A 1,153,433-nucleotide genomic window follows, 5' to 3' on the forward strand; every position below is an offset into this window, starting at 1 on the left:
ACTTTATGATGTAATAGAGGCCTCTTAATTTCCCTATTCAGACTATCAGTAATGTGTGGGTGAAATCTTTCCTCTTATCACAATGCAGTCACTCGAGTCAATACTTCAACAACTATGAAGGTGGTTAAAGGTACTCAGAGTTAAGCAGGTTTGAGAAAACAGCTGTTGAATTGCATCTGCTTTCTCATGCACGGTGGTTCCTACCCAGTGATAAAAGAACCATTTCTGTCTTCTAGGTTTAGAGGGAAATGAAGAGTACTTTCGCAGCTTGTACCATGCTAAGCCTTTTGCACTGTACTTAGGATGAAGTTTTATGTGGTTTACCTGCATTGATATTTATGCTTTTGAGAGAGAGACAGCAAATGCTGTCATGCGCGATGAATACAACCAATTACGCTATCTCAGTAAGCAAAACTTGACATTTGACTGCAGATTATAGGTATACACATTTTCCTATGCTGAATAATATCTTTGTTGGAAAATCATGATGTGTGAAGCGACTCCTAGAAGAACCGACTTCAGTGTGTAATGAGGCAAGGCTTTAACCTGTATTTTGGAAACCAAGACCTGACCCTAGAAACAGCATCTTCCATGTCATACATTAGTTGGTATTTCTCTTTACTGCATATTGACTGATAAAGAATAAAGTACGATATGCCCTGGACACTTAGAAAATTAGGGGAGATTAGAGAGAGTAATGGAGAACAAGATGGTGGTCAAAGGCTGGAATGTAACCTCTGTATGCAAAGGCTGTGTACTTCAGAATGCCAGTTGGTTGGGGGCAGCTGCCCCCTTCCAGCAATGTTTATTGATTTCTCAGGAACATCTGGTTGGCCACGGTAGAAAATGGAATGCTGGACTAGATGGGTGCCAAGGTCATAGCTTACCGAGGACACCCAAAACCCTTGGCCCAGGCCTGATTGGTTACCACACCTAGTACATTTCAACTTGTGGCTCTCCATATTGAAAAGGTTGGGACCAACTGTTTTGAAGCATATCCCACCTTACACCTATGCTCCCCCCAAGTCATGAATATTTGAAAAACAAGAGCAAAATAAATCTGGGGAGGAAGGGCGATGATTTTGCTTTGCATTAGCCAATATTTTCAAGGTCTCAGTGCTGCTTTCAAGCAAGCCACCCCTACAACATTGAAAGGCCCAGTTCGGATCCAAGGCTGGACCTTCTCCAAGATTTCCTGGGCCACAGCAGGTGGCCCTGGCCCTGGCCCCAATCTTTGGACAGCCAATCTCTCCTATGGCTGCGTCAGTGGCAAGAGGGGTGGCATTGCTGGGCCAGACAATGCATAGCTCCTATATGGCTTCTTTAAAGAGCTACAGCTGGGCCAGACCAGCAAATGGGAAACAGGTGATGGAGGGTCTGCACGCATGCGGTTCAGCTAGGGTTGCCAGGTCCCTCTTCACCACCAGCAGGAGGTTTTTAGGGCAGAACCTGAGGAGGGTGGGGTTTGGGAAGGGGAGGGACATCAATGCCATAGAGTCCAAGTACCAAAGCGGCCATTTTCTCCAGGTGAACTGATCTCTATCAGCTGGAGATCAGTTGTAATAGCAAGAGATCTTCAGCTAGTACCTGGAGGTTGGCATATAATGAGCCAAACTGCAGGCCAAGGAGGAAGCTCTGGGTCTTCTCCAGGCTGCAGAAAAGTGACTTGGAAAGAGAAAAGGAGAAACAAGGTGTGGTTAAGCCCCTCCCCTCTCTGCATGTGAGGTCTTTGCCAGTCCTGATGTGTCTGCTGGACCCATAGAGGCGGACAGGGAGGGCCAAGCAGTTGCGGACCCTCAGGAACCCCACAAAAGCCAAATAGACACATAGCATTTTGCATCAACTCGCTGGGTTTCTCATTCATTTATTACCTCCTGCTCCGTATCACAAACAAGTTACCCAGTCAGTGCAGCAATAGAGATTGTTAATCTTAAATGGATAACATACTTTCATAGCTACAAAGACTAAGAAACTAGATGTTTGCCCTCCTCCTCGGTTTCTGTAGAGAATATGATTTATTGGTCATAAACACAATTAGCTTAAAGCAGAAACTTAGCTATCTCCCCATCTTACATAACAACCCTGTGGGTAGTTTAACATGTTGTTTTGCTCAGCGCGGTCGGAAAAGCACATTTTGTTGTTTATGAGCGCTTACTGGTTTCTAGATGCAAATCCTGCTCAACTGAGAAAAGTAACAAGGCTCCCTTCAGAAAATGACAAAGACATTGTGGTCACACGCAGAGCTACAGGAAGGACAACCCAGCAAAGAAAACAAAACAGATTTAACCCTGCCTCCCTACAATACAGTGCTATCACTTTAATGTATCAGTCAGCACTAGGGTTGCCAACCTCCAGGTGGTGGCTGGAGATCTCCTGCTATTACAACTGATCTCCAGCCGATAGAGATCAGTTCACCTGGAGAAAATGGCCGCTTTGGCAATTGGACTCTATGGCATTGAAGTCCCTCCCATCTCCAGACGCCGTCCTCCTCAGACTCCGCCCCCAAAATCTCCAGTTATTTCCCAACCCAGAGCTGGCAACCCTAGTTAGCAACAAAGGCACCCACTAATATCTCCCATTTAATCCATGCAGCAGATTCGTTTACAAGCATTCTGTTGTCTGGTTTAACATAAAACCAAATTGGCACATTGGCTTTGGCTACTGACTGCATCAAACTCTCGTTGATCAAGTACAGATGAGGAACACCCCCATTTTGGAAGCACAGACAGAAAGAGGACGATACCGGAATGTGGGGATGTAGCTTATGTTGCACCACACGACCGTGCACAGCTGGGGGGGCTTGTCCTCACAGGATAATCCATTTGCAAATGAAACTGTGATACAACCATAGCACCATACCCAATGCCGTGGGAATGCATCCACAGTCAGAAGGCATTTGTAAGCCCTTCAGACTAAGATCCGTGTGGACAGTCAAGCTAGTAGCCATCTTTGTGGGCACCAATAACATTAACATTGTCCAGGCGCAGAAGCATGCAGCATGCTCTTAAATGTATGTGAGGATGGAAAAGTTCAAAGCATCAGAGTTTAGGAGATGCTTGAGGACCACACGGGAAGAACAGCCTGTGGATGCTAGAGTCCTCCTCTTCCAAGGCCTTGAGCAGCTTCTGCTTCTAACAACACAATGACAAAAGCCCAATGATGTCTCATAAGGCTCTGTTATCAGGAGGCCACTCGCTTCACTCACACTGGGAAAGTTTCTTGACCAAAATGAGAAGAAGCCAAGTGCTCATTTCATCTCCCAGCTGGTGGAGAACCGAGGCAGCACATCCAAGGAGGGGGAATGCACAGAGAAGGCTTGTTGCGAAATGTACAAACAGCAGAAGTACAGTTATTTTATGAAAGCTATTAAGGGAAGATTTATCAAAACAAGTGTTTCATTGGCTCCCTAAACACACCTAGAGAAAAACAAAACAGTTTAACTGATCAATGATTTTAACTGATCAGGGAATTTTCACAAGCAGGGTGGCTCTTCAAGGCCTGACATCCTTCAGCAGCCCTCCTGCTTCTAGAAGGAGCTCGTGGTCCTGCAAAGGTGAACAGTTTGGGCTCAGAAGATTTATTTATTTCTCACAGCATGTTGTTTTGGAGGTTCTGCCCTAAGAGATGAGGACGCTATATCAAGCCACTACTAGGCATGAGGAACAAGGGTGCAGATGCACTTATGAAATACAGGTTGAGTATCCCTTATCCAGACTGCTTGGGACCAGAAGTGGTCCGTATTTTGGATCTTTCCATATATTGGAATATTTTCATAAGAATCACAGAGTTGGAAGGGACCACCAACCCACTGCACAATACAGGAAACTCACAACTACCTCCCCCACACACATCCAGTGACCCCTACTCCATGCCCAGAAGATGGCCAAGATGCCCTCCCTCTCATCAACTGCCTAAGGTCATAGAATCATATTTTACTTCCGTGCGTTTAATGCATTTTCTGTGAAGGCGGGAAGGAGAATGAAGCACATTCCTGGCCTCTGCTAGAATGCTCAAGCCAATAAATTACACCTGTTATCTCGGGGGCATGCAACATTTCTTTGGAAGCACACCACCACAAGAGAACAACATTGGTGACAGAGCTAACGTGCAGCAGGCAACAGCACATGCACCGGCCAACATCATCCGGGGGGGGGGGGGTTGCCTCTCATCTAATGAGCCACAGCAGAAGAGGGAAGCTAGGATGCCAGCCCAATTCTCTGATGTTGCTAAGTACACACACACTCCCGCTCATATGCATCGGCACCACAAACACATACACATGCTATCTCATAGATTGACCACCCAACCTACATCCTAGTGACTGAGAAAACTAGGCAATACATAAGAAACTGAAAGCACAATTGTATGACCACCATTTCCAACTACAACAGTGTTAAGTTGACTATGATCTACAGAGTTCTGGAACCCCACAAAGAAACCTGAAGGTCTGGCTCACATCCATGTGTCCAATACTCACATGTTCCACAGCAAATGGACCTCTAGAGAATGTACAAGTTGTCTGAATGGACAAGAATCCATAAAAGCTGGCTATTCCCAGTAGCTGGGCAAAGTTTGTGCTCATCGTTTGTGCTCATAGGACTAGAGCAACTGTCCTATGGGGAGCGGTTAAGACGCTTTGGGCTGTTTAGCTTGGAAAGAAGGTGGCTGAGGGGAGAAATGATAGAGGTCTATAAAATTATGCATGGTTTGGAGAGAGTGGACAGGGAGTTTTTCTCCTTCTCCCATAATACTAGAACACGGGGTCATCTGCTAAAGCTGGAGGGTGAGAGATTCAAAACAGATAAAAGAAAGTATTTTTTCACACAACGCATAGTTAAATTGTGGAACTCCCTGCCCCAGGATGTGGTGATGGCTGCCAGCTTGGAGGGCTTTAAGAGGGGAATGGACATATTCATGGAGGAGAGGGGTATTCATGGCTGTTAGAATGGATACTAGTCATGCTGCATACCTATTCTCTCTAGTATCAGAGGAGCATGGTTATTATTTTGGGTGCGGTGGAACACAGGAAGGATGGTGCTGCTGCACTCGTCTTGTTTGTGGCTTCCTAGAGGCACCTGGTTGGCCACTGTGTGAACAGACTGCTGGACTTGATGGGCCTTGGTCTGATCCAGCAGCGCCTTTATGTTCTTATGCCAATCCTTGTCTCAGATGTCAGGCTCTGCCAAGGGTGCTCTGCCCAGCTCCAGTTTGGGAATAAGCCCCCCTGGCCCTATGAGCTGTGGTGCATAGAAAAGTGTTGTGTTTGAGCCAATATGGGCAACCATCAGACAAAATTAGCCCCCGGTCTCTCATTCAGAGATGCTATGATCACACCAGATTTTCAAAAGCCAAAGAGAATAATTGTTACCAACATTTGTGCACTATATGCCTTCTCCCCTCATTCCCCAGTTACTTCCTAGGAAGGCATTTTACAGTTTAGAGTTTGGTTTTAAGACCCATGGTACTGTTTCCCAGGAGTAAAGATGTCCTGTGTCCATGCCACACTCCTTTTACTCAGTGCTTCCATCGAACAACCTCTGCAAGTAGCAAAAACCTGTAAAAGGGCAATTTTCTTACTCCAACTCTTGACCAAAAAAACTTTATTTCAGTAGGCCACCACAAGTTTGCAGTTTCACATACCAAGAACACAGCGGGAGTTTCCTAGTGTAATGTAATTGTTATCTGTGTGTAATTCTGCAAGTTAGGAAACTCTTGTTATCTAACCATTGTGGTCTATTTGTACATTTCCTTTTCAGGGCGGAGGATGTTTTTGGCAGCAAGAAGAGGGGAAAACTACACACACTCACACAATCCAGTGCAACAATTTGAAAAAAAGAAGAAGAATGTGCCGTGCCAGCATTCTGAGTGCAACAATTACCACAGCACCAGAGAAGGCGCTGGAAATTTTTACTGACAGTGGAACCAGGGGAATGAACCATCAGTGGCCCAGACCCCACAGGTACTCAAAATGTCTGCCCCCAAACTCCCTCAGCTGTACTTTCCTCTCACATACAAGCTGAGACACAGGCATAGGGGTATTTTATTTCCCTCAGTGAGAGCAGAAACAGAGGCCTGGCTAAAGCCTTCTTGTTATTACTTATTACTGGTTATTACTAGAAAAGGTATACACTGCCTCTCCAGAATGCTTTGCACCTCAGCCTTGTAAGTGCATCTTGGTACATGCAGCAGCAAGTACACCACAGCCACGGTGTTCACCAGTTAATCCATGTCCAAGTACAGTCCCCTTTAAAAATTAGTTAATGGAAAGAAATCAAGAGGGTCATGTTTTCACACACTTCAATTCTCCCCATTCAGAGACTGACCATATTTGCCGGTACCTGTCCTTGGTAAGTCACTGTCCCTGTTCTGCCCTCTGAAGAGATTTCGGGGTGCCTTTTTAAACATTATTAATATGGGTGTAGACATACCAGAAGGAGCCTCGTGGCGCAGAGTGTTAAGCTGCAGTACTGCAGTCAAAAGCTCTGCTCATGACCTGAGTTCGATCCTGAAGGAAGTTGGTTTCAGGTAGCCGGCTCAAGGTTGACTCGGCCTTCCATCCTTCCGAGGTCAGTCAAATGAGTACCCAGCTTGCTGGGGGTAAAGGGAAGATGACTGGGGAAGGCACTGGCAAACCACCCCATAAACAAGGTCTGCCTAGGAAACATCGGGATGTGACGTCACCCCATGGGTCAGGAATGACCCGGTGCTTGCACAGGGGACCTTTACCTTACCTCGACATACTAAAGTTGTCTTTAGGGATGGCCTAAACTCTATCAGAGCAAGTATGGCAAACAAAGCTTGGTCCTGCTTCCATCAGAGTGCTCTTCAAATCAAACCCCTGAGTAATACTCAGCCATCCAAGAGGGATTCATACCATTTATTGTTCTTTACTTTCCTCCGTTTTTTCCTGGTGTCTCAGTAGACAGCGAGCAGTACAGATTTTTTTTTAAAAAAAAATACTGTAAGTGCACATGCCTGTGACCCCAACATTCAGGGATATCAGGAAAAGTAAATTTGTGTGTTGCAAAATAGAAACAAAAACAAGGTATTTGGCCAGGGGAACCTCTAAAATGACCTGTTTGACTGTTTTTAATTTTGGCACAAAAAGGGCTGGTTCTGAAGAGCTCTATCTAGGATGTTTTGTGAGTGGCTTTGTGTTGCAGAAGTGCAAAACAGCACTTTTCTGCATCACAGAAACAAGCAAAAACAACCCCCTTCAAAATGAGTAATTCAATGGCAGAGGGATTGACGAAGAGTCTCTGTAAAAGACGTAAGCTGTCAGGCAAGCTCACATGCAGTTTTTGGTCAGCGTCTAAAAGATAATCAAGATGTTCCAGGTGACTCCACTGGGGAGACAATTCCACAGATGGGGGCCACCACAGAAAACTCTCTGTCCCTAGCAGTCATTCACAGATGAGGACATCTGTGGGAATGGGCAGGACTATACGGGAACAGAGCGTCCTTTTCCCAGGCAAATAAAGGCTCTAAAAGTCAAGACCAGCACTTGGAATAATGCTCTGAAACATTATGAAAGCCAATGAACGTCTTTCAAAACAAGCATAATGTGGTCATTATAGTGTGTACCTGTTTTATTGTTGCTCGTATTATTTTATAGTTTTATGGTACTAATTGTTTGTAAATTTTAATTTCATTGCATTGCGTAGTTGTTTTTAATGCTGCAAGCCATGTTCAAAGCCTAGAATATACCGAAAGGAAGGATATACGTTTCAATAAATGGCTAAAATAGCCTTTTTATTGGGATAAATGGAAAGTTAAGGGTACAAGGAAACGTATATATTACAACTGGGGGGGGTTACCGTTGTGTGTAGAGCATAGAGGTTTCATAACACAATGATGAAATGCCTTAACCATATGCAAAGCATTGTTCCACCCATTTTTAAATTGCTTAATTACACCAAAAAGTGAGATTAAACAGAAAGGCAACATTATTCTAGCTTGCAATACCTATACCTGAACATCAAAACTATATGGTGGATGGCACATTTTAGTACAGTGTCAAACTAATTCAGCAGTCATCTTGATTATTTCCAGTTGTTCAAGGATGCAAAGTGCACCCCACTTAATTCCCCGTTTCACCCAGTGGGTGGAATCCCTCCTTCCCACACATCCATGAGTAGAAAGAACTTGTTAGTAAAAAAAAGTGTCAGAATTCCCTTTGTGTAACAGCCTCACAGGGGGCCACTCTAGAAGGCCATTGAGGGTGGGGAGGAATTGGGGGAAAACAGCAAGAGCAACCTTCAGTGCACAAGCACAGCAACTGTATGCACCTGTACAGATCATGACAAATGTTAGGACACAAATTATCAGAAGGTATTTGGAAGACAATATTTCACAGAAGGGCTGGATGACTTCCTTCCTGCAGCCCAATCTCCCAGTACCAGGATGGAAAATTTTACATCACAAGCGAGGAATTCTCCATTTACCTCACAACAGATTTGTATACCAATCTATTACTGGTTGTAAAAAAAGTAGTATTCACTCCAGTGGTATGAAGAGTTCAGGTTTTTCCAGCCTCCACCCAAAGCTTCATTTTTTTCTTTTTGCTTTGAAAGAAAGCTCCCGCAAGCAGAACTGTCCTTTTGTTTTACTCTTATCCCCTCTCAAAAAGCTTACATAGGGTATAAGTTTACTTTTCTCTGCCTTTCTCTTTCAGTTCTGTGCCATAGGTATTAGGCCAAATTAAAACCCATAGTGTTGACATCTGTGGACATTTCATGTCAGAACAGTTTCAGAAGATTCAATGGAGAAAATGTCCTTTTTCTGGGGAAAATTGAAATTTTAAAATAAACTAAAAATATATCCAATGATTTCTTGCCAAATGTAAAATTTTTTTACTGCTTTAACAACATAAAATGCATAAATGCAGTACACAGTTAACATAAACATTATACAGTTCGGCCTAGCTATGAAATTTACAGTGAATCCGAAGAAGACTTACACCTTTTTGGACTAAGAATGGTGGAAACTCTGCTTAAGACGGCACTGAGTTTTTTTACAAGCAAAACTGTGAATATACACAATACTTGAGAGAAAGAGAAGCATTTTTCTGTGCCGTCACAAATTTAAAATGGCACAAAGATTTAAAATCCTAGATTGCTCAAACTTGAAAACAGGTTCCTAAATAAGCACTTAGTTCTATCGGCCCTCTACACCACCACAAGTTACATTGTCCACGAACTGAAGAGCTTGTTGCATGATACCCAAGGAGATCCAGGTCCAATTCATCATTCTGCCATGGAATCTCACTGGGTGACCTCGAGCATCTCTCAGCCTAACCCGTCTCACAGGGTTGCTGTTGTAAGGACAAAATGGAGAAGGGGAGATCAGGCTTGCAAGCTGCTTTGGGGAGAAAAGTGGCATACAAGTATCTTAGTCAACAAGTATCTTAGCCCATCAAGTGCAATAAGGTAGTATAACTTGTAATCTTGGGAGACATTACACTGTGTTCACTTAAAGGAACTTGGCCAGTTAGAATCATCACCACAAGTAAAAAGTGGTTGTTGGGGGAGATGCAGACCAACTGACAAAGGTCAGAGGGAAATTTAATACTCTATACAATAATGGCACATTTCTGTCTAACTTTCTCCCAAGTTGTTTTGCTACACTGGCAAGAGAATCACTGTGTCATCTAAGGAAGGAAAGTTAGCAACAAACCCTATTTACAGAGCTCGTAAACTCTTCCCTAAGAAAAAGTGCTCCAAATAGTACTGTTTCCCCAGACTTTAAGGGGGGAAAGCAGTATCTTTTTGACAGCACCAATTACATTATATCAATTCCCACTCTCCACTCAGGCCTATTTGCCTGTCTAGCAACCAACACCTCTGAAGGAAGGAGTAAAGAGGTCTGAGAGAAGTTGGGGTAATATAATGACTGCTTATAATCAAAGGCACCCCTATTCCTTCTGAACCTGACCACAGAAATAAAATGGAAGGAAAGAAGGCGGGAGTTCTCAAGGATGCAAGCAAGAGGGAACAGGGACTAGGATGAAAAAATGTAAAGCAATCCAACACTACCCCCAAAGCCTGGCCCTCACTTCCTACTCAACAGTGTCCATCTTTTATGGTTACATTTCCACGCACATTCTCAACCACAGAGGATGCTTTCTTAGCAAAGAAACAATGTGCTTCTGTCACGGAATATTTCTGTCAAGTTTACCTGCGTACCAGAGATCAGTCCGGAACTGCGTCAAGTTTCATGAAGCTGCAGCACTTCACAAAGCACACCAGAAGAGCAGCACAGAAGGAAGTATAAAGGGCACCAGCCAAACCACAGGCATATGCAAAGTGACTGGCTTTCATATGCAAGCTTCCTGATTGCACAGATACAGCTCAACACATCACCAAACTCTCCTAGATTAAGCAACGAATGCTCAACAAAGAGTGCTCAGAGTCTCCTGGCTGTCCCTATGCCACAAGGCAGATTTTTTTCCAGTCCTAAGAGCACTCTGGGAAGAGATCATCGTCATATCTCCATGCCTGGAATTTCTCAGCATTTCTATCTACTGCATTTTGTTTCCGTAAGAACCATCAGGAAGCCGTCTGGAAACTCTGGACTGAGCAACTGTCAGACCTCAGATCACATGGCTGGTTTGCATGGCTCCCCTGGCTGACAGGTGACATGAAAGAGTAAAGGGATGCACATCAAGGGTACGGGATGTCCCAAATTCAATCCCAGGGATATCCACAAGGGAGACCCCTGACTCAAGACCACAGAGAACGACTCAACAAGAGCAACCACTAGTCTTTGAATCAGCAGAAGGCAGCTTTGTACGTTCGTGTGAGCCAGCTCACCCTCTTTCTGAAAAGCATGCCAGGTGCTAAGCGGAGTACTGGGCACCATGTTAGGAGAGCCTCCGCTATTCTACTAATGCCCTAGGTCAGGATGACGAGTGTAAACCATGAGATAAATGGGATATTCCAAGTGCAATTTTACCCTACTTCTAAAAAAGGTTTGCTACTGTGAGATGGACAGAGGAGTGCATAGTGGGTTTTTTTTGGGGGGGGGGGAGGTCAAGAGACTCTTTTTCTCTCTTATCATTAATTGATTTTGTCCTTGGTTATATAAACAGTTTGTTCCAAAGGTCACTTTGGGAGAGTGATTGTTCAACAAACCCTTTGAAATTATGCTCCTAGAAGCGCCTCACATGTAATCAACATGCTAACTGAACTGGGGCAGCTTCTGCTTCTAAGGGCTTTTCAGAAAAGGAGGGAAACTAAGGCGCATGCTCTTGTGTACGCAAGCCAGTTCTTCACAGATCCACAACTGAAGCGACTGATGAGCCAACCTGCAAACGAAATCCCATGTCTTGCTCCTCTCCAACTCTCTTGTTGCTGCTTCTGGCAGGGGAAAAATGTTAATTCGATGTTCAATGCACCCAGCCAGAGCAGCTGATTAAGAGGAAAGAGCAGAAGCAAAACCATCAGCTAGAACCCACATGGGATTCACTGCAATGTACATCTGCCAGTTGAGTTACGAAGTCAAGCCCGCAGAAGAGCTGAAGAACATACTGTAAATCTCGTTGTTATATTATATAGTTTTCTGCCAAACACATAATCCTAACATTTCCATGTGGACAGTTAATTGCAGATTAGGGAGAAGGAGAAGATGAAAAAAGAGAAAATCCTTTCCACAGATACCGTGTAGAGTACCTTTCTTTCAAAGACAGAGCATACCAAGAACATGTGTCCAAGGAATAGTCTACTTGTGAAGCAGGGTAAGGTGGTGGATCAGAGTGGACCCCATCAAGCTGAAGCTGGGGTGCCATTTTTTAATGTTCAGCCAGGAAAACCAACATGCCAGAGCTTCACTACTTCAGCCTTAAAGTGGTCGCTCATACAATCGAATGCTCCCTCAAGGGAAAAAAAATACATTGGAAATTAGCATGTCAGAAGGCTAGGCGACAATGCTTAACCCCAACACCTAGTTTTCTAAGGAGAGGGTTATTTTTTTTTTATCAAGAACCATTTATCATGTGAACCTCTTACCCGCAGATGCAAACATTAGCAGCATCACTCAACAGGAACCCAACTGTTTACTGAAATAATCGTATCCAGCTAACACTCCCTGGTTTGAACGTATGACAGTAAAGGAATGCCTACCATCACAGTGAGTAGAATGTTTGTGAAAGCAGGCATATATGTTGTGAACCCCAATAAGGGATAGAAGGCAAATTTTACCTTCACTGCAACATTACCCCAAAGAGCACCACTTCAGCTTCCACATGAACACACATGAAGCAGCCTTATGCTGAATATGACCATTGGTCCATCGAGGTCAGTATTGCCTACTCAAACTGGAGGTAGCTCTTCCGGGCCTCAGGTAAAGGTCTTTCACATCACCTACTGTCTGATCCTTTTAACTGGAGATGCCCGGAATTGAACCTGGGACCTTCTGCATGCCAAGCAGATGCTCTGCCATGGCCCCTTCCCTCCTAAGAATGATGAGTAGCCCCCCTCCCTACTGGGAGGGAAGAAATAAAGAGGGATGGGCTTGGGAACATCGTTCCAGTTGGATCTAAATATGCTCCCTGACAAAGATAGGGGGGAATCCTCTACCTAAGATCAAAGCTATTCCTATCCCACAGACCCAATCCAGGATATGATACAAGAGAAGCAGATTATGGATGGAACCATAACAGCAAAGGTAAGATCCTGCACAGCTTTCTCCAGAACTGTCAATGCCAAACTTAAAAAAAAAAAAATCAATCAGGAGATAGCTTGCAAGCGTATGCACTTACTGGTCTGTTTAAAAGATTTAGGGGGTTACCGCATTATGTATTCCCACCAAGGTATTAAGAGTTTGAAAATGTTATAAAAAACATCGCTTTAAAAGGGTTTTTGATACTACGGCTAAAAAATGGTTGGAAGACGTCTTCACAGCTAAAGGGGCCACACAAAGTGCGAACAGTATTTTTTTATAACATTTGCAAACTCTTAATACATCGGTGGGAATACATAGAAAGTGCAAACAGTATTTTTTATAACATTTTCAAACTCTTAATCCATCGCTGGGAATACATAATGCGGTAACCCCCTTATTCTCTAGAATCTGCCTGAGGCAGTTCTATTTTCTGGTGCTTGGGAATATAAAAGCTTCTGTTCCAAACAAATTGTAATGTTATCCTACGCATGAGATACATGAAAGCGGGCGACATTCCTACAAACCTGAAGTAATTTCCTTCTAGCAAAGTAAGGTACTTGGAGGTGCTTCTCACTCAAGGTGGTCTATTGAAACAAGAATCTCCACAGGCTGCGGCCAGCCAGCTACTCCTCATTGTCAGCTCTACACAAGCTCATTTTGTGCTAATGGTTAGGGAGCAAAATCATCTTTACAGGTTTCTGTGGCTGTCATTTGCAAAAACTAACCCATCCATCCCCAATGACTAGTGCTGCTGTAATAAGATGAACATATGTTTTGTGGGACTTTGGGAGGAGCTGCAACTCACTGGCAGAGCACCGACTTTGCATGCAGAAAGTCCCCACATTCAATCCACCCATACCTCCAGTTAAGAAAGGGGTGGGGAAGTACTCTCAGGTAGCAACGCTGGGAAAGAATCTTCCTTCTTGAGACCCTGCAGAGCCAATGATAACGGGAATGCATAACACAGGGCCTGACAGGATAAGATAACTTCACATATTCAAGTAACAAGCAGGACCTACTGCTAGTTTACATGATAAACAGCAAGCTTCCCCCTGTCCTGGTAAAATCTAGAGTACTTTTAGATGTGTTTTTTTTTAAAAAGATAACTTTTCAAATGGCCAAGAAATTAAAAACCATATTCACATATATTCTCATACTAGGATTGCTAACAACATGGAGAAAAATCATGTCGGCTCAAGGTTGACTCAGCCTTCTATCCTTCCGAGGTCGGTCAAATGAGTACCTAGCTTGCTGGGGGTAAAGGGAAGATGACTGGGGAAGGCACTGGCAAACCACCCTGCAAACAAAGTCTGCCTAAGAAATGTTGGGATGTGACGTCACCCCATGGGTCAGGAATGATCCGGTGCTTGCACAGGGGACCTTTACCTTTTTAAATAATATCATCTGGTAAATATTCCATTAAGACTCTGTTAAAGGGACAGGGCTTCTTTTCTCCAGGCTGTTGGCAACCCTATAAAATGAAAGAAGTAAAGGTTTTCCTTTACAGTAAAATGGACTAGACCACAGGCTTCTGGCTAGCTGGTTCCTTCAATTTCACACTTTTTGTCTTCTAGGAGCCTGGGAGGGGTGCTACATTGGGATGAGGAATCATCAGGCTTCCACACACATGACAGGTTCCACTTCCCCCTTTCTCTCCATTACACTTTTATTGCACCCTTCCTCCCAAGGAGCTCAGCATGACACACAAAGCTCACCTGTGGTCCATTCTGCACCTACAACAAGCCTATGAGGTAGGCTAGGTTGAGAGGTGGTAACAGGCCCAAAGTTACCACAGGAGTTCCATGGATGAATGAGGATCTGAACATGGGGTTCTCCATTCCTAGTCTGACGCTTTAACCACTATACAACACTTTCTTTATTATAGATCTATAGAATTCTCAAGCTACTGATGCTGGATCATAGATAGTGCCACTTGCAGGAAAATGTATTATTCATGCACAGTCATTCTGGATAAGACCACAAGGCTCTGCTATACTTCAAGGATTCCATGAACTTAAGACACATGTCAAAACTGCCATAAACGAAATAAACTGCTCATCAAGAAAGATGTATATCAAATCTAGTGGAGGTAATCAAGTTTTCCGAACAAAAAAAACAACAGGCAAACCTCTCCTCACATATGTCTTTTTTCCAAGCAATGAAGCTTTTGGCCTTATGGTTTAGAATGTTGAATGAAGATCTGGGAGACCAAGGTTCAAATCCCCCACTCTGCCTTGGAAACTTGCTGGCTACCTCACAGGGTTGTTGGGAGGATAAAATGGAAAAGGGGGAAATGACATGAGGCGCTTTGGGTGCCAGCTGGGGAGATAGGCAGGGTATCAATGAAGTAAATAAATAAATAGCTTATAGCATTCCCTACTAGAGAATCATATCAATATAGAGCTTTGAAAGTCACCCAATAATACTCCACTGAACTTGAATTCAGGATAATTTCTAACTCCCCTCTTCTGAGGGAAAGTATCACTGCAAGATAAGAGCAAGAGAAGCAGAGCGTGTTTGAATGCAGCCTTCCTCCCCCAGAACTCAGTAGCAGCGTCTTTAACGTTTAAGCATTTAAAATCAATTCCACTGATCGTAAGGGAGCAGGATTCTGTCCTCCATGTCCATCGAAGAACATTTCCCGCCAGCTGAGGAAATCATATTGCCTTCCGCAGTCGTAATACAAACAATTCCCATCTTGGTCTTTTAACTGAAAGACTGCCCCTTCTGTCTGAAGCCAGCCCCGGCCAGCACCACTGTCAAGCAACCTCATCTCAGCCAATTTCTGCTGATTTCCTGCCACTTCAACATCCTGCCATCACAGGAGAATTAAAGCAGCGTGAGGCAAAAGACGGTTGGGCCAAGAATGGGAGTTCAAATGCCCGACTCATCCCTGAAGCTCCCTGGACTGCATTAGGCCAGTCAGTGGCTCACAGGGCTGTTGAGAGTAACATGAAAATAAGTTCTGAGCTTATCAGGCAATGGTAGAATATCGACACAATACATGCTAAACTTTAGCCTGTGATTGCTATGAGGGCCAGTTTCCCTCACCTGGCTGTTTGCTCATTTCTACGTTCAGGCTGAAGGCCCAGTTCCAAGGCCTTCCCCTGAGCTCCAGCAGTTCAAAATCTTCCACTTCCCGCTAGGCCTAGGAGTTGCACAGTACCCAGGTCTGTAAGACAATACTGCTCTTTGACTTCTCTGCCAAGGGCTGGACACCTTATATGCACGATACTAAAAATAAAAACATTGTTGAAGGAATACACCTTTACCCTAGCCAACCGAAATAGGCTTACGATGCGATCCCCCTGCGGACACAGCTAGGATCTCATACAAAAGTGTTTCCAGATTCTCAGAGCAGCCACGCTGTTCAAAACAGCAAGGTGCTGCTGGATACTGTTAATCTTGCCAGGCCTGACTGTCTGTAGAGAACTTTGCCTACTATGAGATCTCTGAAACTGTAAAATACACAGTGGCCCAAAGTTAACCACAGCCAGGGACCAGCATCTTGGCATTAGCTTCTTCTTCTTCTTTTTTTAAGGATCAAACTTGAAAGCAGCAGAAGACTTTACCAGAATGAAAGATGAGCATTCAGCCACCCCGGGACTTTCAGCCCACTTCCCACACACAGACTACAGAAGTTCCCCAACGGTGGCGGCAAAATGCGCTAAGCACAAGGCAAGCTGTATTCACTTTCTCTGCGCACCGCAGTCTCCTCCGCCAAGGTCTGCGTGGCCTGTTTCATATAAAGTTCTTTCCGACAACACTCAAAGACAGGGGAACTGCTAACCATTGTAAGCTCATCCCTGCAGGCACACCGAGCAGTGGCACGCCAGACCATTTCTGCTCAGCACACGGGGCTAGCACAGGAAAAGGCTGATGTCTGGAAACTGCACAGCTGCCAACTGGATCCAAAGGATGCCCCAAGGAGCTGAAGCCCCACAAGGGGCTCAGCTGCCTCCCAACTTGTCAAGAACTCCTCTCATTTTCCCTCCCTTTTGTTTGTTGGCATACCAGCACCTTCATGCACTTTTTTGGCGCAAACCAAAACATTTGCCTACCCCTGCTCTTAACAAGCAACTCCAAGTCCCCCCCACAATACGCAAGGACAGCAAACCAAACAGTCGCCCATGCTAAACCATTCTGTTAAGAAAAGTCTGGGGCCACTTATGCATGAGAAGTTTTGCCTTGGATTTGCCCCTCTCTAGATGCACATTTTCTCCAGCCAAATTCTCAAAACTCAACAATAAGCCCCCATGCAGAGTTTTGAGAATTCGGTTGGGGAAAATGTGCTTCTAGAGAGTAGCAAATCCAAGGCAAAACCTCCCATGCGTAAGTGGCCAGAGGGAAGCTCCTTAGGTTGGAGGACAGTGCCTGAACCTGGAGGAACTTCTTCCTGTGTCAGGCAGGAAATCACCCCATTGTAGGAAGGATCCCTGGGCCACTTTCTAAGAGTCCATTTTAAGCAGCTAAAGATCTTCCCTTGCCATCAGTTCTCCAGAGACAGACTATGGTCAAAGTAGTCCTAAATTTTTATTAATATTTCTTTGGCAGGGAAGGGATGGGGAGGGATGACAATAGTGGGCAGGAGAGTTGCAAATCGCTCCTTGTTTCTTGGCAGTGGTTTCTTAATTATGTGGTGATTGCCATGATTTTAGCATGCTTTTTTTTTAAAGAAAGGAGAAAAGGGTGCTGCCATCGGAGAGGCTTCTAAGATTTTAAGTGGTGTGGGGAGAAACGCCTTTTCTTTCTCAAGCTGCAGCTCACCCAATTAAGCTGATTCACAGCAAGAGGAATTTTGACCAACAAACAAATAACTTAAGAAAATCCGCCGCCACAAGGTTGGGTAGACAACCACTAGTTTAAAGTGGCTTTTAAAATGGATTGGAAAAACTCATGAAGGATAGGCCTCACAATACTCATTAACCAGCATAGCTCAATGAAACTTCCATGTTCAGAAGCAGTACACTAGAGAATACCAGATGGTGGACTCAAAACAAGAGGAGACGATTTTCATGTCCTGCTTGAGAGTAGCCCAACGCATCAGCAAGCCACTGCTGGGAAACAGCGCTGGGACTTAGCAGACGTTTGGTCTGACCCAGCAGAGGAAATCCTGTTTTCTTACGATATCAGTCAGCACTGTTAGAGTCAAATGACTTTGGTCCAGACGGTTGCCAAGAGAACTTTCAGAATGCTAATTTCCTGTAAAGATATACTTTTGGCATTGAGGACTAGGTAAAGAACAGTCGTAGGAGGAATTGCTCGATAAGCTTAATGTCTGTTATTATAGTACACACGCAGTTAGTGACAAAGAAAAGCCCCAAAGTGTAGCAATGCCAGTGGGCTTGCTAAAACGCTACCCTTTGATCCTACTGACATTTAACTGTGCAAGACGTGACTGAAGTTTCATTGAAAAAAGTTTGCTCCAAACATCCATGGACAGATGCGCCCCCAGCCAATCAGGCTAAACCTTTCGCACCCGACAGGATTCCTTGCAACAGAGCCCAGCTATGGAGCGGGACACCATATGCGCAACACATGTATCAGCGGCAGATTAATGACATGACATAGAACAATGTCCTGAAAACGCTTTGCATAGATGCGTGCAGAAACAGGCAGGCTCCAAATCAAGCAGAGGAAGATCTGATTAAAGCGAACGACACGCTTGCTTTGCGAGCTGGACCTGGGTTTCAGCCTGCAGAACCCTGTTCAAAATAAACTAATAAATCAAGGCGTCAGGACTATCCAAAGAGGGAAATGCAACCAACTCAACAATCAGGGAAAGAAATTCCCGGAACAGGCAAAGAAAACGATGGCTGGTTTTCCAACCCTAGTGTTGGGGTGGGGGAGACCCTGCAGTACAAAGCCCAGCTTCTTCCAATGGCTTTGCCAAATGCTGCCCATGTAAGGACAAAAGCCCCCTCCAGGATCATGATGCAGCACTAAGGCAGCCCCCTCCCCTTCGCCAGCCACAAAGCCCCCTTGCAAGACCCAGCAGGAGTGGCTCTCCTTGCCCAGTCCTTCCGCTTGGTGAAAGAGACCAGGCACCGCTGCAAACTTTCCAAACAGAAAAAAGGACTTTTAGAAAGAATGATCACAAAACAGCAGAGAAGTGGGACCCAGGAGGGCTTTTAAACTGGCAAATATTAAGGGGGGGGGACCCAAAGCAGGGAGGATGGACGACACTCCCCCTTCCTCTCATGTCTAAGGCAGCAATACCTAAGCGCACTTTGTAAGGAGTGAGCCCCCATTTACTTCCACGTAAATACGCCTAGGCTTGCTCAGCATCAGTGCAATCTAAACGCAGGGAAGGATGTGTCTCAGCTGACCAGGGCCCTGATAGAGCTGCCCTCCAGTGCAAACGCCTCCCTACCCCAAATGGGGGGGGGGCTCACCTTCAGCTCTTTGTATTCCCGCTCCCGAAGATGTCCGGGGGGGGGGCACTTGCTCTTTGTTGCCTCTTCGCCCTGATTCCATATCGGGGGGGGGGGGGAGAGCCTCCCACGTCGCCACCCACGTCGCCACCCCCGCGTCCCTTCCCTTCTTTTTGCACAACGCCCCGGCCGAGACCTCGCTCCTCCACCCCCCCCCCCGAGACGCGTCTTCTCATCGGCGTGCCCACGCGAGAAGTTTGCCGGGCGGACCCGCAGACCGCCGCTCGCGAAGCAAGCAGGCGCCGCGGCCACAGCTGGCTCGGCGCAACATCTGGAGAGGCTTCTGCTCCAGCCGCGCGCGCGCGCCCCGGCCCGCCGCCCCCCTCGGGCCTTTGTGTCCGCCCCGGTGGAAGGAGGCCCGCGAAACCAGGCAGGCGGGCAGGAAAGGGCTCCCTCACCTCGCCGCTGCACCGCTCGGCCCCGCAAGGAACACCAGCACTGCCTCACCAGCCAGTCGTGGCGCAGCTCCAGCCTGGCTCCGCGCCCGGCACCGGCAGAGGGGAGATGGGGCGGCTCGCCCGCGGACGCGCGTCTCCGGCCGGCCAGCGACTCACTCCCGAGCACCACCAGCCAACCTCCCTCCTTCCTTCCTTCCTTCCCCGGCCAGCTCCACCGCGCGCGCGCCGCCGGCCCCCGCCTCTCCTCTCCCTGCTCGCGGGGCGGAGCCGTCGAGGCGCTCGCGCCGCTGAGTCACCGCCCGCCCCGGAGGAGCTCGGCCGGCGCCGACCTCCCTTTGTTGCGGGGATGAGAGGGGCAGGGCGGCGAGGGGGCTCCCGGGCGGTGGGGGCGATCCCAGGCGCGCTGGCGCGGAAGGAGGGCTAGGCGGGAGGAAGGAAGGAAGTCCTGGCTGCTGTCGTGGGCTTCCTTCGCAGGTGAGCGTGCCGAGGAGGGCAGGCTTCATCAGAACGGCCCTGCTGGATCAGACCGAGGCCCATCAAGTCCAGCCGTCTGTCCACACAGTGGCCAACCGGGTGCCTCTAGGAAGCCCCCAAACAAGACCACTGCAGCAGCACCGTCCTGCCTGAGATCCACCGCACCCAAGATAATAGGCATGCTCCTCTGATCCTGGAGAGAGCAGGTGTGCATCATGTGTGTGTGTTAAGTGCCATCAATTCGCTTCCGACTCATGGCGACCCTATGAATGAAAGTCCTCCAAAGCGTCCTATCTTTGACAGCGCTGCTCAGATGCAAATTGAAGGCCGTGGCTTCCTTTATTGAGTCAGTCCATCTCTTGTTGGGTCTTCCTCTTTTGCTGCTGCCCTCAACTTTTCCTAGCATGACTGTCTTTTCCAGTGACTCTTGTCGTCTCATGACGTGACCAAAATACGACAGCCTCAGTTTAGTCATTTTAGCTTCTAGGGTCAGTTCAGGCTTGATTTGATCTATAACCCACTGATTTGTTTTTTTGGCAGTCCACGGAATCCGTAACACTCTCCTCCAACACCACATTTCAAAGGAATCTATTTTCTTCCTATCAGCTTTCTTCACTGTCCAGCTTTCACACCCATACATAGTAATAGGGAATACGATGGCATGAATTAATCTAGTCTTGGTGGCCAGTGACACATCCTTACACTTCAAAATCTTTTCTAGCTCCTTCATCATGACCAGTATCCATTTTGACTAGTAGCCATGAATAGCCCTCTCCTCCATGAACATGGCCACTCAGGTTCATGCGCCGCAGAATGGGCCCTCCTAGATCTTCGGTTCACATACCGCGGAATGAGCCCTCCTAGTGCAGCACGGGCTGGGCTAAGGATGTCAGCCCCGCTGACCTCCATGGGGCACCTCCAAGACAAAGAGTGCAACCCTAAATAGGTCTACTCAGAGACAGATCTGGCTTACTCCCATGAGCGGCTTCTTGGGGTTTTTAGCCATCGACGTTTATTGTGGCACAAGCGCTTGTGGGCCTACAGTAAAAGTGCCGCAGGTCTCAGAACGTCAGAGGTGCCCTGCTGGATCAGACCGGCCAGTGGTCCATCAAGTTCTCCAGCATTCTGTCTCACACAGTGGCAAAACCGGTTACAGGGCCTAGAGGCCAAGACCTCCTCCCCCCATACCTGGATCTTCAGAGGTTTATTGCCTCTGAATGCAGAGGTTCCCTGTAGGCAAAGGCCATTTATGCATGGGAGGCTTTGCCTTGGATCTCTAGATGCACATTTCCCCCATCCAAATGCTCAGAACTGAAAAATAAGCCCCCATGCAGAGATTTGAGAATTCGGATGGGTAAAATGTGCACCTAGAGAGTGGCAAATCCAAGGCAAAGCCTCCCATGCATAAACGGCCATAGAGAGAGCTCCATTAATCTAATCCCCTTTAAAGCCGTATGGGCCATCACCCATGCCCTCTGGCAGTGAATGGCATCCCAGGAGCTTTCCTCCAGTTGAAGGAAAATACCTCCAACGGATTCATGGGGTTCAGCCCAAAGGCAACACAGTGCCCTGTGGAGGACTGTGGGATGCCCAGTGGCAGCACAGTGATTTCTGCCCTCCAGAAATTCACACCCTTCTACAAAGAGCTTCCTTTTAATGGGGGATACCAAGGGACGAAATGTGGACAGTCCAAGCAGGACCCTTAGCCCCCTCCACAGCTCACTTGGGACAGGGAGCCCCACCAGGGCAAGTCCATGACCCCTCCCATGTAGGGTTGCCAACCTCCAGGTGGTAGCTGGAGATCTCCTGCTATTACAACTGATCTCCAGGCAACAGAGATCAGTTTCCTTGGAGAAAATGGCTGCTTTGGCAATTGGACTCTATGGCATTGAAGTCCCTCCCCTCTCCAACCCCTGCCCTCCTCAGGCTCCATCCCCAAAATCTCCAGGTATTTCCCAACCTGGAGCTGGCAACCCTACTTCCAGGCAAGGGCTGCAGTCCCACTGGGGGAATTATGCCTCTAGGAGTAAATGGCGCTTTTCACAAGGCGAGGGGAACAAAGAGACGTCACCAGGACAAGCATCGTGAGAAGGCACAATGGAACAGCCACAGAAAATGCCCTCCCCAAGAGCTCTGTGGGGAAACACACTGTTATGGGATATGGGTTAGTGGTTCAGTTCCCACTGGGGAGGGGATATAGCAAAGCTCATCTGCTGGCTAATACCAATCCCAGCAGCTGCAAAACAAGGAGGAAGCAGGACTACAGCCCGTACATCACAGAAGTTAGCATTCCTTGACCACACAGCATAACGGAGACACAGACAAGAAGACCTAGTGGGGCATTTAGAATCCTCCACTGGCCCGGGTGTCAGGCCAACCATTTCTACCCAGTCTAGAAGGACTGTTGAGCAAGGCACAGCCATGTGCACACCTGCATTCAATCCCTGCAAGCGGTTAGCAACCAGAGAGGCACACCTGACTCCTGAGATTTTGCACTCACTGAGGATGAGCTGCCCACAATGGCTGGCTATCCCAAACTCAGCACATTGAATGTATTTATTTAATTTATTTCTTGGCCGCCTCTTCACTAAAATGTTTTAGTACAACGTGAAACACCTAAAAGCAACAAAATGAAATAATCATGCTGACTCTTGGTATTCAGATAGCACCAAACCAGATTCTATGTACTGGATTCTCCCCTCTGCCAAATGCAAGGAAGGAACAGATCAAACACCAGACTTGGATCACAATGAAGGGAAATAACTGCAATAATAGCACAGCAGTGAAATATCAAAAATATGCAATCAGGTTATTGGCATGTAGGTTGTGGCCACATGAGCTTCTATGATGTGCTAAACATCTACAAAGGGAGAGCAGGAGTATCCAGGCCTTGGGGAATGCCGGGTTGTCTCCTTGGAGGATGAGGCAGAACTAACTGGGATGAGCAGGCCCCTAGACTAAAACCTGGGTCCAACAGATGGGAGTGTCACTTCTCCCCTGCCCCCCCACACTTCTTTTTAACTGCAGCTTGTCATATAGTGTTGCCAGCTGGCTTGGAGAAAAATATGCCCCTTTAAACGGGATGTTATTTACCAGGTGATGTTATTATTTACCTTTATGCCAAAGGCTTCATGTGCCCCTTTCCCATCATTTAAAGGGATAGGACATGCAATGCTCTTGCTTGACAGAAATTGACTGGCCCAAGGTCACCCAGCAAGCTTCCATGGCAGACTGGGGATTTGAACCTGGCTCTCCCAGAGCCTACACTGACAGTCCAGCCACTACACTACTCTGGCTTATTAAGCTGAAAGCTATTTACCTTATTACTTACTTTAAGCTTGTGTGTGTAAAGTGTGGTCAAGTCGCAGCCGACTTACCCCTTATGGGGTTTTCAAGGTAAGAGACTAACAGGTGGTTTGCCTCTGCATAGCGACTTAGGTATTCCTTGGTGGTCTCCCATCCAAGTACTAGCCAGGACTGACCCGGCTTAGCTTCCAAGATCTTTCGAGATCAGGCTCCATGCTGCCTTCCCTCCCTACTTTAAGCTTAGTATTACTTTAATATTTAATATTAAGCTTAAAGTAAAGTAATAAGTTACAGCACAGTAATAAATTACCGCACAGATTTGAGAGTAGGTTTCAGACTGCGGTTAGAAGATGAGGCAAGGTGGTATACATTTTTAAATCTATTAATGGATTGTCTCCTAAATGGAAAGTTTAAAAAAATGCTTATAACCAAGTTTGGTACATTGCAAAATAAGCTCCCCCTCCCCCCAAATTAGAGCCATTGCCTAAATGTGCATTCAGCTGTTCACATTTTTATGCTGTAAAATGTGTATGAAAAATATTAAAATATTAAATGTTTTATGGTCTGCTTCTAGCCTGAGGACTGTTTTATGCTGCTCAATGTTTGTTTTATGATTTTAATGGCCCTTGTTTGTTTTTAATGGCTTGATTATGCTGTTATTTTTATGATTACATGGTATTGTTTGTATTTGTAAGCCACCTCAAGCAGTTCTCCAGAGAAGCAACATTTCCTAAATGACAAAATAAATAAATGATGAAAATGGGAGGGATTAGGGGTTTATTTTATGGCCATTTTTGTTCTGAATGAAGTGTGTTAGTACTCAAACATCTAACTAATCTGTTAATCTGAAGGCCTTCCTCCCCCTGCACCGAATTCCCAATATGTCCGCTTGGGAATGTTAGTTTTGTTCTTATTTATGGCAGACGTCATGTCTAGTGAGCCCTAAGCCAACAGAAATCATTGAGCTTAGAGTAATTTTGCACAGAATTGAGCAATTGGATAATGATAAAAATAGCCAAATTTTATTGTGGCTACTTTAAGATTCTGGGAAGGTCTGTTACAGTGTATTGAATTCAACAGACATGGTGTAACTCTGTTTGTTTACAAACTTGGTCTTTCAGCCCAATCAGGGCCACCAAGGAGGCGAACAGTTAAAACCAGCTATAATAAAAAGACAACTTAAAAACAATAAAAACCAAAATTAAAATACAGATGTAAAAACACATACAAGAAGGAGAAGAAGAATTGTTTTTTATATGCTGACTTTCTCTACCACTTAAGGGAGATTCAAACCGGCTTACAATCACCTTCCCTTCCCCACCCCACAACTGACACCCTGTGAGATAGGTGGGACTGAGAGAGCTCTTAACCGAACTGTGACTAGCCCAAGGTCACCCAGCTGGCTTCATGTGTAGGAGTGGGGAAACCAACCTGGTTCACCAGATTAGTGTCCGCCACAAACATCGGGCAGGAAGGAGGGATCATTGAAGGAATGCCACACAAAAGGAAAAGTTTTCACCTGTTGTCAGAAGACAGTGGCAGAAGAGGACAGGTGAGTCTCTCTGGGGAGAGAGTTCCAGAGTTTTGGTGTCACAACAGGTATGTTCTTTCTTGGATTGCCATCCACCTAATTTCAGAAGGCAGGGACCCCCAAAGCAGAGAATAGCAGATGGTTAGGTTCATACGAGAGTAGGCGGTCTGTCAATACCACTACCCTTTATTGGACCCAGAAACAAACAGGGAGCTGATATAGATGGGCTAAGACTGGAGCAATATGGTCCTTTTGACCCATTCCAGTCAACATTCTATAGCAACTCTATATTTTTATAGCAACATTCCATAGCAGCATTCTATAGCAATTAATGTTTCTGAACACTTTTCTAGGAAACCCTACACAGAGCACATTGCAGCAATCTAATCTAGATGTAGCCAGGGCATGTACCACAGTTGCAAGAGCTCTTCTACCCAAGAAAGTCTGCAGCTGGCACAACAGCTGAAGCTGGTAAAAAGCCCTCCTGGCCACAGCTGCCACCTGCTTATCAAGCAATAGGTACCTCCTCAAGCTGTAGGGGAATACAACCCCATCCAGAACAGGGGACACCTTAAATCCCTCTATCAGACCTTCGGCACACCAGTAGTGCTTCCATCTTGTCAGGATGAAGGATCAATTTGTTAGCCTGCATCCACCTCAAAACAGCCTTCTGGTGCAGCCTGATCCAAAGCTGTGGTGACCACCACCTCTCTCAAGGAGGCATTAACTACCCAGTCAGCCAGCCTGGCGGTTTAAAGTAGCCGAGAAGGGCAAAGGGCATACAAGCAAGTGATAGCCCTCAGACCCCCGAGGATCCTGACCACACCTTCAGGCAGAATAAACTGAAAAAGTATCTGGGCAAGTAGCACCTGTCACTGTGAATATAGAGTCCAAGTTGGTAGGGATTGGCAAGTTGGCAAGAGATTTTTCGGCAAAGTGTTGAGAAAATCAACCCCCAAGCAGCCCACCTTCTCCTGCAGGGCGAATACTGACAGGCCTCTGACCATCCAGAACAGTTCCACTGGCAGATGCAATGCCAGTGAGAAAGTGTTGTTTCTTTGCCACCCTCACTGCCACAGAGTAGACTTCAAAGTGAACTTCAGCCAGTGTCTTATCAGATTCGTCCAGTCTTCGTCCACTGTTGCTCTAGCCATCTCCCCCAGCTTTGCATTAACTGCAACTCGTCAGTAAACCAAGGGTCTACCTGAGTGCTAGCAGCTGAGGGAGGATGTCTGGGAGCAATCATGTCAACCACCCAGGTCATTTCCTTATTCCGGAGATCAATCAAGGCATCGACAGAAGCACTGATCATGTCAACAGGAAAATCCCCTAGGGCTGTCAGAAAACCACCGGGATCCATCAGGCTTCAAGGGTGGATCATTTTAGGATTGCACTGTTATTGACTGACAATAGCACAACTGAGGATCATAGTGAATTATATGTTTTCTGCTCCTTGGCTGGCGCACCCTCATTACAAAACCTGACCTAATCCTGCTTGCTTCATGCAATTATCGAAGAATAAAACACAGCCTCCCTAGTGAATATGAGTAAGAGAAAGCACTCATAAGGAAGGTAAACACAAAAGCTCAGGAGTACGGTAAAGCCTGTCTCAGTCAAGACTGAACGTGTCTTCCACTGGAACCTTATATCATTACCATTCTAATTCTATACAATCTTACTGAGTCATGGCAAAAATGTTTGTGTATGCTGTTACTGCAGAACATTATTAACAATGCAGGAAGCAAGCCTCCAGAAAACACATCAGCACATTAATATCGGAAGGAAATACACTAGGGCCATTTTTTCTTATCCATAACTTTTTTTAAAAGATGCTCTTCCACAGGGAGATGATGCTCAGTGTAAAAACACATTTAATTTCTGGAGACAGAATACAGGGCTATCTCAAGACATTTTGTTGCACCAAGCAAGGATCCAAGCCCAGCCTGTGAAGCAGTGGTCCCAAGGACTGACACTGGACATTTGCTGTGCTACTGATGGCTGGGAATAAGCCATGCCCATGCGACACATTGGCACACTCCTCATTGTGCCATCCAAGCAGCTATGTGGGTGGCTTGGCCAGAGAACTGGTTCTGGTAGACTGCCTTGTAGGTGGTGGAAAGTGATAGACTGTTGTTAATATCTTTGCCTGTCAGGTGTGGGTATTTATGGAGAATCCTGGATTTCAACAGGAGATTAAAGTAGATGAATTATGGGGACCAGTTTATGAGGTGCTGAAAAGAAGCATTTTCCTCTCAAGGAACGATCACAAAACCAAGGAGACACTCATGATTTCCACTCACAGCTATGACCAGTTAGCAGCGATAAGAAACAAATCAAGCATCTTTACCTACTCAGATAATCATATGCTGCCCTTACAGTTATATTTGCTGTATGTAAATTCACCATGATCCAAAGCTTCTTATATCTGCATACATTAAACAGAAAAGCAAAGTGTTTGTGTCTCCTGATAGAGATAATTGGTTCCAGCTGCTAAAATGCCACTAGCCATGATCACCATGTTCTGCAGAGTTTAATTATATGCCATGCTGATGTGCTACACTGTTGCGAACCGAAAGACAAAAGTCTAGGCAGATGTGCTTATTCAGTCTTGAGGATAAACTTACATGTACACCTTTGGCAGACCATTCTAATCAATGGTTTTGGTGAAGCCTTTTCTGAATGCTCCCATGTGCTTATTTATTTAATTTATTTAATTAGATTTTTTTATCCCACCCTTTCCTGACCAAGGTCAGGCTGCTTTGGTATCTCTTCCTCCAAAGAGGTCAGGGCAGCATAGTGTGGGATGAATCCTACGGAAGATTTCTAGATGCACAGTGGTATTGGCACAAGTGAAAGTGCTAAAATTACACCTCACCATCTGCTTCTGCTCAGCAAAAGTGATTGTATCTCCATGAGGGATGCTCAAACACCCGCTGGTTTAGCTCACATCCTGTTTGCCATTTCAAAGAGAGAGCCAATTTTTTTTCAATGATTAGTTCAACTACTTGTTGAGTTGGTTGTGGCTGTTCAGCAAGTTGCTCTACTGTATTCCTTCCTAATAGTGCAGTCCAGCACAATTGGTTTTCCAGCAGCTGGCCACCATTATCTGCAGTGCTACCAGAGGGCCTTTTGAGATCTTAAAAAAAAAAAAAACCACAAGAATTTCTGTTCTAAAAGTGTGCAGTAATGTTCTAACAATCTAGGGCCATAATCTCGGTATTCCCAGCTTTCATTTTTTAAAAAGTACTTCTTTGCGGAGTTATAAGGGAAAGTGCAGGCCTGTGTGATTGCCTCATGTCTGGTCATTGCATTTGAACACATACATTTGTCTGTCAAGCATGTTCAATGCAAATATGCAGCATCCATAATCCCCACTATGCTTCCCATATTCAAAAGACACGGCACAAGGTATTTCTTATACAATTTCAAACACAAATTAAACAAAACCATGTAAACCATCCTTTGTACATTCCATTGCTGTCACTGCACATTATTATTTCATTAAAAAAATTACACTGAAGGGCTATGTTTCTGCAGCCTTTGCACTATTATTTGTTCAAGGAGGACTGCACCACGTGCATTTTCCTTTCTGTTCATGTGCCACTGGCTCCAACCAAGGGCCTCCTCTCCTGAAAACCCTTTGAGGTAGGCTAGGCTAAGAAATGGTGGCCTGAACCCAGGTCTCCTTGATCTAAGGGCAGCATTCTACCACATGTCATGGCCATATCATGTCCTGGTTGAATTAATTCCCCTCCCCCAGCTTTCTAGGGCATGGGGAGGCACAAAGCAAGCAGAAGACTCTATTGCTTTGCATAAATTGCCTAGAAAACTCAATTTCTAATTAGAAGCACTGAATGAAAGGAGGAAAAGACAGCCATATCCCCTTCACCCATGGGAATTGGACCCTGGGTCCCAACCCAGCCCTACAGCATCTTTTACTGTGGATTCCAATGACTAACAGTTGCTGCTGCTGCTGTTGCTGGAGAGGAAGGATAGTCCAAGACCCAGAAGTGAAGATCCATCTACCTGCCAAGCAGAGCTGCAGAGACATCGCCTACTCCCTCATACTTGGGACCCCTCCAGCTCAAAAACAATGTAATAATTTAGACAGTGAGCTCTTTGGGGGCAGAAATTCATTTGGGAAAAACTGATATAAATCCAATAAATAGATAGAAAGATGCTTATAACCCACCAGGAATTTTTTTTTTAAATACTATCTTTAAAGCTAACCTAGGTTGGGAAGGGAAGGGAAGGGAAGGGAAGGGAAGGGAAGGGAAGGGAAGGGAAGGGAAGGGAAGGGAAGGGAAGGAAAGAAAGAAAGAAAGAAAGAAAGAAAGAAAGAAAGAAAGAAAGAAAGAAAGAAAGAAAGAAAGAAAGAAAGAAAGAAAGAAAGAAAGAAAGAAAGAAAGAAAGAAAGAAGTAAAGCACTTGGCAGATCTTGATATGCAACTAGTAGGGTGCATCTGGCTTGAGCAGGGTTAGAAAAAGCTGTTCAGAAATTTTGGGGGATCATCTCTGGGAGTTTTTAAGCATTTCTAGCCTCCGAGGGGGGGGGTGTATGTGTTTTGGGCATGGGATATCTTGTCTTTGTTTGAATCAGGCAAAACATATTGGACTCCTTCCAATCTGATGACCATCAGTTTGCCTCCTGTTGGCATTCTTTTTATGATAAACAACAGTTGTCAGTCTAGGAAAAGAACTGCATGAGGCAGCCTCTTAGTCACAATGGGAAACTCTGCTTTCATGGGGGTAATAGATGAAAACCTCTATTAATCACGCAGAAAAGTGGGAAACCAAATGCTTCATGCTTGCTCTTCCTGTTGTCACTGAAATCTATGAGGGTCCTAGACAGCAGAAATATAAGTCATAAATGAATACATTGCAGATAAGATTACTACAAATGCAATGCTGTGTTTAAAATAATACATTTATGTTTAAAGTGCTCTTCAGAGCAATTCTAAGAACACTTTCCTGGGGGTAAGCCCCAATGGATAACAGCCCCGATGGATAACAGCGGCTACCCAGACCTCATTGCTGGTGGGAAGGGGCTCACTGTATGGCCCATTTTCAAGGACTCCACCCCACCACCCTGTTCTCTGCCATTTGGGCCTTGAGGGCCTTGCAAGGGCAGCAAGGCCCTTTGGACCTTGTTGGATGTTGCCCTATTGTTGCTGGTTGCAACAATATATAACAGTTCAAGCTTCAGGGTCCCAAAAATGTAGGTCTGCCACTGATCACAGGTATGCTATGTGGCCACTGAGGAAGAGCTTGCATGTTAGAGAAACTGCCTCCATGAACTGCTCTGGATGTATGCAAAAGAACTCGCATATGTATTCCACAGGCCACACATATCATAAGCAGACCCTTAAAATAGCTACACTCCAAATGTACTGATGTGGTTCAATTGCAGGAAACAGGATGCAGTGCTCAGGTTTGGGAATTCAGGAGGGGTCCCTCAGATCATGGGAATGTGCTGAAATGGAGGAAAAAGAGGGTGAGGGGAGCGGGTGGGGGCGGAGGTATTTTGTCCATCTGGAGCAGCAGCAACGTTTTCAGCTGATCAACAGGGTCACCCAGAGGGCTATGCAGCCTCCCAGTCTGAAGCGAACTTGGCAGGATTTCCAGGGGATGGGAGGAGAAGAAAACAAATGGAAGGGTAAATGTTGGTGCAATGATTTAAGTAAAAACACTGGAAAGAATTTGAAAGAATGCTCTTTGAGACAGGCTCCCACAGGCTTGTGCCCAATAATTGGAAACAGGAGATGGAGGGGAATCCCACAGGCTGTAGACCTATACATGATAATGTGCATGTGTCAATGAAATCCATAGGACTTTTTGTGTGCTCTAAACTGAGGATAGGACAGTTTATGAATTATCCCCTTTCTTAATCTTTGTGCAAGAATACAAACTATACTATTGCCTCAACCTGGATGACACTGTGCCCCAGAGGAGTTTCAGCCAGCTCACAGCTGATTGTCTGCTTTATTAGCTCTTCCAAACGCAACTGCTACGTCTTCAAAAACACACATTCACCTCCCTGTCGTCAGCTGAAAGGGGCCCACATTCGCCAGGCTCTGATGGGTACTTGAACAGGAAGCATCTCCTAATAATTTTGCGCCCTCCCCCGCAAGTCCTTAAGGAACATTAAATCTGCAAACACATTTCCCCAGCAGTCTTTAACGGGAAATTGTTGCCATGTGGGGTCCCGATTTCCATCACAGCCATTGTGTGGGAAAGAGGGAGTTTAAGTTATAGGGCTGCTGAGAGGCCAAGAGAAAATTATCCTGTCCCTTTAATAAAGGCTCAATGGGATGTTGTTTACCAGGTGATATTGTTTCCTTCCATGCCATGAAAAGCTTCAGCTGCCTATTTCTACATATTAAGCCTTTTATTACAGGGATAGGACAATTTTCTCCAATCCCATTGGAAAACTATCTGAATTACGGCCGAATCCCTTTTAAAATTCTGGGAAGGCATGCTCACAGATCCCCCCTCCTGCCTCATGTCTAGTTTAGCCCTCAGATTTTCCTTTGGCTTTCTTGTATGCATGTGCAAATAGTCTGCACAAAAATTTACATAATCGTGACTGTTGATTAAGATATATTTCCAAAGAAGATGACTGGGCCAAACTTCCAGAGAGTGACAAGGAACTGTGATACAGAAGAATGAGTTTGATACAGGGAGTTTGTAGAAGGGAGGGACTTCAATGCCATAGAGACCAACTGCCAAAGTAGCCATTTTCTCCAGGGCAACTGATCTCTGTCACCTGTAGATCAGTTGTAATAGCGGGAGATCTCCAGGTACCACCTGGAGGTTGGCAACCCTATCTCTATGATAAATATGCACAGGAGGATGAATTGTGGGAAGATGGCTGTTAACATGTAAGATCTAGGCTCTCTTGAGGGTACTTAAAGCCTGGGTATGGCTGAGGTACAAGCCCTCAGGCATGGGCCAAAAAGCCCTTGGCTGTGGTCCAATGGACCAAGCTGGTGGATACCAGCCCAGCCCACGATATTTTGTGTATCTTTTAGGTTTTGGTATGTTTAAATTTATTTAAATTGTTACGAATATGTTTTGTACCTGACCTGGATAGCTCCAGGCTAACCTGACCTTGTCAGATCTCAGAAGCTAAGCAGGGTCGGCCCTGGTGAGTATTTGGATGTGCGACCTCCAAGGAACACCAGGGTTGTGATGCAGGGACAGGCAATGGCAAACCACCTCCAAACATCTCTTGCCTTGAAAACCCTACAGGGTCGCCATAAGTCATCTGTGACCTGATGGCACAAAAAAAAGTTTTGTAAGCTGCTTTGGGTCTCTGTTGGGAAGAAAAACGTAATAATAGCAGCAGTAATAATAATGACAACAAATTGGAATAATTTTTACATGGTATGTTTTTACAGACATATACTGTTCCTTAACGTAGAATAGAGCAAGAGTCCAGTAGCATTTAAAGACTAACAAAATTTCTGGCAGAATATGAGCTTTCATGAGTCACAGCTCACTTCTGAAGAATCTGAAGAAGTGATTCTTCACTTCTTAATAATCCGAAGAAGTGATTCAGAAAAAGTGATCTGATTCTTCAGAATCTGAAGAAGTGAGCTGTGATTCACAAAAGTTCATACCCTGCCTGAAATTTTGTTAGACTTGAAGAAGCTACTGGACTTTTGCTCTATTCTACTGTTACAGAAAAACAAACATGGCTACCCATCGTGTTCCTTAATGTAATGAGACTCTTACTGCTTCCATAAATTTTCTATACATTCAGCTCTCTATTTATTTTTCTTTCTTACCAACCAGCCAAATTTTGCAGATCTGAATCAAGTTGAGATACATCAGATCCTCCTTTTTGACTTCGCTCCATGCCTTGCTCTGGGGCACTCTAGAGGGTCAGCTCCAGGGTTGCCACAGACTAGTTCCACATGAGTAGGGGCTGCCCAGCTCTCCTCTGTGGTGGGAAATGCTTTATTTCTTTATCATGCACTTATTTAAGAAATGTACATGCTGCCTCTCCAAAGAACCTGCTCATGACTGCTCTCAAAGCAAATCTTGATCAACATCATAAAACAGTTTAAAATCATTACAATCAGCAAACTATTTAACAGCTGGCCATAAAACCCATCAGCTTTGTAAACGTAATGAGGGAGTGAGAATGCAGCCTTACCCCAGATGAAAGGACAAGGGGTTGGAGGGCAGAATAAATTAAGAGAATGTTCCATCTCTAGCTGCCGGGACTGAGAGTGAAGACATTTCAAGGAGTGTCTCTGGGCTGTGGCTGCCCGACTGGCTAGAAAAAGAAAGCTGCCGACACAGCGTGTGCCTTTAACAGCAGCTCGATCAGTAGAAACCGGCTGTGGAAGCTTTTCACAGAACAGAGAAACATTTCCATTGGCAAAGGTCTGCAGATCAAGAAGCCATTAAAAGCACACCTGGAGTGACCAGTTGAAAAGGTTTTCATTCTGCTGGGGACCTGGAGATGCCTGAGATCCATGAGGCTGAAGTTCACATCTCTGTGAGGAAGGCAAAGTAGAAATGAAGTAAATGAATAAAAGGTGCCTCTTGGCCATGAAGCTCACTTGGGTGACCTCGGCCCAATCATTCTTTTATACTACTCTACCCACATAGGTTGTTGTGGGGATATAATGGAGGAAGGAAGGGTAACATATGCTTATGAGAGGGAGGGAGCAGGGACGGGGAGGATGAGGTCGCACCAATGGTATGGTGTCACTCTCAGTGAATACCTGGAAGTGACATCAGTGTGCTGAACACAACTTTCTAGGATTCGCCAAAAACTCTATAGCAGGGCCCCCCAACCTTTCTAAGCCTGCAAGCACCTCTGGAATTCTGACACAGCATGGTGGGCACATCCACAAAGTGGCTGCTACAAGATGGCTGTTGCAGGAGGTGGAACCAGCTATAAAATAGCTGCCACGGCTTAACTTCAGTCACACACTGAAGATCCTTGTGCTGTGATGGCAGATGCTGCCAAAGCAATGTTTTAAAAAATCTGAACAGCCAATCAATCACTGTGTAATCTGCCTTGAGTCCAAGTGAGAAACGTGGACTATAAATAACCTAAATATAAATAAAAATTTGAAAAGCTCCCATGGCCCATCAGAAATCTTGCAGGGCAGCGGTCCCACCTGGCCCCTCCCACTTTCTAAAACACCTGATGGGTACCTGGAAAGGTGTCTGTGGGTACCATGGTACCCCTGGTCACCATGTTGAGGACCCCTGCCCTATTGTAAAGCTATAGAGTTTTAGGGAAATTCTAGAGCAGCACATTCAGTGTGGTGATGTCACTTCCAGGTATAGAAGTGACATCATGCCATTGGTTTGACACCAATTTTTCATGTGTTTCTCCCTCGCCCCCCAGCAAGTGGCAGGGGACAGAGAACAGGGAAGGTGTGTGGGGGTCCTTCTAGAAAGATGACACTGAAACGTAGCAACAATGGCACTACCGATTAAGGTTGCCAACTGTCCTGGAGAAGACTGCCCAGCCCTTTGATGAGGTTTGATGAGATGTCATTTACCAGGTGAGTTTATTTACTGCCAAGCTTCAACTGCCTGTTTCCACACATTTAGCCTCTGTTAAATAGATAGGCCATTTTCCTCCAGGTCTGTTGGCAACCAGCCCTACAGCTGGGGGAAAGGGGGGGAATTAAAAGGCTGCTGGTGGTCCCATTTTTCCAGATTAGGGTTAACAGTGGGTCTCAGGCCACCCTGGAGAGTTTGAAGACCACAATGTTAAACACCTCTGAAAATCATGGATGCCACTCCTTTCTTCCCCCTTCTGGATGCACACCTTAACGTGGTGAGGGGGTTTGTGAGTGTCAGGGAAGCTGAGAGCAATACCGTAAGGGGTCTAGACTCTATCAAGAGACTAAACTCCTAGCAGAGTCACTCAAGACGGAATGGTCACAGCTGAGACACCAGACGAAGATGCATCCACCCCCTTAAGGGATCAATGGCCACATCCGCAGAAGAGAACAGGCAGTTCCAATGGGGATGGGGGTAGAGGAATCCCTGAAGGTTAGCTACTGGGCAGCAGCAGTAGTGGAAGGTGACACTGGCGGAAGATCTTTAGTAGACAATGGCAGTGCCACTACGGCTAACTCTGGTTAGTACTGCGCAGAAGAAGGCACTGGTAAACCACTTCTGACCAACCTTTACCTTGAAAACCCTATGATGAGACAAACCAAAATGAAAAAAGATATAGTGCTGGAAGATGGGACCCCCAGGTCGGATGGCACTCAATCTGCTACTGGGGTAGAGCAGAGGACAAGTACGAGTAGCGCTGTTCTTAATGATGCGATTGGACTAAAGCCGAAAGGACGTTCAGTGGTTGACATGAATAGATGCAAAAGGAAAGTCCGAAGCTGTTCGACGCATAAAATAGGAACATGGAATGTGAGAAGCATGAATCAGGGTAAGCTTGAAATTGTTAAACAAGAAATGGAACGTATGGACATTTCAGTCCTGGGAATAAGTGAATTAAAGTGGACTGGATTAGGACATTTTCAATCAGAAAATTACAAAGTGTTTTATTCAGGGAATGACAAAAAGAGAAGAAACAGAGTTGCTTTAATAGTGAGGCAAGATGTAGCAAAGGCAGTCAGGAGCTATAATGCAAAGTCTGACCGAATAATATCAATCAGACTTCAGGGAAAGCCTATCAACATAAGCATCCTTCAAGTTTATGCCCCAACTACAGATGCTGATGAGGAAGAAATTGAAAGTTTTTATGCCAGTGTTCAGGAAGAAATTGATCACACACCTAAACAAGATATGCTGATAATCATAGGTGATTGGAACGCAAAAGTAGGAAACAAAGCAGAATCAAATGTTGTTGGCAGATTTGGGCTAGGAGCACGGAATGAAGCAGGAGAACGCCTCGTAGAATTCTGTGAAGACAACTATCTGTTCATTGCAAACACATGTTTTAGGCAACCAAATAGACGATTGTATACATGGACATCACCAGACGGCCAGTATAGAAATCAAATAGATTATATAATTGGAAGCAGAAGATGGAGAAGCTCTATTCTCTCGGCCAAAACAAGACCAGGAGCCGACTGCGGTACAGATCATGAATCGGTAATATCGAAAATCAAGATAAAGCTTAAGAAAAACACCAAAACATTCATAGCATCAAAATACAATCTAAGCAATATTCCGGAAGAGTTTAAAGACCATGTAAGGAACAGATTTGCATTACTAAGTTCAAGTGAATGTAAACCTGAAGAACTATGGGTGGAAACTAGAGATATTATCAAGGAAGAATGTGCAAAGACTATTCCTGTAGCCAAAAGGAAAGAAAAACCTTGATGGATGTCTGAGGAAACTCTTAAAATTGCCAGAGATAGACGAGAAGCAAAAGTAGAAGGTGACAGAAATAGAATCAAAAGTCTAAGTGCAACGTTCCAGCGACTAGCACGTAGAGACAAAGAGACCTATTATAATAACCAGTGTAAAGAAATAGAAGAGAACAACAAAAAAGGAAGAACAAGAGATCTATTCCACAAGATCCAAGAAATCAAAGGGAAATTTAAAGCACGGTTAGGCATGCTGAAAGATCAGCATGGAAATACATTAACTGAACAGGACAAAATAAAGAAAAGGTGGGAACAATACACTGAAGAACTATACAGAAGAGATGAAAGGATAAAAGATTCTTTCCAAGAAGAATCTTTTGAAGAAGAACCTACAGTTTTAGAAAGTGAAGTGAAAGCTGCATTGAGAGCAATCGGGAGAAACAAATCACCAGGGGCAGATGGGATATCAATAGAGCTATTCCAAGCCACAGAAACGGAGTCCATCAAAATCTTGACAAGAATATGCCAACAGATATGGAAAACAAAACAATGGCCCACAGACTGGAAACAATCCATTTACATTCCAATTCTCAAGAAAGGAGACATCAAAGATTGAAACAACTATCGGACCATTGCATTAATTTCTCATGCAAGTAAAGTGATGCTCAAAATCTTACAGCAAAGGCTGTTACCATATATGGAACGAGAAATGCCTGATGTTCAAGCTGGTTTCAGAAAAGGAAGAGGCACTAGAGATCATATTGCAAATATACGCTGGTTACTGGAGCGTACGAGAGAATTTCAGAAGAAAATCAGCTTGTGTTTCATAGATTACAGCAAAGCTTTTGACTGTGTGGATCATGAAAAGCTATGGCTGGTTTTAAAGGAAATGGGTGTGCCACTACATCTGATCGTTTTGATGCGCAACCTGTACTCTGGACAAGAGGCCTCAGTTAGAACAGAATATGGAGAAACGGAATGGTTTCCAATTGGCAAAGGTGTCAGACAAGGATGTATTTTATATCCCTATCTCTTCAATCTATATGCAGAACATATAATTAGGAAAGCTGGATTAGATTTAGATGAAGGTGGAGTGAAAATTGGAGGGAGGAACATTAATAATTTGAGATATGCTGATGACACTACATTATTGGCAGAAAATAGTGAAGATTTGAAACAACTATTGCTGAAAGTTAAAAGAGAAAGTGCCAAAGCAGGACTACAGCTGAACATCAAGAAAACAAAAGTAATGACTTCAGAAGAATTACACAACTTTAAGGTTGACAATGAGGAAATTGAAATGGTTCAAGACTTTCTATTCCTTGGCTCCACCATCAACCAAAAGGGAGACTGCAGCCAAGAAATTAGAAGGAGATTGAGACTGGGAAGGACAGCCATGAAGGAGCTAGAAAAGATTTTGAAGTGTAAGGATGTGACTCTGGCCACCAAGATTAGATTAATTCATGCCATCATATTCCCTATTACTATGTATGGGTGTGAAAGCTGGACAGTGAAGAAAGCTGATAGGAAGAAAATAGATTCCTTTGAAATGTGGTGTTGGAGGAGAGTGTTACGGATACCGTGGACTGCCAAAAAAACAAATCAGTGGGTTATAGATCAAATCAAGCCTGAACTGACCCTAGAAGCTAAAATGACTAAACTGAGGCTGTTGTATTTTGGTCACGTCATGCGACGACAAGAGTCACTGGAAAAGACCGTCATGATAGGAAAAGTTGAGGGCAGCAGGAAAAGAGGAAGACCCAACAAGAGATGGACTGACTCAATAAAGGAAGCCACAGCCTTCAATTTGCAAGATCTGAGCAAGGCTGTCAAAGATAGGACATTTTGGAGGACTTTCATTCATAGGGTCGCCATGAGTCGGAAGCAACTTGACGGCACTTAACACACACACACACTCCTTTCTTTCCTCCTTCCCTGGGATGCTTGTGTTTATTCTGGCACATCGTGCTACAGCTGCATTGCAGGGTTGGTCCTTCATGTCTTCCTGCAGCTTTTACTCCCAGCAGAGGTTTTAGAATAGAGATCCAAACTGATTTTTTAAAAACTTGTTCGGATTCGCCAATAACAGTACCTTTCTCAGGAACAAACTGCCCTGTCCTTTCCCTGTTCTAATAACAGCGCTTCTGTCCTCATGCCTGCTATCACATTCTCACCATCAGGTACAACTAATGACTGGATTCTTGATCTTGGTTATGACTGGATCTCTTCTAAAGTCTGACCTCTATAACTTAATAAAAGTCTGTATCCCGCCTTCATGATTTTCATACTCACTAAGAAAGGGCATTGAGGCATTATGCTAAAAGGGCAACGCTTTCTTCACAGTAGGAACCTGTCTTGCATGAATCCAAGTTCAAAACGGTTTATAGTTACTATTATGTTCTGTTTTGCTGTACTCACTCAACCTACACGCTGACTTTTTTTTTCAAGAAGCAATGAGTACTCATCTACAACAGTTACTCTGCAGCGTTAAGTGCCCCCACACCGGTGTCGGTGCCACTTTATCACAGCGCAAAGTGGCATGGATGCCAGACGTGGGTTTACGCCAGCTCCTAGGGCTCTTCACCCACCCTTTCAGGACTGCACTGTTAATCTATCAAAACAGCCTCAGATATCTCCAGGATCTATCTAATAACAATTGTCGGGCAACTTTTAATTTCTGATAGTACAAATGCATTAATTGTGAGTTCCGTTCTTTGAATTAAGACCAGAGAACCAGGCAGAAACCTTCAGAGAATTTATCTTGTATTGAAAAAAATAGTTCTCTTTACTAGGCAAGAGATTAGAAAATACAAGCAAATGAAAACTGCCCCTATAGCTACAGCAAAAACAAATGCTCAGTTTATCAAAGCTCCTAACATTTCTCAACCATATTATAGTAAGTAAAATTTAAAGCAAACCAGCTTTCAAATTACTGTCTTAAACTGCTTTTAGGAATATTTCTATAAACCCGTCACACACTGAGAGAAAGAAATCCCACCTAATCTCTTCTGAGAGCTCCATCCAGAGAAATCTAATCAGTTTATCACATGACTGCTATTTTCCTATAAAAATGCATTGATATCTTACACTAAATCTCTTCTACCTTATTATTATCTAGATAAACGATTGATTCTTAACTACTGATGAGATAATAAAAAGGGCATCTAAGATTACATCTTATATCTGCTTGTTTTCTTTTCTAAAGCAAGATAAGGCCAAACTTAACTCCAAACCTCTATGAAAAGGCAAGAAATCTGATATTTCATGTGTTTTCATTCATACAAAGAATTATCTCTGTTGCTAAGAATCTGGGGGAGAGGAATATCATTTTTGCCTCTGTTCTGCCAATGGAAAAGAAGGCCCATGAAGGAAGATTAACACTAGTCATGAAAATCTTTCTCCCCACCCTGAAATGAATGATCCTTGTGTTTTATCATGAAGCCCAGAGAAATTTCCATCCTGGATAATACTCTATACACTTTTTCATTCATGTTGTGCAGAACTTTCAGTGTTTGTCAGGCTGATTAGAAACAGCAGATTAGAAACAACAGCAGCAAAAGGTATTGCCAATTTACTATAGTAAATTCATCTCCACCTTGTCATAAAAGGTGTTCTGGCACACACCTGTCCTATATATGTAAGGTTCCCAAACTTTCTGGACCTGAGGGCACTTTTGGAATTCTGATACTGGATGGTGGGTGCAACTACAAAATGGCTGCCACATAGGGTTGCCAGCTCCAGGTAGAGAAATACCTGGAGATTTTGGGGGTGGAGCTTGAGGAGGGCAGGGTTTGGAATGGGGAGGGACTTCAGTGCCATAGAATCCAGCTGCCAAAGCAGCCATTTTCTCCAGGTGAACTGAGCTCTATTGGCTGGACATCAGTTGTAATATCGGGAGATCTCTAGCTACCACCTAGAAGCTGGCAACCCTACTGCAACAAGACCCATTTATGCTTCCTCCGGGTCTCTGCCAATCAGCTCCAGCCTGCCTGAGGTATGAGGGAGGTGGGTGGGTGCTGCTTGTCTCCCGCAATGTTGGGGAAGTCCCTGACTTTGCTGCAGGTGCCTCAGCCAAGGACAGGACAGGTGCTGGCCCTGAATAAATATATAGGGTTGGATCAAAAGACTGTTAGTAAAGCTCTGCTAATGGAAAGGAACCTTCCCACCTCACCTTCCCACTGAGGCCCACTGAGCTGCTCAAATTATGCTTCTGGTGTCAGGATACCCCTGGGGACAGTGTGGGGATGGCATGGAGTCTGCCATGGGCAGAGGGGAGGGTCAAAAACACCCCCTTCTTTCACTGGCAGAAGTGCCTTATGCTGGAAGAAAAAGAAGATTTGGATCCCATATTCCTATTGTTATTGTAAATATACCCAAATTGTCATGATGGGGGAAGGGCAGGGATGAGGAATAGGAAGAACAGAGAAAATATCCATATTTGTGGGAATTATTGTAGGCAATTGGTAGGGTTGCCAGGTCCCTCTTGGCCACTGGCGGGAGATTTTTGGGGCGGAGCCTGAGGAGGGTGGGGTTTGGGGAGGGGAGGGAGTTCAATGCCATACAGTCCAATTGCCAAAGCGGCCATTTTCTCCAGGTGAACTGATCTCTATTGGCTGGAGATCAGTTGTAATAGCAGGAGATCTCCAGCTAGTACTTGGAGGTTGGCAAGCCTAGTAATTGGCACATTTTTCACATAATGGAGGGAACAAGAGAGGAACTGCTTTTGAACTGTCTAGTGCCTCTAAGGCAAAGGAATTTGCTGTGCTGTGCATTTAAGACATTTGCAGCACTAGGGTTGCAGCCAGTTTTAACTCGCATTTTAATTACAAGCTTTTCTGTGCATCAAAAGCAGATTCTCTGCACACTGCTGCTTTCTTTAGCTGCCTTTTCTTCCTGGTATCTCTTTAGCCAGAAACAGTGGAGAGAAACAGAGACAGAGAAAAAAAGCTGTACCCCTTATATGAATTAATATATTCTTTTGACTCTGCCCATTGATGCCTTGGCTCCACCTTTTGACTCCTCTGCTCCACCCCTGGATACATAGGCTGTACTCCTTGATCCCATTGGTCCTGCTTCTGGTTGGATGGGCCCTGTGTTGTGCTCTGCCCTGGCTGATCCTGCCCCTTGCCATAATTTGTGCCTTCCAAGATTGAGCAACCTTAGTTGGTCTCTGCATCTGAGAAACAAGCAGAAGGATGGAAAGGTATAAACAAGACCTTCTCCAGAAAGCCTTGCCAACTTATGAAATAAAATGTTCTGCTACGAGGAGTTGGCCTATTTTATCATCACAACAATCAGGGGTGCTTGAAGAGCTGCTGGCTTGGCTCACTATCTGTTCACCAATCAAGAGTCGGGAGTCAGTTTTGTTGTTGCTGAGCAGTTCAGCTGTTCGTGAGCAGCTTGAGCCTGTTCATTGAGTCACTTTCCTGATCTTTCAATATTTGGCAGCATTTCACAAATGCATGTTTTTTTCCGTAGCCCAGTGGGACTCCTACTTTCCTCCACATAGAAGCTTGACATCACTGCATGCCACCCAGCAGCCATTAAACTAATCACCACCTTCTTCTCCGCCAACATCTGAAATCTATTTGCATGTCTAGCAACCAACACACTGCACAATAAGAAAAAGGGCAAGAGTTGCTGCGTATGGCAAGGGTCAAGAATGAAAGAAAGCACACTGATATGAGTTACAACAATGTAGCTACTTCTTTCATCTTTCCCATGTTGTGGGGGTCATTTTGTATATCACTTTTGATTAAATGTGAAACAAGGTTACTCAGGTAAATGTTGAAACACAGCTAAGGAGAGGTGGCATATCATTCCATTTCTCCCAGGTCATAAAACCTCCTCCTCTCTCTATGGATGCATCAGTTATTATTAACACAGCATGAATCTAAAGACAGATGCTTTCTCATGCCATTCAAATCCATCTTTGTCCTTCTATAGTCTGGTTTAAAAGAGCCAGGGAATCCCAAGCAAGCTGTCAAAATGGCTTCAAGGCACAATTAATCAAAGTCAAACCAAAGATGCATTCTAAATTCAGCCTGGGCCAACTGGGACTGGTTCATATGAGCATTTTGGCATGGAGAAATGTGGTTTAGGGGCCCTTGGTGAGCCTTGCATCTGTATAAAGTAGTTATCATTGATTCGCTACACACCCAGATCATGAGCCAGCCCACAAGGAATTAATAATCTTCCCTGCGTATTCTAAACACATCTGCTTGTAAATTATCCCCTGTACTTCTGCTTCTGGGGCCCTGTGGGTTCCTGCATATTCCTTACCCAGAGACTGTAGCAGCATCTAGTGATGCCTTCTGTGTTTGAATCAACGAGATGAGAGTGATCATCACAGGCATATCCCCCAAGGCAAGTTGAGCGTACTACTTTCCAGAGAAGCCAGTTCACACAGCTAGCTAAGGGTCTTGTTGAGTCAGTTCCATTGAGTCAGTGGTGAGAGAGATCCAGTTATGCAAATACAGGCATGATCCAACCTGTAGAATGGCAGTTTAACGACATGATCTTACTCACTCCTTCACAGGTTGGCATTGCACACACATAATTGATCAATTAGGCAAGTTATTTGTTATAGACTCGGCAACTGCCTAGTAACTCACATATTATTCTGCTAAAGCTATTGTATAAACCAGTCCTAGATTCCTGGTTTTCAAGGCTTTCCTTTTCTTTTCCATCTCTTTCCAACTTTTGAAAATACTTGACATTCCAGATGCATAGCCATGCTAGTCTGGAAGCAAAATAAAGCAGGAGTCCAGTGGCACCTTAGAGACTGACAGTATCTATTCCAGCATAAACACTAGTGATTCACTAATGCTGAACCATCAATGCAAGACTCGCTCAAACAAAGGTAGATAACCCAATCCTCCTCAACACATTAGCCTTACCAACCAGCACCACCTTCATCTTGCCTGACTTCACTTTCATCTTGTTCTCCTTCAGTCACCTAACCCATGGCTGCTAGAAGAGAGATGGCAGTTTCTAGAAGCTTATTTAAATAGATCAGCACATTGATGGCACCCAAAATCCAAAGCTTTGGATTATCTCATTGCAAGGTGTTAAATAAATATTTTAAAAGAAAAGGTGACCATACAGAGCCTTTTTGAACCCTGCTGACTAAATCCCAAGTCACATATTCAGAGTCCCCAGTGACAAAGTTTGAACATGGTCAGGTGGAAAGAACTTAAAACACAGTAAAAATAATGCTTTGAATAGTCAGGAACAAACTTTAAAGATTACTTAATGTATCCTACCTGTTACTAGGCCATTGTCTGACTCCAGCAAATCTGAATCCACTTGTGATTCCCTTTGTTGTCCTTCTTTCTTTTCCTGATAAAGTTGCATTCCGTCAACAGTAACAAGAAGAGAGTGGGGAAAATCAAGTTAGTAAAATAGTTGAATACCAAGAAACAGAATGCTTCAAGTTACAGCCACACCCAAAATATCAGTGGGAACCATTACCTTCAGAAGCCTTTTCAAACTTCTTCAATAAGGAAAAATAGATGTTGAGGAAATGCGGGGGGGTGGGGTGGATCAATATTTAATCATGAAAATAAATTTTTTGGAAATACACTCATCTCAGAAAAATGTAGTGGGGACTGGAAATGGAATGTGGTTTATTTTTACGGGAATGGGGTGAGAAGTTTATGAGGATGGTGATCCCCAATTCCTTTCTCTTGTCAGTTGCAAATAGGTTTTAACTGTACTTCTAACAATTAACATTTTTCAGAACTCGCCATGGATCAGATCTACAAGATAAGTATAGGGACATGGATACACTAAAGAACTGAAATGTTCTGAGGTGCAATACTATGGCCAGCCCACATATAGCACCTAAGTTCCACACCAGTTTAATACAGAAATACACCACACCAGGCTGGTATCTGGTGGTACCAAATAAGTGGTTCCAAAGAGAAAAGAGGTTGGTGGGTTGATTAGCAGCAGGCAGTAGTAATGAACCTCATGATTTCAGTGGGGGAATGGCACACTACAACCCTCCCTACAGCAAAGGGCACTGTGTGTCCTTTGTCCCTCCCCTTGTTGTATTCTGTGGGTGGTTGGGGGCAGGGCGACATCAGGGAGGCATGATGAAGAAGAAGAGTTGATTTTTATACCCCAATTTTCTCTACCATTAGGAAGTCTCAAAGCGGCTTACAATCACCTTCCCTTCCTCTCCCCGCAACAGACACCTTGTGAGGTAGGTGGGACTGAGAGAGTTCAGAGGGAACCGTGACTAGCCCAAGGTCACCCAGCAGGCTTCATGTGGAGGAGAGGGGAATCAAACCCAGTTTTCCAGATTAGAGTCCACCGCTCTTAACCACTACTCCGCGCTGGCTCCCTCATGTTAGCATGAATTGCTTGGCTGCTTTCATATACGATTCACATTGGGGTGTGTGGCAAGTTGGGATCGCAGGAGCAGGCAGTAAAACCCTTTTGACAGGAAACCCCCCACTTTGCCCAGGGCCACTATCAACATGAGGGTAACATGTATTGATTTGGGGATTAACCAGCCGAGGATTACTTCGCTGTAAGCTCTAGGCCTGTGGCGAACCCATAAACAGATTTCAGCAGACGGCAAATCCACGAAAGCAGTTTTATTGGTTAAAATCAACAGGTTTCAGAAGCCATATTCAAAAGGACACTAGTAAGGGGCAAAGGCAAGGTACATAGCATATATGGAAGAGCAAAAGGAGATAACTGGTAACCCAGGCAACCCCCCTCCCAGAGGCAGGAAGGAGTACTTGGCGATGCCCACAGTATGGAAATCTACGAAGACTAAACACGTGGCATAGACTGGCCTTGGACAGAATAGCACAACAGCACCTGGAAGCAGCACAATCGCACTACCGCATACCATCCTCATGGCCTGCTCCTGACATTCGCACACCACACTTCCTCATTATGTCAGCAATGCTGACAGCAATGCTGATTCTGTCAGCAATGCTGATTCTGTGACCTTAGGCAGATGATGGGAGGGAGGGCATCTTGGCCATCTTCTGGTCACTAGGTGTGGGGGGGAGGTAGTTGTGAATTTCCTGCATTGTGCAGGGGGTTGGACTAGATGGCCCTGGTGGCCCCTTCCAACTCTAGGATTCTATGTCATCAAGCACAGCTGTGAAAGAGGCCAGAGCAATCCTTATTTACTGGTCCACCAGTGCTTGGCGCTATTTACTGCTAGCCAGCCCTGAAGTGCCTTGTCATTTCAGTCCTGTGGGATCCTCTCCCCTGCCTTGGTAAAAGCCACTTATAAACCTTTCTGCCCTTAATACAGGGGAAGAGAACAGAGACTGCACACAACAGGAGAAAGGTTTATTTTTCAGTGAGGGGAAACTAAACTAAGGAGGTTCAGGATGAACTTTATACAAACGTAACCTATTGAGCTACAGAGATGGAGTTTCTTCATAGACTGGATATACTGCATCAGAGTCGACAGAACACTAGTAACTGCCAGATTCCTCTGGACTTTCAAAGCTGTTACTTTCTTCCAAAGGTTTCCTAACCTTTTCGATTATAGGAGAGCTCATTTAAACTCACAGGCCCCTGCCTGCCTCATAGCTTCCAAATAAACCTGAAAGACAATGGTCATTTACGCATGGTCGATTTAACCTCCTTTATTTCCTGTTTCAGCCAGGATCAAATTTTTCTGTATGCAAGTTACCTCATTCCTTGTCGGCTCAACTCTGTTTCAATGCAAAATGAACTCGGCTTTTCCCATTCCTCTTCTGGCCCGATTTAAACCGTTCCTCCTGGCTCATTCTGGAATCACTGAGCGAGCGTACAACTTTCTCGGGTTGAACTTCGCCCCACCCTTTTCCAAACCCCTCTTCAAGGCAGCATGCAGAAAGCCAAACAGGGGAAGCACAGAAGATTGGCTTCACTCACAGCCAATTACGAAGCAGTGTGTAAAGAGGCAGGGATTCAAGTGCTTCCTGCTACCTCGGAGCTCTTTCTGAGCAAAAGAAAGGCTCTTTAAAAACGAGGCTTGGATTTCTCCCCCCCCCTTCTTTCAGATTGCTCAATTTTTTGTTTTTTTTGTTCTTAAAATGCTTTTTTATGCGGCAGTTGGGTCTGGGGGGGGGGAAGGAAGTCTTCTTTCAGGGTGAGTTGCGAAGTCAGCCAATTACAGAGCAGCATTTAAAGAGGTGGGACTTGATTTGAACTTGGGAGACTGCTTTTCTGTATTCATGCCTTCATTAGCACACAGTTTCATCCCTGATGATTCCAGCCAATGCAAACAGTTTCCCCCAAAGCAGGTTACTTTGATCCTGGCTGAAACAGGGAATAAAGGAGGCTACAGCGACCATTCATAAATGACCTATGGGCACTTTCACACATCCTGAATAATGCATTCTCAATCCACTTTCAATGCACTTTAACAATCATTTACAAGTGGATGTTGCCGTTATTTAGACCAGGCCTTGGTCAATAATACAGCCATTGCATCATAGCAGCAGAAACCAGATGACCAAGTGTGAGGACTTTGGACCCCGACCTGGGGGTCAGCCCTCGTTGAGGCCCTGGCTACCCGTTCGAGAGGAGCTTCCTCGGCCTCAGACCACTCAGCAGGCGAGTCTGAGCTGTCCTCGCCTGCTGTGTCGGCCAGCGTGGTCGATTGTAGAGCTTGCACCAGCCCTGCAACACACCCACTCCTGGCTTTCCTCCTCCTCGGCCTCCGCTCCCTCTCTCCCTATATCCCCTTCCCCTGCCCCTCTCCTGCCTTATAAGGCGGTTGCCTACTTCCGGCTCCACCCCTCACCCCGCCCTCCTCCCGAGCAGGCCAGGGAGCTCGGAGGCTGCCCCCCCGTGCTCTTCCCGTGGTCGGGGCCCTCACCTGGCCTTGGTCCCGCTGCAGGGACCCGCCGCCGCGGCCCTGTCTGGGCGCGGTCCCCTCTCCGGGCCTCCGCCCGCACCCCTCTCCAGGCCGGCCCGGCCAGCCAGCAGGGCCCCCAGCGACGGCGCGCCTCTCTGCCTCCTCCCGGCCTGCCGCGGCCACCGCCGCGGCCCCCACCGCGGCGTCGGGCCGGGTTGAGGTGCTGGGCCCGTCCGCGGCCGCCGCCCGGGTGCCGCCTGCCAGGGTTTTGCCTCGCCCCCCCCCCCCGCGGCCCCCGGGGACGCGAGCCGCCGGCCTGGTCTCGCGGCTCGTGGGGACCTCCCGCCCCGCGCCCCAGCCGTCGCCGGACCGGAGGTGAGTGAGGGGGGGGTCCCCGGAGCGAGTCCTGGACCGGCACTGAGCCCGTCCCAGGACACCAAGTGATACTATTTTTCCACCTTGGCAAACATGGGGTATGAATTGACACTATCATCATTTTTGTTCATAAGCCAAACAAATAAAGACTATTTCTTAAAACAAACAAGCAAACAAAAACCCTGACATCTAGTTTATCTATTCCCCCTGAATTCAACATAGTTGTGAGTTTTGTCATGAGTGCAACATCCAAGATTTCTGGAATACCAATCAAATAGTTTGGGTAGTTTATTTCTTTTCCAGTGATATAATTTTTGCCCAAGGCTATAAAGAGAAAATCAAGAGATGCCTAGCTGACCTACACTACTGGTTATATTTTCTGAAAGGGTTGGTTGAATTTTATCTGTACAATATTCCATAACTGGAGATATCTTTTAATTTTTGTTGGATCTTTCCCCCCAACATTTACTAATAATGATAGGATGTGCTCAAAATGTGAATGAAATCTCCCTTTATTATAGTTACATCTCCAGCAAACACTATTTGCCTTTCTATGATTAATACAGAGATGAAAAACACTGTTTTAAAATTTTATTTCAAATCCATGCCCCTAAGAATAAACTGTTCTTTATCAAGGTATGGATTAGTACATGTATATGTGTATGTGACTAATGTGAACTGTCCGTCTAGTTACCTCTGAATAAAAAAATCATCCTAGATATGTCCCATTTATTTCACTATATTTAACCAAAGGAGCAACTAGATAATCATAACAGGTGAATTCAATATCCTCTGCCTGTCTGAGGGTCTTTCTAGTGTTTCATGTTGTGAATCATTAACCTTTATCTTAACTATCATTCAGTTAATTGCCTTGATAAAGTTTAGGCTTTTAACTTTTGGTTCTCTGGAAAATGGCTTTGCACATCACGTAGATGTACTAAAATGGGAAGGGTATGTTGGACTACTTCCCCTTCTCTTGTTATCAAGGAAATGTGGAAAGAGGAAGTGCGATTCGTTTATGTTTCCTGTTCTGATACTTCTACACAATGTGTGAAACCACCCATCTACAGCTCTTCTGGCATGTCAGGATTAACTGTGAAATTTGTCTCATACCGAGGGACACTTGAGTAATCTGGTTTGGTTTCCTGGCGGTTTACCTTCTTGTTTCATTTCAGCGGTAAAAGCCACAAGGAGAGGCAGACTTCACAACACAGATTAATGACTTTCTGGGACGCAACTACCTGATTTTGTTTTCAGTTCGAGTCACTTAGAATAGAAAGCAGGCCCATCTGCCCAGGAGAAAAATGGCCACATTTTTTATATTTAGTGCTTTCCAAGCTTATTTCACACGTCATTCATTCATTTCCTGCCTCCGGGGAGGAAATGTGATATCAATGGAAAGTGTTGTACAGTTGCAGAGAAGAACAGTCAAATCAAATCCTAGCAGACTGACTCCAAAGGATTAATGTGTATGGGTGGGGGTTGAAACTTTCTTTTAAAATGGAGAAGGTTGTGGGGAAATAGGGATGCAGGTGCATGTGTCTTCCCACTATGCAAAAGACTTCCTGTATGCAAAGACACTTAAGCCCAGAGAATCTACTGTGATCATGAGAACACATCTGATCAAAGGGAGGCTTCTGAATGTGACAAAAAGTTCCATTCAAGCTGGCACTTTCCCACTGAACAGATAGATTTTCACCTAACAGTATATTCTTATAGACCGCCATTTTGTTAGGCAGTTCCCAAACAGATGTGTAAACATTCCACAAAGCCCTTTTTTCTCTCCAAGAGAGTACTCCTGGATCAGATCTGTGGATCTGATCCCCCTTCTTCTCGTCTCAGGACATTTTAGACTGATATTTCAATTAAAATACACTTTTGTCTTTTTGTTGTTCTACATGAGAAACTAGGAAACACAACACTTCCAAAGCAAGCCATGAAAATAAAGCACGCTTCTACAAGTTCAGTGTATTTCCCCATCATTGCATGTTAAACAATAGATGAACCTCGCTCTGGGAAGTACATACAGTAAATCTTTCACAACCTATCAGTATTGTTAGAGTAAGTAAGAGCTTAAAAAAATGATTAACCCCTCCTTTAATTTTTGAAGACCGTGTTGCCATCATGTGTGTGTGTAAAGTGCTGTCAAGTCGCAGCTGATTTATGGTGACCCCGTAGGGTTTTCAAGGCAAGAGACTAACAGAAGTGGTTTGCCATTACCTTCCTCTGCATAGCAACCCTAGTATTCTTTAGTGGTCTCCCATCCAATTACTAACCAGGCATTGCCATCATAAGAACATAAGAAAGGCCATGCTGGATCAGACCAAGGACCATCAAGTCCAGCAGTCTGTTCACACAGTGGCCAACCAGGTGCCACTAGGAAGCCCCCAAACAAGACCACTGCAGCAGCACCATCCTGCCTGTGTTCCACAGCACCTAAGGTAAAAGGCATGCTCCTCTGATCCTGGAGAGAATACTTTTCTCATATTTGTCATTGCTCCAGCATTGCCATGTGCTGATAAATCTACTATGTGAATCCAGGTCACATGGGGCAATCCAGGGCAAAGTACAAAAACAGGGCAAAGTACAAAAACCACAAAGATAGTTGGTTATTATCCTCATCCTTGCAGCAGATGGAAAGGGGACTGGTGGGATCACAGGAACTGAAGTGAGCTATAACTGCAACAATTTTGGTTCACACGTGGGCTTACCCACAGGCATGTCATGCAAAGAAAAAAGTACAGTGGGAACATGAGCTAAAAGGGTCTGTGAAGACTTCTGTTCACAACTTGTTAGTAACCAACCAGATAACTGAGTACCTAGAAAAAAGATTACAGTGCTTTAAACTATGGAGTTTATTGTCGACTCAGACAAAGACAAGGAAAATAGAAGAGCAAGCACTGCAAAGCCTGAACTGGGAGCAGGCTTCCACTTCCCTATGCCTCTAAGGCTATTAGCTAGAAGAGCAGAAGTGAAGTCAAGGCACCAAAGACCAGAAGTCTCCTGGTCCCAGGAAATGAGTGATTCCACAGAGTCAATCCCAAGCCACAGCCTCCTGCCTATATACAATCCTATTACATTCCTAAACTTTGGACAACTAATCGTTGAGTAAGACCACTAGTCTAGGGTTCCTAGGGACCTCCTTGGATTAGGGTTGCCAGTCTCCTGGTAGGGGTGGGGAATCTCCTGGCCCTGCCTCTTACTTCCTGTCTCCAATCCCAGTAGTAGCAAGAGAAAAAATTAAAAATGGCCGTTGGACCAATGGTGTGATGTAAATCCACTGAGTTTCTTGCAGTTCCTACAGAGTCATGATGTCACTTCTGGGTTTTTCCTGGAAGTGACATTACACCATCACTGATGGCTGCCCCACTTATGTTCCCCACTCCAGTCTTCCGCTGGTTGCCAAGCCAGGCCTGGTAGCCCTGCCTTGGTTACATGCTGACAGAACATGACCATGATTTTGGCATGATGTCATGCAGATAGGGCATCTGGAATCTTCCATTGCCTCTGGTGATAAAACCAGCAATATTTATCAGGGGAAGAAAGGTTGTAGGAAAAGGCTCAGCACTGTTTAGCAGCATGGCTTCAGCATTCCCAAAAAACATCACTTCAAACTCTTCATGGGGATAGCTACCACACAGCCCTGGAAGGTCCCATGTACAGCATGCTAGATTTTGTTCATATCAAAATCTGGTAATTTAGCAGAGTGCTCAAAGGCTATTGAGCACAGCAAAGCCCATCTAATCTCTGTGAGTGCTCAGAAACAAAATTACCCAGAGCCCTTTTATCTATTCAAACTAATATACTTGATTTATTATAGGAACTCCATTTCTGGATAGGATAGAGTAAATATAGTTTCCTAATCTAGTCTAGAAGAGCCCCGTGGAGCAGAGTGGTAAACTGCACTACTGCAGTCCAAGCTCCGCTCACGACCTGAGTTTGATCCCGACGGAAGTCGGTTTCAGGTAGCTGGCTCAAGAATGTGCGTGGGAGTGGAGGTGCAAAAAGGAGGAAGGGAGGAAGTGATTCCTTGAGAGTAGCAATCTACACATAAAAGGATAGTGTCAGAGCAGTAGAGAAAGGATGCCCAGTGCCTTGATCCTTCTATCTCTCTAGTCTAGTCTCCCTCTGAAGTCTAAGGTTAAGAGATAGCGCAAAATCCTTTGGGGGTAAACTGCTCGTGTGACTGGTAGGCTCAGAATCTAATAATGTAGGGTATGAATTATATATGTGTGTGTGTGTGTGTGTGTGTGTGTGTGTTTCTTTCCTTTTTTAAGGAGCTTTTCATTATCATTATCTACAATTTAGAGTAAGATGGAAGGTGCAAAATGATATAGATTCACCCAGAGAAATGTATGTTGAATAGTAGATTAGGAGTTTATTATTTAATTTAGTCAATGTATGGTTGTGTGTGTAGTGTGTACTGATTATTATGTATTTTGTGACTGATGTTTTTGTGTTGTTTTGAAAATAAAAAATATTTTTAAAAAGAAACTAATAATTTGCCTAAGCACCTCTTCATATAACCATCCCTCTACTGCATTCATAAGGTGCATTGCCACTTTCTCATGCTATTTATCCCAGAATTCCTTGTTCTCTGTTTTTCCAGCATCCTCTACCTATACTGGCCACCCATGGAAGGAAATCCACTTATTTGGGATTCCAAACCAGGCAAACAATAAGGAACATTGAAGCTACTGCTTGACAGAGAAATAATTAGTATTCCTGTCATCTGACTGTTCCTTCATGTGAACCAAGAGAAAGATCCAGTTTATTTCCCATGTCCTTCTCTTTTCCCATCATTTACACAACACATCCAGAATTGTACTCTATTGATACTGTAATGTGGGTAATTGCTAGTCAATTGGCAGCCTTCAGATGGTTCCATATTTCAGTACCTTGTCTAATAAAGTTGCCTAATATTCTCAGGTTTTAAGGATTTGAGCTTTCCTGTCTGAAAAAGAGTTATGGAGGCTCTATGGGGTCTCTTTTCAAAGGCACAACAAAGACGTTGCCAGACAGTGAACTGCAAGCCAAAGGGGGTGTCCAAAAGCTTTGCCTTTCCAGATGTCCCATGCAGCCTTTGCCAGGTCTCCCTGAGTGCATAATCCATTGCCTGCCAGTTTCCTGAATGTTCAGCACTTGTGTAGGTGGGGTGAGTGGGAGTAACACAGTGTTGAAAACATGCAGTCAATAATAGGTCTTGGAGAATGTTTGCGTCCTTTCATTTGGTCTCACTTCCTTTGATTAAAGCTCCTCACCCAAGAGGGATTGCCTAGCTAATCTGCTGGGAGTTCATCTCCAGTAATTCATCAAACACCCGCAAGGCCAGATGATGATTTGTTACAGATTTCTATTACAGCAAAGCACTGGAAGAAGAAGAGGGTGTGAATGGAACTGACAAGGATGCTCTTTCCTCACAAAGTGCTCTCTCTCTCTCTCTCTTAAATTGAGTGGCTGACAGTTTATCTCTAAGAATTAAAATGCTTGTGACTCGACCATGTTCCAGAGTAATTTAAGCAGGTTTTGCAAGAAGAAAAAGCCAAATAAACAATGGAGATTCCTTTTCTGGCCCGGCTCATTGCAAGAAAGCAATTAATCTTCTCCATGCGGTATATGCCCCTTGGCCATTTGATACTGTTAAATGCTAATGGAAGAGAATGGTTTTGGACAGCCATGATTTGGAAGCCTTTTACTGTGAGTGCTGGAGGGACAAACTGAGATCAGGATGAGGAGTTACAGATAGGTAGATTCTAGACATTTGCTTCTTTTTAATTTATTCACTGGGCTTGTTAATTGCTTTGTCAGTCCAAAGACACTCAGAGTAGTCAACTGCACACCAATGTACAGCACCCTAGTCAGGGGCAGCCTTAGCCAATGGGCAACAGGGCCCCATGATAGAGGCCCCACCCACAACACGGGGGGGGGAGAGAAAGAGCAGTCTCCTGCTGCCACTCCTTGCACTCGTCCCATCCGGGGTTCAGGCAATCAGCTCAGCAGCAACTGCTTGTGCCCTCTCCCTCTGAGGCTTCTGGCTTCTGGTGATAGTTCCTGTCCACTTCACAATGGGTTGAGGGCCACTCCTTGCTTGGCCCTGATAGGGTGTGTGTGGTGTGTGTGGGTGAGGGGGCAGCTGTCAGTGATTCTGAGGCTCCATCTTGTACTTTGCCCAGGGGGGCTAGAATTGCCCCTATATTAATTTACAACAAATACCAAAAATGTGACTTCTGGATCTCTCAATGGTCTTCTGCTCCACCTGGCAGGGATGGGCCTGGGAGATTCTGTGCGTTTCTGGCACCAGAGGATGGTTTCAAGGTACAGGCCCCACCACTCCCACTCCTGCTCAGCCAATGCCACAAAGTCACTTCCAGCACAAACCCAGAAGTGCATGACTCATTTGTCGCGATCCTACCCTCCCCACTCATGTCTTCTGGGGCTTGCCAGAGCTGGGCTGACAATCCTATTTCAAGGACTATTGTTTGGCCCCAGGACCATGAATTTATGGAGAGCCAAAGAGGTCAATCTTACCCCTGAGGTTTTTAACATCTATAAGATGCTCCGGATTACACACAACTCTCTTTCCTTTCCATTAAAATCTTAAGAGGCAGTAGAAGTGCTCGACCAATGTCTGGATTGAGTGAAGGAGTAGATGAGAGTTCATTACTTTCAGACTTATTCCTGACAAGAGTGAAGAGCTATATATGGGGACAAAGGTTCATTTGAGAAGTGAAGTTTAACCAGTTCTGAATAGGGTTGAACTCCCCATAGAAGATCAGGTGCTCAGGAGTAATTCTGGACTCCACATTGTTTCTGCACAAACATGTTATGTTGGAAGCTAGTTGTACCAATTCCTGGGGGAAGCCTATCTGATCTAAAGACCTTTCTGTGCTTGGGGGGGGGTGTCCACCAGCTGTCAAAAGTAATTGAACAAGCATTTTGTTGACACTTGTGCTCAATGAGGAAGAATGTTTAGGTATTAGTTAAAACAAAAGCAAGAGAAAACAATTTCCTTTCAGTACTGATCCAAGTGGATAAAACAACACTATCCAGAGCTATATTCAAGGTCAGAAGTCAGGGGCAAAAGAATTGTGGGGAGTGATTCTGATTTGGAAAGTTAAGAAGATTTATTCCTTTTCGGCAGCTAAACTTTTTCTTGTAAACTACTTTTGCTTGAGAATTTTTGATTCCCCCTCATTCCTCCCCTGTAGTGCAATTTTTCCTTTACCTTCTGTGAGAGCTTTAGCAAATATTTGGCACTCAATGGAAGCTAAAGCTAGCCTTGATTGCTGTCAAGAATTTACCAACTCTCAAGTACATTTCTGGGGAAGAATGATGAAGGAGAAATCCTTTTATTTGGGAGAGTGAGCATGAGGAAGCAAGAGTCTGATGTCTCTCTCCCCTGCCCCCTCCCCACATGTTTTCAAGAAGGCAGTGGGATACCATGGCTACATCACTCTCATGGCCTAGTCAATACAACTGGCTTCTGTTCAGAAGCCATTACTAGTTATTTTTGTGGATCCTAACAAAAGCCATTATGTGGCGTTTCCCCCCCCTTTCAAGTGTTAGTTTAGAAGCTTTTCATATCCGAAGTACAGGGTTTCCCCCCTTGGATTAAATATAGAGGGAAACGTTGCTTTATGTTCAGAAATACACACACATTCAGAACAATGGACAGCATTTTAGTTTGCCAAGTATGCCACAGTTTATGGATGAGATTATTCGTTCTCAGCATTGGTGATTTACTGGGATCCCTTTATTCATGGGTTGCCAACCTTCGGGTGGGGCTGGGAGATTTACCAGAATTATAAGTGATCCCTAGACTACAGAGATCAGTCCCCTTGGAGAAAACGGCTGTTTTGGAGGCTGGACTCTGTGGCAATATACCCTGCTGAGGTCCCTCCCCAGGCTCTACCCCAAAATCTTCAGGAATTTCCCAGCCCAGAGTTAAAAACCTTACTCTGTTCTCATTACCTCTAGCAAAGGCTTGATTTCCCAACCCATCTGCCGTTCCTGCCTTCTCACCCCAGGATGATGAACCCTGGCAAAGAAAGTGGGGAATCAAACTACGTGAGGCCTCATCCTCTCTCCAGCTGCCATCAAGCAATAGATTCATCCCATCGGCTTCTGCAGTTCTTCATACTTTTGTTTGAATGGACCTCTTCTACATGGAATCAGTTCAGATATCGCGCAAAACCATGGTTTCATTAAACTAACTATGGCTCATTCAAATATGGGACATTTACGTACGTTTCAACGTAATTCCCACTGATTTACAAAAATAAGTTAAAGATCATTTGTTGTGTCTTTTGGAGTCTGCTTTTCAGATTACTCACAAACTGTATGCTGTCAAAACAATCTTTTAAAGGCTGAAAAATTCAGAGCATATGTTATCTTTCAATATTCAGTTGCTTCTGGCTCCATCGTACTTGCTACTGCCAACACTGTAAGAGAACTATGTCCTATAGCATTTAAAATGAGTTTTTTTATGAAAAGCATTTGTATATGCAAGTTAGAAAGGCCCATTTTTTGTTACCTTAAAGAATATGATATCCATTTTCCAGTAGGGCTGTGGATGGTAGCTAATACTTGTGGCGCAAGTGTTCATACATTTAAAAGCTGGAAGCAGGATATCCACCAGACCATTCAGATTTATAACCAAGCTTCAGGGACTATTTTCAGATTTAAAACAAGTGTTTCCTACATGACACCCCACATACATGGTGCCATCCTAAGCAGACTTACACCCTTCGAAGACCATAGACTTCAGTGGATTTAGAAAGGTGTAACTCTGCTTAGGATGGCGCTATAACTATAGTAACAAATTTTAAAAGTCTGTGGTAAAAAAAGCATGGGCATAATCACTCCTGAAAGCATTGATATTGCATTTTCCTTTCCCCCACCCCAACATGGAGTTAGCTGAGCCACCGCTGACGGAGGTGAGGGGGATGGAGGCGGCTCTGGAATATTTTAATTAATATATTTCGGCTAAAGGGATAATTTAAGTTAGGGAAACAGCCCAGGTAGAAAAGTGAACCCCTCTATCCCGGAGCCACTCCTCTATCCAAAATGACAGTCCCCTGCAGCTGCTAGGAGTGTTAATAAATAAATAAATCAGGAGGTTGGACTTCCCACACCACGTGCAACTTTGGGGGGATTTGCTTCCTGAGTCTCCAGAACAGTCTCACCTGATGAAAGGCTGAAAAGACTGTCTCAGGTCCTGGCATGCCAAACAGCTCCTGGCTCCACAATTTGTTCACTCCGTTTTTAATGGACTGTCCAGATGACACTGTGGCCAGCTCTTTGTATTCCTGTATTTTCTGTGTTGCGTTTCCATCGGTTTAAAGATCTCATTTGTGGCGACTTTTTTCTACCTAAAATGCAATTGCGGCACCAGAGAAGTCCCCCGTGGACGGTCAAAGAGCTCTTGAGGTTTCCTGGAGCCACTTAAAAAAATAAATCCTGTTTTATTGTAGTTTCCTGGTTCTTTCCTATGAATAAATTGCCTACTGGGTGGATAGGGGGTGGGTTATGAATGTTTAAAAACCCATTCACATCACAGACACCAAATTCACAGCTTATGATCATGTTCCATAAAAAGGTTTGACCCTGGGGCTTAGGGTTGCCAGGTCCCTCTTTGCCACCGGTGGGAGGTTTTTGGGGCGGAGCCTGAGGAGGGAGGGGTTTGGGGAGGGGAGGGACTTCAATGCCATAGAGTCCAATTGCCAAAGCGGCCATTGTCTCCAGGTGAGCTGATCTCTATTGGCTGGAGATCGTTGTAATAGCAGGAGATCTCCAGCTAGTACCTGGGAGTTGGCAACCCTACTGGGGCTGTTGAGCCAATAACCACATGCCAAGGGGGTGCGGTTTCTGTTATTTGTATTCCCCCCAAGCTGTGAATGTTAGACCCATCTAAATTATGCCTCTGTCAGACCTTTAGCTATGCACGTTTGAGCCTAATGAAACCTTAAGGGTCTGAATCAGAACCTTTATTTGGGTATCATTTAGAAATCTGGAGGGGAAAATTTATATATTATTTGTGGCAAATAAATAAAATAACTAAGTGGGGAATTCTTTTTTGAATATTTTGTTAAATATTAAAAGGAAATCATGGGCCTAAAAATGTCCGTCTCTTTTTCCTTGGTTTTAAACCATTTTTAATATTTGCAGCACCGAAGTAATTTCTTCACTGGTGGATTAAGGGATGCTACTAAATTTATATGCCAATTTTTCCAGTGAGGCTGGATTTCCAATGAAGCGAACACTGCAAACATTTTTTTTAATTGCAAAGAAAACCTAAACACTAAGTATGAAAATTAAGTTGTCTCAGAAACAAGTTTATTTTCATATCTTGTACTTTGGTTTTCCTTTGTAGTGTTTTTAAAGGGAGTCTTTAAGGGTGGCCTGTTAGGGAAAAAAGAAGTTTCCAGTTTCACTTGTATATAAACAAAACAGACTGCTTTTCTCTGCATTTTTAGCAGGACTTTTCCATAGTTGTTCTTTTAATTTTATTTTTTTGCCAAAGTTGTAACAAACAAGTTTTCCAGTGCCACTCTGTATGGCAGGAAAGAAAATCAGACATTACTGATTTATAGTTTATGCTACAGCTTGGATACATGATGGGAAACAAAAGGCAATACTGATATATTTTGACTTGATGGCCTTACAAAACCAGGAGTCCTACAGCAGGCTGATAAATAAGGTTGCCAACCTCCAGGCACTAGCTGGAGATCTCCTGCTATTACAACTGATCTCCAGCCGACAGAGATCAGTTCACCTGGAGAAAATGGCCGCTTTGGCAATTGGACTCTATGGCATTGAAGTCCCTCCCCTCCCCAAACCCTGCCCTCCTCAGGCTCCGCCCCAAAAACCTCCCACCGGTGGTGAAGAGGGACCTGGCAACCCTACTGATAAAGAGTTATGCCTGAAATAGAAGAGGCAGATAGACATGAAGTAATGATAGTCCTCCTTGGATAATGGGCGGATGAGAAAGTCCATTTCTGAAGACTCAAATCTGGTCTTAGGGACATATTGATGGAATGAAGGAAAAGAACTGGAAACACAGAGATTTGGGGAAAAGAGAGAAGCACAGGTAGCCAGGGGATAGAAATAAAGGAGACTGGGCAAACAAAGGAAAAGCCTGAACTTCTTTTTACTAACTGTTTTTCCTTTCCAAATAAAGAAAGAAAATGAAGATACGTACAAGGTTGACTCTCTCCCCACCCCATTAATGTTCATCTTGAGTTCTTCTTCATTTTTTAGTCTATATACCAAGGTTCTAGGTTATAAACTATTTACATTTCCTTTATCACACTAGAGAGCGTGTTAGGTCCCTTATTCCATGTTCAGAAATTAATGTGAAATATTTTATATGCTTTGTTAGCCTGTAAGTTTATTTTAAATAATTTTTATCATGATGACTTATTTGTATTAACATTTATGTATTATGTACTATTTATATTGATGTGGTTATATCTATTTTAACTTAATTTTATTAGATTCCATGATGCAGCTCACTGTGAAACGCGTTGGGATCTAAAAGGTCAAATAAACTGCTCTTCCTTGCATCTTGTCTCCCCCCGACCTTTTTCTCCTACTGGATGGTGGGCACAAGCACAAAATGGCTGCTGCAGGAAGCGGAGCCAACCATAAAATGTCTTGGAGTGAGGTCATGCATAACTCTGATAGTAACTCTTCAACATTTCAGGCAGAAGGTCTGTCTAACAGGATGCCTTTTAAAGTGAATAGATAATTTAAAATTTTTTCCTGCAGACACACAGCTTACTTTCAGTGACGCAGTAAAGATCTTTTTGCTGTGGTGGCAGCTGCTGCCAAAACAATTTTTTAAAATCTGCACAGCCAATCAGAAGCTCTGCTGGCAAAAGCCCCACCTGGCCCTGCCCACTTTCTAAAAACTCTTGGTGGGTACCAGGAAAGAAGTTGGGGGGGGGGCACCTTCACTACCTAGGGGACTTTCCAGCCGTAGGGTGGTGCCTCCCTATATCCAGAGACTTGCTAGACATTTACAATCAACAAGTTCTTTTCTTGAAGGTAGCCTATATAGCATTGACATTTCAGTCATTACTGGAAAGGAACCAACAACTGCCAACTTAAAAACACTGTAAAAAGTGTCTAAAGGAAATATTAGTTTAAATTCAGGGCTGTAGTAGATAGGTCAACAGAAACTATAATTTTACTTTTCCCAAGGTAGTTAGAGTGATATTGTATACACAGAGTCAAAAGCTTACAGGTGTGTTCGTTGGCTGGGACTACATCTGTACCATTCTGGCCAAGAAGACCCAATTTTCCAAGTACAAACATGAGCCGGGTTAGCACAGCATACTGTGAATTCTAGCAAAGCCTTGAGCGTTCTTCCATCTGGCTTCACACCCAATCAACACTGTGCTCCGTAGATTGCTGCCCAGTGTCACACTACTTACACCTGTGGCAGCTGTCCATAAACACCAGCTGGGTCCAAGGCCCAATTCCTCAGCCATTTATCAATAGCAAACATGTTTAAAGAGCCACATGGGCCCAGTTCAAACACTACCTTTGCAATGTGGCCTGGTTCCACATTAGGGATGCAACCTCCAGGTAGGGGCTGGAGTTCTCTCAGAATCAATATATCTAATGCTTAATGTGGCCAAAGCTGCAGATACTTAAATGCAGAGGCTGAAGCCACGAACAGACAAGAAAGATTTTTCTACAAACCTGAAAAATGCCCCAGGTTTGCAGCAAAATCTGAAATCTGAAAACAAAATACTGGGGTTTAAAAAAACCTAAAATAATAGAAGGACAATCTGCAGCTTTAAGAAACAAATGCCCATGGGACTGTTGCTAGGCAATCACAACAATACTGCCAACTGAAGCCTTGGTATTTGTCAGTAAAAAACAGGAATAGGGGGCAAGATGTTTTCCAAGGATGTTTTGGCCTTTGAGGGAGGACCCATCTGGGTCAGCAAGTGACTTGATACCATAGGGCTGCCAACTTCCAGGTTGAGCCTGGATATTTCCCAGGCTTATAACCAATCTCCTGATGACAGAGATCAGTTTCCCTGGAGAAAATATTTTGGATGGTGTACTCTACTCTATGGCATCATATCTCTGCTGAGCTCCCTCCCCAAATCCTGACCTTCCCGGGCTCTACACCCAAATCTCCAGGAATTTCCCAACCTGGATTTGGCAACCCTACATCACTATGATAAAGAAGTACTATTTGTGGGCAGATGTGATGGTTGAGTTCCATTATTGTTGCCTGTATTAAGAACCAACATAATTGGCGTGAGAAGTGCTGGGCCATGCTAGGGACTGAACACACTGGAAAGGCCTGTGCAGATGTTAGTTTGATGTGGAGAGGGAAGCTCCCAAATACACATATTGGAAGCTTGTGGTCCCTGCAGTGCGCTTGATATGTGCGATTCCCAAATTGTGTGAACTGGGTAATGTGTATTCGCCATGTGTTGCCCAGGTCACACAATAAGGAAATCATGCATCTCAGGGACCAAATCCATGTGGTTGGGAGATTTCCAGTCTATAAGAATTTGGATCTAGGCTAAATTTTCCACTTTTACAAGGCTCTTCTGTCAGTGGAAAAGAACTGTCATGCTTCCCCCTTCCTCTGCAGCCCACTGATCTCCCTGAAATGCTGCTCCTGGGGAACAGGTAGGGTTGCCAATCTCCAGATAGTAGCTGGAGCTCTCCCGCTATTACAACTGATCTCCAGCTGATAGAGATCAGCTCCTCTGGAGAAAATGGCCGCTTTGGCAATTGGACTATGGCATTGAAATCCCTCCCCTCCCCAAACTCCACCCTCCTCAGGCTCCGCTCCAAAACCTTCCCGTCATTAGTGAAGAGGGACCTGGCAACCCTAGGGACAGGGGACCCTCAGGAACAGCATGGGAGGCTAATGGGGGTGGCAGCTCTGTAGCAGGAAAGGGGAAACTGGTGAAAATTACCAACCACATCCTTCTGTTAGCAGAAAATTTAGTCTGGATCCAATCCGACATCTGCACAGGCCTTGTCTGTCAGCAAACTAAACAGAAAAGGAATCCTATCAGGGTTTAAATTATTATTGCCTAGAGACTGAGGCATTGGCCAAAACCCAGAGAAAATTTGTGTTTCTTTTCCCACTGAAATGATTGGAACAAATAAGCAATGACTGACTTAAGTCCCATTCTTCAGCACAACAAACTTTCTTTGGCTCAGGGTTTCAACAGCAAATCATATACAGGGTCATGGATTGTGGCTGTAGTGATTAGAAACAGAATAAGAAATGCAAGATGTATTTTTGACCTAAGGAATATTTCTTTGGGAGTAAGAAGTGATGCTGGATGTTGACTGTTTTCATAGGTCTTTATTTATCGTTGGGGATTTCCATCCACACATTCAGCTAGCTAAGAAACTGGCTGAGGCATGATATGAAAGGGGGAAAGAAATAATTTACAGCAACAGGGTAATTCTTAACTTACTCTTGGGATACATTTAACTGCCCATCTGAGATTACTCTAAACTTCTGACACAGAATACTAATCATATCTCTTTCCAACAGTTCCATTTGGTGTGAATCCCATCTGATGGTCAGATCTTAGCAACTGGGAAGTTACTGTTTATTTACACTTGTGACTGCTAAATTCTGTGCTGCAGCTATTAAAATACGTCGTACCCTGACAGGATAAGAGTAACAGAAATACTTTATTCAAATAGAAATACTTAATATTCAAAATATTAAGGGGGTCACACCAAGTTATATGGTTTATATAAAATTTATTCATACACGTAATATGTAATTTTTAGGCTCAGATTATTTGTAGTAGCAGTAGCAGCTGTTGTGGTTTTATTATCTGTTTTGGCTGTTGTTTGTTTATTTTTGCTGGTCAGTGACTGTATTAATAAATTATTATTATTATTACTGTTAGTTTCTTTCTTTCTTTCTTCTCTCTGCAGTATTTCTTAAAGGTAAGGTAGAGATAGTCCCCTGTGCAAGCACCAGGTCATTACTGACCCATGTGTAGCCTAACGGGTTGCCAATCTCCTGGACTGGTCATGGCAACCCCGGCAGATGTGTGCAGCAGCCTCTCCAGACCAAGTGGCAAGCCTGTGCTGCCATGGAAAGGACTTCTCTTCATCCCTCGAAACCAGCAGTCAAAGAGCAGCAGCCAAAGTAGTCCCTCCAGCAAACCAGAGGGCAACCATGTTCCTGTGTATCCTGCTCTAGTGAAAGCCATATTGTAGGGAATATGTCCAGGCATGTAGCCTGCACCAGCACCCCCCCCCCCTCTTGCAACATCGGACTAGTTCAGCAAAGCCATTCAGCAGACATTAAGATAACAATGACTCGCTCTTCAGCAACGATCTCCAGACATTAGCAGTGATCGCACCTTTTGTTTCAAGCCATTAAGCCAATCAGTGAGACTCCTGACTTCTCCTGGGATTGCAAAAGCCATTGGAATTATAATAGATTTCCAAATTCTCACTACCCCACAGCTTAATCCTTTGTCACCTTTTTGCCACCTGGGAACCTAGGAGGAGTTAAACCCTTCTCCCCGCCCCCAGAAAAACAGTATGACTGCAATGCTCCCAGCCCACTCTCTCTCTCCCTTGGGCCTTCCCCTCCATACTGCCTGGCACTCTGCCAGAGGGGGTGTTCATGCTTGGACACCTAGCCCCCCCCACCCCGTCCCCTTTTTATCCCCCAAAGCTGCATGGAATTCAGGACGGACAACTACTCTGAAGAGAGGTGCAGTATATTTCCTCCTCTGCCTTCCACATGGCAAAACTCTCTTTATTCCTCTCTTTGATTCCTAGACTCTGTATGTTATGTGATGTGTATGTGCAGTTTTGTATGTGCGTGTGAACATATAATCTGAGTAAATTCCTTTTAACCTAATTCCATTGCTTCTGCCTCTTTACTGGTCATGGTATGGACTCTGGTAGATAAAGGTTGCATCCCTGCTCAAGTTATGCCCATTGCCGGTTATTGATTCGCTAATTTCCCCATATAACAATTCATAACCGGGCATTTTGGCTAACAGATTATTGGTGGAGATAGCGGGGCAACCCTGTGAGCATTTCAGGCACACAGACGTAGGAGAAAGTCCATGACCTTGTAAATTTGGCAAGGAAGCGTGTGTGTGTATGTGTGTGTGGCTCTAGAGAGCACTATTTTGTGGGTTGGCTTTTCCCCCTTCATCTCTGCCCACCACTTGTCTCAGCCGCCCGCCGGGCCACCTTCCCGGCAATGCAAGGGAGACGGGTGTGTGTCGCCCTGGGAACCGCATCTCTTTCTTGAGATTCCCCATTTTGAATGGCTATCTGGGATGGGTTACTGCAGAGTAGGTTTTGCACGTAGACATCCTGCACCTACACGTAGGCAAATATAATATCCCCTTCCTGGAAGATCGCTCAATAGGAAAAACCTCCCCCCCCCATTTTGCTAGGGTTAAAATACCTGCCCCCAGTTTCTTTTAAGCGACCAGGAGAGCCCAGATTCTAAACAGCACAGAATCTGCCCAGTGGAAGCCTGCTTAGTAAATAAAGCAGGAGTCCATTTCAAACTGGCCAGGAGAGCAGTTTGAATTGTCAGGGACCCTTAGCTGAAGGAGATAGGCAAGGCTACCCCTTTTAAACTGCCAGAGAGCCTGAGTAGTTGTTCTGTTTTGTGCTGGCCAGGTGCCAAGGAAATAGTCTCTAGGGCTGAGCCAAGGATATAACTCAGAACCCCCTAGCAGAGACTTTGCAGCAAGGGCTAAGCAAAGGGATAGCTTATGCCCCCCCCCCACAGATTAAAAGAGCCTTACCCTGGTGGGTGGCAAGACTTTCCAGAGAGTGAGTATAGTCTTTTCAGGACTGGGCAAAGTAAATAGCCCCAAGTCCTGCAGATACTTCAGTGCCAGAGTAGCCAGTCTTTTTGAAAGTGGGGGAAAAAAAAAATTCCCCACTTCTGCCAAGGTTTTGCAGACTGAAACAGAACACAGGTAAAACTATTTTGGCAGTTCTGGTAAGGCTCCCCAGAGAGAGAATAAGTCTATTGGAGACCAGGAAGGTGAACTTTCCTGTGTGTCCACTAAGGCAACAGCACAAGTTAGTAATCTTGCCAGGGAAGGTGCAAGTGCCTGTCCCCTCTGTGGAGACATTTTTTTTTTGAGAGCTTGAAACCGGTTTGCGCTAAAAATGAGCCCCCTGTTTAAACATGCCCCGGAACCTGATGAACTAGAGAAATGGCTCTCCAAGAAGGGCGAATGCCCATGGAAAGCAGGAGCCTTCCAGGGCCCCGATCCTATGGCCACCTTGAAGGAAACCTTAACAGTTTTCTGTAATAAGGAAAAACCGTCTTCCTCAAAAAAGGGCAGATTCATTGCCTGGGGTGTCTTCACGGCATTCCAGGATTGCATGACCATGCTCAAGGAATCACACAGAGCTTTTGATGAAGCTGAGCAACTCTCAGCCCAGGTCCAGCAGCTAACTGCTGAGAACCAGCGTATGGAGCTCCTGCTCAATACGGAAAGCCAGCAAATGGCACTCGAGAAACAAAGCCTAACCAAAGTCCTCCTTAAAACTGGGAAAGAAAAAGATGAGCTTGCTCTGCAAGTCCATCACCTTACCCAGCAACTAGAAGCGGCAAAAGCCCAAACGGATGAAGCTACCCAAGCTGCCAGCTTTCTAGCAAATCAAACGCAGCAAAAATATGAGGCTGCTTCCCATGAAGCATGCCAAAGGGAAATCAACTCCCTCAGAGATAAATTAGGTCTCAAACAGGCGCTGATCAGCACTCTGCAGCCCCAGCAAATGGAGTCTCTCCCCATACATTCCATTTTTGGAGAGAGCGAGACTTTTTATGCCCCCCAGCACTCCCCCAACGTTGCCCCTGTTGTAGATCCACTCCCCATCAATCCGGTTTCTACCCGGAAAGTGCAAACCACTGTTAGACAGGAGGATCTGGTTAATAAGGAGATTAAGGAAACTAAGCGATGGACAGTGGAGGAATTAAAAACCATAGCCTCCTACATGGGCCCCTTTAACCAAGACACAGCAGTCTCATGGCTCGCAACGGTTTCCGCCTCCTACCCCACAGCTGACGAGGCTGACTTAACTGCATTAGCTCTGCAATGTACCTCTCTCAATGAGCAGGCACAGCTCTTCTCATTCATTGCCAGCCGTAAGTTGCGCAACAATCCGGTGCTGGACTGGATGAGGGAGGTGCTGGAATTCATTAAACCTGGAGAAACGCCCCCAATCCTCTTTTGCAAAGAGCACCAAGCTCCAGAAGAGGACCCTGAGGCATATGTAATGCGCAAACAGCTGCTGGCACGCTTAGCTAAGATAGTCAATAACGATCCACATGGAGAGCCAGACTACAATGATAAAAAATCCACAGAGCCGTTAGTGAAGAGGTTGAACCGCGACACCAGATTTATGGCCAACCTGATATATGTGGGGGACATGACCTGGGAAGAAGTAAAACAGAAAATTAGAGATGCGGCTGAGCTTCAAAGAATAATACAAGCCGAAACCACTGAGGAAGGGGAGCACCCTCCAGAACTTATCCAGGCCACCACATATTCCAATATCAGCCCCCACTCTCAAGCCAGCCCAGATCAGACTCCACAGCATTCACAAAAGAGAGGTTGGAACCAAGTTCAGGGAAAAGGGGCAAGCCGAGGCTGGAGAGAAAGAGGCTCGCGTTTTAAACACTCACAGCCTTCTTCCTTCCATTCTCGGAAACCCTACCCCACAGGCGACTCTCGCCCAGCCAACTCCCTTCCAAACGCTCCCTCCTTGCCTGCAGAGACAGGGCACAAAGCAGAATTCCCACAGCAACGCAGGTCTTCTGTGTATAAGCCCTCCTCCGCTGCAGGTCAGGATCCCCTTCGATCAATGGCATGGGGTCGCTTGCAAAGCAGAGGGGCAAACATGGAGAGCTTTTGCATGCAGCCCACAGCGGTCTTACTCCGCGCTCTTGCTGATCTAGACAGCCCCGCTCTAACCACTGACCCTACCACTAAAGGTCTTCCCCTTAAGGGAATGGACAGAATCAAAAGACTAATTCGAACCCAGAACCAGCTAAAAACCTTAACGGAAGTGAACAAGGCTCTTAAATTGGAACTAGCCCATAGGGAAAATAAAATCCAGGAATTAACAAAGTTTACCAAGGAACGAGATTTGGAGACTGAGAGTCTCACCAAGAAAAATCAGGACTCCGATGTTCTTAAAGCCACAGAACAAATCCAAACTGACTTTGATACAACACACCTCCAACTAGAAAGGAACAGAGTGGAGACTAACAATTTAAAATCACAACTGCAAAGTGTTCTGGAGTGCCATAGAACCACAGAGGCTAGATTACAAACTCTAGAGAAATCCTACTTGGAAATGGAGTCAAAAATGTTACAAGGTGGCAAAGCAAAAGCAGGATTTCCAGTGGCAGAGGTAGTCCTGAAAGAAACAGGACTGCCTGCCAAATCTCAGGCAGGCTCCTCACTTCCAAGTGCCCTGGAAAAGAAAATTAAGTGCAAACCAGCCATTCAGTCAGACCAGAATTCTGACTCAAGTCAGCCTCTTCCTCTTCCCAACCTTACAAGCCTAAATGGGAGAGGATGCAAAGTGGAACCTTCAAGGACCAACACAAAAACTATGCCTCAGAGCCTCCCAGGACTGAAGCAGCATATTTGGGAGAGCTATTCACCCTTAATGCAAGAGAAAGGCTGGAAAGCACGGGTCCAGAACACACCTTTTTTCTTACTGGACCCACTCAATACATGGAAAGAACCACAGCCCTGGTGGAAGAAGCCACCACAAACATGGCAAAGTCTTTAATTTGTGTTTTGTTTAACCCTTGCTTTACAGAATTCACTTGGATATACACAGACTCCTCTGCCTGTCTTCTAAAAGGAACTCTGTGTAGGCACAGAGATGCAACCTCATTAGGAATATAGTTCGTGTGCCATGATTTTTATTTTATAGGTGTTCTGAAAGAAGCTAATACCTCATGTGTTGTATTTTGCTTTAATCCTTTTACTTTGAGTCTAACGTTTTAAATTCATTCTAAGTTATTGTTGATAGTTAAAATGTTTTCAACTTTGTTTTGCAGCAAACAAATTTATAGAGCTGTTCTAAACAAGCACCCTAGTGGAACAGCTTCTTGGTTTCTCTAATTTTGTGTTTCTTTCCTAAGTGTGTAACTTTCTTGAAAGTGTGACTGTGTTATTTGACCTAATTGATCTAGTTTGTGTTATTGCTAGCAATCTGCAGATATTTCTTATAATCAGGTACCCCATGGTGATCACCTTTAGTTTAATGAGTTTTCTATTTGAAGATTTTGCAGTTTTCTCGTATGTCATGATGTGCAGTTGTAATGAAACTTCCCTGGGTCAGAGAAGTCTATCTGGCACAGGAAAAGAATAATTATGTAACGTGTTTTTCTCCTACAGGAAATAGAGTCGTGTATGTGGTAAATATGATAAATCAATATTTAGGGTACATGCTTTTGTGAAGATCCGGCCAATCTCACAGAAACATCTGCTTTGGTTCCCCAAAAGTACAATGCGGTTTGCGCAAAATTGGCATGGGGCACCAAATGGAAATATGCAAGGGAGCGCGCCTCCCCAAGTGCCTGTATGTTTGCAAGCGAAACTAGTATGTGTGTCTGTATGAATGCTCTCCCAAGGTACCTGGAAAAAAAGGAGAAAATTATTTCCGTGTGCTCATAGAATAAGTTAAGTTTAAGGTTGATTTCATTGCGCAATGAAAGTCTTATCTTTAGTAAAATAGTATATTTGTCAACTTCGGTGCTGTCTTTTGTGAATGTGAAAAATGAATAATGAAGGGAAGAACCCCGAGTGTTCTACCCTTCTTCCCCCCCCCCCATTATGAACAGGGGAAGCCCCATTGCTCTCCCTCCCCTCGCTCTTTAGACAAACTGGAACCCACCCCGGCTTCCAAAGTGCACTCTGCATATGCCCAGTGGTGCCACACAGCCTTCTGGCGCGGGGTACACCTCATGGAAACAATCCTTTCCTCCTCATGCATTCAGAGGAAAGGAGGGGGGGAGAAGATATCCAATCTACTTTTGAAGATATCCAATCTACTTTTTATTTGTGAACCACTGTTATTTTTTTTTGAACTTGGAACTCTTTAAAGGAAAGAAATATAATCATTTTTTTATTTTGAAGCTGAGAAATTTTTGAAGTTTTTATGCCTGATTTGAAGTTGAGTTGAAGTTTTTACTCGATTTGAAGTTGATTTGAAGTTTTTGACTTTGGACTTTTTGAAGAGAGAAATATCAGATTTTGAGCTGGGTTCATTTTCTTTTGAATTGTTGTATGATTTTGATCTTTTTTCTGTTTTTAAGTTATTTTTGAGAATTTTGAAAAGCCCTGCTTTTTGTTTGTTTCAACCTAGCTTCTTCATTCCCTGGCATGCTAACAAGGCTATCTGGGATATGAAGGGGGGGTGGAGAAGCAAACCGCCAATGGAAGGGTCTCTTCCTTCCCCTCTTGTGATCTTGTAATACAATTACCTGGCATTCATTAACAGTCTTGTTTCCTGATCCATGCCAACCAACCAGGAGAACCGGGAAGAAGAGTAACCCCACACCAATTCTGTTCTGTTTACAGTGTTCAACTTTCTCTCCTTTAAGAAACTTCAATGCTTTATGCATACTACAATGTGTACTGTCTTTGATTATTAATGGCAGCCTGCATAAGGCTGCTCCCTGATCTAACTTGCTCAAACGCCACTTGTCTCTATCATATGAATACCTGCCTGCTTTGTAAGAACTTAATAAACAACCAGGTACTCCCTCCCCTTGGGAAACAAGGGGAAGAGGAACAAAAAGTCTTAATGCTCTATTTTAGCCTTGCAACTCTGCTCTCAGCAACCAATGCTAGTTATATACATGCCTGCTAGCCTTTTTTGCTAGATTTCTCCCTGCAAGGACCCTTCTACCAGAAGAGCTGACTGCATTCAGCTCTCTCCGCCTCAGTGTTTTTGTTTGATTGTTTGCCTTGCCTTAAGGTGCAATGCGAGTGCAAAGCACCCCCCCCCCAAGCCATCAATGTGTCTAAGTAATATTGTTAAGTATGCAAGCCTCTACTCCCGAGCACCCGCAACTACTGCTGGAACTCCCTGCTGTATGCTCCTCCGTTGTTCCTCTATGCCACCTCCAGGCAAGAGACTCCTGGTCAGCAACGATCCTGCTGCAGCCAGCCTGTGGGCAAGGTGCCCCAAAGGTCGCCAAAGGAGCGAGGGTAGTCAACAATGGGCTTGCGAGAATACACAGGGAAGGGAACAACTAAGAAATCTTTCCTTGCTAACAGGGCATGATTAAAAACTGGATCTCTGCTTTAAAACCAAGTGTCTCCCCCTCCCATTTAGCCAGGGTAGCAGTCAGTTTCTGTGTAACCCTCATATCTATGTATTGCCATAACTGGTTCAAGTGGGACCCTGCGCTGACATTAATATCCAGGGCTTTCTCTTGTGCCAACCTCCTGGACAGACCTGGATATGCCCCAAGGAAAACATCCAAGATCCAGCGGCCACCACTTTGATTGCTCTCGCCAAGGAGGGAGAGGGGTGATTTCATATGTGTATTCTTCAATGTACCATAAGGCTGCAAGAGACTGCCCCTTGGAGCCACTATGTTTGTTTTGCCTAGTTTAAGTCTGTGAATCCCCCATATGTTTTTATATCATTGTGTAGTAACCTTTCAAGCATAAGACCCTAGTCCCCTACAACTAGAGACATGCACTTTCCGTGTGAATTTTCTTTGAGGTTTAAGTCTTTATTTTTTCCAAATAAAATCGTTTTCTTGCAAGGCATATGATCAAGAATGAAAATGAGATGTGCAGTGCCCGAGCCAATCTGCCTCGAGAAGAAGAGCCAATTCCAGCCGGTTGAAAGCAACCATTAAGATTTTGTTTAACCCTTCCCCGACTGTAGAACTTTGAGCTCTTTTGAGACTCCAGGGGGGGAGATGCTATGCTTTTCCTTTTTCCACGATGCATTCGGAAACCAGCAGGTTGTTTTTTTTTTCTTTTTTCTTTTGTTAACTATCCTTTACTTCAAGTGCACAGAGTTTTTTTCTCCTGCCAGCAATCATGCCCAAGGTTTTTTTTCTCTTTGCACAATATTTAACCATGTCATTCTTTAATCATTAAGTGCCTGTATGATATCTATATTCCAGATTTTAGTTTCATAGTTTAGAAATGTAATTTGAGCTTAGTAAGAGCATTGCTTTATTTGCTGTTTATCAGTATTGAATGTATTGAAAATTGAACCTGCTGCATTGAGCCATCCAATGTAGTTATTTTAAATAGGCTTGCAAATTCAAGAATTCATATTCCTCTCTAAAGTGTACTGAGTTCCATAGGCAGTCCCCTTTTTAATCTGGCCTGGTTTTAGATTAGTCAAATGGTTCCCAGCCCCCTTTGGCTTGTGCATCTCAGGTTTATGCATCTTCAATCAAGGTCTTCAAGCAAGTATCCAGGTTGTCTTCTCCAGTTGTGTTGACATCTCCACTAGAAGTGTCGACGTCAACAAGGGGGGGAACTGTAGCCTAACAGGTTGCCAATCTCCTGGACTGGTCATGGCAACCCCGGCAGATGTGTGCAGCAGCCTCTCCAGACCAAGTGGCAAGCCTGTGCTGCCATGGAAAGGACTTCTCTTCATCCCTCGAAACCAGCAGTCAAAGAGCAGCAGCCAAAGTAGTCCCTCCAGCAAACCAGAGGGCAACCATGTTCCTGTGTATCCTGCTCTAGTGAAAGCCATATTGTAGGGAATATGTCCAGGCATGTAGCCTGCACCAGCACCCCCCCCCTCTTGCAACATCGGACTAGTTCAGCAAAGCCATTCAGCAGACATTAAGATAACAATGACTCGCTCTTCAGCAACGATCTCCAGACATTAGCAGTGATCGCACCTTTTGTTTCAAGCCATTAAGCCAATCAGTGAGACTCCTGACTTCTCCTGGGATTGCAAAAGCCATTGGAATTATAATAGATTTCCAAATTCTCACTACCCCACAGCTTAATCCTTTGTCACCTTTTTGCCACCTGGGAACCTAGGAGGAGTTAAACCCTTCTCCCCGCCCCCAGAAAAACAGTATGACTGCAATGCTCCCATCCCACTCTCTCTCTCCCTTGGGCCTTCCCCTCCATACTGCCTGGCACTCTGCCAGAGGGGGTGTTCATGCTTGGACACCTAGCCCCCCCCCCCGTCCCCTTTTTATCCCCCAAAGCTGCATGGAATTCAGGACGGACAACTACTCTGAAGAGAGGTGCAGTATATTTCCTCCTCTGCCTTCCACATGGCAAAACTCTCTTTATTCCTCTCTTTGATTCCTAGACTCTGTATGTTATGTGATGTGTATGTGCAGTTTTATATGTGCGTGTGAACATATAATCTGAGTAAATTCCTTTTAACCTAATTCCATTGCTTCTGCCTCTTTACTGGTCATGGTATGGACTCTGGTAGATAAAGGTTGCATCCCTGCTCAAGTTATGCCCATTGCCGGTTATTGATTCGCTAATTTCCCCATATAACAATTCATAACCGGGCATTTTGGCTAACACATGAGATGATGTCATATCACGACATTTACTAGGCAGACTATGTTTACGGGGTGGTTTGCCATTGCCTTCCCCAGTTGTCTACACTTTACCCTTAGCAAGCTGGGTACTCATTTTACCGACCCCGGAAGGATGGAAGGCTGAATCAACCTTGAGCCGGCTACCTGAAACCAACTTCCTTCGGGATCAAACTCAGGTCGTGAGCAGAGCAGTACTGCAGCTTACCACTCTACACGACAAGGCTCCTTTTGCAGTATTTCTTAGAGGCCTTTTATGCATGGCTGTTTCCCTCGCAGTCACCCCCCAACTACTTTGGGGCTTTGTTTTGATTATGCATGCATTTGCTGACCATCAGAGGTCACCTTGCTCTCCCCATGTGTTTTCCCCATGTTTTCTGCAAGCTGTTTAGCCAGCATCCAAAAAACCAGGGTAAAACACGTGAAAACGCACAGGGAGTGTGAGGCGACCTCTGATGATTGGAAAATTCATGCATAATCAAACAAAATCCTGAAGTAGATGAAGAGCAGCAGACGAAGAATAAAAGTAAAGTATAGAAAGGGAAATATGAATTGTATTAAGTATCAAGTATTAAGTATTGCTTCGACAGAGAGTCTGAAAAGTAGTGAAAATATGGATAAAGGATTTAGATAGATTGATTAAATAAATGTCCAGTATGACACAAATGATTAATTCAAAATTGAACTCCCTGAAAGATTGTTTACACTGTAGGTATGTGAATGATTGAGAATGTTATGTTTGTTTTTTCTGAAAACTTCTAATAAAAATATTTAAAAATAAAAATAAACCCCAAGATAGTTGCGGGGGGTGACCAGGAGGGAAACAGCCATACCTAAAAGGCCAGAGAGTATTAATTCATGTTTGGTATTGTTTTCCTACGCTTGTTCTATTGAGCACATTTGATGTGGAATTTCAGGCATCCCTAATACTGACTGACTACACTGCCAGCATCAGCAGAACAGAGGCATGGGTCTAACATCCTTTTTTATTTCCTAACATTCGGGAGAGGTTACTAAACATGAATTATGTTCGCCAGTCACTGTAGAGATATGGAAACCCATGGACTTTCTGGCTGTCAAATACTGCGGTGAAAACACTGAACAACCTTACTTATGTAAGTGACTGTCAGTGCCAGGTGTGTTTTACCTTTGAATGGGATGGGTGTATTCGATGTACCAGCTCCCTTATGTACATTGCAGGGTGTATGTGTGCATATGTGCATGCAGGAATGTTCGGCATGACATTCTGATGACCTTTGAATACACCTGGATTGAGTTTAGCACTAGTGATGAAACGCAAATCTAGGCATCGTTCCAAAGGTTTCATATTTCATAATGCTAGCTTTAGAGAGAGAGAATACGTTACAATGACTCTCCATCCGTCTCAAAACACTTTCAGAATTATTTTCTCTCTTCTCCCCCCAAAATGAATATGAAGTACTTTTTTATATATGGAGGAAGGGTTCTCCCCCCAGAGGCCACCCAGAGTTAGGGTAGAGGATATATTTTACTGTTACTGCAATGTCCCTGGAGTAACTATTCACTTACATGGCAGAAGGTAAAGGGGTGGAATGGAGTCTAAACAGAGAACCAAGCCTGCTTCTAGCTGGATGTGTTCCTTTATCGTGTTAGAGGTAGAGTGAAAATAAGCTGGTACCGAGTGCCAGTAAGAAAGTGGCTGCAGTGGCAGATCCTGTCTTCTGCTTCAAGTCCCAAGAGAGACATACTGGTAAGAAATGTAAGTTACTTTCACTCCTGGTTAGAGTAGTCATGTTAGAATCACAGTCATACTGGGAGAGTGGATGGCTTTTAATATATAAATAAGCGGGAACCTGCAAGGACTTGCAGGAGGTATCTCATTTTCCCCTCTCCCACTATTTTCTCTTTCCCTTTCCTGCAAGCCCCTATAGCCTCTCCCCTTTTCCTGCTTCGTTCTCTCCTTCCCACCCAACAGCCAACCTACATTTATCTGCCCATTTGGCTTCAGCTAAATTTCCTCCCCCCCCCCAAGTAGGCTCTACCTAGGAAAACCATATCCTTATTTTTTTTTAATTCCAAATGAACACAGGCTGAAACAAGATTCCTAGTCAGTGATTCAAAGCAAAACAACAACAACAATAATTTGTAACATGACTAATTGCAAGTTGTGTGTCTGGGATGGAAGGACAGGGGTCTTCAAATTACATTTCATTTATTTACCGGTATGTTAAAATTGGCAGTAAATTCAAACTGGATTCCATCTATAACAGATGGACTCAGATTGTAATTTAGCTACAGAAGAATAACTGAATGAGTCCGGATTTCATTCATCTCCATTGTATTCCTAAATATCTCAGAACATGTCCCTGTGGGGTGAGTCAGCTGGAAAGTAGAGTTAATTAGTTCATTATCCTTTCAAATTTGAATTTTATTCCCCCCTTTAGATGAAATATGGAGTGAGCAGCGATTGGGAAAGTATTAAAGCTGACAGGCTCCGGAGTGGGGGGGGGGGCAGCTTGATTATGAGGATCCCTGCAGTGGTGGCCGGCACATGGTTGGAGGAGCTACTAGGTTTCTACCATGGGTTGTGAAAACAGTCGGTATAACTGCGTTTGTAACATATTGATCTCAACTTCATTGCCTCTCTCATTCGCCCCGCACCCTTGCCTTCCTCTCTGGCTTCCCTTCTGTCCAAAATTTAGACTGGGGGGCTATCTGGGGCAGAGACAAGATTGTTGTTTTTTTGCCAGTGTTACCTGTAAAAAGTATCTTCTAGCATTACATAAAACAGCAACATATTCTCGTTTAGGAAATGTTTGCAACAGGAATAGGGTTGCCGACTTCCAGGTACTAGCTGGAGATCTCCTTCTATTACAACTGATCTCCAGCCAATAGAGATCAGTTCACCTGGAGAAAACGGCTGCTTTGGCAATTGGACTCTATGGCATTGAAGTCCCTCCCCTCCCCTCCCCAAACCCTGTCCTCCTCAGGCTCCGCCCCAAAAACCTCCCGCCGGTGGCGAAGAGGAACCTGGCAACCCTAACCAGGAAGCAGTGCCATAACTGAGTGTGTATGTCGGGGGGGGGGGGCAGCCACTGCCCCTGTGGCATGCAGAGAGAACTTCCTGGCACAGAGGCGCCCGCTCCTGCCGTAGGAGAGGCAGTTCTGCCACCCTCTCTGCATGCCACAGGGGTGGCAGCTGCCCTCCCCCCTCCCTCCCCAGTTGTGGCCCTCCCTGGAAGGACTGGCCCCTAAATGTCCAGGAAAGTTCTCAGAGGGCTACTACCCTGGAGGGCCACTGGCAGCCAGGAGCAAACTGAGCCAGGTGGCTTCCGCAGTGCTTGCCAGCAGTGCAACGGAGGCCACAGAGCTCAGACCTGGGCCATGGCAACCATGGCAATGGGCATCGGCTTAGCGAGTCCACACTGACTGCCTTCATCACCACGGCTTGTGTCCGAGACAAGCAGACCCCATGCGGCCGGCAGCCCCATAGGGGCCACTTAGTTTGTTCCAGGTCTGTTTTAAGGTCTAATTCCACCCTTGATCCATGAACCACTTATATATGTCTGCTAAGGCAGTCTATTTGGGTTTCCAGATCCAGTTGCTGTGTTTTGTAGGTAATTCTATGCCACATTCTCAGAGGACTGACTGCATTTTTCCTGTCGATTCATAAGCTTCTCTAGGTTTCTTCTATACAGGGTCAGTTTGGAAAATCAATCAGTCAGCCAGTCAAAAGGCCTGGTTTTATTTACATCTGTCCCCTAAGGTTTCCTTTAATAATCCAGAAATGCAATTGTCTTAGTCTACTGTTTAAATAAAAGCTACCATTAGTGTTGCCTCAACTGTCCAATCAATAAGAACGATGGATTTCTTCTTTTGGACTGTACTCGTTGGCTGATTAAATAGTCACTTCTTTTTTCTGTGCCTATAATAATACTTGCCAGCACTCACCTTTGGCATGCCAATGATGGATGGTCTGGGAATATGCGTATGAACTGTGACTGTGCCACGGCCCAGCCCTTCCGCAGAAAATGCCGATGAATCAGTAGCTGCAGACACAGGCTGGGTAGAAATACCATGGCTTGCATTGCTGTTTGCGATGGTACAGCTGTTTTTTCCTGGAAAATTTTCTTCTTCTGGGTGGCATGGTGGAGCTGTGGCTTTTGCAGATGGCTGCCCACATGTTGTGGCGTCCCTGTCAAAGTTTTGCTGTTCAGGGGCAGCTAGGCCGTTCGGTTCAGGTTGGTCAAAAGGAGCATTTTCTCTCACACTTCCGAAACAGGTGAGCAGGGCTGAACAAGGGAAGGGATGCATCATGTATACCAGGCTGCTGATGCTGTTCATCCCATATTTGGGACTGGTGTTCTTATTGGAGACCTATCGCATCTTAGAGGGAAAGAAAAGCTAAGTGGGTGGTCTTCTTACAATTACTTCTCTCTCGTTCTCTGAAGTCCAGAAGATTCCATAGCTTGAAGGCAGGAGAATCATTTCCCTCAGATTGCCAACAGAAACACACCACAGATGCCCTATAACTCCTTTAGGGTAGAAAAGGCACAGGGGCAAGGAAAAGATTTTGAGGTGGATCTGTGCCCTTCGTTGAAGCTATCCGTGAGGGAACAAAAGATTCCCACAAAACAGCCAACTCCACAACAAGCTACGATTACAGACGGCAGCCAAGCAGATGCTTTCTGGTGAGGCAGAGCTAAGTCAGTAGTGCTGTAGCCTCATGTTACTTGGCTGAAGCGGCAAAAAAGATAGTGTAGCCTGATCTGTCCATTATAATAGCATCAATGCGTGTATCAGTGACATCACAACAATAGCATGAGCATCTCTAGTTACACAACACGGATGTTTGGGAGCAAAGGCCCAAAACTGGAAATCTTTGTCTGTCACTAATGAAGATCAAAAATGTATTCTCCAAATGCCTGGAGGGCCATCCATTATTTAAAAAGGGAATTTAGTTTTAAACTTCTGTCCCGAGGGAGTAGATTAGGTTAGCTCTGCAGCCTCAAATATATCAAAAGCTCATTCTCGCTCCTCTGTGGCTTTCTGCACATACAAGAGTTGGAACTACCCTTTCTGTGTGCCACTGAGACGATGAATAATGCACTACTCATTTCTTTTTATGAACTCATTCACCCCTCCCTTAATCATCTCAAAACACATGTTATTTTCTTGCTGGGTTTCCATGCCCTAGAGCACTGGTTCCCATCCGGGGGTCCGTGGACCCCCAGGGGTCCGTGAGAACTAAATTAAGGTCCGCGAAACAAAGTTATAAACCCATAATAAATTAATATTTTCAATTAAAAGTTCTCTATTATAAAATATATATATTCAAATATTATTCTAAGTTTAATGTTTAACTAACAGTTATGATTAAAGTTTATTTTCAAATTTTCGGAGTTTTTATTTTGAACCTTGAGGTCCCTGCACCGAACAAAAAAGTCCTAGTGGTCCCTGGTCAAAAAACGGTTGGGAACCACTGCCCTAGAGGCACAGATAGAGATGGGTGTTTTTAAAATCATGATGGGCCTCCATGAAGTTAGCAACTTAATGGGTAGGGTTGCCAGCTCTGGCCTGGGAAATACCTGGAGATTTTGGGGATGGAGTCTGAGGAGGGCGGAGTTTGGGGAGGGGGGACTTCAATGGGGTATAATGCCATAGAGTCCACCTCCCAAAGTGGCCATTTTCTCCAGGCGAACTGATCTCTGTTGCCTAGAGATCAGTTGTAATAGTGGGAGATCACCAGCCACCACCTGGAGGTTATATGAAACAGTGGACACTTATGGCAAAAAAAGAGCAGCATCAAGCTCAGCTTTTCAAAGAATATAATGCAAATACATGCACAATCATGCATAATATATACAAGCAACAAAAACTGAGTAACAAGTATACACTTCCAAGTACTGGTAAGATAAATGGTAATTGGTAATGCAAGCTAACATAAACGATTATTAACTAAAAAACATGTGCACACTTCCGAGTCAGCGCAAGGTAAGTGGCAAAACAACCTTCAGATTGCAAAGCCCAAGAATGCCAAGATAAAGATAGCTTTCGGTGCAAAGTAAAGGGGGATTTTTGTTGATTCCCAGTCGCCCACTGCAGACCGGACGCTCTTTGGGAGAATTCTCTGGCCCACACGAACCGAGTTTGGCTGGTTCAGTGAGCAGCAAGAGGGGGAGGGGAAAGTTCATCTCTGCAAACTTTGCTCAACTCATGCATCACTGGATACTACCCAATAATTCAAACAATCCCATTGGGTGTATCCAACCATCTGCAGAGTATGCTGTATGGGGCTTTCCCACTCACATCTCCTGCTACAGCCTATGGAGTCCCCTGAAATTTTGTCCCTAGGAGTCAACAGACCCTCAAAAACAGCAGAGGGGATAAAGTGGGTGTCAGAAGTGGTAGGGGATTAGCAGTGGAAATATCTGCTCCCTATTATTTATAATTTTGTTTATGTTACTTATTTGATACCCCGCCTTTCTCTCCAATGGGGCCTCAAAGAGGCTGACATTGTTTTGCTCTCCACCATTTTATCCTCACAAAAACCCTGTGAGGTAGATTAGGCTAAGAGTGTGTGACTGGCCCAAGGTCGCCCACATGCTGCCACGGCAGAATAAGGATTCAAACCTGAGTCTCCCAGATCCTAGCTCAGCACTCTAACCACTATACCACAGCAGCCTTTTTTCTGCAAACAGAAATACCCAATTCACCCCAGTAATCAACAGACAGTGAGGTAAATATTCTACAGCCTCTGATCCTCATACACTATATTTACCTCTTATTCAATTCTATTAAATCATCCTTTGGGGAATAAGAGGGAACATTCTCTGTTCTTGGGGTCTACAGTCCGAAATAACATAATCAAAATTGCACTTTGAAATACTGTAAGAATAACCATATCTTTATCAAATAAGGCTACATTGTTATTAAGATTAAATTTGTTAGTGATTCCAAAGAAAAATAACAGTACATTGTTCATAGATAGCTCCAAATAAAACAGGAAAGCAGGATTGCTAGCAAGAAGAACAAATCATTGAAGAATAATAAATGCTTGACAAACTGTGCAAAATATGTTTGTTGTGGCTGTCTCTGAGCATGTAGATCTATGCACACAAGGTCCAGCTGAGTTCTGTCAGTGTAAATGAGGCCAGAATCTGTCTCAGGGCAGGTGTGGGAATCACAGCTGGTATTACAGCTATGGCTTCAAGCGGCCTCTTTATGTGTAGGCCAGCTTCAAGGTGTTAGTTCATGGGGTGTTTCTCTTGAAAGTTATTCTTCTGAATTGCAGAGGTAAAAATGGTTTTAGGCACCTGCAGGTTTCTTTCATGATTAAATTTCACAGACCTCCAGTAAGAAGGAAGGACTTCATTTATAACGGACCTCTCCCAATGCCAACTTCCTGCAGGCAGAGCAGTGGGGAATTTCATTCACACCACTTGCACAGATGTATAAATTGTATTTAATCTGGTGAAAATGTTTTCAGTTCATGAATGTGCAACAGTTTTGCTTTGCCTCATTAAAGGTCAGCTTTGGTGACTAACAAAGCCAAGACTCATCTTCCTACCTGCTACACAATTCACTATTCAATCAGCCAACTAAGCATCTTTCAGTTACTCTGGTCTCTTCTGGTTGACAATTTGTCCTACTTTGATTCAGATGCGAAGAATTGCTGACTGAGAGATCTTTGTTGTAGTTTGTTTCTTCGTTGTAGTTCAGCAACGCACCTTCAATTTCTATATTGGACTGTTATTTTCAAAGTGTTCTCCAGAAGAGCTGTTAGGTCCAGACTGAGAAAACTCCTTTTATCCTGAAGAGTTTCAGGGAGAATAGTATTCCACCAGGCAACGCTTTTTCCTCGCTGTGTTGTGACAAGCCACTGGTGGTTTTTTGTCTTCTGTGCACATTGTAACAGGGTCTGAAACATGTGATTCTAGGCTTGGGTCTCCCTCAGGAACATAATGTTGACAGACACAAAAGTGGTGTCTCCTGGGGTCTTCTGAAGCTCCTCCAGCTCTAATGAGGCAGAGGAAAGCCAGGATTGGCTCTTTGCTTTGAGGAAGAGGGGTTTGGAGGAAGAAGGGGTTAGATCAAAGACAGCAGAAGGGGCTGTGGCTCAGTGGTAGAGAATCTATTTGGCATGCAGGAAGTCTCAGGTTCAGTCCCTGGCATCTCCAGTAAGGATCAGGTCATAAGTGATGTGAAAGACCTCAGTCTGAGACCCAGGAGAGCTGCTACCCGTCTGAGTGGTCAGTACTGATTCTGATGGACCAATGGTCTGATTCAGTATAAGGCAGCTTCATGTGTTCATGTCTTCAAGGAAGTGGGCACCAAGAAACACACTGGTGAGCACCATGATGGCCACAGGCAACACCTTTGAGGAATCACTGTTTTAATCACACAAACACCAATCCCAGGCATTTCAAATTAAAAGCCCCTGAGGCAGCAGGTACGGAAAAGAGCCTCTGCCTGTGACTTTGAGATGCTACTGCTAGTCAGCCCTGAACAAGACAGGCCAATGGTCTGTCTCAGTAGCTTTGTGTGTTCATATAATGGCAGTTTCTGATTTTCTCCAGAAGATGACATCAATATGTGAAGTGTGCTTGTGGAAGGGAAAGTGCAATTTGCCTTTCACAGAGCACAAACGGGGCTCATGTTGACCCAGTTTTAAGATAAGTTTTTTGTGGTGTGTGAAAGTAACTCTAATAGGCTGTCGGAATTAATTTACCATGAGGAAAAGTGGAAACATGACCAAAGCCAAGTTGCATACCTTTAGAAGGGAATAGATAATTGACCTCCCATAAAGAGGCCGTATTGGCCATTAAATTGTACAAATATATTATGAGGAGGTTTAAATAATATTTTTGCTTGCTATAAAAATTGCTAGTACTACAGAATATACCTAGCAGGTTTGAGATACTGCAGTTTGCTATCGTAGCATATTAGCTTGATGGGGGAAAGGCTATTAAAAAGTAACCTTATACTGCAGGGTCATAAAAGGATATGAACAATAGACAAAACTATGTTCTTTCTAGCAAATGGTTCTGATCTAGAGTTACACTAAAGAAATGAATGATTATGTGTTTTGCTGGATAAAAAATCCCAAAGGGATTCGTAAGACAAAATTCATCAAAGATTCCTCTGAAACATTTATTTTGGGATTATTCCAAGAGGTATAAACAATGGCCTGTTTTACAAAGAAATATCTTAACGGATGCAACATTGATAGCCTAGGACAAATATGTGACGTACTAGAGCCCTGGAGGATCCTTGTTAATGTCTTTTATTTAACATAAAACTTAGTTAAAAGAAAAGAAACAAAAATTAAAAACAATCCAGTTTCCTTGAGGAAAAGATAATAAAGAATATACATATAGTATAATAACAATAATGTTGAAAAATATTTTTTGAAGATGGTGATGAAATAATAACCATTAAACAGTGATAATTATTATAATAGATCTGAAAAAAGATATCTAAAAACAATTTCCAGGTATTAAAAAATAAATTCATATTACATTGGCACTTCTAAATGCAAACAATTGCTATTTACTGATTTTATAAACCTGTTTTGGATTCTTCACATAATTCAAACCTTTTTATGTGTGAGTTCCTTGTCTTGTTTGGTGTGTTGAAGCTGCTTTAGCACAGAATGAAGCTGAGATTGAACAAACTGAGGTGGGTACTCCCCAGCTGGATTTGGGTAAAGTGGTTAACCCAGCCTTCATAAACAGGGAACTACCCTTTCCTTTGCTAACTTGAGCTGACAAAATAGCTCTTTCAGGTTCAGGGAGACTTCAACAAGGGAGGAATCTGTTTAGCACTACACTCTACAGAAATGACACCCCAGTACACAGCCAATCAGAAATTGACCAGAGTCTGTGTACAGACAGCTCTTGCTACCAGCCATATCCTCATCCAGGCACAGCTATAACCCTAGGGTTGCCAGGTCCCTCTTCACCACCGGCCGGAGATTTTTGGGGTGGAGCCTGAGGAGGGTGGGGTTTGGGGAGGGGAGGGGCTTCAATGCCATAGACTCCAATGGCCAAAGCGGCCATTTTCTCCAGGTGAACTGATCTCTATCAGCTGGAGATCAGTTGAAATAGCAGATCTCCAGCTAGTACCTGGAGGTTGGCAACCCTACATAACCCCCTCCTCTCCCCTCATCTTTTTTGAACAACCAAAACAACACAAGGAATTAAGGACGTACCAGCCTTTTCCTTCGCTTGACCAGTTTGCAGCTAATGTTGATGTTCAATGACGTTCTGGTTGCTGCTTTCTTGGAAGCAGACCCGACCTCCCCCCCCCCCCCCCGCACACACACCCATTCAGCATCAGGAGAACCAGGCAGCCAAAGCCCACTTCCTGTCCCAGATGGCTAATCAGGATTGCAGAGGGAGGAAGTGTTGTCTGTAGCCTTCTGTGCCTTGACCAAGACCTCTCCTAGGCAGACGACAGACAGATGGATCCTGTGTGTTGTTGATTCAGCTTTTACCTTGCTTTTTTCCTGTCTTGCATAAGACAATTTAGATTTAAAACCCTTTCAGTATCAATGTTTCCATTCCTGTTTCAGACACATTTTAGGATACTCGGCACTCCAAAAATGCATTTTAAAATCATTCTGTGCTTTCAGGGGCTTTTTTTCTGACTGGATGATCTTGGGCATGTCAGTCTCTCTCAGCTAGGGCTGCCAACTCCAGCTTGGGAAATTCCTGGAGATTTTTGAGGTAGACCCTGAATAAAGTGGGATTTGGTGAGGGGAGGGAGCTCAACAGGGTATTCCGTAATACAGATGCTATAATTGAAAACCCCCTGCCCCAGTAGCTACCTGCCTGATTTCTGAAATAAGGGTAGGGTTGCCAGGTCCCTCTTCGCCACCGGCGGGAGGCTTTGGGATGGGGTATGGGGAGAGGAGGGACTTCAATGCCATCGGGTCCAATTGCCAAAGTGGCCATTTTCCCCAGGTGATCTGATCTCTATCTGTTGGAGATAAGTTGTAGTAGCAGGAGTTCTCCAGCTATTACCTGGAAGTTGGCAATTCTAAAGCAGGGACACATGGAAGAGGATCTCAGAAAATGATCTTATGTGTCAGGCAAACTCTGGTTGTCTAGGTTGCCCATTTCCAGCCTGTCTGGGGCTTTAAAGCAAAGAACCAGTACTTTGAACTGAGCCCAGAAATGAACAAGCCGCCAGTACAGTCCTTTATGTACTGGCAGAAATGTGTCGCCTGGAGTGTTGACTGATCGCATAATTTGGAGTTCCATTATTAAGATTTTATTATCCTCTCAAAGTCAACCACCACAGCAAATCTGCAGGTGTATCTGGATTTCAGCTCAGCTCTGCCGGTGACAAGCTGGAATTCTTGTTTCAGTTCTCAAAAATGATCCTAACAGCTGTCTCACTCCCCTCAGCCCTTCATGATCTTTTAACATTTTTTAAAATATATTTTTTATGTCTCTGCCCTTTACCTCCTCGCGACTTACAACTTAATCATGTTCTGCTTTCAGGCAATGTGTACTGTTTTTGCTTTCTCCATTCTCCTGAGCTTTCCAAGTGTAACGTTTTACAGAGTCCTTTTTTAAAATGAGTAATGGAGACTGATGGTGATTTTATGATATGTTTATTCATGTAGACGTATGTTGAACGTGGGGAAGCAGGCAGGCCTCCAGATAAATAGTATTAGTCTTTAAAGAAGAATCAGTTCTCTCAAAAGCACAGGAAGCCTGCCTTCCTCCTCCCAGGTTTACTTCCAGTGGCAAAACTCAGGACTTGCTTCTCATTTGGTAGTTACATACCAAATTCAAACTTGGATTTGTTTTAAACGTTAGTATTTTATGATTATGTACACCTTGTAGACCCATGTTAAAAGGGGGGTTATAAATAGTGTTAATCAATTAAACAGTAACTTGTTCAGCTTTTGCTGCTGCCTGAGCAAGTGGGTGTGTGTCTAAACTGGAAGCAACCAGCCATCAAAACCCACCAGCTGTTACTAGAGCAAGAATCTTCTAGCCATCAGAGAAAACATCATGGGCTTGGGCTTAGGAGAAAAGGTAATCTCATCTGCCAGCCAAAACATTGGACATATTGCTTTCCTTAAGTTATAGTCAATGATACGAAGCATGGATAAGCATGTTGTAACAACATCAGAACATAGGATCAATGAAAATTAGGGTTGCCAGGTTTTTGGGGTGGAGTCTGAGGAGGGTGGGGTTTGGGGAGGGGAGGGACCTCAATGCCATAGAGTCCAGTTGCCAAAGTGGCTATTTTTCTCCAGGTGAACTGATCTCTATCAGCTGGAGATCAGTTGTAATAGCAGGAGATCTCCAGCTAGTACCTGGAGGTTGGCAACCCTAATGAAAATAGAAATTATAAGTGAGGGAGTAGAACTTAATATGGGATTTGAACAGGCAAGAGAAAGAGAGAAAAGAGGACCAATAAAAAGTTTTTTGACAACCAAAAGGTTTGTGCTGGGGATCATGGGACCGACATGGGGGAAAAACACACTTATGGTGGGAGACCTCCAGATAATTGTGGCCCTTGCCCGCTGATGCTCACTTGGTTGGCAGGCAGCAACCGAGGCCAAATGGGGCAGATCATCTTTGGGAGGAAAGTTAAGAAAAATAAGGCCTCGTCTTAGGATTGCCAGGTGCCTGTTAATGGCAGGCAATTGCTCGCCAATTAATAGGCCTGCCCGCCGCCCCTCAGCTAGCCACCAGGGGAAACAGAACAGCTAAAGGGTGGCACAATAATGTCCCATCCAAGGTAAACCCGGAAGTGACAGGGACACTCTAGCACGTCCCTCAAAAAATTCTATGGAAACCATTGAGTTTTTGGAGAAATATGGTAGAGTGTCCCCATCACTTCCGGGTTTGACGGACGCTGTAGCACATTCCTAAAAAAAAGGCAATGGTTTCCATAGAGTTTTTTAGGGATGTGCTGGAGTGCCCTCATCATTTCCTGGTTTACCCCAAAAGGGACATTATTGTGTGCTTGCACTGTGCACCTGTAAATTGCCCCCCCTCCAAATCTCCCACCGATTGCAAGGGGGGACCTGGCAACCCTATCTTGGGAGAAAAATTATTTTTTAAAAAGGCCTTGCCTGCTTACAGGAAGTTCTGACCACAGAGTTCCCAGTGATTCCTAGAGCTATCTAGAGGTGACAAGGGTTCGTTCTAGGAATCACCAGAAACTCTCCCGGGATGCTGCCTTCCCCCGCAACCCTCCTAGTTAGACATAAACAACAGGGGAAAGGAGAACAGGCCAAAATATGCAGAAACGTTGGTGCATGATGTTGGCAACAGACCTGTACTCTTTGTAAGTAGTAGTTCCACCCTTAGGCTGCATCTAAACAGAGGCAAAAATGTGCCCCTCCTATGGCAGCAGCAAATTAAAGGGGAGTAAACAGGAGCCAGGTGAATTGGGCCCACAGTGGACATATCATCTAAATGTTTGTGTTTCCTGTGGGCCTTCCCAATACCCAGGCAGGGAAAAATTCCCATGTGGAAGCAGCCTTTGCCAAGGCTATGAATCTTCTGCTAATTTATGCATGTGGAATTTCCCATGCTGTATGACACAGAAATATGAGAAATATCACTTTTAAATGTCAGTTTCTTGGCCCGTGCCAAGCTATTTTAAAGTAAACAGTGCTAGATAAGGTTCTGTCTGGATCAACGCCAAAGGTTGTATCTGATTGTTCTTTATATGTGCATTGAGTAATTCTTATGCTACAGTCAACGCATGCATAGCTGAATGTGTGATACAAGCCACACATTTATCCAGGGACTGGTCCCCAGTTTCATTCATAAAGTGAATGGGCGTGGTCTCTTTGTTACAAACAGAGGTACACACATACAGGCAGGATGAACGCATGTTCAGTGTAACACGGGAGCAGGGCTTGGGAAGACTTGCAGAAGAGTTGGAGCCCACACACCAGCCCAGCTGACCACTCACCATTTTTAAATGCCAGACTCCTTCCCTCCAGATCTGCTGTTAGCTGATAGAGGCCAGATCTACCTGCCATTGGAAATAAGAGGGTAATTATTTCTTATGAGCTGTAGAGAGGCCAGGTCTACCTATAGGAAACCATACCTCACAATCAAGTGCCCATAGGAAATAACAGCCCATTATTTTCAATGTCAGTAGTACCTCTACCAAAATTTCAGCTGTTAGCCGGCATCAGCTGTTGTGTGTGTGGGAGGTCTTGTCCCTTTAAAATTTAAAGGGGCAGAGACACAGAGGAACAGCTGTTTGGCAGGCCAGCTTCCTCTCTCTCCCTCCTGATTCTCCCCGAAATCAAAACAATTCCGAAATTCCAGGAGAGAAATTTTCATTACTTCCAGAATTTGGAGAGTGTTTTGGGTCATTTTTAGGGTTGCCAGCTCTGGGAAATACCTGGAGATTTTGGAGGCGGAGCCTGAAGAGGGCAGGGTTTGGAGAGGGGAGGGACTTCAATGCCATAGAGTCCAATGGCCAAAGCTGCCATTTTCTCCAGGGAAACTGATCTCTATTGCCTGGAGATCAGTTGTAATAACAAGAGATCTGCAGCCACCACCTGGAGGTTGGCAACCCTAGTCATTTTGGATATCCTTGAACCAGCCCTCAATGGCTAATTTGGAGTTTAATTTAGGCTCAGATATATCTGAATGCACACCTCTTCTAGCTTAACAAGCAGCAGCCTGAGAGAGCTACCAGGGGTATGCAGTGTTTTCCTTGGCAGTATCTGATATGTCGTAACGGATGATATATGTTGTCTGTTTGGGTGTCTGTGTGCTCCCCCATGCTCAGCACATGTGCTTGCAATGAATAGATATTAAATAAACACTGGACATGCCCAGTACTTTCTTACAAGTAACCTTGCCCTCTAAAAGACCCCCTCTCCCTCTGAAATTCCCTGCCGTTTGGGGAGCGGCGGTGATTATGCTGGTGATGTTTTTGAGAATGCCCCAAAAAGTATAATTTCCTGAGAAGGATGGTTGTCTTTAATGCACAAGAATCCTCCTCTCTGCTAGATCCCACAAAGCCCATACACATCTCTCCATAGGGCCCATGAATGAATTCTGCAGAGCTTACAATGACCCAGGATATGAGCATAGTACGGGAGACTGAACCAAGCCTGTGTCCTCTTGATACCATCTATCTATGGCTGAATTGCTGCTAACAGTAGCTAGTGTTTCAGGGCTTCCTTTTTTACCACCAGTTCCACTGTAGGTGGACAATGGACTATCTCTTCTCCTCACATGACACCGGGTGGCATAAAGGAGCTCTGGACTCTTGCCAGCCACTGTCATGGCATGTGGAAGAAGAGATTAGTCCCTCAGAACCACTGCAGGGCATTGGCAGCAAAGAGTGCTGTCTGTTTCAGAAATGCCTTCCAAGCTACTGCATGCCAGTCCTTCTGGGAAGATCAGCTGGCTGTTGAGGCAAACATGGAACCTGATAAATTGTCTTGATACCAAATATTGTCTACAGATACTTTTATTTTGTCTCGTATAAAACTGGAGCTGCTCACATAATGGGTTCGATCCCACAGATCTGTCTTAGTGATGGTCCTGCCTTCCTCCAGTAGGCTGGAAGAAGGTGCCACCATGAGTTAAACAGATCCATGAGCTCCAACCCAATGATGGGATATTGGCATGTTTGTGCATAGTACTACAGAGGCCAAATTCAGCCCCCTTTTCCTTGTTTTTATTTTTCTATCCTATTTTTCCAAATATCATTTGCCCTGAGTGGCTAACAAATCGATTGAAAGGATCTCTGCTTTACACTAAAACAGCAATTTAGGGACTAATAGAAAATACCAGCACAGTAATCTCAAGAGCAGATAAACTCTGCACACAGCAAACTGAAATATAAAACAGGACGGGATCAGCCAACGCATGTCAAAATAATATGTCTTGTCCTGGCACCTAAACCACTCATAATGAAGGAAGCGGGCAGACCTTTTAAATAAGAAAGCCCTATTCACCTGAAGGAGACCTTAGTGAGTAGGCAGGTTCATATAGGAAGGACAGAGTTCCATATGTACCTATACCAGGAAGTTCCAGTTTAAAATCCTAAGGATACCACCTTTGGTGCCTTGGTGGGAGGACAGAATGCAAACTTAAGAACAAAAGAACAGCAGCTGTCAGCAGCTGAATGCAGGGCCAATTTTCTATCGAGAATAATCTCCTGTATGATCATTCATACCCTGGCTATGATTTTGCATGTACTGTAATGACTTTATTCAAGGGCGACTCTGTTATACCCTTGAGCCTCAAACTGGAACAAAACAGTGACAGGAATGTAGCACGAAAATCATTTTACTGAGGGAAAACCCAAACATAGGAAAACGAAGACCCCCAAATAAAGCAACAGGGGTTCAGTTTGAAAAAGGGAGAAGCAAAATGAAAATAAGAACATAAGAAAGGCCATGCTGGATCAGACCAAGGCCCATCAAGTCCAGCAGTCTGTTCACACAGTGGCCAACCAGGTGCCTCTAGGAAGCCCCCAAACAAGACGACTGCAGCAGCACCATCCTGCCTGTGTTCCACAGCACCTAAGATAATAGGCATGCTCCTCTGATCCTGGAGAGAACAGGTATGCATCATGACCAGTATCTATTTTGACTTGTAGCCATGAATAGCCCTCTCCTCCATGAACATGTCCACTCCCCTCTTAAAACCTTGCAAGTTGGCAGCCATCACCACATCCTGGGGCAGGGAGTTCCACAATTTAATTATGCATTGTGTGAAGATGGGATTTGGGGATCAAAACAGCAGGGATGAGACATTTGAAATCTGCAGGGGTGAACTGGGATGCTAAAGCCACTCAGGAACAAGCTGAGCCAAACAGAGCAGCACTGGGAGCACCACAGGGCCCACCTGGCTATAAGATGGGAAGTGGCACCCCGGGCACAGCCAGGCAGCCCCAGCAGTGCTGCCTGTTCCACCGGCAGGCAATTCAGCTTGCTCCTGGCTACCAGGAGCCTCACAGACCAGCAGCCCATCAGCAACTACCCCAGGAAGTTAAAGGATCGTTCTACCCCTGGAAATCATCACTACTTTTCAGTGTCCCAGTAGCACTCCAAAGTAATTATCCGAAGGATACTCTAAAACTCGTTCTGCACTAGCTGTTTAATCTGCATTTGCCACGATGTGTTTTCATGGACCATCAAGATGAGGCTGTAGCCACCCCTCTGCATTCGTGCTGGAATAAACATATGAATTAATTAAAGGCAGTAAGTCGGCATGTGCTTCGTTTGATTCAGATGTCATCAGAGGTCAGTTCTAGAAATCGGAGCTGTGTGTTTTGGGGCCAACTCTTTAATCAGGTTCACCAAGTCTGTTTTTTCAATGCACGCCCGGCACACTTCTCCCCAGCTATCCAGGATCTTCTTCAGCTCTGCCACTCGCATCTTCGAGAGGTCTACTGAGGTTAAGTCAAGGTTTCTTTCTGTAAAAACAAACAGGCGGAGAAACATGCTCTATTGATTTCGTTCTTTATTTTTGTTTCCCACCCCAAAAACCAACCAGGGCTCATCCAAAAAGGTGGCTTTCCCATCTGGCTTGCTAGCGCGCATGACACTATTTCCTATAGTGGCCAATTTGTACAAATATGCCCCCCTGGCCGCCTGTGGCCGCTCCCCCCCGATCCGTGATGGGGGGGAACAACCTTCCCCTGCCCAATGGCGCGCGCTGGCTTAGGGCCAATAGCGTGGCCCGGTTTTGGCCAATGGGGCGAGCAGGGCTAGGAGACTTTGCCCAGGACTCAAGCTCCTAGGATTTCCCCCTGCTTACCTTCTAACACATACATAACAGGCCCAATCAGGATTGGGCCCTCATGGCATTTTAGAATGTTTTTAAAATGTGGGGGGGAGTAGGGTTGCCGGCTCTGGGTTTAGAAATACCTGGAGATTATGGGGGGCGGAGCCTGAGAAGGGCAGCGTTTGGAGAGGGAAGGAACTTCAATGCCATAGAGTCCAATTGCCAAAGCAGCCGTTTTCTCCAGGTGAACTGATCTCTACCGGCTGGAGATCAGTTGCAATAGCGGGAGATCTCCAGCTACTACCTGGAGGTTTAGCAACCAAAATAAACACCTCTGTACTACTACCAAAGGTAAGGAACTAAGTACAGGAAGGGCTAATGATATTCAATCAATCACAAGCTTACAAAAACAAGGTGTATTAAGTGCAGTGAATGACATACAATACACAAATCTATATACAATCCTATGTCAACAGTCCTAAAAGGTTCAAGTCGCTAAAGTTCCACTAAGAGTAATCTTCATAGCAGAATGGCGAGGGAATATGGTATAGACAGTCCCATACAGGTACAAGTAAGCTTGGGATTGATTGAATATCATTAGCCCTTCCTGTACTTACTACCTGGAGGTTGGCAACCCTAGAGGGAGTTCATATTTAATTTGGCCCTAAATCGCAGGGGAGAGAGGAAATCTCTGCCAAAGCCCAGAACAATTTTTTTTTTTAAAAAATTGAGGATTTGGAGAGAAAACTGCTGCTTCTGCTCATGGCAAATGATCCAAGAGAAGAGCACTGTCATACGTGGAAGCCAAAAAGGGCCCACTGCGCACAGTGTAGCCATGTGTGTTTGCCTTAGTGGTGCTATGATCCCTATGCAGTGGGGTTCCTGGTTAAAACAATGAACTCTGAATGTCACTGGATTGCCAGGCGTGCTTGGTGGCTGTTCTGTCCTGCATACCAAATTTGAGCTCACAGATCTGAAGGTCTATTTTCTTCAGCTTCTCGCAGATTTTGGGCACGGGTATATGAGCGCTCATTGGGCGGCTGACTTCACTGATGATCTTGGTAGCTGCGTCACTCGTGGCTCCAATGTAATAGCACTGCAGAAAGAAAGGAAAGCCCTGTGGTCAGCACTAATTCGGCGTTGGTGGCGAGGGTGAACAATGACCATCCCTGGCCCCGCTCCTGCCTCAGCTGTCTCGGCTGGAGGCATTTTATCTCAAGTATTTTTAACAAAGGGAGAAAGGGAGTCATACCAAGCGGTTTTCTTTTCCTTTCGCATCTGCACAACGTTTGACCAGTTCGTTCTCTATAGAAGCCACGGAGAAATCAGAATGTTCTTCTTTTAAATAACTGTAAAATCTGCCCAAAAAATCTTGACACACTGTAATGGGGGTGGGGTGGGAAGGAAGACATTAAAATATGTACAGAGAATGTTTGAATAAAACAATAAGATCTGAAGTGGACTGCAGATAATATTCCATTTGTGTTCCATAAATACCAAAAGAGTAATATCACATACAATGGTTTTTTTGTTTTTAAGGAGAGATTAGTTTTCTTCAAGAGCTGGCTTGCCATCTTTGCTGTGTGCAAAGATTTTTGCCAGGCCCACTGGAAAATTGGAAAATCCCCAGATGGGTGCTTGTAGCTCATATCAGTGAACGTAAGAGATCCAGACCAAATTGTCTATCAACAGAATAGAACTTCCCTGCCACTGAAGCCCTCTCATCACCGTGAAATGCTGCTCCTAGAGGATAGGGGATGCTGAGGGATGACACGAGGAGGGACTGCAGTGGGATCAGTGGAAATTGCTGGTTTACCGGTAATCTGGATCTAATGCAGTGTCCCACCCAGAGGGGTCCCCCCTTTTCCTCTGGGGTGGCGTACAGCCATGGCATGAGGATCGTATAGACAGTCGTGGTAGTTTCTGGGCAGAACCTGCCAGTGAACTCAGGGCTTCCATTTGCTTTCTAGTTCTGCAGTGGAAACAAAGCCTCCCGCGACTCCCTTGCTCACAAATGCACGTGTATGTTGCTGTCAGACAAACGTAGGGAACATGCTCGCGCTGCGTTATGGGGGAAATGGGGGAGCCATGGAACACAGAGCTTTCATCTGCTAAAGGTCTATGTTGGGATGCTGCCAAGGAGCAAGAGCAGAGCCACAAAATGAAGCCACCCACGTCGTAATAATTATATAGAAAAACATCCTTGTCGATTCCCCCTAACTTTAACTTACAGCAGAAGTAATGAGCAGTTTAAGAAAATGAAACTGCATACTATTCTTACTTGCACAGAAAGAAAGAAAAAGTCTCCATCTCATGTGTCATGCTTAGAGATGCCAGCCTCCAGGTAGGATCCCCCAGAATTGCAGCTCATCTCCAGACTAAAGAGATCAGTTCCGCTGGAGAAAATGGATGCTTTGGAGGGTGGACTCTATGGCATTGTACCCCACTGAGGTCCCTGTTCTCCCCAGGCTCCACCCCAAAATCTCCAGGAATTTCCCAGCCTGGATCTGGCAACACGCTGGTGGCCATGGGGGACCTGGCAACCCTAGCTATGATCCATGAAGCAGGCTGGGAGAACTCCAGAGAAGTGGAGAAGATTCCATTATGAAAAGTAATTGTCAGGACCAGTTCCAGGTATATTGTTGCCCTAAGTGTGGTACACCCATCACCTCTAGGGTCCATGCCCAAGTCAAGTCCCTGCAGCAAGGCCCCAAAGGTTTGGCTTGGGCCTGGCTTGCAATTGCCCAGGCCCTGGAAGGGTTGCCAGTCACTTCTTGTACCACTGAGCCACTGCAGTACATCAATGCCATTTTCATTCTGCTGCCCCAAACAGGTGCTTGGTTAGCATAGATGGAGAACCAGCCTTGAGTAGTATCCAGAGCAAAACATCTTCAAATGTATATGCTTGATAATACCAACAACCTGTTGCTCCACTGATGGGTATGGTGGACACAAAATAACTTGTTTTTCAAAAGTACTGATCTCAATCAGCTTCACTTTGATAATTGTGTGTCGTGGCATAAATATCTGCTGTGAATGCACATATTCCAATCTGCAAATGTTCTATTTCCTATAAGGGATTGTTTTTGCATTGTTACATAATGAAATGTGCTTATGATCCCAGCTTGCAGAACATAGAAAAAGTAGTTCAGAGGAGCATATGGAAATACCTGATATACTTTCCCCAGTTCTGTTGAATTTTCCTCAGTATTTATTCAAATGTAGTCTGTACAACATATTTGGAGAATTGTGATTGGTTCATGCTGGAAGCCACTTTTGGGCAACAGCATTGAAGATTCATTTTTATTAGGCTAATGAGATTGTCCCTGAGCTTTTTAAACACATTTTTGGAAAGCACTGCAGCACTTTCCTTATCTTAATGGAGTCCTGCATTACACCTGTATTTGACAATGTAAAACTATATAGAGATTTTTCTGGTTTGTATAACTTAGTTTCATACTATATCCATTCGTTCTGGCTTGAATAGAGACCTTGCTTGGAACTGTTCTTATAAAAGCAATTAAGTCCCATCCAAGGTGTCATGAAAATTTAACACCAAGCTGCTAAAATTGGACATGTCTGGAATTATTTATATCTGTTGGCTTGCTGACCCCTAGAAAATGAACTGATAGATTCAACTATGACGCGAGTCTGTTCACCTTTTAATCCCACCTTACAAACCTGATCTATCAGTCTCCCTACAATTTCCCATGTACCCCTATATCCATCATCTTCACCGTCATCATTTTCATGGGGAGGGGCTATGGCTCAGTGGCAGAGCATCTGCGTGGCATGCAGAAGGTCCCAGGTTCCAACCCCAGTATCTTCAGTTAAAGAATTTGGTGGTAGGTGACATGGAAGACCTCTGCCTGAGACCCTGGGAAGCTGCTGCCAGTCTGAGTTGACAATACTGACTGTGAGGGACCAATGGTCTGATTCAGTATAAGGCAGCTTCGTGTGTATCCTTTATGCACCTGACAGCATGGACTCTAGCTGGTGAGCATTTAAATGTGTTAATCTTTATGCTGCTTTGGAACACTCCTTGATTTTGCCACGACAGGCTAACAGATTTTGTGGATGCTAAGCACAGGTTTTCCCTGCATGGTTTATCTTTAAAGGAATTCATAACTTCAATGGGGCCAACAATGAATGTGAAAATAAATTTTGCTGAAAAGCCACTTTGAACCACAAGAACAGGTGGAATGTGAATGTTTTAATTAAAAAATTAAAAAAGTTTATACAAAAGATGCCATATGGTGATTCTGTGGTACTCTTACGCCACCTATGGGAGACAAGAGAATACTTCAGTCAATGTTAGTTACGCAGAACGGGCATCTCTGTGCATAAAGTGCCGTCAAGTTGCAGCCGACTTATGGCAACCCAGTAGGGTTTTCAAGGCAAGAGACTAACAGAGGTAGTCTCCCATCCAAATACTAACCAGGGCTGACCCTGCTTAGCTTCTGAGATCTGATAAGATCAGGCTAGCCTGGGCCACCCATGGCTTCTAGCCATGAATATTCCTTTTATTCCAGATCCAATGTTAAGACTTTTCCCTATGCACTATTAATATCTTAGTAACTTCTAGACACTGGCTACAATCACGTATTAGCTAGTAAGACCCACTGAACACAGCAGGGTTTTATTTGTTATTTATTCAGAAAATTGTTATGCCGCCTCTCCAGGAAACCTGTCTGAGGCGGCTTAGAAAATAAAACATAATAAAAACAAAATATGAAAAGTTATTAATTAAAATCCAGCATTAAGATCTGACATTACAAATCCATCCACAGCCTAAAAGCACAGATTGTTGAACAGCTTAAAAGCACACTAAAATGGTGTTAAAAGACTCCCTAAATTAAAAGCCTGGGTGAGCAGAAACTCTCTGACCCAGTGCCTAAAAGAAAGCAACATAGGTGGCAGGTGAGCCTCAAGCAGAAGGGCATTCCACAAGCAAGGTGCCGCTATTTAAAAAAAAAGCCCCGTTGCTGGTTGCCACCCACCTCTCCTCTGTAGGTGGGGGAACAGAGAGCAAGACTTGAGAGCCTGCTCTTAATTGGCAGGCTAGACAATATGGCAGGAGCTGGTCCTTCAGGTACCCTGGCTCCAAGCCATTTAGGGCTTTAAAGGTAAGAGCCAGCACTTTGAATTGTGCCTGGAAACAAATGGGAAACCACTGCAGATCTTTCAGAGCTTTCTGAGTAAGTATGCTCAGGATCACTGTGCATGTTCACAACTGCTAGTTGTTTTATGCTGTAGCTGTATTGAAATTCAAATTATTTTAGTTCTGCCATGTGGTGATGGTGGAAAGTGCCATTAAGTTGCAGCCAATGTATGGCCACCCCATAGGGTTTTCAAGACAAGAGGTGGTTTGCCATTGCCTGCCTCTGCATAGTGACCCTGGAATTCCTTGGTGGCTATTCAGGTTTTTAATCTAAAAATTACCCCAATTATTCTCTTTGGTGTTGCCATCTGGATAACAGTTGTCAATGAATCTATAGATCGTCCATTGCTTCAGTTCTTACGAAAACTCCTAAATGCCCCTCGATGTGTTGCTGGCATTACTCTTCGTTCCGAGTTTGGCCAGATGTCACTCGAAGCTAGAGCATGGTTGGCCGCCTTTAAACTACACCTTAAACTGTGCTTTAGCATTGAGGGGTTCCTAGCTTCTCTGAAGCACAACCCTTTTAAATCCTCATGGCAAAAAATCTTAGATGAGAAACTGTCATTGTTGGGTTTCTCGCAGGATATTAGATCTTGGGAAAACTGAAGCTTTCACCAAAATTAAAAAGCGCATTAAAGAGCTTGATTATAACAGCACTACTTTTCGTGCTCGCCGCGTTTGTTCATCCCAGTTCTTTGGAATACCACCACCATGTGGTTTGCCTGCTTATGCATATTATTTGACAACTCCTCGTCTTTCTAGAGCTTTTTGTTTAGCTGTATTGAATGCTAGCCCCTCTATGGTTATGCAGGGCAGAATTTTGAATATACCATATTCAGACAGGACCTGTCCTTGCTCTTCTGGCTCTATCGATTCACTAGCTCATGCCCTTTTGAAATGCCGCTTTTATGAGGAACTTCGATCACATTATATTTCCCCCCTTTTAACTTACAAATCTAATGCCTCTGTGTCTGACATAATGCCTTTTCTACTAAGCGATAGGGATCCCAAGGCTACATTGTCAGTGACAAGATTTGTTTCAGTCCTTATATCCCTCAAACACTAGTTATATCAATGGATCAAGGAGCTTCTAAGGGATAAAAGGAAAGGAATTCCTTGGTGGTCTCCCATCCAAATGCTAACCAGGGCTGACCCTGCTTAGCTTCTGAGAACGGACAAGATCTGGCTAGCCTGGGCCATCTAGGTCAGGGAGCTTCTGCCATATAAAGTTATTTGCACTCAAACTTACAGCTAATGATAACAGAGCATTCAAAGGAATGTCCCAAGACTCAGTAAGATCAGGCACCTGTGCCTTCATGAGTTGTGTGAAAGGGAGAATTCCACAAGTGGAGCTAAGTGAAAAATTCTGTATGTTCAATGTCTCCCCGCATCATATTCAAAAGCAGCATGCAAGAAGTACAGGAGATGGGGCTTGGAAAGAAACTCAATGTCTTCTGTCCTTTCAACAGAGCCCTTTGCAGAAAGATGCAGCGTTCTCTAGTTGTTCCATACCTTCCAAAGCCTTCTTACTTTGAAAGGATATTAAAGGAGCCACAAGGGTGGGAATGGGTGTTGAATGACCTCAGCACGGCCTCCTATGCCAGCTGGCAACATGTTCTCCAACTTAGGTCTTTTGCTTTCAGAGTCCTTCTCCTATTCTGCTATTGCAGGGCCCAGTTCCAGAATCAGGCTTAAAAAAAACGCAGAACTTGATTTCTGCCTGACGTCACCCTCTCAGCAAACCCCAACCCATTTAGAACATGCATCAGACCAGTGGTTCATCCAGCCCTACAGCCGGTCCCACATGGCGACCCACCAGTTACAGGGCAATTAGGCCAAGGCTGATTCTGATATGCCCCCCAGCTGTGGCATTAGAGGTTTACTGCTTCAGAGTGCAGAGGTCCAATTTAGTTATTGTGGCTACCAGCATCCAATGGACCTCCACAAATTGGTCAAATCCCCTTTTTAACCCATCTAAAATAGGGGCCATCACTACGTGCATTGGCAGCGAGCTCCACAGTTTAACCACCCATTGAGTAAAGAAGCATCTTCTGCCCTGTCAACTTCACTCTTCATCAAGTCTTTATTGCATTAGCCAAAAAAGCCATAGCAACAGTACGGACTAAGGTGGAAAATCCACCAAAATAAAATTTAAAACTAGTAAAAATAATTTAAAGAATTAAGACATTTTCCAAATAAAAGATAGCAAGTGACCCAGAGTGGAGCAGTCACGGGCCAGACATACTGTGGTCAGCATGCCCCATCATACTTTTACCCTTCATGATGGCAGCAGCAAATCTTGCCATTTGGGAAAGTAATGAATTTGTCTCTTTCAATAATATAACTAATTTCTCCTGATCTGACTTTCCTGGGAAGCGGGATATCATGGTCGGTGCCCTGCAGGTCCTGTAACATTGGGAGAGGGAGAAAAACCTCTACCCACTTTCTCCTCATTGCTTTTTGCATATCTACATGGGAATCAGTTTTGTGCCCCAGCCTGAACACATGGAAGCCCAGCTGAAGGGAGGAAAAAAGCAACCCCCCCTAACTTAGAATCCTAGAGTTGGAAGGGACCACCAGGGTCATCTAGTCCAACCCCCAGCATAATGCAGGAAATTCACAACTACCTCCCCCACACATCCCCAGTGATCCCTACTCCATGCCCCAAAGATGGCCAAGGTGCCCTCCTTCTATATATATATATATATATATATATATATATATATATATATATATATATATATATATATATATATATATAATTTTTATAACATAACTCAACAAAAAACAAAACAATAAAAGAAAAATAATAAAAAGAAAATAACAAAAAATACAAGAGTCTTCATTATGTAATCTACTTAATATGATCTACATTACAAAATTATAGATTTCAAAATACCCTTTTGACCCTCTACCCACCATAAAAAGTGACCCATTACCAGACTTCCGGAGAAGTGTCTGAACAGTTTAAAGATTACTCTCTTAACAATAATATATATAAAAAATAAAACTAATTTCTATAATTCTCTAACTAAATTAGAGTTAACTAAATTTTTGCCAGTTTATCCCAATATGTGATGGCCTTCATCCATGTTTTTTTGAATTCTTCCCTATCTTTTCCGTGTAGGAATTCTGTTAATTTGGCCATCCTCATATACATCCACAATTTCTCCCTCCAGTCTCTAACTGAAGGTTTATTTACTTGCTTCCAAATCTTAGCTAAGGTGCCCTCCTTCTCACGATTTGCCTGACGTCACAGAATCAGCATTGCTGACAGATGGCCATCTAGCCTCTGCAGAAACTTGCCAAAACTGCACGCAGGAATTAAATTCGTGGAAACGCATAACCCCCCCCCCTTTTCTTTTTGCGGGAACGTGGAACTCTGGCTGGGGAACGATGAAGGCTCAAACTGAAACGGCACCGCGCCATGCCCCTATTAATAGCACGCGCCTGGCTAATTATAGCCGCAGGAGCGCGCGCGAGCGGCAACAGGTGCAGGGATGCAAGCGAGCCCCTCACCTTCGCACTGAGCTTCCGCGCCCCTGGCCCACTGGAGCGAGCAGGCAACCAGGCTCAGCGCGGCCAGAGCCCAGGCGGCCCACGAGCATCGCCGCGCCCGCCGCACCATCACGCCGCGCCAAAACCCCCACGCCGCTCGCAGAGGAGCTCGCCGGAGCCACGCCCCCAACCGGGATCAAGTCCGGGCCACGCCCCCTTCTTTGAACACCGCCCACGACGACCCAAGCGCCGCTTTGCAGACCTTCCCTCTTTCCAATCTGCCTCGGTTGCCAGGCCCGGTGACGACACATCGCGCTCCGTTTCGATTGGTCGGAGGGAGTCGCTGTTGATTGGCCGTTGCTGGGGAACGTTGGGGTCTGCGGTGCATTGTGGGTAGGGTACGCCGGTCGATCGGAAGCGTAGTCCGCGAGGAAGTGGAGGTGTCATGGCGGCCATCGGCGTCCACCTGGGGAGCACTTGCGCCTGCGTCGCCGTTTATAAGGTGAATCTGGAGGCGGTGGTGCGGAGCGGGAAAGGTGGCAGTAGGTTTGGGCTATTTTGCGATATGTTGTAGTGGTTCATGTTCTTGTCGGTAGGAACTGGGCTTAGCCTGGCTTTCCCCCCCCCCCAATATTTTTTCATTTAATATATCAAAATAGAAACAGCATCGAGTACTACATAGTAATAATAATAAAAAACAAATAATATCACTAATTTAACAGTAACATGACTTCCCCCTCTCCCTCTTCCATCTAGAAATAAATTATATAAACTTTTGCTAACGGAGCTAATCCCGATATTATTTTTAATTGGTTCTTATGCTATCCAGCATTATTAAATCAATACCTAATATAAAATTAATACAAAGTATAGATAAGGGATTAGATCAAAGAATATCCTTTAAAGGATCCCATTGAAAATTGATTTTCGCAGTAAGTTCTCCACGCCTCCCATTCCCCCAAGGCTTAGCCTTGCTTTTTGGCCTCCTGTGTACGGTGCTCTCTGCAAGTAGAAAGTTGATGCGTCAAGGATAAAGTACGTGGCCATTTGGTCTCTTACACATTAAACTTTCTGCGAGTAGAACTCGAGTCTGTTAGGAAGAAAGGTTGCCGCCTCATGTCTGCACTAGTGCAAACCGTTGATGCTTCTTGAGGTCGGGCTTTTTATGCAGAGAAGGCTCTGGGTGACGTGGTGGGTCTTCGGTCTCAGCTGCAGCAGTCCCTGTTGGCTTTCTAACTGCAGCATACTGTAAAGCATGGAACGGCACCCACAATAAGGACCCAAGGCCTGCTTGTCAGGCGCAGAGGGCTTCCTCTGGGGTCTCCACATGGTCCAGTTGGGAGACTTTGGGGGTCTGTGGTGTCAGTGCTGCAGGCCCCCAACCTCTGGCTTTAGATGTGTCACTTCCAGGTCTCTGTCACCCATGTGCTGCACCTGTCACCACCAGCTGGTACTGATGGGTCATCCTTAGCAAATGCTCCATCAGAGTGGCTTCTTGTCCTGCAAGGGAATGGGTCTAGGCAGTCCTCTGATAGCCACTGCACCAGGCATGGTAGGGCATAAGTCCACCCCCTCCATCCCTGGCTCCCCGTCTGTTGGGGGTGCCTGGCAACTGCAACAGCTGAGAGACCTGTGCATAGCCTTGCACTTGCCCAAGCCCCACCACTGGCTCTTGTGCCCCAGCCCTGACACACCACCACCCCTTGTGGGCAGGGGCTTGGTGGGGGCTTTTGTTTTGGGTCTCCAACTACCCATTCAAGCTGCTGGGCATAGGTGCAAGATCACCTTGTCTGGGGTGCCAACCCCTGTACACAAAATGGAAGTGGGGGGATGAGGTAGGGGACCACCCCTTGCTTACCTAGCAGTACGCATCCACCCCATCAGGTCCTGGCTGAGAAGCTAAAGTACTTGTAGGGGTTCTGAACTGGGAGAAGTCAGCCACAGGGTGTGTGGACTTTTCTCCTCAGAGGGATCCAAAGAGCTTACAACATTACCTCCTCCTCCATTTTATCCTCAAAACAACCTGGTGATCTTTTCCTTTACATAAAATATTTATGGTTTGCTTGAACTATACTCCAGATCTTACAAAAAACTCCTGGAAGCATTCAGCTGACTCTAAATTATTTTTAAAAAGCAACAGCAAGGATGGGCAGTTACTGACTTTCTAAAAAAAAACATGAAGTCCATTTTGTGAATTTTTACAAAGCATCACTATCAACACAATCCCAAAGGGGGGCACTGACCCCTACGCCAGTGTATCTGGCAAATACATTGGCATGAGGGCTATTTTTGCCAGCGCAAAGCTCCAGTGTAGCTGCACTGCATGTGGTTTCTGCATGTCAGAGCAAAAGGGGGCGGTTCAGGGGGCAGAATGCCCCCTTTTTGCCACACAAAGTTGCCCCATAAAAAAGGTGGCATGGCTCATGGGGCTCCATTTTGGCTATTTTTAAAGCCCCCCCCCCAGAATAGCCCCACCCACATGGTCTAAAGCCACTTAGGATGTCAACTAAGTGCTGACCAATGGTGATTCACCCCAGAGCTGGCCATGCCCCTTCTCCAACAACCAATGCCCCCCCACCCCCAGCATTTAAAAACTCCTGGCAGGATACACCACACCTCAAAACCTAGAGCATGCAGCATGGGATGCTGTCTGACAGCTACCTGCCGTGTGGAGTTAGAGTAAATGAGATGGTACCTACGGTAGGTGGCAGGAAAAGCACAGAGAGAGCGCTCAGTGCAACATGGCAAGCACTTTGTACAAACACCCTACCGGGAGAGAAAGGTGAGGTATAAAGAAAGAGTAAATAATGTGATGATAATAGGTATAGTTCAGATTTCTCAAGCCAAAATGCAGAATATGTTAATATATAAATATTCTAATAAATACATATTGCTTTATTTTAAGATTAATACAGATGATAGCGCTTATTGTAGCAAGCTTATCTTTTCAGAGACTGCAGAATTTTTGAATGATCATGGTTTCTGGTGGATTATATTTGTTGTAGGCTATAAACACACTATGTAGAATGGAGAAAACAGGTAATGCACCTGGTACAAAGCATATTTTATATCAGCGTCATTTCAGTGATAATTTGGTAGGGCAAATGATATGCATGTAACTGCTGGAATTTCCGAGTTGGAGCCCATTATATCTGGTAACAGTTTGTGTCTGCGTACAACAGTGGTTCCCAACCTTTTTTTGACCAGGGACCACTAGGACTTTTTTGTTCGGTGCAGGGACCCCAAGGTTCAAAATAAAAATTCAGAGAATTTGAAAATAAACTTTAATCATAACTGTTAGTTAAACATTAAACTTAGAATAATATTTGAATATATTTTTTATAATAGAGAACTTTTAATTGAAAATATTAATTTATTATGGGTTTATAACTTTGTTTCGCGGACCTTAATTTAGTTCTCGCGGACCCCTGGGGGTCCATGGACCCCTGGTTGGGAACCAGTGGCGTACAAGGAACAACCACATTACCCTGGTATTTTTTGTGTCTGCTGCTCATTTCAATTTCTTCTTTCTATATAATGTGCTACTTTTACTATTGTTCAATTTTTCTTAGGCTCAAAGAAAATTATAATCTTTTTGATGTAAGTTCTGAGGGTAGCCATGTCGGTCTGCAGTAGAACAGCTAGATTGCAGTCTGGAGACCAACAGAGAGGGTATCTGACAGTGGGAGCTTTGACTCTTGAACGCTGATAACCTAAAAAATTAGTTGGTCACTAAGGTGCTACTGGAGTCAAGTCTTGGTGATAGAATAATGCAAAGGAGTGTTTTTCTTAGAATTTGGGGTTTAACAAAATGATCGGTCCTGATTATGCTGGACCAGAAGGTATATCTGGCATTATAATTTACTTAGTGTTTTTTTTATGTAAATTTGAAACACATGGTCCTGCCGCAGGCTCCCAATCTAGGAACAGAATATACCCTCTGAGAGCTGGCAAGTCCCAACCAGTGGAGAAAATGCTAAAAGGAGTTTGCAGGCTGTAATAAATTTGATTGTGTTTCATTCCTTTGTGATTGGTCCTGGTAATAAACTGTTTGTGTATTTCTTCAGGATGGCCGTGCAGATGTTGTTGCCAATGATGCAGGTGACAGAGTTACTCCTGCTGTTGTTGCTTATTCAGAAAATGAAGAGGTAATTTTCTTTTTCTTAGTGGAGTGTGAGGAAGAAGATTGTAGCATGTTTGTTTTTGATGATATCGTTGAATTCTTCTTGCAGGTGGTTGGGTTGGCAGCAAAGCAAAACAGAGTAAGAAACCTTTCAAACACAGTCGTGAAAGTGAAGCAAATTCTTGGAAGAAGGTATGTAAAGCAACAGTGAACTTTCTTTTGGGATTCACTGTAGGTTTCAACCGAATTAAAATGATAAATAAAAATAAGCTAATATTTCCAAGTAATGTGATGAGACATGGAAATAAGTGAGTAAAATTTTTTCTCATGCAGCTTAGTCATTAAATAGCCATTGTTTGAACAAGAGACCTAAGTAGAACCAGAAGAGGTCAACATGATTGTCTGGAATGGGATTTATTTTGTTTTTCAGTTTTTCTGTTGCTGTTAATGCATAAATAAAGGTTTGAGCTGGCATCTCAGCAGAACCGCGACTTCATGTGACATGATTCTTATGAAATGAAAATGTGAGCAATAAAGTGTTCTGTCTGATCCCTTTTGAGAGTTCCCTCCCATTTCCCTTTTGACAGCTCTGGTGATTTGCAAGCTCAGAAGTACATTGCAGAAAGTAAATGTTCAGTAAGTAAAGAGTCTGCTTTATGGCTTTTCCCCATGAATCGGATAATTTCATTTCTTCTGGCATTCTGTACAACTCATTCTTTTACAGTTGCGAGACTTTTTTCAGATACTTGTGTGTTAAAAAGCCATTCTTTGTTTCTGCTTTTGGGGGATGCCATGGCTTGTTTTAGTAAAAGTCAATCATCCATTGGTGATTAAAGCTGTCCTGATGAAATGGGTTACTTCTCATGCTTGCTCTGAGCAGGTAAGTCTACTTGCAGAATAGCCTCTGAAGTGAGAGGAATTTTTCTGAACATAGTTCAGCCAATGTGGGCAGAACTGGAGCAAGTGGGAGGATTAACCCATTCTGCAGGGTGTCTTCCAGCCACCAATAAGAAAGACTGCTGATGGTAAGTCTTAATGTTCCTTCCTTACATATGGGCATGAAGGCTATTGAGGTAAAAGCACAAAATGCAATTCAGGGTAAAATCTTTAAAACAAATGCATCAATTAAATAATACTAACAACAACCCCCCCAAACTGCCCTTTTAATATCTAGAAAACAAAAATGTTTCTTTACAAAAAGCAGGTACTGTTGAGAGCCATTGGAGGGGAGACCTGTGTAGTTGTGGCATCACTACCTCGGTTGCCTGTTCCAAACACCTGCTGCTGCTACTTCAGAACATCTTGTTGATCTTGAGAGGTATTCATTGTAGGTACATTGGGGGTGGGGTGCAAAAGCCCTCTCCTCTATCTAAGAACATGAGGAGGCCTGCTGGATCACACGAGTGGTCCATCTAGTCCAGCATCCTGCCTCTCCCAGTGGCCAGCTAGTTAACTCTGGAAGGCCAGCAACAGGCTGTAGAGGTTGAGGCCTTCCCCAGTGGTGCCTCCTGGCACTGATATTTTGAGGTTTACTGCCTCTGAATGTGGAGGTTCCCATTGCTCACCAAGGGTAGTAGCCACTGCTGGACCTATCCTTCATGAATCTGTCTAATCTCCTTTTAAAGCCATCTATTTTAGTGGCCATCACTACATCCTTTGGCAGTGAATTCCACATTTGTATTGCTCATTGAGTAAAGAAGAATTTCCTTTTGTCCTTCCTGAATCTACTGCCTGTCAACTTCATTGGATGACCCTAAACACTAGTATTTTGAGATAGGGAGAAAAAGTTCTCTCTGTCCCATGCCTACCCCTAAATCTAGATGTTTTCTGTTGAAAGTACTCCCCCAGCCTAGCTCAGATACCAGTGAAGTAAGCTTGATTGGAAAGTGCTGATAGCACCTGGGGGCAGAGGTTTTATTTGTGAATGGTGCAGAGACATAAGTAAACACATGGGGCTGCCTTCATCAAATCTTTTGTGGGCCCTTAGAGAATTGTCTCTGGTTTGTGCTCATTTATAGGTAGTTGAAAAGAATGGAAAACTTTATTATGAAATGGATAGCAAATTTGTTTCCCCTGAAGAAGTTGCAAAATTGATCTTCAGGAAAGTGAAAGGTAAATAAGTAAAATTCCATCTTTGGCTCTTTCTCATTGAAAAGGTAGTTTTGTAATGTGAATTTGCCCTTATAGTACTGTGGGTGTTTGTTTTTAATATGTAGAAACAGCTCAGTCTGCTTTGGGTTCTGATGTCAATGACACAGTTATTACGGTGCCGTTTGATTTTGGAGAGAAACAGAAGAATGTTCTCGGGTAAGAATGTCTTTTGTGGGGTGGGGATTAAATGTGTTTGCAAGAATTTTAGCTATAAGAACCAGTGGGTATTTGTCTTGAGAATGGGAGATTTAAATTCAGAATCTCAGCTCACAAACAATTAGATACACCTGGTTGCTAGGGTGGGTCAGTATGCCTCTGCCTCCATATCTGTCTTTATGGAGACTTTATGCTGTATCTAGTTTCGTCACTTTATTTTTTTTATCTCTTTGGCTTAAGCATGACTTGAACTGGTGTATAATTACATCCAGGCAAGTTTGTTTGGGTTAAATACTACCTGTACCAGACTGAGTATTTTTGCTGTTCTGTATTGAGACAAGACAGTTGCTTGAAATGAAGCTCTTCACAATTGTGTCTGTCTCAGACAAGCCGCTGTGGCAGCTGGGCTGAATGTTTTAAGGCTAATTCATGAACCGTCAGCAGCTCTTTTGGCATATGGAATTGGGCAAGATTCACCCAATGGAAAAAGGTAATGATCTACAGTTTTCAAGCAACTAGCCTTATTATTTGATACACAATATATTTAAAAATGCTAGAACTAATTAGCTAGAACTAATAAAATGCACTTCAACAAAGACAAATATAAAGTTCTGCATTTAGGTAGGAAAAATCAAATGCATAATTATAGGATGGGGGAGACTTGTCTGAGCAGTAGTGTGTGTGAAAAGGATCTTGGGGTCTTAGTAGTCGGAACACTGAACATGAGTCAGCAGTGTGATGCGGTAGCTAAAAAGGCAAATGCGGTCTTGGGCTGCATCAACAGAAGTATAGTGTCCAGATCACGCAATGTGATGGTATCACTTTACTCTGCTCTGGTTAGACCAGGGATGGGGAACCTCAGGCCCGGGGGCCATATGCGGCCCCCGAGGACATTTTCCGTGGCCTTCAGGAGCTCCGGGGGCTGGGGGTATGTGTGTGGGGGGGAGGCGTGGAGGCTGGGGCCTGGTTGCGTGGGGCCGGTGTGTGCGGGTGTGTGTGTGGGGGGAAGGCTTTTCTTTCTTTTTTTCTGTCACTCTCCTTTCTCTCCCTCTTTTTCTGTCTCTTTGTCTGTCTCCCTCCGTCCTTTTCTTTCTCCCCCTCCCTCCATTTCTTTCTCCCTTTCTCTCTTTTTTCCCCTCCCTCCCTTTTCCTCTTTCTGTTTTCTTTCCTCCCTCCCTCCCTTCCCTGCGGATCGGCTGCGGGCTGGGCCCCCCTGGCGCCTTGTTTGCTCAGGCCCACTGCTGGCTGCCCTCCCGCCTGGGGGGGAGGAGGAAGGGGGGAGCAGGGGTGCCCGCCAGGCCTTCTCTGCGTGGCCTCCCCTGGGGTTGCCAACCTCCAGGTGGTGGCTGGAGACCTGGCAACCCTAGCCCCCACCCCGCCGGGAGATCTACACCTGGTTATGGCCCCCGAATGATGTTATAAATGTGCAAATGGCCCTTGGCAGGGAAAAGGTTCCCCACCCCTGGGTTAGACCTTACCTGGAGTACTGTGTTCAGTTTTAGGCACCACAGTTTAAGAAAGATGTAGACAAGCTGGAACATGTCCAGAGGAGGGCAACAAAGATGGTGAGGGGTCTGGAGACCAAGTCCTATGAGGAAAGGTTGAAGGAGCTGGGTATATTTAGCCTGAAGAGGAGAAGACTGAGAGGGGATATGATAACCATGTTCAAGTATTTCAGGGGCTGTCATATAGAGGATGGTGCTGAGTTGTTTTCAGTTGCCCAAGAAGGCCGGACCAGAACCAACGGGTTGAAATTAAATCAAAAGAGTTTCCGTCTAAACATTAGGAAGAATTTTCTAACAGTTAGAGCGGTTCCTCAGTGGAACAGGCTTCCTCAGGAGGTGGTAAGCTCTCCTTCCCTGGAGGTTTTTAAGAAGAGGTTAGATGGCCATCTGTCAGCAATGCTGATTCTGTGACCTTAGCAGACGATGAGAGGGAGGGCATCTTGGCCATCTTATGGTCACTAGGTGTGGGGTGGGGGAGGTAGTTGTGAATTTCCTGCATTGTGCAGGGGGTTGGACTTGATGGCCCTGGTGGTCCCTTCCAAGTCTATGATTCTATGCTTTGCATTATTCTAAAGGGATCTAGCTTAGAGCAATTTAATTTCATTTTCACTGAGTTGAAAAATGTGAGGCGCTTAATATTGCAAAGGGGAAAATAGAATTAGGGTCTGTTATGATAATGAGTGCTTATGCCCCTGTAGTATTATCCCAGTTCTTCAGGCCTTACTGAAGCCACACTGGAATAGATAGTTTGGGAGTCACAACCTTAGGATTCATGACTTTGCCACTTTAGAGTGCAGCCACTCCACACGTGGCTTTAGCAATCCCAACATATTTCTAGAGTTCAGATACTGCTGTGGTCTGCTCCTGCTATTGAGACTATTCCAGTAGGAGAGCAGCTTCAAAACCCCAGGCCGTAAGCATCACACCCTGGACATCCTGTTCCCCAATGAACTGTTAGTCTCAACAGAAACAGGTTTGAAACCTGGATCACGGCACACCCTTGCTGTATTCAGTGGTGTTGTGGCATGCCTCCCCATGTCCAGCTGCTGTATACAGAGAATTGGTCTGTGGAAATGCAATGCAGAGAACTTGTTATGAACATGGGGAGAATATACAAGTCAAAATCAGTTCATTAAATGCTGACTGGGTCAAATGGCAGAAAATTACTGTTGATTACAAAATTAAAGCTACTAAATTTTTAAACTCAGGATTCACTTCCAAATGTTAGTGGCAGGTAACTGAAATCTCAGCCTTAACCAGTCTTGTTATATGCATTTTAAATCAAATATTTTAAAGAGACTTGTCATGATTTTGAAACTTTGCCTTTTTAAAGGGCTTTAACATTATGCTCATGTCCCATCAACATCACCAATCTTGCTTTTTCATTTTTGCCTGTTGAAGCAACGTGTTAGTTTACAAACTTGGAGGAACATCCCTCTCCATCACCGTTATAGAAGTCAACAGTGGGCTCTATCGCGTTCTTTCCACCAACACAGATGACAGCATAGGTGGAATCTGTTTCACGGAAGCTGTTGCCCAGCATCTGGCTTCTGAATTCCAGAGGTACGTTATTCTGGCTTTAGAATAACATATGAAACTGAAATAAAGTCTGAAATAGTTGCTATTTTAGAACTGTCAGCAAAGTTTATAATAACGTATAGTTCTTTTGAATGATGTTGATCTAGCACCTGTTGAGACAGGCAAGTGCACATCAGCTTAATTGTTGTGAGGTGGGGGAAATAATGAATTTTTATTACATTTTAATCTTTCTCTTCCTGCAAGGAGTTCAGGCTGGCACCATGCATAATTTCCGCCTCCTTCCATTTTATTCTCACAGTAACCTTGTGAGATATGAGGCTGAGAGAGTGCCTGTCCAAGGTCACCTAGTGAGTTTCATAGAAGGTCAGATTTTGAACCTGGATCTATTCCACACTGGCTGTTGCAAGTGCAGCATGCCGTTTGATGAACTCGAGAAAGAGCCTAGACTTGTAAGTAGCCATTGGCCTGTAGCATTTAAGAAAGGCCTCCGGGCAATCAGGAAGGGAAGCTTCACAAAAGGTTTTCTTTCCTTCAAGCACCCTTTCATAAGCAGGTATGAGCAGACAGGCTAGAGACTTCTGTGAACTTCTTGGTAAGGCAGAAATTTCCTACTGTTCACTCCATTATATGTACATTATGCGCTGTTGTAATGTATAATTAGGGACACATTCCAGCAAGGGGATGTGCTCTCATGTTCTGTTGTACGTGTCTCTGGATGTTTAACTTTGTCAAGGCTCCTAACCACTAAGGATGACTAATATATTGCTGAGTGGGTTTTTTCCTGCAGTTGGTAATGACTTTTTGAAAACTTAGGTCTTATAGATACGATGTGAGAGAGAATTCGAGGGCCATGATGAAGCTGATGAACAGCGCTGAGGTTGCAAAGCATTCGCTGTCCACGCTGGGAAGTGCAAACTGCTTTGTCGACTCCCTCTACGATGGGTTGGATTTTGACTGTACACTTTCTAGGTAAGGGTAACTGTCGCAGAATCTCTGTGCGTGGTTTTTCCTTGAGAAAGCCTCTCAACTCCTTCAATAGTAATCTTAAATACACTTCTGAACTATAGTTTCTGTTGAAAATGTAGTCTGTTACCATTTAATCAAATTATTCATTGGCTAAACAAATTTGAATCAAATTGCTTATGTGCAGTCTTGCAGTTGTCTTTACAGTGTTCATCGGTCTTCCGTGCAGTCCCACATTAGAACTGTGCAGGCCAGCCACTCAGATCATTCAGGCACACTAGATACCTTTTTCTCTTAAATGGTCATGTGCTCAGAGAGGAGGCACCTCCCCTTTTCTCAGTTTATTCTTTGCTGCCACAATGTGGAGGTAGAGTTTTCAGCTCTCTCCTTGAGTTCTTCTTTCTCCGGTGCTGAGCTGTCACTTGTGAGGCTTTCTCCTCAGCCTTTTTCTTTGCCCTTCAACCATGACCCAGAAGGCATTACTTTAAAAATGATTCTTAATGCTCACAGACCCTCAACAAAGACTTTCATATATTCAAAAACGGGCTAATGCTAAAGGGGATTCTGTGACAACCATTGGTATTTGAATACCCTTTTCCCCTGAAGTCATCGGGTTTAGTGGTGTCCTCATTGAAGGCACACATGGCTGCAATATCTACATCACATTCCGTGGTAGAGGGCAGGACATTGTTTTTCCATTTCTATTCCAAGTTGTTTCTGAAAATTTTTTACACACCTTGGGTGTTAGGAGATCTTTATTATTTTATTTTAAAAGGACAGAATCCTTTTGGAAGGTTCCACAATTATTTGTTTGTCATTCAGGCCTATCCAAAAGGAAGGCTGTTTCTCACGAACTTTATCAAGGAGGATTGCCTCCACAAGTGGATTGTGTTTTCAACAAGCAAGGCTTCCCAGCCCCCTCCAGATCTATCCACACTCCACAAGGGCTCAAGCTTCATTTGCTGCATTTGTGTGAGGTGTTCCATTGGCTGATAGCTTCAGGGCAGTGATGTCACGGTCTTTGGACACACTTGTGAAGCACTGCTCTGTAAACATGGATGCAAGAAGGGAGACACCAGTGGGCAAAGCAGGCTTACATTCTCTTTTTCAATGAGTGCACCACCCTGCCTCCATGGGGAGTAGCCTGCTAGTCTCCCCATGTGGGATTGCACAGAAGACCGCTATTCTAAAATTTGTTGCACTTGTAATTGTTGTTCATTGAGTTGCCTTCTGTGCAGGCACACATTCCCTCCCTCCTGCCTCGCTGTGTTTTTCTTGACCAGCTGTTTGTAGAGGGCTTGTGGCCTTTCAGGAGAACTGAGGGAAGGGGGATGCCCCGCTCAGAGCACATTAATGTGCGAAAATGATGTTTGGTGCACTCTTAAGGGAGAGTCCCCCATCGAGTTTTTTAAAGAATTAGAAAGAACTAGAAGGATCTGAGCGGCTGGCCTGCATAGTCTCAATGTGTTCCTGCACAGAAGACAACTCTGAACTACAGTTACAGGTAAGTGCAACACTGTCTTCTGCCCACTCAAGTCTTGTTGAATTGAACATATAACGTGACAGATCCTGGATTTAAAATTCTGGTGCTTATACTGATCGAAGCCTTGTGTTCTTCTGTTTTTAATATAAAACATCCACACAACTACTTCTCTGGTGTGTTTGCAAAAAAGTGACTAATATGTGGATGTTTCTGTTAGAATCTTTCTCCAGTGTGCTACTTACCAGTGTAAGGAATTGCCCTGGCAGGGAGATATGCTTACAAGAGGGACACTACAGGCCCCTTATGTGGTCAATCATAAAAACTTAGGCTGGCTGGGTGTTGAAACGTAGACAAATTGGTCAGAGCTGTTCTTCATGCCTTTCTCAAAATACTGCATTTCAGGCCTCATCTTGTGCTGTAATTGCTACACCAGGTTAGCTCCCAGATAAACTTTTCCCTCAAGGAGAAAATGTATTTAAGTTTTCCTTTTTTTCCCCTTTGCCTTTAAAAAAAAAATACAACAGGGCCAGATTTGAACTGATTTGCTCTGCACTCTTTAACAAATGCATAGAAGCCATAAAAAAACTCTTGCACCAAGTTGGACTGGCAGCAGATGATATCAATAAGGTAATCTTGAATTTTGTTTGTTCCTAAAACACTGGAATATGCCCATCTGCCAACTGAGAGAAAACTCTCATATTCTTGCTAGACTGTGGTCTGTTGTTCCTAGCATTTGCATTTAATAAGCACATGGTCTCATTTATATAGTCTGAGTAGCACAAGTATGAAGACTGTGGTCCTGATTAGTTGGCCCATGAGTGTGCAAATGCATTAAGCTTGTAAGGAGGCATTTGCCTTATCTCTGTTTAGTAAGATTTTCTTCTGGGTAATTAGGTTTTTGTTTTTAAATAACCTGGAAATGCTTCTTGCTTGTGTTTTCTTCCAGGTCATTAGTATGCCACAAATGGCAAATACAATTGTATATAAACAAAGCAGACTAGTAATCTTTAAATGCTAATAACTCTTCAGTAGTAACAGACTTTGGGCCATTGTTTTCTTGGTGAGCTTCAGGCTGTTGTTGGCAATATGGTGTGCAATTTAGTATAACTAATTTTTACCCAGAAAGGGGGGGATTTGCATCCAAATGCCTTCGCCAAGAGTTGAATCTTTGTGCAATCCTTGAATGGGAGGGGTTGTGTCACACACCCAACTCAATACAATTTCTCACCTCCAGTGCACTGGGGTTCTCTGGGAGATTTAAAAAAAAAGTACACTTGATTGCAGGAAGATTTTTTTTCAGTTAGTCTGAAAATCTGCTCCAATATAAAAATGTGGGTGCTCTTTGGAAAGTCTGAAAGCTTTGATGTTGTCCTGTTAATTTTTCCTTATCCCCTAGGTCGTTCTCTGTGGTGGTTCTGCCCGTATCCCTAAACTACAACAGTTGATTAAAGACCTTTTTCCCACTGTTGAACTGCTGAATTCTATACCTCCTGATGAAGTCATTCCCATCGGGGCTGCCATAGAAGCTGGGATCCTGTTAGGAAGAGAGAATCTCTTCTTAGACAGCGAGATACTGTCTATTGAATGTTCCAGCAAAGATATCTTGGTCAAGGTGAGCTTGAGTTTTTCTTAAGCTTAATCTTCTCCGATTCCTTGCGGTTTTTAATTTGAAGGCCTTGGTCAAAGATCACCCGGTCTCTAGTTGAAATAAGTGGCGAAACAATGAAAAAGCTTGGATGTCCTGTGCTACTCCTGTAGCTCCAGAACTGCACAGGATTGCACTGTGTCAGACTCCGTATTGTGAATCTCGATTAATGCAATAATTATTGTGCCATTGTAGTGTACTAGTTAGTAGGGCTGTCGATTCGGTTCGTCCCGAACCAAAAAACACCCGAATTTCCCCTGATTCGGGGTTTTTTAGTTCGGATGGAACCAAACTCAAAAAAGGCGGGAAAACGGGGAGCCGAATTCAGCGAATTTGGGGTGTTCGGCGAATAAATTCGGGGTTCGGCGCAGCAGCATAACCGTCAGTTAGTAAGCAGCATTCTCCTGCAGCCAATCGGTGGCCAGGCTGGGTTTTCTTCTGGCCAATCAGTTTGAGCGATTGAGTGCATGAGCCCAGCTGCTGTGTGGCCCGGGAAAAGAAAGAGAGAGTATCTGTTTGTGTGTGAGAGAGAAATCCCCGTGGGGGGTGCTTGTGCACATTCGCTCCTTTCCGTGGCTGCAGGGGGCGCATTTTTTGGGGTAGAGACCCCAAACTTTCAGCGGAGCTTCAAAGGACCCTTCTTGCGAGACCCCCCCAAGTTTTGTAAACATTGGGTCAGGGGGTCCCGAGATATGGGTTCCCCCCCTTTTCCCTATTGGGATGAATGGGATCAGCCAATCCTGTGTGAATCTCGAGAGCGGCAAATCCAAGGTAAAACCTCCCGTGCTTAAATGGAAGAGTGTTGGATTATCCAGTCCTCCCAGTCCCTCCTGATGGAACAGAAGACATCCACAGTAAGACCCCTTTTGGGGCTTTAATCTATAATTTTTCTTGTGTGTGTGTTTGTGTGTGGGAAGCAGAGTCTGTGTGTGTGGGGGGAGGGAGCAGTTTGTGGGTGGGGGGGAAGCCAAAGGGGGCTTTCGCCCGTTCTGTCTGGGGTGTGTGTGCCCCCTCGAGTCTCTCTCTCCCTGGTTTGAGGGGGCGGGGCTTCAGTTGTGTGTCCTCAGGTTTTCCCTCATTCATAAGATCGGTTAGGTCTATTTTGATGCTTGCTCAAAAATTGTTTTCAAATTGTGACTTAAAGAATGCATTTGCCTGGTCTCGAGTCCGATGCAAAAGGGGAAATTCCGCCCCCTCCTGCTCCTGATGCTTAGCTAGCATGCCTCTGTCCCTTTCCATGGTTTGCAAACTCCCAGGCGTCAGGTGTTGCTTTGTATGGTTGCAAACGTGCTGCTTTGTATGGTTGTGTTGCTTTGCATGATTTGCAAACTTCGCACCTGCCCCGCCCTTGTAGGGCTGGGAGCTTTGAGTGGGCCACAAGCTCTGCTAATTGCAAATGCACATTAAGGAGGGGGGACCCCTTTCGGGGGCCATATCTCAGCCCCCGCTGATCCAATCTTTACAAAACTTGGGGGTTATTGCAAGAAGGGTCCTTTGAAGCTACGCTGAAAGTTTGGGACCTCTACCCCCAAAAATGCCCCCCCCTGGAGCCACGGAAAGGTGTGGTAATGATTTTAATGGCTGTATTCGGCCGAATTTCCCCCCAAACTCCGGACCTCATGCCGAATTGCACGGACCCGAAGCGGGGGAGTTTGGACTTCGGCATTTCCCGAATAAAAACGGGCCAAATCCGAATTTTACCGAATTTTTTTTTCAACAGCCCTACTATTTAGTATTAGAGTAGAACCTGGGCAACCCAGGTTCAAATCCCCACTCTGCCATGGAAGCTCACTGGGTGGCCTTGGGCGAGTCACACACCCTCAACCTAACTTCCCTCACATGGTTGCTGTGAGAATAAAATGGAAAAGGGTATAAAATGAAGCAAATAAAATAAGCGTATGCTGATGTACAGTTACGATAATGCATCAGTGTTCTTTTCTATGTATTAAAGCTTGGAGTAGAAGGGAAAGTACCTGAGTAAGCATTCTGTTAGGCTCTGGATACACTGGGAATCTTCACAGGCCCTAGAAAACCTGTATGGCTTTACTTGCCATAACAAAGAAGTATCCTTAGTACGATTACTTTTCTTTCATTTGGAGTAATGGACAAGGATGTGTCTGTTACTTTTTTTAAAACCTTGTCTAAACTGAGGTGAGCCGAACCACAGTATCTGATTAATACTCCTCCCCCCAAGAGTACTAATAAGTTAATATGAATTTGTTCAGGTATTTGCAATCTAATTAAAGGATCATTGTGTTGATTGTAAAAGCACTAATTTTCCTTTGTTCTGGAAATAATAATGACTTCAGATTTGATGTTTCTTTTTGACGTGCTGAGGCTGCAAATCTTTTGTTTTCTTAGACAATTGATGAGTCAGGCACTGATAAATTTATGGTGTCACTGCCATCAGGAACTCCTTTACCAGCTCGAAGACAACATATTTTCCAAGCCCCAGGAAGCAACTCCTCCGTCTTTGTAGAGTTTTACGAATCTCTGAAAAAAAGCGCCATAAAAGAGGATGACAAATTTGCACAGGTGAGCAAGTACCAGTAGAAAAGTGTAATACTTATTTGCATATTCAACAGGCTTTTAAAACCTGTTGCCTGTTAAAATCAACACTCTTGCAGGAGGGCCACAGAATTTGTAGATAGTCTTAATTGATCTAGCTACTGTACTGAATAGGCTTTACATAATAAATTATGACTTGTGAAAGAGCTGCTTTGCTGCTGTGACACGAGGTGGCAGTGTTGAACAGTGTTACTTTAACTGTGCCACACATTACTGTGTGATCTGTGTCAAAGCCTCCAAAGGCAGAAGCTGCATGGTGTTTTTTAAAAAAGATCCCATACTCCGCACTTGAGGGTTCACAGGGATACTCCCAGGCCACATGGGGGGCGGGGCGGACTCATGCTGGCAGAGTCATGGGCTGGGCCATGTGATACCATTGTGTAGTCTTTTCATATTCCCTGGGCTTGGTTGTGAGGTTGGTCATGATGACTGATTCCCCCCCGTTTACCATTCTGTGTCCGTGTAATAAATGTAGAACTGGTGTGACAGACTACTGGGGATTCATCTTACCCTGGATTATGGAATTTCACAGCAAATTTTGTTCTTAATACTCCTTTCCTAAAAATCACTTTGGAATTTTGTGGCGGCTGAATTTCATATGGGTGTATTTTCACACATGAAAATGGAGAGCAAATTAAGTAAAGCAACGTGATTTTGAGTCTGCTGATAAGTTTCTTCATTTCTGCTTGCTACACAGATAAATAACAGGGTTTTTGTTGTTTGAACAGATTGTACTTCAGGATTTACATGTAAAAGAAGGCCTGCATGATATCCTAACTGTACTTACAATGAAAAGGTACCGTGAAACCAAAATATTCTCTGGTCCAGTAACACAATTTCATACAAGATGTGTGTTTCACAGAAATTGGTTTTTTTTAATTTGTCCTTTTGGGAAATAATACCCACTCTTGTGTACTGAAAACTGTAGAAATGTTAAGTAGAGAAAACTGCTGGGGGTTTTCTGCATAATTCTACAATTAACACTGAATTTGCTGTATGTAATTTACAATCCCCTTTTTTTGGTTTAAACATGGAGCAGTTGTTTTAACAATAGAACCCCCCTTTTGCACTTATTATAGAAAAGATACATAGGCATGGAACCAGAGCAGCATTTCTACAAGCAAAGGACTCCACCCAAGTACTTTTTTCTTACCTCTGGCTTCCTGCTGTAGCACTAAATCCTGGGTGATGGGACTCAAGGGAACAGCATTTCAGGTGGTGCTCGGGATTGGAAGGGTGTATGTGTGAAAAGGTCACTTACTGCAGGCAGAAGTCCTTCTGCCCAAAGCAATGCTGCTTTAGATTTAAGCTGAGGTTTCTCAGTTGGTTACCAGGGGGAAAGAGCCTTGGCTACTTACCGTGAAGGCTTCTTCTGCTCAGAGGGACGAAGGGCATCTTCATTATGGGTGTTTCCTTTTCCTCTTATCTCGGGAGGCAGGAACCAAATATTTAAATTTTTCTGACCTCTGAGGGTAAACGCCCCCTTGTGATCAGTTAAAGACTTTCCGAGCCTTATATATTTAAGATAGACTGAAGAAACATGTTAGTTATAATTCTATACAAGAAATAAGTTCCTAATAAACATTAACGATGAACCTTTAGGATAACTATAAGTCATGAACCAACAAACAGCGTTTAACTTGAATTGAATGTCAACTGGAAGTTAGATGTAACCATGATTACCTGTAATTTTATTTTATTTGTTTTATTTATATTTTACTGACGTCTGGGCGGGCAAGATGCCCTTCGTCCCTCTGAGCAGAAGAAGCCTTCACGGTAAGTAGCCAAGGCTCTTTCTCGCTCAGAGGGAGAAGGGCATCTTCATTATGGGACATACAAGAGCTGTCCCCCGCCCTTGGGAGGGTTAGACGTCCTGAAGTATACTTTGCAGTACGCGTCTGCCTAAGGCGGCATCTGCTGACAAGTATAGATCTAATTTGTAGTGTCTCACAAATGTGGACACCGAGGACCAAGTTGCAGTCTTACATATCTCTTCCATAAAGCACGGCAGTCGAAGGCTGCTGAAGTAGCCGCACTTCTTCCCAAGTGGGCAGTAACGCCCGCAGGAGCAGGTAGGTTACTTATTCTATAAGCCTGTGTTATGTATAAGGTGATGGTCCTACTAATGGATGCCTTGGACATATGCTTGCCCTTGTCAGGTGGTGAGATATGAACGAATAAGGAGTCAGAGTTCCTAATAATTTTAGTAAGATAAATGTAAACAGGTAGTGCCCTTCTTAGGTCTAGCTAGTGCCAGGCCTTCTCCTTAGGATTCTTGGGGTTAGTGCAGAAGATGTAAGCACTATGTCCTGCTCCCTGTGAAACTTGCAGCTACATTTTGTCCTATCTCAGTGATTGGTTCGAATGGTAGTTGTGTGAGTGCTGTCAAAGCTGTGTGCAGGCTCTAGTTGTGAACCTGTGTCTAACAGGAGGAGCTAAATAACTGACGCCCCTTAAAAAGGCTTTTATGTGATGGTGTTTGGTTAAGCGGTATCCAGATACCTTGGGTACTATGGTAGCTATAGATGCCAGTTGCCTTTGTAGAGTGCAGGTAGCTAGCCCTAAGCTCTGTCCCTCCTGATGGCTTCCTTGTTGTCAATATGGTAGTGACGGCCACCGGGCTATAACCTAGGGCTATAAGTCATCTCCTTTCAGTGCCCGTGCGGTCAGTTTGTACCACCCTGGATTGGGATGGCATATTGGGTCTTGTAGAGGGAGATCTTGTCTGTCTGGAAGTCTCCAATGGTTCTGTATGGACATCTGAATTATAGATGGGAACCACGGTCATCGCAGCCAATATGGAGCTATGAATCTGACTGATGCTTTTTGAAGTCGTACCTTTCTCAATACCCTTGGAGGGAGGGGGGGACCCGTACAGTAGGTCGTGTGGCCCTGGTGACATTAAGAGGTCCATTTGTTCCGCCCCCTGTTGACGGTACATGGAATAGTGCCTTGGCAGCTGGTGGATGATGCTGGATGCAAACAGATGAATCTGTGGCGTGCCGAATCTCTGAGTAATAAGTTGAAAGACCTCTGGATGTAGAGACCATTCTGCCTCGCTGATGTCCTGTCTGCTGAGCCAGTCTGCTTGTATGTTGACTGTGCCCTGAATATGTTCTGCTGATTTTGATGAGAGGTTGGACTCGGCCCAAGGAAAAATGTAGTCGCTTCTGAGGATCGTCCTGATTTCTAGGGCACTGATGTGAAGATTCTGTTCTTGATAGTCCATGTTGCTTGAGCCATTGTCCCTTGAGTGTGGCTTCCCAACCTGATAGACACGCGTCCGTGAAGATTTGAATTGGTGTTGGACGGAGATACCAACTTCCTTTCGTCAAATTCTGAGACTGAAACCATCATACTAGTCTTGATCTGACTTCATCGGTCAGGATGAGATTTCTGTCACTTCTTCCTTGGTATGTCTCTTTGGTACGGCCTTAAGAACCATTGAAGAGGTCTTGCTCGTAAGCGTGCCCCTTGAACTGCGGGAATGCATGCAGACATGTGACCCTTCAGTTTGGTCAGGGACATTAGAGAAGGCGACCGGGAATTAATCGCTTTCTTTGCTAGAGATGAAATGTTGTGGATTTTTGTCCACTGGAAGGTATAAGGAGTTTGTCAGTGTGTCTATGTCCATCCCCCATCTCTCTCAATCGTTGGGATGGAACTAAGTGGGTCTTTCTGAAGTTGATTATGACCAGTGTTCTGTTAACCTCTTTAGAACTCTCTCTGAATGATCTATGCTCTGCTAGTTTGAGCTTGCGCAAATCAGAATGTCGTCTGAGAAGGGTGCATTCTCACGCCCTCCTCGCGCAGAGATGTGACTGGTGTGTCCAGAACTTTGGTGAATACTCGAGGAGGGGCGATGATAACCCGAATCGTAAGGCCCTGAATTGGAAGAGGTGTCCCTTGTATGGGAACCGAAGGAAACAACAATGTGCCGGGTGTATTAGAATGTAAGAAAATGCTTTTCCCTGAGGACCTGTGTGACTGACTTTAGTGTCTCCATCCTGAAGCGCTTTAATGGGATAATCTGTTCAGAAACTTGAGGTCTAGGATGGCTTTCCATCCGCCGCCTTTGTTGGGAACAGTAAAGAATACTGAATAGACTCCCAATGTATGCTCTAATGGTGAGACTGGCTCCATCGCCTTGATGTCCAAGAGGCCTCTGAAGTTCTATGGATTTTTTTTTTTTGGGGGGGGGGAATGTTGGAGATATTACTAGTCGATGTGAAGGAGTGTAAGAAAAACTCTATCTGATAGCCTTGTGAGATAATGTTTGTGACCCAGAGGCCTGGTTGGGAGGTGACCACTGACGGTGTAATAGGCTGAGCCTGCCTTCCACTGACTGGTGGCTGGCGTCACTGTTTGGTTGGGCGGTCGGGTTTATCCCCTTTATTGCCCTGGAAGGTGGAGGATTTTGGAGATTTATTGAATCGTCCTCCTTTACTAAAGGAGCTGCGATTCTGGTTCCGGTGGTTTCTAGGTTGATCAGGTCTGTATCTTTGAAATATGTGGTATGCACGAAAGGACATAGAGGGAGTGATCCCTTGGATTCCTTGCGTAGAAACTTGTCTTTGGTCTCCACTGATATGGGGACCAAATTGTCTCCAAGCAAGGTCTTTCCCTGATACAGGAAGCCCATAATAACCAATTTTGATCTATATACTCCGCTTGCCAGGGGCGTACCCAGAGAGCCTTTCTGGCAGCTGAGGCTGTGGCTAGTGTTCTAGCTGCATATGACATGTTATCTAAGGAGGAATCAGCTAGAAAGAATACCACTCTCGAAAACATGGATGACATGGTATCTAAGGTAGAATCAGCTGGAAGGATACCACTCTCAAAAAAACATGGATGCCCTTCTGGCATCTGATGCTGCGGCTAGTGTCCTAGCTGCATATGGCATGGTATCGAAGTTCGAATCAGTTAGAAAGAATACCACTCTCAAAAAACATGGGTACTCCTGTAAAGGCGTTTCTTTCTTCCTGTGGAAAAAGTTGATATAACTTCCTAGTCCAAATTATTGCCGCTCTGTATACTAGGGCAGATGTGATAGAAGCGCTTGATAGTGAGTGCCAAGGCCTCTGAGCATTTATGCCTGCTAACTCTGCCTTCCTATCTGTAGGGTCCCTAATCATGGCAAGGCCATGTAACAAGGTTGAAGGAGTGAAGGCAGTGACAGGTGATTCTACTGAAGGCACTTTTAGAATTTTAGAAGCACCGATAAACCAACTATAAAGGCTTCCTAGAGGCTGTGGAGCATTGTATGGGTGCCATTGGTTTCTCCCGCTCTGCTTTCAACAGAGTTAGAAATAATCAAGCGCTGGCACAAACCTATCTGGAGTCTTTTCTCCCACTCTGAGTCCTCTGAGAGATCAAGAGTAGCTAGGTTTTTATGCCAATGCAGAAGGAAATCTTCTGCGTTAAATACTATAGACAGTCTGGGTACCAATTGGCAATTTTGTAACTGTGAATTAGCTTTCAGCGCTGCTTAGGCTGGCCAGCACGTACTCTCTTGGTACTACTTGGACTGGTGATTGGCTCACCAGGATCTCAGGCAGAGGTCTTCCACATCACCTACTACCAGAATTGGCCCTCTGCATGCCAATCCGACGCTCTGCCACTGAGCCACAGTCGTTCCCCTGCTTTGGCTGATATTCTGCCCTTTTAGCAATCAGATTACTGTTTGTGGTGCTGGAGGGTGTGATCCCTACGATCCCTGTATGGATGGGGCAGGATAAGGAGGTTGTACTGCCCTTAAGCCATCTGAGAAGGCGTTTTTAATCAGGGCGGAGAGCTCTGCTCTTACAGGAGTAAAACAGGCTGCATCTATGAGGGGGGGGGGCGAAGTCACCTTACCGGCAGTCGATGTCTCCGTTGATGCTTCCCGTCCTTGAATAATAATAGGCGAGCCGCCTGAGGACGGAGCATTGCGAGGCAAAAAGGCGAGCCGCCAGCCTCCTTCATTTTCCCCGTTTGTGCAGTGTGGGAGAAGTGGCTATAGCCGCTGTGTTCTCCTGGCTGCTTCCCGCTGCTTCCCGTCCTTGAATAACAATAGGCGAGCCGCCTAAGGACGGAGCACGGCGGGCGAGGCAAAAAGGCGAGCCGCCAGCCTCCTTCATTTCCCCCGTTCATGCTGTGTGGGAGGAGCGGCTACCGCCGCTGTTTTCTCCCGGCCGCTTTCTGTTGCGATCTGGCAGTCGCGTCTTTCAGGCGCGGCAGAGCAGCGTGCGTTTTGCAGCAGGCATTTGGCGCGCTTGTTAGCGGTCGAGCCAAGCCGTTTGTACTTGCCTGCGCCGTTCTTGCCGCTTTTGCCTTTCCCTTTTGAGTTTTGGTCCTCAGGTCACCAGAGTGACTGTCCAAGGGTTCATCTAATTGTAGTGGTAAGGCCACTAGCAGGCTAGGGTCTAAATTGGCAGGCGCTATATAGCTGTCCTGATGCCGATCCGCCATTTTTTATTTTTATTTTTTGGCGGGAAAAGACCCTTCTGAGGAGAATAGGCAGAAAATTAAGACAGTAAATAGAATTGAGTAGTAGATTAGTTAGGTTAAGTTTAGGTTTGTTAAAATAAGAATATTTTTAGGTCTAATAAGTAAGGTTAAGGTTTCTCTATTATTTCTGTAGCAGAGAGCTGCTAGAAGGCTGCTCTCCCGTTCAAGGCAGGAAATAGAACTGATCACAAGGAGGCGTTTACCCTCAGAGGTCAGAAAAATTTAAATATTTGGTTCCTGCCTCCCGAGATAAGAGGAAAAGGAAACACCCATAATGAAGATGCCCTTCTCCCTCTGAGCGAGAAGAAGCAGGCTTCATTGCAGCTTTCAGATAACATACTAGGAGTACGTTTATCTGGAACCTTTGCATGCTCAAGTAAAACTTCCATAGTGGCTTGGGGATGGGTTCTGTCCTTTTTGAAAAGGACAAAAAGGTGAATTTATTCCACATCAGAACATCTTTGAAGTATGAGCCCCCCCTTTAAGTCTCTCATGGTGTGCCCTTGTGCAGTTTGGCACTCAGATGCATTATCAAACCTCTTACTCATACACGACCAGATCCCTTGGCTTTCCTAGGCATCAGATTTTTTTACATTATAAAAATCTCTCTTATTTAGGGATGGATCCTTACACGTTACCTGCACAGATCAAGATACTGGAAAATGTGAAGCTATCACAATGGATGTGGCAACATAAACTTGGATTTTTAAAAAAGTTTTGTTACCCATAACTGAAACTGTTCTAACAGACCTTTGGTTGAAAGATGCCATTTACAATACTAAAAAGTGTTGACAAGATCAAATCATTGCCTTCTGAAGAAGCAGCTGATTGCAGATGGTTATTCAGTCCCAAGCCTCAGAAAGAAAGAGCGGAGAACCACATGGCTAGGTTTGAATGCAAATAAACTTCATAGCATTTGTAAAAAAAACAAGAGGATAGGAAATCCTTTAGGCACATTTTTCTCCTTCTGGCACTGTCCAAATGGTTTTATTTTGTTAACAACATGCATCAGGGGGTTAGTACTTGTATATTGGAGTATTAATAAAATCCTTGGATTTATATTTACTGCTTTATCTTTGATTTGACTTTCCTTTTCAATTTTGAAATAATGAAGAATAGGAATAATTCCTAGAGTCAAGTGTGTGACTAAATGATAAGTTCCTCCAAACAACTAGGAGAATGTCCTATTTATAAATAAGAGAGACATCACTGTATTTAAGTTTCTGATTCTGCCCTCATTAGTAACCTTTTCAGTTCTAAAGGAAGTATGACAATATATTGGCTGTAAAAATAGGGAAGAGTGGACCATATGAAGACCAATTGACCTGCTGCCATTGTTCAGTCTTACTGGGCTCCTGTGAGGGCTCTGGTAGGAATAGCTTTAAAACCACCTTTAGGTTCCCTTTGAACAGTTAGATATATTTTTTTTAAACATGGTTTCATAAAGTAGAACCTGTTGCTTCTAACAAGCCCAAGTGTTTAATGCAGATAAATCAACCCTACTGTCATTCAGAGAAACTGCATTGTCAACTAAGCACCTGCCAGAGTGGTGTAGTGGTTAAGAGCGGTGGACTCAAATCTGAAGAACCAGGTTTGATTCCCCACTCCTATATATGAAGCCTGCTGGGTGACCTTGGGCCAATCATAGTTCTCTTAGAACTCTCAGCTTCACCAACCTCACAAGGTGTCTGTTGTGGGGAGAGGAAGGGAAGGAGATTGTAAGCCGGTTTGAGACTCCATAAAGGTAGAAAAAATCAGCATTTAAAAACCAACTCTTCTTCTTCAAGTTAATTTTTATTGTGTTAATCCCATGTTTTAGAAACCTAAAATAGACAAGTAAATTGCACACTGCTAGAATTTAATTCTCCATTTTCTAGCAAGGAATGCAGTCATGACTGCCTAGATGAGGATAATAAATTTTCCAACACTGATTATAAAAACAAAGAACTCTGAATGCACAGCAGAAAACCTGAAAAGTTTGCTTGCTTAATGAGATGTTTCCAAGGTACCAGTTTAAATTAAGCATGGATCACTACTGCGAAGAGATTCAGAAAGACATCTCTACCAATAACAGCAACAAGTTGATAGCCTACCCCTTCTCTCCCCCACCCCCAATCAGTGCAGCGCTTCCCCTCTGGCCAGCTTGGTGTATAGGCTACACAGTTGGTTTGGAGACCTTTGTGTCAGGGCTAGAAGGGATTTCAAAGTCCCCCTCTGGCCAGCTTGGTGTATAGGCTACACAGTTGGTTTGGAGACCTTTGTGTCAGGGCTAGAAGGGATTTCAAAGTCCAAAGAGCTCTGAGAGCTTGTGTGGTCCTCAGGATTGAGCGTCGTGGATTTCTCTTGGAGGCTGCTCCTCTCAGTAATTGACTGAAGCTGCACAGTCTCTCTCAAAGCAGGCACTGTTGCGGTCCCCTCCTGGGCTCTGGGTCTGTATTCAGCATGGTTCTTTATACAAGATGCACCATGCTCCAAAGGCTGGCAACTCTGTGTGCCCGTTTTGTTTTCCCCGGCAGGGAGATGAGATGTGTAGAACATTGCTTTGCCTTCTGCCCTCTTCAGGGGGCTAAAATCAGGCTTCTTTTGTTCTTGGGAGGAGATGAGAAGGGTATCCACCTGGCTGTCCCAGCCTTGACTACCTTGTTCAGATATGTGGGTTGACTGAGAAGAGGTTTGGGAAGAGATGTGAGTCGAGTCGCTAAATCCGTCCTCGTCACTGAACAGACGTGGGGACTGGGGCTCGCCTGAGTCTGTGGTGGGCAAACAGCAGTCCTCATGTTCAGAGGCATCTGAATCTTCCACAGTTCGCTTAAAAAAGGCTTCCCACTTTGGTGTCTCCTTGTTAGTCTGCTGCTGGGCCCCTCTTTGCTCACAGGCAGGCTCTAAAGGAACCAGTCCTACAAAATCCTTCATGGCGGTAGGGGAGTTCACAGCATGGGGCAGAACTTCAGCTAGAGGTCTCTCTTTCCCAGTTTCCTCCTCCTCCTCCTCCTCCTCTTCACCATTGGATTCCTCACACTCTACGAAATCCACGTGGAAAGATGTAGGCATGGTAGTTGCCTTGTAGCTTGTTTCCTTAGTATTCCCTTGAGAGTTTTCAGAAGCATGTTGATTCTGCAAGGGCATAGTCTCTGGCTCCAATTTTGGAATTTTGTGTCGAACAGGAACCAAATCTGCATCAAACAGTTCATCACCACCACCACCATCTGCTAACACACACAAAAATCACCCAGGAATTTAAAGGTGGCAAGGAAACTCTGTGCCAATCTATACATGCATTCAAACTCTGTGGCGTATCTTTTCCTGCACTGTACCCACTTTGGTTTTTAGGAGAGGAGATTACCTATAACCTCCATGCATGTGGTTTTGGGAAAGCTCATCAGGGAATGGGGTTGTGTGGGGGGATCTCTTCTCCAGATGTGCTAGTTTTCTTTTTCCTAGTGTGGAGTAACCATGACATTACACCACCACCTAAGAACTAGGCCTCAGTCTCCCACCTAGGGTTACCAACTTCTAGGTGGGACCTGGAGATCACCTGGAATTACAACTGACCTCCAGACTACAAAGATCCATTCCCCTGGAGAAAATGACTGCTTTGGAAGGTGGACTCTATGGCCTTATACTGTACTGAGGTTCCTCCCTTCCCCCAATCTCCAGGGATTTTCCAACCCAGAGTTGGCAATCCTATTCCTGTCCTTAAGTGGCTTTTAGGACAGTCCTAAACAAACTGAGTTGGTGTTCTGTTTCACCTGGCTCTTGGCTACCTTCAGGTCACCTTGCAACCAGTCTACCAGTTGTTCCCCTGATACTAGTGGCCCTTTCGGATGCTGCTCCCATTGTGAAAAGGTGCAGGAGCCGCTTGTATACCATCCATGTGCAAGTAGGTATCAGTCTGGCTAAAAACAGCACCTCCATGGAAGCGTGCTCCAACACAAGCCCAGCGCCATGGGAACCTCTACAATTTGTGAACCAGGAGGAGAGACATCCTGGGGTATTTGTTAGAGAAAGACAGTACAGTCATGACACGAGCATTATTCTCTGGCACGCTTGCTAGCCCCACGTTTTCTTACCCCTGTCTGCCGAGTGCACTGGTTTAGATCTCTTCAGCGCTCCAAGTGGCTTGTAGCTCAGCTCGTGGTTTGGGCTGTACGATCTGCAGGATGGCTTTAAGCTGAGAAGAGCAACACAAGAGTTCATTCTATAGCTCTTTGGGCTCATAAAACGCTGGACGGATTTCTAATGTTCAGCTCTGCCTTCTCATATTGGTTCACTCTAAACTTACACCAATTCAAAGACATACAGCAGAAAAGAGGCAACACCCTCCTGATATAACCAGAATTACTCTGCCAGTCTTAAAGCAGAAGGCAGGAAAGTAGTGAGCCCCAGAGAGGGTGGGTGGAGATCACAGAATGGTCTTCCAGAAAGAAACAAAAAGTTTGGCATTCACATGAGGAAGCAGCCTTTTAAGGAGAGTAACAACAACATTTTGCTGTGCTGCTCAAGATATGCTTCCAATTATTAAAAGCAAAAATGAGCTGGGACCAGACTCCACTCTGACAGTAAGAGACTCATTTAGCAGAGAGAAATTGTTGGGTCCTACCCAATACTTCAAAAAAAGCAGGCTAGCTTTAATGGCTGGTGGCCAGCACCAGGACACATACCTGAGAAATTGTTTATGAAAGGCTACATCATATAAAGAGTCACCATGACATGCATTAACAGGGCCCACAGATGGAAAGACAAAGACACTTACATTTTTATAACTTTGCCCTCTGTCATCCCCACTGGAATTACATTAGGATACGCATTCACTGGCCGAATGTAGTTCAAAAAGTCCTGGATCTAGGGAAAAAAGGGGGCAGGGGTTGCTCATTGGTCATCACTAAGTGGGCTTCAATGAGACCTCATTTCATTGTTGTTTGCAACAAGCACCCCAAGTCAAGTAACTCTTCTCCCTTTCTGAAGAACAATGTTCTAAAGGGAAAGTCAGGGAGTTTGTGACTCAGGTGACTGATCCCGCTCCCGCTGTACCCCTGATGATCCCCCCACCCCCTGCCCCACTCACATGTGCAGGAACATCTGCAACAGAGCTCTTGTGCCACCAAGGACACCAAATTCTCTTCAGTGGAAGAAACATGGAAGGCAATGGAGCTCTGTGCTCTGGCTGTTCAGACACACACACCGCTCCTTTAAAAGGCTACTGTCTTTCACTTAGGAAGTCCCACATCTGTGGTAAAGCCAGCAGGATATCAAGGGGGGCTTACTACAGACAGAGTCCCTTGATAGGAATTGACACTCAATTGCCTTCCACATGACATGCCTTAGAAAGGGAAGTGGACAGGGTCAGCCCTCAGGCTACTCTGGGTGCTTTTAAATCAACCATGCTAGTATTTTTATTTTTTTGCATAACTGGGAAGCCCCTCTTCTCAATTATTACTTTGGCTGTGGGTGTCCCACTATCACTCTCCTACTCTCAGGTTTGCTGTTTGGAGTGATACGCCAACATACCTCACTGTAAGAAGAGTGAAACGAAAAGCAAGCTCTGTATGAACTCTCCCCGGTCCTAAACAGAAAAACAAACACTGTGTTTTTCTCCTGCTACTTACAATGCGTCAGTAGAAATGGCAAATCACACATTTTAAAACTATCAGAAAGCATTCAGCACTTCCTTAGGAATATGAACCCTCCACACGTCTCTAGAATTCACCTAGCAAAGGCAACACATTAAATGGAATTTCCTTCTTCTTTGAAGGAAGAAGAAACTCAAAGGAGAGATTTCTCACTGGCTATTACTCATAACAGCTAAACAGAACCTCCATGTTCAGAGGCAGTATACCTCAGATTACCAGGTGCTAGATTAAGGAACAACAACAACAAGGGATAGCCCATCTATCACGCCTTGCTTGGGACCTTCCAGATGCATCTGGCAGGCTGTTGGACCTTAAACCAATCTCCTGAAAACAAAAACAACCAACAACTGTTCTCCTGAATCAGGTAAACAGTTGTGAAGATTATTAAGCAAGCTGTACAAAGGATCAGCAAAGTAATGTTAATGCAGCTGTACAGAATTACTGTAACACACAAACACACTATATTATATACACACACAAATATAAAGACAAAAGCAAGCATGCTTTAGTTCACCTGACAATTACATTGGTTTTCCGTGTCCTTTCTCCAAACCACATTGTCGACGGCTTGATGCTAATGATGTGCAGGCGCCTCCCGTCCTGGGAAATCATCCCACAGGGAAGCCTGTTTCCTCGAAACAATTCGTCATCCTATTGGGCACAGAAAACACCAGGTCAGATCAAGCATGAGCCTGTCCCTTGCAATTCTTGGGGGAAACAGTCTGCCAAACTTGCAGGCTTGTCAAGACATGATCAGTTTTCCATGTGCCTTCCTCACTTGGGGCTGAAAAAGAATCAATCTCCCCTCTGCCACCATACTGGTTGCCTTCTGCACTAGCGTAGCCAGAATTCCTGCATGTACATTCAGCTGTACGCTAGTTTCTCTGCTCCACTGAGATGCTCTTGTGTTTGGTAGCTACCAAAGGCTGCTTTTTTATTCCTAACAGTTAAAGTAAGATTTTTTTTTTGGCCTACAGTTGATACATATGACATACTGGTTTTCACTGCACTGGAAAACATTCATGACAAAATGTTGGCTGGATAATTACTTAAAGAACAGATCTTAGAGAAAGAGGCTGGAGGAGAGGAGGGAGAGAAGAGATGCCCCCCCCCTTAGCAAGATTCACAGTAAAACCTTAACACCATTCCAAAAGCATGCTATGACTAGAATGCAAAAATCTAAAAGCACCTAAAAAATTGGTCCTGGCCCATGCTGAACAAGACAGCAAGGAGGTCTCCTTTCCCCATATACATGGGTCTGGGGCCCCACACGCTCTTTTTTCCTAACCACAGATCGCCTGAGACAGAAGCTACAATTCCTAGGTGGACGAGCACCAGTGCAGCCCAACCTGAACTGCCTGCAAAAAAAGACAAAGACTCGGGACAGACAAGAGAGAACGGGAAACATTCCCCTCATGGGCGGATTCAGGTCTCCACCTCTCCCTCCAGCCAAGCTGGTGCCTACAAACAAAGCCTATTCACCCCTTATGTTTTCACCCACACCCTCCAGGGAGCTCTGGGCTGCACAAGATGGTACTCCCTTCCTAATTTTATCTTCACAGAACCCAGTGAGGTAGGTGCAGCTCAGTGAGAGACTAGACCCCTCTCACTCAGTGAGTGGCAGGGACCAACACGGATAGCTCTTACATGTTGCCAAATGCCAGTGCCATTGATAGTTCTGCCAAACCTCAAATAAACACTGTCTGCGGCACTCACTACTGTTCACAGGCTGCCCCCTCTGCTTCTCTATGCTCCTCGAGATTGTCTGAGGCTTCTTCTCCCATTCAAACAGCTGGGGCTTAGAGAAGGCTTTTCCAGTGGAAGCTACTTGAGAGAATGCCTGCCATTCAGCCTCTTTCTTCAAGAGCTTAAGACCTACTCTCTTAGGAAAGCTTCTGCAATTAAGTATCACAACAGTACTTTTTAAAATGTGTTTTAAAAATGCTTCCACCATGCCTTTCTCTCACCATGAAAAAACGTACACAATGGTGGCTTTTCACCAGGGGTTCATTTTGATTTTCATTATTTACTGTGTCAATTTTTTAATTGTATTTTAGTTCATTTAATCAAAGGTGTGTGTGTGTGTAAAGTGCAGTCAGATACTAGTTTTATTTTCATGAGCTCTGCTATGAGTTGCTTTAAAAGAATCATTTTAAAGAATCATTTTAAAGAAGCAACCTACAACAAAAACGTGATGTGATTTTTCTAAGCCACCTGCTGTAGCTTCATTAACACAAGCTTCACTAACCACAAGCCTTGTCCAACAGCCACTGACAATTAACTTAGGCCAAACTGCTCCCTCTTTCCCTGCAGCCACACTCTGCCTGAAAGTGTTTTGAGCTGGAGCCCCTGAGACAGGAACCTGATAGCAAAGACATACGGACCCGTGGATGGCGACAGGCGTGGATCTGAGTGTGCCGATCCGAGGTAACGTGGCAGAGGATTTCGGGCATGTTTTTAAACATGTCCAATCTGTTCACATGTACCTAGGAGTTTAAAGTTTGTCTGTTATTAACGCCGATTAAGACGGTTTAATTTAGTAAAAGGTCACATCATCTTCTTCCGGGGGAAATTTCCCTGAAGGACACTGGCTAACAGGGAAATAACTGGACAAATAACAAGCACTCAGGAGACAGAACTTAAAACACTGCAGATGTTAGGTCTATGTCAGTGGTTCCCAAAGTAGGCAGTACCACCCCCTGGGGGGCAGTGGGACTACCTAGGGGGGCACTAAGAGGCGGGCCCCTTCAACTATGTTGTTGGATAGGGTAAGAGCGCTGGGGTTGGGTTTGTGGAACCAAGGGGGCAGTGGCCCGAAAAGTTTGGGAACCACTGGTCTATGTGCTGAGTGCTGAATAGGCACCAGTTGCACTTGTGCAAATTGCAAAAAGACAGGTTATAAATACCTAAATGTTACTGGCCTTGCCTGCAAGCAGAAGACACTGTTTTTTTGGGTTACTTCTGCTGAAAAGTTTAATTTCAGTCCATTGTTGATCTTGTTCTATGAGCAGTCTTTCCCCCATACATTCCCCTTCCTGTTCTAATAATGATTTTATTTGCTTCATTTATGTCCTGCCTCTCTGCCTAAAGGGCATCCAAAGTGGCTTACATCATTCTGCTCTCCCCCATTTTATCCTCACAACTACCCTGCATGGAAGGTCAGGCTGAAAAAGAGTAGCTGGACCAAGTCACCCAGTAAGTTCCGTGGCTGCATCATCAGGATGCAACCATCCTGATCAACAGAGTTCGACACCCTTGCTCTGACCCTACCCTGGCTCCCTAGCAGCTCTTCCTTACATATAACACAATGACTCAGCCTGACATCCTTAAAGCACCAGATTTTTAAATTTTATTGCATGCTTTAATTTTATTGCATGTTCTTTAGGGAACTGCAGAAGTGAAAAGATGCATATCAATGGAAAAAGCAAACTCTTAACTTGCAGAAAAGTTCTCTTACTAAGCTCCTATATACTATTTTAATAAGAAGTGTGCAATCCATTTGGAAGAAGGGAATAACTCCTCCCCAATATTAGTGGACGACATTTGTTCCAACGCATTTAGGCCTCCTCTTCTTTCTCCTAACCCCTTCTTAATGCATGGAATTGCTCACTTTGACCTACTTAGCTGTTTCTACCTACAAAACTCTTCTTCCTTACACCCTGACACTACAGCTCTCCCTCCCTCAGCATGCTTCATTTTCTTCACTCCTGTTCTCTATTTATAGCATATTAATCAGGAGGAGATGTGTAAATGTGTAGATGCACCTCCAATGTGTGAGAGACTGGCCCTCCTTCAGTCTCTTCACATGGGTCTTTCCTGGCCTAAGTTGCCAGGTCACTGCCAGCTTCTACCCCATTCAGAAGGAAGTGCGGTTGAAAGGCAATCTTACCCTGACACCAAGCTCCTCACTTAGGTTTGTGAACAAATATTCGTAGCCGTAAGCCGCTTTGCAGTTCAGCCAGACCACATGATAGGGACTCAGAGTGATCCAGCTTCGCACCAGCTCTAAGATGCCCTTCATACATTCCTCCTATTAGAAAGAGAGGCAGGAAGTGGGGGTGAGAAAAAGAATAAAAATACTTGGGGTGAGTATCAAGCCACAAAGGATACTGTGGATCACAGGAGAATCGATTTAACCCAGAGCTGATGTATGGCATCATCTACCAATCGGTGGAGGGGGTGCCCCAAATGGTGTCTGCACACTTGGACCCCCACCACTTGGAAGAAGGCAGGTATTCCCAGCTGGGTACAACAATGTATGGCACTGAAAACCTGTGTTCTCTGTATACCAGAACCTCTAGTAGGGGCTCAGCTGGTACATGCTTATGTCTCCCCATCTTCAGACCCATTCCACTAGGCAGGTATCTGTTACACTGAGAAAGGTATTTTGTCCCTCCAAGCAAGCTACACTCATCACCTTCTGAATCTGGCTGGTAGCTGCAGGGACCCAGGAGTGATACCGGTCACCTTCCACCCGGCTGGGCAAGAACGGAGCCACTGCAATACATCGATCACCCCCTCATGAGGCTGTACCAAGCAACTGCTGGTAGTCACTGGAGAACTGACCCTTCAGGTTCACCCATTTTCGTTCAAAAATTTCAGGGCTTTCTTTTGTACATCCACACAAACCTGCAACACCTACATATTTCTATAAGATGAAGCCACTTTTTAAAAAAAATCATATGAGCAAACTGATCAACCCTTATATAGCATTAGAAGCACATGGATCTTCCTAACATTAGCATCAGGACGTCAGTCTCACTAGCCTCTGTGTGGCACAAGTTTTATTTATTTACTTAATTTATACCCCACTTTTCTTCCCAGTGGGAGAAGAAGTGGCTTACAACATGCTCCCTTCCTCCATTTTATCCTAACAACCACCCTGTGAGGCAGGTAAGGCCAAGAGTGCATGACGGGCCCAAGGCCATACAGCAAGCTTCTATGGCAGAGTGTCTCCCAGATGCTAGTCAAGCATTCTAACCATTACACGACACTGGTTCTCAGACCAAAGCCTGCTCTCAAAGATCTTTTTAAGCTGGAGATGCTAGAGAATGAAGCTGGGACCTTTGAAATACAAAACACATGTTCTATTGAGTTCTGTACTACAACAATAATGGCCAGGGACATTTTTTAAATATGTACAATAGCCTACAAACAAGACTAATAAGTAAACCTGACCAGTCAAGCCACACTGTAGACAAAGTTGAACAGGAGTCCAGTGGCACCTTAAAGACCAATAAAATTTATGCCAACATAAACTTTCATGAGTCAGAGGGAAAGTGAGCGCTGACACACAAAAGCTAAAGCAGGTATAAATTTCGTACATCTTTAGGAAACGTTGGGATGTGACGTCACCCCATGGGTCAGGAATGACCCGGTGCTTGCACAGGGGACCTTTACCTTTTTAAAGGGCCCCTGGACATCTGCCTCATTCTGCTGCAGCAGTCTAGGATGGCTACCCTCTGGAACTGCTGGCAAGCATAGTGTCTGAGAGTCCAAGACAGAGTGATTCAGAAATCATTCAGAAAACTGAAAATATGGATATCAAAAATGGCCAGCCAGAACTCTCAGGCTAGCAACAAGGATTTTCACTCTTTTTCCACTTACCCTGCTCGGTATCTGATAAAATTTTGGATCGCAGAAAGTGGTATCTAAATACACGCTCTGGATGTCTTTCACTCTGAAAGAAAGAATTTTGATACTGCTATAGCCCTATCAGCTGCAGGCAAATCAAGATTTTGATGGCAATCAAAACTGTTTTTGCTTTCAGAACAGAGCAAGCCAAAAGAAACCACGATTTTCTTTGGAGCAGGTAGACCTGGAAAGTTTATGTTCTATTGTAGACATGCCACACATTGGTTTTCTCCACTCTCATCCCACCTTATCCTTCCCTAATTCTTTTTATGGTTCTGAGAGAAATAAATGTTCTGGAATTTGCACATCTCTGGGTCACAGACTCTGTGTTTCCAGCATAAGGGGGGGGGGCTGAGGGCACCTTTTGTCCCCAGGGACTGGGGAAGCCATCCGTCTCCTCATGAATTTCCACTGGATCAGAAATGAACATCAATGTTTTGGGGTGACGTCACTAGGTTGGTGAGCTCATCCAAGTCATCAAATAAGGACTAGAAAGCATGGATCACTGTGGTAAGGGAGGGAGGCCAGTGGGAAGTAACTGCTCTACTCAGCAATGCAACTGCCAACATACCAGGCCTGGTAGCAGAAAAGTTCTTCAGCTTTTCTCCCCCATGGCCAAGAGTGTCCAGGATGCTTTGGGAAAGCTCCTCAAACATGATCATATCCTGCACCCAGGAAACAGCGAGAATGCATCTCAAAAGCTATGAGCCCATGAAGCTGCCTTATACTGAATCAGACCCTTGATACATCAAAGTCAGCGGCAGCGGCTCTCCAGGGTCTCAGGAAGAGGACTTTCACATCACCTACTTGCCTAGTCTCTTTAACCGGAGAGGCTTTCTCCCCATCAGGAGTAGCCACCAGATCTGGGATGGTTAAGCTGCATGATGTACTATGGCAGCAGTGTTTGACACAGAAGTCAGGATGCTCAGGTAGGATGCAGAACCCAGCTGCAATGCCACAAGCCCCTCTAGGGTTGCCTTTTTTGGCTATCTTTTGGAAGCGCTTGCTGTGACTGTGCATACATAGAAAGAAAGTCAGCTACAGCTCCTGCATCTCTTTGTAAGCGTGCTGAGAGGAGGTCAGTCAGCTGTGGAGGGGATTCCTCCATCACTCTGACTCTTGCCTTGTTCCTCCCTACAGGGGCCATACTGGTGCTCAGTTTATGTTCCTTGTTCCCTCCGGTCTGGTGTCTAGGGTCGTGATGAGATCATAACTCCAGCTCCCCTTCTTCCTGTCATGTAACTGATGTCACACATGCCTGCAGCTAAGTGAGCCCTGAGTCTGGAAAGGCTGAAGACCACTGGACCATGGGTCATGGCCAGGGTGAAGGGAGGCATCAAGCAGATACTGCCTGATATGTTCAGGGCTTCCCAGCAGTGACAGCAAGCTGCCAACCAGGCCAGAGGATCCCAAACTATCTTGTCACACATGCTAGGAGCTGTTGACTCCATGACTGTCAAAGGGGTGGTTGACTTCTCCACAGGCCCTCTAGATCCCATGACACCTTATATTATATAATCATATATTCCATCCCTGGCTTCTTCAGTGAAAAGGATTTTATTCAGCCAGGCACGGAAAGACCTGGTAGGGGAGATTGTCATATGCAGCAGACAGCCATATGCTAGACTGACATGGAATAAGGAAGCTTTAGGGCCATCCTCAAAACTGCTGTGCTGGCAGAAACTTACTTTGCAAAGACCCCAGCCAAGCAGAGCTCCAAGTATCTGCCCGTTACAGCTGTCTACCACCAACCCCATGTGGAATTCCACAGTACGATGAAGCCACACCATAAGGTTGGATGACCCTTACCTGTTTCCTGAATGCAAAAGTTCCATTCTGGCTGCTTCTCCTTTCGCAAGCCTGAAGTCCCCCGTGTACAGCACAGTGCCGTTTCCACCTTGAAACAGAAACCTGCCAACAGAAACACAGACTTGTGTTTCAGCAACTTGTCCAGGGCTCACTCAGCCAAACAGATGGCCTCCTGCTGTCAGTCAGATCAACTAGGAGATCCCTCAAGGGGGAATGCAGTTCTCTCCCCCTTCAAACACTCCTCTAGGCCACCAAGGCCTGACCCTGCAAAGTGAGCCGCAAGGCCCTGTTCCCTTACTCCACGCAACTGGTAACCTCTTGCACCACCTATGGCTGGGCAAACCCTCAGGAGGAGGAGCACACCATTCTGCCCCCAGCCCTTGATCCAAGGTCTGCCAAGGCGAGACTTGGAGATGGGCTGTCCTCCTCTTCCTCCAATTAGGACTCATCCTCCCACGCGACACCAGGGCGGCCCATGAGAACAGCCTTGCAGGTTTATTCAAGCAGTCTGGGACAATACAAAAACTGAGAATGCTTCCCAATTAGGTCCCACACGGGACCAGCTCTGCTGCAAAGCACACAAGCCAGATAAGGATGGTTCTTAGCATTACAGTAAAATTACAAAAGAAGGCCGAGGAAAAAAAGAATAAGTTGCAGTCAGGCATACCCAACTTCAGCTGAGTAAATGGGATCCAGTTTAAAGGTATGTACAAATCTAGCGCACCCAAGCACTAAATATTTATGCCACACATGGGGTGAGGGGTGGGAATGGATCACAAAGCTAAAGCAGTCACATTATATCATATGACTGCATTAAACATACACCTGCTTTTCTTTGTCATCTTTATATAGTGTCTTGTGGCTGATGGAACTTGCTATTAAGTATTTGGAGAAAGAAAGAAAACATACATGACTGAACCCGGGCAGTGGCCGGCTGGCAGAAGCGTCACCACTATATCTTCTTTCTGGACGGCAACAAAAGAAAACATACAACACAAAACGCAGTTACTAGAATTGAAGGCACACAGACAACCATGTTCCATAATGGTTAGAGGCATGGACTGGGAGACCCAGGTTCAAATGCCCACTCTGCCATGAAGTTTGCTAGATGATCTTGGGGCAGTCTCTCGCTCTCAGCCTAACCTAACTCACAGGGTGGCTGTGAGTATAAAATTTGTGTGGGGGGGGGGGGGAGAGAGAGAACGGTGTATGCTGCCTAAATTTTTCCCAATAAGGGTAGAATAGAGATGGATGGACAGAGAGTAGCTATCATCAGATTGGGATTTAGTAGTCCTCGCAAAGTAGAGACAGCGAGGCAGATATTCCTTCGTTGGTCCATTTATGAAGGTCTCTTTCATCCCTTTCCTTAACCACAGACAAGGAAGAAAATTGAAAACCCCAAAGTGGGCTTAAAAAGAAGGGGGAGGCAGCATCTAAACACAGAAGTAAAACTGGACAACCAGCTTCCATATCCGAGGCAACAGGTGTTAATTTATAGTCCAGGCTCCCATTTCATCTACTGAAGGGAATATTTTGATACAATGTTAAACAGCCAAACAGAATTGACTACTGAATGCCAGAGTGGCGTAGTGTTCAGAGTATCAAACTTGGATCTGGGAGACTCAGGTTCAAATTCCCACTCTACCATGGAAGCTTACTGGATGAGCTTGGGCCAGTTACATAGTCACAGCCAGACCTACCTCGCAGGGTTGTGTTGTGTATAAAATGGAGAAAGGGAAAACTTTTTTAGCCATTTTGGGTCCCCATGGAGGGGGGAGAAAGGCGGGGTATAAATGAAATAATTTAATAATAAAGTAACAGATACCTCACCAGAGGCTTCCTCAACTAGAGAAATCTGAGTCGGCGTTTCAACTTCTAGAGAAACCTGTGTTGGAGAGAAATAAGGACAAAAAATGGAGCATATTATTAAAAAGACACGAGTCACTTTTAAGGTGAACTGGATAATTTGTTTTACGGCTCCACATGCTAGAACCAGGACTCAAATGGCATCAATGGGCTAAGAGTGGTTGCTTCTAGGAACATGGAACCAGATCACACAACCACATTTAGAAAGACAAATTAGTACCTCTGTCCCTCCTTTCCCAATCACATCCCTTCCTTTTCCTTGCCGTCCTCAAGAGTTCCCCCCAAAAGCTCTACAGAAACTATCAGACAGGTCAGGTCTAAGAAATTGTTGGGAGCTTCCCACTGCATAAAGAATCATTCCTTGTCTTTAATACCCTGAAAGTACAGGGAACAGAACAGGAATAACCATGAGGCTCAAAAGTTAGTTCAACGCAAAGGAGCCCTAGAAAAAAATCAGAGACTCTCTCTCTTTGTGCAGCTCATTTGACAGTATGATAATATAGTTGATGGGTGACATGAAGTACAACTTCAGATTCAGAAGAGCAATTAGGTGAATCTTCTTCTAGACATGGTACAGTAAGCTGCAGCCAATGCGCCTGCCAGTATTACCAAAGAAGGAGGTGAGCTTACAATGTGGTTCTCCCAGAACTTGTATTTTGGATTAGTCAGTAGCAATTCCCTCGTCACAGGAGAACAGTACAAACAAACTTTCAGGCTGCAAAGACAGAGTAAAAGAAATGAGAACAGCTTCAAAAACAAAACTTGCACAATTGTCTGTGGGGTAGGGGAGATGTCAAAACCCCCACTGGGTATATCAAAGTCCATTTAGATCCCAAAAATGATATATCACAATTGGAGTTCCAGATGCTAGCCACTCTCCCTGTTAGATCCCATTTTTATTCTTATTCCTTAATTCAGTTCAGGATTTGCCCATCATCCCCTGCCTCCACATTTACTATCCATAAGAGCTTAGACAGGTCTCCAAAGTCCATAATAATTAAGTATACCACAACCTATAATGACAATCTTACCTCCCAATCAACGTACATAGTCAGAAATACCTCCTAGTTACTAATGAAAATACTCTATTCCACATAAATGTCAAGTTATCTAGTTGCAAAACTGGGAACATCTGAATATGCAATTTGCTGCTTAAAATAGTGCTAGGGTACATTGATCTATCAAGTGTATAAGGACATACTCTGCACTACAATTCCTTCCAAACAAATCTGATGTGGGTTCCCTCCTTTTCTGGCAACAGGTAAAGTTAAAAGAAATTTCTGTTCATACTGACCAAAATTATAGGCTGTTCATTATTTACCGTAACTTATTTAAGTTGTTGGGCTGTTGGTTTTGGAGAAGGATTTGATCCAAATGGCAATTCTTAATGGATAAACAAATGCTGGAAAACCACAAGAGCAAGGGGAGAAAACAAGCCATACAGACGGTTTCGTCATATAATAATTTCAGGGGTAATTTCTAGTATTTACTGTGTTAGCTGCTAGTAACTCTCCTTTGGCAACAGTTGGTACACGTCCTTTACCTGCATGCTAGCCTTCTTTTCAGTGCAGGAGCTCTGAGCCCTTTCATGTGATCTAAAACATTCAATTAAGAAAAGATCTTTGTTAGAAAATTATTATACTCTGAACATCTGCAATCTTGTGGTTTAACAATAACTCAGTAAAAGCAGATACCAGCACCCATTTAAAGCTTAATAGGACCCATAGACAAGTGGTTTTATGTAGCTAGCTATTGATTTGCTCATTGTACTTAATAACTCACAAGGACCAACACATATTGGAATAAGCAAGCTTTTAAATTACCCAGACCTCTATGTCAACTGTACAATATCATAATCAAGACAACGCAAAGCAGTTTCATCCCGAAAATCGGAACCCTTGTATTGTTGCTACAAAGCAAATTTTCTTTAAACTACCTTTCTCCACAAGAGGCTCAAGGTTACAGTGTCAAACTACATCCAAAAACAAAATAACTAAAAACAGCACTTGAAATTAGTGGGCTTAGACTGAAGCAGCTCAACATAGAATCACACTAAGATACCCGAACAGCTATTTAATACAGAAAGATTCTTCTAAACTGTTTTGGCTCACAGTGGTGTCAGAATAAAAGAAAAAAGGAGCTTTCCCTGACAGATTCAGCTGTCAATTGAACTGATTATTCCTTCTCCAATAAGAGAAAAGCCACAGGGACACACTCTCCAAGGTGGAGCCCATTCCTCCTAACCAAAGCAGACAAGCCCCTTGTTGAGATTGCAAATAAGGAAAGATAATTTTAAATTTATTACATTTTCAACTCTAACAAAGACTCAAGATGGGTTAGAGTTATACAAGCGAGGGGACCACAAAACTCACAGGGGGGAATCCCATTTCCCCACCCCTCGCCATCTGGCATGACTCACCTTGGAGCCCAGCTGTAGCAGTGTCTGGGAGCTACCCGGAGCCTGGAGCAGCCCCCAGCATCTGCCGCCGCTGCCACCACCACCACAGCCAGGCCCAAGGCAGCTCCTAGGCTCTGCTACCACCACACGCCATTGCCACTGGGCTCCATGGTTTCACTGCTGTCAAAGCTGAGCCCTCTCCTGAGCTCCAGCATTGTTTGTAGAGTACCCAAGCCAGGTCAGTAAACTCAAACCACCATTACAATTTAAAAGTTTGATTAAAGAATAAAAGTTCAAAATTATTAAAACACAGGTTTACAGAAATCTTAAGGCATGCTGGCAAGGAAAATAACAAAGCAAATGCTAACTAAATATATTCACTACACAGTTACATAGTTCATGACATAGCTATAGATGTTTAAGCTGGTTCAGGTCGTTCTTGGTTGCATTGAGGCATTGTGATACTTGTAAGGCAGAGTAACAGGAATGGCAAAAGAAGATTATTCACTGTGAGGCATGGCTGAACTTATGGTAAAATGAACCTGAGTCAGATGACCTATAACTCCCAATCAAAGTTGTTACCAGGGAGACGTCTCTGGATGGTTCAGGCTGGTCTAGGCCAAAATAAGGTTCTCAGGAACAAGATCATTCCCCCCTCCATCTTCCCATAGATCACTGGTTCCCAACCGGGGGTCCACGGACCCCCAGGGGTCCGCGAGAACTAAATTAAGGTCCGCGAAACAACGTTATAAACCCATAATAAATTAATATTTTCAATTAAAAGTTCTCTATTATAAAAATATATTCAAATATTATTCTAAGTTTAATGTTTAACAGTTATGATTAAAGTTTATTTTCAAATTCTCAGAATTTTTATTTTGAACCTTGGGGTCCCTGCACCGAACAAAAAAGTCCTAGTGGTCCCTGGTCAAAAAAAGGTTGGGAACCACTGCCATAGATGAATCGAATCACCCAATTAAGCTGGTATGCAGTACTGTTCTTGAACACGTTATCTGCTGGGATAACTATCTGCAGGTGCAGCTTGTCAGCTATGAGCTCAGCTAGGCTTCTGTGAACTACAAAGCAAATTCTAGGCACACAAAATGGAGAATAAACTGATGTCAAGCTAATGTTAAGAACCAAATGGTTCGTTCTTCTGTCTTCACAACTGCTGCCGCAGGGCCCCTTCCAGCTTACCAACAGCAAGTTTTATTTAATTTGGGAGGATCCATGGATTTAGATAGCTGCAAATGGGGACCACATTTGGGAGATGTAGATAAAAACAATATCATTTGCGTACCAACATCAGAATTCTCCCCAGTTAAAAGGATGGGCAAGCAGACAGACAGTGGGTTTGGAAAATTCCTGGCCAGCAAATGTTAGCACCTCTATAGCAGATTTTAAGATTAAGTTTGGACTTCATATTTAGCTAGAGAAATCGGAGGTTTCATTCCATCTGCTCTTAAACTATACTTGGCTAAAACCTTACCCCAACTTATGTACGAAGCATAACTAGGAACATTCAGTAACTTCGTAATACTAGAAAGAGTCCAATCAAAATTTCTAAAGGCCCTGTTTAACACACCCAAATGTACTCCCAATGTGGTTCTGAGATGTGAGGCTGGTCTGCATAGGATTGAAACTAAGGTTTGGATAAATGCTATCAATTATTGGTTAAAAATCCACTTAAATCCAACTGGGCCATTAACACAGTTTTTATCCTCTGTACCATATTCATCATGGTCTGATAGGATCATCAAAAAATTATTTACAATTGGTTTTGATCCACAAAATCTGATGGGACTGAAGACGTCCATCAACGTCTCATTGATAATTGAGTTTCAAAATGTCAACATCCTTCTTCCTAACTACTTTAAAAACCTCAGGTCATGGACAGGCAGTTATTCAGCCACTTATCGAACCTTAATTACTTCCCCAACATTAAGATGGGCCTTTTCTAGGTCCCGATTTGATGCCCTTCCATCTGCTGTACTCTCAGGAAGGTTTCTTCATTGCCCAAGAGAGACACGGAAATGCTCTTTGATGTGGTAAACAAGGGTTCGTGGGGGGAGAGAGAGACCAGAGATCGTTATTTCAAGAAAACAGTTTATTTGCAGCTGCTGACTCAGAGGCCCTAATGGGCAGAAATCTCTGAGCCCCGATCATACTGAGGAAGGGATATTTATCCAAATTCAAGATATGACAACCTATCAACATTCAGGGTAGAGCTGATAACACTCTAGACATCGAGGCGGCAGTAGAGTAACAGTAGAATAACAGTTTCACCCAGTTCTTGTTATGGTTTACTGTAACCCTCCATGACTCTTGCCCCAATTCCTTAGCACACAGACATACACACACAGAGATATCCTGCCCAGCAACAAGCTATTCCCTTGCTGTCCTAATACATTTCAATACATTTACAGAAAGGAAAAGAGATTATTACCAATTGCTAAATCAGTGGATCTTCCATAGTCAGGGGAAGTCTACCTTGCTGTCTCATTTTGATCCATGGATACAGTGGAGATGCTAGCACATATTTTGCTCCATTGTGAACATTATGGTGATGCCGGAAATTGTTCAATCACTCCCCTCCTATCTCGATTTGTACACTCTTACACCTCTGAGGCCTCCATGGTAGAATATCTACTGGAAAATAGGGTGACTTATATTTCATAGCAAAATTTGCTGGCAACAAGGTGTTTATGAAGAACAAAGACCTTATGGGCAAACCTTCAGATGCTGTAAGTGGGAGTTGTATAATTTTAACATAGGATGTATATTTTGTGCCAGCCTTTGGCTGTAATAAATTTGTAAAAAAACCCTGCTAGACAGAGAAATCAGTCTTTTAATTGCAGAAAAGTAAAGGCGTATCATATCTAATCAGTCTGTCTCAACCAGCAAGGTGAGCTTGTCCACAAAACTACTTCCCCCAAACAAAGACATAGTCCACACCATAAAATGCTGTTCATATGTAAGAAACACATTGGGAAGTGCCATGGCTTAGAGCACCCGCTTCGCATACACAAGGTCCCAGATTTAATCCCCAGCATCTCCAGTCAAGTCACGAGAACCGATGCTGGCTAGAGCAGACAATCTTGAGTTGGAGATTAATGATGCAAGTGGCCTGGCCCAGTATAAGGCAGCGTCACGCACTTGCACAGCAAGCACCCGTTGATACCAACAGAGAGAGCAGCACGTGCTCTGCTCCGGCTGCTCTGTTACCCTGCACGCAGCGGGCGTGGTGGGGGGGCCAGGGGGGAGTCTCACCCTTGTGGCAATGGGACAGGAAGTAAGCGCGGGCTCGGAGGTTGTCTCGATCGAAGCGGTCTATGGAGAGCGACGGGTACTCCCGCATCCGGCCCCCGAAGCTGCTCATGGCTCTGCCCGGAGATCAGGGAATTTCCCGCGGCTGCATAACTCTCACTTCCGCCCGGCTTTTTCCGGGTCTCCACCCATTGGCCGAGCCCAGCCCAATCACCGAAGCGCACCCGACTCCTCGAGCTGACGTCATCCCGAACAGGCGAGACGGGAAGTCGGAGGAGGTTCGTGGCCGCGCGCGGCGGTTATAAAGAAAAGCCCGCTAGTGATTAAGTAGTCGTTATTAATAATTTAAAAAAAACCCGGCAATTATTCTTATTGCAGCGGTGCCTCTAAAAGGGACCCGGCCTTTCTTTCACAGTCCCAAGCTCTGTCGCCTCTGCCGGGTGAACAGGCAGGTCAATCTGCGGTTGGGTCTGTGTAGGTTGGTCCCTGATTGGCTGCTTTGGACAGCGCCTTCTCAAGAGCACCTGTCCGATTGGCTACTTAGCGTAGCGTCCGCCCCCTCGCGTGGCTCCTATTGGTTGGAATGAGACGGTGCCGAGGACGCCAAGCGGTTGCTAGGCTGCCGCGTAACCGCTGCGACCCGCAGTTTGAAAAGAGACGCGGCGTGAGGTGCGAGCAAGGAAGCCGTTGTGAGGAGGGAAGCGGCTTTTCCTTTTCGGAAGGCGCGGTGGCTACGAAGGGAACAGCGACGGTGCAAAAAACAGGCAAGATTTAAAAACGGCACATCTGTCTTCCTCTGAAGGAAAAACATAAAGGCGCCTCCTTGTTTGGGAGCCTTATCAGCTCCACCCCCAAACCGGCCTACACCGCCCCTTCTGCTGCCTCGATTACGGGGAGGGGGGGGGAGGCGGGTGTTGACACGTGGGGTTAGGCTTGTTGTTAGAGTATGGCCGGGCTTCATTCGTTGTATGTATCGTAGAGGATTGGTTGGTTGTCCTCTAACCGAGATAGCACAAGTTAGCCCGATCTCGGAAGCTCAGCAGGGTCGGACCTGGTTAGTATTTGCATGGGAGGCAAGAAAAGCAATTCCAATGTCGCTGGTAAGAGTTGATTGTGTGTGTTAAGTGCCGTCAAGTCGCTTCCGACCCATGGCGACCCTGTGAATCAAAGTCCTCCAAAAGGGCCTATCTTTGACAGCCTTGCTCAGATCTTGCAAACTGAGGGCTGTGGCTCCCTTTATTGAGTCCATCCATCTCTTGTTGGGTCTTCCTCTTTTTCTGCCGCCCTCAACTTTTCCTAGCATGATGGTCTTTTCCAGTGACTCTTGTCTTCTCATAATGTGACCAAAATACAATAGCCTCAGTTTAGTCATTTTAGCTTCTAGGGTCAGTTCAGGCTTGATTTGATCTATAACCCACTGATTTGTTCTTTTGGCCGTCCACGGTATCGGTAACACTCTCCTCCAACACCACATTTCAAAGGAGTCTTCTTTCTTCCTATCACCTTTCTTCAATGTCCAGCTTTCACACCCATGCATAGTAATAGGGAATACGATGGCATGAATTAACTTGATCTTGGTGGCCAGAGTTAGGCAATGGCAAACCACCTTCGTTAGTCTCTTTCCTTGAAAACCGAATAGGGTCGACATAAGTTTGCTGCAAAAACAAACAAACAAAAAACTCACCTCTTTAAGTGATACAAGTGTGTATGCACCTTCCTCTTTAACTGCCCACAGAGAACTTCCAGAGTAAAAAGAAAACTAAAGAGTCTAGAGGCACATCTTAAGAACTAAGGAAATATCAAGAAAGCAGAGTTTTGCTGAAAGGAAATATTATTTAAGGTGCCAGCAGACTAACAGTGCTGTGCTATTCCTATTAAAACTGAAGCACAAACAATAATGTGCAGATATCAACCTGATTTTTTAAGTACAAGGTCTCATTTGATTTAGGTTTTTAAAATGAAATTTAGAGTATGTTCTTTGCTCTCAAGTTAAAACTTCAGGGCGAACTCATGATGAAGTGCATCGGTTCATATTTGCACACATGTTAACGAAAGGGAGTCTTGTGACAACTTAAAGACAAACAATTATTGTGTTAGCCTTTAAGGAACCACAAGGTTCATTTTGCTTTTGCTACAGCAGACTAACAGGGCTCCCCCTTTTACTTCAGTTTCTCTCATTTATGTTTTAGTGTGTCCTATTCCTGCTTCTTTCTCCAACGTCTGCAATTTTAATTTCATGGTGTCTCTCTGCAGGAGTTCATATGGAAAATCCCTTTGGGTTCATGGATACTAATGCTGTACCTTGTGCATCTTTCTCCTCTGGAGAGGCACATATGACAGAAGGGCCTGGTATGTCCTGCAGTAGAGAGGCAGATAGCCTTGAAAACACGTAAGTGGTCATTATGCAGGGTCTCCAGATTCAAAGTGTCATTGTACTCCCTTTCCCTCCTCAGTGACAGTTTTGCTCACCCATTTTTGGACTTAGACTATATAAGTAAATAGTAAATGGGTAAGTAACAGCATTGCAAAAACTGTATTTGTTGCAATAGTGATATATGTATTTCTGAGTTCACTGTCTGTGTGCCAGTGAAAAGCAGGGAGGGGAAAGAAGGCAGAGTAGGAGAGGGTCTGTAGAAAGAGTGGTGGGCTAGAATGATCTGCCAGCAGCAAAGGGGAGCAGGATACAGGTGCTAGCCCCTGCCCATTCAGGCATGGATGCCTTCACAAAGGGAAGGGAAATGGTACCTTTAAGGACACGCGCCCTCCAGTTCTTTCACCAGTGATCACTGACTGCTACTTTGTTATTGAAAGGATCCCAAGGTGAGAAGGAATTATGCTTTGAGCCTCCCTCTTCCCTTCAGTGCCTGAGGGATCAATAGAAAAGGGAAAGTTGGACTCCAAGTCTGTGTGCCGTGGTCTCTCTGCCTCCTGTAATTTTTTTGGCAATAGAGGACCAGTTCTTCTTTGTGAGAGACAATAATAAGGTGGGATACATCAAGCTGGTCTCCACTTCATCATATTTATGATGTATTTGCTACATAAAGTTTCTTGTAGTTGATGCAGTCAGCGCTTATTGTTATTTTAAATACATGCACTTTTGCTTGAGTGTTACTCCGGAAGTTTTTACAAGCTAGAATTTGTTGATCATGTTTGTACGTTCAGTTCCTGTCTTCTTTAGACCAACATCCAGTTAAGATTATTTTATTGATATAACTCTCTGATTGTGTACTTATTCAATTTATCTGTAGCAAATTAACTGGTGACCTTTCTGGAGCCAGTGCTGAAATTAAGCCGAAATCCATACGTCGTGCCAAAACGTGGTCAGGTGAAGTGGAGAATCTGTACAGATTTCAGCAAGCTGGATATAGGGATGAAACTGAGTATAAACAAGTGAAGCATGTTAGTGTGGTAAGCTTGGTTATTGTGCAAGTGTGATCTGTCTGGGCAAAGTGTCTAGAACTTTTAAAATGTGGTATGTAATACCGCCGCACAAATATGTGAATAAGCCTGCCTCGTCGTGCAGAACTGTTTTGCCAGAGTGGGTGGGAAAGACACAACTGAATGCAGAAAAGGATAAGGGGATGAGATTGTGGTTGGGGAACCTGTGGCCTTTCACTTGGGAAGGCACCCTCCAGAAGCCTGTTCCTCAGGAAACATCAGGCTTTTGTGACAGCAGCAGCCATTACACAAATCCCACTCTCTTCTCAGCCCTAATAATTCCAGAGGGGTAGCTGCATTAGTCTGTAGCAGCAAAATGAAATAGCGGTCCAGTGGCACTTCAGAGACTGAATACAATTGATTCCAGCATAAGCTTTCATGAGTCAGAGCTCACTTCATCACATGCACAAGGCCAATAGATACATTCCTTATGGATGAATGCTTCAGGCATCCAATGGAGTGAATTCTGATCCATGTACACTTATACAAGAATAAATTTAGTTTAATGTAGTTTATCTGTAAGGTGCTACTGGACTCCTGTTTTATTCTTTTGAGACCATTTGCATGCCTGTCAGCCAACATACCTTACACTAAGGAAAGAGATAAAATGCTGTGCCTCTACCTGACCACTATCCAGATAATTGGTTCCTTGCCCAATTGCTGTTAGGATTAGGAAGTTTCTTCTAATGTTCAACCGAAATCTGCCTTCCTGTAACTTAACTTCATTAAATGTAGTCTTGTCTTCTGTGACAGAAACAAACACATCTTAGCCCTCATCCATGTGACAGCCCTTCAGGTGTCTGAAGAGTGTGACCACGTCTCCCTTCAGCCTTCACTTATCCAGGATGAACATATCTAGTTTCTTCAACTTTTCCTAAGAGGAATGACTGCTTTCTGATCCTCTGCCTATCTTCATTCCCCTCCTCAGAACCTGTTCCAGTTGGTGTACAACTTTCTTAAAGCTCAGCACTGGATTCAGTATTCAGAGCCAGCGTGGTGTAATAATTAAGAGCGGTGGTTTGGAGCGGTGGACTCTGATCTGGAGAACCGGGTTTGATTCCCCACTCCTCCACATGAGCAGTGGAGGCTAATCTGTTGAACCAGGTTGGTTTCCCCACTTCTCCTCATTAAGCCAGCTGGGTGACCTTGGGCCAGTCACAACTCTTAGAGCTCTTTCAGCCGCACCCACCTCACAGGGTGTCTGTTGTGGGAAGGGAAGGTGATTGTAAGCCGGTTTGATTCTTCTTTAAGTGGAAGAGAAAGTCGGCATATCAAAACCAACTCTTCTTCTACTCCAGATGAGGTCTGTTTAGTTCAGACTCAAGTGGACCTATTACTACTTGTGGCTTGGACATTATACTTTTTTCAAGGCAGCCTAAAATCCCATTAGCCTTTTTTTCCAGTTGCATGACTGCATGACTTTTTTCCAGTTGCATAATGTATGTTCAGCTTGTGATAGCAATCTGGAGATCCTTCACATGTATACTGTTGCCAAGCCAGTTATCTTCCATCCTGTATCTGTGTTTCATTAATTTGGTCTAAATGCAGAACTTTGCGTTTGTCTCTACTGAATTTCATTTTGTTACATTGTGTGTGTTAAGTGCCGTCAAGTCCCTTCCGACTCATGGTGACCCTATGAATGAAAGTCCTCCAAAATGTCCTATCTTTGACAGCCTTGCTCAGATCTTGCAAATTGAAGGCTGTGGCTTCCTTTATTGAGTCAATCCATCTCTTGATGGGTCTTCCTCTTTTCCTGCTGCCCTCAACTTTTCCTATCATGACTGTCTTTTCCAGTGACTCTTGTCGTCTCATGACGTGACCAAAATACGACAGCCTCAGTTTAGTCATTTTAGCTTCTAGGGTCAGTTCAGGCTTGATTTGATCTATAACCCACTGATTTGTTTTTTTGGCAGTCCACGGAATCCGTAACACTCTCCTCCAACACCACATTTCAAAGGAATCTATTTTCTTTTGTTACATTACAGCCCAGTTTTCCAAACTATCTAGGTCATTTTCACATGGCTTTCTGAAATCAAGTAATATTACACCCACAATATTCCTATAATCCAATTCCCACAATCTGTTAAAAAAAGAAGATAAAATAAGATTAGTCTGGCAGGATTTGTTCTTGACAAATCCGTGCTGGCTTCTACTAATCAGTAATCACTTCATTGTTTTCAAGATGCTTACAGACTGACTGCTTTATAATCTGGTATTTTTTTCCTGGTATCACAGTCAGACTGATTGGTTTGTAGTTTCCCAGAACTTTGTTTTTCTGTTGTAAGGTAGTTAGGTATTCCCCAAGCAACTCCTTATCAGTCTTGAGTTGCACCATTCTTGTTCCTTTTGAGTGGTTGCACACAGTTCCCCTTTCAGAAGAAGAGGCAAAAGAGGAGTTGGTTAGAGCCACCTTCCCTTTGTCACCTGTTAACATTTCATCATCCTCTCTGAGCAGCAGAGCTGTTCTGAGCATCTCTTGCCAGCCTCCACTCATGCTGATCCTTTGCTTTCCTGACACTGTCCCTACAAGTCTGGGCTACTTGCTTGTAGTTGACCCTAATGCCCTATCCCTCCTTCCATTTCCTAGACACATCCTTTCAGTCTTTCTTGTCTATATAGCCATGTTAGAGTAAATAAAAGATTCAGTCATTCATTTAAGTTGCTGAATGCCCTAATTTAGCTTCTAAAAATCTTGAAAGCATCATCTGCTAGTTGATATAAATAGCCTGTATGGTCATGGATGACAGTCGTAAGACTGACTTAAACACTAAAATATTGTGGAGTGGAAGACTGGGTTTAGTTCACTAAATAGGTTCTCACTATCTCTACGCTTTATGAAAAATCAATGATGCTATGAAGCTCTTAGAATGGAAGGGGCACAGGAGTAGCAGTGTTTCATTGGGGGAGGATATTGGATTGATAGGAAAAAAGGGGGCATCAACCTAGAATGGCGTGCCTATATCACAGATTAGGATCTAGCAAATTTACTAAGTATGCCAAATGTATTAATAGCAAGATTATGTTCCCAGTCAGACAGCCAATCCATACCATTGGTGGGTATCTGTACACCTAGCTCTTTTTAAAAACCTGGAAATGTTGTTGATGAGCTGTTGGGCCATGGTGGAGAAATGGCGGGCTAAATGTAGCCCCCCACCATTCCCCCTTAAACAGGGAATCGGTGGGTTTTTAAAAATGGCTGCGTGTGTGCCACTCTGGCTATAGGTTCAAGATGGGGAATTCTGCACAATACCTTTTGTATGCTCAGCTCTTGAATCCAGCCATGGTTACATGCACACTTATCATCCAGTTAGATCGAGGCCTGTTTGTATATGGATGTAATCCCTTTTGCAAGGGGACATGTGACTAGATTCATGCCAGCTGTTTGAAATAACTGAGTTCCTTTTCCCTTGCCGTTCTATGTGCAGGTGGAAAGGTGGCCAGAAACAGGATTTGTGAAGAAACTGCAGAGAAGGGACAATACTTTCTATTATTATGACAAGGAAAGAGAATGTGAAGACAAAGAAGTCCATAAAGTTAAAGTTTATGCTTACTGATTTTGTTTAAGTGCAGCTGTTTTTTTTTCTTTTGTAGAGAAAACTTACCTGAAATTCTTTTGTGTTGTAAATGAATTCTAAGCCATTAAATGGGTTTTCTTAAACTAACTTGATGAGTTTAAATATGGGTCCACTCTCTCTGCAAAAGGGGAAAAGCAAGATTTATTCTGAAGCACGAATCTCGAGGAAGACCTGGAGAACTGGAAAGGAGTGAGATCCCAGTTAGTTTTGGAGAGACCATGTGTACTCACATGCACAGTGGAATGATTCCCCTTCCTCATAGCTTGGTTACTGGTTAATTCATCTTTGAAGGCTGGAATTATATAGGATGAGTAGATCAAATGAATGCTATCTAAACAATAATTCTACCCCCCCACCCTCCCTTGTCCACATGGCTGACTCTGGCATGGTAAAAGGAACGGCACTCCAGAACACGTGCATTTATTGTCTGAATATACATTTCCTGGATACAGTCGTGCTGACAAATGATTTTTAAGATGGGCCCTATTTTCCGCTGACAAGGACTAAAGAGCCAGCAGCACTGCCTCCCACCCACTGACTCAGTCTTGTTTGGATCAAGACATAGGGAAAGGGGTTGGGAGTTGCTTGTCCTTCCACATGGACAGAAGTGGGAGACTGTTATTCTTTCCTCTGCTCTCTTCCAATGCCCCGTGGCCTGGCTTGTGCACTAAAATGAGTACCTGAATTGTACGATAAGGGAAGGGCTTTGTTACATCCTTTTTTCTTGCTCAAACTTAAGAAAGAGAAATGAAAATGTGAGGGAAACACCTCAAAAATCCAGGATGGGGTGGGAAAAGGATTTTTCTGAGGACCTGTTCCATTGTGTTAGCTGCCCTTTATACCCTCAAAACTGCTTGTTAATAATTATGTAATTGTGTAAGATCATCTATGGTATTGGGCAACTGCAATGTATATTGTAGACATTCCCTAGTCAGTTCCTCTTTCCTGCTTCAGATTCTGGCTTATTTTGCAGCTTGTTAAAGAGAAGCTTTTTTGAATCCATGAGAATATTCTCCGAAATTTATGTAGGAAAAAAAAATCAAAGTTCAGAATCTGAAGTTACTGATCATTCAGTGACTGATCCCATTAGAGAAAGAAGCATGAATTGATAGCATTTGAAGGCTACATTCTTTGTTCCCCAAATGATATGCAGTATGGGTTTCATGTGGCTAATTTTTTCCAGTTATGGTGCCCCTTACTCTGTGTGATAACACTTTGTGGAACAAAACGTTATTTTGAAGCTAAATTCAATATCCAGACTGACATCAGGTTGGATCCAGTCAAAGTTTTTCAATGGCAAAATGGAAACTTCCTGCCTCCCTGCTCCCACTGACCTCCACTAAATCCTGCTCTTGGGGGAGAGGGGATCCTGAGGGGGATCTGCAGTTGAACAGACCTGAGTAGGATTCTCAGTAGATCTGCTTAGGGCTGTAGTCTTAAGAATTTTAGGATGCAACTTGCTGTTTCATGTCTAACAGTGGTTGTATCTGTAATTATTGCTTACATAAAACTCTGGAATTGATGCTTTAAAAGTCATAAATATACTAAACAGTTGCATCAGACAACTGTATGTATTCACTGTTATGCACAATGTATTTTATGTCCTTAAAGCAGTAAAATTAGTGTAGATATGACAAAGTGTTTAATAGGTTTCAATTTCCCCCAACAGTTCCTTTTAAAAAACACAGGAAATGTTTTATCATGGCTTCAGAATTTGCAGAAATGTTGTATCTTTGTGCTGGAGAGGAAATGTTAGAGCCCTTTTGCTTGTATCAGTTTGGGAGAAAGATTTATTTGGGGGAAGGGCTTAGGATCAGGGGGGCCAAATTGGGGCCAGAGAGATGGCCTTTGTGGATTGTATCTGACCCTCACAGTTGTCTTTCCTGCTGTAAGTCATTCAACTGTTTTCTGTGTTCTCATTGCTAAAAGCAATGAATAAAGAGGTGACCTATTTTGTGCAGAAATAATGGAATGGGCAACTCTTTCATCGGTGTGGTCAGCATGGAAACAGCCACAACAAAACACTTCTGTCAGCCTACAGTATAAAATGTTACTTGGGAGAGGTGGTGCATCACAATGCTTGCAGGGGGCTTTGGGCATAGAATCATAGAGTTGGAAGGGACCACCAGGGCCATCAAGTCCAACCCCCTGCCCAATGCAGGAAATTCACAACTACCTCCCCCGTCCACACCCCTAGTGACCAGAAGATGGCCAAGATGCCCTCCCTCCCATCATCTGACTAAGGTCACAGAATCAGCATTGCTGACAAATGGCCATCTAACCTCTTCTTAAAAACCTCCAGGGAAGGAGAGCTTACCACCTCCCGAGGAAGCCTGTTCCACTGACTAGACGGAAACGCTTTTGATTTAATTTCAACCCGTTGGTTCTGGTCCGACCTTCTTGAGCAACAGAAAACAACTCGGCACCCTCCTCTATATGACAGCCCTTCAAGTACTTGAACATGGTTATCATATCCCCTCTGTCTTCTCCTCTTCAGGCTAAACATACAGTGCACAACAATAGTTTGGTTACCAAGATAAAAGAGGAGGACAGACCTTTATGGAACCTGAAGCATTCAGCTGCTGGAGCTTTATGGTTTTATTCTCCCTTCAGCGAGTCCTGCATTTCTTCTTGGCAAGGGGCTGCGGTTCACTGGCAGAGAATTTGCTTGACGTGCAGAAGGTCCCGGGTTTGATCCTTGGCATCTCCAGTTAAAAGGATCAGGTGACGTGAAAGACCTCTGCCTGAGACCCTGGAGAGCCGCTGCCAGTTTGAGTAGACAATACTGACCATGATGGACCAGTAGTCTGATTCAGTATAAGGCAGCATCATGTGTTCATGTGTTTTTTCAGTTCCAGCACTATAGTATTGGAGCCACATCATGTACTGGCAGGCGAATACGGAAATATCTACACAGTGAGCCTCAGAATAAATAAAATATAAACCTGTTTTATGTCCATATACAAAGCCTCCATGTTCACAAAGAATCAGTGCCAGGAGTACAACTGGCTCTTCTGAAGGAATGATTACAAATCATGGCTCTGATGTTTGCACAGAATCCATGCCAAAAGTCCCAAGGGAAGATGTCTCTATGGATTCCACATATTACTCAGCTATTAGTGTTCCAAAGACAGCATAAACAGAAGGAAGATCCCTAGCTCAAGGTAGAGTGTGCGCCTTCCATGTGGATGGTCTGGATTCAGCGCTGGCTCCAGCTACAAGGATCTCTGCTTTGAACGGTGGCTGCAATCTGGAGTAGACCTATGGAGCTAAATGGACCAGTAGTTGGACTCCATGTAAAGCAGCCTCATATGCTCATGAGAAATCTTAGAGCAGGCCAAAGGTACCTACCATTGTATCCTGGCTGTGTCTACAAAACAAACACCAATGAAGTCTTTGGCAATGACCATTTTTGTATCAGTCTCAAATTTCAGACCACTCTTAAGTTGTGTATACTACTCAGAATTCTCTCCCCCTACTTGTAAGCCATCTGAAACAGGATATAAATTCAATGAAAATAACAACTGATATACACTGTATGTGAGAGCCAGTGTACAGTCACCACAGTCCATATGGAAGCCTGGTTCTAGCGCTTCAGCGTACCAGGCCAGGGGTTTTGAGAAGCGAACTGCAGGCCTAAGCCAGCAGGCAACAACTTCTGGGCATAGTACCTGTTTAGCCTAAAAAGATAGAAGAAAGCAGAGTGTTACTCTTCAGCCTGAGGTGTTAATGTTTCTACACTTACCTGCCTCTTCTCACTGAAATGTTATATCCCTCCTTACCTTGCTGAGACTGCAGCGCTGAATTCCTGACAAGAGTGGTTAGGTGGACACATTAAAATGGCCAGATATGATTCACTTCTGCTCCAAATGTGAACAAATTAGGTCTTAAATTAACCAGTCTTGGTTTCTCATTTAGAATTTGGGACAAATCTGAGTGTTTTAAAGAATGCCTCCTAGATTACACAAACACATTAACACATGTATGAATGGACCATCACAGATTTGATACCATGTTTTAAATTACCTTGTATCACCTCAGCTGCCAGCCATCTGGTGTGAAATAAGTGTAGAGAAGGCGGTGTTCATACATGTGTGGATGAGTCCTAAGTCATCCACACATGTGAAGCGAAAGAACAGTAAAACCTCAGACCTTGGGTAATGTACTGTGTACTAAAAGTGTTGCTTGTATTTTGAAGTAAGATTTACCACTTTAAAACAATGAACTCAATATATAAGGAGGATCCTTTTGGTTTGTTTATTAAGTGTGTATTGATAAAGTAGGAAGAAATAGTTGAGGCTAAAAACAATCTCAAGAGGATATGCTTAGATGAGGTCCAGTCTGGGAATCCTTTGGGAACAATGTTGGATCAAATATGCTCAAGCGGCTTATCTATAATGCCAGATGCCCTGCAGCCCTTTACCTACATCTCAGGAAGTGTGATGGTATCTAATTTGAACCCCTCCTAGATCTGCCTCCAACTTGGAACCGTTCTGGGCCCATAATTTCATATTGCACTTCAGCCAATTCTGAACAAACTCAAGCTGGCAGCTGCCCTAAGAGCAGTGGCTTTCAAACTGTATTTTGGGAAAGCCTTGGAATCCTCTGAACAGTCTTTCTTGAAGGACAAACACTATAATTCTTCCTCCAAAACACACAGCTATGGGGGAGTCTTGAATGTTTTATTGGACACACTTTCAATTCATGCTGAGTGCTGGGGGCACTGCCCCGAGCGCAATGGAAGAGAGCTGATAAACTGAAACTTAATCCCAACTAAAAGGACATGCTATTAGTGGGCTCTGACCTGGATAGCCCCATGTCATCAGCTGTTGGAAGCTAAGTAGGGTTGGACCTGGTTAATATTTGGATGGGAAGTCCAGGTTGGAATGCAGAGGCAGGCAATGGAAAACCACTTCTGAATGTCTCTTGCCTTGAAAAACCTGCAGGGTCACCATAAAGCCAGCTGTGATTGGACGGCACTTTCCACCATTGGTGGCCCACAGGGACTATTATCACTCCAGTCTTGTTCCACCGACCCTGGCTTCCCAGTTATAGGTGTGGAAAGATGCCATGGAAGCCTGTCGGGGCCTTGTGGTAGGATTTGGATGGATGGATAGTATAAAATGGCAACGGGGTGGGTAGACAGGCACGTTTGCTTCCTGCTGATTTGCTCATTCAGAAATTGGCCCCCTGGCCACTGAAGTGAGCCAAATAGGGAAAACTATTTTCTGATTTGCGAATCTATGAGAAGAAGGTTTCGGTGTTACATTTTGTCTGCTGCTACCCCTTGCCTTGGTGCGTGGGTGCCTAGGCTGTTTATCATGTGACAGCAAATTGTCAAGACACAAACAAATGTGTTCATTCATTACTAATGTTTACCCAACTGAAGTCCTCAGGGCTCAGCAGACCCTGCAAGGAACATGGCCACATCTGACTGAAAATTCTAGTTCAGAATGAGCACATGGCATGGTAAGAGGACAATACAGCACTTGTTGCTGACGCTATTAGCAGCTAGAGAAGATCTGCTAATTCTTAGAAAATACAAGTGTCTGGACACCAGAGAGTTGGTAGGCGCTTCAGAGAGGCAAGTTTTGCTTGAAAAACAGGATAAAACCCCACAAACCGCCCCGCTGTGTTTACTCCTTTTTTTTAGTGGAGATGGGGACTGGAAGGTTGTCCTTTCTTCTTTCAGATGACTTTGGTATGTGGCCTCCAGTAGATTCCTTGTTTCAAGGGATAGCTGCATTTACTGATCAGTATGTCAGCCGTTGGAAGAGCCCTGTGGCGCAGAGCGGTAAGCTGCAGTACTGCAGTCCAAGCTCTGCTCACGACCTGAGTTCGATCCCAACGGAAGTTGTTTTCAGGTAGCCGGCTCAAGGTTGACTCAGCCTTCCATCCTGACAAGGTCGGTAAAATGAGTACCCGGCTTGCTGGGGGTAAAGTGTAGACGACTGGGGAAGGCACTGGCAAACCACCCCATAAACATAGTCTGCCTAGTAAATGTTGGGATGGGTGCTTGAACAGGGGACTACCTTTACCTTTATGCCATCCAACATTCACATTCCATAGCATTTTACTGAGGATTTTGTTGTTGTTGCTGGTAATGTGGCAGAAATTAATTGGCAAACACTGTCAGTAAAGACTGCCTGATTGAATTGCTATGATAGAATAATAATAATGGGGACTAAAAAAAAAGGAAGACAAGTTGGAAGAAATTTTTAAGATAAGACAAAAGACAGAGGAGTTGCAGGTTGCTTATATAAATTAATGGTAAAAGATGAAGAGTATATGATAAGATTGATACAGACTAAATGGCAGAAAGAGGGTCCATTTTCAAGAGAATTAATAAAGGGAATAATGCAAGGGTTGAAAAATATGAAAATGGATAAATATAAAGAATTGGGAAGGAAAATAATTTTAAAATGGTATAGAACCCCGGCGCAGATTGCTTGTATGGTGAGGGGTTTGAGTTCAAAATGTTGGCACTGTGGTCAAAGCAAAGGATGGTTTGCACATATGTGGTGGGAATGTCCAAAAGTAAAATTGTTTTGGGGAAAAATTATAACAAAGATGGAGAAATTATTTAGAATAACAATTCATTTAAATAAGGAATTCCTAATTATGGGAGTAATAGCTAATAATAAAATAAACAGAAAAGTCAAGACTTATTTAAAGCTATGATATTAGTGGGCCAGGCAGTGACAGCAGCGGGTTGGAAAGATTATGACAAGTGGTCAATGGAAAAGTGGAACAATTATTTTTTCGGTCAGGTTCAGTCCGAAGTCATTGCACATATAACCCAAGATGATAAGTGGGAAAATAAAATACAGGATATTAAAGAAAAATTGTCAAATTATATGGAATGGATAAAAAAAGAAGCAGCCAATTCGCACATAGCATATAACATGGAAAGATTGTGCTCATGGTTAAAACTGTAAAGGGAGCCTTTGGTCCGAGGGGGGGAGTTGAGGGTGGGGGAGGGGGGAAAAGAAAAAAGAGGTGAACTAAATGTATAAGAAGATATATTGTGTATAAAATTTCCTCTCAAAATAATTAAATAAAAAGAAGAAGAATGGATCTTTGCACTTGTTGTACAATGGAAGAATCCTGCTGCTTAGTCTTTTCCTCCTTGACAAGAGTAGGCACACCGCCTGCTGATGAAAGCTCTTATTCATTTCTTTATCTGTCCCTTGGAGATAAGGCCTTGAAAAGCACAAGAAGCTACAATTTCCTTTTGTTTCCTGGTGTTTAATCCCTTTAAATGCCAACAATAAGAAGGGCTGGGATATAGAAGGGGGGTACAGTTATTTTCATGACAACTTCCCAGTTCTGCTACTGTATTGACAGTGCAGTCATAAGACGAGTTATACCATTCTAAGCACATTAAAGCCAATGGGCTCAAAAGAGTGGTTATAATCAGGCAGGACCCCCTCCTATCAATGCAGAAGCAGAGTTATCAATGAAAAGAGAGCGGGAGGGTAGGGACGCCAGCACAAATATTACCTACAGCTGTCCTCAGTTGAAGACCTGGCAGAATAGCTCTGACTTACAGGCCCTGTGGAACTCTTTAAGGTCCCGCAGGGCCCTGACATTACTCAGTAGAGCATTCCACCAGGCCGGAGCCAGGAAAGCCACATACTCTGAGGGCCGGAGACCACCAACAGATTGTTATCAGTTGAACGTTAAAACCAGCACCTTAAACCTGATCCAATACTCCAGCTGGAGCCAGTGCAGTTGACGTAGCACTGGCTGTATATGCTCTTGGGGCGAGGTCCCCATAAGGAGCCTCGCTGCCATGTTCTGTACCAGCTGGAGCTTCCGGATCAGTCTCAAGGGCAGTCCAATGTAGATTGAGTTACAGTAATCCAGCCTAGAGGTGACCGTTGAAATCCAACAGGATCCATAAGTCTCTGCGGGCGAGCATATATTAGCTCGCTGCCCAAACAGGGTGGAGGTGGAAGGTCGACCTGGGCGTTCATGACAAAGTGATCTGACCGTGGGACTTCCTCACTGACCACCAGATCCAAACCTTCTGCAGCAAGAGAGAATTTTCATGCGAGTGAGCTCCTTTAAAAAAAATCTTTGCAGTCTACCAATATGTTCTAATTATACAAAGCAACTTATTTTGTGTTAAGTGACCTTGCTTAAGAACTGCAGGTGAGGCCAAATGTCCTCCTGTTCCAGAATTCATTGCAAGAATTCCCAGCAACCAGCAGCAGCTATGTGCCCCACTGGAAGCTGACTAGGGACTTCCGGGTTGCCCACTTCTATTCTCCTGCCCCTTTGGCTATTTCCCTCTGGTTTTGTCATGGATGTGAGTGTGTTAAGTACTGTCAAGTCACTTCTGACCTATGGCGACCCTGTGAATCAGTGTCCTCCAAAACGTCCTATCATTAACAGCCCTGCTCAGGTCCTAAACACTGATTCTGTGGCTTCCTTTACAGCAGTGGTTCCCACATTTTTCAGGCCACCGCCCCCTTGGTTCCACAAAGTCAACCCCAGCACCTCCTACCCTATCCAACCACACAGTTGAAGGGGCCTACCTCTAGCGCCCCCTACTGCCCCCTTGCCTCTTAGTGCTTCCCTAGGTAATCCCACTGCCACCCAGGGGGTGGTACTGCCCATTTAGGGAACCACTGCTTTGCAGAGTCAATCCATCTCATGTTGAGTCTTCTTCTGTCATGGATAGCAGCCCGAATAGCCCAGCTTAGCCCAGGCTTGTCAGAGTTTGGGAGCTAAACAGGGCTGGCCATGGTCAGTACTTGGATGGGAGACCACCAAGGAAGAATGGGGTTACTATACAGAGGAAGGCAATGACAAACCACCTCTGCTCATCTCTTGCTTTGAAAAGCTCATGGTCCTAAGGCTACCAGGAATAAGTTGAGAATCAGCTGCTTCTTTGTTATGGATTGGGGTTGCTTTCTTGTTTCTGTGCTAGGTACTGGAAAAAAAAAGAACTCATCAAGTTCCTGCCTGAAGCATACAATATAACAAGATAAAAAGGGTATGAATGGGAAGTGAAAGAAATAATGAAAATAATGCTGTTCATAAAGTGCAACACAGCATCTTGTGGACTGGCCAATACGGAGACTGCAGTTAGAAAGGGAAAGGTACAAACAAGGTTCTTAACCCATGGCAGTTGTAGTAGCAGGGTGGATATGAAAAAGAAAGTAACAAATTCTAACTACAAAAGGAAGCCAGAGAGAAAAGGCAGACAGCACCAACGGCAATAAAGATGTGGATGATGAGTGGTTTTGGTAAAGATGAACTGAGTTGAAGAATTAAGAAGAATCAAAGGCTCACACCACAGTCTTGCCACCCAAGTCAAAGCAATTGATGGAAGCCTTTCCTATAGATTTAGAAACATGGTCATTTTCACCCTTGAATTAAAAAGGAGCAATGCAAAATTATTTAACAGTGCAATCCTAAACATGGTTACATCCTTATAAGCCCATTGATGTAAATTAAACTCAATTTAATTTCACAATAGAAATTATTGGTTAAACACAGAGGAAAGCAACCATCACCCAGCCATTTGTTTGCATTTTGTGGAGTGCCTTCAAGCCTTCCCCAATCTAATTTAACCTCCAGTTAGACTGCACCAGTGTGATGTAGTGGTTAAGAGTGGTGGTTTGGAGCAGTGGCCTCTAATCTGGATAACTGGGTTTGATTCCCCACTCCTCCACATGAGCGGAGGAGGCTAATCTGGTGAACCGGGTTGGTTTCCCCACTCCTCCACATGAAGCCAGCTGTGTGACCCTGGGCTAGTCACAGCACTTTTAGAGCTCTCTCAGCCCCACCTACCTCACAGGGTGTCTGTTGTGGGGAGGGGAAGGGAAGGTGATTGTAAGCCGGTTTGTTTCTTCCTTAAGTGGTAGAGAAAGTCAGTATATAAAAACCAACTCTTCTTCATTCAAGGGTTTTATGAAGTAGTTCAATATGATATGAAAGAGTTTTCCCTATCAGACCTCAAAAGCACCATTTGATTTAATAATGTTCTCTATATGCAGGACAAATAATGCTGCAGAGATGAAGGTGGGGAAACCACTCTATGGTGATGTTCTCACGAATTGTACTTTGCTTTAGAACAGAATTCCAGGAACAAACCAAGTAGCTTGATTTTAAGACAGGTACTTGGCGTTCAAGAACTGTTCAGACTTTTTTTTATGCTATTCAAGCACTCACACAGCACTGGGCGTATCATGTATACAAAAACAGTGCAAAGATCAAAGCCCTATACAGAACAAAGAGACAAACTGTACCAATTTAAGGAGCATTCTAATGGGTGTGTGTGTGAGGGAACAACCAACACACTTCACAAATTCTTGTTATGTTTCCCTGCCTTAAAGGAGTGGGCAGCTCTATGTGGCTCCTAACAAACCGATTTCTCTGGTTCAATTATTATTGCTTCATTATTACTTCAAGTCCCCCCCCCCAAAAAAAAGCACAGATGCAAGTCTTTTGCAACATATTGCCTGTTTTCATCAAATGAGGCCCAGTTTGTATGTACGCATGCAAGAGCAGACTTGGAAGTTAAACCAGCCCAGGAGCAAGCTTCACCAAGTGGGCCCTGCGGTGCTGGCCACACCACAGAGTCTGCTGAGCTCAGACTGGGGTGGCGACTGTGGCGACAGGTACAGTCTTGCCCACATCTGTTGACATCATCCTGGGTCTGGTCTGAGTGGAATCCTTGGTGCTCTCAGCAAGTGCTGTAGAGGCTCCTTGGGCAGCAGCTCTCCAAGAACTTTCCCAGTAAATACAAGGGCGTGCTTGCAGCCATGACATCTCATCTCTCATGATGAGCAGCCACTTCCTCTGGAACACCTGAAGCTGCCTTATACTGAATCAGACCCTCGGTCCACCAAAGTCAGTATTGTCTACTCAGACAGCTCTCCAGGGTCTCAGGCGGAGGTCTTTCACATCACCTACTTGCCTAGTCCCTTTAACTGGAGATGCCGGGGATTGAACCTGGGACCTTCTGCATGCCAAACAGATGCTCTACCACTGAGCCACAGTCCCTTCCCAAATTTACCTACAAGGGTGCTCAAGGTACAAAGAAATGGCTTGAAAATATTATTTGAGAAGAGGCCTGCTAGATCACTCCAAAGGTGTACCTGCCTACCTATCAAATGTCTCTTGTATGAAAAATGCCTGTCAACAATGTCAGGTCACAGGCTCACATACATGTGTCTTATGAATACAGAAAGCAGGGGAAACAGCATGAGAAGTGGCCCATGACCACTTGAGGCTGCCCCTGTAATGTTGTCAAAGGTTCTGGACCATGTTCTTTGTTTAGGCAGGAAGTCAGGTATACTGGAAGCAGGAGAGCGGTCTGGGTTTATATGTTGCTTCGGTCATGGCTGATACACCTTTAATTCTGCTGCTCCGTTGTCAAGCCAGCCCTGGTCCAGTGTGCTGTGTGATCAGCCACACACTGGCACTGGGTCAAACACATTTGAAAATTTTGATTTTTAGGCAGGTTTATTTGGAAGCAAGTCCCATCGAATACAAAGGGACATATTTCAAAGCCAGTGCATACCAAATGCAGTCTGGCTTCTTGCTAAGGGGGTGATTTGAAGCACAATCCTGGGCAGGATCACGCCACTCTAAATTCATCTGAATTCATTGGGCTTAGGCTGGAGTAACTCTGCATAGAAGTGCAGAGGTTAATGAGCCGTAGGTTTGATCAGCTGCATCCATCGGGGTTTGCTTTAGTTTTGACACTGTAGTAGCCAAAACAAGCAAGAAAGCAGCCCTGAATTATGTATTCCCTTCAATTGTACTACACTGTTTTCTACAATGAGGACCCAAAGCAACTTCCCCTCACCTCCATTTTATCCTAACCACCACCCTGCCAAGTAGCTTAAGCTAGTCCAAGGTCACCTAACAAGCTTTCAAGGCCCAGTGGGGATTGGAGGCTGGGTCTCCCAGATCATACTCTGACCCTCTAACCACTACACCACACTGTCTCTAGCCAAAGAGTTCGTTTTAAATTTACATCAAGACTCAAAAGTTGCTAACGAGAACGGACCCCATTCCATCGGCTCTGAAGAGCTTAGGAACTACCTGGCTGGGAAAGCGAAACCCCAGCACCGTTCATCAAGCTGAGCTCCACCTTCCCAGCGGTGGGAGGCCCAGAAGAACACCTCTGAAGATTCATGATCAGCTCACGGAGGAGGAGGCCTTCGCCTGCTTGGCTGTCGGAGGCACCAGGCCCGGTTGGACGTATTCCGACGCCCGTCTCTTCTCCGCCCGCACCACCGCCGGCTGGAGCCGAGCCAAGCACTGCAGTGGTGCGGGCCCAGGAGGAGGGCACTGCCTGTTCCCTGCCCGTGCCACCAGCGCCTGGGAAGAAGCGCAACCCCTGCAGTGCAGCACCACCGCCTTCCTCGCTCGGGTGGCCCTGAGAGGTAGACTGCCCCTGAGCGGGGAGGTTCCCTGGAGCCCTCCCGGCCGAGAGCAGCCTTCGCTGTGCAAGCCCCACGGTTAAGGACCCACCGGCAGCTTCCCCGTCTCGAAAAGCGCGCCGGCCACCGGCGTGGGCCCGTCACCCCCTCGCTTCTTGGAGAGAGTCAGACGGGCCTAGCGCCGCCGCCGCCCGGTTTCTCTTCGGCGACCGCGGAAAAATCAACCGCGGCTTGCGGGCAAGGTGCAGGTCTTCTCCGGGCGGCGATTGGATCAGGCGAGCCAATGAGCGGGCGGGGGACGGCTGGCCCGGCGGCGGAGGGAGGGAGGAGGAGGAGGAGGAGGAGGGCGGCCGGGTTGCGCCGGGGAGGGAGCTTAGCCGGCGGAGCGAGAGGTGAGATCGGCCGGCGCCGAGGAGGTGCAAAGGGACTCGGGGCGGCGGTGGAACGTTGGCGCGGCCCGCGTTCGAGCGTGGAACGTTGTGTTGCAAAGCGCTCGGCGGGGCACGTGGCTCTCCTCCGCCCGCCGAGGAAGGGGGAGATGCGGGGAGGAGCACCTGCGGGGGCCGGAGCGGCGGCGGCGGGGGGGGGTCTCCAGCTTCTCCGAGGAGGCCGACCCGTCTCCGAAGACGCGCTTTCGGGGAGTGGGGGGGGGGGAGGGGTTTAGCCTCCCTACCATTTCCATCCTCGGATTGAGGCCGCAGCGCTCTGGGCAGGGAAGGGTTACTCTGGGAACAGCTGTCGCTTTGGTTGGGGCGGCGGCGGGGGGATTCAGACCCTTCCGCAGCGGGCGGAAGGTGGGCGAAAGTTGATGGCGCTTGGATTTAAAAATCACGCCGCCGCTCTCGAACGCTGTGAAGCTGCTCGGGGTTTGGAGAGATTTCCCGGCCGAGGGGTTAAAACCGAAGGGCGGGCTGAGCCGAGGTGGGGGTCATCTCCGGCAAGCGAGCAACCGGCCTTCAGCTGGGGATTGAATCCTCCCAGTCGTTCCTTCCAGCTCTGGGCTGAACCTTTACCCTCCTGAGAAGGGAAGGGAATCCGACCTCCCCCAAGCTCCATCGCCAAGATTTCTGGTCTCTCCGGCCACTTATGCACGGGAGGTTTTGCCCCTCTCTAAATGCACATTTTTTCCCATCTGAATTCTCATAACTCAACAGTAAGCCCCCGTGCAGAGTTTTGAGAATTCAGATGGGGAAAATGTGCATCTAGAGAGGGGCAAATCCAAGGCAAAACCTCCCATGCGTAAGTGGCCTCTGACAAGAATAGCAAATAGTTCCACCCTGTTCTCCTGCATGTTTCCTCGGAAGTAAACCCCGCTGAGTTCAGGAAGACTTGCTCAGAGTGAGGGCTGCCCCTGGTATGCTCACTTAGCAGGAATCCCCACAAATGTGGTGGGCTTTACCTCTGAGTAAATGTACCCAGGATTGTGTTGCCTCACCCTCTTGCCTGGCTTTTCCCTTTGCCGGGCAATGCTAGCGGAGCCTGCAAGAGAGAGGCGTCTTTTGTTAGCGAGACCAGGCAAAACAAAGAATTTGAGAGGGGGGAGGAAGAAGATCAGGAGCCAGAATCCTGCTTGATATAATCTTGGAATAAATGACTTTCGTCAGGGCCCCAAAATGAAGCTGTCTAGAAGTGCAGACCTCTAGCAAACGTTCTGTTTTTCTTTTTCTCTTAGCTCCTAAGGATGAGGACGAAAGCAGAGGTGTCGAAGGGAGGCTCAGATCCCTGGCTCTGAACTGCGACTTGCGTGTAGCCCAGCGCTGCGGGAGCCACGCGTTTGCCATAGATCGATGCTTCCCTCTGCCTGATGTGCCCTCTGCCATGTGCCGGGGGCTCCAGGCCTCTCTGAAACAAGGGGTGGCCCCGTTCTGAGAGGATCCATCTATGTGGGAGTGAGCGATACAGACGGAGCTTGAGAAGAGCTGGGGAAGTGATGGAGGAATTCACCACCCGGACCTATGGGACCAGAGGGGTGGATAACAGGCCTCTCTTTGGAGAGACTTCGCCACGGGTAAAGCGAGATCCTTCCCGGCTTGCTTGCGCCACACACCTCCTTGCCCTCCTGAAATGGGGTTTGTTTGTCGGGCTGTCCTGAGGCTGCTTCACCTTTGCTCTGTGGGAATCTGAAGATGTGCTCCAGGATCCCTTCTGAGATTGCTACGGGTGCCAGCTGCATCTCAGTTCAAGCATGGCTGTGTGTGGCTGGAAGCTTTGCAAGGGGTTCTGGGATGCATCTCTTTTTTTTAAAAAAATGGCTGCCCCAAGCAACTGCATACTTGATTTGGAGGCTTTCCTGTGAAGAAGGCAAGATTGCTGGCAGTTTTTCCCCAGTGGCATTTCAGATTCGCCACATTGCTGGTCAATGCAAGGGTCTTCCTTTCAGTGGCATGGTGCAATTGGGCAACGTGTGAAGCCCTATCCAGTGATCTGCCTATAGCCAGTTGTGTTAAGCTTGCTTGTGAGCTTTTCTGATAAAGAGGACTTTGTCTGATGGAGGGTTGGCAAAGCATTTGCTGTGACAGGCTTACCTTGGAATTCCATGGCGTTTAGAGGGATTATTTCAAGGGCCCTTTTCTGGGAGAAGTTGGACTTTTCAGCATTCTGGTCTCTTGAATCAAGCTACATTATTAGAAATTCTGACTTATTTTAGCCAATAGGCAGTGCTTTTATATGGATGTCAGTCCTCATCTAATATTGGTAGTACAGTGCAGAAACTTGTTTATTCCTTTTTTAGAATTAATTGCAGAACGTCGTCTTCATTTTAATTGTTTGTTCTTTCTATAAAGATCAAGTTAGCTCAGATTCTTTTGTCTGGTGGAAGGGATGGGCAGTATCCAGTGGTGGGCAGAGTTAGGCTGCTTTCTGAACTTTTCTTCCTTTATTAGTCTGGGCGATATTTCTTGCAGCAACTTCAGCTCCAGTCCTCTTGGTTGCTGGAAGATAGGCAGAGTGTTGTGGAATTGCTTGAGTCGGGAGCTGGATCGTGTCCAGAATTAAAGTTGGGTTCTGCAAACAGTTCTCTATGTTGCATGCAGAACACAGACATTAGGTTAGCCATTGCTTGTAGTAAGTAACAGTAGTAGTTGGCTTGGCCTATCAACACTTATGTGTGTTGTTCTTGTTGTTTTTAATTACTACGCTGACTCCTTTCTACGTTTTAACCCAAGGCAGCTGACAGTTAAAACAGACCCTCCGTATATTGCCTTTTCTTCAAGGTTTGCATACCACTTCAGGATAAAAATAATTCACAAAGTGGCTTGTAGAAATTGGCCATCAAAGTAAATGAGATTTTAAAAAAGAATTATGCAGTAAATAACAACAAAACAGTGTGGCAAAAGGAGAAATGTAAAAGCCCAAGAAAAAAACTGCAGAAAAAAAATTCAGACCATAAACAGGGTGTTAAAAGACCAAGGCCTTAAATGAAAGTTTGGGTTAAAAAGAAACGTTTGGGCCTGGCACCTAAAAGAGAGTAGTGAAGTAGGCACTGGTTGAACCTCAAGGGGGACGGGCAGTTCCCCAAGTGTGGTGCCAGTGCTGAAAAAGTCCTGTCTCTGGCTGGCAACCTCAGTCTCGCTGCTGTATAACTGGTATCTCTCCCCCACCCCCCATCCTTAGAATGCCCCAGAGCTTTCTGGAAATGTAGTGAGGCCTTTCTGTTCTGCTTTGGATACCTGTCAGCTCTCTTCTCCTAGACCATAACTTCCTTTGTGATGAGAGAAGACTCCGCCTCTGCATTGTTTTATAGTCTTCTTGTGAAAGTGCTTAGAGGTTCCTTGGTGAATCATGAATACGAGTTGGTTGTCATGCAGAATGTACTGCCTAGGTTTGAGTTATGGTACCCCTTGCTTGGATTCTGTTTTGGATCTTGCTTTGTTGGCAGCTGGCGAGCGTTTGGGAAGTGTGACGTTGCCGGTGCCCTCTCATTTAGTTGTCCAGGAATGCGCAAGCTTCTCTTTTGCCCTCTCTTGTTCAGACAACAGTGGTAAATGTGATACTGCTGACATCTCTCTCATGTCTCTTCCCGAATTGTGGCTATTGTCACACTGGGCTGCAGAAGGCTTGTCAGCGCTTCACTTTGGCATGCAGGGATACCTGGATCTCTCTCCTCTCCTCCGTCCGATTTATACTTATTCGAATTTGCTGGAGACCCACCAGTTTTCCTTTTGATTCCTGCTTGCAAATCAACATTGTGCTGCATGGCTGTTAGAGCTGATTCGCTCATGTAAGCACACCTCTCTCTGTGCACCACTTACCCTATCCAAGATCGCTACTTAATACATATAGTATCAAGCACAAACTTGGAAATGCGAATAGTCCATCCCAGGTGACCACGAAAGCTAGCACTTCCAGGCTGCCTCATAGTGCTCCAAGTACAGCCCTTTTCTGCACATGGTCCAAGCCTGTCTCTCGGCTCTCTGTGACACACAGGTCGATGACGCAGTTAAAAAGTTCATGCGGGAACCCTCTAGGACTTGTGGGGGGATTACATTGCCCCACTATTTCCCTTCCCTGAGAGCCCCCCCCCAAACCTCTCCCTCTTTCCTGCCTCCCTCTCTCCTTTCCATCCAACAGCCCCTACCTATGGCACAGTTGTGTAGTGCCAGGCCCATAGTAGGGAACTCTCAAGGACCTGTGTGGGGTGCATCACTTCCCCTGTATTGCTCTCCCCACATTATTTCCTTTTCTCCTCCTTCTGGCAACTCCCATATCTTCTCCTCTTTCCCTGCCTCATTCTCAGTCAATCACTAGCCTACCCTTTATCTGCGTTCCATCTGAAGCTATATTTAATTATTTATCTTCTTTGTTTATATACCCTTCCTTTCTCCGCAGTGGGGACCAAAGCAACTTACATTATTCCCCTCTCATCCTTTTTGTTCTCACAACAACCCTGTGAGATAGTTTCATCCTAACCTATGTGACTGGCCCAAAATTACCCAGTGAGGTTCCACAGCCAGGTAGGGATTTGAACGTGGACCCCCAGATATTACTTGGAAGTACTAACTGCTGTACCACACTGGTTTCTGTAGGGTTCCTGCTGTTGAACAGTAGCAAGCAACTAGGCCTAGCTGAGTCACTCAAGTCAAGTGGTATCAAGTCACCCAGTGACTGCTGCCAGGCCTGGCCCTTGTGAGTCCTCCCTCAAAGGCCAAAGTAGGCCTGAGAAGAGTCCTAACCTCTCCCCCGCCATTTTACTCATAGAAACCCAGCCTGGAATCCTCTGGGTGCCTAGCAACAGCCATTGAGGGAATGCACTGCTTCAAGCTACAGGCATTCCTTTTATCATTTTTGGGTTTTTTAAACTCCCCAATGCATTTTATTTTTGGAGTTTGTATTTTTCTGCAAACCTGGGGCATTCCTCGGGTTTGTAGAAAGATCTGTCTTGGCCGTTCACAGCACTAGTCAACATATTTAAATATCCTCAGATTTGGCTGACTTTTCTGTTAGTATATAGATGATGATGATTGCATTTTTAGAATGAAAGAAAAGTCATTTGAGTGGTGTTCGGTGGCCCACTTCTTCATCCTCTGATCAGTGATGCATTGCCAACAGGAGGGGCTAGTGTGTATGAAGATCATTTTCAGCAGCCACGTGTAACAGGAAGGACCTTTGTCTCAGAGTTATGTCTCCCCCCCTCCAATGAATGGGATCCTCCTTGTCCTCTGAATTTAGTCAGAGGGCTTCACAGAGTGCATAGGTCCCCTTCTGACTCCCCGTCCCCTTGTGAGAGAAACCACCTCTACGAGAAGCCACTCTGAACCCCAGTTCTGAGGCAGCATAAGGTAATTTCCCCCCTGCCCAGGATCAGCAAGGCAGCAGGCTGGCAAGCCTTAAAGGAGACTGGTGTGCTGGCCAGCCATCTCAGAACATCGTTACCAGTCAGGTGTAGCATCCCCGCAACCCGACACACTGTATGATAAGTGTAATAATGTGATAAACACAGCCTGCCTTAACGCCGTCCTGGTTTATAGTTCTTCAAGTAAAGTACATTTACTTGCATGGTTAATGTGACCATGTATTCCATAGTAGTTTAAGCAAGGGAAGACTGCAAACCAAGCTTCAGTGTCTCTCTTGTGGGACTGCAGGATACTGAATGAGAAGAACCATTATATCCAGGGCCCTGGGCATTCTATACCAAGAAAAGCCCAGTTCTGTGACCTTTATCAGTCAAGTATGCTTGCTTATTCTGCGTAATTAGGCCTATACCTTTAGACACCTACTCAGAGACATGTGTGTGTGTGTGTGTGTGTGTAAAGTGCTGTCAAGTCGCAGCTGACCTATGGCGACCCCTTTTTGGGGTTTTCATGGCAAGAGACTAACAGAGGTGGTTTGCCAGTGCCTTCCTCTGCACAGCAACCCTGGTATTCCTTGGTGGTCTCTCATCCAAATACTAACCAGGGCTGACCCTGCTTAGCTTCTGAGATCTGACGAGATCAGGACATATTTTAATTTGACTTTAACATAATATAAAATATAATTAAGCTAACAATAAATGTCCTCCACAAACCATTCAGTGATTCACCAGTCACTAAATAGCCCTCTTCCTCCATTCCTATGCTAGATGTGGAGGCAACACAGAGTCTTATCCCCTGTCAAATTTCCCACTTACAACTTTAAGTTGACTGAATCGCCTCCTTCCTGACTTTTAAGATTTCACCAGATGCTTTAAAATTGTTATTTGAATTATTATTTTTATGGAGAAATTAGTTGAAGCAAGCTGACATTCTAAAGAGTTTCTTCCCCCCTCCCCCGCAATGATTGCTGGGAAATGTAGAGTACATAAAATCTTGGGTGTGGTTTGCTGGCCAAGTTCATGCATGCATTAGAATGGGGGGGGGGGTAGCAATTATTGTATCAGTTAGACTGCAGGTGTGGGGGGTACTTTTTTAGTGCTCCTCTGTTTATTTTTAAGTCATCCCTGCAAGCAGAAAGCTAGTGCACACAGAGAGGGCTGATCTCAAACATCTGACTCTTATGTTCCAGTTTTCTACTTATAAAGATCTTTAAAAAAAAACCCGCTAGGGAGCATTGAATTGTTTTCTCCCTCAGGGAAAATTGCACATTAAATGCTAGTTCACTTAAGGACGTCTGCGGCTGTTTTTTCAAGATAAAATGCTGCTTTGGAAGGGCACAACTTTGCGAGTGGGAGTCAGAAAGGGGAAGGGTGCCAAATCCTTTCTCTCCGGGCCATTTTTCTGCTCTAGCTAATCACCAGTTACTTTCCTTCCCATGGAGTTCAACATGCATACTTATCTAATATTGTGAGTGTGATCTGGGTCAGAGTGAATCCACTTTTAAAAAATACCCATTGGGGTTCCTTTAACATATAATGTCGTGTTTTTCCTTTTACCAGCTGGTTGAAATGTTCCAGTGCATTTTAGCAGCTAACACATTGATGTACGTCTCTTGAACTCTGAATACTTAATGACTCGCAGCAGAATGTGCGAAATTCCTGCATTGGAAACGTTGTGCTTGAGGTAGCAGCTGGTGGTATGGGAGCAGGGCCAGGTTTTGTGGGGGGGGGGGCTGGGCAGAGAGTGCCCGGGGGGCCCCTATGCCCACCACCAGGCTTTTTTTCTTGCCCATATCCCCCCCCACTTGCTTACACATTGCCCTCTCACCATCTGCAGTCATAGCTGTCCACCCTGCCTGCAGGCCCCTTTCCCTGATAGAGATCAGTCAGTTCATCTGGAGAAAACGGTCGCTTTGGCAACTGGACTCTATGGCATTGAAGTCCCTCCCCTCCCCAAGCCCGCTTTCCTCAGGCTCGGCCCCAAAAACCTCCCACCCGTGGTGAAGAGGGACCTGGCAACCTTAAGTGGAAGGATGTGAGCAAAGGCATCCGAGGAGAGGAGATGCATGAGTAGGGGGTCAGCCGCACTGAGCCCCACCAGAAGCCAAGGGCCCTGGCACCTGCCCCGCTTCAGGCTATGCTGACTCCGGCCCTGTATGGAAGCTTGGTTTGTGGCCTGCACCTGTTACCCTTTAAAGTAGCATAAAAATCTGTAAAGGGTAGGGATCGATGCGGGCTTCTTGCGGCTCTGAGGCCAGGGTTCTTTTTCACCATCTGTAACAGGTTTGTTTATTCGAGTAAAATAGTTCTGCCGAGTGGTTCACGGTTGGGTAAAGTACTAGAGTTAATAAAGAGCACAAGATAGCAAGTAGCCTAAAGCACGGACAAAGCAGAAGGTTGGCAATCACTAGGCAGAAGAGTATTTCGAACGCTTTCTGAAGCAGAAGTGCCTCTGTGCTCCACGTCTGAGTCCCTCCAAGGAAGGGAAGGGGCCGTGGCTCAGTGGTAGAGCATCTGCTTGGCATGCATCAGGTCCCAGGTTCAATTCCTGGCATCTCCAGATAAAGGGACTAGGCAAGTAGGTGATGTGAAAGACCTCTGCCTGAGACCCTGGAGAGCCACTGCCGGTCTGAGTAGACAAAACTGCCTTTGATGGACCGAGGGTCTGATTCAGTAGAAGGCAGCTTCATGTGTTCATGTGTTCAAGGGCAGAGCAGGCTTCTCTGAGGAGGAGTTCCTTAGTTCAGGTGCCACTGTCCAGCCCCGCTGGACCTTGGGCAGCAGGGATACACACAGTAAAGGCCTCTGTGGAAAATCACAGTGGCAGCCCATTCTGGGGCCTTCTTAGTGGTAGCCTCGGAGGTGAGGAACAGGCTGTTTTTGGAGGTACGGCCTGTCCTTTTTCTCCATGCCTCTTGTAAGCAGTGCAAGGGCCTATTTAGAAAAAACAAAGTTTGTCTTTTATCGTGATCTGATGATGATCTGATCCTGTGTTCCAAGACTCCAAAATCTGATCGGTATTGCGTAGTCTGTCTGTTGTCATCATTAGTGATAGCTTTAGGTATGTCAGCTGCCTTGAGTCTGCTCTAGTTGTAGTGAAGGGTGGTCCTGAATTTGTAACATACATGCATGAGTAAACAGATTCTTTGGCAATTACTCGCTATGTCCTGGACTCAAAACTGTTTTGGGCTTTAAAGGTCAACACCCACACTTTGGGCCCATAAACCAACAGGAAGCCAGTAAAGGTGTTGCAGAACTGGGATTGCATGTTCCTTGTGGCTTATTCCATTCAACAGTCTTACGACTGGAACCTTGTGTCTGGAATTGGCTCCGAACGCCTCTTGCCTGAAAAACCCTATGGGGTCACCGTAAGTCAGCTGTGACTTGACGGCAGTTTCCACCACCAGCCTAGAGCATGTTATTCTTCTTGTCTATAAAAGTACAGCTTTCTCTCTCTCTCTCTCTGTCTTGTTTTAAACCCGGTTTATCTATGATGACAACTTCATGTTGAAGTCATGAGGTGATAAACAAGCTTGTGTGAATCAGACTTTAACATCCTGTGAAGTGTTCTGCAGTAAGTTTTATGCCCCTCAATATAAGGAACGGGTTGCCATCTTCTCTTCCATAAGGAGGAGGAAGAAGCTAAGTTTCTAGTACTGGCGAGGAAATAATAGGGCTGGTCAAACATTTGTTTTTAAAGTGAGGCCTTTTGAAGGTGCCGTCTCTGCTTCGATGAGGACAAAGAGTTCTTGCTCCGCTCTCTGGTTCTCCTTGCCGGGATCAGCTTTTGTACTCATGAATTATAGAGTTCAGATAAAACACTGCTAATAGTAAAAGACATGGCTCCCAGTAGTGTCTCAGACTCAACAAAACCAGGATGTCCGCAGCTGAGGTCGTGGTTGCTAGATGTTTGGAGGACTTCACAGGTATGCAGACAGACCATGACATGAAGATTAACCCAAAGAGAAAAGCCTTTTGAAAAAGCTGCTATCTGAGGACCGAATATGCTTCAGGAGACATGAGATGGTGAGAGCAGTTGAGAGTTTGCTAAAAGTCATGGGAAATTAGCCTTTTCAAAAACCTGTGAGAGCTTATGGAGTTCTGGAGGTACATTTGGGAGGAGGGGCAGGATCCAAAATGTTCCTCACTCTGCAGTTCCAAGCTGTGCCTTCTCCCACTGATCGCTAAATCCTTGCTTTAGAAGCTTTCATTATGGCTCCCTTCTCCATGTCCTATCAAAAAGCTTCTAGATTGGCTTTTTTGGATTGTTCATGGAACCTGCTTCTCGGAGAAAGCAGCAAGAGGTGTGCCTTTGATCCAAAGAGACGGAGGAGGAGGAGGAAGTCAGTCCAGGAAGCCCCTGCTAAGCTAAGCTGATTTCCATTTTGTGTGATGGTATTTCTTAACAGTTAAGACATAAATGATCTGTAGTGAGTGATCCTCTTTCTTAAGGATGTAAATGGCTTCCTGTGTCAGACCACATCTACATGCAAGTAGCACCAAATAATTCTTTGTGTGTATGGAAACAATGCCACAAGTCTTAATTAATTCCAGGTCATCATGGCACCTAGAAATTTCATTGTAGCCTAGTAATTACAATGAACCCAAGCAAGAGGTGTTGGGATTGGGGGCAGTCAAGCTAAGAGTATTTTTTGCTTAAAACATGTAGTCTCTTAACTTGACTGCTTCCAACAGATGGTATCTCCTTCCCATTACCACCCCAGCATTACTGGAGGGGGACAGGGCTAGCTTCAGAAAAAGCTTCTCCCCATCCTTATTGTTGGGGTGGGATAGATAGTACAGGTGTGAAAGGGTATAGTAACTTTCATATTGTATTGATGCACCTTAAGGAAGGAAAGTTGGAGCCCAGAAGAGGTAATGTATTTTGACCATGCTTCCCCTATAATCCTAACAACTGGAGCATATTTGTAAATTAATCTCTGGTTCCTGATTTATTATTTTGCTTACAGTTCTGCGGATGTTCAAAATGTGAGTTGAAAGTTACCTTTTTGTCTTTGCATTAATCCAGTAACGAGAAACTGATGAAAAGAGGTTAGGGTTTGCTTTTGTGGTAGCAATAACTAGAAGATGTGGTCATTAAAATAAATAAAAAACAACAACCCTGAAAGCAGACAGATGTGTCTGCCTCCTACATTTTTGGCCTTGCTCCTACATCTGAAGAAATGTTGTTGTGGCCTAATTTATACAGTACCTCTTAGTTTCTGTGTTGACATCGTTAATTAGATTAGTAGTGGGTAAGAAGGTTTCAGATGACAAAAACACTGTGCAGAGACAGTAAATGATGGCCTTTCAGAAACAGCATGACCTAAGCTGAGACAGGCTTAGATCTCTGGTACCATCGAATCTCCTGCAATCACTGTGGTGAAAAAAATCCTTTGGGAAGTGGTTGTGGGACCTTCTGTAACTTAAAACTGGTCCAGCAAGTCTGTCTGTAATTTGATTACTGCTGAGCCTGCCTTTGGGAATTGTCTGCATATTTATCCGCTTGAAAGGCAAGCAAGCGTAGCTAGTCACATATGGTTATGGTCTGGACCGATCTGTCCAAAAATATATGGAACAGGCCTGTCCTGTTAGAGTGCAGCAAAGGCCGAACGTATGTTTTGTGGGGCTAGATGCAGTGTTTGCCCACATCCCACAGTTTTACACCAGGGGGAGAGAAAATCAGCATACAGATGTCTCTCACTTTAGCTATGGAATCATGGTGTTGGAAGGGGCCACACAGGACATCTAGTCCAACCCCCTGCTCAATGCAGGATCAGTCTAGCATCCCTGACAAGTGTTCACCCTGCCGCTACTTGAAGACTGCCAGAGAGGAGGAGCTCTAAGCAGCCAATTCCACTGCCGAACTACTCTTACTGTAAAAATTTTTTTCCTAATGTCTAGCGCCCATAATTTATACCCATTATTATGGGTTCTATTCTCTGCTGCCTATAAGAACAGCTCCCTGCCCTCCTCTAATTGACAGCCTTTCAAATACTTAAAAGAGAGCAATCGTGTCCCCTCTCAGCCTACTCTTCTCCAGACTAAACATTCCCAACTCCCTCAGCCTTTCCTCGTAGGGCTTGGTCTCCAGGCTCCTGATCGTCCTCTTTGCTCTCCTCTGCATCCTCTCCATTCTGTCCACATCCTTTTTGAAGTGAGGTCTCCTGACCAATGCTGTGGCCTGACCAGGTGTGACCTGACCAATGCTGTGTACAGCGGAACTATGACATCTTGCGATTTGGATGTCATGCCTCTGTTGATGCACCCCAAGATCACATTTGCTTTTTCTGTTGCTGCATCACACTGGCTTCTCATATTTAACTTATGGTCAGCCCCTACCCCAAGATCTTGTTCACACACATTGCCACCCCGAAGTGTATCCCCTATCCAGTATGCATGTCCCTCATTTTTGTTACCCAGATATAGAGCTCCGCACTTATCCTTGTTGAATTGCATCCTGTTCACATCCGCTCACTTTCCCAGTGTGATCAGAATTATATCTTTGTCTTCTGGTGTGTTCACTGTCACTGTCTTCAGTTAGCACAGTGTGTGGACTCCATGGAGTCTTTTCCTCTCACTGTCCTGCTTACTGTTCACATAGGGTACCGTCTTGGAGCTGACAGCAAAACAGCAGAAGACGCTGAAATGAAAGTGTGTTAATTAAAACTTCCTTTGGGAGTTCTGAATCGGCGCCCATTCTTTTGATGGCACCCATATCTATAGGGCTCTCAGGGGGCAAACTGGGGATCAGCCTGGTAGTTAGGCAGCTGTTTGGTGGTCAGCCTGTCCCTATTTATTTATTTAAGGAGATTTTTGTGCTGCCTCTTCTGAGTCTTGTTTGAGGTGGCTTACAATTAAAATAGTGTCATGATATAAAACAATCCTCTCCAAACAAGTTAGTAAACGTTTTGCCACGCTTAGATGCCAGCTGGGGAGCCAGGAAGATGCACTGAGGTTTTGAGTAAATATTTAGATAGCAGGCAATTCTGATTGGTAGCTCAAGTTTTTTATGATGTCATCAAGATGGCAAAACCTAATTTCCTCTTTACCTTTTCTAATCTGAGCTATAACTCGCGGACCAAGTGACCATTTTCAAATTTTAAAGCACTGAATGTGTCCTGGTAGTTCTTGACTTTTCTCAGTAGTTTCAAGGGAGTTAACTTACCTTGACTTGCAAAAACACTCACAGGGTTCCAGCCAGCGAAGACATGTAGTCCAATCAAGGCAACGGACATGTTCTGTCCAAGCGAACTTCTGAGTTTGCTTATGTCAGTAAATCTTGTGTGACTCTTTGTTTCACATTTAACAAACATGAGGTGTGGTGTTTCACTTGCAAATCCAAGGCACAGTATTAGTATATCTGTGTCTTCTGAAACAACCACAGTAGATTTTGTTCCCTTCCCCTTTGTATGCAGTTGCAGATCTTATGTGATCGCTGGTGATCTTGAAACAGGCCTCCTCACTTGTTGAATAAAGTGTTTCCTCTTCCAACCTCTGAATGTACTTGGGCATCCTCCCCTGCTACACCAAGAACTTGATGAATTCAGACTTGTTAGATGAGCTCCACAGATATTGGTGCAATATTCTTTGCCGGCAAGCAAATCTTGCTCCTCGTTTGCAGTGTGGAAAGAATGGTCTTTTTCTTTGATTTATGCCTTATATCAACCGGGGGAAAAAACCCAACCAGTCAGGGTTGGGGCATTATTAGTATTAGCTATTTGTAGGGGAATTTATTAGCTTTCCAACAGTGCTTTAAAATTTGAAAATGGTTGCTTGTAGCTCGGATTACAAAAGGTAGTAAAAACTGGTTTTGGCCATCTTGATGATATCATAAAAAGCGCAGCTGCAGTAGTCCAATCTAGTGGCTGTGGCAAGATCCTAATCCTGTTGAAAGGATAAATACAGGTTAGTAACCTATAAAGTCATCCAGTTTGTAGCAGGAAAAAAGTGCACGCTCATTTTGTGAAGTTCATACTGTGACCATTTGCAGATATAGGTTGTCTTGTCTGGATTTAAATATACTGTGGTACTTATGCATGACTTGTATTTTGTCTTTGCTGTGGCTTAGTTAACAGGCAATCACTGACTTGTTCCACCCATGACTTTGCCAGGTTATGTCTGTGGCAGTAGCAAAAAGTAGACTTTCCTGGATGTTAACTGTATGTGGAAGCTTGGCCTAAGGAGCCTGGGAATCCTGCACTGCAATCTTATGCGGAATTATTCCAGCCTAAGCCCATAGATCTAAGAGCCCCATGGCGCAGAGTGGTAAACTGTAGTCCAAGCTCTGCTCACGACCTGAGTTCGAGCCCAACAGAAGTTGGTTTCAGGTAGCTGGCTCAAGGTTGACTCAGCCTTCCATCCTTCCGCGGTCGGTGAAATGAGTACCCAGGTTGCTGGGGGTAAAGGGAAGATGACTGGGGAAGGCACTAGCAAACCACCCCGTAAACAAAGTCTGCCTAGAAAACGTTGGGATGTGACGTCACCCCATGGGTCAGGAATGACCCGGTGCTTGCACAGGGAACCTTTACCTTTAAGCCCATAGATACCTATATATAAAATAGATATCAGTGGGTTTAGTCTACAGAGCCAGTGTGGTGTAGTGGTTAGAGTGTTAGACTGGGATCTCAGAGGCTTGAACCTGGGTTCAAGTCCCCACTCTGCCATGGAAGTTTGCTGAGTGACCTTGGGCCAGTCACACACACTCCCCCCCTCTCCCCCTCTAATCTACCTCTCAGGTAGGGATTATTTCCTCCCCACAGGTCCTTGTGGGTCCCCCACCTGTACAGTCCTGTCTTGCAAAGGGGCGCTGCTTGAGCTCCTTTGACATCACCTTCTTCCCTTCCCCACGACTAGACCTTGCTGAATCCTCTGCTTCACTCTGTGTTGATTTGTTCGGCACAGGGCTTTCCTCTGCCGATTTATAATCCAAGAGGATGTTTGAGAGAAAGACAAAGTGTTGGAGAGTCCCAAGTCCATGAATAGATGGAGCTCAAAGACACAGTTCTTCTCTGCCTGCATGTTTCCAGTAGCCTCCTGAGCAGAATGCCGTGTGGCCTGAGAGGCAGTGCGAAGAAGGGGAAATGAGGCAAAATTGCCCGTACCCTTTTCTGTGAGTGGAGCTTCATTTGTACAAATGAGGAGGAAGAGGAGGGTTTGCCCAGTTCCCCCTTCTTCTTGCACCCCTTGTGCCACATGACATCTTGTTGGGGGACACTCTGAACCTCAGCAGAAGGTTTTTTGGGGTGCACTCGGGGAAGATATGCTTCCACAAACTCCTTCCGTTTGAAGGAGTTGGGATCCAACACCAAATCTAGAAACTGTCCTAAAAAAAGATTGACAGTTCGAATTGTACTTCAGCAGCATCCATGGGTGAAATGGCTGGCTCTGCATTCCAGTCTTTTAGTATCCATGCGTGGAGGCAATGCGCATCCCTCCCATATCCATTTAAGGGGCTCTGGGGACACAGCTGAACCTGAACAATGCCCCTAGTGCTAGCAAAATGTTAAAAAGGCATCCCTCAACAGTAAAAATAGGGATTTAGTAGGGAAAGGGGTTGGAAAATAAGAAATGTCCATGGTTAAGGAGCACAGTGGAGCATGTGATATTTTGCTTCTGTGCTGATGGAACTGTGACTTTCCCCAGGCCACATAATGGGCACTTTCATGCATACTAAATAATGTACTTCCAATCCACTTTCAATGCACTTTAATGACCGTGGGCAAGTGGATTTTGCCATTTCACACAGTAAAAATCCAGCTGCAAATTCCATTGAAAGTGGGTTGAAAATGCATTATTTGGCATGTGTGAAAGTGCCCAATGAGTGTGTGATCTGAGCAGGGGATTTCCTGACTGACAGCTCAACCTTCTAGCTGCTGCGCTGTGTTTGCATTCATGATGCAGGTACAGGCTGCTCAATATAAATATTGGCACAGGGGCTCTCTGCAGAGAATTCACCAGGGAACCTGCATGCCGCACAGTGCGGGGGACGTGCAGATTTGCTTGTGTTTATCGCCTTGTACTTTGTCACAGTTTGGCATCTGGAGGCCATGCAAGAGAGAAAATTCATCCTTCAAGTTACTCTGTGGGTATGGCATTTTGAACATAAACTCCAAAGCCAACCTAGCAGTCTCCCTGTACAGGAAGTAGAATCGAGAGCAGAATGCTGCTGTTCCTGACGAAATTCTCTAGGAAATATGAGCTAGGGCATTGATTTGTGTATGACGCTTTGACTGAGAAAGCCAGGGTGTAGTGGTTAGAGTGTGGGCCTAGGATCTGGGAGACCCAGGTTTGGGGGCCCCATTCTGCCACAGAAGCTAGCTGGCTGACCTTGGCCCAGTTTCACGTAGGGTTGCTGGGTCCCTCTTCGCCAACGGTGGGAGATTTTTGGGGTGGAACCTGAGGAGGGCAGGGTTTGGAGAGGGGAGGGACTTCAATGCCATAGAGTCCAATGACCAAAGCGGCCATTTTCTCCAGGGGAACTGATCTCTGCCGGCTGGAGATCAGTTGTAATAGCGGGAGATCTCCCGCTACTACCTGGAGGTTCAATAAACACGATGTGTACTGATAAAAGGTATGCAATTCAAAAGAAAAAATACTCAGGTCACAGCCACTGATAATTGCAATATACTACTGTAATTGTGACATAAACATCAATGTGTATACAAGTTACCAACTTTTCACATTCAATTAACCTATCTCTGGTTATAAATTCAGTTCACGGTGATCCTGGAATCGGAAAACACTGTTGGAGGTTGGCAACTCTAGTCCCACGTTCTCAACCTAACCTACTTCACCGGGTTGTTGTGAGGATAAAATGGAGGAAAGAAGAAGAGTGTAAGCCGCTTCTGGCGCCCCTTGGGGAGAAAGACAGGGTATAAATGACGTAAATAAGTAAGGGGGTGAGATCATTCACTTGATTACTTTCAGACATTTATGAGTAAAGGCATTCAAATGTGTGGAAGACGGCAGCCCTGAAAATAATTTACCTGTGATCACATCATCATTCAGAAACTGAAAGTTGCCTTGGCTACAGAGCTCAGTTTCCTGAGCGTTCCAGCTTAATATCTTTGTTTCTTTCAAAAAAAGTCAGCATGTGAGGACTATCTGGTTAAATCTTGGAAACTTCAGGGCATGCACGAGGGGGCTGAGGAGGTCTGGGGACTTCAGCATTCGTTGTGATTAGTGGAAGCAAACAGCTTAGGCAAATACTATATATTATAATCTGCCCTTGAGTCTCAGTGAGAAAGGTGGGCTGTAAATGCAGATGATGATAGAAAAATGTGCAGTTTGCTTGATAGTGGAAGTTATGGGATGGATCGTCTCTTGGCACGGGATCTGGGGATCCTGCTGGTGCTCCTCACTGCAGTAAACCAGAGCTTACAGTGCTGCCTTACTAACTTGCTACACTTCCCTGGATCTGGGGGTGAGGGTGGGGTGGGGGGTAGAGGGCAAGGTGTGCTTCACTTGCAGAAACGATTGCGAGTAGGCTCTGGATGGAGAAGGGGGCTGAGACCGCTCAGCACTACAACACAAAAAACGTTAAGCATAGCAACAGGAAACCCTGGCCTTGCTGTCTTTCTGGTTGCCCTCGATTCTTTTTCCTGAGAACTTCTTCAGCTTGGTACTTGGCTGCTTCTGTGTTTGGCCCTTGAGATGTGTTTGTAGCCAAAGAAGCAATCCAGCCTGTGCCTCCTCCCCTCTTGATCTCCTCCCCTTCTGACCTGATCTCCTCTTGGTCTGTGTATTTTTAACCTCTCACTGGGCTAAGCTTCTAGCAAACCGTATTGTCGCAGGGCACTAAGAGAAAGCAAGCGGTGATCACTTTGGGGATATCTGGAGGTGTTGCTCTTGATCTTGGGATCCTACAAGGCCTTGCTCTAAGTATTTATGAAGTTCTGGGGACCTTTATCAGTGTTTTCCACTCTGCATCATTTTACATACCTCAGAATTAGCTGAGACCTGCTTTTTTTGTTGTTGACAAAGTGTTGCTATGTCTCAGCCCCCCGATAGCCTCCTTGTTCTCTGTGTACTGAATTCCCAGTGCTGTAATACTGGTGTTTGATGCAACCTGGATTGGAGCAGTTCTAGGGATAGTAGGACAAGAATAGTCTCAAGGTGGGTTCTTCCATCTCTCAAGTGAAAGTGGTCTGAACATGGACTGTTCTTGGATGGGAAGCGACAGGAATGAGGCGCAAAGCTGTTGAAAAAATAGGCAGGATAGGCATGGAGGCCGTCTTAAGGTGCAGCATAGGAAGTTGTGTAAATGTGGGGATTTTGCCAAGACCAGCTTGCTACTAATGGAGTAAGATGCTCTGTTTGTTGAAATTCCCTACAAGATGGATCTTTCTACAAACCTGAAAAGGGCCCTAGGTTTGAAGAAAGATGTGACATCTAAAAAAATATATATTAGGGGGTTTAAAAACTCCAAAAAGATAAAAGAAGTGCCTGTAGCTTTAAGCAACAGATTCCTTCAGTGGCTGTTGCTAGGTACCCACAGTATTCCAGGCTTGGTGGAGGGGACAGAGGGGGAGGACAGGGCCTTGTCCAGTCCGATTTTTGGCCTGAGCGGGAGGACTCATTGGGGCCAGGCCTGCCTAGGGTTACCAGCAGGTTTAGAAATTCCTGGAGATTTTGGGGTGGAGTCAGAGGAGGGCAGAGTTTGGGTAGGAAAGAGGCCTCAGCCAGATACAAGGCCATAAAGTCCACCCTCCAATGCAGCCATTTTCTTCAGGGGGACAGATCTCTGTCATCTGGAGTTCAGTTGTAATTCTAGGAGATCTCCAGGTCCCACCTGGAGATTGGCAACCCTAGGCCTGGAAGCAACCTCTGGGTGACTTGATACCGCCCGATTTCTATTACTCAGCTAGGCTTGGCTGCTTGCTACTGTTCAACAGCAACCACCTATGAAAGCTGGTGTGATATAGCAGTTAGAGATTCAGAGTAGGTTCTGGGAGACCCAGGTTCAAAACCCGTCCTTCTGTGGAAGCTCAGTGGGTGATTTTGAACCGGTCACATACTTTCAGTCTAATGTACCTTGCAGGGTTGTTGTTCACATAATGAGGAGGAGAGGAGAATAATGTAAGCTGTTTTGGTCCCCATTGTGGAGAAAGGTGAGGTATAAATGAAGTAAATAAATATAGCTGAAGATGGAAGGGCAGATAAAAGGTGGGTTGGTGAATGGCTGAGAAGGAGAGAATGAGGCAGGGAATGGGGAGAGGATATGGGGTTGCCAGGAGGAGGAAAAGAGGATATGGGGTTGCCAGGAGGAGGAAAAGAGGAAGTAGTGCATGGAGGAGGATACAGGGGAATGTGAGGTGCCCCCCACAAGACCTTGATGTTCCCTACCATGCAAGTGGGCCTGGCCCAGTGGCCGACAGAACTGGGCCACAGTTTTCCTCCTCTTTCTGTGCCTGGCCCCAAACCAGCTTTGCCCATATGCAAACCTTTCCTACTATCTTATACTTCTTGGAAATGGGCTCTGTCTTACTTTTGGGGCTTCAGTGTTGAGTCACTTATGCTGTCTGCCTTGGGATAACCCTCTAACCATGGAGGTCCTTTTTTAGGCTTGGGTAGGGAGAAGCCAGTTGTATTGTTTATATTCTGAGTATTTTTGTACTCGCCAGTCACTTGATGCCCCAGTCCTCGCAGTCCCAGGCTGTTGACAAAAATGGAAGCCACCTTGGGCCCCTGACTGGCTGCCAGACATGGGAGCTGTGTCTGGTGTTCAGGCCCACTGTGTTTAGTTGGGGGTCAGAGATGACCTTGTTTCTACAGTCAGTTGTTCAGCTTGTAGGAGTTTGGAGCTGCTTAGAACAGTTCCTACTTCCAAAGCAAATGCTGCCTTTCACAGGCCTTCTGTTGGGGCCCATTGGAAGGGGGGGAGGTAATTTCAGATGTTAGGGCTGTGTCGGGCAAGGACAGAATACTTCCGGCAAGACCTAAAAGGTTGTTGTTTGGGTTCAGGGCCTACTCTTGGATACTTTTTGGGTCAGGGATCTGGTGTTTGTCTTCTCTCTGTAAAGTGTCCTGTGCCTATATGAGCCTACGTAACTGTTATGGTGACCAGTGATCTGAGCAAAGAGATCCTGAGGAGTAACATTTGGGGTTCTGGACTGGGCACCTTTTAGGTGGTGCTCCCATGGATGCACCATTTCTGTTAACAGTGTGGCCACCAAGAGTTGCCCAAGTATTGCACAGGCACATGAAACTGAATCCGACCGTTGCAGTGCATTCCTAAGGAGAGTTACTTCAGTCTAAGCCCATTCATTTCTTAGACTGGAGTAACTCTCCTTAGGAATGCACTGTTAGTCCATCAAGGTCAATGTTATGTAGTCTGACTGGCAGCGGTTCTCTAAGGTCTTGGGTAAAGGGCTTTCATATCACCTATGACCTGATGCTTTTTATAACTGAAAATGCTGGGGATTGAACCTTGGACCTTCTGCATGCCAAGCAGATCTCTGTCACTGAGCCACACCACTTCCCTAGCCCTTTTCCAATCTACTGTTGCCCAGGCATCTGGTCCTACAACTGGTGCCCATGGTGTGTGTGCTTCCCAACTGCGTGCTCAGCTGCCGATACTGGCTTCCCAGTATCACAAAACAACATGTTGGTCCAAGCTCTTCTTATCTGTCATGAGACGGGTCTTCTTTATCATCCGAGTTGCAGGTGTTCACCTGTGTCCTGGGGACTTTTTGCTTTCTTGGAAATCAGCTGTGCATTCTGGGGACTTCAAGTGAGGATTTCAGATGAGGGTTCAAGGGAAAATGTTCCTGTACAGCATGATTGTGTGCACTAACAGTCAGAGAGGAGGTGTTTGTTCCCCCTTATGTGTAGAACACAGTCCTCTATAATCTGGTTCTCATAGCATGTCAGAAGTTGCTTATTTTAACTCCGTTGCCAAAGTTAGTATTCTAGCTGACACACCAGTTTCTGGGCTCCTTCAGCTGAATCCACAGATTTTCACAAAGCCATAGAAACAGTTGCATAAAATGAGATCGAAAATCCAGCAATCTATGCTTCTCCTCTCCCCATAATATCATGTAGGGTCAAACATCATTGAAGTCGTCTCATGAAAGGTGTTTTCTGTTGCAAAAATAAATTTGGACAAGCTTTAGGCAAAGCTGTAGGCAAGTCACACCCCTTAATAAATGCTTCATTTCAATACTAAGTGTTTACAGCTACTTGCGGTTAGATGTGCTTCATGTAATGTACAACAATCACTCGGTTGTGGTTTCAGCAAAGGTTACAGTTTCTGATGGCAAACTACACCGTCAGAGTCTGAAATCCATTTTGGTCAAAGATGGCAACTGTCACTGGGCCAATTCAGGGCCAGAAAGGTACCAGATTAGCATGGCACTGCCAGTTCAAGTGTGCAGCTGAATCTTATGCACGTTTGCTAATGAGTGGCTGAGTGTGTTCAGTGCAGCCTCTTCCAAGGACTACTAGTATGCAGAGCAGCACTGTGAACAGGAGTTCCTGGCTGGCTGGCTTTGATGGTTGGGGTTTGGTTGGCAGACACCCGGGATGCTATGACCATCTTGTAGAAGCTCAGGAGGGTCTGGTCAGTACCTGATCGTAGCAACCTCTGCCCACCACCCTGAGTTCCAACAATGGGAGAAAGTTGGGATGTCAAGGTAATCCAATTAAAGCTGTCTTTCTGTGTTTTCACAACTGGTATTAGAGCATCTTCCTTATGGTCAGGTTCCAAGGAACTATATCATGGGGCAGCTGAATAGCATGGCCCCTTCTAAAAGCTGTGGAGGTGGCAGAAATTTGTGTGGGTCCTTTCATGAACTATTTGTGCTCTTTCTCCTCTGCCCCACCCAAGTGAGTCCTCTTTCTAAAATGTGTTTTTCTGTGTGTGTGGTTTTAACCAAAAGAGAAAATTACTTCCGCAGCAGTCTGTTCTGTGCAGATTGAAAAGTGAAGAGGAAATGCAAAATAGGTGAGCACAGTCCAGCGCTGAGTTTGAGCAGTGTTCCTGGGCATGACAATAGATATGTTTACAAGGACTCAAGTGTTCCTCTTTTAACTCGGTGAAGGGAATTACATATACTTCTGAGCATTATACAATTTGGAAATGAGATCAATGCAATCCAATACACCTTTCCTTGGGCATGTGTCCTCTTTAAAATATATGGTGCCCACATCATAGTCAACGTGGTTAGGATTGTGCTGCAGGTTTGCTAGCCATGACAAAATGTAAGGTGCTTATGGCGTAGATACTTACTAGAAGAGCTTAATTTAATTTAAATAAAATGCCCACTTAGCCCATGTCTCACTGAATGCTCAGATGAGTGCGGGGTCTATTCAAAGATTTTATTGGTCTAAGGGGGGTAGGAATGTGGCGGCCGCTATTAAGCTTTTTAATATGAAATCCTTGGCTCAATTATTATATGGAGCCCCACTCTGTATAATGGCAAATAAGATGTTACTTGAAAAAACTCAATCTAAATTTTTAAGAAATATCCTCCAAGTATCTACTGGAGTGTCAAATGCTGCCATTCGACTGGAGGTTGGAATGGTTACGGTCGAGGCTAGAGTTTGGATCGCTGCCATTTTTTACTGGCTTAAGCTGATTTATTTCCCTGGGCGACTTGTTTCACTCACCCTGGCAGATACCTTTGTCTCCCCTTGGAGTAAGATGATTGAGCGAAAACTGAGCTACTATGGCCTGTCGAAACAACTTTACAAAACAAATGACTATGCTCAGGCAAGAGAAATTGTTAAACTCCGTATATTGGATGTCGAAAGACAGCACGATATGAATAGGCTAAGGAGCCCTCTTTATGATATAAGTGGGTTGAATAGGGTGGTCATGATGCCATATATTAAGTTATTGGAATATAGGAGGATTTTTACCTTGTTAAGATATAACATGCTACCCACAGTTGTTCTAGAGGGAAGATATAGAGGCGTGCCATATGGAAGTTGTCTATGTGAGTGCGGTGATGGCTCTGTAGAGACTTTAGAACATATTCTTTTTGAGTGTAGAATATATAGACAGATTAGAGAATCCCTCATTGTGCCTATAATTGCATGTTACCCTCATGAAAATAGAAGGTCTCTTCTTTCAATCCTGCTATCAGATAAGCAGCAGGAGATTACCTGTAAAGTTGCCAAATTTGGTTGGCTGGTTCTTAAAATTAAGAAAAGGCGGAGTGGTGTATAAAGATGCCTTATGTAAGTTCGTATTTTAATAAGATGTATATTGGTAGTATGTAAGCTATTTTACTTATGGATTAATTGTGTTCTTATTTATATTCTGGTCTATGACTGTTTTAAATAAACTTGACTTGATACTTACTAGAAGAGCTTAATTTAGGCTCCATGGCAGGGTTGGCCACCCGAAGACCTGGGAGGTCACATGCAACTCTTCAGTAGTTTAAATAGAGCTCTTGGGCCCATGCAACTTGTAGCTCCCCCCCCCCCCCGACTGTGGGTGCCTCTTCACTCCTTCCTGTGATGACTGATCTCCTCAAGCAGCAGCTGTTAATTCTGGCATTGCCCCCTCTTTCCTCAACTACCTATTCCCATAGGTAGTTGTGAAACTGAAGGAAGGGTACATGTTGGGGTGTTCTCTATCTGAATTGCTGCAGGTCTCTGGAGAGGGGACTGGGGAGAAGCCAGTGGAGAAACTAGACTGGAGGTGGGGCCACCAACCTCTTCTCCTCATAAGTATTGCACAGCCGCCCATTTCTCCACTTGCTCTTACAGCCTTGCGTGGCAAAAGGAGAGTCCAGAGTTCCCTGTTGGGTCTTCTCTCTTTGCCCATTTCTGCTTTTTCATTTTCCTGGTAGCTTGCAGGAAAGGCAAATTACTTCTCCCCCTCTTCATGTGGGTCTCCTTCTCTTCCACTCATAGGTCATTTGTGCATGGGTACTTGAACTCACGTTCGCCCCCTGTCTGACTCAGTTGTTCCTTGGAATTCTGCATGTGTTTTCCATCCATTAGAAATGACCTTGCTGCCAGCCCTCACAATGTCCAGGTCTTCCCATTCCTCTGTTAACCCGACTCTTCCATCTGCCCTGAACTCAGCCTGGCTGAAATCTCCATGCAGAAGCAAAACACGGGCCACAGGAAGATTGGCATCTCTCACAGTCGGATAGCAGTGTGTAAAGAGGTGGGGATTCAAACGCTTCCTGCTTCCTTGGGGCTCTTTCTGAGCAAAAGAAAGGCTTTTTTACATCAAGGGTTGGATTCCCTTTCTTTCAGATTGCTCCGTTTTTTGTTCTTAAAATCCTTTTTTATGCGGCAGTTGGGTTTTGGGGTGGGGAATCTTCTCTCACAGTGAGCACTGTGAAGTAAGCCAATTACTAGGGTTGCCAACTTCCAGGTACTAGCTGGAGATCTCCCGCTATTACAACTGATCTCCAGCCGACAGAGATCAGTTCCCCTGGAGAAAATGGCTGCTTTGGTCATTGGACTCTATGGCATTGAAGTCCTTCCCCTCCCTAAACCCCGCCCTCCTCAGGCTCCACCCCCAAAACCTCCCGCCGGTGGCGAAGAGGGACCTGGCAACTCTACCAATTACAAAGCAGCATTCGAAGGGGCGGGACTTGATTTGAGCTTGGACACTGTTGGTGCAGAGATTCCCAACTGGAAAGTCTGGGTCTAGCCAGCAACAAACCTCAGGTAAAACTCCCATTCATACATGACCATAGTGGTGGCCAAAGAGAGAACACGCCATCTCACAGCCTCTTGGAGAGGTTTGCTGTCCTGGAGTGAGACTAGGGATGTGCAGAGAAAGGGGAGTGAACTCTTAGTTTGCTGTTGTGTTAAGGAACCTGTTTACCCCAGGCTTGCCATGGCTGTGCGGCTGCCCTTGCCTGCAGTCTTATGTGAGGCTTTAGGCTTCGTCCCGTGTCAGCAATGCTCTTCTGCTCTCTGCATTGGTCAGTCAGGACGGTTTTTGTGCAAAAGAGTCAATGGGCACAAATCTGACACTGGCAACTGCAATGTTCAGAAACCACGACACCTCGCTGGCTCTAACTCATAAAACCTCAAAATGAAATAAAGGTGCTAGCCAGATCCTGGGTTTACTTCTTTATGTAGCCATTTATGCCCTGCTTTTCTGTCTGGCAGGGATTCAAAACAACTTACAACATAATTCTCTCCTCCCTTTTATTTTCCCACCGCCAATCCTGTGAGGGAGGTTACGCTGAGGGAGAGTGACCGGCCTTAGCTCACCCCGGCGAGTTTCCATTGAAGCTGGAAGTGCGCTCTCAGCCCTTGCATGTCGGACTCCCTGCCAGTTGAGGGGCAGTCAGAAAAGCCAGCCTGAAGGTTTTCTTACATGGCGTCTGTTCTGCTGGAGTAAAACAAAATGTTAGTGAGTTATTTATCGCTCAAATCGTTTGGCTTGACTGCCTCCTGGATATGGTGGGTTTAAACCGGACGTGGCAGCTTGAGTGTATGGACTTGCCTTCACTTTAAAAATGCATTTGAAGTGGCTTCAGGTGATAAGAAAACTGCCCGTGATTATTGATGCCTCCTTCCCATGTGGAAATTGTTTTCTGGTTTTGGACACTTGATAAACACGCAGGTGTGATTGGTCTTTCTGTGCTTTCACATCGCTTTTCAGCAAAGAGTGTTAACCTTGATTGTTCTCTGGATTTTAAATTGTTTGTCCTCCCCCCCCCCCCTTCTACTACAATTGGCACCAGAGACGGGCCCATTTGTGTTGGGGCGTTTCATATGAAGCGCCTCATAGCAATAGCAGAATGCAAAGGCTGACGCTCAACGCTATTCTGTTTTTCTTTTTTTTTTGTCTTCCAGGATAGAATAATCAATTTAGCTGTTGGCAGCATAACATCCTTGCTGCTTATAGTAAGTATTCAAGGTTGACAAACCTCCTTTATGTCTCTGTCAGCCAAGACTTTGCCGCTGTAGGTTATAAGTTTGGGATGCACGCCGGCTTCACCAGGGTGTCACGCGCTGAGCAGAAAGGCTGTCTCCAGCATCTGGCCTTCTGAGGAGCCCTGGAGGTTCCAGTTAGCTGCCATGGCTAATAGCTCCTCGGTGGATTGGTCTGATTTTCTCTTCTTCAAGTCGTGGAAGCTAACGGTGGTCGCCACCCTTGGTGATAGCGAAGTCCGTTAGGTTAATAGAAGAAGCGGTTCTTCTTGCTCGGACTCCGATCGGCTGCCAGCCATATGGACACAGGCCCGCCTAGGCCAGTACTGGTGACTCCAGCTGGCAGAGGTCTTCCTAAGCTTGCTACTGGAGAGGCCAAGAGGCATCCACTCTGCCACTGAGTCCCTCAGGGGAGCCACAGTTCAGTGAGATAAGAGGGAGAAATACTTTTCCACCTCACTATGAATATCTTCCAGAACCACCTTTGCCATTATCTTTCTCTTCCACCGTTATCTTTCTTTGAAAAGTCCCAGATGCTGAGGTGCACCAGCCACTTGCCCACAATTTGGCTTCCTCAGTGTATGGCTGCCCTGATCTGGATGGCCCAGGCTAGCCTGATCTCGTCAGAAGCTAAGCAGGGTCAGCCCTGGTTAGTATTTGGATGGAAGACCACCAAGGAATACCAGGGTTGCTGTGCAGAGGAAGGCACAGGCAAAACCACCTCTGTTAGTCTCTTGCCATGAAAACCCCAAAAGGGGTCACCATAAGTCGGCTGCGACTTGACAGCCCTTTACACACACACAGTGTATGGCTACATGCACTAAGTGACGCATGTAACAATTTAATTGTCCCTCCCAGTAGTAACCTTTATTTATATCCTATTTTCTCCCCAATGGTGACCCAAAGCAGCTAACAATGAAGAAAGAAATACAACCAGGGATGGGGGGCCTGGCTTCTGAGTGCCAAGCAGGTCTGCTGTCTTTGCTAGCTGGTTGGTCCTTAGCCTGCAAGCTGTGTAGCAGCAGATGGCAAGAGCCCTTTGGCTCATGCCTCTGGGCACACTCGGGCCTTCAGTTCCTGGGTGCAAAGAGGAGAACCAAGTCAGTGAGACGTCATTCAGCTGCTCCTAGCCAGCAGCTTGCAACCAGGTTTTCTGAACTGGAGCAAGGTTGAGTTGCTTGTGGGTTGTCTGCATCACCCAATGGCTAATAGTTACCAGGCCAGAGTCTCCCTGTTGGACCTGGCAAAGAAGAGGCAAATTGACTGTTCTGCTCAGAGAAATGCAGAAAGGAAATGTCTTGATGCAAACCCTTGTTTCTGCTGGTACAGCCCAGGCAAATATCAGTTTACCTAGGTAACCCTGGAAACTGTTGAGCTGGATCCTGCAGGTGTGTTCCATTAGCGGAGGTGCTTTCCTCAGCTAGTGTAGCAGATGGGTAGGGGCTGGCCCTTTTCCCACAGATAAGCAAGTGGGGTGGTGGTGGGGTGGTTTAAGTGTTGGTTATTTGTTCCTGTTAGGCTGGCTGGAGTAGAAGATTTAGTAATTTTTGTGGACAGCTGGAAGGCTGTCTTCTCCGTTTTTGGAAAAAAGGAAGATGGAAGGCGTCTACTTGGCATGCAGAAGGTCCCAGGTTCAATCTCCAGCTTAAAAGATCAGGCAGTAGATGATGTGAAAGACCTCTGCCTGAGACCCTGGAGAGTTGCTTCCATTTCCACAATACTGACCTTGATGGGCCAATGGTCTGATTCAGTATAAGGCAGCTCCATGTGTGTTCATGGGTGCACCTGTCTATATGTGCAGAGAGAATCCTGGAAATCAGGATCTTTTGTCTATAAGCAACTGGGTGTGGGGAAAATAGTGACATGAAGCTCAGTCATACTGAATCGAGCCCCCATTATGAGGGGTTTCTTTTGTGAAATGAGACAATGTGAAAGTCATGCCTCTAACCTTTGTGTTCTTTCCCCCAGGTCACTCTGATCAGTGCTTTTGTCTTTCCACAACTACCTCCAAAACCACTGCACATATTTTTTGCTTTCTGCATCTCCTTGTGTAGCGTTTCAGCTGGCATTCTTGTGAGTATTACAACCCGTGCTATGCTCAGTGATTACACAGTTTGCTGTAATGGTTGTGGGGAGCGGGGCGGTAATGCTCAGTAGTATGGAACAGAATTCTGAAGGATTTGCACAAAGGATTTTTAGTGGGCCACTTGACTAGCAAGTGTAGTTTTTAATGCAGCATGTAAAAGCTGCTTCACATTTAGAACTATTGTCAGAATTGGTAGCTCCCTAAAGATAAGGTTTCTAGACTTCTTGCTTAGGGAAGAATAACCAGTGGTTGGTAAAGACATTAAAGGCATACATTTGGAAAGGTTTCTTTGCAAATTCCCCCTTGAGACTGATGTACGCTACCGTGGGCAGATGGCCAAAGGACATGGTGATAGGCAGCCATCTCCTCATTGACAGTGGTTTCCTTCTGAGTTAAAAGTACTGTATGAAAATGTGGTTATGCTGATCAAGCTCTGATTCATTCGATCTGTTGCCCAGACCCATCTTTAATGAGAACTGTCAGTCTTCCCTCAAGTATAACGAATTAGGACTGACTTGCAAAGGTTAAACAACCACCTAGCGTGCATTTTGAGTGAGATAATGTATATATTGGATACTAAATTACCAAAGGGTGTCCATGTCACCGTGGGGGTTGAGTCTGTTCGACACCCCCTCAACTTGCCGCAGTGTTTGTGTTTTGTACACTTTAATCCAGATTGTTGCTCAGTCATTGGACAACTGAAAGATGACAGCAGTACAAGGGTGTTGGGAAGGGGGAAGGAGGTGTGAGTATAGCTCGTTGTTCTGACATCTGCCTGATTTCTGCTCAACCAACATCAGGGAAGGGAGAGCAGGTTTTGAAGGGGTGGGCATCTTGCAAACCCCACCTCTTTGAACCTAATGAAAGCAATGGGGCGGTGTCACAGGGCAGGGGCTCCCGCATCACTCGTAGAAGCATACGAAGGGGCTCTTCTCCAGTGCCCGTCTCCAAATAATACTTCAACATCTAACATTGCGTTTCCTCTTTCTTCAGATCTACTGGTATCGACAAGGAGACCTGGAGCCTAAATTCAGGAATCTAATTTACTATATCTTGTTTTCTATTATCATGCTATGTATATGTGCCAACCTCTACTTCCATGAAGTGGGTAAATGACTATTACAGGGCACAGCACAGACTGCGTCGAGATTGCCTGGATGGAAGTACTCTTGAGGTGGATGACTGGCACCAAAAGGAAAGGGCTTCAGTGGGGATACAGTCCAATGGATACTTGAGTTTTCTTCTAGATGTATATTTAAAGGACATTCCTATTGCCATATGAAACTACACCTGCTTCTTTCTTTTTTTAATTTTTTTAAAAAAGAGAGCTACTAGTGCACTTAAATGAACTTTCCATCTGCACACACATTTTCAGAACAGCACAAACTTTTTCCTTTTGGGGAAAAATTGCATCTTTTATTACACTGTACAAAAAGAAAGGCAGCACTCAAATGTTTGTACCACAGTATAAATAAAAATTCAGTCTACTGATACAGAAGACAAACTGGGTCGTACTTGTATTAGACCGAACACGGCTCTGTCCTCCCTCCCCGGCCCTACCCCTTTAACTACAATTTCATTTACACTAACAAAGCCAGAGACAGAAGATAAACTTCTGAAGAAGCTAATTACAGCAATAAATACTTTTTACATCCTCTTCTTCGTAGTGTTCGGAGTTCACCCACCCAAGTGGGACTGTAAGCTCAGCTTTGATGAGAGCCCTCAAGTATGGTCAAAAAACCCTGGTTAACCTGCAGCTCGTTCACCTGATAATCCACAAAGGTAGGATCCAGCAAGCACTGCAGTATGATGGGGGAGGTGGTTTCAGGCTCTAACAGTAATACAATTCTGAATTAAGAGTTGGGGGCTCAATCTTTCAAGTTTATTGCATTCCAAAGGAGTTAACTGTCCTATATTTCTCTTTCCACTAAGCTTGCCTTGTAGTGAAAAGGCTTGGGGGGGATTTCTGAAAAAAAAAACCTGATTCATTCTGGGGCTGATAATCCCTAACAGGCAAGATCGCCCTCTTTAAGAGTTATTAGTGTTCTCTATCCTACCGACTACATTGGTCATAATAGCAGATTGTGACTGGAAAAGACTGTCTCCTTCAATGCTACCCTTTTTGGCTAAGTATAGTTACTGTATTGTAACTGTCTTCTTGTTTTCTTGAAAGATAAGTCCACTTTGCACAGTGGCTCCCCCCCTCCCCTATGCCTAAACAATCCACACTCCCATCCTGGCCAAATCTAGTTCCAGCTGTGTACGGCCCAGCAGAAGACAGATTCCACAAGGTTAACAGTTCAGCTTGCTCAACAGCAGCGGCTGTCTAACCCCTTGGTGAGGGTTTGCTTCTGTGGCTGGCAAAAGCAGGCAGACACTATTATTGCAGAAAGCTTGTTGTCTTTAGGAAGCTGGTTTGAGGGTCACATACGGCAGTGTCATATCACAAATGGGTGCCACAGCACAGGGCGTGTTTAATGACAGCTCACAAGATCCTCCACATCCTTTGAGTCTTCAGAATCGGGACTGTCCAAGGAGGAGCCAATTATATGGGAGTTTTCTCCATGGTGTTGCAGTATAGGATCTGAAATTAACAAATTGCATTAGAAAAGCATTTGATCTTTATTCCATGTGCCAGTGCAGCAGTGATTAAAAGTAACTTCTAATAATAAATTTTATTTGCGGCTAGTATGCCAGGTAAAACAGAAAGTGGCCATACAGAGTAGATATTTACAACCAAGGCCAACATTATTAGGAATCACCCAATTTTACATTTCCACAAATTAAGGAAGTACGTTAAGGCGACGTAGCTTCATTGCTACTGCACAATATTTTGCAACCTGGGTGGTGATTGGTGAGCTGTCTCCCAGCAGAAACCTTTTGGTCCATTCACCCTCATCACCCGAGCCCATTTCCCTAATCAAAGGGCCAATAATATTGAATCGGGCTGACTTGTAGAGGGGCCATCTAAAAAATACATACTGAATGGTTTCCAACTCCCCTGTGTTACACAGGCAAAGTCTCTCCACCCTGGGGATCTTCTTAAATCTCCCTTCTAATGTGGCAGATGGTAGGGCTGCACTTCTGGCCAGTGTATAGGCCCTCCTATGTGTGTTCCTTTCCTGGGAGAAGTAACTGTTCTGACCTAGGAAATCATCTGATAATCATCTCTGCCTGAACTCTCTGGGGTAATTTAATTTAATGCTTGGCCATTCCTCTGTTTGTGCTGGACCAGGCTACCAAACATAGTGAGAAAACTATGTGGATTCTCTGAGCTGCCTCGTACAAAGATGGCGCTAGCTCATCTCGTTCGCTAGACTAATCCAAATCTGGATCAAGACCTACTTAAAAAAAAAAAAAAAACACCACACCTGACAGGTTTTATCTGGGTCACCTGATCAGATGTTCAATACCTCAGACTCAATAAGAGTTCTGCAAATGAACACACGCATGAAGCTGCCTTATACTGCATCGGACCATTGGTCCAAAAAGGTTAAGATTGTCTATGCAGACTGGCAGCAACTCTCCAGAGTCTCAAGTAGATGGTCATGTCCCAGTCTGGCTCCCCGCCCCCCAATACCTGTTAGTGTTGTTAGAGGCAAGACTGATTCACTGTCCATATCATCTGACGTCTGGATAAAACCACGGGGAGAAGGGACTATCAGGACGGTTTCGTCCATGCCGGACTGCTCAACTGGTTCTTCTGTGGTGGGAGATGCCAAGTCCTGTATGATAAACAGCTTTTTCCAACAAGTTTGTCGAACTGAAGTTTGCTTTTTTAAAAAGTCCATAGGAGTAAACAAACAAGTTACATTCAAATTGCTTGCTCTAGATGAACCACTGTGGATAGACAGAAGATGGGAATTGCTCTACCGCTGTAGGTCTCTCTGATTTAGTTGTAAACATCCCTAAAAGAAGCAATATAGATGCTAAATGGCTTCTTTGGAAGTGGGAGGGCCTAGAATTAGCATGAGGGAACCGAGCATAAGATCTGCCATATTCATTGATTTTCTATCCTGTCTCAAGGAGAACCCCTGGCCTCTAGTAAATACAGTCAGTCCTTAATGGGGTTTCTCTGCTAGCATCTAATTCCCACCTTGATCTCCAGATTAATTTGTATCTTCTTTCTTTCTCCAAGAAACCCAGACTACCAGAGGTGGGCTTAGTATCGTTGAAACAACTCTGGGGCCTGTCGAGCTCAGAGATAATGGCCAGCCCAGGCTCATGAAGCAGGACCGGGGACAAATGGATTCTCTCTGTGTCCTAATTCCGCTACAGATGAAGCCCCCTCAGTACCCTCTACCCCAATGCGTCACTGCCAGTGGCTCTAGATTCGAACCCTGAAGCTGAGTCTGTTTCCACAGACACTGTTCACAGATACTGACAGACATCAGAGTGAAGATAACCAGTAATTGGTAGCCACACCTGTAGGAGATGATTTTGTACCTTATAACTTTTCTCTCTTACATCTCACCAGCAACAGCACTCTAGGGTGTGTTTTGGAACTCTTGCCTAAGATCGTTTGACTGCAGATGCTAGGGGACTTGCTACATTTTTTAAAAAGTTATGTTTACCCATTCTGGCTTCCCATTCAGGCGCACTGCTCAAGATCAAAGACATCCTCTTCGGGCCCGTAACCATACAGTTGAAGCCTTTCAGCCTGCCCTAAGACATCCTTTGCAGAGCAAGTGCCCTGCTGCTGAGTGTTGTCTCTTCCCTGGTCTTTATTTGAAGCAATGGCAGGGAAGCGAAGAACTCAGGCAAGCTAACACCCCCTTCCTTCCCAGCAACCTCTCAGATGAGAAACTGCACAATTCGCATTTGCACAAAGAGCTTTGAAGTGCAAGACCAGCTTTTCACTGGTTTTTACTGTCACCCTGCTTTAAGTGTGTCCTTGGGCAGGTTCACATCTTTCACAAACGTAAGCCCAGTTTTGCCACCGGCTGTATATTCAGAGCTGCAGTCAGTTACAGCTCCCCGTGCTACTCTGTTCAATGAGCCATGTGTGTTTCATTCAGGGCGAAAACGCATGGTCACTTTATCCTCATTTAATCCCTGTTTTAGCCAGGATCGAATGCACATTAGGTGAAACACGTGCGTTCGATCCTGGCTGAAACAGGGATTAAAGGAGGATAAAATGACTATGCGTTTTCGCCCTCACAGGTGGAACATCTGAAGTATGCATCTAAAAATGTCTGGCACAACTAGGGTCAAGCTTCTCAAAGCGGCAGGATCAACAGCTGCTATTTAACTTATACTCAACAGCATAACAAGCCTTTTATGCAGCCCCATACAGTGATGCTTTCCCATACCTCTGAGACGTAAGCGCCAGCAAAATGGGACTGACACGCGCCCTCTTCGCATTTGAGGTCCGCATCTAAAACCTGTTCTCCGGCTCTCGCCGTGACACTGTCTATGAGTTCAGCGCTACTTCCGCCCACAAATTTGGAGGCGTCGTCTTCGCTGTACGCGGACCGCACTTCGTCAGCCAGCTTGGGCTGGGGGAGGTCATCGGGGAAAGCGTCTGCTTCCAGGGAGGCGGCAGGGTCCACCAGGTCGACGGGCTGGATTTCCGAATCCACGGTCAGTTCTGCCTGGCTTACGGAGGGTGAGATTTCCTCTGCTGCGACAGTGCGGATTATGACGCTCGGTGCATGGCACTGCACAGTGACGTTGTCGTTTGTATTCAGCAAGTGTTCTGGCTGTGGGGAAGAGAGAGAAAACAGGTCGGTACTATTTTGAAGAAGAGTTGGTTTTTATATGCTGACTTTCTCTACCACTTAAGGAAGAATCAAACCGGCTTACAATCACCTTCCCTTCCCCTCCCCACAACACACACCCTGGGAGGTAGGTGGGGCTGAGAGTGTGTGACTAGCCCAAGGTCACCCAGCTGGCTTCATGTGTTGGCGAATGGGGAAACAAATCCAGTTCACCAGATTAGCCTCCGCCGCTCATGTGGAGGAGTGGGGAATCAAACCCGATTCTCCAGATCAGAGTCCACCGCTCCAAACCACAGTTCTTAACCACTACACCATGCTTTGAGCTTTCTTTTTCAGTAATTGACATACCTGAAGCATCAACACTATATGCTCTGACTCAGGGGGAGGCAGCAGCTCCTCCTTGCCCTCTCTCCAGCTGCAGGTTGTGACGGGGAAGGTGTGGGACAGAGGAAGATAGCTGAACAGGATCTCTCTTCCCTTGCCCCTTTTGTAGCTAAAACCCCACTCACAGCGGGGCGGGAGGAGGAGCGTGAGCGGGCCTGCAAGCTGCCTGATGAATTGTCTCCTGCTGCTGCCTGGCAGTTTGTTCCCCAGGAGCGTCCCCTCCCTCACACTCTTCTGCATGCCATGCTTTGCTGCAGCACTGCAAGCCCTCCTGTGAGTGTTCTTGCTGCTGCATCTGTGTCCGTGTTCCCCAGTTCTGGCTTACAGAAAGTTGAAGGGGGAATGCAGGATGGAAGCCCGTGGGATCCAAGGAGTCAGCTAGCTCCACACTGTGGCTGATTTACTAGACCAGCAGTGAAAGGGGAAAAGGTATGCATTTTATCATAGCAGTCATGAAGAGGAAGAAAAGCTATCAGCCCCTGCTTGCACCTTAGTTTCAACCCATTGGGACCTTTTCATTTGAAGTTATGAACATGGACTTGGAAGGTTTGAGTTCCAGTCCTGTCTAACATTTTATTTTTGTTTCTGTATTATCTACATGGCTGTGTTCAGGGGCTGTGGTTTGTACCATGGCAGGGATTTGGAAATAATTTAGTAACAGTTGCAGAATTAGGCAGTAACTTTGTAATACTGGCTAGTTCACTTGAGGCTGCACCTTACCAAGCAACTACTGCTATCTGGGAAAAACAGTAGGCATTTAATTTTCATGTGCATATTTCTACGCAGATGATGTTTGACCCCAAGGATCTAATATCTGCAGGCCTGGGAGCATTGCCTGTAGGTGCCACGTGATTCTGGGGACAGGAGAAATGATTATTCGGGGGGCATGGAGCCCTGCCTTATCCCAGAATGTGGGAGGTGAGAGCATGCTGGTTTGTGTGTGGCGGAGGGGACATATTTTCTCAAGGCTGTTAATAACCTTAGTGAGGACAGATGCCGAATGCTCCCCAGGGGAGAAACCACAGGAGGAAAGGATGGGAAGAGTCAGGAGAAACTGTGCACCTACTGAGCATGTAGGAGATGGCAGTTTGGGTTGGAAATAAGTCCCTCCAGGAAGAACCAAAGGAGTGCTGTAGGATGTGAAGGCAGAAATAGCCGTAGCCCCATTGGAAACATACAGTGATGTCTTAAGGCCCATTTCTATCCATGCTACAATGCTACTGTTCCTGCTGACTGGCATTTATGACACAATCAGTTTTAAGCCTAGTTTGCTTGCTTGGTTTCAGGGAACTTTTTGCAGGATTTTCAACTTCTGCAGTGAGCCAGCGCTCGATGCTTCTGACCCCTGGAGAAACTGTATGGGAGTAACTCCAAGCCCAAACAATTCTGAAAGGCTCCAGCTGACCTGGAATGGGTCTGACCCCCCTCCCCTCCGCATCTCTTTCCAAAATACGTACGGATAAGGCGTGCACAATGATCTGGTCAGGGGAGGCCGGGGCAGCTCCAGCTGTTAAAGTCACTGTTGGGCTGGTGGTCAGCGTCAAAGGCAGCCCCTGGTTGGAACTTGTTTGCAATAAGTAAGTGCCTGGCGTCCCCGTAGGCTGGAGGTGGAAAGACTATAAGAAAAGGGCAGAATGAGGTCAGGAGAAGCGACTCAGTCACCAATGGCCATTTTACTTTATACACTTACTCTTGCACATAAAAGTTAGGGAGGAATTTTGTTTACGCAGGAGGGATGTGAAGAGATAAATCTTAGATAAAAATCTTAAATAAAGGCTGCAACAACCTAGGCCCAAATTATTTTAGGGAACTTCATCTTTTCAGTTAGGGGTGTTGCCTCTCCGGAATGTTCTCCCCAAGAAAGGCTATCAAGCCATTTTTGTCCTCAACCTTCTGGAAACCTAATCCTCAAGACACTAAAGTATGATAGCTGGCTATATTTTAGCTGTTACTGTTATGCTACTTTATGGGGGGAGGGGGTTAAAGGTAGTTTGTAGCATGGATTTCTAATCCTGGCTTGAATGATAAATCTAGGTATTCTGTGGGAGGCAGGACCCTCAGTTCTAAACTCTAAGCCTGTGGGGCCACCTGGTGGGCTATAAAGGCATAAATAAAAGAAACCAGTTTCAGAAGAGTAACTTATGTTAACCTAACCACCAAGACTCCTGGGTACCTTAAAGACAACACATTTATTACTCCATGAGCCTCTGTAGATGTCCTGAATCTAACAAAGTCTGCCTAGGTCAGTTAATGCAACAATACTTTTTTCTTCTCATTTTTAGAGAGTTGCAGGGCTTTGGATCTTTACAATGCAATCCTGTACGGAATTATTCCAGTCTAAACACATCGCTTTGAATGGGTTTAGACTGGCGTAACTCTGCATATCAGGTGCCCCCCCCCCAAATATAATGTAAAACCATAACAGAGTTTCTTTACCTTTTAAAATAGCTGTCAACGTTCTCCCTAGGTGCTAATCGTCCTACTTTTTAATAACCTTTTACAGCGTATTGTTATACCCTGCAGAGGCACATTTCTTTACAGGTGACGCCAAAACAATCCTAAGAAGATCTTGAACCGCAAAAGAACAAACCAGTTGAGCATGGCATCGCCAGAAAGGCTATGCAGTACTTACAGGCAGAATCTCAAAGGTCTGTAGCGTTCCGCTGTTCAGTGTTATCGTGTCCGAGTCCACAGAAGCAGCTGGGGAATCAGCAGAGGCTGAGGGGATTGAGAGGGGAAACACACAACTAAATACGAGCAGGTACTTAACGGACACGAGAACAAAACATCCCCGTGGAATGTGGTCTACAGGTTGGTGTCACTCTCCAGGTGATCTAGCAGGCAGTAGAAGTTAATTGTGCATAAAGAAACAATTACATGGAGAGTTGTTACTAGGCTGAGGGAGAGTTACTAGCCCAAGGTTGCCCAGCAGGCTTCCTTGGCAGAGTGGGGACTCAAATCTGGATCTCCTGGATCCTAGTCTGACACTCTAACCACCACACTACATGGCTCCTGTTCTGCAAGCGCACGCCACATGTCTATCAACCACCACAGATGGTGTGCCATGCTCAAGTGGAGAGAAGCACTTGTTCATCAGTGAAGATCCTTGTATGGGTTGTGCCTCCTCCTTTCTCCATGGGTAGAAGAAGAGTTAGTTTTTATATGCCGACTTTCTCTACCACTTAAGGGAGAATCAAACTGGTTTACAATCACCTTCCCTTCCCCTCCCCACAACAGATGCCCTGTGAGGTAGGTGGGGCTGAGAGAGCTCTAACAGTTGTAACTTGCCCAAAGCCACCCTGCTGGCTTCATGTATTGGAGTGGGGAAACAAACCCAGTTCACCAGATTAGCCTCCGCCGCTCATGTGGAGGAGCGGGGAATCAAACCCAGCTCAGAGTCCACCGCTCCAGCTGCATATGCAATTTCTTTTTTTTTGCAAAGGCGCTTAACTCCTCAGACCATGCCTGCTCAGTGGATGGACTAACATCTACAGCCCTCCCACCTTGCTTATTAAAAAAACTCAAGCAAAACTAACTTTAAAAACAAACACTGGCCTCTGTCTTAAGTGGTTGTGCCACTAGAGGCGGACCTGTCTCCACTGGAAGCTTGGCAAGACATCGACTGGGGAGTTGAACACCTCCTCAGGATATTGGAAAGCTCTGCAAAAGAACTGCATATGCCCTCTGCCCACAGAGTAAGGAGGAGGCACAATCTGCACAAGGACACCTTCCGTTCCACAGGTGAGATGAAACCTTTGTGGTAGGTTCTTGTAGGTTATCCGGGCTGTGTAACCGTGGTTACACAGCTCGGATAACCTACAAGAACCAATGAACTCTGACCATGAAAGCCTTTGACAACCTTTGTGGTAGGTCCGATGTCTTGTTCTGCATTTATTCACATTCCCAATTACCCCAAGGGAAACATTTGTCAAAATATGTCAGTGTATAAACATGCATCATTGGTGTGGTGAGCCTTCTCCGGATCTGCTGTCATTACAAACTTCCACCCAGCAGCACCCGTGGGCTCTTCTAGTTTCTGGCAGAAACTGGCTGTGCAAAGTGCTGCTTAGCTGGCCCTTGTGAAAATCGCAAAGCCACACCCCTACTGCCTCCCCTTGCTGGCCGTGCAGGATGCTGATTGGATTGCCTTTATACCAGTCACAAAGCTCCACCCTTTTCCACAGCAACACTTCAAAAAAAAAATTAAGTTTAAATGTATAAACATGCTAGGCAGCTGGGGAAAAGGTTAAAAGTGCTAGGGGAGAAGGGTGTGTATGTATGCATAAAAACCACAGAGAACTTCATAGAGTCAGAAAGTAAAAGCGACAATTGATTTATGTTTGAGCTACAATTGCAGATGTGATGCTCTTAAGTTGAAACATGGTAGTGGGCATGTTTATACCCCTCCAATACTTGAAAGTCAGTTGGAATAGTTACTGCCAAGATCAGTGAGCTTTAATCACAATTAAAAATGCAGCGGCCCAAGAGACTGATGGGATAACAGGATGGCACAGTTAATGGGTAGAAAAAAACAATTTGTTTTTAAGAATTCAGGTCTTTGGTTGCAGGAGAAGTGTGGTGTCACTTCCTATGTTACTGCTCCAAACCACCGCTCTTAACCACTACACCACGCTGGCTCTCTGGGATAAAAAGGAGTGAGCCAACACCTTTTTATCCCAGGCATCTACAAGCTTGTTCTAATTCTCAAATTCCTGTTAATACATTTGTGGTTGCTTGACCTGCTGCTGGCTGTGTGTATATCCCATGCAATGCTTCCAGTTGAGAAGTATGTGAGAAAGGAGAAGTGTGCAGATATATACACTTGCCAATTTCCCCCCCCCCTTTGCGTAACCAACAGGAGAAAGCAAAGCAGTGAGTTTCAGCTACTTACAGACGTGAGTGATCTGGACGGGGATCTGCAGTGCTGCCATGGGGCTTGGCGAGCCACCGGCATTCTCGTCCAAGCGAGCCACTCGGATCTGGACGTGCTGAACCCCAGAACCAGAATGAGAGTTGGGCAGCCCGGGTAAAGACTTGTTCTCGGAAAGCTGGTGCCCCAGAGTGGTTTTCTGGCTCTCGTGAAGCTGCTTCAGACCTTTTATAAGAACTGAAGGGGGGGGAAGGGACTTACTCAAACATGTTGCTGAAATCAAGCAAGGAAAACAGACAAAAAGTAGCCACTTCTTCCTCCCCACCCACTGAAATATGGGGACCCCTGTAACAACAGGGTCGTTGTTCAGATGTTCAGTTATGTGAAGCGCTCTGAACACTCTAAAGCGCTATATAAATGCTAAAGGAGCGTTTTTCTATTCTCTCTCCTGACCACAGACAGTTCCACAAGTTGCAGCAGCTTCACCAAAAACACACTTGGAACAAGAGGCTTCATTTTCAGTGGAGAATTTTGAATGTTTCTGCCCCATCCCCAAACAACTTCCTTGAACAAACACACCCAATCCTAAATTCTTTCAGCAGTTTCTGAAGATATTCTGCTGAGAAAATGTCAAATAATTTATTTAACTTCGAAATATGTTCCTTGATGTAGCTTTCAGTAAGGTGACATGTGAGAGCCAAAGAAGTATCAGATTGTTCATTATCTGTCACTGTTTCCAGACAGAGGGGGAAACTTTGCCTGGAAAAACAGCGCTCTCCTTTCATAAGATGGTGGAGGTCTGGTCCTGGCCTGTTGTGTGAAGAGGCTGCTGATGAACAGCCAACACTCAAGAGATTTTAAACTAATGACACACCAGGAATATTCAGACTACACCAGCAATAATGCCACTGCATATATAATCTCACAAATCCAGATTTTCTTTCCCCCCTCCTTGGGTCTTCAGGATTATTCAGGATTATAATACTTAAAGGGAGAATTTTTGAACAGGTAAGGAAACTGTGCATGTTACAGTCAACGCTTTACCGGGAAATGAAACTTCTTTGTGGTTTGCAATCTGTCTCTTGATCGTCCACCATTTACTGCGAAGCCACTGGGGTGAGCGTACGCTGCTCCAGCCCTCGGCCAGCAGATCCCAGTTGATATCATTTTCATCAGCTACTTCTAGCTCTGCTATTCTGACAGGAGGACACAGGAGAAAAGATATGAGAGAAACCCACTTCTGATGCCAAAAGAATCTTGTTTTCATCGCATTTGGTAAGACTGCCGAATAGCAAAGAGGAAGCTAGTTCTCGAAGAACAGATGGGCCCTAAAGTGACTACTAGCTGTCTGAGTCACAGAGCCCGCACTCAGCTCTTTGACAGGCTTAGGAGGGGAGGCCAAGGCGTGAACAGGCCTAGAGACTGAGCCACCCTGACACGGAGGTCATTCCAGTATGTGGCAGCAAGAAGTGTCATAAACCGATGTCGGCAGGTGGCAATGGGCCACCTGTCCAGGGAAAAGTGAAGTGCTTCTGGTTGATAAAAAGCCAGTCAGATGAGAAGAACTGGGCCTGCTTCAGATGGAGTGGCAATCCATGTTAAAAAGCAACTTTGCAACTTGGGCGCACGTTTCGATCTGGGGCTGAAGATGGAGGCACAGATCTTCCTAGCGACGCATAATGCTTTGAACCTGTTTCAGCTGGTTCACCAGCTGTGGCGCTTTCTTGAGAGGCATAATTTCGCCACTGATATCCTTGGCTTAGACTATTCTGCTTAGACTACTGCAAAGCACTTCACACGGGGCCTACCTATGAGGACTGTTCGGAAGTTTCCATTGGCCCAAAATGCGGTGGCTAGTCTGCTAACTGGTACAAATTACTGAGTGTGTGTCTGGTCAGCTACTGCTCTGCTTCCAGGCACAATTAAAAGAACTGGTCCTTAACAATAATGCACCATAAACAACTGAGACAGAAGAGTGTACGTACGAAATATTTGGGAATGACAACATAGCAGTCACTGTTGTGCTTTCTAAGATAACTTACAAAGTACAAATAAGGGATCCTGAGGAAATTGTGTCTTTGCATCTCTCCCCTACCCACACCAGTCCTTTCAAGACAAGCAGGCCAAACAAACCTCAGGATGAGGTTGATCTCATCTTCCTTGGTCCACTCTGTGCCTCCGCTCTGCTTCCAGTTCAGGTAGTTCAGCCACTTGGAGCGGCACTGCTTTTCAGACCGGGTCCCGACCCGTTCTGCCACCGCAGCCCAGGACACGCCTTGCGTGACGATGTCCCCGGGCTCCGTGCTGGTTAACTCGTGGACCACTTCAGCCAGCCTCTTTTCTTCTTCTTCCGTCCACTTCCCTGAAATCAAAGAAGGGCAGGTAACAACACAGGCCCCAGAAGAGGAAAGCGGGAGCCTCCAAGATTGAGGCCCAAAGAAGTGTGCTGGAGATCGGGCAGGTGTACCGTGTTTGTAGCTCCATTATCATTATTTCTGCTTCAACAACTCACCTATACCGTCAACTGTTTAAAATGCCCTAATCTTGTTTGGAGTAGAACAAAACTGTGTGTTTTTAAAAGCCTGATACAAGACTGCACGACTTCTAGCAAGTATTAAAGATCCCTTGTGTGATGGCCACAACTGAAAATGCAGCCAACTTGTCTAGAGCTGTTCATTCACCACCATGCGTGAACTTCTTTTAACGCTGGGAGAGGTAAAATGGCAAGACAGCCAATACCATGATACATACACTGAAAAAATATAATCTGTTTATAGCCCAGTGGACTCTGTCGGACCCATTTCACAGATCACCTTTGCAGTAGGGCTGCAGCCGTTCCTCTGTTCTTGGCTCCTGGGCTACACTAGATGCCCTGCATCCTGTAAGTACTTCGGATCGTGTGGGAACTTCCCCGTCAGAAGGTCTGGGGGGAGGGGGTATGTGGGAAGCAGGTATATCACAAGGGCTCCCCATGTGATGCAGAACACCCACAAGTGATGAGCCCAGTTCATGGCTACTAGTAAAAATGTGTGTAAAGTGGATGCTTGGCTCTGAAGCTCCTATCAGTCCGTGGAGCCTCCTGATGTTTTGTGATTGGACCCAGCCCCCCGCCCTGCCCCGCTGTGACAGCCACGTTAGGACTGGCCCCACCCTTTCCCCCAACGGCAACCATTTTGTCGTGGCACACACTACCTGTTCTCAAAGTTCCCAAGCGCACATGGGTTCTACAAGTCTGGGGAATCCCCTGCTGTAAGGGAGAGGTTTTATGGTACAAACCATACTACAAAGGCAACACTGGCTTGAGATGGATCTTGGAGTGACTGAGGACATCTCGCTAAATAACTGCCAGTGTAATACACTGAAGATGAAATCATACCTTCGCCTTATCAAGGTCAAGTAAAAAATATGGCTAATAGCTGGTGTGCGGGATCTATCTTAGACACTGCTATGAGGAATACCTGCAACACACAAGGCTTCACTCTGCCTTCCTAGCCTATCCTAATGATGAACGTTCACTAGCATCACACAGAAAGCTCTGTAGTCTTAACAACAGAATCAATATTTTTAGTAAAGGAAATATAAGAGCCCCGTGGCGCAGAGTGGTAGGCTGCAGTACTGTGGTCCAAGCTCTGCTCACGACCTGAGTTCGATCCCAACGGAAGTTGGTATCAGGTAGCCGGCTCAAGGTTGAATCAGCCTTCCATCCTTCCGAGGTCGGTGAAATGAGTACCCAGCTTGGTGGGGGTAAAGGGAAGATGACTTGGGAAGGCACTGGCAAACCACCCCATCAAAACCAAGTCTGCCTAGTAAACGTCAGGATGTGACGTCACCCCATGGGTCAGGAATGACCCGGTGCTTGCACAGGGGACCTTTACCTTTTAAAGGAAATATGCTTTAAAAACAATCCCAAGCTAATTCTCTGAAACTGCTTATAAGGTCTGCAGGCTTAATTAAGTTGACATATTATAATAAAGACAAAAATACGGAAGAAGTGGACGCTCGCTGGAATGTAACAATCTCAAGGATGGAAAAAACACTCCAATGTGTAAATCGTAGAGAGGGAGTGATGTGATCATCATCGAATTTTAGATAAATAGCATATTGTTTGGTTCACTGGTATGGATATTGCAGTTATATTAGCAGCACGGTTTTAGTTTATTTTCAAGAATTTGTAGTATGTGTATTTTAGTAAGGTTATATTTCCATTTTCTTTTATTGTTATATTCTCATTTTCTCTTAATAAAAAAAAAAGGTCTGCAGGCTTAACTAGATATTACCTATTTCAGCATGTGTACCTGTGTTGCAGGTATCCTTCATCAGCCTGCATCGGTCTTTCACAGAAGAAGCACTTCTGCCAAGGGCAGCTCCTATTGTCGCCCAGTCGTTGCCGTGCTTAATCCTTAGCCTAAATGGGAAAAGGGTGTGTGAGCATTGGGTGTCAATTTCTTGCCACTCAGAGGCAACTGAAGTTTCTCTGTGGATGGAAGTGAATAAAGGAAGTCCAGACCCCATTCCAAAATCCTGCTCTTAGTGAAGATTTCATACCGACTGTACAGGTTTAACTCACTGGTCTTTCAGAGAGACAGAAGCCCTGTTCGCAAGTTACAGTGAACTCATGTACAGTGTTCACTTGATTGTGCTTCCCATGTGAGTAATTCTCATGTTACATTTAGCACATGTGCAGCTGAATGCGTAATTGAAACCCCACATATATATCCAGCGACTAGTCCCCAGTTTCATTTGGAAAGTGAATGTGCACTGGCTCTTTTTACAAACAGGTGTAGGCACACACTTGCACTTTGTATGTTTGTTCACTGTAACATAAAGGCCAGAGCAATTGCCATTCCCTGTAAAAGATCATAGATTTTATAAGAAGGTCACTTTGCACACAGAAGAGAGAAACGCATGAAAGTTAGCTACGACAAAAAGTCCCACCTCTGGGTCTCAAAGTGGCTTAAATTGTTGTTTTTTTTAACCAGAATGGTGTAGGGGTTAATATGTCAGATTAGGACTGGGGAGATCTGGGTTCAAATCCTCACTCTCTCACATCCTAGCCTACTTCACAGGGTTGCTGTGAGGTTAAAAAGGAAGACAGAATCATGTTCACTGAGCTCCTTAAAGGAAGGGTGAGATTCAAGCCCAGTAAACAGAAGCTTTAATTCCCTCGCTGGAACTCTGCACTCCTGACACCACTTACAAATATCTGAAATAAGCAACAGAACATTTCCCTGCATTTCCCCCACTCCAGATTGGATCCAGACTAAATTTTCCCATGGCAGAATGGAACTTTCCTGCCTCCCCCTCCCTATGCAGCCCTCTGATCTCCACAAAATGCTGTTCCTGGGGATAGGGGATCCTGATGGATGACACGAGGGGGTCAGCAGCAGGAAAGGGGAATTGGTGGAACTTGCAGATTTAGCCTGGATCCAACCCGCTGCATTACACAGTTGGTTACACATAAAAAGCCTGTGTGGTCACTTTAAATCCTGGAGCCCTCCCTTGGTGTGACCCTCGCAGTTCCACCCATGGGGTGTGGTTCAGAATCAAAAGCTGGAAGGCTCGCATTCATTTCTTGCTGAAGCATGCCATGACCTTTCTGAACAAGGAGGAGAATCTTTTCCAAGCACTTCCAAGACGGGTGAGCATGAAGTGGCTCTTTTCACATTGCTTGGTATCATGGCCAAGGACAATATACACCCACGACAAAGGATGCCAGGGTTTTTGAAGCTGTTCCCAAGCAGGGGCATGCCTTCTCTTGGCCCTCAAGCCCAGCCTCTCTTCCCTATCCCAGCTGCTGCCCCTCCGACGAGGGAGGGAATGGGGCAGAGCAGCTTGCCAACGGGAGCAGCTGGAGTAGCAGTGGGAAGGAGGGAGGGAAGGAGAGGGAGGAACGGGAGATTCAAGCCCCGGACTCAATTCATAGGCCTCCAGCTGCCAGCCACAAACCATAACAAGTTTCTAGAAAGGCATCTGGAGGCTCTTTTGAACTGCTGATAGAATTTAATGGAAAATAAAACTCACTCCTTCAGTTTCTCGATTTCTTCAGACGTATACCTGTGAACCATACAATAAGCAGATGAATTAACATAATGCATATAATTAATTTCGTTTCTTTAGATCTCCCATCACTAACGCTCAGTCAGCACTGTATGTATTATGCCCATATGGCATGATACGCTAAAAATAACATTAAGACGAGGACTTTCAGAATCAAGGGAACCTCCCTGTGCCATATGTTGTGCTGGCAAATCAGCAACACATGAAGCTGCCTTATACTGAATCAGATCCTTGGTCCATCAAAGTCAGTATTGTCTACTCAGACCAGCAGTGGCTCTCCAGGGTCTTTCACATCACCTACTCGCCTAGTCCCTTTAACTGGAGATGCCAGGGATTGAAGCTGAGACCTTCTGCGTGCCAAGCACATGCTCTACCTCTGAGCCACAGCCCCTCCCCATCCAAATACTGAGGTTCTCCCTCAACCAACTACTGCAACTAATTTCTAAGCATGACATCACTAACTATCTTAAGTTATCAACGTGCAGGTATTTGCATCTATTTGATGCTACCATTTTCTCTCCTTTACTATATATGTATGTGTGTGTGTACTCACACACACATATAGTCTTCCACTTTAACTTGTCAGGTCACACAACAATGGAATCAGTTCAAAGCAACAGAAGGCTTGCAACCTTAACCATGCTGTTTGGGTCAAATGTTAGAAGGTTTTCATACTTGCCAACGTGGTTCCGGTCATCATACATACGGAGGACTCGTCTATAAACAGCAAAGAGAGGCCGATTCAGACCCCACGCAATGGTCCTGTAGAAATCTTTCCTTTCATCTTTTGACATCTCAAAGATGATTTCTGTGGCATCTTTTATTCCACGTGCCTAGTCACATTAAGATTTGGATGACAATTTAAGTTTCCCAACATTGTTTTTTCAATCAATCAATCCACTATTACAAAGTTCTGCAAAAAGTATCTCACAAAAATTGTATGCCGCCCCCCCCCCCCCCCTTTTAAGGCAGAAATGTGGACAACTGCATCAGTGAGCCTGGTAAATATTGAGAAGGGGGGGAGGTTACTTTGGCAGTACCAGAACTTAGCCAATAAAGGAAGGGGCATGTAGCCCTCTATGCTGGTTTACTTTGGTTGGTCTTAATAAAAGGTTTCAGTTGACATGGCTTTTGTTTGTAGATTCTGCTGTGAACCAATATAGCTCCCTGCTTCAAGAAACCAAATATATACTGAAATGTGTCATTTCTGTTCAGGATTGGGAGCACATCTTGTCTGTTTGGTAGTAATAATAAAACAATAAACTGGAGAATAGCAAAATGAATGTAAAGAGATACCAAATTTAGGAATAAATTGATGTATCCATTTTAAAAAGTGGTATTTAATGTTTAAAATGTTGATTTACAGTGGCTGTATTATTATTCGTCTGTATTGTGGTTCTTAGGAATTGCAGGTCAAATGCAGAGGGAAAGCAGAAAGAAAGAAAAAGAAATTAACTAAAGTGATCATTAAAAATATAAACATGCAAGTAATTAACAGTAACTGGGATAAACTACTTTGTGGAATAGCTTTCCCTGGAGGCTTTCAAGGAAGGCTGGATTCGTGACAATCCAAACATTTTGGATATCACGAAGCTGCTTTATTTTGAATCTGGGATATTCTGGGATCTTCTGCATGCCAGCAGATGTTCTGCCACTGAACCACAACCCCTCCAGAGCCCAACGAGCCACTCAGTAGGTTTACAATTCAATTATTCCCTGAACTAACACAAAAGGAAGCCTGTACAACTCCACGTTGAGGTGTTAACCATCTGACTAACTATGCAACAGCATAAAGCCCACCCAAACTGGGACGTCTGCTTAGCACGCTCCTTTGTACAAAGTGTACCCTATGACGCTTCCTCTGTTCAGCTTCTCCACAACACAGCAGATATTTTCTTTCTACACCACAGGGGATGAGCCTCATCTAAGCAACAACGTCAACATTGATAAGGCAAATTGACTGCTTTCTATCAAGCTGTAACAGGTTTGGGATGAAGGGGGATCAGCACGGCCAAAACGAAAATGCTGGTTTCCATGGGTCTCTATGACAATCCTGGTGTTCTTTTTGTGTGTGGAAAAATGCAACAGAGAGTACAAAAGCCATGTATCAGGTGTGGAGGACCAGCAAAAGGAAGCAAGACAGGCTTCCCACTTTTCTTCAACAACGGTCAAAGTTTATCTATTAATCTACATTGTCAGATTTGTCTTACTGGTTTGACTGTTCGCCACCTTAAAGACACTGAACTGGGAGGAAAGGTAGCCAAAAATACATAAATAAATAGAAAAGAAAAATATTGACTAGAGCTATTTCTAATTTTTTAAAAAGATAGCTTGGTATGCTCCCTCCGTGGGTTTTGCTTCTAGATAGCTAAGCTCACTACTTTATTACAAAGCATAAGTACCATTTTTAAAAAGATAACAACTTGAGAATAAGCAAGCTAGAATTATGATGGGACATGGACCAAAACTGACATTGCGTGAACAGAAGAGAACTTTCACTTGTGCAAAGGGAACAGGATTTCTGCAAGTTCCCCCTGCCCTCTGCAGGGCCCCCCCCCTCCATACCACATCTGCCCTGTTTCCAAGTTCCTGACCTTCAGAGAGCAGCCTTTTGGGAAATCATGAGAGATTACAGCAAGAATGTGGAACAGGGAAAGCCACACCCCACAAACACAGTAAATATTTTTGCCTATCACAATAAGTACATGCAATTTTATACTGTGTTTTCAAAGGCACTGAAAACTGGCCAGAGGCAGAGTTGTTTTACAAATTTGGCTAAGAAAATTAAAACAGGTCACACAGAAGGGACTGACCACTGAAACCAGCCGGCCAATTGACTGCATCACACAGACCTTTAAGTAACGCTCAATGTTACTCATCAAAATGTCGATTTCTTCCTTCGACCACATTCCCTGCTTCCATTTATGGCCTTCAAAAGCAGAGAAGAAACTGTCATACAACTGATACACCCCCCAAGCAGCCAAGACATCAAACTGTCCTGATCAACCAAGGCAAGAAATATTAAGGGCTTAATTGGGGCAATGCAATGAACTCCACAGTACAAGTTCCCCTACTGTTTCCCAACAAAATGCAATGGGTAATAGATTTAGATTTATGGTCCTGAATCAATGAACAATGACTAGTGGCCTTATTAGATACACAACACTTCCAAAATATTACACTATTTGGGCAATCCTAAGGACACTTTTCTGGAAATAAGTGCCACTGAAAAACATGGGACTTATTTCTGAGCAGACCTGATCAGGATTGCTCCCTGTATAACTCACACACTAAAATTATCCTTTTAGCACCAATAGATAGTGCTCTTAGTTGAAAAAGCTCCCCCTTATTCCCAAACAATTAAGTGTACACCTAGAGAAACACGTATGCCAACTTACCCTTGTTTGTGAGAGAATCCTTATCCTCTTTGGTTGTAAACCAAGCCTGACTAACTGCTGATACTTCTTCATTGCTTAGAGAAGAGATTTCATCCAGTTGTTCATTCTGGAGAATCTGGGAAAGGAAAAAGAAAGTGGAAGTCTCCAAGAACTTAACAAGCATGAACTATGGATGCAAGTGCCTACCCCAGTGACTACCCAGAATTTGATCAGAATGGTACCTGAGACTGCAGGAAGCGAGCACACAAAAGCTAGATTATTTCCTTAATCGGTGCCACCTGATAATACTATGCCATGGCCCTTGCATAAGCCCTGCATGTTTGGTATACATGGCAAAATGTGAGAAGGGTGGTGTGGTGTTGCGCCAGGTAAATACTGAATTTCTGTTTTACTTCTATGTTTTAATGTGGAGTTTTAAATGTACGTTGCTGTGAACTTACACAAAGGCCTGCAGAGTGAAAAAGAGGGGGGGCTAGATGGGCGAATGAAGTGCGTTATGATTGGATGGTAGCTGTACTCTAGGCAGCGGAGGTGACCATTTTTGTTCGGAGGGCGGCTCTGCGTGAGAGTTAGTGCTGAGCAGTGTGTGTGTGTGTGGAGGAAGGCGCCTGAGTGAGGTGCTGTAGACTGGGAGAGAAATCTGAGTCCTGCGTGTTATTAGCCTGGGTAGCAAGTTAGGAAATTAAGCTTTGTCCAGGTTATGAGCCTAAGTGGGAAGTGAAGAAAATAAGTTCTGTGTGGCAACGTCTATTTAAGGAACCATCACGCTTATTAACCATGTTTTACTTATAACTAAACTCTATGTTCAAGAAAAACTATTTTAGAGTAAAGGATCCTCCTTTTACCACAGAGCCACCCCCATGCGCTTGACCATTCTGTCAGTCAACCGAATACAACGAAGCCATCCTTTTCTTTGGGTTTAATTGAGAATTCTAAGACAAGAGCCGTTGGTGGAAGTGAAAATAAGGTAGGCAAGGAGGCAGCATAACACACGTCACCTCAGAACGCTACAGAGAGGTGCCGTTACAGAGGCTACTCATAAATAAGAGAAAGAGAAAAACTGGTACAAGCGGCAAGATAGTTGAGGTTCCACTTGAAATTTTAACTGAGGGATACTCATCTTGACAAGACTGCGTTTTATGTATACTTTGTATTCTCTGAACTCCTCCCTCCACAAAAGTGAACAGAGCTACACATGAAGAGCACCGGGCACATGCTGCACCACAGGCACAACATGTTCACAGTGCTCCTACAAACACCACAAAATGTGCTTCCCACCTCAACAGTTAAAGTTGTTCCATGAAAAACAAACACACCTATCACAGGAAGATCCCGAACCATCTGCTTTGTTTGAACAAACGTTAGTATTGAAGGATTCCGTGCTAATGAACCCATTAATGACGTTAATCTTCAAAATGCAGTTTGAGAGCACACTGAGCACATGTTCAGAACTGTCACAAAGCAACTTGGAAATGATACTCAAATCATTTATTATTACAGCCAAAGGCCAGCATACGGAAATGATACTGTACCTGGATCTGAGTAACAGTTCCCTCGTTAAGATCGCTATCAGCCACTTCGGTGGTAGCAGTCATGGTCACCTCAAAGCTCTGATCACTTTCGGAAACTTCAAAACATGCAGAATTGTAAGATTAATACAACATGTTTATCTTTGGCATGAGCGTTACACTTAAAAAAACATACACCCTAATGTGAAGAGATCCTCAAACAATTCAAGTCTGAAAATCTTCCATTGGTTGTGGCAAGGCGAAAATTAACAAACATGTTCAAATCACATTAAGCCAATTAAGGTTAGGGAACCATGGATCTGCTCCTATAGTTCTGGTTTATGTATAGAAGTTTGTCACAGAGTGAAGCAAGACTTAACACAAAGAACATAAAGGAAAGCTGGCTGAGTTCCAGTTCAAAATAATAGCAACCTGTTGTATCAGCCCTTGCAGAATCCAAAACAAAATCTACGTAATAGCTTTCATTGGAGTCAACCAAAATGACACAGAATAGTGTGTGAGTTTTCAAGCTCACCAAAATTCTTAATCATGTTACAAAATAAAATAATTTTGAGGGGAGGAAACTTTTTAGAAAAGCATTTGGTGCAAAATGCAAGGTGTGTAAACTGATGCCAGCGCCAATTCAAAAAGACAAGCAAGCTCAGCGTCTCACACGAAGGGCTGGCAAGACCGGATCTAAAGATCATGACCAGAGAAATCGGCTTTTCTCCCTCCCCTCAAATTTTGTTATGGTTTAACATCTGCGCTTCCAGTTATCGGGGAAGGCCCAAAGAGCACACTGGTCTCAATCTGTTTCCTTCTGAAATCTCACTTTGTGGGAATGGGTTCAAGGGAATATGTTCAAGTGGCCCTTTATGTTTCCACATGATGGCCTTTTCTCAAGCAGGGAAATAGTGGTCCAGGGCTGTAGAAAGAGCACAGCCAAGAAGCCCTTCCTCCTGTGGGGTAGGGGCGCATGGGATGCCCTGCAAGTTGAACTCCTGAAACTAAGACCTTCCACTGTATCTACGGCTGTTTGACAGACCTATTCCCCTTCCTATCCCTTTTTGATCAGGTCAGAAATATTTACAAGATGAAGACATATCAGCAGAATGTGGGACACCTGCCCCTTCCCAACCAGCCAGTGTTTCCACTACTGCATAACTGAGATCAGCAGGGTGGTGGATTCATCATTCTCTTGCTTTGCCTTACCCAACATCCCATTCTTCTTCCTGGAAACTGCTCTGCCGCTTCTTCCTTGCTGGCCAAGCTGATGCCCCTATTCCCTTCCCACAAGCCCCTCTCTTACTTTCCTCTGGACTGGACTCCTGGTGTGTGAGATGAGGGCCCTTCCGTTAGTGGTAACACACTTACGTGGAACGGCAACAACAGAAATGCACGGAGTGGTATCATCCATACTCTGGTCATCTTCAGACGATAAGCAGAGCCTTTTGTGTGGAGGTTCGGTGCTGTCTTCAGAGTCTACTCCATCTGTCTCTATACACAGGCAGAGAGAGAAAATGCTGCAGATGACACTGAGAAAAGGACGCTTGGTCAGCCTTCTCCCCACTGCTTACATGCTTACTGCATATTAAACACATCCATTCAAGTGCCTCCCATAATAATAAAACCAAAAGCCCAATGGAAAACTTATTTACTAAGCGATTACAATCTTGCTAACGTACTGCTGTCAGAAGCGAAGGCTGCCAGAGAGTAACAGTCTCACTTTAACAAAACTTAGCTCATTATTACAGGCCCATTTAATTGTGAACAAAATATTGATCCTTAATTACTGGTCCTGAAAAACCTACTACTTATGTACATTAATTCAGCAAGTAAGGAACAGATTTTTTTAAAAACAAATATTGGTTTATATTATTCCATTGTAAGAAATACAACACTATATACAGATAATGTTAATGTGTGTGTGTGTAAAGTGCCTTCAAGTCGCAGCCGACTTATGGCGACCCCTTTTGGGGTTTTCATGGCAAGAGACTAGCAGAGGTGGTTTGCCAGTGCCTTCCTCTGCACAGCAACCCTGGTATTTCTTGGTGGTCTCCCATCCAAATACTAACCAGGGCTGACCCTGCTTAGCTTCTGAGATCTGATGAGATCAGGCTAGCCTGGGCCATCCAGGTCAGGGCAATAATGTTAATACTGGGGGGTAAACATCAGCAAGTGAAAACCTTGCAGAAAGGGCTGCCGGATTTTGCAATTATTTGTTTTTAATTGGGTAAAAAACTTGTGGAGAGTTTAGAAACAATTTTGACAGAATACCTCCTTCAGCAGTTCTTTCTTCAGACAGTCATTCCTATGTGGACTTGTCAGTCCAAGAACCCGGGACATAATCTTAAGACATGCTTAGCTCACTTGCCAAGCTGTTCAGTACCATAACTGTTCTGTATAAAAGGAGATCCCCGACACTCTCCTACTGCTGTACACTGCAGGGGAAGACTAGTAGTGGCAGGCAAGCTGGTTCATTGTTACCCACTATCTCACTGGAGAACCCCCTATGTTTCTGCAGAACCAGACATTCCCTGGGACAGTGTTAAATCTAGAGCAAGAATCCTATAGAAAAGCCTGCATTACTCAAAATACCCAACTCAGCTGTTTGACTCCGACTGTTAGCGAGCCATAATCTAAAATAATATGGAGAACAACATCTGTCCATACCATCCTGTGGGCAGTGAAGTATAAGGTTCCCTTCAGTGTCTTGGGTCAAAGTCACAGAATTCACGGTTTCTACTGTCACTGTGTCAGACTCTTCTTCAGCTGTGCTCATACTCAGACCTAGACGAGAACAAACCACAGAACATTTTGCACTCTAAGTACACAGACGACGTTTTCGAGTCGGTTGCATTTTTTAGTCTGTTCCAGCACGAAGACCACTCCTTTCCACAGAACAAATGTGGGGGGAAAACCCCAAACTGTTAATGCACAATACATGAATAATTCCTTCCTCATGCTGCCACAAGTCTCCGTTTGGCCTCATGTTCCTTCTCCGACTCCACTGGGACGCAGGACCGGCTTCTTTTCTCTCTTTTCATGGGCCAGCAAACAATATTTCTGGCCTCAACTAAAGACAGGAGAGCCAGTGGAGGGAGGAAGACTGTGCCTAATCTCACCACATTTAAAATCACCATTCTGGAGAAGGTATCTGGGACTTTTGCTATCAGATCATTAATCATGGCCTCCGAGTGATTAACCTGTGTGCTCTTAGCACACAATATCCTGCTATAGTGAGCATTTTGCCAGAGAACGCCCCACCTGCCTGGCAACCACTGGTGCCAGTTTGCATTTTTAAAACACCCCCCACCCCTTAAAAGTTCATATATTCCCCCTGCAAACCAGGGATCTGTATTAGCTAACTCGGTGCACCCAATGAAGTTGTTGGGAAATAGGCTTAGGACAGAAAAAGACATGAACACAGATGGCTTGAAAAGGGAGTTAGGCAGATTCAGGGAGGAAAGCACCACCACTGGCTTCTAGCCACAGTGAGTAAAGGGAAACCTCCATGTTCAGAGGCAGTGAAGCTCTGAATTCCGGCGCCAGGAGGTAACATCAGGAGAAGACCTCATCAGCCATGCCCTGTTGTTGGCCCTCCAGAGTAACTGGTTGGCCACTGTGTGAGACACGATGCTGGGCTAGATGGACCTCTGGTCTGATCCAGCAGGGCTCTTTCTTATGTTCTTATAAAGAAGTAAACTACTTAGCTCTGAGAAACATGATTAGTTCCTAGAAAGACTGATAATGATAATTTTATTGCAGGATTTCACATTACAAGCAAAGTCTTGCAACGATGGGTGAATTTAACTATTATGCTATCTAGAAATTACATTTGTTCTATAAGACAGACACCCCAGCAGTTATGATAGTTTAGATGTTCAATTCTGATAAGGTTGAAACATCAAATATAAATGCTGTTCCTTGTGTGCGTGTGTGTGTGTAAAGTGCCGCCAATTGCAGCCAACTTATGGCGATCCATAGGGTTTTCAAGGCAAGAGACTAACAGAGATGGTTTGGCATTGAATTCCTCTGCACAGCCACCCTGGTATTCCTTGGTGGTCTCCCATCTAAATATTAGCCAGGGTCAGGGCTGAGAGTTCGTGATTGGCCCAAGGTAACCCAGCAAGCTTCCATGGCGCAAGTGGGGATCTGAATCTGGGTTTCCCAGGTCCTAGTCTGACAGTGAAAACAGTTAGTTCATCTTTGCAATGTTTTTCTTATTTGAGTTAATGCATATGGCTGTCAGCATACTAAATTTAACAAATTTGATTTTTGTAAATATAAATCCCACCTTTCTTCCAAAGTCTATTCAAGGTGGCTCATGTGTTATTTCTTCTCCCAAATTAGCTATAGAGGTGGTTGGAATAGTATCTACATTGTATTGGGAGGGATTATGGCTCAGGGGTAGAGCATCTACTTTGAATGCAGGAGGTCCCAGGTTGAATTCTTGGCATCTCCAGCTAAAGTGTCAGGTAGCAGGTGATGTGAAAGACCTTTGTCTGAGTCCCTGGTAAGCCACTTCCAGCCTGACAATACAGTTCTTCATACAGTATAGGGCACTGTGTTATATGTGTCTTCTGTGTTCTGCTTTGTGGTGTGCATGAAACATGCCCTCAATAGACCATGACATTCTGGGCTCATACAAGTGAGATTAATTATAATGCACACGACATGTGCATTATATACCATGGACATAGTTGTCTATGCATCTATTTTAACAGATTTTTAACTTGCTTCCACAGAAGTGATGTGGTAGCTAAAAAAGGCAAATGCGATCTTGGGCTGCATCAACAGAAGTATATTGTCCCGATCACGTGAAGTGATGGTATCGCTTTACTCTGCTCTGGTTAGACCTCACCTAGAATACTGTGTTCAGTTTTGGGCACCACAATTTAAAAAAAATGTAGACAAGCTGGATCATGTCCAGAGGGCAACAAAGATGGTGAGGGGGTCTGGAAACCAAGTCCTTTGAGGAAAGGTTGAAGGAGCTGGGTATATTTAGCCTGAAGAGGAGACGACTGAGAGGGGATATGATAACCATCTTCAAGTACTTGAAGGGCTTATCATATAGAGGATGGTGCCGTTGTTTTCTGTTGCCTCAGAAGGTTGGACCACAACCAACGGGTTGAAATTAAATCAAAAAAGTTTCCATCTAGACATGAGGAAGAATGCTCTAACGGTTAGAGCAGTTCCTCAGTGGAACAGGCTTCCTCGGGAAGTGCTCCTTCCTTGGAGGTTTTTAAGCAGAGGCTAGATGGCCATCTGTCAGCAACGCTGATTCTATGACAGTAGGCAGGTCATGAGAGGGAGGGCATCTTGGCCATCTTCGGGGCATGGAGTAGGGGGTCACTGGGGGTATGTGGGGGAGGAAGTTGTGAATTTCCTGCATTGGGCAGGGGGTTGGACTAGATGACCCTGGTGGTTTCTTCTAACTCTATGATTCTATGAAGTTATGGGGCACCTGTTTCATTGTCATTTTCCATAGCATCATATGCATTATTTGTTAGTTCTGCATCAGATTAGTGATTGTGATATCCCACCTGCCATTCCTTCAGCTTTGGTTCTGATTTGGTATGAATTGCTGATCACATGAATTGGCAAGGTTTTTGATTCATATCTCTATATATGTGGTTTTATCTCCTTTTCCTCCACAAATAGAAAGAACATAAGAAAAGCCATGCTGGATCAGACCAAGATCCAACAAGTCTAGCAGTCTGTCCTCACAGTGGCCAACTAGGTACCTCCAGGAAGTCCACAAACAAGAAAACTGCAGCAGCATTGTCCTGCCTGTGTTCCAAAGCACCTAATATAACAGGCCTGCTCCTCCAATCCCGGAGAGAATAGGTATGAATCATGACTAGTATCCATTTTTACTAGTATCTATGAATAGCCCTGTCCTCCATAAACATGTCCACTTCCCTCTTTAAAAGGCTTTTTTCGAGCTTTCAGCGGCCATGGAACAGCTTAGGAGGCACGGCAGTGGCACCTCCTCCCCACTGTCCCCGGCGGTCCAAAGCTCAGAAATGGGCTGTAACCAATGTATGTGGTTTTAAGACAATGGAATGTTATATATTCTCATAGATACCAGATGTTAAATAATATGATGGATGACTGGCAACCTAGACCTTTGAGGGGGAAGTATTGATTCAGCTGTAGTTTGAGGAGTGCAGTGTTTGCCAGTTATTTTGAAAGTAGTATGCATGAATACACAATACAATGAAGATCACAGAGGAACTTTAAAATTTGTTTTATTGAGAAAAGGTACTCAGGTAGTTTTATTCTGCCCTTTCTCCAAAGAGCTCAGGGTAGCATATGTGGTGCTCCCATTCCAGCCAACTTTGTTTACTGTAGAAAAGAAACAAATAACTTTGTGGCACCTTAAAGACTTAACAAATGGATTGTAGAATATGGTCTTACAAGCCAGAACCAACTTCTTCTGATGTACGAAGTGGTCCCCTACGTGAGGTAGGCAGGAATATTTTGCTTTGCTGTGTGCTGAGACCTAACTACTACTGTCTTTTGCATAGCCCAATCTTTTGGTCTCACTTTGAGGGGAAAATTCTTCTCTATGCTCAGTTTACATATCTGGTAAAGTGATCACATTTTATATTTGATAGCCGGCTCTGACCAATGAAAGTTTATACCACAACAAAAAGTTTTTACAGTTCCACAAGCCACTCTGTGAGTAATGCTGATGGCATATTTTGCATATTCAACATGAAGCAGCTGGTTGTTGGGCCAGTGATCTACTCTAAGCAGTAAGGAAAACACATATTAAGAAAGATGGGAAGACAATTTTGTTTTGAGCCATAAGCTGCAACTGTAGGTAAAGTACAATGCTATCATTTTAAGGTACAGGTAAAAGAAAAGATTCTTTGCCAATGTGACCAAGGATAAGGCGGGTATATGCTTTGCAGCCTCAGTGCACAAATCCAGTAATACTGTAGGCACTTCTTGATATAATAGGCAGTTTATTCCAGATAACAAGATGCATTTGCAAGGATGAGCATAATGAAATAGCTGTTATAGGGCATCTTGGAAGATGAGCATAATGAAATAGCTGTTATAGGGCAGAACACTAGCACTTCAGAGACGCAAAGAAAATGCCACTCACTTGGAAATCCAGTTGGACACAATTTATTTTTGGAAGTGTAATGCTGACACAGGCAATTTGGTAAGCAGGGTGGGGATGGGGATGCACCTCGTAAGACCAGCTGTTTACTGGGACTAAGATGCCACAAAGAAAGGTGACTGGGCTTTTGGGGAAACAGAACACAGAGGAGGCATCGACACAGCCTAACGTGCATTTGAGTATTTCACGGCCACAAGAAGAGGTGAGGGAGAATAGTCGGCAGTATTACATCCCGGCAATCGTTCAGGAGGAATTTCAGAAGAGAAGACACCAAGCGATGCATGAATATTGGGAATGCAGGGAAAGGGAGAGAAGAACAAAGCGATGCAGCGTCACATCACCAATGTTTAAACGCCATGCTGGGGGGAGGGGGTAATTAGCATCACTGCCCCATCCGCAGCCACAATGAAACACTATTAAGGTGCAACATTGTAGAGTAGTTAAGAGTGTAGTACCAGGGCCAGATGAACACACTTGAAGCTGCCTTCTACTGAACCAGACCCTCGGTCCATCAAAGTCAGTATTGTCTGCTCAGACCGGCAGCAGCTCTCCAGGGTCTCAGGCAGGGGTCTGTCACATCACCTACTTGCCTAGTCCTTTTAACTGGAGACGCCGGGGATTGAACCTGGGACCTTCTGCATGCCAAGCAGATGCTCTACCACTGAGCCACGGCCCCTCCCCGAGTTCAAATCCCCACGCTGCCAAGAAAGCTTGCTGTGTGACCTTGGGCCGGTCACTCTCTCTCTCAGCCTAGCCTACTCCACAGGGTTGTTGCGAGGACACAACCGAGAAGCGGAGCACAGTCGACGGCAATCCTCGGATGAACGTTTCGCTGCGTGCATGAAAACACGAGCAGCCGCTCATCCTCCTCCTGTACCCGCCCCCACTTTGACATACGTGCACTTTATTTTTTTGCAACCACACAACGCCCCTTCCCGTGTTCTCCGCCCCCTCCCCCGGCCATTCTCCGCTCGCGGCGCCAGGAGGGAGTTAATGGGCGGGGGGGGGGAGAAGAGAGAGAGAGAGATCGGGGAAGCGAAGAACTCAAGAGCCGCCGGTAGGGGAGGGGACGACCCTCTCCTTGAGCGAGGCCCACCGTCAGGGCCCGCCCGGGCTCTCCACAGGATCGCTTAAGGGGAGGGAAGAAAACCCATATGAGGAGAGCCAAGCCCCCCTGGCGTCGCCTCCCCACACCCCCCTGGCGTCGCGCAGGCCCGTTATCGGCGAGGGGCCTCCATCCTTTCCTTCCTACGCGGCCTGCCGGCCGGCCCGCCCTCCACCGCCGCCCAGCAGGGCCCGGCCGCCTTCGAGCCAACCGTCGCGCGCAACCACTTACTTCCTGTTTTGGGTCCGGGCACTTGAAGAAACCAGGATGGAGGCTCCGAAATACCAGGATGGAAGCGCCCGCCCGAGCGGCCGCAGAGACGACGGGGAGGCAGGCGGGCGGGCGAGCGAGCGGCGGGGGCGGGGACAGAGCGCGCCGCGGGGGGCGGGGCCTCATCGAAGCCCCGCCCACTCCGGAAAAAAAAGAGCGAGGCCTCCTGCAACTCTCGCGAGGTTTCGGTTGAATTTTTTCGCGGCCTGCGCGGCGGCGGCGTGGACGGGCTTGGCTTCCCTGTCGGGCGAGGGAGGAGAGGTGCGTCGGCTGCCGCGGCCTCCGGGTGTGCGCCGGGGCGTCCCCCCCCCCAAAAGCTCGGAGCGCCTGCGGGCCTTGCAGCTGCGGCGGTTCCCGGTCTTTTCCTCGGCTGCGTTGGCCTCGGCATTTGCACGGGACTCGTCAGCAAAGGGGGTCTCCGTGTCGGGGAATGGGCTTCCTTCCTCCTGGAGGCGAAGTCTTGTGGGGAGGGGACGGAGGAGTGGGGGCCCTTGCACAAGACTTTGGGGTCCCGGAGGAATCCACACGACGCGCTCTGTTTTTGCTTCAGCTGACGAAACTAAAAAAATCTTGTCTATGACTTGGGTTGATTGAACGTTTTGATAACAGTCTGTAGTGTAGGGGTTTTTTTTGGGGGGGGGAGATAATTGCATCCCTTGGTGGCAAAGCGATACCCCTTTTATTTTGGCATTTTCAGTATCGTTTTATTTTAGTAGTTTTATGTTGCCCTTCTAGCAGCTCTTGTTTCCGCAAGTCTGCCTAAATGTCGCAAGAGTTAGCTCATGTAGAATCATAGAGTTGGTAGGGGCTACACAGGCCATCTAGTCCAAACCGCCCCCCCCCCATCCGCTCCATGCAGGATCAGCCTAAAGAATCCCTGACAAGTGTTCATCCAGTCTCTGCTTGAAGGCTGCCAGAGAGGAGGAGCTCACCACCTTCCCAAGCAGCCAATTCCACTGCTGAACTACTCTTACTGCAAAAACTTTTTTCCTAATGTTTAGCTGGTACCTTTCTGCCCATAATTTATACCCATTATTGCGGGTCCTATCCTCTGCTGCCAATAGGAACAGCTCCCTGCCCTTTAAGTGACAGCCTTTCAAATACTTAAAAGAGAGCAACCATGTCTCCCCCCCCCCCTCAACCTCATCTTTTCCAGACTAAACATCCCCAAGTCCTTGTAGGGCTTGGTCTCCAGTCCCCTGATCATCCTGGTTGCTCTCCTCTGCACCCTCTCCATTCTGTCCACCTCCTTTTTGAAGTGAGGCTTCCAGAACGCACCGTATTCCAGGTGTAGTGGTGTAGTATAGCGTTGCGGTTCATGGAGGAGAGGGCTATTCATGGCTACTAGTCATGATGCATACTTGTTCTCTCCAGGATCAGAGGAGCATGCCTATTAGGTGATGTGAAACAGGCAGGATGGTGCTGCTGCAGTTTTCTTGTTTGTGGGCTTACTAGAGGCACCTGGTTGGCCACTGTGTGAACAGACTGCAGGACTTGATGGACCTTGGTCTGATCCAGTAGGGCCTTTCATGTTCCTGTGTTCTTATTTTGTGCAACTTTTATCAGTTTTTAAAAGGTTTCTTATTATAGCCTTTATGAGCATGTGCTAAATCTCTTGAATTTGCAGGGTTTTAAAAAAATCAATTTTCTGTGTTCATAACTAATATGCTGTATGCTTGTAATTGTGCAATAATTTTGTCCACTGTTAAAATTTCTCGTATCCCATTTTTTTAACTGCAAAGATTTTCTTTTTGAATTTTAATCTACAAAAGCTGTAGAAATAACATTTTAAAAACTAGATAATAGAAGTACTATATATACTGGTTATTTTTTCTTTTTTTAAAATAATTTTTTATTGATTGTTTGAAAAACAAAGAAAATCAATTTAAAATACAGAATAGAAAAATACAACCAAATACAAAAAATCGGATTATATTAATTAAATCAAGTAAAAAAAGAATCCCCCCACCAATAGTGTACCCCCGTTGTGTCTACCCCCACCGTGCGGAACAACCGGAGAAGTGTCATAACAGGTTAATATTACAACAGTTTATCATACTACTAAACTTAAAATTGTATCTATAACTCTTTCACAAAATTATTAAGGTTCATCTTTGCCAGTTTATCCCAATATGAAAAGGCCTTTGACCAAGATCTTTTAAATTCTTCCATATCTTTCCCATAAAGGGAATCAGTTAGTTTGGCCATTTGCACACAAAACCATAGATTTTCTCTCCAGTCTTTTATTACAGGTCTATTTACCAGCTTCCAGGATCTTGCTATAATAATTCTCGCCGCTGCAAAACTATATTGACATATGACTCTATCACTTCTATTCATTTTATCCGTTACTATCCCCAATAAACAGAAAGCCGGATCAGGCTTTATCTTAATATTAATCAAATAATTATTTTCTTTAACTACCTTTCTCCAAAACTTTTTAATCTTTTTGCAAAACCACCAAGCATGCATAAAGGTTCCAATTTCAATTCCACACTTCCAACATAAATTTGTATTACCTGCTTTCATCTTGCTAACCATCACCGGTGTAATATACCAGCTATAAAACATTTTATACATATTTCTCTTACTTCACTAGAGATTGTAAATTTAAATTCTCTTTTCCACAGTGTTTCCCACACCTCTAAATTAATATTATAACCCAAATCTCATCTTTCAACATAAAAATATTTTTATTACATGCTTTAATATGTAACTTCATATTTATCTAGATAAGTGATAAACTGAAATTTATAACTGCATATGAACTTATCTGCATCTGTACTTTAATTCTTACTGATTAATGGTTATCCACCGGGGTGATACAGAACACAGGTTTACAGATCTTATCGTCCTGTTATGCATAACTGTCTGTGTAAAGGACTAACAAGACTGTACATGTTTATAGATCCTGCTAAGCAATGTGCCCATTTGTGGGAACAGACCAACTCAGGTAAGTCTATCACAAGTCACTGCAGAAAAATTCTAAAGGGAAAATCCTACATGAAATTTCTGAATTAGCATTCATCAAGAAATACATGCAACCAAGTCTTAACAAAGACCTAGTGTTTCTCACTCTCTAGATGGTAATACCTAGAGAGCCAGCATGGTGCAGTGGTTAAGAACGGTGGTTTGGAGCGGTGGTGACTGATCTGGAGAACCGGGTTTGTTTCTCCACTCCTATACACAAAGCCAGCTGGGTGACCTTGGGCAAGTCACTCTCGGCCCCACCTACCTCACAGGGGGTCTGTTGTGGGGAGGGGAAGGGAAGGTGATTGTAAGCCGGTTTGATTCTCCCTTAAGTGGCAGAGAAAGTTGGCATATAAAAACCAACTCTTCTTCTTCTAGCACATCCCACCATCTACAGGTGTTAATTAGTTCAACAATTTCTCTGTAACTTCCTATTGTGTATATTTATTTTATTCATCCTGTACTAGTTTCTATGTTAATCCCACATTGCCTGTCTGACAGCTGTTGGGAGGGACCCACACCCACAGTGGTTAAACTGATTACTGTATGAACTGGATCTTGTTTTAAACTGGCTTCTTCGTAACATCTCGCCCCCTCCTGTTGTGAATATAAACAATGTATTCTGTTGTGGATATCAACATAGGCCTAATGGATATACACAACATGCATCTGAGACAATGAGCACTGACTCACAACAGCTTGTGCTGGAATAAATGTTGTTAGTCTTTAAGGTGCTGCTATATTCCTATGTCTTGTTTGTTTTATTTTGCTGCTGTAGAGTTTTACAATCTAGGATCCTATTCTGCCACAAGCAAAAAGGTGATAAATAAAAGGCTCAGGCAGGGAAAGCATTGTAGTTTATATGTTCACTTCTTACAACACATGCAGCATATTCTTTTAATCCAGTCTAAAAAACAAATTATTCATTTCATAGGTAGGAAACACAATTCTGAGAATCTCTATATTAAAATCAATGAATCCATCGTTGAGGACTCTAAATTCATACAGAGAAGGTCTCAAGAGTGAGCCATAACACATGGCAGAATATTTTAAACCCATGCACACCAACAGTTCAAGAAAGTAAACCAAAGCAATGAGCAAGCAAAGCCATAGTGCAGGAAATGAAAGTCACGCAGAGCTGATCTCTCAAACTTTGCCATGCTTCTGGAAAATTGAAAGAATGGCAGAGTTTAAAATCCAGACAAAATAGTCTATCACAAATAGATATAGTTTCTCCCTCCCTTTATCTGGCTGACTTGTTCTGCTGGTTGTTTCTTTGGCTGCTTGCCCTGATAGGGGGTATTTGCAAGGTGGACAGTGGTTTTGGTGGTGGGGCAGGCAGGCTGCTTGTGGGGCCTACTTGGGAACAGCTGCATATCACCAAGGCCCAATATGGATCACTGAGTGAGTGCCATGATGGTCTAGACCAAAGCTTCTTAAACTGTGGGCCGCGACCCCTCATGGGGTCGTGTAACTGAATGAGAGGGTCGCAAAAAATTTGGCAACAGTATAAATTTATTATCAGTAAATGTTGTATACCTATTTTATATACCTATACACCCGGGGTCGTGTAAAAATTTCTCAGGTGATAAGGGGTCGCAATTGGAAAAAGCTTAAGCCCTGGTCTAGACAAGGGTATTTAGTATGACACCAACTTCATATAACAAAAAGTGAAACTGATGGGGTGATTAATTTTTGCTTTAAACTCTTGAAAGCTGTCTGTAAAATTTTCAGTGACCACAAATTCAGAGGCCCATAAGGAAAGCTGGAATAGATTTAGATGAAAGTGGAGTGAAAATTGGTGGAAGGCAGTTGACACCACATTACTGGCAGAAAAATAGTGACGACTTGAAACAACTACTGATGAGAGTTAAATCAGCGCCAAAGCAGGATTACAGCTGAACTTCAAGAAGACAAAAGTAAAGGCTACTGGGGAATTAACACAACTTTATGGATGATGAAATTGAAATTGTTAAGATTTTCTATTCTTTGGCTCCATCGTCAATCAAAAGGGAGACTGCAACCAAGACATCAGAAGGAGATTGAGACTACAAAGGGAAGCCATGGAGGAGCTAGAAAAAGTTCTTAAGCATAAGGATGTATCACTAATGATCAAGATAATTCATGCTATACTGTTCTTCATTACTATGCATGGGTATGAAATCTGGCCAGTGAAGAAAGCTGACAGAAAGAAAGTTGATTCATTTGAAATATGGTATTGAAGGAGAGTTTTACGGATACCGTGGACTGCCAGAAAGACAAACTAGTGGGTTTTAGATCAAATCAAGGCTGAACTCCCCTTAGAAGCTAAAATAAATAGAGACTATCATACTTTGGTCGCATTATGAGAAGACAAGAGTCACTGGAAAAGACAATAATGCTAGAAAAAGTGACTTTGATAGGAGTGGTCGTTTCTTGAGAACTCGTTCATGCAAATCTATTACAGCTCGTCAAAATAACCAAGTACCAATTATTTTTTCACACAGCATGTTATCTTAAGACAAGAGCTGATTCCACGTGGACATGTTGCTCCACCTTAGCTTTCTGCAGCTCTGTTTTCAGAAGCTTCCACAAAAGCCTCACTCTCTTCATCATGCTTCTGTGTTTCCCTTGCTTTGTTACAATCTTCCCCAAACCAGGTTCAATAGAGCTTTTGGGGAAGGTTGCAGTAACAGTGCCTTTGGTTGCCAAGTGGACAGGAAGGTGTGCGTTGTTTTTCAGTTTGTGCACACATTGGTGCCATTCTCTTCGCTTCAGTCCACCACTGATGCCATTTCTGCTATGCACCACCAGAGGGTTATTTTTTCAGTGTGTGTGTGTATAGCAGCCCCAAGGGACTGAGGTAAAGAAAGTGCAGGGAAACCTATTGTGTGGAATCTGTGTTGCCAGAGTGAATGTTTCTGCATTCACAGTGCCTCCATGGACAAAAATACATTAAAACTTCAGTTTATACCATCTTTTTCATCTTCACCTTTTCAATCTCTCTCTTCTCAGCATGAGCCTTTAAAGATTATTCCTAATATAAGGAACCACATGGATTTGTATGAAGTATTTAATTTCTCGCTTATTTTTAGGATAGAAAATAATTCCCTTTCTTCAGTTAAGTTTCTGAAGATTAAAAAATATTTCCACTCTGAAGTGTTTTTACAGCTGACATTAAGATTGCCTTCCCAGCTGAAATGCATCACTTCAAAATGAAAAAGAAATTCACAGAGAAAGTGCCCCTTTCTGTTGAATGCACATTTTCATCAGTTAGACTTCAACATATTTTTCATTTACTTCAGAGTTCAAAGAACCAATCAATGCACAATCAACATCTCACAATCTACATGTAATGTTAGCAGATGGTGAGGTAGGATTTAGAACACATTCTTAGTGAAGTGAATTTCTTAATCTTTTAAAAACCTTTTTTTCAAGAGCCTCCATGATGCTCTTTTCCTTATATGTAACATATGGAATAGCTGTCATGCTGTTGGCATCCAATTTTTCCATTATTTCAGACAGTCACTCGTCTTTCCTGAAGACCATGATGAGTGACTGATATGATGGAAAAATAGGAGGCCAACAACATGACTGTTATTCCATTTGCAGTAGACTGGTAGAAGTTATCAGGTTAAGTTTGCCTTGAATCTCAGTGAGAAAAGGGCTATAAATGAAATCAATAATAAATCATATAAAACAGTGATAATCAAGTATTCAGATGTGAGAAACATGAGTTTATGGGTTTCTTCTGTTGTGTCTTGATGTCCAAATGAAATGTCAGGAAGAATTAGTAATTGTTCTATATTGGTGAATCTGGGTGGAGAGTTCCATATCAGGAAAGAATTCATTTTCGTAGAATTGTTTATTCTTCAAAAAAAATTGGCCTACATTTTGAACCAGCTTCAAATTCTTAGGTTAGGACAATCCAAAGCATAATGTGCTCAGTCATATTTCTGATTCTGAACAATGGTATTGAAATTCTGATAAAAAAAACCCTGCACAATGGGCCAATGTATACCTAGGGAAGATTTTTCTACATATCCGAGGAAACCACCAGGTTTGCAGAAAAAAATATGAAAATGAGTAAAAAGCTTGAGGGGAGTTTGTAACACCCCCCAAAACTCATATGGGACAAAAACGAGTTCTTGTGATACCTAGGTATGATGTAGAATTGGAAGAAAAAGAAATGCGTTATGATAAATTGTCAGTATTTTTACATACCAGATCCACACTTTACCAGCCTATATCTATCCTGTTGTACTATCCTATAAAATCACCGATCCTTGGGCTTTATGGTGCCATCATCCACAAAAACGTACATATGAGGTACACATCTATATGGAACATTAGCATTTTACTAGCACACAACTCATCCACAAAACATCCCACTATCAAATAGATCACATTTATAAATATAATACGTTCTCTCAATCTGAGCTGAATTTTTGTTGCTGGTGAGGTACAGTCAAAAATCTTCAGATCTGGCAATTATTCTGGAACCTCATTGTCCTAAGAGCCATTAGCCACATTAGTCAGCTAAAATAACTTGTTTTGGGGCACCTTAAAGACTCACAAATTCACTGTAGCAGAAACTTTTGTGTACTTGGTCTGGGTCGCTGCATCTTTGGCTATTGTGCTATAGTTGCAGTATAGTAATAATTTGCAAAATGGACTGAATAACTGGCATGGAGCTACAATACTGCAATATCCAACAATGTGTGGCTGCACTGAATTATAATTTACTCAGTTGCCATAATAGCAATTACCACTAGATGGAAATATCTGCCCAACAAAGCAAAAACCTATTTGTCAGCCCTGTTGAATCTTAAATTTAGGTTAAATTTTATATGATGCCATTTAGTTTACGAGTGTAATGGTTTGGTCAGCCACAAGAGGGTGACAGTAAACATGCCATTACTCTGTGACTTACTGTTAACCAAAATATTAAAGTAATTTTAAAGCCCTCTAGACTGTCTATCTAGTGCAATTTTAAATATTTAATATTATAGCTAAACTTAAAGCAAAACAGCCTACCAAATGAACCCAACTATACAGCTGGGAGACTTGGGGCTTAATGAAGTTAAATAATTAGGCTGATAAAATGCACAAAAAAGGGACAGGTTTCTCTTACCGAAAATGAACCAAGAAACCAGAAAGTGGGACTTTTTCAGCATGTGTAAAAACAACAGATCTGTTATTCTAGTCCATAATCCAGTTTGAAAAATAACTAGGGAACGGCTGTGTATGTGTTACAACAAAGATTTTCAGGATGTTCACCCTTATACAATGAATGATCAATAGTCATTAGAAAAATTGATTATTCATCAAATAACATTTGAATGGACAAGTGATGTGTTGCTATGGCAACAGTGGAAGGACATCACCCACGTCAGTTCCCATATGTGTAAATGCTCTTGAAGTATGCCCAATTAACAAATCAGAACAAGAGTCTCAACATTTTATGTTGTGGAAATTGGTATCTCAAGTTCTTCTGTTAAAACTGAAGGTTTTATGAGGGTCTTCAGTTAAAACTGAAGATTAAACTATATTACGTGCACAAGCGTGTACCAAAGGACGGCCAGCCATTTTTCCAAGGGAAAAGGAAGCTTGAAGATTGAATGGTTTGGAGTGCACAAGCTGTGGGGCATGGATGATGGGCATAACGTGCATTTGGACTCCTGCCATAAGAAAACATGGCAGGGAGGGAATTGAGTAGCACCCTCCCTTTTCGAACTCCAGTGCTCAAAGGCCTGTCAGAATATCAGTGACGGGACGTGAGTCCTGGTCCCTTTCAAGTCACAAGGCCTGCCAATCATCATTACTTCAGTATTCATTCATGCCTATCATCATTTTTTCAGTACCTTGTGACTGCTTTGTGGCATTATGGACTTGAAAGCTCTTTGGATGTAGAAGATCTCTCTCTCTCTCTCTCTCTCTCTCTCCCCCCCTTCTCTCTCTCTCTCTCTCTGTGTGTGTGTGTGGCTTCAGAGCTTCCTCATTAGGCACCAAGGGCTAAATGTTTGCTTTAATGAGCATTGATTGCTTTTAATGACTAGTGGGTACCAGCTACAGAACAAATCCTTGCTCATGTCAGGGCTAAAGAGGTGGGATGTAGATGGTTAAAAGGAGACAAATGTGAATAAGAGATACATTTGTCTCGATTTCTAATCTTCCACTTTTCTCTGCAGGGGTGCTGGACCCATTAAGATGGTCCATCCCAGGCGGCTGATGGATCCTGATGGGTTCCTGTTGGTGCTTGGGGATTCCCCCACCTCAGTTCCTGATAATTCTGTTGAGGCTCTGACCGTTCTATGGAATAGAGAGAGGGCTGTTGGCATAATAGCCCCTAAGTGTCCTTTTTCCTTCTTGATAGAATCAAGCAATACCCCTGGTTCAATGATGGCAATGAAATGGGAGGGAGGATGGCTAGAGCACCCCAGCAGAAAACTCAGAGTGACGCTGATCGAACAGGGCATAGAGCCCATATTAGAGCCTGTTCTGATGATGGCGAAAAGGCAATACTTCTCCCTCCCCATTGTGTCTGCACATAATCATCAAGAGATCCTTGGACAGATGAAACCTACCACCTGTGTTCTTGACCCTTGCCGATCCAGGCTGATAAAAGCTGCCAAAGGGGGGGCTGGCTGAGTGGATAAGGGGAGCGGTAAACGCTTTCTTGAGAGCAGGGGTTGTGCTGCCTGTGCTCAAGAAGGCGGTGATGGTGATTAGACCTGTGTTTTTTTTGGGGGGGGGGAAACATCCTTGAGCCCTACTATGTTAGAAAATTCCCAGGTTTCTGAGTGAAGCTCACAGCACAACAACATCTCCTCTCCTACCTGACTCTGTGCACACCCCGCTCGGACGTGGCAGCTTGGGTTCACCCAGGTTTGTGCATACACAGCTTGGGTGCCAGGGCTTGGGATCCACCCAGGTCCATGCACGCCTTGCTTAGGACATGAAAGCTTGACTGTGGGCTCTGCGGCTCTATGCACACCAAGGCCATGTGGGGGTACCCAGCTAGTGGCTGGCCTAGGGCACTTAGACCTGACGCGGGAGCCAGCGGATTAAGCAGGAAAACACCACCACAACTCCTTGCTACTAGAAAAGCAGTGCTTGTTTATTTTTCAGTGCACAGGTATAATACAAACTCCTCTTCCACTCATAGCATCCTGACACATAAGCTTCCATTCTATACAGTTTTATACAATATGCCATCTCAGGCAACCAATCACAGTAGATGCTAAGTCATTCAACTGTTGCTAGTACATTGCATCAGCCATCTGGCCCAAACCGGTTCTGGCCAGATCCCTCAGGCTATCCAGGGACTTTCCAGACTTATGACATCATTACAGATCTACTTGATCTCAGTGCAACCTGTCAAACTAATCTGACAGCCTTGCATCTCTGGCAAGACCTGCCCTGGGGGAGAGGGGGAGATCCTATTTCTCCAGTATTACATCAATTGCACTGGATTCCGATCTGTTTCCAAGACATATCTGAAGTTTTGGGGTTGACTGTTATATCCCTAAATTGCCCAATCTGAGGGATCCCCTGAGCTCATGGTAACCTGCACATAGTTGAAGGTCAATAAGCCCTGCCCTTCTCCTCATGCCTGCCTTGAGTGAACTGGGTACATATACAGGGGAGGACTTTTTCAGCTGTAGCCCCCAGATCGTGGAACTCCCTGCCCCGAGAGGTCAAGTTGGTCCCATCATTCTTGGCCACCTGAGTGAAACTAAAATAGGGTGGCCAGCCTCCAGATAAGGCATGGACATCTGGAATTACAACTGATGCCCAGATCTTTTCCCCTGGAGAAAATGGCTGCTTTGGAGGGTGAACTCTATGGCATTTTACCCCAAACCCTACCCTCCTCAGAATCCACCCCCAAATCTCCAGGAATTTCCCAACCCAGAGCTGGTAACAGTAGCATCAACAGTTGTTTTCCAAAAGCCCTTTCGGGGGGAGGGGGCTGAATCCAACTATGATGGTGATTTGAGTGCTGGAGTCAGGGTCCTGTTTTTACTCAATACTTCTAGGTTTCACTGGATTTTATTGCTTGGACAGCTGGTTTTTATTATTTTCAGTTTTATCGCTGTTTATTGTTGATTTTGCAAGGAGTCAACATTTTATGGTTTTGGACTTCTTGCTAATGTTTGTGGTTTTTAAATTTAATGTCTGAATGTTTAGTAAGCCAGCCTTAAAATTAGACTGGGGATTAGCATGCTTGGACTGCATGATTTTTCTCTAGCGCAGCTGCACCCAAGAATTCAAAAGCTATAAAAATAAAAAGGAGTAGAAATCCTGACAAAATAGGTTTATTTATGTATTCAGTAAGTTTTTATCCTTGCTTTTCTCCAACAAATCAAAGATGGCATACCTGATTCTCTTCCCTCCCCAACTTTATCCTCACAACAGCCCTGTGAGGCAAGTTAAGCAGCGAAAGGGTGGCTACTGTCCCAAGATCACCAAGCAAGCTTCCGGGGCAGAGTAGGGACTTGAACATGGGTCTTTAAAGCAAAATGTACAGCAGTCCAAAGTTTTATTTAGGTTATATGATAGGATAAATTATAGAGTAAAATGAAAGAGAAGAGAATGATATAAATGTAATAAATAAATGCCATAGCAAGTACATTTTATGCCTGTTGAAGCAGCCCAGCATTCTGAGCACTACACCATATCATTTTTGATGGGGGCATTGAGGGCATGTTACTTGCTTTGGGGGCACTGATGTCTGGCTTTATAGATCAGCACTGGCTTCCCCACTGAGAGCCAGCGTGGTATAGTGGTTAAGAGCAGCGGATTCTAATCTGGAGAACTGGGTTGGTTTTCCCACTCCTCCACATGAAGCCTGCTGGATGACCTTGGACTAGTCACAGTTCTCTCAGAACTCTCTCAGCCCCACCTACCTCTCAAGGTGCCTGTTGTGGGGAGGGGAAGGGAAGTCGATTGTAAGCCACTTTGAGAATCTTTACAAGAGAGAAAAATGGGGTATAAAAACCAACTTTTCTTCTTGGTGCTCATCTTACATTGTACACAGATATTACCAAAAAAACACTGAGCCTAGTACTTCTTCCTTCCAAGGAAACTAATACCCTCAACAACTGCCTTTGGTCATGGAAGAAACATGCAAAACAATAAAATGTAGGAGAGGCAGGGCTGCCAACCTCCAGTTGGGGCCTAGAGAACTCCCAGAATTACAACAGTTCCCCTGGAGAATGTGTCCGCTTTAGAGGGTGGACTGTATGGCATTATGCCCCACTGAGGGCCCTTCCTGAACCCACCCACTCCAGGCTTCAACCCCAAATAACCAGAAATTTCCTAACGCAACATTGGCACCCCTAAGAGGAGAATAATGTAAGACTCATTGGGGGAAAAGGCCGGGTATAAGAGAAGTAAATAAAACAAAATAAATCACAAAGATATTGTCAAGAGCAGCAAATGTCTTGAAATAATTATTAAGTTTAGTTTTTAGAGATGGAAAGAGCCAATAGCGTTTCTAACATTACGTCGAATATTTTACACTTAAACTGGGTTGGGAAAATGAAAAACAAACAACCCAACCTCTTTAATTACAAATATATATATTAATCACATCAAGTCTGCACCAATCAAGGATGTATGTTGGGGGGAAGGCGGATACTGCAGTGATACAATTATTGCACTGAATCATTTTTATGAAGATATGATAAAGCCATAAAACAGGACAAACAAGGCAGCAGTTAAAGCAAAACAGCTTGTTATGTACTTTGTGCGACAGGTTTATGACTGCAATAGACCAAAATTGCCATTGCAATGAGCAATATAATAAAACTAAGTTATACTAAGGAAAATGCTCTGCCTTCCAAAGGTTGTTTTTTTTTGGTCGTGCTATAGTAGGTACATTTTAAGATTCACCATCTCTCTGTTAGAAATGCATAAGTTGTGTGAAAATGCTGTAATCTGATGGCAATGGGTACAATGTATTTCCTTATATTCCCAGGTTTTTATCTGAATCCTCCAGGGAAAATTGCACCCTGTCAAGAACTCTTGCCAGAGTGACTATGCAGCGGTCAGGACACTGAACTGATTAAGAGAAACAATAGTTTTATTTGTGGAACTAACAAACTGGATAGGAAAGGGAACTAGCTTACTATCTGAGAGTCATAAACTGTTCTAGAAGAACACCATAAGAACATTCTGCAGACAGACAGGAAAAGCGCCTTTGGAAAGGAGGTACATCCCCTCCAGTTCTGCATAGCTAGAGCTTGCTGCCTCCTGCAGGATCTTCTTCTCCTTCCAGATAAGTTATAGATAAGAAGCTGATCTCCCATTCAAACCATAGTGAAGTTCCCTGCTTCTTTTCTTGGGCTCCTGATCTCCAAAAACTGCTTGCCTGTTTCTGCAGTGCATGCTTTGTTGACAAGCATGAAATGGCTGCAACTATGCAGCAAGAAATAAAGTAATGTAAAAAATAATAATTAAAGTCTCCTGTGATCCTAAAATACCCATCCATGTAAGGTGCATTCTTGCCAGCTTGACTGCTCTAGCTTTGCCCAGGTTCCAGTCTTTTTCCAACGGTGTCGGTAATTCTGCAGAATTTCTGCATCCCGTGGGACTACATAACCCAGTCACTCCTGCGGCAGAGAGACCACAGCAGTACTTGAACTGGAGGGAGGGCGGCTTAGAAGAGTGTTACTGCTTGTGCAGTAACACAGGAGGCATGGCTGAGAGCCTAGACTGGACTCCTGTGCACTCTAAATGGGAAACATTTTCAAGTCAAGGTCAGACTAGAGTATTGTGATGCCACTTCCAGGTTCATCCCATATATGACATCATACCATTGTTGCGGGTGGTTATTTCCCCTTATTTCCCCCCCCCCACACACACACACACTGGTCTACCAATTGGCAGCAGGTTTCATGAGGCTGCCAGCGGGAGGTCTCCCACTACTGAGGGGCACCTGGCAACCCTAGTGTGAACCACCGACTTCCCACATCCCAAACTGTTCTCTTAATCTCTATACTACCCCAGCTCCTATAACGAAGCTCCTAAAACTTTTACCTGTTTGGACCAAAGGGTCAAAACTTTATGATTATTTATGTACTGCATATAATAGTATTTCTCTTTAAGTCTGAAATACAATGTCATGCTTCAGGGGTCTTAGAGAACAGTTACTGTGAAACATATTCTTGAGATTGGCATTTTTACTAAAACATTGATAGCTCTTTCTAAGTCGTACCTCAGGAGGGCCAAATGCATCTTTGTTGATTCCAGTGGAAAGTCATATTTGCACAGCCAATAAATTGGGCCGAATGTGATTAAAGTCTGAACAAAATGAGAAGGAATCAAGGGAAATCAAGGATATTACATGAGTTTCTGATGCGTATGTATCATTTTATTTCCTCAAGGGCTTATTACTGAAACATGGCTTTTATTTTTTTGATCAAATCTGAAAAGATGTTCAGGATTTTTTTTTCAGTGTTATAAAACAAAGGAGGAACCATACCATGAAGGATTATAACAAATTATCATATATATTAATCTTATGCAGTTATAGAGACTTCTGCCAACTTCCTAAGCTGGTTAGGTAACACGTTTCTCTTTCTACGGCAAATGAGAAATATTTTCGGCTTCAGTGATTGTTAGCATCTCAGCTGCAAGACATTCTGTCACATTCACATACATCTCACATTGCTTCTTGCAGTCTGGTATTCTTAAGGAATGGGGAATGGAGAGACCACCAAGCCCCCTCCTCAAGCCCCTCAACTGAAATATTGTTAGTGGCAGCCAAAAATCAATTTCTGACAGTTGTGGTGACCAGTTAATCAATTTCCAGCATACATTAACTCCAATTACCCATGGAAAGAAAGGGGAAAAAATCCCACTCAGCAGAGAGTCAACAAAACAATCTTAACGCAACCAGAACAAGGCAGATCCTGTATTGTTACAAATGATACTGGTGGATAAATTCTATAGTGATAGGGGGAAAAAATCCCCAGCAATCTTAGAGCTAATGCACATGTTCAGGAAAACCATGAAATCCAGGCCCCCACAGATGTTGCCTGCTGAGCAAGTTTGTGCATACTTCTACCACATTAAAATGGCCTTCATGTAGACAGGGGCACAGAAATCCTGAAGAGGGGGGCGGAGGATCTTTGGAGCCGGTGTGACCCCTGCGCCAGCATTAGTGCCACATGGGCCGGCTAAGTGGGCACCAACGCCGGTGCTGGGCCACTTATGCTGGCACTGGGGTGCTGCGTGGCAGTGTAAGCTGTGGGCGCTGGCGCAGCCTCGCCAACAGCGTTTTCCTGGTACAAGAGCTTGTGCCAGCATTAAAGGGGTGTTCCTGGGGACGGAGAAGACTTTAGTCAGCCCCCAAAGCTCTTTTGGCCCAGGAATGCCCCCTTTAGCCAGCATTGAGTTATAGCTGCAACCCAATGGAGGAATTTCACAGGGTTTTGTTGAAATTGCCTCCCTTTTTCTGATTGGGAAGCTGCTCAGGAGACGGTGCGGCTGCATCATCCCCAGTTGGTTCTTAACCACCACCGCGTTTAGGATTGTGCTCTTAATATGTCCGTATTAGGCTAGGTTCCCATTTGCAGGAAGGATTGACATGGGAAAGTAACACACACTCCCTGCTTACATTGCTGAGTGATACAGTCTGTGGACTGTTGTACCATGTGCTTTTTGAGCAATGTACTTCACAGCAAATGAGTTTAGGATTGGCAACACATTTGTGCCTGTCATGAAAATGCTTTAATTAAAGGAGGTATTACAGGAAAGGTCAGTAGCAACCGTTAGCACTTTTATACAGAGTTCTAAAGGTTCAGTACTTTCTGTACAGAATGCCATGTTGCATTCTGGGATGGTATTGAGGGTACATTGTTCAAGAGGAAAATAATAACCAGCAAAGGAGCAAAATTTGACAGCAATTCCAGATTTAAGGGGGAACAAGGTTTCCTGCAGTGAAATAATTATCCTAACAAGGAGGTGAAACTTCCCAGCAAAAGACCAAATTAAAATGTGAAGACTATTCCACATTTCCATTAGGTACAAAGTGCATCATTTATTTCACAAGACTGCAACGATTGGGAAAGGATCTCCTTTGCATTTATCCAAGCCATAGAACAAAAATTCTAAAGTCTCTAGGCAGTAGGGTTGCCAACCTCCAGGTATTAGCTGGCGATCTCCTGCTATTACAACTGATCTCCAGCCGATAGAGATCAGTTCACCTGGAGAAAACGGCTGCTTGGCAATTGGACTCTATGGCATTGAAGTCCCTCCCCAAACCCCACCTTCCTCAGGCTCCACCCCAAAAACCTCCCGCCGGTGGCAAAGAAGGACCTGGCAACCCTAAGAGCAAGTCATGTAGTTTGTTTTCACATGGTGTTTAAGTGGGGTGTGTGTGTCTAGGTAGTGTCAATAGGGTTGCCAACCTCCAGGTAGGGCAGTTGGAGTTCTCCTGGAATTACAACTGCTCTCCAGGCTACAGAGGGGGTTACCACACTTTGTCTTCCCAGCGATGTATTAAGAGTTTGAAAATGTTATAAAAAACATCGCTTTAAAAGGGTTTTTGGCTACCATGGCTTATAAATGGTTGGAAGACGTCTTCACAGCTAGAGGGGCCAAACAAAGTGCGAACAGTATTTTTTATAACGTTTTCAAACTCTTAATACATCAGTGGGAATACATAGAAAGTGCGAACAGTATTTTTTATAACGTTTTCAAACTCTTAATGCATCAGTGGGAATACAAGTGTGGTAACCCCCAGAGATCAGTTCCCCTGGAGAAACTGGTTGCTTTTGGAAGGTGGACTGTATGGTCTTATACTATATGGCATTATGCTGAGGACTAGGGTTGCCAGGTTCCTCTTCGTCACTGGCAGGAGGTTTTTGTGGTGGAGCCTGAGGAGGGCAGGGTTTGGGGAGGGGAGGGACTTCAATGCCATAGACCCCAATTGCCAAAGCAGCCATTTTCTCCAGGGGAACTGATCTCTATCGGCTGGAAATCAGTTGTAATAGCAGGAGATCTCCAGCTAGTACCTGGAGGTTGGCAAACTTACTAAGGACTCTTCCCACCCCAAATCCTGCCTTCCCTATGCTCCGCCCCCAAGAGTTGGCAAACCTAAATCTTAAGGAGACCCAGGGGAATCTTTGTCTGGGGTCCATAGTGACTGTCAGTGGACCTGGACATTTCTCTCTCTCACACACACAACCTTTGAAATCATATTTTCTGTTGTGTTGAAAGTTTGGACAAAATATTTAATCTGGCCTCATTCATTCCAGATCTCTCCAAAAGATATAAAGGATTTGCTGCTCATTTTCTTGGAGTCTGAAGATTCACTGATAGAGTACCAACATACTTTTCATTCCTCTTTACATTCTTAGGGTTGTGTCATTTGTGCTTCTTCCCTAGACCCCCACAGCATGTTGGAAAAGAGGCTTGCGAATGTCGCTGCCTTGTATCATGCCGTAACACTTGGAGACAGAGGAACGAGAATTGTCTAATTTGCCTCCAACAGGGTTTAAATTAGATCGCAGATGGAAAGCTCAGATTTCCACTTGAAAAACCTGCAAGCGGTAGTTTAGGTCACATGGGAGAAATCCAACAAATCAATATTTAAAACACATTGTGCTTAATTTTTAGGTAGTATTTGTGCCGAGTCTAACACAAAAGTCTGGCCTGTACGACTGTGGCTTATGTCGAATAGTTTTAAACATCCCAAATAATTTCAAGCACTGAAATGTAGCTCTGTTTTGTCAATGCTGCTCCCCATATGGATCTCATAGTGATAGCTTCCATGTGCCCCCCTGTAAAAAGGGGCCAGGTTTTGTATAGTTGCTGCATTATTGGGCACTTAAAAAAAACAGGCTAGTTCACACAAACCTTGGCCACATAAATGCCTGCAGTGGGGGGTGAGGGAGGGCAGATTTTAGGCTCACATACACACAGAGGCAGAATGTATTGTGTGATTATTTGCAAGCATTTGTGCATACGTCACTCATGTGATCCCTGTGCTGTAGGGAGATGGATCCCTCAGATAATAGATAGGCAGAGACCCACGTATCACACAATTTGTTTTACATGTGGTAAGGGGGAATGCACGAGAGTGCAAACCTTGCTCAATAAGTGGCATCTATGCACTTAGGGCCAGTAGGAATTAACTTCCTCTGTCTTTAGAAAACATCTGTCCAACACAACTGCATAACGTGAAGTTAGGCATGCCAAAATATCATTAGAATCAATGGTGCTTAGCTGCACAATTAAGCATATCACTTTCAATGAATGCCATGGAAAGCACCTTCTGTATTTCATGGTAAACAAAAGTGATTCTTTGTATTCTTTGAGAGGCAGAAACTGAACTCCTGAATGGCATAAATAAGGCACCTGCATCTGGAGGCCAGCATGGTGAAGTGGTTAAGAGAGGTGGTTTGAGCAGAGTGGACTCTAATGTGGAGAACCGGGTTTGATTCCCCCACTCCTCCACATGAGTGGCGGAGGCTAATCTGGTGAACTGGATTTGTTTCCCCACTCCTACACATGAAGCCAGCTGGGTGACCTTGAGCTAGTCACACTCTCTCAGTCCCACCTACCTCACAGGGTGTCTGTTGTGGGGAGGGGAAGGGAAGGTGATTGTAAGCTGTTTTGATTCTTCCTTAAGTGGTAGAGCAAGTCGGCATGTAAAAATCAACTCTTCTCCTCCTCCTCCTCCTCCTCCTCCTCCTCTCAAAAGTTACTGAAAATCTTTTTCTGGAACAGAAATGGAGATTTATACATTTGAAATATATGTTATACTATTTTGTGGTGGATGTTTCCACTGAACATCAGCTTGCTCTGAGAATAAACATGAAGCCTCCTCACAACAGGTGTTTATTGTGAGTAGAAGGTGGTAATTCCCTAAGGAACTTGTTTGAAGAGATGTATGGTGAACACTAACCAGAGACTTTTAATGGCATTACTCAGAGAAGTGCACATTCTCTGAAAATTTACCTCAAAGAGCTAGAAACTCTAATTTCTGCCAGCTTTGTTCTCCAGATTCCCCGAGAAGCAGCAAATTTGCATGAGAAAATCACACTACTCTGATCTTTTTAATTAAAGTCTGAAACACATCAGTGGCTGACTAAAAACAAACATCACACTCATCTGATGTACTACCCAACCACACATTGCGCACGGAATGCAACTCCAGACCTTCTGCACCAAACACATAAGGCAAACTATTAGCCATGAATAGTGCCATCCTAAGCAGAGTTACACCCTTCTAAGGATATTGGCTTGGATTTTGCTAGTTTTAGATAGGTTTTAGATAGGTGTGACTCTGCTGAGGATAACACTATTAGACAGTAGGATTTAGGACATGAAGAGCTTCTTAAATATCACTGACTGCCCTTTATACGTTGAATTCTCCAATATGGCCTTGAACCCTAACCATTCAAGGTATAGAAATATGGGAAGAACTAGAAAGTTCTTCCAACTATTTTTCCAGTCAGAGGGCACCATTTGGCTCTCCATATGAAGTTCCCTGTGTGCTTTGATCATCTTTTGCGACCCTGTTCTGGATGTCATGGCCTTAGAGGCAAGGCAGGAGCCTATGAGGAATAAGGACTTTGCAGTGTGGCAGCTGTCCTTTGGGACAATGTCCCAGGAGATTCTCACCTGTTATGTCTAAGAAAGCCCTTGAAAATATTTTTGTTTCAAAATGCCTTTGGGAAGTCTTACAGTGCCATACTAAACAGAGTTAGTTCTAAGCTCACTGATTTCAGTGGATTCAGAAGGGCGTGACTTCTGCTTAGGAAGGTACTTATTAATTCTTTGCAATCATGTTACTCGTTTTGACTCCGATGATTACTTTTTGCTATTGCTATTTTAATTATCGTTATAAGAGTCTGTGTTTTAGAGTGTCCATATTTTTATGGATTAGATCATTGTCACATATTTAATACTAAGAGCCCCGTGGCGCAGAGTGGTAAGCTGCAGTCCAAGCTCTGCTCACCACCTGAGTTCGATCCTGATAGAAGTCGTTTTCAGATTTACGAAACTATGACACATTATTTCAATATCTAGGCCAGGGTGGTGGTAGGGAGCTAGGATGTATTAGTTGGAGTACTGCAGTTGGCATATGGGGGGGGCAATAAAAGAAGAGTCATGTGACTCTGTGCAACCAATCCAATATCAAGTAGCAAAACAAATGGGTGCCCTGCATCCCCTGTGCTTCAGAAAGTCAAAACAAATGGGGAACAACACTTGGAATACCTTAAGAGGAGCCACATCACAGCAAGATGGTGTCCAGTGTCTATCTCTGAAGAGCTGCACAGCTTGAACAACTGAGGAGAATAAGTAAATATTCCCCAAAGGGCACCAAAATAAGTGGTAAACTGCAGTACTGCAGTCAAAAGCTCTGCTCACGACCTGAGTTCAATCCTGACAGAAGTTGGTTCCAGGTAGCCGGCTCAATGTTGACTCAGCCTTCCATCCTTCCGAGATCGGTAAAATGAGTACCCAGCTTGTTGGGGGTAAAGTGTAGACGACTGGGGGAGGCAATGGCAAACCACCCTGCAAACAAAAGTCTGCCTAGTAAACATTGGGATGTGTCGTCACCCCATGGGTCAGGAATGACCTGGTGCTTGCACAGGAGGACTACCTTTACCTTTACATATTTAATAATTTACAGTTTGAAGTCACACAGCCAGTATATAGTATAGCTAAATGAGTCACCTGTCTGACACAAGGATACCTAAATAAAAAGGTTTTGGACAGATTCATACCCAACTTTTTCATGAATGCATCCACAAAAGATCTGATTTCACACTCTTTTTTTCCTGGTAAAACATGTGACTCCAAATGTCTTCTGGACAAATGTCTACTGTTGAGAAAATGGCTGAACTTGATGGTTTCTGGGGCAGTTTCAATTCCCACTTTCGTTTTTGAAATGTGGTTAATGCAGGATGAAGTCTCTGCTGAGGAATATATATATATATATTCATTTCACCTGTCCTCCAAGAAGTTCACAGGCTTGAACAAATATCTTCCCCTCCTAATTTTCTTCCACCAACCCTGAGGAGGTAGATTAGGTAGACAAACTGTGAATACCTCCAAGTCACCTGCAGCACATCCTAACCAAAGTTACATTTTTTGAAGCCCATTTAAGTCAGTGGGATTACAAGGGTATAATTCTGCTTAGGACGGCTTGGTTGCAGTGGTGTTTCATGGCTTTGCAAACTGATCTCTCTTGCTGAAGTGCAACATGCACATTGTTGACTGTGCGACACCGGCCCACATAATAGCAGTTCAGTATTGTTCTCTTACTCCAGGAGTAGGTGGAGTAGTAGTAGGTGGCTCTTAAAGACATGATTGCTGCTCTGTGTTCTCGTAAGGCAAGTCTTCCATATTAAGGCACTTTAACTGTTGGGTTCCCCTTCTCTCTATCCTGTTTGATAAGTCAGCCATCAAACCATCAATTAATAAGAGAGGACTCAGCTGAGTTTGTGAATAATCTCACAGCAAATTAGTTACTACATTGAATTGCACTTGCAAGCAAGGATACAAAAGAAAACATCGATCAATATCTTTAAATGACTTATTTTTAAATCCATCTGAGTTGACATGGACAGTCCATACAGACAAAAAGAACGAAATGGTCCATCTAGTCTTATATTTATGAATGAATTATGCCCCCACCCCCTTGTTTTACCCTGAAAGGGGAGGGAAGGGTTAATTCCAGCTTTCCTAGGAACAAACTTCTATTGTAGGTAATGTTAAACAAAGGTGCCAAAGATGTACTGGATTTTTAAAAGGGCTGTTTAACAATAAAGAGATTATCTTTCAGCACTGTTTACAGCACCATATGGTGATTAAGCAAGTGGGAAGAATTGATGCTTAATCTGCAGTTCTACTGATTTATGCTTACCAACCTTCTGTAGAAAATTACCACTCCTTTCATTAAAAAAAAACAAAACCTTATTACTCTGAGCAGGAGGTATCTGCAGACAAAAGTATGCAAAACATGGATGGTGTACTTTCCAAATATATTAATGGCCTATAAACAACTATCATAGGGGGTCCCGACAGAAATCTGACTTACTCAGGTCCTATCAGTACAGGATGACATGACTGCTGCTGGAAGCTAAGCCAAAAGCCCTTTCTCTTTATGATTGCTTTATATATTAATATATTTAGGAATGTCACAGAATCAGGGCTCCCAGCCCTGTTTCTGATGTCTGAACTAGGGCCTGGTTCAAATAAAGAAGATAGGGTTGCCAACCTCCAGGGGGTCAATCCCAAAGAGCAGCACTCTTGCTCTTAGTAATAATATCACTACTATGAAAAAAATCAACTTAGATCCAATAGGGTGCCTTAATAATAGTACATTTCACAAAAAAATAAAGCTTATATCAATTACATACACAAACAATTGCTGTTAGGAATGTTCACTTCACATATCCATAATCACATTAGGTTTCAAATAGGCATAAAATAAAGTTCTCCATTCCAAAAATAAAGTTCTCCAATCCGAGATATGTAGCACTCCAATTCTATCACTGATAGTCATCAAAACCTCTCAGCCAGTAGCTTGAAGGGGCTGGCAAGACGATGGATGGCATATGGTTTAGCCTATGGATATTGGCTCTCAATTTTTTTTCTTGTTGTTCCTATTTTACAAGTGCTGAGAAGGCATGACTTGATCAAAAGGCCGTGCCAGAGGCATGACACAAAACACAAAATCATGCATTTTCTGACATGCTAGGAACTTAATCCCGTGGACTGCATGCAGAGTATGTGGGCTGTGCATGTGGAGATGTTTTTCAATAGCCAAAATCCCAGATGATTGGCACAGAAGAAGCAGGAGGGAGGGAGCTGAATCCACTATCTCCTTCCCTAATTTTTCTGCTGAACCACATTGCTGGGGTTTTTAGCCTTTTTAGAAGTGCTCTCTGGTTCCCAACAACGCCTCAGCAAATGCTGGGATATCTGGGGGATGGTGCCTAGGGAGAGCATAGTTTGGGGAGGTTGTAATGTCACTCTAGGCTGCCCTCACTAGACTTAATGGTCTTTACCACAGAGACTAGAGAAAGTTTCTAGTGTCACCATGTGGAGTCCATTTTTCCTTCCACACCTCAGTTCCTCAGGGATGGGAAATTGGGGGTGGAGGTAAGTAATTCTCCACCTGGGGCAAGTAAATGGGAAGTCCTGACTGCTGAACCAAAAAAGGGGAACTGTATACACAGCACCTAGATATCTTTATGGTTCCTTCACACCTAAGGAGAAGCACTCAGAAGTCTGCTTCCAAGCACTTTGTGCCCCTAGGCAAACTGGGGCAACAATCTTGATAATACAAGCTAATGTATGTGGAGAAAACTGAGAAAAAGCTCTAGCTGTAGAATGGAGTTTATTGGGTATTATCATGGCTTACCAGGTGCTTGACATCTGTTCTGTTTTGGCAATTTCCAGGGATGCTGAAAAACTCAAGGTTTATCAAAACCTTGACAAGCTGTCCAATTTAGCTGGTTGGCAGCTTTTGGTAGATTAAAGTTAAGGAGGCCTGACCCAAAGCTTCCATTTTGAACTTCTATAATTGCAGGATTAAAATCCAACCCAAGTGTTTGTTTGTTTTAAAGTTGTATTGACAAATGCTGAGAAAACATTAAGTAAAACTTATCATTCCCTTTGGAAAAAACAAAGATAATTAAGCTGACGCTTGTAAATCTTCCAGGGAAGAAAGTTACTGATCTCAAGAGATGGCTTTGGTTGTTGTTTTTCATCATCTTAGGAAATTATGCAGGAAATAAAGTGAATATGTATTTCTGAGCATACTCATGTTTAGGCATTAATGATCCCCACTATGGAGAGGCAAAGTTTCCAATTGCAATGCAGAGGAACGCCAAAAGCATTCTCTACTATTCTGCTCTGCTAAGTCCTTCACTTTGCTACTCAGCCTTTACTTTGCATTAAATGATATCCCTCAAGCACATTAAATCTAAACAACCTTGAACCTTCTGGCAGTTTTCATCTCACTGTAAATATTGAGTGGCACTTTTGTAATATTCTGGAACTGCTCCCTCTCTGCCTCTGACAAGCAGCTGAGGGAGGGGTGTGGGGCAAACATTTTAAAATAGCTTTCAAATTTTGCTATTCTGCTGGGTTATACCAAAAATGATGATTGCACTTAGCTACTTGATTTGATAGCATAGATGTTGTTGGTTACTGGTTTGGAGCAAGAAAACAACCCAGGTTTGTGGCTTGGACGTAAGAACAAACTATGGAGTTGGAGCCTGTGGAAATTTCCCGCTAATATAAGGGGGTCATTTTTGCCTCCTCTCATACCAGACTTTCAACCCGCCCCCCCCATCCCTGCAGGCCCCATGTCCTCCAGAAGCAGCATTTGGGGGTATTTCAGGCTGCAGGTGGAGGCAGGATAGCCCCATTTTTTAGACAGAAACCCTTTTTGACCATGAAGTCCGCTGTGGGATCCAAGCCATGGTTTGTTGCAAAAATGGAAATTATCTTCATGCATGAAGGGAGGAGAAAGTACCAAGGGATTCCAAGCCTGTAGATCTGTTCTGCTAATAATGCCTTGCTCTGGCCTCACCATTAGCAGATCAGATCTTGTTCCACGTGATAGGGAATAGGATTTTTTAGATTATGCTAGAGAAGGGAAGGTGGGTTGCCAAGAGGGTAACAGTTCTCCCCCACCCCCCAGGGATTTCAAAAGCATTGAGCACGCCAATGGCAGAAGGAAAGCAGTTTTATTCTTTACTAGGTACAAACATAAACAGAGAGTTTGAGTGGTAAAAGGCCCATTGTGATGCATCACTTCCGGATGTAAATGCATTGCAAGGGGCTGTTTACCACTCAAACTCCCAGTTTGAAGGCCCCTTGCAATACATTTACACCTGGAAGTGCTGCATCGCAAGTGGCTTTTTACCACTCAAAATGGGAGTATGAGTGGTAAACGGCCCCTTGCGATGCGGCACTTCCGGGTGTAAACCGGAAATGACATGGCACCATGGGCAGGCACACATGCACGCATTGCCTGCCGCCCCTCAGCTGGTCAGCGGGCAGCCAGGTGGATTGGCGGGGGTTTGCCCGCCACCACCTGGCACTTGGCAACCCTAGATTCCATGCTTTCCTGGCCGTGCAATTGTGCTGAACTATAAACCCAATACATGTTGCATATGAAATGCTTTCTTCAATGCAGGTATTAATGTTCTTGTCAGAAAAAGGAATTTTTGAATTGAAATGCCATAAAGAGATGTCACTATGCTGGCCTATTGTCCTTAATGATTTGAGACTAAGTTGATTTGAGTTGCTAAGTCTGGGTTGGGAAATTCCTGGAGATTAGAAGGTGGCTCCCAGGGAGGACAGGGTTTGAGGTAGGGAGGGAACTCAGCAAGGTATAATGCCTGGGGTTGCCAACCTCCAGGTACTAGCTAGAGATCTCCTGCTGTTACAACTGATCTCCAGCTGATAGAGATCAGTTCCCCTGGAGGAAATGCCCACTTTGGCAACTGGACTCGATGGCATTGAGGTCCCTCCCCTCCTGCTGGTGGCAAAGAGGGACCAATGAACCCTAATAATGCCATAGAGTCTGTCCTTTGAAGCAGCCATTTTCTCCATGGGAATAGATCTCTGTAGTCTGGAGATCAGTTGTTTACTGGTGATCTCCAAGCCCCATCTGGAGGTTGGCAACCGCATTTGAGGATGATTTGAGAATCTTATTAAAAGATTTCTAGCCCAGTTTTATTTTGATGAAAACAGTGATCTGAGATAGTTTACAACACTAGCCAAAGCTAGTAAAGAAATATATTAGAATCAACAAATACCAATCCCTCTCATCTTCTATAAGCAGGGATCTAAGCAGTTACCGTGAATAACACAACTTTGCACTGTTGTAAAATTTAGGGCAAAAACGCATGGTCGCTTTAGCCTCCTTTATTCCCTTTTTCAGCCAGGATTCAGCCAGGATCGAACACATGCATTTTGTCGAATGTGCGTTCGATTCTGGCTGAATCCTGGCTGAAACAGGGAATAAAGGAGTCTAAAGCGATGGTGCATTTTCATCCTTAGACAGAGTAGGAATCGAGGGATCCTACCTCTGGTAAGTTTTTCCAGACAACACTCAGTTTTAAAGAGGACCACAGGGAAACATGAGAAGATCTAAGGTAGTCGTGGCCGTATGTTTCATTTTCTGCCACCATAGGTTCCTAGCACCTTCAGAAATATCATTTGGTGTCTGCAACGCACATCCTCTCAGCACCAATTCTATAGCTGCAACATCAGTCCGGTGTCTCTAGCACAACACTGACATCAACAGCCTTCAGAGGAAGTGCTTTTGAGGATTGTAGACTATGAGGCACGGTAGCAGCTGTGTTGTTTTTTTGAGATGTACCCAAATGTTAATCCTGTGAAGCAGTGAAAATGAGAAAACAGTCTACTCTCTAGCCAAACCTCGCATCCCAATCTGGACAGGCTGTTGGAGCAAAATTATTACACAAAACACAATCCCATAGGGAGGTTGAATTCTCTGGTCTCAAGGTGGCTTTTTGTCTGTGTGGGTTTTTTTCCCCTTTCTACGAAGACAGGCATAAATACCATCCTCTTCTTGGAAGCATGAAAATATTAAGCACGCAGATGCAGTGTTTGAGTTTATGTCCCCAGATTAAAGCAGTCTGCTGGACCTGAGAAAGCAGAGATTTCACCATGTGAGAGAATTAAGGCTTTCACTGTAATGAACAACGGAATAGATGGAATGAAATATTTCCCCCCCAGCAACAGCCTCAAATGCCGGTTTGTGTTCTCTCAATATTTACAGGATTTCTGTGGTGTCTTCTAGCTGCAAAGGAGGTACTCGTTTATGGCTATTATTCCAACAGTTGGCTGTGTAATCACTTCTAAAAATATTTCCCAGGCCTTTTCAATACTCATATGAACCAAAACAACATTCAGAGGTTGCTGAGGCCTTGGCTGTCACTTCTGAAGGATGCATATATGATAGCATTGCCAACCTCAAGGTACTAGCTGAAGATTTCCTGGGATTGATATCCAGACAATAGAGAGTAGTTCACCTGAGAAAATGGCTGCTTTGAAAGGTAGATTCTATGGCATTATACCTAGGATTGCCAGGTCCCCCCTCTCCACCGTTGAGAGATTTTTGGGGCGGGGCTGGGGTGGCAATCACGCATGCATGGTAACGCGTGCCGCGATTACATCACTTCTGGGTTTACCCCGTAAATGCCCCGTTGCAACAGGACACTTTAGCACTCAATGCCCCCAAACGCTAAGCAATTGCCCAGCAACCCCAACAACCTGGCAACCCTAATTATACCCCACTGAAGTCCCTCCCCTCCCCAAACTCTGCCCTCCTCAGGCTCTGCCCTGAAAATCTCCAGGAATTTCCCAACCCAGTGCTGGCAACCCTATGATAGCCATTTTGGGTCCCCATTGGGGAGAAAGGAAAGGTATCAATGAAGTACATAACGTAAATAAATAGAATCCCTGCTTCTATGGAGTAAATCTTTGTTCACCATTATATGTCACAATGATTTGGAGCTTGATCAAATTGGAAAGATTTGTGCATGAAGGGAGGACAGAGCAACTTTAATAGCAGCTTGTGGCAATGTCTGCATACAGCTCCAGTGAGATCCTTCGATGTTTGGGTTTGAATTTGGGCCTACTGGGCCCAATCCAGCAATCAAACCAGTATAACATGCTGGCCCCCTGGAGCCTCACACTGGCTTTGCTGGAGGAATTTTAGAGACTTTACTGGCAGTGAAGAAGAGTAGGTTTTTATACCCTGTTTTTCTCTTCCTTAAGGAGAGTGGCTTACAATCACATTCCCTTCCTCTCCCCACAACAGGCACCTTGTGAGGTTGCTGGGGCTAAGAGAGTTCAGTGACTTGCCCAAGATCACCCAGCAGGCTTCATATGGAAGAACGGAGAATGAAACCCATGACACCTCACTGATTCAGATGTTTTCCTCCAAGTATATTTACCAGACAATTGGCTGGTAAATTTCCCCCCCTGGCCACCAGTGGGGTATGGGGGGTAGGGTTGCCAGATCCAGGTTGGAAAACTTCTGGAGATTTGGGGATGGAGCCTGGGGAGGATAGAGACCTCAGTGGGGTTCAATTCCATAGTCCACCCTCCAAAGTATCCGTTTTCTCCGGGGGACTGATCTCTATGGTCTGGAGATGCACTCTAATTCCAGGGGATCCCCAGGTCCCACCTGGAGGCTATCATCTCTAGGGGGGAGTTCAGGGCATGATTCCTGTTTTACTGAGGAGAGTAGCAGTGTTTCAGCTATAGACTCATACTATGGGATTGCATGCCTGCTTGGAGCAAAAACCTCCTTCCCATTGTTGTGGCACATGGACCCTTGGGAGTTAGTTCCAAACAGGTGCACATTACTTTTTGGGGGGAGTGTGAGCGGGGTTCTTTGAACCCAACTTGCTTTTGGGGTGGTGGTGGAAATAATATAAAACCAGTAGGAGTTTGTAGTGTAGATATTCCACATGTTAGTGTATACATACCCACATTTCTGACATGCATGTTCCTGGAATTCTTGACATGAAAAAAATAGAAATAGGATGTATGTCAACATTGTTCATCAACAGAAGCATGAGAACTTCTGAAGCCCTGCTCTCTGTGCCTCCACCTTCTGAAGTGAGGTGGATGGCTATCGGAGATGGGGCTTTTTCAGTGATGGTGCTTTATCTTTGGAATGCCCTCCCCTGTGAGGTGTGCCTGGCACCTGCCTTCACTTTCTTTTAGGTGCCAAGCTAAAACATTATTTTTACCCTGCCTTTTCACTAAGTCTGCTTCTGGCCCAAGGATCGTGTGTTCTACCTCATTTGGGGGTGATCAATGTGGATTTTTTAAAAATGTTATGCCCTGGCTTGTTTTAGGGTCTCTTGTTTTTCATGCTGTTTTAATGGCTTTGCTTTGTTTTTAATGGCTCTGTTTTATTGTTGCAAGCCGCCTTGAGAAGCTCCTTGGAGAGGTGGCATATACATTTTCTAAATGAACTCACATAATGTTAACAGGTGTGATGTATCTACTATGACTATTCATATTTAAAGAGCTGTATTATAAAAGAGAATTGTGGTTTTTTTTCATAAGATTGATCACACATACACTTCCAATGGAACCGTGCAACCCTGACCTTGTTCTTTTGCTTCAAATATGAGTCACTCCGCTTCTTCACGGCATATTTAACAATGACATAAAATAAGCTGGAGAACAGTTTGCAATGATTTAATAACTTTCTTCTGCCAGCCATTTCTATAAAAAATTTTAATGGGCAAATACAAAGAGGGGGGGTCTTAATTTATTCTAAAGAACACAGACAATTCTGTAAACTACTTTTTTTTTGGGTAGAGCAACTGCTAGCAGTAAATACAGACATTATTAAAACAATATATTATTTTAGGATTATAAAAATAGAAGACTCAAGAGTCAAATCACCATTTTATTGATGAACAGTTTTTTTAAAGTTCATTTTACAGTGAAGCAGCAGAAGGTCAGCAGGATTAAATTCTATAAATTGTCCTAGCTTTCAGCCTTTACTGAGAAGTTTTAAATTATAGCTAAATTGTTTATTAAATTGAATATATACCTCCCCAACTTGTGAGTGCCATAGGCAGGAATGGGCTCATGAGACTTCATGACTAGGATGTGGTCTACAAATACAGCAGAACAAGAGGGATAGAATTTTGATTGCAGGTAGGAGATTTAAATATTCTCCTATGGGAAAATCCCTGTGAGTAAATAACTAGCACATAAAAGAGCCCTGTTTCACCTTTGGTTTTTCTAGTTTTCTACTTGCAGGGCATTTTTTTTTACACAGGGGAGAACATAAAATATGGCTCCACTGTGAAGTGGCACAGAACATTTGAACTTGCCTGCCTCATTTCCATTTCACCTTATTCCACTGTACTTGTAGTCCAGGCCCAGGAAGAATCAGTCTCTAGACATCAACAAATTTTTTGAACCTATGGCAGATCATCCTTCAGGTCAACATTTTAAAAATGCCTAATACACCAATAAAAGATTCTCAAGGTTTGGAATCTATTGAAGCTGTCCAAACTTGGGTGACCATTAAAGGAGAATCCCTTGCAGCCATGCTGCAAATTTGGGGCCTCTATCTCCAAAAATGCCCCCCCCAGGAGCTTCGAAAAAAATCCCCATTGACTATGATGGGCCCGAATTTTTCAGGAAACCCAAAAATAAGCCGAATTCCCATATTTACTGGTATGGGTATTCGGCTTATTTCGGGTTTACTGGAAAAAATCAAGCTGAAAAACCTGAACCCGAAATTTATCAAAAAATTTTTTTTTGCACAATCCTAATTTGCACCATGCTAAGGAACTCCTGCTGGCACAGGCTGCGATGGCATAACCTTGCAGGCATGTGTTTTTGCTGTCGCTATTGGGTCTACCTGAGGACGAACCGATGGGAGAACTTTGTTCTCGGCATGTGGAAAGTTTACAGTTTCCAGTGGAAAGCTTTACAGTTTCCATATGACCTGCCAAATCTTTATGGAAATTTTCTGCCCTGAGAATATAGCTAATCCGCAAGCGCAAACAATGTTGCAGGAATTTGCATTGCAAAATATTGTGGCTGCAAATTTTAAGTGTCATTCTTGTGAAATGCTTGTTAGGCTTAATAAGTAGCCTTGTGCCTAAGGGAAGCTGTAGTTAGATTAGGATGGGGAGACTTAGGCACAAAACCCCATTCAGCCATGAGGCTCACTGAATTACCTTGGGCCAGCCATGAGTGTAAAATGGAAGAAGGAAGAACCATGGGAGCTATTCTGAGCTCCTTGAGAAACAGTGGGAGAAAAATGTAGTACATGGTGAATTCAGGGCAAACTTGAAGTTTCCCTTTCTAGAAGTCAACCATTTCACTACCTCAAGGATCTCTCTATGTCCTTTCTCTCTCTCCACTATATTGTTCAGAATTGAGTAACTTCTCCACATCTTTTCTTGCCCTCTCATACAGTCCCACCTTTTAAACAAAGTATAGTCCCATCTTGTCCCAGACCCATCCAACCTAGTTGGCCCATCCAGTGTTCTTACCAGTTTTTTTTGCCTGAAGTGAAATTTCAGGGCAAATGTAGGTAACCTTTCTTAGGCAAGATATCTGAAATAATTCCAGGGTTGCAAAATGGTTCACAAGACTAGAAAGTAAGGTTGCCAATCTCTAGTAGGGCCTGGAGTTCTGAGGATGAAAACTATGACATTATACCCTGCTGAAGTCCCTTCCCTCCCCAAACTTTACTTCACACCCAAATCTCCAGGAATTTCCCAACTCAGAGTTGGTAACCTTGCTAGTAACATATTTAAAGTGTGTGTGAATGTGAATACCTATGCTTGTTAAACTGCAGCCTGGTATATTAGCTGTTCTGTGGCAGTCCTCTGTCATATATTTTTGTTTCTCACCCTCCAGAATATCTCTCTTCTACAATGAGCAGCTCTCTATCTCTGAAGAGGTTTTGACCTAAGAATGACCATATGGACCTGAGCCATCATGTAAAGGCACACTGCACGTGACTGGAATCACACTGCACGTGACTGGAATCTAAAAAGCAGCTGGGGAGAGGAGCTCAAGATGAATCAGGGTCATGGTGATGGAGAAGGAGGGGTAGGCCTTCTCCTTTGCCGATGCTGTGAGGAAACAGGCTGCCACAAGGTGTCTTTTTCTCCCCTGCCAGTGCTCAACGCACCCTGGTGGGGGATTCTCAATCAGGAAAATAGCATAGGGGGAGTGGGTGTTAACCCCCCCTCCCCAGCTTTCCAGTCTGATCCATATCGAGTCCTTCTTCAGCAGCTTTTCAAAGCCATATAACATGTCTGGAGTCCCCTTTAAACAGAGAAAGAACCTTTCCTGGACCTTTTCTTAGAGTTTCATTTGCTAGATTTTTAACATTCAAAGTTAAGGGGGAAAAGTGCCGAGCCAAGCTCTCTTCTAGCTGCCCTGAGCAAGAGTATCTGGGGAGAAGAAGGGACATTTGTCATACTTTAAAGAGCAGCTCCTAAAGTGATCTAAGCAAGTTTCTTCTGCACCTATTGATTCCTGTTAAATTAATTCCATTAGAAATGTATAGACTGTGTGAAATGTGAAATTTAATTGACCCTGGCACAGTCAATACGTTTCTGCTACCAAGGCAACTTCTCCCCTAGATTACTGTTCACAGCATCTTGGTCCTGATTCACAAATAGTGGCCTGTTCAAAATACATTTGAGCTTCTTCGAGCAGTCACACAAATCTTTGAAATAGGAGATGAGTTACAGTTTACATTGTTTTTACTTTCCAAGCACAGAAACATAAAATTAGTTATTAGGGTTGCCAACTCTGGGTTAGGAAATTCCTGGATACTTGGGGGCACAGCAGGGGGAGAGCGGGCTTTGGGGATGAGAGAGAGAGCTCAGGGGGGAAGTGATGCTGTATCCACCCTCCACAGCAGCCATTTTCTCCTGAGGGACTGACTTCTGTACTCTGGAGTTCAGTTGTAACTTTGGGAGGCCCCCAGGCCCTCACTGGAGGTTGGCAACCCTATTGCATACATATATGATACCTGAAGAAACAAAAAAAACCCTGATACATTTACAGTGCAATCTAAAACAGAGTTAAACCCTTCAAAGTCTATTGAAGTTAATAGGCTCAGAAGAGTGTAACTCTGCTTAGGACTGCACTGCATGGTTAACAAGAGCTTCTGGAACCACCAGGCCACACACCCGATCTGGATCATGGCCTTGAAGCAATTTTTAAAGCACTACTAATGTTTCTAAAATTGCGTTGGCAGCCATGGGGTGGATCTGGGGCTGGCATCATGTTTCGTTTGGCTCTGAAATATCATCATAACATCATCAGTCTCCATATATCACAGCACTGGAGACCACTCTAAATTTACTACCTTCATACCTGTGGTATATTGGTTTGGTCCTGACATTGTGCAAAGCCATAGCAGAATGAAAACTAATTGTGGTTAGCGTGATTGTCTGAATGCAGGCTGCTCTACTACCTGTGGTTAGTTAGGCTCCGTCAAACCAGGATCTGAAGCCAGGATCTGAAGATTAAGCACAGTTAGTCTTAAGCACAGTTAGTCTTAAGCACAGTTAGTCTTAACGGTGGCTTAGTAATGGCTTAGTAAGATTTAATTCTGGTGTGTTCCTCCCAAGCTACAGAGAGAAGGCAATGAAAGCAGCATTTGTTGAAGAAACCAGGATTTGAGTGCTTGTCTGTGTACTGAATCCAGGTTACATGAAGTAGCCATAGTTGACGTAAACCAAGCCCATGTAATCAATCTGAACACTTTGCCTTGTGCCTCTTCACCCAGTCACTTTTCTTAGGGACAGGGTTGCCAGCCTTAATGTGGGGAGATCTCCTGGAATTACAACAGATCTCCAGACTGTAAAAATCAGTTCCCGTAGAGAAAATGGCAGCTTTGGAGGGTAGACGCCAAGGCATCACATCTAGGCTTGCCAACCTCCAGGTAATAGCTGGAGATCTCTTGTTATTACAACTGATCTCCAGCTGATAGAGATCAGTTCACCTGGAGAAAATGGCTGCTTTGGCAATTGGACTCTATGACATTGAATCCTTCCCCTCCCCAAACCCCACCCTCCTCAGGCTCCACCCAAAAAACCTCCTGTCAGTGGCAAAGAGGGACCTGGCAACCCTAATCACACCCCTGCTGAGCTCCCTCCCCTCCTCAAACCCTGTTCTCCCCAGATCCCACTCCCAAATCTCCAAAAAGTTCCCAACCTGGAGTTGACAACCCTGCTTAGGGAACGCCTGCCGTTTCCAGAGTCTAGCAAGAACAAGCCCTGCAGTCACCAGGACCTGTAAAACTACTTCCTGAACCTTCTTTAGTATTGCTGCTACATAATTTCACAATAACGCTTCAAATACATGTGCAATAACTGTCTCTCAATTCCTTTGAAACAGCAGAGGCAACTCTCTTCCAAAACCTTTGACCCCCTAGGATATCCTCCCCTTTATGATCCAAATCAGACTTACACCCTGTCATGTTACATGTAGCACATGGATAAATCAGGACAATTAACATTTCTGTTTCTTTCTAAGGTTGCTGTGTGTTATTCTGACACATTAACAGAGTTAATACATGTGAAACCTGGAAGGCAAAGGGGGAGGCAGCTGCTGAGTTTCAGGCATGGAGTCGTTCAAGTTGATTGCTATATACACGTCCCCAGAGCCAGGTTATTCTAGTGTGAAGACAGTTCCTGTCTTGGCCCTTGTCCAAACATATGTAATTCAAATCACAAATTAGGCTGTAATCTATTAACGGCTATGGCAACAACTGTTAGGGGGACATCTGCCAGATCAGAGTAGGCCTGAAGTGATGCTGTCTTTTCCCACAGTCCTGGTATAGCAGCTGGACAGGACCTGGATTTGCTTGTTACTGAATTGTGTAAACATGAAACAGCTGGGAGAGCCAGCCAGCCAGCCAGTCTTCCTGACACAACCAAAGCTTGTCTGGTGTTCAGCTCCACTTTGTCTAGAAGACATTGTGCCTCACCGATTATGAAATGGGCACCTTGTATTTTACTTGTATTTAATTACAAGGGCAGCAATAACCAATTATTTAGTTTTTAGCGATCTTGCTTTATAAGAAGCCTGTTTTGAAAATTAGTGTCTTTTGACCTGGGTTATCAATTGATGGTTTTACAGCCCAATGTCCTAGACACATGAGGCTCAAATCATGCATCTTATATTCTAATAGTGAAGGAGTAGCAGGAGGGAGAAAGAGTGAGAGACTGAGAGAAGCTAGGGGAGAAGGGAGGAAGCAAATGTGGTGGGAATGGGATAGCTGCTCCCGCAAGTTTCTTGTGGGTCCCCACCTGACTATATACTAATAGTGAAGTTGGCCAAATCTGAGGATACTTAAATCCAGTGACTGGAACTGTAAATGGGCAAGACGGATATTTCTACCAACCTGAAAAGGGCCCCAGATTTGCAAAAAAATTATGAAATCTAAAAAAATACATTGTGGTGTTTAAAAACCTGCAAATGATAAAAAGAGTGCCTGTAGCTTTAAGTGGCTGTTGCTAGGCAACCACTGTATTTCAGGCTGGGTTTCTGTGACTATAAGGCAGAGGGAGAGGACCTGTTCCTTTTCAAGCCTTTTTTTTTGCCTTTGAAGGAGCTCATTGGTGCTAGGCCTGACTAGGGTTGTCGGCTCCAGGTTGGGAAGTTCCTGGAGATTTTGTGGTGGAGTCTGAGGAGGGCAGGGTTTGTAAAAAAATTTCTGTCAATGCAATGGCGTCAACTCGCTTCCCACCATGTTCCCATGTAGCCCATGTTACGTAGCCAAATCTGATTGGCTGTGGGATGACTATGCTGCTGTCACTGTAAGTTACCTGGGTTTCAGAACTTAGGAAGAAATCCTCCTTAAAATGGAAACACACAATGGTTTTAAAGTTAGTTGTGGATTGGGTTGTAAACAGGCCTGGGGTACAATGTTCTGTCCCTATAACAGAGTCTTTATCTATGGAGATGGGCTACTGAAGCTTTTCACAGTATGGAGGTAAATAACCATATGTTAAATAACCCATTAAACCTTGATTAAAGGGAAGGGCATTTTTTCTCCAGGCATCTGGCAACCCTAGACTGTGAACAGATGGCGAAAGCTCATGAAAGTTAAGAAAGGGTTTCACCCTCCTAAACCTAGTTTTTCACCCCCAAAATGTTCATTGCCAGCTATTTAGCACAGCCTTAATTAGGTTTCAGAGACTGTCTTTCAGGACAAATCCGTTACCTCACTGCTATGGCTTCCTCTTTCTCAGCGGGAAAATGTTCCCTTCCTTGGCACTTCAAGGATGTGAGCTGTGCATTTCTTCTCACTGAGGTCAGCTAGATCATAAGGTTAGAACTCTTTCTTTAAGGGCTGCAGTCAAAAAACCCGATTATGTCAGCCTGCAGCCTCTTGTATGACGGGCATGTCAGGAAAGGTGCCCCATTTCTGCAGAGTGGAGTGACAAAGTCCCATTACTCACCTGTAACCATTTGAGAAGATGACGTAGCAGGAGGCTCACCAGTCAAAAAGATTTCTCTCTTTTTTTTGATAGATCAGAAAAAGAAGAGCACAGAGGGGAAATATATGACAGGATGACAGATGCATGAGCTTTCAAAAGTTTATTTAATCAGACCTCGGCAGATTCCCATTTACAGATCTAACGCAAGCAGAATGAAAGCCTTGGCCTTGCATTGAATAAAATATCAATATGTGGTTCATGTGAAATGCTAGGTAGAGAACAATTGTAAAAAATAACCTTGGAAACTGAAGTAAAGCATTAGAAATCCTCACTCTACCCATTCAAAGCTGTATAGGTATATTTAGAAGAAGAAGAGCTGGTTTTTATACCCCGCTTTTCTCTACTGTTAAGGAGCCTCAGAGTGGCTTACAATTGACTTCCCTTCCTCTCCCGACAACAGACACCTTGTGAGGTAGGTGGGGCTGAGAGAGTTCTGAGAGTACTGTGACTAGCCCAAGGTCACCCAGAGGACTGCACATGGAAGATTGGGGAAACCAACCCGGTTCACCAGATTAGAGTCTGCTGCTCATGAGGAGGTGTGGGGAATCAAACCCAGTTCTCCAGATTAGAGCCCACCACTCTTAACCACCACACCATACACCATTTTATCTTTTTGCCAAGTATGATGGTGTCTGCAAAATGGAACTCCACACAGAGAAGCCTTACCGTAATTACAACGGACCTTTATTCAGATGTGGGTGGAGGAGGGGCAAAGAAAACAGGCTGCAATCTGAAATACAGTTGTGTGTGGCTCCCCCAGTCATGGGCTTCCTTTCATGCAGTGTTCCAGTTTGCTATGCAGCTGCAGTTGCCTCTGACCTGTTTGAAAGTGTTTTTCTGTGATGGCATTCTCATTAACAGAGCTCCTGGTCATTTTAAAATACCATATTTTGCTCTTTGTCTGTTTCATTTTACCCCATGGGATGGCCATGATATCTGCAAATAACATCAGGTTAAAATTTCTTTTAAAACCTACCCACAGTTTTGTTAACTTAATCCAAGTGGCCCAAAGGAACAAATATTGAAAGATACTTTCAGAATCAACAATTTGGTTCAAGGCTTAGGGCTTTTGAAGAAGAAGTAGAAGAAGAGTTTCTCTACCACTTAAGGGAGACTCAAACTGGCTTACAATCACCTTCCCTTCCCCTCCCCACAATAGACACCCTGTGAGGTAGGTGGGGCTGAGAGAGTTGTAAGAGAGCTGTGACTTGCCCAAGGTAACCCAGCTGGCTTTGTGTGTAGGAGTGGAGAAACAAATCCAGTTCACCAGATTAGCCTCCGCCGCTCATGTGGAAGAGGGAGGAATCAAACCCAGTTCTCCAGATCAGACTCCACTGCTCCAAACCACCGCTCTTAGCCACTATACCACGCTGGCTCTCTTTTCAAGGTTACAGTTCCCTGCAAGGTCTTTTGAAAACATGGGGGTAGACCTACTGAATGCCCTGACCTGGATGGCCCAGGCTAGCCTGATCTCGTCAGATCTCAGAAGCTAAGCAGGGTCAGCCCTGGTTAGTATTTGGATGGGAGACCACCAAGGAAGTACAGGGTTGCTGTGCAGAGGAAGGCACTGGCAAACCACCTCTGTTAGTCTCTTGCCATGAAAACCCCAAAAGGGGTCGCCATAAGTCGGCTGCGACTTGACGGCACTTTACACACACACACAGACCTACTGAAGGTCTGGAGTAAGGTTGCTCCTGAAATTACAACTGATCTTCAGACTACAGAGATCAGTTCCCCTGGAGAAAATGGCTGTTTGGAGACTGGACTCTGGCATTATACCTTCCTCATGGCCCTCCCTTCCCCAAACCCCACCCTCCCTAAATTCCATCCCTAAATCTATAGAGTTGGCAGCCCTAGTACGAAGGCAGGGTCAGAATGGTTAGGAGAGTAGGAGTCATGACAATCATGGACATGACCCCAGGGGATTGGGAAAAAAATGCATGTTTGAAGTTCATAATTTGTAGCTACATTCAAAACATTTTATATGTACACTTAAAACGGTAACATGTGCATATGACACAAACATGTTTCTCACTGCTGGTTAGGGTTGCCAACCGCCAGGTAATAGCAGAAGATCTCCTGCTGTTACAACTGATCTCTGGCCGATAGAGATCAGTTCCCCAGGAGAAAATGGCTGCTTTGGCAATTGGACTCTATGGCATTGAAGTCCCTCCCCTCCCTAAACCCCACCCTCCTCAGGCTCTGCCCCAAAAACCTCCCACTGGTTGCAAAGAGGGACCTGGCAACCCTACTGCTGGTATAAAATGCCTGGCCTTCTCACTTCCACTGGCAGAATGGAGCCATCCTTTCTCATCCACGAGTCTATAATTCTAACCCCGCCTCTTTTTGTCATGTGACTGTAATGTCATATGACGGCCTGCCATATGTTTGTGGCTCAGTGGACCCCAGATGAAGGTTAAAGGAGGGTCTGAACAGCACTGCTGTAATCCATACACACAATAGATAAGGAGGACTGTGTGGGCACAGCCCTTTTAAAATACTGAAATGCTGTTTCCCCTCCTGAATAGCAGATCAGCAGGAGTTCAGCTTTCAAAAACAGCTGCGTACATGCGCTCTCAGCCTCCCAGTAGCTGAATCAGACAGAAGGATGAAGCATGCACATTTGTGATTCCCTATCCTGCCAACGATTGCTGTATTTAGGAGGGAGGTTATCTTCTCTCTGCATCTCAGCTGATCTAGCCACACTGATACTTGGTAACCTTAAGGCTAGACTACTGTAAATGCAATCAATGTGCACTTCCCGCTGTGCCTTTTCATTTTCAGCTATACACAGTGTTGTTTCCATGCTAGGTTCATTACTCTCATGTCATGGAGCAGCCTTCCTGAAGGGCAAACCAGATGCTCACTGAGAATTCTTGGGGAGTTCTCAGTTCTAAGGCTTTCTCTGCACTGTTTGACATGACAGAAGATAACCCTACTTACAGTTGCTATCTAAATCAGGGCCCCATATGCTGGAAAAGTGAGTTAAAAAAAAATCTCTGGGAACACAAAACTTCCAAAGCCTATCTGGGTTGGCCGTAGGACCATGTCAGGGATGTTTAGAAAGCTTTGCAAAACAGAGCAATTCAGAAGAGTGTTTGACATAAGAGCGGCATGGTCAATATCTAGTCTCAGTTTTGGGTCTACGGTTTTATTTTTCTGCTTTCTTTTCACTTTTATGAACGGAACATTTTTAATTCTTTGTTAGGAGCACTTTTGAGGAGCCCTGTGGCGCAGAGTGGTAAGCTGCTGTACAGCAGTCTGAGCTCTGCTCACAACCTGAGTTTGATCCCAACGGAAGTTGGTTTCAGGTAGCTGGCTCAAGGTTGACTCAGCCTTCCATCCTGCTGAGGTCGGTAAAAGGAGGACCCAGCTTGCTGGGGGTAAAGGGGAGATGACTGGGGAAGGCAATGGCAAACCACCCCATAAACGAAGTTTGCCTAGTAAACGTCGAGATGTGACGTCACCCCATGGGTCAGGAATAACCCAGTGCTTGCACAGGGGACCTTTACCTTTAGGAGCACTTTGGGTTCTGTTTCAGCAGAACTGTGGATCACAAGCATTGGAAATAAAACAATATCCCCTAGCTGAATCAGGAGGCACTTGTATAAATGGGGACAAACACACATAATGGGTTAGGAAGCCTCTTTTGCCCAAATGGTACAATGATCTTTCTTTTTGAGAGCCAGCATGATGTAGTAGCTAGAGAGTTGGACTTGGTTTGAATCCCCACTCTGCCATGGAAGCATGCTGGATGACCTTGGGCCAGTCACACGTTCTCAGCCTCGCCTGCCTCACAGGGGTGGTATGAACATAAAATAGGGGGGGGGGAGAATATTGTAATCCAGTCTGGGTCCCCGTTGGGGGTGGGGTAGTGATATGTGTTGTAAATAACTACCTTTTCAGGCTTATACTAGTAAGGAATTCAAGGAATTGAATGCTGAATATCCTGCATAATATCCCCCTCTTTGGAATGCCCATTCAAAAAGATTGTCGCAGACTGTCAGTGCAGTCCTAAACAGAGTTACACACTCCTAAGTCCATTAATGTCAATAGATATTGAAGGGTGTAACTCCGCATGGGACTGCACTGTGAGAGTCAGAATGAACAAATAAGCTGAATTCAAGACAGCACTGTGGAAACAAGGTTAGAGAGCTGGAATATTGTACTTGGGGACAGAGAAGATGCTTTTGTGCTGCAGTGCTTTGCAGGAGTATTTCACTTAGTTTTAAAATAAAGGGGGAACAAAGGAAGGGGGATGTGAATGCGCCACATTGTTTACCTCTTCATTGTGCTGCAACAGAATGATAAATGTCAAGGTTTGTATCTCCTTTGTAGTTACATTGTGGAGTGTTTTCTCCTTCATCTAGTCATTAATAGAGACATAAACATACACAACAAGCATAAGGAGAAGATCCTTGACCTTAGGAATCGTGACTTTACATTAGTCACATTTTTTTTTTAAAAAAAGGGGGAGTTAATAGCAAGTTGAAGGTGACTGAGGAGTAACTGAGATGCTGGAACAAACAAAAACAATGAGCTCTCTGTTAGCATCCCTAGTAGGTGATGTGAAAAACCTCTATCTGAGATCTTGGAGAGCTGCTGCCAGCTAGAGTAGATAAGAGTGCCCTTGAAAGACAACAATCTGACTTGATGGAAAGCAGCTTCATATTTGTCAAACGAAGGTAGCCAGACCTGTCACAGGGCAGACTCTTGTACACGTAACTGCCCCCTTACTATTGAGTAGAACTGTGGAAAACAAAAAAATAACCCTGAGAAGTCTTGTGAATATTTTCTGTGCTTAGGGTTGCCAACCTCCAGGTAGTAGCTGAGATCTCCTGCTGTTACAACTAATCTCCAGCCAATAGAGATCAATTCCCCTGGAGAAAAATGGCTGCTTGGGAGGGTGGGCTCTATAACCAGGTGAGGTCCCTCCCCTCCCTAAAATCCCTCCCTCCCCAGGCTCCTTCCTTCAAGTGGCTGCCCTTTTGTGCCTGCTCTCCTCATTCAAAATTCCAAAGGTGCAACAAAACTGGGGACTCCTAGAAGCCATGAGTTCTCTTTCTGGAAATCTAGGGGATTTTCTTTGTATTTATCCTGTGGGTTCAACCCACCTTTTCTGCAACATTTGAAGGATATTCACATGCCTGAAAACATCTAAGCTAAACATCAAAGACCCTCAGATGACTATGAGAACCCAGAGAAGAAATAAAATTCAACAGTGGTACAGATTTCAAAAATCTAAGAAATCTGCTAGTATAACAGAAGATTTATCTGGTTGATATTGATCTGGTTGGGCTAGTCAGCCCTACCTACCTCACAGGGTGTCTGTTGTGGGGAGGGGAAGGGAAGGTGGTTTTAAGCCGGTTTGATTCTTCCTTAAGTGGCCAAGAAAGTCAGCATATAAAAACCAACGCTGCTGCTGCTGCTTCTGCTTCTTCTGCTCCTCCTCCTCCTCCTCTTCCTCTCACACTTTTGCAGGCTTTTTTATACATTAATGGAAACTCCCAGAATTTATAGCTAAAATCTAGAAGATTTTCCTTGCCATAATTTTGTTAAGAACCTCATACACACACCTATGATCCAGCAAACATTACATCATAATTCAAGTACGTTACAGGGAAAAGATGGGAAATAAACCATTAAGATGTGAGCAAAATGAGAATGTTTTCAGCAATATATGCAAGCAAAAGAATAAAAAAGAGAGCTTGCTGATTTATGAGCAGCATATGCAATAATAAAACATTAATAAAATGTTATTCACTGAGGAATCCAATAAATTTATTTATCTGTTTGCTCAGAGTAAGAAAGTAACATTGCCAACCAACCAACTGCAGACATTAGAGATTCCAGATTAATTACCATCTGCATGGGACAGATGTTAAAATCCTTGGTTTCACAGCATGTTTTTCAGTGCTTATTTCCCAGGGAGGGTTCCTTTCTCTGATCAATACATGTATCAGACAGGCTGTTCATCTTGTCAGAGAGGTCAGAGCAATGACAGAGGTACATCTGTTTTTGTGTCACATAAAGGCTAAGGAAATGAATCTTATCTAGGCAGATCTGCTGCAAAAAGCCTTTCAGTCTGGTAGTTGATGAAGTTTTTGGCACTGGGAGATTGAGAACATCAGTGGTTTTAAAAACCTTTTTTACAGATTGCCTGGATTGGCTTGAGTCTGCACTTTACAGAGGCTGGTACAAAAAGACAATGAAGTCCAGTGTTTAAGATGAGAATATTGGTGTAGTCTTTTAAAAGTTTCAGAGCAGCTTCCTTCAATCACTATACGGTATGGCGCCATTTTACTTAATTAGTAAAATTAATTCTTGGTCTGCACCACTTCAAGATGCAGATAGGGATGTGGAGGTGGTGCTTATAGGGGTGTTTCATGTTTTAAACACTCCCCTTCTAAAAAACCCCCATAACAACCCAATTGTAATATAATAACAAAAAATATTTTAAAATTTTGAGCATTTATTTAATGGAAAGGCAGTACATAAGAATATAAAAAAGCCATGCTGGATCAGACCAAGGGCCATCAAGTCCAGCAGTCTGTACACACAGTGGCCAACCAAGTGCCTCCAGGAAGTCCCCAAATAAGATAGGGTTGCCAAGTCCCTCTTCTCAACCGGCGGGATATTTTGGGGGCGGAGCCTGAAGAGGGCGGGGTTTGGGGAGGGGAAGGACTTCAATGCCATGGAGATCAATTGCCAAAGTGGCCATTTTTCTCCAGGTGATCTGATCTCTATCGGCTGGAGATCAGATGAATTAGCAGGAGATTTCCTGCTACTACCTGGCAGTTGGCAACCCTAAAACAAGACGACTGCAGCAGCACTATCTGGCCTGTGTTTCTCAGCACCTAATATATTCAGCATGCTCCTCTGATCCTGGAGAGAATAGGTATGCATCATGGCTAGCATCCATTTTAACTAGTAGCTATGAATAGCCCTCTCCTTCATGAACATGTCCACTCCCCTCTTAAAGCCTTCCAAGTTGGTAGCCATCACCACATCCTGGGGCAGGGAGTTCCACAATTTATCTATGTGCCTCAATAAATTTAAGTATGTGTCTCAATACATTTATTTTATTGACAAAATTTATACCCTGCCTTTCTGCCCTCAGAAGGGCCACCAAGGAGGATAACAAATCAAAAACATGTATAATAAAACACATATTTAAAAACATTGAGACCAACAAAAACACGTCATTAAAACAATTAAAATCAAAGCTAAAATACACATACAAAAACATAGAAAACAACAATTAAAAGATTGGACAGGAAGGAGGGCTCACTGAGAGAACACCAAACAAAACACAAAAGTCTTCACCCGCTGACAGAAGATGGCGACAGAAGAGGACAGATAAGTTCCCTGGGGAGACAATTCCAGAGCTTAAAAATTATTAATAGCATCTATGAAAGTCCCCATTATATATTTCAGGTACTGCTAAGGAACTAGCCAACAAGAATGCAGGAGGTTTTTGGGGCGGAGCCTGAGGAGGGCAGGGTTTGGAGAAGGGAGGGACTTCAATGCCATACAGTCCAATTGCCAAAGCGGCCATTTTCTCCAGGGGAACTGATCTCTATCGGCTGGAGATCAGTTGTAATAGCAGGAGATCCCCAGCTAGTACCTGGAGGTTGGCAATGTTGCCTTTGACACAACACTACTACTCTAATGCACACAGTGAAAAGGTTGCCAAGCAGCTCTTTGCAGAAGCTGATCATAACTCCCTTGGTTATCCTGAAGCCACACTGGGCCAAGCAACTTACCTTCCAGCATCTTCCATGGAAGGAGCCAATGTGGGGTACTGGATAGACAGTGGAGAATTGGGTTTGAACCCCACTTCTCATGAACAGGGTTGCCAGACCAATAAGAACTTTAAAGGTTAACACCAAAACTTTAAACCTGCTCAATCTGGAGCCATCGCAGCAGGCAGAGCACAGGTTGAATATGTGCCCTCCAAGGGGTCTCCATAAGGACCTGTGCTGCTGCATTCTGGTCCAGTTGAAGTTTCCAGATCACTCTTAAGGGCAGCCCTGAGTAGAGTGAGTTACAGTAGTCTAGCCTGGAGGTGACCGTTGTGAGGATCACTGTGGCTAGGTCGGGTTGAGAGAAGTAGGGCACCAGCACCTAATCTGGTGGAGCTGGTAAAATGCCACCCTGGCTGTATTAGTTACCTGTGCCTCCATTGTAAGGGAGGCATCCAGAGTCACTCTCAGGCTCTTGAAGGATGCAGCTGCTGTTAATCGCACCCCATCAAGAGCCAGGAGCTGGCAGTCCACACCCCCAAACTCCCAGCCCAGCCATAGGGCCTCCATCTTCGATGGGTTTAGCTTCAGCCAGCTCTGCTTCAACCACTCCAACAACCTCCCGTTCTTCAGTACAGCCGGTGTGTTTTCTCTACCTAAATGAATCTGTCACCATTTTTGATTCAGTGAAAAATGCTGAGGATTGTTGAACAGTTTCTAGCCCAAAATTCTACTTTGTGAGTCATAAATCTGGGCGATCCTATATCACATCAGGTTTATATGGCAGAGGAAAAAACAAAGTATAAGTGTTTAATGTTTTGATGTATCTGCAACAACTACCCCTCACCCCTGGATGTATTTTAAAATTAGTGAGCCAAACTTCATCAACATTCAGAGCAAGAGATCAACAAAGAGCTAATCAAAGAAAACACATTTGCATACCTGAAAGTGTACAACTTAACATAATTGACATGCCGATTACCGGTAATAAGTCATAAAGTTTCTTTTTGGGAGGGCAAAAGGAAAAAAATGAACCTTCCTAGATAGGAAGAGGAAAGAGAGTCTGCAGGGAGTGTGAAGAAGGTGGGAGGGTAGGGTTGCCAACCTCCAGGTACTAGCTGGAGATCTCCAGCCAATAGAGATCAGTTCACCTGGAGGAAACGGCTGCTTTGGCAATTGGACTTTTTGCCATTGAAACCCCTCCCCAAACCTTGCTCTCCTCAGGCTCCACCCCCAAAATTTCCCACCTGTGGCAAAGAGAGACCTGGCAACCCTGTGGGAGGGGCTGTATAACCCCTGGATAGAGGAAGAAGCTCTCTTATCTCTTAAGCAGCCATTTGCCATGAGAGCTCAAGCCATTCTCCTTTCTATACCTGAACTCCCTCTTGAGTCACGTGTAGGGTTGCCCACCTCCAGGTATTAGCTGGAGATATCCTGCTCTTACAAAAGATCTCCAGCCGATAGAGATCAGTTCCCCTGGAGAAAACGGCCACTTTGGCAATTGATGCTTTTATTGTTACATGTTATTTTCATATTTTCAGTAGGCTTTATTATACTTTGGAAATCCCCAGAGTCTGTAAGTTTAGTTGCACCCAGCTGCCATTTAGCTGCTATTAGTAACAGGGTGCATGCATCCAGTTGGCCACTACTGGAAACAGGGTGTTGGACTAAGCCCTCAGACTGATCCAGCCATGCCGTTTTTATACACAGGGTGTGGGTGTCACTTGGGATTGGCACACACTATTGAATATGCCATTTGAATGATGCAAATTTATGGGAGTTGAGTGCCCAACATAATCAGAAAATTATGGTCTTGGCCGAGGAGTGAAAGCGGTATACGAATGGAAACGATAAAATAAAACAGTAAAAGTAAATGCTGCTGATTTGCTTTGCCAGGATGGATTTCTCCTGGTCCAGTTGGAAAATAAGATGAGTGAGAGCCAGAGGAATAAAGACCATCATCAGAAGTTGCTATCTAGAAACTTTTTTTTTAATAAATTTTTATTAAAAAAAATTTAACAACAAAAAAAATCAAACAAAAAAAACAATACATGTAACAACAATAACAAAAAAAGTAACAAAAATTACAAAATACATAATACAAACTTGGAGGAGTATCCATATATCTCACTTATTACAATCTCAAATATCAAAGTTCTTTTTTTTTTTTTTTTTTTTTTTGGCTATCTAGAAACTTAAACTGCCTTTTCTGGCTGCCAGTGAATATATTGATAATGCTTTACCACACAAGTACAGAAATGGGAAAGTTCATACCACACAAGTACAGAAACGGGAAAGATGATGATGATGATGATGATGATGATGATAGCAGCATGAGTGTTATATCTGTATATTTTTAAAAAGTTAATTTTTTCCCCTGATGAGACCAGTGATATTATTAGACAAGGGGGAGTCCTGAGAAAACTCATGGGGGAGGGGGCATCCCATCTCCCCTTGCTCCCTCTCCCCTCCCCTTCTCTCTCAGTCTTTCTCTCCCTGTCACTAGTATGCCCACTCAGTTGCCTTCCTGGTAGTTCTGGTGCATCCTCAGCTTCCCCATCGCCTGCCCACTGGCTCAGTGTCTCTTTCTCTGCTACCATAAAACGTCTGGCAAGATCTTGCCACACAGTGGCACGAGATCTCAGCTGTTTCCTGGTGAATTGAGGTTTGGAGGCTTTTAAAAAGTCCCCTTACCTTTTTCTTTCATTTTCAAATCTGGGGGAAAATAATAGTTTCACATGCTGCTATTTCATACTTCACGCCAGTAAAGCAAAACGATGTTTGTTATATCACAAACAAGATTATTTTCTATCTCCCTAAAGAAATCCAGTCCCCTCTTTCTGTTTGTGATTTCATAAATGAGAATCATAAATGAGAATATTCCAAGGAAATCTAGGTGGTATATCTTGTTTTTGGAGGGAAGGCAGTGTGGTATAGCCCAATCTCACCAAATCTAGGAAACTGAGCAGGGTCGGTACTTGGATGGGAGATCATCAAGGAAGGCTTTGCAGGGGAAGGCTATGACAAACCACCTCTGCTTCTCACTTGCCTTGACAGACCCTTGCCGGGTCATCATAAGTCAGTTACAACTTGATAGCATGTACTACATACCTTTTTTTTAAATTTGTCTCTTGTGTGGGAGCAATTGATGGTCTCTCTGCTGACAGTACAACAAATTAAATATGTTCCCACTGAGTATCTTTATCCTGAAAGATAATGCCTCATCTTTTTCTGGGTTTCCAGTTTTATATATTATTAAAACATCCTGTTGTTATACTCAAACCTTATCTCGACAGTGACTCGTAACTTGAAATTGCCTTATAGATTATTGCATGACTGAAGCAACAGGCTAACAATTTGCACCACCAATGAAGTAGCAAAAGTAGCTAATCACAGATAAATAGGATAATAAATAAATATTTTCCCTTTCTGGATAAATAGGAAACAGATATCAATAATCAGAGTTAGTGAAGTGTTCCAGGTAGGTCAGCCACTGATTGTAATTATGAGAATCTCCACAAGAGGGTACTAAGAAGCTATGCTTGGAAATCAGCACGCACACACACAAACTCTGGGACCTTTCAGGCTACTTCACCAACCTGACAAGACACCAGTTAGGATCATCAAACTAAATCCGGACTATTCAAAAAATTTTCTCCCGCTGCCACTGAGCGGCAGGGGGAAACACTTTACCCCCAGCAAGCTGGGTACTCATTTTACCAACCTCGGAAGGATGGAAGGCTGAGTCAACATTGGGTGGCTATCTGAAACCAACTTCTGTCAGGATTGAACTCAGGTCGTGAGCAGAGCTTTTGACTGCAGTACTGCAGCTTACCACTTATTTGGGTGCCCTTTGGGGAATATTTACTTATTCTCCTCAGTTGTTCAAGCTGTGCAGCTCTTCAGAGATAGACACTGGACACCATCTTGCTGTGATGTGGCTCCTCTTAAGGTATTCCAAGTGTTGTTCCCCATTTGTTTTGACTTTCTGAAGCACAGGGGATGCAGGGCACCCATTTGTTTTGCTACTTGATATTGGATTGGTTGCACAGAGTCACATGACTCTTCTTTTATTGCCCCCCCCATATGCCAACTGCAGTACTCCAACTAATACATCCTAGCTCCCTACCATCATAGGGCTGTTGAAAAAAAAATTGGTAAAATTCAGATTCGGCAAAATTCGGCCCGTTTTTAGGGGAGGACCCCTTCCGGGCCCCATATCTTGAGACCCCCTGACTCAATCTTTACAAAACCTGGGGGTTCTTACAAGAAGGGTCCCCTCAGGCTACACTGAAAGTTTGGGACCTCTACCTCAAAAAATGTCCCCCCGGAGCTGTGGAAAGCCATGAATGTGTTTTTAATGGCTTTATTCCAATTGGTGATTTTGGGAGGGACCCCTTCCAGGCCCCATATCTCGGGACCCCCTGACCCAATCTTTACAAAACTTGGGGGTTCTTGCAAGAAGGGTCCCCTCAGGCTACACTGAACGTTTGGGACCTCTACCTCCAAAAATGCCCCGCCAGAGCCGTGGAAATCCACGAATGTGCACACGCACCCCCCCCCACGGGGATCTCTCTCTCACACAAACAGACACTCTCTTTCTCTCTCCCTGGGATGCGCAGCAGCTGGGCTCACGCACTCATCCACGACTGATTGGCCAGAAGAAGACCCAGCTTGGCCACCAATTGGTCGCAGGAGAATGCTGCTTTGGGGCGCCGAAGTTGTACGAATTTATCCGGCGTCTGCCCAAACTTGCTGAGTTCGGTTCGTTGTTTTCCCGTTTTTTTTTACTTTGGTTCTATCCAAAGTAGAAACCGCCGAATCAGGGAAAATGCGGTTGTTTTTCTTGTTGGATGGAACCGAATCAACAGCCCTATAACACCGCCCTGGCCTAGATATTGAAATAATGTGTCATAGTTTCATAAATGTAAATATTGGGGTGAATTCTTGGATAGTACAAAAGTTTAGGTGGCATTACTTTTGGGAGTGTACAGATTCATGGCTGTAACTTTTAAGGTGTGAAATTCAAAGTATTTGGGTGGCAAAAACCAGAAAGTAAAATCCACTTGTGAACTTGATGGCAAAACTCATCAAGATAATTCCTCTCTGTAGTTGTGTATGACCGATCACAGTGGAAAAATTAAATGTCTTTCAACACTACTACTAAATTGTCAATACATTAATTGAGGTTCAGAAATTTAGTTGATGTCTGTTTAAGATACTTACAGAGTGTTATGAGATACAGCTTTAAAATACTGTACAGCCAAGTCCATTTATACTCTGCACAGGGCAGCACAAAGCAGAAGATTTATAGTATCCTCCCCATTTGCTGAACACCTTGGGAAGAGAGAGAACTGCTCACAACGGTTAAAGTTTGATGGGAAACAATGACTTATTTTCATTTATGTGGAACAAGAATTACTTAAAACACCATATTTTTCTTCCTCAGGCGCAGGCCAAGGTTAATTGCATATCTTTTGCTGCTTTTATGACATCTTCAAAATTACCAGAGAAATGGCTATGTGCCTACACAAAGGAGAGAAGAATGATAAGCCATGCAGGCCTGCCTTTTACCTGAACGAGAGATTTTCAAATCAATCACAGTTGTTAAGTTGATGATAGCTTCCCTTGATAAATGGTAGGGTAGCTGTCAAAACTAGTTGGGTGCTCCTTATCATTCTGTTTAGATTTTCTGTTCCTCACATAATGAAGGTTTCAAACAGAAAATTCTACAAACTGAATCACGAAGGCAGAAATTAGTAATAACCATTTCTATATGTTGATAGCAAGAGATCCAGCTCAAAATAAGTGCATACTTGCTTGGTATGATTTGTCCCATTTTTTGGGTTAAACTTGACCTGACTAGGATCATGCACACAAATTAAATATATAATAACAGCAGTGTCAGATGGGTCTGCAGAAATCCTGAACAGGTACCTGGAGACGGTAATGGGATGAATGAGGGCCAATAAACTGAAGCTCAACTGAGACAAGCCTGAGTTACTGCTGGACAATAACAAAGCTGCTTGAGGACTGAGGAGTCAGCCTGTCCTGGAAGGGATTGCATTCCCCCTGAAGGATAGGTTGCCAGCTCCAGGTTGGAAAATACCTGGAGATTTTGGGGTGGAGCCTGAGGAGGCTGGTCTTTGGAGGAGGAGGGACTTCAATGCCCTAGAGTCCAATGGCCAAAATGGCCATTTTCTCCAGGGGAACTTATCTCTGTCACCTGGAGATTAGTTGTAATAGCGGGAGATCTTCAGCCACCACCTGGAAGTTGCTCACAATGTAGCAAAAATGCATAAGATATAATTATACAAATCAATAGCTCAACAAGTGACAAACAATGCAGAATGGACAAGACAAAGTACATATATGAACATGAACAATAACACAAAAAAACTCTATAAGTGGTTCAAAAGAACTCAATATCCAACACTACAAATAGAGTGAAATAGATTAGACGGGAGAAATGGTGAAGAATTTGTCAGAAGATAGTCTGATCAGAGCTTGAAGGGGTGACACCTCCCAGCTGAAGGGGAAGGGCAGGAAACATGTTTGTGTCTAGCAGAGGCAGAGAGAGAAGCTGATAGACTGCTGTGAATTGGCTGGAGCATCTTGGGGTAGGATCTCTGTCTGGGATCTGATGCAGGATTGTGGGTTTGCTGCCCAGTAGGAATGTCTCTCTGCCTCCATCTGTGCCCTACTTGTACCTCTGTAAATAAAGCAAATGTTGTGAGAACATGTTAAGTCTCCAGTGCACTCTTCTCCTAAAGGAACCAGCCTAGGGGCTTCTCACTGGAAAAGTGAGGCGTGTGTAACAAGATAATTTAACACAGCTTGCATTCTGCTAACAAAGAGAGCCAGCATGATGTAGTGCGAAGAGTGTCAGACTAGGAGATGAGAGAACCAGGCTGGAACCCCCACTCTGCCGTGGAAGATTGCTGGTGACCTTGGGAAAGCCACACACTCACAGCCTAACCTGCCTCACAAGGTTGTTGTGAGATAATATGGAAGAGAGGGTAAAGATGTCAGCCATTTTGGGTCCTCACTGAAGGAAAAGGTGGGGTATAAATGAAGTAGATAAAATGACACTGGAGTATCTAATTGCCACTGGAAATCTTTCCTTAATGCTAGTGAATGTTGGGGGTGTGTGTCCCCAATATCAGCCTGTCAGATGTGTCTGGCTTGTCCTGTTCTCAGCTGGATATTCCTGACCTGCCTCACCTCCTCCTAACAAAACCAAATAGGCTAAACATGTGCAGATCAAACTGCCATATCTCTAAGTTCTCCAGGAAGTTTGGCTTGATTCTTTTACTGCTAGAGTCTTGGCTGCTATTATGAGGTAAACTATTGAGTGTAGTGCTTCGCTCTTTGACATAAAAACATCATATTTCCAAGACACTGTGAAATGTTCCCTGAAATGAAATGAGTCCCAGGTCGGCTATGGTTCCGGTAAGGTATTTTGAATCATGTATTTTCAACACATCCATCTTTTAAAACTCATTTGTCTATTTGGTTGGGCAGAGCCTATTATTCCCCTGTGGAAACCACATATAACGGGTGTGTGTGTGTGTTAATAATAAAATAACATTTTAGAGGAACTGTTTCTGACTCGCTGGAGCAGTTTTCTTTTTATAGCTCCCTCTCTGGATCCCTCCCAGCTATGTTCGCTCACTTACTACTGCCTTCAGTAACTCTTCCTCAGCATTATGGTCCTACTTGAAAGTTTAGATTCTATTCTTGGAGCCTGATAGTGTGGGCAGAGAGAATCAAGCTGCAAGCCATGGGCATCACTCTAAGAGACCCACTGAATGAGGATAAATTGAAGATCTTGTATGGATTAAGATAATGAAACACCATTGATTTTTGCTTTGGATGTGTGAGGGGGCAGTAGGGTTGCCAACTCCAGGCTGGGAAATTCCTGGAGATTTTGGGGTGGAGCCAGGGAGGGCAGGGTTTGGGAAGGGGATGCCGGAACGCCCCCTGGAATGCCAGCGTGGGACTTTGCACCAGTGGGATGCTGGCGGAAGACCCCTTCCATGTCCCAGGGTGGTGCTGCAGCGCCAGGAGACCAGTGTCTGGGCCTTCCTGCCAGCGTTGGGGCCACTTACGGTGGCGTAAGTAGCCTGGACGCTGGCGTGGGGGTCCCTAATGCCGGAGAAGCCCCTTCCAGGCCTCCTGAGGACTTTTCTCCTCAGAAGTCAGGAATGCACTGGTAAACAATATTCAACTTGCTGGTTCTTGTAGGTTATCCGGGCTGTGTAACCGTGGTCTTGATATTTTCTTTCCTGACGTTTTGCCAGCAGATGTGGCAGGCATCTTCAGAGGAGTAACACTGAAGGACAGTGTCTCTCAGTGTCAAGTGTGTAGGAAGAAGTTCATAGGAGGAAGTTCTTCCTACATACTTGACACAGCCCGCATAACCTACAAGAACCAATAAACTCTGACCGTGAAAGCCTTCGACAATATTCAACTTGCATTTCACCAGTGGGACTTATTCTGCAGGTTGCAGAGAGTCACATTTGCAATTACCTTCCACCAAAAGAACCACATCGACTTCTATCCCTGGCACGAGGCAGGCAACTCAGGGGGGCTTGCAGCTTCCCTTTCCTCTTGTGGCATTGAAGTCCCTCCCCTCCCCAAACCCCACCCTCCTCTGGCTCTGCCCCCAAAACCTCCCACCAGTGAAGAAGAGGGACCTGGCAACCCTTGCATAGCTAAATCACCTGGAGCAGATAAATAAGCTGCCTCCTGGTTTTCATGGTGCCCAGTCTGTCTTTAGCTTGGCTAAATGTTTGAACTCACTGTTCTTAGTGTACATTTATCTCTCCTTGTTACTGTTCAGCACAGCTCTGCACCATGTTGACTCATAATGACAACCTTCATTGATGTGGGGCGGGGGGGGGGGCTTTGACTTTCTGTCATGTAATTGGTCTGTTAGTCCATTTGGCAGAGCCAACAGAAAAGGAAGAAATATGAAATCAGTATCACAAAGTTTCCAAAAATAAGCAGTTCAAAGCAGTAACTGATGTAAAGAAAAACACACTTCTCTTTATATCACAAAGATATATTAAACAGTGTAAAATGCAAGCAATCTTCCAGTGTGTGTGTGTTAAGTGCTTGTCAAGTCGCTTCCGACTCATGGCGACCCTATGAATCAAAGTCCTCCAAAATGTCCTATCTTTTACAGCCTTGCTCAGATCTCGCAAATTGAGGGCTGTGGCTTCTTTTTTTGAGTCCATCCATCTCTTGTTGGGTCTTCCTCTTTTCTTGCTGCCCAGTGACACTTGAGGTGTATTGGGAAAGATACACTGTTCTGGAACCCACACAGATGTGACTGAAAACTTAACTCTAGTTTTTCAGGAAAAGGAGGTTGCCACACCATTCAATCAACGCATTGAATATTCAGAGATTTGAGTCTCCTGGGGTTTCAGAAAAGTGTTGTAACACTAAAGTCCCAAGTCAACAGAAGGCCAGATCATAAATGTGTTCCAATTAGTCTGAAATGTTCCATTCTACTCCACGTTCCTACATAGCTTTGGCTCTTCTAGGGCAGTGATCCCCAAGACGGTGTCCACCAGAGTCCTTCCTAGTACCTGTTTCTTCCCCAAAATATCTCTTCCTCATAGCAAAGACTTTTTAAAGATCAGGAAACCAATCTGTATTTAAAGTGAACAAGAACAGTTAAGCGAGTTCATTATACTAAGGCAGACTTTTCTTGGAACAACTCCCCTCCCCAACTAATCTGCAAAACCAATAAATAAGAACTTTAAAAATCCGCAGAGAAGATCACATCAGTCTATGTAAATACCATGCTGAAGAAGTTTTAAAAACAGACACCAGAGTCACAAGTGCCAGCGGCTTAAATTCATTCCCTCCCTGAGGAGCAGGCTGGCATGCATTTGCAGAGCCAACACTCTGCCAGCTGGCCATGGAGGGGCATCAGCTGCCCTGGCAGGGGGATGAATGAATGGTGTCGTGTATAGGTCATCCACCAGAACAGAGTGTGTAGGAGGGAAAAGGCAACTCAGCAGTTTGACAGCAGGCCATCTCATCTTTCCATCTGCTTACAGCATTGGCTTTATGTATGATCAATACAGTAATTGAGGATATTCACAGACCAAAATCTACACAGCAGAACAGATGAAAAACACATACGCTTCTTTGATTGGGGTCACTTACTTAATGTCTTGCTAGGAACGGTAAAAAAAACATTGGACATAGTGAGTTTCTACACACACTGCACAAAATCCTTGGAATGAAACAATGCCTGATTGTTTGGCCTGGGTTAGAAATAAAGGCTGCAGTTTAATAAAAGCCTTTTAACCAACCAGTCAATCATATTGCCTCATTATAAGAGAAGTCCTGAGGATTCATGGTTTAATTTTTCTTCACTGTGTATTTTGGTGGGGGAAGGACAATATTAGATGCATTAGATGAATGTGGGTAGGTATCTGAGGAACGAGTCCTTACTAAGGATTCTGTATCATCCCTCTGCTTTAATGGCCACATGTTTATAAAAGGCAAGCAGAATCCCCAATGTTTTTTTAAAAAATTGTTTTTCAGAAGTTTGAAATTGGATTGAAAACACATCCTCCTGCTTCATCCATTATCTTTGCTATATGTTTGAAAATACAGCCTAAGAGCTTGATTATAACAGCACTACTTTTCGTGCTCGTCGTGTCTGTTCATCCCAGTTCTTCAGAATACCCTCTCCACGTGGTCTGCCTGCCTATACATATTATCTAACAACTCCTCGTCTCTGTAGAGCTTTTTGCTTGGCTAGATTGAATGCTAACCCTTCTATGGTAATGCAGGGCAGATTTCTGAATATACCATACTCTGACAGGATCTGCCCTTGCTCTTCTGGCTCTATTGACTCATTAGCCCATGCCCTTTTGGAATGCCGCTTTTACGAGGATCTTCGATCGCACTATATTTCCCCCCTTTTAATATACAAATCCAATGCCTCTGTGACTGACATAATGCCTTTTTTACTAAGTGATAGGGACCCCAAGGCTACATTGTCAGTGGCAAGATTTGTTTCAGTCCTTATATCCCTCCAACACTAGATATATGCTGCTCAAGATCAATTGATCAAGGAGCTTCTAAGGGATAAAAGGAAAGGAAAATCCAGCTTTATAGACAGGAGGAGTAGTAGGGTTGCCAGGTCCCTCTTCGACACTGGTGGGAGGTTTTGGGGACAGAGCCTGAGGAGGGTGGGTTTTGGGGAGGGACTCCAATGTTATAGAGTCCAGTTACCAAAGCGGCCATTTTCTCCAGATGAATTGATTTTTATTGGCTGGAGATCAGTTGTAATAGCAGGAGATCTCCAGCTAGTATCTGGAGGTTGGCATCCCTAGGGAGGAGTCATGTAGCTTGCCATTTTTGCCTGGCTAACTCAATGTCCATTGGATCTAGACTGTGCCATGGCTGAGCGCTTCCCCCATCCATTTGGCCAACACACGCAAAAAGAAGAAAAATATCCTGTAGCGGTCGTGTGGACATAGGGCAAATCCACAAATTACCACTTCCTCAGTGCTGTTCTATATAAAGGAATGTCTCTACATTATAAATTCTATTGCTACACCAACAGGGCACCCGTAGGCACCATGGCACACACCAATGGCACTCACTTCCTTTCCCCCCAGAACTTCTCTTCCACAAGCCAAAGTGCCAGTCCTGGCTGTTGTCTACCTCATTGGAGCAGAAGATCATAGAATTATAGAGATGGAAGAGACCACCAGGGTCATATAGTCTAACCCCCTGCACAGTGCAGGAAATTCACAACTACCTCCCCCCCACACCCCCAGTGACCCCTACTCCATGCCCAGAAGATGTCCAAGATGCCCTCCCTCTCATCATCTGCTTAAGGTCATAGAATCAGCATTGCTGACAGATGGCCATCTAACCTCTTCTTAAAAACTTCCATGGAAGGAGAGCTTACCACCTCCCGAGGAAGCCTGTTCCACTGAGGAACCGCTCTGTTAGAAAATTCTTCCTAATGTCTAGACTCTTTTGATTTTAATTCTTTTAATTTCAACCCATTAGTTCTGGTCCGACCTTCTGGGGCAACAGAAAACAACTCAGCAAGATGCTTTGGAAGAGTTGAGTGGGGAGAATCCTTACCTGACTCATGACCAAACGACTCATCTAGTTTGACCATGTTGCCAAAAGAAAAGCCTACAGGAGAAGGAGCTCGTGGCTGCCTCCAAAGAGGATGTGAAGTCACAGTTGAGAGAACAGTAAAAGAAGCTGCTCTGCCACATCCTCAGGAGGTTTCTATCTTTGTGCTACAGGCCTGCTTACAAGAGGTTTGGTGGCGAGGCACACATGGAAATTTAACTAGGGTGTAGTCTGTGAGTTGTCAAGGATCTTAAACAATTCCATACACCACATCACTATCATCAGCCACGTGAGGCTACAAAAAGTGTTAGATTTAAAGCATGTTGTTAAATTAACAATTTATGACAATGCACTGGGTAGATTTAGAGAGTTTTGGAGCATGTATGCATTATAGTTAATGAAAAGCATTCAATATCAGGGTTTTTTAAAAAAGTATTGCTTTGTATAAAGATGTTTCCTTTCATATTAAGCAGATGCTTTTATCAAACAAATATGGTACACATCTGATTGTTTCTGCAAGTAGAAGATAATTATAATCTTCTATTATTTCATTTAAATAAAAGTTATAAATAAAACCAAACAGATCAAATTAAACAAAGACAAACAAGACAAGTTCCTTCTAACTGCTACTTTTCAGCCATTCCATCTCTTCATCCTGTTATGTGTGGCTCATGAGCAATTTCAATGGGCTGTATATGTCTCCCATATTATCAACTTCCCATATTATCTCCCATATTATCAACCTGGTAAAACATTGTTTTACACACATTTTATATGTTTTACCAGGTTGATAATTGCACACATTTTATATGGGAGACATATACAGCCCAGAATAACAACTTGAGACAAATATATGGTGTAACTGCCATCATATATATGGGGGTACCCAGGAAGTATTCAGACAGAGTATAGCCCGGTGACCCCATTTGAGATTATGGCTTCTATGCTCTATTTCCAGTGAACTGATATGTGTGTGTCCTTGGATGAATTAAACTGGTAATTTGGGATTAACATTTTGGCCATATTAGCAAGAATTTATTGATACAGCACAGTGTCACTGACATATACAGCAAACGTGTATCTGCTTTCTTTTCCCAATGGCATTGGACATTAATCTAAATCTATCCAGCCCGGTAACACTGTGATCTCTTCAAGCATACTGCTAAAGGAGTACAGTGTTACTTTTCAGATTCTCAAGTGACAATGGAATATGAATGCCTCAGACTTTTCTTTACGAAAATGGGACAGGATAATAAGACAGTAATGGAAACTGCAAGTGACAAAAAAAAACTAGAACCCAATTTAGTTAAATGCTGAACACACTTCCTTTAAAAAATCCAATAGGAGGATGCTTTCTTCCTCTCCAAACTTGAATCATCTAAAGGCACTTGCAAAGATGATGGTGAAGTATTTAAAAACACACACTCATATTTAGCATTATACAGGGCTGACTCTCCTCTAGTCCTGTAGAACAAGATTGTCTGCGGTCACCAACTATCCTTGACATAATACCCTGCACACTCACGCCTTCATATACACAACAAGTTACAACCAGATGTGTGGAAAGATACATGCGGAGGAAATGGCTTCAGATTAATTACTTTACCACCAAAAGAATTATTTTGAGACAACCCCTGCTCAAAAGAAGCACCACTGGAACGTTTTAAAACTGCTAACTCTAAAAGCACTTTTTTCACATTAGCTTTTAAAGATATCTCAGGAAGAGAGGAAATGCTGCATAGCATCATAGACTCAATCTAGTAACAGACAAAGAATAGGGAAATTGAGGATTGTTACCCATGTCCACTGGAACTGCCATAATAACTGCAGGTACAACTGGCAGTTACACCACAATAGTCTGGTGCGGAACTAACTCACATTGGTTTCCTGGCGTGTCACAGGATAGATGTCCTCTGTACCTCACTCATCTGCTTAACAAGGATTATAGACATTTGAACTGGGAAGCAGAATTTTCTCTGGTGGCTGCCCAGAACAAAACCCTCCAACTTGGTAAATGTTTTAACTAAGGTTGCCAGCTCCAGGTTGGGAAATACCTGGAGATTTTGGGAGTGGAGCCTAGGAGGATGAGGTTTGAGGAGAGGAGGGACTTCAATGGGGGCATAATGCAATAAAATCTACCTTACAAACCAGACTTTTTCTTCAGGAGAACTGATCTCTGTCGGCTGGGGATCAGTTGCCCCCCGGAGGTTGGTAACCCTAGTTTTAACTGTTCATTACAACCTTGTTAGAACTTGCCTGTGTGAAAGAAATTGTGACTCTGACTGTATGCAGAATGCCTTTTTCCCAAAGCTGTGTCCTGAACTACCCCCAAATCTGAAACTACAAAACCAAAGAGGCATAACACTTAGGCAGGCTTATGCATCAGATACTTTCAAGAAAGTCAAAGGACTGCAGTGGAAACCATAGATTTTTTTTTTGCAAGTGCTAGAGCATCCGCCCGGTATGATGTCAGTACTACTGCATAAATTGGAGTGATGTTATTGCGCAGGGGGCACCACTTGCTGCCCCTGAACCCTCCTCCTTAAACCTCCCACTAGTTGCTAGGAAGGGCCTCCCAAGACTCATTAAGGGGCACAGCATCCCCCACAACAGATCCAGCGCAATGCTTTCAGTGTGCACTTTTTGCACAATGTACATAATGTGCAAGACAAAATGGTTGTCACCTGAGCCTGGAACTTAAGAGTGACCTCCTTGCTCTAGATGAGGATGGGGAGAGATGCAGCAAGGTCTCGGTTCCAAAAGCCAGCAAGTGATTTCAGCCACTCAAAATGGTGATTCCAGCTGCATTGGGGAGGACACCACAAGGGGAAGGGGGGTGCACCAGTAAAGAGGATGGATGCTTTGTTGATTTAGTTTATATTAATAATGCAATAGTTATGCTTTAATAAAAATCTTAGTATCCCAGCAGAAGGAGGGAAAAGGTTATGGTACAGCCTGATCTTGGAAGCTGAGCAGAGTCAGTACTTGGAAAGGAGGCCACCAAGGAAGGCTCTGGAGAGGAAGGCCATGGCCAAACACCCCTGCTTCTCACTTGCTTGGAAAGCCCCTTGCTGGGGTCACCATAAGTCAGCTGCAACTTACAGCACTTTACACACACACATCTAACCAGAGACTCTCCAATAGTATTTACTTTACCCAGCTCTGGGTTGGGAAATTCCTGGAGATTTTTGGGATGGAGCCTCAGGAGGGCAGGGTTTGCGGACAAGAGTAGAGTTGTGAGGTCCCTCTTTGGAACCGGCGGGAGGTTTTGGGGGCGGGGTCTGAGGAGGGCGGGGTTTGGGGAGGGAATGGATTTCAATGCCATAGAGTACAATTGCCAAAGTGGCCATTTTCTCCAGGTGAACTGGTCTATATCGCCTGGGGATCAGTTGTAATCCCAGGAGATCTCCAGCTAGTACCTGGAGGATGGCAATCCTAGGATGGGAGGGACTTCAATGGGATATAATGCCATAGAATCCACCTTCCAAAGCAGCCATTTTCTCCGGGCAAACTGATCGCCTGGAGATCAGTTGTAATCCCAGGAGATCTCCAGCTACTACCTGGAGGTTGGCAACCATATGTACCATGCCCAGAATGACCCTGTAGCATTACTGAGATGTACCTCTGGCTAGGAGTTAAAAATCTGGTAAAGGAAAGCTAACTAGACACTAGGTGCAGGCCTATTAAGTGCAGGCCTGTTAAGTGCAGGCCTATTAAGTGGGGCCTATACCTGAATCAGGCCTGACCAAAGTCATCCAGAACAATGCTGTAAATGGATTCTTTAAAAGTTTGTCCCTAAACTAATCATTCTGTAGTGTTCCAACTTCTGTTCATCCACAGATACTTTGTGTGTCTGCAGTTCTGTATCCTTTGTTCCAGTGTGCAGACGGTGAATGGAGACGCCTGGAAACGGTGCCTGTATCCGTTGCTAAGCAACCCCCCCCCCCAGTAGAGCAAATCCCCAAGCACAGCTTGGGCCTACCTGCCCACATCCTCAGCTTATTCTCTTAGAGGAAATTTTGCTTGAGCTAAATAGAGAGTTGACCCGAATGTGTTAAGCAAGCCACCCAGAATATGTTCCATCTAATAATTTAATGAACCAGAAACAGCAGGGTTTGCTAGCATCTCTCAGCAAAAAAAAATATGGACTGACTGTTCTTGCAAGTAGCAAGTTGAAAGCAAGATGCCCTGCCTGTCAGTTCTCATTGCAAAACAGATGCATCCAAGGAGCAGCACGATGCATTTCTAATGACACATACGATGATGACATGATCTTATCAAATGTACAGATGCCGTGAGTTGCCTAGCCACAGGAATTAAAAAAAACAAACTTGTTTCTCCATTACAGTTTCTATTCTCTTTGAACACTTATTAATTCCAGGGATGAAATGAATATGTCACTTTTGTTTCCAGGAGTGAAAATAGCGTGCTTTCAGCTGACAATGATTTCCTGGATCTCACAACAGGATTCCAAATGGTTATGAGAGCCACATGGTGTAGTAATTAGAGTGTCAGACTAGGATCTGGGAAACCCAGGTTCAAATCCCCACTTTGCCATGGAAGCTTGCTGGGTGATCTTGGGCAGGTCCCACACTCTCAGCCTAACATCTCCCAGGGTTGTTGGGAGGATAAACTGGAGGGGGGGGGGGAAACGTTGTAAGCCGCTTTGGATCCCTATTGGGGAGAAAGGCAGGGTATAAATGAAGTAAATCAACAAATAATTGCGGAACACGCAAACAGATATGACTTTTGAAGAACAGCTGTATAAAAATGCTTTGCGGAAAGCTCCACTCTGTGGCAGATATATTTTTAAGATTGCTGTATGCCTGGCAGTGCCATGCTAAGCAGAGTTACACACTTCTAAGCCCATTGTGGTCAGTGAGCTTAAGAGGGTGTAACTCTGTTTAGGATTGCACTGATACTGTCTAAAGTAAGGTTTCATGTCACTTTGTCATTCTACGAGCCAGCAAAAGGTAAGGTAAAGGTCCCCTGTGCAAGTACCGGGTCATTCCTGACCCATAGGGTGACGTCACATCCTGACACTTCCTAGGCAGACTTTGTTTGCGGGGTGGTTTGCCAGTGCCTTCCCCAGTCATCTTCCCTTTACCCCCAGCAAGCTGGGTACTCATTTTACCGACCTCGGCAGGATGGAAGGCTGAGTCAACCTTGAGCCGGTTACCTGAAACCGACTTCTGTCGGGATTGAACTCAGGTTGTGAGCAGAGCTTGGACTGCCGTACTGCAGCTCACCACTCTGCGCCACGGGGCCAGCAAAAGAGCCTCTCGGATAAGATGATGTGCCCTAAACTTTCACAGATGGAGTACATTGCATGCCACTCGTTCGATACTGTCTTGCAGAGAAACCAAGCTGAGCGCTAGTTCACACAAAATTGAGCATTCTGTTGAGACATTCTTGCATTGATATTAATCTTGGGCACCTAAACCCAGGGAATGCTAGTATAGATGCAAAGCTTCACTGAAATCTGGCATGAACTTTCATGATACTAAGATTTCCATGTTTAACTATTGATTGACAGTAATCTCCATTCTAGAAAGGCAACCAAAATGTCACAGGGAATGTTTGTCAAGAAGCCGACCATCATGAACTTAATAATTTGATTTCAGTGCACATGTTAGCAGAACTGAGGAGTGTCAATTGATAGTTGTTGCAAGTTTTTAAAACTGTTTTTTTAAACAGCATGTTCCAAAAAATGCAATAATTGCTTGCCTACATACCAATATATCAGTCAGTCAGTCAATCTTTATTGCGCGGTACGCAACCAGCATAAGTCAAGTGAGACCAGTATAGCCCCCCCCCACAAAATACACAGCCGTCAATACAAAACTATACTTTGCACTATATACCTAAAAAATACCCCTATAAGGCGGAATACATAAACACAGACCCAGAAAACCTAGAACCCATTAGTCTTCTTCCTTCTTGAGTTCTTTACGGATCCTAACAGCTGCAGCCAGAAATCTGGCACACGCAAGGGAAACCAATATATCTAATTCCTTGTGACACTGATGTCACTGTACATAATGATTGATGTTCAATGCAGATTGCCCTCCCATTTCCCCCCAGAATTTTCTCCCATCACTCAGCTGAGCAGTGGTGGCAAAAGCCAGTGGGAAGCATGAGGTCTCCCATTGAAGCAAGATACCTAGCCTAGATGTATGTTTGTTAAGTGCCATCAAGTCGCTTCTGACTTATGGCTAGGGATGCCAGCCTCCAGGCGAGACCTGGGGATCCCCTAGAATTACAGCTCATCTCCAGACTAAAGAGATCAGTTCCTCTGGAGAAAATGGATGCTTTGGAGGGTGGACTCTGTGGCATTGTACCCAACTGAGGTCCCTGTTCTCCCCAGGCTCCACCTCCAAATTTCCAGGAGTTTCCCAACCTGGATCTAACAACCTTACCCCCACCCCCCAATCCCCTGCCGATGACCAAGGGGAACCAGCCAACCCTACTTATGGCGGCTCTATAAATTAATGACTTCCAAAACATCCTATCGTTAACACTCTTGCTCAGATAGGTAGCCTAGATTGGTTGCTAGAATGTTCTTTCTACCTTTCCTGTACTCATATACATTTCCTTAGCAATAAAGAGATAGGTCAGTGAAAGCGGTTCCTCAGTGGAACAGGCTTCCTCAAGAGGTGGTAAGCTCTCCTGCCCTGGAGGTTTTTCAGAAGAGGTTAGATGGCCATCTGTCAGCAATGCTGACTCTATGACCTTAGGCAGGTGATGAGAGGGAGGGCATCTTGGTCATCTTCTGGGCAGGTAGTGAGGGTCACTGGGGGTGTGGGGGGAGGGTAGTGTAAATTTCCTGCATTGTGCAGGGGGTTGGACTAGATGACCTTGGTGGTCCCTTCCAACTCCATGATTCTATGATTCTGTAAAAAGGCTTTCACTTTTTTCCTAAAGCAGCAAACCTCATGTAGACTTTATTCCTAAGGCAGCACACAGACCCCTTTCTGCAGGGCACAAACAAGACCTAAGTTAACAGCAAACTGGCAAAGGCTGTGGGGCTGGAAGCTGTTAAGGTTCCCTGGAAGGGAGCTGCATTTTGGCTCACATGTTACAAAGCCCTGTTTTAGGTACACATTTCTTTGAAAGACCATTTCCTTGTGCAGCACTTGAAGAAAATGAGATATAGTAGTCTAAGTTTCAGAGTTACCCTTACCTGTTTTCACACTTCAGAAATGGTCATTTTTGTGCTTGTGACATTTAAAAGATCACATTCAATCACACCAACCTGTCAAATCTCATCACATCCCTCAATATCACCTTTTGGTACCAATTGTCTGTGTAAACAGGCACACACAATCTCTTGGTAAACTAATTGCATGGCCCTGCTATTGACATGAGCGCTCCCAACATGGATCTGAGGGGTGCTGCTTGCTGTCTGCCCGTTGGAATCTTTTATGAATTCCACAGACAGATGTAGTGGCAGACATGTTGCTTGCTTGGTCTGAGAGAGTGTACAGAGAGACCGACTGGGGTCCTGGCCACTTTTCACAAGACATCCTCCACTTGGTTCAAGACACTTCTTGCATGTCCTGAAATTGCAATTGTGCAAACCTTTTTGGCTGGGGGGTAGGGGGGTGTTAAGATACGTGTGGTGGCTATTTCTTTAGCTTTAAAGTATGCTACATATTTAGGGTTGCCAACCTCCAGGTTCTAGCTGGAGATCTCCTGCTATTACAACTGATCTCCAGCCGATAGAGATCAGTTCCCCTGGAGAAAATGGCTGCTTTGGCCATTGGAGTCTATGGCATTGAAGTCCCTCCCCTCCCCAAATCCTGCCCTCCTCAGGCTCCACCCCAAAAACCTCCCACTGGTGGTGAAGAGGGACCTGGCAACCCTAAGCATATTATTCGGTTATCTAGCTAAAGTATATTTTATTCCCTATGGATTTTAATTTTTTATATAAATTTTATTAATTTTTTACATGGAAAAAACATAACATATATACTGCCACATACATACAGCCCTTCCACCCTTCCAAAGTGTGCCTACACCCATCATATTATTCCCTATGGATTTTAGTTGGAGAGTTAAACACGCTTAAAAACCTCACATCCAAATGAACGGGATTTAGAAGTGCTCATCTTTAGTGAGGCGATGCCTGCTCCACTGGTAGCTATTGACTGAAAGCACAGTTATACTCTTCTGTTCTAAAATGAGGGGGTGGTGGTGGTAAAAAGACCTGCCTGTAAAATACTGTTGCAGCAGAGTAAACTCACTTGGGATCAAGATGATGGAAATGAAGGAAATTGCAGTGTGCTGTTAATGGGTTCCTTTGGACTTAGCCTAAGTGCGTGACCAAACTGTGATATTTTAGACGTGAGGTAGAAACTGATAAACAGAATAAATGAAAGAAGGGGAAAAAGGAGAAAAGGTTTTCTCACAGACACATCTTCCACTGTTCTCCTATCTTGCCCTTTATGTTAATGAAATAGAAATAGGACTTTGCATGCTCAACAAGTAATTGACTCACAAGATAAAGCTATGTATCTTGCCATATATATCCCCTTTCATCTTCAACACACTGATGAAATTGGTAATGTGTGTTGTGCTCTAAGTTCTAGTGAAGAAGTTTTTTTTTTTTAAAAAAAACCTACTTATGGTAATCCCAATTTAGAGGAGTCTGGTTAGTTTACATATTTCTTTATTTAAAAGATTGATATACCCACCTTCTCAGGACCTTACTGAGAAGAACGGAGCTGCTGTGAAGGAGCATGCCGGAAGGAGAGGTCCTTCAGATATGTAGTCTTAGATCATGAAGGACTTTAATGGTAAGCATCAGAACCTGGAATTGGGGGGTGGCGTTTGGAGATGATGTAATATCATTTCCGGTTCACACTCTAGGAATTTCCCCTAATTTCTATGCTAAAGATCATAAAGATTAGGGGAAATTGCTAGAGCATCATTATGGAGGCCACTTTTTCTTCCACTCTTCAATTTCTCAAGGGCAGTTAATTGGGGCTGGGCACTAGGGATTCTCTACCTGAGCAATTGGGAAGCCTACATGCTGTTTTCTTAAACTTGTGCCCGACTCAAATACAGTTTGAAATCTCAATGAAGGTGCCTTTTCCATGAAGGAAGTATTTCCAAAGACATGTAGGCTTAAACAGGCCCCATCTGAAGGCTGGCAACCCTAGCTTAGAGTGTGTGACTAGCCCAAGGTCACTCAGCATGCTTCCATGGTAGACTGAGCATTTGAACCTGGGTCTCCCAGAGCCTAGTCCAATTCTAACCATCACACCATGTTGGCTGTCATTACAGAATGTATTGGCCATGGATTTCTTCAGCAGAACTGCATAACCTTCATTTATCTGAAGAAAGCTTGAGGTTTGCATATCCAGCCTTTGTGTTTCCTGGCCCTCACCCCTCTGTCTTTAAAGTAGTACAGGTGATGAGCCATGCTGTGACGTTTCATTTGAAATTAGCATGAACAATAAAAAACCCCATTTAATATCAAGTGGTGTAACATAACATTCAGCTAGGGTTGCCCACTTTGACTTGGGAAATTTTTTGGAGCCTTAGGGGCAGTGCCTGGGTGAAGCAGAGTGTGGGGAGTGGAGTAAACTCAGCAGGAATGTGATACCATAGAGCTCACTTTTTGAAGCTGCCATTTCCTCCAGGAGAACTGAAGTCAGTAGTCTGGAAAACTGCTGTGATTCCAGAAGAACTCCAGGCCCACCTGGAGGTTGGAAACCCTATCAGATTCCACCTTCCCAAGTGGCCATTTTCTTCAGGTGAACTGATCTCTGTCACCTGCAGATCAGTTGTAATAGGGGAGATCTCCAGCTAGTACCTGGAGGTTGGCAACCCTAACTAAAATCCATCTTCCAAGAATTGGTCAAACTTATTTCCTTCAGGAGATCAGCTGAATTTTTAATTTGCGATAGGTAGAGAATTCAAGAACAGAATTTGATGGGTTGGGATGTAGTCGTTTATTTACTTCATAGATTTTAAGGTCAAGAAAGAAAGATCTGGTGAACTGACCTTCTGCAGCTCATGAGGTTTCAGACTTTGAGAGGTTGGCATTTGAGGTTACAACTTACAAGAACCTGCTATAGAGGAAAACAATGTTCCTAAGTGTAACTAATAGCTGTCTGCAAGCATGGGTATAAAAAAGATTACATGTCCTACATTCCAAAAACTACAAGCAGTCTATCATTTAATTTTTTTTTTAAGTTTGGGTATTCTTGCCAAAGGTTTATGGAGTCTCTTCCCATTACATGCGACAAGCAGATTCTGTTGATTTTTTTAAAAAATTACTGTTTATTCATTGGTTCCATGTATTTTGTAATTTTAAACAAGAAAGGCAGGGATAGAAAGTTTCAAGTGAATAATAATAAAATAAAGTACTTTTTGGCAGGGTCCTTTCGAAAAGGTTTCCAGTTTAAGTTTTTCACATTTCATCCCATAAATCAATGTTCTTTGTTTTGAGATACCCAAATTTTTACTGAATCCCACAAGCTTTGAAAGCATACGGGCCGCCTAAACTCCCGGACTGGACCTGGCAACCCTATATGCAGGCACACGACTACTGTTCCAGCCGCGAGCCCGCTCCAAACGCTACGGGACGGCCACTGCACGCTCCGTTGAAACTGACACGGCTGCTCCTGCGAGCTCCGTGCAGCCAGCAGCTAGGAAACAGAAGCAAGGGAGAGTGTACCGGAGAGACTCCATGTTCCTGTGCAAACCCTGTTTCAGCCGCAGCCATGTCGTGGGAAGCAGTCAGTCACGTAGTCAGTGCCAACACCCTCCTTTTCCATTGCAACATCAGCAGCTTAATGGGCAATCAGCAGCGATCCTGACATCAGCGATGAGTCGTTCTTCCAGTTATGCAGCATCGATCCCCAGACATTTGCAGAGAACGCACCCATTGTTCCAGAATGTTAATCACTTCAGCAGAGATCTCCCGGTTCCTCTCGGGTTCAAAAGCCATTGGAATCAGAATAGATTTCCAAATTCTCACCATCCCCACCCCGGTAGCCACAGATTAATCCTTTTGTCACCTTTTATCACCTGGGAACCTAGGAGGGGTAAACCCTCTCCCCCCAAAAAACAGTATATCTGGGGTGCCCCCAGCCCATAACTTCACCTTAGGTCTTTCCTGGCACCTTTGCCGTTACTCTGTTGGTTTGGTTTTGCGCAGCCTGACCACGCTCCCTCCTGCCTTGCTGGCCAAGTCTACGGGAACCCCTTGCCCCCGCCTTTGCTATTAATTTCTTCTGTCTTAGTCTACTTGAACTTGGACAACACCTCTTCAAGGACCGTAAATATCACCCCATCAACGATCCCTGCCACGTTGGCATCTGTGCTTGTACTATTCTCTTTGAATTTCTTAGATTTCTCTGTATGTGTGTATGCATCACTGATTTGAAAGAAAACAACATAAACTCTTTTAATTCGGAATCCTTTGCTTCTTTCTTTATTTAAAGGTCACAGTTACCGGCTCTGGTATACAAAGGTTGCTCTTGCTATAAAATTTTGTAGTTCGCCATCTTGCTTGCTAATTCCCCAAGTTAAAGAGCAATTTGGCTAACAGCTTCTCATTAAAGACGAGGCTGAAGCTGGTTCCCAGATCCTTTTTTGCATTTCTTCTGTTTGCAGTGCCTTATGCTCCAATCCAACCACAAATATTAATGATATTTAAACCATTCTTCATCTCAAAATAAGCTTTGGACTACCCTAAATAATACATCCCCATACTCTGGAGAATGTTCTGAAAATGTCAGATGAACAGGGTTATGATTCTTTTGTTCTACCAAGGCACCCAGGACATGGAAAGCCACATTGACAGACAGCAGAGTGACAGGTAGAGCCTACATTACAACAGCCCGGTAGTTAGGAGTGTGGTGGCTTCACCAGTCAAACAACTGCCTGCAGATCAGCCGGCAATGATGCAGGAGCCAGGCCAGAACAAGGGAGTTGGCAACCTCGCAGCAGAGCAGCTAAATGCCCACTGGTCAGAGCAGGTGTTTGTTGTGTTTTAGGCTTAGCTTGTGGTTGGCACCGTAAATAGGGTTGCCAGCCTCCAGGTACGAGCAGGAGATCTGCTATTACAACTGATCTCCAGCCGACAGAGATCAGTTCACCTGGAGAAAATGGCCACTTTGGCAATTGGACTCTATGACATTGAAGTCCCTCCCCTCCCCAAACCCCACCCTCCTCAGGCTCCACAGCAAAAACCTCCTACCAGTGGCGAAGAGGGACCTGGCAACCCTAGCTGTAAATGGAGTCCATCCTTGTCACTCCTCTCATTGAAGAACAGTCTGAAAAGGTGCAAAAGAGACACTGGGACAGCCATGAGTTGCAACCATTGCAACAGACAGTATATGAGTTCAAGTGCTTTGTATATGGTAGTGATCTAGAGGTGTGTTGTTTTCTTTGGGGCATGCCCTTGTCTTTTGATTCTAGGCCTTCCTTTATACTGCCTCCATTATACTACCTCTGACACTGCACATGATTTCTGGATCCACGGATAAAGACTTAACAGAATGAGGAATGGCTTAAAACAGGGGTCCCCAACCTTTTTGAGCTTGTGGACACTTTTGGAATTTTGAGAGGAGGTGATGAGTAAGGGTATGCACCAATTGTTTTTGTATTTTTCAGATTCGGGTACAGTGGGGCCCAAGAATTTTCAGAACCCTCGAGTTCCCATCCTCCTCAGGCTCTGCCCCCAAAACCTCCCATCGGTGGTGAAGAGGGACCTGGCAACCCTAGCCATTTCAGATTATCGAGATGACTACTGAGTGATAAGCATGGTTTGGGTAACTTGTCAAAGTCAGTGTTGGGGGAAACAGTGCAGTCCTCGGTGGGATATTTCATCTTGATCAATTTAGCCAGCCAAATAGAAACCTCCCCTGTGGATCAATAAAATGCAACAGAACGTTTGCTTTACATTTGTACTGTGAAATAAATATCTGTGAAAGCAGAGTGACTCAGAAACAATTCTTTGCTCCTGTACCATGCCAGCTATGCATAGGCGCAAATGTATATAATTCTTCCCTCCTGCCTTTCCCCCACCCATTTATAGGCTTTGCAAACATTAGACAGCTACAGCACAGACAGCAAAACATCAGAAGCATACCAAATGGCAGAACTTGCTACCATAAACGGAGGCTGAGTTTTGTTCATTTCTGCTGCCATCGTAAGCAGCAGAAGGCACAAAAGAAGAGTCTACATGTTGCAGGATTTCCAAGGGAGCATAATGCCTCTCTGCGCACTGAAGCACTTTGTGTGCCCTTCCTGTGGGACTGCCTGTGAGGGACACCTGCTGCCCTCTGACTTTCACTTTGGCTACGGGAGTCGTTTGCCTTGTGAGACGGTTGGTCGTCAGTTGGCTTCATACTTTGCTGTTGACTGGAGTTCAGATTCCCTATTATGAGTTTTGCTGAAAGACAAGGACGTTACCATGGAATTCAAGACAAAACTCTGGAGAGCTTTAAAAACCACAAGTAACCACAAGTAACCCCAGTTCAAGTAGATGAGTTATATCCTTGCCTTACTAGTGTGGACTCCAATCATACAAATGGGTGCTAATCTAAACTGTGACTCTTAGTGCATTCTAACCAGAGTTACACCCTTCTGTTGAAGTCAGTGGTCTTAGAAGGGCATAACTCTGCTTAGCAGAGGAAGGCAATGGCAAACCACCGTTGTCTTTCCTGGAAAACCCTACGGGGTCACCATAAATCGGCTGTGACTTGACAGCACTTTACACACACACAACTCTGCTTAGGACAGCAAGGTCAGCCTTGTTAATGAGGAGTGACATTCTCTCAGCTCTCTGCTTTTAGAATCAAGGTTTAAGAAATTTAAAACAGGTGAAAATTATATCCCTGCTTGGCCCCATAAGAAATAGTCTAAATTTAATAGAAATAAAAGTAGAAGAAATCACTAATATGAATACCAATAAATATATGTGGTTGATTTTCCTTCAAGCCTTTCTTGAAACTGTAGAAAGGCAGGCTTTAGCTTCAGACTCAGTTTTCTGATCCTCCATTTTATCTTGAAGGAGTCACCACCCATGAATTCAAAAAGAAAGCTGTCATCAGTTAAGGGTAGACCAGACCAGTGCTTAGACCAGGACTTCTTGAACCCATAAAGATTGGGAGAGCCTATTGCATTACATGCCCTTCCAGTAGACTAACAAGGTCCCTAGAAATACCATCATCCAGGTCTTGGTTACGAGAGGTTTTTTTTTTTTTTTAAAGTATAGAAATGGATGTTCATTTACTTTCTGCAAATATAAGTTCCAGATTTTTCAGGATCTGTTCCCAGAAAGCGCAAATTGTTTAAAACCTGTCACTTATGACCTCCCTTATGCTGATCTTAACTGCAGGTGGGGTATTGCATATAAAATCTTGCTACCACACATCCAAATGGCTTTCCTCTCATTTTAGAGGGTGGTGATCCATGGAAGAAAATGACTATTTCTGTGACTCTTTTCAAGAAATATAAGCTCCCGTGGAGGGAGAAGGGGGACCGGGACGCTACCTTAATGCCCAAACAAAGCTCAGTGGTCTTGAAGAAGAAAGAACAAGGTGCAGAGTAAAGAAATAAGGGAAAAAAGATCCACTGGGAATGGCTAATTCTGTGGCTTCTAAACAAGACATTTCTCACAGTAATTTTGCTGCTCAGAGCTGACTTCAATCAATTTCACAGCTGCTCTGTAACAGTCTTTGTTTTTATCTGGTGGGGGTGTTTTGGGTAACTTTCTGTTATCTGGATCATTAGGAAGTAATAGTTTAAGGATGGTTTTGCCTTATCTGTTATCATGCATACACATGATTGCATTTTGAAATTTGGGTCTCTACATATTACAAAAAGATTACTGGGATATAGCTGAGTTTCTGTGCGATTTAATGAAATGCTTTTTGCTTGTTTTAGAGACGCTAGAGTTGGACTGTTGCCTTGGCGTCCTGGTTTTTTTTTCATATTTCCCCCTAATAGGTGCTTTTATACGATCTTTTTGGGTGGTGCGGAGGTTAAACTCACTTTATGTAGTCCCCATGCATTAAATCATAACAACAGAATCACATTTGCGGTTATCTTCTGGAAGCATGGGCTGGGTAGGACCCCACGGATCTATTCTATGAATCAGGGTGCATTCAAAGGCACCGCCACTAGAAGGACAGATCCATGGAATCCAACCCACTTGGGCCCCACCATTTGCTTAAAGCTACAGGCTCTCCTTTTATGATTTGCAGGTTTTTTAACACACACCCAAATTTATTTTTTTTAGATTTCACATTTTTGCAAACCTGGGGCCCTTTTCAGTTGCCCATTCGCAGATGGAGTCACTGGATTTAAGTATCCTAAGATTTGGCCGACTTCACTTATATAGATGATGATGATCATAATTAAAGGAATGAGACTGTGGTCTAGAGTGCTGTATATATAGGATGTGTAATTTATTGCTATATGCATTATCTTGCTCTCACTGCACTGCTTTCTACATTTTCTGCATTTTTTAACACATCTAATACTTATGCTTTGTTTCAGACTGCTGTAGTTCTAGTCCAATTACATGATTAGATTGCTTTGACTTACAATACATAAGTCTCAGTGAGAAAGGGTGAGAAAAGAAAGGCTATAAATAATGTAAATAAATATATTGGCTGGCCACTGTGTTAAATAGGATGCTGGCATGGACCGACCTGTGGGCTGATCCAGCAGGGCTCCTCTTTTGTTCTCAGCTTCAAAAATTTAGGAGCCCTCCCTGATTTCCTACCTGCCTGACTCCATCCTTTCCTCCCTAAGCAGTGGCCAGAGGCTTACTGTTCAGTGACTGAGTCTGCGGAGGGAACAGCACTTTCGATTCCCTGCCCATCCAAACCAGTCTTTTCTTATTCAGATTAGTTTTTATTCTTACTGGTATTCCTAATTTGTGTGGTAGGCAGTTTAACGTGTGATCTTGGCTTTGGTTTTAATTGTTTTAAGATGCCATGAACTGCCTCAGACTTGCTGAGAGGTGAGAAAATGGAAATAAAATACATTTAAAATGTACCCTGGGGATGCCCTAGTAGTGAAGGCTACAAAATGAATGGAGGCAGCAGGCAAGCAGAGTCCCACACATCTAGAAAAGAGGGAAGACTCATTAGCTCCCCCCCTTCCTCCAAGCAGCCACCTACACCCTTTCTTGACATTGCCAGGTGTCTTTTTCAGTGCGGGCTCATGAGCACAATATCATATTAATTTTAAAACAATACATGGCAGCAATGAAATTAATATGACTTTACCCTTTTTGACAGTTTCGCAGGAGAGGTAATGTAGAAAAACAGGATTGTGCATTCCAGACCGGGTCAACATTCAAGTCACTGACCAGTCCTTTGCCTCAGTTCACACTGGGCTTTCCCACACGCTCACCACTTATTTGCTTGGCAGTGGATCCACAAGTATTGGAATCAGTTTCAGCATGGTTCTTCCTCCACACGTCTGCCCTCCCTTTGCATTTTCACAGTTGTGGAGTCCGTTTATTTTCTTCCGCACATGCCTTCAATAATGAGGATTTTCAAGGGAGGGCACCATCATCATTAGTGGTATTATGACACACCCCTTTAAAAAAACCGGTACCAGAATATATTGATACCTTGACCTGGATGGCCCAGGCTAGTCTGACCTCGTCAGATCTCAAAAGCTAAGCAGGGTCAGCCCTGGTTAGTATTTGGATGGGAGACCACCAAGGAATACCAGGGTTGCTGTGCAGAGGAAGGCACTGGCAAACCACCTCTGTTAGTCTCTTGCCATGAAAACCCCCCCAAAAGGGGTCGCCATAAGTCGGCTGCGACTTGACAGCACTTTACACACACACACACACACACACTATCAATATATTGTTGGAGAGTTGTAGCAATAGGCTTAGGAGGTTCTCTGAATTTCACAGCTTTTTTTTAAAAAAACAACTCTCTAGCACCTTCCCTTACAGAGATATGCCTTTTCCCTTAGATATGCCTTTTTCCTTACGTCTCCACCAGGGAAGGAGATAAAGACTTACTTTAAAAAAAAATGAAAGCTGGAAATTCAGACAATCCGCTAAACCTATTTTTACAATGCTCTAGCGATATGTCAATATTTCAGTGCCATTTAAAAAAAACTTCATGCATCTTCAGGGTTGGGGAGAAAAGGGAGTGGTTTGACCATGACAGACCAATCATCAAAAAGTGGCTGGAGGTGAATGGGAGTGGGCGGGACAAAGAAAACCGACAGAAACATTATGCAGGAGGAAAAAAGCCGACTCAAAATCATCTTCCAGAAAAATATCAGGGTAAAAGTGGTCTCAAAAGAACCGGGGAAAAACCAGGGAAAAAACAAAAAGCCTGAGGTGAAAATTAAAGGCACAAAAATGCATGGAGAAATCAGGAGATAAACCAAAGCAGTATGGGGCCAGAACCGACCACAAAAAAATCCATGTGGAAAAGCCCGTTATAAATGATTGCTCAAGTTTTTTTTTTAAATGACAATAATCCAACACTTTTTTAAAAAAACCTTAGGATGAAAACATGGAAAACGTGAGAATGTTTTGGAGTAATATCCTCTGTATTCTGTGGTATAAATACTGAAGGAACAGTGGCATCGATTGAAAAAAGGTTAGTGTGGATACATCCATTTAGCCTTCAAGGCAGCAGCTGCTATTATAATTGCAGCCACTGGGTGGCACCGGTATTTTAATATTGTCTCTTGGATGCCTAGTTAGTTTTCTTTCTAGTGAATGTTTTATGGCATGACTCTAAATGTTTCAATGTTTGTAAGCAATGGCATTAGTGTACCACTCTCTGTTCTCTGCTATGGTGTGGTGGCATGGAATGTTACAAATAGCTGTTTAGTAGAACCATGGTTGTGTAAGGGAATGGAAGATTGAGATTTATATCCCAGCAAAACTTACAAAAGACCCCAGAGACAAGGGTGGGGAAGAAGTCCCCAAAGTCACAAAGCACAGTGGAGCAGGGAACCCAAAGGCAAGGTGGGCAGAATAGGCAACAGACTGAGAAACAGGAATCTGAGGGAAGGGTAGGCAAAGGAAGCTTGAGAGGAAAAAGACGCTTCCAATCTATCTCCTGAATTCAAAGACACCACAAAATATAATTAAAGTGATTTATTAAAATTGTCCAAGAATAAGAACAAAAGAGCAGTGAACAGTGAGGATAAAATAACAAACTAAGTTTAAAAGATTAACTACACAGTTATAAGCACAGATTCAAATATCAAGATGTTACCCAAAAGTTCTTTCAGCAGTCGAAGTCCAAAGTCCAGGACAAGGGTTTCCGGTCAGTGAGACCCACCAACTGGACAAGATACCAGGCACAGGGTGTATATCTGGGCCAAAGCTAAGGCCATGCAATGAGCAAGGACAATATTAGAATAAAGGATCTAAGCTTTATGCTCAAAGACCTGTGTTGGCCTGATCCTATAGTCAAGGATGTCACTTGACCAGCGAAACCTGTTGCTGGTCATGTGACCTAGGAGTCAGAGGAATTTGCCATCATGGCCAGACACTCTGCACCTGTGCCCAGCCACCCCCCCCCCCAGCAAAGCCTCACACCCTCTAGATGAGCTCAGGTGCTAATTAGAAGGAATGTCCTTTCCCACCTCTGGTGTCCTTGGAGATGATTACACTTGACTGCGCTTGGTTCTCATAATCTCAGTTTCTGCAAGTTCACAATTTGCTGAGTTTCAGTAGGGAAACTCCCATCTTGACTAAGCCTCCAGCCTAGGGTTGCCAGGTGCATCCCTAGGTACACCCTGGAACACAGGCAGGATGCTGCTGCTGCTGCTGCTGCAGTCGTCTTGAGTGTGGGCTTCCTAGAGGCACCTGGTTGGCCACTGTGTGAACAGACTGCTGGACTTGATGGACCTTGGTCTGATCCAGCATGGCCTTTCTTATGTTCTTATGCCTGTTAATGGCGGGCAAACTCTATGTAACAGAATATGGAGAAACGGAATGGTTTCCAATTGGCAAAGGTGTCAGACAAGGATGTATTTTATCTCCCTGTCTCTTCAATCTATATGCAGAACATATAATTAGGAAAGCTGGATTAGATTTAGGTGAAGGTGGAGTGAAAATTGGAGGGAGGAACATTAATAATTTGAGATATGCGGATGACACTATATTATCGGCAGAAAATAGTGAAGATTTGAAACGACTACTGCTGAAAGTTAAAAGAGAAAGTGCCAAAGCAGGACTACAGCTGGAAATCAAGAAAACAAAAGTATTGACTACAGGAGAATTACACAACTTTAAGGTTGGCAATGAAGAAATTGAAATTGTTCAAGACTTTCTATTCCTTGGCTCCACCATCAACCAAAAGGGAGACTGCAGCCAAGAAATCAGAAGGAGATTGAGACTGGGAAGGGCAGCCATGAAGGAGGTAGAAAATATTTTGAAGTGTAAGGATGTGTCACTGGCCACCAAGACTACATTAATTCATGCCATTGTATTCAAATCAAGCCTGAAATGACCCTAGAAGCTAAAATGGCTGTCAAAGATAGGACATTTTGGAGGACTTTCATTCATAGGGTCGCCATGAGTCGGAAGAGACTTGATGGCACTTAACACACACACACACACACACACAAAACAACTCTCTGTAAACCATAGAGTTTTTGGAGGAATATGCTAGAGCACTCCTGACACTTCCGGGTTTGACGGGGACACTCTAGCACATTCCGCCAAAAACTCTATGGTTTCCATAGAGGGTTTTTTTTTTTTGAGGGACGTGCTAGAGTGTCCCTGCCACTTTTGGATTTACCCCAGAAGGGACATTATTGCATGCGCATGCTGCATGCTCACGAGCTGTCCCCCTCCCACCGAAGCTCCTACCGGTGGCAAGGGGGGACCAAGAACCCTACTCCAGCCTGAACCAGTGTTTAAATAGAACAAGAAACTGCAATAAGACAACAGTTTCTTGTCAGTTGGCAACCATACTTGTATCCTACCATTCCACCCACCAAAGTCTGAAATCTTCCACTAGTTAAGTGGCTCTTCCCTGGAGACCAAAGCGGGCAGGCAACTTTAAGAGGCAGACAAAGCCAAGAAACAGGGCAGGTGAGGAGCAATATTTCACATCAGTTCTAGGACTACACACTTGTACTCATTAGGTTTCTCTGGGCATAATGAAAATTGACACCAATTTCTTTCTTGAGATGTTCTGCTAATATTTTCTGGAGCCCCCAATCTGTTGCTCTCCTTGACTCCTTTGGGAGCCTGTTTTAGGTGACAACTGCCACTCAGTCAGCAATACCTCATGTGAAAATTGGAAGTTTCACACCTTTCTAACAATCAGGATGACAGCAAGACTTTTTTTTTTTGCTTTGTAAAATGGCTTCCAACAAATCGTTTTTGATCAGGTGGTTTTTGTGATGTTGACCCACTGACTGAGAGAGACAGAAAAAAAAGTAGGAGATTTTTCTTTTGTTGGCCTACCTCAACTTAATTAAAATATGTACTAAGCATTTGAACTTCACAGGAATTCTCCATCAAAGGAAAACAAAATAAACTGGATGATTGGTTGTTATACATCCAGATGGTGTTTTATTTTGTCCTTGGAAGAAGAAAATTGTGAGGCAGGAAAATTTGGCAGGATGAGTGGTGTGGCTTCACCAGCCTGCAATCTTTTTTTTTTACTGGCCTTGCTCTTTGGCCCTTAACAGCAAGTTAACATATAGAAAATTATTCTGAGGGGGACATCAGCAGTAGGGAAAGCATCACCTGCTTAAGGTGTTTGTTAGGCTTTCAAAGGCAGAGGTATAAGGCTAGTAAAAGGGATGATGCTTTCAGTGGCCCAGTAAATCGAATAGGGTTTGCATCCCTTAGCAATTTGTAGATCCATGCATGTATATGGCAGGGTTGCCAGGACACCTCCATTTTGTGTACACTGTACCCACCTTGTGTTATGGCATCCTTCTTCTCTGTTTTTGCATCAGGCAAAAAGAGGTTTCCATCTGTCACAGAGACAAAAGATGGAGGGTCAGCAGAGGAGGCAAAACTGCATCTAATTCAGTGATGCTAACTGGAGTAGAATATTGGGGTTTCTCTGAATGTGATATTTTGTGGGTTGTGTTTCCCCCCTTTCCCCATGTATTTTGCTCCCTCTAGTGGTTTCATCAATCTTTCATAGCTGCTTCTCTGTGTTTTTTAATGAGGCCTTTAAAAGTGCTTGCAAAAATAACCCGGGAAACAGCTGTGAAAGACTAGAGGGAGCAAAACACGTGCAGAAAAGAAATACCCACCCCCGGATGCAATTCAGGCACACAAATGACAGAAATAACGTGTGCGGAACAACTCTTGAACAAGGAAGAAGCTTTACCACACTTGGCTAAAAGTAAAGGTAGTCCCCCTGTGCAAACACCGGGTCATCACTGACCCATGGGGTGATGTCACATCCTGACATTTACTAGGCAGACTATGTTTACGGGCTGGTTTGCCATTGCCTTCCCCAGTCATCTACACTTTACCCCCAGCAAGCTGGGTTCTCATTTTACTGACCTTGGAAGGATGGAAGGCTGAGTCAACCTTGAGCTGGCTACCTGAAACTGACTTCCATCGAGACTGAACTCAGGTAATGAGTAGAGCTTTTGACTGCAGTACTGCAGCTTACCACTCTGCACCACGGGGCTCTAGCTACCAGCTCATTAATCAAGGAACCCCAGAATTATGTGGTTTAGCCCAAGCAGAACCTCTTGCATCAGCAGTTACCCAAACTATTGATTTGTGATCATGTGTGATTCATTTCCATGTTCATTTCCTGCCTTAGCCTGCATGTCTCAATGATCCATTTGAGAGGAAGATGGAATCCAACATACCACTGGATAAATGCTTTTGTTGCACTATAGCAATCATTCGCAACTGAATCTCCCTGTGTGAGCAAGATGATCCAGTTGCAGATGATTACTGTAGTGTGTGACTCTGCTTAGGATGGTACTGATACTGTGTCCCTTTAAGTATTATATAAAACTCTGAAGAAAGTCTATGACATACTGGGAAATTTTAATTAATCTATCATTGCACCTTATTTGCTTTACCCTCAGTATTTTTTTCTAATTTTGAATGACCTCGTTCATCTTTTGCTTCTCTCGCAGCTAAGTAATAATGTGATGAATATTGGTTGTTTCTTTTTCCGTATATCTTTTTTTATCCTTTGTGCTGCCTGTAGTGTTGAATGTTAATGAAAGAACGTCTGACTTAAATTCTGTAAACACAGTTCTGAGGCCATTTCCAGATGTGGCCAAGGACACATTTCCTCATTATGATTCTGGGAAAGACACTTAATGAGTACATTGGACAGGACTGAAACTCTCTTAAGAAAAGAAGCAGGAATATGGCATTTTCGGGAATTCAAGATGGGCTTAGAATAATGAGAGTTTTGGAGACAAAGACAATGAGATGCAGCAAAATACAATTTATAAAAAGCTAAAAAAAATCCCAACAGCATTACCACATTCAACGAGGGTAGACTCCTAATCCTAAACACAGGGAAGGAGGGTGTCAACTGGGCCTTTCTAGGCAAGGCATACCATAGAGAGTGTGCCACCATGGTGTTGGCCCTGTATCTGGCCTTTACATTCTATTTTTCACAGGAACACTTTACATCTTGAGACTGTACAGTCAGAACTGCATGCTGTAGATTAGTATTTTACAATTACAACAGACTGAAGCTTCCCAGCAATATGATCTTTAGTCAGCTGGAGGTGACTTTAACAAATCACTTGCCTGTTGACATTTATTTATTTATTTATTTGAAACATTATTTGAACATTTTGGTCCAGAGGGATCCTCCACATAGGCCTTTTATGCATGGGTTGGATCTCCCTGCTTGGACCTGGGTGCATTGCACATTAAAGTAACCCGGGTTGGGGGAAACTGTAGGCATTGGCTTGAATGATCAAGGACGAAACTGGGTGCTAATCGAGCCATGAATGCAGAAAAGCAGCCTCCCAAGCTCAAATCAAGTTCCACCCTTTTAAATGCTGCTCTGTAATTAGCTTACTTCGCAGAGCTTACCGTGAGAGATTTCCTTCCCCCCAAACCCAGCTGCCGCATAAAAAAGCATTTTAAGAACAAAAAACAAAAAACAGAGCAATCTGAAAGGGGGTGGGGAGGAAACCAAGCCTCGTTTTGTATTTCTCCTCTACCCAGGATCAGACTGCTCCGAAAACTTTCTGGAATAAGCATATTATATCTTGCTATAAAAAAACAATTTCTTGATGGACACAAATGAGATGTACAGATAAACTGCTTAAATCTCTGCTACAGTTGCTAAGATGTCTGGTAAAAAAGTTCCATCTTTTTAACAAATGCTTTAATGGTATAAGAGACCATTATTATGATATTTACCAGGTGATTATATTTATCTCAGTGCCATGAAAAACTAGGTTTTGTGCAGCAAACTACCATGTATATTGCATGCTGAATGTCTATGTGAGAGCAACCCCACAAGAAGAAAGCTTTCCTTTGCAAATTTTTGCAAAGTTATGAGGGACTTGTGTGTGTAAATGCACATTTTTACTGCAGGTCGAGCATCTCTATTCTGAAATTCCAAAATCTGAAATGCTGCAAAATCCGGAACTTTTTGCGCACCACACCTGACTTTTGTCTGGCCCTTTCTCCTCGGGACGGTTCCTGTGAGGGGGTGAGAAAAGGCGTGACGGGGCCTGCACCACTCATTGGTTCTAACTTGCCCTCACAATCTCGACCAGAGTTCTGATTTGTTGTTTGCCAGGAGGACCTGGCATCATGTTCCAGGGCTGGCTCAGCGCTTCTGCAGCTCCAAATCGAGAAAGAAAGAAGCCGTGCATATGAGGGGAGAAAAGTGGCTTCCTCATGAGGAGGCTGGGTTTCACGGTTGAGCAGCTTATGCTGGGTAATTGTTCTTTTCTTAGGGAGGAGGGCTTCCTGCAGTTGACATGGAGACTGAAGGTCCCATCTATTGCTCCCACCAGGAAAGTGGCACCCGTGGGGGTGGACAGTTGGTGAAAGGTCATTATGGGGGATTATCTCCATTCTTCTTCCAGCCCCTTCCCCAAAATCTGAAAAAATCAAAAATCTGAAATACATCCAGTACCAAGCATTTCGGATAAGGGATACTCAGCCTGTATCTGTTTTTTCAAAGGAGTCATTATCTTCAAAGTCTATTTGGCATAGTGACAAGAGTATTGATGTCGGACAAACATCACTTAACATAATTTAGACAACCACATGCGAAAGGAATTTAGCAAACTGCCTTCCCCCCCCCCCCATCCTCCACCTCTCTTTGGAATGTTACAGTCAAAAATGAAGCCAGAAATCGTAATACTTCTGAAATGACTTTCCGCTGTCTTGCAGACACTGCCTGAAATTCTGGGTGCGTAGATATAAAAAACAGTACATATTCCTAAGTGGTCTTTCATATATCTACGTGCGAGCATCCTAGCAACAGCTGACCCCGTTTGCAACCTGATTTGGTTGTTGGGAATAGGAAGTAAGGAGGGCATCACCTTCATGGGTATCAGTTGACCCTCTGCCCAGTGTGTAGGGTGGCAGTGTGTAGGGTGTCTAGAGACAGCACAAGACCCCCAGTGAATCCATCGACATTAATTTGACTGACATGTATGGTTACTATCCATTAGGGACAAGAGGAAGCAGGGGAAGCATAAGTTTAACTGTATAATCGGAAATTCACCTTATATATGTGTGTGTGTGCTTCATACAAAAGGAACATCCGTAGATGAGGCCTGCTGCCACCATGGGTAAGGCTGGCCACAGCAGTCCTGTTGCCACCCATGTGTTCCCACTACCTAGAATAAACATCAGCAAAGAGGTTTTGTTTCAAGTGTACACATATTAACTGCAATGCACAACTTGTGACTCACCACAATCCACCTATGGGGATCTCCTGAGTTTCCTTTCCCTCTGGGACTGCCAAACAGGTTTGTTGTGTGGCTTATTAGGGTTGCCAGGTCCCTCTTTGCCACCAACAGGAGGTTTTTGGGGTGGAGCCTGAGGAGGGCAGGGTTTGGGGAAGGACTTCAATGCCATGGAGTCCAATGGCCAAAGCAGCCATTTTCTCCAGGTGAACTGACCTCAATCGGCTGGAGATCAATTGTAGAAGCAGGAGATCTCCAGCTAGTGCCTGAAGGTTGGCAACCCTACTGTGTATGCATGCACACACATGTGCTTTATGTGACTTGTGGCTGCACGGGGTGAGGTTGTAAGTCGAGCAAGCTTGCTTATCTGCAGTTTGATTAGCTTTATGTTCTCCAGTTCTTCATTGGCGCTCATCCACTCTTGTTTCCCAGTAGTTCAGGTCTGAAATGACTTTCCATGCTATCCATTTCTCTGTACCGAAATCCTGTTGCCATGGTAGTTCTTCTTGACTAGAGCAAGCATCTGAGTGAAACCCGGTTGGTTTATGAAAAGATATCTATCGGAAGGATTAGTTGGATGTATTCCATGGCAACCAGTTGCTTCCCTAGCTCAATTCCCTGGTTACTTCCTGAAATGCAGAATACATATTAGCCACCTAACCAAACATCCTCATCCCACTTTTGGCACTTCTATGCAGCCTGCGTATGGGAATACCCAAGACTCGATCACACAGCTGCTGCTTTCCGCCCCTTTTTATGCCGGTTATTTTTCATTTGTATGTATTTGTAGGGCTTTTGGGGACCTGGGTATTCCCTTAAACAGCTGAGCTACTTGTGAGGATGATAAATAGTAGGAACTGATGATGCAAATGGTTTCCCTGTTCCAAGGAGAATTTAAGATTGCACAGAAAAGCAACCTATATGTGGACTGGCACATTATTTTTACATTCACAGTTAGCAATGTGTACACATGAAGCTGCCTTATAGTGATTCAAACCATTGGTCCATCAAGGTCAGCACTGTCTACTCAGAGTGGCAGCAGCTCTCCAGGGTCTCAGGCAGTTGTCTTTCATATCACCTGTCACCTGGTCCTTGTATCTGGAGATGCCAGGGATTGACCTTCAGCATGCAAAGCAGAGGCTCTTCCACTGAGCCACAGCCCCTCCCCTTCATGTTGAATTTATTGTAATAATAATAATAATAATAATAATGATAATTTCAAAAATCAGAATAGTCGCAAGTGCCAGAAATTCAAGGCAGATTGAAATGCAATCAATTTGCACGTAAAGGAAATAAAAAAGCAAAAGTGAACTCTAACCGTAGAAGTAAAACAGTTCTATGATTATTGCAACTCTTTGGTTATCAAAGCTAGAGTACAAGCATATTTGCATCAAGAGTGCAATCTAATTGAGAGTTGGCAAGGTATAGTGGTTTGAAGTGTCACACTAGGACCTGGGAGATCCAGGCTCAAATCCCCACTCTGCCACGGCAGCTTGCTGGGTGCCTATGGGCCAGTCACACACTCTCAGCCTAACCTACCTCACAGGGTTGTTGCGAGGGTCAAATGGATGGGAGAGAACACTGTAAGCCACTTTGGGTCCCCATTGGGAAGAAAAGTGGGGTATAAATGAAATAAATAAATGTGTTCAGAGCATGGCAAGATGGTAGTTACCAAGTTGTGCCTGAAGTTCTATGGACAGAGATCAGCTGAACTGTACTGTGACCTGGAACCTCCATCTAATTTAAATGGCATCAGTAATTGGGAGACATTTATGTGCAATGGCTGAGTCTCACTGAAACTAGACTAAAAGAATGGCAAAACAGAGCAACATGTTTCCTTTCAGCATTGACGAGTCTCTGTCACTTGCTCTAAATGCTGCATCCATATTGCCTGGAAGTGTATTTCTAATAAGGTACAGAGGTGGGTGGGCAGTTGCCACACGAGTGGGTGAGAAGACAGCAAACATTTCGAGCATATGCATTGCTTATGACTCAAAAGAAGGGGGCTTGGAAACAGGCAGGTACACCTGGGTAATGTTGGCAAATGTATGGAGCTATTTCTCACCCAAAGTTTGTTGAAACAAAATTTGGGGCTGGGGGGAGAAGCCATTGAAATTGGGAATGTCCAGCTGGACCGATGTTGTGGAGAAGGGTGACGATTTGAAAATAGCCCATCCTTGCTGGTGACGCACAACAAGTGTGGGAAGGTTTCAGGGACTGGAGAGAAATGAGAGGTATTCTGGTACTAGTTTTCATCTAACTTTTCTGATGATCGTGACTTAGCAAAGCTTTTATTTGAACAACGAACATACTTGACAGCATGTCTGGAAGTCTCCTATTATTTGCCTTTATCAGAAATGAGACCACAAAGCTAGGGTTCAGTGGAGGGGGGGCAATGTCATTGACTCTTCAAGTCTGCATATCCAGAAACTGAGATTATTCTGACAAATGGATATGATAGCTGGCAAGGGCTACAGGAGGGAACACTGTGGGAGCAACCTTAAGCAGCTCTGCTTGGAAGTAAGCCCTATTTCATTCAGTGGGGCTTACTCCCAGAAAAATGCGCTTAGGATTGTAGTCTCGAGAAAACCCTAGAAGTGAATTCTTTTGTGCACTTGGCATGTTAGGAAGTCACCAGAGTATATAGCATCGACCATTTTTGCATGGGAGATAGAACATTTCATGTGATCGGATCTGAGGTACAACTACACGAAAAGCTCAGTCACTTACTATTTTTGTTTGTTTGTTTTACCAAAAATAGCAGCTGAAGTTACGTTCTTAAATGAAGGGCTGGAAAGGCTCAAAAGGATGGGTGGCCCAGATTTCCCTCATGGAGGTGGAGGAATAGGTATCGATACAAATGAAAACACTGTGGTTTAGAATGGGAAATGTATCGAGGCGTGATTGTTTGTAATCGTGGTGATATACCTAGTACAAGAAAGAAGTGATTTTTTCCCCTGAGAAACTTGCACAATAGGAAAAATAGGGATTTGATTAAAGAAATGGTACTCATAGTGGGAAAGGAGCCTTTAAGACATGACTGTGGCATAGAACAGAAAACTGAAATACTGAAGCAGAAACAATCGTATTGGTTGAGGCAAGAACACTTCACATTAAATCAATATAATAAAGGAAAGGATTGTATCTTTTGCTTTTATGCTATGTGAGAATAGAGGCAATTTTGTTGCTGAAGAAGGATTTAACATTCAGAGTTTAAAACACAAGCTCAAAGTCAAATTCTCAGCTATTATAAATTGGCTGTCTTTCAGTGGTTCCCTTGAAGCTAATATAGCCACGCCAATGTACAATAGCTTAAAAAGCAATCTACAAAGTGTAACACATCTACTTTTCTCCATTTTGTTTCATTTTCTCTAGTGATACCTTACGTCACCGCTCTGATGAATATAAGCAGTTCCCAGAGGAGGAAAAATGATTTGAAGCTTCAATATACTCCAGTCTAGTATCCTAAACCACTTGCAAGCATCCGAAATAGCTGGTGGTGTGCACGGGGGCCCTTGCATGGCTCTCCAGCATGCTGACACATTCATTAGGAAACTGGAATGATGTATTCTCAGTAATTATACCGAAACACCCTCCTGTTTCTTAGATACACAGATGACAACTTCATTATCTTCACTCAGTGCTAAACTGGGGTTAGAGAAATTCCACTGTGAATTCAATAGCTTCCACCGGTCACAGGGATTCTAATAACTTTTCAGGTGGTTGTTTTGCCTTGCTTTTCTTTATGTTTTTTTCCCTCTCTTTCCCCCAATATCCCTTTTTCAGTTTCTGTATCTTATATTTAAAAAACTAATAAAAACTTTATTAAAAAAATAGTTTCCCCCAGTCAACATAAATTCATTTTCTGGGTTTCACAGTACCACTTGATGGGAACTACAAGGAGAGCACAGGTTTCTCACAACCAGGTCTAATTTGGCCCTTAGACTGTCTGCTTTAATTTTAACATGTGTGTGTGTTAAGTGCCATCAAGTCGCTTCCAACTCATGGTGACCCTATGAATCAATGTCCTCCAAAACATCCTATCTTTAACAGCCTTGCTCAGGTCTTGCAAAGTGAGGGCCATGGTTTCCTTTATAGAGTCAATCCATCTCTTGTTGGGTCTTCCTCTTTTCCTGCTGCTTTCTACTTTTCCTAGCAGTATTGTCTTTTCCAGTGACTCTTGTCTTCTCATGATGTGACCAAAGTACAACAGCCTCAGTTTAGTCATTTTAGCTTCTAGGGTCATTTCAGGCTTGATTTGATCTAGAACCCACTGATTTGTTTTTGGGTAGTCCACGATATCCGTAACACACTCCTTCAACACCACATTTCAAAGGAATCTACTCTCTTTTTATCAGCTTTCTTCATTGTCCAGCTTTCACACCTATTCATAGTAAAAGAGAATACGATGGCCTGAATGAACTTGATCTTGGTTGCCAGTGATACATCCTTACACTTACATAGCAAACTTTATTTAAAAAGCAACATTTGATAAAACTGGAATCAATATGGGCATCTGTTCAAACCAGTGAACCACAAAGGAGAACAGCTTTGTGGGACTGGAGAGCTCAGAGATAGCATTTCCAAAATACCTGCCTCGTTTCTTAAAGCTGGGCTGTCTGTCTCATGGTTGAGGGCATAACAGTGAAGAGTGTGCTCAGCCATGAACTCACTGGGTGGCCTTTGCTAAGACAGCCTTTAGGCTGAAGGATGAAGCTAATATCCCTGTAAAGATGGAAACAGTCTATGCCAAATGTCATTCAAGCCTTTAATAAATAGTGGTGGAAAGGCTGACAAAGAAAGGCTTAAGAAGATATCCTAGTGAACAGGAGTAGCATCATTTTCCCTTTTGTGTCTAAATGATTGCCCTCCCCTTTATGCTCACCCTGCAGCGCACTTGCAGCCTCTTCACTCCCACAGACCAACATAGCTGGCATTTGTATACCTCGCAACTATAGCAACATTAGCAATGTAAGCAATGTGTGCCCTTAACATGTGTCCCAGAGTCACCATAGGGCTGATTCCGTATTACACACAAAACTGCTCTTCTCCTTGTGGAGTCCAAACACACACATTTGGAACCTAGTGGAGAGAAAAAGGGAGAGTGAATTAGAGAAGTGCAGGTTCTCCCAAGAGGTCTAGGGAAGCCCTAGCCATTTCCAGCTTTTGAGACCCCTAGTCTAGCGCGCCCAGGTGCCCGCTAATGGCGGGCAATCTCCCACTGCTTCCTGCTGCTGTCCGCCAACACTCAGCTGTTCGATGGGCAGAATCAGGCCAGCTGAAAGGGGAAGTGATCTGTGTCCCTATGTGATGACATCACTTCCAGAGCGATGCGGAAGCACCGGCATTGGACTGGGAGAAACCATAGAGTTTTGGGGCAAGTGCTGGAGCATCCCCCCGGTGCAATGCTGGTGCTTCCACATTGCGCTGGAAGTGAGGTCAAATGCAGGGCCATGGATCACTGTCCCCTGTCCCCGCTTCCCAAAAGCTCCCACCAGTTGCCAGGAGGGTCCTGGTTGCCAAGAGGGTCCTGGCAACCCTAACCTAGTTATAATAAAAATGTTAAAAGACGACACACAAAAACAAAACAAGGCATCAAAAAACAATTGGATATTTTTTTTAAATTAACAAATGCTATTTTAACTCTTTCCTGTGCAAAACACTAATTATTGAGGGGGGAAATCTAGCTTTTGGGCAAAGTCACGTTTGGCAATAAACATGGCAAGACCATCCAAACACTCTTGTTCCATTGTTAAACCCAATGTCTTTTACAAAATTTGATCTATTTGCTTAAATTTGCCGCTACAAGATGAGTGTATCACATTTAAGCCCAACAAGGATGTGCATTAAAACAAGTCAGAAAGCTTATTAAATGTAATGCCCCCCAAATGTCTAAATGTGAGGCCCCCTTTGAGTGTGAAAACTAGGTCAGAAGGCCCTCCTGTCCATCCCCTAGGGTTGCAAACTCTGGGTTGGGAAATTCCCGGAGATTTGGCGGTAGACCCAGGGAAGGTTGAGTTTGGGGAGGGACCTCAGCAGGGAAATGATGCCATAGAGTCCACCACCCTCTGAAGCTGTCCTTTTATCTAGGGGAACTGATCCCTGTAGTCTGGAGCTCAGTACTAATTCTGCAATAACTCCAAGCCCCACCTGAAGGCTGGCAGCCCTACCCTCCCATTGACACTGGAGAAGCAGCAGGTAAGGAGTTAATTAAATATATACACATTTCTGTGGTCCAAATTCTTCCCCAAAGCTGCTGTTTCAAAAAAAAAATTTTTTTAAAGCATTGGGCCTCTATTAGACATGTTTGTATGCAAACAAACCGTGTGGGTTTCTGAAGAATAAGCGCATGTGGTCCAAAATAGTGGCAATTATAGTTGCCAGCGGGATGTGAAATGGTACAGTATATCCCAATCTCATCAGATCTCAGAAGCTAAACTGGGTTGGTACTTGGAAGAGAGACCTCCAAGAAATACTTTGCAGAAGAAGGCAATGGCTAACCCCCTCTGCATAATCACTTGCCTTGAAAACCCTACTAGGAAGTCTACTAGGAAGCCACAGCTATAAGTAGGCTGTGACTTGATGGCCCTTTACACGCACACACATAGGGTTGGGAAATTCATGAAAGTTTGGGGGTAGAGCTAGGGCTGTTGATTCGGTTCGGCCCGAACTGAAAATCAGCCGAATTTCCCCTGATTCGGTGGTTTTTAGTTCGGGAGGAACCGAACTCAAAACTGGCGGGCAACCGGGGGGGGGGGCGAATTCAGCGAGTTCAGGAGTTCGCGAATAAATTCGGCAAATTCGGCCGTCAGTAAGCAGCATAACCGTCAGTAAGCAGCATTCTCCTCCCCCGGCCAATCGGTGGCCAAGCTGGGTCTTCTTCTGGCCAATCAGTCAGGATTGAGTACTGGAGGAATCAGCTGATGTGCGACCCGGCCAGGGAGAGAGAGCGAGAGAGCGAAATCCTCGTGTGTGTGTGGGGGGTGCTTGTGCACATTCGCTCCTTTCTGTGGCTGCAGGGGGCGTATTTTTTGGGGTACAGTCACAAAACTTTCACTGGAGCTTCAGATGAAGCTTCTTAAGATACCCCCCAAGTTTTGTAAACATTGGATCAGGGGGTCCCGAGATATGGGCTCCCCCCTTTTTCTTTCCATGGCTGCATGGGGCGCATTTTTGGGGGTACAGACCCCAAACTTTGAGTGGAGTTTCAGACCAGTGTTCTTAAGATACCCCCCAAGTTTTGTAAACATTGGGTCAGGGGGTCTCGAGATATGGGCTCTCCCCCTTTTCCCTTCCCCCCTTTTCCCATTTATGTGGCTGCAGGGGGCGCTTTTTTGGGGATATAGCCCCCAAACTTTTAGCATAGCTTCAGACAATTATTCTTAAGATACTACCCAAGTTTTGTAAAGATGGGTTCAGTGGGGGCAGAAATATCGCCTCCCCCCTTTTCTCTTTCCATGGCTGCAGGGGGCGCATTTTTGGGGGTGCAGATCCCAAACTTTGAGCGGAGTTTCAGACCAGTGTTCTTAAGATACCCCCCAAGTTTTGTGAACATTGGGTCAGGGGGTCCTGAGATATGGGCTTTCCCCTTTCCCCTTTCCCCTTTCCCCTATTGGGATGAATGGATCAGCCGATCCTGTGCATCTTCTCCAGAGCAAAACGTCCCGTGCCTAATTGGAATCATCTTGGATTACAAGTCCTCTTCAGCCCCTCTTGATGGAACAGAAGACAGCCACAGTAAGACCCCTTTGGGGGCTTTAATCTATAATTTTTCTCCTGTGTATGTGTGTGTGTGTGTGTGGGGGAAAGCAGAGTCTGTGTGTGTGTGGGGAGGGAGCAGTTTCTGTGGGTGGGAGGGAAGCCAAAGGGGGCTTTCGTCGGTTCTGCCTGGGGTGTGTGTTCCCCCTTGAGTCTCTCGCTCCCTGGTTTGAGGGGGGAGGTTTCAGTTGTGTGTTGCAAAGGTGTTGTTTAACAAGGTTGTGTTGTTTTGCAGTTGTTTTGCAGTTGCTTTGCAAATTTCTCAGCTGTTGTCGGGGCTGGGAGCTTTGTGCGTGGGCGGCAAGCTCTGCTGAGAGATGCACATTAAGGGTGGGGGGAACCCTTTCAGGGCCCATATCTCAGCCCCCCCCCCCGACCCAATCTTTACAAAACTTGGGGAGTCTTTCAATAAACGTCCTTTGAAGCTCTGCCGAAAGTTTGGGACCTCTAACCCCCAAAATGCCCCCCCCCCCGAGCCGCAGAAAGGCGCGATTGTGTTTTTAATGGCTTTATTCGGCCGAATTTTTTCCCGAACTTTGAATTCCTGCCGAATTGAACGGATCCGAAGTGGGGGAGTTCGGACTTCGGCATATCCCGAATCTAAACGGGCTGAATTCAGCCGAATCCGAACTATACCGAATTTTTTTTAATTCAACAGCCCTAGGTAGAGCATGGGAAGGGTGCAGTTTGGGAAGGGGAGGGGATGTTAATCAGGGATGTGATGCCATAGAGACCACCCTCCAAAGATTCCAGTTCCTACAGGGGAACGAATCTCTGTGGTCTGGAGAGCATTTGTAATTCTGGGAGATCTCCAGGCCCCACCTGGTGTTTGGCAACTGTAGGTCATACCTTCCAATCCCCTCTAAATGGTACCCTACCAGGCTTTTTAAAAGAACGCGAGCAAAAAAATGCACTTTGTGAGATTCCCCTTATTTGAGGTAGTAAAACAAATGTAACTAGGCTAAACTCCTGGTGAAAATCAGAGAATGTCATCGGGACTGTAAATGTCAGGCGACATTTAAATGCTAATCACTGACTCATTCAAGATAATTTAGACAATAACTATCTCCCCTTCCTTCATGCTGTATTGATTATGCCTCTGTAAGGCATGAAGGAATTGAATACCACCCCCTTTCTTCGATCTGTGTAGGGGGCTCATTAAATGGAAGCCACAATGCCTCGCAGGCTGGCTGCGTTGCGAGCAGGCCGTGTCATTAGGAGCTGCTTCCCGTCCCTGAAGTTCGAGCTTGTTATCTATTCAGGTGTGGAACACAGGCTATTATGTGGTCATAATATTAGTCACTGAAAGCAGCTTCGTAGAATTGATATAGAATTCGGCATGATGCCACCTGGGGAGAAAAAGTACTCCACCACTGTGCTTAAGCTGGCTTAAAAAAAATTCTTGAAGTGGTTCATTTCTGTTTTCTCTTTCTGTGGTCTCTTACTCTGTGCTCTATTCTGTAAACGTTATTTGTTTATTCACAGCAACAGCACGGGATGATGTTATCTGTGAACTTGTTTAGAGATGACAATTAGCACATGACAAAATGCAGAGATCCAGTTATAGGATCCCTCTTACACCCCAGTTTAACTATGTAACTGATTGTTGTATTCAATTGCTTGAATTACTGGGGTATAATGACATATATTTCCCATGTTTATGGTGGTTCCCTTCAACAATAACTCCTCTTACCTTTGGAACTTTATGCCCTAAGTAACAGCATTTGCAAAATTTGCCTGATGTTTCTGATAATTATATTATAATAGCTGCGCAGATAACAAAAGGTAACCACTAGGTGGCAGGATAAGGAATAAAAACAATAAGTAAGTTTACAAAGGAGTTCTCTTTTTTGGGGGGGCGTTATATATTAATTTTTAAGTGCTCAGTTCCATTCACTTCAAGAGCACTGAAGTACTCAATTAAACTTCTGTTTCTGGAGCTCTTTTCTGGAGCACTGAGTTCAACATTTTCTTTTGTTTGAGCATCATTTGGCAATTCTGTTTGGAATGTCACTGAAGCCTGTGATGTTACAATGGATGTGCTGGAGCCATGGGGAAGGGCAGGGGCATGTATCTTGAACCTGCCACATCTGTTCTTGCTTGCTTGTCTGGCTGCGCATGTGGCCAAGGTGCCTAGTGGGACCTAGCCTGGGGTGTGCCTTTGGGAGTGGCAGTAGCTACTGCTGCTAACCCATAACAAGCAGGGAAGGGTGAGTTGCGTAAATCGGTGGTGGCTTCCAGATGCTATAGCCACTTGCTTGGATGGGAAGACAAACAACTGCCTAGCCTTCAAGCTATGGCACTGGCAGAGGGAGGAAATGGAGGATGATCCATACATTGCTGCCACAGGTGGCAGCAGAATGCATGTGTCTAAAATAGTAAGGGACAAGAAGAGGAGAACCCAGCTCCCCTCAGGGTACCCAATCCTTTGCTGCTGCCCAGATAAGGTTGCCATCCTTCAGGTGGGGCCTGATCATGGAATTACAACTGATCTCCAGACTACAGAGATCAATTCCCTGGGAGGAAATGGCAGCTTTGGAGGGTGGACTATGGAATCACACACCTGTTGAGCTCCTTCCCCTTCCCAAAAATCGCTTTCCTCAGGCTCCACCCCAAAACCTCCAGGAATTTCCCAAGCCACAGCTGGCAGCCTTATGTCCACCAAAGGAGGACATGTGGTGATAATGTTTAGTCATGGGTCATGATGGGTCCTCCTTGGGCCCCTGTCATCAGCCTGACACCACAGAATTTTTCCCAATTCAGATGGTTCCTAAGAATGAATAACTTTCCGTTCTATCCATCATTGCTGCAGTGGAGTAATTTATTTATTGTTTCAGTTATTTGTACCTCGTTTTCCTCCCCAATAGGGACTCCTCTCCCTTCCTCCATTTTATCCTCACAACAACCTCCCTAGGAGGTCAGTTAGGGGAAGAGAGCATCTCCTGAGCCTCATGGCAATTGGGGATTTGAACCTGGGTCTCCCAGATCCTAATCTGATGCTCTGACCACTAAACCATGCTGGCTTTTTAAGGAATCCTATTTAAGGACAGCCGGTGCTAGCCCGATCTCGTCAGAACTCAGAAGCTAAGCAGAGTCACCCTTAGTTAGTACTTGGATGGGAGACCACCAAGGAGTACCAGGGTCAGTACGCAGAGGCAGGCAATGGCAAACTACCTGTGAATGTCTCTTGCCTTGAAAACTCTCCGGCATCACCATAAATTGGCTGTGACTTGCTAGCACCATTTAAGGAGAAAAATGTATGAGAATAGGGCTTGTCTGCGTACAGCCAGCTGACCAACCCTGATGGTATCCTGCCCCGAATAGGGCTGAAATCGTCATCTCAGGGCAAAAAAGCTAGCCTCCCCAAACATGATAGTTATCTGCTGCCTAGGAATTTCTCTATGGAAATATATAGAATTCGTTATCCTTAAAGCGCACAATGCTATTTGTTTCTGATGTGAATGAAGATGTAAACCTATGTGCTGCTCCTGCAATGTCTAAATTCATTATTGGCAGCGCTAAATGCTTCATATTAGGACACGCCAAAAAGATCGAAATGGATTTTTCTTACACTGCTCCACGTAGCTCTTCATCTGAGGTCGATACAAATCCACTTAATCCTTATTTATTAGGGATGCTTCGAAATTCTTGGCTTTTGGAGCTCCAAATTGCTTAGTCTTGTTTCCAAGATGGAAGAGTGTTCCAGTGGGAATCCTCCATTGTACCATTTTCACTTCCAAATTTTTGACAGCTGGCACCTGTGTAATTTCTTGCTGCTTTCAACCTTTTACTTCATTTGCATCTTTCCCTTTTTGCTGTGTTAATATTGTATTATTTATTTGTGTTTCAGTGCTGCTTTTTCACATGGCTATCATATACCCAAAGGGGTAGACAACAAATCACAAATAAAATTACTGTGAAATTTTCAAATTTTTAACAGCCAATTCTGTGCAATGGAGTCAGCTACAGCTCCTGTGCAGGGTTTTGCAAACCAGGGGGAGTTGCCTGGTTTGCAGAAAAATCTTCCTTGAAAAAAATTACTTTTGGGGTATTCCCCTAAAGTGAATATCTATGTTTGCACACGCATGAACTGGAATAACAAAACCACTGGATTTTGGGCAGCATGTTGGATTGCCAGCCCAAAGGGGGTTGATAGGAAGAGGCAAATGAGGAGAAGGTGGGGGTGACAGCCAGCAAGTGGAAGAGGGGAGGATGTGTGTGACTGTACTGTTGTCAGGCAACAATCACTTCCTGATGGGGCACAACAAGCTCTGCCATCTGGAGATGGCTTTCACTGGCTCTGTATGGAGATGGCTTTTCACTGGTCAGTTTGGCAGTGTGACCAGTTGAATGGGAAGGGCCTAGGGTTGCCAACCTCCAGATACTAGCTGGAGATCTCCTGCTATTACAGCTGATCTCCAGCCGATAGGGATCAGCTCACCTGGAAAAAACGGCTGCTTTGGCAATTGGACTGTATGACATTGAAGTCCCTCCCCTTCCTAAAACCCACCCTCCTCAGGCTCTGTCCCAAAAATCTCCTGCTGGTGGCGAAGAGGGACCTGGCAACCCTAGAAGGGCCAGAAAAACTCTGGGGCAGCCCCGCTATTGTTATGACCGCCACAGATTCCTGACAAGGCAACACACAGGGACTGCAAACAATAAAATTGCCCATTGCTCTTGCAGAAGTTAGAATAATAGCGCAATTCAGAGGAGGGGTAGTTGCACCAGGGATGGCACAGCCACAGTGCAGCCAAGCTGACTCCTAAGCAGCTTGCTGCCCCTTGGCCAGCAATCCGGCAGGGATGCTCCCCCAATCCCTGTTGAACTTCTGTATGCAGCTCCGTGGGCTGCACCCACTCCGACAAATGTGGGTGTTCCCGAGCGAAGGGCTCAGGGAACTGACTTCTGCCAGCCTCAGCCTCAGGAATGTCTCCTTTGGTGCCGGCACGAGCCCCTCTGCCGGAGGTGCGCTGCCACCGTGGCTGTGGTGGTGCCCATGTGTGGCACTGCCACGCTGCTCCCCAGCACTGGTTTAAGTGCCTCAGCACCGGCATAAGTGCCCCTTACACTGGCACAAGTGGCATTTATGCTAGTGCCAGGATCACAGCTCCTCCTCTTGATTTTTGCGTCCATTTGGATTGCACTGTAAAAGCCAGTCTATGCTTGAGATGCCTTCTTTGATCTCAGCAGGAGCAAGTGAAGCAGAAGGTTTACTAGTAATATCTCACGAGCCCAACATGTGATACAGACACTCCATAAAAGTGGTTTGCCAGATAGTGTACCAGGTGAAAAAGAAGTTATCTTTGTGGACTAGAGTCACCCCACAGCCTGCACACCTTTTGTATGTTGGCACTATTCTGAGAAACTGGTTGAAGAGAACCAAAATGTAACTGGCCCACCACCGCCTCTATCCAAGCTTTGGTGAAACAAGCCTTGCCAACCTTCTTTTCCAGAATCAAATCCTGGACTAGAGTGTTGGCTGGGCACAGGGGTTTCCAGACCCCCCGCCCCATCCGCCGGGACTCTGGGGAAGGGGGTGGGGGGGTTGCCAAGCCCCTCTGCCCAGCCAGCGTTGGCTGGGCACAGGGGTTTCCAGACCCCCCGCCCCGTCCGCCGGGACTCTGGGGAAGTGGGTGGGGGGGTTGCCAAGCCCCTCTGCCCAGCCAGCGTTGGCTGGGCACAGGGGTTTCCAGACCCCCCGCCCCATCCGCCGGGACTCTGGGGAAGGTTTCCAGACCCCCCCAGCCCTGCCGGGAGACCCGGCAGGGCTGGGGGGGGGGCTTTAAATAGATCTGTGCCTACCGGCCGGGAGGCACAAATCTATTTAAAGGGCCCGCCCTGCGCCTCCAGGGAAGCTCCCTGGAGGCGTGCGCAGGGGGGGGGGAACAGATCTGCGCCTTCCAGCTGGAAGGCGCAGATCTGTTTAAAGGGGCTGAATTCGCCAAATTTATTCGGGAACACCCCGAACTTGGCAAATTCGGCTCCCCGGTTTCCCCCCCTTTTTGAGTTCGGTTCATCCAAACCGAAAAACCGCCGAATTGTGGGAAATTCGGCTGTTTTTCGGTTCGGACCGAACTGAATCAACAGCCCTAGTGAGGGCTTGAGCTTGCAATATGTCTTGTTTTAGGAGAACCCACTCTTCACTTGCTCCTTTCTCTTCCAGCAGTCTTGCCCATGGAATGATTCCCATCATGCCTCTGAGTTTATTAAAATCTGCCATACCAAATTCTAACAGACACATGTGGCTACAAACTTACTTGGTCCCCCACAGCAAAAGGAATTCTAGGAGGACATGGTCACTTCCCCGTAATGTCTCCACCACCTTCACCTCATCTCCAATCTCTTGCCTGTTGGTCAATATTAAGTCGAGTATGGCTGAGCCCTTCATAGCTACCTCCAACATTTGATGAAGGAAGTTGTCGGCCAGGCAAGTGAGGATCTTGTGTGACTGTGGTTGCTTTGCAGAACGGGCATGTGTGTATTGATAACATAGGCTGCATCCACACGGGACACTGTGCTATTGTTACACTACAGCACTCAGTATAGCAAATGGATTTTCCTGTGTGGACTAGACAATCTAGTTGCAAACAATTGCTAGAGCACAGTGAGAGGCAACTCAGTAAATGTGCGGATGAGGTCCTAGAGGGTGAAAAACAATCCAAAGGAGCGGGAGGCACCACAAAGTGCTGCAACCTCAATACACTCGCATTTTTGGAATAATTTTCTAAAAAGAAATCCTAATAAAACCACAACTCTGAAGGGACAGAGTACAATGTTGAGCCAACCCTTGAAACAACGAAAGATCACAATGGGGGGAATTCTCATAATCGATTAGATGGCCATCTGAGAACAATGCTGATTCTATGATCTTACGCAGATCATGAGAGGGAGGGCACCTTGTCCATTTTCTGGGCATGGAGTATGGGTCACTAGGGGTGTGTGGGGGGAAGGTAGTTGTGAATTTTTTGCATTGTGCAGGGGGTTGGACTAGATGACCCTGGTGACCCCTTCCAACTCTATGATTCTATGATTCTCTTATTAGATTTTTACTGTACTGTACTGTACTGACATCCTCATCTTCCAACATAGTGCGTTATCATTTGATTCAGCTTTACCAAGGGAGTGCTGATTAGCTCACCAAACCAGCTTTAACTCTATCAAAGACGCCACAATGGATCTGGAAATAGCCTGTAACTCTTCCCTGCTGTGTGCCCCAAATGTCCTAGAGCCTGTGGAGGGTGGGTGAAGACATAGCTGCCATTTCCCCAGCTTCATTTCTGTTAAGCCATTCCACAGCCCAGAAGCTGCTCACAGAAGTGGGGTTTGCCTTGCTTCATTCATTAGAGAAGTCACCACCCCGGGACACCTGTTCCCATTATTTCGCTTCCTCACATGGAACAAAGCCAAGCTGAAAGACAATTGGAGCTTGGCGCATTACGACAGTTGCTTCAAAACGTAATTTCTTTCTTTTCTTTTTTTAAAGAAGAATTGGGTGGCTGCAGGCATCACCTGACTGCTGTGAAATGCTAAGACCATTCCAAACCACAAATGGCAACATATCGTTTCTCTCCAATTAAACAACTCTCCAGAGAACATCCGCAGAACTTTTTGAAGGCTTTGTTGTTAGGTGTTATGAGATGCCTGGCCATCACATTTAGAAGAGTCTGTTATATTACAGGCCCAGCCTTCAAAAGTAACGGAGGTTGCAAAGGATTGTGGGGAGAGCAGCCATCTGCAAAGGGAGCTAAATCACACATCAGAGGCCAGTGTCTATGCACAGAGAAAGATGTGCTGACTTAATGAACAAACTTTCTCCTAGCTCTTATAGCTCGATTTGAATTTATTTGTTCTAAAATGTTTTAACAGTCGGCAGTCGGGGCTACAAAAGGAATCTCAGAGTCCTTGCAGAGTGTGAAATGTCTGAAAGAACAACAGCTTTGTCTCCCAAATTTGCAATTTTCTTCTTCTTTGAGCTTTCTGCTGTTAGGTTGATGTACTTACGTGATGATTTTCCCCTTCTCTTTTGAACTAACAGCGCATTCCTGAGAGGAATGACTGCGCCAATCATAGGAGGCAGTATGGCTGCGCTGCCTCCAAAGGAGATTTGGCCCCCCCTGAAACCTCCCCACGGCATAAAAAATCCGTGGAACCCTTCATAGGGTTCCACAGGAGATACGCCACCTAAAAAGGTGGCATATCTCGCGAAAATAAAAAAGGCATTCCCGGCCCGAAAGGGCTTTGGAAGCCACCTAAAGGCGGCTCCTCCCCCAGCCCAGCGCCGAACGCCCCGAAATGCCCTCCTGGGGACAGCGCACGAATGTGCGCTGTCCGGATGCCGGTGCAAAGCTGTGCCGGCGTCCCTGGGCCGCGCTGGGGAGGACGGTGTCCTGGCCTTCCCACCGGTGGCTATCCCACTTATGCCGGGGCAGACCTTTTTCGCCTCCTAAGCTCTTTCGGGCAAAGAGCTCAGGAATGCACTGTAAGTAAAGTAAATTCCAGTTCCCCTGAAAACTGTATTTCCAGCTGACTGGAATATAATCAATGCAAACAAATGGACTGGCATGACACATGAGGCAATGAACCAGCCCTTAAGAAAAGCAAGGGTTATTTTACACTGTCCTTGGGGTGTAGGCCCTATATGAGGTACATCAAAAGAGTGAGCCTTTTACCCCACAAGACATGCAGTATCATATCTGACCAGAGTTATAAACATGACCTCTGTAGGTGTGCATGTCTCACCTGTTCACCTGGTAGACAGATATAAATCAAAGGCAATGAATGATGGGGAATGTGCAGGAACCTGATATTTCCTCTTGTGCCTCACCATGTGCATTTATTTATTTATTAGGGGGGAAATTATGCTTCCTCTCCACATGAAGCTGACTTATACTGAATTAGACCATTGGTTCATCACAGTCAGTATTGTCTTCTCAGGCTGTAAGTGGATCACCAGGAACTCAAGCAAGGGTCTTTCACATCACCTACTACTTCATCCTTTTGACTGGAGATGCCGGGATTGAATCTGGGACCTTCAGTATGCCAAGCAGATGCTCTACCACTGAGCCATGGCCCCTCCCCTCTCCAGACCTGCTTGGGGGGCGGGGCTCACAACAAAACAGCCCCAACAATCCAATAAGACATTTAAAAATCAAGCTAATAGAACATGAAAATAAGACAAGCCCATAAAACTAGATCAATAAAAACTTGCCAGGGCAGGAAAGCTGCTTAAAATAAAAGAGCAGTCTAAAATGGTATTAGTAAAATAGTCCTAAAGCTTGTAGCAGCCCAGAAAACAGCTAAAAAAGATGGATCCTCTCAGTTAAAAGCCTGGGTATAAAGAAATGTTTTAGCCTAGTCTAGGGTTGCCAGGTCCCTCTCCGCAACCGGTGGGAGATTTTGGAGGCGGGGCCTGAAGAGGGCAGAGTTTGGGGAGGGGAGGGACCTCAATGCCATAGAGTTCAATTGCCAAAGCGGCCATTTTTCTCCAGGTGATCTGATCTCTATCTGCTGGAGATCAGTTGAATTAGCAGGAGATCTTCTGCTACTACCTGGCAGTTGGCAACCCTAGCCTAGTCCCTAAAGTAGGTGCCAAGTGATCCTCAAGGGAGAGAATTCCAGAGGTGAGGCATCAACTCTGGAAAAGCTCAGTCTTCGTATGCCATCCATTTTACCTCAGAAGGTGGGGGCACAGAGAACAGGGCTTGGGATGAGATAGACAATACAGGAGCTAAAAGAAAAACTTTCCCAAGATTTGGGGTAGTGTGGTGGTAGGAAACGGTGGTAGAATTTCATGCATATTAAGGAACAGGGAATCTTGCTTTTTATTTCTGAGGTAAAAAGTGCCCCAGTGGATTGATACCACTCCTAAACGAGTGAAATGCTCCAGCAGGTGGCTGACTCTAATGTCATGTCCTTCAAGTCCCCACACCCATTCTTGGCTTGTCCTATAATTCATTGTGTGAGACTGCTGCTACCTTGTTTATTGAACGAACGAACGAATCTCTGACAGTTACATGGATGATTCACCCATAGTTAGGCCTTGTTCTTCACTCTCTCTATTTCTTCTGTTGAATTCTAGGTTTTGACTTCTTGTCTTTATCAACTTTTCCTTTCTCTTTTGCTTACTTTATTCCTTTGTAGTCGATTTTCCTTTCCGTACTTCATTTTTGTCATCCCCATCTGTTAAACAGTTTATCCTTTTATTCCTGACTTCCTTTTTCTCTCTAGGCTTTGTTCCCATTGACATATGTTAATGAGTGGATCTTGAAGCTTTTACAGTGGGATCAAAGGAAAGGTGAGAAGGCCAAGGAAGGGCAAGGGGGAAAAGAATGAGGAGAAAAGAGGGAAAACAAACAGCTGAGAAACATGCAGTGCAATCCTATGCAGAGTTCTCCAGTCCAGGCCTGTTGGGATCAATGGGCTTGGACTGGAGTAACTCTGCATAGGGTTTCACTGTTAATCTCCTCTAAATTGCTTCTGCAGGACAGTGCATAGCCCTAAACTTGGAGGCACTTAATTTCTTTATCTTGCCAGAAAGATTGAGTAGCAAGCAGTTAATTGCATATGAACAAAAATTAAAATATTGTTAGGTTCCCCACCCCAGTAAGTCCAGCTGGAAATCTTGAGAGTATAAGCCGGCATGTCAGTATAATTAAAAACATGCGCTCATATTGGGAGGTCTGTGTAATAAAGTGGCTTATAGGAAACCAATGACAGTGTATAAAACAAGATGCCAAAATTATACACACATAATGGCAAGTCTTGTGATTGGCTGAGTGGAAAACGGTGGGGTAAAGAGCACGGGGAAGTTGGCATTCCTATGGATGAGAAATTGTCTGACCTTGGGCAATTGTATCGTCTCAGAGCATCTTCTGAGATTGTCTCTCTGGGTTGAAACACATATTCAGAAGCAGGGAGGAAATGGGTAGAGGCACCAAATCTACATAGCAGATTGGCCTGATATGTGTACCAGTATGAGATGTGTGAATTGGAAGAAAGTCCTGGAAACTTAGCAAGAGGTGCATTTCATATATGACACAGATCTCACTGACATTACAAAAATCTATGTTTCATCTCCCCCCACCTGACAATGCTGCCTACTTGCATTTTCAAAGACAAGTAGGAAGCAAATCTAAATACAATTCTCTTGTTCTGTTCTAGACTCAGATACATACCTGGGCACAAAATATATCTGCTTTTTTTTTTTTTTATCAAAGTGAGCAAGTTTAAAATGTGGAGGTAGTATTAAACACCTCTTCAGTATAGCTTTTTTTTTGGGTTTCCTTAGTAGCTGCTTAAATATCCTCTTACAAAACTACCGGTATGCATATTTTCCAAGGCAATTTCTCACTTTACCCCCTTGTATTATTGCTGTTTTCCTGCTCTTTTCAAAGTAATCAATTTCTTAATCTCCTTCAGTAACCTACCCCATTTTATTATTCTTCCAGTGTTCAGTCCTAAACATACCTATTTTTATGTAAGCAGCAGTGACATTAGTGGCACTTACTCCCAAGTAGATCTGTTTGGGATTGCAAATGTGAGGACCTGTATTCTTACATTTTAAAAAATCTCTAGCATCTAATTTGTATCTTCTTCTCCTCTGATTAGTGATGTGTGGACGTTGGGTTGACAAGAAGACTCTTATATAGAGGGAGAAATTTGAAGAGACTCTAGTCCAGGAGGTTTATTTGGGATAGTTTAATCTAGTGAATAGGATAACCCCATGTCTTTACTAGAAAACTGTAGCTACCTTGCAATCTGTCAAACTTTGTTTCTTTCAATCATGAAGAAAGAAGGTGTGGGCTCAGTACTGTCTATTTAGGGAGAGAAACCCAAATTTACCCTTTTCATGTATCTATCATATTGTGGAAAGCACATTTTGAGGGGAACATATCATTTAAAAATAAAGTGGTCTGTCTGGGGGTGGGAGATGCCATTTGGGTTGCATGGGGCAGCAGCAGCATTCCAGATATTGGTGGACAAGATCCTGGCAGGGAGCCACACCTTTGCAGCTGCATTTAATGATGACGTCATTATTTTCAGCCCTGACCACACATCCCACTTCCAGCACTTGGAGGCAGATCTGAAAGCCTTGGACCAGGCAGGGCTTGAGGCCAACCTGGCCAAGAGCCATGTAAGGTTCTGGGAGCTGCAGTATCTGGGCTTTGTTGTGCAAGATGTCCAGGTGCATACCCTCCTAGAGAAGGTGGCCTCATTGGTGAGTTATCCCTGCCCCCAGATTAAGCAACAGGTGTGGAGGTTCTGTTGGGAGATTACATCTGGTACATCCACCACTTCGCCACCCAAGCATCCCTCCTCTTGGTCTGTGTGTGGAAAGGTCAACCGAATGAGGTCCAATGGACACCAGAAAGCAAGCACCCTTCTACTCTCTCTGATTAGCCCTCTCCCAGACCATAGCCCTTCATAAGCCCAACTTCGACTGGCCAGTCATTCTCCAGAGAGATGGCTCTGAGACAGTACTTGGAGCAGTCCTCTCCCAAGAGTGGGATGCCCAGGAATTTCTGATAATATTCTTGATCTGCAAGCTGCAGTCCTTGGAGACCTACTATGCCTCAGAGGAAGGGAGGCCTTCTAATATTATCTTGCTGATAACCCCTTTGAGTTAGTGATGGACCAACCCCACTCAGTGGTTGTTGTGGATGAAAGATCATAACAATCTATTACTGAGGTGGTACCTTCACTCTCTCCTTTCCGGTTCATTGTCCGGTACCAGGCAGGCAAGAAACCACCTCAATGTAGGCTCTCTGTCATGACTCTGTGAGCCAGCAGGTACCTCGGCCATGTCAATGTCAACAGGGTGTGTGTGTCTGGGGGTGGCAGCCCCAGCCCCACACTCACCTGCTCTAGAAGAGACGCTGGTGCTGGCGGGCTCACCCAGGCACTGCTGAGGCAGACAGCCCAGCCAGAGGCTGTAGGGAAGGGAACAAGGGTGAGGCCCTGCCAGGAAAGGCCCTAGCAGCATAAGGGCCTGGTGGGCTCAGGCAACAGGCTGCACCAGGGAACAGGGTGAGACCTATAAAAAGAAACACTGGAGGGTGCGACAGCCCCAGACTCCATGCCAGCAGTGATGGAACTTGACATGGTCCAAGCTGTACAAAAATAAAATGGCTGCAGTGTCCCTTAAATGAGTAAAGTCATGCATATAGAAGGTGAAAAGCATAGGAGCAAGAAGACAGCCCTGTCTAACTCCTCTATAGGTGTTTATAGGATCAGTGAGATGCCAAATTCTGGTACATCTAACTCTTAGCACCGTCTGCTCCTGAAGGGCATGCATCAGCAACAAGAGCCTTCTAACTATGTTTGAGGATTTTAGCTTGGACCAGAGTAGGGGTCTAGATATTGAATCAAAAGCTGCTTGAAATAAATGAATGCAGCATATAGTGATGACCGACCCGATGCAAGGTATTTCTCTATAAGATGCTGCAAGGTAAGGCAACGATCTATTGTTGATCTCCCTTCCCTAAAGCGTGCTTGTTCTATAGCTAGAATGTCCTCTTGATCCATTATTAAATAAATTAGAATGAAAACTATTTGAGTGCATCAAAACGAAGAAATCTAGACATTTGTTTCAATTAAAAATAGATACTGTACAACCCTGAAGCTGGGAGAAATATGAGAGGAAGTGGCAGAGGATAAATATATTCCTCATATCTTCTAAGATTTGCCTTTTGAAGGACACATTTAAATGGTGAGGTATTATAAGCAATTTCAAAAGTGCCTTCGTAATGAGAGGCTGGGCTGCTTCGAACGGTAGGTGTTTCTGCAGGAATGCCTTCTACTATGATCTTCTTCGTGGCCTTTAATTACTAGGGATAAAAGTGAAAGCTATATTAGCAGCAGAAGCGCTACTACTTAACACAAATGTGGAAAAAAATGATTGCAGACTGTCTTCTATTTTATCTTATAAGATAATATGGAGGGCTGAATTGTAGAACTACGTTAACCAGATTCTAGTTGCTGTTATGTTATCTTATCCAGAAGATTGACCTTTTACATCATGTGATGCCACTCTACATTGTTGTCATATAATACTCAGAGTGGTTGATGGGAGAAAAACTCAGGCGCAAGTAGGACGGTGAATGGATTGGTAAACTGGCTGTATGAAAAGCCATAAATCAGCTGAAGCTTACTTGCATGTAGCCTAAAATATACTTTTATCCCAGTACAGGAGTAATTTGAAAGTAGCGCAATTCTATGTCATTGCTTTGTATACCAAATTTATAAATAAAGCAGAAACTTATTTGGGGGAATACAGTTTTCAAGGAAAGAACCTTATTACAAAGACACGTGCAAAAAATCAAATGCATATTTTTTGAAATGTCTATGACTATCTGTACAGTGAAGCTTTTCTGCTTCCTAGTCATTGCCACCAAGGATGGAGAAGCATTTGTACTAGCAATGGAATATCCGTGCAGGGGTTTGTGCTCACTTTTCTCTGTCAGTTGTCTTTTCCCCTTGCTGTGCCACCAGAGGGCTTTTAAAAAAAACAAAAAACACTTGGCAATTGTGAATGTGCTATTGCTCAGTAATGTTGTAAAGATCTATTGTCATGATCTACTGATGAAAGTTAAAGGAGAAAGTGCCAAAGAGGGGTTACAGCTGAACATCAAGAAGACAAAAATAATGACTGCTGAGAAGTTACACATGTTTAAGGTTGACAATTAAGATATTGAAATTGTTAAAGATTTTCTACCCCTTCACTCAATCATCAACCAAAAGGAAGACTACAACCAAGAAATCAGAAGGAGATTGAGGCTGGGAAGGGCAACCATGAAGGAGCTAGAAAAGATCCTTAAGTGTAAGGGTGTGTTGCTGGATTTCAAGATCAAGATAATTCATACTATGGTATTCTCGATTACTATGCATGGGTGTGAAAGCTGAACAATGAAGAAGGCTGAAAGGAAGAAAACTGATTCATTTGAAATTTGGTTATGGTTACCATGGGCCACCAAAAAGAAAAACAAGTGAGTTCTAGATCCAATCAAGCCTGAGTTCTCCTAGAGGCTAAAATGACTAAACTGAGGACACCATACTTTGGTCACATCATGAGAAGACAAGACTCACTGGAAAAGACAATAACGCTAGGAAAAGTTGAAGGCAGCAGGAAAACAGGAATGTCCAACGTGAGATGGATTGACTCAATCAAGGAAGCCAGACTTCATTTAGCAAGACTGTTAATGATAGCATGTTTGTGAGGTCATTAATTCATAGGGTCTTTATAAGTTGGAAGCATCTTGATGGCACATAACACATGACTCAGTCAAATTTCAAAAGTAATATTTAAATTTTTTAAAAGAAAACTCTGAAGACTGGCCAGACATTTTGCCTGTACTAAGTTGTTTTGATTGCTGGGCACTGCACAGTACCACAATGGTATGTTCTCCAGCTGAACTACAACTTTGCCTGAAAAATGGATGAGGTCCTGATTGGGGCAGAAGAAGGCGTTCAGGGCATCTGCAGCACCAGCACTCACAGCAAGCCTCTATTCTTCTCTCCTTCAGATAAGAACATGCTGGACGCACCACTGGGCAATGAATCCATCTTTATTGCGCAAACTGTTCCAGAGCTGCCCAGCTTCTACGCATCACCCATCCCAAAAACTGGGCCTGCCCCTGAAGCCTGGCCCTGCCTCCTACTTGCCTTGCACAGCTGTTCTGGCATAAATCTAACTGCACACCTCCCGCACCCAGAGCTGCAGAGACTGTGAGCCATCCTCTTTCCACGTTACGAGTCCAGAGCCACACCTGACCCACAAGCCTATTCTCCAGAACCTGACTCCCTTGGCCATGATGCCTGACCTTGGTCCACCTCACAGCCTTGGGGCTGCTTCCTCCCAGCTGGATCCCTAGCCTTCTGGGCAGGGCCATGTCACAGATGAAATGGGAAATATTGTTTGGTATATATAAAATGAAAAATATAAGCAAATTATGAGCTAGTTTTTAAGTGACCACTGACTGTCAAAAGCAGATTCCAAAAACAGAATGTGAACTGTTTTCTTTGAATTGGTTGGAATTATCCAGTGTGTGTTCCTGAATACAGTACTTCTGGCTGTAGCAGAAAGTATATTGAGAGAGGGTAAAGGTCATCTAGTCCTGTGGTCCATTCAATGGTTCTTTGAGGTCTGAAGAGTTTCACTACCTTACTACAGGAAGCCCTTAACTGGAGATATGGGGAATCATTCCTGGGGCCTCTTGCAACTCAGAGTATCAGCTCCACCACAAAGCTGCAGCTTCTCGGTAATGTGGTGCTTTTAAGCACTTAAAAATGGAAATTTTATGGATTAGAGACAGTGAGATGAACTATGATTACACAGAGAGACGGCATCATGGAGGTACTTTTACTCCTTCATGGCTTGTATTACATGATTGATGGTGCGAGTCTGAAGCAGGCTCTTAATCTTTGCTTCAACTTCCCTGGCCAGAGTCCAGGATTGGCCCTAACATGTGGCAGAACAGGCCGTGGGCAGCTGTCTCAGGAAGCAGATTTTGGCTCCATTTAAGGTCAGTGCATTGTCGGTCGCTTATTGTATTTTTTCACCCTTACTTGGAGAGAGGGGACACTGTTGCCAATTTTTGATTATATACATACATACATATATACATATTGCCTTCCTGAGCAAAGACAGAGGGTGGAGACAAGTCAGAAGCTGAGAGGCAGAGGTGGAACAAAACCCACTGAGACACTGGTGGAGCCAAGGCGGCAGCTGGAAGGTCACAAGCCAGAAGAGTCTCTGGTTTTTCAGATCCCAATATTGGTTAGCTGATAGGATATGGCTGTATCAAACAGAATATGGGCATCCTTGTAAGTCGGGGTGGATTGGGACATTGAAACAGCCCTGCAGCAAGGTGTACCAAGGGGCCTTCTGGCTGCTGGGGCCCTCCAGGGCTGTGGCCCAGCAGGGACTTTCCTGGCAAGTTCAAGAGCCAGTCTGCCCTGTAGCTTGTGTAGTATAATGGCAAAGAGACTATGAAGCCCTTAAGCACCCAGTTCAAATTTCACCTCAGTTGATAACTCGCTAATTGGCCTTAAGGATGACATTGCCTCCGACACTGCGTTCATCAAAACGTTCGAGGCACTTCACATTAGGGTTGCCAGGTCCCTCTTTGCAACCAGTGGGAGGTTTTTGGGGCAAAGCCTGAAGAGGGCAGGGTTTGGGGAGGGGAGGGACTTCAGTGCCATAGAGTCCAAAGGGGCCATTTTCTCCAGGTGAACTGATCTCTATCAGCTGGAGATCAGTTGTAATAGCAGATCTCCAGCCACCACCTAAAGGTTATGTACAAAAAGACACCTCTGTGTGTATAAACACATTATCCAAAACTTAACGCAGAAGAAAAGGTATGTCCAGACTATTGTAACAAATTACAAAACTGTATTAAACAATGTGAAACCCACAAATCACAAACTATATACAAAAGGTAAGTATAAATCCTTTGTACAGTCCCATATCTGACACACTTCTGAATTGTTGTTGTTTTTCAGGTGCAGAACGAGGGTACTCAGGTCAGTATGTCCTAGTATGTTCAAGAACATGGAGATATCTTGAACATAGGACATACTGACCTGAGTACCCTCATTCTGCACCTGAAAAACAACAATAATTCAGAAGTGTGTCAGATATGGGACTGTACAAAGGACTTATTGGTTATAGTTTTTTGTATATAGTTTGTGATTTGTGGGTTTCACATTGTTTAATACAGTTTTGTAATTTGTTACAATAGTCTGGACATATCTTTTCTTCTGTGTTAAGTTTCAGACCACCTGGAGGTTGGCAACCCTACTTCACATAGATTATCCCCATCATTCTTTCAGCAGCCCTGAAAAATGAGTCAGCGTTTTTTTCTTCCTATTTCAGTCATAAATGATCTAGACTTATGTTATGGGCCTGTGGAAAATCTTGCAAAAATGATCCATGTGAGGAGGAGCTTTTAACGTACTAGCATTTTAGAAACACTCAGTATTGTTACAGGACTGCCTGGCTTGGGCCTTTGCCACAATGAGATTACTCTCAGTAGCAGTGAGTTAAATCAGAGTTGTGGGACAGAGCTCATTTTTGAGCTTTCTACTCTACACTGTTCTCACTGGGACTCAAGGTGGATTACAAGTGGTTTGCTCTCTGGCCCCCAAGTAGTTCACCTTGCTGTGAACTACCTGTAAAAATACTTCACAGGTAAAATCAATTGCACCTGATCTGAACCACTTAATTACAGTTGTGATGGATGTTCTGATCTTGTTCTGTTGGTCTCATTTCTATGGTTGCTTTTCAGTTTGTACAACCTGAGGACATGAGCTGAACTGTGGGAGAAATAAGGGGCTATTTTTGACCCTTGCCCCTTATGGCTAATGAAACCTGCTGCACCAGGTCTGATCCAGTGGGCAAGAAGAATAGTTAATGGCAAAAGGGGTCCATTCTTAAGGTCTTAAAAGAAGCTGTAACTGAACAAGCTGGAACTGACTGAAAAAAATATATATGAACCTCAGATATGAACAAATCCTAATCTCTAACAAATTTGCCTTTTCTGGTTTGCTGCTTGAGAAAGTGGTGGCACCTTAGCTCCAGGAATTACTCAATGTAATAGATTATTTTGATCTCTTTTAGGGCAGCGTTTGAGAGCCCGCGTGGTGTAGTGGTTAAGAGTGGTGGTTTGGAGCGATGGAGTCTGATCTGGAGATTCAGGTTTGATTCCCCACTCTTCCACATGAGCAGTGGAGGTGAACTGGATTTGCTTCCTCACTCCTACACACAAAGCAGCTGGGTGACCTTGGGCTAGACACAGCTCTCTCAGCCTCACCTACCTCACAGGGTGTCTGTTGTGGGGAAGGGAAGGAAAGGTGATTGTAAGCTGGTTTGATTCTCCCATAAGTGGTAGAGAAAGTTGGCATATAAAAACCAACTCTTCTTCTTCTAACTGTAGGGCAGAAAAGGCCTTCTTTACCCCACTGAATGACTTTTGCCAGACAGCTGTCAAGTGCTGATTTTCCTAGAGCTCCTAGAAGCTTTGAGTACCAACCTCTATGGTATCCTTCTGGGCTTTAGGCCTGGTTGGGTATGGAGAGCACTGTTTTACTGTGGCTTGAATTGTTCCTGACAGATAGATCCCAGAAGATAGTGCTGGGATACTACTGCTCTACCCCTTGGCAAATGGGGAATTATACTCTCGAATGCTATCTGACATCTACATGAAGCTGTTTGAAGAGATCATCCAGGGATTTTGAATACAGTGGTATAATTTTGCAGATTACATGCTAGCTCTGTCTTTCATTACCATCTAATGGTGGAAACCCTGAACTGGTGTCTGGAGGCAGTAATTGGATAGATAAACAACTGAAACTTAATCTAAGTAAATAAGATGGACATTCTGTTTGTTGGAGGTGCAGCCCAACTGGGAGGAGGTATATAACCTATTCTGGAATGGGTTTCACTTCTCCTGAAGGATCAGGTTCATGATCCTAACATCTACTGGTTCCAGTACTGCTGCCTGAGAAGCAAGTACTAGTAGGGTTGCCAGGTCCCTCTTTGCTACCGGCAGGAGGTTTTTTGGGCAGAGCCTGAGGAGGGCGTGGTTTGGGGAGGGGAGGGACTTCAATGCCATAGAATCCAATTGCCAAAATGGCCATTTTCTCTAGGTGAACCGATCTCTATCGGCTGGAGATCAGTTGTAATAGCAGGAGATCTCCAGCTCATACCTGGAGGTTGGCAACCCTAGATAGTAGAGGTGACCAGAGGGAGGCCTATTTCCAGCTTTGGCTGATATACCAGGTGTGGCTGTTCCTGCAGAGAATGGGTCTGCCTTGGCAACAACTGGGTTAGAACATAGCAACACACTGTTTAGAAAAGGATACAAAAAAGTCAGTGTTAGGGAGTGTGGATTTACCCACCCCTGACTGGTGGGTGCTTCATTCCAAAGGCCACCTCCAGTTCAAGTGACCACTGAAGAAGAGGAGGCTTATGAAGCCTTGGCGACTCTCCAGCTGTGGCAGGGGTCCTTTGGAAAAAAGGATAGCCCACAATCTCATGAGGGCTAGAACACTTGCGAGAGGTCAGATGACCCGGCGTCCCCCCCATATAAAAGGGGAGGGACACCAGCCTGGGAGGGGGATGTACAGAAAGAGGAGGATTTTGGTGCTGTAAACCCCCACCCCCTTTTAAGATGAGATTCTGAACTGTTGCCTTGGATTTTTCTGATGGCTTTTTCCGGCAGCCCCACGGTCAGAGTGCAGGGCAGAGTAGAAGGCGAACCCGTGTTCATCCTGTGTGCCTATCACGCATACTCAGAAGTACCTCCCTCTTGTTCAGTGGGATTTACTCCCAGGTACGTATGTGGAATGGTTTAGTATAGCCTGATCTCGACAGATCGTGGAAGCTAAGCAGAGTCAGTAGTTGGATGAGAGATCACCAAGGAAGACTTCGCAGAGGAAGGCAGTGGGAAACTACCTCGGCTTAATCACTTGCCTTGAAAACCCTATGAGGTTGCCATAAGATGCTTGATGCCACTTTACACACACACACACAAGTATCCTTAGGACTGCAGTCCTTGGAATGGGCTGGTTGATGTTTTATTATGTTTGTATATATATATAATATATATATAATATATAATGCTGAATGGTGGCATGAAAATCAGTTTACCTAGGGCACCCCAAACCCTTGGGTTGGCCCGCCCCCCCATTTGCTGGGACCTGAATGCAAGTTCCTGGGGGTCAGGAAGGCAGCAACTCATGCTTGTTCGACAAGCTCCAGTTTCCCTCAAACAGGCTGTAGTCCCTGGCTAGCTAACAGCAGAATGGGCCCTTTGCCATGAGAATAACCAGGGCCAGGCAGGGAAGCAAGGGGTGCCATTCCAGAGATACCAACCAGGCAGCACCTTAGCCCATTGATTAGGAGGCCAGCACACAAATCCTATAGGCAGCCCAGGAGAAAGGGCAGAATCCTGCTTTGGTACTGATGCTGTTGGCACTGTACACTGTATTGGTGTCAAGCAAATCTTCTGCAAGGAAGCCCCCGCCCCCCCTCAACCAGGAAAATACACAGAAGAGCAGCAGGCTTGCAAACCATAACTTTCATGGTAGGCTGAGTGGAAAACAGCAATGGACTAAAACAGAAGAGTTGTGGATTCGAATCCTCCCTCTCTAGAGAAGCATAACCTGTAAGGCAAGGTCCATCTTTAGGAGTCCAGCTGGGAACGGTAACTGTAGCCATTGGGAGGGAATCAGAGTAGTGGTTAGGGTGTCAGAATAGGGTCTGGGAGACCCAGGTTCACACTCCCGCTTCTGTTATGATGCATGCTGGGTGACCGAGGCCAGCCACAGACTCTCCGCCTATTTTGCAGCATAAGATGAATGTTGAGCATATAATAATGCATGCCACTCTGAGCTTGGAGGGAAGAGAATAAACAAATGGTACTAAATATTTTTTTTCATAAAATGGGAGCAACATGGAAAACATCTTGCTCCAAAGACCGCAACACCCAGTTGCAAGAATAAAGAAAAGTATGTTGTGTCTGAGGGAGAGGGGGTGTTGGAATCTCCTATTAACCCAGCCCCACTCCTCTTTTCCCTCCTCTCATGCATCAGAGGAACCGAGCTCCATAGACCTGAGTTAGAGAAGCTCTTTCGTTGCTGATAATGCACAAATGTAAAAACCCAGTGCAGGGTCTCAGGAGAAACCCAGCCTGGAAAGAGTCATGGGTCCTAGGTATGCCCGCAACAGTGCCCTGGGATAGCCAGTTGGTCTGAGTGGTACATAGGCCAATGGTCTGATTTCTCCTTGCTTGTCCCACTCCATCCTCACCAATTGATTGTTTGTCTTCGCCAGTGTTGTAGCCAGAGCAGAGCCAGAGCAGAGAAGGCAGCCTTGCTAGACCTAATTGAAACAGGGACATGGGAACCCCGCCCCCGCCCCGTGGACGAACGGCCCTTCCTATTGATCAGTGTTGCAGGTCTCACTTGTGGCTTGCATGGCCCCGGGTGGCCGGGGAGGGGTGATGTATCCTTGCCTATGTGAGGGGATGAGAGAGGGGGGCAGGACTGAGTAAGGGGCATAGCAGTTGTCAGGCAGTTCCTGCGCTCCTTTGAGATTGGCAAGCACATCCTTGGGGAGGGGCTGTGGCTCAGCGGTAGAGCATCTGCTTGGCACGCGAGAACGTCCCGGGTTCAATCCCCGGCATCTCCAGGTGAAGCAGGTCGGTGATGTGGACGACCTCTCTGCCTGAGACCCTGGAGAGCCGCTGCCAGTCTGAGTAGACAATACTGACTTGGGTGGACCGATGGGTCTGGTTCGGTATAAGGCAGCTTCATGTGTTCATCCTTCAGGGAGAGTGCAATTTCCCAGTTGCTCCGCTGGCCTCCATACATTGTCTCCTTTTGAGTCACAACAATGAAACCTCTGGGGCTGCTGCACCCCTCCGGCGTCTCCCTCCCAGGCAGGTTCTAAGATGAAGTTGGCCTCTGCCGGGGCGGGGGAGGGGGGAGAGCCCATTAGGAACTGCGGAGAGGAAAACCCAAACCTGTCTCATGGTGATGCTTTTAAAGACGGGAGGGTGGGTTGCGGTGGGGTGGGGGGTGGGGGGTGGGGGGTGGGGGGAGGCAGCGAAAGCCCACGGAGACTTCATTCCAGCATAAACGCCCGTGCGTTTGTGCAGATCTCTGCTTGTGCAGGCTTCCTTAGGGGAGACATTGAGGGATGAGGCTGCGGGGAGCAAACCAAGAGACGCCGGAGGAAACGTCGGAGTGGGGGGCGGGAAAGCAAGTGCGCGCCCCTTCTCACGAGCAATCGCCGGCCGCTTCTCGGCTTTTGCCGAGCCCGGCGACGGGGGCCGACACCCAGCAGCTGCCGAGAGAGAGTTCAGGAGCCCCCCCCCGCCCCCCGCCCTTTCCCTTCTGCGAGCCTCCCCTGCCCGTGGGGCCGGGCGCAAGAGCCCCGCCGGTCCCCGCAGAGAGGCGGCAGCGGAGCCACCGGGCAGCCGCTCGCCAAGACAGCCGCCTGGCTCGCCTCCTCCCGCCCGGGGCGGCTTGCAACCCACCGGCCAGCCCTGCGCGGGCAAGCCGGAGGAGGGTCAAAGGGCATCGGAGGGGGGGGGAGTTCTCTTGACCCGCGTTACGCAGGGGGTCGGACTAGATGACCCCGGTGGTCCCTTCTGACTCTAGGATTCTAGGACCGCCCCCTGTCTGAACACAGGGACACGGGAAGCTGCCTTCTACCGAATCAGACCCTCCTGGGTCCATCCAAGTCGGTATTGTCCACTCTGACCGGCAGCGGCTCTCAGGCGGGGGTCTTTCCCCTCCCCTCCCCTCCCCTCCCTGCCTAGTCCCTTGAAGCGGAGAGACCGGGGACCGAGCAGAGGCCCTCCCCCTGAGCCGCGGCCCCTCCCCACGGCCTCTCTGGCCGGACCCCAGAGAGGGGCTCCGGGAAGGCGGCTCGCCCCCCCCCCCCGCGCCTAGCGCGCGTCTCCCCCCGCCCCGGTCGGCTGCCTTCCAATCGCGGGGGGGGGGGGAGCCAGGAGGCCAGCCCGCGCCTCCCCCCACCCCACCCCGCCCCGCCCGCTCTCCCCGCCCACCCGCCTCCCTCCAGCAATCAGGGCAGCAATCGGGGCAGGCAGCCCGCCCCGCCGCCCGAGCCCCCTTACAAAAGTCGCCCCGATGGCGGCCGGGGAGCAGAGCGAGCCCGAGCGGCGGGCCGAGTAGCCGCGCCTCCCACCCCCCCACCCCCCGCAGCCGCCTGTGGCTTCTCCGCTCCTCCGGGCTCCGCGGCTCGGGCGCGGCCGGCTGCCTGCCTGCCTGGCCGCCCTCCTCCTCCTCCTCCTCCTCCTCCTCGGGCTCCGCGCGGGAAGATGGCTGCTGGCTGGCTGCTCTTCCTGAGCCTCACGCTCCTCCAGTCCCTGGTGATCAACCTCTCGGCCGAGGGGCCCTTCCCCTCGCCCGCCGCGTAAGTCCTCCCGCCGGGCCCGAGGGGAGCGCCGGGGCGGGCGGAGCGGGAGCGGGAGCGGGAGCAGGGCCGGAGGAGGCGGACGCCTCCCAAGAAACCCGCCGCCCATGCGACCGGGGGGGGGGGGGGAGGCTGGTTCTCTTTTGGTCCGGTGCCCCCAAAGAGCCTTGGGCTGCCGTGCGGGTCGCGGCCCGATCCCGCAGCCGGGAAGCCGAGGCCGTCCCGGCTGCCGGCAGCCCCTCGAACATAGACTCCGTCCCTGGCAGCTCTACCAAGAGGAAAGTTTTCAGTTTCAGCCCCCGGGAGTGACTCGAAAGGCTATTTTTGACCGACGGCGTTTTTATTTTTTTTAAGGGTGGGTGGGGGGAAACTTGTGGGTTTTTAACCCCCTAAAAACGGTTTTTGAAGCCGGCTCCCCCAGAGTCACCGCTTATAGACGTTGGATGGCGGAGTTTTCTCTGCTCATTGCAACCTGGATGCTGTCCAGTGTACGGCGTGAAGGTTTTGACAGTTCCCAGGGTTTGTTTTGGGTGCCTGGGTGGTTTTGTGCGCATCCACGCATGTGCAAAAAACAGAGCTGGGGTGTTGATTCCCCCCCCCCCCGCTAAAAAATAGCAGAACGTTACATTTGCGTCTGAAGGAAGACGGCAACAAAAGAATCATTGTGTGGTTAGGCGATGCACATTTTAAAGCACTGCAGAACATTACGAGCATCGCTTGCTTTCCTCTTCTGCATCAGTACCAACTAGCATTTGGGAAAGCAGCAGACAGATATTAGCATGAAACTTGCCCAGAGCGGGACATGGTTCCCCTTATGAAAGGAAGGCAGAAAGGAGAAATAAACAAATAGCTTAACATTTTTAGGCTTGGCCGGAACCGTGAGAGGCAGTTAAAGCAACCATTTGGATAAATAATCTTGGTTGGCTTTAGCATATCCTGTTTTGTAAAACTGTGCCCTGCTATATCAGGAAGCATCTTAACGTGAATGAGTCACTGTAACGCATTTTATGCAGAAAAAGAAGAGATGGTGCTAGCCGCCTCTGTCTCTGGGAGGGAAGGCACAATTTCCTGCCTTGCTTCAATTGGTGTGGCAAGAAGAATTCGCAGTGGTGGTCATTAGTACTTTGCCAATTAACTGCCTGGCTATTATAATTAGCACCAGTTCCCTGTGTTTCCCTGGGTGCTGCCCAAATGGTTAGAGGGAGGAAGTTGAGAGAGCTGTCCTAAAGAAGCCTTCCTTGAGCTAGCGGGTCTCTGTCACGATCCTATTTCCTTGGAGCTGGAATAAGGGTTTGATGCTTTTGTCCCTTTTAATGAAATGCCCAGTTCTGTTAAATTCTGCCAAGGATATGGGTGGGCTTCCTTGTTTGCCATTGGAGCAATGTGTCCTGTCGTTGGCTACGGATTTTCTAAAACTTTTCCTGGTCACCTGCTGCAAAGAAAAATGGAACAGAACTAGGCTAAAGATTCTTAAGCCTTTCTGAGCATCGGTTCTAACAAAGGGAGTCAGGATTGAGAGAACCTGTGACCAGATGGGGAACTAGGAAGGAGTGCTTGGGTATTTACAAGCCGATATGCATGGCGCACAGTACCCTACACGGCCAAAGTGAAATGGTCGAGCTAGTGTGCTTTTCTTTAACATGATATTTGTAAGAATATAGCTGTGTTCAGAAGAAGGTGGAAAGAGCTTTCTGTTGGAAGATAAGCCAGCAGAGTGGTTGGAAGAGAAACATACATAAAAAGAGAAACGTGCATACACACAAAAGTAACAGGTGCTGCTAGATTATTCTGTTAATAACTAGATTGATTTTGATCTGTGTTCATATACATGGTAGGAACAAAGATAATCCAATCTGAGACACTTTTCAAATAAAGAAGGGACAGGTAGTAAGTAGCAAGGAGAGAGAGGCTAATATCAAACCAAAAATGAAGGCAAGCAAAATGCCGTACAGCTGCTTCCAAATTATATTTTCTGTCTGTCTTCTTTTAAATGAACACCTCCAGCTTTTAATGATCATCCTTGGCAAAGCCAGTTCAAATTGGAAAAAGGTATTTGATTTAGCCAGGCATCGAAAATAATTTTGTGAAGTAATTAAGAGGGGAAAAAATCCTTTGAATGACCCCCAGTATTGACATATTTTATGATAAACAGCTGCTTAGTATTGGCTGCCCCCTCTGCTTCTTGCCTTATAGATTTACATTTGGCATATGTTATTTTTTCAGACAATTGCTTCATAATTGGAAGAGTGTTCCAAAATACACATTTTTTAAAAAGGAAAAAAAAAAAGAAATAGTTGGTTTAAATTGCTGGAGTGTGTCTGTTTCTTTGTTAATTTTTTCAGCCGGTGCAGTTTTCTAACCATGGCTTGCATTTTAGCCCTACACAGCATATCAGTCTGGGTTTCCATTTATATGATCTGTGGATTTGTCTGACAGCTATAGCGGCATGCAAACTAAAGTTTGGGATGCTATTTAGTTAACTTTGTTTGGTAAAATGTTTTAGTCCATATACTTAAAAGACTGGAAAGGAAAACATCCACAGCTTGCCTAACGTCCATAAAACCAGGCTTCAAATCAGAGACACAGTTCTATTCTAGTAATTCCAGAATATTTTTTTAAACTGTGAAGCAATAAAAGAGATTCATTATTTTAGAGTATTAATTTAATGTTAGGTCCAAAAATATGACTGAACGATTGAGTGTTGTTCATGAACTGAGGATGGTTTGTTTGAATTGTAACTTATATATAGTACGCTTTTAAAAGAGAAATCATAGTTATCACTCATTTAATGTTGTTTTCCATGGTTTGTATATTAAGAAATTGATCTGAAAAAGAGCATGAGGGAATACCTAGTCTTGTTAAATGTGTGCTGGTATGTTCAGAATAAATAAAGCGAAAACAGCCTGTGCTCACATTTAAAAGAAAAGTGCAATGAAAAGGAATTCAGTTTGGGAAGCGCTTCATTCACAAGAATTTAACACTCCCATTTGCTACGTTAGATCTACGCAGATGTATCGAAATAGAAGTTTTGAAGGAATCCTCTGCTAGGGAATTTTACCTCAAAAAAGAACATACCTTTCCCTGTAATGAATTAGATTTTTCAAATTTTCAGTATTAAAGTTCAGGTAGTCAGCGTGAACACGCCAATTGTTCTTCAGCCTTGCCACACAGCAATAAGCATCTTTACTCAGAAGTGAACTTAATGATATTTAACAAGATTGGCTCTCTTCCAAGTGTGCTTATGCTTTTGTGGATGTGAAATATAACCACCAGATATATAACCTTTGCTGTGTAATATTTTGTGTTATCAAAGCTGGATTTTTAAAAATACACTAAAATAGCCTTTAACAGATTAGTTCATTCTTCAATGCACACTGAATGACCCTCTCCCTTGGTTTGTCTGGACAGAATAATTTGCTGTCACAGAAAACCGGGGAGGAGGATTCCTTCTTCGAATGGGAGGGGGAAGCTGACTGAGCCCAGAGAAGGAATGCTGGGACTGTGTAGTGTCAGTTCATGGTTTTTCTCCTGTCGGACTATTTTGAGTGCTGCTTGCAGCCATGCAAGGCAGGAAGCATCCAACCACAGGTGGTTACAGTGTGATCGTTAGTGTAGGGGTGTGTGTGGATAGAACTGGATACATAAAATTGATCAGTGATCATCGTCAAATGTTTGTCATCTGATCTGACTGTAGCTCTGTTTCTTTGCATATATGATGTGTAGGGGAAATGTAAATGTGTGTTCACTGCATGCTGTGTTCTAAGGGACTGGTTACCCCCCCCCCCCCCTTATGCTTTTTAGATCTGGATGGTTTCTTCTTAAACCATTGTGGCTGCTGCTTTTAACATTGCAAGTAACGTTGCAGATACTTTATTGTTGTTGATGATGCGATTTTTGGCTGGAAATGCAGAAGTAATGGTGACAGGATATTTCTAGCAATAAAGCATGTCCAGTCCTAAACAAAAATTAGACCTTTTTGAGTCCACTAAAATCAACAGGCTTAGAAGGGCGTAGCTTTGTTAAGGATTGTCCTGTTAGGTTCTTGCATTGTTCAGTGTCCAAACAATTAGCTATCTAGAAATTTCCTGGTCCTCACTGAAATATAACTAAACTGTTGCCACCTTTGATTTCATATTGCTGTTTCTAGAAATGCTGAACTTGTATCCTACCAAATGCTTCCGCCTAAAGTCTTATCTGCTACGAATGCTAACGTTTAGACCTGCTCCTCTTCTTTCGAATATCTGTGCTTGTTTGCCAGTATCACAAGACTTGCTTTGTGGATATGCAGGCTATAAATGGTCAGTCTTCAGCAAGAAACAAGCTTGATTAAAGCCAGGCTCAAAGTATTAACTGAGCGTCCTGAATATTAAGTGTAATTGATAATATGAACTGTTGGGGCCAGTAAACTATTCTAGGTTGAATGGGCCCACTAGCAGATAACTATAAAAAAAGTTATGGCACACTCCTAAATGTGTCTTACACAGTTGTCTTGTTTAAAACCATAGGACATGCCATCCTATGCAGAGCATTTAGATAGGAGGAAATGATTTAATTTTCCGTAACTGGAGCTGGGTGAGATCTCCAGATTGCTTGCATAAGTGATGGTTTCCAGCTCTTGATGCAAAGAAATCTTTACTTGCAAAATATGTGTAGAGTTATGACAACTTTGAATCTCTTTGCGCATCAGATGGCAGTGCATGGTTTTAGTTCAAAGCACACCTTTTAAATGTGAAATCCCAGTTGTGGCTGGTAAGGCATGATCCACAAGCCATGTGGGTGCAGCCCCCACATGGGAAGAACTTTGATAGGGCTCTGTGGGAACCTCAGCCGTTTGAAATGTGCAGCAGGGACGGGCTTTCTTTCTTTAATTCCTTGTGTAAAAGGGGAGGCAGGCAGGGAAACAGTTCTCTATGAAGGCGCTGCTCCTGCACCGAGCCATTAAAAATTAAGGAACAAGCAGGGCTTTATAATTTTGCTCCCAAGTCTTGCAATGGGAAGTTTAGTAATCTTCTATTGCTTTCAAGGGCTCCCTCCCCATACACTACAAAGTGTGTATATCTAAGTCAACCGTGACTCTCTGAATGATTGGTTTATATAACTTGTTTTTCTTGAAGCTACAGCATACAGTAAAATGGGTATTTGGATAAATGTATTGTGATGTTGTGGTGGGATTTAATACTGCATATCTTGGTAATCTGGATGGATTTATTGCTGTATGTTTAAAAGATTTCAATCAGCCTGCCAATTGTCCAGTTAAATCAAAAGCCCCCTTCACTCCTGAGACGGTGCCCTGACCATTTATGTGTAGTAATTCTTCAGACATCATGGCAGGGGAAAATAAATGCTGTCAGATTGCCACGAGCGGGGCTTTGTTCTCTGGGTGGCTTCAGTTCTCTGAGATGTCATTTGGCCAGGCAAGTCCTTTAAAATAATTTGGAAGGTTTTCCGCATTTGTATGTAATATGACAGTATCTATTATCGGGCAGGGCAGAGAGGGCACAAACACCCTCTCTTCCTCCCCCCGTTTCCTGGAGGCTGTAAACCACCACAGGGCTCCTTGCACTTGGGGAGAGCATAAAAGAGCAGCCCAAAGATAGGAGGCTCAAGAGCCATTGTGTTCATGGAGGAGAGGGGTATTCATGGCTACTAGTCAAAATGACTACTAGTCATAATGCATACCTGCTCTCTCCAAGATCAGAGGAGCATGCCGAATATATTAGGTGCTGTGGAATACAGGCAGAACAAAGCTGCTGCAGTCGTCTTGTTTTTGGGCTTCCTAGAGGCAGCTAGGAGCCCCGTGGCGCAGAGTGTTAAGCTGCAGTACTGCAGTCAAAAGCTCTGCTCACGACCTGAGTTCGATCCCAACGGAAGTTGGTTTCAGGTAGCCGGCTCAAGGTTGACTCAGCCTTCCATCCTTCCGAGGTCGGTGAAATGAGTACCCAGCTTGCTGGGAGTAAAGGGAAGATGACTGGGGAAGGCACTGGCAAACCACCCCGCAAACAAAGTCTGCCTTGGAAACGTCGGGATGTGATGTCACCCCATGGGTCAGGAATGACCCGGTGCTTGCACAGGGGACCTTTACCTTAGAGGCAGCTAGTTGGCACTGTGTGAATGGACTGCTGCGCTTGATGGGCCTCGGTCTGATCCAGCATGGCTTTTCTTATGTTCTTATGACCTCAGGGCCACTCCCTCTGGCAGGAGCAGTCTTGCAGTTGTGTTGAGGAGGATCCTTAATCCCACACCTGAAGCTGCCTTAAACTGAATCAGACCATTGGTTCAGTATTGCCTACTCAAGGTCTCATCATCACCTATTGCCTGGTCCTTTTATCTGGAGATGCCAGGAATTGAAACATTGGGCCTCTGCATGAGGAATAGACCTGATAAATATGGAGAGGCACTCAGTTCATGTGTGTTGTCATCAAGCCTTCGTTTCGTTTGCTTTTGGCAGAATTTTTGGGGCTGCGGCTCAGTTGTTGAGCATTTGCTCCACATGCAAAGTCCTTCGTTCAGTTAAAACACACACACACACACCGGGGTGGATCCAGACGTCCTTCAAGGAGCCTTCCTCCAACTTAAGTGGCTCTTCCTCCAATGGAAGACCACTTAAGTTGGAGAAAGGCTCCTTAGGCTGGAGGAAGGCTTCAAACTTTGTTCAGTGGAGTGGTAGGATAGGGTAGGATTCATCCCACCAGGTAGTAGGTGATGTCAGAAACCACTACCTGAGATTTTGGAGAGATGCAGCCAGTTGGTATAAGACAGCTCTTCTGTACTCTTGGCTAGTCACATGCAGCCCAGAAAAGGTTTTTTGGGCCATTATCTAAGCAAGGACTGAAGGCTTAAGGGGCAGGATCAGGAAGTGGTCCAAAATATGTTAGCCTGGCTATTGCTGGACATGGGATACAGGGATTGTATTACTTGAGTGCTGAAATATCTGCACTACTCTTTTAGGCACCAGTCCAAAGTATTCTTGTTTATTCAGGCTTGTAGCAAAGGGATGATCTTTTAAACTTGGTTTACAGTCTGATCTGCCTGAGAGGTGTGCTATGAAATTTGTTTTAAGGTGCTGTATGTTTTATGATGGTTTTTTATGCTGGATCTTCAGTGGTATTTCAGTTATGACTTTTAGGGTGTTATGTTTTACTTTTAAGTCCCCTTAAGCAGGTTCTCGATAGGGAGGTAGCATAGAAATCATCCAAATGAACAGGCATACTGCCTCGGTAGGACAGGGTTTTTTTTTAGGGTTGAGTTACCTTAGTGTGAAGTTGTGTCCAAATCAGAAAAGAGGCCCATTTGCATGAACAAAGTGTTTAAGGCGCATGCATATCTTTCTACTGCACACGATGGCTAATGGATATGAAATCTGTATTCCTATGGGCAGCATTCGACAAGTCATTTTATGTCAAAGCGGTCTCCATTTGTAAAATGCCATTGATGAAGTGCAGAAGTTGTTGCTGTTGTGAGATGCTCCTTGCTGTGTTCATTCAAAGACTGGAGGGCAATCTAAAATGGATTAGGAGTTCGGACCTGGGCTGGTGAGCAGCCAGGAGGCTATACCTGTACTAACCAAAGTATCTGATGAAGGGAGCTTTGAGTTTCGAATGCTTATACTCTGGAAATCTTGTTGGTCTTTAAGATGCTAATGAGCTTGAAATTTGCTCTAGCCAAACTAAGTAACATTTTGATCCTGATTATGTAAGATGCTTTGGGTCCCTATTGTGGAGAAAGGCAGGGTATAGTTGAAGTAAAAAAACCAGATACCTACTACCCTGGTCTGGGACGATTGTCAGGAATTCCTGCCTCTCCCATGTATTGTCTGCACTTCTTTAAGAAGAAAATTCTCATACTCTTTCAGAATCATTTAAAAGTATTTCTTCAGCAAAGCTTGGCTCTAATGTTTTCTTTTGTCATCCTTAGACCATGATTCAGTTTCTTGACAATAATCTTTGGACTACATCATTCCATCCTCTGAGGGTGGAAGGAATATAAACAGGAACTGGATTTTTCTTGCTTCTTGCATAATTTCCTCTCCTTTATTTACAAAGATCCTAATGTGTTTATGAAAGAGATTGACATTTTGTGGCATCAACAAATCAGCAAGCTTTTGCAGTTAATTACAGTAATTCAGTAGCTTATTTTTCAGGCTGCGCAGGAAATACACTTGGACGAAATGCTTATCAATATTGTTAGAATACCTTTTTTTCCTAAATATGTCTCCACCCTACTGTTTTGTTGTGTTTTTGTAGTTAACATCCTTCAAATGAATATTGGCTGTGCTAAGTTACAGCTTTTCCAAATATTGATTTGGCCTTCATCCTAACAAAGACTTACTGTGGGCCAAATCCGTTTTAAGAATGACGTTTTTAAATTCGATCCTGCAAATGTGGTCCTGATGAAATCTGTGCTTGCACATGTTTTATTCCCCCCCCCCCAATGAAAATTGAAGCATGCTATACTAACTCTTTGTACCCAGCTTTGCTGGGGAGCATCCAGACCACTCAGGGTGAAGAATTGCTGGTTTAGAGATTGATGCTAGTGAATATCACTTGCCCCTGTTTTGGCTTTTTTTATTTGCTTCTGGCCCTTGTATGAAAAGCCCGAAGAGAGTGCTTGTTTGCCAAGTGTACCTAATGTTGTCTGAGGAGGTATCTGTGGTTATCCATACGGAGAGGCTGGAAGACAGGGTCAGGCCAGCTTTAAATGGCGGAGGGCTGTTTCTGAGAAACAGTCTCCTTGGGCTGTCATTTCTACGTCAGAAAGCAGAACATCACTCAGAGGTGATTTCCACTGCTATCATTTTACTGTGTCCCAGCAACAAATTGGTTTACACTAGCACCCAATTCATATTTATTACGCTGAGACAGTGGAATTTGGTGGGGGCAGGGGAGGACTGGATGGACAAAAAGCAAACCCCAGCGTTTCCCACAGTAACATTACCCGCCCCCCCCATCCAACTTCAGATAGCCTTTGCAGCTGTTTCTCCTGCAAACTTGTATTCTTTGTTCAGTAAAGTATGTTGAATACAGTTTATGAGGGGCCATGGCTCAGGAGTAGAGCATCTGCTTTGCATCCAGAAGGACTGAGGTTCAATCCCTGTCATCATCACCAATAAGAATCAGATTGTAGGTGATGTGAAAGACCTCAGTCTGAGACCCTGGAGAGCTGCTGCCAGTCTGAGTAGGCAATATGGACCTTGGCAGACAGGCAGTCTGATTCAGTATAAGGCAGCTTCATATGTTCATGTGCAGTTCACCTCTGTTTCTTGTGAGATTGGAAACAGGTGTGCATGCTTTTCAAGAGGCTTTTGTGGCGTTGGGGACTCCACTGTTGGTCCCAATATGGATGGCTGTCTGATGGTGGTTTAGAAAGAGAGGCACGCTAGGGCATATGAAGGCTGGAGGGAGTGTATGCCTTATTTTTATTTCTTTTTGAAACCTTTACTTTGACTTTCCTCGTGGCTTACAATTTGGCTTACAATAATAGGTTAAAAACATTTTAAATTAAAACCAAAATAAAAAAACAAACCCCAAAATCTCTCTCCCTTCGAGTAGAGATAGGGTGCTTTGGTTGAGTTTGCAAGGGGGATTGTGCAGAAATCGACAACAGGTTTCCTGGGCTTTTGGGGAGGATAGGATTAACGGAAGAGCCTAGCTGTGTCTAGGCCTAGCTTCTGAGGAGGAACATGTGTGGCTCCAGCAACCAAAGATTCCCCACCCTTGCAGTAGTCAGTGGTAAGCAAGTTGGTCAATGAAAATGGACCCTTTGTGCCCTTACTACAGCTAAAAGACTCATATTACAACATTGGAATGGTAAAAGCCCATCTCTGGTAAACCAGTGGCTTAAGAGCCCTATTGATATTTGAACACATGGCTTATAGACAGCAGTTACGTACGGACTTATTTTTAGATCTTTAGAAAGCGTTTACAGAAACTTGTGTGTAGAACCACTATCACAGTTGTTACATTTGCCTCTACTTTATGTATATCTTTTTTTTAAAAACCCTTTATCCAGTTGCTGGACTTCCCCCCAGCCTGTTCTTCTTCTTCTTAAGTTTTTTGTGTGTGAAAGAAATAAAAAAAAAAGTTGGTGACGCAGTGAGGCTTTGCCATTGTGTGCTGCAAGGCAGGCTGGGATAGCAGCTGGGGTCTCTGGTGGGTGAGGAAAAGCAGCAGTACTGAAGCCAAGGTCCACTGATTGTGACCCCGGGATTCACAAATTAACCACGGTTGCAGGCAGTCCTGCTTTCGTATTGCATCGGAACTGACTCACAATCATCACCACGGCCTCGTGTGAGGAGTGAACGGGATCCGTCCTGGCTTGTTCCTGAGCCGCACCTTCTTTCTTCCCAACTACAGAGCTTCCTGGCAAGAGGCAAGGAAACCATTTTTTTAAAACGAAGCAGACCAGAATTCAAGCGATCATTTGCAAGCCGAGTCCTCCCCCCGCCCGCAAACTAACCATAGTTCAAATAAACCCACTGTTTTATGTTACGTTTGAACTGGGCTTATCTCCTTTGATTACACTTTCTCTTCAGAGAAGAACGTGGCTACGCTGGGTCCCCAAGAGAACACAAGCATTGTTTTGTACCTGGGCTTCCAAATAGTACTTGCGAATCTTTCCTTTTATTCCACTGCCTCAGACGATGGCCTAGCCCTGATCTTCCCTGAGCGAGGGGCGGGCGGGTGGGGAAATCTGATTCATCTGCCTTATACACAGCAGCAGCTTTTTATAGCACCAATGAAACGGTGGTGTCATATCGGCTTCTCTCTGGAGGATGATTGGAGGCCGGGTGTGGGGGGGAATTAGGAGTGTTAATCCTCGTTCTCTCTGCGGTAATTGTAGGCCGATTGCAGGAGTAAACCTCATAGCTTTTCAACCTGCACACATGTTAGCAGAAACGGACATTATGTGCCTTGAAAAAGGGCTAACATGAAGCCAGTGAAAAGCTCACGGCAGTCCACGCCCTCTCAGTCCCCGTTCTGGAAGCCAATCACCACCGATGCAGTGTGGCCTGGCAGATGCTTGGCAACGCCTTTCTGTTTGCCATTCCAGGCAGGGGGGTTTTCCGGCCTTATGGCCCATTACATGACTAGTGTTTACTTTTTGCGGGTTGTAATTTTCCCCCATTGCCTCTTGACTCTCTTACTTCTCCCTGTACGGTTGCCACGTTTCAGTTCGGTGTTCAATAAAAAGGCATGGGCTGTCGGAGGTAAAGGAAGGTCTCTGAGGTAATAAGGAATAGTAACACAGGATCTGATAACTGTATGACAACACCGAACTGAGGCGAGGAAATGTGTAGCTGCTTCACAGAAATGGCTGGCATGAATCCCTTCAAGTCCTTGCCACATGACTACGTTTAAGCTTGGCTCGTAGCAGGGGTGAGCAAGGGAAACCTCAGGTGATAACAAGCAACTGGATGAGTTCAAGGAACGACTGCTGCGAGTGCGTGAGTTAGGTAAGCAGGTTTGGGTGTTCTTAAATTTAAGCATATGTGAGGTGCTTCTTCTGTACCTCTTGAAGAGGGACCTGGTGCATTTCTCCTCCAGAAATGATGGCTTTAGCTCCTTCTTTTTCCCAAAGGGGAGAGTCTTGTTAGCTCTTGTGAGGGATGAGTGGTCCATTCTGAACAGTTCTCCAGGCCTTACAAACCACAGCGTAGTGCTTGCTTCTTGTTCTGCAATCTGATGTACACTTCCTCAAAAGTAAGCAAGCAGATACCCATCTGTAGGTTAGTGTGTTAGTCACAGGAGGATGCCCAGTCATGGCATTTCATGATGGGGGAAGTTCCCTACAGGAGCTCTAGGGAGAAGTAGGCCGATCTTTTAATAGCTTCTTAATACTTAGACCAATTTCCTTGACAATGACCGTGGAGGGATTGGCATTTGTGGGCTAACTATAATATCTGTGTGAATTAGATCCCCAAATTCACTTCCTTTCTAGCCTATTACCAGAGAGCCAGGGTGGTGTAGTGATGGTCTAGGTTCAAATCTTTGCCATGGAGCTTTTTGGGTTATGTACATTTTCAGCCTAACCTACTTCACAGAGATATTGAGAGGCTAAAACAGGGAAGGGAGGGCCAAGTATACTTCTGTGCACTCATTGGAGGAAGGGTAGTTTAAAAATGTATTAGGCAGGTTCCACAGGGGGTCTTGTGTTTTATCTCAGCAAGCTAAATCCACCCTTTGAGAAATCTCATACACACCCACATGCTGCTTAAAGTGGATTAGTACCTCCCTGCTGCAGTTGGGATTCTTGGGTGAAAGATGGAAACTCAGTATTAAAATTAGCTTATATCAGGTATGGTGGTGAAGCTCGCTAAGTGATCCTGGGCATCTCTCTCTCTCTCTCTCTCTCTCTCTCTCTCTCTCTCTCTCTCTCTCTCTTAGCCTCACCTGGCAGAGCTAACACGGATCAGGAAAAACCATGTATGTCTCCATGAGTTTTGTGGAGAGATGCTGGGGTAAAAGGCAGGGAATATCCCAGCCCCACCCCCACAGTGTGTGCTGTTGGAGGGGAAGGTTGGCACTCTTACCAGCGAGTGCTGGAAGGTGATGGAGGAGCTGCTGGGGCTACTACTGCTGTATTGCAAAGGTACACAGCTGCTGTGTGGCCAGCACAACCCAGTGCCAATGCATCATGTTGTCGTCTGTGTCCGTACCCAGTTCTTTTAGCCTACTGGTAGCTGCCATGTCTGCATGGGCAGTTGCAGCTTTTCTTTCTTTTTACAATTTACATCTTTAATTGTGCATTCACTTGACACCACATTAGACTGTTCACACAATAAAAGAATGTAACGCCATTCCCGTTCCCTGTGACTCCCTTGACGACTAGCAGCTGAACGCAAGTGTTCCCGTAACACACTTTGTCCCGGCTAAAGAAATCACCATGTTTGTTAAACACAAATGTACCACTTCTTAACATTAAAGAGAGAAGAAAAAACTTGTTAGTTTAGTGCCGCTCCTGATCCCTACAACTAGACGTGGAGACTGTGACCTGGAATGTTACTGGCCGGGCTTTACCCACAACCCGCAGTTGGTGAACTTCCGCAACCCGAAAGGTTGCGGAATCAGAGCTCCTACCCATAATGGTTGCCCTGTCCTCTTCAGAAGCATCAGTGGTGGAAGCTGGGATATTCGTTGTGACCCACTTCTGCTTATTGGGAGTGACCTATATGAAATGCTTGACATCCTTTTTAGTTCACTTGTGTCAAGGAATTGAGATTCCCCACAATTCCTCGTTCTGGTAATCGTTGGTTCATGCTTTGGGCCTGGGCTGCCTGATCTCCATCCCAAGACAGTTTGGTATTCAAGGGGTGTTTGAAGTCCCTGGGAACGGTTTCATACCTCAGAGATAACATCCAGCTGTGGACAATCTCCAGTCATCCTCCTTCCTGTTGTGAAGGTCAATTGGTGCTGGGGAAAATAACTTTGCCAGTTAAAGAGTTTAACCTGTCACTTGGACGATTGGGAGTGATAGATGTGAACACTACCCGTGGCCAGAGGTACCACATCTAAACTTCTGTGTCTGCTCCCAGCACGGGGATAACAATGTTGGAGCAATTGGCAAGATGACCTGTATGAAATGCTTGACAACCTTATTATTTAGTTAATCTCAGCAGTAGCGGTCCTTCCCATCCCTCCCCCCACCGCAACAACTCTGCAAGGTAGGCTAGGTTGAGAGAGAATAATCAGCTGGTGAGCTTTGCGGCAGAGTAGGGATTTGAAGGCTGCTGTCCGTGGTCCTGTTTCAACCATCCTCATTTAGAATAATGACTGAGTTGAAGGTCATGACTACAACCCTTCTATCAACCAGCTTAGATTTCTATGTATACCAGTTTATCTATTTGAAGCTTCCTTGTGCTCTGCCTTGTGTATTTATGAAGAAATTTGCTACTGTGAAGGTTTAACATTGAGCGTATGGGAAAGATTAGAAATCTTGAATTTTTTTTCCTGTGCTCCTAAATGAGAGATTAAAGTCAGTCCCAGACAGAGTAACCTTTTTTGTTTTCATTAGTCCCACAGCAACAAAGACATCCCCCCTGGATTTCAGAGATTGTATAAAGTAAAATATATTACATTTATTGCATTACACGACACCCAGGGGAATAGTAATGCATCACAGAAGAACCCGTGCATGATATCAGAAGCTGTTGTTTGTCTTTTGTTTAAGTGAGGTGCTCGCTCTGACATGACTTCAGTGTCTGTGTGCTGCTGGGTAGAGAAAGAAGCATAGCCCCTTCTACGAGACACAGTAAATTACATTCTGTGAGGCAGGAAAGCTTTCTTCTGCTGTAAAAAAGCATATACTAATCACACTAAAGGTCACTATTAATAGTTTTACAGGAAGATAATGCCTAGCACAAAAGAGTGCTTAACTGTTAAAAATATCTAACCTGCCCTTCAGGCTATCAGTGGGTCCTGAAGACAGTGTGCAATAATAAAAGTGAGCAAATGTACATGGATTTAATGTAAATATCTGGATTTAAAGTGAATATCTGTGGCAAAAATTTTTTTTTAAGGAACTCATTGTAAACTTTTGTACTTATTGTCCCAGATAAATATATAATTCGTTGTATGACTAAATTACCGAGCATCTGCCAGTATCCATAACAATGGTTTTGGTATCTCTTTGGTACCCTGCTTTTGTAGAGTCAAGCTAGCAAATTATTTGCTCCAGGATTAGCAGTTAATACATATATTAGTTAATGTTGAAGCAAAAATGAAGCGAGCGTGCTCCTTTGTGGATTCCAAATACCATGCCCCAATACTCATTTTACAAATGATGGTAGTCTCAGATTTTACAGGCTGGAAATGTGAACACTCAGCAATATCCAGATAACATTCTTTTAAGCAGCCACACAGTAGTTGGATTCCCTGGGCATAGATCCCCCACTTCTCTTTAAAGTCAGTTCCACCTACCTTTGAGGAATGTTGATTTCCTAAAATCCAACTTCTAGTTACACTGTGAGAGTTTCTTTTCATGAGGTATGTATGAAGCAGGAAAATAGCTGGGAGATTGCAAGTACTGTATCAAAGATCAATTCCTGGTGTTGGCCTGCTTTACTTCCTTGGTGGGAGGAATCTTGAACTCCAGCTTATGTAGCAGGCAAGCAGGGCCCATTTCAACTCTTTGTTGAGAACTATACTATACAGGTTATTATTTATTCACTGAATTACTATTCCTCCTCTATAGAAACCTGCTTGAGGCACACAAAGGGTGCTTCTTGGGTCTGAAACCAAAGGAATGGGTGGTGGTGTGAGTCACAGCTGCCCTGAGCTCCTTTCTTTTTGGACAAAGGTATATATAATGTGGTAGGAATGTATGGCGGATCTGTTTTAGTATCCCTGATAAAGCTTTTGGCTCTTACATTTGGCACTCTTGTAAAAGAGAATATGGAGAAGTGAAACAATAAAATGATTGGGGGGGGGGGAGGAAAGATAAAGGAAGAAGGAAAGGGTATAATGTCAGGAGCCCAGACCTGTCTTTTTAAATGTCTAAAGGAACGCTTGGGAAATGGGAACAATGGCTGACTTCAGGTAGCAAAGTACATTTATTAATGCACCAGGGAGAGGCCATGACAGATATGCAGAACAAAGGAAAGGCGTCTTATGTACAAAACTGGACAAACTTAGGAAAGCAATTTTAGACAATATTAAAATTGCATACAATGAATTCAGGTAAGATGAAAACTCCAGAAAATACAAAATCATCTCCATTGCATGTAGTACTAAATTCCATATAGCTCAGAGTGAGCTGACTTGGTCATAGTCAATAGAAAATAAATTTGTTTCATTAAGCATGTCAGCCATTTTGTGGGCATTACTCAACATGTGAATAAAGAAAATCAAATATACACTATATACAGATTATACGTGCACCCACTGTATCTTCTAAACAGAGATGGTGTGAAAGAATAGGGAGTTGGCTTTCCAAGTAGTAATTTTAAAAATAAAAGAACCTTTGCCTGAAGTTGAAATCTGTGCTTGTTTGCCTTAAATAGCAGGTGTCCAGTACAAATCAGAATAGGACTACCTAAATATGGCCTGAATTCCTCCATCACTGTGTGAGAATCCAGTGCCTTTCTTATGCTGCCAACTTTACTAGTTATCATCAAACCAGGTTCTAATGCCACAATTGCTGGTGCACTAGTAGAGTGCTTGTTTATCTTTCTGTATATTCAAAGGCAATAAATAGGTGGCGAAATGCCTCTTTTTGGAATTGGTGAATTATCCATTTCATTGGGTATTAGTGGACTGTGATTCAGGCTTCATGGGGTAATGAAAATTTGATAAAAATGCATATTACCCACAGTTTCTGCTAGGACCGTTGATGTGTCAGAAATCACTGGAAGATCCTTTTATTTCACAGTGGAATCATATGTACACACATGGGCAGCAGTCTTGAGTTCATACAGAGATCTAACCTTGCACTTTTATAGTATGTACCAGATGTTCTGTCAGCACATTAGCTAATTAGCGGTTCTTTCTTAACATCTGTTTTAGGTGGTCACTTAGGACAAGGAATTAAGTATGTGTGTGAGGTGCTGTCATCCGTGTGTGTGTGTTTAAAGCTATGCTCTTTCATTTACCAGTTAAAAGATTTATACCTCCTTGCCTTCATTCCCAACAATTCACAAATTAAAAATCTGTCTGTACAATGATGCAATAACATCTCAACAGAAACAGACAATAAAACGTACATGAGGCAATAACATCTCAACAGAAACGGGCGATAAAAGGAAATGAGGAAAACAACACCTTCTGGAAAAACATAAAATCCAACAATCTAGGCCTCTGAAGTCCTTCTGAAGAGCACTGTCCTCAGAAGGACAGCAGGGTGGGGGCTTTTTGGACCTCCTCAGGCAGGCCATTCCAGAGCATTTGGCCCATAGTTGTAAAGGTTCTGGTTCTAGTGTGGTGTGAGGATTAGGGTGTGGGGTAACTAGGTTCATTTCTCAACCATGACATAAAGCTCCCTGGGTGACCTTGGGCCAGTTATACACACTGAGCCTAACCTGCCTCACAGAGCTGATTTGAGGATAAAATGGGGAAGGCAGGATTCAGCCACAATAGATAGAAGTACAATAGATCTTGCTGAGGAAGTCTAGATCTGCTGAGTAGAAGCCACAGCTATTTTCCATGTGGTGGAGTGATACTGTGAAACAATTGCCTATGTCCTGAAAAAAACTACTTCTCCTCCCACCCTCAGTTTTTTCTCCAGACCATTTTATATGAACAGCCTTGGGGGGGGGGATAACATCATAGTGACTTTTCCATTTTGAAGGCCATCTGTGAGTTGGGTCTCAGTCAGCCATGATGGCTTCCCTTGGCTCACCTTTTTGTTTTCGCTTTCTTGTCCCTCATGCCTTTATGGCCCTGGAGGGACTGGAGTCTTGGGGCCCTGCCTCTCCAAGTGAGAGGATGGAGTGGCACTGTGAGGAGGACCTCAATGCAAACCAGTGGCTCGATCTTGCTCCTACTCAAAGCAGCAGAGGAGGGGACCAGAACCACCACCGTTGTTGTTTCCAGCCAGGTTCAGGCCTGGCCCCTGCCAGTAGCAGCCAGCCCAGGAGGTGACGGGGTGACAGCATTGCCTAAAGGAAAGAGAAATGTCAGCAGTGATCCTGTTTTCTTTTGCAATATGGATAGTTGCCAGGTTGGCCTGTTAATCCTTGGTAATTAACACGGACATACACACCTCAGTCTGCGATACTGGCATCACCTGGGATGAGCTGGTTAATAAGCTAATGACTGTTGTCTTGGCTGAAAGTGCAGTATTTGCTCAGAAGGGAGCAATTACAAAGGGTTGCAAAACACTCCGCAGAATCTAATTGGAAAGCCAGCCTATGTGCTTTATTTACAGAACCTGCTCTTGTTCTGCCCGGTATAGCAGGCTGCAAAGAAGTGCCGCTGAGCCGAAAATCTGTGAAACAGAAGGGAAGTGCTTGCCAGGCTCAGGAAGTCAGGAAGCTTGCCACCTCTTCTGCCCAGTTCACTGAAAGCTATTATCGATTTGCCTCATACGATAATATTAACCTTATGGGATACAGCAGAAAACATGACTTTCCTCTCTCTCCTCAAACGAAAATTCTGTGCAAGTGAGGATTTATTTATTTTTGCCCATACAACTCGGTTTTATATTGTTCTACGGCTCCAAGATGAGGCATACTCTTTAACCATGTTTTGTTTTTGTTTCACTTCATCATCGATAATAGTGGTACTGAAGGTTGAATTGGAAAGGCACATTGCCTTGATTATTTTATCGTCTCCAAAAGGCAAGTGGGCTGCTTCATACTCCTGTGTTTTAGGTCACTGTGAACAAAATCCCCTTTTGTTCATGATGTTTGCTGGTGGATAGATGGTATAACTGCAGTACAAAATCGCATGTAAACAAATTTATTGGAGAGAGTAGACTTTCTGGCTGGAGACTTCCAAAGTGCTTATGATTATAAGTTCTTTTTTGTATGATCTGATGCAGGCTGGGAAATGAAAACTTGGATTTTGAGGTTGGTGCCACCTGTCTTGGCCATGTACTCCCCACTCTACCTTTGATAGAAATTAGAATATAAATTTTATTTATGCCCACCCCCTTGAAATCTGATCTGGCTGGGTTCCTAAATGCTCTGAAAATTGGGACCCCATGATTGGGGGCTGCCCAGGTTTAAGGAAGTAGTTCAGGAAATTCCCCTTGTTCTTATCGTGTGCTCTTGCTTTGTTTAATCTTTGGGCACAAAAGCTGTCTATGGTTTGCCATAGACATCTGCTGTTCCCCCAAACCACTATTTGCTGGATGTGTGCAGTCCTTTGGATCTACCATTATCTGCACCAGTTAAGGGAGAATCAAACCAGTTTACAATCACCTTCCCTTCCCCTCCCCACAACAGATACCCTGTGAGGTAGGTGAGGCTGAGAGAGCTCTAAGAGATCTGTGACTAGCCCAAGGTCACCCAGCTGGCTTCATGTGTAGGAATGGAGAAACCAACCCAGTTCATCAGATTAGTGTCCACCGCTCATGTGGAGGAGTGGGGAATTAAACCCGGTTCTCCAGATTAGAGTCTACCACTCCTAACCATTACACCATGCTAGGAATTATTACATTATTACATATCATTTCAGATCTATGTTAGGGCAATAGTGAAGCAAAGCACTTGCATCTTTCAGCAATATGTCTATGTCTGTCTGAATGCTGCTGTCATGTATGATAAGGAAAGAAAAGGCTGAGCACCAAATCCTATTAGCATGAGGAGAGATTAACAGCTACTAGAATTTCCAGGTCCCTTTATCCATTTGTGGATTTTAATCCGCCAGTTGAGAGAAGAATGGTTATGATCAGTGATATGAACAAACCCTGCTAGTAGTGAGTCATAGTAGATTTGGGGATAGAATCGCTCCTCAAGGGATTTTGTAGATATGTCAAGACTTGATGTTTCTAAAAATACAGTGGAGTGTATTTGCAGAGTAATATAGAATACAATAGTATGTTGCTTGGAGAATGCAAGAGGCTTGCTTTTTGTTTGCTGGATATCTCCTTATGAAATGTCTATTTTACTATGGAAGTAACCGTTGACCTGTGGACCAAATCACATTTTCAGGAGGCCCTTTGCAATTGTCCCTTTGGAGGGTGTGTGGCAATTGATTTGGCCTTTTGTAGTGCCTGCGGTCCTGCCTCTGTGGGCGGCATCTATGAGGTGAATTCCTGCAGGATTCGGGCAGGAGTCCTGAAGAGAGGGTTCCTGTGGTTGATGGAGAATGTCCTCTTTTTTGTTTTAGTAGTATCTTTTTTTTTTTTTGCATGCTCATTCATTCAATCTGTTGTGGTGGGAAGGGATTTTTGTGTGTCTGTAGGCAAACATATATATATATATATATATATATATATGACACTACAAATATGTTTGTGTATATGTGCATGCATGCACACACATGTATCCCATGCGTGCATTTGTTTACTTCATTCATTCCCTCCCTGCAGTAGGGATAAATAAAGTATGGGCATGGAGTAGGGGTCACTGGGGTGTGTGGGGGAGGTAGTTGTGAAAGTCCTGCATTGTGCAGGGGGTTGGACTAGATGTCCCTGGTGGTCCCTTCCAACTCTATGATTCCCTTTGCTCCCCGGTGAGGACCCAAAGTGGCTTCCATTGTTCTCCTCTCCTTCGTTTGATCCTTACAACAACCCTGTGAAGTAGGCTAGGCTGAGAGTATGTGGCTGGCCCAAGGTCACTCAAGATTCCATGGCAAAGCGTGGATCTGAATCTGGTCTCCTAGAGCCTAGTCTGATACTCTGACCAGTGCACCATACTGTCCTTGGGTGTTTCACCATGCAAAGCTGATGAGTATGCAGGGATTTTGCCACTAGGGAAATGAACCTGGACTCTGCTCTGAGAGAAGTGCTTGGGCAGTCTTGTCCTCAGAGAAGTCATAGACTAGTCACAGTTCCTCATTTGTTGAATGGGAATAATAGTTACTAAGTGATTCTTACGAGGGTACTTTGCAAATTAAAATTATGTACATTTCTAATAGTAGGGATCCCTTAGTGAACTAAACAGTATATATAAAGAAACAGATTTCTGTAAAATAACATTTCTTCTGATTTACAGGACTGGTGATTTTTTGTATGTTACAGTTCAGTTGAATAATTTATAGCTTTTCCCAGTTTTGAAAGTGCTAGTATCTTTATTGCCAAAAGATAAATATTGAATCAGTTTCCCTATATACTTGTCCAGACAGTTTTAGAATGCAAAAGTAACTTGTCCATGCTTTGCAAGATATCCATTCCCTTCCTTAAGGAATATGTTTGATTTTACAACAGTCTTGTGGTACCTTTAAGGACTAATGGATTCACTAATAAGGTGCCGCAAGGGATTAAAAACAGATAAAAGGAAGTGTTTCTTCACACAACGCATAGTTAAATAGCGGAACTCCCTGCCCCAGGATGTGGTGATGGCTGCCAACTTGGAGGGTTTTAAGAGGGGAATGGAAGTTTTCATGGAGGATAGGGCTACTAGTAAAAATGGCTACTAGTCATGGTGCGTACCTATTCTCTCCAGGATCAGAGGAGCATGCCGAATATATTAGGTGCTGTGGAGCACAGGCAGGACAATGCTGCTGCAGTTGTCTTGTTTGTGGGCTTCCTAGAGGCACCTGGTTGGCCACTCTGTGAATAGATGGTTGGACTTGATGGACCTTGGTCTGATCCAGCATGGCTTTTCTTATGGTCTTATGTTCTTTCTTAAGACTATTGCTGTCAAAATAACAATGGAATAGTTTTTTTTAGTTTACCTTTTAATGGATTGTGGCAAACTGACATCTGTCCTGATGCCCTGCTTCTGCCTATTTTGCCTAGGTCAGGCATTTCATTGACCCCTACATTACCCACTACCTTTCTGCTCTTCCCATTAACAGCTGTTCTCTAAGCTGTACCTTCTTGAATGAAACATTGGGCTTACCATGAAGCTTCATTTTGCTTGAGGAAGAGGAGGACATTCTAGAACATTTGGGTACTTGACTACCTATCCTCCCTGGAGGCAGGAAGTATCTTTCTGTCTCCAGTTGGGATGGACTACCCAACTTCCTCAGTTTGGAGACTTGCTTAGCAAATATCTTATTTACATCATGTGCCTCTCTGAGTTAGTCATCCCTAACCATTTTCAAATACTGCACTGGTCACCAATGTCACAACAACTGGAAACATTACAAATAACAACATCAGCAGGAGGAACAGTAGCGAAGAAAATAACATTTAGAGTCAGTAGACAATATCGCAGTCAAAGTAGCCAACCCAAATTATGGAATCATTGAGTGTTGTCTAACAACCCTCGTTCCCGAGACAGGGCAGGTCCAGAGTGTCCTCCTCTTCCTCAAGCAAAATGAACTTTCCTGGTAAGTCCAATGTTTCCTTTTCACTTGAGATAGGAGGGATGTTACCAAGCAGTGCAACCAAATAGGGTGGGAACTTGACTGCCACACTGAACACATCAGAATTAGACAACTTGCTGCAGGACCCGCCATCTAAAGGCAGTGTCTACCAAGGCCTTGGAGTCCAGCTTTTAGTGTCTGACAGAGGTGGACACTGATGCCCATGTTGCAGCTTGCAAATATCAGTAATTGAAGCTTTAGTCTCAAAGGTAGTAGGCATTGCTGCATTATGGACTGAGTAAGCAGTAATGCCTTCGAGAATGTCCAGACCTGAAATGAGCGGGCTGTCGAGATACATTTTTTGAGGCATTCCCTGATCCATTTGCTCAGGGTCCCTTGTGTGATCTACTCCCCTTTGACAACAGGATGGTAAGCCACAAACAAACTGTCAGAAGAGCAGAAAGCCCTAGCTTGCTTAATGTTAATACAAAGGGTATGTCTCGGAACTAGAGAATGCCAGTTTCTCTCCTTTGGGTACGATGGGATTGAGCAGGAAGATTGATTTCCTGTGCTCACTGAAAAAATGACTCAAAGCTTGGCCTAAAGGTCAGGTCGGTGTTGGAGCAGAACCTTGCCCTTATGGGACATGCACAGTCCCTTTGCAATTGATGGGGTACTTAATCCTGAGACCCTCCTGGCTGAGTCACTGATTTCAAAATTAAGACTTTAAGAGAGGTTTCCCTGTGAGGCTCGAAGGGAGCTTGGGTCAAAGCCTGTAGAACTGCGTGAAGTCACCAGGAAGGAAAATAGTGAATCACTGGAGAATGAAGGAGTGTTGCTTCTTTTAGAAAGTGCTTAATCATAGGGTGTCTGGAATAGAAGGATACCTTTTAGCAGAGGAAGGGCCAAAGTAAGGGCTGCCACCTGTCTTTTCAGAGTGTTAGGGATTAGACTTTAAGAAAGACCATCTTGCAGAAAGGCTGAAGTCTGGGCAAGCTTGGAGCTCCTTGCTTGGAGGACTTTCCTCCTGTTCCATCTCACATAGGCTTTCCAAGTACAGCCATACATTCTGGATGTTAATTGTTTTGGACATGCTAAAACAGTTTGAGTTCCAGGTTCAGAGAATAATACCTATATTATTATTTCAGAATAATACTTATACTTATATACTGGAATAATACTTATATTATTATTTTGCCTAAATCAGTAGGTTCTCCTATAAATGGCTCACCATGATGTTTAAATATGGCATTGAAGTGATTTGCATTTTGTCTGGCCGAGAAATATTCAAGAAAAGATTGGCAGACCTTTGTCCAGTGATCTGAGGCACCCCCAACCCTAAGGTTTGTGTATGTGTGTGTGTATCCCTTTTATTAAAACATTCACAATGCGAATAATTACATCAGAGCAAAAGATACAAATGACTGTATGTTGTTCAAAAATATGTCATTCCAATATGTTATAAACACCATCTTTCTGTGAGTGTATCTTGCCTGATACTTTATGCAGTTCTGCTATAATATGGCATCTTAATAACATTAAAAATGTTCCCTGAACTGATCAGGAGTTCTGGTACATCTGCAGTTTCCTACTATTGTGCCATCTTGCAGTAGTTTGTAAACAAATCAACAGTTCACATGAAAATATTGTCGAAGGCTTTCACGGTCAGAGTTCATTGGTTCTTGTAGGTTACCCGGGCTGTGTAACCGTGGTCTTGGAATTTTCTTTCCTGACGTTTCGCCAGCAACTGTGGCAGGCATCTTCAGAGTAGTAACACTGAAGGACAGTGTCCTTCAGTGTTACTACTCTGAAGATGCCTGCCACAGTTGCTGGCGAAACGTCAGGAAAGAAAATTCCAAGACCACGGTTACACAGCCCGGATAACCTACAAGAACCAAAGTTCACATGAAGCTGCCTTATACTGAACCCAGCAAGGTCAGTGTTGCCTACTCAGACTGGCAGCAGCTCTCCAGGGTCTCAGACTTTCACATCACCTACAGCCTGATCCTTTTAAGTAGCGGTACTGCGGATTGAACCTGGGACCTTCTGCATGCCAAGCAGATGCTCTGCTACTGAGCTATAGCCCCTCCCCAATTCATAATGGTATCCTAGTATAACATGTTTCACACAACCAGGAAGCATGATCTAAAGATGTCATCATGGTGTATTTCCAACAATATTCCTTTTTGTCTTTATCCCACCAATACCTCACAGATCTGAGTTTACACACACACTCTTCAATCACGTGGGCATTAAATATCCACTGTCATTCTGAGATAGTATTTCAAAATCTTAACACTCTTCCTCCTTGGTTTAAACTTTTGATCTTCCCAGTGTAGTTTCAAAAGAAATTTCTAGATATTATCCATCAATACCTTCCTGATAGATGTAATCACAGCTTCAACATCTTGACTCCCTGGGTATTGTAGTGTGTTTTCTTAACAAACTATTGTATCCCCCCCAGTTATAAATCTTGCACTTATTTGCACATTTGTACCTCATCTTTCCCCCAAGAAGCTCTGTTGTCCCTTGACTATTTACAGATTTAGCTGCATGTTTATATATACCACACAGAGCTCCTTTTCAGAAAGGAATTATGTACAACAACACTTGGCAGTGGCTGTCAATAACAGGGTAGGGTATGGATACTTGCGCTGTGATACTGCCATGCCTCACAATGAAAACTTGTACTGATTATGATTGGGTGGTGGTTGGTGGAGAACTTACTATGGAAAATCTATGGGGGAGGGGCTGTTACAGTGGTAGAACATCTGCTTGGCACCCTGAAAATCCTAGCTTCAATTCCCAGTTAAAGGGTGTAGTAGTAGGCAATGTGAAACAGCTCCACCTGAGACCCTGGAGAGCCACTGCCAGTCTGAGTGGACAATATGGACTTTGGACAAATGATCTGAGTCAGTGCAAGGCACCTTCATATGTTGCCACTCAATCTTGGAGAACCATTATGTGCTCTAGCCCTGATTTTATAGATGGTAAGCGCATATATATTAAGTTTTGTAAACTAAACATGAAGCTAGCTGCATTTGTTTGAAACTCTCTGAGGCCTTATCCTGTGAGTGCTGGGAAGAGATTGGAGCCTGGCATGCCTAATACTAACTGAATCAATACTTGGCCGTTGCTCTGGTCTCCAAAGGTTTGGCAGGTGATGGGAGTTCTGTGGCTTCCTTCAGTGCTGGCCCCTGATAGCCTGGTTGGCCCAACAAATGTGGCACTAAGAATTTGTTCTATTTTCTTCCTCGCTGCATATTTTTAGCAGCTTACAGCAAGAATGGAGTACAAGACTGCCTGCTATGTTGCGCACACACTCTGTTTTTTCTCTGTCTGTCTGTCTCTGGCTGTTGACAGGTGTAAGGAGGATCCTAAATATAGAAGCCTGCCATCAGCTGGCTTTAGGAATCAGCAGACAGATTTAGCATTTCATTTATCCTGCTGACTCCATTTCCACACAACAGCTACAAACACTGATAACTGTTTTTCATAGCCTACCTGTGTTCTGTGTGCTATACAAACCATGCCAGAAGGGAGCATGCCTGAAATCACAGAGGGTTGGTCAAGAATGTGGCTGTGGACCTGTGTGTGTGCAAAGAAGCATTACAGGAACCTGACATCGATCTGCCATTTGACTGGCAAACCACAACTAACTTGCTCCACAGTAATCTTGTTGGGTGTTGTGTTTCCTTGGAAGTAAGCTTAGTTCTATTTTAGTAGAAATTGGGTAGAACAAGTGGGAACCCGTAACTACTTGCCAGAGGCATCTCATTTCCACCCCCCACTATTTCCTCTTTCCCTTTCCTGAAAGTACCCATAGCCTCTCCCCTTTTCCTGCTTCCTTCTCTCCTTAGGGTTGCCAGCTCCAGGTTGGGAAATTCCTGGAGATTTGGGGGTGGAGTCTTGGGAGGTGCGGTGTGGCGAGGGAAACAAGCACATCATAGAGTCTCCCCTCCAGAGCAGCAATTTTCCCAGGAGAATGATCTCTGTCATCTGGTGAGCAGTTGTAATTCTGGGTGATCTCCAGCCTCCACCTGGAGGTTGGCAGTCCTGTGTCCCCTGGAGGAAATCGCTGCCTTGGTGGGTGGAGTCTGTGGCATGATACTCAAGGAGTATTAGTATGGTACCTCATTTCCCCCTGTATCCCCCTCCCCATATCCTCTCCTCTTTCCTTGCCTCATACTCTCCTTCTCAGCCATTCACAAACCTACATTTCATCTGCCTCCATATTTATTTTTATTTACTTCATTTATACCCCACCTTTCTCCACAGTGGGGACCAAAGCAGCTTACATTATTCTTCTCTACTCCTTTTTATCTGCACAGCAACCCTGTGAGGTAGGTTAGGCTGAAAGTATCTGACTGGCCTCAAATCACCCAGTGAGCTTCTATAGCAAGATAGGAATTCGAAACTTGAACTCCCAGACCCTGCTCCTAAGCTCTAACTACTACAATGCACTGGCTTTCATAGTATGGCTGCTGTTGAACGGTAGTAAGCAGCCAGACCCAGTTGAGGCAAGCAAGTCACCCAGAGGTTGCTTCCAGGCCTAGGTTTGCCAACCTCCAGGTGGGACCTGGAGATCTCCCAGAATTACAACTGAACTCCAGATAACAGAGATCTGTCCCCCTGGAGAAAGTAACTGCTTTGAAGGGTGGAGTCTGAGTGGCATTATATTTAGCTGAGGCCTCTCCCCTCCCCAAACCCAGCCCTTCTCAGACTCCATGATAAAATATCCAGGAATTTCTGAACCTGGAGCTGGCAGCCCTAGCCAGGCCTGGCCCCAAGATGTCCTCCTTCAAAGGCCAAAATAGACCTGGAAAGGGCTCTGCTCCCTCTCCTTTGTTTTTACTGACAGAACCAAACGTTGGAACGCTGAGGTTGCCTAACAGGCACTGAGGTAATGCGTTGCTGAAACCACAGGAGCCCCTTTTATCATTTCCAGGTTTTTTAAACCCCCTAATGTATTTTTTTAGATTTCAAATTTTTCTGCAAACCTGAGGCTTTTTTCACATTTGTCGAAAGATCTGTGATGCCCATTCACAGCTGCAGTCACTGGATTTAAGTATCCTTAGATTTGGCCAACTTCTCTATTATTATATAGACAAGAGGGGGCCCATGAAACTCTCGGAGGCAATCCCTCCCCCCGTTGCTGAGCCCACCTAGACTGCCCCCCCCCCCAGTCCTGGACTTGGCTGGCGAACCCGCAGCGGGCTCGACAGCTGAGGCAGCAACCTCCCCCAGTCCCTATCTCAAAGTGGCTGTCAGCGTCCCACCGGGCCAGCACAGCTTTCTCTGGTTTGGGGGGGGGGTGGGACACTGGCAATGGTAGGTGCATGTGCATGTGCAGAGAATGATTTCTTTAGTTTTGGAGGGATTTACACCCCCCTGTTTTTTTAAGTTTCAGATTTTTTTGTAGACCTAGGGTGTGCAGAAAAGCCTGTTGGGGGTCAGTCTGCTTCCTATTTGTGAACTTAAGTATCCACAGGCAAGGGGCAGACTTGAAAATTAGATATATAGTTACAATACCCTGTTGGGGGGTGGTGGCAGATTAATCTTTGGCTCCCCTCAAAACATAATTGGTTCACCCTTCTGATGTGTTATGACAGCAGAACTCACCGTTAAGTCCTGAGCAGAGTTATACCCTTTGAAATTCATTGAAGTCAATGAGCTTAGGAGGGGACAGCTCTGCTTAGGATTCCACTGTTAATGTCCTTGTTGCATCCGTTCTGGAGACGCAGGCAATGCTCCTGTGCATAGTAGGAAAGGGATGGTTTAGGATGCAGAACATGAATTTATTGAACAACAGAGGAGAATGAAAGGGCTATTGGAAAGAGCAATTTGGGTACCATTGAAGTTCATGAATTGCCCATATTTTGAAAAGGAATATTTCGTATAATATCTGATGAATACTCTAATTCCAAGCAGTAACTGCCTTATTTGTGAAATGCCAATAGCACTACATTAGAAGAGGAGAGGGAATGCTCTGAATCTGTACACTTCTGTAAACATTCTTAATTCTAAGAGAGCGGGACTCTGAAGTCGAACATTATATTGGTTTGTGCAATGGTTTTTAATGACTTTCGTCATTGTTGTGTTCCTGCAGCAGTGGCGAGATGCTGCAGGCTTCTTGGAGAATGATTAGGCTGCCTGGGCAACTCTGTAAAGCATAGAAGCTGGATGCCTCTTGCCAGCGAACCCCGAACCCATGGAAAGTATCATTTTGTCTCCTCCATCACTTAAATTGATCTCCCTGCCTACAGTCTTACGGCTTTGGCGGATCAGATTTAAATGAAGTGATTACACATAAATGAATTATTTCCAGAATTCCTTTTGTACAGGTGGTAGGAGTGTTAACAAGGACTTCAGTGTTAGGAACAGCAACCAGTTAAAGTCATGGATCAGCTGCTCTTCATGGCAATTCAAAATGAGCTGCAAGCTCCTTTCTAACTCAGTAGGGATAAGGGTTTCATGGTACAAGGCAAATGCATCAAAACCTATTAAGAGCGGTATGTTTAACTTGCACCATATTGATTACAGTTTGTCCTCAATATTAAAACTGGTTCAATCCGATCAACAATAAAAAATGCACTAATCCGTAAACCAGTGTTGCATAACTGTAATGTCAATCATGTGGTGAGCCTTAGTTGAGATCAGTGGTCACTAGGGATGGTCAGTTGCCATGGAGACTCTTCATATGACTGGTAATGTCTACTTGGTGAATTTGATGCAATCTATGTCCTTCTGTGGACTGTCACTAATCAGAAGCATTTTTGAGGGCCATAAATTTGTCTCTCAACATTAACTCACTATGTTCCAATGTAAGAACTTTGGCCGAGTTCTCACCAACGTTTGATTCTCATTGTCACTTACTCATTTACGCAGGTATATAGTGAAACACTAGTATAAACTGGGCATTTACATAGAGCTAGAGATGTACAATTTTGGGACATATTGAAGCTATGGGAAGAAACCCATGTTTTTTGGGAGGGAAACTGAGAATTCTGAGGGGAAACTGAATTATGTACAATGCTTTCTTTCTTAGCAAACCTTATTTTACTGCTTTAACAGTATAAAATGCATAATTTAAAACTTACCATATAAAATTGTTCTTTTTGGTACTAAGTATAAACGTCCTAGCTTTCTATCAGCAAATTTGTGAGTATACCCTGTATTAGAGAGAAAGAGAGAACTACAAACTACTGAGACCTATGTATCTTAACTTCTGCTGTCTGAGAGGTAGGGAGAAACCCACAGGGTGAAAATAGACAGCACATAGGAACAAAAGTATAGATTTGGACCACATGTGAATTTCCAGTTATACTTGAAGACATTGAAAAGGCTTATTTTTGATATGGATGGATGGTACGTTTGTAAATGCTCTTTTTGAAAAGTAATACAAATTTTAAAAAGACCATTTCTCTCTAGTTCATTATCATATACATTGCATATTAATTATGGGCACAGTCACATTTAAACAGTGTTTGAAAATGTTACATGTCTACAGTGTACACAGGAATACCATTGTATAGATTGTCTTTCATGCAAATCTTCATACACCGTATTCTTTGTGACCAAAATCTCATTGCAAAAGAAAATAGTTCATAGGAGTCCCCCCCACCCCCATCTGTCCTCAAAAAGTCACTCGGGTCTTCCCCTCAGTTTTATTCTGGGCATTTACATTTCATAGGAGAATGACAGGTATTTCCATGACTGTCATGTTTTTGTTTGTGAACGGTCCTTGAATCTAGCAAATGTCTCCACAAATGCAGAAAATACCCCTTGCTGGCTTGTGGCTGGTGGAAAATGTTTTGAGCTTTTAGCATCAGCCTCTTGCAGACAGCTCTGGAGAACTCTGGGTCTTTCAGTTAAAAGCGGGAATACTTTGAAAGGTCCTGCTGCTGGCTGTGTATGTTTGAGGAGGGGGTTATGCTGCGGTCACCGCCTCCTGCTTCTCTTAACTGATGTCGTTTACACCCTGTGCATCTGCAAATATTTGGGTAGGATGCCAGGGTGGGGTTAAATATTTTTCATGTAGCCATTCAATACTTGAATGGGCCTGGCATCCCTTGCTTCCTACTCCTACAAGTCTTCCGACTCTCTTTCCACAGTTGGAAAATAAACTTAGACCAAACTAGTTCCATGGGAGAGCCACATTCTGTACTGCTGTGCTAAAATGTCAAACAAAATAGGTCCACTTGTTTAAGACCAATGATATGACTCAGTATAAGGCAGCTTCATGTGTACATATATGTATATGTGAAGCACTCTGAATATTATTTAAAGGACTATAGAGATACTGTTCTGATCTGGATAGCCCCAGGCTAGCTTGATCTTGCCAGATCTCAGAAGCTAAGTAGGGTCAGCCCTGGTTAGTATTTGAATGGGAGACCTCCATGGAATACCAGGGTCATGACGCCGAGGCAGGCAATGGCAAGCCACCTCAGAATGTCTCTTGCCTAGAAAACCTTATGGGGTCACTATAAGTCAGCTGTGATTTGATGGTCCACTCTAGATAGCATTATAAAGTCCGTCAGGACTGACGGTATGAGTTCCATTGGCTGCTTCTGCAGCTGTGTACCTGTAAAAAAAAACAAAAGTTAAGTTTGGAACTGATTATCTGTATGGATGGATCGTGAATATTTCTGAAAGAGGTATTAGATTCCTATGGTCTCTTGCTCAAGGATCTCTCTTCAGAAATCCAGTAGGTAATCAGGTAGGTAGCTGACCTATCAGAGTAAGATTCAAGTCCAGTGGGACCTTAAAGAATATGCTCAAGGTGATAAGCTTTTGTGAGTCAAGTCTCCCTTCATCAGATACAATTAGGAATGGGCTTGTGTCTGACAAAGGGAGCTTGGGCTCTTAAAATAGCAATAGTCTTTAAGGTGTTACTAGACTACTAGAATCTTGCTCTACTAGATGATCAGACTCAGTTGTAATAACAAAAATTTCCTAGTACATTCTTTCATGGAAGGCATTCTAGAATGACCCGCCCCCCTTGGAGGATGCCACCATTTTGGAAATTGCCCTTTACCTATTTGGCTTTATAGGACTGCACTGTTAATGTCCTCCAAGGGTCTAGTTAAGAATAAAGTAATATCATTACACAGTTAGTTGCTGCTGCTAACTGCTTTTCCTGTCTCCATTGTATCTTTGCAAATGGACAACTTGCCAGGTTTGAAATATTATTGCAATGTCTTCCTGCCTCACCTAAGTCCCAACTTGAAGGCCTGTGTTTCTAAAATGTGTGCTTTCTTAAAATAAATTGTGCTGTGCTTAATAAACAACCCTTTGTTTTGGGAAAAGAGAATTGCAAATATGATAATGTCAGTAAGCAGATTACAAGATTTGATAACATTTGAATCTTAACAACAAAGATTCCTAGTAAGACAAAATAATGCAATTCGGCTGAGATTGTAGAACAGGGAAAATACAAACAACTATACTCATACACGTATCTACTTAAGACAACAGGACAATCAGTACAGGAAGAACTTTATCCCTAATAAAAGTCACACCCTGAGCGGATCCATTGCACCGCATCTTTGTTCCCTCTCCAACAATGCCCTCCTGAACAATTCTGCTTTGCACATTTTGTGAAATGACTTAAGTGTAGGGGCCTCCCTAGTATCCTCCAGTAGACCACAGAGAATGCCCGTGAACAGGCAATTGCCGGTTTTACACAGGATCACCCTGCAAACAGATATGTTGCATATACTTGTGTACATTGGCAGAACTGCTGGTGCTACCAGAGATAGCTAGGTGGATACACAGGGGAACGCCGAGCAGGGACAGTGAGAGAAGGGACCAGCTGCCACTCTGGGGGTGAGGACTTCCTTTTGTACCCACCTCCCCCAGCTGCCTGCCTGTTAGCTTTGAAGCTCTGTCATGGACCTCAGGCTGAAATAATGCCCGGATTCCGGAGCTTCTGCCCACATGTGAGCTTCTGGGAAAGGGCCAAATTCTTTCCGAGCTCTTCCCTGGTTTCTGGATTTCTGGCCCTCAGGGGCGTGCAGCTGTTACTGGTGCAGGGCAGTTTTACTAATGCAGGGTAGAGCTTGTGTCTGGCAAAGGCTGAAGTTTCGGAGCGGCCTGAAGGAAGCGGTGGGGCGGACATGAGGTGGGAGGCCAGGCCCCGGCGTAGGGTGGGGGGAAGCCGATATGGCTATTTTATCAGCTCCGGTATGTGAGAGATGGCATCTTGCCCATGGCACTAAAATGCCTATGGCCAACCCGTCCCATCTGTAGGCGTGTGCTCCTGTTGTCGAGCCTCTTGTTTGTTTTGAAACAAGCGGGTGAAACCTAAGACTGCAAACCAGGCAGGACGTTTAGCACAGCAGTTGTTAAGTAACATTATTAGCTTAGCCAGGGATGGCTGAAGGGCAGAACATATTGGAGCGTAATGTGTGCTTCTTGTTTTATGTACCCTGCTTACACAGGAGAAAATGAGACCCTTCTGAAGCAAGCGAAGTGGCTGAGTGTCTAGGCGGCAGGCAGCTGTGCATTTCAAACAATCCCTTTGTGTGTGAGTGTGTGTGTGTGTGTGAGAGAGACTGTTGTCTCTGTCGACTTATTCTGATGGCGGCCAACCAGGCCCTGGTTCAAGAGTTAATCCCCCAGTGGCCGCTGTGGCTGGCATGTGGGGAATTGTAAAATCCTCAAATAGCATGATCCTCTTAAGGTGGAAGTTCACGTGCATTAGCAGTACAATGGCCCTTGCTTAATAGGCGTTTATTTTCCCATTGGGGGTCCAGTTTTGCCGTGTAAAATGGTAACTCAGAATCTGTCATTGAGAAGGCTGTGGGAGGTAAATTTTCTTTGGAGCTCAATAAGTCAGTTTAATTTCCCCCTTTTTTAATCAGACATTTCCTGCTAGCAGAGAAAGAATGCCTTGATGGGGTCAGAACCATTGATAAGCTTTGATGTATAAAGAGTCTTGGAAAGACGGGCCATTTACTGGGAGTGGAAAGGAAACTGGTTTTCAAATGGAAAGTTAAGATATATGGGATCAAATTGGAGTTAAGGCTTCAGCAAGGCTGGGGCAGATTGATGGACAGAGCATCTCCAATTAAAAGGACCAGACAGTAGGTGATGTGAAAGACCTCAGCCTGAGACCCTAGAGAGCCACTGCCAGTCTGAGTAGACAAGACTGATTTTGGTGGACCAATGGTCTGATTCAGTGTAAGGGAGCTTCATACGTGCAGATTTGAACAGTGATGCATAACAGCTATACATTGAGAGACGGTATAATGTAGTGGCTATGGTATTAGATGGGGATGTAGGATTTCTTCTCTGGTGGAAGCATTCCCATCTGTATTCTGAGGACTATACTAAGCTGTTTTTATGAAAATGCTCTGGTGAGGCTGGAACCAGGCATTTTTCTTTAATGCTTAAAGGGTTCCAGTGCTTCAGTTGTGTTCATCTAAGAGATTTGTCCCAGGATTTTGAGGGTGGGGTGAGGGATGGACACTTGGCATGTTGCAAAGACACACCCTGGCACAGCAGTGGGGACACGAGCACAGATTTACATTCACATATGGCCTTGGATTGCTGTTTGGCATCTGGTGTCTGCTGTTATTTCCAGGTCTGCTCTTGGAACAAATGGTTTTCAGATCGGCAAACTGGTCAAATAGTGTGAGGAAATATTTATAGCTAAGTATGAAGAAAATGGACTTCAGTCTCTAGTTCAGCAGTTCGTCAAACGAATATTTCAAATTGCATTTTAAAAGTGTTGTTCATTCCCCCCCCACATATGCTGCACGCGGGGTAAACCCCAAACGGGGCTTCAGAGATGCAAGTGCTAAACTTAGGACAGGCTGCGCATAACGTCGCATCTTGCAAATTCTTGAGATATTTTTAATACTTTGCCTTATACAACCCCCTGCCAGATATTTATTTAGAATCTACTGTAACGGAGAAGATTGAAATGGATCCCTTTGACCTTTGTGAATGGAATATCTGCAAACTGGAGATAAGATTTACTAATGAAAGTTGGCAAAATCAAAGGCAAGGAAAGGAAAATAGATTTTCAGCCCACATTGATGGTGGTGAGAGTTATTGATATTGCGGTGCGGCTAAGGGTAGCATTAACTACTTCTGTGAGATGCTTTCTCTCAAAGTAATTTTTATTAATGAGAGCACATAAGGTTTAAAACAACCAAAGGACTTAGGAAGAGAGCCACTCCGGATGGTGAAATGTGGTGTTACAAGTCAGAACCACTTTTGCTTCATGAAAGGATGACCGATTAGACAAACCTAGTAAATATAGAGTGGTGCAATTTTGGGGTATGCAAAGCATACCATTAGCCTGGTGCAGCAGTTAGAGTGTCATAATAGGATCTGGGAGACCCAGTCACAAATATTCACTCTGCCATGGCAGATTGCTGGGTGAGAGGAAGGGTTATGTTAATACTTGGCTCTCATGGCCCTTTTGTACATACTCAGGGAAATGCCACTGGGGTTAGAAAGCAATTTTCCTCCTGGCCAGTTTGCCCAGGGATCCTGGAGGTATTTTTGCCATCTTCTGAGCATGGAGCAGGGGTCACTGGGGATGCGGGGGAGGTAGTTAGTTGTGAATTTCCTGCATTGTGCAGGAGGTTGGACTAGATGACCCTGGAGGTACCTTCCAACTCTGTGATTCTGTTTTTCTATGACCTCGGGCCAATCATAAACACACAGCCTAACCTACCTCACAGGGGTGTTATGAGGGTAAAATAGAGGAAAGGAGGATGAAGTAAGCTGCTATAGGTCCCCATTGGGAAGAAAGATGGGGTACAAAACAAGTAATCAGTATTGGTATTCGCAGGGTGCAAGGCATTGTATTCCCAGAGCGCCAGCCAGGGGGAACTGGGCTTTGAGAGGCCCTGCAGGATGGGAAAGTGCTTCAGGCTTGGGTGAGGTCTTGGAGCTAGTAGTTTGCTTGTATTGGTAGAGTCCAGTGATAGCATTACTTTTGTTCTGTAGGTGCTGCTTTTTCATACTGAAAATTGCCTTCTGATGTACGATGGTGACAGGGAATGATGTGTTTACATGGGTCTGCCTGGGCTGCCTCCTGGGGAATCTAGTCATGTCTTCTATTTAATAGTAGGAGCCGCTGCTCTATTGTTCCATGTTCGTCCTGAGAAACATGTTATTTCCAGGCAAGAGGTTATGCACTGTAGTGCTGGGATGTGCACCACAATTTGATCCATGTTAGTTTTGCTTAACTTTGTTCTATAATTTTGTTTTCTTTCCTGCACATGTTTTTTTTTTTACTTTGTCATTACTTTGTTTCTCACCTAATTGGGATGATATTGTTTGAGGAGGGGCTGTGGCTCAGTGATAGAGCATCTGCTTGGCATGCAGAAGGTCCCAAGTTCAATCCCCGGCATCTCCAGTTAAAGGGACTAGGCAAGTAGGTGATGTGAAAGACTTCTGCCTGAGACCCTGAAGAGCTGCTGCCTGTCTGAGTAGACAGTACTGACTTTGATGGACCAAGGGTCTGATTCAGTATAAGGCAGCTTCATGGGGTCATGTGAGGATGTTCCACTCACCAGTGGCATCTTCAGACAGAAAGAAGAATGGGTTCCCTTTTTTTTTTATAGACAATTAAAATGAAACTTGTGGAACAGGCAGAGTTGACCAGTGGGTACCGCGGATTGCACTTGGCATGCAAGAAGGCAACCACGAAATCCTATTTACTCATATAGAGCTTGGCAGTTGCAAAACAAGTGATAGAAAGAACTAGTGAATGTATTCTTGCAGGGAAATGGGAGAGCTGCATGCTTGTATAGGAGCCAAAAGTACTTCCTGGCCCACTAATGACGTGGTACGCAGAAATCTATCAGCACAATCCTCTTTGCGGGAAGTCCAATTAGATTGGAAATCTCTGCTTGCTGGCCAAGGTGTGTGTTTTCCATTTCTGTTCTCTCTCCCTTCTCTCTCTCCAGCTGTTCATATAACTGAAATAATATCATCCAGATGCTGGAAAACTGAGAGTTAATTATTTTCCTTGGTAGTTTGCAAACATAGTTATTTTCCCAATTTGGATTAGTCACTAGCCGTATTCACATGTTACAGTGAACATGTGTACAACCTGCAGGTACATGTGTACATTCTTTTGTAAGAAAGAGCCAGTGTGCATGCACTTTACAAATGAAACTGGGGGCCAGTCTCTGGATAAATGTGGGGGTTTGAATCACACTTTCAGGTGTACATGCATTGAATGTAACATGAGAATCACTCAATGCATATATAAAGAAAAATCCAATGTACACTGTATACCAATTATATATGTGTTCACTGTAACTTGTGACAGGGTTACTGTGATTATATTAAAGAACTGGATGTGTTGGTTTAGATTTTGATTAGTTAATATCAAAATGCCCATCTCTACTTGTACCTCAAAGATAAAATCAGTTCATTGGCATCTTAGCCTGTGGGAGATTTGGTTTGGTTTTTGGACAGCATAATAAATTTAAAAAAAACACACACATTGTGTCATTGTCAGTAATTTGATATCATTCCTCACCCTGGTGAGGGCAATTTTACATTTTGTGAGATCAGTGTATCCCCACTGTGTCATCCTAAATAAATAAAGCTATTTTGAATAATTGAAGCTGAGTTGGAAGGGAACATGGAAAAATCTGTTCCCAGATGTTTATCCTCTCAAAAGTATCATGTGGAGATGGTTCATTTTTTAATTTTCTCCCATGTAGAATGTTGCACGTGGGAGCTGTAATGTTTAATGACATACATAAAGTTGTACTGAAGTTCTGGTGTGAATGAAAACATTTTGCTACTGAACAAGAGCAATGGATTTTTTCAAAACCAAAATGGCATTTTAAAAAGATTGCTTCTGTAATTTGCCGCAATGTTCCTCCTCCTTACAGAGTACAAGAGAACTGCATATACCCTGACAGTGGACATAATCAGACGTATATGTTGGATCTGAGCCCCACCACTCATGCCTGCAACTCCTTTGCTTTGTCCCCCCCCCCCATGTCTCTTCCTTCTGCTTCCTTAAACCCCCAAAATTAAAGCTAAGGACGTAGAGCTGATACAATAGAACCAGATTTTGTACCTGGGAAAATGTAATTCCAGAAGGTGCTGAAGCACTATGGTTTGTTTTTTAACCTATTGCCTTTACCTTGACTTCCCAACCAAGGCACTGTAAAAATAATATTAATGTCTAAAATTAGATTACAGTTAATAAAGCAGTAGTGTAAGCAGTGATACAAAACAGCAGAAGAGACCAAGGATGTGTAATTTTCCAAAGGCCTAGTGAAAATTTAGGTGACACCACCCACAGCAAATCACCTGTGGAAAAGCTGCTGCTGTGGAAAGATATGCTTAATTGCACATGTTTGAGGATTTTGTATCACATGTGTCAAGAGTTCCATGCCAGGCATGCATAGACCGTATTGTAATATTTGAATTGTGGAACTCCCTGCCCCAGGATGTGGTGATGGCTGCCAACTTAAGAACATAAGAAAGGCCCTGCTGGATCAGACCAAGGCCCATCAAGTCCAGCAGTCTGATCACACAGTGGCCAACCAGGTGCCTCTAGGAAGCCACAAACAAGACGAGTGCAGCAGCACCATCCTGTCTGTATTCCACCACACCCAAAATAATAGGGATGCTCCTCTGATACTAGAGAGAATAGGTATGCAGCATGACTAGTATCCATTCTAACTAATAGCCATGAATACCCCTCTCCTTCATGAATATGTCCACTCCCCTCTTAAAGCCCTCCAAGCTGGAAGCCATCACCACATCCTGGGACAGGGAGTTCCACAATTTAACTATGCATTGTGTGAAAAAATACTTCCTTTTATCTGTTTTGAATCTCTCACCCTCCAGCTTTAGCAGATGACTCCATGTTCTAGTATTATGGGAGAGGGAGAAAAACTTCTCCCTGTCCACTCTCTCCAAACCATGCATAATTTTATAGACCTCTATCATGTCTCCCCTCAGCCGCCTTCTTTCCAAGCTAAACAGCCCTAAGCATCTTAAGCGCTCCCCATAGGACAGTTGCTCTAGTCCCCTAATCATTTTGGTTGCTCTTTTCTGCACCTTCTCAAGCTCTGTAATATCCTTTTTTAGGTGTGGTGACCAGAACTGTACACAGTATTCCTAGCGTGGTCTCACCATAGATTTGTACAAGGGCAGTATGATATCAGCAGTTTTATTCTCTATTCCTCGTCTAATTATGGCCAGCACAGAATTTGCCTTTTTTTACAGCAGCTGCACACTGGGTTGACATCTTCATTGAGCTATCCACTACCACCTCAAGATCCCTTTCTTGGTCTGTCGCTGCCAGCACAGATCCCATCAGTGTATATGTGAAGTTGGGATTTTTTGCCCCAGTATGCATCACTTTACACTTACTCACACTGAATCTTATTTGCCATTTTAATGCCCATTCTTCCAATATGCAGAGATCCTTCTGGAGCTCTTCACAGTCCGATTTTGTTTTAACCACCCTAAATAATTTGGTGTCATCTGCAAACTTGGCTACTTCACTATTTAACCCCAACTCCAGATCATTGATGAACAGGTTGAAAAGCATCGGTCCCAACACAGATCGCTGAGGCACCCCACTGCTCACATCCCGCCATTGCGAGAACTGACCATTGATTCCTACTCTCTGCTTCCTATTTTTCAGCCAGCTCTCAATCCATAAGAGGACTTGTCCTCTTATCCCATGACTATGAAGTTTGCTTAGCAGTCTTTGGTGGGGGACTTTGTCAAAAGCTGTTTGGAAATCCAAATACACAATATCCACAGGCTCATTCCTGTCCACATGCTTATTGACGCTTTCAAAAAACTCTAATAGGTTAGTGAGACAGGACCTACCCTTACAGAAGCCATGTTGGGTTTTGCCCAGCAGACCTTGCCCTTCTGTATGCTTGACAATTCTATCTTTAATAATGCTTTCCACTAATTTAACTGGAACAGACGTTAAGCTAACTGGCCTGTAATTTCCTGGGTCCCCCCTGGAACCTTTTTTATAAATGGGTGTTACATTGGCCATTCTCCAGTCCTCTGGTGCAGAGGCTGATCGAAGGGACATATTACATATCTTTGTTAGAAGTTCAGCAATGTCCCATTTGAGTTCTTGAAGAACTCTAGGATGAATACCGTCTGGTCCCTGTGACTTGTTAGTTTGCAGTTTGTCTAGACCAATGATGGCGAACCTTTTAGAGACCGAGTGTCCAAACTGCAACCCAAAACCCACTTATTTATCGCCAAGTGCCAATATGGCAATTTAACCTGAATACTGAGGTTTTAGTTTAGAAAAAACAACTCATACATTCACATATTTTGTGTTAAAAGAAAAACACATTAACAGAGCTTTCAATGATACAAACAACTTTTTATTGAAAGGTAAAAGTTTGCATTTGGCATGCATCTCTCCAGGACTCGTCCTCTGCTCAGCCACCGGACATTATTGTACATAAGTAAACAATTATACTGTGCCTGAACCTCCTCAAGAAGTGCTTGAAACTGTCGACAATTCAGAGCATGAGCCATGGTGTAATTCACCATTTTTGTGACATCTTTGAGGACATCGTCAATTTTTTTGAACAATTAATGTGATTTTTGCTGTTGTGTGCATGCTGATAATTTATCTACCCTTGGCTCATACTTTGTAAGTTTGAGAGCAACACATGCAGCACTCAGGTCATCTGTTAGCCTGTTTCTGGTGTCAGATTTGATATAATTCAAAGCTGAAAACAGCCGCTCACAAGCATAAGATGATCCAAACAAAGTAAGGAAAGCAATCCCAAGTGCTTTCATTGACTTAAAATGATTTTGAAGAGAATTCCACACTTAAGGATTTCATTTTCAGAACTAACTGTGCTGTCCTTTGGCATCCCTTCTATCTTCTCAAGTGTTTCACGCAGGTCATAGAATTTATTTTCCAGATAGAGCTTTCTTGAAATTCTATTAGCTCCATTTCCAGATTTTCTAAATCTAACCAGTGTAGACAGTAAAGATCAAGTTCTTCAAATTTGGCTTTATCTGGAGAAGTAAGAAAACACAGGGTTGTCTCCATCTTACGGAACTGTAAAAATCTGTTACTAAAATTCACCTTTGCAGCTGCTACAGTGCTAGAAAATTCCTTGTAGATTTCCTGATGGCTTGCAGGATTGTCTGCAAATGTTGTAGAATTTTCTAAATGCTTTTTTAGAGGGGCGGGGCCCCAGACAAACTGAAGACTGGTGGGCCCCCCGACAAACAGCTGAGCTGCAGCTGCAGGTAAGCTGAGAGAGAGGGAGGGGCTTGCCCCGGGTGCAAGGAGAGGGAGGGCGCCAGCGTAGGCTTGGGGAGCATGGGCTTGGGGAGAAGGAACACTGCCCTCAGTGCCCTCACCACGGCAACATGGCACAGCCCTAGGCAGATGCAATGGCTCCGCACGTGCCCACAGAGGGCTCGACGTGTTGGCTGCGGCACGCGTGCCATAGGTTCGCCAACACGGGTCTAGACGTTCTATGACTTCCTGCCTTGTTACCACTATTTGCCTCAGTTCCTCATTTTCCCCTCTCCAAAATCTCTGTTCAGGAGAAGGAATCTGTCCTGTATCTTCAACAGTGAAGACAGATGAGAAGAATTCATTTAGTTTTTCAGCTTTATCCTCCCTTAGAGTTCCTTTACTCCCATTGTCATCCAATGGTCCAGCCGCTTCCCTAGCTGGTTTCCTACTCCTAATATACTTAAAGAATTTCTTATTGTTTGTTTTGATGTGATTTAGCAATATGCCCCTCAAAATCTTTTTTTGCATCTCTAATTATCTGCTTGAAGTTCCTTTGTGCAAGTTTGTGTTTGCTTCTGTTCGCCTCGTTTAGGCAAACCTTCCAGTCTCTGAAGGAAGACTTTTTTTCTCTAATTGCTTCCTTCACCTTACCCATTAGCCATGGTGGTGACCTCTTGGATTTATTACTACCTTTCCTGACCTGCGGTATACAAGCTAGCTGAGCCTCTAGTAATGTGGACTTGAGTAACCCCCAAGCCTTTTCAAGAGATTTTACCCTCCTAACTGTTCCTTTCAACTTCCTCTTTACCAGTTTTCTCATTTTAGAGAAGTTCCCTCTTTTAAAGTCAAAGGTAATTGTGTGAGATTTCCCAGTCACTTTCCCACTTGCATATAAATTAAATTTGATGCCATTTTGATCACTATTGCCAACTACATCCACATCCCACACTAAGTCACTGGCAGCACCACAGAGTATTAAATCCAGGATTGCCTCCCCTCTGGTTGGGTCTATGACCAACTGTTTGAGGGCACAGTCATTTAGGATGTCTAAAATTTTTATCTCTTTGGCTTTACTGGAGCATACATTTATCCAGTCAATATGAGGGAAGTTGAAGTCTCCCATTATTACTACCTCATTACCTTTACATGTTTCCCTAATTTCATTCTCCATCTCAAGATCACCCGAGAGGATATCTGTTCATCCACCAAGGAAGAGGTCCCTTCTAAGGTACCACATCCCCCTACCTCAGTGAGATGGCCTCCTTCCCCAAGGGCTCCATCATCCGTGAATGGCAGGTTGCCGTCACCTTGGGACTGGGATGTGACTATTTCATCCCCGGAGTCCTTAGTCACCTCTCTCTCTGCCTGCCTCAGCTCATCCAGTTGAGCTACCTTGGCCTCAAGGAAGTGAACTCGCTTCCTGAGAGCCAGGAGCTCCCTGCACCGAGCACACACCCACAACCTCTGTCCAGCAGGCAGATAATCATACATGTGACACTCCATGCAGCACACTGGATAGCCCCCCGACCCCTGCTAGCTTTCTACCTTCATAACTGGTATTTTATTAATTAATTTATTATTATATTATTCTTTGGTGTTGTAACCCTGCCCTTTACCCTCTTGCACTCTTCCTGTACCAAATAAGAACTGAGTGCTGAAGTTCCTTGCCCTGCAGCTATCTGCTGATAATTCACATGGAGTACTGAGCAACTTGAATATCTAACTGGATGGAGAGAGTTACTCTGCCAAGATAACAAGATTTTATACTCACCCTACAGATCCACAGGCTAAGAGCCTTTGTGCTCTTGCCCTTCAGCTCATGCCTCTGGCGAGCAGGAGCCTTGGAATTTAAATGCTCACAGCCTCCACCTCTCACACACAAGCTCCAATCACAACAACCCCACTTAACAAGGTAACAATTAAGCTTTCAGGCAGCAATCAACTTTAATCACCCACTGGCACAACAATCACAACCCTCTCCCAGCAAACCTCAATTAAACTCTCAGTTTAGTTAGGCTTCCCAGCATTTTAAAAAAGGCAAAGTTTTAAAAGGCTGTAGTCCCCAGCTCAGCTGAATCAAAACTTGAAAGGCTTTAAGAGAGGAGTGGACATGTTCATGGAGGACAGGGCTATTCATGGCTACTAGTAAAAATGGATACTAGTCATGATGCATACCTATTCCTTCCAGAATCAGAGGAGCATGCCTATTATATTAAGTGCTGTGGAACACAGGCAGGAAGGTGCTGCTGCAGTTGTCTTGTTAGTAAGCTTCCTAAAGGCACCTGTTTGGCCATTATGTGAACAGACTGCTGGACTTGATGGGCCTTGGTCTGATCCAGCAGGGCCTTTCTTATGTTCTCAATAGCAGTATGTGTGTGAAGAACGTGCTTCATCCTTTCTCCTCCATCTCGTTTCCTGAACTGAAATGGCTTTGGCGAGCTGCCGTTTGCTCTGTTTGGAAACTTCAGTATAGCCGTCATTACGTGTAACTTTCCCAAGTTTGCAAAAACAGCACAAACCGCAAAAACGTGCATTCTTTGGGTGTGATCCAAGTGTTTATTTACATTATTTACAGCCTGCCTTTCTCACTGAGACTCAAGGTGGGCTGTCAAATACAATCAATCGCGTGGGACATCCAATAAAACTGTGCAATAGGGTTTGGGCTGCGGAAATCTGCAAGCAAGCAGAAATCTGAAATGGAGCTAAAACAAACCTGCAACAAAGCATAAGAATTTAAACATGACACGTTAAAGGATGCAGAAATTCCATAGCAAGAGCATACTTACAATAACAGAGCATAGTTGTCTAGTCTTCAGTCTCTACCCCTTTGTGTAGCATCTTTCTGAACCATTTTCTTCAAGTACAGTTCCCTTAAAAGGGTAAAGGTGCAAGCACCAGGTCATTACTGACCCATGGGGTGACGTCACATCACAACGTTTAATAGGCAGACCATGTTTATGGGTGGTTTGCTATTGCCTTCCCCAGTTGTCTACACTTTACCCCCAGTAAGCAGTCCCCTTACTTGTGTAAAAAAAGAAAAAGCCCTTCCTCATAATTCAGTTTTACATAGTTTGTGGAAAGCCAAGAGAGTGGGAGCCTTCCTAACCTTATCAGGCAAGTCATTCCACAAGGTAGGGGCCACAAGAGAGAAGCACAGATTCCCGGACCTTACCGGGAGTCAGCTTTGCTGTCTGGGCTGGGGGAGGCGGCAGAGGGAGGCCAGGCAGCATTTCAGGTGGCAGCTGGTGTGCAGGAGCGGCAAGCGAGCCTTTGGCTCTTTGCTTGCACGCAATTGCCCTGCCGCCCCAGATAAACCACTGCGGTTAAGGTTCAAATGGAATCTATTGGGAGCCATTGGGTGGGGGTAGTCTTCTCAGCAGGCAGACGCTGATGTCGGAGTTTTCACTTCGGTCAGCCCGCTCTGTATAAATAAAGGGGCTGGCCCGGCTGGGGATTCAGTTGTCTCCGGCTTTGTTCTGCCCTCCATCCCTGTTCTTGGGTTTGTTTATTGTTTTTGTCATGATTTAGACGGTGTAAGCATGAGGCTGGATTAGTTTTTTTTGGGGGGGGGGAAGTGGCCAGTGTGCCCCTTTCCCTCCTATGGGGGATCCCACTAAGGGATTTTGGGAGAGGGACATGCCCAGCTCAGAGGGATGTTCCAGTAGCCTCCTCACAAGTGGCGGGGGAACACCAAGTGGCTCATGCCCAGGTGAATTCCCAGTACTGCTACTTTCAGTGAGCTCGCTGGGGGTAGGATGTGCACATTGGCTGCATGGGGTCGACCAATGTTCCTGATCCAGCCCACATGTTGCGCCAGTGCAATTTCAGCAATTGCCAATTTAACTAGTGGCCATTTAATTCTAATAAAGTGTTTTATCTTATTCTGTTGTTAAGTAGCATGGTTATTGTTGAGTTCTCTGCCTCATCCCACAATTTAGCCCTGGGTCAGCAAAGTATGGGCAGTTGTTGGTTTTGCCTATCTGCATGGTGGGATCTGCAGAATACCCACTCAAACAGATGAAGCTGTTGTGGTGAAGCACAGGGAGAAAGACAGTTTTGCAGATATGATGAACCAAGGGCTTCATATGTGATAATCAGGACTTTGAACTGAGCCTGGTAACTGATGGGCAGCCAATGGAGCGATTGCACAGTGGGAATAATAATTATGCTTTGCCTAACTCTCTGTAATAACTGAGCGGCAGTCTTTTGTACCAGCTGGATTCTCTGCATTGACTTTGAGGGGAGACCTATGTAGAGTACCTTATAGTCTCAGTGTTACTATGGTGTGGATCTAGGTAGCCAGATTGGCCATGTCATTGTTGGGGGCCATCTTGTGGGCTAGAATGAGTTGGACAAAAGCATTTTTAGCAGCTGCTTAACCTTCCTTCTCCAGCAGCAATGCTGGATCCAGTATAACTCCTAGGCTCTTAACTGAGTCAGCAAGGGTCAGCCCAGCCCCATCAAAAGTGGGAAGCACAGTGTCCTTCAATATTTCCGCCTTCACAACCATCATCACTTCTTCCTTGTCTGGGTTCAGTTTCAATTTTTTTCACTTTCAGCTGTTGGACTGCAGTAGGCAGGACTCCATACTCCTGGGAGGCAAAGAACTCCCAATGCACATGTGAATTGTCCCCTTAGTAGATCTCTGCTAGGTCCTGACTGCTGGTGGCAGAGGTTTAACGTTCTGATTTCCATTGTGTGTGTGTGTGTGTGCGCATGCTCAGCATAATGCTAGTAACTTGGGATCTTGGCCTGCTGAGCAAATTTCCCATTCAACAGTAGATAAGGGGAGCGGGGGGGGGGGGGCTGTCTTACAATATGGCCTGTGCTTGAACATTCAAAGGCATGTCAGGCATACTCTTGATCCTGCTCCCTTCAATGTTTTGGAGGGTGCTCAGTAATATCCAGTCTGCCCCATTATAAAAAGAAGCATTATCTGTGCTGTTCGACAAGTTATGGTTCCTTCATGCATGCAAGTCCTCGTTTTTGTGGCAGTCCTCAAGTGTTGAAGCTGCATGTGTGAACTGGCTTTTAGGGAACTGAATCCACTTCATGTAAATGCTGAAATGCAGAGAGCTGGTCTGTTTAACAGTGTATGTTGTCGGCGTCAAATTCCTTCTTCGTGGTCTGTTTTTTAAAAGATTATAGAAGAAATGCATATAATAGAAGCAAATCGCATTAAATGTATGGAGTGCAAACAAGGGTCATGTTGTTGGAAAAAACTTTGTAAGCATTGTCCTGTTGGTGCTAGGCTCTCAAAACAAAACGTTTCCAGAGTGTGACAAAAATGGCTGTGGCGTAGCGGGGAATCTTGCTCGTTTTTCTCCACCCCGAGTTGGCATTTTAATTTGATTCGGTCAGAATGACTCTTGAATCTTTTTGTCAAACAGCACAGGGCGGGTAGTGTTTCAAAGCCACTGTCCCAAGTGATAAAGGTCACACATGAAGCCGCAGATTCCAGGCAAGCAAAAGGACTAGATTCCCCCCTCCCTTTCCCCACCAATGATTATGTGAGACCTGGCACAATGCTCTATAAGCCCTGACACTTCGCACAGGCTCTCTACATAATGGGAGCATCACTAAGGATGTGGATGGAAAAGTAATCAACCTTGAACTGAACTGTGAAACTCCCTGAACAGTGCACTCCTTACAAAACACTCAGTCGCATGCACCGGAAGTTGCCCCCAAACAAATCACCTCCTCTGTCAATTCTTACACCCACTTCTTGTTGCAGCTGTTATGGCATATGTCAACCCGAGCTCCTGAGGTGGTTTCCTCTCTTACCCACTCACACAGCCATGGGACTCCGACCCAGCTGACACTGGCCTTGCCATCTCACCTAGAAACAAGGTTCTGAGAACAGTGACTCTTTCTGTCCTTGTGTTCTTCCTGTCGCTGCTATTGCTTTCAACCTACTCCAGGTTAATTTTAAGCGAACCTTCAAAACAATCTGTGATAATTGTTTAGGGCCTGTTCTATACGCACCACTGAATAAAGTGGCAGTGTTACTTCTTGGGCTTCAGGTAGATGTGGGTACATGAACACATGAAGCTGCCTTATACAGAATCAGACCCTTGGTCCATCAAAGTTAGTATTGTCTATTCAGACTGGAAGCAGCTCTCCAGGGTCTCAGGTAGAGGTATTTCACATCACCTTTAACTTGCCTGGTTCCTTTAACGGGGATTGAACCTGGGACCTTCTGCATGCCAAGCAGATGCTCTACCACTGAGCCACAGCCCCTCCCCCAATGTGTCATTTTGAATGCCCCCCTTGCAGCCCCCCAGTACAAAACCCCCCTTGCACAACTGTTCTATCTCTGATTGATGCCCTATTCTCTCTACCGGGCTTCCGTTTATAAACAAGCATTGCCAAACCTGGTATATTCTTAATCTCAATCTGAGTGCAATGATGAAATCCAGGTTCTCAAGTAATTAAAGGCTCAGATCACAAAGATCACATGTCTTGTTCTCAACATAAAAATGCTTGCTGCAGACTCATGAAGACTCAATTTGTCTTGGGGATGTGCAGGGAAAGGAGAGGATGTTTAACCCTTCAACATCCACTTATTTTCACTCACTGAAACCAGCTTCCCTGCTTTATTGTTAGTTTATGTATTTGCTTATTATATTTCTGTGCTGCCACTTCAGAGTCCTGCTTGAGGCAGCTTCAATAAAGTCACCACAATGTTAAAAGCAACCATTAAGGGAGAAAAACTCACATTCTTTTCATTTAAAATGCTTATAACAAGATACAAATTGAGGCTGCATGACTCTGCACTTTGCATTTTATGACAAGAATGAGAAGTGTGATCTTCGTCTTTTCATACATACTTGGGTGTGGCAAAAGCTGGATGTAATGGTGAGCCCAGATAGTGGGGATTATTGTGCGAGGGGAGGCATGATACCATACACTTTGTACATTTGTGCTAGTAATGTGGAAGGCAGACTTGAGTGCACTCTCCTCTTTATATTATCCAAAGCCACTGTAAGAAAGGAGGTGCAGAGTGAAGCTGTGGTTTCAGTTCTGTTTTCAAATGTTTCGTTGTCCACTAGCTACTCCAATAGTCACATGCTGGAGGCTCCCGTGCTTTGGGTAATGGATGGATGGGTTATGCAGTAAATGAAAAAAAAATGCTTTGGTGTATTATATACATACTGAGGGTTACTTTTGCAATATTTGTGGTGAGAATGAAATGGGGGGGAGTTATTATATTTTAATCCTGATTTACTCATTTGATGAATAAACACCCCCAAAGGACCTTGAAGAATTAGGAGAAAATAATACATTGTTCTAATTAAATAGTTACTGTGAAGACAGATCAACGAATCCTAAATATCTAAACTAGTTTCTCTCGGTGGCCTGGAGGAAGCTAGTAATGAACCTTGCTACTTCAGATTTCCAATCTCTGACTTGGATAATAATTGCATCTCTCAGTAGTTTCAATTAATTTGTGTGTATTGATAAAATGCCTCTAAAATGTACATCACTGGATGTCATTTGGAGGTGCGGAATGATCTCAGGAAGTCTCTTATAATAAAATACAAGTAATTTTTTTTTATGTGGTGGAGGCATGCATGGAATTGATGTCATTTTTTTGAAAGGTTGGATAGGTTGGTTTGCATAGAATGAAAACATTATTTCCCTTAGGAAATGGAAGGGGTTTCTTCTGCATAATTCTTGTCTTCCTCCCAGGACCTAATATGTCAGATCTATCCAAGGGAGACAATAGGAAATCTACGAATCCAGCTCAGCTTCAGAAGAGGTGCTCTCATGTTACGATTATTAATTAGGCTGTTTGAAATGAATGAACACAGGGAAGCAAAATCTCTGGGCTATAGGGATGTGTGTTTGGATAATTCCGGTCTGAATATTTATCTGATTTGGCTTGGATTCTGTGCTTTGAAATTGGTTCTGTTGGTTTTGCAGTACAGTGTTCTTTTCTCACTCTTGGTTTGTGTTGGATTCTCTGGTTTGACATTGGCTGTGAGTTCTCTGGTTTGAAATTGGTCATGTTAGGCTTGCCACTTTGTCCTGTGGTTCTGCTGAGATTCCCTAGTTCTGCATTGGTTCTTTAGGCTTGTTGGCTCTGTTTGCATTAGGAGGCTTTTGGCCAGAGGTTACTTTGCTTGCTTTTGTGTCTTTAGCTATTTTTTGCCCTGGACAAAGCATGGATTTCCCCCCAATAGGAAACAATGGAGGATGGCTGGGGGCACCTTGTTCAGGGGTGTGTAAAATTGGACCTCTCTTGGTCCAATTCACTTGAAACTTGGAGTTTATTTAGTGGACATGCACCACCAGCTCTGCTGCAACTTTGGTTCCATTTGTTTAAAAACAGTCCCTCCAGAAACTCAGAAAGATTCCCCTTAGGGGATAATGGAGCCGAATAATATCAGAATCCTGAAAAATTCCAGATCCTAATACCAAAGTGGTATTTGGAACCTGAATAACTGGGAATACCAATATTTTTCAGCTCCCTGATATATGGATTAAAAATACTGATTATTTCCCCTATGCTGCACATCCCTAGAGAGAACAGCCCAGTCCAAAAGCAGAAGAAAGGCCTGGGCAATCTATCAAGAAGGGATTTTTTTTTGTTATTGACTGTTTAATGATTTGTCAATAATACCTTTGCAGACATCAAAGTGAGTGTCATGTTCTCCTCTTGGTGTTGAATGAATCCATTAGACCAACATGCTGCAAATCTTAATGTATTATCTTTCCCTGTTTCACTCTCTTTGGCTTTTGCTTGTTGCTGTGAGAGTAAAACAGCACCAACTTTCATGATTTGAGAACAGCCAAATGGCAAAAAAAAGAAAAGAAAACAGAAGAAATGTGGCTACATAAATAGCCATTTTAAAATGAGGAAAAAGTGGGAGGCGGAGAAGGGGGAAAGGATCTGAGGCTGGAGCATATTAGCAACATCAGTCAGGTTGAATTGGTCCTAATTCCTTCCATAAAGAAGGAGAAATCTGATCAGAATTTTTAAATTTACTCCCCCCCCACATTGATGTCAGCTAGTTGCAAAAGTAATTGATGAACTGGTGACCTACAGATCCATTCCTCTTGAGATGGCCTAGACCACAATTGATTACAAAGGAATTTCTTTAACTATCTACATTACGACAAAGGCATTTAGGGTAACAATACATGTGAGGTTGGAGAACTCCATGATTTCATCTTCCAATGTATTTTTGACCCTGAAAAGTGGCAAAAAGCTACACTCTATCAAAGGCTAGTAGGAGCTCTAAGAGACTCTTCACATATATACATACACATGAAGTTGCCTTATACTGAATCGAACCATTGGACCACTGAGATCAGTCTTGTCTACTCAGACTGGCAGTGACTCTCCAGGGTCTCAGGAAGAGGTATTTCACATCTACCTGATTCTTTTAACTAGAGATGGCAGGGATTGAACCTGGGACCTTCTGCATAGAAAGCAGAGGTTATTCCAATGAGCCACAACCCTTGCTGGTAATGGCACTTTGCCGACAGTTCTCAAACTGAGGGTTGTGACCCCCAAAATACTCTTGACAGGTGGGCCAGGAGGAGTGGGGAGAAACAAGAACAACTGTAGATCCTGCCTCCCCCCAGAGTAGAAAAAGAAAAGAGGGCTCAACATTTGGAGACCCTACTCCTCCTCTCCTTCATTCTGTGGTCCTGCTCATTCTATCAAGGGTGGGGTGGGGAGAGAGGCTCAGACTGCCTTTTGTGCAAAAGGTGAGTGTTCCATGCTCAGGATTGCTGATCTTGCTGACAGTATGTGAAATGACAGACATAATCTATACCCATCACTTCCTGGGATTTTGCCAGCTGCTAGGTCCAAGCTAGCTGGAGGGGGCTGCGCTGCACTGCCACAGGGGCTTGGCTTTCTCCCAGCAGGCATGGGAACTTATGCCAGTGGCCTCTTGATTCTCTGCCACTGTTGACTAAGGCTGAGACCATGGCAGTGCCAGTCAGTGTCTCTCTTTCAGCCCAACTGCCTTGCATGATTAGTGTGTGTGTGTGTGGGGAAAACCCATATATACCACTTGGCGTTTTGGGGGAGGAAGGGTGGGATAAAATGGGACCTGGTGGTTGGCCTTGGCCAAGTGTTGCCTGCCTAGTTCTCTCCAGTACTTGTCCTCAGTTGTAGGCAGAGGAAATGTCTCACTCTACCCCTTTGGTCCTTCATCTTTTCTGCGGAGTTCTGTTTCTTCACAAAGCAGTGGATGTCACTTCACACATTACACTTTTATGTGTACTCCTAATATTGTTACTGTGTGCCTTAAAATATAAAATGCTGCTGACATGCACACACTTGGAACATTTTTTCAATGCACATTTTACATCAGGGAAGTGGCAATTTTTGGATGCTGCACCTGTTGAGCGTGAATTCAAATGTGAATTTGAGTTTGCCTCTATGTAATGTGCAAAATGGCCATGAGCTATTTATACAGGCTGTTTGCTAAATAGTTCTATATATTTATAAATATAAACTTGCTCACTGCTAACCGAGCAATTTCTGAATTTTATGTTGGGGGCGGGTGGAAGGGAAGGTTGCATGGGACAGATTTGGGTCCTGAAAGTTTAGAAATGTTTCCCAGTTGGAAAGAATTTTATAACCACTTAAAGGGATAAATAGGAGCCCCGTGGCGCAGAGTGTTAAGCTGCAGTACTGCCGTCAAAAGCTCTGCTCACGACCTGAGTTCGATCCCAACGGAAGTTGGTTTCAGGTAGCCGGCTCAAGGTTGACTCAGCCTTCCATCCTTCCGAGGTCGGTAAAATGAGGACCCAGCTTGCTGGGGGTAAAGGGAAGATGACTGGGGAAGGCACTGGCAAACCACCCCACAAACAAAGTCTGCCTTGGAAATGTCAGGATGTGACATCACCCCATGGGTCAGGAATGACCCGGTGCTTGCACAGGGGACCTTTACCTTTACCTTTAAAGGGATAAATGCAAACTCTCTCAGCCCCACCTACCTCACAGGGTGTCTGTTGTGGGGAGGGGAAAGGAAGGTGATTGTAAGCCGGTTTGAGTCTTCCTTAAGTGGTAAAGAAAGTCGGCATATAAAAACCAACTCCTCTTCTTGAAATGTTTATAGCCTTGATGTTTAATACAAATATCTGTGTCTGTAAGGATTGCATCACATGGTGGAGGAAAGATTTGTTCCTGTTTGTTTACTTTATTTGCAGACCACCTTTCTTGTTGAGATGTGAGGGGATTACACAATGCAAGGAAAACCGTCTTAAGACAGGGCAGGGAGCTGTTCCTGTAGGCAGCAGAGGATAGGACTCGCAGTAATGGGTTTAAATTGGGGGGGGGTACCAGCTGGATATTAGGAAAACATTTTTACAGTAAGAGTTGTTCAGCAGTGGAATCAGCTACCTAGGGAGGTGGTGAGCTCCCCCTCACTGGCAGTCTTTAAGCAGAGGCTGGGCAAGCACTTGTCAGGGATGCTCTAGGCAGACCCTGCATTGTGCAGGGGGTTGCACTAGATGGCCTGTATGGCCCCTTCCAACTCTGTGATTGTATGATTCAATAAAAAACGCAGTAAGACTGGATTACAAAATTAGAGAACAAGGAAATACATTACAGTGTTGTAAACGACAGTCCTGGCTAGCTCAAGCTAGCACAATCTCATCAGTTCTTCAGAAGCTAAGCAGGGTCGACTCTGACAAGTGTTTGGATGGGAGACCTCCCAAGGAATACTAGGGTTGTGACGTGGAGGCAGGCAATGGCAAACCACCTCGGTTTGGCTCTTTCTTTGAAAACCCCACCAGGGGTCACCATAAGTCAGATGTGACTTGATGGTAAATAAATAAATAAATAAAATAAACAAACAAACAAAGTCCTATTCAGTGTGCCAAACATCCAGGAATCACAATCGGTTGAGCCCTACAGTCATATTTCCTGCTTGTTCTTCATACGAGGTCTACAAATAAAGGGACCCATCGTTTACTTGTACCCTGTGATGTATCCCTGAGTGTTTGTCTGTATTGACAAGTACTGTCAGCCCTTAAGTGGTATGTGTGTTTAAACCCAAAATCTTTCCCAGAGTAGCTACAGGAAAATTGAAATAAACAAAGCCCCTTTGATTTTTCTCCATTAGTGGATAAACCTGTCATTAACTTAGCCTGCCTTTATTTAGCCACAAATTAAGGCACAAATCAGTTGAACCCATTCTGTAGACATTGGTCTAATTTATTACCTACCTATAAATTTTATGCTGGCATGTTAAAATCTACATTACAACACTTATCTGGTTCCAGCAAGTCAGTGTGAGGCTGGCACTTCTGAATATCCAGCCTCTTTAATGTGCACTAGGAGATTTCCTCTCTTTTCCGCTGAGCTAGTATATCACAGCATATCTGCTGCTCTGGGATGGCAGTACCCTGGATTCAATCTAAAACAAGAGCAGCATGTTATCATTTGCAATCTTCATGGTAGTCCCCTCCCTTCTCCCCCAAGTTCTTCTCTTCTTGAATTAGGGGTTCTGGCTGATTTTAACAAAACATACACATTTAATAGAAAACCGTGTTGAGGCTGAAAGATTTGCAATTTGGACAGCTGGGAAAATAAACTGGCTGCAGATAGTAATTCATATTAAGTAGTAGATCAATGAGACCTAAACCTTATGACATCTAAGAAATTAATACAGTGCGTGAAATAATAGTTAATTATCGCTATTCTTAGTATTGGCTTAAAAAAATAAAATCAGCATCACCTTTCTTACAATGTGCTTGGCTTAATGAAAATGTCAGACTGCTACGTGTTTCCTTTTTCTTTGAACAGATAACAGAAGTGGGGAAATTTCATCCTGCAGATTAAATCTTTTCATAAAGCAAGGTCTATCGGAAGACAACTTTTACCATTTCTTTCTCCTCGGGCGTTGTTGCTTGTAGCTTCAGTGGGATAGTGCTGTGAAGCTGTCCACATCATTCTAGTAATGATGGAAAACTTGTTCGAAGTGTCTGGAAGAGCCTGTGGTTGTGAGAATTAGTAACCAAGCAATAAAATTGATGCCTGAATCAATTGCTTAATGCTGCGTGCCATTTTATTCACTGCTCATTAGCACTAACTATTCCAAGAATTGTAGTTGGGGTTAGTAAAACAAGGCAAGATTACAAAGGAGGTGTTATCTCTTGTGACCATTGGTGGTGGTGGAAAGTGCCATCAAGTCACAGCTGATTTATGATGACCCTGTAAGGTTTTCAAGGCAAGAGACGTTTGGAGGTAGTTTGCCATTGCCTGCCTCCATGTGGGCTGAAAGAGTTTTTGAGAGAACTGTGACTGGGCCAGGGTCAACCAGCAAGATTTCATGTGGAAGAGTGGGGAATCGAACCTGGTTCTCCAAATTAGAGTCTGCCACTCTCAACCACTACACCATGCTGGCTCTCTTCTTGTGAACATCAGCGTATGTGCATTTCTCCCTGGTTTGTTTTGGGGAAAAATATCCTCCATACTCATTGGGCATAACTCAGTATAAACTGAGTTGACAGTGAGGGTTGTTCATGCTGATTAGGTCCCAAAAACAAGGATTGCAGATTCCAGCCAGTTCATCTGCAAAACTCGATCTTACAGTTTTTTAGGCTACTATAATCGAAGATACCCTTTTCTTGCCAAGGGAAAAAGAAAATTGCCAATTATTTATTAGGAATAATTCAGCATAGAAGTCTATTCCTTTGGGAGTTAAATGCATGGGCAAACTCCTGAAGGATGATAAATTTACATGTAGTGCATTCTTAACAGGATGGATCCAACCAGGTTTTCTGGTGATAAAAAAGGGAGGAAGGGTCCCCTCTGACCACTCAATTCAGTTATGTTGGGGATCATGGGACTTGCATGGACAAATCCATGTGAGACAGGGACTGTAGTAAGGAGAGGAAGACTGATGAGAATGAGTGGAAAAGCTGGCTGGATCTCCATCATAGTGTGCAGTGTTGGAAGGGATTTGTCTTGTGTAGCACAGGTATGGCATGACTCTGGGAAATATAGCACATTTGAATTGTGACTAGAGGTGATATGCAGACTGAGAAGAATACTTACTCTTCACAGGTTTCAGCAAATACCCTCAGCAATATTGCATGGGAAATACAGAAATGTTCCCTTTAACTTATGGCCTGATACTTGGGGAGAATGTTCTCCACAGCAGATTCGCTCTTATTGAAAAATTCAGGAGGAAAGGGTTTTCAAATGAGTGAATCCATTGTGGGGTCTTTTCTTTGTCTTCATGAACTTTGGTCAAATCTGCAAAAAAAAATGGTTATGTAGATAATAATGAACCACATATAAGTAGTAACTATGTTGCTTTAGCAATGGAAGACTGGCATCTGTTGCACTTCGATCCCAACATAATTGTGATTGGGATGGTTTAATTTATAAAGGTGTGTGAAAATTGTAGTAAATATCATGTGAAATGACTGCAAATTTAGCTTGTAATATTTTCATCCTGTATTAGTTTTAATTAAGCTTGTTATCATTCAGCTATGGCCTATAGTCAAACACAAAAACCGGAATGGAACCAGAAAAACCGTTTTATTTCTTTCTAATGTTTGAATGAGACTCTGAAGTCAACAACACACATTAGAGTTGTCAGTTGCCTCTTTACAATATTTTAAGTGTACTAAAAATATAAAGTTACAGTGGGCTGGTATTTGTAAACATGTTGTCATTCAGGCACATTCACTAGGGAGCATCTTGGTTGCTATTCTCTATTGATTGTTAATTTCGTAACAGATCTAGGTATGTTGTGCACTGCAGCCCCTGAAATAATGTTAAAAGTGTATTCTATGGAAGATTTTGCTTTTGTTTCTATTAAGACCCTGTCTATTTCATATAATGTCCAAATACATTGGTTCCAGGGAAATAAAAATAAACTCAAGATCTCACTCAGTTTCCCAGTCAGGAATGTTCTCTGTTTAGGGCAGGAGTGTCAAACATGCGGCCCGAAGTCTGGATCCGCCCCCTTGAGAACTCTTCTCCGGCCCGTGAGCCAGCCAAGGCACCCCCCCTCCTAGTCTGGGCTAGCCAGCCCACTGTGGGCTCACCAGCTGAGGCAGCCACCCCCCGCCCCCAGTCCCCTAGTAAAAAATAATATTATTGGCTTTACCTGTGTCTTTAAAGATTGTATCTCCGGTACCTGGCATTAAATTTTATGGTATACATGGCCCAGCCCAACCAAGTGAAATTTATGTCATATCTGGCCCTCGTAACAAATGAGTGACACCCCTGGTTTAGGGTATGCTTGCCATGATGATCCATTGACTTGCATCCAGTAGATTCACCAATTAGCAAGTTGTGGTTGATTCCCGTTGTAAGGGGCAGAACCTAACCAGTGGTAGCTACAAAACCAGTTTATTAGCTCTTTGCGTCTTCCTGTCTCTTGGGTTGTGGTGTGTGGTTGATGGCCCTAACCTGTGAGTTCTTCTTTGCCAGGGTTCTAGGCTTCTGAGCAAGCAGCAAGACCACCCGCTTCCATGGCGGCATTGTTTTAAATGGTGCTTTGAAGGCTGGTCTTGTTTAGTCAGCTGTTGGATGGATTTATTCAGAAGTGTTTCTAGGAATTCTAGCCAAAGGCTTGACTGAGTTTTGGCTTGGTCCCCTGCCAGAGAAGGCACTACTTAAAACTAAGAATTGGAATTTGTAGCCACGCTCTGCTCTCTGACTCTTTTACCATCATCCTTTTTGTGTTAGTTTTTGACAAGCAGCTTGTAATTCATTCACCCTTTTGCCCCTTTCCATTTTGAATGATATAATGCCACTGGCAACACAAAAGGGCATTGTATAGAGGGCGGACCCTTTTACGCTTGTTTAGGTAGCTGATAAATAGGAGGTCAGTTTTGGATTTAGTAGGTCACTTGCTTCTTCCCTCTTAGAAGCCAGGGATGGTTTTATTCACACTCTGCTTCTCCTGACATGTTCTCTGTATGGCCCTGTGAATGGACTGGCAGAGTCTCTATTGAACAAGGTGCCTTTTTTGTATACTGGTGGTTTACATTTGAAATAGTCAAGTACATGTGTGTAGTGATTCCTGATGGCAACATGATTTAGAAGATCCCAGATGCTCTGAAAATTATTTATTCAAAGAGAAATTGGGGACCCACACTTCACATAGTGCTTAATTTCATAAAGCCAACATACTTCCCAAAATGTGTTCTGTGTAGAGGAGTCCGTTCTAGAAGCTGTTTCTCAGCAGCAGCTTCTGCTCTACTCTTTTAAGTGTTGGGGAAAGGCTCTTGGAAGAGGCTCTGAGAAGAGTCCCATCCCTTTGGTTGGTGAGAGCTGCTATAGGAGGAGCAGTTTCTTCTCCATGGTGCCTCTCATGCCGTGAGACAGCTCCTGTTTCTCCATGGCCCTTTATAGCCAAAGCTCAATAGGTGGTTTTGCCCTAAACCCTTGGGATTGGAGGGTAGGTAAGAAACTTGGTTCTCACCAACAATGCACAGAATTGCATTTTGGGGGAATTCCTCATGCCTCAGAAGAGCTACAGGGATTTTTTAAAAGATTGATGCTGAGCTAGAAAGGAACTCATGAAGCAGAGTAACTTTCATGCTTTTGCAAGTTTTTCTTGACTGAGAAGGTTGGGGAGGGGATTTACTCCTGCATCTCTCTCATGATGGGAATGGCAGACTCCTCTATCCCCTCAGCCTAAGCCCTCCCCCCCAGCCTGAGAAGTAGGAGCCAAGTCTCTCTCACAGCCTTCCTTCCCCTCTCTTCTGGTTCTGAAGAAAGGTGAGGGAACATCACTTTCTCCCCCCTCCCTTTTGGGATAAGTTGGGGCCACTTGCTTGCCTTCAGTTTAATAGCTGCAAGGCAGAGCACAGGCATGCATCCGATCTCTTTCTTTAAGCAGGCTGGCATACCATGGCAGCAGGAGGGAACCATGCACGTGTAATTCTTTTCCCCTGTTGCTGGTGGGGTTTGCCCCTCTTGGGAGGTTAAAGTACTATGCAGAAACAATCTCCTTCCTTTTGCCTGGTTATCATTGTGCAGCTTTCATTATCCATGTGGGGCAGGCTAATTTCCTCTCTCCCCCCCTTATACTTCCATTGGCTGCTCTCAATATTCCATGCTGCTGACTTAACATTCACTCCTCATCAGGCTGGATTTTTGGAGTCTTTTTTTCCCCTTTTGGAGGATTAATTTACGAAGTCATATTTTTCTGCATACCTGTGGAGTCCCCCAAGTTTGTTGAGACCCATGCTTTGTTTGTGGGTAGCCCAGTTTTGCTGCTTTCATCATCCACATGGGGGGGGCAGCTGGTTACACAGAGTGAAGACGGGCATATCTCATGAGAGGCTGTCTCATAAAGGAAGGAACAATGGATTGAGAAACCAATTTTTAATAAGACTGTGTACATACGGTTATCATGGTTAATCAAGAGTATTTTGAAAAGCTTAGCAAATATTAACTGAAGCCAATTGTTCCACTGAGACATAAGGAGCTTTATAATCATTTTTTCCAGTTAGGAAAAGGTACGAAGACCTTTTGCTTACTGATTGACTGAGAGAACTGGATTTTTACAGACACAGTTGCTCTAAATGTATCTAATGAACTTGTAGCTGAATGCACATTGGTTTCTGTTTTTAATGGAAGGGCTGGTCCCCTGAACAGCAGGGATTGTCCCTGAAGGGAGTACGTCAAAGCTGTCATTGATCGTATATGGAGTTAGGTGCTGGTTCTTGAGGTACTTTCTGCAGTTCAGAGTTATAGCTGGCTTGGGTTAGGGTTAGATCCCAAAGTCTCTGGGACCATAATACCTCTAGGCCCACTTTCGCCTATGACGATCTTCCTGGCCACTGAGGTCATTTTCACGTACTTCCACCAGATGAAGTATGTTGGGTGGCTTCAAGACAGAGGGTCTTTTTGATAGCAGTGCTGGGATTGTGGAATGCCTTTTCAAGGGAGGCCCACCGAACCTCATCCCTGTTGGCAGTCACCTTTCTGAGAGGGCCTTCAGTGTCTTGGTGTCGTACACCCCCTTGTTGCTGTTACATAGATGATGGATTTGAAGGAATTGTGGTTTTAAGGTGTTGATGATTGTCTTTAATACACTTTGGGCAAAATGTCAGTTTTAGCTGGGTGTTTTATGGTGGTGTTGGAATGTTGGTTTGCTTTTAAAGGCTCTTCTACTTAGAATGGAAAGGTGGTTCATAAATGTTTTTGAACAGAAAAGAGCAACCAAAATGATTAGGGGACTACAGCAACTGTCCTATGGGGGGCGGTTAAGGCGCTTAGGGCTGTTTAGCTTGGAAAGAAGGCGGATGAGGAGAGAGATGCTAGAGGTCTATAAAATTATGCAAGGTTTGGAGAGAGTGGACAGGGAGAGGTTTTTCTCCCTCTCCCATAATACTAGGACACGGGGTCATCTGCTAAAGCTGGAGGGTGAGAGATTCAAAACAGATAAAAGGAAGTATTTTTTCACACAATGCATAGTTAAATTGTGGAACTCCCTGCCCCAGGATGTGGTGATGGCTGCCAGCTTGGAGGGCTTTAAGAGGGGAGTGGACATATTCATGGAGGAGAGGGGTATTCATGGCTGTTAGTTAAAATGGATACTAGTCATGCTGCTTACCTATTCTCTCTAGTATCAGAGGAGCATGCCTATTATTTTGGGTGCTGTGGAACACAGGCAGGATGGTGCTACTTGTTAGTGGCTTCCTAGAGGCACCTGGTTGGCCACTGTGTGAACAGACTGCTGGACTTGATGGGCCTCGGTCTGATCCAGCAGGGCCTTTCTTATGTTCTTATGTTCTAACTTATTAATACATGATAAAGTCAAGGGGAAAACAGCGCATCGTACCTCTGGTCTCTGTTACCTTCAGCTCTTTCAATTTGGAATATATCACAGCAGAGAGCCCGCCACAACACGTGTCACATTGGCCACATTGATCTAATATAACTTTCCTAATGTGAAGGCAGAAGAAAATATAGTGGCTTCCAAAGCACCTCTGAAACATTAATCAATAACTAGAATGTTAGACCTTGGCAGCGGGACAGGTCTGGGTTTAAAATCCAGGCTGCCTGGTCCCAACAAACAATCAGTTTTTATTAGGGACATAATCCGGCGCTTGTTCTGAGCTCTCCGTCTAAAATCTCTTTGGCAAAAAAAATTTGGATAATGGATTAAAGTAATTTTGTGTGACTTTAACAAATGCTGTATAGAAGCTGCCCAATCAATAGCACTTAAATAGCGCTGCCTGGATGTTAGAGAGCGTTTTGACACAAGCATCATAGAGTTGAAATCATGCTCTGTGTGTGTGTACATAGTGACCTCACCATGTTCTGAGAAGGAGAAAATTTTTAAATGGGCTTTGAATTATTAATACGTTTGCTTTCTTGTGGAATTGTCTCTAAAAGCAGTGTTTGCTTTTCTGTAAACTGGAAAGCTTTTGTTGCCTATAAGAGCATTGCCTGAAGATCCACAAGGTACTTGTGCACATAAAGGATGTATGTCTACCCATGCCTCACCCTGTTCATGCTTTAAAAAAAGGCAGTTCCTTTCAACTGTATATCTAGGGAACTAACACCTTCAGGATGGAGAGGACCAAACTAGACATTGCAACATCTACAAGTCCCCCCCCCCCCACTCCAGCCTTTTAAAGTGCTGAAACATCCACGGGGGACTGTTTGGCACTTGAAAAGGCATGTGGGGGGCAAAATTACCTGGTCCCACAGCACTGATTGGGTGCTGACAAAATTTTTAAATAGCTCAAGTTCACCTGCGGATGCTGTAATGCCTAGTTTGGCCCTTAGGTGTGTTCTGAATTGCACTCTGAATTCACCTGGGGCAACAACCTTGGCCAGTGTTCTACAGGAGCTGCTTGTGCACTTTAGAACATACTTCTGAACATCTTCTGGGCATGGAGTAGGGGTCACTGGGGGTGTGGGGGGGAGGTAATTGTGAATTTCCAGCATTATGCAGGGGGTTGGACTAGATGACTCTGGTGGGTCCTTTCAACTCTATGATTCTATGATTGAGCACTTACTGAAAAGCAATGATTTCTCTTCCATTAGTGTGGCCAAATTCCTGAAAGTTTTGTGGGGTAGAGTAGACAATATGACCGCCAGACCTGAAAGCAATAGCTGCTATGCTTCTTGGGTACAACCTCTATGATTCTATGATTAGCCTCCTTGGTTGTACCTAAGGAGCATGGCAGCTATTGAAAGAGTTGAAGGACATAATGTGAGCACGGTTTGATAGTGTAAAAAAATAATAATCCAGAGGTGTATATATTATTACTAAGTAGATGGTAAGTGCTGGATAGAAGCTTGCTTTTCCAACTGCTCCTTGTGACTGAGCAAGAGAACCATTTGCATAATTCAATATTCCTTCCTCTGTGAATGTCTCATAAGGGCAGAAGCCTCCTGCTTCAGTACAGCTCATGGGATGAAAAGGAGTATGGTGAACAACTCAGTTGCATGAGCTACCTGGCTTTTTTTTTGTCTGTGAATGAGGGATGTGAGGTATTATTCAAAGATGCTGTAAAGATAATAATCTCTGCAGAACACTGTGTACTTTCTGGGCGCTGTCCAGCTGTTGTTCATTGAGGCTTTTGAGGTGATGTCAAACTCAGACACAACTTCCTGTCTGCAAAAGCAATTTTTATTACGTTTCCTTAATGTTAAAAAAAAAAGATAGCAAAGAACAGGAATCCTTGAGGATTCTGTTTGCAGCATCCTTAATACACAATACCAGATCTTAAGAACTTGTAGGAGGCCATACATTTCACCCTTTTGCATAATTGTTCACAAGCTAATTCTTCATAATTTCATATTCTATAGGTACATTATATTGGAACAGAGCCTTTTCAATGAGCAACAGAAGCAGTGATCCAGAGGGGCTTGAGGATAAGAAAAAATGGCAACTTTCACTTGATCATACTATGCCAAGTCACACAGAGCACCCTTTCGCTTGTCTGCTCTGCCTGGCAGTAACTCAGAGATCATTCAGTCAGCTTCTTCCAGAGCCCGTATTTTAACTTGAACTGTCATCAATTGAACTTCTGGACTGCTTGTTTCCTACATGTAGATACCTAACCTTGCAAAAATGAACAGTGCAATGTGTTGTGAGGAAGGCCCAGTTTACACAGTTTGCAAAGTGGGCATGCTTTAAGTATGAGGGGAAGGGCCATGGCTCAGTGGTAGAGCATCTGCTTGGCATGCAGAAGGTCCCAGGTTCAATCCCTGGCATCTCCAGTTAAAGGACTAGGCAAGTATGTGATGTGAAAGACCTCCACCTAAGACCCTGGAGAGCCGGTGTGAGAAGACAATACTGACTTTGATGGACCAAGGGTCTGATTCAGTCGAAGGCAGCTTCATGTGTTAATGATACGGGCATCTGGCCTCTATGTGTACCATTACTCTGTATATATTGTAACACATGTGGCAGAATGTAGAATCATAGAATTGGAAGGGGCTATACAGGCCATCTAGTCCAACACCCTGCTCAATGCAGGATCAGCCTAGACAAGTGTTTGTCCAGACACTGCTTGAAGACTGCCAGTGAGGGGGAGCTCACCACCTCCTTAGGCAGCCGATTCCACTGCTTGGGCAACTCTTACTGTAAAAATGTTTTCCTAATATCCAGCTGGTACTCCCCCCCCCAATTTAAACCCATTATTGCGAGTCCTATCCTGTGCTGCCAACAAGAACAGCTCCCTGCCCTCCTTTAAGTGGCAGCCTTTCAAATACTTAAAGAGAGCAATCAGGTCCCCCCCTCAACCTCCTCTTCTCCAGATTGAACATTCCCAAGTCCCACAGCCTTGGGTGGGTGCATACACATGATCTTTCCACCTTAATAAAAGGAGATTGGGATTCAGTATTGCAAAATCTCATGGGTGTCTGAACCTGATTAACAGAAGTAGCATCTATTCCAACAATTAGGAATACAACTATCCTACTCTCTTATAGTCCTAGGCCTAAATATTTCTTTCTACCCATGCTTTTTAATTACATGGGTAGATCTTTTAAAAATGGTTGTTAAAGTTTCTTCTAGCCTGAGAACTGTTTTAGGCTGATTTGATGCTCTTGGCTGGGCTTTTCAATTCTGCGTTTTTAATTGTGAATGACTTTCATGATTTATGTTTAAGTTTGTAAATTCTCTTGGGCAGGTTTTCTGAAGAGGAAGCATAGAAATCTGCTAAATAAATGAAATGATAGGAAGTGGTTAATTAAGGCTTTGGAAGCCAATGAAACAAGTAGATTAACAAGTAGGTAAAGTTTAATGTAGGATTTGCTGTTCATTCCAGCAATTTTAGCTGAAAAATTAACTTGTTTTATAATGTATTGACTGTCTTATTATGTGTACTTGTACGCTGCTTTTCAATGCAGGTTTTATCAGTTTATATAAAATGTAAAGCAATTAAATCATTGTAAAATTTTAAAAGGCAATAACATAGAGTATTATTCATGAATGGAGCTGATATAGGCATGAGTTTCTGCGTGCCCTTTTCTGATTATCTTTGCAGTGATTATTAACTGTTAATTTTACTGTATTAGTAAACTGTAACTAGATTTTTTTTAAAGGTGGCTATTGAGTGTAAATATTTATAGATGCATGTATATCCTATACATGGGGGAGGTGTGCACAAAGCTATTGCCTCAATTGTTCATATGATTCTTCTAGTTTGCCAGTTGTTTGGCCAAAATAATTTTTGTTTTATGCATATGTTACATTTATGTCTCAAGGTGATTCTCAACATAAAAAGAAAGCCTGTGAATCACTAAAATCCAATTTAATATAACAGCAGCAATAAATAAATAAAGCAAGTGATATTGAGTAGCTATGGAGAAGCAATAAAATCAAAGAAAGCCAGCTGCAATAAAATAACTAAAAGTAAATAACAAAACTATTTACAGCAACAATAGAATAGAACTGCAGGAAAAGAAAGGAAGTTAACCCCCGTCTCCAAAGCCCCGGCTAAAATATTCTACCAAAACAATGCAAGTGATATCAAGTAGGTATGGAAAAATCAAGTAACTATGGAAAAAACACATCTCGGGGCATGCACTAAGATGCACATTGACTCATTTTGAAATGTGCAGTCTTGAAAAGGTGGATGTAATATCTTTTATTTTAAGTGTAATATTAATATGAAATGTTTTTTAAAAGCTAATGTTGCGCTGTTCTTTTTGTCAGAACAATGAAAGATTAATCACCTACATTCTTTTAAAAGGGTACTGATTTTTTAAAAGTTATTTCTTTAACTGTTTGGGTTGAATACCCGTGAATCAGCTCCGCTCACAGTAGGGCCTTCATCTCGCCTTAACACAAGGCCCGGATCAGTGAAAGATTTTAAAAATAATTTTTAGAAACTGTCCCATGTGAAGCAACTGATCCTGGGGGGAACTTCAAATCCATTATGTTGGATAGGCCCAGAAGGAAACAGGGCATAGCTTGATCTAGTTATTCCTGCGAGTAATGTCTTTTGCATATCTAAGAGGGAAAACCCGAGAGTGACTTAAGGCTCCCTGCCCACTCAATTGCTCCTTTTAAAGGCCTGCTAGAAAGAGACTGATGAAGAAAATCGATGGAAGATTACCAGAATAAATGGCAACCGTTTTTTGATTGATATGTTTGATTAGTGATAGATTGGTTTGAAATAAGATTAGAGGATAGTGATAAGATATGAATTAGATTATGACAGGTACTGTTGAATATTTGACTATTAAGTTCACGGTTACACACTTTCAAGGCTATTATTAGGTATTTGTATATAGCTGACTATTAAGCGTATTCTCAACACCAATATTTTTTAAGATAGTTGAGTCGAGTTATCATGATTAACACTGAATAGAGGTAAATAAGGGTGGAATATTATTCTATGAGACTTAAGTTGTGGATGTGAATGCATGGCCCGGTTGCATTGGGCACAGATGGTTGATGAAATGTTATTTTCCTTCCTTTCTCTATTTTCCCTTTTCTTTTTTCCCCTTTTGTACCTCACAAAAAACAATAAAAAAAGAAAGAGACTGATTCGGTGGGGAAGTCAAGCAAGTCCAGCCACGGTGAATCAGACAGTTGCGGTGCAAACAAATAGCTTCCCAGTAAATTGGGCTCTATTTACACTCCAGCCTTTTGAGGAGGGGCCTCCGAACAGGCCTTATCCGTAGATGGCCCTTTAATCACACTTCGGCTCCAGCCACCCTTCTGCTTCAATAGAAAAGAGTCCCTTATTTATCTAAGCCACCAAGCTCTGGTTCCAGCCTCCATTGTCCCTGGCACGACAAAGAAAGACGGATGGATGGGCGAGTGACAAAAGGCGTGTGCCACCACTGTCTGATGTCTTGATCTGCTTGTAATATCTCTCTGGGGGTGGGGGGATGGGGACCATTGGGCAATTAGGGTCCTCGTTGCAGGCCCAGCCCCCTCTGCCATGCTGGGGGGTGATTCTGGGGAGTGACGGCTATGTCTGTTCAATTAGATTTGTTTGCGTTGATGCTTAATTAGAGGATGTGTCTGGGTTGGCAAGGAGGAGGCGGCAGTTCCCAAGTTAAATGTCAAACAGCTCTTCCTTAATAGCCTGTCATTGTAATGCACGTTGACTAGGCAGCCAGGCGTTGTGGCCTTCTGACCCTCTGAGCCCTGGAATGAGAAAAGGTAGCTTTTTTTCTTTTATGAAGAGGAAGAAGGCAAGTGAGGCTCAGCTTGAAAGCTGATTTACATCCAGTGCCATTGGCCTTTAGCTTCAGTGTGTAATGACCCTCTGGGATTTGTAGCCTCATTCTATGCAGTTAAGAAAGCTGATGCTCTTCCTTAGGATTGCCAGGTCCTTCTTCACCACTGGCGGGAGGTTTTGGGGGTGGAGCCTGACAAGGGCGGGGTTTGGGGAGGAGAGGGACATCAATGCCATAGAGTCCAATTGCCAAAGCAGCCATTCTCCAGTTGAACTGATCTCTATTGGCTAGAGATCAGTTGTAATAGAAGGAGATCTCCAGCTAGTACCTGGAGGTTGGCAACCCTACTCTTCCTACATATTAGCTTGTGCACTTTGACTGCCACCCTTGTGAAAATAGGGCCTTGGGATACTTGAGAGGTGTTTTCTGGGGTGGGAGGACCCGAGTTCACTAGGAACCAACTTCAGCTGGAGGGTTCTGTGATATGGGACAATCTGGTTCTTAGGGCTGGAAAAGAATGCAGGAAGACTGGGGGTGGGGCTCCCCCCCATCCCCACCCCCCACTTCCTTCCTCTGCTCCCCCTCCCTGCGCCAGCTCCACTTTGTCCCTCTGGCTTTGGTTCTGCTTCCCTTCCTCCCTTCAGTTATATTTAATATTTTCCCCCTGCATACCTGGGGACTTCCCTGGGTTTGCAAAATCCTTTATTGTAGCTGTGGCTGGCTCTGTTGTGCAGATTTTTTTTAAAATCTGCATGAAGTCCAGTCCGTGTCTATTAGCTATAAGGAGGAGCAATCCTTTAACCCCGGGTGAAGAAACCCCTCTCTCTTTCCAACACATGCCCAATGCCAGAGATCACCTGCATTTTAGGTTTTGTAACATTTGTGTGCATGAAAGTTACTCACTGACAAAGCAACAATGAAGATAAAAATCCCACTGTTTCTCAGAAACATAGAGAGGTTATATTTTCAGGCCTGACACAGGAAGCCAGGGTTACAGTTCTTAGAAACTTTAGAATGGAGAGAGTTATTACATGTTTGCTGTATAAAGCAATAAAAATATAAAATAGAATTAGGAGCGCAGATAAATGTTTATGTATGCTCTTTAAGCCTATGGGGTTGTTGGAGTATTCTTTGAATATGAGAAGTTCCCTTTTGCTTCTGTTGTTTCACAATTAGATGGGTCATCTGTTGTTTTAAGGCTTGAAACATCTGAAACAGGTTGCATGAGTCCTTTGCTGTGATCACTGGCTTGTTGCTTCTGAAAAGGTACAAAGTCTGCAACTGTTTTTCCGGCTTCCTGCACATGGCATTGAATGAGGACATCTGCATTCTATAATATTTTTTACCTATTTATAGTTTTCCGTTCTCACTGAGACTCAAGGCAGATTACACAGCATAAGTAGGGCTGCCAACCTCCAGATTGGACTGGGAATTCTTCCAGAATTACAACTGATTGCCAGACTATGGTGATCAGTTTCCCTTGAGAAAATGGTGGCTTTGAAGGGTATCACAACCCAGTTGAGCTCCCTTCCCTCTTCAAACTCCATCCTCTCCAGGTTTCACACCCAAATCTCGAGGAATTTCTCAACCTGGAGTTTGCCCATCTAAGTGTAAGTTATATGACACTCTGGTGAATGTAACGAGTCTTGCCAGTCATTTTGCTTTAGAAGATGACTGTTTCTGGAGCACAGTACAGGAGATGGAATTATGAGATTCACAATTATGAGAGAGTCAACTTGATGTAGTGAGCAAGAGTGTTTGACTGTGATTTGGCCCTCCGAGGCTCAAACCATTCAGCCATGGATCTCACTGGGTGACCTTGGGCAAGTCAGGCTTTGTCTGAACCTCACCTGCGTCTTAAGGTTATTGTGTGGCTCAAACATGGAGGGAAAACCATGAATGCCATGCCGAACTCCTTAGTGGGAGAAAAGAAAACCGATTCTTTAGTTAAGGTGTTTCGGAGGGGTAGGTAGGATGATGGAATGGCAGAATAAGCAGTGAAGATTCTTATGGGGCTAAAGGGCTTCTTAGAGATGCTTTACAGAAAGGGAAATGACAGAGATGAACAGTTGCCAGTAATCCAAGTGCGAACCGTGTGCAGAATGGTGCCAGTGCACTCAAACAATTGTGCAGAGAGCCCCTGTGTATATTTTATTATTTGTTGGGAGATTATGTGTAAGTACCTCTTCCTAATAAAGGACCTGCTTATACCAGTATTTGGGCGGCAGAAACTTTATGGATTATTAATCCACATGTTCGTGATCAGTAATATATTAAATTGTACATTTCTAGTTTGTACATATGGGCTTTCTTATACCAGCTCTTTGTTGATCTCTTCCTCTGAATTTTGACACCATTTGGCTCCCCAATTATAAAAGGCTGCCACTGCCTCTAACCACTACACCACACTAACAGCCCATTCCTGAAGTGGGGGGCTGAAAGTGGTCTGGAGGCGGTGTAACCCTGCCACCAGCATAAGTGGCCTCTTATCACAGAATAAGAGGCACTTACAATGGCGGTGGGGGCAGTTCTGTCTGTGCCTGGATGCCAGGCTGCTCCTCCGATGCCGCAGTCTCTCCTGGACCTAAATCCCAGAAGAGAAATGTGGGGGGGGGGCATTCCCGGGGTGGAGCTGATGGTAGTCAGCTTCCAAAGCCCCTCCAGCCCGGAAACGCCTTCTTGAACAACAGCTCCTTCCTGGCACAGCACCACTGTTTCCAAGGGAGGGAAAGCCCCGTTTTCTTTTTCTACCTTTTAAAAAGGCTTTTTTACGCCTTGCGGCAGCTGGGATCCTTTTTTGCAGGGCCGCAGCAGTGCCCCAGCTATGCTGTCCCTGGCCGCTGAAAAGCTCAGGAATGAGCTGTTGGTCTTGCCATAATTCTTATTTCACCCTGAATCATGGCCATCAAATACTATTGCAGAGGGAAGGTGAATTTTCAATACTTTGCCTTCCTCACAAGCCCCGAACTTGTATTTTTTTTTTTATTTATTTATTTATTTATTTATTTATTTATTTATTTATTCGTTATTTTCTTCCAAACTATCAACATGGCCCTAATTTGTGTAATAGTTTTAGTAAGCAATTGTGTCTGTTCGTGCTTCTAAAATGATGGCAAACTGAAAAGTCAAAGGCTTTTGTGTCTCCATGACTACGTGGCCTTGTATCACACAGCAGTGTGCCACCTTCTGATCGCGGATGTTTTATTTATGAACCCTTGAGACAGTGCCCAAAGAAGGATCAAACGGCGCTGAATCCTGTCTACATCAAGACCCTGTGAGGAATAACGCCTCATGAAAACAGTTCCTGCGCTTTAACTATGTACTTATTTTTATTGGTATCTCCAAGTGTTAGGTAAAGTATTTTAGAGTTATCTTGACAAAGGAATGTGGCATGCTGAAAGCAAAAAGTCCTTAAAAAACAACAACAGTATATTACCTTTCATCTGTTAGAGTCAAAGCAATCTTTAAGTAGGCCCAAACTCTATCTGTAAACTGGACTCTGGCCAGCGAGGGCCCCTGAAAGGGCATGGAAGCCTGGAACATTGTGTGGCAGTTAGCACATACAGATCAACCAGCTACCTGAGGGGAGCTCTCCTGTGTCAGGGGCATAGATATTCTGCCAAGAGACGAGGAAATTTTACTATACTATACATTAGATCTAAATGGTTATTGGCTGCGGGTTTCCAAAACTTTGTAAAACAGTCAAGGATGGAGCAGTGATCGTAGCCCATGATTTTCTGACTGTCCACCAACCCTGCAGTGCATACCATCAACTGTGTACAGATTTATTTTTAATCAATAACTTGGGTTGCCAACCTCCAGGTGCCTACTGGAGATCTCCAGCTGTTACAGTTGATCTCCAGATGACCAGGATCAATTCCCCTGGAGAAAATGGCTGCTTTGGAGTAGGGACTCTATGACATAATACCCTGCTGAGGTCCATCCCCTCCCCTCCCCAGGCTCCAACCCCCAAATCCCCAGATATTTCCCAACCTAGAGCTGGCAACCCTATCAATAACAGCAACAACAACAGGATGATTCTCCTGATATTGTATTCAAAGTGCAGCTTTTTCTGTCAGTGAAGCTAAAACAGTCCATATTATGTTGGTGTGTCCGCCCCCCCTCAAAGCTGCTTGAGAATTCATACTTTTAGCGTGTTGCTTCCATTTTTTTGGCAATGGGATTCTTTGAGGGACAAAGAATGAGTCCAGTATCAATTTTTCTGTTTTATGTTTTCAATGACTGCAAGGAGAAATGAAGCAGCCTGGAAATAAAGCTAAGCACAAGGACAGTTACTGCCTCAAAATTAGTGTTTGGGTTGTACCTTGGTTTGCTATTAGAAGAGCAAATGTGTAATTTGGGGAAGGGGACAGACAGTTGTGAAAAAGAGAATTTCGTCAAAGTATTTCAGCCAATCTTAACCCTTAATAGTTAGGAAAAATTCACACTTAGGTGTACAAAACAAATATATTGATGTCGCTACTTCTCTGCCTTGGTGCCAGGGGAACATCTGTATATTTGGACACATTTGGTGTTCAGCAACTACTTAGGGATTGCACAGGGGTGCTGTCTGCCTTTCATCCTCTTGGCTCTTAGAGAGCTTGGAACAACCGTTGCCTAGACTAGATCTTATATACAACAGATTGTCATGGATTGTATTCATTATTTAAACGGGACTGGTTTTCCCCACAGTGCTGTCATGTTTATGATGATTATGACGTTGACCTCTTCAATTGTGAATGAAGTCTAACTTGATATCCAGGTTGCTTGCTGGTCTCATTGTGACTGAATGAGATGTTTCTGTCCAAATCATATTCTCTCTCTCGTGTTTCCTACAAAAGCTGCCTTCTATTTTCAGCTTTTATTTTTTCCTGCTTTCTAGCTAGCAAAAATGAAGATGCATATGAAAAAGTAGTACAGGGAGCAACAGCTGGCTAATCTCTCCCTCCCACCCCAATTCAGGGTATTCACAGTTTTGCTTATAGAAAACTAAAGCACTTATACTTTTAGTTTCCATAAACAGTATTATTTTGCAGGCTAAGTAGGTTCTAAATGGCATTTTAAAAGCAGTAACATAAGTTTGGGGTCGATAAAGCAAGTACTGCATATGTTTTGCTGCCCCAAATCCACCCACCTCATGGGAGCAAAGCCTTGCCAAGACCAATCAGCATAATCTTGGGATTGGAGATTAAAATATTCCACGCACCTAAAATGTTGAGCCTCATTTATATAAATAAAACCTCTTTTCTTTAAACCTTTAATCTCTTCTTTGCTAGTATCTGATCTGCCATATTTTAATGTCATTATGATCCTTTTTTCTCTCTATGGCTAAATGTAATGCTTATTAGTTTTTTTGGGGGAAAATAATTTTGATATAAATTAGTCAGGATGTAGACTTAAATACATCTGATAACACTTTCATGCATAAAGTGCTTTAGCAAAACTGCATTTAAGCATTTTATGAAGACCTATTAAAATGAGATCTAGTCTGCCATTGCATTTTTTTGATCAGTGCTTTGAGGGGTAGTGTTGTGAGACAAATCTACTATCCATTAGAATCCCGGTGGTGATTTCCTTCTATACACAATATGGTTTCTTTGGGCTCTGTTCTGATTCCCTCTGGTGTACATAAAAAAAAAAGATGTGAAGGATCTCTGTGTGAGTCTTGACTTATCAAGAGGGTTTTGATTGTGTGTGAGTAAAAGGGATATGGGCCCTGACCTGGATGGCGGAGACTAGCCTGATCTCGTCAGATCTCGGGAGCTAAGCAGGGTCCGCCCTGGTTAGTATTTGGATGGGAGACCACCAAGGAATGCCAGGGTTGCTGTGCAGAGGAAGGCACTGGCAAACCACCTCTGTTAGTCTCTTGCCATGAAAACCCCAAAAAGGGGTCGCCGTAAGTTGGCTGTGACTTGACGGCACTTTATACACACACAAAAGGGATATAGTAGATTTGGAAGTTAAGCAAGCCAGTTAGCTAGTGCTCTTAGAACAGTCAATAAATCTGCTGCCTAATTTAAGAATTAACTAAAATAGCCACATTTTAAGTTATTCATGGGGCTCATAATGCTTAGAGCAAGGATCACAGCATTGGTGTAAAGTATGTTCCCTTAGATGTATGTTAGGAGATATCTTTTGGTGCTCTGACCAGGAGAGCTTTGTGCCCGTTGAAGCCTCTGCTCCAGAAAGTTTACATTCCCATCACTTGAGGAGTACTCTCTGGGACTTGCGGCCTATAGATGCTCTAGAGGATTTTGCAGACACTCACCAGACATATACTTGCATAGGGAGGGATAGGCATTTCCTGGAAAGCAGAATAATGTTGGCTGTGGCTCACCCATGCAATCTAGTCACAAGATGGCAGTGGAAAGTCATAGCTTGTGCCACGGTTTCTTAACCCAATCCAAGGCAGACTTCAGTGGACTTAGAAGGGTATAGCTGTGTGTAAGCTTACATTGTAATTCTGGCGCATTGTTAATTCTGCAGCCTTTTTAATTAGTGTTATCTAATTACTAATCTACATCTTCCTTGCATGGCTTGGTATTCCCACCTGAATTTTAGGATCAGTTCCGTCTGCAGGGATTTGCACCTGAATGATGTACAACAGGTGTCTCTCTGCTACAACTCCCTCTCTCCTTCTGTGATTTGGGTTTTGAAACTTTCTGTAAAATAACTGTTCACCTCGTAGGTACTTGAAGAAGTGGCGTCTGATTCATGAATGCTTATGCTGGAAGAAACTTTGTTAGACTGTGTAACATACAGTCTGTTTCAGTCCATTTCTGTTTCAGTTTGCAGCAACAGATTAACATGACTGCTCCTTTAGGCTTATTATCCTCAGTCGAGTGAAGTACAACTCACCTCTGTGGAAGGAAGTAAATTGGTGTACTTCTGAACCCTATTAGAGGGGGCCCCATATCCGGTGCCTGGGATGAGGGGCAGTTTTTATCTGTGTCCAAATCTGTTGTCAGCCATTAAGGCAGTGTTATTCATTCAGTGGCTCGGACGCCACAGGTGGCTCTTTTTTGAGCCCATTGTGGCACCTGCCCCATGTTTCGGGAAACAGGCCTTTGTCTAGTGGGGCTTGTGGTTGTTAGCTGGTTTCCCTTTGAAACAGCTTCTGCCAGAGGAAAGGGTAAGCTGGATACTTCCCTGAGGTGCAGGTCTCCCGCTCCAGGTTGGAAGTCAATGTGGCTGTTTTGGTTGAGGGTAACTGTGAATGTGTTTCCCCATGAGCCGTGGAGTGAATTCTACTGCATTATGGTATCGATTTGGCTGATCCCTTGGTACTTATCTGCACAGTAGTGCCTGGGGTTCTGTTTGGATGCTGACCAAAGCTTGGAACTAGCTTTTTAGGTAAAGACAGGTAAGAGGGAAGAAATCCCTGACCCGGATAGCCCCAGGCTAGCCTGATGTCGTCAGATCTCAGAAGAGGACCAGCCTTGGTTAGTATTTGGATGGGCAACCTCCAAGGAATACCAGGGTCATGACGCAGAGGCAGGCAATGGCAAACCACCTCCCAAGATCTCTTGTCTTGAAAACCCTATGGGGTCGCCATACATCAGCTGTGACTTGATAGCAGTTTCCACTACCACAAGAGGGAAGAAAAGCTAGAACAGAAGTTAGACTCCTCAGTTTCAACAGCAGAAATCATTTTGGCCAACTTCTGTATTCTAATTGCTGGTTTGTCTCATGAAGATACAACCAAAACAGGATTACATTGCTGTTAGAAAAGGTTCCTCATGTAACCAAAAGGCTAGCAGTGCAGTCCTAAACAGAATTACACCTTTTTAAACTTCTTGGGCTTAGATGGGTGTAACTTTGCTTAGGGTTGCACTGTAGGAGAAGAATTCAGGCCATAGCCTGTGCTTGATGTTTCAATTGTGTGTGTGTGTTTTAAAATATAAACACCATTAAGAAGAGCTCATTCTAAAAAAAGTAAAAAAAAAGTGGTGTAAAACTTTCTTTAAACTCATTATGTATGATAAATTTCTGGAGGCTTTAACTATCAGCAGTAATAACTGGGTTTTAGAGCGTAGCAGTAATAGCTTGATTTGAGCACTTGATTAATTTTTTTTCATATAAGCAATAGATAGATAATTACTTTTAAGAGCCTTTAATGAAACACCTCCAGGAAACAATGGCAATCAATGAACCCTAACGTAATTAAATCCCTTCTCATTTATACGAGATACTTCTTGGTTAACTGCTTTATCACAGTCATCTTTTTTGAATTGCTTAAACCGTAATTTTTCTTATGACGTCTGTTACACAATATATTTATCATTGAACCAAATAATTTTGTCCTGGGCTTATTGGTCTATTAACTTAATGAGGAAAAATAGGAAAGTATGAAAGTAATGGCTTAGAATTAATTTCTACAAGGGAACTTTTTTTATGTAAGCAGATATTCTCTTTGACACTATTTGATAGAAGGTACTGTAGTTACTAATACACTAACTAATATTGATGATATAATTCCAGAGGGGGTAACTGTATTCATTTGTTGCAGCAAAATCTAGTGACACCTTGAGGACTAACAACATTTATTCCAGTGTAATCTTTCTTGAGTCAGAGCTGTCTTTATCAGAAACCTGTATCTCCTATGAGTGAATCCTCCATGCATCTGATGAAGTGAGCTCTGCTTATGCTGAATTTAAAAAAACTTAAGCTGCCACTAGACTTCTGTTTAATATTTGCAAGAGAGCTTAATCTCACGAGGTTAGGAGAGAATCTGTTGTAAGATGGTGCCTGATTTTGCTTCTGATCTCTTACTGGGAATAATGGGAGAGGGAGTCATCCGCTGTCATTTCCACATCAGTCAGTCAGTCAGTCTCTGGCTTCTCTTCCATACTTTTTCTATTGTGGAGTTCTAAACTCTGTGAAGAACACACTGTGAGCATCAGTGCTCTGAGGCGCTGTGATGCTGAATGCCATGCCTTTACTTTCCAATTTCTTTGTAGTTGTTTACTAATTTAAGTCATTTTCTGGGGGGGGGGGTTCTGAATTTGAAGGCTATCCTAGTCAGGGGAGTAAAAAAAAGACAAAAATAGAAGTTATATTAGATAAATGCAGAATTGCTATCTTTTTCACAGCTGCTGACTCAGGGCTCATTTATCTTCATTTTTTCAAATAGCATCTCTGTTCTGTTAAATTAGCATTTGGTTGGCTCTCTGTCATTGGGTTTTCTTGTGTGGATTGGTATCAACCTTGTTTTTATATATGATTTTTGCAGGCACTCTTTTTCTCATTTTAACTGCTGGCATTTGAAAATGATCTGGGTAGAATATGTGCAGAGATCATGAGGTCTCGTTGAAAATCACTTCTGATCATTTCTTCAAGTCTTAGGATCAAATTCCACACTGCATCCCTTGACACACATGTGCATGCCAAAAGGTTATTTTTAATTGGTTTTTATTAAATAATACAATAGAAACAATATACAACAAAGTATATGCCACAAAAACAACATGTATAAAATGCAGCAAGAACTGGGCCCTGAGACTAGAGAATGCATTGGAAAAACTAGACCAGAACTACAAAGCTGAAGAGCCGCACAATGAAATGGTACAATCCATAGAATGGGCAGAACAATGAAAACTGCATAAGGCCTATGTGTATTTTGTGGTATAGGAACACTCATGTATGTGTTTGTGTGTGCTGATACGTCAATAATTTTCTCTTTCTGTGTAAGATTAAGCATGTTGAAAATGTACTAGGGCAAGTAGATTTTTCTAGGTTATCTTTTAACCAAAAGATCAAACACTGAAACCCAGTGTGCCAGGATAGGACTGTGGAGGTAACAGTTGGTATGAAAATAGAGGGTGGTACAAGCACACTTCTGTTCTAGAGTATGGTATGTTGTCTGCTATGGTGGGCAAGCTCCTGCCCCCAGCCTCCATCTCCCTCTGCTGCTCAATGGAGCAGCGGGAACAAAATAGGGGTGGGCAGTGTCATGTGATGCTGTTATGTCACTTCTGGGTTCGTACCTGGAAGTGATGTTATGGCATTGCATGATGCTGATTTCCACAGTCCCCTCCCCCCATGCTCCTGCCAGCCAATGGTACTCCTGGCTGGCAACCCTAGGCCGCTTGCCTATTTGGAAACATGATATGAAACTCTTTCTTGAGATTAATGAGGGGGGATGCATTAATCTTCATTAAGGAAGATTCAAGTGAGATTAAGAAAGATTACAGATTGAGGACAACCCTCTAAGACTTCACTCTCATGTCATTTCTGTGGTTCTTTCCACTGAAAATCTAAAATAGTGACTGCTGGTGGGGTGGGGGTGGGGGATAAATATCCCTGCAGGATGCAAGGAGCTGCGATTGTGACTGAAGTTCCTTCTCTTGGCAAAATGTACAGAAGCCATGCAGGGAACCCACGTCTTCTCCCTCAGCTCTCAACAGTGGGTCAAGCATCTCAGTAGACAAATAGGAACAGTGGCTTAACTCTCTGAAGCCACCCTTGCATCTCTCATATTTCAGACCAGCATGTCTCCTGGAGAGAAGAAGTGAGTGAGCCTGCCTTTCCTCTGGGGCTGTGTGTTCCCAGCATTTTCCAATATATTTTAGGAGAGCCCAGAAGTTTTTTAACCCATCAGTAACTTGCAAGTAGAGCTGGCAGGCACCTCTCTCTCTTTTCCAGTTTAATGTGTTTCCTCTGGATTTTCTTTCTTCTAACAGGGTTTTTGCGACAGGACAGTTCAGTGTTCTGCTTGAACAGCTTGGAAAAGCCCTGTGACTGAACCTTTGTTTAACTGATGTCCTGAACACCCCAGTGCTGTCTCCTTAAGGCTCCGTACTTCACGCCTGGTGTGACATTTTTCTTGTTGTTCAATAAACTCTGACCATGAGGAGCTGTCAGGCTGATATACACCACAGGCTAGCATTCAGCCAAACACCAGACAAGCGTTTGGGTGCCCTGAAGGCCTTGGTTTCTTTCTCCTCCTTTTTTTCTTTCTTTCTTTCATGACACACGCAAGAAAATAAACACCAGTATATCACAAAGCTGTAAGGCGTTTATTGTTGTTCTGATGAAGAGAATATATTTCATCCCCTTGAGTTAGCACCCCATTCTTAAACCATGCCACATAAGAGTTTGACATTTGCAAGTCACGAGATTTTACATCTGGACACAAGTTCTAGAGAATTTGGTTTAAAAATGCAGATGTACTGTGGCTTTATTAGTGCTGTAGGGGATTGGCCCAAAGCAAGTCTACTCATAATTAAGTCCTATTGTTCAATGAGGCTTACTCCCAGGAAAGTGTCTTTTAAGAATATGAAGGGCAGATCTTTTTAGTAATAAGTTTTCTGATATGTGTTTGTAGTGGCCAGTGTAAGCAGCGGGGAGCCCTTTTCTAATGCATCACTGGGATGTGCAATCATTGTCATTCAATTATGTTGCATTTCTGTATGTTGAAAATGTTCACTGATTCCCCCCCCCCCAACTACTTTTGTTGTTCATGCCTGTTGGTTTCAACTGGAAACACAGTTCTGGTGTTAAGGTTGTGGTCTTCCAGCCAAGGATTATACTTTCATGCATGATGTGGTTTGTGTGAAGTTCCAGGCAGAAGGGAGATGGGGTCCTACTTGTATAGGCAATTAAAATTCTCCCTTGCAGATTGGACAGAGACATGTGCTTGGTGTCCCTAGAAGACAGGGAGTATTATAGAGTGGCCTTGAGGAATGTGTTTGTCTCCCCAAGAAATGCAAGCAGCAGGGCATAGTGAGCAATCTGGGATTCATGGAAGGAAAGGATCCTTCTCCCCCCACCCCACCCCAAGGCAGACAAGTGCTTTACATGGTAAACAGAGGCTTGTTTTTTGGCACCCAGCAATGGCAGGAAGTTAGCCGAGTGGTTACCATATGTGGTTCCTGTCACATGGAGTTGGCAGCAACACATCTAGGAAGTGGGCACAGAGAGTTGCAGTGTTCAGCCAGTGAGTGCTGGTGGGAAGCACATGCTGCATGAATCCTGCTTAGTGGAAGCAAATATTTGTCATGTGAATGAATTTCTCTGGCAAGATCTGATTGGATAATGTCCTTGTCAGTTATATGCTCTCCAACCTGATCTCTCTAATTGGCTTGAGCTCCCAAAATCAGGCACGAGAATAACAAAGAGATCCTGATATCAACAAATATTAATTAATTTCCATAGTCTATAATACCATTGTGAATAGTGCTGCATTTGCACATTTTTTTCTTTTGTTAATGGTTGAATGTACATCCCTGACTCACAAAAATAGCTCCTGCTGTAGTTGATGTATTAAATTTAATTAAAACGTCCTCTTTGTACAAGACTGAACAATATATGGTTTGCTTTTTTGCCAAAGGTATAGAGACCAGTCAAATAACAGAAACATTAATATTTAAACCCGTTTGCATCTCTTCTGCAAAATTATTTATTTGTGCCATGCCCTTTTCTGCTAAGCAACACTGAAGGTATCTGAATATATTAGAAAATGTTATTTTAATTAGTATGTGCTTTGTTTCATGCTGAAGGCCCACGTAGCAAAGCAATTCCATCTTTACTATGAATGAGGCCTGAATTGGCTATGAATACCTAGGCAAAGGTTCTGGTGTTTGTAATGGATAATGGTAAAGCTACCAATTGTGCATAATTAGGGTTGCCAACCTCGAGGTACTGGCTGGAGATCTCATGCTAGTACAACTGATCTCTAGTTAATAGGAGTGGGGAAACTGATAGAGATCAGTTCCCCTGGAGAAAATGGCCATTTTGGCAATTGGACTCTACGGCATTGAAGTCCCTCCCCAAACCCCACCCTCCTCAGGCTCCACCCCCAAACCTCCCACCAATGGCGAAGAGGGACCTGACAAGCCTATTCATAATCACAAAGATTCTGTGGCCCATAATTCCCTCCTTCAATTCGCAGCAACTAGTATGGAACCAAGAATGCTTCTCCAGTACAGAAAGTAGAAGGACTTCCTCTTACCTCCTCTCTTACCTGTCTGCTTGTGGCAGCAGGTAGGTCTCACTGGAAGGTCTTCTTCCCTCTAGGGTACATTGACCATTACTACCACCAGCCTCCCAAGTGCCAGGGATCCTTGGAAATGTAACTTACCCATGTGCTGTAGATCTTTAACACCCCTGGAACCTTGGGATAGTACTGTTTTAGGTAGGAAGACCTCCAGAGAGATTTCCCTGCCATCTCTGCTAGGTAAGTGGAACAGGTGTATGAAGTGTAGGAGCTGGGGAGGGATTCCGATCCCATCAGGTTATCAAAAATATTGTGATGAGTCTGAATTTTGGGAATGGGTTTGTGTGTGTAATCTGACCTTTTTTTGGGGGGGGGGGGAAACAGCCGAGTATGTGTAATCTTTCTTGGAGGTTTGCACATCACTAGTGGATAGCCCACCGAAAATGGAAGTTGAGAGCCAGCGTGGTGTAGTGGTTAAGAATGGTGGTTTGGAGTGGTGGAGTCTGATCTGGAGAACCTGGTTTGATTCCCTACTCCTCCACATGAACGGCGGAGGCTAATCTGGTGAACTGGATTTGTTTCCCCACTCCTACACACGAAGTCAGCTGGGTGACCTTGGGCAAGTCATGCCCTCTCAGCCTCACCTACCTCACAGGGTGTCTGTTGTGGGGAGGGGAAGGGAAGGTGATTGTAAGCTGGTTTGATTCTGCCTTAAGTGGTAGAGAAAGTCGGCATATAAAAACCAACTCTTCTTCTTCTTTGTGCAAAGGCCAGTTCCATGCTAGGTATGATTAAACTGAGTTCAAATGTAACCTGAAACCATGATTTCGTTGAAGCTGGCTATTGTTAGTGTGATTGTCTGGATGCAGTCCACTACGATTAGGGTACAGCATCGGGTGGCTGCTAAAGAATAATCCTCTTCCAATTTGGAAAAGCTGAAGTAACCATGGTTAGCATAAAATCATGGAATTGTATAATGTCTGAACTGAGCCAATATGACAGTCTCACAGTGACGTTATGCAAATCTGTGCTGAGAATCCATTCAGAATGCTGTGTTCTCTAACTCAAGCAAAGATATCCCAGAGCAAGAAAGGTATGAAGTGAGGCAACTAAGGGAATAGGAGCATCTACCTTTAAAGGAAGTGTCTGGGTTTTTTTTAAGTTTAGAAAAATATCCCGGGGGTGGGTGTGTATAAATCCATTATGGCTCTCTGCCTTTCAGCAGGATATTTGTATTTATTTTAGTATCATTGTAACCTGCCTTGGGAGCAATCTTGGAGACAGGCAGGTTTAAAATGCCCAATACAAATGACGTGTGAGGAAAACTGGATCTTTCTCAGTACAAGAAATCCAAGTCACCCAATGAGATTGTTTAGTATGTTTAGGGCAGAAAAAGTATTTCTTTGTGTGACATATAATTAGCAAGCAGCTGATTACCATATTTGGTAAGGGCTAGTTGCATAGGTTTTGTTTTGTTTTTAGAATGGTTGGTCGTATCCATGAAATTTGTATTAGCCATGACAAGCCAAGTCCCTTATTAAAGGCAGAGTGCATAACTGTTGGTGGGGGTGGGGGAGCAAAGAACATTGCTTGCCTATTCACATTGAGCCTTGCCCCTGGGTGTTTCCCATTTGGCCAGCAATTTTTGTAGGCAGAATTCTGGGCTAGATAGATTTTTGGTCTCATCTAGCAAGTCAGTTCTTATGTGTAAGGAAAATTCACTCTGGAATGTGCCACGTCTAGGGCTGCCAACCTCCAGGTAGTAGCTGGAGATCTCCCACTCTTACAACTGATTTCCAGCTGATAGAGATCAGTTCCCCTGGGGAAAATGGCTGCTTTGGCAATTGGGACTCCATGGCACTGAAGTCCATCTCCAAACCCCATCCTTCTCAGACTCTACCCCCAAAATCGCCAGGTCTTTCCCAACCTAGAGCTGGCAACCCTAGCCACGTCAGGCTTATTTCAATAAACTGCTTCTTAGCTCCTTTGTATGAAAGGGGGGACAACATTATAGGGGTTCATCATTCTCATTTTAGGGGAACACTTTTGGGGAAATGACTGCCCTGTGATCAGCACAAGGAAATCGTATTAGCTTTAAGCATTAGTTTAATACTTCTCCCAAGGTCAAAAGGGATGTGTGTTGTGTATTTCAGAACTCAGCCCAAGCGTTCGGGAACAGCCTGATATTTTCTGACACCTTGTGGTATTCTATTTCCCTTCTCGATGCTAGAAAATTGCATGTGTTTCATAGCAATGTTAAACCTACAATATAGAACTTGTGTGTGAGAGAAGGAGGGGGAGAGAAAATGGGGGTGGGAAACAATGTCTGAAGCAGCTTCACAGCAATATCAAAGGGACTTCAGCATCAATCTCCCCCCACCCCGCCCGGAAGATGATCTGTCAGCTTGCATTTGCGCTTGTGATCTTCCTTGCTCTTTGCTATTGATCTGATGGGACATCTCTTTTCTCCTTTTCCTTCCTTTTTAATATTTCCTGCAGGATCAAGCTGTGGGTGGATAAGATGCAAGAAGACCTCGTAACGCTAGTGAGAACGGCGAGTGGGGTGGACAAACTTGCGGAAGTAAGTGCTGCTTGTTCGGGCTCTGTTGGACAAAATGGGGAGGCTCAGAAGTGAGCGTCATTCTGCAAGGTTGCAGGAAAAAAAATATGAAACCTAAAAAAAGGGATGAAAGATTCAAAGAAAAAGATTTCTGGCATGTGCAGATATGGGGGGAGGCTGATGTCCAGGTGCCATTTTGGTTACTGCAGCAACCCAAAATGGCATTGGATGTTGCATGGCCCCCACCAGAAGGTCAGGGGGTACCAGAGTTGGAGGATAAGAAAGGGAATGGAGACAAGATTTGGGAGGCTGCAAGGGGGAAAGGGCTGTGAGGGAGGGAAGGAGGGAAAATGGTAGCCAAGGGAGAGATTAAGCAGTTACAGTACATAGAAGGAGGGTGTAGTGGAAGGGCTGTGACTCAGTGGTAGAGCCTCTGCTTGGCATGCAGAAGGCCCTAGGTTCAATCCCTGGCATTTCCAGTTAAAGGGACTAGGCAAGTAGGTGATGTGAAAGACCTCTGCCTGAGACCCTGGAGAGCTGCTGCCAGTCTGAGTAGACAATACTGACTTTGATGGACCAAGGTTCTGGTTCAGTATAAGGCAGCTTCATGTGTTCATAAGAAGGTCCATGGAGGCAGCGAGAGAATGAAGGGAGCTGGAGGAAATTGAGTGAGGCAGGAGCAAGGTGGGAGAAGCAGAGAGTGTGGGGGATGGAGGCAGTGAGAATGGGCTTTCTCTTCCCCCACAAATCCTTGAAGATTCCACTCCTGTGCACTCGTGTTGTATGTATGCATGTGGGAGACTACACACACACACTCCATCACACACACTCCAACTCACTTTCTGTACCATACTCACACTTGTTCACTCTCTCTACCACGCTCTGTCTGTCTGCCTCTCTCCCTCTAATACACATGCCCAATCCAACCCAGAAGAGTGTTTACGTAGACCCAAATTGGGGGAAAAAAACAAAACATTTGGAAGCTCTCTATAAAAAGAAATGGGAAATGTAGAGGCTTTTTCTCCCATGGCTTGTATGCTGTATGCAGTGCCTGCTTTGGAACAATATTAGATTTCTTTCGTACAAAGATAACATGATAGGGGGAGGTCACAGCATATGCATTAATTGGCTGCCTGTCTGCTAAATTTGTTTGAGCATCCTTTATTGTTGTTGGGAAAAGCTAATATTAAATCATCTGCAAATGGCATGGACTGCCTCTGACAACAGCAAAACTCCCTGCCCTGTAGTATATGTCTAGGAAGTGTGACAGGCTGGAAAGAATTTCTAAAAAGGCTGGGGAGGGGAACAAATAAAAAGCTCAAGGAAAGAGGGAGTCTGATGTTGAAACAACTGCAAAAATCTTGACATGGATCTCTGGACCTCGCCAAATCTTGCATGGATGCATTCGCTTTCTTTAGGAACTATAATTCAACTTTGTTTCTACTTTTAAAATAAAGAATGCAAGACACTTTATTTCAGGACTTCCTGCTTGGCAGAAACCCCAATCTCAAATATCCAAAAAGATTTTGTACCCCCGGTAACTGTTGTTGGCTTTCATCCCTTATTGTATCATGTGTGTTTGTGGGATTTTATTGAACTGTTTATTTTATATACCTTATTTTAAATGCTATTTTAATGTTGAAATGTTTTGATGTTTGCTACCTTGGTGCTCTGTTTTGGGTGGAAAGGTGGCATAGAAATGTTTTAAATAAATAAGCATATGTTAAAGTGTAAGCCAAATATCTTGCCAGTGGGAAATGCATTGTGTTCATAGAATAATAGAGTTGGAAGGGACCACCAGGGTCATCTAGTCCAACCCCCTGCACAATGCAGGAAATTCACAACTGACTCCCCTCCCCACACCTACAGTGACCCCTACTCCATGCCCAGAATATGGTTTTCTGTGCCCATGGTGGAGAGTGGTAACTTGCAGGGTGGTGTGCTTACGTTACCTGGGGGCAAGGGGTTAGATCCAGTGGGAAGCTTCAGTTGACGGGTGGGGGGGCAGTTTCAGCAGTCCCTCTTCCAGCTGCAGACCTTCGGACCCCCCCCCCCCCCAATTACCACATGCTTATGGCTCCTGTGGGTTTAATTTCAGTGTTGACAGCATACTCAATTGGTTGCTTGGTCCTCTGTTTATGCCTGGAGGCCTCCATGTTTTGGCCTCCCCACATGTAAACAGGGAGCTGTGTCAAGTCCATGGTTTTTGAGACCAATCTGCTTCGTGTGAAAATCAATGCAGTACACTAACGGTGTCCTCCTAAGCAGGTCTGCTTGGAACCCTACTTAAGTCTGCTCAGTGGGACTTACTTCCAGGACGATGTGCTTAGAAATGCACTGTTACTAAGCTCAATAGGTTTTGTTTGTATCTTTCTAGTGCAATATCAGGATGAAACACATAGAAGTTATTTCCCTGTGAGAGTTTCCCCGTGTATTAAAGCCATCTGTGATTGCTCAGTCAATAATAGTGGAAAGGGGGACATAACTCTGGTACTGAGCGAATGCTTTGCATACACATACAAAAGCTCCGAGGTTCAATCCTTTTATCTTTTTTTACATTTCACAGTTGCTGATCCCTATTAGTGCTCAGTTATGTCTCAGCTGAAATGAACAGGATAATGGGTTGGATTCATGAGCTGGTTCTGCTAACAATGGTGCCCTCCTCTCACACAAGAGGCCCTCTTACATCAGGGGATGACTCTTTGCACCATTAGCTGAAGACATCTATGGGATCCAACCCATCATGTATTTATGCATGTGTATATGTGTTACACGCATATGTGTATCTGCTGGATCATAGACAGACACTTTCACTGTGACACCAGCTGAGCAGGATCGGCCTTAGTTAGTATTTGGATGGGCAACCACCAAGGAAGTCCAGGGTAGCTGTGCAGAGGCAGGCAATGGCAAATCATCTCTGTTCGTCTCTTGCCTGTTGGGTCACCACAAGTCGGCTGAGTTGATGGCACTTTCCACCACCAGCAACGGGTTTGCTGTCCCTCTCTGTTTTGTGTTCCTCTCTGATAATGATTTCTTCCACCTTGTCATACAACTCATTAATAAAGATGTTGAAGGTATACATACCTTTCAGCACCCTACGTGGGGACCTCCCTTTAGGCTGGTGATGTTCTATTGATAAACAGTATTTGAGTATCATTCTCCAGCCACCTGTGGATCCAGTCCCCCTGATGGTACTGTAATGTAGCCAGCAGAACACATTAAAACAGCATTTTTGGGGAAGAGTGTTCTAGCCTGTTTTTCCCCCTCTGGTAGGCTGTAAGTGCCAGGATATTTCATATAGGGTAGGAATCATGTGATCCCAACTTGTGGACTGAAATGGTACAGTCAGCAACCAGCACTGTAGTATTTTGCTGGCCATTAAACTTTTATCCTAATTGTTACACAAATGAAGTAACTTCTGTTAGAATATGTTTTCTCAGTGTGACAACCACTGTCACCTGTACACTGAAAGTTGGCTAGAGTTCACGTTCCTCTTGACCTTTTGATTTTTTCTGTACTGCTGCCTCTGTGGCCTGGAGGTCTCAGTGCAGTGCAACCCAATATCCATGGTTTGATTATCTTGCTGCAACTATGAGCAAGGGCTTGTACAAGCCACATTTCACAAACCAGCCATGAATCTTAGTTTGAAATCATAATTTGGCACCAGCCCACAGAACCTATTATGATGGTTTGGACATAAAGACGATCCTTGGTCTAAAATCTATGGTTTCAAAATACATCGGAACCCTACCAGTATGTGGCCTTTTGCAAGCTGTTGTCTTTCAGCCTATGTTCTCTGTTAAAAGAGAATAGATAGTTATCTGCCTTTCCATAGAGTCATTGTAATGCCGAACAAGAAAAAAGCAAAATCTATTCGCTTTATTATTAGCGATGCTCCTTCCAAGATAGGTTTACTGAGTTTTGTGAAGCTGCACATTATCTTAGAGGGCACTTTTATTTCTCTTCTTGAGTCTGTTTTAATTTAAATGATAAAGAAAATAGAGTACTTTGAAAACAGCTGACATTTTGTTTAGACTTTGTATGAAGAGGAAACTGTGTGGGATGTAATCTTTTCTTGTCTAATCATGTCAAACTTAATATTGCTGAAGGTCTGTGGCTCACGTTTCCCAAGATGTGAACCATAAAAGAACGTTTGTCAAGCAAACAAGGATAGGCCTTGGCATTTAATAGGAGCTTATTGGGCCCCCGCTGAAAGTCACTTCAGACCTTGCTCCCAAGTGTGGCGCTGTCACGGACCACTCTGGTTTAGCATGGGGAGATGAATCCTCGTTGGAGGAGTACAACCCATCCCCAAGCCCCCTTCCTGTGAATCCAGTGTCTCAGGGCCTCTCCAAAGGTGGCCTGAGTCAGCGCTGGTGCTGCCCTCTGAGCTAGCAGGGCCCTCAAGCCAGGAGGTTCCAGCACACTGACAGATCTACCACGGTCTTCTGAAGGACCCCAGGAGCAGAGAGGGCAAAGGGCAAGGGCTGAGGCTTGGAGCAGTCACAGGAGTTGGCAACCCCGTGGCCTCCCTTCTGCTGAAGGAATGCCAGGAGAAACCAATAAGTAATTGCAGGATGCGGTCTCCACTACTCCTCACCAGTAATGGAGCTGGCCCAGCTTGTGGGGAGGAGCTTGATGTTGGTCCAGCCTCACTTGCAGGGAAACACCCTATATAAGGCTGTAGTGAAGCCAGAGGCAGTGTGGTATGGATTTGGCTGCAGCTGGCCCCACCAGTTGCCTGATGTGCTTGAGATTGATTTGTGGAACCTTGTGACCTGACACTGGGGATGCTTTCAGACCCTGCCTTTAGAATATACGCTTTGACCCCAGACTGAGACCTTGGGTTGCCTTTTGACCTTGCATTTGGATTGTGTTTCTGGAGCCTAGATTTTGACATTGGACTGTAACCTGAGAATCCTTGCTGTGAGACCCCCTTCCATACTTCCTATCTAATCTTGCAAAGGGAGGATTCATCTCTCCTGCAGAAGACCGTCAAGCTTCTTGCAACTCACAGTAGGAGAGATGCATGAGCTCCCCCTTCAGATGTGAAATGGAAGTAGGGATGCTGTGAATTTTGCAGCAAACCTGTTTGGCCACCAAGCATACCCTGATCAACACTGATGACCAGGCTGTAAACCAATCAAGGATATGGTTAGTTTGCAACAAACATCTCAAACAGCTGCTGAACAGATTTGCACCTGCCCTGTTGGTGAGAAGTGAACTCTAGGCTGATGGGGGATCAGTAGGCCTCTGATCCACCATCCCCTCCCAAGAAAAATTGCTACACAGCTAAGTTGGGATATCAGAAGTGAGGATTCTTCTTTCAATTTCACTGTTAGACAGGTAGGGACCCCAGGGACCTTTCCAATGGGGAGCCAAAAAGGCATGTCTTTGAGCGTCCCTAGATGTAAGGGACCAAAGGCAGATATGTAGAATCCCCTATATTTTTGCTGTACATCTCAACCTGCCCCACAGAATCCAACATGAAGGAGCATTTCATGCTTGTGGTAACTGAAGATGAGAGATCTGTACATGCCGAGAATCTAGCTAGCTTTCTTCCCCAGGCTTTCTCTCAGAAATATATCTCTTCAAATTGACAGGCAGTACGATATTGCCTATAGAGTTTTGAATGTTTAGTGTCTTTATCTCGAGAGCATCAGGACACTTGGGAAACTACTTTCACATCTATAACCATGAGAAAAGCCCCAAGAGAGAAATGAAAATGCTTTGTAGAAAGCATGGTATAAAAATATTATTGCTGAATAGTAGTCCAGTCCTAAGAGTTGCTGAAACCAGCAAGATTGCTTCTAAAAGGTAGCAGCTATGCTACCCTAACATCATAAAAGGTAATGTTCATTTGGCAAGGTCATTGTGGCATCTGAGGCATATTTTACCAACCTTGTTTTGTGTTTTTCTGCAGCACAATTAAAAAAAAAAAACCTGTCAGTGTGGTAGGTTCAGTTAGCGGGGGGCAGTCCTGATTTTCTGGCAATCGTCCTTGGTAAACTACTGTCTTTCTTCGCATTTTGGGCAGGGGAGAGGTCTCTCTGAAAATGATGTGGATTTATGCTAGGGTTTCCTTTCTTCCCATTTGAGTCTTCAGAAGCTTAATCTTAGAGTAAGGGGAACAGTTCATGTACAGTCTCCTGAGGTCATGACGGGAGACATGTGGCTGCCGAAGAAAACAGTGGCCCTGCACTGCCTCCTCCTGTCCATGTTAATGTTTAGCGATCGAGCCTACACAACACGATGCTACGTGTTGTATCTGCCTTCATTCCTCTTCTTGTTGCTGCATGTAGGGAAGGGAAGGACAAGCTTCTGATTTTAGCGGCAGCCACGTGGCTCTGGTAATGCCTAGTTGCCGCTTCATGCACTTTGGAAACCGCAGAACGAACAACCAGAACAGGAAGTATTTAATGTATTTATTTATTGCATTTGTATCCTGCCCTTTCCCGGCAAGCTGGGCTCAGAGCGGGTCAAGCATAATCATAAAACATCAATTAAAACATACGTACTTTAAAATCCCATGCTTCATATTACAATAAGACAAGATGGCATTTAATTCTAAATCGCGGCCACTAGACAGACCTGGTCGGCAGTGGACAAGATGGGGAGGCCAGCTAATGATGATAGTAGAAAGACTCGCGGCTGCCCTCAGGTGTAGGTCTGGCGGAACAGTTCTGTTTTGCAGGCCCTACGGAAGTTGTTTAGATCCCGCAGGACCCTGATGTTTCTTGGTAGACTGTTCCACCAGGCCAGGGCCGAGAAAGCCCTGGCCCTTGTTGAGGACAGCTGCATACTCCGTGGGCCGGGGACCCCCAGTAAATTGTTGCTTTGGGTGTGTGTGCCAGGAGAGACAGTCTCATAGGTATGATGGTCTCAGATGGTCCCAGCAGGTTTACTTGAGTTACTCTCAATAATTCTGGGAACATTGCTGAGGCAACGATTCAGTGAACTTAGAGCTCGCTTATCCCTTTAACTGATTCCTGCAATGCTGCCAGTGCCCCAGTGGTTCTTGACTTGCTTTATTTCTGTACAGTTTTAATGACCCAATGCATTCCTGCTGGAGACAGCAGTGTTAGGAATGCATAAAGGTCCCTGTTTTCAACTGTGACATGTTGGATGATGTGTGATTTAGAAGCTTCATTTTCGTTTTTAAACAAGGAAGTTGCAGCATGTTAAAGGAGCAAACCGAAGAGAACTCTCTTAAGTACTGGCTCCAGGAGCCATCTCCCCGTTTCAGAATATAAAGGGCACATTTGTAAATGATGGATGTCTTCCATCCCCATCTTTTTAGGCAGGATGCATTTCTGCTTTCAGATTAGTATTTGAGCAAATGGCTTGATGTCCTATTCTGAAGAACTATTACTGTGCAGAAACAATGATCATGATCTCACATCTCTGGAAAAGTGGCATTTTTCGAGGCTTTTCTTTATTGAGAACAGTAAGTGGTGGTGGCTGGGGGGTGGAATCAGTGATGCATCAGTCCCTCGCTGCTATGGTTTTGTGTGAGACCCAATTGAATAGGAGCTCTTCATTGTACAGCTCATCTTTGACATTCTCTCTGTTTCTTCATACCAAAGAGTTCCATCTCCCCATGGTAACCTTAAGAGCAGTTGAGTAATTGGCTCTTTGTGAGAGATAAATAAAAAAAGTGTCCTTGAAAACATGGATGGTGGGGAGGGGAGGGCATGTTGCTAGCCATCCTGCTGAACCTTTGCACAGTTTACGGAAGTTTTATTACATTTGCATGCTGCAGCCCTGTACTGTTATGGATGAAACGTTGCAGATAATTAACTCTGAATAAATAAATAAGCAGTGTTTGGAGAACAATTAGGAAACAACAACAGAGGGACTCTCCCTGGAGTTGGAAGCATCCTTGCCTGTTGACATCCTTGCCTGTTGACATCCATCAGGCAAGCTGGAGTGCTTATCTTGCTGTGACCTCAAAGTGTCCACTTAGCTGTGAAATGCGTCAGTAGCTTTATAAAAGGGGCTAGGATTTTGTCGTCTTTTTTGGAAAGAGCTTTTAGCAAAATACTGATGCCCAACATATGCCTATAACTTGTATGCTTGGGGTCAGAGGGACAGGCAAGCGGCTTACAGTAGCTGGCTGAAGAGCAGCAAATGTCTGCTAATGCCTGTCCGCTGTATATGAAGTGGGAGCTGTTCTGGGGGTTGCAAGGATATAGTGAATTGGTGGGGAAGAGGAGAAACAAGACAAAGTCTATAGGATTGCCAAGTGGCTCAGGTAGAACTCCACTGTCAGTCTGTCTTTGTCTGACTGTCAGAGTTAGCAGATGCCTAGACAGACATTTTTGAGCTAAATGTTTTAGTATTCTTAATACATGTACTCCCAAAGGTGGCATGTGGCTGGTTGAATATTGACTGAATTGCACCTGATAACTTGCAGATATGAAAAGGAGTGTGTCTCTCATGTACCTCATCTTAGTAGTATTGCTGGGAGTTCAAGAAAGTTGGAAACTGGAATAGCATCAGAGAAGGTGTGCCTTCAGTATGGTTCTATGGGTTCTGTTCAAGAAGATGTTCAAAAGTTGAAGATGTTCAAAAGTTCAAAAGGGCCTTTTAGGGCTTTTTCACATATTATAAGCTTAGTAACAGTCTTAGCATCCAAAAGCGATTTGCGGCGAATCCAAGTTTGGTGATGAGTCTACCTGCATACATGTGCTTTCATGGGTTTATCCAAAGAACATGTAACATTTTGTGTGTTCACCTAATACTTTAGTGAGTGAAGAGGCCCTTAAGGTAGCATCCTACTTGACATTTTGTGTTTGGATATACAGAACTGAAAACTGCAAATGGCTAGGGTTGCTGAGTCCCCTGAGAATCTCACCTTGAGAGTCAAGGGGTGCTTCAGAGCAATGGGTGTAGTCTTGTCTTCCAGGGGGTGGGGCCTGTTGGGAGTTGAAGACAGGGCCTGCCTGTGTGTTGGCTCAGGGTGGAGCCTGATAGAAAAGGGTAGAACTAATCGTTAACGCTGCCCAGCCATTTAGAGAAAGCATGAGGGGTACTCTGAGTTCTATGAAATGGGAAGCTCAGCTTCCAAATTGCCTGCAGCCAAGTGAGGATATTTGTCTTTTTCAATGGGTGTTCTCAGAGAGGAAGAACACACAGCATGTGCTTCAACACTTCCTTGTTCAATCAAATTTTCTTCCTGCTGGGAAGTGTAGAGGATATTTGCACATCATCTCAGGCACTTAGTGTAAGGGTGCCAGGATTTTTGATAACAAATATTGGCAACGGGACTGATGCAGAGGAAAGAGAAAGGGCACTGCGGGGTTAATCCTGAGAATGGAAGTGGGAAGGGAGCCAATGATTGATTTTCTGAAATGTCTCTTGAGATGACCAAACTGAAATGTTGGCAGTCCTTTGGGAAGGAGGGGGAGCCGGGCATTGCATCACCAGCCAAACATCTTGGTTCCGTCTGCTTTAAAGTTGGCAGTCTTTTCAGGCTGATGTTAAATGATGGAAATTTGGCAACCCAAATTTTCATGCAGGGTGGTTGTTGCAATGTTGACTTCAAAAGACTTTGTGGGAATTTCGGCCCTGTTGGCTGATATTGGATCTTCTTTTGATATGCCAAGTTCTGGAATACCGAAGTGGCTGCTGTGTATGGAAGCCATTTTCTTCTATTTATCAGGACTAGAAAAGCCCTCTGAATGGTGGCTTTGATCCAATGTAACCGTCAGATCTTTGGCCTTTTAAGGGACTCCCATGGACTTGCCTTGGGTAGCCTGGAGCTTCTGTTTTGAGTTTCTTAATATCTTCCAAATCCCAGCTGGTTTCCTCCCCCCCCACATTTTGATGTTGTATTGTGCCAAAGCTGTTGGAAACTGGTGAATGAGTGTTGGGCCCAAGTATGTGTTTGTGCTGCTTTGGTTTACTTCCCTTAAGACAGTGTGACACTCTCTAAGCAGTGTTTCATGGTGGCATCGTGCTTGTGTAAACTCAGGACTTCTATTGGATATATAAACTCCTGTTACTCATGTAGCCTCTTGAGGTCAATTCCTGTTTATTTTAATTAACTTGGATGTTGGGTGGGATGGGGTTGGTTCATCTTATTTCTAATTAACTTGCTCTTTCCGTACACCGTGACTGGCATTTTCCTTCAAAGGTCTACTGAAAGAACGGTAATATCTTCTTTCCCAAAGGGATTCCTTACCTCACCATAAAGCCACGGCAGAGTAAATGGCACTGATAGGGATCTCATACTACTGCTCATCGTCTCCAAATTCTTTGAGCGAAGTCAGTTTGCATGTGCCAGGTGAATCATCCTGTGCCACCCCTACATGGTCTTGGAAAAACCACTAGTTGCTCATCTGAATAGTAAGAATATGCGTGTCCCAACTTACAGTACTGTTATTAGGAAAAATTGGAGAGAGGTTTTGTAACCGCTCTGATAGATAATTTAGGAGTGGGGAGAATCTTTCTGTAATTAACCATCGGGAAGGGGTGTACTAAAAAGTATGTTGGTATTCCCTTCTGTTTCAACAACTCCGCTAGTCCTCAAGGTGCCACAGGTCTTCATTTTTTATCTGCTGCAGCAGATTTCCACTGTTGCCACATGGGAATTCTCTGGAGGGTAGAAAAGATGAGGGCTAAACTGGAGAGAAAAGACTCTTTTCGTGCAAAGTGACTGCCATGTTGGGAGGTGAGGCTGTGTGAGTTGGTGTGCTCTAGTGGTAAGAGCTTCACCATTATGGGGCACCTGAGCTCGAGCATAGCCGTTCTAAAACCACAGAGAAGCATGGTGCATCTCCACCTTACAATCCATCCACTTCTTTCTATACACTATAGAAAATGCTTCACTGTGCCTTGATTCAAATACGGGCAAGGTTCAGATGGAAATTGTTTTTGGCTTCTGGCCACAACTGGCTGTCTCCATGTAGCCTCTTATAAGCTCTTGATTCCTTCTCATTATCTTTTCCCGGCGTAGATATATATGAGGAACCAAAATTTATATACTGTGGAAGCCAACAACGCAGCACGGCTGGTGGAAGTTGCAGCCCGAGATATTGAAAAACTCTTGAGCAACAGATCGAAAGCCCTGGTGGTAAGTAGAAACTGGACATCTCCTTAAAAAACAAAACAAAACAGAGTTGCTCACACTTTATTTTTAATTCTTTTTTAGTCTTTATGCTCTGTGAAGTGCCTCTGCAATATTTTGTTACATGTGAATGCTCAGGCTGACTTTCTGTATCAGTTACAGGCATTTTATGTTCTTAAACTATTAACCAGCACTGATCTGGCCTGGTTATTTGATTACTGTTGAAACCTAAGTGGGAAAAGGGGAGGGACCTCAGTGGGAAAAGGGATGCTGATCACCCCTTTCTCTTTTACTTAACTCCGAATAGTCACTGTTCTCCCACGTCCCATACACGAGAGTGGAATGGTGAAGTTACCTAAGCTAACTGCAAACAGGGGTTGATTGACACCCAGGCAAAAGTGAAAAGGAAGTACTTCCCAAGGTCTGGACAGCTAGTAGCCTGCTTTCATTGGTTGTTAATAAAGACCTGTTGCTGTGTAGGTATGCATTTCTAAAATGGTTCAGGGCATTAGGGAAGGAAGTCGTTGCTTATCACGGGCAAAATCTGATGGGGGGCCTACAACATCCACACCAACCAACAGACATGTAGTGAGTCGAGTTGCAGTGTAGTGAATCTGATAATCTGTTTTCTTTCATGTGGAGATTGTTTAGTGGTCTCTAGTTGGAATTATCTGAAACATCTTCAGTAAAAAGATATTCAGTGAAATTGCATTGTGTGATCCCTGGCTGTAGATGATTGCAGCAATTCAGTAGCAACCTTTGTTTGAAAGTACTGATTTGAATTGCTTAGGCCAGTGATTCTTAAATGGCTGTTTGAATCTCACCAGGGAGTCCAATTAGGAAGTGATTATAGAGCAGAGAATGGCATAATGATCTAACAGGATCAAACTTTCATCTTTTGATATGAAATTATGAACCCAATAGCTGGCTCTTGATTGAAGAAGGAAAAAACAACATTCGTTCTACATCCCCCCCCCCAGCCGGTGTGATGTAGTGGTTAAGAGCAGTGGACTCTCATCTGGAGAACCGAATTTGATTCCCCACGCCTTCACATGAAGCTTGCTGGGTGACCTTGGGTCAGTCACACTTCTCTCAGAATTCTCTCAGTGCCACCTACCTCACAAGGTGTCTGTGGGGGGGAGGGGGAGGGAAGGTGATTGTAAGCTGCTTTGAGACTATTAAAGGTAGAGAAAAAATGGAGTATAAAAACCTCCTCTTTCTCCTCTTCTTCCTCCACCTCCTCTTCCTCCTCTTCTTCCTCTTATCCTCTTCTTCTTCTTTTCCCTCTTCCTTTTCCTCCTCTTCTTCTTCCTCTTCTAGTAAAAAAATGCATTCCTGGCTCTGAGCATTCGGAATGGGTTTGGTGTGCATTATTTTTCCTATGTTAGATATCACCTGGTCTAAGAGTACCTGTGTTATGGCTCACAGATCGAGCAAAACATCCTAGGTTTAATCCCCAGTATCTCCAGATAAATGATCCAGAAGTTGGTGATGGGGGGAAATGGCCTTTCAAGCCCCCTTTATAGCCCATGTGGGAGCTTGGAAATTCTGTGGCCATCCCAGGTCTCAGCCCAGCGAGGCCCCTCTCTTCCTTACTCCCATGTAACCTATTTCCCTCTGCCACTTTTCTCCACTGCCACTGACTAGTCTTAAAAAGAGTATCTCCTCCTAAAGGACTATCACTCTTTACTGTATTGCTATTTAAAGGCTCTGTGCTGCTACTGGAGTGAGATAGCTCCGAATAAGATGGCACGATGGATAAGAAAATTTCTTGCTCTCGGTACAAAGTGTTTTCTCCCCTCTGCTAGACCCTCCAACTTTTCCTGTACCCAGAGGAAGGTTGACATTCTAATATTTGGTCTCCCCAAGCTCTGTGGCTTAGATGGGACTCATCCCTTCTTCCCTGGCTAGGCTGGTGTGTCCGTTGAGCTGGAAAGGTCTTGTTCTGGAAGACTAGTCATGCCCACTCTGTTTTCCCCTTATATGCTTGATAGCTTGGTAAAAGGCAGATAGCACCTTCTCAGCATTTACACAATTATTATAACTTTAACATGAATTCTGGGTTGTAAAGCATCTCACCATAGGTGATATAAAAGATCTCTACCTGAAACCCCGGAGAGGTTCTACGCTGAGAAGGCTGACCTTGGTAGGCCAGATTCATTATTAGCTTCCTGTGTTTCGTGCAGTGAGTAGAACTGTCATTTCTTAAAATCCTCAGAACTCATTTTATCATTTCCTGTACCCTTTTCTAAAATCCTTTTTCTTAAATTACTGATTTATTTAAAACACAGCCTGTCTGCTCTGCCCAAGTTTGCCTCATTTGCTAGTTTACTACTTAATCATTAGCTAGTTTCTCACTCTCCTGTTCTCCCCCAGGGTATTTTGCGATGCTTATTGGTACTCCATTGTTACACCTGAACAGCTTCTTTATAAATGGTATTTCAGATCTCCCAGATGTATTTTACATCTTGAAATAGCCTCCTGCTTGCCTTCCCTTAAATGACCACCGTAAGCTCTTTCTCTAAAATCCAGACTTGTGTCTGTTTCCTGTTTCACCTTTGTGCCCTGAAGACTGGGGTGGCAAGTTGCATTATTGTAGCTATCACTAATCACTACGGGCAAAAACACACGGTCACTTACTGCGGCTTCTGCCCAGTTTCCTCCCTGCTTATTCCAAATTTCACCCAGGATCAAATCTTCGCAAACGAACGGCGCTTGATTTGCTGCTGGCTGAGCGATGTGTCGACCCAAAACGAACCCGGTTTTCCAATCAAGGAGCCAAACTGTTATCCCTGGCTCGTCTTAATTGCTTAATTTCCTTGAGGTAGAGGATCTGGAGATAGAATGGCTCTCATTGGCTGAGCTGCCCAGATCTTGAAAAGGCAGGGCAGATAGACCTATCCAGTGATGGCAGTAGAGTCTGAATCGACCAATCACCAGGGGGAGGGGGCGTTGCTGAATGACCAGGAAGTATGTGTCTCTCGCATTTTCTGTTTTCACGGAGGGATCAGCACATAGTTTCACCACGGATCAAAAAAGGTCATGCTTACAGATTCTCCCCCAGCCCGGGTTCATTTAATCCTAGCTGGAATGGGGAGGAAACTGGGCAGAACCCGGAGTAAGTGACCGTGCGTTTTTGCCCTACAACAGGTTGACGGTTGGGGGTCAGAACGTCTCAACATGTTAACTAAAACAGAATCCTGGAGAGGGCATTAAGGGAGAGGAGGGCATGGCCTGTGGTGTTGCCCTGAGGGGCATGCCAACAAGTGATATTGGTGGTTCATGCACTAGTATAGCTGAGGGTATTTGCAGTGTAAATGATGCTCCTGGCATTGATCGGAGATAAAGCTGAGGTAAAATTGGAATAAACACATATCTAGGGTGATTCATATGTATATGTGTTTCGAGTTGTGTAAAGGTAAGGCCAGATTCTGAACATACAAAATTCTGCTCCTTGATTCATTATAACTATTTTTTTGCTCTTTTTTTAAAAAAGAAAAATATACTTGTCTGCAGTGAAGAAGTAAAAATATGCAATTACGTTTTTGTGATAATTACTTTCAGATTTTCTATTGTAGTTTGGTCCCTCCGGTGCTGAAAGATCAAGGAAGAATAATAATGTGGTAAATAGATAACATTAAGCTTGCTAGCAGCTTCTAGAAGCTGCTCTGCTTTAAGGAGGTTAAGTCTGATCAGGGTGAGAGGTATGAGTCATTGGGCATGAGCTGCAGGGCAAGAACCAAAGGGCTCTTGGCCAGTGGCTCACAACCAGAGGCTTGCTTAAGCAGGTTGATTCGCCAGTATCAGTCCAGGATATGTCTGTTTCTTTGTTTTTGTTTGCTTAAACTTGTAATAGTATTTTGGAATTTTCTGTAAGCTACTTTGGGTGGTGGGAAAGGAGCACAGAAATGCCTAAATAAACAAAACATTATTGCAGAGATGTAGAAAACCCAGATAACCCATTTTGGCATCTCTTATAACAGTGGCTGATAGCCATCTCCTGGGAAAAAACATGGGGGCCTTTATTTGAAAGACTGGTAAAAGAGGCAGTCATGAAAACAGAAAGTGGTGTTCATCATCTCCCAAATGTTTGACCAACTCTAGCGTGGAAGAAAAAGACAGAGAATCATAGGGTTGGAAAAGATCTCCGGGGTCATCTAGTCCAATCTCCTGCTTAATGCAGGAACTTCACTGCTGCCCCCACTGTGTCCTGCTTCATGCCCAGAAGATGGGGGAAAAAAACCCTCTAGGATCCCTGGCCAACCTGACTCGGAAGAAAATTGCCTCCTGACCCCAAAGTGGCGATTGACATTCCCCTGGGCATGTAAGAAAGGGCCATGAGAGCCAAGCACTGACAGAACCCTTCCTGCCCTCCCTCTCATGATCTGTCTAAGTTCACAGAATCAGCATTACTATCAGATGGTCATCTAGCCTCTGCATAAATACCTCCAAAAGAGAGTCCACCACCTCCCGAGGAAGCCTGCTCCACTGAGGAACTTCTCTAACTGTCAGGAAGTTCTTCCTAACGTTTAGCTGAATACTGTTTTGATTTAGTTTCAACCCATTGGTTCTGGTCCGACCTTCTGGGGCAACAGAAAACAACTCCGTACCATCCTTTATATGACAGCCCTTCAAGTATTTGAAGATGGTTATCATATCCCCTCTCGGCCTTCTCCTCTCCAGGCTAAACATACTGAGCTCTTTCAACCTTTCCTCATAGGACTTGTGTGTTGAATGCCAACAAAATAATTTTTGTTCAACAAGGAAAGAGCAAGAGAAGTCACCGAAGATGGCAGTCGAGCCGTGGCCTAGTCGCAGCAGATTAGCAGAGGTCAGACATAGCTTTCATTTGAATTATGTTCTCTGCCATAAAAAGTAGCAAACTGGTACTGCAGTGACATGACCTGCTGGGGCATCTGGCACAATGTACATGTGGTGTGTGTGTGTGTGTCCCAGAAGTGAGAAAGCAAAACTGTTCTCTCGGAGCTATTGAATTGGAAACTATAGGTGAGGTCCCAAGGGAAGCTCTGGTGACCCGGCCATTGCTACAGGGACCACCTCTTTCCTTGTTCTGCTCGTTTGCAATTATAGAGAATTCAAAGTGGCCTGCAAGGATAAAGGTACACTCTGTATACCATAATAGTTATTTAATCAAAGTATTTATAAGCTCATTTTCCTCCCTAATATAGGAAGTCAAAAGTTGATAACAAAATGGAGGAAATCAACACCAATTAAAAAGGAAAAGTCTACAAGTATACAATGTATCCCAATTAGAAATTCAAAACTTCAAAAATCTCCACATGTCAGAATGAGTAGTTTATTTTGCTGTCTTTTTTAAAGTGCAGAGTAAGGGATAAGAAGATGCCCCCTGTGACTAGCCCAAGGTCACCCAGCTGGCTTCATGTGGAAGAGCGGGGAAACAAATCCAGTTCACTGGATTATCGTCCACCACTCATGTGGAGGAGTGGGGAATCAAACCCGGTTCTTCAGATCAGAGTCTACCGCTCCAAACCACCGCTCTTAACCACTTTACCATGCTGGCTCTCCAGGTATTAAAAATAAGGGTTTTCCTGCTGTTTCAGAGCTTGAGAGGCGCTGCCAAGAAATGTGAATGAAGTGACATGAAGTAGACATCAGGGGATGGAAAAACACAAAGAGCTGCAGTGAAGATCAGAATTGCTGCTTGCATTCATACCAGCAGAGGCAATCCTCCAAAATCCTATGCTGCCTCAACCCCAAATAAGACTAACTTGAATATCAAGAGATCAATGAAAGTAATATGAGACAAATTTCTAGAAGTGGATTTGCTGGAAGTTAGATGCCACCCGTTTTTAGATGCTTATGGAATGCTTCTGGTTTTGTGTTCATGAATTTAATATCCGTACATACAACTCTCAAGGTTGCAGCTACTTGTTTCAAAAGTTGCACAAGATGCAGCCCTGGCCTGGAAAGCTTACTCAGTAGGTTGGACGAGGAGTATCTGCCATGGCAGCTATTTAGCTGACATGCATGGTCTGAGTTGGATTCCTGGTGTTGAGCCTTACCAATGCTTATGAAGGGTGTTTTCTCCTGTTTCTGGGGTGGGTTCAAGAACACAACTGAGGTCCAGCAGGTTGGATTTCCAGAGAATTGCATTAAGGTGAATTGGAAGATATGAGATAAGCAAGCATAGTGTAAACACATGAAGCAACAGAGTAGGTTGCTGAGCTACATCTGGAGAGAGCAAGAGTGAGTTATTTGAGAAGACGACATCTCTAGCTGCTATACTGCTTCCACGTTTTAAAACTATCATTCTATGTACTACTTTTCATGTAGTTTATATTGACTGACATTGTCTGATCCAAGGATTTGCAAGGATGTTCATTTCTTTTCTGAATGAACCAAACAATCTAGCCTGAAGCCAGGTATCAGTTCCTCTCTGCATTTTGTCAAGTTGGGTACTAGCTAAGTGAAGGTGCTCTGAAGGAAGTGATTCTGAATAGCTTAAATGGAATGTGTAAGTACATTTTGTTATCCAGGAAGATCCCCAGCCAGCGGTGAGGTGGTTCAGAGATGTCTGATGCTTTTTCTTCCCTTCTCAAGATGGTTCTGCTTTGTCTTTAGAGTCTTCCAGATCTCACTGTTTCACTTCAGCATTCCAACATGGATTTTTCTCCAGATCCTTTCCCTTGTGTTTTTCCTAGGCCCAAAACACATGAGATGACAGAGCCCTTAGACATGCATTTATCGTGGTCACCCCAAAATAAAGCTGGGGTTCAGTGTATAAACTGCCAAATTGGAGCACATAATTTCTTCCCCTGCCAGCTGGTTTTACCCCCATAGCAGGGGCTTTTCCCCCAAGGGCCCTGGAAAGCTACACTGTTCTGATGTCTGGTATATTGTAGCTGCAGTGTTCTTGAGCAGTCCTCCTGATTGTGAGGATCTGGTGCATTTTATCAAGCCCTACTTTCCAGAGTTCAGGGTAGCCTACCTAGTTCTCCCTTCCTTGTGTTATCCTCACAACAATCATGTCATACAGGTACGGCTAACAGCGAGTGACTAGCTCAAGATTATCCAGTGAGCTTTATGGTCAAGTGTGGATTTCACTGAGTCCACTAGGTCCTCATCTGACTATTACACCACACCAGCTATCCTTGGTTCCTTCCACCATTGCTAGGTGATCCTGAGTTCACCACAAGGATGCCTCTGCCATTTTAGGGATACAATTTCTTCGGTTTATGAATGTCATAGGGCAAGTTCCTGATTGGGACCATGGTGTGGGGGGAGGAGCACCTGTTTCCCCCACTTGTATGCCATTTTCTTTTGAAAAGAACTCCCATGTGTGTGTGTGTGTGGGGGGGTACAGGAGCCTCTCTTACCTTGTCCATGGCCCTGATCAGGTTGGCATAGTGGTGTAGTGGTTAAGAGCTGTGGTTTGGAGCAGTGGACTCTAATCTGGAGAACCAGGTTGGTTTCCCCACTCCTACACACGAAGCCAGCTGGGTGACCTTGGACAAGTTACAGTTCTATTAAGAGCTCTCTCAGCCCCACCTACCTCACAGGGTGTCTGTTGTGGGGAGGGGAAGGGAAGGTGATTGTAAGCCGGTTTGAGTCTCCCTTAAGTGGCAGAGAAAGTTGGCATATAAAAACCAACTTTTCTTCTCCTTCTCCTCTTTCTCCTCCTCCTTCTCTGTGGCATTTATAAACAGAGGGAAGAATCCCTTAGTTTGAGGGGAGAGAGGGGGAAGGGTAGGCTTGAGGGTCATTAAGGGGACACATGGGGTTTGGGCCTTCTCATGCTCTTAAAGAGGTCATTTTAGGTGTGATGGGGCTTGAACTTTGGAACTGGCTCAGAAATAGCAAAATTTAATTTTCAGCTTTTTCAAAATTGAGTGGGGGGGTGGGTGCGGGGGGTAAGTGGATGGGAGGCTCCCCAGTTGCTGCTTGGAACACTTGAAATCTCTGCATAACGTTGCTGCTATCAAAAAGAAGCACTTGTGGTTTACATTTTTGCAGAAATGGAGACCAGTACAGGCAGACATAAAGAAAGAAGAAATAAAAGCAAGACACCAAAGCAAGGTCAATAATATAGCTGTGCTTCAGATCCGCAGAGAATAAATTAATCATTACACTGAATTCATTCAGTTGCCTTAATATGTGATAAATAATCAGATTTGGCAGAGCCCTAAAAGTTCTATATTTCATGCTGGCTATCTATGGCATTTATCAGCATGAAAACCCTTAAAAAAAGAAAACCCTAACTAGCAATTGGTTGATGGACCGGGTGGTTCTAACTACCAGCCGTGTGCCAAAGATGAGCTGAGATTTTATCCGTTTTTGTGGTTCAGTTACAGCTCGCAGATGCCAGGACGTCTGTCTCGTCGGCTGGTGACGCTCACAGCGACTAGCAGCATGCAGCAAAATTGCTCTGTCACCGAGCGCCCTTCTGTCTGTAGGCCTTGCAGCATTAGAGAGCTGACATCAGCAGGGCCCAGTGAGACTACCAGGTGGTGCCGGTGTATGTGCGTTTTATACAGTAGCTGCACGTCTGCTTGCTGTTACCCATGGGACGAGGCTGCAGTTGGCACTGCTCGGCCGTCTCCAACCAATTAACCGGCGTAGCCTGGGGACTGTTTCGGCAGACACTCAGTTCTTTTTCCTGTAGAGTGGAGACTGCCTGCCATGTAAAGGATTGTCGCTCCCACATTGTCTCTATTGGCTCATAAACTACATCCAAGGAGGCTCATGGCAGAGAGCTCTTGCTCTTCCTCCCAGAAGGCATTTTATCAACAGCAGTTGGAAGAAGGGTGTTGCTTTCTTGGTGGAATGCAGTGGAAGAGAAATTCAAATTTCTGGGGGAATGCTGGGGTGGTGAGAGGAGGGGAGTTCCGCATACTCCACAGATGCAAATCTGCATTTGTCTTTGAGTGTTCACTGGGCAGGGCATCACAGCCAATTGCAGGTCCCTGACATTTTAGCAAACATGCTTGTCACACTCCCAAGTTACATTTCTGAATCTGAATGCATGACGTGACCCTGAATGGGACCACAGTGAAATGTGCTCTCACTTTAGCTTGTTCTAACAGTCAAAGGCTACCAACAAACCAGGTGGAGAGAAGAAATGGGAGAGACTTGTGGGAAGGCTGTTCACCTCAAGAGCATTTGTGTGGAGATAAAATAATTCCCAGTTCAAATCCGAGTGTTCCCTTCATGACTTCCTCTTCAAAGAAGAACCTTCAAAACTACTGAGCAAGGGTGAAATAGTCGTTCTTACTGAAGAGGCAGAATAATAATCTTGGGAACACTGGACATGTACCAAAAGGCCTGCTCTCAAGTTCAGTTTTGTCTGCTTTTCCTTGCAGCAGCTCTCTAGGGTCTCATAGAATCATAGAGTTGGAAGGGAACACCAGGGTCATCTAGTCCAGCCTCCTACACATTGCAGGAATTTCACAACTACCTCCCCCACACACCCCAGTGACCCCTACTCCATGCCTAGAAGATGGATAAGATGCCCTCCCTCTCATGAACTGCCTAAGTTCATAGAATCAGCATTGCTGATAGATGGCCATCAAGCCTCTGCTTAAAAACCTCCAGGGAAGGTTAAAAACCACCGCCCGAGGAAGCCTGTTCCACTGAGGAACCCCTCTGTTAGAAAATTCTTCCTAATGTCTAGATGGAAACTCTTTTGATTTAATTTCGACCCATTGGTTCTGGGAACAGAAAACAACTTGGCACCATCCTCTACATGACACCCTTTCAAGTACTTGAAGATGGTTATCATATCCCCTCTCAGTCTTTTCCTCTTCAGGCTAAACATACCCAGCTCCTTCAACCTTTCCTCATATGACTTGGTCGCCAGACCCCTCACCATCTTTGTGAAAGAGCAGAGCTCTTTCATATTCTCTACTACCTGAACTTTTTAATCGGGTATTGAACCTGGGACCTTCTGCGTGCAGTCACTGAGTCACAACTGTGAAGTATGCTTGTGTGGTTTCTAAAGGCTGTGTCCAGGGTAGATGCGCACAGTACAGTTCTGTGGCCTAGAAACTTGTTTGGAATTCTCTGGAAAGCTGCGCTATGGTGAAGACCTAGGAAAGGCAATCAGTGGGGTGAGGCATTCGGTGGGGTGAATTCTTGCCAGAATTCTAATCCACATTGCTGAGTCTGAATATGAAAAAAGAGGCTCTAGAACGTATCAGTGCAGGATGCAAGGCTATGCTTGCACACGTGGGGCATTTACTAGGTTAAAATTTTCCAAAAATGCAAGCTCAACTCTGTGACCTTATTTATCACATCATTCTAATAAAAGACATTCTTTGTTTTGCCAAACGTCATTTCACTGTAGGCTAACCCAATTTTTTAGTGCGGTACATGTTGGAAAACTGAGCTGAGCAGCAACCCTTGACTCTATTTACATATGTTGCCAAATACATGGAACTTTACTGCAGTAATTAATACATTTAATGCAGTAATATATACAGTAATTAAAACTCCACGTATGTGCACACACAATAGTGATACAATATTGACTAGTCATCACGTGGGGAAAGCATCGTAATTGGGGGTGGGGGAGACAAAAACACACCCCCAGGACTTACAGAAAACAAACACACCAACCAGCCATGACTGATTCAGAAAAGAAGGTAAAGTTTCATATTCAGAGGTCTTGGGCAGAAGGTCCTGATATGCATGAGAGAAATGAATTATACCTTTAGAAGAATGTGAAGGTATGGAGTTCTGACGGAGAGGAACTATGGCCATAATAATTGCCTTCTTTCTGAAAGAAACTGGAGCTTCCAAAAACCCAGTTGGGTTGTCAATGGTAGACACAGCCTCTCTTACTGTGAGATGGGCAGGAATGTTGACAAAAACAGAATGATATTAAAATACATGATTTCCTTGCCCATTCTTTTCAGGGAAAAAGCGTTGCAGGTCACTTTTGGAAGCACACGCAGTTGCTAGGAGAGGGATCTGTTGCCAGGACTCACTCAGCTACAGCTGCACTGGGAGGATTGCCATGGCAACCGTGCCCTTCTGTACCCTGCCTGGCTTGAAATCAACTCCCCGGCAGCTACGAAAGGCAGTTGGGAAGAGGCTTCTAGGCATGCCGGTCCACCCTTGCTCTTCATGCTCTGTGGCTACCTGGCACTCCTCTTAGTTTTGGACAGCTTCTCTCGCTTGGCTTGGGTATCTGCTTTCTCCCTCTGGCTAGACATTTCTGTTGCTTACTTTTTCTGGTATTGACCTCTGGCTTGTCTATATCAGTTTTCAAACATTCTGCTGTTAGGAAAACACTTTCCCATACCGTCCTGTCCCTCTCCCCACCCCACCCCGATTATGAAGAATAATGTTCTTGTGCAAATGCTCAGTTTTTGTTTGGATTCTGTGTCTCGCCCACCCCCAGTGGATCAGCTCAGACATCCACAGAGAACCAGGATTTACAACAGGACCCACACTGCTACACCCCCTCTCTTCCACCCTCCCCTTGTAAACTGGATTATAAAAAGTACCTGTATGATGGTTGTTAGCTTCCAGGCATCTGAGGAAGTTTGGTCTGACTCACAAAAGCTTATGCTGGAACAAATGTTGTTAGTCTTTAAGATGCTGCTAGTCTTCTGTGTGGATGTTTTCTGCAACAGACTAACATAGCTATCCCCTTGGAACGATAATAATGCTTTAAATCAGGGGTGGGGAACCTTTTTCCTGCCAAGGGCCATTTGCACATTTATAACATCATTCGGGGGCCATACCAGGTGTAGATCTCCCTGTGGGGTGGGGGAGAGGCTAGGGTTGCCAGGTCTCCGGCCACCACCTGGAGGTTGGCAACCCCAGGGGAGGCCACACAGCAAAGGCCTGGAGGGCTCCCCCGGTCCTCTCCCCCCCTCCCAGGCAGAAGGGCAGCCAGCGGTGGGCCCGAGCAAACGAGGCCCCAGGGAGGCGCAGCCTGCGGTCGATCGGCAAGGGAGGAAGGAAGGAAAACAGAGAAAAAGGAAAAGGGAGAGAGGGAGAAAGAAATGGAAAGAGGGGGGAGAAAGAAAAGGACGGAGGGAGACAGACAAAGAGACAGAAAGAGAGGGAGAGAGAGAAGCCCTCCCCCCCACACACACACTCACCGGCCCCACGCAACCTGGCCCCAGGCTCCATGCCCTCTTCGCCTCAGAGTCCACAAAAGGCCCCCTGAATCCCGATCGGCTCCTGCGTGCATGCTCTGCCGCCGGGAACCACGGGCCTCTTCTCCCCCCCCCTTGCTGCTCAACAGCCGACAGGCAGCAAGAAGGGCTTACGGTGTGCCCCGGTGTTCCGGCATGCTGCGGCTATAGGGGGCAACCTTGGGGGAAGCGTCCCTCTCCCTCCTCTCGCCGGCCAACAGCCATCAGTTGGCGAGAGGAGGTCCAAAGGGCACCACAGCACCCCTGCAAGCCGTGGCCCCAGGAACACCCTCAGGGAGGGCTGCCCTATGCCGAGCCTCTGTGGCGGGGCCCCGAAGTTCCTGAGGTCCACAAAAAATGTCCTCGGGGGCCGCATATGGACCCCGGGCCTGAGGTTCCCCATCCCTGCTTTAATTGAACTGATTAGTGTAATGGTCTGAATGTGGTCTTTCCACTAACTATGGTAAGTTAGGGTCCATCAAACTACTGTTTGAAGTTGATTATTAACCACAGGGAGCCTTATCGCTTGTTTCTTGTGGTGCACGAATGCAGATAACCTTGTTCCCCAGTGACACCCTTGTTCCCTTTCTGGCTGAGAAAGTGCCAGAACAAAAGCAGTGAAACCTGTGTTTGTCAGGGCAAACCAGGGTTTGACTGATCACCTGCAAGCCAAGTGTTGGTTTCAGAGCTAGCCATGGTTAAAATGGTTTCGTATGATGTCTGAACCAAGCTTAAGCAACCTCTTATACCATATGGGACAGCTCCCCTGTAACTCTGGAGTGACAGCATGGTTCAAGACGTGGTCAAAAGTAGTTTGGAGATGGTAAACGCTGCAGGGCAGGGAGGAGGGTCATCATCCCATCATCACCTCCTAAGGCAGCTTGGTTATTAAAAAAGATATTGAGGCATTGTTTCATTAGTTTTTAACAAATAGTTTGTCTTTCTGCTAGAACAATTGCTCCTATCTGTTGTACAGGGCCCATTCTCACTCTTTACAAAAGCAGCTTGCGTTGTTTTTCAGCATGCTTTCATTGTAAAACTTAACCCATGGTGATCTGCAAGTGACTCAGGGTCACCCAGGGAAATCCCGGTGAGTCTGCCAGATCCCACCCTGACACCAAAACTACTACATCATGCTGTGATACTTAAGTCTTGGTTCTCAAGGGAGTGGTTCAGGTACGCATATCAAGATAATCATTACCGGGACATATTTCTACTACAATTTTTGGACCATCAAGCAACATTATTAATGAGCTGAAGAAGGCTTCTATAAAACGCAGCCAGGATCTAGAGGGCGCATACTCTTTCTGGACTCTCTTCTTGTATAAACTGTGACTGTTCATTTATGTTGCCTATGTTGTATTCAACAGGACCTGTGCTTCCTGTTATGTATATGGTGACCATACACCTGAATAAGTTGTATATGTAGATTAGATTAGAATAGAATAGAATTGGTATCAATATTCAAATATATGGTTTATGAATTAATAAACAAAGTTGAGATATATTGAAACATTTTGGAGCCTATGTGCTGTTTTGGGATTGCCAGCTGTACATTTTGGAAGCTACACCAACAGTGAAATTTTTTATCATAACTACAATTGGGTCAGTGAGCATGCACGTGCGTGTATCTATGTGTTGTCTTGAATTTCTGCTCAAGTTCTTGAGCTTCATTTTGTTTTAAGCATTGATTCTTTTCAAGATCTTCCTTTTTAGTCAAAAAGCAGTGAGTCATAATCTTGACCTTCTGCAGCAGAGGACCATAGCAATATAGAGATGGTATTTAGTACCCTTTTGAAACTTAAATCTACTTTTCTTTTCCCTTTTTTTAAATCGGATAGTCTATTGCAGCAGGAGCTCTCTGGAGATTGCTTACAGTTAGGGACAAAGAGAATGCCTTTGAGGCAACCCATGTCCCATTGTAGTCAGCAGCAAAATGTCTGCCTGTCTTTGTGGGCTGGAAATTTAAGTCATTTTGGAAGAATAAATTTTACCCTGAATCTTTTTTGCTCATGTGAATACCTCTTTTGGTTAGCAATGAGAGAAAATTCTGTAACAAGTATATGGCTTGTTTCTATTGCACTGTTTTTCTAACGTGTGGTGCAGGAAATCTCATGAGATGGCTTATATATAATCTTACTACACATAAGGCCTCCGGTTCCAACATTTTGCTATCAAGACCTGTTAGACTGACCTGAGCATGGAGAGTCTTCTGCAAAGAAGTATAGATTACAGTGTTGTTGGACTGTAGAAGACTGAATGTTTATAGATAAAATAACTAGGACTACACAGAAAATTATCCAGTTTGGGTAAGGTAGAATTTTTTTTGTGAAAGGCCTGTAAGGTTAGGCTTTCCATTTGCCTGCTGTCAGTGGGTAAACTCCTTTCCTTGACCCCAATATTCCACCCTTGAGAAATTGAGGAGCAGGAGAAAAAATGGCCAGAAAATGGCCTCCAAAGTGATGCTCTAGGAATTTCCCTATATCTCTATGGTTCTTACCATAGATATTTTGGGAAATTTCTAGAGTATCACCCAGAAGTGATGTAACCTCCTTCCCAAACTGTGTCCTCTGTGTACACTGCCCTTTAAATCTCCTGGCGTTTGCCAAGGCAGTGCTGGCAACTGTACTGTATGTTTTGAGAAGGGTCATCTTTTAAAAAAATCTGCTCAGCATTATTTTCTTACTTAGTGAAGGTTGCTTTTACACAAGTGGTCTTCAGTGTGGAGAACCCAGTAGGCTAGGTTATAGGAAGTTATGTGAACACAGAGTCACATGTCAGGAAGAGGGAAGCACAGAGTTATGACTTCACCAGGTGTCAAGGCCAGGTCAACAAATAGCAGACCATGAGAACTGGGAACAGCAAAACAAGCCAAGCACCAGGAGGCTTATCATAGTAAGGTACACGCCAAATATTAGAATTCCATGAAGGAATCTTCTCTACCACAGAATTACCACTCCTCAAATGTCTTGCTGTCATCTCAGCATTCATGTAGAGAAGCAGAAGGTTCTCTGCACATGTATGCTAGCAGCATGGGCCTTTCAAAAGGCACCATGAAAATAATGGCAGCTCTGTGGGGGCTCACAACCCACTGGACAGTCACAACCCATCGGTTGAAGACTGCTCTTGTACACTATTTCTCCCCTCTCTCTCTCTTCATGGCTGCTGCTGTACCTGTTTAATCTTTGCTAAATTAGTCAAATGGGTGATCCCATTTAAGTGCTGACTCTTGAAAGCTCGTGCTGGTTTATTTGTTGTTGGAAGTGCCACTAGATTTCTGATCCTACTCAGACAGGGATCATAATGACCTCAATAGTAAATTGAATGCTGATCTCTTAGGGCACTGTTAATGGATAAGTCAACAGGTTTTGGAAAGTCACCAAAAGAGGAGGCTCTTTTTGGAACCACAGGAAATTTCAGTGACAATCTGTGAGTAGTTTTGGCTCCCCTTACAACAGAACATCCATCAGTCTTTTCTCTTGCACTTCTTTTCTTGCACTTTGGTTGCCTTTGCCCTTGTCCTACATTTGACATATTTGGGGGCAAGCCAGGAGAAGAATCATTTGTTGGCACAAGCTCATTGAGTCATTGTTGGCGCAATTAAGTTGGCACAATTAAGTTGGGAAGGGGATTCATTTGACTCAAGGTTATTTTGTAACATCATAGTTTTGATCTGTAACATTCATAACGCGGGAATGATATAATGGGAGCATCTTCTTTAGATGCCTAGTGAGTATGAATAAGGTAACAATGATAAAATATGGGTGTGTAGCAGGGCGGGTTGCAAGATTCCTTTTTAAACTGATGTCTGCAACTTAACTGGCCAACATATTCAGATTTAGGCAAGCGAGGTAAAATTCCCATTTAATTTTTCTGTTAGTTCAACAGCTGTGGGAAAAGTGCCGGAGATAAGCATATTTAGAGACCCCCCCAAAAAAGCTGCCTGTGAAATGCTAGGGGCTTTTTTTTAGTTTCCATTCAATATTTATTTTTTCATTTTCATATTGCACCATTGGCATTTGACCTTGACTTCTTTTGTCCTGTAAGCCTAGCAGAGGAGACAGTTTTTTATCTTCTTCCCTTCAATTACTTTATACTAGAGGATTGGCAATCCCTCTTTTTAGGTTCTTTGGGTCTAATTTCCCTCAGGGTTTCTGTGGAGGGTTTTCCCACTATAGTCTCAGTTGCGTCCACGCATTATTGGATTTTGCACTGTTGTTGCATTATAGCAATAGTTCATCACTGGATTGTCTTGTCCCTACAGGATTATCCAGTTGGGAATGGGCATACCATGGATCTGTTAGAGTGTGCCCATGTAAAACACTTCAGAAATGAGAAATGCATCATTTTTACACAAGATTATTTATAGCTATGGGAGCTATGTAGTTACTAGTTTTATAAAAACGTTTCGCTTCTTGTTCATATTTTCATATTGTTTTGCTCTTCTGCTTCTCTTTATGGTTTTAGACTGGAATTGTAGTTTACAATTATTTATGTATGCATTTATTTTATGTACCTTGCCTTTCTCCTGACACAGGCAGGAGGTAACAGCAATACATGTAATACAAAAATAATTTGTTAAAATGATTAAAAATACACTAAAATGAATACAACAGAGCATGTTCAAGCTGCCCCCATACTCTTTTAAATAGTTCTGTCTTAGGGTGTCTGTCACACCCTTTGGAAGGTTTTTCCATAGCAGTGGGGCAAGTTTCCCCTTTCCCCTTGATTCCCCTTTCCTCCACATGAGCAGCGGACTCTAATCTGGTGAACTGGGTTGGATTTCCCACTCCCACACATGAAGCCAGCTGGGTGACCTTGGGTTAGTCACAGCTGCCTTTGAGCTCTCTCAGCCCCACCTACCTCACAGGGTGTCTGTAGTGGGGAGGGGAAGGTGATTGTAAGCTGGTTTGATTCTTCCTTAAGTGATAGAGAAAGTCGGCATATAAAAACCAACTCTTCTTCTTCTTTGATACTGGAAAGGAAACCAGGGAATCTTTTGTGCTACTGTGTGCATGTGTGTGTGTGTGTGTGGGGGGGGTATCCCACAGTGAAGCAGCAAATCCAGTATTCAGTAATACTTTTAAATAATTAGAAGAAAAAACTTTTCCAGGAGTTTCCTGAGCCCATACTTCTAGCAGGCTGTTTATTGTAAGCCTAAAGTAAGACGATGGGTTTACAGGAGACATTTCCTGGTATTTTCACCCTTATTTGACTGAACCTTCTCATAGAGTCTTGGATGTATAGGAAAAGGGCTTGCTGTGAAACTAATGAAGAAGTCTCTCTGGCTGGGTCTCTTCAAGGAAGTCTAATGCACATCCAAGCAGAGCATTCATCTGGTGCCCTTTCTTCTTCTTTTTATGTAGCTAGCTTTCACTTCCTGTAAGCTTTCAAGCGACCACCTGCTACCTTTATCATGCTTTCAGGCTTTCTAGTTGCAATTCCATGTTAAAATATTCCTGGAGGGCAACCCCTGTCAGCTTTCTTTGCAGGGCTGACCTTTGATGTGGTTGTTAGCACAGAAGGAGGAATTCCCTAGAAACCCAGCTGTCACCCTCTCGGAACTGCAAAGAGACAAGTATGGGAAGGTTCAAAAAGCATGATATGCTGATGGATTAAGTCTTAAGTCATGCTTAAGTCATGCACCTTGTTCTGTTTCCTGCAAACACTTTATTCTTAGTCATCTCTCATTTGCATAACTTGCATGGAAGCCTTGGTTCCAAAGGTTTAATTAGTTGGGAGAGCTACTGTAGTTTTAGTTGCTAAAGTAAAGGACCATGGAAATACTCTAAGTAGCTCACCTCTGGAAATGTTTTCTTGGGTTCTAGTTCCAGGGATGAGTTGGCATTTCACCTCTGTTTTGCACCTGAAGTATCTGTACCTTTGGACTCCTTGGGTTTATGTCCTTGCTTATGGTCCTGTTTGTCCATCCTTCTCTCCTTTCTTTATGGTGTTCCTTTTTGAAGAACAGCTTTGGGCATTAATAATATGCACAAACATGGGAAGCTCGACTCAAGTGGTGGGATTGCCTAGTCCTGAAATGTTAAATCCCAGAGACACCACAAATGTGCTTCTACTTGCAACCAATGGAAGCAATTATCAGGCTGATTCTTCTCCTAAGGCTGGTTATCGTTCTAATAATGTACATGTTTTTTGAAACTGAAAATTACCCAAATCTGAGTTCATTTCTCCCTTTCTTTCTTTTCTGTATGTTCCTGCATGATGCTTTTTGTCAGATCATGTGAAGCTCCTGTAGGTCGGATGACCTTCTGGCTAACTCCCATGATACTCCAGTAGGTCACATGACTAGAGTATTACTAGATAGAGATACTTGTCACAACAGTGTCCAAGATGAGCATTTTTAATGTGGCGCTTCTGGATAAGCGCATTATAGTAATTAATGCAATTTCAGAGGCTATTAATCTTTGCTGATGGTTTGTCATTGCACACAACAATAGAAATGTAAATAAACTTTTTTCTGTATTTCAGTCATGATTATAATTATTCCAGGTTTGTAACAATGGAAGTTTCTACTAATCAAAGAGCTCTCCTCGAGTAGATACCTCTCATTAGCAATGTTTTTGTTTTAAAAAAGCAATTGTACATTACATTCAGAAATGCATATTAAAAACTTCTGGCACTTGTACTTGATGGTAATTACAACTGCCCAGGCAATAAATTTTGTTCTGGGAAAATAAGATAAGGTATAGTTTTAATTTGGTGATATGACAGGCAGTGGAGATGGACAATTTTTATGTGAAGTTTTTTCTCCTTTGTTTCTATGCATACATGCACGCAATTCCTTTTATCCTTTGGAACTAAAATGAACTCCTGGATTCAGAAATTTCAGAACTATACTGATTACATTTTTTGGAACGTGGAATTGGAATGGTAAGATTTCGCTCCTGATTATTTGTAGAGTGCAAAAAAATGGTGCAACCGGAGCACATTGTTTATGGCATCATTTCAACTGTAGCTCAACCATTAAAACCATGTGTGCATTTAAATGTTTATTGTACAAGTGTGAACATCTCAAGTGAGTCTTGACTGGAACATTGTGCATGTTGATATTCACACAAGCATGCCATAGTTCATATTATCCTTATGTCAGGTTTATTATCGTTATCGTTATTTTTAAATAATAAGGGCACTGTTGCAAGGCTCTTTCTGGTGTGCCTCCTGCCTAGGAGATCTTGTTCAGAGATAACTGCATAGAACAGAGTTTCTGCAGAGCGTGGTAACCTTGGAGGTCACCATGCAGAGACATGTTCAAAGGTACTTTCACCACTTTGCATGAGTGACTAGAGTGAGTCTCCTTTCCTGTGTGAAATATAGATATGGAAATCTTGTCTCACTCAGTAAGCTTCCTTCCCCAAATAATTTTCTGACAGAGGAAGCCAACAGATGTACTGTTCTTGAGCAGAAAGAACCAGTGATGAATGCTGTTGTTATGTAACCCTTCCCTTTCAGTTTTGGCCTGCATTGGTCCCTCTTCCTATACTGACACCAAGTAGTAGTGACTCATGAATGCTCAGCCCACTATAAAGCACTAAGATAGTGCTGCCGTATTCAGTGACTGTTCGCTGGGTGTGCTGAGTCATGTTCACGCCTGTGGAGATCATTAGATTTTTGTCTGGGATTGGGAAGGTGTTGCACAGTTGGGCTGTTTCTTGACTGCACTGTTCAAGTGACCTTAGCATGTCCTTACTGTTGCATTCTACTTAATGCAGCAGTAGACTGTGCAGGCAGGGCTGAGCATGTGCAATGCTTGCATCTGATCATCCAGCAAGTTGGCGATTGGCTGGGAAAGACTCCTGCAGTTCTTTCCACTGGCATGGTAGCAGCAGTCATGCTTGTAGCAGAGCATGTAGTAAAATCTCATAACAGAAAAAAGCCACTCCATGGGTGTGTACATGTTTGTGAGTGGTGTGTGTAAAACAGATTAGTAGGCAAGTCTTCTTGGCACTTCAGGTGTCTTGGGAAACAATTTCCACTCATTGTAGATCTCTCCAAGTTCATATTGCTTCACATCAAAACCTAAAAGAAAGAAAGAAATACAGTTAAATAGTTGGCAGGGAATGTTGTATGTTTGCAAAATGCTAGAGGTGGTGCAGCTTGAAATTTTTGAAGTTGGTTGCATGAATTTTAAAGCTGTGGAGGGTTTAATTATCTCTGCATAATCTCATTCTTGAGGATTTTTTTAACCGGAAAGGTGGTATGTACATATCTTAAGTATATAAATTGAAAAATTCTTGCCTGAAAACAACCTTGAGCACAATCCAGTGATCCACAGATATTACTAATACTGGTCAAATAAGAATAAGCAATTTTAATTCATTAAGACAGAAATTAACCTTTGACTTTACAGAATAACCTTTGACTTTACAGTTCCAACCAGTATTCTAAGCAAGGCTAGTAGAAGTTGAGGCTATGTGGCTGTCTCCGCATAAGAGCTAGTTTTGCTTTTGTAAGAAGCTTGGTTATTACATTCCTCTGATATATTATTTAACTGTATGCTGTGTTCAGTTCAGCAGGGAAGCCTTTTCTCCCCGCAGTTCTGTTGAGTCCTAGCCGTGTCAAGTGACTGTTTCACAGTGACATGGACATCTTCCAGGTTCCTTGCTGCTTCCTTGCACCTTCCATGGAGTTTATTTTCATAATTGTCTCTGTGCTTAGATTCTGCTAGGTTTATTTATTCTTTAACGCACAGTGTGCTCATGCAAGCGTAACACCGCAGACCTCTGCTCTCTTGGCTATCATTTGGTCAGTAGCACAATTGCAGGGAGCTTGACTCTTATTGGATTAGCTCTATTACCAGCAGTGCATGTACTTCACAAGAAGCCTGCTCTGTTAGTATGGCCAAACTGTTCTATGTAAGTGTTCTATGTGTTCTATGTAAGTCTCAGCTTGTGTCCATCATACCCTTTGGAAAATGAAAATCAGTCAAAGTGTAGGGCTTTTAAAAGCCCAGAGAAGGGTCTGCTTAACACTGTATTTAATCAAGAGGAAAGTGATCCGGAATGTAAGATGACTACCCTAAAAAAAAGTTATACACAATCCTAGAGCTCCCTGGAGGAAGGGCAGGAGAAAAATGCCATAGATAAATTCTGAAGTGGTTTTTACAACCAGTTTGCTCATTGGCATAGAAACATTGGCATGGATCCGGATATATGATTCAAAATACTTCTCTGGCAGCCTTCAAGAACTGCAATACAAGCACTTATCCTTTTATTCCATTGAGTTGCATGTTCTGTCTGATTTTGGGAAGGAAAATCAAGGGTCAAACAGCCCATGTGTCTTTGGGTATCTGTGATCAGATCCCCCCCAAAAGTGTAATTTATCCTCGAAAGGTTATTTCAATGGACCTATACTGGAGTATCTGTATTGGATTGCATGGCTAAGCTCAGCAGCTGTGTGTGCTTGGAGGGAGGATGGTATGTGATTTGGACTGGACCTGTAGTGTTGGGCACTGGGGTTATCTCTTCCATTTTCTCAAGCTGCTATTAGACCAAGAAATCTGTCACCCTACTTGATGAGGGTGGGGTGGATTTAACTTGGGGAAGCTGTGTAGAATGGAATGATCCTGGCTGTGAGGTTAGCTTTATTTTGGTTTTGGTGCCTGTGCCCATCTCTTTAAAAAATCTGTTGCCCTTGAGCAGGTACTCCTTTCCTTCCAGGATTTCCTGAGATCTGAACAAAATGCCTCTGCTTGATCCACCTTACCAGTCCTTTAGCCTTGCCTCTCTCCTTGGCTTTAGTTGCGAACATTCAGACAAGACAGTCCACGGGATCTGTTGTGTTCTTTCTCCTGGGGGATTCTTCCCTACCTGACATCCTTTCTCCCTCCCCGCATGTGTTGTGTGCACTCACAGTTAGAATATTGCATCTGAGAATATTGCATCAAATTGCACTTCCCAACCCTCCCCCCCCCCCAGTGCGTACTGAGAAACGCTGCCTGTGGTTAAAATTATGGCACATCTGTGTGTGGAACACCCCCTTCTGTTTTAATCATTATTAACACAGCACTACCTAGGGGAAGAGGCACTAAAAGAGGGTTTTTTTTCCGCCAGAAAGAATATGAAAAAGACAATAAAATAGTGTGGCATCACAGACTACAGTGGTTGCTTGGCTGTAGATGCATAAAGACTGATACTGTCATCCTTAGTTTTCCTGAAATGAAATATTAGCAGAGCTTGATGTCTTATAATATGGAGGATACTAACCCTCAAGGGAAGATCTCTAATGTGGACGGAAGATAATTACTGGCTCTTGGTTCATGTATTCTCTTGCTTTCCCTCCCCTCTTTCTGTTCTCCTGCTCTTTACTGGACAACACACACGCAAGGTTTCCATGGTCTCAAGCTTAATGTAAAATGCTCCTGGAGAATGTATTGTTTTGCCAAATCAGTCTAGAGGAGCAACCCTTACTGATGTGAGAATCACATTTCTGATTGGAACTCCTTCCTGTTTTGGACTCAGAGACTACATAATGAATTGGCTTTCTGGTATTTCAGGAATTTGACTTGAGAAATATCACACTAAATGCCACGCCAAATTTGATTACAGCTCACAAGGATGGTGAAAACTGTTTGGGTTGAAGTAATTTGTTGCAAGTGAACAGCTATAGCAGTTTTTCACGCTGTTCCTGAATGAGAAGGGAACTGAGGGTGAATTTTGCTCTCAAGTCCAGCTGGTATGAAATTTTCCACCAGGGCTTGTTTCCACATGGAAGTTTTGCCCCACCTTGGCATCTCCATTTAGAGGAACATCGCATTATGTTACCCTCTGTCTTATTTCTGTGACCCACCCTCCACTTTACTGCCATCTTTCTCAAGCTTGGGCTACTTTCTGATGGAGATGATCCTCTTCATAGCTCTCGTGGCTGCTGTGAACACAGAGACATTTGAAGCAGCAATGGAGCATCCACATTTAAAATAATAATGAGTCTCTGGCCCATATGATTGCAGTGGTTAGCCCCTGGAGGGGAGACCGTTTGGGAATCCTGTTTATACCACCTCGAGTTCTAGGATGGAAAAAAGGAGGAGGCGATCTAGTTTGTTTGAGTTGGAATGGAGGGTCACGCGCTGCCCCCCATCCTCAGATTCATAGACATGCCTCTCTTTCCATCTGTGAAATGTTGGAGAGTTTGTATTCATTGAGTTGGAAAGGCATGGGGCTGGTGGTAACCGCAAAACCATTTTGCACAGTCATTTCATGAAAATAACGGATGCCTTTTAAAATAAAATGAGGTGATTCCCCATGGGATTGGATGCAGTGGAGGAGATTCCCCTGGTAGGCCTGTCAGTTTGCAGCTGTGAACACTCTAGAAAGCATTTGGTCTGTAATCACTTAAAGAGACTGAAGTGCTGCTTGCTGAAGGTAATTGCAGGTTCTCAATGAAAATAGCAGCTTTAAGGCTTGCTGGATAGTACTTGTCACACTAGAGAGAATAGGAAAAGCATATGCAGGTCATGAGGTCATGCAGAAATGCACCATCCTAATATAGTTCTTCCTAGGAGAAAGAGGCATTGGCAAGCAACCTGATTTGGGAGGAGCTGTTATGGTGTGTGTGAACAGCAGGACTGTCTGTTCCAGAAGGATCATAAAATGAAAAGGGAGGTGTGGAAAGTCTGTTTAAACGTGCATAACACTCTGTTGGCAGGGGGGGTTTCTTTTCTTTTTCTAAGGGAGTAATTGATTTACATAGATCTTTCTGGGGAGCAGCTAACAGTGGTTATTGGAAAATTGCTATTATATAGCAAAGTGGGTCCTTAATAAACTTTGATGTTGGTTCACAAAAGCAAACGAGGTTTACGCTGCAGATTAATTGGCCATAACCTGTGGGAGATGTTGGCTTAAGTTGTATGCACATGTGAACACCTGTAAGAACACTGCTGATTGAGGCCTGAACTGTTGTTTATTTGAGTTACAAGTCTCTACAGTTGGCTTCAATTGACAGCGTGGTTTCCAGTTTGGTTGGGAACTTCCCTACCAAAGCTGCAAGACTTTGTTGCCGGTATAGATGCCATCTGTTTGATCAGGGGAGACTCAAGAGGCAGGATGCTGTTGCTGTTAACATTGGCACACAGAGAAATTGCTGGAATATACCTATAGACTGTTGCATAGTCCCTGAGATGGTGCCATTTTGTGCCTGAAGATTTAATTTTAGAAAAAGTCCTATTTGATTGTATTTTTATCTAGTCCTTCTTAAGTAGTGTGTAATTCTCCCTTCATCTATTATGTTCTTGCAGCCAACCCTTTGGGGTAGGTTGGGCTGAGAGATACAAAGAGAGCTAGTGGCCCCAGAACATCCAGTGAGCTTCGTGGCAAATGGGGATCTGAAGACTGAATCTCCCCAGGCCTAGCTGAACTCTGAAACTATTGCAAGGGAGAGCCATATCTACTGTCCTGAGCTCCAAGGGTGGGATGGTGTAATGTCTACAGCTTCTTTTAAACTGCCACAAGATGCAGTGGCCCTTCAGGAGATTCTGAAGCAAATTGAGACTGCTTCCTGTAAGTGCAGGAGATTTATTTATTTATACCCTAATGGGGACCTAAAGTAGCTTGCAACATGCTCCCCTTCTGCATTTTTATTTTTTGAAATTATTGAAGACAGCTTGTGAGGACAGCACATCCTATCCCTGGTACCAGGTTATTTTGTGGTACTTGTGCAAAGAGGACTGATGGGAAAAGTCCATGTCTGCATGTACATTTTAACTGTTTTGCGTCTACAACTAAATCAACCTGCAGCACCTTTGCAGACAGGGTGATTCATTCATCAAATTTAATATTAGTTTTACCAGGTTTCATGTTTTGTGCTCAGATCATCTGTGGGCTTCTGTGGATTCTGTGCATGGAGCACAGATGTTCAAGTCACAGGTCATGGATGGGAAAGTACATTCTGTGTGACATACCAGCCTGCGCTGGAACAAAAATAAAAGTCAGTAATAATGTGCTGCCACCATCAGTTCTCCCAGTTCTTTTGTATATGAGTTCTTGGAGGGCACAAGAAAAGGGATCTAAAAATATCAATTGGCAGCAGAAACCTTGCAGGATCTAAAAAGATGAAAGGGAAGCTTAGGATGTCTTTAGATGTATGTATTTTCCCACTTAATTATGTTTGTGTAAATATATATATATGCTGAAACTCTTCCAAAGGAGATCTGCAGTGCAAGTGAAAAATTAGAAGCAAACCGAAAACACTGTGCTAATTTAAGAGAGATTTCCTTTTTGTGAAAGGTCAGTTTCCTAGCAGACTTGCTGAACAATCTGACAAAGCCAGTCAGCAAGAGGCGTTTGGGTCAATTTCATTGTGTCTTCTTCCTGGCTCCTGTCTGTATGGCTTTATGGTCTCTGCTGGATGTTGAACATCAGAGTGGCTGGCTTGGGCTGCAATTGTACGGATGGTGGTTTTATGATTTTTATGTAATCTTACTGAGGGCTGTATTTGTACACTGTTTGAGTACTGGCTTGGAGAAAATACAGAATTTAAAAAGTGAATAATTTTATTAAAATATTTGTACAATTTCATTCTTGCTCTATTCTATGACAATTGCATTGAAATCTCATCTCATTTTAATTTAAAAAAAATCAAACTCCTGCACTTATTTCATGTCATAGAATCATAGAATCATAGAGTTGGAAGGGACCACCAGGGTCATCTAGTCCAACTCCCTGCACAATGCAGGAAATTCACAGCTACCTCCCCCCACACCCCCAGTGACCCCTACTCCATGCCCAGAAGATGGCCAAGGTTCCCTCCCTCTCATGAACTGCTAAAGTTCATAGAATCAGCATTGCTGACAGATGGCCACCTAGCCTCTGCTTAAAAACCTCCAGGGAAGGAGAGCTTACCACCTCCCGAGGAAGCCTGTTCCACTGAGGAACCGCTCTAACTGTTGGAAAATTCTTCCTAATGTCTAGATGGAAACTCTTCTGTTTTAATTTTAACCCGTTAGTTCTGGTCCGACCTTCTGGGGCAACAGAAAACAACTCAGCACCCTCCTCTATATGACACCCCTTCAGGTACTTGAAGATGGTTATCGTATCTCCTCTCAGTCCATTTTATACATTAGAGTGATGCCATGGAAAAATCTCCTTGTTGTTAGTGTCTTGGCCATTCATGTCCTTTTCCTTCATAGGGATATAGTAACACTCAGGAAGTACTACATTTGTTGTGCATCTTCCTGACATCTTCCTTCCTTACCCCACTTCTCAAATCTTAAAAATAAGATAGTGTATAATGGTGGAGGAGGTTTTTTTGTGTGCAAAATTGGGGAGATACCATTTAGTTTCTATCTAAAAGGGGGCACCCATGGGCATGAAAGTTACTGCATTGAGATTTGTCTCCAGCAAGTATGCTCTGAATAGGACCTCTGGTGTATGAGCAACTTGTAGAATTTAAGTGGAAAGATACCATAATGTGTAGTGTGCAGGATGCATTTTCTCACTGCCTGAACGATCAGAGAAGGCTTTGCCATTCTTAACTGATCTCTTCTTCTTGTACAGTGCATTTTGATCAAATAATTTAAAACTCAAAGATCAGATCTAAAGGGAAAAAAAAGAAATAACTCAAATTTATGCACACTTCATATTGGAGCATAGTTTTGAAAGGCGAATCTTAATGCTGCCAGTACACAAATGGGAGGTTTTGATGCAGGGCTGGCTAGAGCTTCCTGCATCTGTCTGTTTGTTATGTAAATGCACATCACTCTTGTGCGAATATTATAATGCAAGCCTTCTTTGAAGTATATCTGAAACCCCCCAGACAGCTTGCGATCAGTGTCTCCGATATGTTCAGCCTGGTTGCAGCTGAAGTCATCTTGAGAAATTCCAGGAAATTAGTACAACTTCTTTCTGTCTACAGTCTCTTCCAACGCTTCAAAAAACAAAACAAAACAAAAACACCACCCAAACAAACAAACAAACAAACCTTTGTCAGAAAAAGGGAGTCATAGAACCAACATTTGCATAGTTTTTTCAAGCTAAGTATTTGTGCATTCTCATAAAATGTGGAAAAATAGCAGCATAGAGATTTTAGTAAAAGGGAACATCAGCAAGATCCAGAGTCCTCTGCTTGGAGACTGGGCTTTGTTCATGAGTCCCTGGACAAAGGTTCTACCTTGCCCCCCCCATATGACCCCATCCTGGGGTTTGCAGGGACAAAAACGAAAAGAATCAGAACATCCTGAACCAGGTTCTCGTCACAATAGGCAACATGTAATTAGACAGCTTTTAAGCCATCTGTGATGTTTATCTGATACTTAGATCCCCAATCCGCTACAGAAGCTTGCTGAGGGACACACCCTCAACCAGACCATCTCTCACAGGGTTGTTGTAAGTGTGAAATGGGAGAGCAGAGAGAACAATGGAAGCTGCTTTGGGTCCCTGTTGGGGAGAAAGACTGGGTATGACATTGGTTATGAAATCTAAATTTGCCTACAGCCCTCCCAAAAGGATGATAGGTATTGCTGTTGCTTCATCACATATTGTTGCAACCCTTTTGGAAGCTGGAAGAACTGATCATTCAGTATTCAAATTATTGTTATCGCAAGGGCAGGCCCTTGTTTTTTTGAAGCCATCATAATAGTGTAAAAGAAGTAGGAGCAGTTTTCCTCCCTCTTTCCAGACAAGCTGCACCTGCCAAAAATGTCCTCCTCATCTACTCCATTTGCACAGCCCATGCCTCTCAATATCACTCTCTACAGCCATGTGTCTAACTTTGTAATTTTATAGTTATGCCACATATGTATGCCTACCAATACAGGATACACTTCTTACATTAACAGTAGGTTCTGTTCACAAAAACTTCATGTCACAATAAATCTTTAGTAAGTAGATCTATTTGTTTACCCTTGTACCTTTACCTATGTAGTGGTGCCAGATGAGAAGTACTGGGACCAGTGGGATTGGTTTTGCTGATATTACTTTATATGTCATGTAGCAAAAAAGCCTTCACAAAGGGCGATTAGTCTACTGCTATTAAATACATTCTAAGTTGCCAAGCAGGATGAGGATGAGTAGGAGTTGAGACCAAGACTTATATATAAAGTAGTGGGGACAGAAAAATTAGGTGGAAAGAGAGAAAAATGAAAGCAGATCATGAAAGAGAACAAAGTGAAGGCAAAAATTGTGGAAAATGAAAAGAGAGGGAAGGGTTGTTTTATCTTGCTGCAGCACACTCAATACTGCTTTTCAAGGTCTGGTTGGGTAGGCAAAACTATGGAGCTGGGTGCAACAAAATGATGAGGGAAAGGATACACTGCTGGAGACAATGACCTTGTTAGCAGGCTGCAGCCTGGCAATTATTGTAGTAATCCGCAGTGCTGGCTTGTCTTGCCCTGTTCCAATTCTGGCTTGGTTGATGGGCTTAGCATGACTTTGTTAGGCAAGGGCTTGCTTCAGCCTTGCAGAAAGGCAATGGTAACTGATAGTCAAGGGTGGACTGCCTTTTACTGTGCTCAGGCTTCCATGTGCCCCTAGTGCTGCAGGCCAGAACTGCATTAAAAGTAAAATGAAATGCATTTGGCTGGGTGCTGTGTGATGCTGGCTTCAGGGGCCCTCCAGATGAGTTGAGCCCCAGGAATTTTGTCCCTCCAGTCCCCTCCCCCCCCACGGTGGCCCTAAGTTGGAGACATTTGAGATTAAATTAAAACAAATCAGAACATTGGTTGTGATTGCTATAATTATTGGAAAAGAAAACAGTGTTATCAACACAGGAGAAAAGGACATTCCCCCTTTGAAGCAAACCAGTCAGCCAACTCTACTTCAGTTTCTTTTTTTGACAGTCTTGTGAACTGTTAATTGACTGGAGGTATTTACAAATGTTTCATGTTACTTTTTTTGCTACTCCCCATGCAGAATTTATTTTTTATCTGGACTTTTTCAAGAATTTCTTATTAATTTACTTCCATCAGAGTTTTTTCTCTTACTGGTTTTTGTCTGTCCCTTAATATGCTTTATGTGGATTTCAATTCCAATCTTTTGTCTTGTCTGCATGAAATGTCTTTCTTTTTAGCTGCTTGTCATAAGCTGGAGTCATTCAATGTGCCAAGGCTGCGAACCATTAAAGACATTTTCTATGATCTGAGACTGCTTTACATTCAAGAACCATTTAGGGCAATGTCCAGTATCTTCTTGTATCTTCTCCTCTGTTCTTGAAGGGTAGGCAGGAACACAAATTATAATGCTAATTGGAACAGAGTGTTCACTTACAATCGTCTTTGGAAATGTTCCATTTGTTACTGGCACATCCTCTGATACCTTGTTTGTGATCTGTTATGCTGTCACCTTCAGTATCTCCAACCACAGGGGTACCATTTGAAATAGTGAAGCCAGGTGACATGGCTATTTAATCCCCCCTGGAAAGCTGGTGCTGGTGTTGGAGGTAATTGCATTATCCACATGGGGTCTTTCTCATGTAAAATGTTAAGTGGTACAGATGGAAGCAGTATTTATGATACTGAGACAATGTCATAAATTGTGCTAAATACATCCACTAGTAAATGAAACATTCTGACACCACCTTTTTTGGGGTGGGGGTGGAAACTAAGTAAGCAACAGTTTTGCCAGTGAGCCCACGAGTCTAGTCTGTGTGTTCCAATGATGTCATCATGCTGAGCATATTACTATCATCATAATTCAGACAATTAGCTAACCCCTCAAGTCTGTCAGTATGACTTATGCCGTGTTACATGAAAAAAAAAACAGTCTAGATCAGTGATGGGTGAGCAGTCCTCTGCTTGAATTATGATTTGATTGCAGACTGTGAGCAAAATCCTTACACTTTTTTTTTTTGCTTTTTACCAAGTGTTCTAAGTTGTTCTGCAAATATGTCAAGTATGTTTATTTTTACACTGCCTCTTGGGAACCATGGTTCACTGTCAGGGGAAGGCACCAGTCCCGGACAGAAGCCATGCAGCTTCTCCCCTGCCCTACCACCAAATGATGTGGAAAAACAAGTGTCGTGGAAACAAAAATACAAGTTAGGAAGAGTATTCCAGAAAACAGAACAGATCTGTGGCCATAGGATGACGCTTTAGGTGAGGATCTTGCCTTGGCACAGAAATCAGCAGCTTAAATAGACCCACATCAAAAGGAGTCGAATACACACACACACACACAACTTCTAAAGGGTAACAAATCCAAAGGGCGTAAATTAACAGAACTATGCCTTGTTTATTGCTCTGGAAGGAGACAAGATAAAAGTTGTTTACTTCCAATTCCCTGGGGTCTGGATGTCTTGCAGGGTGTAGAATATGCAAGGCTCCCTTGGTACTTTTGGGTCTTATCTGCTCTACTCCCTTCACACCCTTTGACTCTGAGGAACGTACTTTCAGTACATGTTTTCAGAGTTATGGAAACCATTTTTCCTCATCACCAAGAGCTTAAGACACAGTCAGAAAATGGATTATTATTTTCTGTTTCTGCAGTAGCAGTAGTTTGACGTTTATTTTTCCCTGCCTAAAAAAATCCCTTTCTTGCGTACTCTTTAACTCTTTAACCTTCTTTGGCTTCAGAAGGCAAACAGATTTTTAAAGGTTTCACATTCCTCAAGGATAAAATACTGTCCTCCTGCAGTTAGTGAAGCTTTAATATGGGATTTTCAAACTTCATTTTGATCCAATATTTGTGTTTTTGGTTGCCCTTTATCCTTAAGGTATGTGAAACCTTTATAAAAATCTGTCTGCCTTCGGAAGCCAAAGTGGATTAAAGAGCCCATATGAAAGAAGCCTTAGTCCTAATCCTGCCAGGCAGGGGGAGGAAAAATCTGAATGTGTGTCGAATGTCCTAAAACTTAAAGAATGTTCAGCAGAAAGGTTGCAACTGGACCTGGGGTCCCCAACCTATTGAGCCTGTAGTCACCTTTGAAATTCTGACACAGGAGGCAGAGCCAACCGCAAAATGGTTATCCCAGGAGGTGGAGCCAACCCTGGAATGTCAAGGAGTGAGGTTATGCATTACCATAATAGTAACTCTTCAGCATTTCAGGCAGAAGCTCCATTTAACAGAATGCCTTTTAATCTGCACAGCCAGTCAGATCTTCAGTGGCCAATCAGAAGCCCTGCTGGGCAAAGGCCCTATCTGGTCCTGCCTGTTTTCTAAAAACACTTGTCGGGCACCACAAAAAGATGTTGGTGCATGCCATGGTTCCCATGGGTGCCATGTTGGGGACCCCTGGTCTAAACAATTATGCAAATAGTCTGTGTATGTCACGCAATGCCTCACCCATGATTCTCACTACATGCTAACACAAGCTGATAGCCAGTTGGCTAGTGTAAGAGTGCATGCTGCCAACTGTGCATATGCAAAAGCAACACACATCCTCAAAATATAGCTCATTTTGAATTGAGAACAAAGCATCAGTATGAGAGTGTGTGCTACTTTGTGAAGGAAATGGGCATTTTTGCAAGCAGGGCTATTTTTAATTTTTGAGCACTTTGTGAGCACGACAGTGTTGTTAGTCTGGACTAGACATGGTGAAGATGATAGTAGGCAGTGGGCAAGCGGCAGATATTGCCTGGTAAAAATCCTACAGGTATTTTAATGTGACCATAGCCGGGCACGCTGTTGTGAGTGTGCAGACTGGCAGCTGTAAAAATCTCAAGGTTAGTAAAAAGTACAGTACAATTAAGAATACATTTAAGAGCTAGAATACAGTGGTGGCTAAGGAGTGAAGTGGGAGCTAAGAATTTCTTGGATCAAGCCTCATCTACCATATCCCATTCTGCTGTATTGGATAACTTGCTGACTGACCTTACATTGTGATTGCAAAGGATTATTGAGATAATGAGGAGGGGCTGAGGCTCAGTGGCAGAGCATCTGCTTGGCATTCAAAAGGTCCCAGGTTTAGTCACCAGCATCTCCAGTTAAAAGGATCAGGTAAAGGGTAATGTGAATGGTCTCTGAGTCCCTGGAGAGCTGCTGCCAGTCTAAGTAGACAGTACTGACCTTGATGGACCAAGGGTCTGATTCAATATAAGGCAGCTTCATATGTTCAGTGTTATCTCAAAGTATTGGCTTTGTCCTCTGAAGTACTAGATGGTTTGAATCCAGGATATTTTAAGGACTATTTCCCAGCAGGAGTCCTTTTAAGGCATCTTCTCTGCCTCTGTTGTCAGAAGGTTGGAGAACGGCCACATGCTAGAAGGCATTTTCAGTGGTAGCATCAAGACTTTGGAGTTACTGATCATATAAGGAATGTCAGACTCCATTCCTTTTTATCCTCAGGGAAATTATAGGGATGTTGTTCCTACAGTTGATTTTGGAGTTAGATCAATTTGTGTGTTTCAGTTTCTTTTACTGAGTTCCTTTTGGCTGTGCTGGGGGATGTGCATTAACCTGATTAAAAAGAGTCAACTTTTTTTCTTGGTTACATCTCATTTTACGATTAAACTGATGTTTAAATTTTCTTCTCTGTGTTGTCTTTTATATGTTTTTTACATTTCTGTATTTTAAGCCACTTTGGAGAATCCCATCAGGAAGTGGCATATAAATTTCAGGAAAATGTTTGAAACATACAAATCATCTTATTTTAAAAAGTAACACATTTTGGAGGCATCCCAAATGACATTTATGCTGATGGAGGAAACCTGTAAATTGAGATTATGAACGGGTTTAAATCCTAGGGGTGCAGCTTCACTAAATTGTGGGTTTTCAAGCCGTAATCACAGGCTGTAAACCTTTCTTGTGATTAAAGCCAAGCGACAGCGGAGTGTCAATTGTGCCAAGGGCCAGCGCTTGTTTACAGAGCAGGTTGTGAGTTAATGCTCAGAGAGCGCTGCTGTCGTTTGAATAATTGATGAAGTGTTTTGTTCGATGTGAGAATGCACAGGGAGTTGCTGGGTCAGCTGGCGCTTCATAATATTCCCAAACTGCCAGTATGAAGATGATGCCTATGGCCTGAATAATAAAATGCCGGGGATTGGGGATGGGTTTGATAGCTGATCTGATTAATGAAGGGCTGTTCAGCATTCATGGCTGTTAAAGAAGGGAGCTGTCCCATCAAACCTTCTTCAAGAATGTTTCCCATTGTCTGAACATCCAGAGCTTTTATGAGGGAAGCAAAGAGTGCATGTAGCTTTTATTCTTCCTGTTACAGGTGTTTAGCTTGGGTGTGGCCAGTGGTGGAAACCAAAGGGCTCTTGAGTCTGTGGCTCGGCATCTGTGGCCTTGAGTGAGCCGGGCCAATGGATCTGAGACTAACTTGAACATGCAGCCTGAAAAAAAGTTTTGATAACTCAGAAACTTTACTATCTTATATGTAATGCTGAACCTTGTGGATCAATAATCTTGCTCAGTGGGGCCAGGTACAGACAGGGGGCTTTTTCTACAAATGCATGTTTGCTGAAGAATCTCAAAACATTAAAAAGGGTGTGTGTTTTTTAACAATCCCCAAAACAGAGAAGTATTGTCATGCATATTTCAGGCCACCCTATTTGGGGCTGAATAGCAGTCTCAGCATTGATTGTGCAGATGAGGGTGAAGGTGGCAGGGTGGCGGGGGAGAAAAGCTGGATGGGCAGGGAGAAAGAGAAGGGTGGATGGGAGAAGAGGGAGGAGATAGCTGCCATATTAGAAAGGCAAAGAAGACTTGATAGCCAGGAAAGCGATAATTCCCCAGACTCTGTGTGGGAAAGAAGGTAAGCAAGCAGCACTGATGGTGGTGGCCTAGAGGACTTCTTCTTCCTTCATTTCCTGCCTGCTGCCCCATCTGAGAGAAGGAGGGCAAGCAGTGGCAGCCAGGAGGACAAAACAGCTTTCCCTCCATCCCCCCTGTACATTCCTTGTTGGGTGTCCACTAGAGTTGTCAGGTGGGTAGTTTCGGTGGGCAATAGTCCCCCAATCCACCAAGTTGCTCCAGAGTATAAGCTCTAGCCCTGCGGTGAACCCATAAACAGATTTGAGCAGACGGCAAATCCACGAAAGCAGTTTTATTGGTTAGAATCGACAGGTTTCAGAAGCCATATTCAAAAGGACACTAGTAAGGGGCAAAGGCAAGGTGCACAGCAAATATGGAAAAGCAAAAGGAGATAACTGGTAACCTAGGCAACCCCCCTCCCAGAGGGTGGAAGGAGCACTTGGCGATTCCCACAGTATGGGAATCTATGAAGACTAAACACGGGGCACAAACTGGCCTTGGACAGAACAGCACAACAGCACCTGGGAGCAGCACAATCGCACTACCGCATACCATCCTCCTGGCTTGCTCCTGACATTCTGCCCCCCTAAAGACCCCCCCTCACCCTCCCACCATGGGTTTGTGAGGGTTGGCTGCATGAAATTCTTGTACTAAGCAGGGGGCGGAGACATCACTGGTGCGCACCCATTCATCCTGGGTGGTACTAAAATGTTTCCAGCGGATCAGGTACTGAAGGGCACCGTAGCGAATGTGAGAATCCAGTATTTTAGCCACTTCAGAATGCTCCTCCCCCTCTCATTTCAGGCACTTCAGGTTGTGGTTCAGGATGCCATTTTGGGGAAGGAACAAACGGTTTTAAAAGACTGACATGGAACACAGGATGGATTCTTCATAGGGACTTGGGCAAGGAGAGTTCCACAGCCACTGGGTTAATAATCCGGGAAATGGGGAACGGACCTACATACTTGGCACTGAGCTTATCACATGGGCGGGTGGATCGTAGGTTCTTGGTGGACAAATAGACAAGATCCCCCACTTTGCATTCCATACTGGGGATCGATGTTTGTCAGCCTGAACCTTGTAACGCCATTTGGCCCGCTCTAGATTTTTAACCAGCCATGGCCAGGTTGTTTGAATAGAACGTACCCATCTGGCCACATCCGCTCCCCCCTCCTCCTCAGAAACATCAATATGACCAGCAGGGCCAAACTCTTTACCATGGACAACCTGGAAAGGGCTGAATCCTGTGGATTGGTGAACCACATTATTATAAGCATATTCGGCAAAAGGCAACAGGTCTACCCAATCATCTTGATGGTAATTAACGTAACAGCGTAAATAGCATTCCAACACCGCATTTACCCTTTCAGTCTGACCGTCTGTTTGGGGATGGAAGGCACTAGACAGTCCTTGTTCTACTCCAACCAGTTTGAGAAAAGCCTTCCAGAATTTGGCCACGAAAGTTGACCCCCTGTCCGTCACTATCTTGCGCGGGAAGGAATGTAGACGAAAGACATGTGACACAAAGAGGCGGGCCAATTTCGGGGCGGAAGGGATACCTGCGCAGGGTACAAGATTCACCTGTTTCGAAAACAGATCAGTAATTACCCAAAGAACTGTCTTTCCCCCACTAGGGGTAGGTCCGTCATGAAGTCCATTGCAATCACTTCCCATGGTTTCGAGGGAGTCTCTAACGGTTGTAAAAGTCTGGGCTGTTTGCCCTGTGATCGTTTGGCCGCTGCACATATGGGGCAGCTGCGGATGAAGGAGTCCACATATGATCGCATGCCTGCCCACCAAAACTGTGTCCGTAGCAAATGCAATGTTTTGAGGAATCCAAAATGTCCGGCGGTCTTGGCGCCATGAACCAAACCCAAAACCTCCCCCCGCAACACTTCCGGAACATACAATTTAGAATCTTTGTACCAAAACTCCCTGCGTTTAAGTAAAGTAGTTGGGAGGGTTTGCGAGGACAGTTCCGCTTGATAAGTGCGAAGGAGAGTCTCCTTAAAGGAATCAGACAGTCCTTCCACCCCCTCCAGAGAGGAGTCGGTGGGCAGCTTGACTGGGGACGGAGCCGATACAGGTGCAGGGAGCGACTGAGTGGGGCGCTCGGGTCCCCGCACCTCGGGAACCATGGCTGTCAGCTGCTCAGGGGGAGGAGGAAGTGAGGTGGGCAGTGCTGTTGGCTCAGCTGGGCATGGGGCTTCCCCCCCCATTGAAAGCGGTGGCGGTGGGGATCGGGTCTGAGAACGGGTTTATACAGCCAAAGTGGGCAACAGACCTTGTTGGGCAGGGGTGAAGAGTGTCTCTGTGGGCCGATCAACCTTGGTGGGATATTGGGGAAGCCTGGATAAAGCGTCAGCCAGAAAGTTTTGCTTCCCTGGTACATATTTTAGGACGAACCGAAACTGGGCAAAGAAGTCCGCCCAGCGCACGTGCTTCACTGACAGCTTGCGAGCCCCCATTAGGGCCTCTAGGTTTTTGTGATCGGACCACACTTTGAAGGGCACCTTGGAATCTTCTAAAAACTGCCTCCACACTGTCAGGGCATGCTTTACCGCAGTGGCTTCCTTTTCCCAAACGGCCCAGTTGAGTTCAGATTGAGTGAACTTTTTAGAAAAATAAGCGCACGGATGCAGGTGCCCATCCTCCCCCCGCTGCAAGAGTGCATCCCCCATCGCTACGTCGGAAGCGTCTACATGCACTACGAATGGTTGATTGCAGTCCGGGTGCTGCAAAACAGGTTTGGATGTAAAAAGCTGCTTAAGACTATCGAAGGCGGCTTGACACTGGGGGGTCCACTCCACCCGGGCATTGGGTAAGATGGCTGTATTCCCCTTTCCCTTAGTCTTAAGGAGGTTCATGATGGGTAGCACAATCTGAGCGAAATGTGGGAGGAACGCCCTGTAAAAATTCGTGAACCTGAGGAATCTTTGGACCTGTTTACGAATAGAGGGTGGTTCCCAATCAAGCACTGCTTGCACCTTTTCAGGATCCATAGTCAGTCCCTGGTGTGAGATAATATATCCAAGGAAAGTCAATTGCTTCTTATGGAACTCGCACTTAGACACTTTAGCATACAGCTGATTGTCTTTGAGACATTGCAACACCTCTTGAACCAAGGCAACGTGTTCATCCATGGTTTTAGAGTAAATGAGAATATCATCTAAATAGACCACCACTCCTTTGAACAGTAGATCATGGAGGATCTCATTAATGTGTTGCATGAAGACCCCCGGGGCCCCTTTTAATCCAAAAGGCATTACCATAAATTCGAACATTCCAAAGAAACTAGAAAAGGCAGTCAGAGATTCATCCCCCTCCCGGATTCTGATTCTGTAATAAGCCTCGACTAAGTCCAATTTGGTGAAAATGTGTCCCGCTTTCAACTGTCTCAAGAGATCAGAAATGAGGGGGATGGGATAAGCATTCGTTTGAGTAACATCATTGAGTTTTCGAAAGTCAATATACAAACATAAATCTCCTGTTTTCTTACGTATGAAGAAAGCCGGTGCCGAATAGGACGTGGTGGAGGATCGGATGAAACCGCGAGCCAAGTTCTTCTCTGAGAATTCGCGGAGCACCGCCCATTCCGTAGGACTCATCGGGTAGATTTTACTCTTTGGCAGTTTTCTATCCCCCACCACTTCAATAGCACAGTCCGTCGGGCGGTGTGTGTGGGGATAACACGTCATACTCCTGCACATTAAATATATCTGCAAAGTCCTGAGAGTCGAGTGGCAATTGGGTCGGACTGGAGGTGTCCGAGACCAGGGCAGGAGTTGGTTTGATTACGGTTTTAACGGCCATTTCGTATCGATGCAATTCACATAACGGGCTATTGAACGTTAAGGTCTCAGCTTCCCAGTCTATGGTGGGACTGTGCCCTTTGAACCAATTTGCTCCTAACACCACAGCATATCGAACATTGGGCACAATAGTAAAGTTGATTTTTTCCCAATGGTGGCCAATTCCCATTGCCACTCCGTGAGAGCGACGGTTGACTTCTCCCCCCCTGAAATCACAGCCATCCATTTGAGCAAAGTGAACAGGTGCCGGTAAAGGGACTGACTTCACTTGGAGCGCCTTAAAGGTGGTTTCGTTAATTAACAAGCGGGCACACCCTGAGTCTATTAAGGCTTTAACTTGTAATTGAGGACCTTTTCTATAATGTCGTAATATCACATCTACATACACATCTACATACTCTTCTACTTCACTCACCATGACAGGAGCCTCGGGTTTCGCAGGAACACCTGCGGAGGTCTGCAGTATCACTCCCTCTACCGCAGACCCAGTCAGTTTTTTGGCTGGTCGAGGGGAGACTCCAAGTTAAGGGCTGGGGAGTTCCAGTGGTCGCTCTCCTCTGAAGATGCAGGGCTACTCTCCCCAGGAGTAGTAATTGTAATCCTGGACCCAATGGGTCCGCTGGCGAAAGGTCCGTCGTCACTTCTCCGGCGTGTAGAGCTGGGGGCGCTTTTCGTCTTGGAGAGATGCTCGGCTGCGGTGCCTCTCCCCCGGGCGCGTCCTCTACCGAGAGGAGTCCCATTTGGCTAGGGAGTGGGACTCGGCAGCCCCGGATGTGACAGACAAGTGGCAGCGAAGTGACCCATGGCACTGCAAACGAGGCAGGCTCCCCTTTGAAACCGCAATGTGCGGTCTGGTGGAGGTAGAGCCGGCCTCCGCGGGGCCTGAGGAGCGGCCGGTTTGGGAGGGTTTTTCTGGCTTCCCCCCTCCCTGGCCTGCCGTCGGGCAAGAGAAATAAACTGGTGGCGGCTTTCCATTTCTTCCGCCAGTAAAATCCACTCTTCCAAGGTGGCTGGGTCTCGCTGCATGTATGGCCAATTTAGAATCTCAGGATGCAATGCTGCTCTGAAGTAGTGCACCCAGGTGGCTTCAGTCCAGTCCACTATTTTATTAGCGAGTCTTTGGAACTCATCTGCAAACTCTCGGGCTGAGGAGGATCCTTGACGAAGTTGTAGGAGGCCTGCTTTGGCCTTCTCCCCTTGAAACGGATCCTCAAAATGTCTTCTCATTGCTCGCATGAATTCATTAAGCGACAGTATGGAGCGGGCCCGGGTATCAAACTGGAGGACCATCCATTCTGCAGCCTTTCCATCTAGAAGTGAGGAGACGAACCTTACTCGGCTGTCTTTCGTGGGAAAGGTATGCCCTTGTTCTCTCATGTAACTCTCCACTTGGTGAAGAAAACAGGGCAATGCATCCGCGGAGCCATCAAATGTCACACGCAATCGGGGTTGCTTCCACTGCACCACCGGTTCCACTGGTGGAGGTGCCGGAGGCTGTCCTGGAGCTGGCTGCACCGGAGGCTGCTGCCCGGGGGGTTGTTGTCCCAGCTGCCCTGGCAGCGCTTGTACCGGAGGTTGCTGGGGTGCTGGCCGGGGGGTTGCGGGCCTGGGACCGGTGCCTGCGCAGGTGCCACTTGAGTTCACTGCAGGTGACCATATTCATGCATCAACACATCCATTTGGTCCTGCATACGAGCCATACGATCCAAAAGCTCTCGGTTTTGAAACCTTAAGGCATGGATCTCCTCCTCAGCCCCCCCCCCCGGTCCGTCAGGCTTGGCTGGCTCGGTAGTTTGTATTCCAGTCGCCCTCCTCTGCATACAAGTCCTCCTCCTCCTCATATTCTGGGACGTCAGGAGCAAATGCGAGCCGCTGCCTGCGCGCTATGTCCCGGGGCAGGCCAGGTTCCGGGGAGCCCAAGGACAACGAGGGGAGAGACCAGTCTGATCCCCCGCAAACTTTTGACCGTGCTCCCGTTCCTGTCCGCGCCCGAGCCAACATCTGCTAACAGTTGCTCCTCCGCCCGCCTCTGGTCAGCGAGCACGCGGTCCACCTCGAGTTTGGCGGCGGCGGCAGCCGTCACAATTGGTACGGCCGCCTGCTCCAAGAGTATTTGGATTTCCTTGTGCTGGCCACACAAAGAAATTGCATGTGCGCACAGCCGCGTACGATGCAATTATGTCACTTCTGGGTTTACCCCCAGAAACGCCGCATCGCTGCGGCTGCTTTAGCACTCAAACCTCCAAAACGCCAGTGGTAAACCTGGATGTGAAGTAATCGCATATGCAGGTTACATAAATGCATAAATGAGAGGGGAAATTATTCACATGAGAGCACAGGAATGGGAATTGCAGGAGAACATCAATCTAGCTGCACAACATCTCAGCTGTGCTTTTCTCTCCTTCCTGTTGGCAGGTACCTAAAAAACTTGGCTATTGCCAAAGGCATGAGCCTTTGGATGCAAACTGAGGGGCAAGAGCTAAAGGGTTTTTAGCCCTTTGGCTCTTACCCTTTGGCTTTGTTCAGAACATTCTGTGATCTCTCAGAATTTGGAGAGCTACAAGTGATGCTCTACAGTTTTATTCTAGAATAGTCTTCTAGTATATCATGGAGTGAACTAGCCAACAATAGCGCTGCTAGAAATCTACATTGACAGTTGACTGGAGGAAGGAAGGAAGGAAGCTGCGATGAAAAGTTGTGGTCTTGCAGGTTTTCCCTTTTTTTCTAACTATTGCTTATCTTGTCAAGAAGGGTAGATCCAGATTTGTGCCTGCTAATAGGGACTGTGATTCACTGAGCTGGTGGTGAAATGCATGCATGTCATAAACATGCATCCTGTAGTTGGGAAGGATGCTCCATCTGAATTAATGCTCTGCATCTCCAGCCCTGCCTGTAATCCCGTCTAATTTATTAGAAAAGCACTTCATAGCTTTGGAAGCAGGTGCATCTTACATCGAGGAGGAAAGAGCTTAGTGAAATGAGCTCAGCTGCTGGGAGGCCAGTTGCGAAGCTGGCTTGGCTCTCCTATCCCCCTTTCCCTCTTTTTCTTCTCCAGGTCAAGGCTTCCAAGCATAATTAAAAATTGAATTATTTATGAAAAGCCATTAAAGTGGGTGGCTTGCAGATTAGACAAAGACAGCAGTTATGTCATGCCAAGTTGAGTTCTTCTCTTGCCATGCTTAGTTTAAATGATGCCTCTACTGACTGCCTAGATGAATTTAGAGTGGCATGGAAACAAATGTTTTCTGATGCAATTAAGGCATATATACTGTTAGAGCTGAGCAGATTTTTTGGGGGAAATTTTGTAGCTAGGTCTGACTCTGCTCCATACACTGCACGTATGTTGTGCTTACTACAGAACATATGCGTGTATCTATAGATATGGAATAGGAAGTGCTGAAAGCTGTAATCAGTTCATTTGGTGGGTTACAGTGCAAACCTAAACAGAATTACACCCTTTTAAGCCCACAGACTTCAGTGGTCCAGTAAGGGTGTGACTCTGCTTAGGACTGCACTGTCAACCAACCAAAACTTTAGTTCAGGGGTCCCCAATGAGGTGACTGTGGGTACCATTACCAATAAGCCATTGGAGATGTGCTTGACAATACAGTTTTTTAAAAATGTTACTTTGGCAGCGGCAGCCACCACAGCACAACAAGGATGTTCACTGTGCAGCTGAAGGTAAGCGGTGTGTATGCAAGGAAATATTTTGTGGTTGGCTTCGCCCCCTGTGGCTGCCATTTGTGGTTGGCTCTACCTCCTGAGGCAGAGATTTTGTGGTTGCACCCACCACCTTGTATCAGAATTCCAAAGGTGCCTGCAGGCTCAAAAAAGTTGGGACATCCTACTTAATCTGGTTGGTGTGGGCCAATGTGGATGCGGACAAATTTTAATGAGGTAAAATGGACACTTAAGGGCACAACTGTTTAATTTTTAAGGCCGTTTTGATTTGGCCTCTTCTCTGAAAACTATATGGTAGCTTTCATTGGTTAAATTGTAAGTTATTTCCTTCTATAAATCAAAAAGCTGCCAATATCGAGCTTTTGGCAATATGAAAATATATTTAAATTCCAGGGAATGCAGGCTTCTGCTTATGGAATTTTTGAGACAGAATTATGCTGCAGATATGATAATAAAAGAAAAGCAATATATTTGAATTTAATCATGGGGGGAAGAGGCAGCTGACTGGTTAAAAATACTTTCTATCAGTTGGCAGACTTAGTATTCATTTGAGTTAGTATGTATGCAGACTAGGGCTGTCAAAAAAAAAATTCGGTACAGTTCGGATTTGGCCGAATTTGGCCCTTGTGGGTTCGGTACGTGCCGAAGTCCGAACTCCCCCACTTCGGATCCGTTCAATTCGGCGGGAATTCAAAGTTCGGAAAAAAAATTCGGCCGAATGAAGCCATTAAAAACACAACCGCGCCTTTCCGCGGCTCTGGGGGGGGGCATTTTTGGGCTTAGAGGTCCCAAACTTTCAGCAGAGCTTCAAAGGACGTATATTGAAAGACTCCCCAAGTTTTGTAAAGATTGGGTCAGGGGGGGCTGAGATATGGGCCCTGAAAGGGGTCCCGCCACCCTTAATGTGTATCTCTCAGCAGAGCTTGCCGCCCACGCACAAAGCTCCCGGCCGACAAACAGCTGATGAGAGCAAGGGCGGGGCAGGTGCTAAGAACTTTGCAAAGCAACACAACTGAAAAGCAACACATTTGCAAACATGCAAAGGGCGGGGCAGGTGTGAAGAATTTTGCAAAACAATACAACTGCAAAGCAACACAAGCACGCAATGCAACACCTTTGCAACAGTGCAAAGCAACACCTGACACCTGGGAGTTTGCATACCATGGAAAGGGACAGAGGCAGCTAGCTATGCATAATGAGCAGGAGGGGGTGGAATTTCTCCTTTTGCATTGGACTTGGGACCAGGCAGATGCATTCTTTAAGTCACCATTTGAAAACCAGTTTTGAGCAAGCATCAAAATAACCTAACTGATCTTATGAATGAGGAAAAACCTGAAGAATAAAAATGAAGCCCCCCCTCAAACCAGGGAGAGAGAGACTGGAGGGGGAACACACACCCCAGGCAGAACCGGCAAAAGCCCCCTTTGGCTTCCCCCCCCACCCACAGAAACTGCTCCCTCCCCCCACACACACACACAGACTCTGCTTTCCCCCCCCACACACACACAGAAAAGAAAAAATATAGATTAAAGCCCCCAAAGGGGTCTTACTGTGGCTGTCTTCTGTTCCAGCAGGAGGGGCTGGGAGGCTGGGTAATCCAATATGATTCCATTTGTATCCAATATAAGATCCATATGTATGCATCTCTCGAGGGTGATCCATTCATCCCAATAGGGAAAAGGGGAAAGCCCATATCTCGGGGGGCCCTGACCCAATGTTTACAAAACTTGGGTGGTCTCTTAAAAAGCCTTGACTGAAGCTCCGCTGAAAGTCTGGGGTCGGCACACCCAAAAATGCGCCCCCTGCAGCCACGGAAAGAGAAAAGGGGGGGGAGCCGATATTTCAGCCCCCACTGAACCCATCTTTACAAAACTTGGGTGGTCTCTTAAGAGAGATTCTCTGAAGCTATGATAAAAGTTTGGGGGCTGCACCCCCAAAAAAGCGCCCCCTGCAGCCACGAAAATGGAAAAGGGGGGAGAGGAAAAAGGGGTGCAGCCCATATCTCGGGGGGCCCTGACCCAATGTTTACAAAACTTGGGGGGTATCTTAAGAAGCCTTGTCTGATGCTCCGCTGAAAGTTTGGGGTCGGCACACCAAAAAATGCGCCCTCTGCAGCCATGGAAAGAAAAAGGGGGGGGGAGCCCATATCTCGGGACCCCCTGACCCAATGTTTACAAAACTTGGGTGGTCTCTTAAGAAAACCTGTCTGAATATCCCCTGAAAGTTTGGGGTCTGTACCCCCAAAAATGCGCCCCCTGCAGCCACGGAAAGGAGCGAATGTGCACAAGCACCCCCTCACACACACATGAGGATTTCCCTCTCTCTCTCTCTTTCCCCGGCCGGCCGCACATCAGCTGATTCCTCCAGTACTCAATCGTGACTGATTGGCCAGAAGAAGACCCAGCTTGGCCACCGATTGGCCGGGGGAGGAGAATGCTGCTTACTGAAGGTTATGCTGCTTACTGACGGCCCCGAATTGGCCGAATTTATTCGCGAACTCCCGAACTCGCTGAATTCGGCCGCCCCGGTTGCTCGCCAGTTTTGAGTTCGGTTCCTCCCGAACTAAAAACCGCCGAATCAAGGGAAATTCGGCTGATTTTCAGTTCGGGCCGAACCAAATTGACAGCCCTAATGCAGACTACCATGACATAGCTGAGCTACCATGAAGTTGGCAGGAACAGGGGTGTGTACAGGACTGAGATTGTTACTGGCAAGTGTGTAATGCTGATTTTTGCCTTTGCTTAGAAAGCATTATCACTTCCCCTGAAAGTGCATTATGTTTTAAAATAGCAATGAAATACGTTTTTCTTTTAAAAAAAGAAGAAAGGAAAACAAAGCATTGAGACTGCAGTTAACGTAAACTGGGCAAAATAGCAGATGAAGTCCTTGTAGAGTTGGGTGGCTTTTGCTTGGTCTTCTAGTGCTGTGTACCAAGAAAAAAAAATGCCACTCAGGGTTTATCAGGGCTTGATAAACAAGCAAACAAAAAATTTGGGAGTTAGATCTAGCCAGCTTTTTTTGCTCTATCTCTACTCTCTTCCTTAGTACAGACTTCACCACACATGGTTTTTTTTCCATGCAGATCCCATAATCCCTAGCATAGCTTTTGTTGGATGGTCAAAGGAGACCTCCTCCTCCTCCTATATCCATCAGTGCAAAAGTTGATTGGCAAAGTGTGGATTCATCCCCAGGAGTCCCAGATCCTAGTCTGATGCTTTGTCTGCTATGCCATACCAACTTTGTGTCAAAATGCCCTGTGCCAATATGTTAGGCTTGCATACAGAAGGTGGCGGTTCCAATTTCTAGTCTGCACTGAAGTAAAGTGGGAGTCGGCAAGCCTTTGGCATGTGACTCTTGTGGTGGTTCTAATAATAAAATTGATAAAATTGAAGAAAGGGGAGGGTACAAAAGAAAACAGTAGAATTTTTCTACCTTCTTTTTTTGGTTTATTAAGTATGCTTATTCATTAATCATTCAGCATCTGTTATGCTGGCTACAGAGGACTTCTTTCATTGTCAGGGGAATGACAAACAATAGCTGATCCATGTCAGTTTACTACAGGTCTCATCGTTCTTCTAGGGACAGGTATGGGAAAAAGAACGTATGCCCTTCTGTTTGCATCTGTATTCCTTTTTTATTGTCTTATTAAGCAATTAAGGTAATACTTGTCTGCTGCTGTTCCTCTTGAGAATGGCATATGCAGGGTTCCCTATCCAGGAAGTTTATAGGGTTGATTCAGGCATTCTTCTGGATGAGATAATGCTTTCTCCTTTTAAGAGTCTCTGATCAGTTGCTTTATCCTTTGGAGGCAACAGCTGTGAGCTTCGGAAGGTCTTTTAATACGATTTTCATAGTTCTCTAATATAGACCCCCTTCACAGGGACATTTTGCTAATTGGAATGTGTGTTTAATCATCCAAGAAAAACTGAATACTGAGCCCTGTTAAGGATTAGCGCTGCCTTTCATATATAAGAATATCCCAGAAATGTAGATATGGTAACATACCATGAATCAGCTCGAATCAAAGCTTAGTGTGCACAATCCTGCCTGCTCCCGGCTGCCACATTTGCACACCTACACGCTTTGCTGGTTGGTTTTCATGGTAATTACAGTTCTATTCATAGTTGATAAGTAATTGCCACAGTGAGCTCCAAAATCCTTTTAGAGTGTTTTTATAGCCGTGCAGTTTGTTAACTGTTTTTAAAAGGATCTTGTACATTAAAAATGCATCTTGAACAGCTTTTTTGCTTGAATGCAGAGATTGTGAGTGCAAATTTAGTGTAATTTCCACTGTCTCCTAGGAGAATCTGATCTGATTATGTCCTGGTTATTTGCATTCACTCAGCATCTTCATTTCATGCTGATGTGAACTCTGTAAATAGAATTATTATTTTATTTTGAACAAGTGGTCATCTGAAAATATTATTCAGAAAAATAAGCCAGTTTGATGTATACAGTAAAACCTGCTAATTCAGTCCAAGTCTTGTTTGTTTCTTTGTTCTGATTTCATTCAAAGTTGTAGTTGTGTGTATAGGCTTTTAAGGTTGTGAGTAATTGGAGGTGATAACTGTAGTTAATCAATAGGATTTGGAACAATTACCATTGTTTGGGAGCTCTTAATCTGAGATGGTGGTCAAGAGCTCTGATCAAAAACATGGGAAATCATGCTCTCTGCTAACTTGACAGCTGTCTAAGCTTGATTCATACAAGCAGGAAGTGGCAGTGGACTGCTGAAGACTCAGGCCAGGTAGTAATTAACTCTCTGTCAAGCTATAGCTGGGAGGTACAATAGGTATCAGTGCCCAGTCTCACTTTTTTTAACTTTTCCTGTTTAAAAGTACACATCTCCTGTTCCATATCAGAGAGTGCCTTTTAGAAGCCTCCCGGTTTCCAATGTGATTTTGCATGTGATAGCAAGAGTTACTGTCAAGATAAAAAAAACACCAGAAATAACAAAAGTGGGTAAGCTTCTGCTGTCTTTTGCTTCTTGGTCTGGATGTGCAGAACAAAGTGGCAGGTAGCTCAGGGTATCTCATCAACATGAATCCTCATTCTTGGAGGTTTGGCGTGGTTGAAATGGCCATAGCCATGATGGTGTATGTCAGTGTGGGATAATGCTTCATGTATACCACTTGCCATGTGGCGAAATCTCCCCGTGGCTTGAATGAATTGAGCCTCATAATGGGCCATCCATAATAGTAACCATCATCAATGACTGATAATGAAAATCATATTGATTGTACAACCTCAAGCAGAGTTCCATCTTTCTAGGTCCATGAAGATAGATAGATTTAACTGCTTTAGAGCCCTGACCTGGATGACTCAGGCTAGTCAGATCTCATCAGACCTCGGAAGCTAAGTAGTAGGGTCAGCCCTTGTTAGTACTTGGATGGGAAACTACCAAGGAAGTCTAAGGTTATGAGGCAGGCAATGGCAAATGACCTCTGAACATCTCTTGCCTTGAAATGGCATAAGTTGGCTGTGACTGGATAGCACTTTACATACACAACTACTTTAGGACTGTGCTGTTAATCTCCATAGCTGTATATTGTTCTAAAACCAGAGTCATGCTGGATATTGTCTTTATGTCAAAGGTGGTAAAATCAATTACTATTATACAAGTACACTCCTACTTCTGGTGAATTCACTTGTTTGACAAACTAAATAATCATTGTTATAAAGAATGAAATGGTCCACTCAGAACTGTGTGTGCCAAAAGCCTTTTGCTTAAAGGAAAAGTCAACAGTTTGACTTGTACTGATGTCATGGTTATAGCTGTTATAAGCTTTCCACAAGAATTGCTCTTAAAATGCTCCGCTGGTTTTTTTTTTTTTTTTTTTTTTTGCAATTTAATCTTGGCTATAGCCTTTAAACTTTGCTGAGAACCTTTCCTTCCCCTCTGAAGTTTCTTTGCTACTTTCTTACTGAAATCTGAAGTGTCACCTCTATGTTTGTCTTTTTGCCAAAACATCTGCTGAGGTAACAGTTGAAGGAAACTAAACCTAGTATTTTGGCCTGCATAGTCCAGTCTTGCAAGGGCTTGAAAGCTAAGCAGGGTTGGCCATGGTTATTGGATGGGGGGACAACCAAGGAAATCTGGGGTTGATCTGCAGAGGAAGGCAATGACAACCCACCACTGCTCATCTCTTGCCTTCCAAATCTCATGGTCCTGGGGTTGCCATTAGGCGATTGCAACTTGACAGCACACAGTTACTATATACCTTCCTATTACTTTTACTTAGATAGATGTTGATGCATGTCTTAAGTCTGTTGCAGAGAAAAGTGTGCATTTCTTCATCACACTTCTTTTTTTAGTGTTGTTACCATACACTGAATGTACTTTCAACTTAATTGCACATCTTGCAGCAATTTTTAAGCCTCCCAAACAGAGCATCTGTTTGCCAAATTTGGCTGCAACTGTATGTAGAAGCGATCTCAAGATTTATGTGCATTGAGACTACAAGTGAACAACTGGCACTGGATGAGTGTTTAGAGTGTCAAGTAATGTATATAATTACTTGTAACATAATCTGTTACCAGTGCAGTGCCAAACCTTTCTCGTTTGGTCTTCAAAGGAAGACTCTTCTGTTTGTTTTAAACTGCATTAAAATATGTATATATTTCCATTCATTTTCTCTTTTTTCTGTACATTTGGATATTGGCTGGAATTCAAAGGACTTTTTGTTTGAGTTGACAAGCAAAGGAGTAGTGATCCAGAGCCAAATCTCATACCATTCTAGAGAATCCACTGCTTACTAGAATGGCTTTTTGAGGACTGGGGATAATGTAAAAGAAGGAGGGTATTGTATGGGACTATAAGGACTTCTTTGTGCAAAGGGAAGGCTTGTGTGGGATGGGGATACCTAGGTCTGCTAATTGCCTTTCAGTAGCATGTATCCTACCTCTCAGTTCCTTCGGACCATATGGAGTTTGCCAAAGAGGAGGGTGGTGCTAGTGATTTCTGCCGATTCCTTCCTCCCAGTGCAGTAGTAGAGGAAAGTCCCACATAGTAAAGTCCATAGATGGCTGGATAAACACCATTGTATGGGAATGTCCCCTGACACTAAAGAGCAGCTTGGGGAAGGGGGGGGGGGCAGGGAACTGCAACAGGTAGAAATGTACCTTTTTATAAGCTTCACTTTTCTCATGGTTATAATCTTATACCTTATCTATGTTTCCATTGTAGTGGAAAATCTCAGCCATGTGGGATGAACCATTGATATGACTTTCCTGTAGCAATGTCGCCCCCACTTGGAAAATGGGGAGCAAGATTGGCATGAAAAGGAATTGTGTCTTGGTATTCTCATGTGGCTTAGATTTGCTCAAGTTATCAAAGTAACAAAGAAAGATAATACACTGCAGCAGCTCCCATTCCACCAGGATAATGACAGAACAGGTCATCAGCTGGAGACTTATTTCTGTAATGTATGGGTTCCCAATATATAAACAAGAGATTTCTTTGGTTCTTGTAGGTTATCTGGGCTGTGTAACCGTGGTCTTGGAATTTTCTTTCCTGACGTTTCGCCAGCAACTGTGGCAGGCATCTTCAGAGTAGTACTGAAGGACAGTGTCTCTCAGTGTCAAGGGTGTAGGAAGAGTAATATATAGTCAGAAAGGGGTTGGGTTTGAGCTGAGTATTGTCCTGCAAAAGTATTGTCCTGTAAGTATCAAGATAATGTGCTAATGAGGGTATGGTATGTTAATATGGAACCATTGTATCCTGAAGTGATCTGTTAATGTGTGTAATCCAAAGCTAATCTGTATGGCTATTGTTGAATGTTGTCTTTGTCTGGAGGTTTTTCAGGGCAGGAAGCCAAGCCTTATTCATTCTTAAACTCTCCTCTTTTCTGTTAAAGTTGTGCTGATGTTTATGAATTTCAATGGCTTCTCTGTGCAATCTGACAAAATAGTTGGTAGAATTGTCCAGTCTTTCAGTGTCTTGGAATAAGACCCTGTGTCCTGTTTGTGTCAGTCCATGTTCAGCCACTGCTGATTTCTCAGGTTGGCCAAGTCTGCAGTATCTTTCATGTTCTTTTATCCTTGTTTGTATGCTGCGTTTTGTGGTCCCGATATAAACTTCTCCACAGCTGCAAGGTATACGATATACTCCTGCAGAGGTGAGGGGGTCTCTTTTGTCTTTTGCTGATCGTAGCATTTGTTGTATTTTCTTGGTGGGTTTAAACACTGTTTGTAGGTTATGTTTTTTCAAAAGTTTCTCCATCCTATCAGTGACTCCTTTAATAAATGGCAAGAATACCTTTCCTATGGGAGACTGTTTTTCTTGAGTTTTCTGATTTTTGTTTGGTTTAATGGCCCTTCTGATTTCATTCTTGGAGTAGCCGTTTGCTAGCAGTGCGTGATTTAGATGATTAGTTTCTTCCTTGAGAAACTGTGGTTCACAGATCCGTCTTGCACGGTCCATTAATGTTTTGATTATTCCTCTTTTCTGTCGGGGGTGGTGGTTGGAGTTTTTGTGTAAGTAGCGATCTGTGTGAGTTGGTTTCCGGTAGACCTTGTGACCTAACTGAAGGTTTGTTTTACGGATGACAAGGGTATCAAGAAATGGGAGTTTACCCTCAATTTCCTTTTCCATGGTAAACTTAATGTTTGGATGGATATTATTAAGATGGTTTAGAAAGTCCATTAATTTTTCTTCACCATGGCTCCAAATGGTAAATGTATCATCTACGAACCTGAACCAGACTGTAGGTTTGTAAGGTGCTGATTCTAATGCTGTCTTTTCAAAATATTCCATGTAAAAGTTTGCTATTACTGGACTGAGTGGACTTCCCATAGCTACTCCATCAATCTGTTCATAAAATTCTTGATCCCATAGGAAATAACTTGTTGTCAAACAATGGTGAAATAAGGCTGTTATCCTATGGGATCCTATGGGATCAAGAATTTTATGAACAGATTGATGGAGTAGCTATGGGAAGTCCACTCAGTCCAGTAATAGCAAACTTTTACATGGAATATTTTGAAAAGACAGCATTAGAATCAGCACCTTACAAACCTACAGTCTGGTTCAGGTTCGTAGATGATACATTTACCATTTGGAGCCATGGTGAAGAAAAATTAATGGACTTTCTAAACCATCTTAATAATATCCATCCAAACATTCAGTTTACCATGGAAAAGGAAATTGAGGGTAAACTCCCATTTCTTGATACCCTTGTCATCCGTAAAACAAACCTTCAGTTAGGTCACAAGGTCTACCGGAAACCAACTCACACAGATCGCTACTTACACAAAAACTCCAACCACCACCCCCGACAGAAAAGAGGAATAATCAAAACATTAATGGACCGTGCAAGACGGATCTGTGAACCACAGTTTCTCAAGGAAGAAACTAATCATCTAAATCACGCACTGCTAGCAAACGGCTACTCCAAGAATGAAATCAGAAGGGCCATTAAACCAAACAAAAATCAGAAAACTCAAGAAAAACAGTCTCCCATAGGAAAGGTATTCTTGCCATTTATTAAAGGAGTCACTGATAGGATGGAGAAACTTTTGAAAAAACATAACCTACAAACAGTGTTTAAACCCACCAAGAAAATACAACAAATGCTACGATCAGCAAAAGACAAAAGAGACCCCCTCACCTCTGCAGGAGTATATCGTATACCTTGCAGCTGTGGAGAAGTTTACATCGGGACCACAAAACGCAGCATACAAACAAGGATAAAAGAACATGAAAGATACTGCAGACTTGGCCAACCTGAGAAATCAGCAGTGGCTGAACATGGACTGACACAAACAGGACACAGGGTCTTATTCCAAGACACTGAAAGACTGGACAATTCTACCAACTATTTTGTCAGATTGCACAGAGAAGCCATTGAAATTCATAAACATCAGCACAACTTTAACAGAAAAGAGCAGAGTTTAAGAATGAATAAGGCTTGGCTTCCTGCCCTGAAAAACCTCCAGACAAAGACAACATTCAACAATAGCCATACAGATTAGCTTTGGATTACACACATTAACAGATCACTTCAGGATACAATGGTTCCATATTAACATACCATACCCTCATTAGCACATTATCTTGATACTTACAGGACAATACTTTTGCAGGACAATACTCAGCTCAAACCCAACCCCTTTCTGACTATATATTACTCTTCCTACACCCTTGACACTGAGAGACACTGTCCTTCAGTACTACTCTGAAGATGCCTGCCACAGTTGCTGGCGAAACATCAGGAAAGAAAATTCCAAGACCACGGTTACACAGCCCGGATAACCTACAAGAACCAATGAACTCTGACCGTGAAAGCCTTCGACAAGAGATTTCTTATTTATTACCATCAATTGACTTGCAGATTTTCCCAAGCAAAAATGTAGATTAATGCTCAGAGAGAGTTTACACTCAAAATAATCAGCCAATGGATAATGTAAGATCTATATTAATATATTGGAGGCTTAATTGCTGATGCATTGATTTGATATTAGTCCCATATAAACTGATACTATTCAATAGAAACTCATTACATCCTGACAGAGATTTTACAGTCTTGATAGCACAGCAAGACTATTATGTAAAGCTTTGCTAATACCGATATCTTTCCTGTGATACCTTTTGGCCATCCACGAGGAATAAAAGAATTATACAGACTGCTGAAAACAGATAAGGTTCAGTTTCAAACTGGAATAGCATTTAAGTTGCTATCTTGAAAGGTTGTTTCTCATCAGCTCTCATGATTTATTGGAATTAACATCTAGCAAAGTTGGAGGAAACAAACAGAGCACTGTTGCTCTTTCCCAGGATGTTCCTGGTTTGGGTAACAATCTTTCCTTTGTTGCAACTGACGAAGAAGAATGTAGTTTCAAATTGGGTGCACTTGGATCCCTGACTTCAGTAGCCTGATAGCTGTAATTCCTGGAAAAATGGGAGTTAAAAGTAAATAGGTATTTCCGTTTTTTAGCTTGTCAGGAGCTGGGACTCTTCTTGTTGTTGCGCTGTTTTGATTTTCAGGTAGAGAAGCTAGGTGGGATAGATTTTTTTTGTGTTCTTTGCTGCTGTTGTTTCTTCAGGAAGCTTTCACTTCACCACCATTGGCCCTTCGCTGCCACTTGGTCCTCCTTTCTATTTCAGCCTCCTTTTTGTTTTAGTTCTTCCTGTTCTGGAGGATCCCACCCAATAAGGAAACATACAGCAAAAAGGATAATATTACAAAACGATGTACGTATGTATATGCCATGTCACAATTGACTTATGGTGACACTGGCGAGGGGTTGTCAAGGCAAGTGAGAAGCAGAGGAAATTTGCCATTGCCTTCCTCTGCAGAGCCTTTTTTTAGCGGTCTCCCCTCCAAGTACCGACCTTGCTTAGTTTCTGAGATCTGATGAGATTGGGCTATACCATGGCCCTTTCCCTTCTACAGAATTATGTAGCCAATCAGAATTTAATGTACGGTCATATCTCTAACAGAAGTGTAAACCACTAAGCAGACATTTTAGCAAGGAGCAAACCACCTCTGAATGTGTCTTGCTTTGAAAACCCTGCAGAGTCTCCATAAGTCAGCCGTGACTTAATGCCAAAAAAAAAAAATCTAGATGGTAAAAATGCAAATGAACTGAAAGGAAAAAATACTGTAGCTTGCCATGCGTGCACATTACACTGTATAAAATGTGGAAATAAAATATTGATCAATGAAGGATTCCTAATGTGCTGTCTCCACTGTGAAAAGGAGACCAGGTTTATCAGAACTCCAAAATCTAGGAAGAAATTCAAATTAAGTGAATAATGTTAGATTTTGTCCAGCACTGCTTATGCTGAAGCAGTTGAGAAAAAAAGGAAATAATTCAAAAAAATGAAAAGACCTCAACGTAATAGTACCCTTTGGCATGTAGTTTTGTTTCCTTGACCGTGTGTTCTTTGCTTCTCTAAGTCATACTTCATTTAATTAAAAATATTTACAACACCACTTATCCTTTTCAGAGCACTTCCCATACATTATTGCATGTTTTCTCCTTCAATATCCCTTTAAAGTGAATCTCCTGGAAAAAAAATAATGGAAGTGCAAGTAAATTGGAACTTCGGTTCTTAGGCATCCCTAAGATTTGAGGCTTCGATATTGGAAGACAAAGTGTACAGTCAAATCAGCAGTGCAGATGTATGAGCTGAAGGGGTTCTTCCTAGTACACTTTTTTCTGTGGTACTGATATGTGACCAAGGCGGAATGTAAGTGGCTTTCCCAAGGCAACCTAGTGAGATTTCAGCAGAGGTGGGATTTGAACTAGACACTTTCTGCTTTACACCTCAGTCGCAAACATAGCCACCAGGTCACGCTAGCTCATATGTGTGCCCTACGGAGGCCTATAGAGTGTGGTGTAGTGGCTGGAATGTTGGACCCCAACCAGGGAGACTCAGGTTCAAGTACCCGCTTTCCGTGAAACTTGCAGGGTGCTCTTGGGCCAGTCATTCTCTTTCAGCCTTACCTAGCTCACACAGTCAATCCTCTGGAAGAACAGCAGGACAAAAGTGTGCTGCATAAATACATTTGTTGTCGTCATTTGCCAGGTTTTTTTGGGTCAGTCTGTACAGCTATTGCAATGATCAGAGTTGCCTTTCATTGCCTTTTATTTCACTCCCTGTTCCCTGATCTATTTGGAATAGTCTTTAATAAGGCATTAATTCTGTGACTTTCTCATTGCAGTTCCACGAAATTTATCATGAAAGCAACGCAATTTGATATGTGCATGATTTTTCAGGATGAATGGTTGAAGGCATGGCACGGAGGGTAACATATGGAGGTTGAGATGTGGAGGCCGCAGCATTAAGTATTCCTGCTAGTCTCTGTAATTAATCTGTGTAATTAGATCCAGAGCAAATTAAGGACCTAAGTCTGTAATGATCTCGATGTAGATGAGTCTCACTGGACTCATTAGGGCTCCAGGCAGATGTAAGGGTCCGCTGATATAATCCCCTGTAATTTTAGGGGCTTGAGTTTTAATTTGAATGCATCGTTACACTGTGCAGTTCCTGGTGTTCAAAGACTGCTTTCACACAGATCTGGCAGCATGGTAGGGCCTTACTATGTTCTCATAATAATGGGAAACATTGTTAAAGAAACACAAGAACTTCTACGCTGAATTAGATTAGCGGTATGTTGAGTCACGTATCCCGCTGCAAACAGTTCTTAGCTGCAGAACGTGGGAAGTAAGATGGCTTAAAATAGGTTGAGCCCACACAACTCTTTGTTAACGCTTGAAACGTAGAATATTATGATTGTTCAAGGGTAGGAAAGAACCTTCATATCATTTCCCAACTGCAAGGAAGGATGATTATTTCCTATGGTGATAGGAACCGTGATTGTTGCCTGGGACACAGTGAAACTAGTGAGGCTTTTCCAGAATTTGTTCTGGTTCGACAATTTGATGTTCATTTACCAAACAATAGTATCCTTCTTTTCCCCCTGTTCTCTGGTGATGACTAATTGGGGAGCACAATTATATTTTCCCGAGTGTAGCTACAGATCTGGAGAACCAGGTTTGATTCCTCACTCCTCCACATGAGCTGTGTAGGCTAATCTGGTGAACTAGATTTGTTTCCCCACTCCTACACACGAAGCCAGCTGTGTGACCTTGAGCAAGTCACATTCTCTCAGCTTCACCTACCTCACAGGGTGTCTGTTGTGGGGAGGGGAAGGGAAGGTGATTGTAGGCCAGTTTGAGTCTCCCTTAAGTGGTAGAGAAAGTCGGCATATAAAAACCAACTCTTCTTCTTACTGCATACCAGTGTTAGCATTTCAAGTAGAGGCTGCAATAAGGGCTAGAAATTGATCTCAGTCTCTAATTTAAAATTTTGTTTTGGATAGTGGATAGCTAACCAAGTGCAAGGTGATCTTGCAGATTAGTTAACACCTAGAGGAAAAGACCATGTGAGCTTGAATGGGAGGGAGGAAAGTCTTGAGGTGGCTGCAAAAGAGTGTAGGGTTTCTTAGGCCACATTAATAGTCAGGAAAGAGAATACTTGTGCTCTGTACTGAGTAGGGTTGCCAGGTCCCACTTTGCCACTTGTGGGAGGTTTTTGGGGCAGAGCCTGAGGAGGGTGGGGTTTGGAGAGGGGAGGGATTTCAATGCCATAGAGTCCAATTGCCAAAGTAGCCATTTTCTCCAGGTGAACTGATCTCTATCGGCTGGAGATCAGTTGTAATAGCAGGAGATCTCCAGCTACTACCTGGAAGCTGGCAAACCTAGTGCTGAGCTAGTCAGACTCCATTTGGAGTACTGAATTCAGAGCTGAGCTCTAAGAGAGTTGTATAAGAACAGTTTCAGAGGAGGACAATGAAGATGGTCAGGGACTCAGAAAACAAGTCTTAAGGTTGAGGGATATGGGATTTGGGTATGTTTAGCCTGGAAAGAAAAGGCTGGGCGCAGACGTGATCACCCTTTTCAAATACCTGTAGGGGTGCCGCATGGAAGAACGCAAAGATTTTCAAAGACTTGACAGAGTGACTAGAGATCTAATGGGCTTAGTTACAGGAGGGTAGATGTCAGTTGAGAATCTTTCTTAAGAGTAAGAGCAATACTAGCAACTTTGTGTGTGTGTGTGTGTGTGTGTGCATTCCTTACTGGAAGTCTTCAAGCACAGTCTGGACAGCCATCTGTCAGAGATATGCTACCTTTGGATTTCCTGCATGGATCAGAGAGTTGGACTAGAGATGTGAGGGCCCAGGGAAAAAAATCAGAAAAAGTGGAGGGGTAAGTCCCCCCTTATTTTTTCCTGTGAGGGCCCCCCCCATATTGTTCTGACAGAAAAATTGGAAAATTTGGGAGAACAGTGAAAAAAAACCTCATATGAAATATTTTCTCTTTTAGGATGAATAAAATGCTTCTTAAGGCAAAGTTTTTCCCATGCTAAATGTATAGCATGAAAAAGTCTGAGGACTTTCTCCATTTTTTCTAGTGGAAAAATTGGTAAACTTGGGATAACACTGAAAAAAAATTCTGATACTGTAGGCATACACATTATTTTCAAGCATTTTTGTTTAAATGTTTTTAATGGAAGTCCTACCTATTGTGACTCTATAAGAGAGCTTTGGTACAAATAATTACCTCTCTTTTGTTTACTACAGAATTTGTTTTCTACCTTCACTTTTAAGTTCCATAAATAGGCCAGACAGTACAATCGTATATGCTGACTAAAGTATAAATAATGCATTTCATGCTTTTAAATCAGTAAAAGAAGTTTCAGCTTGATAGGAAAGTAAGTATTGTGTATATTTCCATTTCCCCAAAAATTTCACTTTTGTCCACCATGGCTTCTAAGTCTCTGGAAATTTTACATCTCTGAGATGAGTTAAATAGCCCCTTTTGACACTTCTCCATGCTTCATTCCTAAGGTGGTTGGGTTCCATGTTTGAATTGGGCAGCCATGTGGGCAAAGCCAGCACAAATATTTTTTCACCTCGTTGACTCCCTGCTGGGAGGGAGTGTACCCTGGGCGAGAAAGGAATATGGAATTCGTATATGCTTGTGATCTGTGTGGGACTGCAACCATGTGGAAAGACTACATCATATGGTATATGTAAGACAGGAGAATGATGTTGGCTGAGAAGCGTCATCATTTTCTGCCTTGGAACAATACTGTCCCCCTTCCTTTCCCTAGTCCTAACGAAGAGGTCTTGTAGTCTTCAGTGGAAGAAGATTAATATGAGGGAACTATGACAAGCCCTGTGACTGTTAGTCTGCAAAGGAATGGTTAAGAAACTGGTCTGTCTGCCCTGAGGACTGTATGTTGGGACACTGTGGGAGGTATGGGAGCCTCAGGATTCTGTGTGGGAGAGGCCGGTTGTGGAATAACAATCCTATGCATGGACAGTACTGGAGAAAAATGTTATGGTGTGCTAGTCTGGGGGGGAGAAAAGTTGTCTTTTGTGCATTCCTAGAAAAGTTTCTTGCAGCTTGGAGCAGCATTTTATTATTCAGGTAAGGTGAAATGTGTACATCCCTGGAGAAATGAAATGAATGGAAGTAAGCTCACTTTGCAATATTAGTGAATTTCAGTTGAATAGCAGACTCCTATATGGCTGGTGGATTGTCAGAGACATTGTTTCAAGACAAAAATAAATTATGCATCTCTGGAGAACAGAGCACAGCTGCCAAGGGACATGGAGAAAGTTGTCATACCTGCAGGGGAATATAAGGAACATGGTATACCTAGTCTCAGGTTCCCAGCTGGCAATAATGACCTAAAAAGGCAACAATATATCACTATCAGCCTTTCCCCCCTAGCTGTAGATGAACTCCCTTCTGATACCAAAGAATGAGGATGTTACTTGGGTGAGTAGAGGAGTGGATTTGTAATAGGACCTTACCTCTTCATGAACACATCATGGAGAACACATATTCTACTAATCAGCACCATCATTTCTCAGTTATGGTTTCCTTATGATTTTAAGAAGAAGAAAAAGAGTGGGGAAATAAATCCAGTTCACCAGATTAGCCTCCGCTGCTCATGTGGAGGAGTGGGGAATCAAATCCAGTTCTCCAGATCAAACTCCGCCACTCCAAACCACTGCTCTTAACCACTACACCATGCTGGCTTAAATTATATGTACCAGTTACTGTCTCTGAGAAATGTCTCATTCAGGATTGTCTTGTACATCCATAAACCGTCTCCATAAGAGGACCAACAGAAACATGATATAGGCCATGGATAATGCAGTCCACCAGTGTCCTGTCACATTTACGTGCCATAGAAACATATTTGGATTTATTTATTTAATGTCATTTCTATATCAGTATTCTGCTCATTAATGTTCATTGCTATAGCCAAAGTCTTTTGTAAAACATGTTAAAATTGTTGCTAAAAACCAAGAACTTCACATACAATCAGATTAAACTCATTAGTAAATTTCAGGAATCATTTACATAAACATGAGTTTATCAGTCAACAGTATCACATTAAAACACAACCAGTATTTTGGGGCCTCTATTACAAACCTGGTTTGAATTTTCTTCACTGCAATTGCAAGTAATGTGACCTGATAAGAAATACTTTTATCTATAATAGACAGCAGATAAACAATTATATTCCATGATGACCAACCAGTACATTGTGAAAGATGAGAACCCAAAATTTCCTCTTTAGTATATCATGGGCAATATAATAGATTATGAATTAAATCTTCAATATAACCAGTTTGACATATTCATGGTCTGTCTTTAATAGGGTACATTGATACCTCCCAACCAAATAGGTTGTAGGCATCTTTTTGAATCTCAGTAATTAAATGCTTTCCTCACACTTGGAAAAGGGTTTTTCTGTAAGTAACTGGAGACAAATATATTTTTAAATAACTGCTTTTCACAATGAAAACCAGTTATTATTTATTACTTCTGTATCCATATGTACATGAGAGTTATAGATTGGCTTATGAAGATTTTGTTGAAACTCATCAGTAACTGCCTATTGGGAATATTGAGTATTTCCTCAGTTTACCATGGCTGGCCTGGGTCCAGCCTGCAGTTGCTCATACCAGCATTTCTTTGGTAACCTGCAGTCCACCATATCGTGATAACCTGAATGAGGATCATCCTTTCATTTACTCTAGATTCTTTAGAGGAAAGACGTGTCTCTGCTCTTAAAATAGCTGCTGGAATTCCAGAAGATGCTGATAAAGTAGCTATTTAGCAGGGATTCTCATAGGGCAATATTTCCTGTTCCCCAAATCTCAAATATGTAACACATTTGTGCAACTGCTTTCCCCACATAGATTTTAAGGGCAGATTCTACCAGCTGACCTCCTTTTGCATAGCAAAATTTCAAAATCTCCTGGGTAGTTTGTGAAACTGTAATTATAACTGCCTACATATGAGTTTTCCAACTGAGTGGTTCATTAAAATGTATCCCCAGGTATTTAAGAGACTGTTTACACTATTCTATAGGATATACTCCATTTGTATTTCTTAGATCTCTTTAAAAAAAAAAAAACCAACTACCTTCACTTTAGCGTAACTAATACTAAGCTGCTCCTTCTTACAGAAAGTGCCAAACATAGCTAACATCCATTTCAGACTTATTTGGTTTATGATAACAAAGAAACAAAAGTAGGCAAAAGAGTCGATGGTGCAAATGAAGAAGAATATTTTATTGTTCAGGTAAAAAATCCACTGTGGGTTTTGCCATAAAGCTTATCCAGGAGAATCTGCTAGTCTTCCAGTGTTTTTCTATCAAGAATGTAACTGAAAGACTAGCAGATTTTCCTGAAGGAGCTTTATGGCAAAACACATTGTTACCCTAAGTGGGCAGTCTCCACTTTAGTTGTGGGGAATTAGCTGGAAACAAGGAGTGAGAGAGGGATCTATAACCTATGTACATCACATGAACACATGAAGCTGCCTTCTACTGAATCAGAGCCTTGGTCCATCAAAGTCACTATTGTCTACTCAGACTGGCAGTAGCCCTCCAAGGTCTCAGGTAGAGATCTTTCACATCACCTACTTGCCTAGCCCCTTTAACTACTTGCCTCATCCCTTTAACAGGGATTGAACCTGGGGCCTTCTGCGTGCCAAGCATATGCTTTACAAACTGAGCCACAGCCCCTTCATTAGGATAGCAGGATAGTCCTGGGTGAAATCTCTCAAATGAGCAGGCGCTTGTATAATTAAAATTGGTTTTAATAAAGAATAGTACACCTGAGATTTATCATTTTCTCCATAATAATTATTTTTGTTGCCTTTCCCTAGTAACCCAGCAGTGTTTAAAATGCACTCCTGACTCATAGTGTTGCCAGCCGTGGGTTGGGAAATTTCTGGAGATTTGGGGGTGAAGCCTGGGGGGGGGGGGGAACTGATCTGCATAGTCCAGAAGAACTCCAGGCAGCACCTGGAGCTTGGTAACCCGACTCCTGAGAAATGTAAGCAAGCCTTTAAAACTAACCCAGTTTGTGCTAAAAACATATTTTATATTACTTAAAAATGTCATTGCTCATGTTTTTTTTTTTGTTTGTTTTTAGGTTGGTTAAGCAGATCAGTTTTGCTGTTGAGCAATATTAAGAAACTACTACAAATCTAATCCTTGTGTGCTAAAAACATATATATATATATTTTAATGTTTCTGGATTTACTGTATATAAATATTGTGTATAAAACATGCCATTACATTCATGCGTAACATCAAATTATGGTTTTTTTTAATTGTTTTAAAATTGTAAGTGTTATCTAGTACATTTATTTATTTATATTTTGCATGTGTGTTAAATTGTACTCTTATGCAATAAAACCACCTGAATGGTTAAAGTAAACACTTCCAAAATGTATGCCCTCTGTGCTGGAAAACACATCTTTATTTTTTAAAATTACATTGATCTCCTATGGAAACACCCCAGAGCTCCCGTTCTGCATAGCAACAGCAGCACAATAAACTTCATAAAAATAGGGATTTCAGCCAGGTTTTTCTTTTTAAAAAATCAGTTTTTTTAATGCTCACATTCTAGAAATACAATTTTGGAAGACTTTCATTTCAGTAAGAAAGGTGTACTATAAACAATGTAAATTAATAAAATATTGCTATATCCTAACATTTTTTCTTATTGAAATTTATTTATTAAAGTGACAAAACTACACCCTAACATTATGAGCTGTACTCTAATAAGTATTTTCCAGAAATATGGAGCCCCAACATCTGGGAGAGATATTTGACCTAGGAAGATTCCATAAGTATCAAGAGGTTCAACAGAATTTAAAGAGAAATAGGAGCTCATCTTTGGGGGGGGGGAAACTGAAGTGAGGAAGACAGCCACAGCTCCACTGTACCAAAATTATCTTCTTTAAAGTAGCTTTTATAAGTGCCTGATGAAAGGTGCCTCGTTCTCAGTGCATTCCTGAAGGGGGCGCAGAATGATAATAGGAGGTGGCGTGACCCCTATGCCGGCATCCATGCCACTTGCACCGTGCAAATTGGTACAGACTCTGGTGTAGGGAAACTTATGCTGGCCCCCCTGGACCGTGTGTGTGTGTGTGTGTGGAGTTGCCATCAGGCAGCTTCCTAACCCCTTTCAGCCCAAGAATATCCCTAAAGCAATGGTGTTGCTGCACCACCTTTTTGTTGACACATCATCACAGCAGGGGCTTTGAATCCTCATTGGAGGTATCATGGCAGCAACTGATGTTGATAGAGAAACTTTCCTAGAACATCACCCAAAATATTAATCAAGATAGCTGAGAGGCGAAAGTTTCCTGGTACAAACATGAAATGTGCCTTTAGCAATACCAGTAAACCCATCTGGAGAGAAGGAGGAGACAAAACTCTGAAAGTTGACTGGTTCAACTTGGATATCCCATTTAGATTTTGTTCCTCCCTTGTGACAAAACTAATCTTTCTGTTCAATATATTTTTATCCCACCTTTGCTCCAAGGAGCGCAAGGCAGCCAATGTGGTTCTTCCTTTCCTGTTTTATCCTCACAAAACCCTGGTAAGGTACATTAGGTTGAGAGTATGTTACAGGTCCAAGACACTCAGCAGTCTTCATGGCATGTTGGTAGGGTTGCCAGCTTTGAGGTTGTAGCTGGAAATTTCCTATTACATCTGATCTCCAGGTGTCAGAGATCAGTTCACCTGGAGAAAATGGCTGCTTTGGAAGATGGACTCTATGGCATCATAACCCATTGAAGTCCCTCCCCTCCCCAAATCCCGCCTTCCATAGGCTCCATACATCAAATCTCCAGGTATTTCCCAACCCAGAGCTGGCAACCCTACAGTTAGGAGAATTGAACCAGAGGCTTCTAGAACACATTCCAACTAACCACACTGGCTACGTATCTGTATTTATGTACCAGTTTCCTGAACCATTTGTGAGGGCAGCCATGGGTAATTAAGAGAGCAATCCTAAACGGGTCTACTCAGAGTTCTACTCAGATCTATTCAGTAGAGTTTAACTTCCAGAAAAGTATTCTTAGGATTGCTCTCTGTGATTCCCCAGTATGGGAGGAGTTTGTGGAAGTTGCTGTTGTGCAGAAAGTCAAATTAAACCCTAGTCAAATCAGTGAAAAACCATCATGGTATCAGCAGTTGACCTGAATTAGAGGAATTGCAGGACCTTGGAAAAGACTTGCATGGTGTCCTAATGTCAAAGGTTCGCTAATGAGGCTAACCTTATCCTATCAGTCAAGTTTTCCCCCCAGTTTGATACAAAAGTTGTGATTTTTACAGTCTTGTAAAGATTGGGAGAAGGTCCAGTGATTGACTTAATTATGTAGTTTGGCAAGACAGTCCTTGTAGAGAACAAATTCAGCTTCTGGTTTGACAAAATGAACAGGATAGAGATGCAGCACCTGTAATATGCTTGGTGTACGATGAAGTACCCCCCGCTGCCTTGTAAAAACCTTACACAGAAAACTAATTAAAATTAGCTTGGCTCCATGGCACTATATAAACGGGCTGATTGACCATAAACAAAGGCTTTTGATTAAAAGGAATGGCTTTAGTGGGTTTATGTCTGCTGAGCCGTACCTAACTTTACATTAGCGTAGAATTTGCCCTAGTTATATTGTAAAGAGGTGTATAATGAGGTACCTAAGGGGATCAGTATTAGCCTCTTTCTGGTTGAAGAATGCCTTTAATGATCTTGAAGTAGATCTATGGCACATGTTCATGAAACTTGCATGTATTACTGATCTGAGATCCAGATATCAGTGCCGACACAGGAACAGCCAAACTGGAGGAAAGCAGAAATAATAAAATATTCAGCGCAGCCGAAATGAAAACAATGCTGTTTTATTTTGAAGGGCCTGGTCTTTCTAAATTATTGAATGTACACAAGGGAAGCTGGGCAGTTGGAATATATGCCTGTAGCACTGAGCAGCCTTTTGAGTATCTGGTTTTGTAAAATACTAAGCTTTGGAAAGAGATGAGAGACTTCCCAGGAGAAACTAATCAGAGACCGGAAAGGTTGCCTTCATGAGGATTCTGTCTAGGGTCTGAGCATGCGCAAGAGAAGGGTTTCCTGGTTTTGTAAGTACAAGAGAAGGAGCAGCAAACAGAATGAACGGTGTGATAATCCACCTATTTAAAACAGGTGCTAACCATTGCCAGTCCAAGAAAACTCAATGAAGAAGTTCAATAACCTCTAAAATACGGGCCACAGGACAGGAAAATGGAAATTAATGTGTTTGAAATGTCTTTAGTCTGCAACATTAAAAATCAAGCTAATCTTTATCATTAGTAAGTGTGTGTGTGTGTGTGTGTGTTGTTAGAAGCATACAAATATGTCTTTTTGTATTTGTTTTCATGTTGAGCTGTTTCATTTTGCCCATTTTCATTCTTTGTGTTTCCAATTTGGTCAGTTCCTTTGCCATTTATAGAAACTGAAAGTGACAGAAAATAAAAACTTGCAGGTTCAAGTCACATCCAGGAAAACAGCTGGATCCCATGTTGGCAGAGGTTTTCCTGGTGTGAATCTGCACGCAGGTCTTCTTGATAACAGTTCCAAATCTTAAGAACTCCCTACACCTAGAGTTTCATCACCAGTACTCTCAGATCTTGCCAATACTTTCCAGTACTCACACTTAGATCTATCATGCTTTCCAACCTTTCTTGAAGGGGGCTGTAAAACTCCTGAACAGGTGCTTGGAGTGGTAATAAACTGAAGCTTAACCCTGACAAGATGGAAGAAGGACTGTCCTGGGATTTAAAGTATGTCCTGTTCTGGATGGGGTTGCATTCCCCTTGAAGAGGTAGGCCTGTAGCTTGGGGTGCTGCTAGACCTGGGCCTCCTGCCGGATGAGCAGCTGGCAGTGGTGAGTGACCAGGTTAGCTAGCTGTGGCCTTTTCTGGAGAAAAAAGATCTATCTACTGTGGTGCATGCCCTGGTTACATCTAGATTAGATTGCTCCCATGTTCTCTGTTTGGGGATATCTTTGAACAGTGTTTGGAAACTTCACTTGGTAAAGAATGTTGTGGCCAGGATGTTGACTGGAGTGGGTCATAGGGTCCATATCTACACTGTTGGTTTCTGGGCCAAATTCATGTGCTGTGCTTTAAAGGTTTATGTGGTCTGGTGCCAGTGTACCTTAAGGGGTGTCTTCTACCATGTGAACCGACTCAACTACGTACTATGATCATCTTCTTGGGTCCTCCTTTAGGTGCCCCCTTCTTCTAAGTTTAGATGGGTGGCAACCCAAGAAAAGGCCCTTTCAATTTTGGTGACAAAATTATGGTACTCCCCAGGGATATTTGTTTGTCGACTTCTACCACTGTTTTCTGTCAACAGGTCATAGACTTTATATGTGTGTGTGTGTGTGTGCGCCCTGACCTGGATGGCCCAGGCTAGGATGGCTTCCATTTCAGGGCTGTGTTCACCTGCAGATATCATCTGCCCCACTGAATTAATGAGAAGTATTCTGTGCCCCTCTCTCTCAAAGTAGCTTTTAATACCATGGCTATTAAAAAGAACTTCTCTATATTTAGGCACTGAAAGTATGTGATGTGAATTATAATGTATTAATGATGCTGGCTTTTTTCTTTTTCTTTCAGTATGCTGTGGACTCCCGCTGGGACTCCTTGGCATTTAGTATGTGCAGTGGCGGTTTTGAGTTTTACACTATAAATAAATGAAGCAATTACTGTCGGGTAATGAAAAGAGTAACTGGTTAAATTTTAGCCTGGCTGAGCTGTTGCTTGTATATTATAGTTCAAATACTGGGTAGGCTTCAAACCCTTTTACTGTTTATTACCAGGATGCCCACTGAATCATTTTGCAAAAACAAAACAAAACTTTGTTCAAATGTGTAATTTCCCCCCTGCTGCATACTAATAGGTGTATAAGGACACCCAGTATGCCCCCAGTATGCCATGTAAAGCTAGCCCCTAAATTCTGTATCCAATATATTCTTGAAGTCAGATTGCTATACTGGGGTTGTTGTATAAATCACTGTCTGACACCCCCCTATGCATCTATATCTTTTTCTGGTGTGCAATGATATAGTAATGGATCTTCAATATAGATTTTGTATATGTGTGTTTTACTTTTGATTTCATCTTGTTTGGAGAGCATGTCAATCCAGACTGGCTTCACGGAATATACTGTTGCTACTTCAAAGCGACTCTGCTTTGGGATTCCCATCATTTAGAGAATGATTTTTGTCCCCCTTGTGGCCAATCACTGACAATGCCAGATAAGTTTCTCACACAACCACCAACTCCTGTGTGCCCTGTGGGAACCGGCGGTGCAGGTAGTGATAGATTCTTGACTGGCAAATAAGGGACTTAGAATCCTGGTATATAGCATTCTAAATGCAGGGCTATTTTGGGGACATGAAGCTGACCATGCTGCCATCTCTGATGGAACAGTACAGACAATCACTTTTCTTCCTCAGTGAGAAGTATTTATTTAAATAATAATGCTTTCTGTCAAAGCAGCATGAAATGGTTCTCTCCCTATTTGATTTCTGCCAATTTCCCCCTCTGTGTCTGTCTTTCTTTGCCCACTTTTCTGCTACCCTCTCTGTTCTCTCTTAGTATCAATTTCTCGCCTTCCTCCTCTGCCTCTTAAAAAAAAAAACACCTTGAACAAACAAAAAAATTAGTAATGTTGCCATGACGTCCCTTGGATCAGGGTATGACCTTCCGGTTGAAGACTTCACAGAACTGCCCAGTAGAAGTGGCTTAATGACACTTTTGCTGTGAGTGTTAACTTTCATTTCTTACGTACGGATCACCTCTCTCCATTTACACTGTAGAGAAGCTGTGTGGCTTGAACGGGGTCAAATATAAAGTTTAGATGTGTCTTAAATGTAAATGTAGCAGCCTGATTAGTTCAGTTTGGCTCAAGCTTCTCAGGGTAGGGTCGGCCCTGGTTAGTACTTGGATGGGAAATCACCAAAGAAGTCCAGGGTTGCTATGCAGAGGGAGGCAATGGCTTACCACCACAGTTTGTCTCTTGCCTGGAAGGACTCGTGGCAGGGGTTGCCATGAGTCAGTTGCAGGTTGATGGCACATTCTTCCTCCTCTGAATGTGAATGTCTTCTGTGTATATTTGCATGGTGTACATTGAATACTGTACATCTCTGGAGTTAGTTTAAGGTGGAAGCGGACTTGCTTCATTGGGTGGTTGCTGCAAAAACTACAGAGCTCTGTCCCAGAAAGTATTAGATAAATTTCCACTTTGAAAACAGAGATTACATTTCTCCAAATCATTTTGTTGAGGGGCATCAGATATTTAAATTAGAAATCTCTTAAATTTTAAAGAGAGAGCTTGTTGACCAGTGGATTGTAAGGCAGAAGGCTGCAGCACAGTACCAGAGGCCTCAGGAAGGTAATTAGCAGACAAGGAAGGACAAAGGATTAAAAAAAACCCCCATTGTAATAGGAAGAACATAGCAACCTTGCCTAGAGACAAACTACAGACCTGGGAAGGTTACCCTTTTGGAAAGCGAGTGCTGAACCATCCTAATTATTTACAGAATTGCCAAAGGCAAGCTGTATATCCCTGTCATTATGGCTGGATATGATTCTTGCTGTGCTCAGAACTTTATTTATGGTGGCTAATTACTTCAGGGATAGCCATAGCACCAGATGATAGTCTGGTACTATTCCAGAGGGGCTTTATTTCAGTCACCAAGCACATCTGTGGCATCGTTTCTGACTCAGAATGGGGATGGCATTGTTTGTCTCATCTGCGAGACCCATTTGTCCTAGAGGAGATTGGGGTGTGTGGCAGAATAATATATATTGAAACAATTGATCTCAGCTGCTCCTGCATGCCTCGTAAAGATAAACTGGACAAAGGTTGAAAAGATAAGCCCATTATGAAGAAGAAATTAGCAGAAATCTATTGTAAATAATCCTCATTCATTCCCTGTGATGACATAGCAATCCCATCCTTCTCATTCCAACATTTGAGTTCATCAGCGGAAGAGGACTTCACTCCATATCATGCTTCAGTTTGGCATCTGAAAATTTCTGAAACTTCTGCGTAGATTTGAAATTGTATAATTAATTGGTATAGTTCAAAGCAAATACTGGTGAGAACCAAGGTACCAGCAGCTACTAGGAATACATGTACCGGTATACCCCCAGGGCCTATTTTATCCTCATTTTTTCTAATTATTTGCATACATGCTGTGATACTAAAGCTGAACATTTTCTGGACTTGTTGAAATCAGGAGAAAAAAAAGTTTCTTTTCCATTTTGAGTGGGGCGGGACCCAGACATTTTAAGAAAAATTGAAATATTTAAAGTATTTATTCTCTTATCAATCCGAAGTGTATTTTTGCTGCTTTAACTGTATAACCTGCATTATTTATAACTGAACATATACAATTGGCATATTTATAATGTTTGGAAATATGAATCATCTTAGTGTTAGGCAAACCAAACTGCAAATCTAGTCAGTACCACAGACAGCTGCAGGCTGCTACCTTAAGCTACCTAAGCATGCATACATATATTGCTGTCTGAGAAGTGGGGGGGGGGGAATAAAATTTGAGAATTTTGTAGTAAACAAAAGAGGTTTATTGTATGAATTTAGAAACAGTTTTCACATAATCAGAGCATTAAGTACTGTCAGCAGATTTGGTTGTTGAGTTCAGTATGTCAATGAAAATGTTAACCTCTTCAATAGTGCTTGATCGTTATACACAGTGGGCTATATTAATTATTAGTATAGTCACATCTAAAAAAAACAGACATATCCTTGAAAATTTGTTGGATAGGTCTACAGTGTACATAAGAATTATTGTTAGTGAGCCCGTGGCGCAGAGTGGTAAGCTGCAGTACTGCACTCCAAGCTCTTCTCACAACCTGAGTTCGATCCCGACGGAAGTTGGTTTCAGATAGCCGGCTCAAGGTTGACTCAGCCTTCAATCCTTCCGAGGTCGGTAAAATGAGTAACCAGCTTGCTGGGGGTAAAGGGAAGATGACTGGGGAAGGCACTGGCAAACCACCCCGCAAACAAAGTCTGCCTCGTAAACGTCGAGATGTGACGTCACCCCATGGGTCAGTAATGACCTGGTGCTTGCACAGGGGATCTTTACCTTACTTAACTTGCCTTGCATTAAACTCTTCATACTGCAAAGTTTTTAAGAAACATTTTGAGTAAGGAAACCCTTGTCTGAAAAAGTATTTCACTTGTTCCAAAATGTAAAATATTTCATAGAAGGTTTTTAAAAGGTTCCCTCAAATTTACGTTTTTAGAACCCTAACAAGCTCTGCCTTACAATGGCCCCACCCACTTTCTGAAAAGCTCAGCAGGTGGCAGGGGAAATATTGGCTAGTAGAATGGCTCCCATGGGCATCAAGTTGGGGAACCCTGGTCTGACCAAATGAGAACAAGTACTAGAGCTAGGGTTGCCATCCTCCAGGTACTAGCTGGAAATCTCCTGCTATTACAACTGATCTCTAGCCGATAGAGATCAGTTCACCTGGAAAAAATGACTGCTTTGGCAATTGGACTCTGTGGCATTTAAGTCCCTTCCCTCTCCAAACCCTGCCTTCCTCAGTCTCCACCCCCCCATAATCTCCAGGTATTTCCCAACCCGTAGCTGGCAACCCTAACTAGAGCATATCTTTTCATGTGTTAATTATTCTTCAGAATTACCGCTCGCAGAGTTTTAAACTTTATGTTGGTTAGTATTATTAACAAATTCACTTAAAATTGCAATTAAATGACGTAAAGCAAAATAACAGATTAATTTAGAAGTTTCTGCTAGGGCAAAACAGTTGGGAAATTTTGAGGGAAGCAAAAAGTACATTGACAGTGCATTCCTGAGCTTTTGGCATGCGGGGACCGCGGGGAGGGGGCGCCACTGCGGTACCTCCTAACCCGTTTCCCCAACGCCAAAAACTAAACAAAAAAAGCCTTTTAAAGGCTTTTTAAATTTTAAATGGGGCGTTTTGCCCCATATAGAACAGCGAGGCTGCCCCCGCTAAAAAGCAAGAGCAGCACTGCCGTTCTCGCCACTGGTGTGCTGGGCTGAAAGGGGACAGGGAGCTGCCTAAATGCTGGCGGAAGGCCTTTGGATCTGTGCCTACTTGCCGGCGTTGGGGCCACTTACAGTTGTGTAAGTAGCTCAGATGCCAGCGTGGAGGGCCCCAACGCTGGCGCAGTCCCTTCCTGGCCTCCTGAGGACTTTCGTCCTCAGAAGTCAGGAATGTGCTGTGATACTAGTAGTGAACAGATGTTGTAAAAATTACTACTGGTTTCCAGTACTGTCTCCTCACAAGGAAATTGATACTGTTAAGGTATCTTGGAACTTCCTACTGCTTGGGTATCAGGGAGAACCAAACAATACATCTAACATATTGGATCTTGACAGGCTTCAAGTCCACAGGGTTTTCTTCTTCACTTGAAACAAATGAAATAAGATAAAAATTCTATATATCCTACAAGATAACTGTACAATCACATCTATAAACATTGAATGCAAGTCTTTCATCAGAATTTATTGGAAGCCCCAACTCTGTCTAGATCTTACATAAAAATGTGAATAATACAATGAAACCGTTTTTATCAAGGATTGATGTGTGTACTAAAACAAGTTTTATGCTAAAATACTACAAATATGTGGAAGCACAATTTTGTTAACTCATTTTGACAATTGTAACAGATTTTATATCATTTTACAATTACTTATAAAATCATAAATATGCTTATGGAAGAAGAATAGACAGGTTTGTTTAAAGTGGGGCAGAGCCAAAATGGAGGGTGTCTGTTTATGAAGACTCCTTCCTTCTTGGCATATGCTCAGCTATAGGTTATGTATTGGTGAGCAGTTACCTTTCAACCTGCAAGCACATGAACATGGGGACCCCCCCCCCATTAGCCTGCCTCTGTTAAAAAGAAAATTTCCTTATTAAAGAAGGTGGTCTGTGGCATAACGCTGTAGCCTCTTAATAAAGAACGTGCCAAGAGAAGGGTGCAAGTGGCAAGGAAGAGGAGAAGAGGGAAGGAGATAAATGGCTTGGAGTTTATTGGGGGGGCGTTAGGGTTGCCAACTTCCAGGTACTAGCTGGAGATCTCCTGCTATTACAACTGATCTCCAGCCAATAGAGATCAGTTCACCTGGACAAAATGGCTGCTTTGGCAATTGGACTCTATGGCATTGAAGTCCCTCCCCTCTCCAAACCCCACTCTCCTCAGGCTCTGCCCTAAAAACCTCCCACCGGTGGCGAAGAGGAACCTGGCAACCTGGGATGGGGGTGTCGGAATCGATCGTTGGGAGCCCTCCCATCTGTCGAAGAGGGTTAGGAAAACAAGCACACTTCTGAAGTCCCTGCCAACTGGACGTCTTGCCTTTGCTCTATAACTATATTTGATCTAACTATATTTTTGACTTTGATAGAGTCACGTGCATCCGTGATGCCTGGAACCTTTAAAAATAGCAATAGCATGTTAGTATATTTTGCACCCGTTCCTAACTCTTTTACTCAACACTGAAAAGAGGAAGACTTGTTAGAACAATGTTTTAGACCTCAGTTGTTGGCTTCTAGGATCCTTCAGTCACGGGTTGGCAATGTTATATTACCACTCTGGCTTCATGAAGTGCAAAAAAAGAACACGGAAAGCCTTCCAATGATATTTTTTAAAATAATGGCTTATGTTGAAAGTAATTTTCTTCTCTCCGCTCCACAGAATCTAGAACAATGTCATTAATTATCTTGACTAATTTCCTTCCCTGTACCTCAGTGTTGTTTGGCTAATTTTCCCTCATAGTATCTCAGTTTGGTCATTTGTGCTTCATAAACCACACCATACGTTCAAATGGTACTTGCACACTGTCTAGTTTAATTTCCCTTCCATAAGGATATTCTTATTAAGTGCCAAGATTTGCACTCTACTAGCTGCCTAATTAAATGTTTTGTAACTCAAAATGAATTGTGTTTGTTCATAAGGCAAAAGTATTTGCCTTACCTCAGTATTTCATTATCTGTTTTGATTTATTCAGGGTCCCCCCCCCAAAAAAAAGCTATGGAACATTTCTATGAGAACCCTGAATGTGAAGAAGTAAGAAATAGTGTGAGTACTGGTTACAGCTCTAGGTTTGGAAATACCTGGAGATTTTGGGGGTGGAGCCTGAGGAGGGTGGAGTTTGGGGAGAGAAGGGGCTTCAATGGGGTATAATGCCGTAGAGCCCTCCTTCCAGAGTGGCCATTTTCTCCAGAGGAACTCATCTGTTGCCTGGAGATCAGTTGTAATAGTGGGAGGTCTCCAGCCACCACCTGGAGGGTGGCAACTGTAGTTGCTGCATGCCAGTGGTCACTTCCTTCAAAGGCTATCCATATAGGTTTGGGAAGTTCCTGGAGATTTGGGGCAGTGCCTGGGGAGGGGAGGGAGCTCAGTGGGGATGTGATGCCATATTGTCCTCTCTTTGAAATTTCCGTTTCCTTCAAGGGAACTGATCTCTGCAGTATGGAGATCAGTTGTAATTCTGGAAGAATTCCAGGCTCCACCTGGAGGTTAGCAAACATGTATCCAAATGTGGGAACAGCCATGCTTCGATGTCCCCCACTTTTGCTAGTGGCATATAAACTGGTATTCCTTATCCTAATGTAGCTGGTGTTTCTGCCTGCTAAAACCTTGCAATTTGACATAAAGCAAATGCCTTCCTCTACACTGCACGTGTAGAGATCTCTGAACAAATCAGGTGTAGTCCTGTATCTTCATATGGGTAAAAACTAGGTATGATGCAGACTTCAGCACAAACATAATTGCCTGGTGAACATACCATAATTGAACTCCCTTGTTTACATTCCCTTCTTGTTATAACACCCAACTTAAAATTTTGAAAAAAATAAGATTTCTGAGCATTGGATAGCCTCAGGGACTGAATTCAGAGTGGGCTTAATCTACTTAAAGTAAAGGTAAAGGTCCTCTGTGCAAGCACCGTGTCATTCCTGACCCATGGGGTGATGTCACACCCGACGTTTACTAGGCAGGCTTTGTTTACAGGGTGGTTTGCCAGTGCCTTCCCCAGTCATCTTTCCTTTACTCCCAGCAAGCTGGTTACTCATTTTACCGACCTCGGAAGGCTGGAAGGCTGAGTCAACCTTGAGCCAGCTACCTGAAACCAACTTCCGTTGGGATCGAACTCAGGTCGTGAGCAGAGCTTGGACTGCAGTACTGCAGCTTACCACTCTGTGCCACCTACCTGGTTTTTATTTATTTGAAGGGTGCCACCTACCCGGTTATTATTTATTTGAAGGGTGGCCCCAGATTACCTAGTTGTTATCTTGTGTTTCCTTTTATAACCCTTACCTTGTTTTAGGTTTTCAGTATTTAATTTTTTACTTGTATTAGGTAAGTAGAAAAATCATAGAAAAGTTAACTTCAATTTATTGTTTTGTTATAATCAAAAGATACATGTTTTGTGCATGCAGTACACAGTGCAATCCTAAGAACACCTTCCTTGCAACAAGCCCCATTGAATAGACCTGAATAGATTTCTGAGTAGACCTGTGTCGGATTGCTGTTAAACTGTACTAATCTGGATTCATGGATTGTGATGGACTGATATGATCTGTGGGAATTTTCTTTGTCTTCAGTTAGAATTCCACCCCTGGATCGCATTCAAAAGGATGGGTTACCTGTGTATATTTACTTGAAGATGACTGAACAAGTTGCCTTGTGGATTAAATCACTCTTGTGAATTCACCTTAAATCTTGGTGTGAAGGAGGCATAGCCACCCACAAATCGCAGCCATAAAACGTTTCTTGCTGTTGCCCATTTATAAGTAGCACAGTTCTTAGGAAATGAAATAAGGATGTGGTACACAGGAAGTACCGCACAATCTGCTCCTTTTAAATAACGGATTTAGATCTTTCCCAACTATGTGGAGGTGGAAAGAGGCTGTGGCTCTGTGGTAGAGCACCTGCTTTGCATGGAGAAGGTCCCAAGTTCTATCACCAGCCCCCCCCCCCGTTAAAAGTCTTGGGAAGTAAGATATGAAAGGTCTCTCTACCTGAGACCGTGGAGAGCTGCTGCTACTTGGATCAGCCACCGCTGACTTTGCTGGCCAGTGGTCAGACTCTGCACAAATGTGCTCATATTGCAAACAGGGAAGCGAGGCTGAGAACTTGATGTCACTCTAGCTTTCTTTATTGCTGGGATAAACAAAATGAACACATGAAGCTGCCCTATACCGAATCCGACCCTTGGTCCATCAAAGTCAGTATTGTCTACTCAGACCGGCGGCAGCTCTCCAGGGTCCCAGGCTGAGGTTTTTCACATCACCTACTTGTCTAGTCCCTTTAACTGGAGATGCCTGGAATTGAACTTGTGACCTTCTGCATGCCAAGCAGAGGCTCTCCCACTGAGGCCCTTCCTCAAGACGTGTCTAAAATGGTCACCAGAAACGCTAATCTCAAGTAGAACAATCACTCCAGTTATCATAATTGCATCCTGTAAATCAGCTTTGAGGACTTCAGGTTTTAGTAAAAAAAAAATAAACTTTCCGACTTGCATTGCCTGCAGTGAATTGCATTGAAGGGTTGTTAAAGAGCTTTAAAATTAGTAGCAATTTAGAGGAACAATAACTACAATGCTAACAAAGCAGCAGGGGGCGACCTATTTTCTTATGAGTTGTGCACATGATAGTGGCATAATGAGCAAAGTTACAGATAATTGTGTGTTGTAATAAGCAACAATTAATCCCAATATTTTGCAGTGAGTGTGCTAATAGTTTCTATACTTACCAGAGGGGTCTGATTGCTTAAATAATGCATTGAGAAAATTAAGCCTGAAGGGTGTGCTGAGAAGCTACAAATTTTGAGGCTAATAAAGTACCAGAGTTTATTCCATTATCTTCTATAATTTATCAGTTAATCCTTTCCAACCTTCACGTAGGCTGGCTTACATGCATATTTAAAATTGTTTATATTAAAAAAAACTTCACAATACACTTTTGTATCCATTTTCTGTTTACACAGATGGTTTTTGCCCAGGCTTGCTCCAGAGTGTGGGGATTTGGGCCATTTAGTGGGGCCCGAGGACTAGTAAAAGGCTCATTATACAACAGCCCCACCTGCTGCTTTAACAGAGAATCTTCAAGGATGGGGTGAGGGTTTAAATGCCATTAAGACTGCTTACTCTGGAGTTCCTACTTCACTTCTGCATTGGTAGTATCTGCCACTTACACCTAGTCCTTAGACTCACTGCTAGTCATTGGCCCTTGTTCCTGAGTATGGAACAAGACTGCTCCCAGTACACGTGTGAGTAAATGTGTTAGTTAAGTGAGGGAGTCTGCTTAATCGTTATAACAGAGTGTTAAGTACACGTGGATGCAGAGAAAAGGAACTATTCTCTACCTTCGCCAAAAGAAAACAAAGTTTCTAGCTAAACATGAAGTTTGCCAGGTATCTACGTTCATACCTGCCTATGCTTAGGTGGAAATTGCATAGTATCAATAGTCCACAGCATGCACAATCTTTGATGGCTCATCCTGCCTGTTGTACTATGCCGCCATTTTTATGGCTGATGGAAGCACGGGTGTGGGAGAGCCTTCCAGTGGGAAGATCAGGACAAAATTAATGGATTTCCCAAATCAAGCTGGAAACCAAATGTTGCTGTTATAGGGTTTGTCTTTGCTCATGTACATACATGTACAGCCAGTAATGAATATTATATTCTAATAGTGGCCAAACCTTTGGATACTTAAATCTGGTGACTGAAGCTGTGAACAAGCAAAACCGATCTTTCTACAAACCTGAAAAGGACCCCAGGTTTGCAGAAAAATGTGAAATTAAAAATAATAATACATTGGGTGGTTTCAAAAACCCAAAAATGATAAAAGAAACACCTGTAGCTTTAAGCAATGGATTTCCTCAGTGGCTGTTGCTAGACAACCACAGTATTCCAGGTTGGGTTCTCTCAGTAAATGGCAGGGGGAGGGGGCAAGGCCCTTTCCAGGCCTATTTTGGCCATTGAAGGAGGATTTACTGGGGCCAAGCCTTTCTAGCATTGCCAGCTCCAGGTTGGGAAATTCCTGGAGATTTTGTGGTGAAGTCTGAGGAGGCAGGGTTTGGGGAGGGAAGATCTTTGTTGTCTGGAGTTAAGTTGTAATGTCAGGGACTCTCCAGATCTATGAAAGCCAGTGTGGTAGAGCAGTTAGAGTTTCAGAGCAGGATCTACGAGATCCCTGTTCAAATCCCCATCTTTCCGTGGAAGCTCTCTGGGTGATTCTGAACCAGTCACATATTAGACTAGAATAGATCAGAATAGAAATTTTATTTATACCCTGTCCACCTCTGGCAGACCAGGGATCATGATGGCTAAAATAATAGATATACATACAATAATTCAAAGATTTAAATCCAGTTAAAAAACCTAAATCAATACATTATACATTATCCTATGGATGGTGCCATAACCCCTATTTTATTATAGGGAGGGATGGTTCTAGAAGGCAGCCATGACCCAACAGTCTGGTTTCATGAATTTGGTGGGGGGGGGGGAGGGAGGGAGGCCAGCATGGTGTGGTGGTTTGAAGCTGTGGAGTCTGATCTGGAGAACCGGGTTTTATTCCTCACTCCACATGAGCGGCTGAGGCTAATCTGGTGAACTGGGTTTGTTTCCCCACTCCTACACATGAAGCCAGCTGGGTGACCTTGGGCTAGTCACACTCTCTCAGCCTCACCCACCTCACAGGGTGTCTGTTGTGGGGAGGGGAAAGGAAGGTTTGATTCTCCTTTAAGTGGCAGAGAAAGTCGGCATATAAATACCAACTCTTCTTTTTCTTCTCTCTACTTTCAGCCTAACATACCACACAGGGTTCTTGTGCAGATAAAAAGGAGAGGAGACTAATGTAAGCTGCTTTGGTCCCCACTGTGGAGAAAGACTGTAGTTTTCCAAGGTAGAGGCTGCAGAGTGGGGAGGAGATGGGAAATTGAAGACAGGGGGATAGATAAAGGTTGGTTAACTGTTTGGTGGGAAGGAGATAGGGTTTCCAACTCCAGGTTGAAAATTCCTGGAGATTTGAGGGAAGGTGGGGCTTGAGGAGGGAAGTGACTTCATCAGGTTATATTCCCATAGACTCCACCCTCTAAAGCAGCCATTTCTTCCAGGGGAACTAAGGTTGACAACCTCCACGTGAGGGCTGGAGATCACCTGGAGTTACAACTGATCTCCAGATGACAGAGATCAGTTCCCCGGGAGAAAATGGCTGCTTTGGAGGGTTGAGTCTACAGCAATATACCATGCTGAGGTTGCCTCCCTCCCCAATACTCACCCTCCCAAAGCTCCACCCCCAAATCTCCTAGAATTTCTCAACCTGGAGCTGGCAACCTTAAGGGGAACTGATTGCTGTAGTAGGGAGATCTATTGTGATCCCAAGAGAGCTGCTTCTGCCAGTGCTGTGGTGGGCGGAGAGGAAGCAGGTGGGCAGCTGGGAGGGTGATGGGGCAGAAAGAGAGAGAAAGTGAAAAGCATGGAGGAGAGAGTAATAAATGGGGTGGAAGGAGGGAGAAACTGAGAGACTGAGAGAAGTAGGGAGGAGTGGAGGAAGCAAAGGTGGGGGCAACGGGATAGCTGCTCCTGCAAGTTTCTTATGGGTCCCTACTTCTAAGTTATAATGTGTTTGATGATAAAACATTATGAAAAATTGAGTGTTGTCAATGTTTTAATGTTTAACTTAATATCCAAGTAAGATGCTGGTTTCGTTGTGACTATATGAGACAGTTTCTGGTCCAATAATGCCCTTTTACAAACATTGAGGCTTTATTTTTTCCCACCTGTCAGTTGGCAAAAATTGAGGCACGCATGCTAAGGTTTAGCATAGTGCACAGCATTTTGCAACTCTCTCTCTCTCTCTCGTATTGGGTATGCTTCCATTTTTGCTCCTCGAAAGCTAAGGCATTTATTCTTTTAATTCCATAAATAGTTCAAATAGTACAATTTTAGATGCTAATTAAGTTATAAATAATTTATTTCATGTTGTTAATGCAGTATAATGAGTTTTGGTTTGATAAGAAAGTTAAGTATTGCATATAATTCAGTTTATCCAGCATTTCCCTTTTCTCCTTAAAAATGTGTGTGTGTGTGTGTGTGTGAGGGGGGGATCCTGTTTTCCCATGGCTGCAGCATTTCTGGACATTTTACATCTCTAGTTCTGTAAAACGTTCCTTGGTATATTACTGACAGAAGCCTTCACCCTATACCCATGTGTACGACAAGAAAGAACTGAGCAGTATTCAAGCGTTCACCAATTTCCCATGATTTTCTGACACTTTTCATGGAGGTGAGAGGAAGGAAAGCAAGTTTTCTCATTTCAATGGGTTAAAGCCAATAACTCCCCCCCCCCGAATCAGTTGGGGTGTTCACTTGGCATTTGGCTGTTGCACGCTATATGCCAACTTCATTCAGTAAAGATGTGCAAAGTTGGAAGTTGAGGTTTGTGGTATCTGCCTTTGGCAGTACGTGTAGGATCCCGCCTCCGGCTGTGCCAGTCCCGCCCCTTCAGGGGTCCTCGGAGACCGAGCCACAGGAGCCTCCTCGGCCTCAGACCAAGCCGAGGGAGAGTCTGAATCGCTCTCTCACTCAGCCGACGCCAGGGTCTCCGGCTCTCTTGCCTTATTCGGCTGGCTAGAGCCTCGACCTCCGACCGCCCTCCTCTCTGGCCTCCGCTCTAATGGCCTTTTATAAGCCTGGCCATGGTTCTCCTCTCCCTTGACTCCTCCCCATCAGTCCTTTTAGGGCTGACCACGCCCCCTGTCCGGCTCAGACAGCGCGTGCACGTCCGCAGCCAGGACGGGCCCGCCCGACTCTCAGCTGGGCGGCGGGGCTGTTCTCGGCTGTTGCTGTAACGTGCCCCTGCCCTTGCTGTCCTCTTCCGACATGCTGAAGGTCAGGCCCCATGCCCTCTTCCTCAGCATCGGTGTTGCTTGCAGGCAGGCTGGGGTTTGATTGTCCGTCATACGATCTGCCTGGGGAGAAGGTAAGTTGGGCGCGTGAGGGGGCCGGTGCCCCGAGCTCCTTCCGTGTTGTCTTTTCCTCCTGGCCCCGGTTGGCTGGCTTTGGGGCGGGCTTTCCCGGGGCTTACGGAGTACTCGAGGCGACCTGGTTGGGGTCGGTCTCGGGACAGTACGTTTATGGATGGGGGTTCTTAAAGAGATGCCTGGGTGGGATATTTGAGATGGAGTCTCTTAGTCAGACAGAGTTTCTTAGTGACAAACAAAAATGGAGGGGCCTGGGGATTGATATTAAAAGAGGACCAGCCTACTCAAGTATTCACGGGCATAGAATATTATTCAGTCCACTGCTCCTTTTTTATTTCAGAGTTTTAAGCAGATGCTAACTTTGCAGGCATAGTGTTTATTGTATAACGCCATTACAGTTAGGGTACACAAAAGGGACATAGTCAGCTACAGCAAAAACAAGAATGTATGTTAAAAACTCGGGCATCCCATTCCTAAGGTGGGGGGGGGGTAGTTAGGCGATGTCTAGAGCAAGCCAGTGCAGCAAGCCAAAAAGAGAATTAAAAAAAAGATTTTTCAGAAACCCCCTCTCCCCCGGACTTTCTCATTGAGTTCCATGGGGCTATGCCACAATTTTGCAAGCATAACTGGACACCTGCAATAACTGGTTTTAAAACATCTGGAAAGATCTGTTCCACACGGACAACTTTGTCTCTTGGACAAGTGATACTAATTGTTTTCTGACTTGCTGCTTCAACACAAAAGGTTTCTCTTTATTGAGTAGGACCCAAACGAGAATAATGAAGTTCTCTCTCTTTTATCTGCATTCACTCTCTGAAGTTACTGATCAGACAACCAATGTCTGCATCTCTTTCTGTTTTTCAAAAGTATCGACAGGGCTCAAGATTCATTATACAAACATCTGTCTTAAAAAGGAAAAATTGGAGCGAGTGTACTCCGAGCTACGTAGGGCTGCAGAAGGTGAAAGGACCTTTTTAATTTTAATTCGCTGCAGACAGAGATATTTGATGGTCACGCTTCTAGTAAGAATTATAAAACTGCGTGTTCTATTTCTCCCCCCCTTAGATCCTGGCATATATGCAATTATACTAAAATAATACAAATTAGAACAGCTTCAGACTGCATGGACATTGAGGGAGGGGCAAATTTGGGAATCTTAACACAGAAACATTTTCCAGAAGCTGTCAGTATCCTCATTGCTTCTGTTGGGTTCAAGACAGTTGGCTTCAATGGACTCAGAAGCGTGTGGCTATATTTAATCCCATGCCCGAGAACTGCCGGCTTTTTTATGTTTTATACACCAAAAAGGCAAACATTGTATTCCACTTCTTTTAATATTTGGCCTGTGACCACATTGCATGCCTACATTTTCTTTCAAAAGTATATGTCAAGTCAATGTTCAGCTCATCCATGTGATAAAAATTTGGGAAGAACACTACTGAGTTTGTGCACAGATTTGCAGGCTTGATTTTCCACGAAGATTCGGCTATAGGTTGCTTTTTTGTTATATCCCTCAGGTTCCATCATTAGCTAACAGATTTTACGTTATACTTGGAAGCATTTAAATAAAAGATTGGGTACTGCCTTTCAGTGTTTTCTTCCCCAGCAAACTTTTTTTATAATCCCCACCCAAACAGTCTGTAATATATTGAGTTTCCCCAAGGAAATCTCGCCGGCAGGGCAAGCCTGTGATTTGAAGCCGCTTTGTTACAGCCAGAGGTATCGACAGATGCTTCAAATTGGATGCTTTATGTTTGGTGCCTGGTGTGAATAGAAAATTGCCGGGGATTTATGCAACATACTTTATTCAGGGGGAAAAAATAGATGGCTTTCCTAATTCTTCCTCCGTATTCTGCACTCACACAATGATGCTGTCAAGCGATTTCCCCCCTTCCCCATCACAGTAGTAGCTTTTAAGTTCATTCTCTGAGACATGCCAAGGTCCAGCAAACTCTCACCAGGATTACATTATTTAGCAAGTGTAATGCAAGTGATACATTACGCTGACATTAATTTGCAGCTAAGCTAGGAAGCTTTTCTCCCTTCCCCCAAGCTCCGCCAGAGGACCAGAAAGTAACAATAATGCCACTGGGACTGTGATAGGTTCGAATAAGAAGCAAATGTTGTAATAGAATAAATTAGATCATTGGCAGGTCTACTGAAAATAGAGTGTTGTAATCATATCAAATGATCAGTGAGTAGGAACACTTCAGACCTAAGCTCTGATTTCCGGGGTATAAGACATCTGCTTACCAAGCAAGGCTTTTAGAGAACTAGTTAGAGCACATCCCTTTGACAGAGATTTCACCAGTTGCTTAAGAATGAGGGTCAAAAACGCAATTGTGTGTTAATTTGCACTGAGGGCGGGCATCACCCCTGGTGTTTAAATACGGAAGATTTGGAAGGTTTTGCATGGCTTGAGAAACAATCCTGACATATTTTATGCTGTTGCATAGAAGATATCAGAGGCCACTGGCTGCTCTCTCATATAAATACACAGATGGTGGTGGAAAGTGCCGTTGGGTTTTAAACTGTTTGTATTTGCATTTGTTTACATCATTGTATTTCTATATATGTGTGCAGAGTTAAGAAAAGGTTTTAACTAACCACTGATGAAGGCCCTAGAGGCCGAAACGCGCTTGGGTTTGTGGTTATAGATATCAACCTAAGTTTTGCCATTGTGCTATTTTAATGTTTTTAAATAATTTTAAATTTTGCATAGCGCTTCTAATAAATTATATTTGTAATATTTCTACATAGACTTATATAAATCTTCCTCTCACCTAACCTCGGGTACCCAGCTTTTGTTTTTAGGTTGGGTTTCATTCCCCCTTTTTTTCTTCCGACCCTGTAGGGTCTTCAAGGCCAGAGATGAGCAGAGGTGGTTTGCCATTGCCTTCCTTTGTATAGCAACCCTGGACTTCCTTGGTGGTCTCCTGTCCAAGTACTAACTCGGGCCGACCCTGCATACCTTCTGAGATGTGATGAGATCCAGCTAGCCTGGGCTGTGTAGGTCAAGGCAAAATACATAGATAGCTATAGATAGTGCGATCGATAAGAGATCCTGCAACAAGCTAGGCTGGATCTTCATATCATTGCATATTGCACTTTCTTTCACCTTCTAGATCATCTTATCCCCACATGAAAATTCAGAGGTGAGAGTGAGTACCCTAATAAAATGACATCACAATATATGTCCACCTGTTTGCCTTATACAGCCTTATCTGTATTCTACTAATCTAATCCGCATCTTGGTTTGAGTTGAGTTAACATTCAAATAGACTTTCTTGTGCATCCGGATATGCACTGAATTCTTCAACGTGGCCTCATGCGGATATTCCTCCCCAGGGCAATATTTTTGCAGAATGGAAATTGGGACTGGGTCTTGGAAGGCTATGCTAATGATGCCTTATAAATAAAGCATGTTGCACATGCAGTATTAACTACTGGCTTTCAGTCTGTGTCCTGAAGATCAGAGGGGAGAGGCTTGGGAGCCTCTCAGGGGTTCTCCAATGAGAAGTTCAGATAGGGCAGGTAATCTTTCTTGAAAGACTGTTTGCCCATAACTTCCAAGCTTTCCCTACCATGTAAGTCACTGGAGAGTTTTGGTAGTATGTTCCAGGCTGCATATTGTGTGATGGTGAGGACCAGCAGTTTGGTTCAGTTTCCCACATGATCAGCGGGTGCTGTAGAACCTGCTCCAATATTTCTTGCTGATCTCCCAGGATTCCTTAGCAGGTGTGCTAATGCGGAAAAAGATTTTCTGATGGCAGAAATGCTGAAAGCTGCTCTTCTAGATGGGCAGCCATGTTAGTTTGCTGCAGCCAAAATGACCAAGAGTCATGTGGCACCTTAAAGACAAATAGGTATTGTTTCATAATCTGTTGTGAACCATGTCATCATGGTCACGTGTGAATCTGAAATAAGCTCAGTGGATTTACCTCATAGCAGACTGCTCTTGGTGGAGGACAGCTTCTCAACACAAAGCAAGATTTCAGGCAAAATTTGGTTGTATAAATGAATTTGTGCCATGACACCTCTTGCATGGGTCAGAAATCAGTGCAGAATGCGTGGTCTTGGTTGTTCAGATTAGATATGCCATTGTTGCTGGAAAACGGAGGTTCGCGGAGGAGAGAGACCCGAGACAGTTATTCGAGAAAACAGTTTTATTACAGCTGATGCCCAGCCTGCAGTTGACAAGCAGAAAGACTGAGCCCCGATTGTACTGGGGAATGAACTTTTATCCTAATTCCAGGCTAAGACATAACACGTCACCATTTGGTGCTTATCTGGTAGCTTCACATAGTCGGGAGCACAAGAGCACAGTGGTTCTATCCAGTCCCCGTTATCATTTACCATGACTTTCCCCCCACTGACTCAATACACAGAGCTGTCTTGTACTGCAGCAGACTTCTTCCCTTGCTGTCTCAATTCATTCACAGAAAGGAGAAAAGGTTATCAAGAACTATTAAATCAAAGCACTTAAGTGGATCCTCCACATTCAGAGGAAGTCTACCTTGCTGTCTCACCATGAATAAAATTCTAAAATGGAAAGGTCTCTAACTGTGCAGTCCTAAGCAGTCCTAACAGTGCAGTCCTTCCAAGCCCTTTGACTTCAGGGGATTTAGAAGAATGTAATTTTGTTTAGGATTATATTGTACATCTGGGAAAGGCAGTCCAGAACACAAGATGGAAGAAGTGAACTTTTGTGAATTATCTAGCATGGCAACATATTTTAAAAGAAGTTGTCAGCCTCTGTAAGTCATCTTCTGTGCTTTGCTATGATGTATATATGACATTGTTGTCAAGATGCTGATGCATTATCTAGGATAGCTGAAGTGCCATAAATCACAGCTATCATTTTAAATGCAATTTGCAATTCGCTGCTCACATTTGTTGAATGTAATTGTTTCAAAACAATTTCTTATTTACAAAGTCTGCTTTCTAACTGCTGGGGCTATCTTTTTTGTTTGTTTTGTTTTGTTTTGAAGCAGAAGATGAGAAGTACTACTTTCTTACCAGTACTTTGTACCAGCTTACTTTGTCCCCTAAATAAGAGTGAGGTTTCAGTTGGTTCTGGACTGTGCAGGCATATAGCCAGATGACAGTTGTTACTTCCTTGTAAAAAACAAACGAACAAAAAAACCCCTTCTTGGTTATTCTCTACAAGCTCCTGCAAAAGTTCTGCAATATTTGAGGTGTCCATTATCACCCAGTTTGTGATTGTTGGTCAAACTTGTCCTGATCTTTCTCTATTAGTGCATCCAGTGTGTAATACTACAATTAGCTCTAGAATTAGTACCAGTAATAATTAATACAGTTATAATTACAGAGGAATCTGTTTAAACAGGGAAATTGGCAACAGAACATAATGTTGTTCTATAGATTATTTTGACCTGTTACATGTGTCCAATGTAATATTATACCAGATGGAGCCTGGAAATTGTGTGCTCTGCTGAGGAACATGACTGAGGTGTGATTAGATAATACTGGACAGGATTCAGATTGGAATTTGGGATGATGAGCATGCAGATTTCCAAAAATTAGACACCATTGACTTATTAAATAGCACAGCATATGTGGGTGACTTTTGTTCCAAATATGAATTGTCTTTTGTATTTTTTTAAAGTAAGGCCACATTTGCATTTTAAGCACATTTAAGTAGTTAACAAGATCCCCGTGGTGCAGAGTGGTAAGCTGCAGTACTGCAGTCAAAAGCTGCTCCGCTCACGACCTGAGTTCGATCCTGATGGAAGTCGGTTTCAGGTAGCTGGCTCAAGGTTGACTCAGCCTTCCATCCTTCCGAGGTCGGTAAAATGAGTACCCAGCTTGCTGGGGGTAAAGTGTAGACGACTGGGGAAGGCAATGGCAAACCACCCCATAAACATAGTCTGCCTAGTAAACGTCGGGATGTGACGTCACCCCATGGGTCAGGAATGACCCGGTGCTTGCACAGGGGACTACCTTTACATTTAAGTAGTTAACGGTATTGGTGATGATGCTAAACTTTTTTTTTTTTTGGAGCGGGAGTTAAAGAAGTAGAACAATTTCATTCAAGGAGAATGCTTGCTTAAAATGGTGGTGGAAAGTGCTGCCAACTCACAGCTGATTTGTGGCAACCCTGTAGGGTTTTCAAGGCAAGAGATGTTTGGAGGTAGTTTGCCATTGCCAGCCTCCACGTGGGCTGAGAGAGTTCTGAGAGAACGGTGACTGGGCTAAGGTCACCCAGCAGGTTTCATGTGGGGAATCAAACCCGCTCTTAACCACTACTCCACGCTGGCTCTCTTGCTTAAAATAACCCCCTCCCAAATGTAACATGATTTAGCCATGAATATATTAATGTGATGCATTTACGAAGTATTCAACTGCCTTAAAAAATTAAAACATACATTTTCTATGTCGTCATTGTCATACTGCTTGCCCACCTGCACTTGGCCCATGTATATATTAAGGGTACACAGGGCATTGTGTAGAGAAAATTACATACTTTTAAACCATCCTCAGAACTCGAGGACCTCCCCCATTACGTGCTGAACTGCTCTGTGTACCATGAACCCAGATCTAAATTTCTTGGGTCTTTTTTACCCAAGATTAGCTGTTTTAATGATCAGGAGAAGCTCTCTTTTCTCCTGTCCGATACTAACTCTGCTGTCACTTACCATATGTCTCTTTTTGCCCTAGCAGCCAGGAAAATTCAAGCCAGCATTGCAGTTAAACTGGACAACATTTGTATTTGGTTTAAATTTATTTTTTTACTTGATTTTAACTGTTTGCTTGTTGAATCTGATTTGATTGTGTCTACTTGACTGTAACGGCCTTTGACTATATACAATAAATCTGTACTGTACATACTTTTAAACCTTATTTTTGTTTGGGACCAAAGCCTCACCTCACCCCCCTTCAACCTTGCCAATAATGACATTTAATTTTTTTTTTTTAAAAAAAGGCTTCTGAAGTGAACTGTTATGTATGAAGAGGGAAGCAAGGCTCATGTTGAGCTTGCTATCTTCTCCAGGCTCCTTCACCTGCGATTCCTATTGGACAATGTACTATAGCCGCCCAATCTTGGATTAGCCTTCACCTGTGTTCTCATTGGACTATGGACTACAACCAGCCAATTGCGGGGCATAGCTCTGGATTGATGGGATTGGCATATAAGCTGGGGTGTCGTTCACGTACATTTCAGTTCAACACAGTTCAACTCAGTTCCAGTTGAGTTCAGTTCTAGGTTGTTAATAGAGCGGTTGTGTTGGAACTCCGGCCGAAAACGCACGGGCACTTACTCCGGTCTCTGCCCAGTCTCCTCCCATTTTATTTCCAGTTCCAACCAGGACCAAATTCTCGCAAACGAATGACACCTCAGATGCTGCTGGCTGAGCATTGTCTAGAGCCTTTGCGAATGAAGACCCCAACCGTTAACCCTGGCTCGCCTCAGATTAACAGGAGCCTATTCTTCCGGCGTCACGACGTCCCGCACGTCTCCAAACCCCTCCCTGCGCAACCTCACCCCCTTTTGTTTCCAAATTTTTTGAAAAGTGGGAGCGCAGGGCTGTCATTGGTCAGTGAGTCAGTGAGTCGGCCAATCACCACCGGGAGCGTGCTTTGCTGAACGGCCAGGAAGTGCGTGTCTCCGGCATTTTCTGTTTTGACGGGCAGATCAGCACACTGACTCGCCACGGATCAAGAGAGGTTCTGCACACAGATTGTCCCCCCACCTGGTTTGAACTGATCCTGGCTGGAACGGGGAGGACACTGGGAAGAAACCGGAGTAAGTGCCCATGCGTTTTCGATCTCCGTCTCCGGCCTCGTGTATCACCCACACATATATAACATGAATGGCAGCCAGAAGAGAGCTATCGTATTAGGAGGCACCCCTCAGCTGGCCCTTGCTGCCCAGACCCGGCACTGAAGATTGATCATGGATATGCCATGTGTTCTAATGTTCTGTTTAACACACTGATGCTCTCGATTAATGTGTCAGGCAATGGAAGCCTGATTATCTCAGCTTCCATTGCCTTAAAGAGCTGCTTCAGAGATCACTTCTAAAAACAAGCTATCATATGAGGTGAATTACCTTAAGGGTTTCATGACAACACAGTAGCACTCCCATTTCCTCCATTTTATTTTGGCTCCAGGCTCTGGGAATCAGCCCCGAGTTTGTAGTCCTTGTGAGTTCCTATATCAGTGTGAAAATTGCTGCACTAACAGAGGTAATCTATATCTACTCTCACCTCTTATTTCCAGAACCTTTAACATTATTAATAGTTAAGCACCTTTTTGATGAGATAATTGAATACGCTGGGCAGTTAGGGATCCCAAGGCAGAGATAAAAGTGCTTTAACATACCCAGGAGGTCAATTATTAGGTTACACTCACTGATGAACAGTTTACTGTCATTAAGTGTTTTAGATAACTTTTCAGAGGGTTTATCTGTTTGAAAAGCCTTCCATTATAAGTCTGTTGTTTCATGCATGGGAATAAAAATGCAGCAAAAGTGGAAAACTGTACTGAAATGAAGCAGGTGCACCTTTAGCTGTATAAATATAGATATTGTGTCTGTGTTAGAACTGCAAAACTTGTGATTGACGTAGTCATACACAGTTATGCTTCTCCTTTGCCCTCCTGCAGCAGGAAAACTACTGCCCTCGGCCCCAGCCCCCCCCCCCCGAGAAGAAGAAGAAGAGTTGGTTTTTATATGCCGACATTCTCTACCACTTAAGGCAGAATCAAACCAGCTTACAATCACCTTCCCTCCCCCTCCCCACAACAGACACCTTGTGAGGTAGGTGAGGCTGAGAGAGCTCTAAGAGAGCTGTGACTAGCCCAAGGTCACCCAACTGGCTTCATGTGTAGGAGGGGGGGGGAACCAACCTGGTTCATCAGATTAGCATCCGCTGCTCATGTGGAGGAGTGGGGAATCAAACCCGGTTCCCCAGATCAGAGTCCGCCACTCCAACCACCGCTCTTAACCACTATACCATGCTGGTTTTAAAACACTCTTAAGAAATTAGGAGCAAGAGAAAAAAATGGCCTCCATAGTGACTAATGAGGAATTTCTCCATGACTCTCTGATCTTTACCACTGAGATGAGGGGAAATTTCTACAACATTGCATGACAATGATGCCATATCTCCCTCCTGAGTACCACCTTATTTCTACAAAGCTAGGCAGGAAGCACACAATGTATTGCATCTTTTCTAGTGTCCTATCTGTATTTGTGTTGGCTTGATAGGCATTCATAAAATTTCTTTTCCAAGAACCTCAAATGGACCTCAGCTAAAATTTGGCTAAGACAAAGTCAAGAGCTTACAGAGTACATTGATAACAGTTAGCGTTGCCAACCTCCAGGTGGTGGCTGGAGATTTCCCGCTATTATAGCTGATCTCCAGGTAACAGAGATCAGTTCATCTGGAGAATATGGCTGCTTTGGAAGGTGGAGTCTATGGCATTATACCCCATTGAAGTCCCTCCCCTCCTCAAACTCCACCCCCCAGATCTTCAGGTATTTCCCAGCCTGGAGCTGGCACCCTAATAATAGTCAGTGTGGAACTTCCTCTGGGTTGATTCTAGCCCATGCCATCTGGTGGGGGCATGCATGTCTAAACTTCCTGCTTCAAGGAATATGTTTGTGTTTTGTTTTGTTTAAAATATTTATACTCTGCACTCTACACAGTGTCAGCTTTTTCAGCAGCCTGCAACATAGCTGAAACAGTGAAATATCACAAATAGGAACAACGAGAGCACCAGCAATGAATCAGCTATACAATAATTCTGTGTACTGTGTACATTCCGTATCGGGCCTCTAGTGATTTATAATCATGAAATGTTTAAGAAGGACAGAAAATGGTGTCATTAATCCAAAGTCAGTTAAAATAAGCAGAGAATGGATTTCCTAAAGGTCCACTAAAATATTCTTGTTTTTAAAACACTCTTAAGATGGGCTTTGTTAAAAGATGTAACGCATTCTTAGAAAAAAAATTGAGAGCTGTGTAGGCTGTGGAGCTGAAGTGCTAATTAGAAAATACATGGGTGGCGTTCATTATCCTTTTGAAATGGAATGACACTCAGGTTTCACACTCCATTGCAACTGAAAGGTCTCTGCACCATGTTGCTAAGTGCCTTTTATACACATTTTCCCATCCCTGATTCTGGGATGAATAGGTAATGGAAGAACTACATTTGTTTTACAGTCAACGTAATATTGAAAAAAAGTTGCATGCCGGTAATGAGGATTATTTTATTGTTTGCAGTCCCCCCATTTTCTCTCCAACTTCATGAGCTTTGCCACCTTTCTTATGCACATGGCACCTTGGGATCACAGAGAAAAACTGGAGTGGGTGGCAAGCACCGTGGAGAGAGAGAGAGAGAGGTGGACGTTCACCGCATATTCACATATCATTCAGGTTATTGATAGAAGCCTCGGAAACCTGTCTTTATATTTGAGGGACAGTGTCCCAAATCTGAAATGCATTTTCAAGTGCTTTAATGATCTGTCAGGAATATTCCCTGGTTTACTTATTCTGCATTAAAACTGTTTGCAACAGGGATGTCAGTGACTGCTTAAGTCGATGTTGCACAAGACAGTTTTCTGTCTCATAGACTTATTCCCTTGTTTTGTGAATTTGCTGTTTCATAGAGCCATTGTGATGTAGTGGTCAAAGTGTCAGACTAGGATGTGGGAAACCCAGGTTCAAATCCCCACTTTGCCATAGAAGCTTGCTGGGTGACCTTGTAACAGTCACACACACTCAGCCTAATCTACCTCACAGGGTTGTTGTGAGGATAAAACATAGGAGAAGAGAACAATGTAAGCAGCTTCAGGTTCCCATTGGGGAGAAAGGTGAAATATAAAGTAACTAAATAAATAAAAAATAAATGAGAAAAGCAATAGCTTCACCCACTGACACGAACAATGCAATCCTAAGCATTGTTGCATTTTTCTACAGGTCCCTCTTCGCCAACAGCGGGAGATTTTGGGGGCGGAGCCTGAGGAGGGTGGGGTTTGGGGAGGGGAGGGATTTCAATGCCATAGAGTTGAATTGCCAAAGCAGCCATTTTTCTCCAGGTGATCTGATCTCTATCGGCTGGAGATCAGTTGTATTAGCAGGAGATCTCCTGCTACTACCTGGCAGTTGGCAACCCTAGTTGAAGTCAATGGCCTTAGAAAGGTGTAACTTTGCTTACACTGCCCTGTTGATGCATTGCAATGCATTTCAGTGTTATACAGTTAACAGAGTTGCAGCCCAGCTGATTACTCCAGAGGGAGGGTATGGAGGGGAAACTGGAAGCATCAAAATAGGAGTCCACTAAGCACTGCAGAACTCCCCCCCATGCTGTTCCTTGGGAGGAGGGTCATTTTGACCCCCAGAAACAGACCTTCAGCAGGAGGGGGTATTGGGGAAGCGAAATGTTAGCTTCTCACTGCTGTGGATCCAGCTGCAGTAGGGAATCCTAACCATGAATATCCTTTGTAACATTGGCCCTGTAGTAAACATGCAGTTCTGTGTACTGGGAGATGCAATATCTGGCCCAAGAACCCCCCCCCCCCCGTTGAAGTATTGGGGGAACCTGATATTTATGCAGTCTTCCCCATTAGCCCGTTCAGTTAATTTAGGGGCCAAGTTTTGTCATAAGTGCTTTATATAAGTCCAATCCAAAGTCAGCATATACCTGGAAAAAAGGGGGTTTGATGTGGTCATTGTCAAAATGGTGAATCCTAACTTTTGGGTCCCCTTTGCTCTTTTATCCCCCAGATACTCACACCATACATCTTTAAAAAAAAAAAGAATACCCACACAACTGCAGTTATTGCCTTGTGATATAAATATGAAAAGGCCTAAATTGATCGTGTTTTATTTGAATGTGTTTTGATTTGTGTACTCATTACTTTGTGGTGATGCCAATTAAAGTTAAATGTTGCTATGGTTGCAGTTTAATCTGCCAGCTGGATGGTAGATAGGCCTCTTGGAAATTTTTCTCTAGTTCTTGCTAAGGATATTATTCTTGCATGTTTCATTGTACTCCACTTTTGTGGCATGGTACTGAAGAGATGTGCAGACAAAAATGATCTACTTTAGGGTGGGTTTTACTTTCAGAAATTCGACGTAGATTCTTTGTCATCGGTAGTAAAAGTAATAGTTTAGTGAGCACATTTTTAAACACTTCATTGATTTGACTGAAAACGTTAATTGAAAGCTTTAACCAAGGGACCATCCCTGCCAAATTTCAGGTAGACAGAAAAGTGTTTCAATTGTTTGTGATTGTGTGTATATCCCATGCAGAATTTTGTTACAAACAAAACTTCTTTATAAGTCGGTGAAAGGTTTCCTTCCCCCCACCCCACCAATAGCTAATAGCAGCTGCCAGGGAAAGGGGTGATTTTTTTGGGGGGGGGGAATGACACTTTTTAAAAACATGATAGTTGAGATGGCAAAGGTCTCAGAAATCTGTTCCTCACTGATCTCTCATGGTTTAGAAAGAGAGAGAGTGCTCAGATCCTTTCTCACAACAGATCTCTCATGTCTTGTTCAGTTTGATCTGCCTTTAATCTTCTTTCACAATCACATCTCTGCTGAGGAAAGGGGTCAATTTGATCCCTTTGTCCCTCTTCACTCCAGCCCACTGAGTCATATGGATATTCTTTGCACAAATCACCTGATCCACATTAGTGATCTTTTTTGGGGGGTCAGAAGGGGCAGGATTGGAGAGGAAAGGGCGGGGGAAACTCCATCTGCCTTCTGGGCATGAATTATTATGTAGATGCTAGTGCCTCTGAACATGGAAGTTCTATTGTAATGGCCTATGGCTAAATGCAAATAAAACCATTCATTATATTGTCGAAGGCTTTCACGGTCAGAGTTCATTGGTTCTTGTAGGTTATCCGGGCTGTGTAACCGTGGTCTTGGAATTTTCTTTCCTGACGTTTCGCCAGCAACTGTGGCAGGCATCTTCAGAGTAGTAACACTGAAGGACAGTGTCTCTCAGTGTCAAGGGTGTAGGAAGAGTAATATATAGTCAGAAAGGGGTTGGGTTTGAGCTGAGTATTGTCCTGCAAAAGTATTGTCCTGTAAGTATCAAGATAATGTGCTAATGAGGGTATGGTATGTTAATATGGAACCATTGTATCCTGAAGTGATCTGTTAATGTATGTAATCCAAAACTAATCTGTATGGATATTGTTGAATGTTGTCTTTGTCTGGAGGTTTCCTGCCCTGAAAAACCTCCAGACAAAGACAACATTCAACAATATCCATACAGATTAGTTTTGGATTACACACATTAACAGATCACTTCAGGATACAATGGTTCCATATTAACATACCATACCCTCATTAGCACATTATCTTGATACTTACAGGACAATACTTTTGCAGGACAATACTCAGCTCAAACCCAACCCCTTTCTGACTATATATTACTCTTCCTACACCCTTGACACTGAGAGACACTGTCCTTCAGTGTTACTACTCTGAAGATGCCTGCCACAGTTGCTGGCGAAACGTCAGGAAAGAAAATTCCAAGACCACGGTTACACAGCCCGGATAACCTACAAGAACCAAAAAACCATTCATTCATGGAAGTTCTACTTATACATCATGACTAATAGCCATAACAATATCTATTATTATTTTTTAAAGCTGGTGACTATCTCCACATCCTGGTCAACAAATATCCTATGTTAGTTATACATTGTATGAAGTTCTTTGTTCTGTCCTGAGTCTACGGCCAATTAATTTCATTAGGTGATACTGACCTAAAGGCTCTATCTCAGTTGTAACTCACCCTTCCACAAATTTTTCAGAGCACCATTTGTAGAGTACCTTCCTCCCTTTACAACTCTGGGCTAGGCTGAGAGATAGCAACTAGTCCAATGAGTAGGATTTTGACCCCAGTCTCCCCAAATGAAATCCAGTGTCCTAGTTACTACACCACACTGGCTTTCTCAGAATATTTTGAGGGAGCATGAAAAACACTTCTCTTTTTGCTTGGCTTCATTTTATAATATCAGTGAACAATAGGTGTTCAGTTCTAGCACTTCAGGGGAGACACTTGGGGATCATGTTATACATGTGGGAGATGAACACCTTTATATCGGTTCAGTTTCCTTGCCTCAAAATGTGTACTTTCTAGAAATGAGGGGAAGTTTTGAAAGGTAAAGTGATTTGTGGGGGACTGATGAATGGGCAGAATACTGAAATCAAATGTACTAAAACTTTACATTCTTTGTAGCTGGAGTCCAAAGGGACTGAATGCCCAACTTCCATTTACAATCGGTAGGTAATCACACACCTCAGATGTCTAACCTCCTATCTTCAGTGGGAGCCTGTCATAAAGAAAAATCACTGCTGACACCCCCCCTTAAGTAGTTCAGCTCCCAAGATTATTAAAAAATCTCTGGAGTGGGAAATTTTAATGGGAGCAGAGAAATCCCAACTGAACGAAGAAGTGTTTGCAATCAGCAAATGGTCTTCAAACCTTGGTGATAAGTGGAAGTGATTTGAGAATGTGGCTTGGTGGACTCTTTTGTTTGTTTCACTTTGCAAACTGGTTCAGATACTGGGAAATCTATGAATGGATCTTCTGAACATTTCTTCTTTATAAATAGCAGCTGTTGGTGCTCCAATCTGGACGAGGGCAGTGAGATAGGCCTTTATTCCCTGATGTGTTTCTCAGCCTCAGAAGCCCTGCACCCTGTCGCTATTTGCCCTGTTAGAGAAAACATGCTGCCGCCATACTAGCTGCTGATTACCAGTTTAAAAGGCTCAAGGTCCTGTTGCAGTTCTACCAGCATGTTATCTGTTTAGGCCTTCTGGAGAGGGGTTTTCCTTGCCTCTCCATTTACAGAGTGACAGCTATGAAGCGATTTTTTGTCAAGGGAAAGCAGGCTTGGTATGATCTTCTGCAGGCTAAATTCTGACTTCACAAATTAAAGGTAAATCATGCTGTCGAGTTGCAACTAACTCATGGCAACCCTATGAAGGCCCACCTCATGGGGGTTTCAAGGTAAGAGACGAGCAGAGGTGGTTTGCCATTGCCTTCCTCTGCATAGCAACCCCAGTCTTCCAGGGTGGTCTCCCATTCAAGTACTAACCATGGCTGACCCTTAGGGTTGCCAACCTCCAGGTACTCGAAAATAAGAAACAGCATGCGGCTCAAATGCAAAAGAGATATTCTATAATTCTATCAACATACAGTACAGACAAGAATGACTAATCTCACCCTAATGCATAGGGCTATATCATTTGGTTGTCAACCTCCAGGTACTAGCTGGAGATCTGCTATTACAACTGATCTCCAGCTGATAGAGAATCAGTTCACCTGGAGAAAGTGGCCGCTTTGGCAATTGGACTCTATGGCATTGAAGTCCCTCCCCAAACCCTGGCCTCAGGCTCCGCCCCCAGAAACCTCCTGCTGGTGGCGAAGAGGGACCTGACAACCCTACTGACCCTGCTTAGCTTCCGAGTTCTGAAGAGATCAGCCTAGGCTGGGTTCATAATTAAAATAAACAGTGGCTTCACATTACATCTGAATCAAGCAACAGAGTTGCTTTGATTCTGGCAACAAGCTTGAGCTAGTCCACTTGGAATTTTAAATTTTTGGTTTGTTTCAATAGCAGATATTCTCCCCTTCCAAACACAGACAGCTTTTGAAAATTCTATCAGTTTCAAAAGGAGTTTGCTCTGTAGTGTGGATCCTGTGTGTGCAAGAAGGGAAAACGATCTAACATTATCTTGAGCTCATGACTTTTATGAATTTTTAGACTGAAGGAAAAATTGCACTGCAACCCGAAACAGGGTCGCATCCGTCTAAGCCCATTGAACTTCAAGGGGCTAGAAAAGGCACAACTCTGTTTAGGATTGTATTGTCAATTGCTTGGTGTCGTTGCCTTCATATAGAGAGAAGCAAGCAGAACTTGATTGATTTCACAATGGCTCTCTTGCCACCAAGCATTTATGACGCTGTATTCCAGTCTGGAAGTAGGGTGCTCAGCAGCATGAAGGATTATTTAGTGGCAAGTCAATTTGCTTTCAACCCAAATCATTCTGGAAATACATGAATTACAAAGTGGAACATGCACCTTAAACCAGGCGTTCCCCCTCAGCCATTCAAATCATGACTAAAATCAATTGTTTACATTGCCTTGATTTAAATCAATTCATAATGAGCCTAGTAAACAGTGAATTATGATGATTTTTTTAAAGCAGGGGTAGAGTGTTCTAGTTCAGTGTGTTACCTTATATTTGTGAACTGCCTCACAGATCTCACTTTGTCCAATTACACCGAAAATGTTTCACCCATGAAACCATTTCATTTCCTTCAATGGCTACCTCTTTTTGTCCTCCTTGTGTTTTCACAGCAGGGATTTTTTGGTTGCCACTGAAATAAGGTCATTCAATAAATCAACCAGTGCTATTGTGGGCTAAAGCCTGCAGTAACCCCCCCCCCCCCAAGCATAAAGAATAAAACTTACATGGTATACCCATTTATATATATATTTTGGGGAAAGTAGGATATAAATCCTGTTGCATTTAACATGTGGGAAGATCAAAAGCTGAAATAGTCTGCCTTGGAATTGGAAAAATATGCTGGGTCTCATTAAATGGGAAGCTTTTGTTCTGAATAATTTTGCTTTGGCTGTATAAGCAGTAGCTACGGCTAGGATTGAATTGATGCGCACAGCGAGTCATGCTCATTAGCTAGAGCTCTCTTAGCTCTTAGGAATGTGGCAACCAAAGCCAATCTGGTTGTTCCCTGTTTCATATTCATGATTCTTTCCCCATCTAATAGTTGACTGACAGCTGTGGTCGACTTTGTCCAATGTCTTCATATCAAGTGTGCGACCTCAATTCACCTGCCGTTTGCTCCCCTGTGTCAGGCGAGCCAATTGTGAACATCCATTATTCACACTCTGTATTGTGTTATGATGAATTGTCCTCTTGGGAGTTTTAGGACATCTTAATCCCAGCCTCAAAAGAACTCTGCGTAATAAATAATCGACGAGCGCCTCTGTTAAATGCGAATGGATGAGCAAATGTAGGTTTTTGACACTTTCTACCAAATGAAAAGTAGCCACGGAGAGCACGCTTCGGTATTCTGGAACAGCTTCCATCTCCCATTTTAATTTGCACCAAGATGTCATTTGAAGTGAAAGGAAGAAGGAGTCATGGTGACTTTTATTTCCCTGGTTATTAAACTGGCAAGTGAAATATGTTATTTTGAGGGCACAGTTGCTGAGAGCCATCTTTATTATTTAAAGTTTCAACCTCCGCCTCCTCACTCCACTGGTGGTGGTGAAGAGAAGTTGGGGGGATAATATCTTGATACATTGTTTTATTTTATTTATGTTTAACTGCTCTATCCACAGGGGCTCAGGGTGAATATTAACTTTTATTTTTTTAAAGACCTCCAGAAGATACTTTGGCTTTGAAGAAGAATCTCTTCCTTCCTTCCTTCCTTCCTTCCTTCCTTCCTTCCTTCCTTCCTTCCTTCCTTCCTTCCTTCCTTCCTTCCTTCCTTCCTTCCTTCCTTCCTTCCTTCCTTCCTTCCTTCCTTCCTTCCTTCCCCTTACCAACCAGAGATCATGCCTTCTCCATTGTTGCTCCCCGTTAGTGGAATGGGCTCCCTGAGGAGAGAAATTGTTAGGAGGTGGTACAGAAATTATTAGGAGGTGCTGTGAGAGCATTTCATTTGCCTGGGCTCTTAATAGGGTATAAACTCTTTTGGGAGAGTGGGATTTACAGTTTTGTCTTTGTTTGTTCCTTTAGTTGATTGGTAGACTGCCTTTCTCACCGAGATTCAAGGTGATGTTGGTTTTAAGTTACAATGTTTTTAATTAGGAGTTGTAAGTCACTTTGAGCCTTGAGAAAGAGGAGGATATAAATATATAGGTAAATAACTAAAATAAGGCCAACACAGGTGTCAATGGGTAGCACATAACCTAGGCTGCAGATCAGTTGAGAGTCAGTTGTGTGAATGTACGGCCTCTTTTGCTGTCATATGTGGTGCAGCTTCCCCCTCTTCTCCTCTTGGCATTAACCATGGTTGGATGTTCTATGTGGATTGGTATTAAACATGCCTAACCCATACTGCTATACGAGATACACCAGTGAGTGCTGATAATCTCTTGAAATATATGTTGCGCTTGCATACCAAGTTTTTTTTTTAAAACAAAAGTAGTAAGAATTCCACTTTGAGGGCTTCAGTTTCCTGAGGTTTTAACAGTACACTTGAATATTTCTTTTGTCTATTACATTATCGCGTTGAAGCTGTGGCCACTATGTCAAACCTTGCCTGAGAAGCATGTTCTTCTTGCCTGAACTGTCATCCTCTGCCTTAATTAAGGGACAAAGCATCCTTTCTTGAAATGAAAAGTGGTAGGTGCCTCTTGTCACACTTCCCAGCTGAGGCCCAGATTGACAATACAAAGTCAGGTTGTCATTCAGCACTAAGCTGCCATTATAATTTAGACAGCTTGAAATGCTGTTTGGGGGCTGACTGCCAGGGCAGGAGTTTTGAGGGGAGTGAAGATGAGAATTATCCTCAGCAACAGATGCTGGGGAAGTCTGTCTCCATACTGGCTAAGAGGAACCATCAAGTTCTACAATTTGGGGAGAGGGAGAAAAAAGTTCTCTTTGTCACCTCTCTCTACCTTGTGCAGAATTTTATAACTCTCTCTTATGTCTCCTCTTAGTCATCTCTTTTCTAAACTGAAAAGCCCCAAACTCTTCAGCTTTTCCTCATAGGGAAGGTGCGCCAACCTTCTAATCATCTAGGTTACCCTCTTCTATACTTGTGTTTGTTTAATGTAGATATTTGGTTAATAATTCTGTAATTACTTGGAGTGGCACAAATATGTTCTGTTTGGATCAAATGAATGTCAATAAATTCAGAGCTGGATTATTGCGTAGCAACTTAAATCTATATAAATAGGAAATTGTTTCAAAAATGTTTAGAATTATAGTATAACAATAAATAGAATGACCTGTTTTTCAATACAGATATAAAATATTTGAAGGGAGACTCAAAAAAACAACCCACGGGCACATTTCTAGTGTTAGTTGAAGCACTTATCCCTTCTTGAAGCGAAGCTTTATGGCAGTTTAGTGCTACAGTGAAATAGTGCATCATCAAAATATGCATTGCCTATTACTGTGCGGTCACTTGCAATATCCCACTTGTTCATGACATTCCTCATACACCACATTTTGTTTTTGCCCCCCTGTTATTGTTATGAGAAAGAGAAGAGCTGTTCTGATGCTCACTTTTACAACTAATCCCTTCTCCAACGAGTCCCTGTCTGAGGCTCATCTTCTAAGCATCCTGTAAGTCAAGAGAGCCCATTCAGTTGGAACAGAGACTCTGTCATGTTGTGCAATGAATGTTCTGTTTCTGGCCAGTTTTCTCTACTCCTGCTGGGACCCTGGGGAAATACAAACTGCTGGATGCTGCTAAGACATGCAAAGGGCTTGGCTATGACTGAGTGACCCTGCTGAGTCATAGGTGTGCAGAAGAGCATTAGTGTGCTACCTGCAGAGGCAGCTGGGGAGGGCAGGGACAATTAGAACAGGGCCCTGTGGGAGCATGTGTTCCTTAGTAAGCATGTGTGGATCAGATCAGTCACTTAGTACTTTTATTTGCATTAGAAGGTGGGTTGGTTTCAGTATAATTTTTTTTGGGTCATATGGATGCTCTGGCATTGTTCCAGGTACGAAATACAGATGGAAATCATTATATTGAAATTGAGGATCTATGTGGAATATGAAAGGCATTTTTTTGGGCAGCTTATGTTCTTTGATGTTGCTTGCTTGTTGCACACATGTCCATTTGTGGGTATAATTTCATTACATATTATGCATGTAGGAATCAACTCCCTGAGGCAAATGAGTTAGGAGAAACAATTTCAGTCACAAACCTTTATTCTGCTAGGATTAAATATAATTCTAGTGTGTGCCAGTTCTTAAGTGTTTGTTTGGAAATAAGATTGTTCATATTGTATTGTAACTTAAATTAGAATTAGTACAGTTCGTCTTGATGCTTTTACATGCAAACCTCAAGCTGTTCTTAAAAATGCAATATTGGCAATTAGATTTGGAGAAAGTTAATGAAGTTTAATCCTTATTAGATTGCCACACTTTCTGCATCTGTGATGGAGAGCCAAAATGCGCTGTTGTTTTCTTTTAGTAATTAATATCCTTTGTGCCACAGGAAAAAGAAATCTTTTATACTGAAACAATTTATTCCTATTGTATGCAATTACACATCCGCAGATATCCAGAAAGGAAAGCTAATTGGCAGACCTGATTTTTTATTAGTATGGAGAATCTTGATTCAGAAATGAGGCACAAGGTATTGTTTACTTTTTATCTAATAAATCAAGCCGCGATGCAAAGCAGAGTGTAATTTGCCAGCTGTGGAACATTCAGTTTTCATACTCTGGTGTTCAGTGCTGTGTGACTCAATTTGTTGTCCCCCCACAACTGCATCTGAATTTGTTCAGAGCTTTAAACAATCGGCCAAACATGTTGTTTGGGGGCAATGCAACTTAATGGTATCTAGTCTGCCTGTTATCTGGTCATCCTAGCTTGCCTAGTTGAGATTTCTGTGCACCTGTTTACCTTGTAGAAAAGGAGGAATATCCAAATTGCATACTATTTTAAAAAGAGGAAGTTTGCATGAAGAAAGAATTGCTTCTGACTCTCCGACAGAGAAAGGGTGTCTTAAATAAAATAAGATACTTTTCTTGGCTTTGCTCAGGAGGCTTCTGGTAAGTGAAAGGTTTGAAAAAAAAGATTGGTGGTTAGATAAAGATATGGGGTGCTGTAACACCACGGATATCAGCAGCACCCTCCCTTGAAAATCCTCATAATTTTTAAGCCATGTGTGGGGAAAACAAACTGACTCCACAACTGTAAAAATGAGCAGGGAGGGCAGATGTGTGGAACCACCCTGCCCCCAAACCGAATCCAATGCTTGTGGATCGACTACCAAGAAAATCAGAAGTAACTTGAGTGTGCAGATCTCTTGTAGGTTTTTAAAGCTCCATCGTCTTTTTTTTTTTTTGCTTCTGTGAAGCAAATTACAGTTTTCAGAGTGACTATATAAAATCTGGAAGAGCTAGGAGTTGAATATTCCCCCCAACAACCCTTCCCTGGGCTTCAAAGCATCCATGAGGGTCTGCTAGTTAGTGTTAAGAAAACCCACAAGTAGGGTGGCCAGGTCCCTCTTTGCCACCAGTGGGAGGTTTTTGGGGCGGAGCCTGAGAAGGGCAGAGTTTGGGGAGGGAAGGGACTTCAATGCCTTAGAGTCCAATTGCCAAAGTGGCCATTTTCTCCAGGTGAACTGATCTCTATTGGCTGGAGAGCAGTTGTCATAGCAGTTCTCCAGCTACTACCTTGGAGTTGGCAACCCTACCCACAAGAGATCCTACCCATGGATCACATCAAGTCTAAATTGAACCAACAAGTCCTGGATTTGAATGTTACCTCTGCTACTAATGTACTAGAGGGCCTTAGGCAAGTCACTTTTCTCTGTCCACCTCAGCCCCATTTGCAATATGAGAGTGATCATACTCGCCTACCTTATGGGTCTCTTGTAAGGATTACTTTAGCAAAGTGCTTTGGACAATCTGAAATGTGCTATAGAAATATTAATATTTTTAACTGTTAATTGTTCTCCCACTTCTTCCTTGCATTGAATGTGTCTGAGGAAGTAAACATGGAAAGCTGTTGAAGGCCCATGTAAGCATGATACATTTTTAAGAGAGTCTTGGAAATAAGCAGGATAAATTGTCTGTTAAAAGTAGTAAATGTCCCGTCCCCCCCCCGCCAACTGGATAAGCTATTCTTGTACTACTTTGCTGCTGGCTGTCAGGATAGATTTGCAAGACTAGGCCTCATTCTCTTTCTGCTCGTTTTTGTTCATGCTTGAGGTGGAGCACGCTCCATCTTACCATCACATTGGAAACGTTTTCCTGTGCTATCAGGCTGTCACAGTATTGCGCAGTTCTATCAAAGCTCCAATTTCGGCAGCTCCTGACAAGAGAGGGGAAAAGAGGCCATCAAACAGAACGGGCACTGACAAAAGCTGATGGTCAATGTCTGAATCCCTCAGTTACAGTTCTTTCTTTCTTTTTTCCGGTTTCTAACCTACCCACCCTCCCCAGCCAAGGCCAGGCTCAGGGTGGGTAACATCATTTATACCATACATCGTTCATGTAGATGGCCTGCTGAAATTAAGACAAAATTTTCTATTTGTTGAGCAGAAGCCAGATGCTGAAAATGGCAGCTTTAACTGCTAAAATCAAATGTGATTGTAGGCTGCATTAGCAGAAGTGTTGAGGTCATATGAGATATTGCTGCCATTGTACACAGTCTTGGTTAGACTTCACCTGGCATATTGTGTTCAGTTCTGGGCACCCCAGTTAAAGATGCATGTCAATAAGCTGGAATGAGTCCAGCGCAGGGCAACAAAGATGTTGAGGAGTTTGAGACCATGTCCTCTGAGGAGAAGTTTTCTACTTTGGAGAAGAGACTCTTGTGGGGTGATTCTATCTATCTATCTATCTATCTGTCTGTCTGTCTGTCTGTCTGTCTGTCTGTCTGTCTGTCTATCTATCTATCTATCTATCTATCTATCTATCTATCTATCTATCATCTGCCTGCCTGCCTGCCCGCCCGCCCGCCCGCCCGCCCGTTCGTCCGTCCATCCATCCATCCATCCATCCATCCATCCATCCATCCATCCATCCATCCATCCATCCATTTTAATTTATATCCCACCCTCCCACCTCAAACGGGGGTCAGGGCAGCTAACAGCACTTAATAAGATACAATAAATAAATATAAAATTGGGCAAGGGACATAAACAGCTAAATGATTGCCACCTTCCAATACCTAAAGGGATGCCATATGGAGGATGGGGCGGATAACAGGGCTTGAATTAATGGATATAAACTACAGCAAAGGAGGTTTTGTCTAAAGTTGAACGAGATCTTCCTGACAGTGACAGTGTTTGACACTGGAAAAATCTCCCTTGTGAGGTGGTGGTTACTTTGTTGTTGGATACCTACTCCTCGGGGATATGGTAGTCATAATTTCTGTGGACTCTAATCTGGAGAACTTGGTTTGATTCCCCACTCCTTCATATGAAGCCTGCTGGGTGACCTTGGGCCAGTCACAATTCTTTCAGAACTCTCAGCCCATGCAGAGGCAGGCAATGGCAAACCACCTCTGAACATCTTCTCTTGCCTTGAAAACCCTATAGGGTTGCCATAAATCAGCTGTGACTTGATAGCATTTTCAACCTACTACCTAATTTCTGCATTGGCAGGGGATTGGACTACATGACCCTGATGGTCACTTCAAACTGCTATTAAATAAAACCAATAAATAAACTTGTTTTGTGAGACCCTTCATCACTTGTTTTGTGGGACCCTTCATCACTGAATGGGGGACCTGACCCTGCTTCATAGCCAACTGATGGATAGCAACTGATGGGAGATGGGGGGACATGACGGGTGCCAGTGTCAGGCACTGCATTATATCATTCCTGGGAAAACCCAGAAGTAACGACACATTGCTCTAGGAAACTTGAAGAGAACATGGTCCCAGTGATTTAATTTGTTTTTTTCTCCTGCTGCCACTCTGAGAAGTGGCAGGAAGAAATGGTTAACAACAGATCTTTGGCCATAGCAGAGACCTGGCAACCGTATTCATAAATCAGGAAATCTGTAGTATCTGAAATCCATTCACTCTCAAGTATTTCCTATATACTTAGCAGAACAATTGTTTACAACAATTTGGTTCACAAATGTGGCTTTGTTTTCTCTAAGATGTCCAGTCCACTGCCTCTGAACACGAATGCTGTATTTAGCAAACATCTTTTGGATTTGGTAGATTGTTATACTGGTTGATTTCTGGTTACTTGAATCTGTTTTAAGTTGTACTTGCAGATTTTAATTGTTGCCTAGTTTAAAAATCCATCATAACTAGAGTTGCCAGCACAAGGCAACATAACTAGAGTTGCTGGCAACTGGCAGAAAACTCAGGGCGTAAACGCATAGTCGCTTTAGCCTCCTTTATTCCCTGTTTCAGCCAGGATTCAGCCAGGATCAAATGCACATTCAGCGAAATGCATGCGTTTGATCCTGGCTGAATCCTGGCTGAAACAGTGAATAAAGGAGGCTAAAGCGACCATGCGTTTTAGCCCTTAGGCACTGGGGACCCTCACTGGTGATGTCATAGTTTTCTCTCCTTTTCTGCCTTACTTCCACCTTGCCAAAGCAGAGGAGGGACACAGTTTAGCTCAGGGATGTCCAAACTGTGGGTGGCCACTAGCCCTTGGCCCTGTTTTATCAGCCTCCCAAAGCTGTCATTGCTTAATAGGCGGGGTTGAAGCTGCCAGTCCAACCTCTTTAACTGCTCTGTCCCTACCTTCTCAGGCAGTGCTTTCTGCACTGCCCTGGTTGTGAGTATCCCAGGCTGGTTAAAGCACACTGACGTCGCTTCTCCTCATACCGCACAACCGCTGCAAGAAACTGCTGGGAGAGATCATCAAGGGATTTGGAGCGAGATGCTGACAATACGCGGATGACTGAGCCTTATTCCAAATACACATGAAAGACTTGTGGAGCCCTTACAGCGCAGTCTTAAGCAGAGTCAGACCCTTCTCAGTGTGTTGCAGTCAAAGGACTTAGAAGGGCATAATTATGTTGAAGATTACACTGTGAATGTAGCTGGTTACATGCTGGGTACACTGAGTGAATCTGATGAATATAACCTCATGCACCATGAAATTCTAGGAAGTGTGGCATTCTTGTAATAACTCGCTTTGTTCTTCAGAACGTTTCTTCGTGTATGTAATGGGAACAGTGTTTTTACACTATTGGAAGAAATTTAATAGCTCTCCAAGATAATTGAATGCTTCAATGCTGAGCTCTGTGTTTCACTCCAATTGTGCCTTCCACAATTCAGTTCTATATTTTGCAAGTGTATTACCAGGTATTTAGCATGAGGTATAATTTACTGCATGCTGACATTTTATTTTATTTAATTTCATTTATTTATTTACTTTTTAAAATTTCAGCACCACCTTTCCACCCAGTTCAGGGTCCCCAAGGTGGTGAACATTAAAACTTCCCAAACATTAAAACATTTAAATTACAAATATATATAAATATTTAAAACAATTACACATAACGTAAGCACACACACGAAAAGAGGGAGGAAGGTTAATAAGAGTTAATGAGGAAATGCCAAACAAAACAAAAAACATTTCACTTGCTGGTGGAAGACAGCAATAGAGGGAGAGAGATTAATCTCCCTGGTGAGGGAGTTACAGAGTTGGAGGGCCAGCATGGTTCTTCTTTTCCTTCCCAAACCCCATCTTCCTCAGGCTCTACCCTGAAAATCTCCAGGAATTTCCTAGCCAAGAGTTGGCAACCTTACAGGTACTTGAAAAATAAGATGAATATATTGTAGCCTTACAAAATATATATTGTAGGGCAATTGTCCGCCAATACCACCCACCTGGCAACCCTAGATCCCACACACCATCCACATGTTGGTTAAACAGGACATGGTATTTGTTTTAAGGGTAGGGAATCAAAAAGCATTTTTCTGTACCTTGAAGACTTGCAGTACTATCACATGCAGACTTACTTTAGACCATTCAAATCAGTGCACTGTAAACCAATGCACTGAAGTTATATTTCAATTGTTCTGTTTTTAAGATACCACAAAAGTCTCCTTTTTATTTTTGATTGGACAGTATAAGATGGCCATTGCAGTTTTTAATGAGAGCAGGAAATGTGTGTGTTTTCCCCACATCTTAGAGCCAAAGTAGACATTACAGTGTCCATGGATTTGGACCCATGGGGGGCTGTTTTGGCACTTGAAAAGGTGTGTGTGTGGAAACAAGATCGCCTTGTCCTACCACTCTATGGGCCCTATCAGGATTAGGCCCTCTCACGATTTTTAAATGGCTGATTTCAGCCTTAAAATGGTTTTGGTGTCCATGGGTCAGATTCTTACACACTGTAATGTCTAGTTTGGCCCTTAGAATGTCTGTCTTTAAAAAAAGAAAAAGAAAATGAGGAAGTGTTAGGAATGGACTTCTCTCTCTCTCTCTCTCTCTCACACACACACCTCTCTCTCTCTCTCTCTCTCTCTCTCTCTCTCTGTGTGTGTGTGTTTGTGTGTGTATAAAGTAGTCATGATTTGTGGTTTTAGATTCAGTACTTTTCATATTTTCATTTTGCTGTGTTATTTCAGGCCAGCTTTGCTGCTGCTTCTTCTTCTTTTTTGTAGTTTCTATAAGAATGATTTGTATATCAGGTTTCTTAGAATCCAGTGTTTTATCTCTTGGTTGTTAGTCTTGCAGATTCTTGATGTCTAATGATTGCTTGTTTTTGTATATTACAATGGCCTGAAGAATTCAGGGGAGCCCAGATCCACATATTTCAAGATGAACTATTTGAAGAATTAGTTGTGAGCAGCACAAAAGGGTGATCTTTTTGTATGGAATACTATTATACTGGATAACTTTTTAAAAAGTCGCTCATTTTGGCGGTCAGATTTCCTTTCTGGTCAAGAATAGAGATGTGACAGAGGGGGAAAAAAAACAGATAACGAAGATGAATAAGACTTCTTGGGAGCTGCTCTTTCAAGATCAGATAAAGTTCCCATATGTTTCTTTCCTTATGATGGTAGCATATCAAAACCTTTTCATAGATTAGTAACGCACACTTGAGATGCAGGGGCCAGCGTTGATGCATGGCTGGTTTTCAGACTGACACATGAGCTGGTTGGTCAGGGTGATCTTTCACATTTCTGTAAAATGAACATGAAAGTTTAGCGGGTGTACAAAGGAAATATTATAATTTACTTGCTTCTGTTTCTTCAGCCCTTTCTTTTTCATGATGAATTTTGTATGAAAAGAGGAGTTATGAGAAACACAAACAGAATTCCTTCCTCTTCGTTTCCCAACTGCATATGTGGATCAGAACTGCCTTGAGGGCACCCATAGCATTTTACAAGGATAATTGTTTCTGCATTTGTGACTGATGCCTCAGTAAATTTAATGTTGCTCTAGGAAGAGAAGATCATGGTTATTAGATAGGTTTGTGTACAAAAAGAATGAATTGTAGCGATATGTATAACTATTGTATGTCTGTGTATATTAAGTGCTGTCAAGTCACTTCTGACTTGTGGTAACCCTATGAATTAACATCCTTCAAAACATCCTATTGTTAACAGCCTTGCTCAGATCTTGCAAACTGAGGGCTGTGTCTTCCCTTAATCAATTTTATGCCGAGTCTTCCTGTTTTCCCTTTGCCTTTGACTTTTCCTAACATTATTGTCTTTTCCAGTGTTTCTTGTCTTCTCATAATGTGACCAAAATACTATAGCCTCGGTTTAGTCATTTTAGCTTCTAGAGACAGTTTGGGCTTGATTTGAACTGGAACCCACTGATTTGTCTTTTTGGCAGTCCACGGTATCCGTAACACTCTCTTCCAATACCACATTTCAAAAGAATATACTTTCTTCCTGTCAGCTGTCTTTGTTGTCCAGCTTTCACACCCATACATAGTAACGAGAAATACTATGGCATGAATTAACTTGACCTTGGTTGCTAGTTACACATCCTTACACTTAAGAATCTTTTCTAGCTCTTTCATGGCTGCCTTTCTTTGTCTCAGTCTCCTTCTGATTTCTTGGTTGCAGTCTTTGTCTCTATGTGTGAGTCGCTGGAACTCTGCATTTTGACTTGCGATTCTGTTTCTGTCACGTTTTATTTGTGCTTCTCATCAAACTCGTAAGAGTTTCCTCAGTCATCCATCAAGGCTTTTAATTTCTTTTGGCTACATTACATTGGCGATGACAGCAAAGATAATAATAGCATTTTTATATTGCTTTAGCATGTTCCAAGAGCTATCTTTAGTTTCAGTGATCCTGACAATGCCCCTATAATGTGGGTCAGTATTATCTTCATACTGCAGAGGCTCAGAGATCTGCCTAAGGATTGAGTTTGGGACTGTGATGGGATTTGCTGGCTGGTATTCCTGGCCACACTGGTCCATGTACTCTTGGTACGCATTTTGTTAGAATTGTTAAATGAATGTTCTAAAACAAATGGTGTGTATACCACAGCTATGTTATTTGATAAACTAGAACCTGATCTAGTTTGCTGCAGAATGAAATGCAGAATGGACATCATGCAGAATGGGCTGCATCCAAGATTTACATTTGTATCAGGCTTGGCTAGGCTGTGTAGGTGGGACAGAAATCCTGACCAGGAGAGGGAGGGTGTGTTACAGCTCTGATGTATTAGTTAAGAATACAATGAAGAATGCAAAGAATAGTTACCAGCACAGGCTGTTCTCCATCCATGGGAACGTATAAATACTAAGAAGGAACTGGATGGCTCTTCTTCCTCCTGTCAGGTGGAAGTGAGACTTCCCTTGCCATCCTAAGCAAAGTTACATCCTTCTAAGGCCATTGAAGTCAAAGGGCTTAAAAGAGAGTAACTCGCCTTAGGATTGTGCTGTTCCACATCCTCTGCTCAGTTCTAGGCAAGACTTTGTAGTTGGTTCAGGAGGACCACTCTCTTGCGCTTGACACTCTTGCTCTGTGGAAGCAAATGCCCCAGTCTTCCTGGCCCATGCTTCTGAGAAGTTGTCTGTTGCCGTTGGTTGTCCAAGAGCAGTATGTGGCCACCTGTGCACATGGGAGCATTGGGTGCATCCTGGTTTGGGCGACATGTTCTGTCTAAGGAAAATTCGATATGCAATAATAATGGGGCAATTGTTAGGATAAGCAGGGCCTCAGGAGCACTGAAACCCCTGTTGTAAGGTAGCATTAGAACAATATGTTGTATTGTGTAACAGTAATGTCATTAAATGCTACTGGTGGTGTTTGTGTGGTGCACTCTATCAAAGATGCACGTGAATCACTGGATGTTGATTATAACTTCAAGAGTTGCCCTGCCCACATGAATGGGCCATCACAGATGTAACACCCCAGATAGATCATTACTATCATCTTAGTCAGAGCTTAGCTACATCTTATGGTTTCTTCTATTTTTATTCTAAGCCACTTTTATTTTATTTTGCAAATGCTACCTCCAGGATTCTTTTATCAAGTAGGAGAACAGTGTGGTAGAAGAGGAAGGAGAACTTTTAACTCTGCTCTCCTGACTTTTTTTTTTTTGGGGGCTGGAAAAAGCCACCTGTAAAATACTTAGCAGGAATAAAAGCTGCTCTGTAGTGCGAGTCAGTTCACACATTCAGTTGCCAGTTGTACAACTTAGATAAATCGAGTGATATGCCTGAATATGCAAAGAAGCCTAAAATTGTTCTGTTTTTGTTAGTCTCTCTCTCTCTCTGCTTTTACTCATCACTTATTTCCTCTAATTTCCCCTGCATTTCCTAACAGCTGTCACTGACATATTATGTTCAGATCATACTAGCTTCTCTACTGAAAAAAAAATCCGATCTTTTATACAAATGTGTATGAGTGGTGTGGGTATATCATGGTGCTGGTATTGCACAAGCGTCTGGATTTTTCTCGCCAGCTGGCACAGAGATTCGCAGTATTGTCATAGGAAGGGCTGCAATGCTGGCACATGCACATAGGCTGTACAAGTTCACATCTGTTGCGCTGGTCTCAACAACTTGCTTTTCTGACATTGACTTGGAATGCGGTGGGGGGGAGGGAGTTGATTATTTTAATAATCTTGTTGTGAGCAAAACGGACATAATGCTGTAGTGCTGGATTTGATGCTCATCTGACCATTCACAGGGCTATTCGTATGGATTTTATTCATAAGATGCGAGTCTAATGATCTGTGCAGATTCCTGCTAGAATAATATTTATTTTGATTTTTAAGCTTGTACTTTTCTCAAGTGTTTAGGACAGATGCCATTAAAAAAAAAACCATTAAAAGCTTTCTCTATAAGAAACTTTTCTTATTTCCAACTAGTAATGGTGTCAATACTACAGGTTTAAACACATTTAATAGTTTTTTTTCTGTTTCCCCAGGGAATTCTGAGCAGTGTAGTTCTGCGAGGAGGTGCAGAAATCTAAGAGAGAGCCTGGATAATATAGTCATTTAGAGACTGGGCTTGGATTGGGGCGCAAATCCCCACACAGTCATGACACTCTCTAGGTGAACTTGGGCCAATTGTGGCCTCTTAGCACTAACCTACCTACTTGTGAGAATAAAACATGGAAAAGAGAACCATGCATGTCATCCTGGGCTCCTTGGAAGAAGGGCAGTATACAAATGTTCAACATAGGTAGATCTCAGCACCCTATGGTTGACCTCCTCCAGATTGAGCCTGGTGATCTCATGGAATTACAACTAATCTCCAGACTACAGAGATCAGTTTCCCTGGAGAAAATGGCTGCTTTAGAGGGTGGACTCGGTGGCACTATATCCTGCTGAGGAACCTTCTCTCCCCAGGTTCCACTCCCAAATCTCAGGAATTTCCAAACTTGGAGTTGGCAACCCTATGGCACCTTCACTAGATTACAATTTCTACCATTGTTTAGGGGAAGCTTGGACAGTTATGGGCATTTATGGACATTCACCCTATAAAACTTCAAAGTGCTTCAGTATTTCCCAGATGATGTACCTTAGGAAGTTAGTGAGGGGGTCTCTTACGTGATCATTGTTTGCATGGGTCATGTTGCTTTAAAAAGACTTTGAAAACTAAATCTTTCCCCTCCTCCCCTTTTTGTTTTTTTAGCGCCTTGCAGAAGCAGCGGAGAGATTTCAGAAAGAGCATCAGTGGCAGGATGAATTTGCGGTGAGCACCTGGTTGTGTGTGTTTTAATTCTGTCATTTAGAATTGGTTCTGATTTTAAAAGAATTGCTCAGTTTTCCATGTTAGCTAATGTGCAATCTTTGTTGTGCCATGGGAGCCTCAAATGCATGTAGTCTCTGTAAATGGAATGCTGCTGAAAATGCTTGCTACTTCAGTTTTCCAGCTTATACACTGGGAGGTTGGCTGTAGGGTCCTTGTTTTGCCGAGGGAATGAATTAAAATCAGTGCTGAATCCATTTGTGGCTTGGAGTGAGATTAATTTAGTCTAGGTGTCAGTCTGAATGAAGAATCAGAAGATGTTAATTATTCATTGTTTATTGTCCCTGATTTTCTCTAATTCCCCACCAGCTGCCATTGGTACATCTTGCTAACATCATGTTAGTTTGTCTACTGAAATGCTTTTATTTTGGTCTGCAGAAGAAGCGAATGATGTAGGATGCTTCAGGATGAAATGGCTACCAGAGTAGGTGATAGACTTCTGAAATTTAATTAGGCAGTACTCTGAGCAGCATTAAACCCTTGGTTGGAAACAGCTGCTGCATGGTGTTGGTTTATTAATGCGGTCCTCATTCTTTCACGACCTCTGTTCTGTTTCCATGAAGCACCACTGTGAAACAAGACTCTGACCCTAGGAGGGATTCACATATCTTCCTCCAGGGAAGCTGGACTTTGGGTTCATAATCCAGAATGGCAGAAGGGGAAAAATCAATAGAATACCACTGGCAGTTTAACAAACAATCAGAGTGATCTATTTTTGTCATAAATAGAAGCACAAAAACATCTAGTTGGTTTCAATTTCAGAATAAACTGAGCTGAAACCAGTTTCTTTATGATAATTATTTTGTTTTTAACTTGAAGGGGAACCATAATAAAAGAAACACACCACCTGTAACATCATTCATCCCTTGAGATTCTGTTCTGGACTGATTTTTGATGTTGTGGGTTTTTTTTTGTGTTCTGTTTATTTTTAAGTGTGCATGCCCCCCAAGGCAGTGGGCAATCAAAAACATTAAAACTACACACACACACACACACACACACACACACACACACACACACACACACACACACAAACAATAAAAAAAAACAATTAAACAATACAAACAGGAAAGAGGATGAGAGAAGGAATGTCAAACAAAACAGAAACGTCTTCACCCTCTGGAAGTAGGAGGTCCTTAAGGTATGCTTGTCTCAAGCTGTATAGGGTTTTGAAGACTAACACCAGCACCTTGAATTGGGCCCAGAAGCACATTAGGATCCATTGTAGGTAGAATAAGACTGAGTGATATAATCCCTGTAACTCATTCTGGTCAGCATATTGGCCAGACCATTCTAATAGAATCTAAGTGGGTATCATTGGCTCATCTAGCCCAGTATTGTCTACTCTGAAAGGCAGTGGTTCTCCAGGGGCTCAGGCAGAAAATAGTCTTTCCTCATACCAGCTACCCAAGATAATTTTCACACACCGAGTGAATGCTAACCAACATTTGCACGTGCGAATGCTGTACAGTGCTGTGGGCCTTCAATCACATTCTCTACCAACAGTTTCTATAGCTTTAATGTTAGCTTTCCCAAGTCAAGATCGATGAGGGAGGAAATAGAGGGTAGGAAGAGGCACAATGATAGGATCTGGGAGCATACTAGGAGAACACACGTTCTACTCTGACACAGAAGAAGGTAGCCCCTCAGAAACATTAGGTGATTCAGGCCAGTAGAATCTGGACATCTGCAGATATTTTTAGAGTTACATGATAGAACGTCTCTGAGAATTATGTATAGCAGGGGTCCCCAACAGGGTGCCTTGGACATCATGGCACCCGCCAACACCTTTCCTGGCACCCTACAAGTGTATTTAGGAAGTGGGCAGGGCCAGGTGGGCTTTTGCCCAACAAGGTTTCTGATTGGCCACTGGTGATTTATGCAGATTTTTAAAAACCTTGCTTTGGCAGCAGCTGCCATCACAGCACAAGGATTTTGACTGTGACTGAAGGTAAGGGACTGAAGCCATTTTGTGACTGGCTCTGCCTCCTGGGGCAGTTATGTGGCAGCCATTTTGTGGCTGTGCCCAACATACTGTGTCAGAATTCCAAAGGTGCCCGCAGGCTCAACAAGTTTGGGGACGTCTAATGTATAGTCTTATACTAACATTTTTAGCATCCCTCAGAATTCCACAGATGTTCAGTCTGAAAAGCAACCTCCACACTAGCTTTTCATTTAACTTTTGACAAAATTATAGGATAACTTTTGAAAGTGCAGAAGTACACCCTCAGAAATTTTGTTAGCCTTGTGGTAATTACTTTGACTTCCCTGAAAAATACATTGATTTGATTTGTCTGATTCAGTCTCATATTTGCTTTGAAATTTGCTTGAGGCAAAACCTCAGCGGCAATTCTACTTTTATTAGCTTATGCTCCGTTTTACGGCTGTATGGAGTAAGGGTTATCCCACATGGTGGTGGTTCTTCTGTGGTCTTCCTTCCTTCCTTCCTTCCTTCCTTCCTTCCTTCCTTCCTTCCTTCCTTCCTTCCTTCCTTCCTTCCTTTCTTTCTTTCTTTCTTTCTTTCTTTCTTTCTTTCTTTCTTTCTTTCTTTCTTTCTTTCTTTCTTTCTTTCTTTCTTTCTTTCTTTCATGAAAGATGGCTGCTTTTGCATATTTTTTGCAGACAGCTAGTAATTCATCAAATTTTACTGCCAGATTTTTGTAAAATTGTATTGAAAAATATCTTTTGTAGTGAAAGAACCTCTAGCATTAACCTGGTATCAACAAGCATGTACTCTTTGGCAGTAAAATCAGTTTGTCATAAAGCAGCTTGCCTTTCCCTATTGAATTGGGATGAAGGAACTGTGCGGATTATAATAACCTTGACATTAGGTTATGCAATTAAATTGTGAATAAACGTATTAAGCCTCTCATAATTTAATTTGTTCCATTTTAGCCAGACGTAGTCTTTCATTTCTTCCGGCCTGTTTTTTTTCTAAAGAAAATGCCTGTTTAAATTAGCTTGCACACAGATCTGTCCACTAAACTTATTTTCCAGTGCAATTTTTTATTTTCCTAATGGCAGTTTTCTGAAATAGAATCAGCGCTGTAGAACATCTTTGGTCCTAAGCTATAAATCCTTGTCCTCTAGGTGAATTTGAGCACATTGAGAAGGACGTTGCTTCTGTGCAAGGCACAGCCAAATCTTTCTTTACGAAGACTTGCTTTGGGGTGATGGAAGTCCCTTCAGTGTAACACATGAGTCACAGAAAAACAATAATCTTTGGAGGGGAGAATGGAGAGTCTGGCTCATTAGTTCAACAGTGATCTTTGTGGGCACATTGTAGCTTTCTGGCAGCCTGTGGGATTTTTGCTTATCCCTTCAAGCACAGTTGGGCTCAAACTTGCAGAGTAGATGTATGGTTTCATTTCCATGAAATAGATTTTAATGAAATAAAACTGGAATGGAATTAGTATAGGCAGGATCTCTGTAGATTAGAAGTCAGTAGGGTTGCCAGACCCCTGCCGGGGGTGGGGATCCCCTGATTTGGTTCCCCTTCCCCCGGCACCATCCAGCTGTCCAGAGGGGGTCTTACTGGTGCTTAAAATGAGGCCCCGGCCCAGTGAGCATGATGACGTCACCTCTGGAAGTGATATCATCACTTTGGCAATGTCACGGGAGTTGCTCTGGTATCTGGGCAAAACTCTATGGTAAAGAGTTTTTGCTAAAATACCAGAGCGTCTCCCTCGGTGTCACCGACGTGAGATGTCACTTCTGGAAGTGATGTCATCCATCAGCACCAGCCTCCCTCCGCAGATGGTAAGTCCCCCCTGCTCCTCCATCCCCCACCAGTTGCCAGGGAGGACCTGGCAACCATAGAAGTAGGCCATGTAAGCTGATTGATAGACTGGTGGCCATGCTTTCTACCTTCAGGGGTCTCTTGCTGAGTTTTTATAGCTAAGATTCCAGGGTGTGGTCTTCTGTACAGTCTGTTCATGCAGAGGTATTAGGGCTCATCGTTGTTCTCCCCAAACATAGAGAGTATCCAAGATCATTCACTGTTGTTCTGTGGCTGCATGTTGTAAAAGAAGATGTAGGGTTCATGTGAATGGGGCCACAGACCCACCCACACATAGCAGGGTGGCATTATAGCCTTTCCTGTTGTTGTGAAAGTTCTTTTGTCAGTTGTTGTTTCCACCATATTCAGTCTGCTTCTGTTACTTATTATGATGCTAGTTCTCAATGTGCAAAGGTGCCCACATAGGGTTGCCAGGTGTCTGGTATTGACCTGGACAGTCTGGTATTCTTACCAACTCTCCGGGAAGAAAACTGGGAAAATACTGGACATTTAAATGTCCAATATTTTAAGGTTGTGGAGTTGTGAAGCCCAGGCAGCATCAGTCTCTCCTGCTGGCTCATCTAGAAGAGAAGACAGTCGGGCTGGGGTAAGCTCTGGGATGCCGGTGGAGGAGTTGGCTTGCTGTGGCCTTCCTCACCATCAAAAGAAGTCTGCAGGCCATGGCAAGGAGGCCTGCTGTTGAAGGAGGTGTCAGGGCAGAAGCGTGGGCTGGAGCAAGCAGCACAAAGCACCCATGGAGGACATCTTGCGGCTTGCTTTTGGGTTGAGGTTTATTTGTTACACATGTTTACTTTTGGGGTCAAATATGTAACTACGTTGATGTAACATTGTACAGCCAATTGTTATAAGGGGACCCTTAAAGACTGTGTATGCTATTGTGGTTGTTTATATTCGCAGCTTTTGTTAGCTAGCTAGAGGTTCAGTACAGGCTTTAGTATCATAATTGATTTACATTTATATATACTGTTGCGAGCATCTGACAAGACCAAAGAACTGCTGGCTGCCAAATCTTTGGTGCGATGCTGATTGTCATTTGGCCAAGAGATCCATCCAAGCTAAACTACAGTGCTACAGGCGCCTGGGGAAGCGAGAAGACCTGATGGAATTCTTCCACCGTAAAAAAGCCTACAAAGACCTAATTAAGAGGAAAAAGGAGATTGAGATCACCCAGAACTGGGAAAAGCTTGCGGCCATTGTGAAGGCTGGAGACGTGAACGCCTCTTGGAAACTTGTTAGACTGGTTCACCAATTTGATTTATCTATGGCTATCCCCCCAATGAGATGGATGGAACATTTTTCAGCCCTGTACCGGACCTCTGAGTGCCCAGTGGAGGAGAAGGAAACTAAGGAATTGCTGGCCTTAACACCAGATTAGCCACGCGTCTCCTCAAAGACCGTATTGGAGCAACTTAACCGAATGAAGTGAGGAAAGGCAGCGGGTCCAGATCTGACTCCCTTGGAGCTTTTTCTAGTAAACCCCGAATGGTGGGCGGCTCGTTTGGCCCCCTTCTTCTTGGATATTAACCAAACAGCTATCATTCCGGAGATTTGGAGGACAGCTACAATCGTGCCAATCCACAAAAGCGGTGATGCCAGCAACCCTGGGAATTATAGGCCGATTAGTCTTATTGCCATCCCGTGTAAGATCTACTCTGCACTCCTCTTGGAGAGGCTACAGGATTGGCTTGACGAAGAGGCCTATCTCCACCCTGAACAGTGTGGTTTCCGTCGAGGTACCTCTACCACAGACCATTGTCTGACCCTCCTTCAGTTGGCCTCTAAGTATTCGAGTCGCCCGAGGGGATGTTTATGGACCTAAGGGCTGCATTTGATTCTATCTCCTGACATAGACTTTGGAAGAAACTGATGAACACCAGTATAGACCGCAGACTCCTGGTTTTGATTATTGCCCTTTACTCTAGAACAATTGCCTCAGTGCGGGTCGATCCCAGTGGTACACTGACAGATTCTTTCCCAGTTCAAAAGGGGGTAAGACAGGGATGCCTGCTTGCTCCCTCTCTGTTTAACATTTTTATCAACGAGTTGGTGCCACGTATCAAAGAGGGAGCAAAACACCCCCCATATCTGGCCGGACAGCCCATGCCACTTTTATTATATGCGGACGATGCGGTTTTGTTGGCTACATCAGAAGTGGGGCTGAGGTCCACTATCAATCTCTTCTTGGAATATTGTGATCAAGAAGCATTCACTGTGAATTACGCCAAGTCAAAGGTGCTTCACTTTTCTGCCACCAAGAGAAGAGGCTCCCAAGGTCAAAAACGGACAACTCGAATGGGTTTCCACCTTCCGCTACTTGGGCATTGTCTTCAGTTACAACCTATCTTGGTCTGCCCATCTGGACCATGTGAAGGAGACAGCAAGATCCACCACTGCAATGGTAGAGAGGTTTTTTCGAACCAAGGGGGCCAAGCACATCCCGTCTGCCATTGATGTCTTCAACGCGAAGGTGGTTTCCCAGATTCTGTATGGAGCAGACATTTGGATCTCCGGCATGGATGAGAAATTAGATTACCTTTTGAGCAATTTTCTCAGGAGAATTACTGGAACTCCGAGGTGTGTTGCTGGGCCTGCCCTCCGTATGGAATTGGCCCAACCCTCGCTTGTGGCACGTGCGTGGAGGAGAGCAATCAAGCTTAGATTTAAGTTGCCTGACGACAATCTCCCGTCCCAGGTGGGGTTTCTCCATCTTACTCTTAAGGACCCGGCCCCCAACCCCTGGCTGAATCTGTTAGTCGAAAAACTAAAAGTACTGGGACTCCCAATCTCTACTCCCTCCGACAACCTGGTTCCATCTCATTTAGTGGCAATCTTGAAGAGATTGAAGGAGTTAGATTGGGCCAGTACGGTTGGGAGGGCCAGACGTACTTGCTCCGGTCTGGTCTTGGGACTTCCCCCACCAGAGAAGCTTCCAGAGTTCCACTTTACGTTTTCAATCTTCTCACATCGTCGGGCTCTCCTTTTAGCTCACTTAAATGCCTTTCCATCCATGGTCATGTTGGGCAGATATACCGCGATACCTTTTCCGGACCGTCTCTGCCCATGTAACATGGGCGAAATTGAAACGTTGGACCATCTGATGCTCTGCTGTCCTTGCTGGTCTCAAGATAGAGATGCTCTTATTGCTCCAATCCTCATCAACTTGAACCCCCCTCTACATGCCTGGGTGTTGCCTTTTTTGCTTGGCGACTCAACTAATGGTGCAGCCACATCGAATGTTGCCCGCTTTTTGGCCAGAGTGGCTGCTCTTAAGAAGAAAGAACTCTCAACTCCTACCTCTGGCAACTTTTAGTCAGTTCGCCCCGCCCCCAGTTTATTTTAGTTAGGAATTTTACTTATTTATATATATATATATATATATATATATATATATATATATATATATATATATATATATATACACACACACATACACACACTGTTGCAAACTGTGCCTGTTTATAAGTGGCTTACTGTAAATACTTTCTAAGTGGTCGTAGTGCTGTCATTTTTCTACAATACCATTTTACAGCACTATTATTTAGCCTTGGTTGTTGTTAACTTCCAGGTACTAGCTGGATATCTCCTGCTATTACATCTGATCTCCAGCCAATAGAGATCAGTTCATCTGGAGAAAACGGCCACTTTGGCAGTTGGACTCTATGGCATTGAAGTCCCTCCCCAAACCCCACCCTCCTCAGGCTCCGCCCCAAAAACTTCCCGCTGGTGACGAAGAGGGACCTGGAAACCCTAGGAAGAGCTGTGATCCAAGAGGACACCTTACAGTGTTCTCCTGGGTTGAGGTCATTTCACAGCCATGGAAGTGGCTGCTTTGCACTGTTGGGGCTTAGAGCAGGTGGTGCCGAGCCCAGACAGATTGGAGCAACCACGATGGTGACTGTGGAAGAGCCACAATCCTGGAGGAGGGCCTGCGCTGCTTTGCACTTGAGGGGGCGGTTGTTCCTCCCAGTGCAAACAGCATGCGTTGTGCTTAGGGTTGCCAGGTTCCTCTTGGCCACCGGCAGGAGATTTTTGAGGATGAGGATGAGGAGGGCAGGGTTTAGGGGAAGGGAGGGACTTCAATGCCATAGGCTCTGCTACTTCACACTTGAGCTTGGCATGTCTGGTATTTTTAAAAAAAGGTATCTGGCAATCCTATGCCTACAACCTGTTGATGATGCTGTTAAGCATCAAAAGTGTATTAGCTGTGGTGTCCTTCCAGGACACATGATGTGGAAAGGTAGGAATGGGAGGGAGGGTGGGAATTTGAAGGAAGGCAGGGAGCATTCTGCCTTAGAAAAGGGGCCAATAATCTGTTTTACAAAACGTATCTGTAAAACATGATTTTACCTTCATTTTTAATGGGACTAACTAGCATCAACTTTTTAATATATCTATTAATTGTTTGCATCTATCCTTCAAATTCAGAATGCATGGGCTAGTCACTAAAAATGGCGATTTAGCATTGTGATAGCAAGGTAAATACATTTTTTAATAGACATTTGAGTTGAAAAGCGTTGGCTGTCAGTAATCATTGGTTAATCATGGTGTTTGAATACAAGTCTGCGTTGCTGGTTACTGCTCTAGGTTTCTTGACATTCTGAATTGCAAGAAGAGAATTCTTTCTTTCTCTTTTAATGGCCTTATGTCAAAGGCAACAATTTGAAAAGGTGGGGGGGAGAGAAAAAAAGAGAAAAACGTGCACAAAATAAATTCTGCTTTCCGAGTTAGATCTTTTACAATTATATTTGATGTCCCATTTGATTGCTTTGGAATGGTTGGTTAGCTCGACCAATTTTCTTCCAGTTGAGCCCTTAATATTAATTGTCCTTACACATGTATAAACGCAAGCAGGATCCAATTTGAATTTTAACAAGCTGGACCTTTCTGCTCCACTTGGCACCCACTTATTTGTATGCAAAAGATGGCCACAGTGGCTTCTAGGAACTGATTATCTGGTAAAACCAGCTCCTTCCCCAACAGAAATCTTCTTTCTTTTTTAAAAAAAACCGAATAATTGTTTTTTTCATTTGAAATATTTTGAAGTTCAGTGGTAAGAAGCAAATCGATAGCACTGAGGTACATGCTGAGTTTCTGAGGATGCTTTGATATGACTTAAGCACCTTTCTATCACCGTTTTACCTCAGGAGCTCAGGGCAGTGCATGTGGTTTTCCTGTCTTTCATTTCACCCTTGGGACAGCCCTGTGCTGTAGTTTAGGCTGAGACTGATGGACTGGTCCATGGTTACGTATGAGTTTCATGGCTGAGTGGGTATTTGAACCTGGTTTCCTACATCCTTGATCAATGTTCTAACCGCTATACTATATCAGCTGACTGGTGTCACATGTAGGGTGGCCAAATCTGGGTTGGGAAGTTCCTGGAGATTTTGGGGGTGGAGCCTGGGAAGGGTTGAGTTTGGAAAGGGGACAGACCTTAGTATGGTATAATGCCATATGGGCCATCCTCCAAAGCATCCACCTTCTGCAAGGAAACTGATCTCTGTAGTTTGGCAGCCAGTTTTAGTTCCCAGAGCTCTCTAAGCCCCACCCCAGGCTGGCACCCTTAGTCACATGAAAATGTTTGCTTATGGTTATGACCTGCCCACCCAGGGCAAGGTAATCGTGTGCAGGCTACTGTTGTTTGCAGGCTTGGCTTTTGCTGTGTCTCTCTAGCTTAGTTCAGATTGGCTTTTGGTATCTCCATGAATGCTTGAAACAATGTTTTCAGTGGTGAAGAAATCCCCTGAGTACTAGTATTGCTGTGCCTCAGTGATAAGAAGAAGAAGAGTTGGTTTTTTATGTGCCAGCTTTCTCTACCACTTAATGAGAAATCAAACCAGCTTACCTAACCTTCCCCTCCCCTCCCCTCCCCACAACAGGCACCCTATGAGGTAAGTGGGAGGTTTTATTTATTTATTTGTTTACTTATTATTTAACACGTTTATATGCTGCCTTCCCACCCAACCAGGGTCTCCAAGGTGGCAAACACAAAACATTTAAATGCTAAAACAGCATTTAAAATATATAAAATAATAAAAAATGCATACGCGCATAAACACACAACACCAAAACCAGGGAGGAGAACCAATAATAGTTATTGGGGGTATGCAAATAAAAAACAAAACTCTTCAGCTGCTGGCAGAAGACACCGATAGACAGATGAATCTCCATGGGGAGGGAGTTCCAGAGTTTGGGTGACCCAATCGAGAAAGCCCTTTCTCTGGTTGCCACCTTCTAGCCACACATAATGGGAGCACCCAAAGCAGGTCCTCCTAAGATTACCAGAGTGGATGAGTAAGTTCATATGGGCAAAGGCAGTCTTTAAGGTATGTTGGCCCCCAAGTCATATTTTACCCTGTGGATTGAATATGTTACCCTCTGGAGCTAGTTGGAATATTTAATGGACACAATTCATTTTTTAAAAAGATTTAAAAGATTTTTTTAAGTCCATCAGCTGGCTAATTGGTTCTTGTCTCTGTTTTTCTGTCTGAACTCATGGAATTTCAGCAGTTTGGGCTGTGAGGAACAAGGAAGTGGTAACCTTTATAATGGGGGAAAGGAAGAGAGAGAAGATGAAGCAGAGTTTTAATCATAGTAGACTGTAGACCAGTGCCCCCCCCCCCCCATCTTCTTAAGCATGTGGGCACCTTTGAAATTCTGACACAGGAAGCAGAGCCAACCACAAAATGTCAGGGAGTGAAGTCATGCATAACTCTAATAGGAACTCTTCAACATGTCAGGCAGAAGCTCTGTTAAGCAGGATACTTTTTAAAATGAACATATTGTTTATAAATATTTTCCTGCATACATACACTTTACTTTCAGTCACAAGGTGAAGATGTTTGTGCTGTGGGGACAGCTGCTGCTCAAGCAACTTTATAAAAATTTGCACAGCCAGTCAGATCTCCAGTGGCCTGTTTGAAGCCCTGTAGGGCAAAATTCCCGCCTGGCCCCACCCACTTTCTACAAACACTTGGCAAGTGTCAGTAAAGGTGTCATCAGGTGCCACATTGGGGACCCCTGCTTTAAAAATCTAATATATAGACCAACTTAATCAGAGCACCCCATTGCAACTGTTGGAAGAAGGCTAGGCTTTGTAGTGGCTAAGTGTGATGGTTTGGAATGGTGGACTCTAATCTGGACAACCAGGTTTGACTCCCCACTGCTCCACATGAGTGGCAGATGCTAATCTGGTGAACCGGGCTGGTTTCTCCACTCCTACACATGAAGCCAGCTGGGTGACCTTGGGCTAGTCGCACCTGTCTTAGAGCTCTCTCAGCCTTACCTTCTTCACAGGGTGTCTGTTGTGGGGAAGGGAAGGTGATTGTAAGCAGGTTTGATTCTTCCTTAAGTGGTAGAGAAAGTCAGCATGTAAAAACTAACTCTCCTTCTCCTCCATTGGTAATATGATTAGGTAATTGCCAAAGAAGCTCAGTAGGACAGCATTTCCAGCATTCACTATTGATGAAGACTGCTCTGGGGACCCATGGGGGTTCTGCTGTTCAAACAGTGGAACTGATTCTTCACAGCAAATCCCACCATTCCTGTTTGATAGTATTTTCTGCCAGTTTTCTAAATGTGTACAACACAACTGAGGATTAAAGTTCCTATTTAAAATTGGAAGTACACAAAATCAATGTTATTTATTGATCATAGTTTCTCAAGCACTAGACAGAAATCACCGCAGCCACTTCCCCTACATGGACCCCAGTGAAAAGAACGGCTCAGGAATTTCTTGTGTGCTTTCCTATTTATTTCAACAGAGTTTCTGAAGGCTTTCCCAGTAGCTTTCATTTATTGCTGTAAAAAAATCCTTAAATTGTGCTTGAGTTAGAACATTCTGGTAGTTATAAAAACCTTGTCTATTAGCTCATGTGCACACACAAATCCACTTGTGGATAGACTGCAAGTTAACACCAACAGCTTTCATGTTCTTATTTATGTTGTGAGCTTTAAAGCTTTTTAATGGCAATAAGCAGCCATGACAGGGATTCAGATCATGGTCTTAGGGGTTTCACAATGATTGGTTTTGCATGGCCAGTTTGTCTTGCGATTCTCCTGCAAAAGGCCCGATTCTCTGCAGGAATTATGCATGACATTCCCCTCCCTTGGGGCTCAGCTCGCTTCCATTCTGCAATTTCCCCTGGTTTTCCAATCTCTGTTTTATCCCGACATTTAGCTTACTTCCACATCATTCGCAATTCTTTTCTAGGTGCATAGTTCGGCCATGGGATGATCTTTCCATTGCCTGACATGCCCTCATTCTACTTTCCTTCCTCCTCCCATTTCCCCTCCTTCCATGATCTCAAAATTTTTTTCCCTATATTCCACCATTACTTGCTCGCTGCATCTGTTTTTTTTTGTTTAAATTTTATTGCGTTGGTATATCAGTATTTCAACCCTTCATTGGGATAAGAGAGGCTTTCTCGCTCTCCCACCCCTGCCCCAGCCACTCCAGCATTCATCTAAAACACCAAATAATGCACAAAAACATCAACTGTTAGATCACTCCCCCCTTTTCCTTAGTTCCGTCCTTGCTATCCTGATCACCTATTCTTTTATATAAACATTTACAGCGGTTATGACCGACTTACCATCAAAATGATTCCATTCTGTTGTGCCGTATTTGGATAACTGTATACAGTTCATCCGAGTGTAAACACAATTGGTGGGAACTGTAAGTAAGTCTGGTGGTTTCACTTTGTGCTTTCGCTGTTAAATTTGGTGGTTTAGGGGGTGAGTGTGGCCGGATTTTGTTTTTTTAGTCAACCTTTTTTTCTTCCTGAAATGGCATCCATGGCATTCATCAGCACCTGTGCCATGAGAACAGCCATGGCTTTTCTCATGGGCAGTTTAGCGGGTAGCATGCCGCGGAGAATTGTTTCATGGACAAGGTTGAGATTCTTTCCTCAGCCTTGCTCTGCGCATAGTGAAAATGGCTGCTTTAATCCTGGAATACAAAATACAATTAATAGTAAAATGCTTTAAAAAGGGGAAAATTACAGAGGTACATAGATAGTTAATGTTAAGTAGAACAAGTACTGTATATAATTAAAATTGCAGTGCTCAATAATAGAAAAACATTACAAAGGATAAATCTAACAAATATAAACATACATTAAGTATATAGATGTATACAGTACATATTCTCTAATTACTGGACTATTGTAGAGTCTTAAGCAATCTCTGCCTTATTTTCATTGCTAGTCAAGCAAATCTGGCCATGCTAACAGATAAGTTGACTATTGTGTCTGATAGAAGGAGCGCTAGACATTGTTTTCTCAGAGATCTGGGGCAGTCCACTAATGATGGAATCAGTGAACCTTGCAGATACGATCATATAATTTACACTCAAATAGAACGTGTTTAGTAGTTTCAAGCACATCCTGTTTGCATATCTGCGTGCTTCTAATGGTCGTTTATTATATATCCCATCTAGGTACGTGGAAGGCAGGGCATTATGCTGAAGAAGCTTAAAGGCTCTCCGATGTTCAGGATTTGTAATATTAGACAGATATTTCATAGTAATATTACTGATAAGCAGATCCTTTCTCAAGAGAGGATTCAAAATCTTATTTAGATCATGTTGCCTCTCTACCTCAGCTACTCAGTTCTTAAGAAGCTCCTTTGCCTTCTCAAAGGTCATTGTTAAAAGAAATTGACAGGAAAGCCCATAGTAACCCAGCTTTTTATTGAGTGCTATTTGCCAGGACGCTGTGAATGAATCTGTTAGAATCAGGTTTATTAGCCCCTTTTTTTGATATTGCAGTTTTAACTAAAACATAAATGTGATGACCCCAAGTCTAGCCTGAACTGTGATCATCCCAGATTCAATTCTCAGTGCCGCATTTGAGATAATATTCGGCACCTGGAAGATTTTCCTTAAAAACGTAGACTGCACGCTTTCTAAGATGGCTGCATTGCCAGTAATCCTCAGTGGGGCTCCATATGTAATTTGGGCAAGGGTTTTAGCCTTAGAGATCTTTATTGCAGCAGGAATGTGCTGCCCTCCTTTGTGCCAGTAAAATTTTTGAATTAGACCAGAGGATTTCTGGGCATTTAGGGCAACATAGTTGATATTCGAGGTCCTAGCTTGTGTGGCTTGAAATACAACCCCTAGATATTTATACTGCTGGACCTGCTCAATCTCCCTTTGATTGATTCTCCACCTATATTGCTTTGGGTTCCTAGCACAGACCATAATTTTGGTCTTATCCGCATTAATCACTAGCTGATTTTCATGGCAATACAGGTTTAAAGCCTGCAAAGCTCTTCTCATGCCAAATGGGGTTCTACAAAATAGAATTAGATCGTCAGCATAGAGCAGGCATGAGATATGCCTGTTACCAACTTTTGGGGGGTGCAAATGAATACCTTTAAGATGCCTTATTGATATTATTTATGAAGTAACTAAATAATAAAGGAGCAAGTATACATCCCTGCTTTACACCCTTTTAGGTCTCACTCAGATTTGTGAGATGACTTTGTGGGCTGCATCGAACCCCAATACCAATGTTTTGGTATAAAGCTTTAATCAAAATAAGGAGTCGCTTGTCTAAGGTTGTCCCTTCCAGTTTAGCCCATAGGATTCTTCTGGTGATGGAATCAAAGGCAGATTTTAAATCAACAAAGGAAATGTAAAAAGAAGACTTTTCCCCTGATGTGTATTTAGCTATCAGATGAATGGGCATCAGTGATCCATAGCGGACTGCCCTTCTCTGAAACCACCTTGTTCTTCAATCAAGAGGTTCTCATCCTCTAACCATTGACTTAGCTTCCAGGTGTCCAGCATAAAGATTGCCTACGGTACTAAGGAGACAAATTGGCCTGTAGTTTTGGGGATCATTGATAGACCCTTTTTTGTGTATAGGGACTCTGCATTTGTTTTTGTGTGGCCAGAGGAAAGGCTTACATAAGGCTCCAAAACTGGTCTGCTATGGCTACTGCCTAGGTTCTTTCTGAAGAGTTTTGGGGTCTTTGGGATGACGATTCACTTCTTACTTTACTCTGGAAGTGGGACTCTTAATGGAAGTGATCACACAGGAAAGATTCCCATCAACTCCATGTGGAGATTCACTGGTAGGGTGACAAATCAGTAACGTTTTGGGGGGCAGGGAGCTAAATATCATTGCTCATAACCATCAATTCTTTTTAGCTGTTCCATTTTTGCTAAAAGAAAATTAGTTACGTAAACCAGCTGGTTTCATGAATCACAACAGCAAATTGTCCGTGGAACTAATTAGGAAGGAGGCACCTTCTGAAAGGAAGAAATCAGGTTCTCTGTCACTTCCACTTTCTTGCCATTGGAAGAAAACACAGATGCATTATCCATTTTAAGCTAGCTATTCCCTTTCTCCCTCTGAACAAACAACATCCTATTAAGAAAAATGAAATGCATGATGGTATTGAACTAATTAGCACCTTGCAGGTACTTTACCCTTGCATAGGGAACATACTGCATTGTTAACTGAAGCTTATTGGAAGCTGTCTTCTTTCTTCCTGCTTTCTAAGCACCTCCAAAGACCTCTTAACGCTGCTGCAAGATTCTAATTATTTTATCTACCATTTTCCATTCCAGATGGAGCTGCAGATTTAATAGCTATTTCAGGTTGGTGAGAGGCAAGTCCTGGAGTGCAGCTGTAGTGGGGAAAAATAGGGCTGTAAAACTTTAAACATTTTTTTTAAATAAATCTGATAACTCTCTGGCTTTTAACCAAACCGATCAGTTGCTTGTCCTTTTACAATTAAGTAACTTTACATATTGCACAGACTTTGTATATGCATGTACAGCAAGGGAATGCACAGGAAGCATTAACAGATAAATGGGGTGTCAAAATGGAGCGTTGAGTTTGGATATGGTTCAGATTCGTAGAGCTGCAACACTTACTGGGGTGGAAACCACCCTGTCGGGTTACACCCTCCCACACACACACACATACATCCTGGCTTGTGTGCAGCTTGCTTGCCCATCTGTCTGTGTTGCACTTTGGTAAAATGCACTCCCCCCACATACAACCCTACCTGTTAAACTCCATGGAGGCAAACATGTTGCTAATTGCACCCACTGTATTGGAAGACAGACAGAAAAGCACAGAGGGCAGCCAGTGGCTAATATTTTCTTCACAATTTCTGTGTTAGGTAGGTAGTGTGAAAGACAGTGACTGACTCCAGATCCCCTAGTGAGCTTCAGGACTGAGAGGAGATTTGACTCCTGGTCTCTCCCAATCTGCATCCAGCATTCTAACTTCACTGCACTGAGTCTGTTTCCGCATGGTGAGCATTCTCCATTTGCTTTTGTTGCTGCTGCGAATGCTGAAGTGAGAGCATTGGTAATGCGGCTTCCATGAGGGGAGGGGTCGGGGGTCTGCACACTTCCATCCTATGGCTGCCATTTTCCTGTATTTTGTTCTCATCATGCCACTGAAGGGCTTTTTTATTTTAACAAGGTGATTTCTATAAGGCTAGAGCAGCATTTCTCAACTAGAGTTCCCCAGAATAGGCTAATCATATGTAAATCATATGTAATCATATGTACGGGTTCCCTGAGGCATGAATATTATTTCAAGGGTTCACCAAGGGTAAAAAGGTTGAGAAACGCTGGGCCAGTGTTACCGTGCTATAAGGCTATAGCAATTACCAATTTTTTAAAGGCCCTCGAAAAGCTTTCTGGTGGCCTGGCAGAGAGGATGGTGGCTATGAGGACCTGATGGCAAGACAATGGGACCGATTTGAGTGACACCCTTGCAGGGCAAGAAAAGGTGCAACTTTCCATGCAGACAGCACTTGGAAACACACCTGAACTGTGCCCTTTCGAAGAAAACCAGAGAAAGGCAGATTTGGGAAAGGACTGTTAAAATATGATTAGAATAAGGCATTTGGATGTTCCAAAAAACAAACAAACACCCAAACCAGTCTGAAAGCCAAAGTGGAGAAAACCTTTCATGTGGAAAGATTCAGTATTATTTTATACCATAAAAACTGAATCTATAAAGAAAAGCAGTAAAACTCTCTAGGCCTACGGAACTGTATGTATGAACATGCAGAGAAGGCCTAGCAGAGGGACGTTTCCGCCTGTGAAGATGACTGGTAACAGATGTCAGCAGGTGAGGTTTCCTCAGGATCACTTTTCGCTACTGCACCTTTACAAATTCGTACCAACAATTCAATTAGTTTAGAGCCAGCATCCTTTGGCCTCTTTCTGGTCTGTTCTGGAAATGATGCAGAGAATTGGGTGGAAGTCCAGTTGAAATCCACGTGGCTGCTTTGAGATATAAATCACGTTCATTCTGACCTGACAGAAAAACAACATAACACACTTAAAGGTAACAAAATGCAGAACAAGGATTAGAAGTGGCTGCATGTCAGATGTTGGTGTGAGGATACTTCCCTAACAGTTTAAGGTGGAGATTGATCACAATGGGTAGCCGTGTTAGTCTGTCACTAGCAGTAGAAAAGAGCAAGAGTCCAGTAGCACCTTAAAGACTAACAAAATTTCTGGCAAGGTATGAGCTTTCGTGTGCCACAGCTCACTTCTTCTGATACCTGTGGCTCACGAAAGCTCATACCCTGCCAGAAATTTTGTTAGTCTTTAAGGTGCTACTGGACTCTTGCTCTTTTCTACTGCTACGGTAATTTAAGATGGATAAATCCTTTTCTTAATGTATTGAACTGGTTGCATGGCTGTTTTAATCAAATGATAGCCAAACTTACCAGTTAATAGTTTCTGATAGCAGTGTTGGTCTGCTGTAGAACAGGTAGATTCGAGTCCAGTAACACCGTAGAGACCAGCAAGATTTTGGGGGTATAAGCTTTCAAGAGTCAAAGCTCCCTTCATCTGATACATTAATAGATACACTTTTCAGTTGTGAGCAACCACTCATAGGAATTCCATGCTTGCCTCCTCCCTGCTCCTTTATTGTTTTGGATGTTTGCTTGTAGGGTTGTGCAAAAAATAATAATAACCCCCCCCCCCCCGGTAAATTTCGGTTTTGGGATTATTGGGCCCGATTTTTTTTTTTTGTAACTGCATACAGTTTATCCTGAATACAACATGAATAGTGTTTTCAAACCCTAAACATTGCAACAAAATGCCCGTGCTGGGGAATTCTGTCGATTTTGACAGCTGTCCTCAAGCTGGAATTTTGCACTTTGACCCCCCCCCCTCCAGTTGTTTGCTGTATTCAGAGCGTGGCACTTAGTTGTTCAGTGCATACAAATTCCAATGGAAGTCAGGGGTTTGCTTTCACTTGCTGTGACAGTGCCCATTTTGACACACATTAATCTGTGACAGAGGTTAATTGCAGTGTTCTAATTCTTGCATGATAACAAGAGGTGGCCCATCTACTTGGTGATAAGCTCTCCTTACTTCCGTAGGCATTATGGAGAGAACTGATTCAGGCTGGTTAATTTCAAAGTCTGAAATGTGATTATTACGATTAATCATAGTGACAAAAAACACGGCTGCATCAAGTCACTCCTAGATCTGGCTGTTGAGCTTTACATTGTTGTCATGGCCTGATTTTACACAAGCTGGTAACATTTTGTTCATTTGTATAAGCCAGGTTTCATTTTTATTTTTTTTAACAAATCCCAGCTCTTACTGTTAAGGTTAACAAAGGATGACAGAACATAACAGCAGGCTGTACTGCAGGGAGAGAGATTCTGTTGGACAGAGTAGGATGTTTAGAGCTCCCTATTCCTCCCGGGGATGCAGGGGTTCCCCCACAGGGACAGAAAAGGGTTGCAATGCCCTGGCTTCCTCTGGGATATTCCAGGACAGAATTTTTAGCTCTCCTCAAAGGTGACTGCACAACAAAATCGCTAGCTCTTACAGAGATAAGGAAAATGTGTGAGTGGTGGGCTTCTACTTTCCAGTGTTCTGGCCAGTGAATGCAAATGCTTGGTTATGACTGACAAGCATTTGACAATTTTCAGTAAAATCAAAATATAGTAAATTTGAGCATGATAGACCAGGAAGAAGTGTCCTGATCAATTTTCAGTAACCTGGCTCTTGTCTGCTGGTGCTTGGTACTCTTGCAAAACAACAACACAACAACAAAAAACTAAGCGATGGTGGACTTGGGTCTGATCTTGCAAGCCACTTCTTATCTTATTAAGTAACAGGGCATGCTTAACTCACTCCTTTTATTACAATATTTGCTGTTTCGCTTTGTTTTTCAGTGGCCCTTCCTGCACTACACCTTTTTGTCTCCTCCTCATAGAATATCTGCATGAATCCACTTACCCAATACTCCTCTGTGTACCCTCACCCCTTCTTTATTGCCTGTTCTACCACTGTGTGGTTTTGGAACCAAACATTCAAGGCTGCAGTTCAGAATGGAGTTAGTAGTGCCTGTATCATTTGTATAACAGTGGTCATGTAGAACTTGCAGAATTTTTAGTCTGGATTTCTGGGAAAGCAATTTTTTTGGCATCCCTAACTGCTCAGACTAGCCTGATCTTGCAAGAGCTTGGAAGCTCAGCAGGGTTGGCACATGGATGGGAGATCACAAAGGAAGCAGCTTATGTGAACAGGTGTCCCCAACTATGTTCTTAGGCACAGTACAGTTATCTGGTAAAAGTAGGAAAGGCTAGTTTTCCTTGTCTTTTAGAATCTCTTAGATGAACAAGTGAACCTTAGTAGTCAAAATAGCAAGGGAACAAAATTGTTACCCCTTTCAGATCATCTCCGTCTGAGTTGGGGGAATTAGCTTTTGGAGACTAGCTTAATGAGAGGGAGGGGTACAAGATCTTTATACCAATTTTTATGGGTATGAGTTCACCAGTGGAGATACACTTAATAATGAAGCGTTGTTATAGTTTTAAGGATTTTTATTGAAAGTATAGTTTTTAAGCACACACACCTACAGCAATAAAATCAAACACCCAATACACTCAAGAGCCTAAGAAATAAAAGAGAAGAGGGGGTGGACACAAGGATATGAGGATGATATTTACCAGTCAGAAGAATGTCCAAATGATAGCAGCGCTGAGCAGCAGAGAAATGACCAGCATCTCTTAGAAGGGAAGAGCCTTATGGACGTAAGGGGTGGATGTCTCAGATCCAAGTAAAACATGCACTCGTTTGAATGGTGAAAAGGCCACTACTTATAGGAAAAATGAGCCTTGAGGCTGCATGAGGTAACTGGTAAAAACAATGTACTTTGCCAGAGACAAAAGGTTTGATTACTTTTCCGATGGCTAAGGCATTAAAGTATAAAGGAACATGAAGTAATGGCAGCAAGAAATAATACCTTGGTTTGCCTGATTAAGTACTGGTAAGTACTTTAGTATAGATTTTCAGATGCGCGAAGATGTTTGGGAGATCTTCCCAGGAAAGAAAAATTGGAAAAGACATATCTTGGTTTAATCTACTCTGCAAGTTAGAGGGAGCTGGAGGGTAATTTAGCTATGCGAAAGGACTGGTCAGAGTTCTGTGAGCAGACGGATTGCTGATGGGATTAAGGTGTTGTGCTATCAGTTCCAGATGTCTGCTTGGAGTGCCTCATTGAGGATGTGAGGGAGGCTCATGTACTCCCTGCTGTTCTAGCTTTTCTACCTCGAGGTCAGAGGAATGCAAAGCAACCCACCTCTGTCTTACAGTGCCCGAAGCTTTACACAGGTCACCAAGATGGCTTCCAGAGCCATGGAAACTTTGGTTCACCTTGGTAGAGCAGTGCCCTGATATTCCTTGTTAGCTTTGGTCTCATATGCTGTTATGGCATTCCGGATTGCTGGGACAGATAGAGAGCCAACAAAATATTCTTGTTGCATACAGAAGTACCTAAAGACATGGCTGTGGAAATTAAAGCAAGGCATCTTCCAAATCTTCATTAAAGTAGTATTTACCTGGTAGGAGCCAATTTTACCTTTCTTTATTGTTCGGTTCCAACTTATTTGATAAGGTCATGGGAACAGATGAAAATCTGACACTACAGTATATATTGCATTCTTCATTTGAGTTGGCTCTTGTTATGCAGTGCTGGTTGGCAACACAGTGTTTTCTGCCGGTAGAATGAGACAGAGGACTGCTCCCTCCCATCCACCAGTCCTTGGGAACACTCAATTTACCTTGGTGCAACTTGCAGCATAATTCAGAGTGCCCAGTGGGTTAATGAATGCCCATCAAGCAGCAAGTAACACGAGTCCTATGATTACATCTCTCCTTGTTAGGGGGGAAAACGTAACCCTGTTCTTTATCTCAAACTGCAAATTCTCTCGGGCAGTAGGGCTGGGAAGATATGTTTTGTAGAAGACTATGGAGATGTTGGCTTGGTGGACCAATGGAAAATAAGTTGATGTTCTAATCTTATTGAAATGATTTTAGCTTCTGTTTGAATGGCACAGATTTTTTTCAAATCAAATCAAACCTTTATTGGCATAAACACAGGTTTGTTTGTTTTTTGGTACCTGAGGAAGAATGCCCAAATTTACTTTAAGTGTAACTTTAGGTAAAATTTCATTGGGGGATTTCAATAAGGAATGTATCTGTTATGCGGTTGTTAAAAGGTGTAGAGCTTCCCTATATACATAAAAAGAAGACAAACCTACACTGCAGGACTGTGGAAAGAATTGCATATTTAATACAGGAGCAGGGTGAAACACACACAATCAATTGAAGTTTTGCTCTAAAAACGGCTGTGACTGAAAGATTATGTCAAATTTAAATCACTTCTGACCCATATTCTGCTTTGGTAAAATTCCTGAAGATAATCACTTTCATACTTACCTTTATCCTAATAAATGTTAGGTTATGATCAAGGTTTAAGACATAGTTTAAACATAGGGTTGGATCCTGGGAATTCACCCCACTAGTGGCTGCATTTTCCTTTGGCTGAAGTCTTCTTGTGTTAAAGTGCCACCACTAGCAAAACAGATCCCCAGGATCTATCTAAAGATATTTAGAAAGACATTACTAAACAGAACATCACAGGAAATTCATCTCCTGGTGACCTCGCCCAGTTTTAAAATGGCAATGAAGCCAAAACATCATTGACAGATACTCTGCATGCTTTTGACTTATGATAGGGAATTTTCTTACTGTCTAATTTTAAGTTTGCAGGAACAGAGGAAAGGAAGAGAGGGGAAGCAGATATCCGTAGCATTTTAATGCCAGTGTGGTGTACTCATTAAAATGTTGGACTAGGATCTGGGAAACCCAGGCTTGAACCCCCACTCTGCCATGGGAGCTTTGCTGGGTGACCTTGGGTCAGTCATATACTCTCAGCCTAACCTACCTCATAGGGTTGTTGTGAGGATAAAATGGAGGAGAGGAGATTGATGTAAGCTGCTTTGGGTCCCCATTGGGATATAAGTAAAGTAAAAAATAATGATGATGATAATAATGCCAGTAGGCAGAATTATTATTATCATTATTTTAATATGTTTAATGCTGGACTGTATGGTGAGACTGTGTCCATCCAGTGCAAGAGATGTTCAAAATAACCGGATTAAAAAGCAATTAAAGGTTTTATTGGTCTCATTCTTTCCTGCAAGCCACACACTAGGTTGTAAATTACTTCTTCGAAAATAACCCACCAGGTTACTGAGAGAGATCGATGCCCTGCCAATTAGTAGTAGAAGAAGAGTTGGTTTTTATAGCCTGCTTTTCTCTACTGTAAGGAGTCTCAAAGTGGCTTACAATCATCTTCCCTCCCCCCCTCCCCACAACAGGCACCCTGTGAGGTTGGTGGGACTGGGAGAGTTCAGAGAGAACTGTGACTGGCCCAAGCTTACCCAGCAGGCTTCATGTGGAGGAGTGGGAAAACAAATCCAGTTCTCCAGATTAGAGTCTGCCACTCTTACCTACTACACCATGCTGGCTCTCAAATACTGGCTTGCATCTCTAGTGGTGATCAGAGTGTTCTCATGTATATGTGCAAGCAAGGGGGTCTAGTAACGAGAAATGAGAAGATTGGATTTTGATAGAAATGTGTGTCGAGTTGGTTCCATATCATATAAAGTATCATATAAAGTAGTATGCATTCCTTCATTGCTTCTGTGGAAAGTAATCAAATGAAAAATTGAAGGAAAGCACAGCAAATTGTTAAAACCTGATACTGTTCTGTTTAGTTGTCATACTCTCCATGTGAGGGATCATTAACTGGACTGTTTAACAGACATGGAAGCAGGATAAAAATTTTACTCCAATGATTTATTAAAATTCATTAAATGATGATTTTATTTCTTATTAATTCTCCCTAATAGCATCAGTGTGTGTCGGTTCAGAGCTTGACGAGGCTTTTTGAATTCATTTTGTTGCATTGTGATACCCTGTGATGTGTCCCAACTACTGGATTGCCTTTCACATGCAAGTGTTTGTTGTTCTCATCCTGACAGTTCCAAGTTACTAATTTTTTTCCACTTCCTCTAATTTTGAAGTTCATGCTGTTCGTTTCTTTGCTCCTTGTAAGCTAAGCTCTGTGAATTACTGGTCTTCTTTTCCTTGTTTATTCTTTCTTTCTGACTTGGAGTCCTTTTCCTCTCTCTTCATACTCTTATTCTTGGTTATTTTAATATCATTGTGAACTTTCAGTTTCCATCTGTATTTTCTCCCCCCTCCCCCTCCCTCTGATGCTTTTGTTTTAACCCTTTTAGGTCTTTTTCATGCTCATTCTGTTATTTACAACTTTGAGTTCAGTATTGATTCAGTTCATGTCAGCTCACTACATTGTTCATACACAGAACAATACCAGAGTCCTAAACCCATTTGACAATCTTTTGCAGTGTCCTTGTCTTCCTCCTTGAGTCTCCAGTACCTTCCAGTCAGTTGTCTATTCTTTTTGCCTTTTTCATATCTTCTCTTGAATATTTACTGTTGCATTTTTGTTCTGCATTTCCCTCGCATTCTAGATTCCCATTTGTTTCTCTTTTCTTCAACCCATGCCTCATCAACATTGGGTGCCTTCCATTTTTTGTACATTACTTTGTTTCTCTGTAGAGCTGCTGGAGGTATTTTATGCAAATGTCAGTATCTGTCTGAGATCCTCCATGATAGATTCATGCTTTCCCTCTTACTCAACTACTTTATTCCTGTTACTTTTCTAACCATATTCTTCTCATCTTCAATAACTATTTTCTTCTTTCAGTGATCTTCTTCAGCCTTTTTCTTTTCGAGTTCCTTCATTCTCTTTCTGATATTTTTGCCCAGTATTTTGTTTCTAGGCATTACCTTCTCCTTATTTGTGGTTGCTGTATCCCTCCTTTTGTCTTACCAGGTCCTCTTGTTAGATATGCATTTGGGGAATTCTCTGTTGACAAAGGTAGGCTGCAGCTAGCCCCAGCCTCCTGTCACATCAGTTAGTTCCAGGGCTGATCAGGCCCTGTACGGCTGCTAATGGAACCTTATTCCTTCTCTTGCACAACAGATATTCCCCACATCAGCCTTAGAGGGTATCAGAATTTATGGCATCCAAAGTCCATTGACAACCCAGAGACTGTGTAACAGCTTGACAGATTGTCACAGAGAACTCATTCAGAGTGCTTTCCACTCATATAAAGAGCCCACTCACCCTCCTGAGATTTTACTTCAGGATTCCATTAATGCTGACACCAAACACACAAAACATAGACATTTCACCTATATGTTAGCCAGCTTGGGGAGGAGGGGAGGTTGCACAGGAGAAAGAGCTACCTCTCTTGAGCTCTGTACCCAATTATATACACCTAATTTCAGCTTTCTACCCTTTGCTAGCCACCGGTTGGGGTTCTTCAGGAGATGGGCCATTATACCCCTTTAGGCATTCCTAGGGAATTGTCTTCTCTTGTAATGTCTCCCTGACGTCTAACATATCTTACCCTCAGAGGCCAAGCTGCCCTGTCTCTGCTGATTCCCTTACTTGGCACTACCCAGTGTCAGGAGAAGAGGCCTATCAAAAGAATGTGTAGCTATGTCTATTCCCTATGTCCATTTTTCCTAAGCATGCCTATGTACTAAAGATAAGGATTGCATGTAGCTAGGGCATTGTGCCTGTTAACAGTGAAGCAAGACTTTAACACAGAGAAAGAATATAGAAAGAGTAGAACTAAGGATCAAAATGGCTGTGAACCAAAGATGATTCAATGCTGTGACTCAGTTCAGAAATCCCAAGCTTGGGTTGTTGCTAACATTCTTGCCCTCTCTTTTCCTATTCTTTACCAGTGTCTCTCTTTGATGCTGCCCCCTTTAGTCAGATGTTCCAGTTATCCTCTTCACTTACTTCCTCTTACTCTTTAGGAACTGTTCCTCCTTCTTTTCTTTTGTGTCTGACCCACCATTTCATTCTCCCTCTTGTTGGCCCTTGTTGTTTTGATCACATGATGGTTTCCTCTGTTGTTAAAAAAGAACCTCATGGGAGCCCCGCCACCACTCTGACTGCTGGCCTCTTTCTCATTTATTCAAATAATGTGTTTATTCTCAGTGGCTTTTCTTATAACTCCTATTTTAAACAGAAATCCAGTGGCATCTTCAAGACAAACAAAATTTATTCCAGCATGAACTTTAGTGAGTCAGAGTTTATATCTTGGGTGTGATGAAGTGAGTGTTGAGTCATAGAAACATATGCCGGAATCAATGTTGTTAGTGTTTGTGGTGCCACTGGACTGCTCTTCAGTGGCCCCCTCTGAAATAACACCTGGTTTGATCTTATTTAGTGTAGTTTTAAACAAACTCTTTACTCTTTCATAACTTGACTTTTTGTCAGAATCATTCTTTGGGATTTGGTAGTATTGTCCTCCCTTGATTTCACTCCCATCTCTCAAACTGTTCTTTTAAAGTTTTTTCAGAGGTTCTTTTGATTCCGAGTGTCATAAACTCAGTTCTTGTCCTCATCTTCAATCTTCATATTCTTCGTCTTGACAAAGTGATTTCTTCTTTCAGTTGATGGTACCACTATTATGCTGTTAACATTCAGCTCTGCTTTTCTGTTTCCTCCTTCTTCCCCTCTGTTCTTATTAATACATCCGGCTGTCGTAGAGCTATTTTCCCCTATTTTTGTGAATTAAATCAGGCTTAATGTGTGAAAGACAGGATTGATTGTGTTGTCTTCTAAACTTCCCATTTCCTTCTTTCACAGTGTCTAATCCCTTAACCTGCTGTTGTTGATACTTCTCTTGTATTGCCTTCTTGATTTTCTATTGAATTCTTTGATTCTCTTTTTACATTAAGTATTGTATACTTTTTACTTTAACTCTACTGTTTTGTTTTTAGGCCTACTCACTCCCCTAGTCCACTATCCTTTTTTATTTCAATCCCCCCGCCCCAAAAAAACAAAAACAAACAAACATTGTGAGCCTGAGTGCAGGATCCTCTTAGTTTTTATTTTGGTGTGGTGCCTACAGTATTGTAGACACTTTTACAAATAATGGGTGGCTGAGATGTATATTTATTCATTTGGAAGCCACATGCAATTGAAAAATTGTCTCATGGTTTTGGACTCCCAGTCTTTTTGCAACAACAGCTTCAGTGTAATTTGATTGTCCTTAATTCTCTGTAAAGCCTCATTTTGTTTTTTAAAAAATATTCTTATTAACCTTTCCTGTATTTAACAAGAGGTTTTTGTAGCTGCTGATGTCAAGCTGGTAATAAACACCAGAGAATAAAAATCTGTCCACCTATTAGCTGTTATGGCTAATATTTAAGGTCCAGCCATACTGGTAAATTAATGGATATATTTGTAAGAGCAAAAAAAAAAGTGTGTGTGTGTGTAAAATATATATAGAAACCTCACCAATATGCAGAAACCCCTACTATGTTTAGCTGCCCTGATGATAGATGCTTGACCATGAACATAGTTGTTAGAGGAAATTGTTTTTGTATTAAATAACCCTTCTTTCTTCTTTCTTCTTTCTACAGACAGGTGATATTGTCTACTACAATGCAAAAGATAACCTCGATGTAAGTCACACTATGGAAAAATATTACCACATGTCTTTCAAAGCACCCTATGGGGATAAGATGTTTACTGTGGCTTGAGTCCCCCGTATGCAAAAAGAATTGTGGCCAAAAGTGTACACATGTTAAAGTGCCTTTTGAAAAGACAGGTTAAAGGGTTCTTTGAGATTTGCTTCTCAGGACACAAAGATAAAACAATGCAAGTACTTCCCTGGAGATTTCTAGACTGCTTTGTTCTGTGGTTTGTTTCCTTCAGGAAGCCTTGAGGAAAACTCTGTTGACAGAGGAGTACTGAGGGATAAACAAGCATATGGCAAAGAAGCCACCGTTCCACACCTTGCTTATTTAGCAATCAATTCATATATTCAGCCCAGGATGATGCTGAAATTGTTGTGTTAGAGCTGTGAGTGCCTCTCTTCCATGGGAGGATCTTCTGATGAGAGACAGAAAAAGGTTGCACAATTCCTGCAAACTGAACATATATAAACTTGTGATGGTAGTGGAAACTCGTATAGTAGATGTCCCAGTTCATTATGTTCTTAGCTATACATTCTGCTCCCACCCCCATCCGATGTGTCTTTTCCTTGCCTTGGCATGCACTTTTTGGTAAACAAGTTGGCAAACCAGAGGTGCCTGTGATGTGAACCCTAAGCCCAAGGTACCCCAACCCAGGACTTTGTATACATAGGTATTAAGTAGTGTAAGCCACACCGAGCCTTGTCAATGTGGCAAGACACAAGTCCAGAGCTCTGACATCCAAAACATGCACCTGATAACATCTTTGGGGCAGTTTGTTGGTGTCAGAAATTTCCTTTTCTCCAGCACTATGGGCTGGTTCATAAACTTATTTGGATTGCAGACTTTGGCATGACAGGAGACTGGGTGCAGGTTCCCTTCTTCTACCATGTACATCAGGGGTGGGGAACCTTTTTTCTGCCAAGGGCCATTTGGATATTTATAACATCATTCGCGGGCCATACAAAATTATCAACTTAAAAATTAGCCTGCTATATTTGGTCAAACATTTAGCCAAGAGGCACGACCCAAGACGGCTCCGAGTGTCTGCCACATAGAGCAACTCGCTTTTGAGTTCTGCCGTCCCCAGCTGGGCCCAAGAGATTCAGGCAGGGCAGCAAACACAAGACGGAGTGAGCGACAAGCTGCACAGGGCTTGTAGGCGAACGAGCCCGGTCCAATAATGCCCCGATCCGGCACTTTCCCACCCTACGCGTCTTTTGCAGGACTTAGAGGGGAAGGAACCAGAAGGGAGAGGGGGTACAGACCAAGCCCCAAGCAGGCAGCTGCCAAGATGACCCAACCCCATGGGGGCAAGCAGGCAGGCATCCACGTTTCTCCATGGCCCAGGTGGGAAAGGGTTAACACAGTTTCTTGGGCAGTCCTAGCAGCTCCATAGCTAATGACTCTTGTGCAAGGGGGAAAGGAGGTTCCTTTTCTCAGCAAAATAAACTCTCATCTGCCTTGAATAGAGGCTATTCCTGTCCGCCGGAGGGGTGGATCGCCAATCTTAGATCCTTCTGAGCTAGAGATCTGCCAGGACCCATGAAGGGCCAGACCAAATGACTTCGCGGGCCTTATACGGCCCCGGGCCTGACGTTCCCCACCCCTGATGTACATGTTAACATTTGACATGAAGGCTCTCTGTTCTCTGCGCATAAACCCTTTACATTCAACTTTTCCCCTGCAAAAGGAGCAGAGGCAGTGTGCAACCATAGCATAAATACCTTATGTCACATGCAACACGGCCATAGTGTGCAAAGGAGTGTTTAGCTACTCCCTCATATCCCAGGCCAATTTATAGACTGGGCTTCAGAAAGTGTTTTCATTTATATCAGTAACACATAAATATGCAATTAAACTAGATATCCCCCACCCCATTTCTGTGTTTGCTGTGTTGGGACAATTTGTTTTGTAGAAGCAAGAGAACAATTTTCCTGCCCATCTGGTGTTCCTGCCCATCTTGGAGGTCACTGAACTACCATGCATCCATGTGCGGGCATAATGTTTTACTAGGATGTATAGTTAATTAAATATAGGCATCAAAGCCCAAATCATATGTTGATTGCACTGGAATATTGATTATAGTGTTCAGGCCTACATGTGGATTTTAGCCACACGTATTCCCTGTTCAAAATCATATACAGGTGCAAGCAGCCAATTGTCTTGGAAGTGAATCAGGTGTGTTTGGGCAGGAAAAGAAGTGACCCCAGCCACCTGTCAGAAAGCTACTGAGGGGAAAGCATATACTGGATGCAGCCATGGAGAATCAGTTGCAGGATGCATTTCTCAGTATTGTCTATACTTGTTTGAACGTGTAGTCTAAATTGTTAGGGGTTTGACTTTGAATTCTTGACAGTGTTTGTTTAAAAATATTTTCTACTTCACATAACGCAGCTTGCTATTTTGTTTAAAAACATTATTGTAGGCGTAATCTGTAAACTAATAGAAGACTTTCCATGACTACATTAATCACTTTGATCAACATGCTTCATTTGCACATTTTAATAAAATGTGATGTAAGATTGATGGCATCACTCTTATGTTTGACATAGTTGCAGTAAGATAATTAAAGAGGGTACTTTGATCATGTCAAACAAATCATGTCAAGCTTACACAGGCTATGGATAGTGGAAATGAAGGTGCAGAAAACTTTGTGGTGAATTTATGAAATATCCTTATTCAGCCACTTAATTAACAATGGCCCACCTCCCCCACCCCGCACTAGTTCAGCAGTTCCTAACTTTGTGCTCTAAAGGAAAACTACCCAAAAAAGCATTTTTGTTCTGGACCCCCCTGTTAGTTTTGCATAACCAACTGAGGACTTCTGTTTGGCCAGTGGATCATGGTTTTCTGTAATTAGCCATCATGCCAAGAATCTGGTTGGATTTTAGGTGGCCAGGGTTTCAGGCAGCTTGTTTGTTTGTATATTTTTGGAGCAGAACAGTGCAATCCTAAGCAGAATCGGGGCGGGGTTTTGTGTAATGGGTGGTAATTTCTCTCTGCATCGTTGTAAATGAAACTGGGCCATTATCCTGCATGGCTGGGTGCTCCCCACCCAGGCACCTGTTTTCTTTCCTGCTAGGGCTAAGGCTGTTGTAGGTAGTGGTTTTGATTGCAAAAATGTCATAGGAAGAAAGAGATACTTCCCCCCACCCTTAATCAGCACTGTGGACCAAATGCAGTTCATCTCTCCCCCCCCCCCCCTCCGCCCAATCCTTTCTTTTGGGTGTCTAAAAATACTCGGAGACATGCGATCGTGGATTTACAATGTATCTGTAGGCTGGCCCTAAGGATCATTGTGTGTTACATCCTACAAAATCACAAGTGCTGGATCAAGGTGATCCTGTTTGTGTCTGACACTGAATGCCTGAGGGAATGTACATCTACTTGGCTGGCTCTCCTTAGTATTTCTATTGCCCTTCTGTAGAAACTTACATTTTTTGAGACCAAATTACAATAAAAATAAAATAGTAGATGAATAGTTGCCCGGAAAATATTGAAAGTCTGTGAGATAAAATTAGTTACAGAATAACGAAAACAAGCGAAACAGAAATAATTACTACAGTTAATACAGCTATGTTTATTATTTGAGAACCTCATCTATACTCGGTTGAAGATATTCAGCTCTGAAAGAATTTGGATCTGATAATTAAATATTAATTTAAAAGCCCATTTGTGTGTCACTTCAGTGGCGTGGCCCCAATTTAAACATTTATGTAAATCAATCGATTTTATTTATCTAGATAATTTCTGTGAATGAAATGCTCAAGGCAGCTCACAGAATAAAACAGGCAAAATAAAATCTAATAATTAAGAAGTCATAAAATCTTTGTGCACATAAAATCAATAGAGCATTAAAATAGAATATTAAAACCAATTCCAATAAATCCTAGGGATAACATCAGTTGTATCCAGAAGCCGTCTGAAATAGATAGACTTTCAAGTTGTCAGATCTGCAACAAGGGACAAAACACAACTCTTGGGTTGGGGTTTCCAGCAGGCAACTTGTGATCACCAGTTACTTCAGAGTAGCTTATGCATCTCCTTGAAGGCCCAGGATAAGACTGAGAGAAACAGCATAGATCCGTGTTGGCGAACCTATGGCATGTGTGCCGCAAGCAGCAGAGGGCTCTGTAGCATGCGCGGAGCCCTCGTATCTGCCTAGGGCTGTGCCATGTTGCCGTGGTGCAGTGCTCCTTCTCCCCAAGCCCATGCTCCCCAAGCCTGCGCTGGCGCCCTCCCTCTCCTTGCACCGGGGCAAGCCCCTCCCTCTCAGCTGAGCTGGGGCCGCAGCTCAGCTGTTCGTTGGGGCCCCCGCCCGTCTTCAGTTTGGGGCCCCCATCTGTCTTCAGTTTCTTCCACTCTGCTTTCCTAGGTAGGTATTACCACATTGATTGCTCTGCCTTTTTTCTTTTTATCCCTGTTTATCTTTGTCAGCTTCTCATCATCTCTTACCATCCAACTGACTCTCTTCACCCCATTCCAACTGCCTTTTCAAACATCAACATTGTTTTTTCCCCCTTACATAATGTTAAGCGCCTTGCTGACTCACCTATATATCTAATTCTGAACTTGGTCCCAGGGTGCAGCTGTTTTAAAAAGGCCCTTTACAGAGACAACAAGGTACTAACTTCTCAGCTGAATTCTCCCCTCCACACCAGGTACAATTATCTCCTAGCAAGGAAAGAAGACAGAAAAAGATTTGTCTACCAGGAACAATAGCCACCCAGTTGGGGAGGACATTTTTAATTGGGAAAATGAAGAAAGTTAATATCCTCCCAGCCCAGTGTGGTCTGTCCCTATGGCTGCATTTTAGGGTGAAAAAACCATGTGGAGATCTAGTAATGGATCTTCAACCTAATGTGCGGTTTGGCCTTTAGTCCTCTTGGTTTCAGTCTGAGAGCTAAGTAGAAGAAAATACTCCCCCCCATGAAATCTATGGAATTCAGAAGTACTAGCAGAGCTGGGGGTGGGGGACATGGTTCAACGGTAGAACACCTGCTTTGCAGTGAGTAGACAGTACTGACCTTGATAGACAAAGGTCCATGAAGCTTCAGGTGTCCCATGTGGCTGGTACAGACGTGGGCCATATCTTTGACCCTCCTGTCATGCCAGGATGTATCTCTGTCTGTCTACCTAGCTTCCCCCAAGCCTCATTTCCAACTCTATGATTCTATGATCATAGAGGAGTCTTCCTTGCCCTTAGCCAGCCCAGCTTTAAGCCTCTTCTTTATGCAAATTCCCCAAGAAGGGAATATCAATCAAAATATGTGAATGTATGAGTTGTTTTTTCTAAACTAAAACCTCAGTATTCAGCTTAAATTACCGTATTGGCACTTGGCGATAAATAAGTGGGTTTTGGGTTGCAGTTTGGGCACTCAGTCTCTAAAAGGTTCGCCATCACTGGCATAGATCATATAATATTGACTTAATTTGCTATTTGCAGCAAGCCACAGTGAGTGTTCTGGCTGTCTCATTCTGAAACAAGTGAAACTTTTGGACAAACGCAGTGCCAAATGGAGGGAAGTGTAGTAGTCCAGTCTGGCTGTTATGAAAGCAAAAGTACATTGGTATAATTTAAGCTGGTAGCAAGTGCCCCTTACTACCTCCATCTCCCACTTATCCAGGGACAAATAGTACCTCCAAGCTTCAAATGGGCTCTTTTAAGGGAGCTACAACTCCAAAAACTGTATAACTGTTTCCATGTCAGCTTTATACCCAGTTGACAACACTTTTAGTTATCTGGATTAAGCTTCCATTTGCTCACCCTCATCCAGTCACCTCCAGACATTTAGCACATTTTACCACCTCCCTAGAATTTGATGAAAGAGAAAGACAACAGCATATCTTTTGCCGTGTTGACGACATTCCACTCCAGCTCTCTAGATGATCTCTAGCTGTTGTTCATGCATGTATTAACAAGATACATACCTACAGTACCCTGAAGGCCAAGGGACAGATCAAATACCTCCCACTTTATTAAACCTATTCGCTAGAAGACATCTTAGCCACTATGAAAATGGAGCTGCTGCCTTTGTCAGGTGGCCTAGAAGGATGCAGTGGTTGACTGTATTGAAAGTCACTGAAAAGTTCAGGAGAATAAATGATGACATAATTCCTGTATCAGTAGACCAAGACAGATTATCAAACAGGGCAACCAATGTCCAGAACAGAAGCTGTATTTCAAAAGTACCTAGAAAATCAGTCACCTCCAGAAATACCTCGAAATGAGAAGCCATTGCTTTCTCAAGGAATTTACTTGTTTAAGGAATTTACTTTGTTAAAAGTAAATTTGATACCAGCTGGAAATTATTCAAACCAATTGTTTCCAAAAAATGTTCTTACTATTGCCTCTTTTCAGGTCAGAGTCACTGAGTTCTGTATTAAGGAGGTGTTAACCATCTCTACCATCCATTTGAACCACATGCTTCTGGCAGATTTTGTCCCCCCGGATTCAGGAGAAAAGTGGTAGCTCTCCAGGTATTCTGTCTGCAACTTCAGGGTGTGTTAACTGAAAACATAAATAACAGTAAAGTCAAGAACAGTCACAGTATATGAAATGAGTGTGATGTTCTAGTCTGATTAGATATGATGGAATTTATTCCTAGTGTACTTGGCAAATTAGGCACCACCAAAACATTCATTATTTCTTCCTGGGGGTTCAGATATAAAAGTTTTGTTACAACTAGGAATAGAGCAGGTGAGTTGCAAAATACGTTCATTCAGATTTAGCACAAATCTTTCTTCACAGTCACATCACCCCAGCTTCTCAGTTATTCTGAGAACCAAGAAGCTAGATGTAAACTAGAGTATTGGAGGGGGAACGTAGGAGCAACTGAGTCTACTGTACAGGTGACTTCCTGTTCCAGAGACTCAACAACTCCACAATACAACTGCCATCCAAATCAGCTGGAAAATACCCCACTGTTGTCAGAAAACAGTTTGACTGTTTCTGTCCCAGAAGCAGATAATTGTAATTGGTCTCCCCGGCCCTACAAGGGATTGTTAGTGTCAGCCCTACCAAGACAGTGATGACTCTTCCTCCAAAAATCACCAATTTCATGCACAATGCAGAATACCAAATTTAGTATGTCCTGCTGCATGAGTAGACCCATGGTTGAAAAGATGGCTTGTGAAATCTTGAGCCCTTTCAGAAAGCTCATCCTTGGCATGAATAATAAAGTTCCCTGGTTCGGTTACTTTGGGGACCTCCATCATCAACCCTGAGACTATCTCGGCCAACTCAAGAAGAAAGACTGTTACACAACAAGAACATCAGGAAGAGATGCTTTTTTTTCTTTTGGTGACTTTTGGACAGGACATCTGGTTAGGGAGATCAGGACATGACAGGCTATGGCAACATCCTACTTTCTCTACCACCAGCTTGCATGTGCTGTTATACCAGACACCTGGTGGATGTAGCTGTGACTGTCACACCACCCCTTTCATCAGACCAACTCTCGGTAATCAGTGAGAACTGTACTGATTATTCATTTTTAGGATCTGGAATCCACTGAGTATCTGGAATTCCTGGATCTCACAAGATAGTAAAAACATTCAGTTCTACTTGGGAAGAATACACTGGAAATTGAGGGCCAAACCAAATGTTACCTGTGCCATGGACCACATGTTACCTGTGCACATGTTACCTGTGCCACCCAGCCATGTCCTGCACCTGAGCTGAATTTGGCCCCAGTGCACTTGGGAATGTTAGTTCCCTGAAATCACATCTGTCTGCAAAAACTGTCTTATATTGCAAGGTAATGTGGAGTTGGGCCCTGAGAACAAGCAGTGTGCCTCTGAAAACCCTACAGCTATTAAAAGTGTATACCTGTACCTACAGACCATGCTGGCACTCAGAGTTTGAAATGTTTTGATAAGCAGCACAAATGGAACTATAGGTTCTGGTTTTTTTTCCTGGCAATTCATAATGGCCCATGGTTTTATGTATATTAGCAACCCTGTCAGGAAAAGAATGGCAATATTTCTTCCCATTGCCTAACAGACTGACAACTGGAAAGACTGTTTTGTCCCCAATCAATATTGTGCATCTAACACTGAATCCCAAAAGTTAACACCTAAAGGGTAAAAATGCAAATATGCATCATTAATGCTTGATTCCTTACTTGTCAGTCAGCAAGGAGAAACCTGGTTGATAAATACTGTATATACTCGTGTATAAGCTGAGTTTTCAGCACATTTTTTATGCTGAAAAAGCCCCCCTCGGCTTATACTCGAATGAGGGTCCCACTTACCTGTTCTCCGGTGCAGTGCGGGTGTTCTCCGGTCTCTCTCGCTCATCTGCGGGCGCCTGCAGCCTCTGTAGGTGGTCCGATGACTGCTGATATCGTTCGTGCATGCGCCGCGCGCCTGCCTCACAGGTGGTGGGGGAAAGTGAGGGGGCGCGGGAGGGTCCCTCGGGGGGGAGGGAGGGCAGACTGGCGGCCCCCCCTCAGTGAGGGTGGCTGGGAGGGGGGGCTTTGGTGGTTTTGGGGCGGGAAAGCAGTGTGGGGGGAGGGGCGCCTCTGACCCCCTCCTCCTCCTCAGAGAGTTCCAGCGGCCGCCACCGCTGAGGGGAAAAAAAGACAGAGCGGCGAGGATGGAAGAGGAGGAGGAGGAGGAGGGGGGGGAAGAATGGAGGCGCCCGACGCCGAGGGGGAGCGTGCGCACGGCGTAGGATGAGGGGGCGTGGCTGGGCCCGGGGGAGCGCGTGTTAGGGCTCATAAATTTGGAACGGACGAGCAGGAGCAGCCTTAAAGAAAAAACCATCATTGCTAGTTTGGGATATGTTCAGAGGCCACACATCTGATGACATAAAAAAAATTGGCAAAGTCTTCTCAAGTTACTTTGGCCGTTATTCCAGGTGGGCTTACACCTGTATTGCAGCCCCTAGATGTGTGTTTAAATAAACCTTTCAAAGACCGTGTGCGAAAGATGTGGCATGAATGGATGTCAGCTGGTCAAGCCCGACTGACAAAAGTTGGAAATCTGATGAAGCCCGACATAGAATTGATAGCAAAGTGGGTTCGTGATGCATGGGAAGAGATTCCAGAGGACATGGTGCAACGCGCCTTCAAGAAATGTGGCATTAGTAATGCTATGGATGGCAGTGAAGACAGCGCTTTGTATGAGAACGACAGCAGTGATGGTGATGACTGCGAACTCAGTGATGATGACAATGTATATGCTGATTACCTCACACCAGCTACAGCTGAAGCTCTGTTCGGACATACAGATGATGAGGGGGCATTCAGTTTTGAAGGATTTTAACTCTTGTGTTTTAGCTTGGTTGCTGATTGAGCTAAGGTTTTTGTACTTTTAAAGTTATTGTCGATTCAAAACCTAAAGTTATTCAAAATCTTTTAACCTACTGATGCCTCAATTAATGTAATTCTATTGGTATCTATTTTTATTTTGAAATTTACCAGTAGCTGCTGCATTTTCCACCCTAGGCTTATACTCGAGTCAATAAGTTTTCCCAGTTTTTTGTGGTAAAATTATGTGCCTCGGCTTATATTCAGGTCGGCTTATACTCGAGTATATACGGTAAGTCAAAACAGATTTACAAGCAATGGTATAGAATGGCATGCCAATTAAAGTTACTATTTTGAACTCTGTTGCTTTTCAGAGCCTGAAATATTTAAAACTCTAGTGCTATTGTGAATTGTTCCTTGCAGTAGTATTTTTTAAAATAAAGTTCAATAATGTTCAAGTCTGAGAGTCCTCCTCAGCTCTTTTCATTTGTTGTTTGTGTCTTTATATCTTCTGCCTTTTTGTTAATAGAGAAATTGAAACTTTTAAGTTACATAGAGATAATCCTTCTTAGCTAAATGCCCTGATCCATTCACTTCTTGTTTACTTAAAATCTGGCTGTGTAGAAAACAATATTGGCCAGTAACAATTATTTGCTGTAATGAACCAAGAAAACAAGTTCTGTTACGGTACCATAGAAGTAGGTGCCATTGTCCTGTTAAGCATATCCTTGGACTGTGTCATTTTGAAGTAAGGCTGTAATATGACTGAAAGTAAAGTGTGCTGTCAAGTTGCAACTGACTCATGGCGACCCGGGGAAGTTCCACTTCATGTGGTTTTCAAAACAGGAGCTGTGCACAGATGAGCTGCCATTGCTTTCCTCTGAACAGAAGAAGAAGATTTGGTTTTTTTATATTCAGACTTTATCACTTAAAGGAAGAATCAAACTGGCTTACAATCACCTTCCCTTCCCCTCCCCACAACAGACACCCTGTGAGGTAGGTGGGACTGAGAGAGTGTGACTAGCCCAAGGTCACTCAGCTGGCTTCATGTGTAAGAGTGGGGAAATAATCCAGTTCACCAGATTAGCCTCCGCCACTCATGTGGAGGAGTGGGGAATCAAACTCGGTTTTCCAGATCAGAGTCCACCGCTCCTAACAACCACTCTTAACCACTACACCACACAGCCCCAGTCTTCCTTGATGGTATCCCATTCAAGTGCTGACCCTGCTTAGTTTCCAAGCTCTGACAAGGTAGGGCTAGTCTGGCTATTAGGGCTGCTAGATTGTGCACATGGTACAGCTCAGTTTTAAAGGGTTATTCACAAACCACATAAATCAAGCTGCTTGAAATCTGTGACACCTGAAACCCAACTGGATTTTTGACAGGACTGGTGGTGATGTAAGTGCAGAATCTGCTGGCCAAACAGAAGTCAACATTGGGTCATGAAAAAAACCAGGAGGCTCCTTAGAATAAAGCAGCAGTCCTTTAGGGACTTCCCAAATGAGGGGATTGATGGGGATCAGTGAAGGTCTTCTGCCTTGGGGAATGCAACTGTCCCAAGTTTTGGCTGATGACAAGGAAGGTACCTTCACCTGCATTGATATCCTTCCTTGGGACTGTGTACACCTCTTTCAGGTTTTCTGCATCCCCTGAAGCACAGTTTGAGACCCTCTTTTTGGGCTAAATATATCTCTTCTGCAGCAAGTGGGAAATATATAGTTTGTTGTCTGACACATTGAGGTGCATATATTGCAGCTGCACAATACGGTTGACTGGTGGTCTCAACACCAGCGACATTCTTGTCTGTTTGACATATGGCTGTCTGCATAATTTACTTCTGTTGGCAGATGTCAAAGCCAGGCCGGCTGTGTGGCTGTTCAGACTTATTTATTTATTTTTGGTATGATGAGATACAGCATTCTTCAGCCATCCAAAATTGCTCATCCTCATTCACACATTTTAATTTGGGCCTTTTCTCCCTTCTTGCAGTTTCATAACTCTTTTCCTCCTCCTCTATCTATAATCTTTGCCAGCTCCATTTTCAGCCTTTCTCTGCTAAGCTTCGTGTTTGCCTCAATTTTCAGTCATCTCTCCTTTCCCCCATCCTTACCACTTTCTGGAACAGTTTTGCTTCCTTTAAGTTGTCCTGAGGAGGTTGTTGGACTCCATCCTGATGGCTGTATTTATATCCTTGTTTTGTAGTTCATTTCCATTCCACCGACTTTGACCATCAGTCCCTCAGTTCTGCAGGAAGTGGTCATACTGGGATGTTGCTAAAGAGACAGGATGCTGGTTAATGCTTTGGAGACAGAAGGACAGGTGAAATATGAAAAATCACAAACACACCCTCAATATTCAGGACCTAATTGTTCCCCAGGAAAGGGATGAAGCTCCCAAGGGAGCTAAATATTTTATTTTGTGTTAAAGAAAAGTTCAAGAATACAAACCACCACCAGGGAATTATAATCAATGGTCACAGCACAGCACCAAGATCAGATTCCATAACTACCATTCCCAGATTTACTGGTCTAGCCAAAAACTAGACTCCATGGTCCATGAAAGTTTTGCCTATTCTAGCATTACAGGGCTTTCTGAGCCTCAGGTGGTAGGTGCTTTTCTTACTGCCCCCTGAAGGCACCCGTTAAGACAGGAACTGCCTGAGACATTAACAGGAGCTATTGTACAGATTCCTATGGGATTCGTAGAGAACATGTTTCAGATAGTTATATCTCACCTTTTGCTTAATAATCTTCCAGTAAATGGGCCTTTAAGAGGCTACTGAATGGGGGAGGGAAGGGTATGGAGTGCTGTTTTCCTCCTCCAACAAATCCTCCTACTGCACACCTGTTAAATTTGTATGGTTTCAATAAAAGCTCTCCCTACTAGCAAGGATAATTAAAACATGATGCATAGTCCATGAAACCTGTAGAATTATTCTTCACAGCCATCCTTATATTTAAATAACAATACCTTGAGTCTCTAGGACCAACTTTAACAGTATGCTTGCACATTTATATGTGCTTGGCTAAATTATTTCATATTTCATCTCTCAGTGGCAATTTTTAACTACTTCCCTTGTGTTCAGCAGTCTCGACAGGAAGTTGCCTATAGCAATTGACCAGGCCTGATAATGTGTGTGTGGTTAATTGGAGGTTAAAAATTGAATTCTAGGTGTCAAGGTAGCAATGATAAAACCATAGGTGTGTGGGGGAATTTTTTTTTTTTTTTAGAACTGTCCAATAAGGACTGTATTATTCATCCTCCTCTGCGTGATGGCATTGTCAGGGGCTCTATCCACTGTACTGCTAGTTAAATGATAGCTTCGGGCAGTGATAGCCCATAACATACTCTTGAATTTATAATACGGCTCTATTGCCCTTTTTGTTTGTGTCTATAAGGAGAAAACTCACATACTTCTCTTAACTTGGCATTGTCATTCCTCTTCAGGGAGGGTGCTGTATTCTGAAATGGGAGAAGGAAAAAACATATTTTTTAAAATGGCCGCTTAATTTAACGGGGCCTGAGTCTTGTTTCTCCTTTATCTCTGTTGCTGTTGCTGTTTAACATTTAGCTTAACCTCAGACCAGAACAGCAGTAGTTTCCAGCATCCCATTTGCTGTTATTCATTAGGGCTTAATTGGGAACTGTTGGTGGCTTCTCCTGGCAAGCACTACATCCCTAATTGACACTAGTGATTTATTAGGGAAGAGAATTCCCTTCAGAAAGCCCATGTGCTGGAAAGCAGCCATGACTGATAGAACAGGGCTGCTAATAATAAGAGGGATGGCTGCATTATTTTTTTTTAGTGCATCCCAAGATGTGTGGAAAAGAGCAGCGGTGAAAGTGTAAACCCGTTTAACACAGCGGCTCCAAACCTTCTTGGTCTGGTGACCCACAAGTCCAAATTTGCTTGGTATGGTGACCCATCCTGAGCCGGCCCAAGGTTTTTTGCCACTCTAGGCAAACTATGATCTTGATGAACACCCGTTTAATTCAGCGTTCCATTTTCTGCAGTGGCTAACCAGATCTTTTTGAGAAACCAACAAACATTGCACAAAGGGGGCAGCTGCACTATGAACCCAAAGCAAGTGACGTTCTGTCATACACAGCCTTTGCATATGGAGGTTACATTCCAGCCTTTGACCACCATCTCCTTCTCCATTACTCTCTCTAATCCCCCTAAGATCATAAGAAACTCTCTGTAGTAACCCTCAGGACATATTTTACTTAACATTTATATGCAGTGAAGAAAAAATGCCAGCTACTATATGACATGGAAGATACTGTTTCTAGGGTCAGATATTGGTTTCCAAAATACAAAAGAGAGCAATGGAAAGAACAAGGGTGCCAAATAGGGATGGCTGGCACGCAACCCGCTTTAAGAGGCTGCGAGACCCACTTTTGGGTCCCAACCCACAGGTTGGGAAACACAGAGCTGTAACAGCTTGGCAGAGCTGTAACAACCTGGCAACCATAACTTGTCCATAATTTAGACCAGATACCATTACTCTTCAGGAACACTTTCCAGTATATCAAGAGGAGAATACAGTAACATGTATCTTTGGCTTCTGCTAGCATTTGAGATGTATCTAGGGCTGTCAAAAAAAAAAAATCGGTACAGTTCGGATTCGGCCGAATTTGGCCCTTGTGGGTTTGGTACGTGCCAAAGTCCGAACTCCCCCACTTCGGATCCATTCAATTCGGCGGGAATCCAAAGTTCGGAAAAAAATTCGGCCGAATAAAGCCATTAAAAACACAATCGCGCCTTTCCACGGCTCTGGGGGGGTGCATTTTTGGGGTTAGAGGTCCCAAACTTTCGGCAGAGCTTCAAAGGACGTTTATTGAAAGACTCCCTAAGTTTTGTAAAGATTGGGTCGGGGGGGCTGAGATATGGGCCCTAAAAGGGGTCCCCTCACCCTTAATGTGCATCTCTCAGCAGAGCTTGCTGCCCACGCACAAAGCTCCCAGCCCGACAACAGCTGAGAAATTTACAAAACAACTGCAAAACAACACAACCTTGTTAAACAACACCTTTGCAACACACAACTGAAACCTCCCCCCTCAAACCAGGGAGCGAGAGACTCGAGGGGGAACACACACCCCAGGCAGAACTGACGAAAGCCCCCTTTGGCTTCCCCCCCACCCACAGAAACTGCTCCCTCCCCACACACACACAGACTCTGCTTTCCCCCCCCCACACACACATACACAGGAGAAAAATTATAGATTAAAGCCCCCAAAGGGGTCTTACTGTGGCTCTCTTCTGTTCCATCAAGAGGGGCTGAAGAGGACTTGTAATCCAATATGATTCCAATTAGGCACGGAACGTTTTGCTCTGGAGATGCACAGGATCGGCTGATCCATTCATCCCAATAGGGGAAAGGGGAAAGGGGAAAGGGGAAAGGGGAAAGGGGAAAGCCCATATCTCGGGACCCCCTAACCCAATGTTCACAAAACTTGGGGGGTATCTTAAGAACACTGGTCTGAAACTCCGCTCAAAGTTTGGGATCTGCACCCCCAAAAATGCGCCCCCTGCAGCCATGGAAAGAGAAAAGGGAGGAGGCGATATTTCTGCCCCCACTGAACCCATCTTTACAAAACTTGGGTAGTATCTTAAGAATAATTGACTGAAGCTATGCTAAAAGTTTGGGGGCTATATCCCCAAAAAAGCGCCCCCTGCAGCCACATAAATGGAAAAAGGGGGGAGGGAAAAGGGGGAGAGCCCATATCTTGAGACCCCCTGACCCAATGTTTACAAAACTTGGGGGGTATCTTAAGAACACTGGTCTGAAACTCCGCTCAAAGTTTGGGATCTGTATCCCCAAAAATGCGCCCCCTGCAGCCATGGAAAGAAAAAGGGGGGGAGCCCATATCTCGGGACCCCCTGACCCAATGTTTACAAAACTTGGGGGGTACCTTAAGAAGCTTCATCTGAAGCTCCAGTGAAAGTTTTGTGTCTGTACCCCAAAAAATACGCCCCCTGCAGCCACAGAAAGGAGCGAATGTGCACAAGCACCCCCCCCCCCCACACACGAGGATTTCGCTCTCTCTCTCTCTCTCCCTGGCCGGGCCGCACATCAGCTGATTCCTCCAGTACTCAATCCTGACTGATTGGCCAGAAGAAGACCCAGCTTGCCCACCGATTGGCCGGGGGAGGAGAATGCTGCTTACGGTTATGCTGCTTACTGACGGCCGAATTTGCCGAATTTATTCGCGAACTCCCGAACTCGCTGAATTCTGCCCCCCTGGTTGCCCGCCAGTTTTGAGTTCGGTTCCTCCCGAACTAAAAACCACCAAATCAAGGGAAATTCGGCTGATTTTCAGTTCGGGCCGAACCGAATTGACAGCCCTAGATATATCTTTGTGAGGGTGGAAAAGGTGCAGAACTTTTGCAATGGAGAGTGGGCGGGGGACTGGGAGAATTATGGGGGCAGTTTATAATGCAGTCTTACGCAGAGTCTAAATCCATTATAGTCAATGGGTGTAACTCTGTTTAGCAGGCATGTTTTATATGGGATACAATAGTTTTACACTGTATCACTCTGTTTTATACATTTATCATACATTTATGTTTTTCTACCTGAGGCTAAGAACAAAGTATCTTTTCTTGTGTCTTATTTTTTACATCTGTCAACCTCTTGCATCTTATCACAAATACTGCTACCTTCCTACACTCCCAACAGGAAACTGAAAGTTTCTCTAGCCTGGTCTGATAACTAGACATGAGGATGTGGCTTTCTTCTGCAGCTCTGTCTATCCACCTACCCACCTACTTACCTAGTGTCCTGCCTACCTATAAGTTATATTTTTATCTTGCCCATCCTCCAAGGAACTTGGGGGGGGGGCATACATGGTTTCCCCTTACACTTTTTTTATACTTACAATTCTGTGAGGAAGATGAGGATGAAAGAGAGTGACCAGCACAGGTCATGATACAATGGGAACTTGAACCCAGATCTCTGACATTTTATCCACTGCACCACACTGGCTCTATACACCAAACTAGCAACACACAGCCCTTTCAACCTGTGCAAGAACTCGATCCCCAAGTATGTGTTCTTAGCCATTATCTATTTTTATCAAGTGTGTGTTACATGCCATCAAGTTGCTTCCATCTTACAGCAACCCAATGAATTAATGAACTCCAAAACATCCTATCATTAACAGCTCAGGTCTTGCAAACTGAAGGCCATGGCTTCCTTCATTGGGTCAATCCATCTCATGTTGAGTCTTCATCTTTTCCTACTTTCAACTTTTCCCAGCATTATTGTCTTTTCCTGTGAGTCTTGTTCTTAAAATATATTATTTTATTAGCACCTTGTGCTTAGCTTTTTCAGTGTTCAGTTTCTTATAAAAATTCATTTTCCCCCAACAAGACTTCCTTAGTTATGTTATTAAGAATTACACAAGATAGGTATTAAAGGAGCTAAGTTATAAGGTGAAAGGAGAGCTCAGCTCCTCCAAATAGCTTAAGTGTTTTTTGCTTGCTTGACAGTCAGAATAGGGCACATGTGAGTGGGTCTGAATCTGTATCTCATTGGTTTAGCGTTTCAAATGTTGGCAGTTATGCTTTTAATATGAAAGTATGGAAGAAGCAAGCAAAGAAAACAGCTTCTATTAATGATGTTCATGTGACACTCAAATACCAAGATATAAATTATAAGGAAAAAGAGACTGTTCAATAGGTTATTGTCTTTTATAGTCTTTCCTGATCCAGTCCTGTGAGCTGCGTGGTGTGCGGTAGGGTGTAAACTCAGATGCAAGGAATGGAGCATTGACATTTGTTATGTAGAAGACATTGACAGTGTTAGAACTTCCTTCTGTCAATGTCACACGCAGGTTTCAACCTGATTTTGGAAGATTTTCATTGATGTGGTGGGTCACAGGCTGGACATGCATTTTAACATTCACAAAGAAAACTCATAGAATCCAATCTGTGTTGACTTAATAAATTAGATATAAATCACCATTCTTGACAGGGGCAGATGCTCCTTCCCTGGGTGGGTGGGGGGCAGTCTACACAGTGGGGGGGGGAATGTGGGGCAATGAAAATTTTACAATTTTAGGCAGTCTCTTCTTTCTTTTGCAATGGCTTCTGACAGCAAGCAGAAAACAGTTGCTGCTCCTTGGGGATAAAATCCTATATTAGATTCCCCCCCCCCCCCAGGTCCTTACAATGTAGCACACAGCAAACTGGAATCAAACCTTGGAACAGTAAGGAGTTGGCTGATGTTCTTTTGCATCTTTTATTGAGCACAGGTGAGATACCTTTTTTGGCTTGTTTTGAATTGGTGGCTGTTTTAAAACTGAATAAACAGGATAACACAGAAGTGGAATGATAAAGATTCATCGTGGGTGTTAGCTCCTTTCGGAAATAATATATTTATACATTTACGCAGTTTGTTTTTGTATATGTGGCTGGCAGACTGACCCCAGGATTCCCAAGTGGCAGCTAGTAGCCTCTGACGGGCAGAAAAAAAATGCCCGGGCCAGAGGTTTTCTTTATTATTATAGTCCATGACCAGTAGGTACATAAGGGAAATGTTAAATACAGAAAGAATAAAATTTATATACAAATGATCTTCACTGAGATCTAAGAGCCTTTTGGACATAGTTGTAAGTTAACTCCTGGGTCCTAGTTGATATATATTGTATTATGTAGATAGAGATAGAGAGTTTGCAGTTCTTAAAAAATTGTGATTTGTATCTGTTCTAGAGGTTAGGTTTTTGTTGCGATGACAACAAAGGTTAACTCTATATTTACTTATATATGACAACACTTTTGTCATAGGCTTAAGTAAAATACAAGGAAATATGAAAAGAGGTTAGGGTTAGTTTTTGAGATATCAGTAATTAGGAAATGTGGTAATTACAATGTAAAACTCTGAAGGCAGGAAAAATAAGTCTGCTTCCTTAATTTTTGGGATGACTCCCAGATCTGAAGAAGGTTTGTCCTTGCCTGCAGTACTGAATTATTGATTTGATATGGTAAAAGGCATGTATGTATACGCTGTCTTCTAGTAACCTCTGTATTCCATATCTACACTCCTTTCTCTCTACTTTCAAGCTTCTTAGCAAAACATGGTTTTATTGCTCTTCCCTTTTCTGATGTCTCGGATAGCATTTTCTCATTGGCATTTTGTATGATAGTGACAGTAAATGCTGTTCACCTGGAAGAAGAGCAGATTAACTGGCACCGAATGACTGATTGACATTGGCTGTTTGGGTAGCAGGTCTATGTGTTATCATTCATGGAGAAATAAATATCCTTTGCACGTATCAAAGATGTCACCAAGTGACATACATGGTCTTCCCAGTTACGGTGAAGCTTGATTTTTAATCAGAGGTTGCTTAGGGGGCTGTTATCTGTCAAGCTATAAATGATACCATGGTACGAAGAAGCGGGTTTTAAATCTTATACTAGTTGAATTTGGGATGCATGGTGACAGGCTCAACCAAAATGTTCCTATTCTATTACTCAAACCCATACACATTTTATTCTCTTCAAATTACCCACAATTATGCAGCTTTGCCAAGAGCTATCTGCTTACCTGACTCTCCTCTGGAAAAAAAAATCTAACTTTTAAGAATAATACTGTTGTTGTTTTTATATCTTAAGAAGATTTAAGGGGTTTATAAATTCAAATGCAAAGAATCATTCTTTGAAGGCAAGCCTGTGTTCATTCAGTCCCAGAAGCATTCCTACAAAAGGCAATGTTTATGCCTTGCTAAAGATCAACATTCAGCCCCAAAGCTAGTGATTCATCATCTTAATAGAATACTTCTTTCCTATGAGAGAGCTCTCATTTATATATAAAAAAAATTCGAGTGACAGTGGCAAGGAACAGTACACTGTAATTGTTTTTCTGGTAAATTAATGTAGCCAGGATTGTGTATTGTTCTGATACTTAGAACAAAAGTGGTTTTGGAAGAAATGGCTTTTTTTTGTTCCTTGGCTCTGAACTGAATCTTAGCCCATGATCCCACTCTTATCATAGAGCTGCCCACCTGCATACATACAGTTATACACCTCCATTTCAGTCCAAAGCAGAATTTCCTCATTTACTTCTATGGTAGAGATACGCACCAATTCCCACCCCCCCGTATTTATTGGGTTCGGGTTTATCAAATAGATTATGCTATAGAGCCTATTGATATTGATATAGAGCCTATTATAGATTATGCTATAGAGCCTATTGGAAGACCTATGAAGTGGCGGTGATGGCAGCAAAGAAATGTTACTGCTCTGCTATTGTAGCATCAGTTAGTTCACAACCATCCTAAATGTTCTAGGTAGCTCAGCACAGGGATGGTTCCAGGTTTTGGGGGGCCCTGGGCAGGGAGTTCCCAGGGCACCCTCCCATCCTCTGCTCATCATCACGTCCCCTGCTCCTGCCTTCCTTCCCAACATTTGTCCCACCTGTGTTCTTCCCCTGTCTGCTCAAAAGCCCTACTATTAGCCTCATGCACAGCTGCTGGCAGCCCTTTCATGAGGGCATGTGAGAAATTGGTTAAAAAAAAAACCTCAACTTTTAACTTAGGTGTAGAGCTTTAGTTTATTTAGTTTAGTTTCAGTATTATTTGGGGAGGGGCTGTGGCTCAGTGGTTGAGCATCTGCTTGGCATGCAGAAGGTCCCAGGTTCAATCCCCGGCATCTCCAGTTAAAGGGACCAGGCAAGTAGGTGATGGGAAAGACCTCCGCCTGAGACCCTGAAGAGCCGCTGCCGGTCTGAGTAGACAATACTGACTTTGATGGACCAAGGGTCTGATTCAGTATTAGGCAGCTTCATGTGTTCATGTGTGTTCCTAATTAGACTTGTGATAGGCGTTAAGAAGAGTCAAGAATCTTGTTTGCCAAATAGTTAATTAGCGTAAAGTAAACCTTTTCACCGTCGGCTCTGAGCTTCATAATGATTGAGGCCGAGTGGCCTTAGAAAACTAGTTCTTCAGTTCAGGATGTAGCTTGACTTTTCAGAGGAGCTCTTCTCAAGTCCTTTATCTTTTATCCCCCCCCCCCACCCCATATGTGCCCTGGGAAAGCTGGGAAGCCAAAAAAGCCAGAAATGTTCAGCCTTTTGGCTTTCTGGCTTCATCTGATAGCCTTTCCACCCCATCCCCTCAGTACGAAATATCTGAATGCACACCCCTATTCCTGACATTTAATTAACTCCGAAAGTGCTAACATTCATTTTGTTGCTGAAATAGTTGGTTATTTGGTTCTATACCTGTCCTACATTATTGCTATATCTCATTATATCCGGTACTGCCATAAATAAATCTGCAGACAAGCCCAGTAATATCTCCAGCCAAGAGGCGAATCTTGATTATGCATTTTTTATTATTATTATTCGAGGCCACTCAGACAGTAATTCTGTATCCACATCATATCTTCCCAGCCTTGTAATGAATATTAAGTAATTAAGTAATTAAGTGGTTTAAACAGGGAAATAATTTTTGCCCCACGAAGCTGTGAAAGGTCAGCTCTGCTCTTGCATTTTCAAATAATCTCTCAGCAAATGGTTTGTCCTGTATCAGCTCTGTTATTGAGAGTCTAATCCTGCAGTTTGTGCTAATCTTACGATTTCACTTGGTGCTATACTATTCAATGCATTTATTTTAACACACAGTTTATTAATCTGATTTGAGTACTCCTGGGTTTCACTAGCCATTTTTAAAGTTCGTTTCAAACTAGAACTTGGGGGTCTCTTTGAGCATGTTTTCCTGGATATCAATTTTTTATTCATTAAACTTTTCAACAACTTTTATAAGATATTCCACCGATCCACTAAAAATCTGAAGAGTCCTTTTCCCGCCTGGCTCCAAGTGTATATCCTAACATCTTGTTAGACTTGCCTTAAATTTTAGAATATTTTCCTCCTTTATCATCCTGCAGTCAAACCCTTGCTTTCTACTAGAGTTTTAATGGCATCCATGTATTCTATATTTACTCAGGGAGCAACTGATGAGTCTTTCAGGAATTAATTAGTATCTCCACCTCACCTGCTCTTATTGCCTTCTTTTTCTGCATAATTATCAGAGGGTAACTGACAGTTTTTGGAAAGATGGGATTATAATTATGCTGTGTTTGGCTTGGACATGTCTCACAACAAGCTATAGCATATAACCATCAAGCAACAATAATTATCGAGGAAACACACTGTTAGGGCTAAAGCAATGTTAGATCTCTGAAAACTATTATTGCAGTCTGTGAGCTGCTTATCCTGAAAGAGTTCTCTTGATTAAAATTACCGTTGAAACATTGGTGAGAAATTAGAGTAATTGTGCATTGTTCCCGGTGTGGCTTTCTTTTTAGACAAAAGATGTGCCAACTTCTTTAACAAAGAAACAAACATCATAACTGAATGTAAAAGAATTTAATTTTTGAAATGTGCTGGTTTATGCTAATTTTGATAATGCAGAACTAAAGTGAATTTTTCACTGAGGTCTTTCGAAGTAGCTTTTGGTATTAGTTCCACACCTGACCATGTAACCATTAGATAGAAATCTGGGATGTTCAAGATCTGCTCCTTATGAAGCATGCTGCCCTTTGTCCTCAGGATTTCATTACTTCTTGTTTGTACAGTTCCACCAGCACACTCTGAAATTTTAAAAGAAAGATATTTTGAAATTATGCTTTAGTACTACTTTACAGCCAAATGAATGGAGCACATCTGTAAATGAAGTTCTAGTAAGCGTTGGAAGTAGCAGAGTCATGTTGGAAGGTGCATAAGGTGATGTCCCATTATTAATAGTTTTGGTTTCTGATCCATCAAAAAATTTCCATCAGAAATTAAGGATGCAGTGGGCAATTTTTATTTGCTTTCATGCTGTTAACTACTCCCCACTCAACCCTTGGTCTGCTCCCCAGCAATGTTGGGTCTCAAGAATTTAACCGACAATATTCCCCATTATTTTCATACTCTGGACATCCCACCCCTCCGCAGAGCCTTCTCTCTCGCTAAGGTTAATGCCTTTCCTTCAAGGATGCCATATGGAAGGTATCAACAAATACCAATCCAGGAAAGGATTTGTGATTCCTATTCCCTGTACTCAATTGATCATATTCTGTTGGTCTGCCCTCTATATGAAACACCCTGTGGGAAATGGTTAAAAAATAGGCTTCTTTCCAAATATCACCTATCTACCCAAGTAAAACGTCAATTTCTATTGAATGATTCCGATCCAGAGGTTACTGTAGATGTTGCCAATTTTCTAGTGGATGTGATAAACGTTCAAAAAACCCAGTTTGTAATTTCTATTATTGGAATTTACTGGCCTATGTTTTTATCTTAATGACTGCATATTTTATGTACCTTCTGTAACAATTGTAATATTACTATTACCATTACTATTACCATTAATATTACCATTAAAGGTTTTTCATTCATTTATTCATTCATGCTGTTAACATGGAGTGAATCAGAAGCACTATGAATAATTATAAGAAGTGATTGCAATTTATGTTCCTTACTGCCTATACATTGGTAGATTAGCAGTGGAAATACTTTAGCAACAAGTGTTTGTCAAATGTTTTGAGGTTAACAAAAACCTTTATGCAGGATCAGGGGCTGCTAACTGAGGCCTTGCCTGATGCGCAACATACTTAAGGTAAAGTGCCATTGAGTTGCAACTGACTCATGGTGACCCCATGAAGTTCTACCTCTCATCTCTTTCAGGGGAAGAGATGAGCAAAGGTGGCTTGCCATTGCATTCCTCTGCATAGCGGTTCTCCTGGTGGCTGACCCTGCTTAGCTTCCAAACTCTGACAAGATCAGACTAGTCTGGGCTATTACAGCTGCTACACAACATGCTTATGTATGTGTTTGTTTTCATACACAGCATACTTACGTTTATGTAAAAGTGGTGAAATAGTCTTCATAATAGACAGCATATTGTTGACTTAGAATGAACAGAGTGAGTGATTTAGTTTTGTCATATAATGACCATTTTCTTAAATAAAGGCTTTAAAATATGTTTAAAGTGTTTCATTAGATCTTGTTCTATACTTTTCTCGAAGTTCTGTGCATTTGGCTTCAAGGAAAGAAAGACATTCAGATGGATATGGATTTCTAATCCAAAGATGTTGGTGGTTTGGGCTTTCACAGGACTGGATGTGTTCAATGTTTGGGGCAGTTCAGCACACACATTGAAATACTCAAATTGAAATACCTCTTCCATTTGAATTCAGTGGAAAAGCCTATATGTTTGTAAGAGCTCACAGTGGGGGTGGAAAGTACCGTCAAGTTGCAGCCAGCTTATGGTGACCTTGTGGGGTTTCCAAGGCAAGAGAAGTTCAGAGATGGTTTGCCTTTAGCCTTTGCTATTCTCTGTGTAGCGACCCTGGACTTCCTTGGTGGTCTCCCATCCAAATACTAACCAGGGCTGCTCCTGCTTAGCTTCCGAGATCTGGTGAGATCATGCTGGCCATCCAGGTTGGAGTAAGAACTCATGAGGGCAAGCTTAACTTTCTGTTTTGGAAAATGTTTTCAAAAGCAAGCCATTCAGAAGACTTGCAGTGCATTCCTGATCTTTAAGGGCGAAAGCCCTTAGGAGGCCAGGAAGGCACTGCGCCGGAGTTGGGGCCCTCCACGCTGGCATCCGGGCTACTTACGCTACCCTAAATTGCCCCAATGCCGGCGGGGAGGCCCTATTTGGTTAAAAAAGCCTCTAAAAGGCTTTTATTTGTCTTTCGGAGGCTGTGGAATGGCTTAGGAGGCAGCGTGGCGGCGCCTTCTCCCTGCCGTCCCTGGCCACAGCCAGCTCAGGAATGGGCTGTTAAGAAAATTCCTGGTTTTGAGGTTGAGCCCCAAGGTCCAGTTCAGTCACATTTAGGATTCTTCTGGCTTTGCCAAAGTATGCATACTAGAGATGCAACATAATTTAGAATATAACTTTCTAAAACTCAAATTGCAATTTGTGTAGACGTATCCCAATTAAAATACCTAAGCTGGTTTGAGGGATTGTAGAATAGTTTGAACTAACATGCAACAGTCAAACATTGACAAGAAGCAATCCTCTCTTTACTTGGAATTGGAGCAGACAAATACCATGTTAGACTAAGTGAATATACAGTCCCTAGCTGGTCTTTGTTTTTAATGGGGAACTATGAAAAACGTTATTTAGACTAGAAGGAGAAATAAAAAAACTAGCTGTTTCTGATCTTAATAGAGGGACAGTGCAGAATCTTAGCAAAACAACTGCTGAAGAACTGAGAAAATTCCATACCCATGAAGACTTTACCAAACACAAAATGTCAGAGTACAGGAACATGGAAATATCCATAAGGGAAAAGTACTGGGGGTTGTCTCACATCCCTAATGGACCCTGGTCTACCTTATATGGTTACAGAAATTTATGAGAGAGGAAGAGTTTGCAGTGGAAAAGGAGCTCATGATTGCTGATTTCGCTCACTGGATTTGATCCATTGGGGAATGAAGGACCCACATTAGACCCATAATGAGTTTATCTGTCCATGGCTACTGCAAAAATAGATCTCCCTTTGTAGGCTAGCCTTTCAGCTGTACTCCATCCTTCTTCGAATTAAATGAATTAAGGACCATCATTCTTTTTAGATAGTGCCCTAAAATGTGAACTGAAAGAGGAAATGGATGGTAGCTGCTATCCAAGGCAGGAACAAATTGGTTTGGAGATTTATTTCATGGAAGTGAGAGAGATATTTGCTGACTGTTGGTGGTAGGCAACGGTGTAATTCAATAAGTGAAAGCTGGGTTTGAATGGATGGAAAATTAATCTTCAGGCCATGTCTCCTGTGGGATTTTCCTGTGCCATTATTGATTGCATTTCAGCTCTTGCCTCAGGAGAGAAATTGGTTGGAGTTAGGTTTTAATTGTATTCACAGCTCCATTGGATTACTTTCCTTCACAATATATGAGCATCATGGTGCTTTTCTTCAATGAAAAAAGTGTAGGGATATGAAAAATTTAACATACAGTTTTGATGACTGATAAAAAATAATGTTGTTGTTAATTCCATTGTGTGATTAGAGTATTAGGTAAGTATACCCAGGAGGTTCCTCCCAAAGTTGTCTAAATAATTATTGCTGTGCTTGAGAAATATTTGACTGTGTAATCTTAGTGGTTTTTAGAGTTACCTGGTAGATTTAAGAGCCAAGTTTGTTTAATACGTGAAATACTTTATTAGATAATAGTTCCTCTCATTCCTGCTTATTTGTATTGACATCTTTTTACTGATACAATTGCTCCCACCATTTATCCCATGAACACAAGCACTGCTGATCTTAGTAGTGTTTTTAATACAGGCATGTGGTCATTCATAGGTAAGGAAAAATATTGGAATTGTTAGGCAATGAAAACATTCTTCCCATTTTTCCACAGTTTCAGAGCCCTGTAGACATCTCTATCTCTATCTCTATCTCTCTCTATCTCTATCTTTGTGTGTCTCTATCTAAAATGAAGCTTCCATTTCTAACACTATGAAACTTCAGGCTCATGCGGTACTTTCTCTTTCTAGTGAGAGCAGTGTCAAAGCTCAGAATCCTTGCAAGTGAGTCTGCTACGTTATGCTCCCTCAAGCACAGACAGAAAAATAGAGGAGATATCAGCATCTGAAATATTTGTCACAAGCACACCATCCTATTTTGCATGCCACTGTACATCTTCCTGCTTAATTGTGCAGAATCATGCTAAATAAGGCTGTCTGTGTGGCACACAGATTGCAGCATCTGTTCTCCACAGGTGTGGTGTTGTCCAACCTGGAAAAAATATGCCCGGCCACTGGCCAAGTGATCATTTGCATTGGCCTGTAGTGCCTGAGAAACCAGAACTGATCAAGAGATGCAAGATAACAGATTCATTCTTCTATGTTTCACTTGTTACATTTTTTACTGACTATGCACACTTCACAAAGGTACAGACTTTAGCTGTAGGAGTAAGTGTAATTGTAAGCTGGCCTCACATACAACTCACATACAAAAAGGCTCCCCAACATTTTTTGCCCATGGGCATCTTTGCAGTTCCGACACTGGATGGTTGGTGCAACTCCAAAACGGCTGCCTCAAGAGGTGGAGCCAACCACAGAATGGCTCCACCTCTTGTTGCAGCCAATCACAACATCTCACTGAGTCATGCATACCTCTAATAGTAACTCTTCAACATTTCAGGCAGAAGCTCTGTTCAACAGGATGCCTTTTAAAATGAACATTCTTAAAAAATATTTTCTTGCATACACACGACACATTTTTAGTCATATAGTGAAGCTCCTCGTGTTGTGGTGGAAGCTGCTGCTGAAGCAACTCTTTAAAAATCTGCACACCCAATCAGGAGCCCTGCTGGGCAGAAGCTTCACCTGGCCTTTCTAAAAACACCTCGTCAAAATCAGGAAAGGTGTCTGCAGGCACCATGTTAGGGAATCCTAGTCTAGGGGATACTCTTGGGAAAATCTAGTTTTTCTACCATAACATGTAAAATACCTCAGCAACTCAGTAAAGAAGAGGAAATCATGTACAATAGGGCACATTAAAAGGTAGCCTAGTTCACGTTTGAACTGGAAAGAAATCAGAAGGAAGAAGAGTAAGAGGAAGGCTATAATCAAGAGCAAAAGAGGGTGCAACTAAATAGAGCAAATCAAAGAAAAGTGTGGAGATAAATGCCATCTTGAAGAGGCTAAGGAGGAGTTGGTTTCTCCTATTTTCTTTCTCTCATTTTCATGGGTTTGCTCTGCATTCTTTCCAGTTTGATCTGGAAAACTTCTAAAAATAATTCTGGAACTGGAACAGGTGCATCTTGAAATCCCTTCATCTTTCTCCCCATTTTATTACCGGTATGTTTGTATGTGTGTTGATAAAACACTGCAAAAAAGCAATCTGGGTATGATTGTGGATATGCTTGAATGTATTATTTTTGTGTGGTATTTTTTCTTTTGATGATGCCATGTCCTCCTGTGCATTGCTAAGCATCACACAAAATTATCTTGATTTTACTGTAGGTGCTTTCACGTACTGATAATTTTTTCGGGTTGTTCCATCAGTATGCATGTACACTGGTAAAATACTGCACAAGTAGAATCTTGATACACTTATCACATCAGGACTGCTTTTGCGTATTGTTGTTGGACGCAAGCAAATATTGATAATATAAAGACACAAATTGTTGTGCTAAACTGTACAAGCAGCTTTTGTACATGAGCAGATCTTAAAGAATTGCGTCCGAGGAACCCTACCGCATGGGTTCCACACTGGCAATGTGACCTAGTAGATTGAAATTCTAAAATATGGAGAGAAGTTCAGAGGAGAATCTCAGAAGTAGGGCTTCCTGCCGTTAATGGAATCAGCATAGTGGTGAGTAAGTAAAAGCAGCCAGCTAGCTTTGCTGGGCCAGATAAGATCCTGGCAAGGAACAACTAGAAAACAGTCTAAAGAAGAAGGAGGGTATAATAAGAAATGAACATAGGTCATGAGTTGTCTAACATTTTGTTATTAAAGACATATAGTTTGTAAGAAAGTGTTTTTCAAACTCTAAATGACAATGCTGCTATTAAGGGAAGTTTCTCCCTTACCCCCATTTCTGTCAAGGAGACACATTTTCTTGACAATTAAATGTAAAATATATAATAAGTGGTAAGGGTTTTGTTTTTCTTTTAAAAAATTTGGTTTCTAAAACTGCAAAACACAAAGGCATTTTCTTTTCTATTTATATCAAAAGGAAGGATAGGTTGGGTGTATTAGAGCAGCATAATTATAATTCATCTGCCCCTCTCCAGCGCTTTTCCTAAACTGGTTATTTTAAGAGAAGTGGGAAAAGAATTCAAGAGAATTATGCTGATTTGATGCCTTCCCTTTTGGATATTCTACTTAGGGCAATCTCGGTTGGCAGTGTTCAATATTTGCAGTTCTGTGGCAACATATGTGGTACCGCCATTGGCATTTATTTAAGGAAAGAAATGGTTGTGCTACAATATTTATCAAAGGCCTTGCATGTGTGACAAATTATCTCGCTTCAACAAATCATTGTTGGTGCCTCATTTACAGAATTAAAGTAGCTCATTATTTTAGACAGCTGGTGACTACACATTGAATTTTGTGCAGCACATACTTACACAAATCAGAGTTACAGTAAAACAGTAATTGGGTCAAATTATTGCATCTTTGAGAGAGTTGTGAAATTTCGGCTCCTAACCTAAATATAGTGCTATATGAATTTGCAGTACTAGGTTTTTAGTTCTGTCTTTGGTCCTAATCCCCCACCCCCAAATCACTGTAGGATGATTGACATCCTGGAAAAAAAGTGCTGAGTAACTCAGCACTTCAGTTCCTGGCTAATGCCCCTCCCTGTGCATTTTAGGTAGGATCTATGCATGCATCAGATAAAAGTTTTAAGGTGATATAGAGAGGGAGAGATTACCTGGGAGCCCTAAAAGGCTGAGATCCCCCAATATATTGACTCATATTGCTGAAAGTTAGTAGTTGAATGAACTTGCACCCATCTGATCTTTGGCTTTCAGGGCAGTGCTTTACAGACTCAAGTAGGAAGTCCCCTTATCTGTCTAATGAGTTGTCATGCATGGCTGTTAATGAGGATACTCTTCTGGGGTTGAGGGGAGCTGGGATTTTGGTAGTAGGTGGCTCGATTATTAAGAATATAGGGAGCTGGGTCTGTGACAGGTGTTCTGACTGCAGGGTGAGTTGTCTGCTGGTTGCAAAGGTTACAGACATTGTGCTCTGTCTATGTTGATAGATAGTGCTTGGGAGGAATCAGTGGTCATGGTGTGTGTTGGCACTAATGACACTGGAAAATATAGCTGTGTGGTCCTAGAGGGAAAAAATGTATATCACTAGGCAGAAAGTTAAAAACAGAACATCATCATCAGCATTCTCAGAATTACTACTGGTTACAAATGCAGGGCCAGCTAAACAGGCACAGATTATGGGTCTCAATGTGTGGATGAAAAAGTGGTGCCAGGAGGAATGGTTTATAGTTGTTAGGAACGGGGGAGTGCCAAAATGGGAGAGCTAGAAATGGGAGAAAGCAATGGGACACTGGCACCTGCAGGTATCAGTTCTATAAGCAGGACAGGGAGAGATGTTTCGAGGGGGCTGTTGTGTTGTATATCAAAGACGGCATAGAGTCCAATAAACTAGAAAGCATGAGAGAAATGAACTCCCCAACAGAAGTGATAGGAATGGAGATACTGGGCTCTTACCGTGTAATCCTGAAGGAGGGAGCCAAAGTGCCATGGGAGCTGGTGTGACCCCGCACCAGTGTCCGTGCCACTTTGCACCATGATAAAGTGGCATAGACACTGGGGGGGGGGGCACTTATGCTGGCACTGGCCTCCCAGCTCAGCAGTGCGGGTTTCGGCCACTGGTGCTGCCATGAGCAGCAAAATCCTGGTAATGAGTGCCCGCTGTGGAGCTGCCTTTAGGCAGCTTCCAAGCCCCTTTTGGCCTGAGAACGCCCCTCTACACTGCAGCAAAATAGCTGGCATAGCCCTGTGAACCTGCAAGGAGGAGTTTCACGGGTTTTCTTTTAAAATGCCTTTTAAACTTTTATTTTTTGGCCAGGAAGCCTGTGTCGAGGCGGTGCAGCTGCACCGCTCCCAACAGCCACCTATCTACCCCCCTCTTCAGGAATGAGCTGGCCAAGTTACTTATAAGTGGGGGTGTACTATCACCTTCCTTGTCAAACCTTTGAGGCTGGTCTCGAGATGGAGAAGAAAATTAGGGAGGCAAGTAAAGCAGATTCCTGAGTAAACTTAGTAGTTAAGGGATAAGAGGATAGGTCTTCTTATGAATTAAAACTTGGCTAACTGAAAGAAACAGAGTAGGAGTAAATAGACAGTTCTCTCAATGGAAAGAGGTAAGCAGTGGGGTCCTTCAAGGATCCTTATTGGGCTGGTGCTGTTCAGTTTGTCCATAAATAATCTGAAACTAGAGTGAGTTGTGTGAGTCCAAGTTTACAAATGACACAAAATAATTCAGGATGGTGAAAAACAAGGCCAACAATGAAGGGTTCTAAGAGGATCTCTTCAAATTGGTGGAATGGGCAACAATGTGGCAAATGAAATTTAGTGGAGGTAAAATGTAAGGTGATGCACACCATAACAAAAAATCCAACTTTAAGTATATACAGCACTTTGTTCTCAACGGAAGAACAGGATGTGAGCCAAACTGGTAGGTGTTCGAGGATCACTAAATATGTGTCATAATATTTTACTTTTTATTTTTAAGAATGGAAGAAATGACAATGAAACCAGCAGTCAGAGAATCAAGCCAGTGTTTGAAGAGGATCCTATCTTTGGTCGACAAACATCCTATCAGAATGCAGCGGTTCACATACCAACAGATATATATGAAGGCTGTAAGTAATTAATCAACTCATCTAATCTTGTTACCTTCCCCCCACATGGAGATAAGTTGCGTGCATTAGCAATAAGTTGGCTATTCCAAATAAATCATTGTATGGACGAAGAGGGTGAACCAGGATTCATGTCTGCAAGCTCCATGCCTTGATGAGGTCGTTTGTAGAGAACCTGTGCATATACAAACTATATGTAGTTTGTATATGCTTTGTAGGCTTTCTAGAAGGGATGGAGCTCCAACAGTGGTTGTTAACATTAAACCATGCGAATAGACAAGACTCGCCACTATCTGTATTCTCTGTAGCTTTCACACATTTTAATAGGCATCCTGTTAAACAAAGCTGTTGCCTGAAATAATGAAATATTACCTTTAGAATTATGCATAACCTCACTTCTTGACACTGTTCAGTTGGCTTTACCTCCTGTGGCAGCCATTTTGTTGTTGGCTTCACCTCTTGTGGCAGCCATATTGGATTTGCGTCCATCACCTTGTATCAGAATTCCAGTGGTGCCAGCAGGCTCAAAAAAGGTTGGGAACCCCTCCTCTAGGGTCTCTTCCATACAAGTGTTTCATGCTGTCAAATGCCTTGTATTGTTTTTTTCATTTCTGCACATTTTCCTCTGTGGTATTTGAAATGTTTTCTCTTCATTTTTCTCTGTGTTTTTCCAAGCACTTTAACCACATTTTTTTTCATTTGTTTGGGAGTCAGCTTTTAGTGTGCAAGTGAAATTCCCTAAATAGGTTTTTTTTTGCTCCACCCAACCAAATACCTGACCCTTGTCCCCGCCCCCATTTTTTCGCTCTGTGAGGGAGCGAGTGCAACACTCAACATTAATGCATGCTTTCCCCCTTTTCTCTCCCTTCCGTTTTTTCTTCTTCCTTCACTCCCCCTTTTTTCTCTCCTTCATCTCTGGTACTGTCTCACCATAGCTCAAGTGATCCCCTCCCTGCCCGCCCCAACCACGTACATGGAGGAGGTGATGGCACAGAAAGAACAAGCCCCCTCCTCCTTCTCCTCCTCCTCCCCTATGTTTGCCTTGCTCACTCCCTTTCCTCCCTCCCCTTGTTGGTCAATTGGTCTGTGCATGAGGTGTTTATTGAATCCGGTTCAGCTCAGCTTGTGTGTGGATGTTGGTGTGAATTAGTGAGAGGGATGATTACGGTGGCAAGGCTGAAAGAAGAAGAAGCAGACTTGAGGGATTTGCTTCAGCCACTGTGTGTCTCTCTTTCCCCTCTACATGTTCCCTGCACTGAGTAGGAGACGAAAGAGGAGCCAGCCCCCCTCCCGGCCTGGATTATTGTTGTTATTGTTGTTGCAACACCCATTTACTGTGCTTTAATTAAATTAAAAATTAAATTAAAATTTTAATTAAAATTAATGATAGAAGTAGTGATAAAATGCTGGAATAAGTTAGTGTTAGGATGCATAAGTCCTCCAGCATGTGTTCCTAAACGTATCACAGCTGGTGCTCTGGTTTTGGGCATCCATTTTGAGTTGGAAGTTTAATGCAACTGTGAAGTAGCGCTAAAGCACCTGTGCAAAAAGGGGGGGGGAAAGGAGGATTGTCATGCACTGTCACCTGCCATGTCATGGGCAACATCCGATCCCCACCAGGAATGCTACTTTTTTTTTTTTTGCAGTACCACGCAGAATAAATACAACTGAAATGACAAGGGGCAGAAATGGCAAAACTATGAGGGGAAAGGAGGGGCACAGAATGATTTCCTAGAAAGCATTTCCAAACCCCATGATTCGACCATTGGGAAAATCTGTGGTAAACTGGGCATGTGGAAAAGGCCTAGGTGATGGTATTTATTCCAGATTAAATTGCGCCTAAGTGAAGAAATATGTTTTAAGGTTTGCTGTTTTGTAGGGATCTGCTCTAGAAATACTTATTTCCTGTCTGCTGTTTATAAATTTGAATATGTCATTCAAAATATTTTACACTATCAAGTGTACCCAACCAACTAGGATCTTTGGATGCAGTTAAAACTTGTAACAGCAAATGTAAAGGTTCATATAGTAATACTTGCACTTTGATGCATATAAATGTAGGGAGATGACTTATAACACATTGGGCTAACTGATGTATCTATTAAGCAATATCAGCCTTGATTAGCAGGAGCCTCCTGAGGTTCAGGCAGAGACTTTTTTGTGGTTATTGTATTTGAATCCTCTAATTGGTAACTAAACCAGTACTTTTACACTTGCGGCATATTTTCCATCCCCATAGTAGGATTCTTCTTCTGTTAAAATGGTGTCTGGGAGGATACGTTCATCTCGAGTAAGTTGCTTACATAGTACATTATATAGATTTTCTTATTATACAATTTGCCCAGAGTATGATTTCTGCAATATGTGTTATTACAATGAAAATTCTAATAGTCAGTGATAAATGAACACATTTTAAATAAGAGTTTTCCAATGAACCCTCTCTCAAATGGCAGCAGAAAAAAATACATAAATTGGCCTTTCAGAAATGATGGAATTTCTCATAATGGTCTAAAATGAAATGAGAAATATCTAGAATAACAGCCGTTTCCACTCTAATCCTTCAATTACAGTGTACTTTTGCATTATTAAAGTCAGAATCCCAGAATAATCCTCCAAATCTGTGTCATTTTGACACTCTGCATGAGAAATCGCAAGTTGTGCACGACTTTTTCTCTGCTCAATCCTGTTGACATTTCCTTTTCCACTCATATCTCATTTATCCATGCAGACACATAACAGTATATGAATTTTAAGTAAATATAGTCCAAGCTAGGGTTTCTGTTCACTGATGGAGGGGAAGTTTGCAGAATTAAAATGAACAGCATGAGATTCAAAAATGGGGAAATAAGATTTTTCATTCTGATGCTATTTTTGAAAGATTTAGCATCTTTAGTGCACATTACCTGCCCTGTCCCGATGTATGCGTTGTGTCTATGTATAGTGGGGCAATAGGACTGTGCCTTCAGCCTAGCCCAGTGGATACAATGGCCACACATTGGTGGAAATACAGCAGCTTGAATGTTGTCAAGAGTTAGAAACTCTGAATACATTACTCTCACCTTGAAATAATTAAAATAATCACCCATTTGTTTTCAGGGTTGATTCAAGTGGTTGGTTCTTACTTTGAAAGACCTTTGTAACATGGGTCCTAAATACTTAAAGGACCATCTTTCTCAATACTCCCAATTCCTGTACTCCAATCTAAATCTGCTCTCTTCCCTTCATGCAGACATGAAAGAACTACCAATGCTCTGTTTCCAGATTGTACAGTAATGCCTATAATCCCTTCAGACTGAATCCCATTCTGAGGGACTGTTGATGAGTAGTCCAATAATGTTTGAATCTGAGACTTGATGAGTAGTCTAACAGTGTTTGACTCTGAGACTGGGGCCTTTTATGCATGGGTTCTTCCCATTGTGATCACCTTCTGACTATTTCGGTGCTTCGTTTGAATTATGCATGTATTTTCTGACCTTCAGAAGTTGCCTCGCTTCTCCCCTCACATTTCCAAGATACTGTTTAACCCTGAGATTAAAGTCAGCCTCAATCCCAGATCGAAAACAGGTCCTGGGCATACTTGTCACTTTGGGTTTTTCTTCCTATGCCCATTCTCACTTCCCCTCCCATGTGTCTGTCCCCCTCATCCAACCTGCAACTACCCCCGCCAGGATTGCTCTGTTAGTGCTACAAGGCCTTATTTAGATCCCAGCATATGTTGCAGTTGTAAATACTGCCATTCAATAGAGGTAGACTTTTTTCCAAAATGGTCTGTGTGAGAGAGAAACTAGTAGAATTGTAGTGGCTTTGAGCACTCTTCTTTCATCATTTGCATTTTGCTAAAGCATTTATAATATTAAACATACGTAATGTGGCAGAAAAAGTTGAGATAATTTATAATGTTACTATGCAAGGGGCAGGGGGACCTGTTCTGAAATATATTTAGAAGTAAATTTCCCTCCACTCCCCAGGAAAGGCTTGTTGTTGTTGCTGTTTGGCCATCAAGTCGCAGCTGACTTATGGCGACCCTGTGGGGTTTTCAAGGCAAGTGACATTCAGATGTGGTTTGCCACTGCCTGACTCTGTGTAATGACCCTGGTTGTCTCCCATCCCAATACTGACCAGGTCCAACACTGCTTAGCTTACAAGATCAGGCAACCCTGGGTTATCCAGGTCAGGGTTGGTTATATTTTGTCAAATGGTTTAAGAATAACAGAATAACAATAACAAGCACAGAGTGGAGACCATGTTTTCAAATACTTTTTGACTAACAAAAATAATGAAAAATGTACCTTGACATCATCAGATATGTTTGCATAATCAGAAAACAGAGGGAAATACTTTGAATTACTTTTGCTATATTATCCTTCCCAAATAGTGTTTCTATTATAGAATATTTTCTGGACAGAAGAAACAAAGATGTGAGTTGAATGACCAAGAGTTTCTTTGGTCATAAGCTCAATGGAAATTATTTACCAACAAGAATATAAAAAGTGCTAGCAACCAGCCGGCTCTGTGTGGCCCCGCCCGCCTCCCAGCTGGCCGTCTGGGCGGGGAACGCCAGCTGCTGCCATCCGGATGCGCACGCGCCCAGCCAGCTCTGTGCGCCCCGCCCACCTCCCAGCTGGCCATTGGGGCGGGGAAAGCCAGCTCGCGCCGTCCGGACGCGCACGCGCCCAGCCGGCTCTGTGCGCCCCGCCTGCCTCCCAGCTGGCCGTCGGGGCGGGGAACGCCGGCTCGCGCCATCCCAATGCACACGCGCCCAGCCGGCATTCACTCCATAAGACGCACAGACATTTCCCCTCACTTTTGAGGAGGAAAAAAGTGCGTCTTATGGAGCGAAAAATATAGTAATCTCATGAGCCATGAAAATTAAAACAAAATAAAACAACTGCCTATTTCTTGAAAGGAGTTGACCAGTCTGTATCATGGTAATGGGAGTGTAGGTACGGTTGCCAGGTCCCTCTTCACCACTGATGGGATGTTTTTGGGATGGAGCCTGTGGAGGGCAGGGTTTGGGGAGGGAAGGGACTTCAGTGCCATAGAATTCAATTGCCAAAGTGGCCATTATCTCCAGGTGAACTGATCTCTTTTGGCTGGAGATCATTTGTAATAGCAGGAGATCTCCAGCTAGTATCTGGAGGTTAAGCAACAAAACATAGGGCACCTCCGTGCCTGTACCAATAGGTTTGGAAATTAGCACTGGATTATAGTACATAAATGCACATAAACAGGTAGTAAATAACAAGTGTATAATAAGTGCTGAAAGACAAAACAAGTGCAGAACACAAAAACTAAGCAACTAATTATATACAAATCCTCAGGTAAATCTGAAACAGTCCTTGACATGTATATGAGAGTAACAGTCCTCTTTTGGATTTCAAGATAGTTCCACAGGATATCCAATATCGGTATAAATCCAAAGAAATGGGGGACGGCCGTTTCACATAAGTTTCTTCAGCCCCAAAATACGTCATCCATGTTGAAGTAAATCAATTACATAGAAAAATAATCCAATTCCAATTCGACAGTCTGCAGCAGTATTGTCAGCAAGTTCCCAACGGGATACAAGTATACAAGTATACTTGTATCCCGTTGGGAGCTTGCTGACAATACTGCTGCAGACTGTATATAATTAGTTTTTGTGTTCTGCACTTGTCTTGTCTTTCAGCACTTATTATACACTTGTTATTTACTACCTGCTTATGTGCATTTATGTACTATAATCCCATGCTAGTATCTGGAGGTTGGCAGTCCTAACTTCAGGCCAGGCCAACCCAAACCCCTTTCCCGGCCCCCAGGCTGCAGTAAAGTGTTAACGTTCTCCCTCCACCCACAAGTTTGAGTCCTGTTTCTAGCATAAGTACACATCTACCAGTGAACCTTCTTCAAAGAAAGCTCATACAAGGGTTGGATCCTACCCCTCTCCTACCCCTCTACCGAGCAAAGTTTGAAACCTTCCTCCTGCCTAAGCAGCCTTTCTCCAGCTTAAGTGGCTCTTCCATTGGACTATGGTTGGATCCACCCCAATTGGTTTCCTTTTCCACTGTTTCTCTTTAATACATTGATTTAATGGGTTTTATCACTGAAGTCCTACAGTCAGGCCTTTTGTGTATCTGCAACCTTTATAAATTCTACAAATGACATAATTTCTCCTCTTTTGCATAAATTATTGTAACATCTATACATGAACACATGAAGTTGCCTTATACTGAATCAGACCCTTGGTCCAGCAAAGTCCGTATTGTCTACTCAGACCAGCAGCAGCTCTCCTGGGTCTCAGGCAGGGATCTTTCACATCACCTACCTGCCTAGTCCCTTAAACTGGAGATGCCAGGGATTGAACCTGGGGCCTTCTGCATGCCCCAGCAGATGCTCTACCACTGAGCCACAAGCCCTTCCCACTTGGTCCACCAGATTAGAGTCTGCTGCTCATGTATTCTAGTGTATTTGTTCTGACTTTACTCATCATGGGAAGGACATTGAGCTTATACAGGATACTCAACCCACACTTATAGCACTGAAACAATTGTTCAGCTGCTCTCCAGCATCTAAAAGTAAGGGCTTTGCTACCCGGGGCAGGGGGGATCTCACCAATTGCATCTGCACACAAAGACTACCAGGTATTCCTAGGGTCTGTGCTTCAACAAATGGTCAGCTGATGTTCATTTGAAATGAAAACAAAATCAGTGTCGATCACCAATAGTCTTTAGTAACTGCTGTATGTGTTTCCTTTGGAGCAAGGCCTATTCACGGGCAATATTGCAAACAACATCTTTATTTTCCAAGAAGCATGAGATAGTTGTTATATTTATTGGACAGCTTTTAACAAAACTGTCTTATTTAGCCATTTAGAACAAGAGAGAAGTAACCTTTAACTCATGCAAGAAAACATCTTGGATAACTTTTGGTTTTTAATAGGCTGTGTTATTTTCCTCAAATGGATGAAGCAGAAAACTGTCCACTTCTTGTACCGTCACCACTCATTAGCTGATATTTCAAATATTTTCTGCAATATGAATGTATAATTTAACAACCTGCCATGATGGACAGAGGCTTCTAACAGTGGGTTGCTCTTTTAGCTTTCTCTCTGCTAGTTGAGGTTTTTCCTCAATAGCACCTTTTAAAGTTTTAAACATGTCACTGCAGTTTCCAAGTCCCAAAGATTCAATCCACACAAGCTTAGTTGAATGATAGGTGTCGAGAGTGGAAGGAAATAAAAATAAGGCCAGAATTAAACTTTATGGCAGCCCAGCTTCTTTACCTCCCCACGTAACATTTAACAATGCAAAAAGTAAGTCGCCCTGACCTGTACACATGGCTTCAATAGCACACACTAGTAGCAGGTTTCCAATGTGCACAAAGTGACCCATGTAATCTCTTAAGAGAAAAACTGCCTCAGGCAAGTTAAATGTTCAAGTTCTAATGAACAAAGGTCATTGTTGTCCTTAGGAAGACAGCCTGAAATGTTTTAACTTGAGTATTTTGGGTGTTTTCCACAGTTGATTTTATCCAGAGCTGAGTAGTAATTCTTCTAAATTAAGAAGTATGAGATTTTTTTTTAATTAGGTTGAGCTGGGGGTGGGTGCAAATCATTTAAAATCTTCCGACTGCCTTTTTATTGCAACATGGCTACACCCTGAGTAATTAGTACCTAATTTCCCATGAGTGACTACAACGCAGTCTAGCAGGGAACCCTGTGGGGGAACTGTTGCTGGTGAGCATTTGGCACTTGCCTGTTTAAAAAACAGAATTAATCTGCGTGTATCTCTGGTATGACACACACACACCACCCAGAAAGGCTTAAAGAAAGTGGTCTTCTAGTTAATTGAGGTGTTCTCTTGATAGTTGAAGATATGATCCAAGAATGTAAATGGAACCAGATTTTTTTTTAAAAGGGCAACTCTTCCTCAAAATATGAAGTAGTTTAGTGTATTAATACGGTCGACTGACCAATCACGTGCCAACACGTCAAAATTTCCAGACACAATAGTTTTGCACAGCAGAATCACAGACTGCCTGTACATATAAAGGTGTACGGTCAATAAAAGCAACCCCTGGTTAAAATTATCTTATTAAAATTGATAAAATTGTAAAATATTCTAACAATCATTCTCTAATAAAGCTCTCTGTATTTTAATAGCAACAGCACAGAACTTGGCAGTTTGGAGCGTAAGCTGAGGGTCTTCTCCTAATAGGAGCTTCTTTGCTAAAAGCTCAACTGACTTGGCAGGAAATTTACCAAGTAGGGGGAAATAAGCTTTGATCTAACTTTGTGGTAGAATGGGCAACATATCAGTGCATGTTCGGTGGTTTCAATGCCCCCTGTTCCACATGGACATCACCTCTCTGATCTAGAAAAATATGAAGTATATTCTATGACTCTTATAAAGTCAAAAGCCTGTTTTTAGCCTGTTCACACATCTATCTGTCTGTCTGTCTGTCTGTCTGTCTGTCTGTCTGTCTGTCGGTCTGTCGGTCTCTCTGTCTCTCACATTTATATATCGCCCTCATTCCCGGCAAGCCAGGCTCAGGGCGGGTCACAACACAATATAAAAACATCACTTAAAATTTATATTAAAACATCTATATTAAAACATACCTTAAAATTCATACCGCACATATTGGGCTCAACAGACAACAAAATATATAGCCTCCTCAGCATTATATCTTTCACTCTTAGAGGTCCCATAACACCGTAGGGCATATACAATGGCAAGATGTAATTCTTTCCCCTCAGCCATAACAGAAGGCCGGTATAAAAAGGTACCATTGGAAGAGAGCTTTTGTCCCTGTGGATCAGGGAGGATCGAGTCGATGGACCATATCATATTGCACTGTAGTTTTTATGAAGCAAGTAGAATGACGCTTATTTCTCCAATAATAAAGCGATGGTATGGAATTACCAATGCCGAAATAAACCAGAAACTATTATTTGAGACAAACCCAGAGTTTATATTGAATTGTGCTAGATTTTTAGCTATAGCCCTTAAAATTCGCAAAGATAAAGTGGTGACCTAAATGAAGAGCTACCTAGTAAAGATAACTTTATTTAGGTGATTTATTGGGCTTTATATGTGTATTTTATATTTTATAGTCAGCTTTAAATTTTATTGTGGGGTGTTGTATCCCATCCATTGCATTTGGATGGCGGGTTAGATATACCTGTGTATTAGACTTTTTGCAACTTTGCTGGTTATGTACCGAATAAAGACTTGACATACCGCACATTATAAAACAAGATGGCAAAATTTCAGCTGCTGGACAGTCCTGACCAGCCAGGACATGCATGCCCATCACTCATTGTCATTAGAGGCAATCCAAATTGGTCATCATACACATAGGAATTGAGGAATTCATGTGGTACAATGTGACAAGGTACACATTATATTTTGGCACTAGTTGGGTCCCAGTTTGCCATACCCGGCTCACTTTCCCCACAGTCACTCATCAGCTGTAGGGAAAGGCATTTTCATGGCCCACAGGGGCACATCACCAAACTCTTAGTATCTGTTATAAATCAGTCACTCACCCAGGCACACCTTCCTGCAGCCTTATGGCTGACCTGCATGAATTCTGCACCCCATAAAATACAGTCAGTGGCTTGGATCTGTGAATGGAAGGGGGTGATGCCAAGACCCTAATCTGTGTCCAGTTTAGGTTTAAGAGGCTCTGTGTGTGTGTGAAGTGCCGTCAAGTCACAGCTAGCATGGTGACACCAGCAAGGGGCTTTCAAAACAAGTGATAAGCAGAGGTGGTTTGCCATTGCCTTCCTCTGCAGAGTCTTCCTTAGTGGTCTCTTCCAAGTACTGACCTTGCTTAGCTTCTGAGATCGAGCTATATCATGCCGCCTTCCCTCCCAAGAAACTATTGCATTACCAAAATCTGCAATTTAGTAATACTAGTTTTTTTTAAAAAAATTAGAGGCCCCATATAATCTAAGGCCCTTAGCTGGAGTTTACTTACGCTTGAATGTAAATCCAGCTGTGAGAAGCTGGAGAAGCATTTATGGCTGCAGCAGGAAGGGGGAGGCAGGGAATTAATTGACTGAAATCCCTTACACCAGCAGAAATTACCACTGAATCCAAACCAGTGCTTACCTGCATCTGCTGGAGAAGATTGGTTGAGATGGCCAAACGTTCAGGGAGATTTATCACTTCTTATTGATGTATGAAGGAGTGCCAAGGCATCTCAGAAGACAATTATGAAAACTGGTGCTCAAGCCATAGTTGTTTGTATGTGCATGCCCCTAAACAGTCAGCTAACTGTACTGATGATGTGGAATCCAGTTTATTCACTCATTAGATATACTGACTTTCCACTCTTCCTGCAAGGAGCTCAAAGCAGAACTTGCAGAGTCCAACCTTCTTAGCTTCAGCAGTAGATCAAAGTTATGTGCCTTTAGACCATTTTCTGTATACAGTGGATTAGATCAAACCATCTCCTTAGTAGTTTTTCTTCAGCCTAAGGAGCCTTCCTCTCTCTCCAATGGAATAGCCACTTAAGTTGTAGGAAGTCTCCATAGAATGACAAAAGATTTTCAACTTGAGCCAAAAGGGAAGGGCCATAGCTTAGTAGCAGAGCATCTGCTTGGCATGCAGAAGGTCCTGGGTTCAATCCCCGACATCTCCAGTTAAAGGGACTAGGAAAGTAGGTGATGTGAAAAACCTCAGCCTGAGACCCTGGAGAGCCACTGCCAGTCTGAGTAGACAATACTGACTTTGATGGACCAAAGGTCTGATTCAGTATAAGGCAGCATCATGTGTTCATGTGGACTGCTAAGAGAGGTTGTCTAGGGATTTGCAGTAAGGAGTCACCAATATGCAATGACATCCAGCTCGATTTCTCCTTAACAGCTACGCCAGGTGGGTCTGTGGAAGTCCAGATTAGTTGCCTGGAGAAGATAATGGGATGGATGAGGGCCAATAAAGTAATGCTCAATCCATAGAACACTGAGGTGCTGTTTGTCCATGGAAAAACTGCTTGGGAGCTACACTGACAGCCTATCCTGGAAGAGGTTGAACTCCTCCTGAAGTTGCTGGCAACCCAACTGCTCTCCCCCTTGAACATACACAATGTTTCATTTTGTTAACAGCCGGTAAATAGGTAACTAAAAACAAAGCAGCAACAAGGAAACAAGCAAGAAGCGGGCGGGGGGAGGAAGCGACACTGGGAACTTGGTTGACTTGGTGGAAGGTTTGCTTGATTCATTCACTCTGACGGGTATAAAAAGTGACAGACCATCCAGAAGTTGAAGGAAAGATAATGAAACACCAAATTAGAATAGCCCCTGAAACAGGCTGATGGAAGCAAATGGGCGAAAGTTGCAGAAGCGTTAGCAGTGAGCCTGGGTGAGCTGGCTGGCAGGGAGAGGAAAATGTAAGAAGGCAGTAGATCTTTTATAGCCTGGCCATTTATTTTATAGTTAAACTTCTGTTGCAAATTTGGTTTCAGAGTTGTACTCTAAAGAGATGTGTCTGGAATTCTTGTCACCTGTGGGTAGCAGTGCAAAAGTCTTTGCAGAATTTAGGAGCCAGTGAGATTTTCTAGGTAACAGGTTTCTTTCCTTATGTTGAGCACTACCCTGTTGCTAGTTGCCAGGCTCAATTTTTTTTAGGGTTATAGAAAAAAAGATTTCGTGCTACAATGAGCCTGCCAATCAAACTTACCTGAAAGGTTATACCCTATTCAGAAGGCTTACGTATTGTTATTCTTTACTGCATTTTGTTTATTGTTAAGCTGGATTTTGTACCATTTTGTGCATGCATTTTGCTAGCTTTAGTATGTCCTTGCATTTATATGCTTTGTAATAGTATAATTGTTATCTTTACTTAATTGGCCACTGTGCTGTATTCATTCAATTTGTTAGGGAGCACGGGTCCTGAGTTCCTGGATTTTCATATATGTGTTTAAAAGGGTGGGGCTATCAATAGGGTCACATCCATGGTAGCATAACTCAGGTGTGATGTGTTGAGAGATTTCTTTTGGTTGGTATTAATGCTTTTAAAATGGGGTTTTATTGTGCATGTTTTAATTTGTTAGCCGCTTTGGTAGCCCTTTTGAGGCAGGGTAGAAATATATAAACAATAAAATGCACATTTAAAAATGCATCTATCTTTATAGATCTGTTCGTCAGAATGTTAATATTAATACCAGAGCAGACCAATTTTTCTTCCTCACTGTTTTGTAAATGTTGTATAGTATACTTATCAGTAAATCTATATATCTAATTCTCAACCTGGCTCCATCTGCGGATACTTATATCCATGGACCGGGACCCCATGGAGAGAAGGGAGTTTTTTCTTCAAACTTGGGGGATGCCCCAGGTATTCATAAAATTCAGAAACTGTAAAAAAAAAAAAATGGGTTGGGGAGGGTAGGGTTTGAGGAGGGTAAGGACCTCAGAGGGGTATAATGCCATAGACTCCACCCTCCAAAGCAGCCATTTCCTGCATGGGAATTGGCAACCTCCAGGTGTAGGCTGAAGATCACTCGGAATTACAACTGCTCTCTGGATGACAGAGATCAGTTCCCCTGGAGGAAAAAACGGCTGCTTTGTAGGGTGGAGTCTATGGCATTATACCCTGCTGAGATTGCTTCCCTCCTCAAACCTTGCCCTCAAGGCTCCACCCCCCAATTTTTCCAGAATTACCTGATCTGGAGCTGGGAACCCTAAGGAGGAACTGTAGTTGGGAGATATGTTGTGATTCCAGGAGATCTCCAGGCCCCACTCACCTGGAGGTTAGCAACTGTAGAAGGAGAAAGGGGAGATGGTCTGGGGGCTATAAGAAAAACAAAAGGTGAAAAAGTGGGGGAGGGGAAAATGAGATGTCTCCTGCAAGTCCTTTGGGTTCCATAAAATCTTATTTGAACCATAATAGTTGTATCAGTACATGTTAGAATATATCATAAAATTATATCAAATGTTTGCTCATAGAATCACTTTTGTGTTCACCTAAAATGTAATTTTCATAAACTGCTCGTGCTTATTGGATTATATTAATTTGTTAAGAGTATAAATTCCATGGCACTTGCATAAAGGCAGCCTAACTTGCAGAAAAGCAATATAATAGAAAAATTAAATAAGATCCTGTTGACAATTTAGGACTGAGATAAAATTTGTCCTGAAGAGTTTATTAACTCCTATCTGAGTGAAATAGGATGGACAGCAAGTAAATGAGAAATTTCATTCAGAATACTAGCTCAATATTTAAAAGTGAGCTACAGTGAGGGGGATCGGTTCTTAGTTTATTTCCTCCGAGATTCATTTCATGTAACTCATGAAATCTGTACCCATAAATCCCTCCGATATTTCTGCTCCATAAATGTTTCTCTTTGCTATTAAAGCGCTAGAGACAAAAATGGATAGATACTGAACTGTCTAGTCTAATTCTATGAACAAAAACATGACTCCTCTATGTTGCAGGTTCCTCATGCCAACTATTGTTATTGAGGGTTTTCTCCTGATGTTGGCTTCCAGGGAGGGAATTCTGCTTGGTGACCAGCCACCTAGTTTCCCAGTAGGTACCCTGTCCGAGCTGGCACAGGTGATCTCAGGCTTGGTGCTGGAAACTGCTTGACTGTGTTGTAGGAGACTTTAGCATTTATGTGGAGGGTACCTTGCCTGGGTTGGCTCAGAATTTCATAGCCTCTTTGGCAACCATCCCAATGCATGAAAAAGGGCATCGATTGTACTTAATTGTTTGCACTGAACCTTTGGGGGAAAGTACGCATCTGATCTGGGAGTTTTCCTGTGCTATTGTCTGACTTCTGCTTCCTCAAGGTATGGGTGAATGTGATAACCAACACTCTGCAAGAGTGGGGAACTGGAGAAAATGGTCCACCTGCGCAGACTTATGGATCCTCCTGGGGATTCTAGGATCCCTAATGACAGCTCTGTCTGTTGAGGCTGGGGTGGGAGTCTGAAATGTAAAGCTCCTGAAAGTAGGGCTGTTGAAAAAAAATTCGGAAAAGTTCGGCTTTGGCAAAATTCGGCCCGTTTAAATTCAGGACGGGCCAAAGTACGAACTCCCCCGCTTCGGATCCGCGAACTTCGGCACGAGATCCGGAGTTCGGGGGAAATTCGTCCCCCCCCGCGGGCCTTCACAGGGCTTCCATGAAGGCGTGTGCGGGGGGGGGGGGGAACAGATCTGCGCCTTCCAGCTGGAAGGCGCAGATCTGTTTAAAGAGCCCCCTGCGCGCCTTCATGGAGAAGCCCCATGAAGGCGCACGTGAGGGGCGAACCCCGAATTTGCTGAATTTATTCGCCAAACACCCCAAAGTCGGCGAATTCAGCTCCCCCGTTTCCCGCCTTTTTTTAGTTCGGTTCGTCCCGAACTAAAAACCGCCGAATCGGGGGAAATTTGGCTGTTTTTCAGTTTGGGACAAACCAAATCGACAGCCCTACCTGGAAGCTGTTGACATGGCCCACCCCCTGTTGACCTCTCTCATCCTCTAGTTAAAACCTGACACTTTGGTTTGCCACAGAGCTGAATCACCTGAAAAGAGCTAGAACATATTTAGAACAGATTTTGTAGAAAATTATAAGTGAAACTGAAAGAGTGTGATATAGAGCTCATTGGAATCCCTAAGATGTAGCAGTGTCAGCAGCAAAGAATTTTTACTTTCCCACTAGGAATGTACATTTTTTAAATAATCATAATAATTTGCGATCCGGATTTCAGGTAGGGTGCTCCTTTCATTATCCTGATTTTTCGGAGTTGTTACTGGTTTGGATTTTTTCCCAGGGTTTTTTTGGGGGGTGTCCCAAAAATTTACATTATTTTGTCACATGCACACACCAAAGCAGCAGAACTGGAAACATGGGGGGCGGGGAGAGGAAGCCAGCGATGAACTTACCATGCTAGCATCGTCCCTACTAGAATCTTCTTGCTGCCATTATCAGAGGTGGCAGAGCCTGCCCCACAGACAGGAAGTGTCAGATTGGCTGGCAGGCAGGCTCCTGGACTCCCACAAGGCTTGGCCATCACAGTGGCTGATTTCTTCCATGGGGCCAAAGGGGGAGAGCTTTTTATTTTTAAAAAATCAGCAATTGAATATCATTAAGTTGATATAACAATACAGCAGTATGTACACCACATTCTCTGAATTCTCAGCTTTTCGTTTTTTTTAAAGTAGCCCCTTCTATTTCAGAGATGTTGATGTAACATTATTCAGTTGCTAATTGTTAAAATTTTTTTACAAGCCCCCCAGTGATGAGGGGAAACAGTTGCTGTGACAGACAAAACTTGTGGGAGCCCAGGATCCCACCTCCCCAACTGCCATTTTCCAATTGAGGGGATGAATTCTGCTGCCTCCAATGCCAAGAGTAGAGAGAAGCCTCCGGGGGAACAATGCTGGCATGTTAAATCAAGGGTTGGTTCAGTCCTTTCCCTTTTAAAATTTAAAGGGCCATGGGTGGAGGCCTGGTCTACCTCACCATCAGCTGTTAGTCGACATCTCTCTTCCCGACTAAACAGCTGTTTCCTTGGGTGGCTTCTCTGTCCCTCTCTGCTCCTGTGCCTCCCCGAAACCCTGAAACACTCCTGAAATTCCAGGAGATAAATTTTAATTACTGCTGGAATTTCAGGAGTCAGGAGAAACAGATAGTTTTGGGTATGTTTTTGTCTTGGGTAGATCCATACACATCCCTGTTTTCTGCAATCATTGCACTGAGTAGCTTGTGACCAGGTTAGTTTTTTAGGGTATGTAAGCAGTTGCTGATTCCTAATTCTGAACCTTTAAATTCTACGTAACTGGCAATTAATGTGGCCGCCTTTTGAATGTAAACAAGGACTGTGGCTCTTTGTTGCTCTTGTGTTGTTTGAGGGGTGGGGGAATCATATTTTCTATCCTGAATTATTCTTTTTTTCCACACTATCTATTAAGAAACCACTGAACCATGGAGTCGTGCCATGTTCTAGGGTGCTGATTCTTATTTATGTAGGATGGTGGCCACTTAGGCTTTGTCCGTTGTCATTGGCCTGAGTGCCCTAACAATACCCAGTACTCTACCCACATAGCTGAAGAACGTGGGTGGTGGTAGCCTAGTTGTCTTTTGGGAAGCCTTGTGTTTCCATTATGGATCATCTAATTTAGGGCTGTTGAAATTTTTTTTTTGTAAAATTCAGATTTGGCAAAATTCGGCCCGTTTTTATTCGGGAAATGCTGAAGTCCGAACTTCCCCGCTTTGGGTCCGTGCAATTCGGCATGAGGTCTAGAGTTCGGGGAAAAATTCGGCCGAATAAAGCCATTAAAATCACAACCGCACCTTTCCGCGGCTCCGGGGGGGGGCATTTTTGGGGGTAGAGGTCCCAGACTTTCAGCGTAGCTTCAAAGGACCCTTCTTGCAATAACCCCCAAGTTTTGTAAAAATTGGATCAGCGGGGGCTGAGATATGGGCCCTGAAAGGGGTCCCCCCTCCTTAATGTGCATTTGCAATTAGCAGAGCTTGCTGCCCACTCGAAGCTCCCAGCCCCGACAAACAGCTGAGCTGCAGGGAGCAAGGGCGGGGCAGGTGCGAAGAAGTTTGCAAACCATGCAAAGCAACACAACCATTCAAACCATCATGTTTGCAACCATGCAAAGCAACACCTGACGCCTGGGAGTCTGCAAACCATGGAAAGGGACAGAAGAAGTTTGCAAACCATGCAAAGCAACACAACCATGCAAAGCAACACGTTTGCAACCATGCAAAGCAACACGTGACTCCTGGGAGTTTGCAAACCATGGAAAGGGACAGAGGCATGCTAGCTAAGCATAAGGAGCAGGAGCCGGAGGGGTGAAATTTCCCCTTTTGCATCGGACTCGGGACCAGGCAAATGCATTATTTAAGTCACAATTTGAAAACAATTTTTGAGCAAGCATCAAAATAGACCTAACCGACCTTATGAATGAGGGAGAACCTGAGGACACACAACTGAAGCCCCCCCCTCAAACCAGGGAGAGAGAGACTCAAGGGGGCAAACCCCCCCAGACAGAATGGGCGAAAGCCCCCTTTGGCTTCCCCCCCACCCACAGAAACTGCTCCCTCCCCACACACACACAGACTCTGCTTTCCCCCCCCCCACACACACACAGGAGAAAAATTATAGATTAACCCCCCAAAAGGGGTCTTACTGTGGATGTCTTCTGTTCCATCAGGAGGGACTTGGAGGACTGGGTAATCCAATACGGTTCCATTTAAGCACGGGAGGTTTTGCCTTGGATTTGCCGCTGTCGAGATGCACACAGGATCGGCTGATCCCATTTATCCCAATAGGGAAAGGGGGGCCATATCTCAGCCCCCGCTAATCCAATTTTTACAAAACTTGGGGATTCTTTCAAGAAGGCTCTTCTGAAGCTACGCTGAAAGGTTGGGGGCTGTACCCCCCAAAATTCGCCCCTGCAGCCACGGAAAGGAGCGAATGTGTGCTGTAAATGGAATAAAAATGCACATTAAGGGGGGATCCCTTTTGGGGCCCATATCTCAGCCCCTGCTGATCCAATCTTTACAAAACTTGGGGATTCTTGCAAGAAGGCTCCTCTGAAGCTACGCTGAAAGTTTGGGGGCTGTACCCCCCAAAATGCATCCCCTGCAGCCACGAAAAGGAGCAAATGTGCACAAGCACCCCCCCCCATGGGGATTTCTCTCTCACACAAACACTCTTTCTCTCCCCGGCCGGGTCGCACAGCAGCTGGGCTCATGCACTCAATCGCGACTGATTGGCCCGAAGAAGACCCAGCTTGGCCACCGATTGGCCGGGGGGGAATGCTGCTTACTAACTGATGGTTATGCTGCTGCGCCGAACCCTGAATTTGCCGAATTTATTCACCGAACACCCCAAACTCACTGAATTCGGCTCCCCGTTTTCCCGCTTTTTTTGAGTTTGGTTCCATCCGAACTTAAAACCGCCGAATCGGGAAATTTGGCTGTTTTTCGGTTCGGGATGAACCGAATCGACAGCCCTAATCTAATTGAGGAACTCTTGAGTAAAGGCCAGAGCTTCACAGAAAACAACTGCTTTTATTTAATAAAAAGTTATAACTCTAAATCTTGGTCCTCTGTAGTCAGGCTAACTATTATATTAGTGGAGATCAAAGACAATTAGTTATTAATATGGTCTCCCAGCAGCAGAAGACAACAACCATAAGCTCCAATGATATCTATGGGCTGGTGAATAACTTTTGATCCCTCATATAAAGTCACGGCAAAAGTCTTTTGAAGTCTAGCAGAAGAGCTTTAGGAATGCCTTTGCATATGTACATAATAGATCAAAAAGCAAATCGTAAAAATTATTTAGCGAAGACCAACCGTGGTATCATTATCATGATTTGACAGCTCATTTCTAAGCCTGAATAGATATGAACATAGCATGCAAATTTAATACATTTTCTATATTAAAAATTGTATTTGATTCTGAAAACTAACTTTTTCTACCACTAACATGGTATGCCAGTATTTTCCTTTGAAGGCACAATTACTTGTCCCATTCCTAAAAATACTGACAGCTGTCAGATGTATTTTTCTATATGTGGTCCACACCTGTCCACAGTTCTGACACGTGACACTTTTTATTTCCCCCAACCAAAATATTCATATTATAATAATGTGTAAATGTCCATGTTTTCAGTTTTCACACATTTTGACTGCATTTACCACCAAAATTAGTTGTTTCTTTAAAGTCCCATCTGCATCATAGGTGAAGTTTTTTTTGGTAACAAAAATTAGTAAAAAACCCATGAAAAATGCACAGGTTTTTACAGGGTTAGGAATTTGTAAAGAGGAGGAGGAAATAGAGTTTCCAGACAGCTTCTTGCATCCCTTAAGAGACATCCTTATTCTTTACCACAGTCTCATAAGCTCCAGATGATGGTGATGATACAGCTCCTACTTGTTGTGCTTGGGAGAATTGTATGTGGGCGCAAACTGATAACTCCCTCAGGGATTTGTTAGGCTTCCTAGAAAACCATTATGAGCAGAATCCTATTATTTATGTGTCTTTCAGAGAGTACATTCCAATAATTTAAAGTAGTTTTTTGGACTCTGTTCTTTGTGAGTCACTGATTATTAAATTATATCAGACTAATATTCAAACAACAATGACATTAAAGAGGTGGAGTGGTAAGAGTCATTCTTGCTTAGATCAACCTACCTCACAGTTGTGTTGTGAGGATAAAATGAAGGAGGGGAGACTGGTGTATGGTGCATGCCACCCTGAGGAGGAAGGGTGGGAAAATATAATCTAAATTTGTAAATAATAAAACAAGCACATGTATTAAAGTGAAAGATAACAAAAATTGGCTGCTCCCTAGATAGATATTGCCCAGAGACTGGGAAAACAACATATTTGCTTAATGGCTAAAGCTCGAAAGAACAGGTGCTGACCAGACTGGGTTAGGCAGGGAGTGTTGCAGCTGATGCTCTACATTTGAAAAGATCCTATTTTTGGTAACTAGTACGGTTGTGCAAAAAAAAAATTGGTAAATTTCGGATTTGGGTTTATTGGGTGTGATTTTTTTTTTTTTTTTTTTGTAAACCTGAAATAAGCTGAATACTCATACCAGTAAATGGGTATTTCAGCTTTATTTCCAGGTTTCCCCCCAAAATTCAGGTCCGTTATAGTCTGTGGGAATTTTTCTCTGAAGCTCCTGTGGGGGCATTTGTGGAGGTAGAGTCACCACATTTGCAGCATAGTTGCTCACTAAACGGACATTGTAGTTTGGGGAAGTTTGGGACAGGGGGTCGCTCCCATCCTCCAGGCATTTGTGAGCCAAGCCAAATTCAGTTTTTAGGGTCAGAATTTCAGCATTGCCGAGGACTGGCAGAAAGAGCTGATCGGCAGGCTGGCGCCTCAAAGTCTGGGGGTCCCATTTGTATCTGGGGTGCATAGCATGATGTCCATGCAGATTAACTTCCAAATTGAGAAAAACGGCTTAAATGCAAGAAAAATAAGGCACGGAAAACATTTATTTTGGTGGCAAATGGCATTCTGTGAGCTGTGCTTTATTATAGTCATCAAAAATCTGATTTCAAGAGATGGTCATGGTGTGGGGAAACAAAGCCACTATTCAGGGCAACCTTCAGTTTGAGAGCAGGTTTTCATGGGGTGGGGGGCATGGTGATATTGGAGCCAGCTGAAGTCATGATCAAGGCAGCTCTTGTGAAGGAGATTGCTCATCCGCGCGGGTCAGCAGTCTTCTTCAGAACGAAGCCTTTTCAGCAGCTGTTGAAGCTGGTGCTTTTTCATTGGAGGATATATCCCTACAGATGGGACTGGGTGAGCCCCATCTTTTAACAACCTTTCTGCCTCCGGACTATCCAGATGGATAGTTTGGTCAGACCAAATTGGCTCAGATTACACGACCCATATCTCAAAAGGACTGCAACTATGTGGCCCTAATAAAACCATAGTCAAAGATAGAAAAATAGGAGACAGCACAGAGCCGTGCATCTGATCAAAGATGAATTGCCGAATCCTGAAAAGGCCAAATATTTATTAGGCTTTTCAGGAATCACCTATTCAGCTTCGGGTAAATTCCAAGGTTTTGGTATTCGGCCGAAACGAAACCCGAGTATTGCCGAAATGGAAAATTTTGGGTTTATTTTCGGTTCAGGTTTATCAATATGTACAGCCCTAGTAGCCAGGGTAAAAGCCAGCAATACGACTGTTGACCTGGGAGTGACTTGGAAGCTGGTGAAATTCACCGAAGAGTACAAAGAACCTATCGACCCTAAGGTATCAAAAGGGAGAAGGAGGTGCCACCTGTGTCTTACATAGGAGGGGATGGTGTGACTAGCCAGTGCTGAGCTGCACATTTGCAAAGTGGATTAGCAGAACAAGAGTACAACCTGCTCCTCCCTTCCTGTAGGCCCTACTAATTTCTCCTTTTCTTCTGACTTTATGCTTCATTTCAGGGCTCTGTATTTTGACCATCCCACTGTCTCTTCTAAGATCCTCATGGTTTGTAGTAATATTGTAGTCTAAGAGAATTCTAAGCAATGACACTTGCGTGTGTGTGTCCTCTTCAAGTAGAACATGTGGGAAAATTTAAGCTAATCAAAGAAAAATACATAGATCCCCTACAGATGACCAAAGTATAAAGTTTGCCACACCAGAATAGCTAGGCCACCTGTTTCCTTCTGCCTAAAACACAATTCTGATGGTGTCCATGGTTACAGTAGCCTTAACTGCAGGTTAACATTGGTGCTTAGAAACCTTTAATTTCAGGCAGGTTTGGGAAACTTGCTCCTAAGAAAGGAGGTGGGGGACCCCATTCACATTTTTTTCTTAACGGTTGTCACTAGGATGATTTTATTGGCACAGAGAGTATTCCACCTTCCCAATACCACTTAGAAAGTGCTGTTCTGCACCATCTTTTCAGTAACTGTATTGGTTTATCTTCGTTTTGTTGACCTGTCAGCGTATAGAGTACAATAGCTGTTTTCTATTGTGGGGAGCTGTTGATACAGCCCTATTCAGACATACTCATCAAGTGCCTTGAATGGGTACAGATTGTACCATTGAGACTAAAGTGGCCTTAAAGAAAGGTAACTGCAATTGGACTGTGTGTTAGGCTTTGAAATTTAACATTTTTTACACAGTATTCAAGACTTTAATACCAGTAAATTTATTATGACATTGACACAATCCAGAGGGTGAGACCCAACCATGTCATTTATATGCTGTGTTCCTTTCGCGCATTTAAAATAAGATTTTTTAAATTCATATTTCAGGGAATAAATAACCTCTTCCTGAAAACCACTGTGAATGCACTCTTAGTTATACTTTCTTCACTGAACTGCAGAATTATTCTTTTTATAGTTCCTTAACCTTTACAAGCAGAGAGAGAGAAAGATTGATTGGCAGGTAGCATTTGGCCTTATAAAGGGGCTTTGCTATCAGTATAGATGTTGGGGATAAAGACGTTTGTAATAAGAAGTCACACAATAATGCCATTGTTTGCAGCTGAAGCTTTGAGGGTGAAATGGAGCCCTTCCGTTCTTCTAAACTGATTTGGCTATGCATCCTGTTATCGAAAGCAATCAGTAAGTGTAAGTGTAAAGTGATGCATACTGGGACAAAAAATCCCAACTTCACATATACACTGATGGGATCTGTGCTGGCAGCGACAGACCAAGAAAGGGATCTTGGGGTGGTAGTGGATAGCTCAATGAAGATCTCAACCCAGTGTGCGGCTGCTGTAAAAAAGGCAAATTCCATGCTGGCTATAATTAGACGAGGAATAGAGAATAAAACTGCTGATATCTTACTGCCCTTGTACAAATCTATGGTGAGACCACACTTGGAATACTGTGTACAGTTCTGGTTACCACACCTAAAAAAGGATATTACAGAGCTTGAGAAGGTGCAGAAAAGAGCAACCAAAATGATTAGGGGACTAGAGCAACTGTCCTATGGGGAGCGGTTAAGACACTTAGGGCTGTTTAGCTTGGAAAGAAGGCGGCTGAGGGGAGACATGATAGAAGTCTATAAAATTATGCATGGTTTGGAGAGAGTGGACAGGGAGAGGTTTTCCTCCCTCTCCCATAATACTAGAACACGGGGTCATCTGCTAAAGCTGGAGGGTGAGAGATTCAAAACAGATAAAAGGAAGTATTTTTTTCACACAACGCATAGTTAAATTGTGGAACTCCCTGCCCCAGGATGTGGTGATGGCTGCCAGCTTGGAGGGCTTTAAGAGGGGAGTTGACATATTCATGGAGGAGAGGGGTATTCATGGCTGTTAGTTAGAATGGATATTAAGTCATGCTGCATACCTATTCTCTCTAGTATCAGAGGAGCATGCCTATTATTTGGGGTGCAGTGGAACACAGGCAGGATGGTGCTGCTGCACTCGTCTTGTTAGTGGCTTCCTAGAGGCACCTGGTTGGCCACTGTGTGAACAGACTGCTGGACTTGATGGGCCTTGGTCTGATCCAGCAGGGCCTTATGTTCTTAATATGGAGTTTATTGTATATTCTCCATAGCATGACTTTGTGTTTAGAATAATTATTCCTTTTTATGCCAGTAAAGGTGATAATTGATTGATAGAATAAGAGCAGAATAAGAGTTGTTTCCTGTGTCTGGATTTGCCATACTAAATCTCTAAAAATGGCCTTTCTCTTTCCTCTCCTTATTTTCATTTACCTTTAACTTGATCCAAGCACACTGTGAAAACAGCATCCAAGAACTTTGGATTTGAACTGTTCTTATCCTTGTTTTAATACTAAGACTATCAACTAATGCTTCAGAGGGAAGTCTAACCTGTTTGCCACAGCCCTTCCCATGGGTGTAAACTTAAAGGAGGCATGGGGTGGCAGGGGTCAAGCGCTGACTGAAATTTCTCTGGGAGGGATGTCTGTCCGTTTTTATTTATTTAATTAGCTAGTTAGAGACCCCCATGGCACAGAGTGGTAAGCTGCAGTACTGCAATCAAAGCTCCGCTCACTACCTGAGTTTGATCCCTACAGAAGTCGGTTTCAGGTAGCCGGTTCAAGGTTGACTCAGCCTTCCATCCTTCCGAGGTTGGTCGTTGTCTGCGGAAGGCAGCCATTCTCTGGTTGACTTCACCTCCTGAGGTAGCCATTTGTGGTTGCACCTATCACCCTGTGCCAAATTCCAAAGGTGCCCACAAGCTGGAAAAGGTTGGGGACCCCAATCTACATGAAAGCCCTGTGATAGGATGGCCAAGGACTTAGAGTATGTTGCTGCCAATACACAGACGACTCCCAGCTTTATTTCTCCTTAACAGCTGAGTCAGGTGGATCTGTGGAAGTCCTGAATAGGTGTCTGGAGAAGGTGATAGAATGAATGAGGGCCAGTAGACTGAATTTCCAGCCATTCAAGACTGAGGTACTCTTGGTTAAGAACTGAGGTGGCAACCTATCCTGGGAGAGATTGCATTCCCCTAGAATGAGCAGGTTCATAGCTTGAGGGTGCTGCTGACATTTTGCCAGCTTTCATATCTCTGCTATGGCCAGAAAAGTCACTCAGCAGTGGGAAGTATTCTTTTTTTAGCACAGTCCGGTTCAGACACTGTCTCTTCCTCTTCTAGTCATATGACTGTTGTGACACGTGACTGCCTACTACATGCTTGCAGCTCAATGGATCTCATACTGCCACTTGGGGTGAAAGTTAGGTCGTGGGTCTGTAAAGTTGGAAGACCACTGGTACCTCCAACTGGCAAGTGCTCTCTCCAAGCAAGGTTGGCTCTGCTTCTTGAAATCCTTTTAACTGGAACTGCCTGGGCTTAAGCCTAGGATCTTCTCCATGCCAAGCAGGTGCTTTGTCCTTGAGCTATTACCTCTCCCAACTAGAAGTTGACTATTCTGACACAACAGATTTTTAGTTTTTGTTTTACTGACTTGGTGCAGGTTACAGGGCTTGCTTTCTTTTCCCCTAACAGTATTGCAAAGCTTTTCAGGAGTTATTAGTATGCAGATCACGTTCCATTTGGTAAACATTAAGTTCTAGCTTTGGCTGCAGGGCACCGTACATTAAAACAAGTGGAAGTTATATACTATAAAGATCCCCCCCTCGCAGTGTAAATTTACTTTGAAGGTTATTATGCTTCACTTGGGAAAATTTGAGTTTTTCTTAACAACTTGTGTATCTTTTTTTCTTTATTAAAGGAAGAAAAAAGGTCTTTCCTTAAGGATAAAAGCATAAATCACTTTCTATTCAGAACAATAATTACGGAGAAGGTGCATAACTACATTGCAAAAGACCCTTATTGGAATTGAGGGTGCTTCCTAAGCCGGTTGACAATAAATCAGTGTCACTGTTTCCCTTTCATGATCTGCCTAATCTTTCTGTTGTGTGTAAATCAATAATTATTGATCACAGACCACTATACCAAAGTGCCAAGAACTATTTTGGAGGTTTTTAAAAAAAAGGAAACTGTACTTGATTAGATGTAATCTCATTACAGCTGGTAATGTTGAAGGAATGGACAGGAACAGTCACTGAAAATGAATAAAACATACAAACCTAAAGAAACAAATATCCACTATATGGTGATGGGATAGTTATCTCTTTCAGACCATTCCTGACCGAGTAGTAATAGAACAACTCCAGATCTTCCTGGATAACTCATTCACCACTTTCATTCAGGTTTCAGGCCAGGCTATGGGATAAAATTGGAGCTGGTGGCCTTAGTTGACTATCTTCATCTGAATGTAGACATTCTTTGCTACTTCTACTGGATCTATCAGCAGCCTTTGATACTGTGGATCATGCCATCTTGTTGAGACATTTGGAAGCAGAAGTAAGGATTAATGGATCTACTTTGGATTGGTTTAAATCATTCTTTAAGGGCAGTACTCAGAGGGTTGCAGTTGGACACCAGATGTCATCAGTGTGGGACTTACCTTGTAGGGATCAGTCTTATTCCCCCATGCTATTCAATCTATATGTAAAGCCCTTAGAGCAGGGGTGTCAAGCATAAGGCCTGAGGGCTGAATCCGGCCCCCTTGAGAGCTCTTATCTGGCCCGCAAGCCAGCAGAGGCAGGCACCCCCTCCAGTCCTGATCTGGGTTTGCATGGCCTGGCCCAACCAAGTGACATTTATGTCATATCGGGCCTTATAACAATTGAGTTCAACAGCCCTGCCTTAGAGGAAATGATTCATGGGTTTGGATTAGGCTGTCTTCTTTACTCAACGAGTGATTAAAATGTGAAATTCGCTGCCAGAGGATGTAGTAGTGGCCACAGGCATACATGGCTTTAAACTAGTACTAAACAGATTCATGGAAGATAGATCTATCAGTGGCTACTAGTCATGATCACTAAAGAGAACATCCACATTCAAAGGCAATAAACCTCTGAATACCCATACCAGGAAATACATTACCCCATTCGAACTTTATTGAGCCCCTCTTATCTAGAATGGGACCTGACAGGGCAGGAGAAAGGATTGAGATGCTCCTACAAGGGGATAATCCTTCAATCACTCTTCAGGTTGTGAAATTTTGCATGGCAGCAATGAAAATTCGATGCCATAGAACAGCCTCTTAGCGCAATTGACAGATGTGTCTCAGCTGTAATTTTCTTTTTAAGTGTTATAAGACTCGGACTGTAATTCTTTTCTTGTAAGAATTTATTAGTCCATGTTTTCTGTTTTATCTTGTTTTATCTGGCTAAGGGCCGTGAATAAATTATCTATATATCTATCTATCCCATACCAGGAAGCAACATCAGTAGAAGACCTTGGTCTCTATCCCCTGTTGTTGGCCCTCCAGTGTAACTGGCTGGACACTGTGTGAGAAAGGATACTGGACTGTATGGAACACTGGTCTAATCCAACGGGGCTGTTCTTAATATGCTGATGACCCCAGTTCTATGGAGCGGTGGACTCTGATCTGGAGAACTGGGTTTGATTCCCCACTCTTCCACATGAGTGGCGGAGGCTAATCTGATGAACTGGATTTGTTTCCCCACTCCTACACATGAAGCCAGATGGGTGACCTGGGGCAAGTCATTCTCTCTCAGCCTCACCTACCTCACAGGGTGTCTGTTGTGGGGAGGGGAAGGGAAGGTGATTGTAAGCCGGTTTGATTCTCCCTTAAGTGGCAGAGAAAGTCGGCATATAAAAACCAACTCTTCTTCTTCTTCTATGACTGTTTTTCCAAACCACCTAGTGATGCAGTAGAGATCTGAGCCAATGCCTTTCTGCTGTAATTAAATGGCTAAGGATGAACAAGTTGAAATTGAATCCTGACAAGATAGAGGTAATATTGGTTGGAAAGGTTGAAGTCTTGAAGGGCATTGCCCTTCCTACTTTTGAGGGAGTCCTGCTAACACTTGGTGACTCAGTTAAGAGCCAAGGGGTTATCCTGCAGCCAGGAAGAGAAGGAAGTTTATGCAGTTGCAAATAAAGCATTTTTCCTGCTTCATTTAGCCAGGAATGATGTGGCTGATCTGGCCATTTGGGCCCATGCTACAGTTACCTAGACAATTGCAATGCATTCTACATTGGTTTGTCCTTAAAGACAACTTGGAAACTCCAGTTGGTACAGAACGGTGCAGTTCATTTACTGTTGGGTGATAAGTGGAACATGCATGTCACACCCATTCTGCAGACACTTCATTGGTTACTGGTCAGTCACCAGGTTCAATTCAAGGATCTTGTTATCACCTACAAAGCCCTTAATGGCCTTGGACCATGTTCTTTGTGACCATGTTTTGTGCTACGGTCCACCACAACAGCTTTGCTCATCTGAGCAAAACCTTCTGAAGATTCCACCTTGTGAGTGGGTGAGATCAGCAGTTGCCCATTATGTAGTCTCAGTGGAGGCACCAAACTTGGGGAATAGCTGTAATTAAATGGCCTCAGGAGGTCAGGAAGATCGACATGCTTTTATCATTCCATAGAATGTGCAAAACAAAAATGTTCAGGAGAGCATTTTTGTAGAGAGATTGGAACTGAGATGTGATTGAACAGTACAGGAGGTCACTTTAGGTTCATAGTCTGTTGAAATGTTTTTTATATGTTATTACCTTCCTTTTACTGCATTGTCTTCTACCTTTGCTACCTACCATATATACTCGGGTATAAGCCGACCCGAGTATAAGCCGACCCCCCCAAATTTGAGGCCAGAAAAGGGAATTTCTTATTGACCCGCGTATAAGCTGAGGGTCAATAAGAAATTCCCTTTACCGGCAAGGCTGCGCTCTAAAATGGCGGCTGCCATTTTAGAGCACAGGGATGATCTCGCCCCTGCCCCAGGTCGCCCTCCCGCAGGCCTCCCGGGCCCTCCCGACCCACCCCGACCCCAGTGCCATCCAGGGGGGGAGGGGGAAGAGCCCCTAAACCCCCTACTCACCGGGAGATGCGGCGAAGCGGTGGCGGCACGGCCTTCCTGCGCCTGCAGGAGGCCCCCCCAGGCCGCTGCCGGCCACAGGGAGCGGCGTGGGTGCGGCGGCGGCGGCCTGGCGTGGAGGGGCCTCTTGCCAGCCCAGGAAGGCCGGTGCCGGCCGCAGGGAGTGGCCCGGGCGTGGCAGCGGCGGCGCGGCCTGGAGGGGCCTCTTGCAGGCCCAGGAAGGCCGCTGCCGGCCGCAGGGAGCGGCCCGGGCACGGCGGCGGCGGCCTGGCGTGGAGGGGCCTCCTGCCGGCCCAGGAAGGCTGCTGCCGGCCGGGAAAGGTGCGCGGGCCCAGCGGCGATGGCAGCGGCGCGGCCTGGAGGGGCCTCTTGCAGGCCCAGGAAGACTGCTGCCGGCCGCAGGGAGCCAAAATTCTGGCATTCACTCTGCCTTTCTTTTGACCTATCTACTTACAAATTGCACTTATATAAACTTGGATTTATGAACTGTGATATCAGTGTGGGTACATTCATTTGATGTTCTAGAACTGATACATCCTCATTTGGGCCATACTTTAACCTGCTCATTTATTCATGTAGTACATTTCATCCCATGGAATTTGGACGACTATACATCATTCTCCAATCCTCCATTTTATCTTGACCATGTCCCGTGAGATAGGCTAGACTGTCCCATGGTCACCCTTTGAGCTTCATGGCAAAGTGGGCATTTGACTGGGGACCTCCCAGTTCCTAGTCTTAACTGCTCTAACCATTATATTGCACTGGCCAAACTATTTATATTTGCATAATATTTTAATCCTTACATACCAAGCATCTCCCTTTTGGTGAGTGAAAATTTATGCACATGTCTCGAAAGGTATCTAGAATAGACATCTTTCATGAGCATGAAAATGACTCCCAAGACATGAGTTGATTTCTTTACTTAATTGTTATTTAGTGGGTGATTGTAACTGAGTTCACAAATTCAGTCCCCTGAAAATTTTTTATGGTGGTGTGACAAGATGTCATGGTTGTAACTGTGGTCTATATATTCCTGACAGCCCATTTACACATGCAAGTCAGCACTTGATTTGTCATGAAGGGATAAACAAGTATGTGTGAACCAACCCTGTGGATCAATCTCCTCTGTGCATAAACATCTGGCAACATCTGGCAATTCTATGTAAATAAAGGGATGAATAATGTAGAATAAACTGAAGAGGAACCAGAAATTGCCAGCAGTTGAATTTGCAGATGTAGTTTCTGGAGGAAACCTCCTCTTCAGAACAGGCAATGGAATTGTAAAACAGAATTTCATACTTTACTAATTTCTGTATAATGTTCAATGAATAAATTCAGAGCTAAATGCAAAATCAGAAAAAAATATGTTGCATATAATTTGTATTGGAACTCAGGAAGTATTTTTTTTCTTCACCTGTCTACAGACTATTGGTGATGTTTGTGCAGGTGTTCAAATCTAAACACTCATGCTGTTTTTTTCCCCTTTTGCAATTGAGGTACTTTAATTGTTTCTAGGGTAAGAAACAAAACTCCACTTAGAAAGCAACAGGAAAATGTGCTAACTTGGGAGAAGCTACTAGTCACAGCAGTGGCTATCATTCATTGTGTTGCACAAGCAGTGGGAGTAGTGGCCAAGTGGTAATGAAAGCAAATGGGATTTTTTTTGTGTGCACTTGTCTTTTGAGATTGCTAGCAGATCCCCAGCCAAGTAGCCTGCTGGTGCCACCTTCCAGGATAAAAAATAATGCTTTTAGTCACCACTGCAAATGGATTGGATGTTGTGCACAGAGCATTAACTACCATGTCGAGTCTGTGTGCCTGCAAACCAGATTTAATCCAGTGCTTGCTTTGAATGAGAGTGGTAATACAGGCTGTCCTTCCTAGGAGGCTGGCTTGGAGGGGTTGTGCTCCTTGCAGCTGTGTTTTGAACCCACTGAAATTTTCACAGAGCCTTGAAATCTAGCAGTAAATCTAGCCCAGGTGTTACCAACGGAAGGGGCAATGGGGTCCAATCTTGGTTTTCCAGGAGTGGGACACACATGGGGCTCAAATTAATGTTGGTTAAAGGTGGTCTCTTAAAAAACATCTCTAGAATCAGATCTTATAACACCAGCAAACCTGCTTCCTTTAGAGGAAATGCACTCTCATCTAGAACAGTCTGGCTTCTCAGTCCTGGTAAAGCGTATTAGAAGCCAACAGCAGTTCAGTTTTGCCTGGATTAATCTTGAGATTCTATCCACATCCATCTTATTCCTGACTCTTAGCATAGACTCAGGACAGGGTCTGCCAAAAAGGAGAAATAATGAATTGTTTGTATTCAGTATATTGATTTATAGCTCACCATTCATTCCAAAGCAGCACTCAGGGTGGTAAATGTACACTGAAGTACATATTAAAAAGTCTATGTAATCCTGAGCAACTCCAGCCTAAATTTGCAGAGCATGTGCCTTGAAAGGTGTTGTTTGGTAGAACAAAATTGAAAGGGCAAGCTGAAATTACCGCCTGTTGTTTTTACTTTTTTATTTCCTTAAGTTACTCTCTATGCCATTTTAGTGCTTCTTATGAAGGCAAAGGTAGGAGATCAAATGAAAACTGGCTTTCAAAAGTCATGGGGTTCAAAGCGCCACCTTCTTGGCCATTATGAGCATATATTTTGCTGCTTTTGTCCAAATAGCACGTGCAGAGAAAGCGAGTATGCCCCCCCACGCCCTCCCTCTTTTTGCGTGCATGCCCAACAAAAGCAGTAGAATAGTGAGGTGAGCAGGTCCATCCATGGCTCTGATCCTTGGGCTCTCTGACCCATCTCTGTGGTTGGGCCACTTCCTGCTGCTCAGTTTGAGATTCCAGTCACTGGCTTTCTTGACCTGCTGTCCATGGTCCTGATTTTGGCACTGTTGGTAAAGTTCAGTGTTTAATGAAAGTACTGTGAATTGTTTGGATTCACCACTCATGAACTCTGGCTCATGGTCCTCCTGCCTTGTGACTGTGATGTTATGTGACCTGTCACATGCTTGCAGTACACTAGGTCTTATGCTGCCACCTGGAGTTTAAAGGTGGGTCCTCAGTTTGGAAAGATCACTGTTGGGTTCTTAGTATATATGACAATAATAACACCTGCATTAATGTAGCATTGCACATAATTCAAAACCTTTCATGTGCACTATAATCTTTGCAACCACTCTGGAAGACCATACTTGCTGTTATACTTTTTTGCTAATGGGTTTCTGAGGCTTTGACTTGCCAGAGACTACTTGGTGAGTTCCAAAACAAAGTCAGTTTTGAACAGCTCACATACTTAATCACTCTGCTAGCAGCTCTCTGGGGTTTATTCAAATAACCTTGATGTCTTACTCTTGTCTGTGAGGGAAGTTGTAATGAAAGTATTTGGGAAGATGGGGTAGGAATTGTTGAAAAGGTGAAGTCCAAACAGATCCATTGACTATCTAGGCTCACCAGTATCAAATGCGTTATTAGAAATAATTTATGAACTGCCTTTCTAGCAATTCCTTAGGGTGCTGAATGTGACATGTGGTGGGAACAGAGTTTGAAAGACTTTCCTTGAATCATGTCAATCAGTATAAGGAGCAGTTCAATAGGACCTGATTGAGGAAGGTAAGGATGGATGCAAATCAGGAGGCAATGGGAAGTGACAAGAAAAATATCAGTTTTGGCAGGAGATCAATATGTGAACAGTAAGCTGGCAAGGAAGTGGAAGATGGTTAAAAGAGTATGATTAGTATGAAAAGATAGACAGCCTAGCCTGTTTCTCACCAGAGCTTGGAAGCTAAGCATGGTTAGCCCTGGTTAGTACTTAAATGGGAGACCACCAAGGAAATCCAGGATTGCTGTGCAGAGGAAGGCAATGGCAAACTATCTCTTATTGTCTCTTGCCTTGAAAACTCCATGGTTTTCACCATGAGTTGGTTGCTACTTAATGGCATGCAATTAATATTTATTATGAAACTGCAGTTATTGCCATTACTTCATGAGGGACTTCAGGTAATAACAGTTATCTCGATGCAGGCCGCAAGTCAGCCTGTGTAATATTTTCTTGTGTGCTGTTAATGGCCCCTGAAGGGCCTGTGCATCTCCATCAGATATGGTGGCCAGGTGAGCATGTTGGTGAGCCTCTGCTGCCCTTGTCCATTTCTCTTGCTAGATTGAGATACTATCTTGAAGTTCATGCTGACCAAAAAGTCTTTAACTGTATTGAAATATTTATAACCCACCTTTCCTCTCAATGGTTCATGTTAAGACACACACGTAACTGCAACCACATAAAACTGAGCATCAGGAAGGACTAGAATGAGAGCTGAAAACAGTCAACAAGTTGTCCCCATTTTCAGACCTGGGGCCTCCTTTTAGTCCAGCCTACAACATAGGACCCCCTTTTATGTGTTCATTTCCACATGCATTTCTATATCTATTTTCTATTTTCACTGCCTATGTTTTTCAACCCTCCCTCAAACTTAAAAATTAAAAACTAGTGTGGGAGAGGGAAATGAGATGCCTCCCACAAGCCCTTCCAGTTCCCGCTTGTGTATTCTAGAAGCCAAATTGGCCAAATCTAAGGATACTTAAATCTGGCGACTGGGACTGTGAATAGGCAAGACGTATCTTTCTACAAACCTAAAATACACCCCAGGTTTGCAGGGGGAAAAAATCTGAAATCTAAAAAAAATACATTGGAGCGACTGTAGCTTTAACTAATGGATTCACTCAGTGGTTGTTGCTAGGCAGCCACAGAATTCTAGGCTTGGTTTCTCTGAGTAAAAGTCAGTGGGAGGGAAAAGGTTCTTTTCCAGTGCTGTTTTGGCCTCTGTGCGAGGACTCAGTGTCAAAACCTTTATTTGCATAAACAACATCCACAGAGATGTAATCATACAATTTCACTCAACAGAGTTCACCTGTTCCATTTTACAAGAATATTCAAGAATCCTCATTACTTGCTGCAAAAACTTGGCTACATAGTCTACATAGGGTAGACATAAGAAAAGCTACCTTACACTCCACCAGTTGCCACTCCCTGCTAGCAAACAATGGGTTAATAAACTTAAGGCAGATTATCTGATAAAGGGGAAAGTGCAAAAGGACATGTGCAACTGATTCTATATAGTTTGTTCCACAGGGACATAACCTTGTTGCGAGTGGTATTGTTTGAAATCTCCCCGGTAGTATTGCTGAGGGTAACATGTTGAATCTTGCTAACATATACGCCTTCATTGGTTCTTGTGGGTTATCCGGGCTGTGTAACCGTGGTCTTGGTATTTTCTTTCCTGACGTTTCGCCAGCAGCTGTGGCAGGCATCTCCTCTGAAGATGCCTGCCACAGCTGCTGGCGAAACGTCAGGAAAGAAAATACCAAGACCACGGTTACACAGCCCGGATAACCCACAAGAACCAATGAACTCTGACCTTGAAAGCCTTCGACAATATATACGCCTTCCTTTGTTTTGGATCGGTCAGGTGAGAAAAATAAATTGCCACTGAGGCCAGGACCACCTACAAGTAACCACTAGTGACTTGATACCACCTGACTTGCATGACTCACCTTAGGGCCTGCAGCTTGCTACTCTTCAGCAGCAGCTCACAGGGTGATTCTAGGCCAGTCACATACTTTCCGCCTATCCTACCTCACAGAGTTATTGTGAGGATAAAAAGGAGGAGAGGACAATGGTGTAAGATTCTTTGATCCTCACTGTTGAGAAAGGTGGGGTACAAATGAAGTAAAAAATAATAAATATAGCTGGAAATTGGAGGCTGATGAAGAAGAAGAAGAGTTGTTTTTTTATATGCTGACTTTCTTAAGGAAGAATCAAACCGGCTTACATCACCTTCCCTTCCCTTCCCCGCAACAGACACCCTGTGAGCTGGGTGGGGCTGAGAGAGTGTGACTAGCCCAAGGTCACCCCACTGGCTTCATGTGTAGGAGTGGGGAAACAAATCCAGTTCACCAGATTAGCATCCACCACTCATGTTCTCGGTTCTCCAGATCAGAGTCCACCTATGCAAACCACCGCTCTTAACCACTACACCACGCTGGCTGTCCACACTAAAAGGTATGTTGGTGAATGGCTGAGAAAGAGAGAATGAAACAGAGCAAGGGGAGAGGATATGGGGGTTGCCAGGAAGAGGGAAAGAGGAAATAGTGTGGCGAGGGGAATACAGGGGAAAGTGAGGTGCAACCCCACAAGTCCCTGAAGATTCCTACCATGAAGGTGATGCTGATCTAATGGCTAGCACCATACAATGGGCCACAGTTTTCCTAGATAGAGTCTGCTGCAGGAGAGAGGAATCATTGAAGACAAAGAAGCAGATAATGTAGGTTCACTGTTGGGTATTAAGCAGAAAAGGAGGTAGGAGAAGGGGAGAGGCTGTGGGGGCTTTCAGGGAAGAGAAAGAGTTAATAGTGGGGGAGAGGGAAATGAGATGTCTCCCACAAGTCCTTGTGAGTTCTCAATTTTTAAAATATATTTAAGAAGATAGATCTTCTACACCTGTGTATCTCGAGAGAGAGAGTTAGATGTTTATCATCTACTCTTGTATTGGAGCTGTGTAATTAAAAAGGAATTCTGCCAACTGAGTAAAATCTGTTGCTTGAAGTAAGTTTTATTTCTTTATCTCTTTCTTTGCAGAGCTGTAAGCTTTTATGTTGGAATGGTTGGCTTTATACCCAGTAGCTTGTCATTGCTGACAGTATGAGGCAAGGGCCAGACTCATCAGCTGCCTAAAAATAGCCACAGCTAATAGAAGCTCGGAGTAGAGCCATGATCGTATCTTTCCTGAGGGGTGAACAGCAGAGCTGCTGTTTTGTGCTTTTCTCCTCTTTGCCATGAGAATTTAGGATGTGCATGCCTTTTTGAAAGATGATCTTCTTAATTCTGCGCTCAGAGCATATGCTGTTCTGTCACACTGCCTAAAGAAGATATGTTCCCCATTCTGGGATGATTAATCAGGGGGTTTCCTGACAATATGGACAGGATCATCTCTTGTCTTGCCTCCCCCAACAACATACTGAACTTAAAAGTTATGTGATGCATGCTTTAGAGCACAAGGCAAATGTTTTTCAATCATTTCTTTGGGGCAAAAGGGCTGATCCATGCATATATATTCATCACTCAGAGTCTTAGTTGTGAGCCGCTGTCATGGAAATGAATGGTGCTCGGGTGATTTCAGATGAGATGAACATTCTGTCTGTGAGGGTGGTTTCAGACATCCCTCATGCTGTCTCCAATATAGGGCTGATAATACTGACCTAGCTTACAGGGTTGTTGCAACAGTTACCATCATAATGGGTTGGATCCAGACTATATGGGCAATTTCTACTGATTCCCCCTTCCTGCTGCAGAGCCCCCTCATGTCATCTGGCAGGGTTCCTTCTCCCCTAGGAGCAGCATTTAGTGGAGATCACTGGGCTGTGGTGGAAGGCAGGAGGCAGGATATTTCCATTCTGCCAGTGGAAAATGTAGTCTGGAGCCAACCCAATGTGTAACACTTTGAACACTGAAAGAGCTGTATGCACACTAAGAATGATTATTTCTTACATTCTGATTGCTGCATCACATTGTTCGGTTTGCATAAGAAAAGCTATGCTGGATCAGACCAAGGCCCATTAAGTCCAGCAGTCTGTTCACACAGAGGCCAGCTAGTTGCCTCTAGGACCTACATACAGGTGCCTCTAGGACATACAGTGGCACATGAAATTGGAAGTGACCTACCTGGTTCCATGTTACCCACTCATGTATTTTTTGGAATCTAAATTTTTGCAGCATTAGTTCCCCCAGCCAGATGTCTCCAGTGTCTCTGTCAAAACGTTTTCCAATACCGCCATGAAAGCAAGCTTTAAATGCCTGGGCTCCATCGTTATGCTGTTTTTATGGGGATAATACAGGTTTCATTGGATAACCACGTAAATATTGTTACACATCCCTAGCCAGTGAGCTAAAATGGATTAGAAACGAAACTAAATTATTAAAATAAAGTTTCACTTTCCCTGTTGGTCAGTAGATGAGGCAGCCAGGTTGCTATTATTGTCCTTGAAGCAATTGCAGCAAGATTAACAGCTTGATTTGATAAGAGTCAGATGCTATAGATTTTTTTTTAAAGGAGTAATTTCTCTAAATACATCTTCATGGCATATGCTGCCAGTTATAATGGATTGATGTGGTGTTGCTGCAACATATCAAATGCTTTTCGCATGGACATCATTGACCAATGCTTCACTGCAGGTAATTGTTGGCTTATTTAAGAGTGGATCCCTTCTAGGGAGTCAAGAGACCCCATCGCTGCCCACAGGAGCTCACCAGCTGTGGCCGATGGGGCAGTCCTGCAGGGCTCAGCCTGTAGGTGGAGGTCTCTCCTGGCTCAGTGGAATGTAAAAATGACTGAGCCAGAAGTGGTGCATTGCTGGCAGTGAAAGTGTGGGATCTGACCCAGTGAAATGGGCCTTTAAAAGCCAACAGGGAAATTGGCAGTGGGGGGGGGGAGGAAGCTGCCTTAAGGAAGTGGACGCAGCATCTGAGGAAGGGAAGAAAGCAGTGATAGGGAGACCAGAGGCGGGGGCTGGAGACAACTGTCACAGCCAGCAGCAGGAAGGAGAGCCCTGAGGCGAAGAAGAAGAGGAGGCAGAAGAAGAAGAGGAGGAAGAAGAGTTGAATTTTATATGCTGACTTTCTCTACCACTTAAGGAAGAATCAACTGGCTTACAATCACCTTCCCTTCCCCTTCCCACAACAGACACCTTGTGAGGAGAGTGGGGCTGAGAGAATGCCAGTCAACTTGACTTTATTAAAAACTTTTAAATCCAGCCTTTCTATCCCATTCAACTTCTGATTTGACTAAACCACTGCCCTGAAGGTCGAAGGGTAAAAGCAGAGATGGGTACAGCCCTGTTTATGTTCCAGCCATAGGCAGTATGATCCAGTATGTGGTGGACCCTCATAATTGTGGTGTCTCTGTTTGCTCCTTTTGTTTCCTCTTTCTGCATCCCTGGAACCACACTGTCTCTCTGGGTTACTACTCGCAGCATTTAAAGGATCATGTGGATCATATCAGAACAGGTTACATTTGTTCAGCGTTGTCTGGGAAGACTCATCCTTAGCTCAGCATTTATAACAGTGCTCCCCAACCTGTCAATCTGCATGCCAAATGGACTTCCTAGTGCCCATTTGTTTCTCCCCCAAAGCAAACTGCCAGTGCTGGCTTTCCTCTACCTTCCCAAAGCAGGAGGTGATTCAGAAGAACCCAGGAGGTATCATAATTATGTCTCCAGAGACCACACATCCAGAAGCAGCTTCCTCTCATAGAAGGAAGCTTGGTTTGCAGCCTCCCACCATTTGGGGGTGGTCCCAGCACCCATGGCAACCATCTTGTGGTGATGCCCACTCTTCATTCCAAATTTCAAGAAGTCCCCGAAGCTCAGTGAGGTTGGAGACATCCAAGGTGGCAACAACAGTTGAGGGAGTGTTTAATATTAAATGTTAAATTTAGTTTTGTTTATCTTGCTTTTCTACATTGTAATGGGATAACGGATGACAGAGCCAGTGTAATATAGTGGTTAAGAGCAGCAGATTCTAATCTGGAGAACCAGGTTTGATTCTCCACTCCTCCACATGAAGCCTGCTGGGTGTCCTTGGGCTAGTCACAGTTCTCTCAGAACTCTCTCAGCTCCACCTACCTCACAAGGTGTCTGTTGTGGGGAGAGGAAGGGAAGGTGATTGGTAGCCACTTTGGTAGACTCCTTAAAGGTAGAGAAAAGCAGGGTATAAAAACCAACTCTTCTTCTCCTCCTTTCTTAAACAAATAAAATCCTGTACAAATGCACATGTCAGCAAACGTGTATGTACCCACAATCTTTCCGGAATGTCAGTGTAATGAACATCCTCATATAATATATATTTGACTGCAAATATATAGCACATTCACTGTGATAACTGTAATACATAATATGTCTTGGCAAATCAATGAGTCAGCCTCACTAAATATAAGATGAGAATGCAATGCCTCTCAGTGCATTCGATTTTTAAAAAAATATAAATGAAAAAGCAGAGGAGCTCCTTTCCCTTCCAGTATAGGCATAGTTGCTTCATTAAGGAACTGTACAAGAAATCTTCTTCAGAGATAGTAAATAGCTGCTAGGCTTTTCAAATAAATGTGAATCTTACTATGCAGACTAGGGGCCCACTCATTGAATAAATCATCAAAAGCACATTTTCTTCTAGCTGTGTTTAAGAGAAAGTTGTTTTATTGATTTACGTTTCTAAAAGAAAATTGAATCCTGGGGTTGTTAAGGCTATGATTTCCTGTACAAGCCCTCCATTATTATTATTTTTAAAAAGAACATTTTTATTGGAATTAGTAGGAAAGTGGGATCATAGCCATTCAGTCATAAGTACAGGGTTCCTTTCTTTGCCACCTGACGGTCTGTTTGCAGAACTAGTACTTTGAGCACTTGATGGATTATAAATCAAAATCTTGTACAAAGAGCAAACTAAAAGTCAAGATAAGCATCGTGTCACAGGATCATTTCATAGTGTGTAAATAGCCTATGTTTATAAGGCACAAACTTACATTTATATATTTCAAATACTTATATGCCTTCCTTCCTCCTGAGCAATTTTGAACTCAAGGTAGGTAACAGAAATGTAAGATACAATAGAGGCTGTGTTCTTACTTTTAGCCCTTTGTGGCCCATTTCTATCATTAAATAGGAAGGAGTTCCATCTTTTGTTTCCCACTCACTGAATGCAGTCTAGCAGCTTAGTGCGCAGGATGGGACCAGTCCGTCCACACTGCATCTCAGTGCATACAAGAACGCTTGTGTGCCCCTCTCAGGGGATCTGGGTGGTAGAATCAGTCTTGCTGCACTTTTCTGTTGAATAATAAACAGTCTTATATTTCTTTTGACTTCCCTCAAGATCTTTGGTCAGAGCAGTGTAGTAATAAAAGAACTATACAGTCATAATGCACACCAACGTTGACCCGTGTTTTGGACCTGCTCAACATGAGGTGTAGTTTGGACCCCTGTATGGAGACGTCCTGCAGTGCAGGGCAAATGTTCTCTGTCTTGTGATTTTTTTTTTTTTAATAAACCCATTCACCCCTTCCCCTCCCCAACCCCCGTTTGCAGAAATATCTCTTTTGCGTCTTCATGGCCCCTATCCAGAGATTTAAGTATCCGCAGATGGGACTATGTTGACTATTAGATATATTGATTGGAAATACTGTATTAATATGGATGTAAGAAACACCCATCATTATGTAATCGTGCTGGTCTGTGACCATAACAACAATAAATAAAGAACATCATTATGTAATTATGTATATATCCCATGATGATATACATACATTACTAATTTACATACATTAATTTGTGTGTGTGTATGTATACACACAATATTTAATATTATTACACATTTTTTTCTGTATGTTGCCCATCCCAATTTTATGTTTGACTGTTGTATGAATGCATTTGTAAATTGTAGGAACCAGAGAAATGTAAACTTTATTTGATTAGTTGCCAAAAACACATCCTAGGAATCTTACCTGTGTCATCCTAACAACATTTTCCTGGGAGAAAGCTCCACTGAATAGGATTCTAAGTAGGATTCTGAGTTGAGTTCTCACAAATATACTGAAAGTTTGTAAATTCAGATGAAAGAGTGTCCAGCGTTCCAAGAGTTTCTTTACCTTGACAGTTTACAAAGGGCAGCTTAATGGCCTACTTTCCCCTCTCTGCATTAACAACAGATAGATGGCTGGAATTACCTGAAACTGTGAGATGTTAACTTCTTATTTTCTACCTGTCTCTTCCACATTAGCATGACTGTGGAATGCAGTCGAGTTACAAATTTGTGTGCTGTCGTGCTGGCACAGCCTTGCTGGAAAACTAAGCAGAGCACGATTGCTCCCATTTGAATTTCTCATGGATCCTGCATAAATGGGGGCTGAGAATTCATATGAATAAATGATGGTTTGTTCAAAATGTTTCATGAAATTATAACTGGGGGTGTGCTGGATATTTGTTGCCTGCATGTTTACCTTTGCTAAGTTCCCTCTCTTTTAATCCTTTGTTAATGAACGTGTAGTTTGCCAGCTTGGCAACCTCTTGACGTCCAACCAAGATGCCATCCGAAAAGACAAAGGGAAAATGATAATGCTCCATCTGACAAATAAAACCTTGTTCTATTCCAATTAACTGAATGCCAGCTGTTGCTCAGTGTGCGTGAGTTATTTTTGGATATTAGGAATTTATTTGGGGCTGATTAAAACCGAATGAAAGGCATAGTTGTTTATCAGCCTCATAATTAAGCCTCGTTGTTGGTTCTGTTGATGATTAATGCTGTATTGTTTGGAAGTGTGCTTAGTCCTATAAAACCATCTAGCTCTTTCGTTCTAAAATAATGTGTTTTCCACTAATGTGAATATTTGCGCGAGTGGCCCGGGAATTGGCTGAGGTCAGCTTTAGGAATCTGAATTTCAATCTCATTGGCCACTTAGTGTTTATCTGATCATGTCCATGAATATAAATTTTCTTGTATTTCTAGTCAATTCTGAAGCTGGCCCTGCTCATGAATATTAATGTGCACACAGCTGATTTGGCTGCAAATGATCACATGCATAAACATGAAAACACTGTTAACTTACAATAATGAGCACTCTCTTGGATTTTGGTCCCAGCTCAACTTTACAATTTTAATGCTACAATTTAATGCTGTATTTTCCCCTTCTGCCTCCCCCCCCCCTGTTTTGATAATTTAACATTCCCTCTGGAAAAAGGGACCTGTATTAACTACTGCAGTTGACTCAGAATGTCATCTGGTGCACTGCTTGATGCTTTCATACATGAACACGTGATCATATAGGTGACAGTTGCATTCTTGGTGAATAGGATACAGACTCTGGAGAGCCCCATCAAAGACAAGATGAATGTGAATCATATTTTAAAAAGTAGACAATACGACTGCCAGCACTACCTTGGCAAATGCCAGGAGATTTGAAGGTGATACCTATGCAGGTAGAGTTTGGGAGGATGTGAAGTCACTTCTAGGTGATGCTCTGGGAATTTCTCTTTATCTTTGTGGTCTTTATCTCTGTGGAGAAATTCATAGAGCATCAATGTTGTAACCATTTTTTCTACCACTCCTCAGATTCTCAAATTGGAGCCAAGGGTGGAGATTTACTTTAAACAAGCAAATGGTGAACCTAGTAGACAGCCAGGTCAGTCCATAGCAGAATCTGAATACAGAAGTCATGTAGTCTCTTTATTACAAACAACCAAAATAATGCAACATATCGTGCAAGCTTCTGAGTTCTCTAGGACTCTTCATTCAGCTGGATATTAAAAAGCGAAAGAGAGAGGGGAGGCTCAAGTCCTGAGACCTGTCTTCTGTATCCTGTGTATGATGCTTTGTTGATTTCATTGGCACAGGGCATAGTACAGTGGGATCAAGCTGAAGCCTACGTGTGCTGGGAAGAGGCAAAAATGGATGCCTCCCTGTTGAAAATACACAGGAAGAGCTCTAGAGAACTTGTAAGCTTGTACAATATGTTGTGTCTTTTTGGTTGGTCTTAATAAAAGATACGACATAGCTTCTGTTTTTGTATAAATCAGATTAGAGACCTACAGCTGGTTGGTTCAAACGCCCATGAGGAATGTAATTGTTCCATCACTTCATTCAGGGCCTCGCTAACCCATGACCACCTGGGTTCCCTGACAGCATGTCTCCCAAGCTCCCTTGCATTCTCTTTGTTATTTGCACAGGCCTTTGGGAGTTGGTAAATTTAATCCATCATGTTGCGCATTCTGTCTGAAGCACTATGCTATTGTTAAATGCTTATATGCTGTCGCTAAACTTTGTTTAGGATTACTTTGGAAATGCAGAACATTGTAAACCCTGAAGCAGGTGTCAGCAACCTTTGATCATTAAAGAGCCAAACTATGTCAAAATTCAACCCAAGTGATCAACAGGGAGCCAGTATAAGAAAGCCTATTTCCATAACTGAAAATATACAATGTTAACATTACTGATAATTGTCAAGTTTCTCCAGCCCAAACACTGGTTCTTCTGAGTACTTTATTAGGAAGTGACACACGTATATCACATGATAAATAATAAATATACAAAGGATCGTCTATCGTCTATTTTTTTTGTTCATTTCAGACGTTCATGTCATTCACTCACCAATATGTTTTCATGATATAGAACAGAAAAGACAAGGATCTGTTAACACCACCTTTTTCCTTTTCTTTTCTGCAGCTACCATAGTATTGAATGAACTGAATTGGACAGGCGCCCTCGATGATGTCTTCAAAAAGAACAGAGAAGAAGATCAAACTTTGCTGTGGCAAGTTTTTGGCAGCGCGACTGGCCTTGCCAGATATTACCCAGGTAATTGCGAAGCTGGCAACATGCATTGCCGCCAGTGCACTTCCATTCTTTCTCCACAGTTTCCCGTAAAAATCAAGAGCTGTTTTTGGCAGGGCGGGAAATTGTAAGTGGTTCTCTTCCGAGCATGAAGTTGATGTTAGAATACGAAAAAGTGGTGGGAGAAGAGGGATTATATTCCAAATATTTATTTAATTAACTCCTACCTCATCATGAAAGAAAAAGAAAAAATATCTCTGGTGGTGATTCCCCCCTTTTTTTTGCTTTTGTGTATATGTAGCCATTTTCTCTGGCAGTAATAAGAGCAAGAGATTAGGATGGCAGAGAGTGCTCCTTTCTAGCCCTGGAGATTTACTACTAGATGTGTAATTTTGCTTAGCTAAATTAAGAAGAAGCTCCCCTGTTTCACTTGGAATGTTTACCTCTTATGAACCATCTTAGGTACCTCTAAAGATTATGGCTGTGCCACTGGAGTTCATACTGATTAATACAGAGAGGGTTTTGGTTTCTTTTCTGTATGCATCTGCTCTTCAGAGAATCTCATTACTGTGCCACTGTAATTAATTTAAGTGGGTGTATATTTTAATGTCTTTAGGCCACTGGTAGTCTGTTCATTTAATATATTATCAGTTAGGTTGATGCTTGATGTGTTCTGTTAAGGAGAATTTTACCTTGTGTCAGGCTGTGGTAATCTGCACGATGGGAGTGTCTTGCACAGTGCTCTAGTATCTGGTGGGGATTTAAGTTCTGGAACTATCCAAATGTATTTCAGTTTCTAGTTCTTGCAAATAAAATAAGTTACATTTTGCTTGAAGGTTCATAGACCAAAGAAAGTGTTGGGTATCTAGTGATTAAGAAGGGGTGTGTGTGCACCTTCTAATACATCCTATTCCCTTCAACCCTTTGCAGGTGTTTGTCTAATAACATAATAAATAAATAAATTATACATATTTGTATAATTGCCTTTCAACTGAGATGCTCTACTGTGCCAGATCAGTGGTCCATCTAGTTAAACCCTGTTTAACACAGAGGTTATGCCCTGGAGGGCCAACAAATTGGACATACAAGTCAAGGTGTGCCCTGATGTTGCTTTCTAGCACTGGCATTCAGAATTTCACTGTCCTATGAACATTGCTGTTGTCCACATTCTTCTTGCATTGACCCAGGTGTCCATAACTTCTTTGCACTCATTGCAAAAATACCTTAAATGAGCAAACCCCCAAATATTAGGGCCACAGTGAATGGTGGAAATTAAATTATATTTATGCACACAGTTTACATAATTAATCAAGCAGAATTTTGGCATAACTGAAATCTAGTCTGAGATATTCTGATCGGGGTGGGGGCTCAAAATACAGTTAGCCCTGATCATTGATCAAAAGTGCTTCCTTTTCCCCCATATTGTGTATCCTACAAACTCCTAAGCAGTTTGAGCCTAGAAGATGTTACAGATTGTTGGCACATAGCCTTTAGGAGAGTGTCAACAAAACGTGCTCTGTAGCATGCATTGCTTGTATGTTCTGCACTTTTCATTCTTTCTCCCAAACAATGCTCTATTTTCATTAAAGAAAAATTAAGTGAGTAGCCTTCAAAAAAAAAAAAAATCACAGCTCCACCAATTATTTTGATGGGCAGATTTCAATTTGAGGCTAAAACTCAATCTGATGACTTGCCTGATTAAATAAATTCTAGACTTTGTGGTTATGATGTATGACAATTGATTATACCATACTTAGTTATCTGTTTGAGACTAATAGACTGATCATCCAGTTGGGAATTTGTTTGGTGATTATCTCAGGGCTAAAATGTGGATATCCCACAATTAGATCTTGTGGTTGTAATTTTTTTATTTTTTTTTTATTTTTTTGCTGTCAAGATTATGGTAACCCTTTGGGTTTTTCAAGGCGAGACATTCGGAGGTGGTTTGCCATTGCCTACCTCCGCATCATGCCCCTGGTATTCTTTGGTAGTCTCCCATCCAAATACTGACCAGGGTCAACTCTGCTTCACTTCTGAGATCTAATGAAACCAGGCTAGCCTCGGCTATAATTTTCTTTAAAGATTAAAAAAATCTAGCCATTGAGGGGTGGTAGTGACATAGTTTGGATTGGGGCCATAGTGCTGATGGAGGAGGATTTCACATTTCTTCTGCAGAAATTCCCTTCCCTCCAGAGATGCTCTTGGCTACACTAGAGGAGAAAGACAGATATCCATATTGCCATATTTGGCATCCTTACTTTTCTTTCCTCCTCTTGTGGCTAAAAGCTGCCCTGAAAGACCTTTTCTGTTGGAGAAATGGTAGGACAACTCTTCCCCCACCCCCCAGTGCTTCAAATCAGGCCTTGTGGCTTCTTTTTAACATTGAGGACACAGTTGGCATGCACTTTGGGATCTCCCATGGAATGTGTTTACTTGGGCTGTACAGCAGAGATCTCTTGGAAGGGTTTCAAAGGCTGGTGGTTCTTATGTCAAAGGAGCTTCATGCGTGCTTCTCTCCCATAGCTGCTTCCTGCCACTCCGGTGCTGTAGGAAAGAGAAATTGCACGGGGAGAGAGGGACCATGTGGGATGAACCACACCAGTTCTTCTCTGAGATGCTTCCCACGGGAACAAACAAGAGTCTTGTTTAACTTTAAAAACGGATACTTCCCCCCTAGCACAGTCTGCAAAAATGTATGCTAGGAGAAAAGTGTGTTTAAAGTACAGAAGAAAGGCTCCTGTTTGTCTTCCCTCATAAATCTGCTGTTCCTCTAACACAAGAACAACCCCCAAAGTATGTTCGATCTCATCTTTTTTCCTCAGGCCTGATTCTCCCCATAGAATGATAGTGAGTGAGTGTTCATTCCCTTCCCTTTCAGCTTTATGGTAAGGGGTTGAGATTTTTAAATACAGCAGTTACGTATGTGTAAGGGTGAACATAAAGTAATGCAGCATGGGGTGGGGAATGTGAGCGGATTCCTAGTTCTGTGCCGTGAACAAGATGACTAACATGTTTTAGGCTAGAGAAGTCAAATGGGCAAGAACATTTTAATGACATTTCCCCCAGCAGTTCCAATGTTCCTGCGTCTTCAAAGTCTTTCTCATTCAGTGATTTGACCTCACATGCCTAATATATGCAGTATCCCTTGGCAACGGTATACTATTAAGAATAGGGCTGTGGGCTTCTTCCCGTGTTTAATAATTGGGTGCCAAAGCTGTAAAATGCTCATGTGTATCCCACCGCTGTTTATGTGTTTTGTCTTATTTAAATTTATTATCTACTTCTCTTGGTTAAAAGAAATATATTCTTAGTGACTCGTGGTAGAAACCTAGGCAGGCTACTCAAAAATCCTGTTCAGGTCTATTGAATGGGACTTACTCCCAGGAAAGTGTTCTTAGGATTGCACTGTTAGAATTACTGAAGACACAAGCTGGGGGCGGGGGATCAGAAAGAAATAATGGGAGAAAATTTAGAAATCCCACCACCATCCTGCAACATTCGTCTCCTCCAGGATTTCTCAAGGTATCAGTGCTAATTTCTCCTCTACTTTTTTCTTTCTTTGAACAAACATGTTTCAGCACGGCAGCCTTCTTGGAGCATGTTCAGTCCTCACCAAGCCTTTCTTGGTGGTTAAGAGCTGTGGTTAAGAGCGGTGGACTCTAATCTGGAGAACCAGGTTTGATTCTCCACTTTTCCACATGAGCGGCAGACTCTAATTTGGTGAACCAGATTGGTTTCCCCACTCCTGTACATGAAACCAGCTGGGTGACCTAGGGCTAGTCACACTCTCTCAGCCCTACCTGCCTCACAGGGTGTCTGTTGTGGGGAGGGGAAGGGAAGGTGATTGTAAGCCGGTTTGATTCTTCCTTAAGTGGTGGAGAAAGTTGGCATATAAAAACCAACTCCTCTTCCTCCTCCTCCTCCTTTGGCTAAAATTGGACAACTATTTTTTTCTTGCATTTAGAGGAGTCCCCAAGTAGGTAGAGACCCTCCCCCCACCATGGCTGTGTGGCCCCATGGTTTGACTTCCATTATACATACAGATACAGGCCAGTTTATTATAAGACAGTAGAAGTTGGTGGGGGGGGGGTCATAGAATTGCATGAGGAGAGTAAACAATCTGAAAATCCCAACCCTCAAAACCTCCCCCTTCAGGATTCTGTAAGTTTTCAAGCCAATTCCCCCTCTTGCCTTTTCAACATTGTGTCATTTTTAGAATCTATACAAGTGGGGTCCCGTGAAACTCATGGGGAGATCCCATCCCTCCCCCACCGCTCACCTTCCAGCCCAGCTGCAACAGGGCTTTGCTGCCATAGACGTGCCCAGAGTGGCTCCTGGGCGCCACCGCAGATGGGCCTGCCAGTGGCTCCTGAGCTCTGCTGCTGCTGCAGACGAGCTCAGAGCAACTTCCACCCACCACCACCACCACAGATGGGACTGCTAGCTGCCCCCGGGCTCTGCTGCTGTCATGTCTGCCGTGGATGGGCCCGGAACAGCTCCTGGGCTCTTATGCCACAGCGGCACAGGGCTACGCGCCCTGCACCTGGCTATACCGGCAGGAGTCAGAGGCAGGCCCTCCATGCCCGGCCAGTCCGGCAGGGGATGGAGGCAGTCATAAAAGGTGGGTGCGCAGAGGATGCTTTTTTATTTTGGGGGAAATTTACCCCCCCCATTTTTGTTTTTGCTTTTTGTGTTTAGTTTGCAAAGTTAGGGAGTACTCTAAGTTTAAAGAAACATCTGTTTGGGTTAAGTGTGCCCCCTATCTGCGGATTTAAGTATCTGCAGATAGGGAGCACAGTTGGGAATTAGATATATAGCTTTTGTCCTTAACAGGCTTTTTTTTACTGTCTTTTTTTAATAGATAATTTGCAGTCATACTGTTCTTATATATGGTGTATATACTTAGAGCATTTTTCACCATCCAGCCAGGGGACAGTCAGTATTGGATTTAGTGATTATGAAAATAATTAAATCCAATATTTAATTAAAAACCTTTACAAGTCAAAGCACAAACAGCAGCAATGCAACTACTGTACAGCAATGGACACATGCAAAAAAAAAAATCCACTTCATGAATTTTGTGTGGGTGGGGAAAGTACTTTTTTAAAAAAAAGTATTATCTACATAATCTAGCAAGGGAAGTTGCTTGGTGGATCTTCCCTGGATAGAGATTTCCAGAGTGCAGCTGTGACTTCGGCCCCCATATGATAGAAGTTCTCTTGCCATTGAACAGAATCTATAACTGCAGGTAAATAATCATTCATTCATTCATTCATTCATTCATTCATTCGAACCTTTATTGGCATAAACAGATAAAGAATCCATACGAACCAGGGACCATGGCTCAGTGGTAAAGCTTCATTCCCCAGCCTCGCCAGTTAAAAGGACTAGGGGATTCAAAAGATCTCTCCCTGAGACCCTGGAGAGCTGCTGCCAGTCTGAGTAGACAATACTGACCTTGATAGCACAATGGTCTGATTCAGTATAAGGCAGCTTCATATGTCCATGTGAAGGTGACTAGCGCCATGGACAGTAAAATGAGAGAATTTGTGTAGTGATGCAAACATTTGGCTCTCGGGTAATTTTTCTTGTTCACGGGGAGTATGTAACAGATGCCCATAAATAATTATTTTTAAATTTATTTATTTATTTATTGAAAACATTATATGCTGCCTTTTCACCCAGTTCAGGGTCTCCAAGGTGGCAAACAATGAAATATTTAAACGTTTCAGAAATGATAGGCATTTAAAATGGAAATACGTATAGGATGCTTCAATCAGTTAAAACAACGTATAGACACACACAAATAAATACATAAAAACATCAAGCAGGGAGGAAGGCTAATAAGATTTGGTGAGGGAATGCCAAACCAAACAAAAAAAGGTCCTCACCCACTGGTAGAAGACCACAATAGATAGAGACAAGCAAATCTCCCTGGTGAGGACATTCTAAAATTTCAGTGACACAACTGAGAAGACCCTTTCTTGAGCTGCCACTTGTCTAGCCTCAGATGGAGTGAGCATGGCCTCTGGAGATGACTTTAGAGGTTGGGTAGGTTCATATGGGAGTAGATAGCCCTTCAGGTATGCTGTATGTTGTATTTTGGATGAAAGTCTGGATTCATATACAACAAGTACATTTTGAGTTTAGCTGCCAAATACCAGAAAACAAAGCTTAAGGAAAAAGTGGCCCTAACTGCAAGCTCCAAATGCCAAGCATTGTGCCCCTTCACCCCCATGTATATTCTATGCTATGTCAACAGCAGGCTGTACCCACAGTTTCCCACAGGACAAGGTTTTTGTCATCCTTAGACAGCATTTTTTTCATTCTTAAGCCACACTCTTTTGTCATATTGTATTGGACAGGACCAAAGTCTTTACATAATTTCAGTCACGCTTGTGAGGGGAGCATGAACAGAGGTTTGGCCTTGTTCCTCACTCTACATATTGTAGGATAGAGGTCAAGAACTTGTAAAGAACAGGATTGTTCTCATACAACAATATGTGCATGTATAGTGCCCCTGCATGTAGGATCAATTCTAGGCTGCAGCTGGAAGGACGTCAAACACAGGAACATACAAAACTGCCTAATACTGAATCAGACTCTCCTGGGTCCATCAAAGTCAGTTTTGTCTACTCAGACCGGCAGCTGCTCTCCAGGGTCTCAGGCAGGGGTCTTTCACATCTCCTACCTGCCTAGTCCTTTTAACTGGATATGTCGGGGATTGAACCTGGGACCTTCTGCATGCCAAGCAGATGCTCCACCACTGAGCCACAGCCCCCCCCCCCATCAAGTGCAGTGTGGCTGCTAGGGCTGTTGATTCGGTTCGGCCCGAACTGAAAATCAGCCGAATTTCCCTTGAATTCGGTGGTTTTTAGTTCGGGACGAACCGAACTCAAAAATGGTGGGCAACCGGGGGGGGGGCGAATTCAGTGAGTTCGGGAGTTCACGAATAAATCCGGCCAATTCGGGGCCGTCAGTAAGCAGCATAACCTTCAGTAAGCAGCATTCTCCTCCCCCGGCCAATTGGTGGCCAAGCTGGGTCTTCTTCTAGCCAATCAGTCAGGATTGAGTACTGGAGGAATCAGCTGATGTGCGGCCCCGCCGGGGAAAGAGAGAGAGAGAGAAATCCTCGTGTGTGTGTGCGGGGGTGCTTGTGCACATTCGCTCCTTTCCGTGGCTGCAGGGGGCGCATTTTTGGGGGTACAGACCCCAAACTTTCAGGGGATATTCAGACAAGCCTTCTTAAGAGACCACCCAAGTTTTGTAAACGTTGGGTAAGAGGGTCCCGAGATATGGGCTCCCCCTTTTTCTTTCCATGGCTGCAGGGGGCGCATTTTTGGGTGTGCCGACCCCAAACTTTCAGCGGAGCATCAGACAAGGCTTCTTAAGAGACCCCCCAAGTTTTGTAAACATTGGGTCAGGGCCCCCCGAGATATGGGCTCCACCCCTTTTTCCTCTTCCCCCTTTTCCATTTCTGTGGCTGCAGGGGGCGCTTTTTTGGGGGTGCAGCCCCCAAACTTTTATCATAGCTTCAGACAATTCTTCTTAAGAGACCACCCAATTTTTGTAAAGATGGGTTCAGTGGGGGCAGAAATATCGCCCCCCCTTTTCTCTTTCCGTGGCTGCAGGGGGCACATTTTTGGGTGTGCCGACCCCAAACTTTCAGCGGAGCTTCAGACAAGGCTTCTTAAGAGACCACCCAAGTTTTGTAAACATTGGGTCAGGGCCCCCCGAGATACGGGCTTTCCCCTTTTCCCTATTGGGATGAATGGACCACCCTCGAGAGATGCATACATATGGATCTCATATTGGATACAAATGGAATCATATTGGGTTACCCAGCCTCCCAGCCCCTCCTGATGGAACAGAAGACAGCCACAGTAAGACCCCTTTGGGGGCTTTAATCTGTAATTTTTCTTTTCTGTGTGTGTGTGTGTGGGGGGGGAAAGCAGAGTCTGTGTGTGTGGGGGGAGGGAGCAGTTTCTGTGGGGGGGGGAAGCCAAAGGGGGCTTTTGCCGGTTCTGCCTGGGGTGTGTGTTCCCCCTCCAGTCTCTCTCTCCCTGGTTTGAGGGGGGGGCTTCGTTTTTATGTCTTCAGGTTTTCCCTCATTCATAAGATCAGTTAGGTTATTTTGATGCTTGCTCAAAACTGGTTTTCAGATGGTGACTTAAAGAATGCATCTGCCTGGTCCCAAGTCCAATGCAAAAGGAGAAATTCCACCCTCTCCTGCTCATTATGCATAGCTAGCTGCCTCTGTCCCTTTCCATGGTTTGCAAACTCCCAGGTGTCAGGTGTTGCTTTGCACTGTTGCAAAGGTGTTGCATTGTGTGCTTGTGTTGCTTTGCAGTTGTATTGTTTTGCAAAATTCTTCACACCTGCCCCACCCTTTGCATGTTTGCAAAGGTGTTGCTTTGCAGTTGTGTTGCTTTGCAAAGTTCTTAGCAGCTGCCCCGCCCTTGCTCTCATCAGCTGTTTGTCGGGGCTGGGAGCTTTGTGCGTGGGCGGCAAGCTCTGCTCAGAGATGCACATTAAGGGTGGGGGGACCCCTTTCGGGGCCCATATCTCAGCCCCCCTGACCCAATCTTTACAAAACTTGGGGGGTCTGGCAAGAAGGGTCCTTTGAAGCTCCTCTGAAAGTTTGGGACCTCTACCCCCAAAAATGCCCCCCAGAGCCGCGGAAAGGCACGGTTGTGTTTTTAATGGCTTTATTCGGCCAAATTTTTTTCCCGAACTTTGAATTCCCGTTGAATTACACAGACCCGAAGTGGGGGAGTTCGGACTTCGGCATATCCCGAATCTAAACGGGCCGAATTCAGCCGAATCCGAACTATACCGAATTTTTTTTAATTCAACAGCCCTAGTGGCTGCTGCTCCAGACCTGCCTCCTGACATGTTCACTGCACATGTATAGAATCACAGCGAGACACACATTCCCTGCAATCTCCTGAAGGGGAGCTGTTTGGAAGAGAGGGAAGCTTGACTTGACTTAAAGGATCCTGAAAGTTTCATTATCCTTCTCTCTTTTTGTTTTGTTCCACACAACAACAAAAACCTCTCATTGTTTTAATCTGAGTCCATGTTGTTTAGTCGTTCAATTTCTCATGATGAAGAGGAGTCGATTTTCTTTTACACTGCAGGTATTCGGGTGTGTTGTTTTGCAGAGCTTCATTGCAGTTTGTATTGTTTTTATTAAACCACTCACAAGACTTCCGTTTTTAATTGCTGTGATGACACCAATTATGGATTCCATGATTGCGATTGTTTTCTTTTATGCACAACTTTGACATTTCTGTGTGGTAGTCAGGAAGAGCTAGCAGTAAACAACCCAGATGAATTCCACTGGAAAATTTAAGGAAGTGCCAGGTTGCAATCTCGGCTCTATAGGTGGGCTGAAAGATGGGAAGTAATAAATAAAATGTAGAACACTCTGCACATTCCTGCTGTTCCAGCAAAGAGAGGAATGAACAAAGAAATGCAAGTGCAAGTTATTTTAATACCATGAAATTTAAAACCGAAGCCCACACCACCAACATTTGGGCGTATCTGTCATACTTATGCCAGCTGTAAGAGCATGTTTGTTACTGAATGGTTGGGAAGAAAGTTGGAGAAAATAAATTAAATTTCTGAATCTTGATGCAATTTGCATTTATGGCCTGGAATGATTTAAAATGAACTTTGGTTTTCATGCCAAATTGATTGCCAGTGGTTCTTTCTCTCTGCCTCTTGCTTATTTATTTATTTATTTGAATATTTTTATCCCACTTTTCTCCTGCAAAGCAAGTCTCAAAGTGGCTTAAAGGTAAAAGGTAAAGATCCCCTGTGCAAGCACCAGGTCATTCCTGACCCATGGGGTGATGTCACATCCCGACGTTTCCTAGGCAGACTTTGTTTATGGGGTGGTTTGCCAGTGCCTTCCCCAGTCATCTTCCCTTTACCCCCAGCAAGCTGGGTACTCATTTTACCGACCTCGGAAGGATGGAAGGCTGAGTCAACCTTGAGCCGGCTACCTGAAACCAACTTCTGTTGGGATCGAACTCAGGTCATGAGCAGAGCTTGGGCCTGCAGTATTGCAGCTTACCACTCTGCGCCACGGGGCTCTTCAGATACCAAAAAACGAACAACAATCTAAAAATCATAATGTAATAATAAAAAAGAAGCAGCAGCCAGAGGGTGGGACTGAGCAACTGGAATAGTCTCCCCTGGCAAGCAGCACCCAGGTAGCAGCACCTTTTCAGGCCTGAGCAGTCAAGGGGCAGGGCTGAGCACCTGGAGGAACTCAGGCCTTGATGGCATGGTCTCCCCTGGCAAACAGCAGCCCACAAGTCTTATGTTATGAATTGCATTGCATTTCCCCATCCCTTTGTGTCCTAGCAGTTAGATTACATCAGCATACACTTCATTGGTGGTGTCTTCAAAACTCATGACTGCGAAAGTCTGGAACTAGTTGCTTTAAAAGTCTGAGTCATCAGAAAGAGTAGGTCTTATTTTGTCTTGGTCTCTCTCCTTGCTTCCAGGCAGAAGGCAAAAGGATGCTGAAGGAATGCCTTCTCCCCAACTATCCTTCAAGTCGTTTGTTTTAGACTCTTGTGAAATGCAGAAGTCATATTCCATCCTGCATTGCATTTCAAGAATTTTACTTCAGCTCAAAGCCTAGTGTGATGTGAATCCTACCCGTTTTATGCCAGTAGGAGGACTAGACTTTACATGCAGCCAGGCCAGGGTGAGTCATGCAAGTCATAAGAACATAAGAAAGGCCCTGCTGGATCAGACCAAGGCCCATCAAGTCCAGCAGTCTGTTCACACAGTGGCCAGCCAGGTGCCTCTAGGAAGCCACTAACAAGACGACTGCAGCAGCACCATCCTGCCTGTGTTCCACCACACCCAAAATAATAGGCATGCTCCTCTGATACTAGAGAGAATAGGTATGCAGCATGACCAGTATCCATTCTAACTAACAGCCATGAATACCCCTCTCCTCCATGAATATGTCCACTCCCCTCTTAAAGCCCTCCAAGCTGGCAGCCATCACCACATCCTCGGGCAGGGAGTTCCACAATTTAACTAAGTCATTTGATATCAAGTTGCCCAGTGGTTGCTGATGGTCCTGGCCCCAATGATTCCTCCCTCAAAGAGCAGCAGAGCTCTGGAAAGGGCCTTGTCCCCTCCACCTGCCTTTTACTAACAGAAATGAAGGTTTGAAGGTTGGCAATACTGTTGTGGTTGTCTAGCAAACCCCACAGTGGCCCCTGAGAAGGCATTTGTATCTTACAACTATAAGTGCTGTTTCTCTATTTTTAGCCCCTCAATGTATTTTTTTCTAGATTTCAGATTTTTTTCCTTGCAGACCTGGGGCTTTTCATGTTTGTAGAAAGAACAGTCTTGTCTGTACATGTCTCCAGTCTCTGGATTTGAGATATATTAATATTGTCTCCATGAATCAGAATCTGTGGGTGTGTGTCAGTGATCCTACGCGTGGCACCTATGGGTGCCATGGCATCTACCAGGGTGTTTCCTGGTACCTACTTGCTTTCTGGTTTCCTGAGTCAAGGTCATTTATAAAGAGGTTAAAGAGATAGGGGGCCAACACACACCGCTGTTTCACTCCCTGGTTGGTAGGAATCTCTCTGGTTAGCTCACCTCGTGAGCCATAGTGAACCTGGCAACTAGTTGTTAAGTGCAATTTTTGGACAAGGAAAAGATTGCCAATGGTTCTTTCTCTCTGCCTCTTGCTTATTTATTTATTTATTTGAATATTTTTATCCCACTGGTGACACCCATATCACAAGTGGCTTATATTATAGTCATTTCTGAGGGTTGCCAAGAATTTTAATTGAACCAGATTTTTGAGGGTGTGTGATGGCAAATATTAACTTGTGTATATTGATTGAGGCCCTGTCCTGGATGGCCCAGGCTAGCCTGATCTCGTCAGATCTCAGAAGCTAAGCAGGATCAGCCCTGGTTAGTATTTGGATGGGAGACCACCAAGGAAGTCCAGGGTTGCTATACAGAGGAAGGCACTGGCAAACCACCTCTGTTAGTCTCTTGCCTTGAAAACCCCATAAGGGGTCATCATAAGTCGGCTGCGACTTGACAGCACTTCACACACACACATATTAATTGAGAGTTCAGCCTTGGTGTCTGACTTCACTCAAACACGGACATGGGGAGGTCAGCTGGGTTTAACATCGCTAAATGGATGAGCGGCCTGTGCCATGGCTTCTCGCGCCTGCAAATTACAATGTGACAAGTCTTTGTACAGCCCTCTGCTGGAACCTGCTTGAGGGTGTCATGAAGGACAATTGGGGGGAGAAAACTGTACAACCCTTTTAGCCATATGGAGCAGTCAGCTGTGATAGATTTCAACGTGTTTTTTAAAAAAACGAACCAAAATGCTTTTCTGAAGAGCTCTCCGGGAGCTGGCCAAAAGCCATGCACAGAAAGGCAACTCTGACTTTGATTAAATTTTGCTTGATGCTGAAGGATGGACCATTTCACATCCCATTCCTAGTTTCTTTTCCCCTCCTTCTTAATTACTGATGTAATTTAGATTGTAATTGTAAATCAATAGTTCATTATACCATTGCAGTAAGCGGCAGCACATTTATTCTCTTTGTTCTCTAAGATTTGTGTTACTGCTAATGAACTAGTTTTTTCCTATGCCGCCTTTATGATCATCCAGTCTTCTTTGGTTCTTCAAAGCTTAATTTTTTTTAAATCTAAATTTCAATAGATTTATATACAAAGTTCAAAAATTTCTTGGTCACGCTTAAGTGTTTTTTGCTGAAAGATGAATCATACCTCACCTTGTAAGCATAATAGCTGCTAACTTCATTAGAATAAAATTATCTTATGAAAGTAATCTGGCTGGATCCAGCCAGTTTTTCCACTGGTGAAAACCAGAAGGAAGGGGACTTCTTTGAGCACTCAAAGAGCACCAACATGGACAAAAAGCCACATGTGACTGAGAAGAGAAGGAATTGAGAAAGATTGGCTGGATCCAATCCGTTGTCATGGATTCACACATGCACAGGTTTGCAAAAACTTGATTCAGACTCATTCTGTAGTCATTCAAGTCATTTGGTACCGAACAGGCTCAGTAATCAGCTCCCTTCTGATTGACAGAGTCAAACACAGTATGTTTGACTGTCAAAGCACATTTGATGTGAAATTCACCACATCCATAGTTGTTAATATGTAGGACCTCAGTTTCTTACTAAGACAAGGATTCTTACTAAGACGAGGGTAGCATCTTCTTTTTAGAGAGGAAGGTTTTACCATGGGGGCGGGCTGTAGAGAGGAAGGTTTTACCATGGGAGTACTGTTGTGAGGGGCAGGTGGGGTAAAATGTACCATTACAGCATCTCTAATATCTGTTCAAAGTAAAAACCAAACAAAAAAAGTTGATGATCTGAGGCTGCATCCTTCTTTCATCTCTCTCCCCCCTCCCAAATCAGTCACTACCAACAAACTCTGCCCCCTCCAAACATAGGGTAGGCCAACATCAAGTTTTAAATTATCAGAAAAAGTCAGAACATAAGAAGATCCCTGCTGTATCAGACCAGTGAGGGTCCGACCAATTGCCCTGGAGGGCCATCCAAACAGGGCATAGAGGCCAAGGTCCTCCCTTTCTTCTGCCTCCCTGCACTGGTATTCACAGGTTTGCTGCCTCTGTAGATGGAGGCTCCAGTCATCAAAGCTAGTCACCACTGATGGACTTCTCCTCTATAAGTCTGTCTAACCAGGGTTGCAAGGCCCCCTTGGCCACTGGCAAGGGATGGAGGGGTAGGGTTGCCAGCTCCAGGTTGGGAAACTCCTTGAGATTTGGATATGTAGCCTGGGGAGGACCTCAGTGGGGTACAATGCCATAGAGTACACCCTCCAAAGCATCCATTTTCTCCAGGGGAACTGATCTCTGTAGTCTGGTGAAGAGCTGTAATTCCGGGGGATCCCCCGGTTCTACCTGGAGGGTGGCATCCCTAGTTTAACCCCTTTTTATAGCTAAATATGGTCGTGGCCATCACTACCTCCACTGGCAGTGAATTCTACAGTTTAATATTTCTCAGCAATTTCACTGAGTACCCCTGAGTTCTAGTATTATGGGAGAAGGAGAAAAAACTTCCTCTATCCATTTTCTCCACCTTGTACATAATTTTATAAACCACTACCATGTCTCCCCTTAGCCATCTTTTTTTTCTAGACTGAAAAGGCCCAGATTCTCCAGCCTCTGCTCATAGGAAAGGTGCTCCAATCCCCTAATCAGAGGCCACTTTACAACCATTCAGTGGTTTTGTCAGAAATAAACGTGAGTTTGATTTCACAAAGAAAGGCGGAGAATGTTGGTGATGAAAGTTATACCTTTCACTTAAGGCTTCGGATTTTCCTAACTACCATGCTTGAATGTCTGCAGTGGTCAGTCAGTCCCATTAAAACAAAACTTCAACCTTGACAACAAGATGGCAGCATCATGATGGCATGATGCAGATTGTATGAAATGTCACTCCAGCCAGAGTCCCTCTCAACAGTTATTTTTATGAGCAGGCAACATGGCAAATTATAATCAGCACCATTCATAGCTCCCAAGCAATTGTGGGTGATTTCAGCCATTCATTGCAAGCCCTTGAAGAAGAGGGCTTGAAATTACATGGTTGATATATTTACAATTAAATAACGTTAGACAAGAGGGGTGTCTCCCCTCAGATGTTTTCCAAGTAGCAACTGTGCCATACATGCACAAATTCGACTTGAATTAATTTTAGAACCTGTTGTCAGACCCCGCCATTTGGTTTCTGCTAGTACAAATCTGTATTATGTATATTGTGTATGTGCTCAAATTAAATTCTTGCTTGAAGTGGGAGGAACATGAGCAAGACAGGCTGCAATCTATTTATCGGGAACTAATTTTTATTTCATCCAAACTTTGCTTTGTCTCCCACTGTTTTCTGTTCGACACTTGCAGTCTCCATATTGGAGTACCCACACATGTTAAGTGATTCATTATCACTGTATGGATTTTTTCCACAAAATTGTGAATACATTAAATTTTTAGTCTGCTGTTTGTGAAGAATGAAAATGGTGCTTTTAATAGTCTGGCAAGTAACATTTAGAAAGGCAGCCAAAGCTATTAGCTTCTATTTCAGTGCTGTTGCTGGACTCCATTTTCAAAGCTGCTGAGTTTCTATTCTTATCAAACAAGGAACATTGCTGTGTTGCTTAGTAGGCTTGTAGGAGAATGACAGAAGGTGCCTTAAGGACTAATGGTTTTATTATGGGATAACCGGTAGTCAACTGGAGACTTCTTTTTTATTTATTTAGCAAATTTCTATGCTGCCTCTCCAGGAAACCTGAGGCCGCTTAGAGAAATAATACTTAATAAAAACATAAAACACCATAACAATTCACAACCAAAACCCATCATTAGAAACCAACCCAAGCCTCAAATGTCAAGCAGAATAAATTCACAGGCTAAAAACAAGACTATAAAAATGTAAACAGAGCAAATCCCCTAATTAAAAGCCTGAGTAAAAAGAAGGAATTTGGCCTGGCAACTGAAACATTGTGGCATAGGTGCCAAGTGGCATAGGTGCCCTTCCCCTTCAAGGGGAAGGGCATTCCAAAGGCAAAATGTCACTATAACAAAAGGCCAGTCTCCGGTTGCCATCCACCTCACCTCTGAAGGAGGGCGTGGGAGGCAGATCTTATTTGGTGGGCTGGACAGAATTGAACAGTTCCCCATGATGTGGCAGTAATAGTACTGGCAGACCCTCACACATGGATCTCCCTCATTCTAGTATTACCATGGCAGTGAGGGATGGAATTGTGAGGGAATGCCATCTGCAATGCTGTTCTATTGTTAGAAATGCATTCTTCCCTAGAGAAGTCATAAAACCTGTTTTAAAAGACTGACCGTGTCTAAAACATAAGCCTCCCTCAGCTGACTTTCCCTCTCTTGAAGTCATTTTTGGTTTTCGGGGTCGCCATAAGTCAGCTGCGACTTGACGGCACTTTACACACACACACATGGGCTCATTACCAAGATCTAAGAATTCGTTGAGGTACTTTCCCCCCTTCATTTCCCTCCTCAGGGAACCAAAAGGACTTGCACTGTTCGCTTTTCCTGTATTTTTATCTTCTTAAAATCCCTATGGGTGAGGTTAAGGTGAGAGTGTGTTACAAGCCCAAGGTCACACAAGCTTCTATAGCAGAGTGGGGATTTGAACAGGGTCTCCCAGATCCTAGTCCAACACTCTAACCACTACACCACTCAAGATCCATGGAAGAATTCTTTGAGGTATAATATAAATTCTGTTCTCAGTTTTTGAAAGAATAATTAGCAAGCAGGTAATGGGGAAAAATAACTTTAACAATTTAAATGCTTATAAATAAAGCTGAAGACAAGAAGTACATTTGGAAGTTATTGTTTTAATTATTTCTGTATTATCAAATTAATTTTCACTGGTAATATTGTAATTTACAAGGAGATCTACTAATCTCAGATATATACAGCTTTATAGTAAAAGCACAGTCTAGTTGAATGTAGTCTGGGGTAAATAAATATGAAAAAGGGCCACGATTCAGCAAAGGTAAACACCTTAAAGGCCAGTCTGTTTCTATCCCATTAAAACAAATGGAACTTTAAGTAGGCAAATGTTTGAGATCTTAGGTAACTCACAATGCAATCTTAAGCAGTGGGGTTGCCAATCTAAAGATGGGGCCTGAAGTTCTCCTGAAATTACAACTGATCTCCAGACTACAGAGAGCAGCTCTCCTGGAGGAAATGGCAGCTTTGAAAGGCTGCTGCCTCTGTGGCATCATTTCCCTGCTGAGCTCCCTCCCTGCACTCTGTCCTTCCCAGTTACTTCCCCCAGATCTCCAGGAATTTCCCACTCTGGAGTTGGCAGTCCTATTAAGCGCGCGTTTCACCCTTCTAATTCCATTGACGTCAGTAGGCTAAGACAGGGGACAGCTTTGTTTAGGACTGAACTGTCAGCTGCATCCCACTTGGTGAGATTTACTTTTGAGTAAGCAAGCATAGGATGGCACAGTTGCTTGACTATGGCTGGGTCATGCCCAGAGTTTGTATATATGAGGGTAATGTGATTATATAATTAAAAGATGTCTAACTGTTAGGAAATGAATTTTTTATAGTCCAGAAATGTTTCTAGAAAGGAAAAGGCTTTCTGCAACATGATAATCAGTTGGTTTTGCAATCAACAAAGCCCTAGGGCCACATAGTGCTTGGATTTTACCAAAATTAGTATTGCTTTGAGGAAAGCAGGTTAGTGTACAGGGGAATGAGATCAAATCAATATGAATAAGTTTAAAAATCTGCAAGGTAACCTTATATTGAGTGGTTTAAAAATCATAAATGTATTTAACAGGGTTGATATTGTCTAAAGGTAAAAGCATGGAACCAAAAAGACTTTAAGGCCTTCTAGGGCAAATTTTATTGAAAATGATTGTTTCATCCCAGAAACAGCGTTCATAGAAACAATAAAATTTGTTATATGGTACAATTCATTCATGAAAGTGACAGCAATAAACCTTCTCATAATGGCAAAACATTTACATAAAACGTCTCCTCACCCAGTTCAGGAGGGGTGGGTGGGAGGAGTCTACTGCACAAAATAGTTTGGCACATGACCTATTCTCTATAAGGTTGTATAGCAGGTGGCTGTTTGCATGTTTGAAATCAGGTGACATTTCCCATGTGGAGCTTGCAGGTAGCTTTTAATGGACTTATGTAACCCACGGGGATTATACAAGCTCTGTTCTATAGAATTTCATGTTTTAAATAATAGCCATCTGAAGAAGACTGATGTTGTCTGAATATGACATCTGAATAATGGTATTTTTTTGGATGGAGAAATCAGATATTGGGTAGATGGAGAAATCAGAGTACAGATCACATAAAAGACCTTCCACCAATTGTTCAGGGGTAGTAAAGTTATTATTAATCAAAGTGATAACGCCACTAGTGGCATAGGTCCACAAAATAAATAAATAAAAATGAAACTGGGTTTGGACAACTCTAAATTAGCCTAGGATTGTATGCTACAGAGGCCTTAAGAAGTTGCTGTCCTCCCCAATACATTGTGTACCTCTTAGAAAAGATCTGCCACAGATGCTTTTAAGCACAGAATCTTCGCATCCTTGACAATTATGGTTTCTCCTTTAAGCTGATTATTAGTTGATTATAAGTTTTAATCATCTTCAGGAACTATTTCACGAATTCCCAAAAACTTTAAGATATGATTAAAGGATTATGGAAATGTTGGATATTTTTAGATATAAATATCCAGTTAAGAAGGAAAATATGTTCTTTTCTCATAGACATAATTCCCTCTCCAGAATAGACTACATCTTCACTGACATAGACATGGTAAAAAGAACCAAGGATGTATCAATAGGTGCAGCTATTTATGCAGAGGATTCACCTTTGATTGTTTTAAATTCAATCTTAAAAATGAGGCACTGAAAAAGGAATTGAGGATAAATGATTTATTACTACAGACTAAAGAGCTGATTGAATAAATAAAAACAGAAACATCCTTTTTGTTTTGAATTAATGATACTCAGGATGTTAATTATATGACTGTTTGGAGCTCATTCAAAGCTTACACGAGAGGTTATTTAATTTCCCAAGCCTGCTATTATAAAAAAATAAAGACAGAAACTAAGAATTAATAGATGGATATTGCAGAGAAAGGGAGAAAACATCAGATAACTAGAGCAAAAGAGAATAGATTACAATGGGAGAGAGCCAAAGATAAATTAAAACTGCGTTGATGTCTTGAATGCAGCTAAATTGTTGTTAAAAGCTAAACAAACTATGTTTGATTATGGGAATAAACCTGGAAAAATTCCAGTTCAACTTCTTGCAGAAAAAAAGAAAGAATTCAAGTGATGAAATTAGGAACAGAACAAGGAATAATAGCTCAAACAGATGTGCAAACACTAGTGGTATTTCAGAACTTTTTGAAAAAGTTAAATTCTGTGGAAAGCACTGACAAAGTTGGAAAAGGATTCTTAAATAACTTAAAAAGTACATAGTCTTACTATAGAAAATTGAGAATTATTAGACAAAACCATTTCAACTCAAGAGGTAATTGGGAATATAAGAGAATTTAAGTCTAATAAGGCCCCAGGGCCGTACAAATTCACAAATGAATTTTATTAAATATGCCCAGAAATGTTTGCTCCATATTTACCAAAACTATGCAGGATTTAAGTAACATGACAGATACTTGGGCAGAAGCCAATATTACATTGATCCCAAAGAAAGGGAAGGATACACCAGAAACAGATTTTATCATCCCATATTCTTGTTAAATTTGGATTATAAAATCTTTACAGCAGTCTTGGCCATGAGATTCAATAAAATCTTGGCAAATTATATTGGTACTGATCAAACGGTATTCATAAAAGGTAGAATAATGACATGGATCACTAGGTTTTGATTAACTTAATTAATCTGTTCCAGACTAGCGGTACACCAAAATTATTATATTTTATTGATGCTGAAATAGCACTTGATAGAATAGACTGGGTTTTTCTTAAAGAGGTACTGAGATCCTTTAACTTTGGGAATAAATTTTGTAAATTGGTAGATTTCACATATCAATCACATAGGGCAAAATAATATTGAACGGTACTTATTCTCCCTATTTTTCATTAGGACATGGAGTTAAGCATTCTCTTTTAGTGTTTAATTTGGCTATTTAAATTCTTGCATTACTGATACATCAATCTGATTTAATAAAGGGGATTGAGTATCAAGGTGATACCACTAAATTAATGTTATATGCACATGATGTAGCATTTACTCTTCAGGATCCATATGAGTCAGTTGGGAAACTTATTAAGATTCGAAGAGATTGTGGTTGAATTCCTGGATATAAAATAAATAATTCAAAATCGGTATGTGAGGATAAATATCCCCAAGGAAGTTAAACAAGAAATAGAGGATATGACTGGCTCTATTTGGAAAACATAATGATATTTGGTACTTAGGAGTGCTTATCTCTGATAGTTTTGTTTATTCAACAAAATCGTAATCCTTTATTTAAAAGGATAGACAATGATTTAGATAATTGGTTTAATTATAATTATAAGCTATCTTGGTTAGGCAGGATCTCTGTATTAAAATAAAAATCTTGCCAAAAATGTTTTTCATCATGCTAGCACTCCTATTAGAAATATGTAACTCTCCACTGCAGAAAATTCAAAGTATGTTTAATAATTTTTTTGAAGCAAAAAGAAAGCTAGATTACATCTGCAAGTTGTGCAGCATACATGGGACAAAGGAGGGATAACTGCCCCAAATCTAAAGAGGTATTTTGATGCCATTTGTCTTGCTATTATTTCCTATTGGTTTAGTGAAGAGTAGGTTGAGAAGATATGGTAGATTGAACAGATTGGATAATCATCCCTGTTAAATAGTTGGATTTGGTTAGGAAGCAGGCATAGACATGAGCAAAGACCAATGCAGTTCGGTCAGCATTATTAAATATTTGGGAGAGGTATAAAAACAAATTAGAATTCCAAGCATCAATTTGTACACCTGTATTACATCATACTTACTTTTCCATGGCCCTGAGCAGAACAATCCTGAAGAGGGGTTTAGCTAGGTGATGGCCGGGGAAGGCAGCCATGCTACCTCCTAAAAGGCTTCCCAGACCAAAAATAAAAGTAAAAAATTCTTTTTACAAAACCCTGTGAAACTCCTCACTGGGTTTCATGGAATTACATCAGATATTTTGCAGGAGTAACTCGACGTCTGCAAAATGGGGCATTCCTGGGGTGAAAGAGTTTTGGAAGATGACTAATGTCAACTCCACCCCGGGAACGCCCTGGGAACGCCCCCCTGGATACCAGTGTGGTCACTTGCCAGCATAAGCGGCCCTGTGGCAGCATCTGTGCCACTTTGGTGTTAAGTGGCACAGATGCTGGTGCAGGGGACATGCCGGCTCCTAAGCAGCTCCACCCTCCTTTAGGACTGCACAGTAAATATAGTAACTTTGATGTGTGAGGGAAAAGGCATGAGCAGAATTATAGATTTTATTAAGAAAGGTATAATCATGTCTTATGTGAAAACACAACACAAATATAAAGACGAAGTATTGCCTTTCTTTCAATACCTACAAATCAGAAGCTTTATACAGAACAAACAATCACAAATAGATATATCTAGATATCCCAATAGATTTGAGAAACGGAAACAGTTTGTAGCAACTATTTATGATATACTTGCTGATGCAGAACTGAAAACTACTATATATAAAGAAATATGGGCAAGGGATTTGCTAATAGAAATATCTGAAAGTCAATGGATAAGACTTCATAAATGTATTTAAAAAATTCAATGAATATTGCAATAAGGGAGAATATTCTTAAACTGGGATTTGATACTAGATAGGTTAAGTAGACTATTTCCTTCAGTATCAAATCAATGTTGGAGGTGTAAAAGATATGTGGGATCTTCTATGCATGTTTGGTGGCAATGCCCAACTATAAAAGCCTTCTGGAGTAAGGTATTTGCTTTGGTAAGAAAAAAACCTTCATATACAACTAAAAGTAGATCCAGGCTTTAGAAAAAAAAATCACTTCTGATTTATGGCAACCCCTGACAGGGTTTTCAAGGAAAGAGACGTTCAGGGATGGTTTGCCATTGCCTGCTTCGGTGTCATGACCCTGGCATTGCCTTGTAGGTCTCCCACCCAAATACGCTGCTTAGCTTGTGAGATCTGACAAGATCAGACTAGCCTGGGCTATCCAGGTGCAGTGCTCTTAAATATCATGCCCAAAGGGATTGCAATCAATAAGACTTATTTATTGGGGAATTTATTTATAGCTGTTAGAATGCTGATTGTGTATGCATGTCCTACGCTGATGGAGTCCTGCAAAATATTCTCCACCCAATGGCATGGGTTCCAAACCCTGGAGAATTGTGCTTCCTAAGACTCCTTGTGCGTGGGATTCTGTTTTTGCCGATGGGACGGAGGAAGAGAGAGGGAATGACGAAGAGATTTTATTTCTACTGTTAACTTTGCACTTGCTGCAACCAAGTAATACTGGAAGAAAAAAAGGCATCTGTGAAGGGGAGGAGTCACAGGGGAATTTGTTTTCTTAGCTTCTTTTGCAAGCAACAACAAGGCTGCCCAGTTCTATAGACTTTGTTATTCTCAGTGGCCAAAGTACTGAACTGCATGTTCAGTTAAGAACATAAGAGCCTGGACAATCCAGGCCAAAGGTCCATTTACCAAAGCATTTCATTTCGAGCAGCAGCAGTAAACCAGCTGCTTCAGGAGAACATGAAAGCTAGAGCCTTTCCGTAAAGCTGTTTCTTACTGTATGGTTTACAGAGATGAAACATCGGCATCCTGTTAACTCTAATGACTATAATGGTTCTATGCTCCATGAATTTGTCAGTCTGGGGTGGGGGGAGTGTTCCATTTTTAGTTAGTGAAGGCCAAAGATCCAACTATGCAAACTTCTGCATTGATTTAAAGTGATTGTGATATTTAGCAGCTGAGATTAACCTATTTCTTTGTTCATATTTCAGCTTCTCCATGGGTAGACAAAAGTCAAAGTCAGAACAAGATCGATCTGTATGATGTCCGTAGAAGACCATGGTAAGCAATTATGAGCCAGGCAGAACATTTATCCACATCTTTATGTAGTAAATCCCTCTTTTTTCTCTCAAAAAACCCCCAAAACTATTCCAGATAACTTCGAATACAAAAGGCCTTCTTTAAAACAGGCTTGATTAAAAACTCATCAAGTGCAAAAACAGTGATTAGCTTAAAAGCTCTGGAAGGCTTTAAACTTGGTTCCTGTTCAGGCATGTTACAGTAAGAGTTATCATTCCTATAGTATGGCTTTGAAAACATGTTATTCTTTGATATCCATCAACATAATTTGAGGTGATAAGAGAATGTAGTCCCAGCAAGTGTGAAAGTATTATTGTCATTTATAAATACTAAGGATAGCCTTGGACCAGACTAGACATTTTTACTGGTACATCATCCCAGAATGCTCCCCTCTGAAATCCTGTTCTTGGAGGAGAAGGGACCTCCTGGAAAAAGATTTGGGGGGAATTTTGGGTTCCTGTGGTAGGGGGAAGATGGGAAAAGCATATTCCATGAACAGAAATGCTTGCACCCATGGAAATGTAGAAGACAGCCATGGTCTGGTTCCAACCCAAGGTTTTTACAACTTTTCCATACATGTATGAAGGGAACCGCATGATGTGTTTGGTAGTTTGTGTGCAAGAGATGTCAGAGTTAACTATGTATTAATATGAACATGCTTATGGTATTGAACATCTTTTTTATTTATTTTATTTATGAATCTCTTTTATTTCTGAAATTCCCTTTGGCCTTGTGTCATCCATGTGTGAGTATAGTGAAACCACTGCAGTTTCTTCTGACCCTTGGTTTACTGAGAAAAAAAGGATGTTAACAAATTTGTGTGTGTGCATGTCTGTTTTCTGGGATACAAGAAGACACTTTGATTTGGCTCAGTCTGTTTTTTTGACATCATAAGTTATGTAGATCAAACACCAGCATGATATTTTAAAAAACTTCCCATCTTTCATAATTTTTCCCCTTTCAGGTACATCCAAGGAGCTGCATCTCCCAAAGATATGCTCATTCTGGTGGATGCGTAAGTGACCCAAGTCAGACATTCATGTAGGAGGGTGGAGATTGACCCCCCCCCCCCAGCAAGAGGAGGTCAAAAGAACTACTGTGAAATATTTTTAAATTAGAAAGGTTGGAAAAAGCAGGACACACAAGTGTGTGTGTGTGTGTATGTATGTATGTGTATATGTATATATATATATATATATATATATATATATATATATATATATATATACACACACAGAGAGAGAGAGAGAGAGAGAGTTGTGTGTCTTCCTTTTTTCCAACTTCTTTTTCTCTATTTCTTCTTCTTCTTCTTCTTCTTCTTCTTCTTCTTCTTCTTCTTCTTCTTCTTCTTCTTCTTCTTCTTCTTCTTCTTCTTCTTCTTCTTTTTACCAGAAGCAGTTTCAGAAATTGCACGAAAAGAGAAGGGAAGGAAGAATTTGCTTAATTTTTTTCCCAATCCACCTGTTTTCCCTGTCAGGATTATGTTCCTGGTTTCTTTTCATTGCAGGAAATTAAAAAATATATATTGTTATTGGACCCAGTATAGTATAGTGGCTATGAGCAGTGTTTAGGAACAGTGGACTTTACTCTGGATAACTGGGTTTGATTCCCCACTCCTCCACATGAGCGGCGGACTCTGATCTGGTGAGCCAGGTTTGTTTCCCCACTCCTACACATGAAGCCAGCTATGTGACCTTGGGCTAGCCACAGCTCTCTCCAAACTTTCTGAGCCCTACCTATCTCACAGCTGTCTGCTGTGGGGAGGGGAAGGGAAGGTGATTGTAAGCCGGTTTGATTCTTCCTTAAGTGGTAGAGAAAGTTGGCATATAAAAACCCAACTCTTGTTTGTCTTCTTCTTCTTTGTTAGTGCAAAAAACAGCCATGGGCTCTGCTAAGAAGGAAAACAGCCAGGAGGGAAAGGGTGAAGGAGCACTTCCCTTTCCCTACTCATTCCTCCACTGGAACTTGCAACTTCCGAGGCTTCTTTCAGTTATAAAAGGAAACCGAGGAGAGCTGTGGCCCTTCTGTTGGGCCCTCAGTTGCAGGCACTTGGTAGAGTGTGTGAGGAAATACACGAGAAATGATGGAGACCTGGGCGAAGGATTTGTTGATGAATACGTGAGGATGGGTTGGAATCTGTGGGCAGAAGAGCTCTTTGTGGGCTTGGAGTTGTATGACCAAATGCCTCAATCAAGTTCAGCGCCACTGACTTGGCATCTGCTCTCTGTCCCTCTTAGTATTGCGCATGAATTATTTATCCTCCCCACATACGGATTATTTTACGTGCACAGTGTTAATGTGTGCATTTTTAAAGATGTTTTGGAACATGCAGGAAAACAATTAAAGGCCAGATAAGTGAACATTTTGAAGAGAAATTGTGTTTTATTTAATGTTGTTTAGAATATAGATTTACTGGTATGACTTTTCATTTTTCCACTAGATATTTTCATTCTGCAATGCCAATGAAAACAATATTGTCTGATTCTAAGACAAATGAAGAGCTGCCATTGTCCATTGTTGACACTAAAATATGCTTCTGTGGGTTTTTGTTATTATTGGAGATGCGATCTCTGCAGTTGAACATCTGAGTACTTGGCTGTATGCAAAAAGCTTTCAGCTGCTATCCTTGGGACTTCTTTTGTTATGAGGAGTGCCAACGGGCTAGAGAAGAGCTATTTTTTGATATTTCTCACAGATTGCTTTGTCTTGGATATTGAAAAGCTTGTTTCATTTCTACTTTACCTTCGTAGTAGTGATTGAAATTGGTGCTTTGAAAGGCAATTAAATATTTCCACAAAGTTCGTGTGAGTGTGTCTTTATCAGTGTTTACAGGGTATTTTTACTATGTGTAAACTACTTTACCAGTACAATGTACCCAAGTTAAATAGAATGTTTAAGAAACCAATTTTCCCATTTGAGGAGTAAATGCATGTGGTCTAAAACATGAGAGTTGGCTGTCCCTAAAGGGGAATTACTTTTCTATTGCTGCAAATCTATTTCTTTAGAAGTAATCCTCCAGGAGTTAAACAAGAATGTATAGAAGGTATAAGTGCAGCTTACCTAGTCCATTGTAGAGATGGATAACCATCTACTGTAATGTAGATGTCATAAAAAGGTAATGTGTAAGTAGATTCTTGGGGTGCCAAAATAATCTGTGAGTTGTTTTATAAAATCCCAGCTACTTTCTGCCTATTGACTTGTTGCTGTTTTTCACAAAACTTCTTTGTAGGAGTGGCAGCGTCAGTGGGTTGACACTGAAGTTGATCCGGACATCTGTCATTGAGATGCTAGAAACTTTGTCAGATGATGATTTTGTGAACGTTGTTTCAGTGAGTACCCCTTTCATTACTGTGGCTCAAGGAAATTACTTTGAAAGTTACTCGTGCTCAAAAGTACTTGAGATGTATGTTGAAAATGAAGTTGCTGTTATATTATTGAAAATTGAACGTAAATTTGGATGAGGTTGTTTCTGATAGCATCCAAGAAAGGAAATGGGAGGGGGGAGGAAGGCAGTGTACCTCTCTGAAACAGTGGGAGTTCCTAAACAAGTCCCTAGCTGTCTTGAAATGGTTAACCCCAGCTGTAGGCCACTCACTTGAACTGGCTATAAGACAACAGTTCATGGACCTGAAGAAGCGCAGCAGGCTGCCCTGGGTTGGTGCAGGGATAGAAAGCCCCTCAGTTTTTAAAGAAATTATACTGCTGCTATTGCTATGAATTGCTACTACTGTAATAGTAACAGAAAGATGGAGATAAATATTCCTATAGGTTAGTGATTTTCAGGCTGCCATAAGTGAGTCCTTTTCATCTGCTGAGAAATTTCTGTCTGTTAGCTACAGGAACTCAAGAATGTTGCAGTTGATCATGGGACATGTTCTAGGAGACCTCCAATTCTTTATCCCTAGTAATCATTCAAATATATTTTGAGTTTGTTTAGTGAATTTGTATGCCACCTCACCAAAGACCTGCTCAAGGCATCTCGACAACTGGAAGTCCAACCCAGTGGAATCCAATAAAAACAATTCAACAAAACAAACATCTCCAGCAATAAAACATTTCCAGTTGTACCAGTTATCAAACTATATTATCAATAACAAAGCAGTGTAAAACCATCTAAAAACAAGTCACTAAAACATCAGTATTGGCAGGTAGGAAATAAGCGATAAAATACTAAAAGGTGGAATAAAACTTCCAATCGGAAGCCTGGGCAAACAGGGATGTTTTAACCTGGTTCCTGGCAATTCTTTGACCATTGCTATCTGTTTTGTATGTATTTTAGCTCTCATTTTATTTTTATTTTTTGGGGTGGGATGGTTTTAATGGGTTTAAAATGTGATTTTATTATTTATGTTTTAATTGTTAGCCACCTTAGTGGCCCTTCTGAGGATAGAAATGCGAGATATAAATTGTGTAAAACAAGTAAATGCCAAGTAGGCATCAAATGGGAGGATATTCTGAGACAGGCCATCCCCACCATGAAGGCACTGAGCCCATTCCTGAGTGTGGGGGGTGGGGGTTCCATGTGGGCTGGAAGGAGGCGCAGTCACAAAAAAGAAAAAGAAAAATTCTTTATTTCAGAAACTCTGTGGAACTCCCCATGGAGTTCCACAGGGCTGCACCATGATTTTGTAGGTGTATCTCGCTGCCTGCAAAATGGCACTTTTCAAGGCTGAAAGGGGTTAGAAAGCTGCCTAAAGGCAGCTCCTCCCTTAGGAATGCCCCGGGAACGCCTCCAGGGAGGCAGCGCAGGTATAGGAGGCAGTAGCCCTACGCCAGCATCTGTGCCAATTTGCACGGCGCAAGTGGCATGGACGTTGGCATAGGGCCCACGCCAGTTCCTATGCGGCTCCGCCCCCCTTTAGGAATGAGCTGTTTGTCTATAAGCAATACTCACAACTCCTCTACAGGGCAGAGAGAGCTAGACTGGAGAGGAGGATATCTGTCTGATTGCTTCTGTAGTTTCATTTTTCTTTTAATGTTGTGTATACAAATGATATTTGACTACATCATAGCAAAACACTTGAATCTTTTCTTAAATGGGCTGGAGAGGAGAATTCAAGACTGAACTAAAGTCAGGATCTTTTGACTTCAAAACTAAGAACACTTTCCTGGGAGTAAGCCCCACTAAATGATGTGACTTATTTCTGAGTTGTCCTGTTTAGGATTGCTCCTTTGTTGTGCTAGCAGGGTTATAAAACTGCTAGAATAACTTTTACATTACTCCTTCTCATGAAAATATAACATTTTGTCCATTATTGTATATGTTTGGGCAGTTAAAAAAAAATGCTTTAGCTACAGATGCCATTCTCAAAGAATACCTTACATTGGAAGGGGAAGATTGTTTGTTTCAAAGTTTTAATCCTTAAGAGGAGGGAAAACCCACATATGGGATGCACACAGCATCTCTTATTGTAGATTTCTGCATAGAGCTTTCTTTCATATCTATTGCCTATTCAGAGCAAAACCCACACTTCTGCAGAAAGACAATTCTATTTACATAACTTATAGAACTGAACTTGCATAAATATTCTATGATTTTTGACTGGAGTAGTTATGGATAATGGAGTTTTGGTGGAAATTTCCTTTTTCCCCTTCCATGATGAAAAGCAAAGATTTGTTTGTGTGCTTTAAAAGAAAATCAAGACTATGCCAAGAGGCCAACTTCAGGTAGCTGCAACCAAAATAAAGTCACTTTGGTTGAGTCATTTTGACTGCGAGGGAGTTTTTTATTTTTGTTTTCCCATTTTGATAGGGGAAATGCAACATCACAAACACATGAGCAGGCATCACCTTAAGTCTTGATCAATTAGCTGGTTTATGTATTCTTGTTTTACTTAGGAGAAACATTCAGGACACCTTTGAGAATATTAACGATATAATTTAAAACAAACAAACAAAGAGCCCAGAGAAAATACTTAGTTCTCCCCAAAGGCTTGGCATGTCAGAGATGGTTTCCGTGGTCTCTGTACAGCAGGACAGAATTTAGCAAGCATTCTTCAGGATGAAGTGACACAAATGGGGCCCCACTACTAAAAAGGCCATGCCTCAGAGGGGTCTAAGCCCACCCCTTTGCATGTGCTTCTCTTCTTCATGCGTTATAGGGTTTCCATGCCAGCTCTGAGTTTGGAAATTCCTGGAGATTTAGAGGTTTGGCCTGGGGAGGGTGGAGTTTGGGGAGGGACCTCAGTGGAGTATAATGCCATTGAGTCCACCCTCCAATGCTGATATTTCCTCTAGGGGAATTGGTCGCTGTAGCCTGGAGAACTCCAGCTCCCACCTGGAGGTTGGCAGCTCTAATGGATGATACAAAATAAAAACTGCATGATACAGGCAATCAGAGAAGAGGCCTGTAACCACAGAGTCTGATGTGCATTATTCTTCTCCCTTGATAAAAGAGGGACATTAGTCTGAATCGGGCTCATCCACATATGTGGGACTCTGCATTGGTACCTGCTGTACACATTAAATTATGTCTGTGACAAGGATGATGGACATGCATGTGCTCCTCTGCTAGCACACAAGGAGGATCACTGCCCAATAAATGTATGGACAAGACTATAAACCCATTAAGGAGGCACATGGAGCAAGAGAGCAACAGAAGTTCTCATAATGCTCGACTCTCCCTGCTAGACCACTTGCTTTCCTCCAGAACACCGATTCTGTGAGAACAGTCCTAAGCAGGCTTACTCAGAATACTACTCAGGTCTGCTCAATCGGGCTTACTCTCAGGAAAGCATTTTTAGGCTCTCACCAGAACTCACTGTGGCTAGGAATTTGGACCCAAGTTCATTTCATGGATTTTTTTTTAAAAAAAAGATTATCCTGTGGGGTAACTGCTACATTTGGTACAAAATTCCACATTTGCTCATGCATCCATTATTTTTTTTAAAATATGTTTTTATTTATTAAGAAAGAATTACAAAACAAACTGAACACAACATACAATACATACATAAAACCATACATACTGTATATCAAACCTTCCAAAAAGTGCCAGATGTTAACGGCTTTCTGTAACAGCTAGGTTAGTAAGAATATCCAATTTGAAAAACCCTTTTATAGAAAACTCCGAATACGCTTGATTGAAATGTAGTATACTACCTGAAGGATTTTGGAATTAATCCTACTTATTTTGCTACTCCTCAGCATCTAGTCTACAATTTTTTTTAGATAACCAACTATTACTCTAAACAATGTGACATGACTACATGCTGAATCATTTATTTGTACTATATATCCATTTGGCATAAGTATAGAGTTAATCAAATTATGCGTTACAATCAAATTATGTGTTATTCTTGCAACCATTATTAATCTCAGCACTGGTCATAGGCTACAGTTCTTTATTTTACTTTCTTTATAGTCTGCCTTTTTCGTTGAGACTCAAGCAAGATTACACAAATTAACAACTATGCCAAAGGAGCAGTTTAATAATATAAACAATGTAATAAAACTAGATTACAAGATTAGAAAACAGCAAACCAAAACCTGTGTAATACATACAATGAAACACTAGTATGGAACAATGTGGCAGAACTGGATGATAAATAATAGTGTAAATAATTATAATTCCTAATCAAGATAATTACTGTTAAACCTTTTTTTAATTTCCCCTTTAATCCAGGGTGCTCAGGGGGGTGTATACATATTTTTCCTTTCCCTTTTTATTTTCACAATAACCCTGTGAGGTAGGCTTCCTGGTTTCTGGCTGACTGGTGATTTGAACCTGTATCACCCCAGCCCTTAGATACATTTGGCATTCCCAACATGTAAATATTGCTGACTCTCTGGGATTTACACCTATTAGTCATTTTTCTAAGCAGTGTTGATTTAATCAGCCATACCAGGTTGGGTGGAAACTCCCAGAGAACATTGGGGTGGAAGGGAGCAGGTGGAGGTAGGTGCTTTAATAATTTTGGCTCTCTATTTTCATAGTGTCCTTGCAAGCTATTTCCAGGGAGGAAAGGGCTGCAGGAGGTATTTAAACTGTGCAAAGGCTGTCAGGGATTAATATGTTCTAATTTCCCCTGGAATTTCCATTTCTGCTATCTGAAGCAGCGTGCTTTGTTGCGGAAAGGAAGCCTGCTGTTTAAAAGAGCTTAAATGTATGCACAATACAGCTGTTTGCCCACTAATCCGGTTATATGCTTTGATAGCTCTAAGTGGTAGATGATAGGGGTTGCAATTCCATCCCAGCATGCTATGATTTAGGGACTCCATTTTTCATGTTGACAGAGAGAGTATAATTTGTTTATGATTGTGGGTAAGCTGTGGTTTCCACAGAAATTTATTTCCATTTTAAACCTGTAGTGGGAGAGAAGTCTGCCCTGTAGGAAAGCACTATAGGCAAATTATAAAGGCCTTCTGCTCCTGGCCTGTGCAAGATCTCAGACTTTATAAAATACAATCCCATGTTTACCAGTTTGGATCCAGAAGTAAAATTTTATCATTGTGCAGAGAAGTAGTAGAGACTTGTGTTCCTTAAGGAAATGGGAAGTACATTACTTGGAGCCACTATGAATGTTAAGTTGGGTCCCCATAGGGTGACCTTAAGTCAGCTGCACACTCTCTCTCTTTCAGCCTAATCTACCTCACAGGGTTGTTGTGATGATTTGGGTGTGTGTGCTATGTGTGCCTCCGTGAGCTTAGTGAAGCAAGAGTAGAATTAAAATGTGGAGAGAGAGGTTCAAGTGTTGGTGCTGGTGTTTTTATATTGCAACATATGGGTACACTTTTCCTATGACCCGTGAGTCTTGAGTTTCTGGAATTAGCGCCCATGAGCGTTAAATCCTTTGCTTTCTCCTAGAAGTTGGGAAGAGCATTCTTTCTCCATCTATTCAGAGTGGGCTTGGGCCACTTCCTACAGTTAATGCAGGCTTAGACAGAAATTAGTTAATGAAGTGATGTCTGACTCACAAAAGCTGAAGCTGGTACAAGTGTTGTTGGTCGAGAAGATTCCCACTAGATTGCTGTTGGATTTTGCTGCTTCCAGTTTAAGGAAGCCACCTAACTAGCATCATCTTCATGAAAGAGGCTGTTTTAGTCAGGGAGGTGAATATTATTAATACCAAGTGAGACCATTGGTCCACTCAGTATTGACTACTCTGATTAAAAGTAGTTCTGAGACAAAAGAAAAGGAAGAGGTACTTCATAATTCCTCTGAGATCCTTTAACTGGAGATAGCCAGGACTGAACTTGTAACCTGCAGGCAAAGCAAACAATCTACCACTGAGCGGCAAGCCCTCTGTGAATATTGCTCTCCATATTGCTGATGGAGGTGCTCGGGCTGAGATGACTTTGACTTGCCAGATCAATTATAGTGTAATCCAAACCAGTCTGAGTTATGACCTTCTGAATCCTTTGACTCCAGTGAACTGGAAAGAGAGTAACTCTGCTTAGGATGGCACTGCTAGTAACTTCATGACAGAGGCAGGATTTGAACTGCAGACTTTCTGGTTCACACTGTTGGTCAGTACACTATGCAACCTTTAGTGTACTGCTGAATATAAAGTATATACCATTTACTTATTTATTTAGAATATTTGTATGCCACCTCTCCCAGTCCTACTAGTGGTGGCTTACAATGAAAAAAATCACAGTATAAAACACAAGCCGTTAACACAGCACAGAAATTATTCGCGATCTTGCAATGATTTGGAATGGTGTAAAACAGTATGCTAGGATCCGAATTGTAATTAGCACAGTTTCCAACTCAGTTCACTGAGGGCCCTTTGAAAAATATTAGCACTGTTTGGCTGCTAAAATATATATTGGGGTTTAAAAAGACTGGCAATATTCTGCTTTTTCAGAATTAACCCTAAGATCCTATTACAGAACACGCAGACGGGTGCCCACAAAGGGAACCAGCAAAGCTGGATTTAGTTACAAGGCAAAGCCTCTTGGAATTAGATCTATTTCATTGCTGCTCATTTAATATGGATAGATACATCTGGGTCACCAAGCTGCTTTAGCCTTGGCGGTCAGAGCAAGGGAGCAACGACCCCTGGAAGATTGAAAAATCAGCCGCAGCAAAATCTGATTAGTCTGGCTGCATACTGGCCATATATTTTCAAATTTCGGTATCCCCAGAGTGATTGTTAGCTATAGCAATATGCTCCTTTTGAATTAGTTTAAAGAGAGGGGATTTCCCCCTAAATCAGGGCTGTGCACAGGGAGGAATTACACATCCAAGCTCAATTAACTTTCTGCGTACAGCTGTACTAGGCCTTCTAACACCCTGGATTTTCTGCACCAGTGAAACGCTTAGAGAAGGGAGTTTTGCTTGTACCTCAACATTGTATCCCAAACCTGACTCTTATACGAATGTTATGCCAGGACTGCAGAAACATCTATGGGCAACAAATTAAAGACCAGGATGCACATCTTGGACAAGCCTCATTTTAAAGGTCTGCTTAAGTCATGTTTATGCAATAGTCATCAGTAAATTGTGATTATTATCATTTTAATATTTACATTATTTACAGTCTGTTTTCCACTTGGACTCAACGCGGATTGCAGAGAATTAATCAATAAAAATTGACAGGGTGGGTACATTCAATAAACGATGCAATAGGATTAGGGTTGTAGAACCAATCAGAAGTCTAAAAACAGAACTGAAGCAAAGCATAAGTGTTAACATGACACATTAAATGGTACAAGTATTACATAGTAAGATCCTAGTATCAGCAAACTGTACCCAGTCATATAAACCACAGTCCCTAATAATTTATCCAAGTAACTTTGTGTACTTGTGTAACCATGTGGTATGGTGCAACTCTATTGCCTGCATAGAAAAGCCCTCTTGAATAATGCAGTTTTGCAGAGTTTGTGGAAAGCCATGAGAGTGGGAGCCTTTCTGACCTCCTCAGGCAAGCCATTTCATAAGGTGGGGGCCACAGTGGAGAAGGGATGTCTGTGGGCAGTTGTTGATTTTGCCCATTTACAGGTTGGCCCCTGCAGAAGACCCTGCTCAGATGAGCAAAGCTGTAATGGTGGAGATATAAGACTCCAAGGCAATGAAGGTCTTTGTATGTGGTAGCCAATACCTTAAATTGATGGCAGACAGTGAAGTGACTGCAGAATGGAAGTAATAACCATGCTCTGTTTAGCTCCCGATAATAGCTGAGCCGTGGCATTCTGCACCTACTGGAATTTCTGAGTTAATTTTGAGGAGAGACCAATGTACAGTGCACTACAGTAGTCTAGTCTCGATAATACTATGGCAGTGATGGCGAACCTTTTAGAGACCAGTGCCCAAACTGCAACCCAAAACCCACTTATTCATTGTAAAGTGCCAGCACGGCAATTTAACCTGAATACTGAGGTTTTAGTTTAGAAAAAAAAACTCATACGTTAACATCTTATGCTCACAAGCATAAAATGATTCAAACAAAGTAAGGAAAGCAATCCCAAGTGCTTTAATTGATTTAAAATTATTTGGCAGAGAATTCCACACTTTAAGGATTTCATTTTCAGAACTAACTGTACTATCCTTTGTCATCCATAAAATTAAATCATGGCAATGACTGACAAACACCATTTTCCCCATCTGCATTCTCAAAACTCTGCAGGGGGGCTTATTGTTGAGTTGTGCATCTGAGTGGCAAGTCCAAGGCAAAACCTCTCTTTCACAAATAGACACCCCCCCCATGCAGTTTTGAGACTCTGGATGGGGTAAATGTGCATCTCAGTGGCAAGTCCAAGGCAAAACCTCTCTTTCACAAATAGACACCCCCCATGCAGTTTTGAGACTCTGGATGGGGTAAATGTGCATCTCAGTGGCAAGTCCAAGGCAAAACCTCTCTTTCACAAATAGACACCCCCCCCCCCATTCAGTTTTGAGGCTCTGGATGGGGTAAATGTGCATCTCAGTGGCAAGTCCAAGGCAAAACCTCTCTTTCACAAATAGACACCCCCCATGCAGTTTTGAGACTCTGGATGGGGTAAATGTGCATCTCAGTGGCAAGTCCAAGGCAAAACCTCTCTTTCACAAATAGACACCCCCCATGCAGTTTTGAGACTCTGGATGGGGTAAATGTGCATCTCAGTGGCAAGTCCAAGGCAAAACCTCCCATTCACAAATGGCCAATAACCCCTGTCCTGAGCCCAGGCCTCCCCGGGCCACCTCGGGACTTCCCAGACACCGGCGGGGGCTAGCCACCACCCGCGGGGGGAGGAAATGGGGTCAGGACGGCAGGATAAAAGCCCCTCCCACCCGTCCTTTCCTCCGCCCGCCGACAAACCTCCACAGTTGGGCGCCTGGCCGGGGGGGGAGGGGGGCGAAGCGCCGACGACACCATCCCCAGACAGGAGCCGACCCCCACCACCTACCTTTCCCCCGCAGGTTCCCCAAAGGCAAAAAGGGCAGACGCCCCTGAACCGGCCCAACTGAAGAGGGGTGGGGGGGCCTTCTGGCAGGCGGGGAGTCCAGCCCCCCTGACACATGTGTGTGTGTGCACGCGAGCACCCTACTCCTCCACGTGGGCCCCTCCAGAGGGCCGCGGGGGACAGCCGGCCAGCCGGCTGCTGGGAGTGAGAAGGGCGGCTGGGCGGAACACCCTCCGGGGGGGCGGAGGGGCACCAGACGCCGAAGGAGGCGCGACAGCGTCAGCGAGAGGAAGCGGCGACGGGCTCCCCTCTTCCGGGCAGCGAGAGGCGAGGAGGCCCGGCTCAACGGCCGGGGAAGGAGCAGCGGGAGGCTCTGATGCGCGCACCCCCTGCAGGGATTTCTCCCCCCACGGCCAGGCCCGGGAGAGGCGCGGGAGGCAGCAGGGAGGGGGGGTTCTCCGCCCCCCCTCGGCTCTGGGCAGGGGGGGATCGGGACTGAGGCTGGGGTGGAAAAATTCGGCAAGGAGTCCAGGAAAGGGGGGGCTTTGAACCGAGCGGTTCAAAGCCCCCGCGGCCCAGCTGGGCAGCCGCCTGCCTACAGCCTCCCCCATCCGGGGCGGGGCGGAGCCGGAAAGGCCAGCAGCTGGGAGGAACCACGCGTGCCGGCAGAGAGGGCAACGCGTGCCGGAAGTGGCACGCGTGCCATAGGTTCGCCAACACGGTACTATGGCGTGGATCCAGGTGGCCAGATCAGCTGCATCAGAGGCCTAAAGGCTGTAAGGCCATAAGGGGCCATCTTTTGGGCCAGGCTGGGTTGGGAGAAAGCCTTTTTTGGCAGATGCATTAACTTGCTTCTCCAGCAATAATGTTGGGTCCAGTATAACCCCAAGACTCTTAACCGAGTCAGCAAGGGTCAGCTGAACTCCATCAAAAGTGGGGAGTACAATGTCCTTCAAGATCTCCACCTTCCCGACCAGTATTACCTCTGTCTTTTCAGGGTTTAGTTTCAATTTGTTCACTCTTAGCCAATTTACCATAGCAGCCAGGCAGCAATTTAGGACCTCTACTGCATCACCTGGAGATTTGGATAAGGATATACAGAGCTGGGTATCATCTGCATATTGGTGACAATCAACCCCAAAGCTACGAATGATTTCTTGTAAGGGCTTTACATGGAGATTGAAAAGCATGGGGGATAGAACTACACCTTGTGGAACTCCACAGGTGTTGTCTCACACTGGTGACTACTAGTTTCCAACAGCAACCCTTTGAGTCCAATCAGTGAGGAATGATTTGAACTAGTTCAGTGCACATTCCCTGATACCTACTTCTGCCTCCAAGCACCTCAACAAGATGGTAAGATCAACTGTATCAAAGGCTGCAGATAAGTTCAATAACAGTAACAATGAGGCATGACCTTTTTCTACACTCAGACAGAGGTCATCTGCTAAGCTAGCAGAGCTGTCTCTGTTCTGTCTCTGAAGCCAGACTGAAAAGGTCTAGAGGAGATTGGAGTTATCCAAGAGGGCCTGGAGTTGGTCCACTATTGCTCTCTCTCACTTTAGAGACTGAGAGATGATTGGCATATTATTTGCCCATAGGATGGTTTTTTAAGTAACGGATGGCTAACATCCTTTTGAGTTTCTAGGGAAAGTGCCCTGAGTTAGTGACTAATTTATAATAGAGTTTGCTGAAATAGTCCTTACATGATTTTAGCAGCCAGGATGGGCAAAGATCCAGAGTACAAGTACTGGCCTTCACTGATCCCAGGATCTTGTCGACATCCATCATGGAAACTGAGTAAAAATGATCCATAAATACACCAGGCAGTGAATTAGACCTTTCTTCTGGTATAGCCATGTTCACAGCTAACATCCAGATCAAGGCATATTCTCGCTGTTTTATCAGCAAAAAACTTGGCAAACGTATCACAGCTAATTGTCACTTCCTGAGACAATATAGCCTCAGATTTTGGTGTTTGCAGTTGCTGAGCTACCTTGAACAATCAGGATGGTTGTGAACTAGATGATGCTACCATAGCGGAGTAATAACATTTCTTTGCCGCCATCTACCCCACTTCATAAGTCTTCCAGCGGGCTATATAGCGTCGTCTATCAGATTTGGTACAAGTTCGCCACCAGCATCATTCTGGGTGGATCCCAGCCCTCTTCAGGTCACCCAGTTCCGTGGTAAACCGGGGGGAGGGAAGTTTATGCCCAAGGGATGGGAGTGGACATAGAGGGGCAACCTTGTCAGTAGCTTCAAGGACCTTCACATTCCACACTCCCACTGCAGCCTCAGCTGAGCGTGTGCTTGGGAGCCGAAAATCCCCCAGAGCCTTTTGGAATCTAGCAGAATTAACAAGCCTCCATAGCAGACCATTTTAACTGGGGGCCCTCTCTTGTCTGGTGTTGGATCCACATTCACCTTGGCTTTACGTAGGTAGGGGTCAGACCATGCTTCAGGCCGAATCTCTAACCCTGAAACCAGACCTTCCCTCAATTGCTCCGTGCAAAAAATTACATCCAATGTGTGACCTCTGCCATGTGTTGGGGCCATCACAATATTGTAGAGACCTAAGGCAGTCAAAGAGACTACAAAATCCTGGGCTGGTCCTGGCGAGGTATCCTCACCATGGATATTGAAGTTCCCCAGAATGATCAGTCTAGGAGTCTCCAATACTACATCTGACAGGACGTGTACTATCTCACAAAAGCTGCCCACTGGGAAACCAGGTGGCCACTAGACAAGAGAATGCCTAATTTGTCTTAGGCCCTAATTTAAGGAGCATATAGTCAGTGCCATAGTTTGCACTGGAAGTCTGTGGAACGTGAAGGACTCGTGGAGAATAATAGCCACACCTCTCCCTCAGCCTGCTGTTCGGGGTCAGTGGAAGACAGCATAACTAGGGGATGCTAGTTGGGGCAGGCACACAACATCATTTTCTTCCATCCAGGTCAATTTATTTCTTCCAGAAAAATCTCATAGAGGTGTGCAGTTTTATGCTACACTGTTCTGCTGTTGCACAATATTAGTGCAGATGTCAGCTGAACCTATCAGCTCCCATTTCCACTGAAATATTGCATTCATCAAGCATTCTGTTCTTGGTAAAGATTTATCTCGTGGTGAAAAGTGATGCACTAACATAGGGCAGTTCGAAGACAGAACAGCTTTGGAACCAGTTTGAAGCACTGATGTACAGGTTTGGAATAATTATACAGGGACCTTGTCTTTGGTCTTTTTTCTTTTCTTTTGCTATTTGTTTAGAGAGATTGCGGAGTACATAAAATAATGAACAGGGAAACTTTTATGGAACCAAGTTATATTTGCGGGAGGAAAAGTATGCCTGCTTTTGAGTTAACATGGAAAGAGCAAGCTGACCCTCCTCTGCACCACCCCAAATGCTCACTTGGGTGGCTTGGCTTGGCCAGAGAACCAATTCTGATCTTTACTCCTGTGCCAGAAAGCCTGCAGAGAAGCATTGCTTAGGAATAAGTTTCCTTTGTTGCTGCAGACTTGGCTGTCTGGTGGCAGTTCTGATTTTTTTTTTAAAACTGGCATTATGGTTTCTTTTTATTGAAGTCTGCTTTCAGCTGACAGGGAAAGCGGTCTAAATTTTTTTGGAATGCGTTAAGAGTAAGTGTCCTATCCCCTGATGAAGCAGGCCTCCTGTGGGTATGCCAGGTGCCTTAATATTCTGGGAGGGAGATATATTTGCAGCCAAGAGACATGATGGGTAACAAATCAAGGAACCAACAAATTGTATATAACAAATGTAGTGGGGTTGCCAACCCCAGGTTGAGAAATTCCTGGCGATTTGAGGGTGGGACCTGGGGTGGATGGAGTTGGGCGAGGAAAGTGACCTCAGTATAGGGTTACAGTGCCATGGAGTCCACCCTCCAAAGCAGCCATTCTCTCCAGGGGAGCTGGTCTTTATAGTCTGTAGAGCAATTGAAATTATAGGAGATTTCCAGGCCCCACCTGGAGAAACCATAACACTTAGGTGTACTTTTTGTTGTTGTTGTTATTATTATTATTATTATTCCTGTGTGGAACCTGATCTTTTGGAATGAAGGTCAAGCCATGGAGCCTGAGGTAGAGAGAAAGCAAGAGTTTCCCAGCAACAGAGTGCTGGTTGCTTGGTTGTGATGAAAGAAACTTATTTTACTTGACTGCCATCTAGTGTGTGAAGCTTGAAAAGCAGCGCTCCTTTGCAATTGGGCTAATGGACTTGCAACATTTTATTATTTGGATTAATTGTTTATTTAATGTTTAAGGCATCACTACCCTGCCTTTCCATCCAGTTAGGGTCCTCATGGTGACGAAGAGTGAAAAACACCGTTGAAGTAAACTTAAAGGTGCTTTTCCTAATAGAACTTAGTACAGCGACAGTCTTATTGTGTTCTTTCTTCCAGTTTGTCATATTTGAAACGTTTTGCGGTTGAAGAGGGATACTTTGGATGTCGATATGAAGATGAAGAAAATCAGTGTCAACGTGTTTTTAAAAATAATGTCTTGCATTCAGAGTCTAATGGCTGGGTCTCCATCTCCTCTTTCGATCTTTTGGAGAGAGGGATAATTTAAAAAAAATTACTTGTACCCCTGTGAAACTACATAGCTTCTAGCCTGAGTGTACTGTGAGTTTTATTAGACTGCTAAGGTTGTTGAATACATATCTATACAGACAGAGACACACACACACGTGTCATCCATAGTAACATTCATGGCAATGCTTGTGTGGATCCATAGAGGAAGTCTGACTTATCCAGTGATAAAGAGCTGCAATGGGGAGTGTTCCCAACATAGATCTGGAGCCTCACTTAGCCGGGCAGATCAGTAGCTAGTTTAGGAAAAGTTGCTTTTTTGTCTGCCTTCACTTCATCACAGGATTTTTGAGAGGATAAAATGAAATGTTTTATTTATTTAAAATGTATATTAGCTGCTTTTCTACCTTGCAGCACTCGATATATTTATTTACAATATAAATAAAACAACAGTTATAAAATGCATAAAAGATGACCGCTTAAAATTTCAGTTAAGGCTGCCCATAATTTAAACATAAATTAGTCAAACGGAGTCCGTGAGGGTGCCAGGTTGTTCCATAGTTGTGGAGCTGCCACCAAAAAGACCATCTCTCATGTGCCCACTAGATGAGCTTCTTTGATCATCTTAATTCCCGGGCAAGAACATATGGTAGAAGAGAGTTCTTCAGATACCCCAGTCCCAAGCTATGTAGGGCTTTAAAAGGCAAAACCAACATCTTGGATTGGGCGCAGGAGTGGATCGGCAGCCAGTGCAATTGGTGTAATCACATGCTCCTGATAGTTGCCCCTGACCAGCAGTCAGCCTTCTGCAGTGGCATCATACATGGCCCCCTGAATCCCTTGCAGAAATGACAGGAATAGAGGGTAGTAAATATATATCCATCAGTATCTTTGCCAGTAGTTGCAAATGGGTGGTGAATTTAATGGTTAGAAGAGTGTGCCTTGCTGACTTATGAAAAAGTGGCCAATTATATCATTCTTTCATATCCTTTCGAGTGATATGATGTTTTGTTACCCCACAGATACCCCACTTAACGGTCATCCACCATCAGGGTCATGCTACTGGCCAATACTCAGTTTCTTTTATTCAGGAGATCATGGCTACATACGACTGAGTAGATTCTCTTCTGGGCATCCAATCTGTGATGAGAGCATATAAGAAAATTGTTATTTTAAAAAATAAAATATTTGACAATGACAATGGAGCACCCCTACGGAATATCCATGCTACACAAATATAAGATTTTCTCTACCAAATTCCACTTTACCTGAATGTAGTCAAGTCAGTAAACTTACCTGACAAAATCCTACTTTTCAACAAAACAATGTCAAATTCAAGACATCGCCAACAGACACTAACCTCTTCTCAATGACAGATATCGTACTGTTAGAGTGGCTTGGGCAGAGCATTATTTTAGTTGCAATATTATTACCACTAGAGGACGTGAGAGGCCATTTGATGGCCAGGCCAGAAGGCTTTTACACTGGAAATACTTCACTCTGTAGTTTATTGATGCTCCAGTTAATTAAATGTAGCCCTGAATGGTGTTTGCTCCCTACAGCCATGGTTGCCAGTCATTCTCTGACCTTCAGAACCAACCAATTTATCAAGCATGGGACATGCCTGCCAGGGAAGATGTTAAGCTGCTCATTTTATCTATTAGAAAAGGAGACTTTGTTGTATCATACTCACCAGGAGTGTCAATCAACCTGTTCCAGTCCACTGGATGGTGCTTGCATTTAATTATACTTCACTTTAAAATGGGGCATCTTGGTTGGTGACAAGAAGAGGTATTATGAGCAACGGTCAATTTGTGCAATGTTTCCACAAAATCTATACAAGCTGACACTTGGAAGTCAAATAGCAGATTTTGGACAGGATACAAGTGACACATTCCGGGAAACCAAGCCATCCTTGTTTTTCCCTTGAATGGCAGATCCCTCCTCCATAAGAACATAAAGGATTGGTTCAGGCATCCCACAAAACCACCGTTTACAACAGTGGATTTATTATGAAACTTGGATTCGGCTGAGAGAATATTGCTCAAATCCTAGTTTGCCTCATTACCTTTTTCTTAGCAGCTGAGGAGAGTGGTGTTGAGGAACCAGGCAGTATTGAGCCAGGACTGTCCACATGCAAACATCCAGTGAAACCATAGTTAAGACTAGCGATGCAGTCCTATGCAGAGTTATACCATTCTAAGCCCAGTGAATTGCTTAGAAGGACTTAGAAGCGGAGTGACTCTATTTAGAATTAGCACTATAACTTTGGTGTCAGATCCTCATTTAATGAACCATAGACAGTGGAGTGGTCTGTGTTCAGATGATCACACTCAGTATATTAAGCAATGGTTTTGCATGATTGTCTGAACTGAGCACAAAGAGCCCTGTTGGATCTGACCAGCATCCTGCTATCCATAGTGGTCAACTGGTGGCCCTGGGGGGAGCCCACATTCAGGGCCAAAGGCAATAGCTGCCCTCCTTAGCTACTGTGCCCCACCACAATCATAGGCATACTTCCTCTAGACATGGATGTTTCATTAAACCATCATGGCAAAGTAGTTTTGCAATGGAGACACAGTTTGTATTTCATCATGGGTTGGGGGTCAGCTGCTCAAGTAAAAAAATGACAGCCCTACAATATAACTGTGTCTCTCTCATTCTCATCTGCAGTTCAACGAAAATGCTCAGAATGTCAGTTGCTTCAACCACCTTGTGCAAGCTAATGTGAGGAACAAGAAGAAGTTGAAAGAGGCAGTCTACAAAATCTCAGCAAAAGGAATCACTGATTATAAGAAAGGCTTTAGCTATGCCTTTGAACAGCTGCTAAATGTAAGTGTTAGAAAATTGCACGTTCTAAGACATTTTTGTGATCTGTGGTCATAAACTCTTTGCACTTTGGATGTGTGGCTCATTCTGAAAAAGATAATTTTCAACAAACTCTTTTGTATGCTGATGTATCACAGTTGGTGTCTGAGAAAGTACCATTGCCCCATGATGTCTTTAAGGGTTTTCCCTTTCAATGCTAATCATCCTCTCTTGGACTTGCTGCACTGTTATAGTCCTATCTACTGGGAATATATCCATCCCATGAGACAGATGAGGCTGAGATAGAATGGCAGGCTCCTTTGGGCTCCTGGTGAGCTCCATAGCTCAGCATGGAATTGAACCCCAGGCTCCCCCAGGCAAATCCAACACCAGACATTCTACTGGTTGACGGTTGGGTTTGCATCGGATACTCCAATGTTACAGTGGTATTTCCTGCTGCCCATATGACAAGTGTGAATGACAGATGAACCACATCCTTAAGTACACATATAGATGTTCCAGTAAGTCCTGAATGGGCCACAGCTTCCCCAAGCCACATCTGTTGAAGTTTAAGAACATGTCTGGTATTCATACTGTTTGTGTTTGCTATAGGATGTATACCAACAAAACACAAGGGTACTCACAGCTAACCCAGTTGCTTTCTGACTCTCTCTAGTCTTTGGTCCTTACTGCTGTGTGTAGTCTTCTGTTCTTAATTCAACAGATTTATAAGAACAAGCACATGCCTTCCAAATTTTCCTACCACCAGAGGCCATGGAGCCCCACCTGCTAGGTCACCAGCCCCTACAGAGCTGCTGTTGTTTTGTTTGTTGCTTTTTGGAAGGACCTGCTTACACCACACCTCCTGATTCTCTTTGCACTTGGTCTGAGAAGAGCAGCAGGGCAGCAAGGCAAGGTCACTCAGCAATGCAGAGGGTTCTCTTTTAGCACAGTCAGTTTCAGAGACTCTGACGCCTCCTGTTCCTGTCATATAGCTCTGATGTTATGCGTTTGCTGCTCAGTGGAACCCTGCTGCCATCTTGGAGTTAAAAGTGAATGCTAGGTCTGGAAAGATGAAAGGCCTCCATTGCAAACTCACTTGCTGTGATGGACAGGTTAGGTTCTGCCTCTCCCTAAGACTGACCAATGTTAGGGGGAGACAGTTGGAAAACAGCAGTTAAGAATAGCAATTGAGAGTTGTCAGCTGGGGAGTTGAGAAGGAAAAGGAGGATGTCTGACTGAGTGAAAGTGCGGAGAAGAGCTGCTTAGAGTGGGCTGAAAATAGTCAGTTTGTAACCAAAGGGTCCCAGTTACAGGAATAGGACACAGTTCAAAAGTCCAGTGGAAGCGAAACGTAGTAACTTCGACCTTTCTTTCTTCTGTGTTATTTTAATACCATAGATAAAATAAAAAATTGATCCATTCCAATCCTATAATATATTAGAGGATATGAATAAATGGTGGCAGCATGTGAATGGATCGATGTTTGAGCCCCCAAACCCAATAACTCTGTGTGAGTGAGGGCCTGTTATTGAAGGGAGCTGGACTATCCTGTCTGCTGATGTCTCTATGAGTGAGAGAGAGAGGACCTGAGGTGTGAAATGATCATGTCTCTCTCTATATTTTAAAAGAGACAAGGAGGGTGGTGAATTTGACTCATGACCTACTGGTAACCCTGAACCTGAGAGAGAGAGAGAGAGAAGTGTAGAGAGTGGTAGGCACTGTGTGAGTGGAGAAGAGGGTGTCACACTTGCTTTCTGTAATGGCAATTTTGCATCCCTAAACTCTGTTTAGGGAGCCATTCACAGGCTTGCTTGACTGTCTTCATCCCATTGTATCGGATGGCGCCATTATGAGTTAGCCAGTGAACATCAGGGTCCATGGGGCAGACATTGTCTCCTTTTAGCACTGCCACATTTATTGAGTACCATTTTGGGAGTGAAGAAATAATGAAGACGAAGAGCTGGGAGAGTTGCAGTCAAAAGTGATGGATAGAGCCCCACAACATAATTTGTTGTCAAGGCTGAGCACAATTTCGTCAGAGTGATAAAACAGCAGAAGAAGAGTCGCTTGTGTAAGCAACAATGATGGGCGCTTCAACGGCTTTCCCTGACTGAAGCCCTCGCGTGTCCTTAGTGCTCTCATGAAGTCTTCTATAAGGATCCAAATGAATGGCTTTGAAGTGCAGTCAGGGATCTTGGGGGGAACTACGAGATTACATGGTTTATAAGGGTTGCCGCTATCCAGAAAATAATAAAAAGTTGTAGTAAATCAATCACGGGCAAGCTCACTAAGGGGAAGCAGTTAGAGCTTGCTAATATGGAATTTGAATCTGGTGAATTCCAGTCAGCGTTACCATCCTGATGGAATGTATCCACATGCCCATGAACCGTGCAGAGTGAAATTTCCCCACTATCCTCCTCTGGCAGCCTCTTGGGGCCCTGAAATTTTGTTCCTGGGGTTCCTATCCTAAGGAACAGCATAGGAGGCAAAATGGGGGTCTGTAGAGGGGTGGAGATTTGGTGAAAATTACCCCCTCTCTGCTGTTCTGTTGATGGAACTGCGTGTTCGTGTCTGTGCCAGTAAGAGAAAGATATGCCTTTTTGCCTTAAGAAACACATTTTCGATTACCACTGGCGCCAAATTGTTTTAAACAGTCCTAAATCTCTTGCGAGCCAACATGGTGTAGTGGTTAAGAGTGGTGGTTTGGAGTGCTGGACTATGATCTGGAGAACCGGGTTTGATTCTTCACATGAGCAGCGGATGCTAATTTGGTGAACCGGGTTGGTTTCCCCTCTCCTGTACACAAAGCCAGCTGGGTGACCTTGGGCTAGTCACAGTTCTATTAAGAGCTCTCTCAGCCCCACCTACCTCACAGGGTGTCTGTTGTGGGGAGGGGAAGGAAGGTGATTGTAAGCCAGTTTGATTCTTAAGTGGTAGAGAGAAAGTCGACATATAAAAATCAACCCTTCCTCCTCCTCCTCCTCCTCCTCCTCCACACAAATTTACCAACACTGTGGTTGCCAGCTATTTTAGTTATCCTTGCATGCTGAGAGAGAGAGTTAGGTTCTGCATGTATAGGAGAAAATTACTTTCTAAATACATTGTCAAGTAGAAATAAGTATTTCTTAATAAAGCCGGCAAAAATTAATTGGTAAGTTTAAAAAGGAAGAAGGTTGTTTGCTAGTCACTGCTACCCACCGTTCTTACACATCTTGAAGAAAAGCTCATTCTCAATAAAAACCCTTTGCAAGAGCTATTCAGTTTAATTTGGAGCAGCAATCACTGGAGGAGGAAGATGCCTCCCAGTCACCTTCAGGCCTTTTGTGGGTTTTGCCTTTCCTGAAGAGTCGTCTTCCCAGCATGCAGGCTCGTGCCTTGGTAGAGTTTGGGTGAGCGAGTTCAGGGCCAAAGGACACCAGAGGCTTTGGTGCCATGGCTGTTTAATTTGGCCTCAAAACAGCCCAAGGAGATCCTTTTCATGTCCCTAGGGCTGCTTTTTAGGGACAATGGGAAAAGAAATTTTATTTCACATGAAGATCACTACTTGATTCACAAGCAGCTTTGTCCAGGGATATATAAGATTGCCATGCAAATCCCCTGATGCAGCAGCATGAGAAACGTGTAGGAAGCTTTGAGTGAAATAAAATTTCTTTTCCCACTGCGTCATCATTTTTTTCTTCTCTTCCTTGATTCCTATCTCTCTCTATTCTGCATTCCAACATTGCTTTTCAAGGGCCAATTTCCCATCTAGAGTTCCAGTTACTAATGCCCTGCTTGATTTGCCTTTCATCTTGCATTCAGAAATATTATATACCCATTCTGGGCTAAGAGTTTGACTTAAAGTTTCGTTTTCAAGGTCTTTGAAAAAAGAGACTCTGACAAGATTAGGGTGCCCAAAGCAGACTGTTTTCTGCTTGTCTTGAAATAATTTGCTTTTTGATTCACTCCCATGCTTTGTCCCTGTGCAGGATGTACACACACCTGTTTCTTCCTCGCTCCTACCCTTGCCATTCAGGGAGAGATGGAAGAACTTGGGTCCCATTGGTTGAGGGGATAGCAGAGACACAAGAGCAAGCTGGGAGCTCAAAATCATTTGAACGGAGTGGCCAAGAATGATTGCATCTAGTGAGAATAGTTATTCCAAGGAGAGTGTGGCACTGATCTTGTGATCTAAGATGTCAAGATGAGCTCACAGAGTGTCACGACCACGTCAAAAGAGAACGACTGTGAATTATAATTATTTGTATTATTATTTTTTTTAAAAAGAATGTATTATCAAAGTCCAGTTTATGGCACAGTGGAAGTCTGGGAGTCTTAAATGATATTTGGGAATAAAGAGAGAGATTGTCAACTGCAACCTCGGGTTATTTGTAAATTTGATGTATTAGACTGGATGGTGATATTCTCAGGCACTTTTTATAGCTTGTCGTCTGGCTATATAGATTCTCCAGTGGGTACATTTTTGACAAGTTAGACTGAACCCTTGAAGTGAAAAGGTGCAGAACAATGTTTCTAACTAGGAAGTAACTCTTTCTAATTAAAGGGGGGGAATCAGTCCAATGTCACTTGGCATTTGGATGCTAAAAAAACCCTAGGTTCTTAGGGCCAATTTATACGCTCAGCACAATCAAGTGATATCCCACCCACCCCTATAGAATGTAGTGTTTCAGGCTGTAGGGGGTGTGTTGGAGGGATTCATATGTAGATTGTTTGCAACCTTAAATAGCTCCTGACACATACAAAGATCGTTACGTCAGAGAAAAAGGCCTTTCCTGTTCATTTGTTTGTTTGTTTGTTTGTTTGTTTAAATTGCCTATTGATACCCTCATATCTATCAAATCTGATCTCTTGGTACACTTCCATGTGCCAGTTACATTTCTCAGGCAGTCTTCTCCATGCAGTGCCCTCTCCTAGAATTGTCCATTTGGCAGTAGTCAGGACCCATGGGCAGGCTATGGGGTAGGTCCATGCCTCTGGGACTGGGGCACTTTTAGTCACAAGGCATCAGGAGCAGCTGCTCTGGCCTGGGAGGACACTCTGACCATCCACATACCCCCCCACCCCACCTCTTGGCAGAGAAAGAAAGAAGAGGAAGAGCATGCAGGATCCTGCTGCCAGCCATGCCCACTGTAACTGTAATCTGTACCGGATTTGTAATCTGTACCAGAACCATTAAAAAAAAAAAGGAGTACACACGCATACTCTCATATTCATGAGACCCATAAATGAAAAATAGACAGTAAAGAAAATAAGAAAGTTGTAATTTTATGCTGGCCATTGGCTGTAACAACAATAAACAAATAAGAAAGTATAGGAATATATATCTTTCACATTACCTACTTGCCTAGTCCCTTTAACTGGAGATGCCGGGGATTGAACCTGGGACCTTCTGCATGCCAAGCAGATGCTCTGCCACTGAGCCACAGCCCCTCCGTTATGTTCTGTGACTTTTGTACTTACCAGCTACCTTTTTTTTTAGCAGTGTAATGTTTACTCCCAGTACAACTGAACTGTTATACACTTCAGTTCTTTACTGTTCCCCATTATCACTTCAGTGGGGCTTAGATGATTGCTTTTATCTTCCACTCAGTCCTCCAATAGGGAGGGCAAGCAGTGGCCATCCTGATTTCCTTTGCATCGAGTCTGGTGTGTGCTAGATCTGTTGCTTTTGAAAAAGACACCCTACTCGACTCCAGTGCTCCTGCCTAGGAAGAGGAAAGCTTTTCCTTATTAGTCACACCCTTGATCTTAGCCAAAAGGCTGAGAAGTTCTGAATCATTTTGCACTGTCTTGCTTAGTACATGATTGCAAGCAGCAGTAAACATCTGCTGGGTCTTCCAACAGTAGTTTAATGTTGACATATTGCTGCACAGAACTGTACCGCAACAGCATCAGCAGCTTAGTCAGCAGTAGCTCCAGTAGTCAAATATTGGTGTGGATGCAAATTTAGTAAATCCAAACCGTCAGTAAGGGCTTGTCACTTAACCGCTGAGCCATTTTCAAGATGCTGTTTGAACTTCCCGTAATTTCCTCTGGAACAGAAGTCTGTCTGTTCGGGTTTTCCTTCCATTCCACACAGCCTCAAATCCATTCCCTTTACTCAAATAAGGATCCCATTTTAAAAGTGCTGTACTGTAATCTGCTGCTGTAAGATTGAAGCCTTCCTGCAGCATAAGGAATCTACCACCAACATAAGTGGCTCTTCCTCCGGCAGAAAGCCACTGTGGCTGACTTTGCTGAGCAGATACAGGCCAGATGCTAGCCATACAGGACATTTGCCTTCTCCATGTTTTTGGAGCTTTTGTGATGTCACTGTAGAATTTATATCAAAGCAACGTTATGGCAACTGATTCACAATATTTATGAGGCTATTTTTTTCTTTCCTTTATTTCTTTCATAAGGTCTAACCCCCGAAGCAATATATTTCAGGTTGGAACCTCCATACATTTTTTATTTCTACATGCATTTTTTATCTTTGAATCAAAATCATAGCACTGGTATTACTAATAGTATGGTTGGGAACTTTGTTACTCAACTTTATTTGGTAAGGTAATAAAAGGATAATGTCTGCTAAAATTGGGACGGACGTTGACATCTTGACCATGGGTTCAATATGTCTAGTACCAGAAAGCTGGGATTTTTAATTTTAAAATGTTGCTCTCTGAATTCAGTTGATGTGGTAGAACTGGGTAAAAGAACCATTGCTTTGATGTTCATCAGTTAATAGAATTTTATTGCATTTGTACCTCTCCCTTTCTCGTGTGACCTCATGGTGGTATAATTTGGGTTCTCTCCACTTTATCCTCAGATCAATCCTGTGATTTTAGGCTCAGAGCGAGTGAGTTGCCCAGTATTATGCAGTCAGCATGTTTGAGTAAGAATTTGAACCAGGCACAGGTCTAACCCTCTAATATGTACTATACCAGTTGTGTCCAGCTTTTCCAGACCCACTGAACATAGGACTCACTGAGCTGCTGAATCGTGTGACAGGAAGAGGGGGACGAAGGTAGAATCTCATCAGGGGCAAAAACCAGAACTATGGGCAGCAGACCGATAGAAAACACAAGCTGAGCACCAGGAGGTATATTTAGGCATGCTGTGAAGTGAAAGAAACATGATTGGTGGGCAGACTCACCTGGCTCAAAGCCCCTTGATTACCCATAAAGTGAGCTCCTGATTGGATCATCTCAGTGTTTCCTGATGCATTTCAGTAGGAGCATAACACCATGGTGAACAGATGGAGTAGCCCTATGCAGTAGCCCTTTATGCTGCAGGCCCAGATTGTTGCTTTGAGGCTTCTTTTCCTCAGTAACTGGAGAGGGTTATTGTCAGGTCATTAAACAGGCTGCTGTACATAGAGCTAAAGTGCAGAATTGCTTGCTGTTTATTGTCCCTTATTTGCACCTGCATAGTCAGGTGCATCCTTTAAAATGAACAATATGGGCTAGGTTACATTGACTTTTTTTGCACCTGTGCAATCAGTGGCATCTGTTCAAGAAGCTATTGCAAGAACTGAGTGCAAGATTAGCTGGCTACAAAGGCACACAGAGACTTTTAAGTAGTAAGTATCAACTAAAAAAATTAAACAGGAATTTTTTTGTAGTGTGTGCCTTTTAGGGATTGGAGGCAGCAAATAAGTGGTACGGTGTGGCAACTGCAAGGAAGTACTTATTATTCTCACTGAAGGTCATCCGAATTCTCTCAGACTTATCTGAATGTTTGGCTCCTTGCTTGTGATCAGTGAGCAGAATGTGTGCCAAACCAGTGGGTGGTTAAGCATGACTGGCTCTATTCTACCAAACAACTAATCGAAGGAGAAAGCCACAGAAAAAACCATCTTTCTGCATGTATGCAAAGAGAGCCAGGAGAAATGGTACACTTGCTCTCTATGCATGGGTGCAAGTCCCCCCCAAATGGTGCCTCTAGAGGGGCTTGTGACCCAGCAAGTTGGGCCTACAATTCCTTTGATCTATTTTTCCTGGCTCAGCTTATTTATTTATTTGATTTATTTATTTAGAGTATTTATATGCTGCTTTTCTCCTGTAATACAAGACTCAAAGTGGCTCACAAACTTTAAAGAGATCATCAATCAAAATAAGAATGTAATCACTCAGACTCCTAATACATCAAAAGAACCATTGTTCACACAATCCTATTATTATAAAACTCAAAAATGGGGGGAAATACTATACCAGCAAAAAACACCTATAGAGACAAAAATGTAAAAAGTTAGCAATCTTCAGACAAAGGTCTCCCTTCCCAGTCCCAGGTAAGCAGATTTTTTAATGTCATCTCTAGCTTATGATATAAATATTGTGGGTTAGATCCTATGGATCCGTTCCACTAGTGAAGGTGTTTTCATCTGGTGAAAGGAGCCTTCCCCGACAAAGAACACTGCCTTGCATCAAGCAAAGGCCCCTTCCATCATGGCAGAATGAATTTGCAGGATCCAATAACTCGCCTAATCTTTTAAAAAGCATTTCCTTTTCTCCTTTGTACAGGCTTTCAGAATGAACTACATCATAATCTTGAATGTGGAAGCTGAGGAATGTAATATGAAATGAAATAACTTCTTAGCAGCTTGAGCTATAGCTGGGGAAAATATGGTGAAATGTAGATTGAAAAGCACACACACCTTTACTTGGAGGTCACCCTTTGGTTCCTGAGCGTTGCAGGATGGCTTATTTTGTTTATGAACTGTAACTAGTATGTGCCTCTCTGTATCTCTTCCAGCACAGCCACAGTGTCTACAGAGCTAACTGCAACAAGATTATCATGTTATTTACCGATGGCGGTGAAGAAAGAGCACAGGAGATTTTCAACAAATACAACAAGGAAAAGAAAGTAAGTCTCATTTGTGGAAGCTCAGTGTCCTGTTCTCCAGGCATGTTTTCAAACTACGGAACGTGCTGAGAAAGCGATAGCAGAAACAGTTTTCAATAAAAGGCAGATTATTTTCAAGAAATTCTCTGAATGCAACATTGCATAGCAACACATACACTGACGTATAAGCAATATAAAGGTAATTAAGTATGTTCTGCAGACCAAAAAGCAGCACTTTAAAACATGAAATCTAGCTTGTCAACCTTGGATCAAATCCCTGCAAGTTACACCGATGTCCCTTTCACATCAGGAAGCACTTTGTATATCTCACAAACTCTTTAATATCCCTTGAACATGCAATGATTGCCTCCCTAAGCTGAGCACCTGAATAAGTCCGTGATGCTTGCCCCTTTCTCAATGCCTTGCAGATAATTGTGCAAGCTGCTGTTTACTGTCATCAGCAGTCATGAATGCCAGCAGGAGGCACACTGCCTTCTGGTAAGGGGAGAGCCATAACATTATATGAAGAGCCTGTCACTCAGTGATAGATAATATATCTTTGCTTGGCATCTCCGGTGTATACGACCATAGACATTGCTCCCAGTCATAGTGAAGAGCAATGGATTCAGTGGCCCTAAGTCAACATAATACTGACCACGTGTACAGATATGGAGCACATGTAGTGTTGAATCATACAATATGGTGCCAGTGTGGTCAGCATGTTTTTCAAGGACTTAGAAGAGGAGGTGTAATGCCCTTGCCCAGTGCCTGTGATGGCCACTGGTAATGTGAACTGGACTTGAGTTATATCTTCTTTCTCCATCCTTGGTCCTCCATTCTGTTTGTTTCCTTCTTTTTCAATGCTAAACATGCTTCCTCCTGGCTTATGAACTAACTCTTACCCCCACTTAGGTTATGAAATCCTGAATCTCTTTTGAAACTATGATGGATTCTCTTAACTGTCCTGACAAGCCAACAAGGCGCTTATCAGTTCTGGTCTTTGTTCAGCCCTGAAAAGTGTAAAGACATTGCATATGTTCAAAATGTATTCTAGATCCTGCCAATTTGCTGACATATACACAGTATGTAATTGCCAGAAGGCAGTATCTGGCAGCCACCTTCTCATTTCCACCACACACCAATCCTATCTCATTTCTCTCAACACCTTTTGGCCACTCAGCCTCCTATGGCCATCTCCTGGGGATAGGCCATGGCTCAGTGGTAGAGCATCTGTTTGGCATGCAGAAGGTCCCAGGTTCAATCCCCGGCATCTCCAGTTAAAGGGACTAGGCAAGTAGGTGATGGGAAAGACCTCTACCTGAGACCCTGGAGAGCCGCTGCCGGTCTGAGTAGACAATGCTGACTTTGATGGACCAAGGGTCTGAGTCAGTATAAGGCAGCTTCATGTGTTCAAGCCACACCCCAGTCCTCCTCCTCCTCCTCCTCCTCCTCTATTCTCCTCCCCCCACCGATTCCTTGATTGAGTGTGATGCAGAACATGTCCCCCTTGGGCACCTTCCAGTCCTTTCTAAAGAACCAAGGTGAGCATGGTCTTGAGCTTTCACAAGAACCAGAACTCTTGTAAGAACCCACGACCAAGAGGGATTTACTAGAAACCATCCTAAGCACCTGTGTCCCTCAGCCATCTTCCTGGTAGCCAACCACCTCCCTTCTCACACCCCCTTCTCACAGACATTGAGACATTAAGCTCAGCCATGTTGCTGGCTCTAAGAGCCCCATAGCCGTTCAGGGGTGTGGTGTCTGGTGCTCCCGGATAATAATGCTGTGGAATATTGTGATATGTGATGCTGCACTGCATTTAGGAAACAATTGTATACAGGTCTACTCAAAATTCTACTCCTGTCTATTCAATGGGGCTTACTCTCAGGGAAGTGTTCTTATGATTGCAATGTTAATCTGGTCCATCCTAAACACCTTGTTACAGATGTAAGTTTTAAGACCAGCTGTTCACTGTTAATGTATTTGATATATAACACATTTGATATTTGTGTTATGGGATCATAGTGACCAGAGCCCACTGATTTAAATGCAGCAGTGCTTGTTCAGCTTCTGCATTTCTGTTCACTGGCTGGAATTTGCCTATTTCGTGGGTAAAAACTTTCCACAAGTTCCCTGTGAAATTCATTTCTACAGATGAGGTCACTTAAGTTTGGTTTTGGTTTGACTTGCCCTTTCTTTTTCTTTTTTACTGGAAGTCATATTGCATGTCTTCACTGAATGTTGTTTTGGTTTCTGAATGTCCAGTTGACTATTGTGAGCTATGTGAGCAAGGATACCCCATGTTGAAATTGGAATAATCAGATGCAGCATCTGTTCCCTGTGTGCTAGTCTTCTCTTGCAAGGGTAAAATCTTCTGCAGACATTTCCCCCCAAAAGTAGTGCTATACCTTGTGACTTACCACATTCTAATTTTAAAATATTAATTTTTCAATATCCAACATATTCATGATAGATATGGGTGAAACCCGAGGCTGTGTTTCTGCAGATCTTAGGTAATGGACACTTACCTCCAGATGTAGATACTACCTTTTCACAAGGTAGCTCTGACTCATTGGTGTATTCAATCATTGTTGCATATTTCTATTGCTGTATTAGTTTTATTATAGTATTTTAGAACTAACTGAACATCTTGTTCTTCTTGCAAACCATAAGCAACAGTATTAGTTATGCAGAACTGAAGTATTATTGCTGAATTATCACAATACAATTAGAATAACAGTGTGGTGTGGTGGCTAAGGGTGGTGGTTTGGAGCAGTAGACTCTGATCTGGAGCACTAGGTTTGAATCCCCACTCCTCCACATGGGAGGCGGATGCTAATCTGGTGAACTGGATTTGTTTCCCTACTCTTACACATGAAGCCAGCTGGGTGACCTTGGGCTACGCACAGCTCTTAGAGCTTTTTCAGCCCACCCACCTCACAGGGTGTCTGTTGTGGGGCGGGGAGGGGGATTGTAAGCCAGTTTGAGTCTTACTTAAGTGGTGGAAAAAGTCAGCATATAAAAACCAACTCCACCTCCTCCTCCTCCTCCTCCTTCTTCTTAAGAGTAAGTGTCCAGTAGCACCTTAAAGACTAAAAAAATATTTGGCGGGGTATGAGCTTTCGTGAATCACAGCTCACTTCTTATGTTTTTAAGCCCTCATTTTCCTCCCACAATTTTGAGGATAGTATTAACAATTCTATATCCTGTTCAGGACAATTATTTGCAACTCCAAATGTATTACTTTTGCATTGGGGGCAGAAAGTGAAGACTGTTCGCCACCTCTGTTGGTATGCTGTTTGCCTCTGTTTTCTATTTTACTTTATTTAAAATATTTACACTTGCCATCTCATATGCCTGAGGCGTCTCAAAACAATACATTATTTTTTAAAAAAAGAATTTAAAAACTGAGCAATTTCAGGAATAGCACTAGTCCTTTTAATATCATAGTTCTCCTGAGTATCAGCGTACAAATTATTTCCTAAGGAAGTAGCATGAGGGGCCAGGGCTTAGTTATAGAGCATCTTCTTAGCATGCAGAAAGTCCCAGGTTCAATCCTTGGCATCTTCACTTAAAAGGATGAGGTAGTAGGTGAAGTAAAAGACCTCTGCCTAGGATACCTGGTGAGTTATTGCCAGTCTGAATAGACAATACTGAACTTGATGGACTTATTCAGTATAAGGCAGCTTCATGTGTTCAAGCTGTCTCACAAACCCCTTATAAAAGCCATCAGAGATGTCCCATGGACATCACTGAAAAAGCCTTGTTGAGACCTGACCTCATGTAGTGATGGCCACAGGCATCGACAGCTTCATAAGGGGACTAGACAGATTAATGGAGGATAGATCTATCAGTGGCTAATAGCCATGGAGACTAAAGGAACCCTCCATGTTCAGAAGCAGTAAACCTCTGAATCCCGGGGGGCGGGGAGGAGGCAATGTCAAGGGAAGTCTTTGGTCTCTGTGCCCTGGTACTGGCCCTCCAGAGTAACTGGTTGGCCACTTTGTGAGGCTGGATGCTGGACTAGATGGATGACTGATCTGATCCAGCAGGGCTCTTTTGATGTTCTTATGAGCACAGGGCTCTGTGGTCCTCCATTTTTAGCCTCACAACATCTCTGTGAGGTAGTTGAGGATGAAAAAGAGCAATTGGCCTGAGGGCCTCTGGTGAGCTTTGTGGCAGAACTGTGTTTGAATCTAGGTCTTCCACATCCTAGTCAGATAACTCTATCCACACCACCATACTGGCTTCATGTGGCTGTATACATTTATTTAAAATGTTTGACAGACAGGAGCAGGAAAGCAAAAGAGCATACCTTTTAAATTAGATAAACCGGATTTTTTATTTGCACTCAGAGAACTCTCAAAGTCATCCTGGAGCTGGTATTCTTGCAATATGACTTTTAAGTTTCATATGTATTTTTAGACAAGGTGCAGGGCATGTTGAATCAGTGGATTCATAAAAGTTAATCAGATCTGGGACTTGTACCCTATAGTTGATTATATCAGAAGAAGCATTTAATTAAGTCCCAAGTTCCTTACAAAGTAGCTGCTTGCAAATTTATCAAGTCAGCTATGAGGAATATTAACAGAGAGCCTATGGTGTCCTGATAGTGCGGACATTCAGTTTCATTAACAGAAGTTATAATAAAAAAATACCCTAACACCCTCTTCCGAAGCCTAGTGGCCAGCAAATATGTTCTTGTTTTTACATTGCAGGAATAGTGTGTTTGCCCATAACATGTTGCTTTCGTGGGTGATATTATCAAGGGAAGTAACAGAGTTGTCAGCCCCTCACATATGACCTCACTATTCTTTCATAACCAGAGCAGCATAAGATTGAGCTGTGGTTGAAAAAGCCACCATGCCACTCCCAGAATGTAGACCTGCAGTGTGGTAGAGAATAACTTGCCCTCTGAACCTCAAACTCATACCCATTATTGTCAGAGTCTGCCCCAACACATCCTTGGAGGGGGAAGAGGAGGACTCTTCAGAAAAGGAAGATTCCACAAGGGGAAAGAAGCTCCCATCGTCCCTGTTACACCCTAGGCTCATTGCCAGGATGTCCAGGAGAAAGAACCCCCTGCCTTCCCTGTCACAACTGGCCTCATCTAATATCCAGAAGGTTTGGGGGCTCTGGAGCCTCCTGAGGAGGGAGCCAGAGAACCAAAACTGAAGCTTGGATGAGGTAGAGGAGTACACACCTACCAGTGGGGTCTTCCCTTCTCTCTCTCTCTCTCTCTCTCTCTCTCTCTCTCTCTCTCTCTCTCTCTCTCTCTCTCTCACAATCTGCCTACCACAGGCAGAGCCATATATTTTGGGGGAAAGAAAATACAGTCAACAAGACCTGTGTAACTTCACCAAGAACATTTTGGATTAATATCCCTCCTGATTCAGACTGGCAGATTGTTTGAGGTGCTGGTAAGGCTGCAGTAAAAGGTTTATTTAGCTGTCAATGGACTTGCATAAACAATGAAATGAAATCAAAGAAGATCCGGTGAAACAGATTTAAAAGCTGGAGTTAGTGCATACAAAAGGGCTGGATGCAAAAACATCAGAAGAAAGATCTCTGTAGGAAACAACTAAACATTGTCTAACTTCCAGGCTGCACAAGCATTGGGAGCAGCAACATCTTAGAAAGGGTTAGTGCACCATTTGGGAGAAGAATGTAAAAAGGAGCTTAGCAACATGCAAAGGGGAACTCAACAGTGCAATCCTATGTAGATTTTCTCCAGTTTGCAGTAGCTCTGCATAAGATTGTGCTGTCAGGAAATGAATAACATCTGAAGCACAACCAGTATACTATGCAATCCTAAACACCCTTCAAAGCCCAAGTGATTTCAGTTGATTCAGAAGAGTGTAACTTTGCTTAGCATTGAACTAATAACCACAGTCAATGATTGAGGTCCTGTGTGTGTCGGTCAGCTGTTTCCTGCCATAGCTTTGGCCCCAGAGGCCAGGTGGGGACGGCTTTCCAGTATGTGAGGGGAAACATACTGGATTTTGCTTATGGATGCCCTTTATGTTTGATGGAATGCACACGGGTTATGATTCTCTCAGCAATTATTTCATGAAGGTTTTATGGGTTTCTGAGATTGAGGAAACAGTAGGACCTCAAATTATTATTGAATATTTCTTTTACTATAGAAGAGCTGTAGTGCTGATGCTGAATATTCTGGATACTCTGTGTCACTTATCAAAATATCTTATGTTGCCTTTTTGTTGAACAAAAGTGATTCAATTGCCTCTTCCAGCAAGAGATGCATGCTCCGTAACATTGCTGCTTCAGTTTTACTTACGTTGTTTGGGTGAACTTGACTTCTATTTAACCTTCAAGCTGACAAGTTAAAGAAAATAATAAACATTTTGTGCTTCTCTTGAGCAGCTAGGCTTTGAAAAGTGTCCCAATAAATTACTGGTTTTCTTCTTTTGGAGCTGGCATATGGTTATAGTTAAAATAGTTCTCTGTCTCTATAGATAACTTGCACCACAAATGTTTTTTTTTTTTTTTTGTTAAATCAACTAACTCTGGGAAGTCAAAAAAAGAATGCAGTAGTGACTGAAGTGCACATTGTGACATTAAATATGATAGTATCTTGTGCAAATGGTACTTCTTTACATTGGCCCTTTTCTGATGTTTCAAGGTGGTAGAGTGAATGCATATGGGGGGGTGAACAGCAGCAGACTCCACCTTTGGCTGTCATGGACTCATTGAATTGTATAGCAAGGTAAAGGTAAAGGTAGTCCCCTGTGCAAGTACCAGGTCGTTACTGACCCATGGATTTTTATTGGTTTCAGACTGTATTAAATAAATTTGATTTAACCCTTGGGGTGATGTCACATTGTGACATTTACTAGGCAGACTGTGTTTACAGGGTGGTTTGCGATTGCCTTCTCCAGTCGTCTACACTTTACCCCCAGCAAGCCGGGTAGCAAGAGCCTACATGAATATAAGTAGGTAAAACGCTGGCAAAGTTTTTGTTAACTAACCTGGAGATGAAAGTATGAACTCTTTTTAAAAGCCTTTATTTACTTTATTTTATGTTTCCTACTTGGCCTACAAGCAAAGCAAAGCATAATTCTTTCCCAAATGTTAAGCAGCTCCCTTCTGAAAATCTGGAAGACTAAAGTAAAGGTAAAGATAGTCCCCTGTGCAAGTACCAGGTCATCACTGACCCATGGGGTGACATCACATCATGACATTTACTAGGCAGACTAAGTTTACGGGGTGGTTTGCCATTGCCTTCCCCAGTCATCTTCCCTTTACCCCCAGCAAGCTGGGTACTCATTTTACCGACCTCAGAAGGATGGAAGGCTGAGTCAACCTTGAGTTGGCTACCTGAAACTGACTTCCGTCGGGATTGAACTCAGGTTCTGAGCAGAGCTTTGACTGCAGCACTGCAACTTACCACTCTGCGCCATAGGGATCTATGGTAGACTAAAAGGTCAGCCTAAAACAATTTTATAACCACCTAGCTTCATTTGTTTTGAAGCCCTGGGCAAGGTCAGCATAATATTTTTAAGTTAATGTATGCTACCATTATTGCTTGAAAAACAATCTGACCTCTTTTTAATTGCCTAGCACAAGCCTATTAGGAAGGAACTCTGAGCCTTGTGCTGAGAATTATTTTGTGTTTTTCACAATACCGAAAACCCTCACCTATAGTTAACTCTTATTTAAAAAAGCCTAATAAGAAATTACTCTTACAGCCCATTCCTGAGCTGGAAGGGCGAAAGACCATAGGAGGCGAGGAAGGGCCTATGCTGGTATCCAGGCCCCTGCAGGTGTCCCTGCCACTTACGCTGCCCAGAGTGGCATGTACGCTGGTGTTGGGGGATGCACTGCTATCCTCCCAGCACTGCCTTGGCAGTGCGACCCAGGGACGCTGGAACAGGTTCGCACCGGCATTGTGACAGAACACTTCCGTGCGCCATTCTCCCGGGGGGTGTTCCCGGTCTGGTCCAGGGGAGGAGCTGCCTTTAGGCAGCATCCTAAGCCCTTTCGGGCCGGGAACACTCCCTGTGTCCTTACCTTGAACACTCCCTTTGCCCTTACCACCCAATGGAGTGGTTCCACGGAGCTCAAAGGTAAGGGCATGATTTTGGCTTCATTGGGGGGGCTGAATCCTCCTTTGGAAACAGTTTAGCGGTGCTGCCTGCAGCCACCAGCGCTGCCCCTTCCTAAGCGAAGGGGCTGCTTAAACAATCAAATTGTTCAAAACCAGCAGGAAAACCCCGAAACTCCGCTAGAGCACTCCCCCAAGAAGCACAACAACACAAGAAGTAAAATCAGAACAGTGGAACCAGAAAGGATAAACTTTTTAAAATATATGAACCTGGAGCTCCCCACCCCCGACAACTAATCATTTAAAAAATAAAGTGTAAAAAATAGCCAAGACAGATCCTAATAGCAACAGAAATGCACAAAAGTCTTTTAAAAACTAAGAACAGCAGAAAGCAAAGCCAAAGAAAACTAGCTTTTAAAATAACCAGAAAGTAAACAACCCCTTCCCACCAGACAAGAAAAAGAGGTGGAAAAACTACAGTTACAATGTGCAATATGCTGAATTGTGTTGAAATTAGTAATTTAATTTTGGAGAGCTTCACAACTAAAAGGGGAAATGACTAGATATCCCCTTTGGTAGAATTAGAACTCTCATATCATTCCAAACTGCCTGTAAAGAATTCTAAAGCATTGAACAAACACCAGGACTCCCAAAGCTGGATTGTAATTATCTTGTGCAGAATCCTTTCCTGCTCCTCAGCCCTTAAGAGAAACTGTTGCTGTGATGTAAATGGGGATTGGGGCCAATGGTTTGGGCATGGTCCCCTACTATAATTGCCGTGAACCATAGTTTGGATAAAGGGCTATGGGTAAGAAGCTTGTGAGGAACAGTTCTCTCCCATCTTATTTTCCTGTAGCCCTTCTTCCAGGTCCTGTCTGTGGAAAAAATTTCTCCTGTCTCAGTGGTTAGGTTGAGAATGGAATTGAGAGGGCAGGGGGAACACATTGCTGTCAAAAGTTTGCATCCATCCAATTGATTGTTAGAAGGTCAACAAGCTTAAATGATGTCACGCAAGCTACTCAAAAAGCATTCATCATAATTTAATTTAAAATATATCTAGTGTGTCTATCGCTTTGCAAAAATTCATTTACTTATAAGAATAATTGCCTACCCTGTTTGCTTTTCATGCATACATTTATTTAATTAATGGCTTGTTATGCGCGTAATGTCATACTATCTGGTGAATGGCACAGGTTGATTAAGCCTTCCACTTTACAAGGCCCCATTAGCTGAAATTGGATAATTAGTGGCCCAGGCTAGCCTGATCTCATCAGATTTCAGAAGCTAAGCAAGGTCGGCCCTGGTTAGTACTTGGATGGGAGACCACCAAGGAATACCAGGGTCACTATGCAGAGGAAGGCAATGGCAAACCACCACTGAAAACCCTACTGGAGGAGGTGGGAGCTAGCAAGCAGCACCAATATGAACCCCCCAGTGGCAGAGCCCAGCACTCAGGTCTGAGCAAGTATTTTTTGGGTTCAGGTTTAATAAACCTGAACATTTTCAAACTCGAACCCGAAAAATACCGGGAAAAGGCTGCACAGCCCTAGAACCTACTATGGGGCAGGGGACACAGCAAAAGTATCCTCTGTTAATATTTCGCCCTCTCGTTTTTGTTTCTTTTCTTCCTTGCTGCAGAATTACTCCCATCTTCCTCACTTCTTCCCAATCTTTCTGCTGTCTTTTCTTCCCTCTTAAGACTTGGTGCTGCCACAGTGGCTTCATCAAGTCCCCTAAAGAACCATGTTCTAAAGCTTTTTCTAGGATTCTCTGCCTTTTATTGTTTAATTTAATTCAGTTCTAATCTGGTTGAAGCAGCCTGAATAACAGAGTTTAGCCTAAACCTGTCAGAGCTTGGAAACTAACAAGGGTTGGCCATAGTTAGTGCTTGGATGGGAGACCACCAAGGAAAACTAGGGCTGCTATGCAGAAGAAGGCAATGATACAAGACCTCTGCTCCTCTTTTGCCTTGAACATCCCATGGCTGGAATTGCCATGAGTCAATTGCGACTCAACAGCACATTATTTGTTCAGTTTGGTCATTCTGAATTTCCGTAGCTCACGGGACTAGAGAGAATAAATCACTAACTGTGTGTGAGCAAAAGCAATAATGGGAGATCAGAATTTTTTTCTTGGTTCTCCTTGAGATGTGGGTACTCAGGCGCAAATAATACAAGGGGTGTACAGCCCTGAGATCTCCAATTATAAGGAATTAGGAAAGACTTCTACCTGTGTTCTTGAACAGTTACTCCCAGTCATAATTCAGTGGGACCTTCTTTCCTACCACTGAAGAGGCTCAGATGTGGCCTAGAAACAGTAAAATTTCAGAGAATGTGAGGCTAGTATCTCTTCTTCTGACTTTTGCCAAAGGCAGAGGAACAGTGCAGGAGAACCACGCTGCTTCTGCCTTCAACAAAAGACCGAGCCCTTCTCCAGCATGTGCTGAACCCTGGGGAAAGTGGGTCGGTCTTGTTTAATTTCATCTGGAGTTTTTGGAGAAGGAAGCAGCAGCACCAGGCCTTTTTGTGTTGTGCCTTTGGCAACACCAACAAAGGGAGTTACCCTATCCCACTTTCAAAAAAAAATTGGGTGAGAGGAGGGATCAGTAGCTAGTCAGCTAAGTGCCAAACCGTGGTCCTGTGATCTCACATGCCTCCATTTACATGAGGAGTTTCTCCATGGGCTGTTCTTTTAATCTCATCGTCTGTATTGGGCTCACAATCTCCCAGAGAGATTTAATTTACTTACACAGAGCTATTAAGGAAAAATGCTTGGTTCAGGCTGTGTTCCTTCCACTGTATTCATATTAAGCAAATGGTTTTCTGTTGACACCTGCTGTCAGCACCTGGTGTAGTTAAAGCTAATACAGACAAAGAATTAATTATCAGTGTGGACATCACCAATTCATAAAATGCATGTTCTCTAATTACATGATGAACAGCATCATTTTCTAGTTTGTCTCCCCCTTTTTGTGTAAAAGAAATTCACTTCCCAGTATGAAATCATAAGCTTCATGCTCTTAATAGACATTTTGAGTATCAATCAGTTTTCAGTAGGGATGTTAACAGAATTCTTGTTTGGGTTGGTTTTGTTTCCTTCCCTTCATCTTTGCTTTGTTATAGTTACTATACCACTTTGGATTCTTTATTATGCTGTTTATTGATTTCAATGAGAGATACATTTCTGCATCTAACTCTTTGGGTTTTCTTCTAACCTAGTTAAGATGAAAGGTTCAAGGATTTATTTAGACAATGTAAATGCCATCTATCCAGAGAACTGCTTCAGCCATTTCACACAGTAAAAACAACACAATAATATCATAAAGGTAACAACATGAAAATTATTTTTTAAAGGCCAGGGACATAATGGCAGCATAAAACAGCATTCAGCAGCCTAATGCAATATTGGTAAAACAGTACTCAGGCTAGAAGCAGGCCATAAAATAGCTAAAAACAGTTAAAAGCCTGATGTGACGAAAAAAGAGTTAATCTTTGAGAGAAGCTCAGAGGGGAAAAAAACTGGCAGGGAGTGGATGAAACTAAGGAGTTCACTCTCTTTTCTGAAAAAAGGGAGAGTCTGTTTTGGGGAACCTGCGTGTTCAGTAGCTGTTTTTGACTCTGGGAACCTGAGGGTTCAGATTTGCCTCAGCGGGTGTGAAACAACTCCTGTGGAGTGACAGGCAGTGACTGGAAGGAAAGGGTCCCTTTCTCAGGTCACTGAAAGGGAATAGGCTCTAGGAAGGAGATATTCCAGATACGGGATAGGAACAGCTATAGGAAGTTATGTGAACAAACTTTGGCAACTTAATTTAAGAATTCTAATTCTGTACTAAGACATCTATGATCTATGCCTTCTCTGTGATAAAACTTATAAACTAGCTCTGTTCTATACCTTTCCTGCCTACCGTTTTCCCGCCAAGTCCATCCCTTCTTCAGTGTTTAATAAATCTCTGTTACTTGGTTGTTAACTTGAAAAGGCCTCTGGTGTAAAACAAGTAAAGGGACTGAAGAGAAAAATTTAAACTCCAGTCGAACATTTTGGAAAGCAGTCTCTCTCTTGGTACGCACAGATCGTGATACCTGGTGTAAAAAATTTTTTTATGCTGTCATCTATAGGAGAGTGAGGAATTGCACCTTTCACTGATTTATTGCATAGAGGAAGAGATTTTAGAAACTTCCACATGCCTACTTCACCTTTTCCTGGAGAGGGGAAAGCATTTACCTATTCCCCCTCCCAGAGTGTACAAGCAAAATGTTTGCTCCGTCTCCTGCAGGTGCAGATCCTACCATAGGAAAGGGAAGGAATTTAGCCTTTTTGTCTTTGTCTTAGATTCAGTTTCGGTCTTCCTTCCTTTCCCTCAAGCACAGGCCTCAGGTCTTGCTGTGTATTTTCCCATTGTCCTACATTTCCCAGACATCCTCCAAGCTTTAGGATTGGACTTGGGAAAATGGAGGGAAAAGCAGGAGCCAATCTCTAAGGAAGAGGCAGAGAGCAAATTACTCCTTGCACAGGGAGGAACAGTGTTTATTCCCTGAAGCTGGGTGCCAGTGAGGCTGCCTTTGGAGGGAGCTGATCCCTCATCCCAAGGTAGGATGAGTCTGACTTGAAGGGGATCAGGTATTTACTTAGCATTAGCAGTCCAGTAATGACAGTCACATAAAGGAATTTTATTATATTCCAGCCAGCTTCTTGCCTGGAAGTTTTTGCCCTGAGTGTTTGCCCTCTGTTAATCAACCCTATCTTCATAACTGTTCTTTCACTTACACTATAAGTTACAATATTTAGAGTGTCAGGCTATGATCTGGTAGATCCAGGTTTGAATCCCCACTCTGTCATGGACGCTCTACTGGATGACCTTGGGCCACTCAAAAAGTCTCAGTCTAACCTACCTCACATGGTGGTTGTAAGGGTAAAATGGAGGAGAGGAGAACAATGTAAGCTGTTTCCACCATTTTAAAGATTACTGAATGCTGTTACATTTAAGCCATCTCATTAGGTACAATCAAAATAAGAACTGAATTGATTTCGTTAATATTTTGTTCCATTTCATTTCCAAATGCACATGCCCAATTTTCCAAAATGTACGTATTTAACCTCAGTGTCATATCCTGTTTCAAGAATCTGGATGTAGACAAGCTCCTTGAATAGGAACATCACCAATCCGTTTCATCTATCGACCAGCAGAAGTATTAGGCAGAGGAGTGTAGGAAGGACATCTCCAGATAGGAATCTGTTATCTAAATTAAGCCTTTTCAGTTGAGTGATATTAATCCTCTGCAGTAAACGTTTCAACACTGCTTGACAATATAACTTGCCTGGCTATTTGATTTTTGAGTATCATGGTTAAGGACACAGGGATGATACTTATCGCTGCATTCAAGTTAAAGTGGTACTTTAGGGGGAAAAATATCCCTCATTAAATCAGATTCTTAACATTTTCCCCATATCATTTAATGATGTACCTCAGTGCCTGCCAGCCTTTTAATCACGTTTGCGTTATTATTGTATATTTTGAAGACTTGCCCATGATGAAAAGAGACAGTATCCTGGTGTAAACGATAATTGCCAAGTGAAGATATCTGGCAAATGGGCTCTGCCACTAAATTAGGGTTTCCTGGGGTCTTTTCTTTCTTCTCCCAGCAGGACCCTATTGACTTTGGGAAACACTTAATTGCCATCAGAGGCTTTGGGCTTCCTTGATCAAAGTAAATAAGGATAGGAAGCTGAATGAGGAAGGAAGGAATAAAAGCGCAATCAGCAGACCCAAGTTGGATGCAGAGTATATACCAGGAGTGGCCAAAGCAATAGTTTCCAATCCCTGACAAAAGTTACTTTTAGCTTTCTTTCCCTGGGTGGTACAAGTACCAATGTGATTCTCTCCCCACCCCCCGTCTTTCATTCTTCTTTCCTTTTGTCAAATATTCTGTCCAGCACTGGAACTCTCAAGAAGCAAGGCAAGATGATAGCGACACCCATGGACTATTCACGTTCTCTTAGAAACTTTCATTGCATACACTTTTACTTCAGTGCTTTTGGCCCTTGAATTGATGGACAGCAGGCGGTCCTGCCCTTGAAAGGAAAACCAGCCACTCAGAGGAGCCCCTAGGAGTGCTGTTCCAGCATCCAGTCACCTTTCAGGAGGGGGTTGGAATGCTGGAGGGAAGCATAGGAGAGTGGAGTTCTGCAGGAGACAGAGAAGGCAGTGACACACATGAAGCTGCCTTATACTGAATCAGACCCTTGGTCCATCAAAATCAGTATTGCCGGCTCAGACCAGCAGCAGCTCTCTGGGGTCTCAGGTAGAGGTCTTTCACATCACCTACTCACCTAGTCTCTTTAACTGGAGATGACGGGGATTGAACCAAGGACCTTCTGCATGCCAAGCAGATGCTCTGCCACTGAGCCACAGCTCAGGTCTAGCTCAGGGAAAAAGGAGCAGACAGAGTGAGGGGCAGCTCTGCCTGGGAAAGCAGCAGAGTCTGTTAGCTCTAGCTCTGGGAGAGAATAGAGTACCCCCTTTTATAAGGCCTGGCTCTGGGGTTGAGAAGACCGTGGACCATTTAGACTGACTCTTGGGAAAGGGCAGGCTGATGTGGGCGGAATCCTGAGTGTGTATGAGAGAATCCAACCTATCAGTAATAGTCTGTGTCTGAAAGTGTTACAGAAAATTCTGTCCACCCTCTGAAGCCATAACTGATTTAAATTTACGTGTCTCAGCCTTTGTCTGCCAAGAGACCTAGGGGCTCCTCTGAGTGGCTGGTTTTCCTTTCAAGGGCAGGACCGCCTGCTGTCCATCAATTCAAGGGCCAAAAGCTTCTGTTCTGTTCCTTGAGACTATCCTGTAAATAAGTAAATCTTCTTTGTTGTTTCTGTAAAACCTGCCTCAGTGATCTCCATAAACTACTTGTGCACTACATATACTTACCTCACAGCAGTGAACCCAAAGCCTACACACTCTCCATCAGGAGGAAAAGATGCTTGTCACATGCGGCATACAGTTACCCTGGAAAACTGACATACAGCTGAGCAAATCTGCAGCCTGACACATGTTTATTTTATTTTATTTACCTTGCCTTTTTCTGGCTTACATCATTTCTCCCCTTCTCTTTTAATCTTCACAACAACCCTGTTAGGTAGGTTAGGCTGAGAGTTTGGGACTGGCCCAAGGTCACCCATCAAGCTTCCACAGCACAATTATCCTACATTTCCCTTCCCTGGGCAGGCCTAATGCACCTTGAAATTCTGTTCCTGGAGGTTCTTGTGCCAGCAGAAATGTTTGTCTGGTTCCAGGAAAGGAAACACATGTATGCTGCCTTAAGCCCCATGGTGGAAGAGTGGGATAAAAATGTGATAACTAGAAAGGTGGCATATGCACACTAAATAATTTCTGAAACTCTTGCTAAAACCTGCCTGCCAAATGCATGCCTCATAGCAGCTTTGGATATCAGAAAGATGACTTGAGTGACTTGTGGCACTTTGCTGTAGAATTCAAAGCTGCCCTTATCCTGTATCTAATTCTGAACCTGATCCCTATGCAGATGGATAAACCTAGAGATAAGGGCCAGGTTCAGAGAGGGGGTATTCTACTGCAGACCTGAGGGATCCCCTAGGTTTCCAGACCTGCAGACTGGAGGGATCCCCTAGTTAAGTATCTAATGTTGAACCTGATCCCCATGCAGATGGATAGAACTAGAGAAAAGGGCCAGGTTTAGAGAGGAGGTATTCTTCTGCAGACCTGAGGAAACCCCTAGGTTTCCAGAAAAATGTGAAAACCACAATATCCCACCCACCCCAAAAAAACAGGAATGTAAACCTACAGTGAGTGGGGAAGAAGAGGAGAGGGAAGAGGCAGCTGAACAGAGCTGTTAGAGAGCCTGCCACTGATGCCACCGCTACTTCCACTACCTGGCAGAGGAGGAGGAGTGAGAGCCGCTGCTTTTCCACTGCCACCACTGCCGTCCCTGCCACTGCTGCCTCTGCAAGAGGGAGAGGAGCAGTAGGAGGTGGCAGCACTGCAGGCAGATGGGGGAGCAAGAGCAGGAACTGCCACTTCTCACCCCCCTCCACCAACAGCCCCACCAGCTCCACCTCTCCTCTGCAGGTGGGCAGGGCAAGGGAGGAGGAGCAGAACTGCCCCCCCTTCATGTAAGTCATTCAAGGAGGAAAGGTCCATCAGTGGCTACTAGCTACAGTGTCCAAAGGGAACCTCCATGTTCAGAAGGAGTAATCTCTGCAGACCAGTGTTCGGGAGGCTTGGGGAGTCTTGTGTGCCCATCTTGTGGGCTTTCCAAGAGATCTAATTGGCAATACTGTGAAATAGGAGACTAGACTAGAGGGGCCACTGTGCTAATCCAGCCTGGATGTTTTTATGGGAGAGGGAGAGCAAGTCATAGTCATGCACAACAGATGGGGTGGCTGGAAGGCGTGAGAGGCAAGGGAAGAGGTGGAGGGGACAGGTACCAGCTTTTGGGAGGCTGCACTTGGTGTACAGGATCCTAGTTGTCAATAACTAGAAGGAAATTACAGGAATACACCTAATGTTGCAAGGAGAATATTTGGACATTATTAAATTCAACTGAAATTGTGTTGACATGGAAAGCAAAAACAGTGTCTTTCTCAGGTAACATAATTTGATTTTTTTAGAGAGAAAACTGTTGATTAAAATGAGACTGGCTTTGAGTTCCTACCAATACTTGCTGTAAGGGAAAAAATGTGAGAACTCTTTGGCTTTCAGCCTTGCCTTTTTTAGGGTTAATCTATTGCAGAAAAAAATAATGAACAAGTTTTGCATCATTCAAAAGACTAACAAGATTTCATACCAGGAGATGCATTCCTGGACGAGGCCCCACTTCATCAGATGCAAAGAAATGCCTTACTTGCATCTGACAAAGTGGACTCTAGACCACTAGAGCTTCTGCTGGAATAAAATTACTTTAGTTTTTTTTTACCTCCCGACTACTTTCCTGTTTATTTTTACTTGAAAGGAGAAACAGAAACCTGGTGAGAGTTCCTGGCTGTTCCACTAGGTGGTAGTAATTAGATGCTGAAGAACAATGTTGCTGCTTTAGCAGTTTCCTAAGGTCCAACAGAGTACGACTGATATTTCCTGCCGATGTGACATCAAAATATGATTATCTTTTAATTATTATAAATAAGGGTGAAAGCTTTTCTCTGCACATAGATGAAGTCGATATATTTTCAAAGACTACATGAAATATTAGAGGGTATATTAATTGGTGTAGTAGTCAGATTTTAGCCCTGTTCATATGTTACAGTGAATACGTGTATGTCTTACATGTACATCACTATGTCGGTTTGTAAGAAAGAGCCAGCAGGTATTCAATTTGCAATTGAAACCAGGGACCAGTCCCTGGATAAATATGAAGATTGTATCACACATTCAACGTTTTTGTGCATTGAATGTAACATGAGAATTACTCAACATGTGTATTTTTAAAAAAAATCTGTACACAGCACACTGTACACGGAAGCCCTGTTCACAAGTTACAGTGAATGCACATATAATTAATGTACTGTCTACACTTGATCTTTATATGCATTGAGTCATTCTCATGCTAACCTCTACACGTGTACAGCTGAATGTGTGATTTAAATCTCACGTTTATCCAGGTACAGGACCCTGGTTTCATTTGCAAACTGAACACACATTGGGTCTTTCTTACAAACAAGAGTGTGCATGTACATGCAGGCTGTATGTGTGTTCAGTGTAACTTGTTAACTGGGCTACTTTATACTTTTGTCTGCATGAACTCTTTTGGCTAGTTGACAAATCCATGCATGCTATTTGATTCATGTTGCCTTGGTGGCTTGGAATTGATTGTGGGGAGTGACTGTTTAGAAGGAGAGCAATACTTTCTCGTTAAGCATTCTTCTCACCGGAATGGGCAGGCACTTTCCACTCCTTTCAGCACCCCTTATTTACAATTCAGTGGTAACTGTCATTGTTAAGGCAGTTGGCCGAATTTGCCAAGTGAATTTTGATTGCCCACAGTGAATATCCATAGCCACATGGCATTTATAAACATTTGGTCCTGGTTTAATAATGTAATAGCTCTCTACTTATTTTCTGTGTCAATCCAGATGTCTCCTATTTGTTGGTCATAGAACTGGATCTCTTGTTCCTGCTAGTAACAAAACATTTTATATATGTATTTGTTTCAGAAAATCTGTCTTGCTGTATTTTATGGGCAGTTCCCTGTGTTTGAGAGATTTGCGTGTGCTGGGGGAGAGGTCTATTCATCTACCCTTTTGACTTTCTCTAGGTCCGTGTCTTTACATTTTCCGTTGGTCAACATAATTATGACAAGGGACCTATACAGTGGATGGCCTGTCAAAATAAAGGTATTGGATGTTTGTTTTCTTTTATCATAGCACTGCAGATTAATGACATTGAAGATCCTCCCCCTTTTCAGGAACAAACCTAGAGCAGTGCTGGGCATCAGAATATCAGGATGTTAGCTAATTTTAATTCTGTGACTGATTAGAGCCCTCTGTGTGCTTCAAAATCTGAGGCAGCTAAAGTTTAATCTACATGTGCTACTAGCCCCATAGAAGTTGCTTCCACATGGCAAAATCTCAGTTGGCCCTGGAATGTCTGTGAGTTCTGGATCCATGAGCATTGGAGGGGGGCTGCTTCAGTTGGTGGTGCACCAGAAAGCTCTCTGATGCATCGGGGTGTGTAGTTCCTTGGGACAAAGTGCCAGCGATTTGGCTGTTGACACTGAGCGATGACCATAGAAATGGAAATACTTGAGTAACTCATGTTCCCTAGTGTCCCATTTGATTGAGAAATCCATCAGTCTCTGGATGATGTACCTACTAGGAATTACACAATTGGGTGGGTAAGGCCAGCTGCCATTGGTGGCCCATGCTGTGAACTTGGTAGTGCAAGGACACACCCATATGCTATTGATGCTATATCTATGGCACAGGCAAAATAATCATTTAGCTCATATTCACCTGGTTCTTGCCCTTCACCCAGGCAAGTAATGCTAGGATAGGTGATGGCTGCCAACTTGGAAGGCTTTAAGAGGGGAGTTGACATGTTCATGGAGGAGAGGGCTATTCATGGCTACTAGTAAAAATGGATACTAGTCATGCTGTATACCTGTTCTCTCCAGGATCACAGGATCATGCCTATTATATTAGGTGCTTCAGTCAGGACAATGCTGCTGCAATTGTCTTGTTTGTGGGCTTCCTGGAGGCACCTGGTTGGCCTCTGTGTGAACACACTGCTGGACTTGATGGACCTTGGCCGTTCTTATGTTCTTACGCTAGGCAGGTCCAATGCCATTGGCTCCACCACACAGTTTTAGTATTAGCCTGCCTTGACTGTTCTTCTTTAAGAGGTTAAAATCCAAAGCTCCAAATTCTATGCTGTGTTTTATTTTCCAGGTTACTATTACGAAATTCCTTCTATTGGTGCTATAAGAATCAACACACAGGTATGTTTGCCGCAATTGGTAAAGCAGACAGCAACACTTTGAATGAAACCCAGGGCAGTGTCCTTCTATAGTTGTTTGGCAGGTTCCAAGCTGAGATGAAAAGTGTTGTCAGACAAGGAGGTCATGCACAGGGAAAAGATCTCTACTGGATCAGGCCAAGATCTCAGCTAGTCTAGCATGTTGGTGGTTTTGAGTGGATAGCTATGATAGTCTGTAGTAGTAAAACAAAATTCAAGCCCAGTAGCACCTTAAAGACCGAAAAGCTAATGGAAACATATACCTTGGAAAAATTTGTTGGACTTTAAGGTGCTATTGGACTCAAATTTTGTTCCACCCCTAACGTGCCAAACCAGATCCAATGCCTGATAGAATAGCCATGTTCCACTCTTAGTCCCAGATCCTGTGTTAGACATATTTTTCATGAGGTTGTCAAATGCTTTAAAAAGCAAACATCTGAGCAAATCATCTTGTATTGTGACAATAAACCTATGAACTACCCATGTGTTGTATACAGACTTTCTTCCTTTGTCTCTGCACAGGTGACATTTACTGTAATGGCATGGGGGCCACTTTTATATAGGTGCATCTTCCACTGCTAATGTAGAGGTCTACCCCATAGGATTGCCTGGTTGAGATGGGAAGGGCTGGATGAGGGGCCCAATCCATGGGTCCTTATGAACGTGGACTGCAGATATGTGCCTGCGCTGAGGGATTCTGCCCACATTGGGTTGTGAGTGGCTGAGGCAGTAAAATAGATTTAGAAAGATACTGAATTGAAAATGCCTCATGAAGCCCTAGGCAAACAAGATTGATAAAAAAAATATGATGTTTGCAGAACATTATAGACAGCTGGACCTTATGAGAAAGCTTTTTTGTTATTAAAAAAACATACTGATCAGCTGACTCAATGTTTGTTTCTTTTAATAGGAGTACTTGGATGTTTTGGGGAGACCAATGGTTCTGGCTGGGCAACAGGCTAAGCAAGTCCAGTGGACCAATGTCTATTTAGATGCACTGGTATGATTGTACGCTGGCATGATATAGTAAAAGAAAGTGTCCATTTAATTTAATATAAGATGATATGGTTTGAATGGATTAACGACATGTAAATGAGCCATGGATAGAATAATCCTCCTGTTGCACGTGGCAGAAACAAAACTGAGAGGGATTGCAAATATTTTAGAGGACGGGTGAAAAATTAGAAGCTTCTCAGAGACTCCAACAGAAAGGCAGATGGCAACATAATTAAAGGGTCCAACGATAAATGGAAAGGGTTGCAAGAAGGAAATACAGGTCAGATGCAACAGTGTAAGGGGGAGAGGGAATGGCTTTGAGCAATTTATTCTGATGGATAAGCAGCAGCGATTGCAAGAATGATTGATGGATGTTGTGTTGGCTAACAAACAGAATAAAGGTTAACTATATGCATCTGTGAAAGACAGTTTCTGACTGACACTTGCATAGACAGCACAGGACGCCCTAACAAAGCTCCAGTGGTGGCAGGAAGGTTGGACCAAGAATTTTCAGCCTGGAGTTGTCAAAGGAGCACAACTCTACAGCTTCCTGTCTGCTCAGTTTATCAATGGAAATGTGGAAAGTAGAGATTAGGACAGGAAACAGCAACCACCTGTTCCTGTCAAAAGCTTTGCCAATTAGATGCCATGGACTATGTTCTCCAGGTCATGTACTTACACATGCCCACATGACCATTTGAAGATCCACCTCTTCTTGTAAAGATTAATGTACAATGTCTCTTTTTGGGAAAAGAAGAATGTAATCAGTCCCTTCTGAGCTGTGGGTCGACATGGGTCAGTCGTGTCATTAGAACTCTTGTGCTCAGAAGTTCATTGACCATTCTTCCTCAGTTGCTGATGAGGTATTTACTGGAAATGTCATGGAAAAAGTTTATATCTTCCTACACATCCTGTTCTTAAATGTCAGTGCTAATGCAGGAATGTACTAGGAGAGGAGAAGGGACTAACTTATCACAACGCATAACCATTGCACTGTTTCTTATTTTAATGAATTCCTCAAAGAATGGGTCTTTACTTTCCCCTGGGCATTAAAAGGAAAAGAAATTGTATGGTTACGTCCAAGACAAATGATAAACATGAAGAAATGAATCTTGTTTCAGTTCTAAGGATCTACTGCAGTTGCATTATTGCAAGGTAGGGAACAGGTTGTTACTAGGGATCGCTCCAGTTTAAAAAAAAAAAACAATAACAGGGCGTTTCCAAGTTTTTTAGAAACTATGCCCAAACCCTCCTAAAGTTCAAATCTGGCTTGTGAAAACCATACCTGGGTTCCAGCCCTCACCGGCAGTGCAACTATGCTTTCTCTTTTCACTTACATGACAGCAGTGATGATAGAAGCTCATTCTCAAGGCCTCTCTGCAAGGCCTTCTTTTGCTGCCTGTTGCTTTGAATGCTGCCGTAATAGCATGAAAGACATCAGAAAGCCGAGGGAATGTAGGTCTCCAACATGCTAGTCTTGAGTGTTGACATCCAGTATCTCTGAAACTACCCCCAAGGAAGAGAAAAGGCCTTAATCTACAAGACCTCCACAGTGAGATTGCCGCTGATGCTGACAACATTGTCAGGGAAGGGAAGGAGAGACATCCATGGATCAGGGTTCAAGCGTTAATGAGGTTTGAGAGAACCATTTCAATCTCACTGGGCTTCCAATGATGTCACGGAAAGAAAGCAGGGTCCTAAATCTGGAATATTATGAAGAAGAGAATGTTTTGATGAGCCCATTCCAAGGAGTTCAGTAGTTGCTACAGAGATAAAAGCAAAGATAAAAGCTGCTTTGGGTCCTTAATCGGAGAGAAAAATGGGACAACAACAACAACAACAATAATACTCACCACAAGCTGAACACTACCATTTATGGTATGGCAATAAGGTGACATCATAGGGCCACAGAAGTCCCAGCTGCCAGGAGTGAGGCCACCCTAGGGAGCCATCCTGCTGGCCACTCCTGTGGCACTGCAGTCTGAGGTGAGAGTGCCGTGGGGTGGTAGCAGCCCAAAATTGCAGATGTGACAGGGTGCCCTAGTGCAGCAGGCCTGCCTCTGGCTGCCCTTCTTCTTTTTCATGGGGGGATGGCAGGGGGGTGATTTGTAGTAGATATGCTGCCACATCCCCCCTGCCATAATAAGATCCGCAGAGAGGCCCTCGTCCCCAGAGTCATGGGTCATAGTACTGTGGACACCACATTGGTAAGAGGGGAAAGTGCAGAGGGAGGAGGAGGGGAGTGAGCATGCAGCAGGAGGGGGACACATCTTAAAGACCAACAAAATTTCCCAGGGTGTAAGCTTTTCTAAGTTGAAGTATCTGATGAAGTGGGCCTTGACTCACTTATACTGCTTATACTCTGGAAATTTTATTGATCTTTAAGGTGCTACTGGACTCGAATTTTGTTCTCCAAAACTTATGTTTTGTATCTTAGCAAAAAATGAAGATACATGTTCTGAAGCAGCATACAATGCAGCAGTTTGCAGATCTTTCTCTCTGGATTATTGGTATATTTGCAATTTTGCTCATAGAATAATGAACAATACTTTACACTTTACACATTTTGTAAGTATGCCAAATAGTACAGTTTTATATGCTAAATTTTATATGTGAATGTATTCATGTTGCTTAAGCAGAAAAATAATTTTAAGTGTGATAAGAAGTAAGTATTGAATATACTTCATTTTTTTACCCAAACATTTACTTGTGCCTGGGTCCATGATTGCTTGATTTTCATACTAGAGGCTTCTGGTATATTTCCACATTAATACATGGCAGCATGTATTGCACAGGGTTTTTAAGCATAGGATTAAAACCATTCTAAAGCTTTTGCACCTATGGTTTAATAAGCAAATTCTTCTTTTTTGTAAAAGCATTGTTTCAGGGCATTCTATATGATGTTTGTTCAAAAGCAGCCAGCTGTTCTTAAAACAAAAACCCTCTTCTTTTGAACTGATCTGTTAGCTACATTTTAGTGAATAATTTTTCCTTGAATTCTTTTTTCTGTTTTGGCACAAAATATGGACAGATGTCCTTATGATCATTTTCTAGGAACTTGGCTTGGTCATTTCTGGAACTCTGCCTGTCTTCAATTTGACAAAAGATCAAAGCGGAAATCAGGTAAGCTGATGCTTAACACTGGAAGGAAATAAAGTAGTCCCATTGAAGCCCTGTTCAGTCATTACTATTTTGGCCATCCAGCATCATGTAATGGGAGAGCAAGTTGACCTGTGATCCTCCCAACACACCTGGTCAACATCCTGTGCAAATAGGGCAATGCAACATTGGTGAGCACAAACATGTCCTCAAAAATTTGGGTGTTTGATCGTGTGAACCAAAGGGCGAAAATACGTAAAGTGGCAACCGTCCATGGTGAAAGAATCGCACAGTCTCCTTTCACGTGTTGTTGGATCACCAAAATTATAATGCCTAAACAAAGTTTTAGGGGCCACATTTGGATATATTTATTCACAAAAACTATAATGGGATTAATTTTTCTTAAACACAAGTATCTTGGTGGGTATCTGTAGACCCACCATAAGTATCTGGGACTACTTATATCAATACAATTAGACTGAGGAGCCCTCAGTGTAAATTCACACTTGCAGGTTTTGTGCTGTGTCCTGCCAGGAAATAACCCTGTTATGTTGCATTATCTAATATCCAGCTGTAAGCAAGGAAATGGTCAAGTTGCAACTTCCTCCAGGGACATTAGCTGATGTATCTTTGTGGCTCTGTAGTAAAGAAAACATAAGTGAGGAAGAACAGCTACAAAGAAAGCAGTTACTCACAGCTTCGCAAGGAAAAGATCAGAAAAATTAGCAAAAATTCAGAAACTATGAAATTTTATCATCACGTACAGCAGATCCAGAAAGCTGCCTGAACATCTAGTCTTGTCAGGATCATTTTAAACATGTTTCCAATAATACACATATGTTCCAGTTGATTAGGTTGATCATACAACAGATTTTGGATATTGCCTAGCAAGGAATATATTAGCAACTGGAAAACTATAATTGATGTCTGTAAGACCTTTTCAAAAGTTTATGGTGTTATCATTAAACAGAGCCAACATTCTGCAAGCGCAGAGTTGCCAACCGCGAGGTAGTAGCTGGAGATCTCCCGCTATTACAACTGATCTTCAGCTTATATAGATCAGTTTCCCTGGAGAAAAATAGCCGCTTTGGTCATTGGACTCTATGGCATTGAAATCCCTCCCCTCCCCAAACCCCACCCTCATCAGATTCCATCCCAAAAATCTCCCGCTGGTGGTGAAGAGGGACCTGGCAACCCTATGCAAGCATAGAGCATATTCATGGATGGGCCTTACTGCCAAAAGCTAAGCCTTCTTCAAGGATGTGAAGAGGCAATGGCAGTCTGAGACCAATATCCTATCCCTTGTACGATTTGCCTTGCTCTGTGCTGGTCTCTTTGCTGAAGCCTGCTTTATGTCCCAAAGCATATCACCTTTCTTTCTGGGTATCCTGATAGAACCTTAAGCATCATGAGGGACGCTGTCCCCCATTACTAAGGAGAGCCAAATGTCTACTCAGACTTTTCTGAGAATCAGAATGCATTTCACTTTGGATGTGCCAGATTTTACCTCTTTTACTTGTGTAACAGTAGCTTAACTGTTCTGGGATACAGACTGAGTCAACTGTTTTGAGAGACAGATGTCCAAACCCCCCATTTTGAAATTATTTTCTGCAAACAAGATCTCTTGAACTATAATTGTCACTAAATGTCAGTTCTGTATGTCATATTATGGCTCCTACATTATTTCTGTATACTTTGGTAATAAAGTACATGGCAGGATCACATAACAAAGAAAGTAAAGTGGAAAAATACGGAGAAGAGAAAAACTTGATTCAACAAACACAAATCAAGCTTGCTCCTATCTTAGAAAGTTCTATAATGTGCTCTATGCAGACTCAGATGCCCAATATTGGGACTGCACAGAAACAACAAATACGAAAAATGTACATGCATAGACAGGGTACTATAAAATATTTTAGATCTCCTTAACAGATTATTTGGGAGGGAAAGCGGCATGGTATAGTCCGATCTTGTCAGATCTTGGAAGCTAAGCAGGGTTGGTACTTGGATGTGAGCCCACCAAGGAAGACTCTGCAGGGGAAGGCAATGGCAAACCACCTCTACTTCTCATTTGCCTTGAAAGCCGCTTACTGGGGTCACTGTAAATCGGCTGCAACTTGATGGCACTTTACACACAGGCACATCAGATTATTTAAACTAATACCAGAGCCAGCATGGTGTAGTGGTTAAGAGCAGTGGTTTGGAGCAGTGGACGCTGATCTGGAGAACCGGGTTTGATTCCCCACTCCTCCACATGAGTGGTGAAGGCTAATCTGGTGAACTGGATTTGTTTCCCCACTCCTACACATGAAGCCAACTGAGTGACCTTGGGCTAGTCACACACTCTCAGCTCCACCTACCTCACAAGGTGTCTGTTATGGGGAGAGGAAGGGAAGGGGATTGTAAGCCAGTTTGATTCTTCCTTAAGTGGTAGAGAAAGTCTGCATATTAAAACCAACTCTTCTGCTTCTTCTCCCGCCATTATAGTAGTAGTTGGTTAGGTTTGTGCATAATTGTTTCTAAATGTTTAATTTTATATTTTAAAAAAGAGGAATTCGAATATACAGGTTCACTCACTGTTGACCTTACTGCTTGAAAACTAACATTTACAAAAATCTTATGCCAGAACCAGTTGATACTTGGTGTAATGGGAGTGGATGTATCACTCGAAGAAATTAAGAAGCTGACCCCTCGGTTTACAGTAAGTCTCTCTTTCTCTGGTACTTTTGCCAGGTTGTCTATTTTTAACATTCCTGAAAACCAAGTTCTGCTTTGACCAGACCTCTATTCCAGTCTATCTCGTGTCCCTCTGGCTGAAAGCCAAAAGATTGCGTGCCCTTCCTTCACCCTGCCATTTCCCATATTTTTTTTTCCTGCAGTAATGCTTCAGGGAGACGATTTCTTTTCCATAAAGAAATTCTAGGCTTTCCCTGAATAGCTGGCCACCCCACTAGTGCCCTGGTAGCTTTATTTAATTGTGCTGTAGATAGGCAATTTTTACTGCTACTTAAGTGAACTTATCTTTACATTATGGATAATTTGAACACATAGTTTATGTAATCCATATTGGGCCAAACGTTAACTGGGTAGTCTCTAGAACCACTTAACCTTTTCCAAACCATAAATCAAAAAATGACAAATTTTAACCATTACATCCATGTTAACAGTGTTGAGTAACAGATGCTTGAGCTTATATTTACTACAGTCCATTCTCCAACAGGTCAGAATTATTGAAGAAAACTTTTTTTTTAAAAAAATCTTCATTTAACACCATTACTGTTGCAATATAACATATTTCATTTTTCTCTCCTCAGTTGTGTCCAAATGGTTATTACTTTGCAATTGACCCCAATGGTTATGTGTTGCTTCATCCAAATCTTCAACCAAAGGTATGCAGAGCCTTCTAGCTTGTAAATGATTTTTACTCCACTTTGTCACAGGATTTTTTTTTTTTAAATGAGGCATGACTGGACATGTAATGCAGTGTTTAAAGTGTCAGATTAGGTTATTAGAGACCTAGGCTCAAATTCCTGTTCAGCCATGATGCTCACTGGGTGACCTAGTGTCAATTTCTCTCTCTCCCAGCCTAACTTGCTTCACAAAATGGAGGAGAGGAGAGTCATGTATGCTACCTTGAATTCCTTGGAGGATGGGCAGGATAACAATGCAATAGATGGGTTATATATACCAAGCAAAACATTGGCATTTTTGAAATGAAGTTCCTTGGACCTAATTCATACACCAGGTTCCCCAATTTTGTTGAACTTTGAAATTCTGACACAGGGTGATGGGCACAACCAGTCAGATCTCCAGTAGCCAATCAGAAGCCCTACTGAGCAGAAGCCCACTTGGCCCACCCACTTTCTCAAAACACTTGGTTGGTGCCAGGAAAGGTATTGGTGGGTGCCATGGCACCCATGGGCACTGCATTGGGGCTTCCTATCATACAATTTTTATCCTCATGGTATTTGGGGAGATTTGGTATAAACCATACCATTCTTGGGAACCTTACAAGGCTCTTGTCAATTAAAAACACTAACAGTAGTTATATTTTCCTTGAAAGTTATCTAGTCCAACACCAAATTTCCTGTGCAGTTTACAATGATAGGGGTCTGTCGGGCACACTCAGTTTACATAGGGCAACAATGAAGAGCAAAACACTTGATCAGTACTTAGCATGATCTGACTGTGAACCCTAGAACACTCCCCATAATCCTTTGCAATGTGCAGGGGTAGGATCAGTCAAATCATTACAATCCATTTGAATCTTGACAAGCACAGGTCAGAGGATCCCCATTAGATATTTCTTGGTTGTAAAGCCCTGCCCTTTTCTTTTGGTTCTCGTATAGTATGAGAACACCGTTTACATTCTGCAAATGCAAGTCTATCAGGCTTGCTTTGCTGTACCTTAGAAACTGGCGTGCGTTGGTGGCACCTCCTTGGTGCTAGTAATTACAAACTGCGAAATACATTCTGATGTTCTGTTCAAACTGGAGTGAGAATTCTCTTTGAAAAGTAAAGGACACACTGCAAAGAAAGCTGCCCTTAATCCAGTTCACAATTATTAATTTACAATATTTTTTTTATTTTCTCTGCCAGAAATCACATTGTAGGTGCAAACAAAAAAGTAGCTACATATTTACCTTTGAAAAGGTGAGGGTGTTCAAGAGTGCTTTCTTCCGAGTGCCTTCTGAATTCCTTTCCTTCTGAACCTCTCTTACTCAAAACTGGTACAACACAATTCAGTGCCCTCTAGAGCAATTTTTCCCAATGTATCAAGTGTCTACTCTATTGAAAATATGCCCTGCTGTACCTATGATAGACTCTTTGAGAAACTATACCATTATTTTTATTAGCAAACAGATAGTTAATAAAACAAACCTGCACATCTGGGATTACTCGGGTTTAGTAATTTACAACCCAATGATATGTATGCTTACTCAGAGTAAATTCCACCGAGATCAATGGAACTTTATCTGAAGTAGGTATAAATAAAATTGAAGACCCAGTCTTCTTTCTGTATATTGGGCATAAAATCTCAATGCTAAATTGAAATAAGTGAATTTATGACTACAAGGTGGCTTCAGTACTCAGAGTCAACTTCTTTAGTGGTTTGTGTTTTGAAATGTTAAAATATAGTGATGATGACCACAGGGTTCTTAATTACTTGGTTTGGTATACCAAATTGTCCAATCTGTAATTCTTGGTGGTATTATGAATTGCTCTCCCCTACTGCTACCTGGTCACTGCCTAGGATATTCTTTTCTTATTCAGAATATAAAGTGATATTCTTTGTATGTGTGGCCAGTGCTCTACAGATTAGGTTCCCAAAGCCAGGACCTTGTTAGGTTTGTGCATAAAATGTTAGCCCTTGCTCTTGATAAAGCACTTGTTGATTTGTGTGTGACTGATAAGCATACTATTTGAACAAACAGTACTGTGTCATGGGATCAAATAAGCGGGGAGATGTATCCATGCTTTGGCACTCCTACATTTCGATTGGCTGCAACGTCAGTCTGTCATGTGGTGCCAAACCAAACTGTGGTTCTTGAGAGAATTGCAATAATGTATATGTCATCGGGAGGCATGTACCAGTATTATGACCTGGGAGAGAAGTATTGGGAAACTAAGAGCTTTGTTGTTTGCTTAAAAAGCTTGTAAATACCAACTGAATTCCAAAAGAACCCAAGTAGAGGTTATTTTTTAAAATTGTTTTAATATGAAACTGCTGAATATTCTGGGTTGGATGCAGCACAGGGAATGTAGGTCTGTCTTTGCTCCCTTCCTCCTAGCAATCCATTCTGATCCCCAGGAATGTTGGTTACTGGGGTTATGGGATCCGCATAGACATGTCAGGGGGCTACATTGTCAAAGCAATCCAGGATCCACTTCAAGCCAAATCCTGGTTTCACTAATTAACCATATTTAAAATAAACCGTGGGCTTATGTTACGTCTAGGGTTCTGAGCCCTGCACTGGCACATGTCAGGAGATTTGGAGGACAATACCTGGGGATGATGGAGTTTCAGGAGGATGTTTCTAGGTGATGGTCTAGGAATTATCAAGGGCAGTGGGCAAATGGCAAGCCTCGTTATGTGTAAATTAAGTTGTTCTTTCAGAAGACTGCAATTGTGCTCTTCTACAACATGGGGGGGAAATGAAATCCCTTCAAAATTAGACCTTTGAATGTCCAAAAAAACTAAACAACCCTAAAAAAATATATGCTTTGCTGTACACAATCCCATGAGAGCACCTTCATAATCTAAATTAAATTCAAGCTACCAATTCTGGTTTACAGAGTTCTTTTTAAACTGATCTTAACATATGTCTCAGTGCTTGTCCACCCTTGTTAACTGACAATTTTGAACTCTGAACTTTGAACTTTGCTACAATTGAATACATACACATTTGAAATAAACAAGATTGTCAGTGACATCTTAAGCAGAGTTAAAGGTAAAGGTAAAGGTCCCCTGTACAAGCACCGGGTCATTCCTGACCCATGGGGTGACGTCCCATCTCGACGTTTCCTAGGCAGACTTTTGTTTTATGGGGTGGTTTGCCAGTTACACCCTTTTAATCCCATTGATTTCACTGGAGCTAGAAAGATGAAACTCTGTTATTCTACTTCTATTTGCACTGTTATTCTACTGCAAAAAATTTGTACAGGGTCAAGGTGTGTCTTAGAAGGCCTGTGCTACTTGTCAAGAGTCTACAGATGGCTACTCCTGGGTTATAATCACAGACCACAAAGTACAGTGTGAAAATATGAATCGTTACTGTTTTGTTACTTTAGCACATTGGTGTGGGCATACCCAAAATTAATTTGAGAAAAAGGAGACCCCACGTCCAGGTAACTATGGATGGAGGTGACTTGTTAGTGTGTATAAAAACGCATAGTGCTGCAGCTGAGATTAGAGAGCTTTGATTTAGTTTCCTGGGAAAACCTAACCAGGCTGTTCTTTCTCAGACAGCTTCCAAAGCATGAAGCTTGCAAAATTAGTGTGGATGGTTGTGAAAGATGTTGCTTTAAGTGATGATGTGTTGCTAATAACTGAGGATTAAAGTTGTGTTTTAGCCTCAATTCTCCTTAACTCCCCCCCCATAAAGAATTCCACATTTGGAGGAAGAAGGGCAGATTACTCATTGTAGATTTATTCTGCTGAACTTTGAAGCCCTGCATAATGCTTGATGGCCTTATTGTAGCGTAGGTGCTACAAATTAGCAGCTTTGTGTAATGTTAGTGATGTTTACTGGTTTCCATATGGAAGTCAGAAAGTGGTGCTTATTTTAAGCAGTGTATGTGTGACCAACACTGTAATGGGCACTAAACACTAATTCATTGGCTTAATTAACAGACATTGAAACTTTGTTTCAATGCCAGCCTGGAAAGAGAGAGCTCCATACGTACAGCCTAAAACAAAGATAGAGGAAAACATTAGCCATGTATTAAAGTCTAACCACCTTTCCCCAAAAGAAGACTCAATGGCCCTTTAACAAATCCTATTTTTGTTTTGCTGCACCAGTTCTTTCTCTCCTTCTGTATTTCATACTTACTTTGCCAGCTTAAAATGATATGCCTTTGTTTGACATAGTTGGGCTGAAAGAGAGTCTGTGTTAACTTGCTTGCATGCTTTCTCTTTACTGCTTGCTTCTGTGATTAGTTTCTTGGCAGTTGTCACCTGAGTTACTCAAGCACGTTTTGTACATGTTTGATAGGATGCAGAGAAACACAAGCTGTACAAAATTTCTGTATAGAGACACCCCAGGAAACTGGGAAGTGAACAGTTAATGGAGTCCAAAGCTTGGCAGAACCCCATAGCTTATGTCCTACCACTTCTTTCCATTGATGGGGAGGGGAGTTTCTGTCATTGGGGGTGCTGGTAATTTCCACCAATTCTCCCCACCCATTGCAGGCCCCCAATTTGCCCTCAAGGGGATCTATTTCATGGGGATCTATTGATGTCTTCCCTGGAACAAAATTTCAGGAGAGTCAGACAACTGTTGCATGAGTAGGGAGCAGGGAGGTCCCACTCCGCTCAGCTAGTGGATCTTGTTGGATACAAAGTCAAGTTTTTAGGTTAGGATGCATATCTAGGACTCAGGACGTGCAAGTGTCATTTCTGATACAACCATGTGACTTACTTATTTGTCAAGATTTCTGACAAAGGACTCTATACCCAGAGTAGCTGAGAATAATTAAACTTCATGAAAATATGTACTACCCACATTAACATACGTTGTGTGAATAGTGGACACTTTATGTATACTCCCATGTGGGTCAAAGTGGTCACACTTGACAAAAGATGTTCTAAGAGGCCCTAAGGAAAGAATGGTGCTCTCTAATGCACATGGAGCTCTGAGATGCATCCCTCCAGGAAGTGCTTCTGTACAAGCCCCACTGACATGAATGGAATTTGTGTAAGAGATTCCCTGCACTGTTAGTGCATTCATTATCCTCTCCCATTAATTATTATCATTTTTATTAATTTAGTAAACAAACCAAATTATATCTCTACTGGGGGGGACAGGTTTGCCACTTGAGTACTTCAAAGGCCAGCAGGGGAGAATGGGGGGGGGTCATCAGCATCACACAGGGGCATGGCATCACTTCCATTGAAAACCCAAAGTGACGTCATGACATTGGGAGTGATGTTCTAGGATTTGCCGAAATCTTTTTGTCTCAATGGTAGTGGAAGTGACATCACACAATCACATGATGCTGGCATGCCTGTCCCCACCCCCCAAATTGTCCCAGTAGGCACCTGGCAACCCTACTCTACCCCAAACATTTTTGTCTAAAGAGCCATCACAATTATTTTGGTTATTTTTGCCTAGATCATAATCAAAACTAAATAGGGGAGACACAAGAGGGTTAGGAAAAAGAACTTTCCAGAAGATGTAGGCAAGGGTTTGTTTTTGTTTTGGGTTTAAAAAAAATTATAGGGATTTTTCTTCTAAACAAGATCATTTTGTGCACTTGTGTTAATTTAGGTTGCATTCACTGATTACCTAAGCTTTGAGACTCCTTAACTAGACACCTAATGTTGATTGATTTTATATTATGGCTTCTTTATCATTTTCTTTTCTTTTGTATCCATGCTTTTATTGGAATGGGACATGGACTGCCATACTGCTTCTACCACATCATTGCCTTCTTGCATGCTGCCAGGGTTTGATCCTAATAGAATTCCTTTGCATGTAAGAAATGAATTCTTTGAATTGCTTTGCTTTTTTATTTTAGAGCTATATTTTTCATGTTTAATTTGGAAAGGTACATTTTTTAATGTTTCGATATTTTGGGGGGTTTTTTTGGTCATCTTTCATTTCAACTTTATTTTATCTAAGTTGATTTGTTCCATGGTAGTTGATTTTTTTGTCTAAATCAGGGGTGTCAAACATAAGGGCCAAGTGCCGGATTCGGCCCCTTGAGAGCTCTTATGCAGCCCAGGAGTCAGCTGAGACAGTCACCCCACCCATTCTCAATCTGGGCTGGCAAGGCATGGCCCAGCCCAACCGAGTGACGTTTATGTCATATCCGGTCCTCGTAACAACTGAGTTCTACACCCCTGGTCTAAATGAATAAGAGCCTTAGGTTATTATAAATGCATAAATGATATAAGCAAGAAATTTGTATTTATGATACTAAATTTCTTCATTTCATCAGTCTAAATAATTACCTGGAGTAAAATTTCCTTTTTCACTTTTTAAAAAGTCAGTCTTTGATTTCAAAAGAACCAGGAAAATGATATCACCTTTTATCCATTAACTTGTGAATTTGATCCAGAAGAATATAACAAGCCAGTTGTAGTAAGCTTCCATATTCTACCTCTGTCCATTGTTTAGATGACTGGGAGAACTATTAAAGATACCAGGTAGCCCCATTTCTTTTTCATACACGTTCTGCTAAAAAATGGTTGTATCTGTTTCTGGCTCAGTCACAAAATGAATATAATCATTCAAATGAATATGCCCAAACTGGGCTCCTGAGTCATATTCTTTCACAATTGTGAACATTCCCTAAAATCAATTACAAATGTAAAAAAGGCATCTTACAGTATTTTAGAAAATATTCAAGTATTCACCCCTGAAAGGATCACAACATTTATCACTGCTGTCAGTTGATACCCACTTTAAATCTCTCCATGTGGTAGTTGTTACCACACACTGAGCTATTTGTAAGCGATGGTTACCATGTGGCTTTAGAGGGTTTTATCCTGGCCTTTTCTAGTAGCATGAAGAAAATTGCCAGATCTGTGCAGTCAACCTGTTGAAAATATATAAGTGTGGATAGCTCACTATATTTCATTGCATGGAATATTTCAGACAACTTCCACACTGAAGCCATTTTGTGTGGGCCAGCTCTAAGATTAGTCAAGTTGACCTAAAGTTTTATATGGACACTGTAAACCTTATTGGTTTTTTTGAAAAAATTACCATTTTTATTATTACCTTTAGTAATAACCAAAGCTAGAATAATTAAATAAAACTGAGAAAAATATCAACAAATATACATTTCTACCTCAAGGCTTTCATCTGAATTTAATCTTGACCAAACAGTTGTGACAGATAACAAAACCGAAATATGCATAAAATATACATAATTCACAAGAGGCATAATAAAAAAGAGCTGGTACAGTGCAGTGGTTAGAGGATCAGACTAGGACCTGGGAGACTCAGGTTCAAATCCTCACTATGGCATTGTGGAGGCTTGCTGGGTAACCTTGGGCTAGTAACACGCTCAGCCTAACCTAATCTCACAGGGTTGTTGTGAGGATTAAAATGGAGACGAGGACAACCATACAGGCTTCTTTGGGTCCCCATTGGGGAGAAAGGCAGGGTATAAATGAAGTAAATAATTAAAATAGTAATGTTCCCTAAAAAGAGGTCCATATAGAAAGTTCCTATTACACTTTGGTACAATGTTTAGGCTTTGGACAGGCACCAGAAGACAAGTGTTCTGTATCCTACACAGAATGATTCCTCCCTGTATTATAAACACAAATCTAATGGGTATACAACACTAATCTCAAAAGATAAGTAATATGTGCATATAGATATATTTCCTTGTTTTTTCCTTCTCCAGAATTTGTCTTTTTTCCCTTTCATTCATTCCTCCTTTTCCCCAACTCTCTCCTGTTTTTTTTCTAAACAAGTGCTATATTACTCCATTAAACCCACTACCACTTCCGTTCAAGGCAGCCCCTTTCCCTGGTGCAAGGCCCTTTCCCCTGATTCTTTTCAACCAAGAGCAGTTACAATTCTTCACTTATTCTCTCCTTCTTATTATCTTTGTGATGCTATCTGAGGCATTTCACTTGCAGTTTCCATGGTCAATGTTGGAGAAACAATTTAGATCAAAAAAGAAACCTCCAATTATTATCCTAATTAATTACATTTACCCCAATTATTGGTTCTTGTAGGTTATCCGGGCTGTGTAACCGTGGTCTTGGAATTTTCTTTCCTGACGTTTCGCCAGCAACTGTGGCCGGCATCTTCAGAGTAGTAACACTGAAGGACAGTGTCTCTCAGTGTCAAGGGTGTAGGAAGAGTAATATATAGTCAGAAAGGGGTTGGGTTTGAGCTGAGTATTGTCCTGCAAAAGTATTGTCCTGTAAGTATCAAGATAATGTGCTAATGAGGGTATGGTATGTTAATATGGAACCATTGTATCCTGAAGTGATCTGTTAATGTGTGTAATCCAAAGCTAATCTGTATGGCTATTGTTGAATGTTGTCTTTGTCTGGAGGTTTTTCAGGGCAGGAAGCCAAGCCTTATTCATTCTTAAACTCTCCTCTTTTCTGTTAAAGTTGTGCTGATGTTTATGAATTTCAATGGCTTCTCTGTGCAATCTGACAAAATAGTTGGTAGAATTGTCCAGTCTTTCAGTGTCTTGGAATAAGACCCTGTGTCCTGTTTGTGTCAGTCCATGTTCAGCCACTGCTGATTTCTCAGGTTGGCCAAGTCTGCAGTATCTTTCATGTTCTTTTATCCTTGTTTGTATGCTGCGTTTTGTGGTCCCGATGTAAACTTCTCCACAGCTGCAAGGTATACGATATACTCCTGCAGAGGTGAGGGGGTCTCTTTTGTCTTTTGCTGATCGTAGCATTTGTTGTATTTTCTTGGTGGGTTTAAACACTGTTTGTAGGTTATGTTTTTTCAAAAGTTTCTCCATCCTATCAGTGACTCCTTTAATAAATGGCAAGAATACCTTTCCTATGGGAGACTGTTTTTCTTGAGTTTTCTGATTTTTGTTTGGTTTAATGGCCCTTCTGATTTCATTCTTGGAGTAGCCGTTTGCTAGCAGTGCGTGATTTAGATGATTAGTTTCTTCCTTGAGAAACTGTGGTTCACAGATCCGTCTTGCACGGTCCATTAATGTTTTGATTATTCCTCTTTTCTGTCGGGGGTGGTGGTTGGAGTTTGACAATCTGACAGACCGACAACTCTCACCTGAAGAAACTTCCATCTTAGCTAAGGGAGGAAACTTTGCAGTCACTCCCACCCAAATTCCAGTGGAAGACATCATTGCAAATGTAGAATCTGCCATTCGTAATCTACCTGAAGAAGATGCTGAGGAAATAAGAGGAGAGACAGCAAGAATTCTACGAAAAGCAAAGCCCCCTGCTAGCAATATAACACGCAAGGAGAGAAACGCCATCAAGACCCTCAATGCAGATCCAGAAATCATTATTCTACCAGCTGACAAAGGCAATGCCACAGTGATCATGAAAACAGAAGAATACAAAAAGAAGATTGAGGAACTTCTGGACCCTGCCACATACAAAAAACTAAAACGAGATCCAACTTGCAAAATTACCAGGAAAACTAGCATTCTGATCAAGAATTCCACTCTTCATCCCGACACACACAGAAAACTATGCAAGACTGAAGCACAACCACCACGATTATATGGACTACCTAAAATTCATAAGGATTCCGTTCCACTCCGACCCATCGTGAGTGCCATTGGTTCCCCAACATATGAATTAGCTAAATATTTGACCACCCTCCTACAGGACCACATTGGAAAAACCACTTCTTACATCAAAGATTCAACTCACTTCATCAACAAAATCAGTCCGTTAAGACTCAATCCAAAGGATATATTAATCAGTTTTGATGTTGTATCCCTCTTTACCAAGGTTCCAGTAAAAGACACAATCTCATTGATTAACCAGATTTTTCCAGAAGATATAACAGCCTTATTTCACCATTGTTTGACAACAAGTTATTTCCTATGGGATCAAGAATTTTATGAACAGATTGATGGAGTAGCTATGGGAAGTCCACTCAGTCCAGTAATAGCAAACTTTTACATGGAATATTTTGAAAAGACAGCATTAGAATCAGCACCTTACAAACCTACAGTCTGGTTCAGGTTCGTAGATGATACATTTACCATTTGGAGCCATGGTGAAGAAAAATTAATGGACTTTCTAAACCATCTTAATAATATCCATCCAAACATTCAGTTTACCATGGAAAAGGAAATTGAGGGTAAACTCCCATTTCTTGATACCCTTGTCATCCGTAAATCAAACCTTCAGTTAGGTCACAAGGTCTACCGGAAACCAACTCACACAGATCGCTACTTACACAAAAACTCCAACCACCACCCCCGACAGAAAAGAGGAATAATCAAAACATTAATGGACCGTGCAAGACGGATCTGTGAACCACAGTTTCTCAAGGAAGAAACTAATCATCTAAATCACGCACTGCTAGCAAACGGCTACTCCAAGAATGAAATCAGAAGGGCCATTAAACCAAACAAAAATCAGAAAACTCAAGAAAAACAGTCTCCCATAGGAAAGGTATTCTTGCCATTTATTAAAGGAGTCACTGATAGGATGGAGAAACTTTTGAAAAAACATAACCTACAAACAGTGTTTAAACCCACCAAGAAAATACAACAAATGCTACGATCAGCAAAAGACAAAAGAGACCCCCTCACCTCTGCAGGAGTATATCGTATACCTTGCAGCTGTGGAGAAGTTTACATCGGGACCACAAAACGCAGCATACAAACAAGGATAAAAGAACATGAAAGATACTGCAGACTTGGCCAACCTGAGAAATCAGCAGTGGCTGAACATGGACTGACACAAACAGGACACAGGGTCTTATTCCAAGACACTGAAAGACTGGACAATTCTACCAACTATTTTGTCAGATTGCACAGAGAAGCCATTGAAATTCATAAACATCAGCACAACTTTAACAGAAAAGAGGAGAGTTTAAGAATGAATAAGGCTTGGCTTCCTGCCCTGAAAAACCTCCAGACAAAGACAACATTCAACAATAGCCATACAGATTAGCTTTGGATTACACACATTAACAGATCACTTCAGGATACAATGGTTCCATATTAACATACCATACCCTCATTAGCACATTATCTTGATACTTACAGGACAATACTTTTGCAGGACAATACTCAGCTCAAACCCAACCCCTTTCTGACTATATATTACTCTTCCTACACCCTTGACACTGAGAGACACTGTCCTTCAGTGTTACTACTCTGAAGATGCCGGCCACAGTTGCTGGCGAAACGTCAGGAAAGAAAATTCCAAGACCACGGTTACACAGCCCGGATAACCTACAAGAACCAATGAACTCTGACCGTGAAAGCCTTCGACAATATTTTACCCCAATTATCTTTTTTTAAAGTTCGCTTTAACGGGAATGAGTATTGATGAGGAATTTAATCTAGTTGTAACAAATAAAAAAACGAGAGGTAAGTAATTGTTGTTTTATGACTCTAATTCATTTCGAATGACATGCAAACCCTTTTTTTGACAATTTAAACCTGAGTGAAACACAGCAAGAAATATATTTATTATTTGTTGGTATGACACCTTCTTCTTCAGAACCCAAAATCTCAGGAGCCAGTGACACTGGATTTTTTAGATGCGGAGCTAGAAAATGACATTAAAGTTCAGGTAAGCTTTACTGTACTTTCAACAGTCATCTGATATTATCAGTTGAATTGTTTGTTCTGAGGTACCCAAATCTCTAACCAAGGTTTGCTCTCTAAGGCAAGAATAGAATATTGTCCATTCCCTTTGCCACAGAGCACTTATGAGTGGGACAGGATGAAATGACACCATGCCAAGGGTTTCTCAAAGTGCTACCAAACAAATGACCCAAGTATATGCCATCTTAGATCATGGAGGTTGATTACAATTCAATAAAGCACAGTCATATCCTTGGCCAAGGATGTGATCATTCCCTAGTATTTCTCATATAAAATTATGGAAAGTGTCATCAAGTCACAGATGACTTTTGATGACCCCATAGGTTTTTTTCAAGCAAGAGAACTTAAGAGGTGATTTGTCATTGCCTGCCTTGTTGAAACCCTGGACTTCCTTGTCAGGGTTGACCCTGATTAGCTTCCATGATCTGATGAGATTGGGCTTGCCTGGGCCGTCCAGGTCAAGGCCTCATATAAAATACAGATCGTAAAATTGTCCTCTGTTCTAAAAGGTTCTCATGTTCTATGAAAACTCCCCACTCCAACAACTTTTTTTGGGACTGGAAAATTTAGTTTGAGAGTACAGAGTCTGAGATGAAGCCTTGAAATTAAGTCATTCTAGCCGTGCTCATATTACATGTGAGGATAAGCAGTTGAGCCCAGCCTTTACCCCTATGATTTGCAGTAAGTGACAGAAAGAAATAATTCTAACACTGCTACCAGGGGTCCTCTTACAAGAGAGATTAAGTGGGTTTAATTACTGGACAAAGTTTTGAACCATTGCCCTGCAGTGATTGATGACCTTTGGCTTTGGTAGTCCCCAACCTTCTTTTGGAGGCATGAGAAGAAGACTGACATTTGGGTTCTCCTTTATTGTCCAAAATGCGAGTCTGTGACTTTTTTTCTGACACCCAAGGACAAGGTAGACTGGTTACCATGGATATCAGGAATCCAAGATAAGAATCTATAGCAAAAATACTGCATATTTTTTTTTGGGGGGGGTCAACATGGAAAGGAGCAGTATGGATTTTAATAAGGAAGGGTTTTAACTAAGCATTGGTTAAGCTCAATGTAACTATTTTTCTTGTGCTCATAATTGGTAATTATATTATATAAGCATGCCTACCTGAGTGTGGAAGATTGAACAACCCCCCTGTCTAGCTTTGGGGTTGAGCATAAGAAAACTTACCTGGGTTTCTTTTGCACTGGGTCCTCGTTTCTGGTAGTACACATCTTTAGAAGGGCTATTGAGTCATGTCAGTAAGGGAACGTTCACTGATATTGTTGAAATGAATAATTGGTAGTGATGAGCTTTGCCTTGGTTGTAAAGTTTGGACAAATGTCTGAAATGTTTCTTTATTACTCATCGAGTCTATGAAATAATTCCTGGCCCTATTGAATACCAGTGAAGCTTATTGAATATATTGTGTCTACATCTTAAGTCTTGTAATTCTCTTGACTGCAGATTCGGAAAAAAATGATAGATAGCGAAAGCGGAGATAGGACCTTTCGAACTCTGATCAAGTCTCAAGATGAGGTAAGATCGGGAACATTTGCTCTCTGTGAAGACTGCAAAAGATGCTAATATTCACGCCTGAACAATTTGCCTATTATTGGTCACTGATTCACTTTTGTGCCTGTTGGAGGGTTTCATCGACTTGGTAGCTGAAACTTTAGTGGGACAGACCCTGCAGGCTGGGAGGATGGAGCTTTGGGGTTGTGTTATAGTTGGCAAGAGGAACATCACATATTAATTGTTGTCCCAGGAAGCAACTTCCCTTCTTCTGCCAACCTTTATCTCCCAAGGATTCCACAGTCAGTGGTTAGAAGGAGAATGGTTAGAAGGAGTCAGTGGTTAGAAGGAGAAATTTTTTTTTATGTCTGTGTGCCAGTTTTGGACCTGATGTTATTTCCTCCAAAACTGTGGATTCTGAGCTTTCGAGCAACACAGGAAACATCTATCCTCCCAATGGTGTCTGTGTATTTGTAGGAAGAGTGTAGGTTGGGGTGCCAACTCCAGGTTGGGGAATCAATGGAAATTGGGGGGGGGAGTTTGGGAAGGGGAGGTTGCTCAACAGGGATGTGATGCTTCCTCCTCAAAGCTGTTTCTGTTCCAAAATCAGAGCACTTGCATGCCCCAGAGAACCTGGGCAAAACTAATAAAACAGCCCTGCTAAAACTTAACCCCAAGGGTGTTTTTAACATATGCCTGTCTTATTCTAAAGGCACAAAATATCAACTTTACTATAGACAAAGTAGCACACCTATCATTACCAGCCAAATGAAAACCAGGTGAACAGCAAGGGAATATGTTCAATAAAGGCAATATATATTTTGCTCTTATAGACAAATACAAATAACAACTAAATACAAAAGGAAGTAAAATTTCAATTATGTCTCTGCCATAAGGACAAGAAAAAAAAGCTGACAAAATTGGGACTGTTAGAAAAATAAAATAACTGCAAAAGAGGGGAAAGAGGGCTGGAAATCCCCACTAAAGGGGGGGGGGAATAATGTCTCCTAGCATCTAGATTAATAACTTTTTAATTTGATCAGGTAAGCTTCTGTTTTAGCAGTTGTGTTCACTGCCATTGATAATTCAGGAAAAAATACCAGATATTTGGCACTGAGACATAATTGTTCCTGTCCATAAGAGACCATTTAACCTGCTGTCTAATTATCACCCCCATGAGTTTACTTTCAGTTCCTGGCAAATTATATGATGCTCATTTTAAATTAAGATTACGTCAATGGGTGAAAAAATTATGTGATTGATCCAGAACAAATTGGTTTTCAATTTTGGATGTGATACCAAAGACACCACCCTCTGAAGCTGCCGTTCTCTCAAGGGAACTGATCTCTGTAATCTGGAGATCAGCTGTAATTCTGGGAGAACTCTGGGCCCAACCTGGAAGTTGACTGTCCTAACTGTAGAGTATACATTTTCAGTGCCAGACCACATCATTCGCCCATATAAATCATATTCCATCAAGTCATTCCCCCCCCCCAAATAAAGCTCTGTTGCAATACAATTCTCAGGTATTTATACCTGTGGTTGTACCAAACTGTGTTTGGGAAAGATCATTAAAAAACAAAGTCCTAGCGATCAGAAGAAAACATACCTCTGTTTTGTAGCCAGAACTTAGTTAATTTTTACATTTGAACAGTCCATAGATAACAGTGCAATCCTAAGGGGAGGCTGCTACCAGAAGCTGCCAGCCTGAGCCGCTACCTCTCGCCTCCATCTAACCCCGCCCTTTCTCTCATGAGCCAGAGCAACTTGCAGATGTTATGGTGGTGTAGCTGTTAAGAGCGGTGGTTAGGAGTGGTGGATTCTAACCTGGAGAACCGGGTTTGATTCCCCACTCTACATGAGTGGCAGAGACTAATCTGGTGAACTGGGTTTGTTTCCCCACTCCTACACATGAAGCGTACTGGGTGACCTTGGGCTAGTCACTACTCTCTTATAGCTCTCTCAGCCCCACCTATCTCACAGGGTGTCTGTTGTGGGGAGGGAAGGTGATTGTAAGCCTGTTTGATTCTTCCTTAAGTGGTAGAGAAAGTCGGCATATAAACACCAACTCTTCTTCTTCTTCTTCTTCTTCTTCTTCTTCTTCTTCTTCTTCTTCTTCTTCTTCTTCTTCTTCTTCTTCTTCTGAAAAAGAAATAAACAAGTGACACCTGTGAGGATAGTCAACTTTTATAGGAAATTTAGGCCACTGATCTACTGATCTCCTATAACCAATTGAGACCTGTCCCAAGAGAGTTTCTGGAAGATGAGCAAAAGTTCCCCCTCCCAACCATTACAGCTGTAACCAGTGAATTAATTAGCAGGCCTCCTGGATACCCGTGGAATGGCCTTGACTTCATATGAGGTGGGCTAATGTCACCAAACTGCTGATATTCACTGAGCTGAGAACAGAAAAAAAATCTTGGAAATGGAATTTTACTCAAAGAAAACACATTCCCTTGACACAAGGACGGAAGCAAAATTAGTTTTGCTCCAGCTCTTGTGTGCAGGGTGAGGTGAAGGCAATGGAGATGAGGCTGGAGCAATACCAATGGTGGAAAAAGAGACAACTGGAAACCCCCAAATCCTCTGCCTGAGACCACTGTCTCACTTCCCCTCCTTACAGAGCCAGCTTTGTGGAAAGGCTTCTTATACATTGTAAACATAATGGTATTCCAGATTTAAATAGCCATTTTTAATAAATGTATGGCTATTTTTACTATTTTTTCTTTGCATAGAACAACTGAATTAATAAAAGGATTGGGGGAAAGGTAACAAGTGCCATGTGCATGAGGAACAAGCTACATGTTAGGAATGGCATTAGTTCACCGTGGGAGACTAGCCACTCCACTGTGAATTCCCAGTGGCAGTTCCATTTAGGAACTCCACAGGGACCCAATTCTGTTTGGGACTTCAGTATGAAAGGGATTCCCCCCACCATTGCTCAGGGAACTTGCAGCTGCAGTGTGGCATTAAGTCTCTGATGAACTCATGTAATTTGTAATGTGTAGTTTGGCCCTAGGTCTATGGCAGGAAAAACAAACTGGAGTTTGGGGGCAACGTCTGGAAAAGAATAGGATGAATTTCCACCTCATGAAGGTTGACCCCATGTTTCAGTAACTGGTTTTTGTCTGGGCTTGAAGAACTTAAATGACTATAACGCTTGTTATAAATTGCCAAATTTTCCTTTAACATCATTTCAATGGCAATATGCGTAATTGTATGTGTGTGTGTATATATATATATATATATATATATATATATATATATATATATAATTTTAATGTAATGAATTAGTTCCTGAGAGTTTTTATTTAGTTTTCTGGAAACACCTGAGAAAATGATAGTCTTGGTCTATGTCTTACAGCGTTACATTGACAAGGGAAGCAGAACCTATACGTGGACCGCTGTGAATGGGACCGATTACAGGTGATCATTTTGTTTTGGGTTGACCTGAATGGCAAAATGTGATTTCCTCAACCTGGTAAATTTCTATATTCTTTCTGATATGAGGCCTGCTAATAGTGATCTTCCTCTAATGCTGTTTAGGATAGTGACTAGAGACATGTAGATATGTTTGACAATCAGTAAGTTTCTGGTATAAGGTGGTTTTTTATGCTTCCATTATGTATTTTTACAGTGGTGTCTAGAAAGTGTATGTCTTCTGGGAATTGGTCCATGGTCAGGTTGATGGTGGGGTGAAAGTTTCTGAAGGCCTGGTGAAATTTCGCCAGTGCTTATTTCCCATGCGTCCAAATGACAAAAATGTCATCAGTACATCTCAGGTACGAGAAGGGTGTTAATGAATGGGAGCTGAGGAAGCTCTGCTCCAAGTCAGCCATGAAAATGTAGTCTTATTGTGGTGTCATGTGGGGGCCAATGGCTGAGCCATTAATCTGAAGGAATAAATCTTCACTAAATCTGAAGTAGTTGTGGGTAAGGACAAACTGGCAGAGCTTGGTACCAAGGTCGCCCATGGTGCTTTCAGAGATGATGTTCCTAATAGTTTGTAGTCCATCTTTGAGGGGGATGTTGGTGTACAGAGACTCATCATCCATGGTGGCCAAAATATTGTTTTCTAGAAGAATGTTAACAGATTGTACTTTTCTCAGGAGGTCTGTGGTGTCTCGGACATAACTGGGGGCTTTGATGGCATAGATTCTGAGAATAGCTTCTGTTTATCCAGATACCCTATAGTGCCCGTGCCTGTGACAATAGGATGTCCTGGGTTGCCATGTTTGTGTATTTTGTGCATTGTGCTAGCCGTTGATGCTAGCTATTGATCTACAGTTGTTTTTTTATCCCAATTGTATTCTCAAACCCATGGCAAGTGTGCTGAACAGTGGCAACACCAGACCAATTTTGCTCAGCACAAAGGGGTGGTTCTCTGAACAAAAGACTGAAATAAACTGCACAAGTTGGGTTGAGCTAGTAGCCTGTCCCCTTCAAAACAACTTGATGATTGGTGTAGCAGTACATGGAAAGTCAGCAGAAAACTATGGTACAGGAGTTTTCCACAAAATCATATGGTGGCAGCACATTTTGTAATGTTTCCAAGTTCTGTGCAACTCTTCATTTGTCATGAAACCCTCATTGTCCAACAGGCTATCCATAACAATGATGAGTGTCACATAAATGTCAAGATGGCATACCAAAGGGTTTCCTTTTCTGCATCCCATATAATAAATAATACTGTTGGAGTCAGGAGGAGGTTAGATGTGATCGTGCTGAAAGCAATAAAGAGATTCAGTGAAGGAATTAGCTGAAGAAACGTCTTGCATGAAACCATTTTTTTCCATAATATTATTACTTGTTTTCAGAGACATATCAAAGCTGACCTGGAGCCACAAAATTGAAATGTGGCTTTTGTCTCCATTCTTGTCTCATTTCTTTTCCAGTTTGGCCTTGGTGTTACCACCTTACAGCTTTTACTACATAAAAGCCACCATCGACGAGGCACTCATTCAGGCTAAGTGTAAGTAACTGTGAACGTTCTCCAGGTTCTGAACATCACAGTGCAGTACATAGAGGGTTTTTTTCCCCCCATGCAGCATTTCAAAAATCATAAAAACTTTCATCATTCACTAGTGTTACCATATGTGCCCCCGGCTCTGCAGCAATGATTCTAAGTGTGTGCAAGTGTGCGAGGTACAAAAATATTCTACAGGGATAGAATATGTTCTGCTACTTGTCTTGCACAAATAATCCTTTCTCTTTCCTAACTCCTTACTTCTAAAGTTACAGAATCATTGCTTGGCATATCCCCTGTCACTGTCTTTTTAAGGGTCTGGTAGCTAATGTTTGAAACAGCCCACCTGCAAGGTCTGAGTTGTGTGATCTGCAGTCCAGGAGAGCTGTTTTATTTCGTATGTTGTAGCTGCAAGGCTTTGTGTAACTACACAACTCAGTGTCTGGGGACACCCATTGCATAGGCCTTTTCCAGGAGCAGCACCAGCTATGTCTCACTTGACCTCTGGGCATCTCCACAGCGCCCTAAGCCTTGCCACCCTGGGCAGCTTCACTCCGCTTATCTCCTGGCGTCTCCTTGATGCCTCATTCTTTGCTGACCTGGCCAGCAGCACCTTTCACCCTGGCGGACGTCTCCATAACACCCCACTCTTTGTCGGCCTGGGCAGACCAGCCCACACTGGCCTTCTGGCATATCTCCGATGCTTACCTCCCAGCCAGAACCTACAACCAACTTTGTCACACCCCGCAGCATCCAGGCTCTTTCAAGCGCTGCAGCCCCAATTCACATGGGCCCGCCTCTCTAGACATCAGCATCCTCAATGACAAGGGGCAGAGAGGGCAAGGCGCTTCCTCCAAAGCTGACAGGGATGGGGTGTCAGAGGTTTGCCAACACCCTGCAATCAAGGCAGAGCAGGAAGGTGGGAGCAACTCACAAGAAGCCTCATTGGGCCCCAGAGGGGTATCTACCACAGAGAGAGGTAGAATCCGGGAACCCTGAGAGTAAGGGCAGGCAGCAAGGTAGGGCATGATGGAATTGGACGAGGGTTGTGGAAGCCCCCACCTCCAGGGGAGGAGGATTATGGGAGAGGTAGATCCATTGATCAAAGTGGTAAGGGGGTGGAGCAACCTCCCTTTAAATGAGGATCTGAGCCAACACTGAGGAAGAGACGAGCTAGGGAGGTTCGATGGTGCAGAGAACCCAGCAGCCAGGGGACAGAGCTGAGTGGCTTTGCTACTCCCACCCATTCTGAGGCTGCTGAAGGTCAAAGAAGGTCCAGCCAGAGCCAGAGTGGAAGGTCTGCAAAGGGACACACCTGGGATATGCCTCACAGTAGTAGACACCTCTTCTCCCCTCTGGCTCAAAAGGAAGAATTAGGATTAGGTTTGGACTGTAGCTGAGCTTGGAACATTGCACAATGTATGTGATATGAATGGATAACTCCAGTGTCTAGCCTGGAATCAAGATCTGGAAATTCTAAAGGTGGCCTTTCCAGTGTAAAGGAATGGCACTGAACATTTCCAGCTATTACATTTCAATGCTTAACACTTCAAGTTTTGCTATATTTACCCATATCTCAGCTCTGCTTAGTTCATTAGAGGAGAATTTAGCTATTGGAGTAAATAATGGGTTGCCATAAGTGTCTCCAAGATGAAGAAGGGTGTGAGGGGAGAGGAGGGACAGGAAGGACTCAACCGAGGGAAGTAGCTGATGGGGAGCTTAACCCTTTCCCTGCCTGCCACGTTTCCTCTGCAACCTCGCTGCTGACCGCTTTTCTACACTTTCTCAGGTGCTCAGTCAGCTGGGAATAAGTGACCAATAGGAGAGGTTGCAGTGGAGAAAGGGAAGGTTAGGTTAAACTGGCTCCTTCCACCTCTCCCTTGATAATGCCTCTCCTCCCTAGCTGCATACACTTTGACAGCAGATGCAGAGTGAAGATTCCCATGTTTGCTGTTGAATTTCTAGGTTCTACTCGGACATATGTTAAAAGGTATATATTAGGGCAGGCCCGCACAATTTGTAGCCCAGGCTGGCATGGAAGACCTATTGACCTCTGGAAGGCATGCCTGTGTTTGGCTTTGCAGGTGAAAGACGTACATGCTTGCATTAGGGCTTCAAGTCTAACTTTTACTTAGCAGTCCCCTGTCGTATTGGTACTTGCCATCTTCTGTATGCTTTCCTTCTTCCCTCATATGTGTCCTCAACGTGTTACCTTGCTCAAGTGAGCAGTGCAATGCACAGTGTAGCAGCTGCATCCTGTGCATGAGCAGGCCCTGTGTTGCTCCCTGCCCTTAATGAGTTCCCGAGCTGCTTAGTAGGGATGCTGTGCCTCTGTGTTACAAGAGGCACACTATATTGCATGATTGATCCCTTAACATTCTGAACTCAGGCTCATCCTGTAAAATATGAGTAAGAGGATAAATGCTTATAGGCTGAACTAGTAGGTGGACCCCTCCTTGAGTCAAATACCTCCTTGTACACAGATCCTTGAAATAGCCGCAGTATATACAAGGTACATGAAAGAAACAATTGACAAATCCTGTGCTCAAGTCTTCAAGATGTTTGTCTTTTCTCCAGAGAACAGCTGCACAGAAAATGAACATCTGAGCTCTTTCTTATGCCACAATATTTTTATTCAAGGGGCTGGTTGAATAAAATATTGGTTTGTGAGTGACCCCTTTTGCTTTACCCTGTTTTTTCTGTTTTCCTGCTCTCTCTTTCTGATGGATTATCACAGTCCCAAAGGGCAAGTATATTCTTGTTGCTCAATTTCCTTCTGTCGTTGATATTTTCCTCTTATATTTCCATTCCTCCTGGATACTTTCCTTTGTATCCTTCATCTCAGGGTTCCCCCACCCCCACCCATGGAAATTGGGTATTATAAAGACAGAGAAGGAAAAACATGTATATATCATGGTGTACTTTCTCTCCCCCACGCCTCCCCAAATCTGCTTTTCAGTTTATTGTTGGTCTCCTCCTTGTTCGTTTGACCTCATCAACCCAGGCCATTCACAAAGAAGCTCTGATTATCTTTTATCCCAGAAATCTGTGTTTTAAACAACCCTGAAATGAACTGATGCTAAGTAAAATTTTAAAACAAAGATTAAATTTTACAAGCATTTTTGTTTTCAGTTTGGAGTTCGAATTTTCAGTTCCCACATGGTCATACTTAGGCAATCAACTCTGTGCCAGCTGTAACTTTCCCCAGATACTATGTTTTTCCACATCATACGAAAGCTAATGCACTCATTTAATGCAGAAGTAACATTGATTAGCCAAGGGAAAACACTCTTTACGCCAAACATATGCGTTGACATATCTATGTGAGATTATTGGCATAACATCACATCACTATAATGCCTGCATAATTGTATGCTTTGTGCCACTAATGCTCTTGGTGTGCCCCACCTAAATTACTTAGGTGTTGGCATGTCCTAGAAATGGACTTCAACATTATTATTATGTTAAATTTCATGTGTCTGATTGTGGAGTTCATTCAATTTATTTGATTTTTAAAAATATGTAAATCAAGGCAGCTCTGTGTTAATTTAACCTTTCTCATCTTGCATTTTATCCTTGTAGTTACTGAAACTCTGAAGCTAGATCGTTATGATGAGTTTGGCTACACGTTTTTAGCACCAAGGTTGGTTATTTTTCCTGTATTGTAAGTCTGAGGCCCAAACTTTAAATAAAACTCAATCAGCACCGTAATGATTAAAAAAACTGGGGATAGTTTGTCAGATTAAACTATATTTAGGATGCTTTTAAAGCTTTACACACACAGTAATCAGGATTTATTTGAGGATGACTTCCCAGTATGAGCTTTAATCTTTGGTGGGCTGTGTTCTATGTGCCTTCCATGGCTAGGGTTGCCAACCTCCAGGTGGTTAGTTGGAAAGGAAACAATACTCAACTCTATATGCAAAAATATCAAAAGTGTATTACAATACGGTGAATATGACAGTGGAGTGCAAACGAAAGCTTATAAACAACCTAAACAAAAATAAACATAAACTTAAGACACGAAGTTCATCAACTGAGTCCAAATGACTTCTAGAGGATATAAAATCTCATTTATAGTCCATTTCCCATCTTTACCTACCTTCAACAAGGAGGTAAAAAAGTAAAAAACAACAACAGTAGAAGGCTCCTGTGCTAGAGAAATATAGTCAGGATATATTCAAAATTCTAATACATTAGTAGAAGGAAAATGTTCTAAAGTGTTTTAAAAGCAATTCTAACACAATTGTGGGGTGTGTGTTTTTCTCCTCAGAGATTACTGTACTCCTGTAAAAATAACTGACAACAATACTGAATTTCTTGTAAATTTCAATGAATTTATTGATCGGCATACCCCCAAAAGTCCTTCATGTAAGTATTGTCTTTCTGTTGCATGAAACCGTTTGTAGAAAGTGTTAATGAGAAGTGGTAGTGCAGACGTTTTCAATGTAGTGGTTCTGCTTTATATAATGATAGATCTTATTTATACAGGCAAGGTCACTTTTTTGTCACAAATCAATTAAGCAAACATATTTTCTGCTTAGTAGTCTTAGGGTCTGGATGGCCCAGGCTAGCCTGATCTTGTCAGATCTCAGAAGCTAAGCAGGGTCAGCCCTGGTTAGTATTTGGATGGGAGACCACCAAGGAATACCAGGGTTGCTGTGCAGAGGAAGGCACTGGCAAATCACCTCTGTTAGTCTCTTGCCATGAAAACCCCAAAAAGGGGTCGCCAGAGGTCAGCTGCGACTTGACGGCACTTTACACACACACAGTCTTAGGGTAAATCCTCTTACTGTGTCTTTAGTACAGTCATCACACTCTAACTTGCTTGATTGGAAACGTCACATGCCATGTAGCAATAACTTTCCATATTGCTGTTGTATCTTGTAAAATCACTTATGGTGGCCATTTATGCAAACTGAGGTGAAAAGCCAGAACTGTAACTTCTGCAGAGAACGTACTAAAATGTCAGTTAGTATAAATTTTGCGGCTAGAATCAAGTAAGATTATGAACAAGTCACTGAACATATACATCTACAAGTTCTTCAAGAAGTTGAGTGCGAATTTATTGGTCTCACAAAAATTCCAATGAATCTCTAGAGTAGATAATTCCCTAGGAATAGCAAACAACTTAAAATATGACTCATGATTGAATACAAAAAGGAATGCTATCACAGGTTCTAATGCCCCTATTAATAATAGCCCAGAAAGTCAAATTATCATTGGATTTTACAGCCAGGATTAGGTGTCCCCATTTCCTACTCAAGTTCTCTTTCATCTTATGCTTTATTAGATCTCTATAGTATCCATTGAAGGCCAAAGATTCCCCAAAAACAGATGTAATGCTATTACTCTTAAGCTCCCTACATTTTCGCTATAGCTCTTTTTGATGAATCTGCACTCTTTATCAAACCATGTATCTTGATTCTTGAGGGCCAGAGGCTTTACAGAGCCAGAGGCACCATCAGGCATGGTTTTAGTATACAGAGGCTTAAAAAGAAATAATAGCCTATGGAAGGTAATAAAGGAACTCTTGGCTACATTGGACCTGAGTAATGATCTCTTCAAGGATAATATTTCTAGGGAAATCATAATAATCTCAGACTAAGCGAACAATGTTTTTATTCCAATGAATCTGACAGTGGGAGTTTGTTTCTGAGATATACAAACTTGCCTTATAACACGGGGTCAAACATATTCATATATAAAACAATAGGGAACTGGTCACTACCTAAAAATGGTGAGACTCCTAAAGAACTAACCAATGAGCTAAGACCAGGGGAACCAATGTAGTAGTGGCTCCTTTAAAATCCAAGGAAGTAGAATCTCCATTTGGGTCAAATCTCTGGTGACCATTCAGGATTACTAAATTTGTTTGCGTAACAAGAGTGGCCAGCCGCAGACCATAGCATTTATTACTACATCTTTCAATGATTGTCAGAACCACCAACAGCTGAGAAAGTTTTCATTATTAGGAACAGTTTTTGAATTAATTAGTCATCATCAGGTCCTATTCTCACATTAAAATCACCTGCTAATAAGAATGAGCTATTTGGAAAGTTACTTTTAATTTCATCATACTTTTTGCCCAACAAGAACCAATGTCCCTTCAGTTCACAAGAAGTTGTGGATGGCATATAAACTGTAAATAAAATTACAGAGTGGGTCCCCAATTTTTTGATTACTAAAACAAAATCCTGCACCATAATCATTTCAGAGTTGTAGTTAGCCAGTGCTGTGGAAATCTGCTCTTGCTTTCGTAGAACACAAAAGGACTGCATTAAATTAGAATCCACCTTGAACACATGAAGCTGCCTTATACTGAATCAGACCCTTGGTCCATCAAAGTCAGTATTGTCTACTCAGACTGGCAGCGGCTCTCCAGGGTCTCAGGCAGAGGTCTTTCATATCACCTACTTGCCTAGTCCCTTTAACTGGAGATGCCGGGGATTGAACCTGGGGCCTTCTGCATGCCAAGCAGATGCTCTACCCCTAAGCCACAGCCCCACCTTATCTAATGGATCATAATTTTGTAGGTTTGAGAGTACAGACAGGCTCTTTAAAATAGTAGTTAGTTCCTTATTATTCACCACTGTATTCTTGTTCATCTCCTCACAAAACTATGTGATTTGTCATTGCAATTGGTCACCTTTCTGGAAGATTGGGATATGGGCAATGTAACATTTTTAGAAAGACAGGAAGTTATCAGCTTGTAAGTCCAGTGTCTGAATGAACAAATAAGTCTGAAGCAGTAATGAAAACACACTTATGTAGAAGAAGAGGCCTTGCTGAGCAATGACCACCATGGCTTCTGCAGAAGGGGGGTGCTAGGGAAGAGAAAAGATTAACAGAGTTAAAGATCATGCATCTGTACTAAAACCAATTTCATTATGCTTGAATGGGCAATATGGTGTAGTGGTTAAACTGATAGCCTGGATGGGGGAATTTAGGTTAAAGTTAGGGCTGTGCATATCGGGTTTATCAACCAAAAATAACCCCCCAAAGGCTTTTTCAGCTTCTTTTGGGTTTAATTTTAGCCAAATATTAAAACTTGGAATCAAGCCTAAGCCAGATAGTCCCCATAGGTATTCAGCTTTTTTCGGCTTTCCCGAAGATTTGCTTATCTCCTTTTATAGGTAATGATATGGTTATGAGAGTTTTACTGGATGCCGGATTTACAAGTGAACTTGTTCAGGATCACTGGAGTAAGCAGGACCCGTGAGTAGTCTTTTCTTTTCAAAACAGTATAAGTTCATTAACTGGATTTCTAACCAGTTAATGTAACTATTATGGGTTGGACCTAAAGAAATGTGAGCAGATCCACTTAGGGAACAGATCTTTCCTGATTCTGCCTATTTTCTGCATGGGAATTTCAAAAGAGTCTGTGCCTTTTACAAAGCTATGCCTAAGTCTGAGCAGACCCATGGCAACATTATGGGATGCTGATTCTCTTGTTTGAACAGAAGTTTCTTGTGCTTACAAAAGGACACATTTGGATACTGCCTTTTATAAACTGAATTGGCAATAACTTGGATCCAAATGGTTGTGTTTTTTCCATAGTGAAGGAATTACAGCAAGGTTTGTAGTGACTGATGGAGGGATCACCAGAGTGTATCCACGAAGGTAAGGGTCCATTTTTTCCTAAGCAATACAACAACAGACATGTAGATACACTTGATTGGCATAAGTGCGCCTAGGATTGTGGCCATCATTCTTTCAAGTCTCTGTTAAAGTTTATACTTGGCAAAGGAATACTGAAGTTATGGTCTTGAGATGGGCAGCACAATGCTAAGGGGAGTGGGTAGTTGCACCAGGGATGGCGCAGCCGTGCCACCTCCTGAACACTTTCCCAACACCCGTGAAACTGCTGTATGCAGTTCTATGGGCTGCGCTACCATTTTTGCTGGTGTAAATTCATGCTGGCAAAAGGGGCTGTTTCTGGTAAAAGAGCTCAGGGAGCTAACATGTCAGCCCCACCCCCAGGAATGCCCCCTTTGGTGCTGGCACGAGCCCCTGCGCCGGAGGTGCACTGCCACCACAGCTGCACCAGCACCCATGCGTGGTGCTGCTACACTGCTCCCCAGCATATGTGGCCCGGCACTGGTGTAAATGCCAATTTCAACAGTGCAAGTGGCATTTACACCAGTGCCAAGGTCATGCTGCCTACTAAGACCTTTGCCCCCCCCCCCTTAGGATTGTACTGAGAACAGGAATAGACAAGTCACCAAAATATAATGTTCTGACTCATAAAAGGAAAGGTGACAATTGCCAGAAGATAGCGGTACCCCACCTTAGATGTATTTGGTGTCAAAAATAAGGGGCAGTGGCCTATTTGCATATTATGATGCAGGAATTCACATAAATTCTAATTGTACATTTTTCAAATTTTTAAAAATGCAATTAATGTTTAAGAATAAATGTAGAAAGAGAATGTGTACTAAGTCTTCCTTATGTAGTATGGTCTGGATTCAAAGAATAACTTCAAGAATTGGGGAATTTTTGAATTGGGGTGGGTGCGAGAAGCAGCTCCCAATGGCATACCACAAATGGCTCTTGAAAATACCTTCTGTTTCAAAAGTGGTTTGCTCTGTAGTATTAGGGATGAGCAAGTTGGGGCTGCTTTTCAAAGAGCATAAGCCACACGTTGTAAGCATGTGGGATTAGTTGTGTCCATTTTGGGCTGTCAGCCTATAGCCAAACTAACATTTGTTCAACATTCAGAATCTAAACGAACATGTTTACATATTATGACAAGAGAGGGAATTTCTTCTGTCAAAGAACATAGGATCTCCCTATTGACTTGTTGCATTGTACCTACATGGAAAGGTGCCTAGGAGGAATGGGAGATGGAATGCATGGGTCTTCGGTCATAATCTCCACCCTTAATAGCCAGATGTTGTCTGAACAAGTTGTCTTATTTAGCATAGGCTTGTTCAGGGACCCATATGACAGAAAAAAATTGAACTTTCACAGTTGTAATAGCTGTTTCTTTAAAAGACACATGAAGATTAAGGTGAAAAAATAGACATTCTTTTTTCATGTTCAGCGCAGGCTACTATTGGACAGAAAATCCTGAAACGTATGAGGATAGCTTCTACAAGAGGAGCTTAGATAACGAAAATTATGTCTTCACAGCGCCATTCTTCAACAGTAAGTTGCTGGACATGCAAAAGGATGGTTTATGGACAATGTTGAACAAAACGTCTTGCTCACTTGAAAGAAGTTAAAGCAGTGCACAGTCCAGCTCTTTTTCAGAGCACGAGGCGGGTGGAAATTGTGCTAAGGAAATCCCACTTAGAGAAGTGCTGGAAACAGGAATGCAGTTGGTGTGTGTGTTACATGGGAGAGCGGATTGGCAAAACAAATGCCAGACATCAAGATACTTTAAAGGGGCATGTGGAAATATGACAGTAATTTTCAAGACTATAATCCTTGCTTGACCTTTACTGTTTTCTGTTGCAGTAATACTATATGCTTTGGCATGTATCCTACCACTTCACTAACCAAAGTTTGAAGCCTTCCTCCATTCTAAGCAGCCTTCCTCCGACTTCATTTCTCCAACAGAAGGACCAACTTAGACTGGAGGAAGACTCCTTAGGCGGGATTGTTAGGCTTAGTAACTGGTACACGAGGACATAGATAAGGTGCAATCTGTTTTACACACCTGTGGAATTTCAAAAGAGTCTGGAACATGATGGAATAATTGCTTCAAGGAAACTATATGTAAAGTAATTGTTTGAGTCTTTTTCTGGCAAGTCTTACCAATGTTGCAAAATATCTGTGCCTGAGGAAATAATGCCAAAGGATGTGTGGGAAGTTGCAATTAGCAGAGTGGAACTTAATGCTGACTTTCATGGGTTAGGGTATTCTCCAGTGCTAAAGTTTACTTCAAAAGCTTCTTCCTGGCAAGGACTTATATTCTGCCTCACAAGCTGACATATGTATAAATGTGTCCTGTCCCAAGATGCCAGGACTGGGAGATTTACGAATCCCTAACCTTGAGGCAATGTACACATGTGAGTATTGGTTACCTCGATAGGGTGGGAAATTATTTATACTGAAAACTGGAGCACTTTGAACATTTGAAGCTGTATGAATAGTGTCTGGAAATCAAAAGTGGAAGAACGGCACACTATGAGCTCATTGGTCCCATTCTGGAAAAGACCAGAGATCTCCTAAACCCAGTCTGGGGACAAATTTGAATAAGGAGAATTTTGAAAGCAGCTCTAGTTTTCCAATACTTCTGAAAGATACTCAGACCTAGATTTTGATAGGTTTTCACAGCTGTGAGGCATATACCAAAATATCCATCATCTTCCCTTAATAATGGAGAACAAGAAGAAGTGGAAGAGATTGGGACCCACTCCTGGCCTTAGGCTAGAAGTAGCAGTTGAACTGCTTTCTAATTGGGCACCATGCGCTTGGTCCGTGAACAAAGACCCCCTATGCCAGGATGAGTGACAGGAACCATGACTGAAACTGTACTACTAACTGCAGTGCAAACTTCCTACCCTGGAAGACCCAAGTTTAAGTTCCTTTGTTACAAATATGGATAGAGGGGGTTCAGTATGCCATCCCCCACCCTCGAGACTCTCACTATCGTACTCTGTAACTCTACATAAAATGCCAGGTATTCATGCCCACTTTGTATGTGAGAATTGGGTATTGTCCAAGGAAGATACCAGTTTAAGTTAACACATACCAACATTTACAAAAGTCCTTGAGCCTTTTCCTTTGCAGGGTTTAGTATATGCAGAGTTAACCTCTGGTTAATCAGTGGGGAAATCAAAAGTTAACTCCCATTACTGCCATTAAGCATTTATTTAGCGCTCCATAAATGTACCCCGTAATTTCCTTTTACAAAGCAATGTCAACAAAGAAAGCATACTTAAGTTAACGAGCTTTTCACATGTTATGTCTTTAGGTGCCTGATTTCACCTAAGGAGTTTTTAAATGGTAATCAATCATATTGATCAAATATTGTTTGACTTTCATCAATGGTAAAGTCAGTTTGAGAATCAAACCATGTACCATAAGATTGTTTTATGATTATCTATTAAACTCTGCTGTCTTTCTTCTAACTCTCAGGAAGTAGTGAAGAAGATGGCATTATGGTAAGCAAAGCTGTGAAAATAACTGTCGGTGGAAAACTTCTGAAGCCTGCAGGTAGGAAGTAGTAAGACTGACTTTCTCCCAAGAAATGGGGTTAGTTGCTGAGCACAGCAGAGTCCACCGTTGTTAAGCCTAGCTCGTTGCCTAGCTTTGTTTTATAGCAGCACTCCTCAACATAGTGCCCCCACTGATTTATTGCTCTGTGCCTGCTTGATTCTTGACTTTTGGGGATAAAATCAAGGGTCTTGAATGGAACAGGGGAAAAACAACAGTAACAGATAACTTTGGGTCACATCATGCCAGCTGTGACTAGCTGACCTTGTCCTGGGTGGAAGCATCATGGCTATGCACCCTTGGCTTGGCCATAGGTACAATGCCACTTAGCAACCATTTTGTGATTCACCTTTTTTCTTAGGGCAGCTATTTGGGGTAGCACCCATTACCCTTTCCCAAAAGTCCAGAAGTGCCCACAGGCTCAGAAACTTTGAGGAGCCCTGTTTTACTGCATACTTTCTCTTTGGCCATGTTAAAGTTCTCACAGATTTAAGTTTCTTTTGGGTGGAGGGGAGGGCACATTAGTTTGGGGGGGGGGAACTACATTTTTGTAGACCAGCAACTATGTCAAAAGAATGTGTTCTATTATTAAATGCCTGGAAGTGTTGTATGTTTACATTTTACTCTCCTTGTGCTTTGTATTTTTCCTGTTAGTTGTTGGAGTAAAAATCAGCATAACCAACTGGATGGAAAACTTCACCAGAACCACAACTAAAAACGATGTAAGGAACTGATCTGCTGTCTTTTCAGTATCCATGGGAATGTCTGGAATTCTTAAAGTTGTGGGTTACATCCTGCTAATCATTTCATGAATGGTGGCATCTTTCTTTGATGCACAGTGCTTTCTGCTGACACAAGAGACTCTTCCACTAGCAGATCTACCATTTGTAGGGTGATGTTCCCTGGTATCCAGGAGTTCCCTGGTATCCAGAATTGACTTTCCTGCTCTGACTCTGTAGCTCAGTAGCTAGCTGGAATTATTAATTCAACCATCCATCAAACAGAAATTTGAGGATTTATTCCAACCATTTCTGGGAGCATGATTTGTACCAATAGATACAACAGTGCTAAAAACCAAGCATAAGCAGAGAGAGCATATCAAGCTTGCCAAGGATTTTCCCTGGCCTAGGCAGCTTTATGCACACATGGATTGCTCCAGGAAGAAAAAATTTCCAAGCCAAATATGGCCAATAAGTCTCAATTGCCTGCTCCAGGTATCACCTGTTAAATTTCTTTTTAACTACATCATGTACCGTATTTTTCGCTCCATAAGACGCACCTGACCATAAGACGCACCAAGTTTTTAGAGGAAGGAAAACAAGAAAAAATATTCTTCCGAATAAAGACCCCCATCCGGTTTCCAGGGAGTTCCTAGAAGCCGGGCGGGGGTCGGCAGTGCAGAACAGTTCCCCCCCCCCACTTCCCGGTCCGAGGCTCAGCTGTTGGGCGGGGACCCGCCCGGCTTCTAGGGACTCCCTGGAAGCCGGGCGGGGGCGGGGGGTCTTGAAAGGCCCCAGGTTCAATCTCCAGCATCTCCAGTTAAAGAGCCCGGGCAGGTAGGTGATGTGAAAGACCCCCTGCCTGAGACCCTGGAGAGCTGCTGCCGGTCTGAGTAGACAATACTGAATTGGATGGACCGAGGGGGGGGGGTCTGATTCATTAGAAAGCAGCTTCATGTGTTCATGTGTATTTTGGAGGGGGCTGTGAGCTCAGTGGTGGAGCCTCTGCTCAGCATGCAGGAGGTCCCAGGTTCAATCCCCAGCGGCATCTCCAGTTAAAGGGACCGGGCAGGTAGGTGATGGGAAAGACCCTTTCTGCCTGAGACCCTGGAGAGCCATGGGGAGGGGGCTGTGAGCTCAGTGGTGGAGCCTCTGCTGGGCATGCAGGAGATCCCAGGTTCAATCCCCAGTGGCATCTCCAGTTAAAGGGACTAGGCAAGTAGGTGATGTGAAAGACCCCTGCCTGAGACCCTGGAGAGCCGCTGCCGGTCTGAGTAGACAGTACTGACTTTGATGGACCGAGGGGGGGTCTGATTCATTAGAAAGCAGCTTCGTGTGTTCTTGTGTATTTTGGAGGGGGCTGTGAGCTCAGTGGCGGAGCCTCTGCTCAGCATGCAGGAGGTCCCAGGTACAATCCCCAGCGGCATCTCCAGTTAAAGGGACCGGGCAGGTAGGCAATGGGAAAGATCTCAGCCTGAGACCCTGGAGAGCCATGGGGATGGGGCTGTGAGCTCAGTGATGGAGCCTCTGCTGAGCATGCAAAAGGTCCCAGGTTCAATCCCCAGCGGCATCTCCAGTTAAAGGGACTAGGCAAGTAGGTGATGGGAAAGACCCTTGCCTGAGACCCTGGAGAGCCGCTGCCAGTCTGAGTAGACAAGACTGACTTGGATGAACCGAGGGGGGGGGTCTGGTTAAGCATAAGGCAGCTTCACGAGGAGGGGCCCGTGGCTCAGTGGCAGAGCTTCTGCTTGGGCATAGCAGGAGGCCCCCGGTTCAGTCCCCGTGGGGCGCCTCCGCTCCCACCCGCCCCTGGCCCAGGCGAGCCCGGCGCTGCCAGGCCTCCGCCTCCCCCCCCACTCGCTGCACGGAGGCCGGGCGGGGCGCACGGAGAGCGAGGCCGGATCCCGCCGCCGGGACGATCCGCCCGCCCCTCCCTCCTTCCCTTCCGCTCGGCCGGCCTCCATGCAGTGGGGATCGCCGAGGGGGAAGTGGGAGAGGGAAAAAAGGAAGGCCGGGGGTGGGGGTGGGGTAGGCCTGATGGGAAGATGCCACCCTCGCCCGCGGGGGGAGGGGAGGCCGCAGGTCTGCTTACCTCCAGCGCTGGCCGCCCAGGAGCCCAGCAGCAAGAGCCGCCCCAGCACCACCATCTTCGACCCCCGGCCCAGGCCTCCTTCCTGTGAGGACTCCTGGGAAGGGGGACGGTGGGGGTTTAAACCTCCCCCTCCCCGCGCTTCCCAGCCCTGAAGCGCCCCCGCCCAAGCTGAGCGAAGTCTGAGTGAAGGCAGCGTCTCCCCCTCAGGCCTACCTCACCCCCACCCCCGGCCTTCCTTTTTCTCCTCTCCCACTTCCCCCTCGGCGATCCCTGTTGCACGGAGGCCGGGCGAGCGGAAGGGAAGGAGGGAGGGCCGGGCGGATCATCCCGGCGGCGGGATGTGGCCTCGCTCTCCACCCGCCCCGCCCGGCCTCCGGGGGGGGGGAGGTGGAGGCCTGGCAGCGCCGGGCTCGCCTGGGCCAGGGGTGGGTGGGAGCAGAGGTGCCCCGCGGGGACTGAACCAGGGGCCTCCTGCTATGCCCAAGCAGAGGCTCTGCCACTGAGCCACGGGCCCCTCCTCGTGAAGCTGCCTTATGCTTAACCAGACCCCCCCTCGGTCCATCCAAGTCAGTACTGTCTACTCAGTACTGTTGTCCTGAGGCTCAGGAACGGGAAGCGCGCGGGGGGAGGGGAGATTAAACTGCTCTGCGGTGCCTAGGCAGGCAGCGCAGAACAGTTTAAATACCCCGCCTCCCAGCTGGCCGTCCAGGTGGGGAATGTGGGCTGGCGGGAGGGGTGGGGGTCCGCACATTCGCTCCATAAGACGCACCGACATTTCCCCTCACTTTTGAGGAGGAAAAAACTGCATCTTATGGAGCGGAAAATACGGTACTTGTTGCTCAAAAATATGTCAGTCAGAGTGCTTCTTTTCTTGAATAACATAATAGGCTAATATGGCCCAAAGACCATATGGAGTTTTCCAAGGTCCCAGAGACCTGCCCCACATATACAGGACCACCATGTACCTGCAGACAAAGTTCCCTCTTCATTTCTCTCTCCTACCACCTAGAGTTTTTCACGAGGTGGACTTATCTATGTTACTCGAACACTTTCTCATTCACACAAGCATTCCATTACAACACAGGCCATAAGCATGACTCCTATTTTTTTTCTCTTTACACTCCCTGCAAGCATGTTCAATCCATTCTTTCTCTGTGTCTCTCTGTCTGTCTGTCTCTCTCTCTCTCATTTACCCCCACCCACAAATGCCAGTATCCTGGTCTCTCAGCTAAATACTGATAGAGCCATGTACAACTCTCCAATGAATTTTACAAGTAACTTGCAGCTGCAGGGACCAAGGGAGAAACATTCCAATCAGCCCTAACTGGGGCAGAGTGTGTTTTTATCCCTTGTTTTCCCCCTCTCTGTCCTCTCTGTTTCCTCAGTTGAAACTGCCACCTTTGGCTGTTATTACTCCTGAGAGAGGGAAAAATGGGAAAATGGAATAAGCTTGTCTTTTAATAGCTAATAACAGTGTGGGTGGGCAGGGAATGGGTTAACATGGGAAACTGAACAGGTGGGGAGAACAGGTTAAATTAAACTCCATCCTGTGCCTCATGACACAGATCTGCAGATGCCACAGCTAATTTTTTCCCACTCTTTACACACCATTCACAGATTTCCAAATATTTCTGTTTTTAGTTCTCAAATCTAAGTCATGACCCCTCCTCCAACCACTCTCCTTTTAGCTAAAAATAGAGGATTCACTCCTGGCCTCTCCACAACTCAGCTGGTCTGTCAGCTTGGGTCCGGTCTGTCCCACTTCCAGTGCCCCTCACTGTTGTCGGGGCAGCAGCCTCCTTTCTCTCTCACTGGCCCATTCATAGAAGCCACAGATGTTGCCCTGCAAATGTGCATAGGTGGCAGCGTCACACATGTGTCTGGGAAGGCCCCTGCTTTGCTCCCAGGGTCACCGGGACAGCTTGGGCTCCAAGCATGTTGTTCTGATAACCCCGCCCCTGGGTGTCCTGCCCATATGCATTTCCATCCTCAGAGGTGATTGTTGAACACTCTCCTTCCCACCTTTTGCAACTCTCTCTGTTGTTACAGTAAATGGTTTTATACTGAAAATGAATATAGCAGATGTGACTGTATTTTTATAGTGATAGGTATTTTGCAGTAATAGGAAAAGACTGGATCTCTGGGAATATGGAGATTAAGGAATATCAAGGGAATTTTTAAAAAACGAGTTTTGACAACAAGGAATTTTCTATCAAAGCGCTTTTTTCATATATTCTTGGCATTTGACCTTCCTTCACCAGCTGTATTAGTTCACCAATGGTTTTGCATGTCTTTCTCCTTTTCTTATGGAGAGATTTCATAATCTGCATTACACTTTTGTTTTTCAGTGCAAAGGGGAACTGTGCGGCTGTGAAAGGAACAGCATGGTAAGACAGTGCTTTGGAAGGACTTCTCTGCGGCCTTGGAATCTGTGTTTGTAGGTGTCTCTTTTTCGGCTCAAAATAAAGCATCTGACCACAAACCAGCTTATTCATAAATAATATACTATGTATTTATTATTAACTTTTAATACATAGTATATTGTTTATGAATAAGCTGGTTTGTGGTCAGTTATGCTTTATTTTGAGTAGATTTACTGTGGTTTCATAAGTAGTGAATTTTGTTGTTCGTTGTCTCTTTTTCTGGCCAGAGGTCCTTCTCTTCTGCCATTGGGTCGGACCCTTTGCTGGCACCCTGAATCATACAAGGTTTTTGCAAGTATTTCAGGGAGATAATATCTGTGAAGCACTTTGAAGACTCAGAAGTGTGGCAGAAATTGAGCTATTACCATTCTTCTCAGGGTTCTACTGAGATTCCTTGCCTGGAATGTTTATATCAGACCTTTTTGGCGAGTGCTCAGAGTTTCTCAGACCAGCAGTTGGTCTGAGACAGAATCAAACAGAATTTTTTTTATAACTCAGGTAGCCAGATACCTGCTAGCTGTATCAAGGATATGCGAACTGCATGTTCACGCTCCCAGATAATGTTACTAACAATATTATTTTAATGCATCTATAGACAATGTGGTTTTTGTAATCTTGTTTTACAACTATGGTGTGGTAAATGCCCAATAAAGGTGTTGATAATGATCTCTTGCCATTGTCCAACCCTTCTCTGGTCTTTGGGCCCCTCCACTCATCTCACCATCAGACTTTCCTGAGTAATAGAAAGAAATGCCCCTTCCCTGAATATTTGCAACAATGGGATGGGTTGAATCTTGTGGACCCATTCTGCTATTGGTGGCTCTTTCCACCAAAGTAAGGAGTCTCCCACTGACAAGAGAAACTGTCATGTCAGGGGAATGTTCCTCCTGCCAGAGGAAAGCTTCACTGTCAGTGGGACTAATTTACAGGATCCCCCCTCATGCCAACTGCTGCTGTAGGTGTGCCTTTTTCTACTTTGGTCTATTTCTCCTATGTTATGTCCCCCCCCCAAAAAAAAATGCAAACAAAATTTCAATATATGAACCAGAAAATGTTCAAGAAAGGTTCGATCAAAGCCACTGCACATAGTTTGTATCTTAGAACATAGCCTTGTGGTACTGTCCACTTTTTCCATCTCTACCAGCTCCCTGCACAATTTGAAGAGGAGATTAGCAAATGACAGTTTGAATCTAGGATGATGGTGCCTTCTCAGAAGAGTTGGGAAGTGAAGAAGTGAGCTGTGAGCTCATGAAAGCTCATACCCTGCCAGAAAAATATTTGTGTTAGTCTTTAAGGTGCTACTGGACTCTTGCTCTTTTCTACTTCTCAGAAGAGATTAGTAATCTGCCCACATGAGCTTTATCACCCGTTGCAGTGTCCCTAAAATTTCAACAGTTATATGGACCACTGAATACCAGAACTCTTCAGGTCTATTTGGGGCATCTGAGACTTGGGTCATCTGAGACTTGATATATCACGATTGTAACCTCTGTAAGATCTCAGTTTTTCACTTAGCTGCATGCATCTGACTGTAAGAACAATCCCTTCTCATTCTTCTCATTCTTTTTGGTAGCATGTTGACTGTGTTATTCTTGATGATGGAGGATTTCTTTTGATGTCAAATCGGGAGGAATATATACAAGAGGTAAGGGTGTGATTTCAGTGTGATGCAGGTTAGATTGTATAAACCTCTTCAGATTAAGAATGCTTTCATAGTAGCAAAGCAAAGGTATTTATTACGGTCGACGACCAGCAAATACAGTACAAATATTAATAGTAAACCGTATCAACTGTCAAGATTTGTTTAAGATTTCAAATTTCCATAATCACCAAATTAACATGTTCAGTATGCATTATTTACGGCTGGTCACATGCAAACCTACTACATCTGCAAGGGGATACCACTGAATATGCTGTGGAGAAATACCTGTCAAAGAGCTCCAACCAGCCTCCACCAGTTGGGCTGCTTTGGTTTGGTCAAAAGTTTCCCAAAAAGCAAAACATTAAACTCCGGGCTTCCGCCCTAAGTCCAATGAGTAGCTGCCACAAGCCCTGAGCCAAACGTTAAGCCTACAGGCAAGAGTTCAGGGCAACCCCTGCCAGGCTCCAAATTCAGTGTGTTACTTTCCCCGCTAGACTGAGACCTAGCTCGGACAGTTCACACTTCCCAAAAGAGTTTACACAAGTATAGCGTGGTCAAAACACACACAGGCACTTCAGATTCAGCCTTGGGAACCCACATAAATTACTTGACACTTCAAATCAATAGGCATAAGATTTATTAAGGATTTGTGCTCGTTTACCGAAAGTCAAAAGTTACGTGAGGCCTTCAGCACAAAACCAACAAAGCTTCAGTATTCTAACTACACATTTCAGTTGAAGAGGCAATTGGCATAAAGTTAGGCAAATCAGGCAAATAGGTAAAGCACATAGGTGATGCAACAAGTTACCAAGGTCCAAGAGGTTAGCATCTGGATGTCAGCATGCTGGTTCCTTCAGTCAAGCATAGATTCATTCTATGAGGCAAAACAAAGTTTGATGAAAGGTTTTAGGTGAGCCTGCGCACCACCCAACCTCCATGATTCCGATTAGAAGGTGGATCATTTTATATTCTCCATCTCACGAGCCAATGGCCATTTAGCCAATGAGATAGCAGAAAGGCCAATTAAACCAGAATTAATTCGTCATGTCCTCCCTGGTCACGGGTGTTAAGAGCTGACTCGCATCCTGCAGAAATGCAAGCCAGCTGGAAGCACTCAAACACAGAGATAACACTTATTCGCACTATTTGTTACCTTGGAGATAAATCGTTCCTAGCTGCCCCCACAGTTGATGCCTAGCTGTAAATTCAGGGCAGCTGTTATCTCCGGTCCTCTGACCTTCAAAGGGTATTTCCAAAACCGAAAGCACATTCCACTGTTATTTGTGAGAGGCCTGTTTCTGTGTTTCAGGCCCCAAAGTTTAATTCCCAGAGTTTTAATATCAGAGATTACTAGGCCTGAAGCCTGAACCAATGTAGAGTAAGAGGGAAAGCAGGGTGCTTTTCTTCACAATACCCTCCACTCAAGAGTTTGCACTAATATTTCACTGATCTTGCACTCAGTCTGTGGGTTGGAACCCAGCTACAAACTGAGAGCTGGCAGGAAGGGAGGGAGTTGAAGAATGAGCCATCAAGCTCCAAGCACAGGATACTAGGCTGCTTACATATGTTAATGGCTCTGGCCAATGTAAGACAATGGTTTACCATCTCTCACCTTGCTAGAATGTCACGTCTAGGGCTGTGCATATAAGTAAACCTGAATAGAAAATAAACCCAAATTTACCCATTTTGGCAATATTCGGGTTTATTTTTGGCTGAATACCAAAACCTGGGAATCTGCCCGAAGCCGAATAGGTGATTCCCAAAAAGCCAAATAGATATTCGGCTTTTTCAGGTTTCAACTATTTGCCTTTGCTCAGATGTATGGCTCTGAGCCTTCTCCCATTTTTCTATCTTTGACTGGTTTTGTTAGGTAGGGGTTGTGTAATTGGAGCCAACTTGGTCTGACCAACTTTACAGGTACATCACCCAACAAAAGACTAGTCTTCATAGCAGAAGAGTCATTTAAAAGATGGGGCTGACCCAGTCCCGTCAGGAGGGATATGCCCTCCAACTAAAAGCACAAGCTTTAACAGCTGCTTATCGGGCTTCTAAAGAAGACTCTCTCACCCGCATGGATGAGCAATCTCCTTCAGAAGAGCCGCCTTGGTTGATACTTTGGCTGGCTCTGATATCACCCCTCCCCCACAAAAACCTGCCCTGAAGGTTGCCCTGAGTAGTGGCTTCGTTTTCCTGCACCATGACCATCTCTTGAAATCAGGTTTTTGATTACTATATTAAAGGACTGTTCACAGGATATCATTTGCCACCAAAAGAAATGTTTTTTGTGCCACATCACCTGCCACCATGCTAAGAGGAGGAGGGCAGGAGAAGAAGCAGTTGTTCTATGCCCCCCCTCAGCCACTGAGGTGGCAAAACTGGAGAGGAGCAGGAGACAGGGGGGCAGGAGTTGTTACTGCCCCCCCTAAGCTCGCAAAAATGGAGGGGAGTGTAGGAGTCACCACTTCCCTTCCCCACCAGCTGACAAAGCTGCAGGGGCGGCGTGGGAATCATTGCTGCTCCCCTTGCCAACCTGGCAACAGAGGACAGTTTGAAAGATAGGAGTTAGGGACAGAAGTAAAGAGAGGGTGAATGTCAAAAAGGGGGTGGTGGAGATGAAATAAAGGCAGAGGTAGTGGGATTCCCTCTCCCTTAACTTCATCTCCACCACCCCCTTTTTGACATTCATCCTCTTGCAAGGAGAGGGAATGGGATTCCCTCTCCTCACAAGTTCTTTGCAGGTCCTTGCTTGTAGGTACATATATACAGATAGATAAAAACAATTAAAACACATACATGAACAGGAAAGAGGGCAGTTAGAGTCAGTGAGGGAACATCAAACAAAACAGGAAAGTCTTTACCCAATGGCAGAATACAATGATAGAAGTGGCAAACATATATCCCTGGGTAGAGAGTTTCATAGTTTTGGTGCCATGACCAATAAGGCCACCTTCTAGCCTCAGACTGCAGGGGTACCTGCATAAAAACTATCAAAAAATTGAAGAAAAAAATAATCTGTTCAGTTTGTTTTTAATATTTTTTCTGATTTAGATTGGAAAATTCTTTGGCGAGATTGATCCTGGCCTCATGCGGAATCTCATCAATATGTCCTTGTTTGCCTTTAACAAGTCTTATGATTATCAGTCGGTGTGTGACCCTGAAGAGGAACCTCGGCAAGGTGCTGGTCTCCGCTCTGCATATGTGGTCAGTATCCTCATGCCCTTCCCCACCAGTGTTCACCTTGGGTTGTGTTTAGAAATTCTCATAACACTGCATGAATGCCCTTCTGTTTTCTAGCCTACAATTGCCGATCTTTTACACCTAGGATGGTGGGCCTCTGCAGCTGCTTGGTAAGTTTGAACTTTTCCGGGTAAGTTTTATTGCTCATTTGAACAACATTGTCTTAGTTACACCCCATAAGCAGGTGAATTTCCTCCGCCAAGGCTGCAGTATTCCAACTGTTCAAGCGTAATAATCAGCTAGATAAATAGTAATATCTTCTTCTGTCTTTATGTTTTTGTATTATACTTTTCATAGCAAAAATACCAAAAAAACTCTACCAGATGCTACTGAAAATATTTTAACTATCTGCAATATCCCTGGCTGCCCTAATCTGGTTGACCCATGCTAGCCCAATCACATCAGATCTCAGAAACTAAGCAGGGTCAGCCCTGGTTAGTACTTGGATGGGAGACCAGCACGGAAGTCCAAGGTTGCAATGCAGAGGCAGGCAATGGCAAATCATCTCTGCTTATCTCTTGCTTTGAAAACCCAATGGGCTTGCCATAAGTCAGCTGAGACTTGGCAGCCCTTTCCACCAATATCCCTGGCTATGTGGAGCAAACAGGGAAATTAAGATCTTTGTTTCTGCAGTTAAAGCGAACTTCTGCTTTGGATAGTTATTTTGGGAAGCAATGCATGTTTTTCAGAAACCAGTATTTTATATTTACATATTCATGAAATCAATTGGTTTTTCAAACCCAGAGATCTAGTTTCATTGTGCTGAGGTGTGTTTTGTAATGTGAGGATCTGGAGGGTGGAGGAGCCATTACAGAAATTTACTTGGAAAAAAGACTAAATAAGGATCAGTGCAGAGAAAGCAGGAGGCTACTGTATAGCAGGGATTATTGGAATTTTCCCCATAGCTGCTCCACTATTGTCTTGTGGGTCTATTCTGACCCTCATTCTGTTCTGCTTTCTTTACAGGTTCATGTGCAGAATTTCTAAAACTAGAATCTGTACCTGTGCAGGTTGACAGTTCCATCTGTTAATCCCTATCTATTGTTCCCATTTGGATAACCAATGCGCACAATCACACACATGTTCATTGATGAAATGTAGCCCTATGGTATCAAGACTCCTCTTGCATGGTGTTTCATAAATATCCACAGGTGATTTTGCACATCAATAACCTGGAAGGGAAAGAAATATAAAGGAGCAAAAGGAACGGTGGCAACTGTGCACACACAATTGACTGCTGCAAACCTAGAAAGAAAACGTGAAAAAATAGTGCATCAACGTTTTTTAAAAAATTCAAGCAATTTGGGACTGCAAAATCTAGGAATAAATTCACATGGGAAGAATGTGTAAGGATCCCCCATTATATTTCCATTTCCCATGAAGACAGTAACACGTTTTCAGAGTTAAAAATTGGAAAGGACTTGTGTATGTTTAAGATGCTAGCCTCTACTTTCAAGCTCTGGTAAAATAGGAATTATTACTATTTATTACTTATGCTATTTGTAGTCCTTCTATGTCACTGAGATTCTAGGTGGATTATGCAGAGTGACTCAATACAATCAACAGGATGGGACAGTCAATAAAACAATGAAATATTATTTGGGTTGGACCAACCAGAAATTAAAAAACACACAAACAAAACAGAACTGAAGCAAAGTATAAATGTTAACATGACCCTTTAAATGATGCAAAATTACATAGTAAGATCCAACTTACTCCAAACTCTACACAGTAGTACAGACCACAGTCCTTATTAATTTGTCCAAGTAACTTTGTGAATCTTCTTGTACAGTGCTACCCTATTACCTGCATAGAAAAAACCATCTTAAATAATTCAGTTTTACATAGTTTGCGTAAATCCAGGAAAGTGGGAGCCTTCCTGGACCATTCCACAGGGTGGGGGCCACAACAGGGAAGGCATGTGTAAGGGCAGTTGATTGTGTTGATATTGCCTGTTTGCAGGTTGGCACCTGCAGAAAACCCTGCTGAGATGCGAGAAGCTGTCATGACATAGCATAGGGGGAGAGATGGTCTCGCAGAGAGGAGGCTCCAAGTCCTGAGTACCTTCATTGCTACCTCTAAACACTCTCTGGTCAGAGTACTGCATCCCCCCTATGCCTTTGATGGCACTCAGAGGAGGAAGAGCTACTGGAGTTATGCAGTTGCATGGAGTATAAGCTTTTTTTCAGTTGGCCATAACTACCATGTTATTTCTCTGTGCAATATTTTTGTTTTGTTTTGTGAATACAGGTCTATCTTGCAGCAGCTCTTTTTGGGCCTGACATTTCCACGTTTCCTTGGTGCAGGTCAGTAACAAACTGAGTGTGTTACAGCAGAAGATCCCCACCCAGAGAAGTCAATTTTGCGTTTGCATTTTCCAGCTCTGAAAATATTCTCTTTCTTACAGTGGAAGTCGAGGAAGAAGACTTCAGTGCCATCCCATCCAAACAGAGCTGCATAACAGTCCAAACTCAGTACTTCTTTGAGAATGATGATAAATCATTTAATGGCATCCTAGATTGCATAAACTGTTCTAGGTAGGGCTTCTTTTTCTTTTGCGTTGCAAAACTGCCATGCTTTTTTTAAATAAGAGGCACTTACGCTGGTGGTGAGGGAAGGTCTGTCGGCGCTTGGGTGCTGCAGAGCTGCACGCCTGTCCTTTGATGCCACAGTCTCTCCGGGTCCAGTCTCCCAGAAGATAAATGTGGTGCCAGCATGGGGGGGCATTCCCAGGGAATTACCAGGGGAGGAGTTGATGGTAGTCAGTTTCCAAAGCCCCTCCAGACCAGGAACGCCTCCTTGACCAACAGCATCGCTACGCCAGTTTTTTCCTGGCGCAACATCACTGCCCCGTTTTCTTTTTTGAACTTTGAAAAAGGCTTTTTTAAGCCTTGCAGCAGCCGGGGAACCTCTTTGGAAGCACTGCGGTGGCGGCTTGGCTATGTTGCCCCTGGCCGCCGCAAGGCTCAGGAATGGGTTATTAGTCTCTTGCCTGGAAAACCCTATGGGGTCGCCATAAGTTGTCTGCAATTTGACGGCACTTCACACACATACACACACACACCACTCCTCCAGAGAAAATGTTTGAGACAGTTTTCTGAAATAGAATGCATATGTGTATATAATAGGATATGCTGTTCTGATTCATAATAGACTTCAGAAGTTTGCAGGTCAGGTAATCTTTGAACAATGGTGTTGAGTGCATTAAAATTATTGCACTTTTTACAGAGGGGGAAATTATTTTATGGAGCATAAATCACTGAAGGCCATATAGTTGTTTCCTATTTGACTTGGGTAAGAACACAGGCTTCAAATTTTGTGCTAGAATATCCACTGGTTTACAGGGAGGGATAATTCCTAGTGAGAATTCACTCATTGCATCTGACAAAGTGGGTTCTATTTCACAAATGCTGATGCTGGAATAATATTTTGTTAGTCCTTGAGGTAGTACAAGACTCAGACGTAGATTTACTGCAGCAGAATAATGTGGCTGCTACTCTGGAAATAGCATAGGGTTGGTGTGAAAGTTATATATGGTGATAAGAGTAACACAGAGCAATGTTAGATTCAGCATTAGGTAGACCGTAAACTGCAAATTAACTGAATACATATGCATTGTGACTGGGAAGAATTCTTGGGTTTCATTTGGTGGGACCAGGCTCTCAAAGACCAGTTCACTTCCCAAAGGGACATTTCTGTGCTAATCATGCCAATTGACTCTTTAACAATTGACTTTTAAAGTTGCGCTCTGTTGGTGCTCAGAAAATACCCAAAGATGATTACCTCCTCCTTTCTGTTAACTAAGCATGACATCTTTATGCTGTGTTTTGTTTATGCCCACAGGCTGTTTCATGCTGAAAAAATTTCCAATACAAACTTAGTATTCATAATCAGCGACAGCAAACAGATGTGCCCTTACTGTGATGCAAAACCACTCATGCAAGCAGAAAAGCCGGGTATCCTTTGAAGCTGGAGATTACTTTGGATTTGAATTTGCTTACAAAGGATTAAAATAGAAAGTATTCTGAAGCTCTCGGGGTGCCATCCTCTCACTTTTCCAGTAACAGTCTTTGTGTAGTGGAGGAATGTCAAAAGTATGTCACACTTCTGCCTCTCAAATGACATAATGTAGAGTACCGTATATACCCGTGTATAAGCCGACCCGCGTATAAGCCGAGGTGCCTAATTTCTCCCCAAAAATGGGGAAAAATTAGGCACCCGCGTATAAGCCGAGGGTCGGCTTATAACCCCTTTCCCCCCGCAGACTTACCTTCTGGGCTCCTGGCGGTGGGAAGCGGCGGATCCGGCGGGGGTGGCCTTCCTGCAGCTGCAGGAGGCCCCCCCCAGGCCACTCCTGGCGGCGGGAAGTGGTGCGGCCCAGCGGGGGTGGCGGAGCAGCCTCCCTGCTGCCGCAGGGGGCCTCTGGAGGCCGCTCCTCGCCGAGAAAAGGCGGCGGGGGTGGCTGAGCGCCCTCCCCGCGGCCGCAGAGGGGCTCTAGAGGCCTCTCCCGGCTGGGAGAAGGCGGCGGGGGCGGCGGAACGCCCTCCCCGCTGCCGCAGAGGGTCTCTGGAGGCCTCTCCCGGCCGGGAGAAGGCGGCGGGGGCGGCGGAGCGCCCTCCCCACGGCCGCAGAGGGCCTCTGGAGGCCTCTCCCGGCAGGGAGAAGGCGGCGGGGGCGGCGGAGCGCCCTCCCCACGGCCGCAGAGGGGCTCTGGAGGCCTCTCCCGGCCGGGAGAAGGCGGCGGGGGCGGCGGAGCGCCCTCCCCGCAGCCGCAGAGGGCCTCTGGAGGCCTCTCCCGGCCGGGAGAAGGCGGCGGGGGTGGCGGAGCGCCCTCCCCGCGGCCACAGAGGGCCTCTGGAAGCCTCTCCCAGCAGAGAAAAGATGGCGGCGGTAAGTTCCCGTCTCCCTCCTCCCTCCCCCTCTACCGTATTGACCCGCGTATAAGCCGAGGCCGGCTTTTTCAGCCCTTTTTTTGGGCTGAAAAACTCGGCTTATACGCGAGTATATACGGTAGTTATTTTTAGCATAATATCAGTGAGGCTGGCGTTTGCATTCCCACTCACCATGGTTGACCTTGAGCCAGTCACAGACTCTCAAGCCAAACCATGGTTGTATGTATCCTTGGGGGAAGGATGGGGTGGGGAAGGAGCTGCTTCTCATTCTAGAGCATCTGTTTTGCAAGGAGAAAGTCCCAGGTTCAATCCCCAGCATGTTGAATTAAAGGGATTAGGCAGTAGGTGAAAGACCTCTACCTAAATCTCAGGAGAGCCGCTACCAGTTAGAGTAGACAGTATTGAGGTTGTTGGACCAGTGGGTTGACTCTGTATAAAGCAGGTTCATATATGGCATATAGGTGCTCCCCATGAGTATCCTACTTGCATGATCTCCTCACCTTTTTTAAGGCACATATTAAGCCCTGAATTTGGATTTATTGGCTTTATTGGTGGTGGTACTCACTGATACGGAATACTGGCACCTTTGGGGGGGGGGCTCTCCCAAGTCCTGAGGGGACAATTGGTGGAAATGGGTGCAACCTAATCAAAGTCAAAGTCAAAAACCTTTCATGGCATAAAAGGAGCATAGAAAGAGCATGTTAAAATAGTACAATACTTATCAAGTTCAATATAATACAATAGTAGAGTTCCACTATAGGCACCAGAGAACACAAGCAATTGGCACATCTGTAACTTGTCAGTGTTAAAATCAGTAGCTAAAATTTTCCCAAATATTCGGCAACTGCTTCTGTAGAGTTGGGGGACTTATCCGCTAGTAATAGTTGGGTAGTCCTATTCGCTGGGCCAGGGAGATTCATATGATTGGATCTATGCAACGATTTCTTAAACCGGAGAAAAAAGGGCAAATCAGTAAGATGTGAGTTATAGAATCAAGTTCGAGGTGGCAAAATTTACATAATCTGCCTCTAAATGGGATATTGTGGAATCTCCCAGAGAGAACTGCTGAGGGAAACATGTTAAATCTGGCGAGCATAAAAGCCCGCCGATGAAGGGAGTTAGTGAGGTTTTGTATGTAGGGGGCACCTCTGGGCATATAAATCATCAGTCCGTGGAAACAGGGGGAACATGTCATAGCGGGGCCTGCATTTATGATCTGTTTTCAATGTCCCTAATTCTTTGCCGGATGGTGAAGAAAATTTGAGACTCACCACAATTATTTAGTGAGTCTAAATTAATTCCTAAGGAATTAATTTTTTGCCGAATGAATTGGTACCATGAGGAGACATAGGAATCCCTTAGCATGTCATGCAGTAATGTGGAAAGATCAAAACGGAAGTGAATACGGAGCCACAACTTAATATATGAGCATTGGCACCTTTGAAAACAATCAAAACAAAACGCACTGTGGTTTATGATGATATGCATGTGGGAAGAAGGGGTGCCTCCCACTCGACCATGGGAAGGGAATAAGCCTCACTGGTTCATTCACTGGAAAATCAAATCAGGAGCACAAAGTGGCTCCCAAAATGGTCAAGTTACTCCAACATTGCACAGAAAATTGAATTGGTATGTAATCTCAATTGTGAGAAAAGCCTGAAGACAGGCAATTGAATATCTTTTCCTCAAAACCGAGGAATTTAAACGAGCCTCAAAGATACTTCCAGATCACCCTAAAAGCTGAAATTTGAATAACACATAGTACATCAATTACCAGAAATGTCCAAAGGGGAAACTTTTGGAAGTCACTTGTTAAATATGGGGAGCAAGGTATACTTCAAAATAGTTAAGGTATTTCCAGGCAATCCAGAAAGCACAAAACACAAGGCCTCTACTTACCAGGGAAGTCTGAAAATGAGAACATATTGCTAACACGAAATACTTTTGAAATGGGGCTGCTTCCATCCCTTCTGACCCACAGGCTTTCTGCCCAGTGAAACACCTCCAGTTACCATCAGGTGGTGATGGCTGCCTCATTCCCTTGCATCTAGTTTGCAGGGATAAAACAAATTGAAATTTGACCTGGCACCAGCTTGTGTGGCTCATGGCAAGATGGCTTCTGAAACCAGGGAGTCTTCAATCATGCTCTGTATGTGAGGGAGGAGGGTAGAAATGCAAGAGGTTTGCCTCAGTCAAGGTCTGTCTGTGACAGCCATAATTAAATCTGGATGTAAAGAGTGTACTCATCCTCTAAGGATGATCTGAAAACTGAACATGAAGGACAGCAGCAATCTGTTCTGTTGTAGAAAGCAAGGGCAGATTGCCAAGAGATTAGAGTGGATACCAGGCCTGGCTATTCCAGAGCCTTTTCACTGTGTGGCAGTTCCATGCCCAAAGGTGATGATCCCTTCCTTGCTATGTCCAAAGAGGGTTTGGAAGTCTGAGCCTGCCAAGTACATAGTAGCTCAATTGGGCTGGGTTCCAACCTTGGACTCTTGCATTGGCAGTTCAGATTCTGAGAACATAAGGAAGGCCATGCTGGATCAGACCAAGGTCCATAAAGCCCAGCAGTCTATTCACACAGTGGCCAACCAGGTGCCTCTAGGAAGCCAACAAACAAGACAACTGCAGCAGCATCCTGTATGTGTTCCACAGCATCAATATAATAGGCATGCTCATCTGATGCTGGAGAAAATAGGTATGCATTAGAACTAGTATCCATTTTTACTAGCAACCATGAATACCCTTCTCTTCCATGAACAAGCCTTCCATTCTGGGGCAGCGAGTTCCACAATTTAACTGCTTTTTGTTTTTATCTACAGGTTTAGATCATTTATGAATTTTAAAAACCCATAATTTGTAAATCGATATTTAAATAAGTATTATTAAATGAAGCGTAAACAAATGTGTCGCCCTGACCTGGATGGTCCAGGCTAGCCTGATCTCGTCAGATCTCAGAAGCTAAGCAGGGTCAGCCCTGGTTAGTATTTGGATGGGAGACCACCAAGGAATACCAAGGTTGCTGTGCAGAGGAAGGCACTGGCAAACCACCTCTGTTAGTCTCTTGCCATGAAAACCCCAAAAGGGGTTGCCATAAGTCGGCTGCAACTTGAAGGCACTTTACACACAAACAAATGTGTCAGTCTATTATCCCTATTCCTTAACCAAAGTTTAGATGAAGGGCCTAACCCCTGTGAAATGGTTCAGCAGCCCAGATACAGAAAAGGACCGGATGTCTGCTTTGACGACGATGCTGCGGTAAGCTTTGGCCTTCCTCGGGATGGAAGAGGAGCCTTCCCATCCATCGGAAATATTGAGAGTAGTTTGCACCTTTAAGTGCCTGACTGCTGTAACCTCTCTCTCATTGCTCATACTTTTGACTCTGGACTATAGTTCACTCTATTTCAAGTGTTGCCATGATGAACATGAATTTAGCTGCTTTTTCTAAGTTGCCTTTGCCGGTATTACTGTACTTTCACACAGAATCCTAATATTGCTGTTAGGCAGGAAAGCTTGTCTTCTGAAGCTGGGACACTCTGTGCTTGCAGGTGGGAAAGTAACCATCTATCTCCAGGGGTTCTTGTCCATACAATAATTGGCTTGGATCCTGTGGATCTTTCTACTAATAGTAGTACTTTCTTTCAGCACCGGGAGTCTTCCCCCTCATGCCGGAAAGGAACCTTGTGCCAGAGGAAAACTCTGCCACTAGTGGAACAGATCCATAAGATCCAACCCTTTGAAAAGCTGATTTTAAAACATGCAGCACTGAGGCCTTTCTTTTTGCCTTGCTGATGCAAGATAGGTCGCCTCCCCCCAGCTTTCTCCAATTCATGACAGATTGCACTGTTTACAGTGGTTTGGATTAAGTGATCAGCTGCCTTCAGGCATGAGAGGTCCTCCCTTCCCTCAAGAGAGTTGATTCTGTCTAGGCTTTCCATTGTGTTTGTAACATCCAGATGTTATATTAGCAAAGATATTTGTATGAAAATCTGGCTGCTGGACTGGTAGAATTACACACCAACATCCTATCAGCACCAGTACGATGAACTGCCATTAAACTCTTCCAGAATACATTTGCTGGAACCTAGCAAAGGTGCAACCGTTTAGTGTGCATGTGTATTGACAAACCCACACACAAGTAGTCAGAGGTTATTCTGTTTCAAGACCAAGAAAAGAAAAATATGGGAGATAATGAAGGAACATATATAAAAAGGCATACAAAATGTATGTACAATTTAACAGCCACTCCACTGAGGCTTCCTCCAACTATAGTATCTCTTCCTCCAATGAAAGGGTTGGATCAAAGGGTTTGATCCAGACCAAGTTTTCCAGTGGTAGAATGGAACTTTCCTGTTTCCCCTCTGCCACTGCAGCCCAGTGATCCTCACAAAATGCTAGTCCTGGGGGGATAAGGGAATGGCACGAGGCAGGTCTGCAGCAGGAAAGGGGAATTGGAGGAAATTGCCAATTTCATCTCTATCAAATCTAGTATAGTGTAAATGTGAAAGTAGTATAGTGATAAGAAAGCTCGCACAATTAAGAGCTTCCATACAATAAGGTCTTACTTTATGCCATAATTTCTGCAAAAAGGTTAGATTTCTAAAAAATATGGCATGGGTACACACTGTCCTTCCAATAGTGATTTATTCACATCAAGGAGATTGCAAGCAAGTAGTCCAGTGGCCTTGTGTAGAAAGAAATATACCCAGTGGGATGGATCCACTGGGATCTTTCTGCAGACAGAACATTTTCTGCCTGGGGAGTGTGACTTTCTTCCCTTCCTCCTTCTCCTGCACTTTGGGCTGCGACAGGATGGGGGACTGAAGAAAGTCATGGTCTGTGGGTAGAAGCCACTCTGTCTGCAAAAAAGCTCTGGTGGATCCAAGCCACTGGATGTACATGGATGTTCCACCTGCAGCTGTATATCTTTGTCGACTGAACAAGGCCTGGGTTTGTTGGTTTTGAGGAGGAGGAAAAGGTTTCCTTGTACCTACTTTTGAGAATCCTTGTTCACTGTTAACCTTGAAAGAAAAACCAGACACAGAGAGCCAGCATGGTGTTTGATTCCCCTCTCCTCCACATGAGTGGTGGAGGCTAATCTGGTGAACTGGATTTGTTTCCCCACTCCTACACACGATGCCAGCTGGGTGACCTTGGGCTAGTCACAGCTCTCTCAGCCTCACCTACCTCACAGGGTGTCTGTTGTGGGGAGGGGAAGGGGAGGTGATTGTAAGCCGGTTTGAGTCTCCCTTAAGTGGTAGAGAAAGTCTTCTTGAAATGCCAAGAAATATATGTGAATAGATTCATTTCATTTTAAAGCAACATGTGCCACATACAGCACATTGGAGCATTACATTTAGGAGTCAAGAGAAGGAGCATTAAATTTAAGAATTCACATTAAGAAAATTAGGATGCTAGAGGCAATTGGCAAAATATTGGGAGAAAGAAGTCTTGGCCCATCTCGGCAACCTACCAACACAAGTCTGGTTGTGTGTGAAAGTACAAGGAGTCTTGCTCACTGGCTTGGTGTGCTCTTCAGTGTGTTAATTGTGTGTTCCTGTAACCGTAACAGTGTAATGTTTTGGTTAAGTTTACTTTGCAGTGCCCACTGTGAATCTCTTTGCTCTCGAGTGAATGCTCTCACATTAACTCTGCTAACAGCCAGCAAACTGCATGGGATCTCATCTTTGTATGTGTTTCTTTCTGTGTTTTCTTTCCTTTCCTTTCCTCGCTACTTTGCCTGTTACTAATAGGATCAGCCTATATGCACAACGAGTCGTGCCTCTGCCATGACGTCTGCTCCTCTCTTCATTTTTCTGCAACTTTTCATGTGGTGTGGATGGTCAGTTCCTTTCTCTTATTTTGTGTTTTTTTTCTCTCCAAAGTTTAGCGTTTTTGTTAGCATATCATAGAAAACAATGTTAAGTGGATTCTCGGGGAGGGTGGAGAATGCGGGGCGGGGGGACCCTGCTGTATTATTTTATTGGGGAAAAGGAGAAATAGTGCATTGGGCCTGTTCTGTCTCTCCACAGAGAGACTGGGAATGGGTCTGGAGTTTGCAAGCCTTCCTCCCTGCACGGGAGATTCTTTGTCAGTGCAAAGAGTTTGTGTGGTAGCCTCTCATTTTTTAATTTGGTCATTCGACCCTATCTGTGATGACATAGCCAGTGGGATTTAGTGGTTAGAGTGTTGGACTGGGATCTGGGAGACCTGGTTTTTGAGTCCCCACTCTGTCACGAAGCTTGCTGGGTGACCTTGGGCCAGCCCCTCCCTCTCTCTCTCAGCCTATCTCACAGGGTTGTTGTGAGGATACAATGAAGAAAGGTGAACCGTGTCTGCTGCCCTTGACTCCTTTGGTAGAAATACCAAAGCACCGGGTCATTCCTGACTCATGGGGTGATGTCACATCCCGACGTTTCCAAGGCAGACTTTGTTTGCGGGGTGGTTTGCCAGTGCCTTCCCCAGTCATCTTTCCTTTACCCCCAGCAAGCTGGGTACTCATTTCACCAACCTCAGAAGGATGGAAGGCTGAGTCCACCTTGAACTGGCTACCTGAAACTGACTTCCGTCGGGATCGAACTCAGGTCGTGAGCAGAGCTTTTGACTGCAGTACTGCAGCTTAACACTCTGAGCCACGGGGCTCCTATGTAGCTTACTTCCAACTTATTCAAGAGACTTATCCATAAAGAGAATTAACATCAGAGTAAGTCAGCTAGCTTACACATATGTAGGCTTAATGGTCTGAACACCTACTGGGTAGGTCCTATCCCGTGGTAAATATCTGGATCTCCAGTCCACTTTGTAAGCAAGCGCTGCTTTTGATGAATGGAAGAAGTCTAGAATCATGGAAGTGTGTGCATCGGTATTACTTCTTCCTAAATTCCCAGTTTAGCAAAGTAACAAATAGTTACTAGAGGAAAGTTCTGCTTGAAGACTGCACAGATCTCCCTAGTGCCTCACAAGTCTCCTTGCCATGTTAACCGATGGACAGGTGTTTGGCAAACAGACACATTGGCATAACTGGTTGTTCATCCTTGAAGGTCCTCAGTCTGATTCGCTTATAGTGCTGTGAAATAGATTCCTGTTTCCTGTCAAGAAAAAATAATCTTCATTTCCCCCTCTTTTAAAGTGTGAAATGGCAGACAAATAGCCAATGGCTGTTAAATCTAGGGAAAGATTCCTGTTACTTGGAGCATTCAAGGTCCAGATGAAAAAGCTCACCTCCTTCTTTTCATATTCTCAGTACCTTCAGAGATTGCACTGCAGCTGTGTGAAGCAAAGCAGAACTCACCTTTAAAGTAGATTTAAAAAGTTAATTCATACACTTACCTGGACATGATTCAGGTACCTTAGTGAAGGAACAAATGTGCTTCTTCCTCTACAAATGTGCTTCCTCTACATTTAATTTGTGGATGTTTCTGATACAAAGTCTACACAGTTTTCCCCTTTAAATGTGTGTGTGTGGGTGTGGGGGGTAACATAGGATGAGTCAGGTTTATGCACACAGAGCATGTACCTGCTCATCTGCCACAGGATTTGGATTAGTACCTAGAATGTTGGCCAATATATGCTGCATTCTAGTTGCAAATCTCATGTGCAGTGATCATCCTGCCCTGTGTCCATATCTGTCTATGAAACTCAGCATGGACCAACACTGTAGGTAGGCTAGTTCTCCAGCCAAGCCATTCATGCAATGGCTTGGGGCACCCCAGTGAGGAGGCACAGATGTGTCACAGGGATTCAGCTCGCTCCCAGTTGTCACTAGCAGGGAGTGACTTGCCTCTCCTCCTGGGCTTGCTTGGCCACCAGCTTGACCCAGGAGGAGATGGTGGGTATCTTGCTTGGGGTTACACAGTCCCCAGAACCGGTCTTGTCTTTATGCATAGCTGTAATGGCATGCAAAAACCAGTCTGTCCCCTAGTTCTGCTTGTGGTATTAGCATGTCTATGGCCATCTCAGTGCATGGCAGTTGCAGCTGGAAGTCAGTACTGATGGCCGTCAAAACGTTATACATGTCTGTGATTTAAATCCTGACTTCCTCTGTGAAGCTCAAAGCAGCTTATGTGGCATTTCTAAGTGGACTCCCATCCGACTGCTGGCTGGTTTGGACCTCAGTAGGTATGTTCTGTTGTGTGCCTTCAGATGTTCTATCATGTGCCTTCAGAGTTTGGACCTCCATAGCTTTGTTCTGTCGTGTGCCTTCAGAATGTGCCCTAGACAGTGTGGCTGCTGCATGCCAAGAGGGTCTTGAATATAGGCAGATCTGCTTATTGCCTGTGATGATGCCTGATGTGGGACGAAGGAAACGAGGTATGAATGCCAAGGGTTCTGCAAATCCTTGAGCGTCTGTGCACGCCTGGCTTTGAGACTGAAGCAACAGGCATGCGAGTCAGCAAATAGCATGCTAGCTAAGATGTTATTCTTCCTCCACTCCCCTCGCTTCAGGCAAGCTGTGTTAGGATCATCCAACTTGTTTCAAAACTGCATAATCTTTTTTCCCCGCATCTCGACCCTAGGGGAGAAAGGTACATTTTGGATTGGAAGTAGTAAGGATGCGTCCAGAGCAGCGGCCTGGGAAGCCCTGCTTTAAAGTGAGAAAAGCCACCCTAGCCGCTACATCCCACTCTGGCTTAGAGTTACCACCCAAGCCCAAAAAAAATTCCACCTTTCCCTCCTCCACCCCTGTGTCATCATATCTACCTCATTGATGGGGAGCACTGGGGTGGGGAGATGAGGAAAATAAGGGAAACAAGATTTCAAGTAGGGTCCCCCCCTTCTTTTTGTACTGAAGCCCTCTGGCTTTCTCTCCTGATGTCTGCCATGTCCACCTGTAATTCACAGCAGGAGGGAGATGCCAATGAACCAACGGAATTGACATCATACTGCAAAGTGCACGTACTCCGATTCCTGAATTAATTTTAGAGCTTTTCCTTATCAGACTGTAATTAGGGATGAGCAAAATGCAGTGCAGGCCAAAATCCAGGAACAATAAAGGAGCAGAACTGTGGGAATCTGCTCATCCGTACTGAAGAGTGGGTTCAGTTCAGTTTTTATTACAGCCCACAGGCCATTCTGAAGCAAAAAAGACGCTTTTGTAAAAATACTTACCTATATAAAATCTTAGAATACACCATTCATCTTAAAATGACTAATATTTTAAGGGTTAGAATTTGAGTAGAGTGCACACAGCACATTCACTCACCTCTTACGTTCATTACAGAGAACAGAAACTTAACCACAGATACAGTAGTTCTTCCGTCAGTCCTCACGATTAAATGTAATGTTATTGTATCTTCCTGTCAAGAGTGCAGATGGCAGCACGTTAAATCTTGCCAGCATAAATACATAGCAATATTTTGGAGCAGTTAGTATTGATAGATAATGTGCATATTGCTGTGGGATCATTGGAACTAAGTTCAATAGTAGGGGAGAACACACACTGTGGTCTTTGATAGTTCAATTAGCTTTGCTTTTAAAAGAAATTTCCTGTATCCAAAATACAAAACACAAGTACCAAAATTAAACAGTACCCACTTATACAATTAATACTCACGTGAGAGAGAGAGAGAATCTCAATCAGATTCAGACACCTTTATTGGCATAGTAAAGAGAATCTCAATCATGATAGATAGCATTGTATAGTAGTTTAAGAGTTGGACTAGGATCTGGGAGACCGAGGTTCAAATCCCCACTCTGCCATGGAAGCTTCCTGGGTAACCTTGGGTCAGTCACACAATCTCAGCCTAACCTACCTCACAGGGTTGTTGTTAGAATAAAATGGAGGAGCGGAGAACAATACAAGCTGCTTTGGGCCCCCATTGGGGAGAAAGGTGGGATTTAATAAAGTAAATAATAAATAGGTATAATAACCTGCCACTTTCAGATATAACAAAGGCATGAAGCATAAGCAGTATCAGTTTGTATTTTAGTATTGGGTTGCAAATATTCTATTATGGACAAAGAAGAAAAAGAGGTAGTGTTCAGCTCTCGACATTTCAAAAGACCCTTGAAGTTTGTTCACAAGAGGATGAGCTTCAAACTCTTCTAACATAGCTTTGGGCAACAGAAGGATACTTCTGAATTGTTTTATTTGGTTCCATATTCGTGAGAAATGTTATATTGGATTCAGTCGTATCTATGGCCTTGTTTTCTCTGGGAAAAAACACACATGTGGATGACAGTTCTGAAATAACACTCTCCATGCGTATGCCTTCCTGATAGTCATTCCAAAAGAAGAGTAAAAGTTAAGCAGAGTTTATTTATTTGGGTTAATCTTGTTCCTTATCTTGAGTTCCTTGTATTTTTCTAATATTTTTATTCATTATCTTGACTTGGCCATCTCTACTTTCCCTATGAATCCCAGATTCTGGATGCTTTCTTCATTTTAATTTTCATATAAATCAACTAAACTATGTTTAGTTGGGGAGGGATTTTGGTGTGTGAAAAGCAGATTCAAACTTTATTTTAAGTGCCAGCTGTAACCCTCTGGGTGAACTCCTTTATATGGAGTAGAATTGGGAAATGGTCACTCTCAAACCTTGGAATGACCTCCATGGCCCTGACATACGGGATAACTTCCTCCGAGACAATGATGTAATCAATTACACTCAGTCTAGTTCCAGAGAGAAAAGTATATTGAGCTGGATGGTCCATTTCAATAGAGCCATTTAGTATGTGAAGGTTTAATCTGAAGGTCATTTGTGCCAAGCAGAGACCCGTGTAATTTGAAGTTGGGTCTTTTGAAGTGCGAGTTGCTAGTGGTCCATCGGTTTCCCAATCGGGGGGGGACAGCTATACCTCGCATAAAGAGCCTGATAGTTTGGGCCTAACCTGGCATTAAAGTCACCTCCTAGGATCACCAATGCATTTGGGTATTGGAGTATAAGGTCTGCCACATAACTTTCCAACTCCCCCCACAGGGCCTTAATCACAGATTTCTGTCTCATTGGAGGCATATAAACGTTTATTACTAAGAGAGCCTTCTCATTGAAATGAAGCAGGATAGCCATGGCATAAGTCTTAAAAGTGGGGAGGGGCCTTAATGAAGTGTTGATGCCATAGAGATGAAAATCCCCAAGCCTCCCTTCGCTCACCCATATTTCCTCCCAGGTTCAGCACTTATTGAAAATGCATGGTATCCGTTTAATGATATAACATCCATGGCCCATGTTTCCTGTATCAGTAGTATGTTGTATCGTGCGATAAAGTCAGTAAAGCACGTATCTCTAGCAGATGCTGCCCACCCGGCCACATTCCAAGTTAGGAGGGTGACCTTGTGCTGGTTACTTAGCTGTCAGGTGTCTCTTTTCCTCAAGCGGGGCTCGCGAGGCACCTTGTTCCAACATAGGCACCGCATGAATTAAGGATGTGTGGACTGCAAAATGTGGGTCGTTAGCGAGCATCTATCCAATTTCTTGCCCGTGAGGGGCAGCATTTACTTTACCCTGCCAAGGCTGTAATAATGGAAACTGGACCTTCTGTGTAGGTAAATTGATCTGTACCTCCAAGGTTTCCTGGGGCCCAATTGCATTAGTCTGGGCCCCATAGAAGTTCTGTAAGCCACAATTTGACTTTGGTTGATTTTCTGCTGCCTGGAGTTTTGTGCTCTCCTTGAAAATTGTTGGCGTAGAGCTAACATTACCGTCAGTGTCCTCACTGCCACTTAAGAGGGAGTCATGTAGATGAGCTTGTGATCTTCTTGCTAAGGGATTTTTAGTTATGTTGAATTGGTGGTGTATTTCTGGCTCCAGGACCCCTGTGCCTTGGACTGTAATTGCTGATTTGATATTTGCTAAAAAAAATTCTCATATCAGTGAGTTCTAATTCCATAAGTTCTTTTGAAAGAAACCTGAATGTTGCGAGTCATCTCTCTTGCTGCTGTTGACAGCTTTATTGCTTTCACTATGTGTGTTTGTTTTTATTTCCTTACCCATGACTGTTCTTCCCGTAATCAAGTCCTGCACTATCTCATCTTTAAAAACCCTCACCAGGTGAATAAAGTGGGTTCGCCACAAATAGTCACTCATTTGAAACAGCCTAGCAGGGAGAGCTGGTTTACTAAAAGTCATAAATAATCATTTGGTGTTTCTGAAGCTGGGCAGGAAATAAAACCTTTCCAAGTCTATTTTTCCATATTGACAGTTTAATAGTTGAGATAGGGAAGTCTTAATGGCCCTTCGGTTGATCCATCCTTGTGCATTATAATGAATTTCCAGCATTATTTGATTTTTTCCCCAAAATTCGACAAGAGCTAGTTAATTCCGGGGTTTTGGCTAGCATTACCTGATTGCTGACGTATGCCTGATTTACTGTCCTTTTAACCCCTTGAAAGTATGGAGTGGAGCAGTGCAATTCAAGGTTTTTCTGTATGCTGCCTACTTTGGCTGCAATTTCATTTAGCCACTGTAATATAATACTCATTGTTTCAGCAGACATCATGCAAATTTCTTGGTACAACTGTGGCTTTAAACTTTGGGAGGGGCTAAAGACATTTCCCAACATACTGACTTCTCTGTCTTCTCTGTAATCTTGTTCTAACAGATTACTTGAGGTCAATATAGTCTTATTCTGTTCCGCTTCTGTAATGGGCAGAAAGGCATCAGTCCTTACCTGTTTATCTGCCTTGCCAGATTCATGCACTCCTGTGTAACTGCTTGGGCTATTCCGAGTTCTTTTTTTCCCTTTGGCATCTCGGTCCATTTAAGGTAAATTATAAGAGGTAAAATCTCTTGTAATTCGGGAGCTCTTTCTGTTAGCTGTTAACATGCCGACGCCATCTTCCCTTCCAATGCTTGTTTTCTAGAAATGCAACTGTTAGGTGCTTCAGTGACATCTCAATGGAATGTATTATAATATCCTGTTTCAGACAGGGGGCAGGACCTTGGTTAGTTGAGGATAGATCTATACATGACACTGGAAATTCTATGAACAGGCTTGCAGCATTTTTCCCCCTGTTAAAAACTACATATGGGATGAAGGTCTGGTTCAGATCAGGATCCCCACATGAAAGTGCCTTCCTTTTATACTGCTGTCCCTATCTGAAATAGCCTTGGGGAACCATCACTTGATCAATTGAGGCAAATATCCAGGACTTTGCATCAGTGCTGTATATTTGTTCCTAAGGGCAGATAGTGGATCTGCAGGCCATTTTAGATTGCAAAAAAATGGTATGGGTTAAGAATTTAGTAGCAAGATGTGGCTAGATTCAAGACTTGGAAGTCTCAGTCAGGACCATGGCTAGCTCACTGTGACAACTCTAAGGAATTTAAGATTTATACTCGGGCAAGGATCTGGGCAGACTGAAGGCATAAGTCCTGTAGGTAAGGTGTGTGTCTGAATTGTCAAGTTCCTGGGGGTAGTTTTGCAGGATTAAAGGAGCCATGCTGTGGTCTGCACTATGGCACAGCTGAGATACTTCTTGTAGTTCCCTGACTATGTATGGCAAGGGTTTCCAGCCTCTTCTTTAATGAATGCTACTTCTGTCTAATGAAAAACTACCTCAAGATATTTCTCCCCCTCCCCACCCCAGCATGTTACCATGTTGTGTTCTGTCACAGCAGCAGCAGCAATGAATATGAGCGTAGCAGCAGAAAGGGAAAGCATGTGAAATAAGGGCTTTGTTAAAAAAAATACAGGCTAGGGCAGATCTCTCTACAGTCTTTTTCTGGGCCTTCTGGGTTTTTTTCCTCATGTACAGAGAGTGGAGCCATCACTGAAACTCCTCCTCTCCCTGCCTGGTGGTCTCTGGTTGAGGTTGTTTCCTCCTGAGAAAGTTCATGCAGCCAGACTGACTCCATCGTCTATGTCTTTAGGCCCATTCTCTGATAAATAGGGTGGTGGTCTCCAGGGCCAGAGCATGCTTTTCTTTTTTCAAGTTATCTGGTTTGCCAGTGTAGGGAGGATCTGGTTTACTATGGAGGCCATCCATGGTTTGTTCTGCACTGTTTCACTGAGGGAGGTGCATATCTTAGTTGTAGATTGCTGGTTCACTCACTGGCATATCCAGCTAAAAAGCATTGGAAAGAAAAGGCTTTGAAGAGCCACTCCCAATCTGAGTAGATCATTCTGGGCTAAATGGAATGCTAGTTTGACTTAGTGTAATACATCATCATACATTCATATAATGTTATTTCCCAATCCGCTGTGGTAGTTTGTGAAGCTATGGATTTGTCTTGAGGTTCTTTATTCTTTGAATGTGCATGCATATCTGCATGTATTTATTGTGAAGTACTCCAACAAGCCTGTGAATTTGTCTTTCTTTTGTGACGTTTTTATGTGATGTGTTCTATCACTTTTCAATGCATATTTAAGTTTGCAAATGTTTAGCTACTTAGCCCCGAAAAACAACTGAGACCAAAAATCATGCTTCAAGGAAATTACCTTTTTGCTTTACTGCATGTTGAAGATTGACACAGTTAGGTTGTGGCAAGTAGTGTTTGACAGATACCAGATGCTGGGTCTCTGATGTGAGAAGACCTTGGCACAACCGGCGTCCATTGATAAGGTAATCTGTAGGGAACTGAAAGAGCTGTATCTCCTTAGATATTAATGTTTTAGTGAACCTACTTAGAAGGGTGGTCCCTGTGAATCAGCCCTATAAGGATGTCACAAATGTCACCAGAAACAGCCCCTAACCTTCTTTCCTTCTGAGTAACATTTCAGCTAATACTGAATTTTTTGTTGTTGTCGTTTGGCTACAGGAGGATTCAAGAGACTGTGGCGGGGTCTCTGGACTCAGCCCATCGTTATGGTCAATGGTAGGAATACAGCTGATCCTGCTCTGGCTGTTATCTGGCAGCAGACATTGCCAGTTATGACCCTGTTGAAACCAAAACCTGGGTAACAAATCAAGATCCTGCCAAAATGTTAGCCTCCTTGCCCTTCCGTGTGGAAAAGGGGGGGGGGCTGTCTGCTCAGACTGCAGATGAATGGCAATGCCCATTACTTGATTCCTTCTTTGGGGAAGACTCTGAAGGCACCCACCGTGACTGCATGTTGGCGTGTCAGATCTGTAGATGTGTGTGGATGCTGCATCATCTAGGTCATCGGAACTGAATTCTATGTGTGCTGCTTTATTGAGGAAATGTGGTTTTTCGTGATTTTTGAAGACTTTTATGTAAAGGGCTCCCCTTTAATTCTCCCCCCCCCATGATTTCTGTTTATTTGATCTTCACTTTGAATCAGTTACACTCTTTATTCTGTAAAACCAATACTTGGTAAGGATTGGGGGAAACCCTGTCATTTATTTTCACACTCTTGTTTAGAATACTGGCATTATTAATGTCTGTTTCAACGTCACATGCAGAATAGACTTCAGTTTCATCCAGAATGGTTTCATTGAATGAGAACATTGGCTAGGCATCTGCAGAGGTTTCACCATAACTTACAATGCCTTATGATGAATTATATATTTTTTTCCTGATAAAAGTACTCTGAATGGATCATCAGCTAAGCTTGGATAGGTTCATGAAATGAATTAAAAAATGGAACGACATAATCCTGAAAGGTTCTCGAGAGTTTTATACTGCAACAGTGGAGGTGGTTTTCATCTCAGACTCAGTATCCATTCCTCGCTGCACAGTTGTTGGCGTCCACGTCATGATTCCTCTGATCAATCAAGCAGTTACTTACTGCTAGCCAAGTCCTCCAAAATGTTCAGATGAAAAGTTTGTGAATAAAAATGTCTTTGTGAATATTGAATGTTGGTTTCCAAGGGTATTTTGCATGAATATAAAGCTGTTGCTTTGCTGTTTTTATTTTTTAAGTTTGGGTTTTTTTGTTTTGTTTTTAACAGTAGAGTATAGGTTTTTTAAAAGGTAACTGAGTGATTCTTTTGTTGTGTGAAAAACCAAATATTGCAGTGTGATGCAATTTAATCTTAAATTATTTATTGTTAAACAGATATCTGAATATACTGTGCAATGTAAACGCTGAAAAAGGGTATGTACGGTACATTTAGCTGTCTGCAAGAGATGAATTTTATACAGACAAAAACGTTCATCTAAAATCCTGTGTACAGGTATTTTTAGGAAATGAAATTGAATTACATGCACTTATTTTTGAAGTGTATGAATGCTCCAAATTGTACCTGGGGAAGTTTTCTCCCCACTAAAATTTTCACTTCTTAGTATCTGAAGGTAAAGCATCAAACATTTCTTATTTTACAGTACAGTAACAAAAATGTACTGGGAATCTAGACTTTCACCAAAATGGTAGCAAAACTTGAACGAATGGGAAGGCTTGAATGTGTATGGATGTATAGTGATACCTGGTTGTGAATAATTAAAAAAAAAACCTGTTTTATGCAAATCTGGTGAGAAATCAGTGGGTAAATTATGTTACAGTATAAAATATTGTAGCACAGGATAGAATATATTAGTCTCCTTTCCCCCTGGTTTTCAGACCTAGCCAGTATTGCAAGACAGATAAATAAATGAATGTACAACTTTGCTAATATTGGACAATTCTGCTGATAGCTGCAATATGCAATTATTTTCTTTTCATGATGGCAACCTGTTAAAATGCAAAATGCTGGTAAACTGTATGCTGACAAATGACTCTTATGGAGATTACAAACTCTTATGGAAATTAATGGGCATGCAGTAATACACCACAACAATTTATTTAAAAATCAATTTTAATTGGTCATGTGGTTTTAAATTTAAATGTCTGCTTTTAGTCATGCCCAGCACTGAATTTTTTTTTTAGTACTGTTGGTTCCATCTTAACTTTTAAAATCAAAGATGGTAGAAATGTGAAAAGCTGAGCAAAGTTCTTTGTTTGAAAATACATGAGGTCCGAAGAGTAAAAAAAAAAACAAATAGAAATGATTCTAAATTCTGCAGGAAAAGGAAATGATTTCAAAATGGCAAGTGAAGGATCATGGAAGAGTCTTATCCTTCTGCTGTCATTGCTGCAGCTTTGTTGTCTTTAGCCAATCATAAAGTCAAGATATTCCCTTATATTCAACAAATATTATCTTTATGATGATGGTATTCAGGAGGTAGTGAAGGGGGCTTATCATTTAAGATTGCTACAAGTGTGTTTTCATTCATGTCTTAATTTCAGTCACTAGAAAGATTGTTGGCAGCTTGTGTTGCATATAGAGGAGGGTTCTGAGTTGTTTTCTGTTGCCCCAGAAGTTCGTACCAGAACCAACAGGTTGAAATTAAATTAAAAGAGTTTCCATCTAGACATTAGGGAGAAATTTCTAACAGAGCTGTTCCTCAGTGGAACAGGCTTCCTCGGGAGGTGGTAAGTGATTCTTCCCTGGAGGTTTTTAAGCAGAGACTAGATGGCCATCTGTCAGCAATGCTGATTCTATGACCTTAGGCGGTTCATGAGAGTCAGTTCATGTGAAGGAGGGCATCATGGCCATCTTCTGGGCATGGAGTAGGGGTCACTGGGTGTGTGTGGGGGAGGTAGTTGTGAAATTCTTGCATTGTGCAGGGGGTTGGACTAGATGGCCCTGATGGTCCCTTCCAACTTTCTCAGCACTGTTGACTGGACAGTGTCAGCAGTAAGCTTGCAGTGTACTGGCTGACCCTGATTTTAAATTGTGCCTTGGATGGCTGTAGATATAACATGCCACTAAGGAGTAGAAAAGAGCAAGAGTCCAGTAGCACCTTAAAGACTAACAAAATTTCTGGCAGGGTATGACCTTTCATGAGTCACAGCTCACTTTTTCAGATACATCTGAATCTAATCAGACACATCTGTTAGTCTTTAAGGTGCTACTCTAGACTCTTGCTCTTTTCTGCTGCTACAGACAGACTATCACGACTATCCATCATGATGCTACTAAGGAGACAGTATCATCAGAATTAGGGCTGTCAATTCGGTTCGGTCCGAACTGAAAATCAACCGAATTTCCCCTGATTCGGTGATTTTCTTTTCGGACGGATCCGAACTCAAATCTGGCGGGCAACCGGGGGGGCTGAATTCAGCGAGTTCGGGAGTTCGCGAATAAATTCGGCCAATTCGGCCCCCCCTTCAGGGGAGCCCGCTGAAAGGCGCGGGCAGCCCTTTAAACTGATCTGCGCCTCCCAGCTGGGAGGCTCAGATCAGTTTAAAGGGCCCCCGCGCCTCTCCAGCGGAGCCCGCTGAAAGGTGCGGGCTGCCCTTTAAACTGACCTGCGCCTCCCAGCTGGGAGGCTCAGATCAGTTTAAAGGGCCCCCGCGCGCCTTCAGGGGAGCCCGCTGAAGGGGGGCGGGCTGTCTTTTAAACTGATCTGTGCCTCCCGGCCGGGAGGCACAGATCAGTTTAAAGGACAGCCCGCCCCCCTTCAGGGGAGCCCGCTGAAGGGGGCGGGCTGTCATTTAAACTGATCTGCGCCTCCCGGCCGGGAGGCACAGGTCAGTTTAAAGGTCAGCCCGCCCCCTTCAGGGGAGCCCGCTGAAGGGGGGCGGGCTGTCGTTTAAACTGATCTGTGCCTCCCGGCCGGGAGGCACAGGTCAGTTTAAAGGGCAGCCCATGCCTCTCCAGCGGAGCCCGCTGAAAGGTGCTGGCTGCCCTTTAAACTGACCTGCGCCTCCCAGCTGGGAGGCGCAGATCAGTTTAAAGGGCCCCCGCGCGCCTTCAGGGAATCCCTCTGAAGGCGCACGGGGGCCGAATTTTCCCCCGAACTACGGATCCCCCCGAATTACCGGGGATCCGAAGCGGGGGAGTTCGGGCTTCGGCACATACCGAACCCACAAGGGTCAAATTCGGCCGAATCCGAACTGTACCGAATTTTTTTTTTTGACAGCCCTAATCAGAATTGATTTACCGGGTCAGATCATTTTCTTTCTGGTTCAGCAGCTGGACACAGATGCTTAAGGAAGAGTGACCAGGAAGGCATGATTGAGACGCCAATCCCTTTTGTTAGTTCGCAGCACTTTAAGAATCAAATCACTCTGATTATCCATAACATCTGACCATCCACTTAAAGGAGAGGTCATTAAAAAAGAATTTCCCACTACTTCCTCGGTCCCATTCAGTTTCCACCTAGGGGGAAACCCTTTGTCAGCTAGGTAGAGCCTGTGGCTTCATGTCACATGTTTCTAGTAGTCCTTTTGAAAATACAAGCAGTTGGCCATTGGTGGAAGGAAGCAGAATGCACAGCTTGAGATTTGGTCGCACAGGTTTCCCATAATGTTCAGATGCTGGATTTTGGCCTTTTTACAGAGTTTACAAAACCATGTATGTTGAAAAGATTAAGTATCTTGCAAATTGTATGTGAATTCTGTATCTTGAGACCAGGCTTGACTTTAATCATCCTTTTTATAGAGCGAGAATTGGTGGGAGAGGCACAAGTGATGATATATTACGTGTGCATATAGCATTTATGACAAAGTATGTTGCTGTTTGTGTTACTCCTTCCTGCTCTGCTAAGATACATAGAGGAGCTGTTTGAATGGTTTTAATTTCTGCTTTGACTATGAAGCCCTACTGAATTATCTGTCTGTCCTCTATTCCTGTCATTCTAGTTCTGTTGTGAGCGAAAAAGAAAGCCAAGTAGCTGGCAGATAGAAGAGTTTTGCTCTCCTTCTTTTTCCATTGGAACAACCAGCATTACTGCCAAAACACTGAGTGTGATCCATATTTGTATCAGGTTTTTAACATGACATCGATTTCACGAGTTTGACTGAGGAGATTTTTAGGTCTTGTACCATTTAAGATTTTAGTATGATCTCTTTACATGTTTCTAATGCTTGAGGCTTTCTTGCTTAAACCTGACAAGAACAGTGTTGCTGCCATTTGTAAGTTTTCGTATATGCTTCCTTTTACTGACTTTAAGCACTGGCCTTATGGGGTTCAAATAGGCAGTATCCCTTTTTTAAGTGACCTTTGCAACCCAAGTGTTACTTGCTGTTTTACAGTATTCAGTATCTTTTCAAATACATGGAGATGTTTCATTCCTCATCCCCTCTATCTTGAAGCATGGGGAAATTGGGCCTAAGTTGTCAATTGGTTCTTTTGCTGCGTGGTTGCTGCTCCCCCACAGTCAATGCCCATGTTGTTTGGGTTCCCCAGATCATGTGGGTACTTCCCACACTAGTCTACGCTCCATCCATTGATGTGTCAATCAAAGGTGGAATTCAGGGCAGGATTAGCTTGCCTAGTTCTTTTAAAGGTTGGGCCCAACTTAACGTATTATTATCATTTTATGGTATCATTTTTACATGTTAGGCTGACAGAATAGAAACATTTAGAAAATGTTAATTTCAGTTTGTGTTTTAATTTTAAATCAACAAATGGTTGTTTTGTGCTTGTGGATTATGGTAAATTAATTGTAGTAGAAGCCTCATCTCCTCTGTGGGGGCCAGCCATCTTCTTGAGTTAGAATTCCATCCCTACTTCCAATCCTCATCTTAAAAGTTCCTTTGTCATCCAGGCAACTAAGGGCCAAAATAGACATGATGGAGATCATAGATCTCTATTAGTCTGGTCAAGTGAATTATATGCACATACAACTGTGATTTGAATTGGGGCCACATGGAAAAAGGGCATTTAACCATTTAACTCTCCACTTGGTTTTGCTAATTGAAACAGCTTCCCATGTTGCTATTGGCGGTTTTAAAGGAGGGAAGACAGTTTGTTTGTTTGTTTGTTTGTTTGTTAAAAAAGAGGTTGGTAATAATAGCAGGATTCAATCAGTGAAAACGTAGGGTGAGTGAAGGGCTGAATACCCTTTTCCCTTCACACATGGCCCTGACAGAAATCATGCTGCACATGTACACAATTTACCTTTGCCAGACTGGAAAAGATCCTTGTTTACCACTGGGTCAGTTTGGGCCCTAACATTACAAATGCAATATGGGAACTAACCACAGAGAGCAGCAATCATCTTCCCCAAATCCAGCCAGCTCTAGAATACTCCATAATTGTTCATTTGAAATGATCGACTCATTCTGAGTAATCCGATCTAAGTGGTAATTCCAGATTGCAAACAAAAATATAAATCTAGAGCTTTCTGTGATAATTCTATCTCTATAATAGAGACTATACATTGGGTCCCATTCTTAATACTTCTGGCCTGTAACTAGGGTTGGCAGTTGTCAATGGCAACCCCCGACCACTGCCACCACTTTGTAGGACTGGGGAGGGGAATGAAGAAAAAAAGTTACGTCAACAACATGATGTCACTTCTAAGGTGAACCCAGAAGTGACATCACACCATCCTGGAATTCAGTGGAAACTCTGGTGTCACTTTCAGGTTCACTCCAGAAATGATGTCACACATTGGTGTGAGAGTGCCCCCATGCCCCCACCCCTCCCCTGTCTCCTGCCAGGTGCCAGCCATTGGCTGGCAACCCTACCTGTACTACAGGCTATGTCACTGGGTTGCTGGTTTGTTTTTCATACCACATTGTTAATATTGTTAATAATTGCTGTAGACTATTGTAAAAAGGATTTTAAAAAATTGTCCAGAGTTTCAAAAGTTAGCTGCAGCCCTCTTATGTTCTCTATAGCTATATCTGTTGTATAAAATTAAAGCTTGCAACTTGAAGAGAGAGAAAAAAAACATTGCTAAGGGTAAAATTACACCATCTTGTTGAAATGCCGACTGAACTTCCAGTTTGGCTCTGACAAAGCTATCTAATCTTCTTGTGTTATATGGGATGTCTCAATCATGCTTCTGGGGAATATATTTACAGAAATGACCAATGTGCATTCTGGCAAAAAATAATATGGGCAAAGAGGTTTTTTCTCCCTTTTATTGTGTTCTTTTAACACTTTTGTGAAACTTGACAAGCCTGAAATAAGGAATAAAAGCAAAACATTTTGTAAAAATTTGTATAATACTGTTATAAAAAATTTATAATCCTACAAATTGTTGTGTTTAATTATTGTGGAAAAACAGTATATTCAGAATAAAAGTTTATCATTTGAAATCAGATACCAGTATTCATGTATTGTGATGTTCTTTTTCATAATGTAATGCAATCAATCAAGGCGTTAGATGGTTATCTGTTTTTATTTATAATTTTATACTTCAGGCTTTCTTTACATTATATAACTACAAGTGACCATCACTCTTTTTTCTGTTGGTTTCATTTCCTCCTTTCAGTAGTTTACATCATATCCAACATTCAAGAATATTGCACAGGTCTCCCCATTGCTGGTTTGATTTTTTAAAATTGTTATCAACGTATTTAATTTTTGACATGTCAGCGCCGAGGCAACCTCGATAGCGATTAGCCTCGATTAGCACCAGGCACAGGAAAACTGGAACTGACACAAGATGGCTTTGACGGGGCAGACTTGTCCTTGGAAGGGAACTTTTCTGCCTGAGGGGTATGCTTGGTCTTCTTCCTGGCCTTCTTGGTGGAGGGCTCCAAAGAGGTTCGCTTACCACTCAATGCTGGTGCCTGAGAGGCTTATATAAAGAGGCCTTAAGCCTTGAGGCACTTTCTTGCCTAGCTTTAGGTGTAAAGAGACCACAGGCCCGACAAGATGCCATAATGTCCCCGTCACCGAGGCTAAAGAGGCAGTCACTATGTTCGTCATGTGATGCCATTTTAGTGCCACAGCTCTTACACTTCTTAAACAAAACCATCTGGAAGCTGAAGTCCTCCGAAGCGACAAGGAAATCACCTCAGAAGACGCAAACAAACAGCAAAGCTCACCCACACATCCTCTCTCGACAGTGGCAGAAAAAGAACTGAGGGAAGAGGGCTACCCCACCCCTCCATCACATGTCCTTTTGGGTGGAAAATGCTGTTAGGGCTAGGGCACATACAGAGGGGATGGGGAACGCTCCTTTGGAGCTGATCCTTCCAGAAACTTTCCAGTCTATTCTCCGCAGCTGGCCTGCGCATGCACCGTTTCCAAGTGGAACTGCACAGAAGCCACAATGAACAATACAACCAGAGCTGGAATGAAAAAGGTACTCTGGCGCCTTCTGTTTACATGGTGTGAAACCACCCCCTTTGCAATAATAACTGGGTATCAGCTTTACTTCATTTCCCTCAGAGAAATCAAATAACTTCACATTTGCCTCATAGCAATTAATAATAAATATTACCTTCTTTACACAGAGCTATTATTTACACCTGCATGGTGTAAAGGTTAAAAGTGGCAGACTCTAATCTGGAGAACCATGTTTGTATCCCCATTCCTCCACATGAGCGGCAGACTCTAGTCTTGTGAACCAGGTTGGTTTCCCCACTCCTACACATGAAGCGTGCTGGGTAACCTTGGGTTAATCGCAATTCTCTGAACTCTCTCAGCCCCACCTACCTCACAAGGTGTCGGTTGTGGGGAAGGGAAGGTGATTGTAAGCCACTTTGAGACTCCTTAAAGGTATTTCGGTATAAAAACCACATATACACACACAGGCACCTTACACACAAACACACTCATGCACATCTGATAACTCTCCCCAGAGTATTTTAACTGTTTCCAGGCTTCTTTTGCCTTCATGATAGCAGTATGTAGTGAAATTTGATTAACTGTGTAGTATTCTTGTGGCACTCAGTCACTGGGTGATCTCTGCTTAGTTGGGGATGTTTGAAAAAGGAGAAAGTACAGTTACAAGAAGTGGAAAAAATGGCACCAAACAAACAACCAATTTGGGTGGGGGGAATAGACTGTGGCAGCAAAGAGGATTACAAAAAGGTGAATGTTTTCACAGTTTCTGTTCCCTCCCTGAAACCACTGATCTTTGGGGCAGTGCAGCCTTAGGCAAAATGGCGCTGGTACTATATGACAGAACTGCAGGTAGGGAGAATCACATGATTGAAAACTTTCTCAGTAAAATATTACTTGTTCATAAAGCTCTAGATGTTTTGATAAAACTATATTATAATACATTTTCTCCTTGATGCTCTCTGTGTAGTTTTTTTTTTTTTTAATTTATGGATGAAGACTCAACCCTGAGAACCTTTTCTCCTACAGCAGCTGTTTGTAGTGTTAGAGTCCAGGAACAAGTTTACCATGAGATTTGCCATTAATATAGGCTGGGCTTATATTGTTCTATACACAATTGCTGGTGGGCCCATTCCATTGTCAGTTGCAGGGTTTTCTTGCATGCAAGCATGTTTTGAATCAAAGTGTTACTTGGACCATCTGGCTGAAAAAATGACTGGTTATCGGAGATGCCTCACATTCTCTAACCTACCAGGAGATGTTGCTTGAAAATGAAACACCACATAAGCCAAAGCAATGTTAGTGGAGACAGCAGCGTTAGTAGTGACTAAATACCAGGGAATTTGCTGTAAGCTAAACAACAGGAACACACTCTACTGTCTTAACCAAGCCTGTGCTTGATGGTTTCATTATTTAATTTAAATACATCTGGATTTATCTGGGCTTCATGCATTTTACAGTGCAGTCTTTGGGCAGAGTTCCTCCAGTCTAAGTCCATTGAAAGCAATGATTTGGACTTTGCACAGGCTTGCACTGTAGGCATACCATGTGTTGTGTTAAGTGCCATCAAGTTGCTTCCCACTCATGGTGACCCTATGAATGAAAGTCCTCCAAAATGTCCTATCTTTGACAGCCTTGCTCAGATCTTGCAAACTGAGGGCTGTGGCTTCCTTTATTGAGTCAATCCATCTCTTGTTGGGTCTTCCTCTTTTCCTCCTGCCCTCAGCTTTTCCTAGCATGGCATAGCATATTCTTCTCAACAAGGATATATGTTTACATGTATGTTAATTACTGCATTTCGGTACTTGTAGATAAAATGCATTTTATCTTTGTGTGGCCTCGCATTACTGAGCAGCCAGTATTAGGGGTGATTATAGTCAAATTTTACTACATGAACTTGATTTGGTTTCTTTCTTTTTCAAAAGAATTTGTATAAGAAATCTGCAAAGCATGCAGATGTGCAGGAAAGATTGAACAAACAAAGTTTTCTGCATACAGGAAATGAAAATTGTTCTTAATCACAATTTTAAGTATCAGCAGTTTATGTCATCCTTATCTTGTTTGTGTTCATAGTCTTCTAAAGTAGAAGACGTTCATATTATGACAGTAAAGGGTCTGGGGGCTTTCAGGAAAGAGAAAGAGGAAATAGTGGGGGTGGGGAACAAATGACCATACCATGCACACAATTTTTAACCCACCACACTGACTACTGCTGTTCATGGCAGCCCCACAAAGATCTTAATAGACTTCTGTTTATGTTGTCTATCTCAAAGTGTCGAAATCAGTGGGGTTTCCAGCACCAAGGAGGTCACAAAACATGGCTGATGGGTTTGCCTTTGGCTAAGCAGTTTACAGGTCATACAAGGCTGTTTCATATATTAACTCTTACTGGTGTTCCGTAGCCCCTTTCTGCTTTAATGGTTCATTTAGGCCCCCTTAGCAAAACATGTTGGTCTTTAGAATTATCCAGCATGAAAGATTTCATTGTACTGCTTAAAAATGTTGCCCATTGTGTCATGGAATTTGGCTATCACCTTAATAGAAATTGGCTGGGGGCAGGGGGTGAGTGGAACACTGAATAGCCCAAGATAGGTATCTTTATTGTTTCCAGAAGACGCTGACTCATGCAAATTGATATCTTGTTCATACAGCTTTTTTTAAAAGCCATTTTTGTACATTACTGAACTGTAAAACTATGTTTCCCCAGAGTAACTGATTTTTATGACAGCTTTCAAAATTCCTACCCCTTAAAAATGGAAAAGAAATACCTACTTGATCTCTGTATCTCCACAGTAAAGTTGAAATGATTTCATTTTACAGTGTGGAATAGACTGGCTACAGGCAATGCATGCTTTTCTTCTGATTGTCACCTGAAGTCATTTGTTAGAATGGTACACACTGATTTTGTGCAAGATTATGACGTTTTCTCTAGCAATACATCTTGGCTTTCTCCCACTCCACCCACCAAATCAAGATCCAGGCGCATCCTATCCAATTGTATTTGACAGCAGTATTCACTGTTTGCCCAAGCAAAGCCCAAGAAGCAAAATGCATGATCAAAGCCACAGCCAATGATTCTAGAAATCAGTGACTTGGAACATCTGGCTGTAGCTTTCTGAAGTCATCTAATTGTTGGCAAAGCAGGAAAATGTTTACTGAAAACATGGGGTGGGATCATTTCTAAGCTTCAAAAGGTTACTTTCAAAACGGCTATCATGAACAAAATCCTAGGAAATTCCCAAGGTTACATACATTTCACACAGGCCTGTACAAAACTGATGCAAAAACATCTGCGGGGTAAAAAAACTGTAGTCTTCTGAATGTTTTTCAGGTGACTTCATTGGTGTTTTGTCTTGTGGTCTTAGGATGCATGATTAATGCCGCTGAGGTCATTCATCTTGGACTGGCCGATGGGTGGCGGCAACCTAAAGAAAACACATTGCTTTAAAACAAAAAGAAAGATCCTGAACCTTGTCTTCATGTTCCTAAAACATCTGTGATACATAACATAGGACATGTTTTTCTCAGCCAGTTTCCTGACATTAGGCTTTTAATACGTGTTGTCTTTGTTTTGAGAATAGGTACTTTCATATGTCTAATGGGAGAAGCGTAAATAAAATTGCCCTGTGTTTTGTGACTCTTCATTAATTCATTCCCTAAGCTATGCAGAGGGATGTGGTGATCACCAAAACTCTCTTCCGTATATACATGGTTCAGAGCATGGGAAGTCTTCAAGCTAGCATCCCCTTGAAAGGGGAGGCATGGGTAGAGATTTTCCACACTTATCAGGCCACTCTACATGATGAGATGTATTCAGGCATCCATGCATCCATGCAGTGCTTAATCATGCGCTTAATCATGCAAAAGGAACAGGCTCCTGAAATGTGCAAACAGTTCAGAGACATTTTCTTGAACATATTTGTGATGTTCTCTTTGGCGTGTTGTAACGGATGATATGTCCCCTTCATTCCTTATGTCTTTTGGCCCATGGGCTGCTAGAGTATCCTTAGACAGATGGGCACAAGACCATCAGTCAGCTCTTGGCAGAGCTCATAGAATATTCTCTATGCTGTTTTTTTGGGTATTGCGCCCCTTTTTACCATTCTTATTTTTATCAAATGACTGTCCCCAAATAACAGAGGGCTTTTCTTTTGGCTAGTAGCTGCTTTGATGGATAGAGTCTGAGGAGTCCCCTCCTCAGGTATATTATGTGCCTGTGCGTCTGGGGCAACTGAAACTTTATCCCATATTTTCTTTGATTGTGTGTTGATCACTTTTTTGAGAGATCTGTGGATACAGCCAGTGATGTTTCTATTCCTTTGCTGCTCACTGATCCTGATATTACTTTGGCAGTGGCTAGATTTCTGGTAGCAGTGACTTCTATGCAGGGATGGAAATAGATTTGTATTTGTAAGACTGGTTCTGTCCAAGATCAACGGATCATTGGTTTGTTAAATAAATAAAAATTGTAATTGATGATATGTAATCAAACTGTAAAATGAATTGGGTTTTAAGATCTTGTTACTAGTAATTTAATATATACTATTTATTTGTGGCGTTCTCAGAAAGAATTAAGAACCAAAAAGGTTAAGACTTTATAAATGTATGGGCTCAATATGTATAAGTTAAAAGCACACATCTGAACAAATATATGTGTGTGTATCAAGCAAATTTAATGTAAAAAATACAGATACAGATCTAACATATTTTTCCTCAGAGATCTCTGACAATTGGAATGGTGACATTTTGCAGAAACTGCTAAACTACATTAAAATATAAGAACCTCAGATGACTAAAAAATATGTAATACTGATGGTGGTAGAAAATGACATCAAGACACAGCTGACTTATGGCTACCCTGTAGGGTTTTCAAGGCAAGAAAGTAATAGAGCAATTCTGGACTTCCTTGGTGGTCTCCCATCCAAGTACTAGCTAGGGCTACCCCTGCTTAGCTTCCAAGATCTGATGAGATTGGGCTAGCCAGTGCCATCCAGGTCAGGGAAAGATTGTTACTAAAACAATAATATATTGTGTGTATGTGTGGGAAGTCTGCCAGACCTCATTCCTGACAGCTAAGGATGCTCCAAAGGTGTCTTGTTTTGATGCTGAGCCAATGCTGGGAAAGGGAATCTGATGTATTATTTATTGGATGAAAGAACAATACAGGTTAGTTCAAATACTGACTGGGCATCCCCACTCCCTCTATTTTTGAAGTAATACCTTGGGCTTTCTCCATTGTTTCTCCTGAGAGGTAGAATGACCTTTAGGAGCATGTTTGAAAGACACCTCCTCGGCTGACTTACCAGAGACAATGAGTTAGATCTCACAGATTAGTTCCAGTAATGACTGTGCCTTCCCTTGTGTAAAGTGATAGCAAAATTGCTTCTTACATTAGGGGAACTAGTCTTACACTGGGGGAAAGGGACACTTTTATTTATGTATTTATTTTATTTACTTCATTTATACACCACCTTTCTCTCCAATGGGGACCCTGAGAGGTTTACATTATTTTTTTTCTCCATTTTACCTCCCAACAACCCTGGGAGGTGGCAGTTTCGGCTGAGAGTATGAATTACTGGCCCAAGGTCATCCAGCAAGCAGGGAGCTGATTGTTCAGAGAGCTGTCCTGATATGTCCAGAAAAATTTAGAGGTGTCCATGTCACTTGATGTGCTTGTTATGCACTGCTTTCTCACACATGATGGACAGTGTAGTGTTTGTTGTCAACTATTATCCATACTGCTTGATGCAGTCACCATTGTGTTTTTAAAAAAATGGAAATTGCTGCTATTGCATTATTACTTTGGGTTGGCTCCAACCAACTTTTCCGCTGGTGACAAAGGAAGGAGGTCTTTGACCATCTAAAAAGGCTTGTGCTGGGGATCATTGGTGCCATTATTGTTAGCCTAATTTTTTTACATAGAAAAACAGACACTCAGAGGAATAGATTTTTACACTATAAAGAAAAAAACAGATGCAATTCTCTTACTCTCCCATATATAAAAATGTGTTATCCAGTGCATGGAAAAACCAGAAATTAAGTTGCTTTTGAAATATTAAGACACTGCAAGACTGATGTGACATGTTCGAGTTAAATCAGACCTTAAAGAAAACATGACTTGCTATTGAAAAATAGAAAGGACGCTGAAACCATTTCACAAAGGAGTCCATTGAGTCATTTCACCACCAATTAATATTACAGCAAAGAAAAACAGTTGACTCGATTCCCATTCCAAATTGCTAATTCCTAATGACCAAGGATCAAGCAAGTAATACATCTCAGGCTACAGAAAAACCCAGATGTTGAATTGAGGGTCAGCAGTGGAGACTGAAAAACATTTTAAACACCAAATTTAAAAAGCAGTGCAAAGAAATGTGATGTGCAAACCTCTGGCAATTGTACATATGGTTTTTGTGTGAATTTACATGTAGCCAGGCAGCATAATAAAACAGGCTACTTATATCCCTTCCAACTTCATTAAAATAATTTTAAACCCTATTGAGTTGGGAAGGTAGTGGTGGTAATTGTTATGATGGGGGACCCAGAAACCATGGCAACTGTTTATTTCCCCAAGAGAGGGAGAGTCAGGAAAAACAGGAACTAGGTTTGGGGGGGGAGGCCATTTGCCTACCTGCCAAAAGAAAAGATGAATGGGCATCATAAAAGACTGATGTGGGTGGGGAGGAGAGATGTGGGCTACATCTCTCACCTAGAGTACTGTGTTCAGTTTTGGGCACCACAATTTAAGAAGGGTGTAGACAAGCTGGAACGTGTCCAGAGGAGGGCAACAAAGATGGTGAGGGGTCTGGAGACCAAGTCCTATGAGGAAAGGTTGAAGGAGCTGGATATGTTTAGCCCGAAGAGGAGAAAAGACGGAGAGGGGATATGATAATCAACTTCAAGAACATGCCAAAGGACCTCATTGGCAGAGCTTAGAGTATCTTCTACAAGGGGCAGGATTCCTGACAGTTCTGCAGGCATTTACTTTAGCCAAGGAAAAAAGCTGATGAATACTTGGGACTGTTGGAATAATAAAATAACTCAGCAAAACAGGGGGGAAAGGGGGATAGGGTTGCCAGGTACCCCCTGGCACCTGGCGAGGGATGGGAGGGAACTTACCAGCAGTGATCTGAGGCCTAGGCCTCTGTTGCTGGTGACACATTGACATCACTTCGGGCACTTACTGGAAGTGACATCATCACATCACTGGTGATGCGGAGATGCTCTGCTATTTGGGCAAAAACTATGGTAGAAGCTGTTTTTACCATAGAGTTTTGTCCAAATACCAGTACATCCATGCGTTACCAGTGATGTGATGATGAGTGAGTGCCTGAAGTGATGTCAATGCATCACCAGCAACAGAGACCTAGACCTCAGTTTGCTGCTGATAAGTCTTCCCGCTGGCTGGCTGAACGGTGCCAGGGGGAGGGGGCCCAAAGTGGGGGTCTGGGAACCCTAGGAGGGGCTGAAAAGCCCCACAAAAGGGGGGAATGTTACCTAATATCTAAATTAATAACCTCCTGATATAATCTTCACAGTGATTCCAAAGCCTTCTTTGTAACATTTAGTATATCAACAGAAGAGGACAAATTAAACTGTAAACTCAACAGTTTATCCTCCATTAACTTATCACAAGATGATCTATGGGAGTCAGACTGAGTCCATTTTAAGAGCTCTGGTAGGGTGTGTTCAAATTTTACTGCAGCTACCCAAGCCATAAGAGAAATTTGACTACAACTAGTTTCCAGCAGTAAATTAGAATTTTAAAATCATTTAGGAGCTCACAGAAGAGTATGCAAGAATGAAACCTGCATCATCTTCAGCCTAGCTAAAGCTGCTGAGATCCAAATAGGGGCTACATAGAGTAAGAAGGAAATCAATAAACCTCCAAAATAGATTTGCCACCAGATTGAAAAAAGAACCTTGTAATAGCAGCTAAATGAGCTTTCATTACTTCCAAAACACGATTAAGATGCATAGACCAGGTATTGGAAACTGTAAAATGAAATCCAAGATAACAAAATGAGCACACTTGTTCATCAGAGGCCCTTTAATTATCCAAGACTGACTGACTTTTCTATATGTACCTACTTTCTGAAAAATGAAAATCTTCAGTTTACTATAATTAATAAACAATGTTATCCTGGCAAAAATTCAACACAGCACAAAGTATACTGTTCAACTCTACTCTCTTACAAGATAACAACACTGCATCATCTGCATACAATAAAATCGGCAGATGATGAACATTCAATTTAGGAAGAAGGAAATTACTTGAGAGGAAGACCTTATAAAAACAAATTAAAAAGATCTGGGACCAAAATATAGCCCTGTCAAACTCCTTTCGTTACTGGAATTAGATTGGAATACTTTCCAGTAACAGGACATCTAACCTGAACAAAAGATGTAAAATAGGTAATTAAAAATAGTAATCTTGGCAGCATGTTCCAATTTGCTTCACAGCCTCAAGTGAGAATGCAGCACATAAATCAATAAAAGCGGCATATAGCTTCCTACTAAGAGAGCTATGCTTATCTGCCAAAAAAAGAAAGAGTATAGCATGACAGAGCATAAAGGAACCTTCCTGAAAACCAATTTGTTCTGGACCAATTACAGAAAAAAAATTAATCCATTGACGCAGTATTAACTTAAGATGGGCAGCATATAGTTTCCCTGGAACTGAAAGGAAACTATTGAGGCAGTAATTAAATAGCAGGTGAAGTGGTCCCTTTTTATGGACAGGAACAATTATGGCTTGACACCATATAACTGGTATTTTATTTCCTGAATTATCAATGGCAGTGACTACAACTGTTAAAATAGGAGCCCACCAATTGATATCTAACTTAAAAAACTCAGCAGGGACCCAGTTAAGGCCAGGGGCCTTCCTTACTTTCAGTTCTGCCAAAAGGGTAGAGATTTCCTCAATAATAACAAGATCCCATCTTTCCAAATGATCCAAATTTATAATTGGAGGAGAGGGGCCATCGGACAAAAAGGCTGTCGTCATAAAAGACTATTAAAATATTGCTCCTACTCCATAAGTGTTACTGGACAAATAGAGGGAATAAAATGTCCTCTACTACTAAAATTTACTAAATGCCAAAATTTTCAGGAATCTCTCACAGAGGAGGCCTGGAGTAATTTCAGCCAACAACATTTCTGATAAATCCTTTTACTTAACCGGCTATATTTAGTAAACTGACATTTAGTCTATAAATATCTCAGAACAGTAGAATGAGAATTTCTTCTATAAAATCTAGATAGCAGTTGGGATTTCCTCCTCTTCAAAACTTTACAGAACCTATCATACCAGGGTGGTCCACTATCTCTTTTTACAACTGATCTTGAAATTGTAAAAAGAAAAAAGGTGTAATAATTGTAGTAATTGGGGGAAATTAAAAATACTATCTAGAGGTCCTGAAAGAATCCAGTTCCTATATCCTGTTCCTTATATCTGTCAACATCAGAAAGTTTAAAACCAACTTGAGTTGGTGAACCAATTTTGGGGACAGTTTCCTGGCCCTTAACACTGGGAAAACATCCTCCCATATAATTTGTAGTGGAACATTCTTCTAGTCCCAAATCCATCTCCATCTGTAAAGGTAAATGGGGTTTCCCAACAAAAAAGATCTAATACAGTTAAAGATAGAGAATGAGACAAAAAATAATCAAACTACAACTTCTGGCAGAAAGATAAGTAAAATCACCTGCTTTATCATATCTAGCACCTCCATTTATAATAATTAAATCCAATTTAGCCACTAACCAAATCAAGAAGGGGGCACCAGAATTTACCACAACATTTTTTGAAGGTCACATGCCCAAGAAAGAAGAAAGCAAAAATTGATGCAACAACTGGAATTCCACATCTTGGAAGATCTCCACAGATGCGCCAATACAAGCATTTAAATCCCCACCCAAAATAATTGAAGTATTGGGACAAAGCAATTCAGCATGATGGCACAACAAGGTAAGCTTATCCCAATATAAATGTACTATCCCTCTGACTATGCTGGGGGGTGGGGGGTACATAAGCATTTACGGTACTAGCAAAAGCTGTCTTTTTTGCCATCAAGTCACAGTTGAAAACCTTGAAAACCCTACAGGGCCACATCAAGTCACAGTTGACCCCTTTCTGACTATATATTACTCTTCCTACACACTTGACACTGAGAGACACTGTCCTTCAGTGTTACTCCTCTGAAGATGCCTGCCACAGCTGCTGGCGAAACGTCAGGAAAGAAAATACCAAGACCACGGTTACACAGCCCGGATAACCTACAAGAACCAAAGAAGAATCAATGATTACTGGCTTCATATGATTGCAATGGGTAGCCGTGTTAGTCTTTAGGTGCTACTGGACTCATGTTTTTTTTCTACTGCTACAGACAGACTAATAAATGTTTTGGCAGGGTATGAGCTTTCGTGAGTCATTGCTCACTTCCTCAAGTACAGCTAGCATGTGAGTCCATCTATCCTTAGATAGAGAAGAGCGAATTAGACCCCCAATGGCAATGGCATGTAAATGTCAAAAGCAAGTAAATGACATTAGCAGGCATGATTGGATTAGGTGTGATATGCAGAGGGGTAGTAGGTTCAGGGGTAGTAGGCTTCAATTGAGTAACAGTACTTTGATGAACTAAACTCACCAACCCCCTCCTTTTAATCTCCTCCTTAGCTTTAACCAACAAAGAGTGATAACCAGGCAATGTTATTTCCATTGCATACCAAGTCTCCCAAAGGAGGATGATATCAAATTGATTTAAAAAACTTAAAACTTCCTTATTAGCAATCCTCAATTTCCACCCGACAACATTCCATGAACAAAAGATGCTGAGCTTTTTAAGAAAGAATTCTGTTCCTCTAAAAAGTTTACATCCGGATCAAAAACAGCTACACTGGAGATGGTTCCTTGAACGAACGCCAAATCTGACTTCACAGAACGCAGCAGACACTGGGGAGGATGATGTACTTCTGCTTTAGTCATGCTAAACTTCCCCATCTGATTGATTTCAATAAAATCAATGGTTTGGTCTAAAGGCATGACTTCTGGGGAATTGAGGCCCTTGACAAAAGAATGCTAATGTCTGTTACTGGCTGTACATGATTCCTTAATGAGAATTAGCAGTCAGGAAATTGTTTTCTGAGAGGTAGGAAATCTGCATATTTGAATGATTTCACTCTAGACTGTACTCCCTTGTCACTGTAGATGTTAAATAGAAGAGAAACAAGAAAGGAGCAAAGGCCCCAGGAGAAAAGGTGATGACCGGAGCAGATGAAAGTGAATTTGGTGAGGAAGGAAGGTGTTAACTTGCTCAGCTCCAGCTGCCTTGCAACTTCCCCTTCCCCACTGCTCCCCGAGCAATCTGTTCTAAAACTGCTTGCACATTTCCCCTGCTCTCTCACTTACTTTTTAAAAATAACAGCTGGGAATTCAGAGAGGGGGCCTGGCATATTTTACAGAGGCACCGATCCCATAGCTATAGGCCTGGTGTGCCCACCAGATTTGTTTGCTCAGAGTCACATTCCGTGACCTTCAGAAGTGTAAGGGAGACTACCCGGCTTCTCTTGTCTCTGCCAGCTCCCACTTGGTGGGGCGGTGGGAGGGGGGGAAATAGCTGAAAAAGTGGTGCTGCGCCAATGGCATGACATCACTTCCAGCCAAGTCTTGGAAGTAACATCCCCATGCCAACATGCCCGCTCTAAAATTCCTAGAACATCACACCATTGACTGGCAAACTGTGAGAGAGGGAGGGAATGACATTGCTCCAAGGGCACAATGCCACTTGAGACAAATACCCGAAAGTGATGTCATCACGGGTTGTCAGACAATGGCTGGCAATCCTAAGAAGTGTCCACAAAGTGGGAGAAAATCTTCAGAATGTGGCATTTTAAAGCACTAAAGCAGAAACGTGTTCATTTAAATATTATACAACGGTCATCAAGCACTCCAATTTTTTTCCAGCACACATTCAAATGCCCACTCTGCCATGAAAGCTCACTGAGTAATCTTGGGCCAGTCACACTCTCTCAGCCTAACTTACCTCACAGGGTGGGGAAATGGGGAAGGGAACAACAGTGTTTCCAGGTGGTGGCTAGAGATCCAGGTGGAGAGCCAACATGGTGTAGTGGTTAAGAGCAGTGGTTTGGAGCAGTGGACTCTGATCTGGAGAAACGGGGTTGATTCCCCACTCCTCCACATGAGCGGCGGAGGCTAATCTGGTGAACTAGATTTGTTTCCCTGCTCCTACATATGAAACCATCTGGGTGACCTTGGGCTAGTCACACTCTCTCAGCCTCACCTGCCTCACAGGGTGTCTGTTGTGGGGAGGGGAAGGGAGTTTGATTCTGCCGGTTTGATTCTGCCTTAAGTGGTAGAGAAAGTCGGCATATAAAAAAACAACTCTTCTTCTTCTCTATTACAATTGATCTCCAGGCAACAGTTCACCTGGAGAAAATGGCCACTTTGGAAGGTAGACTCCATTGCATTATACCTCACTGAAGTCCCTTACCTTTCCAAACCCCACTCTTCCTAGGCTGCAGCTCCAAAATCTCCAGATATTTCCCAACCCAGAGCTGGCAACCCTAGGCATGTGGAAAGGAGAAAGTGAGAACACTGGGCAACAGGGTTGCCCTGAGGAATGAAGAAAAACCACTGTATCCTATGGGTTCAGAGGCTTGTGTCTTTTTCAGGCACTACTATTGGAGGACTGGGTCACCAGGGCCATGGGGAAGGGATCAACTGATAGTACAGGAGATCCCTGCTGGAGAAGGGAGCACTAGAGCCTACCAGCTCAAACATCTGCAGACTCGTGTCACCTCTCTTCCAGGTACTGTTCTGGGGTATGGAGAAAGGGAAAGCACTGAAGACTGTGGCACTGAAGACTGTGGCACTAAACAGCTGCTGACCTTTCTGACATGCCTGTTTTCCAGGTACTGGCTGTAGAAGATAAGGATTCCCAGAGGCACGGATAACAGAGCAATGGGGAATACTGGAGCCTATAGATATGAACACCCGCTGCCTCTCTTCATGTTACTGGCATAGAAGAAGAGGGTTGCCAGGCTTGACAAAAGGGGCAAGGAAAACACCGGAGCCTATGGGCTTGAATACCTGGTGGCTCATCTGGCCTGCCTTTCTTCTTTAGAATAACGATTACTTCAGTGGTGGAGAAAAGAGCACCATTGGGGCCTATGTTCTCAAACACCTGTTGGTTCGTCTGGCCTGTATTTCTCCCAACTGCTAGTACGGAGAAACAAAGTTGCCTGGACTGTGGAAATGGGAGCAAGTGACAGCACGGGATCATATGGACTGAAACACCTACTGACATGTCTGGATTGCCTCTCCATGTACCGTACAGGTTTGCCTTGTGAGTGGAAAAGAGAGCAAGGAAAAATACTGGAGCCTGTGGCCTCAAACACCTGCTAAAAGCCAGCTGTCATCCAGAAGGAGGCAGAAAGGAGCAAGACAAGGTGGCCACTGGGAAATACAGAAGGAGCTCCCAGCTCTTCTACCTACCAGCATCTTAAACATTCCACAGGTCATTTCTCCTGGTGGACTCCAATGTGGAGAATCAGGTTTGTTTCCCCACTCCTACACATGAGCCTGCTGGGTGACCTTGGGCTAGTCACAGTTCTCTTCGAATTTTCTCAGCCTCACCTACCTTGCAAGGTGTCTGCTGTGGAGAGGGGAAGGGAAGGTGATTATAAACCGATTTGAGACTCCTTACAGGTAGGGGAAAGCAGGGTATAAAAGCCTTCTCCTCCTCCTCTTCTTTTGGAACAACTGTACTACTTCAGTATAGGGCTGTTGGAAATTTTTTTTGGTAAAATTCGGATTCGGCAAAATTCAGTCCGTTTTTATTCAGGAAATGCCGAAGTCTGAACTCCCCCGATTCGGATCCGTGGAATTCAGCATGCAATTTGAAGATCGGGAACAAAATTGGCCGTTTAAAGCCATTAAAAACACATTTGCGCCTTTCCGTGGCTCCGGGGGAGGGCATTTTTGGAGGTAGAGGTCCCAAACTTTCAGCATAGCTTGAGGGGACCCTTCTTGCAAGAACCCTCAAGTTTTGTAAAGGTTGGGTCAGGGGGTCTCGAGATATGGGGCCTGGAAGGGGTCCCCCCCAAAATAGCCAATTGGAATAAAGGCATTAAAAACACGTTCGCGCCTTTCCACGGCTCTGGGGGGGCATGTTTGGAGGTAGAGGTCCCAAAATTTCAGCGTAGCTTGAGGGGACCCTTCTTGCAAGAACCCCCAAGTTTTGTAAAGATTGGGTCAGGGGGTCATGAGATATAGGTCCCGGAAGGGGTCCCCCCCAAAATCGCCAATTGGAATACAGGCATTAAAAACACATTCGCACCTTTCCGCGGCTCTGGAGGGGCATGTTTGGAGGTAGAGGTCCCAAAATTTCAGTGTAGCTTCAGGGGACCCTTCTTGCAAGAACCCCCAAGATTTGTGAAGATTGGGTCAGGGCCCCCCGAGTTATGGGGCCCGGAAGAGGTCCCCCCATCTGCCCATTGGAATAAAGCCATTAAAAGGGATGTACTAAAACGAATGACAAGTCAGCCCATTGGAAGCAATGGGAGAGGCTGCCCAGCCCATTGAAGATAATGGGAGAGGGGAATGTCGGTTGACTTGCATTGACTCCACTGAAATACATTACAAGGGATGTACTAAAACGAATGCGCTAGCCCAGCACATTGGAAACAATAGGAACCAGCCAGAGAGAGACTCACTGACCCACAGTTAACTCCACACGAAGTTGGCAACCGGTGAAAATAGTAGAAAGCACAGTCCCACACAGAGGCAATCAAGCCCATCCCCCAGCAGAATAGGTAAACCCACCCTCCTTTGGCTTCCCTCTCTCTCTCTCTCTCTCTCTCTCTCTCTCTCACACACACACACACACACACCCACACACACACACACACACACACACACAGAGAGAGAGAGAGAGAGAGAGAGAGAGAGAGAGAGAGAGAGAGAGAGAGAGAATCTCCCTCCCCACATACACACACAGGAAAAAAATTATAGAGAATTATAGAGTCTTACTGTGGATGTTTTCTTCTCTTCTACAGGAGCAGGGACTGGGAGTCAGGACTCAGGAGTAATCCAATATGATTCTAGCAGACTCGCACACACATTCTCTCTGGCACGGGAGGTTTTGCCTTGGATTTGCCGCTCTCCAGATGCATATTAAGGATTGCCTGCTCCCATTCATTCCAAAGGGTGGATGGGGGGGGGACCCCATAACTCGGGATTAATTGCCTTTTAGTCAGACCCCTGGGCTGGGGTAATGGTACGGCCCAACTGCTGAGGCAACCAGACCACCCGGCCAGGGTAATGGTACGGCCCAACGCGAATGTGTTTTTAAGGGCTGTAATGGGCAGATGGGTGGGGGGGACCCCTTCCGGGCCCCATAACTCGGGTCGCCCTGCCCCAATCATCACCAAACCTGGGGGTTCTTGCAAGAAGGGTCACCTCAAGCTACGCTACATGTTTGGGGCCTCTACCTCCAAAAATGCCCCCCTTGAGCCACAGAAATTTGCAAATGTGTTTTTAATGCCTTTATTCCAATTGGTGATTTTTGGGGGACCCCTTCTGGGCCCCATATCTTGGGACCCCCTGACCCAATCTTTACAAAACTTAGGGGTTCTTCCAAGAAAGGTCCCCTCAAGCTAGGCTGAAATTTTGGGACCTCTACCTCCAAACATGTCCTCCCCCAGAGCCACAGAAAGGCGCAAATATGTTTTTAATGCCTTTATTCCAATTGATGATTTTGGGGGGACCCCTTCCGAGCCCCATATCTCGGGACCCCCTGACCCAATCTCTACAAAAGTTGGGGGTTCTTTCAAGAAGGATCCCCTCAAGCTACGCTGAAATTTTGGGACCTCTACCTCCAAATGTCCCCCTAGAGCCACGGAAAGGCGTGAATGTGTTTTTAATGCCTTTATTCCAATTGGTGATTTTGGGGGGGACCCCCATATCTCGAGACCCCCCTGACCCAACCTTTACAAAACTTGGAGGTTCTTGCAAGAAGGGTCCCCTCAAGCTACGCTGAAATTTTGGGACCTCTGTCTCCAAAAATGTCTTCCCCGTAGCTGCAGAAAGGTGCAGATGTGTTTTTAATGGCTTTAAACGGCTGAATGCTGCTAGTTGCTTACTAACTGACGGTTATGCTGATGATTCAGAGCCCCCAAATTTGCTGAATTTATTCGGCTATCATCCCAAACTCACCTAATTCGGCTCATTGTTTTCCTGGCTTTTTAAAATTCGGTTCCATCGGAAATAGAAACCACCGAATCAGAATTAAAGGTTTAATTGTACAGGGAAAAATGTGGCGCTGACTGTTTCCAATCCTCAAAGGTCCATCAGGTATTTGATGGAACAAAATGAAGAATTTGGGCTACATTCCTGTTACAAAATTAAAAAGAAAAATACAAAGATTATTTTAAAATGTTTATCAAGACAAGAAGAGGATGCTATTAAAGAAATCACAGGATGTACAGTGATGGAGGACCTAGTAAGATACTTAGGAATAAAACACTTTATTGAAAAACAATTATAAAGCAACATGGGGAAAAACTGAAAAAGATTTACTGAGATGGTTGGAGTTAAAAATTTCCTGGCTTGAAAGAATATTAATGATAAAAATGAATATGCTACCTAAACCGTGCATGGTGAAATGGATGCAGAATCTAGGAGAGGAGATATCTATGCAACAGTGAGAGATGTTATGGTCAAAAGCGATAAAATTTACAGCCAGCCAATCATTGAGAGAAAGAGAAAAGAAAAGAACAAAGCAAAGGATCAAGGCACAGGTAAGCACATAAAATATTAAAAACACATTGGAAGATGTATTTATTTAATGGGAATCATTCAGAGGACAATGAAAGTGATTTGAAAATAAAGATTTTCTCATGAGGGAAGAGCAACTTCAAAATGGGGACACTTTCAGCAAGCTTGGAAAATTCAAACTGAAGGGTCCACAGTTTGCTCAAAGTGCAAAATGTTCTGTGCCGGTGTTTTATGGGGCTATCTAGTCTGATGTCTTCTATAGAAAATATCTCCATTTTTTACTTAGTTGAATGTTACATTGTTTATTAGTAACTACTTATTTACTGTCATTTGGAGCAACATTGAATAGCTGGCATTTTTTCCCCTCTTCCCTTTTTTTAAGAAGCTGGTTTTCTCTCTCTGTTTTATTTGTTTCTTCCCTTGTAAATCTGTAGATTTATGTAGCATGGATGGAATGAAGGAAGACAACTTCATGGATAGCTTAATCTTTCCGCTACATAACTTTAACTCAAGTAATTCTTACAGGCTTGTTGAAATGTAAAATTGAGTAGTCTGGCATTTAAATGCTCTTGTCAATAATCAAAGCTCAATTTATAGCTCATTCTAATCTAGAAGGATTATATGGGAAGGACACAGCATGAATCTGAAGCAAATGTAAACCTAAAATGTAGCCATTTTATGTCTGGGGAGGGGTCCATTATTAGATAATCCCACAGTATAAATGTCTCAGACAATATCACAGTCAGCAAAGTTATATGTGAAAATTCTCCTCCACCAAGACTCAGCCAAAGCATTTCAAAAGTTATACAATCTGTGAGTTTAATTACTGATGGGTTTATGCATGAAATAATTCTGCAACACTTTTAAAATAACTGAAATAATTTACCCTGTCCCAGTTGTTTCTTGCAGGTGTGGAAGTTCCAGTGAGCTGGGTACCCAAGGTTGGGTGAAAAGAAAATATATATATAGGTCTATGTGTAAATATTGAAAGTATAATTTATTAGAAGAGCTATGTAAAATTTAAAATTCTTTAAAAGCAGTAAAATAGCGCAATGGTATGGCATATCCTGAGGTTGATGACTGTAACCACATACCAAACGCGTTTCGGCCTATGGGGCCTTCATCAGTGGTTAATTAAAACCCTTTCTTAAGCCTGCACACATACACAGAAATACAATAATGAATACAAATACAAACAGTTCACACCCAACCAGGCATGTGTGTATGTTGTCTGAAAAGTTAGAACAATAATTGGTTAGTTACCATCTATTTGAGAGTCCATTATATAAGTCTTGAAAGAGATGTTTTAAAAAAATACTTAAAATTTCTATTCCCAATTACTCTAACATCTGGTATAATAGGTTCTTGTTGTAATACTGTAAAACATAATTATACAGATTGGAACCCTCGATTCATCATTAATCTAATTTAAATAATTACTTAGCTATGTATATTACATATACCAATGTATAAACACATACTTGGTTAGTATAAGTGAGCTCCATGCAACTAGAATGATTTCACTGGCCTTTTCTATGTGCATAAAGTGTGCACAAGGCTTTGTATACCCAAAGCTACCTGAAATGAAAAAGAAAGACTTCTTATGCAAAAGCTTTAAGGGCCAGTCTGCAACAAATTTAGCTGAGGGATAGGCAAACTCCCCTCTTGAACATAAATAAGATAAAGTAAATCAAGGGTCCCCTTCTGGATGCACACCTTAACGTGGTGAGGGGGTTTGTGAGTGTCAGGGAAGCTGAGAGCAATACCGTAAGGGGTCTAGACTCTATCAAGAGACTAAACTCCTAGCAGAGTCACTCAAGACGGAATGGTCACAGCTGAGACACCAGACGAAGATGCATCCACCCCCTTAAGGGATCAATGGCCACATCCGCAGAAGAGAACAGGCAGTTCCAATGGGGATGGGGGTAGAGGAATCCCTGAAGGTTAGCTACTGGGCAGCAGCAGTAGTGGAAGGTGGCACTGGCGGAAGATCTTTCGTAGACAATTGCAGTGCCACTACGGCTAACTCTGGCTAGTACTGCGCAGAAGAAGGCACTGGTAAACCACTTCTGACCAACCTTTACCTTGAAAACCCTATGATGAGACAACCCAAAATGAAAAAAGATATAGTGCTGGAAGATAGGACCCCCAGGTCGGATGGCACTCAATCTGCTACTGGGGTAGAGCAGAGGACAAGTACGAGTAGCGCTGTTCTTAATGATGCGATTGGACTAAAGCCGAAAGGACGTTCAGTGGTTGACATGAATAGATGCAAAAGGAAAGTCTGAAGCTGTTCGACGCATAAAATAGGAACATGGAATGTGAGAAGCATGAATCAGGGTAAGCTTGAAATTGTTAAACAAGAAATGGAACGTATGGACATTTCAGTCCTGGGAATAAGTGAATTAAAGTGGACTGGATTAGGACATTTTCAATCAGAAAATTACAAAGTGTTTTATTCAGGGAATGACAAAAAGAGAAGAAATGGAGTTGCTTTAATAGTGAGGCAAGATGTAGCAAAGGCAGTCAGGAGCTATAATGCAAAGTCTGACCGAATAATATCAATCAGACTTCAGGGAAAGCCTATCAGCATAAGCATCCTTCAAGTTTATGCCCCAACTACAGATGCTGATGAGGAAGAAATTGAAAGTTTTTATGCCAGTGTTCAGGAAGAAATTGATCACACACCTAAACAAGATATGCTGATAATCATAGGTGATTGGAACGCAAAAGTAGGAAACAAAGCAGAATCAAATGTTGTTGGCAGATTTGGGCTAGGAGCACGGAATGAAGCAGGAGAACGCCTCGTAGAATTCTGTGAAGACAACTATCTGTTCATTGCAAACACATGTTTCAGGCAACCAAATAGACGATTGTATACATGGACATCACCAGACGGCCAGTATAGAAATCAAATAGATTATATAATTGGAAGCAGAAGATGGAGAAGCTCTATTCTCTTGGCCAAAACAAGACCAGGAGCCGACTGCGGTACAGATCATGAATTGCTAATATCGAAAATAAAGATAAAGCTTAAGAAAAACACCAAAACATTCATAGCACCAAAATACAATCTAAGCAATATTCCGGAAGAGTTTAAAGACCATGTAAGGAACAGATTTGCATTACTAAGTTCAAGTGAATGTAAACCTGAAGAACTATGGGTGGAAACTAGAGATATTATCAAGGAAGAATGTGCAAAGACTATTCCTGTAGCCAAAAGAAAAGAAAAACCTCGATGGATGTCTGAGGAAACTCTTAAAATTGCCAGAGATAGACGAGAAGCAAAAGTAGAAGGTGACAGAAATAGAATCAAAAGTCTAAGTGTAACGTTCCAGCGACTAGCACGTAGAGACAAAGGGACCTATTATAATAACCAGTGTAAAGAAATAGAAGAGAACAACAAAAAAGGAAGAACAAGAGATCTGTTCCACAAGATCCAAGAAATCAAAGGGAAATTTAAAGCACGGTTAGGCATGCTGAAAGATCAGCATGGAAATACATTAACTGAACAGGACAAAATAAAGAAAAGGTGGGAACAATAGACTGAAGAACTGTACAGAAGAGATGAAAGGATAAAAGATTCTTTCCAAGAAGAATCTTTTGAAGAAGAACCTACAGTTTTAGAAAGTGAAGTGAAAGCTGCATTGAGAGCAATTGGGAGAAACAAATCACCAGGAGCAGATGGGATATCAATAGAGCTATTCCAAGCCACAGAAACGGAGTCCATCAAAATCTTGACAAGAATATGCCAACAGATATGGAAAACAAAACAATGGCCCACAGACTGGAAACAATCCATTTACATTCCAATTCCCAAGAAAGGAGACATCAAAGATTGCAACAACTATCGGACCATTGCATTAATTTCTCATGCAAGTAAAGTGATGCTCAAAATCTTACAACAAAGGCTGTTACCATATATGGAACGAGAAATGCCTGATGTTCAAGCTGGTTTCAGAAAAGGAAGAGGCACTAGAGATCATATTGCAAATATACGCTGGTTACTGGAGCGTACGAGAGAATTTCAGAAGAAAATCAGCTTGTGTTTCATAGATTACAGCAAAGCTTTTGACTGTGTGGATCATGAAAAGCTATGGCTGGTTTTAAAGGAAATGGGTGTGCCACTACATCTGATCATTTTGATGCGCAACCTGTACTCTGGACAAGAGGCCTCAGTTAGAACAGAATATGGAGAAACGGAATGGTTTCCAATTGGCAAAGGTGTCAGACAAGGATGTATTTTATCTCCCTATCTCTTCAATCTATATGCAGAACATATAATTAGGAAAGCTGGATTAGGTTTAGATGAAGGTGGAGTGAAAATTGGAGGGAGGAACATTAATAATTTGAGATATGCTGATGACACTACATTATTGGCAGAAAATAGTGAAGATTTGAAACAACTATTGCTGAAAGTTAAGAGAGAAAGTGCCAAAGCAGGACTACAGCTGAACATCAAGAAAACAAAAGTAATGACTACAGGAGAATTACACAAGTTTAAGGTTGACAATGAGGAAATTGAAATTGTTCAAGACTTTCTATTCCTTGGCTCCACCATCAACCAAAAGGGAGACTGCAGCCAAGAAATTAGAAGGAGATTGAGACTGGGAAGGGCAGCCATGAAGGAGCTAGAAAAGATTTTGAAGTGTAAGGATGTGACTCTGGCCACCAAGACTAGATTAATTCATGCCATCATATTCCCTATTACTATGTATGGGTGTGAAAGCTGGACAGTGAAGAAAGCTGATAGGAAGAAAATAGATTCCTTTGAAATGTGGTGTTGGAGGAGAGTGTTACGGATTCCATGGACTGCCAAAAAAACAAATCAGTGGGTTATAGATCAAATCAAGCCTGAACTGACCCTAGAAACTAAAATGACTAAACTGAGGCTGTCGTATTTTGGTCACGTCATGAGACGACAAGAGTCACTGGAAAAGAACGTCATGATAGGAAAAGTTGAGGGCAGCAGGAAAAGAGGAAGACCCAACAAGAGATGGATTGACTCAATAAAGGAAGCCACAGCCTTCAATTTGCAAGATCTGAGCAAGGCTGTCAAAGATAGGACATTTTGGAGGAATTTCATTCATAGGGTCGCCATGAGTGGGAAGCAACTTGATGGCACTTAACACACACAAATCAAGGGTATTCTGCAAAGGCACAATTTATACAATCCTTTTGCTTCAAAAAATGGGCAATGTTGGGTCTATATGCTGTACATGCATTTTGCTTTGTAAATGCAAGGAGGCAGAAGCAATGTTATCGACACAGGTAAAAATACATACACACTCCCCCTCCTTTTTGAAGCAAAACATCCTGCTTTTGGCTTGTGTTCCTAGAAGAGGCCCACATAATTGCTTAATAAAACATAATCTCAGTGTTTTGAACGGGTAGCCCCAGACTTTGAAGCATCAGCCTGCCAATTGGCTCTTTCCGCCAGCCTTCAGTAACGCTGTCCTTCTGAACCTGAAAACTGATTGACAGCGACTTCTGGTAATGAGCTGGTTCCAAGCAGTCGTCTCTAGGGAGAGCTCCCTAGGGAATCCAAGAAACACTTTGAATTGGTGTGTTTTTAGCACACCAACCCGGCCCTAAACAGTGGACTGAGACGCAGGAATTCCTCTGCAGCCCGAAGAAAGCAGTGTGACTCCCATACTCTCCGAGGGACCTTTTATAAGCCCCCCGGAGGTGTGGATGTTTGTCCCCGCTGACATTGAGAGGAGATTGCATCGCCACAAGCGTTTTCTTTGGCATTAGGCTTGGACCTCCATTACCTATTACCATCTTATGAACAGTTTTAATGAAGAAAAACCTCACCCTCCGAAATCTAAGTGAGTACTAAGAATACTTTTGATCTTACCGGGAATAGAAAGACGACCAGGCTGGTGGAAAAAACTGGGAACTCCCCACGCTCCCCCCCTTCATACAAGACCATTTTTGTAAAGATAGAATATCAGATAAAGCAGCACGGACTCTTATCAATTCGATCTGTGGGTAGATTAAACAAACTGCGCTTTGGATGGACAGCAGGAACACCAATCAGACTTTGTGACGTTTGAGGGGAATGGAGGAATAAAACCCTCCCTCCCCTTGGTTACTTTACCTTTCCGGTCCTCCTGCTACGTCTTTTAAATTTTGGGGCTGGAAAACCTCTAGGAATACCATCGTATTGCAGCAATTTTGCTGACAACGGGGAGAAGGGAAGTATTGAAACACACCGGACCGGATTTGATGTCCCCTGGTGCACCAAATAAAAGGTCTGTCATCGAAACGGGGAAGACGGACGGTCCGTGGCTGTACTGTTTCCGGCTAACTTCCTACTTCCAGTTTTATGCTGATCTAGAGTGTCCGTAACAACTTGTTGGTATTTCAAAACTTTAAAAGTCATTTTCTACTTCATTATTGAAGATTTTTGAAAAATGCTTCAGTGATTATGTTTAGCATGAACTGTTATTCTACCCACATCCTGGAAATCCGGTTTTTTGAGACCTGCCGAAATAGCTAAATATAGAGTAACAAGAAACATCAAAATATCTCCAATTTGGACCCTTGCAAGTAATTATGGAAGAAATAATTCAAGAATTGTTTGTCCAACAAAATGAGATATCTGCAAGACAGCATAAACAGCTGTTAAAACAACAGGAGCAGATATTAAAGCAGATGGAACGGATGATGAATATGATGAACACCTTTACCCAGTCAACTACTCAAATAATGAACGAGGAAGACCTCACAGACCGGGTGCCTCTAGATGACAAGACACATGAAGAACAGAACTCTGTAGAGGAACTGGGAAACCTCAGCAAGCAACGTGTAATAATCCAGCTGTCAACAGGAGATTTCAATATGGGTGGCTTTGATCTCTGTCTTTTTAACCTGCACGATGAACTTTTCAATGTTTGCTTGGAAGACTTAAGGAGCAAGACAATTGGAATTGACAGGATTCTCTTTTTTGAAGTTGGGATGGAACAGACTACAATGTGGATGCACTATGAAGACCATCTGTTTGCAGAAGGGATTTTGCTAATAAACTCCAAAGATGATCTTCGATGTTCATTGCTAATGAAGAAAAGAAGGAGATGCTGGACATTCCGGGCAAAGGGACTAATTGAAAAGTTTGGTCTTTCTTGCTGATATGATAAAAAGGAACTGGTTAAAAGGACTGGCTTAAATGGAAACATAACACTAAATATGATTATGATTTATTGAAATTAATATGTTTGAAATGAAAGCAAGGGTGAAATGGAAACTTAATAAAGCAATTAATTGAAGGAGGGAGGTGTAGGGAAGTTAATACTCTTTTTAAATTTTTTTTATAATGGTTCCTATTTGTTTTTATTTTTTATTGAGTACCTTAATTGTTACTAATAGGACCATTTTGAGAATACTTTTTGATTTAATCCCTTACTTATACTTTCTATTAATTTTATGGCAAGCATTGATTTAATGATGTTAGATAGGGTAAGAGTATGTTAATTAAAATAGCAAAGGGATTAATCTCGTTAGCAAAAGTTTTTACAATTTATTTTTAGACGGAAGAGGGTAAGGGGGAAGTCAATTTATGGTTTAATTAGAAATTTTAAGTGTTTTTTTTTTGAAGTATTGTCAATATTGGATATTATTCTATATGTTAACTTGTCAAATTAAGAAAATAAAAATTTATTTAAAAAAACCTGATTGACAGCTTGGCTCACAAATGCCTGGAGGATGGGGGCGACCCTTTTGTGGGCCCATAAAATTGGACCCCCATCCCAAACTTCACCCAACTTTGATGTCTGCCTAAGGAGAGTCCCTTGCAGCTACGCTGCAGATTTGGTGACTCTACCTCCCAAAATGCCCCCACAGGAACTTTGGGGGGAAATCCCCATAACTATAATGGACTCGAATTTTTTTTGGTAAACCCGGAAATAGATCCAAATACCCATTTACCGGTATGGTTATTCTGCTTATTTCAGGTGTACTTAAAAAATTCAGACCCAATAAAGCCAAACCTGAATTTTAATGATTTTTTTTATACAACCATACTCCCTAGGTGTCCTTGGGCCAGTCACACATTTTCAGCCTTCCCTGCCTCAGCCTAATCAGCCATACTTGCCACAACTCCTGCTTCAGTGGGATAATTAATGCCCCCACTTCCCCTTCCCACCTTTGATCAGCTGGACAGAAAAAGAAAAATGGGGGGGGGTGACCGTTGGTGTTGGTAGGGCCACAATGACATCACATCCAGGGAGACCAGAAGTGACATTGTCATGGTACCAGGGATGCTGTAGCATTCAGCTAAAACACTGTTGTTAAACCATAGGGTTTTAGCTGAATGCTAGAATGTCCCTGGCAACATGATGACTTCACTTCTGGTCTTGGAAGTCATGCCTTTGCAGTGCCGGCAAGTCTCCTGCTGGTTGCTAGCCTCGTGCTGGAAACCTTAAATCTTGCTCATAGCATTGTTGTGAGAATCAAATGGAGGCAGGGAGAATAACGAATACCTTGGAGGAAGCACAGGATAAAAATAAACTAAATAAATGCTATGATGTCCCAAATCATATCTCTAGTATAACAATTAGATGGCTGTTTTTGTGATATTATGAACATTTCCTGTTTGTTGTAAAACAAAACTGAACTATGTTCAGGGGACTGTTTGGGTGGAAAGGCAGCATAAAATGTTTTAAATAAATAAAATACTCAGAGAGCAGTTATTTGATGCAGTTCTTTGTCCAAGCCTGCAGACCAGCCTGTGAAGGGAGACTGAGTATATCACTCTGCTCCACACTTGAACTTAAAAAAGTAATGAATCATTATCGAAATCCCAAGAGTTGAAAAAAGTACATGAAAGGGGAAATCCAAGAGCTTCTACTCTATGATGAATTGGTTTTGACCCTATGTAAGGTCAGATATAATTTTGTCCCTTCTCTTAGGGCTGTCAAAAAAATAATAATTCGGTACAGTTTGGATTCGGCCGAATTTGGCCCTTGTGGGTTCGGTATGTGCCGAAGTCTGAACTCCCCCACTTCGGATCCGTTCAATTCGGCCGGAATTCAAAGTTCGGAAAAAAATTCGGCCGAATATTGCCAGTTAAAGTCCAAACAAAGAGTCTCGGGCGGCGGCTGCGGGGGGAGGGGCATATTTTGAGTGGGACGTCCAAAACTTTCATCATGGCTTATTTTGACCCTAAATGAAAGGAACGCCAATTTTGGTAACGATGGGTTTCCAGGGAGGCGAGATATGGAACCGGGAAACCCCCCCCCCATTGCCCATCGCAAAGCATAGAATTGACGGTCCGTGACTCACTCGGCTGCATTTTCAAGTTAGAACAAATGATGCAATGTAACACATTGGACTCAGAGAGCCCACACACGCAATTCACATACTGCATCCCGGGGTGAGGCGCGAAAGATAAGCATCACACGACTAAAAGTGGTTGAAGGGAAATACATTGGCCCCCCTTCCTTTTTTCTCTGTGTGTGTTTTCTCCCGTCTATATCTTCCACTTTGTTTTTTGGCCGCCGCCCGGCGGCTTTTGGCAAGCCCCGGATGAAAAGATTGGAGGGGGTCGGGGGCGAAAGTAACGCTGGATTCACGACCATTACACGCGACTTCCCCTGCCTTTGAGAATGAGGTCCGTGGTTGCCTAAGCCGTTTGATGGAGAAGATGGATCACACACAGGCTGCAAGCGCTGCGCTCCAGCTCGCTGTCCACGTTACGGACAGCCTAACTGAGTGAAGAAGCTGCCCGCCCCAAGTGGTGGTGGGGGCTTCGGAAACATCACTGTAAGGTGATTCCCCCCCCCCCGCAAAAGACGGACGTCCGACTCAAAGCCCAACCTTCTTTTTAAATCAGAAAACCAGTTACCATTCGCTTAGGTGAAAGCAACCTTGTTTGACAGCTGTCAAATCGCCGGCCGCGGTCAGAGACCGAGCGCTCCCGGCCGTGAAATTGACATGTGCCAAACCCTCTGGTCCAGACCGGTGTTCGTGACAGTTCTGTCTGTGGCGACTGGCGAGGCAGAAGTACCCTACACCTCCCCAAGAAGTTGTAGTAGCAGAATAATGTTAGACCGTGAACAATTGTCCTTGTGGCGGGGTGAAACGGAAGCTCAGCCAGGCCAGCTGTCAGTCACTAACCCCAGCGCCCCAATCTCTGAGAAACTGTTTTGGTTAAGGAAGAAGGGGAGAACGGAAAGCTTTGCTCCCCCACCTCCCTCTCCCTCTCCCCCTCTGAGGAAGTGTTTTCTCAGTGTGCTTTAGACTTTCAAATCTCCCTCCCGGCAACTCCCGTCATTCCCCATCCCCACCCCAACACGCCGTGCGTAGCTCCGCCCCAGCACTGGTCCTCATGCAAGAACATGGCGGCGAGAGCAAGACGCGCCCTGCAGTGGAGGGGCGTTGAGGTGGAGGAGATGCTGAGGATCATTGTCCGACGTGGGCTGGCCTTTAAGGTGACCATCAGCGACCTCCCCCAACGCCCCTTCTTTACGAGGGTGGCGCGACTTCTCTCTCGCGCAGGATACGCGCGGAGGAGCGCGGCCGCCTGTTACAGAAAGTTCAACCTCCTCTACAACTCCCTCCTGAGATACGAGATGGAGGGGGGGGGAAAGACCACCCCACTACGACCGGCTGGTGGAGGTTCGCGATGCGTCCCACGCACGGAGACCCCTCCTCGTCCTTCTCAAGCCAACCCGGGGGGGGGAAACAAGCAAAGCGACCACCCGCGCAACCCAAACACCCCAAGACAGGAATTCTCTCCACACTTTAGAACAACACGGAGCATAAGGGGGATCCCTTCACACGCAATGCTCATGACTTGCCATTTTACTTTTCGCGCAAGCCTCGGCGGAGAGAGGGTACTCGCACCTCCGCACGGAGACCCCTCCTCACCCTTCTCAAGCCAACCCGGGGGGGGGGGGGGAAACCAGCAAAGCGACCACCCGCGCAACCCAAACATCCCAAGACAACCCAGAGGCAGGTGTGCTGGGTCAACTCAGGTGGCACCCAAGCACAGTGGAGGGGTGGGATGGGGTTGCGCAAGCCTCGGCGGAGAGAGGGTACTCGCACCTCCGCACGGAGACCCCTCCTCGCCCTTCTCAAGCCAACCCGGGGGGGGGAACCAGCAAAGCGACCACCCGCGTAACCCAAACACCCCAAGGCAACCCAGAGGCAGGTGTGCTGGGTCAACTCAGGCGGCACCCAAGCACGGTGGAGGGGGTGGGATGGGGTCGCGCAAGCCTCGGCAGAGAGAGGGTACTCGCACCTCCGCACGGAGACCCCTCCTCGCCCTTCTCAAGCCAACCCGGGGGGGGGGAAACAAGCAAAGCGACCACCCGCGCAACCCAAACACCCCAAGACAACCCAGAGGCAGGTGTGCTGGGTCAACTCAGGTGGCACCCAAGCACGGTGGAGGGGGTGGGATGTGGTCGCGCAAGCCTCGGCGGCGAGAGGGTCCTCACACCTCTGCACGGAGACCCCTCGTGCAAGACCGTGGAACCCCAAACAAACCAACCACCCACACAACAAAAACACCGCCAAACACCCTCAAACCAGTTCCGATGGGTGAACTCAGGTGGATCTCTCACAACTGCAACAATTCTGCTGGCTGGATCTCGCCACCAAAATGGCAAACACTGGGGAAGGGAGGGATGGACGGCAGGCGTTTTAAACTTTCTCTTGGCTAGTTCAAAACTTCAAATCAAGGCTCTGATTGGCCAGGGGACGATTCTGCTGGGCTACCATTGGCCATGGGAGAAAGCGGCCGGATCAGCTCCTGCGCATGCGTCTCCGCCGAACTGCCGAATTCACGTGCCGAACACGCCGAACATGAAGAGTTCGGGCTCCCGGATTACTCTCATTTTGGAGTTCGGATCCGTCCGAACTGAAAAGCGCCGAATCGAGGAGAATTCGGTTGATTTTCAGTTTGGACCGAACCGAATTGACAGCCCTACCTTCTCTTTCCTCACTAGCCCTATAGAAACACTTGAATGGTGTGAATTATGAAAATCTATAAAGATGGTGAAGGCAAGAAGACCAATTCTGAACAAAGTACAAAAGCCTTCCTGTGGAGCCATAGCCTTTTCTCAGAGGAGCCTCTTCCTTAGAAACCTCCTGTTGGTAGTATCAAATTTAAGACGCTTTTCTGATTTCTCAGGAACCCCATTGGACCACAGTGGGATTATGAAGCAAGCCTTGGTGGTTCCTTGATAATAATGCACACAATGTAGTCAAAATCTTACCTTCTACCCAGCATAACATCACATAGGCCTCTTCTGAGACCCTTCTATTTTAGAGAACATATCACTTTTATTATGTGACATGCTTGTATTGTGATGCGGAATGTTTCTTTCAGAAAGCAGAGGCCAAGATTGCATCCACATTTATACTTGTCAAATGCCCATTTTTCTTTATGTTTATTGAATTATTTTTCGAGGGTATGGGAAGAGGATACAGAGGCTTAAAATGTGTGTTTTCTGGCAGCTGCCTTACACCACTGCTAATGTTTCAGACTTACAGCTTGCTAACCTTGGTTTAATGATAAAAGAATTTACCCCACTGAATATCTCAGAATTACCAATTTTGCTTGTTCTCCATTTTATAGACAAAACATGTAGCATGTGCTTAGCTCCATTTCTGGGGATCCCTAGAATGTCGGTACAAAACAATGCAAATGGGAAGGAAGTTGTCAGCTACTTATGTTCAAAAGTAGCTGTGATAGTAAAAACACAAAATTAGTGGTCAGAAGGAAGCCAAGCGATAAGGTAAGCAGGAAGGGGAAAGGATAGGGGAGCAACCCCACATGTACAGGCATCCCACAATACCTGTTGTTCTGCACTTAAGAAGTGTTTTCTTACAGGTTTAGAGCTGTCATAGCACTAGGGTTGCCAGGTCCCTCTTCACCACCAGTGGGAGGTTTTGGGGGCGGAGCCTGAGGAGGGCGGGGTTTGGGGAGGGGAGGAACCTCAATGCCATAGAGTCCAATTGCCAAAGCAGCCATTTTCTCTGGGTGGACTGATCTCTATCAGCTGGAGATCAGTTCTAATAGCAAGAGATCTCCAGCTAGTACCTGGAGGTTGGTACTACATAGCACACAAGTTAGTGTAGCTGGCTGGGCCTCACAAAGAAATTTTTATTTCATGACTGATTTGAGTTGCTCAACTTCTGAGCAGGATTTTTTGAAGATGCCACCCTGCAAATGGGTAAGACTGCCCAATGGGGATCCAAAGGGGCTTACATAATTCTCTATTCCTCCATGTTATCCTGACAAGAGCCCTGTTAGGTAAATTAGGCTGAGAATGTGTGACTGGGCCAAGGTCGCCTAGTGAGCTTCTTGGCAGAGTTGGGATTCAAACCTGGGCCTCCCTGATCCTAGCCTCACACTCCAACTACTATACCACACCATGAAAGTCTGATGAAAGTCTGGGAATATCCATAAATAAATCCTAGTTCTGTTTGCTGCTTTGGCAGAAACATATAGATTGCTCGCATGGGAAAAACAAGCTGTTTCACCACAGAGGATGTACAATTTAACCAGCAGGCCCAGGTCCCCAGCTGCTAGAGGAGTTAACCTCTCCAGATTTATTCTACCCTCCCTGTGCGAAGAAGGGTTCCTTTCCAACGGACATTACCAGAGCATGGCAAAAGGAGTTTAAAAAGAGGGCAGAGCGCTAAGATTAGAAAGGAAGTACTTCACCACATAATGTATAATTGACTAATGGGACTCACTGCCACAAGATACAGTGATGGCCATTGACTTAGAATGGCTTAAGGCTTTGGATTCTGTAACCTGCATGTAGCCCTTCCAGGAAATCTGGTCTGCCCTGTGAGAAGCAGGCTACTGGACTTGATAGATTTTTCATCTGATCCAGTAGAGTTCTTCTAAGGCTCTTAAACATTTGGCCAGGTACAAACAATCAAAAGCAGTGGGGAAAATGGAAGAGAGGATGCTTCCCCGTCCCATTCTTTGTCCTAACAGAAACTTGAAATGCCCTCTCCCTTGGAGAGATGAGCCTTGTCCTGCTCCAGAAGGTTAGATTCCTTTCCTTCAACCACACTTGGCTTCAACTCAGTGGGAAGACATGTTCAGACTTGATGGTGTGTGAAGGGAGATAATTTGCATGCATTGTTCATTTATCCCTTAATTTATGAGTTTACATGAACAATGGTTACAGGAATCATTCAGTCCAATAAACTTGACTTGGGATGCTTCTCCTCAATATTTTGCATTCTGAGTAATTTACGACTGGTGCCACATTTCTTAAATCAAAGTTCACTGGTACCAATGTCACTTTATCCATAAAAAGGGTTTTCCCCATCCCCTTGTGTTTCTTGTCTGAGAGACAATTGGGTCATTGCTTGTAAAGAATAAGCTTCAGATTTTTATATAAACATTACTCGACCCAGGGCTGTGATAATGCATTTACAATTCAAATGTTATAATTCTGTTACTCAACTCGGAAGCCAGTTTATATATTTTTTAAAAAAGTTGAAAACTAACATCTGTTCTTGAGGTACACACGCTAATACTGAACTGACGTCAGTAACCTAACCACAAATGGGGGGTGGGGGGGGAGAGAGAAGATTTCCTGTGAGTTCCCTCAGCTCTTTTACGTGATTGTGCTTCTTTGGAATTCTATGCTAAGGAGGACACCGATTTAGATGTGTCACACAAAAATAGATTAAATAGAACTGATTAAAAGTTTATATCTTGCCAATTCTCTAATCATCAAATTATTTTGAAAATTTTACTGAATAGGTTTTAGTTTGTTGACTTTTATGAAACCTTTATTTATTTATTTTTAGACTTATATCCCACCCTCTAGCCCAGCCCAAGGCTTGGCTCAGAGCAGTTAACATCATTAAAATTCATACAATATCAATACATAACTTAGAAAAATTAATTCAGTTCAGTTTAAAACCAGCTACCTTTAACGTTAAAATCTGATTCTAATACGTGCCATTCATCGGCAAACAGTTTCACGGCCAGCCCAGGGAAAGAGCAGTCAGGGCCCCCAATTAAATCAGCTTTGATGAAATAAGAGGAAGGGGAAGGGAGGCCAGCTCTGATGGAAACTGTTGTTGCCTTCAACCATAGGCCTGGTGGAACGTCTCAGTCTTACAGGCCCTGCAGAATTGCACCAGATCCTGCTCTCATTTGACAGAGAGTTCCACCAGGCTGGGCCAGAGCCAAAAAAGGCATGGTCCTGGTCGAAGACAGATGGACACTTTTCGGGCCAGGGACATCCCGTAAGTTGTTATTTGCCAAGCATAATGCTCTTTGGGAAGCATACCAGGAGATACAATCCCACAGGTATGATGGTCCCAGACCATGTAGGTCTTTAAAGGTTAATACCAGCACCTTGAACCTGATCTGGTACTCCACCTGGAGCCAGTGTAGTTGCCAGAGCATAGGTTGGATATGTGCTCTCAGCGGGGTCCTGGTAAGAACCATCACTGCTGCATTCTGGACCAGCTGGAGTTTCTGGATCAGTCTCAAGGGCGGCTCCACATAGAGCGAGTAATGGTAATCTAGCCTGGAGGTGACCGTCGCATGGATCACTGTGGCTAGGTCAGAGCAGGAAAGGTAGGACACCAACTGCTTGACCTGGTGGAGATGGCAAAAGACCACCTTGGCCACAGCTGTGACCTGAACCTCCATTGACAAGGAGGCATCCATACTGTTGACAGTGGGTGCAGGTGTCAATTGTGTACCGTCAAGAGCCGGGAGCCGATGCACCACCTCTGATCCTCCCTGACCCAGCCACAGGATTTCCGTCATTGATTGATTTAGTTTCAGTTGGCTCTGTTTCAGCCATTTCATCACTCCCTCTAGACATCTGGCCAGTGTGTCCAGGGTGGTATCCTGCTGGCCATTCAATGAGTTGCATGTTGCAACTATTTCATGGAATTGTATGGACTCTGAAACTCCCTCAGGTATTGTTTGAGAGCTCTGGTCATTATATGTGTGTGTATACACATATTAGTACATATAAAAATACATATTGTTACAAACTGCTCATGTTGGAATGGTGAGATAGTCCAGAAGTAATGCTACAGTGTTTTGTTTCTTTTGGAAGACAGAGCACTGGAAACATATGTACCTGTGTTTCCTGAAAAGGGGGGGGGGCAAAACTCCTTTGAAGTTGGCGTAACCCTATGCTGGCATACGTGCCAGTTTATCATGGAATAAGGTGGCATATATGCTGGCGTGGAGGCAAACATGCCAGTATCCGGACACTACTAGCCCCGGCCGCCAGCACAGCCATGCCGCCCAGGCATGGGGGAAGACTTCCCGGGGCGTTCTCAGGGATAGAGCTGCCTTGAGCAGCGGCAGGGCTGCACCATCTTTTTTGGTGGCGCAGCCTCACTGTTTTCAGTGGGGCATTTTCCCCTTTCCCCCTTTTTAAATTTAAAAAAAATGTGGTTTTTTTTCTCTCTGCAGTGGCCGGGAGCAGATCTACCCCCCCTTCAGGATTGTGCTCTAAGAGATATAGTTTGCCCTTGCCTTCCTCTGGATAGAGACCCTGGAATTCCTTGGTGGTCTCCCATCCAAATACTAACCAAGACCAACCCTGCTTAGCTTCTGAGATCTAATTGTACCTGTATCTGTCTGTCTGCTTTAATATAATGCATGTTTTAACAGGTAAAACATTAGCATTTGCACTTGTGACTGAAGTACTATTCTGCTATGCTGCCCACCTTGACCTCTAGTGGGGGAGAGAGCAAAGGGGCCAGGGGAAATTCATCCTCGAATCAGAAGAGCTGAGTGTGTGTGGGGGGGGGGAAATATTCTTTGTGGGTGTGGATTGTTTGTTGGTCTATGCAAGAAGTTCTGTTTCTGGAAATGGGGGAGGAAGCAGCAAGTTATACCAGTTTTCTGAACTTATGCTATTATTATTACTTTATTATTTCCTGAGTAACTGCTATTGCCTGACATCACTACTGAGTGATGTCTACTCTACTATGTATGGACTTCTTTCCCCCAGTACCTTTGGTGGGGAAGAGGAGAAGTCCCAGAGAGCATTGCTGAGGTTTGGCTGCAGGAACTACCATCTGTCAGACAATCTCATCTTCTACTATTTACTAGGGGCAAAACTTCTGGACCTCTTGCCAAAAACATTGGTCACTTAACACCATCCCTGCATCGACTCTGAGTCAAACCCTAATCACCCCTGCATCATGAGACTTAGAGGTGGAATCTTAATACTGTGAACTCAGGGAGCATTGTAGTATGTGGTAGGGTTGCCAGCTCCAGGTTGGGAAATGCCTGGATACTCTTCTGTCGCATGGAGATCAGTTGTAATAACAGGAAATTTCCAGCCACCACCTGGAGGTTGTCATCAACCCTAGTATCTGGCCTCATTCATGTTGTGGCTTCTGTTTTTAATTTATATATATATATATATATATGTGGCTTCTGTTTTTAATTTATATATATATATATATATATATATATATATATATATATATATATATATATATATATATATATATATATATATATATATATATATATATATATATTGCCCTACCAAGGTGTGTAAAGGGGAAGTAGTACTCAAACATTTAAATGAGGTTTCCTGGGTGGGGACTTAAAACAGGAGGAAGAAAGTATCCTAGACACTTGAACTGGGTTGTTGGTTTAAAGACAAGAGCTAGAAACAGGCATCTGGCATTCCGCAATCTGGGAAGAAATTTGGATGAGAATTTTGGAAACCCTAATTTAGAGAGCCAGCATGATGTAGTGCTTATAGTATCACTAAAAGACCTAGGTTCGAATCCCCACTCTGCCATGGAAGCTTGCTAGGTGACTTTGGGCCAGTCACACACCTGACCTAAGTCACAGGGTTGTTTTGAGGATAAAAGTCTTCCACCACCAGTGAATGAAGAATTTTTTTGTTTTGTTTGGCATTCCCAAATAACTGTTATTAGCTGTCCTCCCTGTTTTTAGTGTTATGTTTTTATGTGTGTTTTACTGAATAATTTTATATATACTTTATTTTAAACGTTGTTTTAATGTTTTGATGTTTGCCACCTTGGGGACTCGATTTGGGTCAAAAAGCATCATAGAAATGTTTTAAATAAAATACACAAATAAATAAAATGGATAGGGTTGCCAGGTACCTCTTCATGGCGGACAATTGCCTGCCAATTAACAGGCCTGCCCGCTGCCCCTCAGCTGCGGGGGAAACAGGCCAGGTAAAGGGTGGCACAATAATGTTCTTTCTGAGGTAAACCTGGAAGCGACGGGGACGCTGTAGCACGCCCCTAAAAAAACCCTCTAAAACCTCCACAGAGTTTTTAGAGGAATATGCTAGAGCATCCCTGTCCCTTCCAGGTTTATGGGGTGCGCACACTGCAAGCTCTCAAATTGCCCCCCCTCCAATCTCCCAATGATGGCAAGGGGGGACCTGGCAACAGGCAACAGAGATCAGTTCGCCTGGACAAAATGGCTGCTTTGGAAGGTGAACTCTATGGCATTATACTCTGTTGATGTCACTCCCCCCCGCACAAACCCTGCCCTCCCCAGACCACCCCCCAAATCCCATGAATTTCCCAACCCAGAGATGGCAACCCTACACCATAAATTAAAGGCACTTTGTTAGCAGCACTTCTAGAAAATGCCACCTCCTGAAAGCAAAGGTGTCTGGCCTCCTGAAGGAGTCTTTACTGAATCCAGCAATCCTTAATCTGGTTTAGACGGGTTGTATGTAGTTAACAGCCCGTTCTGAGGGGATACCTTTGACTTCTACAAATGGCCAAAGGCCTTCTTGCTTTGTGTTACTTTCTCTAGGCTTGCCAGGTGCCTGCTAATGGTGAGCAAACGTCTGGTAATTGGGCCTTTCCGGATTCTCTTGTTCCTCGTCTCAAAGTTCCTGTTTCTTCGGTGTTTTGTTTTTTAAAGATCTGCCCATGTTTTCCTCCCTCTAGTGGTCGATTCAATATAGCACAATAAATAAATAGATTCCATTCATTTCCCTGCTGATTTATGCAGCAGCTTTTTACGCTTGTTAAATTGTGATATTGAATCACCCATTAGAGAGCAAAACACACGTGGAACTTAAAAAACACTGAAGAAACAAGAACTTCGAGAAGAGGAAAAAGAGAATGCGGAAAAGCCTATTGTTTCTGATGCCTGCCAATGTTCATCTGGTCAGTGAGCAGAAGCAGGCCAACAAAATGTGGGGGTGGCAATCATAGTTGTCATGTGATGACATCACTTCCAGCATGACTGGGAAGGGCCAGAATCGCCCCAGGGTGATGCTCCAGCAGTGACTTTAATCGCCCCTCCTTCAGCTGGCCTGCTTCCTCCCACCAGACAGCTGAGGGGCGGTGGGCAGCCCCTTTAATTGGCAGGCAATTGCCCGCCATTATCTGGTGGCAACCCTAGGTTAGAAGGGTGTAACTCTGCTCAGGATTGCCCTGGGAGTATGCTACATTCTCCAAAACATGTCCAAAAGGTGGCATTAAATTAATAATGGCATACTGGCATTTTGACAAGATGTCTTTTTTGATAAGCTGTGTGTTTGAGAAAGGGGAAAACTGCACAATCCTTTGGGGACTGTATGTGAGCTCGTTAAAAACTGCAGAATATTTTGCATGTTCAGGAAAGGAGAAATAATTCCAGAGGATCTGCACTGAAAACCCTTGAATTTAGGAACGTTCTTAAAGGGCCTCAGATTTGTTTTTGGATTAAGCATCACATGGGGCAGGTCATCTGGCATGATTTATTAAGGCTTTGCTCCCCTGTTGCCTCTTGTTCTTGCAGATGGTGGCTGCTTAGTGTCTTCTCCAGCCCAGGGGAGACAGTCAAACAACTTCCTTTCTGTAGTTGCAGCCAACTGGCAGCATTCAGGTAGGCGGACTTTGTCTATTCTGAGCTGCAGGAATCTATCACTAATTCCAGTGATCTAGTTAGGTGGGATGAAACGAAAGAAAGCAGAGTTCCTCTCTGTATTTTTCCTGTTTTCTGCTGTGTACAACCACTGGTTCTGCTCGTCTATTCTTACACACAGTTTTACAAAAAATGGGACTGCATTCTAATTTTTGTATTTAAAAACAACAACATTTTATTGATGAGTTTTGGGGTACAGAAATAAAAGGGAAGTTGGGGAAAGGGAAACAAAAAAAAAATTAAGTTTCAATATCCCAATTCAGTTCTTGAAAGTTTTCCAGTATAAAGAAAGCAAATTGATCTATTATGCACCCAGTCAAATAATAACTCATCTAGTAATCATTACATATTTCTACACATAATTTTTGTATTTTCTTATTCTAACTAACATTTAATTGGAGAGAACATTTGTATTGCATTTGTCTGATCTCTGAAGATTTAAACCTCTTGAGACACCCCTTTTGCTTATCCTACAAAGTAGTTCCTTTGTAATCATGGAGAAGTTGTTTTGGAAAAACACAATTGTGAACTTGGTAATCATGGGATGGTTTAAAAAAAAAAGAGTTGAACTCAGGCTTTTCCTTGCCTCTGGGTTTCTAGTTTCCAAATATTTTGACTCTCTAGATTCCAAAAACCCTGCAGAAATTCAGGTTGGGATTAGGGATTGGGGAATAAGAGGTACCCAGATCCATGCTAGGTGATTAGTTGATTATAACAAAAGCAGGTCTAGGTCTTTGATAGGAATATGTACATTTTAAATTATTTGTTATAATTTTTGTACTTTATGGCTATGACGTGGTTTCATTATCCCCTTTTGTTTGAATGAACATTCAGTCTTAGCCTGGAGGATGAGAGGAAAACTCCCATTTAATTAGTTTTCCAGAAGGGTCATAAAGCAGAATTATTTAAGAGAGCATTTGTGGCTTTGTGATAGGGTTGCCATCTCCAGGTACTAGCTGGAGATCTCCTGCTATTACAACTGATAGAGATCAGTTCACCTGGAGAAAATGGCCGCTTTGGCCATTGAACTCTATGGCATTAAAGTCCCTCCCCTCCCCAAACCCCGCCCTCCTCAGGCTCCACCCCAAAAATCTCCCGCCGGTGGCAAAGAAGGACCAGGCAACCCTACTTTGTGAAGATGGCAGTTTTGATGAATCAATGGTGCAAATTGAAAACAGTTATTTACTGTTCTGTTTTCTGGTTGTACTTTTTATTTATTTAGGCATTTTTATCTTTTGTTTCTTCCCAGTGGGTATCAAAATACAATCTCCCAGTGGGTATCAAAATACAATTTAAAAAAGAAATGGGGTGGAAAAAGTAGTAAAATACAGCACATGTTGAGCTAGACCAGAATCTGTTGGGCTGGGTCATTAAGGGCCACAGGTGACAAGCCATGGGTCATGTCCCCAGGTTTCAGTATCTGCAAAACATGAAGGGACAGCTAGGTAGGCTGGGCCTGTTCTGAATTCCATCCTCCCTTCTCCCCATTTTCTATGCAAAAAGAACATTCTGTACACGTTCTTTTCTACTGGGGTTAATAGTTATGCATGGTGTTTGTATAAGGTTGCCAATAGGTGGTGTCTGGAGATCTCCCACTACAACTAGTCTCCAGGTGACAGAGATCAGTTCACCTGAAGAAAATGGCCACTTTGGAAGGTGGAATCTATGGCATTATACTGCATGGAAGTCCCTCCCCTCCCCAAACCTTGCCCTTCTCAGGCTCCACCCACAAATCTCCAGGTATTTTCCAACCCAGAGCTGGCAACCCTATGTTTGTGTGTGATTTTTATCTGGGAAATTATGTAGAAGAAAGGGTTACTGTAGGCTTGCCAGCTCCGGTTGGAAAATGCCTGGAGATTTTTGGGGTGGAGTCTGAGGAGGGTGGGGTTTGGAGAGGGGAGGGACTTCAATGCCATAAAGTCCAATTGCCAAAGCGGCCATTTCCTCCAGGGGAACTGATTTTTATTAGCAGGAGATCAGTTGTAATAGCAGAAGATCTCCATGCACCAACTGAAAGTTGGCAACCCTAGGTTAATGGGTGCCAATCCAACCATTTCCAGCCGTTTTTGAGGGACGAAGAAGAGATTTTTGGATCCATCGTCATTACTCATTCCTTGTCTACTTTGGCCCTCCTTTCTTTCTCATGTGCTGCTGACCGCTGTGCGCTGACATTAAGCAGTTCTGGTGGATGTGTGCTGTTTGTGGAGAAAGGGTGATGCAAGGGTGGGGTTTCTCTCTATCCCCACCCTCCCCTATCTACAATGCTGCGTGCCTGTATCATAATGCAAGCAAAATGTTTGCCTTTGCCCGACTAGCAGCAGCACTACTCTTATTTGGAGGAGATGAGTGAGGCCTGTCATCTCCTCTCCTCAGCTTGTAGCACTACTTGGCAGTATGGCTGCACTTCCCAACAGCTGCTCCTGTGCTTGGTTAAATGCAGCAGTGACAGGGTAGCAAGCAAACAGAAGCAATCAGTGCTTATGCAGAACCAGAGCAAAACCCCTCCCAGTGAGTGAGCCTGCAGTGTCCTTAACGCAGGGGTGTCAAATTCATTTGTTATGAGGGCCGGATAAATGTCACTTCATCAGGCAAGGCCATGTGGACCATAAAATGTAATGCCTAGGGTTGCCAACCTCCAGGTACTAGCTGGAGGTCTCCCACTATTACAGCTGATCTCCAGCAGATAGAGATCAGTTCAATTGGAGTTAATGGCCTCTTTGGCAATTGGACTCTATGGCATTAAAGTCCCTTCCCTCCCCAAACCCCTCCCTCCTCAGGCTCTGCCCCAAAACCTCCCACCAGTGGCGAAGAGGGACCTGGCAACTTTAATTACAGCCAGCATGGTGGTACATGGAGTGTTGGACTAGGATCTCAGAGTAACTCTGCCTTGAAGCTTGCAGGGTAATGTTGGGCCAGGTACACACTCTCAACCTCACCTACCACACAGGGTTGTTATCAGGGTAAAGGGGAGAGGTATGTATACTGCCCTGAAGATAGGACATTATCTAGATTTCATGGATTTCATGGGTATCAGAGAGGGAGGTCATCCACAGCTGCATGAGGAGAGCGTCTGCAGAAGAGGAAACTTTGCGAGACAGTTTTAGTTTCTGAAGATTCTGTTAAGTCATCTGCCTTGCATACTGTTGTCCTCATAGTGGATTAACAGGAAGTGAAAGGAACTTGAGGTCACTGTGGCCAGCTGGCTGATCTACTGGTGGAAATTAGTTCAAAGTGACACGAGACTGCTTGACCACAGATACAGTCTGTTTAGAAGATGTAACTTCATGGGTCTTAGTGGGTGGTTAGGTTCTCCAGGGGCTACTGTCCCCACCCCCCCATATTTGGAAAAAAAGTGTTAAATCTCTCCCCCCTATCGAGTATATTTGAGATTCCATGTCAAGTTCCATTCCTAATCTTTATGTCACAGTGACAAATAACAAAGCTTAAAATTTGATGGTGTTTGTGTATGTTTGTCAGCTGTTAGGTTCCAGGCTGATTCCCCCAGAAAATCCCAGTTGAAACATTCTTGCCACCCCATGTGGTGGGATGTCATGGTTTAAGTGTGTGACAAGGACCTGGGAGACCTTGATTCAAATCCCCACAGCCATGAAGAACACTGGGTGATCTTTCACCAATAACATTGGCTCTACCTAATCTACCACGTGGGGTTGTTGAGCAGGCAGAATGGTGGCGGCAGAACCATGTATGCTACCCTGAGCTTCTTGAATAAAGAACAGGAGAAAAATGTAATACAATTTTTATTATTAAAAAATTCATCCATGCATAAATATTTTGATAAAATGTACAAAGCTTAACATTTACCAAGGTTATGAAAACATACAGCACCATATTTTCTCTCACATAATTCCACTCTTTTAAAGCACCTTTTACAACTGTACATCCCATTTAGTCATGTCTTGAAATTTCATGTATCCATAAGTCTTTAACCTTCTCTAACCACTTATTCTTTTTTGGCAATATATATATTGTTTCCAAATCTTTGCAAATATCAAACTCGGTATGGTAAAAATATTCAGTATAATAATCTGTTTACTTGGAATTATGACTACATAAATTAATATGGCAAATTCTAAAGTACAAGATACCTCAAGCTTTAATCTGTATGATAAGGAGATAGAGAGCTACTATGTGCTATCACCTTAAATGGAGAAATAGTGGATTATGGGGGAAACCAGAGTGTTCAGTTAGCCTTGTGGACATTGCTCAGGTCCCAAGAGACAACCTACTAGAAGAATAAATCTAACCTGTCTGCCTTGTCATATATGTATGAATTGCACATAATTCCAACCCTAGTATCAAGAAATGCTGCAACAGTATCACAGAACACTGCCAAAGCACCCATAGTTGGAAAAAAAATAGACCCTCTTGACGTAAACTGCTAAAATTGCCAATAAACAAACTTGAGCACCATGCAGTTCTATTATCCAAATGGTGGGGAAAAGGAGGAATATATCAGTAAATACTTTGTAGCTAATTAGAAGCTGTTATATATGTTGACCGTGCAAAATACCCATTATTACGGTGGGCATGGTCTGCATAGAAAGAAGGAGGATGGAATGCATTGGTGTGCTCGGTATGAAAGGCAAGCTGGCTTCAGTTTTTCATGTGATCCTTGTTAGCAAAGGTCATGCCATCCAGTGTTGCAGATAGAGAGCAGGTGTTTTCCTTGGTGCAAAAGTATATTGACACTTAGCACTTCACCTTTCCTTTGAGCCCTTTTTAAAATGTACATGTCTCTTTGCTGATAGACATACACACACTTTAGCAGATGAAGGAAGGGAAGGTTTTGTGTCTATGCAAAGAAAACACCAGGGTGTGTGTGAATTATAGGGTGGTTGTGTGGATTATGATGTACTTTTACACCAAAGATTCTCATCATAGTATTATAAAGAGGGGGCAGAATAGCATCCTCTTTGAAAGGAAGCATTGTGTGCCAGCAAATGATTCCCTTGGGTTGCTAATGGATTATTCACACATCTGAGAATGATGTTAAGATGCTTCAGAAGTGTAATCCGATTCCAGCTGTAGCAATTACGCACAACTCATATTTCCTTTGTCGGACTCTTGGGAGTTCTCAACAGCCTATTAGCAATCTGATGACGGAAGGACCTGTTGTAAATTTCAGAAGCAATGATAGACTTGATGCTTCTAGGTGAGGTAGAGAAGAGTCTGCTGTCATTAAAAAACCAAGGCTTTGGACCTTGATTTTTTCTGCAGAGCAAATGCCAGCAGGGGAATGGCACATAAAAAGAGAACAGGCAGCGTCTTAAAATTCCTTGATGTTTTTCTGGCTGGTTTAAGAGTTAGAATCCAAATGCCAAGTTGAAACCTCTTTCTCAGTGTTGACAATTCACACGTTCAAGTATGATCTTGTCAGTAGGTTAAGCCTTAAATAGGATATGTGAAAAGTAATAAATGCCTTAATTGAAAAATTAGATGGGCTGCAGGCAATATCACTTGTTAACACAATATGTTGGTTAAATGATGATGCCTGAGGTCTCTTTGCATGAGTCTTTTTCTTTCTTTCTTTTTTTTTTTTTTGGTGCCAAGTCACAGCTGACTTATGGTGACCCTCTTTCCAAAGCAATAGATATTCAGAGGTGGTTTGCCATTGCCTGCCTCCATGTCACGACCCTGATATTCTTTGGAGGTTGCCCATCCAAATACTAACCAGGGCAGACACTGCTTAGCTTCTGAGATCTGACAAGATCAGGCTAGCCTCGGCTATCCAGGTCAGAGACTTTTTCCTATAAGTGTGTTCAAATCCACTCTAAGACTTAAACTACACTTCAACCAGACTTCTCTGGTGTCTTCTGTTACCATAGTTAGGCCCTCCCAGTGAAGAGGAGGATTTGCAACCTATACTTTATTTGACTTGTGCAAGGAACTGGAGTCAAACTGTCTGCCATTGCCAAAAATACCTACTTGTTTCCCTGCTTGTTCCATTTGAAAGTAGTGTGGATTCACTACTTTGTCTTCAATTCTGGCACTGCTTTGTAGTAGTGTTTGGATTATTCAAAGAATACAGAGGCCTAGTTTCAACACTTTATTGATAGTGGGTTGTTCAGACTCCTCCCTTCATTGCTTGACATATATCTGGGAGCAGCTTTTCCTTTTTTCTTGGTCAAGTCACAGAAGGTATTTGTTGCAGCTAGCCCTGTTGAATGGGAGAGCTATGGACACATGCAGCTGTCTTAACTGAATCAAACTGTTGGTTTATCAGGGTCAGTGTTGTCTACTGTGACTGGCAGTTGTCTTTCACATTACCTACTACCTTACCTTTCTAGCCTGAGTTGGCAGTGTTTGAACCTGCTGTCCGAACCAGACACTTGGTTGGAGATAGGGTTGCCCATCCTTAGCTAGCAACTGGTGGGAGAATTACTGGGGTGGGGAGGCAGAAATGGCATCATGCAACATCACTTCCAGCCAAATGACCAGAAGTGACAACATCCCATTGTGTTGATGCTCTAGGAATAAAACAAATCTTTATGGTTTTACCTTAGAGATTTGTTGAATTTCTAGAGCATCACTACAACACAGCGATGTCAGTTCCTGGGTTTTGGCTAGAAGTGATATTGCTCCTTGCGCAATGCCATTTTCCCCTCCTTGTTTTCTCCCACTGCTCATTCATGTGGCAGTGAAGAACTGGGAAGGATCAGTGGGAGCCTTCCCACTGGAAGCAGGTGACATTCCTAGTTGCATAACTGACCCTGCAGTCAGCAGAAAGGTATTGTGACAGGAAAGGTTTACATGAGTTATTTAAAACCATTCAGTATTGGTGCTCGATAGTTCAAAACTGGAAATTGTCCCAACCATCAGCTATTATAGAGCTTCGTTGCTCAATAAATTGAGTGCTCAATATGGTTCAGTAACTGGAATGGACTTCAAGGGTTGTAATGGCACTCCTAATGACAAGGGTCAGAATGACTAATTTTATCTCAGCTCATATAATAGAATGTTTACAAGGGGGAGCCTATTAACTCTTGGTTAAAAACATTGCTCCCAAAACATCATATCTGGAGACTTTGGAATAAGTCTTTAGGGTGATATAAAAAATGCACTCTAATATCCCCCCCTTTTTTTTCCTGGAAAGGAACCATTTTTTGAAATCCAAACTGAATCCAAGAAAGACTCTAACTTCCATTACATAATAAAGACTGAGAAAAGGGATCAAGAATTTGATTTATAAAATAAACACAAAATCAAACTGGGACTAATGCAAATATAGCTCATTTCTCTTTCATTCCCAGTTGATGTGAGACCAGAAATATAAATTGTTCTCACTAGGCAGATATTTGGGGGAAGGGGAATTCTGCAAATATTGTTCCTTGAATTACATGCAGTCAATGTTGTAGTTTTATTACTATGAATAGAACGATTCATTGCTTTATCATGTTAATGTTTATGTGGGCTGTGAATGTAACACTTAATATGAGGGTTAAATATTACTTATTGCACTTAGCACTTTTTATTAATAATTGGGATCTTGTCCCCAAGTGTATAGCTGAGGGAAAAATAAGCTGAAGAGCAATTTAAGTCTCCTATGTCTGAGAATCAGTGCCGATTTTTTCTCATGCTTCCAAACAAAAGCAATGCTTTGTCTTCAACAACAACAAAAAGGCCTGGTCTTTGTATGTTACTAGTAGCAAATGCCACCCCACTCAAACCTGAACAAAAATTAAATTAAAAAAACCCTTTTCTTTCAAATGTGGATAAAGGTATAATTATTGGGGTTCTAACTTAGATGTTGCTAATAATAAAGTAACAATATACTAAGGTTAACCCTGCAGTCCCAAAATCAACATGAGTGAAAATCATGCCTCTTTTTAGTCTTGGATTTGACTCACATGTCCAAGAAGGACCTGGATGCTTCTTCCTTATACACCTGAGTGGGAAATGTTGCAGCAAAGTCATTGTTGAAATGGGGTAGGTTGCCAGTGGGAGGGTTGGGGGTGAAGAAATGGGGTTGGCAAGCAATGTTTGCTAAGTTGCAACAGCAGAGTTCCTAGTGATTCCTAGAACTACCCTATGTCACTTCTGGCATGGCCTGGCTCGACCAAGTGACATTTACGTCATATCTGGCCCTAGTAATAGTTCGACACCCCTGCTCTAGGCTGCATGCCCTAGGCTCTATGGGCTTTACCACAGAGACTAGGGGAAATGCCTAGATCAGGGGTGTCAAACAAGCGGCCCGCAGGCCGGATCCTGCCCCTGGAGGGCTGTTCTTCTGCCTGTGAGCCAAGACTTGTGCTGCCCCACCCCACCCCTCTTTCCTGGATGCAGCCCGGCCCAGGAGCACCCCCTGCTGCACTTTCCCTGAAGGAGCAGGCCCCCGCGGGGGCTGGGCTCTCCCTCCCAGCCTCCCCCCCCCCGCCATTTCCCGGAAGAAGCCGGGTCCTTGCGGGCCGGGCTCTCCCTCCCAGCCTCTCCCCCCACCGCCACTTCCAGGGAGGAGCTGGGCCGCGATTGGGAGAAGCCATCTCGGCTCCCCCCCCCAAACACACACAGGCATTCACCGGGCCGTGCTAGCGCATGGAGAAGCCCACGAGAGAGCCAGAACAGCTTCTTGGAGCCCAGCACCGTGGACGAGCTAGAGGGGCTTCCCCCCCTCCACACTTTCACACAAGCCTCCAGCTCGGCCGCGCAGCCTAGCTCCAAAAGGCCGTTCTGGCTCTCTCGTGGGCTTCTCCATGCGCTAGCGTGGCCCGGTGAGTGCCTGTGTGTGTTTTTTTGGGGGGGGGAGCTGAGATGGATTCCCCCAATCACGTGTGTGCATGCATGTGTCTGTGTGTGGAGAGGGGGAAGGCATCTGTGCATGTGTGGGGGGGAGGAAGACTCCTTTCCTTCCTTCCTTCCTTCCTTCCTTCCTTCCTTCCTTCCTTCCTTCCTTCCTTCCTTCCTTCCTTCCTTCCTTCCTTCCTTCCTTCCTTCCTTCCTTCCCTCTCTCCCTCCCTCCCTCTCTCTCTCCTTTGCATAGCCTCTCCTAGGGTTGCCAGGCTGGAGACCTGGCAACCCTAGCCTTCCTTCCTAGCCTTCATGTCCTTCCCTCCCTCCTCTGCATAGCTTCTCCTAGGGTTGCCAATCTCCAGGTGGTAGCTGGAGACCTGGCAACCCTAGCCTCTCCCCCCCCCCCACCGGGAGATCTACACCTGGTATGGCCCCTGAATGATATTATAAATGTGCAAATGGCCCTTGGCAGGAAAAAGGTCCCCCACCCCTGATTTATCTATTTATTTGGTACGCATGGCCCGGCCCGACCAAGTGACATTTATGTCATATCCTGCCCTCCTAACAAATGAGTTCAACACCCCTGGCATAGATGATCACTATGTGGAGGCCAATTTTCTCTTACCCTTCAGTTCCTTAGGAGCAGGAAAAAGCCTTTTGGAAGTCCAAGTATATAATATCTACCTGATCTCCCTTATCCACATGTTTGTCAACCTGCTCAGATAATTCCAAAATGTTAGTGAGGCAGGACGTCCTTTTGCAGAAGCCAAGATTATTTGCTCTCCATATGCTTATTAATCCTATGTTTAATAACAGTTTCTACTAATTTACCTTGAACAGGTGTCAGGCTAAGGGTCTTACACAACATGTCTGATGTGAGTCAGCCCTCAACTGGCATCAAGATGTGTGACCTAGGGCTCACCTTTAAAACTACTTTCTGCCCTCATTCTGCTCCACAGCCCGGTGCAGCAGGAAGAGAGGATTCATCATTTCCTCTTTCCCACTCTGTGCCCTTTCAGCAACTAAAAAACAGCTGGAGGCAGGACATCCCACTCATATACCTCCCCAGTCATTTTCTAGTTGCCGAAAGGGTGCGTGGTGGGATATCCCGCCCTCCAGCCATCAGTCACACATCTGATGAGAGTTGGGTTGGAAATGGGATTTCCCAACCCAATTCATGTCAGACATCTCATGTTATGAGACCCTAATTGGCCTGCAGTTCCCTGGATCTCATCTGGACCCTTTAAAAAAATTAGTGTGACATTTGCACCTTTCCAGGTTGCCATCACACCAAGAAATGTCATTGTCGCACCTAGTATTTTCAGCAATGATGTTATTGCAGTATCTGCCAGCAATTCCATTGGTTAAAAAGAGAAGAAGGAATTCCCTTTTAAAAATGATAATGGGATTAGGAGAAATTGGGGATAAGTTAGGTTTGGGTTAGAGGTTATCTTTCTGTTGTGGTGATGAAAACCAGAGTGACCCATATATTTATTTATTTATGCACTACATTTTTGTCATAGGCTTTAATACACCTATGGGGAACTGTGAAAACATTTGTGTTAGGTTTTATAGTACCAATCACTAGAAAATTTAGTCATTAAAATTTGGTCATTAAAACACAAAAATCTTGAAATCTGGCTCCTAAAATGTTGGGTTGGCTCCTAGAAGCAAAGAAAATTTCTCAAGTCCTGAAATATAGGCCACAACAACAACAACAACAATAACAGCAACAACAACAAAGGAAGGAAGGAAGGAAGGAAGGAAGGAAGGAAGGAAGGAAGGAAGGAAGGAAGGAAGAAAGAAAGAAAGAAAGAAAGAAAGAAAGAAAGAAAGAAAGAAAGAAAGAAAGAAAGAAAGAAAGAAAGAAAGAAAGAAAGAAAGAAGATAGCTTATAATTTGTTATCCATCATTAGGAAGATTTATTAGTAAACCAGTACCATATTATTTCCTCATCTTTCCTCCTGGGATTAAATAAATCCTGGGATTCTGAGAAACATAATGTAAAGTTGAAGGGTTCCCAGTGTCTTTCTTTTTCAAGTTCAGTGGAAGAGTCTATCTAAAGCATTTACATACAGCAGCTAGATGTTTACATGACCAGAAAACTGTTTATATTAAGAATGAGGAAATGGGGGAAATGACATTAAGAGCAGTCCTCCCTAAAAGCCTGGTAGATGAGGAAAAATATAAAAGGGAACTTGGAAGATAGATCTAAATTCAGGGGGAAATAGTTTATAATAAAAGGAACATTCAGGTCACATATGATTCAATATGGAATACATTTGTAGAAATGCATGCAGTATAATATCACAGATATTTCTACCACCACCCATATGCATCAACCTCCCAACACAGAGTACTCTTCCTTAAAGCCTCTTGTCATTTACATGATGTACATTTCAGTTTCACTGTCTCACATTATTACAGTATCATAGTTTTTCCAGTCCCCTCCAAATTCTTAGATACATAAATACATGCAGCATCATATCTCATATGTTCCTGGCTGTACTCTGCCTCTAAGTTAATTTAAATGTCACCATGATCTTCAATGCTTTTATGGTTTGTGATGGAAATTGTTGTCTTCCTACAGATTGTATTTTATAGTTAAAACAGGAAAACTTTCACTATATGTTTAAAAGGATTATTTTACATAATTTTACAGGCAGACGCCCTGTTTAGGATCATATTTCATGCATAAAAATAGATCTGGAATTTTTCAAAGTCACTTCAATAAATATGTAACAGATTTTTCCCCTTTTATGTATTGCCCTCCAATTATAGGAAGCTATTTACCTGGGTATAGAATATCTTTTCTTTAAAATTTGATGGAGGTTTTGAAGAATTTCTTTGCAGGATTTCATGGATTTCGACTCTGGTGTTGGCTATGTTGTAATCTGTCAGTAACCCATTAAGAATACCCTTTATGGTTTCTTGATTTTCAAACATATATTTTAAAATCCATTACATTAAACTATATATGATCAAAAATTGCACCTGACTCTTCCAATAATCAATAAACAATCACCAGTTTTCTCTAAACTGGTTTGTCTGTGATGATCTTCCATTCTTAGTTCCTCCGGTAAAATTGTAAAAGGTGAAACAGATGTACATTATCCTCCATTTCTCTCAATCAAAACAGACAATTGAAAGACTATTCTTTATGCTGCAGATACACCACACTATTATTTTATTTCTGTGTGCTTTCGTTAGCTCGCTGGTATTAAAGTTGTTTCGGGGAATTGGTAACAAAGCTGTTTTGTACACCAACATTGAATTTTTCTTTTGGGGTCCTGCAGAGTGACTATTCTTTTCCTGGTTTATTTAGTTCATTTATTTATTTACTTCATTTATACCCTGACTTTTCCCCTAATGGGGACCCAAAGTGGCTTACATTGTACTCCTCTACTCCATTTTATCCTCCTGACAACCTTGTGAGGTTTGTTAGGCTGAGAATGTGTGTCTGGTCCAAGAACACCAAGCAAGCTTCCATGGGGATTTGAATTGGTCTCTCCCAGATCCTCGCCCAGCACTCTAACCATTACACCACACTGGCTTTGAGACTGGTTTAAAACCAGATCAGAATAATTCTTTTGTGAAGTGGATTGCACTAGGGCTGTCGATTCGGTTCATCCCGAACTGAAAAATAGCCGAATTTCCCCTGATTTGCCGGTTTTCAGTTCGGAGGGAACTGAATTCAAAAAAAGGCGGGAAAACGACGAGCCGAATTTGGCAAGTTCGGGGCTTGTGGAATAAATTCAGCAAATTCAGGGGTTCAAAATCAGCAGCATAACCGTCAGTTAATAAGCAGCATTCTCCCGTGGCCAATGGTGGCCAATCTGGGTCTTCTCCTGGCCAATCAGAGCAGGGATTCTCACTTTTGAAATGGCCAGGAGAAGAGTCTAAAAACTTCCATCCCTCCCCTCCCGTCCCGACTGTATTCATTGCCTTCCAATTTGGTGGCAGTGCTGCTGAGAGATCCGATTCCTGACTGGGCCGAGCTGCTGGTGCTTACTGGAATAGGATTGGATTTACTTCTCCTCCGTGCTTCTGCTGGAAGACATCCACACACAGTTTTTTTTTGGGATTTTTTCTCTATACCTTTTCTCCTGTGTGTGTGTGGGAAAGCAGAGTCTGTGTGTGTGGTGGGAGAGCAGTTTCTGTGGGTGGGGGGGAAGCCAAAGGGGGCTTTCACCCCTTCTGCCGAGGGGGGGGTATGCCCGCTCACCTCTGCGGGAGTGTGTGTTCTGCTTTTAAAGTTTTAAAGTTTAAAGTTGAGTCTGTGCAGCAGCTGGCAAGTCTCTCTCCACTTGGCACCCGGGCCGTGCCTCCTCCTCCTTGGTTTTTTTTCCCGTTTGGGGTTGAGCCGAGCCATACTGGTTTGAGGGGGGAGGCTTTGCCCGTTCTGCAGAGGGTGTGTGCCCGCTCACCTCTGCGGGAGTGTGTGCTGTGCTGTGCTTTTGTTTTTTGCCCCTAGCCTGGGGTTGAGTGTGACGGTGCGGCTTGTGTGAGTCTCTCCCTGGCGCCCCTCAGCACCCGCGTCTCCTCCTCCTTGGTTTTTTCCCCGTTTGGGGCCGAGTCGTAATGGTTTGAGGGGGGGTTTCGCCCGTTCTGCCTGGGTGTGTGTGTGCCCGCTCGCTTCTCTCTCTCCCTGGTTTGAGGGGGGGGGGGCTTCAGTTGTGTGTCCTCAGGTTTTCCCTCATTCATAAGATTGGTTAGGCCAGTGGTCAGCAAACTCATTAGTCAAGAGAGCCAAATATCAACAGTACAACTATTGAGATTTCTTTTGAGAGCCAAATTTCTTAAACTTAAACTATATAGGTAGGTATACTGTTTATTAACTTAATAAACTTTAATTAAAATTTTAAGTCTTAATTAAACTATAGGTACACTGAATAAAACTTGATATCATACTTAATAATGATCTTATTTATTGATAAAAAATAAATTGTAAGTAAGGTATCCATAAAATTAAATCATGACAATGACTGACAAACACTTAATGTGAACAATGGCCTTGCATCTCCTTGGAAAGTTTGGGTAAATCAGGTTTGTATGTTGTTGTTTTAATTTTAGGCATTATTCCAGGTTCTCATCAATAAGACGACTTCTCAATTTACTCTTGATAAGGCTTGAAAAAGATTGTTTGCATGAATATGGAGAACCGAAAAGGGAAAGAACAGCAAACGCTAGTAGAGGAAGGGAGGGGGAGGAATGGAGAAAGGAAGGAAGGAACTGGGAAAGGAAAGAAGGAAGAAAGAAAGGAGGGAGGGATGGAGAACGAAAGAGGAAGGAAGGAAGGAACTGGGAAAGGAAAGAGAAGGAAGGAACTGGGGAAGAAAGGATGAAAGGGAGGAAGGATGGAAGAAAGAGTAGGGGAGGGACAGAAAGAAAGGAAGGAACTGGGAAAGGAAAGAGAAGGAAGGAACTGGGGAAGAAAGGATTAAATGGAGGAAGGATGGAAGGAAGAGTGGGGGAGGGACAGAAAGAAAGGAAGGAACTGGGAAAGGAAAGAAAAGGAAGGAACTGGGGAGGGAAGGATGGAAGGGAAGGATGGAAGGAAGGAAGAGTGTGGGGAGGGACAGAGAGAAAGAAAGGAAGGAAGGGGGAAAGGAAAGAGAAGGAAGGAACTGGGGAAGAAAGGATGAAAGGGAGGAAGGATGGAAGGAAGGAAGAGTGGGGGGAGGGACAGAGAGAAAGAAAGAGTAAGGAAGGGGGAAAGGAAAGAGAAGGAAGGAACTGGGGAAGAAAGGATGAAAGGGAGGAAGAATGGAAGGAAGAGTGGTGGAGGGACAAAAAGAATGGAAGGAACTGGGAAAGGAAAGAGAAGGAAGGAACTGGGGAAGAAAGGCAGCCTGGAGTTGGACTTTTGGGAGCCGCCTGAGGGGGATGAGGAGGAGGAAGGCGGTGAGGAGGAGAGTTTACCCCTTCCAAGTGGGCCGGTGATTAAGGCGCGAAATCCGCCCCCCACCCAGGAAGTTCCCCCGCAAGATCCCGGCCGGGCAAGACGCGGCCTGCGTGGGGGGCGGGAAGGCGATGCGCCGGACCTGCTCCAAACTCTCAGTCTGAGGTGTGGGGAGGGTGAAGCGAGTTCGGTCCTGGCCCAGGAAGCATCGTCACCTTCCCCGCCCGGGGCCAGGCGGAAGAGGAGGAGGAGGTGGGGGTGAGAGGTCGCCCAGCTCCGGTCGCCCATAGAAACAGAGGAGGGAAGGCAGTGGTGGCCGAAACGAGGACCGGACAGCCACGCCTCACTCCTCACGGTGGAGAGAAGGAAGGGAGGAGGGAGGGAGGAGCCCCCTCTCTGCCAAACCAAGGAGAGCAGCCAGGCGGCAAGAAAAGACGGGGGGGGTGGCAGCTGAGTGGCTCTTGTCGTTCTCCGGCCGCCGCCACAATGGTGGGAGGCGGGGACGGCGCTGGGGCGAGAAGGAGGAAGGGCCACTCCTTCCTCTCTCGGAGACCCTCCTGCTGCTTCGGCCAGCCTAGGGTGCTGCTTCCGCACATGGGAAGAGCCGCACTCAGGGGCCCAAAGAGCCACTTGAGGCTTGGGAGCCGCACTTTTGCAACCCCTGGGTTAGGCCTATTTTGATGATCACTCAAAACTGGTTTTCAAATTGTGACTTAAACAATGCATTTGCCCGGTCCCGAGACTCCCGACTCCCGAGTCTGATGCAAAAGGGGAAATTCCACCCCACCTGCTCCTTATGCATAGCTAGCGTGCCTCTGTCCCTTTCCATGGTTTGCAAACTCCCAAGGTCGCGTCATGTGTTGCATTGCATGGTTTTGCAAACTCCGAGTCCAAACGGTCTATTTATTTCTAGTCATTCCAATGAGCTGAGGGGGGGACCCCTTCCGGGCCCCATAACTCGGGACCCCCTGCCCCAATCATCACCAAACTTGGGGGTTCTTGCAAGAAGGGTCCCCTCAAGCTACACTGAATGTTTGGGGTCTCTACCTTCAAACATGCCCCCCCGGAGCCATGGAAAGGCGCGAATGTGTTTTTAATGGCTTTAAACAGCCAAATTTTCCCCCAAACTTTGAATCTCGACCTGAATTGCACGGATCCAAATCGGGGGAGTTTGGACTTCGGCATTTCTCAAATCAAAACAGGCTGAATTTTGCCGAATCTGAATTTTACCGATTTTTTTCCAACAGCCCTAGATTGCACCAGACTCTTAGCTACTGAATTTCACGGAGGTAATATTTTAAGGTGAATGTGGAGGTTCCCACAAACATTAAAAACATACTAGAGTTTCCTTGTAGGATGCCCATTCACTTAATAAATGAAAAGCAATAATCAAAAAAGCCCCTTTCTTTAATGCCATTGTTGGAATAAAAATGAATACAAAAACTAATAACATTGGTTAATTTTCATTATTCGGATGTCTGGGTTCTTGATTTAGAGAATTCAAGCTGAGGGAGACTGGGGTCAGAAGAGGGAGGGGGTCAGAAGACAATGAAACTGACTGGGAACATTTCCAATCAGCAGAATAAACCAGGTCTTGTAACAGAAGGGATTTTCCTAATAGTGCTTCACTCTGCAGAGTTTCCTCCATTGTTACTACTTGCCCATACCACTAAAAAAAACATTTCTGTGTTTCACTCTCCAGTGACCCTGCTAGTCCTGTTCCCACAGAGGCTGGGTGTTCATAGATCCTCATGTTTTGCAAACTGCATGCTAGGGGACTGACCTACATGAGAGGGACTGTGATTGATTTGCTATTTTTGCTAGCGTGTGAGAGTGCTGCTGTTTAGTCAGGGCAAGGTTATCCCCGTTCCCTCTCCCTTTAGCATGAGACTGCCAGTTCAGAACTCTGCCTAAAAGTGTGTTTGTGTCATTTCTTGTGTATTGCTTTGATAATGTGCAGTGCACACAGGGTTCTTGTGTGTTACTCAAACTGAGTGAACACGCATTGCTAATCCATTTGTTTATGTACATTTGTTCTGTACTGCTGTCTACATACTGTTGATGCCCGTTCTGCAAGCGAGAATTTCAGCTGGTCATAAAGCTAAGGTCCTTTCTGATATCTGTGGAATTTTGCAGCAAGGGTCCTATGGAAGATTTTATCCTAACCAGTTGGAAAACAGATATGCTTAACTTTTCTTTGTGCCCAAAATGTTTCTGTGACCTTCTTGCACTTTGGCAGGGAGGAGCCCTTGTGTGATGGATACAGTATCCCAAAATTTATCCAAACTGAATAGAAAACAAATACGTTGTACCCTAATGGTGTGTGTGTCCCCTCCCCCACTGACATGCCTTTTTTGTTGAAACCAATGGGGAAAAGTGAATGAACAAAACAACTTCATTTATGGCAATGAAAACATTTTTTTTAAATTCACACCCCATTTTCTTGCTTTGGTGAAAAATCTAAGACAGAAAAGAATTTTTTTTTTAAAAAATATTTCAAGAAGACAATCAAAATTTGTCAGCATCTGAGCAGAAGTGGCTGTCAACAAGTAGTGTGATAATTCCTGGTACACAACGTGGATGGAATATGTTGGGCCTGAGGATTTCCTGGCCTTCTACTGATGAAGTATGAAACCTTGGAAGAAAGTTGTGTTTAACAAAGTCAATCTTTCACTCTGGGGCTGTGTCAGTTTTGTGTTCAGAGTCTTTCATAACAGTGAGGTACCTCACCCTCGGGTATGGAAGTACCTTAAGAAAGAGGAACAACCTCCGCATCCTATTTGTTTACTCAGCATGCTGCTTCCAAATGGTCATAAGATTCCTCTGCAATAGTGCAGTGCCTCCCTTCATAGGAAAGCTTATTTCTGTGGCACACTGGAACATTAAAAGGTCAGCCATTTCACTCAGAGGCTGTTCTTTTCTAGCCAAAAAAATCACTACATTGTCTGAGAACAGGGGTAAGGTGTGATTTTTTTATACCCTTAGTCCAAATCAACTTTTAAAAATGTCTCTGTCTTAAAAATAAAACGTTGCTTTTCATTGACGCCCGTAGTGAGGTGTCACATAAGAAAAGCCATGCTGGATCAGACCAAGGTCCATCAAGTCCAGCAGACTGTTCACACAGTGGCCAACCAGGTGCCTCTAGGAAGCCACAAACAAGACGACTGCAGCAGCAGCATCCTGCCTGTGTTTCACAGCACCTAATATAGGGTTGCCAGGTCCCTCTTCGCCACCGGTGGGAGGTTTTTGGGGTGGAGCCTGAGGAGGGCAGGGTTTGGAGAGGGGAGGGACTTCAACACCATAGAGTCCAATTGCCAAAGCAGCCATTTTCTCCAGGGGAACTGACCTCTATCGGCTTGAGATCAGTTGTAATAACAGGAGATCTCCAGCTACTACCTGGAGGTTAGCAACCCTAACCTAATATAATAGGCATGCTCCTCTGATCCTGGAGAGAATAGGTATGCGTCATGACTAGTATAGTGGGCATCATGACTAGTCACCACCAACCCTCCTGGCACAAGAGAAGGATGCTAAAGGGGAAATAAAAGCAATGATGCAAAGCTCCATGATCTGTGCACTTATGACCAACTGAAATTAAGATTCTCAGCAAGGATCATTGTAAATCCATAACTGGAACAGTTACTTCTTTGTTATAACTGGGTATAAAAAGCAAAAATGGGGGAGAAACCAAAGATCAATCTGTCCCTTGTGGATTTTAAATATTTATTTTTTAAACATCTCTTTAATTATGTGCCAGTTGGTGTGTTCAAAAGGACTTCACAGGATGTAGATATTACCTGCTGGAATACAGAAAGGCCCAATTCACTGTTTTTAAAAGAAGTCTATTGACATGGTCTGCTTGTTTGATGCTTGTTTGATGTCTTCTCTATGAATCCATATTCTTCCATTTTAATCCTTCTTTTAAATGGAAAAATGAGGAAGGGGTATGATAAAAAGTTAAAGTCAGCAATTTTGGACTCACGGAGAGGCTTCTAGGTGTTGCTCCAGCCCTGAAACCTAAGCTATAGGTTCAGAACAAAAGGCATTGGGTTGACTGTTCACTTGTTCTTGCATGAGCAAAATGAGGCAGGAGGGCTGATTGGATCCTCAGGCTCACAGAGCATCCTAGATTATGGGAACTATATTTCCTGTAGGGTTGCCAGGCCAAGTCTCACAACAAGCAGGAGGGCTGAGGACATTGGGGGGGGGGTTATATCAGTGATATCATTATGTCACTTCCGGGTACAACCAAGAACAGACAATGGGTAGTTCTTAGAATAGCTGGAAACTCTATGGTTTTATTAAAGAGTTTATAGCAGTTCCTGAAGCTACCCATTGTCTGTTCTTGGTTGTACCCGGAAGTGATGTAGCAACATCAGCGATGTCTCTTCTTTTAGTTTACCCCCCCCCCCCCCAGTGGTGGCAAGCAATGGAGCTTGCCAGTGACAGGCCTCCTGCTACTGTGGGAGGCCTGTCAAGCCGAGTATTCCCAAGCCCCCCAGCATTTTCAGTAATTCTTTTTCTGAGTTTGTACAATTTCATGTGAGATAATTCAAAGAGAACTGTGACTAGCCCAAGGTCAGCCAGCTGGATTAATGTGTAGGAGTGAAGAAACCAACCCGGTTCACCAAATTAGAGTCCGCCACTCATGTGGAGGAGTGGGGAATCAAACCTGGTTCTCCAGATTAGAGTCCACTACTCTTAACCACTACACCATGCTGGCTTTCTCAGAAGGTGGGCTATGTGGTATCACATACCTGCTGAGCTTCCTTCAAACTCCACACTTCCCAGGCTCTGCCCCTAAATCTCCAGGAATTTCCCAACCCAGAGTTGGCAATCCTAACCAGACCCTTTCTTTTGCTGGAAGAAGGTTTACGAGGAAGGCTGAAGTCTGGGATCCCCTTGAGGTACTGGTTTTCTATGTGCAGGGAGTTCCCTCCACCTATCCACAGGAGAACAATGAAAGATGCATTCCTCAGCAACAGAAAATGCTTACTAGTTAACCATGTCAGTTGCAGAAATGTCAATTTCTGTGACTACTTGCCAGTTTTCACTTCTGCTCCAAATTTATTCCACACAGTTATTTTAATAACAATATCAATATGTTCAGTGTTAATTCTATTTTAAGAAACTAGAGCTGAGCAGTTAAGAGTGGCCTTTGAATGCTGAATGGCTAATTTTCAGCTGCTGGTGTGGGTGAGGAGCACATGTGAAGATTGGCCTCTCAAACTACAAAAAGGCTATTCATCAAGCATAAGTATTTTTTTTCCAATGGGTAAACAGGAAGTAATTGGACTTGCAATGATTTCTCAGATGGCTTTCCCTACTGAAACAGAAAAATCCCATTTTAAAAAATTAAATGCTACTAAAACAACTGCCATACACTGGATTAATTATAAAAGCCTGTATTTCACCAGACTCAAACTCTAAAGATGTAGTGAAATAGCTTGTTCTTTTCCACAGAACTTTAGACAATACAACAGTTGCTGACTTCATGCTATGAACAATGGAGACAATCCTAGAATGGACAATTCTTGGTTATTTAGCTGAGAACAACTTGAGATGATGAAAGAAAAATATTCAAATGTCGTTGTATAAAAGGAAACAGATTGATTTGATGGGGAACAGGAGAACTTCATTGGGTTTTTGATTTTAGTAAAAAAAAAAAAAGTTTCATGGCTTTAGTCTGTGAAGGAGCCAATATAGAGCCAATACAAGGCTGGAGATTTCATAGCGTCTTAAACATAATACTTTCCAGTGTGTGCGATTCATTAGGAGTGAATCATCAGGGGTTGTGTAATCAAGTTATGCACATTCATATGGAGTGGTATTAACGCTAGAACCTGGACAAGCTGCTAAGCAGTCCAGGGCATCTGTGAAACATACCTCCAGCTGTTTCTTGCGAAATCTTGGAATAAGCAAATCTTTCCTATTTCATTTCTTTTTACACTTGTTTATATTTGTCACTGACTTCAGTTGGCTGCTTTTTTTTTTTTTTGGTAGATTCCCATGCATACACAATTTCTAAATTCAGACGTATGTCACATATGCATATATGTGCAATATAGATTTATTACTAGAGGTGTGCCTGCTCACTGCATGTGTGATAATTATTGGGAGTTTGTATACTGAGGGCGAAAACGCATGGTCGCTTTAGCCTCCTTTATTCCCTGTTTCAGCCAGGATTCAGCCAGGATTGAACGCATGAGTTTCGCCAAATGTGCGTTTGATCCTGGCTGAATCCTGGCTGAAACAGGGAATAAAGGAGGCTAAAGCGACCGTGTGTTTTCGCCCTGAATGAACAGATCTGCCTCCTGCTAAAAGAGTCACAGCAATACCGAATGAAGAAACAGTGATAATCCTTTTTTCCAAACTGTAGGCAAAATTAGATTTATAAGAATTCCATATCCTGCTAGTGTTGTGCATATCAATAAACCTGAACCGAAAATACACCCGAAAAAGGCCTTTTCAGCTTATTTTGGTTTTAATTTAACCCGAATATTAAAACTGGGAAAAAAGCCAAAGCTGGATAGTCAATTGCCGAATCAGCTGAATAGGTATTCGGCTTTTTTCTGCTTCCGCTTTTTCCAGGCTTTTCCCTATGGGGGTTATTTTGATGAGATCTGGAATGGGTCGTCCCCCTCCTCCACAGAGAAGCATTGTAAACTTCTCTACAGAGGAGGGAGGCAACCCCTTCCAGACTCCATAAAATCAGACCCCCTGTCCCAAACTTTACCAAACTTTGGGGTTCATGCAAGGAGATCTCTTGCAGCTATGCTACAAATTTGATGACTCTACCTAGAAAAATACCCCTCCAGGAGAATTTTAAAAATACTTACTTTTCACAATCTGCAATGGCTGCATCCATACCCGAGAGTCATGGGAAAACTCAGTTTCCCATGAATGCTTGCAATGGGCCTGTGCAAAGCTGTTGCTACCCATAGCTTTGTGTGGGCCCATGGGAAACTGAGTTTTCCCATGAATCGTAGCTGCAAGAGACTCTCCTTGCATGAACCCCAAAGTCTGGTACAGTTTGTGATTGGGGGGGTCCAATTTTATGGTATCCCAAAGGGGTTGCTCCCTCCTCCATAAAGAAGCATTGTAAACGTTACAATGCTTCTCTATAGAGGAGGGCGTTGACCCCTTTGGGACACCATAAAATTGGACCCCCCAGTCCCAAACTGTACCAGACTTTGGGGTTCATGCAAGGAGAGTCTCTTGCAGCTACGAGTGGATTAAGAGATGACATAAAAATATCTGTGCAATAAATATGTAGTTCTTGAGAGAGAAGGAGGCTGGCGGGATCAGGAATCCTGGTGGGGTTTAACGAAGTCACAATTTAGAGAGATTATTTTTTTGCTTGAGATCCCACGTGAGCTCAGGAAAACATAGGTCATCTTTCAGCTAAAACTATTTTATATGGAATGAGTCCAGAAGTGTAATGCTCACCACTGTTTTCACAGCGTCTTTACAAACTGATTTATACCATTCAACTCCAAACACAAGCCCATCTGTTGACATCAAGCTAAATTGCCCACAGTAATGACTCAGGGCTTTTAAAGGTCACTCTGGCCTGATGTTCAGTTATTAGTCACCATCACCAAAACAGTTCTCTGCAATAAATATAGATTCCATAGAAAAAGACAACAGACTTCAATAGGATTGGTGCACGGGAACAGCACAATCACTAATTTCTTCTTCTCTCTCTCTCTCTCTTTTAAACTCTTACACAACAGTACCTTTTGGACCACAGTCTTCTGCTTACTTAGGAGACAACCCTACTGAAAACAGTGAAGAATACAGCTGAGTAAATGTGGCATAAGACTGGCTCCAAGCATCAGTTCTGGAATAGCTCTTGTTTGCTCATGTAGATATCCCATGAACAACACTTTAAGAAAAGTGTACATTACAGAGAATTATGCATACATACCCATACACTGTATGAGCACCAGACATTAGATTGGAATGGTTACTTACTGAAGAATAACCCATTACACTCTTACAGGTACTCTTATCAGGACACAAGCACCTAATAGGAGCATATTATGAAAATGAGAATTTATCAAGTGGTAAAGGGGATATATGAAGTAAGCAAAGATATGTAATTGAATTGAAATAACATATGAGACATATCCAACATTAGCTTCTTGTTATATTTAGGTATAAATACAGATGCTGAAAGGTAGAACTGTTTTTTAAAAAATAACAGCAACATGATATTGTATCTAAAGTTCAAACTAATACAGTAACTGGTATAAAAAGGTGGAATTTATATTTTTGTTTAGTAATCATTTTTGACATTGATAGAAAATATCCTAGCAGTAAAAATAGCAGGGATTCCAATAATAATTCTTCAGGTGGTTGTTTTACCTTGTTTATGTTAATGATTTTTTCTTTCTGTTCTTCCTCCTAAAATCCCTTCTTTAATTTCTGTATTCCATATTTAAAGCACCTAATAGGAGCCTCTATTACTCCAGTTTGGGAACAAAGACAAAGCACTCCACATAGATAAGCTAGTAAAGATGCCTTGAAGTTTGACTGCATGCAACTGGATCCCCGGCAATATGTCCTTGCTGTATATTGCATAATCATCTCCCCCACACACCGGAAACAGTTTTTAGAAGTGGCTTCTGCACAAGGAATGAATCCACTGTGCAGAAGGGGAGGAGGTGTGGCTTGAAGATACATCAGTGCATCATCACCACAATGTCAAGCCAGTATAACTCAGCATGAAGGTGTGGGAAACAGGAAGCAAAACCACTTTTCTAGGTGATGAATAGGCACCACTGGCCAAACACTTACAGCCCCTTTCATCTTTCAGGAGCAGAATTAGGTATGTTTGATCACCTGCCATTTCAGCTCATGGTCTGCTCTCTAGTCACGAACAGAGTCAACATTTTGTCAATCAGTTCAACTGTCTGCAAACTGTTTGAGCCAGCTTGTCAGGTTACTTTTCATAGAATCTTAGAATCATAGAGTTGGAAGGGACCACCAGGGCCATCTAGTCCAACCCCTTGCACAATGCAGGAAATTCACAACTACCTCCTCCCCACACCCCCAGTGACCCATACACCATGCCCAGAAGATGGCCAAGGTGCCCTCCCTCTCATCATCTGCTTAAGGTAATAGAAACAGAATTGCTGACAGATGGCCATCTAACCTCTTCTTAAAAACCTCCAGGGAAGGAGAGCTTACCACCTCCCAAGGAAGCCTGTTCCACTGAGGAACTGCTCTAACTGTTAGAAAATTCTTCCTAATGTCTAGACAGAAACTCTTTTGATTTAATTTCAACCCATTGGTTCTGGTCCGACTTTCTGGGGTAACAGAAAACATCTCAGTACCTTCCTCTATATGATAGCCCTCCAAGTACTTGAAGATGGTTATCTAATCCCCTCTCAGTCTTCTCTAGCTCCTTCAACCTTTCCTCATAGGGATTGTTCTCCAGACCCCTCACCATCTTTGTTGCCCTCCTCTGGATATGTTCCAGCTTGTCTACATCTTTCTTAAATTGCGGTGCCCAAAACTGAACACAGTACTCTAGATGAGGTCTAACCATAGCAGAGTAAAGTGATATTATCACTTTGCATGATCTGGACACTATACTTCTGCGTTGAGGCTTCTTAATGTAGAGAAAAGCAGGTTATAAAAACCAACTCTCTTCTTCATTGACTTCACTGAAATCTATAGTCATAGTAATAGATATGTGTGGTGTTAAGATATCAAATGGGCAGCCCATTCCTGAAGGGGGGAACAAAGCTCCTTTGGATCCGGCGTGACCCCAAGCCGGCATAGGTGCCACCTTATTCCAGAGCGTGGGCAAACACACAGGTATCTGGGCACCACTGGCCCCCACCACCAGCGCAGCCATGCTGGCAGGGCTTTCTACAGCCCTTTTGCCCCGGGAACGCCCCCTTGAGCGGCAGCGGAACTGCACCACCTTTTTTGGTGGTGCAGCCTTGCTGTTTTCAATGGGGCATCTCTGGCGCTCCTGGCCATCATGAATCAACCCCTCTGCCTTCAGGATTGTGCTCTAAGATTTGGGAAAGCCAGGTTCAAATCCTTATTCTGGCACAAAAGCTTGCTAGGTGACATTCAGCCACTCATTCTCCCTTCGCCTAACCTACCTCCCATTACTTAGGAGGGAAGAATGATATTGCCAAGTGCTTTGCTTTCCCACTGTGAAGATAAGCAGAGTATAAATCAATTTAAACACATTGTTTTGGAGGAATATTTAAAGTTCAGCTGCAGTCTTCAAAACATTCACTTCCAATTGACAATTGCATAATGTTTGGTTGATCAACTGACCTCTCAATCTCCATTACAAAATAACAAAAAAATCACAAAATCACACAAGGTTGGAAGAGACCACAAGGGCCATCCAGTCCAACCCCCTGCCATGCAGGATCCCACAATCAAAGCGCTCCCGACAGATGGCCATCCAACCTCTGCTTAAAGACCTCCAAAGACGGAGGTCAAACGCTTTATATCCCTCCTCTCCCATTGACTATTGAACAGCTAAGCTGAGTTCATGGGCTACATTCATTGGGGCATACACCAAAATAAAATTCTTAAATTTTCAAGCAGCCTTTGTACATTTCACCCTAAAGCAGATCAATTGCATATGCCAATACAGCACTTTTTCCTCATCACCCCCACTTTTAGATTCATTTGGTTGATCCAAGAAAATGCATTCATGCCAAAATGCAATTAGTACCAGCTCATCATTATGATCTCTGCAAATGCTCTTTGCATATCATTAACATTACTGCAATACGGGTAATACCCAGTGAAACATTCTTTGGGCAGAAGGTGAAACCGAGAAAATGATACCAACTACCCCTGCATAATAACAAAAATGTTGAGTAAAATCTGTTAATTTTAATTGGATGTTTATGAAGCAGCAAAACTTGGTACTCCTAAGAAACTGATGAATCTCCGATATGCTCTGCTTGTACATCTTTAGTACATCGGCAACCAACTGTCCATGCCCCTTGGTGTATAAGTGCCTGGTTTTCCAAATGAGATAAATGGCATTCCTTAAAGGAGCAACTCATATTTTAGAGTAAAAGTTATTTGCTGGAGTGATGAATCTAGACTGGAGCTCTCTAGTGCCTGAATACTGTCCCATTTAATCTGGGAGGATTGTCACAATTTATGCAATATGCTGCTCTAAAGGTTAACAGGAAAGCGTCCAATCTCTTTCCCAAATGTCAGCCAAATGCTTTATAGATTTCATCGCATCCCCCTTCCACAGCCCCTTTCATTAAATTAGTGCATCTGTCTCTGCTATCAAATTTAAAACCTTGGTTGTAAAGTATACATTCCACAGATAAGGTAAAATAAATATTTGTGCATATAAAAGGTAACGGTGCTGGGGGGTGGGGGTGGAATCAATTGAGCCCTGGCTCTAAACAAATGTACAGGTTCCAGAAAGAGGCTGAATAGTTTTAACCTAAAGGATATAATCATACAAGACAGAATAGGGAGGGACCAAGTCCTGTTGAAATTTATCTAAATAGATATTGATACCCCACTTTTCTTCCCAAAGCATCTTACAGTATTCATTCTCACAACAATAATACCATGAGATAGATTAGACTAAGAGAGAGTGACAGGATCAAGAAGGTCACCCAGAAAGTTTCTATTGCAGAATGGAGATTTGGAACATGGGTCTCCAGAGCTTAGCCTGACCGTCTACCTGCACACATATAGAAATAAACCAGTGCACATTTTTTAAAAGTACATCTGAGGTGGTCCAGGATTCATTGTCTGGCTTGATTGAAGTCACAGACTGTAAGCCAAAGGGCCATGAGCCCTTTCGCTCTTGCCCCTCAGCTCGCACCCAAGGGTTCGTGCCTTTAGCCACGCCCAAGCTTTATAAGGTACTTTTGCATTTGGTGGCCTTAGTTCACCTTTAACTCCTGCTAATTCTTATCCCAGCAATGCTACCAAATCTGGATCTGTTCCTCTGACATTTCATCAGTGTTGGCAGGCTCCTGAACAAAGAAAAACTCTTGCTTTTTAGCCACTGACAGCATATCCACAAGGCAAACATAGGGCTTCACCCTACATCTGACTTCAGCTTATGCTACTACTTCTGATCTCTTTCATGTGTTGCTTGTTGGTGACAAATATGGGGTTGAAAATACTCACATTTTCTATTCCATTCTAATTTCATCCTAAGCTCTTTGTTGTGAAGTTAGATAGCAAGTAGCAATGACATTTCGTCTCCAGGGAGTCTTCTAGCAGTCATGCTCCAGGGGCGAAAGTAGATGACTTTATTTCACCTGTAATACTCATATCTATGACGTTACATACCATATATTTTGCCAATGTGTCATATAACTCTAACCCTGTGTCATATAATAATGTGTCATATAATTCCAAACACTCAAGACCAAGCAAAGCAACTACTGGTCAAAAGTCCCTCAAAGTAGACAGAACCAACAAACCCAAAGAACCAGTGCAGAACCAAGGAATCCCATCAGAAACATGGAACAATGTAACACACCTAACACAACAAATGTCAAATCAAAGAATCCAAGGCAATGTAGACCCCAAGAATCCAAGCCAATGTTGAACCAGAGAATCCAATAAAAACAAACTCGATGCAAAGTAGCTTGAGCAAAGAACACAATGTTGCAAGACCAAAGGATGGAATCAAAGCCTAACCAAACTAGCCAGCCAATACCAAGTCCTGGTAACACATGTACACACGGTAACTGGGAGACTTAAAATGCTGGTTCCCAATATTCCATGTTACTCCTGAATAGTTCTGTGATTTTTCAAGACCCATTTCCTGGCATCCCCAAAAAATCCTGGATATCATCCAGACACCCAAGTGTACCTCTAGTCTGCTCTAGTCCTCAATTTATACTATTTAAAGGAGAAAAGAAGACTGACTTGGTAATCTTGTGTGTGTGTACCCAAAAACACAACCCCTACCCCCACACCACCCCCAAAATCTGGAGAACCAGGTTTGATTCCCACCCCTCCACATGAGCGGCATACACTAATCTGGTGAACCGGGTCGGTTTCCCCACTCCTACACATGAAGCCAGCTGGGTGACCTTGGGCTCATCACAGTTCTCTTAAATCTCTCTCAGTCCCACCTTGGTCCCTATTCTGTCTTGTATGACTATATCCTTTAGGTTAAAACTATTCAGCCTCAGTCACAGGGTGTCTGTTGTGGGGATGGGAAGGGAAGGTGATTGTAAGCTACTCTGAGACTTCTTACAGGAGAGAAAAGCAGGATATAAATACCAACTCTTCTTTTTCTTCCATTTATCTGCTTTTTATGTAAAAAGACATTGCACTTTACTCACTGACTGGCTGATTCTTGATTAACTTGATAATTCACTCAGGAATTTAAAATGTTAGGGTATCTCCCGATGAGCTAGAGCCCTAAAATATGGCACCAGTAGAGGTCACGGCAACCAGATCAGTAGACAAATTTAAAAGCCGGACATTTTTGCATTTATTATTCCAAAGAGGATCCAGTAAAAGGTAAGGTGGGAACAACAAATCACTAGGAGTTCGATAAGATATCAATAGACCAATTTCAAGCTACAGAAACTGAGTCCATAAGATTTTTTTCAAGAATATGCCAACAAATATGGAAAACAAAACAATGGTCCACAGGCTGGAAGTGCTCAATCTACATCCCAGTTCCCAAAAAAGGAGATGTCAAAGATTGTATCAACTCAGACCAGCACATTAATTTTCCACACATGCAAAGTGATGCTCAAAATTTTATAACAAAGACTTTTACCATGTATGGAAACAAGAAAAGCAGGATGTTTAAACTGGATTCAGAAAAGGAAGAGACACTAGAGATCTTTCTAGTGCCCTCCTTCTAAAAGCCCTCCTAGTGTTGTTTGTTATGTGTTAAATGGAATTATTTTATCATTTCCACCTTATTTTTAGTTGCTTAAATGTTTTAATGTTTTTCATATTTGCCACCTTGTGGACCCTGATCAGGTGGAGAGGTGGCATAAAATGTTTTAAATAATAAATAGATAATATTGCAAAATTACAGTGGATACTGGAGCACATCAAAGAATTTCAGAAGAAAGTCAGTTTGTACTTTATAGTTTACTGCAAAGCTTTTGACTTTGTGGATAAAGAAAGTTATTGACAAGAAGCTACTGTTAGGACAGAATATGGAGAAACAGAATGGTTTCTAGTTGGCAAAGGTGTCAGACAAGAATGTATTTTATCCGCCCATCTGTTCAATCTATATGCAAAAGATATTATAAGGAAATCTGGATTACATTGAAATGACGGTGGAATGAAAATTGGTGGAAGAAGCATTAGCAATCTGAGATATGCAGATGACACCACATTACTGTCAGAAAATAGTGAAAACTTAAAATGACAACTAGGGCTGTTGATTCGGTTCGGCCCGAACTGAAAATCAGCCGAATTTCCCTTGATTCGGCAGTTTTTAGTTCGGGACGAACCGAACTCAAAACTGGCGGGCAACCGGGGAGCCGAATTCAGCGAGTTTGGGAGTTCACGAATAAACCCGGCAAATTCAGGGCATCAGTAAGCAGCATAACCGTCAGTAAGCAGCATTCTCCTCCCCGGGCCAATCGGTGGCCAAGCTGGGTCTCCTTCTGGCCAATCAGTCAGGATTGAATACTGGAGGAATCAGCTGATGTGCGGCCAGGCCGGGGAGAGAGAGAGAGAGAGAGAGGGAAATCCTCCTGTGTCTGTGGGGGGGTGCTTGTGCACATTCGCTCCTTTCCGTGGCTGCAGGGGGTGCATTTTTGAGGGTACAGACCCCAAACTTTCAGCAGAGCTTCAGACAAGGCTTCTTAAGAGACCACCCAAGTTTTGTAAACATTAGGTCAGGGGGTCCCGAGATATGGGCTCCCCCTTTTTTCTTTCCATGGCTGCAGGGGGCGCATTTTTGGTGGTACAGACCCCAAACTTTCAACGGAGCTTCAGATGAGCCTTCTTAAGAGACCCCCCAAGTTTTGTAAACATTGGGTCAGGGGGGCCCGAGATATGCGTTCCATCCCTTTTTCCTCTCCCCCCTTTTCCATTTCTGTGGCTGCAGGGGGCACTTTTTGGGGGGTGCAGCCCCCAAACTTTCAGCATAGCTTCAGACAAGGCTTCTTAAGAGACCACCCAAGTTTTGTAAAGATGGGTTCAGTGGGGGCAGAAATATTGGCTCCCCCTTTTCTCTTTCCGTGGCTGCAGGGGGCGCATTTTTGGGTGTGCCGACCCCAAACTTTCAGCGGCACTTCAGACAAGGCTTCTTAAGAGACCACCCAAGTTTTGTAAACATTGGGTCAGGGGGGCCCAAGATATGGGCTTTCCCCTTTTCCCTATTGGGATGAATGGATCACCCTCGAGAGATGCATACATATGGATCTCATATTGGATACAAATGGAATCATATTGGATTACCCAGCCTCCCAGCCCCTCCTGATGGAACAGAAGACAGCCACAGTAAGACCCCTTTGGGGGCTTTAATCTATAATTTTTCCTTTCTGTGTGTTTGTGTGTGTGGGGGGGAAGCAGAGTCTGTGTGTGTGTGGGGAGGGAGCAGTTTCTTTGGGGGGGGGAGCCAAAGAGGTTTTTTGCTGGTTCTGCCTGGGGTGTGTGTTCCCCCTCCAGTCTCTCCCTGGTTTGAGGGGGGGCTTCAGTTTTGTGTCTTCAGGTTTTCCCTCATTCATAAGATCAGTTAGGTTATTTTGATGCTTGCTCAAAACTGGTTTTCAAATGGTGACTTAAAGAATGCATCTGCCTGGTCCCAAGTCCAATGCAAAAGGAGAAATTCCACCCCTTCCTGCTCATTATGCATAGCTAGCTGCCTCTGTCCCTTTCCATGGTTTGCAAACTCCCAGGTGTCAGGTGTTGCTTTGCACTGTTGCAAAGGTGTTGCATTGCGTGCTTGTGTTGCTTTGCAGTTGTATTGCTTTGCAAATTTTTTCACACCTGCTCCGCCGTTGCTCTCAGCTGTTTGTCGGGGCTGGGAGCTTTGTGCGTGGGCGGCAAGCTCTGCTCGGAGATACATATTAAGGGTGGGGGGACCCATTTTGGGGCCCATATCTCAGCCCCCCCTGACCCAATCTTTACAAAACTTGGGGGGTCTTTCAAGAAGTGTCCTTTGAAGCTCCTCTGAAAGTTTGGGACCTTTACCCCCAAAAATGCCCCCCCAGAGCCGTGGAAAGGCGCGGTTGTGTTTTTAATGGCTTTATTCGGCCGAATTTTTTTTTTGAACTTTGAATTCCTGCCGAATTGCACGGACCCGAAGCGGGGGAGTTCGGACTTCGGCATATCCCGAATCTAAACGGGCCGAATTCAGCCGAATCCGAACTATACCGAATTTTTTTTTAATTCAACAGCCCTAATGATAACTGATGAAGTTTAAAGGAGAAAGTGCCAAAGCGGGATTATAGCTGAACATTGAGAAGACAAAAGTAATGACTACTGGGGAATTACACAATTTAAAGGTTGACAATGAAGAAATTGAAATTGCTAAAGATTTGCTATTCCTTGGCTCAGTCATCAACCACAAAGGAGACTGCAACCAAGAAATTGAGACTTGGAAGGAAAACCATGAAGGAACTAGAAAGAATCCTTAAGTGTACAGAAGTGTTACTGGAGGCCGAGATCAAGATAATGCATACTATGGTATTCCCAATTAGTAATCATGGATATGAAAGTTGGATAATGAATAAAGCTGACAGGAAGAAAACTGATTCATTTGAAGTGTGCTGCTGGAGGAGAATTTTACGGATACTGTAATAAATAAGTGGGTTCTAGATTCAATCAAGCCTGAATTTTCCCTGAAACTAAAATGACTAAACTGAGATTATCGTACTTTGGTCACTTCATGAGAAGACAAGACTCACTAGAAAAAACAATAATGCTATGAAAAGTTGAAGGCAGCAGGAAAAGAGGAAGACCGAACATGAGATAGATGGATTCATTCAAGGAAGCCACGGCCCACAGTTTGCAAGACCTGAGCAAAGCTGCTAACGATAGGATGCTTTGGAGGTCAATAAATCATAGGATTGCCATGTTGGAAGAGACTTGATGGCACATGACACACACACACACACACACACAAGCTTTTATGAGCCAGAACTTACTGCATCAGGTACATGAAGTTCATCACCGGTGTTTTGAATACACTCTGTGCATCTGATGAAGTGGGCTCTGATTCACAAAAACACATATGGTAATAAACTGGGGGAAGTTTGTCTCTAAAGTGCCATGGGACTCCTCCCCCTCCCTCTTTTTGGTATACCTCTGCTCATGGAGTTTCCATTATCCAGAATGCACCAAGTACCTTCTACGGCAGCCTACATTCTGATGTTTGCTGTGAAATTCTAGTTTCAGCACCCTTTGGGGAATGAAGCATTCATTGGCCCTCCCCAAGGGCTGGAGATGCATTTTTTTCATTTACTCTGCAGAAAGATAACCATTTCTTACATTTTCCATGTCAGTGTATTATTGTTGAGAGTTAACAAAACTAATTTGGCATTATATATCTAGAGTGAAATAAACTATATAACATATATTTCCATATATACACTGTATAGCAAGAAGGATGATTGAATACTCCCTTCATGAGAAGAGCCATTACAAAGGAGTAATTTTGGAGAGAGCTAACATATAAAGGCCATCTTCTCTAATCCCTGTGATCTGCAAATCCCTGCAAAGATTAAAATATATCTTTGAAGAATAAATTAATACAGTTTTTAGCATGATCATTGGTTGGTCTGTTTCTTCCTCTTCTTTCTCTCCCTCCATGGGAACACTTTTAAATCATTTTGTGAAGTGATTTCATTGTAGTCTATCAGCACTAGTGATATCCGAGGAGATTTGCTAAGTTCACTGAAAGGGATTTGAAACCCCTGCTTGGGCAAACATAAGAATAATTTGGAGGGAAGCAAAATGACTTTATGAAAGAATAGCAGCATTTCTTAATAAGACTAGCAATATTTGGTTGATTTTGACATCCTATGTCCGACTGTCTCTTGTAAACTAGGAATTTGAAAAATATTGAAATTTGTTTCATTCTCAAGAAGGAGGATGACCACTATCTTGCAAGTGGGGGCTACTGTCTCTTGTGTGTTAATGCAGGTAACTTGCTTTCCCAATCATTATAATTTTTACTCAGTGTAATCATTGTTAATTGGTTTTTCTAAGTGATTTTTTAAGTCCTATACTGGGATTTGACTCTGAAAAGATCTTGGTCCATGATACAATAGCAAGAACCAATTACTCTGCCCCCCCCTCAACTAGGATTGCTTATAATCCTGTACACTGCTCACCATTGCTGGATCACAGCAAGGTTAATAGAAATTTCATTATGATACCTTATCATCAGTAAAAAGTTAAAAAGCTGTGATTTATAATGAAAACGGATTGGCTTAGGATGATGTCTGAGTCCAGAAAATGATTTCTGCCCCACAAATATGCCAAACCCCCAGAACCCTCTGCTTTATGAAATTTATTCAGTGTGGTTTTTCAGAACGGTTTCTTTAAAAACCCAATAATTTCCAGATGTCATATTACCCTCCCAACTACCAAAAAGCCAATGAAAGGTCAAAATGTTTGTACGATGCTTACCTTCCTGAATACTAATCACAATTTCAGCGTAAGCTTTGTGTGGACATCTTCTGAAGTGAGATGGCTAAACTTTGCTGGTTATGAAACTTACTTAATACAAAAACATACCTTCCTAATTATTTAATAGCCTCTATCTTAGACTCAACAGAATCCTCAAATTCTATGAATAAATTGGGGTACCATTCCAGAAAATCTGAATAATCTCCACCATCAACTGGTGCAACTAACTATTTATAATCTCCAAATCATGCAAACCACAAGGTGGGGAAGCTCTCCGGAGGTGGTGTGACTCCCTAACAACATTGCTGAGACACTTACACCAGAATCGGGGAGTGGAGTGGCAGCACCACACATGGGCAATGGGGCAGCTGTATTGCCTGGGTGCATTGGTACACCTCCAGTGCAGGGGCCTATGCTGGCGAGAAAGGGGGCATTCCTGGGGGCAGGGCCAACTTTAGTCAGCACCCTGAGCCCTTTTGGCCTGGGAATGCCCACCATTCCCACCAAAAACGGAGGTGAAGCCCATTTTGCTGCACTGTAGGTCCGTGAAAAAGCCCCCCCCCCCTCGGTACAGCTCCACCCCAATGGCTGCAGTTGGCTCAGGAAACTGAGTAATTGGTTGGACAAGGGGGAGGCAGCATACAAAGCATGTCTGCCAGTAAGCTATTGCCCCTTCTCAACTACCAAGGGCTGGAGATAAACCAGCTGAGGCAGCCCCTCTCCTACTTCTCTGGGGCAACTGTCCCTGGAGGGGACTGCAAAATTACCCAAGCCAGGAATTTCATAGGCCAACTCCTTAAAAAAACAGCCAATAGTGTAAGACAGTTTCTACTGGCTACTTCTGTACTTTTCAAATTTTACATTATAAATGGTTTCAGAGTCTTTACTGAAAGGTGTTCTAAGCATTAAATAAATACATAATGAACTTCCTCCCTGAGAAGCCCTGCTTAACGTAGCTGTGTAGGAGAATGGCAGAGACATTTTTGTTTCAACCGGCTTGGTTTATGGTTTGAGAACCAGCTGGACTGTAGTTTATTGCCTTGTTGGTTTGTGGTTTGTTTTTATTATGGCTGTTACTTAATTTAAGTACTCAAAGTTGAGTCTTTTTTAAAAAGAGGGGCAATAGAAATGAGAGCTTCAAACATTACAGAAATATAGTAAATTCTTAATGACAAATCGAGAAGAAATGTTATGAAGGAAGGACAACAAAAAGACTCAGTAATATTTACCACAGGTATTAATTTGTGGCATCATGTGAGTGTTTCGTTTAGCTTTATCTGAGCAGTTGTGCAAATGGAGGCCAAATAATTACTGAGAAATGAGAAATTACTGAGTGATGAGAAATGAACACTGAAAAGCAAGAAGAAACAGCCTCTTCATGCTACTTACTGGAAAGCTTATATAAATTGAGGGGGTACTAACAAGGGGAATATAATTGGAAATTCAAACCCTAGCCAGACATCTGCAAAGGCAGTCCATTTGTCCCAGAATAACCTAACTGCATGTGGTTATGAGATGCAATTTTAGTTCTAGCCAGGAAGCAGATGACAAGATTTGTGACATGTCAACACATAGCCAAATGTGGTTCCAGCCAACCACTGTACCAAGAAGTGAGATCATTTTCAATGTGGACCTTCTCATTGTTAATTCACCTAACACACGTGGATGAAGGTGGGAGTGCAGATGACAAGGAAACCAGGAGAAGCTTATGTTCTGAATCTGGAGCAGTATTGCATCCAGAGAATCATATCAGGTTGCAGAATGTGCGAAACTGAAATTGTTCAGGAGGGCATTCTTGTTGAAGAAGCAGAGCTGCGGTGTAATGATTCAGTTCAGTAGGTAAATTCTATTAGGCATAAAGTCTCCTACACTGCTTCTGTTGCTGCCCTAAATAGACAGGTTTGTATGCTACACTGATTGTCTTATTGCCTTAAATAGATATGTTTATCTATTTTTTTATCCTGTTTCTAGCCCAACCACATTATTTTGTCTTCTTAGGAATCTTTGCCGTCAAATTCAAATGTTATCAAAGCTTGTAATCCATTCACTAATTGCCTGTTGTTAACAAATTTTGTAATGTACTTGCTGATTGACTAACAGCTCATTCCTGAGAATTGGGCCTAAACTCTTTAGGAGGAGGTGTAACCTCGCCGCCAGCATAAGTACGTGTAATCACATGATTACATGTACTTGAGCTGGCGGCGAGGCCAGTCCCGCTGGCGAGTGAGCGTTGTGGGACCGCGCCTCGCCTCTCTGCCGGCACGGCCTCTCCGTGGCACTGGCAATGGCGTAAAGAGGCCGTGCTGGGCAGGGGGCATTCCAGGGGGAGGAGCCTCCAGTTAGGCGGCTTCCTTACCCTTTTTGGCCACTTCCGCCGGCGCCAAGAATGGCGGTGCTGCACCTGCTTTTTAGCAGGCACAGCCTCGCTGTTCCCTATGGGGCAAAAGGCCCCAGTTAAACAAACAAAAAAGCCATAAAACGGCTTTTTTTTGTTTAATGGCGTACGGGAATCGGCTTAGGAAGAGGCTCTGATGCACCTCTTCCCCCTGTCCCTGTACGCCTCAGCTCAGGAATGGGCTGTAAATATTTTTATCATACTTGTAATTCACCTTGGGTACCAGTGAGAAAAATGGACTATAAATGATAATGATAATGATAGTAATTTCCAGCCTTTGTTGTCTGCTTCAACCAAAAAACATAGTCTGTTTATTTAAAACATTTACATCTCACTTTTCCTTATGTTCAAAGGAGCTTATAAATATATTAAGACAGCTTCACAGCTTTATATTTTAAGAGTAATCAAGAAATAAATTAATACACAGCAGCTGAATTATACAGAAGCATTTAGATTTTGAAACTAAGAATATACATCAGTAGTCATAAGGCCAGAGTGGAATTAACAATCCAGTGAGAAAATGTCAAATACAATAGTCAAAGATAAAAAGAAACAGCAAACCTTTAACCTGACACCTAAAAACAAAGATTTCAGATGACCTCCAAGTGGGGGTAGAGTTTCTTCATCAGAGGGCTGCTACTGAGAAGACACTTGCTTTGGCCACCTCTTACACCATCCAAGGTATCCCAGTGGAACTCTGAGAGATTGTGAGGTTCTCTGTCCAGTTCTCCTTTCTCTAAAGTCCAGAATGAAGTGAGGGTATGACCTTCTTCTTGGAGTTGTTTATGCATGGTATACAGCAGATGTGTCTCAAAATGTTATCAGAGCCCTGTTCATAGTTGCTTGGATGAATTCCAGTGAGTGCAGCCTGCTTATATGGTAAGCAGCTTAGGGGACCATAGCCAGCACATCTGAACTGAATTTTTGCTGTTCATAATCTATTTACTCTGGATGGAAAGGATTACCAGGGGCCCCCAGGGAGTAACATCTACTTCTTTAAAAGATGGGATAGTGCTGATTGCCTTATGGGAGGCAATCATGAAACCCATCCAGTAGAAGACCTCCAGGATCTAAATGATTTTCATAATTATTGTCCAAAGAAAACTGTTCCCTTTTGAGGAAGGTGCTCAAGCAGACCCCAGGCTTTCTTGGATGAAGCTGATTATCAGGACCTATTTCAATTATTATTCTGATGAGCCTGGAGAACAGACTTCGGCAGAGGCATGGGCAGGGTCGGCACGGCATGGGGAGCCGGGACTAACTGCACGGACAGGACTGATGCGGCGTTGGGGAGGCATATGGACACCGCCCGGAGATAGGGGCAGCAGGGGCCATGGTGGGCAACTGGGACTGCATGGCGGTGGGACTTGCTCTTCCTCCAGCCGGCTCTGGACGATTGGAAGGGGCTTTTTACTCAGGCACGATGAAGAGAGTCATAAAACCATGACACGGCACTAATTCTCATGAGCCCGAAGAGCAGATTTTGGCAACTTTCTTGTAACAGAGCCGCTCCACCCATCAAAGTACGGGACCTGGTACGGACAGAGAAGCTCTTCCCTAGTAATTTCCTGGTAGACTCACTGGGCATTCGCGTGGCACCCACTGAAGTAGGGTGTCACTATGGGGAAAACCTTTCCACCCATGAGCCTCCCAAAGTGTATACAGATGTGTGCAAAAGTGTTCCACAACAGTCTCTCACACAAACAATTTACCCCTTCAATCACACACAAAATCACACTCGCTCAAATACACCACCCACCATTTCCAAACCTTTTCCTGACAGAGGTTTCTGCAGTTTCCAGCCAAACCTGATGGCTGTAATAGGGCAGGACCGTAAAAGTTGATCAGACTTTTCTTCCCCTGAATGCAGAGGGTACTCAAACTGAACTGAACTGAACTGAACTCTCACCTGGCTTCTCCGATTCCCTCCAGTGATGCGGGACTGGTTCTTGCGGTCCTGCTGGGTTCTGACAGCTCCCTGCTCGCAGCCAAGATCGGGGTGTCCGTGCGTAACTTTCTCAACCAAAAAGGGTTGCAACACCAGAAAGGACTCAAAGGCACCCCAGTCCCGGCAGCCCGAACTGAGTGAGCCGGAGGGGCAAAATCCCCGTCTATCTTCCCCCTTTCACAAGTTCATGGCACCAAGTAATGTAGCGGTAAACAGGGGTTCATGGGGGAAATAGAGACCCGAACCGTTATTTCAAGAAAACAGTTTATTCTGGCAGCTGCGACCCAGAGGCCCTAATGGGCAGAAATCTCTGAGTCCCGATTGTACTGAGGAAAGGATATTTATTTCCTTCAGGATACAATGGTTCCACATTAACATACCACACCCTCATTAGCACATTATCTTGATATTTACAGGACAATGATTAGCACATTACCTTTGATACTTTTTGCAGGACAATGATTCAGCTCAAACCCAACCCCTTTCTGACTATATATTACTCTTCCTACACACTTGACACTGAGAGACACTGTCCTTTAGTGTTACTCCTCTGAAGATGCCTGCCACAGCTGCTGGCGAAACGTCAGGAAAGAAAATACCAAGATCACAGTCACACAGCCTGGATAACCTACAAGAACCAATACCCTTTGCATTCTTTTCTATTCTCGGTGTAGCAATTGAAGTCTGGTAAGGAACACATAGGGGGTTATTATTATTATTATTTTGCACAGTTCTCTTTCTCTGACATATAGTATCGGTTTCTTCAGAATTCAGAATATTTGAGCAGGAGTTAAAACAAAGACATGTGGGAGGAATGGACTAGGAGATTAAGACAGGAGTGCAGATATACAAAAAGGATGAGAGTATTGTGTAATATACAAGAACCCCTACTCTGTAGATCCCTATGACTGCTGTTTGTTTTTAGTTTCTCTGCCTTTGCTCCATCAGATACCACATGAACTCTTGAAAAGTTCTGTTTACATAAATGAGAAAACAGAACGCGCCATGACACAGGAAAAGCACCCACAGCCATTGCTGCAAATTATAGGTGGAGTCAAAACATCCTGGATTTTTAAGCTTGAATGGGACCAATGTTAGCCATGCTAGCCACAGTAGAAGGTTACATTGAAACACAATCCATGTAATGCCTTTATTAGGACCAATGACACATAACAGTGTGCAACCTTTCAAGTTCTCCAGAACTCTTCAACAGGCCAGATGTTACAAAATAAAAAGAGGGGGGAAACCCCAGATTTTAAAGCAGATTTTTCAGGTCATGATATGAAGACCTCCTCATGCCAGCATATGGTAGCTTTGGTAGACAGGCAAAGAAGATTCAGGTTCTACAGGCCAGGGCAACCATTTGCCTCATAGGTTGCCTTAACAACATGACCTGAAAAACCTGCTTTCCCGCTCTTTTTTATTTTGTAACCTCTGGCCTGATGAAGAGTTCTAGGGAACTCAAAAGCTTGCATGCTGTTACGTGTCATTGGGTTGGTCCTAATAAGGCATTACAGGGACTGTGTTCTTGGCTTTTTGGCTTTTACTTTCAGACCAACATGGCTGTAAACAACTTGTCTTTCACTCAAAAGCCACAAAAGCTGAAATTATTTTAAACACTGGTGGGAAAACAGCCATTAACACGAGTTGAGGAAGGCACAGCAACCAAATTTTCTCCCCTCAAGATTAATTAGAAATTTGCTCAGAAGTGGAACTGGAGCAGTAGAAAGTGCTTTTGGGGGAAAAAAATTGTTCTGAAACAAAAAGATGCAACCTTTCTAAAATACATATGGTCCGTGCCTTTGCAAATCTTGGTTCTCCTTTATTATGCAATTGAAAATGGCAGATTTTGGGTCAGTTGTCGCCTGCTGTTATTGTTCTAAACTTGTTCCATACCAGTCAGACCAACCGTGAAACATTTTGCCCCGATAAACTTGTTGAAAGTTTTTTTTTTCTTCTGGTTTCAAGAAAACAGTTTCTCGAGAGTTTGTTCATGTGAGGAACAGCTGTCTGCCATATGGATTAGACTTAAAATTGGCTTCTCCACACCCATCTGATTTAAATGTACAGATCTGAACAAACCAATTTATCCATCATGTGTCTGAAAGTTGAGAAAACAGGGTTTGCTGTGCCTACTGAGGGTTGTTCAGGTTTATAAATGTTTATTTCCAGTCTTTTCTTTAGAAAAGTTTGAGATTTAAAACCCCCCGGTTAGCAACAGTTTTTGGGTTGAGCTTGTATTATAATAATACAATATCAGTAATAATGATGAAATGAATAGAAATAGATTTACATGCTATGGATACAGGTTTCTGAAGTGATCAGTTAGAAAACCAGTCTCCATGCAAATTTGTATGTCTCATGAATATCCTTTGCCTAATCCAGTGATATACAAAGAAATCACTGGATTAGGCAAAGGATATTCATGCACATCCTTTGCTTGATCCAGTTTTTTCTTCTGGAGTATATTCTTCTTGATAAGATGCAGACCCAGAACAACTGTGACTGTTAAGAGCTCCCTCAGTCACTTCAACAGGAAATGCATTTGTACATACATATGCATATGTACATATATAAGGATGCTCGTGGAAGCTCCCTTTCTGTTTATGTTGGTGAAAAATCACAGCAACACCTCTGTGCTTCTGAGCATATGAAGCTGCCTTATACTGAGTCTGACCATTAGTGTATCAAGGGCAATATTGTCTACTCAGAGTGGCGCCCCACCCCCCCCACACACATACCTTTAACTGACAGAAACCAGGGACTGAAGGCTGGGAATACTGTTGTGGCTGCCTAGCAAACCCTACAATGGCTACTGTAGAATGCATTTTTTTAAAGCAGTGGGTAGTTTTAACCCCCCAATGCATTTTTAAAAAATATTTTAGATGTTTTCTGCAAACCTGGGGCTTTCCTCAAGTTTACAGAAAGATTTGCCTTGTCTGCTCAGGACTCTAGTCTCCAGACTTAAGTATCCACAGGTGGAGTCATGTTGAGAATTAGCCAAGCAATCCTGAAAGGGGGGGAGCTGCTGAGGAGGTGGGGTGACCCCTATGCTTGCATAAGTGCCAGGTGCATTGGCTAAGTGGGCACACACACTGGTGCAGGAGCAGTTATGCTGGTGTAGGGGAGCTGTGCAGCAGCATGAAGCTCAGGCACTGCCTCACCGGCAGTGGTTTTTCCGGCGCAAGGCCTCTTGCCGGCATCTTTGGGGTATTCCTGGTGCATTCCTGGGGGTGGAGCTGACATTAGTCAGCTCCCAAAGCCCTTTTGGCCCAGGAACTCTCCTTTTTGCAGGCTCCGAGTTACACCTGCAAAAAGGAGGGGTAGCCCTGTGGAACTCTATGGAGAATTCCACTGGGTTTCTTTGCAAAATGTATTTTCAGCTTGCTGCTCTTAGGTCCATTTTTAGTCCACCCCCCTTAATACCCTGGAGTTTGAATGTTTCCCAATTACCATTGAAATCCATGGTTTATTCTGGAGCCACAAGGGTTAAGTAAAGTGGCCTTCCTGGCAGTTTCAGTCCTACCACAGTTGGTACAGCTGCATTTCCTATTCAGACCAACTATAAAATGATACCAGCTTTTAAAATAAGTTTCGATTGTTACATAGCATTTTACTAGTATATTAATGTGGCAATAAAGCTCTGTAGTGGATTTCAGCACGGTTCTAATGTTCTGTAAAGTTCCTTTGTATTTTCAAAAGAGTAAAAGTGCATATGTGGACCGGTATCCAGTTTCAGAAATGCAATCTGATAGAAAACCTACCTTTATTTGCAGCTAAGGAAGGGGTGTGTGGTGCTTTGCAATACCCCTCCCCATTTTGAATTACAACTTACAATTCCTCAGGACCATCTAGGTCTGTTGTACCTAAGTACTCACAAAAAAATTAAATAAATGCTCTTAAAATATATTCTTTCAATGCAGTTCAGTCTTGAACATGACTAAGCTCAGCATTTGCACACAAATCTTTTCCTCCTTATCTGTTGCACCCTCTGCAGAATTTAGAAATGCTACACCTGTTGTTTGGTGTTTTGGTATTCAAAAACAGCATACGCTGTGGAGACCAGTAATCTGGACCATTGAATTTAATTTGAGATGAAAGTTTTGAAGATGGTAGTGGACAGTGCTGTCACATTGCAGCTCACTTAGGGAGACCCCATAGAGTTTTTGAGGCGAGAGACAAACAGAGGTGGTTTGCTATTGCTTTCCTCTGCACAGCAACTCTGAACTTCCTTGGTGGTCTCCCATATAAGTACGAACCAATGCCAACCATGCTTAGCTTCCAAGATCTGAAAAGATCCGGATAACCAGGGCCATCTAGGTCAGGGCCCAAATAGCCCAGTTTGGCCCAAGCTCATCAGAGCTTAGGAACTAAGTGGGTTGGTCATGATCAGCACTTGGATGGGAGACCACCAAGGAAGACAGGGGTTACTAAGCGGAGGAAGGCAATGGCAAACCACCTCAGCTCATCCCTTGAACATCCCATGGTTGGGGTTACCATGAGTTGGTGGCAACTCGTCAGCACATTCTTTCTCTTTGGAAATAATATATTACAATTGGAAAACTGGAGTTGGTTTTTAAAGCAAATAAAGCAGGAATCCTTCATCAAGGGAGGAGGGGACGACCAAGCTATACATGTGAGACAGGTTCATGCATATTCGGGAGTAATGTTGCCTTGACATGATCTGAATTCAGCTGTAGTCTTGCACTAGATCTACAGTCACTCACTGATATGAATAGGGTTGCCAGGTCCTTTTTTGCAACTGGGGGGAGATTTTTGGGGCGAAGCTTAAGGAGGGCGAGGTTTGGGGAAGGGAGGGACTTCAATTGCCAAAGCAGCCATTTTCTCCAGGTGAACTGATCTCTATCAGCTGGAGATCACTTGTAATAGCAGGAGATCTCCAGCTAGTACCTGGTGGTTGGCAACCCTAGACATGAACCAGGGTAGGCTAAGGCATCCTGCAGATCTGGTAACATACACTGTCCAATTTTTGCATTTCAAGCCTAATATTACCAGCTCTGGCTTGGGAAATTCCCAGGCATTTGGGGGTGGTGCTTGAGGAGGGATGTCAGCAGTGATGTGAGGCCATAGGGCTTGCCCTTCAAAGTAGCCATTTCCTTCAGGGGAACTGATCTCTGTAGTCTGGAGATCATGCTGGGAGAACTCCAGCCCCCACCTTGATGTAAGTAACCCTATTTAAGCTATGTACAAAAGGCCTTAATTTGATAGGCCTAGGGTTGCCAGCTCCTGTTTGGGAAATACCTGGAGATTTGGGGGGTGGAGTCTGAGGAGGGCGGGGTTTGAAGAGGGAAGGGACTTCAATGCCATAGAGTCCAATTGCCAAAGCTGCCATTTTCTTCAGGGGAACTGATTTCTGGAGATCAGTTGTAATAGTGGGAGATCTCCAGCTTTACCTTGAGGTTGGCAACCCTAGGTAGGCCTCTTGTGTTGTCAGGCACAGCTTGGCAATCAGCAGGAGTCATGAGGGGTACCATCAGTGATGGTGTAACATCAGTGCCAGGAAAAGGTGATTCCTAAAGATGAGTGATGTCAGTTCTGGGTTTTTCCCAGAAGTGACTTCATGCCATTGGCCCAATAGCATTTTTTTGGTTTATTTTTCTCCCTCCACCACTCAGAGCAGTGGCGGGGAGAGCAGATGGCCAGCAGGAGCCGGAGGTCTCCCACCATAGCAGAAAATCTGGAAAGCCTACTTGTGGAACCTTTGGGCTAATGCTGGTCTGGTGTAGTGGTTAGAGTATTGGACTAAGACAAAGGAGACCCTCCATGCTTGCCATGAAACTTCTTGGGTGACTGCAGGTAATTTTCTCTCAGTCTAACTTACCTCCCAGGGTTGTTTTAACAATAAATGGAAGTGGGGGGAGAACCATGTAGTGTAAAATTGTTCTCTAAATAAATATATTATCAACATTGTGTGTTTGTGTAGAGGGAAGCATCTCTCTGCTCTGAGCTGCATTCGGATATGTTTAGAATTTGTAGTTCTATGTGTTAATTAGTACTCTAGCCTGGAAAATATTAAAGTATAATAATTTCCCCGTTAATGCAGTTCCTTAAGAATCAAGGCTTTAAAATTTAATATTCCATTGAAATTTGGAATATTAAATTAGCTTTCATTTTCCACTTAGTTCTGTGCCGCCCTTGAACAGAAGTGGTTTAGCCCTGCCACCAACATTCATTGTCTGAAAAGCAATGTATAACAGTCATAATATTAGTCATTTGTCTGCTTCTGTTAGTCATTATAAGCTGATTTCGAGATCTGGAGCCAGTTTTCTGCACCACGGCTTCCTACGGGACCGCATATCAGACCTCTTTAGAAACACGTTGCCGCTTAATTGCAGGTCACCTACTAGTTATTTTTCAGCCCAGGGATCAAATTCCAGATGTATCTGACGGTGACTGTGAAAGAGATCTAATTTGAACCAGGGCTTAGTCTGAGAAAGAACCTCTTTTTTTTGATGTCCTGGAACGTGTGAGAGGACAATAGAAAAAGCGACTCAGAGCATAAGCAGAATTCACTACTACAGTAGACGGTGATAGCTATGAACTTTGTTGGCTTTTTTAAAAGGTTAGGCAAATTCATGGAGAAGTCTATTGACAGCTTTTACCCATGAAGTGATACCTCCAAAATTATAAACAGACGCATGAGGCTGGGGACGCAGCTTGGAGGGGTGTTACCTTTGTGCCTCACTTGGGTCTTCATCTCCAACTCTGGATGAAAACAGAAGGCCTTTTTGTTTGATTATTTTCCTGATGTTGAGTGTCCATGGCTAGTTTCCATACATTTGGGACTGCTAAAAGGCCTTCATAGCAAAGGACACAAAAACTCTGAAGGCTTGGACACGAGTATTTCTCATTCAAAAATTAAGCACTGCCTGTGAAGTTAGAACTGAAGAGGACAAGCTGGCAGTCAGATAATTCCCCCCCCCACTTCTTTTCTCCACTGCCTGTGGACCTATTCTGTTCTAGCATTTTTTCCCATTCTCAGCAAAATTGGATGTGTCAAAATCACATTTAACATTGGTTTGCCTAGTTTGCATTACTGAAAACCTCATTTGTGTAACAATCTGACATGAGCATGGGAAGAACACACTGTTCATCCTGATGACATGGATTTGGATTCTGAGGTCGAAAACACATGGCAGTTTTGTCCCTCGATTCTCCCACAAATGTAGCGAATCTCCCCAGGTAACACACATTGTCATCATCAGCCTCCAAGATCAACCCACCTCCTTCCAAAACTTCCCCAGTTTTTCCTGTTCCTGCCCTGTGCCAATTTAAAAGTAAGCCTTGCAGCATCCATGGGTGTTCGCTGGTGCATTCCAGCACTCGGGTCAACTCCCTGCTGGGAGAAGCTACTGCCTGGCCCTGGCGGCAGCAGCAGCACCTTCCCCCCCCCCCCCCCCGGTCCCTGTGCCTCTCTCTTTCCCCCTCTCCCCCTGCTCCTGCACCCTCCTCTGCCTCCCCCCAGCACCAGCTGGGGTTTCAGCCCACCTTCTAGCAGACCACCTCTAGCAGCCCATTCTATATGGGTGGGAGCCACCGCAGAGAATGCATGGGCAGCTGTCAATCTTACCCATGCACAGGGTGGCACCTTTAGAAAGCTTTAAGCTGCCTATCCACTGACCACCCAAGTGCTGAGATCTTTTGTCTCTGGGTTTGGCAACCTTTCCCAGTGGCTGTGGAGGAAGCAATGCCCACCCCAAACTGAAAACCAACCAGTTTCTTCACCTTCACTCTGCTTTGCCTTGAAATATCCAGCTCCTGCATTTATCTATGGTTGTTGCTAACTGTTTCTGCTATTGTGTTAAAGCCCATGAACATAGTAGTCTACATACTGGCTACCCTCCAGGTTCTTAGTGGTCTAGTCTGCTTCTCGTAAAGCTATAAAACCTTTCAGAATTCCATGTGGAGCTGCCAGGCCACCTTCGATGTCTCTGTTTAGCCTTTCTGTCTTCCCCCCTCTTTTTGCCTGATCTTGTTGGGTCTTCAGCTACCTTCACTGTATTTTTTCTATTTTTTTTGCTTTCAAGTCACATCTGATTTATGGCGGCTCCTGGCAGGGTTTTCAAGGCAAGTTATGTTCAGGGGTGGTTTGCCATTGCCTGCCTCCGAGTCATGGCCCTGGTATTCCTTGGAGGTCTCCCATCCCAATGTTTGCCAGGGTCGACCCTGCTGAGCTTCTGAGATCTGAAGAGATCAGGCTAGCCTGGGGCTATCCAGGTCAGGGTTCTCTGTGTCCTTAGACTGATGAATTTCCTTCAATATTTTCAGACTTCATGCCACTGTTATTTGGATGTTCTGCCTGGGTGAGTGGTGAGCATCTCAGGGTGCATTCCTAAGGAGAGTTACTCCAGTCTAAGCCCATTCCTTTCAATGTCAGTTCATTACTGTCTGGATTCTATCATTTTCTTTGGCTCTGTCTTAACAAAGTAATGTCCATTCCACCACTTATTCATAATAATTTCACAATAAAGTACAAGTAACATTGCCCCCCAAATTAATGGTTTCTGAAAACATTAATTTTGTTCACCAAAATTTCCATTTTCATCTGTAGCCTTTCTTCTTACACATCATCTTGAAAATGTCTGGTCTCTCTCTGTCATTCCATCCCTCTTCTCTGTTCATTTACTTTCTGTCTCTCCAGCAACTGGCCGTGCCTTTTTCTGCTTCATTTATGGAGTACTTTGGTCCACCCATCTCCCAAACCTGCTTGTGCCCATAGTTCCTTCTCTTACAGCATTCTACCAATATCTGGTGCATAGGTGAGTAAAGTTAAAAGCCCTTCCGGAAGGACAATTCTGATAGTGCTTTGAATCAACACTTAGACAATGGCTAAATAATACTTAGAAGAATCTGAATAGATCCATTGGTGGGCTGAAGGGGGGTGGGACATGCCAGGACACTGAAAAAAACCAACAGATTCTTTTTTTTAACAAATAGACAAATAGGTTACTATTGTCCCAAGAATGAGCAGGACACTTGAAGGAAGAGAAGGGCACTATAGCTTTCTGACAACCACTTTGACCATGGCACTGTAGCATGGCGTAGTTAAGAGAATGAACTGTCGACCGGGCAGGCCCTTGATTCAAATGTTGCCCCCACTAGAGGTGGCCATTAGACAAGCTGCTCTCTCAGTTCTCCACCTGCAGTGACAGCACTGCTCTGCCTTGCAGGGTTGTGGTAAAGATTACACCCTGAGAATGCCTGGGAGGCACTTAGGGTGCTGAAAGCCCGGTATAAATGTGAGGTATTTTGGACATGTGTGATTTGTGTTTCCTGCTATTTCCCACTTGGAGGACTGCTGATAATTAGAGCTCGCTTTGCAGCTGATGGTATATTGCAAAAACAGAGAGAAGAACTTCACTGATAATCTCTCTTAGGACCTCCTTATGAGTTTGCAATACATCAGAGGCCGATAAATTGGGAAATTTTACTACCTGAGCTGTCCGTTGAATTCTGGGAATATTTCTCTTTCTCTGTCTAATGTCTAAAGAGCTTACATTATGTGCTACATTACTATCCTGCATTTGTGAAATCTTGTTAACCATGTGTGAAAAGGCTGGTACCAGAGCCTCGAGATATATATTTTTTGTCAGCACATTCAGATTGTTCCTGGTTACATTCTTTAGACCCTCAAAGTCACATGTGGGCTTTTTTGTTTTGTTTTTTGGGAAGTCGTTTGCTTAAATTGTTCTACTCACATGACATCTTTTTAAAATTACTGTTCCTTGCCAAAATACCTATTGTTCCTTGGTAATCTTCTAGGTCAGGGGTCGGCAAACTCATTAGTCAAAAGAGCCAAATATCAACAGTACAACGACTGAGATTTCTTTTGAGAGCCAAATTTCTTAAACTTAAACTATATAGGTAGGTACACTGTTTATTAACTTAATAAACTTTAATTAAAGTTTTAAGTCTTAATTAAACTATAGGTACACTGAATAAAACTTGATATCATACTTAATAGTGATCTTATTTATTGATAAAAATTAAATTGTAAGTCCCTCCCATTTCCCCCTCCCCGTCCGGAGTCCTCGTCTGGAGTCCTGGTCTACCGCCAAAAAAGCCTATTGATAGAGCTGGCCTCCAGCTGAGTCCCATTGGGAGGCCAGGTCTACCCATTGGCTTTCTTGGCAGTAGACCTGGCCTCCGGAAGCCCATAGAAGCCAATTGGTAAACCTCGCTTCTGAAGGGGGACTTTTCCCCTCCTCGGAGTCCAGGTCTACTGCCAAGAAAGCCAGTGGGTAGACATGGCCTCCCATTGGGACTCAGCCGGATGCCAGGTCTACCAAAGGAAGCCCGCCCCGCCCAACAGCTGATAGGCAGGGGGGCCGCAGGAACTGCCGAGCCGCCCAGCAATCACTCGGCTAGAGGGGAGGGGAGGCTTTAGCCTCCCAACCATTGAGGGCAAGGGAAAGGGGGACCCGGCCATTCTCCACGGTGTGTGTGGGGGGAGACAGCGCGACAGCGCGCCCGCTTGCCCGCTCTCTCTCTCAGGCGCGCTGGCTCCACAGTCCGGCTGCCGGCGCGAGCGGGCGCAAGAGCAGGGGCTCAGAACCAAGTTCGGAGAGCCGCACTCAACGGGCCAAAGAGCCGCATGCGGCTCTGGAGCCGCAGTTTTGAGACCCCTGTTCTAGGTTGAACACTGTTAACTCTTCACAATTTAGCTGGGTGACCATGAAGAGATCACATTATTTCAGACTGTCCTACTTCACAGGGTTGTATCCACCACTCTTAGCTTATTGAAAGAAAGATAGGGGAAAAAACCTGTAAACGTCAACCTAACACTAATGACCATAATCATTAAAATAACTCTGTGTGTAAGGGAACAGCTAGCAAGCTTTGGTGGTGGAAAGTGCTGTCAAGTCACAGCCAATGTATGGTGACCATGTGGGGTTTTCAAGGCAAGAGATGAAATGAGGTGGTTTGCCATTGCCTGCCTCTGCATAGCAACCCTGGACTTTCTTGGTGGTCTCCCATCCAAACTAGCTCTTGCAAAATTCAACATGTTGGTTTAATTTACAAGATTGGACTCTAATAACACAGAAACAATGCTCTCCCCTCCACCTGGCAGGGCTACCTGCCTTTTCAATAGCTGCATGAGAAGCAGAAATTCAACACTTGCATCCATTACTGGCATGGAGATACAAATCAATCCATCAGCAGAGTAGGGAAAGTAGGTAAGATTCGATCTCAGGGGCTTAAGTTACAAGAAGGTAGATTTTGGTTGAACATCATGAGATGCTTCCTCACTCTACGTGCTGTTCAGCAATGAGACCAGTTATCTGGAAGTGATGTGCTCTCCCTTGCTAGAGGCATTCCAGCAGAGGCTGGACAGTCATGTGCTGGGCATGCTCTATCTTTGGATTTCTGACATTGAGCAAGAGATGGAGTACAAGACCTCCCTTCCAGGAACTTTTCCTTGAATTGGCTCTGCGCATGAGCATGGTGATGGATGAATGTTGCAGGCAACACTGCTCAAAACAAGGCCAGCTTCCTCAGTGCCTGTCTTACTAATAAGCAGGTCTGTCAGTAGTGGTACCACCAGAGTGCGCTTCTTTTTCATGGTGCACTGATTTATTTATTTACTTCATTTATAGTCCATCTTTCTTGCTAGACCTCAAGGCAGATCACACAAGTGCAAACATGTGGCTGAGGACTTACTTCTAGCCGCAGTTGTGGCTGGGAGGCTGAGGTTCCTCCCAGGAAATGGGGAGTGGGATGCAGCTGGGATCGCATGCTCCTGGCCCACTCACCTGCAGATGCATGGCTGGGCATTCCTGCCCGCCCCTGCTGCATAAACAGCCAGTTGCTAGCAAGGGCGGGCTACAGTGGGAGCAGGGGGAAAGGTGTCGGTTGATGACATGTGCGTGCCGGCATCGCCCCGCCCCTATTTCTCTAGAAAAGGCCCCCTTGCCCAGCCATTCAGCCTTGCATTTTCCGCAGTGGACCCGCCCTCCCTCCTTTTAATTTTGGTTTTTTAAATTTCGTTTGTCACAGCTTGGCGGGTTTTGGCATTGGCCCAAATCTAGGGCTGTGCATTCAGTAAAAACCAAACCGAAAAATACCGGGAAAATCCCATTTTGGTAAATTTATGGTTCGGGTTTACCGAGTCCGCAAAATCCGGGAGGTTGGCAAAGCCAAATTTGCCATTCCCAAAAAAGCCGGATAAAAATCTTTATCTGGATACATTGTATCTCTACAGAGGCACGGGGCAAACTTTCCCACCATTTAAAGCCTGGCTCCTCCTTTGAGATACATTGCGAAGATCACATTAAGAATCTAACACAGCCACTTTGCCAATGCTTTTCAATAGAGGAGGATGGGGGGACCCCTTCCAGACCCCATAACTCCAGACCCCCGGACCCAATCTTTACCAAACTTGGGGGTTCTTGCAAGGAGAGTCCCTTCTATCTACCCTGAAAATTTGGGACATCTACCTGCAAAAATGCTCTCTCAGGAGCCGCAGAAAGCCCCAAAGGCTTTATTAGACCTGATTTTTTCGGGAAACCCAGAAAAAAGCCGGATTCCCATATTTACCGGTATGGGAAATTCGGCTTTTCAGCTTTTCCTGAAAAAAATTGTGACAAATAAACCAGAACCCAAATTTTAATGGATCCAATTTGGGGAAGTTGCGCCTGTGAGCACGCCTTCCTGCTTTTGGGGATCCCCATAAAGGGTCTTGGGCTGGAGTCCTACCACGGATGCCCAGCTCAGGGGCTGTCATGTGGCTCCACTCACAGGTGGCGAAGAAACTACTCAGAGATTTTTATCCTAGTGGAACCACTGGTTTCCTCACTCCGGTTTGCCCCCCCCCCCAATATTTGGTTTGGGGAATGTTCATCAGCCAACATGTTTGCCTGATTCATGCCCTGTGCTTCTGCAGCGCTCCACCTGCTGTAACCAATAAAGCTGTGGCCGTTTTTGTTTCCCTTATCTGTTGTATTGTGTTTTATTTCTGGGGTCATTTCCAAAGTGGAACCACTTATGTCCCTAGGACAGCAAGCAAGGCAACCAGAACAGCTTGCAGCAGGCGTGTGCCTACGTAACCAACCGCCCAGTGTTATATGCAACACCTAAAACACCTCACACACTCTTTCTAAAAGCAAAAGCAGTATTGTTGAGATTTTGTTTTCTGGCTGTGCATTCCCACATTCTAGCCAGCTGGCAATAGAACACATATACAGTTTAAGGTTGTGGTATGTGGGGGGGACTTTAGTAGTAGGGAGGAAAGTATTCAGGGGGGGGGTAGGAACTCACTCTGATGGGGTTGTGGCCTTCTTTGTTGACAAAGGGCTGACTGTATATTGTGGGTGCTGTGTGGCTGTGAATGGATGCAGTTTTGGGATTCAGTCGACGATTCTCTAGTTGGAATTTTAAATTGCACTTCTGTTGGGTGTCGGGAGCTGAAAAGATGTCAAACACGGCTCTAGTTTCATTTACTTTCTCATTTGGGTGGGTTCGGTTTTGTAGCAGAACCACCACTAACCTTTCAAGAAAGATTTTTTTTTTAAAAAAAGATCTAAACAAATAATCAAATATGAAAGATTCAAGGCTTCCTTTCCTCTTGCAGTTCAGTTGCTTCTTGGCTAGAGATTGGGATGAAAGACAGAACTAGGGAGTAATCTGAAACTGCTATCAATGTTATTGTGAAGGTTAGCCAACTCTAGTACTACAGGACAGGCTACATTTCAACTGAACTTTCTTTTCTCTTGAGTTTGTTCTATGTGTGTGTGTGGATGGGGGATATTTACTGTATGGTAGGTTGGCTCCATGCATGTGTGTGGGGAAGACGGTGGTATGAAAGATACTGATAGACTGCACAGAGCATGGGTGGGCAAGAATCAAGGGTGGAGAGAGATGTCAAGGTGGGTACGTTACCCCAAGTAAGGTGCATCTATTGGCTCTTGGTCTGGAAGTAGCACAGACTTGGGCTTGTTCCTTTCCTGAGTCACAGATGGCTGGGAGCAAACTGAGACCCTGCAACAGGTTGGCATCTTTTTCATTGTTCTGTCCCAGCCTCTGGTGGTGGCAGCCAGAGGTGTGGAATTGCGAGGCGGGTAGGTTGACTGCAAGCCAGGGACTCCGCTTGAGGAAGCAAACTAGACCAGAAGCCAAGTTTGTTTTAAAGACGGCTGTGGTGAGTGCCCAGAAACATGATCTGAGATTTCTTGTGTCTCATTTAATTGCATTATTGCAGGTAAAGAAAAGAGTCGAGTGTTGGAATATGTGTAGAGCTGGCTGCTTAGTGCAGAGGAGTGGCTGTTGTTTTGCAGATATTTATTTCAAGGCCTCAAGAGCCAGCGTAGTGTAGTGGTTAAGAGTGGTGGTTTGGAGCGGCGGATTCTGATCTGGAGAACTGGGTTTGATTCCCCACTCCTCCACATGAGTGGCGGAGGCTAATCTGGTGAACTGGGTTTGTTTCCCCACTCCTACACACGAAGCCAGCTGGGTGACCTTGGGCTAGTCACACTCTCTCAGCCTCACCCACCTCACAAGGTGTCTGTTGTGGGGAGGGGAAAGTGATTGTAAGCCGGTTTGAGTCTCCCTTAAGTGGTAGAGAAAGTTGGCATATAAAAACCAACTCTTCTTCTTCTTCTACTTGAGGATTGCCATCTCATGCACATGAACATGAGATGACTGAGAGGTGATATGATAACCATCTTCAAGTACTTGAAGGACTGTCATATAGAGGATGGTGTGGAGTTGTTTTCTGTTGGCCAGAAGATTGGACCAGAACCTATGGATTAAAATTAAACCAAAAGAGTTTTCGGCTAAACATTAGGAAGAACTTCCTGATTGAGCAGTTCCTCAGTGGAACAGACTTCCTCAGGAGGTGATGGGCTCTCCTTCTTTGGAGGTTGTAAAGTTCAGGCTAGATGGCCTTCTGACAGCAATGCTGTTTTTGGGAATTTAAACAGATTATGAGAGGGAGGGCAAAATGGGTTGTGTTAGTGCTTGGCTCTCATGGCCCTTAATTATATGCCCAGGATAATGTCGCTTACCACTTTGGGATCATGAAGCAATTTCCCTCCAAGCCAAATTGGTCCTGGAGGACTATTGCCATCTTCTGGGCATGGAGGTCACCAGGGCTGTGGGGAGGGTAGTTGTGAATTTCCTCCACTGTGCAGGGGGTTGGACTAGATGAACCTGGAGGACCCTTCCAACTCTATGTTTATATGATTCTATGAGAGTCAGTCCCATTGAACTCAGGAAGGTTTGCTTCTCAGTAAATAGGACTAGGTTGTAAAATGGATAGAAGCAATGGCTGTCCGCCCCCCTTCTAAACAGTTTAAGGATTGGTTTATTCTGTGGCTGAGAGTGGTACACTGCATAAACTCAGAAGCAGTCTTATTTCTCATGTCCCACTGGCTGGGGCTTCAGCCAATCTGCAAGTGTTCAGTGTTTGCTGGGTGGGGGGTCATAATCTTTCCCAAAAGGGCAGGTTTGCCCTTTGTACAACTTGATCCTACAGTGATCCTGGATCCCCAACTGCCTGGATTTTTTTTAAAAAGTCCTGTCTTTTTAACAGATGGGATGTTCTTTACCATGAAAAGCTTCAGCTGCCCATTTCCACATATTAAGCCTCCGTTAAAGGGACAAGACATTTTTCTGCCAGCTTGCTGGCAACCCCGCTTAGAAGACAATTCTGTATGTTGAAGTAGATGAGACTGGACTTTTTCATTTCTTGCCAAGGTCCAAGGGTATATATAGCCACCAGAATAAAGTTGCTGGGGGGGGGGGGAGGTGAGAGGGGGGGCTACTCACTGGGTGGGTATACTTTTCAGGGACACAGTTTTCTTGCTGGAAATGATGCCTATTCCTGCTCACCCGGCTCCTACTCGAAAAGCCCAAGAGCTCAACTCCCCGAAGGAGAGGCCCGTGGCCCAGATTGTACATTCAGCAGAAGCAAACAGCACGAACTTTTCCCGAGTCGCCTGTCATTCCAGGAGGCAGAAGGTGAAGTTTCGCACGCGCCAGCGCTCTCTGCAAAGACTTCTTAGACAGCGAAAATTAGAATATATATATATATATATATATATATATATATATATATATATATATATATATATATATATATATATATATATATATATATATATTGGGGGGGGGGAGCCATGGCGAGCTCTCCCCCACCCAAACGCTGGCTTTCTTCACGCAAAGAGCGCGGCTGCCGGGGAAAAAGAGGCAATCTCCCCTCTTGCGACGGAGTTCTGAACAGCTTTTCCTCTTGCCCCCGGGGAGCACCATATGAGAGGGAAGGCATCTTGGCCATCTTCTGGGCATGTAGTAGGGGGCCACTGGGCGTTTGGGGGGGAGGTAGTTGTGAATTTCCTGCATTGTGCAGGGGGTTGGACTAGATGACCCTGGTGGTCCCTTCCAACTCTAGGCTTCTAGGATTCTATTCTGTGTGGGTGGAGCTTTCTCCCTGAGACGCTGGCTTTCTACCTGCAAGGAACTGGGTTCCCGGGGAGAAGAGCGCAGAAGGCCCCCTCCCCGTCCTGCCCAGCCTAAAGGGAAGACCGGCAACCGCCCGGCTGCTTGCTGCCGCGGGCTCTCGGGGCGGCGCTGGGGGAGCGCACCGCCCGGCCGCCCCATCCCCAGCGCCTGCGATCCACTGCGCCCTGCTGCGCGCAGGGCTGTCTGCGGTGGTCCCCGCGCCCTTGGGCTCCCCTTCCCTGCCTGGGTTGGCTCAGGCGAAAGGCGGGGAGGAGGCAGAGCCGGAGGAGGGGGGGGGAGTGATGTTGTTAAAGCCCTTTCTTACCGTAAGAGGGAGTTGGGACCCGGCGCTCGCCAGCGAACCACTCCACCAGCCGGGGCTCGGCGCGCTCCGCGGCAGCTCGCCTCCCTCGCTCGACCGGCCGCGCATCTCCTCTTCACCTCCCGAGGCGACCTTTTGGCGAAGTGGCCCCCCTCCCCTCCATGTGGACCAACACACTTTTGCCCCTGGGGCTCCTCCTGCATTGCCTCCTGGCCGCCTCTCTGGCAGGTTAGTTGCGCGCGGACTTTGGGGCGAAGGTGCCAGCTGGCACCGCCCTGGCAGCTTCCCGGGCCGTTTATGCACGGGAGGTTTGGCCTGGGATTTGCCACTCTCTAGATGCGCATTTCCCCCATCCGAATTCTCAAAATTCTGCATGGGGGCTTATACTTGAGTTTTGAGAATTTGGGTGGGGGGGGGATGTGCATCTAAAGAGCGGCAAATCCAAGGCAAAACTTCCCATCCAAAAATGGCCCGGGGCAGCCAGGTGCCTGACCGCCCCCGCCTCCCACCCTCGACCTGTTCAGATTTTCCTGGAGGTTGGGTGGGTGTGAGTGGGTGGGTGAGTGGCGGAAGGACTGGATGAGCGAGTTGGGGAACGGCCGGCGACCAAAGGGTAACATGTGCTTTGCCCGGCTTCCTCCCGGGGCACGTCGAAAGCTCCCCTTGCCGACTGTCACTGTGGCCATTTATGCATGGGAGGCTTTGCCTTGGCTTTGCTTCTCTCTAGATGCACATTTCCCCCATTCGAGTTCTCAAAACTCTTCATGGGGGCTTATTGTTGAGTTGGGGGGGGATTTGGATAGGGAAAATGTGCATCTAGAAAGTGGCAAATCCAAGCCAAAACCTCCCATGCATTAACGGCCACTGAATCAGGAAGCTGAAAAGGGCCACTGCGGGGAAAGGCAGGTGGCCGAGCCTCGGATCCTTGCAGGGGCAAGAAGGGCAAGGGAAACTCCTGATTCCTCTCCTAAAGGCAAGTGAGGGGCTGGAGGCAGGCGAGCTGGGGCCACGGCGGAGTGCATTTGGCCCTGCTGGACTATTTTGAAGTCCATCTGTCAGCGATGCTGATTCTATGACCTTAGGCAGATCATGGGAGGGAGGGCATCTTGGCCATCTTCTGGGCATGGAGTAGGGGTCACTGGGGTGTGTGGGGGAGGTAGTTGTGAATTTCCTGCAGTGTGCAGGGGATTGGACTAGATGACCCTGGTGGTCCCTTCCAACTCTATGATTCTATGAAGGCACAGTCGATGGCTTTAAAAGGCTGCCGTGCGCTTGGGCTGTGGCTTTGATCGCACCGGCTTTCCCGAGCAAGCAGAAATTAATCCTGCATATTTTTTTTTCTCAAATGCCTTAAAAAGAAAAGCCTGGAGGTCTGTGGAGGGAGTCTTCTGGAGGGGCTGGGTAGATGAGCCCTTTGGGAAGGGAGGGCTTGTCCCTCAGCACTGCCCTCTGCTATCAGGATGAGAGGAAACATCTGTCCTCTCTTGCCTGACAACCTCTGACAGGCTCAGTGGCCCGCGGGGGACCGCAGGGTGGGCACCCTTAGGCGCCCGAGCTCTTAGGAGTGGATGCCAGGACATGGGGCATGCCCTTGCGGGTGCCTGGTACTCTCGCGGTCTATTTCTGGCACCGGTTACTTGACTGAGCCAATCACATTCTGGGGACTGCGGCAAGCAGGAAGAACAAACAATAAGCAATCAACAATTAGAAACTGCTGAGCTGGTGTTTTATTTTCGGAGATTCTTCGATGGAAATGTGCGCACGTGGCGGGGTTTTACTTTGCTGGTAGTTCTGTTTTTGTGTTTTTTTCTTGGGCAGATGGTCTCCAAAAAGTTTCTGTTTCTTTTTTCCTTTGCCTCTCCTCTGGAGTTAGTGAAGGCCCGCCATCAGGTAACAGGGCTGTATTGCAGGAGAGATAGATTCTACACAGGTCAGTTTATGAGCAGATAGGCATTTATTTATTTCTTTTTTTATTAAACTTTTATATCCCTCCTTTCATCTTAGTTCAAGGCATCTTACAATAGTAGTTCAAACATCCCCAGCTTAAAAAAATGTGTATAGTTTGGGGGAAGAAAGTAGATTCCTTTGAAATGTAGTGTTGGAGGAGAGTGTTATGGATACTGTGGACTGCCAAAAAAAAAAAAAAGAAATCAGTGGTTATAGATCAAATCAAGCCTGAACTGACCCTTGAAGCTAAAATGACTAAACTGAGGCTGTCGTACTTTGGTCACATTATGAGAAGATATGAGTCACTGGAAAAGACAATCATGCTAGGAAAAGTTGAAGGCAGCAGGAAAAGAGGAAGACCCAACAAGAGATGGATTGACTCTATAAAGGAAGCCACAGCCCTCAGTTTGCAGGATCTGAGCAAGGCTGTTAAGAAAGTATTATCGAAGGCTTTCACGGTCAGAGTTCATTGGTTCTTGTAGTTTATCCAGGCTGTGTAACGTCAGGAAAGAAAATACCAAGACCACGGTTACACAGCCCGGATAACCTACAAGAACCAAGGTTGTTAAAGTTAGGACGTTTTGGAGGACATTGATTTATACTATAAATCAATGTCCTCCAAAACATCCTATCCTTAACAATTTATAGGGTTGCCATGAGTCGGAAGCGACTTGACGGCACTTAACACACACACACACACACACACACACACACACACACACACACGGTTTGAGGGAAGCCAAAACAAAAAGACAGAGGGATGCATTTTGATTGTAAATAGGTTTGTTGAGGGTGTGATGGAATTATTATTATCCCTGAAAGAGATTATTTCTATATCTGTGTAGCTGTGATACCATGTGTCTTTCCTAAACGTTCTTCCACTACTTCCACAACTGACTGTCCAGTCAACCTTTTTGATTCTATGGGTACATTTGGAATTTAAGGGGAGGCTGTGAGTGCCACCCCAAAAATGGCTTCCACAGGAGGCGGAGCCAAATGGAATACCACTCTCCTCACACTACCTGGGAAGCAGGAGAGCCTGAAAGGAGGAATGGAGCCACACATTGATGAAGGAAACCCCAGGTGCTTACCAGTCTTGATCATCCAATGGAAAAGCTTTTAATTTGAATGAGGGCAGCCAATAACAAGCCCTGCTTTACAATGGCTCTGCCTCCTTTCTGAAAAGCTCAGTGGGCTCAGAGGGAAGTATTGGTGGGTGCAATGGCGCCCAAAGATGCTGTGTTGGGGAACCCTGGTCCAGAGCATCTTGAGTTTTTTATGTCGTTAAAATAGTCTTATGAGGGTGGCAAGTTCATTCGATTCTTGGCATCCTTCTTTCATTATCTGTTTCTACTCTTGCACACAACTCTAACATTTGATCCATCTAATGCATATCCCACCTAAGAAAGGGGATGTCTCTCCTCACCCCATGCTGCCCCTGGACAACTCAGATTTGGTTTAAATCTAACTTGCTCAGAGGGTAAATCTTTCAAACTACAAAAGGAATGAGAATAATACCAGGTATTATTTTAAATATATATTGATGTGCAATATAATTTTTTATCTTAATTTTCAGCTGTTGCTTAAAAGTTTTGGTGACCATTCCAAGGCATGTTGGTAACATCAAAAGTACCAGTGGAAGCTACTCTAGTTGATCACTGCCATAAAATCTAGACAGGAAAGGGCCTCCATGCATTCTGTGGTCATCATTCTGCTTGTGAATTATTATTATTATTATTATTATTATTATTATTATTATTATTATTATTATTATTATTATTATTATTTGCTGTCAAGTCGCAGCCGACTTATGGTGGCCCTTAAGGGCTTTCAAGGCAAGAGATGTTCACAGGTGGTTTGTCATTGCCTCCCTCTGCGCAGGGACCCAAGTGTTCCTTTGTGGTCTCCCACCCCAGTACTTCCCAGGTCCAACCCTACTTAGCTTCCAAGATCTGAGAATCTTGCCTGGTTTAATAGTATCTGACTGGCCCAGTTTTAATTGCCAAGTAGGATTCTGTATATTCCAGCCAAGAGTGAGATCTCTACTGTGCATATAAAATGTACACTCACACTTTTATTTTAACACATGGTTGCATCATTTTGTTTGTTTGAGGCCGTGGGAGGAAATGGGGAGAACTGGAATGAAAATGCATGCCGAATTATTTCAGCTGGGAGTGGGGGGGGGGGTGGATTAGCTGAATCACTCTCCATTTATGCCAATATAAATGATAAGCAAAACTGAAATGATTGTGCATATAAAATCTACTATCTTTTCCCACTGAGATGCTGACCTATTGTTTACAGTTGCTCTTCAGATTTTTGTGTTTGCCTAATTGTAAAAACTTCCCTATTTTATGTAATTTTAACCTGTTAAATAATCACAATAGGGTGGTTGATGGCACACTTTTATCCTCACAACAACCCTGTGAGCCACTGTCAACACATGGGCATGAAGCTGCATTATACTGAATCAGACCCTTGGTCCATCAAAGTCAGTATTGTCTACTCAGACTGGTAGAGGCTCTCCAGGGTCTCAGACAGGGGTCTTTCACATCACCTGCCTGCCTAGTCCCTTTAAGTGGAGATGCTGGGGATTGAACCTAGGACCTTCTCCATGCCAAGCAGATGCTCTACCACTGAGACTCACCTCCCTCCCCATGAGATAGCTTCATTTGAGAGAAAACATCTAGGTCAAATCCACCCAAGGGCTGAGCAGGGCTTTGGCTCTACTTCCACAGAAATTCCTTCTGTTAAAAAGTGTCATCGTTGATCTGTGACAGGGGAACTTTCAGCTACTGCAGAGGAGACAATCCAGGTGGTGTTCTCACAGTCAGATTTTTCCCCCCAGCTGGTGGCAGTTCTAGGTCTCTGGATCAAAGACCAGATCTACATAACAGATTTACACAGACTTTATACCAGTGTCATAACACAGTTTCCCCCAGAGAACCCTCTGACTTAGTCTGATTGGGGGAGGAGGGGTGGGAGGATTGAGAATTCTGTTAGAGGGGAGGGCCCTGGCTCAGTGGCAGAGCATCTGCTTGGCATGCAGAAGGTTCCAGGTTCAATCTCTGGTATCTCCAATTAAAGGGATTAGGTGATGTGAAAGACCCCTGCCTGAGTCCCTGGAGAGTCACTGCCCATCTGAGTAGTCAGTACTGACTTGGATGGACCAAGGGTCTGATTCAGTATAAGGCAGCTTCATGTGTTCATGTGTCCTCCTTAGCTCCTTCCAGGTCCCTGGGGGAGAGGAAATGATTATTCAGCCAATTTACTTCCAGTGTGTCCCACCACACTTGGGCCCCTTACCTGCTACGGTACTCATATCTTCAACATTTTCAGTGGAGAACAGCGGAAGGTAGCTAGATGTTTGAGTGGTAGTTCTTTGGGCTTTTTATAGTCTGGTGAGTTGGGAGTGCCCCAGAGAGGATTAAAGACATTTCTGTTTCAAAAGGAACTTGTTCCGGATTAGCGGGATGGTGCTTGCTATGTATTGTTATCTTATCCTTGTAGAGGGTTTTATGTGGGTTTAACTATTATCCATCTTTATTGTGCAATGTCTTAATCATTTTAGAGCTAGAACAGTGGTCAAGAAAGTGCCCCAAATAAATACATAGAAGTAGGATTGTAGCCATCATGACAGGGCTGGCCCTAAAGGTTTTTTTGGGGGGTACCCTTGGAGACTATGACTTTGCCCCACCCACCTTCAACAGAAAGAATGAGGAGTTTAGAATAAACTTTATATTTTATTTACTTGGCATTTGAAATGAATGACATAAAAAAAACATTTATTGATTTTTAAAAAAAAGATCTTTTCATTAATTCTAACAATTTTTGAGTTGAAACCCTTTCCCACTTTGTGTAAACCTGTCAAACTTTGTGTTATGTGCTTCTGCAAGTTGGGTAATAAGTTGAAACAAGTGTTGTGTTCAGTCAAGAGGGTGGCCTGTCCAACAAGTCACTCTTGCAGAATGACACAAAACGGTGGATCAGCTTTTGAGTTCTTCAGAACTCTTCATCACACTAAGGTCACCAGCTTCAGCTGGATGAAGAATTCTGCTTGCATGCTGCTCTGTGTCATTTTGGTTGGTACAACTAAAAGGTATTACGTGGATTTTAGCTTTGTCTTTCAATATTAACGATTCTGATTAACAATAATTGTGAGCTGTCAAGTCTCAACTGACTCCTGGTGACCTCAGGACCGTGGGGTTTTCAAAGCAAGAGCTGAGCAGGGGTGATTCGTCATTGCCTTTCTCAGCATAGCAACCCCAATCCTCCTTGGTTGCTATGCAGAGGAAGGCAATGGCGAACCATCTCTGCTATGCAGAGGAAGGCAATGCCAAACCACCTCTGCTCAGCTCTCACTGATATCCAGGTACTAACTGTAGCCCACCCTACAGGGAGGCAGGCAAGCCGGGTGCTTTGGCAGTGGTCTGCCTCCCAATGCCATGGAAGGGCTGGCCTGGCCCCACACAAAATAGCAGGCCTATCCATTAGACACTGGGGTCTTCCAGTTCTGGCACCCTAGGTGATTGCCTAAGTATGCCTAATGCAAGGGCCAACTTGGCATCATGCCCCTGTCCCTGGAGTGGTCAATGAGTGGAGCAAAACTTTTTTTCACCCTAAAGGAATAGCCCAGAGCAGATGTCTCTACCTTTGTGGATTGTTTAGAATTCTAGTGTGGAAACCAAACACCTGAATGATTTTTTTTTCAGACATTTGATTTTGCTGATCCAGCCATGCATAACAGAAACATGTGCTACCCATGATCCTCCCTATTTATGCGATTGCCATTTTTTGTGACTGACAATGTGCACACCTTTCCATGCACTTACTCTCAAAAATCCAGTATTTTGTTTGTACATACTGAAGCTGGGAAACAGGCATTTTACTCTACTCACATAAAATGGTGACCAACTGGATCATGGATAGCACACACTCCCATTACATATGGTTGGTATGGCAAAATTCATTGTCTGATAAAGGTTCCTGAGCTTGCTTTCTGCAAGCTCACATTGCCTTTTAATAAATCAGACCACTGTCCCATCTGGGACAATACTGTCTACTCTGACTGACAGAGGAAGGTCTTTCATAGAACCAGCCCAAGATTCTTTAACTGGTGGTTCCTGGGAATCAAACTAGGGACCTTTTGCATGTCAAGCAAGTGCTCTGTCACTGAGCCACACCCCCTACTCATATTCCATCATGATCCCTTTTCTAGATGAGAAAAATCAGACCTCTGTTCATGATGGGACATGCCACTGCCCCCTTCCCAGTCAAAATATTCAGTCGTATTAGGTCTCTTGCAGTTAGGGTTGCCAGGTCCCTCTTCACCACCGGAGAGAAGTTTTTGGGGCAGAGCCTGAGGAGGGCGGGGTTTGGGGAGGGTTCAGTTGCCAACGCGGCCATTTTCTCCAGATGAACTGATCTCTATCGGCTGGAGATCTCCAGCTAGTACCTGGAGGTTGGCAACCCTGGAGGTTGGCAACTTGCAATGCTTGCACCCTCTGGGCTTGCGTTAGAACATCTTTCTTTCACTTGCTGTGATTTATTCTCTCAGCTGTGGAGACTCATTTGACATTCTGCTGTCAGCTGTGCCAAATGCTATTCTGCCAGTTTGGAGGCTGGGTTAGTTCTTGCTAATGGAATCCATATAGTGTAGACTATCAATAGCTGCTAGTTTGGATGGTTCCCTCCTATTGCTCTGGTTTAGCTCACAGCATTATCTTTGCTTTCCACACTCCCACCCCCCTTTATTTGTCTTTAATGCCCATTTTTGTGGCACAACATGGCACAAAGAACACAGGGCTAGAAGGGTCAAGATGACGATATGGCGCAACAACTGGAAAATCATGTTCTGAAAGCAAAGCAAGGAAAGCCTCTTGGTCTGTAATACAGGCCAGGGTTGGAATAGGAACGTGCACGCTCTCTTACAGAGAAAGGCACCTCTGCTTCAGGGAGATGATGGATCTGTGGGTGAGGGCTACTTTTCATGAAATGTTTTGTTCTTGAGTATAGGCACCTGAGTGGCTGCAGTGAGCAGAAGGGGAGTGTGGGTGTGGGAATTAGGATTGACAACTATAGGATGGGAAGTTTCTGGAGATTTGGGAGTGAAGCCTGGGAGGTAGGGTTGCCAGCTCCAGGTTGGGAATTACCGGGAGATTTTGGGGGTGGAGCCTGAAGAGGATGGGTTTTGGAGAGGGGAGGGACTTCAATGCCATAGAGTTCAATTGCCAAAGTGGCCATTTTCTCCAGGGGAACTGATCTCTATCAGCTGGAGATCAGCTGTAATAGCGGGAGATCTCCAGACACCACCTGGAGGATGGCAACCCTACTGGGAGGGTGGGGTTTGGGGGAAGGGAGGGACCTCAGCAAGGCATAATGCCATAGAGTCCACCCTCCTCGAAAGCTGCCCTTTTCTCCAGGGGAACTGGTCTATGTAGTCTGGAAATCAATCATAATTCTGAGAGCTCTTCAGGCCCTGCCTGGAGGTTTGCAACCCTGGCATGGAGGCCATTCCTGCCTGTCCCCATGCCACCTGCTGCTGCCATGACAGGGGTGTGGTTTCATGCAGCGTAGCACAGGCTTGTCATTTGTGCACAGAGCACATGCCGTTACAGCATCCCTGTACATTTGTCTCGTGTGTGCATTAGGGTTGTCAGCTCTGGTCTGGGAAAGTCTTGCAGATTTGCGGGCAGTGCCTGAGGAAGGCAGAGTCTGGCAGTTTGATGGAGCTCAACAGGATTGGACAGCATGAATTTCGGGGGGACACGCGCCCCCTCCATACCTGGAATAGCCCATCTTGTGCCTGGTTGCACATTTTAACCATGCCCAACTGCTCCTGTTTCTCATCCTTGAGGTGCATGGTCCTGCTTGCGGCCCCCAGGGTCTATCCTAGTCCTGGGCCATGGTCAGAAACAGAGGGGAGAGATCCTTTGCTCACAGTTTTCTGATGAAGTCAGCACACAGTGACCCCCACCACCACCACTGGCAGTAGCCACACCAAACTACTAAGCCAAGCATAAGGAAAAGCAAGCTTTAAGGAAGATTTATACAGGAACCACAGACGAAGAAGAAAGCATTGGGGATGCTCAAGCTGTGGATTAATTACTTTGCATTCCTGCAGGTTTTTGAGGTGGAGCCTGAGGAGGGTGGGGTTTGGGGAGGGGAGGGACTTCAATGCCATAGAGTCCAATTGCCAAAGCAGCCATTTTCTCCAGGTGAACTGATCTCTATTGGCTGGAGATCAGTTGTAATAGCAGGAGATCTCCAGCTAGTACCTGGTGGTTGGCAGCCCTAGCCATGAAGCTCTCTACTAGTTCTCTCAGTGGAACCTATGTTATAGGTAGGGTTGCCAACTGCCAGGTAGTAGCAGGAGATCTCCTGCTAATTCAATTGATCTCCAGCCAATAAAGATCAGATCATTTGGAGAAAAATGGCCGCTTTGGCAATTGAACTCTATGGCATTGAAGTCCCTCCCCTCCCCAAACCCAGCCCTCTTCAGGCTCCGCCCCCAAAATCTCCCGCTGGTTGCGAAGAGGGACCTGGCAACCCTAGTCATAGGACAGATAGGCAGATAAAATTAGATACAGACTGCTTTGAATTTATCAGGAAAAGGGGCAGGCAGGGTGCAAGTTGGAGAAATGACTTGCCTTTATTTATTAGCAGAAAATTGGCATCTGTTGCAAAGGGGGGGGTCTACTACATAGGGGAATATCTGTGATACTTATTGTGAAGGCACTCTAGATTATGGGAATAATTCTTTATGAGGGGAAAGCTCTGTAAACACCAGCCTCAGAACAGAAAGCCTGCTGTTTTGCAGGCCCTAACTGCACATCAGAGGAACAAACCTTTCTGGCAGGATATTCTATCATCCTGCAGTGGAGTACATAACCCCTTTCTGGAAGAAGCAGCAAAGGGGATGTCATTTGAGGCAGAGGCTTTCCAATAGCGTTGTCTGCTGCTGCCATTACCTGGTACAGCCTGGTGCTTTGGTTGTCCCAGCTGAAGGCAGACGTTCCTAAATGAGAAAGCCAGGCTCCAGATAAAATCTTTGCTTTGTTTCAGGCTAACTTCTATGGCTAGGGTTTTAGAGAGTGAAACATTGCTGGGAAACAGCGGTTAAATTACACAAACAGCTGCTTTAAAAAATGGTCTAAGTAGTGAACAGTTTTTGGTAATCTTTTTCATCACTGGTTTCCATTAAAATCAGCTGATCTTGAACTCCATTTTGTTAGTGCTGGGGTTGTTTTGGACTATATTATATAAACCTAGCAGAGTGTCCAAGTCCCAAAAAGTACTAATTCCTCTCTATTTCACACTCGTCCTGTGTCCAGTTCTGTGTGCAATACTTTAAAAAGCATATACACAAACTGGAACAGGTTCAGATGTAGGGTTGCCAGACAAGCTATGGCAACCATTCGGAGATGTGGGGGGCAGAGTCCAGATGTTCAGCATCATGCCAACACTGTGACATCACTTCTGGCATGAACCCAGAAGTGAAATCACCACATCAAGGCGAAGCTCTAGGATTCACTCTAAACTTTCTGGTAAAACCATATTAAGAAGGACTTGTTGCATGGCTGCTGGGGTCTGTAAACAGATCAGGAGTGGTGCTTGGAGGTGGTGACTATGCATGATAGACTATGTACCATAGGGTTTTGGGTGAATCCTAGAGCATCACCCTGACACACTTCTGTGTTTGCATGGGAAGTGACATCATAAAGTCAGTATGGTGCTGATTTCTCCCCACATTTTGCTTCCACTGCTCCATGGGTTCAGAGCAGGAGGTCTCCCTCCAAAACGGGAAACCTGGCACTACTAGTTGAGGAAAGCGATTAAGATGTTTGGCATTCTCAAAGGCTAATCCTATGAGGAAACACTGAGGTACTGAGCATGTTAGTGTAGAGAAGGGAAGATTGAGGGGCACATGATTGTGTTCTTAAACTATCTGGAGGTCTGTCACCTGAAAGAGGGTAAAGACATGTTCTCTGCTGTTCCAGACAGCAAGACTAGATTGAATAGGCTTAAGTGATTAGGAGGACTAGAACCTGAGGAGAAACTTCTTAATGGATGGGGTGGTTGGACAACTGCCTAAGGGGTGGATGAGGTTTAAGAACATTAGAAAAGCCATACTGGATCAGACCAAGCCCATCAAGTCCAGCAGTCTGTTCACACACTGGCTAATCAGGTGCCTCCAAGAAGCCCACAAACAAGATGGGTGAAACAGCATTATCCTGCCTGTGTTCCACAGCACCTAATATAATGGGAGAGAGTAGGCATGCATTATGACTAGTAGGCATTTTGACTAGTAGCCATGGATAGTCTTCTCCTCCATGAACCTGTCCACTCGCCTCTTAAAGCCTTCCAAGTTGGCAGTCAATACCACATCCTGGGGCAGTGAGTTCCGGAATTTAACTATGTGTTGTGTGAAAAAAATACTTCCTTTTGTCTGTTTTGAATCTCTCACCCTTCAGTTTGAGCAGATGACCCCACATTCTAGTATTGTGAAATTTCTCCTGCTGGAAGTCTTTCAGCAAATGCTGGACAGTCATCTGTCAAGGATGCTATCACTTTAATTCGGTATTGAGCCAATGGTTTATCAGGCCCTTCCAACCTTGATTCTATGGATTTATTTTGTAAATGAGTTTTAGGTATTTAATATTTTAAAATTAGGCATATGCTAATATGCTACAAATGGACACCCTTTGTGTGTGACTGTTTAGGGCTGAACCCATAATGAACAGTTTATTTTAAACCAGACACCCGATATCGAGTGAAATTCTTTACTTAATCAAAAAATTATTTCAGCTGATGACTACTGGCTAGTCAGTAGCTCTCTCTGTAGATAAATATCTATTGGCACTCCACCAACTAATGTGAAAGACGTAACCTTTTCTTCTGGCCTGTCTTCAATTTTGCTGAGCTCCAGGAAAAATCTGGAAATGGTATACAGACTCTCTCTCTCTCTCTCTCTCTCTCTCTCTCTCTCTCTCTCTCTCTCTCTCTCTTTTCAGTTTCCTTTCAGGCTGGCTACAGAATGTAGGAGATCTTGCATTTCTTCACTTTCTTGGGACTGCGTAGTTCAGTTTTTTAATGTGAAGTAATACTAGTCCCAGTTTGTTATACTCTAGAGTTCCATTTGGTTTCTCTTGGGCCTCCTTCATGTTCAGCCGCATAGGAGCTAATCCCTTGCTGTATGGTCCCATATGGCTAAAACAGTGGCTGGGTCTTTCCAAACCAGTTGCCACCCAACTGGAAAATAGCTGAGTGGGAATAATTCCAGAGGGGTAGCTGCATTAGTCTGTTGCAGCAAAAATAAACCGGATTGTGGTGGGACCTTTGAGACTAAGAACTTTTTATTCCAGTGTAAGCATTTATGAATTATAGCCCCCTTCTTCAGATGAAGTGGGTCAGGGTGTCTCATAATTATGAAGACCCTTTCTCTCTCTTTTTGGCATCAAGTCACATCAGACTTAATGGCGACCCCTGGTGGGGTTTTCAAGGCAAGAAACGTTCAGAGGTAGTTTGCCATTGCCTGCCTCCGCCTCATGACCCTGGTATTCCTTGCAGGTCTCCCAGCCAAATATTTTGCAAGGTTGACCCTGCTTAGGTTCTGAGATCTGATGAGATCAGGCTAGCCTGGGCTATTCAGGTCAGGGCAAACCCTTTCTCTAGGAGGTATGAGAAAAAAAACCGAGCAGGGTCAAGGAGCCATGAAATGCAGGTGATATGTAATTGTATAATGGAGTGTAAAAAACAAACAAACCAGAGACCATTCACTAGTTTTGTTAAACTAGTCAGTCCCTGTAGTGGATGAGGAGTCCCAGGTTTTACTGATAGTTACCTGAAGAAGTCCACAAAAGCTTATGCTGGAATAAAGGCTTGTTTGCCTTTAAGATGCCAGTACTAGACTCCTGTTCATAGTTGTGTGGGAGAGATCGCCCACAGGACTGGGCCATTCACATACAGTTGCAGACCGTTTCATCATGGGGACGTGGCAGGGCTGGCAACTCTGGCTTGGAAAATTCCTGGAGATTTGGAGGCGGTGCCTGGGGAGGGGCTTCATTTTCTCCCAGATTCTATGGTATACAATGGATTTCTTACCCTTTGTGGGAAGCAGTATGTAACCTACATGGAAAAATATATAAGAAGAATTGCATTTGAAGGACTGAGGAAGAATTTTCATAGAAGAATTTGAAACGGCCGTATCTGTTTTGGACACTCTGTTTCTTCTATACAAGAAAATATTCATATACAACGTGACTATCATCTATATACTCCACTAGAGGTTTTACAAGATATTTTCTTGAACTTTCCCGAATGAGATTTTTCCTATTGCGTCGGTGGTTTCACTTTTTGCTACTGTGTGTTAGCTTTATATATAAGTGTGATTGGCTTTGTGTGTTAGCATCTATTAAATATTTTGTACTTTGTTACTCCTTGGTTCGCTCCTGTACTGAGTTCCTAATCTTCTTGATATTAGTACAGTGGTGTCTGTCTTTCCTTCCAACCTCCAGGTAATAGCAGAAGATCTCCTATTACAGCTGATTTCCAGCCGATAGAGATCAGTTAACCTGGAGAAAATGGCCGCTTTGGCAATTGGACTCTATGGCATTGAAGTCCCTCCCCTCCCCAAACCCTGCCCTCCTCAGACTTCGCCCCCAAAACCTCCCGCCGATGATGAAGAGGGCAACCCTACATTTTATGCAGGAGAACTGATCTAAGATAACCTCCTAATCTTACCCTCCTCTCAATTTATGATAATTTCATTATTGCTAAAAAAACACCCTTCATTTAATTGAGTACTGGAGGCAGCTTAAGAAATAAATTTGTTCACCTGCATGGAGTGCTGTTAGGTTTACATATAAATGAGCAATGACAAGAACTTCACGCACATGCATGTTTATATCCTATAGCAGAACATATTCTGGTATGAAATGGTAAATAAGTTTGCACTTCCACTGAAGATTGTCAAGAGACACTACATTAAAATCATTGCTGAATATACGAGGAACCGTGATTAAATTTCTAGGCACAATGGTGAACTCTTGCCTGGGATTTTAAAAATCCTGCTTTACGTCCAGGCTGTAAGAAGCAACTTTTTAGAATATCCCCCTAACTCCTGCAGCTGGTACAGGGGTTTTGGTTACTAATGGTTGCAGACAGAATGAGGGTAATATATGTGTGGGGGAACCTTAACACCAGCAAGTGTTTAGGTTTTTAGGGAGGGTAGAGGTTCAAAAAAGTAACACCTTCCTACATACAAAGGTTCTCCTGTCACTAGAAATCTGTTTTATAGTTATTGGATTAGAACTGAACTGATCTGACAGCATTACTGTTAGTGCTGACAATGAAACTGTTCATAGTGAAGAGGTTGTTGTGTTCTTTCTTTCTTCTAGGAAACCTCTGTTGTAATCTGATTGATTCTGACACCCTTTGGTTTATTATTGGGACAACTGGTTTAGAGGAAGGAAAGAAATCTTGCAAAAGGAGAAACCAGGGTACATTTCATGTGCAGTAACGTGACGTTTTGCTGGCACTGAACTCTCCAAGTTGCTTCTAGATTAACATTTTTGCATAGCTGCATTGTGAAAGTGAAGTTTGCTTTTGGGCTCGATAGATCATAATGCAAAGCAGTGAGCAAAAGTAATAAACCCTTCAATTTGTGCTCCTTCCCCAGCAATTGCAGACAGTTGTTTGTTGTATTTATGGGTTACACACAAACGCCTCCCATCCTCAGAGTGGAGTTGTTTGCCTATGAAATCTAGATTAGGCTGGGAGAGAGTAATTTTCCTGAGGCCACCCAATCAGTTTCACAGCAGAGGGGAGATGTGGATCTGGAACTCCCACATCCAAACCCAGTATACCCAATTTGCCACCCAGGCTTTGCTTCAAAAGTTTTTTTGGGGGGTGTTGTTAGTGTTTCCTCTGCCCTGTGTAGTGTAAGTGCTTCAGGAGCCCTTTCCTCTCCTGGTATTTTTCAGAGATTAGGTAGGGCTCAAGATTCAGTCTTAATGGATTGTTTACAAATTCTCAGGTTTAAGAGGAACAGACGACTTGTGGCAAGATCTCCTTCCAACTTCCTCTAAGAGAAAACTGGCACGCCATCCAGGGTCATATTAGTACAGAGTCCCCACAATTCCTCTCCCAGCAGCCTCATCAGCACTCATGCCTACAGAAGCAGTCGTATTCTGGCATATGATTGTTCAGCCATCATTCCCTGCCCTTGCGTAACATGAGGGCGGCAGCTGCAGCTCTGCAAACCACCACCGTAGGAGCCAGTACACCTTACACACATCTGAGCAGCAGCATCAACAATGTGTGAGGTTTATTATTGTCTCCTCTTGCACTGCTGACAAAGAGCAGTGGTGCACTGGTGAGTTGGTGGAGATCATCACTGGCACTGAAGAGTTTAAGCTAAGCAGCCCCTGCAGTGCAGGCAAAGCTTTTGAGGCTTGGCTCTCTTTGCTCCTGCCTACTGGTGGTCTTCCATGGCAGTGACCCAGCAGGAACTTTTATGATAAGTTATATACTCAATCCATCCTTGCCAAAATGCTTATTACAACACTGTGATCCTCCCTGTTCAATTATCAGAGCCATGTGTTACATCCCAGTCTTCTTTTGAAACTAGGCTTGCCCCACTGACAAGCCGAAGTCCAGTTTGGGCATCTGTGAGCTTCTTTGGATCCTGGTTAAAAAAATGTATTGCCAAACCTTGGAATTTATTTTTTAATTAGCAACACTCCCCCCCCCAATTTTGCATCTTAACTTTAATGGAGGGACACATAAAGGCAATAATGTTAAGTGCTTGAAAGGAAGATGATCCTGAATGTAAGGGTGGGAAGGGGCTGTGGCTCAGTGGTAGAGCATCTGCTTGGCATGCAGAAGGTCCCAGACTCAATCCCCGGCATCTCCAGTTCAAGGGACTAGGCAAGTAGGTGATGTGAAAGACCTCTGCCTGAGACCCTGGAGAGTCGCTGCTGGTCTGAGTAGACAATACTGACTTTGATGGACCAAGGGTCTGATTCAGTATAAGGCAGCTTCATGTGTTCGTGTGCCTCCTTAAAAATGTTATACACACAAAAAATTATTGTTGGATAAAAATGTAACTTGTATGCAAATATCAAATGACTCCTTTCCCCCCAGCTGAATTAATTAATTAATTTCAGCTCTGAAACCAAGGATCATACATGAGTTTGTAAACCCAATGGCTTTCTTGTCCTGATAACCAGATGTTATGAGAGATCTGGAACAGCTCCAGTTCTCTGCCTCTTTGTCCCCCCTTCCTTGTCCTGCCTTGGCAAATGCAGCCTGCAGTGATATTGACTGTTTGCCGCACTATCTCTACAGCATTGTCTGCAGGGTGGGGCAATGCATGATGATGATGTCACTTTCACATACTTAATTTACCTAGCTGTTCCAAAGATTGAGGCACAAAGAGGCAGAGAAGAGCAGTAGCTCCATATTGCAGGATATATCTTCAGTGCTGAGATTTGAGTTTACCCTAGGATTTCTCAACACATCCAATATAAATTAGAGTGGGACCATGCAGCAGGAGACCACAAGGGAGTAAATCAAGGAGGTCTACTTGGAAGTAAGTCAACTGTTACCCAGTGGGGTTTACTCTGAGGCCAGTGCCCTTAGGATTGCAGCCTGAAAGCTTAGAGTCCCCTATAAAACTCTGCCTATGGTCAAAGAACCACATCTTCTGTCATAATTTCTTCCTCATTCACTGCTCCTCCACCATTCTCTTCTCTGTTGTTTCTTTTCCTTGTTTGTCCATCTCATGCCTTCTGCCTGATCCTCAGCCTCTATTTAATATGGTTTAATATAAGTGCCAACCCATATATTGCAAGTAAGTTTTCTGGGCTTCGTAGAGCTTTCAGGAAACAATAGTACAACATACTCCAGTGTTAGTCTCACTAGACGCAAACTTACTTTGCCTTCATGGTACTTTTCCATCCCCTCATCTTACTTACCAAAAGGCTACAAAGGGGAAGTTGAACTTTCAATTTGCTTGCAAGTCCATTCTCTGATGACATCAGTTTCCTTTTCCTTGGATAAATGAATCCATTCATTTGTTTGTTGGTTCCTTCCACAGCAGGCAAGGGGAAAAGAAATGCTCTTCATGACTACAGAAAGACAGGTGACATGATCTTACTGAGGACGGACAAAACACTGAAAGTGAAGACCAAGCTGCTAAACACCACTGAACAGTGTGCCAAGCGATGTAGCAGAAGTAGAGGACTGTTGTTCACTTGCAAGTAAGCAGTGTTTTAATTTACTTTTAGTATTACAAAAGGATTAGCCCTGGCCCTAAGCAACATGACCTGACAGAGGATGCCACTCTGGTTCAAATGCATGTTGCATGCTCATAATTAGGGGTGTTTGAAAGTTTGACTCAGTTTTAGCTCATGAAACATAGAAACATACAGCTGGAAGGGACCCCAATATGTCAAGAAATGTCATGAGCCATAGATGCCTTGCTGTAGTACAGCCTGAAAACCCAGGTTCTAATTTGCCCCGGTGGGCCAACTCTGACCAGTGAGGAACATACCCAGATTCATTGGTGGTGCTGTCAAGCGGCAGCCACTTTATGGTGACCCCTCATGAGGTTTTCAAGGCAAGAGATGAACAGAGGTGGGTTGCCATTGTCTGCCTCTGCATAGCTAGGCCTGAAACAGGACAAACTCAGGGTTCTTTAGGTTAATCAGACTGGACTTTGAGGTTCAAAGATCAGGTTTGGGGACTAGGACCATGTCCACACTTCACGTTTGCAGCTCCTATTTCTACGGGGTTTCCTTGCATGTTCACACTTCATCTCTTCCGAAGGATTCCGAAGACGTCTCCAGAGCACAAGTTCTCCATGTTAAGAGCATTCGCTTATACGGCGAATTAATAGAAATTAAACGTTTTCCTCACCCAGAGCCTGAAGTGCAAACATAAAATTTGTCTTCAATCCACTTCCTGCTGCCAGCCCACCATCCACTCCCCCTGCCCACCTGCCCACGCTGGACCAATCACCGTCCTTGTTCCCCCCACTCCCCCCGCCTCACTGCCCACACTGGACCAATCGCCGTCCTTGTTTCAAGCACTGAGTGGGCATGTGCAGCAGGCTACCACCTCAGCCAATCACAATGCTCCTTCAAGCTGCCGCAAGGGGAAAATATACGGAGGAAGGCGTCGCGGTGGGAACAGAAATTTTAAGTCGTGTGGGATGCTTGAGTACTGGACACGTTTAAATTGCAAGGTAAGTTGCTAGTGCGTTCATGGGCTAGGTTAAACCAATTGTGGTGCTGAAGCAGTTGAAATTGATCTGTTTTCATCTCAGCTATGATGTTTTCAGCCAGATTGTGTGTGTGTGTAAATGCCACTGCTGACTTATGGTAACTTCACCTTTCAAGGCAAGTGAGAAGCAGAGGTGGTTTGCCATTGCCTTCATCTGCAGAGTCTTCCTTGGTGGTCTCCCTTCCAAGTACTGACTCTGCTTAGCTAACAAGATCTGATGAACAGAGTATACCATGCTGCTTTCTTTCATTAGAGGACCACAAATAACTAACAATAGGCTGTTAGCAGGCTTTCTTTATTGCTAGGCTGTTAAGTCGAACTTCTTCAAACAGTTCTTGGTAAACTCTTAGAAAGTACATTGGGTACCTCCATAACAAGAGGTATAAATGTTGGGCTGGATGTTTACGAATTGATTCTGTGGACTATAATGTTAGAGTAACCATCAAATTTTGCATAGAATGAAATTTGAAGTGAATTTTGAGAGTCTTGATTAGGGTTGTTGATTCGGTTCGGCCCGAACTGAAAATCAGCCGAATTTCCCTTGATTCGGTGGTTTTTCGTTCGGGACGAACCGAACTCAAAAAATGGTGGGCAACCGGGGGCCCCGAATTCAGCGAGTTTGGGAGTTCACGAATAAATCCGGCCAATTCGGGGCCGTCAGTAAGAAGCATAACCTTCAGTAAACAGCATTCTCCTCCCCCGGCCAATCGATGGCCAAGCTGGGTCTTCTTCTAGCCAATCAGTCAGGATTGAGTACTGGAGGAATCAGCTGATGTGCGGCCCCGCCGGGGAAAGAGAGAGAGAGGGAAATCCTCGTGTGTGTGTGCGGGGGTGCTTGTGCACATTCGCTCCTTTCCGTGGCTGCAGGGGGTGCATTTTTTGGGGTACAAACCCCAAACTTTCAGGGGATATTCAGACAAGCCTTCTTAAGAGACCACCCAAGTTTTGTAAACATTGGGTCAGGGGGTCCCGAGATATGGGCTCCCCCCTTTTTTCTTTCCATGGCTGCAGGGGGCGCATTTTTGGGTGTGCTGACCCCAAACTTTCAGCAGAGCATCAGACAAGAATTCTTAAGAGACCCCCCAAGTTTTGTAAACATTTGGTCAGGGGGTCCCGAGATATGGCTCCACCCCTTTTTCCTCTCCCCCCTTTTCCATTTCCGTGGCTGCAGGGGGCACTTTTTTGGGGGTGCAGCCCCCAAACTTTTATCATAGCTTCAGACAATACTTCTTAAGAGACCACCCAAGTTTTTAAAGATGGGTTCAGTGGGGGCAGAAATATCGGCTCCCCCCCTTTTCTCTTTCCGTGGCTGCAGGGGGCGCATTTTTGGGTGTGCCGACCCCAAACTTTCAGCGGAGCTTCAGACAAGGCTTCTTAAGAGACCACCCAAGTTTTGTAAACATTGGGTCAGGGCCCCCCGAGATATGGGCTTTCCCCTTTTCCCTATTGGGATGAATGGATCACCCTCGAGAGATGCATACATATGGATCTCATATTGGATACAAATGGAATCATATTGGATTACCCAGCCTCCCAGCCCCTCCTGATGGAACAGAAGACAGCCACAGTAAGACCCCTTTGGGGGCTTTAATCTGTAATTTTTCTTTTCTGTGTGTGTGTGTGTGGGGGGAAAGCAGAGTCTGTGTGTGGGGGGAGGGAGCAGTTTCTGTGGGTGGGGGGGAAGCCAAAGGGGGCTTTTGCCAGTTCTCCCTGGTTTGAGGGGGGGCTTCATTTTTATGTCTTCAGGTTTTCCCTCAGTCATAAGATCAGTTAGGTTATTTTGATGCTTGCTCAAAACTGGTTTTCAAATGGTGACTTAAAGAATGCATCTGCCTGGTCCCAAGTCCAATGCAAAAGGAGAAATTCCACCCCCTCCTGCTCATTATGCATAGCTAGCTGCCTCTGTCCCTTTCCATGGTTTGCAAACTCCCAGGTGTCAGGTGTTGCTTTTCACTGTTGCAAAGGTGTTGCATTGCGTGCTTGTGTTGCTTTGCAGTTGTATTGTTTTGCAAAATTCTTCACACCTGCCCCGCCCTTTGCATGTTTGCAAAGGTGTTGCTTTGCATTTGTGTTGCTTTGCAAAGTTCTTAGCAGCTGCCCCGCCCTTGCTCTCATCAGCTGTTTGTCGGGGCTGGAAGCTTTGTGCGTGGGCGGCAAGCTCTGCTCAGAGATGCACATTAAGGGTGGGGGGGACCCCTTTTGGGGCCCATATCTCAGTCCCCCCTGACCCAATCTTTACAAAACCTGGGGGGTCTGGCAAGAAGGGTCCTTTGAAGCTCCTCTGAAAGTTTGGGACCTCTACCCCCAAAAATGCCCCCCCAGAGCCGCGGAAAGGCGCGATTGTGTTTTTAATGGCTTTATTCGGCCGAATTTTTTTCCCCGAACTTTGAATTCCCGCGTATTGCACGGACCCAAAGTGGGGGAGTTCGGACTTCGGCATATCCCGAATCTAAACGGGCCGAATTCAGCCGAATCCGAACTATACCGATTTTTTTTTAATTCAACAGCCCTAGTCTTGATCTCGAGGAACATTTCAAAGAATTTCTGGGCAAGTTGGAAGTATTAATAAGCTTTCTCAGGGTGTTTCAATCTTTCTACTATAAAATAACTGACAAACAATTTAGCTATCCCTTTAGCAACCATTTAGATGAGCAACGTTTCTGTATGATGGCTTTTATCCTCTGCTCCTGTAGTTCTAGCACTAATTCCCTTGCCGCCATTTTTTGCACTATTCCTAAGCATGTAAGAGAGCATTTGGAAAGCTAGTGGTGACCACCAACTGATGACTTGCAACGGAGGGGGCAAGAGGGGGGCTTGGGAGAGGTAGGGCAGAGACATTCTCAGTCATCATGGCCCTGTTGTGGAACTCTTCTTCTAAAGTGGTCGCTAGATCAGCTTTTTTAGGCAGGTGGAAATTGAGCTCTTGGTGGAATGCATGGCTTGGCTGAATGTGGATGAAGTATGGCTGGTTTCATTAGCTGTACTGCTTGTGTGACTTTGGGCCTGTCCTGGCATTATTGTTCCTTCTGCGTTGAAGTTGTGGTGAAGCAATCACACAATCCCAAATCATGCTACAGATCCGGAGACAATCCTGGGAAGAAAATAACATCTAAAGAGTTCCATTAATGAATTGCTGACATTCTGATGGAGTTCATCTGTTCTGCGATACATTCATAACTTTTGGTGTAGACTATTTTTAAATTACTTGGAAGAGTGCTAATACTAATGTTATAAATCAAGATCTCTTATTTTCAAACGTTGGCACACGTGAGTGTCTCAAAGTAAGTGGCTTATACGGGCACCCATTGGAGAGGTCCTTGTGGCCAGTCACTCAGAAAAGACAATGTTGGAGGGAGCAACTAATGTTGTGGAATTTCTAAGGGAGAAGTACCTTTGAGCATCCTGACATCCTCCTGACCAGCTCCATGTGTATGCATTAACTTAGGCTGTTTTTGTAACGTCAAAAATGGCCTCAATGGCTGCATGTTCTCTGCTGTTTTGAGCTTACATATCCAGCTGCTGATCATTTCTTTGACTATAGCCATAATCAGTTTATATTCCCCTGTGGAATTAAGCAGTCATATTTCATTTTTGGACTTGATCCATTTTTGTTCCTCAGACTTGTATTATCCCAAGGAATCAAATTAGAGAAGAAGAAAGGAAGAGGATACAAATAAGGATACAAATGAGATGTTTTTGTTTTGCTTTGTTTTTGCTACAGAGAACGTTTTCAGCTGTGTAGATCAGAAGTTGCATGATTTGAAGGAATGGCAATTTGATGCTGATCCTGTTGCAGTGGTATCATACATCTATAGCAAAGATGTTGCCATAAGTAGTGAAATCCTTCTCACAATGTTGAGCTTTGGCATCATGTCAGTTGAGGTAGATAGAGTTGTTGCAGACCTAGAAATCCAGAGGACTTGTGTTGTTCCATGAACAATGGGATTTGGCCTCAAGTGCAGTATTTGAATCTTCTAACTCCTAGGATTCTCCAGATGAAGAGTAAAATGAAATACAAGCTTCTAGTCTTCTTCGTATGTATTTGGGGGAGGGAGCTGTGGCTCAGTGGTACAGCATCTGCTTGGCATGCAAAATGTCCCAGGTTCAATCCCTGGCATCTCAGCAGTTAAAAGGATCAAACAGTTGTTGACCTTATGCTGAGACCCCAGAGAGCTGCTGCCAGTCAGAGTAGACAATATTTTATTTATTTTATTTATTTCATTAGACTTCTAACCTGCTCTCCCCAGACAAGGCCGGGCTTAATACTGACCTCAATAGACCAAGATACAGTGTAAAGCAGCTTCATATTATAGAGAAAGAAAACCTACTGCCACAGGATGGAACAATGATCTCTAATTTAGTTAGCTTTAAATGGTGATTAGATAAACTTGTGGAGGATAAGCTCATCAGTGGCTTTCAGCTATAATGACAAAATGTTCAGCAGCAGGAACACTCTGAGTCAGTGCTTGGGGGCCACAACAGAGGGAGACTTTGGCCTCTTTACTCTGATGGCACCTAGTTGGCCATTGTGTGAAACAGGAAGCTGAACTAAATGTACTATTGGTCTCAGCCAGTATTACTGCTCTTGGGTTCTTTTGACTGTTGGATACTTCATTAATATGAATGGGGTGAGCAGTTTTGGAGCTTTTCATTGGGTACAGAAGATACTTGCAACTTATGGTGTGTGATTGCCTTTTAGGTGCTTGCTATTGTCACGCTGAAGTGAAAAGCATTCTTTTTTTTCTTTTTTTGCAAGGACTGAGAGGTTGAGAGGTTTTTGGAAGGGGGTTTCTAGAGATGTGATAACTTTGAGGGTGGGAGTTTCTACATATGTGATGGCTTCTGGACTAGAAATTAGAATCATTTGTGGTGATTAAAGTAAAGGTCCCCTGTGCAAGCACTGGGTCATTCCTGACCCATGGGGTGATGTCACATCCCAACGTTTCCAAGGCAGACTTTGTTTGCGGGGTGGTTTGCCAGTGCCTTCCCCAGTCATCTTCCCTTTACCCCCAGCAAGCTGGGTACTCATTTCACCGACCTAGGAAGGATGGAAGGCTGGGTCAACCTTGAGCCGGCTACCTGAAACCAACTTCCGTTGGGATCGAACTCAGGTCGTGAGCAGAGTTTTTGACTGCAGTACTGCAGCTTAACACTCTGTGCCACGGGATGGTGAAATTACAGTTCTAGTCTATCTGGATATACACACTGTTGGCTACAGGTGGAAGTATTGAATGCTGAGAACTCTGGTCATTCTGCAGGAGAAAGTTGAATTCAGAGTAATTATAATTTGTCAGTGTAAAGCAAACTTTTCTGCCTCTAAAGGGTAAAGATAGTCCCCTGTGCAAACACTGGGTCACAAAAGCTCATACCCTGCCAGAAATTTTGTTAGTCTTTAAGGTACTGCTGGACTCTTGCTCTTTTTCACATGAATAGGAATGTTAGCATATAGAAATATTGGAAATCTTTGGCTTGCAGCTCCATCACTCTTCTCTTCCCCCTTTACACTGAAGAAAAACAGTTTTTTAAAAAATCTAGAATAAAGGGGAAAGCCCATGGGATGCCTTGAGTCACACTTGGAATGAACCCAACATGATGTGGACGACATTTCCTTTTAATCCAGGGCTTTCTGTTCTCCAAGTGGGAAAAAAATTCTTGTGGGGAAAAAGCACAAGATTCAGCCATGATTGGGAATCCTGGATCAAAGGCAAGAGAACAAACCACAGTGAGTTGTTTGTCTGGTTGGATGCCACAGCCAGACTGTGATCTTTCTCAGACCAGGAAGTCTCTGAGCTGAGCAGGAGGGAAAGAAGGAAGACAAGTGACCAAACACTGAACATGAGTTCAGTAGACCAAATACTGAACATGAGTCAGCAGTGTGATGCCGTAGCTAAAAAGGCAAATGTGATCTTGGGCTGTATCAACAGAAGTATAATGTCCAGATCACGCGAAGTGATGGTATCGCTTTACTCTGCTTTGGTTAGACCTCACCTAGAGTACTGTGATCAGTTTTGGGCACTGCAGTTTAAGAAAGATGTAGACAAGCTGGAACGTGTCCAGAGGAGGGCAACAAAGATGGTGAGGGGTCTGGAGACCAAGTCCTATGAGGAAAGATTGAAGGAGCTGGGTATGTTTAACCTGAAGAGGAGAAGACTGAGAGGGGATATGATAACCATCTTCAAGTACTTGAAGGGCTGTCATATAGAGGATGGTGCTGAGTTGTTTTCTGTTGCCCCAGAAGGTCGGACCAGAACCAACGGGTTGAAGTTCCCAGCATTCTTCCTGAGTTGACCAACCACAGTTTGTCACACATCTGAACAGTCTCTTTGCTTAATGTGGTTCTGTTGCATTGCTGTATCATGCACAGACAAAACAACACTGCCGATATACTTCTACTGGGGAATCTTTAGGAAAATGTTTCTTCTTCAATACATAGGGTTGCCAACCCCCAGGTACTAGCTGGAGATCTCCTGCTATTACAACTGTTCTCCAGCCGTTAGAGATCAGTCCACCAGGAGAAAAAGGCCGTTCTGGCAATTGGACTCTATGGCACTGAAGTCCCTCCTCTCCCCAAACCCCACCCTCCTCAGGCTCCAGCCCCAAAACCTCCCACCAGTGTCAAAGAGGGTCCTGACAACCCTATCAATACAACTTGCGATCAGCACCACTCTATTAGATCATGTATAGTCTATAACAGTAGTTTTTCATCCCAATATTGAAAGGCCTGATGTAGGGCTGTTGAAAAAAAAATTCGGTAAAATTCGGATTCGGAAAAATTTGGCCCGTTTTTATTTGGGAAATGCCGAAGTCCGAACTCCCCTGCTTCGGGTCCGTGCAATTCGGCATGAGATCCAGAGTTCAGGGAAAAAACTGGCCGAATAAAGCCATTAAAAACACAATTGCGCCTTTCCGCGGCTCCGGGGGGGCATTTTTGGGGGTAGAGGTCCCAAACTTTCAGTGCAGCTTGAGGGGACCCTTCTTGCAAGAACCCCCAAGTTTTGTGAAGATTGGGTCAGGGGGGGCTGAGATATGGGCCCCGAAAGGGGTCCCCCCTCTTTAATGTGTATCTCTGACAATGGGGGTTTGCAATTAGCAGAGCTTGCTGCCCACGCCCAAAGCTCCCAGCCCCGACAAACAGCTGAGCTGCGGGGAGCAAGGGCAGGGCAGGTGCGAAGAAGTTTGCAAACCATACAAAGCAACACATTTGCAGCCATGCAAACCATGCAAAGCAACACATTTGCAACCATACAAACCATGTAAAGCAACATGTTTGCAGCCATGCAAACCATGCAAAGCAACACGTTTGCAACCATGCAAAGCAACACCTGACACCTGGGAGTTTGCAAACCATGGAAAGGGACAGAGGCAGCTAGCTATGCATAAGGAGCAGGAGGGGGTGGAATTTCCCCTTTTGCATCGGACTCAGGACCAGGCAAATGCATTCTTTAAGTCACAATTTGAAAACCAGTTTTGAGCAAGCATCAAAATAGACCTAACCGATCTTATGAATGAGGGAAAACCTGAGGACACACAACTGAAGCCCCTCCCTCAAACCAGGGAGAGAGAGACTCAGGGGGCACCCCCCGCAGAACAGGCGAAAGCCCCCTTTGGCTTCCCCCCCACCCACAGAAACTGCTCCCTCCCCCCCCCCACACACAGACTCTGCTTCCCCCCCCCCACACACACACAGGAGAAAAATTATAGAGAAAAGCCCCAAAATGGGTCTTATTGTGGATGTCTTCTGTTCCATCAGGGGGAACCCCCCCCGCAGAACAGGCGAAAGCCCCCTTTAACTTCCCTCCCCACCCACAGAAACTGCTCCCTCCCCATACACACACAGACTCTGCTTCCCCCCCCCCCACACACACACAGGGGAAAAGTTATAGAGAAAAGCCCCCAAATGGGTCTTACTGTGGATGTCTTCTGTTCCATCTTCTTCACACCTGCCCTTCCCTTGCTCCCCGCAGCTCAGCTGTTTGTCGGGGCTGGGAGCTTTGGGCGTGGGCGGCAAGCTCTGCTAATTGCAAGCCCCCATTGTCAGAGATGCACATTAAGGGTGGGGAAGAAGACCCAGCTTGGCCACTGATTGGCTGCAGGAGAATGCTGCTTAGTAACTGACAGTTATGCTGTTGCACCGAACCCCCAATGTGCCTAATTTATTCGCCGAACACCCCGAACTTGCTGAATTCGGCTCCCCGTTTTCCCGCCTTTTTTGAGTTCAGTTCCATCTGAACTAAAAACCGCCGAATCAGGAGAAATTCGGCTGTTTTTCGGTTCGGGACGAACCGAATCAACAGCCCTAGCCTGATGCTCAAACACCCACTTGTTGAGATTTGTTATCTCTGCAATGGACAGGAAATAATATCAGACCTGGCCACTCATGGTTCTCTGTCCACAGTGGAACAAGGAGATGGGAGAGCAGATACAGAGAGGTCCTGCACACAGATTCAGATGGGCCTTATGCTTTAGTCTACCCAAAAGAGGCATACCCTGACATAGATGGCTCAGGCTAGCCCAATCTTGCCAGATCTCAGAAGCTAAGCAGGATTGGCCCTGGTTAGTAGTTTGATGGGAGACCGCCAAGGAAGTCCTGGGTCACTATGCAGAGGCAGGCCATGGCAAACCTCTTCCATTCATCTCTTGCCTTGAAAACCCTAAGGGATTGCCATAAGTTCGCAGAGACTTGACAGCACTTTCCACTACCACAAGAGGCACACACACAAGCACCTGAGGTTCTTTTCTTTTCATACCGAGTTGGACATCTAATGCAAACTGGTGGTAACCATCTAGGGTCTTACTACACATTTGTCTTGCTTTCTGCACAGGGCTTTTGCATTTGATAAAGTGGCCAAACGCTGCCATTGGCTGTCCTTCACCAGCTTAGAAAATGGAGTGCGACGCAAACAAGACAACACTTTTGATCTCTATGAAAACAAAGGTAAGTTGCTTAGCCTTTGAATCAAGGGTTGCCAGTCTCCAGGTGGGGCCTGGAGATCTCCCAAAATTACAACTTTAATTGTAACTTAAAAATACAAAATTACAATTGCAATCTTCAGGCCACAGAGATCAGTTCCTCTGCGGGAAAAGGCTGATTTTGGGGGTGGCATATGGCATTATACCACTGAGGTTCCTCACCTCCCCAAACCTCACCCTCCAGGAATTTCCCAACCCAGAGTTGGCCACCCTATTCAAACATATTACTGGCAAGACTATCTAGTTGAGTCTGTCTGTTACTATACGCTCATTAAAGATGGTGAATTTTGTTTCCTCTGCCTTAGATTGTGCAGTTCCCAACCAAAAGCCCTTGTTTTTTTTGGTGGTTTTTTGTTTGTTTTGACAGAGCTGTAATTGGAAAATAACTTTGTGTAGGTGAAATAAGCCCTGACCTGAATAGCCCAGGCTAGCCCAATCTCATCAGATCTTGGAAAATAAGCAGGGTCAGCAACCAAGGAATACCAGGGATATTACATAGAGGCTGGCAATGGCAAACCACCTCTGAATGTCTCTTGCCTTGAAAACTCTATGGGATCGCCGTACTTCAGCTGCGATTTGACGTCATAAAAAGAAAAGAAAGGTGAAATTAAAAAAAGCTCCACCTTCAATCAGGGAAAAATGAAGCTTAACTGAAAGCCAGTATAGTGCAGGATCTGGGAGGCCCAGGTTCAAATCCTGACTCTGCCATGGAAGCCTGCTGAGTGACAAAATCTCACCCAAACCTACCTGGCAGGGTTGTTGTGAGGGTAAAATGAGGAGAGAAGGAGGATGTAAGCATTTTTGGGTCCTCATAGAGGAAAAGGTGGGGTATCAATTAATCAATTTATTAATTTTCTTTTGGATCCAATAAATGTGAGCCCAAGGACTTGCACCGTAGGCCTTTTGGTGTCAAACAGAAGATAATATAAGTGCCATTGTTACAACCAGCTTTTTTGGGGAAAAGTGAACGTGCTTCATTTCTTTGTGTTTGCTAACCAAAATGTAAGCTCCTCTGTCTTTGACTCATCTCCAACAGACTATGTTAGAAACTGTATCATTGGTAAAGGAGCAGCTTATAAAGGAACTATATCAGTCACAAAGAGTGGCATCCGGTGTCAGGCATGGAATTCCACAATACCTCATGAACACAGGTAAGATTGATGGGATCACAAGAGCCCACTCTTATGAAGCTCTCTCCTGCAAGCAGGCCCATAGCCTATAGGCAGCCATTTTATCAAAGCCTGGGACCTTCTCCATGGAAAGCAGATGCTCTACCACTGAGCCTTCCACAACAACCAGCGTCCTCTCTAGGAATCCATAATTTCTGGCTGTAACCTTTTGCCTGACTTGAAATCCTAGCAAGTACTTTCTTGAAGCAAAATAATGCTAGCTGTTTTTTAACAGTGAAGTGAAGGGTTAAAGTGAGATAATCTGGTTTCCTAGAGAAATTATTTTCCTAGCTATGTTCCATTAAGCATTGGTGAGTTCCCCCACCCCTTCCCCAAACTGAGATGGAATAATGGAGGAGAAGTAAATCTTATAAGTTCACGAGGGCTTTTGGGGGGGTTACTTTTCTCACTTTGTGTATCTGTTTGTGTTCTCTCTCTCTTGTGTGTTTATTTTTAGCTATTTTAAATGTGTGAAGAGAGACTAGAGTCAGAGCTGTAACTGGGTGGGGGGGGTGAGGAGGGCAGCCGCCACCCCGTGGCATGCAGCGAGGATGGCAGAACTGCCTCTCCTATCTGGCACAGAGGCGCCTACAGGAGAGGCAATTCTGTGGCAGTTCTGCCACAAGGGCAGCAGCTGCCCTCCTCACCACCATCCCCAGTTACGACCTTGATCAGAGTGAGTCTTTTGTCTTTTGGAAAAAAAGGAAGGTTCTGGGGTTTAAGCCTTCCTGAGCATTATACCTCTTCAGCTGGTATCTGTAATAGAAATAAAAAGGTTGTAGACCAGCAAGGAAGTGCGTCTGTGTGAATGCTGTAAATTGTTAGGAGCTTCAGCAGCCAATTTTGCCTTCCTTCTCTGCCCTCCTCCTCCTCCGCTGTAACTGATGTCCCAGTGCCCTCAACATTCTGTGCCCCTAGGGGGCCACTGAGCACGCTTATTGACCATCAGTCATTGCAGGGGTGGTGGCAGAGTAATTTACAAGCTAAACATGTTTGGCATACTTCAAGATTCTGAAGAATGCAGAATTATTTTCCTCACCTGAGAATGATCCTCTTCCGCAAACCTCTAAAGAGGCCCGTGAACCTCCAAGGAGCTAGCCTTACCCTTTCAGGGTCTCATGTTTTCACATTTTTTTAAAGGGGAGAGCAATTAATTGAGCCAGCTTGGTTGCCTGAATTATAGCAGCTGCGTAGACACTGTACATAAATGGCACCTCTGTGCAAGGACAGCCCCGATGGCATTACTCTTTCATGCTTCCAAAGCATTTAATCTGTTGGCCATCGGTACATGTGAATAGGCCCCTAGACAGCAAGGCCATTTATTCATGGAAGGTTTTGCATTGGATTTGTCACTCTATAGATGCACATTTTCCCCATCTGAATTCTCAAAACTCTGCATGGCGGCTTATTGTTGAGTTTTGAGAATATGGATGGGGAAAAAGTGCATCTAAAGAGTGGCAAATCCAATGCAAAACCTTCCATGAATAAATGGCCTAAGAGCGCTGTGGATAACAGACAGCCTTGCTTAAGTCTCCTTTTCCAGAATTCTAACAGGGGACTGTGCCTTTTCGTCAGTTGCTGCTGGGTAACTAGAATGCTTCTCCACTATCAGCTAAGCTTCTAAAATACTCTCAGCATGCAAATAATATATTTAGGGCAATCTGGATTGAACGTTGCTGGCTTTTATTTAATGCTTATCTTTACAAGCTTAGGACTCTGCGATGAGGGAGAGGGGGAGGAATTCCTGTAATACTCTAATACGCAAAGGCATACCAATTGTTAACCATGCACATGAGATGTAATTCTCCATCAGTAAAGCTTGCCTGCTGCTGTCCTTAGCTCAGAGGTTATGAAAGCATTACATGATGATTGCACAGGGCAAAATGAATACCAGTTTGATGGGTTTCCCTGGAAAAGAAGTCACCCCTATTTTCTCCTGAAAATGCTGGAGTGTTGAATGATAGTATGCAATGAAAATTGCTGATTTGTAGACAGTCGCTTCAATATTTAACAATAAAGAAATAGTTTGATGGTAGAGGGAGAGCTTAGATTCTGTACTTTTTGCTCTTCTTTATGTCTTTACAGCTTCATGTATGGATGGAGCAAGGGGTTGGATCTCACAAATCAGTTCTACTAGCAGGTGTACTTTCCTTTGGTGGGGAGAGAGCCTTCCCCTGATGCAAGTATCAGATGAAGGCTTGTTCCACCAGAGGAATGCATTCCCAGTACTAGTGAAACAGATTTTCCAGGATCCAACCTGTAATTTTTAGAGAAAAAATTGATGTTCAAATGTAATTCCTTTCCCTAAGAGATAGATTCTGCTCATTTAACTGAGGTTGGTTGCAACCTTTCTTGTTAGAAACCAATTGAACCTAACTAATCATTGCATGAATGGAATGATTGCAGGTGGTCTTGTTTGTTGATTTCCAGGGATTTCGCTTGCTGATAAAGATTCCTGGTTGTGTAAAATGAATAGATGCCTTTAGAGGCCTTTAAGTATCTCGTTTGTATGAAAAACAAATACAGGGTACAGGTCTGGGTCGAAATTGTAATTGCAGTAGAAAGCATTATTCTGTGAGCAAAGGCAGCCAATTTAGCCCTAGATCTTTGATATAATTTCCTGCTGTTTCTTCTACACTGTTGTCATCTAGAAAGCTAGCTTTGATTTGTGCATCTCCTTGTGTATGGCAATAGGGAGGACTGTAGTTAATAAATAAATAAATATTGTGAATCAAACTGCCCTTGAAGAAGGAAGGGTCAGGCTTACAATGATTTGTAAAGGTAGTAAGATTTGCAAGAAAGTCTGCATGCGCTTATACTGTAATGATTGTCATTTTAAAACTAGCTTTTTGCCTTCGAGCTATCGAGGTAAAGATCTCCGGGAAAACTACTGCCGGAACCCTCGAGGGGAAGAAGGGGGGCCCTGGTGTTTCACAAGCAATCCAAAGATCCGTCACGAAGTCTGTGACATTCCTCTCTGTTCAGAAGGTAACACCCAGAAGGAACGCCCAACAGTTGAATATTAGCTGATTTTCAATTTTGTTAGTCAACAGAAAACTATTCAAAATTAACAGATGTATTGAGTATTGCCACAAAAAACATTTGTTACAATTCCCAGGCTGCTCTGTTCTCAGTTAAATCCCATAATGTTATCAGTTTCTCTTCATCTGTTGTATAGCCAACTGCGACTTTTGCCTCTATTTCTTCTTCCTGGTTTCTGTCTCTTCTGTACTTAGAACGGGGTACCATCATTTGTGATATCCCACAGTAGCCTGTAAGCACAAAGGTAGTTGAATTTAAAACTTGATACTCATTTCCCAAGCTATCTTCAGATCTAGTACCACAATGACACTGCTTTTGAGAATGGTTAAATGCCAGATAATCATGGGTTGTCCCTTTAGCCTGAATGTTGTCTCAGAAAGCAACATGTTACTTTTGTCTTTCAAACAAGATAACATCTTTTCTTAATAGGGGATTTTACTTCAAACTTCATGTTGGGTGAAATTTTGTGACTGACTAGGGTGTGTGGAAACATCGTCACCCCCTATACATATATATGGAAAGAGCAGATCGACAGTGGAAGCAATTACCTAATTCTCCCTTGATGGAGCTCTTCAAGCCAAGGCTGGACAGCCATTTGTCAGGAAAGCTCCAACTTTGGATTTCCATTAGTGAACAATGGGTTGGACTGGATAGCCTAGAAGATCTGTTCCAACTCTAGGTCTAATCTTAACATGCTTTTGGCCTCACTTTGAAATCCTTTGGATTTTTTGCTAAGATGGCTCCTCTAATATTATTACAAAGTTTGCTATAGGCAAAACTGAGTGGGCAGCTCTAGTTTTTAATATCCCAGGAGATCATGTGAACCTAAGAAGGACTGCAAGAATTGCATATATTATATCTGGAACTGTAGACTGAAATGTTGTGCTGTACTCCACCATCCCAACACTGTTCTGAATTTTTAGTGGAATGCATGACATGCAATGGGGAAAGCTACAGAGGTCCCATGGACCGCACAGAGACTGGCAAGGAATGTCAGCGTTGGGACCTTCAGAGACCTCATAGGCACTCCCATCGTCCAGAGAGGTAACAGTACTCAATATTATCTTTTTTGTTTTGATCCGAAACTTTAATAAAACATCCTATGTTCCCACACAGATCCTGGAGGGCATTGGTTAAACTGAGAAGGAATGTTTCTGGTTGGGGAAGTCTCTTAATTTTTTAAAAAAAAATTTATAACCAGAAGGGTATAGAAGGAAAAAAAGGGAAAGGGGAAAGATAAGGATATCCAACATACAATTGGGATGGAGCACAAATATTTAGAAAGAAATCGAGCAGACCACATTACCCTGCTATTCTACACCATTTTACAGTCAAATGATTGCCCAGATTATAAAATGAAAAAAGAAAAGAATGTTTGGCTGGTTGAATATATAAGGTAGTCAGAAAAAAATCACCTATTATATCTATCAAATTTATTTAATATGTCTACCGTTGGGGTGATAGTCTAGCTTTGAAATTAGGATATAGATGCCATTGATTAATATTTTTCTTTTTTCTATTTTTATTCTATTTTGCTACTATTAGTTCTCAACATATTTATGAAATAGTTTCCATTTCTCGTGGAACTGCTCGTAGTTGTATCATTACTTATGTTTATCAAATTGGTCATTTTTGCCATAGTGGCGTATACCATTAGCTTATCTTTCCATTCTTCAATATCTGGGAAAAGTGGTTGTTTCCATTTCCTTACTAGAACTACTCTGGCGGCAGTTGTAGCATATTTAAACAGACTTTTAAGTTGCGAGGGTAGTTATGGTAGTATAATACCTTACAGCATGTTCTTAGAATCTAATGGAAAATTTTGTTGAAGCATCTTTTGAAGTTCCTGGTGAATGGCTCTCTAATACAATTATAACTTTGGACAAGTCCACCATATATGACCATATATATATAGTAACCATATATATATAGTAACAACAATCTGATGTGTTACATTTCCAACAGGCCTCTTGACTTGTTTTATTTGTTTTGCTGATCTTCTTTATCAAGTTAGGAGTGAGGTGCCATCTGTAAAATGTCTTATACCAGTTTTCTCGGATTTCCTGACTGGCTGTAAACTTCAAATCCGTTGTACATAATGATTCCCATTTTTCCTTTGTGATTTCTCCAAAGTTATGCATCCCTTTGATCATGTTTGTTTTTACTTGTTCCATTTCTATATCATATCTTAGTGATAATTTATAAATTCTCTCAAGTAAGTGGTCTTGATGCTTGGTTATTATAGTTTCAAATTCTGTTAGTGTTCTCAGAATGCCAGTTTTAAGGCAATCTCCTTTTAGTCTTGATCTCAGCTGGAGATATGTTAACCAATTTAAGTCCTTGTTCTCATTTTTCAAAACAGATATTTGTTTAATTTCCACAGACTCATCAATCAGATCTTAATAAGTTAGATACTTGCAACTTTTCGCCCAATTCTTCACTACATCCCCCTCCCCCATGCCCAGTGGCCTTTTGTCCATGGCAGTCTTGCAACTGCCAATGATGCCTTGGGAGAGGGACTGTCACAGAGGGCTGCTGTGGGAAGGGAAGTTTGGGTAGATCTGTCACCACAAGCACATTCTTCTTGTGTAACCACAGAATTTAGCCTGGAGAGGAGATGACTGAGAGATGATATGATAACCATCTTCATGTACTTGGGCTGTCATATAGAGGATGGTGCAGGGTTATTTTCTGTTGCCTCAGAAGGTTGGACCAGAACCAATGGGTTGAAATTAAATTTAAAGAGTTTCTGGCTAAACATTAGGAAGAACTTTCTGACAGAGTGAGTGATTCCTTAGTGGAACAGGCTTCCTTGGGAGGTGGTGGGCTCTCCTTCCTTAGAGGTTTTTAAGCAAAGGTTAGATGGCCATCTGTCAGTAATGCTGATTCTATGACCTTAGGCAGATCATGAGAGGGAGGACAGGAAGGGTTGCATCAGTGTGTGGCTCTTGTGGCCCTTTCTTAGATGCCCAGGGGTCAGGAAGCAATTTTCCTCTAGGCCAGATTGGCCAGGGATCCTAGAGGATTTTTTTTTTTGGCCATCTTCTGGGCATGGAGTAGGGGTCACTGGTGGTGTGTGGGGAGGTAGTTGTGAATTTCCTGCATTGTGCAGGGGGTTGGACTAGATGGCCCTGGTGGTCCATTCCAACTCTATGATTCTGTGATTCTATCCCACCCCCAAAATTCATCATCTGACTTGGTATTTTATAATTTGCCAGTCTTCCTGTTCAGGATCTACTGCTCTGATGGTGTTTGTGCCTGTAAATCCAGTTATGGTCTTAAACAGCTTTTGCACATTGACTTGGGAGAGCTCTCTCTCTGTGCCTCTCTCTCTGTGCCTCTCCCTCTCCCTCTCTCTGCATGTAAGGAGTTTTCTTGTGGTATAAAATTTGTGTAATGGTTATAATCCAAATTTTTGTTAGGTATGCCTTTGATAGCCTTTTAAAATGTGAGTTTTGTGTAGATATAATCAGCTTTGATATTGGTGTTCATATAATCCATGAGCACCCTGTGAGTCAAAGCTGAAACCAAAACATATAGCTGCCTGCCATCATGTGCCTTGAATTAAAACCCAGCTGAACTATTATGGGTTGCATCTTCATTCATGTTAGTAAAGTTTAGGCAAGAACAGTAAATGGATTTGTGCCAGATCTGGGCATGTTAAAGGTACTTTGTCCATTCTCAAACTTTATAATAATTGAATACTGGAAATAATGCCATTGTGTACTTGGTTCCCCTAAAAGCACGGAATTAAAAATATGAGGTAATTTTATTGGCCCATTAAGTTTTAATGTATGATAGCCAGGTTTTAATGGGATTTATCCAGGAAATCTCTTTACAAATAACTTGAAAGACAGCACACATCAGAAACACTCACATAATTTGAGTATGTTTATGAGTTTAGCCATAGCTTTTCTTTAAACAAGCCACTTCTGAAATAGTTAAGTATTTGTTCATATTTTGGTACTCTGCCTATAAAACTATAATAGATTCCACGATAAATTATCTAATGTTTATCTTATGTGATTTTCAAAGAAAGTTTATGTACTTGTGTATATGGCTAACGGCAGTTTAGAACTATAGATTTATAATTTGGGGAAATTATTTAAACTTTATATGAATGTATGTAATGCATAAAAAGTGTGTCAAAAAGACAGGATGGCATTCTTTATGCTTAGAAAGGACCATTCGAGTGGTTTGAGTCACATGGAAGGCTTTGAGTGCATATCTGTACCACAGATTTAACTTGCTTAACAGGTATTCCTTCTTCCCAGGGAACTCTGGGGAGTGTAGTCTGGTTTATTTATTTATCTTATTCAATTTGTACCCCATTCTATCTCCCAGCCAGGGAAGACCTGGGATCTTCAGCAGAGAAATCTCAGCACCCCCAAACAGGATTATTTGCTGGATGGAGGGAAAATCAGGACCATTCAGCTGACACAACCTCATTCGTTGGTTAGGGTTGACAACTCTGCATTGCACCAGCAACTTGTCGGTGTGCTGGTGCTACGTCTGTTAAAACCTAGAAGTGATGTCACAGATACTATAGGATTAGCAAAAACTCTATCGTTTTATTATAGAGTTGTAAATCCTGCAGTGCCCCATGATGCCACTTCTGATTTTTACCACTTATGTTCAGGCCCCACCTCCTTATTGTTCCTGGAGGTTGCTGGTTATGGCCTGGCAACTCTACCTGAAGGCAGCACTGATATTGTCTAGACACAGTTTTCCTGGTATCCTAGCTGGAGGGAACCATCTCCAGAGGTGTTTAAAGGGTAAAGCGAGCCATTTTATTTGTTAGGACTTTTAATGAGGATATAGGTTGCAGACTCTGGGGGAGAGGCAGGGTTGTCAGGTCTCCAAGTGACAGTGGAATATATTTTTTTTAGCTGCTGGCATTACAGAGTTTCCAGTGATTCCTCGAGTGATGTGACTTCCGTTTCCCCCCAAAAGTGATGTCATGGCACATGCTACACTGATGCCCCCCATGTCCCCGCCCCCAAGCTCCTGGCAGTCGCTAGACACAGCCTGGCAGCCCTAGGGAGACGGTGTTCAGTAGGGGTTTTCTTGTTTTAAATTTGGATTTGTAAGCTATCTTGAACTACAAAGAAAAGGCAGGGTATAATTATTGTAATTAATAAATAAATGAGCTAGCATACCCATTGCAAATACAAGGTGCAATGTGTTTGCATGTGATTAATTGACATCTATTTGACAGTGTTTCAACTATGTTTAGCAGCTCATAGGTATCACAAGAAAACTGGCATTTGTGTAATGGTTGGACCTATGGGCACTTTGGGAATTTTGAGTAAGGGTAGGGGTGGGCAGCATCACTATGATTGCTGGGGTGATGAGACACGTTCCAAAAGGTGGGGGTGTCTTTCTGCTTTGGGGAAACTGTGTTTGACTTCACTTTCTAAAGGAAGAGGGGGTTGCTCATAAGAAAGTCTGTATTTATGGCCAAGCCAGCCAAAGATGAAAGTCTATGTGTCTGCCCAGGGTGAGCTTAGCACTTTGCTAGTCAGTCAGTTGGTATGGATTGACTGGAAGATCCTTGGGGCTTTCCCCCCGCCTGTTCTATTCAAGACCCTTTGGATTTACCCCCAAGGCTCAAGAATCAAACAGGTGCCAGGAAACATATCAGTGAGCACAATGATACCCACAAAAGTCCAACTGGGGACTTATTGTTTAATGGTTGTGCTTCTGATGGCTTTTCCAGGCTGTAGCTGAGGCTATTGTACTTTGGTCACATTATGAGAAGACAAGAGTCACTGGAAAAGACAATGATGTTAGGAAAAGCTGAAGGCAGCAGGACAAGAGGAAGACCCAACATGAAATAAATTGACTCCACAAGGAAGCCATGGCCCTCAGTTTGCAAGACCTGGAGGTCTTTAATTCATAGTGTCGCCATAAGTTGGGAATGACTTGATGGCATTTAATAGACACACACATAGCTTGAACGGCTTTCAAAGTTGGCAAAATCAGTTTTGACCAGCCCCCCCTCCCAACAGCACCACAAGCAGATATTTCCATGTTTTACAAGCTATCATTTGTATGTTGCTGTTAGGGATGTCAACCTCCAGGTACTAGCTGGAGATCGTCTGTTATTACAACTGATCTCCAGCCGATAAAGAACAGTTCACCTGGAGAAAATGGCCGCTTTGGCAATTGGACTCTATGGCATTGAAGTCCCTCCTATCCCCAAACCCTGCCCTCCTTGGGCTCCGCCCCACAAACCCGCAAAGAGGGACCTGGCAACCCTAGTTACTGTAGTGGTTTCACATAGCTTAGCTCTTGGGGTTTTAATGTCGAAACTCAGCTCAGAATCTTGTTGCACCTTACTGAGGTGCAAGCTTTCATGGACTACAGCCCACTTCATTGTCTGCAGAATTGGCGGGCTCGAGTCCACAAAATGTTTGCCCTCACAGGCTTGTTAGTCTTTATGAGGCCACAAAGCTTTTTGTTTTTGTTGTAACAAGACTCTCTCTCTCTCTCTCTCTCTCTCTCTCTCTCTCTCTCTCTCTCTCTCTCTCTCTCTCTCTCTCTCTCTCTCTCTCTGGAATTTGTCTGAACAATATGGAAATGTTATTGCTGAGCAGCACACTAGGAAGGCAGGGCTTTGTGAGTGAAATATTGACTGGATCATGTTGTGATGAAGATTTGTTGAAAGGGATATGAAGATCACATGACTGAGGGAAGCGTGGTCCTTGAAAATTAATTTTGTGAGCACATCTGGGCTGTGCATTCTGCTGATGGAGCCACCAGACTCTGTAGACCTCCATGGGTGTACATTAACACCCAAGCAGATCTGAGCAGTCTGGGGGCTGAGAGTCAGCCCTGTGGGAAATCACTGAAACAACATACTGCCACCTGCGTGAACGCTCATTTCTGTGCCAGCAAAAGAGAGGCGGAGAAGGGTGGGAACTCAGACCAAGGAGCAGAGCAGGAGCCTGAACTGCACAGAGGGGTGTGGAGTGGGTGAGGGTTCAAGAGTGTGCCAAAGCTGTGGTCTGTTGCAAGCCAGGGTCTTCATCCTGCAAGTAATGAAATCCAGCTGGAGAACCGAGCACAGCTTTTTCGCTCCCTGCCTCCAGCCAGAACAGCTTTGCTAACCACTCTGGAGTATTGTGAGCCATTATGCCACTGCTTTTATTATGGTACTAGTGCACCCCAAACCAGACCCACTCTATGTGGGAGGGAGGGGAGATATTGTTTCCTTAACTATAAATCACTATAGCATGATTGTGATCAATCTGCACATACCATATACAGCAGAACATCCTGAACCTCAAAGGCCAATATAATCAAACACATGGAGATGCCTTATACTGAATTAGACCCTTGGTCTATCAAGGTCAGTATTGTCTTCTCAGACTGGCAGTGGTCCTCCAGGGTTTCAGGTCGAGGTCTTTTACATCATCCACTACTTGGTCCTTTTAACTAGAGATGCTAAGGATGGAAGCTGGGACCTTGTACGTGCCGAACAGATGCTCTACTACTGAGCCACAGCTCCTATCTGCTCCCTAGGATCCTCTATAAAAACTTACATGTTAGCTGCATAAGATCCTTTCCCACCACATCTTTTGAATCAGGCACCGGGGGAGCAGCACAAGCTGACCACACTTCCTCAAGCTGGGCTAATTTTGGTACCCCTACATAAATACGACACGACAACCGTTCTTGATGTGGGGCATACTGCTTGAGGAGCATCACCAGATCCTGAGCTGATATTGCAGGACAGTGCTGGAAACATTCAGCTGAATAGCATCATGGTTCAGGCTGGGGTTGGGTGTTCACTGATCTGTGATTCAGTGTTTATTTTATTTTATTTTATTTTTATCCCACCCTCCCCTGACCACAGTCGGGCTGAGGGCGACACATCCAGTAATAAATTAACAACATCACAATTACATAAATAACATCGCAATACAAAACCATATTTAAAACCTGGATTATAGACTAAAATAGATAATTTAAAACCAGAAAAATCTAAATGAGATCCAGATGATGCCTTCCAAACTTCAAATGGTGGTAAAACAGTCAGGTGAGAAAGGCAGGATAGGCATAAGTAGAAGTATAAAAGATGGAACAAAACCAGAGCAGGGATGGTTGGAACTGTCACTGCCCTCAACCATAGGCCTGGTGGAACATTTTGGGATCTCTCAGCAATTCATTTACAAAATTGCAACTCCAGGATGCGTAAACAAAAAACACATGCTCTGGATTTTAATAAAATAATTTGCATAGACTGCAGAATGTTTGCCTTTAAATGTTTTCATTTGTGGCCAAGAGCTTTTGATAGGCAACCTGGCCTCAATTAGCATCATGTGTTTTAAATTTCAATCACCAGTGTCTGTTATGATTTGGGACTGAATTATTACCTAAATCTCAGTTTAAGTTGTAAAAGAAGAGGGGAGGTCTGAAATTAATGACCCATGAATGTGAAGCAATCCTGGGGAAGAGTAGCATCTACAATAAAAGCCAATTGCCTGGAATCCAGGAATAACGAATGCTGATAGAATTGCATCTACTGAATTTAATCAAAAATACAACTGCAAAAGTGGAGAGGGGACGAAGAACCATTAACCCTTTGAAAGAGGTTAGAATTACCTTCCATGTGGAAGATGAACACTATTAATAATTTTCGTCCTTTTTTTCTAAACTGCATTTTGTCAGCCTGCAATCCCTGGGAATATTTTTTGGGGGTGGGGACTGGCATGCCAGAATAATGCCTGTGTGCTGATGTCACAGATGAAAACCGGAGGTGATGTCATGATGACAAGGGGGCACTCTAGGATTTGCAATAGATTTTTTGCAAATAGAGTACCCCCCCAGATGTCATGATGCCCCTTCCAGTTTTTTGTTGGATGTGATGCCAGCATGTTGGTGCAATGCTGGTGGGCACCCCCATTCCCCCCTGGCCTTACAAGTTCAGTGGGCAGGTTCCACTATAGCTATAGTGGAAAACCTGACAGCTCTAAGTCTGATCCTGTACATGTTTGTTCAGAGAGTGGGACTTAACTTCTGAACCTCTGTGGGAGTTTAGTGGAGCATCCTTCCATATATCTGCATATAGGATTGCAGTCTTAAAATTACACTTCATTTCCAATAGTGGGGATGTCAGCCTCTAAGGAAGGGAAGCAATATCCAAGACAGATGCAAGGTATAATTTGCAAAGATGCTGGGAACTTCAACATGAACTTGATCACAGTTTGAAGTGCTCATGATTGAATTGCTTATTTATGCACAAGTTGAGCCCCTTGCTGAACTGCTGTTGTGCGTGATGTTCAACTCAAACACAGCGTTGAGTAGCTGTATGCCTGCCCAATAGTCACTTCTATGTGCTTTCATGCATAAATGGGAAGGCACATTATGCCTTGGTAAATAAACAACATTTCTAACATGCACAGTGACCAATCAGAGCAGCTGTTTGCCATATCTCAGGATGAGACTCACACAGTTTCCTAGGAAATGATAATAACATGCATGCAACAGCATGCACAAATTTATCCTGATCTAAATAGTTTGCCAGTCACGGATGAACAATGAGAATGCCATAAGGTTTACAGGGAGACACCTCACTAGCAAGTGACAGTGGTGAAGCAAAAAACTTTTTGGTTTACATAATGTGACAAATAACAAATAATGAGACTGCAGTGGCAGATGTGGGGGAAACTATGACAAAAGCAATGCATTATGTATCTTTTTTCACAATGTATCTTTTTAGCCTGTTTGAAATGTTTGTTAACCATTCAGCTGTGATGATCATTCCTTTCATTCATTCAACCATCCTCGATCATGAGGCCAATCTATCGCTCTTGCTATCCAAATACTAGTTAGTCACTTGTCACAAATTGTTTTCTAGTCCTGTTGACCCAAATTCGTTCAAGTACTGAAACATATGCTGAAGTGTAGAAGTGGGAATTAATAAAGTAACAATTACGTCAATGCCGAATGGAGATTGGCAAATGTGGCAGGTTATGCAATCAAGTGCATTGTTACAACCAGTCTCAACCAATTTCCTTAGTGTTCAGCTTCTTTGGTTGATAAAGTGTTTGAAAATTAAGAGTCGGTTCAAAGAGCTTAACTTCAATAATTTTTCGTTCTGTGACAAGAACCCCCCCCCAAAAAAAAACACTCTGACATTGCTTTCCAAGGCATATTACTGGGAAAGCAATGTGGTTACCGTTGCCCCTCCCCAGCAGAATCAAACGGATTATGATATTTTATTTTAGCTTTTTCTTTTCTGGATAAAAGATTCCTCAGCAGGCAACTGTAACTCACTTAGGAATTGGCTCATGAAGACTACATCTGCTAGCGGTTCCAAAAGGACTTTGGGTTCAAAGGCAGTTGACATCTGCACTCCCCTAAATATAATCTAACATCCACTTGCAATATACTGCATATAATAAATGTAAACACCAGCAATAAAATGTCACTCATTCAGGATGTTCTTGGATGTCTTATATTTTCCCCTCTACAATTTCTTTAATAATATTAGGGAAAGAAATGGAAACAATTAAAGGGAATGGTGGTGTTCTGACAAGATATGGGAGAGCAGAGGAAAATTACATTTCTTTCCATTTTTCTTACTTGCAGTGGTGGAAGAAGGAAGGCCCCCCCCCCTACATAAACTGAATGCTAAAAATAGAGCTCTCATTAGGAAGGAGTTTATTGCATTCCTGTTTGAACCCAGGGCCCTTGAACTATAATCTTTAATGAGCCTGGCATGGCAGGAAGTGTTTATGTTGTCCCTTTCTTAATTGGCCCCATTCGAAGAAGACAAAGTAAGTCATTTTTGTATGTGTCAGGCCAGAGGTTAATGGGAGGTTAGTCAATTAGCCGAACAACCCTGTTTGATGTCCTGAAACCTCTCCGAACAGTTCTCCTCCAGGTGTGAGGGCTGCTCTTTGATGGCTCCCACTCTTCCCCATCTGTGGGTATTCAGCATTCCCACGTGTGAGCTTTTATGCCCGTTGGGTCCACTCTCAACCCTCTGAAGCTCCAGGTTGTTTGGTCCCTTTCTGGTGTGTGCCTGTGTAATGTTGTCCGGCTGACTCGGCTGACACACTTGTCACTGTGGTTTGCAGACATCCTGACAAAGGCCTCGATGATAATTACTGCCGCAATCCGGATCATAAGCCGAGGCCGTGGTGCTACACTCTTGACCCCAACACCATCTGGGAGTTTTGTGCAATTAAACCGTGTGGTGAGTTTAAAACAAACCTTTCTTGCTTCCTTTTTCCTTCCCCGAAGCTAGATGCCAGTAATTTATCTAAAGTCCCAGCTGAACTGCATGATAGTGGAGTTATATTTTGGGCAGGCTTGGGTCGTATTGTTTACCATGTGGATTTCTTGCGTCACCTGGTCCTTCCTTTGCCGTCGTGACAGATATGAGTATATCTACTCATTTATCTACAAAAAGTGTCTGCCTCTCAGATTGCATGGCTGAGATTTGCTTGCGTCTTGCCTAGGACACATTCAAGGAAATGCTTCCCACAGATATATCTGAGACGGTGAGACCTGGAACTTGCCCTGAAGATACATATTGCCAGAGAAGGTTGTAATAGTAGTCAAGCTGTTAACAGTATTGTAGTTTAGGAACTCAGTTTTGTGGCTTATATCCAGGAGTTCCCAGAATTCTTAGAAACAGTTTGAAAATCACTGTATTAGACCCAATCTATTACAGTTCTGATGAGTTCATTTTGTTATTGGTGTGTGAGAGAGGTTTACAGGTAGGGTTGCTATGGTGGGAGGCCCCCCCATTGATGGTTGCCATTGTCTACTGCTGTTCTAAGTGGTGAAGGAGAAAAAAACACACTACCACTGGCCTCCATGCTGGTATGTCACCATAGAGTTTCTGGTGATTCCTAGAGCTACTTATTGCTACTTTTGGGTTGTACCTGAAAGTAGTGTTGCCAACCTCTGGGTGGTGGCTGGAGATCTCCCACTATTACATCTGATCTCCAGGCGACAGAGATCAGTTCACCTGGAGAAAATGGCCACTTTGGAAGGTGGAATCTATGGCATTATACTGTACTGAAGTCCCTCCCCTCCCCAAACCCTGCCTTCCTCAGGCTCCAACCCCAAAATCTCCAGGTATTTCCCAACCCAGAGCTGGTAACCCTACCTGAGAGTGATGTAGTGTCATCATGCCCTCCACACACCCCACCTGGCAAACCTAGTTACAGTTAGAATCATGGAATCATAGAGTTGGAAGGGACCACCAGGGTCATCTAGTCCAACCCCCTGCACAGTACAAGAAATTCACAATGCAGGAAGTTGCTCTGTTCTTGGTTGTTTGTTAGGGTTGCCAGCTCCGGGTTGGGAAATACCTGGAGATTTTGGGGGCGGAGACTGAGAAGGGTGGGGTTTGGAGAGGGGAGGGACTTCAACGCCATAGAGTCCAATTGCCAAAATGGCCATTTTCTCCAGGTGAACTGATTTCTATCAGCTGGAGATCAGTTGTAATAGCAGGGATCTCCAGCTAGTACCTGGAGGTTGGCAACCCTATTGTTTGTATATATGTGGCAAATCTTTAATTATTCTACTGAAGTCTGCACAATGTTTTGTAAGAGGTGGACCTACTGATAAGCTTTTTAAGGTAGCAAAAGTGTTAGAAGTGACTGAGCTAAGTTCTGCCCCTTGTTTTTTACTTTCGTTCTGGCAGTCAAAAAGTAAAAGTGCTGAAAGACGGCTTCTGAGAGTGCAAACATCTGGTGCATTTATTGCTGTCTGGACTTAATGCTACCTGAATGTTTGACTTTTGAATTAAGCTGATCCAGGAGAAGACTCGTTATCGCTCACATTTTCCTGCATATGTGAAACATTTTGCATTTGACTTTCTCTGCTGTAGTTCTGAAATGACTTAGTTTAGAGTCCCCTTGGCAGTGTATGAATTGTGGAGCTTGCTTAGACATTACTTGTGAGCTGCCCTAAGCCTGGCCTTTGAACTGGGGAAGGCGGGGTAGAAGTTTGATAAAATAAAATAAAATAAAATATGCCAGTGTTGAATACGGATACACAGACTCGCTTCCGCCTTGCTCTGCATGGATAACGTACATGCCTGGGCATCATGTGAGCCAGCTCTTGTCATGGCGAAATTATCAATAAAATATTTTAACTCTAGTGATGACAAAGATAAGAAACTAAACAGAGTTTAGAAACAGAGTTCTTTTTGAAGAATGTTGGCAAGCTTGAGAAATTTTTAAGAGGAAAGACGCTGCCCTTGGTGTTCCAGAAATGAGATTGGAATTCATCTGCTTGTTGCAGTGGGCACTCTTTACCAGTGGCTGACTTAAAGAAATTACTTTGAGCTGCTGCTATAAAAACAGTTTACATGATTCCAACGAAAACTTACAATTGCAGCACAGGAAAAAATATTGATGTACCACATGGTATTTGAAGACTATGATACAATCCCTGAAGGCGATAGCAATGTGTGTAAAACTCCTCTGCAGTGGCCCTTGGTTATCCTCATCACTTTGCGTACATTATGGCCTGTTCCTAACCTCCACTGTATCAGCGCACATGCTTGGGATGAGAAATAATCCATTGTATTTCTAGCAAAACATTGCATTGTGTAGATTATTCACCATAGGGATAATGCAGGTTAGGTCTGGGGGTCTCTGCCCTGTGTAAAAGTCAGACATGAGTTGCAGGTTCTCCTCAATTTCTGCATGTGTGATGTCTGGTTTGGATCAGGACCACAGTGTGTATAGAGAAGGGCTTTAGCATCCCCCCAATTTTCCCAGCCTCAAATAATTTGGTCTGTTGGAGAAACCTCTTTGTGTCCTGAGATATTCAAATGTTTTTTTCAGCAGACCAAATACTGCCCCAGAACGATTTCATGTCAGGAAAACAGCACCAGACCGCCGGGGGCAGGACGGCGGGGAGGCTGAAGCCTCTTCTCCGTGTCTGCTGTGGTCCTGATCCAAATTAGGCACCATGTGTGAGGCACCATCTCACCATTACACAGGGTGGGGACCCTAGACATGTCGATCAGTCCAGGATGTGATGGTACCCTTGTGCTGAAGACCGATATGCTGTTTCAGATATTGAGATATGGAGATGGTGATGTTGGAGAACTGGAAAAGCCTGGAATATTTAGATGGAGGGACGTGCTCAGGAGCAGAACACATGTTTTGTATACAGAAGGTCCCAGGTTCAACCTCTGGCATATCAAATTACAAAGGTAACAGGTGTTGGAAAACAGCTTGGCATAGACCATGGAGGTCTTTTGCTAATCAGAATAGGCCATAATAGGCTTCAGGAAAAATAGTCTGAATTGGTATAAGACAGCCTCATATGTTCATATAATGGACAGAATATTCGGTTTTCCAGAATTTAAAATGACTTTACATGGCAAATTTGCATTGAGGGAATGCACTTGAATTGAAGGGATGCATACCCTGCATGTTATACACAAGACCAAGGTCAATACCCAGTTGATGGATTTTTGTTAACCAGAGACCCTGGGAAGCTGATCCCAGTCAGGTTAGATAGTTCAGGTCACAAGAATATAAGACATCTCCTGAAAAGCTTGTGGTATTTCTTGCCTGTGAGCAAATATTATTTATTTATTCATGAACTTTAAAACAATTCAAAAATAAAAATAAAAACAGCATTCAAAAGGGAAGCTCGGGGGGAGAGCCAACTTGTACTTGGAATGGGATCTCTATAATGTAGAACAACATTTAAGCGATATGCATCTGTTTACATGTCTGCGTCAGGATTTGGCCAATAAGAAATCATTTATTTGAAATATATAAATAGTAACCTCCCAAACCTTAATTCTATTTGTCTGAGGATCTGAGGATCTGTCATGTGAGGATCTATCATTTTCCAGAACTATGTTTCAAGAGGTCCATACCAGACTGAGTACAGATTGCAGAGACATCTATTAAACGTCTCGAGACTGAGAGATTCGTTGGCTTTCCAAATATATGACTCCACTTAGAATTGTCATTCTAGATCTGCAGAAAAGAGGGTCTCTTACTAACGCTCACCAAGATAAACCTTGTAAAGCCTTTGGAACATTTAGTAATGGGACTTCTTTAAAATTAGGTGCTTTCCCCTGAGATCATAAGAATGAATTTGCCCCATCCAGGATCTTCATCCACCAGGCGCTGTTTAATTTTGCTTGCAGTACTTGTCCTGACTCAAGTGGAACTAGAGACTTGGGAGGTTAATTGCTTTAGAGTAGATTCTGACTAAATTAAAATACTAATCTGTATTCCAAGGTACAGAGTAGACCCTAATCCTACCAAGCAGATGTGTACCCATGTCATCCCAGTGTCCTGATACATTTTGATCAATAAGCAATATATAGGAAAACAGAACCTATAAGCAAGCCGGGGTAGGTATGGAAAGAACCCCTAGTGCTATCGTATTAGAGGAAAGGGCACCTGATTTCTGGCAAGCAATTGATCTGGCCTGGAGTGAGAGGCAGAGCTCTGAACAATGTGGCCCAGCAGACAGGGATATGGTGTCAGTGTTCTGATGATACATTTCAAGAGAAGAATATTGGACTATATACACTGTCAGCTAATCCAGCATGGCAGTTCTTTTATTCTTAAGGTCTGGCTTCTTCTCCAAGGCCCAAAATCTCTTTCTGCAGAAGTAGACAAATGATCTAGAGGATATTGTCGAATATTGTCGAATATTGTCGAAGGCCAATGATCTAGAGAATGTTCTCCTTCCATCTGGCTGACCACATAGGAATGAATGAAATGGTCACTGTGTCTGTCTTTCTAGCTCAGAGTGTGGTGCCCAATGCGACAGCAGAAGTAGAAACGACAGAGTGCGTCGAAGGTCAAGGGGAGGGCTACCGTGGAACTGTGAACACCATATGGAGTGGGATTGAGTGCCAGCGCTGGGACTCCCAGACTCCTCATCAACACCAGTTCACACCTGAGAACTATAAATGCAAGTGAGTAGAGTGGGTGGTGGTGGTGGTAGATGTATTTTGCATGGCAGCGACCCCTCACTGCAGTCTTGAGAGTAATCTCACAAAGCTTAGTAAATGCGCCCTTTTATCTCTGTTGCAAAACCATTACCAATCTCATTTGTTCAAACTAACAGTATGGCGTAAACACAGTTTTCTGTCATTCTTGAACCATGGGTTTCTAGAAATCGCAGTGGAATTTTCTGTAGTGCTAGTGATGAACACACTCACTGGAGTCAGATTCATACTCACCTCAGAAGTGGTGGGCCAATTTCATGGATGGCTGTGAGCAATTGAATTTGGCTGGGCTGAAACGTTGGTACATGTGTGGGTTACGATGCATAGTTACAGATGGTTCCTTGAATGTGAACCTTCACGGAAGCATAGTATGGTGGCTCTTGCACATTAACGCAATTTATGTATATTGGGGTACAGCAGACAGAATTTCCATTAAGGGGGGGGACTAAAGGCATTTGTCACTGTGAGGTTTTGTGTGTGTTGGGGTGCTAGCTGTGAGAAAAGGTAAAGGTATCTCAGATTTCTTCCTGCAACATACCTTGGAGACCAAATAATTCCTTTCTTCTCCATCCAGCCTTAATTTGTGGATACTGCTGCCCCTCCCACCCCACAATTCTTAGTTGTCTTTGGGATCCCTTCCTCCCAATGAGAACAAATTCAACTGCAGATCAAGTAGATGAGGTGCAAATGCCAGCATCAATTTTCCTCACCCTAATAAGGACTGTTACTGCTCTAGAAATAAAATAAAATAAGTGAAGTTTGAATTTCTAGCCTCTCTTGTGGGATGTAGATTAAGAGAAGTGTAACTAAGTAGGATAAACAGATAATTAGGAAGCAGTAGTCTGAAACATAAGAAAATTAACTGACATCAGTGAAGGGTTATAATTTGTTACAACATGTTAAAAAGAGTCAGTTAAGGTTTCTAAAAAGTGGGCTCTGTTGAGCTGTTATAAATTATAGTGAGTTAGGAAATTCAAGGCTCTGTTTAAACCAGGATGATCAGCTACTCCTGTGGAATTAAAAGTATGTTAACAGGGAGGGGAGTGTTTTCCAGTCAGGCAAGGCAAACAAAGTGTGTGACTATTCAGATCAGATTGGTAAGAACTTTGTTGTTATCAAAATTTTAAAATCATTCATCTGGGTCACTGCTTTTAGGGATGAAAGAAGAAGTTCTCCCTTCTTTATTGATAATCTTATAGATGACTAGACATATGTGATTCAGCTAAAGATCTGGAGTATTAATAAGAATCTCTACACGTGCTCATGGCTTCAGTTTGCCCACCACCCCATATTCCCTTCCCTTGCTTATCTGGATTTTGGCTTCCAGATTGCTGATCCTCAATGATCCCAACAATTGCGGGGGGGGGGGGGGAATGCACAAAAATGATAGCAAGGCTGGGCCCTAAATGTTCCCAGAAGTCTTGAAAACCCCATTGGGGGTCACCTCAAGTCAGTCGTGATGTGACAGCAAAAAAACAGTTATTATGTAACTAAAAAGTGACCCAGCATGTTTAGGAAAGGTAGCCAGAAGGATATGTAACATTGTTCACCTTCCTCTACTACTCTGTCTCTTTCAGAATGCATGATAGGTGGTGTCCTTTCTTTTTGCCACTTACACATTTTGGAGACATGAACTGGCCCAAGCATGAGGCCGTGATTGACATGACTCAGATGCTGGGTGACATCTTGCCAGCCCCATTCCTAGCAATAACATATTCTTGCCCCATCCAATAACCTAAACCTGGATGTCCGCTTTCCAGCAGAGGAAGAGCCAACCAAAAATAAGGTCACTGATACCACAAAGGATGTTGTTCTGGATGCTTGAGAGAATAGCCCATGTTGGTAGGGTTGCCAACCTCCATTTGGGACCTGGAGAGCTTGTGTAATTACAACTGACCTCCAGATTAAAAAAATCAGTTCCCCTGGAGAAAATGGCTGCTTTGGATGTATGAGAGGCTGCTTCCGAAATCACAAGCATCAGCAGAGATACCCCTCACTAAAACATTCTGGGACAAACTACACCGTATGTTTTCAGGGAAGTCGGGCCTGTGTTTCCCAGACTCAACTTGCTTACTCTGTAGCCATATAGCAACTGTGGGGGAACATCATTTTTAAAAATTGGTGGGATTCCAGTTTGTCTGAGAACTGCAGTATGGGGGAAAGAGGGCCCCTGCCTCCCCTCTACCCTCCCAGTTCTGAGCTGAATCAGGATACCACTGTTTTTTAAAATGACATTCCCTGCAGCTGCTGTGCAGTTGTGAGGAAATCAAGTCTGGGGATCAGTTGTAATTCAAGCTCCAGCTGAAGGCTGGCAACCCTGGTTCTATCTGCCATCTCAACATTGGATAATTCACTTAAAATAGCAATGCTGGGCAGGAACTTCTGCATTTAAATGTTGGACAGAAGTTGAAATTGTTTAGAATGAGCAGGAATGAGGGAATGAATGTTAATGCAACTTGGCCAGACTATTCCAAGTTTAATTCATGCATTTCTGCAGTGGGAATTCTGCCTAAACATATTTAATTGTAGTGTGTCTAAATGTTCTAACTTAGAATAGAGCCAGTGTGATGCAGTGGTTAAGAATGTCGGACTAGTATCTGGAAGACCCAGATTCAAATCCCCACACATGACATGGAAGCTTGCTGGGTAGGGTTGCCAGGTCCCTCTTTGCCACCAGTGGGAGGTTTTGGAGACGGGGTTTGAGAAGGGGAGGGACTTCAATGCCATAGAGTCCAATTGCCAAAGTGACCACTTTCTCCAGGTGAACTGACCTCTATCAGTAGTAATAGCAGGAGATCTCCAGCTAGTACCTGGAGGTTGGCAAACCTATCGCTGGGTGTCCTGGGACCAGTTAAACATTCTCAGCCCAATCTCACTGATAGGGTTGCCAAGCTCCAGGTGGTGGCTGGACATCTCCTGGTATTACAACTGATCTCCAGGCAATAGAGATCAGTTCACCTGGGGAAAATGGCTGCTTTGGAAGATGGCTGTTATGTATGCAGTGGGAAGCTGAAACTCTGTTGAGCTTGGAGCCTCTCCAGGCTGCTGCTCTTGTGTGTTCCTATTGGCTGTAAGGGTTGCAGCCGCCCAATCATGGACTTGGGGGCATGGCCCTGCACAGCTGAGCAGGCATATAAGCAGGGGTTTGTTACCCAGTTCTCCAGTTCTAGTTCTGTTCTGTTCCTGTTCTCTAGTAAAGCAGTTGCTGTTGGAACTCCGTCTCCGGTCTCGTGCCTCGCCTACGCATACATAATAATGGCCTCTATGACATTATACCCCATTGAAGACCCTCACTTCTCCCAACCCTGCCCTCCTCAAGCTCCACCCCTAAAATCTCTAGGTATTTCCCTACTCACAGGGTTGTTGTGAGGATAAAATGGAGGAGAGCAGAATGACGTAAGCTTCTTTGGGTCCCCACTGGGGAGAAAGGAGGAGTATAAATGAATTAAATAAATAAAAATTAAAACGTCGAATAATCATTAGAAATTAAGACTTTATGTTCAGAGCAAATAATTCATCACAACTAAGAAACACACATGTGAAATTCTGATTACAGATTATGAGTGTTGAGGATTACACATTTTCTTAAGGCAATCCTTGGATTGGCAATGTAATAAATAAATTTAAAAGTACAGCCAGATGTGTGTAATGAGCTCTAAAGAAAAGCATAACCAACCCAAATTTGTCTTTTCCCCCTGAAATAGTCATCCAATTTCCATAAATTTTGCTTAAAGGAACACTAATATGGAATATCCTCAATAAATCCTTTCTTGAGAATCTTTTGAGCCTGGCTAGGAAGCAACTGAGGGAACTAGTACTGTAGCATTTTGTTGGATAAAACATTCACTCTCATCTCTTGGGGGTTTTGATTAAGGGCTTAGGAATGCTAAACAACATTTGAAGTTCAGCCCATTTCTTTAGGAAAAGTGGCCCCTTTAAAAAAAAATACTGTCTCTTGAGTAGAATGCTGAGGTCAGCTCTGATATATTAAAACTTTCAAATTTTCATTTCTCCTTTTGCCATCCATTTTCCTACTCTCCTTTTGTGCAGGGAAACACACAAAAAGTTCACTTCAGACACCACACAAAACCATGGTTTAATTTAACTACGGTTAGTGAGATTGTCCTGAATGCAGGGCACTCCAGTAATTGTGGTTAGCCAGAGTCAAAACCCACAGTTTGAAGCTGCTCTAATAAGCACAGCAACAGTGGCCTCTTAATAGGGTTGCCAGGTCCCTCTTCATCACTGGCTGGAGGTTTTTGGGGTGGAGTCTGAGAAGGATGGGGTTTGGGGAGGGGAGTCCAGTTCAATGCCATAGAGTCCAGTTGCCAAAGCGGCCATTTTCTCCAGGTGAACTGATCTCTGTTGGCTGGAGATCAGTTCTAATAGCAGGAGATCTCCAGCTAGTACCTGGAGGTTGGCAACCCTACCTCTTAAGCAGAGTTACACTCTTCTAAGCCCATTCACTTCAGTGGACCTAGAAGGGTTTAACTCACCTTAGGGTCATACCATGGAACTTAACTATGGTTTCATATGGAGTGTATGTGGATATCTTGGCTTGTTCCCAGCAATGCACCCCCACCCTCCTCCGACCTCAGAGAGAAGGCGATGAAACCAGAAAGTGTTGATGCTGACCAGGATTTGAGTGATCATCTGAAAACTGAATCCTGGCTTCGCAAATTGACCATAGCTAAAATAAATTTTTACAAAGTGATTGAAGACCTGTTTTTTTAAAAAAATGTCATAAAACCAACCTTGAATGCGCCGTGTACATAAACTGGTCCCGGAAAACTCGGAAGGTATGACCCTTCCTCAAGAGAAAGAGCTGCATCATTGGGCATCTGCTGTTTTTCTATGGGAATTTAAAAAATGCAAATGGAGAAATAAGGTGTCAGAAGCAGTCCTTGGTCTCTCTTACAAAACCAGTTAGACTGTCTGATGGAGACATTTTGTTTCTAATAAGATTGGGGGCCCATGCATTCTACATTCAGTTATCAATCATAGTTCCAGATGGTTAAAAAAGCCCTTTGAAACAGAAGACTCTGCAGCACCTGAGAGAAGTTTTCAGGAGAACGGAGAGTAACACTTGTGTTTGAAGGGGCTGACAGTTTAATACTAACAGAGATATTTTCAGAGTCCCTGATGGATAGACCCCGATTCAAATGGGAACACCTGTCTAGGATTTCTAATTGCATTTCTCATACTCTTAGGTTTCAGTTTCCTAATTAAATCAGTGATAAAACCAAGGGGACCCTTTCTTTATAACCAGATAGATCCATTAAGCGTACGAAGGGGTGGTGCTGGTGTTGGTTTATTGTTGGCGTCGGTCTGAAAGCAGAACTTGTAATGGGTTTCAGATGTGTCCTATCCCAGTTTGGAGGGAAGTGTTTTGTAGGCAAAACATATTTGGCGCAACAATGTTTGCAAGGTCTCTACATGGAAAAGGGTTTGCATTGAAAATGTCCCTGCACTTTGTGTGAAATCCTGTAGCGAGGTCTGCTGAAAATAAATTCCCTATTCTCGTCAGCTTTCAATTGCCAGATTTTATTAGTGTCTGCGTACTTTGTTTTGCTCAGATCTCTTGCGGTGACAAGGGTACGTCAAGCTGCTTGTATTATTGGTCCTGAATAGTCTAAAAGCAATGGGAAACAGCAGCAGTGCGCCTGGTGTATGCTAATATGCTTATTTTTTTTATATAGGGACCTAAGAGAGAACTACTGCCGAAATCCAGATGGAGCAGAGGCACCCTGGTGTTTTACTACCAACCCAAACATTCGCATTGGGTACTGTTACCAGATACCGAAATGTGATCTGCCGGGTGAGCAAGGTAACTGAGCTAGCTAGATAAGAATATTCCAAAGTAATATGGCAGTGGCTGTCTTAGCGTCCTTGAAAAGTATACCTGTGTGACCTGCTTTGCTGTTGCGCTGGTAGGAATGTGATGGAAATGTTAAGCCATTTGCAGTGTGAGAGCCAGTAGGAGACATGCTGTCCCCGTATTGTATTTTTATATATGTGCATTAAAAAAAAAAAAAAAACAGAAAAGCCCAGGCAAAGCGTGAAGGAATGACTTCTGTGTCTTTGGCAAATTGTTTACTTTATTTTCTGCAGATGCTTAAAGAGCAGAAGGTTTTTATGTGTCTCTAAAATAATCCAAGCCCCCCCCCCCAGTTCTTGTACATCTGGGTTGTCCACTTGTGTGCCCCACAGATGGGTGAGGCTTCAAGGTCAGACCAACAATGCAGTCTACTCCAGTCTAAGGCCATTGATTTCCCTGAGTTTGGGCGGGATTAGCTCTGCAAAGGATTGCGCTGCATCACAATGCTGTTTTACGCTTCCTTTTAAAAGTATGCTTCAGTGCTGTAGCACTGGGCAGTTAGCGCTAGGTCATTTAAATGACAATGTGAAACAAATTCACAGTATTTGCCAAACATAACATTTTCTTTCATCTTAAGCAATGATGCATAGTAAATGAAACCACAATTTATGATTAAAAATAAGAAGCGATTGAGAGCAGCAGTGTGTTGCTTTCTCTGCTTCTTGTAACTTAATTTCTCAATCCTTGCCAAAATCCAGGATCTCTTTGTAACTCACTGAAGTTTTATCCCATAAGCTGGCCTGCTGAAAACATCTGGATTTCAATTGCAAAACGAATAATACACTGGCAGCTCTTAGACATGTTCATGCATTTGGTGACCTTGTCGAGTCTGTAGTCAACAAATTACCATTTAGACTGAGCAGTTCCCAGTACATCTGCAACAGGCAGCAAAATCAAGTTACTTATTTACTTTCCTGTTACTTATTTATGTCTGTGGGATTCCAACTGTACTTGAATTCATATATGCTTAGATCGGTTTAAGTTTTTCTCACTTGTGTGTTTACTGGCACAGCTTTTATTTGTAATATCATTTAAACTCTAGTTTAAATTTTAGAACCTGATAAATGACAATTTAGAGGGACTGCCCCCCCATTTAACATTGTAACAGTCTCTTTAACAACATTTTAACTGAATGTTCTTTATGTAGATTGCTATCGAGGGAATGGGACCAATTATATGGGTAATCTGGCCCAGACAAGATTTGGCTTAACTTGTTCGATGTGGGATGAAAACATTCAGGATTTAATGAGGTATGTTCAAAAATAATTCCAACAAGAATAGCCCCTTCTCCATCATTATAGAAAACTAGGGTTGCCAACCTCCAGGTACTAGCTTGAGATGATCCTGTCATCAGAAACAAGTGATAAGATACAAATTGTAAATTGATACAAAACCAAATTATTTTAATCATACTTTAAGATTTCATATTGAATTGCATCATTTTTGAGAACCAGAAATATTCAGTAGACAGTTCATCTGTTGAAACCAGCATTCAAGAAAACAGGCACAAATTTTCATTTATTAATTCATTTGGAAAAATGATAGGCCACCTCTCCTGAGATGGCTTAAGGTGACTCAGGAAGTGAAATTAATACAATAGTAAAATCATGACAGCAGATTATTAAAAATGATCATTGTCAAAGAATCCACAAGGGGCATAAAAACAGCATGAAAATAATGCAGCATAAAAACTATATCCACAGCAATAAAACAATTCAGCAGGGAACGTAAAACAGCCATCATAAAAAAGGAAACATAAAACAGCCATCATAAAATAGACCTCAGACTCGAAACACACCATAAATGCCTGAATAAAGACAATGTTGTAACCTGTTGCCTAAAGCAGGGGTCCTCAAACTTTTTAAACGGGGCCAGTTCACTGTCCCTCAAACACTGTTGGGGGCCCGCCGCTCCCCCCCTGCCCAAACTGGAAGGCAACCAGGCGCCCAGGCAAAGAAAAGTTAACTTGCAGCAGGAGGACGTGCCACCCCTCCCCCAGGTGCCTCTCCATGGCCGACACTCCCCCCTTCGCTGGGCTGAGAGACCCCCGCCGCCACCACCGTGTGCCCTCCTTTCCCGCCTCCTGGACCGGGAGGCGGGCTGGGCTGGCCCCCTGCTTGGCAAAGAGCACCTGAGGGGAAGGGGGAAGGGCGCCGGAGGAGGCTGGCAGGAGACGGGGGTCTCTCAGCCCTCCCCAGAGGCACCGCTACCCAAGCCCCCCACGCGGGGGCCTCGGCGCTCGCTCGCCCACTCGCCTCGCTCCTGCTTGGCTTGCAGGCAGACAAGGATGTTCTTCTTCCAGCCCGGCATGGCTCCTTCAGGGCTGCGGTGGCTGCTGCGGCAGGAGGAGCAGCAGCGGTGAGGGGCACATTGCAGTCCAAGGTGGCGCCTCCTGTTCCCTGAGCCGTGTGTGCGCCTGGGAAAAGGAAGGCGGCTCTTCAGGGCAGCTGCGGTGTGGAAGGTGCAGAGGCGGCGGCGGCTCCCGGGTCGGCGCGGGTGTCGCCCCTCTGCTGCTGCCGCCGACGCTTTATATGGCGAACAGCCGTCTTAGTTTGGGGAAGGGACGGGTGCGGCAACTCCGGAGGGAGGAGGGGGCCAGGTCCAGGATGCTGACGCGCTGGATCCGGCCTGAGGGCCGTAGTTTGAGGACCCCTGGTCTAAAGGATAGCAAAGCTGCTGTCATATGAGCTTCCAGTGGTGAGATGTCACCACCGAGAAAGCCCTGACTCTTGTTACCACTGCAAGCTGGGTGCCGGGAGCAACTCTTGGGCAGAAGATATCAGCTGCTGGGCTGGACAGTATGGGAGAAAGTGGTGTTTCAGGTACCCTAGCCCCAAAGGTGTTAATAGGGTTGCCAGGCTCCAGGTGGGTCCTGGAGATTTCCCAAAATTACAACCAATCTCCAGACTCCAGAGATCAGTTCCCCTGGAGAAAATGGCATCTTTGGAGGGTATCACATCCCCACTGAGCGCCCTCCTCAGGCATCACTCCTAAATCTCCAGTAAGTTCCCAGGCCACAGTTGGCAACCCTAGGTCTTTAAATTGCACTTTGAATTGTGGCTCAGTGTAGATCTTTCAGCACAAGGGTGATACATTCCTTGCAATTGCCCGCCAATCTACCCAGCCACTCTGGGGCTGTGGTTGTGTGTAGGGCTGTCAAAAAAAAAAATTCGGTACAGTTCAGATTCGGCCGAATTTGACCCTTGTGGGTTCGGTACGTGCCGAAGTCCGAACTCCCCTGCTTCGGATCCCCGGTAATTCAGGGGGATCCGGAGTTCAGGGGAAAATTCGGCCCCAGCGCGCCTTCAGAGGGATTCCCTGAAGGCGCGCGGGGGCCCTTTAAACTGATCTGAGCCTCCCAGCTGGGAGACACAGATCAGTTTAAAGGACAGCCCGCCCCCCTTCAGCGGGCTCCGCTGGAGAGGCTCGGGCTGTCATTTAAACTGATCTGCGCCTCCCGGCCGGGAGGCACAGATCAGTTTAAAGGGCAGCCCGCCCCCCTTCAGCGGGCTCCGCTGGAGAGGCGCGGGCTGCCCTTTAAACTGACCTGCGCCTCCCGGCTGGGAGGCGCAGATCAGTTTAAATGACAGCCCGAGCCTCTCCAGCGGAGCCCGCTGAAGGGGGGCGGGCTGTCCTTTAAACTGATCTGGAGAGGCGCTGGCTGCCCTTTAAACTGACCGGCCGGAAGGCACAGATCAGTTTAAATGACAGCCCGAGCCTCTCCAGCGGAGCCCGCTGAAGGGGGGCGGGCTGCCCTTTAAACTGATCTGCGCCTCCCAGCCGGGAGGCGCAGGTCAGTTTAAAGGGCAGCCCGCGCCTCTCCAGTGGAGCCCGCTGAAAGGTGCGGGCTGCCCTTTAAACTGATCTGTGCCTTCCGGCCGGGAGGCGCAGATCAGTTTAAATGACAGCCCGAGCCTCTCCAGTGGAGCCCGCTGAAGGGGGGCGAGCTGCCCTTTAAACTGATCTGCGCCTCCCAGCTGGGAGGCGCAGGTCAGTTTAAAGGGCAGCCCGCGCCTCTCCAGCGGAGCCCGCTGAAAGGTGCGGGCTGCCCTTTAAACTGACCTGTGCCTCCCAGCTGGGAGGCTCAGATCAATTTAAAGGGCAGCCTGCGCCTTTCAGCGGGCTCCCCTGAAGGGGGGCCGAATTTGCCGGATTTATTCGCGAACTCCTGAACTCGCTGAATTTGGCCCCCCCGGTTGCCCGCCAGTTTTGAGTTCGGATCCGTCCGAACAGAAAATCACCGAATCAGGGGAAATTCGGTTGATTTTCAGTTCGGACCGAATCGAATTGACAGCCCTAGTTGTGTGCGCACGCAGGCATGCACATATGATGATGGGACTTCTGGTTTTACTTCCGGAAGTGCCACATCACCACAGCTGCTTTTGCACTTTAGCCCCCCCAATTTTTTGGGTTTGAGTGTTAAATCAGCTGCGGCGATGCAGCGTTTCTGGAAGTAAAATCAGAAGTGCCGTCATCGCATGCGCATGCCCACACGTGTGTGCAGCTGCTTCAGCCCCGCCTCCTAAAACCTCCCACTGATTGGGAGGGGGGACCTGACAACCCTACTTGCATTGCAGTAATCTAACCTGCCTATGGTGTTGAGCCTCACTGTGATTTCTATGCTTGCTGCATATTACATGTATCATTGTGCTGGCTGAGAAAGGGGAAGAAAGATCTAGGAACTACACTTAGCATCAGTACTGAACTTTAGCATCAGTACTAAACTATATCTTCCAGCATGCCTTGCCATTTTTTTGGGGGGGGTTTCATGGCATATTTTGAGGAGTTTGGATTATTATCTGACTTTAATGTCTGGTTTATTTATGCACTGTTTATGTATCTCCCCCTTTCTCCAAAGAACTGAGAGTAGTGTATGCTTTATCTTTGCCACAACCTTGTGAAGTAGGCAGGGCTGAGAGAGAGTGACTAGTCCGAGGGCACCTAGTAAGCTTCGTGGCTGAGTAGGGAATCGAACTCAGGATTCCCATATCCTAATCTCACCCTCTGACTACTACCCCACACTGGCTTTAGAAGCTGTCACTGCCGAAATGATCATTAAAGTTTAGTAAATATTCAGCAACATTTATATATAGCAATATCTGATGAATAAAGTGTGGTGGCATCCTTGGAATACATTTTCTTTATAGGCATCTGCCAATATATAGAGAGCCAGATGTCAGCAAGCTGAAAAGAAATTACTGCCGCAATCCGGATGACGATGCCCATGGTCCATGGTGCTACACGAGTGACCCGCGCATTCCCTGGGACTACTGCCCTCTATCAAGATGTAAGTACTCTACCAAATTGCTAGGAGTTGCATGAATGTCAGTAGCGAGCATGGGTTGTGATGAATCCTGGCTCAGAAACATGACCATTCAGCCTTAGAGCTCGACTCTGGGTGGGAAGGGAAAAGCGGAAGGACTAGACTTGCTCAAATAAGAGGTTGTTTAGTTCTTTACGTTGCAACAGCAAGATAGATTTCCTCTGAATGTGGAGGATCCACTTAAGTATTCTGATTTAATAGTTTGTGATAACCTCTTTTCCTTTCTGTAAATGTATTGAAATGTATTAAGACAGCAAGGGAATAGCTTGGTGCTGGGCAGAATAACTCTATGTGTGTGCTAAGGTAGTGGAGGAAATGTCATGGAAAGTCATGGTGAAAGATAACGGAACTGGACAGAACCGCTGAAGCTCTTAGGCTCCAGACTATGTAAAACAACCAGATAAGCACAGAATGTTGATGTGCCTCGTACAGGGCGTGGATTTTGGATAAATGTCTGTTCCCCAGTAAAATCGGGGCTCCGTGTTTTGCTTGCTAGAGTAACTGAGCCGCAGCTGCGAATAAAACTGTTTTTCTTGACAACGGTCTTGGGTCTCTCTCTCCCCCCCCCCCCACGAACCCCGGTTTCCGCTACAACGTAAGCACCAACATTGGCAGGGTGGAAAGAAGTCAAGCCTCTGTGTAGCTGCTCCCTTTTTGAGACAAACCAAATCCCATATCTGGGATTAACATCACATTATGTCTACAAGATGCAACTGTTTCATGTGGTCCAGGGAAGTGACTGCATGTTTTGTTCAGTCTGTGTGCCAAATGATTACCATATTTACGCAAATGCAGGGCTAGATGTTTTTCCAGGCCCAGCTTAGCCCAGGCTTGCTGGATCTCAGAAGCTAAGCAGGGTTGGCCCTGGCTAGTGCTTGGACGGGAGACCACCAAGAAATACGAGGGTTGCTATGCAGAGCAGGCAATGGCAAACCACTGCTGTTTGTCTCTTGCATGGAAAACTCTACAGGATTGCCGTAAATAGGATGTGACTTGACAGCACTTTCCACCACCAGATCTAGAGTTGTGGATCCCAGACATTTGATACCTGAGACCATTCTTTTTCTAAGGGGGGGGGGTGTATCTTAAATTTGCATAGAAATTACATTAGGTCCAACTCTAAAAATCTTTTTTTATATAGCATGTTAAGGAGGCTGTCCTACATTCAGAGCCATCTTCTTTTGAGTAAATATGGTATTTCTCTGGAGGAATGGGTGTGTTTTTTCCCCCGGCCTTGCTATCATTGCAGTGGTTTTAGTATATGTGAATTGCCTAAATCAGATCACTAGCAGTTTCTGGTCTGCTCAATTTCACTTGTAAAGAAAGTGGTGGTTTTTCTTTTCTTTTTAAAGGGATATATTAGGACATGCATGATTATGTAACCACCCTTTCACGTACATTAAAAATAAACCCAAAAGCATTCTAGCCATTGGAGAAAGAAGTGTGTAGCTCACTATGGTTACAATGCAGAAAGTGCCATCTGATTGTGATTATCTGTCACATTGAAGTATATAGCCATCCATAGCTGTAGTTCCAGTTGTACTTTTAGGGGCTCGTTGGTAAAGTCCTATGTGAAGGGATGCAAAAAAGGGGATAGATCCTGTGGATCCGATCCACAAAGAGAGCCTTTCCCAACGCAAGATACCTTCCCCAATGCAAGAGGGTCCAGTGGAAAGTGCTGCTGTTAGCAGAACAGATCTGCAGGATGCAACCCACAATGCGTTTTGTGGGGTGTGACAGATGTAGAGGACCTGAAAAGCTGGCATCGGTAGGTCTGTGATGTGAACAGAAGCCGAAAGGAGGAAGTCAGAAAGTATACTGCATTTTGGGCACAAGAAGATGATGCAGTGCCACTCCATATGACCTACAAGCAATCTTCAGTGGAGAAGTCATTGTGGAGATTACCCAGGTCTAGATTTCTGTGCTCAGTTGAGGGGGATACACATTATGATGCATTTCTCAGGGGTCAGCTGAATGTATTTCCCCCTGATCTTCAACCTATTCTCATTAGCTAAGTTCAGGCACAACTCTCCGAATCATGAGGCATAGGTCTTTGCTGCTGAAAGGCCTTTACACTCTTTACAAAGAGATGCTGTCTGAAAGTGCTAACAAAGATGGGTCTGTATTTGCATCAGTAAACATGGGAAAATATTTATTCTAGAAGCATCACTGAACATTCTATATGTCACAAGCGAAGCAGGAAAAAATCTAAAATTTTGATATTCTTATAATGCCTACAGTTCACCCAAATATTTCATAACTGTAAACAAAGTACTTTTAACTAGAATAATCACTGTGTGATTAAACTGTGCTATTTATCTAGGTGAAGGCGATGCAGTTCCTATGATGAGCCCCTCAGACTGTAAGTATTATTTACCTAAATCTGATATGTTACAGTGTTAATCTATTTATTACATTCCTATCCTTCTCCGAGAAGCTTCCTTCCCAATTATATCCTTGCAACCACCCTATGAGGTATGTTAGGCTAAGAGACTGTGACTGTATCAGTGGGATTCATGGCAGAATGAGGATTTGAAACCGGGTCGTCAAGAACCTAGAACAACACTCTAACCGCTACGTTACACTCAACACTTTTAAAAGATATTTTCAGGGTATATCTTAGGTCCAGTTCAGGTGGCAATGCTCTTCAGAGTGGATTGAATCCAGTGGTAATTTCCATCAACGGAACAAAACCATCTCCACATGCAGTCTGAAATGCTCTCTAAAATGCTGTTTCTTGGGGATGAATCAGAGGCCTGAGGGATGAGTCAGAGGTCTGCAGTGGAAGGGTGATTGGCAAAAATCATCCCTTCCTCTTAGAGGAATCTACCGCTGGTTCCAACCTCATACCTACAAATAACAGAACCTCATCCCTACAGCTTGATTGATCATCTCCCCCTCTCCCCTCTGCCAGCAAGAACTACCAGCTACTTTTTGGGCGACTACAGAAGTAGCAATTTCAGTGATTTGTGGAATATTTGAGAAAATGTTTCTTCTTTTTAAAAATTTGTTCCTATAAATATTTACATAAGCCTCCAGAATACAGAGGAATATCATGTAAATTCGTAACTACTAATATATTCTTTCAGCGACTCTCATTCCTTGTGCCTCGACAAAACAACTGAGAGTTGTTAATGGGACCCCAACTCAACCTGACAAAGGATGGATGGTTAGTTTAACATACAGGTAAACCATGACTCCATTTGGAAATCTTTTTTTTTAAAGATAATTTTAAAATAGGAAGCTTCTAGAATTAAAGATGGGCTTGTTGAACTCATGGGCTGTTTGCATACCAGGGCTGTTTGCAACCCAGGATATGGTGATGGCTGCCAACTTGGAAGGCTTTAAGAGGGGAGTGGATATTTTCATGGAGGAAAGGGGTATTCATGGCTATTAGTTAAAATGGATACTAGTCATGCTGCATACCTATTCTCTCTAGTATCAGAGGAGCATGCTTATTATATTAGATGCCATGGAACACAGGCATGATTCTTCTGCAGTCGTCTTGTTTGTGGCTTCCTAGAGGCACCTGGTTGGCCGCTGTGTGAACAGACTGCTGGACTTGATGGGCCTTGGTCTTTCTTATGTTCTTATGTTCTTACCAGTTAATTTTTTTTCTTACAGCGGAATGTATTATTGTCCTTCACTCCCACTGGTAAATTCTGCTGCTGTTCTTTATGAGCATGTCATTCACAAAAAGGAAAAGATCTCATCAGCTTCCTGAAGGCATCCTTCTCAGGCTGATTTGGAATGTTTAGCTTAAGGCCCCTCCCACCTGGGGGTTCTACTCATGAATAAGGAGCTCTGCTCTCACTTCTCATGGCAGCCTGGGCCCCTAACTCATGAATAGTGAGCAGGTATCCATGGGGTGCTTGTTCCTGAGCAGATTTTTTTGGCAGGGAAATCCAGACATTGCACAGACCATGCCGAGGAAGTGAGCCCCTCTTTAATGAGAAGCTTTCCTGAGATCAGCCCAGAAGTGAAACGTGAAAGTATTACTCTAACTGCAACTTGGGGCAATCAGTGCTACCTTTCCAAGGTTGATAACCAAGAAAATGTGTGTGTCTGTGTATGTGAGAGGGAGATAAGTAATCAGAGTCCAACTTAGCATAATTTATTTTGTTTATGTAAAGAAAGACACTGTTTTTCTTCATTTGCATCACTTGAGCAGATCACGGATTCAGTCACGTGTGGAAAAGTGTTTTCTTTATTTATTTTTTATATTTTTTTGCAGCTGAGTATAACCAGCTCTCCTTATGCCGAATCCTGCCTCTTGGGGACAACTTTCAGCATTCTGTTTCATTATTGCCCTGTAATTTAATTCTGTTATGATGTGCATTCCACATCTCCTGATTACCAATTCAACTTAGAGACCAGGAAGATTTCAAAAAATGAATTCTTGAACTGGAGCATACACCGTTTGGCAGAGTGTTCAGTTCCTTCATTTTGCATTTTCTTCCCTACATTATAAAAAATCATGTGAACACTGATAAAATTGCAGAATACCAGTTTTGGGGTGTAACTATGACTGCAATAGGATTATTTTTGTGTTGTTTTACTGATGCACACACACTCTCCTGTGATTAATAAAACACCACACAAAAAGAATTATGATACCACCAGAGATACAATTGCATGCAGATTTTGCAGTATGCTTCCTGATGCATCAGAGCTGAACCACAACAAGATGCAAGACTCCTGTGGCAGCTGCTATATGGTTGGGAACTGGGTCTAAGCCTTGGACTGGAAATGTAGTGTTCTAGGTCTTGCTCAACTGGTCCTTTTGCCTTTCTGGTTGACCAGATATCTGCAGTATCCAAATGAAGTGCACAGTCAAGTTAAAAACATAAGGCTTATAGCATAGGCAAGTCTTTCACAGTCAATACATACGTATAAACTCATACACATGTGATGTACAATCTTACATTGACCAAAGTAGGACCCAATAAGTTTATATATTTGTAATTTTAGCATTTTGTAGCTCTGTTTGGAATCAGCATTTTGGTTGAGTTCAATTTGGTCCCCCCCCCCTTTTTGTTGTTGTTGTATCCAAATGAAGGCCACCAGATCAATATTCCCCTTGAGGTGTTGAAGTGCAGAGAAAAAACTATAGCATGTCTGAAGGAAGATAAAATAATTTCCTTCATGCTCGGGTGCAAAGTGTATGTCATTGTTACCTTAGTGTACACCGAATACAAAAATTAAATTTTCTAGAAAGCCAACATAAAATTGTTAGACACCTGTCTGAGCAGGATTGTTTCATGCCCTAAAGTCCATAATTTTTAGGAAACAACATCAATTAAAAATATGAGCAACCAGGAGCTTGTGATTTTCTTTTCCACCTTTGTCCTGGCAAAAGTCCACGAAGACAATTTTCTGAGCCTCTTAAGTGCTATAGCAAAATGCAATGGATAAGTACAAAACTGGTGCGAAATCTATACTAACAGCTATGGCCAGTAAGAACTGTCCCACTTTGTCTCCCTGTAGGAGCAGGCATATCTGCGGAGGTTCATTAATAAAGGAAGACTGGGTCTTGACAGCAAGGCAGTGTTTTCTTTCTCGGTAAAGTAAATTTTGTTAGTAGAGACATTGTGTGAAAAATAGATATTCTTATTGTGCAGTTTGCAGTAAGGTTCTGTTTTCCATCTTGATACTTTCTAGAGCTATATCATTTACAAATCTGTAATCAGCATAAATTGTTTTCTTTATACAAATGATACAATCACAAAACTGAATTTAAAAATTAGAAAATTCTAAACTTCTGCTTAGCTAGGAATGCAAGACAATGGATTGGATTCAATCAGCTGGTTAAAAAGAGAGGGGGGTCCCCTTTGCCATCAAAAAAGTCAATGGGACTTGCATAGGCTATGCTGGAGAGGAGGGGAATTGGGTGAGATTTAATTTAAAAGCTGGCTGAATCCAGCCTAAGAAGTTGACCACAGACTGCTTCGGCCTAAGAAACGATGGCCTTACTGGGTAACCCATGGAAAGTGGGCCAAGGAGGAGGATGTGAACTGAGATGACCTTATTCAAAGCGCCAATGTATTCTGCTTTCCTTAGGTTCAATCTGAAAGACTATCAAGCCTGGCTTGGAATACATAATGTGGAAAGAGCACTTGAGGAAAAACACAGACAAGTTCTGAATATCTCCCAGCTGGTATATGGCCCTGAAGGATCAGACTTGGTATTGCTGAAACTTTCCAGGTTCGTAGTTGAATTTTTAAGGACTACTCAAAGGGCCTTCCTTGTTGTTTTCAAAATGAAGTAATGAGAAGATAGAATATTCAGGAACGCGACTTTAAGGTCTTTTTTGGGTTAGGGATGAAGATTAAGGGTTTTAAGCCACAGACTTTATTGAAAAGGATGTAACTGGAAATAACATGAATGGGCATGGTGGTGTAAGATTCTGCATGCAGTCTTCCATAATTACGTTTTAATCTTGTTAGGAATTTGCAGGTAACTGGAAATGTGGATATTGTCACCTCCATTGTGGCATGAGTTCCGTTTTTAAAGGGGAATTATTTTTAAGAATAAGCCTCTCTCTGCTGTCTTTGGTAGTAGAAAAGAGCAAGAGTCCAGTAGCACCTTAAAGACTAACAAAAATATTTTCTGGCAGGGTATGAGCTTTCAATCATCTTCAGATTGTATCTGAAGAAGTGAGCTGTGGCTCACGAAAGCTCATACCCTGCCAGAAAATATTTTTGTTAGTCTTTAAGGTGCTACTGGACTCTTGCTCTTTTCTACTACTGCAGACAGACTAACATGGCTACCCACTGTGAATTATCTGTTTTCTTTGGTATGTGTCTTCCCCCCCTTGTAGACCAGCAGTCAGCAGTGAGGCTGTGGGGATCATCAGGTTGTCTGTTTCTGGATGCACCATTCCAGAAGGCACCACTTGTAGTGTGTATGGATGGGGACACACAGGAGGTAAGAGAGTTTGGTTTTAAAATGGAAAATAGAGATGCCCATGGGCAGCTCTCTGGGTTTCCAGTTTATGTGCATTTATATGTGCAAGTGATTGGTAGAGGGGCGTACCATTTACTGCTTTGGATAAAGTTGCCACATAGTGGTAAATTGGTTGGGTTGCCAGGTCCCTCTTCGCCACTTGCGGGAGATTTTTGGGGCGGAGCCTGAGGAGGGTGGGGTTTGGGGAGGGGAGGGGCTTCAATGCCATAGAGTTCAATTGCCAAAGCTGCCATTTTTCTCCAGGTGATCTGATCTCTATCGGCTGGAGATCAGTTGAATTAGCAGGAGATCTCCTGCTACTACCTGGCAGTTGGCAACCTTATACATTGGAGAAATACCAGGGAAGTCAGAATGAAATAAGCAGGGTTTCCAAAAAATGACTAAAATGTGGGATGGGAGTGGATGATGTGCGCATGTGCACGTGTGTGCTCTGTTCCCTGCCTGCAGTTCACAGAAACATTAATGGGTGTCTTGGCATTCTGGGGCTGGAGATAACACCAATCCCTGATTTTTTAATCAGTTTTATCATCTAACAAAGTGACTTTCTGGAGTTTCCTGCTTGGGGAAAACATCCACAGAATTTCAAGGAAAGTAAACTGTTTTAACAGCAGTACAATCCTGTGCGGTGACTCCAGTCTGAGCCCATTGATTTCAATTGATCTCTGTGTAGGATTGCAGAGTAAGGCTTTTAAACATATTGGCATGTGTGTATGCAACATGCAGCAGTGGCTTTGCAGCAAATGAGGATATGCCCATAGTCGACTGTTACCTTTCACAGGCCAAGAAGACTGAATGGTGACAACACAAAATGTAGCCTTGAATGCGTATTTTGTATTTTATCAACGTGTTTGGGGTTGAGAATTAAGACCCTGCTCCTGCCTTAGTCTGCTAAATTTATATGCACTCACCCTGCGAAAAAGATTCTTTCCTCCACAATGTTTTGGATACTTCATTGATGCCGTGATGTTAAGCACATCTGTGGACTTTGAGCCAACTTAGATGAGACACTGGAAATCTGTGATCTGATTTCCCCATACCTTTAAAATTCTAACAATAGCCAATGGAAGGAAATGGGGCTGAACTGAATTTGAACTGTAGCATTGGAAACAGGGATGTTAACTCTTCCTCCTGTTGTTTTCCCAATGTATATCCTCCTCTGCCCTTGTTAGGAAAAGCATTCCCAATTTTGAGAATTAATTATTAAATTGTACTCACAATGAAATGCCAATCTGATTAATCTACTTATCTTTTTTATATTCTGCAGTTAATTTTGTTTATAATGATATGTAATCAAGACAATTCTATTTTTGTTTTACTTAATGTGAACTCATACAGATGCAGAATTAAGGGGGGATATAGTTACCAGAACAATGTGTTTGTTGTTTCCAGGAATAAATAGCTGAAGGTACTGCAGATAGATAGATAGATAGATAGATAGATAGATAGATAGAGAGAGAGAGAGAGAGAGAGAGAGAGAGAGAGAGAGAGAGAGAGAGAGAGAGAGAGAGAGAGAGAGATGGATACAGATAGTTGAAGAAGTATCTGAGACATGTGTTTCTTTATTTCAATTTTAGACACCTTTGATGGAGTCCTTCAAGAAGCAAATATGATCATTGTGGGAAATGAACAGTGTAATCAGGGATTTAAAGGAAGGGTGGTCATGAAAGAGTCAGAAATGTGTGCCAGAGCTGAGCGCGTTGGCAGTGGAACTTGTGAAGTAAGTAAAGAAAGATGTTGGAACTCTACGAACGCATGTTGTTTTTATCTGAAATGTTTTATCTAAATCTAAGGGAGTATGAATTTCAGTTTCAATTAACATTACCAACAAGAAACCTTAACTTAGAAAGTCCCCTTAGACACCCTTCTATGGTCAGGGTTTTCAAGTTACGAGGTGTGTTGTTCATACCTACATTTGTTTTATAGAAAGCCCATGCTGAGGAAAATATCAATTTTTATGGGCCAAGCTTCTCTGTAAAAAGCTAAAATCAGAATTAGTTGGCTAATGGAAAATGTTGCTCTCTTGGCAGTGAAATCTCTTGGCCCATCTAACCAGTCTGTCACTGTCCTTAATCATCTGGGAGTTTGCCTGCCTTTGGTGACAGCAGAAAGCTGTAGTTGTCTGCTTATATTGGGGTTGTTCATGTTTCACTCTCATATAACTTGGTTAAGAGGATGTGGGAAACTTTTTGTTTCAGAGCCAAGGGTCTAAACATGTTTGGGTGGGGAACAAAATGGATCCACTTTACTGGGGCCAAGGTTGCCTGTCCCAAGATGTAAGCTCTACAATAAGAGTTTCTTGGTCTCATTTTGGAAATAAAATGGAAGTTGTATAAATTGTATAAATTGAAATCTAAATAAATAAAGGTGCATTACTGTTTCACCCGTGGAAAAGCAGACTTCCATTAGTAGATGTGTGTAGTACTAAAAATGCATCAAATGCACTGTAGTTCTTCCACTTCTTCAAGGCACAGGCAACGGACATTCCTCAGGAGATGAAAAAGCAGCTGCTGCCATCTGAAGCACATAGGGGCTCAAATGAAATGAAGCCTTCCACCAGGATCCCAACTATGATTCCCCTCATAGGAGCTCTGCCTGGCTAGCAAAGCAGAGGTGTCCCTGCTTACCAAGAACAAGGGATACAGAGTACCAGAGATGTAAAAAATAATTATAGACGCATCAAAAATACCAAAAGTTTGTATAATTCAAAAAATTTACAAAATATAATAGAAAATACAAAAGATTTTTATTGCAATTACAAAAGTATAAGATTATACCATAATATGTCCATAAAAATAGCAACAAATAGGAACACTTTCCGAAATTTTTTTACAAGCCAAATACAGCAGATGACAATTTTCAATACAGATATCATATACAACTTCAAAATGGCAATTTTACAAGCTGGGGAAGGGCACACAACAGACAGGATGCTGGCTAAATTCCTGTTTGAATGTATAAATCTTCCTCAGTCATGAATTACCGTGCACTGATTAATTTGTAAGCCGGAAAATCAAAAGTAATTTCCTAGTATGTAGTGTAGGGCTGTCGATTGGTTCGGCCCAAACCGAAAAACAGCCGAATTTCCCCCGATTCGGCGGTTTTTCTGTTCGGATTTAACCAAAGTCAAAAAATGGGGGAAAACGGGGAGCCGAATCCGGCGAGTTCGGGGTGTTCCTGAATAAATTCGGTGAATTCGGGTTCTTTAAACAGATCTGCACCTTCCAGCTGGAAGGCGCAGATCTGTTCCCCCCCCCCCCACCGCACACCTTCAGGGAGCTTCCCTGAAGGCGCGTGGGTGGTCTTTAAACAGATTCTGCGCCTCCCGGCTGGGAGACACAAATCTGTTTAATTACCCCCCGCGCGCCTTCAGGGGGCTTCCCTGGAGACGCGCGGGGTGCCCTTTAAACAGATCTGCGCCTTCCAGCTGGAAGGTGCAGATCTGTCCCCCCCCCCCCGTGCGCCTTCAGGGAACTTCCCTGAAGGCACGCGGGGGGCCTTTAAACAGATCTGCGCCTCCCGGCTGGGAGACACACATCTGTTTAAAGACCCCCCCGTGCCTTCAGGGGGCTTCCCTGGAGACGCGCGGGGTGCCCTTTAAATAGATTTGTGCCTCCCAGCCGGGAGGCACATATCTGTTTAAAGACCACCCGCGCGCCTTCAGGGAAGCTCCCTGAAGGTGCACGGAGGGGGGAGATCTGTGCCTCCCGGCTGGGAGGCATAGATCTATTTAAAGGGCCCCTCACGAGCCTTCAGGGAAGTCCCGGGAAGAGGGGCGGGGGATCTTTAAACCCCTCTGCCCCTTCCACGCCTTCACGGAGCTTCCCTGACGGTGCGCGGGGGGCCCTTTAAACAGATCTGCGCCTTCCAGCTGGGAAGCCCCGTGAAGGTCCACGGGTGGGGGCCCCCGAATTTTCCCCTGAACTCCGGATCTCGCCCGAATTTTGGGGATCCGAAGTGGGGGAGTTCAGACTTCGGCACGGCCCAAATTTAAAAGGGTCGAATTTTGCCGAAGCTGAACTTTACCGAATTTTTTTTCAACAGCCCTAATGTAGTGTGATATTACTTCAAAAGACCAACATTATGGCTCCTTCCTAAAGGCCGATGTGTGTGAATATTGTATATGCATGAATGAGAATGCATAATGTTTGAGATATTGTGGTTCAATCTTAGACTTCTATAATTGCAATAACAATCGTTTGTATTTTCTATTACATTTTGTAATTTTTGAATTAAATATATATTTTTGGGTATTTTTGATGCTTCTATAATTCTTTTTTAGACCTCTGGTACTTTGTACCCCTTGTTCTTGTTGTTCAAAAGTTTCCTTTCTCCCTTTTTGTCCCTATTTACTAGTCTCTGCAGGCCATAGGCCAATAGGGACACACAGCAACGGGACAATGACAGAAAGGGTCAGCTCAGCTTTTAGTGCTTTCAGTTCTTTTCACCACTGCTTCCCCATCTCCCAGGTCCAGCATGGCTGGCCAATGTTCCCCAAACCTGCTGGGAGTGGTCAGTAGAAACCAGCTGAAGTGAGGGAAGGTAGGTGAGATGTGTCAGTATGAGCCAGTGGCTTATTCTCAACCTATTCCTACCCTGCTCATAATGGCTGAAATGAGGAATCCCACTAAAGACATAGTTCTCAACTTCCACTTATATCTATTGGTGGGGTACCACTAAATGTTCTCTGCCTACTGCTAATAGTGATCTGGATTCATACCTAGATTTATAACCTGCTATTCCTCCATGGACATTAGGGTACATGGCTTTTCCCAACCCCTTTTTATCCTTACCATTGAGGTAGGCTGGGAAGGAAGGCTGCATGATATAGTCTGATTTCATTGTATCTCAGAAGCTAAGCAGGGTTGATACTTGGATGGGAGACCACCAAGGAAGACTCTGCAGAGGAAGGCAATGGCTTCTCACTTGCCTTGAAAGCCCCTTGCTGGGGTCACCGTAAGCCAGTTGAGACCTGACAGGACTTATGTACATATTGAAGTAGGTTAGGCTGAGTTCTGGAGAGTGGCCCAAGGTCAGCCAGCAAGAGTATAATAAAATATAATGTTGAAATCAGTGGGGGAAAATGTCTCTGATTTCAATGGTGTAAGGCTAAATTGCAGTCAGACATTCCCTCTGGTTCCTGTGAAATCACAGTAGGGCTGAGTGATGGTTCACATGATGGCATCCCTCAGGATGTAACTTATCAGATAGTTTAATTTTTTCCACTCCATAGAACTTTGTGTGTGCTATTTATTTTATTTTTCTTATTCCAGCGGGATTATGGCGGTCCATTGGTCTGTGAACAAAACAGGATTAAAATAGTTGTGGGAGTTATTATTCCTGGGCGTGGATGTGCCAAGCGACCTTCAGTTTTTGTCCGGGTGGCCTTCTACTTCAGATGGATACATAAAATCTTAATGACGTACAGATCGTAGCTGAATGCTCCATCCAAGAAAATAAATTCCAATTGTGGGAACATTTTGGGAAGTATGAAATTGAAGTGTAATAGAAAGTCCTCAATCTTAAAAAAGAAAGAAGTACTACTACTTGATAGTCAAGTTTTGTTGATATTTATGGATGTTCCTCGTTTTGTCTTATGGTGTGTTTATATATATGTTGATTTGAGCTGTGGTTATAAGCAAGTAGGGGGACCTATTTCCTGAAGATACTTGAATGGGAAAGCAAAATTGCTGACATACAATTACTGGATGATGATGTGTTCTGTGGATTTAGAATGTTTGCATTCTTATATATGCTGCTGGTTAGTTCAGCTTGTCCATGAGACATAAATATCATTTTAATTTAAAATGTTCCTCTTACCTAATCTAAGCCTCTTAATTGATGCATAAATTCGTCAGCTGGAAATCTATCATCTCTCCCACTTACAAATTAAATTATATTTTAATCCCCAACAGAAGCTAATGACAGTTTAGAAGCCATTATTAACATTACATTTTTTAATTCGATCAACTTTTGATGCATGCAGTTTTGCCGGACTCCATGAATGGCTCAGCTAGCATGTGATGGACCATTCCTGGCATATACATGGGTCAAAGCCCATAGCACTCATTCTACATGTCCAAGGAGATTTTCAATGCTCTTTTTGAATGGTACATGGGTGAACCCTATGGAAACTGAGTTTGTGATATGGCATGGAATGTGGTTGATCTGCTGTTCAGAGGAAACAAGTCAGAAATCCTACTAGGTGGCCACTTTGGATTCTGGCCATATTTCTTGGTTTAGGACAGATCTTGTTCCCAGCTATCCAGCCAGTATTTTGTTATCAGAGGTTCAAACTACATGTTCTTCCCTGCCCTCATGTGTTTGAAGTTTGGTCACTGCATTTCCTGTACAACCTGAGGCTAAAAGCTGGACTACTAAGAAGGGAATACGTTTCTGAGGACCTGGATTGTAGGGCTGTTGAAAAAGAAATTCGGTAAAATTCGGATTCGGCAAAATTTGGCCTGTTTTGATTTGGGAAATCAAGTCCGAACTCCCCCGATTCAGATCCATGGAATTCGGCACTAAGTTCGGAGTTCGGGAAAAAATTCGGCCAAATAAAGCCATTAAAAACACATTCGTGCTTTTCTGCAGCTCCGGGGGGGCATGTTTGGAGGTAGAGGTCCCAAACTTTCAGTGTAGCTTGAGGGGACCCTTCTTGCAAGAACCCCCGGGTTTTGTGAAGATTGGGTCAGGGGGTCTCGAGTTATGCGGCCCGGAAGGGGGTCCCCCATCTGCCTATTGCAATAAAGCCATTACAAACACATTTGCGGCTTTCCACGGCTCCAGGGGGGGCATGTTTGGAGGTAGAGGTCCCACACCTTCAGTGTAGCTTGAGGTGACCCTTCTTGCAAGAACCCCCAAGTTTTGTGAAGATTGGGTCAGGGGGCCTCGAGTTAAGGGGTCCCCCCACCCATCTGCCCATTGGAATACAGCCTTTAAAAACCCATTCACGTTGGGCCATACCATTACCCCAGCCCGGGGGTCTGGTTGCCTGCCCTGATAAAATGTTTATAGCTCTGCCCTGATAAAATGATTTATTTTACCATGTTGATGTTTAAAAGAGATCGTATGGCCTTGTCTGACAGAAAGACATCCAAGGTTGCAAATGCATCCAAATCCAAATTACACCCTAAGGATGGTGTACATTCAGCCATTGGAAGAAAAACGTCAGTAGAATGTTCCATATTTACTTAGTTTTGACTTCTGACTGATTAAAAGTTGTCCCTGGTAATAATTCAAATGAATTTTCACTATGATGACTTATAATTCTGAAGTACAATATGCAAAATTTAACAAGCTGCCTGATCCTATCAATATTTACTCATAAGGCAGTTTCACAATTCAGTGGAGTTACTCACAATAACTATTATGGAACTGCAATCTAAGAAAGCAAGTCCCACCAAAATAAGTGGGCCTTACGTCTGAGTAAATATGGGCACAATTAGATTGTCCATTATGTAATAGAGTCTATATAATATTCCCTCAATCGTAACTGCAGAGAAAACTCTATATTAATTCCACTCCCATCTGCTCCTCCTTTGGGAATAAATACTGAAGAAACAACAGCAGTAAGATTTTGTTACTGGGCATTGTTTTCATAGATGGTGCTGACCGCTTCGAAGCAGGCGCAAAATTAGTACATTACACAAGTTCACTGCAATTACCTATAGAGGAAGTTTTGAAAACGGATACATATTTTGCCACACGGTAGGTACATACGTTGCTGTTATGTAGTGGAAAATCTTTGCAATGCTTAAATTCTCCATTTGGCATAGCTGAACATTTCATGCAAGTTGAGAATGCTTGTATACTATTGGATTTTAGACATGAGAACAAAGGAAAAGCCCTGCTGGATCAGACCTGTGCTCCATCTTGTTCAGCATCCTGTTTCACACAGTGGCCAATCAACTGCCCCGGAGGGCCAAACAGCAGAGCATAGAGGCTTGGGCCCTCCCCTGCTGCTGCCTTCCTGCACTGGTTTGTTGCCTTGTAGATGGAGGCTGCCTTCAGTCACCATGGCTAGTAGCCATTGATGGACCTAACCTCCTTTTAAAGCTATCTGTGCTCCTGGCCTTCACTCACTCCATTGGTATTGAATTCCACAGTTTAATTACTTGTTGAGTAAAAAAAGTATTTTGTTTTGTCTGTTCTGAACCTATTTCCCAACAATTTCATTTGAACGAAAATGTTAAATCTTTTCTGTTAAATAATTTCTCCTATTGAAAGCAATTATATATGCAAACTTATGTTTGCCATCACTCATACCTATGATGTTGCATAATATCTCTAGTTAATAACATTTTTTTACGGGGTAATTAGGACTGTCAATTTCCAGTTAATATCTGAAGAGCTCCTGGAATTACAATTGATCTCCAGATTATAGAGATCAGTTCCCCTGGAATAAATGGCTGTTTTGGAGGGTGGACTGCATAGCATTATACCCTGCTTGTAGGCCCTCCCCAAACCCCATCTTCCCAAGGCTCCACCCCCAAATCTCCATGAATTTCCCAACCTGGAGTTGGCAGCCTTAGGGCTAGTACACCTTGACCCTTTTCACATTAAGTCAGGGTATGGGCATAATCTTAATATTCATAGATGCTGTTCCAATTACCTCTGTTTCTATTCCCTTCCCCCTCTCTCTTTCAGGAGAACATATTTTAGTACATATTTGTTATTAGTAGCTTCCACTCATTTTAAAATATTGGGTATCTGTTTTTATAAAAATGAATATGCATTTTAACATTCTCCATTGTCTGCAGTAAATAGAGTTGCCAACCTCCAGGTACTAGTTGGAGATCTCCTGCTATTACAACTAGTCTCCAGACGATAGAGATCAGTTCACCTGGAGAACATGGCCGCTTCGGCAATTGGACGCTATGGTGTTGAAGTCCCTCCCCTCTCCAAACCCTGCCCTCCTCAGGCTCTGCCCCAAAACCCTCCTGCCGATGCCAGACCTGGCAACCCTAGCAGTAAATCCCCTTTAAAAATGGAATTATAGAATTCCTAAACCTGCATTTACAGCTGTGCGCAGGTTTGCAAAAGGAGAGTTTAAATTTTGCTGTATTAACTACATGCAGAATATTTGCCTGAATTTCCCAAACCAGTAAAGACTTCAGCCTCTAAGGAGGCAGAGGCTCTGATGGCATGTCTGACATGGATGTGGTTGCAGCAGCTGACGCAGAAAGCTGTAACATTGCCTAGTCAAGTAACAATCCCATTATGGAAGATGGGTGCCAAATATTAGATGCATAGCTTTGTGCCAAAAATGGCACAGGATTGTTTCATACATTGTGTGTGTGTTAAGTGCCGTCAAGTCGCTTCCGACTCATGGCGACCCTATGAATGAAAGTCCTCCAAAATGTCCTATCTTTGACAGCCTTGCTCAGATCTTGCAAATTGAAGGCTGTGGCTTCCTTTATTGAGTCAATCCATCTCTTGTTGGGTCTTCCTCTTTTCCTGCTGCCCTCAACTTTTCCTATCATGACGGTCTTTTCCAGTGACTCTTGTCGTCTCATGACGTGACCAAAATACGACAGCCTCAGTTTAGTCATTTTAGCTTCTAGGGTCAGTTCAGGCTTGATTTGATCTATAACCCACTGATTTGTTTTTTTGGCAGTCCACGGAATCCGCAACACTTTCCTCCAACACCACATTTCAAAGGAATCTATTTTCTTCCTATCAGCTTTCTTCATTGTCCAGCTTTCACCCCCATACATAGTAATAGGGAATATGATGGCATGAATTAATCTAGTCTTGGTGGCCAGGGTCACATCCTTACACTTCAAAATCTTTTCTAGCTCCTTCATGGCTGCCCTTCCCAGTCTCAATCTCCTTCTAATTTCTTGGCTGCAGTCTCCCTTTTGGTTGATGGTGGAGCCAAGGAATAGAAAGTCTTGAACAATTTCAATTTCCTCATTGTCAACCTTTCATACATTACACGGCAACAAACCTACATTTTCCAGGATTCTGTGCTCAGCAGAAATGTGCAGCCAACCATGATAATCTAATTAGTTTTTGATGAGCTGTAGGTTTTCGAACAGGTCTTGTGTATGCCTGTAAAATGTAATGAGTGAAACAGCCCTTATTTGCCTAGCTCTAAGGATCAGTGTAAGTAATCAAAATATAATACCCAAAACTGCATAAGACATATACTAGTGTAATTCTTTTGTGCTTAAGTGGGGAGGTGATGTCACTGTAGGACTTCTGTTTCTCTCAGACTCTGGTAAACCACAGAGTTCTCCCTCTGAAGCTCCTTTTTCTTCTAGGGGAACTGATCTCTGCAGTTTGGAGATCTGTTGTAATTCCAGGAGAACTCCAGGCCCCACCTGGAGGCTGATAATCCTAAAGTCTGGGTGGTATGGGGGGGAAGAGGTAATCTTTGTCTAGAGATTCGTGGTAGTTCTTTCCAACTCTGGGTTTATGAAACTAAATTTTCCGTCTCTGATTTACACCATGGCGGTATTGTGTACATATGCAAGGCTTGGATTCTTATCCAACCAGTCACTTAATTAAACAAAGTTCTTGAATTTAAGCCAGTTTGACCAGGCTACAACCAATGTGGTTGGAGCTACATAAATTGAATTAAATTTAACAGGGTTATGGCTCAAGTTGTGAGATATTTTGAAAATATTATCTTCTCCCTTCACATACACACACATTTGTACCAAGATGCATAAAAGTAACAATGAGGTTTATTGAAGACTAAAATGAGGCTGGAATGAAAACGTTTGCATTTTTTCTCAAGATTTATGTACCCTCTATATTATGTGCAGGCATTTTGTATTATATGTGCAGGCGTTTTGTTCAGTGTAATAAAATGATGTTAAAATATTATAAACTTCTGCTGTGCAGAAGACAATATAAGTTTATATATATAAATATATATAGGGGAGGTTGTTAGACAATGTGTATGGATTTTTAAAGTATTTGTTCTGAGCAGCGTCTCAGTGGAAGGAGTTGTACAAAGTTTATAATTAACACTTCTGTAATTGCTTGCCTATTAGGCTGTTTCTGGGCTTCTTCACACAATATTTTTTCTGTCCTGATCATCTCCTGGTTCTCATTCACACAGAAGAATGCAATACATCTATTTACTTGAAAAGAAGACTAGGTTTTCTCCCAGGAGTGCCATCAAGAAGAATGGGGAGGGGGTGGTATTTTTGCACATTAGGAACTGGAATCCAAAAGGATACTTAGGATCGTGGAAGGAACCTGTGTTTCGAAAGCAGTTTCCTACCAGGCATTGGTAGAGTGTAAGTGAAGATTTGAGGATGTTGGTTGTTGGGGACAGAAAAATGAATATGTGAGTTGGCCTTGATCTCCTTTGTGTAGTGAAGGAACTTGAACAGCAAGTAAAGGGAGAATGAATTGTGTTTGGCAAAGAATTTGTGCTTCATTTATTCCTGTGAATATTTCTTGTTGGTACCAATGGTACTTTACCATGCAAGTGTTACAATTGCAGCACTTAGACTAAGGCAGACACTGTTGAGGAAGATAGCATTACTTGGGGTCACCTTTCTGTCAAATCTGAAAAAGTGCACCAATGGAAGGAATGCCTTCCCTTGTTGGCTCTGGCAGCCATAGGAGTGAAAAGTATAAAGTAGGTTCCAGATTCACATGTGATCCCCTTATGTGTGTATAAATGGTTTCTTTGGATTGTGGCCATGTTATTTTATGGCTGTGCTGAAACTTTTCTCTAGTAGGATTTTTGAGGATGAGATACACAGCAAAAGGTAAAACTAAGGCTTAGTTCACACATAATAAGGAACTGGTTTAATTAAACTAGCCAGGGTTAGTGTAATTGAATGTGAGTCCATTTCCATTCAATTTTTCCAAGTTCCTCTCTTTATTACTGCCTCCACCCCATGTTGCAGGTCCCATGAACCTCAACTTAGACTTGTTCGGCGATCAAATGTGGTCTCCTTGTATTTACCTTAGCGGAAAAGCTGGTTGGATCCAACCCAGTATGGTTACTTAGGGTCCATTAAACCAGGATCTGAAGCCATGGTTTGAATTTGATTTATTATCTTAACTAAGGTTTCACATAAAATATGAACATTGACATCCTGGCTCAAAACTAACTTGGTCCCCAGCAACGACCTCACCCACTTCCAAACTATGGAAAATCCTGGCTAGACTAGTGTGCAATGAAACGGATGTTTTAATTTATTTGTTTTTTGTGTTTTATGTTTTTACCACGTGCACTACTTAGAACTTGTCCATGCAGCAGAGGGAGAAAGAGAAAACTCTTCAGAGAAATGTCAGAATAGAACTGTATTACCCTTTTCAAAAAAATTATTGTAGGCCAGCTGGCCCTCTTGGGAAAAAACAAGAAGGTTCCTGGCAAGACGGTCTGTTGATTATATTAGGATATCTTTTGCCATACTAAAAATATCCTTCCTTTTACATGTTCATTGGTACATTACTACTGCTTGGAAGGTCTTTAAATTTCTTCTTGACAGTGCCCATCCAATTGAAAAGTGCTGTAAATGTAACTCTGACTTTTTCTTCAATATTCTCCTATATAAACAGATGCCTCCTGTTAACACAACAGTTTTGACTTACCAATGATACTGTAACTAAGGGCATCACTATCCATTAAAGGTGGTATTTTTGTATCTTTATTATTATTAATAAAATATTTTATCAAAATGCTGAATGATATCTTTATTTGAAATGTTTGTGTTGAGTGGAAATGATGCAAATGTCTGGTGGATAATTTTAGGTTTTGCTGAGCATGTGTAGCAGTTGTATCCCAGGTGCTCAGCGGAATCAAAGTTGGAAATGCCTGTTCAGAAGACAGCAGAAATTGTGTTGACTGTCTGCACTGTAGCCATCCTGCACTGGTTCATATTAGTGAGGTGAACTGTCGAAGGATGGGGGTGGCTTGCATTGCAGAAAAAAAAATCAGTAGGACGTCTCATGTCTGGCGGTCACTATGAGTAAGATGCAGCTCAACAGCACATCCTAATTTGCCCTGACCTAGCCCAGGCAAGCGTAATCTCATCAGATCTTGGAAGATAAGCGGAATTAGCCCTGGCTAGATACTTGGATGGGGGACCACCAAAGAAGTCCAGGGTTGCTACACAGTGGCAGGCAATAGCAAACCATCTCTTGTCTCCTGCCTTGAAAAACCTACAGGGTTCAGATAAGTCAGCTGCAAATGGACTGCGCTTTCCACCACCAAATGGAATCTGTTGATTGATTCTATCCCATTCAAAACCTTCCACTTATGATTTATCCTCCACTCCTGAAAAATCACAGAAAAAAGCACAGAAACAGCATGCCATCAAATTAATAACATGCTTAATGTGCAGATCTGTTCAGAACCTTTTCATATGTTATCAGTGGTAACAAGGAAGCCCTTGCACTACGCTGCACTGAGATTCCATCCTGTGATTCTCAGTAATGTTACATCTGAGTTAGTCAGAGGGCACTTTCACACATGCTGAATAACACACTTTCAATCCACTTTCAATGCGTTTTGAAGCTGGATTTTACTGTGCGAAATGGCAAACAATTGTTAAGGTGCATTGAAAGTGGATTGAAAGTGCTATTTGGCATGTGTGAAAGTGCCCTTACTCTTGCTCCTTTCTACATTGATGTTTCTTCAGTTCCCAACAGAAAGCACTATCCTGTGGATCCCTCCTGAGTCACTTCAGACTTCTAACACTAGTACTGAAGCAGTGGGATTATTGGGACCATATCAAACCAGTGTTTAAAGACCTACATAGGACACCAGTCCCAGTTTCTGGAACAATTCAGAATGCTGGTTCATTCCTTTTAAAGCCTTAACAATCTGGGATCAGGGTACTTTAAGGAGTGTCTGCTTTCATATGAATTTGTCCAACAGTTAAAATCTTCTTCAGATGTTTTGTGTTCTCACATCTCCAGAGATATGGAGGGTAACTGCCAGAGACAGAGCTACCTTTTCAGTTGTCTCCCTCCTCCCTCCCTCCTCCCTCCCTCCCTCCCTCCCCATACCTGTTCACCTTACACCTTTTATTTCATCTTCTGCATGAATGTATTTTTAGAACTATCAATCATCCTTCTATCCATATAATCTGAGGATATTGTGAATGGGCAAGGCAGATCTTTCTACAAACATGAAAAGGGCCCCAGGTTGCAGAAAAATGTGAATTCTAATTTTTTTTAAAAAAAATCCCCAAAATGATAAAAGGAGTGCCTGGAACTTTTACAAATGGATTCCTTAAGTGGCCATTGCTAGGCAACTACAGTATTCTAAGGCTTGGTTTCTGTGAGTAATGGGGCTGGGTCCTTTCCAGGGGAGGGGAGGGGAGGGGAGGGGGCTGGGTCCTTTCCAGGGTTATTTTGGCCTTTGAGGGAAGACTCATTTGAGACAGGCCTGGCAGCAACCCCTGGGCGACTTGATAACACCTAACTTGCATGACTGACTTAGGCCTGGCTCCTTGCTACTTTTCAACAGCAGCCACCCTGCAAAAGCCAATATGGTGAAGCAGTTAGAGCTTCAGAGTAAGGCTGGGAGACCCAGGTTTAAATCCCCATCTTGCTATGGAATCTCACTAGATCATTTGGGGCCAGTCACATACTTTCAGCTTAACCTACCTTCCAGGGATGTTGTGAGGAGAAAAAAGGAGGAGAGGAGAATAATGTAAGCTGCTTTGGCCCAGACTGTGGAGAAAGGTGGGGTATGAATGAAATAAACAATATGTAGCCACTCTGAGCCTGGCCTAGGCTGGGGAGGGTGGGGTAGACATTTAAAAAAATAAAATAAATAATAAATATAGCAAAGAATGGGAGGAAGATAAAAAGTAGGTTGGTGAATGTCTGAGAAGGAGAGAATGAGGCAGGGAAAGGGGAGAGGATATGGTGGTTGCCAGCAGGAGGGAAAGAGGAAATCGTTTGGGGAGGAATACATAGGGGAAAGAGAGATGCCCCCATACAAGTACTTGAGGGTTCCCTAACATGCAAGTGGGCCTGGCCCAGTGGCCAGTACCACAAAATTGGGCTATAGTTTTCCTAGGCAGAGGCTGCTGAGCAGAGGGAGGAGAGGGAAACCTGAAGGCAAAGGGGCAGATAAATGTAGGTCAGCTGTTGGGCAGGAAGGAGAGAAGCTATGGGGGCATTCAGGAAAGGGAAAAAACAAATAGTGGGTGAGGGGGAAATAAGATGCCTCCTGCAAGGTCTTGGGGGTTCCCACTTGTATATTCTAATGGTAAAGTCAGCCAAATCTGAAGATACTGAGGATAGTGGGGGAGGGGGAAATGAGATGTCTCCATCAAGTCCATGTGGGTTTCCATTTGTAGTCTAAGGCTGATGGATTTTTGTTGTGTCCTTTTTGTGAATTTCCTACTGATGTTTTTATGGTTTTACAACAGGAAGACCTGTGATGGCTTGTATGGGAGGTAAATTTTTAAAGTATTTTTTGTGTGTGCAAAGCTGGGGGTTACCCTGGGTTCACACACCTATACTCTAGGTGTGGGTGACCCACTTGTAGATTTAAAAAAAAATCCACACAGAAGGGCCACCTATTGCTATTAGATATATTATTATTTTTATTGTTGTAAGCCACATTAGGAGTTTTACTGAGAACAAAAGCTAGAAATACCTTTCAGAGAAATAAATATAAAGCACAGTATGGAGACATATTGCATCAGCACACGTGCCACTAGAGGTCATATTGGAAGCAGGGCCATACCTTTCATTAGTGCTGTAATGTATTTAGTTGGTGCAAGGACTATGCTGAACTTTGGCCGTCCAGCCACGGACTCAGGGTGTGTGGCTCCAGGTGGTTGGGAACTGTATATAAGTTGGGCTGTTTTGCCGTTAGCTTGTTCTCTCTTCCCTGTTAGCTGAATAAAGCGGTTGCTGTTGGAACTCTGTCTCCAGCCTTGAGTGTAACCTACACATATATAATCAGTGCCTCGACAGAGAGGTCGATTTTTTGCTAGTTGCTTGCCACAATTGGCTGGAAGACTATCTAGTTTCCAAATCTAGACTCCTTTATTTCAGGCACAGAAATAGTCTTAAAAATCATTCCCTCCCCACACAAACAATACATGTGGTTATTGTTGGCCTTCTGATGACTTGGATTTTCCAGCTTCCCTGTAAACAAATTAGCTTTTTAGCAGTTACCCAAATATCATTGTTTTATTTGTTTGGTAGACAGCAGTTAGTTCAAAAACAGCCACATTGTAATGGAAACACATGAAATTGGAAGGCAAATTACTAAAGAGAAAATGGTGAGTACGAAAGTAAACAGTGTGGATGTAAAATGAGGAAGTGGCATTGTGTTTTACTTTCCCTTGTTGTGATCATCTGCTGCATAATAACCCCCATAATGTTTGGGGTTTCAATTATTGTTTCAGAGGACTCATAGAATATGCCTGTGCTTACTCAGTAAAACTCTACATACACTATGCCTGTAAAATGGCTTTTCATTTAATGCTGAAAGTGTATTTTCTATACAGCTTGGGAAGATGGGTCACTTAAGTTTTAACTGTCCAACTTGCTTCAATGATAGCAGGCTATTGAACAAATTTATCTGTCTTCAGTAAACCACTGAAGTGTTTTATTTCTTTTAGCAGTGTTCCTTGTTTTCAATGTGGTATCAACCTGCCCTCGGCCAACTAACTGTCATGTTTCTTTCCATGTGCACTTATGGTAATGGGAGATCCAGGTGGTCAGCATTAGAAACTCCATGTCTGGCCTTTGACCAAAGTCTTGTTTCAGGTACTTTGAGGTCTGAACGACAGCCATTATCTGAAAGAAATTATATACCATCCGAGTTTCATTGCCCAAGCATATCTGTTCTCTCTTCTCTGCCAACACTTGCTTGTTAAATACACTTTGGCATCTTGTACATCAGCTGCTCTCTCTCTTTCTCAGTGCCTTGTTAGTGGTTAGGCTCCCTTTCTTAACTTGGAACACTTCTGGGAATGATGGAATTGTTCCACCAGCAGCTGCTGTAGGACTAACTAATGACCAAGAGATGAAACCTGTCTCTTTCTCTGCCCACATTTAAAGGCAGCTTGGCACAGAAGGTTTGTGAAATCAGTCCAAGAAACCTGTGACGGCCTTCTGATATTCATGGGTACATATTGGAAGGTTGCCAGTCTTGGTGACCCTGTAGATATTTTTGGAACTTTGAGGATGGGTAGTGGGTACCACCATGAAACGGCTGCTATGGGGTGTTGGGGCCAATTACAAAATGCTGGTCATTGCAAGTCAAGCATCCTCATATAATGGAGGAAGTTTTTTCTGAATGGGTGCTGCCTGCAGACAGAAACACGATGCCTTCTGGGTTCTTTTGAAGAATATTGTGCTCCAGTGAATTGGTGGAAAGCAAGGACTTGCTTCTAGCAAATGGGTACCAAGAAACACATTGGTTGTTGCTATAGTACCCATGAGCACCACGTTGGGGTTTACTGATGTGTATATGGGATATTTGGGTTGTCAATATGGTTTGAGATAGTGATGAATGTTCATTTGACTGCAGCACCTAGTAGTGAGTGAATTGCATGTGTGAATGAGTCATTCACAGAGTAAAGTTTAGTTTTGCTGCAGCTAACATAACTCCTCTGGAATCATGTGAGGAATTAAATAACCATTTCTCCTCTATGGAGAATTAGAGAGATAATTAGAGAGATCATATAGATATTTTGAGCCAAACTGCATGTTATATGCAAACACGTGTAATGGTAGCCTGATGCCCCTCTCCCACTTTCTTGTAATGCTGTCCAGAGAGGAGAGGATTAGAAGCAAAGAAGTGACATTGAAACATTACATGGCATTATGTTCCCCCACCCATTTTCCTCTGACTGCTCCACTGAGCAAGTGTGAGGGACAAGGAGAACCAGCGGGAGGTTGCCCGCCCATACCTGGTAAGTGGCAAAAGTATTCTCCAGCAGTTGAGAGCAGGAAAGCAGCATGTGGGGCAAGAGTTAAGAATCCTTCAGCGTTTCCTTCCCTAAATAATTTTTTAGGTGAAAGATGGCCTTCAGCAGCCTGTTTAAAACTAATTCAATGGCTACGAATAAGTACAGTATTAGTAGACATGAACAAGCCCTCAGTTCCTTGTTTGCAAAACAAAGGTTTTGCTAATGGGGGAAAGTTTTCTCAATTTGGTCATATTTCACTGTCTTCTACCAAAACTTTATTTTATGGGAGGTCATGCATATAGCGACCACATTTCTGGAACTGCTGTATCAATAAATGGGGTCCATATCCAGTTCTTTCAGTTCACCTCAGCTCAGCTGATAATTCTTTTATCTCCTGACTTTCCCTCTTAAATTTATCTGGTAAATTTTATAAAGGGTCTGAATACATGCCATGTTGGCTGCCTCACTACATCACTTCTGAAGAAAACTCAGAAGTGACGTAGAGATGCTGCTGACATTGCTCTCCCCATTATGTCCCCACCCCAACCCTGGCAACTGTTGCCTGACAGTTGCCAGACAACCCAAATCTGGGATCAGAACAGCAGTTCCAAAGATGTCAACGAGTCAGACCTTTTCTGAATCAGTTAAAAGATCAGTGGATCTAAAAATAAAGGAGACTGGCTATCCAAACTTTTCTCCTGGAATCAGTTTTATCTTTGGAATGAAGTCAGAGATAAAGCTTGTGTTGAAAAAGTTCTTCAAAGTTTAAGAGAAAAGTTTTCCAAGTATATGTTCTAACCCAAGCTGTACCTCTGTTAAATATTAGTTACCCTCTTTGGGTTTTTCTAATCTCAGAAGTGAATTAAAAACAGTGGAAATGACAAGGCTGAAGTTGGTTCCCAGTTGATTCCCAGTTCCTTATTTGCATTTCCTAGTTCCTGAATCATGAGGACAATTTTAAAGCTCTGCACCCCAAAACAAGGTTTGGACCACCACACATCATACACCCCCACATTCAGGGGTCTCCTCCCTCCAAGGGGGACATATGCTGGTTCCTGGTCCAAAGCTCAGTTCTTGTGGCAGCTGTTCTAAAGTTGGGTGCCCCTAGGGAAAATGCACATACAGTCACTGGAGATCAGTTGCACCCCAAAACAATCTTTGGACCATCTGATCTCACCTCCCTACATGCTGGAGACTGTCCCCAGTAAGGAGACATATAGCGGTGCCTGGTCCAAACACTGATTCTGGCACCACTAGCTTCTATTTGGGTCACCACCAAGAGGCCTGTATTGCTAAGAAGATTTGAACAAGGAACTGGAACAGATGTGTGCCCTCTGAATCCCAAAATAAAGTTTGGACCACCACACATCATACAACCCCACATTCAGGGGACTCTGCCCTCCAAGGGGACATAGGCTGGTTTATGGTTCAAAGTCCAGTTTTTGTGCCAGCTGCTCCAAAGTGGGGTGCCCCCAGGACAAATGCACATGCAGACACTTGGCCAAGGTCATTCAATTGCTACCGGAGGAGTGTTCAGTAGTGGGTTTGAGGGAAGGGGGAGGTACGTGGCAAGATTTTTCTTCTACACCGAGTATGCCTACTGTTGTTGCAAATGTAACTTCTATTTAATTCAAACTTAAAGAGGGATATCAAAGAAATGTTTTTTCATTTAAAGAATGGAGGGGGTTCATTTCTTTGTCAGAGTGATCCCATTGTGTGACACTTATATTTCTGAAAATAACAATAAATAAACTTCAAATTTCTTCTCTTTTCATAATAAGAGATAGTATATGGAACAAAAATTAAGTATGTACAATAATACTTGACATGTAACAGTTCAGGCCAGTTGTGCTCAAGCAGATGAGGGGTTCATTCACTGGACAACACTGATGTCACTTCTGGGGAACACTTGGAAATGATGTCACATCACCCTAGGAACTGCTAGAAACTCTATAGTACGATAAGAGTTTTCAGCAATTCCTAGAGCAGCATGACATCACTTAGAGGTTTCCCTTGAAAGTGATGTCACACCATTGTCTGATGGTGACTTTTTCCCACTTGGGAGATCTCCCACCCCCGCTGTACAAATGGCAAGACTATGGGGTAACAATTATTATATTTCAATTGGATGCTTCTATTTTTCTTCTTCCCAGAATGCCAAAGATGCAACATGGCACTGGCTCCACTTAGCACCACTTTACCTGTAGAAACCTGCAAAGGATGCATTCAAAAAAAAAGATGCTTACAAAATAAGGCCATAGACAGAAATATTTTTCACCCTCTGCCTTCCCCCCTCCTTTTTTTCCTATCCTGCTGATAAAGAGTTCTGGAGAACGTGAAAGTCTGCAAATGCTTTTATATCATTTTTAGTTGGTCTGAATGAAAGACATTACATGGCTTTTGCTTTTGGATTTTGCTTTGGACCAAAGCATTACCTGAAATCTACTTTATTTTCATACTTCCTGGAAGCTTTCAGTGGCAAGTGAAAGTGCGTGAGTAGGCATCTGAGGTCCTGGATACTTATTGGAATTAACTTTGGAGGACATTACTTGACCCTCAAATACTCCCTCCATAAATGTTGCCCCCCTGTACCATAAGACATAATCCATAATATCATATTTCTTCCATTAAACTGAAATTATTGTCTAATGCATCTCATTGCTTTTTAACAACTATGGAACTGAGGTCTTTTTGATCCAAGTAGATTAGTAGCTTCTTCTTTTTTTTAATGTCGGAGAATAAAACTACAAAAGTGCTTTGTGTATGAAACTGGACATTGGGTCACCAGATGCAATAACGGTTGACTTTTTAGGTAAGTGTTCTATAGATATTCTTGTCGGAATAAGTGCATACAGAGAAACAAATGATCCCATGTTGAATTTTAAATCACAAAGGAGAGGAAGTGGGAATCAAACTGGGGTTCTATTTCTGGCAGAACAGGAAAGGGGGGAAGTTGAATTCTGGTGATATAAAAGAACAGGGGAGGTTTTTTTATTATTATAATGATAAAGAAGTGTTATTGAAGAAGGCAGTCCTCTATAGAGCTGTTACTGTCTTTGGAGACGTTTCACAGGTATCTGAGAAATGTGTGTTTTGATTGCGAAAGAACAGAATCCATCAGGCCAGCCCATGGAATAGCAGCTACAATTTCTACCTGCTTTTGCTTCAGCCATTATATTGCCTTGCAGGAGCACTATTGGCGTCTATTCAAAAAACAAACAAAACAAATAAAACAGTGTTTGGAGGATTGGGGTTCCAAACATTAGATAAACATCGCTATTTTATTAAGTGTTCCTTTTCACATAACATAATTAGGGTTGCCAGGTCCCTCTTCACCACTGGCAGGAGGTTTTTGGGGCGGAGCCTGAGGAGGGCAGGGTTTGGGAAGGGGAGGGACTTCAATGCCATAGAGTCCAATTGCCAAAGTGGCCATTTTCTCCAGGTGAACTGATTTCTATTGGTTGGAGATAAGTTGTAATAGCAGGAGATCTCCAGCTAGTACCTGGAGGTTGGCAACCCTAGACATAATATAATGCATGATGAGCATACATTGATTCAATTTGTATTTCAGTGAGTTGTGGATTATGTGAACGTGTATCATATCTCATCTGAACTCGGTGAGATAAGTGGCCTATAAACAATCCATTCATAGAAGATCATTATAATCTGAACAAAATTCAGTATTTCCATTTTTCCTGTTTCTTTTGGTTTAATTCTGTATCAACTTGAATATATTTATACAACATCACAACATAAACATTGCTATTTTAAAAATCTATTTTAAGCCGATGCTTTGTAAGCGCATGATGAGAATTACAGGCCCTAAAGTTAGCTCACTGCATTGTTTTCTTTCAAAGGCTCGAGGGGCTCAGATACGCTTTCAAGAGCCTTTTGTGGAAATGCTAAGAAAGTTTCCCGATGCTAAACACACATTTCTGGGCCAACTGACTACAGCTACAGCTATGGAATATGGACAGCTCTAGCTAAAGATGATTTTGATGTTGTGATGCAAATTTAGGAAGAATTAACTTCCAAATTAGGGAAACAGAGCAAAAGTCCTGGATAGTAGCCTCAAGGAAGCAGTACCAGAAGCACATGCTAACTAATGTCTCCTACTTACCCCTATGTGCCTTGTTATGGGAACAAGCATGAGTATAGAAGGGACTGGTAGGCAGAAGGCTTTATGAAATGGTATTTTGCCATACCTAGGGCCCTTTCTACCCAAGAATTCTGTTGGCAGCAACTGCACAAGTAGGTACGGGTAACCAGGATTCCTACTTAACCACATTGCACTTGATCTTTTAATATGTTCACCATCTCACGATAGAAAATATCTAAAAGGGGTTTTAATTAGGGTTAAAACCACCAGCGGGAGGGACTTCAATGCCATAGAGTCTAATTGCCAATGCGGCCATTTTCTCTGGGTGAACTGATCTCTATCGGCTGGAGATCAGTTGTAATCTCCAGCTAGTACCTGGAAGTTGGCAACTCTAGCCTCCCCTTCCCAGACTGCCTGGGGATTGTGCCTAATAAAGGCCCACCTGGAGGCCTTTAGTATGGGAGTTATGGGAGGAGCCAGGCTCATTCCAAGTTTCCGAGTCAATGGGCCTCCCTGTGTGTTTTCCTCCCTCAACAGCCCCACCCAACATAAGACTTCAAAACAACTTCCTGCTGGCTAGTGCTGCTCCCAGGAAGTCACTATCACCTGCCTCTGCCTGTTTCCAGGCCCCTCTGTCCTGTGGCTCCTGCCCCTCATCTACACAGCCCCCTTGGCCTGTGATGGCTGTGTCACCCTGGCCAGGAGATCTCTAGCCACCTCCTGGAGGTTGGCAATCCTAGAATGAAACCTGGTGTTTGCCAGCATGGCTAGCAGACCATGCAACACAGGAGGATGCTTCTGCATCTGCCCACACTGGCCTGACAAGGAGGGCCTCGATGGCATGCTCATAGAATCATAGAGTTGGAAGTGGCCATACAGACCATCTAGTCCAGCACCCTGCTTAATGCAGGATCAGCCTAGTGCATCCCTGAAAAGTTTGTGTCCAGCCTCTGCTTAAAGACTGCCAGTGAGGACTCACCACTGTGGCGAGAATCTTTTTATATGTATATCTTTTATATTAGTTTGGCTTAAGAAAGAACCGATTCTATTAACCTATAGCTTATATTAACCTATAGCTTAGAAACCATATGAAGACCTGACTTTTAGTTGACCCTAGTTCCAATTAGGATTCCGACCTAAAAGGTCATAGGGAATTGCATTACTTAGAGTTAATCACCTACAATAGGGCTGTCGATTCAGTTCGTCTTAAACCGAAAAACCGCTGAACTTTCCCTGATTTGGCGGTTTCCGGTTCAGGACGAACAGAATTTAAAAAAAGGCGGGAAATGGGGGAGCCGAATTCCCTGACTTTGGGGTGTTTGGCAAATAAATTCATTGAATTCGGCACAGGAGCATAATTTTCAGTTACCCCCACCCCTTCTCCAAGCTCCCCCTCCACGTGCCTTCACGGGGCTTCCCTGAAGGCGCGCAGGGGCCTTTTAAACAGATCTGCACGCCTTCAGGGAAGCCCCGTGAAGGCGCGCGGGGGGGAACAGATCTGCGCCAAACAGCTTAGGCGCAGATCTGTTTAAGAGCCCCCCATGTGCCTTCACGGGGCTTCCCTGAAGGCGTGCAGGGGGCTCTCCCCCCCAAATTTCCCCCAAACTCCGGATCTCGCACCGAATTTCGCAGATCCAAAGCGGGGGAGTTCAGACTTTGGCAAGTCCCAAATTTAAAAGGGCCGAATTTTGCCAAAGCCGAACTTTACCGAATTTTTTTTCAACAGCCCTAACCCACAACATATCGAATGCCCCAAAATTATGTTTGTGATGGCAAGGCCATTTAAGCAGGCAATAAATTGTCTGCTCACGTAGGGGGAAGATTGTTTTTGGTACATTGGCTGACAGACAGAACAATCAGTTATCAGATCTGGACACTGAAAGAATTATTATGGAACAAGAGGTCTTCCAAACAACTTATAGCCATGATTTGTGAAAACTTATATCCTGAAGAATTTGGCAAGAGGGGGCCATTTGAGACCCTTTCTCATGGTTCAACCTATAAAAGGCTAGTCCAGTTGCCCAGTCCCTGGTCCTTCTAAGAGAGAGACCCATTTCTGTCTCTTCCTTGGAACAACCTCAGAGATCTCTGACTGCTTGTCTGTTTGTCAGTGTATGTGCTGTCATATATATATTCAGTTAAGTATTGCTTTCTCTCTTTGCTTTATATTTCCTTGTAAGTATAATAAAGCTGCATGATTTACTTTATACATTTTGTGTGTGCTGTTTAAGAGTGGCTTGTGAGCAAGGTTAAATTCTCTGAACTCTGCTCCTGGTAGGTAGCAGGCAGAGAGATAGCTAATCAAGAGGGACCAAGAGAAAGGGGGAGGGTAAGGAAAATTCTCCCAACAACCACCTCCCTAGGTAGCTGAGTCCTCTGCTGAACAACTCTTACTGTAAAAAAAAAATTCCCCCTAATATCCAACAGGTACCTTTCCACCTGCAATTTAAATCCATTATTGCCAGTGCTATCCTCTGCTGCCATCAGGAACAGCTCCCTGCCCTCCTCTAAGTGACAGTCCTTCAAATACTTAAAGAGAGCAATCACATCCCCCCTCAACCTCCTCTTCTCCAGACTAAACATTCCCAACTCCCTCAGCCTTTTAGTCTCCAGTACCCTGATCATCCTTGTTGCTCTCCTCTACACCCACTCCATTCTGTCCACATCTTTTTTGAAGTGAGGTGGGGCAAGGCCGGGGAGAGGTGGGCTGGGGCTACCATCTCTAACTGCAGCCTGGGGTTGGCCAATGGAATGGGGACAGAGTAACTCACAACAGATGACTGTCAGGAGGACACAGTCCTCTCCTCCTGTCGAGGATGGGTACAGAAGTCGAAATGGAGTGGGACCACAATTGGGATGGGGTGGAGCCAGCATCCCTTTTAAAGGAAGCTCATGTGAGGAAGTTGCAGGCAGGGCACCACAGTCTGGGAGCTGTGCAGCCCATGGAAAAGTGAGGACAGGGTGCTGTATCCCTCTCCACTTCTCATTTTGAGACCTGAAAGAGCATCTCCTCACCCACGCCAAGATAACTGAGGGCTGACAATGGGGGACGGAGAGGGAGACACCTTATACAGCTGAACCCTAAATCATGACAACTCTAGAAATTCACACTAACAAAAGACTGAATGAGACGTTCCCCAAAGAAGAAAGAATATCGTGTAATTTACCTGGCAAATAGGGACAATTGGAGCATATGATCTTATTCTGGCTTCAGCATGTGCCCATGTGTCTTCCACCCATTAAGCCTGGCTGTGCATTGCTAATAAAAGCAAACTTTGCGCTCTGAAGCATTGCCCAGATGCACTGGCTCAAGTCTTGCATCAACAGAGCTACAGACACACGCCTATAAAATGGGGCCATTTATTGTTGCACTGCTGAGTTTATGGCTACATGTACTTGTTCTCTTTTGAAGCCAGGGAGCTGGCATCTCTTTATCTTGACTCTCCTATGTTGAGATGGACCTGGAGAGCAGAATGTCTTTGTACTGTGGGAGCTTTTACTCCCCCCCCCCAATACAAATGTCTTAAACTAAAAACAGCTGTTGGCAGCAAGGGGTGTATGTGTGTGAGGAGAACAATATAAGTTTGCGTAAGATGCTCTGTAGTGGCTGGAGGACAATTTAATGAGGCCCTCTATTCAGCTGAAACAATTTTTAAACCCAGCTACAAGCACTAAGAGGTTATATAAAGAAACAACTTGTCTGCCAAAGCCATTTGGGTCTCACAGTAGTACTTTTAAAGACCTAGCCTATGGCTCTTGCAATGTTCATGAAACCATAGCTTAAAAACAGTCAACTCTATTATGCTCATCATGATAAAATATATTATTGTGGACTCTATAGATCTATTACTTCCAGATGATGGGTAGAATAATGCACTTATCTTTGGGGAACAATGTTACTATGTCCAGTTCTTCTTACTCTTGCCTGAATATAATGGGAGGAGAAGGAGAAGATGATGATGATGATGATGAAGAAGAGTTGGTTTTCATATGCCAACTTTCTCTACCAAACCAGCTTACAATCACCTTCCCTTCCCCTCCCCACAACAGACACCCTGTGAGGTAGGTGGGGCTGAGAGAGCTCTAAGAGAGCTGTGAGTAGCCCAAGGTCTCCCAGCTGGCTTCATGTGTAGGAATGGGGAAACCAACCTGGTTCAACAGATTAGAGTCCGCCACTCATGTGGAGGAGCAGGGAATCAAACCTGGTTCTCCAGATTACAGCCCACTATTCTTAACTACTACACTACAGGCTTATGAAGACATGCACACACCTTATATATGCACAACTGACATATTCGTTATCTAACGCTACTATTATATGAATAAGGCAGCGGTATTCACGCCACTTCTTGCAGAGATCTGCACTGGCATTTACCATCAACCAAATGATCGGCATGACTATTGTCTGAGGGTTCTGCAGGGAAAAGGATGAGTGAAGCACCTAAATTAGCTCTGCACTCGGATCTGGTGGGAAGCTGTAGGAAACTGCTGTGCCTCATGCAAGGGAGAGAGGAAGGAAGCAGTGATTGAAGTAAATGGCGCTCAGGCTTCCCACTGCAGGAAGCTGGGTCAGACTCATGAGCATTCTGAAAGGAGGCTCCAAGCCATGAAGTAAAACCACTACCACCCTGTCATGGCCAGCTTGTTCTTTTCCTGACTGGCTTTAAAAACAACAACAACAACAACCTATACTTAAGGTGTACCCTACCTTTCTCCCCAGTGGGGAACCAAAGCAACTTAACACTGTTCTCCTCTCCTCCATTTTATCCTTACAACAACCCTGTGAGGTAGGTCAGGCTAAGATTGTGTGAGTGGCTCAGGGTCACTCAGCAAGCTTCCATGGCAGACCAGGGATTCAAACCTGGGTGTCCCAGACACTAGTCCAATGCTCTAACCACTACACAACACTGTCTGCCATGGATGTGATGATGGTTTTGCTGTCTCTTCTTTGTACCCAGCTTGCTCTTGTCCTGGCAGCTGCCTGGGTGCTGGGATGAAAGCACCGAGGCTGTGGAGTAGGGTGGAGGAGGGAGGGGTTGTTGCCTGCTTTCCTGAAATTCAGAGCAAGTGCCACATTGGGCAATGATGCTCAGCAGAGCCACAAGTGTCATGCCAGAGAGCTGCAGGTGGCTCTTGAGCCATTGAGCGGATGCCACTGGTGTAAGGGCTCTGCCCATTCTATTCGGCTAGCAAAATATCTTTCATTTTGGCCAGTTGAAAGATGGGGGAGCTTCACCTCTTGCAAGGACCCCTGGAAAGAATGTCAGTCCCCTTCCACACAATTGAAGCAGCAGCCCACTTATTTTAAAAAAATATTTTTTATTAAAGATTTTCAAAAAAGAAAAACACACATGACATAATCATACACATGCATACTGTATATTTAATTTTACAGGGAGTACATTTTTAGTTAAACGTTCATATCATACTGGATAGTTGTTTATTTATTTAATAATATAAGTCAATACAACACTTAATACAATTTGTATTACCTATTCTATGCTTTACTTTTATTCTCCATCTGCTGCTCTTAACTAGATTATTTCATATACACTATCAATCTGCTGCCTTTATATTACTGTTCTTTTACTTATTAGTATACCTCCACCCTTCTTTCCCGAATTAAAAGCAGCAGCCCAGTTATTTTAACCTCTAAAAGTCAGTTGCCATTTTTGAGAACCAAGCCCATCCCATCTGATTAACTGTGCCCTTCATCTGAAGAACAACTAGATTTCAGTCCAGCAGCACCTTAGAGACCAACAAGATTTGGGGGGTATAAGCCTTTGAGAGTCAAAGTTCCCCTCATCGGACTCTTGAAAGTTTATACCCTGAAAATATGTTTGGTCTCCAAGGTGCTACTGGACTCAAATCTAGCTGTTCTACTGCAGACCGACACCTACTTTCCTCTGAAACGATGTTCATCTGCAGAGACCCATCCTTGGTTCCATTTCTTGATCATGCCACAAGCTGTCATTGGATAGACACAAAACTGCTCAAAATACTGCCCATTGTGATCACGAGCAAGTAACTGGACAATCAAAGTGCTCAGTTCAGTAGTGAACGAACTTTGCAAACAAGGTAATTTCAGTTTTCGAAAATTACTTTGGCAAACATCTAATTGTCTCTGATTTTTCTCTAATGTTCTTGAAGATCTGGTTCAGTAATTGGAGCCCACACACAAGCAAATGTATGCTAAGGCTAGTCTATTTGCTGTATAGTAAAAACACTTCGGTTGCACTGTGCAATTAGTTCAGTTCAGATACCTTTATTGGCATATCCAACACTGTGCCAACTCACTCTGAAAACAACTAGGTCAAAGTAAATGCGGAATGTGTCTTGCTAAATGGGAGTTGGCACAACCGTGCTCCAGTGGAGCATGTTGGAGACCTTTCCAGTAGGCTTCAGCTGACATCTATCTGGCATCATTCAGCATCTTGAACATCAGACTGACAATTAGAATAAAAGCTGTGACTAAAAGGCATTCCCCTTTCTTCTAAAACACGTTCTGCTATAGATTTGCTGGATACTCCAAGTGGTAGAGTTCAGAGCAGCTCTGCCTATGCCATGTTAGGTGGTGTGGATTTGGGATGAACAGATTGTCCTGCTTTGTTCCTGTTGTCAGAGCATAAGTACTGTGTTGTCGAAGGCTTTCACGGTCAGAGTTCATTGGTTCTTGTAGGTTATCTGGGCTGTGTGACTGTGGTCTTGGTATTTTCTTTCCTGACGTTTCGCCAGCAGCTGTGGCAGGCATCTTCAGAGGAGTAACACTGTCCTTCAGTGTTACTCCTCTGCAGATGCCTGCCACAGCTGCTGGCAAAACGTCAGGAAAGAAAATACCAAGACCACGGTCCCACAGCCCAGATAACCTACAAGAACCAATGAGTACTGTGTCTTTAGCACAGTTGCATCTCTCTCTCTGCTCAATGTTTGCATGAGTAAAACATTACAGAAAAGCAATCTTGATGTGATTGTACTTATCATTACATCAAAAATTCCCCCATTAAGTGGTTAATTGATGCACACATGTGTTATCTGTACATTAATATGACACATCACAAGAATCTTGCTGATTTCCATATCAAGTTAGCTTCTTTTGCTGTGTTCTATAAATGCTCACAAGTGCTCATAACTGAGGCTTCATCTGTGCATGCAGCAGAATGAGGTGGGAGAATTCTGAGGTAGTAGAAGGGGCTGTACTATTGTAGATTGCAGGTAGGAAGGCCATGTTCTTCATGCTCAACCTTCTACCTGATCCTTTTAACTGGAGATACCAGGGACTGAACCTTGGACCTTGTGCAGGCAAAACAGATGCTCCATCCCTCAACCTTGGGCCTCTTCCACTGAAAAGCTGATATCACATTATTAAGAAGTTTTTCTGTAAACAGAGATAAATAATTCTTGTAAGAGTAGGATTTTCCAAATGCATTGTTTGTATATTAGTTTACTGGTTTCTAACAGGTGTTCTGATGAGTCCCCTGTTGAAAAGCTGACATGCTTGTATAAGTGTAGCAGGATAATTTCTCTGGGGGAAAGAGCACAGAGAAGAAGGAGGAGGAGGAGGAGGAGGAGTTGGTTTTATACGCCTGTTTTCTCTACCTTTTAAGGAGATATAAACAGGCTTACGATCATTCCCGGGCCCTGAGCAAAGTCCAGGATTGAGCCTCAGCATCACTTCCACCACCCTCTTCCTAGGCCACCCCAGATTCAAGCAAGGTGGGTGGCCACAGTGGCCCCTGAGCCCTGGAAGGGGTGGGCATGTGTGGTGGCTGCCAAGCTGGCCAGCTGCTGCCTGAGCCCTGATGGAACAGGTAGACTGGCTGCCAGCTCTTTCTGTTATTTCCTCCTCCAAGGGGAGGCAAGGCTGTGGCATAATGAAATGTGCAGGGTTGTTTAGCAGTGACACTTTAGGATGGCGATTGGGACAGTGTGACATGAAAAGCAAGGTCCCTGAACCTTGTGCATGTGTGTGTTTATTGCTGCACTGTTTGGAATTGGATGGAGTGTTGCCCCACGTGCAAGGGCAGAAAACCTGACTGGATAAATGATGCATTTTTAGAACCTGGGTATATGGCAGCTTTGAAAAGTTCATGTTTCCTAATGTGTACAGATGGTGTTAAAATGAAGCAAATGGGATAAAACCAGTGTGCTGTGCAGCTCAGTAAGGACACGATGTGAGGCAACATAACAAAATTAAGAAGAAACGTCACGTTGTTTACTGATCTTTAAAATTTCTCCATGGTGGTAAATAGAAATGTAAATACTCACCCAAGAGTTTCCAATTAATTTGTTATATACAAATTTAAGTTCTACGCAAAATCATGAGTTGGATCCAACCTGATGCATCTGTGAACTGTGATTGGAGTCTTAGCTCATTTTCGCTTAAAGCAGGCCAGAAATGTCTTGAAACGCAGCCAGTGGGAAAGAACGTTTTAGTTAATCTGGCTTGATGCTCAGATTTGTAGTAAAAGTCTGAAATACATTTTTGAAGACTTTTCGGTTTGGCTGGTAAACTGAAGCTTAATTCTGACAAGCTGGAAGTGCGATTGGTGAGTGGAAAGTCTGACCCTGGGACTTCAAGTATCACCCATTCTGGACGAGGTTGCACTCCCCTTGAAGTAACAGATCTGTAGTTAGGGCATGCTCTTGGACTCAGGCCTACTGCTGGGTAAGCAGGTGGCAGCTGTGGCCAGGAATGCCTTTACCAGCTTTGACTGGTTATCTAGTTTCAGCCTTTCCTGGGCAGAAAATATCTGGCCACTGTGGTGCATGCCCTGGTTACATCTAGCTTAGATTACTGCAAAGTGCTCTATATGGGGCTGCCCCTGAAAAGTGTTTGAAAACTTCCCTCGGTGCAGAATGCTGCAGGCTGGATGTAGACTGCAGTGGGTTCTAGGGACCATATCGCTCCAGTCTTACCCCATCTACACGTGCATCCAATCTGTTTCTGGGCACAATTCAAAGCCCTTCATTGTTTGGGAACAGCATACCCGAAGGACCATCCAATCCCTTACAAACTTGCCAGGCCATTATGGCCATCTTCCAAGGCCCTGCTTTGTGTGCCCCTGCCTTCTGAAATGAGGTGGGTGGCAACCCAGGAGAAAACCCTCTCTGTGGTGGCACCGAAGCTCTGGAACTCTCTTACTAGAGAGACTAGAATTTAGTAAACAATTCAGCAGTTGAAATCCTTCGAAGACATGGAATTCCCTCTTCACTTTTTCATGAAACACAAGAATGGCTTTATTTACCTTGGTGAAATAAGATGAATGGATGGGGCAGATACAGGAGCTGTCAGTTTTAAATCAAAGGCCCTGTGGTTTGGTTTTAGATCTCCTCTGCAGAAATCTGCCACACATTCTGATATAAATCTGACAAGGTCACTGATCCAGAATTTATCAGCTATATCAGTGATTTCAATCTTATTTTGTTGCAGGAAACTTGGGTACCACATGAAATTTATTTAAAAGGATTTGAGGTGTTTTCTCTCCCTGCTTATAGAACAAATTCAAAGGGGCGCTTTAGAGCAGGTTTAACTTTTCTATCCTTACATAAAATTGGCTTAGAAGTGAGTCCCTTGCAGACATGTGAACCTATTGCTCACTTTAATAATTATTAACGTTTATTTGCCCCCCTGTTTAGAGTGCCAAAAAGTGTCCTTTTACTGGAATCTCTTAACATCATTTATTGAGGACATAGAAGCGAATTTTCCCTTCACGGGCCTGTTGGTAGTAGGTGATTTTAATGCCAGAATTGGTGTAGATGGAATTGGTGTAGATATAAATCTGAATATTTGTATTGGATTTCTTGCTGTGAGTGCAGCTGAACCTAATTGCATTACTTCTGTCCGGATGCTCTGCTTTCTTATGCTGTCAGTCTTTAACTACAGTAAGCATTTGTTTAAAATTCAGTTGTCTCCCCATCTTTACCCTCCTTCTACCTCTGCCTTCTCTGCCAACTCTCAGCTAATGCCAGTAGCTGATCTGCTCTGGGGCCATATTGGAACTTGGCAGGTTAAGGATTCTTAACCATTCTGGCTGATGCTGGCATAGCTATTCTAATCTCATTGGTGAGAAGGGGGCTGGGCTAAGTAGCTAAGAGGAGATCTTAGATGCTGAATAGTTTGAGTGTGTTCATTATTTATGGTAAATTGCATGAGAATGTCCTGAACGTCATATTTTAAATACATTAATACCATAGACAAGAATTGCTTTGTAGCTTAATACAGGCAAGGAGACCACTGGGTGTGTGTGTATTTTTCAGCTGTCTTTTCAGCCCCAAAAAATGGCGGTTTAAACTATAGCTGACATTCCCAAAAGTAGAAATGAAAAGCATAATTAAGTATAGTAATGTTAGATATTGTTCATAATTTTATAATGTAAAGAATTGGTGAAGAAATTGAAATTGTTCAAGACTTTCTATTCCTTGGCTCCACCATCAACCAAAAGGGAGACTGCAGCCAAGAAATCAAAAGGAGATTGAGACTAGGAATGGCAGCCATGAAGGAGCTAGAAAAGGTTTTGAAGTGTACCAAGACTACATTAATTCAATCCATCGTATTTCCTATTACTGTGTATGGGTGTGAAAGCTGGACAGTGAAGAAAGCTGATAGGAACAAAATAGATTCCTTTGAAATGTGGTGTTGGAGGAGAGTGTTACGGATACCGTGGACTGCCAAAAAAACAAATCAGTGGGTTATAGATCAAATCAAGCCTGAACTTACCCTAGAAGCTAAAATGACTAAACTGAGGCTGTCGTATTTTGGTCACATCATGAGATGACAAGAGTCACTGGAAAAGACAGTCATGCTAGGAAAAGTTGAGAGCAGGAGGAAGACCCAACAAGAGATGGACTGACTCAATAAAGGAAGCCACAGCACTTATTTGCAAGATCGGAGCAAGGCTGTCAAAGATAGGACATGTTGGAGGACTTTCATTCATAGGGTCACCATGAGTTGGAAGCGACTTGATGGCACTTAACACACACACACAAAGTATTGGATAAGGAGCCCCATGGCGCAGAGTGGTAAGCTGCAGTACTGCAGTCAAAGCTCTGCTCACGACCTGAGTTCGATCCCGATGGAAGTCGGTTTCAGGTAGCCGGCTCAAGGTTGACTCAGCCTTCCATCCTTCCGAGTTCGGTAAAATGAGTACCTAGCTTGCTGGGGGTAAAGTGTAGATGACAGGGGAAGGCAACGGCAAACCACCCCATAAACAAAGTCTGCCTAGTAAATGTTGGGATGTGACGTCACCCCATGGGTCAGGAATGACCTGGTGCTTGCACAGGGGACTTTTACCTTTATAAAGAATTGGTTAAATAGAAGATTGGAAGAGTTATTTAAAGATACAGGATGTTTATATAATATAAGTAATTTAGAGTAGCTGATCGGGCAGTTAAACTTATTGTATGTTTCATATGAGTATGTTAGAAAAGGCAAGTAATTACTGACTTCCCTGAAGGAATGACAAGACTGTATGTATGTGTATGTGTTTGTGTATGTAATTGTTGAATATTTCCAATTATATATATAAATATTTATTTTACATTGTGCAAACTAAGCAGAACTCATCCTTTTCCTTCTGTGGTCATATCATACCTCTTTCACAACCTTGATTACTGAATTTTCAGGAAAAAAAATAGTGAAGGAATGCAATTGTACTGACCCTTGGCCCTGCTGAGAATACAGAATGTTAGTCGCAAGAGCAATGTATACACCTCAACTAAACCCTTTCTATTGCAAACCTAGGACAGCAGAAAATCTCCAGATGTCCAACGACAGCTCAACAAAACGACGGTTATTGATTTTCAAGCATCTCCTTTCAAATAGTTGTCTACCATCAGGCAAGTCCAACTAGCGCAGGTCACTAACGTTCTACTAGCAGAAAACTGAACAGGATTGCTCAGGCAGGGGTTACACTCTGGTATCTGTTAGGTTCACATACTAGCTGGGTGGGACTCAGCTGGAAAACATCAGGTTTTTGTTAACAAGCAATTGCCAATATTGAAACATACAGGATTTCTGTCTGGCGGGGTCATTCATTTTGTGGGTGGCAAACTTTCCTCGGAGAATTATCAAACAAAGCTCGTTGACTTTTATTTGGCGAGGGGGATAAGCAGGGAGATTTTTAAAAAATCTTCAGTTCATGTATGTTTCAAAACATTTAATTGTTTGACTTGATACAGGGTAGGGTGGAATAAAAATTAGAATATTATATTGAAGGGCAGGTTGGGAGGTTAAAACATCCCTGGAGCAAGCAGAACCAAGTGGTTCGTGACGTGCAGGGGCTGCTCATTGTAGACCGAGTCTCACTGTTGCCCCAGCCAAGATCCAAGCTAAGTGTCCATTGTGGCATGGCTAGCACTACAGGGACCACTTGGCCCAGCTTGTTCTTGGGCACCAGACGTTCTCTGGGGCAGTAGCCCATCAGGAACATTCCCAGGGGGAAGTTAAAGGGCCAGTCCACCTCAGATTTCTAGCCTACACCAACAGTGTTAGGCTTAGCAGTCAGATGGGCCTTTAATCTGAGACTTCCAAACATGCAGCAGACATTGCCTGCTAGAAAAAAGACTAGATTTCTTGGGATCAGTATCTTCACTGACCTTTTCCCCTCACTGGCCACAAGCATTAGATCAAAGATGGTATGTCTTTTCTGGGTATGCGGGAGGCAACGAGGGCAGAAACAGAATGGTAACTAGGGCAGTCTGGGAAGTTAAAACAGCCCTGGGACAACCAGTTATGTAGAGACTACAGTGTTGGACTAGAATTGTGAGCTCCAAGTTCAGATCGCCACTCTGCCATGATGCTTTGGGCCAGTCAGTCTTTCTCAGCCTAGTGTACTTCAGTGGACTGTTGTGAGGATAAAATAGGGAAGTAAAAACCACGGATGCCACCCTGAGCTCATTAGAGGAAAATGCACAGAGAGATAGAGAGACAGAGAGAGAGAGAGAGAGAGATGATATGGGGCTCTGGGCAACAGTGGTTGGTAGCTATGGGTCATTTTCCTGTTCCTGTCATCAAAAATCAATGATGTGGGGGTGAGGAAAGACATATCACATGATGTCTCCAAGGACTGCGCACTGCACACATCACAATAATTAGGTATTTTCCCACGCCTGGTATTTGGCTTTTCAAGTAGTAAAGCTATAGCTTTGAGTAAGTTATAGGGGAAGAGACTATAGGGGCTACCATTCTGGAACAGTTCTTTGGTGTAGGGTAATGTGCTTGACTCTATTCAAAACTCTCCTCAGACTCAATGGACAATCCAATGTGAGTTCTCTATTTGTATTTCTTAACACTATTATTCCCCAGAAGCCTTATAAATTAGACTGGACACCATTATATATCTATCTAGTTAAAACACAATCAACTGCACATTTGTGCTACAAGTTGCTGCTTTGATCCAGGACTCTGCAATATATCATGTGAGGGACTTATTTTCAAGTCACTTAGTGCTATTGAAGCTACCTGATGTGTGAGAAGGAGTCTGACAGAAGCCATAAATTAATGTGTGACTTTATTTCTTTAATGGGTTTCTTCAGGGTAATAACTGAGAAATAAGCGTGAACTGAAGTTCCCTGAACTGGGTACATAAACAAGCATAGAATGAAAACTGTTAATTCCTTGCAAGCAATCTCTCCCCCCCCCCCCCACCCACTTTGACATCCCTGCTCTTTTAAATTGGTGTTTCTGGCTGCAACATACTCCAAAAAAGCTCACCTGACAGAAGTTTAAGGCTGCCGAACTTTCACCGGATTGTGCCTACCATTTGTAGACAAGGTTTTGTTAACTGTAATACAAAAGAGAGCTAAAATATGTAACTGTTGTATTCCCAATATTCTAGTTTGTGTAGTCTGACATGTATGGTTACAGATGAATCAGGCAAAGAATAACTATGCCCTCCCACATACACTGTGAGCCAAAAAGCATGTTAAAAGGAAATGAAGCTTGTACTGTCATTACTAGAGTTGGCAATAACAGTACCATTTTGTTTTTATCAGTCACAGCCTCAGATTTCAGTCTTGTTCCGCCCCCGTTCTCTAACTAAGAAGAAACTTATTAACAAAGCTTAATCTGATGCACATTTACTCAGAAGTAAGACCCCCCTGAGTTCAATAAGTCTTACTCCCTACTAAGTGTGGGAGAACAATTCTAAGATTAATGTAAAAATTCAAGAGCAGTGTGTTACAGGCATTAAAAATAAAACCATTTAGCATAGGTATATAGAAATTACAGAAGGTTTGAATTTTCAAAGCATTTTTATTGCCACAATCTTAGCAACTTTCTCAACAATACCATATAAGGTAATTTGCTGAAATAACATTCATGATATGCTTTGGAAATTCAAAACGGCTATATAAAGGCTGGGCAGCATTACTGTTGCCTGAGAATAATCACCCAATTCCTCCTCTTCACTGCGGCCCCCTGTGCCTGATGGCATGTTGGCCATGATAATCCCCCACCCCTCTCCCAACTCTTAGATTGGCTTTTGGGGAGGTCACAAGTGGCTACAATGGGATGGAGTAGGTTTGTAAGATTCACCACTGCAAGTGCTATCTGATATCTGCTCATGGTTCACGGAGGCCAGCTCAATGTTTACAACAAGGTTCCCCACTGTTAGGGTTGCCAGGTCCCTCTTCACCACTGGCGGGAGGTTTTTGGGGTGGAGTGTGAGGAGGGTGAGGTTTGGGGAAGGGAGGGACTTCAATGCCATAGAGTCCAATTGCCAAAGCGGCCATTTTCTCCAGGTGAACTGATCTCTATCCACAGATCAGTTGTAATAGCTGGAGATCTCCAGCTACTACCTGGAGGTTGGCAACCCTATCCACTGTGGTACCTGTGGGCACAATGGCAACCACCAAGCTTTTCAGAAAGTGGGTGGGGCCATTGTAAGGCAGGATTTGTAGTTGGCTGCCCTCACTTAAATGAAAGGGTTTCATTTGCAACCTTATTTTTTATTCTACTGAAATAAATGGGCTTAGAAGGGGTTAACCCTGCTTAGGAATGCATTGTTTCTTGGAGGACAGATCCATCAGTGGCTACTAGCCACGGGGGAAAAGGGACTTCCATATACATAGGCCTCAAACCTCTAAACATCAATGCTAGGAGGAAGCATAAGGAAAGGCTTTGGCCTTTATGCCTTATTTGTTTGACCCTCCAGGGTTATTGGTTTGGCCGATGTATGATGGTGGACTAGATGGAACTTTGATCTTATCCAGCAGGGCTTCTCTTATGTTTGCCCGTAGGCTACACTAGGTCACAAGGCATATAAATCTTGCTTATGTAAGGCACATGACTACTCACTTCCTGGATAAGAAAAATAACCTCATTGGTGCATTTTATTTAGGGCTGGTATTATATCTGTGCCCTGACCTGGATGGCCCAGACTAGCCTGATCATTTCAGATCTCAGAAGCTATGCAGGGTTTGCCTGGGTTATTAACTGGATGGGAGACCACCAAGGAAGTCCTGGGTTGTGTGAAGAGGCAGGTGAAGGCAAACCACCTCTGAAGGTCGCTTGCCTTGAAAACCCTATGGGGTCACCATTAGTCAGCTGCAACTTGATGGGGGGGGAATTATATCTGCATCCTCAGCAGTTGCCAAGGCCCCGTAGCCTCAGGAAGGCCCACCACTGAGCCAGTTTAGCACAGCAACAGCAGCAACAGCTGTATCTAGGGTTGCCAGATCCCTCTTCACCACCGGCGGGAGGTTTTTGGGGCAGAGCCTGAGAAAGGCAGGGTTTGGGGAGGGGAGGGTCTTCAATGCCATAGAGTACAATTGCCAAAGCGGACATTTTCTTCAGGTGAACTGATCTCTATTGGCTGGAGATCTGTTGTAATAGCAGGAGATCTCCAGCTACCAGCTGGAGGTTGGCAACCCTAGCTGTATCCTCTCTTGCTTTGTGGAACTGTTATAGGACTGGTGGAACCCCTCCTCGGTCAACTGGATGAATGACCATGTAGCACTGGCTGCTCGGAGGAGGAACAGCAGTCTCAGCTTGATTGCCCATGCGACCTCCTTCTCTTTGAAAGGCCATAGCTGTCTCTGTTCCTAGCAGCTGTCACCCTTTAGTTACAGAGTGAACCAGTGGCAGCACAAACAGCTATCCCCGCCTGCTCTTTGCCTGTTTCTGAGTGAAGGACAGGCAATGGCCGCAGCGGTGTACTTAGGGAGGAAGGCCACCAGAGGGTAGGCCTTCGATCTTTGGAGCCGGTCCTGGAAAATTACACAAGAAAATAATCATTTGAATAAATAATCATTTGAATTTGACAATATGAAGAGATTTTACTTCTTTTTAGTAAATTTTTCTCATGCCATTCCTCCAAAGAGCTCATGGGAACATACTTGACTCTCCTCCCCATTTTGTCCACACCTCATCCCTGAGACAGAGTGACTGGCAGAAAGTCACCCAGTAAGCTTTCAGGACAGTGTGGGCATTTGAATAGGGTTGCCAACCACCAGGTACTAGCTGGAGATCTCCCGCTATTACAACTGATCTCCAGCCGATAGAGATCAGTTCACCTGGAGAAAAATGGCCGTGTTGATAATTGGACTATGGCACTGAAGTCCCTTCCCTCCCCAAACCCCACCCTCCTCAGGCTCCGCCCCAAAAATCTCCCACCGGTGGCCAAGAGGGACCTGGCAATCCTACATTTGAACCTGGGTCTCCCAGATTCACACAACTTTCTAATAATTGGTTAATAATTATCTTTTGTTTGAATAATGCAATGAACAATTGTAAAGTAGGATTTTTTTTAACAAAAACACACAACAGAGAACATTGCTTCACAACTTTTATAATGAGCCAAAATCTTTCATCATCCATGGTACATTTTTAAAGATCTGCACAATCTTCCAGAGGCCTGTGCATCGTTTCTACTTTATCATACTTCGTTATTTCCAGCCATTTGGTTATTTGCTAATCCTCTCCAACATCTTCCTCAGGGTGACCTATTTGAATTCATACATCTGGACTTTATTAGGATTGGTTGTGATTTACACATACTGGGTTCTAATCTCATTGTAAGCCATGGACCGCGTTGTGGTCACTAGACCTTTTGCTGTGTGAATGATTTCTAATTTGATTATCTTACATTAATCACCGTCTACCAGATGTAGAAAAGGAGGGAAGGAAAAGTCCCAGAAGGTTCATAAAGTGATTTAGAACAGGAAACCATACTTCAGTACATTCATCAGTCTTCTCCTCATTACACCGAAAGGTTTTTACTAAAAGCTAGAACAAAGAAAGGCACCTCATCCATAGTGACTTTGGAAGCATCCAGTTCAGTTCTTCACTGAAATGTTGGTGGCTCTCCTCTTGGTGAATTATTACTGAATCTCCCTTGTGTCCTTCAAAGCCATACATGTCTTACATAGTGAACAGCTTACTCAAATAGGTCGGGACACCTTGTATATCTCCTATACTTTATAGTTTTAAAAATATCAAGGGAAAATATCTCATCCAGTTCATTCAAGTACAGAGGGGACCTCCCAAGGCATTCTAACGTACCTTTGCATTCTGCTTCAGCCTGGAGTACTTCAGTTGTCCTGCAAAGCATGCATCCATGGTAATAACATAATCCCATCCTGTACCTCACATCCAGTTACCTAGCTATCTTCTCTTCTTTAGTCCCCAACACACTGGTTGAGATTGAATTGATTCATTCCACTAATAGAGGCACTTTCCTCATGCAGAAAGAGCCTTCCTTTGAAGCAAGACATAAGAACATAAGAAAATAAGAAAGGCCCTGCTGGATCAGACCAAGGCCCATCAAGTCCAGCAGTCTGTTGACACAGTGGCCAACCAGGTGCCTCTAGGAAGCCACTAACAAGACGAATGCAGCAGCACCATCCTGCCTGTGTTCCACTGCACCCAAAATAATAGGCATGCTCCTTTGATACTAGAATAGGTATGCAGCATGACTAGTATCCATTCTAACTAACAGCCATGAATACCCCTCTCCTCCATGAATATGTCCACTCCCCTCTTAAAGCCCTCCAAGCTGGCAGCCATCACCACATCCTGGGGCAGGGAGTTCCACAATTTAACTATGCCTTGTGTGAAAAAATACTTCCTTTTATCTGTTTTGAATCTCTCACCCTCCAGCTTTAGCAGATGACCCCGTGTTCTAGTATTATGGGAGAGGGAGAAAAAACTACTCCCTGTCCACTCTCTCCAAACCATGCATAATTTTATAAACCTCTATCATGTCTCCCCTCAGCTGCCTTCTTTCCAAGCTAAACAGCCCTAAGCATCTTAACCGCTCCCCATAGGACAGTTGCTCTAGTCCCCTAATCATTTTGGTTGCTCTTTTCTGCACCTTCTCAAGCTCTATCCTTTTTTAGGTGTGATGACCAGAAGTGTACACAGTATTCCAAGTGTGTCATCGTGTGTCAGCACCAGTATTCCTTCCAAGACATCGTGTGTCAGCACCTTTATTTGGGATTGCCAACCTCCAGGTGGGGTCTGGAGATCTCCTGGAATTATAGCTGATCTCCAGACTACAACGCTTAGTTCCCCTGGAGAAAATTACAGTTTTAGAAGTTGCACTCTAAGGTATTATATCCCACTGATGTCCCTCCCCTCCCCAAACCCTCCCCTCCACCCCCCTGATCTCCAGGAATTTCCTAACATTGAGTTGGCAACCCAACCTTTATTAGCAGAATGGATTTTCAGCATCCGCTCCATCCTCAATTTGTGGAAATGGATTGTAACCGCATCACTCTGATGGGAGGTTTGTGATGGGAAAACTTTAGGATGTTTCAAAAATACTGCTTCTGATCTGTTCCAATCATCTTTCCTACTCTGAATTATTACATGCTAAAGGTTGGCAGCTCTTGGCAACTGACAGAAGGGCTGTGGGTGGGGATATGGGGAAAGTGCAACACTGGCTGCAGTGTCATGTCACTTCCAGTAAAAAAAAATGGAAGTGGCATAGGTAGCTCTAGGAATTGCTAGAAGCTGTATGGTAAAACCACAGAGTTTCCAGCAATTCCTAGTCCTACCTTTTGTCACTTCCTTTTTAAAAAAAACCAGAAGTGACATGACACCACAGCAGGCATTGTTGTTGTTTTTTAATTGTGGCAGCTGGCAAAGGGAGCAGAGGCCAACAAGAAGGTCTGGCTGCCTTCATATATGTGAGCATGTGTGTGCATGTGCATACAGCCATACTAACATCTCAGAATAGTGAGGGATGTATAATTCATTATTTTATCCCTCTTTGATAAGAGTAAAGAAGCCAGTATGACTTCCTTTAACTATTCCAGAGTTCTGCCAAAGCCAAATGAAATTATCCCATGCCTCGCCAAAGCTCAGCAGAGTGAAAACCAGCAATCCCATTCATCCCTGGTGGTGGAAACTGTTATCAAGTCACAGCTGACTTGATAACACCATAGGGTTTCAAGACAAGAGATGTTCAGAGGTGGTTTGCCATTGCCTGCCTCTACCATTGCCTGACCCTAGACTTCCTTGGTGGTCTTCCATCTAAATACTAACCAGGACCGATCCTGTTCAGCTTCCAAGATCTGACACGATCGGGCTAGCCTTGGCTATCCAGGTCACAGCAATCTTCCCTACCAGAAATGAATTATCCAAGTCCTTATTATTCACCTGGCATTTTTTTACTCTTCTTCTCCGTCAGCCCCAGGGGCACAAGGCAGCTCATAACAATTCTAACAATGAAACAATAAAAGAATCAAAATTTTTAAAAGGATACAATTAGCTGCAAAAAGCTAGTAATAGAGAAATCCACATCATAAAAACTATTTGACTGCCAAAATATTGTCGAAGGCTTTCACGGTCAGAGTTCATTGGTTCTTGTAGGTTATCCGGGCTGTGTAACCGTGGTCTTGGAATTTTCTTTCCTGACGTTTCGCCAGCAACTGTGGCAGGCATCTTCAGAGTAGTAACACTGAAGGACAGTGTCTCTCAGTGTCAAGGGTGTAGAAAGAGTAATATATAGTCAGAAAGGGGTTGGGTTTGAGCTGAGTATTGTCCTGCAAAAGTATTGTCCTGTAAGTATCAAGATAATGTGCTAATGAGGGTATGGTATGTTAATATGGAACCATTGTATCCTGAAGTGATCTGTTAATGTGTGTAATCCAAAACTAATCTGTATGGCTATTGTTGAATGTTGTCTTTGTCTGGAGGTGTTTCAGGGCAGGAAGCCAAGCCTTATTCATTCTTAAACTCTCCTCTTTTCTGTTAAAGTTGTGCTGATGTTTGTGAATTTCAATGGCTTCTCTGTGCAATCTGACAAAATAGTTGGTAGAATTGTCCAGTCTTTCAGTGTCTTGGAATAAGACCCTGTGTCCTGTTTGTGTCAGTCCATGTTCAGCCACTGCTGATTTCTCAGGTTGGCCAAGTCTGCAGTATCTTTCATGTTCTTTTATCCTTGTTTGTATGCTGCGTTTTGTGGTCCCGATGTAAACTTCTCCAGCTGTGGAAGTTTACATCGGGACCACAAAACGCAGCATACAAACAAGGATAAAAGAACATGAAAGATACTGCAGACTTGGCCAACCTGAGAAATCAGCAGTGGCTGAACATGGACTGACACAAACAGGACACAGGGTCTTATTCCAAGACACTGAAAGACTGGACAATTCTACCAACTATTTTGTCAGATTGCACAGAGAAGCCATTGAAATTCACAAACATCAGCACAACTTTAACAGAAAAGAGGAGAGTTTAAGAATGAATAAGGCTTGGCTTCCTGCCCTGAAACACCTCCAGACAAAGACAACATTCAACAATAGCCATACAGATTAGTTTTGGATTACACACATTAACAGATCACTTCAGGATACAATGGTTCCATATTAACATACCATACCCTCATTAGCACATTATCTTGATACTTACAGGACAATACTTTTGCAGGACAATACTCAGCTCAAACCCAACCCCTTTCTGACTATATATTACTCTTTCTACACCCTTGACACTGAGAGACACTGTCCTTCAGTGTTACTACTCTGAAGATGCCTGCCACAGTTGCTGGCGAAACGTCAGGAAAGAAAATTCCAAGACCACGGTTACACAGCCCGGATAACCTACAAGAACTATTTGACTGCCAAATCGACAAAAGAAAGTCTGAACCATAACAATGTACCACATTAGTGGCAGAGAACAATATAGAGGAAAAGTGGAAGCACATTTAGGAACAACCAGGGTAAAAATAAAAAAGTTAACTATAGAGCAAATGATCAAGAAATGCTTCAGAAATGGTTGGGAGTGTCTCACACCTATGTTGAGCGTGGCCTGGGTCTTGTTTTAAACCAGCATCTCTTTGTAACATCTCCCCCAACCTTTCTTTTCTGTATCTAAGTTGGCTTGGTGAATTTACACTCCAGCACATCTAATGAAGTGAGCTCTTACTCATGAAATCTTATGATAGAATGAGTTTTGTTAGTCTGTGAAGTGCTACCAGTCTCCTGTTTTATTCATAAAATACAAACGTCTTCACCTGGTGCAGGTGTCCTCCATCATGTTGAACCTATTGGCACTTTTGTGATTTTGACAATAAATAGTGCATGCCTTGAAACAGTGGAAGGAACAGATTGCAATCAATCCCAAAATGGCTGCCACGAGGTCTGGATCCCATGACGAAACATGGGGAGGTTCCAAAAAAACGTCAGGAGCTCCCAAGATAGACATGATGGGTACTTTTAAAAGACATAAAGGTGATGCTTACTGGGCTCCTCTGAAGCATTTCCTACTCCAGTGGCATGGAGGAAGGCCAGGACTGGCTTTTTGCTCTGGAGAAGAACTACTTTGTGGAAGAAGTGGGGACTAGGTAACACACTAGCTGGTGTCATGATATCCATGGGCACCACATTGGAATTTATTTGTTTATTTACCTCACTTATAACCCACTTTTCTCCCCAATGGGAGGACCCAAAGCAGCTTGCATACTTTTCATCTCCTCCATTTTATCCTCACAACAACCCTGTGAGGTAGGTTAGGCTGTAACTGACCCAAGGTCCCCCAGTAAGCTTCCATGGAAGAGTAGGGATTCAAACCTGGAAGCTCTCAGGTCCTAGTCTGACACTAGCTACTATACCACACTGGCTGTTGATCATTGACCTGGAGCCTAAAATTCAGCAACATAGATGCTAAAGATGAATCAATAATCTCTGTTTCCTTTCTTATTTATACACATTTATATTTTTACCAAGCGGCTTGTTTGCTACTTCTTGGCTGTTTGTTTTATAGGTTCATTTGTATTGTGTCTGCAAGTAGTGTGGTTTTATGTACAATGTAGATTATGTTTATCCATACCAACTGCATCATTTACATGTAATAGGAATAATGGCAATTTATTGACGCACATGTAACGTTAAAAATGCATTTTATGAGAAAAATGTAGTGAAGGGAAATAGTCTGCGACTTGAAAATGGGATTGACTTGGACAAAAGTGTAGCAGGATACCATCCTAAGCAGAATTTCAACTCTTCTTACCCCATTAACTTCATTAAACTTAGAAGGGGTAACAGTGTTTCGGGTGGTACTGTGAATCAGGGTGTTGGGGGCTGAAAACAGCAGATGTGAGAAATTTAAAATTAAAAATCATCCCTAGTACATGGCCGATGACTCTTTGGAGAGAAATCCAAAGACGAGACACCGATGAAATAAAGCCTGGCCTCCGATAGCCGCTTAATTAACCATTAAAAATGGGGTCTGGTTACACAAATGAAAGCTGCCTGAAGAGGTAGGCACCCCTTTCCCTTGTGAAACGATGGCTCACTGCCTGCCTCTTAGATTCAAGCATCATTTAAAATAATAATAAAATGCGGGAATGGGAGCACTCCCTTCAGTCTGCTCTGTTTGTACCCAGCCCCATTCATGAGGTAAATATTTAGAAGGATCCATCTTGGTTCAGGAAAAGAACATGAATCAGGAGCATTTTTCAAATCAGAAAAAGGAGTGGGCTGTTTAAAACGGTAATCAGCTGCCTCAAATTTTAAACAGTTGTTTCCAATGGAAGGGCCTATCTAAACCATTTACACTCCTGGAAAGCAAAGTGAGTAAGCTGAAGTGGAGGGTGAAAGTACAAAATGACTAAACTATTACAAAACTAATAATCTAAAGAAAACTCAGCTGTACTAATGTTGACCTTTATCACTTTTATATTTGTAAAGCCCTCTTTTTTTAACTATAACAAGGTTCCCTCTTGGGAGTGCTTGGGACATTTATTGCTTCAGGGGGATGCCTTTGAAACCCTGTTTCTTTTCACCTTGACACGTTTATTTTTCTAGAAAGGGAAGGGTGTTGAGGGCTCCTTTTTGTCCTCCAGCCTTAACAGTCTTCCCACTCAAATTGATGTGGTTCATTCCACTTGCAAATAAGAACAGCTCTGCTGGATCAGACTAGTGGTCCATCTAGTCCAGCATCCTGTTTCGCGCAGTGGCCAAACAGTTACTATGGAGGGCCAAAAAGCAGAGCATAGATGCCAAGGCCTGGCCATGATGTTGCCTTCTAGCACTGGGTTTCAGAGGTTTACTGCCTCTGAATATGGAGGATCCCTTTACTCTCCATGGCTAGTAGCTGTTGATGGACCAATCCGTAGGGTTGCCAACCCCCAGGTAGTAGCTGGAGATCTCCTGCTATTACAACTAATCTCCAGCTGATAGAGATCAGTTCACCTGGAGAAAATGGCCGCTTTGGCAACTGGACTCTATGGCATTGAAGTCCCTCCCCTCCCCAAACCCCGCCCTCCTCAGGCTCTGCCCCAAAAACCTCCTGCCAGTTGTGAAGAGGGACCTGGCAACCCTACCGATCCATCAATTCTGAATCTTCATTCTGAATCTTAATCTTTGTTTGTAAGCCAGCCTGCAGACTTGGAGAGGTGATTTTGACTAGCTCAGCCCTCTGCTTATTCTTCTTTCCTCCCTGTTTTGATTATTTCAGACTTACAGGAGGGGGCCAGTAGGACTCACAGGGGAAGGAAAATCCCATTCCTCTGCTGGCCCTCACTTCCCCAACTCCCCAGCACCACAATGGCTCCACTTCCCTTTCAATGTCAGGTAGCACTTTAGTGTACTATAGCTCCCCAAAATGTGACCCACCTTGCATGGGTGGGTTATAGCTGTGCATGTGCAGACATTCTTAATGTTCCTTGGGTTTTTTAATCCCCATTTTTTTGCCTTTACAAGTGTCAGCCCTTGGCCCACAGAACCAGAAATCACCACAAAGTCATATAGAGTCCAAACAGATGGCTTTTACTGATCAAATAGGCATACAGTGCAAACGAATAAAATGACAGCTATGAGAGGCTCACTAGCTGGGACCAGTGAGACTGCCCTAAGACTTGAGATTACACGCATGAATACAGTTTCCCAGGAGCTGAGTTCCCAGGCCTAGGTATGCGACCTTGGGGGTAGACAATACAGCACAGAGACAGAGGCAATAACGAAACCGAGATAGCAGCCTGACATTCTGCTCCCCTCAAGGCCCCCTCCCAGTTCGCAAGGGGGCTGGCTTGTCCGGGTAAGCAATGTGAAAGGCGTCGACGAGGTCGGGGGCGGAGACATCCCGTGCGCGCACCCATTCGTCATAGGCAGGGGGGAAATGTTTCCAACGAACTAGATATTGCAGATTGCCATGGTGAATACGGGAGTCAAGGATCTTGGAGACTTCGAAGTGTTCTTCCCCCCCCACCATGATGGGTTGCGCAGGCGGTGGGTCCGGATGCCACCGTGGAGAAGCAACATGGGGTTTGAGGAGGCTTATGTGGAAAACAGGATGCACACGCCTCAAGGATTTGGGGAGAGCCAGTTCCACTGTGACAGGGTTTATGACCCGAGTAATGGGGAAAGGGCCAATGAATTTGGCGCTGAGCTTATGGCACGGTTGGGTGGAACGGAGATTTTTGGTGGAAAGGTAAACCAAAGCACCCACTTGCAGATCACCCCCGGGGGAGCGATGTTTGTCAGCTTGCGCTTTGTATTTACGTTTGGCCCGGTCGAGGTTGCTAACGAGCCAGGGCCAAGTGGTACGGAGGGCGTGTGCCCAGGAGGCAATGTCGGGGTTCCCCTCCCCCTCTACATCATCTGTAGGAGCGATGGGACTGAAATCTTGTCCATACACAGCAAAAAACGGGCTAAAACCTGTGGATTGATGCATGGCATTATTGTAGGCATATTCTGCTAAAGGTAACAGTTCCACCCAGTTATCCTGGTGGTAGTTAACATAACAGCGCAAATAACATTCAAGTACAGCATTGACACGTTCAGTTTGACCATCAGTTTGAGGATGGTATGCACTAGACAATCCCTGTTCCACCCCCACCAACTTGAGGAAAGCTTTCCAAAACTTAGAAACGAAACCACTTCCGCGGTCACAAATTATTTTACGCGGAAACGAATGTAAACGAAAGATATGCGTCACGAAGAGGCGGGCCAGTTTCTGAGCAGAGGGGATCCCTGCGCATGGAATCAAATGTATTTGCTTAGAAAACAAATCAGTAACAACCCACAACACAGTTTTACCCCCACTGAGAGGGAGATCAGTCATGAAGTCCATAGCAATCACTTCCCAAGGTCTGCTGGGCGTTTCAAGAGGTTGTAGCAGTCCCGGGGGTTTGCCCTGCGATCGTTTCGCAGCGGCACAAACGGGACAGCTGCGGATGAAGGAGTCAATGTCGGAACGCATTCCCCCCCACCAGAACTGTCTGCGCAATAAGTGAAGGGTCTTCAGAAACCCAAAGTGCCCAGCTGTTTTGGCTCCATGAGCTAAATGTAAAACGTCCTTCCGGAGAGCTTTGGGTACATACAATTTTGAGTCTTTGTACCAGGACCCCCCTTGTTCCAAAACACCAGGAGGTAGGGTATGAGCGGAACGTTCTAAAAGGCACTGGTCCCGAAGGACAGTTAAAAAGGATTCGGAGATGGGGATTTTGGAGGGAGCCCCCCCGTCAGTCATGGAGATCTGAGAAACAGTTATAGGGCTAGTGCTTACGTGCGGCGGTGCGCAGACTGCAGGCGGCTGAGCGGTCGGAGGGGTAGGAGGGGCGGGAACTCCGGTCTGTTGCGGTGGCGGTTGGGCAGCCGGTTGGGCTGGCGGAGCTTGCGAGTTAGGGAAGGTGTGCTGATGCTGGGATCAGGTTTGCACAGCCAGCATAGGTAGGGCCCCACGTTGCATAGGGGTGAACAGAGAGTTGGTGGGTCTTTCGAGTTTTACCGGATATTGTGGTAAACGGGAGAGGGCATCCGCGAGAACGTTCTGCTTCCCAGGGACGTGCTTCAGGGTGAAACGGAACTGAGCAAAGAACTCCGCCCACCGTTGTTGTTTCGCCGATAGCTTATGGGACCCCGTGAGGGCAGCTAGATTTTTGTGATCGGTCCAAACTTCAAAGGGTACTTTAGACCCTTCCAAGAATTGCCGCCATAAAGTCAGTGCATGATGAACTGCAGAGGCCTCTTTCTCCCAGATGGGCCAGTTTAATTGAGCGTGCGCAAATTTTTTTGAAAAGTAAGCGCAAGGGTGAAGAAGACCGTCCGGTCCTTGCTGGAGGAGAGCCCCTCCCATGGCTACATCGGAAGCATCGACTTGCACAATGAACATTTGATTTGGGTCTGGGTGCCGTAGCACCGGCTCCGAAGTGAAGAGGCGTTTGAGGGCCAGAAAGGCGGCTTGGCATTGCTCAGTCCATAGGATTTTTGCGGAGGGCAAGGCAGCCGAGCTTACTTTTCCCTTAGTTTTCAGCAGGTCCGTAATGGGTAGAGCCACTTGGGCGAAGTTAGGGATGAATCCCCGATAGAAGTTTGCAAATCCCAGAAATTGCTGTACTTGCTTACGGTTGGTGGGGGGAGTCCAATCGAGGACGGCTTGGACTTTGGCGGGGTCCATGCGAAGACCTTGGTGGGAGATGATGTATCCCAAAAACGTGAGTTTGCTTTGGTGAAATTCACACTTAGCTAGTTTAGCGAACAGTTGATGGTTACGCAGGCGTTGTAGAACTTCCCTGACCAGAGTCACATGCTCGTCCACAGTTTTCGAATAAATGAGAATGTCATCTAAGTAGACCACCACCCCACGATATAGAAGGTCATGTAGGATTTCATTGATGAGTTGCATGAAGACCCCCGGGGCCCCTTTTAATCCGAATGGCATTACAAGGAATTCATACATTCCGAAACAGCTAGAGAAGGCAGTGAGGTGTTCATCTCCTTCGCGGATACGGACTCGGTAGTAGGCTTCCACCAAGTCTAATTTAGAGAACACACGGCCTTCCTGTAATTGTCCCAAAATATCCGATATTAATGGGATAGGATAGGCGTTGGTCTGGGTAACCGCATTGAGCTTTCTGAAGTCAATGCACAGGCGAAGGTCGCCCTCTTTTTTCCGGACGAAAAACGCGGGGGCCGAGTTTGGGGCATTCGAAGGGCGAATGAACCCTCTGGCGAGGTTTTTGTCCAAAAAGTCCCGGAGGACAGTGCGCTCGGAAGCGCTCATAGGGTAAATCTTACTTTTGGTTAATGTGCAGTCCTTTACTACTTCAATCGCACAGTCTGAGGCCCGGTGGGGGGGTAAGGCATCACATTCCCTAAGGTCGAAGACATCTTCAAAGTCCCGGTATACAGCGGGTAGAGCCGGTGGTACTGGGGCAGTAGAGGTTAATGCTGGAACGGGCGGAAATGGCAGAGCAAAGTTTTGCCGATGCTGGTCGCAGGTGGGACTAGCGAAAGAGATAGTGTTTGTTTCCCAATCAATACTGGGACTATGTCCTTTAATCCAGTTAATTCCCAAGACCACTTCAAATCGGATAGGGGCTATAGTGAAGTCTATTTGTTCCCAGTGGGAACCAATTCCCATTGCCACCCCTATGGTGCGGTGATCAACTGGACCCCCCTGGAATTGGCTCCCGTCCATTTGAGCAAATTGGACGGGGGCGGGTAAAGCCTCTGAGTCGGCTCTGAGTGCAGCAAACGTGGCTTCGCTTATGAGAGTGCGACAGCAACCGGAGTCAATTAGTGCTTTGACGGGGATTTGTGGACCTCCGTTAAGTTGTTGTAAAACTGCATCCACGTAGACGGTGGAGTCCACTTCTTTGATTTTGGTAGGAGCATTCGGTTTGATAGGAAGATCCTGAGAGGTCTGTGGAGATGCTCCATTCACCACAGACCGGAGCCGTTTTTTGACAAGTCGAGGGGAGATTCCAGGTTTAAGGCTGGAGAAATCCAAGGATTTTCCTCATCCGAAGAGGGAAAGCTGTCCCCCAATGGGGCACTTGTAATCCGAGACCCGGCGGGGTCGTTGGAAGCAGGCAGGGAGGCTGGGTCCCCGGCATGGAGTGCAGAGGGTGTGGGCCTTCCCGGAGCTGCGCTGCGGGTGGCCGCGGTGCCTCTGCGTGGTGGACGACCTCGGGCGCGGGTTGTCGTGCTGGGACGAAATAATTCCTGGCGGCGTGGGCAAACGGCTGCAAAGTGGCCCATTTCTCCGCATGTAAGACAGGCACCCCTCTGAAATCGGGCTTCACGTTCCTGGAGCGGACGTGGGGGATTTCGTGGGACGAGCAGTGGTGCCTTGGGTTGAGGCTTTTGGGTGCCCTTCTCCTTGTGCTTTTGACGGACGAGAGAAATAAAGCGGCGGCGGCTTTCCACTTCCTCGGCTAATAGGATCCAGCCTTCGAGGGTATCGGGATCGCCCCGCATGTAAGACCAGTTCAGAATGTCAGGATGCAAGGCTTCCCTGAAATGATGGATTAGGGTGGTCTCGGGCCAACCTACAATTTTACTTGCCAGTCGCTGAAATTCATCGGCAAATTCCCGAACTGTAGCAGAGCCTTGTTTTAATTGTAAGAGTTCCGTTTTGGCTCTTTCCCCCAGGAAGGGGTCCTCAAACCTCCTTCTCAGGGCAGTCATGAAGTTGTTGAGGGAACGAATCGCACGAGAGCGGGTGTCAAACTGGAGGACCATCCAGTCAGCCGCTTTGCCTGTCAGGAGGGAAGCTACGTACCGCACCCGGCTATCTTCCGTGGGGAAAAGTTGACCTTGTTCTCGCATATAACTGTCCACTTGATGCAAGAAACAAGGCAAAGTCTCAAGAGATCCGTCATACGTAGTCCTCAATTTGAGTTGCTTCCAAGGGCCGGGCGCGGGTTGACCCGGTTGCACGGGTGGTCCGGGCGGAGGAGCAACAGGAGCTCCAGGAGGCAAGGGTGGAGCAGGCACATTAGCGGGTGGTTGTACGGGTACTCCCTGACCCGGTATCGGAACGGGCTGTCTCTGAGCTATCAGGGTTTGTTGTAATTGCCTGTTCTCTTGAAGCATAAGTTCCATTACTTCCTGGAGTTGATCAACACGGTCGGAGAGCTCCCGATTCTGGGCTCGTAAAAGATGAACCTCCTCACTTGGGCCACCAGTAAGATGAGGCTTACTGGTTCGGAAGCTCGTGGCCCATTGAGAGCTATCCCCATATAAATCCTCGTCTTCAGACTCATCTGAGTCTCGACGTCGGTCAGCCAAACGGCGTGCGCGTTGGGTCGCACGCGACGGGACAAACGCCGGGGAAAAAGTTAGACCTGATAGTCCCAGTACATAGTCCTTGGGGCGCGTGTCCACGTTCGCCTGATTCCTAATCCTTGCTGCAGCCGCCCTGGCTGCTTCCGCCGCCTCTCTCTCTCTTGCGACCCTAGCCGCTTCGGCGGCTTGCTGATCCGCAAGAACTTTGGCGTTCTCAAGTCTTAGGGCAGTCTCTGCCGTAATGCGCGGCAAAAGTTCTGTCTCGAGGAGCAAGAGTATGGGGTCAGGTTCCCCGCCCAGCAGAGGTTGTACTCGAACCGCCAGTGCGGATGCCTCGGCTCCAAACGTCGGGGTCAAAACTTGAGCCAAGGTGGCTACCGGGGTGTCCTTTGTACATTCCACAAGGAGAAGAGCGGTGCTAATAGCGACTCGCTTGGCCTCAGCCTGGCAGCTGGCCGCATCCGGGATCAGGGAAAAACCCTCCGGCGGGGCTCCCGCCATGGTAGAAAGAGTTTGTCGAGAAATAAGATTATCCAAAAGTCCAGTTAATATTTGTAAATCCTCAGTCGCCAATCGGGCATCGTCCAGTAATTGATCCAAGTCCTGAAGATCTAAACGAGCATCAGTATCCTCCGATGTTAACATCCAGAGACGTCCTGTAAGAGATTGCCACTGCGCCTGTACCAGTCCCCTCAAGCGGCAAACCTCTCGGGTCGTCCGGAAAAGTTCAGCGATTAAGTCTTGTAACAGAGTAGGGTCCTCTGAGAAGGGCTCCAGGGTAGTAGATCACCTGGAGAGCTGCACAGCTCCCATCCAAGTGGCAGGCGAACCCCCCTGGGCTCCAGCCTGGCTAGGAGAACGGTGAAGATGAGAGATAGCTGTCATAATGTCAGCCCTTGGCCCACAGAACCAGAAATCACCACAAAGTCATATAGAGTCCAAACAGATGGCTTTTACTGATCAAATAGGCATACAGTGCAAACGAATAAAATGACAGCTATGAGAGGCTCACTAGCTGGGACCAGTGAGACTGCCCTAAGACTTGAGATTACACGCATGAATACAGTTTCCCAGGAGCTGAGTTCCCAGGCCTAGGTATGCAACCTTGGGGGTAGACAATACAGCACAGAGACAGAGGCAATAACGAAACCGAGATAGCAGCCTGACAACAAGTAAAATTTCTGTAAACCTGGGTTTGCAGAACCGTAAATTGCAGTCACAGCTGGCCCTGTTGTGCTGAGTTTCCCATCCGCACAGCCTTTGGTCATTAGATGTAAGGATTCTGTATTTCATTGCAAGGAGATCAAGAGTCTCCTGCTCCCTCCAAGCTACCCCTCTCACACCACTCATCTTGGTAGATGACTCCATACACACCACACAAACCACAGAATCGACACAATGCACTTGCTGACACCTTCCAGCACAAAGAGAAAAAATGTCCCTCCCTGGAATATATATACCTGTGATTCTCTTGGCAACAACACTTGGCAACAACACTGACTAGCCAATCCCATTGGGCCATTCATGGGGTGTTTAGGCAGCTGAACACCATAGCATGTCAATACAGAGACCATTGGCTAGCAACCAATGTGAGATCAATCACTGATGTGCCAATCCGCTGCCACCCAATGAGTTGCTTTTCTTCTCCTGTTTCTCCTGGAAACTGTTGCAGGCATGTCAATGGTACTGATATAGCATTATGGCGCTATAGCACCATAACACAAATTTCAGAACATTCAAAAAAGAAGAATGCACTGGCAAAAAGGCAGGAAAACAACCACAGCAGTGTTTGAACTAGCCACAGTGCTTTAGAGATGGCTCATAGACGGATTGAAACGAGCTATATGAACACCCATCTTTGTATCGCTTCATTCCAAAATGGGCCAACAATGGATGACATCCGGTTTAGAACAGTAATCTGAATAGGGCCCAAGTCTAGAACCAAGTGCCAAAGGGTGCCCTTTATTCCCACATCTGTTTTGGCATTGATTCAACATGATTTGATTGAGGCTTGAGTGTGCTTGAATACAGAAAGAATTTCTGGATGGAGTGGTCACAACCTTTGAATGCTTCATCTTGAGTGAGGCCTCTTTGGTAGCAGAAACGCCTGAGCAGCCAAGCAAAATCTAATCCTAAAATCTATCGTTTGGATGTAAACAAATTAAGCACAAAGACATGTGGGTTCATTCCTTACTGGGAGGTACAATGGAAAGAGGCATGTGGTGACCTGTTCCTGGCACAGTCCTCTGTTTATTCTTGCGCTGGCTTTAGCTCTTATTTCTGTTTGTTTCTCTACCAATCGCTTGGAGTAAAGTAGTCCAGTGTTTACTTCAGGATCTATAACTGAGGCATGCTTGCCTTTGTTGAGAGAGGGGCGAAATCGTAGCTGCAGCCTGACATGTGGTTTATTTTTGTTGGAAGGCCCTCCTGTTCCATTGTCGAATTTGTCCTCCCAAAGTTACAGCAATCTGTATTTTTTATAGCAGTCATCTCTTTGGTCTCGGGGTGTGTTTTTTCTTCCTTTGATAAAGGGAGGGGGACTTTGGAGAGTGGAGAAATGGTAAAAAGATCTAACCCTTGAGGACTGATCCTGGTCATATCCCCGCTAAAGAGGACCGGCTTAGTAGACAAACATCTCCCTCCTTTTATAATAATCTCACACATGAATAGGAAAGAAAAAGGAAGCAGCCATATCAGCTGCTCAACTTTTCCAAATTTTAGGAAAAGAGGATAACAGGGATTCAGGATGGATAAAAGAAAATACTTCTTTATAAGTGATTAAATTGAGGAATTCACTAGCAATGGACATAGTGAGGGTCATAAGCACAGATGGCTTTAAAAGGGGAATAGGAAGATTCATGGAGGAGAGCTCTATGACGACTACTAGTCATGGTGATTAAAAGGAACCTCCATATTCAGACACAGTAACCCTCTGAATCAGTGCTGCGGGGGGCAACAACAAAGAAAGTTCTGGGCTTCTCTTCCTTGTTTTTTGGAACTCCAGGGCTACCAGGTAGGGTTGCCAACATCCAGGTGGTAGCTGAAGATCTCCCACTATTACAACTGATCTCCAGGCAACAGAGATCAGTTCCCCTGGATAAAGTGGCTGCATTGGCAATTGAACTCTGTGGCATTAAAATCCCCCCCCCCCCGCTCCACACACCCCTCCTCAGGCTCCACCCTCAAAATCTCCAGGTATTTCCCTGGACCTAACAACCCTACTACCATGTGAAATAGGATACTGAAATAGATGGTACACTTGTCTGATCCAACAGGGCTCTATGTATGGATAACTGAGAAGAAACTGCATTTAGAATGTGGTTGGAATGAGTGTGACTCCATACCGTTGCTGCATTAATGGTGCCATCCTAAGCACAGTTACACCCTTCTGAGCCCATTAACTCTGCTGAAGATAGCACTTGTGAGTGTCCTGCTGAACATCCTCCCAAGGATATGGCTAATTTCTGTGACCTTTGAATGGAGGCACATATTTGATATATTTTGCAATCCATACTTATTTTATTAATTTTAAAACGGTTATACCTCAAAAAGACCCTGATTCTACAATCAGAGAGACACCAATGTGAAATGCATGAAAATAACATACATGGGGTTCCATGGACTGAAGCAGTGTATTTCATGGAGCATTCCTGTGGGGTACCCCTTGTTATGAGGCACCCATAGTAGTCAGTTTACACAAGCAATGGTATCATTGTAAACTTTTCTCGATTGTACCATTTGGAGCTATGGATGTGCTCATGTGAAGGGCTGTGGCTCAGTGCTAGAGCATCTGTTTGGCATGCAGGTGGGAGACCCTCTGCCTCAGACCTTGGAGAGCTGCTGCCAGTCTGAGCAGACAACACTAATTTTTATGGACCAGTGGTCTGATTCAATATAAAGCAGCTTCATGGGTCCATTTGAGAGCTTGCCATAGGAAAAAAAACAGCAACATGTTGGACAGAAAGGCTGATGCCAGGTCCCTGCTACACTAATTTTAAGAGTGCAACAGGAGCTTTTGTAGATCACCCAAAGATCTATCTAACTAAGCTGTGTAACACTACTCACCCTACCTCAATGGACCAGCATATTAACTCCTTATATTAGTCTTATGAAAAAGAGGGGATTTTCTGAATGTCCCAATGCAACATTTGGTCATGATATTACTCATTCTGCCCAAACCTCTTATACAGGAAGAAGCTAATAAGGTCACATTCTGTTTGCCTGCTTCACACACTTCATCGTGCGGTATGTTTATGTGGGTGAAGAAGCTAAAGTGAAATGAAGAAACCATTTCTTCATTGCTAACTACACCGCCTAACATCAGGAAGAAATTATGTTTCTTTTTCTGTATTGTTGTTAAAAATGGAATGATGTCACCTATTTACCAGCATAGGCCAACATATTAAATGCATTCCAGGTTGCCTTTTAATATAATGTGCTGTAGTTCATTAGAAAGGGATTTCTAAGGCTAGTAGACTAGGTGGACTGTTCGGATGATACTGTTTCCCACTACCATCACATCATAGTGGAGGACCATGAGTTGCTAGATCTTGAGAATGGATGCATTGTGCATCTGGCTACTCTACCACTGTGAGATGGGAACTGGCATATCATTCAGATATTAGAATGCTATAGCAATCTTGCCATTTCTATTTTTCCCCCAAAGCCTGCAAAAGTCCTCTAGTGATATGGGGGAAATGGCAGCCAGGGCTCTGAGGTAGGAAGTGCAGGGGAAACTTCCCTGTGGATGCTCCTGCCAATGCCTCTTCATTTGCAACAGAAAATGAGAGCTTCACAGAGAATCGCCAGCTTTGCTGGCCATCATTGAACCTCAATTATCAAAACTTCTGGCTGAAGAATCTGAAATATCACATTTACTATGGTGAACTATCCATTGCCATTGTGCTTGATCTGCCTCCTGGAAAAATTAATGCATCTCATGGATTAGGGCAAGGAGCTGATGAATCTCCTTGGCCCTATTCCAGATTCCTGGTGCTAAGCACTCAGAATGTGATGGTGCTGATGTGCATAGTGAATGCTTCCAAATGTTATGCTGGTGAGGGAAGCTGTAGGTTCCACTAGGCTCTTTCTTTCTCTTCCCTCCCACCCATTTGTCTGGCGTTTACTGCAACTACCATAGCTGTGGCTCAATTGGCATGGAAGAGGAGTCTCTGTATCTCCTTCCTCTGTACCCCCAGAATGCTGCTTGATCAGCAGCCTAGCTCCAGGAACATGTAGAAATAATTGAAAGCGTAATTTCTTGTTGTGTTAGGATTGATTTTCCCTTTCCTGTTTCACCTTATAAAGCTCTTGGCCCTTTAGCCCTCAGCCCATGGTTTACAGCTTGTGTCTTTTAACAAGCCAGACAGTAAGTCCAGGGCAGGCCCAGTATTTAGTTGTTTTTGTTGTTTGCTGTTTACTGAGTTATATAGTGGTTTTGGTTGTGGTTGTAGGCCAATTTGGGCCCCTTCAGGGAGAGAAAGAGGGTACAAATATTTAAATAAATAGGTTTCCATTATACAGAACCAGGCTTGGAAAAGAACAAAGTATTTTACAGGGATGTTCCCCCAAGGAAAATCTCTTGTTTTGCTAAATCCCAGAAAAACAGAAGCACAGCCCTGCTGGATCTGACCCGTGGTCCATCCAGTCCAGCATCTTGTCTTACAGTGGCCAACCAGGTCCTCTGGAGTTCCAACAACAGGGCATAGAGGCCAAGGTCTTCCTCTGATGTTGATTCCTGGCACTGGGATTCAGAGGTTTACTGCCTGTAAACAAGGAGGTTCCCTTTAGTTACCATGGCTAGTAGCCACTGATCAACCTATCCTCTGTGATTCTTGTCTAATACCCTTCTAAAGCTGCCTATGCCTGTGGCCATCACTACATCCTCTGGCATCACTGCACCATCTGACATTTTAATCACTCATAACTTTTTTATATGCTGTCATTCTCATGGTAGAAATCAGTGAGAACTTCACAATGTTCAGAATTCTAACACCTGATGTTGACGGATCTTGGATTTTGTTGCATCCTGTTTTGGCCGTTCATGTTCATACTGTTTCTTAGAGAAATCAATTCAAAGGTATTAAGTCATTTTAATGAAGTGGAAAGAACTTACATTTTACCTGGGATGTTCAATGAAAAACCTAAGATTCTGGTGGTGCACTGGACCAAGGTGTTCTGTGTCATTATCTGGCATTTCACCCTGAGTCACTTTGTAACTTTGCTAGGTCAGTGGTGTAATTCTATGGGCAGCTTTACAGGAAGATGAATGAGTTTCATTCTGGAGAATGACTGGTCATTAGGAACAATTGCCACGTAACAGATTCTGTCCCATTGCAACCTAATTGCACTTTGTCAATGTCACTTAGAAGATCCTGTGGTCTGTTAGGCAAATTGAATTAGTCACACGTGGCACAAACATTTCTGGAGTCTATCAAAGAAGCACACTAGTATTTGAACTTTGTTTCCAAAATGCTGCAGAACAAACCCATATGGGATAATCTCTTCCTATTCCCAGGCATCTAGCTGCTGCTTCTTTGTTGAGTATCTTTTTCTTTTATTTTGCATTTATACTAGCTGGCAGGCAGGTAGGGCTGTGGGAATAGAGTTAGACACAAGGTAGGCAATCCTACTTGGAGGGTCTGTTTATTCCACAAACTTGGGGGGTCTCTTTGTTCTACATATTAATATACTACACTCTCAACAAACTTCCTAAAGCAGTTAGAGGATGATAGAGACAGAGGCTGAAGCTTTGCCCATCCAACAGTAAAAACATGCATAGACCAAATCAGACTAAATATGAGAGATCAGTTGCTTGAGAGAGAACTCCTGATTCAGGATCTCTCTAAGGCCTGTTATTTCACATAAAGGCACATAGCAGCCCTATTAAGGCCTCGATGCAAATTGCCCCTGCATAGCATCTATTAACTTCAGTTAAGAGAAAGACAAACACAGCTCCTATTCATGCATGAAGCAAGTGAGAGTAGGAGATTTATTTTAAAAACAAAATCAGAGCACATGGCTCACGAAAGTCAGAATGCTCAGGCACTTGTAGGCTCCACTTATGACCTTACCAGAGGTTGTGAGCAGGGAGCCAAACCTTCGATGGGCAATTTGGCTGCCTGTGAAGGACCTGAACCTTTTTAGTCACCCGCTGTCCCCCAGACTTACTACTGTCATTGCTCAACAGGGCCCCCGAGCCACCAGCTTTCTCCCAGAGACCTACTGCTGCTCATGATTCAGCCGCTGCCCAAGGCCATCTGCAGCAAGGTGAGCATATATGTTGCTTGGCCCACAGGCAGTTCCAGCAGTCACAAACAATGGGCTTGCCTTAGGGCTGCCAACCTCCAGGTACTAGCTGGAGATCTCCTGCTATTACAACTGATCTCCAGATGATAGAGTTCAGTTCAGCTGGAGAACATGGCTGCTATGGCATTGAGGTCCCTTTCCTCCCCAAACTCCGGCCTCCTCAGGCTCCACCCCAAAAATTTCCAGGTATTTTCCACCTGGAGCTGGCAACCCTAGCTTGCCTGCTGAGCCTGCCTGCTGTGAGCTTGCAGTATCCTTATGGGGAGTAACCCCCCCCCCTTGCCCATGCATTCCATTTCTGCAAAAATAAATAAATAAATCCCCAGACATCTCCCCATCTGCCACTTCTCGAAAAAGGAAGCTCCCCATGACAATGCAGACTTTCTGGTATCTTCTGTGCAAGTGAGAATAATGTTTGCTTGTAGAAGAGACACCCCCTTTCCCTTTTTTGCCATCAAGTCACAGCTGACTTATGGCAAGCCTGTGGGGTTTTCAAGCTAACACATGTTCAGATGTAGTTTGCCATTGCCTGCCTCTGCATCATGACCCTGGACTTCCTTGGTGCTCTCCCATCCAAGGACTAACCAGGGCCAACCCTGCTTAGCTTCCAAGATCTGATGAATCAAGCCAGCCTGGGCTATCCAATTTGCTAGGACGGATTCCTGGGTGAGCTCAAAAATCTGAAAATTTCATCCATATTTGCAGGGGAGATTTATACCTGGAAATATATTTCCCATTGAAATCAAAAGAAACAGCTGTTGGATTGGCCTTGTGATATGATTAACTTTCATCCAATGGTAAAATAGAACTAAGGTTTATAAATGCATACCTTAAATTTATAGTTATTACAGCTGCTCTGCCTGTCTGCAGTGTGTATGAGAAGAGTCTTCGCCTCTGCCCTGCAGATCAGGCACTGTGGCAGCTTTTATCCCCTCTTCAGTATGATGAGCAGATGAGCTGACTATCACTGGTGGTGGAGTGGATCTGTAGCCTCTGTTCCCTACTTAGAATGTGCAGAGCCACAATTAATGTGATAACTCCATTGGCCATGATTCCTGCTTATATTGAATCGGAAAGCCCTCTCAAAGCCAGTGATTGGTAGAGTTAGTGTGGTGTAGTGGTTAGATTTGGATGTGAGAGAGGAGGTTCAAATCCCCAGCCTGCCATAGGAGCTTACTGGTTGACGTTGGGCTCATAGCTGTCATCCTAATCTACTTTATAGGCTTGTTGTGAGGATAAAATGGAGAAGGCATGAACACTTTGTTCCCACTGGGGTATGGATATCTAAATTAACAAATAAAGTAGAAATACTGAGCACAGAAATGCCTGTCAAAATGAACTTGTCCCAGATGTTCCTCTCACTGTGAAGAAGAGTAGGCTAGTACAGAGCTATTGGCTCCAGGGTTGGAATGGCCATTATGGCCACTGGTTGGGCAGGTAGCTGGGCAGTAGGATGCCTCTTCCTTCCTCCCTCCTTTGGGAAGGTAGGGCAGGGGCTGGTGCCATTTCCCCCTCTTAGCCTGTCCTGATTGGCCCAGTATCCTGTGAGCTTCATGCCTGAGTAGGGATTTGACACTCTAACCATTATACCGCACTGGTACAGTCTGTTACAGTTGTCTTTTCTGTGCCCCACTGTTAAAGGTACAGAAGTCTGACCCCCCTTTGCATCTAGTGATTGTAGTCTATGAATGATTCTCAGCAGTGGCTTCTGTAGGTGAAACCCAAGAAGGCTAGTGCAGATTGGGAAGATGTACTGACTGACATTAAAACAAATAACATGCACTGTTCCCTGGGGAATTCTGATAACAGATCATCTGGTGTATGTGTATGAGGCCCATGGACAATGCTTCCATGTGTCTGTGCATCCCATCACCAACACATTAATCTAGCATCTTGTCCATCATCTGGAACTGATCTCCTCCTTTGCTGGGGGATGAGCTGATGGTTTAATAGGTCTTTTACATTTCGGACTTCTACATGTAGCAGCAGATGTTGGATTGATAACCCATTAGTTCATAATAATTGCAGTATGCCTGAGCACATGAAAGATAACAGCCACCTGGTTGTCATGGGCAAGTTCTCTTTTATTATTCCAGCTGCCGAGTCTTGGTCAAAAAGAAGACCGATTCCTTTCCCCTCCCACACACACACCCTTTGCTTGCTGTGAAGAGCAGTATGTGGCAGAGGGACAAAATGTAATCATTCCCCATTCCTGTCTTTGACCTGGAAAGAAAGGAAGGGGTGAAAATGGAGGATTGAGATGTCTCTGTCTATTGGTCATTTTAATCCCACTCATTCTGCAAAGAGCTGAGAGTGAAATACATGGATACTGTTCTCTGTTCTCTGTACACTCAGGTTAGGTTGAGAGAGACAGCAACTGACCTAGGGTTAGCCAGTGAACTTCTTGGTAAAGTTGAGATTTGAGCCTAGATCTCCCTGGTCTTAGTCCAGCCATTGTAACAGCCTGGCTCTTAAGGGTTTGCCCATAAGGCATTTGGAGTTAATCTGTGCAGCTTCATAATAGCTTGGGAAACAGGAGAAGGGGGAAAGGCTTCTGAGTGAACAGCAGGTCTTCCTCTTTCTTTTTCTCTGTTTGCTAGAACTTCTACCCAGCTCTGGGCCAAGAGCAGAAGACCAAGAGCCCTTTGGCTCCTGCCCTTCTGTTCATGCCCTTTGCCAGGCCATAAATTCCTGTGAGCAGAGAGGAAAGACACTCAGTCAGATCTTATTGAACTGATCCTAGCCAGCCATTAGGCTTTCCCCAGCTTCTTCCCATGCTAGGCTGAACTATACTGTCTTGCAGACCTATTGGTCTGGCCAGCTCACTTGTTTACACCTTGGCAGTTCTGTCCATTTTGAATGGCTGTGTACCTAGATATATTTAACTTCTTGAGGCACAATGCCCTTGTGTTGGCATGCTCCCTGCTAATGCACCTGGCCCTTTGTTCTAAGGAACTGAAGGGATTCATAATCATGTGAAAAGCAGGACCTGTGTCTCCTTGTCAAAGAGTCCTCACTCTGTTAACATTTAGTTTGAAAACTGAACAAGAACAGCAGATATAATGCTATGGAATTATATGTGTCTGAGGCCCCTCCCTTCCCAAACCCTGTCCTCCTCAGACTCTACCCCAATATCTCTAGAAATTTCCCTACCTGGAGCTGGAACCCTAGCCAGGCCTGGCCCTGATGAATCCTCCCTCAATGGTCAAAACAGCCCTGGAAAGGACCTTGCCCCCTCCCCTTGCCTTTTACTCACTGAAACCCAGCCTGGAATGCTGTGGTTGCCTAGCAACAGCCACTGAGGGAATCATTTATATTTAACATTTTTCTGCAAACCTGAAGCATTGTCCAGTTTTGTAAAAAGATCCATCTTGCCTGTTCACAGCTCCAGTCACCGGATTTAAGTATCCTTAGATTTGGCCGACTTTGCTATTAGGTTATAAGATATGTATAGGACTTCAGTAGGCTCAAAGTGCTTCACGATACATTAAATTGTTGCAATTCCTACAACAGCCCTGTATGTAGGTCAGCAATATTATCCCCATACTGTAGATGTGGGAATGGGGGATGAGACTGGGAGAGAATGGCTTGATTTAGGTCATATACCGAGTTTAGGAGAGAGAAAAGAATCAAATTGGAGGCTTCCTGTTTCATAGCACTCTTTGATTGCAAATGATCTTGTTAGTTTTTAATTGCCTTCCCAGTCTGTTGTAGCAAAATAAACCCAAGCTCAGTGGCACTTTGAAGGTGAAATAAATGCTTTAAGTCGCTGGACTTTTATTTCATAGCAATTTATGCCACTCCTGATGGCAAACTTACAGCTTTGAATGAGACTTGGAATGACTTGCAGCTATGGTAAAGAAGCTGATGAGATTATCGAGTGTAATATGAACCAGGAATGCGCAGCACACCCATAGACGATTCCACTCTTTTGTGTTTGGTAACACCACACTAAACGCTGCCTGGGTCATCCGTGATCGGTTTCTTGAAGTGCTGCACTCACATTAGGCAACGTACCATTCTTACAGAGGGTGGATGTTGGGATCAGTTCACCATGGCTTTCTCAACAAAGGGTCTTGTTGCTCTTTTTGCATCTACAGGTAAGATTTGCTACAACTGAGGTATGTGGTTATTTTTCACAAAATTAAACGCTTTATCCGATGAATATCTCAACTTACAGAGACATCGGTAGCTGAAATGTAATACCAAGAAAGGCAAGACAAAACATTGTTTCCCCCCCCCCCTTTATTTTTTAGTGATTTCAAGGCTGGCGGCTGAGCTGACATTTACAGTTAACCCAGTAAATCTGAATGAGTCGACCCCTGCAGGGACAGTGCTAAGTAAAGCTTCTGACCCCGTTGTCAACAACAGCAGAGATGCTTACAGGATTGTTGGGGGTGACTCAGATAAATTCAGCATTGATCCTGGTAAGTACTGAGCCCGTCTCCATTCATGCTCTTTAGAAGCTTTCTAAAATTTTCTTTGAAAAGCTAGAAAGAAACCCAGCACAAATACTTCTGTCATTCAAGAAAATCTTGACTCTGGGAACAAATCAACCCATTTTTACTTCACTGTGCGAAGAGAGTGATGTGGTCTAAATGCTTTGGGTGTTGAGTTGGCCTTAAAAAATGAACACCTTTTGCAAATGGAAAAGCCAAGTTATTTTGCAATGTGAATAAACTGTGTATACAAGGGATATCTGTACTAGTTATAAAATTAGACAGGGATGGGTTGCGTGTAATATATAGACATTTTGGGAGAGGTGCTGGTGGGAAAAGGGGAATATTGGAGGAAACGGAGTCATCTGCTCCACTGAGTACTCTATGCCACATATAGTCCTTGTGAGGGACTGCAGACAACCAGCAATGAGAATCCAGTTTGTAATGGCCGCTTCCTTCTTTTCTTAAGAGTTGTGGGAAAAATAATTTCCCATGGTCGATTGTAACCCTGCAATTAACCATGGGAAAATTAGTGTCTTGAGGGAGGAAGCAGAAGGCTGCCATTACTTACAAGTCTAAAATATAAGTATTTTTAAAATTCTCCTGGGGGGGCATTTTTTGAGGTAGAGCCCCCACATTCACAGTGTAGCTTAAAGGGACTCTCTTTGCAGGACCCCCAAAGTTTGGTGATGATTGGGTCAAGGGGTCCAATTTTATGGGGTCTGGAAGGGGTTGCCCTCCCTCCACAGAGAAACACTGTAAAGTTTGCAATATTTCTTTATGGAAAGGAACTCTTTATCAACAATGAGATTATTTCTTCATCTTCACATAGGTGGAGAGGTAGAGGTTAGTCTCAGATCTAGGGCTGTGCATATCAGTAAACCCGAGCTGAAAATAAAGCCATTTTGGCTTATTTTTGGCTTGGGCCAAATAGGCTGGGGGGTATTTTTTGAGGTAGAGCCCCCAAACTCACAGCATAGCTTGAAGGGACTCTCTTTGCATGACCCCAGACGTTTGATGAAGATTGGGTAAGGGGGTCCAATGTTATTACATTGCACCAGAACTAAAGAGGATGGCTGCTGACCCATATACAGTAGCCCCATTTCAGATTTCAGAAGGAGATGAGGTAACATTGAGAAAAATCCAAAATTCCCAGAGTTGGCCACATTTATTGTATCATTGAATTGTACACATGGTGTTTACTAACATAATTTTGTGAAAATGGATAATTGTTTTTTATGCTGAAGAAATAATTAGTCTTCTATTGAAGTACAGGGATTTGTGCCTGCTATGTAGATTTATTTAAAATAGCCATTCTACGTGCAGAATTTGTGAGTTGGCCAGAGGTGTAGGGTTTCTGAGGAATAATCAAATGTGGCCTGAAACAAGTGGGGAAAGGAAGATCAGCCCTGTGAAACTGCATAGAAATCTTCTCTCCTGGAATCGTGTCAGATCTCTGGAGTCCCAGAACAAGAGACATGTGCTATCGTCTGTGCTATGGGACTCCAAATGTGGTCAGGAATGTCATTTTAAATGTTTCAAGCTACCTTGAAATGAAGAAGAAGAAGAAGAAGAAGAGTTGGTTTTTATATGCTGACTTTCTCTGCCACTTAAGGATGAATCAAACTGGCTTACAATCGTCTCCCCTCCCCCTCCCACAACAGACACCCTGTGAGGTAGGTGGGGCTGAGAGAGCTCTAAGAGAACTGTGACTAGCCCAAGGTCACCCAGCTGGCTTCATGTGTAGGAGTGGGGAAACCAACCCAGTTCACCAGATTAGCATCCACCACTCACATGGAGGAGTGGGGAATCAAATCAGGTTCTCCAGATTAGAGTCCACTGTTCCAAACCACCGCTCTTAACCACTACACCACATTGGCTCTCTTGAGATGGATATGTGAGAGATTTGAGAAGTAGCTTTGAGAGAATTATTTTAAAATCTAAAGATAAGTGATGGTAAAATGTAATTTGTCTTCTTTTTTTAGATTCAGGCATCATTAAAAATAAGGAAGTGTTTAATTTTGAAACAGATGTCAAACAGTATGAGCTGACAGTTGAGTCTAGCTTATTTGATCACAAGGATAGACAACCTCTGATCATCAATATTATTGACATTCCTGAAAAGCCTCAGTGTACAGACCCCAAGTTTCTTATGGAAAGAGGTGAGAGATTTTGTGTTTGGTTCAAGATAGGAGGGGTGCCTCTTACAATACAAAAGACATCAAGTCTTCCCACAAATAAACTTTTAAAAAGCAGTTCTTATAACAAATAAATGCATTCATTTAATATTAACAAGAACTTCATTGTTGGATCAGATCCAGATTATCTATTTCAATATTCTAGAAGTCGGTTTCCAACAGGGCCAGTCATATGCCTCTGGGAGCTCATGAACAGAGCTTGGAGGTGACAGGTGTCCCCTGTTTTTTTGTCCAGAGAACCTGGTAATGAGATGTATTCTACCTCTGAACATGGTGCTCTCGTGATAGATGGATGCTCCATACACTAAGTTCACTAAGTGAACTTCATGGCTGAGTGAAGATTTAAACCCAGATCTCCTAGATCTCTAACCGTTGTGCCTTACTGACTGACCTCTGTGCTAATCCTGAGCCTGATGAGCTTCTAGTTGCATTTTAGCCCGTGGGGGCGGGCATCCATTCCAGATAGTACCCAAAGACAAAATTCTGGCCTTACCTTTTACCTTCAGGGGCTGCCACTTGGGACTGATGCCGCCACCCTTAACCCCCAACGCATTTATTACTTGCATGTACATTTGCAGATTCTGCAATTGCAAATGAGACAGATGTCTGGGGGAGGGGGGAAGCTGAACTAACTATGCTACCTTACAAAGTATTCTTTGTAAGTTATTTTGCCTGTTATTTTTGTTTCACAGCCAATATAACCATTGATGAAAACTATCCAGCATTGACTTCGATCTACAGAGTGGAAGCAAGAGATGAAGATCTTGTCAATGGTGATAAATTAAATGTACATTGTTTGCTTCTTTTTGTTGTGAATGTTGTTGTATATACTTCTTCAGGCTCAACTACATGTTACATTCCTCTCACGTCCATCCTGGGACCTTGCTTTCAACTGTGAGCTGCTAGTTCTGTCCTTGGAACTCAGTTCCCAGGCATGAAGGGGCTGATTCCCATTGAAAGTACAGCACAAGGGGAGAGGGAAATTAATTCTTCTCCTCACACAATTTTTCCAACCTGGTTTGACCTCCGGGAGCACTGTTAGCCCCTTTGGGGAAACCAAATATACTGATTGGCACAAGTGTTTCCCAAAGTTAACAGTGTTCTCCCCCCCCCCCTGGGTGCTATTTCAGGTGGGATAATGGCACAGAGTGGAAGGCTTATGGCCCCTTTCCCAGTATGCCATGGTACCAATCTGAATTTACCATTAAGCACAGGAGGATGGATTTTGCTGGGAATAGCAGAATCTGGGTTCCTCTCAGTGGAGCTACTTCGAAGTAGCTCTTTGAAGCCAAAATTATTAGTTCCACAAGGAAGGAGTCTTTTTTTTTGTATGTGTGCTGTTGTTTGCAGGAACTCCCTAATCCAAATAGGCAGCTGTACATTACAAAATGTCTCAATGGCCAGTTTCTATTGGAAAGCAAAGAACTGGAATCGACTGATCAAAAAATACCTGTTTACTAGGTTGAAAAGCAATGCTTGCTGATAAGGGTGTGCAGCCCAGGAAATGTAGGCTTTAAGGAAGAACCAATGCTGCCCCACAGCAGCAAATGTAGGAACTAGGGGTGTGCACTGATTTTTTGTTGGTATTTTTCAGGTTCAGGATTATTAAACCTGAAATTTTTCAAAAAAATCCAGGAAACCTGGAATTTTTTAAAATTTTTGGGTTTAATAAACCCAAACCCAAAAAATGCCGCAAATATTTTGGCAAGGGGGGGCTTTTTGGCCCCCATTTCTGCTGCCATTTTTGCTGGTAATTTTTTAAAAACAATTTGGCTTATCAATATGCACACTCCTAGAAGGCCCAATTTTTCTTTTTACAATCTGAGAAGAGTTCTCTGGAGCTATGGCAGGGAATTTTCTTTACAACAGCTTATCAAAATCTAAAACTTTACTGCTGCAATGCCTACAGCTTTAGCATATTTGGAATTTCTTCTGTATTTCTGAAAATATGCCACATTTAAATGATATATACACTGTTTTGCAGTACACTATGAAGCAACAGTTATCCACGCCTCAGGGAGGAGGAGACTTTTTTAGCGTGGATCCAGACAGTGGCATTGTGAGCAGGAATTCAAAACAACCCCTGGACTACGATGAAGGATACCATGTAATCATGAACTAGTCAATGCAATGTAGCACTGTGTAATGGTGAATGGTTGCAGGAAAAGTGTTTAGGATGGTTCCTTTTAAAAGAAATGAATCCATGGTCTAGACAGGTGATACTTGTACATAAAGCTGGCTGGTATAGGATGGCTAGATTAGCCAGGGTTGTGCAGCGGCCATCTTTATGGCTGTGCATTGGCCAAACCCCTGCCTATCATTTTAGACATCTTTCGGCTGCAAATGGGAGTGTTGGACTAGTATTTGAGACACCTGGGTTCAAATTTTCAATCAATCTCCCTGACCTCACAGGCTCATTGTAAGGATAAAATGGAGAACGGAGAACTGTGTATTCTTCCCTGAGCTTCTTGGAGGAAGGGCAGGATAAAACAGCTAGAATAATATAAGAAGTTTAAACAAAAAACAAAAAACTTGCCTATAAGAATGGCTTCACTGGGATGCCTGGTTTTTGTTTCAATTACCAATCTTTGCCTAAAGTTAAATTGAAGAAAATTTGGACTTTCCAGGCCAGGTGAAGTGTTGGTAGGGCAGCTAAGAGAATGTGGATAAAATCAGCAATGTTCCTCGGGAGGTCAAAGGAGTTAGGAATATAATCAATGTTACTGAACTTTAGTAATGCCTCCCAAGATGATAGTTCCGGAGGAGTAAGAGTTCACTTTACCAGAGGCAAATACCTCTGATGAAGTGTGCTCTGACTCATAAAAATTTGTGCTAGCATAAATTATAGACTAACAAAGTACGACAAGACTTCCATTTGATTTTAGTCAAGGAAAGTAATCCCCAATGGATTAGTAAAAGGGACTTAAACGTAATTCACTTTTAAATATTTTACAGCAGAGATTGCACTCACCAAAAAAATAAAAAATAACTCCACTAAAATCATAATGCCATGTAGACACATTTGTAACAATCCTTGGCTTGAGTCTTTCCTGCCTTGGGTCCTGAGATGCTCAGTAGAAGGGCAGCCATATAAATATTATAAAGAAATCAATAAAATAAATATATAAAGCATGATGTGCTGCCATGTTGATGGGGTCATGAGAGTAGTAGAAGGTTACTGCTTCACCCTTGATGAAACTCTTGTGTTAAAATTTCCTACCTCTGGTCTTCATCATACATGCAACACAATCCACACACACACACCCATCATCCACTAGGAAATGTGCCCTATGCCTTCTTCCAGCTGGCCTCAGCTTCAGTCCCAAAAAGAGGGACGCTCCATCACTTGCTAATTGCCATAGCACTGTGTGATTTGCTTTAGCCTTTGCAATATCAAAAGTTGTGAGTGACTATGCCTTTTATACACATTGGAAGAGGGCAGAGGTATAGATGCTCTAGCCCACAAAAGCCCATGCTAGACTCCTTTTGTTTTTAAATCTAGAGAAAATCTGTGCCCCCCTTTCTTGTGAGTGCAGATGGTTTTGTCCAGTATAGCTAGTAGGATATTTCTGATGTTAGTGGGAAAGGAAATATGATTACATTAATATGTGATAAAACTGGTGAGAAAAGTGGTGTTTTTTTTTTTTTTTTTTTTACTTTTTGTTTTAGACATTCCATCTTGTTATGAAGGCCACAGACATGACAGGGAACTTCTGTCAGGGAAAGCTGGTGGTCCATATTCGAGACTTAAATGATGAAAGCCCTAAATTTGAGTAAGAAATTAATTTCATTCCATGAAGTAAACAAATAACAAGGGTAAGGGTAAAGGTGGGAAAAGTAAGAAATGCAGACTGGCACTGTGTTACATGATAGCCTGTGTTACTGATACTCACTGGCTAATTCTTAGGAGTCCAACGTATGTCCATTGGTAGGTGGATGGAAAAGAAGAGCCAAGCTGGCTGTCTCTTGGACTAGCAAAGAAAACTGGGTGCTGGGAATGAGCCACAGTGTATGAGGAAGACCCAGCATATGCTCAGAGGGAGCCATTGATATTGGGATTGAAAACCATGAGGGCTGAGGGAGGGCCTTTTCCGGAAGAAGCAAGACTCTGTGATCTGGGAGACTATCTTTCTTTTTAAACTACACAATCTTTTACTTATGCATAGAGCTTTTTGAAAAAAATGAACATAACCCGGCTGTGCCTTTAGAAAATGTGTAGCAGTAAGCAACTGAGGCTGTCCCCCTCTATTGTGTCTCTGTGCTGGGCAGACTCCATGTGTGCTTGTCATCCAGCAGCTAAAAGCTCTGCACGTTGTTGTATAAAGGAGGACAGCAACCTGAATTATGTAACTGTCGAGCATCAGAATTTCACTTCCTTCCTCTAGTATAAAGGACGCTTCATTGAGTTTGCAGTTTGGCCTCAGTTACCCGAGGCAGGTATTTGTCCACCTGTCTGTACCAACAGCCCAGATCTTGCTGTGTGAATTTTGGCTGGTACAGTTAAGGTCACACATAAGGTTCTTAAGTTATACATTAAAATGTTCAAGTATAACCCCAAAATATAACATTTGAATGGGACAAACATGTCTTTAAGAGGGCATGCTCCTTAAGAGATCCTCAGTTAACTGCAGATCTATTAATCCAGGTTTGTGTCTTTTTAATGTTAAATAGCAGCATTTTAAGCATTTACTTGTTGGAATAGCAAGTCTGGGTACAGAGCCATAGCTTGGACAAGGAAAATGCACAAATCCACGTATCTTATTGTGATGCTTGTCACTACGTTTAGATCACTCCCTTCAGACTCTTGGAATGTGACTGAAAAAGAGAATGTTGGAAATACTATCACCACAGTAAAAGCTGTGGATCGGGATATGAACAGCAACATTACCTACATGTTTGCTAAGCCACAGTCTGTGTTTGGCTTGGACCCAAGTAAGTTTTGATCTTTATACCTTTTGAGTATCGCACACTGTAAAAGTGGCTAAAGGTTCAGCTTTTTACAGCATTCCCTTCTTGAAATGTTGATTTATTATAAGCACACACTCACCCTCCCTATGAAGTGCCTAGTTACTGTGTGTACTCCAATGCTTTATATAAGCACCTTGGGAAATCTGGGTGCAGCCATCTTATAAGACTGGATATGCATTTCAAAATTCATCTCAGCTGGGGGACTGCAAATCTAAGCTATAAACCCTAGCACAGGGAGAACAATACTACACCTGCATATTTGAATGGAAGAGTGCAGTATGGAAACCAAGTGTTTGCTGATGAACCAGGTTTTAAAATGTATTTCAAGATGGGATGTGAAGAGTTACCATCCAGCAGAAACTTAATTAGTCGACTATTAAGCTGAGTTGCTTAATATCTTAACCCTCACCCAACCCACCCCTTCTTAACTATCAGGCTTACTTGTATATTCATGTATATCAGCCTTGGGTTAGATCCCACAATTCCATTCCACTAATGACGATCTCTTCCTTCAGTGCATGGAATCTTGCTGCACTGCGCTGAGAGCTGTGGTGGTTAAGAGTGTTGGCCTAGTATCTGGGAGACCCAGGTTTGAATCCCAGCTCATGCCATGAAAGCTCACTGGGGGACATTGGGCCAGTCACACTTTCTCAGCCTAACCTAGCTCACAGAGGTGGTGTGAGGATAAAATGGAGGAGAATGATATAGGGTTTTTTTTCCTCTTTTTGTTTTGTATCTTTTTTCTTTTAAGGCTTTTAAGACTTTCAGAAAACACTAAACAAAAAACTTCACAGACTTGCTTTATTAAATGGTGTTGTTAATCAAATTGAGACCGATATAAGCAGATCTCTGCTGCCATCAGCTGGTGCTCTGTGTAACACACACAAAGCATTCTGTGTGCAGCTGCATGGAAGGGTTGTGTGACCCTAGTACCCCACTGCATTTAGGATCTCTATGCCAAAGTGTAAGGTGAAATGGCCCCTTTTTGTCCCAATAAATTACCATCCGTATTTTGTCACGTGGCTTAGTCTGCCATCTTGAACTTGCACCTTCCCTGAGAGTTAAGTACAATGTTAAGTTTGTCCAACGATTTGCTAATTTCTGTTTCTTTTGACAAATCAGAAACGGGCACAATTACCCTTTTGGAACGTTTGGATTCAGACAGTATTAAGGACATCAGAGTCCATCAATTACAACTTGAGGCAAGAGATGATGGAAATGTCCACACGGCCTCTTATACATTAACCATCTTTGTACAGGAGGTAAACGACAACCCAGAGTGTGATCCAAGTTTTTCTACAGACGCAGGCAAGTCAATGTTGGTTAAAAAAATAATGAACAACATTAAGCACAATTAGTCTATGAAATTACATTTCACCAGGGCTAGGGCTTGGGGAGCTAGGGTGGCGGGTTGTTTCTGGAGTAAAGTGCCTTTGAGCACCATGGAGAAGTTATGAACTTGACTACAAAAACTGATTATTCATGGCTGGCTCGTAACAACTTTGTCTAAATCTACATTAGAACCCACAGGTGGGCAACCTCTTATACCAGGGGTGGGGAATCTTTTTTCTGCCAAGGGCCATTTGGATATTTATAACATCATTTGTGAGCCATACAAAATTATCAACTTAAAAATTAGCCGACCAAGCCCCAAGCAGGCAGCTGCCCTAGATGACCCTCCACGTGGGCAAGCAGGCAGGCATCCAACCGGTGGTACACTCGCCCACCTGGTGGCACAGGATGGTCTGTGGCACCAGCTGGGCATAGCCGTCCAGCCGCAAGCTGGAGTTGTTCCTTCTCTGCATGTTCAGGGCCGGATTCTACAGTTGGCTCCTGCTACCTCCGCCAGCAGGGGTGAAATGAGGACACACTGGCTAAGAACTCAGTCCCCCCCCACACTCATTCTGGCTTTGCCTTCTTTAAGCCCTCCATTTAAGCCACTTCCGCCCCCAGCCCTCTTGTAGTACAGAGGGAATATGTTTCTCCACAGCCTGGGTGGGAAAGGGTTAACACAGTTTCTTGGGTGTCCCTAGCAGCTCCATAGCTAACGACTCTTCTGCAAGAGAGGAAAAGGTTCCTTTTCTTGGCAAAACAAACTCACATCTGCCTTGAATAGAGGCTATTCCTGTCTGTGGGAGGGGGTACATCACCAGTCTTAGATCCTTCTGAGCTAGAGTTCTGCCAGGACCCACGAAGGGCCAGACCAAATGATTCAGCTGGCCTTAAACGGCCTGATGTTCCCCACCCCTGTCTTATACTGACTGTCAGCAATAGAACTGTGACCCCCTTGTGATCCTGCTCCCCTCCCCTCCCTTGCTCTTGGTCTCTTATGAAACTTACAAAAGTGCGCTAAGCAAACCATGTATCTTTGTTTGATCATAGGTGTGCCATGCAGAGTATATATATGTGCATGGTAGTTGGACAGATGTCTTGTAATTTTGTAGATCTAGAGAGATGCATTGGGACCAAGTTTGGGCCCCTGAATTAGAAGGATGAATGAGTGTAATTAGTGCTACAACAAAATGGTGTAGTGCTATGGTTTCAGGTCAAAACCCCAAAATGTACAGTTTCCTGTTATCTTGGATGTTACATGTCATAGGATTCATTGTCATTGGGACTTTGTCATGAACATGCAAAATTAGAGAGAGCAAAATGCATGCAGAACTGAACCCCCCCCCCCCGAAGAAACAAGAAGTTAGACTGAGAATGTGTAAAAGCCCATAGTTAGCTTAATTCAATACAATTATCTAGCATTATCTAGGTGGTTTCGTAGAGTGCTATACTCAGCAGAGTTTCACACTTCTGCATCCACTGAAGTCTGCACCGTGAGTTTTTCACTAAGGATCTGTGGTCAGTGAGTGCCTGATCTGTGTGCCCGGAACTGGAGAATAAGGAATCATAACCAAAACTACCATGCAACTTGAGATATCCTGCCCTTCTAAAATCCCCTTTTATGGGTATGTGGCCTGAGCACGTAATGCAATTTTTTGTTTAAGTAAAATTACCTATTGGAACCATGGGAAAAGTTTTGCATATCCTTTGCATATCCTGCCATGTGTCCTTCCAAAACTACCTGTAAGAAACCAAGAAGAAGCAAAGCATTCTAGTGGAGAATGATGAGCCAGAAGCTGAGGGGAATGGGGAATATTCATACTACCCAACGTACTGGGGCTCCTAAGACCAGGAAAGTTCAGAGTCTGCTGTGGGTGGGGTTCTGGGCAGTAACATTTATTTTTTGCCTGGGGTGCAATAAATCCTGAAGGTTGCTTTATTTACAAACATCTGTTTTTCTTGGCTTGCTGGGAAATCTTGTGAGGTAGAAATGAAATGTGCTTAGCCCTGGCTTTCCAATGAGATTTAACTCGGTCTCATTAAAGAATATCCTAGCCCTGTTAATTTTCCTTTCAGCTTAGAGGTTCTGCTTCAACATTCTTTATTTATTATGAAGTCAGTGGGGATGATCCCTTGCCACTGGCTTGCATAAAGACAGCAGAATCTTGCTACCGGGCCTGTGATATGCAAGGCATACATGCACAGATGGAATGGAGTGCAGACCTTTCCAAAATTCAAGAAACAGTGTATTGCTGTTACACAAATGCAACTTGCCTGACTTATTTTAATGGCTCTGGTTTGTTATTCTTATTGCCCAGGCGTTTCTGTATCGGTTCCTGAAACATTTCCAGCTGCTGCAGCTGTCTACACAATTCTAGCAAAAGATCCAGACCCAGGCGAAGCAATTGAAGTAAGTGGATAAGAAGTGTCCCAGAAATGTTTTAGACAGTGAATGGAGAGCCAGTGCAAATTTGCCACCCCGAAATTCTTGTTACCTATGAAGATAACTGTAGTAATCTAGGCCCATAATATAGAATTGAAAAGCTTTCCTCGCCTTATCACAGAAACTGCAATTTAGCACAGTACTACTCTCAAATATCATCATTTCTGAAGTTCTCTCACATTTCTACATACAAATTTCTGCATTAGAAATACTTTGTTTTGGGTAAATAAGCAATGAATATAAGATGAGCTGTGATGGACAGCTGCATTCTAGGCACTTGTCCTAGTCAAAGAACCCCCGTGATTAACAGGGAGTTTGAATAGAATTATAAGAGTGGCAGAGAATGGAGACGAGACAATTTTTTCCACCATTTTCGCAATGGTAGGAAATTTTTTCAGCAAGATTGCACTCATTGGGGAGTCTTTGTGGGGCTCTGCAGGGGCTGTTTTTTGAAGTAGAGGCACCAAATTTGCAGTTTAGCTGCTGGAGCCTATCCTTACAAGAACCCCCAACTTTAATGAAGATTGGGTAAGGGGGTCCAATTTTATGGCCCCCCACATTTTCTTCCATTTTTTCCAATGGAGGACAGATGGGGCACCCTCTTTGAGGCCCCATAAAATTGGACCCTCTGACCCAATCTGCACCAAACGTGGGGGTTCTTGTAAGGAGAGTGACCTGGAGCAACACTGCAAATTTGGTGCAGTACATTGCAATTGGCAGCATTCCATACATGCAAATTCTCATGCAGCCTGATGGGAGTCCGAGTTCTCTCCTTCACAGGTCTGTCATTTCTGTACTCCACTCCACAGCCAGTTGTTTAAATCAAGTGTGAACAAACTTCTCAGTCAGTCAGTGATTTATAAACTTTTAAAAATCTCCCACTGTGGTGCCCCTGGGTGTATTGGTGTCCACTAGTACCTTCATAAGACATATAAATGAAAGAGTTTTCCATTGTAGGATGACGAGGATGGGTAAGTTACTGGGCCTCCCTTTGTAAGTGTGTGGTTTCGTTACTCCTTCAGGATTTCCTTCCTCCCAGGAGGTGTGAGGAGGGAGGTATTCGATTTGGCTCCACCTCCCATGGAAGCTATTTTGAGTGGTGCCCCTTTTCAAAATTTCAAAGATGCCCACAGCCTCAAAAAAGCTGGGGGGCCCTGACTTAGACAGGGGTCCTTGGCATATGAATAGGGTTTCCAGGTCCCTCTTTGCCACCGGTGGGAGATTTTTGGGGTGGAGCCTGAGGAGGGCGGGGTTTGGGGAGGGGAGGGACTTAAATGCTATAGAGTTCAATTGCCAATTTTTCTTCGGGTGATCTGATCTCTATCGGTTGGAGATCAGTTGAATTAGCGGGAGATCTCCTGCTACTACCTGACAGTTGGCAACCCTACATATGAATCATTACAAACATTTCCCTGTTTGTTTGTTTTTGTAATAAATTTTTATTTTCTTAATTTGACGTGTTAACATATAGAATAATATCCAATATTGACAATACTAAAAAAACACTTAAAATTTCTAAATTAACCATAAATTGACTTCCCCCTCACCCTCTTCCTTCTAAAAATAAATTGTAAAAACTTTTGCTAACGGGATTAACCCCTTTGCTATTTTAATTAACATGCTCTTATCTAACATCATTAAATCAATGCTTGGCATAAAATTAATAAAAAAGTATAAGTAAGGGGTTAAATCAAAAATTATTCTCAAAATGGTCCTATTAGTAACAATTAAGGTACTCAATAAAAAATAAAAACAAATGGGAACCATTATCAAAAAGAAAATTAAAAAAGAGTATTAACTTCCCCTACACCTCCCTCCTTCAATTAAGAATTAATTGCTTTGTTAAATTTCCATTTCACCCTTGCTTTCATTTCAAACATATTAATTTCAATAAATCATAATCATATATAGTGTTATGTTTCCATTTAAGCCAGTCCTTTTAACCAGTTCCTTTTTATCGTATCAGCAAGAAAGACCAAACTCTTTTAAATTAGTCTCTTTGCCCGGAATTTCCAGCATCTCCTTCTTTTCTCCATTAGCAATGAACATCGAAGATCATCTTTGGAGTTTATTAGTAAAATCCCCTCTGCAAACAGATGGTCTTCATAGTAAATCCACATTGTAGTCTGTTCCATCCCAACTTCAAAAAAGAGAATCCTGTCAATTCCAATTGTCCTGCTCCTTAAGTCTTCCAAGCAAACATTGAAAAGTTCATCATGCAGGTTAAAGAGACAGAGATCAAAGCCACCCATATTGAAATCTCCTGTTGACAGCTGGATTATTACACGTTGCTTGCTGAGGTTTCCCAGTTCCTCTACAGAGTTCTGTTCTTCATGTATCTTGTCATCTAGAGGCACCCGGTCTGTGACGTCTTCCTTGTTCATTATTTGAGTAGTTGACTGGGTAAAGGTGTTCATCATATTCATCATCCATTCCATCTGTTTTAATATCTGCTCCTGTTGTTTTAACAGCTGTTTATGCTGTCTTGCAGATATCTCATTTTGTTGAACAAACAAATCTTGAATTATTTTTTCCATAATTACTTGCAAGGGTTCCAAGTTGGAGATATTTTGATGTTTCTTGTTACTCTATTTTTAGCGATTTCGGCAGGTCTTAAAAAACCAGGTTTCCAGGATGTGGGTAGAATAACAGCTCATGCTAAACATAATCGCTGAAACATTTTTCAAAAATCTTCAATAATGAAGTAGAAAATGACTTTCAAAGTTTAGAAATACCAACAAGTTGTTACGGACACTCTAGATCAACATAAAACCGGAAGTAGGAAGTTAGCTGGAAACAGTACAGCCACGGACCGTCCGTCTTCCCCGTTGTGTAGTTTTCGATGACAAACCTTTTATTTGGTGCACCAGGGGACGTCAAATCCGGTCCTGTGTGTTTCAATACTTCCCTTCTCCCCGTTGTCAACGAGACGTTTTCCGGCCCAAAAATTTAAAAGACGTAGCAGGAGGACTGGAAAGGTAAAGTGACCGAGGGGAGGGAGGGTTTTATTCCTCCATTCCCCTCAAACGTCACAAAGTCTGATTGGTGTTCGTGCTATCCATCCAAAGCTCAGTTTGTTTAATCTACCCACAGATCGAATTGATAGAGTCCGTGCCGCTTTATCTGATATTCTATCTTTACAAAAATGATCTTGTATGAAGTGGGGGGGGGAGCGTGGGGAGTTCCCAGTTTTTTCTACCAGCCTGGTCGTCTTTCTATTCCCGGTAAGATCAAAAGTATTCTTAGTACTCACTTAGAGGGTGGGTGAGGTTTTTTGGAGGGTGAGGTTTTTCTTCATTAAAACTGTTCATAAGATGGTAATAGGTAATGGAGGTCCAAGCTAATGCCAAAGAAAATGCTTGCGGCGATGCAATCTCCTCTCAATGCCAGCGGGGACAAACATGCACACCTCCGGGGGGCTTGTAAAGTTCCCTCGGAGAGTATGGGAGTCACACCGCTTTCTTTGGGCTGCAGAGGAATTCCTGCGTCCCAGTCCACTGTTTAGGGCCGGGTTGGTGTGCTAAAAACACACCAATTCAAAGCGTTTCTTGGATTCCCTAGGGAGCTCTCCCTAAAGACAACTGCTTGGAACCAGCTCGTTACTGGAAGTCAAACATTTCCCTGTTTTGATCTGGAAATTGTAGGGAACTATGAGCATTGCCTCATTGTATTATTCCAACGCACCAGGTCTAATGTATAGATCTCAGGGATAAATTTGCAAAGGAACTGAAGTTGGTTTGGTACTCCAGCTATCTTCAGTGCATGGGTTGGAATCCTCAGGTGGGTCGTGGAGTCCTTCCTACTGGACTGTGAGTCCCTATATAGCCACAGTTTTTTTTGTTTTTGTTTTTATAAGGACTTGATGCTAGTGCGCATGTGTAGAGATTAGGACCACCAGGCCCCCAGTTGGGATGGGAGATTCTCTGCCTCCATTCTCCCAGTGACCATCGCTGCTCTGAGTGAGAGTGGAAAGAAAACTAAAAAAAAAAAAGAGAGAGATGCTGGGTGTGGGATCACATCTATTCTGGTGAAAAAATGGAAGTGACAAATGGTAGCTCTAGGAATTGCTGGAAACTCTATGGTTTTATGATTCCTAGAGCTACCTTGTCACTTCCTTTTTTTACCAGAAGTTACATGATGCTCCCCTATATCCCTGCCCACAGCCTTCCTGCCAGTTGCCCAGCACTGCCTGGCAACTCTAGTAAAGATCAAGGGTGCCAATGTGCCTGCCTCTCTTATGCATGTTGATAGAACCAGAAGCACAGTAAAGCAAAATCTCTTAGTGCTGGAGAATATTCCTCCATGGTTGTGCCCCTTGACTTGTCCCTCATGACTATACATCTCCTGGTGTGTTTCCTATCTCCAGCTCTCTTGATCTGGTGCCCATGGTCCTGGCTTTGTTGCCACTGAAGTCATGCTTCCAGCTTCTTGTTACATGTCTTTGACATCATGTGACTTCCCAAAATGGAACTTGGTACATTTAAATGGCAGTTAGTCACGTCATGCAAGTCAGATATTACTAACCAGAGCAAAGACAGGCACACAATGTCAGCACAGATGGGAACTATTGTGCTTCACTATCATTTCATCAGTTCCTTTTGTGGCAGGGTTGTTACCCTTTCAAACTGTGACTCAACAAACCAGACTGCTTTCAGTTTTGCAACAATTCATACATGGGACTCGTAAATCAGAGCCAGTAGGAACCAGACTGCAAATCATGACATAGATAAGTGTTGGGGGTTCTCTAAACATGGAAAACTTGCCTGCATCTTGTACATAATAGTATTCTTCCTATTCTGTAGCGAGCATAGTCTATTGTGCTGTTCTTTGAATACAGTAGTAACAGACTTCCCCTGTTGCTTTTCCTTGGCAGCTGGTATTCAGAGTCATACTACTCACAAAGGGAAGTTTCATTTGTTTATCATGACTAATAGCTTTCATCACAGAACAAAGCTCAGTCTGGAGTTTTTGCTACTACATCTCCATATTTATCTTTAAAAGTAACTTCAAAACTGAAATCTGGAATTCCAAGTTTTCTAACAAAATATGGGCTTCCACAAAGAGCCTCAAGAGACCAATGTAATCTAGAGGTCAAAAATTGCTCTCTTTTGGATTAGAACTGAGGCTTTAGCCCACTCAAATGTGTTTGGATGAAGGAACTTCTTTATTGTAAAACACATGACTGATTTCTCTTGCTTTGCTATTGTGATTGGATGTAAGAATACCTCACAGAGAAACCACCTGAGGCCAGATAACAAATTACATTGTCCAGCCAGCTGAAACAGCCTCCATGTGGTGACTTTGAGAGGTAGAATATGGTGACTGCCAGCTTGATTCCAGTAAACATATCCATGCAACCTCAAAGAAGAGAAAAAAAAATATGATCAGGCTGCATAAATATTTTACTTATGCTTATTTACACCAGTGTTATTTGGTTGGCTGTTTCTAGATAAAAAGACTAGTTGAATAGAAAGCCATGGTCATTTGCCTATTATCATGGGGATAAAGTGACTGCTTAAGTTTAAATTGTGTTTTTATAATAGTTGTTTTATTCATATTGTTTTTATTGTTTTTAATAATCGTTTTATTTATGTTGTAAGTTGCCTTGAGTTCCACAAGGGAAAGGTGGCTAATAAATGTTTTAGATAAATAAATAAATTGGCTGTTGACCAGAAAGCGTTCTGCTGCAGAGTGGCTCAAAGTAATTTTAAAAATATGAAGTATGGTTAGGATGAGGCTGGCTACTTAATGGCTGGCTTCTACCAATCTTTGAGGTTTGGGGCACAGTTTGGATACAGAGGGTGCTTTCACACATAATGCACTCTCAAACCACATCCTTTAGGATGGCCATCTATGGATGACCCCCCCAAAAGGGTGAGTCCCCAAAAAAGAGGAGAAAAGAGGGACAAAGGGAACAAAATGTGCATATCCTAATTTATATTCAATGATACACAATTACACTGAATTATTGTAATGAAAGTGGTGACAGTGTAGTGGTGACAGTGTCAGGCTGGGATCTAGGAGACCTAGGTTCGAATTCCTCCTCTACCATGGAAACTTGCTGGGTGACCTTGGGCCAGTCACACACAAAGCATAACCTACCTCAGAGGGTTATTATAAGGATAAAATGGAGGAGGGAAGAGAGTCCCCCATTGAGGAAATAGGTAGAGTATAAATGAAGTAAGTAAAGAAAATAAGTAAAGAAAGATAAGTAAATGAAGTAAGTAAATGAAGTAAGTAAAGAAAGTAAGTAAAGAAAGAAATGGTGATCCAAGTTCTCTGTAGAAAAGGTGGGAAATGGATCCAAATGGAGCCTGCTTTGAGATTTAGTAACGTCTCCTGAATTCTGTAGAGGGCTCTTCATGTCAAAACCTCAAATCAAGCTCCAAGTGCTGTCTGTAGGCTTGCCAACATGCCTGGCGAACAATAACTTGCCCCATCCATAGCGGCTTAATGTGTGGAAATGGGCAGTTGAAGCTCTTCATGGCATGGAGATCAATAACATCACCTGGTAAATAACATCCCATTTACAGCTCATTCCTGAGCCTGGCAGAGGTCGGGGATGGCGTGGCTGAGGTGCTGCCATGGTGCCCTCAAAGAGGTTTCCCGGCTGCTGCGAGGCTCAAAAACCTCTTTAAAAAACAAAAATCAAAAATGGGGGAGAAAGCCCCATTGAAAACAGGAGCTGTTGCTGGAAGGGGTGTTCCCAGGCTGGAGGGGCTTTAGAAGCTGACTACACTCAGCTCCATTCCTGGGAACGCTCCAGGAACATCCCCCCCCCCAATGCCAGTGCTGCATTTCTCTTCTAGGATTTAGGTCCTAGAGAGACTGCAGCTTTGGAGGAGCAGCATGCAGTTCCCAGGCACCCGGGCACTGACAGAACTGCCCCCACCGTCAGCATAAGTGCCTCTTATTCTGGCAGAGGGGTCACACTGCCTCCAGAACACTTTCAGCCCCCCACCTCAGGAATGGGCTGCAAGTCTCTGTTAAAATGGAGGGTATTTTTTTCCTCCAGGTGGTTGGATAACCTTAACTGTCTGTTTCCAAAATTTAGCAGCAACCCTCCCATACAACTTGTAGCCTGTTAATCTGGGATGTCTATTAACTAAATCCTACAATTGTTTACCTGAACTCCTGTCTTCAAGCTTGATGTTAGAGTGCTCTCCCCTAGCAGGCTTGTGAACCCTCTGTATGGCAAGGGGAGACCAAGGGCTGGTGGCGTGGGTTAAATAATCCTTGCTCCTGCCATTTGAATCCTCCAGTAGACAAAGGTGAAGCAACTATAAACATGGGTCCTCCATCTGTGTATAATTATCTTCCCTTTCATTCTCTGTGAACACTCAGTGGCTGTTCCCTAATAGCAAGGAAGGCTGCCAAATTTCCCTTTTCCAAGGGACTAGAGGCCTATAACCTGGATGACCCTCGTGTGTAGTAACTCTTGTCCCAGGAAAATCTGGGGAACAGATTTCTTCCTCCACTAGCATTTAATTTCAAACAGTAGAGGGCACAAATATAAACCAGACTTTCCTCTTATGAGTAAATCCGAGGACTTAGAGAGCAATGAAAATGTTATGATTTATGAACATCAGACCTCATTATTAAAAATGAATGGAATCGCTTAAAACAAGGATTTGGAAACCTACAACTGAGGATTTAACAGCTTTTGCGAAGATATCTAATGTTTGGAATTGGATGAGTACAAAGGCTTAGCTTACGTAAACTGTGTTCACTAGATTAATGTCAGGTTGCAGTGTGTTCTTTTCCAAAGAGTGCTCTTTAAAATTGCACAAAACAAGCACCCCAAGCAACTTCTTCCTCTTGTACTTTTTAAACCATTTTTATTTCTGTTCCAGTTTTCTATTCTTCGTTCTTCAGCCAACACCACGACATATTTTGTGCTGAATCCGGCAAATGGTGGGATTTATCGAACAGCTGATATAGCTTTGGATTATGAAACTGATCCTAAAGTAAGATAGACTAAATGATAATTAAAAACTCTGTGACAAAATAAAGTACTTAATAATTTTCTCTGAAGTGGCTTTATTTTAACAGCTATTTTCACCCTTTTAGTGAGGTTTTGCCTAAAAATGAATTTTACTGGAGAGTGACTATCAATAAGTACAATAATTAGCTGTGTATTGTGGGCTGCAGTGCTCCCCCCACTCCCCATTTTACATTTTCATGCAGGCAGAATAGGGGACTTTTTGAGACTTTCATGGGCTACTATATGTAGTGGTAGGTTTCATTTGGTTTAGAGGGCCACAAAATCATAACGCCTTATCTAGCTTAAAGTGTGATCAGTGGTACTCTCAAGGAATGTGCACTCAGATATATACGGTCTGAATATACACTCAAAAAAACACCTTAGAATCATAGAATCATAGAGTTGGAAGGTACCACCAGGGTCATCTAGTCCAACCCCCTGCACAATGCAGAAAATTAACAACTACCTCCCCCCACATCCCCAGTGACCCCAACCCTCCCCCTGCCATGCAGGAGCCCACAATCAAAGCACTCACGACAGATGGCCATCTAGCCTCTGCTTAAAGACCTTACTCTGGTAGATCTTCGGGAATCTTGACTATACTGGTATATCCATACATATCCAGGGCTATGTGCTTTAAAGCTCCACAGGGTCCGTTCCCCCCCGCCCCCAGGAAACAAGAGGGAAGGAGGAAGGAGTCAGCTCTCACAGGCAAATGGGATCACATATTAGGTGGAGCTTACTATGTTGGCTCTGCTGGAGTTCTCTGGTTTGACATTGGTTCTGTTGGGCTGGAAATAGTGTCCCTTCCCTTGCATTAGTTGGGTTGGCTTTGATTCTCCAGTTTGACATGGGATTACCATTCTGCTGAGATTCTCTGTTTTGATGGTGGTTGTGTGGGGCTTGTTGGCTCTGTTTCCATTGGGAGGCTTTTGGGCAGTGCTTCCTTGCTCCTGCCCCTTGCTCCAGTTGTCTTGAAACTTGGGGGATCTTTAGTGGAAAGGCAGCACAAAGTCCATGGCAATTTTGATGTGGTGTACTTGAGAAACAGCCACTCCAGCCCCCCAGAAATATTTCCTCATTGGAAATAATTGCCCCTGATAACTTAGGAAAACTGGGAAAAACCCAAATCCCAATACTGAACTGGTACTGGAAATCCAAATAATCTGGAATACCAATAATTAAGCCTTCCCTGAAATCTAGATCCAAAAATACTATTTTTCTGGTGCACATTCCTAGTACTATATTCCCATCTCACAGAGAGCCATATTTGCAATTACCATCAACTAAAAGAGCCACATTTACTTCTGTCCTTGGCATGGTACATATACCTCAACAAGGCTCACAGCTTGCCTTTTCCTCTGACAGTGGCTGGTTCAAGGTGGGAACCAGCTTCCAGGCACAAGCCCTATAAGGCAAGAGCCCAGCCCACTTTCTTGAAACAGGTGCCATATTGAGGAATGATGCTCAGAGTGAGTATCACTGCACTAAATCAAACCCTACTAAATAATTTATTTTCTTTCTAAATCATCTATTCCTAATGTTTGTATTCCAGCCTTCCAAGGAATCCAGATGTGGGAGGGCATTTAAAGGTTGAGAGAGGAAATAAATGAGAGGAAATAAATAACATATTTTGTTCCATCCATAAAATGGAAACTGCAGGCTTGTGCAGCCTCAGTTTGCCTTGGGGCAAAGAAGGGAGAAAGGGTTTAACCCTTCAATCTCCATTTAGTTTTGCTATTAAAAGATAGCATTTAAAGGCAATCAAAGGTGTGTATTCAAAGGATACTTTTCTACCTTCTTTAAAATGCCAAGAAGAAAGGAATATGCCCAGTTTCAAATAGTGAAAACAGGTGAAGTTTGAAGGTGAAACCCTCCTGTCCCTTCCTTGTACAGCTTCAGGGCAAACTGAAGCTGCACAGGCCAGGCTGGTGATGAACACGTTATTGACAAAACATGTGATCGTAATCTCATTTGTCTGAGTTTCATAGCTCTGCACAGATTTCAACCCATCTCTCTCTGTTAAAAGTCCTTCATTGTCCACTATACTGTTTTAACTCAATGTCAATCCAGCAGACAAGATGGCTTCCTGCCAAGCTAAGGGAAAGAATTACATTTTTTCCCAAAATAAAAGAAAAGAGGAATACTGTGAATTTATGAATTTTACACATGTTAGCATTTTCAGATGGTTGTTGCTGTGAAAGAAAAAGAAAAAGCAAGTCCTGGATCATGTACTGGCACCATAACAATAAACATCCAGAATGTTAATGATGAGGTTCCTGTTTTTCTGTAAGTATTTTCACTTTTTGCATCCGTCTGCTCCACCATATACATCTGCAGATTTGTAACTATGATTTTTCTACAAGCGTTTCAAAACGTATGCATGAATGTGACAAATGTGTTTGCAAATCTATATATTATCTCCATCAGAGAGAGCAAACATTTTCAGACATTAAAGCCATGCATACTGGGAGCTTTCCAACCATATGTAAATCCTCCTGATATGCATGCTCTGAACATGGGCAATGAGTATATTTGGCATGCACACACATTTTTCAGGGTTCTGGTTCACATATACTGTAGCAGTACTAACATGAAAAATACATGTGCTGCTCCTGTTCAGATGATGACCATGCATATTGGGAGCATTGTGGGATGTTCACAATTCTGATACCATTCCCAGGCTTCTGGTATGCATAGATGTAGCATTGGAAAAGGATGAGAGAGGGGGCTGAACCAGACATGATGTTTATCATGTGTTCTCCATGGGGAATAATAGCCATACGCCAGCTGCCGGGGAGGGAGAGCTCCCTCTAAAAGTGCTGATGGACCCTGATTCTGGTTGGGCCATGACACAGAAGGAGGAGCAGCTCCAGCCTGAAATGGTGCCAGAGAGAGTTATTTGCCCCATTGGGCAGCATCATGTGCATTTTGGGTCAGGAAAATTGGGGTGAGGGAATACAGGAACCTGTCCTCCTCCCCCCCCCCCATGCTGCAATCCCAGCCAGAATTAGGGCCCTGTAGCTTTTTTAGAGGGAGTTCTCCCTAGGGACCAGCAGCTGCCATATGGCTGCCAGTCTCTGGAAAGAACACATGACAAGGATCACATTTAGTTCAGTCCAATGAGACAGAGATGGTTGCCTGAAGATCTTTGTAGAGGGTACCCTTGGTTGTAAACCAAGATTTACTTCTGGCCTTTTCATAAGATGTGAAAGGACTATGACTGCACATGGATGGACATGAACTCCTGGAGTAATCTGCCTCTTGTGGAGTAATAATTCTTGGATAGTAAAAATATACTAGCCACCCCTTATTTCAAGATTGCTTATAGCCATACAGAATCATAACTGCTGTGTTTCTCTCTCCCCCACCCCCCAATATCAAAACTTCACTGAACATAGGCTTGGCCTCTGAAATATTCCTTATTTTGACATTATGCTCTGCCATCCTAGTGGGGATTACAGAATGTAAGAAAGGCTGAGTTATTAATAAAATAAGCACTGGGAAAAAATAAGGGTGACATCTCAGATATCCGGTACATACTCTTCAGAAAGTGAGATAAAAGCAGAAGGAATTTATTTCCCTTGCAAGCTGACAGAGATGTCATAGTAGATTAAATATCATACCAATTTATTTTCAGACTGCACTCAGAAGCAATATTCTTCAGTCCATTGCTTTAGAGATGCATGTTTTAAAATCTGCTTTTTTACAGTTCTATCAGAACACAGGCTAATTCTGCTATCAGAAAGTTATGTTTTCAGTTACATAGATTAATAAGATCCAGTTGAGATCCTAGCCTTGATCACTAATGCAGGAATGCAGTCTAATACATGAGATTGTGGGTCCAGAATCCAAGGGGAGACAGAAAGATGGTGAGGCAACCCACCAAGCAAGCATGCAAGAAACAACCAACACCTTACTGAGGTAAAGCCTTGGTGCAGCATAGGGGCAATGGATCTGGGCATCGGCCAACTGCCTAATGGCCAATGTGCAGACCATTCTCAGCTTGCCTGCTGGAGGATACCATGGGATGGTAGGATGTGGAACTCCACATGGGCATAGGCCACTGCATGGTTTCCCCTGCCACTTGAAGTGAGGGTGCCTTGGCAGCCCCTGAGCTGGGCATTTCCCCTGGAAGTCCTCACCCCAAAATTGATTAAGGGGATCTCCAAAGGTGGGAGAAATGAGCATGCAGGCTGTATTTCCCCCAACAATTGATCCAGCCCCATGCCAACACTGCCACAAGAGGTGGACAGGAACCCGCGGCTCCCAACAAAGTTCCTACAGCTGCAACCAAACCTACAGGCCAAAGCAGTTATTCAGTTATGCTCAAACTTGCATTTTGCTCACTGGCATTTTATTAAATTCCCATCAAACACCAAAGCCTGTGTCCCTCCTGGCCCCCCACTGGCCTGCACTGGCATGGTCTGTTTTCCACTTGATGTGGGGGCCTACCAATACCAGCCAGAGCTTCTCATTGATAAGATCCCACCTGGCCGTCTGATGGTGAGATGCCCACTTACAGAATGCCTCATCATATTCAATGGCCACAGTGTACCCCACCAGGGCATACATGCCAGCACATTCCCCAAAAAGCTGCTGAGATGCCAGCCATGGTAAGAGTAGGCTGAACCACTCCCATGAATACCATATACCCGGACAACCAGTTGAATGTGCGATTGGCCTCCTCCTTCCTTTCCCTCTTTTCCTCTTTTCTTAAAGAACAGGTGCTCCTACCCTCACCTGCCTCTGGTTTCAGAAGGGAAACTATGTCAACATGGCATCCATCAAGGATCCACTCCCTTAGTTTGTGTGGGAGGTGGATCCCAGGAGAGTCCTCATTGTCCTTAAAGGTGGAGGTGAGCAGAGAGCTCGCTGAAGCCTGCTGTGCAGCTCAGATGGCATTGGGCCCAGCCCCTGCCTGACTTTGGGATGCCTTTCTCCTAAGTGCCTAAGCTGGTAGGCCCGGCACATGGACAGCAGCCCACCAGTAGTTCCTCAAGACAACCTCTGACTCCACGTCTGAGGAGGACTCAGTTTCCATGTTGAGTCCTCCCTGCTGCAACATGCTTCACCTGCTTTCTGAGATTCTTCTTCCAGGCTGGCTCACGTCTCCTTGGGGAGCCCCTGCCACAGTTGCTAGAGCCGCTGGACTTGGTGGGCAGGGAGCTTGTTCTCCTTTGCCACCAGGCAGGTGCCCTAGTAGGGTTGCCAACCTCCAGGTAGTAGCTGGCGATATCCTGCTATTACAACTGATCTCCAGCCGATAGAAATCAGTTCACCTGGAGAAAATGGCTGCTTTGCAATTGGACTCTATGGCATTGAACTCCCTCCCCTCCCCAAACCCTGCCCTCCTCAGGCTCTACCCCAGAAGCCTCCCACTGGTGGTAAAGAGGGACCTGGCAAACCTGTGCCCCTGGCTTCTCATGGACTTTTCCTTCACTGGAAGTGTATATATTCCTTCTTCAGAATAAACTGGGTGGTGTAGGGGAGAGAGAGCATAAATAATTCCTGCTACCTCTCTCAAAAATTCCTTGTCATGTTCATCATTAAAGATGTCAATTGTTCAGGGAGCTGAAAACATTCCTGAGATTTACATTGTTGGGTGCCCATGCAAAGCTCCAATGTTCTTGTACTGAACACGTGGAAGACTGCTGAAAAAAACTCAACTCTTGCACATGCTGCACAAGGAATATATTATGTTCCTGATACATTTGAACCAACAGGCTGATATTTCATTTCTCCTTTTCCCCCCTAAAGGAACACATCAGATACTCATCTGAATATTTCTGAAAACCTTCCTTTTGAGACTGTGGTAGCTAGGCTGACAGCGGTGGACAGAGATATAGGGGATACAGTACACTATGAATTTGTCAGCAGTTACAGAGGATTTACTATTAATGCTGGTAAGGGTGAACCATCTAACACTGTGAATCAGTGAGAAATATTTTTCCAATCTAACTTAGAAAGAATGACAGAGTACCACTAAGTGAGGTCTGACCTAAGATCACAAGATTGCCAACTTGGACAAGACACTATGTACAGCTTTCCTATTTACTTTTTTTGCCCGTGTATAGAGGAAGCTTACTTTTACATCTAATAGCCAAGATTTGGTCCCCATGCAGGTAACAAATCTGACTAAGAGAAAGTGGTGAGGGGGAAATGGAAGTGCATCCAGGAAGGAGGGGAAGGAACGGCGCAAACAAAGGGTAGGGGTGAAGAAAATGGACTTGAAGCTGCAGGGATGGGGGGAGTGGATGTAGGTAGTAAATAATGTGATTTCCCCTCCCCTGCGAATCAGCCCAGGTCTCCCTATTGTATTTATATAATATTCTGTAATTCTAAACTTCCTCACAATTTGAACAGCAAGTGGGAATTTTATTTTAGAAGAAGAGCTGGTTTTTATATGCCAATTTTCTCTAATTTTTAAGGAGAATCAAACCGGCTTACAGTCTCCGTCCCTTCTCCCCACAACAGGCACCTTGTGAGGTAGGTGAGGCTGAGAGAGCTCAAAGAGAGCTGGCCAAGAGAAAATGTGGTGGAATGGGGAAACCAACCTGGTTTACCAGATTAGAGTCCACCGTTCATGAGGAGGAGTGGGGAATCAAACCCAGTTCTCCAGATTAGAGTCTATCACTTCTAACCACTACACCATGCTGGTTTTTATCTGTTGCTTCTCTTTGTGTTACTTGAACATACCTTGATTGTAATAGCAACACCAGTGTTTCTGTCCATGTTGTTTGGCCTCTAGACACTGGAGACATCACAATCACTTTTCCTTTGGACTATGAAGACCCCACTGTTCTGCTGACAAGAGTGCTGAAAGTCAGAGCTTTTGACAATGATAGACAGCATTCTGCCACCACTCTGCTGATCATCACCCTGCAGGATGTGAACGATAACCTTCCTTTATGTCCGCAAGACATTTATGTGTAAGTCTTCTGACACAAACATTCTGGAATATCTGTCTCAGAGCTGCATTCTATATTTACTGTCATTTTTGTAGTCAATAGTGGACTTCAACTTAGTACTGAACTCTTGTATCTGGTAAATAGGTATTCAGTTCTGGCCCACCTGGACCTACTGATATGGGTCAGGATTAGAACTGAGGTCTTCATGAAAGTTTTCAACAGGGCAGAAAAATTCCTTCCCTTTGTGGCAATTTGTTTTCAGCACTCTTAGTGAAAATGTTTGCTCATTGTCATTGCTCTCAATTGTCCTCAGCAATGTGTCATATCATTGTATGGTCAAATATGGTTGGTGATATAGTTCTCTAATATCATTGTGTTTGCTATATCTAATATCATTCCATGACTGGGTGGAATCATCCATGTGACTAACCCAGAAAAGAGGTTTGTTAGCTAGTGACCCTGTGGTAGGTAGATGGTTTAATGGAAAATCACCAAGAAAAGAAGGGCCACACCACGCATGGAGCGAAAAACAAGAGTCAGTTGGTACAGAGGGAGAATTAGTTTAATTCAACTCTGAGGCCCATGTGCATTTGCAAGTTGAATTAAAATTAATTTTCTCACTGTGCAGATTGTCTCTTGTTTTTTTGCTGCTTAGCAGAAAGTCAAGCAAAGCATGGTAGCATGTATATTGTGGGATAGTTTGATAAGGCTTCAAGGAGGGGACCAATGTATGAAGAGTTCAACCAGCACTTGAATTATATCGCTCACACTGAGGAGAGCCAAGCCAGAATCAACAGCTTAGTAAAGCCAGATGGGGGCCCTATTGGCTCTTCATGCACCTAGGCGAGTAGGTGATGTGAAAGACCTCTGCCTGAGACCCTGGAGAGCCGCTGCTGGTCTGAGTACACAATACTGACTTGGATTGATCAAGGGTCTGATTCAGTATAAGGCAGCTTCATGTGTTCATGTGTTCACGTCAGCTGATCTTTGCTGGGCTGAAAGTTGTAGTTCAGAGGGGTAGCCATATTAGTCAGTTGTAGCAAAATAAAAGAAGAAGTCCAGTGCCACGCTCTGACTCATGAAAGCTTATACTGGAATAAATGTCATTAGTTTTTAAGTTGCCACTGGATTTGTGAAAGATGCAGTCATTTGGACATCTGCAGTGGTAACAGTGCAGTGCAACCCAAATAAGGCCAGCAGTTTATCCACTTGCAAGATTTCACAGCAGCACCTGGAGTAAATTGCCTGGACTTGCCGTCGGAGATCCAGAACACGATAGAAGAAATGAACAGCCAATGGAAAAACTGGCTCAACACAACACAGAAGTCACAGGGGGAAAGGATGAGACGGAACAGAACAAAAATCAAGCTTTGCATTGATTCCTAGCATCTATTCTCAAAATCATATTATTGGAAGTGGAACAACTGTAGAAATTTATTTATTTACTTCACTTATCACTTGCCTTTCTCACTGAGACACAAGGTGGATTACAAAATAGGAAAAAAAGTACAATCAGACATCCAATAAGCAATATAATAGTACTAGGAACACAATGCAAATAGGGAACTGTCTAAGGCATGGCTGTGGGGAGGGGCTGTGGCTCAATTGAACAGCATCTGCTTGGCATGCAGAAGGTCTCAGGTTCAGTCCCTGGCATCTCCAGTTAAAAGGATCAAGCAGGAGGTGATGTGAAAGACCCTGGAGAGCCGCTGCCTGTCTGAGTAGACGATACTGACCATGACAGATCAATGTTCAGATTCCGTATAAGGCAGCTTCATGTTTCCATGTGTCCATGGCATACCATAAATAATGTAGAGAGTGGATTACAAAGGTAGAAGGAAATGCAGTAAAAGCAATATGATGCATACAGTAATACATACAATAAAAATTGCAATGGACCACAATCCAATTTCCTTATTAAAGCGCCTTCCTGGGCTCTTCCATTATACTGCAATTCTAATCCTTTCATTAAAATCCTCTTGAACATTTCTGTTCTGCATATTTTGCAGAATGACAGACATGTGGAACCCTTCCTGACCTCCTCAGGCAGGCCATTCTTCTAGGTGGGAGCCACTATAGAGAATCCACATATATGGGCAGGTGCTGATCTTACCCATTTCCAGGGTGGCACCCTCAGATGAGCAAAGCCATAGTGGAGCATAGCAGGAGAGGCGGTCCTACAGGTATAAGGGTCAGGGTCATTAAGGGCTTTGTAGGTGATAACCAATACCTTGAACTGAACTTGGTAACTAATTGGTAACCATTAGAGTGACTACAGAATGGGTGTGTTATGCATACAATAAATAAATGGGCAGGTACACAACAGGTTTTATTTTTATTAGTGCTTACCTGCTAAGATCCATCACCTGGGCTGCTCAGAAAGAGTGTTCCTAAGCTTGACAAAACTTCTCAAAATGTCTGCATACACTTAGGTGAGAAGGCTGCTATGGGGACACTATCAATGTAGGCCAAACTGCTGTTGACCAACTCTAATTTCAATCATAGAAATAGGAAATGTAGTTCAACCATAGCTGAGTACCTGCCAATTGGCATTGAAGAAACTGTGTATGAAAAATAGTCCAAGAACATTCCAGGAATTTGGTGGTCTTTAGGCAGGATGTGTGTTATTTTATTTTCCATTTGGATCATATGGTCTTATCCAGACAATATTCTCATTCTAGGTATATTAAATTATATGTCCATTGTTTCTGGATTTTACCTATTACAGTAAGGAAATTGCTGAAACAATCCCAATTGGAACCCCCCTGGTTACCTTATCATGTGAAGACAAAGATGGGACGGCTCCTAGTAACTCCCTATTCTACAATTTAACACTCGATAATTTTTCAAATGCAACATTTACTTTGGAGGATAATGTAATCAAGGTATGGACTAGATGTACAATTCTTTGTTTTAGCTAAAAACTACTTGATTATATGAACTATTGTATTTAGTTCTAGATAAAACTGGTTTATTGTTATTTGATTACTGAAGGTTAATAGAAAAAACACCATGCACCGTCATTTTCTAGCTCACAGATAGTGCAAATGCAAGCAAAACAACTCAACAAATAATTATTAAAATCAATTACAAAACTGCTGAAAAAGTGGCACTAAAAACAATCATTAAGCTAATAAAAAGACTTAGTTATCTCATTCCATCTGCAGTCTGAAGTGGTACAGCCCATTCTCCCACTTCAGGATTCCATCCTCTCATTCTGCTTAATGTTTCCTTCCCATTCAAACCTGCAAGATTCAGGGGGGCATCCATGCCACTGCCCCCAGCATCTCCCTTATCCATTACACCCTCTTCTGTGGGCTTGAAAACCCTCAGAACTGGGGGGGAGGGGCTTGCAGCACCCACCCCCACCCCCTTGGCTCTCTCCTGTGTAGCCCGCACAGAGAGCTCAGCCACCTCACAGGCCTATTCTAAACCCCTTATGAGGCCAGTCTAGCAGTCTGCATGCACTCAATCAAATCTCCTGAAGTCTTGTGAGAACAAGCCAACTCACAAGACCTCAGGGTAGTCTCGGGCTGCACTTGCAGCCATTTTCCTCCTCTCATTGCCCTGGCCAGGCCAAACTGCTGACAGCTTTTGCATGATGATTGGAGCCTTAAAGGGTGCCATATTGGGTTGCTGCTGTTGCAGTATCCTAGGTTTCCACCATGCTCTCTTTAAGTATTTGAAGGGCTGTCACTTAGAGGAGGGCAAGGAGCTGTTCCTGTTGGCAGCAGAGGATATGACTCACAATAATGGGTTTAAATTGCAAGAGGAAAAGCACCGGCTGGATATTAGGGGATTTTTTTTTTACAGTAATAGTTGTTCGACAGTGAAATTCTGCATTAAGCAGGGAGTTGGTCTAGATGGCTTATATGGACCCTAGCAACTCTATGATTCTATGAGTTCTATAACTGATTGTCCTGCGTCTCCTAGGAAAATTTGAGGACAGCTCTGTAAATGTGGGTATGTGTGTGCTCCCAGACCACATCCAAATACGTTTTCTACTGGTTTTCTATTGAGTTGTAAATTGCATTCATTGTTTTGCCATAGGTCGGGCCTCAGCATCTGGATTATGACTCTGTGGCTTTTGCAGCTTTGCAGTTTAAACATACGCTGATCGTCAGAGTGTCTGATGGTGGCACCCCATCACATACAAGTAAGTGACTGCAGACATCTGAAACACCTGCATTTAGGAGCTTTAATGTCAGGCTCACTTATTTCAGTTATACATATGTCATTCAAATACATTGAAACATCCTGTACTGTAAAGCAATGCTTGGAGGAGGGGGTAGAAAATGTGTGGCCTCACCCTGGCACTGAAACATTGCCTTGTATAAAGCTTTCCTTTCATTCAGCATCCTCCAGGTAGCCTTTCTTCTAGTCTAAGGAGTCTTCCTCCAACTTAAGTGACTATTCTTCCAATGGAAGAGGCCCTGAAGTTAGAGAAAGGCTTGTTAGGTTGGGCAGAGAAAGGCTTCAAACTTAAGCCAAAAAAATGTGGCACATAAATATTGTACCAAATAAATTTTAAAAGTAATCAGCTTTGATCAGTGGAGTCTCTAGCCCTTTCTTTCATGGAGATATAAGGAAAAAGGCAAATCTCTATGAGGGTAGAAGCTAGAGACTTGCCTTTTTTTAAATGAAAGTCAGGAATTCAGGGAACCTGCTTAAACTACCATTACAACACTATATTAATCAATTGATACAAGCATGCACAAAAAAGGTGGTTGCTGTGATGCCACTGATGATGGTAGCACCCTCCCTTGAAAATCCTAATTATTTAAGGCAGACATGCTGAAGAGCCATGCTCAAACCAAGTCCAATGCTTGTGGTTTGACTGCCAAGAAAATCAGGAGTAAGTTGAGCATGAGGGAAAGCCCTAGTTTGGTGTCACAGGGAAAAATCTTAAATAATCACAAGAAGGTCTGTGTAAGAGGACCATGAAAAGGGTTGCCAGCTCAAGGTTGGGAAATATCTGGAAATACCTGGAGATTTTAGGGGTGGAGCCTGAGGAGGGCACAGTTTGGAGAGGGGAGGGACTTCAAAGCCACAGAGTTTAATTGCCAAAGCTGTCATTTTCTCCAGGTGAACTGAGAGATCAATTCTCCAAGTGAACTGAGAGATCAGTTCACCGGGATCAGTTCACTCTGTCTGCTGGAGATCAGTTCAGGAGATCTCTAGCTAGAACCCAGAGGTTGGCAACCCTAAGCATGGAAGGCCAGTTGAATACTAGGAAGGTAAATGGGAAGAGGCTGTCCTTTGATGACTGTGAAAGACACAGGGTCTTCCTGCAGTTGGTTCTGATATTCTGGAAGCAGTTGGTGAAGAGAAGTGAGTACTAGGACGGTTTAGTGCTTATAGCAGAGAAAAGGGGAAAACACATGGTCGCTTTAGCCTCCTTTAATCCCTGTTTCAGCCAAGATTCAGCCAGGATTGAACACACGCGTTTTGCCGAACGTGAGTTCAATCCTGGCTGAATCCTGGCTGAAACAGGGATTAAAGGAGGCTAAAGCGACCATGCGTTTTTGCCCAAAAAGAGAGACTGAAGTTTGCATTTTTCTGGCTTTTGTTTTAGCTGATTTGGTTGGCTCACTTGGAATCCATGTTATGAGCTTAGTGAGCTCATTAGAGTTCATGGGATTGATTTTAAACAATGAGCAGTAGCATAGTATATTGGTGGGGGCAGTTTAAGGGAGTGCACATTCCTGCAAAGTATGTGAGGTGCACATGCAGTCATTTCTGGTTTGGTCAAAAAAGTAAGGAAGAAATTCTCATGGCAAACTTGACTGAAAGTGAAAATGGAGCAAATTCACGGTTGCTTCTGCAGTTGTAGAAGACAGGAGTATGCAAATGTCATGTGCCAGTCAAATTCTGCTCTGCATGATTTATCCAAAGAAACCTTTTGGCTAACTGGAAGCTTCCTAGCCTCCTGACATTAATACATTGGAGCCACTGAACTGAATATCCACACTAAATCGATAGGATCTGTCAAGAATTATAAAGTACTGCCATCAGCTGAAAAGAAATAAAAAGAAAGACCTCAGCCCTGCCCAAATGGTGGGAATGCTTGCTCAGATTCCCTAGCAGCAATGGAAGCAGCTGCCACACTCCCCAAGGAGAAGCAGGTCCCATGTTTCTGGTCATGTGTGTGAAGGGGGGCAACGTCCATCTGCACTTGTACTGGAAAAGCAGGTAAACTTGTACACAGAGGTTCTTGATTTAACATTTCAGAGAAGTGGTGCAGGGCTGTTCTCCGATGAAATAGTTTTATTGCATAGTTAATTTTTTTAATCTACAGGCACTGTCACAGTTATTGTGAAAGTAACTCGTGCTAATGAAATAGCTCCTCACACTGGATCTAAAACATTCCACGTGTTTGAAAATAGCAAAGTTGGCACAGTGGTTGGAACAGTGAACTTCACAGATGAAGACTGGCCAATAAACAATTTGAAATGGACCATTATCGGAGACAATGTGGGAGACCCTCCTAGGTTTTATATAGAGTCCAACACAGGTATAGTCCGTTCTTTGAAATGCTGATCTGCCAAGGAAGAATTAATGCCAAATAAGAAGTATCTAATTGAGCTCTGATTGCAGGGGGTTAATCTATATCAAGGCCAGAACCTTTGTTTATTTTTTAATGTAGGGATTCTCCTGCATTTTGAAGTTTCTCTATTTTGACTTGAAAAATCCACACTTTGCTTTTGTGCAAATCAAACCTGTGAGTCTTTACTATATGCTTATTTTTCCATTTCACATATATGGAGCATTAAAGGTTATTTTTGTATTTCTTAAGGAGAAATTGCATATAACATAAAATGGTGTAGTATGGCATAAAAATAACAATGGAATTGGGAATTCCAGCAATGAAAATTGGCTCAGAACAGCAACAACAACACACTAAAAAACAATAGAAAGGGCACATTCATGCTTCCTTAGTCATATCTGGGCTCAACTGTGGTAGAGAGGATGTAGAATCATAGAGTTCGAAAGGGCCATATAGGCCATCTAGTCCAACCCCCTGTGTTGGTAAGGAGCTTTAGGCATGTGTAGAGTGCATTTTTATCCTCAAGTACCTATAGCAAGTTCCAACCGAGCTAGGATTCAGAGGGAAGGGTGCCAGAGGACATGAGTTCCAGGCAAGCCTATACTGTGCAACTTTTTTTGTAGTGCATCCTATCCATGATCAGAGTGAAACTTCTTATAAATTGCTCCACCAGTCCCGCTTTCTGTAGGAGAGACCTTGCCATAGCACCTTGCAAGGTTGGGGATGGAGCCAGTTTGTATAACGGTAGTCAGACAATAGTTCCTAAGCTGGGACGACAGAGGCATCATTCCCTGGTTTGCCCACACAAATATGTTTGGTCTCGTGATTATTAAAAATCAGATTGATGAAGTACCCGAAAAGCCTGACACACATGCAAAAACACTGGAAGAGTGTCCCCACCACAGAAAGTTATGCTTCTATCACATATTTTCAGCTCTGAAAAATTTATTATTCTCTGTCTTTAGCTGTACAGGATAATATCACTTGTCTGACTTACTCTTGCAAAGCATTCTGGGATTTTGGTGTCTCTGTTCACAGGTAGCTGTGTGGTGCTAAAGTCTGGATTACATGTACCAGTGTTGTTTCACGATTTCCCCCTTTGTGTGCTATGACCATGTCATTTTATCAGGTTAAATAGTTTCTGGGAAAGTGAAGTCAGACATATTGTCCTCACATAACATGTCTAACTGCAGGCAATTTCTCAGCCTATTGCTTTAGTGAGGTCTTGGTTTCCACCAAACCCCTTAAATCTCTTCAGATCTAAAAATGCCACAGGATCTGCCACTGTTTCTGTTAATCCCAAGGGCCTACCAACACCCCTTTAGCCTCCAATGTTATTATGGAATGTACACAAATACAGGGTCTTGAATCTCAAATGTGTGCTTCTGCCAGTCCTACAGAAGACTAGAACCTGTCTCCTTTGTGTGCCCAAGACAGATTTTTGAAGTTCTCACCTGTATAAGAATAGTAATGAAATCCTATACAGAGTTACTCCAGTCTAAGCCCATTAATGTCAGTGATTTGTGATTTGAATAATGCTCCATAGGATTGTGCTGATGAATTCTTTTCCTGCCAAAGAAGAGAGAAAGATGCATTTACTCTGTATGTGTGTATCATTACTAGGTACCATAAAGGTTTTGAATGCTCTCGATAGAGAAACAAAGTACCAATATGTTCTCCGGGTGAGAGCTACAGACCTAGACAATGACATTCAACCTGACCCCGAGAGACAAAAATCCAGCACTGTTACGGTCACCATCAACGTTCTGGTAAATAAGACTTCTTTGGGGACTGTTTAATGTATCTGTTGTATGGTGATAGCAAGCTTTGGTGGTGCCTACTTTAGTTGAGAGCTAGCAGCATCTAGGATAAAGGCAAAGGGTGTTACGGCTTTTATTGGATCAACACAAAACAGTGTGCAAGCTTTTGACCACCACAGACCTCATTAACCACTTGATGTTGAAAAACAAAGGGGTGGGGGAGAAAACAAAGACATGACAGGCCCTGGTGTGAAGACATCTCTGAGTCCTACGCAGAATGCCAGCCAGGTCTGCATTGATAAAACGGTGCTTGGTAGAGCACCTTTGTCATCCTGGGAAAAAGAAGCAACAGCCTCAAAATGAAAATATAAAAACTAGTGGCTAATCAAAATGTCTCTCTACTGCCAAATGGCACACAGGTCCTTTAAAAGACTGGGAGCAGTATGTAACTTGTTAGTGGCATTTACTTTTTCACCAACATGGCTATAGCTGTTGTCGAGTCACACTCTTCTCTCGTTTCCCCTTCTACTGTCAAGGGCAGAAAACACACGGGCACTTACTCCTCTCTCCGCCCAGTCTCCTCCCTGCTTTTTTCCATTTTCAAGCTGGACCAAATTCTCGCAAACGGACACGACCTCGGATGCTGCTGGCCGAGCGTTGTGTCGACCTAAAACAAACCCGTCTTAGCGGTTTAGGACCCAAACTGTTACCCCTGGCTCGCTTCAGATGAACAGGAGCCTATTCTTCCGGAGTCACGACGTTCCGCACGCCTCCGAACCCCTCTCTGCGCAACCTCACCCCCTTTTGTTTCCAATTTTTTTTTTAAAGTGGGAGCGCAGGGCTGTCATTGGTCAGAGAGTCAGTGAGTCAGCCAATCACCACTGGGAGCGTGCTTTGCTGAATGGCCAGGAAGTGCGTGTCTCCGGCATTTTCTGTTTTGACGGGCAGATCAGCAAGCTGACTTGCCACGGATCAAGAGAGGTTCTGCGCATAGATTGTCCCCCCGCCCAGTTTAAACTGATCCTGGCTGGAACAGGGAGGAAACTGGGAAGAAACCGGAGTAAGTGCCCGTGCGTTTTCGGCCTAGGAAAAGAAAAGAAAACAGTGATGTGGCTAGAGCAAATCCCAAAGCCAAAGATTTCTGACTGTTTCAAAATAATTCTATTTGGATTTAGAGCACTTATTACATTTACAAATGAGTTCAGGTTGGATCTTGGTTGGAAAAGGCTTGGTTGCATGCCCCCATTAATTATCTCATGCCCTCCCAATACTGTCTCAGACCATGGAGGTTCCACGGAAGTTTCCTGGCTGATATAACTATCATCCGCTATTTTGTATGATGCTGTTTATCAAAGCTGCAAAGAAAAGTAATGCAGGTGGGGCACATTTGAAACCAAACTCTTAGGAAAGTTAATGCAATGCAATACTGTATTAATATGGAACCTGACCTGGTGGTGTCATGGCAATATAAATAAACATCACCATAGGGTTAGTGAATGTGTAGTGTTTATTTAACAAGCAATAACCATGTCTCCTGTTACACTATACAATGTGGAACTTTGGGACTGGAGATTTCTTGTGTCAAAATACACTAAAGCCCAGGTAAGGCTTTGTTGTTCCTCAACAGAAAGCAGTACATTGAACACAAGAAAGATTCATTAGGGGAGATCGGGATTTTATAGGCTTCCTTTTAAGCTGAAGTTGTCAGCCAGTTTCAAATTGACTTCAGCATTACTGAAGGTTAATACAACTTTGATAGGCCTCTTGGGTTGACCCAGGGATAGGCTTACCGGGTCCCTCCTGTCCTTCAGCAGGAGGTTTTTAGGGTGGAGGTGAGGTGGGATCGCATGTGCGCTGCCACGCCAATGTGACCACGTGCTGCATCAAGAGTCCTTTACCACTCAAACTCTTGCGATGCAGCACGTCCGGTTGTAAACCGGAAATGACATACTGCTGTGGGCAGGTGCATGTGCATGCATTGCCTGCCGACCCTCAGCTGGGGGGCAGGTGGATTGGCGGGGGTTTGCCCACCACCACCTGGCAGCGGGGCACCAAGACCTGGGATGGGGGCAGCTCCTCCTCCTTGGCCACCTCCTGAGACAGGGGCGATGAGGGGTCCAGCAGCAGTGGAGAGGAAGAGGAGGAGGCTCCCACATGGGCCATAGTGCTGGGCAGCCAGGGGAAGATGAAGCGTGCACTGCAGCTGTTTCTGCTGCTCTTCAGGCCTAGCTTGCTGCTGTTTGGTGGGTGGGTGGGGGTGAATACTTTCATTTTATAAAATATAACAAGTTTCTAACCCTTGTGGTTGCCAAGTACACTTGCAAGCATGTGGGCAATGCCTGCTCAGCCTTCTGAAGGGATTGCTTAAGGACATTTCTGAGTGGCTAGTGGCAAGGTCTCAGTGTCTTGCATGGCTTCTTGTCCCTCCTCCTGAAATCTAAATTTATGCAAAAAACAGAAAAAAAAACCCCTACACAATAAATTGTGCAACTTAAGCAAATATCATGCATAAAGTATGCAGCATGCAGAATTCAGATTCTCTTGGCACAGAATTTGGGTTGGCAAGTTTCAGAATTTCTATTATTTCAGACTAAAACTGTCCAGCCTTATGAGGCCTGCCGTGTATTAGGACACAGAATTCTCTGAAATTCAAAACCTGATCACTCCTGTAGATATTAGAGACCCCAACCACAGTCATATTTCTCTGATGCTGTCATGCTTTCATTTAATGCTCTCTTTTCTTGCAGAAGAAGAGAAAGACACCTCATAGCTCTGGGAAGGGGTACACAATGGCTTTCACAGGTTATCCCTGCTTATTGTCTGACACATTCCCTTCTGTCGAGACTCTGAATCTGACTCATCGTCAGTCCTTACACTGACTTAGGGTCTCACAGGGTTGATGTTGTTAGCGTGCAGGCATAGGCAGGGTGTATCAGTGGGGGTGGGGGAACAGCAGTGAACTGGAAAGAGTCATACAACCCTGGGAGACAAGGGAATCTTCATCAAGAGATCTGGTTCTTATGTTCGAGTTGAAAACATTAAGCAGGAAACAGACCACATCAGTGGGATTCTTAAGATAATGGGTAATGTTCCTTGTCTGAATAGGGTTTAATTTGCTTGCCATGATGTGATCAGTAGAGATTAGTTTTTAATATTTCAGTTACCCAAACATGGCTTTAAATAACAAAACCTTGCCAGTAACAATCTGAAACATACACTCTGCTAATCCAGCTGTACTTTGACTCACCCTCATAAACATGGCTCATCTTAAACTTGGAAAACTGATAAATTATTGTATCTTGAGTAAACCCATTTTATGTTCAATGAAAGGGGAGGGGGGAAAGCTAAGGAGGTTTCTGAAGGATAAAGGGGAGTCCACAGCTACCTGATCCTATAGGTCATCTTCAAAAATACAAAAACATTAAGAGGGCCATAGCTCAAACCAATTTCACTGCCCAGCACATATGAAACAGCCAGTTGGCTTTGCCCTACTTAGAAGTCAGCCTTCCAAGGTCTTTCTTTTAAAGAACTGCACACAATCCACATTTTTGTCTTGTTTCTCAGCCACAAATGCAACAGGAAGCTTTTTGGTATACCATAAACTAATACAATCACCCCAATTGATGGACACTCTTCTGTAGTACAAGCACCGTCCTTCTCTGGGCACAGCTATACTGCTGAGTAGCAGCAGCAAAGATGGCTACTTCTGTGTCTGTAGTGGGGCTGGGGCCAGCATCTTCATCAGTGCTCCAGTTCTGTACTCGTACCAGTTAGCTAACTCTGTCATCCACTATCCATGAGATGCTATAGCCATACTGTGTTTCACAAGGTCATGTATGGATGTTGCTTGACATGTCTGCAGAAGACCTACATTTATTTAAACATGAGTCCTGTCCTCCTCCTACCCTGTTAAACAAAGTGCAAACTACTAACCCCTGTTAAAAACATTATAGATCAAAAAATATTATCCAAATCTGGGGCCATAAAACCCAGCCCAGGTGAGTAGTAGATCTGCCCCTGCAGTGTCAGCCAGAAATCTTCAAAAGTTAGTGAAAGAAGCTGCCAGGACATGAATTGGGCTGGATTACTATGTGGGTTCAATATACCTGGCTGGAAGATTACAGAATCAAACTTTATTGCATAACCATCTGTGGCCAACTGATTTTTAGAAGAGATCTTACAAGTTTGTCAAGCCATCCCAGAGTCCTGTCTTTTGGGCAATGCTCATTGGTCCTTCACCTCAGATGCCCTGATTCCTCACATGGTTCTTAAATCCCTCACCCCAGAAGCCCCATGTTCAGGCCCTGTTGTGGGAATTCTCTGGTAAGTTCTATCATTTTCTGCTTGTGAAGCAACTACTAAAAATGCATTTAACCTGGCAGCTTTGCAGGGATCAAATAAGCAATATTTCAGACACTGCTATAATAGGCTGATGTATGCAGGATTGTTTTTATTTCATTGGCTTTACCTGTGTTGAGTAATATTGCTGTTGACTACCAACAGATACATCACTTAACAGTTCATACTCTGAGAATGAGATTTAAATGAAGATTAAATAGTGTCTTTCTGTTTAAGAATAAATACATTTTTAAACTGACAACTTGCATTTAGAAGAATACAAGTAATTTTGTAGGTCTGAAGCCAAATAGAAGATACATTAAGGAAAACTCTTCTCTTTAAGATTACACTGTGATAATTTCTTTGTCTTCTCCACTTAAAATATAGCATAGTAAAATAATAGGAAGAACAAGAAAAACACTGATTAGAGTTTATGATGGTGAACAATAATTATGGATAAAAATCATGATAACATCTACCTACCCGCAACTACAATACCTTTCACCTCTGAAAACCATCTTCATTTTCTTATTCCACCAGCTTTAAGATTAGGCCCAAGTTGACAGACTTGTCTTTTGTATGTCATTTGAGAAGCTCTATGGATGCCAGCCTCCAGGTGGGAGCTGGGGATCCAGAATTATAGTTCATTTCCAGATTGCAGAGATCTATTCCCCAGGAGAAAATGGATGCTTTGGAAGGTGGACACTATGGCATTTTACCCTGTTCTCAAGATTCGAGTCCACCGCTCCTAACCACTGCTCTTAACCACTACATCACACTGGCTCTCCAAGAATAGTTCCTAGAGCAACGTCACATCACTTCTGGGTTTACCCTGGAAGTGATGTCATGTCACATACAGAATTGGCATTTTTTAAAAAGTTCTCCCATCACCACTCAGAGCAGTGACAGACAATGGAAGTTGCCAGCAGGAGGTATCTCACCAGAGCGGAAGAACTGGTACCCCTAGAATGCCATTTTCTAAATATCAGTCTATAATGTGACAACATTGCTTGGGCTATTGTGCAGAGGAGCCAAATTATATTTATTACTAGACAAATTTCACTCTCCAGCAATGTCAAAATGTTTGGCAAAGTTCCTTCTTGACTCTTTTACAATACAGCTGCAGCTGTTCACTCAGTGAGCCAAGATGCTTCTGTGAAGGATGATGTGAACAGTGAAATAATCAGGATGACCTTATTCATAGACTGGTGGAAAAGATTCATAAGCTAAGGTAGGGCACTGTGTAGACAATGGAACTTTTATAGAGTGGCCCAATTGTCTCAGGTCCTTTGTGGAGGTCTTTTTGGACAGATGAACAATGCAGATGGACATGGCTCAGATTTTTTTGGACGTGAACGTGGTAATGACTTCCTTAAAGTCCTGGATTGTGTTCTGAAAACCCGAAGTCCCAAATTACCTCCATATGGATCACCTACAGTAGGGTCCCATTGCTTGCAATTACTCCTGGTCTTCTGAGCATTTAGAGTTATTTCTCATCATAGCAGAAATCTGGGTCATGAACATCTGGAACATGGTGTAGCCCATACTCCAATGGTTTTCCTTGCTGTGGACTCTTGTAATTTTAGGGATCACGAAAAGGTGTGTGAGTCTTCTAGAAAGTGCAAAGTTGGCAACAGATTTGTTGAGCTGAACTCAACAAACTTTGCACTTTCTGGAATACTCACACACCGGTTGGTGATCCCTAAAATTACACATGCACCCAGCCTCTGGCATATTCCTAGCACATCTCCATTGGCCTCAGCCTAATCCACCTCTTTTCTATTGTTGCCCTCATCAGGGGTTGGTACCAGAGAAAACAGACCCCAGCAGAGCCTTAGATAGTGTTGTTTTACTGCTGTTTTCAGATGATGGGTTTTACTTATTACTGTTTTTGGTTGCCCCCATGCATTATATTTCTGTTGAAAGTTGATTTTAGTTTTGAGGTCGACAAATGTGCATTTTGATTATTTTACCAAGACTTATAGTTTCTCTGTAAAATTTTCACTTAAGTGGACTGAGGAGTTTGTAACTTTGGTTAGGGTTGCACCACAAGGCTCATGGCTCTGGCCCAGGCTTAAGTACCTGGAAACAGGAATAGGAACAAAAACGCAGCCTAGATGTTTTGCAGTCGGCATAGATGCTTCCAAGAATCCGCTTCCCTTTCTTATTTGTACACCTCATTGGATTTTTTTAAGTAGAAAGGTGGGATATATAAATAAAATAAAAGTGCTGGTTTTAACTTTTGACGCTTGGTTCAGGATACTTAAAAGAACCATTGCTACTTTATGAACCTACCTGGACCTCAAGAACTTCTCCAGAGGCCCTTTTCCATGTGGTCCATGAGGACAGCACTGTAGGGCATGGCATTTTCAGCAGTGGCACCAAGACTGTGGAAGTTTACCTTGCTCTTTGCCTAATCACCTTCTGGCAAGGAGAACTTTTGGAGCATCTCTTCTTTCATATTGGTTGCTATAGCTGCTTTGTTATTTCACTGATTTGCCTAGTTTATTTTGTTGTTTTAGATATAACAATCTTGTCGATTTAGATGTTGAAATGTAGTATATCATTTAATAGGAGTTGTTTGAAGCAAGCTTTTTTGATCAGAATTCTATATAGATGTGCATGGGAGCTAAGGCTATCTGGAAATTCAGCTCTTTGTTTATGGGATGAGAGAAAATGGAAGTTAGAAGGATTTTTTCCCCCAATTGAACTTTAGCAGTACAATGAATTTAAAAGCAAAGCAAATGTCAATATTTGAATGGGATGGTCATGTGGGTACTGATGGTTTGGTGGCATAACTAATTGGTTTGCAAAATCAATGATGCCTGCAGTGTGTTATTCAGATACGAATAAAGAGTTTGAACTCAATACAAAACTGTACTGGTATTGGCAATGAAGTCATTGGTATGGCAGGGTATACAGGCTTATGAACATGTCTGGGTTTCTTGGCATGATAAGAAATGTAGTTTTCATATGTCATGATCCTTCCTGCTGCTTTTAGAGAATCATCAAGGCGGTAGGAAGAACCTAATCCTTGTTATTTAGCCTGTTTAGGAGGTTATGGACTGTGGCCCCCATCAACAGCTAAACGTCAGAATGAAAAGATGCGCAAAGATCCAGGCACTGGATCGCTTGTGGACCCTGGCAGATTTCAGGGTTGCCAAGCTCCAGGTGGGACCTGGAGATCTCCTGGAATTATAACTGATTTCCAGAGTACAGAGATCAGTTTCCTTGGCAAAAATGGCAGCTTTGGAGGGGGAATTACATGGTATGATACCCTTCTGAGGTCTCACCCCTACCCAAACCCCACACTTTCTAGGCCCCACCCCTAGTTGGCAACCCTATGTTGCTACATCCAAGTCTAAAATGAAACCAGAATTGTCCATGCCCCCAAATCTGTCACTAAGATCCAGTAATCCTAGTTTGATTGCCATTCCTTAAAAGAGCTCCCTTTGTGAAATGCTGGGAACCTCTGTGTTTTGTTGTGGTTCATCTGTCCAATTTTGTGTTGCCTGTCTTCTGACTAATAAATTTATCTGCTGTAGCTGATACAGCCATATGGGTCAACAGCTTTTTGTGTAGCTCTATCAACCCACTTTATAAATATGGATTTGTTCTGTTTTATTTTGTACTTAGGGAAATAGTTCTCAAGGGGAAGTGTATGGAAGCTTTAAATCCCTTTGCAAATAATTTAATGGGGCATTTAGCCAGGTAAACACTCCAAGCCATCTTTCTTTCCAACATAGTTCTAAGCAAAGGCTGTTTAAACATTACAGATCAATTGAATTGTTTTCATTGAGAGCTGATAATAAAAGAAACCATGTTTTCTTCATACTGATGGATAGCTTTGCTGTATAAAGCATTGCAGGATTGTGGCCAAAAACCTGGCTGCTGTTGTGTATGTTGTACTTTAGGAAGACAAAGCAGAAATCCCACAAACATTCTGTAAACTCCTCATAGCTTTTTATGCTTTGCAAAGTCTGGTTTTTGTTTGTACACATGTATAAGCTCAACCGTTTCCCATCATGCCTTTTCTGAGTTCAGCAGAAGAACAAAGCTTGGACTCAATACTTTACTCTTTCTTCTTCAAGCTCTACCATTCTTGGTCACTGTCAGCTATCCTCCTTTGTGAATCGTATTAGAATGTTCATATAAAATCTGGTCATATTGCAGAATGCTCAAAGGCTGTTGTGCACAGCAAGGCCCATCTGATCTCTTTGTGTGCCAGGAACAAAATTACTCGGAGTCGTTTTATCTATTCAAACTAGTTTACTCGATTTATTATAGGAACTCTATTTCTGGATAGGATAGAGCAAATATAGTTCCCTAATCTAGTCTAACTATTTAGGATGGAAAGAGACATAGGACCTATGTCCTGCCCTCATGGTGGCAAGATGGAGAAGAAGAATGTGCATATGAGTGAAGGTGCAAAAAAGGAAGGAAGTTTCCTGAGAGTAGCAATCTGCACATCAAAGGAATAGTATCAGAGCAGTAGAGAAAGGATGCCCACCAGTGCCTTGACCTCTCTATCTCTCTGACTCTCTAGTCAAGTCCCCCTCTGAAGTCTGACGTCAAGAGACAGGCTAATACCTCACAGAAGTGTTGTGAGGGTAAACTGGGGAAAACATATAGTGCCTGGGCTTCTTAGAAGAAGGTTTGGATGTAATGCTAACGAATGGAATGAGGATATAATGGTGAGGAATGATAAGATGCACCCAGTCCTACAGATAACCAATCATTATTGTATTCATGTATGTTGACAATAAGGCATGTTAATTGTTTCCATGTGATGTTTAAGTTGGAGTCTGAATGGTGTGGGGGGGCAGAAGGAATTTTTGTCTGGGGCCTGTGGTGGCTCTCAGCAGCACTGGCAGTGGCGCTCTGTATTAGGATGTACCCAGCTTCCAAATTTCCCTCACAGGATTTGAAATATGTTATTTTCTTCCCTTGTAGAATGTGAATGATGAACCTCCTGTCTGTAGGCCACCACATTATGACAAACGGATTTACTCTACTATGAAAACACCCATCCTACACTTAAATTGCTCAGACAAAGATTCCCCAGCTCATCAATTCAGCTACAATATTGTTGGAGGTATCTTGTTTAACAATTTTGTAATAACTATATGAATATCTGACTGCAGTAGGTACAATATCTTCAGGTCTTTTCCCATGTGTGCCCTTTGGGGGTCTGCAGACATATTAGAAGCTAGGTAACACCCTTTATGACAATTCAGTAATGAGTAGTTGCTTCTAACTTGTGCAGCTGCAAACAGTAATATATGAACATGGAATAAGTCACTTGCTGAAGAGAACATACACTGTCAGAAATTGAACACACTGTTATCTAAAGAAGATATTATATTAGCAAAATTTGGTGATGGCAACAAATTATTTAGAGGATGGAACTAGAGGAGTGCATTTGGGAAAGTCAAACTAAAAAAATAGCCAAAAAATACCTTACTGGTATTGTTCAGCTACTTTTTCAGCCCCCCTCCACCAAATGGCAGTTTAAGATGTAGCCAGCAATCCCGATCCCAAAAAAGCAGGAAAAAAAATGTGTTTTTTTCTGGATCATTTTGAGATTGCTGGCTACAGCAGTAGAAAGGGAAGACAACCCTATAAAAAGATTTTTAAAAGCTTCAGCACAGTTGTGCTGGGTTCTGCAGGGCTTTAAAGTTTAACCCCCCTTCGGCTCCATTATAGCCTATGGGGAATCTTTCCGGGGCTCGGGGGGGGGCTGTTTTTCTTTAAGGTAAAGGCACAATATTTTCAGCATAGCTGCTGGTGGCTCTCCTTAGAAGAACCCCCAAATCTGGTAAATGTTGGGTCAGGCGGTCCAATTTTATGGGCCCTATTTTTCCTCCATTGGAAACAATGGAGGATGGATGGGGGCACTTTTTTCAAGGCCCATAAAATTGGACCCTCTGATCCAATCTTTACTAAACCTGGGGTCCTTCTAAGGAGAGTCACCAGCAGCTATATGAAAATTTGGTGTCTCTATTTTAAAAAACAGCCTCCCCAGAGCCCTCGAAAGATTCCCCATAGGCTACAATAGAGCCAGTTTTTTTTTCAAATTCCTGCCCCCCACCGCCCCCCCAAAAAAACCCCATACCGATATGGGGATTTGGGAATACAATGGAAACCCAAAAACGTTTGGGTCCAACATACCCAAATCCAATTTTTTTGCACTTTCCTAGATGTAATGCCTCAAGCTGACTGCAAAGTGCTTTCCTTGAAAGCAAACATTTCCGCACTGTTAAATTTCTGTAGCCTGGAGTTGTTGTCTCCTAATTTTCAACCATTCATAGACATTTGCATCATCATCAACAACATGAAAAAGAATTTTCACTCAAAGGTATGATTAGGAAAAGAAAGTATTTTTTATCTTGCTTGCTGGTTGTTCAAAAAATTCTAAAGGGAGTGAAGGCAAATTCCAATTATCAAAAGCATCTAAGCAAATTTAGAAATTGTAGGATAATAAGATGAAATAGTGAGGTAGCAAAATTTGCAGATGCCAACAAATCGTTTAGGTGGATAGAAAATCCAAACTGCCCACAAAGCACTTTCTTATAAATCAGATGTTTTCTAAACTTCCTGAAGCCTTGAGGACTTTCCCAAATAAATGTAGAACCTTGCCTTGGCAATCCTGCCTTTCAGTTAACATCCACTGAGGAATATCAGCCAAGCATTCTGAATCATCAGTATTACAATGCAGCCAGCAGCAGCCTCATCAGCCCCAGTTTTGTTTCTCAGCTTCAAAGAGCTTGCTCTCATTGTCACCGTTTGAATTTAACTAGCAAATGTGTGAAATTATTTTATATCCCTACTTCACATTTAGATACATAACACTTTATTTTAGCATATATATTTACGTATGATATGAAGAATACAAATGATAAATGTAACATTCAACAATGTTTTGGTAGGGTTGCCAGTAGCCAGAAAAGGTTTTTCAAAGGGCTGTATCTGAACCCACATGCCATGTGCTGGTGGTGATCCCTGAGGCATTATGTGTTGAACCATTTGGACGAAAATATATGCCCCTGAATATTTTTCATTGCTATTGTTATGGACTTTAGCTAAAATGTTCACTAAAAAGGAAAGGTTCCTGGGTCAGAGGGAGCCTCTTTTGCTGCCCAGGCCCCGGGGAAACGAAAGTTAAAGCTGCAGGGGCGGGCCAGCTGATTGGTGCGGCCGGAGGCATGAGGCAAGGATTGGGTGCCGCGTGAGGGAGCCTCATGAGGGCTGCAGCCGCGCCCTGGCCAATAGGAGCCCCCCGTTCGGATTTGAAGGGGCCAATAGGAAGGCGGCTCTGTCGAGGGGAGGGGGAGCTTGGAGATGGAGGCCAGAGTGTGCAGGCTTCACTCTGGTCCTCCGAGGGAGGATATAAGCAGGGCCTGGGTCTCAAGGGAGCTCAGTCTGCCACTTGGTTTTGCCTGTCCCACCCACCCCCTTTTTTTCTGGTTATACTTATGTTATTTTGTCACAACTTTGGCGGTTGGCATGGGAGCTGTATCAGTTTTGTGGGGGAAAGCAGCTTGCATGCCCCTTTCCTCTGGATTGGGGACCCTGATACCTAAAAGCTCCAGCCCTGGAGATGGCACCCATAACAGAGACTCACTGAACTGTTTGAAACATTGCTGCCTGCACCTTAATAGCCTGCTGCTCTGGGCTAGCTCTCCCCAGTTTTGTACAAGCCAGACTTTCCAGGGACAAGAGGCCGGATCACCTCTGCAGAACCAGCAGAACAATTGCCATGATCCCTGATTGCCTCTTGATCCAAAAGCCTGAGCCAAAGAGAAGCCATTATTGCAAGGCGAGAGCATCACGTAGCCCTTCTCTGCATATTCCCCCCCTCCTGTGTATCCTGGGAAAACATCCTCAGCTATCTACATTAAAGGATTCCCCCTGCCGCCTCCCTGGAATGTGAAGATTTACAACCTCCGGAGAAGGACCATCTCAGGATGTATAAATCAAGGATGCCAGCTTAGTAAACAAATTGCCACCTCACCCTATCTCTGACCCTGAAGTCTTTTTAATCTCTTTTTGTTGTTGGACAGAGCCACCTGGAGAATCTCACTCCCCCCCCCCACCCCCAGAAAAGGGTATATTTTGCCCTACCCAACAAGGCTCAGTGCAGATCTTCCCCCTTCACTCTGCCATGTCTCCCTCGTGTGTTAAGTTCCATACACCCCTCCCTTCCCCCCCCCCGCTGTATTCTGTCTACCTCTATGCCACGGATGTTGGAACATCTCCACTTCTAGAGATTGGTAACGTATGTCCTACTTGGTAATTTCCTTAAGGTCTCTATTCTACCTCCTTTATATTCTTAGCTTCTTGTATGTACGTGTAACACTGATTGACTGAATATACATAAACACCTTTTAATTTGGAATTCCTGAGTCTGTCTTTATTTGGGGAGTCACTGAGAAAAACCCTCGTAGACATAGGGCGATCCCAGCTTAATAGATACATAGTTACCGATTGCTCGAGCTAATTCCCCATCCAAAGAGCAATTTTGGTAACAGTTTATTGGTGGAGAAAATGCGGGCAGCCCCTGCACTTGTGAATGCCTTGTGAAGTCGACGCACAAGCATTTCCACGGCAGACGTAAGGGGAAGTCTTGGTGACTCTCTGAATCTTGACTGAATGCATCACCTGAACAAAATTGTCATATTAAAATAACAGTGTGTGTGCGTAAACTGAGTGTTTGGCTCTAGAGAGCACAGCGTTGTGGGTTGGGCTTTCCCTCTTTCATTTCCTTCAGCGACATGAGCTAGACGCCCGGCCTGTTTTGGTCAACGCCAGTGGTTCGTGTCGTGAAGCCCTGGGAAGCGCATCTCTTTCTTGAGATTCCCCTTTTGAAAGGCTATCTGGGTTGGGACTGTCAGTATAGGATCACACGTTCTACACGCAGGCTGATATAAAAACCCCGTCCCCCCCCCCCATCCTGAAAACCCTCTGTAGGAGTTTTTTTTTTTGAGAACTCCTTGTGAGTAAACTGGTCACTCTCTCCTTGAGATTTCTCTATGGTGCGCTTACCTTCCAGCCACCACTAGAGCTAAGTAACTGAATTTTCTTTGTGAAACTGAATTTTTTTTGTGAAACTGAATCTTTATTGTGAAACTGAATCTTTATTGTGAACCTGAATCTTTATTGTGAACCTGAATCTTTTTTGTGAAACTGAATTTTTTTTTGAGTAACTGCATATTTGAATATTGAGTACCTGAAAACTTGCGATCTGGACGCAGATCATAGCCGGGGTGAGCTCAAGCCCCCCCCCCAAACAGGAGCGACGGCACTGGCTGTCTGCTACTGAGTGAAACTGAAAGATTGGCCGGGAGCGAGGTGCCCCCCCCAATCCAAGAGCAACTGCAAAGTCTGAACCCCAGGAGCGACGGCACTGGCTGTCTGCTACTGAGTGAAACTGAAAGATTGGCCGGGAGCGAGGTGCCCCCCCAATCCAAGAGCAACTGCAAAGTCTGAACCCCAGGAGCGACGGCACTGGCTGTCTGCTACTGAGTAATTGATAGGATGGGCTCGAGAGCGAGGTGCGTCGAGGCCCCAATCCAAGAGCATTGGAAAGTCTGGAGTGGAATGCACAGAATTTCCAATAGAGAACCCTGGAGGGGAGTATCCCCTTGAAACAATGTGGGTTGTGTAGTCTGGCTGCAGCAGACTGCACTAGCCTGCCTTAAGCAATGGACCCTGGGTTAAAACCACCCCCAGAGCAATAAAAGAGTGCTTGCAAAAATATCTAATTAGAAATTGTAGCAATTATAGCTCAACTTGAATCCCTGAACTTTTCTTCCACGCTGGGCTGCACCCCCACAGCCAGTGATTAATAATCCAGAGAGCCCTGATCGACTCCAACCCCTCCCTTGCTGTGAAACATTTTTGTCCCCGCTGCTTGAAACACCCACAAGTGGCGCTTTTATCCCAAGAGTGCAGATCAGGCTCAAACCCATTCCCCTGGTTCTCTACTGAGAAACGGATTTCTTTTGCCTCACCAGGATCAGCCAGAGCGATCCACCCTTTCCCCCAGAGCTATAGTTTTCATCATGGCAGGAAAATTGAACAGTGACCCCAGCCTAAGCAAACTAAAGAGATGGCTGCCAAAATTAAGTCATGGTGATCCTTCAAGGCACAATATTGGCAAACGCGACCCTGTTGGATCCCAGGCAACTAATACTGGACTAATGAAGGATAGGAGTGATTTGTCCCACGCTCTCCTTGAAACACAGAAGGAATTAAATCAAGGGAAAGGAGCAATGAAAGCTGCCTTGAGCAGGATCACCTCACTTCAGCAAGAACTAGACCATTCTAGGGCCACAATCCAGTATTTACAAGAGCAAATCATGGCCCAAGACAAGAGCAGAAACTCTGCTGCCCCTTCCCAAATGAGGGAACAGCAGAAGATCCCATGGGATTGTAGCAAGGCAAAACTGCCTCTGCTCATTCCCTCGAGTGACAAAAGGGAACTATTGGCTTCCTCCCCCGCGGAGGAAAGCTAGCTATAAACGCAGCGACCTGCCTACCCCCGCCTTGGGAGCGGCAAGACACGAAGGAAAATTGTAGTAACTTCATAATCAAAATCCAACATTGTGATTCGGTTCAATACGAAGGAAAGATGCCGTTTCAAGCCTCTGTCTGAAAATTACCATGCAATGTGCATCTCTTCTTGCCATGCAATCTGCCCCACCTCTTTCCCCCTTTTGAGTGAATGTGTGTGTGCGCGCATCCCCACCCCCCCTCTCTCTTTTCTAAACTTCATTCTGTACTATTCCTAGTCAACTGAACGAACATGCAAAAAGCCTCCTCAGTGCAGGAAGGGAAATGGTTAAAGAAGTGTGTGCCTAGTTTTAACTATGTAATGAAAGAACTAAAATCTCTGCAACTCAATGTTAAGATGTATAGCCTCTTCGGCAACGAAAGAGTTAACAAGTCAAGCTGTATTGCCATGGGGGAGCGGATCTTGAGGGAAGATCCGTGCAAAGCTCTCTCACTGTTCTCTAAATTATAGCAGAGCCTCCCTGGCGCAGGGAAGTGTACCTGAACCATAAAGAGTACCAAATAACTTGTTTTCATTTGCAGGAAACAATGACATGTCTCTGTGTATCTCTCATCACCCTTGTGATGGTTTTAAGTAAAGATTTTTGCCGGGGCTTGTTTCTTGAGAAAGGTATGGCCAGCCTTTCCCAAGAATATCATCAACCCCCGTCCACCTCTCCAAAATAAAGGCAGTTTTCGCACAATTTGGCAAAGAGGAAAATGAAGTGAAATTACATGTGTGTATGTGCCCCCCCCTTGTCTGCTTCATATTGAAACTTGTATGTGTGTGTGTGTGTGTGTGTGTGTGTGTGTGTCGACCCCACGGTACCAGGGGAAGGCACTGGAATGAGATATTTTGTGAGTGTATTGAATGAAGTGAATATGGAGTGTCTATTTCATTGCGCAATGAAAGCCTTTTTTAAAATTTTCTTTTATGTGAATATATGTGTGGACCGGGGTACTGTATAAAATGTGATGTGTTCTCCAGCCAGTTAGGAATATGTGACCCAGTGAAGTGTCTGTGTGAGTGCATCAGAGCAAAGGTTTCCTTGTTTGTTTGTTTTTACCCTATGGAATGAATGAGGGAAGGGACAGCTTAGTACGCTTTGCTTCCCCCCCCCCTTTCAGCTCCTCGCTCGATATTTTCTGGGTCTTGTAGTCATTTATTGTGGTGGAAAAAGGAATGGTAAAAGTATGTAGAAAGACAGGATTTTTATAGAAAGTGATGGTTAATGGCATGGCATCTAGTGTGAGGCTGCTACTCATAACAGATGCCTGTTAAGGTGTGTTTTCGTAAATGGAAGGTTTTGAAGGTATGGAAATGAAAGGATTTGACAGAGGTGTCTATGTGTTTCAGAGGGGCTGCACTGAACTGATGCAGCAGTGGAAGGAAACTTTCCCCACAAAATAATGGTCACAGCCCAAGATTGTAATATTATATGTAAACAATGGTCTTGCCCATCCCAAGATTGTATTGTTATTTGTATGTATAAAACGCTTAAAGGCAGTCCTGTCCCATTTAAATCAATGTTCAGGACTTGCATTGTACTTTTCCAAGCAGCACTTTGCACATGCCCAAGTGCTGCCACAATTGCCCCATTTATACTCCTTTCATCTGATTGCATCAGAAGAAAGGAAGTGGGGAGAGAAGGACACCCGGTCCAGTCCGGTCCATTTTTGTTTGTTTTTTTATCTGAAAACTTTTAAAGGAAAGGGAGATATGACCCACTTTTTATTTCTTTTGGACTTTGAATTTGAGGGATTTTTTTTTTTAAGTTCCTGAATAATACCTGATCATTTGCAATGGATCCATTTTAATCATTGTGCCTTCTAAGAATCCAGCCTAAGTTTGTGATTTAGTTTATATGATTTTGGCCTTCTTCCATTTTTTTTGAATTTTATTTTTGAGGAGTTTTAAATGCTTCAACCTAGCTCTTTCATTCCCCTTGCGGAGTACCAATGAATATGGCTATCAGAGATATGAAAGGGGGAGCCCCCCCACTTGAAGGGTCTCTTCCCCCTCCCTTCTTCTTGAAATGCAGATTGCCTGGTATTCATTAACAATCTTGCCTTCTGTTTTCCCTCCCTCCTGAAAGCCATGCCAACCAGCCAGGAAACCGGGAAGAGAGGCAACCCACTACCAACTTTTTTGGTTTGTGTGCAGTGTTTTAACTTTCTCTCCACCTTAATGAGTTTTTTTTCTGTTTTGCGTCAAGGAGCAGCTGTCCTTGGAGTGATCCTCCAACCACTAATGTGTATAAGTTCCATCCCTAACTATACAGGTCTCTGCTATCGGTCACTGGTGGAACTCCCTGCTGTGTGCTCCCCCCCATAGTCACCTCTTGACCTGAAGCAATGCTACTTCAGCCCACCTGCGGGGAGAAAGGAGGAGAGTCAACAAGGAGCTTGCTGTAGGGGCATACTTAGGAAATGAATCCCTGTCTCGAAACAAACATTGCACCATTGACAATGCTATTGGGTATATATGAGTCATTCAGTCCCAGGTTACTATGATGTACGTATTAATGCAAGGATGTGATTGGTTCAGATGGGACCCTGCGCTGACATTTGAAACCCAGGGCTCCCCCCTTGTGCCAACCTCCCGTGTAAGGAACACCCCCCCCAACCAAAACACTGGGTATCCAGACAACTGCCAACTACCGCTTCCACTAGCAATGTTCTTGCACTGTCCTTTCTCACAAGGACTCATTAACAAATTGACTTAACCCTTTCCAGTACTTATAGCCCTATGATTTCTTGTTATTTTGTAGGCACAGATGCTTAGGTTTCCCTGCAAACAGCCATCCTGATAGCTTTAGTATACTAATCCAGATTGAATTGGTCTCCTACATCCATTACTTGTCTGTACCTGCTTCACCTTCCAAGGTTTTATATTAGTTCAATGCCTAGACTTAATGGTTTAGTAATGTTTACAAACTTGCCAAGTTTTATGTATGTTAGCATTAGGATTTTTCTGAAACAGTTGATTGCCCAAGATGGAAAGATTAAGATAACAACCTATCTCAGCCACTGCATTGATGGAATAGATTTTAGATATTTATATGTGTAGTCTCTTTTATTGAGTATAAACATGAATGTTATGATTTGATCCCATTGGATATATATGTGTGTGCAAGCTGCCATTCTTCCTTTACCTATGCTTTCACACATCTATGAGTTTTTGGTAGATGGATGCAAAAATGGCCCAGCAAAATGACAGTCACCTACCAGGCTACACGGCTCTCCTAAAAGCAATATAGAGACCTGTGTAACCCCTAGGCTTGCTCTTAAGTTTTTATTATTTTCTATTTTTGACTTTCCAAGGTGGGGACAACATTTGGCATCCCCTAGACAAAAATTAAAGGGAGGGACTGAGGGACCCCCCTTCCCCTCTAAAAAGGTCCTGCCCTTGGACAGTCAATCTCTTTTTGCACCTGAAAATGTGTTTTTGCTTCTTCATGTGTCAATTCCCTGACACCTGCTTTTGCCCTGAAAACCAGTAAGGCACCCATCATGCTCCAGCATTTGAAGATCTGCATGTGCCAGGCCCTCTGGGGCACGGGATTTTGCACCAATTTCTCTTTTGTATAAGGATATAAATGTGTATGAGAAAGCTCGCTTTTGTGTCAGCCTTGCAGCCCGCTCTATTTCCAGCTCACTGTGAACCAATTAACCCCTTCCACAGTCTTCCGGGTATACATCCAAGCAAGAAGCATGAACAGCCGTAAAAGAGCTGTAATTTATGGAATTGTTTCAGCAATGTTATTATTATTTTTTTGTAACCAGAAAGTGATACCAAGCCTCTAAGCACCTGAAGCCCTGCAAGCGTCTCTGTCACCAGCCTGCAGCGACCTAATTAAGCTAATTAACCCTCTCCTTGCTATAGATATGAGCTCACGAAGTGCTCTAAGGGGGGTGCTTTTCTATTTCCTACATTGTAACTTAATTGCGATGCCAGCGGAAACTTTCCTTTCCTACTAACTGTAACCTTGTAAAGAAGACTGACAGTTTTTTTTCTCTGCAAACTGCAACATCCAGAGTTTTTTTCTGTACAGTTTTCTATGTATTGTAAATAGCAGATAGCCAATTTAGTTACTCTCTCTCCTTCTTGTTATCTTTAAACTAGTTAGAAAATCAACAAGTGTAAATAATTGTACATATATATCTATACCTCCTAGCACAACTCTATTCAATGTATCTACTTCTCACGAGTAGTAACAGCAAAACCAATATAGTACCCAGGTGTTTCCAATTCCCGTGGCTGTCACCCTTTTCAATCTGACCCGTTTTTCGCTTAGAGTGCAAAATGGCTCCTACACTTCCCTTTGATTTATACATCTCCTGGGTCTCCAATCAACACTACAAGCAAGTTCCAGCGACTCCAAGTTCCTGTGTTCCAGTCCGTTCCTGTTTCTAACCCGCTGCCTCCTGTTTCCAGCATTCCTGCTTCAGAGCTCCTGTTATCCTGCCTCCAGTAGTTCCTAAGATCCAGTTTTTGTGGTGGCCCCGTCACGAAGTTCTGGAGCCACCAAAGGGGGGAATTGATACCTAAAAGCTCCAGCCCTGGAGATGGCACCCATAACAGAGACTCACTGAACTGTTTGAAACATTGCTGCCTGCACCTTAATAGCCTGCTGCTCTGGGCTAGCTCTCCCCAGTTTTGTACAAGCCAGACTTTCCAGGGACAAGAGGCCGGATCACCTCTGCAGAACCAGCAGAACAATTGCCATGATCCCTGATTGCCTCTTGATCCAAAAGCCTGAGCCAAAGAGAAGCCATTATTGCAAGGCGAGAGCATCACGTAGCCCTTCTCTGCATATTCCCCCCCTCCTGTGTATCCTGGGAAAACATCCTCAGCTATCTACATTAAAGGATTCCCCCTGCCGCCTCCCTGGAATGTGAAGATTTACAACCTCCGGAGAAGGACCATCTCAGGATGTATAAATCAAGGATGCCAGCTTAGTAAACAAATTGCCACCTCACCCTATCTCTGACCCTGAAGTCTTTTTAATCTCTTTTTGTTGTTGGACAGAGCCACCTGGAGAATCTCACTCCCCCCCCCCACCCCCAGAAAAGGGTATATTTTGCCCTACCCAACAAGGCTCAGTGCAGATCTTCCCCCTTCACTCTGCCATGTCTCCCTCGTGTGTTAAGTTCCATACACCCCTCCCTTCCCCCCCCCCGCTGTATTCTGTCTACCTCTATGCCACGGATGTTGGAACATCTCCACTTCTAGAGATTGGTAACGTATGTCCTACTTGGTAATTTCCTTAAGGTCTCTATTCTACCTCCTTTATATTCTTAGCTTCTTGTATGTACGTGTAACACTGATTGACTGAATATACATAAACACCTTTTAATTTGGAATTCCTGAGTCTGTCTTTATTTGGGGAGTCACTGAGAAAAACCCTCGTAGACATAGGGCGATCCCAGCTTAATAGATACATAGTTACCGATTGCTCGAGCTAATTCCCCATCCAAAGAGCAATTTTGGTAACAACCCCAATAAGGGGTTTTGGGGAAGAGGCTTAAGGGGATAGGCCCAGGCTGGGGGCCAGGTAGCCTCTTCTCTAAGTGGCGTGGGTTTTCACCTAGCGGTGGACGTCCTGGTGAAAAACCTCAGTAGCGCCATCCCTTAGGAACCCTCAGCGGGACCGCTGGGGGTTGGGCAAGTACATCCTGCTGCATTGGGGCCGGCTGATGTACCTGATGCAGAGCTCCCATGTGGTGCCAAGTTTTTTTGTAGCTGATGCCGATAGGCTGTGGCCTTAATACTTCCAAATAAATAAACAAAGTTCCAAAATAAATAAAGTTCAATTACAGTTTAAGTTGAAAAGTTTAATAAAATTTATAATGTTGACATTTGAGTCTGAAGTCTTAACTAAGTTTTGCTGTGGTTAGCCCTGGGTTGGCAAACCATTTTTGCCTGACTAACTTGGAGAAGAATTGGCCTGTGTACGGTGCTTTTCCTAGGCAACTGTTGGTGTTGATTCACAACCAGCTCTGGATCAACTGCTTGCAACCATTATAGGGCAGCTAGAACACATGGGATGCATGTCCAGTGGGCATGCCAGTTTTATGATGACTGGGTTTGGCTGGAAAGAAACTCCTTCTCAACAAGGAGATTATTTCTTCGTCTTCGCTGTTACCTGAAATGCTCCTTAAATGGGGAATTAGCTGAGCAATCGGTAATTATAATATTTATAAAGCGGGATGCAACCAACTATACCAGGGCCCGTATTCTGTGACCTTAGAATAACGACAGAGGCAAAGGGAGTCCAAATTAAGAGAGTTTATGTTTTCAAGTGTTCAATGATGCAACACAAACACACACAGAGAATCTAAGAGTTCAAAGAGAGGAGTACAGAGACATTAGCCAATGTGGCAGGAGTTCGATGATGGGTTATATGATACCTTTCCTGTAGAGGAGGTGTCCTGAGTTCCAGTAGACTAGGATACAGAGAAATAGAGAGGGGCGAGGGATAGGGGTTCCTGTGGGCTCGACCAGTGAGGCGGGAAGGATCGTGGCCAGGCTGCGCAAAACCTAAACCAACAGAGTGATGGCAAATATGCCAGGGAAAGACCTAAGGTAACATTATGGGTTTGGGCGATCCCAGTTATACTGTTTCTCTGGGGGCAGGGTGATTGAATTACCCCTCCGTGGTTCCCAGGTGACAAAAGATGACAAAAGGATTAATGGTCGGCTGATGGGGTGGGGTTGTAGAGAATTTGGAAATCTATTCTAATTCCAGGGACTTGTGCAACTTGGGAGGAACCAGGAGAATTTTGGTGATGAGCTTAATGGTTTAAAACAATAGGCGTGATCTCGCTGCGTCCGGGGATCGTTACTTCGCATAGCTGGAGGAACGAACCATTGTTATCTCAATGTCTGTTGATGGCTGATTAAGCGCTGCCGATGATGCAAGGGGAGGGGGGTGTAGATGCAGACTACGTGTCTTGGCGTTGTCTCTCACATGGCTTCTGCTGGAACAGAGATGCACAGGAAATGGAGTCTCTCTGGTTCACTGGAGAGGTTGACCTGGCCTCGGTTTCTCAGCTGCTGGCAGCTTGGGATACACAGGAGAGGACGTGTCAGTTTCACTGGTGCACGCGAGAGCCTTCCCCGTAGCGTTTTGGGGCAAGGTGCGCGGCTTGGAACAGCATGCGCATGTCTGCCTGGGGCTGCCATGAGCAGTCCGGGAGCTTGGGGTGCTCCGTTAGGCTACATTGCAGAGGTGGAGTGGTAGAGGTTAGTCTTAGATTCCACCCCTTCCCAAAAAATTTTTTTGGGTATTTTTTATATTTTCCCCAAATGTGACTCTTTTTATCATCCTAGCACAATTGGAACTTTACTATTAAAAGGTGCTTTAGTCACTTGCAGTGCCTGTTCCTATAAACTGGAGAAATGGTTATTATGTATTATGCTAACTGTATTATGTTATTGCATGTCTACTTTAAAATCCCATTCTTTCCAGGGAATGGGCATAACCGATTTAAACTCCAGAGACAGGGTTCTGGCCCACCTTCCTTGGTGACAACACAGAGCTTCCAGTATGAAGTGTTTCGAGGAATTCAGGATCCCACCACATTTCAGCTATTAATAGAAGTGGCTGATGAAATGGGTGCCTATTTGCCAAGACGCTTGTCCACAACAGTAACTGTAATCATACATGTGATGCCTTGGAGTACAACCAAACCTTCAACCACTATCAAAACAACTACAACTGCAGTAAGTCCTGAATAAACTTTCTTACACTTCAAAAGGTATCCGAGGATGGAATACATAGATGGAATATGTATAACCATTACAGTTGCCAGCTCTGGGTTGGGAAATACTAGGAGATTATAGGGGGGAAGCTTGGAGAGGGCGGGGTTTGGAGAGGGGAGGGATCTCAGCATGTTACAATGTAATACAGTCCATCCTCCAAAGCAGCCATTTTCTCCAGGGAAACTGATCTCTGTCATCTGGACATCAGTTGTAAAAGCAGGAGATTTCTAGCCACCACCTGGAATAGCTATCCATGGGTGGAAGATCATAGATCTTTCCAATATCCCCCCCTCCCAGTCCTTTCTGGCCTTGAGATTGTTTTCCCAGGATCGTGCTGAACCAGTGATCACTAATGTGGCACCATGACTCACACTAGTGGGTTTCCCGGAGCTCATTTGCTTCTTTCCCAAAGCAAATAGCCAGTCCTGGCTTTCTTTCACTGTACTTGAACAAGAAATGTTGCAGAAGAACTCAGAAGACACCCCTTTGTCTCTCTCTCTCTCTGTGTGTGTGTGTTAAGTGCCGTCAAGTTGCTTCCGACTCATGGCGACCCTATGAATGAAAGTCCTCCAAAATGTCCTATCTTTGACAGCCTTGCGCAGATCTTGCAAATTGAAGGCTGTGGCTTCCTTTATTGAGTCAATCCCTCTCCTGTGTCTCTAGGTAGCATAAATTCAAAAGCAGTTGCCTCCATCACAGGAGGATACTTGGCTGGCAGTGTCCCAACATTTTGTGATTGGCCACATGGCAGCCATTTTGTGATTGGTCACTCCCTAAGGCAGCCATTTTGTGGTGGTACACACTACCCACTCTTAAAATTCTAAAAGTATCAGCAGGGTTACCAAGACTGGGGACCCTTACATAGGACTAAAATTAGCCTCCCAAATAAAGGGGCTGAACTGAGGAATTGGAAGGAGGTGAAATCACATTCTCCTTCTATCAGCATGGCTCCTTTAGTAGAAGAAGCAGGAAGGGTGTTTCATTCCCACTCCCTGACCCATGTAACTATTATATTTCCCAAGGTCAGATTAGACTGCTGGGGAGAGGGAAACAGTGAAAGATCTGCAGCCATTAGCAGTTTTCACAGATAATTTGCTGGATCTGACCCAGTGGCAGTCCAGTGTCTGAGATTTTTTTTAAAAATCCAAATGCCCTCTTCATCAATAGTTCATATGTAATGATAAAATAAGTAATTGCTAAATTATTGTCTTTACGTGGTACCATCAAATTGTCTGCCTGAGGTACCCTGCCTTATCTTGTCTGCCATTAGCTAGTCTTAACCCTGTAGTAACAGAGTAACTGTCTTTCTGTCTCAGACTGAGCTTCATAAAGTTCAGGATTCTGTTTTCTGTATGAGCCATCCACATGTCTTTGAATGCTGTTGATGGGCATCCCCCTTTTTGTTTAGTTTTTTGATTTCCATCATCTGGTCTCGCAGCGAAGATCTACTGTTCTATCTGAATCCTACTTCTGTTTCTAGTTTATTCTCTAGGGCAGATATTCATTTTCTTGGATACTCACATCTTGAACCGATGCACAAAAATAATATAAGCCTAAAATGAGATAGCCAGCTGAATCATTAAGATGTTAAGACAGGAAATCAAATTAACAGGCCACACTCAGAGAAAACTCTACATCCCAGTCCACTTGGTAAATCAGATACAGCAGATGTTAACTGTCCGAATCTTTTAGTTTCATCATTTGGTGACATAATGCTGAGATACATATCAGACACACATGCAAAGTGTGTTGAGATCCTTTGATAATTCAGCGCACTCAGTTACTTCAGTTGCCCTGAATATCAGTATCATAGGCAGTCTGCTTTATCAGCATGGAAGATCTGTACATGCTCATCTGTCTGGCATCCCTGAGAAAACAATCCAAACTAGAAAAGAAAAACTCACATATTTAATTAACTGCATACAAACGTAAAGAATGAAAGGAAATAGAATCTCTCTCGACTTGAAGCTGTAAGTCTATCCTTGCCGCAAACATTCTTATCATTGTCACAAAGAAAACCTCAGGTTATTTGTGAAATATCCTTTTCTGCTTAACCATGCGTGAAAGCCAACATGGTGTAGTGGTTAAGGTGTCAGACTAAAACCTGGGAAATCCAGGTTCAAATCCCCACTTGCACCACAGAAACTTGCTGGGTGACCTTGGGCCAGTCACACACTCTTAGACCTGACCCTAGCTAGTATTTGGATGGGAGACCTCCAAGGAACACCAGAGACATGATGCAGAGGCAGGAAATGGCAAGCCACCTCCAAACATCTCTTGCCTTGAAACCCTACGGGGTCTCAATAAGTCAGTTGTGACTTGACGGCCCCCAAAAAGAAAGAAAGAAAGAAAGAAAGGTGCTGAACCACATCATGTTTGGAGAGCAAGAGAGTAATAGTGCAATCCTAAGAAGAATTATGTATTTCTAAATACAGTAAAGTCAATGGGATAGAAGGGTTCAACACTGCTTAAGGTGGCACTTACGGTGGTGGGGAAAGAAATTCGCTTAATTTTGAATTCCGGTTTATTGAGCCAGCTTTTTTTTTTTTTTTTTAAATAAACATGGAATAAACTGGTAATACCCATACCGGTAAAGGGGAATTTCAGCTTTATTTATGGGTTTACTGAAAAAACTCGGGTCCTTTATAGTCTATGGGGATTTTTTTTAGACTCCTGTGGAGGCACTTTTGGAGGTAGTCAACAAATTTGCACTGTAGCTGCAAGGGACTCTCCTGAGATGGACACCAAAGTTTGGTGAACATTGGGACAGGAGATCCAATTTTATGGGCTCACAAAGGGATTGCCCCCATCCTCCAGGCATTTGCAAGCCGAGCTCTCCTTCAGTTTTCAGGTTCAGAAGTTCGGTGTTGCCAAGGACTGGCGGACAGAGCTGATTGGCAGGCTGGCACCTCAAAGTCTGGGGGCTCCCTTCCTATCTGGGGTGGATAGCATGATGCCCATGCAAATTAGCTTCCAAACTGAAACAGCTTGAATTCAAGAAAAATAAGCCATGGAGAATATTTCTTTTGGTGGCAATTGGCATCCTGTGAACAGTCATCAAAAATCTGATTTCAAGAGATAGTCATGATGTGGGGAAATGAAGCCTCTACTTGGGTGACCTTCAGTTTGAGAGCAGGTTTTCGGGGGGGGGGTGATATTGGAGCCAGCTGAAGTCATGACCAAGACAGCTCTTGTGAAGGAGATTGCTCGTCTGCATGGGCGAGCAGTCTTCTTCAGAATGAAGACTTCAGCAGCTGTTGTAGCAGGTACTTTTTAATTTGAGGGTATATCCCTGTGGACAGGACTGGGTGAGCCCCATCTTTTAAATGAACCTCACCCTTCTGCCTCCAGACTATCCCGATCCAGAGCACTCCACTGAATGGGGTTGGATAGTTTGGTCAGACCAAGTTTGCTCCAGTTACATAACCCCTACCTCAAAAGCACCCCAACTATGGGGCACTAACAAAACCAGTCAAAGATAGAAAAATGGGAGAGCACAGAAGTTGTGCATCTGAGCCAAAGTGAATAGTCAAAACCTGAAAAATCTATTTGACTTTTTCGGGAACAGCCCATTTGGCTTCAGGCAGATTCCCAGGTTTTGGTATTTGGTCGACCTGAAACCTGAATATTGCCAAAATGGCTAATTTCAGGGGTGGGGGTGGGGTGGTGGTGGTGGTTATTTTCAGTTCGGGTATATTGATCTGCACAACCCTAGTGGCACTGTAAATATTGCGCCCAGGCATTAGTGATAAGCAGACCCCTTCTATCCGCTCAATCTAAATACATTTGACATATTTAGGAATATAGCCAGATTAAGACAAGCTTAGTCCTTAAACTAGGTCATGTTTAAGAGGCCCCATAGCATTGAGGTAGATCCAAGGAGCCTGCTGCCAATTTACGTGTCTCTTCCTCCAACAGAAGAATCACTTAAGTTGAAAGAAGACTTTCAACTAGGCTGGAACTTTGCTCTGTGGAGTGGAAGGAAAGGGGTATAATCCACTCCAATGGTATTGATAATTTGTAGTGAATCTTTTGTATTTATAGGCCCCTCATGAGCTGAGGTCTTAAGAGCTTGCATACTGAGCTTGTGTAGAAATCCATCTCTGATTAGGAAGTAGATCACATCTCATTATTGGATTTTGGTCCTTGGCTCTACCATATGACAATATCATTGCTTGGCATGAAAACATCTCAGTCACTGCCAGAACTTTCACACAGAGATATTATCCCCCCAAAAAGAGGATCCATTCTCCACAAGAAGGCCACAGTAGTTTGAAATCCAGTTCAAAATGGAACCACAGGGGCAGACACCTAAAATGCTGTGCTGGACTCCCTTATTGCAGAATTTATCAACTTGTGCCAGGGCAAGAGGGGAATAATTTCCAGGAAACTAGACAGCTGGCTGTAGGCAGAATATTTGCTCCCCCCCCCCCCCGGTTAAGATTATGGAAATTCTAACCAGTATATTTTCCATCCGAATCAATTTTCTTTCTTTCTGAAGATCTTAGCTGAAGCTCTGCTATTAACTACCTAAGTATTTATAACAAAAAGCAAACACTACCAACAATATTCCATTTATATCTTACAAGTTTTTCAAAGTATGTTGGAGCTTAATTTTGACATTTACTTTCTCAGTAAGAGGTTTCTACTTTACTTACGCTGCACGATACTGCCATCTGTTGGGGAGAAAACAGCATAGTCACTAGTGCAAATTATTCTACTTTCTAAGGGATACCAAAACAAAAAAACAAAAAAAGTTTTTGCATCAGCTGTACATTTTCTCCTTGGCAGTTTTACCATACCAAAAATTGAATGTACTGGATCAGATTGTTTGGTAATAAACTTTAAAAGTGTTTAGCAATCCTTTTATTCTTGGACTTCATATGAACATAGGAGCTTCCCCAGATTATGCAGCCTGATCCTATGCATGACTATTTGGAAGTAAATCTGAATCCGCATTTGATTCTCCAAATATCAGTTCTGGGGGGCGGGGGACTATGCTCAGTTCTGAACTGAAGATATTATGCTTCATGTTTCCTAGGTGACTACCTCAGTGCTGTTTCAAACGTTGTATTATTGGCACCCTGAGAACTGGTTTGCTGCTGTTCTGACTGTAACAGGGGCTCTACTCTTGATGAGTCTGTACATGGCAGCCTGCCTCTGCTTCAGAACGTAAGACCTCTCTCATTTATTTTTGAAAGCGGAAAGGAGACAACTGGAGTGACAATGGACCCATCTATGCAATCTAGGAATAATATCACATGCATGAGTCAAACTTGCTGTGTATAAAGAAAGTCTTTTGCATTGCAGGACACTCCTCTGGTCTGACTGTTCTTGATTATCCAAAAAGCCAAAAATACCATCCATGTAATACTTTTATTAGGACCAACTCAATGACACATAATGTTATGCAAGCTTTCAGGCTCCTCAGAACTCTTAATCAGGCCAGATGTTACGAAATAAAAAAAAAAGGGAAAGCAGCTATTTCAGGTCATCATGATCTCAAGACCCTCTCAAAACCCTCTCATGGGAGCCAGCGTGGTATAGTGGTTAAGAGCGGTAGTTTGGAGAGGTGGACTCTGATCTGGAGAACCGGGTTTTATTTCCCACTCTTCCACATGAGCTGCGGAGACTAATCTGGTGAACTAAATTTGTTTCCCCAATCCCCACTCCTACACACAAAGCCAGCTGGGTGACCTTGGGCAAGTTACAGCTCTGTTAGAGCTCTCTCAGCCCCACCTACTTCACAGGGTGTCTGTTGTGGGGAGGGGAAGGGAAGGTGATTGTAAGCTGGCTTGAGTCTCCCTTAAGTGGTAGCGAAAGTCGGCATATAAGAGACAACTCTTCTTCTTCTTCTTCTTCTTCTTCTTCTTCTTCTTCTTCTTCTTCATGTCTTGATGTGGTAGAATTTCTGACAGGCAAAGAAGATTGGGTTACAAGTTGTCACAGGCCAAGGGCTTTAAAAGTAAGAGGCAATGAAACAAACTCCATAGCAACAATATGCATTCTGTGGTTCTAATGTAGATACATTTTGCCCTCAACAGTGTTCCAAAATGTGGGATGCTATTTCCCAAATGCTGTACTGATCAAAGCCATCCATTGCTTGCAGACACCGAGCAAATGGCCACTTCACCAAGGTAACAAGATCCTTCAGAGATTTTTGCTGTCTCGTGCATGTCATTGTCAATCGTCAAGACTATCTATGCACATACTGAGTAACTAACTTGTGAATGTTGGCTGAGAAAATAGCACTCCATACTGTATAGCAGTGGTTCTCAAGCATGTATGTGGAGTTCAAATTTTTGATCCTCAAAAACCAACTTAAGAGTTACCACCACATTTGCCTAGAGTCAAGTTTGAAGGTGAATTAGAAGACTTCTGCTAAAGAGATATAGTTGAGGGATTCTGAGGGAAACAGAGTTTTTGACTCTCAAGAGAGATTTGGTGAAATTGTCTCCTTATACACAGTTTTTGGGAAGTAACTAGATCAGCTCTTAAATTGATGTCTTGTTATGAAATGTATGGTCCATAGTCCTTGCTCTGCTGCCTCAGGGCATGAGAAACAGCATTATAAATTCACCAGTAGAACAGCTAGATTTGAGTCCAGTAGCATTGTTGTGATAAAAATTATTCTTTCAAGGTATTCCCTTATATTAGTCTAGTGTATTAATATGAAGACCACTAAGGTCACATGTTAAAGGAGGCAGTTCAGTTAGTCAAGAGTGTTGTTGGAATTGCTTCTTCACTTAAAGCTGTTTGGACCACTCCTTTCTTTCATTTTTTAGAAAAACATATAATAATGGAGAACCTTTGTGGAGTTTATAACAACATGTTATAATGTGGATTAAAATAATTTAACTTTGCATGTTTCTCAATTTTAAGATGGATCTCACTGAAAATATATTTTTATTTTAAAAATTTATCTTCGTAATTTGGTGTAATTTTTTAAAAGAATTTTGGTAAGACTTGCCATAGGAGCCCCGTGGCGCAGAGTGTTAAGCTGCAGTACTGCAGTCAAAAGCTCTGCTCACGACCTGAGTTCGATCCCGACGGAAGTCGGTTTCAGGTAGCCAGCTCAAGGTTGACTCAGCCTTCCATCCTTCCGAGGTCAGTGAAATGAGTACCCAGCTTGCTGGGGGTAAAGGGAAGATGACTGGGGAAGGCACTGGCAAACCACCCCGTAAACAAAGTCTGCTTTGGAAAAGTCGGGATGTGACGTCACCCCATGGGTCAGGAATGACCTGGTGCTTGCACAGGGGACCTTTACCTTTAAGACTTGCCAGATGTCACAAGGGTTTTCAGTCACATCCTCCTGTAGGTCATATGTCCTCATGGGAAGGGTTATTCCCTGGGGCTACTCATTTCTCATGTTAGGAAAGGTTTGTCAAGTATTCTCAAGTATTCTGATAGCTGGACAGATGTATCTTATGCCTCAGTTCGCAAAAGGTCTGCTGTAGATCTCCCCTGAAGAAGTTGTGGGTGATAACTTCTTGTTCTTTTTTATAATGCTAATTTTCTTAGGGAATCTTTCATTGGTTCCTCTCCAGGAAGCATATCAGTGATGCTGGAAAGGGAAATTTGAGAATGGGTGGGATTGCTGATACCAAGGGCTGTGAATCCCTGGGTGCTAAGTGATCTTAACCAGTTCTGTTTGCATAACATTCCTGAAGTGAAAGCAAGACCTTCCAACTCAGTTAGGTACTTCTGTGTTTTCTGGTTGTTCCATTTAGGGAGTAACCAAGAATGTTTTGTCTATTGCTGCCTGTTTTGTTTCTTTCAACTAGAAAAACGAATTCACTTGAAAACCTACCAACATCAGATACAAAATCGCTGCATGTGATCCCTAATGTAAGTGAATACAATTGCAACTTGGATTACATGAAAAATGTTCTGTTTCATTATCTCAGCAAAACAAAATGCAAAAGAAAATTTCAACCTTCATGTAGTGGAACAGCCCCACTGACCTGCAAACAGTGTCTGTCTTGCCCTCCAAGGCATCTGTGCACCATTGGCCATCCAAGTCTTTGCCTGGCCTTGTGCAACTCTCCTGGCTTTCCCAGCATTTGGAGGATTTTTGTCTCCCTCTTTTGGTTCACTCACTTCCACCACCTGGCCTTTGTAGGAATTACCCACTGAGAGGTCTAGGGCTTCCAGCTTCCCTTTACTGCATAGCAATTCTAAAACCCTGCCTTTTGCCTCTATTTCCTGCTACCCAGTATCTGGTCACCATGGGGACAGCTTAGTACACTTATGCACCCCTGGGGAATTAGCAACTTGCCAGTGAATTGATTGCCTCCACTCTCCTGGTGCCCATTTTAAAAAAGTGTGTTTGTATGGTAGAGGTTGATGTGGAACAGAGAACAACTACCAGCATTAAAAACTATAAATCAATTATTAAAAAGAAAATGTCCACTTGCATATCCTCAGCACAGATTGAGCAAGGGATCCCAAAATAAAAGTGCAAACATGCATTTCTTCTGTTCCTCACTCTGTACATGCCCTAGCTGATATTATTCTAAGGCAGGCTCTTTAACTTAGAACTTACAGTGTTTGGTTCAGGCCTGCAGCCACCCACATGGCAATGGACGCCGTCAGCAGGAGCCCAGTTGTAAGAGTTCATTCTGCCTAGATGGAATTAGACTAAAAGAGACCCTCCCCTCCGTGCCAAAACGTTTTATTATCTCTGCTTACCCAGTTCCTGTGGATCAAAAAAGTTACTTTCTAGCACCTTAAATCTAAAATCTCTCTCTCTCTCGCTTGCTCACTAGCTAGCTAGCTAGCTCCTCTTAGCTCAAGGCGGTTTATTTCCCCCCTCAACAGTTAGGTTCAGCACACTATTTTTCTTAACGTCTGATCTTCTGAAACATTGTATTTTTTAAAAAAAATTGTATGTTGCTTCATGTATTGATGTAGAAAGTGCATGTAACTTTTATAAATACAAAATATTGCTATGGCAAGAAGATGCAAGGTTGGAAATTGAAGTTTATTCTCCTTTGTTTGCAAAAGGTCCAAGTTCTATTTGTGGAATTGCCAATTAAAGCATCTCAGGTCAGAAAGAACTTCTCTGTCCAAGAGAATTTCTACCAGTCAGAATGGACCACACTAGGCAAAGTGGACCAATAGTCTGACTTGGTGTAAGGCAGTCTTTTATATTCATATTGTCAGGAAAATTTAGACAGCAGGAGAATGAAAAGAACAAAAGCATGTGAAATAATATTTGGTTGGATTGGGGGGGGTGTTCCAAACTTTTGCAATGTGAAGATTTTTTCCCTAATGTTTTAAGAAGAAATAGTATCTGTGTGTGTGTGCGCGCGCACACGCGTGTGGAGGGTAGTAGGGATCTGGACAGTAAAATTTAAAAATTTGTGGAACAGGAGGGAAAATATTTCAGTAAATAAAATACATAAGTATGATCAGTGAAATTTTTTAAGCATAATTTCGCTGCATAACTAGGTTCTATTAGCAGCAAAGTTTCTAACAGAAAATTTAGTCTGGATCCAACTCAGTGACATCTACATATGTTGTTTTCCAGTCTCCTGCCATTTACGATGGACGTGCACTGGATAGAGGTATGAACAACAGAATGACCTTTTCTGCAAACTTGAGTTATTCCTGATTTTCTTGGTAGTCAATGCACAAGCATTGGAATTGGTTGGGGCAGGGTTCTTCTGCATGTCTGCCCTCCCTTTGCATTTTTACAGTTCTGGAGTCAGTTTATTTTCTTCCGCATATGTCTTACAGAGCAATCCCTCAAAGGGGGGCACTGCCCTCAGGAGCCGGCATAACCCTTGCACTGGTGTTAGTGCCACTTGCACCAGCTAAATGGGCACTAAAACTGGTGCAAAGCCAGTTACGCCAGCTCCGGGAAGCAGCAGGGCAATGCCTCACCTGGGTGCTGGCCCAGCCACCGCGGGAGCGTAGCTCCAGCGCTAGGGCTCACACTGGTGCCAAAGGGTACTTTCCTGAGAGCAGGGCTGAAGTTAGTCAGCTCCCTAAGCCCTCTCGCCTTGGAAATGACCCTTTTTGCAGGTGCCAACCTGGTGACACAGCCCCATGAAACCCTACAGAGCAGTTTCACAGAGTTTTCTAAAAACAGCATTTTCAGCTTGCTGCACTTGGCAATAAGATGCTCAGGCAGTGGTGCAGTTACACCATCCCCGGACACTCCCTAACTACCCCACCCCCTTACGATTGCACTGAGAAATAATGAGGATTTTCAAGAAAGGGTGCTGTCACCATCAGTGTTGTTATCGGTGGTGTCACAGTACCCCCTTATTTTTTTTTAAAAGGCCCTAAAATATTGATATAACACTGTAGTTTTGTAATGATGGTTTAAGCAGGCTTCCTGCATTCCCAGCTTTCATTTAAAAATTACAAACAAAATAATTCTCTATCCCTTTCCCTTGTGGAGATACGCCTTTCTCCCTATATATCTGTGAGGAAAGGGGCTAGAGGCTTATTTAAAAAAAAAAAAACCCCGAAAGCTTGGAATTCAGAGAACCTATTTAGACTATCATTGCAACACTACAACATTATATCAATATTTTAAAGGCATTTAAAGAAAACTTGAAATAATTTGTCTGGGGGTGGGGGAGAGGGAGTGGATTAACAATGACAACAATCCAATCATTGAAAAATGGGCTGGAGTTGGGTGGGACAAAGAAAACCGATGGAAAAATTATGTACTAGGAAGAAGGCGACCCAAAATGGGCTTCCAGGAAAAACATTGAGGTAAAAGTGGTCTCAAAATAGCTGGAAAAAAACCAGGGTGGGGGAATGGAAGAGAAAACTAAAGGCTCAAAAATGCATGCAGAAATCAGGGGTTAAACCAAAGCAGTATGGGGCCAGAACTGACCAAAACAAACAAACAAACAAAACTCATGCAGAAAAGCCCACATAATATATCAAGAGAATATGCTGATATTCTCTTCCAGCCACATGATGTCACTAGTGTACCAGAAATAACCCAGAGTGACCAAACAAGCTGAACAAACTATAGGGCTTTCTCTGCTTGTAAAGGTTAGAATGATGAAGATGAAAAGTCTTTTCCTTTCAGAGCCATGCTATTCTATCTCATGTATTCTGTATGGGATACTTTATGCAGGAATCACGATTTTCTAGAAGTATAACTGTATTTAGGCAAATTTTCATAGCCACCTAGGTCTGAAATCACAACACACTGAAAAAACAATTCAAAATTTGTTTTAATTGCACTGCTTTGGGAAGGTCTCTATTAACTATTTCATTGTGAGGCCCATGGGGGGCAGTGGTATGCTGAACCTCCTTTACTATGCCAATAAAGGTATTTGAAATCTGAAAATTTGAATTTGAACCTCCCTTCTGTCAATAAATCCACAGACAGTGCAAATGCAAGCAGTATTATGTAACGAAGTCATATTTAAAAAATCTTTTTAGCATACACATCTTCATTTGGCATCCTTGTTATGCTTTACCCCATTTTCATTTATTCCTTTGCCACATTGTTGCTGCCTCTGCTTTAACGTACAACACATTTTATGGATGGTCCATATGTATGAGTGGGTTAGTTGCCACCAAGATTCAGGTTGAACATCTTCCATGATTACTTCATCATGGCTTGAAGGGGCTAGAAGCAAGCGTGGCTTGACTGTTTACTGCCAATGTTGTAGGCTCCAAAATGTATCCATCTTAACCTATTTTGTGACAGCACATTGGACTTTGTTTCTTTGATGCAACGAGGGGATGAAAGAAAGAAAGAAAGAAAGAAAGAAAGAAAGAAAGAAAGAAAGAAAGAAAGAAAGAAAGAAAGAAAGAAAGAAAGAAAGAAAGAAAGAAAGAAAGAAAGAAAGAAAAAGCCTGCAGTTTTGCTTTTATAGTCTTTAGATAGGGCGAGAGACAGAAAAACAGACATATGGGAAAACACTGCTAAATATGACATGGTGCCCAAGTTCATATGCAGAATGTGAAAAGAAGACACACAAAATAACTCTTTTAATGAATTGCTTCATTATTGGCTAGCTTATAACACTGTTTCTTTTATTACAAGTTTAGAATACATTTAGAACTGAAGAGCTGCCCAATTCCTCCCCCAGAGTCTCCTTCTGCAAGCTCAATCATGCCCGTGGCTGGGGGGCTTCTAGAAAATTGCAAATTCTCACAACTTGGTATTTCCAAACTGGTGGAAATGCCATCAAGTCACAGTGGACTTATGACAACAATGTTGGTATTTCAAGGCAAGAGACTAACAGAGGTGGTTTGCCATTGCCTACCTGTGCATAGCAACTCTGGACTTCCTTGGTGGTATCCCACCTGAATACTAACCAGGGCTGAACTGCTTAACTTTCAGGGCTGTAAAATAATTGAAATGCTTTGAAATAAAGTCTTTGCATCTAAATGCCACATTTTGTTATTAATAACGATAATTATCGCTGATAAAAATTCTAATGCTTTTTTCCCCCACTTTAGTGACAGGAAAACAGTACCTCTTTAACAGTAAAACTGGTGATGTCCCGTGGCTGAACCAGAAGACTTCCACTGTGTAGCATTAAGCTCCTCAGATTCCAAGACCCTTCTTGTCTCTTCAGGCTGGCTGCCCAATATGTCCATAGGGAAAAGCTCTAAACAACACAGCCAGGAAAGAGGGGAAAGGCATTGACTCAACTTGTTGGACATTCTAATCTTCGCCCAGGGACAGTAATCAAATACTTGACAGTGCATACAACATTTCTGAGGGATGATTTAACTTTAATTGACTCATTAATATTTTCCTAGAATTATCTAATTATTACTACAGTCTCGATTAATGTGCATGCTATTGTTATTCTCATGCCCTTGCATATAAATGCTGTTTCAGCTGTTTTCTTCATATGGTCAACAAAGTACCACATCAGATTGATGGAAATGCCATTGATAGAATGGAAAAATGTTTGCCTTATGTTTGACGTTCATGTCTAAACTTTGCCAAAACTCAGTAGATGTTTTCCATAAAGTTTATCACATCGGTTTTATCATCCTGTACTTTATAAATGACAATAAGAGTATCCCTCAATTCCTGTAGTATACTTTCTATGCTATCTGGAGATGTAACATTTCTGGAAGTTTTCAACCCAAAGGAAAAGCCAGTTTTAAAAACAAGAGAAATTCTGGGGGAAGTTGAAATATATGCAATTCTTACTTTCTTATCAAACCTAAACTTTTTTGGTGCTTTAACAACACAACATGTATAATGTATAATATTGTACTAATTGGTATCTTTATGGAATTTAAAAGTATAAATGCCTTCAGTTCATCTTCTACAAGCAAAACTGCAAATATACTTGAGAGAGAGATGCAAACTGCTTCACCTTAACAGTGACATCCTAAGTAGGATTATACTCTTCTAAACCAATTAACTTTAGTGGATATAGAAGGGTGTAATTCTTCTAAGATTGCTACCTTAGCACACATATATATTATTTTTTGGCATGCGAGAGGTGGTGAGGGGGTGAACTTTAAAAAGTGTATTAAAGAAAAGAAAGTCTGTTATGTGGACAAGAACACTCCCATTCAGAAATAATAGGTAGGACTACCTTTTGAAGTTGATGAGAGGTAGATTTGGGACAGATGAACGGAAGCACTTCTTCAGTCATTGACTAATGGTCTTCTGGAGTTCATTGCCACAAGACACAGTGATGGTCAAGAGCACTGATGGCTTTAACATTTAATGAGCGGAGGGTAAATCCAACAATGGATGCCTCAGCCACAGTATTTAAAGGGAGCCTCTACAATCAAAGGCAGTAGCTTTCGGAATACCAGTGCTGGGGTGGTAGTAAGAAGGGAGGCTTTGTCCTCTGTGTCCTACTTGTAGGCATTCTGGGAGCATTTCATTGGCCACTATGTGAAACAACATACTGGATAAGATAGACCATTGATCTGATCCAGCATAGCTGCTCTTATCCATTGTGTATCTTAATTGTCGTGTCTTAATTCCCCACGGGAGGGGGAGGTGCATTTCTCAGGAGGAGGGCTAAAACCTGTCCTCATTAACAAAAGGTTAAAGGGTATTTCCAAAATCATTTAAAAAGGCAGAAGAGGGATAACGATTTACAAAAGGCAAGCTTTAGGGATTGGAGTGCCCCAGTAAACAGACTATTAGAGCATATAAGAAAGGTGCCATAATATCTTATGCAACATTAACAATGGAGCCCAGAGTTTTAATGATGTACAGTCCAGAGACAAAGGTTGTGATACGAAGATGACAAGCAATAAAATAAATCAGCAGGTTGCAACATTTTAAATATTGTTGATTGATGTTTATCCCCTGGAGTGCAGCTGTGATTTTAAAACAGGTGGTGGTGGGGGCATCAGTTACTGTAGATGCCGAATAATTCCTGGGTTGAGAGGATAAGATAATAAACATATATCATGAACTTACCCTTCCATGTCTTGTTTACATTCTGGGCTGCAAAAGAAACATGCTGATTAATGGGGGACTCTCTGGCCTTTTCATATTATCTGACAGACTGCCTTTTTCTTTACGGGGATGTCATAACACCACTGGGATGTATGTTTTTTTAAAGTTGTCATTATTTGCAGCATTTCAGTATGCTGGATGGCTTTGCAGGGGAATTACCTGCTATTCTCCTTAAGTGTTTCTAATATGCTTCTATTATTCTCCTTAAATGTTTCTGTTATGCTTCTATTATGTAGGAAAACTACCTGCTATGCTCCTTAAATGTTTCTATTATGCTATTATTAAGCCTTAAGATAAAACAATTCTTTCATAACTGATACACACACATATATACAATTTATCTTATATTTAAATATTTGAAACCTATTCATGCTGAAATGAAGACAACCAAGGTCCCTGCAACCCCCACCAACTCCTAGAATTTCTTGTAACATTGTCAGGGCTTACAGCCGATGCAATAAACTGTCTGTCCACATCTGTTCATTTGGTTCTGTGTGTACACTTTGTCATTCTGCACTGTGACTAATGGAATTGGACATGATGAGTTAATTTGTCTGGTGAAAAGAATGAAAATGATATAGTTTCCCAGTGTTTTGCAGTTCAAGGCACATGTGGACAGCCCTGGCTTCACTGATGTTCATGGCAAAAGTCCCGCAGATTTCAGACAGTGGGAGGCATGCATTTAAACCCCTGTTGGGTTTGGAAATACGATGTTTTAAAGCCCTCAAGGCTGCATTTGAAAAGGTTGGCCGGTTCTTTGAAATGCATGTGATCTAAAGTTATGCGATCAATCCAAAGGGAATTTTTTTAAAAAAATTATTTTTATTATTCTTATTTTCCATACACCAGCGAACAAAACATAACAGATAATATTCCATACTATTATTATACATCAAATTCAATTTAAAAAGAAATCAGAAAAGAGAAAAAAGGACCCATGCTCTTACAATCTGTTACATTTACTTCCCCTAATAATTTACTCATAAATTTGTACCTACTGCTGCCCAATTTAATTTCCTAATAGTCTTTTATTCAGATGTATCTTAAGATATTTTATTTTACCCACTCCTTTGGTTTATTTTTATTCTAGTATACAATAAGTGGGAACCATGTTTCCACAAACATCTCCTGGACCTTATTTTCCCCTTCATGGATCTTCTTATAAACTGTGATCTTATCCATCAACACAACTTGCCATATTTTGCAAGTCCTTTTATCAGCACCTGGCAGGCTTGGCTGTTTCCAAGCCTGCGCTAAGAGTTGCCTGGCTGCAGCCAATAGATTTTTAAGTGCATGCTTTCTCCCCTGTGGTATATCTTCAAGCAGAATGCTTGGGAGAGCTACCTTAGGTTCACACACTAATTTACAATCTAGGACACTGTTAATCTCTTTGAATATGTTGGTCCAGAATCTATACCACCAGACATTAAAGTGAGCGCCAATGCTTTTGTTGCAACTGCACCTTATTCTAGAATTACCTTCTGGTATTTTTGCAACTCTATCAGGTGAGACGTACCATCTATACATGATTTTAATAATATTTTATCTTATTCCTGTATTAACTGATACCTCCAAAATATCCTTATGCAGTTTCACCACAGATCTTCTGAAATAGTTATCTGTAGATCTTTTCCCCACCCATTTTTTGCATATTTTATTCTTGCTTTCCAAATCTACAAGTAGACCATATAATTGTCATGTCTAACTACATGTGCAGCTCAGTTTGATTTAAGATATGCTCAAATCTATTTAGAAGGCAAAAAAAATCCATCTGGTTTAGTTTGAATATGAGCCCCGTGGCGCAGAGTGTTAAGCTGCAGTACTGCAGTCAAAAGCTCTGCTCACGACCTGAGTTCGATCCCAACGGAAGTTGGTTTCAGGTAGCCGGCTCAAGGTTGACTCAGCCTCCCATCCTTCCGAGGTCGGTGAAATGAGTACCCAGCTTGCTGGGGGTAAAGGGAAGATGACTGGGGAAGGCACTGGCAAACCACCCCGCAAAGAAAGTCTGCCTTGGAAACGTCGGGATGTGACGTCACCCCATGGGTCAGGAATGACCCGGTGCTTGCACAGGGGACCTTTACCTTTTACCTTAGTTTGAATGAAGCTTCTGATCTGTTTGTACTGAAAGAATAACACAAACATAGGTAGCCAAAACTAGAATGCCATATATGTATAATGTTTGGCTGCACATATAAAGAAGTCCATCAGAGTTATGTACAGAATACAAACATTGATAAAGTCTGAAGAATGGTCACAAAGCATTTTTGCAAGGTGAATAACACAGCAAAGGCGGTCTTCTAAAAGTAATCCATTTCATCCTCAGACTTCTTCAGTTCCATCCGAATTCTGCCATGCATTCACTTAGTAATAACATATATCACAGTAGCATACACCTTACATACAATGTTCCAGGTAGCATGTAGCTTACAAGCAGCTTACAACATGTGTCCCAATATAGGATACCAGCTGGATAGAATAGGGCATTTAACTAGTAGGGAGAGTGTCATAATAATGAAGAGAATCTTACATAATATTAATAAGGGAGATTCATCCCAACCAAGATAGTTCTTTAAGTCATTTTTGGTCTTTCTAATTACTGAGCATGCTCAGTGGTAGAGCATCAGCTTGGCATGCAGAAGGTCCCAGGTTCAATCCCTGGCATATTCAGTTAAAGGGACTAGGCAAGCAGGTGATGTGAAAGACCTCTGCCTGAGACCCTGGAGAACCGCTGCCAGTCTGAGTAGACAATACTGACTTTGATGGACCAAATGTTTGATTCGGTATAAGGCAGCTTCATGTGTTCAAATTATTTGAAACTAACAGTGCATTCCTGAGCCGTGCCGGTGGCCAGGATGAAAGGCCTCTGGAGGCCGGTGAAGGGCTGTGTCGGTGCAAGGGCCCACAACGCTGGCATCCGAGCAGCGTTCGCTGGCGTTTGTGGCCCCAACGCCGGTTTGAAGGCCCGGCCACCAGCAACCACGGGAGCCTTCTGTTGGTGTCCGGATGCCAGCAAAGGCTGCGGCAGCATCCTGGGAGGCATTCCCGGGGTGTCGCGGCATCCCGGGAGGAATTCCTGGGGCATCACGTTATGGCTTCGGAACACCCCCTTTTTTCAGGCCAAGATACGCCACCAGTGCAACCCTATGAGGGTTACATGGATTTTTGGTGCTGGGCAGAGTCACCTGTCTGACTTCTGATGAATATATTGTTGCTAAAGAAGAAGAAAAAAATATTGTTAGAATTATTATATACATGGGGATGTGTTTACTTACCTATATTTATAATCAGGACTATACACTTACCTGTTTGTATCAACCTACTTGTGAACAATACATGTGACTTTGTAATTTATGACCAGTGCTTTGATATGACTTTTGCATTGTGATGGTAATATTGGAATTATATTGAAATTGCTTGGAACATAGGTTTTCTGTGTGAATTTTGGTTTAACTATCTGGAGGTTGGCAAGCCTATCACCTTTGGCATTCTGACACACAGCGCTTGGTGCAACTACAAAATGGCTGCTGGAGGAGGCAGGGAGTGAGGTCATGCATAACTGCAATATCAGCTCATTAACAATGTAGGTAGCAATTCTATTTAACAGGATGCTTTTTAAAATGAACATATAGTTCAAAAATATGTTCTTGCATACACACAACTTACCTTTAGTCATGCAGTGAAAATCCTTGCGCTGTGGTAGCAGGCACAGTTGAAGCAACTTTTTAAAAGATCTGCACAGCCTATCAGGAGCCCTGCTGGGCAAAAGCCCCATTTGGCCTCACCCACTTTCAAAAAACACTTGGAGCTCACTACACTAGAGCAGGAAAGGTGATTGGGAAACAAAAAGTCTGCAAACTGCTTTGCCATGGAGATTTCTTTGGATTTTCAATACCAGCAGCATCCATTTCTAAGGAGGCTTTTCCTCGTTACATTCTACAACAGAACTTTACGTGTCGTTTTTATGAGAAACACTCTTCATATTGTACATTAAAAAAACGAATAGCTGATTTATTTGTTTGCTTTTCATTTTTTACAAGAAATGGCATAGTTAGAGTGAATAGCAGAAAGCAATAAAAAGGTTGGCTGGTTTTCTACAAACATGGCTTACGGTGACAGCTCCCACGAGGAAATGCTACAGATACATTATTATTAATATGGTTGATTGTCTAAACGCTGTTGATACACTTACTATGGGAGTTTATAAGGTTTTTATGTGGCTTAAGCAACTGCACATTCTTCATGATACAGTGGTAATAAAATCCAGGCTTTGCAGGAAACCTCACTTGGTTTACTGAGCTTTGATATGATGGTCTGATACATCTAATTCCTTAAGAAAACATCAGGCCCCAATGCTTTGCTTATATAAAACAAAAGTATTTATGTAATGTCAAGGCTTCGTCTTCTTAATGTTATCTATATAAAGAGGAGTAAAAATCAGAAATGTACGCCTCATTTCTACCTAAAATTCCAGGGCCAGAGAAGTTATTTTTGGAAGCATACCTACAACTCCCTAGCAAAGCCCATGGGAGTTGCATTCTTTGATCTAAAAACAGGAGTTGACTGTTTCGCCATCAATTATACACTAATGTATAGGATATATGAAATTTCCTCAATTTATGCTCAAAGATCTAAGTAAGGAAAGAAATATCAAAACTTACAGGCCTCCTACCAGAAAAAAACAAAAACCTTTTATTTAAAACAGCACAATATCTTATTCTTGGCAACTTAAGAGAATTACTCTTTATATTAAAGACTCATCTTTCTCGATAAAGGGCAATGGACTCACTTCTCTTATGTGGGCTTACGAGAAGGATCCCAAAATCACTGGAGAGATCAATTACTAGCAGTGGCAGCTGGTACCCATTGGGACTGGTGTATCAGAGGGTAGGGTAGACAGAGCCAGCTTGTTCTGGTTTTGTGCAGTGGTCCTAAAACATTTAAGCACTGCAGCACAGTTCCTTAACACTACACTGACTCCTGTGCAGGTGCTAACCTAATGTAACCTCTTCCTTTCTTACTGTATTTACAAAAAAAAAAAATGCATACCCAATGCAGGAGAGAAATCCTGCTCCAACTCCCCCTTCCCAAAACTCACTACTAACACACTAATCAGATGATAAAGGTTTAGGAAGCACTGAAAGGTCTATGTGTGATCCAGAACTGCCCAAATCCCTAGCTCAAGAACTCATTTTCCATCATAAAATGGCACAAAGCAAGGATGCTTTGACCAGCAGTAGCCCACTCTCATCAGATCTCAGAAGCTAAATAGGGTCAGCCCTGGTTAGTATTTGGATGGGAGACCACCAAGGAATTCAAGGGTAGCTATGCAGAGGCAGGCAATGGCAAACCACCTCTGAACATCTCTTGCCTTGAAAACCCTATGGGGTCATCATAAATTGGCTGGGGCTTGACAGTACTGTACACACACACACACACACACACAGAAATTGAAGGTATTATCTTACCACTGGGTAGTTAATGACATATAACCAGTCCAAAACAGAACAGGGTGCTGGTTCCAGGAAAAATAACTTCCAGAAACCCCAGTGCCTTTGCATTCAGGACTTTGCATCCGGTTTGCATAGCCATTAGCAACCATTTTGTGCATAGCTAATGCACGTCTGTGATTCTGCATGCTTCCTTGAGGGGATTCTTCGGGCCAGGGGCAGAGCAAACACAAAAGGTTGCATTAAAGGGACTCTTAAGAAATGTGAAGCGGTATGCGCCGGCTTCATAGTCACTTCCTGAATGACGGTTCAGCCTGGAGCGCACTGCTAATTACCAAGCATAAATGGCCATGGTGAAGATGCAGCTGTTCAATTGTATGGCCTGCTATAATTGTACAATGGTTTAGCAAGCAGGCACCTGAATTTGATGGATCTTGTTTGCTACTGCAGAGTGAAGCACACTGTAATCTAGATTGTGTGTGTTTATTTGTAAATATTTGTAAGAGGAAGGGTGATACAAGAAAAAGTCTACCTTGGGGAAGGAAGTTGGATCTAATATACTGTGGTGTATATACTTATATTGATATGCTTATGTATAATTGTAATGATATGTTTGACTAGGCTTCTAGAGATCTGGATTTTAGTTTACTGATGTAACTTTACTGGCAAGTTTTCTGCTGTTGGAATGAAAAATAATAATTCAACACTTCAAACCTTTCTTAAGAATGTTGCTGTCCTTGTTACTGAAGAGCCAGTGAGAGATGGGGAAGAGAGAAATATTCTGGGGAAGAGAGAAATATTCTGGAATGCTTGGGTTCCAGTGGAACACATGGTGTCATTCATCCAACTCATGCTGGGAAAATAATCATCCTTTGACAGGAATTTTCTGTGTCACTCAATTAATATTTGTGAGCCACATTCCACTGGCCAAACTCAGAACACCAGATAAACATACAAGGAGAAACTTTGCATATTATTCATCAAATCATACCTCTTTATCAGTTTTCAAATAGAGAATTGACCTAAAGACCAAAAGTATCAAATACCATTTCTTGAAAATTTCACAACTTAAAAAAGGGTTTAGCAACAAGATTCAGCAACAAGATAAATTATGTGTTTGAGTAATCGAAGGTATGAAAATACAATCACAGCCAAACACACACAGTGTCCTGCAAAGCCCTCAAAAAACAAGCTAATCTTGGATTGCACCAGCAGCTGTAGCCATTAATATGTATCAGTGTTCAATTTAACACCTCTTTTTTTTTTTTGGCTAGAGTATTTATTTGTACCTGTTGCCATGGAGTCCTGCAGATGCCTACTAGGTAGGAAACAGCGTCATGCCTTCCGGATGGGAAGAGGTTTGTGTGTGCGCTAAGTGCTGTCAAGTTGCTTCCGACTTATGGCACCCTAGAAAATGGGGTTTGGACCTGTTGTGATCCATGGACCTATCAGCTGGCCAATCTGCCCTTCTGATTCTCACAAAATGTGTTAGCACCTCCTCAATTTGAGAAACATCAGTTCCTAGATTCCTTTTCCTGATGCCTGCCATCCACTGAATGTTCTTCGATTCCTTGAGGACATTTTAGGCAGAAAGGGTGTAAAGGTAGGAGAGAAAGAAGGCTTTGAAGAAAGATCCATTATCAAAGTTCCTCACAGCTGGGATATAATTTTTCAAACAACTTTATCCCACCCCTGTCTCTCTTTTGGGTCCCTCTTTTTGCCCAATAGTCTAAAATAGCAATTCCAGTGGGGTAGCCATGCCAATCTATTGTAGCAAAACAAAGCAGAAGTCCAATGGCAGCTTAAAGAGTAGCAGTATTTATTTTAGCTTGAGCTTTCGTCAATCAGAGCTCACTTCTTCAGACATGATGTGAAGAAAAATAATACTTTCCCTCAGTTTTACATAAAATTATGGGAAGAGGGAGGAGGTGAGCAGAGAGAGGCTTGGTACAATACATCGAGTGAGATTCTCTATGTGGACTTGATTAATATTGCCCTTTGGTATTGAGAATGGATCTTTGCCTACAAAGTTAATAACACTAAATTAGACTTCATGGGCACAGAATTAAAAGAGAGTGATAAACAATTTATTACATACATAATTAACTTGCCATGGAAGATAGAGAAGATCAGATGTTTAGGCATCTTACAGTGCACTCCTGAGCGGAATGCCTGTGCCGGGCTTAGGAGGCAATGCAGCGGCGCTGCCTCCTAAGGAGGTTTCAGCAGGGCCTCAACTGTCTGACTTCTGATGAATATATTGTTGCTAAAGAAGAAGAAAAAATATTGTTCGAATTATTATATACATGGTAATGTGTTTACTTACCTATATTTACAATCAGGACTATACACTTACCTGTTTGTATGCACCTGCTTGTGAACAATACATATGACTTTGTAATTTATGACCAGTGCTTTGATATAACTTTTGTATTATGATGGTAATATTGGAATTATATTGAAATTGCTTGGAACATAGGTTTTCTGTGTGAATTTTGGTTTAACTATTATATACACAGAAGAGACTATTTTTGTACCAACCTCCAGGTAGTAGCTGGAGATCTCCTGCTATTACAACTGATCTCCAGTCGATAGAGATCAGTTCACCTGGAGAAAATGGCCGCTTTGGCAATTGGACTCAATGGCATTGAAGCCCCTCTTCTCCCCAAACCCCACCCTCTTCAGGCTCCACCCCAAAAACCTCCCACCGGTAGTGAAGAGGGACCTGGCAACCCTATGCGTGCAGTCTCAAAAAGGCTGGGGGCCTATGCCCTAAGGGCTCAGAAGCCTACTGGAGGATCTGATGAGACTGGGTTAAATTTTTGCAGGGTCTGCTCTGCTTTCACTGCCAAAGATACCATTTTGGGAGAACAACATGTTCTGCAAAAGAGCAGCGTGCCCCTGGATGGAGAAGATCACCTTTGACTGCAAACTGGGATTTCCCCCCCTTTCTTGGGAAAGCAATTCTTAAGAGACAGTGAGGGATAGTGCCAGAGGCAATATACAATGCAGTACACAATATGATTTCTTCCTTGCTTGATATGTTGTCAGAATAGGTTGGGAATCTCATATGCTATCACAGTTTAATCTTGCATGATAAGAGTACATACTATGCATGCAAAAGCTTCAAGGTCTGGTGGGCTGTTCTCCCCCCCCACCACCTTCTTTTGACCAAGCTGTAAGATAAAACCCCTTTCCTTGATCTCTTGCAGTGCACAGTATACAACATCAACTCTATTCCATCCCCTTGTTTAAATAAACCACTCTCTGTGGCTTCTTAAATAAAAACTATTGGACAAATCTTTCATTCAAAAATCCAGTATATAACCTGAAATTCCTCATTAGCACAGAAAAAAAGTACAGACAATGGTCTTGGGTGCACAATTCAGAACTCAGAAAATATCAGCTTTCATTTTGTTTTTGAATTTTAAAAATAAGTTTCCAGCTTTTTAATTGCAAAGATATGTTTGAAACATGTCAGCAAAACTCCTTTGCAAAGTAAGAATCTCAGTCTTGGAAGCAATGCCCATCATCTGTTCTACTCCTGTTGACCAGGCATGAGCTGAGCTCCCGTGGGGGGTTGATGACCTCCTCATTGTGCTGCCCCAAGCTGTCACTTGTGTGGCTTCACTGGAGAACCAGCTGGCTGTGTCTTCAGGGCCCTCTCTTGCACCTTGTTCCTACTCATGACTAGCAGAACAAACAATGAATGTGGGTAAAAGACCTGCAGAATTAATTCTGCTTGCTGATAAAAGAAATGCAGAATACTTCTGATAATAAGATAAACAGATGCACAAAATTTTATATTCTTTTGATGGACAGATTAGAGCAGTGGTCTCTAACCCATGGGTTGGGACCCTCTGATGAAGTTTACACTGTTTTATCAGTGTACACCTGTGCAAATGTACAGTGCTATGTTTAAAATTTGGGCATTGTAACAATGCCCTAAGAAGGACACATGGAGTCAGAGAAAAGGGGTGAAAAGCCCCCTCTATCACAGTTTCTGTAGGAGAAAATAGGTCAGGAGAGAAACTGAAAGCTCTTTCTCCCCATCACAGTATCCAGTGAATGAGCTCTGTTTAAAGTGAGTTCCCGCCAATGTTGCACACCTGTGAACCAACACATGCCATCCTCCAGGTGGTTGCTGGTGATCTCCTGCTATTACAACTGATCTCCAGGCAACAGAGATCAGTTCACCTGGAGAAAATGGCCACTTTGGAAAGTGAACTCTATGGCATTATACCCCAGTGAAGTCCCTCCCCTACCTAAACTCTGCTCTCCTCAGGCTCCACCTCCCAAATCTCCAGGTATTTCCCAACCTGGAGCTAGCAACCCTATATGTCAGGCATGTTGTTTGTTTGAGTCCTCGGTGATGCAGAAAATGTTGCACTAAGTCCTGCATATATAACCTTTGCTAATGTATATTCTCTTAAAAAGGTAAAGTTCCCTGTGCAAGCACTGGGTCATTCTCTTAAGGGTACTTATATATGTATATACTCTTAAGAGGCTTATTTCAGAGAAAACAAGAGGCAATTACAGGAACACACAGAGTCATAATAATACATATATTTATCTATACACACCATGAATTAGGGTACAGTCATATAATACTGAGTTCTTTGTTTTTTACAATCTGTGCTACTTGCTGAGGTAGTCTTTTGAGTGGAGGTGAGGCTTTTAATTTGGGAGTCATTGGTCTTGAAGACCCACAAAAAGACCCAGTAAAGAATAAATCAAAGTATAAAGCCACAATGTAATTCCTATAAAATTAATTTTGAGTATCCTTCTTTACTCCACAATGACCTTTCTCAAAGGGTACAAAACCCATTAAGATATCCTGATGTCTCTCTGTTGGCTGTCTCTGAAGCTCCTCCAGTTTCTCCCCAGAAGATGGAGCCTTCTGTAAGTCCATTCCAGTCCCACTGCTATCTCATTTATCTTAAAGGGCAATACATATTGCTGGTTGCTAATTCCAGGGATACACAAAGTTCCTTCAATGCATCTCTATGTCTCATCATTGAAGTGACAGCAAAAGAATGCAGACAGCATTATATCTTTCTGACATGGCTGATTTAAAAAATGATTTTTGCCCAGTGATAAAGTTTTATGACCCTTTGTTTATTCCCAGCCCTTTAATCAGAATGATTCCCTGTTGTTGGCAACTATTGGAAATCTATTGGAAATTTCTATTACATTCTTTCTGAATGTGTCCACAATAGGGATGAAGTGCTCTGATCAGATCCATTTTGGCAGCCATCACCACATTTTGGTGCAGGATGTGGTGATGGCTGCCAACTTGGAAGGCTTTAAGACAGGAGTGGACATGTGCATGGAGGAGAGGGGTATTCATGGTTACTAGTAAAAATGGATACTAGTCATGATGCATACCTATTCTCTCCAGGATCAGATGAGCATGCTTATTATATTAGGTGCTTTGGAACACAGGCGGGATAATGCTGCTGCAGTTGTCTTGTTTGTGTGCTTCCAGAGGCACCTGGTTGGCCACTGTGTGAACAGACTGCTGGATTTGCAGTACTTAGACCAGTAGAAGGCCTCCATGGCCTGCTTGTAGGCTTTATGGACCACTTTTGGACCACTTTTAAAAGCAGGATGCTAGATTAGGCTTGTTACTTCCAGGTTGGGAAATTCCTGAAGATTGGGGGGTGAAGACTGGAGGATGAGGGTGTTTGGGGAGGGACCTCAGTATAATGCCATAGACGCCACCCTCCATAGCAGCCATTTTCTTCAGGTGAAGTGATCTCTGTATTTGGGAGATCAGTTGTAATTCTCAGAGATCTTCAGGCCCCACCTAGAAGTTGACAAACGTAGCTAGAATAAATGATATCTCAGTATGATCCAGCAGAGCTCTTCCTATATTCTCAAGGTTGTCAACTCTGGCTTGGGAAACTCCTAAAGATTTGGGAGTGATGCCTAGGGAGCATGCTCAGCAGGGATGTGATACCATAGAGTCCATCATCTGAAACTTCCATTTTCTCCAGGGGAACTGATCTCTAGTGTCTGGAGATCAGTTATAATTCTGGTGGAAGTCCACAGCAAACTGCACCAGTAGCCTACTAACTGTGTGACCCGGTCTAAGTTCATTGAAATGAGTGGGCTTAGACTGGAATAACTCCCCTTAGGATTGCACTGTTAACTCTACTGTTCACCAGAGACCATGGCAAGGGCCAAAAGTTGCAGGCAGTGGTCCATGCGGATTGACTGAGAATCTTAGAATATAACCCAGTATGCCTGGTAACATTTTGGCAAATACACAGGAGTTCTAAACAATCATGTCAAATAGTAAGAGGTTCTGTCTTCCCCCTTGTAACCAGCAAAAAAGGAAACATATACATTTCCCCCCTAAGCTACACATTCATGTGGAACTCATCTAGCTTTTAAAGAAGCAGGGAAACATATTTTGTTTTTACTAGGGCTTAATGTAAATATAGCATGTATTTTATGTGAACATTTGCAGCAGCATAAAAAAAAACAAGCACCTCTTTCAGGAATGTTTGTGTGTTTGCTTTGGAAAAGGTCAACAATTTTATAATATACAGGAAACACTCCCTCTGAATTGGCTTTATTTGTTTGAGTAGCATCACCACATAGACATGTGGCTCTCTGTTGTCCATTTCATGACATCACCCATTTCACTACATGAAGCTTGGCTGCCTTCAGTGCCACCAGTCAAGTCTGATTGGCTGCACAGCATTATGACATGACCTTCTTCAATGTGTGATCCCCGAATGGCTATGCTTGTCTCAAATTTGCAGCCAATTGTGATTTTCTCCCCCACCCAAATTGGGGGTAAAGTACAACTGCAGCAAATAAGGGAAAGTAATGCAATAGACAGTATCAAAGAAAGATGAACGTTCTAACTGTTAAGGGTTGGGCAAGAGCAAGATATTTCTGTCTTCTGAAAGCACTGCTTTTGGCCTGAAAATCATGATGGGAGAAGACTCATCATAGCTTTATTTCACACATCATGCCATGTTCTTACACTTCAATTGTTTAATGTTTTGTTGACCATACAAACCCATCCCAAGCTAGCTCTGTGGGTTATGAGAGCTGGCAGGCCAGGCTGCTGTAGGAGCAAGCCAGCAAGATGTAGGAATGGGCATTGCCAAGGTTACCAGAAACTGAAAACCCACTCTGACTTCATGAGATGCAAATTATGTTAAAGGCACATAAATAACTAAATTGTATGTGTAAGAGATATGTATATTCAATATGCCACTCAATCTAAGCACTTTCCTAGCACTTACATAGTATATATTATCTCAGTTGTTATTCATCTTCTCATATGTACATTTGGAAACCACCACAAATGGCATAATGCCTATGTAATCTTAAAATATTTAAAAAACTAGACCAACAAAAGATTCCCAGATTAAAGTCTCAATAAAATGCAGTAATATTTATGAACTGTAAGATTTGCTGATGTAAAATGACAGCCAATGGAAGAAAAAACTATGCAGAGACAAAAGAAACAATAAAATTGTAAGATTGTTGGACGGGAATGGAGTAAATGAAATAGAAAAGTAGATTAGCTTAGCTAAGAATTTCCACAAGCTATCATAAAAATAAGACTACTGTGCTTTGAATAATAGATGCCTCCTAGATGGAAACCAGATGGGGCAAATTTGGAAAAACAAACTAGAGCAAGCTGGTTCTGCAACATGAAACATTTGAAAAATGAAAAAAAAATTGTAGCACTTGAAAGATTAGAATGGATGGCAATCATTAAAACATACTACTGCCTTTGATGAGTTCATGATACACTGTTATAGGCAGAAACTTGCTCCTAACTTTTAAAAGGGAATCAAATGCATCCCATCCATTCTAGCACAGGGTACTAGAAAGTCCTTGCTGGCTGCCTGTGTACAGTCAACCCTTCCCTGGTGGAAAACCCAACCAAGCATTCCAGCCTGTCCAAGAGGTGCCAAGTTTCATCCCCTCCCACTATGCCATACAACAACTACTAGGATTTGCCTGATGCGGCCCATCCCTGAGGGAGCCCTCCCAATGCAGCCAAATCGTACCACATGAGTACCAGCAGGACTAGAGGAAAAAATGCTAAGCATATCAGATCCCTCAGGATCTCTGCTATTCTGACCATCCCTGCAGCCACAGCCAGGTACAACAGCTGAGTTGCAAAAAGACACTAAAGCTGGAACTGCTTGCAGCATCTGACTGCACTTGGAACTGCACTTCCATTAGTCTCTCCTGCTTTTGCGAGGAGCCCCCGTTGCATTCCAGCCAAGTGCACAAGCTGGCTTCCACAGACCCAGAAAGCAATGATGAAGCCTGTCACTCATATCACATGAACACATTAAGCAGCCTTATACTGAAGTTGGACACCCAAGGTTGGGTGGGATGCACCCAACCTTGGGTACCCAACTTCTGTTTTCTAGGTTGGGTTCTATTTCCCCCTTTCCCCCTTCTACTAGCAGCCTTATACTGAATCAGACCATTGGTCCATTGCAGTCAGTATTCCATGCTCACAGGCAGTGGCTCTGCACAGTCCAATGCAGAGGTCTTTCATATCACCTACTGCCAGACTGTGTCGCTGGAGATGCAGGTGGCTGAACCTGTGTCCTTCTGCTTGTCAAGCACCTGCTCTACCACTGAGCCATGGCACCCTCACCACAGGCAATGCAAAAGGGCCCTGCCAGGAGCTATGACCCAACATGAAACATTCAGGATCCCAACTAGGACCTGCAATTGTTTAAGCATTGCCTTCTTGACCCTGCACAAGCCACTAACCAATTCTGTCATCATGTATAGCATGTCAGCCAGCTACTGCCAAAGCTTCTGCTCAGCATTAATCATAATGCCTAGAAAAGACAGTGAAGATGTTGGCCTGCCTTATTCTCATTTGCTAATGGAACCCCAAACTCAGCTTCCAGCACCTGAAAATCACTCATCAGTCCCCTTCATTCCAGCTTTCTGTGCATCCAATAAATCATTCAAATAGTGTGCAATATTGGCACTGCCTGATCTTTCTCTAACTGTCCATTCAGCTGTTGTACAGAACTGCTCAAGTGCAGAACAGGAAAAAGAACGTCCCAAAGGAAAATGCCTTGTCTACATAATACTTGATCTCAGACATCAACCCTATCAAATCAAAATCTGCTGGAGAGATGGGCGTTAAGTTAATGGCCCATTTTATGTTGCATTTACCTCACAGAGCTCCCTGCATACAATTTTGTTTAGTTATTAAAACATTTATACCCTGCCATTTTGCTTGGCTCACTTTGGCTTATAAATAATAATTAAAGTATTACATTGCCAAACAACCCTCAGTACCTCCCTCCACCCTTAAAATGCCTGCCATTCTGACCCCCTCAAAAGCTCTGGTAAACAAGCAAGCCTTGAAGTGCCTCCTAAAGATCTCCGACAAGAAGGCTACCTTTATGTCTTCAGGGAGCCCATTCTACAGAGTTGAAGAGGGGTAGAGAAAGCCTGGGCTCTGGTTTATGCCTGGTGGCCACCCTGAATGGGGGAACAGCTAGTAGCTGACAGCTGGAGGACCATAGTTGCTGCATGAGAACATATGGGAGGAAATGGCCTTTCAGATAGGCCATGAAGGGTTTTAATCGTCATAAACAACATTTTGAATTGAGTCTGGAGATAAACAGGAAGCCAATGTAGCTGTTTCAAAATGGGCAAGATAGTTGTGAAGGTAAAACATAGGAGAGGAGGATGAAATAAGCCTCTTTGGGTCCTCATCGGGGAGAAAGGAGAGGTATAAATGAAGTAAATAAAGTATGTTAAGAACATAAGAAAAGCCATGCTGGATCAGACCCAGGCCCAGCAAATCCAGCAGTCTGTTCACACAGTGGCCAACCAGGAAGCCCACAAACAAGACGACTGCAGCAGCATTATCCTGCCTGTGGGGGGTTACCACATTATGTATTCCCAGCGATGTATTAAGAGTTTGAAAATGTTATAAAAAATACTGTTCCCACTTTGTTTGGCCCCTTTAGCTGTGAAGATGTTTTCCAACCATTTTTTAGCATTAGTTTTGGCATCCAAAAACCCTTTTAAAGCGATGTTTTTTATAACATTTTCAAACTCTTAATTCATCACTGGGAATACATAATGCGGTAACCCCCTGTGTTCCACAGCACCTAATATAATAGGCATGCTTCTCTGATACTGGAGAGAATGGGTATGCATCATGACTAGTAGCCATTTTAACTAGTATCCATGAATAGCCCTCTCCTCCATGAACATGTCCATTCTCCTCTTAAAGCCTTCCAAGTTGGCAGCCATTTCTTTTTCGCATCTACTTGTCTTATTGATTTTTAAGGATTTTTTCTGAATACTTTTTTTGTTTTTGGCATGACTGTTTTTATTGGTATTGAGAGTCACTTTGGTGACTGTGGAAAAGCAAAATGTTAGCAACACCAAAGAGCTGTGCTTTTTTTTTTTTTTTTTAATTGCATCATGACAGAAACTTGCCTGTCTTTGGTATTAAGTGGTATAGTATGGGGGAATTAGGAGGTGGGGGAGATGGGTAAATCTTCATTCCCCCTCTGGAGACGGAGGTAGTTCAATGGTAATTTAAGCAGTAAGTGAAATATTCTTGAATTACAGCTAAACCCTTGCAGATGCTTCTTCACATCATAAAAACCACCACATAATTTGGCATGGATATCAGCCTCAGCTCCCCAGTGCCCACGCTGTAAGTCATGTCAGTGACACAAGGGGCTATCCCGGGAGGTTTGTGCTCAGTCCTTATTGTGGTATGCTGTCTGAATTTTATACCTTGCGGTGTTATATATTTCACATCTGGGGTTTTCAAACATTTTAAGGATCTTGGATCTGATGAAGTCAGTAGAGCCGGGTCTGACAGGTTAAAGAAATGAAGATGGATGTCCAGGAAAGTTTTAAAACAGACAATTAAAATAGGTGAAAAATATATGGACAACTTGAATAGAAACGTCTGCTTGGATATGGCCTGGGGAAGCTGATATATATGCATTTGCTAGCAGAGAACTGGGAACGTTACAAAGAGCCACACAATACTGTTTATAAAAAGTGACCCCCTCCTATTTTTAATAATACTTTTATTATAAGTTCTTTTTTCTTTCCCTTTTTTCTTTTCCTCTCCATTTGTTTAGATCTCTTCACCCTTTCCTACAATTCCCATCCATTAATCTTTCCCCTTTTACACAGCTACCCCCTTTCTAATTTACTATTAGGTTGCAGTGGAGGCTCGTCCATTAGGGCAAATGGGGCAGCCTCCAGCCTCTCCTTCTTCCTCCTCACTGTCATCATGAGACAGTCCAGGGGATGATAGGCTGGCTCCTATATCAGTCTCTGTCTTGTGTGTGGTTTTTTTTGAAGGGGGGGTTCGCTGTAAAGTTACATCTGATTTATGGCAACCCCTGATGGGGTTTTCAAGACAAGAGATGTTCAGAGGTGGTTTGCCATTGCCTGGCTCCACGTCACAACCCTGATAATCCTTGGAGGTCTCCCATCCAAATACTTGCCAAGGTCAACCCTGCTTAGCTTCTGAGATCTGAGGAGATCAGGCTAGCCTGGGCTATCAAGGTCAGGGCCATGGGAAAACAATTATCCAGGGGTTTTTTTTCTTTTTTTTCTGGAGAAAAATTGAATTGGGGGGATTTAAATTCCAAATTGCAATTTTAAATGCTACATAAGTTATAAATGATGCATTTTATGTTGTTAAAGCAGTAACATTAGCTTTGATTCAATAGGACGGTAAGTACTGCATATATTTCAATTTCCCCAAAATTTCCATTAAAAAAAAAACCAGGAAAAACCCCTGGGGGGAAATCACACATGATGTGGTACCATCAACATTTCCCTGTTCCCAATCCACTGCACTGGCTGCTAGTTGTGGGACAGAGCAAGGAAGTGTTGAGCATAACCACATCATGCCATGCCAAAGTTTTTAGTTGATGGCATTCTTTTATGATGTCCCTGTACCCCATTGAGCTCCCTGTCCTCCCCAGGTTCCATCCCCAAATCTCCAGGAGTTTCCCAACCTGGATCTGGCAACCCTACCCCATCCCCCGCCTGTGGCCAGAGGGGGTGACCCTACTCATAATGACAAGACTGGGTCTGAGGTTGATGGAGTCTCAAATGTATATTGAGCCGTTCTGAGCCTGGCTTTGGCCAGGGAGGATGAGGTAGAAATTCAACAAATAAACAAACAAACAAACAAACAAATATTGTCGAAGGCAAATACATTGACAAGAGTGTCTTTCAATGGGCTCTCAAGCCACCCACGGCAGACACGGGCCGCTCATTCCTGAGCTTTGTGGTGGCCGGGATGGTGTAGTCAAGGTGCTGCTGTGGCACCTCCAAAGAGTTGCCTCGGCCGCCAAAAGGCTAAAGAAATAAAAAATGGGGCATTTCCCTTCATATAGAGGAGCAAGGCTGTGCCAGGAGAAACCTGGCACAGCAATGCTGTTTTGGAGGGGGGTGTTCCCAGGCTGGAAGGGGTTAGGAGGCAGCCTACCAGCAGCCCCGCCCCCCAGGATGCTCTGGGAACCCCTCCCAGGACCCCGGTGCGAGCACTTGCGCTGGCAGGACACCAGTGGGAGGTCAAGCCGGTGTCCATGGGGTGCAGTCCTGGGGCGCAGCAGCCAGTGGCATTATGCTGGCGTAGGGGGCTGGTCACCGCCTAAGCCCTTTCAGCCCCCAGGCTCAGGAATGAGCTCTAAGATGCCAGATAGAAGCTAAGTATACCGGTGGATTTCTCCCTTGCCGAGTTATGATCGCTGACTCTGAGGCAAATATTGAGTAAACATTCCTGCACAATTTCCAACTCCACTCCCCACATCAGCATTTCATGGTTGCTAATACAATCCTTGGCCTACTAACCCTTATAAACAGTTTCCACTAGCTGCTGCAAGGCCACACCCTCCTATTGCATTCCCAGCCATTTTATTGTATCATACATGCAGTGCACACTGTAAAAGTCATGCTGTGTGGGCTTTATTGGGACTCCAAACTATGGGTTTTTCCCTGAAAAAAAACAAACGAGGCAATTGGAACTGGGTTGCTCGAAAAAGGCCCCCACTGACCCACAGCAGGTGTCTTTGCCACACTAGATCATCGTGGAAGGAGGATGGAAGCGCAACAGAGTAATCATCTCTGCATTTTTTTGTGGGTTGCGTTCATGGCTTTAAAACAGGCTTCTTAATTGTTGCATTCTGTCAAGAACAAGGAAGCCACCGACTAAATGCTATTCCTTGGTATGTGAGTTCTAACCAGCCCCAAACGGTGTTAATCGTAAGAATACTGCCAAACATCTTTCAGAGCTTGGCTTCCAAGTCTCAAATGCACACAGGCTTTCTATCTTGAGATCTATTAATACTGTCAGATCTAAGTAGCTAGTATAATTCCTAGAGAAATAAAAGTAATGTATCAGGAAAAGGAAAGGTAATGAAGATCATTAAAGAATATTTATAGGTTCCCTACGTGGCAATGAAATTCAGATCGCCAAATGATTTAATTATGTATTGGTTCTCTGTTTCCTTGAGGATAATGGCATACCAGTACATTTATTTTGCTTCCTGAATTGCCTAGATTCAAAAAATGTGTGGACTCTTTGGGTTTACAGGGATATTGTTCTACACTAAACTTGAAAGATGTTTCTGCTTTCTGGAAGAGTGACATTGACCTTTCTTAGGATTATCAACTCTGGGTTGGAGCCTGGGGAGTACAGAGAAAGGAGGGAGATCAGCAGGGATGTAATACCATAGATTCCACCCTCTGAATCTGCAATTTTCTCCAGGGGAATTGATCTCTATAGTCTGGAAATCAGTTGTAATTCTGGGAGAACTCCAGGTTCCTCCTGGAGGTTGGGAACTCTACCTTTGATCCTTTGAATGGCTATAAAAACAGGTTTGGTAAGCCGAACGATGGTCTCCACAAGGGGACTGACCTTTGTTTGTGGGAACCTTCATGAAAATATGCTTACATAGTCTGATCTTGGATTCTTCCTTCTGGTACTAAATGTGCAATCAGTTGTGGATGCTAGTCAAATATAGGTAGGTTTGCCAACCTCCAGGTGGTGGCTAGACATCTCCCACTATTACAACTGATCTCCAGGTGACAGAAATCAGTTCACCTGGAGAAAATGGTGGCTTTGGCAATTGGACTCTATGGCATTGAAGTCCCTCCCCTCTCCAAACTCTGCCCTCCTCAGGCTCCACCCCAAAAATCTTCAGGTATTTCCCAGCTCAGAGCTGGCAACCCTAAATATAGGTCTTGCCCATAGATGCCACATACATTTTAGCTACTCTGCTGCTCTCCAGACCCTTTGTGGGCTGCTATCAGAAGATGCAGGAGCTTGGTAAGGAATGGGTTGATGGGTGTGAGGCTTGTCTAAAAATGAGTAACTGAGCCTTTACTTTCTCCTGAAAGTGTTCTTAGAAAATATCAAATGAGCAGTATACTATAAAATAACCCCTAACCAAATACAATGTGCAGCCTGATTCTATGCATAGTTACTCAGAAGTAACTCACAGTGAACTCGGGCTTACTCCCAACAATCATACAGAGGAGTGTAGCCTTAATAAGTACTAGTTCAAAGCTAATTCCAGAACAGCCAACATATTTCCATTGTGAACATATTAAAAAAAAAACCTTGCAGAGATTATATTGCAATTATTATGATTTTCCAGAAAGAATGAATGAATGAAAGAAAGAAAACAGAGAGAGGGGGGGGGGAAGAGAGAGAGAGGAATTCTCACAGGGCAGTTTTACATTTCTGATGTTATCGTTGTGGAATTTTGTATGTTTTATGCCATGTAGCAGCTAGTTATTTTGAAAGAAGCTTAAGAACCAATATGAATGATCTGGGGTTGTGCTAGATAAGATTAGAAATGTAACAGAAAATACAGTTTTGTTATATTTAGAGAAAAGTGACTGAGCTCTCAAGGGTATGTATGAAGATAGTACTGGAACAGCTGACAGTGATTTTTTCATAAGGTGGAGTTGCAGTATGGCTGTACATCAAAGAAGCAGCTCAGGAGAATTTCCTCTTAGTGAAAGTAACAGCCATTTTGCACACTAAATAAAGACAAATGTGGGTTTGCCTCTGCAGGTACCCTCAGTAGAAAGCGGCAGACAATCAGGGCTCCCTGTTGAAAATACCAGGATGAAAATATTTGTCATGTTCACAGAGGGCAAATGCCATGCATGAAGTGACTCCCGCAGTCTTTTCCTTCCTTCCCCTCCTGAATTCTTTGTAAATGTCTTTATCGTCAGAAAGGCACCTTTTCTGACAGCCTGAAACAGTTTTGTATCACTGAGCGCTTGGCAATTCAGAACAGAAAGCCAATGGGGGAAATAATCGTAGATAGTATGTAGTACTGAACAGGGGTGCTGAGAACTTCAACATTAACACAGTTCTGTGGCAAACCTGTTTTGATCAAACTTCCCCATTGTAGAAGGTTTTCACGGTCAGAGTTCATTACCAAAATACCAAGACCACGGTCACACAGCCCAGATAACCTACAAGAACCAATTCCCCATTGTACTTGAGGTGAACCCCTGATCAGATTGCCTCATAGTTACTGCTTGAGATCTGGGTCTAATGTCATACCAGGCAGCTTTACAGCTGCATGCTAGCTACTTGTCTTACAAGGTTGCAATGATTGTCCCTTTCTTTTTATTTGTCCATGTGGTATTGTGTGCCAGGAGGATCGCACCCCTATCCCACCACTCCATGGAGCAAAATGTCCCTCCAGCCTAAGGAGGCTTCCTCCAACTAACAGTGCATTCCTAAGTGGGGCAATGTGCTCAAGGGGCTGACTGACCTTTACACCGACATATCTCCGAGATGTGATAGCATAAAGGCCAGTTTCACTGGTGCAGGCCCCCAGGCTGTGCTGCTGCTTTGGGGTGTCAGCACAGCCCTGTAGCAGCAGCCCATCAATGCAGCTGAGATAGAGGCCCATGTGACAGCGTGGTTGTCAGTGGTGCTGGGGGCATGGCCGGCATTATTTGGCTCCATAAGCCATTTTAACCTGGGCAAAAAGTGGGGGAAATTATGCCAACAAAAAACACAGTGTAAGCCATGGGTGCCAATTGTATTAAAAAAACAAACAAACGCCATGGCCACACCCATGAGGCCCAAAGCAGCTTGGGATGCCAACTACAAACACAACCAATTGTCTCCCTCCCCTGTGGCAGACAAGCCCCTTCCCCAGAATCCAGTTGCAGCCCCCCAGCCCTATAAAAACCCCAACTTGGAGGCCACACAACTCACTAGGGGGAGCACGTGGCACAGGTCTCAGAGCTCCCTACTGTGCAGGCTTAGAGCAACGGTGAGACAGTTTGGTGGCAGAAAAAGCACAGAAAGGTCATTTAGCACTACTGGCCAAGCACTTTGCAACAACACCCAAAGGGGAGAGCAAAGCCTATACCCTGTGGGTGACCTCTCTCATTTCAGAACCCAAACTGGTAGAAGAAGAAGAAGACTTGGTTTTTATATGCCAACTTTCTCTACCACTTAAGGAATAATCAAACTGGCTTACAATCACCTTTCCTTCCCTTCCCCACAACAGACACCCTGTGAGGTAGGTGGGGCTGAGAGAGCTCTAAGAGAGCTCTGACTAGCCCAAGGTCACCCAGCTGGCTTCATGTGGAGGAGTAGGGAAACCAACCCGGTTCACCAGATTGGCCTCCACTGCTCATGTGGAGGAGAGGGAATCAACTTCAAGAAACAAGGAGGTATACGTTCCTCTTATCTAATTTATGTCTAGGGAGACTAGGGAGTCAAACTGTGGCTGGACTCTGAAGGTCATCAGCCTATTTTGTGGATCTATTTGTTTTTCTTCTAATGAATGGGATAGTTGGTATCATCTCCCCTCCTTCCATAGAATGTCTCTTCCCCCTCTCTTTCCCCCCCGTCAATCCAGAAACCTTTGTCTGCATCTCCACCCCACCTCTTCCATTAAAAAAAAAAGGAAGTCTGGCTGTATTGCTGCTCCCCCCTGCAAAGAGCTCCCTCTTTTCACTGAAAGGGATACTCAGAGGAGTATAATACCCCGGGTAAAGAAACTGACAGCTTTGTATCTGGCTTCCATAACATCTCAGTAATCCCAGCAATAACATCTCAGTAGTCCCAGAAGAAGAAATCAGAAGGAGATTGAGACTGGGAAGGGCAGCCATGAAGGAGCTAGAAAAGATTTTGAAGTGTAAGGATGTGTCACTGGCCACCAAGACTAGATTAATTCATGCCATCATATTCCCTATTACTATGTATGGGTGTGAAAGCTGGACAGTGAAGAAAGCTGACAGGAAGAAAATAGATTCCTTTGAAATGTGGTGTTGGAGGAGAGTGTTACAGATTCCGTGGGCTGCCAAAAAAACAAACCAGTGGGTTATAGATCAAATCAAGCCTGAACTGACCCTAGAAGCTAAAATAACTAAACTGAGGCTATCGTATTTTGGTCACATCATGAGATGACAAGAGTCACTGGAAAAGACAGTCATGCTAGGAAAAGTTGAGGGCAGCAGAAAAAGAGGAAGACCCAACAAGAGATGGATTGACTCAATAAAGGAAGCCACAGCCTTCAATTTGCAAGATCTGAGCAAGGCTGTCAAAGATAGGACATTTTGGAGGACTTTCATTCATAGGGTCGCTCTGAGTCGGAAGCGACTTAACGACACTTAACACACACACAATCCCACACGTGGTCTTAATGTTGCTTTCAGTAGGGTGCAAGACCCACTCTATCAGGTAATATACTTGTTATGTGTGCCCTGCAGCTCTGAGTGATGAGAAATTGTCGGGGAGAGTATTTGCTGTATTTTCAGATATACAGGTAGATTGTAGGTGGAGGCATCAGATCATCAAAGAGAGACAGAGAGAGCAAGAGACTGCATCCTCAAGGTGCTTCAGTTAACTCACAGTGGTTTCTAGCTTCAACTGAGGGGAAGTCACTTCCCCAAGCCCTAATGTGCTGCTATATCAGAGCCATTAAGGCCCACTGAGGGAGATATCTACAGTCATTAACAGTGCTATCCTTATGCAGCGTTATGCAATTCTATGACCATTAACTTCAATAAACTTAGAGTAAGGTTGCCAACCTCCAAGTACTAGCTGGAGATCTCCTGCTATTACAACAGAAGTAGCATTGTTGGAGTCATATCTGGTTTTTAAAAAATATAATTTTCATTATTCCTTTTAGGCTACTTTTCAATGATAGTTTCCAAAGTATCCAACATGTAAAATTAAAAATAATTTATTTAAAGGAAAATGTCCACATGCAGGAATGCAGACATTACTTCTAATCAAGACTGTAAAGAGCAAAGTAATTTAAGAAACTGTCACGTTCCAGGCATCTTGCTGGTCATGAGACACCTCTTTTTTTAAAATGATACCTGCTAGAATCAGCTTCCCAAAAGCATTAAGCAAAGTCCATATATAACGCCTCAAAGCTGAAACCCAACAAAAGGCCTCATTCATAAAAATGTCAGGAGAGATTTTCTGACTATATGTCATATTGATGTGGAATATGGGCCAAAAACCATGTTAAAAGTTGAGCTCTGTTCCACTATATCAAAGCATTCCTCTTTATAAATAGATTCCTGGCTTGCCACTTTGGAGAAAGGAGTGTGAGAGACATTTAAAAAATAAAAAGCCAGACAACAAGGCAAAGTGTTCATAAAGAGCGGCTGAACTATGCTCCTTCCTGTCTATTTGAAATTCTGTTCAGGAATTTGATTAAACTTGTGCTGAAGTCTTAGAAACTCTTTGCATTGATTTTGAGGGCAGGGAGGGGTTGCAGCAAGCAAGATGAAACAGTGCTGGGAAGAGAGCAAAACAGAGCATGCACTATTGCAACTGTGTTAAAATGTGAGATGTATACCTCTCTGTGGTTGTATGGCCACAGTTGGCAACTCCTGGAAGAATTTAGGGGGTCTGGACTGGCACTCTTGTATACTTATGTCACTTCCAGTGAAAACCCAAAGTAATGTCATGGGACACTAGGATTTGCAAAACTCGATGGTAAAACCATAGAGTTTTTGCAAATCCTAGCACATCCCATGACGTCACTTCTGGTTTTCACTGGAAGTTACATAAGCAGACCAGTGTGATACTGATGTGCACCCCATCCTGCCTTTATTTCCTTCTGCTGGCATTTAAGGCCCCGGTTGGCATCAAAGAGAATGGTTTTGGCCGGGGAGAGTGGGTTATAAATATTATAATTATTAAAAAGTGTGTTGCTGGGATGTCTACTGCTATAGCAACACTGTTGCCAGCCAAACGCAACACAATGCCTCTTTTTTCTTTTCTTTTGTGAAGCCCATCTGTCTTCTGAGAGAGCACAGTTTTTTCCACAGTGGCCACCACCTTGTGGAATGGCCAAGGGGGTGTTTAGAACACCTTTTCTGGCGAGATTAAGAATACATTCAAAGCTCTACTGTTCTTGCATGTCATGCCATCGTTATTGAGAATAGATCTGCTTGCTGAGTCTAATGATCTGGTTGTCCTTCCGGGCTTTTTTGATTTTGTGAGGTTAAGGGACTGTGAATTGTTTGCGATTATGGGATGTTTATTGGACCGAATTTTGATTTTTATTGGTGTTTATGTGTTAGTAATTGTTGATTGTATTGAAGTAGGGGGTAGATACTCTATTTCTATCTCACTTTTGTAAGCCACTATGTTGTGAAGAAGTGGGATAAAAATACTTTTAAAAAAGAGACAAGTTGTCTTCCTCCCCCAATTGTACTGTATTTTGTGCAATTGTTGACAAGTATGAACTCCTTCTATGGATGCCAACTCCTCCTTGGGACATTCCTGGAGGTTTGGTGCCTGGGGAGAGCAGAGTTTGGGAAGGAGAGGGAGTGGAGCAGGATTGAGTCCTCTGAAGTTGCCCTTTCTTCCAGGGGAACCAATCCCTGTAGTTTAGCAATCGGTAGTAATTTTGGGAGAACTCCAGGCCCCATCTTGAGATTGGTAACCCTAGGTAATAACCATGCAGATCATTGGGCTGTAGGGAGGAGGGGAAAAGAGGTGAAATCACCTTTTGCCCATTCTCCTTTCTCACTGCAGACCACTAACTTGGATGGCTGTTACTCCAAATGGGTCCCATGGCCCCAGGAATAAGCTTTCCTGTGTTCAGAAATGGCTGCTAGGGGAGAGCAAAGAAGGGCAGATCCATGGCCATCAGTCCTTCTGCCAGTGGATCACTGGCTCCAACTCACTTTACAAGTTAACTTGGAATTTAGAGAAATTGCCTTCAATTCTGTTCCTCTGTTGTTGTGGGACAGTTTTGGAGCAGATTCTATCAAAACCTCATGTCATTTTTAGGGATTGGGCTACCAGTGCAACACAGGAATATGGTTGCAGCTTTACTGAGCTTTTGAGGATAGGAAAAGGGGCAGTTTATATTTTAAGACTATCCTCATTTGAATTAAACCATAGAGCAGGACCTCATCTGACCTTACGAGCTGCAGAAATGCAAGCTCTTCCTTTCTCTTCTAAGATGATAATGATGATGATGATAGTAATAATAATAATAAAAAAATTATTTATACCCCACCCTTTCTCAGTGAACCGGGCTCAGGGCGGCTAACAACATGTCAGAATACATCACATAAATACAGTTAAAATTGTATAAAACAAGCTAAAACATACTAATCAGTAGATCCTCTGCAGATGGTGCCCAGACTATTCCACCCTAGGGAGGATGTTATAGAAGGCAGTAGTCAGCCAGGACAACCTTCTTGTAGTGCCAGCCAGGCCATGCTCCATGGGCTAGCACCACCCTCACCTCACTTGGTCAGGAGTGAGGTTCACCTGGCCCAACCCATATGAGCCATAGCACAAACAGGACTCACAGAGTATGGGACTACAGGCAGGCTTCAACCCTATGGGGGCAAGGCATTTGGCATAATGCCAGATGGATGGAGACAGGAAGAACCTGCCCATGCCAATGAAGGCTCTCCTTCAATTCCCAGTAATTCCTCGTCACATGGGTGGGGTGGAAATGAACACATGAACACATGAAGCTGCCTTATACTGAATCAGACCCTTGGTCCATCAAAGTCAGTGTTGTCTACTCAGACTGACAGCAGCTCTCCAGGGCACTGCATTCCACTGATTATTTAAAGAGGGTCCAAAAGCAGACCAAGAATTTTGTAGCCGACCTGCTTAGAGCGCTGTGGAAGCAGAGATCAGTGGAGAGGAGGAGGATTCTGGTGATGGAACCCCCTTCCCTCTTCTCACCGAGGCTTAGCGGGCTCTCTAGAAGTAAGAGCAGTCACAATGGAGGGGCGAGCAGTAGGCTAGAGGCAGAAGGAGCCCCACAGATGTTTTTGAGTGAGCGAACTCAGCAAATGGAGTCTTTGTGTGAGATTTGTAGCTGTTGAAATCAGTGTGCTGGCCTTCTTGCTAGACCACTGGTAACTTGCAAGCTTACAGCATTTCTGCACGTTGAATTTTTGAGAAGAGAGTTATTCAGCTAAACTGACTTCCTGCTGTTCGTTTATTCTCCATTATCAAAAACTCTTCCATATGAATGGAAAGGAAATTCAAGACTGGCGTATGGGTTTGATTTGTATGTGGCCACTCTTTTCTCACTGGTCTGCATTCTACCGCTCAGCAAAGTCTGAAGCCTTTCTCCAACCTAAGGAGCCTGCTCCCAACTTCAATTGCCCTTGCACTGGTGAAAGAACTACTTAAATTAGAGGAAGGCTCCTTATGCCAGGGGAAAGTTTCTGCCTTTGTTGAGCAGATCAGTAGGGTAGAGATAATTGTCTTCAAATAAAATAAAAATGGCACAGTGTGAGCTGGTAGGATGATGGTATGACAGGCTTTCTTTCCTCGGGCATGTTTGTATTTACCACATTAACAAAGGATGCACTAAGATGCAAGTTTACTTAATTCGCAAAAACTGAAAGCAAAGCTCTCAACCCCACACACATGAAGGATGATTCCCTTCTTCAGAGTTTAGCCAGAAATTTGCTCACAATTAAAGGTTCTTCTTTCCTTTCATCTAACTACCATGTGAATTTAGTTTTAACGATCTGTCATCGCCGGTCTTAATATATTAGCTCTCCCCAGATGCCGATACATGTATACAGACTGATAAAGTTTTGCTATTGGTTTCAGCTTGCTAATACCCTCCAGAGCTACTTTAAAGGAAACTTTGGCAGAGCTAGTTGAAATTGGACACATTTTATTTTTCATGAAGCTCACAAGCTTGACTAGCCTGGAAGGGGCCGACCAGGGCCATTTATGAGTTTGCTCAACAGAACACGTTATAGCACACCTTCTGGAGTCCCTGTGACCTTTCTCCCCTATGTTTGAAAGTACCTTCTTAAAAAAACATCTCAGTTCAGCAGTGAATTCCAATATATGCCTGTGTTCATTCCTTCTTGATAATAGGATATTGTGTGGAAACACACTGTCTGATCTAGCTAGGGGTTATCTTAGCATGGAAATAGGCTTCTGTATGAATATCCCTAGATATTGATGAGTGCTCTGTAAATTACACCCCAGCCCGATTTTTAAAAGCTGGAATACCACTGACAGCTGTTCTGTAGGGGAAATGGAGAGCATATTCATTCTCCTGGTTTCTCCACCAAACAGCTGAACTGGCAGAATTCCATATTTTTCAAAAGAAATATGCATGTGTAGCCTCATGGCCTGTTGTATTGGGAACTGTCCAGATTTTTATGGTAACTAAAGATGAACAGATTTCCCCTGCTCTGTTATTCTGTGGGTTCACTCTGCATTGCGCCACTCTTTCTGAATTTTTAACTATGAAACTTTCTATTGTGGAATTAGAGACTATGTGGAGTTTGCTGTAGCTTTCAGTTTCTTGGGCTCGTCTTTATTCCCCCTCTATGTTACTGATGCTCACTGGTAAAACACCATGGAGAAAAACAGTCAGTGTGATCGTGCATGTTACTGGATCTAAATTCTTTGTCAGCAGTATTTTTTTGATGCAAAAATGTGTCCCTGCACATTAGTAAAGCAAGACAGGAAAGTAATCTTGGTGGAATGGAGTGCAGTTGTATGAAGAATGCTTTTTGTTTGCAGAATTTTTAATAAGTGCACAGCCACATAGGTAAAGCACATGAAGGAATTTTGACATAGTGTTCATATACACATCAATTTGCTCTTTTGTAATGTTTTATCATTGTGTATGTGCAAAAGCTCTGCTCATGACACAAGTTCGATCCCAATGGAAGTTGGTTTCAGGTACTAGCCGGCTGATGGTTGACTCAGCCTTCCATCCTTCTGAGGTCGGTAAAATGAGTACCCAGCTTGCTGTGTAGACAACTGGGGAAGGCAATGGCAAACCATTTCTTCTTTTATATATCCTCAAGCCTCAGTTCTCCAGTTTCTTATTTAAGATTATCTGTTTCCCAGGGATGCTGTTAGATGAGGACTGTAAATCATTTTGTAAAAGCACTATAGGAACAAGGATGACAACACATGCCACTTGATGATGCTTTGAGACAAGGGCCAATTGAGAATCTACCAATGAGGCTTTTATTCAGTGGGAAATGGGACAAAGAGCAAGTCAAACAAGACTTTTAGGAAATTAAAGTCCTTTTAGGAAATTAAAGTCACTAATGAAGAGCTCTTAAATAATCAGCTCATTTACACTGATTTTATACCCTAAAATAACCTATGTATGTCTTGCTATTCCTTAGATGGAAGAGCCTTAATTTGACATTGTTTTCTTTGAAGCGCTTTTAATTTGTTTTTTAATGCACGGTCTTGGAGGCCATATATAGCAAATTAGATGCCTTTAAATTGCAATGGTTTGTTTTTCTTCTTCTTTTTATATCTGAGCAGGCAAGCCTTCTGAGTTTGCATGCAGATTTTCCTTGTAATAATAAACTGATCCAAACATAATCTGCCATGATGGAAATAATGGAAAGGTAATTGAGATTCTTTCTTTTTATGACTCATGGAAGGGGACCCCCTTCCCCCCCACACTCCTATCCTGGTGTTGTCAGACTGTTAACAGTTGCCATTTGAATTCCCATTAATGAGTAACACCCAATAATAGTGTGGCTTTTTCAACTCTGGATGCAATCTGATAGGTCTAAGAAACCTTAAATCTAAGGGTCTGTGCTAGAAAAATCGACCTATGGAGAATGGGCTGTAAAACACAGTTTCTTAAAGGTAATAAATGCTCTTAAGGTTCCAAAGTTCAAGTTAGCTTTGGTATAAAAGTAGAAACTCAAGAAGGAGCTCAGCTTTCTGCTAAGTGAGGAATGAAAGAGGGCAGCTCCAAATGTTTAAAAAGACATACTGGTTGTTTAGAATGGTCCACCTATGATGTTGATGTTGAGCACATACACTTGATGTACATCTAAAAATAAAAAGCGGTAAAGAATCATGAAATTCTGCTTTTGGGTGAGGACAGTTGAGGATGCAGGCATCTCATTTTCTGCACTACCCTTGATGTTTATTGATGGAAGAAGCTGGCCCACATTTTCACTATTCAGGTAGCTGCTTCTGGACCACCCATTTCTATTGGCTTGCTTAGCCAGCTTTTGACTCAAGGCCAATGACATTGACCCCATTAAGAAATTGGACCATGCATTTTGACATGGTTTGAATGTCTTGTGAAATGTCTACAGATGTTTTGTCTGGGCAGGAGTTTGTGAATTCAATTCAAATTTTGTGTTGGGTACAATTTGGCGGAAACAGAAGTCGATGCAGAAATCCTTCAGAGATTTTCTTACATTTATTTTGTAAATCACAACTATGAATTAGATCCACTGAAAATGCTGTCTTTTGGAGTTCACGATCAAACTCTGCCACATTCATTGGGGTGGATCCTAGCCCTATCCCACTGCTTCACTGAGCACAATTTGAACCTTCCTCCAGTTTAAGGAATCTTCCTCCATCTTAAGTGGGTCATCCATTAGGGGAAGAGCCACTTAAGTTGGAGTAAGATTCCTTAGCTTGGAGGAATGCTCCTCAGAGGATGGTTGGATCCACCCCATTATCCTTGGAGGAATGGGAAAAGAGCTGATACTTACCCATGAGCTGTTATAATTTCCTGATGGGAGAGGATGGTCTATACAATTGCAAATTAGCGATGCATTTTATGTACACATACCATCAATTTTACTGATTTCAATATAATTATTTTAGCTTCTTTCACATTTCCTACAGATGTTTCACTTGAGCTAAGACTACAATTGTTGTCCCATGTTTTTGCTTTCAGTTGAACCAGATTTGAAATTCCCTTGAGTCCAACTTCTCTTTGTTAAGGATCTGTATTTTCTAAGTACCTCACAATTCCTGAGAATAAAAAGGCAAAATTCAGCCAAAATTAAACACTTGAAATTTCACTGATTTCAGTGAAAGAGATTGTAAAAAGATATGTATAAAACAGATCAAAAGCACAAGCGATAAATACTGGAAAATATTTGCAACAAATGTATAACATATTTATATTTATTTATAGTTTGGTTATATTATTATATTGTTAAAATTGTAAAATTATCGGAAAGAAAAAAAGTAAAACGTACCGGTAATAGTTTCTCTCATTCCACAACTTGGATTTTTTTTTTTTTTTTTTTTTTTTTGGTAAGATAGAATTCTGGGCAGTTTCCCAATGGAGCCTGATGTTCGAGCTTGTTCAAAGCAATTTCTGTAAGAGAACAAGAATGAGAGATTTCTGTTTCATGCTAAAGATTAGACATGCCAAAGGTTTCAAACAAATTTTCAGTACCTCTTTAATGTGAGACAACATGATCAGACAAGCAATTTTTTTTTATTTGAACTTGGACAACACTCCTACTTAGAGGAGATTTTTGCCTGTTAGAACTCCCTTTTGGGAGATAATTACCCGTCTCCCTTCCTTAGGGGAAATACCTTGCACAGCTGTCAAATGATGGATTCCTGTTAGTAATGCATCTCTTGCCAATGTTTGGAGAACTATTGAAAATACTCTAATATATGGGAGGGTTTTTTAAACTAAAAAAACCAGTTCACGGACTTTCTTTTCAAGAGCACTCAGAGGATCTAAACTTGAATACTAATAAAGAAGATCAGGCACAAAAATAGGTTAATAAAATGGTCTTGATTAGATCTAATTATCCAAAAAGACAGAGATGAAAAAGGAACACCTGGAGGAAGAAAGGACAACAAAATTTGTAACATATTACTTTAAAAATGTATTAAGCAGTAAACGTAGCCAGGGAGGAATTAAAGAAAATCTTTACGGAGGAGCCGGAAAGATGAGAAAAAAGTGACCCAAAAGTTGTTCTAGGAATATTAATTAATTTCAGCAACATTACTCTGCAGTGTGTGTATGTGGATTAGATACTACCGATAATGTTGACTCCTGTAAGTGAAAAACTGGATATTAACTAAACCAATAGCATATAAACAGTGCCTTTTTTTTAATATACTTAGAGCTAATCTGTATTTTTTTTAAAAATGACAACATGATAATCAGTGGTTCTGACTATTATTTGGATGCATAGTAGTCCAGCTGAGAGTTCACAGACATCAGTGGGAAGTGAGAAAATGAGGAGAGATACATAATGAGGAGAGAAAATGAGGAGAGATACTCAGCAGATACATAACTGACAGGGATATTTCCCAATCAGCACAGTTCACACATATCATGCCTCCAACGAGGATTGCACTGATAGATTTGCCATTTTCAAAAATGCAGTGTATACCAGTTCTTTATCTGGTTTGTTGTTTGGTACTACAGTGGTTCCAGTTTGCTTGATATCCTGTTTCTTCTGGTGCTGTACTTGTTAAACCCAGAACATGTTTTGCTTGCTGCTATAGGCAGGAGCACAGCAGACTGCAGAGGAGCGAAGGCAACTGCCACATTTTCCCCTCCCTTGATGTCAGGCAACATGTGTTGTGCCATTTCACTGTGTGACCACTGCAAGCCCGAACACAAGAAACGGGTGAGTACTTTTGGCCACGCTGGGGAAACCTGAACAGGCTGATATAGCTCCTGGGAATTGTGCTTTACACACCTGTTCTACATCAATGTAGGAAATGAAAGAGGTATATAACTGTCTTCTGATTACGGTTCGTTACTAGCAATGGTTGCTAACTTAGTGAGGAGCTCATCAAAGAAATGCTAATAGCAATCTATAGGTTTTTGTTTACTAAAGGGGGGGTAACTGATGGGTTCAACTGTGGGTGACCTACCTAGTAAATGGGAGATCAGTTTTCTTGATAGATCCCATTTATCCTTCAGCATCAATAGTCATTTATACCAACTCTGCTTATACTTTCTACCATACCTTTAAGGCACACAAAAAGCTATTGAAATAAGGCATTATGTGAAAAGCTCACTTGTTAACACTTTTGTCTTTACCACTAGCTGCATTTCCTTTTTAAAAAAACAAACAAACAAAACTTCAAAACTGCTCAATCAAACCTCTCTTTCCTTGCAGTGCGCCTAGTAAAAGTGGGGCTCATCAACTCTACTTTTCTCCCCATACAATGAAAATTAAAACAGCGCTGGTTGCCGATTTTGAGAACTGCTGTACCCCGATCCCTTCAACAGCTTGTTACTTGGGAGTTGACCCAGAAAGATAATTTGCATCGACTTTTTGAGTTAGATTCTTAATGAGCATGCTGGCATGTGTGAAGTTTGGGTATTAAAGGCTGTAATTCCGTTACGCCTTTAGCACCTTCTCACTCTGTGTTTTCCACTATATAATGACACAGGAACGTTTTCTTGTTGTTGCTTTTCTCCCTAAATTTTGGCTGTGAGTCATAGAACTTGGGTGGTATCAACCCTGCACAGCTGTGGTGGCAGAGCCCTCCGTGGGAAGAAAGAATGGGCACAAGGGACAGGGGAAGGTGCAGAGTGGGCAAAGCCAGGACTCTGTCTTCCTTTGTAGCTGCCCAAAGGATGCAAATTCAAAGCAACCTTCTTTTGCCACCTTGTGTATAGAATCATAGAGTTGGAAGGGATCACCAGGGTCATCTAGTCCAACCCCCTGCACAATGCAGGAAATTCACAACTACCTCCCCCACACACCCCCAGTGCCCAGAAGATGGCCAAGATGCCCTCCCTCTCATGAACTGCCTAAGTTCATAGAATCAGCATTGCTATCAGATGGCCATCTAGCCTCTGCTTAAAAACTTCCAGGGAAGGAGAGATTACCACCCCCTGAGGAAGCCTGTTCCTCTGAGGAACTGCTCTAACTGTTAGAAATTTCTTCCTAATTGCAAGACAGAAACTCTTTTGATTTAATTTCAACCCGTTGGTTCCGGTGTATCCTCGATGAGAGGCAAAAGCCAATACTGGCTGTATGATACCAGTAACTGGTTGCCATATATTTGTTGCATTCTCACTTGACCGGTTAGGTATACAGAAAGGAAAGTTCCATGAGTTAAATCTTGAATTTAGGAGTTCGAACCTGACATGATCCATGAATTTATTGACCAATTTGGGGCAGCATGATGTAGTGGCTAGTGTTGGACTGGGATCTCGGAGAGCCAGGTTCAAATCCCTGGTCTGCCATGAAAGCTTGCTGGGTGACCTGAGGCCAGTCGCTCTCTCTCAGCCTAACCTACCTCACAGGGTTGTTGATGGGGTGAAATGGAGGAGAGAAAAACAATGTTGTAAGCCGCTTTGGTTCCCCAATAGAGAGAAAAGCAGGCTATAAAATATCTTAAATAAGGTATTGAATTTCAGATGTTTCTAACTCACTTATCTCCCAGAATGGGACCCAATGTAGTATACAGAAAACTGAAACAACAACAAAAAGGGGAGAAAAACAAATTAAACTTAACCAAAGTGTTGAATCCAAACCAAAAAGGTTGAGCTAAAAGACACTAAAATGGCAAATATATAAATTTTAATATGGTGCACAGTAAAGTTAAAAACATACGGCCTATATCATTGGCAAGTCATTCACAATCAATAAATACATGAAACTCATACACAGTTGGTGTGAAGTCATACAATGACCAAAGTAGGACCAAATACGGATCATTGATTGTGAATGACTCACATACAGAAAACTGCCAATCCACAAGGAAACCCACATCCTAAAACAAACCAAATTAAACTGAACAAGCACTTCATTCTCATGATTCACCCTCAAATTCCTTCTTAAAGATTTCAGTCTTGTAGAACCTCCTAAAAGCGAAAAAGGAGGGAGTATTCATAACAGGCTCAGGTGGGTTGCTCCAGGGGGGGTGGCGCTGCTGCAGAAAGACCCTGAGGCCAGGCTGCAGCAGATTTTACTTTCCTGTAGGGCTGTTGAAAATAAAAATTCGGTAAAATTCGGATTCGGCAAAATTTGGCCCGTTTTTATTCAGGAAATGCCGAAGTCTGAACTCCCCCACTTCGGGGGAGAATTCTTTTTCAAATTTCCATCTTACATTGCGCCTGTATGGCTGTTCTGCTGTCAGGCGCAATGTAAGATGGAAATTTGAAAAAGAATTCTTCTTCTTTTAGGAGCTTTGACTCTTGCGAGAACGAAAGGCTGATGAAGCTGCCATAGTGGGCGGTGAAAATGCTTTGGACATCCGGACCGCGTTCCGACCTTCTGTACGTTCGCTCAACCTGCAAAGAGAGACATACAAAAAAAAAAAGACTTTGATCATTATAGAATTGATACTTACCTTGAAACCTCGCTGCTTTGTAGAATCTTGTAGCGTTTTTACAGCTGTGTTTTGAAGCTTTGTATGTTGTACATAATTTTATAGTTATAAGTTTCATTTTGTCACTTTGTATGCTGTACAGCAATTTTCATTTGGTCACTTTTAAAATATAAGTTTCATATCGTAATTCTCAGAGCTTGGTATTATTTCTTTATACAGCTTGTCTAATTAATACCAGTGCATTTTTGGTTTAACTTCCAGGTACTAGCTGGAGATCTCCTGCTATTACAACTGATCTCCAGCCGATAGAGATCAGTTCACCTGGATAAAATGGCCGCTTTGACAATTGGACTCTCCCCAAACCCTGCCCTCCCCTCCCAAACCCCGCCCTCCTCAGGCTCTGCCCAAAAACCGCCCTCTGGTGACATAGAGGAACCTGACAACCCTACTCCACTGGCAGCCTGTCACCCAAAAAAAAAAAAAACTCCTGCTGATCTTTTTTTCCCAAGTCCAGAATAGGGAGAATGTAGTCAAGTAGAACAAGCTTACCTCATCTGAGGAGGTGAGTAATAGCTACCTGGCTGTGTGTTCAGAAATTTTTACTGCAAGCCATACAGAAGGGCTTATTACAGACTACAGCAAAAACAGAAGTTCTCTGGTTCTCTGTAAATTAACGTATTATACAGCCCAGTGTGAGTCCTCCTTGCCCCCACAACAATGACATCACTTGGCAGCCAATTGGTTAATAAATGGTAAACAGACCAAACAGCCTGCCAGAGATGACAAATAAACACCATTAAAAAAAAAAAAAAAGCAACATGTTATCATTTGGTGTTATCACCGTGTTATCACTGAGGTAATTTCACACCTGCACATTTTCACACAGTCCTGTGGCAGCTGTACTACCCTCCCCACATTGCTTAATGAGCTGACTTGACCATCGATGACCCTGAGGAAGAAACAATTTCGCCCACTGCAAGGATACAAAAGAAGCTTGTGAGACAGAAGGAAATGGAACTCTGCTGCCACCACCCCCAGCTGCTGTGCAGCCGCAAAGCTGTTCGCCAGCACCTTAATTCAGATGGCCGTAAAGTAAATCTGAGGCTCGGCTCATGAGAGGTCACAACTGCCAAAAATAGCATGTTCCCCTGCTGACCATATTTGTAGTGAAGCCTGAGGTATCCTAAAACTGTTACACTCTGTTCAAGGCGCTTCTTTACTCACCGTACCTGTCTTCATTAATGCTACAACTCTACAAGGTAGTTCTTTCTTTCTTTCTTTCTTTCTTTCTTTCTTTCTTTCTTTCTTTCTTTCTTTCTTTCTTTCTTTCTTTCTTTCTTTCTTTCTTTCTTTCTTTTTCTTGCTGCACTCTTCAGACCTTCTTTTTACTCCTAAAGGATTCTGACAGCTCATATAACGTTTAATTTCATACTGGGCCTGGGATCACCTTAAACAGATTAATCAGCATTTGCTGGTTGGACAGTTACGGGGAATGACAACAAGCATGCTACAGAATCTATTGTAAAATGGCACAAAATATGCGTTAGGGTGTGTCAGAGACAGGTACCAGGCAGAGACTATCCCTGATTAACTCTGGGATTGCGTTGTTTCTAGACAAGTACTGTTCTAATGACTTGCCTTTGTAAACCAGCAGAGGGAGCTTTTCAGCCAAGAACAGCTCTGAGGATGCCGATAATAGCTCTCCAGAAGAACATAATGTAGTCTGCTATATTAACTTGAATAAAATTATATTTGATAAGAAAGGATTTTCATTGTGCCTGATTTGCTGGCCTTTTTCCAAACTAAGAGAATTTCCAGGCAGACAGCAATGCAGACATCTTATGCAGATTTATGTTCATGTGCCAGGTGGTGAACATAAATGCAGATGAAGTGGACAGGCTTAGAGCAGACTCCTTTAACAGTTGTTGGGAAGCAAGTACCCCTTTATCTCATTGCCCCCACCCCAAGCAAGAGGTTTGAAAATCTAAACTCCACAGAATTCCATACACACACAGCCCTGTCTCAGTACAACATTCACTGGCGTGAATCAGTAGTTTTTGTCTCAGGGCAGTGTCTTCATCCTCTCTACAATGATATGGTTGGAGCAGAGAGAGAGAGAGAGAGAGAGAGAGAGAGAGACTGACCCAAGGTCGCCCAGTGCATTTCATGGGAGAATGGGTATTTCACTGATCTCTTAGATCCTAGTTTGCCACTGTAACCACTGTACAACACTGTCTACTCCTCCCAGCTACTTTATTTGAATGGACACAGTGCCATTGCTTTTTACTTTGAGACACCTCAAATGGTATATTTCTCTAAGACCCAGATGCTGTCTTCCCTCCAAGGTGCTTACGGCAAGAAAGAAAGAAAAACAAGTAAAGAAATCCACATGATTACTGTAACGAGTAATAAATGAAACAATTCCACCAGATTTTCTAAAATAACAGATTTTAAACCAGCAGAGGCACTAATAGCAATAAGTAATCGACAGACAGCAACCAACTAAAATCCTAAGCATGACCAAACCACACACAGCTCAATTAAAAACCAGCTGCATTTAAAAAAAAGTTTTGATCCTGTTCCTAAAAACTCGTAGCAGTGGCACCAGAGGCAAGGAGTGAAGGAGGGTATGCCATAGTTGGGGGGGGGAGTTATTGAAAGGGTCTCTTCTCAAAATCAATTTAGAAACTCCAGTTGGTGCAGAATGTTGCAGCTTTGCTATTATTGGAAGCTAGATGGAGCACACGCATTACTCCCGTCCTGCTGGCACTTCACTGACTGCCAATCAGGTACCATTAAGGGATTAGCTATTGCATACAAAGCCCTTCATGGCCTTGGACCCTCATATCTGCAAGACTGCCTCTCCCCCAAACTCCCCCACAACACATCACTCATTGCTGCAGGGTCTTCTACAGGTGCCAACCTGCAAATGGGTAAAACAACAACGGCCCATACGTGTACCTTCTCCATTGTGGCCCTCACCTTGTGGAATGGTCTACCTGAGGAGATCAGGAAAGCTCTCACTCTCCTGGCTTTCTCTGCAAACTATGCAAAACTGAATTATTCAAGAGAGTTTTTCTACACAGGCAATGGAGTTGTTCTGTACTAAATGATTCTCAACCTTACTTGGGGAAATTATTAGGGGCTGCGGTCTACACTACTGTGAATAGCCTGGTGAAACTAGGATCCTAGTATGTAATTTTGCATCATTTAATGTGACATATTTTCACTTACGTTTTGCTTCAGTTCTGTTTTTAGTCTTGGTTGGTTCTACAATCTTAATTTTATCGCATTATTTATTGAATGTCCCTTCTGTCAATTGTATTGACTCACTCTGTGTAATCTGCCTTGAGTCCAAATGAGAAAGGCGTTCTATAAATAAAGTAAATGTACTCTATTGAGTACATTTTTTATCCCAGCCTTCCTCCAAAGAATTCCAATCGGTGTTCATGGTTTTCTCTTCCCTATTTTATTCTTAAAACAACCCTGTGAGACAGGTTAAGCTGAGAAAGCTAGTGACTGGCCCATGGTCACCCAGCAACATCCTGTAGGTTTAAACCTGAGCCTTTCAGCCCGGCACTCTAATAATTAAAGCTAGGGTTCTTCAAAAAACAAAAAACCTAATTTGGTAAATTTCAGGTTGGTTTTATTGGGCCCACTTTTTTTCTGTTTACCCAGAATAATCCAAATATCCATACCGATAAAGGGGTATTTTGGCTTTAAACAAAAAAAGAAAAACAAAAATAAAATCATAATACAATACAAAAAAAAAAAAAAACACAAAATCACACAGAGAGCACTATTACATCCAGTACAAATACAATATATGTTATCCTTCATAAAGTATATAGTGCCCAAATCTCCACCACCCACCTTTGTGCCCTCCACCCTTGGACTCCCGGAGTGGTGTTATGACAGTATTTAAAAATCTATTATTATAATCATTTATTAAAAACACATTAATCTATAATTCATTAACTATAGCTGTAAAGTCCATTTTTGCCAATTTATCCCAATATGCAGCGGCCTTTAGCCATATTTTTTTTAATTCATCCATATCTTTACCATATAAAGAATCTGTAAGTTTGGCCATCCGCATATACATCCATAGCTTTTCTCTCCGATCTTTAATTGAAGGTTTATTTATTTGCTTCCAGTTCTTAGCAATTGTAATTCTAGCTGCAGCAAAACTATATTGGCATATGACTCAATCACCTTTATCTAAATTCTTTTTAGGAATACCCAATAGACAAAAGGCAGGATCTTTTTTTATTTTTGAGTTAATCAAATTATTAGTTTCCTTTAAAACTAATCTCCAAAATCTCTTAATTTTTTTACAACTCCACCAAACATGCATAAATGTACCTATATTCATTCCGCACTTCCAGCAAAGACCCTCTGAACTGTCATCCAGTCCAGTTCCAGCTGGCTCATGCAGCAGAAGACAAGCCTTCCTCCTGTTTGTGGTGGACATCTCACTGATGTGTCCACAACACATGATTGTCTCCCTTCCCAAGGAAGAAAAATGCATGCCTCCCTTCCCTTCCCCCTTTCAGTTAATTAGAAGAACAGAAGAGAACTGCTGCGGGTGGGCATTTGCTTCTGCAGCTCCTAGTGTCATTAATGGCAGTTGTTCTTACACTTTTGTGTATCTACTTGATATGAGTGGTGGACAGACATCCCTCTTTTTGAAGCATTTCCCTAATAACATTTGACGAGAATAGCTCAGCGGTGGATCTTCAAGAGTGAATTAAATCCCCCATTTTTCCAAGTGAATTATTGTTTAAGCCTAGTCAGCCTCAGCTATTAGGCAGTCTGGAGCAGAGTCCCTGTGGGACTATTATTATAGAAGGTTTATGTTTGGGGCATGATCCAGCAAATGTTAAGCATTTATATATCCTTATGATTTCAAAGGATGAATTAAGCCTATAGTTAAAATTGAAATCGGATGTAGTTAAAAATGCTTAATCTTACCTGGAGTTGGCTCTTGGTTGTTGTTTTTCATTTTCCATTCTGTGGACAGATATTTCCGTTAATGTCAGGCTAGTGCATTCATTTATTAGTTTGTGCACTTAGCATCGTTTTAATGATTTGTTAGCTAAATATATTGATACACAGAAATGATACAGCTGCAGCAAAAGAACTGGCTATGTTGTTCCTTACCCCTACCCCATGAACTTCCCCTTGGAGTTTGGTCTCCCACCTGCCTTCCTTCAGGTACAAACTTTTTCATTTTGTTATACATCCATGGATAGGGTTCCCAACCTCCAGGTACTAGATGGAGATCTCTTGCTATTACAACTGATCGCCAGCCAATAGAGATCAGTTCACCTGGACATTGGATCAGTTCACTATGGCATTGAAGTCTCTACCCTCCCCAAACCCTGCCCTCCGCAGGCTCCACCTCAAAAATCTCCAAGTATTTCCCAACCCGGAGCTGGCAACCCTAGTTACTTTATATATTAAAGAGCATGAGTGAAAAAAATAGAACCTTGAGGCACCCAACAAAACAAATTCTACCCACCCCCAGTTGAGACTCTTTGTGTATGGGCAGACAGAAAAGAGTGAAACCACTGAAGGGTTGTTCAAACTGATGGATAAGAACAAAGTAGTCAACTGCATCAAAGGCCAATGAGAGATCTAATAGTATCAACAGGAAAGATTGTCCCCTGTCCAACTTTAAATGGAGATCGTCCAGGAGTGTAATTAAAGCTGTCTCAGTATCAAACCCAGGCCTGAAGTCAGATTGAAATGGGTCAAAGGCAGACATGTCATTCAGGAAACCCTGGAGCTGCTCTGCCATCACATGCTTTCTCAAGAAAAGGCGAACTGGACACTGGCTAGTAATTGGCCACCTCATCCCTAGCCAATGAAGGATTTTTGAGCAGGGGGTTAATAACTGCCTCCTTCAAAGGCTTATAGAGAGACCCCTCAATCAGGGAGGATTTCATGATTTTCACTAACGGCTAGGGTTGTGCAAAAAATTTTTTTTGGTAAATTTCAGGTTCAGGTTTATTGGGCCCATTTTGGGGGTAGGTAAACCCAGAATAAGAGCCTCGTGGTGCAGAGTGGTAAGCTGCAGTACTACAGTCCAAGCTCTGCTCATGACCTGAGTTCGATCCCAAGTTGGCTTCAGGTAGCAAGTTCAGCCTTCCAACCTTCCGAGGTTGGTAAAATGAGTACCTGGCTTGCTGGGGGTAAAGGGAAGATGACTGGTGAAGGCACTGGCAAGCCACCCCGTAAACAAAGTCTGCCTAGGAAACATCGGGATGTGACATCACTCCATGGGTCAGGAATGACCCAGTGCTTGCACAGGGGACCTTTACCTTTTTAAACCCAGAATAAGCCAAATACCCATACTGGTAAATTAGCTTCAAAACTGAGGGGAAAGGCTTAATGCAAGAAAAATAAGGCACAGAAAACATTTCTTTTGGTGGCAAATGAAATCCTGTGAACAGTCCTTTATTATAATCATAAAAAATCTGATTTCAAGAGATGGTCACGGTGTGGGGAAATGAAGCCTCTATTCGGGGCAACATTCAGTTTGAGAGCAGGTTTTCAGGGGGTTATATCAGAGCCAGCTGAAGTCTCGACCATGGGGCTGTTCGGAAGGAGACTGCTCATCCGCACGAGTGAGGAAGTGTCCTTCAGAAGCCTGGTGGTGTGAGCAGCTGTCGAAGCTGGTTCTTTTTAGTTGGACGGGGCTGGGTGAGCCCCATCTTTTAAATAACCCTTATGTTTGATCCGGATTAACCCACTGAAAGGTGATGGTTGGTTAGACCAAGTTGGCTCTAATTATATGACCCCTACCTCAAAAGGACTCCAACAATGGGACCTTAACAAAACCAGTCAAAAGACAGAAAAATGGGAGAAAGCTCAGAGCCGTGCATCTGGGCAAAGGTGAATAGCCGGGAATCACCTATTCAGCTTCGGGAGGATTCCCATGTTTTGGTATTTGGTCTACTCAAAACCTGAATATTGCCAAAACAGCTAATTTCGGGGTTTATTTTTGGTTGGGGTATATCGATATGCACAACTCTACTAATGGCCCCAATAACTTTTCCCAGCAATATTTTAAAAGCCATGATGGGGATGGATCCAGAGCATGTGGTAGCCCTCACACTTCCAAGGACCCTGTTAGCCTCCATAGGGAGGATCAGTCTGAAACTATCCATAATAAAAGGACAAGCAGGAGTAGGGCTGTTGAAAAAAATATTCAATAAAGTTCAGCTTCAGCAAAATTCGGCCATTTTTAATTTGGGACATGCCGAAGTCCGAACTCCCCCGCTTCGGATCTGTGAATTTCGGCGCGAGATCCAGAGTTCGGGGGAAATTCGGCCGGGTCTTTGAAGTGCTGGGCGCCGCCTGCCCAGTGGGGAGCCTAAGTGGGGAGTTTAAAGACCCCCTGCCCGGTTTCCCGGGAGTCCCGGGAAAGTGGGCAGTGGGTCTTTAAAGGCGGGAAAAGGCAGGTTCGGGAACGCCAAACCTGCCAAATTTATTCAGCGATCGCCCCGAATTTGCTGAATTCAGGGCGTCGTTTTCCCACCTTTTTTTAGTTCGGTTCCATCCGAACTGAAAACCCCCGATTTGCGGAAAATTCGGCTGTTTTTTCGGTTCGGACGATCTGAATTGACAGCCCTAAGCAGGAGCTTCTGACATCTCAGATATTGGATCTGCCCTCAACTTGGCCTCCAAGTCAGGACAGATGAGAGAGATTTTGTCAGCAAAGAGCCAACTCTAGTCTGGGAAATTCCTGGAGATTTGCAGGCAGTGCCTGTGGAAGCGGGGGAGGTATTTCGGTAGGGATTTCACCTAGAATCCATGGTATACCAACCTACAGTTGAGACCTGAAGTTTGCCTTGTGAAGCTGCCATTTTCTCCAGGGGAGCTGGTGTCTGTAGTCTAGAGATTGGTTGTAATTACAGGAGAACTCTGACCCCCACCTGGAGGTTGGCAACCATAGGCCAGATGAAGTGTTTGAATTTGCAGGTGATGTTTAGGGATGATGTTTATTGGGTCAAAAACTATTGGCTATGAAGAAATCTCTAATTTCATGGTAGCTGCTCCTGCTGTGGAAAGCTACTTCCACCCAGTCAGTCCATTTCCTAGTTTCAAATACCCACGCAATTGAGGATGAAGTTTTAATTCCAGTCAAACTATCCAGTCTTCCTTCCTTCCTTCCTTCCTTCCTTCCTTCCTTCCTTCCTTCCTTCTTTTGAGAAAAAATGATAACCTGTCCTCAGCTCCTAACATTGTTATATTCATGGTGAAAGTGGAATTCACATGTCCATTATCATGTTGCCCTCTGGTAATTGTCATTTTGTTTCAACTGTCCTGCTCTTACTCCACAGCATGAGCCACAACAGATTCAGTTGCCCCTGTTCCTTCCCAACAAATGCATCTGAGAGCTAGAGAGGCTTTTTTTGTCTAGATGGATGAAAACAGCCACATCAGATTAATTCAGACAGAAAAAGATAGTCACCAAACCCAAGGCTGCATGATTGGATAGTCTAGTCACCAGTACAGTAATCAACTGGTGTTTAATTGAGAGCGAGAAGTTGATATTAAAAGGCTTCTGGGCATGCACTTATGAAGCAATATCCTTTGGGCACCTGGCCTGCTGAATGCTGACCTAGTTGTTCCAAATCTCATTGAAAATTCCAAGATGAGCAAAACCTTCTGGTGTGACTGTTCCTTGACTATACAACCAAGAACTATGAGCTGGACCCACGAAGCAGGTATTTATGAACGTTTGTGCCATTGCTGATTTAAAGTTTGAACATTTCATAGTTGTTTTGTTCCCCAAGTAGTTGTAATGGTCTCTGCCATCGCAACATTTTTGAGTCATTGCCTGCATCCCTGAAAAATGGATGGCTTGATGATTTATTATGATAGTTTCAGCTGTCAAAGATGCTCTGAAAGAATGCAAATTATGTAGCACTGTCTACTGCTGTAGATGAAACTGCTTAATTTAGGGGACTAGGAAATAACATCCCCAGATACTGCCAAATTTCCTTTTAAACACCACTGACTGCTTTAACAGAGCAGAAGTCTGTGTGTGTGTGTGTGTGTGTGTGTGTGTGTGTGTGTTTCAATTTCCTCAACATGGTCAAAGTGTGAAACTTCATTTTGCCATGTGCTTCTCTGCATAATTAATGGCGACTGGAACTTTAAGAACTACCGTATATACTCGCATATAAGCCGAGTTTTTCAGCCCAAAAAAAGGGCTGAAAAAGCCGGCCTCGGCTTATACGCGGGTCAATACGGTAGGGGAGGGGGGAGGAGGGAGGGGGAGGAGGGAGGAGGCAACTTACCATCGCCGCCGCTGCTGGGCCCATGCGGCTTCGCCTGGCCAGGAGTGCCCTGTGAGGGCCTCCTGTGGCCGCTCCAAGGCCGCGTGGCCGCCGCTGGCGGCCGCACCGGGCTCCCCCCGCCCTGGAAGGGCGGGGGAAGCCTGCTGCGGCCGCCGCCGCCGGGCGCGCCTGGCTCCCCCCGCCCTGGAAGCCTCCTGCGGGGGGCCCACCGCCGCCACCACCGCCTTCACCGGGAGCCCGTCAGGTAAGCCTGCGCGGGGGGGAGGGGTTATAAGCCGACCCTCGGCTTATACGTGGGTGCCTAATTTTTCCCCATTTTTGGGGAGAAATTAGGCACCTCGGTTTATACGCAGGTCGGCTTATACATGGGTATATACGGTAAGTAAAGCCACTTCTGTGGTCATGAAAGCGGAGTTTCAAAGGTGCCTATTTTGGCTCCCAGTCTGAATGATGCAATGCTGCTTTGCATTATAAAGAATTTATTCCAGCAACTTCAGACAGAACGTCATCTCTAAAAACTCCTGAAAGGACAAGAGCTCCTAACAAAAGAGGTATCAAATGAAATGATGGTGACCCTTGAACATCTCAGTGGGTTGCTTTGTCATTCTGTAATTTGCACCTTTACACAGGATTTTAAAATTACATGTTTCATACACTAAACTATTAGCAATAACAGCAGCTCTTCCCCCTCTTTTGGAGCTCTCTGAAGTATATTTCATTGCACCTTTTCCTTCCCATTTCTGGGGCTCAGGATTTATTTGAGTCCATCTTCCTCTCCCAATGAATCTAAACCTTCAGAGAATGCCACCGTCCCGGGATCAATATAAGTGTTAAGTTGGTGGAATCTGATGACAGGAAAAGGTCAGCAGAGAAAGGAACAAGCTAATGGAGCTGAAAGAGATGTGGAGGGCAAAAATAGACACATCACAGACTAACTGCATTCTTTCTTATTGGAGTTTGTGGCATTTTGCACAACTGGACATGAGAGCTACCACTTGTGAACTGTTGTTTAGAAATGCCATGGCAGACCCCCATATGATCATGCTTGGTTGTTTGTTGGACACTTGACCTCTTTTTTTGCCTCACGCTTCCCACACTCCAACAAACCAATGGAAATGATTGTCTCAGTTCAGAGCGTTACTGGGGGATGTGGGAAGCCTGAGGCAAAGAGGGCAGGTGTGGTATTACAAAATTATTTCTGTTCGCCTTCCTGAGTAAAAACCTACAGGGATGGTTCAAGGTATGTTGCCTCCCCAGTCAATGCCACAGGGACTTGGCATGGACCGGGTTGATGGTGGTACAAGCAGTCCCCTCCTGTACTGCCAACGTCTGGGAGTGAGCACAACCCATGTGGTATGTTGGTACTCTCCTCAATGTGCCACTCACCAAGCAGGTTCTTAGGGGGTGCTTGACCAGAGATCAAAATCTGCTTGTGTGGTAAAGCGGTGTCAGCACTGTATTTCAAAGTACAGATGGAGGATTGGTCATCGATCTGAATGCTTCACTATATAAAAAGAACTCCCCTCCATTAAGGAGAAGGTATTACACTAGCCTTTTCCTTGATAAACTAGTTTTTGGTCTCAGTGGAACAAATTTGCTCTTCTCAAAATTCTATAAATATATGCTGCTCTCTTTCTCTCCCTCCTTTTTCACTGCGCCTGCTGCCTCAGGGGTGTGTCCGTTGTGTGGGGACGTTAAAAATTATAATTATATTTTTTTTAAGGTGCCAATATTCCAGAACCTGATAAATATCCCTGAAATTGATTTCTGGAACGGTATCAACACTCTAAAAATTTCAGGATAATGAAAACCATACCCTTCCAAAATCCCCCAAAACAAAATGAAAGTGAATGTTTTTGAAGGGCACACACCTACTGTAAAGGAGCTTTCTCAGCAGATCCCTTGTCAATGTTTGTCTGGGTGGCTGCTCAGATCGGGGATCTTTCTTTAAACTGGCTGCAGAACCTGAGCCAGCAGCTCTTTTGATGTAGGATAGAGAGGCAACAGAAGGAGAGCTTTCTTCCTTATGCCCAGGCTATTGTATTCTGGATTTGGGCTGAAATGGGAAGTACAGAAGCATGTCTGTTGTCCTCTTGTCTTCTAGACCACACCTGCTGATGGGTTTATTTTGTTTTATTCAATCAGTCCAATGTAAGATTCATTTTCTATGCAGTAGGCACATGGGAGCACCTCTTTGGTACCGTCCCCTAAGAATTGCCAGGACGATTCTGTGGCAGCATGCATAATTGTTACCAGAGGGGGTGTGTGCTGACTGTTTGCTTCTACATGTGTTGAAAACCATGTGCATAGATGGGGAGAAGGCAAGAGAGCCCTGGCACCACCCCGGCCCTGTGTAATTGCTGGCTAAGAGACTATGAACACAGGAAGAGCATCTGCACAGACTTCATTCCTGTGATGAGAAATGCTTACACCTGCTCCCTTACTATGTGTGTCTGTTTCAATGCATGTACTGAACACATGAACACACATGACACATGCAGCTGCCTTATACTGAATCAGACCCTTGGTCCATCAAAGTCAGTATTGTCTACTCAGACTGGCAGCGGCTCTCCAGGGTCTCAGGCAGAGGTCTTTCACATCACCTACTTGCCTAGTCCCTTTAACTGGAGATGCCGGGGATTGAACCTGGGACCTTCTGCATGCCAAGCAGATACTCTACAAACTGAGCCACAGTCCCTCCCCTACTGTTGTCTGGACGGCTTGTGTGGGAAAGACTCTTTGAATGTCATTGAGTATATTTATTTACTTTCTTCAATTATACCCTAGTGAGGACCCAAAGTGGCTTACATTTTCCTCCTACCTTCCAGTTTATCCTCACAACCACCCTATGAGGTAGGTTAAGCCGAGAATGTGTGAGTAGCCCAAGGTCGCCCAGCAAATGTGCATGGCAGAGTGAAGGGTCCAACGTGGGTCTCCCAGATCCTATTCCAACACTCTAACCGCTACACCGCACTGGCTCTTTAATCATTTTCTCACATTTCCCAGCCATGTGGAGAAGTGGCTCCCATGGAGTAGCAACTGCGTGGAAATGGGACCTTAATGGTTCTGCAAAATGGATTGCAAACAGTGCATGTCTCTCATTTATAAAGTCTGGAGCCAGCCTCTGCTCATTTTTCAACGGGCTCAACGGTCTAGCCAAATACCTGAGAAACTCTCACTCAGAGCCAAGAATATCATGGAATGGCTTGGCAAGCACCTCAAAGCCTGCCAAAACATATAATACTGATAACCAGGTAAACTTTATCATTCTCCACCCCCAATTTTAACACTGAGTGGAAGATCTCTGGGACCAGTGTTTCATCAACAGCTAAGCTCACCTTTAGTCCTCCTCATGCATCTGACCAAATGTCTGTAACAAAAAAAGAAAAGAAAAGAAAAGGGGGGAGGGTTTTAACAGCGTTATCAGTGGAGTAAACCTGTCTGCTTGACTTCCTGAGAAGCTTTCATAAAGCGTTTCTGAGAAGTTACAGCAGGAATGTGTTCTTTTGTGCTGCCCACTGCCCTGATCTGTAGGATCATGTTCACAACTCCAACTAAATGAGGAGAGAGTATGAGAATGACAGTGGAGTATAGCAGTTAGATTGGTTCTTGTAGGTTATCCGGGCTGTGTAACCGTGGTCTTGGAATTTTCTTTCCTGACGTTTCGCCAGCAACTGTGGCAGGCATCTTCAGAGTAGTAACACTGAAGGACAGTGTCTCTCAGTGTCAAGGGTGTAGGAAGAGTAATATATAGTCAGAAAGGGGTTGGGTTTGAGCTGAGTATTGTCCTGCAAAAGTATTGTCCTGTAAGTATCAAGATAATGTGCTAATGAGGGTATGGTATGTTAATATGGAACCATTGTATCCTGAAGTGATCTGTTAATGTGTGTAATCCAAAACTAATCTGTATGGCTATTGTTGAATGTTGTCTTTGTCTGGAGGTTTTTCAGGGCAGGAAGCCAAGCCTTATTCATTCTTAAACTCTCCTCTTTTCTGTTAAAGTTGTGCTGATGTTTATGAATTTCAATGGCTTCTCTGTGCAATCTGACAAAATAGTTGGTAGAATTGTCCAGTCTTTCAGTGTCTTGGAATAAGACCCTGTGTCCTGTTTGTGTCAGCCCATGTTCAGTCACTGCTGATTTCTCAGGTTGGCCAAGTCTGCAGTATCTTTCATGTTCTTTTATCCTTGTTTGTATGCTGCGTTTTGTGGTCCCGATGTAAACTTCTCCACAGCTGCAAGGTGTACGATATACTCCTGCAGAGGTGAGGGGGTCTCTTTTGTCTTTTGCTGATCGTAGCATTTGTTGTATTTTCTTGGTGGGTTTAAACACTGTTTGTAGGTTATGTTTTTTCAAAAGTTTCTCCATCCTATCAGTGACTCCTTTAATAAATGGCAAGAATACCTTTCCTATGGGAGACTGTTTTTCTTGAGTTTTCTGATTTTTGTTTGGTTCAATGGCCCTTCTGATTTCATTCTTGGAGTAGCCGTTTGCTAGCAGTGCGTGATTTAGATGGTTAGTTTCTTCCTTGAGAAACTGTGGTTCACAGATCCGTCTTGCACGGTCCATTAATGTTTTGATTATTCCTCTTTTCTGTCGGGGGTGGTGGTTGGAGTTTTTGTGTAAGTAGCGATCTGTGTGAGTTGGTTTCCGGTAGACCTTGTGACCTAACTGAAGGTTTGATTTACGGATGACAAGGGTATCAAGAAATGGGAGTTTACCCTCAATTTCCTTTTTCATAAACATCAGCACAACTTTAACAGAAAAGAGGAGAGTTTAAGAATGAATAAGGCTTGGCTTCCTGCCCTGAAAAACCTCCAGACAAAGACAACATTCAACAATAGCCATACAGATTAGTTTTGGATTACACACATTAACAGATCACTTCAGGATACAATGGTTCCATATTAACATACCATACCCTCATTAGCACATTATCTTGATACTTACAGGACAATACTTTTGCAGGACAATACTCAGCTCAAACCCAACCCCTTTCTGACTATATATTACTCTTCCTACACCCTTGACACTGAGAGACACTGTCCTTCAGTGTTACTACTCTGAAAATGCCTGCCACAGTTGCTGGCGAAACGTCAGGAAAGAAAATTCCAAGACCACGGTTACACAGCCCGGATAACCTACAAGAACCAATGAACTCTGACCGTGAAAGCCTTCGACAATATAGCAGTTAGAGTTTGGATCCAGGATAAAATGGGGCAGGATCCTCAATTACACATGGCTTGTGAGTTGGCCTCTTATTTAGACAACCCAGCTATGCTGATGCACAGGACTGTAACTTACAGATTAGATTGCTGTACACTCTCTATGTGGGGCCGCCGTTGAAGACAGTTTGAAAGTTTCAGTTGACACAAAATGTGGCAGCAAGACTCCTGTCTGGGATCAGCTGCTTGGAACATATAATCCCAGTGCTGCATCAATGGCACTGATTACCTGTTTGCTTCTGGGCCCAATTTCAAGTGCTGGTTGTCACCTTTAAAGCCCTTCATGGCCTGGAGCCCTATGAAACATCTCTTTGTATGCTCCTACATGCCAGGAACCCCATGGCGCAGAGTGGTAAGGTGCAGTACTGCAGTCAAAAGCTCTGCTCACAACCTGAGTTCGATCCCGACAGGAGTCAGTTTCAGGTAGCCGGCTCGAGGTTGACTCAGCCTTCCATCCTTCCTTCTGAGGTCAATAAAATGAGTACCCAGCTTGCTGGGGGTAAAGGGAAGATGACTGGGGAAGGCACTGGCAAACCACCCCGCAAACAAAGTCTGCCTTGGAAACGTCGGGATGTGACGTCACCCCATGGGTCAGGAATGACCCGGTGCTTGCACAGGGGACCTTTACCTTTACATGCCAGTTAGGCTCTTCAGACAGCCTTCTCCTTGTGGTCACCTCATTTGGGATTGTTTGTATGGCACCCACTAGGTCATGGGCTTTCTCTGTAGCTGCTCCATTTCTCTGGAAAGGCCTACCAGAGTGCAGGAGGTAGGGTTGCCAACCTCCAGGTGGCACCTGGAGATCTCCTGCTATTACAGTTTATCTCCAGGTGACCAAGATCAGTTTCCCTTCAGGATAGACTCTATGGCATTAGACCCTAATGAGGACCCTCCTCTCCTCAAACCCTGCCCACCCCAGTCCCCACCCACAAAATCTCCAGGTATTTCCCAACCTGAACCTGGCAAGCCTATGCGGAGGGCACTATCATTGGCTACATTTAGGAAGGCCTGCAAGACACTTTGAGGTAGGTTTGCCAACTGCCTTGTGGAGGCGAGCAAAAGCCCACCAATCTTCTCCTAATAGGAGCTTCTTTGCCAAAAGCTCAACTGACTCTTCAGGGTGTGATCCGGTAGAAAAATGGCATTAAAATGTTTTAAATAAATTAATAAATATAAACATTTTAAACACATTAATAGGAAGAGAGAGAGCCACATATGCTGTCTTGAGCTCCTTGGAGTAAGGGTGGGATAACAGATAGTTAGTGTGTTCGTCACATCTGCTTATTTTACAAATATGACAGCTGCATGTGGGTGTTGCTCAGAAACTCATGCTGTACCTTGATTTCAGAGGAGAGGCACGGCTGCTGAAAGCAGGAGTCCTGTCCTTTCCCCCCTTCTCGCTTCTTCAGTATTAGTCAGAATCCTAAAATATGTGACGTAGGGCTGCCAGGCCTCTTGCTATGTCCGGAGGCCTCCCACTAACAGCTGTAGTTGCCCGCCATTCCAAGTGGCAGCGGGGGGAAAATGTAAAAAAACGATGGTATTGGCTGTCTCACTAGGTCAATTACAGGGACTACTCTGGGAATCTCCAGAAACTCCATAGTTTTACCCAGAAGTGATGTAGAAATACAGCTGTCATTGTGTCCTCCATGTCCCCACTCTCCGGCCAGTTGCCAGGCAACCCTGATGAGTAACTAGGGTTGCCAGGTCCCTCTTTGCTATCGGTGGGAGATTTTTAGGGTGGAGCCTGAGGAGGGCGGGGTTTGGGAGGGGAAGGACTTCAATGCCATAGAGTTCAATTGCCAAAGCGGCCATTTTCTCTAGGTGAAGTGATCTCTATCGGCTGGAGATCAGTTGTAATAGCAGGAGATCTCCAGCTACTACCTGGAGGTTGGCGACCCTACGGATTGGTCCATCAACAGCTACTAGCCATGGTGAGTAAAGGGATCCTCCATATTCAGAGGCAGTAAACCTCTGAAACCCAGGGCTATCATGGCCAGGCCTTGGCATCTATGCTCTGCTTTTTGGCCCTCCATAGTAACTGTTTGGCCCTCAGTACCTGCCCAACATAGGAGCTAGTTGCATAACAGCCCAAGTTGGCTGCTGATGAAGGCCCCCGTGGTCGAAACAGGGTAATTAACTGGCCCCCTGTATCTATCGTCTTTTTCTTATCAACGCCACTGAAGTGAACAATGAGTTACAATACTCCACGGAGCTTAAACAGGAGCAAATTTTTATCTCTTACGCAAGCTGCAAGACGCACTGTGAAAGCTGCCTGTGCTCCTCATATGTCAATTAAGTGAGATATCTACAAGAACTGTTTTGTCTACTCTACCTTTAAAGCAACCTGTGAAGCAACAGAGTGTTTCAACAATATTGGACTACTTTGTTTGTATTTGTTTTTGTATGGACTATATACTTACCACATGTGCTTGTGAATTACCTATGCTTAATATAGCAATATAGCAACATTGTATTACTATATGGTATTTCTCTTCCTTACTGCTGTTTTTTGTTTACAAACCCCTGTTACAGCAGGCTAACTTTTCTATTTTTTGTTCATTACCTGAAGGCTGGCAACCCTATGAGTAACATCCCTACCATGTGAATTTTCCTCACCACTGCTCCACTTTTTGGCTGCCATTTTGGGGGACAGAGAAATTCATGGGACTATAACATCCTGTCATGACAGTGGGGTGCCACTGCTCAGAAAGGACCAATGGATTTGGACCAGGGAGGTCTGGCTTAGGGTTGCCAACCTCCAGGTAGTAGCTGGAGATCTCCTGCTATTACAACTGCTCTCCAGCCGATAGAGATCAGTTCCCCTGGAGAAAATGGTTACTTTGGCAACTGGACTCTATGGCATTGAAACTCCTCCCCTCCCCAAACCCGCCTTCCTCAGGCTCCACCCCAAAAACCTCCATGTATTTCCCAACCCGGAGCTGGCAATCCTAGCCTTGGTTCACACATCCGTTCAGCTAAGAAACTCACAGGGTGATCTGAATGATTTACAATTTCTCAGCCATACAGGGTAGTTATGAAGTTAAAATGTGGAAGGGGAAATATGCCCTGAGCTCCTTGGAGGAAGGGTGGAATAGAAAGAAATGCCATAAAAAAACCCTTAAATGCTAATTCTGTGTTTTGTAGTACCAGATGTTGCTGGCAAGAGAAGGAGCAGGAGACTGCTGCTTTCAGTGGAGCCGCTCAGCTCTTGTGAAGTCAGTTCTAGCCTCCAAGGGACAGGGCTGGTCTTCAAAGTAGTGCCCCCAGAGCAACAGTCTATGGTCCTCCAAGGCTCCTTCTTGCCAGCCAGATGCAAAGACGCAGACTTCTTTTTCCTTTGCTGTCAGCGTTCCAAATTCCTCAGCTATTTCCTTCAACTTCCACTCAAATAGGTGGGGTGTATTGCAAATTCTAGTAGTGTAACATAGCCAGCGGCCCTCCAAAGACCGTGAAGCAGGCAGCTGTAGCCAGCAAATCTGTAAGAGTTCATTTTGTATTTCCGAAGTGCAGGTTAGTAACAGTTTAATGCTATTTCATAATGAACAGCAAGGCTCTTCAAATACAGAGGCTCTGCAAATACAGACAAAACACTGGGAATCTCATTGCCCTGATTTCCTTCTCCCTCTCTGGGTGTGTTTTAGGGTTGCCAGATCAGTGTTAGAACACTCCTGGAGTTTTTTTTGGGAGGGGAGCCTGGGGGGGTTGAGGTGGGGAGGAAACTTAACAGGGTACTATGCCATTTTATCCAGGTAGGGCTGTTGAAAAAAAATTCGGTATAATTCGGATTCGGGTTTAAATGGCCGCCCCCCCCCCCCGGGAAATCCCAAATCCCGAATTCCCCTGTACCGGTATAGGTAGGAATTCGGGTTTAAATTCGGCCATTTAAAGCCACTCTGGGAGAAAGCATTTTTTAGGTAGAGGTCCCAAATTTTCAGGGTAGCTTGAAGGGATTCTCCTTGCAAGAACCCCAAGTTTGGTAAAGATTGGGTCAGGGGGTCCGGAGTTATGGGGTCTGGGTCACCCCCATCCCCCCCCCATTAGAAAGAATTGGAGCTGGCTCCAATGCTTCCCAGCATAGGAATTTTTTGAGGTGCATTTAGAAATGTGCAGAGTTGTGGAATCGAAATAAACTTAAGCAAGAGGGGACAAATCAAATATGCAGAAAAACTACATGGAACACCAGCAAACTATTTGCATATTAAGTAGAGGGGGCAATATGCAGTTGTTTTCTACATTCCCCATTCTTGTCAGCATCTATCATTATATTTTTATACTTCTAACATTTAGATCCAAGCTATGTAGCCCTTTTTCACCAGTATCTCAAAATTTCATAAATCAAGTGGCTCTTTGTGGGGAAGAGTATGTAGGCTGTAAGTGTGAAGGGGGGAGTGTAAGAAGATGGCCAGTGTGCTGTACTGGTTAAAGCCTTGGACTAGAATCTGTAAGATCTGAGCTGTTCCCCACCTTTCATACATCTATAATCAGTTACTCTTTTTGTAACCTAAACTAGGCTTGCCAACCTCCTGGAGTTCTCCCAGAATTACGACTGGTCTCCAGATTACAGAAATCATTTGGCCTGGACAAAATGGCAGCTTTGGAAGGTATCACTTCCCTGCTGAGCTCCTCCCACTCTGCAGACTCTGATAGGGCTGCCCGGTCTTCACCGGCAGGAAATTTTTGAGGGCGGGGGGTCGCATGCAGGGCCGCCACTCTAAGCAGGCTGCTGGATTGGTGGGTAATTGCCCACCGGTTCCAGCAACCTGGCAACCATAGACTCCAACCTCTGCAGGCTCTGCCTTAAATTCTCCAGGAATTTCCCAACCCGGAGTTGGCAACCCTAACCTAAATACCCTAACCTAAATGTTGAGGGGGTACATTTGGGAAGAGAGAATGGTGTATGCCACCCTGAGCTTCTTTGGAAAAGGGTGGAATAAAACTGTACTGGATAGACAAAATAATGCATTTCTTTAATTTATACTCCTCCTTTCTCCCCAGAGGGGACCCAAAGCAGCTTACATCATTCTTCTCCATTTTATTCTCAACAACTCTGTTGTTAGTTATTGAGAGAGTCGTATAAGATAATTTTGCAATGTCAAGTAGTGGAGGAGACAGAGATTTGAACACACCTGCCCAGCTAAGATTCAACAAAGCATTAAAAAAATTAAAAAACAACAACACACACACATACTTTGTAGTTTGAGTGCATCTTCTGTAACTATTATCTCATAAGAACTATGGGCCAAACTGTCTTTTTTAAGAAGTAGAAAGATTAGTGCATTGGGTATACATTCCTTCTACAGAGGGCCCTTTTAACTAGTTACAACAATTGGGACCATGCTCTGAGTCTCTTCTCTGTCACCAAATTGTGCCCCCACATGTGATGTAATCAAGATTTTAAAAGGTTTTGTAGAATAGATTGTCTTTCTGTTTGGGGCACATAATATAAATCTCTGGCTGAGATATTCACCATCTAAGGGACTTGAATGCTCAGTTCACATTTTTTTAAAAAAGAACTAGGCTTCAATCATATATTTTTGACTGTTGCCAAACATTGTCAGCATGGGGCTCATCTGAACTTTCCATGCCCCAACCCAAATCTAACAACTATAAGAACATTTTAAGGAACATTTTTATTGTAATAAAAAGGAATATCAATATATTTTCCTGAGTGAAGTAACATTTATTTATGTCAAGGGCAAGTTGCTACGCAAGGAAAAGAGGCATTGTTACCGAGACTGATGTGTGGATTATTTGTCATGAAGACTATTGCTGTCATCTCCATTTGACCTTTTGACCTGACCTTTAACCTTTCACCCATCTTGTTGCTTCCTAAATTTGTGTCAATTTTAGTCTTCTGCTTGCTTGACCTTTGAGCTCATAAATTAAGGAAGGTCAGGAAAGTAATCATGCAACTAATGGTGTGGTTCAACTTAGTTCAAGTGGAACAGTTGTGTGCATTGCATTGTCTCGGTCAATGTGAGGAAGAAAGTGTGAGGAAGAATGTCTAAACTCACGCTCATACCTAAAAAGCAGTTTCCGCCAAGTACTGAAATTAAAAATTCAATCGTTGGTGATAGAGAACAATTCCAGCATTCACTGGCTTCGCAAGAAGTTTCATTCTCAGGTGGTTCAACGTGTTTGAATCATGCTATGAAGTTTGTGGTAGGGGTGAGATGCTTGTCTTGTAGGGAGTCAAAGTTCCACATTCATTGTGACATAAATGTTTGTGAGCCAGAGCTCACCTAATCAAATTCAGGCTGTGCTAAAGAAGCTTTCTAATACATGTCTGCAATGAAGAAAGTGTGGGTCAGGGCTTTTGTATGTTCTGGGCCCTGTTTTCAGGACAGGGCAAGAGTGTACTTAGATAATGTTCTGTCAGAAGAGTTATCAGCCTGACAAATATGCCAACACCTTCCCTGAAGGCTAAGTAAAATGGCATTTGTCAAGTGTGTGTGTGTGTGTGTATGCATCATGTATTTGAAAGCTCATTGATCCACACTGTGTGGGCTGTTGTCACTATGCAGTCATATTTCCTGAATTCCCTTGTCAGTCACTCATCACTCACTTAGCACTGGAAGCATTAACTGCTCACTCATCTTTCACTATGACCCTAGGATATACGGCCTGTTTGGGATATCCCTACCTTACCATATGAGGTCATTGTAGTAGAGTGGCTGCATAGATATGAGTTCAAGAAGGGCCATGTTTCAGTGGCAGAACACATACTCGGCATGCAGAAGGTGCCAGGTTCAGTCCTTGGCATGTCCAGTTCAAGGATCTTGGGTGGCTGGTTTTGGGAAAGGCCTTTCTGTGCTTGAGATGGTAGAGTGCTGCTGCCATTGACAATACTAAGCTAGATAGACCAATGCTCTGACTTGGTATAAGGCAGCTTCATATGTTCATGAATGAACACAGGAACATGTGAACCTGTCTTTTACTGAATCAACCATCAGTCCATCAAGGTTGGTAATGTCTACTGGGACTGGCAACAGCTCTCCAGGGTCTCAGATGGAGGTCTTAAACATTTCAACTGGAGGTTCCAAGGATTGAATCTGGGTCCTTCTTCATGACAAACAGATGCTCTACCACTGAGCCACAGCTCCTCCCCATTGATGTAGGTATCATGAAAGCTCATAATGCGTAGATTTTGGGAAAAGAAAAGGAAGATCCAAACTAAAAATTAGGAGTAAACTTGAGGAAAATCTGTATAGTTTTAAAAACCCACTCCCAAGTTTGGAGGCCAGAAGGTTCTCCAATAACTTTAAGGGGTCACAGCTGCTGCTCAGTAGCTCTACTTTCTACCCACCTCCTTCAAGCACTCTCTGATTTCCTAGGGTTTCAATTTGTCTGAAATATTATCAGTTGAGCAAATCACTGGGTAGCTATACAATTTTCAATAAATAGAACTGCTAATCGTTGCCAACTGTTGCTGGAAACCAATGTCTGTGATCCTAATGAAGAACAACATAATAGCGCCAAACAGAAAGATTATTACGATGTTTGGAGCAGATTGCATAAACCCTATAAAATGAAATTATGGTGTGATGAATACTATGTTACAAAGGTTCGATTGTAATTTAACTCATATGCACATGCAAGGTTATTGGGAAGTTGTGTTTAAAACACTGACATTCTCTTGTCATGTCACTGTACTCTGTTATGGATTTTAAACAAGATCAGTCTAAGGTCAAGTGATGGAAAACTGGTAGGCTCCCGGCATGTCTCAAGTGAAGTCTTTTAAACAACATAGTGCAGGAGAGAGGGTATTGTTCATTTAAAGGGGCAATACTGATTTTTACTTGGCTTCCATAGGTATCATAGCCTGTGATCATCACTGAATATATGGTGTTGGTTTATTTATTTCAGTGTCTCAACTGAAGTCTTTTTAGAACACAGGTCAGGAGGCAGGGTATTGTTCATTTAAAGGGGCAATACTGATTTTGACTTGGCTTCCATAAATATCATTGCCTGTGGTCATCATTGAATATATAGAGTTGGTTTATTTATTTTGGCAATTCATATGTGGCCTTTCCAAGTCAAAGATGTTCTCAGAGCAGTTCATAATCCATGCAACAGAACAATAAGTATAAAATACCACAATTTGAGGAATTAAAATAAATTACAGTAGTAACAACATTTATTTGATTTTCTAGGTGATTTTTTTAGAGAAGCTTAGGTCCAATAATAATAAGCAGCAGTGCTACTTCAGCTAAGCCTGATTAGTTCTGTGCAGAAAAAGGCAATGGTAAACCACTTCTGATCATCTCTTACCTCGAAAACCCTATGCTGAGTCAATCCAAAATGAAAAAGATATAGTGCTAGATGACGGAACCCCCAGGTCGGATGACACTCAATCAGCTACTGGGGAAGAGCTGAAGACAACTACAAATAGGGCTACTCTTAATGATACAACTGGACTAAAGCCAAAATGATGTGCAGCTGTTGATGTGAATGGATGTAAAAGCAAAGTCCAAAGCTGGTCGACACGTATAATAGGAACAGTGAATATGAGAAGTATGATGCAAGGTAAACTAGAAATCATAAAGTGAGTAATGTAAGTTTAAACATTGCAAGCCTGAGAGTGACTGAACTAAAGTGGAAGGGATTAGGACATTTTCAGTCAGAACACTACAACGTGTTTTACTCTGGAAATGACAAACACAAGTAGCACAAGAAGCCAGGGGCTATAATGCAAAGTCTGACCAAATAATATTAATCAGACTTCATGGAAAGCCTATCAACATAACCATCATTCAAGTTTACGCCTCAGCTACAGATGCTGATGAGGAAAAAATTGAAAGCTTTTATGCAAGTGTCCAGAAAGAAATTGATCACACACCTTAAAAAGATGTGTTGATAATCATAAGTGTCCCGCGGCACCAGCGCCGCCCGCCCATGCTGACGTCACAGTCCCTCTCCCTCGGGCTCCACTTACCCTGTCACCCTCGTTGCCGGGACAGGAGGCGGCTCACAGACAAGCAAACGGAGCCCCAACGTTGCCACCACCAGCGGGGAGTGAGGACAGAGTAAGCGGAGTGAGAACAGGGAGGAGTGGGGATCCGACCGAAGGCTCACCGCCGCATCCTCTCTTTCCCGCAGGCAGCCCGGTTGGGAGGGGAATGCGGCAAGGGACCTCCCCCGGCACCCAGAGCAGACGGAGAAGGGCCGGGAAGGACCTTCCAGAGGGCGGGGCCCAAGGACGGCACCTTCCACGTGGCCCGCCAGCCAGCTGAGCGGCGGGCGAGCCCGACCCGGAAGGGGGCGGGGTAGAGGGAGATGGGCGGGGTTACTGGAAATCCCGGCCAAGTCCTTATGTGGTTCGGGGGTGGGGCTTGAAAGGGGGATATCCTTAAAAGAAAGACGGGAGTGGAGGCTGAGGAGGATAGAGCCAGAGGAGGGCAATCTTTGTGGAGCCCACAACTCTGGCTGACTCGGACGGAGACGATAGTTCTGAGTCTCCGAACGAGTGGACTGAGGCTGAGGAAACTCCACTGGAACAGCGAGCTATCGGGAAGTCGCCCTTAGGGGTTGCAACAGGGGCCCCCGGGCCCTACAATAAGTGACAGGAACGCAAAAGTAGGAAACCAAGCAGCAGCAAATATTGTTGGAAGATTTGGGCTAGGAGCATGAAATGAAGCAAGAGAGTGACTGACAAAATTCTGTGAAGACAACAATTTGTTCATTGCAAACATGTTTCAAGCAACCAGACTACTGTATTCATGGAGATTACTGGATGGCCAATATAGAAATCAAATAGATAACATAATTGGAAGCAGAAGATGGAAAAACTCTATTATCTCAGGAACCGATTGTGGTACAGACCATGAATTGTTAATATCATAAATTAGAATAAAGCTGAAGAAAAACACCAAAACATTGATAGCGCCAAAACACAATCTAAACAACATTCCTGAAGAGTTTAAAGACAATGTAAAGAAAACATTTGCATTACTAAGTTCAAGTCAGTGCAAACTGGAAGAACGATGGGTTGAAACCAGAGATAATATTAAGGAAGAATGCACAAAGACTATTCCTGTAGTCAAAAGAAATGAAAAGCATTGCAGGATGATGGATGAAACTCTTAAAATGGCTAAGGATAGACAAGAAACAAAAGTAAAAGGTGACAAAAATAGAATCAGAAGTCTAAATGCAGCATTCCTGTGACTTGCATGTAGAGACATATTATAATAACCAGAGTAAAGAAATGGAAGAGAACAACAAAAAAGGAAGAAGAAACCTGTTCCACAAGATCCAAGAAATCAGAGGGAAATTTAAAGCATAGTTAGGCATGCTGAAAAATCAACATGGAAAAAACATTAACTGAACAGGACAAAATAAAGAAAAGATGGGCTGAAGTCTTTCTCAACCCCACTTCCTGAGGTCATTCATTTGGGTCAGAACCTGGGGCCTAACAACATACCAAGCAAGTGCTCTGTCACTATGGCTCTTTCAATGCTTTTCTGTTATGAAAGAATTATAACTGTTACATTTCAATGAAACTAGTATCATTATTTTTTTGCCCAATACTGATACATGGAAGTTGAATTACGTTCTACTTGAATTTCAGCTGGATCCAAGTCAACTCTCATTTCCATAAAGTCAGGGGTTATAATTACTTATAGGAGCAGTGATTTATCTTTAACAGCTCTCTTTTTAATTAGCTCAGCAACGATTAGCTTATCAGGACTACATCTGTAACTCGGAACGATTTCCCAGATTCCCATTTTGGACATGCTTTTTTTTTTTTTTTTTTTGTTTCCATGGATTGTAAGAAAAAAGGGGGGTCAGGGAGAACTAAAACAGCCACTGTGGTGCTACTTCATCGTGCAATTTTTCACATGTATTCGAAGGGCTTTCGTCATCACCAGGAAGAAAAATGGCTCATAATTTGTCGGAAACATGGAATTACAAATGACTGATGTATCCTGATTGGGGTGGGGTGAATCAAAATGCAAGACGAATAAGGTAGAATATGGTTTGCTTTCAGTACGATGCAAAAGAATGGAAATACACTCAAGTCAGTGTTTCCTTTTTTCCAGCTGTGATTGATTACTGCAGTCTGTAATGCAATAAAAAGGCAAAGGAGATCAAATCTCATTACTGGAATGATAGTTTATGTGCAATACATGAGTCGAAAAGAGCAGGTATGATGAAGAATGGCAAACATGCTAAAAAGGGCAATGTTTTTTCCCCACACACTGGGACAGGCTGTGGTTGATGGCTTTCATTCAAAGACAGAGACTGACATACTTGAGCTACCTTATCTTATGTGAGAATTGCAGAGGTGAGAAATACAGTTGCATCGGTGCTCTACACAATCTCACCATTGCTGCAGCAGAAAGAGCTCTTAAATATACACTTGGTGGTGTGTATGCAGGGTGTTGATGACTTTGATACTATTTATAAAACAAGTAATGATAAATGATATTGTGGCAATAATAATCCTGGCCTATCTTCCAAGGTAATTGTGACAATTCCTGGAGAAATTAGTAAAGCACTGCATAATTACCAGATACATTGGTTATTATTTTATGTTAAGATTCTTTTCCCCCTTTGGAGCAGCAGGACTGCAGCAATGTCTCATCATTTTGTGAAAGCATCTGTTCTGGTATGATAAACTTACTCGGGACTGTGTATAACAAGTAGGGATGCTTGAGCATCCACTGGTTCATCTCAAATCCTATTGCACTAGTCAGAGATTATTCAGTGAACCGTTTGGGTTGCTCGTGAGCAACGTGAATCTGTTTGTGAGTTTATTTTCTGCACTACACAACACACTCCCCTTCCCATCACTGCTGCCTCGCTGTTGTTGACTGCCAATTGTTTACATTAGAGCACCATTTGGTGCTCCTCTGTCTCTGTCTGAGCTATGATGATGGCTGCTGATCTGTCTGGATAGCTTCACAGGAGTTGAAGTTTTCCACAGCATCATTTGCAGTGCATTTCTGAGAGGAATGTCTGTGCCGGTCTTTGGAGGTAACGCGGCTGCGCTGCCTCCAAAGGAAGTTTCAGCCCCGCCGAAATCTCCTTGCGGCATTAAAAATCTGTGCAACCCTTCATAGGGTTCGGGCAGATGCCGGATAAATTCATACAAGTTCGGTGCCCCCAAAGCAGCATTCTCCTGCAGCCAATCGGTGGCCAAGCTGGGTCTTCTTCTGGCCAATCAGTCGTGGATGAGCGCGTGAGCCCAGCTGCTGCGTGGCCGAGGGAGAGAGAGAGAGTGTGTCTGTTTGTGTGTGAGAGAGAGATCCCCGTGGGTGGGGGGGTGCGTGTGCACATTTGCAGCTTTCCGCGGCTCCGGGGGGGCTTTTTTGGAGGGACCCTACTTGCAAGAACCCCCAAGTTTTGTAAATATTGGCTCAGGGCCCCCCGAGTTATGTGGTCCCCCGAAATTGGAATAAAGCCATTAAAAACACATTTGTGGCTTTCCACAGCTCCGGGGCAGTCATTTTTGGAGGTAGAGGTCCCAAACATTCAGTGTAGCTTGAGGGGACCCTTCTTGCAAGAACCCCCAAGTTTTGTAAAGATTGCGTCAGGGCCCCCCGAGTTATGCGGTCCCCCCCATCCACCCATTGGAATGATTGGGAGCAGGTGATCCTTAATGTGCATCTAGAGAGCGGCAAATCCAAGGCAAAACCTCCCGTGCATAGCCAGAGAGAATCTGTGTGTGTGAGTCTGCTAGAATCGTATTGGTTTACTCCTGAGTCCTGACTCCCAGTCCCTGCTCCTGATGGAAGAAAAGAAGACATCCACAGTAAGACCCATTTTGGGGCTTCTCTCTATAACTTTTTTCCTGTGTGTGCGTATGTGTGTGGGGGATTTGTGTGTGTGTGTGTGTGTGTGAGGGGGAATCCAAAGGGGGTGGGAGCATGCTCTTGGGAGCATGTTTTGGTTTATGGTGTGGGACAACTTATAGATGACCATAGTTGACATTCTAACTCTCCAGAAATTCGAAGTATGTTCTGGGAAGAGGGACAGATATTAAGCTTTCTAAAATGATTTCCATGGGTTGTCATATCAAATAAGGTCTGCACATACAGCAAGCAGACAGGGCAGATCTGAATTCAGCACCTGGGTGATTCATATACATCTTTACATCCCCTAGAACGTCTCTTGAAATGTAACCTCTCATCTTGAGAAGCAAAGAGTATTAGCTCATCCTAGAAATTCTGCCTGATCACGCTAACCTCTCCTAAGGTTTTATCTGCACACAATACAGCTCCCTTACTAGGCAAGAAATGTGGCTCTTATGAAAGCTTAATCCAAATTGTAAAATACAGCCAGATGCATTTATTCCATAACTATTGCTCCCCACTGGATGTGCATAGAGCTGTCATAATAAGTATTGGCACAAAACAGTGAGATATAACTTGCTTGTTTGTTAAGGGAATCAGTTTAGGATGTTGAAAGGAGTCACCTGGTTGTGTATGAGTTGTGTGTGCATGCGTCCAAATGCTGCTGACAAAGAGTTATATGGAGGATCGTCAGCCAAGGAGGCAACTCCCTTCTTGACAAGACTTGGCCCACTTTGGCAAAGCTATTATTTCAAGTATTTACAGCTTTAAAAGAAAGCAATCTTGGATGCCTCCCCGAGCATTTCTCCCTGCTGAATTCCTTGAACTCGTAATCATGCATGTCACCAAACATTAATCATTCTCTTCATACACTGGTGATAACAAATGAAGGGTTCTGTTACATTTTTAAAAATCAAATAATCCCTCTGAAGCATGTCATAAGCATGGCCACCACTTAAGCAACTGAGAAAACAGTCATGGTTACAGCATCACTGCTTGCATTATTTATTTTTTAAAGTTCCAGTATTCCAGAAGACAGCAAAATCGATAAGCCAAACACTTCTTGATATGACTGAAAAAAGAGAGTTGATGGCACCAGTCATTATGCCATTTCCTCTTGTAATTTTTTCTAGTACAATCTAACAGCAGACTTCCAAAAAGGTTTGTGTTGTTGAGTTACCTTAAGATTGTGTTTTCTTGATTGTCAACAGTATCGACTATTCTTCTGCCTGCACGACATACTTGAAGTGTGAAAAAATATTCATTGTGCATCAGGCAACTAGCGGGGTTCCTTCTATTTTTTATTTACTTTATTTTATTTATACATAGGATCATAGAATCATAGAGATGGAAGAGATCACCTGGGTCATCTAGTCCAACCCCCTGCACAATGCAGGAAATTAACAACTACCTCCCCCACACACCGCCAGTGACCCCTACTCCATGCCCAGAAGATGGCCAAGATGCCCTCCCTCTCATGAACTGCCTAAGGTCATAGAATCAGCATTGCTGACAGATGGCCATCTAGCCTCTGCTTAAAAATCTCCAGGGACGGAGCGCTTATCACCTCCCAAGGAAGCCTGTTCCACTGAGGAACCACTCTGTTAGAAAATTCTTCCTAGTGTCTAGACAGAAACTCTTTTGGTTTAATTTCAACCTATTGGTTCTGGTCCGACCTTCTGTGGCAACAAAACAACTTGGCACCATCCTCTATATGACAGCCCTTCAAGTACTTGAAGATGGTTATCATATCCCCTCTCAGTCTTCTCCTCTTCAGGTTAAACATACCCAGCTCCTTCAACCTTTCCTCATAGGACTTGGTCTCCAGACCCCTCACTGTTGTTGATGCCCTCCTCTGGACACGTTCCAGTTTGCCTACATCCTTCTTAAATTGTGGTGCCCAAAACTGAACACAATACTCTAGGTGAGGTCTAACCAGAGCAGAGTAAAGTGATATCATCACTTCATGTGATCTGGACATTATACTTCTGTTGATACAGCCCAAGATTGTATTTGCCTTTTTAGCTACCGCATCAAACTGCTGACTCATGTTCAGTGTTTGGTCTACTAAGACCCCAAGATCTTTTTCACACACACTACTGCTTAGACAAGTCTCTCCATCCTATAATTATGCATTTGATTTTTCCTACCTAAATGCAGAACTTTACATTTATCTTTGTTGAAGTGCATTTTCTCCAGGCTGTCAAGATCATCCTGTATCCTGGCTGTGTCTTCTACCATATTTTTTATCCCTCTCAATTTAGTATTATCTCCAAATTTAATAAGCATCCCCTCTATTCCTTCATCCAAATCATTTATAAAGATGTTGAACAACACAGGGCCCAGGACAGATCCCTGAGGCACTCCACTAGTCACTTCTCTCCAAGTGGATGAGGAACCATTAACAAGCACTCTTTGGGTGTGATCTGTCAACCAGTTACAGATCCACCTAACAGTAATAGGATCTAAACCACCTTTTCCCAATTTGTCAATACCCTGCCTTTCTCTCCAGTGGGGATCAGAAGCAGCTCACATGGAAGGACTTTGCAATGAAATTACAATGCTGACTCAGGCATCTTGGAAATGCACTTAAACACTTTATAGAAAGGAGAGTTCAACACCTTTACGGGGTGTAGTAAATGCAAAAGAAAATATATTTATTGGAAAAACAGTAGGAATTTCAGTACAGTGCAGATGAGTATAGTTTTATGATAAACAGGATGAGAAGACAGACCCTGGGAAAACAGTAATAGTTTCTCACATTGAGCTAGTTGCTGCTGAAATTTAAGCTGAAAATAATCTTTGATTAATTGCCTATCTGCATCAGACTCCCATTCACTTACATTCTGTCGATTCGTTGATTTAAATGTTTAACCTGCCTATGTCTAGAAGGCCCAAGACAGGTAGAGAAAATAAATTTAAAACAGCACATGAAATTCATCAAAGGACCCATGAAAATAGAACAAAATTCAACCCCAGTCAGTATCTCCATGACCTGCAGGCTTAACTTTAACCTCTAAAGCAAGCCCAAACGGATGGATCTTATCTTACACTTCCAGAAAAGATTTTGAGAGTTAAACCTCCGTGACCCTTCATGGAGAGAGAAGTTCCAGAGGTACAGGGCCAGACAGTAAGGATTCTTCTCTGCATGCTCTGACATAACATTTTTATCAGTGTATCCTTGGGACATCAGAGAGGCAATCCCTTATCTTGGGCCCAAACTGATAGGTTAAACCAGAACATTGAACTAGTCATGGAGAAGAACAAAGCGACTATACAGAAGGCATGTGGCAACATTTTGCACTTGTGATTGATTCCTTTTTAAAAATCGTCAAGGTCAGTCCCATCTATTGCACATTATAGTCAACTAGTAATGATGTGGTGGCAAAGTCATGACAGTTGCTTGCAAAGTTTGCAACTGGAGAATATCACCAATTACTTCTCATCCTGGAAATCCAGATGTAGCAATGGATTTAGGAGCAACCTATGGTATGGGCCTGCCCCAGAGAGCCTGAAGCTCATTAAGTGTGTCCCAATGTACTCTTTCCAGCACAGGTAGGTATGCCTCCAGGCTATCCTTAAAAAGGGAAGTTTGGAGGTAGGGCGGTAGAGATCTGTGAAATCCACATCTAGGTTAGGTTTTTTTGTACATATACAGATGCTGAATGTCTGTACGTGGTGTTTATTCAACATCCTACCTTCTTTTATACCATTCATTTGACTTTAGTGTGATCTTGCATCAATCACACAGGGAAATTTAAGTTACAAATCTACACTTGTGTATTTTGCAGTGCCATCCTACGCAGAGTTAGACCCTTCTAAATTTGTTGAGGTCAATGGGCTTAGGAGTATGCAGCTCTGCATAGGATTGCACTTTTGGTAATTTAGGCTGCAATCCTGAAGGAGGGAGCGAAGCACCTTAGGAGCCGGCATGACCCTACGCTGGCGTAAGTGCCTATTTGTTCCAGGATATCAGGCACTTATGCCATCTCAATGCAGCCACACCGGCAAGGAATTCCTGGAAGGGAAAGCCCATGCTGGCATGGGGGGGGGGCGTTCCCAGGGGCAGAGATGCATTTAGGCAGCTTCCTAACCCCTTTCGCAGTGGGAATGCCCCCTGCTGCGTTGCTGTGCCACCTTTTTTGGTGGCGCAGCCTCACTGTGTTCAATGGGGCCATTTTCTTAACATCTCTTTTTAAACATTTAAAATGTTTTTTCGGTGACTGGGAAGCCTCTTTGGAAACGGCATGGCTGCACCGCTCCCGGCCACCACGGATATGCCCCCCTTTCAGGAATGGGCTGCCCGTTGTGTTGATAAACACCAACGTTCATTTAACTTACTGTTATTATATATTTTCTTATATTTGTGTACATTTTCACTTATGTTTCATCATTTGTTTCTTAAGATACATATGTTAAAGATTTCAGTTAACAGAACTTGAAAACTGCAGCTTTTATGAATCCTTGCTTGCAAGGAGTTCACTCTAGCTTCATTCCACACTCTACTGGTTGCTTAAGCGACTACAGAGGATAAACTTTAGAAGCCAAAGTCTTGGTCATTTTTCGTTTGCTGTTCCAGGAAACCAAAACATGTCACTTGCTCTTGGAAGAACGATGCATGTTTCTTTTCTTCCAAGTGTACAAGATGGTGCACTCATAGTGTTTAAATTTTGAAAGTTGGGTCATAAATGTTATGGAATACGGGGTGGAAAGTATAGTTCAAACAATGTGCTGCCCTTTCAGCACAGCTGGTGGTTTCTGGGTGTTATTTCTTACAGTTTGATATCAGGGTTTGTTGCAAAACATTTTACACACTTCAGGGCAAATGTCTGCCATGACTGTGAAACCAGCAGGCATCCTGGCACAAACATGGCAGATCAGGACTGTGTTATATCGATCCAATTTGGTATAATATATGTGTATATATATATATAGTATAATATATCATGCTTGCAGGCAAAATTCTAAATATATAACTGTGTAACAACAGTATAGTGGCCTGTAGTTTGATAATCATATTTTTATTTATTTTTGTGAAAATTACACACCACCATGGAAGTTCTTAAAATGTCTTACATTTAAATTAACATCTCAAATATAAAACAATAACAACAAGATAAGGAGATAATGACATTCTTGAAATATAAACTAGCAGAATAAACACAAATAACAGCTGTAACCCTACCTCCTAATTTTAATTAAAAGCTCAGGTGAAAAGGATGGACTTAGCCTGCTCACTCTCTCTCTCTCTCTCATTCATATGTAGGATGGCAGACCTTGGATCAGATATCTTGCTCTCAGATTGTTCAGGACTATAAATTAAAATCAGTAATTTGAATTGTGCCTAGAAACAAACTAGGATCTATTGTGGATATGTGATTGTTGGGAGGGTGGGATATAAATATTTAAATAAATATGTTCCCCAAAGCCAATTAAGGGCAGGATTTCATATCTCTAAGTGTATTGTTTCCATAACACAGACATCCACACAGAGTAACCCTTTATAAGATGTATCTCTGATTGACTTCATTCTCCTATAAATTCGTATCCAAGAGATGTTGATACTTTCTCTTTAATAGATCATTTCCCTGGCTCTCTCTTTTCCCTCAATCAGTTTACCTGAATGATGTCTCTTAATGGCTCCATTTATCATCCTTTTGCATCTTGCTTTTTGGTACAATTTCCTGGTAGAACAGCAGTACAGAAATTCTATGCATGCAATAAGGATACCTGCCAATGCATTTGCAGCAGCATTTCTTAGACTTTGTTTTTAACAAAATTATTTTCTCAAATAGATTGGAACTTTTATTTAAAATGTCTTGGCTCATTTCTTGTGAAGTGTTCTTGAGTGCAGCCCAACACAGCACATGCCTCGTACTTCTTATAACATCCATGGTGGCGGTCAAAAAAGATTGTCTGAAATAAGCAAGAAAATACCCTGGGTGGCAGATCCATTCTCAGCACCAGGAGCCAGATGAACTGTTTGATGCTTAGAAATATTTGTTTAAAGAAATCTTTAAGCATTTAATACAAAAACATAATAAACTGTCTAATATGATCCTGAAGCCTAACCCCAAAGTGACTTATTAAATTTCAATTTAATAATTGAAAATGCGATGTTCTGTCCCAATAAACAGGAGGGGATTAATGGCCAGAGGCTGCTGCAAACCTTCAAAGTCGAGAGTAGCTGAAAATCTCAGCCCATTAAGATGTCTCCAATCTTTTGAAAATCAGACCTTGTGTGGTCCTCCAGACAACTTTCAACAGTTCAAGGAACATTCACAAAGTAAGACTTCATAATGGCTTAAAGATGTGGTCTACTCTGCTGCCCAACCCACATACTTCCTAGCTTGTAACTGAGACGGGTCTTGTTTAAACATGGCATCATATGAATCAATTTTGTGAGTAGCCTTAATCAGGAAACTAAAACAGAGGTTTATCTTATCATTAGTCTTTCAAATATTGTTATAATATGCATCTTCTTTGCTACAGAAATAATTTGAAAGGTAATTCTTCATGTTTCAATGTTTTGCACATTAAATCTTATATTTCATTTACAAATGAATCAGTTTAGAAAACAAAATTTATCAGGAAACTGTTTCCCCCCCTACTTACTTCATTTTTCACAATTAGAACATAAGAACATAAGAAAGGCCTTCTGGATCAGACCAAGGCCCATCAAGTCCAGCAGTCTGTTCACACAGTGGCCAACCAGGTGCCTCTAGGAAGCCACAAACAAGACGAGTGCAGCAGGACCATCCTGCCTGTGTTCCACAGCACCTAATATAATAGGCATGTTCCTCTGATACTAGAGAGAATAGGTATGCAGCATGACCAGTATCCATTTTAACTAATAGCCATGAATACCCCTTTCCTCCATGAATATGTCCACTCCCCTCTTAAAGCCTTCCAAGTTGGCAGCCATCACCACATCCTGGGGCAGGGAGTTCCACAATTTAACTATACCTTGTCTGAAAAAATACTTCCTTTTATCTGTTTTGAATATGTCACCCTCTAGCTTCAATAGATGACCTCGTGTTCTAGTATTATGGGAGAGGGAGAAAAAGTTCTCCCTGTCCACTCTCTCCAAACCATGCATAATTTTATAGACTTCTATCATGTCACCCCTTAGCCACCTTCTTTCCAAGCTAAACAGCCCTAAGCATCTTAACCGCTCCCCATAGGGTTATGCTCTAGTCCCCTAATCATTTTGGTTGCTATTTTCTCACCTTCTCAAGCTCTGTAATATCCTTTTTTTAGGTGTAACATCCTTTTTAAATTGAAGCTCAAGGTAATATATGGATTGTTACCATGTTTCAGAGGCCTGTGAACAAAAAATACAGATGCTGAAATTTTCTAGTTGAAATGAAAACTACATATTTGCTATTATGTAGAAGACATGGCATTTTTATTGAAACTATACCAAAGACATTAACATAGCTGCAAAACTCACAATTTATTCTCTATAATAATCATCATGCCTAAAGAACCTGTTTCAAAATATTAGACTTGTTTTGGCACTGTAAATCCTTAGATGAACTGCATTTTTGTGCACTGCTCAGGATTTAGGAGAGAGATTGTGTCACCAAAGAGATCATCACCTAAAGGTTAATAGTATCCAATGAGGAAACATCCAGTGTACCGTAATAACAAAGAATTGGTCAGCCAGCAGAGTTGTATGTTAGGAAAAAAGGCTATTTTTATTCCAAAACCCATGAACAACAGATTTTTTTCTGTCAAAACTCATCTGTGAGTTTAGGCTACAATCTAAAAGAGCCCATTAAATATTACCAAAGTTCCTGTTTAACCAAAAACACTTCTAAAGTGCCTTTGCATGTCTTTGAAGATTGTATCTAATATGAAGGAAAAAATATATATGCTGCTGTTAAACTGATGTTGACTGACCATTGATCATAATAAATGTTGATTGGTTGACAGAAAATATATGCATTGGTATCGGTATTATATATTGCATTATTAGCCATGCAATCCTAAGAACGCTTTCCCAGGAGTAAGTCCCAATGAGTAGATCTGAGTACTGTTCTGAGTAGACCTGCTAAGGACTGCTCTCTAAAATAATAGTTCTGGTAGTAGTAGTAATGAAATTTATTGCATATGGTCAAAGGCTGTTACAATCTTTTTTTTAAAAGTCAACATCCTTTTATTGTTACTTAAGAAATAGGGATCATATGTGATAGATCGAAAGGAGTTTAGCTTACAGTTCTTTGTAGTGACCAACCTAGGTCCTTGAATCACAGTCAAGATTGAAAAAGGGCTGCAAATGACAGTATGGAAGACACAGAGTAGAGTGTGTGGATCTTCATCAGGAAAAGCTTCCCAATGTAAATCTGGATTACAAATAAACTTCTCTGTTATGGCTGGCTGGCTAAATTATTGCTGCTGCAATAGGAAATACCTGCAAGCCTGTGGAGAGACTCTGCATCCTCTTACACACCTGGTTTCCTACGGGCTGTGTAGATTCCCAGAGTCACACCATAGGCAAAGCTCTTGGTAGTGAGGAGAAGGAAGATGAACAACCCCATGTGAAGACTGAGCAGCATTTCAGAGGGACCTGAAAATAGTGCTGACCGCCGGCCTTGGGCGCAGATGCTGACACTCGAGACCTCTTGCTGAGCGTCCCCTTGGCGCACGTGGCCTAAGGCTGTTACAATCTTGTTAAATTAAAAATACATAAAGTAATGAGAGGGCAACAATAAAAGTAGTTTAAATGAAAATGAATGAGCAACGAGATAGCCTGGTGCATAAACACAAATCAGGATAGAACAGATTAGGTTCCAAATACAACTTCCGCTCATATTTTTATAGCAGCCAATGCAACCAATGAAGACATGTGAGTGGCATGTGACTCTGCATGTGGCTAAAAGGAACTGTGGCTAAAAGGGACGTTTCTACAACATTTTAAAAAAAATTAGATGTTTTTTCAATCTTTAAGCCAATATGCACTTGCTTTTGCAAGATATACAATAACATTCAAGATACTTTCATGGACCAAGAACATCTGTAAATCCTTCTCCAAAGTAAGTTGGAGGTTTGAACTTCAGTCTTAGCCAATCAGTGATGTGTTTTTTTAAGGATTCAGAATTCAAATCTATAGTACAAGGTCATTTACCAGTTACAGTTGCAAAAGAAACAGAGAGTGTTTTCATAGCTGGGAATGTATTGGAATGAAAAATAACTATTTCGTTAAATGAGGGCCTATGCTATTTTAAGCTAATTTAATACATGCAAAAGACCCAATGGGGCGCTTTAAAAACTGTGGCTTGTGATCGGCAATAGATCAGGGTCAAGACCTTTCTTATTTTCATCCATAGTCTCTCTTCTCAATCTGTTTCTAATGACAGAATAGAAGGTGGAGAGGAAATTCTGGTTCAGAACCTAAGTTTTAAAAAATTATTTGCAATAGTGCATATATTGGAATTCCAACGAGACTGAACGGAAAAAGAGGAATAGTTGCTTTAAAACAATCTTCACACTTAAAATAGAGGCATTTTCAGAGAATGAAAATATATTTTCAGATATTCTCCATCAACTTTCCGAAGGGTTATGTTTGTGGGAAGAAGGTAGAGATATCACCAGATTTCATGAACAGATTGTTTCATTCCAAAAGCTCCAGTGTCTCCTAAGGGTTCTTCATGCTCAGGATGCAACCGCTGTAATCTTCTCCCCTGCCCTCTTCATACTTCTGAAGTTCAATAGAACTGTTGCTTGTATTTAGACCAGTTTGCATATGAACGGTGTAAAAGTGCTGAAGAAACCAGAAGCAACTGCGCTGAAAAATGGATGAAACAAAAGAGCTAATTGAGAGGTTCTGACAGAGGAGGCTGTTGAGTTTTAATAGCTGTTTTGCAATTTATTCAGTTTTTTTTTAAAAATTTAGAAGTTTGTCTTTTTAGGGAGACTGCGATCTGTTGCTGGGCATACTAGAGCCCTCTTTTCTGAGAAGAGAATGCAGAGTAGAAGGGAGGATAAAAGAAAGAGAAGAAAGTAGAACTGGGTCTGTAAGAAGGATAGAAGAATAAAACTTGATATTAAGAATCCCGCCTTGTGTTGTCTCCTTGCCTTTATTAAGCTACAAAAGCAGCATCCTCCGTTGGGACTTATTTGGCCAGCAGAAGGACCACAGCTCTTGCCCTGGAAATACCTCCCTCCTGCCCAAAACTCTGATGATGGCGACTCAGCATGGGCGCCTGGCTCAAATCAAATCAGACCTTTATTGGCATAAAAGGGCGCCTGGCTCGTTACGGCAGAGATCTGTCGGCCTTGGAGCTGGACTACTGTCTAGCACAAGACTGGTGATGATGCTGGACTGTTGGAGGTCATATAGGTGATCCTGTTTCATCCCAGGCAAGGTGGGGGAAAGAAGATGGTGGGGTAGGAAAGACAGTGGGACAGAGAAAGTGGGGATGGGACTTGGATGGACAGCAGGAGGAAAATGTGAAGGTTGGAGGATGTTCGTTTATGAGATATGGAGATATTCCACCTGTAGCTTATTTTAGTTATCTATTTACTTAAAACATTTATTAGCTTCCTTTGTACATTATGGCACTCAAGGTGGTCTACAATATAAATTATACAACAGTTATAAACATATAAAAGATGACAGTTTAAAATCTCAATTAGGACTGCCAATGAATAAAAACTAAATTAGTCATATGCAGTCCTATATAAAATTGTCTTCAGCTGCCTCCTGAAAATCAGAAGTGAGGGGGCCAGGTGCACCTCCCTGGGGAAGTTGTTCCCTAACTGTGGGGCTGCCTCCAAAAAGGCCTTCTCTCGGGTGCCCACCAGATGAGCTTCTTTGGTAGGACAGCCAGGAGGGCTGGACAAGAATGTATGGGAGAAGACAGTCCTTCAGATGCCCCTGTTAGGGTCACCTGCCAGCCCTAGACTACCTGGCACACCATGGCAAGGTGAGCAAATGAGAGTGAAGACACTATAGCAGGGCTCTGCTGTGCTGACAGAAACAAAATGGAAGTTTGCTGCCACCCATTTTGGGATAGCTCTGGAAGCTGACCGGGCAAGCCCAAGCATGTCTAATTGCTCCTCACAGCCTAATCCCAGGTCACTCCAAAGGACAATGGAAGGATCTTGAGTTCATCAGCATTTATTAAAGCCATTTTTCTCTATAGTTGACAAGCCTGGAAAACTCTCTTATCATGTCCAGCTAACCTCTTCATAGTTGCAAATTAGGAACAGCCGAACCCATCTGAGTCACTTTGCAGCTTCCTGCAAAAGATCTCCCAAGCCATCTCCCTTCATCTACTTTTGTATAAGTAACACATAAGAATACTTGGGCTCAAGTACCCAGCCATTCCTCCAAACTTCTGCTTCTTTCCTATCCCAGTATTAATCCAATCAGGAAGCAATCAAACCTTTGTCCACGAGGCAATGACCGCCATTGCTGGTGATGAGTCATCCCACTCCAGGGCAGAAATCTGGGTATAAATATTACACCTCTCACAATGGGAAGTTATGTCCATTTTCTGGAACCAAAAACGTCCATCCCATGCCGTCAGTACGGCCCTTTTGTTTGTGGGTAGCGCTGGTTGTTCCCTGCCACCTTGCAGCTGCCTTCTCTGGATGTCCTCTTCCTCTAACTGGTAATTATAATTCCCCTCTATCCCTTTCACCCCATAGGTCTTGTGTGTATTTGTTTTTCCCTTTTAATAAAAAAACCCTTTTAATTTGATACAAATGCTTCTTGTTGACTGATGTGCTCATCCCCGTAAAAGTTGGCTTAAAAGACCCGGAACTAACCTCTTCCAAAGCTCTACCAGTCTCCTAGCTACGTTGCCCCCCCCCCAAAAAAAATAATAACAGGAGACCCCTCTTATTCATGTAACATCCTAGTTGCAAACCATGTAGGACAAAAACAACACCTTGAATTGGGCTTGGAAGTGGATAAGTAGCCCGTGCAATTGCTGTAGAATCAGGGTTCACATGCTTCCAGTAGTTGGCCCCAACCAGCATTCTAGACACAGCATTCGGCACTTAGAATACATCTTAGAATGGGGAAAGCAACATAAGAAGCCAACAAGTGTTAGGAGGGGAAAGGGTTAAGCAGCCTCTCCCAGCTTGTTTTTCATTCTCTCTCCTGATACAAGGATCCAGTTGCTGTTTTTCATGAAAAGAAGCTGAGGAGAAGTTTCAAATAATTCTACTTAATGCTTGTTTGGAGTTTTATTACATCAAACAGTTGTGTAATGAATCCATCATGCATACATCATATGACAAATTGGTTTTAATATTTCTAATAACTGACTCCAAGGGAGTGTGAACGCGTTTCATTTTATAGAAACAAAACATTTCCTTATGTGCCGGAACCTGACATTAAATCCTAGTCATCGTGCCACAGAGGTGCTTATCTAGAGCCATTCATTTCCTTGTCTGCGTGGGGCAATGCCACACTTCTTCAGGGACCAGAGCTGAATAAGCAAACATCAGTCAGAGTTCAGAAAACACACAAATTCCAGCTAATACACTTAAGAAGCAATGAAGGGGTGGTATGAGGAAGACATTTTTGAGAGGTGGTGACCCCCATGGGAGTTGGTCATCAGCCTCATACTCCTGTGGAGAGGGTTGCCATCCTCCAGGTGGTGGCTGCAGATCTCCCACTATTACAACTGATCTCCAGGCGATACAAATCAGTTCCCCTGGATAAAATGGCTGCTTTGGCAATTGGATTCTATGGCATTGAAGTCCCTCCCATCTCAAACCCCACCCTCCTCAGACTCCACCCGCAAAATCTCCCAATATTTCCAAACCTGGAGTTGGCAACCCTACCTGTGGACCCTACCAGAATTGAGCATGGGTAGACCAGAAGTGATGCAATGCTGCTAGCAGCAGGGCAGGACTCATGCTCAAACAATAAATTGCCAGAAGACACTTGAGACAGGGAGAGCAGCAGGCATGGCTGAGAAAAGCATATGCTATGCTCAGCCCTCTTCCCAGGGTCATTAGAATCCCTTCCCTTGAACCCCCAAAGAGTGGGTGCCTGATGCACTTACCTTGCGGGTCTTCTCTTTGCAGACTGAAGGAATTCCAGTCTGGCACAGCCTGCAGCAGACATGGCAAGGCTGGATGGAATCTACAGAGCCAATCCTAACTGGATGGTCATCCACCCTGAGATATTTACCTAGGGCTGTTGAAAAAAAAAATCGGTATAGTTCGGCTTCGGCAAAATTCGGCCCGTTTTTATTCGGGCCGTGCCGAAGTCCAAACTCCCCCGCTTTGGATCCCCGGAAATTCGGGGTATCTGGAGTTCGGGGGAAAATTCGGCCCCCCGCGCGCCTTCAGGGGGCTTCCCTGAAGGAGTGCGGGGGGCCCTTTAAACAAGCCCCTCTGCGCTGTTTGCGCAGGCAGCGCAGAGGGTCTTGCCAGCCCCTTGCCAGCTTTAAACAGACCTGCGCCTCCCGGCCGAGAGACACAGATCTATTTAAAGGGCCCGCCACGAGCCTCCAGGGAGCTTCAGGGAGTTTAGAGAAATGAAAAAAATGTTATCTGAAAGGAGATCATACTTGATCAGGTATTTCAGCCAACTATATAACAGTTCAGTTGAGCCATCATGCAAACACATGGCTTTATTAAACTAACTATGGCTATTGTGATTGTCTGGATGTGGGCCATTACACTAATTGTAGTTAGTTAGGGTCCATCAAACCATTATATGATGCTGATTTATTATCCACAGTTAGTCTTAACTATGGTTTTGCATGATGTACAAATGCAGATATCCTCTTTTAATCCTGGCTTGTTCCTTGGCAACATCTTCCCAAGCTACAGAGGAAAGATGGTGAAACCAACATTTGTCAACACAAACTGGGATTGGAGTGGTTTTCAGAGCACTAAATCCTATGTGTTGTCTGAACTGAGCCAGTGCATCGCTAAGATACTTAACTGTCTTCTCCTGTTGAGTATTGCTGGGAGACATCTATCTGTTCAATAAATATCTTAGCCAGAACCAGAACTCCTGTTTGGCAATATGATGAAAATCCTACTATTCCCGAAAAGGAGAATAGTACTGTCTAGTACTACTTGCTATAAGGACAATATTGCTAGACCTAAAAATATTATGCCAAAATGGTATAATAATCCCTTCCGTCTAATGCAGTTTCTTGAATGTGATTCCATGTCATCTCAGATGAATGCTGAACAAAGGGGGTATTCAAAAAACTTTAAACCCCTGAATGCAAAAGGCTAGATGAGTGAGTTGCTGATATAATAAGCTCCATCAAAGAGGATTTTTATGCCCCAAGTTTCTGTGCCACAGGAATAGTTCAGAGGCCAAGGCGATATATCCAACTTCATGTCACCTGACACCTGGCTCTCTGTTTGCTCAGCCCTTATGCTCACTATATCCATTTCCTCAGCACATTGCGAAATGACGATTAGCGGCAAACTGGAATGCTTTCCTATCAGTTGGCTTCCCAGTGTACCCGATAAAATTGGCTCTTTTTCATGGATGCCAGGCCAAGCGCATGAATTACAAGCAGTTCCACAGTATGAAGATGCAGGTGACCTGGAACCCCACACAGGTCAGTCCACATATGTTGCCAAATACTCGAGCCATCTGTCTCAATGCATGCATTATGCCTAGGGGACAGCTGGCCCGACTTCTGAGGAGGAAGCGAAAAACGACAAGGGGATCTTAGGTAAGCAACACACCCCAAGCTTTTTGAAAGAGAGCTTTCTTCTAACTCTGTAGGCCTATCGTGAACTTGTGGCGCTCACACTTTCACACTCAGCTGGTCATTAAAGCTCTCTCCCAAGCAGAAATATGCTTCTGGACTCGGAGTCAAAAGGGAGAAATTTATCTTCCACCCACACATGTGAGCAGTTAGTTGCTGTTTTCATGCTAGCAACACAGCCGACCTCAGAAAAGTCGCTGAGAGGCATTATGTGTGTGTGTGTGGATCTGGGTGTATAGGAAGGGAGCCAAATAAATATGAGAAACCCATTTTGCAAGTTGCTTTCTTACAGTGCAATCCTAGGCAGAGCTACACCATTCTAAGACTGTTGACTTCAATGGACTGAAAAGGGTGTAACTCTGTTTAGGATTGCACCATTAGAATTTCAGATTCTTTCTGCAGGAAGGCTTAATTGGGGGAGGGGGGAGTCTGCCATAGCCCCACGGACAAAGATTCCATTTAGCCCCTTCATCCACCGAGCTCCAACCCAAATACCACAGAGACAAATCACATGACTTGACCTGTTCCAAGGGCTCCCAGGGTGACCAGGGCCGCACAGTTTGATCCCCTAGCCCCTGCACTCAGCAATCCCTGAATTTATTTTAGTGCAGTAATTGTCTGTTCACCTAAAGAATACACTTTAAAAAAATAGCCATGTTTAGGGTTGCCAGGTCCCTCTTCGCCACTGGAGGAAGGTTTTTGGGGCAGAGCCTGATGAGGGCATGCTTTGGGGAGAGGAGGGACTTCGATGCCATAGAGTCCAATTGCAAAAGCAGCCATTTTCTCCAGGTGAACTGATCTCTATTGGCTGGATAGTGTAATAGTGGGAGATCTCCAGCCACCACCTGGAGGTTGGCAACCCTAGCCATGTTGTTAGGAATGCCTTTGCCTCTTTTCTAGCCACTGGCCAGAAGGCAACCTTACTCCGCCCCCCCCCCCCCAAGCTACAACTAGGCCAACATTTTTTGATCAGTTGCTAATGCTGGTGGGGAGGGTATAACTGTGTGCAGAGACATGGTTTTCCTTTCATTGATAGTGCAAAGGACCCAATGTGGATCTTCTGTTATCTATCCCAGCAGACACAATGAATAATCTCTACAGTACAAATAAACAACTTTTTCATGGGAATGTTATTGTCTTTTTTATTAGCTGGTTATCTTGATGTCCTTCAGTTATTAATAGCAAACTATCTTGAGATCTTTTGATACTAGAACCTGAAGCTCAACAGTTTTGTTTTTCTTTATACGTGAAACCGTTCTATAATACTTATCTTCCCCAACTAGGAAAAGATTGCTTCATAAAAGAAAATGTGTTCCAAAGAACAGAATGTATCCTAACGAAGAAAAATATCTAAGTAGACTTTTTAATCATTTTTTTCTGATATTTGTATGTTCCTATATCTAAAAAAAGACTTTAACAGGGTTGTCAACTCCGGATTGGGAACTTCCTGGAGATTTGGGGGTGGAGCTTAGACACCCTCTAAGTTTGGGGAGGGGAGGGGCCTCAACACAGTATAATGCCATAGAGTCCCTCCAAAGCAGACATTTTCTCCAAAGGAGCCGTACTCTGAGTATCCGTTGTAATTCTAGGAGATTTCTGGTTCCCACCTGGGGGTTGGCAGCCCTGTCTAAATCTGAGCCATAGGTAGTCATTGAAAGTGCATTCTGGAGACCTATCTATGAATAGTGACTGTGTTACAAAGATAACCACATCCATCTACACAACTAATAGCAAACCATGAAGGTGGCAGACCCATGTTTCAGGCTTAGGTTGCTGCTGATTTACTGTGTCAAGAGAAGTCAGTTTAAAGTGCATCTTGAGATTGTGGGAAGCTTCTTGTACGTGTCTCCCTCTCATTAAACCCCCCTCCCCCACTTCTTTCCACCTGTTAGTCTCCTGGTAGGCCTCCAAGGCCTGAAGTAACACCTAGGGGTGTGCACCAATTTTTTCAGGTTTTTTTGGGTTCGGGTTCATTAAACCCAGATTTTTTCTAAAAATCGGGAAACCCAGATTTTTCGCAAATTTTCAGGTTAATAAACCTGAACCCAAAAAATACTCAAACCCGAAAAATACCATGTGGAGGGGATGCTAAACTGAAGGTTGGGCTCACTGCAAGTGAGGCCAGCCTTTAGTTTAATACCCCATGGAATAGGAAGGCAGGGCATTCCTAACCACACTGCCTACGGGATCCAAATACACGGAGCCTGCAGGCAGTGGGGATCGGAACCCCTCTGCCTTCCTATCCACGCTGCTCTGTTTCGAATCCATGCCACCACCCTTCTCCAGAGTCCGGACAAGGCGGGCAGCATGGATTTGCTTCAGATCTTTTAGACCAGAATCCAGCTGATAAAAAGAGGTATGTGACAACTGAAGGATAATATGAGTAGCAAGCGATTGTGTGTATGAGAATGCATCATGCCAGAAAAGGACCTAGTTGGGCCTCGATTGACTCTATATCTCATGTGACACCTTAATTTTTTTCTCCAGGGACTACTGGGGGATTTCTGTGCTGTCTTTCGAAAGGAGATTGTGAGTCTTGTCTGATTTAAAGAGCTATTTCAGGCATTTGGTGGACTTGTGCTCATCCTGTGGAGTGTAATGGACATATTGCCTCTGTTCTGAGAAACAGTCTGTGTAAACTGAAACCAGTTCAATCTGCTCTGCAGATTGTCAGATTGTGTCAGCAAGGGTCAGCTGAACTCCATCGAAAGTGGGGAGAACAATGGCCTTCAAGACCTCCACCTTCCCAACCAGCATGACCTCTGTTTTTTCAGGGTTTAGTTGGTTCAGTGCTATTGCCAGGATCTCTGAGTATATGGGCTGCCTAGATGGTGGATGAAGGTGGGAGGTTTCATGATCAGCACCTGAATGTGCCACCATCACTCTACAGGTGCATGATCTCTGTCGGCCTCGGTATGGAAAATTCTGACTGTCTCCACAGTTTCTGTCCAGTACCCTTCCAATAGCACCAATCAGCAGAGAACTGAACAGGAGTGTTGGGACTGCATCTGGTCTCTTCATCGACAAGAGGAGGTCAGTAACCTCTTTCACTGCTGAATCCCTGTAGATATTTCTATTACAAGAGACCAGCCATTTGACTTTCCACATTTACACTTTCTAAGGAAAGCAAAACTACCAATTCTACCTTTTAGTTGCCTTCAGTCCAGCCCTGCTTTCTAGGACTGGTGTACAGGTTACTGAGATAAGGTATCTGAAGAAAAACTGTAAAATAAATGCTATGTAAATACTATCATTCTTAGACTTTTGTTTAAAAGACGTTTGGAATACTCTTACAGATGCCTTCTGGGAAGTTTCCTATCTATGGTGCTGTCACCAAGAAATTTCCATCTTGTTAAAAACCGATCCAGATAGGGTTGCCAACTCTGGGTTGGTAATACCTTGAGATTTGGCACTGGAGCCTGATGAGGGGAAGAATCTCAGTGGGGTTATACTACCATAGAGTCCACCCACCTGTTTGTGTGTGTGTGTGTGTGTTAAGTGCCGTCAAGTCTCTTCCGACTCATGGTGACCCTATGAATGAAAGTCCTCCAGAATGTCCTATCTTTGACAGCCTTGCTCAGATCTTGCAAATTGAAGGCTGTGGCTTCCTTTATTGAGTCAATCCACCTCTTGTTGGGTCTTCCTCTTTTCCCTTTTGGTTGATGGTGGAGCCAAGGAATAGAAAGTCTTCAACAATTTCAATTTCCTCATTGTCAACCTTAAAGTTGTGTAATTCTCCTGTAGTCATTACTTTTGTTTTCTTGATGTTAAACTGTAGGCCTGCTTTGGCACTTTCTCTTTTAACTTTCAGCAGTAGTTGTTTCAAATCTTCACTATTTTCTGCCAATAATGTAGTGTCATCGGCATATCTCAAATTATTAATGTTCCTCCCTCCAATTTTCACTCCACCTTCGTCTAAATCTAATCCAGCTTTCCTAATTATATGTTCTGCATATAGATTGAAGAGATAGGGAGATAAAATACATCCTTGTCTGACACCTTTGCCAATTGGAAACCATTCCGTTTATCTCCTGGCTCCATCTGGAGGTTGGCAACTCTATGAATAGAAGCCCTGTCAGGAAAAAGGTAGCAATCCTGTACTTTTCTGGAATGCTGTTATTTAATTTGGTGGAATATGTGCAGGGCTGTACCTTTTATTCTGTCTTTCGTGAAAGAAATTTTATGTGTATTATTTGTGCATCTGCATCAGTTTTTTAAAGGCATTTAATCTGTGGGTGGGATACATTCCTAAATTGAATCTCACTTTTGTTACTGAATTCTTTCATCTGTTCTTGTAGCTGTGGGTTTTCTTTGCACCTTATTTTTCAGACACAGCTACAGGAATGTGTGTATAATTTTCAGGACTAATCCATGCTGTCATAGGGATATATTGTTGATCTTCTCATAAACAAACTGGAAAGGTAAAATTTGTTTGTTTGTTTGTGTGAAAAGCTGCCCACTATCAGATTTCTACCAATGGCGCTGGAGCCAGGATGCTATAAAAGAGGGAAATCCCATGTAAAAATTCATGGAAACTTGTGATTTTCAAAACACTTAGTTGGTCGACAGAGTGAAGAATACATTTTGAGTGGTCAGAAGGTAGAACCTGGTGAGTATTAGCTAGTCAGTGCTGGGTCAGGAGGTAGAGCCAAGTTGGATGAGGGGATGGGGTCAATAGAAATAATTTTCAGTGTGCTCCCATCTCAAAATTCAACAAAATACCTGTTACTGAATGGGCTTGTGAAATGCATCAGAGTTGCCACTTGGAACTGCCTACTAATGCATTCTCTACAGTGACAGCAGGGCTGCAGAGGGGCCAGGGATGAAATGCAGGGTTGGATCCAGCAAGCTTTTTTTGCACAGTCTCTCTTTACTCCAGCTCCAATCATATATACTTTTCATCTATGCCGGTCACATGATCTTTTTTGGATAGTCAAACAGGACCCTATCTCAGCTAGAGGTTGTTTATGCATGGATACTTTCACTCATGTTCACCCCTGGTCTGTCTTGATTGTTCCTTGGAGTTATACATGAGTTTCCCATCCATTAGAGATGACCTCACTGCCAGCCCTCACAATGTCCGGGTCTTCCCATTCCTCTGTTAACCCGACTCTTCCATCTTTCCTCAGCAAAGCCCAGGTGAAATTCCCATGTGTAAGGCAAAGTGTGGGGCATGCAGGCTTGGTTTCTCTCACAGCCAATTACAAAGCAGCATGTCCAGAGGTGGGGATTGAAATACTTCCTGTTTCCTCGGAGCTCTTTCTGAGCAGAAGAAAATCTTTTTAAAGCCGAGGCTTGGATTTCTCCCCCCCCCCTTTCAGATTGCTCCTTTTTATGTTATTGTTCTTAAAATCCTTTTTTATGTGGCAATTGGGTTTTGGGGGGGATTTTCTCTCACAGTAAGCACTACGAGTAAGCCTATTACAGAGCAGCATTTAAAGGGGTGGGACTTGATTTGAGCTTGGAGACTGCGGGTGCATAGATTCCCAATAGGAAAGTGTGGGTCCAGCAAGCAACGAACCTCAGGTAAAACTCCTTCACATAAATGACCAGAGTCAGCCCGTAGACTTGGGCCCCTCCTCCTTGATTCTTTCCACTAATAACATACTGTATTTAAGTTGAGGGAATATCCAAATCGTAAATGATTCTTACCATTTAGCATTTAATTATGATAAATTCATTAATAACCATGAATGCTGATTCACAAGACAGACAATTTGTTTTCCCATAAGCCACTGCTCTGAAGGTCAAAGGTGAAAGGTTGGATGGGCACAATCTTGTTTGTCCACTAACCTTAGGCAATATCAACCAGTGTGTTGGGGATATTGTAGTAGTTTTCCTCCCTCTGCACTCCTAAATGACATGATGATATAGGATAATTGTGTCTGTGTGAGTGACCGTGTGTACATAAATTGAGAAGGAAACACAGGATTCACAGACATAAGGAGCCCCAAATAAAGCTCAGCATAGAGCCCCTGCGTCTTTCTTTGCATGTTAGAATTCATTCTTTTCTTGCATTGATCTGCAGATTTTTGTGACTTTCATTGATGAAAATGCGTATAGCCATGCCCCCCGAATAAAATCGATGTTTAATTTTAGCGACTCAAAGCCATCAGACTAATTTCTGCTGAAGCTGTCTGATGACAAAACTTCTTTGTGTTCTTAGCCAGTTTTTTCACAATGCTAGCCGAAAATCCAGATGTGGAAAACAGAAGTGTATTCCATTTTTAAACAGTAGTTTTGTTCCACAAAAATCATATAAAATTCCCCAGTCGACACTATAAAAATTTCAGCTGTCTTTTGGCTCCAAAAGAATGAGAGAGAAAGGGAGAAAGAGAAAGACATGAAACGGTCTTTGATTATCTTTGATTCTCTCAATGTGGTTCTGTTTTCCACACACATAAATTAATTTCTTGTCAGGATGTACCCTGATGGGAGGCTCCAGCATAACTCTGTGTGCTGAAAGCTTCCTCCCACAAGGTGATATTTATTCCTGTGGCTTTATTCTTTTGAGCATTATGTGTATCCATTTTAAACACTGTATGTGCAGTGTCAATCTATGAAGCAATTGTAATGGGTTATTTACTATTGGCGCTATTATTCAGAGTGAGTTTAACAATTGATTTTCACTTGATTGTACCATTCTATGAATATCTTCTGCACAAGAGAGTGGGATGAACTAGGTGGAACGGGCATGCTCCAGGGGCACACAGAGAAAATTAACAGTTTAGGGGCATCATTGTTGTTTGCAGAAGGGATGGAAGAAGAAGAGTTGGTTTTTATACCCTGATTTTCTTTGCCTTTAAGGAGTCTCAAACTGGCCTTCCCTTCCTCTCCCGACAACAGACACCTTGTGAGGTAGGTGGGGCTGAGAGAGTTCAGAGAGAACTGTGACTAGCCCAAGGTCACCCAGCTGGCTTCATGTGCAGGAGTCCGCCACTAGGGCTATCGATTCAGTTCGGCCCGAACTGAAAAACAGCCGAATTTCCCCTGATTCGGTGGTTTTTAGTTCAGGACGAACCGAACTCAAAAATGGCGGGAAACCGGGGAGCCGAATTCAGCGAGTTCGGGAGTTCACTAATAAATCCGGCAAATTCGGGGCCGTCAGTAAGCAGCATTCTCCTATCCCAGCCAATCGGTGGCCAAGCTGGGTCTTCTTCTGGCCAATCAGTCAGGATTGAGTACTGGAGGAATCAGCTGATGCGCAGCTGGGCCGGGGAGAGAGAGTGAGTGAGAGAAATCCTTGTGTGTGGGGGGGGGGTGCTTGTGCACATTTGCTCCTTTCCGTGGCTGCAGGGGGTGCATTTTTTGGGGTACAGACCCCAAACTTTCAGTGGAGCTTCAGACAAGCCTTCTTAAGAGACCCCCGAAGTTTTGTAAACATTGGGTCAGGGGGTCCCGAGATATGGGCTCCCCTCCCTTTTCTCTTTCTGTGGCTGCAGGGGGCGCATTTTTGGGGGTATAGACCCCAAACTTTCAGCGGAGCTTTAGACGAGCCTTGTTAAGAGACCCCCAAGTTTTGTAGACTTTGGGTCAGGGGGTCCTGAGATATGGGCTCCACCCCTTTTCCCTCCCCCCTTTTCCATTTCCATGGCTGCAGGGGGCGCTTTTTTGGGGGTGCAGCCCCCAAACCTTCAGGATATCTTCAGACGAGCCTTCTTAAGAGACCCCCCCAAGTTTTGTAAAGATGGGTTCAGTGGGGGCAGAAATATTGGCTCCCCCCCTTTTCTCTTTCCGTGGCTGCAAGGGGTGCATTTTTGGGGTACAGACCCCATACTTTCAGCGGAGCTTCAGACAAGCCTTCTTAAGAGACCCCCCAAGTTTTGTAAACATTGGGTCAGGGGACCCCGAGATACGGGCTTTCCCCTTTTCCCTTTTGGGATGAATGGATCACCCAATCCTGTATGCATCTCCAGAGCAAAACGTCCCGTGCTTAAATGGAATCGTCTTGGATTACCCAGTCCTCCTCCCAGCTCTCTTGATGGAACAGAAGACAGCCACAGTAAGACCCCTTTGGGGGCTTTAATCTATACTTTTTCTCCTGTGTGTGTGTGTAGGGGGGAAAGCAGAGTCTGCGTGTGTGGGGGGAGGGAGCAGTTTCTATGGGTGGGGGGGAAGCCAAAGGGGGCTTTCTCCCGTTCTGCCTGGGGTGTGTGTGTGCCCCCTCGAGTCTCTCTCTCCCTGGTTTGAGGGGGGGGCTTCAGTTGTATGTCCTCAGGTTTTCCCTTATTCATACGACGGTTAGGTCTATTTTGATGCTTGCTAAAACTGGTTTTCAAATGGTGACTTAAAGAATGCATTTGCCTGGTCCCGAGTCCCATGCAAAAGGGGAAATTCCACTCCCTCCTGCTCATTATGCATAGCTAGCTGCCTCTGTCCCTTTCCATGGTTTGCAAACTCTCAGGTGTCAGGTGTTGCTTTGCATGTTTGCAAAGGTGTTGCTTTGCAATTTAGTTGCTTTGCAGTTGTGTTGCTTTGCAAACTTCTTAGCACCTGCCCCGCCCTTTGCATGTTTGCAAAGGTGTTGCTTTGCAGTGTTGCTTTGCAGTTGTGTCGCTTTGCAAACTTCTTTGCACCTGCCCCGCCCTTGCTCTCATCAGCTGTTTGTCGGGGCTGGGAGCTTTGTGCATGGGCGGCAAGCTCTGCTCAGAGATGCACATTAAGGGTGGGGGGACCCCTTTCGGGGCCCATATCTCAGCCCCCCCTGACCCAATCTTTACAGAACTTGGGGGGTCTGGCAAGAAGGGTCCTTTGAAGCTCTGCTGAAAGTTTGGGACTTCTACCCCCAAAAATGCCCCCCAGAGCTGCGGAAAGCCGCGGTTGTGTTTTTAATGGCTTTATTCGGCCGAATTTTTTTTCCGAACTTTGAATTCCCGCCGAATTGCACGG

General features: G+C 43.5%; 8 protein-coding genes across 9 annotated transcripts; 5 read left to right on the forward strand and 3 right to left on the reverse strand.

Moving 5' to 3' along the window:
* Positions 1-89,089: 89,089 nt before the first annotated feature.
* On the reverse strand, positions 89,090-98,303 carry CDNF (cerebral dopamine neurotrophic factor). The gene is made up of 3 exons (XM_056847314.1): positions 98,293-98,303; positions 90,567-90,708; positions 89,090-89,301 (listed from the first exon to the last, which is right to left on the reverse strand). Exons 2-3 carry the CDS (start codon positions 90,643-90,645, stop codon positions 89,123-89,125), a joined length of 258 nt encoding a protein of 85 aa, XP_056703292.1. The 5' UTR covers positions 90,646-90,708; positions 98,293-98,303; the 3' UTR covers positions 89,090-89,122.
* Positions 98,304-98,694: 391 nt separating this feature from the next.
* On the forward strand, positions 98,695-121,589 carry HSPA14 (heat shock protein family A (Hsp70) member 14). The gene is made up of 14 exons (XM_056846880.1): positions 98,695-98,773; positions 102,339-102,419; positions 102,504-102,586; positions 102,982-103,034; positions 104,417-104,506; positions 104,611-104,701; positions 105,087-105,191; positions 107,608-107,769; positions 108,559-108,714; positions 110,716-110,818; positions 111,588-111,803; positions 114,198-114,371; positions 115,133-115,200; positions 121,511-121,589. Exons 1-14 carry the CDS (start codon positions 98,717-98,719, stop codon positions 121,587-121,589), a joined length of 1,518 nt encoding a protein of 505 aa, XP_056702858.1. The 5' UTR covers positions 98,695-98,716.
* Positions 121,590-123,128: 1,539 nt separating this feature from the next.
* Positions 123,129-141,609, reverse strand: DCLRE1C (DNA cross-link repair 1C). Its single transcript, XM_056846469.1, has 14 exons — positions 141,501-141,609; positions 137,376-137,427; positions 136,463-136,547; positions 135,792-135,851; positions 134,876-134,931; positions 133,967-134,068; positions 132,131-132,203; positions 130,413-130,553; positions 128,908-129,009; positions 127,038-127,174; positions 126,402-126,456; positions 125,647-125,735; positions 124,964-125,064; positions 123,129-124,099 (listed from the first exon to the last, which is right to left on the reverse strand). Exons 1-14 carry the CDS (start codon positions 141,607-141,609, stop codon positions 123,129-123,131), a joined length of 2,133 nt encoding a protein of 710 aa, XP_056702447.1.
* A 2,146-nt stretch (positions 141,610-143,755) lies between these two features.
* MEIG1 (meiosis/spermiogenesis associated 1) lies at positions 143,756-400,616 on the forward strand. Its single transcript, XM_056846090.1, has 4 exons — positions 143,756-143,886; positions 144,746-144,905; positions 148,361-148,493; positions 400,607-400,616. Exons 1-3 carry the CDS (start codon positions 143,759-143,761, stop codon positions 148,487-148,489), a joined length of 417 nt encoding a protein of 138 aa, XP_056702068.1. The 5' UTR covers positions 143,756-143,758; the 3' UTR covers positions 148,490-148,493; positions 400,607-400,616.
* Positions 162,680-189,837, forward strand: TMEM243 (transmembrane protein 243). Of its 2 annotated transcripts, XM_056846088.1 has the most exons (4): positions 162,680-162,925; positions 186,485-186,535; positions 188,531-188,635; positions 189,642-189,837. In XM_056846088.1, the coding sequence occupies exons 1-4, from the start codon at positions 162,848-162,850 to the stop codon at positions 189,762-189,764; spliced, it is 357 nt and encodes a 118-aa protein (XP_056702066.1). In that variant the 5' UTR covers positions 162,680-162,847; the 3' UTR covers positions 189,765-189,837. The 2 variants fall into 2 exon arrangements, with proteins under 2 accessions (XP_056702066.1, XP_056702067.1); XM_056846089.1 differs by lacking the exon at positions 186,485-186,535.
* DMTF1 (cyclin D binding myb like transcription factor 1) lies at positions 191,088-219,149 on the reverse strand. The gene is made up of 17 exons (XM_056846086.1): positions 219,060-219,149; positions 213,259-213,375; positions 211,960-212,082; positions 210,610-210,704; positions 209,078-209,192; positions 208,532-208,608; positions 206,355-206,512; positions 205,644-205,676; positions 203,918-204,027; positions 201,756-201,984; positions 200,667-200,818; positions 199,644-199,859; positions 197,385-197,470; positions 196,210-196,368; positions 193,961-194,350; positions 192,229-192,373; positions 191,088-191,232 (listed from the first exon to the last, which is right to left on the reverse strand). The coding sequence occupies exons 2-17, from the start codon at positions 213,365-213,367 to the stop codon at positions 191,123-191,125; spliced, it is 2,307 nt and encodes a 768-aa protein (XP_056702064.1). The 5' UTR covers positions 213,368-213,375; positions 219,060-219,149; the 3' UTR covers positions 191,088-191,122.
* CACNA2D1 (calcium voltage-gated channel auxiliary subunit alpha2delta 1) lies at positions 331,416-768,764 on the forward strand. The gene is made up of 40 exons (XM_056846470.1): positions 331,416-331,510; positions 411,640-411,721; positions 422,661-422,777; positions 531,663-531,722; positions 558,407-558,448; positions 588,924-589,053; positions 631,110-631,241; positions 653,782-653,851; positions 654,834-654,884; positions 657,099-657,198; positions 673,414-673,572; positions 682,285-682,395; positions 700,723-700,801; positions 701,855-701,904; positions 702,832-702,921; positions 705,972-706,040; positions 708,643-708,717; positions 709,331-709,405; positions 712,809-712,865; positions 720,889-720,960; positions 722,458-722,529; positions 725,870-725,931; positions 727,401-727,477; positions 731,054-731,114; positions 731,745-731,842; positions 734,608-734,689; positions 735,032-735,094; positions 736,518-736,621; positions 738,560-738,637; positions 739,292-739,359; positions 743,797-743,835; positions 745,445-745,516; positions 748,562-748,714; positions 748,808-748,860; positions 751,001-751,056; positions 751,158-751,287; positions 752,594-752,706; positions 756,818-756,900; positions 759,396-759,484; positions 768,342-768,764. The coding sequence occupies exons 1-40, from the start codon at positions 331,416-331,418 to the stop codon at positions 768,400-768,402; spliced, it is 3,330 nt and encodes a 1,109-aa protein (XP_056702448.1). The 3' UTR covers positions 768,403-768,764.
* A 98,934-nt stretch (positions 768,765-867,698) lies between these two features.
* Positions 867,699-938,951, forward strand: HGF (hepatocyte growth factor). The gene is made up of 18 exons (XM_056846867.1): positions 867,699-867,766; positions 884,586-884,748; positions 894,595-894,707; positions 895,779-895,893; positions 898,757-898,899; positions 899,877-899,997; positions 910,044-910,162; positions 914,710-914,884; positions 920,617-920,744; positions 921,943-922,045; positions 925,943-926,082; positions 928,442-928,480; positions 929,208-929,304; positions 931,606-931,680; positions 932,179-932,322; positions 932,939-933,045; positions 934,659-934,801; positions 938,355-938,951. The coding sequence occupies exons 1-18, from the start codon at positions 867,700-867,702 to the stop codon at positions 938,514-938,516; spliced, it is 2,154 nt and encodes a 717-aa protein (XP_056702845.1). The 5' UTR covers position 867,699; the 3' UTR covers positions 938,517-938,951.
* The last annotated feature ends 214,482 nt before the right edge of the window (positions 938,952-1,153,433 follow it).

This window comes from Euleptes europaea, chromosome 3 (assembly GCF_029931775.1).
Source record: "Euleptes europaea isolate rEulEur1 chromosome 3, rEulEur1.hap1, whole genome shotgun sequence".
NCBI lineage: Eukaryota > Metazoa > Chordata > Lepidosauria > Squamata > Sphaerodactylidae > Euleptes > Euleptes europaea.

Bases quoted from the DNA above. Each gene is read 5' to 3' on its own strand.
- CDNF (XM_056847314.1), bottom strand. From the start codon at position 90,645: ATGAGCGCTCATATACCCGTGCCCAAAATCTGCGAGAAGCTGAAGAAA. The intron at 89,302-90,566 runs GTATGCAGGACA...TTGTTTTTACAG, and splicing joins GATCTGTGAGCTCAAATTTG to AAAGAAACCTTGACTTAACC.
- HSPA14 (XM_056846880.1), top strand. From the start codon at position 98,717: ATGGCGGCCATCGGCGTCCACCTGGGGAGCACTTGCGCCTGCGTCGCC. The intron at 102,587-102,981 runs GTATGTAAAGCA...CCCTTTTGACAG, and splicing joins AAGCAAATTCTTGGAAGAAG to CTCTGGTGATTTGCAAGCTC. The intron at 107,770-108,558 runs GTACGTTATTCT...TTGAAAACTTAG, and splicing joins CTGGCTTCTGAATTCCAGAG to GTCTTATAGATACGATGTGA.
- DCLRE1C (XM_056846469.1), bottom strand. From the start codon at position 141,609: ATGAGCAGCTTCGGGGGCCGGATGCGGGAGTACCCGTCGCTCTCCATA. The intron at 132,204-133,966 runs GTAAGGGTCATC...TCTTTCTTTCAG, and splicing joins CTTTTGCATTCAGGAAACAG to AGTGAAAGACATCCAGAGCG. The intron at 126,457-127,037 runs GTGAACTAAAGC...TTTTCTGTTTAG, and splicing joins AAAACCAATGTAATTGTCAG to GACCGGGGAGAGTTCATACA.
- MEIG1 (XM_056846090.1), top strand. From the start codon at position 143,759: ATGGAAAATCCCTTTGGGTTCATGGATACTAATGCTGTACCTTGTGCA. The intron at 143,887-144,745 runs GTAAGTGGTCAT...ATTTATCTGTAG, and splicing joins GCAGATAGCCTTGAAAACAC to CAAATTAACTGGTGACCTTT. The intron at 144,906-148,360 runs GTAAGCTTGGTT...TTCTATGTGCAG, and splicing joins AAGTGAAGCATGTTAGTGTG to GTGGAAAGGTGGCCAGAAAC.
- TMEM243 (XM_056846088.1), top strand. From the start codon at position 162,848: ATGGAGGAATTCACCACCCGGACCTATGGGACCAGAGGGGTGGATAAC. The intron at 162,926-186,484 runs GTAAAGCGAGAT...TTTGTCTTCCAG, and splicing joins TTGGAGAGACTTCGCCACGG to GATAGAATAATCAATTTAGC. The intron at 188,636-189,641 runs GTGAGTATTACA...CTCTTTCTTCAG, and splicing joins GCGTTTCAGCTGGCATTCTT to ATCTACTGGTATCGACAAGG.
- DMTF1 (XM_056846086.1), bottom strand. From the start codon at position 213,367: ATGAGCACAGCTGAAGAAGAGTCTGACACAGTGACAGTAGAAACCGTG. The intron at 209,193-210,609 runs GTACAGTATCAT...TTCCTTTCCCAG, and splicing joins GAACTGTTACTCAGATCCAG to ATTCTCCAGAATGAACAACT. The intron at 196,369-197,384 runs GTAAGTACTGCA...CTTTTCTTATAG, and splicing joins AGACCTTTGAGATTCTGCCT to TCTTTCCACCTCCAGCCTAC.
- CACNA2D1 (XM_056846470.1), top strand. From the start codon at position 331,416: ATGGCTGCTGGCTGGCTGCTCTTCCTGAGCCTCACGCTCCTCCAGTCC. The intron at 331,511-411,639 runs GTAAGTCCTCCC...TATTTCCTGCAG, and splicing joins CCCTTCCCCTCGCCCGCCGC to GATCAAGCTGTGGGTGGATA. The intron at 706,041-708,642 runs GTAAGCTGATGC...ATCTTATGCCAG, and splicing joins AAGATCAAAGCGGAAATCAG to AACCAGTTGATACTTGGTGT.
- HGF (XM_056846867.1), top strand. From the start codon at position 867,700: ATGTGGACCAACACACTTTTGCCCCTGGGGCTCCTCCTGCATTGCCTC. The intron at 867,767-884,585 runs GTTAGTTGCGCG...TTCCTTCCACAG, and splicing joins CCTGGCCGCCTCTCTGGCAG to CAGGCAAGGGGAAAAGAAAT. The intron at 910,163-914,709 runs GTGAGTTTAAAA...CTGTCTTTCTAG, and splicing joins TTGTGCAATTAAACCGTGTG to CTCAGAGTGTGGTGCCCAAT.